The sequence below is a fragment of the Stegodyphus dumicola genome, chromosome 10 (assembly GCF_044657685.1).
Source record: "Stegodyphus dumicola isolate Sdum_Otavi_A_Nest chromosome 10, ASM4465768v1".
NCBI lineage: Eukaryota > Metazoa > Arthropoda > Arachnida > Araneae > Eresidae > Stegodyphus > Stegodyphus dumicola.
Window position 1 is genome coordinate 162613980 of NC_140777.1, and position 1042575 is coordinate 163656554.

The following is a 1042575-nucleotide window of genomic DNA, read 5'->3' on the forward strand; positions in this document are numbered from 1 at the left end:
AGCACATTGCTCGGTGTTTAGTGGCCACATGGGTGTAAAGAAAACTGTGGAGAGAATTAGATACTCTTTTTATTGGGAAGGTCTGAGGTTAGACGTTCAGAAATTTTGCGAGACATGTAAAGAGTGCCAGTTGACTAGACCAATTAAAACTGTTGATAGGACACCAATCATCCCAGTAACGAGGCCAGATCTGCCCTTCCAAATTGTAAACATTGATGTGATAGGTCCGATTGATCCTCCCAGTTCGAAGGGTCATAAGTATATATTATGCTTAGTTGATCAGCATACCAGATGGGCAGAAGCCATACCTCTAACTAGCCTCTCCGCCAAGTCGACTTGTGAGGAGTTATTACATATTTTTTCAAGAACGGGTATTCCAAATGTAATTGCATGTGACAATGGAACAAATTTTAAAGCAGATTTGACTCAAGAATTTGAGAGACGAATAGGGGCCAGTCCTAAGTTTTCGACCCCTGGATATCCTCAAGCTAATGGATTAGTTGAACGGTTTACTGGTACTTTAAAAAGAATGTTTCATCATGTCATCAGAGAAGAAGGTAGAGGGTGGCATTTGCAAATTCCTTATGTATTGTGGGCCTATAGAGAAGTACCCAACTCAACAACTAGGGTGGCTCCATTTCAACTCATGTACGGCAGGACACCTCAGGGACCTCTGTCGATATTAAAATCATCATGGACAGGGAAACATGAAAATGTGCAACTCCTGTTTATACATATTTACAAAATCTAAAGGCTAGGTTTGAGAAGGCAGCGGAGCAGGCAAAGCTCACAGCTAAAATTCAACAAGAGAGGACAGCACACTATCATAATTTAAGGTCTACCATAAAAACATTTAAGGTGGGAGATAAGGTGATAGTCTTGATTCCCGATTCTAATAACAAGCTTTATGCTAGGTGGCAGGGTCCTGCAAATATATTGGAACAGAGAAGTTCTCACTCATTTGTAGTACAAATGCCCGATGGGACCAAAAGACATGTCCATCAGAATAAGATTAGACCTTATGTAGTTAGATCCCAAGCAGTAAATGTTATCTTGGAGGGGGAAGAAGAGTTTGGGGAAATTGAATCTATACCTGTCAACAAGGAAGAAAAGAGTTTTTCTGAATCTCTGGAAGGATTAGAAATGTCTAATTTAGATTCAGTCCAAAGGAGTAAACTTTCAAGGCTAATGAGGAAATATCAAACATTATTTACACGTCCAGTGCAACCAGCACGAGTAGGTACACACAAGATCGAACTTATTCCTACTGCTATTAGGAAGAAACCTCACTGCTATGGAATACCCATGGCATACCGCAAAGCAGTAGATGAGCAGATACGTGAGTTGCTAGAATTAGGATTAATTGAACCTTCTGAGTCAGAAATTGCTCATCCTGTAGTTCGTGTGGCGAAAAAAGATGCTACAGTTAGAATGTGTATAGATTTTAGATCATTGAATGCTGTAACGGAAACTCCAACATTTCCCATGAAAGACATGCAGGAATTGATTTTTGTGGCGGGTGCAGCAAACTGGCTGACAAGCATCGACCTTCGAAAAGGGTATTGGCAAATCCGAATGGAGGATGAAAAGAGCAAACCTTTGACTGCATTTGCAACGTGTAATGGAGTGTACCAGTGGAGAACAATGCCTTTCGGCTTATCAGGAGCTTCAGGGACATTCCAGAAGGAAATGAATTGTGCTTTGCAGAGTCATAGCGATTATGCTCAGGCATATATAGATGATGTGGTGATTTTCTCGAAAGCATTTGAGGAACACTTGAAACACATTTCTCTGGTTCTGGAAACTTTAGAAAAATTAGGATTTTCTGTACGTTTGGACAAATGTACTTTCGCAGCTAAAAAAATCAAATATTTGGGGCATATAATTGGAGGAGGCAAGCATGGTCCTGATGAAGAAAGGGTCAAAGCAATTAGAAAACTCGTCAGGCCAGTCACAAAAAAGATGTGAGATCAGTTTTAGGATTAATGGGATTTTATCGATCTTATATTCCCAGTTACGCAGAAATATCGGCACCATTGACAGAGTTGACGAAGAAAAGGCAAGCCAATATTGTTCTATGAGGGGAGTTGGAACAGAATGCTTTTAACAAATTAAAGGATGCTTTGTGCCAAGTGACATCTCTGGCCACACCAAATATAGGAAAGCCATTTCAGATCCATTGTGATGCATCCAATTTGGCGGTAGGTTGCTGTTTAACCCAGATAGACGAGAGTGGTAACTATTGTCCTATTGCATTTGCAAGTCAAAAGCTTTCTCAAACTCAGAGAAATTGGGCAAGCATTGAGAAGGAAGCTTGGGCAGTCTTATTTGGCTTGAATAAATTTAATAAATGGATCTGTGGGGCTCAGGTAGAAATTACAACGGATCACAACCCTCTCAGATATTTGAATGAAACTACTCCTCGAAGTCCCAAATTGACGAGGTGGGCTCTGGCATTGCAAAAGTGGAACTTGCGGATTAGTCATAGGCCAGGGATCCAGCACCAAAGTGCAGATGCACTCTCACGTCTGGATCAAATATGATATGATTAATATAATTTGATTGTTTTTTTTCTTTGTTTATTTGTATGATTGTAATAATTTATTGCTTGTTCTGTTTTGTTTTGTTTAATACTGTACGACGGTGGTATTGTGTAAAAGTAATGTACAGAAAATTTGCTTGGATATTGATTAATGAAATACGTCCCAAAGAAAGGACAAATTTCATTCTTGGCAGGGGCGTGTCATGCACATACTCTATGCTACCGACCAAACCTGCCGGAAGAACAGACTTATAGCTGAAAGGAGAGAGGAGAAAATCTGGCAACGAAAAGAAGAAGCGTGCTTGATGCGAGAAGGACGGAATGCTCGTGTGAAAAAAAACAATTTATCTGAAAGGAGAGGGGAAAATCTGGCAACGAGAAGAAGAAACGTGCTTGATGCGAGAAGAACGGCATGCTCGTGAGAAAAAATTTGAAAATTAGTTTGGCTGTATTCCAAGAGTAGAGTTTGTCTTTTCTTTTTTCTTTTTTTTGTTAAGAACTGAGAGATGCAATGTATTACTTGTGCGTTTGATGTAAATGTGAATAAAAGCAATACTTTGTGAAAAGTTAAACTGTATTTACAAAATTAAAATATAGCTCATGTTATTGTTAAACCTGCATAAGTGTCCCAGTTTATTTCCCGCAAATAGAGTTGACTAATAACATTCATAAGTGGATAGAAACGAACCGACAAAGATGAATTGATCAAAGAAGACAGTGTTAAAATTTTAAACTTCCAAAGTTTTATTGTTTCATATTCTCTCTCTCTCTGTATAAATATAATAATTGTACAGTAGTTATTCCAAATACTTCATATTTTATTCGGAAAATTAATTACTAAAATATGTATCAGCAGTTGATAAGCAGAATGGCTTTATATAAGTAAATTAAATTTAAGTTATGCAATATATTTATGTTTGTTTATGAGTATATATATATATGCAGCAATCAATGTAAAATATTTCTTGAGTTATTAATATTCTTGTGTAACAGCTGTGCATTATTTCAGTCTCTGATTATTACAATATATTATTCCTTAATGCTTTGCAATGATTTTTTTAGTGTTATTTTTTTTATATTGTATTTTTACGTTTATGCTATCGAGAGATACATTTAATCTATAAGAAAATAAAACCTGCAAATAAAAGTTATCATTTGAATCTTTGTAAAATTTACTTTGTGTCATGGGTATGCATGTTACATTTTAACATACTTACATAATACATTTTAACCTATTCTATAAATGAAGCTCTTAAGGTTTGGACTAAAAAAGAATGTTTCAAGTAATATTTGCCAGAATCTCGAGCAGTTTAATCAGCTTAAAAATGCCATGAAATGTGAATAAAAGTACGAATTATGCATGGAATAATTTATTTTTTGTATCTAATTTTAATAAAATAAATTTCTATTAATTACATACTAGAAACAATGAGTAATTTCATTTTTGTGTTGGGAAACTGCCTCTCTCTTTTGGATTTAAATATTGTAAGATCAGGGGTTCCTAACGGAATCGGTATTAATAGTTGAACATGCACTGGCAGTTGATCAGCAGATTCAAATCTTATTAAAAAAAAAAAAATGCAATAATAAAATTGGTAATTATTTATTGATATAAATCTATATCATATGGTAAGAAAGAACAGGGCGATACACAAATACTCTTGTCTGTTATTGAAAAGAATTACGATTGATCTGCGGTGTATCTTAATATTATGATGCAATAAGAGTTCATTCTATTGAAGAAAGATCTTAAGCATAATCTGCAAAGTCTTGGAATTTGAACGTAATCCGAGAGAAACATCCCAAAATAAATATTGCTACATAACCAGCATTATTGTTTAAGCCTGTTGTCTCAAGTAATTTCCGCTTTACATTTAATAGTTAAAAATAGTTACAATTAATGGTAAATAGAATTATAATTAACGGTCTACGGTATTTCCAAATCAAGGTTCAATATGTCTCCAATTTATTATCTCCAATTTATTTATTTCCAATCAAGGTTCAATATGTCTCCAATTCTGAATTAGGAATACATTAAACATTATATGTATTCCTAATTCACGGTTCAACATTCTCCAATCATGGATGCCAATTCATGGTTCAACATATTACTAAACAATGGTTCAGTGAAAGACCAAATTATGGAAAAACATATTACCAAACAATGGTTCAGTCAAAGCACCAAATTATGGAACAACATTTTACCATCTTTTGGTTGCAACTTTTTTGATACGATAATTTGGTAAACCTCGAACCAAATTTTTTACAGTGACCGTAAGAACGGATTTTAATAGAGTTTTCGAAGAAATATCATGTTTCCTTGTTCTTTTCTCCAACTTGCTCAACACATGTCCGATGGGATTCCATTCTGGAGAATATGGAGGAGTTTTGATTACTTCAGGACAGTTATGTAACAGCCACAAGCGGACATTTAAGGCTGTATGTTTAGGATTATTATCCAGATAAAACTGGAATGTGTTTTACATTTTAAGTTTTCTTACAGATGTTTTCATTAAAATTATTTATATATTTATACTGATGCGTATTGTTTTCTGTAGAAACAAAATTTACTATCCCAAAGACAGTGAAATATCTCCAAACCATTAAGTCTGCAATCAGTAGACAACAGGTTTTACGAATTCAAGATTCCATCCATCTTTTTGCAGCAATTCATCCATCGTCCCCAAATATATTAAATTTTGATTCATCTGTAAATACAACCTTATTTCAATGTAACAAATCTTTGCTTACAATGGACTTTGTGAACGTCAGGCGTATTTTTGTTTTCTTGTTGACGAAGAATTTTCTACTTGCAGTTCGCCCGTTGTATCTGTGAGGCTAAATGACTCTTCTACCTGTTTCAGGGTTAAATTTTATTGAAAGCTATTCTTCTAAATCTCGTGCAAGTTTTGCAGCACCGACTTTTGAGTTATGTCTGATTTTCCGCAGGATAAATCTCCAATTCCTTTCTGTTATCTTGGAATGTGTTCCGTACCACACTGCAGTTTGAACAGTTTCACGCAGTTTTTATCGTTTTAATAACATTAGAAAGAGTTAAACGCTTATTTACACTAAGAATATATCAGATATTTCGAATACTTTTATTGTTTTTAAAATGATTGAACCCTCCCCCAAAATTTTTTTTTTAAATTTCTAACAGACTTTTTTGTTAATTTGTAGCATGTTGCCATGTGCACTTCTGATATGGAACTGTTAACATATTTTGCTAAACAAGTAATGCAGGCAACAATTTTTATGATGTAATTTCATTAAAACAAAAAAATTGTGACAAGACACATCCTTTGCCAAAACATCTCAACAATGTCAACCGAATTATTATATGAGTTGCTGATTAACACTAATTAAATAAATTATTTTATTACTTGCAATATTTTGCTGGTAAAAATATAGAAAAAACAATATATTATTTATGTTAATATATTATTTATATTTTTCTATTTTATTACTATAAAATAGAGAAAAAACAATATATTAGGAAAAAATTTAAATCGATGTTCAAATAACTAGTATGAGACCTACACAAATAAATTTTAAAAAAAGCAAGTGTCCGAAAATAAATGTCAGCTGCTGTAGTAATTGAGACGGGGAATGAGACGAAACAATAGCAGCAGCGGAAGATTTAAAAAAAAAAAAAAAAAAAAAAAAAAAAGAAGGAAGAAAGAAAAGAAAGAATATTCAAATTCAGATGATGTTAGGTAACTTTAGATCCATATCTATGACTTAAAAATAAATCATTAAAAATGCAATAAAAATAAATAAATAAATCTGATAGGACTTTCTTTGACAGTCGCCGAAAAGGATTTTGACTATTTACCAAAAGACGAAAAGGACTGACCAAAAGGATTTTTGACTTTGTCCCTGATCTCGCAGTCTACCAACCTGCTCTCGCATTCTCTCTCGCTAATTTTTTTTTTTCGAAATTGGGTTACCATTATAAACCATTATAAAAGTTGAACCATTATAAAAGTGTGAATCAGTTTTCAAATTGTTGTCATCAAATATTATCGCCCTATAGCGTATTTAAAGAAATTAAATAGTGAAGAAATCTGCATGAATATATGTATGTTTCTCGCACTGTGAAAAAAGAACGGTACATGTAGCTGTCAAATTTTGAATAATGCGGTCATCCACCAGAAAATGCTCATTTGAAAGCCCGAATTTGGAATTTGGAATTTGTTTTATTACCTATTTAATATTTCGCAAAACTTTAATGCATTTTTCGTTAACAAACTCAACAATTTCAAAGCGAGCAATGACAATACTGTCCGGAAAAAAAAAAAAAAAAAAAAAAAAAAGAATTCCAGCGCGCGAGTCTGTCTATCGGTAATTCTAAGAGGAAAATATATTTAAATTATTTAACAAAATTTAAAAATGAATAAGATGTATTTTTAAATATATAATTTTTTATGTAGTAAGTGCAGTATAAGAAAAGAGCACAAGGAAGATCCAAAAATAAAAAGTTGTTATAGCACCAACATTCTTGTAATTTCCTCTACTTTACTATGGAGAACAAGATATAGTTTGAGTATTTTTAAATGAAGTGATTTATGATTTAATTTAAGCATTTTTATAGCAAATGTTAAAAAAAATTGCATCAAACATCAAACGCAGCCACTACACTAATCAAAATGAAACTTTTGGGTAATTAGAATCTGATTTTGTTTCTGAAAACTTATTTATTTATGTAAAATAAAAAATAACAATAATGCAAAAAGTAATAGAACATGACTCTAATAAACCATTTTTTTCACATGTTTTGTACAAATTCTAATTGTTATCTTTAAGTTATTTATGTGCAGTTATTTGTATTATGGTTATGTTATGTGATGTATTATAGCAAAAAATATAAGGTGGTCAATGCACCAAAAAAAAAGTTGGGGTGGGGGGGTTGAGAATTCTTGGCTTAAACCATCGAAACCTCCTTTAGCGAGTAATTCACTTTAGCTTACTCTCCCAATTAAAGGATGATTCCTGAATCCTTGAATCATTGAGGTGGAAACCTAATTAATCTGTGGTAGCATTTAGCAGGACTCTCATTTAAGTGTCCCAATTAAGTATCCATAAATGGAAGGTTTAACCGTGATACATAATGAAAAAGTTCGAAATATTGTAAAAAGTATCAGAAGACTGCATAAGTATATGAAGCGATCAAATAGGATTATTATCCAATAAAACGAGATTATTGCCAAGCCAGAGGCAAAATATTCTACTGCGATATTACACTATAATTCCAGAGTTCTCTTCGTTAGCCAATGGTGACAGAAGTGAAGATATCATTTTAGACAAAATATTATACAAGGATGCACTTTTAGAACAGCTAAATAGCTTCAGGGGCGAGATAATTGTTATTATCTGCAGAAGCATTGAAATTCGAGAATTGGAAAATTAAAGCTTTAGCCGAGATTCCTGTATTTTGAGCTTACCGCAAACGAGTATATATATATATATATATATAGTTAATAGATATGCGTTTCGAGTTGGTGTTGCTATAGCCTCTAATTATACCTCTGAGTATAATTAGTACTTGTTACTGAAGCATTTAATGGCTGGAACAAGGAATTTCGATGCCTTTTCGGCCAGAGTTGGAATAAAAATGCCATTAATGTGAATTATCTGGGTTTAAGTCTTTCTGTTTACATTTGCTTGTCGTTCAATATGTAGCGAGGAAATCCCAAATGGCTAATGTTTAGTTTTCTATTTACTACGGTCACGATGTTACTTATTAAATGATAATTAATTAATGCAGTCGATTGAAGTAATAATTAAAAGTACCGTATTTCCTCGTGTATTTTATCGTCCGAAAATCGAGAGAGCAAAATGGACTAATTTAATTTCCGATCAACCCAGTTACAGAAAGAACACAACAGATGAAAAGTAGACATTGATAAACTACAAGTAATTATTGCGATATTGTTTCTTTAAAACAGACCTACATTCCAATAAGAATACAAACTAATATTCACAATATCTGACGGATATTGAGCCGATCTCTGAGTTCCAGGGGAATCTCACATGAACTGAGTTTAGACCGCAGTTCCCAAGACGAACATCAGATGAACGAAGGAGGAGGGGATGAATAAAAAACCGGAATTTTAAAAGATCGAACACATCAACGATGGATAAGGTTGCGATGAGCGGGAACGTAAATAATAGAAGAAAGGTAAAATACTATGCTTAGAAAGTTTCTTAAATGGGAGAACTCCTGCCATGTCTAGCTTAACAAAGGATTTGCACGAAATACGTTTCAGTTAATAAAGGAAAGGGGACGTAAAATGGATGAAATGCGATACAAGAACAAAAATGCGAATACAAATTGAATACACCGAATGAAGATTGAAATAATTAAGGGAATACAATTGACCAGTAAACTAGCCCTGAGAGGGCCAAACTATGTAAAATAGAGGAAGGTGAAAATTATGCGAAACTATTTTTAATTTTCAGAATCTAACGCTAAAAAGTAGGAGGGATAGGCGAAGAAATACGGTTAAAATATTGTTACGAAATGCCCAGCAGCGGTAAGATAGCTTCACCGCAAGGCGGGTATAGGGTTACCAAAAATTACAAGGTGAAGCTAGGTTGCCAGATTTGGCTCGAAATCGCCCATTTGGCGAAAAATCGGCGATATGCCATAGACGGATGGAGAACATTCTAGAAAGAATTCTTATCGGTTTGGCCCAGAATGTTCTCGAAGACAGGCCAAAAGTTATATAAACCCTGTCCGTACGCGGAGTAGCATTGTCTCGTAGGCTTTCAGTTGATCGTTAGTCTAGTGTCGAGTTGGTTGTCGGAGTATCGTGAGTCAAGCGAGTGCATCGTTGAGTCTATTTTGTTGATCGTCAGTCTAATGTGTCTCGTAGTCTAGTGTCGAATTGGTCGTCGAGTGTATCGCGAGTTGTAACGTGAAGAGTCTCGAGAGTACGTGGAGTTCCGAGAACGACCGAGCTGTACTCTAGTGCTTAGCCGTGAGGCTGTGTTCACCGTCGTAGCCTGAAGACTGATTGCTGATTGTTTCAGTGTGCTTGTCATAGTTTTTCGACGACTGTAAATGCCTCTTGGGAACAGTCCTGAGTAATACTGACAAATAAATTGTGTTTTGTTTCTTTATCAAATAATCTCGTCAATCACTCCAAATCCGCGAACCCTTAGAAACGCAAAAATATAATTGATTACAGTTTCTTTCAAATGTATACTTCAAAGTTAATTTTTTTAATTTATTTAACCTCGTAGTTGCTACTGATTGATAACGTATACTATAATATCGGGTTTTAACGAAAGTTTCCCGCCTCCGCAAATATCGTATGCGCAATATACTGGTGATGAATCTAAATTTCTGGTAATTAAAATAATATGGTGCAATATTTGTGGAGAATAAATAAATGTAGTGGTGTGAGTTCATAAAAAGAATTTCTTCGGCGTAGTAACTTAACGAGGGGAGGCGCGGTGTGGGGCGAACCGCTCTGGATCTCCGAAGAACCGTATCTACCTCTATGCACGAACAGAAAATAGTGACTTTGTATTCTGGGAGGATTATTACGCATAAATATGCCGTTTGGTGCGGCAAATATATTGTTACGCGCGCACGGGTTCTTAATGGATTGAAAGCACACGGAACCGATGAGGGCTTGATAAAATTTATTTATTTTTCGGGGGGAGGGAACTTTGCAATTTTGGAATTTTCCACAGACGTACTCATACAGCTATTCTCAGCAGGACAGAGCACAATCAGTAGTTATCACTTCAAATTACTAAGAACGTTAAATGGGACGCAATGGAAAGCTCATTCAAACAGCGAAGCTCGCACGATCAATACTCCGAATTCAGCTTTGAACTAAATAACTGAGAAACTGATGCTCTCTCCAGTCCTATGCAGTTTCCTCTCGGCCGTCGAGAAATCTCTAGTACCTTCCATTTTTCAAAATTACTATAGTTACATATAGGGGCCGGTTATAGTTCTTTAAAAAATCTTAATAGGGTAATAGATTCTTTAAAAAAATCTTAAAATATTATTTGAAGATTACGTACACTTTAGATAATGAATGACAATACTTTTCTTAAATTAGTAAAAATTCTTGCTAAATTTCATTTGATACTGGCAAAATATTGGAATATCGTATATATTGGAAAAGAAAGTAGGGAGGGGGGAAGAGAGAAATTTCAGCTGTAGGTGTAACTTTGAAAACAAGGAATTGACACGTCTGAAAATCTGAAGGGGGAATGATGAAAATAAAATAATTAAGAGACCCTACAAATTAAAAGTTCCTTCTTCTGGGGGGCAGATTAAGAATTGTAGCTATTACTTTTAAATAGTTTGTTAATTAATAGACAGATTAAGAATGAAATAATAACATCTTAAGTTTTTCCCTATGGCAACAAACTTGAATGAAAAGTGGAAAAAACAAAAAATCTGAAAGGTTCAGGTTTCAAAGATCGCCCAAAAGGTCTGTTTTAAAGTTTAATAGCTTATCATAAGAGATTACCGATAGACAATGCCCAGGAGGAATAGTGAAATATTTTATAGGCTGCGAGATGAATATGCATTTAGACGAACATGGGAACGTTATACGTCTTCTATTTATTTAAAAAGTGAAAAAATATGTAATGTAAGTCTATGAAAATATTTAATGATTTCCATTAGATATGTTATGAATTAAATGTACTTTTATTTTAATTCAATCAAATTCAGTAAAAAAATAATAGCGTAAAAGTTAAAAAAATAATATTTTTAAGAAACTGCATCTATTGTTTTGAAATAATTTATTATTTAATAACAGACAAATTAAATATGAAATAATAATATCTTACGTTTTTCCGAACGGCAACAAACTCGAATGAAAAGTGAAACAACGGAAAATGATGTTTCGGAGCTAATAGCCCTTTTGGGCTAAACAAAAAGTGGAGTTCAGTATAATCAAAGTGAACAACACAATATCCTCCGTAATTTACTTTCGAGAAATATGATAACCTTGGAAAAGGTTTCGCTAGCAGATTTAGTGGCAGTTTCAAAACCAGGTAACAAGTTTTAAGTGAAGTTCTGTGTGAAGAAGATGGAGAAACACCGCTGATGAGTTCTAGCTTCAAATTCAGTACTGTGTAAGCTAGTTTCAAACAGTTTTACTCTCGGACGATGAAATGAATGGATGTGCTCTCCGCTTCAGTACAATAAATGGTTATTTATTTCGGAGTAGCAATAAAAGAAAATTACTACAACCGCCAAAAAGGGGACGCTACTTCTTATTGGCAAGAGCAACGCATGCGCAGAATGCTGAAAATCGCACGATGCGAGAGTGCCTCTTGAGCTAACAATAACATCAGTCAGAGCTGTGATGTGAAGTGTACGTGAGTTGAGTTCGTGTAACTTCGCAAGGTGATGTTATCGTATTTGTTGCTTGCTCTAGGCTCTGGAGCCAAAATTTGATTTCCATTTTCATTCGCATATGTTTGGATTACTTCGGTGCAGGTAGAAATTCATTTTGGATTAAATGACAGATTAATCTTCCATGTAAGAATTTGCAGAACAAAACGAAAGTAGAGTTCAGTGACAGTGTTTATTGTAAACGAAATCGGCCAATGGATTTAAAAGCATTCACCAAGTCACTCAGTTTTTTACAATTTTAAATAAGGGTGATTTTTTTCATCTATCATGTTGTCTATTTCAACAATGGGTAAAGAGACGGATTTGTTACAAGCTATCAAAGCGGGAGATATTCGTGGAATTTCAAGATTATTGGCCAAACACAAATCTTCGAAACCAAGTAAGTATTTATATACATTATAGTATACTTTAGTGTTTATTGATGCCGAGGTTTTTGATTTATGACAGCAGCAATTATTATAAAATGAAGCATTTTTTTATTTTATCAAAGAACAGTAATGATTCTAATGGAATATGCAATTTGAATATTAGGTATTATTTACACATTTTCGGCATTTTTAATTTTGCTAAAAGAAAATAAATTGTTTTCTGGAATATAAATATTATAAATGGAGTATTAGCTATTATTTATACATTCAGGCAATTTTAAATTTCACAATCTTTTTCATCTTTTTTCAATGCGCTTATTAACTTCAGAATTAAAAGAAAAAAAATTACTTAAGTTTAATATCCTGACTTTTTAGTGAGTTTTTGTATTTGTTTAGGTTCTAGTTTAGACCGATTCATTACATATTTTGATTTCGCTTGAGTACCATAGCTGTATTTTATGAATCTTTCGGAACATTCTGATTATGATAAAAATATACCTTTTAAAATAAAGGTCTAAATTGCATTTTGAGTGTTGTTTTGATTATGTAAAATGCAATCTTAGATTACAAAAATCTCCTTAAAAAATATATTATAGTTTTTTTTCCTCAATTTGACAGCATATAAGATTTTGCAATGTAAAAAGAAGGAAAATCGTAGTTTTAATAGGATTTTTTTGTTGTTGTTTTGTTTTGTAAATATTAAACAATTTGTCATGAAACTTATTTTTAAATAAAAAAAGCACTTATTTAAGGACAAACAATTTTTTAAAATTGAATATTACAAGGGATAAAATTATATATTTCCCACACAGAGTAGATAAAAATTTTTTTTGGATTACTGGTTTTTCTGTTATTGTTCAAATATTATATATTCAAATGACTAATACTTAAAACATATCAATACTATTAAAAATTAATAAAATAATATTGCAAGAAGGGATTGAATTCTTTACATATTTGTTTACATGAGTAGATGCAAATAATTTTACTAAAATCAGGCTTTCTTAACAGTCATTGGTTACTGGGCTTTTGCATCACTTTAGCCTCTATTTATACTGGCTGTCTGAAGAATTAATAAATTTTCAAAAATATAGTGTCTGTCTGTTGGAATGACATTAACCACAATTTATTGTTCACAGAAACTTTCTTCCATATATGTATGGATGTTTTATTTGTCATATGTGTTTTGATTACCTAAATTTTATTCATGCCAGTATTTATTACAAATCTATTTCTTTCATAAACAGGTTTTATAAAATGGCATTGTTTTGTATTACACTGCACAAATAACTCACACCTATAAAAACATCTTTGGATTAATTTGTTTTAAAGCCAATAATTTCTGGTTTTCCCAGAATCTGGAATTCATTTTATAGTGCAACCAAGTATTTTACTCATAAAATTTGGTTAGTTTCTTTCTAATTTGAAAGTACGTTTTTGAATTTTAGTTGCTGCTTAAATAATTTTGGAAATATAAAATACTTCCTAATATTTTTTATAGTCTGCTCAAATAAAAACTCTTGATCATTTGCATTTTTTTTATTTAGTTTTTGTGAAATAAAATAGTTTATTAGATTAGGTAAAAATTTTCAAACAATTCAATCAGGAATTTTTGAATATAAGAAAAAATATAATTTGATTTTGAATATAAGAATCTTAGAAAAATGCAATAATATTTTGTTCTGTGATGTGAATTGCCATGTAATCTGTAAGTCTAAAACAATAAATTGAAATATTAGTAACTGAAAATAGCTTTTTATAATTAATTTTTAAATGTTGTTTTTAGCGTATGTTTATTTATCCTGAGGAGATAATGACTGATCCAGTTTCAATGTCTATAAAGATGATTTTCCTTTAGATGTTTTATCAAGAAATGAAAATTTATTCCTTTAGATGTTTTATCAAGAAATGAAAAAGTGAAATGAATAATTTTAAATAATGTTAAAATAAAAATTTATGATATACAAGGGGAAAAAAAAAAAAAATACTGGGTACTTATGTATTAGCCCAGTCATCTTAGCCAGAATCACAAGATTTTCAAAAGAATTGTTATGCAGTTGCCAGAGTTTGGCAACCGCATAACAATTCTTAAATCAACCATATGCATAACAGTTCATCAGAATGCAACGTCACCATTTTTGGATGTGTGCTTTTTGTTATATTCGAACGGTTTTTATAGAAAAATAGTGATTAAATTTTAATATACGCGTTTGTACGATTTGAAAATAATTTGGACTGTAGGAACAACATTCTCTTTGTGCTCTCAATGCCATTTTGTCTTGTTTTTATGACTAGTCTTAGAGGAGTTCTAGAGGATTTTTGATAAACTCTAAAATGTAATCCCTCGTCTTAGGTAGAAATCAGTGCCTTTTGTTTAGAGCATTTTCAGTAGATGCAAAATAATGTATAATTATTTCCTTTAACAATAATAGGTTTGATTTACTCTTTAACATTAATTTTTTTGCTGAGATAATCTTTTTTTTTATTTAAGACTCCTAAACGTTTTGTTAAGTGTTTTTAATTTAGGTAATATATTTATTTATTTATCATATAAATTTTTGAAATATATATATATATATATATATATGTTGTAGATTATATATTCGAAATCATTTGGCATGTAAAAACACCGATGTTTATCAGGTAAATAAAATAATTATGTTAAGAAATTATATTAGTGCTCTGTATTAATTAATTGCTGCAAAACGTTCCATTAGTAGATTCCAGTTGGTGAAGGCTTGAGTTTCAGAAAATACCAAGAAGCTCATCTCACTATATTGTAAACAATTCACGAGAATTCTGTAGATGTGTTATCTTGCTTACCTCAGTCAGTCACGCAGAAGGAAAAATAGTAGTCCAGAACTAGGGAAAAAGGATTATTATTCTCCCCTTGCCTATGAAAAAGTAGCGTAAACTAGTCTAAGATACTAGTACTTTAATCTTAAATAAGTAATATTCAGATATTTATTTATGTTTTAATATTTATGTCCTATTATTGTGAATGTTTAAAAGTAGAATAATCTTCCAAATTTAAAAACCTGATCTTGTTCACCTGTTGTAACTATCACGCTTTGTAGTGAAACTTGAAAGCTGTTTATACTGGAAGTGAGCAGCACCTGTTATAGGCTGTTGCTTTATGTGACGTCACAGGCATAGCGTGACAGAGAGGGAGTGGTTTACAAACGTGGTGTATTATTAATTTTTGTTTTATTTCATTACTTCCTTGCTTTGCAGCTCGCAGTTTTTTTTCTTCTGCTCCCTTCCTTTTCGTTGCTTGTTAGGGTTTCTTTTCTGCTGTGGGTCTAAGCTAAGATTATTTTGCTCTCGCTTTGCTGTATTAAAGTAAGGAGGCATTCTGACAAAGGCGTGCTTTTTTTCGGTGAGAGGTGAAATGATGATGGCGAGTTCTACGAAAAACATATTCACTAGACGGAATGAAATTCAAAAACACTTTTAATGTTTTTTTAATGGCTTTTGTATAAGTATTTTTTCGGATACGTTGTAGGAAAAGAATACTGTGTAGAATACATAGAATTATTTAATATAGTAAATGTTAAGTGTTTGAAAAAAAAAAAAATTCGGCCATTTATATTCTGTGGCAATGGCTTCCAGTGGTTCGGGTTGGTCCGTTTCCAAAAAATAAAAAAATAATGTGCAATTAAAATGACCGACGTTATAAATATGTTTCTTAAAAATCTATGTTTTCTTTTAAAAAATATTTATTTAATTTTCTTAACTCCAAAATCGATTACTTTTACTTCCTTGTAGAAAGTAAAGGAGTACGATTTATTGCGCGACACCTTGGACGTATGGTCAGAATAAAGGACTTTTTCCCCAAAAACGTATTGTAAAATGTAATTTTTTTTTTTTTTTTTTTTTTTTTTTTTTGTGACGGCTGTGCGTACGTAACGCATATGGGACTATTATGACATCTAATTGTGGACCTCCTTTTTTTTTACTTCCTTGTACGAAGTAAAAGGGAAGTATTGTAATCTCGAAAAGCTTCAGGCAGCGTATTTCCAGAGATCTTCTAAGTCCTGGCGTATTTCAACGAAAATATCCACTCTGACCGCTTTCGAATGCAATTTAACGATGTTTTTGCGTGATATCTGTACGTAAGGACAGAATAAAAGACTCTTTTCCTCCAAAAAAACCAAAAAACTGCTTTAAAATAAATTCTGAAGAGAATTTTTCGTGGCGTCTGTACGAACGTAAGTACGTACGTGCGTACGTATCTCGCATAAGTCAAAAACGAGTAGCCTCAGAACGTTGAAATTTTGTATATAAGACTACTATAACATGTTAGATGTGCACCTCGTATTTTGGTTTTAGTCGGCCGCGCCAAAGGTATATAAATATATTTATAAATATATCTACTTTGTTACCCGGCTCAGTGATCTCAGTTTCTTTACTCTTATATATTTGTAAATTGTAAATTTTTTGCTTTAAAAATGATTGAATTATGTTGTTTTTATCTTCCGGTTAAGGGTTTTATGCCTTTAGTAAATCTGTATGCAATATTTTTAGAATTATCAACAATTTTAATATTGTTTAAGTGCCGTTAAGCCTAATTTGATGGCGGCCATTGCTCTTGTTTACATTTGAAACAGCTGAGTAGCGGATTTGTTGCCAATCTAGAGAAACTTAGCTTCGCAACAACAAAGATAACGCCTTCATTTATTATTTAAATCATGCTTAATCCTTTCTGGAATTTTTTCGAGGAAATAAGCGTTTAAGATTTACTTCGTAATTTTTAATACAGATATTTTGAGTTTTTATGTATTTTTGCCTTGTCGCGAAGTGAAAGCTGAATTAATTGAATGAGAAATACTCAATCGTCTGTGAGAAACTGTTCTTTTTTGTTTTGTTTGCTTAATTTCTTTTATACATCGTTTTAGCTTTGTTATAGTATTTGAATAGAACATGTGGCAACGATTAGATAATTCTTTAAATGATATAAATTTTTTGCATTCTGAGTTATAATATGAACGAAATATAATACTGTTAAGTAAACCTAGCGACAGAGTGTCGTTATGGTAAACAAAGTAAATTTTAAAGAATGCATTTATTCTATTGTGGTTTATGCGCTGTCGGCGAAGTAGGTTTAATTCAATCGAATAAGTTTAAATGAAATGCAAGAAAAAATGCGTATAATTTAATATTCCGTACAAGGAAGTCGTGGTGTACACATCAGATTTTTTTTTGTTGCAATCAGCCGCACTAAACTTATATATATATCCACCCTCTTACCTGGCTCGGTGAGCTCTGTTTTTTTTTTATTCTTATATGTTGGTTAATTGTGCATTTTTTGCTTTAAAAGTGATTGAATTATGTTTTTCTTATGTTCCGGTTAAGGTTTTTATGCCTCTGTGCATCTAATAGTAGTAGAATTATCAACAGTTGAAAATATAAGTGGAACTAGGCCTAACGAGGCCGCCATTTTTTTTACATTTTAAACTCCTAGTAGTACAGTGAATTAAGTCAGTTGGCTCAATTTATAACCTTCATGCCCGTTGGCCGAATTGCCTTTTGTGTGTGTGTGTGTGTGTGTGTTTGTTTGTTGTAAAAACTTTAATTGCAAAAATTGTTTGCGTAAGTTTTTGAAACTGCATTTGATGTTTTTAGGTTTTTCTGTATTTTACAATTTTTATTGAAGATGTTTTGAGCTTTTATGAATGCCTTGCCGCGAGGTAAGAACTGAATTGATTGAATGAGATATGTATCTCTAATGAATTTCTGGGAAATAAGTTTAAATGAAATGAAACAAAAAATATGGGTAAAAGGAAATCATGTGGTGTCCACATCAGATTTATTTAAAGTAAAGATAATTTTGAGTCAAAAGGCATATTAGTAGCTCATTTTTAATTCAGCGAGGTTTTACGGAGTTGGTTAATTCCCCCCCCCCGAAATTCTGACCAATGATTTTGAAGAAATCGTACACGCAAGCAAGAATACTATAATTATAACAAATTTACCGTTAAAAGGCTGATTGACCTCAGTAATTGAAGCTCTTTTAACCGGCAGCTACGAGGCTTGTCGATTCCGGATAAGAGGTTTTTGGGAATAATTGAATATATATTTTTAGGACTTACTTGTTTTTGCTCTGTGATGCCATGTGTAGAAGTAATCGTTGGTCTCGTTTTCTAATCTGTTGGTCACAAATAAATAAAAAGTATCAAAACCTGTATGGGTTATTTTAAATAAAAACATATATATTTTCTATTTTAGAAAAACAAAATTAAACCACATTTTAAAATTACCATGTATCTTATCATAATGAAGATACAAATTTCTTAATGTTGGAACATATGACTTCGAATACATACCGTAGTTTTAAAAATTCGCGGTTTATACAATGAAGTTTTGTAACATTAGATGATTATTTTTCGACACATCTAAGAAAATCTACATTCCTTCTTTAATTTTCTTCCATACGACTTTCTGTGCTTGTCGACTTGTCCTTCACTCCTCATCAGCTTTCTCCTTTTCCAGTACATGTCCGATTATTTCGCCGTCGTCTTGAGAAAGAGTGACAAAAAAAAAAAAAAAAAAAAAAAAAAAAAAAAAAAAAAACTATTTGCACCCAATCCTGCACCTTCTGTTCACTTACTAACAATAATTATGTTTAATTAATATACTTGCTCTCTCTTCACTTACTATACTCATTCTTGTCTTCACTACTTCTCTTCGCATATACTTGTGTACTATATAACGATGTTTCTTCTTGTGTACTATATAACGATGTTTCTTCTTGTGTACTATATAACGATGTTTGATGATATATATTTATATCATCAGACATCTCACTAAATGGCAAGATATCGGCCATGGGCGCCGGACGTGGCTTAAACATGTCACTTCCCATTTTTTTGAGAATTTTTCTCTCTCTATTCATCATCTATGAACAGGATCGTATTTCATAATTTACGCTAATAGCGACGCAGAATAATGTTCTTAATATCTATTCAGCTAGAGACAAAGTAAATCTGGTATCGTTTATTGTGTATTGTTTCTGAAAATTATGGCTATTACCGTAAAAGTTTTATCGGAGGATCTATGGTGTTTATATAAATAAATTATTATTAACTAACTTTGCAGCAATTGCGCAAGTAGTAATATCTTGTTTTCGCACTAAATGGATTTAAGATCATACAACATTTTTTTTTGGCTTTAAATTTAGACTTTGATGTTATTGGTTAACTAAATGCTCGTTACGAGGGATTTTACGGTATATTCATTAGAAACGGGATCTTATCTTTTGATTTGTGTAACAAAAAATATTAAAAAACTCTACCTTTTTTTTTTTTTTTTTTTTTAAATACTAAAACAGTTTTGCGCTTCACCCAGTGCCTGAGTGGCTAAGACCGCTGAATACTGGTCTTTCGATTTGAGTTCGATCCCAAGCGAACAGGCTGACAACATGGTTGGTTTACCATGGTTTTTCCTATGCGTAACGTGAATACGAGCGAGTTTTCTTAGAGAGAGCCCTCCATCAAGGCATCCAGCGAAAGCAGAAGGCCTTCGTAAACTTTGCCATATTTAATTAAGCCTAAAACCAGGAATTTTTTTTCGACTAGTGACAGACGCATCAAATCTTCAGTTTGCTAAAGAGGCCTTTCGCATGCTATTCGCAGCTGTTCTTTATTTCAAAATCAATGACATTTGGTTATTTTTAGTGTTTGATTGCTCGTAATTCTTTCACACTAAACTACTAACCCATACGGGCTGTATTTTTATTTCTGAATGTTCTGCACAAAAATTATGCAAATGGTTGTTCGGGGAAAATTTCTTACTCTTCTGTGTTGAGGGCGTTGAGTAAAGAAGACACGGGCTGTTGGTGATCCGAGTCATTGCACCTTTTAAACGCCAACCGCGTTAAGAAGTAAGGGAAAAAGATTGGAGGTGTGTCTTTTTATTCTGTATCTCACAGTGACGTAACAGACACAGTTTGTATTGTGTAGAAGAATAGATATTTTCTTTTTCATCAGATGCGTACATTTTGAAGTTCCTTTTAATTTAAAGAGGAATATGCTATTCTTTTTAGATTCAAGCTATTCAGGAGAAATAAAGCTTAACGATTCTGTAACATTCGTTTCCATCGCCATACAATATACGGAATTATACGGAGTAATCCGTATATAAATATGGAATTAGAAACGTATTTTGTTAATTAAAGTAATTCTGTCGGTATTCATAATTATCAACTTGGATGCACCATAAATTCAATGTTTTTTTACATTATATCATTTAGGTATATATTAAAACCATTATAAAGTGCGTTTATTGCTCATTTGATGCTAATTTTTTTTTATTTATTTATATCGTATTTTGTACAAATTTAATAAATTTTAGATTAACAAATGCAGCAGTTTTGAAAACGAACAGTGTCAACACTGCTCGAAGTAAAACATTTTTATCTCCAGCGCGACATTCTATTGCCATTCTGCAAAATAAAAGATATTTGTCTTTCAATTTTAATTAACAAACTCGTCTATTTAGAAGCAGTGTGTTGCCGCAGTCTGAAATGAAATACTTTTATGTCCCACGCACCAGCATATTGCTGTTTAGTAAAGAGTAAGATATTTAACTTTCATATTTAATCTGTCTGTTACTGAGGAACAAACAAGCGATTTAAAAGCAATAAACACAGTTGTTAAGAATATTTTTTCAACTTTTTTAATTTGATTGATTTAAATGAAACTGCATGTAACTCATGAGATGTCTAATAAGAAATATTAAATATTTTTATGAAATTACGCTAGATAAACTTATTAAAATCGTCATATATTTTTTTATGATAACAATTTTAGCGGCTGGCTGCACAAGCGGCTGATGTTAAACAAACTGAAAATATATCTGAATTTTTGTTAAGAATCATCAGCAGTTTTCGCCAACTAGGAATTAATCTCAGCTTTTCCGAAAATTTAGTTTACACAACACACACTGTAAGCAGCTGCTAAATATAAATCTAATTTCGTAATTACTTTTGGAAAAATTCCTCCCATTTTCAGTCTTCCTCTTTTGGGCCCACCAGTAGCCGAACGGTAAAATCTCTGAACACTGTTGTTTCAACCCGGGTTCAAATCCGAGCTAGGTGCATCGGTGTCTTTCCCCCACGTGCAACGCATGGAGGTAGGAAGTAAAATGGAGTCGCCCTAAACAAGTTTCTCCGTACCCTGCTCTGAAGCACCGGCGATCCCTACGTGGTGACCAAAACATTGGGTCATTTACCATTGAGTTCTATGGGATTTGACGCGTTCGGGTGTAAATATTTTGTAATTACGTCGCAAATATACATATAAATGTATATACTTTCTTTTTCTACAACACTTCAGAGTCCTAAGCATGTGAAAACAACATATTTTTAAACAACATTTCATTCTGAACGGAATTAAATGCTATACTTTTCACAGGACAGTTTTCTCAGAATGGTTTAATTTGAATGAAATATTTTCACAAGTTTTCGTTAATTACATTAAAAAAAAAATTAAGGTAATTCGATTTTATTCGGTCAAAGTACAAAAATAAAGATCAAAGTTTATTGTATTATTAATATTAAAATTATGCATTATTTCTTTTCTATTTATAGAGCTTCTTCCTAAAATACTTTCTTAAATATGACATGATTTTTTTTGGTTTCTGAGGCATTATTTAAATCGAAAAATGTAAGTCAATTTATAATTAATGCTCTATTCGGTTCATTTTAAATTAGAGACTTATTAGGAATTAGCGAAATACTTTAAATAGTACTTGACTTTCTCTGAACATTTCTGAAAGGGAATAAAATAAGTTTTTTTTTAAAGTATTATTTAAAACTTGTAACTGAGTTATTATAAAATGTAACGGGAATAATTCTTTTAATTATACTTATCAGATTATTTTTTACCCTTCATTTCAACAATACATATTCCAAAACTCTTCATTACGTTCTTAAGTGCGTATCTCATAGCATTTGCTTTACAATACCTTTTAACAGATTGCTTTCCAATACGAACAATTCTTGCTTAAATAGTTTTATAACGTATTTGTCAACAGGATTTCAATTTATGTTTACAATTCAATATTAAGGTTATATATTTAGATAACATTTATAATCATTATAAATTAGATACATTTAATCATTAGATTTCTTCACAGTACTTTCAGAGTTGTTTATAAGTGAATAAATTCTTCATTTCAAATACATTTATAAATAATTTAATGAATATTTAAGTATTTTGTCAAAGGCAGATACATGCTTTTTGCAAGCACATGCATAAATACCCATACATATTTCCTATTTATCATTTTAATTTCTGTGCATTCACTATATTTTTCGTGTAAAGTAATTTACACTAATTTAGCATACACCCGAAAGTTTTACATAAAAAATATATATGAATATAATTTGAATGAAAATTATAAGTATTATTTTTAATACCCACTCAAAGGTCAGTTTTTCTTCAAAATTCCTCCACGATGGCATCTCTCTCTTTAGGCAGATAGCCCTTGCATGCGTTACTCTATTTAATAAAAACTTAATCTGACCTATGTGCCTAATTACAAATATTTTAACATACATAATTTTATATTTACATTTAGCCATCAAGTTTCAAACTTTTCAAATCTTCTAGAAAGTAAATTTCGGCAGATCTCTTTTAGCAATTTTCTTAAAATCTATATTTTTGTAGTGCAACAGCTTAGAATTTTATAAAACAAATTCATAATCAAAATCGCTGTTGTTAGTTATTGAAAAATAACCAAGATGTGATTTTTGCGTAAATGTCAGTAAACTATACAAATTGCTATTATCCATCACACTATGAATGTTTCTTTCATGCGAGAGTGTCCCTTTTTCGATTTCTATGGAACTGTCGTGTGTCGAAATACTATCAGAATCTTGTCAAGCGAGCTTCTGAATGTAAACAAAAAACACCCCGTCTGGTGACCCAAGCTTCAAAGCAGTACTTCACTTCTAGCGCGGAATGGCCCCTCCTCCCTTTCCTACCTCCATGGTGCAACGCATGGAGGTAGGAAAGGAAGGAGGGGCCAATCGACACTAGAAGTGAAGCACTGCTTTGAAGCTTGGGTCACCAGATGGGGTGTTCTTTGTTTACATTCAGAAGCTCGCTTGACAGGATTCTGATAACATTTAGACACACGACAGTTCCATACAAATCGAAAAAAGGATACTTTCTAATTATTAAATGTATCTAATTTATAATAATTATAAATGTTATCTAAATATATAATAACCTTAATATTGAATTGTAAACATAAATTGAAATCCTGTTGACAAATACGTTATAAAACTATTTAAGCAAGAATTGTTCGTATTGGAAAGCAATCTGTTAAAAGGTATTGTAAAGCAAATGCTATGAGATACGCACTTAAGAACGTAATGAAGAGTTTTGGAATATGTATTGTTGAAATGAAGGGTAAAAAATAATCTGATAAGTATAATTAAAAGAATTATTCCCGTTACATTTTATAATAACTCAGTTACAAGTTTTAAATAATACTTTAAAAAAAAACTTATTTTATTCCCTTTCAGAAATGTTCAGAGAAAGTCAAGTACTATTTAAAGTATTTCGCTAATTCCTAATAAGTCTCTAATTTAAAATGAACCGAATAGAGCATTAATTATAAATTGACTTACATTTTTCGATTTAAATAATGCCTCAGAAACCAAAAAAAATCATGTCATATTTAAGAAAGTATTTTAGGAAGAAGCTCTATAAATAGAAAAGAAATAATGCATAATTTTAATATTAATAATACAATAAACTTTGATCTTAATTTTTGTACCTTAACCGAATAAAATCGAATTATCATTTTTTTTTCTAATGTAATTAACGAAAACTTGTGAAAATATTTCATTCAAATTAAACCATTCTGAGAAAACTGTCCTGTGAAAAGTATAGCATTTAATTCCGTTCAGAATGAAATGTTGTTTAAAAATATGTTGTTTTCACATGCTTAGGACTCTGAAGTGTTGTAGAAAAAGAAAATATATACATTTATATGTATATTTACGACGGAATTACAAAATATTTACATCCGAACGCGTTTCAAATCCCATTGAACTCAATGGTAAATGACCCAATGTTTTGGTCACCCACGTAGGGATCGCCAGTGCTTCAGAGCAGGGTACGGGAGAAACTTGTTTAGGGCGACTCCATCTTACTTCCTACCTCCATGGTGCAACGTAAATACAAGCCCCTTTCTCTTAAGAAGGCTTCTACAAATGCATCCCTTTCCATAGGCCAGTGTTTCTTAATCTCCGTTGCGCGAACCACTAGGGGTTCTCGAAGTAGGCATTTGTAGGCCTAAATTTAAAAAGAATAAAGTAATGACGATCTGTATCCGGATTGGCAACAACTCTCAGAACTGGACGCGTAGATTATGACTTTTTTATTTGTTTATTAATTATTAATTTTAATTGTTAACTTGTATATTTATAAATATTTTCGATTATAAATTAAATCAAAGAGATATATTAGTGAAAATAAAAAATTACGAGATACGTATATTGTTTTTAAATTAGTCAATTTCTTACATTCCGTTAATACCATCAAATGTCTTAAATTATTTTTGTTATGGGTGGTAAATTATAGATTTACCGGAAGATTGGCAGCAACTTTCCGCGTGGATTATTAAAACTATTAAAATAGGATCTAACATACGCTAAAAATGGAAAAGTAGATATTTGTAACGTTAACAAATCCAGTCCTTTATTTATTGCGCAGCAGTTTGTGATGTGCTAAATTAAGCAATAAAGTTTATAACTTCAGCACTGAACTCTCGCTGCATTCTTTAGGATTATGTATAGCTAAGCCCATTGTAAAGCGAAATCATTTATCGTGGCCCAACAGGTGTTCGAATTAATTTTAACTTCCTTGCTTCCTAGCACTGTGATGGAGATTTCATTGCCAAAAGCAACACGCAGCGCTTTGATGTGGAATTTTCTCGATCAAATTTCCGCCTCATTCACTTCGGAAACTACCTGATCAAAGCCTGTTCGAATAGAGCTAGGAGAATATCAAATATTGCAGATTATGTACCGATGGAAGAGTCTTGTTTATTAACCGCCCGTTTAAGCGCGGATGCCAAATTAACAAAGTTCATCGCCGTGTGAGAGAGCCTGCGATGCCCGTCGAATCCAGAAGGAAATAACTTCCCCCACCTTCTCTAACTTTTAATTAATTTCACCTCTGTATCGCCCGCATTAGGGCTTCCCAATTAATTGCAGTGTCACATAAATAGGGTATAGGAAACTGAAGATAACGCAATTTATATTGCTTTTCACATTTGTCGAATTGTAAACAGTAAGAAATCTGCGGCTTAAGCAGCATGACTGTGATTTTTTTTAATACCCCTAAAACGGTTTAAAATTATGATCAACCTATCTGATATTACTTTTGGTCTGTTTTAACTGAAAGATTTTTTTTGTAACCATTTTTTACAGAGAGAATTTACACTCTTTTTACAGCGACTTCAATAATTAATAATAATATTAAAAAAATTGGAATGAGCATTTCTGGCAGCAGTTTATTATTTGAAATTAGAAATATCGTCTATTACTTTTAAATCTTCTTGCAAAGTTTGTTTCCTCTTGCAAAACTTCTTGCTTTTATTCTTCTAGTCGCTTGTAAACAAGCTGTGTATTGAAGAATATGTTTTAATTGTAAGTAATAAAATATATAAGTGCAAAATACGCAACATTATGAATCGAAAAGAGGAGAAAACGCCAGTCATTACTTCTACATGGAAGGTATATAGGTGAAAAAGGTACGTACTGTTTCTAAAATTAAATCTTTGGTAACAAGAGAAAATTCGTCTACGCAGAAATCAGTTACAGAGTTTTTTAAGTACATCTGTAGCAAAATGAAATAAAATAATAAACCCAGATTTACAACATACAAAAGCTACCAGGTTTTTTGCCCGAGGCATGTGGCTCAACGCAGAACGGTTTGTAGAATCCTGCATGAAAACTATTTAGCCGGAGATAAATGGAAACACATTGGGACCCTTGATGAAGCAAGGATTTGCCTAAATAAATGACTGCAACAACGTTTTGAAAATGAAGAGGGGAAAATAAATAAATAAATAAATAAATAAATAAAAAAGGTTTCGGACTTCTGGTTCCGTCAATGCAAAGATGATGAATGATTTTATGATTGTCGCAGGATTCTCTTACCATGGGAAATGAAAAATAAGAAGAGTGGGGAAAAAGTGTTAAAATCAGCTCAACGTGTTATGAAGAGAAAGTTTCAAATCTGATACTCACAGAAGAAATTCCATTTCTTTATCCCGTGTCTTTCAGAGTAAAACTTCATCAGGACAAAGGAACAAGCTATAGTTCAAAAAGTACACTGCATTCCTTTAAAAAAAAAAAAAAAAAAAAAAAAAAAAAAGACTGATACATGTATTGCATATATACCTTTTCAACGTTTATTCCTGCAAAATTTCTTATGTTTCACTGAAGATTATTGTGTCTTTGTTCTCTTGAAAAGATCTCTTTTTAAATATTCAACTACCACGATTGATGAACTCTGGAAAGTAGTGGATTAGGAATGGAAATCAATTTTACGAAAAGACCTTCGTTCATGGAAAACGCGATGCATACTTAGAGTCCATTAAACATTAATTAAAATGTTTAATGAGTTTGTTCTAAAAATGTGTAAACACCCTCTGTATTACGCTTGTTGTTAAACTGTTTGTTATATCCTTGTATATTCCTTAAATGCTTTCTCGTAAAAAATAAATGAAAGAGAAAAAAATAAAATTTGAGATTATGCTCAAGCCTTTGCAAGAAATGATCTAGAAAATTGCAACAACTAGAGCCACCAAATTTTGAGACACATACACCGTCTGTCTGAAAACCGAAACAGCCTTTCTTCCTCACATGTAATCCTAACTGGAATAAAACTGGGGGTGCAGTTCCTGTGTGTCTTGGATCGGTTGTGCGAGAGGATTCGGTGGGTTCGTCAGGAACAAAGAAAGGAGAGAGATTTCTTCTTTGCTGCATGACAAGCCCCCGCTCACGCGGCTGGAGTTGTGATGCAATTTCTAGCGAAACGACGTGTGCCGGCCAGACTTTTTTCAATCATCTTTATAAAAATCAAATCGAAAAATCATATTTTATGTGCAGGTTCAACGTTATCATGACGTAATCGACATTTAATAAGCCATAGTGACACGCAAGTTGAATGACATCCGAAAACAAGGACTTTTCTGATAGTTTGTATGAACGTCTGGTGAAGAAAGTGTTTTATTTCGACCAGTGTTGTCACTGCTCGCTTCCAAATTGCTGAGTGTATTAATAAAAAAATCATTAAATTCGTACAAAATAGGAAATTAAATAAATGCATTTCTGTGTAACAAATTTTATTTTAACAATAATAATAATCTATACTATTATAATTTGTGCGCGTTTGTCTGATTGCTTGTTTGTAGCATCTCCTCCTGAACGGCAGGGAGTTGAATTTCGAGAGAGGTTACCCCCCCTTCCGATTTCAAAAAATTTGTGAGAAGCCATTTCGACCATTCTCATCTTCGTACGACTTTTAATTAACGGAGTATTAATTTAAAACGCTGAAAACGCTAGTTTTCGCCTTCATTTTTCCCAGCGGAAACCTTCTAGCACCTGAAAATAAAAATCTTTTTTATTTCGAGAAATGTTGCTACTGCTTGCTTTCAAATCGTAGAGTTTGTTAATAAAAAATTTCTAAGTTTTACAAAATATGAAATAAAAATAGCATTCCAGACGTTAACTGTATTGTTCCCGATTCCAAAAATTCGTAGGAATCCTTTTCGACAGTTCCTGTCTTCGTACGACTTTAATCAGCCGAGATATTAATTAAAATCTCTGAAAACACCAATTTTCGCACTCATTTTTTCGGAATGGTAACAGTCTCGCGCGAGGGAGATAAAAATGCTTTATTTCGTTAAGTATTGCTACTGCTCGCTTTCAAATCGTAGTGCGTGTTAATCAAAAATTTGTATGAAATAAAAATAACATTGCCAAACATTAAACATATTATTATTATGTAAGGTAATATTCTCACGTTGAAGAAAGCACGCGATTGCATGTGACGTCACTGTATGTCGAAAATTGTTCCTTAATGTCAGCATTTTAAATAAATAGCTGCTGTTGGCAGTTTTTTTGTTTTAGGTTAGTATAATTGACTCGATATAGTATTGCCACGTTAATTTTTTTATTGGTATTGAGAAAAAGTTGTTATATTACAATAAATTTAAATCATGACGTCACACGTATTAACCTGAAGTGTCAAAAGTTTCTGTTTCCTGGTTCGGCAATAAGAAAATTATTTACGAATTGGTTGTGGTTGAAAAAAATGAACTTATTTCTTTCATATTGAAATGTTTTCATACATTTGCTTTTCAGGGGTGCAGCCCGCTCATCTGGAAAATATATCGCTACTAATAATCTATTTCTTGCGTTGAGTTCTTTACCTATACGGTATTTCTTTGAATGTTCAGATACTAGTTTTTAATTTGCTTATTAAATGCAGATTTGTGAAATGAAAAGTTTCCCGGTTTTTCAAACTCTGTTTAGGTCTTCGGGTGACATGTCTTGTCTCACTTTTAATTAAAAGCATTTTCCAAAAGCTGGCAAATAGCCTCCTTCATCAGATATCCTCCAAAATCCTAGTTCCCTTCGATATTTTGCTCGCTGTTCCCAAGAACTTTCATCTAAGTTGATGGATGTATCGATATATCTTTTCTGAATCCCTGAACACCCTTGTGCTTCCTTTGGCAAAACATCCGAAAAGCGTTTACTTTCAGTTCTAGATTTTTCAAGAAATTCATTAAACGTTTGCTCGGCAGTCTAATGGCGAGCGAGCCCTGTTGGATTTTTTAAAATCTCTGCGCTTCTTTTTTTTTTTTCTTCCCACCATATCTCTCGCTTTCGAATTTTTTTTTTTTTTTTTTCCCTTATTGGTAGATTACTCTGTCTCCACGGTTGTCTGATTTCAACTTTGATGGGAGACGAAGTCATGGTTGTTGAGCCGCAAGCTTGTAAATTGTTGGAACCTAAATGGTTTGACGTTTCTATTCTTTGACTTGCCGTGTCAGGATTTATTAACACTTTCTGAACAGCGATATATATATATACACATATATATATATATATTAACAATTTCATTCCTGTGAAAGAGCTTAGGAGATATATGTAATTCATTGATTTACCGAACTTTAGTGCTTTGTTTTTATGTCGTATTGCTCTGAAGAATATTTTTAAAGATGGCCTATCAGAGTTCCCCCCCTCTCTCTCTTATTTTTTAATATTTTATATAAATTTTTTTATATAGTATGTTGACAAAGATGAACATAAATTTTGTTAAATGTTGATCTTATTTTTGTACTTAGTTACAGTGTTTCTTATAAATATAGTAGAAAATTTTGCCAAAACAATTTTAGCACTCAGGGTGAGAGAGTTTCGTAAAGTCAAAAATTTTATATGCATTTGGTAGAGTAAAAATTTCAAATAATATAATGTTTAATTTGGTACTTTTTTTGCTATAGGGGACCACTCGCCAATAGTGTGCCAATGTGGTAGCCTCAGTGCAATGATATGTATAATTTTTAATGTGCTGACTGCCAAAGCTGTGCACAGTGCCGAATTTGTACAGTTTCGTTCAGTGAAATACAAGCGTATTCAGTAACTTGATTTATTTTTTTGCCCATTATTTTTGTGGCAGTATCCGCACATGATGATTTGAAATGAGCTGGAAAACTATGTTCGTTCCATTGTTATAAGGGGTGTACAAACCTCTATATTAGCGTGTCGAAAATTCGGTTCGTGAAAAATTATAAAACTGTTATCAGAGAACAAACAATGAAACATTGTCTCTTTTTACGTATTTACCATAATTTAATGCAACACATAAAAAATGTTTTTTAAAGTAGTTTAAATCGTGCGTATAATATAAATTTAGCAATATAGCACAACATCAGACTGCTTGCTACCAATGAGATAAATGCATAATGTTAATGTTTCTATATTGTACTCAGAAGTGAAAAAGTGTTTGTGTCACTTTAGTGTCATGTTTCTTTGGACTTTTTACTTTTTCTATTTTATCTTTTTGAAATTGGTAAATAAATATAAAGTTTTTACCAACGAATCTAACTGTAATCTTCTTAATCTTCAAAAGTACTATCGTTTTAAAAAATGAATATTGTTGTTTTCCCGCTACGATGGAGATATACCAGAAAAAGTCAGATTTCATTTGTTATTTCACGATCAACTTTCTACCTGTAAAAATCCTTTTAATCAAAGACTCAAATATATCAGTCATTGAAAATTTGAAGTATTTAATTTTTTTGATATTATTTCTTTCATTTAATTAGTTTTTAAGTAATTTTTTTTTTTATTTTCGTGATTCTGAAAATAATATTTTTGGCGTCATACAATTAACTAGGTTGTGTTTATTAACTTTATCATTTATTTATAGTCTGCTGTTAATTTTACCATTTATTTATATTATGCTGAACAACTTTCCCAGCCGAAAATGATGTAAAACAATATGTTTTCCCCCATTACCTTCATAATTTTTCCGTCTTCATGGATGGTTCTTGTTCTTACTTCGCGCAAATCATTCGTGTCCTTGAGAATCACCTTGCTTTCCGAACTTGTTTCTTTTTAAAACATGCTTTTGTTTAACTATGCTGTGCGTGAAATTGGCCATAGTGTTTTCTGGCATCAAATGATGCGGAAAGCCAGTCAAGTCATCTGGTGATATTCGTGCTTTTTATTTGTGACAAAGAATGCTATTGTTTTCATTCACGAGCCCCAACCCGCCCATTTTTCTGACTTGCGTGATATCAAAGAGCAGTCTTTGTCTTCCCTCCCTCCCCGCAGTAAGAAACAATTATGTTGAGAAGTGAAAGCATGTCGCTTGCTTAGTCCAGCATTTTATTTCATTTTCATCTAGTTTTGCAATTTTATAATTTCATGTTTTCGTTTGCATGGAATTTCCATACAGAATTTTATATTCTTTCTGCCTAAGAGTTGGCTCTTGATATTATTTTCTTCGTCTGTTAATTCTCCAATTTTATTTTGACTGCCAGATTTTTCAGTTTGGACTTGTCAAGTAATCGTATTTGTGGAACGCTGTAATTTTAATTTATAGCTACATACATGTTATTAAGCCTAACTGATGGAATCTACGATCCTTACTCGAGGGATCATTTCCTTCCACACTCACTAGAAAATATTGCCAAGCGTCATAACTGAAAAAGAAGCCTTTTCAATCGTTTCGCATGTCTTGAACAAAACTTCATTTAAATTATTTTTAGCTTATGTTAAATATTAAATGTAACATATATATGATAGTTTATAGTAATACAATGAAAAGACTTTGGTTACGTTTTAATGGGCAGTGTACAGATTTTAATGATTTATTTATTTATTAGATGGTTGTACTTTAACTTTATTTTTATTTCCCGCCATTTTATGGCATGTTCGAATATGAAAGTTATCGAATTTTTATTTGATGAAGCTACTGAAATTTAAATTACTGGATTATTAAAATTAATTAATGAAATCATTTCTTTCTTATTTAAAAAATAAGGTTTCATATTGAAAAATAACTGATTTATTTTTTTTAGGAATTTAAATTAAAAAATTAATGAAATCATTTTCATTTATGTACTCTTAATTATATGGATTTATTTTCATATTTAAATATGGCATTTTAGTGGCGCCATCCGAGAAATAAATAACTAAAAGAGGTAGATCGCTTACTAGATTATTACCGAAAGTATTTATATAGTATAATAAAATAATATTCCAATGTCCATAAGTAGAAAAGGAAGAATGTTGTTTCGTAAATTATAGATAAATGATAATGCTGAAGATTGAGTTTTTATGTAAAATACGTTTCATAGCAGATCTCATTATAAACGATACCATATGCGTAAAATAACGTGTTTCAAAGCTATAACTGATTATACTTCACTCATAGTTCTTATATGTACACTTTATCTATATTTCACGCATACTATATATCTATACTTTACTACGGGTGTAAAGCACGCTGTATGTGTGCAGCTTGTTGAGTCCGTAAAAATGTAATGATATTAGCTAATTACCAAATACAGAAAAAAATCTTTAACCTTCTGTTTAGAATACAAGCATAGAAGGGATCCCCAACCTTTTTGTCCCTAAGAGTACATTCTAGAATATCTGTTGGACGGCGGGCACCATTTACTTTGTCAAAGTAAATTTACAGTTGGATAGACTTAATATTAATAATACATGCAACAAAAAAAAAAAAAAAAAAAAAAAAAAAAAAATCGGTCGCATTTCGCCTTGTGTTTATCTGTATTGGGCACAATTTCTATTTCATTAAAAACGAGAAAACTTTTAGATAGAATTTTATTGAAAACTAAAAAAATTTTATTGTGATCGCACAGCGGCGGGCACACGTTAAACGACCGGCGGGCGCCATTGTTCCCGCGGGCATAAGGTTGGGAACCCCTGATGTAAAGCAACGTGGCTGTTAGTACTTGCCGATTAGGCGTTCGCCGGGGTGTTATGAAAACACAGTATATTGTCATCTGTTTGAGTTTTTTACGGAAACAGAAAGTAAGCGAATTAAATATCCTCACTGATATTGTTACATGCGTACGGTTTCATGATGTATTGAATGCACACGGAACCGATAACAGCTTGATGAAATTTATTTTTTCCAGAAATTCTTAATAGTTGTGGAACTTTTCACAAAAAAGTACTTGCACAGCTCTTCTCAGTATGACAGATCACAATCAGTAGTACCACTTCAGACTGCTAAGAACGTTGAACAGAAGACAGTGTAAAGCAGATTAAAAATCGAAAGCTCGCGTCGTGATTTCTTAATACTCTGAACTATAATCTAAACTTCTAAACTGATGCTGTCTGCGGTCATATGTAGCTTTCCCCGTCCGCCGAGAAATGTCTGCAATCAATAAAAAGGATGAGATACCAAGAAATTCCTGTAATTTAAATTGCAATCACAGTTGCAGTTAGAGGTCACAGTTGCAGTGGAGGTAAGAAAGATCTTATTCCCTACTTCCATGCCTTTAGCACGAGGCTCTGATTTTTTTTTTTTTTTTTTAAAGAATCTACGTAATTTTACTCTTTCTCAAGGCTTTCAAAAAGCGAGCTCCCCTAAATTTTAAAATGGATATGTTGATGTAATGATTGTTTTCTTCTCACTAATAGATTTGCTCTTGGATTTTGGGTACAGGGGCTTTGATTGGATGAAGAGATAAAAAGTGAAGAGCTTCAAGAAAATTTGGCATACTTAATGCTCTTGATGATCGTAAAGATCATTGCAAGTGGAAAGACAGACTGAATGATGACGATGCCGGTGACTTTTAGAATTGTAGCGGACGGCCCAATTAACAATTCTAGCAGTAGTAAATGATTTGAGGCCTAGGCAGTGGACAGCAGTATCAGTGGCTTAAGATTCAGGGTGTAGGGAAATGTAAATGAAGATATTTTATTAGATATTGTCATGTTGATATTAATATGTATTCCTAGTATAATATAGTTTTCTTTTAAATAAATAACATTGTGATAGTAACTGTTAGTTTATCCATGAATACTTTTTATTTGTTGTGTTCTTACTGTAATCGCATCTATAATAATTTCTCCTGCCGATTTTTATACGGTAAAATCAACGCGAGTGAGTACGGTATTTGGCAAAGCACGACGGAAGGCTATCTAGGAAACTAGCTCGTGTACACGTAACACATGAGGAAAACCACTAAAACGGCCCATCCAGTCAGCCCTTTCGTCGAGATTCAAACTCCGGACCGAACTACCAGCGTTTAGCGACTTTACTGCTGGGCCGTCACTGATGGCCACGAAAACTAACAATGCAGTCAATCCGTTCGCCTGGACTGGAGCTCAGGTCCGAACTGCCAGTATTCAGTGGTTCGAATTCCAGAGAAGGCATGGATGTGTAGTTAAATTTTCCTCTTTTCTCGCTGATGTAATATCGATATATCTCTGTGGTGCACTCTAATTATACTTTTCTGTGCAAAGGTGGTAAATCATCGATGGGATTGGTCTGTTCCGACCGTTGTTTGAAGAACAAGTGTCCAACGAGGAAAAGGCACGAAAGCTTGTTTTCAAAACTCTAACTGTGTGGAATATAATTTAGGCAGTAGCAGAATATTCGAACGCCGTAATAATCTAAACGTCATAGTTGGCTTATTTTATGCGTTTGTTACAGTGTGAAAACCATTTTAGAGAACAGTTTTGATAGAGTTCTGTGTCATTTGGATCAAAGAGTATTCACATAGTCTGCATAAATATAAGTTGTACGCACTTTTCTGATAAACTTTGTGTGTGTGTGGGGGGGGGTAGCGTTGAAATGAATAAATCGTTAATTATTTCATTTCCAAGTTCTTTAAACTCGATAAATAAGTTTTCGTTAAAAGATTCTCTCTAGAGTTCGAAAACAGATCATAAGATAGTTATCGCTTTTCCATTTCATTTGCGGGAAATTATGAAACCGGACGTCTCGATTTGGTAATTCTAAAATATCATGGCTGATTTATGTATCATGACAGCAGCGATGCTGTAGTCGTCATATTTGAGGTAAAAATCATCCCAAGTCTTTGTATGGCGTTTTGTGTCAGCGTTTACGTAATTAATAATAACTACCGCTTTGCCTGTAGTCACCATAAAGATAAAATAATTCACTCTCCGAGTTTCGGCGGTTTGGCCGCAGCTTCTTAATGGAATGGGATGTATTTAATATGGGAGGCTAGCCTCTGCTTCCAATTAATGTTAAGAGCACTCATTAACCTTAATGGGGATTTGGTGCTGAGGTAGCGATATTTTAGGTGATTAAAGCATCCGGATGCTTTATTCTGCTCCGCTGTGAAATAAATGATTCTGTGCAAGTTTATCTCATTCTCTTTATGTTCTGACACATTTGCTAGCAAGTCGCAAACATTTAACATTGTTAAATTCGAAGGAAAGAGAAATTATTCTTTCACGGATGCTGTAATACAAGCCTTAATTCGTTTTTTTTTAACATTATCCGCTCGAGCGGCCAACCGCCTAAAATAATTATCATGAAAAAGAAAAAGTGTATAGGGATGAGTCCAGCTAGTGCCATTTCATAAAAATATATAATATTTATAATTAGACATCTCATGATTTTTATTTAAATCAGTCAGATTTAAAAGCAGAAAAAATATTTTTAAGTACTGCGTTGATTGCTTTTAAATCGCTTGTTGATTAAAAACAGACACGTAAAATTTAAAAGTTACGTATCGTACGCTTTACGGAGTAGCAACAACTTGGAGTATGGAAGATAAAAAGTGTTCTTTCAGGCAACATATTGCTTTTATATAGTTAAGTTTGCTGGTTCGAATTCGGACTGGAGTGGTGCTGTCACCAGTGTGCCTGTGTAAGGAGCACTGTCCCTGTCGAATAATTTTTTTTAGCCCAAAGGGCGTTATCCCTCCATGGTTAGCCCAGATGGTTAGCCCTATTAATTTTGTTTTGGCACTTTGCGTCGAAAACTTTAAATGTCCGTTTCACTTTTCAAATTGTTGCCACCAAATATTATCGCCATGTGTTATATTTAGAGAAATTAAATAATGAAGACTGTGTGTAAATATCTGTATCTTTCTTACATTGTGATAAAAGAACGGTACCTAGAGCCATCCAATTTTGAATAACGTAATCCTCCACCGAATATGAACATCTGGAAGTTCTAATTTGGAATTTAATTAACAAACTCAACGATTTCAAAGCGAGCAATAGCAACACTCTACCAAATATATATATATATATATATATATATATATATATATATATATATATATATACATATATATAATTTAAGACAGGAGAGCAAACTAAAAAAGACCTTTGTCCATAATGAGATTCGAATTAGGCTAATTTATCATTTACCACTTTTTTGTATTTTTGCTTATGTCTTATATAACTTTTGTATTTCTATTCAAATGTTTTAAGATAGTTTTAACTTTAATCAACAAAGTACTTCCAATTTGATTATTTGTGTTTTAAATTCGCTTTTTATTTGCGAGTATTCTAGTGATAATTTCATTTATCTTGTATTTACACTTTTAATTGCGCTTTATTTTAACTTGTGTTAAAATTATTCACCGGAACCACAGTATCACATCTGCTTTAAAGCAAAAGCATGAAGAATATTCTTTTTACCTTATATCTCCAGCGCGCGAGACTGTGTATCGAAAATTTTAAAGATATGCTCATTTTAAAATTATTTTGCGATATTCCTGTGGAACTGAATTTTATGATTTGAGTGCGAAGAACATGATATTTAATAAATAAAGGTAACACACAAAATGTTAAAAAAACTCAGTAAAATCTGAAAGATTTAAAAAAGAATTTTTAAAAATTTTATTTATTTTTTTTGGGGGGGGGCGAATTAAGACATTAGTGATCGTCCTGAGTTGTTTTAGATTACGAATATCATGCATATCAATAATCATAATTGCTTATACATCCACTACTAACTAAAGAAGATTTTCCAGGGAGTTTTCGTGACTAGCTTATGGTATATACATTTAAGGTGCACAATATTTAATTCTTGATGTATTTTATCGTTACGAATATAGCAAGGTGCATTGTATATTTATAGAAGAATAATGTTTTGTGCAATCTGTACCTGCTTTCAAATAGTGCGACTTTAGTGAGAGAGTTTACTTATTAAAATTGAAGGATTTACATTTTGTCAAACGGCAACAGTCTAGTGCACTGGAGGTAAAAGTGTTTTATTTCGAACAATGCTGTAGTTGCCACTGCTCGAGATAAAATTTTTTTTTATTTCGAACAGTGTAGTCATTGCTCGCTTTTAAATGGCTGATTTTTTAAATCAGAAATTCATTAAATTTGTACAAAATACGAAATATATCAAAAACAATTACGAAATTTGAAATCGAAATTCATGCTTCAAGATGCACACGTTCAGGTGGAGGACTATGTTCAAAATTGGCTGATTCTTTCCATAGTGCAAGGAACGTACATACATACATAGAGGTTATTCATTATTTAATAGCAAAAAATGCAAAATATCGTTTCAGTGATAAAGAATCTTATTATATGAAGTACAAAAAAACTCTTTTTTTTTTTTCCAGATTATTCGGGATCACAATCCATCTATCTGGTTAATCAAAAAATTTGACAAAGTGTATTTTCTGTCCCTGAAACGTAAAGTTCGCGCATCTTTCTAAAAACAGTGTTTGGCTTGTGTTTTTTCTATAGAAGAAAAGATCTGTATTATTTTTAAAGTCAATAATCCGTAAAATAGTTATTATAGAAAATAAAAAATATGTAATGATTTTCATGAATTCAGCTAGTAGAATTTCACGAATTCAGTTACTAATTAATAATGTCGCCTAGCCGGTATTGTTGTTAGTGACTAACTGTCTTACCGATAGGCCCGGGTTCGAATCCCTGGGAAGGCATGGATGTTTGTAAATAAATAATATCTGTGCGCCATGGGAGGTAAACAAAACACACGGCAAGCCGAAAGTCATCTCAAGAGGTTGATGGTACGGGAAGAGAGTTGGGAGACCTTCGGATCGCTCCGCAAAGCCTTAAGTAAGTCAAATAACCCTAGTGTGATTTGCCATATTAAAAGTAAAACAAATCAAACCAAATTTAAATTAAAATTAAAACTAAAGACATTAGAAACCTGCAAATGAATGCATGATAACGCTATATAGGTACGTCGTTGATACGGCTTCAAAATTACGAATAAGTGCATGATAGGGAATACTTTATATGAAACTCGTGTAATTTAAAATACTGAATATTGTAACAGCTTTAAATAGTATTAAAATCTTGTAGTTTAAATAATTTAAATAGATGAACATTAAGTTATTTGTGAATGGCAATATTTGAAACCAGACTCGAGTACCACGTGCGACTCTCGCACGAAGAATGTAATTTATTTTTAAATGTTAGAATATGTTTTCTCTTCTTGTTTGTATGTCGCCATTTTTTTTTAGTGTTAAATAAAAGTTATTGCTGTGTTCCATCATTGGAGTTGCTTCATTTCGCCAAAGAAGCATCACAGTCTTAATTATTTTGGAGGCACCGACGAGATTTGAATAATCGTGCGTATTTTTATTTTATTAGTTCATCACTGAACATAATATTAGTGATACCAGATTATTACTTCCTGTTCATATAGAATTGCTTTATTTTATTAGTTCATCACTGAACGCAATATTAGCGATACCAGATTATTATTTCCTGTTAATATTAAATTGTCTTATTTTATTACCGTATTTGATATTATATTTAATATTCATTTTAGTTGTGCAGACGGTAGATATATATATTGCTCTATGTTATTATTCTTATTTTAATCACAATTAATGTGGTAGAGAGAATGAACTTCATATAATTTAAATATTTCATTTTTGAGGTATACGTACTTAACAAAGTGCATTTAATTTCGTGATTCCTGACTGCATTAATTAATTAAAGTAATTGAATTGAGCTATTTTGAGGAAATATAAAGAAAACAGTGTTCGTTAATTTTAAACATAGAAACAATGTCTTACTTAGGAAGAGCTCGTAAGGAAGATTTGCAAAATCTCGCGGCTGAACTGGGAGTTCATGTGACTGCAGATTTGAAAATAGTCGATTTAAAACAGAAAATTGTTGAAAGTAGAGATTATGATGAAGTATTCGTCAAAGGAGTCTTAGACACAATAATAGAAGAACGGAAAGTGAGGGAGGAAAGGGAAGAACGGAAAGAGAGGGAGGAAAGGGAAAGAGAAGAACGTAGGAGACAGGAAGAAGCGGAAGAGCGGAGAAGGAAAGAACAGTATGAATTAGAGAGATTAAGACTTAAAGCAGAGACAAAGTCTCAAAATACCGGACAGATCCGGCCGAAAACGGAGCTGCGTCACCTTATGCAGAAATTCGATGACAAGAAAGGAAATATCAGTCTATATTTGCTATTGTTTGAAAGGCAAGCAGAATGGGCTAAAATTGATAAAGAAGAATTTGTATCTCATTTACTAGGACTACTTCCTTACGAAGTAACCCAGTTAATAGCTAGAGAACTCTCCGATAAAGCTAAAGACTATGAACACGTGAAGAATTTATTGTTAAGACGGTTTAAACTAAGCCCGGAAAAGTTAAGGCAGAAATTTATGAAACATCAAAAGAGTACCGAATCCACATGGGTGGATTTCAATTATGAAATAGAAAATTATTGCAAGGAATGGGTGACTGGTCTAGGAGTTAAGACTTTTGATCAGTTGCTAGATTTGATGGTGATTGACCAACTTAAGCGTCGAGTTCCTCCTGAAATTCGAGATCATTTTCTTGATGAGTGGGTAGAGATGATTTCATCTAAAAAATTAGCTGAAAAACTTGATGCCTATGAAAACGTTTGCGGAAACTTTAAAAAAAAGCCTGTAGTGGATAGGCAGAAAGAAAGATACAATGCACTAACTCAAGGTAAATTGAGTTCAGATAATAAAAATAAAACTGAAAACAAAATGTCATCAGGATTTAATACGCAAAGCTTGTTTCATAGACCTAGAAGTCCACGTCCAGATGATAAATATGAAAAACGAAAGACGCCACAATGCTATCAGTGTGGGTCCTATCAACATTTAAGGCCCCAATGTCCAAAACTTAAGAATAGTACTGAATCTCCTGCTAATCTTAACAGAATTAGTGCAAAACCAGAGGATAAATTTCTATTACCTTATACTAGTATGGGTTACGTAAATGGTCATAAAATTCCTATATTAAGGGATTCAGGTGCTAGTATTGATATAGTTTGTCGCAAATACATCACGCCGGAAATGCTGACAGGTGAAAATGTGTGGGTGCAACAGCCATTAGACTTGAATCCAACCTGTTTACCATTGGCTGAGATCGAACTAAATTGCGATCTTGGGCGAGTAATAACTAAGGCTGCCATTATTAGAAATGAACTCGACAAAGGAAGGTATTTATTAGGCAATCGAACTTTTGCACTGTTGAATAAACAAGGAAAGGAGCCTGATAGTTGTCCTCACCAGGTTAATGCTGTCTCTACTAGAGCTCAAAGGAAAAGAGAAATAGCTGAAGAGAAGCTCTTGGAACCGATGAAGGAAGAAAATAAAGCATCCAGAGATGTTTTTGAAGAAGATAATTTACCGGAACTAAATACGGAAGATGAAGCTCTCATGAAACTGGTAAAAATTGACTCAGAAGAAATTGCACAACTTCAGCTTGCTGATAAGGAACTGTCTAAAATCATCCAAGAAGTTAAAGAAGGTACATGCAAAAATGAGAACTATAGTCTGACAGGAAAAGAACTTTTAGTTAAAAAAACGACGGATAAAATGGGCTTTGAAAGACAACTTGTCGTTATACCTGAAAAACTCAAGCCGTCAATTATAAAGATGTGCCACGAAGGAACTTCTGGTCATTTGGGTGTCAAAAAGACCAAAGACAGACTTGCTAGATATTTTTACTGGACGAGGTGTTACAAAGAAACTGAAGATTTTGTAAGAGCCTGTGATGCTTGTCAGCACGCTGGAAAAGGAAATGACAAAAAGAAGGCTCCAATGACATTAGTACCAGTAATTTCCGAAATATTCACTAAAATAAATGCCGATGCCGTTGGTCCGCTACCTATTTCGAAGACTGGAAAAAAATATATTATTACAGCTCTATGTATGTCGTCCAAATATCCAGATGCTGTAGCGGTGACAGACATTTCTTCGCCATCTGTGATTGATGCTTTCTTACAGATTTTCAGTCGTATGGGTTTCCCAAAAGTGATCCAAACAGATCAGGGGACCTCTTTCGTCAGTGCTTTGACAGAGGAATTTTTGGAGCGTTTCGGCATTAAACATGTAAGAAGCTCTGTGTATCATCCGCAGAGTAATCCCGTTGAGCGATTCCATAGAACGCTAAAAAGGGTGTTAAGAGTCGTATGTATAGGAGCGACTTCGGATTGGGAGAATTATCTACCATCAGTTCTTTTTGCTCTCAGAACAGTCACACACGAAAGCACTGGTTTTACACCAGCAGAATTAGTTCATGGCAAAAACCTACGAACGCCAGTCACTTAACTTTATGAGCAGTGGCTAGAACCGATTGAAGAAAGTAATAATGTTGTCAGTTACGTTTTCGAACTTATTAATCGAATGAAGAAATGCCAAGAACTTGCCGTGGAAAACATGAAAGAAGCTCAACAACGGAGGAAAACATGGTACGATCGAAACGCAGTGAAAAGAGAATTTGCTAGAGGAGATTTAGTTCTTGTTTCATCAACGAATCGTCAAAATAAACTAGAAGTACAGTGGAAAGGACCTGGAAAAATAGAGCAAAAAATTTCAGAAACCAATTATATTGTAAGTTTCGAGGAACAAAATGAGCCAAATCAAGTATATCACATTAACATGCTTAAACCATATTACAAAAGACCAGAAATGATTAATATGATAACTGAAGTGGAAAAAGACTTAGAAATGGACATTCCTCGTTTACCTTCCAATCCAAGTATATTAAATTTCTCGGACATCATAGAGGAGAATGAACTCGAGAGAAGGTTGAAATCCGAGCAAATAGAAGATTTACGAAAGATTTTATGGAAATATTCTGGTTGTTTTTCAAATAATCCTGGACTAACAAACTTAGTTTGTCACGATATTGAGCTATTAAATAACGAACCAATACAAATAAAGCCATACAGACTGTCACCCCGACAGACTGAAATTCTCAAAAAGGAAATACAGAAAATGCTCGATCTTAAAATTATAGAGCCGGGAGAATCGGACTATACATCTCCCATGATTTTGATAGAATCTTCATCAAAGGATCCTCGGCCTTGTATTGATTATCGTAAACTCAATGCTGTTACTAAAACTGAATACTATCCTTTGCCTAATATTGAAGAACGTATCGAAACTGTAGCAAAAGCAAAATATATTACCCTATTAGATTTATCTAGAGGCTACTGGCAAATTCCGTTAACAGAAAGAGCCCAAAGATATGCAACGTTTGTAACTAGTTTTGGAAGTTTCAGGCCTCTACGTTTACCCTTTGGATTAAAAAATGCCCCATATTTTTTTAGCAAAGTTATGACTAAAGTCCTGGCTGGATGCGAAGGTTTCGCTGTACCATACCTGGATGACATTGCCATTTACTCAGAAAACTGGGAAGAGCACCTTAAAAACTTAACTTCTGTTCTAGAAAGAATACAGAAAGCAAATTTACGACTAAAACCATCAAAATGTAAATTTGCACAAGATCAAGTGAGATACCTAGGCCATGTTGTGGGACAAGGACAACGAACCCCGGATGAAGTAAAGATCCTGGCTGTAAAGGAGTATCCTACACCTAAAACCAAAACAGAAGTACGTGCTTTCTTAGGACTGGGGTATTATCGCCAGTACATACCGAGATTTTCAGAAATTGCTTCACCCTCACGGACGCTTTGAAGGGGGTAACAAAAAAAGGAAATATACAATGGTCTGAAATATGTGACAGAGCTTTTAAAAATTTAAAAGAGTTGCTATGCAAGAAACCAATTCTGTATGCTCCCGATTTTGATAAAAGGTTTATTATACAAACCGATGCCTCAGACAATGGCATGGGTATAGTACTATGCCAATTAGATGATGAACAACGTGAACATCCTATCTTGTATATAAGCAAAAAATTTAGTAAGTTTGAAAAGAATTATTGTTCTACTGAAAAGGAGTGCGCTGCTATCATCTACGCTATCAAGAAACTGCATTTTTATCTGGATGGTCAGCAAGAATTCTTGATTCAAACTGATCATAATCCTTTGGTCTGGCTACAATAAAACGCCAAATGTAACTCTAGATTGATGCGCTGGGCACTCTCATTACAACCTTATAATTTTAAGGTCATTCATCGCAAAGGATCTTTGCACAAGAACGTAGATGTTCTGAGTAGAATTAAGTAATGTAACTCTTAGTGTATGTAACCACGTTTAGAATTAATTTTATTGTTTAATGTATGCTCAACTAATGTATTTGAACGTTCTCCATTTCTTTCTTTTTAAATGTAGTGTAAAAGTATTGTTTAAAACTTAAAATTTTTTGGCCTGAAATTTAGAAATTTATAAGAGAAATAACCTTTGCTCTTTAAGCAAATGAGCAAGCCGAGCTTATTAAACTGTCAAATTTTACAGAACTTTTCCCTTCGGAAAAAGTCTCTCCGTTGGGGGAGAGGTTGTAACAGCTTTAAATAGTATTAAAATCTTGTAGTTTAAATAATTTAAATAGATGAACATTAAGTTATTTGTGAATGGCAATATTTGAAACCAGACTCGAGTACCACGTGCGACTCTCGCACGAAGAATGTAATTTATTTTTAAATGTTAGAATATGTTTTCTCTTCTTGTTTGTATGTCGCCATTTTTTTTTTAGTGTTAAATAAAAGTTATTGCTGTGTTCCATCATTGGAGTTGCTTCATTTCGCCAAAGAAGCATCACAATATGTTATGACACTAAATAGATAAAAAATACCGGATAATGATACAAAAATACAAAATTGGATATAGGTACAGAAATGCAATACTATACTTGTGCAGTTTTGACTACTGATACGAAATAAAGTGCTGCATAAAATTGAGGTTTTTTCTATTTAAAATATTGAAGGTAATAAAATTAATTATTATGCAATTGCACTAGCTTCTCAAGATATTGTGCGGTGTTCATTGTTGCTACACTTAATTGGGATTGCACATTAAAATTCTTCTCACTACGTTTATGCCAACAATACAGGGCAGTCACTGTAATTCAAGAATTCAAATGATTCGTGGTATTGTATCGAATAGATGACGCAGTGAAAATCAACTTAGTTATGCAAAATTTGCAATGTTTACTGTATGTTACAAATGCTGTCTGATATAGAACACAACCTATTACGAAGTTGGTAAGATAGACCAAAATAAAATTATAAAGCTATAATGTGTGTCTACCTATTGGTTTACAAATTCTTTTGCAAAGAAACTCATAAAACTGTGTCACATTATGAGTTGCTCAATTGTGGCTTTTGAGTAATCGTTATGTGGTATGGCGAAGTATAAATTAGTACAAAAAAGTGCGTGTGTTGTTTTCAGATTGTCTAATTTACACTCATGTCCATAAATTAAGGATAATGCAAAATCAGGCAAAGGAAGAGTTAGAAGGAAAAAAAAATTGACTTATTTGTAAAGCTTATTTATTAAACAAAAGGTAAAGAGCAAAAAAAGATGCTATATGTTAGATATTAATAAAAAAATAGCGATTTTTTCTCCCTGGAGCAAATTACACACACACACACAAACAAAACAAAACAAAACAAAAAAAAAACAAATTGTTGGTATGATTGTTAATACATTGTATGTCTCCCAGACGATGCAATACAGTCCGTACAACGCTTAGGCATGCTGAGTATCAAATTATCGATCTGATCTTGGGGGATATTACACCACTCAAAAAGCAATGCTCTCCAAAGTTCCGGTAGACATGTAGGAGGAGGTTGACGGGCTGCAACTCGTCGGCCAAGCATGTCCCACACGTGCTGTACTGGATTCAAGTTCGGTGAGAATGCTGGCCAGTCCATGCGGGTGATATCCTTCGATTGAAGGCATTCGCTTACGATGTTTGCACGGTGAAGACGGGCGTTGTCATACATAAACGCAAATTGTGCGCCCATGGCGCCCCGAAACAAACGTACATGCTGTTCCAGAATGACGTCCCAATAGATTTGGCTTGTCATGGTTCCAATTTGAACATGCATGTCAGTTCTGGAACCCACAATAATTCCACCTCAAACGAGCACTCCTGCACCACCGTAACGGTGTCGTTCAATGATGTTTTCTTGGTGGTAACGGGTACCTGGACCTCTCCATATGAACGTCTGGCAAGAATCAGACTGCAAGCTAAACCTGGACTCGTCGGAAAATATTACACAAGCCCACTGTTGCGGTGTCCACAATGCATGCTTTCTACACCAGGCTAACCGCAGGCGACAGCGAGTTGCAGTAAGTGGAACGCATCTGACAGGTCTACGAGCATATAGACCAATCTGCCCTAAGCGTCTGTACACGGTCTGCCTTGATATTGTCGTACCAGTGGCTGAAGAGAGCTGACGAGACAGGTCTGAGGCTGTGCTCCGCCTATTTCTTTTGGCAGTAACTGCCAAATACCGGTCCTCATTCGGCGTTGTAACTCTGGGGCGACCTGCGCTGTAACGTCTACTCACATTACCATAATCTTGGAATCATTGCCAAAGCCTGGAGATGACACTCTGGGCAATTCCAAGTTCGTCTGATACTTCCAGTTGGGTACGCCCACATTCCAGACGGCCGATAATTCTACCACGTAAAAAATCATCCAAATGCGTCCTTTGTGTCATAACTATTCGGTTATTGCACTGAAATGCTTATAAAACGCCTGCGAACAATTTTACTTCTTTGCCTGTATTCCTTATATATCACTCTCATACACTCTCGTCATTGTGACGTACCATCGGTGTCATCTGGTTACTTCTTGAAATTTGCATATACGATTCTTGAAAATGTGTGTAGTGATTTTACAGGTGATATATTTATTTTAGAGTTCGATTTCCGCGTGACTCCGAATTATCCTTAATTTATGGACATGAGTGTATTAAAAAGATTGCGTGTGAATTTCAAATTTTCTCACGTTAATTTATTTTTCTTGCTCATATAATTAGCTTTTTTTTAGTATATTGACTGTTTGAAGAATGAAATAAGCTAATTGTTTTGCCAAATAGCAACTTAGGCGTTGAAATGAGAATGAATAAAAGATCTTTCGTGCAGTGTCAGAACTGAATGAGTCACATGGGTGATAAATGCTCAGTAACGTAACATTCTAAAACTTTTGGAAGGATCGTTAAGGAAGCTTCAGAATGGATGATGACATCAAAATGGGCCTACACAATATGCAATAACTACTTTGTATTGCAAAACAAGAAAAATGCCACCCAATTTCATCTACGTTAATGTAATATCTTCATCAAAAATGTACTGATTTATCTACGTATGTCTTAAATCAACGAATCAATTAAAATCGCGGAAATAAAGTAATTGCAAATGTCCTTGAAACAACAAAAAGCGGTTCTGTTGATTGGAATTCAGAGTTTTGTAGTCCAGCCCAGTTAACTGGAATTCTTACGGGTTTGTGTTCTCGTCCTTTATGTCTGATCTATACAATTACAATGAGTATAATCATATCATAGCTCACATTAAATATCAGGAATTGCTTACTAGGAGTCGAACCTAAGAATCTCGATCTGCACAAAGCAAAACCAGTATACTTTGCTGAGAGAAACATTTTCTGCCATTTCGTGAGATGTAACCAAGTATGTAATGGGCGGTATTTTCGACTCACGTTCTTCAGAAGCTTTCAAAGTTTATATACCTATAATTTCATTATTAAAAGCACTCACTAACGGCCGAGCGATGAGATCGATTAAACTGATTGTTTGACCTAGTTTCAAATTCCTACGAACGGTTCGGCTGCATGAAAGATTTCCAGATTTTTTTCAAGTGTAACGTGAATAGGAGCCAGTTTCCCTTATAAAGGCCTTCACGAGGGCATTCCATCCCTTATGCTAGTAACCAAAGCGTACTTTACCCGAATCCAAAATCATAAATTAAAAAATAACTATTTATTTGCGCATTTTTCGTGTTAGCTTTTTAAGCTCAAGATTCTGAAATTTTTTTTTAGTAATTTTTCCTTTTCTCAAAGGGTTCAAAAAGCGAGCTTTTCTAAATCTTACAATAGTCTTGTTCACGTAGTGATTTTTTTGGTTTTATTGTTGATTTGTTCTTGGATCCTGAGTGCGTGGGTTCTGATTGATAAAGCGATAATAATGAAGAGCTTTAAGAAAGCGGATGTATTTAATGTTCTTGATAATACTGAAGATCACTGAACGTTAAAGACAGACTCAATGGTGACGATTTGCAGAGTGTAACATACGACACAAATAACAGTTTCAGCAGCGTTAAATAATTTTTGAGACAAGGAGTAGAGAGACGGCAATAAGAACGGGCGAGATTCAAGTTACATAAAAGTAGAAATGAAGATATCTTAATAGATATAGTAATTTTAATAATATTGTTGCGTGCGTACGGGTTCGTTATGAAATGAATGCACAAGTCCGATGAAAAATGAACAAAAATTTATTATTATCACAACAAAAATGCTTAAATTTTCTCAAATTATCATGCAGTATTACAATATCTGACAGTAGTTATCTTTTAACTACTCAAATGTCCAATAGAACGTAATTCAAAACAGCTAAAGAACGCTAATCCGCGAATTCGCTACAATCAACAAGAGCAGTTTTCTAAATAACAACAAACTAAGCAACTACTACAAACTGAGATGTTTTCCTCCTTTTTTAAGATTTTAAAATCACGCGCTAGAATTTTCCAGTACTTTCTCGAAATCAAAAAGAGATATTTATTTATTTAATGCACGCGCTCTTGTATTTTCAATTTTCCGGCTTAGCTTTCTTTTAATATTCGTCACGCGCTGCACTGCGCGAGAAATAAAACCAATTAATTTATAATTGAACTAATATTAGCTTTTTAAATACTAAATTCGTAACACTGCCCCCTTCCCAAGGACTGCACGTCCCGGGCAGTACAATCCCTGGACATGAAGCTAAATTTACAACTGTGGCATAAATGCATTAATAAGCATTACATTACAATAATAAACAACATGAACAATAAATGCAATACATAAAACAAATCAAATGCTATCAAATTTAAATCAAATACTAAATATAAATCAAATCAAAGACACATTTAAAAACAAAATGGACCATGGTCTTATACTATTTACAATTATTTACATTATGTACTATGGCCATAGTAATGTGCTAACCTGTCGTAATGAACGACTTTAGGTTTAGAGTTCGAAGACTTACGAATCCGAACCACGACGTCATTCAGCCTGTTTAGGACTGTGTACGGGCCATCCAAAGGTGACTGTAATTTCGGACAAAGACCTTTCCGTCGAGTCGGATTCCACAACCACACCTTGTCTCCTTCGTGGAATTGATGTTCAGTAGCTCTTGTGTCGTATCGGGTCTTCATCTTCTCCGTCGCCAAGTTGACTCGCTCTCGTGCAAAGTTGTGCATCACTTCAAACCGGGCCTGGAGATCTTGAATATATTCCTCAGACGATGAAGGAGCATCCGGAGGGCGGCCAAACAATAGATCACAAGGCAGACGAAGATCACGACCGAAGAGCATTTGTGATGAAGAATAGCCGGTAGTCTCGTGGACAGCACTGCGGTAAGCCAGTAAAAAGAGTGGTAATTTCTTGTCCCAGTCCTGTTGGTTTCTGGAAACCACTAATGAGAGGTTATTAAGGATGGTTCGATTGAACCTCTCTACCATGCCGTCCGACTGGGGATGCAATGGCGTCGTTTGAGTTTTGTCAATGCCGAGTACTTTGCATAGTTCTTTGATTACTGCCGAGGCAAAATTCCTTCCCTGATCGGAGTATAACTGAAGAGGCACTCCGAACCTGGAAATCCAGTGCTGTATCATAACCTCAGCTACTGTGACAGCCTTTTGATCAGGAATAGGATACGCTTCAGGCCACTTGGTGAAGTAATCAATGACAACGAGTATGTATTTGTTGCCATCTGCAGTTCGTGGCAGAGGTCCCAAGATGTCAAAGGCGATACGTTCAAAAGGCGCCCCTACGTTGTAACGTTGGAGCTTGCCTCGGCTGCGTCTCTTCGGTCCTTTCCGACCTGCACAGGCATCGCAGGATCGGCACCACTTTTGCACGTCATCCTTTCCATTATTCCAGTAAAAGCGCTCACGAACTCTCTGTAAGGTCTTCATTATTCCAAAGTGACCTCCCGTAGGGCTGTTATGTAGTTCTTTAAGGACATCAGGAATGCCGGATCTTGGAAGTATCAGCTGCCATCGGAACGTCTTCCCATCATCCGATTCAAATTTCTGGTATAAGACGCCGTTTCGAATGTGAAGTGAATCCCAGAGTGCCCAATACTGTTTGGTTGTAGGACTACAGATAGAAATGTACTGCCAGGTAGGTTTTCTGGTTGATGACTCCATTAAATCAATTATCGGTTTAATGTCGCGGTCTTCCTGCTGGTCTTTCCTGACTTCATCATCACTCCACGGTTCTCGATCAGCCGATGTTGATGTTGTAATTTGTCTTGCGACCGGAGTCAGCAGCTCGTATTTCGCTTCCACCCTGGAACAATATCGGCAGCTTTCTTGGCAAGGTCTTCTAGACAGGGCGTCGGCGTTTCCGTGTGATGATCCCTTACGATGACGGATAGTGATGTCATATTCTTGGAGTCTCTGTATCCACCTGGCTATTTGACCCTCAGGATTCTTGAAATTTAAAAGCCAGGTCAATGATGCATGATCGGTGCGGAGCAGGAATTTTCTGCCATATAGATAGTGATGGAACTGTTCTACGGCTTTGACTATGGCGAGCAACTTTTTCCTGGTGACACAATAATTCCTCTCCGGTTTAGACAGGCACTTGCTCCAGTACGCCACTACACGTTCTTGGCCGTCTATTTCTTGGGACAAAACAGCACCGACACTTTCATTGCTCGCGTCGGTGTCAAGAATAAATGGTCGGTCGAGCTGAGGATACGTCAGGATTGGAGCAGATGTTAAAGCCTCCTTTAAGTTTTTAAATGCATCCTCGCATTCTTTTGTCCACAAAAATCTTTGCTCTCTGTCAGCTTGTGAAGGGGTCTTGCGATGGCAGAAAAGTCCTTCACGAATCTCCTATAGTAGGTGCAAAGCCCTAGGAAGCTTCTCAGCTGATGGACATTTTCAGGACGTTTCCAGGATTTAACCGCTGATACCTTTTCAGGATCCGTGCGCACACCTTCTGCAGAGATGACATGTCCCAGGTAAGTCACTTCCTTTCGGAACAATTTGCATTTAGCGGGACTCAGCTTCAGATTGGCTTCTTTCAGTTTCTGAAGCACCTTCCTAAGATTTTCTAAATGTTCTTCAAAACTCTTTCCGACGATGATGATGTCGTCCAGGTATATCAGGCAGGCTTCGCAGGAAAGACCTTTCAAAACAGTCTCCATAAGACGTTCGAATGTTGCCGGCGCATTACACAGTCCAAACGGCATTACCTTGAATTGCCAAAGCCCTTGTCCCGTAGTAAATGCCGTCTTTTCTTGGTCTTCCGGGTGTATTTCTACCTGCCAATACCCACTCTTTAAATCAAGTGTTGAGAACCACTTGCTTCCAGAAAGAGTGTCTAGAATGTCGTCAATTCTAGGAAGAGGGTAACTGTCTTTCTTCGTAACCTCATTCAACCGGCGATAGTCAACGCAAAATCTTGTTGAGCCGTCTTTCTTTCTGACGAGAACGATGGGAGATGCCCATGGACTCGCTGAAGTCTCGATGACATCGCCTTCTTCCATATCTTTTAACAGTGTTCGCACCTCTTCCTGTTTAGCAAACGGTAGACGTCTTGGATGTTGCTTGATCGGGGGATGATCGCCGGTATCTATTCTATGTTGTGTCAAACTAGTTCGACCCACGTCAGAAGACGAGCGGGAGAAAACAACTTGAAGATCTTTGATTACGCGATCGGCAGCATTCTTCTCTTCATCGTTCAATTGCGCATTCTGCAATAACTCCGATGTAATGCTCTCTGATGAGGACACGGATTTTTGGATATTGCTCTTTCTTTCAACGCTGGTTACTGGAGTACATGCTGCAACCACGTCGCCTTTCTTAATAACTTTCGCCTTCTCAGTTACATTGGCAACTCTCACCGGGATAACCATTCTCGATAGGTCGACGAGTGTTGAGGCTACTAGTACTCCTTTCGGGCTATTACAGTTATTGGGATATTCTATGATGCCGTAGTGGAAATCTCTGTTTTCGGCTATAGATCCAGGGAGTAAAATTTCTGTTCTTGCCGGTATTGTGATATTGTCTTGTGCTATGATTCTGTGGACAGATTTAACTTCTTCATTATTAATTCCAAATAACGTTATGTCCTCAGACGCAGAATGCAATTCGTTATTTTTAAAGTCCAAGGAAAAATTGTATTTCCTTAGAAAGTTCAATCCGAGTATGCAAGAATCAATGATCTCTGCTACATATGCCGTGTGATGGTAAGCGGCACTTCCAAACGTGATGTTAACATTTACTTTCCCATTGATGTCGATCTTCTCACCGGATACAGTCTGTAGGGTAACGCAGGGCGGCGTCCAGATAAGTTTGCTTTCCAGTTGTTGAGCCAAATCTTTTCGGATGATGGTAACGTTGGCTCCTGTGTCTATCGTCATATTGCAGGGGACTCCGTTAATATGTCCTATTATGAAAAGTCCATTACTGCCGCCTCTCACTGCAGAAATCTGAAGCGCTTTAAACTGGGGCTTTTCATTATCTGGCAACCTCCGCCCCGCGAGATGGCCACTAATTAGTTTCCCTGCTGCTTGTTAGAAGCGGTCTTAACATCCGTACCCTGGGGTATTCTGCAGTTTCGTCGTATGTGTCCTTCAGCACCGCAGTTCCAGCACTTAACGGTCGGTTTCTTCTCACCAATATTCCGTCTCAAGGCGTTCAGTTGTGTAGTTAAATCGTCTAGACGAGCGGTGACTTCATTCCCTGGCTCCTGGACTTGAGCAGCTCTGACTGGGTGGCGGTCTCGACGAGTGGCTTGCTGGGCTGCCTCGAATTTCATGGCGTACACTAGAGCGCTTTTTAAATCATATACATCCGCCATTCGTAGAGCTTTTTGTATTTCAGTATCCCGGATGCCATCGATGAAATATTGCAGGGACAGGATTTCCCTTGTTTCTGTCGGGCACTCCGAAAAGGCGTGATGTGACAGCCTTTCAACATCCGTGGCGAGCTCCTGAAGTGATTCAGTGGGCTTCTGTTGACGGGATTTTAATTGAAGCCTGCTGTAGTCTTTTAAACATTTCTCGCCAAAGCGCCGGACAGAGCTTCGAAATCTAACCTTTTGTTTTCGGGAAGAGTCTGAAGGATATCCGCTGCGTCGGCTCTTAAAGAAGCGGCGAGATGACAGGCCTTAGCTTGGAAATCCCATCCATTCGCATCCGCAACGATAGAAAACTGGGTCTTGTACACTTGCCAGGATGTCTTCCCATCATATGTGGATAGCTTCAGAAATGGACGAGCAGGCATCGGTAAGAATTTAAAATCATCATTCTTGCTCCCTGCCGTCGCTACGAATTTCTTTAAAGTTTCCATTTCTTTGGCAACTGCAGAAACTCTCTCATCAATTTGTTGTTCGACTTGGTGTTGGACGGCACAAACTCTTCCTTCAATTCCTTCCTCTACAGCCGAAACTCTCCCTTCTATATGTTCTTTTACAGAAGAAACCTTTTTTCCTATTTCTTCTTTCACCGAAGAAACTCTTTCTTCAATTTGATCTTTTACGAAAGGAACTTTTTCTTCAATTTGTCCAACTTTATTTTCAACTGTGTCAATTCTGCCTTCCATAGCTTCAAATTTATTTTCTATTATGCAGGTAATTTCTCTTTTCATTTCTTCTTGACATGCTTTAATCTTTTCTTGACCAGCTTGAACGGCTTTCATTTCGTCCTTAACGGATTCCTGGCCCAATTTCATTTCTTCTTTAAATGAGGCAAAGGCTGATATTAACTGCCTTAATTGCTCTTCCATCGCTCTTGTTATTGGCATTCAAACCCCACTCCTGACACCAAAAATTGTTGCGTGCGTACGGGTTCGTTATGAAATGAATGCACAAGTCCGATGAAAAATGAACAAAAATTTATTATTATCACAACAAAAATGCTTAAATTTTCTCAAATTATCATGCAGTATTACAATATCTGACAGTAGTTATCTTTTAACTACTCAAATGTCCAATAGAACGTAATTCAAAACAGCTAAAGAACGCTAATCCGCGAATTCGCTACAATCAACAAGAGCAGTTTTCTAAATAACAACAAACTAAGCAACTACTACAAACTGAGATGTTTTCCTCCTTTTATAAGATTTTAAAATCACGCGCTAGAATTTTCCAGTACTTTCTCGAAATCAAAAAGAGATATTTATTTATTTAATGCACGCGCTCTCGTATTTTCAATTTTTCGGCTTAGCTTTCTTTTAATATTCGTCACGCGCTGCACTGCGCGAGAAATAAAACCAATTAATTTATAATTGAACTTGTAACAGACCTATTTAAGTGTAATTGAACTATTTTATTCATGTCATGGACTGTAACCGAACTATTTTATTTAAACGCCATCTCGTGGCGATATGAAAAAACGTCAGTCGACCTCCAGCCGCCATGATGATAGCTTACTGCGTTATGTTATTCTCAATGTTTCATTTTTTATGTATATTTCTTTTGTTTGTAACCGTTCCTGTGTGCTCTGTTAATAAATCCTTTTAAAGCTAGCCGGCATTAGTGTCTATTGAGGAACGGCAACATCACGTTGGCGCCCAACTAAATTTGAATCCAAAATGGCGCAACAAAATGTTTAGAATTTCCGTTTGGCTTTAACAAGCTCTTACTCCCGAATTTAACTTTTAGTTGCTGGAGATCGGCTCAGTTTCTTTTCAGGTGTGGACTACTGGTCAAATATTCTGGAAACCAATTCTGGAGTTAAAATTGTCATACCGTGCTGCTAGCACATCGAATCATCAACTGGACAATTTCAACGGAAAAGATAAGTTTCGTTTACATTATCGTTTAATCTGAGTTTAAAGTTCTTTTAAACTGATTATTTATTATAAGCTGCTTCTTAAAGCAAATGTAAATTCTTTACTGAAATCTCATTTATTGATACTACATAAGAGTATTAAACGAAAGCAAACGGCTTTCTGTTAACCAAACGTTATTTCTTGAATTGTAATTTGTTATTTTAAAATGTTAATGCGCATAGTAAATTAATTTGTGAATAATATTGTTTCACTGAATACGTGTTTTAATGTTAAAGTTTGAATATATTCATGGACGTTGTTCATTAGAATTTATTAGTTTCGATTCTGACATACAGCAGCAGATGTTTTCCCCCCGCGGAAATGTTTAGACTAGCGATGATTTATGATGTGTTTACGTCAAATCTTTTATTATTTTTATTTCCTTTGAGTGCTGTTGTTCCTTATTAAATGTTTTATTCTACATAAAATAAAATATTGTACTTGTTGATTTATCTTTCGACGAACATTTTGAGAAAATGATTATAGTATAATACTTTAAGAAAATACGATTGTTTTCCTTTAATGAATGCATGTCTTGAAAATATTTCTTGAAGCGAAAGAAAATAATTATGAACAAAATCGAATGACTATTTAAATAAAGTAAAAGAGTTACTAAGTGTGTGTTGCTTAATCAGCTTAATATTTTGTTAAGATTAAGATTTCGAAGAATTCAGCTTGAATATAAAAGCTTATGGTAAGACATTTATGTATGTTTTGCTAAGTAGTAAACAATTTTTGAGCAATTTATTATATGTTATTTTCTTGATACAAGTTGAATTTATGAGGGCATTTTATGATATTTTTACGACTCCGAAATAATAAACTTTGTGAGTATTATTGTTTACATTTATAAATACTGTTTAATAGTGGTATATAAATGTACGAGTAACATTGTTTACATTCATACATGCTGTTTAATAGAGGTATATACATTTTACTTAAAGGTATAATTATTAATTCTATAATACTGTATTGTGAATAAAATCGAAATAACAACAAATTCAACATCATCTTTTCCCTCCCCCCTGACCTCTCATATAATTATGGCTTACCTTGCCAAAGCACGAAAAGAGGATTTAAAAACTCTCGCTGCAGAACTGGGTTTCACTGTAAACGACACTATGCGAGTAATAGATCTTAAAGATCTTATTGTCAATTCTGACACTTATGATGAGGCTTTTACCAGGAATCTTCTGGAAACTTTAATCGAAACTAGACAACAAAAACAACGTGAAAGCAACGATCTGGAGATACGTCAAAGAAAAGAACAAGAACTTTTATTAGAATTGGAACGTTTAAAATTAAACCTGGCAGCTGCTAGCTCAAACCCTAACTATGCCGCCTTTGCTTCAAATGCAGCTATTGGAACAAATATTCAACACCTAATCCCTAAATTTACAGGAACTTCTGACATTGCAACCTACCTGAAAATTTTTGAAAGACAATGTGAGAAAGTTAATATAAAACAAATAGATTACATCACTCATCTCCTACCTCTTTTGCCTATAGACATTTCGCAAATTATTTTAAGAGAACCAAAAGACAAATTAGAAGATTATTCTTACATCAAGAAGATTCTGCTACAAAGATTCAAATTAAATGCTGAATCATTTCGAATTAAACTTACTACACACCAAAAACACCCTGGGTCTTTATGGAAAGATTTTACTTACGAATTAAACAATTATCTCGAAGAGTGGCTTCATAGTCTCGATGTTACAGACTTTGAATCACTCAAAGACTTGGTCCTGACGGATCAGCTTAAAAGAAGAGTCAGTAGTGACGTTAAGGAGCATTTTATTGATACTTGGGGAAAAATAAAGAGTTCATCTGAATTAGTACAGAAATTGGATGATTATGAAGCTCTACGTGTTAAAAATACGAACTATAAAACTCAGCTTCCTGGCAGGCGAAACTATTCTTACAAACCAACTAATCCATCCAAACACAAAGTAGAAAATCGAACAAGTGACATACAGGAAACTCATAAAACCTTTTCAAATCGTGTTCAGCAACAAACAGAGGAAAAGCGACCTCCTTTAACATGCTATGGGTGCGGAAAAACTGGTTTTATCAAGTCTAAATGTCCAGACTGTAACCCCCCAAAGACTTCAAATTCATCAAATTTTGGCACTATCCAAATCCGATCCTGTTTATCTTCCACTCGGACTGCTGTATTTCCAATTAGTATTGGTGGTGTTTCCGGTACAGCTTTCGCCGACACTGGTGCTAGTCACTCAATTGCAATTGAATCCCTCTATCATATTCTGCAAAAACAAGATGCAGTATTTGAAAAGACAACACTACAGGTGTCTTTCGCTGATGGTTTGGTATCTGAAAAAGAGGTACTTCGCACCGAACAAATCATTCTTCTCGAAGGCAGAGAGTTCAAAACTCCGATCCTTGTGTTGCCTGATGCCAAAAATAACTCGACTCTGTTAGGAACTGACTTTCTTCAAAAAGCTAAAATTGTTTTAAATCTTGCTGAAAATAAGTGGAACTTTTCTGATGAACCTCGAAGAAAATATAGCTTCGTGAAACCTCATCAATCCCAAGTACTGGAAGAAACCCCAGTTGTTGTAAACAACTGCCGACTACGAGAAAATGAAGGACAGCAATTAACTACAGCCCAACGGCTTGCAACTGATGCATTGCTTAACAAATATCACACTGTCTTCAAAGTAGGGGGAGAAGCCACTAATCAAAAGCCATCTGGCTTCCTTCAAACTCCAGTCTATGCTCAACGTTTTGAGACCTTGTCAATTGATCTTTTCGGTCCCCTTCATGAAACACCGTCTGGTGAAAAATGGATTTTTATTGTGCAGGACTGTGCCACGAAGTGGACAGAACTATTTGCTTTAAAGGAAGCCACGGCCAGAGAATGTGCCACTATTCTTTTGGAGGAAGTCGCCCTTCGATTTGGGTTACCCAAGAAAATAATAAGTGATAATGGTACCCAGTTTACTAGTGCTGTTGTGCAACAACTATGCTATATCTTGAACATTGATCAAAGTCTTACTCCTGTCTATCACCCACAATCTAACCCAGTTGAAATGAAGAATAGAGATCTGAAACCACGTTTAGCAATACTTGTTGGTAACGACCATCAGTCATGGAAGGATAAGCTGCCATTAATAAGGTTTGCTTTGAATACAGCCAAATGTGATTCAACTGGACATTCTGCTTCTTTTCTTCAATTTGCACGAGAGTTACGAACCTTAGATGATGTAAAGCATGATATAAAAGCCGTAATTGAGAACGATAATTTTGTTCCCGAAATTACTCCATATTTGAAACGTTTTGCAAGAAATGTACAACAGGTACGAGAAAGAGTCGAATTGCATCAAGATAAACAGAAACGTTATGCTGACAGAAAACGAAGAGAAACACCGAAATTCGTTCCTGGAGATAAAGTTTGGGTCACCCTCCATCCAATCAGCAAAGGTCCACTGAAGAAAACTGCTAAATTCATGCCCAAGAGAGATGGTCCTTATGTGATAGTGACTACAAGATCTCCAACCACTTATGATATTGCCGATCCTCATGAACCAGACAAAATTCTCGGCAAGTATCATGTTTCAGCCTTGAATCCATATCAAGATCGAAATAAGTTTCAAAACACAGCTCGTGTAACTCCAGTGGTTCCCTTAAAGAAAAGAGGACGCCCGAAACGTGTAATACCACCCGAATCTGCACCTGTTGCACAAGGTGCTGGTGACGCTAAATTTCCTGCTTGTCAAACTGGAGCCCATTCATCTGATTCTCCGCCCGCTGCACAAAGTAGACAAAGGTCAGTTCCTGACTTCTTGCCGAGACGTCTACGAAGTCAGAGGGGGAGGATGTAACAGACCTATTTAAGTGTAATTGAACTATTTTATTCATGTCATGGACTGTAACCGAACTATTTTATTTAAACGCCATCTCGTGGCGATATGAAAAAACGTCAGTCGACCTCCAGCCGCCATGATGATAGCTTACTATGTTATGTTATTCTCAATGTTTCATTTTTTATGTATATTTCTTTTGTTTGTAACCGTTCCTGTGTGCTCTGTTAATAAATCCTTTTAAAGCTAGCCGGCATTAGTGTCTATTGAGGAACGGCTACATCACGTTTGAACTAATATTAGCTTTTTAAATACCAAATTCGTAACAATATCATGCATTCTCAATGGAATGCGAGTTCCATTTAAATAAATAATATTGTGATAGTTGCCTGTAATTTATTTATGAATACTTTTCATTTGTTACATTCTTAGTGCAACTGCGTCCTTCTGAAATTATTAATATAATTTTATCCTGGATTTTCTTGCGATAAAATTAATAAAAAAGATACAAAAAGATAATTAAAAAAAAATACGCTTTGGAAGTTTCATACTACATTCGAACACATCAAAGAATTTACAGTTTAAATTTCAAAGTGCTTAAAAAATTAAACAAAAATGTCAAAATTCAGAAAAATTTGTTATTTTCGTATGGTGATCCCAGTTTAACGCGTGAAGACGTTTAAGTGAAATATTTTCGATTAGTCCTCAGATTTTAAGAGTTAATCCGCTAAAGAATTCAGGACATAGAACATAAAATCATTTATTTGAAATGAGCTTTCAAATAGCAATGCTGCATGTTAGAATGGCGGGACTTTATTTAAAATTTCATTGTAAATTTGTAGAGTCATTAGGTTATTTCGAAGCTGGAGAGATGAAAAATGAGCAATGCCCTCGCCGGGACTCAAACCACGGACCTCTCGAATACGCGTCGAGCGTGCTGAAAATTATACCACAAAGGCATGCTAAAAAAGCGGGAGAAATATCTTATAAATTATCTCCACGTAGAGATTTATATACTTACTTAATAAAGAAAATTATTCAAGACGCAGTCGTGCATTTGTTTCACAGGATCGCTTGCACATGACACAACAGATATTTCTCTCGGAAGGAAATATTTCTTGTTTTGATAGGATAAACCTGCTTTCTGATACATTTAAATGCGGAGTAATTGCGGACATATTTAAAACAATATAAAGTACTTACCTCTTCGAAAATTAATGCGAAACAAATTTACAGACATATTAATTTACAGAAATATACTACTGTATAAAATATTTGAAATCTGCAGCACTTCTGTGAAATGATTAAGAGGTAAAAAACTGGGATGCCGTGTGGTAATTATGGAAGTTCTTATGCAGGTATTAGAAATAATGGTGATTTTGATTTTAAATAAAATAAGATGGTAAAAGAGGGGGAGGGAAGAAGATCGCGTGTGCGCTTTTTGCAATTCTTCTTTCTATCTTTTCCCCACTGGGTTTTTAGTACATTCCTCCGTTTGATTTATGAAGAGGTAAAAAAACTATTAAAAAAAAAAAACCGTCTCTCCATTTTACAAATCTAATGGATATCCTTAATAGTTCAGAGTGCGTGCGAGAGGGTGCTCGAAAAGTTCTTAAACTCGTATTCCTGGGGCCTGTATCAAATTAAGGCCGCCGCTTTTTTCGAACATTATAAAAATAAATGAACTAAACAGTTGCAGCGTCCTGGCAAGTATTTTTTTGTTTCCACTAAAAACAATGTTATTTTCACCGCAACTAGCGAATTTTATTTATTTATTCGCTCGGTAGCTCCCATCGCGACAAACCTCAATTGATCCATCATCATTCATGGGTCTTTCCGTTCTTGTTTGTGTTGCAGATTAGAGAAAACTGCGCTTGTTTTTGGCGTTTTCTAATAACAGGCGAAAATAATCGATTGCTATTTATTTGTTAGTGCGTTATCAGTCACTCCGTCTGATGGATTTAAGATGCGAAACAAGTAAGTAGGCTTTCAGTTGTCGGAGTTGTCTTGTTAAACGTTTGAAGAGTTTGCAGTAAATATATTAATATATTAGTAAATATATTATATTGCAATTAAGTCCTCAGCCCTCTTGAACTGAGATTGTAGTTTTAAATAACGGAAAGACGCTGAATGTAACATCAGTTATGTTTATAGGAGTTGGCTAAAAAAATAATTCTTTTGTTTATAGTACTTCATTTTTCTTAGGCAAAAATTTTCACAAAATTTCATTCACAAAATTCAGTACATTTTTTTACTATGTTTAGCTTAGGATATTTGACAAAGCGTACGAGTGTTATCTGCCTAAGGGAAGGGATGCCTTCGTGGAAGATTTTCCAAGTTCACGTTATACATGGAAAAAACCGCTAAGAGCAACCATGCAGCCAGCTCACTCGCTTGGGCGCAACTCATGTCGAACTCTCAGCATTCACCGGTCTTAACCACTCGGCCATTTCTAAGGCAAATACATTTTTTTAGATTTTGCCGTTTTTTGAATGTGATTACATACGTACTCTTGTAAATAATTGTCGCGTTTCCTAAAGCATGCTCTCGCTGTGAATGCCATTGATATAGTCTATTACTTTAAGCACCTCAACCCATTTTTATTGTGCAACGTCGTAGCCACACAGAGGGAATCAGGAATTTTAGCATAATAGAGCATTAAATTTTTGGTGTTTTCCGCTTTACGCGGCTGTCGAAAACGTTCCTGTTTCCGCGAAATCATCAATTTTCATTACCCCTTTCCTAAAAAGGTTACATAGTGGGGGGCTGACTAGACATTGGCCTCTACCGAAATGTAGGAAAGCAAAAAATTTTTAGATTAAAAAAATAATTAAAAAAAGAAATAATCGAAAAATATTTACGATCTCGGTTATTTGCATGAATGAAGCTAATACTGTATTTAAAAGGAAAAAGAGAGATGTTCAAATTCTGCGATGATTTTTGGCGATGAACTAAAAGATCGTTTCTTTAAAGTAGAAAAAAATATTATTCCGAAATTCTGCATATGGTGAGCTATAATAAAATCTTTTAGAATAAATATTCGTTCTAAAATGACGTTCTTTCATCTAAAACGACTCCTGCTTTGGTCTTAATTGCGCCTTTGCAGCTTTTAATTCTTTCATTTATGCAAATCCAATAAACTCATTTACCTTATTTCTATACAGAATTCGATATTGATAACCTTTATAAAGGGCGTCTAAAACATCCATATTGATTAACATAATATGTGAAAACAACAGCTAATATGTGAAAATAGCAGCTAACTTATTCACAAAGAAATTGCCCAGCTCTTCTTAATGACTCATCATGACATCTCCTGAGGATCTGGGGAAGGGGGACTGTTCTGTCCGATTTCGCGGGAACAGGAAGAATTTTGAAAAAAGCGGAAAGAGAACGAATTAAAATTTTTTCTGCAACCGTCGTTGCCACGGTTGGGAGGGGGGGGGGAGAAATGGCCTTCAAAGGACATGCGTATTTTAAAGTAACATATTATAACTAACTTAGCATACTGTAAAGCGAGAAATATGATTTGTTGGATTTTTGTGGTGGTCAGAAGAAAATATTTTTGAAGTTTTCCTCATTAATACTTTCCTAGAAGTTAATTTTCTAAAGAACATAAATATGCTATGAAATTAGGCAAAATTCAATTTTTGATGAATTTCCGACGAACAGTCGTTTCAAACGATTTTTGTACCTATTTACCAGTGAAAGAAAGACGCTGGATCCCTCCCCCCCTTTTTTTTCACCAAAAAATTGTAAGTTGTTCATTTCCGAGAACTAGTCAGCTATCATCATCGAATCTCCCATCATCAACCGTTATTTGTAGTGGAGAATTAGTTTCTCCGATACATTGCAACACCAAAATGATCTGTGATGATTGGCTGTTTTATATCATGCCACAAAGCAGAAAAATTGTACTAAATAGTTGTTTTCCGAAATGTTTTCAATTCCTTTAGAAGAAAAACTGACCATGCGGGCATCTTTTGCATATATAATCTCTAAAGACGTTTTAGTACGTGTAATACTGAGATCTAGGCAAAATTAAAATGATTTAAGCATATTGCAATGAATTCATTTCTGGAAAGCTAGTTAAAATTAAATTTTCTTAGCAGTACTCTAATAGTTATTCGCGAACAAGCAGCATCGTTAGCTGAAATAATGTGTCATCCGATCGTTAATAACTTCCATATTAGATCTTACCGTAACGGCATCTGTTCTCTTTTGAGGCTGGTAGTTGTATTGTGTGACAACCAGGAATTCCTTCTGATTATTGTAATATAGCAGTAGAATCTAAGAGGCTCGAATTTCGAGATTCGACGTTATAATAATTTATAGTCTCTGCTTTCTCTAATGGGCAGCGAAATAGCTCCTTCACCATTGCTCAGGAATCCTAATTACGACATTTGAATACATCTGCGAAAATGGTTGCGTTACTTGCCGTTTGGAGAGAACCTACTACTCTTGTGCTCTGATCGTCTGGTATTATTCGGTATGGGTTGTTGGCGTGGGATGATTATATCTGCGATAGATGCTTACCGTAGAAATCGGGGCATGTGGTTTCATGGTTCAGAGAATTTCGCCATACATGCGCTGATGGTGAGTTATTATCTTTGTTGCTGAACGAAATGCATTTTGTGAGTTGCACTTCTAAGTACTTAGGACAGATCTGCTGTTATATAACTTTCATCTTTCCTCAAAGGATAGATATCTACTTTCATCTTGTTCTTATTCTAGAAAGCTTAATGAATTAGAAAGATAAGGACGTGTATGGTCAACTGAATTATGTGTGCATGATAAAGAATTCTATTATGAATAGAAAACAGAGGATCCTGTAAAAACGAAGAATTTAATGTAGTGATGTAATGAGGAATTTCCTCATCTGGGCTAAAGATGTCAAATTCAGTGATCTGTTTTGCAAAGTTAAAAATTCATAGTTCTTGTTGAAGACCACATCATTGTAAGTTAAAGCTTTGCCTAAATTCTGAAATTTCTTGTCCGACTCAGTTCCTGGTAAGCGGTCTGGAGTTTCTGTGTTCGTCTTAGAAAGTGTATCCCTTTTTTATATTTCATCATAAATAGCCAACGAAACCGGCATTTGAAAGTTAGATGATAGTTTTACTATCCGCATGTTGTGACTGTATATTTATATGATTTGCGTTCATCTTGTAACGTTGCGCGCTTCCAACCTGCACGCAACAATAGTGGTAACTGCTAAGAACTGGGAAGTAGACCAAAGTCTTGAGAAGGGTTTAAATCCCTTTTTATTCAACTTTAGAAATTACAAATGCGTGCTCTTGACGCTCACAAACTACGCCGACCCGGCGGTAAAATAAAGATAAGAAACTAAAAAGAGATAATAACAAGTAACTAACTACGAGGCTCTCTAAACGTAACTAACCTCACCGCGTTCTAAAATACCGCTGATAATTCAGCAAACTTCGAATATTACGTCGAAAGATTAACAAACTGCCGAGGCAAGCACACAGGCTGAAACGCGTGGTTCTTCAATTTCTAACTAGCCACCTCCACGCTCGTGAAGCAAGAAAGCACACTTTCGTACTCGTTTCCTTTCTATTTAACTCAGATACTTCCGCTGACAATTTGAATCCTTGCGTGTTCTACTAAAATTTACATACTCTGGCATTGACAGTTCCAGGGGAAAGTAAGGCTTGACAGGAAAGACAGTTTAAACTTAAAATAAATGTTAGTTAAAATAAATATAAACCCTACAATCTGATGACCAAAAAGTTTGTCCATCAGGGTTTGTTTTCGAATTTTCGTCCTGAGTCATTTTCATCTATTCATTATGTTGTTCTTTACGAGATATGGTATGTTTTACAGCAAAGTTTCGCACTGTTGATATTTTTCAGGAAGAGCAGTCCGTGATTATTAGTTTCAAAAGATTCTGTAAAGATTTATTCACAAACATATAATAATGTGCTCGAAGTTCGTGTTTTTTTCCTTTTACCAGATTTACATTATTTTATTTGTTATTATTTAATAAGACTAGCTTTTCACTGTTTTTCCCAGTTATGCTGCCAGAAAACAGGAAAGGAAATGGCGGACTCTTACTGAGGTTAGAATTTTGAATGGTTTTCGGTGCATTTATATGTTCTTCGTACACTTTTGTACAAATAAAATAATTAGAACTCTTGTTAATTTAGGGCATATTATGGGTACCTGTCATTTCTTTTGCAAGAAAAAGGCATCTTTAACAGATACTTGGGACTTTGATGTTTCGTTCTGGGGTCTTATTTTTTTGAAAGAATAATAATAAATTTATTTAAAATTATGGGCTGGGGCCTCCAGGCAATGTGTGAAATACCCATACATTTAGACAGCAGTCCCAAGAAGTTTTAGGCAAAATAGTGTTCAGTCCAAAATTCTAAATCTAAACCTGGCTGTTGTTCGTGTCCCCTCAAGACGAATAATTTCTTTTCTGGGGGAGGGCGATAGCTGTCCCTCTACCATTTACCAGCTCCTGTCGCACGTGTTTAAATGGGCGAGGGAAACGTCGACCTTGAGCGAAAAGAAATGGAGATTGCAGATATATGAAACGCCTTCCCTTAGGTCTGTATCTGACCGGAGATTTTTTTTCCCTTCCCAAACACTCCCTTCTGTTCTATTTCTGGCGTAGCATTTAAGGCTTTCAGATGATCGAAAATGGCGCTTATTGTTAAAAACAAAAATGCAGTATTTTTACGCATGCGCAAACACTACCGGTCGTTTGCTACCTACAGTGCTTTTTATTTTGTTACCATCTGCGAATTCGTATGATTTGCATAGTATATGGCATTGTCTTTCGTTTAATATTTGTAGGAGGACATTTTAAATTTAATAATTTAGTTTTTTGATGAAGAAGTAGAATCTTCATTGATAGACGTCGTAGGATAGTTGTGCAAATTTGAAAGATCATCATCACCAAGATGTTTAAAGATAGCATTCATTGTTTGTGAGAAATTACGTTAATGATTGTAAGAGTGCTTTCAGAGGCATCGTGTTCATCTCTTTCCTTAATATATGTAAGATAAAAAAATTATAAATCAGCTTTGTAATTTAATTTAGTAATAACCTCTTAATACCTCATTTTTAATTTGGGTATTTCTTCTCTGTATTCTTAAATTAGAAATAACTTTTCTGGATCCTTCTGTGTCACATGACTTGCGTAATGCTGATAGCGTAGCTAATTCAGAACTTGAACACAAAATTTTGAGAATTGAAACATTTCTAACTAAAACCAAAACCTTCTCTTGGTAAGCTTCCTGCGCAACTTTAGGTTTTACCTTTCTTCCTCTAAAGGCGCTATTTCGCTGTATTCTCTTCCTATCGCAACAATATCAAAAATGTGAATGTTCTTGAATAGGCGCGATTAGAGTGCCGAGTAAATTGTGGCCACAAATGTCAATTGAAATAAAAATGAAATTTAATCCGCCTCGATTGTCAATTTCTTAGTCATTACGGATTTAACATTTTAGCATTCTGCACAATCAGAATTCTTCCTTTTCAATATGGATCTACACTACGTGCTGCGTCATCAGTATTTCTGCATTTCTACGTCTCGGTGTTCCTATATCAGTACTTCTAAATTTGTTCATATATATGTAAATATTAATTGGGTATAGTTGCAAATACCCGTTTCAGTTTGCTGTTCATATTAGAATTTCTCCGTTTTGCAAATGAAAAGCATGTGGATGTTTAATAATACAGTATATCACTAGCAAACATTCTCCTTTGCATGTTTGCTTTTAAGAAAGTTTATCGCATTATGAAAGAAACATTATTTTAATTAATTAAATAAATATAAGGCTACGCATATAAGGTGGATGTGGTTTTCAGCAATTCGTGGAAGGGAGAAGAATCAACTTTTTTTTGGAACAGTATTTATACCAGCTGGCAAACTTTTTAGGTAACACAAAATTTAGAAAGAACAACAGTTACTTTGGTGCATTTCTGGAATGCTGAGAAGTAAGTATGTGTTGTTTTTAAATGCCTTAATTTGTTTGCGTAGATTAGCAGTGTTCTGTTAGAATTTAGAATATACTGTTAAGAATTTTGTATATATAGAAATAATTTTAGTGAAAAACTGTAATATTTTTCGCGTTATGTAACATGAAATGCTATAGAGAAGGAAGCTGTGCCGGCAAAATAAGATTACAGGGGAAAGTCTAACATGGAGGTAAATGGCTGCCTGGCTAAATTTCCGAGGTATCTCCAAGCTGGCAGTTTAGCGACTTTTTTTCTTCCCAGATTTGGAAACTGGGTAACCATTCGGCGACATTTTGGTCCGGTTCCTGCATAACTGTAATTAATCCCTATACGTAACTGCAACGGTATGCGAGCCTTATACCTAACTTTAACCGTGTATGCCTTACAGTAATTTTGAGAAATGGAAGATACTGGAGATTTTTTGGCGGCTGGGAGAAATATAATATAAGCCCGGAGAAAGCATCAGATCTCAGGTTATGTAAATAGTGTACTTAGCAACTTCTGAATTTTTCGTGTAATTATTTTGAATTATGTGCATATATCTTCATTTAGTACAGTAGTCGGCAAGCCACGTTCCTTCATTACATTAGATTCGCTGCTTTAGGCCACGTGACCAGCTAAACAGTGCCTGACCACAGTCCCTTCTACAGTTCCGTCCGCTCTTGCCATTTTCTTGCAGGAAACAATAGGCTTCAAAGTTTTACCCACCTCAGCTTATAACTCATCTGGAGAATACAGTTTACGGACTTCCTCAGACGTTAGACCCTGTTCGGGATTCACTCAGAAATCTGGAGAGAGTAGAGAAAGGAATTCCCCGCTGCATGCCAAGATAATAACAATAGTTTCAAAGTATCAGATCTCAGTTTTTAGTTCAGAGTTAGATCTTCGTAGGAGCTTCGCTCTTTACACGCGCTTTTGCATTGCGTTCTGTTTAACGTTCTAGGTAGTTTACTTTGGTAACTACTGGGGATGCTCTGTCATATTGAGAAGAGCTATACGAGTACTTTTGCGGAAAGTTAAGAAACTGTTAAGTGTTTCTTTTGGTAAAATAAATTTTATCAAGCTAGTATTGGTTCTGTTTGTATTCAATCCATTACGCACCCGTATGCACGTAGCATATATATGAAGGGTCTTATGCTACGTGGTAACAGGTTTTTTTTTTTTTTTTTTCTGGGACAAGATTTTATTCAGGATGTGACAGTAGTAAAATTTTAAATATCTGTTTCAGTTGTGAAAAATATTTCTGAATAATACTAGAATATTGTTAAATGTTAAAGCGTGCAATTTTGCGGAAGTCTTAAATAAAAAAAATTCGATAAATGATGATTTTAAATGTTATGTTAGAAATATGCTTGATTCTTCCGAAGAAATAAATGTTACATGACGTGGAGAAATAATACGGAACATTGTTTTCTTTTCCGGCCGTAACAATATACGGGGTCGTGTTTTGGATCCAAATAACTCATTTTAGCAATGCGAGTCTATTCATTTTGCTAGAGGAGGTCTGGATGTTATCTGGCATTGTTAGAGATGATTGGGAAGAGGAAGAATATTCTACGTGACTAGTCAGAGTAACTATGTCAACAGTTTCTTTTCCTCGGGAAAAACGCGGTCGAGGCTGGTGCTGTTGTATACCACAATAATAAATCACTATTGTGTAAGATATATGTGTAAGGTCGCTGGATTTTTCTTCGTGCCTAGTCTTGTCAATACTAATGTTCGAATTTTCTACCAATATATTGAAACTTAACGAGTATTTGTTGATCATTGTTATTGAAATTTAGAGATGAAGACTACATTTGAAGTTACAGCAGAAACTAAAAATTGACTTCTCCTACTCAAATTATTACAGAGGGGAATTTGCTTGGCATGTAGTATTTCAAGTATTTGGAAAACAAAAGCTGGTGGGTTTACACTACAGCTCATTAATTCACTTACCAACAAAACAGCTGTGTGTGTACATTTGTCCTTCATATATGCAACAGGAGGTGATTCTTATCAAGACGGCGGGGATTCAGCGAACGCTCCAATAAGCCTCAATTAAATTCCTGCTTTTAAACTATGTCTCATGCTTTTACGTTTGTACAACCTTTTGATGTGAACGAAAATTGCGACGTGACCCAAGAATGATAGGATTTAACTCAAAATATAATTGTTAGTAAAACTTACGACTAATTGTCACTATCAACGACATTAAAAATGACAAAATTTAGTCACAGTAGAGGTAACTAAATTAGTTTACGTTTGGAATATTAATGATATAAAATTCTGAATGTTCTAGAAATAATAATGCTGTTTATGGTTAATTTAATGTGGTAAAATATATTACGAAGTATATTAATTAAGGTTATAGTATGGATTCGAGTCTTTTCTATTGACTTACTAATTAGTGAGTTTTTTTTTTTTTTTTTTTTTCCGATTTAGAGTTTAACCCTTATACACTCGCACACGTAATGAGGTCATATTTATGATGCACCGTTTAAATCACCGTTTCTTAATTATCAGAGCGAGTAAATTTTTTCTTATTGCGCGACAACTCGAGCTTATCTGTTGGATGATCGTGATGCTTTCATTTAAACGATATCGAGTTGCCCTGAAAAAACGAAATAAAAACATTACCTCATTACCATACTACCCAGCCAAATAAACACCCCATTTCCATCCTTATCACAGACGATCTATCGACAGCGAGGTCGACCTCAATAACTTGTCTTTTTCACCATTGTGGGCGAGATTAAATAAATAATCGGTATAAGGTGCGAAGTCCATCACGCATGTACCAGAGTGCGATGGTAGAGTTGTCATCACGAATTCTGCTTGCCTGACATGTTTGCATTTGATGAGTAGGATGTTAGAGGTTTGGATGTATTAACCGAAATGTTTGCCTTGATTATTCAGATTTTAGTTTTTGAATTTATTCTTTCATGGTTTTATATTAATTTTAGCAAAAACCTAAAGTACCTGCTCACCGCCCATCGCTGGTAAATCAAATTATGTTACTTCTTTAAAGACGTAATATGAAGTTGAACTCAATGGATTTCAATCTAGACGTGCAGTTCACTTATATTATCTAGTTAGTTAACGATTCATAATGACTGAAGAGCGAAATGATGAGAACTATCACCGAGTCCTAGCCAGGGCGTCGATTAGAGTGAAATGTATTATGGTCATTCTATGTACCATTTCTGTTTCTGAGTTCCGGAGTGAAAGTGCTATTTAGTTATCTGTATGGCTTGTATAATCATCTGTAAACTGAAATTGCGGTGTAAACGACCCTCATCCTCTTTCCATAACGTTGAAAATTGTTATTTAACAATTCTGCTTAAATAAATGAAAAAAATTGAAGATTACTTACTTGAAAGCATCTGAGTTGAAATCTTAATTCAGATTTTTCAGGGAGAAATATGATTGCTGTTAAAATTTTGTTGTATGCTACAATTGTGTTAGTATTACAGATTTGAAACGAAATGACTTTGTTGTTATGTCTGTGGATTCTAGACTGAAATAAAATACAGTCTGGCTGCTTTCATATTCTAAGCACAATTGTTGGTTTACAGTCGGTTGTCTTGTCCGCTGGTCATTTTGTTTTCTTTATTTTTTGGCGCTTTGAGCAAGTTCAATGATCCACCCTCACTTACCTTTCCCCTTGATCTCCATATCTAAAACTTAGAGGTGGGAGCGGGCGTTGGATTCATGCATCCGGAGTCGCCTAACCGGGGTTTTTTTTTTTTTTTTTTTGAAGACTCTCCCCCCTCCTCTTCCGTACGGCAAGATTTTATTCTATAACGTGAAGCTCTGCTGGTTACACTTGGGGTCGTCCACATCCGGTTGTTTTGATTTTACCTTCTTTTTGTATTTTGTTCCTTTTCCCTTCGTGCGTGGGGCCGCATTCCGAACAAGGACGCTGGCGTTCACGTGATGCCGGCGCCATTGGCGTTTTGCACCTGGCCAAGCGAGGGATTTCCCTTTCTTCCCTTTCAAAATATCTGAATGTGCTTTAGACAAAAAAGGGAGTAAATGGAAACGTATTCGAAAATAGTCGTCTAGTTCCAAGTGAACATCTTTTTGCGCATATTTGTTCGCATAAACGATTATAGTTCCTTCACATACATTAGGTAATTCGCAGACTTTTATTGGTAGAAAATGTCTTATGCAAATTTTAAATATTTGCCTTTTATGTTTGGATAGGATTGCTATGTATGTGTAGAAAATTTCATGTATAGTGCAATTTTTTGAATAAAAGTTCCAGTAGACTGGAGCTTTGAGATCTACAGTTTTGCTTTTGAGAATATAAATCTGGAGCATCTGAAGGAATGCTGGCAGAGGTAGCTTTAATGTAACAAAGCGTCTAGTCAGTATTAAAAATTGGATCCAAGATTTGTAATATTTTTGATTAGTCATCACTGTATGAGAAATTGCAGCTGAGTTTGAAATCCATTCGCATATTCACTGCCATTTCGGTTTAGCCTACCAGTTTTGCTTACCTTTCTGCATAAGCTGCTCAGTATCATCCATCAGGTTACCTGATAACAGTAAGATCGCGTATTTAATTTAAATTGTAACTAAAACTTATATTTTTCTTAGCAATTTTAAAGGAGTTGAGTTTTCACGTTACAAATTGCCAAAGAGAAAATTTTAATTAATCCAAATTAAAATAAAGGATTACACCAAAGATTTTTAAATAAATAACTAAACGAAATAAAAAGTTTTCGAAAAACTGTGACGGATTTATTTGCGAAACTATCCGAAAGCACGCAACTAGAAATCGAACAGTGGAGGTCATTTTATGATACTTATAATTAAAAAGTTCATATTTGTTATGTATGTTTCAATAAACTGCTTCATTAAAATGACTATTGTATTACTACTTTCTGCTGTAATCCTTAACATTAATAAAAGTAATGTTTAGCTGCAAATTTCAGCTGCATCACTTCTTTGAACGTAGATTTAGCGTCTCAGTTTTCAAATATCAAGTTATTGAAACGCAATTTTTAACATCGGTGTGTTACTGATATTTTATCTCATTTGTAAACAAACAGTGTAAACTTCAGAGCTTGAATCGAAAGTTTATCGTTGACCATCGATGACTGACATGGCACTTCGCGTTAACAGAAAATTTATTCTTTATCCTCGATTTCAGCACTTTTCATTTGCCTGATCAGATTTTCTTGTGTTTTGAGAGCTTTCTGAGCATTAGTGCTTCTTCACATTACATTAGAGCTTTCTGAACAATAGTGTCTGGGAGAACATTAGTGCTTCTTCTCAATGCGTATTGTTTGTTCACTGTGAGAAAGGAAAGGAAAATTTGATTAGCTATATTCAAGTAAAGCAAGTTATTGCTGCTATTTGAGTTATTCATCAGCGAGGCATTCAAACCAACTGCATTTATACCATAGTTCGTATTGTTACGGAATTTTACTTTAATGTTTCTATATCCATTACGTTATATTTATCTTTGAAAATTTACCTTGTTAGGTACAAAGAATTTGATTATGGATATATTCTTATAAAAACTAAAGTAAAGTAGTCTGATTAAAAATTCTTCCCTTATTGCAGAGTTTGTCAAACTGTGGTTTTCAAAGCCTGCCATTGTAGCCCACCTAGATTTGCAAAAGTGTCCTGTTATTTGTAAACGAAATTGCAAGATTTTTTTACATAATTTTTTACATAATTTCGTCCTAATGACATGATGACATACCTTTCATACGTATTATTAAAATTAAATGAGCTGAATCTCTGCCTAGAAGGACATTTTTTGACTGCTTTCAGTGGCCGTGAGAAATTAAAGCTAGAAAACTTGGTTTACTCCTATGGTTTAGACAAGGAAACTTACTGGTTTCCTTGGTTAGTTGCGTTAAACAGAGAAATTTTTCACCATTTCAGCCTTATAATTATTTTTTAAAATTCATTTTATAAAATTATATCGTTATAGTAAAAAAAATATAGACTTATGTTTACATCTCCAACTCAACAAGGTTACAGTTTAAAACTTATTTTTCAAATAGTAAATATGACGAATTTTCATGGGTTCGTTATTATTCCATTGCGATTTGGGGGGGGGGGAGAACAAACTATCACTGAATGAGAACTTAATTCAATTTTGTAATGACATCTTACTTAAGAATGGAACGCCAAACAGAAAATAGATATGTTCTCTCATTACCAGTGAAAACCAAATGTAGGGAACTGTACAATGCTGCTTTATATATCACAATTCAGTTTGCTTCTATGTATTCGTGTAAGAAAGGTGGTTTTTTTTTTTTTTTTTTTTTTTTTTTTTTTTTTTTTTTAAATCCTTAAAATGAAAACAATGAACCGAAATTAACTTTATGCATGTGTCGATCTCAAGTTCACCAGCATACATTCAAACATAGATCGGCTGTGAAAGAACTCACTTGACATTAATGTCATGTACAGTGTCATGACATTAATGTAAGCGGCAAATATTTATTTAGTTTTTAATCAATAAGGTAAAGATTATCCAAACTCAGATAGTTTTCAATTATTAAAAACAAATATAACTTCTCTTTTTTAACTTAATTGCTTAATAGCATTATAAAATTAAATGAATTTTATGCAGTTGTGTTTTAAAAATATAAGTATACTGGTGTTGTAAGGTACCCTAAATGAATTTCTGTCGAAAGGGGTCAAGTGAAAGGTGGTGTCCGCAGAACATTTTAATTTATAACAGTGGTCCGTACTTGAAAAAGTTTTGAGAAATGATTCCTTAATGTATGAATTTTATGTTGAGAAGTAACTGAAACGTAATAATTTATGATGAAAATTCTGTTAGATATTGCCATTTGTATCATGTTGTAAAGTTTAAACAAGGATTTGATACTTATTAATTCGCGTTTTAATCTTAATTTTCTGTTTGTCGTTATGAAAGGTAACAATTTTTATCCATTTCCGCAATTATATTTCTAGATTCCTCTCAGAGAATGAAGATTTAATACGTAAATTAAAAGTAATTGTAACTGCTAACTTGATGCTTTCACTAAGGTATTCCGAATCGATTGGGAAATCGTTGCGAAGCTAACCAAGCCGTTCATTTTCTAGCGGGGGGAGAGAACCCCTGTTTCACCCCCACCTCTTTCATCCTTATTCTCGAATCTCAACGCCTGGTTCCTCGGTGCCACGAAAAGCGGCCTGATTATTGATTCCGCGCTCTCCAGATTTGCAAGCTCGCACTCCGAGAACAAACATACCTCGGTTATTACCAGGACGTCGGTTGTTTCCTGTTTTGGGAGAATTTATTCTGCGCTTTGCTTCGAATTTCCAAATCATGGAAGGCTGGACTTTTCCTTGCGCCCATTTGGAAGCGGTGAAATTCACAATCCCATTTACTATCTGTATGACTGTAATGGGCAGTAGAGAGTGTCATGTATGGTTGGTAGTGTCTCAATAGAGCAAGCCAGATAATTTATATGTTATTTACGTTACGGTCGTTCTAATTAGAACTCAATCATTTTTATTTTGTTGCGTAATATTTTATTATACTTTTTTTATTTAAAATTATATAATTATTTTGCTATTAAGTTATTTTTCCAGAGATTGAAATTTTACACTGTGACTTTCCTTTGTCGCTCACCTGTCACGGCACGTAACGTGCTTCAAAGTAGGACACATTGTGGCTATCATATTCAAAATTGATGAACTTAGAAACGTCATTTAGTGTTAATGATTTCAGAATTCTTTGCGTTCTGTAGTTTTTTAAGTCTGGGATCATTGATTAAAATTTTTTGTCTCCATCTCTATGCAGAATTGTTGGTTTTAATGAATTATTATAATAGCGTGCTTTAGCGTAGCTTAATGATACTTACCAGCAACTGCCCTACGCAAAGTAATGAATTACTTGTTCCTTCTCTCTCTCTCGTTTTCTTTTTATTGATGGCTGCTTTAAAATTAACATCAACTGATGGTTAGATCTTACAGAAATAATACTATATATATGAAACTAACCAAGAGATAATAATTAAATCATGAAAAATGGGTTACTCTCTAAAAGTAAATAGACATGCTAAAATAAAAGCATAAACATTTCAAGATACAAAATCAATTCAATAAAATTAAAAAGGAAACCGATACAAAGTATAAAAAAATAAATATGTAAGATAAAAATATGTAAAAAATAAATTATAATTTAAACTAGCAATAACCCCTTGATGCATAATTTTAATTCGGTATATCGCCTCTGCATTCTAAAGATAGTAATCCTTTACAGCACTGCGTCATTTTTAGACCATTCCATGTAATATGACTCTTACATAACGCTGGTGATGTAAATGGAACTAAAACAGCCAATAATAATTTTATTAATTAAATTAGTATCAATTTTTAATTAATTTACTATTAATTATCCAATCAAAATACACTGAGAAACAGAACTAACTCAGTCTGTATTAGCATTTCATCTTGAACGCAGCGCTCTTTCTACCCTTCGGCCTAGCTGGACTGTTGCCTGCTGCTCTTTTCTTATAGCAAAGCTGTCGAAAATGTAAATATTTTTAAATAGGGACAAGTAGTGTGCCACTTTGTTTAAAATTAAAATTTAATTTGCCTCGGCTACCAGTCTACTGTTCATTATGGATCAGCATTCTACGCAATCAAAATTTTTGCTGTTCATTACGGAATCAATAATCTGCTCTGCGATCAATTTTTCTGCATCATCAATACTTCTAAATTTGTTCTTCTTATATATATATATATATATAGAGTGTTACGAATTTGCTATTTAAAAAGCTAATGTTAGTTCAATTATAAATTAAATGGTTTTATTTCTCGCGCAGTGCAGCGCGTGACGAATATTAAAAGAAAGCTAAGCCGGAAAAATTGAAAATACAAGAGCGCGTGCATTAAATAAATAAATATCTCTTTTTGATTTCGAGAAAGTACTGGAAAATTCTAGCGCGTGATTTTAAAATCTTATAAAAGGAGGAAAACATCTCAGTTTGTAGTAGTTGCTTAGTTTGTTGTTGTTTAGAAAACTACTGTTGTTGATTGTAGCGAATTCGCGGATTAGCGTTCTTTAGCTGTTTTGAATTACGTTCTATTGTACATTTGAGTAGTTAAAAGATAACTACTGTGAGATATTGTAATACTGCATGATAATTTGAGAAAATTTAAGCATTTTTGTTGTGATAATAATAAATTTTTGTTCATTTTTCATCGGATTTGTGCATTCATTTCATAACGAACCCGTACGTACGCAACAATTTTTGGTGTCAGAAATGGGATATTGAATGCCAATAACAAGAGCGATGGAAGAACAATTCAGGCAAATGATGACTGCATTTGCTGCTTTCCAAGAAAAGATGGAAGGAGCCGTTAACTCCGTTAAGGAAGATATAAAAGCTGTACAAGAAAAAATGGATGCTGGTCAAATATCTGTTAAGGAAGAAATGACATTTTTTAAAGACGAGATGAAAGCAGGTCAGGACGAAATGAAAAGAGAAATTACCTACGCAATAGAAAATAAATTTGAGGCTATGGAAGGCAGAATAGACGCGGTTGAAATTAAAGTTGGACAAATTGAAGAAAACGTTTCCTCTGTGAAAGCGCAAATAGAAGACAGAGTTTCGGCCGTGGAACAACAAATAGGTTACAAAGTTGATTCAGTCAAAGAAGAAATAGAAGGAAGAGTTTGTTCCGTTAAACAACAAATCGAACAACAAATTGATGAGAGAGTTTCTGCAGTTGCCAAAGAAATGGATACTTTAAAGAAATTCGTAGCGTCGGCAGGGAGCGGGAGTGATGATTTTAAATTCTTACCGATGCCTGCTCGTCCATCTCTGAAGCTATCCACATATGATGGGAAGACATCCTGGCAAGTGTATAAGACCCAGTTTTCTATCGTTGCGGATGCGAATGGATGGGATTCCAAGCTAAGGCCTGTCATCTTGCCACTTCTCTGAGAGCAGACGCAGCGGATATCCTGCAGACGCTTCCCGAAAATCTAAGGCTAGACTTCGAAGCTCTATCCGGCGCATTGGAGCTGCGCTTTGGCGAGAAATGTTTAAAAGACTACAGCAGGCTTCAATTAAAATCCCGTCAACAGAAGCCCACCGAATCACTCCAGGAACTCGCCACGGATGTTGAAAGGCTGTCCCACCTCGCATTTACGGAGTGCCCGAGAGAAACGAGGGAAATTCTGTCGCTGCAATATTTTATCGACGGCATCCGAGATACTGAAATACAGAAAGCTCTACGAATGGCGGATGTAAAAGATTTAAAAAGTGCTCTAGTGTACGCCATGAAATTTGAGGCAGCCCAGCAAGCCACTCGTCGAGACCGCCACCCAGTCAGAGCTGCTCAAGTCCAGGAGCCAGGGGATCAAGTCACCGCTCGACTTGACGATTTAACTAGACAACTGAACGCCTTGAGACGGAATATTGGTGAGAAGAAACCGACCGTTAAGTGCTGGAACTGCGGTGCTGAAGGACACATACGACGAAACTGCAAAACACCCCAGGGTACTGATGTTAAGACCGCTTCTAACAAACAGCTGGGAAACTAATTAGTGGCCATCTCGCGGGGCGGAGGTTGCCAGATAATGAAAAGCCCCCCTTTTAAAGCGCTTCAGATTTCTGCAGTGAGAGGCGGCAGTAATGGACTTTTCATAATAGGACATATTAATGGAGTTCCGTGCAACATGACTATAGATACAGGAGCCAACGTCACCATCATCCGAAAAGATTTGGCTCAACAACTAAAAAACAAACTTATCTGGACGCCGCCCTGCGTTACCCTCCAGACTGTGTCCGGTGAGAAGATCGACATCGACGGAAAAGTAAATGTTAACATCACGTTTGGAAGTGTCGCTTACCATCACACGGCATATGTAGCAGAGATCACTGATTCTTGCATACTCGGATTGGACTTTCTAAGGAAATACAATTTTTCCCTGGACTTTAAAAATAACGAATTGCATTCTACATCTGAGGACATAGCCCTATTCGGAACTAATGATGCAGTGAACTCTATCCACAAAATTATAGCTCAAGACGATATCACAATACCAGCAAGAACTGAGTTTTTACTTCCTGGATCCATAGCCGAAAATAGAAATTTCCGCTACGGCATCCTAGAATATCCCAATAACTGTAATAGCCCAAAAGGAGTACTAGCAGTGTCAACACTCGTCGACCTATCCAGAACGGTTATCCCGGTGAGAGTCGCCAATGTAACTGAGAAGGCGAGAGTTATTAAGAAAGGTGAAGTGGTTGCTGCATGTACTCCAGTAACCAGCGTTGAAAGAAAGAGTAACATCCAAGAATCCGTGTCTTCAGGAAGCATTACATCAGATTTACTTCAGAATGCGCAATTAAGCGATGAAGAGAAGAATGCTGCCAATCGCGTCATTAAAGATCTTCAAGTTGTTTTCTCCCGCTCGTCTTCTGACGTGGGTCGAACTAGTTTGACACAACATAGAATAGATACCGGCGATCATCCCCCGATCAAGCAACATCCAAGACGTCTACCGTTGGCTAAACAGGAAGAGGTGCGAACACTGTTAAAATATATGGAAGAAGGCAATGTCATCGAGCCTTCAGTAAGTCCATGGGCGTCTCCCATCGTCCTAGTCAGAAAGAAAGATGGCTCAACAAGATTTTGCGTTGACTATCGCCGGTTGAATGAGGTTACGAAGAAAGACAGTTACCCTCTTCCTAGAATTGACGATATTCTAGACACTCTCTCTGGAAGCAAGTGGTTCTCAACACTTGATTTAAAGAGTGGGTATTGGCAGGTAGAAATACATCCTGACGACCGAGAAAAGACGGCATTTACTACGGGACAAGGGCTTTGGCAATTCAAGGTGATGCCATTTGGACTGTGTAATGCGCCGGCAACATTCGAACGCCTCATGGAGACTGTTTAGAAAAGCCTTTCCTACGAAGCCTGCCTGATATACCTGGACGACATCATCATCGTCGGAGAGTTTTGAAGAACATTTAGAAAATCTTAGGAAGGTGCTTCAGAAACTGAAAGAAGCCAATCTGAAGCTGAGTCCCGCTAAATGCAAATTGTTCCGAAAGGAAGTGACTTACCTGGGACATGTCATCTCTGCAGAAGGTGTGCGCACGGATCCTGAAAAGATATCAGCGGTTAAATCCTGGAAACGTCCCAAAAATGTCCATCAGCTGAGAAGCTTCCTAGGGTTTTGCACCTACTATAGGAGATTCGTGAAGGACTTTTCTTCCATCGCAAGACCCCTTCGCAAGCTGACAGAGAGCAACCAAAAGTTCTTGTGGACAAAAGAATGCGACGATGCATTTAACAACTTAAAGGAGGCTTTAACATCTGCTCCAATCCTGACGTATCCTCAGCTCGACCGACCATTTATTCTCGACACCGATGCGAGCAATGAAAGTGTCGGTGCTGTTTTGTCCCAAGAAATAGACGGCCAAGAACGTGTTGTGGCATACTGGAGCAAGTGCCTGTCTAAACAGGAGATGAATTATTGTGTCACCAGGAAAGAGTTGCTCGCCATAGTCAAAGCTGTAGAACAGTTCCATCACTATCTATACGGCAGAAAATTCCTGCTCCGCACCGATCATGCATCATTGACCTGGCTTTTAAATTTCAAGAATCCTGAGGGTCAAATAGCCAGGTGGATACAGAGACTCCAAGAATATGACATCATTATCCGTCATCGTAAGGGATCATCACACGGGAACGCTGACGCCCTGTCTAGACGACCTTGCTCAGAATGCTGCCGATATTGTTCCAGGGTGGGAGCGAAATACGAGCTGCTGACTCCGGTCGCAAGACAAATTACAACATCAACATCGCCTGATCGAGAACCGTGGAGTGATGATGAAGTCAGGAAAGACCAGCTGGAAGATCGTGACATTAAACCCATAATTGATTTAATGGAGTCATCAACCAGAAAACCTACCTGGCAGGACTTTTCTATCTGTAGTCCTACAACCAAACAGTATTGGGCACTCTGGGATTCACTTCACATTCGAAACGGCGTCTTATACCGGAAATTCGAATCGGATGATGGGAAGACGTTCCGATGGCAGCTGATACTTCCAAGATCCGGCATTCCTGATGTCCTTAAAGAACTACATAACAGCCCTACGGGAGGTCACTTTGGAATAATGAAGACCTTACAGAGAGTTCGTGAGCGCTTTTACTGGAATAATGGAAAGGATGACGTGCAAAAGTGGTGCCGATCCTGCGATGCCTGTGCAGGTCGGAAAGGACCGAAGAGACGCAGCCGAGGCAAGCTCCAACGTTACAACGTAGGGGCGCCTTTTGAACGTATCGCCTTTGACATCTTGGGACCTCTGCCACGAACTGCTGATGGCAACAAATACATACTCGTTGTTATTGATTACTTCACCAAGTGGCCTGAAGCGTACCCTGTTCCTGATCAAGAGGCTGTCACAGTAGCTGAGGTAATGATACAGCACTGGATTTCCAGGTTCGGAGTGCCTCTTCAGTTACATTCCGATCAGGGAAGGAATTTTGCCTCGGCAGTAATCAAAGAACTATGCAAAGTACTCGGCATTGACAAAACTCAAACGACGCCATTGCATCCCCAGTCGGACGGCATGGTAGAGAGATTCAATCGAACCATCCTTAGTAACCTCTCATTAGTGGTTTCCAGAAACCAACAGGACTGGGATAAGAAATTACCACTCTTTTTACTGGCTTACCGCAGTGCTGTCCACGAGACTACCGGCTATTCTCCATCACAGATGCTCTTCGGTCGTGATCTTCGTCTGCCTTGTGATCTCTTGTTTGGTCGCCCTCCGGATGCTCCTTCATCGCCTGAGGAATATATTCAAGATCTCCAGGCCCGGTTTGAAGCGATGCACAACTTTGCACGAGAGCGAGTCAACTTGGCGACGGAGAAGATGAAGACCCGCTACGACACAAGACCTACTGAACATCAGTTCCACGAAGGAGATAAGGTGTGGTTGTGGAATCCGACTCGACGGAAAGGACTTTGTCCAAAATTACAGTCACCTTTGGATGGCCCGTACACAGTCCTAAACAGGCTGAACGACGTCGTGGTTCGGATCCGTAAGTCTTCGAAGTCTAAACCTAAAGTCGTTCATTACGACAGGTTAGCTCGTTACTATGGCCATAGTACGTAATGTAAATAATTGTAAATAGTATAAGACCATGGTCCTTTTTGTTTTTAAATGTATATTTGATTTGATTTGTATTTAGTATCTGATTTGCATTTAGTATTTGATTTGTATTTGAATTGTATTTGATAGCATTTGATTTGTTTTATTTATTGCATTTATTGTTCATGTTGTTTATTAATGTAATGTAATGCTTATTATTGTATTTATACCTTTAGTTGTAAGTTTGGCTTCCTGTCCAGGGATTTTACTGCCCGGGACGTGCAGTCCTTGGGAAGGGGGCAGTGTTACGAATTTGCTATTTAAAAAGCTAATGTTAGTTCAATTATAAATTAAATGGTTTTATTTCTCGCGCAGTGCAGCGCGTGACGAATATTAAAAGAAAGCTAAGCCGGAAAATTGAAAATACAAGAGCGCGTGCATTAAATAAATAAATATCTCTTTGATTTCGAGAAAGTACTGGAAAATTCTAGCGCGTGATTTTAAAATCTTATAAAAGGAGGAAAACATCTCAGTTTGTAGGAGTTGCTTAGTTTGTTGTTGTTTAGAAAACTGCTCTTGTTGATTGTAGCGAATTCGAGGATTAGCGTTCTTTAGCTGTTATGAATTACGTTCTATTGTACATTTGAGTAGTTAAAAGATAACTACTGTGAGATATTGTAATACTGCATGATAATTTGAGAAAATTTAAGCATTTTTGTTGTGATAATAATAAATTTTTGTTCATTTTTTATCGGATTTGTGCATTCATTTCATAACGAACCCGTACGTACGCAACAATATATATATATATATATATATAGTATATTAAAAATTGTTGAAAATTCTTTGGTCGGTTTAAGAATCAGCAGCAGATTTATTAACAGGGCCGCGTTTTTTTGAATTATATGTGGATGATTGTTAATACTGGAAACATTTAAAAAATTACAGAAAATGCAAATAAAGAAGAAAATTTAGTTTAGTAAAAAGAATAAAGATTTGTGAAAATTCAAGAGCAATGTGCGAAAGAAATATTAATTAAAATTTAAACCAAAGAAACAGCAGAACTGATAAAAAAAACTTTAACAGATCAAAGCCGACAGTTGTAGAACGTTGTCTTTTATGTTTCTGTTTATGTTCATGTTTATGTTTCTATTTTAACATTTGTATTTCCTATTAGGGAATAGCCCACTTTTCATGATTAAATTTTGATTGAATTATTTACCTGTTGATTAATTAATTAATTTTGCAGCATACTGCGCGATTTTAATAATATATGTTTAATTTGAAATTCTCACTTTCTGATGTCACTATGTGTCTGTGGAGAATATTTTTATTACCAGAACTGCGTTTTATTTTAATTAATATTAATAGTTAAACATGCGTATGTAAAATTTATATGCATTGCAAAATAGTTTATTTTAATAAATAATTAATATCCTCTTTAATTAAATTATAAAGTAAACCTTTTCTAAGATAACCAGCCATAATTCCACATTACTTGTGGTCATCTATGAAAGTTATGTTCAGTAAGAGAAGTTATCTTCAGTATTGAGGTTTATTTTTGCTTGTAGAAATGCGTAGAGTTATTAAGTTTTGATGCAGGATAAAATGTGCACTGCCCTCGCCGAGACTCGAACCCCGGACCTCTCGAATATGCGTTGAGTACGCTTTCAGTTACACCACGAGCGTTCTAAAGACGTGATCACCATGAAATGGTTCAACTATATTAATATTATAATTATTTATTACTGATAACAATTGTAATAATTTACAGAACAAATGTATATTGCAAGTATTCCTTTTTCTTGGCTTTTGCTAGCTGTGTGTTTATCTTTTTTCTTCTCTCTGTCTTTATTATTATTATTATTATTATTATTTATTTATTTATTTATTTCTGAACTCATTGTTTTTATGCTGTGTGTTATTTTGTAGATAAAAACATCAGTTCTTGAGAAAGGAATTTTATTGCTATTACGAAATACCAAAATTCTTGAAAACCCGACTATTTCTAAGCATTGATGTGACGCCACAAATGGAAGACTCCGTATACTGGATTTCATTTGAAGAGTTACAGCGAAAACGCAACTGTGTTACGTTTTATCAGCGTATAAGGTCAAAGAAGAGCATTTTAAAGGCAAATATCGGAGGCAGTTAACATTGGAGGAGGTATTTAAAAAAGTTAAAGCAGATTCTCTCCTCATCGTTAAAAAGTCCACTTCCTGTCCTACAGCTACTACTGATGATTCTTCCTTCGCGTACAGCGTGCGGTAATCTTCCAATTAACACATACCATCGTAATTGAAAGCCTTCCATTCTTTCTTACTGCTGTTTAAGGCCTAATGCAAGTACTCTGCCAATGCTACTCGGATGCGTATTTCCGTGCAAAAATAGGTTTTATTTCTGTACGTAAAGAAATATTTGCTTATGAAAGCATTAATAAGATTTTTATTATATTTGTTTATTGAAGTTGAAGATTTTTAAGTCCTTCACTTTTTGAGCTGAATCTTTTTCAAGAAATTCCTGCTGTTCATTGATTCTCTTTCAGCTTTCCGGAACATAATTTGTTATTATCGCTATATTTGCTAGTTTTAAGATTTTAAAACCACTTCCGCAAACAGGTTTCTTTTGTTTCCGCAAAATCTCTTCGATTCAAATAAAACCGTTGTATATGTAATAAAAATGAAATACATTCTTTCTTAAGATTTCGTAGATAAATTTTGATCTCACAAATAAGTCTCTTCTTAAATTTTTAAAAGCATGTCAACTCTCAGTAGCTTCCGCTAACTTACAATCCGAGGGACAAACTTTGGAAAATTTTTTTTTTTTTTTTTTTATTTTAAGCGCAAAGATTGTAAGGTCCATTTGCCTGAGTTTCCATTCCAATTTGATCAGCACCCCCCGAAATGTGCAACCCGAAGATCTTCTGCTGCCTATTTTCCCTAACATCAACCTTTTGAGCTCTCGACAGATTTTTAAGTACCCATATGCCACAAAAATAATACAGTCCCAAATCCAGATTATCTCAGTATCTAGTGGTTCAATTCCTTTCTCGTTGTTCAGTGTGCTCGAACTTTGCCATGGATAGAGTCATGAAAACTGCAATATTTTTTACTGCTGTATTCTAGAGATTTTTGTAATGTGTATATGAAATATAAACGAATTTCGCACAGTACAAGATAGCTGTATGCAACTATTCCTAAATAAGTCCTTACTCGGCCTTTATTTTGGCAACCGTTGGTCGTTGGCATATAATTCCAAGTACAGAAATGCTTTAAATGACGCTAAGGTTCATATTTTTAATTAGGAAAAAAGTATATAAAATAGGAAATTTAACCGTTTATACTTTCTCCCGGTCCCTGTAATTATATTTAGGAAAGTTTCGTGCTGGTTATAAAAAATAAAATACAAAAAATTTCTCATTCACAGACGAACTGATTAGCGCATACTTTGGACTGATTAGCACATACTTTGGACTGATTAGCGCATACTTTGGAAAATGAGCGATATGTCACTTCTGCAGTAAGTGACGCTAATTCTAGGGAATCAGTTTCACCGCGTTTGTGATGATATGTTGTAGTTGTCGGTCACTCCTTTAAACAATTCTTGTACATATTCAAAGCTGTTTCTATTAAATTTCCGTGATTAAAATGATATTCCGTTTCCCATACTTGCTCTCTTTGCGCTTTTACATTTCGCCACGCGTCGTATTAAAAAATTGTTAATTTTTTTAAAGTTATGACCATGAATTTTATTTCCAGTATACTGTTTGTGCAAGAATTTCCATGTTTATTCTACCCTTGCTTTGAAAAGCCATAAAAATTAACCATTTTTCATTTTTATTCATTTATTGCAATATTTAGTAGAATTTACAAGCGTGGATAACATTTAATGAACTTTTTTAAAGCTCTGTTTGCGTTAGAATCCCAGTTTGTGAAATGCTAAAAACTGCAGTGTTTAAAATCTTCATTAGATGCTTATTGTATTGGGCAATCAATAGCGGTATCGGATAACTGTTATGCCACAGAGTGGGAGTTAGTAGGTAATAGCTACTTTAATAAGCGTAAGTTAATATTTGCATATGTTAGAAGGACGATTTCATTAACCTCAGTCTAAAATGAATCGATTTCGACAATTTTGAACTTAATTGATACAGTGAATAAAGTTATATATGCATTTGCAGAAAGCGATGTGAAATTAGTTACTTTAGTTATTGTCAAAAATGGCAACACGCGTGTTTTCAACTAGTTATAGATCGTACGAGCTTGGAATCATTGAGAGGAAAAAGATGTAAATGAATGTTACACTTTCGGTAGTGTCCTGTTGGAAAAACTAAAAAACCTTTTGAAAAAAAGTCTCAAATAAGAAACTGTAAAGTCACAAATAAGAAAAATGTGTACTTAAGTGCATGTGAATTACTTTTAAGGAAGTATTATATAACGCATTCAGTAATGAACTAAAGGAGATATTTGATCAGCCGTCAGCAGATATTTGAGCAGCTAAAAGTGTAATGAGAATGAAACTGAATGTTGAACAGCTTAACATTCAAGAAAGTCTAGATGAACCTCGGTTCACAAATTTAATTCGTTCCTGCATCAAAATGTTGATAAACCGGAATAGTTTCTCCCATAAGAATTCATGTCAGATGGATTAAATTCGTTCCTGGACTACAGGTGATTGCTTATTTAAATTTCGCAACAGTTCTTTATCCAAAGGTTCATAACTCAAAAGAAAAGCAAATCATTGAATGTAAAACAGAAAGACAAACACAATATTAAACGGTATTGCACCTGAACAGAGGAGGATGTTTGGGATAAGTGGAAATTCCCTCCCATAAAAACACCAGGTAATTGTCTTTAGGAGCCAGGCATCTTCTTTTCGTTGTCCCAAAGCGCTGCTTGATTCTGTTTGAGAATCACTGGGCTTTTATTTCTATCAAAATTTACCTAACGTGGTTTGTTGTTGCCTATTTTTTAAAATGTTTCAAAAGAGCGACATTTGCATTTGTCACTGCAAATGCTTATACTGTAGCTTGCTACTGCTTTATTCGTGATGAAATTTTTACGTTAAGTTTTGCACAACTCCTCATTTTGTACAAATTTCGCGGATCAAAGAACTAGGGTGATTTTTCTTTTTTCCTTTCCTTCCAAAGTTCCCTTGTGTTACTGTTTCTGAATTTGTAATTTTTTTCATGTCGAGCTCATTTTTATGAACCTTTAGCTGCTAGGCTTTGTTAATAAGAATTAAGCAACGGAAAATATTAAAATGATGTTTTCAGAAGTTCCTGAGTGTTAGTTATGTACTATAAGTTACCTCAAAGCATCTCTGAAAACCATATGTTGTCGACTTGAGTGTTCGTAACTCGAGACACCATTCGTGATCTGAGGTTTCAGTGTAATCCTAAAATTCAATAGAAAATCTGAAGCGCTTAAGATGTATTTGAATTCTGAATGCAGAGAAAACATGGTGAAGGAGTCGAGAGCATGCAGGTAAAAGTAACTTCATACCTGGAAAAGTAACCACGACAATAAGGAAGGGGATGCACAGATGCGAGTGTAGCCAACATCTCCTAACAGAAGGTTACCTCCTGTTCAGAGGTGTTGCTGTAACCAGCATATGCCAAGTTGTGGGTCTGCTGTGATAGTTACCCAAACATAATGTCTCATGAACAAAAATCTGCTTGTAGAAATGAATGTATTCTGACAGTAATTCTTTTGTCGTGTTTTCGTGAGTGAATCAGCAAAGCTATTGTAATAACACACCTATATGTTATTGACGTAAATTTTAAAGGAAGGTCATTGTTCATTTTATAAATGTTGAAATTGTAGTTTTCAGGTTTGTAATTGGTTGTACAATGATTTCTCAATATGAAAGTTATTTTGCACTAAATAATTTTGTTTACAACACAGTCTTTTCATAAGCATGGTTTAGAGCGTAGAATTTGCAGGCGTGCAAATGCGTGTTTTATCTATTATTCCCTTCTTTCTGAGACGTTTCTTAGCCATGTTCTTTCCCACTTGAATTTTTATTAGAACATATGAATAATATTTTGATTTTAATCAGAAATGAAAGTATGGCTTTAATGATGCTTTTCACAGTTTGTGAAGAAAAATAATGTGTATTGATTAAAAATTGTATTTGTACGTTGGTGCCCCCTTTTTTACGTTTCCTGAGGCACTTGGATGTTCTGTCGTTTAACAAATTGTTCAGTATTTGACAACTGTTTGGGTCTCGTCCCAAATAACATACACTAAATAAATTCGCTGGTTCGATTCTTTATTAATTCTCATAATTAATTACAATTAACTCATAGCTGTGACTAGCTCTCTTACACCGTCGATGGCGATTCTCAAACTCGTCTTTTCACATTACAGATGCGCATGCGTGGATTACATTACAGATGCGCAGGCGCGAACATGCCGCCCCGCGTTGCAATGCTTAGCATTCAACTATTGTAATTAAGATATAGCATTAAAAAAATTAAACAAGTATATCATAAACAATTTTGAATACGTATTATTACATAAAAATCATTATTATAATTAGACATTTACCATATACATTAGCGTACAACTCAAAGCAATACAATAAAACATTTCAGTTACATAATGACATTTTATGTGAAACACATTCAATACTGTACAATAACTATAAAGACAATACTCATTTTTGTATTGGTAAGACACATAATTTGGTAATTGGTCGTTTGAAAGTTCCAGTTTGAGTTTTTACATTACACACGCGAACCTTTCCATCTTTACCATAAAATACTTCTATTATACGACCAACCGCCCAATTACAACAAGGCAAATTATCTTTAATTAAGACCATGTCTCCAACTTGTATATTGTTTTTAGAACTTTGCCATTTAGATCGATTTTGTAAATGACTTAAATAATTGGAGTTCCATTTTTTCCAGATAATTTGTACTAATCTTGTGATCTGTTGCCACAATTTTAACCTGTTAATGTTAACTTCCGTGATATCTGGCTCAGGGATCGAATTAATTGCTCTACCAATTAAAAAATGCCCAGGTGTTAGAACCTCTAAATCATCAATGTCCGAAGACAAGGGTGTCAATGGTCGGGAATTTAAAATTCCTTCAATCTGAATCATAATTGTTAAAAATTGTTCAAATGTCAATTTTGCATTACCTACGACACGTTTGAAGTGGTACTTAAAAGATTTAACTCCAGCCTCCCAAAGGCCTCCAAAATTAGGTGCTCTGGGAGGGAGAAATTTCCATTCGATATTCTCAGAACTCAAATAACCAGCTAAAAGCTCATCTTGTTCGTTCACTAGTTTGTTTAACCTCTTTAATTCTGCATTTGCACCTACAAAATTCGTAGCGTTATCACTAAATAGTGTTAAACTTTTACCTCTTCGTGCAAAGAAACGTTTCAAGGTGGCTATTAATGCTTCAGATGTTAGATCTGTTATCAGATCTAAATGAATGGCCTTAGTAACCATACAAATGAATATACACACATAAACTTTTTGATATATACCTTTTCTCTGGTTTTTGTATTTAATTAAGAATGGTCCACAGAGGTCAACTCCAGTACAATTGAATGTAAGATTAGCTGTGATTCTTTCCTTGGGTAAATCACCCATGATTTGCTGAGCTACAATGGGATTGGCTTTAAAACATATTATACAATTTTTTACAATTTTTCTACAAACATTTCTACCACTTACAATCCAAAATTTTTGTCTTATATGATATAACAAAGATTGAGGACCCACATGCAAATATTTTAAATGATAATAATTAACTATTAACTCTGTTAATTTATGTTTAGAAGGCAGAATAATAGGAAATTTTTTCTCATAAGTTAAATTGCTATTTTTTAATCTACCTCCAACTCTCAACAGTCCATTGCTGTCAATGAAAGGGTTAAGACTTTTAATAGAACTATTTCTTGGAACAATACCTGATTTTTTAAGATCATTTATCTCATTCATAAAATACTCACCCTGTACTAATTTTATTAAAGTTTCTTCAGCTACTCTCAATTCTCCCACTTTTAAATTACCTACCTGCTTTTGTTCTTGCTTACAATTCTTGTAAAACCTAAAACAAAAACTTATAATACGAATTAATTTTAAATACTTATTACTGCAATTCAATAAATCATTAACAAAATTATTCACATTCAGATTTAAACATGTAGATAGTTCAGAATCAGCAAAGTTTTTAAGTTCATTACTGTCCTTTTCAGTAATTGCTTCAGGTATAACTCTTATAGGATACTCATCCTTCATTAAGAAGTCAGGCCCGTTCCACTACAGTTGACTTAGTTGCAGTTTTTTGGCAGACACACCTCTAGATATGAGATCTGATGGGTTTTCTTCAGAAGCGATATGATGCCACTGTGCTATTTCAGTCAGATCCTGTATCTTTGAAATCCGGTTTGCAACAAATGTCTTGAGCAGATGTGGCTCTTTGTTGATCCATGACAGCACAATCATAGAATCGGTCAAAAGGTGAATAGCAGTAAGCTCCAATTTTAATGATGATTTCACTCGATGCATCAGTTTAGCTAATAGCACTGCTGCGCAAAGCTCAAGTCTTGGGATTGTAGTCTTCTTTAGGGGTGAGACACGCGATTTACTGCACACCAACCTCACTGATGTATGGTTTGTTGCTGATGTTGCTTTACAGTAGATAACTGCTCCATAGGCGGCCTCTGAGGCATCACAGAAACCATGTAATTCAATCTTGATTCTATCCGGTAATAAAATACATCTAGGGACTTCAATGTTGTTAATTAGCTGCAAGGTACTGGAGAATTCTTTCCATTCTTTAGCCTCCTTTTCTGGCAAAACATCATTCCAGTTCAATTTCAACAGCCATAATTTCTGCATAAATATTTTTGCTACAATTATAACTGGAGAAATAATACCCAATGGGTCAAAGATCCGAGATATGACGGATAACACTTGCCGTTTCGTAACCTTTACGTTGTCTTCGATTTTAACGTTGAAGCTCAAACAATCTTCTTTTGACTTCCATAAAATACCTAATGCTTTAGATTCTTCTGATTTACCAAAGGGATATGTTTTGTCGTTTGTTTGACACAGTTCAGTAGCATTACTACACCACTTATGGAGTAACATGCCTCCACTCTTCAAAATGCCTATTAACTGATTTTGAAGTTCTAACGCAGAACTTAACGACTCAGCTCCAGATAGAATATCGTCCATGTACATGTCTTCTCTCAGTACAGGCGCTGCTAAAGGAAATTTATCTCCTTCATCCTTTGACAGCTGAACAAGTGTTCTCATTGCTAAAAATGGTGCACTCACAGTTCCATAGGTAACGGTGGTTAGCTCAAAGTTTTTAACTGGCTTATCAATGCCTTCTTTCCATAAAATCCTTTGCAACTTCCACTGATCTGGATGGATAGAAATAGCTCGATACATCTTTTGTATATCAGCAGTGAAAGCAAAAATATATTTTCTGAATCTCAGCATAATTGAGAATAAATCATCTTGTATCACACCTCCATTATACTGTATAGAATTTAGAGAGTTTCCTTTGGTTGTCAAAGAAGAAGCGTTAAATACTACCCTCAAGGGAGTCGACTTACTTTTCTCTTCTCCCCTATATACTCCAATATGAGGAATGTAATATGAACCTCGTTCCTCCTCGCTTTCACTCACCTCAACCATATGTCCTAACTGTTGATATTCTTTTAAAAAATCTGAATATAATTTTAAATATTCGGGATTCTTTACTAAGCGTTTCCATAAGGAATTTAATTTACTCGTTGCAATTTGTTTAGAACTTCCTAAAGTGTCCGAATCCTCCTTTAATGGCATTTTAACAACGTACCTACCGGTTTTATCTCGTGTATAATTTTCTACGAAATGTTTCTCGCAAATTAAAAATTCTTTGTTTTTGGGTTTATCAGTTTCAATATTTTCTAATTCCCAAAATTTTCTAAGAGTTTTATCTAAGTTTTCTTCTTCCTTTATCAACCCACAATGAACCCTGTTTTCAGTCTCTGTTGGAATACTTCCAGACACGATAAAACCAAAAACTGTATCTTGAAAAATAAGATCAGGATTATTCATTCGAATTTGACTCGGTTTCAAAAGTTCATAAAAAACTCCCGCTCCCAACAACATATCTACCCTTTCTGGAACATTAAATCCTTCATCTGCTAATTTTAAATTAGGAAGATCTTGCACTGAAATTTTAATTTTGCGCGAAGGTGTTAAATCAGCAGTTATTTTTGGAATTACTAAAAAGTCCAAATTCTTTATAAAAGTTCCTTCTTTATTGCATATCGAAGCATTAATTTTATGCTTTATTGCTAAAGTAGCATCATTTATTCCCGAAACGGAAATGTTTGTTTTTTCTTTCTCTAACTGCAAATGCTCAATAAAATTCCGTGTCAAAAAGTTCGACATACTGCCCCCGTCCAGCAAACACTTCACTCTGTGTTTTTTTCCCTCGTTATCAATTAGAAAACATACGACTGTTGAAAGCAGAACTGTACTCTGTTTATTCGAATAATTGCTAATAAATGCCTTTTGAACGAACTCCTGCGTATTAACATTCAAGGTCGATGAGTCATCTCGTTTGGGAATGTTGCAGTCAGATACATTTGTTTTGTTTTTATTTTGTTCCGATTCCTTTACGATATTATTTGCTTTCGGAAAGTGAATAGTTTTGTGGTGCCGTTTTTGACAAAAACAAGAATATTTCGATGGGCAATTTGATACTGAATGCATATGTAGACAGTTAAAACATAATTTATTAGTTTTCACAACCTGTACTCTTTCTTGTACCGGTAATTTTAAATACGATGGGCATTTTGCCAATCCGTGATTCTCGTGGCATAAAATACAGTTCTCTGTTTTAACATCTGATAAAAACACTTTAGCTACACTTTTTGAGCTATTATACTTACGATTAATATGCGAATTCTCAGTAAGAGGTTTTCCTCGTGACGTGAAATATAAATCTATTTCTTTACCTAACTCACTAGGTGAAAACCATGAATCACCTTGCCTCACAGCAATGTGAGAAGCTGTTCCCGTATCTAAAGATTGGTATAACCTATCTGAAACTATTAGTTGTTTGAGGGTCTCGAAGTCAGTTACCTTCCTTAATTTTAAATAATAATCCCAAGTAGTTACTAAGCGAGAAGCAAACTGCACATGAGTTTCATGTGGTTGTTTAACAGTTTTTCTAAAGTTTTCTAAACACGAATATGGTGTTGGCTGAAACTCCTTCAGAACTACTTCTTTTACTCTTTCATAATTCGCGATATCCTTATCATGTAAATAGGTTATTATATTCGAAGCTTTGTCTCCTAACAGATTTAACAGAATTTCTGCTTTATAGTCCTCCGAAACATTTTTTGTAATAAACGCTCGTTCTAATGACGAAAAGAAAAATCCCCAACTCTCAGGCCGTATAGGAATTTTTACAGTTAAGGTTCTGATACTTTTTATTAATTGATCTAGTGACTCTGATTTTGTTTCGGTTTCGCTTACACCATCAAGTTTAGTTTCTGCTCTAAGCTTAGCCAACTCTAACTCATTCTTTGATCTCTCAAGTTTTATTTTTTCTAACTCGACAAGTTTTTGCTCTTCCTGTTTTCTATTTTCGATAATAGAGTTTGCTATCTCTTTTACTAAATCTTGTTTAGTTTTAAAAATTTCACTATTCTCAATAATATCAGTCAAATCTGCTATAGTCATTTTTTCGTCAACATTTAGATTTATTTCTAAGGCAATAAGCCTTAAATCTTCTTTTTTAGCACCCTTAAATAACATTGTTATTTATAACAGAACAAGCACAGAAAGTACAGAATTAACAAGAGAGGAATCACTTACCTCTGCAGTGATTCACTTTTGATGAATATCCGTATCCAAAATCAGCGATATTCGTTGAAAAGAACAAGCTTGGAATACTGGCAAACACAAACACTCCTGTGTTCTCAAAAACGAAACACTATTTATTCACGCTCCGGTCGACTACGACCAGATATGTTTGGGTCTCGTCCCAAATAACATACACTAAATAAATTCGCTGGTTCGATTCTTTATTAATTCTCATAATTAATTACAATTAACTCATAGCTGTGACTAGCTCTCTTACACCGTCGATGGCGATTCTCAAACTCGTCTTTTCACATTACAGATGCGCAGGCGCGAACAACAACTATGGGATTTTCGGTTCCCTTTCGAAGTTTGCGAAGAGGGAGAAGGGGAGACATTCAAATAGAGAATTTCCATTTACAATTCACTTCCATATCCAACAGCCTATCGGTGCAAACGTTCGTCGCGCAAACATTGACAGAAGGAAGGAAAATGGCGAGATAACCGGGAGATATAAGAATGTTTTCTCTTCCCTTCATGTTACGTGCGTGATGTTTGACAGATATTCTATTTATAGATCTGAATTGCGATAACTTCGAAAGACTGTTAGGTGCGTATTAACTAGATTAGATATGTAATTCTTAGCAAGAGGAAATACAAATACGACATAAGAGATGTACTGTTCTCTTCTAGCAAGCACTTGTTGGGGTAGATATCAAAGAAGCTTAATTTTATTGAAAGAAACACGTATGATATGTACTGTGATCACAAGATTCGGTGAACGGCGTTTAATTTCGATACCATTGGTAGTAAGCACGTACTTCTATTTACAAAAATGCTTTAAGTAAGGAAAATAATCATATAAATTACAACATCTAACTTTTTAAACGCCGTGTGCCCTTTAATTATATTTAATGAAAGTTAATGCTTATAAACACAAGAAGCTGGATTTCCGCACACAAAAATTGACGGAGATATTTAAAGTCGAAGATCATTTTCAGGGGTCATATACAACAATTGAAAGGCGAAGTATTTATATTTGTATATAATTAAAAATTAAATATCAGCTTGTAGAGACATTAGGTTAATTGGAAGCAGGAGAGATGAAAAATGAGCAACGCCCTCGCCGGGAATCAAACCATGGACCTCTGGAATACGCGCTCAGCGTGCAGACCACTACACTACGAAGGCATGCTAAGAAGGCGAGAGAAATACCTTACATACTCCCCCTTTTAAAGGGTGACTGGGGTTTTTAGGGGACCCAATCGCCAAATCCTGGGTGTGGAGAATCATCAACCACCCTTTCAGTTCGGGCGCCACTGTAGAGACATTAAGTATTTTTTTAAAGCAGGAGTGATGAAAAATGAGCAACGCCTTCGCCGGGAATCGAACCACGGACTTCTGGAATACGCCCGCAGCGTGCAGACCACTACACCACGAAGGCACGCTAAGAAGTAGAGGAAACACCTTATACACTTCCCCTTTTAAAGGGCGACTGAGGTTTTTAGGAAACCCAGTCGTCAAATCCTGGGTGTTGAGAATCATCATCCACCACCGTTTTAGTTCAGGCGCCACTGTAGAGACATTAGGTTAATTGGAAGCAAGAGAGATTGAAAGATGAGCAACGTCTTTGCCGGGAATCGAACCACGGACCTCTGGAATATGCGTCCAGCTTGAAGACCATCACACCACAAAGGCATGGCAAGAAGGCTCGAGAAATGCCTTATAGTTCAATAAATTTTTGTATGGTACTATTAGATTATGATTTCAAAGCATTGAAACTGCATGAGAAAATTAATAACGTATTTTTATCGTTGGATAATTTATGAATGACAGTATGCTCTCGATTATCCCGGCAAATACCAGGAAAGAAGGTCACCGATAATTGAAAAACACGGATAATCCAAACTGTTCATTTCCATGAATATTGCGTTTTTACTATCTTGCACGAAGTAAAAAGGAAGAATTGTAATCGCGAAAAATTTCGGGTATCATATTTCAACGAAAATATCCATTTTAACCGCTATCCAATGCAATTTAAAAAATAGCGGAAAAGATGGCCTAAATATGTTTGTCAAAAACCTAAATTATTATGAAACGCGTTTTGAGATTACTTTTCAGCATTATTTCATTTCAGCGTCCTGTGGCACCACCTCAGGAAGACCTGGAAGAATAGTGCTGATAAAAAATTAGTATATGTGCTTTGGATAGCCAAGAGATGATGTTCTTTTTAATCACGTAAAAGAACGGGACCGAAAGTTCATTATTAAATATCATTCAGAAAGAAGAAATATGGAAAAAAATATTAAATAATTATGAAATGTAAATATTTCTTGTTACTATGAAAATTAAAAGAGGTAAAATTCAGTTTTGTCGTTTTTATTAATTTAAATATGCTTTTTTTTTTTTTTTTTTACTTTGCCTGTAACGGAAATAAAAATATTTTTGGTGTAGGAAAATGCGTAGAAATTGACAACTGTATTGTTACAGTAAGAATACCGGAACTTAGTGATTTTGTTGAGCATACGCAGTTTTAAGTTATTTCTCTTTTTTTAAATAAATGTGTGGATTTACAAGAAAGCGCGAATGTATGATGCATTTGTACAATTAAACGCCGGATTGCAGAGCAGTTTAGAAAATAAGTTAAGTTTTCAAAATGCGGAATTTTAACTTAATGTGACATCTTTTATTAAAGAATATTAAGAATTTTGTTTATGTGACCATTTTTAGGAAGTGTCAATGAGAAAAACGTTTTGCATTACCAATTTGAATAAGGGAGGGGGCAGGCCTTCCGTATATATGTGTAAAATTACCTGAAATATCATTGATTAAACTTTTGACGACTTTTAACGAATATTGCTAAAGATTGCTATGCATGCTAACTTTTTGACTGCGAATTTATGAAAATATTGTGTCAGAAAAATTAATTTAGAAGTATCATTTTCAAATTTTCCTTGTAAAAATATTAAAATTCAAAATTTTTATACGATCCCCTAAATGCTTAGTTTGTAATTCTCCTTCCGGGTGGAAGTGACCAGTTTTGCATATTTTTTAAAAAAGTACTAACTGCTTAAAAACTTGTAGTATGAGATAAGGATAAACTCATTAATTAGAGTTAGATGCGCAATCTGAATGAAACGTCCTGCAAAATAATCTTTATGTAAAGAATGGCTTAACGTAAAGCTTGAAGTTAAGAGAACGGGAAGTTGAACTTAAAATAATTTCATGTACATTATAATTTTAGAAGTATTTTAACACTGTGAATATTTGGTTTATAACGTTTAGGATACTTTAGATTACTGTCTTCGCCCTTGACGTGTGAATGTGGGTTCTTGAAAATGGCTCAGGAATAGTTATTCGATTCGAAATAATATATTTTTTTTTCAGTCAAATGAGCCTCGGAATGGAACCCCATAGTAATCTTACTCCGGTGTATGTAGCCGAGAAGGGTAAAAAGAGTAGGATAAGTAGAGAGAGGTTCGCTGGCTTATGTTTGGTGAGTTCTGTTTGAGGCATCTTCCCCTCCTCTTCAACTCAAGAGGTCACTGGGGTCACTCTCAATGGGTTTCAATTGGGCCTACCCCAATGCCTGATCCGAGGGGTGGAGATAGAAGATATTTTTAACGCCAAAGGGTTTCTTTTGGCTGTTGGGAAAAACCGAAAACTGTCCAATTTTCAGAACGTAAAATATTTTTGGAGCAATTGCCTTTTTTTAATAGAATATAGAAGACAGATCAAACTTTTGATCTGCTTGTTGAAATAATTATTTTACGTCTGTGCTCTCCTTGCTTTGTTATCAGACAAGGTGATGGACGTTACGAGATTTTTAAAATGTGCGTTGATTTTTTAATTCGAAAGCGAAACATTTAGGCATGATTTTTGGGAAGAGAAAGCTTACTAAAGAATTCGCTCTGAAATATTAAAGTTCTTTTGGTGTGTGCAAACTGCAAATATTTTCATGCAGTTTCCCGAATTTTCAAGAAAAATTTTTTGTACCGAGCCATAGAAAGCTGATCTGCAACAAAGTGATTACAATATACGTAAGATATTCTGCATATTTGAAGAGCTTGAAAAATTCTAGCTAATTAAGTTTAACCATTTACAATTTCTTAGTTGGTTAAAATTTATAATTATCAGGCTGTTTATTTCTGGTTATGGTTATCGGGACGCAAACACCATTCTGATATTTATCTATGAGATATCAGATATCAACAGAATTTTTCTTTTCTTTGCTCTAGAATTTTATGGAAAATGCCGAAAACTGTACCTGAAGAGATTTACTTAATATTAAAGAATTAAGTAGTCATTATGGCTTAGAATTCGGGAATTGTTCTGCTCACGCAAGTGGAGTGAAGCTTCCTTATGGAACTCCTTGACTATTATAGCACTTTAATAAGTACAAGGTCTACATGTTCTGAACAAAGTAGTGCTTGCATGAGTAGGAATGAGATTTTAAAGAGCATAAAATAAAGAGAAATAGAACTTCACAATAGAAATAGGTTCGTTTTATTTGAGACTAAGAAGCCAGAAACATCATTCAGTTACCAAGAAGTTTCATGGCAAACTGCTAATACAACGATTGTAGCTACTTCGCCAGCAATGTCTCTTGGTCTTTAGTCTACATTACCACTAGAATAAATTAGCATTTTGAGGTACAACTGCAAAAATACTTCTCCGCTAGTTTGGTTGTAATTTAAATGTAAAGGGATTGAAAGTTTCAACTTACTAGCGCATTTTTTGCATTTTTATGACCTTGTAAGGGTTTAAATCAATATAAGTTTCTCAACCCATTTTGCCCCATGCCCATGCATTGCCGGACGATCATCTCCCTTTTCTTTTCTTGAACTCGAAAAGTACATATTGTTACAAATTTTGTATATATGTAAACAATTTTATTGAAATTGTATGTAAAATTGTAGTATCTCTTGTATAACTGGGAGGCTTCAAGAGAGTGAAACTCCGCCAGAAAAATAAGGTTACAGGTGTGAGTCTTATTGAACTTTGTGGTAAATGGCTAGTATCGACACAGCGCATAGCTGGCGATGGTTTTGGCAATTCATTTTTATCGCCGAATTTGGCGATAAATCACCAAAAGTCGCCAGAACGGCGGCATTTTGTTCCGATACTTGAGCTTACGCACTGAAGCTTTTTGTATTGTTTTGTGTTTTACGTTTCTTAGTTATTTGAAGTGGTAAGTACTGTGTGTGCTCTGTTATACTGAGAAGTGCTGTACGAAAACTTTTATGAAAAGCTCCAGAATTGTTAAGTGTTTTTTTTTTTTTTGGCAGGGGGGGAGTAAAATTTTTGAAGCTGTGATCGATTCTGTGTGCATTTAGTCCATTATGAACCCGTATTCGCGTAACGTTATACATTTATTTAAAATTACATTATTTTTTAATGTGTTTTATAAATGAAACAAGAAAGCGTATTTTTCCGTTGTTAAATACGTTACAATAATAAATAAATACTCAAACTTGAATAAAAGTGTCTTTTTATATTTATGAACGAAAATAAATATTGTTGCCTGCATACGGGTTCGTTAGGAAATGAATGCACAAGTCCGATGAAAAATGAACAAAAATTTATTATTATCACAACAAAAATGCTTAAATTTTCTCAAATTATCATGCAGTATTACAATATCTCACAGTAGTTATCTTTTAACTACTTAAATGTCCAATAGAACGTAATTCAAAACAGCTAAAGAAAGCTAATCCTCGAATTCGCTACAATCAACAAGAGCAGTTTTCTAAACAACAACAAACTAAGCAACTACCACGAACTGAGATGTTTTCCTCCTTTTATAAGATTTTAAAAATCACGCGCTAGAATTTTCTAGTACTTTCTCGAAATCAAAAAGAGATATTTATTTATTTAATGCATGCGCTCTTGTATTTTCAATTTTCCGGCTTAGCTTTCTTTTAATATTCGTCACGCGCTGCACTGCGGGAGAAATAAAACCATTTAATTTATAATTGAGCTAACATTAGCTTTTTAAATACCAAATTCGTAACACTGCCCCCTTCGCAAGGACTGCACGTCCCGGGCAGTACAATCCCTGGACAGGAAGCCAAACTTATAACTGAGGCATAAATGCAACTGAGGCATAAACATTACATTACAATATCAAACAACATGAACAATAAAGGCAATAACTAACTTAAACAAATCAAATGCTATCAAATACTAAATACAAATCAAATACTAAACACAAATCAATACAAATACACATTTAAAAACAAAAAGAACCATGGTCTTATACTATTTACAATTATTTACATTACGTACTATGGCCATAGTAATGAGCTAACCTGTCGTAATGAACGACTTTAGGTTTAGAGTTCGAAGACTTACGAATCCGAACCACGACGTCATTCAGCCTTTTTAGGACTGTGTACGGGCCATCCCAAGGTGACTGTAATTTCGGACAAAGTCCTTTTCGTCGAGTTGGATTCCACAACCATACTTTGTCTCCTTCGTGGTGTGACGTCGTGGATGCTTCAGTGGGAACGGAATCAACACTGGTAGTGGTGATGCATCACTTTTATTCACACAACATGACACAGATACAACATTTAATTACTACATTTAGAAAACTATAGTAGATATCCGAGCTGGTGACACGATCAGAGACGTTAACGAAGATGGCACTCGTCATCACTGGACGAATTAAGTCTCCACACCTCAGCTCGCTGGCGGAGCTTCCCAAACTCTTCTCTGACAGGCGTCTGACCAGAAGGCTCATCTCTTTACGCATGCGTATTACTCAGTTAAGTCGTTGCCATTCACAGTTCTTTAAAATAGGTGTTAAAATGAATTACAGTCTTCGTAGTGTGAGGAGTCCGCTAACGAAGTTCTCTCTAGTCGAGAGCATCATAGATCTTTCTAGTAGAGAGTTCAGGAACGTTCTTTACAGACTAACTCCTTCCGCCTCCAGATTTTGTTTTCCTCGGACACAGAGGAAACAAAACTTTTTTTTAAAGTTACTACAGGATAAACTACAAGTTCAGGCTGGCGTTCGCTACACACAAACACCTTCCGCCTCCAGGTTTTGTTTCTCCGGACACAGGAGAAGTAAACCTTCACAGTTTATGGTTTCAAAACAGATTGTTCAACATTTTACCAGTTAATTTTAAACCACACTGTTACAAAGGCTCTCCACTCTCATAACCAGGCCATCATAAAAAGAACACATTTAAAAATACATATACAATATATGAAAAACCAACACAAAAATTTTTGTCTTTAAGAATAAAGCTAACAATTTACTATGTAGTATGAAATTAAAAAAGGAAAAAAAAAAAAAAAAAAAAAGAATATACAATATATATAACCAAATAACAAGACAATTTAAAAGGAATTATAACTAGTCTATTTAACTGGCATGTACAGAGTTTCTACGTAAGCAGTCTACATTTAAGTTGTCACTTCCTTTTTTAGGATGTATCGTAAAATTATAAGATTGCAAGGCTAAGGCCCAGCGTAACAATCGACCATTTCTACCTGCATTATTTTTTTAGCCATACTAGGGGATTATGGTCCGTTTGAATTGAAAATTTAGTCTGCCCATTTATATACCCTTTCAGTTTTTTTATTCCATATAGAATTGCGGCACACTCTTTTTCAGTCGTGGAATACTTCCGCTCACTATCAGTAAATTTTTTACTGAGATACAATATGGGATGTTCTTCTCCGTTATCATCCTTTTGGGCTAAAACAACACCATATCCTTGATCTGATGCGTCTGTAGTATAAATGGTTTAGAAAAATTGGGTGCATGTAGCACAGGCGTACTAGATAGCTTTTCTTTTAACGATTTGAATGATGCTATAGCAGAAAACATGGGTATATATTGTCTGTAGTATCCAGCTAACCATAAGAAAGCTCTAATCTCAGTTTTAGTTGTGGGAACAGGAAAGTTTTGAACCGCTTCTATTTTTAGTTTTGCTGGAGAACGTTTTCCTCGACCTGCTATGTGACCGAGATATTGCACTTCTTCTTGTGCAAACTTGCACTTAGAGGGTTTAATAGTTAAATTGGCTTTTCTTATTCTTTCTAAAATTTCATGTAAATGTTGTAAATGTTCCTCCCACGTTTCAGAAAAAATAGCAATATCATCTAAATAAGGGGTAGCATATTTCTCACATCCGCACAATATTTCGCTCATCATTTTACTGAAATAATAAGGAGCATTTTTAAGCCCAAATGGCATGCGCCAAGGCCTATATACGCCAAAATTTGTAGCAAATGCAGCGATTTTCTGAGCCCTAGGGGTCAGCTGAATTTGCAATTAACCTTTAGTTAAGCCTATCAAGGTGATAAATTTGGCTGCTGCAACAGTTTCAACACGTTGCTCTATATTGGGGATCGGATAGAACTCAGTACGCGTTATTTCGTTTAACTTTCTGTAATCAATACACGGCCTAGGATCCCTACGTGGTGCTTCAACAAGGATCATCGGTAAAGTATACTCAGAGGGTCCTGGTTCAATAATCTTGTATTTTAACATTTTTTCAATCTCGACTTTAAGAATTTCGTTCTGTCGATTTGTCATTCTATAAGGCTTATGCTGTACGCGTTTGTCACTGATTAGTTCGATATCATGTTCGACTAAATTTGTTTTCCCTGGAATATTCGAAAATATAGCAGAAAACTTTACCAACAACTTTCCCAACTGCAGGATTTGTTCATCATTAAGCCTTTCTTTAAGATTATCTTTTACTATTATTTCATTAAAATCAAACACATTGGGGTCGGTTAACATATAAGGAAAATCCTCCTCTAATTCCGAGGGTTCAACTATCTCCTCGTTGTCAAGGAGCACCATATTCAAAAGTTCAGGTCTCTTATGATAAGGTTTTAACATATTGATGTGATACACTTTATTCCCTTCTTGATTCCCTTCAAAACTAACCACATAGTTTGTTTCTGATAATCTTTTCTCTATTTTTCCCGGCCCTTTCCATTGAGGAGCGAGTTTATGTGGTTGATTCACTGCTAATACTAATACGGAATCTCCCGGCTGGAATTCCCTTTTCACGGCATTTTTGTCATACCATTTCTTCCTTTTGTCCCTCACCTCTTCCATTTTTTCGGTAGCTAATTCTCTACTTTTCTTTAGCCTATTGATTAATTCGAAAACATATTCTATTACGGTATCTTCTTTTTCCTGAGGATCTAACCATTTCTCATACAATAATGCGACAGGTGTTCTGAGGTTGGTCCCGTACACCAATTCAGCTGGACTAAATCCTGTACTATCATGCGTTACTGTTCGCAGAGCAAAGAGAGCGGCAGGTACTTGTACTTCCCAATTTGGGGCAGCTTCAATACATAATACCTTTAAAACCCTTTTTATTGACCTATGGAACCGTTCCACAGGATTGCTCTGGGGGTGGTAAACCGAACTTCTGGAAATTTTTATACCAAACCTTTTCAAAAATTCAACGGTTAAGCGACTCATGAAAGATTTCCCTTGATCAGTTTGAACCTCCCTTGGAAAGCCCATCCGACTAAATACCTGCAAGAGTGCACTTACAACAGATTTCGACGTTATATCCGGTACCGGGACGGCGTCAGGATATTTAGATGGTAAGCACATAACTGTAATAAGATATTTATTACCTTCAGTAGATGTAGGCATAGGCCCGCAAGCATCTACATTAACCTTACTAAAGACTTCCGATATCACAGGTACTATTACCAACGGTGCTTTCTTTTTGTCACTTGCTTTTCCTACACGTTGACAGGAGTCGCATGTTTTAACGAATTCCTCAATGTCTTTATAACAATTTAGCCAGAAAAAATGTCTTAGTAACCGGTCTTTTGTTCAGAACTCCTAAGTGACCTGAAATTCCTTCATGACAAATTGCTTTAATTTGCTCTCTGAGGTTTTCTGGAACAACAATTAAATGTTCTTCTCCTCCTAACTTATTTACCTTCTTTCTTACTAAAACCCCATTTTTAATCCTATAACTTGTTTTACTTCCGCTTTTTACTAGTTCTAATAAAGGGGCAAGTTCTTTACTTTTTTGTTGTTCATTAATAAAAATACTTGAGTCTATTTGAATCGCAGGACTTGTGGGGACACAAAGGTCGACAGGAGGCAATATCTCTCTGTTTTCAGAGCATCGTCCTCCTCTTCCAATTCTAACTCATTCTGCTTAGAATTTTGATTCGTCTCACTTAAATTTTCCGCTTCCTTAAATTGCCGTGCTTGAGATCGAGTAACGACCGCATTAACATTCCCGACATACGTTCAGTAATTAATTATACATAATTTTTCTCAGTTCCTCTGAGAAGAGCCGCTGTTTGGTTGCTAATATATATCGCCCTTGGTCTAAGTGGTCTCCTATAACAGCTGCTTTGGTGGTTACTGTACCCAAATCGCATTCAATATCTACTTCAGCAATAGGTAAACAAGTCATATGATCATCCAACAAATGTCGAACCCACACATGTTCTCCCTTCATTCTGTCTCTGTCTACATATTTCTGACAAATAATATCTACCGTTGCTCCCGTATCTCTTAGAATAGGTACTTCAAAACCATTTACTCTTCCATTTAATGTATAGGCATCTAACAGATTCTTCTCTGATCTCCCGCTTATCCGATACAAATCTGCCTTTTGGGTTTTAAATTTAGGGCACTGAGGACGTAAATGGTCAAAAGATCCACATTCATAACTCTGGAGTCTTTTTCTCCTATCAAAATTCGAGTCCGACTTTTTTCTCAACATTGCGTGCATCATCATCTTTTTTAAATTGTGTGCCCTGAGGGTTTTTTCTATTTTTGAAAACGTTACCAGTGGACTGAAAAACACCCATTTGTCTACCCGATGTTTTCGTTTTCAGTTCACCCAATTTAGTTTTCCCAACCATCGTCTTTTTCGCATCTTCAAATTCCTCTATTTTACCCACCAACTGTTTTGGTGAAGTGATTGTGGCCCATTCATCTATAAAATGTTCCTTAAACTCATTAGGCGTGCGCCTTTTAATCTGATTTACCAACATTAAATCCTTGAGTTGCTCAAATGTTTCGATTTTTAATCCCTTAAGCCACCCATCTAAAAATGTCTTAATTTCGTGATAAAAATCGTACCACGTAGAATCCGGATTTTTTTGAGTCTTAACAAGAAGTTGCCGAAACTTCTCCGCACTTAACTTAAATCTTTTAAGTAGTAATTCTTTAATAATATGTTGGTAATCTCTAGCCTGTTCTTCAGGCTCCCTAGCAATTATATTATTTACCTCAACCGGAAGGACACCAATGAGATATGACACCCATTGATCCGTGGGCAATTTTAAAACTTTAGCTTGCCTCTCAAAATGTTCTAAGAATAAACTGATATCATCAGTTTTTAAATTAAACTTGGGCATAAGTTTCTGAAAATTCTGATTAAATACCGTTTCACCTCCAGGTTTAGCAGATTCAGTGTTCTGTTTTGCTTTAAGGCACTCTAGTTCTAACTGTTGCTTTTCAATTTCTTTATTTTGTTGTAGTATCTGAAATTCCCTCTCCCTAGCTTCCTGTTCTAACTGTAATTCATTCGCTCTTGTTTGCTTCTCTAAGTTTTCCTTTTCTATCCTATCAGTCATAATACTTTCTAACAAATTCTTAACAAATTCTTCTTCATAATTTTTACTATTCGTTATTAATTGTTTTAAATCTATCACTTTCATATCTTCTAAAGCTATTTTCCCAAGTATTGTCGCGATAAAGAATAGATCCTTTTTCTTAGCTTTCGCCAAAAATGCCATTTTCACAAAAATAATTGCTCAAAACAAATCAGAACTCAAATAGTTATTCACAAATAATACACATAAAAATATATCAGAGATATAAAAACACTAACTTTTCTTCTTTCTTACAAAATTAGGCAAATGAAAATAAAAGGTTAATAAAAGCATTAATCATTTTGGATTTATTTCCATTCAAACATAAAACGAATAAACAACCTTACTGAATACTTCGTATAAAAAAATAATAACAAATTCTTTTCATTTAGTACAGCCAGACAGAAAAAAACCAGAGTAGCGCCAATAAATATAAACACCTTTAATTAACTATCGTTTTCATGACAGCTACTTCCGCTGGCAACCACATGGCCAACGCAATTACTACGTAAATTCGATAGGCGCAGGTTTAAATCAGAACACTATTAGAACATTTCTTTACTGATCAAAGCTTTAAAATTAAAAATGAAATGATAGAATTTAATATTCTACTTATCAGAAAATACACATCATATTTAAAATACAGCACTGGTGTGCTTTCATGAGAAAACCAAAGTAACAAGTTTTTAATGTATTCAATAACATATTTCTTTCACAAGAATTTAACATAAATTTTCTTCTAATGACTTAGAAATGAAAATTGCAATATTGCACTGATGTGCTTTCACATATACACAAAATAAACAGTTCAGATTCTATCACACCAATTTATAACGAAATGTTAAACATAAATACACTGATGTGCCATTTATTTACGCGAATAGATTTTTCCCATTATCATACAAAAGAAAAATATCTCGTTAGATATATAAATGCAATACTTTGATTATTTTCAAAAACTCTTATGCACTGATGTGCTACGTGTTGATGGGAAAATGTTTTCCCGAATATACCACAAAAGGAAAATATCTTCTTAGATATACTATAAACCAAACACATTGAGTGTTTACACTCGTATGCACTGACGTGCTACTTCTGTTTTAGGAATTGATTTCCCGAATAAGTAATAAATAACTACATTATACACTTCAGGCATGGAAATGAATATTGTGGAGAACACATACCTGGTCTCTTGTCATACAGATCTCGGTGGAACCTCCAATTTTTATTTTCTTCGTCTGTGACGTCGTGGATGCTTCAGTGGGAACGGAATCAACACTGGTAGTGGTGATGCATCACTTTTATTCAAACAACATAACACAGATACAACATTTAATTAATACATTTAGAAAACTATAGTAGATATCCGAGCTGGTGACACGATCAGAGACGTTAACGAAGATGGCACTCGTCATCACTGGACGAATTAAGTCTCCACACCTCAGCTCGCTGGCGGAGCTTCCCAAACTCTTCTCTGACAGGCATCTTCTTTAGCTCATCTGAGATGAGCTAAAGAAGGCTCATCTCTTTACGCATGCGTATTACTCAGTTAAGTCGTTGCCATTCACAGTTCTTTAAAATAGGTGTTAAAAGGAATTACAGTCCTCGTAGTGTGAGGAGTCCGCTAACGAAGTTCTCTCTAGTCGAGAGCATCATAGGTCTTTCTAGTAGAGAGTTCAGGAGCGTTCTTTACAGTGGAATTGATGTTCAGTAGCTCTTGTGTCGTAGCGGGTCTTCATCTTTTCCGTCGCCAAGTTGACTCGCTCTCGTGCAAAATTGTGCATCACTTCAAACCGGGCCTGGAGATCTTGAATATATTCCTCAGACGATGAAGGAGCATCCGGAGGGCGACAAAACAATAGATCACAAGGCAGACGAATGTCACGACCGAAGAGTATCTGTGAGGGAGAATAGCCGGTAGTCTCGTGGACAGCACTGCGGTAAGCCAGTAAAAACAGTGGTAATTTCTTGTCCCAATCCTTTTGGTTTCTGGAAACCACTAATGTGAGGTTATTAAGGATGGTTCGATTGAACCTCTCTACCTTGCCGTCCGACTTGGGATGTAATGGCGTCGTCTGGATTTTGTCAATGCCGAGTAGTTTACATAGTTCTTTGATTACTGCCGAGGTAAAATTCCTTCCCTGATCGGAGTATAACTGAAGAGGCACTCCGAACCTGGAAATCCAGTGCTGTATCATAACCTCAGCTACTGTGACAGCCTTTTGATCAGGAATAGGATACGCTTCAGGCCACTTGGTGAAGTAATCAATGACAACGAGTATGTATTTGTTGCCATCTGCAGTTCGTGGCAGAGGTCCCAAGATGTCAAAGGCGATACGTTCAAACGGCGCACCTACGTTGTAACGTTGCAGCTTGCCTCGGCTGCGTTTCCTCGGTCCTTTCCAACCTGCACAGGCATCGCAAGATCGGCACCACTTTTGCACGTCATCCTTTGCATTATTCCAGTAAAAGCGCTCACGAACTCTCTGTAAGGTCTTCATTATTCCAAAGTGACCTCCTGTTGGGCTGTTATGTAGTTCTTTAAGGACATCAGGAATCCGCGATCTTGGAAGTATCAGCTGCCATCGGAACGTCTTCCCATCATCCGATTCGAATTTCCGGTATAAGACACCGTTTCGAATATGAAGTGAATCCTAGAGTGCCCAGTATTGTTTTGTTGTAGGACTACAGATAGAAATGTCCTGCCAGGTAGGTTTTTTGTTTGATGACTCCATTAAATCAATTATGGGTTTAATGTCACGGTCTTCCAGCTGGTCTTTCCTGACTTCATCATCACTCCACGGGTCTCGATCAGCCGATGTTGACGTTGTAATTCGTCTTGCGACGGGAGTCAGCAGCTCGTATTTCGCTTCCACCCTGGAACAATATCGGCAGCTTTCTGGACAAGGTCTTCTAGACAGGGCGTCGGCGTTTCCGTGTGATGATCCCTTACGATGACGGATAGTGATGTCATATTCTTGGAGTCTCTGTATCCACCTGGCTATTTGACCCTCAGGATTCTTGAAATTTAAAAGCCAGGTCAATGATGCATGATCGGTGCGGAGCAGGAATTTTCTGCCATATAGATAGTGATGGAACTGTTCTACGGCTTTGACTATGGCGAGCAACTTTTTCCTGGTGACACAATAATTCCTCTCCGGTTTAGACAGGCACTTGCTCCAGTACGCCACTACACGTTCTTGGCCGTCTATTTCTTGGGACAAAACAGCACCGACACTTTCATTGCTCGCGTCGGTGTCAAGAATAAATGGTCGGTCGAGCTGAGGATACGTCAGGATTGGAGCAGATGTTAAAGCCTCCTTTAAGTTTTTAAATGCATCCTCGCATTCTTTTGTCCACAAAAATCTTTGCTCTCTGTCAGCTTGTGAAGGGGTCTTGCGATGGCAGAAAAGTCCTTCACGAATCTCCTATAGTAGGTGCAAAGCCCTAGGAAGCTTCTCAGCTGATGGACATTTTCAGGACGTTTCCAGGATTTAACCGCTGATACCTTTTCAGGATCCGTGCGCACACCTTCTGCAGAGATGACATGTCCCAGGTAAGTCACTTCCTTTCGGAACAATTTGCATTTAGCGGGACTCAGCTCCAGATTGGCTTCTTTCAGTTTCTGAAGCACCTTCCTAAGATTTTCTAAATGTTCTTCAAAACTCTTTCCGACGATGATGATGTCGTCCAGGTATATCAGGCAGGCTTCGCAGGAAAGACCTTTCAAAACAGTCTCCATAAGACGTTCGAATGTTGCCGGCGCATTACACAGTCCAAACGGCATTACCTTGAATTGCCAAAGCCCTTGTCCCGTAGTAAATGCCGTCTTTTCTTGGTCTTCCGGGTGTATTTCTACCTGCCAATACCCACTCTTTAAATCAAGTGTTGAGAACCACTTGCTTCCAGAAAGAGTGTCTAGAATGTCGTCAATTCTAGGAAGAGGGTAACTGTCTTTCTTCGTAACCTCATTCAACCGGCGATAGTCAACGCAAAATCTTGTTGAGCCGTCTTTCTTTCTGACGAGAACGATGGGAGATGCCCATGGACTCGCTGAAGTCTCGATGACATCGTCTTCTTCCATATCCTTTAAAAGTGTTCGTACCTCTTCCTGTTTAGCAAACGGTAGACGTCTTGGATGTTGCTTGATCGGAGGATGATAGCCGGTATCGATTCTATGTGGTGTCAAACTGGTTCGACCCACGTCAGAAGACGAGCGGGAGAAAACAACTTGAAGATCTTTAATGACGCGATCGGCAGCATTCTTCTCTTCATCGTTTAATTGCGCATTCTGAAGTAACCCTGATGTAATGCTTTCTGAAGACACGGATTCTTGGATGTTACTCTTTCTTTCAACGGTGGTTACTGGAGTACATGCTGCAACTACTTCACCTTTCTTAATAATTCTCCCCTTCTCAGTTACATTGGCGACTCTCACCGGGATAACCGTTCTGGATAGGTCGACGAGTGTTGAGGCTACTAATACTCCTTTTGGGCTATTACAGTTATTTGGATATTCTATGATGCCGTAGCGGAAATTTCTGTTTTCGGCTATGGATCCAGGAAGTAAAATTTCTGTTCTTGCCGGTATTGCGATATTGTCTTGTGCTATGATTTTATGGACAGATTTAACTTATAAAGTCCAAGGAAAAATTGTATTTCCTTAGAAAGTCCAATCCAAGTATGCAAGAATCAGTGATCTCTGCTACATATGCCGTGTGATGGTAAGCGGCACTTCCAAACGTGATGTTAACATTTACTTTTCCGTTGATGTCGATCTTCTCACCGGACAGAGTCTGGAGGGTAACGCAGGGCGGCGTCCAGATAAGTTTGTTTCCCAGTTGTTGAGCCAAATCTTTTCGGATGATGGTAACGTTGGCTCCTGTATCTATCGTCATGTTGCAGGGAACTCCATTAATATGTCCTATTATGAAAAGACCATTACTGCCGCCTCTCACTGCAGAAATCTGAAGCGCTTTAGACTGGGGCTTTTCATTATCTGGCAACCTCCGCCCCGCGAGATGGCCACAAATTAGTTTCCCTGCTACTTGATAGGAGCGGTCTTAACATCCGTGCGCTGGGGCGTTCTGCAGTTCCGTCGTATGTGTCCTTCATATCCACAGTTCCGACATTTTAAGGTCGATTTCTTGTCACTGATATTTCGTCTCAAGTCATTCAGTTGTCTGGTTATATCGTCTTGACCAGTGTTTCTTAACCTTTCTAGCAAGTCGCACCCCATTGAATCTGAAAATATATCGCCGCACCCCATTGAAAAATGTGTTTTAATTTTTTTAGTCTAGAAAAATACATTTTTTTGCGAAACTTATTGTTTATTGAAAAGCGTTGTACATTTTCTATAAATACAAAACAATATTATTTTTATTAATGACTAGTCTGTTGTTTGTTCATTATTATACTGGCGAAGCGAGATTCCTTTTTTGAAAGACATACGTGTAAGTCATCACTTGCATTTAAGCGATTTTTCGCTTTAGTTTTTATATGCAAAAGCGATGAAAATCTCATTTCGCACAAGTAGATGGTAGCAAAGGGTAAGAGTAACTGCAGTGCTCCGTTCGCCAAATCTGGATAACGTTGTAACTGTGAACACCAGAATTGTTGCAATTCTAATTGTTCGAATTCCATTTGAACATGTCCACTTGCTCGCATTTCAATATGTTGATCTTTTTTCAGATCACTATCATCCATCAAATTTAAGTTAAATAGAAATGGGTCCAGTATCCATCTCTGAGTTTTGGTAATATTTCCGATAAAAAAATATCCATTGAATGATTCGCTCAATCGTCTCAAATGTATTACAATGTTCGGTATAATTGTATTCTTTTCATTTTTCGCAATAACAGAATCAAGCAATGGAAAGTTTGCAAAATTCCCCTTTTCTACTCGACGTATCCAAATTTCTAATTTTGCTATAAATGAAGATAATTTTTCACTAGATATTATTATATTTATACCAAATTCTTGCATTGATAGATTCAATTCATTTAAATGGCTAACTATGTCTGCTAAGCAGGCCAGCCTCAGCATTGCATCATTACTCTCAAAATCTTTTACTAAATAACAGTTTTGACTAGTCAGTAATTGAATAATTTCCTCACGCAATTCAAAAACTCTGTTAAGCATGCGACCCTTAGATAACCATCGTATTTCATTGTGATATAGGAGCACGGTATGATCAGCACCGATTTCTTCGCAAAATGCACGAAAAATGCGATGATTAAGCGCTCGCCCTCGGATGTATTTTACTACATTTACTGCTGTAATTAGATGTTGTTTTAAACTTTCTGGCAATGCTTTCGACGCAAGTGCATGACGTTGCAACGAGTGCAAAGTGCATGACGATGCAACATGCAATGCGTTATTATAACTTCTCGTGATGCTCTCTTCATGTGTGAAAAAATTCTGAATTTCTGCCTAACATTGCTGGGGCTCCATCAGTGCATATTTAGCAAATCACCTTCATTGGTAATTGATATTTAGTAAAAAAATCTTTGATGCGATTGAAAACATGAATTCCTCTCGTATTCACCTCCAGTGGCTCACAAAATAGAAATTCTTCTATCACCTCTTTTTCCTTCACATACCTGACAAATACCAAAAGTTGGCTACAATTATCAACATCAGTTGACTCATCCAGTTGCATGCTTGTTTTCAGTGGACTGATTTTTACATCTTCAATTACTTGCATTAAAATATCTTCACTGAGATCTTGTATTCGCGATCGTATAATATCATTCGATAATGGAATCTGTTGGATTCTTTTATGTGCTTCCGAATCTAAAACTGTTTTATCAATAATTAAAGCAGAAGGTTTAATCAACTCTTCAGCGAAAGTGTGATGTTTCTTTTTTCTTTTTTTTTCACATAATAATGCCACTTGATATGACGCTACTAATAAAGGTTTTTGAATGGCTGGTCCGCACAATTTTAGGATAGTTCCACTGGTATCAAACCGAGCCTTTATCGTTCCATTGTCGTTTTTTTGTCATAGTGGGGTTCACTATAATCGATTTTTCTAATGTTCTTACGTTTGTAATATCACTGAATCCTCTTTGGCTTGAACGGGCAATTAAGAATGTATTAGTCTTAAGAGGTTTCTGGACAAGTCAGAATACACAATACACATGTCGCAGACACAATAGTTGACTCAACTTCATTCAATCTAACACAGGCGCAGTAGATGCAGATACAAATCTGTGAATCCTTATATTCCATTGGAGTAGCACATATTGAACTCAGCGCATGCGCAAGCTGGGATAACGTTCTCCGCTTGTATTCCCACAAAGTTTTTTTTCTTTTCTCCGTCACCTAGCTGCCTGTTCGCGTTCGTTTGTAGCGTTTCATGCCTTTCATGTTCGTTTGTAGCGTAGTGTATACGCCCATCGGCACCGGCTCTTTCCTGTGTCTTTTGCCGATAAGTGAGCTAGGTGCTACCAATTTTTAGAGCTTCAATATTGGGGACACTATTGCAGATTTCAAATATTTTATTATAAGAAATTTAATAAATGATATTTAATAATTTTTATGGTTAGGTAGGGGCTTCTCCCGCACCCCCAAAAATACATTCCCGCACCCCCGGTTAAGAACCACTGGTCTACACGAACTGTGACTTGATCGCTTGGTTCTTGAACTTGAGCAGTTCTGATTGGGTGGCGGTCTCGACGAGTGGCTTGCTGGGCTGCTTCGAATTTCATGGCGTACACTAGAGCGCTTTTTAAATCTTTAACATTCGCCATTCGTGGAGCCTTCTGTATTTCGGGATCCCGGATGCCATCGATAAAGTACTGCAGGGACAGGATTTCCCTGGTTTCTCTCGGGCACTCCGTAAAGGCGAGGTGGGACAGCCTTTCAACATCCGTGGCGAGTTCCTGGAGTGATTCGGTGGGCTTCTGTTGACGGGATTTTAATTGAAGCCTGCTGTAGTCTTTCAAACACTTCTCGCCAAAGCGCAGCTCCAATGCGCCGGATAGAGCTTCGAAGTCAAGTCTTTGGTTTTCTGGAAGCGTCTGCACGATATCCGCTGCGTCTGCTCTCAGAGAAGCGGCGAGATGACAGGCCTTAGTTTGAGAATCCCATCCATTCGCATCCGAAACGATAGAAAATTGTGTTTTATACACTTTCCAGGATGTCTTCCCATCATATGTGGATAACTTCAGAGATGGACGAGCAGGCATCGGGAAGAATTTAAAACCCTCAGAATTGCTTCCTTCTGTCGCTATGCTCTTCTTTAAAGTGTCAACTTCTTTGGCAACAGCAGCAGAAACCCTTTCCTCAATTTGTTGCTTTACCGCAGAAACTCTTTCTTGAATTTCTCCAACTTTGTCTTCAACTGTATCCATTCTTCCTTCCATAGCTTTGAACTTGTTTTCTATTATGCAAGTAATTTCTCTCTTTAATTCCTCCTGACCTACTTTCATTTCCTCTTTAATAGATTTCATCTCTCTTCTAACGGATTCTTCCATTTTTTTTCTGATTAGCTTCCATCTTTTCTTTCATTTCTTCTTGTCCCGTTTTCATTTCTTCCTTAACGGATTCCTGGCCCAATTTCATCTGTTCCTGTGCCGTTTTCATTTCTTCCTTAAGGGATTCCTGGCCCAATTTGATTTGTTCCTGTGCCGTTTTCATTTCTTCCTTAAGGGATTCCTGGCGCAATTTCATTTCTTCTTTAACGGAGTTGACGGCTCCTTCCATCTTTTCTTGGAAAGCAGCAAATGCAGTCATCATTTGCCTGAATTGTTCTTCCATCGCTCTTGTTATTGGCATACAAATCCCACTTCTGATACCAAAAATTGTTGCGTGCGTACGGGTTCGTTAGGAAATGAATGCACAAGTCCGATGAAAAATGAACAAAAGTTTATTATTATCACAACAAAAATGCTTAAATTTTCTCAAATTATCATGCAGTATTACAGTATCCCACAGTAGTTGTCTTTTTAACTACTCAAATGTCCAATAGAACGTAATTCAAAACAGGTAAAGAAAGCTAATCCGCGAATTCGCTACAATCAACAAGAGCAGCTTTCTAAACAACAACAAACTAAGCAACTACCACGAACTGAGATGTTTTCCTCCTTTTATAAGATTTTAAAAATCACGCGCTAGAATTTTCTAGTACTTTCTCGAAATCAAAAAGAGATATTTATTTATTTAATGCATGCGCTCTTGTATTTTCAATTTTCCGGCTTAGCTTTCTTTTAATATACGTCACGCGCTGCACTGCGCGAGAAATAAAACGATTTAATTTATAATTGAACTAACATTAGCTTTTTAAATACCAAATCCGTAACAATATTTAACATGTAAAGAAAAGACTGATTGAAGTCCTTTCCCTAATCGGACTCGTAGTAACTTTGGCCTGGACTTAACAGTTTTCCTCTTCTTCAAGTTAATCCATACGTAGAACTGCTCCTTTGCATGCCCGATTTCCTTAGTTTGGTTGCATATTTCATGATAGCTTTCTAAACTTGGCGTATTAATGGGCAGCACTTCTTTTTTCGATAGTGCCGTTGAACAACGGTGAAATACAATTCATATGCATTTGGTAATTTTTAAAATAAATGATAATTTAAAACTAAAATGAAGCAACAAAGTCTTTAGATTTGCTGTACTATTTGAAGCGCGGAATTACGCAATAATGGTGAAATAAAATTCATATGAATTTGACATTGATTAAAAATAAAGAGTAATTGAAACTTGAAAGTCTTTCACACAGATTAACTTAAAACCTTGCGTAGTGTGGCTAATCGGCTCCGCTTGCTATGACATACTGTTTGAAATCGGACTAACTGAAAAAATAAATGCATGCAAAACATGATAATAATTTAAAAAAAATTTTTTTTTCTTCCTGTTTTTTAACAAATAAAACGCTATTTTAAAATTCAAATGTCTTTATTACAAATCAATTTCAAAAGTGCATTTTTATCATAATTCACTTTTTATTATCTAAAGTTTTTAATATCGATGTCTGCAGATGTTTGTTTGTCCCTTTCACTTCAGTCATTTCTCTGTAGCAAGGAACTGTATCCTTTATTGTTCAGCGACATGTAAAGCTACGCCCATCTTTGGAATCCATTCCCATTACCTATTCTGATAAAGTTGCAGTCATTCCAGTAACCTTGTATAATTGTTAAGCTGTTAATAGTGGTAATAATGATAGTTGTCCAGCCACAGCTGTGAGAGTTCAAGAACGAATGGCTTAAGCATAGGCATATACATAAAGTACGGGGAACGCGAGAAAAAACATTAAAATATGCCTCGTATCCCATAACCTTAAAATCTTATGAAAAGAGACTTTATTATATAATGAAAAAAAAATGTCTTAAAAAGAATTTCCTATTTTCTTATAATTTACTTTTATTTCACTCAATTAAAATAAAATTTGTTTTGAAACTTTTAATTCGGACTTCTATTAATAAGCTTCTGTATGTCAGCTTACATTTGGCAGTTCTATCTTTTATTATGCAGATCTTTATTATCTGTTTTCCCTAAAAATTTGATTAATATGGTGTGTGCATACTCCATCTACATTAAAAAAGGTTTTTCTTGAGCAGTTTTCAGAAATCCAGTTTCTTTTATTGAAACCGTATATAGTCGAATGTACATGTATAGAAACGAAAAATATAATTCCGCTACTTGTAGTATTCATATTTTAAAAATCATTGCCAAGAATAAATAATATTAAGGGTAAAAAGAAGGAATTTAACAAGAAAAGGACCTTAAAGGCAGAGTATTTCACATTTAAACTTAATACAATTCATATGCATTAAATTTAAAATTTATCTATAGTACCTTGTCGATCATTACGATGAAATAACAATTTTTCCAAATTTTTTCTGTAATTTTGAGCGAACTAATTCAGTTGCGCTGCTTAGGCTAATAATACAGGGTTCGTACGGTCCTTAAGAGTCCTTAAATTTTTTGGAATTGATTTTTGGTTTTTAAAAGTCCTTAATTTTGGCCAAAATCAGTAGAAGGTCCTTAATTTTAATCATCTGAAATTTCTGTTTGTTTTTACGACTGCCATTTTGAGTGTGAATTAGCATTTTGGAGGAATATTTGTGGCGATTCACTGACGTATATGGTTATCTTTAAATGGGTTCATGGGTTATAATTTGTTTCTATTTTTAATATAAATGAGGGGATACTCGAGTTTCTATGCGAGAAGTGAAACAGCATTTCGATTTTTTTTTTTTTTTTTTTTTTTTGTAATAAAGATCTCTTAAACAAATTTCGCTTTCGGGAATGTGAATTCTTTTATTAAACGGTTCTAAATTTGGCGACTTTCAACATTTTGGCAATTTTAAGACCAGTTTCTATAGAAGATTTTTAATTCCGAAATCAGAATTTCTCGACGATTTTTTTTTAAAAACATTATAACTTTGATAAATTTCATTAAAATAATGGTAATATATTGGAATCATATTTAAAAAATAACATTAAAATAAAACATTTTTATTTTCCACTGTCATATCATAAAGTTTCATTTTGGCAACTATACAATATTTTGAATCTGAAAAATAAACAAGGTATAATGCTATAAAGCAAAAGCAAAATTAGCTATGTAATTAATTAAAAATATCTTCTTTTTAATTTTTTCATAGTAAGCGTTTTCCCCATGTAATTGTCTCAGAATATGCATCAGTTTTATCTATAAAAGTAATTTTACACTTTTTCCCTCCTTTTTTTTCCAAAATATTGCTGGCTTTTTGCTGTTACAGAATTGGTTGGGATAATTTTTCTTTAGTATTTTTGACATTGCAGCTTGGAAAATTTAGAAGGATTTGAAGGCAAGATTTATAGACCCACGATTCTAGAAGATTCGAGAAATATGTGACAAAGTGAAAAATGTCTCCATGGTATCAACGCGTAATGGATGTATTTTACAGAATGTTTGCAATTAATTTCTTACTTTTTGGAGAACGTCTGGAAGAACAATGAAGACATAATATTTGAGTGTTTTACTCCTGATACTTGAATCTTTTTCTTAACATGTTTAACTTCCCTTTATTTTCTCTACTTTTCACTAGACACAAGCATGGAAAATATCAAAAATGCTCCTAATCGTATCACTTGGGCAGGCATTATAGAAAGAGATTTTTTATTAATAAAGAAATTGAAAACTTACAATTTAAAAGATCCATCTAATATGTTTTAATGCATCATACACAGAGCTATGCATCATACACATTTTCCCATTTGATGTAATCTCTGTGGATCCTAAATTCGACTTCATAGTACCTTTCTAAGGTCTCCTTCCAGTGCCTGTCTAAATTCTAAAAGTTTTGCCATTTCTAGATTTTGTTGTTTGGTGTGTTACTAAATTGTAAAAATTCTGCCGCATCAGCTCTTTAACCGGCCTTTACCATATATATATTTTTTCTGAATTCCATATTAAAAAAGAAATAAATTATTCACTTTTTCTATACATTCTAAATGCATTTAGTGATTTTAGAACAACAGAAATCCTTAATTAAATTCAAAAATTCTAAAATGAAAAAGAAACACATGCTGAAGAAAGAAACTGAATACATAAAGAAAATTATTCTTCAAAGATATATGAAGTTATTATTATGTAAATTACGCAATAGTTTAAGATTTCAGCCTTTACTATAATTTTCCATTTCTGTTTCTTTATATGATAAGAGTTACTGAGCCAGATTAAATTAAAATTAAATTGTATAATTTTTGACCACTTGTCCACCTTTTTAGTTTGAATTTGACTGTTCTTGTTTAATTACGTCACCGTGAGATATAATTGACTTTGTTAGTAGCAGAACATGCCTTTATGTTTGTTCTAAACTCTTTTCAAATAAGAGGCTTATTTAAACCTTTATCCGATATTGTAGATACTTTCAGACATAGTGATAATTTCTTCACGTCTATCAGGGGTTTTCGACTATTTAACTTTTACCAGATCAAAGTAAACCTTCATAAATACATTGTGGAGAGGTTGCCAAATTAGGAGATAAAGCACGCAGAAACTAGCGAGAGCATTGGTTTGCATATTGAGACAAATATCTAATTATTGTTAGAAAAGATGCTTAAAAAGAAGGAAATGGGTATAAACTAGCCAAAATGTTTGGGAAGGCTTCAAATTAAAATGGCGGATAAATATTTTGTTGAGTGTTGTTGTTATAAAACATAAACGTTTTGTAGCTTTTAATGTGTAATTATTCTAATATCGTTTAAGAATCAGTCATAAATAACATGTATTTTCAATTGTGAAATTTTATTAGATTTTGATTTTAATAGGGCTTTTTTAACAAATATTGTTAAAAAAATAAATTTAATAGTGGCCATGTAAATCCATAATGAATAAGGTTACCTATTTACCTAATTTAATTATTTATAACTAACTGCTTACCCTTAAAAATTATCTCTACATATTAAAGCGAATTATTGCCTGTCATTAATATTCACTGTGATCACAAGATAAAGCACAAAAATGTAGAAATTCAAGTAAAGCTTATTCTTTGCATCTAGTGAGACTTAATACAAAACAACTTATTACCTCTTGCTTTAATGGCTTATTGGAACTTGAAAGTATATTAACTGGGTTACAACCCCTGGAACTCTACACGAAGCTATGACACTAACTGCATCAGAGCCTGACTAACTTTCAACACTTGCCATACATCATGCCTTTCAGGTTTGTTCTAATCAGCAGGTCTCGCTCTAGACAAGCAGCAGCAGTGATAACATTCAGTCTTTTGTTATGAAGAATGCTGATTATGATACTTCTCATTTTAACCTATGCCGTTTGACATAAAATCTACCTGCTATTTACTAAACCTCTAGACAAGCGGTTCTCGACCTTTTGGACTAACGTGTACCATCTGAATTACACGTCAGTCAAAAGGTTAAGACTAACGTGTAACTAACTAATTTAGTACCACCAAAGTACTACCACCACCACCACTCTTGAACAATGAAAAAGAAACGTGCTGAAGAAAGAAACTGAATACATAAAGAAAATTATTCTTCAAAGATATATGAAGTTATTATTATGTAAATTACGCAAGAGTTTAAGATTTCAGCCTTTACTATAATTTTCCATTTCTGTTTCCTCATATGATAAGAGTTACTGAGCCAGATTAAATTAAAATTAAATTATCGCATAAATTTACGAGTGTTAGAGAAAAAACTCAATCAGAATGTTGGGTTTTAATTTTTGAAATAAATAGTTAAAAATACTTTGCTTCTTTGTGTACCACGTATTTTTTCTTGCGTACTACCGATTGAGAGCCTCTGCTCTAGACTGACCAAGTATGTGACAAAATAAGACATAAAAAAGTCAACATAAAGCTAACTATTAGTAAAATGTCACTTATTTTCTTTCAAATATGTCCAACCTATTATAAGTGTAAAATATTTAATGCTACTTGATACACTGTATGAAGTTTATTTTATTCTCAGCCTTATTAATAATTATGTTAATTAATTTACGTTTGGTAATAATGCATACTCCTTAGGGATCTATTTTATTTTTAGGAGGGTATTAGAAAAGTGAAATTCAGTCATAGAATAATATTTTTAATTGAATTTAATCAGTTCCCATATGCTCATAGGTCCTTCATTTTTTTCATTAATGGTCCTTAAAAGTCCTTAAAAGTACTTAATTTCCGTGTGCAGAAATGTGTACGAACCCTGTAATAGTATGTCCAACCGAGAAGTTATACCCCAAGGGAAGAAGGGCCATATGCCAATCCTGTGCTTTTCAATGTACACTGCCCCCCCCCTCGGGGGAAAAAAAAAAAAAAAACTTTTTTATGTCTCGAAAGCGCGACTTAGAATACATATTAGATTCATATACAGCATCATTCTAACATAGGTATTTTGACACAAAACTGGACTTTTTCTGAAATGCCATATTGGTAGAATCTATACCCAACGTATATGTTTTTTGTGCTGTCTCGATAGTTAACGTCTGTTATAAAAACAATTTCTCCCAATGTCCATAAATGTTTTGTCTTTCGTTTATTACTTCGACAATGTAACACGCTTTACGCATTTTGAAATTATTATATGCATAATAATGTTATTAAAAACTAAGTTTGTTATAAACAACCGTCGGAGCGCGTAGATATTTTCATTAAATTTTAATTATATGTTTCATAAATAAAGCTACTGCTTATTCTTATTACTAAGCAAGTTGCATTTAAGGAGGCAAAGAGCCCATGTCGTTTTCTAGTTTGCTGGAGCAAATTTTGACAAATCATAAAATTTTCGACAACAAATTCTGATCAGAGCTTATCAGTGCCTCGCATTTTCAGTGTTTGTTTGTTTAATATTGTATGGCAAAGCGTTATCTGCCTAAAGGGAGGATGCCTTAATAGAGGAACTTTTAAGAGAAACTGGCTTCCCTTCACGTTACACATGGGGGGGGGGAATAAGAAAACGCCAATGCACCAGCTAATTCTTGAGCCTCTTAACGGGCCAAATAAGGCGAACAAAATTGCGAGGTCTTGAGTTTATTTACTTGCAACCTGTTTCGTTTAGCCTTCTGTGTGAGGGAAAAAATTTCAGCTCTAAGTATACTAATTACTCTTTCAGCTTATCTTCCGCCGACATTTGAGAACCCATGGTATAGGGTCTGTTATCAATCTAGTACAAAAACTGAAGTATCAAATAATATTTGGAAATTTCAAGTCAACTGCAATTTGGATGCCATTTGCTGTATGGGAATTATGTTTATCTTAGCATGAAATTCCATCAACCCGTCGGGGAGTTGCACATTTCTTAGCAGCCATTACATGTGTATTTGTGCACATCGAGCGTGAAAGAAGGGTTACGAAGATTTTCGGTCGCTTTTTTGTTGGAAATGAAATTCGAGGGCGATCTTTCCACTCCATTGAACTGACTACCCATTGGCAAGGCCGTCTGAGATGAGGATTCTTTCTCAGATTGGTGGCAGTGGAACAGAAATCGATTTTCCATGTTACGTTCATATGCATGATGGTTGATATCGCATCAAAACGTTAATGGAATGCCCAAAATGAAAGGAGGTTCATTTGTTTGTATTATTCTGGAAGCAAAAATTAAAATTACGTAGCCAGAATGAAAGATATTTTTTCCCTTGAAGTCGTGTTAGTGAAAAATAATGTACTCGCAACAGAATTATTTTTATTTCTTTGTATAGTTAACATAGTCTTGAAAGATCCTTATAGAAGTGCAAGACGTTGGTTTTATTTTATGGTAAACATTCATTCTTATTGCACTTTTTTTTTGGTGAAAATCATTCTTTTTTATTATTTCTTAGTAGCTGACATCGTACTGAAAAGTTAAATATTTAAATATGCAGGCGAAATGAAAAGTTATCTTTTTCTTAGAACAATGGCCACTTATATGAAAAAATTAATTACATATTAAAAATGAAAGTAATTCTCAGAAGTATCTATTACAAAACTGGCTTAACGAATGCATTAATGCTTATGATTATGACATAAATTACATATGTAGTGAGAAAAGCCCAAGGGCAGTTCTGAATGTAAATATAACTTAATACATAGCAGTATTAATTCTTTGCTTGCCTTCTGTTAACGTTTACTTTGTTGTGTAGGTATCTATGCTTTGTAATTTGCTTTAAGACCTTCTAAAAGGACTTGTTTAAGAATATTCATGTGAACTGTCAAAATTCGTAATGAAAATTATCATTCGACAAGAATAGTGCCTCATGCCTAGGCGACCCGGTGTGTTTACCAATTTTTATCAGTTGGTGGTGTAATAAAATCGGAAGAATTATCTATTATTAATTGGCCTGGTCTAACGTAATAACTAGATAACTATCCATAATTTATTTATCGTATTTTGGGCTGAGATCCATTAGTAAGAACTTTATATGAAAAATAAACTATTCATTCGTCGCACTTCTTTCCTTCCCCCTTTTTTTGAGTGAAAGGCTTCTCAACTCTTGATATGTGACATTAAAATGAAAATTTTATACAAAAACACATTTTTTTCCCCAATATTTGTTATTTGTTTTGATTTATTAAAAAAATCAATTATTTAAAGGAAAGTAATTGTGTTTTATTAGTTATTTTAAAATTTAAATAATAAAAGAAAGGTGAGCAAACCTTATTATTTAATTTCCTTCTCAACTCCCAGCCCGTCCGATGGATCTCGGTTGAAAGGGCATGGTTAGTTAAGTATTTTCTATATTGCAGCGTTGTATCCTAGACATTGACAAAAAATAGACCTGCTTTTCTAAGTAGAAAACTAAATCTAATTGAAATGGATTTATTAATAATGGCAAAACGCGACGAAGATTCTCTGTGCATTTGTGGAGATTTCCTATTCATTTACATATGTGCAGGACCTTGGAAATCCCGTTCAGCCAGCTTCTGCTGCTAAGGCTAGAAGCAAGAGTAATAAAAACTTAAATTTTCCTGTATCCACAAATGGCTAAATGATTAAGACAGTTTGAACACTCATAGTTTAATCTAGGTTAGAATTCTGTCGAACGGGTTAGATCCATGCATGATTTCATGGTTTTCGCCTCGTGTAACATAAATAGAGGGAGTTTCTTGAAGTTCTCCACAAAGGCATTTTTTACCTAAACACAGATAACTTATGTGCGGTGTTGTCTGCTTTACTGAAATAAACAAATTGAAATTTCTTCATCTGCAGTACGAATCTGCGTGGTAATTCTTATCCACTGTAATAGAGGAGAAAACGGAAGCGTGTCTTGACAATTTCAGTATCACCGAAGAAGTTTCTGGATTTAAAAAAAAAAAAAAAAAACGATTACTGCTCAGTTACTGTATTTACATCTTATTGATTAAGGCGTGTGTTTGCAACCAGTAAATAATTTCCAATTTCAAGACAACAACAGCTTGATAAAAACTAGAATAATGTAACAAATCTGTCTACTTATTTTCATCATAGAAAATGAATGAAGATAATTTCTCTTGAAGTACTGGTGTGCTTTGTTGTTAATTAATCGAATTTATCAATTGCTTAAGAATCGCGTCTTCTTTAATTCCGTACGATAAAATTCTTTAACTTAGTTGACTAATTTGGATTTAAACTCGAGTAATCTTGTGTTAGACAAGTATCACCAAACGATCCACACCAAAGAAAATTTTTGTTTTGTTGTTTTGGTCCAGCTGAAGTATATTTAGTTATAAAAGTTTGCATATCATATCATTCGAGCTTGGTTGCTTTAAGAGAAGTTTTCACATAGAACTTTGTAAATTTATTCTTTTAAGAGTAGAATACTTTGTAAGAAAGCGAATGGAAAAAGGATTTCTTGCATTTCGTTAAGCATGCTGTTTCTGCGTATTCATTGCGTGTCAAAGATTTGAATTATTCTGCAGCACTTGGTAATGTAGTTCGCGTGAGAAAATTGTTCCTGGTAAGTTATACCTCATAATTAAACTCCAGAAAGAATTCCACTTTTGATGTGAGAGAAATGCTTTGATGTAAGTTCAGCCTAGATATGTAAGTGTCTTCGGGCTAGAATTCTGTATTCAAGTTGGCTTGCAAGATGCTTTTAGTATTATTTCCTACTCTTCTTCTCTTAAATCGCAGAATTATAATTCGTAGTTTACGCATAGTAATGGAGAAATTAGTTTGCAAATGAGGCTACATCTAGTGGCCCTGGCGTTTCGAAATGGCAGAAGTCGTACTTAAGAATTTTGAGCTGCGTTAAATGTGCAGCAGCTTTTCGGTTTATTAAATTCTCTATTTTTGTGTAATGTTTCTAAGGGTATCTTCAACATTCATTGTTCCTTCTTAGCGAATGTATGGCATCCAGCTGTGGCGTTCTGTTTTGTAGCTGGTCATTGGGTCAGCAAGTTTTGACCTGCCCATTTATTTATTCTTATTTGCCAGATGTCAAATTAATCTTGTGATGTTTTCCGACTTCAGCACATTTTAAAATGTCTTGTTATCAGTGGTTTCTTATCATATGAATAGGTACGTTACTTATTTTTTATTTTATTTTATTTTATTATCTTGAAGTGTAGAGTACTTTCGACAATAAACAAAGCTATTGACTTTTATCAGAATTAAAGCTTTTCGTTTTTATCGGAAGTTCTGATAACCTCGACACTTGTGTTTTATGAGCCCTTGGATGCAGTGTACGAGGACTCTCACTTTCGTATTGAAATGTTTTTAGTCATTTGCCCATTTGCAGTGGCGACTCGGATAACGTAACATATATTTCATTTGCAAATTTGGGGCTTTTTAGAGGGTCTATAGCAGGAATTTAAGTTTATTTCGGAAATTATTAAACGTGGGTTTCTTTTTTAACCCTTTTTTACGCAAATTCCTTTGAGAGACTTAATGAAACACGTAGAATTCTGTCAATAACATGCATTTAGAATGATGTTGTGAAAACAAAATATAGGTATTGAAAAAGGAAGACCAGTCCTAAATAAAAAAATATAACGGATACAGCTTGCTTGTAACATAATTAATTCAGTGCAATTTTTTCCCCTTCTAGTGTGGCCTTTGACAAAGCGTAAATTTCGTTTGTGATTTATTGGAGATATTTAAGGCTTTAACGTCTCTGATATTTGTTTGATAATCAATTTTGTCCCCTTCACAAAGTTAACGGATTTAAAAGCGCTTTTGTTTTTCGCAATAGAAAACACCATCGTATTCCTCATACCGTATGCCAAGTCTTGGATACGCATGCGTTTCATATTTTTCAACAATCTTTCTCTTTTTTTTTTTTTTCCACCTCCATGGTGATCATAACCCTTTTCTTCGTTGCTTGGTTGCTTTAATTTCCTAAAACTCACTGTCAATGCATTTACATTAAAGTTTCACGAAAAAACTCAAAATCACTTTAAAATTCAAAGTTGTAGTGCGGCTTGTTTACTGATTAGTAACAAAAGGCGTACTGACGCTCCCTGGCAATCGTAGCATTGTCTCGAAAGAGGTGAACGAGTGTACTGCGCACAGTCTTGACTTATCGAACTCGAGTTGTATTCCAAGCAATATCTTTTGCGAAATACAAATTTTCGCCTAAGTTCGACGTATTTCAAAGCGAACGTATATTCAGATGCTCTGTATTTCAGTCTCAAATTTGTTATTTCCTGAAGAACCCGTAATAGATCATCCGGAAAGCCAAAAACTACAGGTTTTTCAAACCCCTTTTTTATTCATCTGATCCTACTGAGAAACATAATCATTTGAGAGACCTTATAACCTTGCAGTAATGAAATGTGAAATTTTCTTTGAATGTAACGTAAAGGCAGCGAATGAATACACGTTGAAATATTTAAGCATGTATTGCAGTTGCATCGCATCGAATTTTTAATTAAAACTCGTCAAGCAATCAGGAAAGAGGCTAGTAATAATTAAATACTAGGAAAGAGGGTAGTAATAATTAAATACTAGGAAAGAGGCTAGTAATAATTAAATACAAAGCATCTGCAGTTATGAACTTGATTATTCCTCCATAGATGCCTGCCACAGCGCGATTTAATATTGGAAACTGTAAAAATTTAATATTGAAACAGTACTATAACGCATTCGTATATTGGAGATCACTGCAGTTAAGGATTTGTGGTCATGATTTTAAAATTTTAGACTTACATAGTAATTTGTAAATTACATTTAGTGCTCACCCTTGGGGGGGGGGAAAGTACTTAACATAAGTGTAACATGGAAAAGCATATGTGAGTGGTAGACTGACATGATTTGGTTTATTCTGGCAAAGATATGTGACTGTACTGTGTACAGTGAATGCTTAAAAGTTTGATTAAAATTTGTTTAAGCAGCAAAGATTTCCTAAGCGTTTTCTTGTTTCTTCACTTGCTTCTAACTTTTCTTTACTGACTTTCAGAAGCAGAATTTTATTTTTTCCCCGGGTAAGAGAAACCAAAGTAACTGTTTCTACAATAATACTAAGAAAATGTTCTTTTGATAGAAAACCAGCATTGCTTTTAGCAAATTTGCGCCAAGTTACATTAAGTATACAAAGCTTCATTTTTAAAAGAACTAAATACTCTTCTTTTCTTTTTGATGTTAAGCATCGTATATAAAGGGGGGACATTTTCTCTCTAGCCTGTAGTAATAAAATTTGAAAAATATTCTAAACATTACTCGCTCTTCTGAAATATGGATAAGAATTTCTAGAGAGACAAATCTTTGTATCATTTAAATAGATTATGGAAGCATAAAATGGAATACTCCTTTCCTCCTTTTCTATCGTTGTCCATATGAATCTGGCATGATTTCTCTCGCTCTCGAACGTGAAAATTGTCATTCGCAGGCGATTTCTGGAGATGAGAAAAGCCGAATGAGAAAATACTTTCGGTGCTCACGAATGCGTGAAATTTACAACGTAATAAAATAGCGAGGCGAAGAATATTCATTCGTTCGGAAAATTTACCGATCGTACCCCCCTCCCAGTTTTTCCCTTTAAAAAAAATGATTTAGCGGCTAATTAAATTTGTAAATTTCAGTGGTGTTAAGTTGCTTGTTTTTTAGTTGTGAGAACTGCACGAAAGGGAAATATGTTCAGATATTTGTTCTGCTTGTAACTTTCTGAATGTAGTAATGTGGGATGTTAATTATATTAAAAATAGTTAAGGCATTAAATATAAATATATAAGTGTTTGCTAATTTCCTTTTTCGTCGGAGTTACTTAAATTAAATGATTATTTTCGGTAAAAGAAAAAATATATAATGGTCTAAAAGATTTCAGCTAGTGTTATTTCATACCAATATTTTATATTTCTAATTAGACATCTCATAATTTCAGTGTATTTTTATTTAATCAGTCAGACTGAAAAGTCGAAAGATATTAAGAACAGTGTTTATTCCTTTTGTGTTTACACCCCTTAGTTTATTAAACTACAACAGACTGATTAAATTTGAAAGTTAAATATTTTACGCTTTATGATCAAATGCAGCATGTTGGTGCGTGGAAAAATGAAAGTATTTTATTTCAGGCAGTGGCAATACTTTCCTTTTAAGTAGTGGATTTTTGTTGATTAAAATTAAAAGACTAATATCTTGCATTTTTTCGAACGACAAGAGTCTTGCGCGTTGGAGATAAAAATGTTTTGTATCGATGTGTTACCACTTCTCGCTTTCAAATCGTTAGATTTGTTAACAGATATTCGTGAAATTTGTACAGAATATGAAGTAATAAATCAAGAACAAATTCGAAATTCAAAATTCTGGTCTCGAGGTACTCATGTTTGTGTAGAAGATTACGTGTTAAATTTCGGTAGCTCTGGGTGCCGTCATTTTCGTACAGTGCGGGGGACATACATACACATATACAAATTCTTCATTTTCGCTATAATGTTTGGTGGCAGCAATTTCAAAAGTGATTCGGACACAAAAATGAAGCGGGGGAAAAGAAAATGTTTCGAGATTAATAGCAACTCCAGTGCTGTAATAAATAAATAAATAAATAAATAATAATTCCATGCTAATTATCCACCAGACAGGACTTGTGATATACATTTAAAAGTGTTTAATGCGTTTTTATCCTTGTGCATAATTTTATAAGAAAGAGAAAAGTAAAGAAACTGGAAATAATCGAGCAGTTCGTCTGCACTGCAGAGTCTATTCGATGTCATTTTGTAAGAATATTTAGGACTTTTTCCTCGGACCTTTTAGCGGACGGGGGTAAAAATCATTCGGCGCAAATGTCGCGTGTCGTCTGCCAAGTTTCCTTTTTGCTTACCCCCCCCCAAGGTTTTTTTTTTCCGTGTTCTCTTGTTCGTTTTCTTATATGTGGCCTTTAGTTTTCCTTTCTGTGGGAACAGAGTTCTGCTTCCTCCTCCTCCTCCTTGTGTCGCAGTTTCCGTTCTTCGGAAAACTAGGCCAGAGACACATTTCTTATAAATTTTTGTTTCGACTCGTAATCCTTCACAAAAAGTGATCGAATCATTTTCAAAAGTAATAAATTATCGTGAAGGAAAAAGAGTTTTAAAGTTTTTTTGAACTCTTCTTAAGACTGGTTTGTCGGTTATTTTTTAAACATCTATAGGCGCAATAAAAAAAAAAAAAAAAAAAAAAAAAAAAAAAAAAAAAAAAAGTGTACTTTATTCCTGTATCAATATAGAGCAGAATATTTTATTTTCCATCAAAGTCTCCAGATTTTCAGTTGTCTCCTAGCTGTGTTGTCTCATTAGGAGCAGAATGGCTAAGCATCTGAAACACTGCTATTTCGTCCGAGATTCAGTTGTCAGTTCTTGTACGAGCTTACTACGTGTCATATGCGCATTTTTCTCTTGTATAACATAAAAATGAGCCGGTTTCCACAAGCATAAACACCGTCAATTAACCAGAAAATCTTACAGAGCTGATTCTTTGGAACGGAATATAGGCTCTTTAAAAGCTGATTAGACAGTTCTATGCAGTTATTCATCCATGCAGTGTTGACTTTTGTCTCCTTTTCACTTTTAATTACTCTACCTAATAACTAATTACTGTTACACTATTGCTGTTAATTATTAATATGTACAGCAAGCGCCGTTTAATGCGATCGCGGACACTGTTATCATTCGGATATTGTTATCGAACTTTTGAAGTTCCGCCATTTTGTTTACGAAAACATGGAAATTTTTTTTCTTATTGTGATCAACTATTCGGTTAATATCACCATAGTATTATAGAATAAATTTGTTTTAAACTAGAGTCGTCAAATAAGACTTCTAAAAGTTGTCAAATAACAGGGAAATGTTGCCAAGTCGTCAAACAACTAGGTTTGGATTTTAATCCACCATTTCATATTCGACAAATAAGCAACGTTAAGTAAGCGTAGATTTTGAATAACTCTTCGATTTTGAGCGCGGTCAGGTATAGACCGTTCTTTAAGGATGGGGAGGGGGGATCTGCAGATTTTCTTTTCCTTCTTCCGGAAACGGGGGATTTCCTTGAAAATGTTGCATTTTTGCCTAATTTAAAATTTTACGCTAGCACTTTCTGTTCCAACCAGTAAGCTTCCTATTCTCTAACGAGTCGAATAAGGCTTTGAATTGAAAGACCAACCAAACGCACCTGTGTTCTGTCTCCATCATTCAACTATTGTTCTCAATATCCGATGTCTAATAGTTTTTTTTCACGTGTTAATATTGGTTTTAACTCTGGTCGAGCACACTGCTAGAACTAAATTTTTTGATTGCTCAATGATCTCTCTCTCAGATTGTTTTTGATTACTGTCATTTACGAAAACATTACTTGTAAATCTAAAACACTGATCAGCTGAGTGCGTCTGTAGTGGGTTTAAAATTGTCAGTTTATTTTTATTTTCTCACCTGCATATTTATAAACACAATCTTTTTTCCCCTCTTTTAAAATTGCAGATGTAATATTTTTTGTAATTTCAACTGGTGTCGATGCTGCAATTTTTTTTAGCAGTTCAGAATGGCAACAACAACGGGGGGGGGGGGAGAGTAACCAAAACATTTAAAATAAAATGTGTTATTGAAGTTCTTTTGTAAGCGTTTCCTTTAACTAAAATAAAATAAGAAACTAAACTTAACTAAAATAAGAAAGTACGTAATTATTATAATTTTGGAGTACCGCAAACTGCAGCTACACGTTCATGCCACACACTCCTCCCCCTCTTCGCCATTCCCCTCCTGTTCGCATTTTTGAATCACATTAACCAAAATGCTGATGCCACTGCTAAAGCTAGAAATAATGACTTAAAGAATAAATAATAACTACAATGAACAATAAGTAAAATAGCCAGAAATAAGCTATCTGAAGCTCATCCATTTTCATATCGTCTTAAATCTAATATCGAAGCAGTTCGCAGAATGTAAAAGGCTTATAACATCTTATGAATTGTATTGTTGAAATCGTAAAATTCATAATTTTATATTTATATAAATAACATTTTACCAGTTTTCCAAAATAAAAATTTTAAAACTTAGTATTCCATTTTAAATTGCTTTACAAACCGTGTCCATCCGCAGCTTCAAAATAAAAAAAAAAAAAAAAAAATTAACATTTTGATATTTTCCTATGTTTTCAGATACTGAATTAGTATTTTTGTATGTTAACAATTTTCTTATAAACTCTGTAAATGAAAGAAGAGCAAAAAAATTAACCAAAAAATTGGAGCCTTTTTTACAGCACCAAGCAGTAGCAATTTTTACAGGTGCAGATGTCCGGAACAAGTCATTCGGATAGTCTCATCAGTTTACATCCCAAATATTAGATAGCATAATGAATTTACAAAAAAACCTGCTGCGTTCACGAAACACACAATCTCCTTTTCTAATGTAAGATGCCCTCCGAGTATTAAGATTAGAGATAGAACATCGGTGGAATGGTTTCCAGAAAAGTTGTAAACAGGTCATAAACAAACTTTCGCATTTCCCTAAATTAAAATGCTTTGAAAGTACCTATTTATATGTCTAGTTCCATTTATATGAAGTTAGTTAAATTCCATTGCTGTTTTGAAGGCAGTTTTTGGCCTCGTTATGTTATCATTCGGTTAATGTTATCAAAACATCAGTGGACAAACGTGATCCCATTAAGCGGCGCCTACTATAAATAAATTATTCTGAGTTGTCTGCAATTTACCCCAAGCAAATTTGGTTTTTAAATTTAATTTTCATGTCAACTGATACATGATGCATACATACCATAGAATGATTACAAATACATAGTTTAATGATTGTAAATACTGTTCGGAGTTGCCTTTAAAATGTATTTAAAGGAATTTCTTTATTTGCATTAACTGAAGTTAACCTTTGGTATTTTAAATTCAACCCAAGCTGTTTATAAAATTTCATGTATTATGGATACAGAATTATTCATACTAAAACAAAAAAATATCTGATGTGAACAACACATGATAATAATAACTATACGTATTCATGTACATATCAGTTATCATGCTTGGATTTGAGAACATCAATCGATTGTTGTATATCTTATGATTATACAGGATTTCGGGCCCACCAGCGGCCAAGCGGTAAAGACGCTGAACACTGGTAGTTCGGTCCGAGGTTTGAATCCCGCGAACGGGCTGCCTGCATGGGCGTTTTCGTGGTTTTCCCCATGTGTAACGTGTATACGAGCCAGTTTCCCTTAGAAAGTCCTCCACGAAGGCATCCCTCTCTTTAGGCAGATAGCCCTCGTGTGCTTTGCTATAATTAAATAATCCAATCCAATCCATACAGGATTTCTGATTCACAAGTCCGTAACTTAACAATCACAAAATTTTTGAAAGCAGCATGTTTAGAATTCCGGATTGTCTTAAGTGTTGCCATACGTTTCTTTTTATATTAGGTATATTAGTCATATTATTTACTATTTTTTTAAAAATAATACATAGCGATAAAATTTGGTAACACCATCCTTTTATTTGAAAAGTGATTCGACACAAAATTAAAGCAAACACATTGAGGATTGAGGGTAATACATTTAGTTCCTTCATAATGAGTTTATTCTCGTTGCATTTAGCATTAATTTTGAGAATACATTAAATGCTTATAAATGTAATATGTTCTTCTCAGTCACATACCTATTTTACATGCTGAATTTGAGAAGTTTTGGATTATCTCATAATGTTTTTTGGGGGGGGAGGGGAGGGTGGCAAAAGTTTCGATTAAAGTACCACTTCTGGTTTATCAATTTTAGCCACACTCTAATATGTTGTTCGCATTGATATAACAGTTTTAAATACTTAATTGAAAAGTTTATGATTATATTTTAATATAGCTTTTCACTAAAAACAGTCATGTAAAGTGCCATTTCCGGCTGTCCAATTTTACCTCAAATCTAATAAGCTGTTTATATAAATGAAGAAAAATACGAAAAATATAAATTTTTTGAAATTTCATTTAAGTGTAATCGTAATAAAAAATTGTTATGCACATAATGATAAATATCATTATAAAAATAATCAAAACGTGTTGTGGGACCCTAATTCGTTCCTATTTACTGAAAACTCACTCTCAGTTTTTTAGATTGGAAACATTACCTTCCTCACCTGTGCATATAGGTTAGATAAAAATTACACATGTATATTATTATGTACAAAATAAAAAGTATGCAAAGATACAAAAGAAATGTAAATAGATTTGAAGTAATACAAGAAAGAAAACTGTGCAGTTACCCAAGTTAAATGTAAATAAATATTTTTTCCCACAAAAAACATGGAATCAAATATTGGATTAACCCTCCAGTATTATGTGATAGTATGAAATCAACATCCCAGTTTCGAAGTAAATATATGACTTTTTAACTGTAGCTTTAAATTACACACATCCATCCTTCCCATCTGTGATGATGATCGTTATGACTGCTCTCTCTTTTTTTTTTTTTTTTCCACCTTTTCCTCCTCCTCCGCCTAGGTCGCCGCATGCATGAGAACAAAACTTGCTTTCCAATGCGGATCGAATTTCTTTCTTTTTTTAAGGTCGACCACACACAATGTATGTAACACTCCCTGTTGGACCTCTGTGCTGGAATACTTACTTTCTCGACGATGTCGACCCTCTCTGTTATCCCATTCGCAATAATTAAAGATACACACGAAGGGCAGTAAGTGCTGTTTCTACTCCGATGCGAAACTGTATGGGTGGTCGAATGAATGCTTACTTTTAGTTATTTGTTGATCTACCTTTATGTATTTTTAGTTTTTTAAATCTGTTGTTACCAGCCTTAAAGTAAATAAACTTATTCTGCTATTCTTCGTAAGATGTTTATTTATTTAGCTTTTAAAATTTTCAAAAATGTTTTTGAATTTAAACAGTTTTCACGAGCACTTTCACGTGGCAACTTAATAAAAACTTGTTTCCTAAATCTTATAAACTAATAAGGCTCCAAGCTACATATAGTTCAAGAAGTATAGTGGAACATTATATGAACCAATCGCGAGCAGCAGCTTGCATTTCAGCATTCTGAGGAACTGAAGTGTTCATGCACAGTACCGAACTGTATAGAGTTGCATTGTACTTTGATTTATTCATCTGTTTACTAGCCTAAGCGTTTCTAGCTCTTCCCTTTCACAACTTTTGATGTGGTGCATAATAAAGATTAGCAAAACGTCTTTTTATGGGACCGGATCAGAACCTTTCACTCACTGAAGTGAATCGGTTCTTTTTTTATGTCTCACGCTCACTAGCAATAACCTTGATGAGAAAAGTCTGAAACGAGGAGTGAATAAAAAGCGATTAGCGAACTGAACTTATTTCTTTCCAACCGTAATTTTTAAAAATTCTGTAAATCCTGCTTTGTACACATAACTAGCAATGAAATTCTAGAATAAAATTTTAAAAAAAGTTGGGAAATCATAAAAATTACTCATTTTTAATAATAGGGGGGGTAATTATCCTTTTCTTCCCTGAAATGAGCACACTTCCCACAAGTTCTCTTTTTTCAGGAATCAGATTGCAGATCTCTATTCTTGGCACGCTTCCAACAAGAGCTGTCCATGAGCTATAAAAGAGCTACAACTCCGTTTTCTCGAATCAAAGTAAATTTGCTCAGCAAAGTGAATCGATTTTTTAAATCAGTTCCAGAGCGAATCGTCCAAATCCATTATGGTGGACATCCCAGTCTTGTTTATCATGCTTTTAAACGCTTTGAGCTTGAGTGTCATGGTTAAGATAATTGTAACTACTGGATAAAAAATGCCAAAAATTCAGCTTATAATTATTTATTTTTGACGGAGGAATTAACTGCAGAGAGCTTCGAGCCCTTTTGTTGTGAAAGAAAAGCTTATCCTTTTTACCCAATGTGTGAAATTTTTTAAATGCTGATTTTAGAGATTATCTTTAGGGTTCCTTAAAAGGTTATTTTTAAATGAAAGGCTCTCGAGCAAATCCTGTTTTAGCAGTGGTAATTAAAAAACCCATTGGAATAATAATAAAACTGCGAGTTTCAACTTTTGCTGCCCATTCTTCTTTTATTATAAGCTGAGATCCCCCACCTTGCTAACGTGCGCTACAAATAGCTTTATTGCAACCATTACATTTTTAACACCTTCCTGCACTGAGTCCGTTCAGCTTAAGTCGGCGGAAAATAATTTTTATTGCCCTTAGTTCTCTCTTCTCTTTGTTTTTATATTTATTTTTACTGGCAGTAAATGTGAAGGGGGAGAGAGGAAAAGAAAGTTAAAGCCCCAACCCTTACAAAGCTCTTTCGTAAGACCCTTTAGTTAAACTCTCCCGCCATTTTGCTGATCTTGCACTTTTTATTCCTCATTCCAATTTTCGGAGAATATTCTTTTTGTCGTTGAACGATAATACAAGTTTTCTTTTTCTTTCTTTCTTTCTTTCTTTCTTTCTTTTTTTTTTTTTTTTAGCAACATTAAAAGGAAGTAAGAGAGCGCAAATAAAAAAGATTGTTTGCGAAATGGAATATTTTTGTACCGGCTGGTATGTTGTACAAGAAAGAATTAAGATTATCCTTTTTAATTTTCAAGCAAGAACAAGATTGTAGGATTAGGATTTTTGTTTTCAAATAAATTTATTCATAATTTGTTCCATCAATATTGATTTGATGTTGGCGATGTGTAAAATATATGTTTCCCTCTGATTTGTTACAAGCGTTTGAAATACTTAAATCTCGCCATCGTTTTTATCTCAGTATGTTTCATATTTTATGCCTTCTTAAGAAGAGCTGTTAAGTAAATGGTTTTCTACCGAACATTTTAGTGAGCGTTTACTGAACCTAAATAGCTTACAAACAGATACGAAGGTAGATAAGCAACTTAGGTAGGTTCTGAGCTTTCTAAAAGCTTTTTAAACTACGGAAAGTGCAGGATAGTATTGAGTTAAATGCAGCAAATCGTGTTTTAAATAGTTTAGAAAAGCCTTCAGCTTGGCTTAAAACGGACTGAGTCTTTCCTGAATGAACCTTAACGATTCTCAGCTGAGCCTCTAAAGGAAAGGTTCAAATATATTACCATTTTATTTTCCATAAAATAGGAAAGATTCTAATATATTTCCATTTCAGCCTAACTTGGAAATAGGTCTATATATTTTATCTCAGTTATTACTCTATGTTTCTAAGCTGTCATTTTGACTTTAGAAATAATCGAAGGTAAAATCTTTGTTCTCAGCAAAGTTAATACTTTTTAAATGTGGTTTATGTTATTAGGATACTTTAATATAGCAAAACTATAGTTTATTTTTTATTATATTATATAGTTTATTTCAGTTTTATTCTATATTATTTTAATACATGTTTTTTAATCGTATTTTACGCGTTTCTATTAGGCTTCATGATGAAATACCCGTAACATTTTAGCCATAAACATTTTTTTTCTCTTAGTTTTTTAGCTGTAAATTAGCTTTCACTAATTTTCCCATTTTTGGTAATAAAACGTAGCTATATTGACAAGGCCACACTCAAGAAACGGGACAAAGATTTATTTAATTATTTTTTTTTAATTATGAGAAATATTTACTTTTTTAATTATGGGAAAAGCGAAGTATATGTGAAGAAACTGGAAAGAATTAGTTTTTAGTTGCACAAGTTTGCCGATATCCATTTTATCTTCTGTAACATCTTTTCATGTTCTTTGCATGTTCATGAATAAAGTTAAGGACTAAATTTTTTTTTCTTTAAATCCAGCTATTAATTCGATCTTTGTTATTGTTCAGCGAAAGAACCTATGGATACAGAAGCTCTATATGTCTGTAGTGTATATCTATCTCGAGAGAATGAATGTTCTTTCGCGAATATGACGTAACTTATGTTTAAGAGGGCCAGGTGTTCATCCCTATTCGATCCCGCCATCTGGAAAAATGGAACACTATCGCTGCTCTGCTTTCGCACTTCACATCAACAGGGATCCACCCGCGCGGGCGGCGTACAGGCGATCAGACAGCCGCGTGCAGTTTTCTCCACAAAGGAACACATGCGTCTCCACTTACCTGGAAATCCAGCTGGAAAAGTTAAGCGGATGTCTCTCCCTCCTCTCATTTTCACTATATTTTTTTGTTAATTTCTTTTTTTTTTTCCCTTGGGAATAATAGGTGAGATTGACAGATGCAAGCTCTTGGAGTATCTGTCTGGGAATCTGATGAGTAAAATGTGCATGGTAGTTGGTAAATGCATCCGGGCATATTGTATGCTAGCTCTGGGTTAAAATATGGATAACGGTTTATTTCAGGTAACGGAAATATTGATCAAACCAGTACTTTTGAAATGCCAGATTTTTTCATGAGAAGTAAAGACATCTAGACATCCATTCGAAAATTTAGATCGTTGACGACGTTTTGTCGTGGCTTGTCAAAAATTTGAAATACGCCTATCGTGATTTTGCAAGCAACTGTTATCCTTTTCCTTCTCTGTTAGTTGTTACATATTTATTTAGTTTAAATAAATGTAGCTTTCATGATATTTTAATGATATTTTTTAAGTAATTCATCATTAAAAATATTCATGTTAAAAGGAAATTTTATCGCTGTTTCTGCTGACATTAGTTTAAATGCTAAACAAAAATTCCTATAAGTCGTTTAGCTATCGCAGGTTTGTTATGTCAATATGCTTGTCTTGGTTTTGTCATTAACCAGATAAAATCTGTTGTTTTAATAGAAAGATCATAAAATAATTGAATAGGGTTATCAGGTTCTGTGTTCCTCCTTACTTGCTTTGGGACATTAAATGTCCTGACTCGGAACAGGGAGCTAAAGCTATGTTCAATAAATTTGGGAAGTAGACAATACACACAGGAAGGGTATACGAAACCCTTTATTTTTCTCTCTTTACAATGATTTCCGGACTTCGGAATACAGAGACCAACCACTTGTGGTCTGAACGTAAGAATATAAAAATATTAACTAAACTCTAACTAAACTTAACTTTGGATTAATCAAACAAGTGCCTACTTCAAGATTGGCCGTATGTTAGCAAAAAGCCGTATGTAGTACAGAGAACTGCTAACACTACGATACGTTTAAAATTATCAAGAGGATTAAACCTCTGGCCTTGAAGGCAACCAGCAACCGAGTAAAACTACTATGGCAAGCGGCCTGCTTCTAATAGCTCCTTCCTCTCTCTTGCTTGGCAAAAAGCCACAACTTAAGTACTTGGCGTTCGCAAGACAAATTTGCATAAATAAGATAAAGCTTTTAATTCTGGCCGGAAGTAGAAAATAAGAAGTGATAGTAAAGATTTAAAATAAAATAAATGTTAGTAAAACTTAAGATCCTTACAGGGTTGTAAAATACGTAGATATGGAAAAGCGTTCTTGGTGAACAATTCTCGCTGCTATTCGCCGCTTCCCGTATAAGACCGGCGCTATGCACTTTGCTGCCCGGCGCAATCTCTAAGAATTCCTAAATTCTGCTATCCGGTGCCCCCCTAAGTTCTAAAAATTTAGTGAGCTATGTTCATCAGTGCCTCAATCACGTATGGTTCTACAGACGTGTTAACTTACAGACTTCTGTCTGTACCTGCTGCCCCTTAATTCTGCTGCCCATTCTTCTCCTAAATTCTAAAAGTTTTACCATCCCTAAATTTAACTGCTTGTTGTTCCCCCCAACCCCCCCTCCCGAAAAAAAATTGCCGCCTCTGAATTTTCTTGCTTTGTGCATTTTGCACCCTCTCTTGCACTGGTTGCAACAGAGTCCACGCCGCTTGCCGTCACTACCATTATACATGTATTATGATGAATTTGCATACTAGTTGATTTTAAATGACACCATGCGTTCATGTATATGGCGATTCTCTTGAAATGAACTGGTTGTACATTGTAGAAACTGAAATTACTTTTCTGTTCTGCAAATGCTGTAGCTCAATGACTGGTTTTCATATCATACTTTTAGACATTTATAAAAGCGCTTTTCTGTAGTTTTCATCGAGAGACTTCTGAACCGAACATTATTTATAATATTTTTCTTGAGAATATCTTAAGCATTTATTATTTGCTCGGCATACTTCTTGTGAATTTTATTGTTACTTTTCATAAGGGTAAGTATGTGTTTATGTATTTTAAGGTAGTACTACTCACGTGCTGTATTTTCGGATCTTGCGCAAGAGAATGTATGCAGCATTCTTACAAGCACAAAATGGTAAAGGGAAGAGAAATTTAATTTGTTTCTCATTAAGATTCTTTGTTAATATTTGTAGTATTAGTTCCTTCTGTTTTCTTTCAAACTCATAACTTACCAATTCTTTTAAGAATACCGCATGAAACATCGAACGAACGAGCGAGCGAAAGAGCTCGCTTCTAAATAGAATTTCCTAATTTAATTGCCACGACATCTAAAAGAGGAAATACTTGTAGTTTCAGGTCTATATCATTCGGAGGCTTTACTCACTTCTGTTTTAATTACACGTTTCAATCTCTCCACCTTCCATCTTCCACCTCCACCACCAACTCGCTTTTATCTCTTTCTCGCCATTTAATTTCTCACGCTACGCTTGGACGGAAATGAGATCTTCATTGTGAAGAGTTTTCTTTCCGACTTGCGCCAAAGAGGAGGGAGGAAAATGTTTCCGTCATTTTAAGGAATGTAATACCATCCCTGGCACAAACAGCGATATTTGTCTGTGTCTCTGGATCGATTCTGTTACATATTTTGGAAGTTTTCGTGACGCGCGATTGGAAGATCTTCGTGTTCTCTTGGCAGCAAAGCAAGTCGTATTCTTTCATTTCGGTCTTCCATGTTCTTTGAATTTTACTAAACCGTCGTAAAATATTCCTTTTTACCGTATCCATGGAAATATCAAAATAACAAATCAGTCATAGATGATATTATTTTCCAATTAAAACGTACGTGCGCTTTAATAATATATTTCATGAAGCATATTGGAAGATGAATAAATCATGGTTAAGTAGAAATGTAGGTACTATTTGGTTTTGAGGGCCGTAAAAAAATTCCAGCGAAAATGTATGCGCGAAAGCGCCAAATCTGCAAACACGCCCATTTAACAGCGTGCCAAATCTAGCGTACGCGCTGATTTCAGATTGCATAAGTTTATATAGTTCTATATTTCTTAACACGCCATTGAAATACTAGTTTAATTTTTAATTCCTTTTTTGATAACCTATGGATTTAATAATTGCAGAATCACCCACTGCTTGACGCGTTTTTAAGAATTGCAAATACTCGGTATCCATGTGCACTTCGACTTATTTTCACTTAAAAAAAAATCCCAGAATTGCACAAAAATGGCACTGCGCACACCTCTGACTTTATCTATGTACACATCAACCTATTGTCACTTAAAAAGTAAAAGAAAATTGACAAAAATCCAATTGTTTTTCCCTTGTAAAAACCGGCAAACAAATAAGTGGGCGATTCTGCACTTTACCGAGAATGTTTTCAAAGAAAAGGCATCATTCATTATAGAAAATTATGTTTGAACAACCAACGAGATGATATTATGCTTTAGCGATAACTCGGTAGCGAAATATTATATCAACTTAAACTTTCATCTAAATTAAAACATCAATATTAGATAGTTATTTACTATTTATTATACTTCCTTTCTTGCGTTAGGGTTGCCGCAATTACTTTTGGCATCATTGGCATCAACAAAAGTTTGGCGATTTTTTACGGCCCTCGAAACCGAATAGTACCGAAATGTATTTGCATCCAGATTTATCATCCACTCACCTAGTATACTTAGAAAACAATGTAGAATTAGTGGAGGGTGAGAACGAAGAAAATATTTCCATTTATTAATAAGCGTAGTACAGAACAAATTATAAATTTTGTGATAATACGAGGAATGTAATTTGTTTTTTTCTGAGATAATAATTCATTATACTGAAGTTCGAAGTTAGTATTTCTTATCCTTAGCGTTGTTTGCAAATGGTCATCTGTTAATAATAATTTCTATTGAGACTTAATACTTCATTTCCGAAACTGACCTGCTGTTTTAGGAAGTACATCCAAATACAGGTATAGGCCGTATTTGTAATCCGAAAGATATTGCTGGATTAGATCCATTTCTTTAAACATTATTTTTAGCATAAAAACTTTGCAGATCAGCCACTTTCAGCTGAAGGGCCGACTGAAGCTCCTCAGTTGTACAGTGAAATGGATTTTGAAACATGAATAATAGCGCTAATAAGCGAACATTTCCTTTGCAACTGCTAAACTAAAACCACCTATTGGGGGGGGGGCCACCTTAGAACTGGATATTCAAGCAACTATCTAGAGATTCATTACCATTAATACATAGTGGATCATATTATTGACGGAAAGATGAACTACTTAAGTTTTTTTTAATTATGCTTATTCTGTTTTGAATAATAATTTTCAATTATTCTGAATAGATTAACTTAGTCTTGCAGTTGCAGTTTGACATCTCTAAAAATTTCTCTGTTGGAAGGATCACGTTTCCTATACGTTATTGAAAATTTTAGACAGTGTAAGGATCCCAAGTTTTAGTAACGTTTATTTTATTTTAAAACTGTATTATCACTTCTTATTTTCTACTTCCGGCCAGAATTAAATGCTTTAACTTGTTTATGCAAATTGTCTTGCCAACGCCCAAGTACTTAAGTTGTGGTTTTTGCCAAGAGAGAGAGAGAGAGAGAGAAGGAGTTTTAGGAAGCAAGCCGTTTGCCACTGCAGTTTTACGAGTTTTCACTCGGTTGCTGGTTGCCTTTAAGGCCAGAGGTTTAGCCCTCTTGATATTTGCAAACGCATTGTAGTTTCAGCAGCTCGGCGTACTACATACGTAGCCCCTTTTAAATAAAGGCCAGTCTTAGTGCTAGGCATTTGTATACTAATTCAAAGTTAGCTTTTAGTTAGTGTTTTAGTTAGTAGTTTTATATTCTTACGTTCAGACCACAAGTGGTTGGTCTCTGTATTCCGAAGTTCGGAAGTGCCTGTAAAGTATTGAAAATAAAGGGTTTCGTATACCCTTCCTGCTTGTGTCGTCTGTTATACACAAATCTTGAACATAGCTTGAGTAAGCTCCCTGTTCTTATTCAGGACATTCCATGTTCCCAAAGCAAATCAAGAGAAACACAAGCCCTGACAACAGTAGCATGGGATTAAGAGGGCAATTCATAGAAAGTCTTTCAGAGATGGAAGTTACGCTCGTGAAATTTGATTGCAATAGCAGAAATAGCTGTAAAATTTCGGCACTTAATATTATTGTACTTATTGTACTACAAATTCGTTAAAGAGAACAAATGCTTTGCCACAAAATTTTACCAGAACAAAAGAAATAAAAACTAGCTTGTAAGCAGGTTTAGTGATTGATTTCAGCAATAAATATGTAGCATGGAATTAGCAATCGAAAAATACACATGTAATTAAAATTAACGTATGTGTGTATTTAATCTTGTCATCACAAGTCATTGTTCTTTTCTTTCTACAAAATTCGCCAGACTGCTTTAAGTGTGGAATACGGAAATACCTAAGTTTCTCATAATTTTATCAGCAGTCAATAAAATATTTTTGGAAAGGAGTTTAAAAGACACAGACACATTTCTCGGCACTGCTTGGGATAGTGATTGATCTGTTTCGTGCATTCCTCGGTGATTTTCCCTTCTATATATTTTTATGGATTTTTTAGACATTTAAATAATTTTAGTGAAAGTGTAGTATTTTTTGGATAATGTAGCATGAACTGCTTGACGAAGCTCTGCTGAAAAAATAAGAATACTGGGGCAAGTGTGTTTAACATTGAGGTAAATGGCTGTTTAGGTAAACGCTAAACTAACGACATATTACCAAACTGGGGAGGATTTTCTTTGGCGAGAAATCGCCAAAAACAGCCAAATTTTGCGACTCTTTGCCGACATTTTCATCTGGTACCTGTATAACAATAATTGAATAACTGTAACTGATTAACTGAATGATGAGTAATTAAATAACTGTAACTGATTAACTGAAACTGTATCCAGCCTTCAAATGCCTTCCAGTAATTTCGAGAAACGGACAGTATTAGAGATTTCTTAGTGGCAGCCGAGGTAAAACTATCTAAGCTCGGAGAGAGAGCGTCAGTTCGGAGTTGTTTAGTTCAGCATGAATTCGGAGTATTGAAAGATCTCCGTAAGAGCTTTCCTTTTTAGATGCAATTTGCCATTGCGCTATGTGTAAAGTTCTTAGTAGTTTGAAGTGTAACTACTAATTGTACTCTCTGATACTAAGAAGAGCCGTACGTGTATTTTTGTGGAAAGTTACAGAACTGTGAAGTGTTCCTTTTGGGAACGGAAAATTTTATAAAGTTATCATCGGTTCTACGTGCCTTCAATTCATTACGAACCGTACGCACCCAACAATATATATATATATTGATTTCATTTCAGAAGCTGGACAGGTTCACAGAATGCGTTCAGTTATATACAAACGGTGTGTTTGATGGACTAAAGGCGGAAAATTGCATTGAAATAACCTGGTTTTTATATTAGCGGCGGGAGCATAGCAATACTAACGCTTATTCTGATTAAATTTGTCTGCGGTTATTTATGATGAGAAAAAATATCCTTCAAAACAACAATAGAATTCAATATCGTGAAAGGTATCAATAGGTCTTTTCGCAGCATTTTATCCGGAAAGCGCAAAAATTTATCTGGGAATTGCTGAAAGCGTTTCTTAACTCCAACAGAAATTTTTTGACCGCTACTATCTGTACGCCTTCCCTTAATATTTGGATGACATCCGAGAGTATGCCTGTGTAGAATTTTTGTAGAATTTGGGAAAAAAGTTTGTTCTAAAAGTTTGAAAAGTTAAAAAAGTTTGATACTTTGTTCAGTTTGTCCTCGAATTCTTCAGGATTAACCCCCTCCCACCAAAAAATACTGAGGAAGAAAGACATGATCGCTTTTAAAATTTTATAGAGGTATTCAGAATTTACATCAAGCTTAGGTTACTTTTTTGCGTAATTTTAAATGGGGAAATGAAATCGAAACCAAGCTGTATGGCGACTTAAGCCTTCACTTTGGGAAATTTCTTTATCACTTGAAATTTTTGTAATCTATTTTCCCCCTATTTGGAGAATTTATCCTTTTGGTGGATTTACTTTAGTTTAAAAAAAATTATTCTGTAATAGTTTGACCATACTAACCGCATTGATCACAATAAGCGATGCATTTTTCATGTTTTTGTATGCAAAACGGGCAGGACATCGACGTAATAAATAGATAACAATATCCGAATTACACCATTATCCGCGATCATATTAAGCGGGTTGTTGAGGGAAAAAAAATTAAACGTGCAGTTATGACAGATAAGATGTCGACTTTAGATATCCATTTGTCGCTATACACTAGAAATGAGTTCATAGGTTTAAAATAAATGAACATCGCAGCATTTTTCAGAACCTAGGAACAGAGGTTATTAATTGAATTTTAGTTTTAATACTTAATTTAGCACATTGAGCGTCATGCCATTCTTCATCACTTCCTCACGCTGATTGGATTATTTTGTACTGAAAGAAATTATGATAATTTAATTATTATATTGAATTATGTATTTGGGATATTCAGTTGTCTCGGTGTATACCACATATTTGTTTAACTGTCGCGCACTATGACGTCATGTCAATTACTTGGCGTTATGAAGTTCACTTTAGCCGGTCATCAGTTTTTACCATTTCACAATAGGGAATTCTGGTTATAATGACAATGAATGTGGGGAGCAAATGTAATTAATTTAATATGACTGTAATCTAATTAGAAGTTAGGGTATTTCAGTATCATCATGATGTATATTGTAATAAGAACCGCGAGTAAATTAGACCATCTTCATCAACCCCCTTACATTTTTCTCTATAATGTACAAAATACAACGTAATTATATTGCATATAATTGCACTTAACTAACTTAAAGATAATAATTAGACTAAGAATACGAACGAAAGTATTGAAAAAAATTTATTAGATTTATGTTTAATTATTTTTTTATATTATTATTATTTTTAATTTTACAAATATGAATAAGTTTTAAGGGAGGAATCACTGATTCTAATTGCGTAAATGTTCTATTGTAATAAATGTGATGGCTGTACTTGATCGATTTATGTAACTTTTTAAGTATCTGGCATAAAATTGCCTAACTCGTTCTCCTCGTTCAAAAATATTCTATTAAAATCTCGTTCAAAAATGTTCGACTTGTTTCTTGTTTTTCGTTGTAAATTATTGATTCGACTGAAACAAGCTTCCATTAGGAAGAAGAGTGAAAAGTCTTCAATATCAGTTCGGCAACAATTCGCTTGCTCAAATTTCTAACGGTTTTTGGTTGTATATTCTTGTGTTTTACATTTTTATATTGCATTTATTGCACTAAAAATTAAATATATTTATAAAAAAATACTGATTTTTAAAATGTACTAAGTAATTTTTATGTATTTTTTCTTTTATATTTCTTTTATATGATAACATTGGAGAAATTATATATGATAAAGTCCAAGAATAAGTTGAACACAATATGTAGAGTCATCAAAGGACTTGTATTTCAGTTTGCGATCAGCGATCAAGTATATGTTTTTATCCTATTTTTTCTTCACTGATTCACGAAATGATCGTGAAACTGTTTTTAAACAATAGTGTTGCGTTCTACGGTTTCATAGATTTAGAGTAATTGATGGCAAAACATGATGAAGAATCAAAACACAATTTATTCGCCAGTATTACACAAGACAGTTCCAAAGGCACGTTTACAGTCGTCGAAAAACTACAAACATGCTGAAAACAATCAGCAACACAGCCTTCAGGCTATAGCGTAGATATCTTCACGGGAAAGCACAAAAGTACACCTCCCAAATCGGTCGATCGCTGTCAAGCTAATCTCTGAACTCGAGACACACTACTCAAGATGCTGCGCTATTCAAGATGGCAAAGTGTATATATATATATATATATATATATATATATATATATATATATATATTTAAATTTAAACAAATTTAAATTCTTAACAAATACGTATAAAAGTAAATCTACCTTCGAGAATATTCTCGGGAAAAAAATTAGAAGTGCCGGAGCCCTATGGAAGACCGTCAGCAAAGAGGAACAAGAGTAAATAAATAAATAAAATGACTATTAAACTCATTAATATAATTTTAAATTTAAATAGTTAATATTATCAATTAATAGCTATTTAATAATGTTTATACATTGCTATCTAATCAATAATTAGTATATAATTAATTATAATTTAATCGATAATTATCAGATCATTAATTAAATATTATTTATTGAAATAATCAAATAATTAAAATTAATAAGCGATTTTTAATAAAATTTTATTGTTAAAGTAAAACGTTAGGAATTCTAAATTTTTTCCCTTGAAATTGTGGTTTAGTTTTATAAAAAGAAGTACCGGAGCTCATCTTATCTAGTGCTCCTGTGCGCTCCGGCTAAAATTGTAATTTATTTTTAAAATTAAGAAGTACCGAAGCCGGCCTCCGGTGGGCTCCAGCGCAATTTAAGCACTGGAGATTAAGCTGCAACAGCTAAGAAAATGATGAGCATTTTGATTACAAGCTGAGACAAGACACATTATTTCTTATATCTTTTTCTTTAATAATTTGACATTGGTAAATGCAGGAATTTACTGAAATGGATTGGTAAAAGACAAAATGGAAACAGTTGCTAGCATTTTTCGGAGTTTTATTACGTCAGGTTTATAAACGAAAGGATATATCAATAAAACCTTTTAACTTTTTTCAGTTTGTTTGGCCTTTTACATATGCCATTACAATGTAGTCTTGCTTAAGGGTGAAATGAGCTGCCTTTTCAGAGACAATCTGTTATGTAAAGTGTGCAGAGAGATCATCTATTACGTATTCTTGCCGATTGTGCAGATTAAAAAATACTTAAACAAGCTCATGAAGTTTTCGTTAGAATAATATAAACATGTATGTTTTGCTAAGAAGACGTTGAAGTAGCATACTGCTTAATTAATTAGGTATCTAGATGAATGTCAAGGGCTTTTCATCTATTATTGTCCAAAAAATGCTTATTATCACCAGTATAAAGTCATGGTGTGAACGGAAATCCGGATAAAATATGTATTAAATATCAGTTGGTTTTGAACACAATTCATTTTTATGCCATAAATTGAGTATTGTGATTTTCAGAATTGGAAATAGTTATTTGTAGTGCTGGCACAACTGTTTAAATCCGTATTCTTGGGAAAGTTTTAAAAATCGTCATGTATCTAATATTTCTCCGCAGTGTTCTGTAATGGAATTTAATTTCTTATTTCAAATTTTATTGTCTTGTGATTTAGTTTTCTTGATAAGCACGTTGCGCTGGTCTGTCCCAACCCAATGCTTAAGGTTAGATTGTTGTACTTATCTTCTTAGGCCTCGTACTGTTGGATCTCGGAGCAGTAAATCATTTATGCAATAAAAGGTAGAAAGAAGACGATTGACGGGCACTTAACTTAGGAATTTATTCCTCCCCAAAACACTTCATGTCGCGTAAAAGCAGCCTATATTCTGTCACCATGGCGACCTGCGAATCTCAAGGGTGATATCGAGGGCTGCTTGGAAAAACCAAACCTCAAAGTTTTGCTGGTTTACGTTGGGGTGAATGGAGACGACCGATGGGGCGATACACGGGTGGTTAGGTGGGATGGAATTTATGTCTTGGCGTTTTATCCCCTCCCCATAGACTGCCGATTTACTCCTGAGAGCCTCTCTGGCTGGTGTTATCCAAGCGGACATAAAAACGTGAAGAAATAGGAAGGGGGTTGCCGATAAAGGAGGCGACGCTATCAGGGGCCATAAATGCCGCCCTGTGCCATTCGGACGGACGCTTTTATCGGAAACCTCCGTTTTTATACCTCGCATTTCGTGTTGTTTTTACCTCTCCATCATAAGCTGCGCAAGGACGGGTTTCCGCTGCTTGATGTGGAAAAGAAGGGGAGATTTCTTACTAAGATAAAAAGAAAGAGGGAAAGTTTTTGGAGACTACGGAAACAACGTTGCATGATGTTTGGACGACCGTTAATCCCCTCCATTGAATGGTTCTGGTATTGGATTTCGTGCCTGCAAACGTTTAGAATTCTGCAGTGGAAAGACAATAGCCATTGCTTAATCTGTTTATGTTTCGTGAAAGGTGTATGTCGTATCACAGGACCATGTTTGAAATATTTCAAAATGTTTTTGTCTCTGTACAGATATGCACATGAGACTCGGCATATTTGTTTCTGTTTTTATCTGGAAGAAGAGGTTAGAAAGTGTGAATACATTGTCTCTTATTATTTATGCAGTACTTTTTTGTCGGTATGAATGCTTTTACCAGGGCTGGTGAATGCTTTTAATGTCTTCATTTTGTTGTATTACTGTAAGTTATCAATTTAAACCAGGCCATTATTTTGTTCTGAATTTTCGTAGCATTCATAAATACTGAGTTTATGCACTGTATTATTACAAGTATAAACGGTTTCAAGAGCACTTAAAGTTTAAAACAGCCTTCATTATTTCATTCATTTATATTCTTTGTTGTGTTTTCGAAACCTTGTTTGTGAACATTTCATTCATTTGTTGATTGCACTTTGTCATCTGATGGAGCGTTCCAATGCGGGCATTGCAATCACAGGTAACTACATTTTGATATTCCCACCCTGTTCAGTTAAGAATACTGCTAGGAAGTTTAAATTTTGAAAAATTGCTGAAACAAATTTACGCGTCGTACGCTAGTACCACGCGGCCTGTTAAGGCTGAGGGAATGCCTGATTGAGTATCATCCTTAACTGGAAGATTTATTGACCACGTCAACTTGGGGATCCAACTAGTCCTTTATTTTACAAACATATATACAAGCATGTATAATACAATGAAAGGAAATATTTTCAGAAGTAACGTAGTCTCGGTAAATTTTTGTTTTGCAGAGCATAATCTTTTGTCTTGGTTTTACAGATGTAAAGGTGATCATTTCTGTAATTATTGTTGCCTTGTTATCGAGAGCATATTTTATAACATTATGAATCCCAGCAACGCATCTGAGATTATAAAATAGGTCCATCTTTTGGAATAATAGCTGAAAAGCTGGAAAGGTGCTCCTTCCTGACTATCGAAAGGAGTGAATAGTCATTTTCAGCGTCTGCTTCAGCCGTGCATTCACACTTGATATTTTTCTTAGAAACCGCTTGAAGTAAAACAAGAACATGCAATGATTCATTGAGGACTTCACTAAGAGAGATTTTGTGCTCAGTCTCTTGAATGAGACCTTTAGATAGTAGTAGTCATACATGAGTCTTCCTGTCACTGCTTCGTCCCAACATTCTTGCCACTCCTGGATCGTACATATGGCAGTCTTATCCTCCACCATCAGTTTTGACATCGGAAGATGATATTTCGCGCTATCTTTTCTTGATGTTTCGGTGCTGCTTGATTGCCTTCAATTTCTATATCTGTCTGTCTAATTAGCTGGCCGCAGGCCACGAGGTGCAGGTTCCTGGACCGAAGCCCTATCCCAGTCTATAGAAAGTAAGAAAAACATAGCATAAATGATAACAATGGGGAAATGATATATGATAAATTCCAAAAAAAAGTTGAGCACAAGATGTAGAGTCATCAAAGGAGCTGTACCTCAAATGGCGATCAGTGCTGTAGAGTTTGTCAGTGATTGGTTGAAAGAGGTGCGAGTGCACGCGGGTGTCATTAGGTGGCGATCCAAAGAGGCCAATTAAATTACATTGAAATACGGATTATTCAGTGTTAGACCTTGTATATCATAATTAATACATAGGTTGGGAAAAAAAGATCTTTACGGAAATTAAAAATGAACGACATGTAATATACTGTATTTGGGAGTTCGGTGTATTTTTCTTGTTGCAGTATTTCCAGAAGTCATTCTTTCCCTTAAACGACACTTTCAATAGGACATTTTAAATCATGAGGGGAGAGGGACTGTATTCACCAAAAAAATCTACTTTCAACTGCAGGGTTCTGTTACCTCTAGAAGCTTAAATCGGCGTCCTTCAATCCTACTAGACTGACAGACAAGTTGTTGCTTTAGTCCGAAATAAGACAACAAAGTCTTACAGAGGTTAAAAAAACCTTTTTATTGAGCTCTTTAAATTAACAAAAGGCACCACTTGTGTTACAGAATATAAATTCCTCTCTTGCAAGTATTTAAAATAACATAAGACTGAAACTAAATTCCAATTAAGGTAACGTAGTTTGAGATTACACACAAAATAGTCTACTTAAGCTGGCTCTCAAAAACGGCACATTTTTAAACTGCAAGTAGCAAGATGCCTAAAGCCGGAATAAACTTTTGCAGAGCGTCCGATAGTATCTAATTGCGATGCGAGACCGCCAGAAGCTCTGAAACATTCAAATCCTCAAATACACAACTAATTTGCACTCTGGCGAGGCCTATGGAAAATAGAATTTATTGTAAAGGTTTAAATCATGATAACTGGTTAACATAAAATTCTGTATGATAGCAAATAATAATAAATTTAAGAATATAAATCTAGGTGCTAGCCATCTGTTAGCCATTTCCAACTTGAATATCAAAATTTATTTTAAAAAGCTTTCGTATGAAAGGTGTGGGTTTTTTTTTTTTTTTTTTTTTTTTTTTAAATCTTGCATAAATTGGGGGGGGGGAAGAAGATTTAGCACATCTGTTTCTATATTGTCTTGAGTTCAAAATATATTTTGTTCAATTATTTGGAGAATGCTGCTGAAGTTTAATAAAATTGTCAAGTTTTAAGCTTTCACCTGTTAATAGAGAATTTATTCCCCAGACGAATTATTGAACTTTCAAAAAAATTTCGACATATTTTCTTTTTCTCGGCAAAATTAATAGTCAGAGTATTGCACTAATTGTAGTAACGCTTGTGATTAACTATCAACTATCCAACGAGCATCATTCTTCTTGCCCCCCCTTTAAAAAAAAAAAAAAAAAAAAAAAAAACAGTAATTCTATTCCCTGTTTTCTATTATTGTCGCTGCCTTCCCTATTAAGAATTCTTCTCATTAATATTTAGCCTGTTTATTTATTTATTTAATACTTGTTTTCTAATATCAGGTTTGGGACTGAAGAAGGATGTTTATACTGGTAACATTTTTTGAAGTGATTTGGTGTTTCTTTCGGGTTTTCTGTTTGCGTTTTCGTGAGGAGAACCTTATATAAAAATATTGTGGAAAAATCCCCCAAATGATTTATATAACGCCGTTAGAGGGCGCTTCGCTTCGGAAAAGGAATGTTAGTTTTTAGTTTGCGACGTAGTTAGTTAGCAGTGAACCTTCGATGCAATCAAAGTTGCTTTGTAAATAAAATGATTATTTTTGTAGATTGTTGAAGTATTTCACTTCATTTAGAATTAGAACCACCTTTCGCAATATGGTGCATCGGTGCCGAGAACCTTTGGCCAATTTAGAAGTTTGTGTTTTTTAATTTTGGATATCATTTTATGCGAAGACAGCCAAGGTAAGCCTGTATTTTCTATTTTTATATAATATGGAAGATCTTATTGCTAAACTGAAATCGAAACGAAAGGTATTGAGGACCGGAGTGTCCAAGATATTAAAGAAAATTGAAACCGAACTGAATAAAGATGATAGTAGTATAAATGTAAATGTATTAGAAGAAATTTTAGACCAGTTAAACGAAAAATCAAAATCCTTGAGAAATTTAGACGCTGAAATAGAACGAGAATTAAAAGTCGAAGAAGACGAATTTGAACTTGAAATCTCATCCGCTTTGGAATATGAAGAGAAAGTTCAAGTGTGGCAGTTTAGAGGAAAGAAAAAGTTGAAAGAGTTGAATAAGTTGGAAAATTCGGACAATGGAAATAGAGACATTTCTAATGAAACCGTTACAGAATCCCAAAACGAAAGTCACAAATTCACTCGTCTTCCAAAATTAACGATCTCTAAATTTTATGGTGATTCTTCGGATTGGTTAGAATTCATAGGTCAGTTCGAAAATGCGATTGATAAAAATCCGAATTTATCAAAAATACAAAAATTAATTTACTTAAAAGGCTTTCTTGGTGGCTCAGCCGCCAAAGCTATTTCTGGTTTCGCTCTCATCGAAAATAATTACGAAGCTGCTCTTGAACTGTTACGTTCCAGATTTGGTCAAAAGAACATCTTAATTAATTCGCATTTAGGACAACTCTTACGTACTTCACCTGTTAAAAATCCTAATGATATAAACGGATTAAGAAAACTTCTAGATCACGAAGTACAGATAAGAAATCTTGAAGCATTAAAAATAGACTCTGATACCTACGGAAATCTCTTAACGCCTTTAATTTTGAAATTACTTCCTAATGAATTCGTTCTTCATTATAGCCGAAAAATTAAAGACGAAAATTGGGATTTAAAAGGTTTGTTAGCCTTTTTGAGGAACGAAGTACTCAGTAGAGAACGCGCGGCTTCTGTTAATTATAATTCTAGAGAAAAATATTCGCGATTGGAAAAGCATTTGCCCTTCAAACATAAATATTCTCCAGCCATAACGAGCAAGCCGTCTACAGTTGAGTTATTAGCGGCGTCATCCGAATCGCAGTGTCTGTTCTGCGGGAACACAAATCATAAATCTGCGGATTGCGAAGTTTTAAGTGTAGAAAAGAAAAAAGAGATCTTAAAATGCGAATCGCGGTGTTTTTTATGTTAGGGTCGGTTTCACCGGATCCAAAATTGTAAACAAAAAATAAACTGTTCCTTCTGCTTTAATAAACACTCGAAAGCCATTTGTTATTCATTCCATCAGAAAAAAGATAATGAAAAACCTGAAAAGAAAACGTCGGATTCGAGCGTTATTTCCGCTGTTTCGTCATATAATTCCGATGAAAATAGATCTAATAAAATATTATTACAAACGGCTTCTGCATTGATCCGAAATAATGATAAATCTGAAAATGTCAGAATTCTTTTTGATAATGGCTCAATGAGATCTTTCATAACTAAAGATGTATCTACTAAAATGGAACTTCCGATTGTTAGAAAAGAATCACTTTCTGTTTATTCCTTTGGTGATAAAAGTGCGTTAGAAAAAACCTTTAATGTTGTTAGAGCAAAACTAGAAGATGTAAACGATCCTAATCTTAATATATATATTGAGCTTCTTGAAACCGAAAATATATCCAATACTTAAGACACAATAACACGCTGAATAAATACTAATTCAGAAGTCAAACAACAAAAATCAGCGTTATACCTACAAAATTTTTACAGGACTAGTTTCGATGGTTTTACCGAACCATCATCTTCAGCTGCAAAACCGCAGCTGAAGATGCGGTTTTTGCAGCTGAAGATGCGGTTTCATTTTGCGGTTTTGCAGCTGAAGATGATGGTTGTAAAACCATCGAAACTAGTTCTGTGAAAATTTTGTAGGTATAACACTGATTTTTGTTGTTTGACTTCTGAATTAATATCCAATACTGTTATCTCTCCTCCAGATTTGAACTTTGCTAAGAAAAATAAAATTTTACAAAATTTACAATTAGCAGATTATTGTAGGAAAAGTGACAAAACTGATATTCTCATAGGGGTAGATTTCTACTATTCTATAATTACTGGTAAAATTAAAAGAATTTCAAGAAATGTAGTAGCCACAGAATCTATTTGGGTGGTGTTTGCAGGGTAAAGTAAATAATGATCATAGTGAATTATTAACTATGAAAGTAATTGTAAATGAAAACTTGATATCAGATCAGTTACAACAGTTTTGGAAGCTAGAAAACTTGGGTTTGGAAAGTGATACTCAAAACGACAAAACTGTTGATTTAGAAATTATGAAATCTTTCGAATCTGATATCAGGTATAAGAACTGCAGATACCAAGTAAAATTACCTTGGAAACCGAATTCAAAACATTTAATGGAAGATAATAGGGATATAGCACTTGAAAGATTTAAGAAATTGAGTAACAAATTTAAAATTGATAACTCTTTGTTTGTTCAATACACAGAGGTTTTAAAGGATTACGAGTTAAAACATATTATTGAACCAGTTCAAGAAGACAATCAAAATGATAACACCCTATTTTATTTACCTCATAGAGCAGTCATCAGAAATGATAGAGCAACTAGCAAACTAAGAATAGTTTATGATGCTTCAGCCCATAAACCAAAAACACTCTCTCTAAATGACTGTTTATATACTGGTCCGAACCTATATCCTGATATTTTTGATTTATTGATAAAATTTAGAGAAAATTCGATAGCCTTTACAGCGGACATTACACAAGCATTCTTACAGATAGAGTTAAATGAAGAAGACAGGGACGTTACACGATTCTTTTGGAAACATGATCCTAATGATAACAATGAGAGTTTGAAAACCTTTAGATTTACAAGAGTTTTGTTTGGAGTAAAATCTAGTCCCTTTCTCCTAGCTGCTACTATTAAGCATCACCTTAAAAAATATTCAGAAATATATCCTGAAACAGTAGAACTCTTAAACAACTACCTGTATGTTGATGACATTATTGGTGGTCAACAAAATTTAGAACAAGCCCTGAAAACAAGTTTAGAAATTGTGAACATTTTTAATGAAGCTAGCATGTCACTACATAAGTGGCATACTAATTCCAAAGAACTCAAAGATATTTGGCATCGCAAAGAATTTTCGATGCAAGAATCTCCTGAAGTTGTCGCGATCAAAGTGCTAGTAATTAACTGGGATACGGATAATGATAATTTTTATTTTGACACTCAGCACTTGACAAATTTCATTTCCTCGTCAATCAACTCAAAACGTTTTCTATTGCAAACCGCAGGCCGTATTTTTGATCCTGTCGGATTTTATGGCCCTTTCACTATAAGAATAAAGTGTCTGATTCAGGAAATCTGGTCTGCCAAAATTGATTGGGACGATGAACTGCCACCTGATCTTAGTTATAAATGGAAAGCTTGGTACGAAGAAATTGAAGAACTGAACCACCTCAGAATTCCCCGGTGCTATTTAGAAGGAATATTAGATGCAGATGTGAAACAAATAGAACTCCATAGCTTTTCTGATGCTAGTTTGAAAGCTTATGGATGCGTGGTATATCTGAGAATAGTTTTGAACAACTTTTCAAACAGTTTTTGTTGCTTCCAAGAGTAGAGTTGCTCCTCTGAAATCCCTTACACTTCTTAGATTGGAGCTTTTGGGTGCGCTTTTATCCGCTAGATTGAGTGATAAAATAGCAAAATCTTTAAAATACGAAGTAATCCCCTTCCACTGGACTGATTCTCAAATAACGTATTTTTGGATTCAGGGATCTCCCGAAAGATTTAAATCTTTCATCAAAAACAGAGTTTATGAAATTCAGAAACTAACTGAAAGCAATAAGTGGCATTATTGCCGTGGGAAAGATAACCCTTCCGACATCATATCACGAGGAACTACTGTTGCTAATTTAAGAAATTGTTCACTTTTGTGGTTTGGACCAAAATGTTGCAAAACAAACGTAAAGACTGGCCAGTTCAACCGAAGTTTGACGTGGGAAACGATAAGCAACTAGAACTCCGTAGTAAGATATCTGTTTATGACGTTGTTGTAAAAAGAGATGATCAACTATTGGATATAACAAAATTCAATAATGTGCTGAAATATCTCAGAATTAAGGCATGGGTTAGACGTTTCGTTGCTAAGGCAAGAAAACTGCCTGCTAATAGTGGAACACTAAGTGCTTTTGAAATTCAGGACACTGAAATATTTTGTGTTCGTAAATCCTAGATGGATTTCTTCACACCTGAAATTAAGGCTCTTCAATCTAACAAGTCAATTTCTCCAAGCTCTGATATATTCAGCTTGGCACCGTTTCTTGATGAAAATAAAATTCTCCGAATTAAGGGAAGATTAGAAGAAACCGAATATACAGTTGACGAGAAGCATCCAGTTCTTCTTCCTAAAGATTCCAAATTTACTGAATTAATTGTAAAAAGGGAACATAATAACGTTCTGCATGCGGGAGTTGTAGCAACTTTAGCCAAACTAAGACAGAAATTTTGGATTCCTAAAGGCCGTCAGTTGGTAAAGAAAGTTATGGGGAACTGTTTAATTTGTCGGAAATACGCAGTAAAACCAGCGAAACAAATGACAGCTCAGTTACCTAAAGATCGAATTGTTGAAACTCCACCTTTCTATGTTACAGGCGTGGATTTCACAGGTCCAGTTTACATCAGGTATGGAAACGACATTCAGAAATCATACATCGTATTGTTTACGTGCGCTGTTACACGAGCGTTACATCTAAAGGCCCGTCCACACGAGGACGCTCCCAACGTAGTTGACGCAACTTTTTTGACGCCGGCGTAAATTCGCATGACGCAGAAGACGTAAAACTGAGTACTCTCCTGTTCAGCTTTTTCGCCCGCGACGCGCGCGTTCGTCCAATAGCCGACCGAGTTCTTATCACGTGTCTTAATCAGAAAACCTTCTTGCTTACCCGTTTCAATATGGCGTCAGAACCACACAGAGATGAGTTTTTGCTTAGAAATATCATAAGTGTATACAGCAATAAAATAATCACTCCTCAGATTTCTCAAACCGTATATATTGGTATAAATTTAAAATTCTCATTTAAGGGAAAAACTGTATATTTATAAAGCAATGATCCGACCAATATATGCTTCACCTATTTATAACACCGTAAGTAATAGGAACCTAAAAAAATTACAGTTTCTACGAAATCAAAATTTCTGCCTTACAACATTATCCTTAATTATTATAAATATTGGCTATATCATGTGTAATAAAAAGCTCTATAAATATCCCAATATTAAATACACCAAAAACTAACTTCAGCAATATAACATCTTCTAAAATAAAGCAGTTGACTGTGAAAGAGTATTCAAATACAATCACGAAATTTTGGAGAAAAGTTACAACTTGTGTCATACAGCAATCATTTATTGAAATTTAATTAAATTACCTTTGCAGCAACTTCTACTTCTTACATTATTGTTCACGAATACTGCTATCACAGATAGCTGAGTGGTCAGCGCGCTGCTTTGTGGAGCGAAAGATTGCGAGTTCGAATCTCACCCGTAGCTAATACATTAATTCAGTAGTTTTTCTCATATTTAATCATCGATCATTATATTCTTATTTTACCTATTATTATTGTTTTCGTTTCTTATTTTATTCATTATTATTTTTTTAATTTAGTTTAAAAATGTGCATTGCAAATAGAAATCTTTATATAATAATATATCTGCATCTCTTTATATCATCTGTAAATTCTCTTTATTTTTACTTTATTGCATATTTTATCATGCACATAATTTCTCATAAACTGTACAAAGTTTGAACCTCATTCTAAATTGAAAAATAAATAAAAAGAAAAACAAAAGGCCAAGGGAGGGGGAGTTAAAAAAATATGAAGTTGGTTTTATTATATGGTGGATGGTGTATATAAAGAGAATTAAGTAATTTAATTCTCTTTATATACTATATTCCAAACCAATTTTATAAATCCTAATTTTCATACAATATAGAATCTGCAAGTCTGTCAAACTGGTAGATACTCATCCTGAAGTAATTAAAAAACAAGTAATATTGAAAAAAAAAAAAAAAAAAAAAAAAAAAAAAAAAAAAGGTCAATTCCTACTTAGGTCCACAAAGAAAAATTAAAAAAATACAAATAAATAAATAAATAAATAAAAATACAAACAGAATTTTTTAAAATTAAAAATTTAAAAAATTTTAATATGTGAAAAAGCTGTATTAACATCAAGTGTCATTCACTACAAGTTTAAAAAATTGTATTTGAACTTGATGAATAAAAAACATTTTATGTACTGAAAATTTGAACAAGATATAGGGAGAGTGTGAGATAATAGTAGGAATTTAATAATTCCGGATATTCCTTTCGTAAACGAGGCAGTAAAAAAAAACATCTAAAATCTCTTTGAACATAAATAAATCTTTCGGACCCATTCTTACCATTTCTTGCGGTTTTGCCTCTGCTTAATAATTGCACTTAATAGTAAAATTTCAGCTATTAAAAAAAATCATCTTATTTGGACAACTTGCCGCAAACATACAGAAGCACGCGAAGTAATAAGATACAGCTCTGTTGACGCTATATTACAGCGTCACGTGATTTTTGCGCAAAATAATTCTATTGGTTAAACGCACTCTTCGCAAGCGTACTCGTTTGGACGCTTTTACGCTGGTAACGTAAAAGCGCGTTCGTCAGCTACGTTTCGAGCGTACTCGTGTGGACGGGCCTTAAAACTCATTTCCAATATGTCTGCAAACAAATTCATTTTGGCTCTCAGACGTTTCATTTCGAGAAGAGGAAACTGTCGCACCTTTTATTCAGATAACGCGAAAACTTTCAAATATGCTGCCAAAGATTTACAGTATTTTTACAGCATAATTAAAGGTACAGAGTTTCAAAATTTTCTAGCAAATGAAGGCTTGACTTGGAAATTTATCGTCGAGCTTGCTCCATGGTGGGGAGTTTTTTATGAACGCCTTATGAAAACCATAAAGGAACCGTTGAAAAAGATATTAGGCAGAGCTCAACTGAATTTTGAAGAATTTATGACTGTGTTGACAGAGGTCGAAAATATTGTGAATAGACGTCCTTTGACCTACGTTTACAACGATTTACATGAACCTGAACCGCTTGCACCAGCTGATTTTCTATTGATCGGACATAAGGATGAATATCCATACAACTTTGCTGAGATCCTGAATAACTCTCCAACAAGAAAGAGTCTAATAAAACGAAAAGAATATCAGACAACACTTATAAAACAGTTCTGGAAAAAATGGAAAAATCAGTATCTCCTTGAGTTAAGAAATGCTCACTTCTTCGGTACACCAGAAGCCAAGAAAAATCTTAAAATTGGTGATATAGTTTTACTTGAAGGAACAACTAAATCTAAGTTCCTCTGGGATTTAGGTCGAGTAATTCAAGTCTTCAAAGGACGTGATGGTCTTGTACGATCATGTGTGGTAAAAACTAAAAAAGGGGACTTTAAGAGACCTGTGCAATTGATATACCCCCTTGAACTATCAGACTGAAAATGAACTAAATTTGTAACCTTTTAATTTTACTTCTTGTATTTCATATTCACTAACATTAATTTTAGATAATTAGTTTAGTTATTACTAATAATTTATTTATTAATTTGAATTAATATTTATGTATTGAGTAACATTTGAGTTGATGCAGTTAACTATATTTGTTTATTTTATAGAATTTCCTTTTGCAGTTTATATTTACATCAGTTGAATGTATTTGATATGTAAGTTGCTTTCTTATATTTTATTATTTGTATGCTGAAATAGTGATAATTTTTGCAAAAATTATCAGGTGGGGAGTGTGGAAAAATCCCCCAAATGATTTATATAACGCCGTTAGAGGGCGCTTCGCTTCGGAAAAGGAATGTTAGTTTTTAATTTGCGACGTAGTTAGTTAGCAGTGAACCTTCGATGCAATCAAAGTTGCTTTGTAAATAAAATGATTATTTTTGTAGATTGTTGAAGTATTTCACTTCATTTAGAATTAGAACCACCTTTCGCAATAAATATTCCTTTTATAAGTCTGCTTTTCTTTCTCTTCCTCCTCATTTTCGCGGAGTGAATACTAATTTAGAATGATATGGCAAGTATTCTCTTTAACATTTTTCTGGCTAGTGAATTCACGCATAATCCAATAGTAGAGAGTGTAGGCGAAGAGTGATTTTTATAGTGACGGTCTCTTTGCAGCGCATACATCCTTTCCTTTTGTATTTTGCTAATTAAATCTCACTTCCTGTGGGTCAGAGGATTAAGACTTTTATCTAAACATTCGGAAAATATTCTTATTTAAGACTTTCTATCCCGTTTCCAAGAAATTTCCATTAAATGATTGAAGATGAATTAATGATGAAACGATATTGCTAATTTTTATTTTTTTTTGGGGGGGGGGAACATTGAATCGTGTTATAATATTAAATAGCTTTTATATATGCAGCGTGTTTATGGGAAATTTTTCTTCTCATTGCTAATAAGTAATAACTGGGTTCAAAGTGGAAGAAGTTGGAAACTTTTAATCCTTCTGTTTTAATCTCTTCCTTATACAGCCACATTATAACAGGGCAATGTGGTTATGTGAAAACTTTGAGTTGTATATTTGCTAATATTTTGTTACATTTTGTATCTATATAAATAATTTTAGTGAAATTATGCGTAAATTACAGTATCTCTTGTATAATACATCATGAAAGTTCTTAAGAATGCGAAGCTCCGGGAAAAATAAGGTTACAGGGGCCGGTTCATTTAACATTGAGTTAAATGGCGATTTTGCCAAACTAGAAAGATAGCGCCAAGCTGGTGTTGGTTTGGGAGACTAATTTTTATTGCCAAACTTAGCTAGCATTTGGCCACAATTTGGTCTGATCTTTGTATAATTGGAACTGGTCCGATCTCTGCATAACTGTAAGTGTGTATGCCTTCCAGCAATTTCGAGAAAATGAAGGTACTGGAAATTTCTCAGTGGCCGTGGAAAAACCATGTAAGACTGGATTGTTAATTCAGAGTTGAGTTCGGACCATTGAGAGAACTCTGTGCGAGCTTCGCTTTTTAGATGCGCATTGCATTGTGTTGCATTTAACGTTCTTAGTACTTTGAGTGGTAATTACCGATTGTTCAGTGTCAAATGTTCAATGTCAGAGAGTACTTTTATGGAAAGTTCTAGAAGTGTAAAATGTTTCTTTTGGAAAAATTAATTTTATCAAGGTTCTGCGTGCATTCAATCCATTGCGAACGCTTACGCACGTATCAGTTTAAAACTATGTCTGATATGAAAGACTAGAAGCCGCTTAATGGGATCGCGGTTAATATTATCTTTCGGGTATTGTTATCAGATTGTCAAAGTCCCGCCCTTTTGTATTTGAAAACAGGAAATATACATCTCTTATTGTGATCAACAATTCGGTTAATGTCATCAAAATATTGTACAGGGTGATTCAAAATGAACGTAGCGCTTACAGAATGTAAAAGGAAGTTCAAAATTCTGTTTACATACATCATAAATGTTCTGTGTTACTTTCGATGGTAACAACCCCATAGAAAGAAATACTTTGTTAATGTGCTTCCTTTGCTGAAAACTATTCCAGAATTCAAAATTCGCATTTCTAATGCGCTTGCATTGGTGAATCCAGATATGTTTCGGAATGTATGGCGTGAAATCGACTACCGCTTAGATGTCCGTGTTACCGAGGGAAGAAACATAAAACATTTATAAAGTATGTAGACAAAATTTTGGTCTGCCTTTTGCATTCTGTGTAATTATGATCGATATATTGTTTTGAATTAAGCCGTTAAAGCCAGAAATGTTACGAACCGGTCATAAATAAACTTTTGCTGTAAAAGTGCCTATCTATTTTTGGGTATCTTTACATTAAACTAGTTAAATTCCATTGCTGTTTTGAAGGATATTTTTCTCATCTTTTAATGTTATAATTCGGTTAATATTATACCAAAATTGCTTTGGTTATCACATTGAACGGTGGTCGCATTAAATATGATCGTATTAAATGGTATCTAGTCAACATCCATTGTGATTTCAGTCTCTGTGAGTGTTAATACTTTTGATCCTCTTTGAATGCTATTTTGAACATGAATATGATTCTGTTTACCGAGAAATGTTTTGTTTACTCACGAAATTTGGATTTCGTGTGCATCGATTTTGTCATTACCATTTCGGGCTGGATGTATTATTTTCTCCCCTGGTAGTCTACTTGTAGTAGTTTTCTCAAAAAGTCCTCTGCTGTTGAAAAGTGTCCTTACGTTTACTTATCGAAGATTTTTCTTCTTCATCCTTCACTTTATTTTTCCTTCTAACTGTTTTGCTCGAAGTATATTGTAGAGAACGTGTAAAGATCTTTTTGGGCGTGCCTTTATGAACTGTACTTGGATTGTATTTTCAATTACAGGAAAGAGAAGTTTTACGATTCTTAAGCATTTTATGATGACAAAATAATCCCCCCCCTCTTCCTTAATTTTTTTTTTTTTTTTTTTTTTTAAAAAAACTCGAGTCGTGCTATACTTCAAATAAGCATACGATTTGAGAAAAGAGTTTTGTTTTATTTCAGCATGCGCCATTGTATTTATATTCGTTTAAGTTAAAAATTTTTAAAAAATAAGAAAGAACATTTGTTTTCAAAATTTCTCTTAATTTGCGACCTATAGCGTATTTTTCTTTCTGCATGCTTTTAAGAGTTACATGTTTGCAAAGAGAAAGGACGCAGAATGGCAGACGTCATAAATAGGAGATCCGTCACAACATAACATAGCTTATCTTCGAGTTCATCGCCGTATTTTGTATTTACGTTTTCGTATATCCGATGAATGGGTCTGCATTTGAAATTTTGACGTCGGCACTTTTGTTAGAGGAACGTAAATCGTGGTGTGTTCCGCTGGTTTTATGAATACCGGGAAGTAATTCTGGCTGCAGTAAATAGCTTATGTTTAATGCGTGTGGTTGTTGGGAGTGCTGGCTTGACCTTAAGAACCCCTATTGCGAGATAGCCTGCAGGAGCCGCGTCTGAACCAAGTCGGGATATATTGAGACATTAAATTGCGTATTTAGACCTCTGCAGCTCATAATCATGCTCATCAGATTGTTTATATGCACTCAAGTAGAGCTTGACTTATGTGGTTCTCGAGTATTAAACAATCCAAGTATTTGAGAATTACAGTGTTATCTTGAGAGGCTAAATCAGGCACTTGCATGTAAGGAATGTTGAGTCAAATTTTAGTGCAGCTGAAATCCGAATCTGTGTAATTTCATGGAGACCAAATGAAGTTATGCCGAAACAAATATACATAGAATAAATGAATAAAAATTTTAAAAAGGAAGCCGGCGAAATGAAATTTTTCTATGATTAGTCGCTTACGGGGCCAGCCACTTGAAATAGTTATCATGAATAGTTATCAAGAAATATATATATTAAAAATATGAATAAATAAAACAAAAAGTCTGAAAGGGTTCAAATTGTAACAGTTGCCCAAACGGGCTGGTCTGAATTTTAATATTTGTTTATCAGCAGAGATTACCCGTAGAGATGGCCCAAGCGGATTAGTGAAATGTTTTTTGGTACTAGATGAATATGCTTTAGATTAACATAAGAAAGTTATATTGTAGAGACATTAGCTTATTTCGAAGCAGGAGAGATGAAAAATGAGCCATGCCCTTCCCGGGATGCGTGTTTCGCAAGTGCACATCAGCGTAGCCACTGAGGGAGGGGTTTCGAAAAAGGACGCCGCTTTGAGCCGCTTGTGCTCTTGTGACGCTAAATCTTCGTGCATGTGAGCGTATGCATGGACCTTATAAGAGATATATAATTTCTTATAAGGTCCATGAGCGTATGTTGTTTACGTTTTAATTTGCATTTGTTTCGCAGTTATAAATCGCTACATTTCACTTTCGCGATTTTTATCACGCATTAATATTTGGATTGATGTTCACGGCATATTATGTGGATTAAGAACATTCAAGTGTATATTTTTTTTTAATTGAGCTGAGAATGGCTGAAAGTGTTACAATAAATCTAGTGTTTTCTTATTTTAGTGCTTGAATTTTTTTTTTTTTTTTTTAATTTTTAAAGTGTAAGATTCAGAACACATATAATCTGATTATATCCATTGTTAACATTAAAAATTATATGTGAATAAATTGAATATACTCTTTGTGAATAAGATAAATTCACTCTGTTTGATGAGAATTTCTTGTATTTTTTTCATTTAAAAGTGAGCAGTTATTAAATGGGAAATTTAACACACTAAATGTATACGAATGCAAATTAGTAAAGTTCACTTTGAATAAAATTCTGCATTGGTTATTATTATAGAACATCTTTTTCGTATAGACTGCAAGTAAAAGTGGTGACTTCTATTTACATATGTAATTGGTGTAAATATTTTTCTCATACGCATAGTTTTATGTAAAGATTGCATTTGGGTTCAGATGTTTATCACATATTTCTTTCTCCATCTTATTTACCACTTATTAAGTAATATTTCATATCAATATTTTTGCGAAGTATCCAACATGTGTTTGTATTTATTTCAACCAGGTACTGAAATTTTCATAATTTTCTATATTTGATCTAACTTCGCAAAGAAAAGTTTCAGAAACAATCGACGGTGCTTTAATTAGTATTTTGTACAGAAAATTAGGTGGCAGAATATTTTCAACCATCTTTCTGAAATCTTAAAGCACGCGTAAGGTCATGTGACATGACAGAAATATTACTGGATGCTCATTGGTTCATCCTAGAAGGCACTCCCTCGGTGGCTACACAGATGTGAAATATTATCCCGGGACTCGAACCTCGGAACTCAGGAATACGCGCCGCGCTAGCTGACTATTACACCACGAAGGCATGCTAAGAAGGTGGGATAAATACCTTATAATATATTTTTTGTATATTTGAAAAGTGAAAAATATATAATGCCGTTCTATAAAAATATTCAATTTTTTTAGTTGGATAATATCATGAATTATATTAGATAATATCATAAATCATGAAAATCAATCAGACTAAAAAGTTAAAAAATAATATTCTTAAGAACTGTATCAGCTGCTTTTAAATAGTTTAGTTAATCAATAACAGGCGGATTAATATTTTAACAGTCTCGAATGAGAAGTGAAATAATGCAAAATCATGTTTCGAGTCTAATAACCCGTTCAGACTAATAGTGATTTTAATCAGTCCTGTTAGTGTAATTTTATAAAAATATTTTATATTATCAATTAGACATCTCATGATTTAAATGCATTTTTATCCAAATCAGTCAAATTAAAAAAGTAGTAAAAATATTCTTAAGAACTGCAGTTAGTGCTTTTATTTCTCTTGGATTGTTACTGAATATTCTACTTTAAATTTGGAAGTTAAATATCTGATGTCGGCACATGGATTATAAAAGCATATTTTTTGAGGCAGCGACAATACCTTGTTTTTAAATAACAGAGTTTGCTGATTAAAATTGAAAGATAAATATAATATATTATGTCGAATGGCAGCCATCTGGCGCGCTGTTTTTACAGCTGTTTGTTTTGCCCCGAGTAAATTTTCATTTTTTTTTCATTGGCCGTAATTATTGAAGAAATCTCCTTAACTCTTTCTAAAATGTTGAACATTCTTGTAATTTATTAATATAACATATTAGAAGAATTCTTTAGATTTACTCATTTATTTATTTATTTATTTTTTGGTGCGGGGATAGTTACTATTCACGATGTTTCAGATGAATCAAATCCTTTCAGCAAAAGTTGCCACGCTGGTTCAATTTATCTCTTTGTGTTTCTTTTCCGAAAATTGTTCTCGCTGTGATTGTTGCTTAGCCATGTGGCTCGAGCGATTAAGATTTGCGCGCGTCTCTTTATCTTTGTGATATAAGTGTCGCACCTGAACTTTTATTTTTGGAAACATGGGTCATTCACCTTTCCGGGGTCACCAGATCTCGAAACACTCCTTCACTTGTGTACATATTTATCCAAGGTAAATAAAGAGGATTAACATTAACTTGACGCTTTTTGAAAAGTATTTGACCGTATACAGAGAATTCACTGTCGCTCAGATTACTTACTGCCCATGATGGATAAAAAGTGTAGTACACGCGTTTCATTTTATGAAATTTTCTCCAATGTACTTTTTTGAATTCTGCACTATTGTGGACAGAGAACACTGAAACACGTTTACATATGACGATATTAATTCTACAAACCCAGAAGTACTATGAGACAAGACGGCTAGTAGCCAGAAACAGTCATTTGTAAGTAAATGAGTAATTTATTTATTTTCATAAATGACTTTTTTTTTTACTCACTAAGTTGATAAACATGCAGTAATACATATTCTTTTCATGGTTAGTTTTTTTTTTTTTTTTACTTCTCGCCACTGACCGCCTGAATGTTTTAACAGTGATGTCTATCTGTCTGTATATCTGTAGGTTTTTTTTTTTTTTTTTTTTGTTGTTGTTGTCTACAATAACCCTTACATCAAACTTCCAAAAATTTCATGCTTTTTATATTCATATAAAAGCGTCCGTTAGATTTAGAGTAAAAATGGACAGTCAGAAGTAGTACTTTTCAAAAAGCCCGTAGTAGACGTCAATTGGTACTTTACTTGAAGCTCGTAATAGTTTTTAATAATAATAATTATAAAAAGATGTTAAAATGTAATACAGAACTTAAGACTTTTATATTAGTCTTATCTTAGTAAGACTTGTATATCAATCGGAACAACATATTAGATTTTGGCTAAAAGTGATAAACCGCAAGTGAAACTGTTTGAAGCTTTGAACAACGAGACAGTCCAAAATTTCAAAACTTGCTACTTAAAATAGGTATGTGACTGAGAACAATATATTACATTTCTTATTAAATGCAACGAAATTTAACTTGTTATGAGTATGATCTCTTGTTATGAAGCAGTTAAATGTAGATATTAGCTTCAGTCCTCAGTTTTGTGTTCGTTTCACTTTTGTGTCGGAAATACTTTTAAATAAAAGGGTGCTACCACCGTATGTTATCGCTGTGTAATATTTTTAAAGAAATAATATAGCGAATATAAAAAGAAATGTGTGGCAACACTTAATACTCTATCGAGAATTGGAAAGATTGTGCTGCTTTTAATTTTTTTTCTTTGATTTGTGAATCGGAAACGTTATATGACCAGAATAATATACTAGATCGATGCGATATTTTCAAATTAAAGCATGAGTATAGATGTTACACGACCAAGTATCATTGTTCATTGTATGGCAGAATAGAATAATAAAAATGGAGTAGTGTATATAATTGACAATGAGCCATAAAGTTTATAAACAAATTAGATTTTATTTACGAAGGATCAGTTGGAGATAATAATTTACTTAAAGCCTGTTGCTATTCTGTCCGTTGTATGTCTTGACATGAAGTTGGCAGAAGATCATATGATTATTACTTTGGCAGCAGAATTTTGCGCGTTAATGTGCAATACTTCATTGTGTCCTAAATATGTGATCCTTTTTAATTATTTGTTTATCTGATACTTTGGCTTTAAAAAAGGGAGGAAGCGAAATCATAGTTGACATGACTATAAAGTTGCGGTAAAAATATCAATAATAATCTCATGTCTTCCTATTATAAAATGCGCGCATGATATACAAATAATGGTATTACGAAAAGCTTGTTTACATCGCAATTGATTGAAATCGGCTGCAGAAATAATTGATCTGAACTCACTGTGAATTAATGAAAGAAGTAACCGAAACTCTCTGGTGTGCCTACCCGAGTCCATTCATTTCCTTATCTAAGGAAATTCTTCTTGGTGTGTATAGGATAATAATTATTATCCTAAAGAATCTGCCTACCTCAGGATTCGCTTTCTGTTATCAAGGAGAAATATACTGCCTCTCCCTTAATCCTATATTCCTCGCAATTTCTCAGAGCGGATGAATCCGTGGTTGGGGATGCTGCTTTCGATTAAGTTATCGGCTCTCAGCCATCGTCGATACCAAGAGAAAGGGAGGTGGAGATACTTATCGTCCTGTGGGTGTATCACCATTCGAATGCACCCATGGGACGCTCTAATCAGTCTCAAGGAAGCTTTTCTATCTAATTTTCCTACCTCCAATTCTTTTTGGTCGTTCGCCCTCATTGGTCATTCGGCTTAGATGCGTATTCATTCGTTTTTCGGCGATGTACCTACTTGATAAGGTAAGTAGACAGTTGAGAAGATTTATAGGTATAATAAAGTAAGGGATTCTTATGTTGTAGTGGACGAATTATCTTCAGGTAAAAATCACCGCATTACCTACAGTCTTTGTCCCTATAAAGAATTAATTTCTCTGGCAGTAGATGACCTATAAAATACACTATAAAATTTTTATAAAGTTTTAGGCAGAAAGCTCTTATATGTGTAAGGCTAGAGAGAATGCAGTAAGGTGATAGCAGGACGAATAAAGATTGCAACGAATTATTGTTTGTTATCTACTGTTATTTTAGCTTTTTTTTTTTTTTTTTTTTTTTCTCTCTCCACCATGGAAGTTAGAATAGATGGAGAAAGCCTTCTCGATATGTCTCGTGCAATGAAAACAAAGCTATTTAACGTCATGGTATATAACGTCACCACTTATCATGCACAGCCAACTCTACAGTCGGCTGTGTTATCATGGCCGCTGCCAGAAGCGGACTTTTGGTTGATTTTGTTTACATTCTAATCGGCGTATTTACATGTTAGCTATTAAAAAAAGGCATTTATAAAGTTTATAAGTCTCCCATTCTAATTTTAATACTTAACCTTCCAGCACGCGCGCTTTACATGAGCACGCTCGCGTCGTATTTTTACCGTTTTTGGCACGGAAAACGACAGAAATGAGTGAATATTGAGAATAAATTTGTTAAGAAATAAAATATTAATTATTGCGAAATACAAATGATATCACATTCAAACATAAGTAAATTATTTTTAAGTTCGTATGTTAGTGAGATGGAAATGCAATGATGTATTTCGTTATAGAATATTTTAAATTTATTATTTAATAATTATATTTTAAAATCGAAGCTAATTTTAATATTCATCAAAGGCAAGTATAGACAATAAAAAAGGAAAACACCTTGGTAGGGAAAAAAGTAAGTTTAGCATTACTTACTTCTTACTGGTTACAAAAACACACTTAAAACTAACTTTAATATTTTTATTTATTTCTAAAAAATATAGGTAAAAGAAAATAAGGAATGGAAATCACTATTGTTCTCCCATCCAAAGGTTTCCTTGTCTTCCTTTTTTGCAAAATCTAAGTGTGTTCAGAAGCAGTAATCAAGGTGCGGTTTCAAGAGTTCGTGAGGAGTAGTAGCGGAGTTAGTTCCGAGTTTATACTGCGTGTTTTGAAATAGCTCTATAGTTGGTGTTAGCGACCCCCTTCAGATTATATTGAGGTTCGGCCTTGCTGTGTGCAGCCGATTTAGCTGTTTAGATAAATAAGGAGCCAGTCATTTAGCCATCCTAATTTATCACGATTTTACATTTTTATTTTCTGTTCAAATTATTTAGCCACAAGTGTTGGTGAATTGTGAGCACCGAGTGGGAGCATCATTGTTACGTTAGTTCAAATAAAAAGATTATTTAAACCTTCTTTTATAGTATACGTTCTTCAAAGACATAGCGAGAATTCGTTACTTCGTCTTCAATAAGGTCTATAATTTACGCTTCTCAAAAGACATAGACTCTACAAGTACATAGAAAAATCACAAGGACTGCAAATAACTTTTTTTTAGTACATAGAAAAATCACAAGGACTGCAAATAACTTTTTTTTTTAATTTAATAAAACCTACTAGGTATATGAAAATGTGTAAATGGTGACTATAATACAGATGAATACATAAGCCTTGACGTCACATTGCTAACATTTCCTTGGCTCCATTTTGTGACGTCATGCTTATTCCATCTATCTTTCGGTATCTTGAATGCGTAAAATATTAGATATCTGTGTTTCACATTTAATCAACAAACCAGCTATTTAAAAGCAGAGTGTTGCCACTGCCTAAAATAAACTACTTTTCTCTTTCTCGTGCCAACGCGTTACCATGTTTTCAGATATAATCTATGTTACCATGTTTTCAGATATATTTTCAGATATAATCTGTTTGTTATTAATTAATTAGTCAAGCGATTAATACGCAATGCTTAAGAAAATTTTTTATACATTTAATCTAATTGATTTAAATAAAAATGTATTCAAATCATGAGATGTCTAATTAGAAATATTAAATATTTTCATGGAATTATACTGGCTGATAACAATCATGATATATTTTTATCTTAAATAAGCTGTGTTCTAATATAAAATAGCTGGGCTGATTAAAATCATGATATATTTTCATCTTTTTTATAGGTGGTATATTGGACGACTAATTATTTTTAAAATGTAACTCTTGTTCGTTGATATTTTCGTAAAAAAGAGGCATAGACAACGTCAAAAGAAGACAAAGACAACGCTTTTTTCCTTCCTTGTAGGAAGTACAGGAAGTATTGGAATCTCGAAAAATTCCGGGTATCATATTTCAAACAAAATATCGATTTTGACGCTATCGAATGCCATTTAACGATGTTTTTGCGTGACATCTGTACGTAAGGACAGAATAAAGGACTCTTTTTTTTTTCCCATAAAAAATTATAAAACTGATTTAAAATGGATTCAGAAGAGTTTTTTTCGTGACGTCTGTACGTACTTACCTATGTATCTCTCATAACTCAAAAACAAGTAGCCTCAGAACGTTGAAATTTTATGTATAGGACTGCTATAACATGCAGTTGCACACCTCCCTTTCCGGTTGCAATCGGCCGCACCAGAAGTATATTATATATATATATGTGTGTGTGTGTGTGTAAGAAAAATAAAGAATATATAAAAGATGAAATTAGCAACGTAAATTTCCCTTCTCTATTCTACAAATAGGAACCCTTCTCTGCAGTCGTCATTTCGAGACTATTCTATATCATATGATTCTTACGTAATTAGGATGATGTAAATAGAACTAAAACTCAACCCGCCAATAGTAATTTCACAGCAATATTAACTGTCCAATCAAAATGCTTTGAAAACCAAAACTAACTCAGTTTGACTTGAGACTTCACCCTGAAAGTAAGGCACTTTCTTTCTACGCTATACCTTAGCTGGACTGCAGTCTGTCTGCTTCTTCTTTTTTGCTGCCAATATATAAAAAATGTAAGCCTTTTGGAACAGGCACATTTAATGTGACTCCTGAATATATTACATATATATAATCTTCCGGTTAAGGTTTTCATGCCTGTAGTTAATCTGCATGGAATATTTATAGCATTATCAACAATTAAATATTATTTAAGGGCGGCTAAACCTATTTTTTTAATTACCATAGCAGCCATATTTGTTTGAAACTTTACAAAATAGTGAATTAATTCTTTCTGCACCTTCAGTGTCTTTTTGCAGAGTGGGACCAAAAGAAAACTTTTAAGTTTTATGCAACGAAAAATCTGCCTTCTTGCCTGCTGGCCAAATTGCTGGTTTTTGCGTATAAACTATTATTTTAATTGCAAAAAAATTTTTTTTATTGTTTTAACTGTATTTGGTGTTTAATGTATTTTAATCTCTCAATTTTTAATGAAAGTATTTTGAGATTTTTATGTATTTTTGCCTTGCCGCGAAATGAGAACTGAATTAATTGAATGAGAGATATATCTCTAATGAAATTCGAGGAAATAAGTTTAAAAGAAATGCAGAAAAAAATGCGTATAATTTAATATTCCGTACATGGAAGTCATGTGATGTACACGTCAGGTTTTTAATAAATTGTCAAGAAAACCTCATTTCTTATAAGTTTAAAAAATTCATACATTTTAAAAATGTTTTGGTTGTTTTAATAAGGCTGAAAGGAATATTTCAAATAAACTATTTTTTAATCAATAGTGTATTGTTTATATATATGCACTAAAATATTCTTTTCTTCTTTCAGGTAAGAAATTTGATATTTTTTCTGGTACTACTAATGCAGAGAATTGGCAGTTTGTTCCTATAAAGAGTAATGTATAATTATTCAAACAAAACTATGAATACAGCTATTTAAAATTTTTATTTTTATTTATTATATTTTGACGGCCTACTGCAAAAAGAGGTTAATTTCTATTAAAAAGTTATTTTCGTGTTTTCCTTGTTTTACTTATTTCAGCAATTTTATTAATTGAATTAAGCGTGTCTTTGTGTGAGGGGACCCTGCATGTTCGGCGAAAAATACATTTTAAAATTTTAAGCACCAGTATAATGCTATTAAAACAATTGTGTATTTATTATTGGTGGAGTTTATACAATCAGTTATGTTAAATTTTGATCATGTAAAGAAAAAAAATTAACATATACTTAACAAGTGGTTTATTCCTTTCGAAATTAAATACTTAGGTAATGAATTTCGAGATATAGTCCTATCTCCGTATTAGCAGATTTAGTATCCATGGTTTCAGTTTTAAGTGGCTCATGACGGAGGAAGAAACTCCTTGGAAATTCGAAAATGTACGTGAAGTAATAAATAGCCTATAGCCAAATGTGAGACACAGCTACAGAAAAAAGTTATGCACTATATTCCCTCGGTAATCACGATATTATGCACGTGCGTACACTTTACTAACGGTTGTAACTAAAGGGGTGGGAATCAAAATAGTCATGTACCCAGAACCTCATGTATTACAATCTAAGGTTACAGGTCGCTCCTTAGAATTGCGCCCTTCTAAACTCATATTTTTCACGGAATTACGGTTGTGAGTGGTCAGAACATCTGAGTGCATTCCGTTCCCCACATACACATATTTTTCTGTTAAATTTTTCTCAGCTCCGCTTTTAAAAATCTCCCTGTTCTCATTAGAGGTAGTATATCGCAACTCTCATGTTCAAAAATTTTTAATTTATGATACAGTGGTTTCCAAGTATAAGAGTAGTGATGTTGCTAACACTTCTCAATTTAAGAGAAACCTTATCTATTACTGATAAAGCAGAAAGTTTGGAAAATAAATTTTGCATTATTATATTAAAAATACAGTTTATGCGGTGGTGTTTCCATCAGCGGCCGAACCAAACCTATGCAGTGATATAGTGTTCGGTATATTTTAACTTCACCGAATTTATATACATTACCCGACAATGAAAATCGAACACTAAGAAGGAGTGGCCAGAAAGTGATGAAACTCGCCAAACAGACAGAGACAGCAACAAACAATGGATTATCTTAATTTCGAAATGATATTCGTAATACAGAGCCAGAACAGCGTTGACGCAGTACGTTGGACGGTGATACACGAAGCAACACATCTAGGTACAGTGTCATTGGGATTACGGATGGTGTCCTGAGGAATGGCTTCTCCATTCTCTATCAACCGTTTGGCACAGTTCGGTTCGTCTTCTGAACGCGGCAGTGGCAGGGTCTGCAAATGGCGTCCAATTACATCCCAAATGTGTTCGATTGGTAAGAGATCAGGAGAGAATGGTGGCCAGGGAAGCATATGTACACTTTGCAGAGCACGTTGGCTGATGCGAGCAGTATGTGGTCGGGCATTATCCTGCTGATAAAGGACACTGGGCACTCCCTGAAGTGTCACCGGTCGCAGCACATAATCCATGTATCGTGGGCCGTCATAGTGTCTTGAATGCGAACTAGAGGTGACTTGGAATCTTACGCAATTGCCCCCCCCCCAAAAAAAACCATGATGCAACTTTGTCGTGCAGTGGGGCCATCCATGATTGCTGCCGGATTTGACTTGTTTCCACGTCGACTCCACATTCGTACGCGGCGACTATCAATGGAAAAACAGAAGCGTGACGTCACTCACCTGAGAACACGGCCCTGCGCCATTCCGTCGACCAATTCGCTCGAGCCCGGCACCATTGCAGACGTTGACATCTATGATGTGGGGTCAACATGGCAGTAATCTTAACGCAGGGCAGGTCACTAGCCACCAATCGATGGCAAGTGGTTCTGGTCGATATGGGAACAATTAGGGTGTCTTGAACATGCTGCAGAATGGAGGTAGAAGTGGCTTGCGGGTCCGCCACTACTTGTCGGCGGGTGTGTTGCACTGTGGACGCGTCCAAGTGTGTGTGTGAGTTGAGATTTTTCGTATGGACCAACCTACCCTTCTCAGTCCGATGACCATGCCCTCGTAAAATCGTCTGTCTAGTAGATCTGCCTTCGATTATGACGGCCTGCCATTCTCTGCTATTATACGTGTCCTCTGAGACAAGAATAAATTTTCTACAATCATTTCCCTAGCAGAAGTTACGGCAGGAAAATTTAACATTCTGTAGATTCCTTTCTGTATATCTTCTTCAACGTGCGCTGAAACGCATGTCAAATCATTCGCATAACTCGATAACGTGCATCTACCCTGAAATTTCCAGAATTTTCGGGCACTCCTTCTTGGTGTTGCATGTTTCAATGTCGGGGAGTTTATGTTACATGATATCCTGTTCTACGTAGTGTTTGCTGTTGTCCGTGGTTTCATGTCACGTATTTGCGATATACCTGGAACAGATCACCCGCAGGTACGAATGTAACAGCAATGATTTCGATTCTAAAGTTATAATAATTCATTTTAAAAATTATTACCCCTCTTCCCCCCAAAATAATAAAAAATAAAAATTAAGTAAGTGATGAATCTGCCAACTGTTCTATTTTGAGTGCCTATAATTTTATTTAATTTTTGCTAGCCTCCAGATTTCTCTTTGTTTTAGTAAACGAAAAGAAAATCGTTTGTCATTTCATACTGGATAGGATTACCTTAGGGAATAGTTCTTTTACTGTTGCTAGCATTGATGATCTCTAAGGCATTTTTTATGCATTTAATTACTAAGAATTTAGATGAGATTTTCGTAAGCATTTACGGTGCAAAACAAGGCACTAAGTAGAACAGTCAGCTAATGTTTGTAGTTATTTATGCCAAGTATTGGAAAGCAACGAAGAACTTTATTTTTATTTTTAATCAGTTTAAGAAGAGCATAAATATACGAAATATACTTTATAAATAAATATACTTTCTTCCATAAATATACTTTCGGCACCGAAGCATGTACTTCGAAGTGTGTGTTAGGTAACGTTTCCCTCGTGTACATTATTTCTTCGGGGGGGGGGAAGTGTTGCATAAGAACCGTGCTTACGAAAGTCCTTATGCGGCCTTTCCTAGCCATTGTCGTAGGCATCTACAGTGGCACGTCTGCTTTGAAATATGTCCAATTTGGTATACATCCTATTTGGATGCGAAGATTTTTGTTTGGTAAAAGATATTTGCTTGGAATACTACTCAAGTCGATGAGTTGCAACTGCGCTCATTAAACTTGTTTATACCACTCTCGAGACAATGCTAATACCAAAAAACTTTTTCTAAGCTGATACTTCATTTTTAGTTATGTACAAATGAAAATATTTCACTCTTAATTTTTTGTTCCCTCTGAACATGATCTCAGACTTTAAATATTAGAGTAAATTTTTCCCGTACGGAAGTCAAACTTTCTTATATATGGGGGGGGGGGGAAATTCTAACCTTTTTACTTTAACTAACATAGGGAATGGGAGACATATAAAAAGTTAAATAATTTGTGTCATTTAAAGAATTATTTTAGTGGGGAGTGTATGTCTACAACTTACGGTTGCTAAAGTAAAGACCGAATAAAGACATTTGTGGATTTTTATGTAATGTATGTGAATGTCGCCATATTCATTTGTAATTTCTACATACGATTAATTCATGAGCAAGTAAGATTATAGAAATAGTAAGCTGCATTTCTGCTGTAGCTTTGATTAACTGTAATATATAATTAATTTAATAATAATAATTATACTTACCGCAATTAATTATTTCAATTCCTATATTAATTCTATTTGTTATGTTTATCTTCATTTTAATAGGATCACTAATGATCTTCTAAACATATGAAGATTAGGTACAATATTCTAGACATATGAAGGTCTCATTTCATGGGTGTATACTGGTTCTTTTTTATACAAACCATTGTGTAACAAATATGAATTAAAAAAAAAATTAGTAGAATGTGTCAAGAAGTTGTAAGCTGAAATTAACTTAGCAACCAATAAAAATTTAGCATTTGCCGAAAAGAATTGACAGTGACATTATTGTCAGTTCGTTTCGGCAAATGCTGTATCGATAATCTTTTTAAAAACAAATAATGGCAGTGACGTTGCACACGTTTAAGTAAAATAGCAGGCTGAAGGATTGAAATTTTTATGCTTACTTAAGTTTTTAAGCGGTAAAAAGCATGAAGTAATCTTCCAAGAAATTTGTATCTGGACTTTTATATTTTAAAATGCACATTGGGGTTTAATCTGTAGTAGTGGTTTTTCTTTGTGCTTAATTATATCATTGACATCTTGGCCTGGGATTCCAGAGCCAGGAACCATCTCTGCTTCTAGGTGGAATAGATCTCTTATTCAACAAGAAGAATTATAACATAAATAACCTGCGTTTATTTATTTAATATTTACTTGACCAAAATTTAAAAATGTTTAGACTGTATGCCCGCAGTTCTTGGGTCTTCTTATATGCGTAATGTTTGCATAACCAGTCTGGATAACTCATATAAATTTATGATGTCCCATTCATTACATTATAGCGTAAGAGACCGATTTTATTAGTTACAGGAAATTGCAGATTGTATTATAAGGTTATTTATTAGAAGATCGTCTTTTGTAGATTTCATTAGTTACAAGAAAGTTAAATGTTATTTTTGATAATCTCGCAACAGGTGACCTAACCCTGTATTGCCTTTGCTATAATATGAATCACGTGATACACCCGCCTGACGTTAGGACGAATTCTTTTGAACCTGCTATGGTGCTAACACTCAAACGATATAATGTCTATGGGGTCATCTTAAAGACATAATCGCTCGCAGTATGACAGGAACAACACCCGCGATGCTGTACGTCACCTTCCTGAATTGGGATCGCGATCTGTCTGTCGACTATGGGGACAAATTTCTGGTCATGTTGAGAGACATCAGAGCAGTTTTTGCATGAATGCAAACTAGGAAGGGCTGTTAATGCTGTTTAATATATGATTATAACAGTTAAATGATGACCATTGACAAATATGAAATTGGACTACTTCAACTGAGCAGATTCTAAATGGGATGGGATTGCTTGAACTAATTTTTTAATGTGTTTAAAGTGCAGTTGCGTCCATCGAAGAATATGATGGGCACTCTTCAGGACCGCATCATCAATAATCTGGTAATGTAATGAAATTAAGTACTTGTAATTGCTTTGTATTTATTTATTTATTTATGCACTACTGCTTTTCGTGTGGTTTAGTGCGGTAATTTATCAGCTTTGTTAGTTTTGATCATGGTTAATGTGCGGTAAGTGAACTGATGGGTGTCACTTAATGAATGATGACAGAAATAGAAATATTAAATAGAAACAGACGAAACCATCATTTAGCCATCTCATGTCCTTCTACTATATTGAGTACACATACAAAGTGGTACAAATAGCCGGTTTCTCGAGAATTACTGTGACTGCTCTTTATCTACAGCATCTCAGTATCCCAGGCATTCTAAAATAATTTGTAATCGTTTTTGTTTCTGTTCTTTAATAGTTTGTCTTTCTGTACGTTTTGATAACAGAATTTAAATTTGCATAATTAAAATACGAATTTTGTTGAAGAGACACTCAGAACTGATTTTAGCTGAAATGCTCGCATCTATTTGGATACACGACTTAAAATTTCGTATACAGATTTATAGGCTTTTATGAATCAGTCTTTTCTCATTTTATGATATGACATTTTCTAGAAATATGAGATCATTTAATAATTGCCTGTGCCATGTTGTTATTTCATAAATGTATATATATTTTAAAGCACCTAAACTCGATATCAAAAATACTCGGGAATATCTTCCACATTAAACAAAACGGACTGGAGTTTTCAGTAAACTGCAAAAACAGATTTAAACAGCATTCTAGAGTGTCTTTTATAGGGTTGTGAAAGGTAAGGGGCGTTCAATAAGGAGGTCTTGCGACCGGATATTCAATTCAATACTTACGAAACCTTTCCATGTTTTCGTAATTTTGCGGAAACTCTCCCGTAAATGAGGAAGTAGTTAATGGCGGAAGCGGCACGGAAGCTCCACTTTTGTTGTTTTTAGTACTCTTTTCTCTGGCGCTTCCATTTTCGGTGATTTTCTCCCATAGCTGTAGAAAACGGGTTTGAGAATCGAAGTTCCGAGCGCAAATTCTAGAGGGAAAAGTCGCCGAGATGAAGGGAGGGGATTATTTGAACAATAGAATTTGTTGTGATAAGGCAGTTCGTAGCGGCCGGAACGACGCTGCGGTTGCGAATTTGTCTGGAGCTTACACGCACCGCTTTTGAATCCAATCCGTGAGATAAACCGATTTGTGACTGCAGCAGCCTGCGGAAATCTGAGTTTACCGTCGGGGAATGTTGCACAGTTTTAAGCGGTTGTTGTTGCGTGTTGCCTTATTGTCTTCAGGGAATTTCGACACAGTTTTAGTTTTGAGAGACCGTTGTGACTTTAGTATTGCAGTAATTCAACTGTAGTTTGAGATTTCCGTAGGATTTGGCAGTGTGGAGGGAGACGTTATGCGAGGTTTATATAATTTCAATTAAATATTCTGATAACCCATTCAGACTCCCATACCTACTAGAACTGATATGCCTTTGAAAGGCTGACATGGCATTACTAATAACATTTTTTTATTTTGAGACTGGTTATTCAACTGATTAGATATCTTTAGTTTCTGAAATTCTATTTATTTTATTTTGTTTAAAACAAGTGATATTTTGTTTGTAGACACTTGCTATTAGCTGTGTTCTACATCAGGTTCCCTCCCTCTCTCTCTTAAATTGGCCCATTTCGGTTTCTTGTTATGGTATAGGAAAAAGAGGGACTCCCATCTGAGCTTTAACCCACAGCTTGCGCTAAAGAAGACGCGGTAGAACATGACTGCGAAATCTGCGTGAAATGATACTCTGCCTTTTAAATTCAGTGTTTAGATACTCTTTAAATGCAACATTAATGTTACTGCCGAGGATACATAATACAGTACAGCAATACTTTTATGAAATAATGAATATCACATATATTAGAACATGTGTTTTATTTCTGACTAAATAAGCTGAGCAGCAGGGTGTCACTGAGATTTTTGTTAACAGGTGCTGTAACTGAGATCGAATTTTATATTACAATTTTTATTTTTATCCTAGGTCAGGATTATTTTAATTCGATATTTATTTTTGATTTCAAATCCTTGTGTCTCTGTAGTGTAGAAATCAGTTAATACCAGAATTAGATCTTCTCTGGAGAACATAGGTTTAAGCTTAATTGGAACTTTTTGTCGATGCAAAGATTTAGGACAGTATGACTTTTAGAGATGTGTAAAAAAGCATTATGCTCATTGAGATGTGCGATTTGTAGGGGAATAGTAGGTAATTTATTGTGGCAAAGTATCTGAAGGGTATTTGCTTTAAATCATCGGTATCTGCTAAAAAGCTTCCAAATCCTCAGAATAGCTATATACCATCAGCAAAGTGGTAATCAATTTGGCGCCTACAATAATCTTTTTCTCTGTCTCTCCATTTTTTTAAAACAACCATCGACGCTGTGCAGAACATTTGGTTCAGACCTATTATGGCTGTGTAGCCAAGTCAGTTCTCTTGAGTAGTACTTGAGGGTTATCTGTTTGAATTGTTTTCTTTGTATGCTAATAATTTCCAAATCTTATCTTAAGCAGAAAATGGTGGACTCTCAACACCTATCTTTGCTTGGTGCGGTGCAAGAAGATGCAAATAATGATTCCGATGGCAGCTGGAATTATTATGGCAATAACTTCCTTAATCTTAAAAGGTGGTTATTGGTGTAAGTCATTCAAGAAGTGTCATGAACAAGAAAAATTCCTCCTTCCATGAGTTTTTCTTAGCTACTTCCCACTCTGATATATATTGTCCTCATCTTCCTCTTAGCAAGATGAGAACATCCCATCAGGTCGTCATTGTCATTTCTTTTTATGAAGCCATATCCGGTTTCTTGATGGAACTCTTATCCGTATATCAACAAACGATGGAGGAGGGGAGTCTATGAAACTGCGCCGGAATTCCTGACGATAAATCGCCAAATAATGTCGCCATGACCGTTGTTTGTCGAGCCTTTGCGGAGTATCTTATTGCGATCCAATATTTTCTACCGTACATCCGTTTTACTTTGTAGTAAAACCGGCCACACATGATGGCTGCTTGCATGAGCATCATCCATGTATGTATGTATTATCTGGGACAATAAGATAGGGGTGGCATTATTATCGGTTGCATTCTCTCCTCCCCCAAAGATGCTTATAGCTGAAATTCGCCACAAATGCAGAAATTTATTGCTATCTTAAGCTTGCCTATCTTCTTTCGTTTTAAATGCTAGTGGTAACCTTTCAAGGAAGTAAAAGGTCCCTTCCCTTTCGAAGATATATTTTATTTTCGAATAAATGTTGGATGTTTTTGTTTAATCGTATCCCCTGCTTCCTTATTCTTTTCTTAGTGATTTCTTAGGTCTCTTTATTTTTTGATTTAGGGTTTACATTTTCCAAAATCGTTTCGAATAATGGAAAACTGTATGGAAGGTTAAAAAGAAAGGGATGGCCTTTGTTTTGCATATTTATGGTTTAATTTTTCAAAATTTATCGTTTAAATCAAAGTTCATGCGTACTTTGTTTAAGGTGATGGGTTTTAAATGCATGTGTGTTTGAAAAATAACAGTAGATTTGTTTTTGCATTTTTTTAAAGTGGGTGACTTGCCAAGATAACAACAGGTTCCAAGAACTTTATTTTTTTGGAACTTCATCATCGCTTTTTTTTATTTATTGAAGGTAATCAAAAACATATCTTTAAAGTCTCCATTATTTGATAATTATAGTGACAAAAATAATGATTCCGTATGTATTCTATGATAATTTTTTAATAGGTAAATTGTTAGGATTTATGTATGTTTGAAATATTTATCGTTTTGGCGATCAACAGTTGTCCTCCAATATTTTGGTAGAGTACTGCTCACGCTTTTAAGACCCGCAGCATCAGATAAAGGCGAATAGGTTTTTTTTTTTTGGGGGGGGGGAACAAGATAGGTTCGACGATTAGAGAGAGAGAGAGAAATATTTTAACAATAATTATGTATTGTTTTAAACTGTTCACGTTTTGCTGTGAAGCCGTCTTAATTAAACTCATAGGTTCAAGTGATTTCAATTTTCTGTGAAGTTGGTGGTCACCGTAGAGAATGTGAGAGAATATGATACTTAATCATAAATATTTATTTACATTATCAGAAATATAATCTAATTTTAGAAGGTGTTACGCGAGGTGTTTTACTTTATTTATTACCGAAATATACACTGTGTTGCTCAATTTTTTCTAATTAGGAATTCAATTAATGTTATAGATCTGAAAGAAATATTGTTACGAATTTGGTATTTAAAAAGCTAATGTTAGTTCAATTATAAATTAAATGGTTTTATTTCTCGCGCAGTGCAGCGCGTGACGAATATTAATTGCTGTCTTTAAATGGTCTGCATAATATTCAGCAGCTTTAACACAACATTTCATCATCCATTCATCTAGGGATTCTGAAGTGTTACGAATTTGGTATTTAAAAAGCTAATGTTAGTTCAATTATAAATTAAATGGTTTTATTTCTCGCGCAGTGCAGCGCGTGACGAATATTAAAAGCTTTCTTTTATATCTTTTAACAGTGTTCGCACCTCTTCCTGTTTAGCAAACGGTAGACGTCTTGGATGTTGCTTGATCGGGGGATGATCGCCGGTATCTATTCTATGTTGTGTCAAACTAGTTCGACCCACGTCAGAAGACGAGCGGGAGAAAACAACTTGAAGATCTTTAATGACGCGATCGGCAGCATTCCTCTCTTTATCGTTTAATTGCGCATTCTGCAATAACTCCGATGTAATTCTACATCTGAGGACATAGCGTTATTTGGAGTCAATGATGAAGTTAAATCTGTCCATAAAATCATAGCACAAGACAATATCACAATACCGGCAAGAACAGAAATTTTACTTCCTGGATCCATAGCCGAAAACAGAAATTTCCGCTACGGATCATAGAATATCACAATAACTGTAATAGCCCAAAAGGAGTACTAGTAGCCTCAACACTCGGCGACCTATCCAGAACGGTTATCCCGGTGAGAGTCGCCAATGTAACTGAGAAGGGGAGAATTATTAAGAAAGGTGAAGTGGTTGCAACATGTACTCCAGTAACCACCGTTGAAAGAAAGAGTAACATCCAAGAATCCGTGTCCTCAGAGAGAATTACATCGGAGTTATTGCAGAATGCGCAATTAAACGATAAAGAGAGGAATGCTGCCGATCGCGTCATTAAAGATCTTCAAGTTGTTTTCTCCCGCTCGTCTTCTGACGTGGGTCGAACTAGTTTGACACAACATAGAATAGATACCGGCGATCATCCCCCGATCAAGCAACATCCAAGACGTCTACCGTTTGCTAAACAGGAAGAGGTGCGAACACTGTTAAAAGATATAAAAGAAAGCTTTTAATATTCGTCACGCGCTGCACTGCGCGAGAAATAAAACCATTTAATTTATAATTGAACTAACATTAGCTTTTTAAATGCCAAATTCGTAACACTTATATTCGTCACGCGCTGCACTGCGCGAGAAATAAAACCATTTAATTTATAATTGAACTAACATTAGCTTTTTAAATACCAAATTCGTAACACTGCCCCCTTCCCAAGGACTGCACGTCCCGGGCAGTACAATCCCTGGACAGGAAGCTAAACTTACAACTGTGGCATAAATGCAACTGAGGCATAAACATTACATTACAATATCAAACAATATAAACAATAAATGCAATAACTAACTTAAACAAATCAAATGCTATCAAATACTAAATACAAATCAAATCAAATACACATTTATAAACAAAAAGGACCATGGTTATTCGTCACGCGCTGCACTGCGCGAGAAATAAAACCATTTAATTTATAATTGAACTAACATTAGCTTTTTAAATACCAAATTCGTAACAATATGATTGTGCTGGATATGGCAAAAATCTCGTTCCATTTTGCTTAATGTCTGTTATGTAATAGTAATGCTTACTCTGATACTAATAAAAATGTTGCTCGAATAATTGTATATTATATTTCATTGAAAAATTTACTACATGATAATTATCCTTAAAAATTTCTTTTTGCGAATGGTAAGCCTTACTCCGTATATAATCCATTCAAAAGGTAAATCAATTGAAAAGCTTTCCAGTGATTTAAATTTACTGTTCATTTTCCTAGTATAAAACGTTGCTGAATTGGTAATGCAAAAATTCTTTAAGAAATAAGTTTTTGTTTTGTTTTGTTTAAATGTATGAACTTGGTAAGTTCCCCTAAAATATATATATAGGAAGACTATTATTTGATTATCAAATATACTATATCTAATTGCACAGAAACCTTCTCATGACCATATTGAGCGGCACTAACGAAACTCATGTTTACTGTGTTTCGGAAGCCTGCAATATTTAGAAAATGTCGGATTTGAGGTCCAGAACTGTCCTACGCATCCGAGAAGACTGGTCATTTCAGAAGAGTCAAGTGGAGTCACTCGCGTGCGGGAAAGTATGAAAGGATTACTTAAAATAGACTAAAACAGAGTGAAGAAATAAATAAAACTGGCACACTAACGGCATTGTTACAGTTGTAGGGAAATGATTATATATTTTTCTGTTTAATACATGTTGTTGTGGGCTATGGATTTTTTTATTTATCTTTAAATAAACACTCCGAATGAGCAGAAAGAAACAGACCAGGGATTTTCAATGGAAAATTTCATAGTCTTAGGGACGATATGCTGTCAGCCCTTCATTTACCTGCTAAGTATTTAGTTTTAGTTTTATGAACATAAAAATCTATTTTTATATAAGTTTTGGCAATTATCAGCATTTTCTATACTTTTTCTTGTTTAATTTATAAAAACGCATTAGAAAATATCTGAATTTAAGTAAATGTGTATGCAGTTTTGAATTTTGCCAAGAGGTGGAATGCTAGTCTAACTGTGGTGTAAAGGGAAAAAAAAAAAAAAAAAAAAAAAAAAAGAGAGAGAATTACTGAAATAGACAATTATGTCACATAGCAGAATAAATAACTATAATAGAGAACGCAGATATTAAGTATTCCCCCCTTAGTTCGCGAAAAGTATCATAAGTTGCCCGACTGACTCAAAGAGCTTTAGAGCTTACTCTAAAATATAATTTAGCCAACTCTGTTTGAACTGTAACTTTATAGCTCTCTGAACAGTATTTATGCTCAGATCGTGTGTAAAACGGGCTTCTGAAAACTCTGCAAAAACTCGGTCTTAGGGTATCAAAAATATGTTTCCCAAAATTTCCAGAAAATCACCAAACTGGCGAAAAATCGCCAGATGTTGCCAATGGTTGTTGACGCAATGGTCGTTAAACCCGTTAGGAGCGTATTTGCTCATATTTCGCGTCCTACTTGAGCAAATTTTACAATTTAAACTTTATTAAATTCAGGATTGAAAGATTAACAATTCTGTATAAGAAGTAGAGACTTATAGATGTAAAACATGTGGCTACAAATTCAATTACATACAAAATAAACCATATACTCATTACCCTAAGCCCACCAGCGGCCGAGCGGTAAAATCGCTGAACACTGGTAGTTCGGTCCGAGGTTCGAATCCCGCAAACGGGCTGGCTGCATGGGCGTTTTCGTGGTTTTCCCTATGTGTAACGTGTATACGAGCCAGTTTCCCTTAGAAAGTCCTCCACGAAAGGCATCCCTCCCCTTAGGCAGATAGCCCTAGTGTGCTTTGCCGTATTCTCAATACACACACTCATTACCCTAAAAAGCAGAAATTGATAAATATTCAAATGAAACCATGTACACTGCGGGGCAGAGAGAGGGGAAGAAAAAAGAAGACAGTTCTGTGTTTCCCGTTCTACTAGAGGCCGATTGACGAAATTCATATTGCGTTTTTCATGTCTCAAAAGCGCGACTTAAGATAGGTATTGGATTTATATATAGCATTGTTCTAAAATTGGTATTTTGACAGAAAATCGGACTTTTTCTGAAATGACATGGCAATTTTTTTTGCATATTTTGATTTTACGAATCAAATTATGCCTAAATATTAAATTTTGTAAAATTTGGCGCAAAATTTACGGAGAAATTCAAAAATTTATGTTGGCGCATTATCGCGTATAACAAATACGCCAAATTTCAAAACGTGCCACTATGTAAATTCATGTATATCTTAGAACGTTTTGAATAAAAAAAAATGTAATTTTTTGCAGATGTGCCTAGAAATACATCTTTAAGACCATGCTAAAAATGTTATAGGTTATAATTTAAATTTTTTTCGAAAAATTTATAAAAATTATTTTAAAATACAAATTTTAAAAATAAATCATAAAAAAAATGTTCGAATTTTTTTTGGGGGGGGGAGTAAACTTAAATTTCGAATTGTGAAAGGAAGAATCAAATAAGTTTAATTAAAAAAAAGAGCTATAAATAAATATATACTAAATTCAATTAACACTAAGGAGCTAAAAATTTTGAAAGCTAATTTTTTTTAAAAAATACTCTTGCTATTTTTACAAAACTTGGCAGTTTGGCATAATTTGAGCCGTAGAATCGAAATATTTAAAAAAAAGGGGGGGGGGCATGTCGTTTCAGAAAAAGCCAGATTTTGTGTCAAAATACCTATATTAGAACAATGTTATATATAAATATAATACATATCCTAAGTCGTGCTTTCGAGACATGAAAAACACAAGTTTAATTTCGTCAATCGGCCCAGTAAAACGGGAGATATAGAACTGTCTCATTTTTTTTCCGCAGTGTGCAATGTTACAACAATATAAAAAGCAATAAGGCAGTCAAATGAATTTCAATATTTACATAAATTTACAACTATATAGAGATTATATATGGAAATTATAATATAAAGAATTTTTGTTAGCACATGTATAAGCAAGAAAGCGATTCAGCCGTCAAAGGTTAAACTTATGCATTTTTTATTTAAAGTACGGGTTGGTAATTTCTGAACCATTGAAAGTTCTCTTCTTATGCCATTTCCGACTGCTAAACAGGATGGCTGCTTCGGCAGACGAGGCATTTTTCCTTAAAAAATCATCTCGTCAGGCAGACCTCCTGATGAGCTTTGCCTAAATTAATCAATCCAGATCTATTTGTAAAGCCACAATTATAATCCAGTCGAAAGCAGTGGGAAACTGCTGTATTATTTGCGTTATAGAGACATTAGGTTTGTCGAAGGAGTAAACATGAAAAAAATGTGTAGTTTCGTCGGGATTCGTATTCCGGACCTCCCGATTGCTAGTCATAATTGCTTTCAATTACAGCATGACTTAAGCAAATCCAATGGTGATGAAATATTTTGGACGGCACTGTGAAGTTATTTAGAATTTTATTTTCGAAGCCAGGACGTGAAGAAATCCCCAGTGCCTTCGCCGGAATACCTTCTGCACCTTCTAATGCCAGCCTGTCATGCTTCCAGTTACACCAAGAAGGTACGCGGTAAGGGGCAGAGAAAAGGACGCGGTAAGAGGACTTACTGAAGTAAATTAGATATTATTTATGTATACACAGGGAAAAGTATTAAAACCATGCTTAGCGTGGCCATTACATTTTCGGGAGGCGGATTCGAAGGGAAATATAAGTGTTCCAAGATGTTATCCACTTCATTATTTATGGATGTATAAAAGTGTAATTCTTTTCCAAAGATTCTGGTATAGCAAATTTTTATCATTAATTTTATGCTATTTATTAAAAATGAGATTTAGTTAAAATATATAACGAACTTTTTACGCCATTTATTTTTTAATTATTATTCCTTTTACAATCGTTTTGACTGAGGTCAGTTGAATTTAGAAAACACTGATGTGTCGATTATTTTTGTTGCGTTATTATCCGCTATTACTCCCAAAAAGAAATGCTATGATCGAATCTGTCAGAAAAATTAAAATAAGCCAATGTTCGCCGTTTAAGGAATGTTCTGATTGATGTCTTGTTTTATTTTCGTGTTCGCGCGTGTATTCCGTTGCTGGTGACAGCCGGGTCAGGGTGACGGATGGCCGCGGTAATCATTCTCTGTCATGGAGGTTTGCCTTTTTTGGGGGTGGGGCGGGCGGGAGGCATTTTCTTATAAGCTTTCACGCTGTTGCCTATTCGCTCTGTGCCACGGATCAGAAATTAATTAATTTCCGACATTTTTTTTTGCAGAAAACTATGTTTTACGAAGTTGTATTTATTTTACGGAACGTTGGTTTTTTCGCTGTATTTTTCTGCAAAATCCGAAGATTATCTTTGTCTCTTAAAAGAAACTGGCATTCAGTAATCACAGAAAGTTATTTATTTTAACCATCAATCATATGTATTTATGAGAACTGGCAATCATACGAAAGTCTTCCACTTCGTTTCTTTGGGAAGTTTCCAAATTTCCAACTCCACGAAAAAGGAAACACAAATCCAGAGGCTCAGGAATGAAATGCTTTCTACCAAAGTGGATTATATAAACATTATAAGTCAGAATCTTCATGTACTTTCAATGTGCATTTGCTAAGAGGAATTATTCGTCTTTTTCCTCATACGACGGAGAACTAGCCCCCCCCCCTTAAAAAAAAAAAAGATTGGCGATTCCGTAATGAAACAAATTTTATTCTTCGCGTAAAAATATAACAGTTGAAGTTGCACTTATTGTTGAAATGACCTGCAAGATAAGATGAAGTTCTGAACTTCTAACTGGTAGTTCTCGTAATCAGTGAGTTAAGGGAATGTATTGCTTTTTCATGTTAAATCGAGTCCACTCTTTTGGAGTTGATAGATGCATAGCTCTCAGAGCGAACATAGCGCAAAAATGAACGAATCAGTGTCGCGTGTCTTGTTTCGGTTGATATCATTTAATGGCTTTCGAATACTTCGATCTTAGGATACGAAGGATCGACAGCCTTTTTGCCGACATCTGATCTGCTGAGCGACTCAAAAATCGATTTTTTTCCTGCGCTGATGTTTTTTTATGTAGATACCTTTAAAAAACTAATAATTTGATAATTTTTTTTTCTCTCTGGATTTGGTTTGCTAACACTATGCTAATGTCGATTTTGTGCTCTTGGTAGGGGTCTTATGCTTGTATCGATAGTATGTGTATTGGTAGTGTTGTTCTTCTGCTTGTATCGATGGTATGCGATATCGATCCTATGCAATTTCTACTGATCGTAATGCCTGTGCCGAACACTGTGCGGTTGACAAATACACATAAATTTTCTTACTTATTGTTACGTCATAATCAAAGTTCTTTATTCTTTCATTCCTGTGCAGAAGTCGATGTTACGCTATATCGATGGCATTAATGTAAACCTATATCTCTAGCTAATGATGTGAGAATAATAATTACGTTTTCTCATTGAGCTGATAGCATTAATTGCAAGTTAGCAGTAACTGTTAAATTCCGTAGCTGGAGCAGCTAGCCTTTCCTGTAGAGAGTAAGACAGCGAAATGACACTTGAATTGAGACTTGCATTGTAGCAGAAGGCAGTCAGAGATCTGATACATATCGGATGGTGACTGGACAAAGATCGCAAACATATGAGTATGCTAGTGATTCGAAATTTCAGGGGGTAGACGCATGACGAAGACAATTTGAGTAAGATATAACTGCGGAGAAATCTGCAACGAAAGAAATAGTCAATACCCAGTTGGAGGATGAAGGACGGCATATATGAGTCTAAAAATATGCTGTTTGAAGGTTATGGATTTGCCGTAGACGCATTCAGACTATACCTCTCGTTGTTATCAGCAGAAAACATCGATTAAATCACATCGATGACCTTCGCTGATTCATTTTGAGTTTGAATCCACTGATGATGATAATCGAATTGAATGTGAATAGAATGACCGCAAACTTGAGGCATTCATTCGAGCGCTGATGGGGAAAAAGGTTAAATGAAAATAATTAGTAAAGTTTAAATATTTCTCTGAATATGTAAAGTTGTAACAAAATTCAGTTTACCAGGAGAGAATTTCATTCAAATTCAGTTTACTGATTAATTAATTATTATTACCAAAACAATTAATTAATTTTGGTCATGAAGATATTTATATGAGATATTTAGCAAAGGTTTGCTAACTACTGTCAAGTATAAGTGTATCTGTTTAGACTGCAGATCTATTGGTTTTTGAATAATCGCTAATTCTTTGACGGCAGCTAGAAACACACAGGATTAAAACGTTGACAAAGGAAAGAAATTAGACACTGAATTAGTTGTAATAATTATCGGGAGAGGTATAAACCACCGATAATAGTTGATAAAAATGAACTGTAATTGACAGTAATCTCAAAAGAAAAGATTCAGTGCATTTTGGCAGATGCGCAGATGTGTTGTTTGACCCGTTATCTATATTGAACATTTTTATTTAAAATTACGTTAAAATTCTAACAACGAGAAACTGCGCTTTGAATTAAAAGCATGCCTCTAAACGCTAAAACATGTAAATGTTTTACATCATTTTAATCTTGTTTCTCTGGGACCTCGGCCTATTTTATTCTTCTCCCCAGCTGTCTTTAAATCACTCGACCATAAAAATCTCTGTTAAATGTGGTTGCTTTTTCATCACTGGGTTTGTAAGCAATTAAGGCAAAGTCGAGCAATTAACCCTAATGAAGATCCCACTTGTCTCTTTACGCGCCGCATTTAAACTATAACTCACGACGCCGTATTTTTACGGAAGAGAGTAATGAGGGTTACACCTTCGGCGGTGCGTTTTAAGAAAGCGGCGGAAATCGTAAATCCTTGTGGCCACCATAAACGGAACTCTGCGGCGCTTGGTTAATGTAAAGTACACTATCCACCACACCTGGCTGGCATAACATGAAACGTCAAGGGCTATATATTTAATTCTTTTCCACGTGTTCTTTGATAAAGAGCCGCTCTGTAATGTTGTGGAACAGTGTGCTGAGTTCTGATCTAGGTTCATAAGCTGTTCCTTTTTCTTTTATGACAAGTAATGTTTTGAGTGAACTGTTAAAAACTGAAATATTTAACATTATGTTAGCAAAATTGTTTGTATTTTAAAATTCGAGCAGATCATTGTAATGCTTCCGTAGTGTCACAAGCATTTTGGGATTTTCAGCCTTTGCTCTGTACCTATAGAAAAAGATTTCAAGGGGGATTTTAAATTTTCTAATGGAAATCGGTTCAAATTATATTACCGTATTGAAAGAGCTAATAAAATTTTCATGCAATGAACTCATTTAGCAGTCGGGAAGAGAGCAGGGACGAAATACCAGTGTTTCGAAGCTTTATAGCTACTGATGAGCTAATAAATAGTAATTGAGAGAAACACTGGAACTAGATGGTAATTTCATGTGGCTTCTTTTTTCGAAAAATGAGAAGCACTCAAAAGCAAATATGTTTAATTGGAGGACTGAAGCGAACCATTTGGAGAATATTTTCATACATGGGACGTCTCCAAGAGCTGATTGTTTGCTATATTCATCCGTCTTCTCACAGAGATCATAACTCAGCATTCCCCTATACCTATTATGCAACATAAAATTAAAAACTGTTGTATATAAAATGACTTCTTCCAGGTATACGATCTTAGTATTACGATTCCAGGTATCCAGATCTTAGTATATATGAAATGTAGTATTCATTTTTTACTGAAGAAAATGAGTTAGATGTCTCATTAAAAATATATATAAAATTATTTCACTTGCTTTTGTGAGAGCGAGAAGGAGATACGCACATTTTTTCTTGTTGCCCAAAGCCTCATAAAAATTCCTGTCTTCAGAGGTACCAATGGCCATCCATCTTCATTGTACATTTATTATTCATCCAGGTCTCATCAAGCTCCTTTTGATGTCTGTCCAACCGGTCAAAAGATGCATTGAATGCATGAAGTTTTTTTTTTTTTTTTTTTTTTTTTTTATGAAAAGTATCTTCTCGCCTGCGGGTTTGAATCAATATCCCTCCAAACTCGCATGAATAATTCACCGTCCACTGGCTGAAATTTCGAGGCATTTTTCGGACAGCTAACAGGAGGCATGTTCACTTCCTTTTTTTGGTTTTGTATTTCAGCTCTTTTCCGTGCGAAAAGGTGGTATCTGTTTTCATCGTTCTGGTTACTTCACCGAATTATCTGATGAGTATAACGAGTGTAGCATTCTCAGTATTGCATGGTAATTTTGTATTCATATGAAAATGGTTAAGTCAGCTTGAAAAACACCTTCTTTTGTGAGAATTTCGGTGGCTTTTTCAAGAGAGAAATGCATATTGCTTGCATAGAAATAAATTTTAATTTTTTCTGTAAAGCAATCAGATGTTAATTTCTGAACGAGTAGTATATGTATTTCAAATATTACTTTCTTTCGCCATCCAGAGACTGGATGATATTTGTTGAAAAGTCAGAATTCTATTAAAAAGATCAGCTAAATTCAATCGCTGAAATCTGAAGACATCATTAGAGAATCTTCCGCTGATTGAAGTCTTCTGCTCTCATCGCGTGAGGAACTTGTGTTTTTCAATTATGAAACATGTCTCTTTTTGAAGATCTCATTTATTTGAAAAATTATACTATGGGTAGTTCGCTATATGCCAGCTTTAAAGTAAGTCCAGTTTGATATACGTCCTATTCATTCATTTAATAATTAATAGTTCATTTAATAATGACTGACTGCACTGTCTCTTTTATTGAAATGAATGGAAATCCTTTTTAAGTCTTCTGCATCCAAAAACCTAGGTAGAATCCTCTCTGGCCAATATATATCATTCAGCGCTCATTTGTTTTTGACTTTGCCGAGTTTCATTACGCAAAAGTGACACACATTCTATATATGCACATCTCACAAAAGTGACGCACATTCTATATATGCACATTCAATATATCACACATATATCATTCTATATATGCACAATTTATTTTAACACATTCTATATATGCACATCCCATGATCAAAATCAAAGGGCTATTAATTTCGCATCACATATGTTATAACTGCACCAGAGTTTTGGAATGCAATACTGCAACAGTTTATTGCTAAGGTTTATATATATATAACTCTTGGGTAAAGGGACGCAGACGTGGTACAATAAATTCTATAATCTTGCCATGGTCAGCAAAAAGCGTTGCCGCAGCTGCAGTGACCCGAAAACCATTGTTCTCCATTACTGAGTCATATTATGAATACCATAAAACAAACCGTGGATATGTGAAGACTTTTTTTTCTCTTTTGAACTTACGCTGAACCGTGTTCTGCTGATTGGAAATTTATTAATTTTAATATCGCGTTCTCTGAAATCATAATTACTATTTTTGTGTAGTTTGCAGTGATTACAAGCATTGCGTGTGTTTTGTCTGCCATGATTACAAACATTTGATTGCATGTTAATTTTAACAATAAGTAATGTTTGCTGGAGCGTTTGAGCTACCTGGGAGCTTAAGGTCCGTCTAATTGTGAATTACATCCTATTGTGTTGAATTTGTGCTGCTTAATATTGAAGTCTGGATTCTCTATTGTATCGTATGCATAGAATTTGCATTCACCATTACTTCCTCTGCTTCAGAATCTTTCAGGACACTTTACCTCTCGTATTACAATTACCAAAAAAAAAAAAAAAAAAAAAAAAAAAAAAAAAAAAAAAAAACTGAAAGTCTGCTGCAACTGGTACTTAAATGTTTCATCTTGGTTTTATTATTGCTTTCCGCAGCTTTTCCCAAAATTTGTCATGTTTTTGGAAGTTGGGAAAATATTTGTTTACTTTGAGAAAGAGACGGGAATTCTCTTTTCCTTTCAGAGCGAAAATGAAAGTGCTGGGAAGAAATGGCGGATTGTGTAGGTGCAGGTGACAGTTATGAATATAACGTTTCCTGCCTTATATGAGTAATGTTTCCAACTATGTAATGACTTGCAGGCCTATGTCTACTCCTTGCAGCGTGTTTTTATTTACATAAGCAAGGGGTATCATACATACTGAGGGTATTTTTAACCCTGCCGCTTCTCGCGTTACCCGTGCTTTTATTAGAGATTTCCAATTAAAGGTGGAATTCGGAATATTTTGTGACGGAAATGTCTGGAACTCTATTTCTGTGTTGGTGACTGATGTGAAAATGTTATTATCCCGAAAATAAATGTGAATAAAATTTGTTGCCGTCTAAAGGCATAGGAAAACAGTAAAGACTGCAATGCACGCAATTAAAACAGTGAAGATTGCATATTTAAAAAATACACTGTTTTTAAAAAATGCGCTGTTTTTTTATGATAATAAGTAGTTTATTGTGATAATTTGGTGGGAGGTGAATTAAAAAACATTTTGCCCGTTTGATTGCAAAAGCTTTCTGTTTTTCCTGAACGCGATTTTTACAGTAAAGTGAAAATTGTATTCCCCTTGTATAGAAGGAGAAGGCAGAAAAAACGAAAGGAGCGGGAATCTAAAGTTCACTTAGTATTAGTATGTAGCTCAATGGTTTATTCTTTTCTTTTTATTATTTGGAACATTATTTGTCCCAATTTCACCAAACCTGCGGTACGCACGGAAGTATGCCGAAAAATTTTCGGCAATCAATAGTTTCAGAAATAAAAGTCTCTACTTTGGCCACACTGCTACTGATTGATTTCTGAAGCATAGGTCGATTCGTCCTCTGCTTAAAAAATCGTGCAATTTTCCCCCATCGATTCTCTTTCCACCAATTTCATCCTCTTTTCGAAAACCCAAATAGCTTGCTTTTTAATTTAATTTAATTTTATTTTATTTTAATCAACTATTGAAATAGTTTGGTGTGGCTTTTGAATAACTGTCTGGATTTTGAGGATGCTCAGATACAGGTCTCTCTTCTTCAGAAGCAGGAAAATTTCTGCAGATTCCCCCACCCCCGACACTTAAAAAATGTCTGTGAAAACATCATGCCAAACTAAGGTTACTTTTTTGTCTATTTTTTTATTTTACATTTGCATGTCGCCTTCCATTGAATGAGAGACGGCCACTAAGTATTTAATATTAAGGGTGCAGCATCGGACAAATAATTTTCCAAAAATGTTAAGAACAGGTCATAAACAAACTTTTGCATTTTCCTAATTTGAATTCTGGGAAAGTACTTATTTATAGGTTTTTTATTGCATTTATATTAAATAAGTTAATTTCGTTGCTGTTGTGAAGGCAATAATTTCTCATAATATCTTAATGTTATCAAAATAACCATGAACATTTAGCGGCGCCTATTGTAGTTGATTATAGGAGATGAAGTACTACTACGCTGAAAACTGTTTTGATAGTATAATAATGTTTTTATGTGCATTAATATTTATAATCAGTTAAAGGGTTCGTATCCGTCGTGTCTCATCATTGGAATACATTCACGATTAGTCATCCTTACTATTTTGTTATTACATCCATCCTTCCACACCCGTTGAACTGAGTCATGCCTTGTGACGCATCCGAGTATGATTTGTCGAATTGATTTCTCCGTTATTCACCATATTCGCAGTCATTCTGGGTACGAAATTCCACTTGCTAAAAGCCGAGTGCGCTTTAGTATCGTCTGCGGATGAAGATTGATCCGCATGCAAAAAGAGTTGGGTGACACATTCCTCTAATCACATGTCTTCTCGGAGAAAGGGATGGAACTCCTTTTGGAGGCGGTGTTGGTCCTGGCGCGTTCGACGACCAGCTTTTAGACGTGATGAATAATGTATCAGGAGCTGAGGAGGAATTGTAGGATTCCGGAAAATCTTGGTATTGCTCCGATCTCCGAAATCCTTTACTTATTATTGATGTTATCGGATTTGGTTTACAACTTTCCGCAAGAAGATTTTCCCCCTTCACCTGGATGTGAATATTTATGCATTTCTTACTTTCTTCGATACTTTTTTTTTACCCATAACTTGGTTTTGCTTGGTAATGAGCTCTGAAATACGGATAATTCCGTTTTCACTGGGAATTCTTTTTTACACAGTTTTGATTTAACGTGGTTTGGTAAAAAAGGCATCTATTTGACCAAACCTCTTTTTATGTAATTTGTTTTGATTTAATTTGATTCATTCGCTGCCATTTTAAAAATGTTCATGCGAATATAATTCTGAAAATCATTTCTGATCCAGGAAAAAAATTAACATTTATAACCAAAGAAGTCATTTTGATATTATGCTTTCAAAAATAGTTTTAAATTTAAAAATCTAAAGTGGCAGCAGTGGCGTTTGAGGTGTTTCCTCTGCCCATTCTCAATTTTAATTTCAGTATGTAATATGATACAGAGTTGGTCTTTTATTTCCTGTTAAAATTGTAAGTGTGTAATAACTTAATACGAGACAATAAAAGAAGTCTTGTTTCCATTATATAAATTTATTGTATTTGACTGGAAAGGTAAATTACAATTTTTTATCATCTATTTTACTATTTTATTAATTACACTTAAAATAATCGTAAACTTATCAACGGTTTATTCAACTACACAAAGAATAGGTATCTTGCTATAAGATTTAAAATTTAGATCACGCTAACACAAATTAAAATTTTAGATCTTGCAAGTAGAGAAGTTTCATTTAAATATCTTAGTCATTAAAGTAATAAAAAAACGTGTTTAAAAGGTTTGAAATAATCATGAATAAAATGGAATGGGATTGAATAAAATGGAATCAATCGTCTATTTTACTCAAACCCTATGCTTTTTCCCTGCACGATTTATATGTAGACAAGAAATTAGAAATTCAGACCCTAATCCACGAAGACACGAAAGAAATGAAATTCAAAACCAGTAAATCCAAAATTCTCTGTAAATTAGTAAAAAATTCAACAAATAGTCGCAGCGAAAATCTGAATCAACATTATCAAGAAGACGTAGATTTAAAAAAAAAAAAAAAAAAAAAAAAAGTTATATATTATCAAGGAGAAAAGTCTTAAAATTAAGGCATTTCAAAATTTTAAAAGAGCTTAAAAAGTAAGATTCTAAGCTATCGCTGCTAAGATTAAAAATTTAATTTAATAGAGAATATACAAATGAAATTTTTTCTTAGGAAATAAAAACAAAAATTGGAATTTTATTAATTAAATTGGCATTAAAAATGCTAAATCAACCAAAAGTAAATTTAAACAATTGAAACGAGAAAATCATTGTTGATCACAGAACTATTTGTGATGCACACTGACGGCTGTGGTTATTTACAATGAAGTATTAACATATGAAAGTTGACAATGCTGGCATTACGTATTTACGTCGTCATCATGGTTTGATGTCTTCTATCTTAACCGAAGGGCGCATTCGCCTGCAATCCCATCATCCTTTATCTTCCCGCTCTGGGTCCAGTCGTGTTGTCGAGCTGTAAAGTCACTGAACACTGGTAGTTCTGTTCGAGGTTCGAATCCCGCGAACAGACTGGCTGCATGGGCGTTTTCGTGGTTTTCCCCATGTGTAACGTGTATACGTATCAGTTTCCCTTAGAAAGTCCTACACGAAGGCATCCCTCCCCTTAGGCAGATAGCCCTAGTGTGCTTTGCCATAATTAAATACACCACACCACACCAGTCGTGTTGTGCTGTCGCACTTCTGTTTACTTACATATATATAGATATGTTTATATATGTAATTATTTATTATTGCAATTATTATTTATTTACTTTGCAAAAAATTCGATGTACTTTACAGATCCTTTAATGCCGGTTAAAATATCATTTTAATTAGATATGCGAGTATTTATTTCAGTTAGGGTTAATTGTTTTAGTTTTTTCAATTCTTTCAGCCTGTTAAGGAAATGAGTGTCTTAATATTTTTGACATTTAATAATAAATATAGCTATGATTTTAATAAAAAAGAGTTTGTAAAGTAGCTTATGTTTATTAACCAGTTGTTATGATTTTGGTATTTACTATAAATTCTTTCCATATTCCTTATCAGAATGCAAATTAGCTTTAAAGGTATTTAAGCTGAGGGTTATGAATCTTAGTTGGAAGAACTTTTGGCAATCGCGTTTGCTGTTAGTAATTTTCACCAGCTCTGTTTAAAAGAAATATTGCGGCTTTAGCTTTTTCGCTAACCAATGAGTTAAATTTGCCGCCCGTAAAATACTTTTGAGTAGCTTATTCTAGTGCATGTGTGATCTTAAAGTAAGTATCAGCGCTTGAATTTTATTGTTAACCAATAGTGGTGGTTCTGTCTGTAGCATAAGTTGTGCCTTTATATTCAATTTATACTAATAATAATAAATAAATAAATAAATAAAAAGAGGTTATTTTAAAACCTTCCTCAGTATTTTGTGATTATTAAGCACGTCGTCTGGTAGGATCTGCAGGACTTTGTCTATAGCTTCAGTTACAAAAGCAACCATGCAAGATTAAAATGACATTATCACAATACGTAGAATAAACTGAATGCATCGGACGTAATGAATACTGAAGAATTTTCGTACGAATTATTAGAATGTGTCCAACTAGGAAGATAATATTTTTATTTAAATCAAGCAGATTAAAAAGTTAAAAAACTATTATTAAAAACTGTGTTTGTTATTTTTAAATCGTTTAGTTTGTTAATTAGTCACTGGAGACCACTGGGTGGGCAGCTGTGCCGCCATGAAGACTTTCAGCTTTATTGCTCACTCAGTGGGACTATGTTTATTTAAAATTTGATGTTACAATAAAAATTTGATTTTGATGTATGCATAATTTTGACGTATACTTGACATACATTGACAGAATTCATATAAATATTAACAGAAATTAATTAGTAACAGAAGGAATAAATTTGAGAGCTAATTATCTTACGCTATCGAATAGCAACACACTGACACGCGAAAGATAAAAATATTTTATTTCGAGTATTCGCAAAACATTGCCTTTAATCACCAAGTTTAATAAAGGATTTAAAAAAAAAAAAAAAAAGAAAAGAAAACTGAAAGCTTTCAGATTTTACATTACGTCCCAAAAGTTTTTTTTTTTTTTTTTTTTTTTACGTTTTGTGTTAAATCTTTGTTTATTAAATATCATGTTCTTCGCACTTAAACCATAAAATTCAGTTCAAGAGCAGTATCGCAAAATAAATTTAAAATGAGTATATCTTTAGAATTACCGATACACAGTCTCGCGCGTTGGAGATTTTCCCGTACAGTGCTGCCATACCTCGATCTGAAATCGTTGAGTATCTTAATAAAAAATTCTTTAATGTATGATAAAATATGGGATAGATAATAAAACAAATTCGAAATTAGGGCTTCCAAGATGGCCATATTTGGTGGAGGATTAGGTTATTCAAAATTTGATGGCTCTAGGTACCGTTGTTTTATCACAGTGCGAGAAACATACATACATTTATGTAGATTCTTCATTATTTAATTTCTTTAAATATAATACAGTGCTGCAATATTTGTAGCAACAGTTTGAAAAATGAATCGACGCAAAATGCCAAAACGAAATTAATAGCCCTTCTAGGCGAACGCCGTTTGAGCTAAAAATTAATTTAATTTGTACAAAATACGGAATAAATAAAATACAAATTCTGAATTCGGCTATGTTCTGATGAAGGACTACGTATGTTCAAAATTCGGTGGCTCTGGTTTACTTATTTGAGAAACGTACGTGTTTTTCGTTATATAATAGTAATACAAGTTGTTCGTTATATAATAATAGAGAGAATCCCTGAGAAGGGTTGCTTAGGATATTGACTAAATTTGTTTGCCGGGAAGGAGATACTAACGTTCATATCAAAGCCGACCTTGTAAATAACTTCTAGAAATTAAATAGTTTTACCAAGAAAGAAAAATTTATTAAAGTTCACTATCAGAAGGCTGTAGTAATTTGAGTTTTTCCTTGAACAGGTCCATCCTTAAAAAAAAAAAAAAAAAAAAAAAAAAAAAAAAAAAAAATTTTTTATAGGGGCGCGCTATTGAGATAGTTTAATACTGTACAAAATGTCGTTTTTATCGAAGTTTATTCAGTTCAGGACTTTAAAAAGATTGTTTATTGTATGCTTATGTTATGTCTCAGAGTTTATACTGACTAATTTTGTGTGGTTAATATTATTCAGGTAATTGTAGTCAGTCCCTGAAAATTGTTACTTTTTCCACTGAACAAGTACATACAGGCAATTAATTTTCATTGGAAGTGGTTTGTTTGCAACAGTTTCATTATTTGATTCTAGCGCGAATGAAGCTTATGTTTCAGATGTCGTTATGAATTTGAATGATATGATTATCTATCATCCTAATGATCCTTTAATTATTAACTATCCAAACTAGCATTAAAATGTAATGGCAATCTGTTCTGGAATACGACCTCTCAGAGTAGTAATTAAACTTTCATTGTGATGTACCATTTGGAATGTTACGTTTTTGTTTACTGCTTTTTGTGACCTCATGTTTTAACTCCCGAATGATCTATTTTAACGATAACCAAAACTGTATTTTATAAAAACGTATGGTTAAATTCAATTTTAATCAACCATTTAAAGTTTTGGTTTGGCTTATTTGATTACGGCAAAGCCCGGAAAGGATGCCTTCGTGGAGAAATTTCTAAAGGGGCTATCACACTTCGGTTTGTTTCGGAAGAACAACTGAACAACTGTTTGGAACAATTTTTCTGCTTTGTCACAACAGCCAATCAAAACAGATCGCTTTGGGGTTAACGCAGGGGAAACTGGTTCCCCCACTATAAACAAGCTGATAGCTGATTGGTTGAAAACGAACAACCTGCAATTTTTTTGGAAAGGAAGGAAAAAGTCACGCGTCTTTCTTTCAATAGTAAACCAGGCAGAAAAATTGTCCGAAACAGTTGTTCGTGTGAAACAAACGCCATGTGATATGGGCCTAAGGGAAACTCGATCTTATCCTTGTTACACATGGGGAAAAACACGAAAATGTCCATGCAGCCAGCCCATTCGCCTTGAATCAAAAGGTCGAACTACTAATATTCATCTCCTAAGCATTCTCCTCAAGCATTTAAAATTAGGAGGGAGAAAACTATTAATTTGACATCGATTTTCTATAACTCTATCGATTTTGAGGGAATGAGACACTGCTCCTTTTTCTTCAGAAGCAAGACTGCATATAGATTTCCCCCCCCCTCCACGGAGAGAAAAAAAGAAAAGAAAGAAAAGTGTGTATGTGTTGGGGGGATTTTAAAAGCGTCAACGCCAAAATAAAGGTCCCTCTATCTATTTTTTAATTTTACCGTAGGAAATTCTCTTGTAATGAGGAATGCCCTTCGAGTGTTAGTATTATTCAGCATTGCTCGAATAATTTCTAAACATGTTATGAACTTTTCATAAATGAACTTTTGCGTTAAAGGCATAATGGACAGTTCAAAAACAAACTTTTGCATTTTCCTAATGAAAATGCTATGAAACTGCCGATCCGTTTCTAGTTGTCTTTGTATTAAATTCGTTAAATTCATTTACTGTTTTGAAGGATATTTTCCCCCACCGTTTAATGTTACCATTCCGTTAATATTATCAGAATAGCCGTGGACAGACGTGATCACATTAAGCGGAACTTACTGTATCACCGAGGTTGCTGCCAGAAAATATGGAAACGCATTTCTCAATATTTTGGAGGCGGTAGACGTTGACGTCAAGATCATTTGAAAATATGTGAATCCTTTGAGCCGAGCGATAGTATGTAGTTTCAGCTAATAAAATTATTTTTATTACTCTTATTATGTAATGAATGGACAAACCTATGAATTTTGTTTTTTCGGACCAAAAAACAATAAAACAGACAATATCTGATCAGTAATAATTTTTTTAAAACAAACAATATCTGATCATTAATAATTTTAAAACAAACAATATCTGATCATTAATTTTTTTTAAAACAAACAATATCTGATCATTAATAACGTTTCGTATTTTATGAATATTTTAAATTTGTGATAAACATTTATTCTACTAAAATGTATATTTTTTATTTTTTCCTGCCCGCTTATTTATTGTAATGATTATTTTACTTCTGTAGGTCGGGTGAAAAATACCTAAAGGAATTTTTTAAATAATAGTGAAGGTGCGCATGTTATGAAAATTAATTTTAAATCACAACAAAATAAACCACTGGGTTTTCTGTGTATTTATGAAGAAATACTAAGATTCGGAACTAATACACAATAATATTTTTGAAAGCTTTGACTACTTTTCTTTAGCGAAGAGAGTAATTTATTATATTTTTTATGATGCAGAAGTCATAGACATTTATAAGTTCTATTTTAATTATCATGTCGTTTTTTATGTTAAATTTTTTTCTGCACTTTTACTATTTCGTCTGCTCCGCCAGAATATGTGAATGAAACGAGTTTTAAACAGGAGCCAGAATCCTTGAGACAGGTTTGGCAGATGGATCGAGTGATAGAAGTTCCTTTTGTGATTATTTGTCACTTGGTGATTGACATTGTTACTAATTCGTGAGTTTTTAGGTCCAGGTTTCTGAAATTTCAAACTAGCAATCTGGATTGCTTGAAATCATTGTCGAATCGGAAGTAGCTTAAGTAAATTCTATTCTATATATATATCTTAATTTTGCAGTACAGTGCACAAAAAATTTTGACCAAAATTGGTCTTTTTTCGTTTGTTCTTACAACTTAACTTTTAATTATATATATATATTGTTGCTGTTGTTGAAGTTAAATATATCATTGTTTTATGTTGCTAGTATTCTGATACTGACAAGTAAAGATGGGATGTGGATTCTATTGGTAGTCTAGCTGGTTAGAGTAAAGTTTAGATGAATTCAAACTGAATTTAACCGAATACAATTTTATGATTTTATTCTTCTTTATAACCTGTCTTTGCTGAATAACAGTTAGAGATATTACTGATTACTACATTCATAAAAGATCCATTAAGATCCACAGCAGTATCAGTCTCATTCATAGGCGTGCTATTAAAATTCTCCAGATGCTTGTTTTTCTTTGTAATAATATTGAACGAGTCTAAGATCTTTGCTAGTAAGGCATAATGTGGGTGGGTTCCATTGTGGATTTAATTATTTTAATTATGATAACATTTCTGCTGCTGTCTGCTTAAGCATTTTCTAACTGGCTTGTATTTAATGTCACAAATAGAGAGAAAATAAAGGATTTTCGTCCTATTAGAGCAGCTGCCGAGAAAAAAAAGGCGTATTGAATAAATTTGCATGCTTTTTAAGATGTGTAAGATCTGCTATAAAACTGTATAATGGCTAGTCTTAGGGCAGTATTTTTGCTTTGAAGCACTGCGGTTTTTCTTTTTATACACTGTATTTCTCGCTTATCTTTCCCTAGCTTTTTATCGCCAGATTTGTAGAGACATTAGGTATTTTTTGTAAGCAGGAGAAGTGAAAAATGAGCAACGCTCTTCCCGGGAATCGAAAATCGAGCCACGGACCTCTGGAATACGCGCCCAGCGTGCAGACCACTACACTACGAAGGCATGCTAAGAAGGTTGGAGAAATTCCTTATAGGTTCTTAAAATTTTAAAAATACTCGCGTAATTTTTCGTTTCCTCAATGCGTTCAGACCTAAATTTACCTAAATTTTAAAAATGGATTCCTCGACGTGGCGATAGTTTTCGTAGTGTTAACGAAAGCAAACCCTTGCAAATTACCTGCGAAAGTCGCGCCGAACTTTTCCCTTCTACTATTGATTTATGCCAGCCTAATAGAAGAACTGACCTGTCATAGCAAAGCAAACACGATTTGACATTCAGTCTACGATTTCACTGAGTTCTCTGCACATCTACATTCTCTCTAATTATGTATGAATGATTTGAGACCCAAGGAGAAACTGCGATGACAATAACAACGGGCGAGATCCAAGTCACAGTAAAGTAGGATTGAAGATATCTGATTAGATATTGTAATGTTCTTCTTATTATTAGAATATATTCTATTTTGTTTTAATATGTTCTTACTGGTTTTAATGTGTTCTTACTAGTTTTTTTTAACGAAATAATACCGCGTCCTTCGGAAGGGAAAAACTCGAGGAAATATGGTATATGCTTTTTAAAACTGTCCTATAACTTTGTTGTGGGAACGATAAAATTATTTTTATTGTTAATTGTGTTTTTGCATATCAGTTTTTACCTCTCCTCCGCACTTAAGTAAAACTGCGAGAAAGCAACAACATGTTTATATAGAAAACTTCTTTTTCTGTCTATTTCCTTTTTTACCCTAGGAGATCGAGATTGGGTAAATTGTCCTCATGACTCAATCACTTTATGATAAAATTCCATTAGTAACCGGTGTATCTTGCATTAGGTCTTTTATGAAACACCTTCACTGTGTCTCTACCCTTTTAGGCCTGTGGGTTATCTAAAGGTTTTTTTTTATGAAAAATGCCTCTTTGTCCAGTGGCTGTGCATCTAGTGCTACGGCCGCTTTTATAGCCGGTTCCAGGAACATTCTATCAGCCGGGCTACAGAGAGCGGAACAGGAAGTGTTATTAACTTCCAGCGATAAACCTACCTCTCTTAACACCGGAGACTGCCTCCCAATTTTCTCCAATTCCTCCGCCCCATAAAAAATACCTCCCTCCTACACATCGAGCTGAGTAAAGGGAAGAATAGAGAAATAAGAAAGTCCTATGAATAATGGATCCTCCTAGGAAAACGGATGAGGATGCTATTTGCACCGACTCCTCTTTTTTCGCCGAGGAATTTTTTTCATGCTAAAAAAATCTATTCTTGTATGGTTGTAGAATTTAGTTTTTACTATAAGAGCTTCTTCTGTCCTTTCCCCCTCTTTGTGTTCTTCCTTCTCCCTTCGTGGCATAACTCGGAGTTAGAAATTTTAAGTTCCAATTTTCTCAGCTGGAGGCAGAACTCTCGAGACCGAATGTTCTTTTTAGCTGCGAGTTTGCTTCAGACGCGATTTTTCTCCTTATTCGTCGTGATTTTTAGTGCTTGCAATTTAGTGGAGATTTATTTTGTGTGAAATTTGTTCTCTGGTGACTGTAGATACGCATTTAATGTCTCTGTCTAGAACCCTTGCGTTGGCAGCAGTGTTGTCTCTCTCTTTTATTCTGAAATTACCTATCTTGTACTAAACTATGTCTTTGCTGAAATGCGTGTACCGTTTGTTTGTTTATTTACATTATTCTTTCGTATAATGACGCTGCAGACTTTTTTCCTTCATATTTGTACACCTCATGGTAATCAAATAAAGAAGTTATCATATGCCACTCTCCCCTTTTTTTTTCAAATAATTTTATCGTCCAAAAATCGAAATGGAAAAGTTCTGCAAATAATTTAATTTGTGACAGATACAGAACGAGCACAACAAATGAAAAGTTAGTGATGTATAAATTTCTGGTAACTAATCACATTATTATATGTTTAGAAGAAATCCTCATTCGAGTAAGCATACATAGCAATATCTGATGGATATTGAGCTGATATCTGACGTGAATAACCCGAATGATTCGCGTTGACTCAATTACCTTCTAAAGCCCCAGGGGCACCTCACACGAATAAGTTTTGATCGCAGTTTCCAAGAGGAACGAAGAAGAAAAGGGCGGAAAAAGATCAGATTTCGAAAGATCTAACCCATCAGCAGTAGATAAGGCTACAACAGAAGTAAGGTGAAATCACACCTGCCACGCCCGGCCAGCTTAACGAAGTATCTGCACTAAGAAGCTTCAGACCTGTTCTCTATGCCTCTTCGAATAGAAAATGCAAATGTTGATCCCGTAAATTTCATGGGAGATTCTTCTACTTAAATTAACCCTTCTTAAAAGAAGTGAATAACATCAGGATTTCTTTGTTTAGTTGCCAATATCAAAATGTTAAATGATGCTTTAGAGTACAGAGGAGATTGTGAGTTATAATCTCCTTGTTGCCTCCAGAATATTTAGTTGCCACCATCCAAAATGTCGTCGAATAACGGTTTAGAACTTTCGATTTGAAAATAATAAGTTTACTGAATCCGCATCGGTGCTTACTTGTTATCGCAAACACCTTAATAGAAGTTGTCAAATTTTCAGAATCGACTAAATTGGCAACCGTGCTCTTAACGCTTCAGTCAAGCAACGTCGAAATTTTTTTATGCGTTCCTTTTTCTTTTCAGTTTCAACGTTTATTAAAGAATGTTGATGATATTTTTTGCTTTTAAATCTATTCTAAAATATATATTTGTGAAATTTTCGAGGAATGGAAGAAAATAGACGCAAAATCGCTAAAGAGAATAACAATGAGATGCGTTTTGTAGATAGCATGCTTCCGCTAGGCAAGAAGAAAAAAAAGTCAATATAGTTGGTTCGGTAACAACTTTTATTTTGGGATATTCCTTTCGGATGACTTCTAAATTCCAAAACTTAGCATATCCATGTGATTTTGTAATAAACGGGATCTTGATTAATGCCAATCATTTACCAATGTATATTCAGCTGTCGACCCCCGTCAACCCTTTGATCATCTTTGTAACCCCTGTAAAATTTTTTCGACCTTCCTGGGCGAGTCAGTTGGGAACCCCTTGCTGAGATCTTTGAAGAAACCAAATCATTATCCGAAATTTTTTCTTTATTTTTAAAAAAAGTTGTGTTTTTCTGCCTCAAAATTTTGCTAGTTAATCAGTTGTTTTGATCAAATCTCATTCTTCTGAAATTACAATGTATACGAATAATTCGAGAAATTTCATTCGAGCGAAAGTAAACAAACTTTCCTTGCGGTTTCTTTTCGTCGACCCTCGCGGTTTCATCATTTTTGCATGATCCGAAAGAGGCAATATTTGATAACGAAACTCATTTGTTATTCGAAAAGTCCCCCACTTTTGAAGATCTATGGACATTTGCGATCATTTTGTTCTTATATGAATCTTTTTTTTTTTTTTTTTTTTTTTTTTTTTAATTCCGAGTTGCTTAAGTTATTGAGAATTGCTTGTAAATGAGGAGCGGCCAAGACATTTGAAGTTCATGCACACTTACCATTTATTTAAAGGGCCAATGAAACTGGTTTTCCTGGCATTAGACTGAAGAGACGGATAACTGTTGGAGTTTTTCTCTCTCATGTTGCTTATTTTAGAGACTGGTTATGAATCACGGAGTCTATTTTTAAAGAAGACTAAAACTGTTTTTAAAAAAGACTAAAACTGTTTTTAAAAAAGACTAAAACGATCCGGTTACTCACCCGCTGTCTTTTTAGTATTCAGCAGCCTTCAAGCTGAATCGCAAATGAAGAAGACCTGCTAGACTGTAATCCACCACCTGTTAATGGATGCGGATTTCCTTCTTTTTTCTTTTCAACTAACACGCCGTGTCCGCTTACAGGATTGAATATTTTATGCAAACCGATGGCATATCTCGTGATCAGTATGGTATTTCCTTCCGCCTAAGTGTTACTGCTGAGGTGGCGAAATAAACCCAATATGTAATGAAAGACCAGCGTTCATCAGCTTATAAATAGTATATTAGGTATTCACATTTTTTACATTCCATTGCACAAAAGGAGTACATTGCGTTGGTTAAATACCCTATTTAATCGCATTTCCTTTCTTTAGCATCTTAGTTCAAGATTCTGGAATATTTTTAAGATATCCGACTACGTTCTAATCGTCAATTTTGATGAATTTTTTCAATTATTATATTTTAAAGCTTATACTTTTAGCTTCCTCAAACAGTTTTAGGCTTGTCTCTCAGGTAATTAGAAACATTTATGGCTGTTCATGTTCTACGCCGTAAACATGAAATTTCTGTTGACCGTAAACCGGGAGTAGTCTGGAAGTTGATGTGTAAAGAAAGGGCCACAGATTACTCTAAATATCTTTAAACTGATAATTTTTCATCAGAAAACTTTTGGTGATGTTCAAAAGATTATTTTGAAACTTTCTATTTGTTGTTGAGTGCTCGGGAGTACGATTTGTTTCGCAATTTCAATTTCAGCTGTGGCAACATTTTCGTTTCATTCTGTTTGTGTTTGCAGTACGTTAAACCAATTTTTTTAAAAACCTGATTTTTTTTTTTTTTCAATTTTTCTGTTTCGGGGGGGGGTAATCTTAAAATATTGCTGCGATAATTCTATGAAACTTTCCTCAAATATTTTATAATTGTTGTAAATATTGTGAATTAAATGGAATAAAAGCTTCGGTTTATGTATATATTTAAAATGTCTGCTCACAATTTTGTAAATCAAAAAATCTGATGTGTGCACCACATGACTTCCTTGTACGGAATATTAAGTTATACGCATTTTTTCTTGCATTTTGTTTAAACTTATTGGATTTAATTATCTTCGCCGACAGCGCATAAACCACAATAGAATAAGTGCATTCTTTAAAATTCACTCTATTTGTTTACCATAGCGACACTCTGGCGCTAGGTTCACTTAACAGTATTATATTTCGTTCATATTATAACTCAGAATGCACAAAATTTGTATCATTTAAATAATTATCTAATCTTCGCCACATGTTCTATTCAAGTACTATAATAAAGCTAGAACGATGTATAAAAGAAATTAAGCAAACAAAACAAAAAAGAAACAGTTTTTCACAGACGATTGAGTATTTCTCATTCAATTAATTCAGTTTTCACTTCGCGACAAGGCAAAAATACATAAAAACTCAAAATATCTGTACTAAAAATTACTAATTATTAAAAATTAAGTAAACCTTAAACACTTATTTCCTCGAAAAAATTCCAGAATGAATTAAGCATGATTTAAATCGCAATAATAAATGAAGGCGTTTATCTTTGTTGTTGCGAAGCTACGTTTAACAAATTCACTACTCAGCTATTTCAAATGTAAACAAGCAATGGCCGCCATCAAAATAGGCTTAGTGGCACTTAAACAACTTTTAAATTGTTGATAATTCTAAAAATATTGCATACAGATTTACTAAAGGCATAAAACCCTTAACCGGAAGATAAAAACAACATAATTCAATCATTTTTAAAGAAAAAAATGTACAATTTACAAACATATAAGAGTAAAGAAACTGAGATCACTGAGCCGGGTAACAGAGTGGATATATTTATAAATATATTTATATACTTTTGGCGCGGCCGATTGAAACCAAAATACGTGGTGCACATCTACATGTTATAGTTTTCCTATATACAAAATTTCAACGTTCTGAGAGGCTACTCGTTTTTGAGTTATGCGAGATACGTACGTACGTTCGTACGCACGTACGTACATACGTTCGTACAGACGCCACGAAAAATTCTCTTCATAATTCATTTTAAAGCAGTTTTTTTGGAGGAAAAGAGTCTTTTATTCTGTCTTTACGTACAGATATCACGCAAAAACATCGTTAAATTGCATTCAAAAGTGGTCATAGTGGATATTTTCGTTGAAATATGCTGGCTGAAGCTTTTCGCGATTACAATACTTCCTTTTTACTTCGTACAAGGAAGTAGAAAGAGAAATTTCTTGAAAAGTAGCTGTAGTTCATGCATTTATTTTAAAAGCGAGAGCTGACAATCGCATAAACCTGTTTTTCCTTGCATATGCGCAAATCGGTAATCGTAAAACTTTCTTGCTTGCATATGCACAGATCGGTAACTGCTTGTTTCTTGCCAATGCGGAAACGCGTCAAATAAAACATTGTCGCCAAAGCCGCTGCAAGCGCATCCAGAAAGCTATCAGGTCTGAGTTTCATATGGATTCGTCCATGTAGTGATTATTTTCGTCTCATAACTGATTTGTTCGTGGATTATGGGTGCATGGGTTCTGATTGTTTGAGGAATAATAGTGAAGAGTTTCAAGAAAACGAGGATATCTAATGCTCATGATGGATCTGAAGATCCCCTCTGCCTTTTGGGAAGATAGGTAGCATGGCGACAAAGACGAGAACGGCGATTTGCAAGTTGTAGCACACTATCCAAACATCAGTTTCAGCCATAGAGGTAGGAAGACCTTTCTTACCTCAGTGGTTTCAGCAGTATTTAGTTACTTTATGCTTAGAGAAAAGCAGTGGACAACGAAAAGTGCGGACAAAATTCAAGATTTAAGAAATAGAAAGGAAGATAATCGAAATGTTAATGTTGTTGTGTAATCTTATTGAAATGGTGGTTGCTTTTAAATAAATAATATTGTGATAGTTATCTTTAATTTGTTCATGAATACATCTCATTTTTTATGTTTTTACTGTAATCCGGTTCTTCGGAAATTAAATTATTTCATAATTTTCTCCTCTCAATTTTCGTGCGACAAAATTAATAAGAAAAAAGGGGTACGCGAGTAAATGCGATGAATCATTTTCATGAAAGAAGCTATTTCATTTTGCTTGTCTGTTTTAAATTCTAAATCACAGCTACAGTGGCCCACTTATTATTTTCAAAGTCTGTTTGGTGACTTGATTAATTGTGGCAAAAATATGACGACTTTTGATAATGAGTTTTCTTTAGGCATGGACTTCGTTGAAGAACTTCTGAATGCAATTTCCTTGACTCCAACGCAAACAACCACAAACATGATATAGGACAAATAACTGGTATTCTTTGACATAGCTATAAAATTAGAAGTCTGTTAGTGGAGTCGTGCCAAAATCATACGCAAATAGTCTCTTGTATTGACTGACTCTTTAACCAACGGAACACTTTAAAACAATAATTTCTACGAGTTCGTTTTAGTTACTTTCATGTTTTATAGTTTGATTGCAAGTAGAACTTCGATTATTGTAAATACCGCTCGCTAGTAAATTACGTCATTTTTTTCCTAGCTACAACGCTGCTAAGTCCACTTCCCTAAAAGGATGTCTTAGACTTAGACAGTTCTATATTACCGAGCTATTGCAGGTGCAACGTTGCCGGTTCCTTAAATTAAGCCCAAGGAAAGGTTTTAAATTAAGCACATGACATAGTGAATTCAGGAATGGAAAACATTTCGGATGAGAAAACGGAGAAAGGAAAAGTGAGATGGCTACCAAGAGGAAAAAGGCATCTAGCAGGTGAACGGAACTTGACAGGATGAAGAAAATCTGAACGTATCCTTCACAATTCAGAGAAACGACAAATGCAAATCATGGTTGAAAATACTATACAACAACAAAAGTTCAATACTACTATAAAACTACACAAATTCAACCCATACAGCAGAAAATCAATACACAACGACTATTACAATCGTTGTGTATTGATTTTCTAGCAATCCAAACAACGTGGAGTACAGCACTGTCTTTATCAGATGAAATGAAAGAAATTACCACTTCCATTTGAGGAGCAAGAGAAGAAGCAGAAGTCTCATCCCATGAAGGTGTGAGCAGCAAGTGGTCTTACGTTGCGGTCTTCATTGAGTATTTCGTAGTTGAAGACTTGGGAATAGTTCACATAGTCGCATTCGACAGCTTTAGAGAAGAATTTCTCATTTTTTCTTTTAATAAATTCTGTGATGGTTTCAAGCTTAAGATTTCTATGAAGAAGTTCATTTCGGATGAGAAAGTCAGCATCAGTGATAATACGAAAAAATTTATTCTGCACTATTTGAAGTTGATGTAATTGATTAGGAGAGGCAGTATTCCAAGCTGGAGATGCATAACAAAGAATAGGTCGGATACAAGTAGTATAAATATGTCTCTTGGTTCTTAGGCTAAGGTTAGAAAATTTTCCAATTACTGGAAGAAATCTGCACATAATTCCAATTGCTTTATTTTTAGCATTCTTAATATGGTTGGTCCAAGTGAGATTATGGTTAAGAATCACTCCTAGGTATTTGGCTTTTGTAACTAAGGGAACAGGCTCTTGAAAAAGGAAAAGTTCTTTAAACTTAATGCGTTGTCTGTTTTTACGAAGGATTAAAAGCTGAGACTTACTGGCATTAATTTTTACTCTCCAATTGGTGCACCAGTCTTCTACAGTGTAAAGAAAATCTTGCATTTTATCAATTGCATGATTAGCGTTGATAGACTTAATGGCTATCGCCGTATCATCGGCGTAGCATGCAAGAAGAGAGTAGTTGTCAAGTCCAGGATGAGGAAAGTCTGAGATATAAAACAGGTAAAGAACTGGTCCGAGGATGCTTCCTTGTGGGACACTAGATCTTATAGGTCTCAGAGTAGAGGTTTCATAGCCTAGTGAGACAAAGAACGTGCTATGTTGCAAAAAGGAATAAATCAGGAGAACTAATTTTCTAGGTAATCCAAGGTTAATGAGCTTGAAAACGAGCCCCTCATGCCAGACGCGGTCAAAGGCTTTTGCCACGTCCAGCATAAGGAGCGCTACACTTTGCTTGTTATGAAAAGCAGAACCGATGAATTCCACAATCCTGACCAACTGACGAGTGGTACTGAGATTTTTACGAAAACCATATTGATCATTAGGCAGAAGATGCGTGTAAGGTTCTAATCTTTTGAGGATAAGACGTTATTAAATTTTTCCGAAGTTCGATAATAAGTTGATTGGTCTGTATCCATCTGGTTTAGAAACACCTTTGCCTGGTTTAGGCAGAAGAAAAATTTTGGCTTGCTTGAGTAGGAAATTAATTAAGATTAAGGCAAGCACTAAAGATGCAAGTAAGTTTTATTAATAACTTTTCTTGGGAGATTTCGAAGCATTTGATTGGTGATTTGATCTTTTCCAGGAGCCTTTTTAACATTTAGATAACGAATGATGTCAGTAACTTCTAATGGAGTTGTAAACTAGGGGAGATTGTGAGCAGTGCAAGAATAGAGCCATGAATGTACATAACTTTCTAGGGTATCTTTAAAGGTAGGATTCATCGGGTCCATGCTTGGAGTGAATTGTTCTTCAAAGTAATCAGCAAAAATGTTAACTTTATCATGAATCGAATGTGCAATATCCTTTCTATCTGTGTATTTAAGAATTATTGTAATTCATTTTGGCTGGATAAATGTCTACTAAGATTGTTTTTATGCGTGAAAATAAAGATTGGGACTTCTTCAAAATTCATTTGTGTCGGCGTCTTTCGTCTTGCCACTGCCATCATACGACGCATTAAGTTATGTCATATATATATATATATATAGTATATGATATTTCCCAGCAGTCGTGATGAAGCTTGGCAGAGTGGTAAGGCGGAATCCAGATGACGAGACAAAATGATTTAGCTTTTAATTGCACATCTTTATTCCATAGCTAATTCAATTTTCACTGTAGATCATGCTTTACTTCATATGAAATTCTGCAAATTACATATTCAATAGTGGCTTAAACTAAGTACGATTGAATTTAAACTTTCTGCGTCATCACTATTTATAACAAAGGAAAGATAGGTTAAGCAGCAGCGAGATGTATACACACACATTCCATAATTGTATGAACTGTGCAACTGCGCATGCTGCTAACTAACTAGTGACTGAAGGAAAATATATATCAGAAATCCCAACTCAGTTGGAAAAACATAGAATATTGTAACTTTACAATCCGCGACAGGCATATTAAATTTACTGTTGTACCTGTGTGGAAAGTCCTCCCACTTTATCAAAACCACATGGCTTATAATATTAATAGACAAAGGTTAGATCCCATTATATTTATTCTTTTTTTCCCAACACTCTCGTACATAAGCTCAGTCCGTATATCTATGACTTTAAAACTATAGTAATCGTATTTACAACTAATGCATAATGGAAATGTGTTCGCTGGCCGTGTGTGAAATGCTTCGGCTGCCGCATGCGGGCAACCACTTTGAGAGCACTGGCAGACAGTTGATATAACATAGGAACATTCATTAAAAATGGTACTATTTTAGATACGGGTGTTTTTTTATAACTTTTCTTTATGGATTACCTTTTCTTGCTCCGTTTGAGGAACGTTAAAGAAACAACGTGGTATTCAGGCCCAGAAGTGAAAGAAAATTGCCATTTACTTTATGAAGGGAAATTAATAGTTAAATGAAAACTGGGTTAGCAGTTTGACGGCGGTCAAGAGCAGCAGTTCCAGTCGGAGATACAGACTGAGTAAGAATGGTAGCGCTCAATAAAAAGAAAGTGTGAGCTACTCCACCCCTCATTGGAGCAACTCATGTTTAGGATCGACGCCCACGCTTTATGGTAATAGAGTTCTGGGTAATGGAGAGAAAAAAGGAATTAAGTTATTGGAGTAGCAAGTTTATTTTCGAGTAGTGGTAATAAATTATATCTCATTGTTTTATGACATCATTAGTTAGAAATTATTACTGCTGTAAAATTATTAATATATCATTATCTTTGATGAAAAAATAAATACATATGTAATTTTTCATACAAAGGAAGGCGCGGTTTAGTTATTTTAATATACCAGGGATGGTTTACGGGAGTAGGATTGTAAAAGACGTTTCTTGAGAAGAGTTTCTTTTCAAAAACATGTTTAAAATGCAAATCTAACCAGTGAAACGATGAGGATTACGTATTCCTGCTGCTGTATTTACAGATTTATTGTCAGATTCTATTAATGCTGTCTTTTCTTGTGTATTCCTCCCCCCCTAATGTTTTTAGTACCAGGTTCTGGAAACTCCAAAAATATTCGCGTAGTTTCCCCCTTTTTCAGTGCGTTCAGAGAACGAGCGTCCTTATATTTTAAAAAAATGGATTCATTTACGTAATGATAGTTTTAGTCTTACTAACAAAGATAAACCCTTGTGAACCACATGCAAAGGTCACGCCGAAGCTTTACTTTCTAACTATTGAACTTCATCCCAGCCTAATACAAAAACAGACCCACTACGCGAAGCAAAGGGCGAGTTGCCGTTCAGTCTAGATTTCGCAGAGTTAGATGACCCCTTCTCTAGTTATTTATGGATGATTTGTGCCTAGCAACAGAGGCAAGGGTTAGATCGGGCGAGATTCAAGTTACAGGGTAGTAGAAATGAAAGTATCATTAGATAATGTTAATTTTACTATGTAAATTTTTATTGGAATATCAGTTTCTTTTAAAGGAATAATATTGTGATGGTTACTTGTAGATTATGTATAACTACTTTCCGTTTGTTACGTCCTTACTGTAATCGCGTTTTTCGGAAATTAAATTATTCACATGATTTATTTTCTCTCGATTTTCAGACGCTCTCAGATTTGCTCTCGATTTTCGGACGTTAAAATTAGCGGAAAAAAAGTGGGCAATACACGAAGAAATACGATATCTATATTTATATAGGCGAGTATTTGAATAACAGTAATTCATTAATTTGATTATTTAATGTTTGGTTTTGAAAGTTTTTGTGAAATGTGCACAAAATTAAGTTGTGGATAATAAATAATGAATGAGCGAGATTTTAAATGAAAATTAATATATTGAAATATTTGTTGATTTATTATTGAATTTAATATATCAATATAGTATATGTTTGATTAGAATTGTATTGTTTATTATTATTATAGAGAAAGAACTGAGAGTCGAACTCATTCTAAATGACCGGTGATTGACTATTCTGTTTGCACCCCCCCACCCCCCACGCATTTAATTTTTGGGACGGAAAGTGTCTTGAAAGTGTCTTGTCATTAGCACGAAGAGATGTTGCAGTTAAGTCCTCATATATATTTGCATAGTCAGAGGTATCAACACATTCCAAGCCATGAATAGAAGATCAAGATGCTTTCTCCGTTAAACTTTACAATTTTGACGTATATAAGTAGGAATATTCTGTTTGCCTTCACGAAGCTTGAATTTGTTCTTTGGGTTAGAACCAGAAAACTGTATTTGTATATGTTTGATTAGAATGTTACCACATGTTACCACATGAAATGTGTTTCCGTTGCTAGTTCTGTGGAAATAGGTTACCCTCTTAGTTACCCAAGTTACCTCAACACCACTTTACACTGACTTCAACGTTTCTGTAGAAATTTAGGCGTGTTGGATCATTAAAACTGGTAGAGTGTTATTATTGGCTGAATTGTGCAAGAACTTGCAAGACTCCTAAGTGAATAAAACCACTGACAAAAAAACAACTCTTCTACATTTAATGCTGCTGTTCCTTGTTCCTTTGAAATGCTTTCAGTTCACACCAACGTCATGTGCAGTCGTCAAGCAATTAAAACAAGCTAGGAATTTCCTAAATTGGCTAACTGGGATGGTGGCATCATTTTAGCATATTAAGGTGAAAATCATTGAGTTTTTCATTATAAACCATCTTAATTATAATGTGATTTTTATAAAGATGACCTTCATGTTTGATACTAGCTCCTGATGTATGCAGTCAGATCTGTTGATTTGAAGTCCTGTATACCTTTGTGGCAGCTGTTATATTAAATCATAGTGTAAATAATGTATAAGACTGTGATATCAAATCACCTATTAAAACGACGCCAAACGAAACCGCATTTCCAGAAAGGGAAGATGTAGAAAGAAAATCGCGTTGAGGAATTACTTTGGAATTTGTTGGTTGGTTTCGTCTTTGGTCCTTGGCTAATTATAAAAAATCATCTTTGGTTAATTATAAAAAATCGTCTGTGGTTAATTATAAAAAATCGTCTTTGGTTAATTATAAAATAATTTCGTCTTTGGTTAATTATAAAAAAAAAAAAAAAAAAAAAAAAAAAAAAACGCTTTTCCAATCTAGATCTAACCCGAAAATACGAAATCCCGCTTAAAACCCTTTATTGTGTCCTCTATTAGAGAAAATAAGAGCCCCAAAACTTTCAAATCAAAATCTGTCGGGCAGTAAGAAAGTAAATTACAATTCATTTTCTAGAAGGATTACTATGTAACTTAAATGCCTAACTGCTACAGATAAGGTTGACATGGTGCTGTGATTCGACTCAATTGTCTCAGTGCGCTTCTCACGCTCTCGGAGGATTCGCTGGCCTCTGTTACCTTGAAAAGAAACAATCTCCTTACCTTTACGTCGTCGGCGACGAAACACACGAAAAGAACTACATTTTCTTTTGGCAAAAGTAAAAATTGGAAGGAAATACCCTTTTTCGCGGAGTGAACGACCGCGGGAAGTAAGCAATGAAGAAAACAATATTACGGGCAATTTACTGAGATGCTTTCACCTGGTTCGATTTCGTGGAGTCACGTGTGTGAGGAGATTTCTCTCTCTCTTTGTCGGGAAGGTCGCAATCCAAGGTCAGGTCGCAGACGAGCCGGAAACCGGGGCGCCGGACCTCGGCGATCTTGCGGTCATAATGTGCTTTCCCTCCCATGACTCCATATTATCTTGCCTTCGCAACAAGAAACTGTTAAGCCATCATTCAGTTTCGGTATAATTCTCATTCTGTGCCGTTTCTCAACAAAGTTTCTTACTTTACGCGAACTTAAGTTTCTTAACAAAAGGTTAATGCAGCTAGTTGTGTTAGGTCATTACAACGTCGATTATAACACTTGTATTTATATAGTGGATTCTTGTTATTGAATTTCGAGTTTTGTGGGTTTATTTATTTATTTATTTTGGCTTAATATTAATTTCGTACTTATTTTACTTTCGTGCTTATTTATTTATTAAGCATGAAAGCAAAAATTAAAAAGGTTATTTTTAAATAAACTATATAATCTGAAATTAACTGTAATTTGAAATCTATAAAGAATCTGCAAACAGCTTTTTAAGAATTTCAAAAAAGCATTTGTTTAGAATTTGCTACCGGAGATTGTTGTTCCTACTGCTTAAGTTGTAAGAAGATTATGAAAAAATCATCTGAATTTAGTGTTTATAAATGAAAAATTCAACAACTTATTTATATTGTATATTTCTTTTTCATGCATCTACGTTATTGATAAAAATATAAATTACTTTTGATTTTAGATATACAGCCATGGGATTCGATTCGGCCCTTAAAGATATGTGAGGTTGCAAATCTAACCACTTCTTAGTCGTCTGGAATGCGGGTTTTGTGAAACATGCTGTATGTTGAAACTCCGCTCTGATCGGTATAGTGGTTAGCGACGCTGGCTGCTGTACCGATGTATGAGTGTGTATTGTCTGCGCAGCATGGGTCCATTTAAAGTACTGGCGAACCGAAAGTCCTCTCGAGTGGTTTTATCATGGAGGTAAAAAAGGTCTTACTTCCTACCTCCATGGGTTTTATAGTAGGGGCAAAGGAGTGGGAAACCATCGGACCGTCCCCCGGGACGCTGTCCATTAAAATTAGTGTTTAGCTGCACAGTTCGTGTGGTGTAACTGAACCTGTACGGCTAATGGTGAAATTCTGGTGCTCCGTCCACTTGTAGTGTAATTACGAAACTGCGGAAATGTGTAGTGCAAAAAACTACGTGACTATCGTTTTTGTGGTTGTACTGTCGAGTCTTCTCGTTGTTACATGTCGAGTCATTTTAATGGGAAAAATTTCTGTTCTGACAGTACAGTGCTTTTTATTTATATTTCATAGTAAATGTCTAAGTGTATCAACACACTATGCTATTTATCCAATATTTTTTCATGCATATTTGGGGGAAAATAACATAGCTTCAGAATGAAACTCAAATCATTAAGACGCATTAGCTGTAATCATTACAAGTTATCGAATTTAAGCTGTAAATGACATTTAATAGTGGATGGAGTTCGTAAATTGAATTTAGGGTACAGATTACATCTTTTTTGGTAAATCAAATTTTTAAGACCAATTCTGTTGATTCGCGAAAATCGATATACTTTCTAAATTCAATTTGTAGGAAAATACCATTTGTTCGTACAAACTGAATCACCAAACCATGTACAAATAGTGTTTTGTAAACCAATATTTTTAAAAGGGAAAAAGAGGTTTAGCTGATTTAGCTCTCCCACAAAATTGTAAACTGTCTGTGAAAAATCACTGTCACAGCAGTATTTCTTAATAAAGGAATCACACGTGTAATTAGGTGAGATTGTCTCTTCACTTACATTCCTTGGTTTCCATGGCATCCTCCTCGTCGCTGGAGGAAATCTAGAGGCATAAGAAACTGTGAACTCCCTTTTATCAAACACTTCCGACGAAACTGTATCTTCCTAATAGGGAGACAATGAAAGCGCTAAAAACAAAAAGGCATCCACTGCTAGTGCCGAGAAGAAAATAAATCTTTACGATCTTGGAGCATTAGCCAACACCACTAGTCTGTAAATTGCCCCTATAAAGGCTGCAGAAAGAAAAACAGTTGTTAGAAGAAAGAGGATTTTAAAGGGTTCTGTTTTTCCCCCCTCTCTCTCTTTTTCTCATACTTTCCTCTTTCCAATTGCTTGATTGGAGGAGGGTACGTGAGAAATTTATTGAGTGTCCCCTCACCCGGGTAACTGCCCATTTCCCCTTACACACAGGAGAGCGGGATTAATGATGAAGATATTTCATTGGCATCTGGCTTTCACGCTTGTCCACCTTTTTCTCTCTGGCGCTCTTGTTTTTCATGTCGGTTCAAAAGATATATATGTACTCCCCACAGAGAGATATTTTCTGGTGTAAAATAATAGTAGCAATTTGTTGCAAAATTGATGTCCATTCAGCTTTTTAGAAACCCTTTTTAGACATTCTCTCGATGTGTCCATATCTCTTTGTCTTTCCTTGTGCCACTGTGAAAGTAGGAGTACTAGATCTCAATACTGCGCGCTTAAGCTTCAGTCTGTTGCTAAAAGTATATGCTGTATCAGAGTGTTATAATATCTAAAGGAGCAGCGATTTTTATGCGCGACGTACATCGGAACGCTTCCATACCACAATACAGCGGTGCTAGACTGAACAATCGCTCGATAAGTGTTTCGGCTTTAAGGTGGTGCGTAATCGATACGATGTTTTGCATTCTACTTTCCCTTCCACTGGGATAGAAGTAAGCGATACGATACAGTATCCGTGCACCCAAGAAGGATATAACACACGAGGATATGGCAGATATAAGATGCCTTTTATTTATTGGTTTATTTATATATTTTTATTTAGAGTAAAGAAAACATGCAGTAAAAGAGAAAGCAAAGTATAAAGCCAGGCCATGTGTGCCTGTTGAACCTTGAGCAAATGTCAAAGCCCTGGTCTCTCGACCATTTTCTTAGCTTCATCAGAAGAGAAAAAGATAGCTTTGTTATTGTAGCGGTCCTACCAACTAGCAGTGAATTTTAAGATCCCTGTTAAATAGTCTTAAGCCCAATGTATCGTCAGTTCTGTAATTTACTCTTGAAATTCTACGTAGTTTTATTGTTTTTGATCTACAGCGGAGTATTTAATACAGTAATTACAGTAGACTAGAAAAGTAAATTACAACGGACTTTGTGTTGAATGATTTTTGCCCATCTGCAAGACTATGTAAATTTTGTAACCCCACATGTATTAAGCCATTTCAAGCCATGGCTTTGTTAACTAAGATGTATTAGATGCATTTTCAATTTACAATATATCCAATTTACGAGGGATTTATAAGAAAGCAACTCCTCGCATGTTGGTGCGATTTATCGATACGAGACCAAAGTATTGGCATTCAAATACAATAAAAACATCTGGCTATTTCAAAAATCTTAAGAAAACGTGCAAATATGTGTCTGCTTATACATCTGTCAGTATTTGTATAAGCTATAAATAGTATTATAAATAACCTTTAAACATTAGACAAATAAAAATACTAGTAGGGAAATGGCTTGTATTTGATAATTACTCTGCAGTTTACTAAATGATATTCATCTTAGAATTTTTACGAAAGAATTAAAGATATATTTAGAATTGGTTACATTACAAGAAGTAGTTTTTAACCTTCAGGTAATATTTTACTATAAATAAATTTTAATTCAGAGAAAACTGAAATATAATCACTTAATATTTTGGGGTGGGCAAAAATTATACAAGTAAATTCGACTGCAGCTGAAGTTCTAATTCGGCTTCTAATATGATATCATCATTATGATAGACGCTACTATTTATATTCTTTTTAACTGAATGATCAGATTTTGGGTTAGAGTTATAGAGTTCAATAAAGCACGTTCAGTGTTTTTTAAAATGTCATCGTAGATTGTAGTTGAGTAGAACTTGTTAGGTGGTTATTCGAGTACACACACTCCCGAAGACCGAAACCACTTTAGTTCCAGACGACGAGTTCTTTTTCTTCAGTTAGTTTGCGTCGCCGTCCCATCCATTCATCCGCCTACACGGAATGGACGTCAACGAAGACTTAACCGCTGTACCATCGCAGTATTCACCACGCATTAAAAAATAATAATAATAAAAAAAAATCATGTCGAGGTCGGGTCGAAGGGCGGGTCCACCCCCTTCTGTGGGTCATCGTTGCAGAAATAGCTAAGAGAATCGAGCCTTGTATGGTGTAGGCAAAAAAGGGACATGTGGGTCACACAGTTGGGGCACCCGTTTACTTTTCGGCGAAGAGGAATGGGTGTCGTAATAGTTGGAACGCTTTTTTTGAAATGGTCTGTTTACATGTATATTTATTTATTGCAGTATTGATTATAATTGCTACGTTTGAGACTTTCTTGATTCCTTTGCATAACATCAGTTTAATTAATATTATCGAATGATCGCGTTTTTAAATCGTCAAGGATCATTCTTACGTGGTGTGCATACAAATCTGTCTTAACACACTTTTTGTGAGAATACCTTTATGAGTTGTTAAATAAGTTAAGAAAACAAGCATATTATACGTGATGCTGACAGTTACTGTATACTTATTTTGTAATGGTGTAGATATCTCTCAAAATTAAGTTAATAGCATTTTAATTTGAGTATCATATAAATAGTTATCTGTTGTGTCTCTTTCGGGGAAGGTGAGCAAATAAGACTCAATCCACAAAATTGAGGTGTAAAATACTTATTACTCCTCAGTCTCTTGGTGGTTGGGTAAGTATGATCCACATTGTCGATGCAAAAATCTTCGTTTAGTTTTAGAATGGGAGGCTACCATTATACAGGAAAAGACATTCTGTTTGAAATGGGTCATTTTTTAACGGACTGCAAATGTAAGCGCTTAGTTTGAGTTTGGATAGATAGCAAATTTATTTAAAAAACAACTTTCTACAAGTTAGTGGCGTAATCGGAAAATTTATAATTCAGTGCCGATTTACTGAAAGGCTCATCAGTGACGTTTATGCAGTTTTAACCAAGGAGTTTCAAGTTCAATTTGATTCCTGTAGACTGAAGGGGCTGTCAGTATTGCAGTTTTCGTGTGTTTACCTATGTGTAATTGCAGTACATGTCTCTTTTCCATAACGAGTACTCTATGCAGGTAATGTTCACGTACTTAAACATATTTAATAAAAATCAGTCTATAAACTTATTATTGTGACTTCGCGCTTTCCTATAAATTAATTTTATGTCATCTCAGCATTATATTATTCAAGATTAGAAGATAAGGCGGACTAATAAATATAAATTAATAAATATATAATGGATTGCAAATGTAAGAAAGTTGATAGATTTTTTTAAAATTTGTTTCCTATAATTACAGTAGGTCACGGCAGTTTCATTTATTTACTAATAAGCCCCCGATTTTCTTAACGAATCGAAATAAGCGAATACATGAAACTCTGTACGGTATGAGTTCCATGGAAATGAGAATAGGAAAGTTAAAAATGCAACTTATGGAATGTGTATACACATTTTGAGACTTGGTGATAAGATTAAGTGATAATAAATAAATACTATTAAATAAAGATTAACCGAATATGGATTAATTATTTTATTGTTATATTTTAGCTCAAAACTCAAACTTTGCGCGACAGTGAGTGGTATAGTTAACAAAATAAATCATGAAATTAATCAAAGAATTCATACATAATGTTTTGGATAAAAACATTGTTAAACATTAATAAATATTGATGATCTGAGTGCGTTCCCGCCACACACATTTTTTTCCTCTTCGCCTTTTCTAATTCCCCATTGAACTCACTCCCAGATTTTCCCCACTGAACAGTGCTTTTCGCTTTGCTGCCGCAATGCGTGAACGTATCTTTTGTGTGGGAAGTAAAGTAAAACCTAATGCACTATCAGCCAGTGAAAGAAGTCTAATGAAAACATTTTTTATTAAGTGGATCGGTCGAAGATCGTGAGCTTCGCATTAGTCGAGTGAGGAGGATTGAAAATAATTTGTATGCTTGAAATCTCTATTAACTAGTTTTTCCATTAGTCAATGTTATATGATCGGAGAGAGGTGATGTCCTATTTAAAAATTTCTCAGATTTATTGGATTGGATTATCTGAATTAAGCGGAGCACAAGAGGACTGTCTGCCTAAAAGAAGAAACGCCTTGGACTTTCTAAAGGAAACCGGGTCGTGTTCATATAGAGAAAACTATGTTAAACATCCATTCAGCTCATTCATACGCCAGGATATGAACCCAGGTCGAACCACCAGTGTTCAGCAGTCTTAAAACACTCGGCTATTAGTGGGACCATGAAATTTCTTATAAATGTGGTAGAGGGTGATACTGTTTTATCTTTTGAATTGTTGAGGGAGATACAGAAAATAGTTTATTCGTTACTTTTAAATAGAACTGAAATTTACCAAGATATGAAAATAGAAAACCTCTTCAGTAAATTCTCAGAATAATATATGAAATAATCCTTTATATAATATATGAAATGTACTTTTCTTTTTCTTTCCTAATTATGAATATAAGATAGCCATATATTTTTTAAAATTTCTCATACAAGTTCACCCGCCCCGAGGGATCGATAATATATCTGACGTTAATCACTTCTGCTTTTACATGTTCGCATAGAATATATTAGGAACTGAAAGTTTTTTCAATTGTAAATTTTCTTAAATATTAATTCAAAATAATATATATGCCATAAGATTTCACTGTTGCTATTACTACAAAAAATTCATTTAAATCATGTATTGTTATTTTAAAATTTGAACTTCATTAGGTTATGATATATTTATTTTTCGAAACAGAGGCCGACACACCCAATCGTTGGCTTAACCACTTTACTATCACTAACACTATTACTGGTTAACGTGATATAAAATCCATCAGCTACTTTAGGAAACGATTTATAACAATAGCTGCCGATGGTAAAGAAAGTGGCTGTTTCTCTCTTTTTAATCTCCGTCGCACGAATTGCTTCCCAATTACGGGTTATCTCTATCGTCATGTCCCTTTTACGTTTCCGTCACGGTTTTAACGTAATCGTGTATGTAATTGACGTATTTATTCGAGAGTTGGCGTGCTTGTTTGCATGTCGATGGTCAGAGTAAGTGTCGCCTACGTGTTTTTGTTGTTCATTCTGAGGTAGTGTTGATGTCTTTTACTTTTCCATGAACCGAGTCGCCGAAAACTTGAATTTAAAGACACATGCGAGAAGTCGACAAGTGATGAGATCCTGTTTTGAAAAGGAAATCGTCATCATTTTTTAAATTTTTAGTTTTATTTTGTGGAGAAGTTTTTTATGGTAAATAATCTGCGCAGCTTTCAGTATTCATTAACGAAACTGAAAATATGTCGTAAATTTTCAATTAAAATTCAAGATATGAGATGAAACATTGGATGACTGTTTCCAAAAAAATTTACTTTCCAGTTTTCGTTTTTTTAGCCCTTTATTGTACAGGTTCTTTATACATTCTGGCATCTTTCGTAATCCAGCAAAATTTAAATCTATAATTTGGGCTATGTCCCCAAGGTGGCACTGTTATTTGTTGAGGATTCAAAATCTCGGCCGAACAACAACAGCGGCTAAGCTGATTTTATAGCGTATTATTATTTTTTTAATAAAGTCAGCTTTATTATAACACTTCCGGATATCAATTAAGCAGCAAAATGTACAGGTGGTGATGCTAATGCTAATAAGCGCCAGTACAAATCTTCGTCTATGCTTGTAAACTTAGAGCTACTGAGAAAGTTAAAACAAAGGAGCATCCTTAAAAAAAAAAAAAAAAAAAAAAAAAAAAAAAAAAAAAAAAAAAAACTGAATGAGTCCTTTGGGAGCGGGTCATCAGAAGTAGAAGACTTACTGAAAACTGTACTTACTATTTAGTTTTTACTGAAAAGAGATTCAGTAAATTAGCCCAAAACATTGAAATTTGGCAGGTTACGTTTTTTAAACATGGAAAAGCACACGGGAGCTATCTGCCTTTCGCGGAGGACTTGCTAAGGAGAACTGGCTCATATTTACGTTACACATGGGAAAAAAAAAAAAAAAAAAAAAAAAACCCACGGAAACCAACCATACAGCCTGCTCGTTCGCCTGGGACCGACGTCAGGTCTAACTCCTAGCTTTCAGCGTCTTAACCACTCGGCCACTCGTGCGGCGACATGAAAGATAGGAGAACTGTGAAAGTATATTTGTGCAGGTAACTAATTTTTCAGGCCCCGACGTAAGTGGGTAAATATTTCTTACATGAAGCTTAACAAACGGACCAAATTTTTTCAAAGAGGATTAAAGGTAGGAAGTATTTCTGATGTAATTTCAGTTGCAAGTATTGCATTACAGACTAGACTATATTGTATTGTTATTTTTTATTTCATGTACACTGCTGTGTATGAAGCAGTAAAAAAGCTTCTTTAGAAAAATTAATGAATACAGTCTTTATTTTCTGTAAGATTTCACTTTTGATATCATAGCAATATGTATGAGAAGTAAGCGGCAAATATAAAGGTCAAGCAAATGTCTTCTGGCATTCAAGAATTTTCCTTTAGGAGGATTTCTGTTTTTTGTAGCGTGACAGAAATCAAGTTTCAAAGCTGTCGGATTTAAGATGTGTTTTTTGCTTTGTGTAACTTAGAACGGTTTTCATGGAAACTTTCGATCCTATTAAAGTTCAAACGGATAAGACTTATGAAAAGCAGTAACTTGTGAACGTTGTAATGACTTCCAAGAATCCTATCAAGTTTCGTTCCCGTTCGCTAACTAATATCTGCAGAGGTACACAGGTATTTTATTTTCGATGCACAGAACTGGTAACTGACATCTGATTGCAAAACATTTGTGATGGTCATAAGAACTTCTGTTAATTTTGATCAAATTGCCTTTAAAGATCTTGAAAGGTATGCAAGCAAATCGAACATTTTAAATTTATTCCATATTATATATTCAAAATAGAATTTCAATATGTTTAACTTCCTTATTCGTAGTGTCATGATGATTACATGAAAGGAATCTGAGGAAAAACTTCATACATGAAAATAAATTTTCATATGGAATTATATTTTAATGGAATTGTAATAACTTGTGTATGGCTCTTAATAATGGGAAATTTTAAATAAGAATTGTCAAACAAAAATTTAAACGAATTGATTCTTATATAACTTCTGTTTTTTCTTGAAATTCTGCTAGTATCTCATAAAATTCGTGTATCGGAAAACCACGGTTTTATTGTTACTTATCACGTATATTATTAAGAATTTTACGGTAATTAAAAAGCAATATATTTAACTTTGTAGTACATTTTATTACAGCTGCGCAGATTGTTTAGAATTTTTTACATGTTTTATTTTATACTTTTTAATGTATAGATTGCAGAAAAGTAATAAAGGAAGAAAGTAATTGTCTTTAAACCTAAAAGAGGTATTCATTCTAATAATGCATAATATTAAATATAAATGAACTCAACGTTAATATAACTTGTATTTCTGTTTAGAAATCGACCTCATCATCACTTAAAGTCATAGGCTTGGAAAAACTTCTATTTATTTCAACTTTAAAAATCGGTCATTGTTATCAACTGCACGATAAAAAGAGAGGGCAAAAAAAATCAAATGATATTTGAAAAACAGCCAAAATCCAGCAGCTTACGATAGATATTTTGAAAAATATCACTTAGGAGATTAGTTTTTGATATATCTATTGGCGTAGAGGTCAAAATTCTGCGATGGCTAGTTTGATTGTTAAACAAATATATTAGAGGGAAATTCTCTTAAAAAAAATGTCTCAATCAAAAATATCTATACAGAATTTTTTTTAATATTCTGAAAAGTATTTTATTGCTACTAAAAATACATATATGTAAAATAGTTGAAAATCGAAACGGTAGAAGGTTGTCAAATATGAATTCCCAAACAAAAATTATTGACCCAAACAAACAAACGGAGAAGCAGAGTTAAATAAAATCGTGCAGAAGCGTAACGTAACTGAGATTCTGTGACTACGTATTATTAAGTTTATTAATTCTAAACAAAACAAACTGAAAGTTGTTATTTAGAAATTTGAAATATGTTTTAAGTTTTTTAAGATAAGTAGTGGAAACTGTTCTAATGTTTAGCGGTTTTATTTATTTATTTATTTTTTAATTTTTAGTAGCAGTCTAAAACGCGTATTAAAATAAAAACTAATTAATAGTAGAGCTGGCTGCCTTTTGATATTTTAGCCAGTAATGGGTGCTTCATGAAACTTCAAACGCGTATTTTATTTTATTGCCGTATTCATTTTCTCCGTTCTCAGGCGTGGAGTGCTAAACTTGTTGATCAATGTCTCAACACTTTAAACAATTGTAGAAGCCTGGATCCATCGTCTTCTGGGCGCCATCGATGGCCGAGCTTTTAAATTGCGGAATAATGGTAGTTAATCCTGGGTTCGAACGCAGTCGAACGGGTAGCTGCATGTTTGATATTCTTGATTTTCCTCATGTGTAACGAGAATACTAGTCATTTTGCCTTAGAAGTCTTCCATGATAGCATTCCTTCCCTTAGGCAGATAGTTTTGGTGTACTTAGCGAGATTCAAATAACCAACCCATGTAGTCTTCATCTCGTAGTACCTAAGTCTCAGAACTTAAATTCAGTAGGACCCCCGGGTCCAGCATTTCTGTGTTAAATGTATTTCCACCTAAATTTTGTTTCAGTATATTTCCAACCGGAATGCACTGGAACCCTAAACAAGATGGCTTCCAGTGCCTCAGCATCCGAATCGCAGTATGTTACTAATTCAAAATTTTATTTAGCGGTTAAGAAATATCATATTGATAATAGTATCTAGTAAGTTTCACTTTCCTGAGAGCTGCAACGCACTCAAGAAGTATTGAGTAAGAAAGTCTCATATGGAAATGCGATCCTGTCAGGAAGAGAGGAATTTTATCCGTTGTAGCCTTCTGGTCAAAGAAGGCTCTACATGCAGTATTAGCAAGAATTAAGATGCACTTTTACTGATTGCTTAAGAAGACTGATCAAAATGCTTACCTTTGTTTTATTAGCGGTACCATACTTTGTTGCTCTTTAATATATTCACGTTTTATTTATTTAATTTTATAATTAATTTATTCATCTTTAATTTGTTTTAATATTTCGTTTAATGTGTCTGATATTTTAACATCCATTTACCTCGTAAGGTTTATCCTAAGTTGTTAACAGTTGAACTTTAGTTAAAGTTACTTTCCTATCCCTTCTAATTTCAGCTTACAAATTTCCGACCAGAGTGTGTTTTTAGAATCGCGGTTAAATGCAAATGAAGGAAAATGAATATTTAAAGTTCTACTGACTTCGTTAGAGAGCCTTTTGGCTACACTCTATGTAAGCTATTACTATGCTCTGCCGTATTTCAGGCCCTTGATAACTTCGCCGTTTAGTTAGCGTAAGAGGCCAAATCCTGTAGAATTTTGTTTTCTTCGGCTATATCTTTTTATTTAAGTTTTATTTTTTAGTATTCTTGAGTTCAAGCTCAACTGGAGGCTTTTATGCACGTACTGAGAAAGGGCCAACTGTGAACTTTATTTTGAGCAACCCTTCTCAAATTCACGTTTCTGTCTACGGAACTAAAGCGATTATTCGCTTACCAGTTCTCCAGGTTCCACACATTTAGCTGTAAATTCTAGGTTGAAACATTACAACCTATTTTTCATTAATTTAGTGATATATTTATCTTCTAATAGTTTATTTAATTTTTCAATTAAGAATTATTGATATTATTTTCTTTTCATTACTTCTGGCGACCTTCCATAGGGCTCCAATACTTCCGATTTTAGAAATGAAATCCTGACCTACTGCTGAAATAAAGAATTTATGGACTGACATAGTTCCCGCTGTTGATGCCTTTGTTATTTGGGTACTGCAGTGAATTTTGAGTTGTAATAAACAAACGGTACCATTGCACAACTAACTGTCATGCACGTGACGCCAAGAAAGCCTGAACTTTGCCTTCAGATATTGCACCCAATTTTGTTGTTTTGATCTCCTTCGGTTACCTTTCCTTCACGTTGTTATCAACGTTAAGTCTTCTGTCATTTAATGGAGCAGAAGGGGGAAGAAAGAAGGCAAGAAAGATCTCGATCCGTAATAAGTTACAGTAATTATTATTATTTTTTTATTGTATTCCATTTCTTTTTCTTAATGGAGGCTACTTTCTTGATTGTTGTTGTCAGAAGGAGAGATCCTCATGGTCCAGTTCAAGTGTTATGATTTACATTACACGAAGAAGTTGTTATAGGAGTGTTTATTAGTCACGCTTTGTCCTACTGCGGGGTTGAGATTGCTCATTATTCTTTTCCTGAGTAATTTTTTTTCTCCCTCCCTCTCTGTTTAGTTTCTTACCACATTTCGTAGAAGCCAAATGAAAGTTAGGAATTTTTGAATAGGAAAAGCGTAGATTTCATTTTTTTTTTTTTTTTTTTTTTTTTTTTTTTTTTTTTCCTGGAATTTTGGGAATTTTTTCCCAAACGAGGTACGGTTTCCAGGTAATGGATGCTATCTTTTTCTTTTATCTGCCTCCACTTTTATTGTAATTGAATTTTATAGCGGCCGTGACTCCAGCTAACATTTCGGAGGCACGAAAACGTGAATAAGGAAATGTGTTATCTAGAATTTGGTTGTGTTAATGCATTATTATTTAGAGAAAATGAAATCAGATACGGGAGTTTACGAAATCAGTTAAATGATGATTCTTTAAAACTGCGGAAATAAGAATGATTTTAATAATGATAATCCTGTTGAAGAATATAGCACGGCTGTTCAGAGTACTATCGCTTTTATACTTTTGAATTTTGTTTTTCAATTCAGAGCCCCGTAATTATGCTTTTGAGACTCCGTTCCCCCTGCTTCTACCTTTTTTTGCATATTGTTTCTTTAACTATTTATCTGTTAGTTTTCGTTTTCAGTTTCACCTTTGTAATATTCGTGTAGTTATATTAATACAAAACCCTTTCGTAACTGTCAATCATTATACAATTGATGTTGTTATTTCATAAGAATTTTTCATCGTTGTTGATTATTAATCTTGTAGAATTTGATAGCGCTGTTATTTCTGTTGATGAATATGCAATGATTAGTTCTTGAAAATTCACTTGCCTTTTATGACGGGGACGACAGCAGCCGTATGAAAAGGCCAGCTGAATGCTGGTACCTCGTGCTGAGCTCGGTTCTGAGGAAACTAAAATTAGGATTGTGGTTTAATCATGTGTAACGTGATTATGAGCTAATATTCATTTGAATATTCTCTGTAAAGGTATCCTTGCTAAAGCAAATAACCCTCACGTTATAAGAGAAAAGTCAGTTAACCAACCGGCCAACCAAACTTTTATTTCTTAGTCAAGTATGGTATAATCTTCACGTGCGTTGAGAAAAATCAGTTCCGATTAGTGAATATTTGTTTTTAGTAGTCCACTATCATTTAGCTTTCACATACTTTGAGAAAAAGGAGTTAAACAACCAATTAAACTTCGTAGTTCACGTCTTTGTAGTAAAAAAACTGGACTACTAAAGTCTAGTTTGGTTTTATTAAAAAAAAAAAAAAAAAAAAAAAAAAAAAAACAAGAGGTTTAGGGAATGCATCTTACTTGGACTGCAATTCTTAAGCACTTAGTGGTACGACTTTTACCAGATCACTGCACTTTTAGATCGAAATCCTTCCGGAGATAGAATCTAAGAAAGTGTTCTCTTTCACGTACCGCCTGCTGTTTGAGAGAATTTTCTAAATCAATGGGTTTTGTAGTCCGCCAAATATTAAGTCATAAACATCTATATCTCTTAATATGAATTGATTCCAAGCCTCCCTCCACGTTTCCCTGATCGCCACACTTAACTAATATATATGATATTAGCTAATATATATGATATTCAATAGTATTATGAAGCTTATGAAACAGAAGCTGACAGAGGCTACAAGCATTCCTTTACTTAATATTCAATATCTTTACCTAAGGTTATAACGCTGAAAGTGCATAAGCTGATTACGCGCGTGATTAACAATTTGAAATTAAATACCTGGTTATTTAAATTCGGCCCTCAAATCTTTCTTCAGTTTTTGAAATACATAACCAAATTGTGGTAATATTAAGAGATTTAGTGTCGTCTGTTGTTATATTGCAAGAGTTTCAGGGTTATATCTTTTGCATAATTTCGATCTGGCTACGAAAATGGCTGTTTTAATTAAAATCTGTATAGATCCGCGCATTATCTGCAAAACAGTATGAATTAAATATCTGAAAATTTTTTTCATAGTACATAGTATTCTTTTCCCTTCATTTTGGTAATTTTAAATTGCGTCAAAACTTAGGGTTTGAAACTGTGAGCCACAAATGCAGACAGGGTTATTCCGGATAACGTTCAACGAGAACTATTCATGAAAAGAGTTGCATGGGAGCAATATTTTTCAACCCCGCTAGCGAGAAAAGAGCGTACACTCATTTTGAATACTCCCTCTGCATATTCCAGACAGCTACTTGAACCACGCTGATGGTGGCTTACCTTTTTTCAGTCGAAATCTTTACCTGACGGAGTGAACTCTTCCGCACCGTATCACTCGTTCTCCAAAAGCGCAATCATCCATGTTCTTACAAAGTGTCTAGTTTCCTTGTGACTCAAATGAAAAATCGATCATCATCTCCCACCTTCTCTATTCCCATGATTCAGATCGCATTTCTTCTCTTTCCTTAACACATTGGATTTCTTCCACCGTCCCCTGGGGGGTGAAGCTTCACCTTTTCTTCCCGTCTTTTTATCCCTTGGGACTTAATTGGATTTTTCAGCCTTCTGGAGAACATGAGTGGCTTCTCTTGTCTGGATTAGCTGTGCAAGATTTTAGCTAGTTTTTTCTTTCTCTTCGCACTCTGGTCCCTTTCTAGACTTTTTTTTCTTTCTTTCTTTTCTTCTTTTTTAATTTTCGCTTCCGTATTTTATCATTTGAGCTCTATGTTCCGCTTCTATCAGTTCTCAGTGTTTCACTTCAAGTGCAAATCGTTTAGATGAAATTGCACCATTCAGTTTTTTTCACTTCTGTAGTGTGATTTTTGGGTGTGGTAATTTTTGGGTAAATGAGGCAGTGAATTTAATGTGCCAAAATGTAAATAACTCGGCATGCTATGTAGAATAGTATTTAGCTGTTAGTTTGTAATTGGTTTAATATTTAACTTTGTCTGCCTCATGAATATTCATCGACTAATTTAATTGCTAAGGATGTGTTTAGTATTCATATACTATTGTTTAAAAATTGTTTTAGGCATCTTCCCACGAGCTCGTCTCATATTGCCACGAGTTAGTAGTCACATAAAGATGGGGGGGAAAAAAAGATTTTCCAGTTATACCGGAGAGTATTGATATGCACGTTGAACTCTCGTTGAGTGTATTTGTTCTGAGATATATGCCAACATCTGTACGATAGCTATGGCTTAATCATTGATTATACAGATTTGGGGAAAATAAGGGATTTATATTTCTTTAACACAGAGGCGTGTCTTATCGATGAAGTGATTATTGCATTTACGGAAATTTAGGACAAGAGCAAGTTGTCACTTCCTCAAGAATTACCTTAAATACTAAATAAATACATACTTTAGCGAACAGTTATAATAAAAATATTAATTAGAGATCACTGTCGTCTAATTTATACATATTCAAAATAGGTACTACAAATTAATTTTTGCAGTTTGTAGCCTAACCCCCCCAAAATATGATTAACAATCGCAATCTTGACCCAAACACTTCCAGTTCTTAGTCATTTCTGAATGCTTATAGAGATGTGGAACTGAAGAGGAATGAGCTAGCAAGTACCACCGCTAAATTTTTTGCTGCCTGGTCAGTCTCTTATGAAGACAACCAGCCAGAAAGTTTTCATTAGATAACACGGTAGTTAGCTGAGAGCATAGAATAGAATGCTGTTAATCGTCCCGACACAAGGGGGACTTTTCTAGTTTGCTAGCAAATCGGTCGTGTTATGGAATCGCTGCATAACTGTCGCTCTTCGTAAAGGTGCGGCACCTTTATTTAGGTCGACTAGTGTTCGCTAAAGGGGAAAAAAAAAAAAAAAAAAAAAAAACTGGATGGCGTACGGGGTTGAAAGCATCTCTCACTGCAGACTCACTTGTTTTCACTTGCTCAGTGGAGGAAGTGTGCTAGTTCTTGTTCTGAAGTAATGAAGATAATTATTCGTTCTGCGCTAGGAGTTTTAATTTGCTTAATTTTTGGTTGGTATTACTTTACGCCACATTCGAGCGCTGTATCATGATGTACTGTTACACTTTACGCTGTCTGTCAGGCTATATTTATATTTTTCAAAGGTATCAAGATTCGTTATTGCTCATTTGCCTCTAATCGGCATTTTAAACATTTTACAGTTATTTTCATATTTTACTTTATTTTATTTTGCTTTCATTTATAATGAATTTGACTTCTGGACTTTTTGATTTTATTTGTGAATGTTTCTGTGTGATTTTAATTATACAGTGTGCACCACTGTTATGTAGTACACAATAACAGCCTACTTATTTATACGCGCGCAAGAAAATAAAATAAAAAATAATTATAAATAAATAATCCTCGCATTCTTTCACACCGAAATGCTTTTGAAATTGCTGCCGTTCATTTATACATCATGTATCTTGTGCCTATAATTTGCACAGTTTTTATCTTGTTTTCAAAGTGTTCATTTAGTAGATTGCATAAATTACGTAATTGCGATACTGGAAAAACGTCTTAAAATTTTTTTGGGGTTATGCGTTACTAATTAGCTCTGTCGTTTTTAGAAATAATTACTGCGAAATTATATTTCAGTTCCAAACTATGTGTGAAAGTAAGAAAACAACTTTTAAAAGAAAATTTATTTTTTGCAGATAAAAATACAAATTTTGAATACGTTGTTTAAAAGGAGGAAAAGGCATCTCAGGTTGTAAAAATTTTAAATTTAAATTAGAAAACAGTAAAAACCATTAAAAATGTATTTTCTTTTTAAAAGTTTTCGGAACACATCTATTTTGTAATGGTGTTTAGTTTTATATAACACGATATTTTCTCTAAAATTATTTACCGTGTTACAGGATGGATACTTGTATTTAAACTGCAATATCAGTTTATTGGCGAAAGAAGTTTTAAAAGAAACGCGTACTGTAAAAGAAGTTTAGCACTCTCGCTTAAAAAAATACTAAGTTGTTGGAACTTTAGTGACAGGCTGTTATAAGCAAATTTACTCTTTTATGAGAAAGTAATTATACATGAATTATAATACAATAAATATCTTGTAAGTGTAATGAAATACTCTGTATACAGAATCCGAAGAAAGTATATAATTACTAAGACAATCTTAAATATTAAATTTTAATGGTATTTCATATTTCATTATGGTAGGGAAGTGGATTTCATTACGAAAAGAATGTTCTGAGATTATAATTAAGCATTGGTATTTTCAATATAAGAGCCAAAATCATATATCTGTCGGAATTTATCTAATCAAAGAATGTATTCCAGTATACGGTTTCTAAGAAGAGCCTCCATTTTTGTTTCTCGTGTCACGTAAATCTCATAAAAAGGAAAGGAGAAGAAAGCTGGGAAGTATGTCAATTTATCTTCTTCTATTTTCTCCCTCATCTCCTGCGTCCTAATGTTTACGGATTGATATCAAAAGTAAATAAAGTTCATAGAATTCCTCATCCAACTCCTCAAGGAATGGCCATTACATTCATCGACTGTCAGTTGTTGTCCAATGACATTTTTCTTTTCTTGCGTCTTCTGGAGATGTCGTGTTATAAGTATGGCCATCTTCCTCCCCCCCCTTCGATCTTTTTTTTTTTTTAACCCTCCCTATATGATCATTATTGTGACATGGGGAACGCACCTGCTGTAATCCCCCCCCCCAATTTTCCTGAAAGCGAAGTAATCTGTCGGCGCGCCTTTGTTACTGTTGTGATGGTGAACGTCACGACAGGACCGTGCGACTATTACTTGAGGGGGCATCGTAAAATAAATATTTCGTTAAATTCAGAAAAAATTTTAATGAACATTGTTCAGAAAGGGAGTTTAAGATTTATTACTGTAGATGCTTAGTTTTCATCCTCTCCTCTTGCCCTCCTCAGAAGTGCTTTTTAGAGGAGAACCGCTGAACATTCATGTGTCCATCTTAGTTCTTTTCCGGATACATAAGGTTTTCATAGTTTATGTGTAACGTGAATAAGAGCCTGTTTCCATTAGCAAATCCTTTTCAAAGCTATGTACTTCTTCTGAGGCAGATAGCTCACTTATATTTCATCATTTCTGCCCCCCCCCAGAAGAAAAAAAAAAGATATGTGATAGAAAGTAATTATGTTAAATTAACATTACTATTGTCTTTCAGCAACTGATAATACAGTAAACCCTTGTCAAGCGCGGAGGTTACGTCATTAAACGTTATAGGTGCGGCAAAAGCGCAAGTCGCTAAGTTAACTTTCTGTGACAATTATAAGTTAGGTATAATTCAGGTTAAGAAAGTTTGCATAATTTAAACAAGCTTAAATATTGTTGTAATTGAAAGGGAAAAACGGAAAAAAATGTTAATTGGAAGGGCTTTATTTCTGTTAATAAATGCGTAAGATTCAGTTATTTTTGTTAAAAAGCTGTTTATTTTGGTTGGGACCAGTGATTGACATAATGCTTTAGCAGTTTCGCTGTAAGGAGCGTTGAGTTTTCAATGGCTGTCATAAAGTGTTTTCCTCCCTCTTCATTTGGGTCAACCTCCGTTTTAAAATCGGCCAGTTCCTGGCATTTTTTAACACCTTGTAAGTTAAAGCCACTTATCTTCTACACTATCCTGCTTTCACTGTCGGCTCGTGTTATATGATCACACAGTTCTTCATTCATCGTTCCTCGATTAGTTTTATTCATTTCTCCTTCTTCCATATTTGAAATTCCTTTGCCGCTGATTGCTTTTACATTTTATACAATGTCTTTAGCTTCATTTTGAATCGAAGGCGATTTTATAAATTGTTGATTGGCCAGAGCTGATGCCAATAAGCATTCAGTGTTGATGAATGAACGTATGAATGAAATTCTAGCGTTGAACAGATTAAATGAAAACAATTTAGATAGCGCGTCTATGCGAAATAGCGTTTCGCATATATCTACGCTCAAGAAGTGTTGACTGTGTAGAGTCATTAGATTCTTTGAAGCAGAAGATGTGAAAAATGTGCCGTGCCCTCGCCGGAACTCGAACCTGGACCTCTCGATACGGGCCGAGTGTGTTACCGTTACACCACTAAGGCATGCAGGAAGGAGGGAGAAAATACCTGGTAACTGTATGATGAAATAAAATAGTTTTGTAATTTAATGGCTAATTTTTTTTTTCTTTATTTCTACCACGTGATAGTGAGGCTCACCAGTGGCCGAGCGTTCAAGTCGCTGAACACTGGTAGTTCGGTCCGAGATTCGAATTCCACGAGCGGGCAGGCTGCTTGGACGTTTTTGTGGTTTTTCCCTGTGTAGCGTGTATACGAGCCAGTTTCCTTTTTAAGTCCTCTACGAAGGCATTTTCCCCCTTAAGGCTTTACCGTAATCACATGAACGAAACCAAGCCAGCCTTCCATCTCATAGTAACGTTTGCATTAAATTCAGTACTGTCAGCTATAAGAATTAATTTTGTTATTAGTATATTTATGTAGAATGAGTTGTGAAAGGGTAAATGTTTCTTATGTGGACATATTTGACATAATATTTATATTTTATGTCTGTTTCTGAAGTATTTCCTGTTGTAAAGTAACTAATCTTCTGTAGGGGATATTCAAAACTGAATTGTTGATACGAACTTTATACCACACCCGTAGAAAATGTATACTTAATATTCGCACACTTTTTCGCTCCTCTCCCTCACGCGATCACTAATTGTGTGATAATCATCTTGTGAATTTTTTCCTGGCATTCTAGCTTGTGAATCCATGGAATAAACACATTTTAAGTACTTATATTTTCAATTAGTTTAATTTTCATTTCTAATTTAATTTAGTTTGTGAAATTCTTGATTGTTGACTGGGAATCAGAAATACTTATCATTATAAATCATAGACGACTGTTATTAGGTCCGTGAATTTAGCTATTATGCAAGTAAAAATATACATTTATATTAGGCTCAAGATTGTGGAGAATTTTGTACAATCTTCTGAAAATGAATCCTTTATTTACAACACACACATTCAATGTGTGCTATCAATCCAGTAATATTCGTTCCATGACAGTAGATTGGACTACATCCAAGTGTGACGAATCCTTTATTCCAGTTGTCGTAGACCAGTAATCATCTACCATAAGCCAAAAAAATTTTATATGAGTTTTGGTGCATTCCTTCGGCGCCCTATCCAGTGTTCCGGGAATAGACTATTAATCTCTATGATGCTTGACATGTGGAGATAGCATGACAATTCTGCCGTCTAAACAGTTTTCTCCCGGTAGAAAACATACTCTCTGTGTTACTTAATTACTTATCCTGAGCTGAGCATACTTTCTGTGCTGTCATTAGATCATGCATCTTCGAATCAACACGCTTGATCTGGCTTTGCGTTTGCATTTGTAAGTTGCTGATGGTGCCACTTTTGCAACACTTGAACAACAACTTGCCACTTACAGTTCGTTCACTAGCATAGCCATAACTTCAGTAGCGAGAACTGCCATGAAAGCCAACATAACTGCTTTCCTCACTTCTTTTCAACTGGTATTTTTCAAAAAGAATGTATAGAAGTTGTACCATTACGGCAGGCTGCAATCTAGCTTTAATTATGTAGTTTTCGAATTAGCATACTTTGAATTTTGATTTGCAGTATTTTGAAAGGACTTTTTGTAGCATATTGTGGAATCGCCGTGTATTAGCCTCTGCTTCTCAGAGGATTATAGATATTAACAGTAACAACACAAGGTCCGAAATTTATTTTTTTATTATTTCATTGTGGAACTTTATTAATGCTGTACATTGGATGTATAGCATGAATGTAAGTAATCCATAATTTCAGCACGCGAATGTTACTCAGTTTGCATTTAATTTAAATTAATGGTATCGCGTACAAAAGAAAAGCCAGATCTGCTGTAAAATAAATTGCCTTCTTTCGTTGTCGATGCTCACCATTTTATTTTGTGCCAATGACTGAAAAGAGTAAGGCCGACATTCCATTACGCAGATAAGCTATTCACCCCCTGTCTTTTCCACCCCCGGACCAAACCCTTTTGGGTGTATTTTTCTTTTATTCTTATACGTAAACTTGATGGATAGTTTCCTATTACAGTGGCGATGTATTATTAGCCTTATTATCTTTTTACATAGCTGAAATTCAACGCCTGTTAGAAAAATGCTGATGGATGTAACCGTTACGGTTCCCAGTTAAAACAAACTGATGCGAGGAAATGTTTGTCGAGAAAGGAAAAATGGCTGGCTGTGCTGGTAGAAGAGAGGTAAAAAAAATGGTGAGTTATTATTATTTATTTAAAAGGAATAAAAAGGAAAAAAACGCATAGAATTCAAAATTTCGTCAGTATCCGTAATTGGTTTAACCTTACGTTTAATAATTCATGGGAATTTTAAATATTCGTCGTGTGTTCCTGGGAAAAGAGAATGTTTTTCGGGGGGAAGGGGGCGGGGAATCTGTTGTTCTACGAAATCGCGTAATCTTTCGACTACGTATGCGTCTTTCTAGCCTCTGTTTTATATATAGATTTTTTTTTTTTTTTTTTAAGAGGAATGGCATTATGGGAACGAGATTATTGAATGTTGCGAATCGTCTGAAATTGCGAAGATGCGTTAAGATTAAGTATATGTATGTGTAACTTTTATATCGTTTCAGAAAAATTGCATTTTTTCAGTATCTGTTTGAAAAATGTGATGAATTTAATTTAACGAAACTGGATTTTTATACTCCTTTTGGGAAAGGAAGCCGCTGGTGAAAGTATGTCTTCGACTCTTAGAATAATTGCATTTCTTGGATGGATTTTTTTTATTGCTGACGCGTGGAAACGTTTGGTGTCTTGAGCCTTAATCTTTTTAAGCGATCTGTCTTCTGAAGAGACGGCAGTATTCTCCAAGGGACCATATTCATAAATGGTATTGGATTTAGGATTATGCATATGAACGTAAACCGTAAAGAAGAAATATAATTTTTTTTAAAGCTTACACTAGCTTTGGAATTATTTATTAATGTATACTAGGCTTCTTAAAGATATCTTGGCAGTTCCATCACTCCAATTTGGTATTAAATTGTAACGCACGGTTCTCAGAATCCAGTAAAATAAATATTCAATGTCGTAATAATAAATAAAATGGCGATACATTTGTAATCTTACTTGTGGAAAAATAATCACTGAGAAATACTTTCATTTATTTGATATCTGCGGTAGGTTAACACGGAAAATAAATTCGAAAAATGCATTTGGTGCTAAATTAGATTGTGCTAAAATAATGATTTCATAAATCTAAAATTGTTAATGGGTTCCACACTTACATTTTTTTCTTCACATTCGATTTTATTAATTTTCGAAACTAGAATTTGATTATTAACCTGAGGAATGGAGCAGGTACGTAACTATTTCTACTCTTTAATTTTGGTCGGCATTGACTTCAGTGGAGTTGTAAAGCCGCCTGGTACAAGCATTTTACCTGATTTTTTTATGCATCTTTAGAATTATCATTTCTGTATATTCTTTCAGAATGATTACTTAAGCCTTAGGAATAAATTCTGAACTTAGCACTGAAATGACGCTTCGCACGTTACTTTGTGCCTGAAAAACCAGGTTCAAATCCTAGTGACGCCAGATTGTATTTTTTACATTAATGCTTGCATTATGAAACCTTTAAGTAAATTCAAAGCGAAAATTATTTTTGTTAATTTCCACTGCTGTCGAATGCAGCCCTTTTATTTTTATGATATCAACAATTGATGATACCAAAATCTTGATGATATCAGCAATATATTTTGAACCAGTGATTTATACGTGTCAACCGTTAATTAATACAGAAAAGTGTTAAGAGAAAATGAAGGATCAAGAAGACGAAATAAGACAGGTTCCTTTTTGTCTTTACGCTGCCCAAAATTCTAAAAGACATTTTTGAAGAAAAACTTAAATGCCTTAGAAGAATGTGGTAGTAAGGAATGTACATAAAAAGACTCTGTAATTATATGCACAATATGCCAATTAAAAAAAATCCATATTTTGCGAGCACAAGTTATGAATCTTTTGCTGCATTCATTATTTTAAAAATTTTGTTGCCTGTTTTTGTACGAGTTATATGTACAGGAATATTTATAAAGGTTAGCAATATAGTTTAAAGAAACAACCATAGGTTTAAATTCAGATGTTATCTCAACACTCTACAAAATTAAATCCAAACACGCCGGCTAAAAACCAAACTTTGCGAATACCCTACAGAAACTATCAGTGACTGCTCCAAACTACAACGGACTGTCTAGGATTGCCAATTGGTTTGAATATTCTTACTGCAATAAGTTAAAAAAACAAACTACGCCTCGTGGTCAGCTTAACTCTTAGATAATCATTTAATCGATTAATTGCTGTAGCTCATTTATTGGCAAACATAGCTGTCAGGAGTTTCAGCACGTACTACTGAAAAGAAAAGGACAGCTCATCTAAAAGAATTCTAAAACTTGTTATACAGCACATCTGTGTTAGCTAGCGTCTTTTGAAAATGTGGAATGGCCATTTAGCATAATTTTCCAGATCAATAAAGGACCATCACATCTGAGGAGTAATAGCAGGTTTTTTGCTTTCTAGATGGAGAATCCAAAAATATCTCTCATGATTTTATGCAAATATTGGATTTTTAAATTGCATTTTGGTTAATTAATACTCGTATGATTTCATTCGGCTTATTTATATTTTATACTGTGGTAACTTTGCTTTTATTTTTGATGTTCTACAGATGTGTGTATGGTAAATTCGTTAGAAGTTTTTACACAATTTAATTTTTTTCTTCTCTTACAGTGAGATAGGGATTGTAATTTATTTCCTCGCGAACGCATTTTTTATTGTTCAGTTAAGAATCGCCCAACTAGAATTCAAGAATAAATTTCAGAAGCTTTGAAGGAAGAGTTTCTGGAATTACTTCTTTCACCAGTCTGTATTAACTCCGTGGCCCCTTAATTAAAGTGACACGGGGAATATAAGTGAGCGTGCCGTTCTCCCTCTACCTCCGTATCCCTTTGCTGTTCCCATTGTTTTGCGAAATTGGAGAAGCAGCAGCAGCGGGAATTCCCAAGCCAAGCGATCGGAGGTCGTTTCGCTGCGACAACCGGTCATTTGGGATGTACAAGATTTCGGTAAGGCTAGGTTCTCACAATTGAGAAAACCAGACGGAGCGAAAAACGCTTCCCAGAGGGACACCTTCGACGTTCTGGAAGATCTCCATTCTTCCAGAGAGAAAGGGGGTCGGAATTTCTCGTGAATTCCTTTGTTTTGTGTTTCTGGTGCTCTGCAATTATAGTAGCGTATTTCCTTCTTCGCCTTTTGTATCCCATTTCGCTTAATTTACTAACTTAACATTTCACTAACTTAATTTCCTCAGATATTTCGTATTAAATAAATTGTGTTTGAATATTGCTATTATAAAAGGTATATATCGATAGTACATGCAGAAACGTTCTCTTTTTACCAACGATGTTATCATTTCTCAAGAGTGATAATTATATGCATTTGATCTATACTTTGGAAGATATCCAAAGTATAGACCTATGCTGATACTGTGGTGAGTCTGTTGTATCATATTAAGTTCCTTGAAATCGGATATTGTTGTATCAAATAGCAGAATCAGTTTGTCGCTTCCAAATTATTCGCATGCGCTACTCACTTTTACGAAGCATAATTTCTGCACATAAAATACGCCTGCTAATGATGGTATCGTTAGTTATCCTTTAATAAACCACTCTTTTCTTTTATGGTTAAAATGTTATAGTCCTTAAAAAAACATTGACTTTAAAAGATTGATAACTCTCCGCCTTTCCTTTTTAATCTTCATCGCTTAGAAAGGGCAATCTTTCAATAGAGACTTTATATGCCCCTCAGACATACAATGTAACTGTCGATTATCCTGGTGGACGATTAGCCCACCAACGGCCAAGCGGTAAAATCGCTGACCACTGGTAGTTCCGACTGTGTTCGAATCCTGGCGAATAGGCTGGCTGCATAAGCGTTTTCGTGCTTTTCCCCGTGTGTAGCCTGTATACGAGCCAGTACTTTTCCAAAATAAACTAAACCAAATCTTTTGCGATGGTTTGCAGATTATCCGTCAATAGTGGTGCCGACAGATGCATTCTCAGTTTAATTCAGACGATGGACCAAGATGAAAGTGATCAGTGAAACGACTTCTTATAACTGTTGCTGAAATCTTGAGATCTTCTAATAACTTTTGCTGAGGAAGATATTGATTTAATGAAGTTCTGGAAAATATTGAGCGTACTGGATGCCCATATACAGGGTAACAAAAGCTTGGTCGAAAGTAAAACCAACAACACTGGTTCGATCGTGGAAAAAGATTCTTTCTCATATAGAAATCGGTTATATATATCTAATTGTGAAGAAGTCTGTGCAGTAACTGAAGTTGTATGCCAAAAAAACTGAAAATGTTAAATTCTTCGAAAATGTCGATCGGGAAAATATCGAGGAATGGTTCGATGGTGATTCGATTGAGCGTGGGTTTCCGTGCTTGAATTATGCGGATGTCGTTTCAACTCTCAGAAGAATAGAAGAGGCAGAGAGTAATACTGAAAATTTAAGCGAAGAAGATTCTGGCAACTGCATTAGTCCCGTGACAACAATTGACTTCTATTGAAACTGTGTTGAGCTTCGTCGACCAAAGGAGGTTGGGATACAATGATAAACTAGAACTTCTAAAAATGCGCAGTGAACTTCGACAAATATTTAATGTTCTCAAAAGCAAAGTAAATTTGCTAATTTTTTTAAGAAACAAACACATAGGTGTGTGCGTGAAAATTGATAGGTTGGATTATTTGTATTTTTCAATTACCGATGACCTGCTTTCCCCGGCATTAGCCTGGATAATCGAGAGTTTACTGTATTATAAGAGTATGTTAACTCGACGGCGTATCTAGAGCATTTGCTACCGATAAAGAGAGACCCATGTCAAAATGTCTCATAAAATACACTAAATATTTGTTGAAATCGATGCGAATTGAGATTCAATTTTGCTTAAATTCAAAATTTAATTTGGGGTATTTATCTTCTGTATATTATTTTAACATCAAGAATGATTAACTACTTCCGGCAACGAGATATTTTAAATGATTTCCCCCTCCCTTAGTCAGGTGTATAATATTGGACACGTCGCGTTCAAATAAAAATCTTATATGATTTCAAAATTGTTGGAGAATATGTTTTTGAGTTCGGCTAGTCTAAGTATTAATCGCAGCGGAGCATATCAGCGATTTTTTGAATTTAAGAACTAAATAAATTCATCAACAGGTATATATAACTGAAATTGCTCACAACACTTTTATGTACATTTGGTTTAAGGCCGCATTAACCCTTTGTGGTCGTACGCGTACGCTTAGCCACCAAAGCTTTTTTTACCGTTTCAGGTATATGCCTGCGTTCATCCACCACAAATAACTATATTGATCTTATATTATATTAAGTAGACAAACTTCGTAATATTCCATATGATGTATTACTGTTCATTTGCCGCCCAACAAGGATAATCGTTAGCGACGCTGCCTGTGGTAACAAAGGGCACGGGTTCGAATCTCGGGGAATCATGTATGTTTGTAAATGTAGAGTGCCTCTGCCGCATGGGAGCACTCTAAATATGCGGTGAGCTGGAAGTCCTCTCGAAAGGTCGAGGGTGGGGGGAAGAAGTTCGGAAGACCCTCGGACCCGACCTTGTGGGGTGCTCTGTCTCCAAACCGGGGGCTGAACTGAGAAAAGTCGGAACGTCACCTGTATGGTGGTCAAAGCTGTTGCCAACGATAGGCGCAGTTGACTCTTTGCCACGATGAAAGTCGGGGGCTTATGCTGACCTTCGTGAGACAAGTGAGATTAGTAACAACACTTCCGATTGGCATGGTGCCCATGCATAAACTTAAATACAATTAACTACAGAGATTAAAACATTTAGAGGCCCTAAGCACGTAAAAGATTCTGGTGCTATCACATACATCTACGCAGTAAAATTGGAAATAGGAAATTTTTGTGGTACTCCCCTTTCCTGAATCCCTAATACCTTTTGAGGTGCCCCTTTTCCTTAATGCCAAGCACCTGTTTATTTTGCAGAATAGTTAATCCAGCTTTGATTGATTCGTGAAATATTTTTTTTTAAACAGGTGTGACAAATTGCATTATTTAGTATGGTAATAACAGACATGCTATTCATATTATGAAATAAGTGCATGTTATTCAAATGTTAAATCTTTACAATACAATCTCTTGCTGTCCCCTCCCGGTCCCAGATTATAGACTTTTTCTTTAAAACTCCTCGGAAAATTTCAAACCTGTTCCAGAATTGCTGCTAAAAAACAGCAGAAGATGTACGACCAATTTTTGCTTCAGATTCAATCGGTATCCTACCACGAAAAGCGGACAGAAAATAAAAACCTGATTCAGATGCAAATTTCTTCTCTTTGTTAAAGATTCTCCGCCCTTTCTTTTTTAATATTACTTCTTTTTTTGTTTCCGTTTCTGTGTCTTTTTTTCCTTGCGTTGAATGCAATGATTGCGGGTCGTTTTTGCATAGGAATGGCGGAATCGAATTGGATTTGTTTTCATTTCGGAACAACAAAATGTAAAAATGTCGGACGCCGCTTTCTCATTTTCGGGTCGTAGTTTCTTTCTTCCGTGGAAATGTGTCTTTTGTTCGATCCTATTTTGATTAAAGTTCCTTGTTATTAGGGTAGCGCAGTTTCACGCTAATTTTCTTGCGGTGCGGATAAAGCTTTCGAGGCGTATTTGTTGTATATTAAAGCTCAGATTTCCCTAGACTCCATTATGTTGGTCGGAGACATTAAAAAACTGGCATTTTAATAAAAAGCCGTTAATACACTAAAGAATATTATTTCCTTTAAAGGAAAGATAAGAAGCATTGAATTTATTCAAAAGAATTACAATCGCTTAACAGTTCAGTGCAACTCAATTACCATAGTCAAACGCGATGATTTGATTTATTTTGCTTGATGACGCTTTTAAAAACGGGATTGCTAATATCTAGTTTTGTGTTTATAATTTGTTCATTTAATTTATTTTTCATTCCTTTTGAAACTTCTGCATTCATTTTTTGACGGAACCCCTGTTTTTTTATGAATTTCTCTTCTCTTTCCCCCTTTTTAAAACTAGTAAATTGGTAAAATATTTTCTCTTTGTAAAGGAATTATAAATGCGTAACTATATGCAAATCTTAATTATGTTGTAAAGTGTAAGGCAAAGTTCAGTTAGCAATGCATTCCCCCCCCCCATCGAGGCTTAAAATTTCTTCTTAGCTTCTTAATTTTGAATTGATAACATGAACATTTTTATTCGATTCTTACTTGAAACGTGCGTTTCGTGGCGGAATAAGTGAACCTTGGTAATTTGACTTTATTCAAATTTTGGCGAACGGGCTGGCTGCATTTTCACTGTGTGTCATGTGAACGAGGCTGTTCACGACAAGTTCTCCAGAAGGCGTGTTCCCCATAGGCAGATAACCACGATCCTGTCGTCTGCTTACCTAACCTAACCTGATTGGGAATATAATAGAAAATTTAGATATGAAAGTTCCGAATGCATCGATATTTTGGAGGGGGGGGAAGAGGGTAAACCGAGCTTTTGCAACCGATATTAAGAAATTTCTGAGTAGCAGCTCCTCGCACGACTTATATGTCCACCACTGAATGAGCGAACAAGATCGTTGAACATTGATAGTTCGATCCTGATTCATATAACGACGAACAAGCTGGCTGCATAGACGTTTTCATTCGTTTTCCTATATATAACGCGAGTTAATATCCTTAGAAAGTCGTCCACGAAGGCATCACTTTTCTTGGGAAGGTAGCCCTAATGTATTTTGGCGTAATCCGATGAAATCCATGTCGAATAATCTTTGCGGTTGCTCGCGATGATTGGCTGCTATGGCCTGAGTTGGAATCCCTGATAGAGCAAGGATGGATATTTATGATTATGTAATGTATTTGTGGAATGCGAGTACGTAAAAATCTATTGGTACAAAAGTCCTGTCGAATGGTTCATGGTGTTGGAAGAGGGCTATGTCTTTCCGATTATCAGTACCTCTTTTACAATGATTTTGTTGGTGGCGGTGTTTACTTACTGGTACATCTGTATGCATAGTTTTAGACCTTCTCCCCTCCAATGTAGCGTTATTTATGTGTGAGATAAAACACGTACTGAGAACAAACACAACAGGGTCAGAAGATTTCCGGTTAGATTCCTTTTCATTTGTAATATTGTATTAATTATAGAAATCGTTCGATTTTGTTTGCCTTTTACCCCCCCCCCTAAAAACGTTTTTGGTGAAGATATTTTTATTTATTAATTTGTTACCCCAAAATGACTGTTAGTTTCGAAACACGATTTTGCGTTGTTTCAGTTTTCATTGGAGTACGTTACCATTCGGAAAAAAGTAATCTGTCTATGCTTAATTAACAAACTAAACTGTTGAAAAGCAATAGATGCAGTTCATAAAAGTTTTTTTTTTTCTTTTAATCTGATTTAAATAAAAATTCATTTACTTCTTTATAGCTGTACTTAAAAACATGCAATATTTTTATAGAATTACATTACATTCATTTTTTAAACATAATGTAGAGTCATTAGGTTATTTTGGAAGCAGACCTCGCCGTGTCTATAACCATGGACCTCTCGAATGCGCGCTGAGTGTGCTGACCACTACACCATTAAGGCATGTCAAGAAGACGCGAGAAATATCTTATATACTTGCCCTTTTCTAAAGGGCGACTGGGGATTAGGCGACCAGTTGCCAAATCCTGGTAGTGGAGAATCATCATCCACCACCTTTTTTAGTTCGAGCGCCACTCTAGAGTCATTAAGATTTTTTTAAAGCAGGAAATTGAAGAAATGAGCGATGCCTTCGCCGGGACTCGAACCAAGTACCTTTCGAATACGCACCGAGTGTGCTGACCACTACACCACGTAGGCATGCTAAGGAGGTGGGAGAAATACCTTATAATACATAAGATGAATAACATTTCCATGTTAGCTTAAATGCATGTTCATCTAGTATCCTATGAAATGTTTTGGTAGCCACCTGGGCCACTCTCTCGATTCTACTTATAAACTACATAAAACTTTAAAAGAGCCCTTTTTGGCGATCGTTACAATATGAATTCTTTCAGATTTTTTAAATGGTTTTAAATTTATAATTTTTGTGAGTCCCCCCGAATATTATCTAATTGTATTGCTTCCGTACGTGCGTATTTACCTCAATATGTTCGAAATCCTCGTTTGCTTTGGGTTGGAGAACATTAAATTCGAAAAATGATCGTGAACACTGTTATTTGTGTGCATTACCTGTCTTTGTTTATGTATTGCATTTTATTATTTACTTTAAAAAAGGGGGGAGGGGATTTCTTTAGTGCTTATGCAAAGAAAAGGAGAAAAAGTTGGGAAGATCAAATGCATTTTCATGCAACAAACTGTCTCGAAGAGAAAGCAACCTTTTCCTCTTCCTTCGTGTTCTTTTTAAATGGCAAAAGAAGGTTCTATCTTTCTCTGTCTCTTAAGAGGATTCTCGAAGAGGGATCTTCGAAAGGAATATGCATTTTTATATTTAGGTTTTCCCTCGTGGTTCTTCTTCTCGATTTCATCCATCAATAGGGAAGGTTGGAGAGATCTGGATTGAAAATATTGCATCTCGGTCCTACGAATGGGTTACTTTACATGTTTATACTTGAGCATTCCCCCTTCCCCCTTCCGTGTTTTTTTTTTTTTTTTTCTCCTACGCCGAGTACGCGATAGAGATAAGACTTCAATAAAAAGAATTTTCTTTTAGCCGTAGTTTTATTCTTGGGATTCTTTGGCTGGATTTCTGTTCACGACCCCGACTTTTCACTTCTCCCATCCTTCGTCGCTGTCGGTGAATCTCTCTGTTGCCATTGCCACGACTGTCAGAGCCAAGATGGCTTTTAAAAGGGTGTATGTTTCATGATGTACAGAGAGAAACGCGTTCGTGAAGTGCATGCTTTCTTTAAAAAAATCAGTTTAAGTGCTGCATTTGACACTCAGTTGATCGCACTTTACGTGAGAGATTGCATGACTCATTCTTTAACTTCCCCCTCTTTTTTTTTCGGATGTATATTGCCTTTTTGTTTTTCTTTTGTAAGTTTTAAAATTAACAGTTTAATAAAAAAAAGTTTACGATTATTTATAAAGTCTGTAGGGCGTTTCGAAGCAGGAAAAGGGAAAAACCACGAGATTTCGAACTCCAAACAGCTTGTTTACGGGTCAGACGAGCTTTATAAGTCGGACAAATCACGAAGATATGCATTTAGAAAGAAGAAATGTCCTTATATTCACCTGAGCGACTAGGGAGGAGGGCGAACCAGGGTCCAATTCCAGGCGGTGAAAAATTATCATTCAGTACTTGTAGCTTCGCTGCCAGCCTTCGTCTGGCTTTTAAATGAACCGGGAAAATGACTGAAGGGTTAAATTTAAAAACCAATAAATTAAAAACCGTTAAATTTAAAAACTGCATAGAATTTTACTCTGCAGAAAAACTTCATAAAAAAAAGTTATTACGTGTAACAAAATTACAATGAAATAAGCAATATCCCTTAATACAAATATTAATTATCCTAATAAATAAATTAACCAACTTCCCTTTGCAAAATCTTAAGAACTCAAATGGTATAAAGGAGGTTAAGAACTATGTTTCCTAAAAAAATCACTCAAAACTTTTCAATATCTTAAAAACAGTGAAATGAGCAATAAATAACATAAAAGAATAGAAAAAATTCTGAAAAGCAAATTATAATTAATGATATTTTATGTTATATTTTCAAGAGAAAAAAAATTAGGTGCTACTTTGGTAGACGGTTGCACGGAATTTTGGCGATTTACATTGGCGCAATTGTTGGCGCGGTTTTTACAGTCATCAGCCATCTTGAAAAATGTTGTTTTTACGTATTTTACGCATATAGTAATGTATTCGAAACTTTAAAAAAATAAATATCGTTAAAAATAATGGATTAATTTTTTGTTGAAAACGTTGTTTTTTAAGATGGCTGGCAAATGTAAATAAATACATTTACTAAGAGTATAAAATGCTAAAGTAAGGTTAAATTATTACTTTCATATAATAGAATAAAAACACTGCCATAAAAACATTGCGCCAACATTTAATTGGATTAAAATATTACTTAAATTGAATATCGAATTAAAAACATCATACCAACGTTTAAAAGAATTAAAATATTACTTAAATATTTTAAAATAAGTTTTATAGGAATTAATTATTTAACATTAAAATATATGTGGCAATAAATATCTCAGGAATTTTTGAAAACGTGTTAATTTTTTAATTAAAGTTGAAGTATACAATTATAAAGTTTATAAAGTGAAAGTATTTTAACCTGTCGTATATTGATCAGTACCCCCCCCCCAAAAAAAAAAAAAAAAAAAAAAAAAAGACCCACATCTCTCGCACTTCATTGAAGAAGCAATTAGCGAGGTTTTCTCCAAAAATTTAAAATAAATTTCCTCTGACGCTATTAACAGAGTATAAATAAATCTTTGATTAGAAAAGCCAGGTTGGCTAAAATAAGGTCTCAAAGATCAATTTTTTTTTATTCCGATACCACTAATTCTTGGTAATTACCAATAACAACATTAACTTTTGAGTTTAAAAAGGCTTGTGACAGTTATTCACGCTACTATTTCGCCCAGCGTTTGAATAACTTGAAGTGGATTTGGCCTTGCTGGCGAAAATTGTTTGCTGAAGTTGAGAGCATGAGCTCATATTCATGACCTTTTGATTTTTGATTTGTTTTTGTTACTACACAGATTGTCTAGTTGTTAGAGTAAGCTAATACAAAGGTTTATTCTAAGCCTTCTTCTGTGCTTAGTGTTACTTTAAGAAGGGTAAAGGCAGAATAATAAGTTGTGTGATTGCGTCAATGGTGCCAATGATCAACTTTTCAAGTATTTAATTTTTAAACATTAGTTGATTGATTAATGGTTGGTTTGATTGGTTTGATAGACTACTGCATAGCACATTAAGGTTATCTGCCTAAGGAGAGGAATTCCTTCATGGAGAACTTGCTATGGAAAACTAGCTCATATACACGTTGCACATGCGGAAAACTACAAAAACGCCCATGCAGCCAGCCCGTTCGCTTGGAATCGAGTTCAGAACTACCAGTGTTCAGAGATTTTCCCGTTCGGATGCTGGATGGGCCGATTGGATAATAACGAAGAACGCCAGGGTCTATCTGCTAAAGAATGAGGGATAGTTTCGGGAAGGAATTGCTAAAGAAAGCTGGTTAGTATCTACGTTACATGTTGCGAAAACCGCACTCATTATCAGAAGTTTTTGATATTAAAGTGAAATTTCCCATGTTAGCTTTTATCTGTTAAAAGATAACCTCTTAAGGTGAATAATCTTTGTGACGATATAATTCATAAAAATTGGGAGCTTCAGATTGCACTTGGAAGAAAGGCTGCATTTTGCGACCGTTTATTGTTTAAAAAAGATTTGAAATTTTATGTTCATCGACCAATTGATTTATATTTTTAGCCTTTACTAGAATTTCTCCTTTCCGTATTCCTCATCTTAACTGCAAATGATTAAGCCAGTATTTAAACTGAGGTTTTTGGACTGTAAGTCAGAACATGTTTTTGGCATTGCGGGCACGCTACGTGTTAATTTCCTGCCAGCTCTGATACTTTCAATTATTCAGTTGTGCGTTTTCCTCGCTGCTGACATATTAATTCTGATGATCCCTTAAAGTAGTAAACCAGCTTCTAGTCTAATAATTAATTAGTCTTTGTCTATAATTAGTTGTTATTAATTAGTCTTAGTCACCATGAGTTGTGGTTATATTATAGCACAAGACTGTCTTTGTATCAGCAGTTGTGTTTCAAATAAAAAGGTTATTTTTTAAAATTTCTTACGACTTTGTCATTGTTTCAGACATAGCGATAATTCGCTTCACGTCTGTTAGGGTTAATGGACTACCAGATCAATTGTAACCCTGCAAATTAATAAATAAATACAATTAAAAAATTTCAAAACAGTAAGATGTAACAGAAACTGGAGTCTAATGTTGGTATTGAAATTTCATTTCAGTACCTGAAATGATTTGGGGCTAAGCAGTTACGATAGCTTTTTAGTTTAAGAATTAATCTGTCAGGAGTTAAACGTAAAACCGAACACCTATAAAGAATGAGCTATTCGAAATGGCAGTGTCAAACGCAATAAGAAAAATTTTATTATGCTATTATTTCATCCTAAATGAACACTACATCAAATGGACATGTTTAACACTACATCTACATGGACGTGTTTAACGAAGACGAGACCTTATTATTATTCAGAATGCAGTTATCCTATTGGTTCTTTTGTTCTTAGCTCATGCTTGCAGCAAGTATTTCCCTTAAGTATTAATATTTTCTAATTCGCCATTACGCAAAATCCTAGTGTAAATAATAAGCACTCGAAAACTCTTGATGTATTTAACAGCAATTGAACATGGAAGGCAGTCAGTGTTCTCTAGTGCTACTATTTCTGTACAAAAACAATATTATCTTCCATGTTCAATTATCTGGAACCACTGGCGATAGTCTTAAAATGTCGTACCTGCAAGGACTGAAACATAAGAGCCAGGATTTTGGCTGATTGCAGGTGCAAGAATTTGTCTTTGGCGGAACGTTAAAAAAGTAGAGGAATGCATGTTAGATTAAATCAAAATTTGTATTTTTGCCAGCTACGGCTTCATTGATATTGTTACGAACTATAGATGTAAATAATTTTAGTGAAATTATATGCGAAACTGTAGTATCTTTTGTATAATGTAACTTCAAAAGTCTGAAAAGTGTGAAGTTCTGCCGGAAAAATAATATTACTGGGGCATGTCTATTTACCTTTGAGGCATATGGCTATTTCGCTAACTTGGCGAGATATTGCCAAGCTGGCGATGGTTCTGGCGACTTAATCTATGTCGCTATAGGTCGTCAAACTTGGCGACATTTTGGTTTAGTCTTTGTATGATTGGTACTGTAACGAAATAGCGGTAATTGGCTCCTGTATGTAACTGTAATCGTGTATGCCTTCCAGTAACATCGAGAAATGAATGGTACTAGAAATTTCTTGTCAGCCGGGGGAAAACTATATAAGACCGGAGAAAGAATCAGTTTCTCCAATTTTTCAGTTCAGTGTTGACTTCGGAGTATTGAGCTTCACTCTTTAGATGAGAGCTACGTACGAGCTTCACTCTTTAGATGAGAGCTACGTACGAGCTTCACTCTTTAGATGCGGTTTGTATTGCGTTATTTTTGACGTTCTTAGTAGAAGTGTAACTATTGATTGCGCTCTGTGATAATGAGAAGATCTGTACTTGTATTTTTTTAGAAAGTTCCATAACTGTAAAGTCTTTATTTTGTAGGATTCTCCACTGTGTATTTCTAAGTTACAGTTGGAAGTGAAGAACCTTAAGAACTAGTAAGCGAATAATCGCTTGAGTTCGTGAGATAGAAAACAGCTAGTAAGAAGGGTAAAATAACCCTTTATTATTCCAATAAAAGTTTAACAAAACTCCGTCTTGGAGTTGTACAATAAAGCCGACACTTAGGCTTGAACTTAAGAAACTAAGAATTAAACTAAATCTTAACTAAAGAGATATAGCCGAAGCTATCAATATTCTAACAGAGTTCGCACCTTAACGTTAATTGACTGCGAAGCTATCAAGGGCCTAGGGTACGGCCGAGCGTAATAATACTTACGAGAGAGTAGCCTAAAAAGGTGGACGCGTGTAGCCAGATTATCTGGTATTTCTCTCCCTAAAACTGTAGAACTTCGCGGTTCTATACCGCTTTTCCTCATTAACATTCAGAAGTGATTCTTAAAATACGTTCTGGCCGGAAGTGGTAAGTTGAAATTAAGAATCGATAGGAAAGGAAGTTTAACTCAAAATTTTACTGTTAATAAAATTAACATCCTTACAATTTTAATAAAATAAATTTCGTCAGTTCTATGTGTATTTAATCCATTACGAACCGTACGTACTCAACAATATCTTTTCTTAAAAAATCATTCCAGATAAGCAGAAAGGAATCAGCAATTTATTACGAAAATTAACGACACATAGCACAGTGAATAAATAGAAATAGTGCAAGGAGAATGCAGATATTAAGCAGTTCCTAGCGCACGAGAAATGGAATTCTCAAAAAATTCTTTACAGAATAAACTCTAAATCACAGCTCATCTAGCCGCTAACTATCACTGCCGATTAGGAACTGAATTCGCTAGCTCAATAACTACATAAAACTACACCCAACATTACAGGAATACAGACTAAACACAATGCAATTGAAAAAATCTAAACAGTTACACAGTATGTAAAATTTCTAGTATAATTCAACAGATATTTACTTCACGGAAAGAAATCTTAGCATCTCGTGCTCCAAGTAGCGCAAAGTGCTAAAGAAGTAAATTTTAAAATAAAGTAAAATATGTTGGTAAATTAAACCACAATGTACAAAAGACTTAATCTGGTCTAATTCGATGAATTCAACAGAGCCGTAGCGAGAAACATCACTGTATGAAAACACCGAATCATGACCGTAATCACTGCCGTGAATTTTCACCTTTTAATTAGAAAACATAATCTCGAACCTTTCTCGACGTTCGTGGGGGAAGAACATAGTTTTTCACTGGGGCAAATCTGGCCGCTCCATTTCTGTCACTTTTTTGTCATCGGCGCCTGCTTGCAGAAGGAGAAAAACAGCGGTTTTTCTTAATTCACTTCTACGACCTTGGCATTCTATTGTGCTTAACTGAAGCGTTACAAATTTTAAAAAATGTGTAGCAGCAGCAGCGTAGATTTATTTTTATTCTTGTTATCTTGTTTTTCTTATTTTCTTAACAACTCTCAGCTGTCATAACGCTTAATTCTGAGAATTTACGGTTGAAAGGAGGGCGAACGTTTAATGGATTTTTTGAGCTGCTGTTATTTTAAAGAAAAGGTTTTGTGACTTGTATGTATTTTTTTATCTTGTTTTCTTTTTTGCTATGGGTGCCTGTATGACATGTATTTGTTTTGATTTTTTTCTTTTGTTTTAGTTTGGCATTGTGCATTGACGAGTATCGATCGTAAACACTGATAAAATATCGAGATTTTTAACTGAGAAACTTTCCCCCCCCATATCTTTTAATATCAACCTAATTCTTTCTTTTCATTACTTTTTAGGTAAAATATAGTTTCTGTTTGGCCGATAGCTATGAATTTGGATGTCTAGAGTTATGGCAAAGCACACTAGGGCTTATCTGCGTAAAGGGGAAGATGTCTTCATGGAGCCTTTTCTAAGGAACGCTGGCTCATATTGACCTTACACATGGAAAAAAACTAAGGTTTGCTGTTTTCGACCACAATGAATCAGCATTGTGAAGTCGATGTCCATGCCTCGTTTTCCTTCAAAGCAGTACGAATGTGTTGAACACTTCAATGCGGTTGAATGTGTGTGCTATTCTTCCCTAATCATCGAACGAATTAATGTTGACTGACATGTGTGATGCGGCGACTTTCTGTGATGTAATGTGTCGGAAAGAGAGAGATTTGACCTTGAAAGAGCATAACCATGTCTGCTTACTTAATCTTAAGTAAACGACGAAAACACCCACGCAACCAGTCCATCCGTCGGGTCGGGAAAAGTCTATTATGCATTAGGGATGCTTTGAAATTTCGCATAGTCGATGACTGCAGAACTTTCAAAATTAGAAAACAGGTAAATTGATCAGCCTGTTTGTCTCTGAATAGATAGATCACTGAACAATGGAGGTTTAGATAGTGAGGTTTTTTTTTGGGGGGGGGACTATTTGATTAGCACGCGAAGTAATCGTTTAAAGCAAAGAACGAGATGGCTGTTTGTCGAAGAAGAGGTTGGGAAGAGCTTTCTAAGGAAAACTGGTGTATGTTCACATAAAGAGAAAATTTCAGAAACGCCTATACGGCTAACCTGTTCTTCGAGATTTGAACCCAGGTACATGAATCAGTGTTCAGCGGTCTTACACATTCGGCCGCTTGGAGACAGAGCTTAGATAATCGCTATAAATAGGTATTTTAAAATTGTCCAAAAAATGAAAAGTTCTGAGTAATGTTCTGAGTAAATCCATAAAATATTCAAAAAATAGTTTATTTGCGTCAGTTGCTGTTGTCGCTAATCTGAGTTGTCTGACTTAATCAGAACAAACCCACGAATTTTATCGTAGCAAGGAGCACAAGATTGCATCTGTCGTTGGCAAGAGTCTTGAGCACCATATAGGTGACGGTCCAACTTTGTTCAGTTCCGCTCCAATTTTGAAGGATAACAAGCATCCCAGGGGACCACCCCTCTTTCTCTATCATGAACAACTCTAGAGGACTTATATGATGAGTCTAAAATTTTACTAAAGGTAAGTATAGGGAGGGACCTGAGCAACGTATGAAAAGTTAGATTTCGTAATATTTACAAAGTTGATTTCATTAAATTTAAAAGTGCCAAAACAAATAAGGCATATAAAGCAGTAGCAGTATCATATAAGGTAGTGGTTCTTATATCATAAACGTGTATGTGTGTGTAAATGAAAAAAAATGATTTTTACATTACGCCCTAAAAACTTGTTAAATTTATAAACTGAACTCAACAAATTGTTATTATATATATGTGTGTCAAAACATACATGTAAAAATAACGCAGTGAAGAAAAGACTAAAACTAATACTTACTTTCTGCCTGGAAATCGATAAGCTGGTATCTGCAAGAAGTTTCGCCCACCAAGCGGCCGAGCGGTAAAGTCGCTGAACACTAATAGTTCGGTCCGAGGTTTGAGTCCCGAGAACGGGCTGGCTGCATGGGCGTTTTCGTGGTTTTCCCCGTGTGTAACGTGTATACGAGCCAGTTTTCCTTAGAAAGTCCTCCACAAAGGCATCCCTCCCCTTAGGCAGATAGCCCTAGAAGCTTTGCCATAATCACACACACTGCAAGAAATTTCTGTTGGTCGCAGTTTGTAAATTAAAAGCGTTGACAGCTAAATATTAAAATTTTATGACTGATATTTTCTGAAATAATTATAATATATTGAAGTAACTATTAAGTGACGTATACAGAAAAATATATCTGTACGTACAGATTATAGACCTCTTTGTTTCTTATTAAGCACCTTTCAGCTACCCCTCACGGCGTTTAAATTTTCCTAAAGTTTGCAATCTTTGAGGAAAATTATTTGAAAGTATCTTCATGGCAAATTGTAAATACTCAGTGGCAGTCGGGTTCTCTTCATATAGACTCGTTAATTTTGAACTACGAAAAAAAATGTTGTTCACATGTAAATGCGCTCTCAAACAGAGCGATTATTTTTATTTCAACAATTCGTAACTAAGAATATTTATTTTTTTACAACTACTAATAAAAGTTAATCAGATTTGTATCTTCAGATCTTTGAATAAAATTTATACTACAGTGTAAATTAATTAGCTCTTTCTAGCTTTTTCGGAGACATACTCACGCTCGTTTTTGATAAATAAAATAAAATTGAACTCCAAACTATTAAAATCTTAAACTTTTTCTTCAAATTCTTATCATGATAATGCTAATTAATTTACGGAAAATACAGTCGTGGCGCGCATAAAATTGCTTCAGGGGCCCCAGTTGAAAAGACTGACGTAAAATATTTTTGGAAGTACCATGAGTGCGAAAATAAAAGCCGAGTAAGGATTTTTATGAGCTCGGTCATGTATTTGTATAACTGAAAAATTTCAAGAATTCTTTTTGTAGAAAAATGCTTGGGTATGTGGATTTTTTTTTTTTTTTTTTTTTTCAGTCCTTCTTAAATAGCTTATCATCTTCCCTCTCCCGCTTCTTTCAAAATATTCTTTTAATTGAGGAGCCGCACATAATTTCATGCCTTTTTGAATTTTATATCTTTATAAAAAATTGCGTGGTAGGGAGAGGAAAAAAAATAGGTGGGATAGAATCACTTACCGTAGTTCGTTAAACGCAGCGTGATGTATTTAAATTTTTTTCAAGCTTTTATACTGAAGTTGATCGCATTTTTAATTATAAATTAATGTGCAGGATGATCAAAAGCTTGCATGTTTCATTATATAAATAATATGCTCATTCGTGTCGTTTTGAAGATGTATAAGCTCATTAGGAATTGATGGGCATTTGAAAGAAAAAAAGTTGCAAGTGGAAATACGCAGATTTATTTACTCTCTTTAAAATATATATAGCAGAAATGTATAGCCAGAACATAAAATGAAATTTTAACTTTAAATTTGCAATAATCCTGTTAAGCGTTCTTTTTAATTCGACTAGCCGCTTGTGCGGCCAGCGGCCTAAAGTAGTTATTTAAAAAGAATCATAAGTTTTTATTAATCCAGGTATTTCACGGTTCCAACTAATATTTAATAATAATTGAAATGAATCTGTGTTTGTTGTTTTTTAATTAATAATAGAAAAAATTAAATATCTTAGGGTTTGCTGACCGCAGTATACTGCCGCGTGGAAGATAACAATATTTTAATTCCAGCAGTGGCGACTCATTCTTCGCAATTGCTGAATTTGTTGACTGAATTAGAAAGACAAATACATCGAGTTTGGCTGAGTAGCAACACATTTCTTTTATATCGCCGAGTTTTTCTGATTAAGTCTGAAATATAAATAAATATCTTACGCTTTGCCAAGTGACGACTCAAAGCTATTATATTGTTTTATCAAATGTTCCTTAAATTCGCATAAAAATATGAAATAAATTAAAACGAAAGATAAATTAAATAATAATAATTTTTTTTTTTTTAAAAAAAAAAGAACTTTTGTTCATATTATTAGTCGGGGAATGTGCAATTTATGTGCAATTCTTTCTATTTGGATTATGTTGCATGCTGTGTATTTCAGAGGAAAAGTGTAAGAAATTGAGTGAAGAAAACCATTATTTAAAAGGAGTCGATCCAAGAAAAGGTTTTGAAATCTCTAGTTTAAACATTAGCTTAAATTTATGTTTGGTTTCCAGAAAAAGCCCTTGCTAGAAAATGAATCTAAAATATTGCATTTTTACTACGCATTCTTTCTATGAATAAATTATAGTGACAACGCACTTGGATTATTCTTCAATATTCGGCGATTAAGAGCCTTACTGTTCTTTTAAATATTTACAGAATCCTGCGGATCCGATTTTAATTAGCCATTAAACGTAATCGTTTATTTAAATAAATTTATCTCTTTACAATCAGTGGCCTAGACTCAGCAACAATTACGTATTTGAGATAAAAACTGCTGGAGCGAACCTAGTTCAAGGACGTTCGCAACTTTCGTCCAACCCTAAATGGCATACGCATGAGAACGGTTTTTTGTTTCACATTATTTCTGAGGAACTTAATGCGATCACGGTTATTCGAATATTCGTGTAGAATTCCCGAAATCTTGCCCTTTTGTATACGAAAATATGGAAAATATCTCACTTTTTTTATGTACATTTTAGTTAATATGAATAGTTTTATTAATTTTGTTTGGATCTGACACGGGTCCCTTTTCTTCAGGAGCAAAAAAAGGGGTCTTCAGAATTAAAACGCCTCATGTGGGTACCAAATAATCGAATACCAGACTGATAGTTTTGATGTAATTGTACTTATCATCATCAAAGTTTTTATTTCTTTCTAAAGGGTGAGAAGACACGAGTGTTTTGAACTTCCAGCTAAAATACAATAGGCATTGCTTGATGTGATCGCAGTTAATATTATCATTCGGATGTTGTTATCGAATTCCGAAGTCCTACGCTTTTGTATACGAAAGTATAGAAATTACATGGCTTATTATGATCAACAGCTCGGTTAATATCATCGAAGTACTGTAGAATGAAATATTTAAATTGCAGCAAACTCGCCAGATTGGTTCAGAATTGATTAAAAAAATTGGCAAGTCACAGAAATGTCGCCGAATAAAGAAAGGATTATGTCCCCAGACAGCTTGGTTTCGATTCAAATAAATAATTTCAAATTAGGTATTAAAAAAAATTAGTTTGACTTCGATTTTCAATTGAAATAAAAATTCTCACAAAACATCTACGCCAAACTAAGTTTTTTTTTAATTTTTTTAAAGTACCTAATTTGAAATTTTACATTGACAGGTTCTCTTTAATGAAGTCGCCCTTTTGGGAAAAACATCGGTCGAATAATTACTAGTAACGATATGGAAAGTTCATAAACAAATTTTTGCATTTTTCGTTATAAAAATTCTGTGAAAATGCTTATTATTGCTGTATTGAAGCCTATTTCTCCTCATCATTTAATGTTATTTGTTTAATGTTACCAACCAGGATAGCCGTGGAGAAACGTGATCACATTAAAAGGCGCCTGCTGTATCATAACCCTTGATGGTCGTCATTACACTGTTTTGTAAATACGCAAAATAAAACTCCAAACTATTCTGTTTGGCATCAGTCAAATGAAGCATTCTATCAATAGCAGTCTTTCGTATTTCGCATCTATCAAGTCACAATTTTAATGCTGTAATCAGATATAAAATAATACTGATAACCATCTCTATATTTCGTTAACACAAACACTGTCCCGATGTCTCTGGTGACAAGAAATTTGTCCTCACTGCTGACAGCGGTGACCTGGCAGCATCGGGTGTGTTGAACCTCTCAAACTTCTTACAGTTATTTGTTTAAGATGACCTCATAGACATTTTGTAGTTTGAGTGTTGGTACCTTAGCAAGATCAACAAAACTGGTCTGATGATTTATCGTCAGGTGGATGTAACACGTGATTCATATCCAATATACTGAATACTGAAAACGTTGCTCGATTTGAAACTTTGCATCATTTTGGAAATATTCGCGAAACACTGCTATAGAATGCATTTAAATTCTACTTTAAAAGTTCTACACTGTTCTGGAAAGTTATACGCTATTAAACGAACACTGCGGCCATGTTACGGTAGTAAGAACCGATAGCTAGAATGCAGCAACGGATGAGTGAACCTAAGATGAGTGACGTGATTTCAAATAAGACTGTGTAGATATGTTAATATTTATTTTTTGTAAAAAACTGGTAATAAATTCTTTGCTTAGCACGTATGACCTTCCACATATAGCGAGAATACAACAACAGTAACGTCAGATGGGTGACGAGCACAGCATTCTAGTATAAAAGTCCTAAGTGTGGACCCCTTTTCCGAAAGCTTACGTAGACAGTGACCCTCCCTCTTGCGGAATAAAAGTGTACATCTGTGTGAATTACACACATACACAATCAGTCCTTCTTTTATATACATAGATGATTTTAATTAATACAGCTACTGTAATTTCGCGAGTCCAGTTAGTAATTAATAATAATTGAAATGAATCTGCGTTTATTGCTTTTATATCGCTTAGTTTGTTAATTAAACCTCTTCGTCTTCCGTAACGCGTCTAGCGCGTTCAAGTGAAACTTCTGAAGGGCGGCCGTAACGCGTTTCAAGCGTTCTTCTACATTTTAAAACATTTAAACGTTTTAAACGTTTTCTAAATGTTTACTTGTTTGAGTTTTTATTTTTGTTTGTTCTAATACCTCCTAGAGGGCAGTACTAATCAGGTATTCTATTCCCCCCCTCCGAGTTTTATGAATATTCACGCCATTTTACATAAGATAACAGTGAAAGATCTTCCACGTCTACTCGGCAGAAAAAGAGAAAAAATAAGGTTGTGAATTGGAAAGACAAGAAGGATATACGTTTGATGATTACAGTCCATAATAACTCTATGATTGATGTTGAAACATGGAAAAGAACTGTAAAAAACCAATAATTTTAAAAGATTACAACAACAAAATGGGAGGAGTGGATCAAATGTTATCAAAATTAATCCTGCTGTTAGAAATAGGCAGAGATATTATTGCTTTTTCATTATGCTTTATTTCCTTATAATTTTACTTAATATTAATTTACATTCATCCACTACGAAAGTTATGTATGGAAAGTTATGTATGTACATACAAAACAACATTACACGCTGCGAAAAACAAAGGGCCGCTGGGTAGAAATTTTCGCGGACAGGTGAGGACGGCGAAAGGGATAATAGCAGGAGGAATTTAAAAGAAAAATTAAATATCTTGCGCTTTCCTGAACGACAAAACATTGCCGCTTGGTAGATAAAAGTATTTTAATTCGATGCGTGGACGCACACTTCTTTTAAATCGCGGGATTTGTTTTCATTATTATATTCGAAAGACAAATATAATGCTTGTTTTATATCGCCGAATGTTCGGATTTGAAGTGTAAATATCTTAACGCTTTGCAGAGTCTCAACACAAAACTTTACCGGTAATCGATGACAGAATGACTTTGTTGCTTTATTTTATACATATTTTGGGAATCAAGTTTATTTGTTTATATCTTTCAACATAGTAAGCTTTTATTGTTATTGAAAACTACAAACATGGTAGTTCATTATTTTCCTGAGATTAACTTTCTTTACTTATATTTTATTTAAACAAAATGTGTTTAATACTGTTTAAAAATCTGATCTTTCGTGGCACGAAAACAATTGTTATTCACAGGGGAATAGGTAATAAGTCTTCAGTTTCTATGACAGATTTAAAACAATAATAATAAGTTATGCTAGAGCTCAGTGACGGTTTTTTTATAGCTTAGCTGTAAGAAATATTAAGACATTCTCCCATACACGATTTATTGGAAACGTACATTTTATACGTTTCCAATAAACGTATTTATTGGAACGACAAACTTCAGCTTTCGAATGGAACGAAACGTCATTTCAGCCATTCCTAGCTGACAGACAGTTTAATTCTTTTTATTTTAAATATTGCCTCGAACTCGCACTAAGCCGTACAAGTGTCAGACGATTTCGAACACTTCTCGGAACTCTTTCCATTTGCATGGAAATTTGCATCCTGCATTCCTTCACGTCTATGGATCTCACCTGTTGGCTCTCTGCACTGATCGATAAAAACAGATATGGCGTGCGTTGTGCGAATGAGGGAGGGGTGGGATGGTTGGTAGTCCGTCGTCTGCTCTTTCGCAGAACAAAAGCCTTCGGGCGCAGACGACACTGTATTTCGACGCGAGAGGTGTCATTACGGTAATGAGGTAGCCACGAACCTGGCAAATAGAGGGTATAGTTCACACAGCTTGGCGGTTTTAAAACAATGGATCGCAATCTGATCGAACGCCGGAGACCGGCCTTGCAACGATTTCGGAATCGATTTTATGGGCTGCGTTCGTATTTAACGGGACGAAAGACTTGCTGGAATGCAGGAAAAATTGTTAGGAATTCTTTTAAATGGGCGGATACTGTCTAATTTAATTTTAGGTGCTTGAATTCAATATTTGTTTCTTTCCTGTTTTTCCCTTCTGAAGTATTGTTTTTAAAATCAGTTAAATTATAATTATTATTATTTTTTTTACCTTTAGAATTTCCGTTGGTGTCATTTCGGATTATGTCTCACCCGGTTAACGCTTTTTTAAAAATGAGCCTTTTTAGGCAGTCTCGATGGGGTGGGTAGAAACAATTCCCATTTTTTAGCCTTTTCATTCAGGGTCAACCTGAAATTCGAAAACGCGGTAGGTGGTCCCGTGACTGTGATGTATGTATAAAGTGAAATCACATTGACTCTTCCTAGTTTAAACTTTAGACACTGCTTAAATAAAACATTAATGGCATTCCTGATTATTGTTTTTAACATTTGAGTATGATGTAGTATTACTATTTTCTCGAAACAGAATTCTAAATCTTGAAAACTTAAATAGCGAAAGTTAAAAATCGTGTCGGGTTGAGGAATGAAAAATTTTGAGAATTTGGCTAGCATTAAAGCTGTATCAAAACATAATGTTCTTAAGAATCATGAAAATTGTAAGTTGTGCTACTACCGTAGTTTTTTTAATAAAGGAGATTTATTATTATTATTTTATTTATTTATTCATTTAATTTTCTATTTATTTATTCATTTATTTGACTTTTAAAAATGTGACTTTCAATCTAGAAAAGAATGTTAAACCATACACAGGGAAATCGATTTTTACGACTTTATTCCTAACCTAGTCACTGTATGGTATTCAGACAAAGAGTATGTCTTCCTTTCCGGCTGAAATAACTGTTCTTTATGCACACAAACTACATTGAAAGATTAGAAATAGAAAGGCAAGAATGGTACAATTTTTGATGCTCTCATCCAGATCATCTGCAGAAGGCGGGGGGGGGGAAAGAGCCTAAAATGGCATGATACCACCTTCTGAAAGCCAGAAGTCGGGAAGTCCGAAGTGGGATGTCAAGTATGAGTCATTTCGAGACCAAAATATCTTGTGCCTTAGCTCTTTTCTCTTTTTGCCTTTTAATTCGGCATTCCTTATGAAAGTTTTTTTTTTTTTTTTTTTTTTTTTTTTTTTTTAAGATTACGACAAAGCACTCGAGGGCTATCTGCCTTAAGGAATCGATGTCTTCGTGGAGGACTATTTAAGGGAAACTGGCTCGTATACACATGGGGAAAACCATGAAAACACCCATGCAGCCAGCCCGTTCGCGGGATTCCAACCTCGGATCGAACTACCAGTGTTCAGCGACGTTACCGCTCGGTCGCTGGTGTGTCCTTTATGGAAGGACTCTGTACTCAATTTGGAGGAATTCTATACGCAGTTTGTCGAAAACACTTGCTGGTGCGTTGTGGCTACGAGGACAGTTTTCACTCCGACAAGTGAATCCAGATGAACTATTAATTCGTCTGATTTTCGTAGAAACTGGGAAATTATGATGAAATAAAATGAATTCAAAATGATTTGTGGATAACAAAAATGTAATTGTGAATCGCTAATCTTCAGGAATTTGGAGTTTTCATATTAAAAGTTTAAAATTTCTATTTTAATTATTCGCGGTTATTAAGCACATTTTGAATATGTATATATACTATTTTATATAATAAAAAATTAAGTAAATAATAAATAAAAGGAAATTTTAAGTAAAACGCAAAAATGAAGTAAAATAAGCAAGAAAAAGTAAAATTACGTGTGATAAAATAACTTAAAAATTAAGTAACATATAAAGAGGTAAAATTTATAACTTTTCCCTTTATACCTTTTCCTTAATTGAGATAATTATAGTTTTTTACGCTTGAATTTTTTTATAGAGTAGACAAAGCAGTTTAGTAACTTTAAAATTAATGAAATAATGAATTCAATATTTTAAATAAGTAATCAATAGTTAAACGATAAATGTAATAAAAATAAAATAAATTATTGTTTAAACATTCTAATTTTAAAGTAGTTAAATAGTAAATCTAAATAAATAGTTAAATAATAAATCTAATAAAAATAAAATAAATTATTTTTCTAAACATTCTAATTTTAAAATATCCCGATGAGCAATTTTAAAAAATTTGCAACATTTTGCTCGTGTCATTTCAATATTGTGTAGCATTCCAAAAGCACGCATTTTTGTTAATTGGTCGGAAGCAATTGGTCAATGTAACAATCAGTTCAATTTCTGTTTATATTTTTGAGGGTATAAGTCATTTTTCATCATTCTCAGTATTTAAATCGGCGAAACTTCTGATATAATGGCGTAGCTACTGTTGCCCCCCCCCAAAAAAAATTGTCACGTAATTGTCTTTCATTAACATGTGACGCCATTTGCTGTTTGTATCATTTTAAACCTGGGATATAAATTTAGTCAATAATTTTAAAGCGATGCCGATTTAAAAAAAAATATGTATGTATGATGTAAAAAAAAAAAAAAACTTGAGTTTGCAGTAGTCCTTTAATCGTCTATTTTAATTTGGGTATTTCCCTTTTTCTTAAAATAGTAAGTGCATGTAACAAATTGCGTTAAACTGTATCATTTCGAAATTAATGCTTGCCATGTGGTTCTTACTTAATGCTAATGACGTTGGCATACCTGATTGATGGCTTTAGCGAGTAATGATTTCAATTTTGTAACCGGAATTTATTAACCTATAGGGATTAAATGCAAACTAAAGAGTAAAATCACTATAGACTGGTATTTCTTCTTGAACTCGTCACATTTATGCTCAAACTTGTTGTCATGGCTGCACGTCGCCCCGTACCTTTCTTTCATTAATCGTATTGGCGGCGCGCAGATTGCTCTAATAACATGTGCAGTTCGTATTGTTACAAAATGTCCAGGGGCGGCAAGATAGCTTCCCCGCAAAGCAAATTTAGGGGTTGCCACATTTGGCGATAAATCGCTCATTTGGCGACAAAATTGGTGATATGCCATGGACGGATGGAGAACCTTCTGGAACGAATTCTTACCGGTTTAGCCCAGAATGTTCTCGAACACAAGCCGAAAGCTATATAAACCCTGCTGGTCCGCAGTCAGTGCGCCTCGTCTAGCGAGCTGATAGTCAGTCATAGAGTGCGAGATAGTTAGTCAGTCCGAGCGAAGTCGATCGAGTTGACAGCCGGTCAGCGAGTGCCGAGTGGTTATTTGCGAGCATTTAAAAAAAAAAAAATTGTATTAAAATTTATTACTTTTTTCCCCCTCATCCCTTTTTGATTTTGAAGTTATCTCGTTTTATAATTTTTACATTAAGTTTTTACGCGGCAACTTAGACTTTTTATTTTACACAGGAACTACAGTGTCTTTTTGTACTTTTTAGCAATAGCTTTTAAACATTCCTCTTCTTTGCAAATATTTTTAAAATTTTGCTTTTGCAGCTCAATGCGCAAAATATTTTACCCTTAAGGTCTCTCTTGTTCATATTATCTTTCTACTTTCCTATATATATATATATAATGTTGTATGATCTTAAATCCATTTAGTGCGAAAACAAGTTATTACTACTTGCGTAATTGCTGCAAAGTTAGTTAATAATAATTTATTTCCTAAACAGTATTGATTAATTGATTATATTATCTCCTAAGTTTAATGAAAGTAGAATTATTTTAAAAGAGTAAATCCATACTGGTAAGTTATATTTTGAAAGATGTTTTCAAGTAATTTGAAAGCAAAATGTTAATAATGTATAATTTAACTTATAACTCGAGTAAAGACGAAACTCTTTCGTATTTACGTATTTTTATCAATTATTGTTCATTGAACGGGAGTTGGTTTGTTCCCCTTGAAAAGTCAACTAATTTCCGATCAATGACAATGATTACATGTTTTTAATTTTTCCTTTTACAATTGAAATTTTATTCTTCATGATGATTTAACTCCAGTCCCCGTTAAAACATTATTAACATTTTGCTATATCGTTTTTGATTTATATCGATTATCGATATATTATGATCGCATTTGACATATCGACACTACCTTAGAAATTTAACGAAAAGCAGAAACACTCCAAACGTATATTTTTGATAACATATAATAAACAATAAAATATTACATTTATTCGCGAAAACAAAATGTTTTAAAAGTCTCTTGCGCTGGAGTACCAATTAAAAAAAATGTTTTGTGTAAAACATAAAAAATAATCAGTTTAAATAATTTTTAATAGTTTCCGTAATTGAATTCATGTTCGGGGAGGGAAAGAGAGGTTAAACTTTTTTTTTTTTTATTTTTTATTTATTTATTATTTTTTTTTTAATTTTTATCTTACCCAAAATCATTTTTAGCTTCATGGAATAAGTTGGCAATGAAAGGTGGATTACCCATCTTGGCGTGTAAAAACATATTGCTTGCTTAGTTGAGGGGTCTTCCCACCGAGGTTTCTTGACTCGAACTTCGTCGGGCTCCAGTGACTTCTTTTGACGCGTCATTGGACGACACAATCGCCTCATTTCCTCCTAACTCACCTGATGTCTTACGTGAACATCGTACGATGTTCCTTTTTTTTGTTTAAACTGTTTCCTGCTCGCTCCTCTTACCTGGTGCGCGGTTGAGTTACCATGCTTTCCGCTCCCTTCCTTAACATTACCACGACTCCGAATGCCCCAGTGTCCAATTTTCTTTGATGGGAACAATCCATTGCGGTATCTAGTGGTGGATATAGGTTTTTGGAAATAAGTGGAGGCTACAGAATTAGAACGTTTCTAAAATTAAAATCGGTCGAAAACGATAGACTTTGTATTTGTTCCGTGTAGGATAAAAGAAATCAGTTATGTACTCTCGATAATCCGGTTTTCGGATTATCCGTACGCGGCGATGCTGTTGGCTGTATTGACGGAATACCAAAAGCTTAGTCGAAAGTAAAACCGAAACAGTGATTCGATCATGGAGAAATATTCTTCCTAAATTAGAAATCCGAGATTTTTCTAATTTTTAGGAAATCAATGCAGTAACTGAATATTAAAAGCTTTGGCGTCAATGATAAATTAAAAAAGATAGTGCCTTTATACATTAGATAATGCAATTAACAGATAGAAAGATATCTGACTATATATTTGGCACTGCAGTTAAATTAATAGATTTCGTTATTTAGGAACCTCACGGTTTTCTTATTCGCGATATAAAACTAAGATGAATTCTGTAAATATAATTATTTAATGTGTACTATAGGATAATTTTTTTTTCTTTTAGTGCATTAATGATCATATCCATTTCAAATAAAAGCTTGTAGAGTCATTAGGTTATAAGGTATTTCTCCCACTTTCCTAGCCTCCTTCGTGAGTAGTACTTCGTAGTTCGTACTAGCCTCCTTCGTGAGCTCCTGCGTGTAGTGGTTCTACACGCTGGGCCGGTATTCCAGAGGTCCGTGGTTCGATTCCTGGCGAAGGCGGTTGCTAACTTTTCATCCCTCCAGCTTCCGAAAAATCCTAAATGTCTCTACAAGGTTATGTGGAAGTAAGAGAGATGAAAAGTGAGCAATGCCCTCGCCGGGTCTCGAACCATGGACCTCTCGAATTCGCGTCGATCGTGCTGACTACTACACCACGAAGGCATGCTATGAAGGCTGGGAGAAATACCTTATATACTTCCCCTTTAAAGAGTGACTGTGGTTTTAGGGAACCCAATCGCCAAATCCTGATGGTGAAGAATTATCATTCACCACCTTTTAGTTCGGGCACCACTGTATGGTCATTAGGCTATTTGGAAGCAAGAAGGATGAAAAATGAACAATGCCTCGCCGGGACTCGAACCACGGACCTCGCGTCGAGCGTGCACTACACCACGAAGGCATGCTAAGAAGGCGGGAGAAATATCTTATAAGCTTACAGTATAAAGACTTTATTTTTAATTCCATTTAATTTTCGGTTTTTTAGTCTAAATTGCACTTTACCAATGATCAAATTTTTAATCATTATTAAAAACGCAAGCTATAAATCATAAGAAAATTGTGTGGGGGGTAACTGAATGTCATTTAGAGAAAGAAAAAAATCGTTTTGAATATTCTGCTTCGGAATAAGATGCAATAACAGTGTTACTTGAAATCCCTTTAGAGATTCAGTTTCGGAAATTGTGAATAATAACAATGTTACTTAGCGAGCATTTTACTTGAAGTTAAAATGAGAAAACGAACATATCCAGTTCATCGTTAAGGGCGCCAAGGTGGCAAACTTCGCCAATTAATGCACCGAGATGTCAAACTCGGATTTTTTAAATTAATTAATTAATTTATTTATTATTATTTTGTCATTTTTGTTTTAAAAAGAGAGCAAGTATTTTGTTCTATAATCGATGAAAATTTCAAAACGTCATATCGATACATTTTAAATGTCGAAATTTTAAAATCATAAACGTCGTTATAGTCTAAAAAATCGAGCGATTTTTAAAAATTCGTCCAAAATTCAGAAATTAAGTCACAATTTTCATATAAGTTTCATTGAAAATAATTTTTTTCCGCTGTATTCGTTGGTGTAAAGAGTAAAATTCTGATATGCTTAGTTTGTTTGTTAAACGGAAATATGTACGAAAAATTGTTTAAACATTAAATGAAAAAAATCTAAATCGAAGTCTAAAGAAATCACTTCACCACATTGCACTGTCATCGACCAACAATCTGTGTACAAAATTTTAACTAGATAGCTCTAAGGAAGTAGATTAAAAACGGATGACAAAATTCCACCTACAAGTGAAACACCATTAGTAAACTAAATAAAAGCTTAAATTAATGGTAATAATTAACGCTTTGCTTTTCCGATTAAGGCAAGTGATGAATGTATATCTTCAGAATCTAATCCACTTTAGAAAACAAAATTCAATCTTCTGAGATTAAATTAAAAATCCAGGCCATCCCTTATTTACTACTTGACTTCTTCCTTCTTCTTCTCTCCGACCTCATATTATTTGACTATTCTTTTGTTTCTATTGTTTATTCTGCATTTCTTTTTGCCTTTTACTGTTTACCGTATTCATCTTATTTGATTTCGTGATAAAGTAGTTTCTTCCATGCGGATATTGCGATGATTATTGATAATTTTTTAAACTTTTTTTCCCGTTTTCTGAACCTTTCCAAATTAAATCTAAAATATTTTTTCTTACTCTTTTATACTTTCACAGGACCTTCATTTTCTGATTCATCGACTATTAATTCTTATTATTTCATGTTTTATTAGACTTTTTTGTTCCGTTCCAAGGATTGTTAATTCTTGTTGTGTATGCTGTATTGGAGTTTCTAATTTTAGGGATTATTAATCCTTATTCTGCGATCTGTTGGATCTTTCTGTTGTACTGCTCTACGCTGTGGTAGTTGTTGTACCAGCTGGTAATTCTTATTTTGTATTAAATATTTATTTTGTGTTCAAACGGATTGCTAATAATTTTATTCTGTATTTCAGTGGGCGTTCATTTCCCACCCGCGGCCAAACGGTAAAATTGCTCAACACTGGTATTTCGACCCAGTTTTAAATCCCAGTAAATAGGTTGGTTGCATGGGGATTTCGCCTTAGGCAATATGAATACGAGGCAGTTGCCTTAGAAAATCTTCCACAAAAGCATCCCTCCCTAGACCAGGATCCCCAACTTTTATCTTGCATCGACGCCCTTATATTTTTGTGTATAATGTACAGTATAAAACATAATCATATTTATATTTATTTTTTTGTATTAATATTTGTAATTATAAAAACATAAAAAATTTTTCAGAAATAAAATAACAGATTATAAGTGCACAAAAGTTTAGTTTTAATGAATGTAATGGCTGAGCTTCAGGTATTGATGTTAAGTTAAAAAAAAAATATATATATATATATGGCATAAAAGTGCTTAATTTAAGTTTTAAATGACCTCGTTCGCAAATATTCAACTTGTTTTTCGTTTTCCATTCTAGTTATGCTTTCTTTGAATTCCGCCCCCAGTGTATTCTTACTTTTTACTTTTTATATTGCATTGATGTATTTAAAAAAGGATTATTGATTTTTTAAAATATATTAAATAATTTTAGTACATTTTCCCTTTATATTTATATTATTTCTTTTTGACTAGATGATACAACTTTATACCAATAAATATTTAATTATCATAACTTTACTGATATATTTTTTAATCAGTAGGATCTTGATTATGCTGATCAGTTTCCGGTGCATACTCGCCTATCGACCCCTTGATCATCATTGACACCTTTAAAAATTTCATCGACCTTAAGGAGGTTCATATTGCCGTCGTTGGAAACCTCTTCTTTAGACCGATAACTCTTATGTGTTTTGTATAATATAAATCATCCTAATCCGAATTATCTGAAGCTATAGCTTATTAAGTATGGAATATTAAGTGTCAGTGACGTACTATAGTTTTAGAAACTGAAGAAAATAGATAATATTATTACGGATATAAATTTAGTAACGCGTATAAATATATTTTATTTATTGTAAATAAATTAATTACGTTTCGTTACATTAGTTGGTTTGAGAACGGGATTCAAATTTTATGCTCAAGTCTTAGCAAATCTTCAAGTTCTGCCGTAGTTCTATTTTTTAGAAGGGTGGACAAGAATTTCTCTGTCGTAATATACTCTGTGGTAATATTCTGTGAAGGGCTTTTTTTGTTAAATCATTCACTCTAGAAAGTCACGTGCGAAGGCAGCATACATGTCCTCTAAAGTAAATAAATGTCAAGTTGTATACTTATTTTAATCTTCCTCTTTTTTTAAATATATATTTCTGTTTTCATTACTAGAATTTGGTGACATGACAGTATAGAATTTGTTGCTGTTTCACCGTGAGAAATATTTGTTCTAAGCCTCGTGCTTAAGTGAATAATGTAATATGAATATTACAATATTTAAAGTATGTATTGGTACGAAAAATAAGGCTACAGGGACAAGTCTATTTAACAAATCTATAAATGCCAAGCTGGAGATGGTTTTGGCGATTAACTTGTAGCCATATTTGACTAGAAATAGCCAAAAGTTGCCATAATTGGCGAAATTTGATCTGATCTCTGTATATCTGTAGCTGATACTGTAATTCTTGTATTTAACTGTGATCGTATCCGACCGTTATATCTCACTTTAACCATATATGCATTTCAGTAATTTCAATAGATGGAACGATATTGAGAGTATTTAAATGCTCATTGCATTGTGTTTAACGTTCGTAGTAGTGTGAAGTGGTAGCACAACGCAATGACATAATTCAATAGGCATTAAAGTGTATCTTTATACAGAAAAGTATATCTTCTGTTGTATAATTTCAACACTACCGTGTTTTTAAAAATAATATACATGCTTCCTTTCTCTCTTTGTAAATACGTGTTTTGTACGCTGCTTGCACGTGTGTAGCTGAAGTCATGCTTTAAGTCTTATCGTATTCCTCCCTTCTTTTTGCCAATTTTATTATCCAAAAATAAAGATGGAAAATTTATGCGAATAGTTTAAATTTCCGAAGAACGCGGTTTCAGTAAGAGTATGCAAATAAAAAGTAGTCATGGATAAACTACATGTAATTATCATAATATTATTTCTTTAAAAGAAACCTACCTTCCGATAAAAATACATAGTAATATTACTATTTCAATATCTAATAAGATATCTTCATTTCTGCTTCCCTTTAACTTGAATCTGGCGCGATTTTATTGTTGTCTCTGCCACAAGCTAAATGCCTTAGGCCGCAAATCATCCGTATGTAATTAGAGAAGGTGAATGTTCAGCCGACTTGGCGAAATCGTAGACTGTATGTCAGTTCGTGTTTGCTTTACTGCGATGGGTCGGTTCTTAGAGAGGTTAGGCTGGTATAAAGTTCAACACTTTGAAGGGAAAGCTTCGGCGTGACCTTCGCAGGTAATTTTCAATGGTTTGTCTTTGTTAATAAGATAAAAACAATCACAACGTGGACGAACTGCCCCACGTTTTCTCAGGTGATTCGCTGAACGCATTGAGATGGAAAAAATTACGCGAATGCTTTTTTACAATTTTGAGTACCTGGTAGTATAAGGCAGGGGGGAGTATGCGAGGAAATATGGTATTTGTTCAGTTCTTCGTGAAAATTATTGAGATGTCAGATTTAAGACCTGTTTCGGGAAATCAGATTTAGAGAAAATTGTCATCGAACTCCTGCCCAAGAAAGAGAAAGAGACAGAAAGGCATTAACGTATTTAATTACATTTCTGCAACTTTTTCCTACGTGGGAGGCGATATGTCAAAGGTATCCTCATCATATTTTGAACGAAACTCTGTAATTTATTTTCCTCTGGAGATTAAAATTTTCCTTCCTGTTCCATCTTTCGCATTTTGTTTTGTTTTCCCCAGAATAACACGCAGTGAGCGCCTGCGATTTTATGAAGTGAGATTGGGAAAAATAACTTCCTCCGCTTCCTATGTCTCTGGCAAACAATTTTTCTCTTTTCCAGCAGCCAGCAGCGCGGCGACTTCATTATTTTAGCTCCCTTTCCCTAAACGATTCTGGGGGGGGAGGGAACTGCTTTCCAAAAGTTTTAATTAGAGTATTAAGAGGAGATAATGCCAAAGTCGCATATTTTTACGGAAAGAAATGATTAGCGAGTTGTCGTTCGAAACTTCTTGTTGCTCGTGCTCGCTCTCCCAGTAATTTGAATTCGCTCCAAAATGAGAGATCGCTTCAGAAAGCGAATGTTGATCTCAATTTTGGAAGTCTTTGGGTAAACATAATGCCCTCCGTTAAATAAGCAAATGAATAAGATAGATAAGGATGGCTTCTTCCAATTTTTTCCCCTTATTATAAAGGCTGGAAGCTTAGGCATTATAGCAGGCGCCGCTTAATGAGATCACGTTTGTTCATGAGTATTTTGATAACATTAACCGAACGATAACATTAAACGACGAGAAAAATGCCCTACAAAGTAGCAATGGATTTTAACTAATTTAATGTAAATATAACAAGAAGCAGGTAGGTGCTTCCATTAGAAAGCATTTTAATTAGAAAAAGGCATAAATTTGTTTATAAGCTGTTCGTGTTGTCTTGAATGCGGAAGTTCAGTTAATAACATCATAACTTTTCTAGAAATTATTTGACGGATATTGTACCCCTAATCTTAATACTTGGAGGGTATCCCTCGTTAAAAGAGAAAATGGCAATATAAAACTAAAAATTAGATGTTGTCAAGGATTTCCCCTCCCCCACCAGAAGTAAGGAAAAAGGGAAAACATTTTGCAGAATTTTTTTTCTTCTGAAGAACAGGGACCTGTATTTGACCTCCCTCAAAATTGATAATTAAAAATCTACGCTAAATCAATGTTGCTTTTTTGCTGATTCTAAATCAGTGGTTTTCAGCTCTTTTGCTCCATGTACCCTTTTCACCATCACTAGAAAGTAATTCACCCCTTCTCCTCCTTCCTCAACCCGAAATTTACATATATACGTTTATCTAGATTATGTTTTAGTCTTTTTTCATAAATTAAAAAGTGTAGAAAGTATTGATAAATATCAAAATTTGAATAAAGTTTTTTTTCTCCCCCCCCATTCGTAAACTAAAACTAAATACTTGAGAGCTAAATAAAAGTCTGATCGCATTTTGTTCTGAAACCATGAAATTCCCATCTGGTTGAGAACCCCTGTTCAATATGGTTGACTAAAATCAAAAACAAGCTATTTGGCGACTTGATGTCTTACCTGGCGACAGTTTTCTGACAATTCTTGGCAATTTTTATAATCGATTTTGCAAGGAGGTTGTTTATCTCTTTTTTGGCGACCTCCGTTCAGTCAAACAAATTATTCTGTAATACTTTGCTAATATTAACCGAATTATTAAAGTCAATAAGCGATGTACTTTCCCTGTTTTCGTATGCTAACGGACAGGACTTTTGTAGTTCGATAACAATATCCGAATGATAACATTAACCGCGATCATATTAATCGGTAATGTGCAAATTCAATTTTAAGCACAATAATATATGGTGTTAGAACCTCGTTTTCTTAATTAAATAATTGTCAAGTATTCGTAAAACCTTTCACAAGGGTATGTTATACATTAAATTTGTTTCAAATACCAGTTAGATATGTACGAGTATTTATGTGCAGTGAAACCTTGGTTCATGATTCTGAAGGCTGTTTATTAACCATGATGATCTTAAACCGAAACAATTTTTCCAGCAGGAATTCATGTAAAATAGATTAATTCGTTCCTGGACTACATATGACTACATACGTTATGTCAGGACTTTGTGCACAAATTTCTAATCGTCAAACCAATGGAAATCTTTAAACATAAACCAAGAAGAGCTAAACACAATATTAAACAGACAAAATGGACTATAAATGAATTTAATTTATTATAATAGTCAAGCAAGTGTGAATAGCGTAAGTGGAACACGATGAGGAAGATGTGTAGAGTCGTTATGTTTTTTGAAGAACACGTCAGTAAGGCGCAGTTCCCTCGCCAGTACTCGAACCATGGCTATCTCAAGTGTGCTTCCAGTTACACCACGAACGCATACAGAAAAGGAGGGAGAAAATACCTTATAGATATTATTGTGGGAATGCGAAATTCCCTTCTATAAAAACATAAAGTTTTCTTTAGGGAGTATTATCATCTTTTTAGCATCAGAAGAGCTATTCGTCTGGGAACTCACTTTTTATCCGTGTCACTTTTGTGTCTGAATCACTTTTCAATTGTTGCCAGCAAATGTTATCGCAGTATTTTATTAAAAAAAATAAATACTGAAGAATCTCTAGGTGTATTCCTCGGACTATGGCAAAACGACGGCCACCGAAATTTTTATAAACTTAGTCCTCCATAGAAATATGGATACCTCAAAGACTGAACTTTGAATTTGTTTTTCATTTATTTCAGATTTTTTAGAAATTTAACTAGTTTTTTTAAGAAGATGGGAGATTTGGAAGCGGGAAGTGACAAAGCTGTTCGGAATAAAACACTTTTATCTTCAGCCCCTCCAGATTATTGCCATTCGGCAAAGTGTAAGATATTTATTTCTCAGATTTCGTCCACAAATTCTTTTACTGTTATTTGAGGCAGCTCAAATAGAATACTTACAATCTCCGGCATGTTGTCATTCAATAAAGAGTAAGATATTTAAATTTCTGTTACTGTTTCTTTCTGTTACTATTAGTGATTGAAAAGCAATAAATGCAGTTCTTAAAAATATTTTTCTGCTTTTTAATCGGATTGATTTAAATGAAAATGCATTTATATCATAAGATGTCTAATTAGAAATATTAAATATTTTTATGAAATAACGCTAGCTTTCTTTTTTATGCTAACTCTTTTAGGCGCCTGACCGCTCCAGCAGCCAGTTTTTAAAGCCATGCTAAATAAAATATACAAAAAAGCAGGAGTGAGTCCAAGAGCAGATTCGTAACCTGCGTTGCTCAGTGAGAAGATACGAAACCTTTAAAATCTGAATTCTTTCAGATTTTCTTTCTTTCTTTTTTTTTTTTTTTCTTTTTCTTTTCTGGGAGGGGTGTGTGTGTGTTTGTCTAAGCGCCTCTTGACTCTGCCTATGGCTCACTGGGCCTCTGTTTCGCTCAAAATTTGTCTTCTGTGATTTGTTGTCGCCTACGTTTTAAAACGCTTCTAAAGTAACTTTCGTTGTCACTTCAAATCCTTATAGTATAGCTTCCTGTTGCTTTATCAAATTGAAATCTCTACATGAAAACTTCGCACCATATGACATTTTGCACAGATTTCGTGAATCAGAGAACTAGGTTTCTTTTTCCTTCTATCTTCTCTTCTGAAGATATTTTCCCACAGTCACCTTTTGTTGTTGCTTCTGAAGGTGTAGTTTTTTCATATTAACCTCATTTTTTTTATTTATTTACTTTTATTCTCTAGTAAATTCTCCATGTCTACTAGGTTATCCTACCTTCTTCTACTGTAATCGCGAAATAAACTTCTTAATATATATTAAAAAAATTAAATAGAGATTTTAACTAATAAGAAATGCATTTATTACCTTTAAATCGCTGAAGATAAATTAAAGATCTTATGTTCCATCGAGTGACAGCGTTCTGGAAATTGATAATTTCCGAAGCCATTGAGAAAATGAATTAAAAAGCATGCAGTGGGAATATCTGCCAAATCGCGTGGGCAATATACAGTGTCTCACAAAAGTGATGGGACACTTGTGCTTTACAAAAGGAAACTGCAATAAAATAAATTAAAAAAAACATGTAAAAATTTTTGTGGGTGTGTTTCATACTTAAATTTAGTAACAATTATTACATAACATACATTTTCTCAAAATATTAAAATATTAATTTAATAAAAAATACAATTGTTTAGAACGGAGCAAAAAATGGCTCACATAAGTGATGGGACACTTACTTTTCCATCAAATATTTATCCAAAAATTTTACTTTTTAAAAGGTTTTAATATTTTGTTGGATTTCCTTTTACTTTTAAAACATGATTTAATCTTCTTGGAATGGATTCGACTAATTTTTTTGTGGTTTTAGCCATTCTTCATGAAGCACCGATTTTAATTGTTGTTTTGAAGAAATGGTGTGTTTGGGAATTCTTGATTCCAATTCTTACCAAATATTCACTATGGGATTTAAGTCTGGAGATTGTGGTGGTGTTTTTATTATTTCAGGACAGTTATACAGCAGCCAGAGTCTAATGTTCAAAGCGGTGTGCGTGGGGTCATTGTCCTGGTAGAATTTAAAATCGTTATGAAGGTTCAATTTTCGCGCTGAAGATTTCAAATTTTGATTTAAAATGTCAATATACTTGTACTGATCCATTATACTGTCAATAAAAACAAGATTACCAACTCCAGCGGACGACATACACCTCATACCATAACTCCTCCTCCACCATGTTTTACTGTTGGCACCAAGTTCTGTTTGCGAAATTCTTCCCTGGGTTTTCTCCACACCAAGATTCTACCGTCAGAACCAAATATATTAAATTTACTCTCATCAGTAAATATAACTTCAATCCAGTAATCAGAATTCTTATTTTTATATTGGATTTTGCGAAAGCCAGTCTGAGTTTTTTATTCTTTTCACTTAAGAAGAATTTTTCTCTGGCTGCTCTACCGTGATATCCAGTAGATCGAATTACTCTTCTAATAGTCTCAGAATTAACAATTACTTCATATAATTCATGTAAATCAGCAGCAACTTTAAAAGCACTCGTTGTTGGATTTTTTTTAATATTTCGAATGATAATTCGCTTTATTCCATTGGATAGCTTTGATGGTCGGCCAGGTCTTCTTTTATCCTGACTCATATGATTCTTTTTATATCGTTTAATGATATTAAAAACTGTTGAATGACTGAAGTTAACTGTTTCAGGAGTTTCTCTAATAGATTTTCCACGTTCAATATGCAAATTAATAACTAATTTTCGAATTTCAGGCAAAATTTCTTTTCGTTTAGCATTCATGGCTGCACAGAGCTAAAAAACACAAAAACTCCAAAACAAACTGGAGAGAAATACTGCGGACAATTTTATAAATTATTGCCAATTGCTTTTGAGTAAAAATAAATACACCAAAAGATATTTTTATTGCTTACTTCAGACGATTTTTGTTGCATAGTACGTGTTTCAAAATATTCTAAGATCTATAAATCGACATCAATCACTTTTAAAATGTAACTTTTAATATGTACAATATTTACAGATCATAGATCAAACATGGTGGTTCAGTTGACAAATAAATCTATATGCTTTCATAATCGAAAATCGAAATCAAATAAGAACCGAAGTGTTCCTAATCAAATAGTGTGCGAACCATCAGACATCCATCTATCGAACTGCCGGTGGAGAGTTTATGGAAATTCAAAAGGCACGTCGCATCGCGTTAACACGCAACGCTAGCGCCATCTATCAATTAATCAAAATAATTTCCACACACTCCCCACCTGAACTCTGTCAAGAGTTCACATTAATCTAACAACAATCAAATTTATATCAATAAGTATTTTAACATATAATTAAAAAACAATTGATAAGTATATTAAATGAATAGAAAATACATTCAAACTATAATCACTAAATTCTAAAAAAGGTATGTTATCATCAAATATAATTTGACACTACTTTAGTAAATCTAAACTATTCTTAATCTAAGCGTATGAAATTAAACTAGTAAAATAAACAATTGCATAAAACATATTCAATCTTATTCATATTATTAAACAATAAAAAAAATTTTAAAGTTCTAAAGGATATAATAATTGAACTGGTCGTTTTAATATTAATCCATCAGCAGTTTTTAGTTCACAAGAACGAACTTTGTTGTCACGACCACGAAAAACGTTTATCACTCTACCACAATTCCACAAAAGTTTGCACTTATTGTTGCCTTCAATTAATACAAGATCATCAACTTTTAGATCATCATAAACGTTAGGATTTTTTAATTGATGAGCTGTCCGAAGATCCATCAAATATTGTTTTTTCCATTTAGTCCACAATTGCTTAACCATTAAATCTCGATAAATCTTTCTTTTAGTCAGAGAGGACTTGGTAGAGTCATCTTTAACAATGGAATTAAAGTTGATAGGTAATGTAGAATCTTTGTTTCCAAAAATCAAAAAATTGACTGGCTTCAGTGGCAACGGTTCCTTGTGGTCATTGTACACATATGTCAAAGGACGAGAATTCAAAACAGCTTCCACTTGTGCTAAAACTGTTGACAATTCTTCAAACGTTAGTAAAGCTTTACCGAGAATTTTTCGGAAGCACTCTTTCACTGATTTTACTAATCTCTCGTAGAAGCCTCCCCACCAAGCCCCTCGTTCTATTATAAACTTCCAACTGATTCTTTCATTCGACAGAAAATCTTGGAATTTCTCATTCGACAATAGTTTAGAGAAATGTTCGAGTTCTTTTTTTCCCTTTTTAAAAGTTTTCGCGTTGTCCGAATAAATTACTCGACAATTGCCTCTCCTAGACGTGAATCTTTTGAATGCCATCAAGAAAGAATCTGTAGAGAGATTCGGTCGTTTTGGTGTCCTCCAATGATGTCATCTACATAAATGTGATCATTTAGAAATTCGCAAGTGGCAGGGTAGGTTTTCTCATATTGTTTCAAATGGTGTTTAATGGTTGCAGCCAGTAAAAATGGACTGCTGTTTACGCCAAATAACACACGTGTGAACCGATAAGTTATAAAATTTTGTGGATCATCGAATGGGTTTTTAGTAAACAGAAAACGCGTTACATCTCTGTCCTTCTCATCTACTTCTATCTGAAGAAAAGCCTGCTTTATGTCACTTGTAAATGCTACAGGGTGAAGCCTGAAGGCCAACGGAAGTTCAAGAATGTCAGGATACAAATTTGGACCAATATGCAAGCAGTCATTTAACGAGATTTCACCAGGTCCATGTGAAGACGCGTCGAATACGATACGTAGTTTACTAGTAGTTCGATCACTACGAACGATTTCTCTGTGAGGCAAATAAAATGTGATTTGAGATTCACTATCAACAGTGTCTGGAACTGGTTCAATGATGTTTTGTTGTAAATAATCTTGTAGAACTGTTTGATACGAATAAAAGAGTTCAGGGTTATTCTGAAATCGCTTTACAAGTTTCTCAAATCGTTTCAGCGCAATCGTTTTATTGTCATGTAACTCATATTTTCTATCAGACTTCCATGGCAGCCTAACCTTGTAACGAGAATTTCTGTATAAAATTTCCGATTCGAAATTTTCCATTATGGTATTGTCTAATGGTTCAGATAATTCATTTTCAGGTTTTATACCTAAACTTTCAAGCTCCCAAAATTTCTTTATCTGATCAGATATTATATCTTCCTCAACTATGATATTGAAGGCTGTGGACGTGTGTGTTGTACCTTTAGTGTAACCTAGCAGAGACCAAGCAGCTACTAAATGTTTGTCTAAACGCTTAAGTTTCCCAGTTATTACATCATAATAATGATCAGCTCCTATCAAAAGAGTAATTTTTTCTTTGCAATCCCAAGAATCTGCGAGTTGTAAACCTTCTAACTGTTTGCCTAAAATGTGTCTATCCAGATTAGGAGGTGGTAAATCAGAACTTGAAATTTGTTCAGTCACGAGAGCTTCAATTTCGATTTTCAAATTCGGTGTTTCCTTGTTCTGTAATTTTATCTTAACAACGTCAAATGTTTTTCTAATGGGTGTTTTATTTCCAAACGTAAATACCGAAAGAGTCTCTGTTCGAATAACAGGAAGCTTCAATTTATCCGCGATTTCTTTTCTTAGGAAGGAACGCATACTACCTGAATCCAGTAGAGCTCTAATTAAAACCGACTGCGTAGTTGTTCGAAGTGTTACGCAACACGTTTGAAGTGAAATAGTTTTAATTTTGCTGCGTGAGAATGCTGAAAGAACATGCGAATCCTCTATACTTTTATTTTTTTCATTTCGTTCTTTCTCAGCGCGAAAGCATATTGAACGGTTATGTCGACCTTTGCACTTGGAGCAGACGAGATCGCTTCGACACTGCTTTAGGCGGTGGTTTAATTTCAGGCAAAGGTAACATCGGGAATGTTTACGTAATAAATTTCTCTTCTCATCAACTGTCAGTGATTCACAGTCTTCAGTAACATGTTTGGACGTATTACAAAACAGACAGCAATTAGTATTTTTGTTTTCTTTAACCGGCGCCAAGAGCTGGTAAGTGGAATGAACGATACTCCCCTTCCCACCCTTCTCTTTATAAACACAGGAAGTGCTTTCTGATTTATGAGTGGAGAGCAAAAGATGGCTTCTCTCGCGACTTTCCAATTCTAAACGAACAAAGTGCAATAATTCGTCAACATTAAAAAAGGATGACGAATCCGTTTTACGATTAAATTCTAAGGTTATATCAGACGGCAGAGTTTTCATTATGGCTGGAATCAACATATAACTGTATTTATCCGGTGTGACTTCTAATGATTTCAAGCTGCGTATTTGAGTTTCGATAGTGTCACAAAGTTTGCGAAGTTTTACAGTGTCACTGGATTTGGTTACTGGGGTAAGGTTCAGGAGTTTTTGCATGTGTGAGTTTATAATTATATCTTTTCTGCCAAACCTGTTTTTAAGTATTTCGACAACTTCATCGTAATTTGGTTCCGAAATGCAAAAGCCTTCTATCGCGTTTGCGGCGTTGCCGCATAAATACGATTTTAAATAATTAAATTTTTCGATCTTTGTTAAAGATTCATTATCATGGATTGCTACCTTGAAAGAGTTCCAAAAACTTGTCCACTGGGTGTAATCTCCATAGAATTTAGCGATGGTTAATTTTGGCAGACGCATACATTTATTGCTTTCGATTTTAGAATTAGTTTCGTTAAGAGAGTTTTCATTATCCGAATTTGTTACTTTATTCAATTCTTTCAATTTTTTATTTGCTCTGAATTGCCATAACTGAATTTTCTCTTCGTATTCGATACAAGATAGAATTTCTGTTTCAAACTCTTCTGCCTCTGATTTCAAGTCACGCTCTATCTGAGCATCTAACTCACTCAGAGCTTTTGATTTCGTGATTAATTGATCTAAATTTTCTTCTAATGTACTTGTATCAATTTCTTCTTTATTCAACTCCGATTCGATTTTTTTTAGAATCTTGGACACGGTGGTCCTGATAACTTTGCGTTTCGATTTTAATTTAACAACAGACTCTTCCGCCATAGTTACTCTACAAATCAGAAAGTTTAGCCTTACCTTTTTTGCCGACTTCGCACACTTGCAACGTGCTAAATCCAATTCTTCCCGGCCGATGCACCAGCTGTTTCAAAATATTCTAAGATCTATAAATCGACATAAATAACTTTTAAAATGTAACTTTTAATATGTACAATATTTACAAATCATAGATCAAACATGGTGGTTCAGTTGACAAATAAATCTATATGCTTTCATAATCGAAAATCGAAATCAAATAAGAACCGAAGTGTTCCTAATCAAATAGTGTGCGAACCATCAGACATCCATCTATCGAACTGCCGGTGGAGAGTCTATGGAAATTCAAAAGGCACGTCGCATCGCGTTAACACGCAACGCTAGCGCCATCTATCAATTAATCAAAATAATTTCCACAGTACGTAGTGTCCCATCACTTATGTGAGCCATTTTTTGCTCTGTTCTAAACAATTGTATTTTTATTAAATTAATATTTTAATATTTTGAGAAAATGTATGTTATGTAATAATTATTACTAAATTTAAGTATAAAACACACCCACAAAAAATTTCTACATGTTTTTTTAATTAATTTTATTACAGTTTCCTTTTGTAAAGCACAAGTGTCCTATCACGTTTGTGAGACACTATATGCACAGTAACTTAATGTAACGTAACGATTCAAATAGTTTGCGTATGTTCCGATACAGATATTTCCAACGTCAAAACTGATAAACCTGTGATTATAGTAGAGCTCTAAATTTTCTTTTTCTTTTTGTAAATTAGTTGGTGTTTACTCCAGTCTTATCCGAAGATACCTAAAATAATGCTCTCTTGTTATTCTTTTTAATTAAATACTTAGTAACAAGAGCTGAAATAGGGTAAAATGGTCAAAGAGCTAAAAATAGAAATAAAGAGTTCGACATATAAGATGCCTTTAAGGTAACGGCGCTTAAGAAGTTCTCTTTTTCCCGTTTATAAATTATTTTCATTTTTAATCTGGATTGTTACTTAGTATGTAGGAAGCCATCTGCTTCATCGAAATCCCCTTGAGAACTTACCAAACGATTTGTTGTTCTCCTGAACCCCCTCTCGTCCTTCTGTGTTTAAAAAAAGGGCCAAAAAGTAACTAGCTTAAAAAAAAACTATTTTCTTTATTTCGAAACCCTATAAGCTTAAGTCTCTCCCCTTCGTTTGAACTTCGGTAATCCTTTCGCCTGTTTTATTTTTATTTAAGAACACCGAGGATGAAAATTGTAAGCTGTGGTAATCCCTCGAAAGATAAATATTAAATTCAGTTCTCCGCTTTGTAAGTTACGACGGAGGCTTATGAATGAAGTTCTTGGCTTTAATGAGCTTCTCTTTCATACTGCGCTATCTTAAAGAACGCATGTATGTTTCTTTTCTGTATTTAAAAGATGTTATAATTTCATATAAGTACTGCATGTAGTCGTTTTGAAAAGCAACTTTTGCTTTTATATGTTAAGACGCTTCTTGATTCCTCAAGTGTTAATATGTGATCTAATAACCGTGAAATACATGTGTAAGTAAGGTTTTAGATTTTAGTTAAGGTTGTTTCATTTAAATGGGCACTTCAAAGTAGCGAATGAGCAGTTTTAAAGATAAATTAAAATAGTAACTCTTTTACTTCAGTTAGATGTTCATTCTGTTTTATTCGCAATTATTTTCTTTCATTTTAAGAAGTGTGTTTCAAAACATTCATTAAAGCAAATAAAAGAATGGTATTTTGTTAATGCACACCGCATTCTCTCAAAATGTTCTTCAAAAAGATGCACCAAGTAATTCAATATTTTTATTTTACTTAAATTGCAAGATTTAATCAATATTCAAAAGAATTCAAAGGAAACGTATAAAATGTAAACAAAAAGGTTTGACGATAACACGTCATGAATCATCTATAGAATTCCGCGGGGGGGGCGAGGAAAACCGTCTGCTGCTGTTACTGATAATCGAAACTGAATTAAAAATTTTATCATTAAAATATGCACCCAGAGTGCTGATAGAAGCCATAATTTAATATGCATACTGAAACATTTTAAAATAACAAATTAAACAAAATTTAAGTGACCTTCTTGTTAAAGATAGCTGTTAGCTTTCGTTTAGTGCTTTTATGTAGTATCTATAAATATGATTTCACTAAGGAATTTGCATATGTTTTAAGGAACAGTTTATAACAAATAATTAATTTAAAAAGAATTTTTAAAACTCAAATTAAACAAAATTTTAAAGAAACTTGTCTTTTTATTCCTTTGAAAGTTGTTCATTTTCCAGTCAATGTGCTAGCAGGACGACGTGGTATTTTACATCAGCATTTGGTTTCCAAAATTATTTTGACCAGCAGTGCTCACCTGAAAAGTGATTGAGCCGATTTCCAGCAACCAAACTTAAATTCAGAGATAAGCCAAACAGAAATTCTCAACATTTTGTTGGGCGCCATTTTGTAACCGTTCTTCTATAAACACAAATGCCAGCTAACTCGAAAAATATTTATTAACAGAACACAAAATCATTTACAAAGAAATTTACACCAAACAGGAACACCTAACATTTAGAATTAACGTTCGAATAATGGAGACATAATTGGCCAACCTATTCTCATCGCAGCTGAATAAAATAGTTGGGTTACATCCAAATAGTTCTGTTATAAATTCGACGGTCTCATCCGTGACCATGAACGCAAACACGTTTGCGCCATTCCGACCGAATTATTCTCAAAATAAGGTGGAAGCATGGAGGTAAGAAAGGAAGAATGAGTACTTCTTTTCTTCCGTTTTCTCTTTCCGGAGAAGAGAAGACTTTTACGTGAGCTTTCACGTCGCAGCAAGTAATAACGCCCCTTTTGCATGCGTCTATATGTTTTGGCAGAACGCCAGCCAGGGTTGCATTTGAAACGGTCGAACTATACACTGTTAAAAAAATTACCGAAAAATTAGAAAGGATTCAGATTTTTAACGTCACACTAGAGGGTTTGTTAAGGTATTTTTATGCTTTCAGTAAGCTTACAGTTTAACCAATCTGCTGTTGGACTCGTCCCTGTTAACACCTCTTGGACCATAGTTTGAGAACATTGGTTTACACATTTAAATGGTCTCAAACTTCTGCCCTTACTTTCGAGGAAAGATCTTTCAAACGTCCGTATAATTTTTATGTGAAGAGTTTTGTTATGTAAAAACGCTTTAAAAAAAAAAAAAAAAAAAAAAAAAAAAAAACCCAAGTAATATACATTAATTCTGCGATGCCAGAAAAAGCTGTGTTCCTTAAATGTGGCTTTTTATAAGCGAAACTGCTGATCTTTTAAAATGCCGATCGACCAGTCTGCGAATAGAAATTTTTATAAATATGTTACATTACCTGATTAAATATTTATAAAAAAGTACAAAAAAGTAAAAAAAAATAATTTGTTTCAAAGTAAAAAGAAGTAATTTTATATTTTGTATCGTCACTGATTTTTATATCTGTAGAATAACAATAAACTTAAATTTTGGATCTTGGAATTTTTTAATTGGTGTCTGTTAACTTAAAGCTTTATAGTGTAATATTTATTTTCATTATTTCATTATTCATTCAAAAATTTCATTTTAAAAATTCAAATTTCAAACATGACTGCATTTTAGCTTTCTTGCATTAACTAAATATTTTTTAAAAATTTATCTTTTTAACTTAGAAAAAAAAGAATTATTTCTACTTTTCACATAAATTCTTGTGAATAAATTCTTTGTTTGCTTTACAAATCAATATGTCTAAAGAGCAAGCTGGCAGACGAACGATGAAAAAAAAATCTAAGCTTCGACGTTTGTCGAAAATTCGAATTGCCAAATAGATCTATTTAAATTAGTTTCCTTTAGAAAATCTGAATTGTTGGAATGTTGCTGCATAAATTTAAACAGTCGGCAACTGCTGCATTGCTGCATAGAAATCCGTTTGTTATTTCTTTGATACCTTCCTTTCGTTCAGTTTTATTTACCGTCTAAACCAAGAGCAAATAATTCTGAATGACAAAAGCAAATATGCTCGTTCTTTTCATTGCTAAATGCTGTTACTCTCTGTTTCTGTTTGCATGCCCTACAGAATGTATACGCTGATAATTTGAATTCGTTGCGAATTGATTCTTATGTTCTTTCGCAGTTATATTTAGAATTTGTGCAGTATTTATTTAAGTGCCTTAATATCTTTTTATTTATTTATTAAACTGTCTGCCGCTTGCGGCAGATTTATCCTGATTATGTTTGCTTATTTTATTTTTCTGTAAAGATATTTCAGCAACAAAAATAGCTATCATTTTAGTTCATATATAACACAGAACTTGCTTGCCATGCTAGAGATATTTTATTAACAAATTTCTTGTACTAACAAACTTTTTGTAAGTATGAAAATATTGTTATTGAAAGGAATAGTAATATATTACAATAGAACGCATATACTCTGCTCTAGCATAATGAAATTTTTCCTCTGAGAAGTCCGATTTTTAATACTGTGAAATAAACTTGTACTCTGTTGTCTTAATTTTTCATGGAAATGAAGTTCCCCTTTTTTAAAGTTTTTTTCGGCCACAGAAGTTTACTCCCATTAGGCCAAGAGAACTTAATTTTAATACAAATTTAATAAATATTTAAAGATATGTCGAAAAATTTCATTTTAAAAATTTTGTAACTTTTAAGATAAAACATTTGCGATGGTACATCATACTTCTCGAATCCTGGAGATTCGGTACTCAGAAACTTGGGAGCTTTTGCACGTTTTTTTTATTATTCGAATCTTTTAAACATTCGATCTTTTCAATATAAGAAACTTCATGCAGACGATACTAAAAAAAGTAGTCAAAATGGATTCGAGAATGGTCAAAATGGACATTTTCGTTGAAATCTGTTACCTGAAATTTTTCGAGATTACGATACTTCCTTTACTTCGTCTTAGGAAATAAAAATAATATTCTTAAGAACTACATCTATTGTTTTTAAATAGCTTAGCTTATTAAGTCACAACACACAGATTAAATCGGAACGATAAATATCTTACATTTTGCCGAATGGCAGCAGGCTTGAGGCTTTTTTCTTCCTTCACGTTCGTACGGGGTTCGTGTGGATTTGGAGTGAATAATGACGACACTACTTGCTGACGTATCGAAACACACTTTATTGGCCGGTATTAATCAGGACAGTTCCAAAGTCACGTTTTACAGTCGTCGAAGATCTACTACTGTACACTCGCTGGAACAATCAGTGACACAGCTTTCAGGTTATCAGGCTGTAACGGTGGAGACAGCTTCACTGCAAAGCACCAGAGTACAGCTCCCGACGCTGCTCTCGACACTCTCCACGCTACAACTCGCGATGCACTCGACGACACACAGAGCACAGCTCCCGAATCTTCGGTTCAGTCGTTCCCGGAGCTTAACACACTCTCTCGACGATGCACTAACCACGATAGACTAAGAGACTCTTTCGACGCGCTCGACGACCCCCTCGACTGCCCAGCTGTCAACTCGATCGACTCCGCACGGACTGACTAACTATCTCGCACTCGACGAGGCACACTCGATACTAACTGACTGCGGACCAGCAGGGTTTATATAGCTTTCGGCTTGTGTTCGAGAGCATTCTGGGCTAAGCCAGTAAGAATTCGTGAATTCGTTCCAGAAGGTTCTCCATCCGTCCATGGCATATCGCCAGTTTTGTCGCCAAATGATCGATTTCTCGCCAAACGTGGCCATTTTATGGCAACCCTAAACCTGCTTTGCGGGGAAGCCACCTTGCCGCGCCTGTTCATTTCGTAACAATATTTTCAATTTTTAAAACAAACCATTTTTAATGGCATTTATAACTTTTACCTTATATATATTTATAATTTTTGCAACGTCCGATGCCATTTCTGCTTTTAGCAAACGATTGAAAATTTGTATTTTCATTTCCGAAGAAATGAATTTTCTTTTAAAAGTTATTTTGCTTTCAGACATAGTTTGGGGCTGAAATATAATTTTGCAATAGTTACTCCTAGAAATGACAAAGCTGATTAGCAATACATACCTTTTTTTTTAATATTCTAAAAACACAGTTACCTGATTTATGAAGTGTATCAACGGAACACTGGGAGCACAACATACATAGTGTATAATAAATGATGTGCACGATGCATATCCATTCACATGCTAGAATGAAAGGATGTTGTGCTTTAGGAGGGTTTCCGTAACTTTCTTAGCGTGTAATAGCGAAACCGTGTTATAAGAGGACCAGATGTACTCCTTCATGCGTTTCAGTGGTCATAAAGTAGTGTGTGAAAAGATCACTAGCATTCAAAAAGAATGTCTTCTCATTAAGAAATTCGAGCCAAGAAAAACTCTTGAATCATTGCTTTGCAATGATGTCTTGGAATCTATCTGAATACCCTTTGTGATGAATAACGATTGTTGCACATTGTTCCGGGCTTTTCCCTTGCCGGCAATGATCCGTACGCGAGTGAGAAAATCACTCTTTTCTCCTCTTCCAGTCGTCTTAACTTCCTCTGCCTCACCCGATCCCCATATATTGGTTTCCGATGACGTCATCTTTTCTGACCGCTCGAATGAAATGGAGCCAAAAACATTTTATATCCCGTCAGCAGATTTCCATTTCCCGGGCTGGACCATGCATCATAAAAGGAAATCGATAATCTTTTTCGTAATTTTGTTTCACAGCGTTATTCATGATAGAAAAATCGAGTTATAAAGAGTTACGACAAGCCAGTCTGCATTTTATAATCTGTTTAAACTTGTAAGACTGAAATAACTTCTTTTCGCTTTCTTTTTGTCCGTTAGGTTATTTATGATGACTAGGGCTTTTATTTCTCCGTCGTCTTGATAATGTGTGTTATGGTGCAGTAAAGAAAGATTTAAAAGACGAGTGTTTTGCGCCTGGGGATATTAATCGTGAACTGTTGTTAGCATTTCCCTCTTAGCACAATGTTCTGAATTTTTTTAAAGTTTATTTACGTAAGTATTTACGTAATTCTCACTTTCTTCAAGGTGTTCAGAAAGCGAGCTTCCCTGAATTTGAAAATGGATTCGTCCACATAATGATTGTTTTCCTTTTACTAGTTGCTAGTGAATTTTCGATGCGTGGACTCTGCTTGATGAAGAAATAATAGTTAAGAGCCTCAAGGAAATGGGAATATCTAATACTCACGGTGGCTTTGAAGATCATTGCATGTGGGAAGACGGACTAAACGACAACGAAGGCGATGGCAACGACATGCAAGTTGTAGCAGACAACACACTCATCATTTCCTGTAGTGTTAAGTTATGTGAGGTTTAGGGAGCGGCAGTGGAAACAGTGAGAGCGAGCGAAATTCAATGAATAGGGTGTAGAAAAGAAGATGCTTTATTAGATAATAATAATATCGGGTTTTAACGAAAGTTTCCCGCCATCGCAAATGTCGTCTGAACAAACGGTTCGCGTTGGCGTGTTTAATCATATTTTGTCAAAAATCAATGACAGAATTTTGAACGTAACAAACGTCAAGACTGAACTAAATAAAAGCTTCGTAGTCAGTCTCTTAAATAAAGTCGATTTAAGGGACTGTTTACAAATTAGAATTTTGTTTCACATAATTTTTATCTTATACATACGCATCTTATGGCACCCACACAAACACACACACACATTCCTATATATATGTAAAATATAAAAAATACGATGGCTTTACTCAACGCGAGCAGGCAACCTCTAATTAACTTTCCGCAATATCAGGATCTTTCCCCTAGACCAGTACTTTCGAGAACATTCGAGCATATTACGTAACCGCTTCTATAAATGAAGAATTCGCGCCATTTTGCGCCAGAGACCATTTCCCTCTCTAACTGCTGTTAATACGTATGCTGCTGCTCTTCTCATCTGCCTCTCTTTGTTGGAATACTATGACGCAGTGCAAATAGAAGTTACTATTTTTAGAATACAGAAGAGAATTAATTTTCTCTGTTAATTTAATCTTTTACATATTCTTACATTGTATATATATGTAAGATTAAAAAGAAAAAGTAAATCAGCTTTATAATTTGTATTTTGTTTCTCTATTCTAAAAATAACAACATTTCTGGACTGCGCCATTTCAAGTGTTGTGGAGAAAACTCAGGGAAGAATTTCGCAAACAGAACTTGATGCCAACAGTAAAACATGGTGGAGGAGGAGTTATGGTATGGGGGTGTATGTCGTTTGCTGGAGTTGGTAATCTTGTTTTTATTGACAGTGTAATGGATCAATACAGGTATATTGACATTTTAAATCAAAATTTGAAATCTTCAGCACGAAAATTGAATCTTCATAACGATTTTAAATTCTACCAGGACAATGACCTCAAGCACACTGCTTTAAACGTTAGAGTCTGGCTGCTGTATAACTGTCCTGAAATAATAAAAACAGCACCACAATCTCCAGACTTAAATCCCATAGAAAATATTTGGTAAGAATTGGAATCAAGAATTCCCAAACACACTATTTCTTAAAAACAACAATTAAAATCGGTGCTTCATGAAGAATGGCTAAAACCACAAAAAAATTAGTCGAAACCATTCCAAGAAGATTAAATCATGTTTTAAAAGTAAAAGGAAATCCAACAAAATATTAAAACCTTTTAAAAAGTAAAATTTTTGGATAAATATTTGATGGAAAAGTAAGTGTCCCATCACTTATGTGAGCCATTTTTCGCTCCGTTCTAAACAATTGTATTTTTATTAAATTAATATTTTAATTATTTTGAGAAAGTTTATGTTACGTAATAATTGTTACTAAATTTAAGTATGAAACACATCCACAAAAATTTTTACATGTTTTTTTAATTAATTTTATTACAGTTTCCTTTTGTAAAGCACAAGTGTCCCATCACTTTTGTGAGACACTGTACGTACTTATAAAATTTGCTTTCATTGCATATATGTAATGATTTATGTGTAATTAACAAGAAGATGCTTAGTTACGGAGCAGCGAAAATATGGTATTTATTTTCGTTGACAGACATTTTTAAGTCAACATAGGTAAATTGAAAAAATAAGCAAAGAACTATAACGGTACCTTCTTCACTTTAAAATATGTCTGAAAAAATGTGTAGCAGGGGAGGCTTTAGGAAGCTGACGTTGGAGAAACGAAGAGAGAATGCGTCGTCTGTCCGAAATGAAAGTGGTGAGTTTCAGTTCGCATTTCCCCTATTGGTTGTTTAAAGTTTCGATTCCGAAATTTGAAGTCATTAATTGGCTAAAGTGTTTTGCAAGCATCTAGGTCACTAACTTTATATAAAAAAATTATTTGATAGTCATTAATTTTCGAATGACGTTGTTTAGAGAGGTTTACTATATGCAGTTATTATTTTTAGGATGTGATGGGGCAGTAACCAGAATAAATGAGTTAAGGGACTATTGCAAATTAAAGTTGGAATTTTCATTTTCATAATTTTTATCTTAAATATTTCCCCTTTAAAAAGAAATTGTTAAAAAAAAAAGACGTTAGAAGGGTAAAAAATAATGAGAAATATTATACTATGAGGTATGTAAATCAGGAAGTATTGAACTAAATTTGAACACTTATTTGGAGCAGAGGCCCACCAGCTGCCGGGCGGTAAAATCACTGAATACTAGTAGCTCCAACCTGGGTTTGAATCCAGGCAAACGGACTAGCTGCATGGGCGTTTTCGTGGTTTTTCCCATGTGTAACGTGTATACGAGCCAGTTTCCCTTTTAAGGGAATAAAAAGCTCTCCATAAAGGCATCTCTCCCCTTAGGCAGATAGCCCTAGCGTGCTTTTCGATAATAAACTTTAAAAAAAAGGGGGGGACAAATGGTGAGAAAGAGAGAGAAAACTTATTTTAAGCATTACGCTTTTGAAAATAAATTCTAATTTATGAGTCGTTAAAATTTAAAATTACAATACTTAAGCGAATTGAAAAAGTTACTACTTCAGGCAAAGTCCAGATAATATTTTTATTCCCTTAGCGAAAGGGTCATCTCTGAAATAAATGCAGATCTTGAGTAATTAAGCAGCTGAAATTTTTTTTCTTGATGTGTTAAAGGGGGGGGGGTCAACGCTAAAGATAGATTCACTGTTATTATTATTTTAAATCAGCATTGAGAGTAAATTGAATTCTTAAATCTTTCTTCTTGCTTTAGGAATCCTATTAAATTGATATTAACGCTATTAAACTGTTGTTTAGAATCTTTTAAATGCTTATCTTTCCAACTATTAGTATCTGAGATAGCGTATTGCACTAGTGTATGTAATAGACTATGTATCGGATTTTTAGAATTCATTTTGACATCTACTCAAATAAACAAGAATTAGATTAATATTTCATTTTAACATCATACTTTTAAGTCTTCAAATTTGACACTTATTCAAGTATAAAAGAGTTGTGAAGATATTAAAATTGCGCGAATTTGCATTTAATTTAAAAAAAAAATTAATTCTGAAGAACTCTCTTGGCAACCGTGTGCTTCGACTGTTGGCTTGTCATATACGAAGAACTACATACCTGTCAAATAATGTTTTGCTAACTTGGGTAAAAAACATGTCGTGTGTTTATTTTCCTTATCATTTTGTCGCTCAAGGATCCAGTCATTCATTCAGCACTTCCTCTTTTTAACAACTGACTAGCTCATTCTAATGTCCTAATTAATGAATCCTCCACGGGGAAAAGCAAATTACCTTGAATAGCGAATTGCATTAACGAACTTCGAAAATCGAATTAACGCCGAAATATTAACGAGGCATATCTCATTTGCATATCGACGAACTGTTCTGAAACGGTATTTTCAAAGAAAATGCAGAATAAAAATTCGAAAAAAAATTTGTCCGGAAGAAAAGAAAGAAAAGCTCCAATAACCGTAACTTTGATAAATTCTCTGAATCCTCCGTCCGAAGTGTCCGTTGTGTGGGCAATTTTTAATAATTTTCTTACTGTCATTACTGACTTTGACTGTTAATGTGTATTCATTTCTCCCTTCTAATTTTTGTTTCTTTCTTGTTGTAGAACTCCTGGGAGCCGGAAAAAGAATCAACGTTAATGCTCAAGATTGCGATGGGTGAGTTTCATTTAATGTGTTATTCATGACCTTCCTTTTGACTCAGCTTTCTTTGTGTTTTATTGATATGAATATTTGCATTTTGGCGATTACCAAATGAGTGGCACAATTGTTCTTCAGGACAGGGAAGGTAGCGCGTCGTTATGAATGAAGTTCTTTTTCCTTTTCGAGTGAAGAGAGGAATTAGTTATCTAATTAGCCTAATTACTTAAACTTTTTGGATGTTTCCGTCTGTGAGACAGATGTGCATAAAAGTTAAAAGGCTATGAAAGTGACATCGCTTGAATTGCAAAAGTGCTGCTCGATGTCCTTCAAAACGAGATGATGGGTATTTACTGAGTGGTTGGTATTATTTTAAAGTATTATAATATTTGCGAGGAAATAAACTTTCCACAAATTGAGAACATTCAGTTGGTGTATTTTCAAATCTTAAATCTTTCCTTCCCTTATTAGGATGTGCATTTATCAGGTACTAGAAAACTTACCCCACTATTCTCAACCCTATTGTATATTTATGTCTTTACAGTTCCTGTGACGTAGCAAGATCGGGTTACCTAGCAACAAGGTCGACTCATGATACATATGACCACAGAGCCGTCGTGTGAACGCTCCGTTATTGTACTTAATTAAATACGTCATTTGCGCTAATTAACATTCAGTTAGCAAAGTAGCAATAGCCTTCAAATCTTAAATTTTTACTCTCCGAGACTCTTATTTAGGATATGTGTTTGTCAGATACTAGAGAATTCGATAACATTAATTTTAGTGCTAGTGTACATTATATTTTTTTCTAAAACGTCTTCATAGTTTCTGTGACTTAATAAAGTCGCGCAACAAAGTTCGAATCTTGAGCACTTATAATCGCAGAGCGTTGTGTGAAGGCTCCATTATGGTACTTAATACATCTTATGCGTACCTGTGGCGAAACAAATTGAGAACAAACATACTTAGCAAATACCTTCATGTCTTAATCTTTGCTCTCCGGGACTCTTATTAGGATGTGCGTTTATCGGGCTCTAGGAAAATCGATTCCATTATTTATAGCATTGGTCTAGTGTGCATTACATTGTTTCTGAAGCATTTTCATTTTTTTGCAGTGTGCTATCTTTAATGGTCGTAACTTTCTGAGGCTCAAAGGAGAAAATCTACTTTATTTTTTAATTTCTGTTTGGCTTCGATTTCTATGACTTACTGAGCTGTCTTTTTTCCTTTTTATAACAATATAAGATGTTGGAGAGCATTTACACGATGGTCTACTCGTCATTATTATCATAACTAAAGCGTAGAAGTCATTAACCCCGTGCATGGCTGTGAAGCAGAGTTTAAGCTGTAGCCAATCAGGAATAATAAAGTTGCGCAGGCATGGGCAGCTGATTCAGCGAAAGCTTCAATCGAATGTCAATTTGTGTTTCTTTCTCTGTGATTGATCGGTTCCTGGTCTAGATTGATATAAAATTAAACAGTTAGACATTTAGGCTAAATCCTTACATCAGTTTTTGTGACGCAGCATCTTCAATTGTCTAGGCATGAAGTTTGGCTCACGATACTTACGACCCCAAAGCCCTCATGTGAACGCTCCATTATGGTACTTAATAAAACTTTCCTCTACAGAGGTGTGACCGCTGACTATTGGTACAAATTCCTGCGAACTTTGGGTGGAGACTTGATTGTTTATGTAGTTTTCTCAATGGGTAATTTAAATGCAAATTATTTCTTTTGGAAAGTCTTTCATGAAAGTAGCCCTTTCTCAAGACAGATAACTCTTGAATGCTGTGCCGTATTCGGTTAACCAGATGAACAGATAACATCCCCAGTGTTTCTAGTTTGCTGTCTAAGGATTAGTGTGTTTCTTTCATATTTAAAGATAATTATTTTGCAGTGTATGTACATGTAATGCAAGTTTTAAAATCTAATTATATTTATTTGGTTTTTTAAGTTTTTACTTTGGGAATTAAACATATCTCACATAGAACTGCCACTTTGCCTGTACTTTTAAAATTCGCATTTGGTTCGGCCCAGATTCACCAGACTTACCTTTATTTATCACCTGAACTTCATAGCTGCTCATTTCGATTCCTTTTCTACCAAGTCCGAGGGGAGAAGTAAGCGCCAGGCAGTCAGTCTCATTCGAATCTCAATTTTGCAGATGGCGCTATAGCTGTAATCTACTGTACCTGAGTGCAAAAGCTTAATAATTTTTGTCTTTTTCAGAAATGTAATTGGTATATATTAAAATTTTAAATTGTGGTCGCTTATTTGTTGACTAATTAGTAATTGCAAGTCACGCAAAGAGTAGGAAATTTTCGTGAAAGGCAAATTTCGATTAACCGGAATGAACCCTGTTTTATTTTACTGTTGGAGAAATGCACGACTCTATTTTCTGCTGTTTTATGTGTTTCATCAATAATTAAGGCCCCACCCAGAATTGCCTCCTTTGGTAGGACATGGGTAAACATGTCATGGTACACTTTGGGTATTTTATTAACAATTTTTAACAGGCGATTCGCATAGATTTATAATGTGTCATTAACGTAGTCTAGTCATGACGTAATGATGTAAGGCATCGCTTTTGTAAGGCTTATTATATACGTATTAGGTACTATTCTGAAGATGTTATGACAAGAAAAGGATTTTATGCATTATCATATCATATACAGGTTATGATTTTGACTCTTTGAAAATTGTCAAAGAACGTACGTTTTCGTTTTTTAAAAAATCGAAGTTTTCCTTTGGGAGCGAAGTATTGTATAGTTTCCTACTTGTCCTGAATATGATTTCAGATTCTCAGTTTCCTCTTGATATTACGTCATGAACGCCAAACTGTCTGTCACGTATTTCTCCAAGGCCGAACAGACGTGTTTTGAACGTGCTTTTATTGTACAGCTATTCTGAGAAGAGAGAGACAATGAACCTTTTTAATAAACAGTTTGGATTCATTTGTAATTAGCAGTCAATAGCGGAAGGAAAAAGGCGCTTTGCTCACGTGCGTATTATATCAATCAATTGTTTTCTGTACTTCAGTTATGAGTTTTCCCCAAGTGCTTATTGATAGTCGTAATGGGCAAGTTTCCAGAAATTGTTTTGCTTGCCGCCCTTCAAACGCGACTTAACTATGACTAATTTTCAACGTCACGATTAATTAAGCATTTTGTTTCTTAGTGTAAGCCAGTTTTGTTGTGAATGAAGTGATGAATTTTAAGAGATCGGAAAAAGCTTAATATAGAATTTCCACCACTAGAATATAGAACGTTATGAACATCTATGAACTAGACATCTTGGTATTTATTGAATAAATATATTGTAAATGCGAATTTAGTTTTGGTTTAAAGAACTGTAAAACAGCCTTTTACAGCTGCTGTTAGAGGTTAGTAGCTCAAATATTTCTTTGTATAAATATCCTTGTATATATTTGTATATAATATAATTTTCTCAGGTGGATTAAAAGAAGATGGATATTAGTGAACGAATGAATAAGACATCTGAACTTTGGGAGTTAGTTTCGAGTGTGACACGACGTGGTTGTTATTTTCAAAGGTGGTGTGTTTAAGGTGAAGAAGAATCCTCTTGGTTGTTGATAACTGTTAAACATGTTCTTGTCGCTGGGGTAGCAAGAGCATAGGCATTAGAAATCCAAAGAAACATTGCACTATAACTATTCTACAGACTTTAACTCACTTTGTCTAATTAGCTCCGTCTGCGTTTCTACACTCATGTCCATAAATTAAGGATAATTCGGAGTCACGCGGAAATCGAACTCTAAAATAAATATATCACCTGTAAAATCACTACGCACATCTTCAAGAATCATATGCAAATTTCAGGAAGTAACCAGATGACACCGATGGTACGTCACAATGACGAGAGTGTAAGGGAGTGATATATAAGGAATACAAGCAAAGAAGTAAAATTGTTCGCAGGCGCTTTATAAGCATTTCAGTGCAATAACCGAATAGTTATGACACAAAGGACGCATTTGGATGATTTTTTACGTGGTAGAATTATCGGTCGTCTGGAATGTGGGCGTACCCAACTGAAAGTATCAGACGAACTTGGAATTGCCCAGAGTGTCATCTCCAGGCTTTGGCAACGATTCCAATATGATGGTAATGTGAGTAGACGTTACAGCACAGGTCGCTCCAGAGTTACAACGTCGAATGAGGACCGGTATTTGGCAGTTACTGCCAAAAGAAACAGGCGGAGTACAGCCTCAGACCTGTCTCGTCAGCTCTCTTCAGCCACTGGTACGACAATTTCAAGGCAGACCGTGTACAGACGCTTAGGGCAGATTGGTCTATATGCTCGTAGACCTATCAGATGCGTTCCACTTACTGCAACTCACTGTCGCCTGCGGTTAGCCTGGAGTAGAGAGCATGCATTGTGGACACCGCAACAGTGGGCTTGTGTGATGTTTTCCGACGAGTCCAGGTTTAGCTTGCAGTCTGATTCTCGCCGGACTTTCATATGGAGAGCTCCAGGTACCCGTTACCACCAAGAAAACATCATTGAAGGACACCGTTACGGAGGTGCAGGAGTGCTCGTTTGGGTTGGAATTATTCTGGACCCAAACCTGCATGTTCAAATTGGAACCATGACAAGCCAAATCTATCGGGACGTCATTCTGGAACAACATGTACGTTTGTTTCGGGGCGCCATGGGCGCACAATTTGTGTTTATGGATGGCAATGCCCGTAATCACCGTGCAAACATCGTAAGCGAATGCCTTCAATCGGAGGATATCACCCGTATGGACTGGCCAGCATTCTCACCGGACTTGAATCCAGTAGAGCACGTGTGGGACATGCTTGGCCGACGAGTTGCAGCCCGTCAACCTCCTCCTACATATCTATCGGAACTTCGGAGAGCATTGCTTTTTGAGTGGTGTAATATCCCTCAAGATCAGATCGATAATTTGATACTCAACATGCCTAGGCGTTGCATGGACTGTATTGCATCGTCTGGGAGACATACAATGTATTAACAATCATACCAACCACGTAATATTGTTTTTTTGTAAATAGGGTTTTTTTTTTTTAATTTGCTCCAGAGAGAAAAAATCGCCAATTTTTTTAATAATATCAAACGTATAGCATCTTTTTTTGCTCTTTACCTTTTGTTTAATAAATAAGCTTTACAAATAAGTCAAATTTGTTTTGCTTCTAACTTGCCTGATTTTTAAGTTTTGCTTCTAACTTGCCTTTAATGCCTGATTTTGCATTAGCCTTAATTTATGGACATGAGTGTAAAATAAAGAATAAACGAGATATTGCAAAATTAATGTTAGTGTAGTTTACTTTATATATATATATATATATATATATATATATATATTGTAATAATTTAGAAAATTTGTTTCGGGGCGCCATGGGCGCACAATTTGTGTTTATGGATGGCAACGCCCGTCCTCACCGTGCAAACATCGTAAGCGAATGCCTTCAATCGGAGGATATCACCCGTATGGACTGGCCAGCATTCTCACAGGACTTGAATCCAGTAGAGCACGTGTGGGATATGCTTGGACGACGAGGGTCAGCCCGTCAACCTCCTCCTACATGTCTACCGGAACTTCGGAGAGCATTGCTTTTTTTTTTTTTTTTTTTTCGTAATTTGCTCCAGGGAGAAAAAATCGCTAATTTTTTTAATAATATCAAACATATAGCATCTTTTTTTGCTCTTAACCTTTTGTTTAATAAATAAGCTTTACAAATAAGTCAAATTTGTTTTGCTTCTAACTCTTCCTTTGCCTGATTTTGCATTATCCTTAATTTATGGACATGAGTGTAGATAGGTTTATAAATATGTATTATCCGCTCCTGGCTTCTGTTAGCTGACTGATTTGTTGCATCAGATTGGTAAATGCGCACTTGTATTATGATCCATCTGTGGTGGAATTTGCAATAGGTGTGCCTTTCGATGCTAGAGTAGCAAGAGTACAGTAAGTGGTATAACTTATTTTTTTCATCATGGATAGCCTGGGAAAAGGTAATAGACCATTCCTTGGTACATTTGGATGTGATCGATTGCAAATAGTTGTCCGATTTCCGAAAACGATGCGGGAACGATTTCCGAAAACGATTCTAGAGGTGAATTTTGCATTCACCTCTAGAATAAAAGGCTTGTCTTACAGTTGTATGTTGAAAGTTACAGTTTTTGTTGAAAGTTTTACCATTAGTTTTAAGTACATCAGTATAATGGTTTGATGTGAAATTTCAAAGACTTCAAAGCTGCAGAACTTATACGAGCTAGCCTTCGTGCTTCTACACTTGCCAAAAACGTTAAATTTACTAATGCTTATATTTGTGTAATTGTTTTCGATTACGTAGTATATTTAAACCAAAAAACAGTATAGTATGCTGCAAAAATATGTATTTTTAACAAAGTGCGATGTGATGAAATAGTACTAATTAAGTTAGGTATCTATAATAATATATTTTTTTCAATTTATATATAATAATAAAAAAGATAGTGTTACTGGTTGGAAATGCCAAATATTGGTTTTCCCATCCCCGATTAAATTTGAGAATAGTTTGTACTTGGGATACTGGGACTTGAAACTAAGATTTCATGTTTGCAAACATATTCTTTTACTGATTCAGATATTCAAAAACAGTAATGAAATATAATAACTATAATTCCTTTTAGCTCTGAAAAGTCGAAACGCTTCAGTAAATTTGATAGTTTGAAACCAGTTGCTGTGCTAAAAAAAGCATTGCGTTAGCAAATATCTGATTCCATAATTCTGAAGTTTACTTTTTGTTTAATTGTACATATAGGTTATGTGAAGACGAGTGTCATCGCGGAGTTGTGTCTTGATGTAAATTAATTTTGTAATTTTTTAGAAAATTCTGTATGGCATATCTTTGAACAGTTACTATTTTACCTTGTTTTAATAATAATACCAACTTACCAACTTGCTACATTTATTGTAACACAGCGACTTAAATATTGTGCAGAAAAAGTTGTACGTTGTAAATTAAGAAGACAATTATACTCGTAGAATCATTTTCTTGTCACGTGCTACAATTCTGGAGGGGGTCGGTATGAACTTTCTTTAGTTCGTATTAACAGTGGACGAGAATCCATTTATTTAACTTGTTGGCTTTTGACGTGCTGTTAAGCCTCAGTTACTAAATAATGCTGCCTCGTATTTCAAAGTGACTCTCGCACTGTTTGGAGCATGTCAAGTAAAATTTAGTAACTAATTTCATCGCTATATCGATCGCCGCTTGCCGTCATGAATCATTTTGGAATTTCAAATCTTCCGATTGGATATTTTGAAAACCATCATTTTGCTATTCGTTACCAAGGTATATTGCTAAGTGCTTTGAATGGATTACATTTCAACTTACACTAATGCTGCATTAATTTTAACATTTGGAAAAAATTGCTCAAATTGACTGGTCTGAATATTGCATTACTTTTATTTATTACAGTTAATTGTGGCTTTGCTAATGGAAACAGAAATTATTCAAAAATTATTTATCTACAAACATTAAATGGATAATTTGAAAGGGCTGTTCTTCATTAATTTGAATTATGATTTATTCCAGAATCACGATTGCAGTGCCTCGCCTTTCGCTGCTTCGTCAGTTCGCAAGCGGCCAAAGAGCTGTCTCATCAATCCGCGAGGGTCAGTTAATGGCGCGGTCGGATTCCACTGCATCGCATCATTAGCCTTGCCGTTTAGAGAGGTCTCACAAAATTGAAACTTTTGCTCTGATGATATTCACTGCAATTTAATCTGCGGGGCTAGAGAGACGCAGTTTCACATACAGAATTACAGATGTCTGTGAGTTTATTGGTGACAAGAAGCTTTGTTTCTACAAATCGTAACTTTGAGAGATTGTCAAATACTTGATAAGTCTGTGTATGTCAGATCATTGTTTAGTACACCGAAACCTTGCAGATGATGACTTTTGTCTTTATTTATAGTTATCCGTAAAAACTTCGTTATTTTAACAGTCAAAGTTTCTAACAAAACATGCGAAATAATGTTTGGGTACTAATCACATTTTGCTTGATGGCGTGGAAAAACATTCATCTTTTATTTAATAGAAGCATAGCAAATGAGTTGAAATCTGTTCTTCGCAAATACAGTGAAACTTTGTTCACGAACTAAATTCGTTTCAGGAGATAGTTTGTCACCCGAAATTTTCGTAAATAAAAACAGTTTTTCTCACTGAATTTAATATAAAATTAATTATTCCGTTCCCAGATCCTAGATAATTGCTTAGAAAGGAATACTTTGTATGTAAATTCGTAATGTAAAACATAATGGGATTCATTAAATCTAACATATACTAAGCATGCCAAAAAAGTACGAAAACTTAAATTACGTTTTACGTTTCACTATGAAGGAAAGTTAACGACGAAATAGAAAACGGTGGTGGTGACAAAAATGCAGAATATTACTGTTTCAAAGGAAAGTCCTGTTTTGTAAGAATATCGGATAGCTGTTGTCTACGACCTGGGGGTTTTCTTTTCTCTTTCTTATAAGTTCGCTGTCCTGCATTTGAAAAGAGCTGGTCCTTTTTTCTCATTAAAAATTTGTTCAGTATAATTTGTTTCTATATACGTTTTAAACTGTTCTTAATATAAACATTATATTGTTATTGCTAATATTTTTGCTACAGTTTTCTACTGCTTTATCAAAGTAATGATGTTCTGTGAACCTTTGCACTTTATTCTTCTGAAGACATTTCCTCCACTGCATTTTGGAGCATTTGTTACCGGCTTATTTATTCGTATTTCGAGACATCGTTTACCATCCAAGACTGGAAAATTTGTTCGTGATCGAAGGCTTGTACTTCTTTATAGCGTTGTAAAACTTTATAATCGCAACGCTATAAATGGGAATTTTCAGCCCAGTATAAAAATATTGCTAAGACTTCTTTTGTCATAAATGCCTTCATTTTCAGAGCAGTGTTGAGATTTCAAAGAACATTTTAAAAATAATTTTCAAAACTAGTATTAATTCTACCCATTTTAAAAATAATTTTCAAAACTTTTTTTTCCTGGCTTTGTTTAATTATTTTTTATTAAAACTTGTAAATAATTAAAACTCTTCGAAATATTGTGCATAAAAAATATGCGCTTGCGGCTCTTTAACTAGTCTGGCCAAGTTATTTCTTTTAAATATTATACATGTGGTGCATTTTTTTTTAAATTTATGAACGGGCGTTGGTATTTTCTTAAACATTAAATGAAATACAAACTCTCAATCATAAATCTCGCAGTATATAATCGATTATTTAAAAAGTAATGGAACAAATCAGCATATCGTTATATAAAACATCAAGAGAGAAAAGAAAACAAGGAGAAAGCATCGCGGTCTAAAACTTTTTGTTTTTTCCTATCGGAGGCCCAAACCGTCCATAGACGTTGACCACTACTAAGGCCAGATACGGTGGTCATTTTATTATGGACGCACCTAATAGGTGGGACCACCTTTGCCTTCTCTAAAGGGAACGGACAAATACAACCATACCTTCTCCGGGATTCGAACCCGGGCCGTTTGGTATCGCAGTCGGCTTCCCTAGCCTCTATACCGTCTGGGCGGCTCAGCCTAAAACATCGTCGTAAAAAAATAAAGCGGATCAAAATCTTCACACTTTTTAAACATGATTGTGTAAAATATCGTTGTAGAAAATAAAGCACGTATGAATCATCGTATAACGATACTATCGCAAACATGTGTTAACAGTTTAACCTAATGCTGTTACTCTTCATCCTTTTTCTAGTCTCTTTTAATACTATACTTTTTCGTCAGGAACTACTAATTCACTTTTATAAGAAATTGCAGCGGCAGCGCCAAACAGGCGATACGGACTTAAAAACTGTACAGAAAAGCGCCAATTGGCGAAACAGTAAACCCGTTTGGCAAACCTACAGGCTGACGGGGAGAGAAGAATTTTCCCGGCAGTCAAGTGGAACTACTTCAACAAATGTGTGCGTCTCTGCTTCGCCGAAATATGTGATCTTGTGTACTCGCATCTGTACTGTGCTCTGAATTTCTTAAGCCGTTATAATGTACCCGGCAACTGTTACTTTTCCTTATTAAATTTGATTATTAATTGTGACATGTCTACCTTAACTAAGATTTCGGCTTTCCTAGTTAATGTTAGGGATATTTTCGTATGCACGTGTTACTCACACGTACATCAAAATTAATAAAATAAAGACTTTTAATAGTTAGATGCATAAGTTCAAAATTCGGTTAACTGTAATACATAGTATTAATTCTACAAATTTTTGGATTTTGAATGCTTAAGTTTTCTTCTTACTTTTTATTAAAAAGTTATTGGTTAGTTAAAAAAATGTGTGCTATAAAAGTAAAAATATGCTTCAGTTTTTCTTGTACTCATAAATACGTAGCATCCGTTTTTATTCAAATGATATACATTTTTTGGAACCATTGCTGGTGGGTGTAGCCTGTTCTTGCATCGTTCCAATACCGTCATACTGCATGTATTTGCAAAATCACTTTAATGCTTTTCGTTCTGACAACTATTTTATTACCGTATTTCCTGGCGTATTCCTGTAAAATTTTAAAAATATTCGCGCAGTTTTTCCCCTTCCTCAGTGCGTTCAGAGAACGAGCCCCCCCCCCAATTTTAAAATGGATTCGTCCACGTAGTGATTATTTTCATTTAACTAACAAACCCTCGCAGATTACCTGCGAAAGCCATGCCGAACCTTCTATTTCTAACTGCTGAACTTTATGCCAGCCTAATACGAAAACCGACTCATCACAGCGAAGCAAACGCAAACCGACATTCAGCCTACGATTTCGTCGAGTCGGTTGCGCATTCACCTTCTCTAATTATTTACGGATGATTTTAGGCCCAAGGAGTAGCAGAGACAATCGTGAGATGGACGAGATTCAAGTTGTAGAGAAATAGAAATATCTTATTAGATATTGTAATGCTAATTATACTTTGTGTTTTTATTGCAGCGTCAGTTTCTTTTAAGTAATATTGTGATGCCTCGAACTACTTTTCATTTTTTATGTTCTTATCGTAACAGATCCTTCAGAAATTAACTGATTCGCATAATTTTCGTCTCTTGATTTTCGAAGGATAAAATTAGTAAAACAAGGAGATGGGTGTACGCAAGAAATACAGTATTAATTGTTTCGAATTAGTAATTAATTTTTTGAACTCACACGACTAATTAAAAGTTTATGTTCAATAAAGTACTGATGAAAATTATTATGGTACGTTTGATTAATTCTTTGCACAGAAAATTATAAAAGTAAAACTCAGATTTAAAGAGATTCGCTTTCAAATCCCAAACGTTCAGTAAGAGTATATCCAGATAATCGAACACATGCGCTATTAGGAATGACCGGTGTTAAACTCGTTCAAATTTAAATATTCCTTATTGGATCGCTGTCACGAGATGGAATGTGCGATAAGGGCGCAAATTCGCAATCCTAATGCATGTTCTGCCTTGGCGAAAATCGCTTCCTATCGCATACTTAATGTGGGAAGTGGTAATGATCGTAATTGTTATTAAACGCACGTACCTTCTCTCAATGCTAATCTCGAACCAACTGACGAAGATGTGATCAGAAGAGCGTTCAAACTTTTTGATTTTTGCTCGTCTAACATTTATCAAAATTGCTGTGCATGTTTTCGTAACCTGATGTTTGCTGGTGAACTTCTGCTTCTTCAAAAATTAGTTGTCTTGTCGGTGCACTAAGCAACTCATGACCTCTGCTTCGTTTGACCAATGAAAGCATCACGTTTTTGCATTTACAAAAGGCGCCTTGTTTTATTGCTTTTTATTACTTTATGGTTTGATTTTTGAAGTTTAAAAAAATCATGTCGCCGTGCTTAATTATTGATATATATCAGTGACAGTGGAAACGTTTGGGTGGTGTTTTAAGTAAAGATTCATTGTGATATGTAATAGCTCACGTTTGTTTTCGAAAACATGTATTTTTTAAACTTATTTGCAGAGATCTTGCAGTAAATATTAAAACATTCTTTAATTTTTATCCCAAAAAGGGCTGTCTCGAAATGCAATTTTGCGTCGAATCACTATAAATGCGTCGTTGCATTTTTCTTTCGAGTCTGTTGAAATTCGGCCAGAATGTAAAGTATCTATCTTTTCAATTGAATGTTTGTTGTGGATTAACAAACTAAGCTATCTGAAAGCAATAGATGCAGTTTTTAAGACTATTCGTTTTGTACTTTTGAATCGAATTGATTTAAATATTAAAAATGCATTTAATTTATGATCTAGCTACTTAAAAATATTCAATATTTTCATAGAATGACGTTATATATAGATATATATATATAAATTTAAACAAATTTTAATTTTAATTTTAACAAACACATATAAAAGTAAAAAAGCAAATTTAAAGCCAAAAAATTTTTTTTTCTTAAATATTTAAAAAAATGTGTAAACTTATAAAAGATTTAATTCTCGAACTAATCTACAATATCATTTAAATTCAGAAGCATAAGCAAATCAAGTGCAAAACCAATCAATGAAAATAAATTCACTAATTTAGCAAATTAAAATTAATCCAAACAATTTTTTTAAAAATGCATTTCAAAGTGCAAAACCAATCAATGAAAATAAATTCACTAATTTCACTTATGCATTTTTAAAACAATTGTTTGGATTAATTTTAATTTGCTAAATTAGTGAATTTATTTTCATTGATTGGTTTTGCACTTGATTTGCTTATGCTTCTGAATTAAATGATATTGTAGATTAGTTCGAGAATTAAATCTTTTATAAGTTTACACTTTTTTTTTTCTTTAAATTTGCTTTTTTAATTTTGGCTTTAAATTTGCTCTTTTACTTTTATACGTGTTTGTTAAAATTTTAAATTTAAATTTCATTCCTTGCAGCAATGGCGCAAAGAATTATTTAATTGAATTTGTATTTAAATTAAATTAAATTTCTTATTAAACAATTATGTGTATATATATATATATATATATATATATATATATATATATGATATAATGTTGTATGATCTTAAATTCATTTAGTGCGAAAACAAGTTACTACTACTTGCGCAATTGCTGCAAAGTAAGTTAATAATAATATATATATATATATTGTTATTTATTTCATATTCTGTAAAACTGTAATGAATTTTTCATTAACAATCTCAACAATTTGCCACTGCTGGCTTTCAAATTATAATGGAATAAAACATTTTTATCTCCACCGCGCGAGACTTTCTATTAGAAAATATAAATACAGTGTCTCACAAAAGTGATGGGACGCTTGTGCTTTACAAAAGGAAACTGTAATAAAATAAATTAAAAAAACATGTAAAAATTTTTTGTAGGTGTGTTTCATACTTAAATTTAGTAACAATTATTACATAACATACATTTTCTCAAAATATTAAAATATTAATTTAATAAAAATACAATTGTTTAGAACGGAGCAAAAAATGGCTCACATAAGTGATGGAACACCATTAGATACTACTACGGACTACAATAAAGATATTTTGGGTTTTTTTTATTTTTACACAAAAGCAATTGGCAATAATTTATAAAATCGTCTGCGGTATTTCTGTCCAGTTTGTTTTGGAAGTTTTGTGTTTTTTAGCTCTGTGCAGCCATGAATGCTAAACGAAAAGAAACTTTGCCTGAAATTCAAAAATTAGTTATTAATTTGCATATTGAACGTGGAAAATCTATTAGAGAAACTCCTGAAACAGTTAACTTGAATCATTCAATAGTTCACAATATCATTAAAAGGAATCATAGGATTCAGGATAAAAGAAGAGCTGGCCGACCATCAAAGCTATCCAATGGAATAAAGCGAATTATCGTTCGAAATATTTAAAAAAAAAAATCCAAGAATAAGTGCTCCTAAAGTTGCTGCTGATTTGCAAGCATTATATGGAGTAATTGTTAATCCTGAGACTATTGAAAGAGTAATTCGATCTGCTGTGTATCACGGTAGAGCAGCCAGGAAAAAATTCTTCTTGAGTGAAAAGAATAGAAAACTCAGACTGGCTTTCGCAAAATCCAGCATAAATAAGAATTCTGATTACTGGAATGAAGTTATATTTGCTGATGAGAGTAAATTTAGTATTTGGTTCTGACGGTAGAATCTTGGTGTGGAGAAAACCGATGGAAGAATTTCGCAAACAGAACTTGGTGCCAACAGTAAAACATGGTGGAGGAGGAGGAGTTATTGTATGAGGGTGTATGTCGTCCGCTGGAGGTGGTACTCTTGTTTTTATTGACAGTATAATGGATCAGTACAAGTATATTGACATTTTAAATCAAAATTTGAAATCTTCAGCTCGAAAATTGAATCTTCATAACGATTTTAAATTCTACCAGGACAATGACCTCAAGCACACTGCTTTAAACGTTAGAGTCTGGCTGCTGTATAACTGTCCTAAAATAATAAAAACAGCACCACAATCTCCAGACTTAAATCCCATAAAGAATATTTGGTAAGAATTGGAATCAAGAATTCCCAAACACACCATTTCTTATAATAAACTTATAATATATTATAAGTTGTGTAGAATAAAAACATAATTTCTCTCGCAATTATTGTCTTCGAGAATCAGTAATTCTATTTAAAAATAAAATCTAAAAAAATGTAATGTATTGTAATTTCTATATTTTGAGTAAATTTCTGAGCGAATTTATGTTTAATTAGTTATAAAGTATATGTGTAGAAATCTAAAAATGTAAAAAGAATCTCCTATCTGCTGTACTTTTTATTTATTTATTTTATTTTATTTATTTTATGCCTTTTGCAAGAAGTTAATGCAACTAAGTAATTCATGCAACAGAACCCATTGCGAAATAGAAGTCTTTTATTTTCTTGCATTTGGAAAACTTGCATTTGGAAAAAGGAATTACACGCATGTGGAAGGGATTTGAAAATCTTTGAAAATTATCGCGCGCATCTTCTTATAGAGGCTTAGTGAATTTGTTTATTATAAGACGAGCACGTGCTACATCTTTAAGTGCTACGCCTGTATGTTTAATCAAATAAATTAGGGCTGAAAAGGTTAAATACTTTAACATGATGATAAAAATTTTGTTGGTTACAATTCAAATTTTTTTCTAAAAATTAAAAAAATATTTAAAAATACAAATTTAAAAAATAAATCATAAAAAATGGATGAATTTTATTTGGAATGAACCTAAATTTCGAACTGTGAAAGAAGGAATCAAGTAAGTGTAATAAAAAAGTGATATTAATAAATACATACCAAATTGAATTAACATTGAGGAGCTAAAATTTTGAGAGGTAAACAAACTTGGCTTACAAAACTGGCAGTTTGGCATAATTTGAGTCGTATAATCGAAATATGGAAAAAAATTGCCATGTCATTTCAGGAGTCCGATTTTGTGTCAAAATATCTATGTTAGAACAATGCTATATATAAATCTAATACATATCCTAAATCACGCTTTCGAGACTTGAAAAACGCAGGTTGAATTTCGTCAATAATCGGCCCAGTAGAACGGGAGATATAGAAGAGTTTAAAATAAATAAATAAATAAATTAAAAAAAAAACACCACAGTGTACATGCAATACACATATATGGTATTACTTTAAAATAAATATAAACTTTGGAACAGAAAACTCGCCTTTGCTTTAATGAAAACGTAATAATAAATTGTGATACAATCGGTGCTAATCAATGAGCACTCAATTTTTCCCTTAGATAGGGAGAAATTCGTTTATGCTTTCACATTGGAGGAGGAAAGAGAGAAAAGAGGAATCCCTTTGATCAGGTGATTGCGTACACGAATTCGCCTTTTCTTAATATATAAGATGGTTTATATCTTGATATACGATGGTTATATATTATATTTGCACTTTGGCAGCTGAGGATGATGGTTTAGTAGAACTATCGAAACTAGTCCTGTGAAAATTTGCAAATATAATGCTGATTTTTGTTGTTTGACTTCTAAATTAATATTTGTTTGGCGTGTTATTTTAACGTAAAGTGACAGCATGCAACTATGGAAGTTCTGAAAAACAATTACTTTGATAAAGTTCGTGTAGAGAAAAATCATTGTTAATATTTGAATAAAATATATCGTAATATGTTTCTATCATCATCATCATCCTTTGCGAAACTTTTTCTTTTGCGAAAATAGATTTATCAAGAAGGAAAAAAACTGTCAAATGTATTATTTGGTTTGGTCAAAATAAAACAGTTTGTTTTCCAAAACAATGTACTTTTGCGTTACTTTATGCATTTAATAAATTAGTAACGTTTTGGCTTCTCCAGTTTTAAAAAATACTTGTTTTTCTGTGTTCTTTTAATTAAAAAATCATTGTTAAAATAGTTTTCGCATGACCATTTATTAGGTTTTCCTTTACAGTAATTTTTATGACATTTTAAAAGTGATATGTGAAAAAAAAAGCGTTTTCGAGATAAGAGTAACGAAGCGTTAAAGGTTTTTATGTATACTGAACTAAATCACTTTATAAGAAATATAATTAAACAGCTGAAACTGCTAATAACCAACTTCATACAGTGCTTGAGTTTTCATTCAACAATGTAATTGATAAGAGCTCTTAATGTATAATCGAATTAATTTTTTAAAGGGAAAGTTAAAAATGCCGTTAAATTGAATACTTTTTATATGAATCTTTGACATATTCTAGAACTTGGAAGAAATATCGATCGCGTTGTAACAAGATTCTTTAAAATTCGGTGTTTATGTCCGTGAATTAAAAACTGTAGCTCCCCCCCCCCCTCCGTTGCGCGTCGGTGAATTTATTTTGAGGCTAAGCACTTGTGTCACTTGAATAATGAATTTTTTAGGTTTATTTTAACTAAGATGCTATTTTTATTTTAATTCTTTTCTGCACCTTTTATTTCTTTCATGGGCTTTCAACATAATGCAAAATTGTTTGAGTTTAAATAACGAATGAATTTAGAGTTTAGATCGAGTAGGATGGTAACCGTCTACTGAGTACAAATGCTTAGCCTGAGACGAAGAGCGAGCCAACCTGTGAATTTTATGACTAAATTTTTTATGTGTTAGAGCGTGGAATAGGACCCCAGTTAGCAGGAACGTAGTTATTTAGTATTTTGAAGTTAGATTGTGTGATGTGCATAAACTGAATTTTGGCTTGAGTATTTGAAACCTCGCAAGTAACGTTAGCGAATAAAGTTTAATTTTTAATTGTATTACGAAATAGTCTTGATAAACCTCTCGGTTAAGTTTTACCTTTTGTCAGTATTGTTACGTTTTATCAGACTCTTAATTATTTTTGTGATCTGATATATTCATTGAATCAAGCAAGGTTGGACAGAGAAGTTTATCCTGACCAATTATATTTTTGTCCTTCATGCATGATTGGTATACTTTCATTCCTAGTTAAGAAAATCTGAAATATATATTTTTATATTTAAATTAAATACTTTTCAGTTTCTGTGTAATAGCTTGTTTATTTCAGAGATCAACCTGTTTTTCGCTTAACCAGTTTGAGCCGTTTTACTAGCTAATTGGCCCCTAAATTGGCACATTTATACTTTTCGGATCTACCGATCACTTTTCTAGATAGGTACTCTCAGGGATGTGGTAACTACGAGAAAGTTCAGTTTAGTTTATTTCAGAGGAAAAAATAGCTAATTGTTATTTAAATAGATGTTTATCGTATTTCTGATTTTTTTTTCAAAAAATTTCTTAGCCTTTGAAATACAGAAATTAGTAATTTAAAATTAGTTACATCATTATGACTATTCATTCATCATTAAATATTATTCTATTTAATGACTATTCATGTCTGAAATATTATGCTTGAGTAAACTTATATTTCATGTTATATACATTTGGGAAATACACTAAAAATGTAATAGTTTTTTTTTTTACTTCCCTGTAATTAAACTTTCCTTTTTTTAAGTAGAGGGTAATGGGAAAGAGAGTGTATAAAAATTAATCAACAAAATTCTAACTATTATTTTATTCGGCAGGTACAAAAATGAAACGTTTATTTGAATTTCGATTTAATTAAAAAAATATATGAACTTTTTGTGAAAAGAAGTAAATTTATTCCGTTAAGCAGTTGTGCTTTAATTTTGGAATTTTGTAAGAAAAGTAATTTTTCTATGGATTTTTCAAGGTTTCTTCTACCGTTTAAAATGTGACCAGATAGCTAGCTGTTATAAATAATCCAGCGGTCGTAATAAGTTTATGAAAGTCTGAGGAAACTGAACTTTGAAATTTCGAAATATTAGAAATTTCGGCACTTTTTTTGAAGGAAGCAATGTTATCTCTGCTTCGGAACTAAATGTTTGTAAACAAAGGAACAAATGAGGTCATGTTTCTTTTATGCTGTTAAGAGCCACTTAAGATATGGAAATATGTTGTCAGCAATTCTTCAAACAAGATTAATAGCTTTGAAAACTCCAGGGGTGTTTATAAAGTACGATGATGTCAAATGTTCTGCTAACATAGTACTTAGTGGGAGCAGCAAGCGTTCCCTGATTGAAAGGCATGCTATGTTTGGGAGCTGAGAAGTTATCCGTTATATTTGACAGTAAGAATTACAACTACTGTAGTCTTATCAGATTTTTTTTTATAAAAAAAAACTAAATTTACATTATTTTTGATGATACGTACGTCTAAAAATAGGGCGTTTTTTATGATTTGAACTTTTTTTAGAACAGTTTATTTTCTATCAAATCATATTATGAACTGCTTCATACATATTCTTGAAAAGGAAAACCTTGAAGGAATACTGTATAAGGTATTTCTCCCGCCTTCTTAACGAGCCTCCGTGGTGTTGTGGTCTGCACGCTCAGCGCGTAATTGAGAGGTCTGCAGTTCGATTCCTGGCAAAGGCGTTGCATATGAAATTTTCATTTAACATTCATTAACATTTTATCATTTAACAATGTTGTGTACCTCATATTTTCATCGTATGAGCGGTAGTTTGATCCGGAATCGAATGCCGGTGAACGGGCTAGTTGTTGGGCTTTTACGTGGTGTCCCGTCGGGTACGTAACATGAAAATATGGGCCAGTTTCACTTTTTCGTCCTCCATCAAAGCATTTCGCCTGTTAGGCTTGCTTGCTTTGTCACAATTGATTAAAACAAGAAAATGACCACAACACGAGATATGTGTAAAAGAAGTCTAAATGGTTCATGGGGAGAGCCTGTACGTTTTGGTTTCCATATAAATGTGTATGCATGTAAGATAGAGATAGAAATGTGTAAACTAAAATTCTAACTTTGATTTGCAATCGTTCCTTAACTCTCTGTTTTAATTTCGTCATTCCCACTTCCCATCCTAATAATAGCGTCTGCTTATAATAAATCTCTTTAAACTGCTTCATTTCGAGATAATCGATCTGATATGATTCTTGCATAACACTTTTGAAGCGGGTAATTACATAATCATTGAATAATGACGAATAATAAGTTCAGATGATGATAATAACTTCAAATTTGGGAGCTAATTCTCAAAATCAGCCAGTGGAAACAAACCTGAATTTAAATTAAATCAATCTGCATCGAACTTTCTTCTTGGATACATGCTGCTCCTTTTTCAAATGTGTTCACAAAATGTAAAGGGTAACGAGAGTTCTTCAACAACAAGCGCTTACTGCGCCAGTGTATCTGTGTTTGCTTAATTGTATTTGTCAACGAAAGTAAAGAAAGAAAATACTAAATTAGAAATACTGATTGCAAGTATCTCAGTCTTCTCTCTTAAATATTATTACATGTATAAATTTTTCCTAAGTACTGAAAATACTCGATACAAAAAGAATATCAAAATAAAAGAATGGAAGTGCTTTAAAGTAATTCTAAGTCTTCATTTAAACCCCTTAAAATCGTTTAAAAGTTTCCCGCATACCACATGTCAGGGAAATTGTGCGGGGAGCCAGTTTGCAAATCAGTATGCCTTTATTTTTACACTTGGGTGTATGTCATGTATTTCTTCTTATGTTGAACAAAATACTTCGTTGACTGAAATCCAAAGGAACTCGATCAACGTATTATCACACCAAGCTAAATAAACGTATAGAATTATCAGTTTAAAATTTCATAGTTTACCATAGAAAAATAACAGCAGAGCGATTAAATTTGATTTTTACCCTCTTTCGGCATTCTTTGGTTATCGGAAATTGCCTTAGATAAAAGACTTAACGTTAGTAAACGATACAGTTTCGTTCGTCTTATCAAAAACTAGAGGTTTTCCATTTGCTTTCTTCCTAGTTGTATTAGTAGAGAAAACTTATATCTACTGTATTAGTTATATGTGTTATATGTGATATTTATTATTTTATTATTCATTAAATATTTATTATTATCTTTGATTATTTGAGGAACTGTAATTCTGTAATAATTTGAGTTAATCTATTTTGTTAGGGAACAGCGAAATGTACTTTCGTCTTCTGGTAATGTTTGTAATGTTTTCGGTGCAAAAATTCCATAGCGAATTTTCAGGGAATGAGCACGAAATTAAGGTCCGTACTCGTTTTAACTATTTTCGTCCACGACAGTTATTATATCGAACTTGCAAAATTTTCCCTTTTTTTTTTTTTTTTTTTTTTTAATGTTAAGGCTTTCTGCGTTCAAGTAAAGAGTTGTTTAGATTTTAAAATTAGTACTTGAAGGTTGTAGAAGGTTTTATTGGACAATCGAAAGTTGTACTTTACTTGAAGCCCATAACAATTTTGCGGCATTCAGTGTGTCACTTATTGTTGCATATGCAGGGTGGATATTCCTGTATTTAATTCCTAATCCTCCTTTATTTTATATTCCTGTATCCTCCTTTATTTTATATTCATGTATCCTCCTGTATTTTACTCCTGATCCTGTACTTCCTGCAACTTTTAAAGTTGACAACATATATGTATGTATGTATGTTAGATAAAAGTTATGCATGGCAAAATCCTCACTTTAATTTGAATCTCCTCGAACTTAACTTGAACCTCCATTTTAATTTGTTTCCCCCTTCTTTCCTAAAAATTGTAACTGCTTAAAATAAGCTTTTTTAAAATACATCATTTTCAAATTAATCCATGTCATATGATCCTTACATAACGCTTGTGATACACATCTTAAAGTGAAATAGCCAATAACAATTTAATACACAGCTAGACCGAAACTAACCCTCTCCACCAAGTTTTTATTTTCTATCGTCGCTTTCGTTTTCTGCTCCTCTTGTAAACTTATCGCTCCCTGCTGCTTCTCCTTTATTCAAGAATGTAAAAGATTTTGACTATATACGATAAGTCGGAAGTGGAACTTCACTTAAGGCATGTCTACACGTAGCGATTTTCTCGGCCGACTTATCTGGCCGACAATATCTGAGATAGCTGTCTACACGGAACGATTTTCTCGTTAGTACAGGAATTCACTCAGCCAGTCACTATGAAAGGAAGTGTTCCCGCCCTCTACAGCGTCACACTGTCTACGATTTGTAAACAAAGCTTACGGTGTTGTCAAATAGTCAAAATAATGGATGACTATGTTAAATTGCTACTATAGATACAGCTACAATTTTAAACTTAGTTACTGCTACAGAAGGGGAAAAAATGCATTTGGACCAGAAATTGGGTCAAACGACGAGAAATTCATAGTGCCTTCATAATTCCCTGCTCCGGGAGCTGCGTATTGAAGACACAGTACAATTCGGAAAGTATTTACAGATGATGCCGCGTAATTTTGGTTTTTTGCTAAATTTAGTTTGCAGGAAAATTTTGCAGGAGAGATGAAAAATGACCAATGCCCTCGCCGGGACTCGAACCACGGGCCTCTCGAATTCGCGTCGAGCATGCTGACCATTACAGTACGAAGGCATGCTGAGAAGAAGGCGGGATAAATATCTTATAAAATAATGCAGCACATGTTAAGACTATTCCTGTTATATCTAGACATGATATTTGTTTAGTTACTATTCAGCTATAATTCCAAAAACTAAAGCGCACTATTTACTGATACATAAATACCTTGGGGATATACGTGCATATCAAAATGAATTTAAATTTGTTGATGCTAGAACATTAGATGAAATTGAAATTATGGTAGTTGTTTCAAAGTATTTGTTTTAAATACTAACGCTTACTTTTCTAAGATAATCGACCTTGTTCAAAAGGCCGATTTGGGATAAAAATTTAAATATTTATTATTATCATTTTATATTTTTAAAGGCCACACTCTTAGCTATCAAAAACAACCTTTCTTTTTTGGATATGTCTATTAGAAGTGGGGCTATACCAGTTTTTCTGAGAGACTGCAAACCGGAAGTTATTGTTTATCACAGCGGAAGTGAAAGGCGAATTAAAATGCAGTTTTCGCCCTTTTTTGTGTTATTTCAATTAGTCTGGAGAATCTGGCGAAGTGTTTTATTATGAGTTTTCTCATTTTCGTTTGGTAATGTGAATATTTGTGCATATATGCCATGTAATGTTAATATGAGAACTTTAAACGCGATTTTTGATTTTTTTAGCCCAAAGGGGCCATTTGCGCAGAAGGGCTATTAATTTCTTTTGGGCATTTTGCGTTGATTCGCTATACAAGGCGAATCACATTTTAAATTGTTGCCACCAAATATTAGAGCCCTGTATTATATTTATCTCAACTGTGATAAAACAACGGTACCTAGAGCCATCAAATTTTGAATAACGTACATCTCCACCCGAATATGGGCATCTGGAAGCCCAAATTTCAAATTTGGAATTGTTTTATTATCTATTTCATATTTCGTAAAGTATTTATGAGTTTTTGATTAAGAAACTCAACGATTTCAAAGTGGCATTGGCAACATTGTAAAAAAAAAAAAAATAAAAAATAAATATATATATATATATATATATATTTATCTCCAGCGTGAGAGACTGTGTGTCGGAAATTCTAAAGATACACTCTTTTAAATATTTTGTGATATTGTCGTTGAATTGAATTTTATGGTTTAAGTGCGAAGAACGTGATATTTAATAAATAAAGGTAACACACAAAACTTTATATACTATATATATAAAAGAGGCCCATTTTGGCGTAATATAAAATCTGAAAGCTCTCTCTCTCTTTTTTTTTTTTTTTTTTTTTTTTAACGAATGATTCTATAATAATTAAATCGCAATTTTTATCTGTTAGCTTTTTACTAAGCTCGAAAATAATACTGAGAGAAAAAGGCATTTCTTCATCAACTTTCAATCATTTTTGTGTATTTATTTATAAAAATTCATATGACATATTTATAGATGTATATTGTGTGAAAGATGTTGACTTGTTACTGTATTTGACAGTGCTGTTTCTTTTTCTTATGTCCCAAATGCTTTGGCCGGAACGACTTTTTCCGACATTGTGTCAAGTGACAAGGTGACATCACTTTTGAGTTTTAGGCCAATTCTTATGTTTCCTAGCAGACGTGATGGCTTGATACTCATATTCTGTTTACTTGTTTTGAACTCGACGAATCAAATGCATGGTGGCACGACGTAGGGGTCTGTGCGATGGAGAAAGTTAATACGTTCGTCGTAGTTGCACATCTTAGTTTTGTTCAAGTAATATTTGTTTTTATCCTAACTTCCAAGATCTGATTGACCCGTTTAAATCTATATCTGTGTCTGTCCGGACCATGTGGAATTTTTCCATCACAGTAATTATCATGTAATAACATGCCTCGTATATGTTTGTGTATCTATTTCTGTTTTTCTGTTTGTGTATCTGTTTCTTTGCGAGCCATATGAAATTCTTCCATGATTTAAAATGGACATAAGTTACATACCCAAATATATATACACTTAAATATTGTGTATAGATATTGATGTAATTAAAAATTTATGTTGGATGCCAGGGCAGTTCTACCAATAACTTTAATGCAAAAGAATGCAAATAATTTATTTTTAAAATTAGAATCTATGTTTTCATGAATATTTTTAGTAATCAAAAATTTTGGGCTACTAAATGCGTCTTAAAGCAGTGATGTCAAATTCAGATTGCGTGTGGGCTAATTGCACGGTCTATTCTTCCACCGTAGCGATTTTTAGCATAATTTTTCTTATTAAATTTTATTTGATTCGAATTGTCTTAAGACATCTGTAGAAATTTGTAGAATTTTTTGTGAAGATTCGAACAATGTTTAATCCATTAATATTTGTATTTAATTTTGTTTTACATCAGAATATCCACGCAAAAGTGTGTACATTAATTATTAGCTTTATTTTCATTATATTTAAAAGCATTCTGATAAATGTAAGCTACTCAACATTTTCTCAATGTAAAAAAGTAAGAAACTAATAGGGTTCCTGATGTGTTCTCAAATGTACTTCAAATCCTTGTAGAATGGCAAGCGAATTATATCTCCGTCTAAATTTTTATGGCGCGTTTTAACGTTGGTTAGCAAAATGGGTAAAGCTGCAAGCGCCGCTATCAAAGACTGTGTATTTAAAAAATCCCAAACCATCACCTTAAATATTGTTTAATCTAATTTTCATCTTGGTGAGAGCTAAGAGAAATGAGAAGTTAGATAAAATTATAAAAATTGGTTAAATAACGTAAAATACCGTACAAACATACAAAATAAAACTAGCCAGAGGCCATAAAATTTACAATATGTAATTAAATATTAATGTATTTTATATCAACATCATATTATAAATGGCTCAGTAAACTGAATCATGAATTATGTAGTAAATTTAAGTGAGTTTGGAGTTCTGAACTACTGCTCCCTTGAAAACGAAAACCCTTCAAAACTCTCAGTTTTCGCGAGAACCTCGCGTTTTTTCATATTTCAAGGTTGGTAGCAATGGTGGTGCAATTTTAACTATATAAAAATAATTCAGGAAACAGTTTTTTCCAAGGAGGTTAGAATAGAAGGAGGGAAGGTTCAACTCAAACTGTGAAGCTTGGCGGCCATGTTCCTGTTATCGCTGTGACGTGTGCAAGGAATTCTGTAACTGCAATATTTTTTTTTTTTCTTTCTTTTCTTTTCTTTTTGAAGGATATGAGCTTGTGTTGTATATGGATGCACAAACAGATTTTCGAAAAAGATTCCTGGGATTACTATTCACGCGTAAGTATTTTTTTTTTTTTTTTTTTATGTAATTTGATAACTTAGGTAAAAAATATCACAATGCCATGTTGTTTTCTTTCCAGATGTGAAAAAAAGGACGTAATAATAATCAAAATATGTTAAATACATTTTAATGTTTCTGTTTATAGCTGGCATCTTTGTTCCTTAACATACAATGATGTATGCTAGGATTGAAACTGTATAATTTGAACGGTTTAGGTAATTCGTTTGATAATTTTCATGAAAAGTAAGACACCAATTGTTACTATTTTTATGAATTGTAAGGGTGTTAAACAAAGTAATGCTTTTCTTTATGTATTAATTATTATTCATTTTTAAGTTTTGTGAACTGTTAGGAATATAATTTGGGCATTTGATCAAGATAATTTGATAAGAAACTTTTCTGTTGTTCATTTTTTTTTCATAAATTTGTAATTAAAATATTTACACAACTGAACATGTGGAAAGATGTATCCAAAAATATAGGTATAGGTATAATTGAGCTTAATTCAAGGCAATTTCTTTGAGATTCATAAATATGAAACGCGCATAAACTGAAATCACTGAATTCACATACATCTGTTTCATTTTATTAATATTTATTTTCTTGTTGTTATAAGGTTGTTGGTTGTGAAAAGAATCTATTTAAAAGTTTCATTTAAAAAAAAAAAAAAAATGCAACCTGTGGCTATTTTTTTAGATAATTATCTGCTATTAATTTCAGGTTAAAATTATTTTAAATGATTTTTTAACAAATTACAGTATTTTGAATAAATCAGAAATATCACTTCTTAAAGGAAAAATTTGAAAGTACACCCAACAGGTTGCTAGTAAAACCTAAACAAATTCTTGAAATATGCAGAAACATTATTTTTAAAGGCTTTAATGTTATGCACATGCATTTAGATTTCGAACTATTTCTTAATGATTTTCTATACGTAATAAATTACGGATATCATCTTTATAACTTTAAAACAAAAAAACTAACAATAGCGAAGCATTTCATTATAAATTTTACATATTTTTAGTGAAAAATACATGCACGGAACAGCTTAAAAACTCGTACGTTTCACTGCTGTAACGCAATGTTTTGAAGTTACGAACATGGACGCCGCTTGTTCGGTGGAGTTTCATTCCCCGATAGTGGAGGAAACTGCGAACCCTCCCTCCTTCTATTCTAACCTCCTTGGTTTTTTCAATGTCAATTGTTATTTTGATGTATGCATACCCGCCTCTTTTTCTCTCTAGTAATGATTAAAAGTATATCATTGGAAATGTTGTTTTGAAGTTCGTGTAATTTAATGTGTGATATTTCTTTCTTTCTTTTCTTTTCTTTTCTTTTTTTTTTTTTTTTTTTTTTGAGTTATGACATAATGACACAGTGAGTTTCTTCCTTGTCTAGAGGAGAAAGTAATTGAGGTATAGAAATAATGGCAATTACGCATTAATGTTATTGCGCCATTGTGAATGTGGTAACATTATTCGCAGTATTCTACGTCTGTTTCAAATACTTTTCTGAGAAATTAGATTTCCCTTATCGCTGTTTTATTTTCCATTTAATAGTATTATAGCAGATTTCCCCATCTTTTATTGTTTTATGTAAAAACTTTGCTTCTGACTGCAGTTATTATCTTGAACTGAATTCGTAATCGAAGTTTTTAAAGCTTGCATTGTAGAATTTTTTTGCATTTTGCAATGTTAAAAATATTGATTGCACAAACTTCTGAAACGTTGAGCCATAATGAAGTGGACAGCCGAGGCAAATGAAATATTCATCTTTAATTTAAAAACATGTTGCGGCCACAAAACATCTTCCTACACTACTTGTGCCTATTTCAAAATGTTTACATTTTTGATAGCTTTGCAGTAAGAAGAGAATAGAAGGCAGCAGTCCACGGGATGAAGTCTTAATTCAGAATGATTTAGATTTGGTTCTCACTGCATTTGATTGGATAATTAATAAATACTACTATAAAGTTATTATTGGCTGTTTTAGTTTCATTTACATCACTAGCGTTATGCAAGCGTCTTATGACATGGAATAGTCTCGAAATGATGCAGTGGAGAAAAAGGCTACTCTTTTTAGAATGGAGCGGATTTTAATTTTTTTTAATCTCACAATTTTTAATGTAGGTGTTTTGGGTTTTTATGTAATTTTCCCTTGCCGTGTAGTGAGAACTGAATTGATTGAATAAGAAATATATCTAATGAAATTCGAGAAAAGCTTAAATGAATTGCAGCAAAAAATGTGCATAATATAATAGGCCGTACATGGAAGTCATGTGGTGTCCGCATCAGATTTTTATCTTTAAGACATCTGCTACGAGTTATGATTTAGAAGCAATTCCACAAGTTATTCTCCATTGTATATCGGATGCTTCATTCCTGGTCGTTCCATACTCATACTGTATCTATTTAAGCTTCATTTTGCTAAGCATCTCTGAACTGTAGGACTTTGTTGTTGTTACATTCATGTTTTTTATATGGTCTATATTATATAGAACTTAGTTATGTTATAGTTCTCCAGCCATATCCATGTATGCACCTTACGTTGATGCATGATCTCAGCTAAGTCATTAAAGTGGATAATAAGCAATAAAATTAAGAATTCGTTCTTGCCTTTACGAAAATAGCGAGGTTGTTTTAAATTAGTGTTACCAGCGTAAGTGTCACTTCTACATCTTGACTGGTGCGCATTCATTTTGTACGAAACTGGAAAGTGTTAAGCCTATTTATTCTGGAACATAGCCTTATAATTCTTATTAGCGAAAACTGAGTTAGTTCTGTAAATAAAGTGTGCATATGTATATCAACGTCATTTATGTAAATAAAGTGTGAACAAACGTCATTTGTTCAGCTAAAGATCACTTATACCTGCACTGAAAGAACTTTGAAAAGATTGAAAGTCATAGTCACAAAGGCCTACTTTTTAAATCAAAGGGAAATTACTTAGCCGATTAGTGAATGTGTTGGAAATGTATTATATAGCGCTTCCTTTAAGCATATTTTTGGATCAGCAAAACTTAGTTCAGTAGCGGGAATTTGTAACTAATCTAGATCAGTACTTTATGATTCTAGGGAGTTGCTGTCTTATAAATTTAATCTTTTTTTACTTCTTTTTATAGACCATCTGAAGAAGTTTTTGGACTTTGGCCGCATTCGTAGATAATATTATCTACTTTAATCTAGAACTCTCAAGTGAGATGGCCATGTTAAGTTTATGACTGAATCCTGAGAAGATTTCAACTGCATTTCTTTAATCCATTTTATATTTAAAAAAAAAATGTAATGTTTCTTGCTGTGTATTGTAGAATGATAGAATTCTTGCATCTCTAGAAGTAAAACATTTGAATAGAATTTGCTTTCATGCAGTTGTTGGCCTATAGCTCTCATTGAGGGAAGAATAAAAGTTTGAATTATGTCTCTAACGAGGTACTGCTGGTTGTTAAAGCTTAGTAATATTGCTTGGTGTTTTGAACTAATTTCACTTGTAAAGTTGTTTGTGGCTATGAATCTGCTTTAATTAATTCAAATCGACTTTCTTTAATTCCACAGAAGTTAGTAAACGTTATTTTATTGTTATAATTCAGTTAGAGTTTATGAAGGCATTATGATTTAGCTAACTACAGGGATTCTCAAACGTTTTAGATTTTATACCTCATAAATAAGCAGAAATATAGGTACTATCATAAAAGGCAATTTCCGATTAAAATCCCCGCCCAACATTCATTAAATTTTTCGTGTAAAAATTGTGCCACTAAAATAGCGTAATCGTATACATTAAAACACCCTGTTTTAATGTATTGTCCCCCCTCCCCCCCAAAAAAATGTTGCTCTGCTGAACTTATACAAAATACTAGGGTATCGCTTCATTTTTAAAAGCGAGTACCTAAGTATCTATTTTATGAGATTAAAAATGTAATTATTCTCGATGCTTGATTTTCAAATTTCGACTTTATAATAATTACATTTTAATAATAATGATAATAATTACATTTTTAATCGTATTAAAAAGCATTACTCCCTTCTTAGCTTAGGAACTTTAAGCATCTTTACACACGCACACACACACACACACACACACACACACAAAAAAAAAAAAAAAAAAAAAAAAAAAAAAAAAAAAAAACACCTCACATTTTTATGAACTTTATTAAAAAGTAGCTTTAATTATACATTTTGGAACGTTAGTCAGTTTTAATGAACGAAACTTAAATGTTGCTGCTGTGATTAATATGATTAAGTACTTCTAGACTAACAGAAACAAATATGGAAAAACATTCTTGTTTTTTTCTTTCTATAATACCTTATCTGTTTCATTTGAAATTTTCCGCTTCCCCCCCTTTTTTTTTTTCCAGTCTTTCCAGTCTTTCTGATTACGGGAAATATTTCTCAAACGAATGTAAACAAAAACATTTCCTTCGAAATTCTAATCCGGATGAAAAGGGCATCTGTAGTTGCTTGACATTTTCTGGATTACTAACAGGATTTTGTTACGCTAGACATCAATACTTTCCTTTCTCAATTGAATGCATAATTTATTTTACTCGACGCGGATTCTGCTGCAGGGATTGTTCATGAAAAGAAAGAAGTGCTTTGCTTAGAATTGCTATGCAGTCCGAAACATGTAGATTTTGTACCAATCTGCTAGAAAAGTGAGTTCAGTGTATTTCAGCGGTAGGATGTAATATTAAAATTTATTAGATTGGTGAAGAGGCAGGAAAATTCTTTTAGGATTCTCTTACAGTGTGATTCAGAAATCAAAAGAAGGAAAATATTATGCCATACTATCGAATATTTGGATGCCAACGAGTTCAGTTACTGTAAGTTTTTCTCAAATGAATAACATGAAACAGAATATCAGCTAAATCGAACGAAAAAAGGATCCTAAATAAAATGTTAAGTGAAATAGCCAAATGTGCTACTCAAATATTTTATTGGACAATTCTCGAAAAATTTCTTCTTACACAATAATTTGCCTTTCTCTGAAGATGCACTTTTAGGAAGTAATTCGTTTTTAGTCTCAGTCATTATGGTAAAGAATTCATAATGAACAAAAATATTCAATTGAAGTTGCCCGCTTTGGCCTGAAAAGAACTACTCTAGAAAAGAATTTCGTATTTATGATGGTGCTTTAAAGGAACAGCATTTGTACTTTATGTTTTGATGGTTTAGCTATGTTTCAGCAATTGTTGAATTATTCGCTATTGTCTGGCAGTTCCTGCGTCAGTTAAGCTAAATGAAGTAGAATCGCTGATTGTACTGTTGGTGTTTTGAAAGGTCGGTGTCTTTTTGTAAGGAGAAAAAAGTTTTTATGTCGAAATCTCCAATCATGTCCAATCCTGCAATTTTGCGTTTATTCCTCTCCCATCTCCTCCTCATCCGGTGCCTTCAAAGAGATCCGACATTCAGCAATAAACTCTATGAAACGTGCACGCTTCAGTCTCTCTTTATCTCTTTTCCCTTTTATGTTCACTGTCAATATACATATCTGTTTAAAGTGGTAATATTTATAGTAGTTGCATTGTCTATAGCACTTGCAATAATTAATTCTTCCGAATCGAGGACGGTTGCATAATGTATGTGCTTTTACTTTCTGATTTCCAGTATTCTTGAAATGATGAAAGAATTTTTTTAAATGCAGAAAATTCCTTATTATTGTTGTTATTATTGTCCTTATTATTATTCCTTATTATTATTGTTATTTTCAGTATAGTATTGGGCCATCTTATACGTAATGTGATTTTTTTATTTTTCAAGATTGAAATAAACAAAGCTTTTCTCTCTCTCTCTCTCTCTCTCTTTTTTTTTTTTTAATTAAAATACATTCTTTTTCATCCTCTGCTAGTTCCTCAACAGTTTACGATGTGATTTTGTTCCACCAGGAAATCTAGGACCTCCTTGTCGAGCTCTACAAATCTTCCAGGACGAGGTTCCTGTAATTTCCAGTTCAGAATTGTTTTGGAACCACCGTTGACACTGCCTTATACTTATTGTCCGATCTCCATATTCCTGCATTAATATTTTTCGCACTTGCCGTTACTAAACTCAAAACATCCCAAATATGCTCCTTTATCAGTTTGATTACAATTTTGCGAAAAATAACAACTAAAAATCGAGTTGCATTCTTCACAACTTGTACTAATCATAAGAACAAGGTAATATTAATACCTGTGTATTTATAGCAAGTTGATGCAAGTAGTTTATCCCGACCTTTCCGAATTTTAGTTCATGCAATTAAAAAAAACCTGCATTATTTATGGGATTACCAAAGAGACTGAGTCGCACGAAATTACCTTTTAGAGGCTCACAGTGAATCTATTTCTCCAAATTATAATACTGTTCTGTCACTGCACCACTTTCTAAACGGTCGAGCAAAATTAAGAGAATTTGCAAACTATGTCCATTTTTACTAAAATATTGTAATAAGGGTACAAATTGACGATGGAATGACATGGAGAATTGTCTGTAGACTGGAGGCAAGCCAGTCACAAGTGCAGGTGGCTACATAACTGAAATGTAACGCCCAGTGTCATCTGCAATTATAGGAAACAGTTTCAGAACACTGAATCCATATCGAGAAGATCTGGGCAAGTTCGACGAAAATCCACAACGAGGAATAAGTTTCGTTAGGCGACGCAGCACTGCTACAGCTTCACAGCTCTCACGTGAGCTGTATGCTGCCGTTGGAACCCGATTTTCACGGTCTACAGTTGTCCGAAGCCTTCATGAGATAGAACTGTTCGTCAGAAGTCCCGCTGTTTGCGTTCTGCTCACTGCAGCACACGAGAGAGCGCGTTTAGCGTGGTGTGAACAACGTGTGCCTTGGACCAGACTTAAATGGAGCACCGTGTTTTCACAGATGAATCGGGGTTCAGCCTGGACACTGAATCTCGTCGTACCTTTGCCTGGAGAGAGCCTGACACACGATGCCGTCCCTCCCTTATCAAGGACAATGATCATTACGATCGTGGAGGTGTAATGGTTAGAGCAGGCACCCCTAAGTGTGATTGATAAAGGCTCCCTAATTACTGTGAAGTTTAGAGAGATCTTAGAGCCCTATGTTCGACTTTTTACGAGCGCAGTTGGTCCTCGGTAGCTGTTAATAGACGACAGTTCTCGTTAACATAGCGCTCAGTTGGTCGACGATTACCTGGAATGTGAGGATATTCGCAGCATGGATTTGCCAGCCAGATCTCCTAACCTTCCATTTTTCACTTTTCCCCGCTTTCAGTAGACGGCTCATAAACTTTTTAGTATTTGAGCAAGAAAACAGAGGGTTTATTTGGAACTACATGGTCCTGCAGATAATCATGCATTATTTTATTTCATGAAATGCATTGTGCTTTTTAATACATATTTTTACATGCACTTAATATATATACATTTAATTCATATATATTTAGTACATCTAATACATATACATTAAAATAAAAAAGGACTGAATTTTGCAGGTTTGGATTACGTAGTCTTCCTTTCTGTTGAATCATTTCTGAGTAATCATGCGTGTGTAAATCCAATAGTAAAAATCTGTATTTTACGTTCTAGATTTTTTAAGCCTATTTGTTTGCACACAGTCCTTCGCCTTTACCTCTGATTCTTCATGAAATGTCAAAAATATTGCAAACTGTAATCGTCTGTTAAATATTTAGTAATGAGTATTGGGATAATTTTCTGGTAATTATTTAGGTAAATTCTTTTTCTATTCGCACATTTAAGCTATAAATAGTATTTACATATGATTATCGCAATTTTCAAATTTCCATGCTCTTATTGGTTATAATTATCTTCAGTGAGGTAAGGAGATCCTATAAGTTGAAATTTCGTATAAAGCATGGTATATTTATGTGATCTGGTGTTATATCAATCAAATAAATCTCTCCGCAGGTATTTCCTGCCTTTCTGATTTTAATCGAACCCACTCACTGTGACGCCTGCCCTAGATTAACCAATAACCTGGTTCGTTAACGGTTTCCCATCCCATATAAAATCCTACCATATTGTTTATTAGCTACTCTACAGGCATGAGACTTTTTGAAACTGTAAAACTCCTCTTCTCAAAACGAATCCACGGGAATCGTTTAACGGCGCGGCCAAAATGTAGCATGTGGTTGATGAGGTGGCACGAGGAAGTGACGTCACGAGCCCCGTCCCTGGGGGTTAATTATCATTAACGAGGTCTCTTTTAATTCAGTCTGCCCGGAATCACCCGTTGCTGTTCTTTTTTCCTCTTCCTCCTCCTTTCTCTTCTTCGTATTATCTCACTTGTCTCTCTATAGATTCAATTAGTTGTTCTTGTTGAGCGGGCTTTGCGTCCCGCTGTTAGCAATTAGGAACCTCGGTCGTTATGCACCGGGACTGGAATGGGAGAATTAGGTGCATAGCAGATGTATCTTTATGATACGCGAAAGTTGTAGATTTTGTTGCCTTCTATTTATTGATTGGCTTGCTGTCTCACTTCTTTGAGTAAAAATATGTAGGCTGTCATAGATTGTTAATTATGCTTTGTTTGGATGCCTATGCGAAAAGTTTTGCAGTATTTGCTTCGTTCAGAAACTTGGTCTAAGTCTCTAAAATGTGATATGTACGCAGCAAGATATTTATCGCATTAGTCCAAAAAATGAGGTGGCCTCAAGTATTTAAACGAGTTTTTTTTTTTTTTTTTTTTTTTTTTTTCCCTCCTCCTGGGTAGAGTTAGGAACTATGACTTTCTGGCACGTACGAGTTTACAATATTTAATTTATTAAACAAGACAGGCAGTTAAATGCTCAAAAGGCGGTGCTTGGAAAGGAAACTGAGTAAATATATTAAAGTGTTGATACCCCCGCAGGAGATATGAAAATATCAACTGTGGAGGATGAAGAATTGAATTACGAATCTTCATATTTTGTAGATGCAAATTTTCCCACCTATCTAATTTGTAACACTACCGGTGCGAAAGTATTAATGACAGATCTTTTATTATGCATGTTGTATTTATTGCAGATGATTTGTTTGCAGTCTCAGTAGGTCGGATGACTTTTATGACATGATTCAACTGCACCGAAGTAAAAGTAATTTTTAAGCTCAATATTTTTTTTTGGGGGGGGGGGGCTATTTAGTATAAAACTAAAATTAGGTAAATGGGTACTTCAAAGAAAATAGTGTTTTAGCATATTAATTTTATGGATTTACAATTTTGGGGAACTAAAAGCTTCCGATAACTTTCGTGAGACGTATTTTTGACGTTAGAAAATGCCTATAATCTTCACTTTTTACAGTTACTTTTTATTATCTGATTTATGTATTGAATTTTAATTTAAGCGGTTTCTGCGTTGTAATACTGAGTTATAAGTCTCCTTTTTTTCTACTCATTATGGAAGTATCTAGAAAAATTTATCAGCTCTTTTCTCTTATGCTGAGAGTTAAGAAGAATAAATTATGGCAGTATTTAGGAATATATGCAGCCTTTTTATATCAAAATACATCGTCCTTTTTTTAACTTGTATCTTTGTTCTTAATTTTTCATTTTTTGAATAATATTTATAAGCCTTTCATATTACATTTTTCAAAAATTCATTTTTTGAAATCGTAAAAATTAAAATAAGCAAAAAGTGATCCGGATTGCTAATTACCTTAGCTTTTGAAGTGATTAATATTTAGAAATCGTTTTATTTTTTAATTACTTTCAGGGACTTGATTACGATCAGCTTAAAGCGCTTGATCCATCGTTAATGATATATTAAGTAATCTAGAAGAAGACGAGTTAACTCTACCACGAAAACTAATTCTTCATTTCATTGGCTAGTTATCGATCATCGTAACTTTTTTAGCGCTGGTAACATCTGTGATTAATACTTTGGCGCCGGTAGTGTTATAATTATATCCGTGATGGCGTCAGGAATTTTCTTTTAATTCACGACCCAACACTCAACGCAGGTATGCTATTTGCATCACGTTCTTGACACTACCTTGTTTAAGCGATGTTTTCAAATAGGCGCGGAAGAGGAGGTTTATTTTCCACAGTTTGAAGATGCTGATATATCCTGTAATTTATGCCAATGACTCCGTAGCACCTTTCATTGTGCAATTCTATATTTAAATACTGCGGCCTACATATAAAAAGCCTAAAGTTGTCTATTAATTAGAGATATGTTTATCCTATACAATTGGATTCTTTGTGCTTTTTTTTAGAAGAGGCGAGGTGTATTCATTTCGTTGGTTGATGCGTGTCAGGTACTTGTCAGAATACTGCCGCGGGTGAAGTTTACTTGTATGGAATTAAAAATTTGTTTCTCGTTTCGTTGCGTCTTATTTGAATTATCTTCTGATTTATCTATCTGTATGTACATGGCTTTTGACAGCGTACAGCATTTTATTTACCTATCTTGAACTTAGGCTTAGTAATTATTTATTCATTTTACCTTGTCGCTATTGTTACAAAAGTGGCAATTTGATCTTGCCTAAAAATAAATACACGAATAGACATAAATTTCGTTTGTTTTCATTATCAAAAGTCGTAAAGAGTTGGAGGGGAGACATCCAAAGTCAACTGGAAGACAAAGACAAAAATATACGTGTCATAACAGAAGAAGCTGACTAAATACTCAAGCGCAATAAATACTTATTCTTCGACTTATGTATTATTCTCTTTATTCAAACATAATTTACATGCTGAAGCATTTATGAGCGCTGAAAACGGTATATCCGCTATTTCAAGCAAACGTCTCAGATTTTACTGTATTTAACTAAGAGCGAAAAAGGGGCTAGGTTGTAGGAATATGGCAGAGAAAACGAGGCCTGTGTGCCTAAGAGGAGGACCTTATAAGAAAAACTCTTTTGTTAATTCAGAAGTCAAACAACAAAAATCAGATTTTTGTTGTTTGACTTCTGAATTAGTATTTGTTCGGCGTGTTATTGTGTCTTAAACTCTTTTGTATTCACGTGACACATGGGAAAAAGAAAGAAAACCAAACATGCAGCCAACTCGTTCACCTGGAATCGAATTCGCATTACAAATGCGATAAACCACAAAAATCAAAGATGCAGCCATCCCGTTCGCCTGGAATTGAATCCAAGTCGTACTCCTAGTATTCAGCAGTCTTAACCGCTCGGCCATTTGGGGTGCTAGAACGAAAAAGGAGAAGGTGCAGATCAGCGGTCTCAAATTCAAACTGCTCTTGAGGGCCGAATACACTATTTGAAAGCAGCTGACGACGCAAATGTGTTTTAAACAAAACTCAAATTTTTTAACAAGATTAAAATTCTATTTGCTAAATATTTATCAAATTATGCATAAATAGTAATAATAGTGCTACAAAGAAAAATTTCCAATTTCTATATTTTTTCTGTTTGAAATCTAGAAGTTGGTTTCTACAAGAAATTTCTGAAAGCTGCGCTTTGCAATTCAAACGTATTGACAACTGAATATTAAATTTTCAGACTAACATTTATTTCAGATAGTTGTAATGTACTGAACATACCACTAAATAGCTTCATTTTAATTTAAACAAATCACGAAACTTTTCCAAGTGGGACAAAACTTGAAAACAAATAATGCCAAAATGTTTTCTCTCTTTTATTTATTAAATTTTACTAAAAACTTTTTTCGTCACGAATTGTAGATGCTCATCGGTCAGTCTGGTTCTTTTCTTAGACTTGTTAATTTTTAGCTGCGAGAAGAATGGGAAACTGTTCGCGCATAAATGTGCTCCCAAATAAAGCAATTATTCTTATTGGAAAAATTTGTAACTTAGGTGTTTGTATCTGTAGCTCGATCTATCAACTGGAATACCACCAAATTTGGTAGGAGGACTAATGATGACATGGGAAACAAAGATTCCGTGAAAAAGAAATTAGTCCCGAAAGTAACCGTTATAGTAAAAAGTGATGCTTTTATACTCTGCACAACTGAAAATTTGCAAGAAATGCAGGTAAAATGGGAAAATGCAAATGCTGGGTTAGGCACCCGAGTAATGCCTCAGAAACATAAACGATATGAGAGTGAGTAATTCGGTCTATAAAGATGAGGGGAAAACTCCTAAGGACATCGCGAGTGTTAGCCGCGTTCAATATTCGTCTGACTTTATCCCACTGCATTCACCAAAAGTTCATTGTTTGCTGTAGTTACTCAGCAGCTCTCAACTGGCCATTCTTTTTTGAGAACATTACTGTAATAGAACCGTTACCATTCAAAGGTATCATGATATACTGAACAGTTATGCTATTCCTTAACTTCAGCAAACGCTGTTGCTGTATCAGGTAACTTTTATGTTCGCTGGAGCATTACCGCGCATTGCTTTATCGGAATAGCGGCTTTTCACCATTGCTTTAGAGAAGAAAGGACGTAAGTTGCCTTTTTAGAATTTCGTGGCCGCCTTGCTCAGCGGAACTAACAACATGTGACTTTTTCATGTGGGATTCAATGTTTATCTTTGTGGGGTCTCAACCTTGGCAATCATAAAGGACAACATATCGTGGACTATACTGAACATACATGGTAATAAGTTTCGTTTGACGGTCGAGAATGTTGTGTCCAGGATGCAGTAGTGTATGATATACGAGAAGGGTGATCGCATTGTCAGAATTGAAAGCCCTAGTCGAGGAAGCGCTTTTATTGACTAAAACGTTATGCACTTAAATATCGCCTCTGTAACTCTTTGGGGAAGTTCATTTGCTGCATTAAAGAGTTTTTGCACTGAAATTTCTTCTTTGTTATTAATTTGTCCAAGTCTCAGCTGTGCACACTTGAATTGTGCCTCATTTTCCCCTATCAGCAATGTTCGGGATTATTTTTTTTCTCATAGAATCTTCTCTCTCTCTCTTTTTTTTTTCCCATGCCGTCATTAATCCCCCTACCAAATATGGTGACATTTCAGCTCGTAGATCGAGCTACGGACGGGGCTCTGAGTAGTTAAAAAAAAAAAAAAACTGTTAAACTTAAGAAAAGTACGTAAAAAATTTTATCACAGTGCAAATTAATTACCTCCATTTGTAGATTTTCTGCCACTTTCCCAGCTCCGTTTTTTATTGATAATGAAAATAAAGTAAAACAGAAGTCTGAATCATTAAAATCATAAAAGTTTTCTTCAAATTCTTTTCATAGCAGGTAATGTCATAATAATGCTAATTAATTTACGAGAAATATATTCCCGGATCGCCAAGAATTGCTTCGGGGGCCACCAGTTTGAGACCATTGAAGTGTGCGACATGTTCACGAAGCAAAACCAAGCGAGAGAAAATGCATTGGATTATGTTATAATAATAGATTAAGGACACTTTTATTTTTACAATAGAAAAGGTAAGAAACCAAATTAAAAATGAGATTTAAATGCTTGCCATAAATTAAAATTAGGATTTTATTTTACGTAATATCTTTTTAATACTACATGGGAATATATACGTATATAATACTTTTTAATATTGTGACCTTTTTCAAATCATTCATCAGTCGGTCAGTTAAGAATAACAAGATGTTTCATGTAATTATAATTACAAAAATCATGCTAATTTGCTGATTTAATATATCAGTAAGTTATTTGTAACAGTTTCGTGTTTCTTAATTTTATTTAAGAAGTTAAGTTCGTCATTAATCACTTGTTTTATAAAATTCCTAATTGAAAGTATTTAGGGCGCGACATAATTTTCTTTTCTTTTCATTTTCTTTGTTTTTTCTTACATCTTTTACTTTTTCTTCCACCATTTTTTAATGCATGAAGCAACTGCAGTCTTCATGGGGGCAACTATAAAAAGTACTTAGATTAATATTTATCAAAGCATTTAAGTACTTGCCGTTAAACTGTCTTATTAAATAGTGATTTAAGTATTTTGTCATTCAGAAGCGTCGAGTCAAAACGATGAATATTTATGCCTCTTTGTTTCATGTTAGTATCCATGGGATAAAAGTAGTGCTATTAAAAAAAAAAAAAAAAAACTTCTGTTAGAATGAACTAATCCTCTTTAGATGTCTGTTTTAAGGTTTCACGACCTCTTTAAAGTTTTTGTGCAATTAATTTAAGACTTTATTATGGCATATGAACTATAAAATGCTGTAAAAAATCTCATCTGTAATCATGCTAATCCTTTTTACATATCTAACTTAAGAACTTATGAAGTTAAAGCTTGTTTGTCGATAATTAAAATTTCTTCTTTCTTATTCTTTTTAAGCATATTGCGTCTTACTCGTTTCGTTCTGGGGGGGGGGAACCCTCCGTTATTACAGCTTTTTTTAATTTATAACTGTTTTTTTTTTTTTTTTTTTTTTTTTTTTTTAACAGCTCATTCCTCTTGATAATGAGTCTTTTAAATTAATTGCACCGAGTGTGGTATTGGAGAAGCAGGATGGAATATAGTATTGTTAATGACTTACTATGCATGTATCAGGTTTTATTAATAACCCATGTTGTTGAAGTTACTCTATGCAGCCGTTTTGTTTCTGTAGTGGTGATTAATTAGCGATAGCTATTCTGTGATTTTTTTTAAATTCAACTATTTGCCCCGATTAAAAGTCAGCAACTTAAATTAGTGACTATATTAGAAAAGACTTTTGTAATTTAATTTATTTTTTACTTATTTTTTTAAAGGTATTACTCATAATAGAGTTTCATTTCTTTTCTCCTTCTGTTCTTTATTTCATGGGTTTTGTATACGTTTAATAAAGGTACTGCTAAAAAGTTTATTTTCCTCATAAATTTCCTGGTATTGTATTTTATTTCATTAAATACGCTAGAGCGCAAAACTTAAAAGATCGATGGCAGTCCATGCAATTACACGCAATGAATAAAACACGGACACTTGTTGTTAAAAATTTTATCAACTTTGTACTATTAAAATTTTTTGATCATTAAATAGATAAGTGAAAGTTCACTTACCTTCTAAATAGGGCTGCCCTGAACTGCCTTCTTTCCTTCTTGTCGATATCCGTCTCTATGATGAACTTCGATTCACTGCGCAACACAGCTATAAACTTTTTAAGAAATTTTAATTCATATGAAAGATATCTACAAAATATTTACAAGTTATAATGATTACAAGCATAATTTATACGGAGCCGGTCTATCCTTATACATCTGTTAGACGCGTCAGCCGTTCAACTGACTACTTTTAGTACCTTTCGCCAGAGGGCGTCCGTGGAAGTAAAGTTCTAGTAAGCAAACGCGACACTCTCACCTTGAGGTCCAGTATCAACAGAGGATGGACCTCAACTGACCTGTAGTTCAAGTCTTTTGAGAATTCGTCATACGTCGAGTTCTGTACCTCACTTGCATATCCGACTCAGGTGTAAAGTTGAGTTCAAGAGGGATGAGGTTCTTAGTAGGTCTTATAATCTGCCCTTGTGCAATTTTCAGTTTCACTAATCTAATGTGTCCGTCGTGGGATGGAAAAATTTCCAGGATTCTAGCTAAGGGCCAGTTTATCCTTTTTTCGTTGTTGGACACAATTACAAGATCACCAACTTTCACAGAAGATGGTTCGCGGATGAATTTTCAGCTTTGTTTTAGTTGCCCTAAATATTCTGATCGAAATCTTTTTCGTAAATCTTTTGTCAATTTGCCTCTGTAAAGGTATCTTTTATTGATGGATTTAGAATCCAAAAAATCTAATTCAGGAACTCCTGTCTCTGGAATTTCTGTTAGAAATATTGCTGGGGTGTGAGCTCTTAAATCCTTTACGTCTTCTGACAAATACGGTTGAGAGGACGGTTGTTCATAATGCTCTCGCAGTCACAAACGACTGTCAACAATTCTTCGTAGTTCAGAGAAGATTTTCCTAGTACCTTTCGAAGAATTCTCTTTAGTACTCCAATTAATCTTTCCCACCACCCTCCCCACCATGGCGAGGAAGGGGGTATAAATTTCCATTCAATTTTCTTAACTGTTGCATTTTCTAAGATAGAATTCCAATCTATGGTCTTAAACAAATTATTTGATCCAACAAAATTGGTTCCATTGTCGGAGTTCACAGTAACAGGTCTACCCCTTCGAGCGATGAATCGCCTGAACGCGTGCAGGAAACTTTCGGTTGATAGAGATGAGACTAGCTCTAAGTGAACTGCTCTATATATTGCGCAAGTAAAAATGACGATCCATGTTTTTTGGCCTCCTTTTAAAATTAAGGGACCCGTCAGATCAACACCAATAATCTCAAAAATTAAAGCATCTCTTATTCTGTCTTCAGGTAGTGACGCTTGAGGAATCTTATATGAATCAGAGTCGAACCTTCGACATCGTACACAGTTTTGGATAACCTTGCGTACTGTCTTCCTACTCTTTATGATCCAATATTTTTTCACGCAAAGCGCACATAACGAATTGTACTCCAGCGTGACTTAGCCTTTCATGTTCAGATTTGATCAGTTTTAAGACTAATGGATGTTCTGAGGGAATTAAAAATGGGTAACGAAAGTCAGCATTATCGTCTCTCTGAAAGATACGTGTTTTCACTTTTATAAGGCCATTGGAGTCCATGATAGGTTCTAGAGCACGTATTCTTTTATCTTTCAATCCTTCGAAAGATTCTCGTTGGATGTGTCGGAAAACCACTGTTTCAGCTCCTTTTAGTTCCTCGACTGAAATTCTCCCATGAGTTCTTTCAGATGTTGGTGTCGTAGCATTTTTAATGAATCTAAAGATCCAAGATACGATCTTTATGATCTTTTCGAATTTTGAAATATTGTCGAGAAGGTTAAATTTATCTGTATTCCTGTTATTGCTGGCTGAAACCACAGTTCGTTTTCTCTCTCCATTTACTATATCGAAGTCAGGATATTTTCCATCTGCAATAGGCCACTCTTCTGGAGGTCGATAAATCCAATCTGGTCCTTTCCACCATTCGGATTTCCTCAATTCTTTTGCAGAGCAACCGCGTGATGGCAAATCCGAAGGATTAAACTTTCCGGGAATGTGATGCCAGTGATCTGGGTTACTCAGTTTCAGAATCTCATTTACCCGATTGGCTACAAAAGTGGACCAATTTTCTTTCTGTTTTATCCAAAAGAGAGCATTTGTGGAATCCGTCCAGTAAAAAACTGGTACCTCTTTTAATTTCAAGTCTTCTCTTATTGTATGAGAGAGCCTGGCTCCAATAGTGCAAGCGAATATCTCTAGTCGAGGTATGGTTGTAAGGATCTTAAGTTTTACTAACGTTTATTTTATTTTAAATCTTTACTATCACTTCTTATTTTCTACTTCCGGCCAGAATTATAAGCGTTAAGGTTTTTATGCAAAGTTTGTCTGGCGAACGCCAAGTATTTAAGTTGTGGCCTTTTGCCAAGCAAGAGAGAGGAAGCAGTGAGTCGACGCAGGCCGCTTACCTTAGAAGTTACGCAGTTGCTTGTTGCCTTCCAGGCCAGGGGTTTTAATCCTCTTGATAAATTTTAAACGTATTGTAGTGTTCACAGTTCTCTGTACTACATACGCTTCCTGTTAATATAAGGCCAATCTTCCACGTTTATTATCCTAAAGTTAAATTAGAGTTTAGTTTTATTTTTATACTTTTACGTTAGACCCCAAGTAGCGGGTCAGTGTATTCCGAAGTACGGAAGTTATTGTATATAGAGAAAAATAAAGGGTTTTGTATACCCTTTGTCTGTATAATGTCTACTTACCACAATTAGTGAACATAGCTTTAGTAAGCTCTCTGTTCCGAGTCAGGTCCTTGTATGTTCCCGAAGAAGGTAAGAAGGAACATTGACCCTGATAGTGACGCCCAACGAAGAAGAATAACCATGGCCGAGTTTCAAGAAGAACCTGTGCTGCCTGCAGAAACGGCTCAGAATCCAGAAATGCCAGCTGCCGCCCTGGAAGGATTTGGTTACATCGTCCAGACCATGCGCGCTTCGATGAAACCAGAAGCAACATTTAATGGAAACTCACCGGTAACCAGTTTTTTGGAAAAATTGGATGACCACTTCATGCTCTACCCCGTGCACGAGTTTCAAAAAGTTACCTTAGCTACCAGCGCTTTGAGGGGCCAAGCGCTTAACTGGTTCAAATGTATAGGCAGAAGTCTCTTGGGTCAAGCAGGAAGTCCCACCTATACTTACGAAAATTTCAAGACTGCCCTACTAAAAGCCTTCCATGTTGTAAGGGATCGTGCGAAATTAGGAACGGAACTTTTCAGTATATATCAACAAAGAATCGAAAACCTCTCGAGCTTTATTTTAAGAAAAATTCACGTTTTCAAGCTCTTGTATGGAAACCGTCCGGATCCTGAAATAATTCAAGTGATTTTGCCGAAGTTACTGCCCCAAGTGCAAGACTTTATTGAATTAAGAAATCCGACTACACTGGAAAAGTTATTTGAGCTAGCAATCCAGTTTGAAAGTAGAAGAACGGCGGACGTCGAAAGAAGACGCCAATATCAACAGCGAAACCAATTTGGTACGCCAAGACTACAGCAAACTCAAGCACACGGCTACGGAGAAAAAGCGAATCAGTGGGCAAGGAAACCCGAGCATTCAAAAACAGCCGGCGAACGTCGACAGTTCAATAGCAACCCAGGAAAAAAGTCTCAAGGCCAGGGGAAAAAGAAGGAAAGCACGGAAAGGAAAAATAATTTAAACTAAAACGGATTTCTGCTGACGAGAGGGTGCGGAAATCCGAAGGCCACGAAAACCCCTCTTCCTACAAGTTAAATACAGTAATGGTGAAAAATTTGACTCTTCCGAAGATTGAAGTCTTGGTGAATAATATCCCAGCCACCGCACTCCTGGATACCGGCGCGCAGTGTTCCTGTGTGGCAGAAGATTTTTTTAGGAAGTATTTTCGCAAATACCGCATATATAATTCGGATTATGCGGTAGGAGCGGTACTTTCGCAAAATCAACAGCCCGTGGCATTTTTTAGCCGAACATTAAATCAAACACAAAGAAACTATTCCGCGACCGAGAGAGAGGCACTTGCAGTTCTGTTAGCAGTGCAAAAGTTCCGAGTCTATTTTGGAAAGGCACCGATAACAGTGTACTCTGATCATGCGGCGGTAACTAGATTGTACTCAGGGAAAAATTTATCCCCAAGGTTAATAAGATGGGCACTCAAGCTGCAAGAATATAATCTGGTAATCAAGCATACCCCCGGAAAGGAAAATATCGTAGCAGATGCCCTATCAAGAATTAAAATAGACGAACAAGGTAATACCGTAAAGGTGGCAATGCTTACAGCATGTACAATAAATTCCCGAGAAACTGTAATAACCGAACTGGGTAAGGATCCTGAGTTTGGAAGCATTTATGAGTATTTGAAGGATCCTGAAAATTTTAGCCACCAAGATATTGTGGCGATAAGAAATAGGGCGGCCCATTACGAACTAATAGGTGGTCTATTATTTTATACAAAAACTACGAATTCCAACAACGAATTTCGACCTGTTATCCCAGCTAGTCTTAGATTAAATATCCTGCAGGAGCTCCATGACAGCCCTTTAGCTTCTCATGCTGGTATTCGAAAAACTATCCAACGCGTACGCGAGGCAGTCTACTTTCCTGAACTGCAAAAGTTAACAAGGGCGTATGTCCAGTCCTGCCCAACATGTCAAGCAGTTAATTATATTAATTTCCGCCCGGCCGGGTTTATAAATAGTATTAAATCCGAATTTCCAAATGAAATAATTGGCATCGATTTATTGGGCCCTTTCCCAAAAAGTCAGTTAAATAAAAGTCGCTATCTCCTTGTTATGGTTGATCATTTTAGTAAATGGACCGAAATTGTTCCCTTAAAACGAGCCTCCGCGAAATTAGTTACTGATTCTATTTTAAATAAATATATTTTAAAATACGGGGCGCCCCTAAAAGTTATATCGGATAATGGTCCTCAATTTGTAAGTAATATATTTGAAGACATGTGCCAAAAACTGGGCATACGTCATTTAAAAATGGTCCCGTATCGGCCGCAATCAAATATAGCGGAACGGGTCAATAGAAATATAGTGAAAATTTTCCGTAGTTATGTTAAAAATTTTCATAAAAGCTGGGATAACTATGTCAATGAATTTGCTTTCGCCCTTAGGACCGCAAAACATGATACAACGGGCAATACTCCTGCTGAGTTATTTCTAGGCAGAAAGATTATAACACCGTTAGATAAATTATTTTATGTGCAACAAAGAGCCCCAGAATTTAAAATGGGTGATATAGAAAAACTAATTAAGGAAGCAAAGAAGAATACAGAAGTAGCACAAAGAAAACAGAAGCTCTATTATGATTTGAAACGACGGGGAGTAACTTATAAAGTAGGGGATGAAGTTTTAAAAATTAAGCATTCACTTTCTTCAGCACCAGAAGATAAAACTGCCAAATTTTTTCCACGATTTGAAGGACCATATGTTATAGAAAAAATAACTCACGCTGTAGTAGTGTTAAAAGCCAGAAATGGTGAAACCGGTTCCGCAAACATTGATCAAATCAAGCCCTACTTCGATCGTAATAAAATGCAAATATTTTCAGATCTTTTGCAGGATCCGGCACGGCAGACACCGCAGGCACAAGCTCTAGAGGTGGAAAAACGACAAGTACAAGGGCAAGCCAATAAGAGGCAGGAGCAAGTGAAAAGAAAATTGCCCCGCGGAAAAATTGAAGGTAGCAAGAAAAAGAAGCCGTTCCACCGTCCAGAAAAGATAGTTCACGAACACCCCCAGAATGAAGAAGGGAGAAGGACGACGTATGTGAAGAGAACCAGGAGAAATGACGGCAACTATAACCCGGCTCTAAAACGGAAGATCTACTCATCCGACAGGACTCTCCGCAGTAAATGTCGCCGAACTGCGGAAGGGCCATCAGCGGCGGAGGAAAAGTTACAAGGAAAATTTGAACGGCCAGCAACGAGGTCCAAGCAGGAACACGAAAGAAGGTTCCCGGTTCCGGCAAGAGCAGCTGCCATCAAACGGCCAAGACCACAAGCAGAGGAGAAAAAGAAGGTATTCAAGGGTGACCGAACTGGTGAAAAAAGGAAACTCCCAGAGGAAGGCACTGAAGGGCGAGCCCGTACAAGAAGGAGGATAAATCACACAACTATCTGCAATACCTTTAAAGACTGGGCCCAGAAAAGGATGTCCGAATATCACAAAGATAAGTAAAATTTTATGTTACTTTGCAAACTTAAGTTAATCTTTCATTCTTACTGCAAGTTGCAGATTTCAAGAAGTTTTACCTCATGCGAGGTCTACCTTTAGCGCCAAAAGGGCGAGAAATCAGTTGTTACCGATTTTGATATTATGTTTTTCAATTACTCGCGCGTAAAACTAAAGTTGATGTATAATAGCGTTGTGTAAAGACTTAAATATTGTGAAAAGTTATTGTATAAATTTTATTTAAAACATTCTAGCAAGAGAGAAGTTTTAGTCTGAAAGACTTTTTGAAATGTAGTATTTCAATGTAGAAAGAATTGGCACTTGCTTTGAAAAGAATAGAAGTTAACAATGTACTACTAATGTATGTTTTCAAATGTGTAAAATTAACGCCATGTTGAAATGTTCTTATATACAATGTGAACTGTTATTTTAAATGTTAAGAAATACCGTTATATGGTAAAAGTGAAAGTAATGTTAATTTTTTTTTTTATTCGTGTGACTGTAAAAAGACTAAATCATGGTGAATATGTGTTAAAGGTTGAATGAATGTAGTTAGGCTCTCTGACGCTACACTTCAGAGTTAGACACTTTCAGAATAGTACCTCAGGGTTTAGAGTTGAAATTAGGGTGTGTTAAGAGGTCTTGTTATGTTGAATTTTAACACGTTAGTGTTTTGATTGTAGGAGGAAGTGTGGAACACGTAGACAGAAACACATTCGTGTTTGGTGTTCTTTTACAACACATGTCAGAGAGCACGGGGAGAGATAATTAAAATAGTCATGAATGAAATAAGAATGTTAAGTGAAATATACATGTTACTTGCCATTTCATTGTGTAACATTTCATTAAACTAGTTTTCCTTCCAGATCTCTTGAAGGAACCAGAATTGAATAAAAGCTCCTGTTTAGATGCAGTACAGATGGAAAAAAAAAAAGTGTGTATCCTGGGAGCTGCTATTGTAAAAAACGAATTTCTTTCTTTTAAATTTCTAATTTCTAGCGAAAAATATTTGTAAAAGATTGGCCTCGCGTTAGATTCTAGAGCTAAAAGTTTTCAACAAGGTCGTTTTAGACCTCAGTTTCAAACTAATTAACTCTGGCGGGAAGTATGTAAGGATCTTAAGTTTTACTAACGTTTATTTTATTTTAAATCTTTACTATCACTTCTTATTTTCTACTTCCGGCCGGAATTATAAGCGTTAAGGTTTTTATGCAAAGTTTGTCTGGCGAACGCCGAGTATTTAAGTTGTGGCCTTTTGCCAAGCAAGAGAGAGGAAGCAGTGAGTCGACGCAGGCCGCTTACCTTAGAAGTTACGCAGTTGCTTGTTGCCTTCCAGGCCAGGGGTTTTAATCCTCTTGATAAATTTTAAACGTATTGTAGTGTTCACAGTTCTCTGTACTACATACGCTTCCTGTTAATATAAGGCCAATCTTCCACGTTTATTATCCTAAAGTTAAATTAGAGTTTAGTTTTATTTTTATACTTTTACGTTAGACCCCAAGTAGCGGGTCAGTGTATTCCGAAGTACGGAAGTTATTGTATATAGAGAAAAATAAAGGGTTTTGTATACCCTTCGTCTGTATCCTGTCTACTTACCACAATTAGTGAACATAGCTTTAGTAAGCTCTCTGTTCCGAGTCAGGTCCTTGTATGTTCCCGAAGAGGGTAAGAAGGAACATTGACCCTGATATGGTGAGTGCTTTTAGGGGAGCAACTCTCGCTTTAGATTGTATCAATTGACAAGTGACTCAACTCTCACCGCTGTGTCTAAGGAAAATGCAGGTCGCATACGCGTCCTTGCTTGCGTCCGAAAATACATGCACAGTGGTACTTTCATCTATTTTGGGAAGCAATCTAGGAATTTTGATTTCTTTCAAATATTTTAACTGAGATGACCATGTGAAAAATTTCCTTGCTAGATCTTTCGGCAGATTAGTATCCCAGTTAAATTTCTGTTTCCAGCACTCTTGCAGAATCAATTTAGGCATGAGAGTAACTGGACTAGTAAACCCAATTGGGTGAAAGATTTTACTCAATTCGGAAAGAACAGATCTTTTGCTCAATACAGGGTTTTCTTCATATTTTACGTGACAAGACAAAGTATCGTCAAACAAGTCCCATTTCAATGCCAATACTGACACAATATCTTCATAATCTTTATCAGAAAGGTTTAGAATTAAAGTTTCATTTTTAAGTCTATTATGTTTTCAACCTCTTAGGTTAAATTTTGCAGTAGCCATTATTTCTCTAGATCCTTTGATAAATGAGTTTAATTCTTCAATTGATTCCACACTCGCTACACAGTTATCCACATACATGGCTTTCTTTAGCTTTGAAGCTATTTCCTGATGATGTTTTGGTACATTTTCCAAATGGTAGTTAATCGTGGCAGCGAGTAAAAAGGGGCTGGCGTTTACGCCGAATACAACCCTTCGGTGCCGATATATAGTCAGTTTTTCAGGCTGTCCTTTCTTCCACCATAGGAACCGGAGAAAATCTCGATCCGCTGGATTCACACCTATCTGAAGAAATGCTCTTTTTATATCCGAAATTACTCCATACTTTCCCTCTCGAAATTTTATCAAAATTTTGGGGATCAATTCAAGATAATTAGGACCCTTTTCCAGGCAGTCGTTCAGAGATACCGAATTTTTCTCCTTTGCAGATGCATCGAACACTGGTCGAATTTTGGTAGTCGAATTTTCCCGAAACACTGCTCTATGTGACAGATAATGAATGCCCTTTGATCTTTTCTGCCTCCGAAATATCGATAGGTTCAATTATTCCCTCTTCTACCCAATCCTTTAAAACAGTTTCGTAGGCTTCTAAGGAATTCTTTGTCTGAAGGGTTTTCATGCAAGACTTCAGACGCTTTTCTGCAAGGATTCTATTATCTGGCAACTCAGGATGAATTTGAAGCCATGGCAGTGATACCTGATACCTTCCAGCGTCATCTCTATCTAAAGTACGGATGAAATAATTTTCTGTAGCCTTTTGTATTTCTTGTTTTGTTTGCGAAAGAGCTGGTTCAGATATTCCGATAGAATCAAGAGACCACAAGTCACAAATTTTTCTGTCACTAATGTGTAGTGATAAAAGAACTTCATTAAAATTCTTTCCCTTTACCTTTGTTCTCCCTAATATTGTCCAACCAAGGTGTGTATTCATCGCTACTAAACTCTCCGTTACGTGTTTTGTTTCCCCTGTAAAGAGTTTTCCGGCATAATCTGCTCCTACAAGCATGTGTATTTCGTTAGGGTGTTTTTCAAATAAACAAGAATTCTCATTAGTTACATCACTGGGAAAAATTTTGTAACCTCTTAGTTTCTTTAAGCATTCTCTATCCTCCAATTTTGGAATATGTGAGCATATAGTTTTTTGGCTCAAAACTTCCATTCCGCATGTGAATCCTGTTTCTGGATTATTTAACTTAATCAGATACTTGTTGTGATTTTCCCTTTTTTCTATCCCTCCAAAAAGCCCATGAGTCACACTTTCCTGACCTAAAGATTTTAGTTTTAATTTCTCCGCAAGAAATGTGCTGATATATGATCTGCTACTTCCGGTATCCAGAATTATTCGTATAAAATTGCTTTCACCATCTCCGTAAACATTGACAATTAAAGTTTTCAAGATTACACTTTCATAGGATGAATTATTCGTTAAGGCCTTATTTTCAATTTGTTCTTCCTTAATTTCTCCGTTTTCGGTTTTAAAACACATTATAGTGGCATGTCGTTGTTTACATAATTCACACCTTATTCTAGAAGTGCAATTAAAACTAAGATGCCGTGGGTGTAAACAGCGATAACAGATTCCTTTCGCTTTGCATTTCTCCCTTTTTTTCTCAGTAGACCATAAAGATGCTTGTTTACACGTTATAGACTCGTGATCAGAAGAGTCGCAGAAAACACATGGTGTTTGTCCCCCCCCGCAAACTTGCGTTCGGCAACTCCGCAGCTGTGTGTTTCGCAATAGGTCTGGTTTCACTCAGTTTGTTATGCTTTTGCGGCGCCGCCTTTGGCTGGACCGTCTGGAATGTACGTTCCCGCACAACTAACTGTTCAGAAAGAAATTCCACTAGGTGATTCAAAACGTAATTTGATTTTCGAACTGTTTTATTATATTCCAAAACCAAATCTGCGGGCAATGTTTTAAGCAAAATATGTGTTAATAAAGCTCCATATGTTTCTGAGGTCATATTTAATGATTCAAGACATCGAATATGTTTCTGTATATAATTGAATAACTTACGAAAATTTTGAATGTCATTAGAATCCTTTAGAGGTCTTATTTTCAGTAATTTATCTATATGGGCGTTTATCAATACATCTTTATTTCCAAATCGTTCTGTGAGGAGTTTAACTGAAGTTTCGTAATTTTCTTCGGTTAAATCGAAACCGTCAATGGTGTTATAAGCAGTACCTCCCAAAAAGGATTTCAAATAATTAAATTTGCTTATAGCGTCAAGCGTTTTATTTTGGTGTATGGCTGATGAAAAAGTGTTCCAAAATGTCAGCCATTCGCAGCTCTCGCCATAAAACTTCGGAATCGTAAGTTTAGGAAGCTTCACATTATGATTTTCGATTTTAACGTTTTCAATAATACTTTCACTTAACTGTTCAGTGCTTCTTAATACACTAAATTTTTGTTGTTCTATATTAATTTCTTTCAATTTTTTGTTAGCTTTGTATTTAAATGTAGTTATTCTTTCACGATATTCGTCAACACCTTTTACTTCCTGGTCTAGATCCTTTATGTTTATTAATTTTTCTATATCGGCATCTATTTGTTTTAACTCGTTCGATTTTTCATTTAAGAGTTCTAAGGAAATTTCTAATTCCTCTGCATTCACTTCTGTTTTTGGTAATTCAGTTTCAATTCGGCCAATTAATTTTGTAACGGCAGCCCTTATGTGGCCGCGTTTCCTTTTCAATGTATCGATGAATTCCGTCATTGTTTAATATTCAATAATTCAACAACTATCAGCAATTCACTAATTATTTATGCTTATGTATTATCTATATAACTGATATCAATTTAGACAGTTTCAATAGTTAGGAAAACAGCAGTTACTGGCAGTCCCTGTTCGGGCGCGATGTTAAAAATTTTATCAACTTTGTACTATTAAAATTTTTTGATCATTAAATAGATAAGTGAAAGTTCACTTACCTTCTAAATAGGGCTGCCCTGTACTGCCTTCTTTCCTTCTTGTCGATATCCGTCTCTATGAAGAACTTCGATTCACTGCGCAACACAGCTATAAACTTTTTAAGAAATTTTAATTCATATGAAAGATATCTACAAAATATTTACAAGTTATAATGATTACAAGCATAATTTATACGGAGCCGGTCTATCCTTATACATCTGTTAGACGCGTCAGCCGTTCAACTGACTACTTTTAGTATCTTTCGCCAGAGGGCGTCCGTGGAAGTAAAGTTCTAGTAAGCAAACGCGACACTTGTGGTGATTTTGCACACGTGAAGTTGAACGGCAGAATGATGGTGCGGATGCAGATTTTCGGCAGGTGATGTGGTATGTTACCTGACAACGTAAAATGAGATAAAAGCGGATTCTTTAAGCCAAGGTAGAGAAAGAAAAACAAGTGCATGTGCGTCATTTTAAAAGGTTTTAAGTAAATAATTGTGTTAAGCTGAGAAGATATGAAATACGTACTTGGATGACTGTACTCGCGATCTGATCATTTGTAGCTAGAGAGTAGTGTTAACAGCGTAGTTAAAAAGTTTATCAGTCTCTTATAGCTGTAATATTTTAAGAGTGGTGTTTTATACCATTGGTCTTTTAGCAAAGGTCTCTTATAAGGTGTCGGCCCGTCAGCCGCATACAAAGAAATTCTATGGGGCCCGTGATTTTGTTTTCCGTAAATTAATTAGCATTATTATGACAAGAATTTGAAGAAAGGCTAAAGATTTTAATGATTTGATATCTAATTTTACATTATTTTCAATATGATTAGAAACGGACGTTGGTAAATGTCTCAGAAAAATTTGTGGGCACTCGTTAGATGTTTTGATAAATGATTAAGCTGTTATTGATGGATATATTACGTCTTATTTCTTGGTGAATGCATCTTTCAGCATGAGTTCCAACAGATCAATGCTTGTGTTTATGTTTTCGAGCTTACCCCAAATAAATACCTGCAGAATGATATTCGCGATCGATTGTGCTCAGTCGTGTGTAACTATTGAATGATATGTAGACAGTTACGTGCTGATTGTTTGATATCATGAATAATTGTGTCAGGATCATCCCGAGCTCATTGATAATGATCGGATCTTTTCCGTCACGTAATATCTACCATTAGATTCAGACTTGAGTCGAGGAACATAAAGTAGAACAAATTGCTTCGCTAAAAAGTTGCCTTAAAAATACAAATGGAATGATTAGATGAAACGTAGTTTGATCGTTATATGATATTGTGTATGCAATAATAACGCTATTACGAAGAGATTTATTAAGTATCACTTATTAATTCTGTAATCAGAATTCTAACCTAAATTTGCAATAACCCCTTAACTCATCATTTTAATTTGAGTATTTCCCCTTGCTGTTCTAAAAATAGTAATTTCTTATAAGAAACTTCTATAAACTGCCTTATTTTAAAATAAAAAGCTGTCATACGATGTTTACAAAACGTATGGCTTGGGAACTGAAACAGCCAATTATAATTTTAGAGCGCTATTACTTAGATTATCGACGTGTAATTTCATCCGAACACATCACACTTGCTTTCTGCTACTTCGCCTATCTAGATAGCTACTCCGCTGCCATCTTCTTACAGCTATCAGGGTCAGTGTTCCTTCTAACCTTCTTCGGGAACATACAAGGACCTGACTCGGAACAGAGAGCTTACTAAAGCTATGTTCACTAATTGTGGTAAGTAGACAGGATACAGACGAAGGGTATACAAAACCCTTTATTTTTCTCTATATACAATAACTTCCGTACTTCGGAATACACTGACCCGCCACTTGGGGTCTAACGTAAAAGTATAAAAATAAAACTAAACTCTAATTTAACTTTAGAATAATACACGTGGAAGATTGGCCTTATAATAACAGGAAGCGTATGTAGCACAGAGACTGTGAACACTACAATACGTTTAATTTATCAAGAGGATTAAAACCTCTGGCCTGGAAGGCAAACAAGCAACTGCGTAACTTCTAAGGTAAGCGGCCTGCGTCGACTCACTGCTTCCTCTCTCTTGCTTGGCAAAAGGCCACAACTTAAATACTCGGCGTTCGCCAGACAAACTTTGCATAAAAACCTTAACGCTTATAATTTTGGCCGGAAGTAGAAAATAAGACACAGCAACGATATCAAAAATGTAAATGTTTTGAATGGACAAGTGTGCCAAGTTTTTTATGGCCTCACATGCCAAATAAAATAAAAATGAATATTTAAATTTGCGATGATCTCAATCATCTACTGTTTTGTGTGTCAAAATCCATCATCAGTGGCATTACAAATTATTGCATCTACATGACTTGAATTATTGCATCTACATTCCTGAGAGTAGATCTGTGCAGTCTGTTTTTCTAAATTATTACAATATATATATATATATATATATAAAGTAAACTACACTAACATTAATTTTGCAATATCTCGTTTATTCTTTATTTTACACTCATGTCCATAAATTAAGGCTAATGCAAAATCAGGCATTAAAGGCAAGTTAGAAGCAAAACTTAAAAATCAGGCAAGTTAGAAGCAAAACAAATTTGACTTATTTGTAAAGCTTATTTATTAAACAAAAGGTAAAGAGCAAAAAAAGATGCTATACGTTTGATATTATTAAAAAAATTGGCGATTTTTTCTCTCTGGAGCAAATTAAAAAAAAAAAACCCTATTTACAAAAAAACAATATTACGTGGTTGGTATGATTGTTAATACATTGTATGTCTCCCAGACGATGCAATACAGTCCATGCAACGCCTAGGCATGTTGAGTATCAAATTATCGATCTGATCTTGAGGGATATTACACCACTCAAAAAGCAATGCTCTCCGAAGTTCCGATAGATATGTAGGAGGAGGTTGACGGGCTGCAACTCGTCGGCCAAGCATGTCCCACACGTGCTCTACTGGATTCAAGTCCGGTGAGAATGCTGGCCAGTCCATACGGGTGATATCCTCCGATTGAAGGCATTCGCTTACGATGTTTGCACGGTGATTACGGGCGTTGCCATCCATAAACACAAATTGTGCGCCCATGGCGCCCCGAAACAAACGTACATGTTGTTCCAGAATGACGTCCCGATAGATTTGGCTTGTCATGGTTCCAATTTGAACATGCAGATTCGGGTCCAGAATAATTCCAACCCAAACGAGCACTCCTGCACCACCGTAACGGTGTCCTTCAATGATGTTTTCTTGGTGGTAACGGGTACCTGGAGCTCTCCATATGAAAGTTCGGCGAGAATCAGACTGCAAGCTAAACCTGGACTCGTCGGAAAACATCACACAAGCCCACTGTTGCGGTGTCCACAATGCATGCTCTCTACTCCAGGCTAACCGCAGTCGACAGTGAGTTGCAGTAAGTGGAACGCATCTGACAGGTCTACGAGCATATAGACCAATCTGCCCTAAGCGTCTGTACACGGTCTGCCTTGAAATTGTCGTACCAGTGGCTGAAAAGAGCTGACGAGACAGGTCTGAGGCTGTGCTCCGCCTGTTTCTTTTGGCAGTAGCTGCCAAATACCGGTCCTCCTACGGCGTTGTAACTCTGGGGCGACCTGTGCTGTAACGCTCACATTACCATCATCTTGGAATCGTTGCCAAAGCCTGGAGATGACACTCTGGGCAATTCCAAGTTCGTCTGATACTTCTAGTTGGGTACGCCCACATTCCAGACAGCCGATAATTCTACCACGTAAAAATTCATCCAAATGCATCTTTTGTGTCATAAATATTCGGTTATTGCACTGAAATGCTTGTAAAGCGCTGCGAACAATTTTACTTTTTCGCCTGTATTCCTTATATATCACTCTCTTACACTCTCATCATTGTGACGTACCATCAGTGTCATCTGGTTACTTCCTGAAATTTGCATATGATTCTTGAAGATGTGTGCAGTGATTTTACAGGTCATATATTTATTTTAGAGTTCGATTTCCGCGTGACTCCGAATTATCCTTAATTTATGGACATGAGTGTAATTTTGTTTTTCCCCCTTTATGTCCTAAAAACAGTAACTATTCATAATATATGAATCTAATCCGCGTCCTTTCAAAATTAATCCTCATCATAAGATCTTGCGTAACGCTGCAATGCAGATACCTTTCATCCAAGCACTGAATAAGTGTTCAATTAAAAGGCGAAACCTTTTGACGCACTTTTTCCGCGCTTCTTTTAAATGTATCACTTTGCGGTTTTCCGCTTCTCTTTGCAACTTGCCGCCACCTGCTTTTTTTCAGAAATGTATTTCACAAGTCTATCGGTACCGATGTAAGAAAAGAAGGCGCTATAGCACCTATTCTGTTTGTGTTGAATTAATGAAAGATGTGTGTCAACCATGGATAAATAGGAAAATAATTGAGCTCGCGCACGTCTGCAAGTTTTCTTTTTTATGCATCCAGCTGCTATGCCACCAGCTTTGCGAAGTTATTACAACGAGCCATCTTGTAATTATTATATATTACGTATGTGTATATAGTTAATGCTATATTAATGCCATATTATGTTCGTATAATGCAGCTATATTATATTATATGTATACATGACTGGTAATTAATTTGTATTGCTTTCATTCTGCGCTCTATTCTTAGATATATTTATTTAGATGTAAGATTTATTGTATGTTTTTTTTCTTTTTTCTTTTCTACCCCTTTCTATTTTGTATCCTCTTCCCTATCGTTTTGTGTGAATCTGTAAAGAATTAAAGCATTCTTCCGGTGTTATTTTGTTGCACAACAGTTTCGCACTGAACTGAATATTGAGATAGTGTTCGATTGAGGAAAATAAAGTTTATTTTCACGGATATCTCGCTATCAAGCTTCTAACGCTCTGTGGCTTGCCAGCGGGCGAGCCGGTAAAATCGCTAAACACTGGTAGTTTGACATGAGCTCCAATCACGACGAACGTGCTAGTTGCATAGTCTTCCCATATGTAACATGGATACAAGCCAGTTTCTCCTAAACTTTTTCTACGAAGGTATCCATCGTCCTAGGCAGATAGCTCTCGTTTTCTATGTCATACTCAAATAAATCAACCTCATGTTGTGTACACATGGCGTATGATAACGTTTCACCAAACTGAATTGGTTTCCATGACTTCCCGTATTGTCTATTGTAATGGTGAGTAAAATGCCAAGATTCAAAGATATTCTTTCCATGCGCTGTTAGGATGTGGTGGTTATCATCCGCAATTGAGTATTTAGAAATCCGTTTTCGACTTCGGGAAAAAGCGCATCTCCTCCCCCCCCCCCTCCCGGCTGCCTTGAGGGGGATTTTTTGCTTTCAAAATTCCTGATACTTCTTTGAAGATGTTAGCTGTAGACTTTCCTGTCTGATTTCAAATCAAGCTTGGTTGTTTGAGGGTAAATAACAGGTAACAATTTAGCATGGCAAAATACTTTTCGGAGATGTGATTTTGAAGATGCTTTTTTGGATGATTTTATGATAGAATTTATCAAGAGTGTTAACCTATATAAGAAGGAAAATACGAAAACATTCGTTTAGTTAGCCTTCTGCATTAAGATTTGAAAGACACTCTGTTCTATTTCTTAAAATTCGAACTAAGTGTAGATACCCGTTTCGATACGCAGAGTGTGAAGAAGGGTTTATAATGTCAGTTAAAACTTAATACACCTAAGTAAATTATTTTTAACTAAGAAAATGTATGTTAGTAGGAAAATAAGATTAATTAGCTAATCTTTTTTTGTTTATAATTGCGCTATAGCTGTTTGTTCGTGTCGTAAGAGTTGATTAAATATTTTCCATCAAATGGTGAATGAAATTTTCGAATAAATATTCCAGTTTAGTAATAAAAACAGGTAATGATTAGTATTTATTTGAAAAAATTGCTACATGTAGTTGTTACTAGTAAATTCTTGAATCATTGGATTAATTTCAATTGTCTCCATCCAGTTACTTTCTTCTGTTCGAAAAAAAGCTACCTTTTTCTAGTGTTTCAGTCAATAGGAGTTTAGATGTAGGGAGAAACTCATTCTATTCTGCATCTTCATTGAGTTACTGGTTGATACGTAAGGACAGTGAAACAAAATTTTATGTTATTCGTTTCGACGTAATAAATATTTGATACAATAAACTTGTGTGCAAGATGTCATTCCACTTTTTATACTTGTGTATTGTCGGAAGGAGGGGGGGACATTAGATTTTATTGAGATTATGTTAGATTAATTGATTAAGGAAAGCAACTGGAGGGCTGTCTACCTATAAGGATGGATGTATTCATAGAAGACTTATTAAGGGAAACTGGCTCATATCTGTGTTACACATAGGGAAAACCACGAAAGCTTCCGTGAAGCCTTTCCTTTCGCCTTGATTCGAACCCCTGAGTCGAAAACCAGTGTTAGTGACTTTACGGTTTGGCCGCTGGTGGACAATTTATTTTGTTGAGACTTCACGATTTCATCAAACGTTGCTTGAATTGTTGCTTGACGATTTCATCAAACGCAACCGAATAAGAGACTATTTTTGTATGTCTATGAAAGAATAATTTTTATCATTACGAATTTTTTTGGCAAAAATAATTTGTTTCATTAGAATTATTAGCAAAGATTTATTTGACGGACGACCAAAGAAAAAAATTAGAGCTAAGCTTTTAGCTTGATGAGCTAAATTATCCACATTGAGTGATTCTGTAATAACTTTCTTTGTTTATCCTTTCTGTTTTCACAGGAAATATTTTAAAATTTCTACATGAACGAATTTCATTTACATTTGGAAATAAAACTACTTCCTAATTTCAACATTAAATGTTTGAAATACCCAGATAGTTTTTGCATCGTCGAATCATTTTTAAGAATAATTGTTTCTCTGCATACATCTCATAATATAAAAATCACCTTTATTTTGATTTATTCTTTGCCTTGGGACGGAAAATATTATCCAAGAAAGACGATGAGTTATTCACCCTTAGTTTAGATGCATAATTTGTCTTTATTCTTCATCCTTCATAGGTGAACGGGTGGAAAGACCGGGGGGAGACGGTGGAATTCGCTTCTTATCTTTGCCCCGCTTTTGAGAACAGTTCGAAAACTGCCTTCCAGCGTGTAAGCACCCGCAAGCCAAGTTCTTTGAATGGCGTGTTATTCTTTTGTTCGGCAGAACCCCCTTGGGTGATGACGCTGCTCTTCCCTCTATTGTTCCGCGTTTCATTTGAAGCTGTTAAATTTTAATAAAAGGGGGATATATGCTAATGACATATCCGCCGAACCTTGGCTTTTCGCAATTACATTTGCAATGCGTTACGTTGCTTTCAAAGTTACGGAAATGTTATTAGAGAGAGAGAGAGAGGATGTGCTGTAATATTAAACCGTTTTGATACCGTTGGAATATTTTCGTTGTCGATGGATCTCCTGCGTATTTGCGCATAAAATTAAATTGCCGTGTTTTGTCTTTCCTCCTGTTTGGCTTATATGTAACAAAAGAATCGGCACGGTAACTAATTAGCTGTAAACAATACTTGCGCCCTCTTAATTTAAATTCCATTAAATGGAAATTTTAAAATTAGAGAAATTAGTTCAGGGTAATTAAGGTGCGAATTTTCTATCTTATCTTTGTGAGTCCAGTATCGCACTTAAATTTATTCCTTTTCCCTGAGAAGCTTTAGTATCTAACATAAATATTAGCATTTGTAGTTAATTTTAATTTCCGTATATGAAAATATTATTCTAAATTATATTCTTTGTTTTGTGTATTTATCTGAGTCTGTACTGCTTTTATTTCTTTCAGCTTGTGTTTGGATGAAATTATGTGCCATTCTTTAAGAAACATTCTTTATTCTTAAAGTTGTCGATTTTCGTTTTCGTGAGTTAAATTGATTTTCTAGCAATTTACATAACATGACGCCTAAAACTATCATCTTTGTATTTGGATTGATCTTAAATCGTAATACTGATACTAAGACCTATTGGATAATATAGTATTGGTATCTGAAGGTGATGCTGCAATGTTCTTACTTGTTGCCAATGTTTAGTAAAATTATAACTATCGAAATCGTTATTCTTTGATACGGCCAAAACACATCACATGCGAGCTGTCTGCTTATATGCTACCACGAAGGATATTCTGGAGGAAACTATTACATATATTTATAACATACGAGCAAATCACGATGACCTAATGTAGTTAGCCCGTTCACCAAGAATTGAACTCCCGTTTTGCAACTTTAGCCGCTTGACCATTTATAGCCATTGAACATTTTTGAACTCATATGCATGCTTTGCTTTATTTTATTGTATATATATATATGTGTGTGTGTGTGTGTGTGTGTGTAAGATAAAAAAATGTAAAAGATAAATTATTATTTAAATTAGCAACAGCCTCTTAATGCTTAATTTGGTATTTTCCCTCTCTATTATAAAAACAGTAACCTTTTTTCTGCACTGCGTCATTTCGAGACTAATCCGTCTTATGACTCTGTCATTACACTGATGATGTAAACGGAACTAAAACTCAAAGACCAATAATTTTACAGCAGTATTAATTAACCAATCAAGATGCATTGAGAACCAAAACTAACACAGTCTGTGAACTAAGATTCATCGTGAACACAAAGCGCTTGCTTTCACCACTTCGGCCTGGCTGGACTGCTGCCTGCTGCTCTCTTCTTACTGCAAAATCATCAAAAATGTAAACATTTTCAAACATACACAAGTGTTTGTGACCGCAGCACGTTTCCTGAAATAAAAATGAATATTTAATCTGCCGCGGCTGCCAGTTTCCTATTCATTATGGATCAACACATCTACATCATCAACGCCGCCCAAATGGTATATTGGTTAGCGTTGCTGACTGCCGTGCCGAAGGTACCGGGTTCGAATCCCGGAGAAGGCATGGATGTTTGTAAATGCATAGTGTCCATGCGGTATGTGGGACATTCTAAATATGCGGCCAGCCGAAAGTCCTCTCGAGAGGTTGTTGGTTGAGGAAGATCGGTAGGGGACCTTCGGACCCGTTCCCCCCGCGTGTGCTCTTCATCAAAATTGGGGGTCAGAACTGAGCTAAGACGTACTATCACGTGTATGGTGCTCAAGTCTGTTGCCAACGACAAGTGTAATCTTGCGCTCCTTGTCACGAGGAATTTTGTGGCCTTCTAAGTTTGCTTTGTTTGGCTATTCACGACGTCTTGTACGCACAGACAGAATACAGGTCTTTTTATTCCAAAACGGATTGTGAAATGGATTCAAAATGGATTTTTTTCGTGACGTCTGTACCTTGTGTAACTCAAATGACGATTAGTCATAGAACATTGAAATTTTGTGTATGGGACTGCTGTTACATCTAGTTGTGCCTCTCTCTTTTTTACTGCAATTGACAGCATCAAAAGTATATTCTGAGGAAACCCATCCCCTCTGCCCGGCTTAAATGTCCTTGCGCGGTCTTTATTTTCTCAATCGTTGGTCGTAGTCATATGCTTCCAAGCGTTTTAAATTACGAAAATCTTCATATTCATTTCGCTATTTTTGTTAATTTCATGAAGCTAATGCACTCAGTGTTAGTTTTGTTTTTGCGTTATTTACGACTTTTCCCAAATGTTATATAGCAATATAACATTTGGGCAATCTCTTAGTAATCGTACGGTTGCCCAATTGAAAAGTAAAATTATTTCAAATTATTCATTTAAAATCTAATGCTAGAAAGGAATGAATCTTAACCATGCCGGATACTGTAATGACCCTCTTGCGTCAGGCAATTAACTGGATTTTAAATTTAAAAAAAAAAAAAAAAAAAAATTGTTGTTGTTGGAAATATATATTGCTTCGGCAATTGATGCAGAAATGATTAAGAACGTGAATAAGTCTCATATCTATTAGTTCTGAATATTTGATGGGTCTTAACTTTGATTATTATTCTAACTTCTTCAAAAAATTTCTTTCGTCTTTTCTTTTGGAAGGGGAAGTGCAGGTACGTGCTTCTGAGTCACTAGACTAAAAGTTTAGGAATAATGTAACATTTATATTCATTGGGATGGCGAAAAATTCGAGTAACTTGTTTTATTTGTGGTTGTTACTTTATTTTGTTGAAGTAAAACCAAATCCGCAACATTTCGAAGTGACTTGTAAATAATTCGTTCTGCATTGCGTAATCGTGAGGGTGTTTTGATGGCAATTAATTTTTGTAGTTAATTCTGTAACTACATTAAGCAATTTTGCGTAGAGGAATTTCTTTATCATTATTATATGATTTTATGCCATTTTCGAGAATTATAATGTTACAATAATGTGCGGACATTTTACCTAAGGTAATACTTAAGTTGTAATTATCCACGTAATGAATATGACCAATGAATAATAATAGACCGAAATTGGAGAATGTCGACTTTCACCGGAGAATGTCAGCATTGACCAAATACGTCGGTGAAAGATCGAATATTTTATTACATTCTTATACATTCGGACGCTCACCGGTGTATGTCGTCAATCACAGATATGCTCTGGTGTAGGTCGAAAAGAGAGGAGTATGTGTACATGCTGTCATTGCTAAAGGAAGTGTTACACGAATAAATGCAGTTGTAAAAACAAGGGCTTCTTGTGCAATTCAAAGTGTCATAATAGTTTACGTTGTTGCAATAAATAAGATTTAAATCACATAATTGAGTAACTTTTTAACTTCTATTATTTTCCTTTCTCATTTTGAATGTACTGTGTGTGTTTTAAGTTTAATGTTCCTAAGTTCTTATTTTAAGTCTCAAGTGCGTTTTTTTGCGACTGAATCACGGAGAAGAAAATATAATATTCTTATACGTTCAGCATTCACCATTAGTACATGGTGAATGTCGACATTTACTGGTGTAAATCAGAAATATGAGTATTTGGAAAATATTTCGGACATACACCAAGCGACTTGGTGAATGTTGACATTCACCGGTGAAAGTGGACATTCTCAAGATTTCTTCGGTGTTTCACCGTAACAAATATATTCATGTTTTTAGAGTAATCATATTTGAAAGGAAATGATTGGGTAAATCTCTTTAAACTGGGGTACTTTTTAATACATTTGCGTATGTAAATCGATAACAGCAAAATGGACTGTATTCTTGTAAAAATTTGTATATTAAGGATTTAACCTTAAATATTCCTTATAATGTTTGGCGGTACATTCCAGCGAACAACACTGTAAGATTTCATTTGTGGTTAATCCCCTTTCTTTGTTTCGCTATCAGCCATTGAACTTACCTTTTCAGAGCACAACCCTCATTTTCTTTTACAAGAGCATCAAACCTGACGTAGCGGCTACAGAAACCCTCAACTCGCCGCACCTTCCATCAGAGCACGAGTACTTAGCGTTTGTCTGTTGCAGGAACCCACCATCTTCTAACTAAACACTCCTGTAACCAAAACGGGCATCCGTATGAGTATATAGGCGCGGATATATTCAGGGCGCTGTTTTGATAGCTATAAATAGGCACATTGTCTTGCACTCTGGGTGATGAAGATCTCGAGATAATTAACTCAGAGCTTCCGATAACAATGATTTAGAGATTGCCATTAAGAAAAAATGTTTGACTTGCATAGATATGCGCCCAGTTCATTTTGTCTGTTGCGATAGATGGATGGATGCCTTCGTTTGTTTGTCCTAAATGATACATTGTGTTGAATGAGATATTCGAATTGATTTCTGTTCTGAAAGCGACTTCTCTGCCTTCGCGATTAAGATCGGAACATGCTGTGTGGTTTTTGTATTTTGTAGCGATACATGCCGATTTGTTTGTTTTCGTTTTTTTAAATAACCCATTCTTGACTTAAATTGAGATGATGAGAGATATTTTTGACGTGCCAGTTAAAGAAAAATAATGATGCCTCTCTAGACGGGTCTTGAATCTAAAAGAAGAAGAACATGTAATTAAAAATGCCTAATGTAGCTCATACGTTCTTTATTATGTACCAGTCTAATTGAGTCTGCGAAACTCCACCCTTGTGCATCATTGCCTATGAGCAGTTCTGTGTTTTGATGAAACGTGGAGAATGTTACTAGTGCTGTAGAGTTGCTATTGATTACAGTGGCACGCATATAAGAGAGTTTATAAGGATATGTTATTTTATTTTCGGAAGCTCAGTTTCTAAATTTTAGCATTATATTTTATTACTGTTGTAAATATTGAAAATACTCAATTTATTCAAATTTCTATTATTCATAACAAAATTTTGTATATTTATACGTCATCATTTTTCCCTTTACTTGTTCTGAATTGTAAAGTTTTATTGATAACAGTATAAGAAATTTGTTTGTTAAAAGAGACTTCATTATTTTTTGTTTAAAGGCGATGTACTTCTTCCTAACTAGCTGAATTTGAATCATTGTTGAATAGCGTAACAAATATATATCGCGTCTTTTAGTATGATTATAGCAAAGCATATAAGAGCTGTCTGGCATAATAGGATTATCGTCATTCCTAAGGCTATTGATTAGTTTTTATGGTGGGTATGGGGAAATCACGAAAACGCCCTAAGAGTCAATTTACTGTCCCTCGGAAGTCGAATACTGAATAGTATTATTACCCGTCTGTTCAATCAGTTTAGCATCTCAGTCTATGGCGAGGCAGATCTGCACATGATGTGAAAGTTTTGATTTTGAAGCTTTTGAGACTTTTTTGGAACGGGTATAAATTTTTTGATGATATTCTGTTTTAGTGAGAACTGGCATTTAATTTTTTGTTCTTTCGTTTGCATATTTGAGAATTAAAGTTAAAAATGCTTTCTAAATAAAGACCTTTTGTGTGTGTGTGTGAAGCATAGAATTTAAAGTGTGTTTGTTTTTTTTTTTCCTTTAAAAATCAACCAGAACCTTAATCCGGATTGATTTCAATCAGTATTCGTTCTGAGAGTTCTTTGGGAAAATTGAAAAATGCAATTTTTACGTTTGTTTCGTAGAATGTTAAATTTTTATTCATTATTTCGGTATTATAAAACGCAATTGGAGTATGTTATAAAGTCTAAACCAAAGGTTCTTTCTGTCTCTTTTATTTATTTAGATTTTTATTTCATTGCTTTGCCATGACTACAAGCCCCCCCCCGAATGTATCCCCAAGCCAAAATTGTCTCAAGCCACAGGTTTAAAAAAATAAATTATTGAGGTTATTTTTATTTAGTTGCTAAAAACTTACTATTAATCAGCCTATCTCAAATATGACAAAGCTGGGAATCTCACTTTTAGTGACTTAATATTTTCTTTTTCCCGAGAAGCATTAGGCTTAGTTTAAAAAATAATTAAAAAATAGGATTTTATTGCAAAACGAAGAAAGGCTTTCTGTGTTTTTTTGAAGAATTCTTTTCAAAATAATCATGAGATAAAGTCTGAATGCAAATATTTTCAATTGAAAATTATAATCCAAATTTCGAGTGCAGAAATTAACAGTCGTCAATATTTTTTGTGACAAGAAAACGCTTACATTGCTTTATTTAACTATCTTGTGACGGGCTGTCCAGTCGAAACTTTCAGAAGGAAATCAAGCTCTAAATTTTGCTTAATGTAGTGCTTTCTTCACCCGGTAACGTTATTAATCAAAGCATCATTAACCGTGTGATTAGTTAGCTGAGAAAATTTATTCATTCTCTTCAACCAGAATTTTTTTTTTTTTTTTTTTTAATTTTTTTAAACAGAATTTGAGTGTTTCACTGCAATATATAATTTGTATCCCCTTTTTCTTTAAGACGAAATCTGGTAGATAGGAGATTTCTACTGCAGGAGAAAGTTCTGGTATCTAGAACTGACTCACTGAGTTATCAGAAAATCTTCGCCGAAGTTTTCAATAAAACCCAGTTGGATTTTGTGTCGTTCGCAACGAATGTTCTAAATGTGAAAAGAATGACAGTTATTTATTCTCAGTTTTGATATGATTAGATGATTTTTTTAAAGATTTCTAGCTGGTCATGAATCTCTTTCAAGTGTCTGGAAGCTACCTACTAAGAAAGCTGCCTGGACTATCTCGGCACATTTTTAATGAAACCTATCATTAAAGTCATACTTGCATGAAATAAGTAAATAAAATAATTAGTTTCAAGATAGCAAGGGAAAATTTCTATGCTTTTTAGCCCAAAGAGCCCCTGTTAACCTAGAAGGGCTATTAATTTCGTTTTGGCATGTTGTGGCGTTTATATAAACGGCGTTTCACTTTTCAAATTTTTACCACCAAATATTATGGCTCTGTATTATATTTAAAGAAATTAAATAATGAAGAATCCGCATAAATGTGCGTATGTTTCTCACATTGTGTTAAAACAACGGTACGTAGAGGCATCAAATTTTGAATAACGTACGTCTCCATCCCAATATGGGCATCCAGAAGTCCAAATTTGGAATTTGTTTTATAATCTATTTCATATTTTGTAAAGCATTTATGAATTTTTGATTAAGAACTCAACGATTTTAAAGCGAAGCAAGGCAACACTGTACAAGGGGGGGTTGAAATCTCCAGCGCGCGAAATTGTGTATCCAAAATTCTAAAGATATGGTCTTTTAAAATTATTTTGTGATATTGCTGTTGAATTGAAGTTTGATTTAGTGCGATGAACATGATATTTAATAAATAAAGGTAACACACACACACACACACACAAAAAAAAGGCTCCTTTGGGCGTAATATAAAATCTGAAAATTTTCAGATTTCCCTCCCCCCATGCTGATTTTGATTTTATGAAATTCGTTGTTTCTGCTAGTGTTATTTTTGTAACATTTGGAAATTTCTTGCCAACTATGTCTTTTATGTCTGTCATTTCTTACCAAGTAGCCGTATATGCACTCTTAAAAATTTAGCATTTTTTAATTCGTTACATGGAAGTCGATGCGTGAAATTCAAACAGTGTATGTAGTTTATTCCAAGTCAGGAAGACCTATTTGTGGTGCTTGTAATTGAGCAGTCGAGTGCGTAATAAAATCTAAACCAAACTTGATAAATTGAATCGTTTTTTATTTTTTCCTGTAAATATTCCTTTCCAATATGAAAGATTGATTATTATTTCTGACTTAAAATAGGTTGTCGCTGTGTTGGAATTCTGCTGTAGATCGGAAATGACCTTGCTTTCGTAAAGGATTCCTGGTTAAGCGTTACATTTTCAGATAATACGCAGTCAGAAAAATTTAAAACAATAATAATTATCAGAACCGTTATTATAAAACCATTATACGTTTAAAACAAATGATGAGGGAGTTGCCTTTAACTTCTGTTGTGCAGAGATTTTGTGCGTATTTCCTTCGTAACGTTTCCGGGTAGATCGTTGGTTACTTTAATTAACTTCTCCTCGAGAACTGGAGCGGAAAATTCAAATATGCAATTACTGGGGCAAATATTTTTCAGTGTACGTTTTAAGGTGACCTTTGTAACAGAGAGTAGTTGACGTAACTGGGAAATAGAAACAACAATGATGAAAAGAATCTTCAATCCCTCTTCTCAACCAAACCTGGAAGTGCTAAACTAGTATGCAATTAATGTCACTCTAGATTAATATTATCTTGTAGAATTACGAAGAACCGGCTATTTAAAAACATATATTTTATTGTGGTATAGGGTGATCGTCTGACAGTTCAATGCTCGATGGAAGATTCTTTCCATACACATGCTTTTCTTGATTTTACTGCCTACGCATGGTGCTGTACGGCCTTTGACTTCAGCGAATGTCAGAGGTGTGGTCCACGATCCAAATCCCAAAATTATCCCACGGAACTGAAATGCAGCTTTTTTTAAAGGTAATTTTAGAAGTGAAAACGTAATCAATTTGTAAATTCAGAACTAGGATTTAATATTCCTTCAAAGTAAGTTTTTTATTATTTTCTTTGGGTAACATTTGGAAGCCTTTACGTGGTAATCCATTCTGCCCACGCTTGCGCGTAGTAAATGAACATTTAATTTTTTTTTTTTTTTTTTTTTTTTTTTTAAATCTGCTTCTGAGAATTATTCCGTCTTGGTGCAGGAGTAAAAAAACACTCACGGGGGTGGAACGAAAACTATTGTGATTTTTATCTACAAAGTACCTCATCCCGAGATCCGGTGGCGTTTAAGCTTCTGCATGTCTCACGAACCGACGAGATTCTGTTACTCCGGTTAAAACGCGTAATCTCTTCATTCAACGGAGGAGCGTGGTTTTGGGCCTCTTTGGGGTTGCTGTAATGGAAAAAATTCAGCCGGAAATAGTTCGCTAATCGTTTTGAAACTGTTTAAGAAAAAGTAGAAGTGGGCCATATTTAAATGCATATGTAGAATAGGTTCTGAGATCAATTTATATGATTACATTTCTGCCTTGAACAGAAAATCAAAATTTTAAGGCCCATAAATTTAAAAAGCAGGAAAAACAGTTTTTGTACGTAAATTTTGCTGTGCATCTTGGATAAATATTGATCCATTTAAATTAAATTTTAATATATGGTAAAGTTTACCTCGTCCCATAGACTTAAATTTATGAAGTTAAATCATAAAAAAAACAATAGCACCTTGATGTATTTACTGATTGTGTATATGTGATGGATTCATTCATGTCTCTGTAAGAACGATATAATGACAGCTGTGTTAACAATAATAGTACACTGGATCAGAAATCATACAGCAGAGTTAAATTCCTCCTCACGAAAAGCACTAAGGAACGACTCTGATATTGGCCAAATGAGTTACAGTGATGAAACTATGTGACATGCAGTCTTAAGTCTGACTGCAAAATAATTTTCGGCATTCCCGAAAGCTTAAAAAATGTCTCTTGTCATCAACCAATGGAAATAACTAAGCAGTTGTCTTTGCAAATTTCTTCTTCATTTTAAGATTGTTCGGTCTCTGTGAACCCGGAAGATGACGGAAGGAGCAGCGAATATTCATGTGCACTACATCATGAAGCCAAGGGAGAAGTATTCTACCTGCTTAGCGTACATATGACAATAACAGATTGTTCGTCATCCAAAGCCAGTGAAATTCTGGATCAATAATATGTGGATGCAGCTTTTGTGCACGTAGATGACGTCTTTAATACATTACATCACTTCTTTAATGTATATCCGATGTGATTTTCTTAGTTGCAGTTTGCTTTTTCCTAGTTTTAAAAAATGCATTCCTTATAATTTTGTACTCTCAACTATTTATCATGAAACAAGAAATAACATTTACCTGACTTCTATTAACTTAAACAAGTCAATTTAAACGTGTCAACTAAAGTCAAACAACAAAAAAATCAGCATTATATTTGCAAACTTTTACAGGACTACTTTGGATGATTTTACTGAATAATCAACCTCAGCTGCCAAAGTGCAAAGGAATAAGATAAGATATAGTGATAAGAGAAGATAAGAATGGCTGGACAGGAGCTAAGCTACTGGCGCCATCTATTGATGAAACAAGAAAACTAAAACATCGTTTCCTTAAAGGTTGAAGGTAAAAATGAATTGGAATTAGTGTCGTTAACTAGAACAGAAAGTTTTTTTTTGAATGTGAAACACCTGTAGAAAATCTGATTCACCAATGAAAGATGTTTTTAAAATAATTTTGGTTGCAGAGGAATGGAAAGTGGGATTTTCGGACCAACAATGCTGTGCAACAGAGGACTTATGTGTTCTCCTTTTCCTAACATATGCCTCATGTTCTTTAACACGAAACTTTAAGGCTATCTTAGTTGGGTCAATTTAAATTAAACCATACTGCCAAGGAATCTTGTAAATAGCTCCGGAATTCATATATGGAATGGGGTTTTTAAGTATGGAACTGAATTTTATTGATAAGAGTTATTCTCAACACACTAAAAGGCACGCTCTTATTTTAGGAGATTATAAGAAATCTCTTGTCTTTCCTTTCTTTCCATGAGTTAGCTTTAAAATTGCACGTATTTTACAGAAATTTAACTTTCAGGTCGTTTATTCTAAATGTCAGTAAAATTTCAAGTTTCATACTTAAGGACACCATTCCGGATATGAATTAATGAGTTATTACACGATTCCTTGCCAGTGTGGTTTAATTTACATTGGTCCAACTAAGAGAAGCTTAAAATTTCGCGTTAAAGAACATGAGGCATATGTTAGAAAAACGGAAACACAGAAGTCATTTGCTGCCCAGCATTGCTGGTCCGAAAATCACACTTTCTATTTTTCTGCTGCCAAAATAATTTTTAAAAAATCTTCCATTGGTGAATCAGATTTTCTAGAGGAGTTTCACATAAAAAAAAAAAAATCTTTCTGTTCTATTTAACGATCCCAATTCCATTCCATCTTTACCTTCAGCTTTAAGGAAATTATGTTTTAGCTTTCTTGTTTCATCAATAGATGACGCGAGTAGCTTTACTCCTGTCCAGCCATTCTTACCTTATCACTATATCTTATCTCGTTCACTTGCACTTTGGCAGCTGAGGCTGATAGTTCGGTAAAACCATCATAACTAGCCCTGTGAAAATTTGCAAATATAACTCTGATTTTTGTTGTTTGACTTTTAAATTAATATTTGTTCGGCGTGTTATTTTACCTTAATTTTCCTGACTGTAGGTAAGGAAGATCATAGTTCATCGACTATAGCCAACAACCAGCTGAAATCTATTTACCTATCACAAAAGTATATCAATCTAGTACTTAATAAATTTGTATTTGAAAATAATGATTACATTTAGTCGATAACTTATAATTGCTGCTCACGAGTACAGCTGGTAGGTCATCGATATTGTTATAACTTTAGATTTGCTTCCATTTAACTGTTCGTGTGTTAACCAGTAAGCTGTGGCACCAGCGCAAAAATAAAATGTAGCATCGAGGGAAAAAAAAAAAAAGTAGTCAGGTGGAAAACTGAGCGCTAAATGCTTCTCAGCACTGATCTCTGTAGATTGTGCAGTTTTTCAATATCGCCTTTTGTTTCTCGGTTTTGTACGCTAGGTGAGAATCTCTAGTATCAGTGGATGTGGCGTGATAACACGCAAAAGTAGGTTGTAGTGTAGTTTCTACCCTTCATTCAGCAACCAAATAGAGAGAATGCCTCTAAATTGATAGTTTCATCTCGTATTGAATTCTGAGCGAAAATGCTATTGCTGCAGGAAATTTGTCTTTTTCGTTAGTCTTTCATTAGTCATCGGTCAAATATTTATTTAACTTTCAAAGCCGTATCTCTTTTGCTAGCATTACACATGCTTTCTGTCCCAGAATAAAATTAAGGGAGTTTTTGAATGAAGAAGCTTGTTATACGAATATGAATTTTAATACGGCATTTGTTATTAATTATTTATCATTAATCATTATTATAAGTATTATTATAAGTATCATTATTATTATAAGTATGTGTAAGTTTGTATTATGATTGTGCAAGGGAATAGAAGTATCTTGGCTGATAGCATAAAAAAGATCATTAGGACATTAAATAACGTTATTAATGTACTGCGATTCCCTTTGGCCAATATGAGCTGGTTAGGAATTTTAGTATTTTTGTAAATTTTTATGTTTATTTGTTTATTTCAACATTGAAATCGTAAAAATAGCTCAGTTAAAAACCGACAGCCCATTTGACGCACTCTTGGGTTATTTGGCAATTTCTCTCCAATTTCGCAACTTTTTGGAAATTTCTGCAAAACGCGTTTTGGAAGCATTAGGAGCAGTTTTCTCCAAAACTACTAGAGGGCGAACAAACCTGTGTAAAGGCTGCGTTCGACAGCATGGAGTTAATTCAGAACTGGGCCGATTATGCAAGGCTTTTGCTGAGAAATTACTGTTTTACAGTTGACTGAGTGATATCGGTGATTCTTTGCGTGTTTCTGAAAATTCGCCTTACATATGTTGTTTTCTTTAATCTATGTGCAGTTGTTAACTTTGAGCTGTTGTTTATTTTAATAAAGCGTAAATTTTCTTTCTGCTCATTTGCGTTTAAAGAGGACTTCGCGAATTCTTTAAACTTTTCTAAACTTTCAGTATAGAAATGATCTCAAAATTCGACATTACAATTTTGAAAACGATTAAATTTAGCAAAGTTTCAACATTACAACAAATTATAATGGCTGTGATTATTGAGAGACGATAACAAGCTGCCTTGTGGCATATTCTAATAGCGTGCAATTAACCAAAGTATAGTCTTTTAATAACCAAAATATATTGTTTCTTATATAATCCTATCGTATAGAGTGATGTGTAGAACTACAGACTGTTATAAACGAAACGATGGGGCATTTCTTGATGTAGCTGGCTGATTTGAGAATAAAATTATTGACTTTCCTCCCTCTAAGGCTCAAATGGGAACAAAACTGTTAATACAGTTTTGGGAAATGGCTTAATCGGCACTAAATCCAAGCATGCATAGGGAAAAATCATAAAAGTTATTTTAAAAAAAAATCTTTTCATACACAGACACATACACACAAAAAAGTACTTTTTTATTCTAAAACTTCTGCTCCCTCATTGTGTTTCATCCCAAGTTAGAACTCAGAGAATGGGTGGAAAACATGTTCATCATCATTTTTTGATAGTTCCTCCCCCTTTCAGCTTCTTTTTAATTAGTACGAAGGAGCCATTTTAATTATGCTTATCTCTTAAAAGTTATAAGTGTTCCCTTTATAAATTCCGAAAAACTTCTGATTTATTCATTGGGCAAATTTTTTAAAACTTCCCTTCTTAGCGGTTGCGTGCTTAGCTAATTAAAATTAAAAAGAAAAAAATTGCAAGTACCATTTTTCCTCGCGTATTTTTATCTTTTTTCAACCAATTTTATCGTCCGAAAATCGAGAGGGAAAAATTATGCGAGTAATTTAATTTCCGAAGAACGCGGTTACAAGAACATAACAATGAAAAGTAATCATGGATAAAACTATACATAACTATCATATTATTATTTGTTTAAAAGAAATCTATATTCAATAAGAATACATAGTAATATTAATATTATAACATGTGACGGGTATCTGAGTGTAATTGAGCCGGGCACGTCGCTGAATTACTTGTAAAGCTCCAGGGGCACCTCACATGAATGAATTTTGACCTTAATTCCCATGAGGAACGAAAGAAAAGGAGGTCGAATAAAAGACATATATTTCGATGAATTGAATACATCAGCAACTGGTAAAGCTATAGTGAGCTGGAACGTAAATGTTAGAGGTAAGGTGAAATCACACATTTGAAACGTTTCTGAAGTGTGAGAACACCGGCCACGTTTGGTAGTTTAATGAAGAATCTGCAAAAAATTGCGATTCAAGTTAGAAATGCAAATCAAAATAAAATGGATAAAATGCTAATACAAATGGGCGAATACAAATTGAATATACTGAATAAAAATGAAAATATTCCAAGGAAATACGGTTTACTGAAAAACTAGCTGTCAGAGGGAAAAATTATGGAAATATTTTTAAAATCTACAGAACCTAGCGCCAAAAAGCTAGAAAATACGTTGTACTCTAGAAAATATGACAATTTAAATCTTGTAGTTTTTAGTTTTTTAAGTATTAGTTCCAGTTCCAGTCCACAGTTCTTATTACCGTGAAATCTAGAATAGAATTTGTGTAGTATTTCTTACTTGTTTGAATCGGTAGACCAATTTTTTATCCAAGTAGTTATTTATTTTGCATCTTGTAGCGCTTATTATGTGTACTTATTATTATTGTGTTGTAATAAATTATTTGTACGAAAAACAAACGTTTCATTAATATGGTTTCCTTTTCATAATTATGCTACATATCAATAAAATATGCTTTTGCCATGTCATAAGCTTGCGGTAAAATATTCTTCGAGTATCATGAAGGGCGAATAAGCATACGCTGTTTTTAATTTAAAAATTAAATAAAAAAAATAAATTTGATGAATTTAAAGAATCGTGCAAATTACTTGCAGTCTTGCTGCTGAAAAGATAAACGAATAAGGTAAAATTTTAATCATATATTAATCAGAAAATGATAAATTTAAGGGGTTCTTGTTGGATAGGGTCATATAAGAGTCCTTTAATTGTGTAACAATAGTTTATTAAGACGTTTAAGTTACACACGGACATTACATTTAACTTTAAGAAAATTATAGAGCAAGAGTCTGAAACAACCTATCAGGTTAAACACTTGGCTTTCACTGAAGTCCTTCTCTGGCTACTCACCAGAGGGCACCGTTGTTGTTACACTTAGTCCAACAGTTTATATTAGCAACAGAGTTTATATTCAAGAATTGGTTACAACCTCTCCCTCTGGCTCCGCCGACGAGACGGCAAGGAGACAGAACTGGAAAATTTGGGAGCTCTTGTAATATTGTCTCTCTCTCTCTCTCTCTCTTTTTTTTTTTTTTTTTTTTTTTTTTTTTGTGTGTGTGTGTGTGTGTGTGTTTGTTTCTTGAGCAAGGGGACCTTTCTTTGAAACACTGTCCGGAACCACAATTTCTTGATTATTTCGGGAATACAAAGTAACTTTCGGCAGTCTACCTCTCTTCCTGAGGGAAAGAATGGGTCTTTGAAAGGTGTTAGTGCACTTGTGCCGTACGGATAAATAAATTTAAAAAAATAATAAAAAAAATAAATAAAATAAAAAAGGCCAATTACGTTTTGATCCCCCCTTTTTATTATTTTTAAGTGGAATTTGTAGAAGCTGGGTAGTTGCTTTTAGATGCTGTTGTCATTACGTTTTATCATGTGTTAATAAACTGATAACAAATCTTTCGGATTCGAAGAACAATCTTCCCCATATGTAACGGGAATATGAGCCGAGTTGCCTTAGAAAATCCATTACGAAGAAGTAGCCTAAGGGGCTCACGTGTGTGTGATTATATCCAAATAATTTAATCTTAAACCAACCACTGACCAAGTGTTTTGAAATATCGAAATTTGATTTCCCGTGGAGAAAATTTTGCTTAATTATGAGCTTCAGAACTCCTTTCCATAATGATGCAAATAACTTCATACATGCTTTTCCTACATAAATAGTCATGGCATGCTTAAAATCCATTATTGCGAGTTTCTAGGTAATGATTTAAAAATTACGCTGCGCTGCAAATTCATTTTCGACTTGCGTAAATCCCTATAAAAAGCGTAAGGTTCTCGAAATATATACCTTTGCACCTACATATGGAGTCTCTTGTCTCCTCCAAAAAATGGTTATCTAATAAAAAAAATTCGAGAAGCACTGGTATAAAGGTCACTAGAGTGCACTGAACTGCTATCCTAGCGCCTAGCACGAGAAGTGCTGCTATCCTACCGTCATTATATTTTTTTTTAAACTTAGCTTCCCACCCGCCTGGTAGGAGCAACAGCTACACTTTCTACCGTATCCTTCTATCTTATCTTGGACAAGCATCCACCATCCACCATTCTTTTCGGATTTGGGACTATGTGAAGACGATTTGGCTTCTAAGCTGAATCGACATTCGCTCTCGAACTGTTCGAGAGATTCCTCGAGAATTCGCTTCGTTTGAAGCAACGAGAGGAAAGTGTTGCTAATTTATATATGTATTAGGACTCAAGCATCTCTAGAAAGAAGCGAACTGGATACAAGACTGGCAATTACATCGAAGGACTATAAGAGTTTTGCTGTGGTAGCTCTTTTGTATCAGTTAAAAAAAAAAAAAAAAAAGACTGCGTTTATAAAATTTTATCCCTGCTAACTGAATATTTAATCTAGTTTCGAAAAGGTGAAATCTTTAGTTTTCTGTCAGCAGTAAAAAAACATTATTATGCTGAATGCCATGTTAACACATACTCACTTTCAGAAACTTTTAATTTTTTTCTAAATTACAGTAGTTCAGTAAAAGTAGAAAAATGAAAGTAAAACTAGAGAGAAGGCGCCAAAATGGTAGACCAGTATATCTGCACAGCGGCAAAATTTGTCCGCAAAATCTGAAATAATAGCTCTCATTCATTCGGCGCATGTGGCAGAAGATAGTTTAAAAATGTGTTTATTTTTCCTGTGCACGCACGCTTCAGAAGTTCATCTTTTAAGGCAGTGACGTTGTCTTAGATTTCAAAGTGTAGGTTATCTTAAAGGATATTCTTTCTCGCGTAGGCGATTTTTCACATGTTACCGCGGAGATATAAGAGAGATAATATTTAATAGATCGTAATTATTTTTTTTTCTTGGGAAAAAATATTACAGTAATCTCTAGATTGTAGGTTGAAGCTACTACTCAATCTACAATCTAGTAGTAAATTGTAGCTTCTTGGAAACTAACTTACTTCTTACGAAACTTGATCACTTAATTTTAACATTTTAAATCTTTTGAACTTCTCAATAAAATTTCTATCAAACTGAAAATGAAAGGAAAAGAAAGAAAAGTGCGTGTCCTAGGAAGAATAGCTATGAATAAATTATACACTATTTTCCAAACGTTAAGGAAGATATTCCCATTTGATTATGAAAAAAAAAAAAAAACGAAATGGGAAGAGAAAATCCCCTTCCAGAATGAAAATAATTCGCTTAAGTTGCCTATAAAATATAGATGTTTTAGCCAGAATAAAAGTTGCTCGATAAATTCCTAAATTTTTCATTTTCTAAACAGTTATTAAATTATGTCGAGTTTTTTTTTTTCAGAGATAGTGTTCTCACAGACTATGAAATAAGTTCGTTCCTAAAGATTCAGTATCAAATATTCCAAATTTGCTTAGAGCTCCTTCTGAAGACTTACTCGTCAAGAAAAAACATTCTAGGTGATAGACAACCATTACGTAATGAATTACAGAAGATTATCTATCATTAATTGTGGGAAAACCTCTTTTTCATTGACTGTGCCACAGTGAGTGACGGCAATGGATGTTCACGTAATTTTGTGTTCACATCACAGTCTTTGCAATTTAATATCATGGTTCGAGATAATATTGAATTAAATGCTATCAGTCTAGTAGTCCTGAATTTACCTTGACACTAACATTATGACTTGGGCAAATATCTCTCTGGACCACCATACTGACCTTTCCGTGCGCATTCAAGTATTTGCAGTTGCTGTGTGAAATTTTTAATCAGCATTTCAAGCTGTATCCTTATGCAGTTGTCGTTTCTCTCTAAACGTAAAATAATGCTCCATCTTATCGTTCAAGATGAGCAGTTCTCATCCTCCTCTTTCTTGAAGATTAAATACCAGACTGATAATTTTGGTCAGTTTCACTACTACTGAGCATTTCTGAGACTACCTAAGGAAGTGCAAAAATATGTGCCTGAATCAGTCTAGATTTCATTTTATGTGGTTCCATTGTTCACGTTCTGGATAACGTTATAGAATGAAGGATCATTGGACAATAATGGCGTTCTGACAATCTGACAAGTTCTACGATAATTCTTAATTCTGCATTTAAATTTCTGCGTGCAGTGGTTCAGTTGTATTCCTATCTAAAATCAACAGTTGATCTAGTTTTAAAGAGAATTTATTGGAATATCAAGGCAAATATATCTAATAATGAATCTAACATCTCATCAGTACAGATTTGTTTTGATGCAGCGTTTAAACTGCACCGAAACAAATCGAAAGAGAATTAATTCCCTTTCATGCTGTAGCGACTTAGTGTTTTCTAATTCAATGCGCTGCTAATTTTTTGCGTTGCCATTCAGAGGTAGAAAAAAAAGCGTCTGTTCAAAACAATATTCATAACAATCAGTGTTATGAAAATTTAGAAGGATTTATTTTAACGACTGTGAATGTACCTGTAAATGACGATCAGTAAAGTTGTACCTGGGTAAAAAATAATTCATTAAAAAAATTCTTTTATAATTTCCATGAGAGCAGCCTAATTGGCTATAAGAAACCTTATAACTAGGAAGAGACAGAAAAAATAGAGCGTCGCAAATAAATTGCGAAGTGAAAGACGACTATTTTTTTAAAAAAATAATACATATTTATTATCGAATGACTGTGTAAATGCGGAGGCATCATTTGTCTTTACTGAAAAGCTACTCGTTCTTGGAGTATTCAGGAAAATAAATTGCGGGCCATCGACAATTTTTGACTATCTCAGCGTTTCTCATTAATATTCTTTAAAGATTGTCACGCTTGATTTTGCGCACTTCAACATCTTTTAAAAACCTTGACTAGCGGCTTTTGACATTTAAAAGTCCTAGTGAAGTAAACTAATGCTGCGAATGCGCTTTTTCAACACATGTGCTGCTCTTAAACTGAGAAGAATATGCTGACTGTACTTTAGTGAAGCTACCATCTTACTGCAACTCACGTGGCATACTTTAGTCGGGGTATAAAGGCCACATGGTGTTTTTTTAGCGTAGAAATATAGCGTTATTTCTTTCCACATACTGCTTTATTTTTAGAATTTCCGTCGTTTTTCCCCAAAAAGAGCGGCATGCTGGAAAGAAATGAGTGTGAGAATATCGCAGCTTTAGGAGAAATGTTTTCTGGTGTACGTCCTTTTCTCTTTTTCTATGCGGATCATTTGTTTTGATCGATTCTGTAATCTTCTTCCCGCTGTGCTGTATCGAGTGGAAAGAAGGGGGTATTCTGTTACTTGAGTTATTTTTAGTCTGCGAAAAGGGAAGAAGATGTGTACTATTATATTTATTACTTTTCTGGCAAGGTTTATGTTCTGCAAAGATATGAAATATCGTTTTGCCGATGAAATAGTTTGTTGATGCAAAATGTCTTTTTTAATGCTGTTACCTAGTAAAGATTGATACCATTTTCGCTCGATGATGATATTTTTAGAATCTTTGCTCATTTTTCTCGTATTAATTTATTGTTACTGTCCGGAATTTTCTGGAATATGTCATACATGGGATGAATGCTGTGCAGAATATAATGTATTTTACTGGCAATCTATGAAAGACGGCATTCTATAGAATACCTAGGCGTTTTATTGATTGTCAAAACTGGTGGCAATGTGTGAAACTGTTAACATTTCTCAAGCATTATATAAAATGCCAAATGACAAACCGGGAAACTATGAAACACATCTCTGATTCGTTTCAAATATCCTTACATTTAATACATTCATACATAAACCATACATTTAAAACATTCTTCATTTATAATCCATACATTTCATATGTTGTTTTCTTTAATAAGAAATGCATAAATTTTGTTCTGTAAAACTTTCATTTTTCTTTACTTATTAGAATAAAAGTTTTTTTAATGGCACTCTGTCATTATATTTTTCAAATTAGCATTTATATTTTTAAGGAATGGACGTCTCTTAAATAATAGCCTTTTCATGACGTTTTTCATACTTTGCCTACGTTTGCCATTGTGCAGAATGCCTATATAATTACCTATATTGCCTATGGAAAGTATATAATAATTCTCATATTTTATACTTTATCCAAAAACACCAGGCTATAAAATAAAATGCCTAGGTATTCTGTAGAAAACGGGAGTTTCGCACATTGCCGGTAACGTATATAACTAGTATTAGAATGAAATAAATGTCTCATAGATTGAATATAAAAAGCATTTGAAAAAGACGGAGGATAAAGGATTTAAAAAAATAAAGAAATTATATTTTGGAAAATATTTTATGATGAAACTTTATTATTATTATGGACAAAAAATTTAAATATGGACTTCTTTATTTGTTATAGATATCATTATAAAGGAAAAGCGTCAGTTTTTTCTTCTCATAGGAGTTTTCTCAATGAATTTACTTTTGTGCGCTGTTGGTAGCGTAAGAAATATCCATATGGTAGCTGATGATGTCATTCTATTTTTCTTAAATCGTGTTCTTTCTTTCATCGACGAGTAGGTTTCCTACCGGGAACTGTTAAGCCGTACAAAATTTATGTCAACTTGTCAAAATTTTATGGCTGCTTATATGGGTGCATAATATCCTTAACCTTTCTATGTACAATAGGATTAGTGATGTATGTCTACAAAAGAGAAGCTGGTATGTAATATGTAGAGCTAGAAATTAATGACATTCTTACTATCTTGTGTCTCAGTAAAGGGCGCAGGCACATAACATGCTCATGATATTTTCCTGTGAGCTTATGAGTTTTTGATGAGATCTCTCAAGTCATGCTCCTCGGGTTTTTTTTTTTTTTTTTTTTCTTCAAGTGAGTCTGGAGAATTACTTCTCAACCTAAGATGTAGTGATCTGTATCTCCAAAAGCAGAACATGTATGCAGATTGTTGTTGTCGTTCAGATTAAAGTGAAACAAGTAAGTAGCAAAAGCTTCATGATGAGGAAAAAAAAGTTGTATTGTAGTCAGGCTACTCTAACCACTATACCGTCTGCGCAGCTCAATCTTTATTGTAACAGCACCAATTCCTTTGACTACGTAGTTGGTGCCTGTCTTGGTGGTGAATAATTCGGCCTAAAAAACCAAATTTTTGGAGACCCATGTATCAAATATGTGAATGACTTTGTAATCACTCAGTATGGAAAAATCTTATCCAGGGCTTCTATCTGTTTTAGAGCTATCTGAAAAATTCATCCCTTTTATGTTAGGTGACGATGACTTATCCAGGATTTTGTGAAAGTTATTCTTGGCAAATTGCCATGGAAAACTAACAGCCTTGTCAGTAAATAGGGATATATGTCTTTTCTATGAAGGTCATGTCCTATTTCATCTTCCCTTTGGATAACCATGTCTAGGTTTGAATGGAACATTGGATGGACAGTAAGACTCCTTATTGGGAGGAATATGTGTCCAAATTAAATCGTAGAATCAGTTATTTGTAAGTTCCATAATCATTGATCTTATAAGCAATAGTTTTGGCATAAGTCTTTGAAAAAAGCGTTCGGCGTTTTTGAATCTGGTGACCAAGAATGCCCATAGAATGTCCGTAGCCCTCCAAGAGGCTTTTGACATACAGACTTCTTTAGTGCTCATTTCATTTTCCCAAAAGCATTGGCTCTTCCTTTTTTTAAAATTGAATGCTGTATAATATTCTGCTGCAGTAAGACAGATGCCTCAATACACATTTAACTTTTTTCTGTTAATTATTAGTGTAATTATTGAGTTTGGTGACCACCATTAATTAGCTGGTGCATATGTGTGAGCTGGCGAATGGGGAAAGATTTTGAACGATTCCTATGATAATACGAACTAAATGGTCATTTATTTAGTTATCCTTAATGTCACATAGGTATACTTTAAGTCAATGCTGCCTTTCCAAAGGCTGTGATTTCAGGTTATTATTATCATCATCATCTAACATTAATTGTGATAGCAAAAATTGTCGAGTGATACTATTGCAACTTTTAGTATCGTATTTAACCCGAAGGTGATTGCGAGATTAAGAAATTCTTTCTTCCCAGATACGCACGATATTTGTGGGTCGTAAATATGAACGTAAGCTCTGTTCGTTTGCGCCTACTGCGATGTGTAACTGGAATGCGAGCTGAGCTCTCTGATGACCATCAAAAGGTTAAATAAGTCCCGTAAATTGTAATTTATATTAAATATTATAGTGAAAAATATAAATTTATGTAAAGTGTTAAACAAACATACGAAAAATGTTGAATTATGTTTATGGTAAGTAACATCTGGGTGGAACTGTCAGTGTATTTTTAAAAATAAAGCAGTACTCGTAAACGAAGTCAAAGACATTTAAGAAATAAATTACGTGTCCAAAACACGTAAATGAAGAACTTTGGTCAGATTTTTCTGGCTTAATGATTTAGAGATTGAGCAGGTAATTAAGATGGGTACCCCTATCATTCCGTTTATATTTTTCTCATGGTTGTGCAAAAACCTACACTTCTAAATTATTTCATCTTTAATCGTTGCGGCCTTATTTAACTACTTACTTTATTTTACGTAACATAGATTGTTATCCTCAATATCTTTTTTTTTTTTTCTTGCAGCATATCTGGCCTCCACCAGGCAGCCCTTATGTGTAACGTCCCCATCATTCAGCTTCTTCTGGATGCGGGTGCGCAAGTCGACATCAAGGACAACAAAGGTAACCAATTTTCTTTCAATTTAGCAATCCTTAAATGCGGGCTTTTGAAATAGAATGAAGAGGTCAGTCGTCAGTATTTAAAAGAAATTCGTCATTCATGTATGTTCTGTTTTTAACTATTTAACAAATACCAGTTTTGAAGTAAATGGTTTCTTAGCAACGTAATTACGACAAGTTGTTTCTTCTGTTTGTTATATTCTAATGGAGTTCACATTATAATCCAGCACGAAGGCTAAAAATAAAATCTCAGTGGAGGGCAAGTTCAACAGAGGCATGCACTGAATACGGTCGAGCAACACATTTTATTTCCTGCTTATTTGCAATGAATCAGCTTACTACTTCCAAATATGATTAAAATATTTTAATTTTATAAATCAGTCAAAAGCAGATGACTTATGAATAGCCTGAATGAAAAGACAAGAAAATTAGCTTATGTGTAATGTATTTTAGTAATATATTTATTGAAACTGCTGCAATTTAAACTATAGATGTAGTAAGATCAGTATCAAAGTGAATTGATAAAATTAGCCGACAAATAAGGTATTTTAATAAATGTATTTATTCAAATTTCTTCGTTTATAAACTATAGCTGCTGATGTGTAAGAAGTAAACTGAACTGATAAAATTAGCCAATTCGCCGTGATGAAATTCGTGGAGTAGTTCTGATGAAACTGTCAGACAAGTGAGATAAGTCACAACATACTGTAAATTGGAAACTTTTGTTATCAAAACATAGCTACAGTTATGTTAGAAGTTAATTAGTAGCGATAAAAATTAACTAGCAACGGAAATATATTTTAATAATGTATTGGTTAGAATTGCTTCAGCTGTTTACTATAGCTGTCTATCATATATTCGTGTACACATATAGCGAGTTGACGCATAAGTATCTTCCAAATGAAATACCTATTTATTTTTTTCCCAACAGGTATGCGGCCGCTTCATTATGCTGCCTGGCAAGGCAAGCCGGAACCAGTGGCTCTTTTGCTACAGTACAATGCTTCCGTCAACGAACAGGCGAACAAGGGCGAGACACCATTGCACTTGGCCTGTCAACATGGGCACGTCCTCGTGGTGAGTTGAAGACACTGGCATAAAGCTGTTTCTTTCGTTTGTCATAAATACTTAATAACGCATATGTTTTGCATAATTCTCTTCCTTAAATAATAAATAACCCGTTCTCGCCTCTGGGAAAAGTATTGTTGCTTTAGGACTTATAACTTTAGAACAAAGATTCCTTAGAATGTTGAAAGGAGTCTTTCTTTCTTCGGAGGAAACTAAAACTAATCGTGACCTGAAATGTGCTTAAGAAAATTTGAAATTAAGAATTTTATTTCCCATTGCAATGCGGAAGTGAGATTACTTTTTTCTCGAGTAGAGAAACTTGAGCACTGAAAACTGAGTAGTAAGGCTTTGATGATTAAATTATTAATGTGGAAATTATTTCTTCCAAATATTTAGAAAAATTAATAGTTCTGCAATTCTCACTCTTATTTAAGAGTAGTTTGCCATATGTTCTCGCTTTAGATTTGTACGGTATCTTTATATATTTACACGTGAAAGAGTTGTAATTTGAATTCTGGTATAGAATTACATTTTTTGTTGTCACCTCATTATAAAAGTTGTATTATTTTGATTCTAGCGAAGTATGCCCTTTAAAATTTGTGATGTTAATATTATCTCAAAGTTTCAAGTATTAAATAATCTCAGGGGAGGAGAGAGGGGAAAAAAACTGAAAGGACTCAGTAAATTACTTCCAAAAGGCGTGGTTTTTTTTTTTTTTTTTTTTTTTTTTTTTTTTTTTTTTTTTTTTAAATTAACGTTTTGTGTGTTACCTTTATTTATAAGATATCATGTTCTTTGCACTTAAACCATAAAATTCAGTTCAACAGCAATATCGCAAAATAATTTTAAAATGAGCATATATTTAGAATTTCCGATTCAGAGTTCCGTGCGCTGGAGATAAAAAGGTCCCCCCCTCCCCCCCCCGTAGAGTGTTGCCATTGCTCGCTTTGAAATCGTTGAGTTTGTTACTATAACATTCGTTAAAGTTTTACAAAATATGAAATCTATAATAAAACAAATTCCAAATTTCAAATTTGGTCTTTCAAATAGATGCTCATATTCGCAGTAGGTTTACGTCATTCAAAATTGGATGGCTCTAGGTACCTTTGTTTTAGCACAATGCGAGAAACATACATACATTTGTACAGATTCTTCAGTATTTAATTTCTTCAAATATAATACAAGGCGATAGTATTTGGTGGCAACGATTTGAAAAGTGATACGCCGTTTTCCGACGCAAAATCGCAATACGAAAACAATAGTCCTTCAGGAACAAAGCCTAAAAAAAATTGTCTTTCTTTGGGCTAAAAAATTGTGAAAGGATTTTTCCTTTTAAAAGGTGTTGAATAGATACTGCTTCTTTAACTTTGTTAATAGTTCTTATCGAGTAAATCCACAGTTTGGTTAATAAATTTTGGTGATGCATTCTGTCAACGAAAATTATATTCGCTATATAGAATAAATTTGTCTATTTCACTAAGAATAATCTTTAAAACTTATTCACGTTAAGAAATGCTTCATGTTGAAAGATTCTGTGTGTGTGCATGAAATCACGTCCATCTGGTGGGGAACTGCCATCCAAATCTATAGCCATCAAATTTGGATATAGATAATAAAATTTTCAGTTGTTATGTTTGTTTCTTCTTTTGTTTTGCAGCTTTCTATTGCTTGAATAATATTTTCGGATTCTTGCTTTAAAGTTTCTTTTTTTTCTTTTTAGTTTTTCTTTACTCCCGTTTGTGTTATTTTTATTGACTTTATATCTGGTTATACTTTTGATAGTTGTAGATACTGATAGCTTAAATGAGGTGTACTTATGATCAGATTTTGTTTTCTCGTCTGAGATGATTCTGTCATGGATCTGATTGGCTAGATGAAAGGTTTGTAATCCACCGACAGTTGGTAGTGTAAGAAACCCGCCGTTAAAGGGCGGAAAACTGAGAAGCGCCAGGCAGAAGAGCGCGAAAGAATGTAATGGCGGTGTATTATGATACGCCAGCATACAGGTGCGTGTACATAATGTATATAATTAGTTCCAGTAATAAACTGAAGGTAGTAAAACGTGTGACATTTGGGAGAGGTACTGAACTAATTGGTCCAGGGTTGTTTTTCCTTTTTGGAGACGTTCACTAATGCTGTCTTTAGTACTGAATTTTGTTACTGTAGCATCTGTCTATTGAAGTTAACTGAGTGTATTCTCGAGATGTAAATTTAGTTTCTGTATCTGCTCTAGCTATTGAGACAGATAAACACATTTGTTGGATTATATTTCGCTGAATGTTTATAGTTTATGAATTTCCATAGTATCTATTCATCAACTGGTTACACTTTTCAGTAGTGAACGGTAAATCACCAGTTAGGAAAAAAGGGATGCCTAGAAAGCTTTCTGTTCTACACAACTTTGTTAAAGTCTGTGTTATTAAAAATCCACTATTCAACCCAGCGATCTTCGGATTACCATCTTATAATCAGTGCATTGAACGTAGTTGATGGAAGTATGCATAACAGTGTTTTTGAGTTGACATACTTAATGAAATATGCCTCCCAAGGGCAGAAAAATCATTTTGATTTAGAATTTATTTTTTGCGCCCATTATCCTAAGAAAACACCGTGTTGTTGCTGGCATTGACATCTAATACTTTTTCTTGTTTTATGTTATTAGAAACAATTTCAAACTCCACTTTTTCTATGACAGCGCCAGCCAAGCAGTTAAGTCACCACGTTGAAAACAAACCTTCTTTGTTCCTTCCTCCGGTCGCCTGTCAAAACAATTATAATCCGCTCTTCTTTTCTCCCAATTTAGTTGTATATTATATTATGCAGCGTATGAAGGGTTATCCAGAAAATTGATGAAGTGTGGAAAGTCGGTCATTTAATTTTTATCCTAGACCTGGTATCTTACGTTATGGAGATACAGAGTATGAGCGGGAATTTTTCAAAATAAAGTAGATCTCCTCATACACTTCCCATTTTTATGTATCGTATGTCTTCAATTTGCAAGGAATGCAGTATTTGGAGGAGTACAGTAAGTGCATTACAACATTTAATAAATAAATTTATAGGCTTTTGATGTGTAATACTAAGAGGACAAATCAAAGGTAAAAGTATTTACAGAAGGATCTGTGTATAACATTTATTTTATTCCGTGTAATTGATGTCTCCATATATATATATATATATTGTTACACATTATCTATGGAGAGGGTGTGATTTGATGGTAGGATGGCATAATATCTTATTCAGGATGACCAAGATACTACATATATGCATATGATACAAGCGGTTGTATGCATTCATTCTTCCCAGGAGCGAAGTGTATGAGAGCTGTGAACGTTCGTAGGATGGCCCATTTTCAGCTGTTGGTCAGTTTGTGGGAATTACTAGTCATTTCAAAAGGAGGAAACATAAAAAAGCAACTATGCTTATGCGGAGGGTCAAACCATGGATCTTCCAGTTGCTAGCTGACGTTATGCACTTACATCATAAGAGTATGGTTTTGAGATGGCATCATTTCTTAAACTGATATCACAACACATTTTAAATTATAATCACAGCATATTTCTTAAACTGATATCACAACACATTTTAAATTATAATCACAGCATATATCTTAAACTGATATCGCATTTCTTAAACTACCCTCAACATCACGTCGAAATAAACACTTCCCAGAATTTTTGATTTCGAAATATCTGATTGGTTGACTTATTTGATGAAAAGTTCCTTGGGAGAAATCGTGTGAGGGACAAAGTTTCAACCGAAACATTTTCAGTTCAGTTTCAAAAAGTCTCACGTTGCTAACCGGAACACCGGTTCCAACGAAACATATTTCGGTTAGTAGCTAGCTATCCAGTGGTAGGAAAAGGAGAAGTTTTGCTAGCGTGACGCGTCGTTAGATGTGATGACCGCTTTATCTTTTATCTTACTGGAAATGCGACTTCGGAGCGACACGAGATATAGTTGATCAGATCTAGGTGGTGACGAATTAGTGTGGTACACTCTTCGAGTGCCATTATAGAGACTTCGATTTCTGAGTTAATAAACATGAAAGATCAACTGTGTCTTCTTTATGATTTCAAATCACCGGGACTAATTTGTAAGATGGACTTATCCAAGAAAGCAAGCATCAGGGAGTATACAGCAGTTTCTTAGTTTAGTTTCATCTTTATTGTGCTTTTTCATCCGACGCAGAAGTTCGAGCATAATGCAGCGTATAATAATTAACGATCATGTTATTAAAAATATTTCCATTGATAACTTATTATCAACCGTTTTATGTTTTTGGGAATAGAGTGATCACAGTCTGAGAGTGCCCCTGTTCAAATACAGTATAACCAAAAATGAATGGTAAGATTTAATAAGATCTGTCTGAAGCATTTATATAGTTCCATACGTCTGAAGTGTATCTACAGTTCCATATGTGAAGCGGATTGAATGTGCTTTTATGTAATTCAGTCGCTTAAGATTTATGTGTTTATGTTTTTGATAGCCAAAATTTGGATGTCGGAAAATCTATGTCCGTAAACACATCCGAGATTCTTGTAAAATAAGTGCCCGTTGAGCCTAATGCTAACGAAACTTTTGAGTCCTCTTCACTGTATGAAAAATAAGTGAACCTCATTATTCTATCGCCTCACTCTTGAACCATTTCCAGGGTGGCTGATTGGTAGGAAATGGACCTATTTCATAACCTGTAAAAATTCTTGATCGTAAAGCACTAGACTTCTTCATTTGTGGCTTTGTGATTGAGATATACAGCGAAAAGGAATGATAACTTTGCCCGTCCCCAAAAGTGCCGTTGCAGGTAAGCCTTTGTAAACTTTACGTAAGACGTTCTTGACAGAGTATGGAGTGAAATTAAATATCGTTATGGTGTCCGTAATCGATGTATTGAAACTTATTAATTTTGCTTGTGATCTGTTCTTAAGCGACTGAATTAAACAAAAGCATTTTAAATTCATTTCATGTACCGCATTTCCTGGCGTATTACCCCCCTTTTTTTTAAAAAAAAATTTAAAAAAATTTTTTTTAAACTAATTTTATTGTTCGCAAAGCGAGAGGAGAAATTTATGGAGTAAATTTAATTTCTGAAAAATGCAGTTACAGTAAGAGCATAATAAATGGAAAGTAGCTGTATGTAAACTTCCGGTAACTATCACAGTGTTATTTCTGTAAAAGAAAGGTACATTCCAATAACAATGCATAGTAATATTAAGATTATATTATTTGCCGGTATTTGACGGTAATTTAGCTCAGAACGCGATGTGTCCTGCTCATTTGCTTTGTAAAGCTCCAAGCCCACCTCACATGAATGGGTCTTGACCGCAAAGGCTACAGCGAACTGGAACGTAAATAACAGAAGTAAGGTGAAATCATATTTTTGGAAAGTTTCTTTGTGCGAATACCTGCCAAGTCCTGCAGGTAAATGAAGAATCTCCACAAAATATTGAAGAAGTGTGAAATTAAATTCTCAGAATGTAGTGCTAAAAGGCTGGGGGGGGATACACGAGCAAATACGATAATACGTACTAACAATAATAATGCGTACTTCATCGAGTCCTTATAAATTTCTATCATTCGTTCTCGGAGAATTGGAGATAATCTCAGAAGTTGCGTTTTGGTAGCGTACTCATGCATTTACAGATGTTTTGAATTCGAATCGCAAACTGAGAGCTCTGCTTTGGAGTACGATTCGTTCTGCCGTTTTATATTGGTAATGGTAGTCAGTCAGATATTCATTAAGATTTCGTATTTGTAAGTACTACTTATTACAAGTATGTAAGTCTTAAATAAATAACAACTGAAGAATATCTCTGCTCATACGTATAAGCGCATAGTTAGATATTTTATTGAATAAAGTTAAAGATGATTAATGAAGCAATTTTTATATTCAGTACATAAAACAATATTAATATATTTAGTTTTTAACTTTATAATATCTTAATTTCATGTAAAAAAGTCATCTTGCTTATTCCTGTTATATTAGTGTCTTCATGGGTCTTATTTTAAGCTTCAGCAATTCTAACTCTTTAAACTGTATATTTCTCTTGAAACTAAATTTAACTGAAAAATATATGCAGGTAAGCAGGTTAAAATTAACTGAAAACGTGTTAACATTTTCACTTCTCTTAAGTTTAGCAAATATTATAACTTTGTTTTAAATACTGAATAGACAGTGTCTATAATAGAAATCACTCATTGAAGGCATAAATTATTACTTAAAAAGAGTCGTGTTCTATTTTTAAGTTCAAATCAACGCAAATCAAATTACAAAATCAGATTTTTCATTTTAAAAATGTTCTGTAGAAAAATAGAAATTTTCGTCCGTGCTTTTTATATAGAAAATAGAAAAGAAATTTGTTTTGTATGCATATTCCATATTTGCATACGTCTCATCCCCCCCCAAAAAAAGAGAGAGAGAAAGATTCGGGATTTTTTTTTATATGATTAGTTATAGATTCATCGAATGATGAAGGCCTTTTCTATAAGTAAAATTTGCTATTGTTTACCAAAACGTTTCTAAAGAATTGTTGTATTTTGTGTATTAAAGTTCTGATTTATTATTTTTCATAACCTAACCAAATTATGCAGATTTGAAACCGCCTGAATTATACTGAATTAATTGGAGTAAAAAATTTCTGTAGAAGTTTATCTTGGGAGTATAGAGTCAAGTAGAAAGGTGTATTATTATGTATTTGCTTTTAAATTTTATCTAACAGCCATTGTTAATTACATTAGCAGTTTGAATGCCTTATATGAAAATGATGACCCGAGTGCGATTATAATTAGAAAAAAATGACTTGTTGACAAAAAAATTATGAAATATGTTTGCAAATATGGAGTGGTGAGAAAAACCTCGGAGCGGTAAACAATAGCAAATATTTGCTTAATTTTATGTTTCGAATGCCACTGTTATCTTTAAGAGAATCATGGAAACTGATATAAAGAAAGAAAGGAGGCAGAAAAAAAAAATCTGCTTTCTGCCCCCTCCCCACAGGTATACCTAGGTCTCTCCCCCAGGTTTACACCTTTGAAGCCACTGTATGATGTGAGGATTCTTTGTTTATATGTGCGCGATCCTGTCTTTACATAGCGCTTAGATTTGTATCCATTTTATTTGCAGACTTAATAACATGACTGTGCAGGTTTGTCAAATTGAAATCAAGTGGATATCTGCTGTATTTATATCTTTTAAACTTTGGCTGTAAGAAAGCTATCAATGCAGAGTATTTTGGGGGGGAATTCAACGAAAATATCTTTCTTGAGAGTGGCCATTAGTCTGTGGTTTCAATTTAAAAAACTGAGTCAAGCAGAGTTTCATATCCTTGAATAATAATTGATTGGAGACTCAGGGTTTTAGTTTAAAAGCTGAATCAAATAAAGCAATGTTTGAGTTTATGGTAATTTTGATCAAGTGACAGGTTTTCGTAAAAATTTGATTATAAGTTTTTTATTTATTTTTTGGCAGGCTGACTTGTTAAAGACTTGTTGACTTCTTTTTGCTCTTTCTCTCCCCCTTCCCCTGGATAGGAATGCGAATCTTAACAAGAAACTTTGGCTCTAAAACTGATTACAATATTAATAATTTTGGTTCTGAAAACTGATTATGAAATTTATTTTAAGCCAATATCGGCTGATGAAACCTACAATTACGAATTTTATTTTACTAATATTAGAGGTATCACTATCCAGTTGATGTTTGTGGATTGTTAAAGAAATGTGAAAAGGGACATTTAGACGTTTCCCATTCGAAACCCTAACATACATAGCGGCCTATTATAACACTTGTATGCGGTTAACTGTCTTCTGTAATATTTATACATGTGCTCCAGAGTTCTTATCAATGATATTTTGGCTTATATCAGTCCTATTAAAATATAACTTCTTCTTATTATTATTTTGAGCAGTTTGGCTTGAAAAACACTTTTCTTATTCATACTTATTTTTGGTGGGGTATACTTTAATTTAAACTGAATGTATTTTTTAAAAAGAAAGCATATGCGCAAGTTGTGGATATATGAAGACTTTCTTTCCATTTTAGTTTGCGGTTGTAACATCCGCGAGCAGTTATCTAATATATTTAATCACGCGATCAATTTGAAACACTCTGTAGCAGTAGTATTCATTGCAGTTAACGTTCTGAATAAAATCAGAAACTAATGATTCCGGTCTTATGACTTAGCATTTGATTTAATTAGTAAAATTATCTAAAAGCCATGTGATAAAAATATTAAATTTTCGTATCGATGCTGTATTTAATCTCATTGCACTACAGTTAATTTGTTACCAAGAAAAGTGCAATATAATGGCATTAAGAAACAAGAGGATTCTTTTCGAAATGGTGGATATTCTCTGGCGAGGAGCAGATGTTGTTTAAATGCTTCGAGTTTCTCATCTGATTGCTTATTACGCACAGGAACTAATCATCAAACTTGTTGCATAATTAATCACCATGTTTAATCTCTCATTACCATAATTTAGCCATTTCGAGAGAGAAATGCGTAGTTTACACTGGTTGTTAAAGAATGCATATGTCGGCGTTATGACCTGTTATATATGGCATCCTGCATTTTATATTGGAAATTTTTTTTTGTAGAATTTTTTCGGAAGTTTATTTTATTTTATAACTCATGTAAGTGTTTTGCTGTTTTCATTTGCGGTGAAAGTACTATCGCGGGTAGGTTGAGAGAAACACAGCAGAAGGTCTTGAATTTCATTAATGTTTCAAATTTTAGTAATGTTGTTATGCTTTGCTTTAAACCTTACATAAAGTTATCGTAAAAACTGCGCATAGTTTAGTGTGTACTGCAGTTAATCTATTTTCAGCGTACTTGTACTTTTGGAGAGAAATGATACTTAAATCTAAATCTTTTGTGTGTATTTTTCCAGCATCAGGGGAATACCAACTTTATTGAAATGTAATCAGTATTGTTTTACCACTACAAATAAACTTACTGGAGTTTAAAGAACCGCATGTTAGTATTTCAACATGCAGTTTTACTAAACATGTGAAAGATTCCGGTTTCAGTTTTGTCAATAAATGTGAATTATATTAAAAGTACATATTAGTACAATTTTTTACGGATGATAAAGATATAAATCCTGGCTAATTTTGATCTGTTTGCTTTATGATTATTTTGGAGAGCTAAATGTTACTCCCAGTAAAGTGTCAACGGGCCGGTTCGCCCCCCCCCAGCTTCGCCAGGCTGCCTGTATGATTCTTTTCATGTTTTACGTCCGCTATGTGTAATATATATGTAAGCAACTTTCCATTAGAAAGGTCCTTCATGAAGCCAGGGAGATAAATCTTGCGTATCCTTCTTCCTTAAGAATTAACCGGGAATGGGTACTTTTTTTGATAAGAATAATTGCGATACGATTCGGGCTCTTTGTACTTCCTTGTACGAAGTAAAAAGGAAGTATTGTAATCGCGAAAAATTTCAGGTATCATATATCAACGAAAAGGTGCTACTTTGGTAGACGGTTGCACGGATTTTTGGCGATTTACATTGGCACAATTGTTGGCGCGGTTTTTACAGTCGTCAGCCATCTTGAAAAATGCTGTTTTTTCGTATTTTACGCATATAGTAAAGTATTCGAAACTTTAAAAAAAATAAATATACGAGGGCTATCCAGAAAGTAGATTACGTTTTGGAATAAAAAAATAAACAAAGTATAGGAAACAAATTTTATTATATACAGATGAAAGCCACACTCAAATACTACTTTTCTACATAGTCACCATACAAATTAAGGCATTTATCGTAGCGATGTACGAGCTTGGAAATTCCTTCGTCGAAAAATTCGGCCGCCTGCGCCTTCAACCACTTCGTTACCTCTTCTTGCCTTCCATCTTGCACAAAACTTGTGGTAACCAAGCTTTTCGCTGATGATTTCGTGCAACAAACTTCGCGAAATTTGTGGAAAACTCAAAGTTCCGTTATTGTGAAATTTCGATTTTCACGGACTTTAGCATCGACTTTTTCGAGAAGTTCGGCGGTCACTATGCTGGGTCTCCCACTTCGATCTTCGTCGTGAACATTGGTTCGGCCATTTTGAAATCTTATGACCCACTGATGCACTCCACCTTCAGTGATAATGTTGTCCCCATACACTTCACGAAGCTGCCGATAGATTTCTATCGGTTTACAGTTTTTTGCAGTCAGAAACCTTATTACTGAGCGCACCTCGCAGCTCGCGGGATTTTCAATTAACGCAGACATTTCAAACCGTCACAGTATCTGAACGGAGCACAGCACGAACCTCTCACTAGCACGGCTAGATGCAGACTGAGCTGCGCAACGCTCTGACCCCAAGATGGCCGCGCTAGCCCCGCCCCTAGCGGACACAGACGGAAACGTAATCTACTTCCTGGATGGCCCTCGTATAAAAATAATGGATTAATTTTTTGTTGAAAACTTTGTTTTTTAAGATGGCTGGGAAATGTAAATAAATGCATTTAATAAGACTATAAAATGCTAAAGTAAGGTTAAATTATTACTTTCATATAATAGAATAAAAACACCGCTATAAAAACATTGCGCAACATTTAATTGGATTAAAATATTACTTAAATTGAATATTGAATTAAAAACATCATACCAACTTTTAAAAGAACTAAAATATTACTTAAATACTTTAAAATAAGTTTTATAGGATTTAATTATGTAACATTAAAACATATGCGCCAATAAATATCTCAGGAATTTTTTAAAACATTGTATTAATTTTTTAATAAAAATTTTAAGTATACAATTATGAAGTAAAAGAAAATTATGTACTCACATTTTATAACCTGTCGTATATTGATACCCCCCCCCCCCCGAAAAAAAAACCGGTCCGCTAACGATCTTCATCTGTGTGATCCACATCTCTCACACTTCATTGAAGAAGCAATTAGCCAGGTTTTCTCCAAAAATTTAAAATAAATTTCCTCTGACGCTATTAACAATTTATAAATAAATCTTTGATTAGGAAAGCAAGGTTGGCCAAAATAAGGTCTCAAACGTCATTTTTTTTTTTATTCCGATACCAATAATCTTGGTAATTACCAATAACAACATTCATATTCGAAACGGACACATCCATTCCATTTGAAATCTGAGGAATTCGAAGAGATGAATAATAAAATTTTAAAATGGCGCGGTAATGCACAAATATTCAGTAACCAATTGGGGAGCTGATTACATCACGCATAGAATTAAAATTATTTAAATAATCATTCATAAAAAAGTCATATTTTTAAAAAATGCAAAATTAAATTGTATTTTAATATTTAACACCCATAAATAATGTTTAAAACATTAGATTAAATTTATAGATATTAAAACCAATTACTTTTAAAACAATGTGACGTCATTCATTACATCATTCACAACATAAAATTCCATAAAATATTATAAACAATAAAATTTTTATTTCAAATAAAAATGCAAAATGAAATTCATTTTTATTATTTTGAAGTCATAAATAATATTTAAAACACGGAATTTATGCATAATAAAACGCATTATTTTAAAAATAAAATGACAACAAAGTATCGGTACCATAAACAACTTGTCTAGCAATAGGTTTACCATAAGTCGTATTGCTCGCCAAAAACAAATTGCCAAAAACTCGCCAAAATCCGTGCAACCGTCTACCAAAGTAGCACCAACGAAAATATCCATTTGACCGCTATCGAATGCAAATTAACGATATTTTTGCGTTATATCTGTTTGTAAGGACAGAATAAAGGACCCTTTTTTTTCCCAAAAAATTTATAAAACTGATTTAAAATGGATTCTGAAGACATTTTTTCGTGGCGTCTGTATGTATCTCACATAACTCAAAAACGAGTAGCCACAGAATGTTGAAATTTTGTATATGGATTGCTATGACATGTAGATGTGCACCTCCTGTTTTGATTAATATATGTATATCCACTCTGTTACTCGGCTCAGTGAGCTCAGTTTCTTTACTCTTATATGTTTATAAATTGGGCATTTTTTTACTTTAAAACTGATTCAATTATGTTGTTCTTATCCTTCGGTTCAGGTTTTTACGCGTTTCCTTAACCTGCATATTGTAGTTGTAGAATTACCAACAATTTAAAAGTTATTTATGTCCGGCTAAGCCTAATTTTTTTTTTTTTTTTTAAGCAGATGAATATATTTCTTGCCAATCTAGAGAAACTAACGTCTTCTTTAATTATTGAAAATTAAATTATGATTATCCATCCTGGAATTATCATTTAAGTTATTAAATTATCTCATACGTTGACTCAGAATAGCGTTCACAACAAATTAAGTCAGTTTCTAAGCCTTCAGTGTCTTTTTCCCGATTGTGCACCGAAAAATCTGTCTTCTTACCCCCTGGCTTGAATTGCTTGTTTTTGCGTAGAAACTGTAATTTTAATGGTAAGAAATGTGTTTTTCTATATCTTTAAATTTTTAATGAAGCTATTTCGTGTTTTTATTATTTTTGCCTTGCCACGAAGTGAGAACTGAATTAATTACATCTCTAATGAAATACATCTCTAATGAAATGCGAAGAAACAAGTGTTTCATATTAGCAGAAAATACTGTCGCCATTTCAAATAGTAAGCTGTTGCCAAACATTTGTGTTCTAAAACATTGGCTCTTCCTTTTTAAAAAAAAATTCTTCATTGAAATTGCTCTAAAAATGTGTAAACATCCTGTTTAGTTAGTCATTTAAACAGTGAATTATAACGTTTCTTGATTGGTGACACGCTTAGTTGATATCCTTGGTATTGCTAATCTCGAGATTTGAAATTATTATTTTTATATCATCAGGGCATTGATTTATTAATGCAGAACGTTTGTTTGTGTATATCACATATTTTGTCAATACTTGGTTCTGTAATTTGCATTTCAATATGTCAACTAAGCGGTTATATGGTCATAACTTATTTTCTATTCATAATTGCGAGAATATACATCAATAAACACAGAAAGAACATAAATAGCATAACAGATTTCATAAAGTTAATATATACCTTTTTCTAGGCAAGTAGTGAACCCTAAATATTTTGCCGTGGCTCTGTTGCGAACCGTTACTTCAGGGTGCAGATATTGCTATCTTGTAAATTGCATAAATAAGTAATTTTTGAATAGCAATTAATGTATGAAGGTGTCATATGAGTGAAAGTTGCTGTATTCTCTTCTGTCTTCGAGAAGGACAGAGCATAGGAACTGTTACGACGATTGCATGCTAAAGTTAAACTACCCATTTTCTATGAGAATATATACCTTGTAATGGATTATTTGAGTAAATAGCTTCGCCAGTTTGGCACAGCGGGAGCCTGCGCTGTGCGCGCCTTAAAGACTTAGTAAATGACTCTTAGGCTTCATTTAGACGAAAGTTTTGCCGTCGTAAGACTTTGTAGTTTAAGGTATGAAATTCGTCAAGTCGATTCAGATCTGTTTAACAGGATTTAAGCCATAGCGAATCAAGGAAGGGAACGTTGCTTATGATTGGTTGCCTAGCAACAAAGCTCGGATTAGACCTCTTATAATTTCAAAACCAAAACCACCGTGTGAACAAAAATTTAAAGAGTAAATTACTCTCTTTTACTTGCTGCTGTTACTTAGACTGTTTGGTAATGCATTGCTTTGGTTTGTGTGTTTTCATTTGTATCGCCAAGTGGGCGATGTCTCTATAGAAGAAAGAAGTTACTCTAGTAGGGAAAATTAGGAATTTCTTTCTTTGTCTAGGTGTCGTTCTGGAGTCAGATATAGAATTATTCCTACACATCCTTTTTGGGGGGGACGGGGGCGTATATCTTAATAAAAATGCTGCTATAGCAAAAATACCCATAAAGAACTTGAAATTAAAATGTATGACTTGTTAGTCAATAAATATGGTATTCGAACGTAGCGAATAAGATAGATAATAATCGCTGTAATATTAACTATAGTGAATAACTATAAACATGGCTTGTTTCAATCTTCCTCTAGAGGATTCAAATCAACTGCCTTTTTATTCCTCTGTATTTATGTAAAGAAAAAAGCTTTTGAGTTTTATGTTTTAATTTAGATATTTTTTATGTTTTAGACGAGTTTGCTGTTGAAATACCATTCGAATGTACTGATAAGGAACAAGGACCACAAATCGCCTCTTGATCTTGCTTGTGAATTTGGGCGTTACCAGGTAGATACTATTACTTACTTTCTTTATTTGAAATGTGTGTGTATGCTTATGTTTTCTGTAATTTTTTAAACAAAGCTATTTATATCTTTAAAGAACTTTTTCAACTTAACAAACTTATTGTGTGACTATATTATACGTTTTTACATTATGACATCGGTCGTTTATTTTCTTAACATATTTTTAATACTCTGATGTTTTATCTGCAGGTTGTAGAGTTACTGCTGCAGCAACAAGCAAGCGGACGTTGCCGTTCTCTGTTAATAGAGAATCCCCAGGACACTGCGGATAACGATCGTACAACTTGTTTACACCTGGCAGCTAGAAATGGCCATGTTGATGTCATAAGGTTCGTATATTGTAAATATTTTTCTGCTACTGTTTCTATATTGCTGCTGTACTGCTGCATTTCCTATGAAAAAATACTTTAAGATTTCGCATCTGCATTCGGAAAGTGGTAACATGTTAACGTTTCTTATCTTAAGAAACGTTATCATGAATATAAGAATATAAAAATATTATATTCATGATATATTCGATTCGTTATCATGAATATAAGAAAAATGTAATGATTTCGGATCTTCTTATTTTTTAAGTAGTAGTAGTGAATCACTAGAAATATTCAGTATCAAATGAAAATATAGAATTTCTGATTGGTGTCTGGATCATACGCATGTTTTGTGATATTCTTGAAAGGAATCAGTTAGTCAACTATAATTTAAAAGATAAAATTTACTCTACAGATTCATTCTGCTAGTGTAATTAACTAGAAGCAGTGAATCAGTATTTAATATGTACCTCTACAATCAGGAAAAATAACGTCAGGAATAAATCTTTTCTCAAGATCGTTTTATTATGTTGTGAAGTTCTTTTTTTCCATACTATCAAGATAACACTCACCGCAAAATGTGAAACTTAATAAATGAAAATTATAGAATTAAAGAGTATTAAAAAAATCAGATTCCATCACATTAGATGAGCGATGTCCTTAATTTCACGTGTTAAATCATAACCACCGTCAAAACATCGTCGTAGATTTTTATTTGGAAGTATAAATCGAATATGATTCCCATTTTGTGTGTATATTGAGCCAAAGCCTCGGCGATAATCTTTGTAAATTCCACGGTCAGAAAGGTCGTACATGCGTATTATCTACTTTCTAAGCAGAATTGGAAAGAACCTAGAAACTTAACTGACGTACAGACCTCGTTAATAGAAGGTGTAGGTGAAGTCAACATGCCTGTTTCTCTGTTGATACTGTTAACCATTTGCCAGATTTCTTAAATGTCCGCAGTCATCATGGCCTCTGAGTTGAAGCTTTTCTAAGAATTATGTAAGTAGATATAGTTTAACTTAGTAGATAGGATACGTAATGATTTTTGAGTAACTCGCATGATGAATATTCATCGATTATAGACCAGAAAATTTGGGAGCGGAACCACAAGCAGCGGGATAATTCCTAATTCATTCGATTTATTTCTTAATTCCAGTGGCTATGCCAACGAATCGAATAATCATGATTCTTATCTTGCTTCTCGTCTTCAGTGCATATCTGATTGCCATACTAATTAAGTAATGCATTTGATCGACGAGGGCTCTTAAACTAAAATTGAAGTATAAAACGCAAACTGTATATTAATTACTTATATGATTGCAAGCACAATTATAAGATACATTCACAAGTTCATGCTTCTTTAATCCCGAAAGTGTCATTATTGTCGGCGCTTTCCTAAGCCATTCTTATTGGCGAACGGCTTGCAATACTGAGCTACGAATGGAAGACTATTTAAAAGCCAGGCCCTTCGCATTCTTCTGTCTGGCCAGTCTTCATCTGCACAGGCTCTTGGTCACTATTTATAAAAATTTGGATGTCGAGCTTTGCCATAAATGAGTAATCAATTCATCCATACATTCATGTATGTAGACACACAGAAGATGAAGCTGTCTGGCCTAGTCGAAAATATTTTATGCACTAATATAGAAATATTCTTCTATAAAAAATATAGTATAAAAATGAAGATAACTTTACTTATTTTTTCAGTGTCTATCAGCAGAAGAATGATTCTTTAGAACTCAGTTGTGGTAGCTCGCATTAGTCCTGTTTCCACCAATTTCAAAGTTTTCCTGTTTGCGCAAAATCAGATAGTGCAATCTCCTTTCCACAGCATTCTCCTCGAGGAATGTAAGATAAGTCATTAAGAAGGTTTGGGCTGTTTCTTTGTGGATAAGTTAGTTTCCGTCTTCATATTCTAATAGACATATCTGAGTTTAATCTCATTTTGGAAATCTTTATTTCTATTCTGTGTGTAATTTTGTTACTATGTTCGCTTTTATTTTCATTTTTTGTTTTAGACGTTATGGTGACTAAAAAGAAAAAAGGCATAGGTTTTTTATAAAGGTTATCACTATTGAAATTTGTTATGAAATAAGGAAAATCTATTTTATTAGATTTACATAAACGAATAAACTAAAAACATCCAAAGGCAAAAGATGAAGTCCTTGCTGTTTTCAGTTCTGCTGCTCATGTCATGTTCTAACTATTCTGACAGGTTGATGTTAGGAATGCGTTACATTTTATGCAGATGCCTCTAGAATGCTTTACTATCGCGCAAAAAATTCCCTTGGCTTGCCATATCTTCTTAAAGTAATTAAGAGGTTGATATTTTCTGCATGATACTGTTGTTGATTGCCATCAGTTGTTCGAATTGGTGGCAGTCAGTAAGAGAAGGGGGATTTTTTTTGTTTGATTTATGGAAACTAAATGTGTAAGTACATGCGATTTTAAATTACTGCAATACTGTATTCTATAATGTACTTGTGAGCGTCGCCAAAGTCGATAAATGAAACCAAATGTTTTTAATGTAATTAATTATTTGTCTTCAGTCCGCTGCATGAAATATTTTTCTAATGTCCGTGTCCAGGACACTTTATAAAAATATAAAACATTAATTTCAGCGATTAAAAAAAGTTCTACAACATAAACATTATGCAAGGTCGTATGACAGATAGAAATACAAATTGGTATGAAAGTGTAAAAGGAAATCATATAGCAAGGACAACAAAATATTGAAGATACTAAAAAGAAGTCTGCATGTCCTTTGCAGCTGCAGCTTATCAATTATGAAGATGATGTGGATGGTTGGAATTCTCGTTTCTTATGAGAAGCTGATTAGTTAGGCATTTTAACTCTCATTCAAAAATCCCGGACGTCTGGTAGTAATCTACTCTTCAGCCTCTTAGAATATTGAAAAGAAAGAAAATATAAGGTATCCTAACTAAAGTGCCGGATTTAGTATACCCCCAAAAGTGCTTTGTTTTTAGGAAATGGAAAACAGTTGTACGTGCTAGAAACAAGTAAATATTCCTATTTAAGAATATGAAGTTTGACTTGATCTAGCACAACTAGCATTTAATTACTATCAGTTCATTTCACAACATCGTTGCAATTTAGCCGATATGGAGCTCTACACAAAGAAACAGTAAAGTTTGATTGTGAAAACTTATTGCAAGATTGTTGAGTGTTGTGGACAGACTTCCAGAAGGCTTTGTATAATCTTTGGTGATGAACGTGAATATAATGAAACAATAGTTTCCAGAGTGATAAAGGAATCTGAGAACACAGCTTCGATAGAGGACATTAAATCACCACGCTCTCGATCCAGCTGGTCTGTTGAACACATCGCTATTGTGCACAACAGTGTTATTGGCAGTTCTAAAGAAAAGTTCGAACTAAATGAGAAGCAACAAGTTCTGTACGTGTTATTAGCCGTTTCTATAGGCAAATATATGAAAAATTAATAACCAACTTCATCGAGAGAGTGCACTGCTGAAGAGCAAGTCGAGGAAGACGTGAGTTTTCCCTTTTAAATTGAAACATTTACCTCCTGTAAGTATGTAAAAGTAACTTCCATTTCCTGAAAATAAAACATTACATTGTGCGTAATAAATACGGCGATTTTGTTGGGACACCCTATATAATTGAGTAACTGAATCTAATTAAACAGTTGAAACAGTCTTGAGGACTGAATAATATGAATATATTCGATTTTGACGATTTTCTTCCGCTCCAGAAATTTTCATCTCCAACTATTGCTTTGAAACTTCGATGCTTAAAGAATTTAAGTTGTATATAAAAGGATCTTAAGATAAATTATTGCACTCAGATAAGCGTAAGATTAGTCTTTAAAGGAAAAGAACCTTTCTGCTGCATTTTTTATTTGCTTGCAAATTGCTTGGAAAACTATCATCACCCAACCCTTCTTTACCCCTTTCCTTCCTGACCCTTATTAATTTGCCGTCAAAACTACGCATATCCGAAGACAAAAGGTGAGTCTTGGAAATTATAATTAAGAGCCTTACTAATGAATATGGATGAGACAATCAAGTACCAATTATTCCCACCAGGAGTTGCCGTTGAATCCTATTGTGATTAAGGAGTAGCGCCCCTTTTTCTCCACTTGCATTTTTCTTATTAGTGCCTCATTAATTGGAGAATGATACAGTTCTCGTTTCTCCTTTTGGGTTATTTCGTTTTTATGGCTTTTACTTTCCCATATTGTCTGTGCATTAGTCTCTCTCTTTATGGCGGCTTATTACGATCCGAGATTGTCATTTTGTGCCCATTAGTGGTTTTGCCGGTTGGTCGTTAGGGAAGAAGCGACTTACTATTTCTGAAGCACAATGGGAGCCATAATGAAGTTTCGCCGCAATGAATTTGTCATAATTGCCATCACTGCTATCCAAGTTTTGTTTACTGTTCCTTTATTATGCGTAATTTAAGTGGATAATTATATAGATTCTTACTTTTCCCCCCGTGCTTAATAAATTTATTTAAGAAGTATAAAAGATATAGGGAAAGATACTCTATTACTGCTGAAAGTAATATTGAGATCTGAAGAGGAAGTAGTCCTATTTTATTTATCAGATCCATAATTATTCATTTAATTTTAAAGTAACGAATCGAATCGCTAAATGTTTGTAAAAGCTAAATTTTCTCGTTTTTCTTTTATTTTTTGTTTCCTCATTTTTTTGTAATACGTACTTTAGATGCTATTAGTCTCATTTTTTTGTCCATTTCAAGTTTTAAATAAAATGATGTTGCCAATGATTTTGCTGTAGGATTTTAAGCGAGATAAGTGTGAAGAATGTGACATTTAATAAGGTTAAGAAGAGAAAAAGTTAATAATAAAAAGGCGAAGCTGTGTATGTTATCTTACTAAGAAATATTACATTGATATGATGATCTGATTTTCTGGAACACTGAAGCTGTAAATTTTGTATCGTCCAAGTACGAAAAAAGTGATATTTAATAATTAAGTTGAAAGGTTAAAAAAAAAAAGTGTTAGAATGTTAGAAGGAGTGAATAACCATGAGCAGATTAGTAAACCGCGAGCTCAGCAAAAGCATAAAAAAAAACCATAACAAGCTCTCTGCTGCTGTGTTAAAAATGAGATTTTTTTTTTTAAATTTTTATTTTTATTTATTTGTTTTTTAAAGTTTTGTTGTGTTTTATTTTCCTGTAAAAAAATAACTTTGTCGGGAAAAGCTTCAGAATTCTTAAGGCCTTGTCTTGTGTAATAGTATTTTAGGACAGTCTGTTATTTAGAGTAACTTTTGTTTCATATTTATCTTTGAAAGACAGGCGCGGTTATTCCTCTGCCTCGCCTCCTTATTCGGAAAAAATTGCAAATCGTTTATTTTTTCAATCAATGAGCTGTCATTATTCAGAGATTTTTTTTTATTTATTTGCACCGATTTGAGTTTTGCTCCAATTTTTAAAAGCTTTAGAATTACGACGACTCTGTAACTTAAAATATCGGTATAATTCCCAATAAATCCATGCAAGAATTTCAAACAATGTCAATTTATACTGTATCAATTTTTTTAATGCAACGTCTTCGAGTATTTGTGCCTTATTATTAAGTTAAAGTTCCGTGATGTAGAAATATAGCTTAGAGCTCAATATTTGCGATTGTTCTCGAAGGAAAATTAATCTTGCTATTCTGGCTTCGACCGTGGTAAGGGAGGGGGGAAAAAAACTTGAACATTTGGTTATTTAGTGTATTACAAAAGTAAGATATTCGCGGGCATAAAATTGAGCAGAATCAAATCCGGTTCAATGTCATTGTTGATGTTAAGGAAACTTTGAACTGTCAAGAAGATTTAAATGATGAGTCGTTGGACAGGGAAAAAACAGGTTCAATCTCTTTTCTCTACCTTATTTCTTTATATAAGATGGCAAGACTCGACAAGTTATGTTTGTAGAAGTGGATTACTGGACAGCTCCGCCTCAGTGCAGATTGAAAAGTGTGACAGGCACCTCCACTTCATTATTTCATAATTTATAAAGAAGGATGTAGCCCCGGAAAACGGAGTTAGATGTGTATGATTGCAGTTTCGTCTCAGTTCGATTTTTTTTTCTTTTTTTACATATTTTTCTTTTTTTATTTTAAGCATCTTTTTTTATTATTATTTATATATATATATATATCTAAATGTTGCTATCCTTATATCCGTTGATTGGAATGAATTTTTTCTGAAAACTTAACTGCGCGTGAATGATATCCTTCGTAATGAATTCAAAGTAGATTTAAACAGATGGAAAAGTATTTTTAACCTAAAAAAGATCCGACGAACATAAGAAGCCTAAAAAGCGTTTAACAATTTTTTACATGTCCAGCACAGGTTAGTAAGGTTATTGCATTTGAAAACAGTAAAGTATATTTATAGAAAATTTGCAGTACTATAAAAGGCCACAATGCGAAAATTGTCAAAAAATGTCATCTATAAATTGCTATCTATTTTTCTTGTTTTGATAAATATACTGATTTATTTTTCTTTATTATTCTTATTTCTTCTTTATTATTCTTATTTCTTATTATTTATTATTATTACTTCTTTCTTTATTATTGTTATTATTTTTTATTTTTTTCTACCTACTGATTTTTTTAATGTGTCATTATTTATTGAATCGGAATCTGTTTTGATTCTTTAAATTTTGAATTTTGAGATATCCCTAAGAAGGTGGAATCATTTCTTGAAAGATCTGAGGAATTGTTCGATTAATTTGATTTTATTTTCATATGCTGCGATTGTTTAGTTAATTAGAACAATGGATTTAAAATCTGTCTATCTAAGAGGAAGAACTGCCTTCATGGAAAATGACGTTCCGTATTCTATATTCGTTATAGGACGCTCGAACACTAGGCTCAAATACTAGTATTGCACGGTTTTATCTTTTCATGCTTTCTATTTTTGTAATATCTCAAAAATGGCGCTATTATTCATTATTTTCCGATCAGAAAGTCTAAAACTTCGGTATTAAAAAATCTTTCTCGGAAATGAGTATCTGTAGAAAGATTTTACAGACTTTGCTGAGAAATATATATTTGACTGTTCTACAGAATCTGCTGAGTTTGGAGGTTAAGACATCGTCTTGTGTTTTATATTGGAGCTAATGCCGATTCAAAATTAAAGTTTATATATAACGCAGAGTTGTTGCTATTGTTTTGTAGAAGAAAATACTCCATTAATTTTGTCAACTTCACGAAACGTGTTTTAGGCAAGTACCAATTTCGATAAATTTCCCCTTTTCATACGAGTCTTAAATGGAGTTCATAGTTCGTGAAATTCATACAGTTTTTATTTCCTTTATTTCAAATCTTTTGTCGCTGTTTAATTCAATTAAGAAGGAGGTAGATTTATGTATGTTTGTTTCTCTTTCCCTCCACAGTAAAAGTAGATTTTTCCTCACAGCGAGAGAGATTATTCCTTCATAAGGGCGACGTTTTTGACAGAGATTTAACTCATGCTAAAATAAGTGTTATTGAAATGCAATACTTTAGAATGAAACATTTTGACTTTTCTTATCTTTAAATGTTGTTTCTCCAAATAAAAGAAACAGCTAAAAGAAACAAAATTACGTTTATCATATCTTGTTCAAGGGAATAGTATTGCATGAAATATAAATTGCCTACATCAGCATGTGGCGGTCATATTTCACGTAAATGAGTTAAACTACATTTTTATTCACTCTTCATAAAACGGTTTTAATTCTGAAATTTAGCTGGTGTGCTCAAGAGCGTGAAAAGGAAGAAGCAAAGACCAACCCATTTTTCGTTGAATGACATCAGGGAGGACAGACAATTAATCTGATCACCCGCTTGCCTCCTCCTTTTCAGAGTTTCTTCTCTAAGAAGAGAGAAGGGCAGGAAATCATTCGCCTCTCTGGCGTGGACCAATTTATTTCAATTTGTGAGCTTCCGCCAACACTTTGTGGTCTATCTTTTCGTTTCCTGTGCCATTCGTGAGCAACTTCTTGAGACTTAACAGGAAAGTAGAATAAAATTTCACTTTTATGCTACGTAATAGCAGTTCTTTTTTATTTATTTATTCATTTTTGAAGATGTGCCTACTTTTTATTTTTTCGTTTTTTTATAAGAAGGTTATTTTTTATTGTAAATTAAGACACGTAAGTCATCTGAAAAGTGAGTGTATCTATATAAATAAAGAAAAGTGTCTGTATGTTTGTCTTTCATACAAATCTAGTTTCATTCTTGACCTTCAAAACAAGGTCACTGTCTACATAAGGTTTCTAGAAAACCACTCCAATGGGTATACGTTTATTTTAAATGAATTTAACGAATTTTTGATTAAAAGCTTTAAAAGCTTTGTGTTGCTCCTCTGCAATGCATGAGATATTTCAAATTGAATCAGAAAACTTGACGATATAGTGAGTTGCCACTCGCGAAGACGTAATATATTTATTTGCCTTTCAAATTTAATAAACAAACTCGGTGATTAAGAAAAATGTGTTGCCATTCCCTTTTGCGGTCTAGGAGAACAGAGCCGTTTTAGAATGAAATTGCTGTAAGATTTTTGTGAGAAATTATCGCAATGTCCCGTACGTGTTTTCTTGGTATAAGTGGTTAGCGCATCCAATTAGCAATCTATAATTCGAATCCCGCTGAGAGCACGGTTGATTCTTTACATTTCTCGCTTCAAAATTTCTAAAAGTCTCTGTAGCTGTACCCAAATATTGTGGATGATATTTCGTTACCACTTCCCCATTTCATTTCAGTTTAACTGACAGTGAACGAAGACATCCGGTATTTATTAGTGGTCAACAGGCATTCTCTCGAATCCATTGTTAACTAGAGTTTATCATTAAAATATCTAACACATTTATATTAATTTCATTCCTTTACAGAATTAACGTATATGAAATTTGGAAATATATATGCATAAATTTAAAGACTTGCCTCTTCCCAGTCGTCCTTTAAGTGGGTGAGACTGTGCGGGTTTATCTGTCTTAATGTGCTTTCGTGGAGTAAGTAGTTAACAGGTTCAGTTAGCAGCTTCGATGTCTCTGGTTCGAATCCTGACGGTTAAACAGTTAATTTTTTATGCTTTTTGTTTCAGGTAGTCTATTGAATCTTAAAAAACTACGGAGGTTGTAAATTAAATAGTGGCAACTTAACCTTGAAATTCGCAGAAGGGCGGGCATGCGCAAATAGGATGTGGAAGCGGTGAGGTGGCGCTGTTGTCGATGTGTAGAGTGCAAAAAACAGTCGATCTGCTTAGAAGGGTAGTTGTTGTGTGGCGTTAAAGTGAGGAGTTTCGTTTCCATCGCTCTAAAGCATGTTTTCAAAAGGTGATCAGCGGTAGTGGCTTAAAATCGAGGTTGCCCGTGGCAAAAATGCAACAGAATGCTATCGAGGATTAGTGGAAGCCTATGGCACAAATGCTTTACCGTATAGGACAGTAAGTAGTACGGTGGGTTCAAGCATTTCGTTCGGGTCGGAATGAGACTGTGGATTTTCAACGCACAGGTCGGCCCTCCATTCCTCAAGAGAAGATTGACACCCTGAGCGGTCTCCTTACCATAGACCGCCGATGGACTGTCCCAGAATTATCCTTAGAGGTTGGTCTGAGTTATCCAACGGTGTGGCGCATAATGAAGAAATTTCTCAACATGAGGAAAATTGCTTCCCGCTGGGTTCCACATCGACTAACCGAAGTACAGAAATGGCACCGGTATGCACTAGCTGGCACCCACTTGGAGAGATACTGCAATGATGGAGACTCATTTCTGCAGCGTATTGTCGCCATTGATGAGACATGGACACGAGCCTATGAGCCTGAGCGTCATTCAAATGAATGCCGTCACCAAGGTTCGCCACGTCCACAGAAATTTCGACAGGAACCCAGTCGGGTGAAGGTTATGCTGATTATGGCATAATTACGACGGGGACGGTGTGATTCTTACACATGCTGTACCTGAAGGACAAACTGTCAACGCAGATTACTATTGCCGATTTCAACAGCATCATCTGCGTCCGTCTATGAGGCGCAAACGGCCACGTTTATTGCACAACAATCTCCATATCGTATTGCATGACAACGCTCGTTGACATGTCGCAAACAATGGCTCTTTCCTTTTGCGACGGTGGCAGTGGGAAATCCTCGAACATACTCCCTACTCACCCGAAATGAGTCCTTGTCACTTCGATCTATTTCCGAAGTTGAAGGAACCCCTCCGAGATCATCGATTTCATGACGTTTCATCTGTACTCCACGCAGTAGGGCGCTCGGTCGCTCACATGAATAATCAACACCTTGCCACTGGTCTACAACGGTTTCCCGACATTTGGCAAAAGGTAATAAGCTTTGCTGGTGATTACATACAAGAAATGTAATGCAGTTGTACTTGTAAGTTCATTAAAAATTGATTTATACCTATGTTGTCATTACTTAATTTACAGCCCTCGTATATTTTATGAATATTCTTGGAACATAATTTATAAATTTATGAATATGAACTGTACTATTGGTAATTCTTTAATATAATCAATTTCGAAAAAACGCAGTTTGCTTTGAAGTGTCTCTTTCACACTGAGAGAAAAACAAAATGAAAATGAGGATAGTTTAGAGTTTCAATTTTTTCAAATTTTGGATTTGTGTCATGTTAATAGATTTCGAATATTGAAAGATTTTGCTGTACAAAAAATTGATTGATTCTAATTATTATCTTTTCCCAAATCTTTTTGTGTCTTCTCTAAATCTCGTACCTACTGACATTTAATAGAAACCTCGCCTTCGACTCTTAGACTTTTTTATCCATCCTTCTCTCTTAATATTATCGCTGAGATAGCGTAATCAGGACGATACGATTCACGTTAGTTTATGAAGCGTATAAAGTTTACGATGCGAGATGTTCTGCTGTAGCCATAAAAGGGATACTCGTAAGATATCTCCGTGGCAGATAAGCCTTCGGGGATCTGTCGCGTAGTTCAGGGAATAATTGCGGAAGATTTAGGAGTCGGAGTTAGTTTTCCAGTCATGAAATTCCTACTGCTTCCGAATTTTGTAATTTGATGAGCTTTTGACGCTGTTTTATAGGCCTCAGTTGACTTTCCATGGAGCATCGAACGCTTTCGAAATACGAAATATATTTTTTTTTTCCTCCTTATTTTCTGCTAAAATTTGTTGAGCTTGTTTTTAATTCTTTTGGGAATCAAATAGCAGATAATTCAAATTGCGGAAAAAGTTTTATGCCTTTTTGGTGCAGTTATATTGCATTTCAATCTTAAACAATCAACGGCCTTTTTTGTATATGTTTTTGGAAAGGAGCTGTGTATATTATGTGTACTGGAGAATAATTTGTATTTATCTTTCGTTAGTTCCCTCGTTTTTTTTTTTTTTTTTTTTTTTTTTTTTTTTTCCCAGGAGTAGTATTCTGGATATTAATAGTAGAATGTAGTGCATTTGAAGACTTAGTCTTTTTACTTCGAAGTACAGGAAATACAGTAATTGAGAAAAATTTCGGCTAACATATTTCAACGAAATATCTATTTTTACCGTTCCCGAATCTATTTAAACTTTTTTTTCTTTTGCGTGTTCTTTGTACGCACGGACAAAATTAAGGAATCTATCTTTGAAAATGGTTTCAAAAGGTACTTTTTCTTTTCATATATATGTATGTATGTATCTCGCATAATTCAAAAACGATTAGCCTGAGAACGTTGAAATTTTGTATATGGGACTTCTGTTACATCTAGTTGTGCATCTACTTTTTTCCCCTCCTCCAATTGGCAGACGAAGCCTATATGTATGTGTGTATATATTTATATAAACATCTGTGCGTACCTTTTACCCGGCTTAAAAGTAATTACCCTGCCTTTATTTTCGCAATCTTGGGTACAATTATATATTTCCAATTACAGAAGTGTTTTTAAATAACGAAAATATTCACGTTTGGCACTATCAAATTAAAAATAATAATAATAATAATTTTTGGCATGAAACGAAGTCTAACAGTTTATATATGTAGTTAGTCTATTAATAAATATCTATCGGTGTTTAATATCAGTTTATTGTTGCAGCAAAATATGTGTGTAATTTAATAGGGCGTACAAGTAAGTCGTGTGTAATCAGATTTTTAAAATTTTGTAAAATAACTTTGTACAGCATTTCAAACGTTTTTACTCCTCTTTATACAGTTTCTGGTTGTTCCTTGTAGATTTCAATGTCTAGCGTCTAAATATGATATTTTTCGTTGTCATTTTCCAATTTAAATTAAAAAAATTTTAAAATCGACTTTTCTTTATCGTGGAGCTTAAAAATAGTGCAAGTATTGGGAATGTATTCCATCACAACTGTCTGCGTTTCCTATAAATTGAATTATGAAACATTAATATATATATTTTTGATATACTGATTTGTGTGTCTGCCTAATAATAGGTAGTCTAATATATTTGGGTTTCATTTTTTTTCTCTCCTCAGTTGGAAAGGCTTGGAGGTTGGTCCTTCAGCTGAACAGAATATTAATTGCCTTCTCAAAAAGTATCTGGTTTCAGTAATTAGCTAAAGTTTGCTTTATTTGTACTGTAGTACCGATTTTAAAAATTATACCGTTACTTGAATTTTGACCATTATTCTGAAGGAAATTTGATCCTTGCATACTCTTCTTGGTCATCAAGTGACTATTGCACCCGATTTTTTAATTCGACTCTTAAATTTTATATTTATGAGCAAAATAGCATTTGTAAACTGTTTGTTGTAGCAATATGCGATTGGAGACGGTTGGGGAAGAGATAGAGAAATATGTTCTCATGCTTTCATGCTTATAAACAGATGTACATCTGAACATATATGTATTTGAAAAGGCTGAAATGTCATTACCGGGAAAAAAAAAAAAAAAAAAAAAAATGTAATGATCAGTGTGCTAATTAACCTAGATAAGCACTGAAAATACGGAAATAGACAATGAACGCGTTAGGACATCCTTTTGCTTTTAAGAAAAGAACAGTGAAGTATAACGAAATATTTACAAACTTTAGAAAAATAGTATTGTATTAAAGTTCATGTAATTTTTGTTTTGAGAGCACTTACGGTATATTTCACTAAACGTCTTTATTCTGCACTTTATGTACATTACTTTCATCCTTCATTTGTTTCCCCCCCTGTAAAGCGATCTTATGTGCAGAGTAAATGTATTTGCAGGAAAGCCCATTTACCAGGCTCACGTTTTTAACTACTATGAACTTGATTGAGGAACGAATTCTTTTTATATGCTCCCGTACATCATCATTTTTATAATTTTAATTAAAATCCGTTTACTGATAGTCTCTTGTATTAATTAAAATTAGTAGTTTTATAAGGCGATAGGAAAAGTAAAGTATTATTTTTTTTCGTTCTGGTAAATTGAGCAATACGGTAACCCTCAGCGTTCTCGGTGATGAGATGGCTTATCTAGCAAAATGTCCATTCGTTTACTGACGAAAAGTTGCTTCAGTAGTAGTAAGTAAGAGAGATGGGAACTCAAGCGCAATGATTGAAATTGTATTAGAGTTCGCGAGCAAGCTATAGCTTATAATTTATTAGTAATTGATAATTATAATTTCGCATAATTTACAGTTTTTTAAGAGTTTAGTCGTTAGTAATTTTAAATATTAAGTAAATTAAAAGGTTTTATTTAAAAAAAAGTAATTATGTCTTATGATTAGCTTGCACAAGAATAACTTCTTATTTCTTAGAGCACTAATAATAGTAATAATTGAGTATTTAATTATTTTGGCATTTAAATTAATTTTTTATGTCGTGAGACCACCGCTTTAAGATAACCCCTTTCCAAAAGTTCTGTATTAGTATATATACGTATTTAATACTTTCTACTCAATGCATATATATATATATAATTTTTTTACCGTTCGCGATATGAAATCACAGAAAAAATTGCATAATCTGTAGTATAAAGGATTATATAGCTAAAAAACTAAAACTTCGGAATTTGTAATGTGGTGTATCTATGTACATAAAAACTTTATCGATTTCAGCGTCAATGAATATTGCATGATCTCGAGGGAACTTTTTGCGAACGTGATTAGTACGTAAAATATTTCGGACGAGACATTTTTATGCTGTGTGTGGCTTACTCATTGCGTTTGCTAGTTTCAGCAAAAGAGTCGTATGTCAAAACAGCTGTGAAATTTTGATTTAATAAGAGAGTTTTTACTTAAGTGGAATAAAAGTTAAATTAACAATTTTCGCATACATTTAAAATTGAAAAAAAAATTAAGTAGACTAATTTCTCGGTCACAAATATCTCTAAGCTTGCCTTTTAGGCGGGAATTGCTGGAATATATCCCAAGATGAAAGGTAAAATAGCTGATAGAAAAAAGAAAACTGAGTAACTGAGACTCTAGCTCAGGCACAAGGTACACTATTTCGGCAATATTATAGATTGACACACGTACGATTAATGCTTTCCAGTTTCATCCTGTAAAAGAGAAATTAATTTATCCTAAAAATATTGATCAGGATTATGCTTTTTTTTAAATGGCAGTACAATTGACGCCTCCTAATGTAAATCGGTTAATGTTACTGTTCGGATATTGTTATCGGATTGCCGAAATCTTGCCCGTTTGAATACAAAAGTATGGACAGTCCTCTTATTGTGATCCAGAATTCGGTAAACATGATCTAATCATTTTAAAATAAAGTTGCCAAATAAAATTAAAACAGTTTACTAAGATTGTCAGGTGACAGAGAAAGTGAGGGATCAAGCCACCAAGCAACTTGCTTTCAATTTTAATCAACCATTTAAAATTAAGCAAGAAAAGCAACCTTAGTTCGGCGTAGATTTTGTATAGATCTATTGAATTTAAATTTTAAAGGTATTCAGAAACGGGACCCTCTTCTTCAGGATCAACCTAAAGAAAATATCTGAGAATTTCTTTTTTATTCCCCCTTTCTCCTGAGCAAAAGAATTCCATAAAAATAATTAAGCGAAACCTAAGCTTCTTCCTTTTTTTGGGGGGGGGGCGGCTAATTTTTATTTGTTTTATATTGGTATGATCGCTTTTAATGAGGGATACCCTCCAGGTTAGAGGTACAGCAATGGTCAAAATTACGTTCCAGAAACTTTAATTCCTTAAATTGGATGTACAGTAATGGTCAAAAAATAATTTTCAGAAACTTTATGAATATTTTCGTCGTTTAATTTTAACAAAATAGTGATGGGGAAACGTGATCACATTAAATTTGTATAGCCAATGCCATTTTAATAAAATATTTTAAAATTATTGACTTTTAACTGCCAGATATTTCTGATTTATTTTCAGTGAGATATTTATAAAATCACAGAATTCTGTTTTTATGAATTTTGTAAGGATGATTTTTTTACTCCATTGGCAATTATGGTAAATGGTTAAATTTTTGCGAAATGGGCTTTTGCCGATGTGAATAAGAAAGTATAATTAATGACCCGTACTTTTTAAGGAGACATTTTTACTGTTTAGTTTTTCATCGATATTTAGAACTTTTATGGTGAAGGTAATTTAATTAATCGAAATTTAATCGATATCGGGAGCACTTTTATTCTGAATGGGAATTCGCTGAACGAAATTTTATCGATAACTGTAATTTTTACACTAAGCGCACTTTTATCGATTCAGCTTTAATTAATATCAAAGTTTCTGCTTTATAGTTTTTCCCCCCTGATGTGAAATTGATATTTGCGTTTTTTCCTAGCGTTCATTTCGAGAATTATTTTTTGTGTTTCTAATATTAGTAGTAACAGTTTTATTGCTATTAGTTTAATATTTTATAGATATCTGAAGCGAAGCAATATTGCTGTATTTCTGCTTAACTGGATGGAAATAATTATAAGTAAAGTAATATATAAAGGTTGTCTCAGAATTCGTTGTATCTTTTTGTGTAATTAGAGAAATTCAGAAATATATTTAATGGTATAATTTTTGTACAAAAAATTAGTTTGAAATTAAAAAAAAAATCTTATTGGTTTCCGAAATGGGAGCGCAAAATTTAAGATAGATATTACAGAGCTGATTTTTGTAATTCATCTTCATTCTTAAGTACTTCTTACAACACCTGATGTCTTTTAAGTATTGAGGAATCTTTATTTTTATCAATTTTTTTTTAATGCGAAAATTGGAAACGATTGTATTAAGAATGTTTGAAGTTTTGCAAGAAATAATTTCATTAAAGGTCTTGCGAAACTGTTCTTGGAAAAGTTTAGTAATTTCTTAAAATGCAGCCATAATAGTCAAATTTTATTTCAAGTGATTGTTATTCTTGCTTCCGGTAGAAACATATTTATGATAATAATATGACGACTTCAGAAAACTTACTTTTCCTCTTAATATTATTTTGTAATCTCGTAATCTGTGAGTTGAAAGACGAATAGTAAGAAAGCAGACGGTTGCCATTAACAAACAAAAGTCTTTATTTATTTATTTATTATTATTTTTTATTTTATTTTATTTTTTTATTTTTATTTATTTTTTTTTATTTTTTATTTTTATTTATTTATTTATTTATTCTCTTGACAACTTACTTTTTATTAAAAATTTGAATTAAGGATTCATTGCAGTTAAGAATATTATTAAGAGTAACTGGGAAATAATCTTTCTAGTTCTGTTCCTCCCTTTGAAATGTTAGTTAATTAAAATAAAATAGTCTGTGTTTGAAAAGCATTAAAAAAAAAATTATTTATTTCCTTGCAGATTGCTTCTGAATGCTGGTATTGACATCAACCGGTCTACTTTACGTGGGACGGCCCTTCACGAGGCAGCTATGCATGGGAAGTTAGAAGTGGTGCGCATGCTCATTGAGGTAAGCTATAACATTCTTTTATGCTACAGAAGACATTATTATCAGCTGCTTATCGGTTAAAATACTTAAATATATCGATTAGTTCAATTTAATTCAAAATGTATGTGCTGTCTGTGGTAAGTTAAGCATCTGTGGAGAGAGAAGACAATTTCTGCTTTTTTGGTCCATATCAGTGGCACTTGTTTGCTGTCGGTTATTTATTAGCATACTATTGTAATAGGAATAGACTGAAACTGAGAGGTTACTACAATGCGTGGTATTAAACGATAGAAAAGTTTTCTCTGCTGTTATGTTATTGCTGAAAAAATAGGAAGAGGAGATATGATTTGTTTCCTTTCAATAGAAATTGAAAGATGAGCCCCTACTTTGAAAATGATCGTTTTGATCGTTAAAGATGAGTTCGTTCTAAAGGTGCGATTCCATATATGTTATTGCAAGGTTCTTGATGAAGTTGAAAATCAAACTGTAAATTGATGGGAAATTTGTTCGACAATAATGTTTTAAGCGAATAAAGTATGCTAGTATTTCTCGTTAAAGCTGCTTCAAAACTGGTTGAAATTTCTGTGTTTATTTTGAAATTTAATAAATAAAATTTTCGGGGCTTTATTCTCTTATTTTTTCCTCTTTTGTTTCCCTTTGCTCTTTTTTAAATTCTAAACATACAGCTGCCTTTCTTTATTATTCATTTGTTATCTTATAATTATTATTATTATTTCCTTTCTTCGTTTAATAATTTCAGTATCTAGCCAGAAGTAGCAAATTTCTTTCAATCACAAGCGTTTTAAAATGCAAATAACCAACCATTCAAAAATAGCCTGCAGCAATATCAATATATGCGTGCATGTGAAAAGGTTCCCTCTCTCTGAGATTTCCTTCATTTTTTGTTTCCACTCACTCATACCCTCATTCTGTTTCGCCCTGGAATTTTTATCAGCTATACTTTAAATATATTTAATTTTTGTGATGATAGATATTCAAGAGTTTTTAAGTAATTGCTGTGTTTTCAAAAAGGTTAACTATATCTGAAAATAAAATCAGTAACTTTTTGACAACGTTTCAAGCTTCATATGAAAGTTCGACGAATTTTTTATCACAAAAATAATAATTATTTGTAAATTGGGTGAAATTTTATTTTGAGAGCAGACGCCATACTATGCCGTGTAAATTATTTCATTTTAATGGTTTTGTTCTCTTCTTTGTGCCACACGTATTAATATTTCGCACATTCATAGAATAATTTGATTTTTTATTCAATCGGAATCTCTATTAACCAATATGGAGGCCTGAATTAACCAAATCGGTAATCATTTTAAAGAAATAATTGCAAAAATGTAGTGATATTAGGAATAATACGGTGAAAATCAGTAACATTCACAAATTTATCAGGGATTGATCATTTGGCTTTTATCAATAATGTCTCATTTAACGGTCATTCTATTGTGCATTACGGTACGGTAAAGAATGTGGTTTACGTGTGTTAAAAAGCAAAGCAACGTTAACTGGTATCTACCGTATATCGTATTTTCATTTTTATAGTAGCATTTCATTCATTTTATTGTCTCTTTCATTTATTATTTAAAATGTAATTTGTGCAGATTCTATATTAAGGTGCCCGACGTGGCAGGTGTTCCCGTGCTTAGAAAACTTTTCAAACGCTTGGGTTCACCTTATTTCTGTTATTTATGTTTTAGATAATTGTAGCCTAATCTACTGCTGATGTCTTCAAGTTTTCGGAATGAGGGTCTCCCCCCCCCTTCTCTATCGTTCCTTCCATGACCCTCTTTGGAACTGCGATCACATGAACTAAATCATGTATATTCCCCTCGTACATACAAGGTAATTGATCTCGATTCATTGTGCTCGGCTCAGCATCCGTCAAATGTTGTAGTGTTAATATTACTATGTATTCTTACTGGAATATAGGCTACTAAAAGAAATAGTTTTGCGATAGTTACTAGTAGTTTATCCACGATATGCTCTTACTTCAACATTTTATTCAACTTTGGAAATTAAATTACTCGCATAATTTTCCTCTCTCGATTTTCGGGCGAATAATTAGCAAAAAAGGGAAAATACGCGAAGAAATACGGTAATTCATAGGCATAATTTCAAAGGACAAAAAGATCAGGCTTCAGAATGGATAAATATAGAAAACAGCGTTCCAAATTTTCAGGTTCTGAGTGACGAAGAAATCATTCGCAGCATAACGGAGTTACACGCTGGCTTACGACTTACAGTGGCTTTCTGTGGCCTAAAGGTAGGGATGCCTTCGTGTAAGAAATTTTAAAGGTAAATAGTTCATATAAACGTTATATATGGGAAAAATCGTAAAAGCTCCTTTCCAGCCAGGATTTAAGCCCGCATCGCGTTACCAGTAGTCAGTAGTTCTACCGCTCGCCCACTAATACAGATAATCAGATGTTGCTGTTTGAGTGAATAGTGAAAGAAGAATGAAAAGATAGAAAGAAAATTATGATACTTAATGAAACCTGTAAAACATACTAAAAAGTTGTATTTGATATATATTCTACTGGTATGGGGTAACATAACAGTTAACAAAAAATCTAACTGCGCTTTCTTATCTGAATTAAATAATAATCCACATTTAAAAAAAAAATTAAAACGAGCATTTCAAAAGTTTTCAGCTGAGTCGAGACTTGAAATTCTATGTGGAGAGGGACAGTCCTGTTTTTCTGTATTTTAAAATTTAAGAAGGTAGATTCGAAAATCATACTATTTCTATTACTTTAAAGTTAACAAAGAAAGGATGATTATAGAGCTTAAATAATTGCATGCGTATGCGTAAGTGAATGAATAAAACCACCTCTCTTGAACGGAAAGTTTGTTCGTGTTTTGACGTCAAGTATGTCTTACCAAAATAGCTGAACGAGCGTTACGTTCGTTGTTACTTTAGCATGAATTAACACGTGACTTGTGTGAATCTTGCCATTGCTGGAAACGAAAATTTTTAATCAGTATTCCACACGGCTTTGCGAATAGCCAATTCTGAGATTGGATAAAACAAAGTGGTATCATAAACTAATCAGTTTGTCATTCCTTGACAAACCGAGCGGTTTAAAAGCAATAAATGCGCTTCTTTATAATAAAGTTTCTTTTAGAATATTTTTTCGATAATATGATGCAGTTGCCCACTTTTGAGCATTTTACGACATTATTGCAATTAACCAAAGTTGACTCTTAACATTGTACATGACGTTAATTAGTAGGGAATCGTTTGTTTTCAAATAAAAACGTTAATTGTTCATTGCTTAAATGTGCAGGTAGAAAAATTTAGTTTCCTTATGAATTTTAAGTTTATTAATAATTCTTTTTACGTTTTATGTAGGTATGTACCCAAGACATAATAACTATTTTAGGATTTTTTAAGGGTTTAGAATGTAGAGAAGCATATATCTTTCAAATTTAAGAGTTTGGTTTCGAATATGCCGATAGATGGCAGCACGAAACTGGCCATCTCGGGTTTTTTCCAAATTTCGCATCTTAATTTTCCAGAAATTAGCGAAAACTAGATCTAGCTTACGACTGTCTAAAATTAACTAATAAATGGAAGTGCTTTCCAGAAATTTAAGTTACTTTTTTAAATTTTCGTGTATCCTCTCGAGTTTAAATTATTTAAGTGAAATATAACGTGTTTTTCAATTGAAATCCTAAAAATTGTAGGAACTCATTTTTTTCTTAGCATTTGCTCACCGAAAATGTATCATTTATTATATTTTTTCGATTGTTAACTTTCGATATATTGTTTGATTTACTGTTAAAAATTAGGAAATTTATATAGAAATATAAATTAAGTATATAGGTTGAAATTTTTTCATACTAACCTGCGATAAATTAAACGAGTAATTTTATTATATAAAAATTACAGTACAGTTTCTAAACACACATTTGTAAGTTCAACGTTAATTTTCTTATAATTTTTTATTTGAAAAATAGAGGTAAAATGATTAAAATATTATTAAACATTATGCTTCAGCTTACTGCTCCGGCGTTCCTTTCAGTCTATTTTTGTGACATGTCGGCGTAGTACCTGTTGAAATACGTACGTGTTTCCTGATTTTGTTTTCTTTCAAATATTAAAATATATTTCGTTAAAAGAAAAAGTGCTAATTTTTAACACCAGAAGTTTAATACGTTTTTGTTTCCTTGGCAAATATTAAAATACATTTCGTTAAAAGGAAAAATGCCAATTTTTAACACCAAATGTGCAATACTTACGTGTTTCTAAGTTTTGTTTCCTTATCAAACACTAAAAGATATTTCTTTAAAATAATAATAATAATAGTAAACCCACTAAATTTAACACTAGAGGTGTTAATAGTCTCGAAACTTACTTTTTTGTGTCCGAATCACTTTTCAAGTTGTTGCCAGCAGATGTTTATTGCAATGCGTTATTAAAGAGAAAAAAATGAATAATGAAATATATGCATGTATGTACGTATGTATCTCGCACTTTGGGGAGAAGGAAGGAAAAAATCATAAAGCTACATACTATTACATGCTACTAAAATCTAAATTTAAATTTCATATTGTTAAATTTCGTTCAACTAAAATTTAGAACGTAAATTTTCGTGTTATACGGAATAACGTACTTGCGATGTCGTTGTCTTTTCGCCAATGCTTTGAGAGTGCGCTGTCCATAGTCTTTTAGACATTTGGAAATTATTTTATCTTTATTAGTTTTGGTATAATGTCTATGAATTCTCGATATGTTTTCTGTTTATCTTCAACTTATGAGTTATTTAAATACTTAAAAATATATCTGTAAATCTTTTATATTGATATCTGTGATAGATTAATACCAAAAAATATATTTGTAAATCGTTTAAGTTGATATCTGCGATAGATTCTTGAATGTTTTTTTTAAAGTATTTATTTTATTTACGCGAATGATGATGTTTTCTTAAAATTTTATTATTCGGAGTATTAGTCAATTACGACAGAATGTCGCATTTTTCTCATTATTCAGTAAAAACATGAACTTCAGTATTCCAAATCTTTCAGGTAATTGTAATTTTTCCTATCATTAATTAGAAGAAGAATAAAATAATTGCAGATATGAAGTAAAAATTTTAAACTTAAAGTTCTTCAGATCTATGAAAGTAAGGTTATTCAGTACGATGTGTGAATTTTCTTCAAATTTGAAGCTTATTCTAGAATGAAGTAGCATATAAAATGTAAATTTACAAGTAGAGAAATAGTGAAGGACAATATTTCTGCAAAATTCGGCCGATAATTATACAAAACTAATTACATTGCAATTCTCCATAAAGAGCGGTTCCAGGAAAATAAATACGCAGGCAATCTCCTGAAACCCTAATTTTGCATTTGATCTTCTCTCTTATGTAAAATTTACAATTCTACTAAAACTTTTATAAGAGCTAAGAACAGGTGCTCACTTTGTTTCAAGGAGTTTACTGACATATTTCCTTTCCTGGAACCACCCGGCATCATTTCCGGGTGTCACGTGATTCTAATATAGCATACGCACTTTTTCTTGTGATGTCACTTTCGTCTTCTGGTTACACCTGGTTACTACTAACTGCATTTGAGTAATACGCCTTTGGTCCGCGGTCGAAACAGAAAACACGAAAAGTTAGCTATTTCATTGCTGGGATTCGAATCATCAATCTTTCCCTTACAAACTGGCTGTACACCAGAGAGTACACCTTGGGAGGATGCAATGATTCATTATTTTCTACCGGTTAGGAGACATCTGGGAAGAGATACGAGATCTAGTCGACCAAATCCAGGTAGTCACGAATTATCATTCACTAGATTTAAATTCGACTGTTACGATTTTTGGATCGAGAAACGTGAAAATATTTAACAGGATTCCAACCACATAGCTTCCGACTGTTAGCTGAATGTGCCACCATTTGCGCCCCCCCCAAAAAAAACGTTTACTTAAGTCTTTATTGAATGTCTTAAATATTTGAGTGTTTTTTTTTAATTGAAAAGATATATACTGGAAAGTACTTAAATATTCTTTATTTCTGCATATATATCTTTTCATGGCATCTATGATAGCTGTAAATCATTTTAGCAATGTTTATATGTTTTTTGAAGCTTCATTTCTTTCCAGAATAAAAATTATAAAATTTGAAATTAGAATGAAACTAGTTTAACTCTTTGAAGGGCGGTGGTTACCTACAATAACCACCTTTTCTATTGAACGTGTTACTCACTTGTGTGAGTGGTTTTTAAGACTGACCGTTTCTGAAGTTCGCTTTTAGCTCAATAGATGGCAATCAATAAACATAAGCCAGTAGTTGATGCAGCAATTCGTCTTCAAGAAAATAAGCGTCAGACATCGAAGACAACATCACGACGATGTGCACTCTGCAGCACCAAGAACAAGCCCGCAAGAACAGGGGGAGAATGCAACACATGCCAAGTTTGCACGCTGCTTGAGAAAGAAAGACTGTTTCCACAAGTACTATATAGAGAGGGATGTGTTCTGTGGGCAGTGGTCACTGGCACTAACCACCAGAGGTGGTCATTTTTTTCACGCGTCTTGGACAAAATATGTGTAATTGTCGCAAATAATTTCATTTTAACACCTGATATAGTAAATAAAACAAGAATTTGGCTGGAAACGTTAATTGCCTTTTCCTACCCCTCAAAGAATTTAAAAAGTTGGAAGGAAAAAGATTTTCCTTTTAATGAAGCGGGATTCTATGTAACGTGTCGGAAATTTTTTTTTTTTTTTTTTTTTTTTCCCAATTAGAGATGTTAAAGTAATCTCTGAAATCAATTTGTCTTTCAAAATGAGCAGCATTTTATTGAGAAATTACAATTTTATTTCGAATATGCCGATACCTGAATTCCTTTTTTTTACTCATTTTGAAAATGTTGCCGAATTAAAACTAACTGGGAGTTTAGTGACAGAAAATTTCTCGTTACTTGGTTAATCATTTTCTACAAACTGGGTGTAATATCATTTTACGAATTCGTGGGAACTCCTTATCGCGCAAATCGATTTCGCGTTAAAATAATTTTTCGTGTGTTGTTATCAGAGTTTAGAATCAGCACTTATCATGACATTATAATGTTTGCAATATCTAAACAGCCCTAATTTCAATCAAATTTATATTTGAAAAAAATAAGTGTTGACCTTTAATAGTAAACTACATAAGTATAAAATTCTATTATGTGCTGCTCGTAGCATTAATTTTTTACTTATTTTCAGTTTTTGAATGCTGAAATTTCCTTCTTCTGTCTTTCTCAATTAAAATTTATTAGTGAATTCAAAATCGAGGGAAAAAATTTTCCTCATACCTTCTTGCACTCACAAACCCTTATGCAGATATGCATTTAAAATTTTAGTCGAAAAACACATTTGCTTTGTTATCATCATGCGATGGTTTTAGGTGCTTTGTTTTTTACGACGATATTTTTTACGCTGATGTTTTAAAACTGTGAGGTATTTAAACTTTTTTATTTTCATGATATTTTATACCAGGATGTTTTTTTAACTGCAATGTTTCCGCTTTGATTTCTTTTCTGCAACGATGGTTTTTTACGACGATGTTTTTCCTTTGCTTACTTTTCTTCGTGATGTTTTGCTTACTTTTTCTCCGGGAAACCTTTTGAAATGATCATCACACATAAAAATCCAAATTATTCTCACTATTAGACAATCTATTATGCAACTGTCAGATCTCATAGAAATCGCTTATTTCGTAATAGCTTGCATTCTTAGAGCGCAGTATTCCAAGAATGTATACCCCTATATACACTCACTGGCGGATTTAGCTAATGACGTGCTTATTTGGCATTACTAGGCATTGTCTATAAGATTATTTGTACGATTTTCCTGCCACTTCAGTGCATTTTTTTCATATGACATTTTATAAGAGTTCAAAATGTATAATACTAAACTGAAATAAAATTTTGGCTGTTTGAAATATAAATATTAATTCTGTATGCAATTGTGTACAAATACGACATTTGTTCCTTAAGTTATTGTAATTGAGTTTTGTTTGTATTTTTAATGCCATTTATGTCTGCCTTATATATATATATATATTCACCTTTTTTTCTCTTCAGAGTGGAGTTGATGTAAATAAACCTAATTCATATGACCAAACAGCATTAGATATTGTCCGATCATTTACAACGTGTCATGCCGAGAGAGAAATGAAACATCTTCTTAAAGGTAAGATTTTTCATCCATTATTGCAATGCACTGAAATGCTTATCATTTTTGAATAAGGCGAGCGTGTGATTCGTTTTGAAAGTGCAAAAATTATGCTTATTTCTTAGTTTCTCTGTATTAAGTAGACAGGGAAGAGGCTTCTCTCCCCCAAGCTTTTTATTTTGCTTACTTTGCCGATCATAAAAAAAACACTTTCCCAAAGGATATGTTTTATTGATAAGTTTTGCAACTAATAATTGCATAAATACATTTTTAATATGGCGGCAAACTAGAGAAGTAACTTAAAATTCAGATCCTTGAAATTTATTGTTATTATTGTAGTGTTGGTAATGTTTAGATTCGAGGTCATAATTACTCAGATTTTCTTTGTTTCGTTCATTAACCCTTTCGGCCCTGCTGGTGGCATTTGACAATATCATATGTAGAGGTCTCTTTTATCGGCAGTAAAGACTATTTTACTGTTCACCATCAGAGGTCTCATCTGGCGGCTTGTCCGCACGTGCTTTCCCACTCAATTGCGTACACTGAGACTTAATGGTGGAAATTGCCACCATCCTAGATTCTGCAACACAAGTAGGAAACTTGTTAATATGTTGCAAGGGAGTTCTTCTCACATCTATAAATAGTAATGATAGTATGATGTTTAAAAAATAGTATGGTATTTTTTCATTTTTTCAAACCTGAATAGGTTGCTGAACAGAAAATAAAACCTATGCCTGGAAATTAAATAAAGGTGTTGCTTGCTAACAAAGAATGACAGTAAGTTAAAAGAAATTTTTAATAACTCATTTGAACATTATCTTACTAATAAGACGTTATTAGTATTTATCACTAATTTAACTTCCTTTACAAATTCTCCGTTATTTTCAGTCGCATCGAAAAGTTCGATACAATTTAATTTACTGTTGAGTTTGCAGCTTTGTCAAGCTTTTAAGTTTGATTCAGCTGTTTCACCTCTTTCTTCAGACCATGTAATATTTATTATCGAGAATACGCTTTCGATTGATATTGATGCTCCTCGCAAGCTGAAAATGTGTTTGTTATGTTATTTGAGCCAGACTGGGGATTGGGAAAAAAGTTTTTTCTTTGAAATGACTGGAAAGTTGTACCCGTTTTGCTTCACAGCTTTTATTTGTTTTTTTATTTTATTTCTTTTTTATAAGTTTAGAATTAGCTGACAAAAAAAGTTTGGCCTTCACGACTTCATCACAAAGTTGATTCATATTTATTGTATTATTTACGATAGTTTCATTATTTTTTTTCACCTGATACTTCAATTTCAGACCATTTTAATTAACTGTTGTATCCAACTAAAAGATTCTGCTCCACCAAAACTATTTTCGCATAGTTCAATATAAGAAAAACGTCCGTCATAATGTTGACGGAAAACATCTAGAGAACATTAAAAGTACATAGATCTAGATACAAAATATTTAGACTAGCAACAATGAATGCTAACAGCGGAGTATTTTGATTACCAGGTCACCGTTTTAACAGAGTCTGCACTATTTTTACTTCATGTATATTCGACACTTCTAACATTTTACCAAATAACCGGGACAAAATGACAAACTGGCTGGGAGGCAAGGACCATATCATTAAACAGGGACTGTCCCGGTCAAAGTGGAACGTCTGGTTAGTCTACCTATAAAGGGTTTTTTTTTTTTTTTTTTTTTTATTTTGCTCGTGTCTCCAAAAAAATCCAGTGTATGTAATGTTTTAATCTTTAGTATTTTCAGTATGATTGTGTTTTCTAATTTCTCTAAATTTTTTAGAAGGCAACATATTGTACTCTTTTTCAGAAAAATGGGAGGAGGCTATTCAAAAATTGGAATAGGTAATCACTGAAATGGTAATTGGCAAAAGATAATCGATGGAAGTTGTTAAAGAGAACAAAGCAGTATCTGAACATATTTTACTCGTTTAATGTGTGTTTCTGATTAATTTGTATCACAAGTCAAGTCTCAAGAGAGCTCATAAGGGAAGCGCAATGAATGAGCAAATATGTGACGTGATTGATTTTTTTATTTTTGTAATCACTGATTGATGGTCATATTTTCCAAAGCTACAACTGTAAGCAGTGCTTCTAAAAATGTAATTCTGAAAAGGCGGAATATGCTGAATGCTTCGTTTTCCGTGTTTGGATAATTTGTTTTGCAGGTTACTTATCCGTTGTCCAGAAATATTTACAAATACTCTTTGTTAGACTAGCGTTTAAAAAGGACGAAAACCATGCGACTTTTTTTTTTTTTTTTCTTTTAATATTGTGGATCTCATCGCTGTGTTTGGATTGAAGTTTATGTGTTTATCTGTGCCAAAGGATTTGATCTTCTAACATCATGAAGAAGAAAGATCTTATTTTTGAATAGGTAACAGAATCGGGCTTTTTCAAAAGCCACTTATGTTGAATAGCTTTTCAAAATGTAAATAAAGTTGCAGAAAGACAAGAATAGTGAAAGGTAAAGCATTTTTCCTCTCTATATATACAGTCAAACAAGAAAGACATAAATTAATTGGAATCATTACCTTCCTATAGTTTTAAATTTAGTAACAGGAAATCACCATATATATATTGCTGCGAAATACGCAGCGGCTGAGCGGTGAGATAGCTTTTCCGCAATGCGCTGTTAGGGTTGTCAGAAAGTGGCTGAAAAACACGAGGTTGCCAGATTTGGCGTGAAATAGAGAACTTTATTGGCGTGAAATAGAATGGCGAGAACATTCTAGAACGCATTCTTAGGGGTTTTTTCGTCAGTATTCTCGAAGGTCGTTACAGCTTGAAGGCTGTGCTGCTGATTCTTTCAGTGTTTGTCGGTAGTTTTTTCGACGAATGTAAACGTGTCTTTGAAACTGTCCTGTGTAATAGTGCCTACTGGGAATAAATTGTGTTGTGTTTCTTCATCCAGTTTTGTCATCAATTACTGCAAATCCACGAACCCGTAGAGCGCAACAATTAAATCAAAACTGAAGCAAAAGTAAATCAATATAATAAAACAAAATTCCCACAGTATTAAAAAATAGAACTGGAAATATGTAGAAGTTTTAGTACTGTTTTAATTATTTAGTACTGTTTTAATTAATCTCTATTTGAATAGCTCGAACATCTGAAGTCATTCTTATTTTTTTAGGTGGGGGTATACAGGAACCTATCGGATAAATCCAATTTGGGTAATTCGTGTTTCCCTGTTATCGGTATATTCTTGTGCCTTAATTGGTTTAAATAATTGAGAATTCTCTGTAATTTATTTACTGTTTTCTCTAACAGTGTTATTTTATGGTTTTAAACATCGAAAAGTAAATAAATAAAATGAAACAATTACTGTCTCGGCCGAAAAAGGGCTTTAAACGTAGTGCCGACTTAAACTTTCATAGAATACAGGCCTGAGTTATTCATATAATTTGGACATACAATTACAAGCCAGGCATCATATACAATGGAGACTTTAGCTGTGAAACTCATTTCTTTTTAAATGAGAAGCAATTTTTTGCTTAATGAATAATATTATTTTTAAATAAATGCTGTTAAATTTGCTTTCAGTGGAGAACAAACAATCTTTGACAGCCGCAGCATCATTTTCATTCCATTTGCTACGTCAACCGAAACGACGCTATTGTGAAAAGGAATTCGCTGAAACAGATCTTGTAGCTAAGCGTACGGATGGAATTTTATTATTGCATTTCAGTTTTAAGCCTTTGTATATTGTATGTACAAAGTAAACATTTAAGTTAGTTTTTATTTGTATTCGCTTTTTATTGTGTATTTTAAGGCAATGTCTAACTCTATATTTGGATTTCAAGCAACATAAGCAATCTTCTTCTGCTTTCCATCGGAATAATATTTAAACCTACATTAGTGACGTGTATAAATAATTGAAACGTGACTGCTTTAAGATTTCTTTCAAAAAGGTTAAACAATCTGGGATAGAACTGTAGATCGATTAAATGACTAACAAAAGCAAATCAATCGGAAACATTATCATCTTGGGTGCGTGGTAGTGAACGAAAAATACATTGGCTTCAGTTTAAATATTATTTCGTACCGACTAGTTAGCATTTTCTTGTCGTGTTCTATAAATTAGTATTTTAAACTCGTTATTTCAATATTAGGAACATTCTACTTAGAAATATGTTCGCTCATTTATCAATCAATTTTAAATCAATTTCTTTCCCGGAAGCAGCAAGGTTAGAAGTAAGATTCATTATTTAAAAAGTAAAATAAATTCATAGTACATGATCGTGGGCCATTCATTTCGGCGCGCATGTCCTTGGGACACTCCGTAAAGGCCTTCAGATCGAACTTGCTCTAGGATCAACTTAATCTAACCTGCCATTTGTTCGTATTCGTGACCTGTTCGCCGTACTCATAGGTGTCGTGCTTAGATTATGTTTAAAACTCATGAGCCGGCCTGTTATCCAAATAATTAACGTGCTTCATTTGTATACGTTTTCTCGGTACGATCAGACGTACCTTGAAAGTTCTTCTCTTGGTGCGCATCTGCTGTCACGAAAAACACTAGAATATTGAATATTTCCTTGATAGATTTTGCTATTTTTTAGTTACACAGGAGCGTAGCTAGAGTTTCCAGCGCCCGGGGACATCTGAAGAATTTGCGCCCTTTTCTGTGTGCCAAGAATGGGAAACATTTCATTAAAAAATTTCGTAGCATCAATTTGGCGCCCCTTGGATGCTGCGCCCGGAGACAGATGTCCCCCTTGCCCCACCGTAGCTACGCCACTGTAGTTAACATGCATAATAGTTTTCGCACGTTACAGAAAGGGTTTAGCTTGTAGAAACTGTTATACTATTCAATGCGCGAAATACGAAAAATCAGTTTTATAGCAATTCCTTAGGTTTATTTCGATGATAAGCATTTTGACCGCAAAGGGAATACTGCATTTATTGAAATAAGCTATAGTTAGTGATAGTTGAGCCTTAATTTTGAATTTTTGAATTATTAGATAGTACATTCATAATCGGATCGCATTTAAATGGATTGTCGTGTTAATTAGAGCTTAATCCTAGCCTTTGGCCGGTTCCAAACTGTCTCGCTGTTTTGTCGTGTTGCAGGAAAACATTTTAAACTACAATGGTTTACCCAAGATCGTGTGTACCTCGAGGATTTGCGGTGTAGTACATTATTAGTGTTAGCAAGACGATTTTGAGCGGTAGTTTAAAAGTACTGTTAAGCCAATTATGACGTTCTTTTTATAGCAGTTTATTAGGTTTCACATTGAAACTCTGATTCGCGAACTTAAATTCATTCCTGAAGACCGTTCGTCAATGGATATGTGCGGAATTAATGTAAAATGGATTGATTCAATTCCGAATCACAGACGATTGCTTCTTTAAATTTTCCAACAGTGCTTTGTGCAAAAGTTCCTAGCCCCAAACCAAGCCAAATCATTAAACATAAAACAGAAGAGATAAACACAATAGTAAATGGATAAAATAAAAGAAAATGAAATTTTACTGTGCGTAATAAAGGAGGGTGGTTGCCATAAGTGGAAAATGATGAGGCATTTTCCATATATGCAGTTAGATGTTATTGTTTGGACTCGAAATTTCCTTCCATTAAAACATAAGGTAAACTGTCTTTAGGAGGCATCTTCGCTTATCTCTTAAAGTGAGACTTAATGGCCGTTGAAGATGCTTATACTGTATAGTTTGTTACTGCTTTATTAGGGTGAAATCTTTGCATCTCTCAAATTTCGCGGATCAGAAAACTAGTGTCGATTTTTTCTTATTCCTATGCTTTAAGACATCGCCATTTGTTGCTGCTTCTGAAGTTGTTGTTCTTCCTCGTTGAACACAGTTTTATTGTCTTCTAATAACTTTTTTTTTTTTTTGTCTTTATTTTTAACTTCCTAGCTCATGTTTTTTGACAGTTTCATACATAAGGAGAGGGGAGATTTGAATGTCAAAATATCTGCTTGGAACCCAATCTGACGACAGTTTCTTCCAGGCCAAAAGTCACTTGTTACCAGGCTTTGTTAACGAGAGTTAAGCAATGAGCAGTATTGAAATGATTTTTCAAGAAGTCCTGCTGCGAGGCTGCACTGTATTTTTAAAGAGTTAAACTTAAATTGAAACTTAAGTTTTTGACCCTAAAGAAGAGGCAAAGTTGCATTTCATCTGACATTTACGCTCAGCATGCTATCGAGGAAGAAAAAATGGAACTCATGAATGATAACTGGAATTCATAAAAACTCTACTTAATCTTCGGGAATGCAGTTATTATGTTTTTTTTATGATCGTGCAAATGATTGTTATTTGAAAAATTTAATTTTAATATTCATTTACGAAAAATGATTGGCTTGTTAGAAAAGAATCTTTGAAATAATTAAGGAAAAGGAAGTCTCCTTATTTATTCGCCTACGCTTATTTTATTGTCAAAACGTTTTTTAAATATCTTTCTAGATATTCAAATTTAAACAAATTTAAATTCTTAACAAATACGTATAAAAGTAAAAAAGCAAATTTAAATTCTAAAAAAAAAAAAAAAAAAAAAAAAGAAAAAAGCCAAAATAATTTTTTAAAAAAATGTGCAAACATGTAAAAGATTTAATTCTCGGAACTAATCTACAATATCATTTAAATTCAGAAGCATAAGCAAATCAAGTGCAAAATCTATCCATGAAAATAAATCTATTAATTTAATAAATTAAAATTAAATTAAAATTTTTTTAAAAAAATGCATATGTGAATGACCGTTGAGTAGGCAGGAGACAGACTTATCAAGGGGAAGTTGCCTCCAAACCTAACTCTCCAATCATTCAATTCGTGTTTCGTCATTCATGCAGGCAAGGGTAAAAGTCAAAACCAAAAGTAATTCCAATAAAGTGGTACCCTTAGAAATTAACATTTAAGTATTAACATTTAAGAATTAAAATTCAAAAAGGAAAATTCTAATGAAGTCTTTTGAGAAACAAGCAAGTAAAGTCAAAAATTAAACTTTTTCTTAAAAAATTAAATTTTTTAAAAAATTAATTTTTTTATAAAATAATAAAATCTAGAAACCATTGTATTTTATAAACCCTTGTCTACAGAAACTTCCCCTACACGGATATGCATATCAATAAAAAGAAACTATAAAAGAACTATACATAATCCATATAAACCAATAAGAAACAAAAAGAACTAATTCACAATTTTTAAAAAACAAATATATATTTTAAAATATAATTTCATATTTAGAAAATACTTAGATACTATAAAATATTTAAAGCAAGTAAATAGTAAGTTTTAATTCTAACTTACCTACTATATGAGTGTTGGGGTCTGCAAAAGTGTTGTGAAAGAGAAGTAAGTGTGTTCTTCAAATTATATAGATGGCGCTTATGTAGGTAAAGTTGAGTGTCAATGCTAACTTTGTTATAGTAAAAATTTTTTTTGTAAACATTAATATTAAAAATTAAATTAAATTAAATTAAAAATCCTAAAGGTAGTAATATCAATTATTTAGGGAGTTAAGTAACTAAGCCAATCAAGAGATGTAAGTTTGCTTGAAGGAAATTAAAGTGAAGTGGTATGTGAAAAAAATGTAAACTGTTTGTAATTTGAAATGTGTGTTCTGTTGAAAAATTGTTAAAAAAATTAAGTGAAAGATTTTTTGTATGAAAATTGCAAAAATTAAAGTAATTAAGAAAAACTGAAATGTTTTAATATTAAAGTTTTAAAGTAAAATTTCCCCAAATTTTTTTGAAATGAAGTCCTTAAAAACCTCTAAAAATTCCCAGAAATTTCTCAAAAATTCCTTTAGGAAGTTAAATAAAACTTAAATTTGATGAAAGAAAAAATTAAAAGTTTAATGAACTTGATTTCAATTGGTATATCAAAACTTAACTAAATACTGGCTAAAGTATGGAAAATTAGAAGAAGATTAAAATCTTCACTCATATATTATCGTTTTCGTTAGTGGAATCTGTATTTTGGCAAATGAAAATTTTTTCCGATGTCGAAATTTATTTGCTGGAAGCCATCCAGAAAGGAGGGGGTGTTGCTGGGTGCTGTGCTTTGTCTCTTTGAATGACAAAAAATTCTTCACATCGTATTAATTTTTAGTTTGTAATGGAAAATATAGCAATTTCTTGGTCTTAACGTTTTGAAAAGTTCTTTTCAAATATATCATATCATGTTCATTGCCATGAATTTCTTTGGACTTATTTGGAACTAGTAGATATGTCGTAATTCTTAAGCTTCAAGCATTAAATGGAAATCCGAATAGATTAATCTGTCTTTTTCCCTTTTTTTTAAATTTTTTTTAATTATTACCTTTATGGAAAAATTTAGTGTCTACTTTATCATCAAAGTTTTAGTGCACATTGTGAGTAACTGTCTTCTTTAATATTTGCTTCACTTTAGATTATATTATATACACTTGGAATTCGCCATCTGTAATATAACGATAAGAATGTGCGTCATTGGTCATCGGTAAAGGTTTGTGTTGCCACTCTGCGAAGCATAAGATATTTATGTTTCAGATTTAATCAGAAAACTCGGCGATATAAGAAAAGTGTGTTGCCACTCGCAGTGCAGTTTGTCTTTTGAATTTAATAAACAAAATCAGCAATTTATAAAAAATGTATTGCTATTTCCCGAATAAAAATATATTTATTTTCCAAGTGGCGGTGTTTTATCGTTCAGCAAAGCGCAAGGAATTTAATTTTTCTTTCAAATTTATTTTTTTATTAATTAACAATTTAAGGGATTACAAAAGTAAACACAGATTCATTTCAATTTGTATAAAATATTAACCGGACCCGCGAAATGACATTGGCTAGATTCATTAAATCATTTAAATACATAGAGAAGAGTGAAGAGCGTTTGTTTGTTTTATGTGTAAGTAATCCATGCTATCTACAGTTTTATTCCGATCTTGTTGAAATTTTGCTTACTTGATCTTCAAAATAATAGAAAGATCACTATCTATATAAGGTTCCGAAAAACCACTCCACGGGGCTCACATTTAAAGCGTTTATATTAGAATGTTGTGCTGTCGTCACCTGTCTTGTTCTTTTTTTTTTTTTCCAAAAAAATAAATATTTTAACGCAGTTTCAATTTTGAAATCACGTCACCCATCTTAGCTTCATTAGAGAGATCACCGTTGTTGCCTGCCCGCTATCAGTTCTTAGTAAAACGGTGAGATGGCGTTGTCTTCGTTGACTGTGTAGAACAATGTAGAACTTTCTAGGACAGTTAGGAACTTTAAAACAGAATTCACATGAGCTATGAGATTTTCGCGAATATTAAATAATAATAATAAATAAATAAATAAATAATAGTGATGAAATCGTCCAAAGTGGATTGTAGTTTTCTGAAAGCTGATTTCTGAAAAAAGACGTAAGCGTTAAAAAAGCAAGTACTAATTCTTACTAAAACCGTTGGATGACACTGTTTTAATTCTACGCTGTTCGAGCTTAACAAAATTTTGCACAATTCAGCTTGAACCAAAAGGAGGGCATTCACTATCTACTTGGGATTCCCCCCCCCAAAAAAAACCTCTTCCTTGTAAATGAAGCTTCTGCACTGTATAAAGTTTGAGCAACTTCGAATACTTCAGCTACACTTTGATCTTAGCCAAAAGGCCGAGTTAAATATAGTCTTACTAATGATATGCTAAGGAGTACTGGTTAACAGTATGATGACATTAATTGAGGTTTCTGTAAGCTTGTTCCGGTAGTGACACATAAGCATCGAAATCTGAAATCCATTGAAGTAATAAATAGGAATGGAAAAAAAAGAAGCATACGTGAATGTGGTGTGTTCTGCATTGCCAAGTCAATGAGTAATAAATACTTGAGAAGTAAATGATAGCTTTTGAAAAAGTGAAGTCAGTCAGTCATCACCGCAAATGGTCCTTGCTTATAAAATTGCCTATCACAGAATGCTGCCATTTGATTTCAGATTCTGTTAAAAAAACTCATGGTGTCATGGTTGTCAAGAAGTGCTCGATTAGGATGTAGGGATTATTTTCATTTTCTAATAGTTATTTTTAATTTTCAAACTCTTTCCTTTAAATTCTTGTTTTGCACCTACAACTCCCTGCCAGAATGAGATTTCAGTATCGCGTTTTATGTAAATGAAGTAGAGCCAGTTTTTAATGGGGAAGTTCGGTCACTTCAGTAGAACATCTCGGAAGTTCTTAGTAGAGCGGGTTCAGCCTTCGGGCCACGTCGTTACTTTAAGCCTATCTTACTACGTCTTACGTGCCTGTTAGTATTCACCGGTGATGTATAATTATAGGCCAACTCGGATGGTTATTTTTGTACAGCTTCGGCTAATGTTTAGGTAGTTAGAATTAGTAAATTTCTTATTTTCAAGTTAAGTTCAAGCCCAAGTGGGGGTTTTCTTGCGTGCCCTAGAAGGAGGCCAACTGTGAGTGTTTCTTTGAGTGAATAAAAGGGTATTTTAACCCTTCTTTGGACTTCTATTTTATAGTTTTAAGAAGACCAGCGAGTAGTCGCTAGGCATTCCCATAAATGCTCTAGTAGGAAAGGACGCGTAAATTAACTAGAACTTTATAAGGGGTAAGGCTAAATGTTTTTATATACAACGAAAACTTTTCGAGAACTTGTGAATTGTTTATATTGGTCGTTATTTATTGCATGTAAGAGAATGCACACTGCATAGAACTGTGCAAAGGAATGGATAGAAGAACCTATCCATTCCTATTCCGTGCTTCGCTTGTGATAGTTAAAGTCAAATATGGTACAGACACACGAAATCAACTTTCTGCATTGAAGAATTATTATGTCGTGCTTTTTCTGAATAAATGCCATTTTACTCTGGAGTCTGACAATAGAATGGTAGGGACTTGGAGAACGTCAACACGCAACAGACAGCATATGTTAAAACCTGTACTTGGCTGTTAAAACGATTCCTTAATGGTTTTGGATGACATATCTAATAATAATGTTTATTTCGCTAACATGAACGCCAGGGTATATTTATGAAAATAATGTAACGATTACTTTCGTATTATTTTTCTAAGCTATCAACGGCATTGTTCGTTTCCTGGTTGTTGTGTAGGATGGTTCCATGCTTTAAACTCTTAAAATTTGAAGTATTATATATAATTTCTTTTTAGGTCGTCCTGTTTATTTTGGACCGTGACGGTACGCAAGCGCGTAAAGGAAATGTTACACAGAGCGCTTTGGCATTTACACTCAAGAGCCAAAACATTATAACCAGCCCTACATTTTGCGATGAACGCGCCTGGAGGACGTGGAAGGCACGTGATCAGGTGGAAATGGTATTTAACTGCTGCTGGAGAGTCTGAAGAATCATTCTTTCACTTATTTCTGTGTGTGATGGGAAAGGCTGCGGATCTAAGCGACTTTGATAGAGGGCAGATTGTAATGGCTCGAAGGCTCGGAACAAGTATTTCCGAAACTGCACGACTCGTGCGTTGTTCGCGATCTACAGTTGTTAGTACGTATGAAAAGTGGATGAATGACGGTGAAACCAGCAGTAGACGACATGGTGTTGGACGTCCACACGCTATCAAAGAAAAAGGTCGTCGGAGACTGTCTCGCATGGTGAAGCAAAACCGGAGCCAGATAGTGGCTCAGCTGACAGCCGAACACAATGCAGGGCCAAGTAGAAAAGTATCAGAGCACACTGTTTCAGCGGACACTGTTGGATATGGGGCTACGCAGCAAACGTCCCACTCGTGTGCCTTTGCTGACCAAGCGTCATCACTAACTGTGCCTGCGCTGGGCCCGGGAACATCGCGACTGGTCCATGGATCAGTGGGAGAGAGTTGCCTGGTCAGATGAATCACGGTTTGTCATTCATCACGCCGATGGCCGTGTCAGGATACGCCGTCTTCCAGGCGAACAGTTGCTCCCTCAATTAGTGATGAGTCGGTACTACCGAACCGGGTATTTTGTAACGGGTACTTAGTTGTAACGGGTACTGAAAATCGGTGCATCCAAGTACCCGTTACTTCTGTACCGAAATCGGTACTGTTCGGTATTCGTTACTTCCGTACCGAAACGGGGACTTTTCGGTATTCGTTACTTCTGTACCGAAACGGGTACTTTTCGGTATTCGTTACTTCTGTACCGAAACGGGTACTTTTCGGTATTCGTTACTTCTGTACCGAAACGGGTGCTTTTCGGTATTCGCTACTTTGTAACGAAAATATGCGTCTCTTCTCGGTATTTCGGTATTCGTTACTGGAGGATCGATGAGGGTTCAGCTCACTTCGGTTTTGGTACGAGGACAGTAGTATCTGGTTTATTTGCGAAATGGTGCTATGCGCTCCTTGTGTCCATGAATGACCTTGAAATAGGGCATGGAATGGCAACAAAACCTACTCTGAATGCCTTTTCTTTTTTGGAAAGAAAGGAATGCAAGTAAAAAAAAAAAAAAAAAAAATCACATTAAAGTTGCTTTCGCCCCAATTAAGGAAATACCTTCAAATTTTGGTAATTTTAAAATAACTTCAAAATTCAATCTGCTGATTTTAAACATTTTTATTTTAATCAAAATATGATTCCCTCGTCTTGTCACAAACTGTCACAATGTCACTAACCCCCCCTCCAAGCTCGACATCATTTATGGACGACCTCTTTCACGAAATTGATAGAGCACCCATCGATTTTGCTGCACCTGCACACAAGACACAACCGAAAGCGAAAATGTTTCCATCCATCCACTTCCCGCGCCAATCCTCCCAACCCCCACTGGCCATCAAAGACAATCTACACAAACCCAACACCAGAAACAACCCGCCGCGCTCTCCTGCTCCTCAGACACTTTTGTAGTTGACATGTTTTCTGATATTCCAAAATCTTACTCCGTACATATAAAATCAAACACGTGGTGACGTGGCAGAGTTCCTTCAGTGCGCAAAATCGTTAGCTGCGTATTTCGGTACTCCAAATCGTTACTAGAGCACTTCATTACTCCAAATCGTTACTAGGGTACTCCAGTACAGCAAACCGTTACTCCGGTATTTCGTTACTTCGGTACTCCAAATCGTTACTTGGGTACTCGGTACTTGAAATCGGTTTTCGGTACTTTTCAAAGTAATGGTTACTTGAGTAACGGGTATTTTATACCGGGTACTTGTCTGTACCCGTTACTCTCGTACCGGGTACAAGAAAGTACCGAAGTTGCCCATCACTACCCTCAATGCACAGTAGGTCATACACAGGCCGGTGGTGGCGGTATTATGCTCTGGGGGACGTTCTCTTGGGCGTCTCTGGGACCCGTGGTTGTGGTAGAGCACACCATGAATGCTACATGGTATCTGAACATCATTACGGACCAGTTGCACCCTTACATGGCCTCTGTTTTTCCAGCTGGAAATGGAATATTCCAACAGGACAACGCCCCCTGTCACAAGGCTACGATTGTGTTGGAGTATTTCCAGGAACATGATGCTGATTTCCAGTTAATGTCCTGGCCGGCTAACTCACCGGATCTCAATCCGATAGAACACATTTGGGATGTCATGGGACGGTAGCAAAGAGGTCAAAGACCACCAATTCGCAATATCTCGGATTTGCGTTACCGTTACTACAACATCTAGTACAATCTGTCTCCTGCCATCTATCAAGGACTTGTGGCATCCATGCCAAGGCGGATTGAAGCTGTGTTGCGCGCCAAAAGTGGTTCTGAAAGAAACAAGAAAAGGAAAGAAATAGAAAAAAGTTCTTCTGCCGTTGTTGTGGGAAAGTCCTTTCTGATCAACAGCGATTTGAGCGTATCTTTTTGTAGTTTTTGTTTCGTCTTTTGATCATATACCTGTTGAATGAATTCATTTCCATGGCATTTAATATAAATGTGATATCTGTTTATATACGGAATAGGACAGGTATCAGAGCCGCTGACATTAGTGCTTGTGGCCGCATGGGATGGCAAAAATTTGGAGTCATCATGCGGCAGAATTAAAGAATAGCAGATACTGCCTCGGGCGACAAAAAGGTCTACCACCTGGCATGTTTTGTCAGAAATGTATCATTTCAAACTGATATTACGGTTTCAATGGCATTTCTTAGTAAGCCTTGGAATTGACATTCAAATTAGTATGAAAGAATATTATTTTTGTAGCAGTTACGACTGAAGTCTGTTTTTCAAATAGATTTGAACTTCAGTTTACTTACATTTTTATCTTATTTCCTCATAATATTGTATTCATAAATTAATTACGGAAGGCTTGAAAGGGGTGACTTTCGCTGTCAGACCTGCACAGTATAAAGGAATGCCGTGATGTCATGATCTCGAGAATTAAGAGAAAATTGATGTGGCGATACACGAAGGAGCAACATTAGAATGTTTGAATTGTTTTATGGATATGCGTACTTTCTTGCTTATTTTAGCCTGTATCTAATTTTTTTTGTATGATGCACATCTCATATATTTTGTAAATCGAATACTTAAATCGTTTTGAAAACAAAGTATATTATTAAATAAATTAAACAGTTCTCTGTGATATTATGTAACACAGACGTTAGAAATTTCTTTTATTAATAACAATAAAACTACAATTATACATAAAAACTGCCATTTGTATGTACAGTATTATTCAAAAATCAATCGACTTCATGGACATTGCGGGAGAGGGGGGGGGAAACACACATTGCTAATGCGGAACACAGGGTGGCTTTTGCTGAGGTGTCTGTATTGAAACTGTAAACAAGTGTTGAGGGGAAATAGTTAGGTTAGGTTATTTGAATATGCCAATTCCACAAGGGCTATCTGCCTAATACACATTGTAAAAATCAGCCGTTATGAAATAAGACAAACAATATGATCGTAGATAAAGGTAGGGCTGGTACGATCATTAAATGCGTATTTTACAGCAGCAGGTTCGTGTCTGATTGTAGCGTCGATGATAAATGTTTGATAGGCAGAGCGCAGTGTAACGAGATGTTAGAACCCAGAATTCTGAAAAGACACGTTTAGGAAATTAAAAAAAGACGGGGTATTGAAATTTGAATTTACGAGCTCCCGTCATGCTTTTATGTACAACGGCAGAAAAACGAATTCTCATCGGCCGCATTGATATTCTGCGAATAGAAGTAGTCCGAGATGGTCCGTTGAAGGACCTTGGGTGGCTGAAGTGTGTTGTGTGGGTTCCACTATCCAGCCGTGACCTTCTATTAAGTGTGCGAGAGAAGGGAAGACGGAAAAAATGATCCGGAAAAAAGTGTGTAAAACGTCGCGTGAGTTTTTATACGGGTTTTATCTTCATTTTGATTTTCCCCACAACCATCTAAATTTTGAGCATCTGGAGGTAATAGTTATTATTTTTTAGGAGTTAAATTGAAGCTTCTTCGCTGGAGGGGATAAATTTTCCTAATAGGGGGCAACTTCAGAATCTCATGCTGTTTTATGATTTACGTTTTTTGTTTAAAAAAAAATCTTTCCAGCCTAAGTGTAATTTTTTTTCTTCTAGCTGTATAGTTTTAAAAATTCACCTTTGTATGAAATCTTTTATTTCTTAAATAAAGGAAACTCAAAACTGGTTTTTGCAGCTATAAAGCTTCCACTTATTAAAATCTGTGATAAACTGTTTTTATAATATTTTTGTCCTGTTTTGATTACTTTAATTCAATGTTTGTTTTAATGCGTAGTGAAAAAGTAATATTTGTGCATGAATTTTGTAAATTTGCCCTTTTTTTTAAGCAAGCTTAATTTCAGTGAAAAAGCTTAAATATTATAATTTGTGTTGTTTAGATTTAATTCGGAATGACAGTTTTTCCTATATATAAAATGATAGGAAAACAAATTTCGTGACAGTTAGATCGTGTGTGTGTGTGTGTGTGTAAGATATAAAATAGGAGCAGAGCTTAAATTGCGCCGGAGCCCACTGGACCCCGGCTCCGGTACTTCTTAATTTTTGGGATAAATCATAATTGTAGGTACCGGAGCCCTAAATAAGAAGGCTCCGGCACTTCTTTTATGTAACTGAACAACAATTTCAGTAGAAATTTGGTCTCGAAAATTTTGTTTTTTGCAATAAAATTATATTAAAAATCGCTTATTAATTTTTAGTTTATCTCTTTACTTTTTATTTAATTTTATTTACTTAAATCTTTAATTATTTAAATAAATAATAATTAATTAGTTTTTATTTAATTAAATAATAGTTATTAAATAATAATCGACAAATATTAATTATTAATATCGATTAAATAATTAATCATTACTTTGATGATAAATAACTATTTAATTTTTAAATTATTAATATTTTAATAGCCATTTTATTTATTTATTTACTTTTGTTCCTCTTTGCGGACGGTCTTCCATAGGGCTCCGGTACTTCTAATTTTAGAAATTAAGCCCTGAATAGGAGAGACAAATTCGCATGTAGACCGCTAAATTCTTAATTTTAATGAAGTAAATCCTCTCTTCAAGAATGTGTTTTGCACCATTTTGCGTCATTATTTCTCTTCATTGCGAAACTCTTTTTCAGTCGCTATCCAGAACTCTGACAAAGAATTTCCGAGTATAAATATTGCAGCTACTTTCTACGCATCACTTTTCGCTCCTGCTGTCGCTGCAGAAGCATATAATTAACTAGCTGCCTCAGATGTTGTGACAGTGGGATTTGAGTCTTTAAAACTGTGGAGTACAGATTGCACCCATTGTGGTACGTGATGTCTGTAGAATATGCTTCCAAAGAATGATTTATGTCCTGAAAATAAAGTGATGTTTAACCATCAAGCGAGTTGTACTTTTCCATCTCCTAGACAGCAAATTCAGGCTATCTTCTGCCCTGTGAGTTTTACATCCTTCCGTCACTCCAGCCATTATTGTTAGTTAATGGTTCTAATAAGTTCTCTCTTCATCGTACGACTTAAAATATTTCAAAATCTGCTACAGACGCCACTCCAACAACAAAAACGCTGGGAAAATATCTGTTAAAAAATGTAAATTCAGGTAGAGGGAATCGAAATAAATAGATTTTGTAATGGCTTATGTGTGTTTCATTTAATGCGAACTTTCTAAGTTATTTATGCTATTTTCCTGTTGTTTCTCTGCTAGGGCTGCTTTCAGAAATGTTCTGTCACTGTTAATTGAAAACCTCACAGAATAGAATATGGTTTGTTCTTTAAAATACAGCCAGCAAGAGTAGTGTTTCTCAACAACTGCGATCATCACGTTAACAGTAATTCAACAAGTGCAATTCTGTGCTCAGATGGGCTTTTTTGATTCTTTAAAATTCTTTCGACTGATGTGTCTTGAACAATTCTTTATTCGAACTCTGGTGTTAGTTTCGATAAGATTGTTTGTGCAGGTAACGATGTTGTCATTTAGGCTTCAGTGAAATCAGATCTATGGAGTAAGAAAGTCACCAGAAGAAGGTGAAGGCAATATCATTCCACCCACTCGCCAGGAAGTAAGTGTTCACGCTTTGGACACATTAGAACGTTTTCTTGTGACATCCGAATTGGCCGGTAGTTTTGTAGACATGAGTACAACTGCCGTAAAATTACCACGCTCTTTCGTTCTCGTCTGCCACAGCGCAATATACAGGAATTTTTTAGTACAGTAATTAATGGAGTGTTGTAGTATTTTATGTTTATTGGCGTATTAAAAAAATGTTGTAAACTGCTAAATCTGTCGTGAACATTAATTCAAAAACTTATAACATATCTGTAAAATACCACCATATACCATTTAATAAATATAACATGTTACACATGTTATTTGTTGTAGGTTAGATATGTTTTCATTTACCTACCAACAATATAAATTACTGGCTTTCTGCTTTTAAATAATATGCGAAATATAATAATAAGCTGAAAAAGCTATGAAGCACTGCATGTAGGTTTTACTGCTTTGTGTTTACTCTGTAGATTGCTGCTTAGCTTTTATAAGTGATTCCTTTCTGGAAACAGACTAAACTATTGTGGTGGTAGTATCTCTATTTCTTTTTAACATTATGGGTTTTATATACACTTAGTTAATTTTTATTAGCCTTTTGGTAATATACGTTGTGATATTTTATTGAAGGTGGAGCATGTGGATATGATTTGCTTAATTTTTTTTTAGCCAAATGGGCGTTAGCCCAGAAGGGCTATTAATTTTGTTTTGGCATTTTGCGTTGGTTCGCTATAAATGTCGGTTCACCTTTCACATTGTTGCCACAAAATATTATCGCCTTGTGTTATATTTAAAGAAATTAAATGATGAAGAATCTGCATAAATGTATGTATGTTTCTCGCATTGAGATAAAACAACGGTATCTAAAGCCAAATTTTGAATAATGTAATCTTCCACCGAATATAGGCATCTGTAAGCCCTAATTTGGAATTTGAAACTTGTTTTGGTACTTTTCCGTTTTGCCGGCGCAAACGATAAAGTCGCCAATAATGGTTTAACTGATGCCAGACGGAATATCTTCGCTGGTAACCTTTTACGCCTCAGTTTCAAAACAAGTTTAAGCCATTTCTTATCAGATTGTTTCTTTCAATACTGGCATACAATAATATAGAATCTTTACACAATATTTAAATTTTATCCCCTAAGACAATTCACGGTAATTAAGTCAATTAGAACGCAATTACACCGCTCATCCGAAGGTGAAATCAAGTGTTAAATTCATCAATTCTAATGAGAATGCACTAGCGAAGTAAAGCACTGCGGTTTTACATAATTTCTGAGTAAGCTATTCATACGAATTGAAATAATTCTTGCATTTAAACTTGTATTCCAAATTAAGATTTAACTTGAAATTAATGTAGATAATTACTGAGCGAATTAGATTTTAGTAGCGTAGTTTACGTGAGATGAGATCACTTGGGGTCATGTGATACGAACCGGCGAATCAGGATTTTGAACCATGAAATCATAGTAAATTCTTAAATTAATGTCTTTTTACAAATTTATTGTCTTTATTTATTGGCTTTTTACAAAATTTTAAACCATATTAAAATGTTTATGCCTTCAAAATAAAAAAAAAATTCTTAGAATTAACAATTTTTATGTGTATACTGTATGTTGTCGCCAACAAAGTCTGCTTGGCGAGATTTGCGCCGGCGAAACGGAAAAGTACCCTTGTTTTATTATCGATTTCATATTTTGTTTTTGATTAACAAACTCAACGACTTCAAAGCGAGTAATGTCAACACTACGAGTGGGAGAAGAAAAAAGAAAAAAAATATTTTTATCTCCAGCGTGCGAGACTGTGTATTGGAAATTTTAAAGATATGCTCATTTTAAAATTATCTTGCGATATTGCCTTTGAATTGAATTTTATGGTTTAAGTTCAAAGAACATGATATTTAATAAATAAAGGTAACACACAAAACGTTAAAAAAATGTATCTTTGGCTTTTGGGGGGGTCTGTGTGTGTGTGTGTTCGTGTAAAATATGTTTTTTTTTTTTTTTTTTTTTTTTTTTTTTTTTTTTTTAAAGCTTAAAATGTAATACTTTGTTCATAATTAGTATGCTATACCAAAAATGATGCGTATTGTTATGACGATGAGGAATTTCTTTAATAATAAGTGTATTGCGTTTGAATTATTTTTGTTTGATAGTATAAAAATACGTTTTCCTATTAGTGTATTTTTTTCCGTATTCTCTTTTTAATATCATCTGTAGAAGGATCAGATTGCATTGACATATAATATAATAAAAGTGTAGTTCTAATCAGAAATAATAATAACGTATTACCATCCACATTCTTTCCGTTATGTTTTTTTCCTCTTATGTTTATAGTGAGCAAAATATGTAAGAAGATTAAAGTAATGTATATTTAAAGTAGATCCATTCGACATCAAATTGTTATTTCAGCTATCAGGTAGAAGTAAAAGTATTACATGTTTCCTGTTTTAAATTGACGTCAAGGAAGCATGTGGAATGATGTTTTTATCCTGTTTTTTGATAGTTTTAAAAACGAAGCTCCGTGTCTTCTTTCCTTGAAATAATAATTCGTTACTTCCACTTTATAAATTTCGTAGTACATCGTGTGAAAAATTTTGCTTATTTATGCTGACTTCTTTCAATAATTGCTTTTCATGTCTTTCACAATTTTTATTATTTTTACTTTTCGAACAAATGCATGCATATTCTTTATTACATTTTTATTCTGAATATTCTACAAACAATTTTAAAATTCCTGTAAACTTGAGCGCATTAGAAGTTTGTCGTTTATATTAAAAAATTAAATTTAATGATAAAATAAGAGTGAAATTTGGAAAACTTCAATTTTCAATCTAATTTCTGAAAGAAGAATATTATTTTTTAAAAATTAAAAATATAACAATTCCAAATTAAAATTTTTTTTTTTTTTTTCAGATTTCAGTTTAACACTGGAAACATTTTAAAACTAATTGGTGACAAAAAGCCCACTGGATTAAGAATTAATCTGGAAAAATTAAAGATCCAGAACGTACAATCATACATTTAAAATGATGTGCGTTAAAAATAGCAATATCGAACAGTAGAGGGAAAAATAGCTTCCATATTACTGCGCCGTAAATTAAAGTAACATGAAGACTTCTTCAGCAGTTTAACGTTTTGCGGCACTTTGTGTCCGGTCTCGACATACCTAAAAATTTCCTTCTGTATGCACAGAAAAATTGAATGAAAAAGGATTTATAGGTTACTATAGGTTACTCTGAACCTTCTTTATTTATAGTAGATGGCAGCTCAACACAAACCAGTCCATATATTTTAGCCATGTTTAGTTTTTTTAAGAAAAAAGAAATCTTCCAGATTTTTTTAAGGTATAAAAGGAATTGTTTGAAAAGAAATTTCTCTGTTATTTTTTGGCTGTATGCTAATCTCCTTATTCTATATTAGTTTTAAATTTTTACTTTGAAATCTTGCCTAAAATCAAACGGCGAATCCTAGGTGTGCCCAGACCGGGCTCACCGATAATCTAGGACAACTGAGAGTCTGTATTCTTTGTTTCTCCGCATTTTATCGGTCAGTTCATTGACAACAATGCTCGTTTCAGCACTTTTTCGAAGCTCTATTCAATCAGTTTGCCACTTTGGGCACATCCACAGAATTAAAACGATAAGTGCTACCTTCACAAAAATTTACTTGTATACTCCTCTAGGTTTAGACTGCCTACCTTTTTTTTTTTTTTTTTTTTTTTAATCAAAACTTTGACTTTAAAAGGTAGCGTGCCGGAAAGGGTTAATAAAGAAAAGACATAAGTATTAAACACTTACTCTGCATTTGTTTTTCATTGGATCGCTTGCCCTGAAGACTTGGAACAAATGCTTTCTAAAAATGAAATGGCAGCGATTTTTGTAACACCCCAGGACACGGAATTTTCATACCGGAAACGATAGCACTTTTATTCAAGATGTTAATAAAAGCGAAATTTACGATGTTGCTTTAGATAGTATTCAAAGTCGCTGATAAATATAGGTTTAAAATTTTCATTAAAAAACGTCCCCTGTCAGTAATCTAGCAATTTATTTGCAGTTCGATAAACTTTACAAGCACTTTATATATATATATATATATATATATATATATATATATATGTCATATTGTGGAAGTCAGACCAGAGGGATGACGAAGCTTGGCATCAAAATCCTGACATTGTGTTGGCTGAGTGTAAAGCGGCATTCAATGACGACAAAGAAGAAGTTAGTTGTTTTGATTCCACATATTTATTCAATTCAAATGGCAGATCATTATTCTTTTAGATTCTCCAAAATTATATATCCAATAATGATTTAAATTTAGGCTTTCGAAGTCATAACTATTCTAACAAAAGGAAGAAGAATGGACAGAGCAGCGCAGGGTCTTATAGCAGGGATAGCAGGAAGCAGTCTGACTAAAAAATGGCGCGAACTCTGTATTAATAGTAGTGGTTATAACATGCCAGAATGTTCTCGAAAGTACTGGTCTAGGGGAAGGTCCTAAAATTGCGGAAAGTTAATTAGAGGTTATTCGCGTAGAGCAAAGCCATCGTATTTTTCCAGCGCTGTGTAAAACAAATCCCCCAGCCTTAAAAAAAGGTTTATTCGTGGCATATTTTTATTGACTTGGAAATTAACATTTCTGCCTTCATATATAAATAACTTTTTTGAAATGTTAATTGTTTTATCTTATATTATAATTAGCGGGCTGCAGCCAAAGCAAAATTTGTAAGTTCTATGTACCCTGAAAAGAAAATGCATAAAAATGTTTGGATTATGAAAGAAATTAGTTTATTCTTTCTTTCCAAGTAACAACCAATTCTTAAATATATTTTTTTTTATTGCCGAACCAGGAAACAAAAACTTTTGGCACTTCAAGTTAATACGAATGACGTCATGACTTAAACTTAATGTAATATAGCATTTTCTCAATATTAATAAAATAATTCACGTGACAATAACATATTGTGTCATTTATCCTAACCTGAAATAAAAACGTTGCCAACAGTAGCTATTTATTTAAAATACTGACATTAAGGGACAATTTTCGACATACGGTTACGTCACATACGATCGCGTGCTTTCTTCACCGTCAGAATATGACCTTAAGTTTGGCGATGTTATTTTTATTTCATACTTTGTAAAACTTACAAATTTTTTATTAACAAACTACGTTTTGAAAGCGAGCAGTAGCAACACTTTTCGAAATAAAGCATTTTTATCTCCAAGGCGCGAGACTGTTGCCACTCGGAAAAATGAGTGCGAAAATAAGTGTTTAAGAGTTTTTAATTAATATCTCCGCTAATTAAAGTCGTACGAACATGAGAATGGTCGAAATGGCTTCCCATGCAGTTTTGGAATCCGTGGGTATGGGTACCTTTCTCGAAATTCAACTCCCCGCCGTTCCGGAGGAGATAACGCCGCAAATAAATAGATAGATGCGCACAGTTTTTAACTGTATTTTGTAACTGATATTTTATTTCATAGATGACAGCATTTTGTTCTTCCTTTTTGTGTTAAAATTGAGGATGAGATTCTGATTTTGTTATTTTATGTTATTCAACTGCCTGTAAATTTTCGCTTTGACTTGTATAAGAACATTTTGTTTACATTACTTTTTCTCATTACAACATGCCTAATCCAAGAACTAAGAAACGTGTGGAAGCTGAGTTCATAAGACCTAAAGTGTTGCTCTTAGACCTTTTTCTTTTAAAACTTAGTTTTAATTTTTTGTTTTTTTTGTTTTGTTTTATTTCAAGGTTAAAAACTTTTGATAAAGAAGGAAGAGGTGAAAAATAATTTACCACGCCTTTTTCTAAATTTAATACCCACTCATGTTTTGGTCGTGCTTCTTTGCCCCGAAACTTTGTTCATTCATACCCAAACTTATAACAGAAAGCTGTAACGAAATTAACAAACAAATGTGATTTCTGCCATTTCTGTTTTCGTGAGACCACAGACACATGGGGAGAGTGTCCGCAAAAAGCCGCCGCCCCGGAATGCAGCGCGAGGGCGGTCGAGGGGACTGCCTGTGGGAAGGCAGACACGTGGGCATGAATTTTGTTCCCCAGGGTATGTATGTACGATTGTGGGCAGCAGTCGCCAAACTGATGTGGATATTGGCGATATGGAATGTCGTTAGGCACGGTTGCAATTTTATTGAGTTTTTGACTTCAATTTCTTTATGAAGGCATTCTATTGACTAGAGCGTGGTATACGTCATAAATTACATGGTATTCAGCAACTGCAAAGCCATTCTCATGTTGGTACATAAGTGCATATTACTGATGGTAACGTTGTTTAATTTCAGAATTGTAGATAAAAGATTTTTCTCATGTGTACATACCATTGAAAGTATAACGCTTGACATTTGAACATAAGGAATTTATCTGCCATAGTCATTCTTGAATCGTTAAAAATCTGTAAATGTTTGTGTCTTTATCTCGTAAAAACGTTTATTTGAGTCGCAGTCATTCTTAAATTCTTGTATGTAATGGGCATTTAATCACTTTAGCGGTACGAAAAATATTTATGAAGTATTAATGCAAAGACGCTATAAATCAGGGGTTCTCAACATTTTTTGCTCCATGCACCCCACTTGTCATTGCTAGACGATCACTCCCACCTATTCTACAACTCTAAAAATACATAAAATATTTATTTAATTTTAGATTTTTTTAATATGTTTTATATATTAAATAAGAAAATGTATAGTATAGGGGTTGTGGACCAGGGAAATTCCCCCTTAAGAGGATTTCATAGTTTCAGGGGAAAATGCGATTAGCCTTTTATTTATCCTTAGTTTCAGTTAATGAATATAAAAAGGTACTTTTATTCGAATTTCGGTATTTATCAACATTTTCTTCCCTTTTTATTGTTTAATTTATAAAACACATTGAAAAATCATCTTGAAAAAAAATACATATTTATGTTTTAGTTTTCAGAAAGGAGGGAGTGAAGGATATTTTAGCAGTGGTGAAAGGAGTGCATGTGGTTAAAGGTTGAGAACCCCTGGTATAGAAAATGTCAATAAATGCGAAAACTTGAATAAAAATAGTGTTTTATATTCATAAAATAAAACTAAATGTTTAACAGGTAGATAAAAGGCTGACCGCATTCTCCCTGAAATTATGAAATCCCCCTCGGGTATGTAACTTGAAACTATGAAATTCCCACCCGGTTTAAAACCTGCCTCTATAAACGATTCCCTAAACTTAAGCTCTTCCGTTTATATCTTTTTAATATGTGTCAGCATGTAGTCATTAGGCTAATTGGAAGCAGAAAAGATGAAAAATATGCAACCGCCTTCGCCGGGGATCGAACACGGACCTCTGGAATACCGGCCCATCGTGCTACCGTTACACCACGAAGGCACGCTAGGGAAGTGGGAGAAATACCTTATAAGCAGGCTAAATCTGCACTGTAGATATCAGTCTGCCAAAAAGTATTTCAGAAATATATTATTAATTTTTTACCTTTTTAACTTTATTTATTGAACATTAAGCATCATTTTCTTCATTGAACATTAATCATCACTTTCTTCGCATGCGACATAAAATTTAACAGGAAAATCGCAAAATATTTAAAAACAGCATATCTGTAGAACTCCCGATGGCGTATTAAGTGTTGCCATGCATTTTTTTAGATTTGCTATAATATTTCTTTAAAAATAATAAATAGCGATAACATTTGGCGACAACATACTTTTATTTGAAATGCGATTCGGACACAAAAGTGTTACGACGCAAAAGTAAATCGAAGAAATCAATTAAAGCAAGTGCTAATAACCTTTTTTCTTCTTCCAACCCCTTTTTCAAGTACTTATGCATTGCTTCCCTTATTTATTATCTTATCCTTATTTCTTATTTTTTTTTAAATTTATTATCTTCGTACGGAACACTGGGAAGGGGAGATTCTTTGTTACAGTTAAAAAATATCGATTAAGTTTTTAAACCTCTGAATTAGCGAATAAAATTAACAACGATTTCATAACATAACATCACAATTTTCACAGATTTCGTAACATTTCTACATCATTATTAATCCATTTCTTTTCAGATTTGATTTTTCAAAAATTCTTCTTTGTTACTCTTCGAAAAGATAGAGTTCTGTGCCTTTTCTCGCTGGTAGTTATTGAAATCTTTTCTATTCTAATCACTCAGAACTTTTTAGCCTCTGTCAGCAAGTATGAAAGCTCAATTTAATCTTTTCTTGAAAGACTAACTTCTTTTCTCTAATACTCCACTCACATTTCTAACCGGATGCCATTTCTCTTTCTCATTTCAAAATAAAAATGCCCGCCATGTACATTTTATCTCGTTTTTAGAACTCCATTTCGAGGATGTTTTATGAAAGGAAAGAAAAAAGTTCGTTAGATTTCTTCATATTCCATTCATCGTTTTCGGATCAGCGGTTGCAGTTAATATCGCACAAAGTCCTGTCTTGTATTTATTGGAGTCTTCTTATCGTCCTTGTACGCAGGATCTGCTGCAGTGGTTTTTGTTGTTAGGATTAGATAAAGTGAGAATTTATGCAGATATCAGGATTCCGTTAAGGCGAAATTTTGTGATAAATTCAGAGAGATTTTCCAGATGCATTAGGAAAAGTGTAATGTATTTTTCTTTCAATATTGGATGTTAAGCAAAATTTAACGACTATACTCATGTCTAGATAGATTCTTAATCGCTTTTATTTGGAAAATAAGATTGGTATTTTTTCGACCTTGAAACTATGCAGTTTGCTTAAAGGGTTATAATTGTATTGGTTAGTTTTGCATTTGCTTTGTAACGCTATTATTAGTGTACATAAAGTCAGTAAAGGGAGAAATATGCTTATTGCCTTGGGTAAATGATTATATTTTTCGCCTGAATCTCCTATTTTTGTTCTATATATCTATTTATCTACTACTACATACCCTATGTCCCCCCCCCTCTTTTTTTTTTTTTTTTTAACTAATTTTTATCTTTTTAAATTCGAGACGGGAAACTTATGTGAATAATTTAATTTCCGAAGGACACGATTACAACAAGAGCATAGCAAGTGAAAAGTAATGATGAACTATAGGTAACTATCAGAATATTACTTCTTCAAAAGAAACCCACTTTCCAAAAAAGAGTACATAATTGACATTTCAATATCTAATAAGATATTTTCATTTCTACTTTCCTGTAACTTGAATCTCGTTCGTCCTTACTATTGTCTCTGCTACTCCTTAAGCTTCAAATCATCGCTATAGGAAAAATATCACTATCAAGTTATTACTAAACTGCGATTTATTTACATGAATTAAAAATGATAAGAAAAGAAGAGAATAATCATAATCATTAGAACATTAGACGTCTCCACTCGTCATCGTCGCTCATACTCGTCTGCGCACTCATCTAGATGGCGGGGACAGGCCACGAGGCCGATACACAACTCTGTCATCTTACAAGAGATTAAATACAGCTGCAGTTATTTCTCTTCGGTTTCAGCACTACGCAGACGCAAGGAAGAATGGAAATTTACAATTTGAATGTCTCCGGTTTTTATGTAATAGTCCTTTTACATATTAATCACAGTTTTAGAGGAGCTATCTTTATTTCAGCATAACTGTTAGATACATAACTATCAGTTTCTCTTGAAAGTTGTCTTTAGCGTTTCAGTCTTTTTTTTTTTTTTTTTAATCAGAAAACTCAATAGATGTCCCTGTCCGATACAGATGCGACCCTCGCCGGGATTCGAACTCCCTACCTACCGATTGCTAGCCGGACATGTTTTCCAGTTACACCACTGAGGCACGCAGTAAAGAGGGAGAAAATACCGTAAAACTTTTTCATTTATCCGTACCTTTTTAATATATTTGTGAACGGTTGAGAATGTAGAAACGTAAGTTATAAGAAATGAGGAATTCTCTCCCCCTCTCGAATTTATTTTATTTTATTTATTTATTTAGGGTCATTTTCTAGTAGACGTATGGAATACACTAGTGAGTAGTATTACGCTAATGAATCATAGCCTGGAATTAAATTTGGGAGCATCTGAAAGAAGAACCAATTTTGTTTCGCAGTCCTTCCAAAACACTGAAACGCTTTCTGATCTAAGATAGTTGTCCTGTTGCTTAAGTTTTGTATCTTTGTCACTGTCGGCTGAGTAGACGATGGCAGAAGTTTAGATTTGGAAACTTCTGTTAAAAGTTTCGTTAAGAATCACCTGGGAAATCTTTGAAATAGGACGTTTTGCGCAATGGCGAATCGATTGAGCGCTTTCAAGATAGTACTTTTAGAAAAAAATTAACTGTTCAACTTAAATGGTAGATGAACACTAGTTTTCCTGAAGTCTTAACTTCTTATAAAATGGGTTTGAGTGGGATTTAAAGATGTAAAGCGATAGTTACTATATATGGTAACTCCACTCATTCATTACTGCTTTTAGAAGAATTTTTTTTAAAGTTGATTTTTAGTTGATAATTTTCGTGTTGCTTTAGTACTGCATTCTGTTTATGCTGCAGAAGAGTCTTAATACATTAAAAAAAATAGCAATGATAAATTCTGGTTTTCTTGAATAAGTAGCATATCACTCTTCTTCTAGTTTCGGAAGATAAGAATAAAGTAACAGTCTCTTGTTCCCAGTTAGATTGTTTAGGTACAGTGTTGATTTCTGAAGCTTTTTTAATTGCTGACATCTTTTCACCGCGATGTATATTTAACACGTCTCTTTCCACGCGGGAAAGACATAATTATTTTTTTCAAAAACAAAAAACAAAAAAGTATTTCTGTTTATTTCTGAAACTTAACCGAATTTCCTACCCTATTTTTTTATAATGCAAATTTTCATTATATAATACATTTTAATAATTTCATCAAAGACAAATAAATCAAAGCTTTCAAATATTTACACGCACGTTTCGAGAGCATATGGGTTAACGCTTTTTTGGCGTAAAAATATTAAAAAACTACATATCTTAATAATTTCTGCTGGCTTTGAAATCGTTATGAGTTTTTCAATCAAAATTTTTAATTGAAAAAAAAGTTTTGCAAAATATGAAATGATAATAAAACAAATTTGAAATTCAAAATCTGAGCTTCCAAGTGCTCATATTCCGGTGGAGGACTACATTATTCAAAATTTGATGGGTCTAGGTACTTTTTTTTTTTTTTTTTTTTTTTTGTACAATGCGAAAAACATGCACACATTCTTGTATATAATTCATTATTTAATTTCTTTAAATATAATAGAGAGCGATAATATTTGTTGGCAATAATTTGAAGAGTGATTCAACGCTTTTATTGATTCGACGCAAAATGCCGTTTCGAGACTAGCCCTTCCGGTTAACGCCCCTTTAAGGTTAGCAAGAGTGAGTACAACGCAGACTGGTAGAATGCAAACTTAACCAGAGCGTATAAAACCTTAATAAACCTTTTTGGGTGACCGTTAAAATCTTAAAATTTTAGATTATTTTATTTATTTATTTAATGTATAGGGTTAAAGAAATTGCTTTAAATCTGTGTGAGGCGTATTTTATGAACAAACTGTTTATTTTCATTGTTATTTCGAAGGGGCTATTAATCTCGAAATGTGGTTTTGCGTGATTTCATTTTCATTATAATCTATTGCTATTCGGGAAAAAGTAAGGGATATTCTTTCAAATTTAATATATCTGCTATTAATTAACAAATAAACTAAAAAGAATAGATACATATCTTCAAAATATTATTTTTATACATATTAATGGGATTGATGTAAGTAAAAATGCATTGAATTTATGATATATCTGATTCGAATCTGCTGCCATTCGAAAAGATGTAAGATATTATTCTTTCAGATTCAGTCTGTCTATTATTATTTAAGAAATTAAATCATTTGAAAGCAATAGACGTAGTTCTTAAATCATTTTTTTGCTTTGCTATCTGATTGATTTAAATTAAAATGCATTTAATTCATGTTCTATCTAATTAAAAACATTAAATATTTTTATATAATTACATTACCTATTTTGTTCACTTTTTAGAGTTATAAAAGTCAAGATGAGTATCCAATTAATCAGCAAGAAGTCATGATACAGACTATAGTATATAGCGTTTCTTATAAGTCTAAATGTATATTCATGTAACACCGTATAAAGTGTTTTGCTGTTCCATCTAGATTATCTTTATCGATAATTCCTACTGATAAACCATATTAAATTTTAACCCTTTAAACCTGTTCTAAATCGAGGGGGACTTCACGAACAAACTGTTTATTATTATTATTGATTTTTTTATTTTAATTTTTAATTTTTTATATGACTAAGATAAGTTTCTTAAAATATGAAGAGAAAAAGAGAAATAAACAACTCATGCAGTTGTAGAGAGATTGTAATAGCAATCGTTAATTTATTGAAATGAGGGTAGTTTCTTTTAATATCCTATTTGCTCATATGCCGGTAAATATCAGAATCGTGTCTTTTTGTGTAATGTCAATTCCTTCCTTCGTTTTTAATAATTTCATCATTTCCCTTCCCTTATTTATTAAAGGAAAACATCTTTTGATTAATGTTTCACCTCCACATTGCTTTAACAAGGAGAGGGAGTGGTCCTAACAGCTAAACTCCAAAGGATTTCGAGTTACACGTTTACGCCATTCTTTATGTGTAACGTCAACCGGCAACATTTTTGCCAAGTAAACTCGGGTGTTATATCGATCGACTTCTCTTTTTAAAGCCCTTGGGTTGGTGAAATTGGTGGGAGGAGATGAACTTCCGTCTTTTTCAGTGTTTTTACGTTCGCGATTTAATTTGGGAACAATAGGTGTTCGCAATTAGCGAGATTAAATGCTGATGTGTTGTTTTGTTTTATTTGAGTGATAGACGAGCAGCCATTGAACTCTAGATGCATTTTCCAATTACATTATTGTTGTCTTTGTCACGTGCGAAGGTAATAAAATTTCTGGAAAATGTAGCAGTTTTTGTTTTATTTATCCTGTTGCATGTCAGCCAGATTTCTGAGAAATTCTTTAATTTATTGTTGCACAAAAGCGGAAACATTTGGCTTTTTGTTAGCAGTGGAATGTATTGAGTTTAAGAATACGATAAATAGATAGCTGTTTAAGGCTTTTTTAATTTAACGAAGAAAATCACGCCCTTAGCAACAACAGAAATTCAGCAGAAGTTGTTAATCAGCCCCACGACAAAACTTACATATCCTGCAAATTTTAATAATGTTAATTTAATAATGTCAATCGGTTTGATGAAAAATATTTACTTTAGTTATAATAATCAGATGCTTCCCGACGGCTGCTAGTTTTATTATTTTCGTTCTGTCAGTAATAATAATGCTTTTTCTAATGTAATTTACGTATATAGATGTTAGAATTTTTAATTCCCTAATGCACGTCAGCGGCCGAGCAGTAAAATCGTTGAATGCTGGTATTCCTTTGTAGAGACATTAGGTATTTTTCGGAAGCAAGCAAGATGAAAAATATGCAACACCTTCGCCGGGAATCCAACCGCGGACCTCTCAATTACTCGCTGAGCGTGCAGACCACTACACCATGAAGGCTCTCTAAGAAGGCGGGAGAAATACCTTCTCCTTTTAAAGGGGGACTGGTGTTTTTAGGGAACGCAATTGCCAAATCCTGGGTGAGGGGAATCATCATCTAACACCCTTTTAGTTCGGGCGCCACTATAGACATTATATACTTTTTTAGAAGAAGGCAGGATAAAAAATTAGCAATGCTTTCTCCGGGAATCAAACCGCGGACCTCTCAGTTTTACGCTCTGAGCGTGCAGACCGCTACGCCACGAAAACTCGTTAAGAAAGCGGGAAAAATACCTTATACTTTAAACAAATTTTATTTCTGATATAATTATTGGGATAGTATAAAGGTAGTACAGTTAGACGGTTTGGATCCAAGTAATCCATATTACCTTTGCACTATCATCTATATCAGAAATAAAATTTCTTTATTATATTAAAATTTCCTGTTTCATATCCTGTACTGAAATTCTTAGACGTAATTAACTAATTATGTACCAGAGATGTATTTCATGTATGATTTACATAAAAGGAAACGCCTCTGCAGTCAGCAGTTTAGTTGCTGACAGCCGGATATAGGAAATCTGAAATTTCAAACAATTGACTTACCTGAATTATAACTATTTTAAACTTTTGAAATATAATATTTACTTACGTTTCATCTTTTCCACTGCGAATAATTTATTGTAGAGTGCTGTTATAACAGTTATAGAGTTTGACTTTGTTTAAGAGCATGAACTAGTATCACTCTCCTAACAGACTTTAAGCGGATAATCGCTTTGTCTGAAATGAACTACAGGGCGTTGAAAAAGTTTTAAATAAACCTTTTTATTTAACAGAACTTAGAATATAAATGCACTTCTTGTGCTCAAAGGATCAGCCACCATTTGAGGCAATGCAATTTAAAGTAACAGTCAAATTAAAAATTAAAAATTTAATACAATAGTCAGGTACTAGACAGTTTAACTCGATTCAGAACTTATCGGTGGCATAACAGTGCAAATGACGGCAACTATAACGCGAAGTCGAATAATTGCAAACTTACCAAGAGTCGCAGAACTAATACAACGAGGCCTCGAGAGGCAAAACACACTCTGTCTTACATTCCAGAAAGCTTAGCTTAAGTGCTGTCTAACTAATTTACATTTCTGGAGAGAAAACGGAAAGGGGAAGTTATAATAAAGGCTGAAATTGTAAATAACTGGTTAATGCAGAGTAATTGTAACCTTATACAATTGAAAGATTTCTATTCTATTAAAATGTTGCAGAAGTTTGGTTCACTGCATGAATAATTAATTGCTTAGGATAATTTGATCCTAAGCAGCCAATCCTTATTATTCAGCTAATCCCGGAATAGGGATCGGATAAGTTGTCGAAATCAGATATTAGAATTTTATTTAAAATCTGAGCCAATCTAACGTTATTTTTTTACATAATTTTAGATTTCTAAGGTTGTACTAGTCGTAGATATAATGAAATAGAAAGACAATTATGTATAACGTTTTCTAACCGAAAACAGAAATTCTGCATAATTTAGATTAAAAATGATAAAGAGCGCTCAAAAATTTCTCAGATATATCATAAAATTTTTTTTCGAACAGAAGGCTGATCAAGTGTTTGTATTATTCAAAATTGCGTTATTGCATGTGCTTCAATAAAAGAAATATTTCAAAGATTTTTTGATTTTCAACTTAACAAATCTTTTGTTATTACAGGTATTTGTATAGAAATTCTGATTTAAGAATTCATTCATATTTTTATTTCAAGCTTCAAGCTTAAGTTTTTTCTGTATCTGATTGAATAACAGAAGGTTTTACGCCCGATTTCGTAAAAATGACAAAACTTGTATCTAAACATAGTTCTCCCTTCCAATTTAATGGCTCTTTGCCTACATAAACACTTGCGCACAGTTCAAAAAACGAGATTACCTGTGGCAATTCCGCCCCAAGCCACATTTTCTTAATTAATTATCTTTCCATAAATTGGAGCAGCGACATGAGGTATTGATTTTATTTTACAATATGTTAAGCTACTGGACTGCACAAAATAGTTTTCAACAAAATGTTTATATTATGTATGTGTTAAAGACTGATAGATACCTTAAGGAGGCAGGTACCTTATGAATGTCAAATAATCCCCAAAATACAACACGTTTTAAAGTTCAGTATTTTTAAAACTGGTTTATAAGCGTGAAATTTTATATTATCTACTTCGATATTCTTAATTATGTATTTTTTACTTTTATGTTGTATTCCAAATATTAATATATTTAAAATAAAATATCTTGTCATCCACATAATACTGTAATCTGTACTGCGCGCAGCAATGAGTATTTTTAGCTTCTCCCCCCCCCGAAAAAATTAATGTACAATTAAAATTTACATATATTAAAAATAATCAAATTATATGTTCTTTAAAAAATAACTTTTTGTACCTTTTTTTCATTTTTATGCTACAAAATCGATTATATTTCAGCGTAATTAAAGATAATTAAAAAAAAAAACTCACAGTCGATAAAATTTTTTTTGAAATCCTGACCAATGTTTTCGAAGAAATCGTTGACGCAAAGCAAGAATGTTATAGTTGTGAGAAATGTTAACTTCCACATATAACCTTCAAAGCATGTAACCACACCTTCAAAACATGTAAATGCATATTATTTTTTTAAATAAAGAAACAGAAAGTACTTATAAATTTAAAGTTTTTAAGTATGCATAATTATAGATGCATACAATAATGCATACATACCCACAGTGGTTATAGATTATCTTTAGATGTTTCACTAAGGATGAAATTCATTTTATATAAAAGTTCCAAAAATAATTCTGGTAACAACTAATAATACACAAGAGACACCTAGAGTAGGAGGTTTGAGGTTGAGTTGAATACGGCAAAGACGGCACCAGTCTCAGAGAATCACACTAGTGTTGCCAGATGTCTGTCAGGGAATTAGGGATCGGCATGCCAAATTTATCGATTTCTCCATGAAATTATGTTGCAATTTTTATTATTTAAAAACAAAGTGCTTGTTCGTTACTCCCACTTTCTAATAAAAAATTTTATTGTTATTTATTTTCATTTTTTTTATTATTCTTCAAGTGTTCGTTTATATTCTTTTATAATTTATTTTTATATAATATAATTTATTTTCTGAACTGAAGTAGATCGCTTAAAATTATGGAAGTGGGTCACTCGGTAACCTGCAGGTCATAGGTTGCCGATGTCTAGACCAGGGACTAGGCTACACTTTAAAATACCTATCATTCTATAGCATTTAAGGTAAAAAAATCATTTCACCTTTTCTGAATCGGCTCGTTGTTCAAATGCAGTCGGGTTTTCGCACAACAGGGAGGTTTGGTATAGTTTTGCCGTAATTAAATAAAGTCTTATAAGACTAGCTACCTGCCCCAAGGGGAAGGATGCCTTCGTGGAGGACTTTCTAAGAGAAAATGGTTCGTATATATGTTACACATGGGAAAAGCAGGAAATGCTCGTGCAGTCAGCTCGTGCTCGCGGTATTAAACCCGGGTCAGAATTACCATTGTTCAGCGATTTTACCGCTCGTTCGCTTGTGGGGCTCACTCAGAGTAGCAAGGGACACTTCTTAAGAAAAGTCTGGCAATAAATCAATTAATGCTTTCTGACGGTCTATTGGGAAGAGTCACTTGCTGTTTATTACTGGTAACATCTGTTAGAAAATTTCACATTCCTCAGCGATGATGTGGGCAAATGCCATTTATGCGGAACTGCCATGTGGCCAAGTGTCACATCACCCTTCTTTCAGATTGAGAATGTTGATGAATCCAGTCGCGTCATGTTTCACTATTGGACTTTTTAACCGTTTTATAAAATGGGTTAAACATTCGTTTTCCATAACGGTGGGTTGAATGATTTTCTAATCAATACTGTAAGACTAATCAATGATTTTCTAATCAATACATGATGATTTTCTATAAATTTCAATGCTTTTCTAATTGATATATCGATTCAATAATTTTTTTACTCTCGATCCATTTCTTACCCAGTCTATAAGCCCGAATCTTACAGTATTGGATTTCTTCGTCTGGATGGCATCAGAACTCAGTTACAAAGGAAGAATTTGCAGTGTAGTTGATAAGAAGAAAGACCAATTGCAAGTGTTAATACTGGCTGTTTGGATTGGGCGTGAATACCATTTTGAAGTAGGCTGTGCTGTTAGTGATTTGGACATAGAGGCATTGTAATGCTTTCCAGTGCGTATATTAGCTAATAGCTGCACTAAAAGATTATTTCAAAACATACTGCTTAATACTTATAACTTCATAACGTAATCCCAAACCTCTGTCTTATTTTATTGGCTTAATTTGATGATCCCTTACATATTGTTAAACTTATTTTATTTTTTGTAAATATTTGGAAGCTCCTTTTCTTTAAAAAAAGGGGAAAAAAAAAAAAAAGGAAAAGGAAAAAAGACAGGGAATTAGAAAAGTTAGAACTATGTTAGTATGTTATTAATATATTCACTTAAATAATTGGATGACTAAATATTTTCACTTTTTTCCTCAGAAATCATCAATGCTGTTCAAGCACGAGCCATTCGAGATTACGACGACCCAAACGATCCTCATTGTCTGCCTCTAAAAGAAGGACAGCAAGTCACGGTAAGACCTTTTTTTTATTTGCATTGTGCTTGTTTAAGTGAGACTTTTGAACCCATTTGCATGCTTTGATATCTTTAATAGCATTCGGCAGACGGGGGTTATTGCGTGAACACGAATAAGAAACCCAATAACGTCGTTAAATATCTACCTATTACATCTGATGATCACCATTTTAAATTTCTAAGATGAGATTTAGGACAAGTATTGAAGCTGCTTTATATATGTTATCATCGTGCGATGTCGCTTGTGAATCGGATGTGCGATTAGTACCTATTATGGCATCTTGCATGTTCCCAATTACTACACTGTAATCATATGAATTGTATCTTTCGTTACCTAAAGTCGAATCGAGGCGTTTTGTCGTTGCTGGTTGATCTCCAAATTAAAGCAGTACTTGTTAGAAGAATAGGCGTTCCGGTTTCCTAAAATGAAATTTTACTAAGTTTTTTATTTGCATGGGTTTATTTATATGCGTTTAAATGTTTCTCCTGTGCCTTATTATTATTTTTTAAGCGATCTAATTAGTGACTTTGAAATCCTGTATGCGATTTGATCTTGTTGTTCTTCATAATTTTACCCAAGTCTTGGTTCTTCTGCGACGTTAAAGTTGGTCGAACTTTTAAATTCTATCTACTTTATCCGTGGTAATTTTGAATTACGAAGAAACTCTCTTTAAAATTTTAAATAAAATTGATGAGCCCCCTAAAAATTGCCTTACATATGTATATGAGCTATCAGATTAAATGTATGAACTTAAATGTGTTAATAACATGTTTCGAGCAACGCTTTACATGCAGGGGCAGATTCGGCTATTGGATACTCGAGAAATTTCCCGAGACGCCAGTGACTGTGGTGCTTGCTACCTTTGCACCTGATATCGATGGTGTGAAACAGATGAAACATTAGGTCATAATTGTAGAACTCGTGCAACAAAAACAATAAACTCATACAAAGAAAAGTACTTAATGGTGCTCTTAAAGCTTGAAAGATATACTAATGGTAGCCGTATCAGAATCATTCTTGGATCTAATTCTTCATTCCATTGCGTAAGAGCGAGGAATTTTCATGTCTCGCCACCCAGACGATTGCATAAAGTGTCATAAAGATGTCTGCACCTTTATGCAAGTCGGCAGCTGTTCGCAAATATAAATATTTTGACATGGGTGTCTTGGTTTTAGATGAAGGTTGCTTTCTTCTTTCATATTCATGCTAAATTATAAAGAATACAAGAGACTTGTCGCACTTATGTACCTATTACACAAGTATGTTGAAGATTATATAAATGCCATTTTCTAAAGGTAAAACCGAAATAAAATTATTTTCTTTATTAACTTAAGGAGTAAATAATAAATTATCTTATTATATATTTTCAAATGTTAAGTTCTGAATATAAGATATGATTTTCAGAAGGGAATTTCGAAGGAGAAGCATATTCCAGTCAGTAAGATTATTTCAAAAAATAACTGGATTCCTTTAAATTATGCTAAACGTTTCAAACCATTGCGTGCTTTCAATGGATATTTCATCTTGCGCGTTTTTCATTAATTTCTTTGGGGAAAATCTTGGATTCTTGAAAAACTGTCTTCAACTGCCGATAAGATATATATGTTTATTTCCTAAACGTCCATTTTTAAGGCCATTAAAAGACTAAAGTTTTTATTCATGAAGGAAGAAGAGAAAGAATGGATGAAATAAAAAAAAATGCAAAGAAATAAACTGCCTTGCCATTACATATTTGTGAAAGGCGCGGCAGATTTCGGAAATCTTGGAGGTTCTGGCCTTTCCTTCAAAGGCTTTGGCAGCCCTATCTTCCCCCTACACCCTTTTGATTGATGATGGACATTCTCTTTAGCTCCCGGTCTGTACCTGATAAGGAGAACGGCGCCGCCCGCCTCCGTACGGAGTGGACTGCCACGCTCCGGAATTGCCCGGTTGCAAGTGTTCCGCGCGTGCCAATCCCTGGTGGAATTTCGTTGCTTCCAGATTATGCCTTCAAGACTCTATAAACGTGAATGAAATAAAGGAGAATATTAAATATTTTATTGCAATATTAACTTAATATTCTGACGAAAAATAAACCTATATATTTACCAAGGTATATGAGTATACACGTGGTAGCCTTTCTCCTTCGAAGCACTTTCTGGATTTGTATGACTTTGTCAGTGTGGCAGGCATCATGCCGCTTAAACGAAGCGTTTTGCGCTGCGAGAAAGGCTAAGCATGCCAGCATTATTAGGCAGTCTTTATGGTCAAATTCGAAAAAATATGCAATAACGAGAGCCGGTGTAACAAAAATTTTAGAATTTAAGACGAAACCGAGCGACAAAATTTAGAAGTTGCAGATTTTACACTGCGTGGTGAAAAACCTAGCGCGCCGGCCCTGCCGATAACAAAATAAGATGTTTGTTTTTCATATTTAGCATTTCCTCTATCATTGGCCTGGTACTTAAGGAAGTGTTTTAGACGTTAATGTCTTAAAATGTATATACATCATTCTCTGGAAGATCAGCCCGTCAAGTGTAGTAATTGTGCTTTCTGATTTTTCGGTAGAAAGAAAGTTTGGTAAATGATGGCTTAAGCCTATAAAAACTGGAGTTATAAAATAATCATTCGCAGTGTTTCTGTAACATAAAAATGGTCTGAGATTTGAGAATGGTTGGGGAATACAAATACTCTTGGTGGCGGATTGAATAGATAGAGATCAAATTAGTCTGGAACCGGGAGTTGTCATCTTAAAGAGAATTTACTGTATGCCTCAAAAGTTTTTCGAATAGTCTTTGTGATACAGTGAATGATACATCTGAATATATGCTGTATGTTTTATCAATGCTCGATATGATATGTGAATATTAAATAGCGTCAGGAGCGTCTTTATTGATGTAAAAGGTTTCTTAGAAATTCCTCCCCCTGCCAAATGTATCATCTTTAGATATTGGATATAATATAGAAATGAAAATAGCTTTCATAAGCACGAGTACTCTACCGTAAAATAATTACTGTAGATTCATAAAGAGTAGCAAATGGTATATTAAGAGGAAGGTAGGAAATATTTGGTTTACTGTTGTATTTTATATCTACGGAAAAGCTTTTTCAAGATTATTTTTAAGGTACAAATATCTGCAAATTTTTTTTTTTTTTTCCTGGATTGAATGAATTACCTTCTATTTTCTATTATGCAGTGTAAGCTCAGCCAGTAGATGTTTATATGAATAGACTGCTGAGAATGTGCTTATTGACGGGTGACAATATTCTTTTACTCAGATGAGGAACTAGTCTTACCATGTCTTACTTTAAGATGGCTGATGTGTGCAACAAGAGTATGGAATTTTATAAGGTAATGCCTGAATTTCTTTGCATGGGATGAATTTTGCGGTCTTAGGATAAATTTTTCAACCTCAGGTTGGTTAATTCAAACCGTAACAAAACATTCGTGTTAAAAAAGATACGAGGCATGGTTGAAATCGCATGGTACAGAAGCGGAGGGGGGAATTATTTATTTATTTATTTTTTATATATTTGGCTTCATGTACGTGAAGCGAAACAGTAGAAATGATTTTCAGATTATGTTTGTTGCGTTTCCTCTCTCATGCCCCCCAATGTTTTGCTTCAGGTTCTTAAAATTTTAAAAACATTCGCATAATTTTCGTCTTCCGCAGAGAACCTGCTTATCTAAATTTTAAAATGGATTCCTCCACGTAGTGATTGTTTTCGACTGACTAGCAAAAACAAAACCTCGTAAATTACCTGCGAAACTCGCACCGAATCTTTCCCTTCTAACTTTTTTTTTTTAAATTAATACCATCCTAATACAAGAGCCGACTCTTCACAAACAGGAACGGATATTCAGTCTACGATTTCGCCGAGTCAGTTGTTTGTTTGGTATATGTATTTTATATGGGATATGACTTGAGTTCGATGAGTCACGACTACGCGCACTTATTTACCTCTATGTTACGGTTGCTCATGAGCATCCGTACGCTTGTTTTTAATTTTGTATAAATGATCTTTGTTATAACTCTGATTTTAACGCCATTTTGGTTTTAAAAAAGGTAATGAGAAGAGTAAAACAACGAAGGAAATAATTATTATCACTACGTAGGCGGAAAAAAGAGATTGAAAATGGCATGGAATTGAAAATCAGAACAACGGTATATACCTTTGCAAAAAACAAAGACGCCGTTAAATCGGTTAACATTGCAAACGGCTGAAATGGATTTTTAAAGATCTCATTAGAGTGTCTTGAAAAATTCCTTTTAATCTCGATAACGTAAATGTATATAAATGCAGTATTTCATTTCAAGTACAGTATATATTTTTCGCCCACTGTATTTGTTTCTTAGCATTAAATAATGTTATAATAATATTAGCAACTGGATTTTTACATACGAAGGATTAATTATTTTCGATTTATTTCTTATTGGAAAAGCTCGTTTGGTACAAGTTCAAGGATTTGGAAAAGATTAAGGACATATCCCGAGGTACCACTGTATTTTGAAATAAAAGTAAATTAAAAATAAAAGTCTTAAATGTTAAGAAATATGTAATGCGCATTAATGTATTTTTTAATTTTTAAAGCTTTTTATGTATTTGAAGAGCAGAATGGTATGGTTTTCAGCAATTATTTTAAGGGAAGAAAAAATCGTCTTTTGTGTTATTATGATATTTTTATCTCGAAGATCTGCAATCGTTTTTATTAACAGAGCCATATATTGAATTACTGAGTACTATTTTCCTAGCAGTTTAAACTCTGTTTATGATGTTTCGTTATTTATTATTTCATACTTAGTTCAGAAAATCTTATTGCCTTTTTTTTTTAAATAAGGTTACTCCTTTTTTCCCCCCATTTTAACAACCCTGTGTATGTGGTACTGTTAATGAAAGTAATTTCAAAAGCTAAAGATATGAACTGTAAACAGTAATTAAGAGCATTAAGAATAATGACTGTTATTCTTACTTTTTTTGGAGAGAGAGTTAATTTCGCTTTTCCGAGATTTCGAATCTTTTTATGAATATTATTTCAAGGGTAAAAGATATGCACCATGAACACTAATTAAAGAGTAGAAAAAACTTAAGCCGTGGTTATTCAGTGAAGCATAATTTAATCCAGATTCTAAAAGTTTTTCAAATATTATAAAATTCATATGTTTAATTTATTCATGTGAAAAATATAAATGAACATATATGAACATATATACCGTTTTTCAGAATTTCACATATTTAAAACATAAAATTGAAACGTTTAAAGAAACTGTTCAATATATATACATGTATTTTTTGGGGGGAAGCAGGCGTCAATCAAAAAATACTCATATATGTAGAATTTTTTATTTCCCTGTGCACATAAAAACTTCAATTAAACTTGCATTAATGCTTTATGAATTTATTCATATGCTTGCGGAGAAAAGCCTCAATTCATAAAAATACTTCTTTTTAATATTTTCTTCAATAATGAATTTCAAAATTTTTGACTATGTTAAAGTTGGTTTGAAAATTGTCAAATTTTGGAGTTTGGGGGTAGTATTACAGCTATTAATCACATACTTGATGCTTCGTTGACATATACTGACATTGATTAACATGTGAAACATGTTTTCTATACAGTCGAAGTGAATAGAAAAACAGCATTCATCATACTTTCGCTAAACTATGTGTGCAGAACTTGAATTGACTTTTGCATGTCCATTACTTGAGATCTTGCGGTGAACTATCATGCCTCCTTAACATGCACTAACATTGATTAACGTGTGAAATGTGTTTTCTGTACAGTCTAAGTTTACTATCAAAGTTGCATTCGTCGTATTTTCACTAAATGATCTGTGTAAAGAACTTGAATTGATTTTCTCATGTCCATTATTTGAGATCTTGCGGTAACGATCAAGCAAGTGAAATTTTTAATTGCAGATTTCGAAGCAAACATCTGCAGGTGGTTAAACTACCAATTAATAAAACTAAGTAATAAATTACATATTTCTTTCATCTAAATGCAGGTCACCTCCTCCCATTACATGGTTCGCGCTTACTTCTTATTGTTAAATTCAAACAACCTGATACTTAACCTGTTGTCCATCATCTGTTTTCTGAAATCGCTGTGGTCTTGGCCTTTTCGTATTCATTGATTTCTCTTTTTAACCTGGTCTGTCACAATTTGGGTAAAATGTAAAGAAAGTGGGTATATTAAATTAATAAACAAGTTAAGCAATGCAACGTAGTTCTTTCCGAGCGTGAGCTGCTAGCATTAAAGTTGATAAATGGACCGAATAAGCCATCACGAAGAAGATAGCCCCTTAATTAAGATAACCTGATGGAAGAACGTGTATACTTCGATCTAAGAACAGATGAAGACCTGTGTTATCGTTCTTTTTGGTTCATCTTTCTGGATATGATTTTTATTTGTTGGTTTATTTTTTTTTATTTATTTATTTTTTTTTTTATTTATTTATTTTGTTGTATGTGTGTCTTTTCGTCCATGTACATTATTTAACTAGGGATTGAACCAGTAACCTGATGGCTAGGTTACGTTGTTTATTTATGGTAGTTATTACATTCGCTAGTCTATTTAACATCGAAATTTTTTCTTCAATAAATAAATTTCCTAGTTTGTCGTTCGAATTCTTTTTCTCGTAGCATTTCTGCGATGAGGGTCGGAAATGTTTTCAGATCATTCTTCGGTAAAAGGTGGTGGAAGAAACTGAACGTCATTGTGCAGGCTCACCTAAGGTGTTTGTTTCTTCTGATTTTGATTTAACCTCTACCATATACTGCGGGTAAAAAGGTATGAAAAAAAAATAATCAAATAGGTGAATTTCGCAACTTTAAGTCATTTTAGTTCGCAGTGATCTAAAATTTAAGGGTCATGATTTGAGTACATTGTGTTCCCTGCTTGAAGCGAAGACATACCGGATAAGTTACTTATTTGTGAAAGATGATATGTTAAACGTTTTGAACTAACTTTTATAGAAAATAACCTGAACCGTGTTGTTGAAAGAATAATCAGCTTTTGACGAGAAGCATATCCTAGCTATTTATTACACTTATGTATCTTTTTACGTTACGTTACGTTATCACATTCCCGTGATATTACATTCTTTTATTCTTTAGGATATAATTTGTCCAACTATTTGATGTTGTCAAAGTTTGTTCCACTGTCGATAATTTCAACTTCTATTTGTTCTACTGGTCGATAATTTATCCTTCTATTTGTTGTAGTTAGGATCTGATTTGTCCCACTGTTGATAATTTGTCCTTCTGTTTGTTATTACTAGGATGTAATTTGTCCCATTGTCGATGGTTTGTTTTACTATTTGATGTTATTAGGAAGTAATTTGTCTCACTTTTGAGACAATGCGCATTTTATATTTTTATTTTCTGAATGTAGAACTGTAATCCCAGAGTTGTTAAGCTTTGGAGTTCTTAATCTTTTGCATTTTACCAGGTGTCATATTTTTGAGTAAAATTTACACTTTATCTTATAATTTTCTTTCTTAAGCATCGTGTTGTGCCTTCGCTGTAAAAGGTGGTTTCCCCCCCCCCCGCTCTGATTTTTTTCTATAAATTCTAAATTGAGAATCAAGAAATTTATACTGAAATTTTTAACATGTTTCAATAAAATTATGCTAATTCCGATATTTTCAAGCAGAAGCTTCTGAGACGTATGATTATATAGCAGAAATGATTTTTCTCCTTATATTAATTTATTTATGCTTGTTCTCAGGCTGTTAAGTAATTTTAAATCTTTTAAATTTGATCAGTGAACGTATAAATGAACACTAATTATTGTATTATTATCAGGATTTCCCCTTTCTCTTACTAGGTTTTTAAGCATTAATTTACTTTTGGAAGAAGAAATGTTGCCATTTTTGTATGATAATCGTGAACCCGAATTTAGTGCGTTGTTGTTCTTTCGTAATTATATATTTTTAACCAGCACATATCATTATAAACTTAAGTATAAATATTTAGATATTAAGCACAATTGCTCCGAAATAAAGAATCTTTGTTGTTAATTAGTGATGAGGCAAGGGAAATGGGCAGTGAAGGAAGATAAACATCTTAGTCTTTTTAAACGAACCGTCCTAAGAGCCGAGATACTTACGTCATAAAAACGCATTTTGTCACTGGTTCTCGAGTCCAAGAAATTGCATGTTGTTTGACTGCGCAATGAGAAATACTTAAAACTGTTAAATAAAATTTCAAGAATCAGTTTTTTATTATTTTTTCCCCTTATCATCTTTGTTATATGTTAGTGAAGAATGTTTATGTATGTTTGTATGTTCCTCGAACTGTGGAAAAACGGCGGCACATCGAGCCGCCAGATTTTGAATACACGTAGTCTTTCACCCGAACATGTGCACCTCGAAGTTTGAATTTTGAATTTATAATTTGTTTTCTATTTATTTCATATTTTATGCGAATTTAAGGAAATTCTGATTAAAAACGCAGCAATATAAAAATATTTGTGTTGCCACCCTGCAAAATGTGAGATATTTGTTTCAAATCTAATAAGAAAACTCAGCGGTATAAAAGAAGTGTATTGCCACCGATCAAAACACAATATATTTATCTCTCGGATTTAATCGCATTGTAGAAAACGGTATCATCTAGAGCCACCAAATTTTGAACACTTTTAATTCAAACTCGCCTAACGAGTTCCCGCTTTTCCCCTCCCCCAGACCCGAAGCCATGGAGTTAAGAAAGAAAGGAGTGGCCAACCGGCACTAGAAGTGAAGCACTGCTTCGAAGCTTCGGTCACCAGATGGGGTGTTCTTTGTTTACATTCAGAAGTTCGCTTGGCAGTATTCTGATAGTATTTCGACACACGACAGTTCCATACAAATCGAAAAAGGGACGCTTTCACATGAAAGAAACATTCATAGTGTGATAGATAATAGCAATTTGTATAGTTTAGTGACATTTACGCAAAAATCACATCTTGGTTATTTTTCGATAACTAACAACAGCGATTTTGATTATGAATTTGTTTTATAAAATTCTAAGCTGTTGAACTACAAAAATATAGATTTTAACAAAAATGTTATGCTTAAAGAATGAAAAATACCTTACGGTACCAAAGCACTTGCGAAATTGTATACGTCTTTCGATACCCTTGATAGAGTATTTGCTACTTTTATTTTATGTTCCAAACGCCAAAATGTTTTAAATAAAATAATTTTTTTTTCAAATCCATATATTATTGTAACATGACCTTTTAAAATTTTTTAGAGGAGAGGCTTTACTGCTACTCATTTTAAACTCATCGTTTTAATTTTATATATCTGAAAAATAATCACTTTGGGCTTACACGTTTTACTTATTTGGGTTAATTAAAAATAAAATCCTTATTTTATTCCCTTTCAGAAATGTTCAGAGAAAGTTAAGTACTATTTAAAGTATTTCGCTAATTTCTAATAATTCTCTAATTTGAAATGAACCGAATAGAGAGCATTAATTATAAATTGACTTATATTTTTCGATTTAAAAGATGCCTCAGAAGCCAAAAAATCATGTCCTATTTAAGAAAGTGTTTTAGGAAGAAGCTCTATAAATAGAAAAGAAATAATGCATAATTTTAATATTAATAATACAATAAACTTTGATCTTAATTTTTGTACCTTAACCGAATAAAATCGAATTACCTTAATTTTTTTTTCTAATGTAATTAACGAAAACTTGTGAAAATATTTCATTCAAATTAAACCATTTTGAGAAAACTGTCCTGTGAAAAGTATAGCATTTAATTCCGTTCAGAATGAAATGTTGTTTAAAAATATGTTGTTTTCACATACTTAGGACTCTGAAGTGTTGTAGAAAAAGAAAATATATACATTTATATGTATATTTACGACGTAATTACAAAATATTTACATCCGAACGCGTCAAATCCCATTGAACTCAATGGTAAATGACCCAATGTTTTGGTCACCACGTAGGGATCGCCGGTGCTTCAGAGCAGGGTACGGGAGAAACCTGTTTAGGGCCACTCCATCTTACTTCCTACCTCCATGCCCAAAGCACTTGTGACATGAAGCTTTTCGCGAGTGTTTCCGCTCTCGTGTTGTTAACACCACATGACCATTAATCAAGGAAACATAGATGCTTTTCAAAATTCATGATGTAACCCCTCCAAATTGATTCTGGCCCTTATTCGACACCAAAATTACTAAATTAAGTCCTTCAGTGTTTTTACCTTTTTTCACTGTGGAAGGCAGTTACTCTTTTTGTTAAATTAACATGTTGGCACTAAATTTACGTCTTTGCGGAACCCTCTTTTTGGCGATAAAGATAATTCTTTGATGATGTGGGGATAAAGGCTACATGCCTAAGAGCCCCGTAATAGAACACTTCCTTGGTCCTTGGTCCAAATTTTGAACACATAAACCTCCACCTGAACATAATCCTCCATGCCAAAGATTTATGTTTCAGTTTTAATGAAGAAACTCAGCGATATAAAAATCTGTGTTGCCACTCATCAAAAAGTAAGATATTTGTCTTTCAAACTTAATAAAAGAACTCGGCGAATTTGTTGGCGAAGCGTAAGCTATTTAATTTTCCTTTCAAATTTATTCTTTTGTTAATTAACAAACTAAGAGATTTAAAAACAATAAATGTGAATTCATTTCAATTATTATTAGCTGACCAGTGAAACTGAATTAGCTGGATTCACAAAAATTATATATAGATATATATATATGTATTTTTCTTAGATATAATTTGGTGGCTGACCGCAGAAGCTTGCAGTCAAATAAAAATATTATTTAACAGAATTCTGTATGTGGCATTACACGCGTTTTTCATTAATTTACTAATTTCCTTACTTTAAATTTCAGCATTATTATTAAAAAGTGCATATAAAGGTACTTAAATCGCCGACGCTGTTGCAGTGATAATCAGTACAGTGTTATAAATTGAAAAATCAATCAGAATGGTTTTGTGTCATGTTTCGGCAACTATTATAAAAGTTTCGCAAGTACATAAGTGGCAGAGATAATTCATGTTATGTCAGCTAATGAATGTCAGTTTGATGGCGTCACATAATACAAAAAATGGGAAAACTGAATTGCAGACATGATTCTTCTAACACCAAGTTTTGAGCAACTATGTGGATGAAACGGCCGAAAACGTTACACATTAACACTATTAGCATTAAATATGGTAACAAGACCATGATCCGGGACGAACAAGTATAAGAGGAACCACATGGAATGTTAAAATTGTATAATTGACATTCTGACCTTAGGACAACTTCCTCAGATACATTTTCGCGTATACCGCATTTCCTCGCGTATTCCCCCCCTTTTTTTAAAGTAATTTCACCGTCATAAAATAGACGCGATAATTTCTGAAGAACGCGGTTACAGTAAGAATATAAAAAAATGAAATAGTCATGGTAAACACTATAATATTATTTCTTTAAAAGAAACCTACATTCCAGTAAGAATATGTACTAATATTAACATTACAATTTCTGACGAATATTGAGCCAATATGTAACGGGAAGACTACATTAGCTGTAAATAAGGCTACAATGAGTTAAAATGTAAATAACAGAAATAAGGCGAAATCACATGTTTGGAAAATTTCTTAAGTGTGAGTATACCTGCCGCGTCCGCGTAGCTTAACAAAGGATCTGCGCAAAATACTTTTCAAATAATGAATGTAAAGGAAAACAAAATGGATGAAATTCCAACACAAAACTGCAAATACAAACTGAATACAGTGAATAAAAATAATCAACAGAATATACCAATAAACTAGCCCTTAGAAGTGAAAACTATGTAAAATAGAAGAAAGTTAAAATTATGCGAATATTGTAAAATTTTTCCGAACCTAGTGCTAAATAGCTGAGGGGGAAAATACGCGAGGAAATATGATGTGTAATTTTTTTGTGTTAGAACTTTTTCATATGTAACATAGTATTTAACAATCTTCTATTTTTATCTTATATGTGGCTTTGAAACTGTATTTCAACAGTGAGTGCAGATCTTCGAGAGCTTTTTACTTCGATTTCTCCGAAAAATGATTTGTTGCCGACGGAATAAGATGCACCCATTTAATTGTGAACCTCCATTTTCCTCATGGGCCCAATGGTCTGCCGCGCATGAATAATTCATGGACCAAATCCCACTCTCGGTGACCCCTTCTTCGCGCGTCCGCTCTTTTATTTCGAAAAGTCATCAGCGCGGATGGACGCATTTGCATCCCTTCTTGTCTAATTACCCGGTTCGTCTTCGCGGGCAGCCAGGGGGCGCTTTCTGCGACTTGCATAGATATGGCCCTTATTAAAAGAGCCCTTATCATTTTTATGACGAGCTTCTCCCGCCGGCTGTTATTTTTTCTCCGTCGTGCGATTACATTGTATCAAAGATCCTTAAGTGGCCATCTCTTTGCTTGACGCGTGCTTTTTAATGACTTATTTCGTAGATTCGACCTCGATAGGACATGCGGCGACCGCCATTCCGATGTAGAGGCCTTGTCGAAAAATCCCACGCAATTCTAGAAGTATTGTTTTCAGAGTTTGAAATTATGTTAATTTGCGTACTGTTCTTGTCGTTAAGATTGTAATATTATAATACAAACTACTAGTGGTATGATCTGTTGTTGTTTTCAGGAGCAGAAGAAATTCCGTCTTAACATACAGTCAAATTTTTAATGCACACAAAGGTAACAGACAAATTAGACACCTGGTCATAACGTCAGTTTCGTTAAGTCTGGTTTATAAGTAATCGTCTAAGGACGAACTCAAGCATCTGAGCCGCTCCTGTCTTACTTAATGTCATCTGTGAAAATATTTGTTCGCATTTTATAAGCTGAACTGAAGGCAGACAAATTGGGAAAGCCAATTTTTTTTTTAAATTATGGATTATGGATCGGCTTTGCCAAACTTATCGATATCTTCTTGGAATTATGTTGCATACTTTATTTTTAAAAAATAAAAAATGCATGTTCGTTGCTGCAGCTTTCAGTGAAAATAAGTGTCATTATTATTATTTATTTTTGTATGTATTCTTTAAGTGCTCGTTTCATATTTATATTTTATAATTCATTTTTGCATATTATACTTTATTTTCGGAACTCAAATGGATAACTTGAAATTACGTAATGGGTCACTCGATGACCTGCGGATCATAGGCTGCCGAGACCTGACATAGTATCTTTGTAGCATGGGAGCACTTACATACATCGTGAGCCGAAAGCCGTCTTCCGTAGTTTGATAATTCGGGAAGAAAAGTGAGAAACCCTTATATCTGCCCCTCCCCGCGCCGCTTAGCATTCTTCTTCAAAACTGGGCAAAGTGGTATTACCATCTATAGGGTGCCCAAAGCCCGTCTGAACGACAGATGCAAACTTGCGCTTCGCAGCACAAAATTCGTGTACTTGATCTGGTGTTACTTCAGACAAGTGAGTTGAGTCATAACATTCCGACATGTCAGTTGAATTTTTCCTAAAGTATCCTGTGCTCACGGAGAGAATTTTTTGAGTCAATTGCTTTGATCCGGTGAACATGTGTATAAAGGTAAAAAGTATTTGATCCAAGAAAACAACCAGGATTAATTCATGCCTTTTGGATCAAATACCTTTGACCTTTTGGATTCATGCCTTTCCTGAATACCTAAGAACTTATCGTGGTGTTCCTTTTTCTTGATGCCCTAAGCACGTGCATATATTGCGTAATGGTTCATCCAGCCCTTGTCAAAGTCTATGCCTGCAACCCAATCTCATCATAATATTTCCCAGGTAGAATTAATGGTATTGTAACTCACTTGCTGCCAGGCTTTGCTAAATGAGAGTTAGCGGGAAATATTAAAATGATGTTTTCAGACTGGATATGAAACTTGGTGCTTTGCTTGTGATCCTGAAACACAAAAAGGCAATCATCGACTTCGGTTGGTGAAGATTCATCATGGTCACAGGAACCTTGAGCAAAGACCATGTTCTGACTTTCTTTAATTAATTGGAAAGGTATAACTTACAAGGTATTTGTTTTTAGGGAACAGACTGTGAACTTTGTATTTTACAAAGACGTCACGGACAGAGCTCTGAAGAGAATTCAGTGCGTTAAGCCTGAAAAAACTTGATCGAATATTTTTAAAGACAGATATGTTTACAGATATGTTTTAGGATTTATCATATATGTACTTTTAAACGCCGTGTTAATTTAAAAATTAGCGTTCAAATGGCAAAATATCTACTTTGTTGTAACTGTGTGTGTTGAACATCTGTACAAATTTGTGAACATATTCTAGAGACTATTAGGATCTTCGAAGCGAGAAATATGAGTAGTCAGTTTCAAAGTAATTACAGTGAAGCATCTTATGGACGCCCTTTCTGAAATTTGAACTACAGATCTTTCAGTTTCAGTTAGCTGTGCTGACTACGAGCACCATGAAATTACGCATGGGGGATGGGATTATTCTTTAGAATAATTCGAATTGTTAGAAGACAAAGAAACTTTGGAAAATAAAATAAAATAAAATTGCGAAGAATTTGCTTAAGAATAAAATTAAAATAACATTGCATAGAAAGAGTTGCATAGAAAGTATGCTGAAAGTATTCTTAAAGCCCACTTTGTTAAAATCCAAATGTGTGTCGTGTTTGGTTTGTATTAAGGTACGAAATGATATGAATTGGAATGGTTTATCTGGAAGTGAAAAGCCTATACTAACCAACTTAAGAGAAAGCATATACTTTCTTGACCATGTACTAATGCAGTAAAGGGTAACCTTAAATTCCAGAATATTGAAGCGCTACCAACTGCGGCTGACGAACTAAATTATTTGATTATACCCTATGTGGGAAGTTCTTCCACCTTATCACAACCACATCGCCTGGCATATAAACTTGCAGTAGAAAAGACAAACCCACAGTTTGCTCATTCATTTTCTCATCAATAATAGTCACGCATACAAGCCCAGTCCATATCTCTGTGTGTCTAAAACTATGAGAACGTATTGACAACTAATGCACTATGTTTGCGGGCCGCGTAAAACTGCTTCGAGGACTACCAGTTTTAGACCGCTGCTTTATATATTATATTTTAATTTACCGTAAAATGTTTAAGGGAGGGAACTGTAACGGTACGGCAAAATTATGTTATGAATTTAGTCAAAATGATTTCTGAACGAAGCCAGTTTACATATTCTTATTAATGTTATCTTAAAGCTCTGAACTAGGATTTTATCTCAACCACATTGGCTTCTTCGAAATGCACCAGTTATCAGTTTTCTGTTCTCTTTTTACACAGTAACTTTTTCTTAATATTTATAAAATTTATTAAAACATTCCTCGACATTCTTCTGTGTCGGTCGCTTTTCTTCTTCTTCTACTTAGATTTATAAATATCAAAATATCCCTCGACGCTCTTTTATATTGGTGACTATTTACCATCCCGTCGCTTGCAATGTCAGCTTGGGCACTAGAATCTTTAACGATGCGGGGCAGCTTATGTCATTTCTTTTCGGGCGGAACTGGCCATCACTTTTTTATTGAGCGTCCACTCTCTCCAGTCGTACGTATATGTGTGTGTGAAAAAAAAAATCTCGCTCTCACTCCCATTCTATCCAGCACGGCGACGGCTCTTTGTAAAAGATCCCATCCCCGCTCTTGGTAAAACTACTTTTCAAAGATTTTCGTTAAGAAAGGCGCGAATTCCCACGGAATTTCTTTTCTCTTTCCTTAGCTTTTCTATTTTTTTCTTGTCATTGGCATTTTTCCGTCTATTGTTTGGCACCGACTTTTTCGGTATGCGAGGCCACGGTACTTGACATTGCCACATTGACGAGAAGAGCGGAATCTAGCCAACCCCTCTTCTTACTTGTGGTACTTACAGCATTTGTTGCATGCGCCGCAGCGTAGGATGTAGAGCATTTTTCTGAACAATGTCTGAGCATCAAGTACTTGTTGAGGGTCGCTTGTTATTGATTTACTTTATTTGTCCATCCCCGCGGAAGAAAGTATTTATATCTTTGTGGTATGGTTAAAAAGTCCCCCCCCCTTAATTCCTTGTTATTCTCAATTTTAGCTGTAACTTAAGTCTCAACTTCGAACTAGACTCTTTTGGAATGGGGATGGGGTGATTTATAAGAATCAATCTTTTTTGGGGGGGGAGGGGGTTTGTAATTTTTTCTCTAATTCTGTGCCCTTGTAAAAAGGCAAGTTTCTAAATCATGAATTGAGAGAAATGTTTTTCAAAGACTAATTCTTTACTTTTGTTTGGAAAGGGGTGTAGTTATTATCTTATTTTATATCATTAATATTGATATAATAAAACCACGATTCATGAATTTTAATTCGGTCCTGAAGGCTGTTCGTTTGTTTACCTAAATGTTCGTAAACTGAAGCAATTTTTCCCATAAGAATTCATGTGAAATATATTAATCCGTCCCTTGACAGCAAATGATTGCTTATTTAGAATTACTTTGTGCACAGGTAACCCAAAACCAACGAAAGCCGTTAAATATAAAACAAAAAAGATAAAGAAATGTTAAATATTAGATAAAATGCATGAACACTTAATTTAGTTTTATAGTAGAGTGAAAGGTATAAGTGGAATGTGAGGGGGAAGATATAATTGTCTGGATGCGGAATTCCATACTATAAAACAATCTAGTAATTGTCTTTAAGGAATATCTTCTCTCTCTCTCTCTCTCTCTCTCTTTTTTTTTTTTTTTTTTTTTTGTGTGTGTGTGTGTGTTTGTGTTTCACTCAAAAGTTTTCAAATATGATTTCTTGCTGCTTATGTTTAAAAATATTTCTTAAAATTAAATGTAGCATTGTAATTGAAAATGCTTATGCTATTGTGCTGTAGGTTGAAACTGCTTCATCAAGGGAATATTATTTCGTGAAAACTAAATCTTACCTCATTTTCCACAATTAAGCACAATTATCATTTTTCTTCTGAAAACGTTTATTCCACAATCGCCTTTGTTGCTGCTTTTGAAGTTGTTCTTTCTTGTTGAAAACATTTTTATGGTCCTCCCAGGAACTTATCCATGTCTTCATGGTTAACTTCCTTACTGATGCCTTTTCTTAGAGGCATAATGTCATAGTTCACACAAAAAATCCGAAGTCTCACTGGTGCTCAAAGTCAAGGGCGGATTAAAAACCTTTAGAGGACCTAAGCGCTTAAAAGATTTTGGTGCCTCCACATTTGTTTACGGCAGTTTTTTCTTCAGTCCTTCTTTCTCTCTGTTTTGATTTAGCTGGATCATGTATTATATGGTAGAAATTTTTGGTGCCCTCTTTCCTGGATACTTAAAGACTTATTGTGGCGTTCCTTTTTCTTGATGCCCTAAGCACATGCATATATTGCTTAATGGTTCGTCATTCTTTGTCAAAGTCTGTGCCTGCAACCCAATCTGGTCATTTCCCAGGTAGAACTGTATTGGTATTGTAACTCACTTGTTGCCAGGCTTTGCTAAATGAGAGTTAGCGGGAAATATTAAAATGATTTTTCAAGAAGCCCCTCAATATTAATTCTATGGTCAATTGTTCAGAGGCTACTTCAAAACATTTTCGAAAATAATATGTTGCCGATTGGATTTTCGTAACTCGAAACGCCGTTTATTATTTGAGGCCTTTCTTGTTCGAATAATTTGTATTTGAGATCAGAGGTTCAGTCGTATAAGAAATGTTACTAATAACATTATTATAATAGCCCTTTCACATTTTAATTCGCAAATTAGACTACTCATTTGAGAAAACTTAAAATGTAATAAGGGATGAAAGTAGCCTTTTCTGTTTGATAACATTCATGGATTTGTCTTTATTGAACAACATACAAACTTATTTCGTTTACCATGCTTATTCGAAATTGAAGTTGTAATGCTATTTCTGTGTCTTATGTAATGAATGCCTGTGTAGATCAACTATTCGAATAGGTAATTTTATATGCACATAAATCGTGCCTTAAAATGATATGCACTATAACAGATGCATTTATTTAAAAAAAAAAAAAAAAACTTATATAAAGCTGTATAATTAGTTTTTACTCCATTTCAGTCTTCCGATGGAGAAAGAGAAACGTTTTTCGTTTCTTCTTTCTGAAAAGAGATAAAATGTAATATTTTTGCTTAATGTTTGAAAAATATCTAAAATAGTCCACATATATTTTTACTTGTAGTTATGCTTAAGAACCCCTGAAAAAATAGCCCATCTTTGGTGATAATATGATAAGATACATATTATCTTTCTGACGCTATATGCACAGGAATGAATAGAAAGACAAAGTAAACCTGGAAGACTGCTTTATAGGGCGACAAGACGGGCAAACCGAGAGCAGACAGACATTTTAAACTTTAGTTGGACAGTTGGAAGACCGAGAGCAAGGAACATAGCATAGATTTTGAAAGCAGGCTACTTTTTTGCGGCCACCCTATATTTGCAGTACTTATTCTTGGAACTAAAAGAATCTTTTGTTCTTTAGGTTTTGGAGCAGAGGGCTGATGGTAGATGGCGAGGCATCATTTTCCATCCTAACTACACTTCTCAGAGCGGATACTTCCCTGCCACTGCTGTTCAGCTGTTGGACAGACCAGGTAAGAAAGCATTTTTATTTATGAGTGAAATACAGTGGTATTTTGTTTGATGGTGATATTCTTTCAGGAAACGAGAGCAGTCATCTTTTATTGCCAATGAAAAATACCGTAAATATCTAATAATCTGGTAATGCGAGAATTTGAACTTGGTCTGGTTGTGCGGTGAAAATGACTTTGTAAATCCCTTTTAATGTACTACAGTACAAAGTCCGTAATCCGGACTCGTCGAGACTTCGGCGATTCCGGATTATAGATCATCAATTTAAATCTGGTAAGATGGCATGCAGAAATTATACTTAAAAGTATGAAACCGTAATTTATGAAATAAAGGGCAATTATGATCATGGGTATCAAATTTTACAAAAGAAAAGCTTAATATTTATTTGTTTACTTTATTAAACATTTCTTTCAACGCGCGCATGCATAAAGCATACGCGCGTAATGTATGCGCATTCGTTACGCGCATGCGTAAAGCATACAAAAAAGTTTATGGCTTTGAGGTCCGGATTATAGATCATTCCGGATAATGGACGTCTGGATTGCAGACTTTGTACTGTATAAGAATAAAAAAAATTTAAACGATATATGCAGTAATTTTGAGAATGCCTGTGATGACTGAAAGCATAGTAGAAAATTTACTGCAAAATTCGCGTTATTTAATATTTTTAATAAGTTTATGGTTTGAAATCTGATGTATTCCTGTTGAACAAAGCATCTACCAGGATTTGTAACAGAAATTCCAGCGAAAGATGTATTCTACTATTGAGTTTCATCCCCTTTGATAACATCCACTGAATGAGAATTCTGACGACTTGAACAACCTCTCGCTATGTCTGGGAAATCACAACAGAGACTTGGAAAGGTTGTAAATGAATCTTTTATTAAATCAGATAAATTAATAGAAGGCACAGCTTGTGTGTACAGAATCAGTGAGCATTTATGGCTTAAATCAAAAGTCACGAATTGAACTTAATCAAGTAAATTTCAGTTAGTCCAACGGCTACACGGAGAGAATGGCGCAAACCTAATATCGACCTGATAAGCTTAATGGCGAAAATAACGCAACGCCGCAAGTAAACTGCTTTGAAGAGAATCAACTAGTAACGTGGCATTGAACAAGCAGAACATGCTCTGATTCTACAGTGTAAAATCTGCCTTTAAATACTATCTCTTTCTACCACATTTGGACACGCGTGAACTAGATATTGCGTAGTATTCTGGGAAGAAAATAAGCGAGAAAGACAAAAGAACTAGTTAACATAAAAATAAATGAATACTCTACACTACAGTATAAAGTGTGTGTTTGAACTTAAGCAAGTTATGAAACATATTATTGATTGAAAACAAAAGCGCTGTGATTATAAATGGTTAATGCTAAATGGCCTCTCGTAGCTAATTTACATTTGCTCATTTCCTTTCGTTGGGAATACGATATGTCGTTGTCGTCGCCGTGGAATTTGGTGGCTAGTACGAAGCTGACCCACAGTTATTTAAATATTTATTTTTAAATGGGTTGTGTCATTGGATTATGTTATCAGGTGCCTTTTATATATAAACTATTGTATGTTTACGGTTTGTGATGTATACATAGGTGAAGTAGCTTGAATGTATTAAAGTTATTATTGCAAAACAAAACTTCGCAGTCCTATTTTGGTTTACGGTCATTAAACGCCAATTCGTTATGGTATTTGTAAACTGCGCTAATATTCATGCGTTTATTCATGCGTTAATAATCATTTTCTTTCTGAATTAACCTATGAACTGATGAAAATCGTGAACATGTGCATTCAGCACAATATTTATTCATATCTATTTAAGTGCTTGCCAGTGGCCGAGTGGGTAAGACCACTAGACTATGGAGGTAGGAATTATCCTTACTTCTATGCACTGGTCACTATAATTAGGCAAAGGGTTGAAATCCCAAAGCATACGCTGGCTCCGGGGGCGTTTAATTTATATTGTATAGCATGAATACAAGCTCCTTTTTTAGGAAAATCTTCCACGAAAACCTACTTTCCTTAGATAGATGTTCTTCGTGTGCGTTGCCTCAATCAATTAACCAACAATGTCACCCCCCCCCGTAAAAAAGTTTTTTCCTTCTTACAGCCGTTAATTTTCAAAAGAGAACAGTAGGTAACATCAACTGTAATGCCAATTTTCTGAACTTTTTTACATGTTCTCCATATGTCTATCGGATTATCGGAAACCTTAATTATATAACGTTCATCTTTTTATTTGCTAATATAAACTTTTCTTACTGTTTCATGCCATTGACCGCTAGCCTGTAAAATGGCGTTTGAAACGGAACTCATGTTCGGGATAGCATGTATAATTATCGGTTGATTTATAATTAGTCAACTGAAGAGAAGAAATGATGACTAAACTAAAAATTAATGTAACATCTTGAGACACAGATTGCAGTATCTGTGTTACGTTTTACATAATATCGGTACATTTTCTGGAGCAGATTTTCCGCTTTTGCCACTGTATGTTTGCATTATATTTTGGGTAAATATTTAATGAAAGTGAGCGTAAAACCTTTTTCTTTTGCTTTTAAATGCTCCTAGAATTCTGAAGCATGCTTTTAAATGCTTCCAAAATTCTGAAGCAGAAATGTGTTTTCATTTAGTTCGAAATCTAAGTTATTTATTCTAAAGCATGTGTAACAACAAAATTTGTATAAATGAAGCGGTTTTATATTTAATGAACAAATTTCGGTACTTCCTTATTATAGCCACCCCCAACATGCAATTTCTAATCAACCGACATGTAACATGTAGCGAGGTATAAGAACACGGCGTGATTTCGGCGAGGTATCTCGATTGATTAGTGATTCAGTCTTAGGGGCCGCTATAATAAGGAAGTACCCAAATTGTTTTATTAAATATTGAGCACGGTTCTAGTTCAGTGGGGTTATTTTATATGTAATCATGAATATTGACCGAAAACTGGAGATTCAGAAGACTAAAATTAACTATTCGGGTGTTACTTACAACCATTGCCCTGATTTTGATGACTAAAAATTCGTAAAAATGCCCTTAAAAATAGCCAGAAAATGCACATAAGATGGAAAAAATGCCCTTAAAAATTAAAAAAAATGCCCCCCAGATTAAAAAAATAGTGTAAAAATGATACAATTGACAAACAGGCCAAACAGTTAACGTACCTGTCACTTGAATTTTTTTTTCTTCCGAAAAGTACGGTTGCCAAACGTCTTTTGCATTCATGGCATTAATAATTCGATATTCCCTTTTTAAAAAGGGAAAGATCTAAGCTCATTCGCCAACTTACCCAACGAACTATACCAGCTAAGCAAAAAAATGAAGTAAAATAAAATAAGGAGAATTTTATGGAGGTAGAAAAACATATTGCACACTGCTGTGAATGTGCAGTTGCAAAAGTATGCATGTGGAATAGCTTTTTCCGCGTCTGCATGTATTCCTTTGGAACTGAACATGCACAAACAGTCGTAAAGAGCTCAGAATTCTCGCTGTGGAAAGATTGATAAAAGTGACACTCATACCCTGTGGGGAAAGCCTGTCGTGATAGAAAGGACTGACAGATTACATAATTCGTTTTCTCTGGATAGGTCGTTCCTGCTTAGTAAAAATGAGTTCATAAGAGTTGAGACAGTGTTATTTCAAGGATAAATTTATTTTTCAGTTTGATTCGTTATGTTACAGTCTGAAAAACCTATCGTTTGTAGAACCGACACCAAAAATAAAAAGACCTAATGAATTCAATTGTTTCTCACAAGTAGGCTTGCCAAACATCCCACCATTTTATCCTGGTTATTTAGTAAAATTTTTATAAGCTCAATGTGCTAGAAGTATAAGCAGCGCAGTCTCAAATAAAACAGAAATTTGGCAATTAAAATACCGCTTCTGTTACATCCGCTGTTGCCAATCTAAATATATTGTATTTAGATCAAGTGCTTTTAATGTTGTCTAAATGGTTGGTCCCAAATACTCTAGAATGTGATCTAATGAATTTAGATTTTTTTTTCTTACAATTTATAATACCTGGTAGCTTGTGAGATCCAGATAGTTTTGTTTCATTTTTTAGATATTTTGTTTCAATCAGATCTGAGAGCACTGTAACTTATGCTTTCCACATGACTGTTGCGTATGTCCTGTTTTAATTGACTTAAAATTGCGAGTCGGCATTTGAAACTTCTTAATAATAAAATATAATGAGATCCATTTGCGCTTTTGCAGCTGACGATGGTGGTTCGGTAAAACCATCGAAACTAGTCCTTTGAAAATTTGAAAATATAATGCTGATTTTTGTTGTTTGACTTCTGAATTAGTATTTGTTCGGCGTGTTATTGTGCCTTAAGTACATTGAGTTATTAAAAATTTCTTTTTTTGTTAGCAACGTCTTTATTTAGCCATTTCAATCATAGGTACTTATCCTAGTAGTAGTATGGTAAGCCTACTCGGGAACAATGAATGTCCTGCTAGTCATTAACTCTTAAAAAATGTACTATTTTGAAAAACTTACACCCTTGAGTACCTGCGTTTGCATGGCTACCACAGTTAATGTGCTTCTTGAGAAGCGATTTGCAAATTTATGGCATTCCATTCTAAATTTTTGCTATAAATTGTTGTATTTCATCAGAATGTACGTACGAACGTTGACAACTCATCTTTATCCTACCCCAGTTTCCATCTTAGGGGTGAAAGTAGTTCCTCTTCAAATATTACTTATAGCGGGCACGAAATGGGTCTCTTTTCTGACATTATCGTTACCAGATGCGTGTGTGTATGTACTGGAGGATAGCATGCTGGCTTACTTTCATTATTTGTATTTGGCGAGCGGAGCGTGGCGCCTGCATCCAGATGTGACACGATTTTTCCTCGCCAAGTTGATGACTCTGGTCCTCGAGTGGTAGAGCCAATCGCGTAATTTGACGGGCGGTAGATCCTAATTGAGGGGTTAAACCGTGAAACACGATGTTTAATATAGCACGCATATGACCAGGTGGTTTGCGTGGTGGGGGAAAGAACTGCGGCAGGATTTTTGGGGATGAGGCATTCAATTCACCAAACGATCGAGGAAGAGAACGGGGGAGTGTTCCACAGCTGGTCGATGGTACGCTTTCCCTGGATATTCACTTGTATAACTAAGCGACAAAAATCTCACTCTGTTATTAGAAAAGGTTTTGCTGCTATTGTAATAGAACGTATATGGGGTTGTAGGTAATTGGCATACGCAGTCAATTGAATATGACGTCACAGTTAGACGGAAGTTTATTTTTCGTGGATCGCAAAGAGACCAGTATTTCGCATTGTCTTCCGTAACATCTGGTTATGTCAACTTGCCAATCTTCTGGGGAATAAATATACAGCAGTTTAATACGCATATACAGGGATGCTGACCCCATTGGAGGATTTTCAAGTATTGGGGATGAAACGTTAAATTTATTTGGTAATCTTCTATGAAATTTTTACTATAATTAAGAAAATGTTATAATAATATAAAAAGGAGGAAATGCAATCTGATTTTTAAGCGTGTTAGCTCATCACCATAAACGTGCCTCTGGTACGTGTGTAACCCTTCGGAAATCCAGATCGAATCATTTTGAATAAGAAGAATTCAAACTTAATGTGTGACATACCATATTTTGCTCCCTTTTTTTAGCTAATATAATTGTACGAAAATTCGAGAGGGAGTGATTTTATTTCCGAAGAATGCGATTACAGTAAACACATAATAATAAAAAAATAGTCATGATAAACTATTGGTATTTATCACAATATTAATTTTCTAAAAGAAGACTACATTCTGATAAGTATACATAATAATATTAACATTATAATATCTTACCGATATTGAACCGATGTCTAACAATTTACAATATTAAGCGATGTCTGACAATATTGAACCGGACGCTGCAGAGGCATGTCACATGAATGAGTCCTGACTGCAGTTTCGAAGGAAGACACCGGACGAATGAAAGTGAAAGGGGGCGAACAAAAGACCCACATTATGAAAAATTGAACAAATCAGCACTAGATAAGGCTACAATGAACTGGAACATAAATAATAGAAGTAAGGTGAAGTGTTTGGAAAGTTTCGTAAGTGCGAGGACATCTGCCACAGCCGATAGCTTAACGAAGAATCTGCACAAAATATTTTCAAGTAATAAATACAGTGGAAAATAAAATAGATGAACTTTCCAATTAACTAGCCTTCAAAGGGAAAATTTATATGCAACAGAGAAAAGGAAATATTATGCGAATATGTTTAAAACTTTGAGAACCTGGCGCTGTAAAGCTTGGGGGAATAAACGGGAATTCTAAACATTTCGGATTGTGAAAAATTTATTGTAAATCAGAATATTGTTCAAATATTTGCTTGCCTTTAATTAGAATGCCCAATGTTGTCATTTGATAAAACTAGATGTTATCCTTTTAATTAAAAAAAATAAAAAATAGTTGCAATATGTGTGCTACGTAGTGCTCTTGTTATTATACGTTCTGTTTTTAATGCAGTTATAGTACATAGGTGAGCTAAGGAAGGAATCTCTAACCAGATTGCATATCTTTTATTAACTATATAAATATTTGTAAATTGCCGATCTTGAATGTTCACCTTGCAAATAAGCATGAAATTACTGTTTCGAAACCATTTGTCCAGTGGGATTCATTCTCTTAATAATGCATTTATGGCATTGCTATTTATTTTAATCGGACATGTTTGATATGTGTCCTAATTTAAGTGTTAAAAATCCGTTTTTGTTCAAGATTTGTCTTTGTACTCTTTAAAAAAAAACTCCAAAGCTCTAGTTCTAAAGAATATAAGAATAATAAATGAAATGAGAATGAAAAATCATATAATTTGACACTTATACATGCCAATGCATGTGTTTTGTAGCTGCCTTTATTCTTGCCAGTGATGTCCTCACACTTTTGGATGACCGTTTCCAAGATAGATTAAGTGAAGATTAATTTCATTGCGTGACATCTGACCAAATGTAATACTTCTTAACGTTTTACTATGGGGTATAGAGACGGGCAAAACTCCTCTTTCATAGGATCAAGTGTTCATAGGATCAAGTACATAAGAAGTGTTCGCTCATTGAATTGAATCGGTTCTTTTTTATGACACACTGTTCACTGGCAATAACCTTGATGAAAAAGGTTGGAAGTGAAGTGAAATAAAAACAGTTAGCGAAGATGAAGCGAAGAGCGGAAAACATCGAACAGTAAGATCTGGAACGGTTAGCGAGGTTGGGGCGAAGAGTTGAAAGAATCGAACACGCATTTGAATTTCAAGAACCGACTCAATCTAACCACGAACTCCCTGGACAGATTTTCTTCAGTTATAATTTTGAGATTCCTAAAACCTCCTTTCTACCCAGAACTAGCAATAAAATTTTAGACTAAAAAACCATTTTCAAAACGCTAGAAAGTGATAAAAATTTAGGTTTTGATAATCTGTAATAAATTTTGATATCATGTTCTTCGCACTTAAACCATAAAATTCAGTTCAAGTGCAATATCGCAGAATAATTTTAAATTGAGCATCCATAAAATTCAGTTCAAGAGCAATATCGCAAAATAATTTTAAATTGAGCATATCTTTAGAATTTCCGATACACAGTCTCACGCGTCGGAGATAATTTTTTTTTTTTTTTTTTCTGTACAACGTTGCCATCGCTCGCTTTGAAATTGAGTCTGTTAATCAGAAATTCGTTAAAGTTTTACAAAATATGAAATCGATAATAAAACAAATTCTAAATTTCAAATTTGGTCTTCCAGATGCCCATACTCGCAGCAGGATTACGTCATTCAAAATTTCATGGCTCTAGATAACGTTGTTTTATTACAATGCTAGAAACGCATACATTTATGCAGATTCTTCATTATTTAATTTCTTCAAATATAATGCAGGGCGATAATATTTGGTGCAACAGTTTGAAAAGGGAAACGGACATTCAGAGTGATTCGACCCAAAATCGCAAAACGGAAACAATAGTCCCTCAGGAATAAAGCCCCTTTGAACTAATAAACAAAATAAAAATTTAAAAAATAAACCCAGGTTATGTGATTTCTATTATATTATGTCATAGTTTAAGCAGCTTCAAAGCAATACTATTCCTGCATTGTTTTTAAGCTACTTTGCTGTGCTTGTCGCTTTAAAATTAGCAGTGAAATGTAGGTGCTCTGAATCTAATATATTTCATAAAAGAAAACCTGTTAATCTGTTCATGCAAATGTTAGCTAACAATGCACGACAGAGTTACTTCCTACAGATAAAACTTTTACATGCCTTAAGTTTTATTTCAGTGCGCTAACCAAATACGCTGTCTAAATAAAACAAAACAACTTTTTCCAAACTTCTTAGCCCCTAGATCATCTGCGCTGTTGCATAAATAACAGAAAATTATTTATTTAAATATGGTCATAGGGTTTTAGAGTTCTGCTTATATATAGTCTTTATTTAATATAACTTTGGTTTGTTCATATTCTGTGTTTAATACGGAATAATTTATTTAGAACTGTGATATGAATAGTCATTCGAGTATCAGTAATGTTAGCAAAAGATCGCTTGCAAAATCTTGTACTGTTATCTTTGTGGTAGTTGATGTAGCTTTAACCGCTTTTCTTAGAACTTAACCGTAACAGAGACGTGCTAATTTATGAATAACAGTCTTGTTTTATTTTCACTTTATTTTGATTACTTAATATTAGTTTGGTTGTCTCTCCAAAAATACTGAAAAATTAAGAAATTTTATTAAGTGCACACTATTATACCCTGTGAATCAATGGACATGGGAAATTTGATAGACTCTCTTCGGGATGATTTCTTTTGTTGAAATACAAGGATGCATTAGCTGTTGCCACTGTAATATAACGGGTTCAATATCAGTTTTGCTGACAAATATAACAGATTATATCTTTCTAGTGCTACAGAATCGCAATCCACTAACCAAGTCCATTAAAGTAACCCTTCGTGTAAAAATTAAATGGCATCAGAATCCATCTTCATAAATGTCTTTCAGCATTCTTTCGTCATCTTTAGGTCATCAGAATAGTGGCATTATAATATACAATGGACTTGCAAGAAATATTGTAGATATCTCTCATATTGAAAAGGATGATTCATAAAGTCCTGCATAAAAACAACGTTAACACTAAGACATTCATTTAATTATTTTTCATAGCATTCTAACATCATTTATGCGCATTTAAGAGCTCAAGTAAAACATTCCATTTCAGCATATCAAATACGATAACGGCACTGACACTTTGCTTCGGTATCATATTTGATTTAGCGAGCTCATGGAGGAAAATTCAAGCGTATCGTAATACACTGGAAGCGATAAGTTGTGGTCCCCCCTCCCCGATGTGTGTGTGTGCGTGCGTGTTGGCTGGAAAACATCATGTTACCAATCATGAAATATAAGGATCCTGCCATTTAAATTCATTCTTTAAATTAATTTTTTAATTCCCTTCCCTTTTTATTTTATCATTAAAAGCAAATGAAATAAATCTAATTTAAATACTTCTCTTTTTTTTTTTTTTTTTTGTGGTTTGCGTGTGTGAGTGTGTGCTTGTTTTCCTCTTCGTGCCAAATCCTGTCACTTCGTTAAATAAAAGATGGTTTCTTTTAGCTCTGTTTTTTCTTCCATTTAATATTCCTTCTTCATAGTCTGGTCTTTCTCAGGAAGTCAATATTTAGGACCTGTTATTTTTGACAAGATGTTCTCTCTCTCTCGCTCTCTCTCTCTCTTTTTTTTTTTATTTATTTATTTATTTATTTATTTATTTTTATTTATTATTATTATTTTTTTATTATTTATTAAGGCTTTTGAAAATGCTTTCGTTTTCTTTATAACAAATACCACTCTTCTGTTGAAAGAAGCATTTATGCAATTTTCTGGTCATCCCATCATTCTTCTCACAAAATCGCCACATTTTCGTAATTTCAATTTGCATTTTTCTAACTCACTTTGTTTGTGAAATTTGTATTTTCTTTTTAAGATCGGACAGCACATTTTAACTCTGGGGAAATTTTAACATTCTTTGTGCAGCATTGCCTAAGTATCTTTACCATTGTTTTAACAAAAGAATGTTGAAATTTTTTGTAGAAGAACAAAAGACTTGCTTCAGAATAAAAGGTGAAAACTAAAACCTAATTGTCCGGACATTTTTTATTATAGCTTTTACTAAAATTATTCAAATGTACTCAAACGATAAATTAAATTTCCTACAGAAATCGTCTATATTAACCTTCCAGCACGCGCGCTTGGCAATTTTACATGAGCACGCGCGCGTTGTATTTTTTACGACATCCGTTATTTTACCGTTTTTGGCACGAAAAACGACAGAAATGAGTGAATATTGATAATAAATTTCTTAAGAAATAAAATACCATAATAGGCAAACTTTAGACCTTTTGAAAAGCTTCAGTGTATGCAAATTCTTATAAAACTTGCAATTACCCCCCTTTTTTTAAGAGTTAGTATGGGAAGGCATTACCAGTTGACTCATGGTACATTGCTGGTGTACACCATACTTTTATCTTTACCTTTAAGAAATAAAGTATTAATTTTATTATTGCAAAATACAAATGATATCTTATTCAAATATAAGTAAATTATTTGTAAGTTCTTATGTTAGTTAGATGGAAATGCAATGATGTATTTCATTATAGAAAGTTTTAAATTTATTATTAATTAATTATATTTTAAAATTGAAGCTAATTTTAATATTCACCAAAGACAAGTATAGACAATAAAAAAGGAAAACACATTGGTAGGAAAAAAAGTAAGTTTAGCATTACTTACTTCTCCAAGGAAATTTACTTGTTACTGGTTACAAAAACGCACTTTAAACTAACTTTAATGTTTTTATTTATTTCTAAAAAATAGAAATAAAAGAAAATAAGGAATGGAATTGTTCGCTATTGTTCTCCCATCCAAAGGTTTCCTTGTCTTTCTTTTCTTCATCAGATAATTCTTGAAGAATCCGAGCAAAATTAGCTGGTCGCACATATTTTTTTTGCCATGAAAACCGATATAAAATTTACAGAGCCAAATGTGTTCAAATTAAAATAATACACGGCAATTAATAACACAAAATTAAAAAATATTTGAGAAAAAAAAATATTTTCCGAATTTTAAAACACGACCACGCGCGTGTCGTAAATTTTATGAAAAAGCTGCCAGGTAGCACAAAAGCCCAGTTAAACAAAAAGTCAAATGACTTCCTGTTTGCACATTCTATGATGTGGGGAAGGGTAGAAAGGAGGAATAGAAATGACTTTCAGACGTCTTAGCGGCCCAGCAGCGGCCGAGCGGTAAAGTCGCTGAACACTGGTAGTTCGGTCCGAGGTTCGAATCCCGCGAACGGGCTGGCTGCATGGGCGTTTTCGTGGTTTTCCCCATGTGTAACGTGTATACGAGCCAGTTTCCCTTAGAAAGTCCTCCACGAAGGCATCCCTCCCCTTAGGCAGATAGCCCTCGAGGCTTTGCCATGATCACACACACACACACACACACAGACGTCTTAGCTTCGATATGCGAAAAATGTGCATTAAAAACTGAATTTGTCGTAAATTTTGCGCGTGCTGGAAGGTTGTTAAATTTAATTATGAATTTTAATCCAGCTGTTGTTTTGAAGAATATCTATTTGGAAACTGTTATTTATAATGCTTTTTTAAAGTAATGTTACGAATTTTGTATATATGTAAATGCTTTTAGTGAAATTGTATGTAAGACTGAAGTATATCTTGTATAACGTAACATGGAAGGGCTCAAGAGAGTGAAGCTTCGCTGGAAAAATAAAGTTATAGGGTCAAGTACATTTAGCATTGAAGTAAATGGCGAGGGCAAGGTAGCGTCAAGCTGACGATTGCTTTAGCAACTAATTTTTATCACCAAATTTGGCGAGAAATCACCATTGCCAACATGTTTGTTCCATTCCTGTATAACTATAGCTGGTCCAATCTATCAATCTATATGTATCCACTATAACTGTATCTGGCCCTATATATTTTAATCTTACTTCTGGAGGAATTTGGAGATAATATTAGATATTGATATGAATTTTGTATATACGCAAATAATTTTAGTGTAATTATATGTAAATTATAGTATCTCTTGTATAATGTAACATGAAAGGCCTCAGAGGGTGAAGCATCGTTATAAAAACAGGGTTACATGAGTAACTGCATTTAACATTGTGGTAAATGGCTGTTTCGCCTAATTAATGAGATGACGCCAAACTGGCGGTAATTTTGGCGACTAACATTTGTCCTCAAATTTAGCGTGAAATCGTTAAAAGTAGCCAAACTTGGCGTCCACTTGGTGATATTTCGGTCCGCTCTCTGTGTAATTGTAGCTGTATTCGACCTTATGTAACTGTAACTGTGTTTACCTTTCAGCAATTTCGAGAAATCGAAGATACTGGAAATTTCTCGGCTGCTGTAGAAAACTAAATAAGACCGGAGCGAGAATCAGTTTAGTTTAGCTGAAAGAATTAAGATATAGAGTATTGAATGCGAGCTTACACAATGAGGCTGTCTATACTGTCTTGTATGGCCGATACAGACGATACAGTGGTTAGAGGAGGTAAACCGCTGAGTTGGCTTCCGACCCGGGTATAAATATATCCATGCAGAATTGGTTACCAACCAAATTAGTTACCAACCACTAGCTACCAGGCCGCAGTCCTGGGCAGCCCCAGCTGAGCAGACGACATTTATAAAATGCAAAAAAGAGATACATATGCATACAAGGAACTTGAAGAAGAGTACAATCAAAATATATGTATATACATATATAAATACAAACTCATATACAGAAATATACACACTTACATACATAGATATTCCGAAACAAATAAAAGTATACATACTCTCACTCATATTGATATATACACCCATACATATACGTTATCATGATAGTTAAAGTTAACAAGAAGCATGCCATTGAGGTACGCGTGATCCTTAGTATAAATTAGGTACCATAAATAAAAGATATAAACATGTACAGATACATTACAGCATTCAGATACAGTACGAACTTTATGTATGAGAACCTGGCACAGCATAAATACAAAATTACATATTGAACATACATATCACATACTCTGTTGCTGACATATTGAACATACATATCACATACTCTGTTGCTGACATATTGAACTAGCTTATGTAGACTTTTATGACTAATATCTTCCAGTGTCAGAAGAGTAATTGCTAGTACAGTAGTCAATTATTGTTTTCAATTTCCGCTGGGCAACTCTGTTGCTTTGTAGGTTCTGGAACCAATTTGGCCAGAATCTAGCTCCTGGTTGCTTGAGGCTGTTAAGTGCTGTGTGTGGGCAGGAGAACACAAAATGATCTGAATGACCCTCCTCCCCACATTCACAGTTACCATTCTCTCTCAAGCCAAAGCGGCAGAGGTATGAAGGAAAGTGCCCATGACCAGTGAGGAAATACGTCATTAGTTTGGATTGTTGTCTTGACCTTGGAAATGAGATTGTAAACACGTGTCCCTGTGGAGGCTTGATCCCAACGTTCTTGCCATATTCTTAGGAGCTGATGGAATGTCCGACTCTTTAGGTTCGAGACTGGCCTAAGGGTCGGGACTTCTCGCAAAGTGGATGAATCCGCTGCTTCCTTTGCGACAACATCTGTTCTCTCATTTCCTTCTATTCCCGTATGATCGGGCACCCAGATGAGTGAGGGTCTTTGCGAAGCAAGCATGTGTATTAGAACGTCTCTAATGCTGCTGACGATAGGACTGCGAGAACGAATTCCAGCTATCGCAGCGAGGCTCGAGGCTGAGTCTGTGTATATGATATTGGGCACTGTGGGATTATTCTTCAGGTGGAGAAGAGCTGCTCTAATTGCTATGAGCTCCGCCTTAAAGACAGAGTTTTCAGAAGCGAGCTTTCTTTTCCACTCATACATTAAAGCTCCTCCAGAAAGTATACAGAATCCGCTTCCCGTACCCCCTGGAGTTTTAGAGCCATCAGTGAAAACACCATTTGCAAATTCCGAGTCCTGTGTTCTATTAAAATAGATAGTGTCCACAAGGTTATTTTTAGCAGGGTGGCAGGGAGCTTGTGGTATGTGATGCTCATAATCAGTATGGATATAAATTTGTTTCCAGAGACTCATGGTGTGTCGTAGTCTGCTTACGTTAACCACTGCAGCCTCTCGTTCAATTAACAAGTTCAGATGCGCCTTGCCTGCTATAATTTGTAAGGCTGCCGTGGACGTGGTACTATAAGCCTTGCAAATGAGAAGAAGCTGGTGTCGTTGTATAGAGAGTAGTGAACGTCTCATTTGGGAAGAGATGTTAGTTCCCCAAATAGCAGCAGCATGCAGAATAATTCTTTCCACCACTGTCTTGTACCATATTCTAAGCAAGTGACATGGGATACCCCATCTTAACGAGTTTGTTGATCGCATGGAGGTAGTCAGTCTATTGATTCTTAACTTTAAAGAAGAGATGTGTGGTTGCCAGGAAAGTCTGTTATCTATTACTACTCCTAGGTACTTAAGTTGTTTAACACATTTAATGGAGGACCCCCAAGAGTTTAAGACAGGGGTTTCTACGTAATGGAGAGCCTCGACTAATTATGAGTGCTTGTGTTTTAGGCACCGAGAGTTTCAGTTTATGCTTTCTCACCCAGTCAGCAAATAAATTAAGGCTATCCTGAGTTCGCGTTTCAAGGTCGCTTCGGCCTGCTAAAATGAGTAAAAAGTCGTCTGCGTATGCTAAAAGCCTTACTCCTTATTTGTTTTCAAAGACTGAAAAAACTGAGTTAGCAACTATGTTCCAAAGAACGGGTCCAAGACAGGAACCTTGCGGACATCCCCTCTTAAGGCCCTTCCTTACCAATTCTCTGTCTAACGTCATTAAAACTTGTCTTTTGTCAAGATAGCTGCGAATCAGGTGTGTTATGGAAGCAGAGTATTTGAGGGCATCCAAACTGTTCATGATGTCGGGCCACCATAGCGAGTCGAAAGCTCCTTGAATATCGAGGGAACGACTGCTGTGTGCCTATCTTCCATTTTGTTAGTGAGTATTATATCCAACAGCTGACTCAATGCGTGCTCCGTGGACATACCTGGTTTGAAACCGAATTGATTCTGATGAAGGCTTTTAGATCGTTCAATGAAGTACACGAGTCTGCCGAGTACAACTCGCTCAGGTAATTTACCCAGAGCAGGCAGGAGACAAACTGGGCTCTATGAGGATGGAAAGAAAGAGTCTTTTCCTGGTCTTAGAAAAAGGGCCAGTTCAGCCGTCTTAGTACCAGCGGGAAAAAACCGGAGACGCCAGCATGCAGTCAGAAAAGCTAAGATTAAGACTGAAAATTTTTGGAAGAAGATTTTAATCACTTGATTATCGACTCCATCCGGACCGAGGTGAGAGTGCTTTTATGATGCGGTCAACTTCTGCTCTGGATGGAGGAGGTTCAGTGTCTTGCATACCAATTGTAGAGTAATTCTCAAAATTATGGCGTAGGGAACGATGTTTTTCCAGGTCTTCATCCGGATCGTCATCAGGAAAGATATTGTCAAGGAGAAATTTGGCTACCGAAGGGCCCGGGTTCGAATCCCGGAGAAGGCATTGTTGTAAATTCTTTGTCCCTTCATAGGAGGTAACGGTGGCCACATTAATAGTGGCGAAAGCCTAAAAATGGTTAGTGCCCGCCAATCGTCTTGTGTTTAACATTCTTAACTAGTTTGAAATGGTATTATTCTTAGTAGTTTGAAAGGTAGCTGCTGATTGTGCTTCTGTCATACTAAAAAGAGTTGTATGAGCGTTTTTGTTGACAGTTCCAGAACTGTGGAGTGGTAATATAAATTTTACCATGCTGTGCATTTCATCTCTTACGAACTCTTATGCACGTAACAATACTATATTTAGTTAGCGTTAATTGTTATTAATGAAAGGAAAATAATGTTATAATGAAAGGAGGATTGTAAAGGAAGAATTTTTTCAGTTATTATTTTTCAGATTGGCATGCTATTTGTCGAGCTGAAGCATGAAGCTGAGCTGGATTAAACACTAAGTAGTATAAGCACGTTCTTAGGGCAAGTATAAGCACGCCAAAGAAAGAGGCACCCTCAAAAGGTCCTTAGGTATTCAGGAAATGTGGGACCAAAATATTTCTCATTGCCATGAAATATTTACCATGGAATAATGGTGCAGTTAAACCACATAAAAACTAATGAAGAAAAAACTGCCGTAAACCTATGCTGGCACTAAATCGTGCCTCTAAAAGTTTTAATCCTGCTCTAATCTGAAGGGAAGACACCATGTTGAGTCAAGATAGTCAGTTTTCACATTCATTAAATAACTTTTTGTAAAAATTTTTTTATTTTTCTGGGATTGAAAATTATTGGACGAAATTCTTGAAAATGTAGTGCTGTATCTTTCCGTGAAGTTCGTATCGAGCTGCATGCTTTCCGTTATTTTCCCTAGCTATAATTAATGATTTGCTTTTGTTTTTGTAAAATTTTAAATTTTATTAATGAGAAAATATATGACTGCCCTAATTCATGTTAAAAAATTAAGTCTGATAATAATGCGAAATTATCTTAAAATCAGGAATTGCGTGTAATAGCAATGTCGCAACGAAGTTAAAAGGGAAAAAACAAATATCGCCAATTCGTCATTAAGTGGGCAAAATGGTAAACTCGAGAGCAGTTTTTCCGCTAGAAACTCTTTTTTCCGTCTGCTTCAGACGGCAAAGGAATAATAATAATAATAATATAACTCAATTTGTATTTTTTTATGATTCTTATTTTAAAAGACGGCGAAAAATTTGTTTTATAATGTGGAACTTTCAATATTTTATATCCGATACACTTTTAGATGTTGAAACTAAGATCATAAACGTCAAATAGTCTAAAAAAATCAAGCAATTATCAAAAATTTGCCTAAAATTCAGAAATTAAGTTATAATTTTCATGCAAGTTTCACTAAAAAGATTCCCCCCCCCTCCCCTCCCCCACATGGAGCTCTATTCGATGATGCAAACAATAAAATTCTGATATGCTTAGTTTGTTCTTTAAAAGAAGATATGTGCGAAAAGTCGTTTAAGCATTAAATGGAAGGGGAGAAAAAAGAAAATAATAATAAATAATCCGAATTTTGAAATCCCCTCACCATATTGTACTGTTATTGAGAAACAGTGCATGTACAAAATTTGATTCGATAGCTTAGCAGGAAGTAGGTTAAAAATCGATGGCAAAAATCCACTCGGGGGGTGGAAACTATGAGGTAACTAAATAAAAGCTTATAAAAATAAATATCACTATTGGGCAAGAACCAAATATTGATTTGCTTTTATTCAAAATCAAGCAAAAACGGGTGGAGACATTAGGATTTTTTTGGAGGCCGGAGAGATGAAAAATTAGCAACGCCTTCCCCGGGAATCGAACCACGGACCTCTGGAATACCGGCCCAGCGTGCAGAACCACTACACCACAAAGGCACGCTAAAAAGCGGGAGAGATACCTTATAAACGTTTTGGCAAAATTATCTTTGTTCCTGATGAAAAGGGGCCTCTATATGATTACTCTCGAAATAGCTAGAGTTTTGTTCAAAACCTATGCCAAAGGGTGGGCGGATTTTAAATTGGTGTGTTTTTCTTCATTTTTCCATTTAAATTTTTTATAATTAATTATGTGTAAGGTTTAATCAGTGATTTTTGTTTGCTTTAATAATAATAATGATAAAATCATGGTAGCCAATATATTCATACCTCGTAATAGATACTAGGCCTGTCATTGGCTGCTGAAGAATATGCATGTAAATGTCCCAAGTAAGGCACGTCTGTCGGTGTGTTTTGCCACAAATTTAAAAGGTAGTTACACTTTTAGCTGATGTATGTCCAGCTCTGGCTAGTGTTATAATATAACATTTAAAAAAACATTACATTAAAAAAAAAAAAAAATGCTGGAGTGAAAGCAGTATTCTCTCAGAATTTATTAAACGACTGAGGTAGATACCGCAGCCAATGGTGTTACGTCGGTAGCTTGCACCCCTCCCGTGAACCGACGAAGTATACCCGACCTTATAGGTCGACACGGCGTCGTCCGGGTGGGTGAACTTCTTCCGACACGTTTGTTCTGTCCTCTCTCCTTCTTTCTTTTGCTCCGCTTGTTGTTGATTTTAATTTGTCGAAAATAAAAGAACAGGTGTCCAGATTTGGCTGCTTATTAAGGTTTATGCGTGGCTGAAAGGTTTTTAAAATTTTACGTCGTCATACAGTGCCGTCAATATACTGGATTTTTATTTCCTTTAATATTTCTACGGATTTTAACACTTGTTTAAACGAGAATGTTTGCCGTCTTATACGTATCATGCTTAGTTTTTTTCCCCTTTTAAGCATATACTTATCAATAATAATTTTTTTTTATTATTTCAAATATTTGTGTTACTAGCACCAGAGATCTATTAATTGCAAACCTCACTTTTTTCATCCGTATCACTTTAATGTTATTGCAACGTATTATTTAAAAAAATAATGTATGAATAATATATTAAAAAAAAAGAAATATTTGTCAACACGAATAAAAAGATGTTGCAACCAAGGGTTATCTCTCAGTATTATTTTTAAAGAAATAATATAAAAAATATATGGCAACACAAATGAAAGCATATTGCTAGCCAGTCTTATCGCCATCTATTATTTCTGAAGAACTAATACAGCGAATATGAAAAAAATGTCTGGAAACACGAATAAAAGAATTTTGCCACCTAGTGTTATCGCCATGTATTACTTTTTAAGAATTAATATAATGAAAGTATAAAAGAAATGTATAACAACACAAATAAAAGGATGTTAGTTTATTTGCCATTTGGTGAAACGTAAGATCTTTAATGTTTCTTTTAAAGTTAATCTGCCTGTTATTCGTTAAAAAGCTAAACGGTTTAAAAGCAATAAACGCGTTATCTCTTTTATTGATTACCAACTGAACCCCTCAATTTACATTAGCTAAATTTAGTAAAAATATACATGTACTTTTCCTTTTTATAGTAACTATATTAAGGCGGCTTCTCGCGGGAGAGGCTGATTATTTGAAAAGTGAAACGGATACTAGTTGTGATTGGACGCACTAAAGTCTAATACAAAATGATACAAGTCTCACTAAGTAATACAAAGTCTCATTAATACAAAGTGAGGTTCCAGAATAATAGCCCTTCTGGGCCAAAAAAACACTGTATGGGGTAATTCTAAAGCTATGCTGATTTGGAAAATTAAAAAATTTCTAATAATAAAGTTAAAAAGACAAGAAAAGTTAGCATGAGTGATTGTAAGAGCAGACAGATAAGGTGAGAGCTCAGCGAAAACAACAACAAAGCAAAACAAAACAACCCCCCCCCCTCCCGGGAAAAAAAAAAAAAAAAAAACACCCCCAACAAACTCCTGGTGCGATGTTCAAATCTTTAGTATTTCCTTTTTATTTTGTCGTTCTTTTGTTTTAAGTTTTACTGAATAATAGCATGTTATGTATTCAGAATAATTTTTTTTTGGGGGGGGGTATTGAAAATGTTTATTGAGGTAACTCCCGATTTACTGGCCCAGTTTCATTTGTAAAGTCCTACACGAAGGCATCCTTTTCCTTTTGCAGATAGTTATCACGAGATTTCCATTCGTGAGTTTTTCCATATTCAAATAACACAACCTAACTTGACTTTTCGGAACAATAACGATGACGATGACCACGGTCAATTTGAAATTATGGTTAATCCGAAGTCAGTTGGGGAAAAACCACATAGGAAAGGGGAATCTGTATTTTTAAGCAGTTTAATTTATGGATTTATGGAAAGTTAATTCATTGTCATAAATTAACATTAAAAACAAAACAATAAATGAAGAATGAACAATATTACAAATGCAGACACTAAAATATAAATTACATTAAAAAACAGTCGGAAAGTTCAAAAAGAACAAACAGATAAAGAACAGTGTTAGAGTTCAAACTCATCTAAAAGTGTCAGAATTTCTAATTCTTATTATACCATGTTTATGCATACTGATTTACATACAATTAAATCACGGATTGTTGCGGAACTCCCGCATAATATTATATACTTGTATCATATGATTTAATACTGATATTCCACGAATTTCTTTTTTTACTTTTTATGTTTTCCATGGACAGTTTGCAGAGACATTACGATTTTTTTAGAGGCCGGAGAGATGAAAAATTAGCAACGCCTTCACCGGGAATCGAACCGCGGACCTCTCAGTTACGCGCTGAATGTAGCTATGACATATGTTATCATATAGCGTTCGCAGTACGTAAGTTACATATTTAGCAAGCAATTTCTCTGCTACGCGTACAGAATAAATCGTTACAGAGCTAAAAATCTTAACTGAAGTAGTAGGTAAAATTATTAATAAATAAGTACCCAAGGAGTAATTTCGTAAATGTATTCGTTAGCCTTAGAATTGATAATTAGTTTTATATACTTTCATAATATTTTATTATCAATTTTTCTGTTTTCCTCTTGTTTGGAGGGGGTATTTATTATTCACTTATACGTTATAAATAGCCTACCAGACATATCGCTTTCTTCTAAGGCTTTGCACCAAAATGATGACGGATGTCTTTGTTGCTTTGAGTTATGAGAAAGCAGTTTCGATAGAGCAGAATCTTTTATTTGGGTATACAACAGTGAATCAACATGATCTGAAATTGAACCTTCACGGGTATAAATTAATGAAACCATCGTAAATAATACAATAAACATGGATCAACTTTTTGGCAAAACAGTGACTGCAAAGTTTTTTTTTTTTTTTTTTTTTTTTTTTTCCCAATTGCTCAGCTAATTGTGAAATTTGGAAAAATTTAAAAAGTTGTGAAGAAAAATCAGTACAACTTTTCAATCGTTTCAATGAAAAAGAGTAAAAGAACGTTTCATTGAACCTTGCGTAAGTGACAGACACTACATTTTCAGCATGGCAGGAGCATCGGCACTAGCCGAAAGATTATTCTTAATCGTGAATATCATATATGGTTTGAAGAAAGAGATAGAACAGCTGAATCAACCTTTAAAGCTTAACAAGATTGCTACATGAACAGTGAATTAAATTGCAGTTAATTTTCCAATGCCATTAAAACTAACAAAGAGGTTTTTTTTTTTTTTAAGAAAGGTGATAGTAATGATAAATGCTAATAATTTCTTAAAAGTAACATATGTTCTGTTGAATTATTAAACATTTCTTGTAACTGACTGTTGTTTTTTGTTAACAACTTCTGTACTTAGAATTTTCAAACAAAGGAACTTATCCTGTTTTCTTAAAACTGTCCCGGTTTGAGCAAACAGTATGATGGTAAGCCTAGTTATAGAGCAAGGAGGAATATCCTCTTCTTTTACAATGTCTGCCACCTTTTTTTTTTTTTTTTTTTTTTTTTTTTTTTTTTTTTTTTTTTTTTTCTGTAGTGCAAAGCTACTCATGGGTGGGGAAGAGAAGACACAGACAGAATAATGGGAAATGTTGCTTAAATAGTAAGTAGGAGAAAATGGGCCTTTTAACTTGAGATTTAAAAGGCAATTTTACGTTAAGCCACTTCTACTCTAAATGAACTTCCTCAGATTTGTGAGGCCAGCTTCACCTGTCTCGCCCCAGAGCGGTCGTGCAACCCTCTAGAAGTCCGGTCTGTGCCTTCGTTTTCGCCAACTCCTTTTCGTAAGCTGTTCGAGGCCGAAAATTGCGACGACAGGATGTTACCTTCTTCCCCCTTCACCTCTTTCCACCTCTGTACGCCACCAACACACACAGACAGATCGTAAGCCTAACCAGTCGGTCGGTTTCCTTTCGAACCGACGTGTTTGCCATCGAAACTTCGGCTAGTTTTTGTTCTTCTGTTTGAGAATCTGCATCCATAAAACAGAATTAAATGGTGTTACGCTTGCTGTTCCGCTCCGTGGGGTTCATTGCTTGTGGTAGACCTGCCTTATGAGTTCTTGCATCCGACTTGCTGACGGTCACCTAAATGTTGTAAATCGCATTTTATATTTTCGTTTGCTTATTTTCATGCTGCCGCTAAAGAGTTGAAACCATATTTGGCTTGTCATCGATTACGTTGCAATTGATGAATATTACGTTTTTAAATCAGCCGAGGATTTCAAAATAGGTTTGTTAGTTTCACAGCATGTTCACCAGTTTTAAGGGATATTGTCTATTGACGTTCACTGTCTGCGAAATCTCTGTGTATGTGTTTATTCAATTGTAATTGAATAAACAGAATTTCTGTTGGATCAGCCAGAAAAGAAAGTGTTTCCAGTTAGTTTCGTGGTTAGTGTATAATCAAAAATGTGAACGTTTGATTTATTCTAAACCATATAGATCATATTATTGGAACTAGATGGTGAAGAAATCAATCTGGCTTCAAACTAATTTTTTCATGTATTTGGTGTAAAGAACTATATGTGATATATGATTTTCTGACTTGGTAATGAAAACTTGTCCTAGATTTTGAATTATTCAATGGAAATTCGATCAGAATAATTGAAATTCGTTTTATTTTTCTTTCATGCGCTAGCGTATGAGGGTCTATAGATTTCATGGTGTAATATTTAAAATTGTTAGGCAAGTAACAGACGAAAACGATTGCAACCGAAAATAGATGAAAATATCCATTCGAGTTTTGTACCACGAAAACCTATTCTGAAATTGTTGCTTTGGTATTTTTTGAATATGTGCCGTGTAATCTTTTGAAATTAGGAAGGAAAAAATTGTTTGACTGAGTGGTATATGTTATAAAAGAAAATACTTTTTACGTTCAATTGTGAGAGAAATGAAATTATCGTTTTAGTGCTCAGAACTTTGCGAAGTAGTTGCTAAATATATATGATGATCGCGAAACAGAAATGGGCGTTAAGTTTGTATTACGTATGCATGTGCCATTTGAAATCTGAATCTGTTTGTTATATATGAAAAAGTACTCTCTGACCTCGGATTGACGACACCTTGACGCTGCATTGTTAAAAGTTCGGTGCGAGATGGTGTGTTCTGACTGAAACTCAAGCTTCAACAGCTGCTAAAGAGTGATGCAATAGTTGAGTCGAGCGACATTAATTCTGGTGAAATATTCGATCCGACACAAAGAGAGAAAAAGAAGAGAAGACGACGATGATGCAAGGAGGAGAGTGGCGAATATTTATTATGCAAGGAAACCGGAAAAGCATGTAGCTTAGATTTATCAGAGCATTCAAGTGAATCGGAGAGTTAACGGTGCTTGGTGGTGGTGTCCGTTTTCTTAAGACTTTCTCCCGTCGGTGGCCACATGCTGGAGAAACGTCCGGCCCGGCCTATGTCTCGGAAGCTTATAAGTGAGTGATTATTTCATATTTATTGGGTTCGTATTTATCTTTTTCCTGGCAAAAAGTAATTGACTTCCCACTGTCTTAAATCATAGATTAGAATCTTCTGTGTAGGTCATAAGGTCATTCGCTATTTTGTGTTTGAAATTTATTTGTAGCTGTGTTAATATCATTTGAATAGATTAAACCTAGGTTTCTGAACTTTTTTAGTTTTGTGCTCCTCTTTCACCATTACCTGTCACCATCATTCCCCCCCCCTACCGTTCCAAAACTCGAAAAATACCTATACATTTATTTAACTTTAGATTTTTTTGAATGGGTGTTATAAATTAAAGTCAACAAAATATAGAAAGTGTGTTTTAATAATTACAAAAAATTTGAACGGAAGTATTGTTTATACTCATAAATTAAAACAAACTACTTAACATGTAAGTAAAACACCGTCTTCATCGCCTTTGGATCTACGACATTCACTTCCTGCTTAAAAACCCGTGTATTTAGGCATTTGTTGGCATTCAGTTTGTTCTGTTTGAAGGCATGGTATTATTCGATACTTCGTTCGAAATTGAATTCTTATTTTTTGTACAGTGAAACCTATTTATAAGACAAATTACCTTCGATTTCAGACAGTTTCAGTCTTATGTGGTCGCGGTAGAAAACAGAACTATCGATAATCTTTAGTTCCTGTATTTAATTTTGCTGTTAAAAATATGTCTAAGAGGAAGGACACATTCGTGGAGAAATTTCTAAGGATTCTTGTTACACGCAGGAAGAACCGTTAAAACCAACCATTAGGGTAGTCCATTCGCCCGCGTTCGAACCTAGGACGAATTATTAATAATTTGCAGTTTTTAATCGCTCAGTCCGAAGATGAATGCAGTGCTTTTGATTTACGGGTGGTTTGGTACAAATGGTTTCACTTCCGGATAATAGTTTTTAGTGCAACGTAATTTACATCACTTGGAATAAAGTGGCAATTAATCCGCATATTCGGAGAATTCGGAATAATGGGTTGTCTTTTTCCTGTTCTTCAAATGCATGTTATAGTAATGCAAGTAGTATTAGCACCTCTCTCTTGCTTATCAGAATTTTAATTCAACGAAGATTATGCAGTTAAAAATAGGAAAATAATTTTTATTTTCCCTGACACAGAATATTCACTTCCCTCTTTTTTAACAACATTAAGTTGCCTCCATTTCTGTTTTAACTAAGTTGAAAAAATTAAATTAATTTTTTACATGGTAAGCCTTAAAATTAAACAAAGAACAGTAACAATAAGACTATAAACGTACGTAATTACTTTTCATTAATCTTTACAGATCATATTTACTGTTAATTTAGGCTAATCTACAAGCGGTACGCATTCATCTATATTAATCTATTGGCTTCTTTAAAGAAATCTGTACTCTTGTGTATTATCTGTGCGCATAAAAATCCTGTATTATGTGGCATCATCTTTTTATATCATTTAAATATGTTAAGCTATAAGAAACTGCAAATAATTTAGCAAGATCAGTAGTTCTGCACATCTTTGAAGTTTTTTTTTTTTTTTTTTTTTTTGTATGAATGGAAAAGAGTTGAAAGAAGTTTTAAATCTAAACGACAACCTGCAACTAAAAAACTGCTTTTATCTTTGAACAGATAACAGACGTATAAGAAGAATTTTTGATAACTGGCAAGATTTTTTTTTTTTTTTTTTTCCCGTGATAATTAGAATTAAAAAAAAACTTGATGCATTCCAAGACAGAGAAAAACTGCTTCTTATTTTGTAAAATGAATAGCGCCGAATATTCAGAGATTTATAATCTTTTATTAAACTAGCCACTTGTGCGGCCAGCCGCCTAAAGTAGTTGCCATAAAAAAGAAAAAGCATATAATGATTTTAATGAGTCCATCAAGTGTCAAAAATATTTAATATTTCTAATTAGACTGTGTAGAGACATTAGGATTTTTAAAAGCAGAAGATATATATATATATAGTCACTTTACTTAACCTGTTTCGCCAAACTGAGTTAATGGCACTACAGGGTTAGGAAGTCATCCTAGTCATTGCTAGCAATCTGACGGTTAGGCCGCCTTTCTACATTTTACTTTAATCTGTAGTTTCTTGGATGAAAAATTAGCAACGCCTTCGCCGGGAATCGAACCACGGACCTCTGAAATACCGGCTCAGTCTGCTGACCACTACACCACGAAGGCACGCTAGGAAGGCGGGAGAAATATCGTACATACTCCCCCTTTTAAAGGGCGACTGGGGTTTTTAGGGACCCAGTCGCCACTACAGCAGACAGAAATTTGAAAGTTAAATATCGTACGCTTGACTGAATGGCAACACATGAACGCATGGAAAGTAAAAGTATTTTTACTTCAGATAGTGGCAAACACATTGCTTTTAAATAGCGAAGTTTGTTGATTAAAATTGAAAGCATAATATCTTACATTTTCCGAGTGGATATCGCGCTTTGGAGATGAAAATATTTTATTTCGAAATGTTGCCACTGCTTGTTTTTAAATTGCTGAGTTTATTAATTTTGGTTTTGAATTTTATATGTCGTAAGTGCGAAGGTAGAGATGCTTAATAATAAATCTAAAAGGCCAAAAAGAAGTGTTAGCAGGAGAGTGAGTCCAAGATCAGATTCGTAACCTGCGATGCTTAGCGAGAGGGGGGATTCTAAAAGCTTTCATATTTTACATTACGCCCAAAGGGACTTTTTTTAACCTTTTGTTTGTTACCTCTATTTATTAAATGTTCTTTGCACTTAAACTATGAAATTCAATTCAACAGCAATATCGCAAAATAATTTTAAAATGAGCATATGTTTAGAATTTCCGATGCACAGTCTCGCGCGCTAGAGATAAAAATGTTTTTTCTGTCCCTTCCCCTCCGTACAGTTTTGCAATTGTTCGCTTTGAAATCGTTGAGTTTGTTAATCAAAAATTCATTGAAGTGTTACAAAATATGAAATTGATAATAAAACAAATTTCACATTCCAAATTAGGGCTTCCAGATGCCCATATTCAGTGGAAGTTGACGTTATTCAAAATTTGATGGCTCTAGATACCGTTGTTTTATCACAATGCGAGAAACATACATACATTTATGCAGATTCGTCACTATTTAATTTCTTTACATATAACACAGGGCGTTCATATTTGGTAGCAACAAAATGCTTTGAGTTTGATTTTATGTTTTGGAAATCTTAGAGAAATTATCCTCTTGTAGCATGTTTAGACTAGTATTGAAAGATCTTTCCCTTACACTAAGGTAAAAATACTTTTCTTCATATTTATTGTCATGCGCGATTTTTTAACTACTACGTAAAAGTTGCCATTGCTTGTTGGAAAAGCGAGGAAGAGGTGGGATGGAGTAATACCAAGAATTCGTCTGTCGCGCCATTCCTCGTTAACCTGTACATATTGATTTATTTAAAAAATAAAATTTCCTCGTACTCGCTTGACTGGTTTACGGTCAACTTTCAGCCTTTCCTCTATTTCTGCGTCCGAAGGAAAATATTTTCAAAGAAACAATACCATTTCTTGCGGTTAATGTCTTTGCTTTCCTTATTTTGTTCTCAGTTACGCAACAGATATTTCTCCCTTTATTTCTTTTTTAAAAAGTCACCTTTACGCTCATCATCAAGCACGTACACAAATATTCAGATATTTTAAAGATCCATATGTGATATTTAGCAAAATTTTTTCATGCATTTTCTATTTTATACGAAATGTTGTAAATCAATAATCATGCGGGTATAATTTTAAAACAATAACAGGGCCACTTTTTTTTAACGAAATAAAAAATTTTTATTCATAATTTTTTTTAAAATATAAATTTTAAATTTCGCATACTAAATATCTAAAGGTCTTTTGATTCTTTGTAATTTGTAATTAAAATATACCGAAAGCTAAGTTTTGAATTTTTAGACTGACGTTTATTTAAAATAATTCTAACATGTTTAATTAATCGTTAAAAATAAAACAACGAATAAAAATAATAGAGACTAAATAAAAACAAATAAAAATAGCAGTGAAATGCTGTTAAAAATTAAATAAGAAATAAAATTAAAAAAAAAAAATGTTAAAAAGCAACAAAATAATCAAGATTGCTTTAAACACACTCTCACCGGGGGGAGACGTAATTAAAGTAATTAATCCAAAAATCATACTTTTGAAACTAGACACGACAATGAACAATTTATAGAAATGGAGGCAAAAATAAAGTAATTTAAAGTGAAAAGTGTCCTATATCCTATGTAACTGTAACCCCAATATGGCTTTATCCTGAAAAATCATAGATTACGGCCATTAGACAAATTGGAAGAACAGAAAACTTAAACTCCAAATACAACTAAGAATTTAAAAATAAATATAAATGGGCAATGCGTAAGCTTCGTTTAATATAGATGCTGGGAAGCCAGTATGCCTTGTAAGCCAAAAAAAATTTTTTTAATTGGCATAAAGCATTGTAATAAAGTATGAAGATTAATTAAATATTAGTTAAAAAGTCATAAATGGTAAAAGGTAATATCAAAACAAATACTATATTTGTGTGTATGGTAGGATATTAAATACGAAAGAAGCTATTAACTTTATTCGCAGTCGTCCTTTTTATTTCCCGTCCCTTTCTGTCCTAAAAGTAGAATTTCTTTATAATATTGTTTTTAACTTTTTGGACTACGTCTTTTAAAGTTAATCCGTTTCATACTTGCTTTTGTAATCATGCTGGTGCAATGCAATAGCTCTTATCTAATCACAGGTCAAAATTTAAACAAAGAATGGATTCTATAAATATCGCTTTGCTAAATTGCGCATCGCTTTTTCCTTATTGGCCTTGCTGTTGGTAGACGCGTTTGCCGCTCTGCTTAGTCCGTTGTTTAAAGATGTAAATAGCTGTACAGAATCATGAGGTGCATACCGCACCCAAAATGATGACATGTGAACCTGTTTAGGCTTATGAAGGCTTTCTTTATTACGAAATTAAAATATGTTGAATCAACGCCATGTTTCAAAGCTTTTTTCTGCATTATGTCATCTTATGTATCTATGCATCAGCGCTTTTATAAGTAGTGATAACTCAGATTAGCTCCTCGTCTCTAACAGCTGTTTTCTAATCGTCAAGTTATCTACAGTTGAATTATTATGTTATTTGTAGTTTAAGATTTTATTGTAGCTTCTTTAGCTCTTGAATAGAAATGTTTCTGAATGTCCTGAACCTTTTTTCTTCAATTTTTCAATTTACATTTCATTTATATACAATTCTAGTTTCATTGAAATATATATGTTCTTTTTAATATTTAAATCAATTTACATTCAAAAGAATAAATGCAGAACAGATTTTGCAGTAAATACTTCTTGAGGTTTGATGCGAAGTTTTCAAATTGCAGTTTAATTTGTTTACACGTTTTACGTTTAGTTTTTATTTATTGACTACGCTATTTATTATTAGTATTGTACAAAAGGTTCGTGAGTTAATTCTTAGTATTTAAGAACGCTTATTACGCAGTACATACAAACTAATCCTTCCCCCCTTTTTTTTCATGTTTCGCTGCAACTGGGTTTCGATACGTGATCAGGTGTGTTAACATATCAGTTTGCGCAAGGCGTGTTTAATTTGACATCGGCTTGCGCTTTCAGTGAAAGGGGCGGAAGCTGAAAATGATTTGGTACTTTGATCATACTTCTCTGTTTCACTTCCTTTTGTTTGCTTGTATACCCCAGTACAAATATTAAACGTTGACGTATTCTCCGAAATTACTGTGCCCTAGTTTCTGTATTTTTCAAAATCATAGAATGTAGCTGTTTTATTTCTAGTTTAGTAATGCTTGCCTTCTTAGTTTTGCGGCCGAATCTGTTCAGTTTATGTTCCAAAATATGTCAAACTGTATTGAGTATAATAATATTATGCTATGCAAGGATTGTTCACTCATTGGACTCCATACGTTTAAATATGGTCTTTCTTAGTTTACTATCATCTAGCATAGGATAGGCAAACCACGGCCTGCTTGAAGGTTCTATCCGACTCGCCGAAAATTAATTAATATAAAATTTATGTAATATATTTACGATATTATTAGACAGAATATAGTATTATATATTAAATCCTACTATGTTACTATCTGTTGTGACGAAACAGAAAGGGATGTCACGTGATCGGCTCGGAAAACGAATTCATGGTCTGGTATCACATATATATTTACACAACGCTTTTAAGTTTCGCTCAGTGCTCTTCCGCTGTGAAAGAAATAACAGGCAAGTATCAGCGAAGAACAAATGAAGAAAACATGGCTCGAGAAAACTGCATTTTGAATTAGATTTACAGTAAGAACAGTAGACGGTAGACTTACAGTAGACGGTTACAGTAAGAACATGACAGAAAAACTCGTGGATAAACTAGAAATAACTTTTATAATATTATTTAATTTAAAGAAATATTACATTCCAATAAGAATACGTAATAATATTAAATTACAATATCTAATAAAGTAACTCGCTGACTTCACTTCGAGCCCGTATAACAGACAATATAATAGAGTAGTAAGCATTCATGCTGTTAACTCCTGCTTCCCAATAATCTGCTTCTATACACAAACGTACCCGTGTTAATAAATTCTGCCCCATGTTCGTTATACAGTCTGTCTCGTTTTCATTTGACTGCCCCTTATAGATTTTATCGCGTTCATCTTGTTTCCCCTGCTACTCTCTAGGGCTCAAGTAAGCAATCACTACGTGAACGAATCCATTCTTAAATTTAGGGCAGCTCGTTCTTTGAAAGTGTTAAGGAAGGGGAAATTTACGCGAATATTTAAAAAAAATTCGAACCTTTCAATAAAAATTTGGAGATAAACTAAGCGAGGAAATAAGGTTAGTATGAGTGAGGGAATTTAATTTTTTGTTCTTTTGTTTCTGGTTAGGAAACATTTAGCTCAGTGTCATAAGAAAGAAACTTTACCATTGCTTCTGTTGATTTACTTTGTGTCACTTGGAACCAAACGTACGAGCGATTGAGGGTAGTTTATCTCTTGTTCGATTCCGTTGGCTGAATGATTATCATGATTTTCTTCCTATATTGTGTGAATGCGAACCAATTTCTCAACGAAAGAAATACTAATCTTTCTCCTCTGTAATCGTTGCTGAAAACGGAGTATTTCTTAGAGTCGTAATTTTCTCCGAATTAAAAAAAATATTTTGAAGTAATCAAACTTCCCAAATTATTAATTTAAAGAATACTGTTGTTAGTAAAACTACAAAGTCCATATTAAAATAATATTGAAAGATGGGTTTTAGCATTTTAATTCATTTATTTTATGTATTAAATTCGAAAGTGACACCTGTATTGCCTGAACTGAAATTAGAAAGGTTCGTCTCGGAAAAGATGATGTTTTAGAATTCAAAAAGTATGGTACATATCCTTCAACGAGGTAAACACCAACAAGAGCCGTTGAGTTCTTATCTTTTGAATTCTTTTCTGACTTATATGAATTAGTACTTCTTTTATTTTAATGTGCATCCTAGTTGTGCAAGCGAAAGATAAATAGTCTTTCACAATCAAAGCATTTTGGGCTTTGGCATGTTTAATTAAACAAACGGGAGAGCCCTTTAAAAGAGCATAAAGAAGAATTAGATCTCTCTCTGTCTGCCTTTCTCAAATTAATAATAAATCTTATGCATTCTGTGTGTTCATTCTGAAAATTGAAAAAATATACAAGTTATTCTATGAAAATATTGCATATTTTTATTTAGATATATCATAAATTAAATGCATTTTTACTTGAATCAATCAGATTCAAAAGCAGAAAGAATTAGTATTTGTAAGAACTGCATCTGTTGCTTTTAAATAGTTTAGTTTGTTAATTAATGACAGACGTTAAATTTGAAAGATAAATATCTCGCAATTTTCCTAATAGCTATACAACGCAAAATATGAAACAACGCAAAATTATGTTTCTAGACTAGTGACTCCTTTGGCTTTTGAGGGGGGGGATGTTCTATTTTTCAATCAAGTCGGCATTAAGGATTATGGAATTCTTTGCCAGTTTATGTCTTCAAGTTTTTGTCAGTTACGTAAATAATGCGACAAATGTTTTTTGCTAATTGCAAGAGAAAATCAGAAACCGTGCAGACATTCATTTGCTGTCCCAATTTTTATCTTCTAGGTTTGGCATTGACATTTATGACTCAATGTAAGAATTTAGGACAGTTAAAAGGTACAGTTGTCAAATGTTTAAGACTTAGCACTTCATTTATGGCGTTCACAAATAGATCTCCCTGTGGCTGCTATTTCACTCTTGTACTTGATTTAGAGCCAATGTATCCCCTGCGTAATCGATATCGACCTCGAAACATTTCTGGTTGTCGAAAATTACCCGAAGATCGATTACAAATTTTAAATACCGAAGTGTATCAGTATATCATGATTCATTTAAAATTATATATCTACGGGTCATTTTATGCCGATTAACTGAAATGGTTGGTTGTACGGCTCTTGGTCCTAGGAAATAAATAATAGTAATAATGGTGCAGTAGACTCCGCTTAACGTGATCGCAATTCATATTTTATCATTTGGCAATTGTATCGAATTGTCGAAGCCCCGCCTTTCGTATATGAAAATATGGAAAGGACATGATCAAGAATTCGGTTAATATGATATGGTTAAACGTTATATAATTTTTTTAACTAAATTAAATTAAATTAATTAAAGTCGCCAAATAAGAGATAAAATTGCCAGATAAGGCATAATAAGAAATAATTAGATTTTAAAATAATAAGTGTCAGAAAAATGACACCAAACAGATTGTTTTTCGATTTTAGTCAACTATTTAAATTTAGGTAAAAAGCAACCTCAGTTTGGCTTAGATTTTGAACAACAATCAATTTTGAGGATGACCCAGGTCCGTCTTCTTGAGGAGCGAATAAAATTCTGCAGAATTTTTTTTCGCTGCTTCTTTAAATTAAAAAAAAAAAAAAAAAAAGTTCCTCGAAAACGTATACGGCAAACTAGGCTTTTTTGTCTATTTTTAAATTTTACATTTGCGTGTTCTCTTCCAGTGTATGAGGCATGCCCTCCGAGTATAAGATTAGGATTATACATCGGATAAATGATTTCTTGAAATGTTATGAACTGTTCATAAATAAAGTAGTGCGTTAGAGACATTATGAATAAATAGTTCGTAAACAAATTTTTGCATTTTCGTAATAAAAATTTTATGAACATACTTATTTATATGTTTCTTGTATTTATATCAAATTAGAATCCACTCGTATTTTTTGTCATTAATGTTATCAAAATAGCCATGATCAAACGTGATCTCGGCTAAGCGCCGCCTCTGTTATTGCAAAGAAACTTACTGTCATCAATCTCAAGCAAAAATTCTTTGTTCCTGTAGAAGATAGACCTGCATTTGATCAACCTCGAAATCGATAGAGTTTTAATCAAAATGTGCGCCAACGTTAGGTTGCTGTTTTATCTAATTTTAAACAAAAAATTTGTGTGCATCTTGCGAGTCTATATTAGGATTTGTCAGTTATGCATATCCATCCCGAAAAATCTGACAAATTTCCCAGCAAGTTTTGACTGTGCATATTATATTTGAAAATTTCACCAATATTAGAAAGCGCCAAAGAACTGAGCGCGTTATATTTCCTTTTACTAGAAATACAATAATTCATTTGGTAGGGTATAACTATCTGTAGGTATGTGTGTGTATGTACGAGTAATGACACTGCGAAAACTGGTATGACTCGTATGCACAGAGGGGTCATAAAAAGGCTTCCCCCCCGGTATATAAACGCATAGCGGTGTATCGGCTCAACCAATCGAAATAAAATTTCGAGTATTTTTATTTGAAGGTATGCGTTCCAGATTGTGATGATTTGAAACAATAGAGCAATCACGGTTTCGGCGAAAAAATTTCAAAATTTTCGATTGGCAATACCCGCTTTTTTCTTGCGCGAATTCATCAGCACACTGGAAAACTATAAATGACGTTAGGATGACACGCGTATGACGAAAACTGCCGACGTAAAACATTTGCGAAGATGATTGTTGTAAAGGATCATGACAATGCAAGAGAAAAGAGATAAGAAGAAAACACATTTATTGGAATTACAAGTTTTCCACTGCGATCCATCGACCTCACTCCGATGGATTTCTGGTTGTGGCGTTATCTGAAATCTAAGGTGTGCGCATGAAATCCACGAGATTTGTTCCAGAATTTGAAAAATGCTATAAAATATGAACTTATGCAGATACCTTCTATGATGTTACGTAAGTTATTGCTCTCAACAATCTCCCTCATGCATTGTCGTATGCGAAAGTGGGCACGTTGAAAACTTGTAATTCCAGTAAAAGTTTTTTTTTTTTTTTTTTTCTTCTTCTCATTTCTTGTGTTGTCCGTAGTCCTTTACAATACTGTACTTTGCAAATGTTTTACGCCTGGAATTTTCGTTATACGTGTATCGTTCCAAAGCTTTCCAGTACGCTGATCTATTAAAATAGGTGTGTTGCCATTCGAAAATTTTGAAATCTGTTCACTGGAATCGAAACCCTTAGACTGACTCTGTTGTTTAAAATCATCACAGTCTCGAGCTCATACCTTCAAATAACGATATCTGAAATTTCATTTCCATTGGTTGAGCGGGTAGACCGCTAGGGGTTCATGTATCGGGGAAGTTTTTTTATGACTCCCCACCCTGTATATATATATGTGTATGTATGTTCATCCCTCTGCGAAAAACGGTTTCACATAATGCCACCAAACTGTGCACATGTAGTCAGTCCTTCACCAAACAAGGGTATCTCGAAACCCGTGTCCGTGTTGAATTGCGATATGGTTTTCTTTTTATTTATTTCATATTTTAAACAACTTTTCATTAAAAACTCAGCGATATAAAAGCTCTCTGTTCCCATTCTGCTGAGCTAAAGATGTTTATGTTTAAAATGTAATCAGAAATATCAGTGACGTAAACAAAATGCTGCTTTTTTGTTGAAAGCAAATTTGTCTTTCGAATTTAATCCCATTGCGGGAAAACAACATCTAAAGTTGCTTAATTTCGAATGCACATAGTTTTCAACCGGAATAGGTGCACCTTGAAACCTGGATTTCGAATTTAAAAAAATTTTTTATTATTTATTTCGTATTTTGTGTAAATTTAAGGAGCTTTTCATAAAAATTCAGCGGCACAAAAGCTTTCTGTTGCCACTCGGCAGAGCATAAGTCATTTATATTTCAAATTTAATCAGAAAACTTAGCGATAGAAAAGAAGTGTGTTACCACTCGGCAAATCAACATCTGTTTTTCGAAATTAATTGACAGACTGAGCGATTTTGAAGAAATGTATTGCCACTGCTGGAATTAAATAATTTTTATCTTCCACGCGCAATGTATTGTCATTCAGCAAGATGTAAGATAATACTTTGCTTTCAAATTTATTTTGTTATTAGTACACAAACTAAGCTATTTAAAAGCAGTTAAACGGATTTATTTCAGTTGTTTCTAATTGCTAGCAGACTCGTAAAATTACATTTAGCTGGATTCATTAAAATCATTATTTATATTTTTACATGTTAACGGTTTCTACTATCAAAAAACTTCGGTGCCCTTTATTTTAGGACTTCACTCTGAGCTTACTCATAATTTTAGACATTTTCAGCAACAATTGTCGATAGCTTTCAGAAATTTCAGCCACTTCGCGATATATTTCTTTCTTTAAAAAAATCTCAGAAGTGATGTCATTCAAATATTGAAGAAACTGTCATTGTGAAAGGGAGATGTCTGGCAAAGGAAAAATCAAGGCTAATATTGGAAAATATGTCATACTTATCTACGATTTTGCCACTGGAATTTCTTCGCGTTATTAACAATTCATCCGTCAGTAGAAAAGTTATTTTCTTGTCTTATATTGAAATATTTCGGAAGAAGAGAAGCAAACTGTGATGAGTCATTACGTCTTTCCTATTATTAAAGATAACTGAGTTTCGGAATATTAAGAGTTTTTTAATTAGTTTTCACCAAAAAAATTTTTGGTACATAAAAGGGTATTTTTGAGTAATTATAGAAATTCTGTCGACAGTTGGTGTTTTATCTCTGTCTCTCTCTTGGGGGGGGGGAGGAAATTTAAATGGGAAAAAATTTCCTTTGTGTTCCCACATATGGCCTTTGTTCTCAACATCAGTTGTGACGCTGTGGTTTCGCGCATTCGGTTTTGTTGCAAAGTAGGTAATATGGTATGTCAAATAATTTATGACTGGCTAGTTTTCTTATGCTATCTGGGAAGTTTGAGAAGCTTGAAAATTTGTTGGAAGTCACAGCATAATTATATCAGTATGCGTGATATAATAGAGAGCCTTTTTTTTTTAAAGGCCTTGAATGTGTGGTTGTTTCCCCTTTCGTTCCAAAACATGAAATATTATTAAATGCAACTAATCTTTTAAATTATACTTTAGGCAAAAAGATGCGTTCAATACAAAAGTCTGGTAAAATAGTATACTGTTTAAATTTTCGAATGAAAAATTCGTCGTGATAAGGAAGTACTCAGGTTCCATTTCGTTCGAGGAGAAAACATAGAAATCATAAAATCATTTTTTAGATTAAAAATATCCGGAAAAAGGATCATTATTAAACAGATTGTTATAAATATATATTAAGCAGATTGTAATCTACAAAAAATATATTTTGTAACCAGATCGTTATGCATTAAAATGTAGTTACTTGCATAAGGGTTTGCGATAGATTGAATGCACACAGAATTGACGACAGGTTGATAAAATTTATTTTACCAAAAGAAACACTTCACTATTCTGTATCTTTCCGCACATACTCGTGCAGCTCTTCATATTGTCACAGAGTTAAATCAGTAGTTACAGTTAAAAACGTTAAACACAATGCAATGCGAAGTGCATCTAAGGCACGTCTAAGGATCTCATGGAATCTCAGTACTCCGAATTCAGCTTTGAACTAACAACTGCTATCTATTGCAGAAGTCAAACAACAAGAATCAGCGTTGTATTTGTAAATTTTGCAGGATTAGTTTCGATAGTTTTACTACAGAACCATCTTTCTCTGCTGCCAAAGTGTCAATGAACCAGTTCTTGTTATATACCAAAATGCAGATGAGCGAAATCAATAGACTTTTTAATTCCTTGTACGAAGTAAAAAGGAATTATTGTAATCGCGAATATTTTCAGGTATCATATCAAATTTCAACTAAAATATCCATTTTGACCGCTATCGAATTTAACGATGTTTTTGCGTGACGTCTGTACGTAAGGACAGATTAAAGGATTCTTTTCCCCCAAAAAAATTATAAAACTGATTTAAAATGAATTTTGAAGAGAATTCTTCGTGGCGTCTGTGCCGTATGTACGTACGAACGTATTTATGTATGTATCTCGCATAACTCAGAAATGAGTAGCCTCAGAACTTTGAAATTTTATATATACGACTGCAATAACACGTAGATGTGCACCTCCTATTTTGGTTGCAATTGGCCGCATCAAAAGTACATAAAATATATGTGTATATATATATAAATATATATATATCCACTCTGTTACTCGGCTCAGTGATCTCAGTTTCTTTATTCTTATATGTTTTTAAATTGTGCATTTTTTGCATTAAAAATGATTGAATTACGTTGTTCGTATCTTCCGGTTTAAGTTTTTATGCCTTTAGTAAATCTGCATGAAATATTTGTAGAATTATCAACAATTTAAAAGTTGTTTAAGTGCAGCTAAGCTTAAGTGTTTTTACTATAGCAGCCATGTTCGTTTACATTTAAAACTTAGCAGAATAGTGGATTTGTGGCCAATCTAGAGAGACTAAGCTTCGCAACAAAAAAGGTAACACCTTCCTTTATTATTGTGAATTAAATCATGCTCAATCCATTCTGAAATTTGTTCGAGGAAATAAGTGTTTATGATTTACATCGTAAATTTTAATATAGATATTTTGAGTTTTTATATATCTTTGCCTCGTCGCAAAGTGAGAACTACTGAATCGTCTGTAAAAAACTTTTTTTTTTTTTCCTCTTTTGTTTGTCTTTTATACATCGTTTTAGATTTATTATAGTATTTGAATAGAACGTGTAGCAACTATTAAATAATTCTTCAGATGATATAAATTTTATGCATTCTGGGTTATAAAATGAATGAGATGTAACACTATTAAGTGCCAGAGTGTCGCTATGGTAAACAAATATAGTGAATTTTAAAGAGTGCATTTATTCTATTGTGGTTTATGCGCTATCGTTCAGTCCAATAATTTTAAATGAAATGCAAGAAAAAATGCATATAATTTAGTATTAAGGAAGTCGTATGGTGTAGACATCAGATTTTTTGCCTTTGGATTAACGTAAATATCCTAATTTCTGTCTTCATATTTCACCTTGCATCATCATATTAAACGTAGACCTAGCCTATATATTTCCCGGCTCTGTGCTGAACTCCATAATGTAATTTATTGCACTCTTCATATCTTTGATGTAAATAGGAATGTTTGAATATTTTACAGACATTCGAAATTAAAAAACAATGTGACAAGAAGTAGCAGTATTCTTAGTTTAGCACTGTTGTGAAGCTTACATGACTTGAATGGAAATTGCTTACGAACGCGCAGATGAAGTCTTACATGTGTTTGAATGGGAATTGTTTGCAAGTTCACTTGTGAAGTCTTACATTGATTTGAATGGAATTTCCATGCTAGTGTTCAAGGCATGGCAAGAAAACTATCTTTCGGTGAAGGAATATTCTTTTTGCCGCAGAAGCATTTATTTTCGCGATCGCGTTTGTGACCGTAATCTACTCTTATATTTTCAGTTCTGAGGTGTTTTCAGGCAGCTTTAAAAAAGTAACGTAAATGAATTCTTTTAGTATTTTCGTATGATTTGCATGATCAAATTTGTAACCGTGAGAAATAATCACCTTGATGTGACCAGGATGAGTTGTTTATTGTAATACCAAGTGCAATATGTGGACGAGATTTTATGGAAGATAACTGTTTAAAAATGTTTTCCTAATTTGTATAATTATACTGTATATGGACAAAACCGTTTTTTTTATGGGATAGAATCAGAACTATTCGCTTATTGAACTGAATTTTTTTTTTTTTTTTTTTTTTTTTTTTTTTAATGGCTCTCTTTTCAGTAACGATAACCTTAATATAAAAGATCGGGACCGATGAGGGAATCAAGATTGACTATATAAGGGATGAAGCGAATAACGAAAAGAAATGAACGAGTACTCGGATTGGAACTGTTAGCGAGGTTGAAGTAAAGAGCGAAAAGAGTCAGAGGAACAATGGCATCGGAAGAGCTAAATGAATCAAACATTAACTCTCTGAATTAATTTGTTTCAGCTATAGTTTCTAGCCTCTTTTCGAAGTAAAATTTTATTGTTAGTTTTGTTTTAGAACTAACAACGAAATTTTGGAATATTTTTTTTTTTCAAATATCTGGGAAATAATAAAAATTAACCTTATTTTTAATATAGGAGGCATTCTTTTCTCCCCTAAATAGTAATCGAACTTTCCTGCCACACTTCTAGCGACAATTGAGATTGTCAGTGGCTGAACTCTTAAAAAGGCTGTTTTTTAGTCCAAAGGTGCAATTTGCCCGGAAGGACTATTAATTTCCTTTTGGCATTGCGTCGATTCGCGATAAGCGTTGTTTCACTTTTCAAATTGTTGCCACCAAATATAATCGCTCTGTATTATATTTAAAGAAATTAAATAATGAAGACTTTGCATGAATGTACGTGTGTTTCTCGCATTGTGCTAAAACAACGGTACCTAGAGCCATCAAAATTTGAATAACGTAATCTTCTATAGAATATGGGCACGTGGAAACGCTAATTTGAATTGGAAATTTGTTTTATTATCGATTTCATGTTTTGTAACATTCAGCGAATTTTTTATTAACAAAACAACGCGATTTCAAAGCGAGCAATGGCAACACTGCAGGGAGGGGGGAAAGCATTTTTATCTCCAGCGCGCGGAACTATTTATCGAAAATTCTAAAGATGTGCTCGTTCGTTTTAATAAAATTATTTTGGGATATTGCTGTTGAACTGAATTTTGTGGTTTAAGTGAGAACAAACAACATGATATTTAATAAATAAAGGTAACACACAAAATGGAGGGAAACGCCCCCTTTAGACTTTTTTTTTTTTTTTTTCAAGAGAATAAGATGCTTTCTCGCTTAGTAAAGTGAATTAGTTCGTGAACGGATAGCACATATTTGTTCCTGGCACGCTTCCAATAAGAACTGTTCGCGAACTATAACAGAGCTACCACTCCGTTTTGTGAAATTACTGTTTATTCGCTCAGTAAAATGAATCGATTCCTTGTTTCACTTTCGGAGGGAATCATCCAGTTCTCTAATATAAAGGGATATTCACCTTCCTTGAATTTCCTAAATCTAAAATAGGGGGCGGGATTAAAAGAATGCTAAAAAACTTTTAAACGTATCGGAATAATCTTGAAGTATAAATAAACATATAATCAAAAAAAAAAAAAAAAAAAAAAAGTTCGAAGTTTCTTCCCGTATTTTAGTAGGTTTTGTCATTTGCTTCAATATCGCATGCGAGATTTCAAAAGCATATTTGAAATTATGATAAGTCCGCTGAATTACAGAGATAAATTTTCGTATGATATTTAGGTTATTTGAATACAACGAAGTACACTAGGAATATATACTTGAGGGGAGAGATGCTTTTGTGGAGAACTTTGCAAGGGAAGTTCGCTCGTGTTCAAATTACACATGGGGAGAAATACGAAAACCAGCATGCAGCCAGTACATTTGCCTGAGATCGAACCTCGGTCATTCCCAGTTTTGATTAATTATTACCGCTTATCTACTTGTGGGGTATACAATCTTCATTAGAAGTCAAAATTTCTAATATTTTCGTTGTACATATTACTTTATCATTGCAAAATTACTCCATTCGGACAAAGCATCAACTGTTGAAATTTTTTTGTGGTAAGTAAAAATTTCTTATTCTGACAGAAGTTTGATTTGACATTCTTTCTTGTTCTAAATGTTGAAGACGGGCTGGATGGTAGATCTGAAAGCAACTGAGTAGAATTGGAAAAGCCGGAGAGATGAAAAATTAGTAGACGTCTTCGCCGGGAATCGAACCACGATCCTCTGGAATACCGGTCCAGCGTGCAGAACCACTACACCATGAAGGCACGCTAGAAAATCGGTAAAATACCTTATATACTCCCCTTTTTAAAGAGCGACTAGTTTTTTTTGGGGGGGAGGGGGGACCCATTCGCCAAATCCTTGGGTGTGGAGAATCAAACACCCTTTTAGTTCAGGCGCCACTGTAGAGACATTAGATTAATTGGAAAAGCCGGAGAGATGAAAAATTAGCAAACGCCTTCGCCGGAAATCGAACCACGGTCCTCTGGAATACCGGTCCAGCGTGCAGAACGACTACACCACGAAGGCACGCTAGAAAAGCGGGAGAAATACCTTCTAAAATGAAAAATTAAAAAAAATTAAAAATAAATGTTAAATTTCGCTAACTAAGTAGTTAGCAGATCGTATAAAAAGAATAGTACCTGTAATATCGCAAAGGAGAAAAAAAAAGTCAAATTTATAATTATTTTCCATCTGATATCTGTAAGTTCCATATCTATAAGACATTTGTGTTGAAATACGCTTTGTTATAATATATTGACAGTTAAATATTAAATATTTAGATGAAATTGCTTTCAAATAATTCTAACATGCTTAATTAATCGTTAAATAGCTTAATTTAATTTTAACTAAAAATAAACAAATTATGAAAACTAAGTTTTCAGAGAAAGTTTACTGAGCGAGACAAAATTTGGAAATTTATTATGACAGAGCTTGACACGTGATGGCATTTCGATTTTGATAAAGTTTGTAGCCTTAGTGTGTACTTTCACGCCACTAGTAATTAATTTACATTTCTTCGTTGCTCTGCGTTGGCAACCCGGTTTCGCTTTATCGTCTTTGGAATATGGTCTCTAGAATGTAACTGACCTGTAACTGTTTTATTACTTATTTTTAATTGAAGTAGTTTATCGGATTATTATTACATCTTTAGTATGAATACTTAATTATTATATGTTTTCAATTTGATTTGTGTGAAGCGGGACTAGTTGAATTTATTAAAGAAATATCAGAAACGAAACGATCGTTCGTATTTCGTGCATTTGATTACCGGCCACTGAACACTGAAAGAGAAATTGCTAAAAAGTATCTTCATCACGGAGTGTAGATGCTCACGGGTCAATTGGGCTTTTTTCATATAATTTTCGTTTGTAATCGGGGAAAGGGGGAAAAAGCACGATTATTCGTAGTGTAAAATTTGAGTGGGTTTATTTATTTTTTGACAAGTGCGAATAAAAGTTAATAAAATACGCATCTTCAAAACCTTTGAATAAGATTTATATCACACTGTGAATTAATTAGCTTTGTTTATAGATTTTCTGGTGAATATTAACTCGCACTTGAAATAACTAAAATCTTAAAAAATCTTAGCAACACCATACGAATATGTGAAAAAAATACGTGATTGAAATTTCTCGGCAGGCGTCATAAAATTGCTTCGGAGGCCGCATCCATACAGCGGCTTCCGAAGAACAGTGCTTTACCCCACATTTACAAAACTTTTGGATGTTTTTTGTCCCTTTTTAATCTTATGTCTGTCGATGTTTTAGAAGTTCCGAAAGTTATGGGTTGCTCCATAAGTCCTGGCTTTCTATATTATTATTATTATTTTTAAGTGAAAAATAAAGGGTTTCCGCAATGAGTTTCATCTTATTCATTAGAGAATTATCTGCTGTACAAAATAGTATGTTTAGTTTTTTTATTATTCTTTTCATGTCATTAAAATGAAGTGTCAAGTCGACGAGGAAATCTACGAAAAAAAGACGCCAGAACTTATGGGCAGCCCAATAAAAAAGCAGTCAGGTTATCTCCGTTCTTTTCAATGATTCTGTATATTTCAAAGCTTTTTTTTTATTTGGGAGGGGGAAAAGGGATTACTTTCGTCTTGGATCAGAATGAGATTGCATCTTAAGTTCCATTTCATTTGTATAACTTAAATAAACTTTTTAAGTGAATGCTGAAGTTCACATATCCACAGCTAAGTTTTCCTTTTCTTGTGGCAAGTTTTAATGTAGTTGCAGCGTATAATTGTTAAATCAGGCGTACCAAAATGATGGTATGTGACCTTCAGAGCCCATCAATGCGATCCATATCGTACAACCTAAAATTGAAAGAAAATAACTAGAACCAGAGGGACTGTTTTTCTCAAACCTCATTTTTTCGTCCCGAATAGTTTTCAAACGTTGCCATCAAATGTTATCGCCGTGTATTATTTTTAAAGAAATAATATAGCAAATGTAAAAAATATGGCAACAAAAAAATGATTAAATAAAATGATTCTGCTATCAAACGTTATCTGTAAGAGTTTCTTAAAAGAAATAGTATAGCGAATATAAAAAGATGTATGGCAACAGTGAGCATTTTGCCGGGAATTCTAAAGATATCCGGAATAAAATATTTTTAATTTTTACGTGTCAGTTCGTTGGCATTTGACGGGACATAAGATGTTTAAATATTTTTAATTTAAGCTGCCTGTTACTGATTAACAAACTAAGCGATTTTAAATCAATAAAAGCAGTTCTTTATTATTATTTACCAATTGGACCCCTAAATGTCACTAGCTGGATTTCTTAAAACCATTATAAATTTCTTTTTGTAGTAACTTATTTTATGCAGCTGGCTGAGCCAGCTGTTAGTTATTTGAAAAGTCAAATGGACAAGAAAAGTGATTCGACGCCAGAGTTGAGGTTGAAAATGAGTAGTCCTTCTGAGATAAAAATATGTTTGGCTACACTTAACACTGCGCCGGGGATTCTAAAGATATGCTGTTTTGAAAAATTTTGTGATTTTGTTGTTGAATATTATGTGGTGTAAATGCGAAGAAAGTGGTGTCTAGTAATAAAGTTGAAAAAGATACTTAAGTTGTATCAGCAGGAGTGAGTGCAAGAGCAGATTTCGAGCTCAACGAGAGCTTCAAAAATATTATCAACTCCTCTGATGTGACGTTAAAATCTTAATCCTTTCAGATTTTCTTTTAAGATTTGAACATTCACGTTAAAAGTATAATACTTACAGTATTTATTGGTAAATGAATATCTTTAAATAAAAAAGCAAATACATTTATATCATATGTTTATACTGTGTTGATAAATGAGTACTAAATTCCATTATGCGATCTCTGATGTAATAATTGTAATAATTGTCTTTGATGTAATAATTATGTGACCCTTTGTGAACCTTGAAATCTTGGGCCCTGTGTAATGAAAAGGAGTAATCAAAGTTTTTCTTTTAAGACTTGTTGGGGAGTGGACGGAGCTAATAATAATTTGTAGCCATCATTTTAAAGTATCATGCTTTTTAAAATGAGGATGATTTCTATAGGTTTTAAAACAGAAGTAACTTTAGTTAGAAAGATTTCTTTTAAATGTTTAATATTCTTCAGCTGGTGAAATATATAAAATTTTCTTTACTCTCTTTGTGAAAATCATGCAAAACTTTGTGGTGTCATAAATCAGAGAGGAGCTGTTATATTCAAATAGATGCATTCTTAATTAGACCTATGTAATTATTTTTGGCCTGATAATTCATTGTTGTTATCGTAGTTGTGTAATTTGAAGCATAGTGATTGATACTTTTCACATATGCGGAATGAAAATGGCTGCGAATACGTGATAAGAGAACAGATTTCGTCCTTCAAAACTACTTTCCAAGTTGCTCCACTTTTCCCTTTTAGGGAGTGATGTCGAAATGCAGCGGGTCGTAGCTCTGTTCTCTTCTTTAGGGTAAAAGCGGGTCGCCAGATGGAACACACAGAATGAAATAAAGAACGAAAAGTGCACTCACTTTCCTTACGTCGTAATGTGGTAGTGCTTGCTGTGGGGGCCGTGCGGTACATTAGCAAAATAGTGCTTTTATTCTAGTTCTTTTCAAGGAGAGGGGCTTTTAAAAACGTTTGACCCCCTTCATTTTTTTTTTTTTTTTAAGCAGGGGCAAAAAGTTTCTTATCTGTGGGTAGTTCTCTCATTTGAGCCTATTACCACAAGCTGATTTAAAAGGGAAAACTTCTTTCTTTTCGTTTTAATATCTTTTTCACCTTTTCCCCTCAATTAGGGAAAAAGTTTCCTCGATTGTATAATTGCCATTGTTGTCGTCGTAATGATATTCACTTTGTTAAAAAGTCCATTGTTTCGAAGTTTATGATAGAGTATTTTTGGAGGGAAGGTTCCTCGTCTGGAGTTGCGTGGGATTATTTTATTTTAAAGAGGAACATTCGTTTAAGAACTGGTAGTTTGTGATGTCATGGTTAAAAAAACGTGTATTCATCATTTATTTGACATGTAACAGCCAAAAAATGCTTCAGGATTGTCTAATAAGGCAGATAATTATTAAATTTTAAGGAACAATGAGCATCCTCTTGATGCAGTAATGATAGCTTTTATGCTTTTGTGTGTTTTATGAATACTTTTGAGGATTTGATAAAGAACACAAAAATGAGCATTGAAGGTGTGGATTGCATCAATTTAGAACAGCGATTCTCAAAATTGATCCGCAGACCACAAGGGGTCCTCAAAGCCTGCCTTTGTTGTCCTCGCACAGTATAAACATATGGTAAAAAGCCTGCCCTATATATAAATCTGTAGAAACGTCGTGTTATTTGTAAATGAAATGAACAAAATTTTAATCATTTCTTGCTGATGACATATGGTTAAGTACACTGGCATATCTTTCTGATGCACTTTCAAAACTAAATTTACTGAATTTCTGTTTATAAGATATTTCTTCGACAGTTCTCAATTCGTATAAGAAAAGTTTGAGAGGAAATTTCGTTTGTGGATGCATTGCGTAAAACAGACATTGTGTAGACATTCGTGATTATTTCCATTTCGATTTTGAAAATAAAAAAACTGCGATGGAATGACAGAGAATAGCTAAGTGAATTCTGTAATGACACCAGACTTAAAAGTGAAATTCTAAGCAAAAGGTATCATTAATTTCTGGACCTGATTACCTGTGAAAATGGAATATAATAGTGCTTTAAAAATTATAATTCAGTTTCCATATACGTATCAGTGTAAGAAAGGGTTGTCATCACAAACTGAAGTAAAAACGAAGTACTGAAGTACTGAAGTTGATGCATATGTCGATTTCAGGCTTCCCAGCATACATCCAGACATAAAAAGCTGTGCAAAAATCGGCTGGATAATCCATCTCATTAATGTTAGTACCAACATTTAATTAATTACTTCCTTGTACGAAGTAAAGGAAGTATTGTAATCGCAAAAATTTTCGGGTATCATATTTCAACGAAAATATCCATTTTTACTGTTTCGAATACAATTTAACAATGTTTTTGCATAACATCTGTACGTAAGGACAGAATAAAAGACTCTTTTTTTCAGAACGGGTTGCACAAGGGATTTAAAATGGATTCAGAAGAGATTTTTTTCCGTGACATCTGTACATACATACATACATGCATACTTACGTATGTATTTACATATCTGGCATAACTCAAAAACGAGTAGCCTCAGAACGTTGAAATTTTGTATATAGGACTGCTATAACATGTAATTGTACATTCCCTTTTTCATTGCAATCGGCTGCACCAAAAGTTATATATATATTTATTTGCACAGAAGAGGAAAGTTCAAAATAGCTAATGCTTTAAAGTACATTTGATACTGCAGTTCCAGAGTAAAAAAAGTTACACCAAGTATAAACAATAATGTTGTAGCGAAAATTCCTCTTTCATCTACTCGACAATATAATACTAAAGCAGTAAAAGTTATCGCGAAAAAAACCTACAGTAATAACTACAAAACGATATAAACTTCAAAAAACAAAATGGGATTAGAAAACAATTTTGAAATAAAAAATTTTCATGTTATGTTCGCAAACAATAAAAAACATTTCAAAGACAAAGAAATTATATACAAAGAATTGCAATAAATAGTAAATTAGCCCAACTCGAGGTTTCATACGGACTTATCAAAAAAAGGTGTGAGAAAACTCGAATTTAGCTAATACCGTAGGCGCGTTTCGTCTAAACGAAAGCAATTGAGTCAGAAAGCGGAAGTTCATTAATAGAATTATTAAAGTTAAATTAGCTTAATATAGCTAAGTCTCAATGGCTTCGCTTCTTTTCCCGACGCGCCTGCAATTTAAATTAAAATTGAACTTAAAGAACAATAAAGAAAACAAGGAAAAATTAAAAAAAAAAAATTAATATATATATATATATATGCTCACCCTGATACCTGGCTTCGTGAGCTCAGTTTTTTATTCTTATATGTTGGTTAAATTATGCATTTTTTGCTTTAAAAATGACTGAATTATGTTGTTCTTTGTAGAATTGTCAACAATTTAAAAGTTTTTTAAGTGCGGCCAAGCCTAATTATTTTTATCATAGCAGCCATATTTGTTTACATTTGAAACTTAGCATAATAGTGAATTAAGTCAGTTTCTGCACCTTCAGTGTCTTTTTGCCAAGTGGGACCAAAAAGTTTTGTGCCGCGAAGTGAGAACGGAAATAACTGAATGAGAAATATATCTCTAATGAAATTCGAGGAAATAAGTTTAAATGAAATGCAGTAAAAAATGCCATATAATTTAATATTCCGTACAAAGAAGTCATGTGGTGTACACATCAGATATTTTTAGTTAAAAAGATGAAGATTATGCAAACTTTAATAACCTTGAATAATTAAAAACAAATTTAATGTATCATTTATTAACTTTATTGATTGATACCAGTATAAAATCAAATGAATTTAATTAATTGTATTTTAAAAATATAAATATGCTAAAAAATGGTTTTCTGAGGGGACAGAGTAAAGTGGTCTGCAGAACAATCTAATTTATAAGTGATCTCTACTTGAAAAACCTTCGAAAAGTACCGGTTTAGAACATTTTATAGTCTTTCAAAGTACTAAGTAAATATTCGCGACTGTAAAAAAATTCAGAATGATAACGTTAAAATTTATTCTTATCCCTTTTATTCGTGTTGTGGTTCTTGTTTATTATCATCTTACACGCTTTCAAATGCATTTGCCGCAACTTTATTTTGTTTTTCTTTTAAATGCGTGCAGGTACTAATATGCGAATCAGTCTATCTTAATGGAAAAACATTACTTCTGAAATCTAATAAATTTATATAATACTAGAAGTATACTTTTTATTAAGTGGAGAACCTAATTTTAATTTTAAAAAACTTTTTATAACAAAAATCGAAAATGCAAACATTTTGAACAACAGTGATTACTAATTTTCTAGCTACACAAAAGTTTTATACTCTCAGAATTTCACAATTTCGAATTTTGCCGCATAGCGACACGCTTCTTTTAATATCCCTGAGTTTTTTATTAAATTTTTAATATAAACAGCTTACACTTTTCCGAGTGGCAACACAAAGCTTTTAAATTGCTGAACTTTGATCAGAAATTCATTAAATTCGCACAAAATACGAATTAAATAAAAAATAATAATTTGAAGTTCAAATTCTGGCTTCAAGGTGCACATGTCGAGTGGAAAATTACGTGCGGTCAAAATTTGATGCATACATACTAATTCTTCATTATTTATAGAAAAAAAAAGTTGAAAAAAATATTTTTGAAAATTAAAATTTTTATATTAAACTGCACCGAGGTAATTGTTTTGCACATGTTAAATACATTTTTTATCAATTTTTTAAATTCTTAATATCCATTTGGTGGCTTAATTACGAATTTTTATTTTCGATCTGTTTCTTAAACTTTATCGTATTTATTTTATAATTTTAACTTAAGGGTGTTAGTCTCAAAATGGGATTTTGCGTCGGTTCACTATAAACGCCATATCACTTTTCAAATTGTTGCTACCATAGATTATCGCCTTGTATTATTTTTAAAGAAATTAAATAATTAAGAATCTGTATGTGTGTATGTATGTTTCTCGCATTGTGAAAAATTACTAAGAGCCTTCCTATTCTAAATAACGTAGTCCTCCACCCGAACATGTGCACATGGAAGCCAGAATTTTGAATTTCGAATTTGTTTTAATATTTTTATTTCATGTTTTGTAGAACTTTAATGAATTCTTTATTAATAAATTCGACGATTTGAAAGAGAGCAGCGGAAACAGTATTCGAAATAAAACATTTTTATCTCCAGCGCGCGGTACTGTTGTCGTTCAGAAAAATGTAAGATATTTAGCTTTCAGTTTTAATTAACAAACTCAGCTATGTGAAAGCAATGTGTTTGCGATTGTTTGAAATGAAAATACTTTTGTTTTCCATGCGCCAGCGTGTTGCCATTCTGTAAAGCCTAAGATACTTTCAAATTTAATATTAAATGCTATTGAGTAATAAACTAAGCGATTAAAAGTAATAAACACAGTTCTTAATTTTTTTTTTCTGCTTTCTCGTGTCCATGATATAAATAAGCATGTATTAAAATCATGAGATGTCTAATTAGAAATATTCAATATATTTATCAAATTGCAATAGATGGATTGATTTAAATCATTATATACGTTTTCTTTTTTTGTGTTTCATTATTTTAGACGACTGGCCTTGGCGAGCGGCTAGCTTTTTAAAGAAATAATCTAGCGAATATAAAAATATGTATGCCAATCTCTAACAATCAAACGGGAATTCTAAAGATATGTTGTTTTTAAGTATTTTGTGATTTTGCTGTCGAATTGAATTTTATGTTGCGTAAGTGCGAAGAACGTGGTATTTAATAAATAAAGTTAACACGTAAAAAATTAAGAATAAAAAGACAAAAACATTTTAGTGTTAGCCATCTTACTAAGAACACTGAATATTGATATGATGAATTTAGAAAACACTGAAAAAAAATTAAAATGTATGCCAACACGTAACATAACAGCGAAGAATTCTAAACATATGTTGCTGTGCAGCTTTTAAAAATTTTATGATTTTGTGATTGAACTGTATGTAGCTTAAGTGTGAAGTAAACGGTGCTTAATAATAAAACTCTAAAAAGACCACACTGCCCCCCCCCAGGAAAAGGGTTAGCGAAGGTGAGTACAAGAGCAAATTGGTAGACTGTAATCTCAGCGAAAGCGTAAAAAACTTAAGCAAACCCTTTTGGGCGACCACTAAAACTTCAAAGTTTTATTTTCTAATATTATAATTCGATACTTAGCTTATATAGAATTTATCATCATTTTACCATGCAAAAAATGCATTTTTATTTTTTGCTTGGGCAAGCAAGTTTAGCTCCTGTCTGACAAGTTTTAATTTATAATATTGCTTTTTAATAATTGGAGTTTATTTTGTTTGTTTTCAGTTTCGCTTTCTTCTATTTTGTTTTCTGAACTGTTTGATTTTCCCCACTTGATGAAGTAGGTCAACATCCTTTGTTTGACTTATTTTTTTCATTGAACTGAAGGTTAAAGTTTCCACTTGGATTTATTATTATGATTTGATTTTAAAAAATCATGATTTCCCATAAATTTTTTTAATGTTTTTACCGTTTCGGCGTGTTCATTTTCATCATATTGTTAATGAGGCCCTTTTAATTAGTTAATCCGGCCCTTTATATAATACTGTGCAAATACTTTTAATCTCTTTCCTACCAATTTTCGTATGCAGAGTACCGAAATTACCAGCAATAGTGCGCTTCTATTATTATAGTGTATACGCACGTTTATACGAATGAACATTTAAAGAGCGAAGCTCGTACTGATATCTCTTAATACTGCGAATTCAACTTTGAACTAAAAACAAACTGAGAGATAATCTTGGTAAATCGGTCTTGCATACTTTCTCCCGCCGCCGAGAAATCTCTAGTTCTTTCCATTTCTCAAAATTTTTGAAAGGCGTATAAGGTCAAAGTTACATGGAAGGGCAGGATATAGTTAGTTACGTACAGGAATTAATTACAGTTATACAGGGACCAGACAAAAGTGTCACCAAATTTGGCAACTTTCGGCGATTTCTTGTCAAATTTGGCGAGAAAAATTAGTCGCCAAGACTATTGCCAGCTCGTCGATAGCTCGTCAATTCAGAGAGGTAGCCATAACCTCAATGTTAAATTGTTTTGCCCCTATAACCGTATTTTTCCGACAGAGCTCTTCTTTCTCAAGCATTTCCCTTGTTACATTATACAAAAGACAACGCATTTCACATATATTTTATATTTTCACTAAAACTCTTTATATATATATATACAAAATTCATAACAGTATTTATCTTCCAAATTTAGTCAACAAACTCAGGTATTTAAAAGCAGTGTGCTGCCACTGCTCGAAATAAAATAGTTTACCTTCCACGCGTGTGTTGCTATTCAATAAAGTATAAAATATCTAACATTAACAAACCAAGAATTTAAAAGCTATAAACGCAGTCCTTAAGAATATTTTTTTTCTACTTTATAATCTGATGAATTTATAAAAATGCATTTTAAACAGGAGATGTCTAATTAGAAATATTAAATATTTGATACTTACGTATTATCCCGTCAACCAGCCATGTAGTGTGATTTAGCGCCAATTATGGATGATCGTACCCTTTAGAATTCAGAAGTAATGATTGGCGATTTTTCCCAAAAATTCTGCCAACGGTCGAATTTATAAAATGGCGCTAACTGGCCTCAATAAGTATTAAACAGTATACTGCGGCCGCTTGCGTAGCCGGGTCCTGCCCGCATGATGCTATAAAATGATCTTTTTAGCCCGTCGTTAAAAGTATTTACTCATTCCTGAGCTAAAATATATTCAAAATGCTATTATTATTAATAATTTAATTTTTATAAATAAAACTAAAAAATGTTTTAGTAAAACTACATAATACATAGATAGCATAACCTCTGAACAGGACCTATCAGGGATTTTAATGCCTTTGTCCAGTTTTATTAATAAATTCATTTGTTTATGCCGTTCTACTAAAAATTTCTGTTATTTCTTTTGCAATCCTTTTTTCTTTCGTTTCTTATCGCGAGTCAGATCTGTTTTGTATCTGTCAAAAAGTTTCCGCTGCCTGATAATAAGTGATGAAGAGGCCACACTCTTTAATCTGAGATATAGCAGAAAGAAGCCAGATATCATCAATTAGCATTGAAAAAAAAAAGTAGTCAAGAAAAAATTTCCTCCCATACATTATCAATGCCTCAAGATGAACCCTTACAAGATTCGCGTTGGACCAGACTCAGAATCATGTTTCTGTCCACATCGTCAGATTGTCAGATAGTATTATCTATTACTTTCGTGCAAGGATGGTTTTCTGGCTCCTCTTTGAGCTAGGTTTGAGTACGTGTTCTTGGATAGATGGGAAATAAATTGGAAAACTGCCATGATTGTCATGAAATTGCGAGTTTCGTGGATTTCATTGTCTTTGATGCCGATGTGTGCTGCTTCGTCGCGCCATCTTTCGACTTTAAGACAGAAGCATCCGACTACTCGTCTGGAAGTTGCACTTCCTAATTATGAAAGTTTCGTGATTGAAACAACACGTTAATTTCTATATCTTTCTATGGCTGAAATTTCAAGGAGAAAAAGAGCCATTTTAAACCATTTGATGCTACTCGATAGTGATTTTGAGATAATTTAATTATTAATTATGCGGAAAAATAGTGATTTGTTGTGCATTATACCATTTGATCATTTATTTGCATGTTTAAGAAACCAACGCGATAAAGAATTATTTTAAGGTCTTTTTAAATTCCGATGAAAAATGTTAAAAGGATTTTTCTTATCTATCATAATGAGGAGAAAGAAAAATAATTTTTGCATTTTTTTGGATTCAAGAAGCTTATATTTTACTAGTAAACCATAAACCCGTCATTCCATTTGCCACGTATTTTGTGTAACATTTGCACGAAAACTCCTATAATTCGCTATGATTTAGACAGCACACCAGTTGCCGAGTGGTAAAGAACACTGAATATTGGTAGTTTTACCTTGGCTTGGGTTCAGACCCAGGCGAATGGGGTAATTGCATGTTCGATTTTCGTGTTTTCCCCCGTATGTAACGTGAATACGAGACAATTTGCCTCAGAAAATCCTCCACGAAGGCTACCTCCCTGCTAAGCAGATAGTCTTCGGGGCTTTGATTAGTCGCTGAACACTGGTAGTTCGGTCCGAGGTTCGAATCCCGCGAACGGGCTGGCTGCATGGGTGTTTTCGTGGTTTTCCCCATGTTGTAACATGTATACGAGCCAGTTTCCCTTAAAAAGTCCTCCACGAAGGCATCCCTCACTTAAGGCAGATAGCCCTCGAGTGCTTTGCCGTAATCTAATAAATCTAAACCAAACCTCGTGGCTTTGATGGATTCAAATACTCTCACCTAACCTCACCTAATCGAAATTTAGACCTATCTCAAAATGCAATGCTACCTTGGTATTCGTCAGTAATTCATTCCATATCCTTGAACGTATACCAAACGAAATTTTGAAATATGAAATAAAGAGAAAATATACCAAACGAATTAATCTAATAAAAACAAATCATTATTATAACACTGTTTAATACAGGCGTCGGTGTGGCCTCTTTTGGCTGCGGATCAAAATCAACCATTAATAAAAAGACGTAACAACCATGTATTAAAAAGACGTTAATCAACCATGTATTAAAAAGACGTTTCGAGTCAATAGTAAGGGTCATGTGTCGAACGATCGTTTTCACATTTTTAATGCTTGTAATTTATATTTGAAGTTCAAAGGTTTTATTATGTAAACAGAGTCTTTCATTGAACAAACAGTATTTCCTCGTGGAGTTCTTGTTTATTATCGAGCGCGAGAAGAGGAAAATGAAGCTTATTACTAATCTTTTTTATTAGCCGAGCAGGGCTGTTGGTCTGGAAATAGCGTTTTGTATTGATTCATTATAAATGTCCGTTTCACTTTTTCAAATTGTTGCCAACAAATATTATCGCTCTGTATTGTATTTAAAGAAATTAAATAATGAAGAATCTGCAGGAATGTACGAGTATGTATGTTTCTCGCATTGTGAAGAAACAACGGTACCTAGTGCCATCAAATTTTTAAAAATGTAGTCCTCCACAGAATATGGGCATCTGGAAGCCCTAACTTGGAATTTGTTTTATTATCGGTTTCATATTTGAGTTCTTGATCAAAGGTTCCTTAAATTCGCACAAAAATGAAATAAATAAAAAATAAGTTCTAAATTTAAAATTTTGGTCTTCTAGGTGCATATATTCGTGTGGAAGACTATGCATGTTCAAAATTTAGTAGCTCTAGGTGCCGCCGTTTTTTCGCAAAATGATTAAATTCGGAAGACAAATACATTTTGTTTCGTCGAGTGGCAACACACATCTTTTATATTGACGATTTTTCTGATTAAATTTGAAACAAAATTATCTTACTCTTTGCAGAATCGCAACACAGAACTTCTAAATTGCTGAGCTTTTTAATCAAACGTTCCTCACAAAGTACGAAATAACTCAAAAACAAATTCAAAATTCTGCCTTTGAGGTGCACATGTTCAGGTGGTGGATTACGTGTTGCTGTTTTTCCACAGTGCAAGGAACACACAAATATATTCTTTATTATTTAATTGTAGAAAAGACATAATTCTTCATGGTCATTGAAATATTAATTGTTTTCTTTGCTGCTGTTTAAAAATTGCATCACTAATCTGTAATACAAAGGTATACATTAGCAAAAGGCAGTCATAATTACAGTTTCCTTCGATTGCACGGCGTACTTTTTTATCCATTAGATACTCGTATACGTTAAAGTTATTCCTAGTTATGTCGGGGAAAAATACAAAAAATGTCATTAATTAATGAAATGAATGTTGCTTTGTTGTATCAGATAGCGAAAGCTTACTGTAATTGCATTTACGTTATCAACACTTCATATTTTCTTTATTCTTAAACAAGTGATTATATCCATTTATACTCCCTTATTTTATTGAAAAAGAATATCTGACTATAGGTTTAATAAAAAAAAAAATGTTAACTTGCTGGATTCAAGGGCAATGGTTACGCCTTTGGAGAACGAGTGTCAAAGAAACCAGTAGACCTTGTTTCGAAGTTGAATTACGAAAGTGATATGACAAATTTTACCGAAACAAGACAACAATAAAATTGGTAATGACTGAGAAATCACGGAAAAGGGAGGGGGGAAGCTTGGGTAATAGCTGAAACGAATATTATTTTTATAAAGAAATTAAATTTAAAGCGAATGACTATATTCTTTTGTTTTAATTTCATGCTGATAAATTTTTATATTATTAGGGAATGTAAGAAACTGATGAATTATAAAAGTAAATTGTAACTTGAAAATCTAAAGAATGCATAGTTTTTTAAAAGCAGCTGGTGACAGAAAATTGATTAATAGAATATTTTAAGTGCCTTTTTAATGTTCACTGCAGGTAAAAATTCATAATTTTGAGCTGCATCCGAGTTTCAATCCTTTTAAAACTTATGAGGGAAAAACTGCCATAACTTGCTACAGATATTTTGTATTATTAGTTTTTGTTAGATTTTATTTTCTTAATGTTTATGTTATGTTCAGTGAGCTGAAGAAATACATCGATTTTAAATCAATGTTGTGTAAGTGACCTATTATGCTTTGCACTTATGCACAATCAAATTTACGTTATTCTGACACAGGTAAGCCAGTGCCTGTTCATCGAATTAAAAAGAAAAAATTAACTTTTAGATTCAAATATGCCGCTCTGATCGGTCCAGTGATTAGAGCATTTATGTCATGCGATAATTGCTTAAACATTTTTCAGTTAAGCTTGAAGATATTTTTTCGTCGAGTTTTATTTTAACCGCTTACGGAAAATAGTAGACTAGAATCATTTAATCATGTTGTGTTTTTAAAAGTGTGGGCGAACGGGTCTGTTGACTCAGAATGTGTTTTTTTTTTTTTTTTGTTTTTTTTTTTTTTGTTTCCAGTTCAATGTCAGAAATGTCTTTGTTATTTACTTCGGCAGTCGCGAAAATTTAGCTGTTTGTCAGCCCAAGTGTCTTATTGCTAATCTATTCACTATGTTCACAACATGCTGCTTCATATAATTCCTTACTTGCATTTCCACTATAAATATTGCTTCTTTTCAAAATACATTTTAAGTTTTTCCTGTTACCTTAAAAATATATTACCTGATATCGAAATGTATCTAGCTGGTCCTAAGTTCTATTTAATCAACACCAGAGGTGCCATTAGCCTCGAAACTTACTTTTTTGTTCGTATCACTTCTGCGTCCGAATCGCTTCTCAAACTGTTGCCACTAAATTTATTGCGATGTATTATTTAAAGAAATAATTAAATAATGAAAACTCTGTATGTAGGTTCCTCGCATTGTGAAAAAAAAGGCGGAACCTACAGCCACCGAAGTTTTAATAACGTAGTCCTTCTCCCGGACATGGGCACCTCGAAGCCCAAATTTTGAATTTGTTTTTGATTATTTTCATGTTTTCTACAAATTTAACGAATCTTCGTTTACCGTACTCAGCGAATTGGGAGCGAGAAGTGGCAACACTGTTCGAAATAAAACCTTTTTATTTCCAATGTGCCACACTGTTGCCAGTCGGCGAAATGTAAGATATTTATCTTTCAATCTGAATCCACTGATTCGGCAATTGAAAGCAATGTGTTGCCAATTTCCGAAATAGAATATCTATTATCTGCACTCACCGTAAAGTGTAAGATACTGAACTTTAAAATTAAATCTTTCTGTAATTGAGTATCAAATCATTGACTGAAAAGCAATAAACACAGTTCTTAATTTTTTTCCCCTACGTTTGAATCTGATTGGTTTAAATAAAAGCGCATTTAAATTATGAGATGTTTAGTTAGAAATATTAAACAGACTAGCTGGTGGTTAAAATCATTATAGATTATTTTCTTTTTTGTGTTAGTACTTTTCGGCGGCCGGCCGCTGTGGCGACTACTTTTCAGAGAAATAATATAGTGCATGTAAAAAGATATATGGAAATTCCTAACACTCTGTTGGAATTGCTTTAAAATATTTTGTGGTTTCTGTCTTGAATTTTACGTGGCGTAATTGTGAAGAAACGTTGCATAATAATAAAGCTAAGACAAAAAATGTTTTAACTTTTGGTTCAACTAATGTTTTAATTTGGTAACCTAAGATGCTCAGTGAGAGCTTAAAAAAACCTTACCAAATCCCAGTGGTGCGACGTTAAAATCTGAATCGCTGCGACTTTTCTTTCTTTCTTTTTTTTTTTAAACCAGTTAAATAAAATACCCTAATAATCGTAGTTAACTGCTTGTCAGCTTAACTGAATCTTTGTTTGCCCTTCATCATAGTGTTTCTCCAAATTCTATTTATAATTTAATATAGTAGAATTCATCATTTTCAGTATATAGCTGACATTGTGAAAGACGGACTGGTATTGATCAATTCTCAAATCTAATGACGCCACAAATGAGTTGCCTCGAAACTTGTGATACATTGTGTATTATTCTGCAAACTCTTTGGTAATTAATTATTATAAAATGCTCTATGTTATGGTTGCTTTATGTTTAACGTTTGGCTTTGAGCTATGAATTTTAATTATTTAACATAAATTTCTGCCCACTTGCCATCAAAGCTTAGGACAGATTGTGAGAATGAATTTTCAAGTAATTTTGTGGTTTATTTTATTTCTTTCGGTCAAACTGGATTAAATTAAATGGATTGTCTCATTCCATTGAAATTTAACGAGAGATAAATATGAGCTTTTTGACATTTGGCGATTTTTTTTTCTTTTTGCAGAGTATTTACTGCCATACACATCTGTCCTAATTTGCGAGACACTGAGTGTATGAGGTGTACATAGTGTATGAGGAAATACATTGTTGAGAAACATAACAAGTGCTACGTTATGTATATGACAGGAATGTAATATGCACCTTTTAACAAACTTTCCTGGAATTGTCTTCCAAGTAAATTGAACGCGACTTATATTCTCTATTATAAGAGATCCTGTGCGGCAAGTCTTCATTAATAGTCCCTAGTGTTTCCCAAAAGTTGCGTCAACTTTTCTAACGAGCAAGGCTAATTTTTAATTTTGTAAGCACATTTCTTTTAGTATGACTATAAGAAAAAAAGCCAGCCGACAAAATACTTAGTCTTTTAGAGATTGCTCAATCACCAGAGTAAAAATTTTTATTTATGCTTACATTATAAGGTTTTTCTTCCACCTTCTTGGCGTGCCTTCGTGGTGTAGTGGTACGCTGGGCGCGTATTCCAGAGGTCCGTGGTTCGATTTCCGGCGAGGGCGTTGCTCATTTTTCATCACTCCTGCTTCCAAAAAGTACTTAATGTCTCTACAGTGGCGCCCAAACTAAAAGGGTGGTGAATGATGATTCTCCACACCCAGGGTTTGGCGATTGGGTCCCATAAACCCCAGTCGCCCTTTAAAAGGAGGAGTATAAAAGGTATTTCTCCCACCTTCTTGGCGTGCCTTCGTGGTGTAGTGGCTGCACGCTGAGCGTGTATTCCAGAGGTCCATGGTTTTATTCCAGGCGAAGGCGTTGCTCTTTTTTGAAGTTTCTTGCTTCCAAATAACGTAATAGCTTTCCAACATCAGTGCCGTTTTAACATCATTATGAGCCCCTGCACGAACCAGTGTGCTGTGATCCCTACGACAGGCACTCATAAAAATGAAATGTAAATGAATTAGCATAAAGCCCCGAGCAAGTACCCAGTGGGCCCTTGCGTTTAAACTTCCCTGGCTCACATTGAATGTGTGGTATTTATTCATTTATAACCTCATGAATTTCACAGTGGTTAAAGCCATCATGTTTCTGTGTTTAACTAATGGAAGAAACGTAGCTAATTCTTTGTCAGAGAACTACCAAGTTAAAATGCCATTTACATTAATTATATGTTCGTTACTTTTTATTTATGTTATGCCCGTTTTCAATGGAAACGAAACAAGTGAAAACTTTCCAAAAAAAGTGCTTTTTTTTCTGAATTTACATACAGTTTTCAACTTTTCTGCACAATGTGCTCGTCCGTTTAAATGTTTATCCTTACGAATAAAGAATTTCCGTGAATCCTTGTCGCAGAACTCTGCCGCTGGTAAAAGTAGCTAGTTATTTCCAGGTCGCTTTCACTTTTTCATCAGTGTTTTATTATTATTATTGTTAGTAGTAGTAGTATTTCTGGATGCCATGTGCTGAAATCTCCTATATGCGCGAATTCTCAACTACCTACACCAAATCGTCAGTGCTTACAGGTGGCCGACCAGAGCTGGACTCGTCATGAACATTTTCTGGATCTTCCTTGAACGATCTTACCCATTTTTGCGCTTTACTGTCATTCATTGCATTGCCAACCTACAGTTCACGTATTTGGCAATGATTATTCAAAACTTCCAAGTTTCTTGTTAAGAACCGGATGGTTGAACGTACAGTCGACCCGATGCATTTAAAATTTTAAACTCACACTATGAAGTCTGCGGACTGGCATCGTGATTGCAAATGACATCAGATTCTGTGCAAAGAATGCCAGAAGCATGTGCGTGTACTCATTTTCACGCACGGTGCACGAACGGATCTTTAAAAAAAAAAAAAAAAAAAAGAGAGAGAGAGAACGGACGTATATGAAAGTTACCTAAGCTAAGTAACACTTTCACTTGACTATTACTTTCTCACCATACACTGTAATGATTTATTGAATAATGGCCTGTAATATAAGGAAATACATCGCTGAACATGTATTTTTCGGTGTCTGCTTTACAATCATTAATGTTTTCCATCGCATGGGTTCACTACCTGCATAGAGAAACTTGTCTGTAAACAAATTGCTTTTGGCATAATCAACCAGAATCAAATTATGCATTGCTAGAAACATGTTACTGGCAACGTAACCAATTAATAAATAGCAATGGAACAGCGATTAAGCGCCAGCAAGTTGATTCTTGACATTCTCTCATCCATCAGGTTTTTTAGTGCCATCAAGCTTTATTTTTTTAAATCATCGGGCATTTTGAAACCCCAATGACCTTGATATTCCCAGTATCAGAACGCTGAAAACGCAGACTGAAGATCATCTATCATTTTTTGTAATCATTTTCTAATTAAACTTTGCTGAGAAATTTTTATGAACTGTGTCTTAATCTATCATGTAGTTTTTTAATCAGATTCAGTGCTGATCAGATTTGTAATGCAGGAGTTATTTCCTAATTAAATAGCCACCCTAAAATATCTCATTTAATGCTCTCAGTATCTCATTTTGTCAACATTTATGTATACGGTAAACCCTCGTTAACAAGAATCTCGTGGGATCAAAAAATCAGTTCTTAAATTCGTCTTAAAAAAATTCGTGTTAACTCAAATTTTATTTTTGGAATAATTTTTTCTACACATAAACCGTTTACAGTATATAGTTATATAAGAACTATAATATAATACGTATGTCGTCATAGAAAATACAACAGTACTACGTTAATTACTGTACTGTGACTTGAAAATATGTATTCACCGATCATTTTCTGTGGAAAAATTTCTGTACAAGGAGCTGTTCCAGACGGGAACAAAAATGCCTGTTAACTTTAGACCAACTGTACTCATCGTTCTCTCAAAACTAGCGGTCAATTCGGAGATTGCACCAAAACGTTCTGAAGTGTCCAAGGCGTGTAAGACTTCCTGAAGGTTGGGTGGAATGATACCGTTCTCCCCGCTCTCTTCTAATGACATTTCTTGCACCTCATACATAACTTCTTGAACATCAGATTCCAATGGAGGAAAAACAGCAGTTATCGTCATGACGAACTCCTCAAAACTAGCATCGGGGTTTGCAACGTCTTGTAGAGTATTCCATTCATCAGTTATCACCAACTAACTCATCAACAGGATTAGCCTTTTGATGTCTCCAGGCTCTGATAAAACAGTTCTGTATGTGTTGCGATGACACGGATTTTCAGGGTGCGACGATAGATTTATTGAATCAAGCACACACAAGTTGTCATTTCCGTCTTCTTTTCGGCAGTCTGAATTGCAGTTCTCACAAGTCGCTTGCGATAATATCGCTTCATAATTGCAATAATGCCTTGATACAAAAGCTGAAAAACCGCTTGTTGATTTGGGGGGGGGGTGAACCTTTACATTGGTTAAGTTCAGATCATGCGTGATACAGGCTGTACACCTGCCCAGTATCACAAGAGGTTTTCAATTAAACGGGATGAAACATTTCATAACGCAGTTTTAGTAGAGAAACAACAAGAAAAGAAAGAAAAAAGAAAAAAGTTCAGAGTTCGTGTTAAATGACAAATTCTAATGATGCAAACGGGCTAAAATATATATATAGTTAGTTATTCAGCTAATCGAAATTTGCATTAACTTATAAAACGTCCTATAAAATCATATTACATTGAAATTTTGTTGATGTTAACCGAGTGCTCGCCTTGAAGGAATTCGCGTTAGGGTGGTTATTGTATTATAATTTTTTTTTTCCGATATGCGAATACTAGTCCATTTATATCCATTGCCTGAGTAGAGTTCTTTGTAAATATAAGTAATAAAAGAAGGTTTTGGAATACCGTTTATTACTTTGTTGATGTCGTTAAATTCTTCTGGAATTAAGTGATACTGCTTTTGTCTGACATTTTCAGCTACTCGGATTTTTCCCGTCTGCGGTGTTGCGGTTACGACCTCTGAATGCTGGCAATTCGACCCGAGCTCGAAAACGGTGGAACGGGCTGATTGCGTGGTTGATTTTCTTAGTTTCCTTCTTGTGTAATGTGAATGCGAGTGTTTCCCTTTGAAAGACCTCCACGATGCCATCCTTGCCCTTAAGCAGATAGCCCGGATATATTTGATAGGTAATCAAATGGAACTCTGCGTCTTCTTATTTTCTAAAAGGAACTGCAATATTTTGTATAACTAGAAAAAGCCCAGTGTAAACAATTATTACTTTTAAGGACTGCAAGTATTTCACTAGCCTTTTCTTTATTATTTGATTTTCTATTCGACGATTTTCGTAGCATTAGATTCTTTTTTCATGCTTTCGCCGTACAGAATAAGCCCGGTTTGTGATTACATTTAAATGAAAACCAGAAATCAAATATAAAATTGGATGTAGGATAAATATTCACAAATATCAGCAAAAATGTTTTGCATGCTTTAAACTTCAGTTTCAATGTAACGAACTCGCATCACTTAAAAGCTGGAAATTAATCTAAAATTAGTTTTTTTTAAATTAATATTTAGATAACAAGCCGCATTTATTTTGTGACATAAACTTTGTAGATTAATTTGGTGTATTTATTATTAAGTCTTATGGAATCTATTTTACTTTCAGCAAAGATAATTCTAATAATATTGCTTGAATCGTAGAATTATTTCAATGGGGAAAAAAATCTAGGAATTCAGAATTATCTGAAATTTAAAAAAAAAAAAATTAACAGCGTAGTTATAAGTTAATAAATACTACATGCAAAAATGCGAAGAAAAGGTTTTTGCAAGAAATTTTAAAATAATGTATAGATTTATTTGTACGAGTGTATTAAAAAGAACTAGAGGATTGTATGCGTAATATTGATTAGATTTCCTCGAAACTCCTCTTCCATTTTTATTTTGAATCTGAAGATGAAACGTCAAAGAACTGTTGTTGATTTAAATTCAGTTTTAAAAACAAAATTGTCCGGCGTAACTAACACTAAATTACAGCAGATTAGTAAGTAATAATATAACGCACGTCTGTAATTGCTAATTGGAATGTTTCATGTGATTTTCGAAACACATTTTAAATTGAGATATAATTTATTCTGCATTTTCTTTTGATATTTACCGTGTCTGGTTCCATGGACTTAATAAAATGTAAATTCTAATGCTGTCTGGACAACTTAATGCGAGAAAATGGATGACGGCTTAAATTATTTGTGTAAAATACTGAATCGCCTTTGCAGCAGTTCTTGACAGTTTTGGAAATGGAACAAAAATCATTCTTTCGTGCTTGCGCGATTTCTTTCTGAGACTCTTACGTGAAGCAAAGTTTTCCAGGGATTCATTGGAGGTTCTCATTAACATAAATCGACGGCGTCATTATCCTTTCCAAACGCATCATTCCCAGACAAAACTGTACCCGTAATCGCCGTGCAGATAGTTTCTGTTCGAAGATAATGAGCCGAACTTATTATTTTCGTCATTATTGTAATTATTAGTAAACAACAATAATAGCGGGCCGTCATTAAAACCTGCATCGATCTAACACGTTTGCCATTTCTCTTCACCCTCTTGACCCCCCTTCCCCACAACCATAACTGCCTGTCATTGATCATTCGATGAAAGTAAGAGGTCATCAGCAATTGATATGTTAGCATCAGACCTGAGGATTTGTTATAATGTTGCTGCGAAGATGTAATCCATTCCTCCTCAACTATCGGGTTTGTTTTTTTTTTTCTTCCCCTGTCCCATATTTTATTTAAGAGCAGAAGCTTGCCTGAATATTGATGGCAATTTTATCCGTGCTTTCGTCCCCCCTCCCGAAAGCTAATGAATTTTTCTGCGTATTGTATATTTCTGTAACCAACTTTTCCCAAACAAGGTCCACTTGTTTCTTCTATGCTGAATTTGCTTGGATTAGTAGTGAGATTTTAATGAATCTATCGTATGTCCATTTCGTATTTCGTCTTAAAATGGAGAGGAACAACAGCAATAATGATCTTATGAAAAAGTAAAATTTTAAAAAGTTCCGTATATTTTTGTATTGCATTTATGTATCCATCCTTTCCCAGAAAGACTCATTATAGTTTTGCTGATTAAGATGAGTTCAATTTGAAATGAAGAATTAGGTCGGTTAATTCCAGATTATTTTCCAATCTCTTGGTTGTTAAGCCGAAACAGTCTTTTTCCGTAGTCATATATTTAAATATATTTATTAAATGGCTGGGTTTCTTTATGTAATTTTATTATTACTGTTTATATTTTATTGTTTAATATTTTTCAAGTGTAACCTATTTTTTGTTTAAAAGGAAATACTAAAAATATTGTTTTTTATCCATACATATATTTTCCACAAAATTTATCGCGTTGTGAATGTGGAAGTAAAATCTGTGTTGTTCATCAACTTGAGAATAATTATTATTTACGTAACATCTACAATTCATGCTTCTCTTTATCTCGTATTTTTATTGGTTAACTCCCTATGTAAACACCATTTAAATCTTTGTTAAACGAAAAGAGAGCCTACGCTATTATTATTTTTTCCTGTATAAGAAAAGCCAACATTTGGGGGGGAGGTAGAATTATAACATAAAAAATACAAATGACAAGTAGACGGTTTGTATTATGCGAAAAGAAATGAAATGGGCAGACATAAACTCTTTCTTCAAAATAATAATGCTTCATTAAAAAAAATTCAATTTGTTTTGCATTGCCAACATTGACTGTCTCATACAATAACATACGAATTGGGAGCTCTTATAATCGCAGAAGCTCCCGATTCTCTAACAAATGGAATAAGCGAACGCGTGAAACTCGCTACGGTACGAATTGCTTGGGAATGAGAATGGGAGAATCAAAAGGTAGACAATAAATCCAACTTTTAAGTTGTATAATGCATTTTGAGACTTGGCAATAAGATTAAATGATAAATAAATAATATTTAATAAGATAAAGCGAAAATGAATCAATTATTATATTTTACAACATAACTCAAACTTCAACGATAAGCATTAAAGTTAACAAAGTAAATGGTTAATTAACCAAAATTTCACTGTGAACAATGGTTTGGGTAAAAACATTGTTTAGCATTGCTAAACATTGATTGGTTGAGTGAGTCCACGACACACACATTTTTTTTCCTCTTCATTTTTTCTAATATAAGATTGCTTCTTATTTTATATATATAACGTATCATCTAAAATTGTGATACAGTTTTACGCAAGATTATTGTATGTTTTAGGTTTTTAATAAATAATTATTGTATCTTGCAGTTGGTGGAGTTCAGAGGACAGGAACCCTGAAGAGTGGAACCATGAAGAAGGTTCCTCCTCCAGTGGTGCCTGAACTGTCTTACAGAAATTCGGGGTCAAGTTTTTCAAGTGGTTATGGAAGCCAGGCAACTGTGGATAGAAACTCCTGTGGCAGCTTAAATACAGATGAACCCGTTTCGCCTCCACCTAATTCTCCTAATTCTGGTAAGTTCATAGTGAACATTTCAAAATTTTGCAAATTTATATCAAATGGAGAAAGCTGAAAGTTTTGATATTAATACAATTTTTCGTTATCTTAAACTGAAAGTGTTAAGTGAATAATAGTGTAATTATTACAATTTTTTAAAAAAACTTTCTTGGTTTTACCGATATGAAAAGCTTATGGACATTTCCAGTAACAGAATATAATAAGTATTTATATATTTTTTTAATATAAAATTGTACGCCGCTTAATATGGTCGCGGTTAAAATTATCATTCTTATGTTGTCATCAAATTGCCAAACTTCCTCCATTTGTATGTGAAAACGATGTATGGAAAATACATCGCTTACTGCGATCAACAATTTGGTTAATATGATAAAAATATTACAGTATAATTTTTTCAAAACTCAAATAAAATCGCCAAACAAAATATAAAATCACCAAATAAGGTCAAAATAAGTTATAAAGGTTTGCGAAACATCTTGCTAAACAGCTTGTTTTCGATTTTATTTAATCAATTAAAACTAGACAAAAAGCAACTATAATTTGGCTTGGATTTTGAATAACTAATCGATTTTGAAGATAATCAAGCACAGGTTTCTCTTCTTCAGGAGCAAAGAACTTTCTTCAGAGTCCCCCCCCCTTGCTTATGTAATTTAAAAAAAAAAAAAAAAAAAAGGAAGGCAAAGAAATTTCCGTGAAAACGATCTATGCCAAGCTTAGGTTCCCCCCCCCCTTAATTTCGAATTTTACATTTGTGTGTTCTCTGCCAGTGAATGAAGGGCGCCTCTGAATATTAAGATTAAGTGTATACCATTGGGGCGAGTAATTTTCAGAAAATTACGAATGATTCATAAGTGAACCATTATGTTAAAAACATTATGAATGGTTCATAAGTAAACTTTTACATTTTTGCTAATAAAAATGCTGTAAAGTATTTATTTTTAAGTTTCTTGTTGCATTTATATTAAACTAGTTAAATTCTATTATTGTTTTGATGGATATTTTTTTAATAATTATTAAATTTTTTACAAACTTTCTCAGTTTTACTGATATTTGAAGCTCATAAATATTTGAAAATTTTTTATGTAGTTTTTAAATGTGAGATTATATCTATAGAAATGTTTTATTAACATTTCTAATTTTAAAAAATATGCATGACTTCACACAATTTTTTTATCTAATTTATTATATCTTCTCATTATAAATTAGATCAAGTAGTAAATATAGTTATATCCCATGTAATATTCATTCTGAAATTTTTGTGTAGATACATATCATTTTATAAATATGAGATATATTTCATATTTTGTCATTCTGTAGAATATGTATTTTTCAGTATTGATTAAAAAACTTGAATATTTTATCTTCACAGATGCATTTGGAACATTGCCTTCTCCAACAAAGCTTTCACATTTCTGTTTTCCAGATGTGCAGGTAAATTTTTGTGTTTTCTAATAAACTCTACTTAATGGCTCTCAACCTTTTCTTCCCCATGTACCTCTTTCACCATTGTTAGACAAACATCCTCCTTTTTGTTCCTAAAATGTGAAAAATAGATATACATTTATCTAAATTTAGATTTTTTTAAATGTGTTTTGTAAATTAAACAAGAAAAAAAAACACAGAAAATGTTGATAAATACTTAAAATTGAATAAAAGTAGTTTAGTTAGTAATAGTAAAAGCAGTGTAGTAAAATTAAATACTTCACTGGTAAATAAATAAACTGCTTTCATTCCTACCTCCCCTGAAACTTTAAAATTTCCTCCCTGATTGAGAGCTTCTGTGTTCAGTAAGTACAATAGAAAACAATAACATAATCTGAAGTACATATTTTCTGATAAATTTAGCAGAAAAGTTATTGCCAGTTAAATTAAAAAAAACTGTCTCAAATTTTTCATTTTTGATAAATTTTTTAGGGTTTTTTTTTATTTATTTTATTTTTTATTTTGAGTTTTTGTATAGAAATAACAAGTGCTTAATTTTATGCTGCGTAACTTATGTTAGTTTTCAGTATTTTAAATTTTAATTTTAAAAAAAAGTTTATCATTTGTTTTTATTCCTTCCTGTGAAGTTAACATTTTAATATAATCTGTAAATACCATTACAAATTTCATAATTTGTTTTTTAAATCATTAAACATGTTTAATAATCTTTTCCTTTTTGCAGAGTCAGTATACTCAAGTAATTGTACATGCTCAACCTGGAAGTCAGCCTTCAACACCTGTTGATAACCCACCTGGTCCTTTGGGATCTACATCAGGTAGTCATCTTACTATACTACTTAGTCATCTTACTAAAATGCTTTATTATATTTTCAAAAAAAAGTTTACATCTTTGCAACTTTATTAACTGATTAAGACTTGGTAAAATAATGTTTATTTGCAAATTTTTTAGTGTGCCATGCTATGTTAGAAGACCAGGGTATTGATGTATGTCCCAGTCCAGGTGGGAGTAGTGCTAGTGGCACATCATCTAGGCATAGTATGTCTAGTGTGGACAGTGGAAGAGCTTCAGGATCAGATAAGGTGAATAAATCATTGCCAACAGTTAAAATCTAAAAGTTTTTTTAGCGAAACAAAAAATCAATGCTATGTGTTTAAGTAATGCACATGTTAGGATATCTTTTTTGTAAAATTTGAAAAAAGTTTTTTCTTCTTTGGTGCATTTGTTTGGGGGGTAGAAATGTATTGCAGAATATGGATATGATTGTAGAGTTCCCTTTAGGTATATTTTGGAATTTCTTTTAGAACTGCTTGAATGTTTTAGTGTAAATACAATATATTTTAAGGTGGGTGATGAAATGCTATTCTCTGTTCTTATATGCTTATGCTGAATCTGAAACTTTTTAACTACCTTTAAATTTAAAACTTCTAAATTTAGTAGCAGCTGATACTTTAAATAAAATCTTTCTCTGAAATAGAATTCAACATGTTAAATAGACTTCTTTAACATGCTGAATTTTGAAATAGAATTCAGCATGTTAAAGCTGTGTATAAACTGTTGCACTTCTTAAGATTTGATTTTAGAATAATGATGCACATTGTGTCTTAAGTATTCTAAGGACAAAAATGAACAAATAATTTTTTGTTATTTTTGAAGTATTAATGTAGGTAAAAATAGTATTGCAATCAAATCTCCAAGTCCTTCTTTTCCCTATAATATGCTTCTCTTCTCTGAGTAAATCTTCTTCCCTCTTCTTTTCCTGTGCCTAATGTGTAATACCAGGAAGTTTTGTAATGATGCCAGTAGACATTTAAAGTTAGCACAGTCTGAATAAGAAAATAAGTACATTTGAGAGATGAAAACTTATCTCAATGAGAAATAAATATATTTCAGATGAAATTAACTATATTTAAATATTTAAGAGGTGTCATCTCAATTTTCATTCCTTTGTAAAAACCATGTGTAAAGTTGTGAAAAAGTGACTATTACCCTTTAAGACTTTATTTATATCTGCATGGTATATATACAAATGGGTTGTGTCCAGAAATATAAGCTTCACACATTAACAAACTGTTTGCTATGTGCAGTCCAGATTGTTTATCTTAATTTTAATGCTGACACTTAAAGCCTGCAGTATAATAATATTAGTTCAAAAGTACAAATTATATGGAGCTGTTGTAGCATTTATAAATCCTTAAACTATTCAGTGACAATAAATGTTAAATGAAGAGCTTTACATTAAAAAAAATAATAATAATTCCTAACCATGAAATAAGTTTTATATCTTGACCACAATTACTGAATTAGTGAAGTCAGTTAAGAATTATGTGTTTAATAAGATTTTTAATAATTAGTTATTAAGTTATGTATTCATTTACTGACTGAAATAAATGAATTGTATAAAATGCTTTTATTTGCCTGTAATGTAATGTAAGAGGGGAGCATGTGTGTTTTTTTAACAATTCTGCACTAAAGGTTACACAATTTTACAAGTTTTATTATCTAAGATAAATTTATAAAGAAACACATAATTCTTTGCTTTTCGATTTATCTCTTAATGTGAAACGTTTGTTTTTATATCATGCCAGGTTGTCTCTCAGAAATCTCATTCTAAACACATCCACATTGAAACCACTGTGCATAGACACAGTTACCATAGCTCTACGTCCAGTGTCTCTAGTGATGATCTACAGATAATGGGAAGCAATGTTGCTGAAATGATCCTCCATGGCTTGCCTGTAAGTACTGAAGACTTTCTTAAGGTCATTTTTTGCAGTTTGATTTGTTTTTCAGCTTAACATTGCAAGGACTGATAAAGTGAATTAAAAGTAATGAGATATGGTACACTCCTATATTTTTTAATTTGCAATTTCTTTTTTAGTGTCTGTTGCATTTTGTTTTTGCTTTGTTGAATATTAGAGTGAAAAAAAAATAAAGATAAAGTAAAAGTGATAATATGTATTCATGCCATGATAGAACACCATTTAGTGGTATGTTAGAAGACCTCAAATTTTGCATTTGAGATACAAGTGCAAAATTTGTAATGATACTATTTCCAGTGGTCAGAAAATTTTTAAATGTAATACTTTAACATTATATAGCAAACTTAAATATTTGTAAAATATTACCTTCATTGAAATGGGTAGAATTGATTTTGACAGCAATTAGACATAGGTCTGTCTTCTTCAGAGTAAAAGAATTGTACTGGATTGAAAAAAGTTGTCATTCCTGAGCAAGAAGGCTTTATGCCCTCAAAATCCATAGAATTTTATTTAAATTCTACATCAGTCTTTGGTTGCTTAGTTGCCATATTTTAAATTCTGCATTTGCATATTTATTTTTTTAATTATATAGAATGTTAGAAATAGGCAAAGGAAACTAAAAATGCTTTCTTGAGCCTCAGTCAAAATCTGTGCCAACATAAGGTTGCTCTTTTGCTTAATTTAATAAGCATTATAAAAAAATGATTGAATTTTGATAATGTAGCTTCTTTAAATTTTCTTTTTAATACTCATATTAAAGTGATCTAAGATGCATTGGTCAGGAAATTACTAAAAAATTTTCCTAAAACAAATTTTCTATATGAGCAGTCATGGCAGCTAATGTGATTGTAACTCATAATTTCCTCATTGTATTTAAATGTTCTAGCTTAATGTTGTCAGAAGCCTTCTAAATGTAATAATATATAAATAGGTACATATTTTAATGCTGTGTAAGTAAATACTGCATGCTATATTCCTAAAAAAAATTCTTTAGAAGAAAAATCATAAGGACAAAGCGAGTGTATAGTGCTGTATTGTATTCTTTGATATACCATCTGTATTGAAAGTGATATTTAAGACCATCTGTATTCACTTGTTTATGAAATATCTAAAACAATGTAGATGCAAAAGACTATAGATTTATAGTAATGCATTTGATTGAGTTCTTATTTTTTTCTGACATGAAGATTTCTGTACCTGATAGTGAACTATCAGCAGTATGATTGGTTTATAGTAGCAGTCAATATGATTGTTTCCAATAGCTTAGTCAATACATTAAATGAATGTTCATAAAATCATTATGTTGCACTGTATTACAATTTTAGTTCAACAGTAGTTTAAGGATCAGGCTAGCAAACAACCTTAAATGAGGAATATGACATTTTGGGCTTTCAATTCTTCGGACATTCTGCCTTCAACCTTAGCTTCAGCTAGACTTGTCTCTATAAGTTAGTTATTGTTGCTTCATAGTCTTTTTTAATAGAGTGTGGAAATAAAATTTCCAAAATTTACAGTACATATTAAACTTGTTATTGATATTAATAGAGTTCAATGAAGTTAATAAAGTATGGAAACAAAATTCTTCTGAGTATACATCAAACTTAGACAGTATGCATCAAACATACATAATAAATTTGTCTGATTAAGACAGCACTGTCTTAAAATATCATTTCAGATGAGAGAGAGGTTTTTTTTTTTTTTTTTTTTTTTTTTTTTTTTTTTTTTTTGACTGCAGTATTGCACTAAATATGATAATTATGCATTTTATGATAATGCTTAGTTTACCGCATTGAAGAACTTTTCATACAGAGATTGGTGGGATTTGGCTTTTCAAGCTGCTATTCCCAGTACTTGAGCTTTCTGAAATTTTAGCAATGAAAGGGCCTATCAAATTATTATAATAAAACAATATTTTCTACAGTTAATTTAATACAGATATGATATACACATTTTTTTTATATTTATTGCTCTTCAAATAACTTCTTCTGGCAAATATGTGAGTGCTAACAATTGACCAAATATCAGTTTTTTAAACAAATTTGAGTTTTTTAAACGATGGTGAATGAAAATTCCACTGAATGATAGTGGTGAAAATTTTCAACACAGAGATGTGCATTATTATTTTGGCATGTTGATTTAGCACATACACTAAAGTTAAGATTAATTTAAAAAGGCGCATTTAAGTGGACTTATGCCATTTAAACGTACAATCTGTTAGAATCAACTACCAATCCCATAAATTATATCTTTTCCGGACAGGACTTACTAAAACATGTTCTAACACATTCAAACAGATTGTAGAGTTCCTCACTTTGTAATTCTAAGTTAATGTTGGAAGTGAAGAATCTAAAAACTGATAAGCAAATAATCGCTAAAGTTCGGTAACAAGAAACAACAAGATAGAAGGGTAACTAATCCTTTATTATTCCAATAAGATTTAACAAAACTCCTCCTGGGAGTGTACAAACAAAGTCTGCACTTGCACTTGAACTTAAAAGACTAAGAATTAAACTAAAACTAAGATTAACTAAAGAAATATAGCCGAAGCTATCAAGGTTCAAATCGAGTTGCCCCCTTAACTTATTTGACTCTCGAAGCTTAGCAAGGGCCTGAATACGGCCGAGCGTAATAACAGCTTTGAGAGAGAGAGTGGCCAAAAAGGCAGACGCGCGTAAATCAGAAACTCTGATTCTCTCTGACTCAGTAAGTAACTTCGTGGTTTAAATACCGCTCCTCCACATTAAATATTCAGCAAGATTCCAAAACTACGTTCTGGCCGGAAGTAGTAAGTTGAAGTTAAAAATTTGACAGGAAAGGAACTTAAAATTTAACTGTTAATAAAATTAACATAATCCTTACAAGATGATTTTCACGAATGTGTTAATACCACTGAGTAAAGGCATCTTCATTCAGATAAATTCTGATTTGCAAATATAACAGCTACTAATCTGTTACTTTAATAAGCCGCTCATGAAAATAGCACTCACAGAAGAATTCATGAAACACATCATACTTTATCAAAAAGGCAGTAGTTCAGAAAATACTATAAAAATATGGAGGAAGTACATGGTGAAGGTGTTTTGAGTATTTTCAAGTGGCAATGATGGTTCGATAAATATCAGCAAGGCGACTTTAGCTTGAAAGACGCTAGCTACTTTTTTTTTTTATATAATGAAGAAAACTGCAATTGAAAGAAATCCATATGCAGCTATTGAAGAGAAGAGTCAACAGAAGAGGTTAATATATCATCATCAAATGTTTATTCTATCTGTAGCAACCTGAATCGTATCTAAGTTTGGCTGGTGGGGTCCACATAAACATATTTGCGCTAACCGAAGGGAATGTGTGAACATATGTACTGCTCTTCATTCAAGCGAAAAAAAATTCTCTTTTTATGAGCTGTTTAATTTCTGGTGAAAAGTTGCAAATTTTCATTGATAGAAAAGAAGCCATCCCATGAAATACTTGAAAAACGGACCATCAGTATTTTTTCCTAGAAATAAGCTGGCTAATTTCTTTAGGAATGACATAGCTATTACAGCCTTCAGGCGGAATGTTATTGCTTCAGGCGGGGAATATATACTGCATCCAAGTGCCAAAAAAACTGATACAGAGGAGCTAACGCGAAGTATATAGAAGCGCCACTTATTTGCATATTTCGTTGCGTCCGCCAGTGTGTACATAAAGTGACAGGCATCCCTGTTAAAGCTGTATACAGCGTGAGAAAGAAAAAATGACGATGATTTAGACTGATTTCAAAGCGCTGTCATTGTTAGCGCTAGTGAAGTGACCATTAAATTTCGGAGTTAGAAATTAAGTTCGGATTTTCGTAGACGATCATTGCAAAGATATGCCGGAATACAAGAATTCCGACAAAACCTCCAATTTACGACACAAGTATGACCTGAAAATGAGGTTGGGTGAACTTGACCATCATTGGTTGTCAGGAATCGTTTCACGTGATAGGCATTCAGTACTTTGGCAGGTAATATCGGAATTTAGTGTTGGAACCACAACACCATTTAGTGTCTGAATATTCTACAGGATACTGACTGAGCGGGCGGCGGATTCTACAGGATCCAATTGATGGCTGTACGGAACTAGCTTTTGTTTGGGCACGGTAACATCGATACTGGACACTTAAATAGCTGAAAACCAGTAGCATGGTCGAAAAACCGCGTTTGGAACTGTACTGGCAGGTGTAAAAAATCATGCACGGTGCTAATTCACATGAAACCGTGGAACCCACCTGGTAATAGATAATTGCACCTGCTGATGTAGGATCTGTAATTGTACGGGGTTTGTTTAACTGGAAATTATTGAGATCCTTGGTATGTCTGTAAAAGTTTCGTTTATATTTGGTTAGCGATATGTGCGCATCCTTTCTAAAGAAGTACACGTTTCTTGTCATGGATTCATGCTGATGAATTGATCTGTTCCAGCAGGGCAATGCACCTCCAGACAAATGCCACATTAAGCTTATAGGAGCATCTGTATAAGTTTGGACTTTTGCCATTCCCTTACAGGAACGCATTTGGGATACCGTGCAATGTACTGTCGAACAAAGAAAGCAAGACCTCGGAATACACCCGAAGTGTAGAGGTATGCTTTGTCTACAGCATATTTCCAGAAATTCGTAGAATCCATGCCTCGTCGTAGTTCTGTGATCGTTCGTTTCCTTGGAGGACCTACCTAATATTAGACGTTTGCACCAGTTTTTCTGCCATTTAATTGTAGTTAATGAAATTAACTTATTTTTTATTTCCTCAAAATGTGATTCATAAATCGATATTATTTGGGAATGACCTTATATTTACCATCATTTTATGTCACAGTTCTACGTTGTTATAAATAATAACGCTAACTAGCCGTACAATCCAATTCCTACCATTCGCTCTCTCTCTCTCTTTTTTTTTTTTTTTCTTTTTGTCGTAGGAAAGACGCAAATTATAAATAATAATCGTTAAAATCAATAAATGTGATAGCTGCTAATGTCCATTATATTAGAAAGAAAGCATTTTTCATTAACCACCATTTTGATCTTTAGTTTTTCGCTATTTAAGTTAAATGCTTATTCAAGTGTGTCAGTACTCAAGGAGTAAGAATTTCCATCTTCGCTTTTATCTCTGTCTCTCGTAAAGATTCGAGTTTCAGTTTATTTTATTTTTTTATCTTTATCCATTCTTACGTTGTCAGACTATTTACGTAATAATCCCTTCCCACAAATAAATTGCCTACGTGCCAGCAGTCACACGCTTCTTTTGAAATTTCATAAACGCGGATATGTTTAAACACTGTCGGGTCAAGTGTTTCGCAGGCTGTTACTTCATTCGCGTGGCTGGCGCTCAAGTCCACTCTACTCGCCGCGTTTTTAAGAGGATTGTTTTTCTTGAAGCCTGAGCAATTATGACGCCACGGATAAAGCAGTGATGGATGTTCCACTGATTTTAATGATGGTGGTGGATGCTTTGTAAAGATATCTTTTACTGCAGGTTTCGAACTGCGAATATGTGGTTAGTTAAAAGGCATGCTGAATAAAATCGCTAGCCTTTAGTTGAAATTATCATATTTGAGCTTAGTTATGAAATATTTATTTCACAGTGTTGGTTGTTTTTCAACATAATAAGGGGTAATGTCTAATTCCATTGAAGCATGCCTGTAACGTGATTAATTTGCCAGATTTTAGATATCAGATGACGGAGATGAGTAATAATTCTCAAATAGAATTGCTGTAGAAGAAAAAGAAAAGGCATAACGTCATTAAAACGTGGTTTGAAGAGGAGATTCGCAAGTTACCTACAACATGTTGACAAATTACATCTTGTTCAAAATGAACCTAAACTGTTTTTGTGAAAGTTGATGAAAAGAAAAATGATGCACAAGTTACCATAATTTTAATGGCAATAAATAACACGTATTTTGTATCTAAATATACTACAGTTGAAAACAAAACTTCAGTAACTTCTTTATAACCTCGACGCAAACGTGAGCGTCAAAACCCGACATTGAATAATTGGAAAAAAGGTTGCCAGGTAATCTATCGAATGTCTTTTTACGTTATAGTGTGCCTAGGAAAGGAGGCTCTGATTTAGTTGTTGAACTGTTGACACTAGAATGCAGAAAAATAAACCAATAAGGAAAATGTTTGGCACAGTGTTCTTATGGAGAAATTTTCGTTCAGTCATTTCTATCTTTTGAGCTCTAATGCCTACCTAATCATCTTTTGAGGGCCCACCAGCGGCGGAGCGGCAAAGTCGCTGAACATTGGTAGTTCGACCCGAGGTTCGAATCCCGCGAACGGGCCGGCTGCATGGTTGTTTTCGTGGTTTTCCCCGTGTGTTACGTGTATACGAACTAGTTCCCCTAAGAAAGTCCTCCACGAAGGCATCCTCCCTTAGGTAGTTAGTCTTATTATTAATTAAATAAAAAAACAAACCAAATCATATTTTGTACACCAATGCTTCCTTTCGCGGTGTTCCTGTTAGCCAAGGCAGGCGCAGTTTTGCTGTTTGGTGTTTCCAAAATTTAGCCGCTTTTAAATTTTGCTACCTGGTGCGGCCGCATTGGATGACCATCGGCTATGGTAGCATAAAAATGCTTCCTCTGCATCGCACAGATTGTTGGGAAATGTGCATTGAAGAATAGGGAAAATTTCGGGACTGGTGAATCATGGCCTGGAAATTTCCCGAATAGTAATCCAATCATATATTCATGAAATGCAATGGGACATCAGGATTGATCATGTAATGTAAAAAAGTTAAAGGAGTATCGAAAGAAATCGCTAGCCTTTATTTGAAATTATCATATTTGAGCTTAGTTTTATTCATGGAATTATTTCATTGTGTTGTTTCTCGACATAGTAAGGGGGTAACATCTAATTCCGTTTAATAGCGTGATTAATTTGTCAGACTTCAGTTCTTAGGTGACTAAGATAGGTTTGTTTTCACTTTGTTTTTAGATGATATAAGACACCTTTTGAAAATTGTTGTATGCGTGTCTTCAGTGGGTAAGAGGTAACGTCGCTGAACACTGGTAGTTCGGTCCGAGGTTCGAATCCCGCGAACGGGCTGACTGCATGGGTGTTTTCGTGGTTTTCCCTATGTGTAACGTATATACGAGCTAGTTTCCCTTAAAAAGTTCTCCACGAAGGCATCCCTTCCTTAAGGTAGATAAGCCCTCGAGTGCTTTGCCGTAATCTAATAAACCAAACTTCAGTGGGGAAGATCTTTGGCGTTTTGGTGGTACAAAGAAGAAATTTCATATTAAGCAAGATGTAAATTTTGTCAGAAAATAGATATAGAGATGACAATATAATTGTTTTGATAGTACAGCAAAATGTCAATTGTCGGACTTCAGGTATCCGAAATAGCTGTTATCCAGGCTGTTTCTTCTTTCTTACAAAGTAAAGAAATCTGATGTGCACACCACATGACTTCCTTGTACGGAATATTAAATTATACGCATTTCGTTCTGCATTTCATTTAAACTTATTTCATCGAATTCCATTAGAGATATATTTCTCATTCAATTAATTCAGTTCTCACTTCACGACAAGAAAAAAATACATAAAACCTTAAAATAGCTTTATGAAAAATTAAAAAAATATAACACCAAATGCAGTTAAAACAATTAAAAAAACCAATTTTTACGATTCAAATTAGAGTTTCTCCGCAAAAACAAGCAATTCGGCCAGCAGGCAAGAAGGCAGACTTTTTCGGTGCACAAAACTGAAAGTTTACATTTGGTCCCATTCGGCAAAAATACACTGAAGGTTGCAGAAATTGACTTAATTCACTATTTTGCTAAGTTTCAAAGACGAACAAATATGGCTGCTGTATTAGACTAAGTCGCACTTAAACAGCTTTTAAATTGTTGATAATTCTACAACTATTGCATGCGGATTAACGAAAGGCATAAAAACTTAAACCGGAACATAAGAACAACATAATTCAACTCTTTTAAAGCAAAAAATGGACAATTTATAAACATATAAGAATAATAAAAAAACATGAGTTCACGGAGCTGAGTAACAGAATGGGTATATATACATGCAGTTGTGCATATCCCTTTTCGGTTGCAATCGGCCGCACCGATAGTATATATATATATATATATATATATATGAGATGCACAACTGCATGTTGTAACAGTCCTGTATACAAAATTTAAACGTTCTGAGATTACGCGTTTTTTAGTTATGCGAGTTACATACATACAGACATCACGAAAAAATCTCTTCTGAATCCTTTTTAAATCCTTTTTGCAACCCATTTTGGGAAAAAGAGTTCTTTATTCTGTCCTTACGTACAGGTGTCACGCAATAACGTCATTAAATTGTATTCCATAGCGGTTATAATGGATTATTTTTAATGAAATATGATAATATTCGCGGTAAATATTTAATAAAAATTTTCGCGATTACAATACTTCCTTTATTTTATTGGAAGTAATTAATTGTTGGTATTAATTTAGTTATGTTTTATTTTATTTGTGGGTTTCATGGAAATCATAAAGAAGCTTAAGCAATAAATAATGCGGATTAATTTGTAAATTTTGTTTTAGGTCTTTAAAACTATCTACTAATTTAATTTTAGTTGAATGTAAATCAGCTATGCGCTTTTTTTTGCAAATAAAAAAAATCAGTTTGATTTTTAATTTTAGAAAAAATAAAAAAACAAGATTATGTGCATAGTTCCGAGTTCTGCCTCAATGAAGAAATGAAATTTTTTTTATTTTCATAAATACAGTCAATATTAAGCAATTAAAAAGTGATTTCGTTGTTTGATTTAACTAAAAAATGTATTTTGAACTCTTGATACGAATTTATATTTTAAATTACATAAAAAGAAAGCGAAAAAAAATAAAAGTACCTTAACCTGAGGTACAGTTAAATGCATATATAGCTTACCTTCTCCTTCCCTTCAATATCCGTATTTTCTGAATATCTGCATGGGATACAGTATTAAGTAGTTCGGATATTTGAAGTTCTATTGTCTAGGGAAAAAATAAAATGTAATTAAAGTGACTTTAATATATTGCCTAAATTTGTCTAATAAGAATCAAAATAAAAATCATGGAGATTCATTAGATGGGTGTGTTCTGTATTTTACGACGATGCTCAAGGTGCAGTCCTTTTATTATAAGAACGGACGCGCATTTTACCGTCTAGCGAATCCAATTATCTTCTAAATGGGGAAATCTAATTCTGGAGAAATTTTCTTTCAGAATTTTTGCGGAAAGTTTTACTCTGTCTTCTCTGATGAAAAGAAGGGAAAAGAAATAAGGTCTAAGCACTCTTTAAGAGAATGATGAAATTTTTCAAAACAAATTATCGATTGAAAGTCTCCTCTCTCAGATGTTATATTATTGAACCAAAATATTATAAAAACGTAAAGAGTATGTATACACACCTATTATCACAAACAAAATTATCCTGTTTTAATCTCTAATGCTTGTCTGCATAAGCATGGAGAATTTCTAATTTATCTGATAGACATTTTAGGTCAGGTCGTTTACGTTAATCGAGTACATTCATAAAAGACTGACTAACAGTTAAAAACTAAATTTTTGTTTTTCGTCTTTAATGCTGTTGGAATGTTATTTCTGTATTCTTAAGTATGTATAATTATAGACAAGACTGTTCAAGTGGTAAATTAGTGCATTATATTTCTATACTAAAATGTAAGAAAGAAAAATAAAATAAAATTTGTTCCTGTTAAGAGCTTAGATTTTCTGATTATCCCTGTCCGAAAAGTCGCCAAGGAGGTTGTGACTGATTTTTTTGCCAAGCTAATACTCAAAAGGTAACAGTTATTTTGCAAATGGGTGGCTCCCTAATAATACCATAAAAGAGCAATAAATCAATATAATTACAAATGCAACAAACATTAATAATAAAACACCCTTTTCAAAAAATTCTTATGCAATTTTATTTTTTCGCTATTGCTCTCCGCCAAGTGCACAGCGATCCGTTTTTACTTTAAAAAATCAGATTTTTCATTGTACGCGCTGCAACTTTGTTTGTTAGCAAAGTATCTTCACTTTATAATTTTTATTCTTATCATAAATACGTATTTTTTATCAATATTTCCTTAGCCCACATCATGTGATGATGACTTAACGTTATCCATTCCTTTTTATTTGTCATAAGAAATTTTTCCTTCTGGTTTTACCTTCTAAATTGAGAAAATATCTCGACCTTGCTATTCCAAATTCAAATAATTGCTTATATTCTAAAGACTAGATGTGTTCTTTATTTTATGATTAAATGAGGGCAAGTTGGCCTCAAGGTTTATTCTTTGGGTTATTTGTGTCCATAAAGAAGCGAGTAAATACAGGAAGATGTAAATTGAGCTCAGCAGTGAGCTACTGTAGATAAATGCTACTGCTTTCAATTACTGAAGCTATTTATTTTGATTGCGCGGCCATCCGCCTGAAATAGTTATCAAGATAAGGAAAAATAGGTACTTTTCCGTTTCGCCGGCGCAGGCGATAAAATCGCCAATAATGGTACAACTGATGCCAAACTGAATATCCTTGCTGGTAACCTTTTACGTCTCATTTTCAAAACAAGTCGCAGCCATTTCTTATCAGATTGATTGTTTCTTTACTAGCATATAATTACATAGAATTTTTACCAGACAGTTCAATTTTAGTCCCTAAAGCTATTCGCGGTAATTAAGTCAATTAGGATGCAATCACACCGTTCACCCGAAGGCTAAAATATAGAAAAGGCGAAGTCAAGGATTAAATTCACCAATTCTAATGAGAATACACTAACAAAGTAAAGCACTGCGGTTTTACTTCATTTCTGAGTAAGCTATTCTTACGAATTGAAATAATTCTTGCATTTAAACTTGTATTTTTAACTAAAATTTAACTTGAAATTAATGTAAATAATTACTGAGAGAATTTTGTAGCGTAGGTAACGTGAGATGAGATCACTTGGGGGTCACGTGATACGAACCGGCGAATCAGGATGTTGAACCTTAAAAGCATAGTAACTTATTAAATTAATGCGTTTACAAATTTATTGGCTTGCTACAAAATTTTAAACGCTATTAAAATGTTTATGCCTTCAAAATAAACAATTCTTGAACTAACATTTGTTAACATTTTTTATGTGTATACTGTATGTTGTCGCCAATAAAATCTACTTGGCGAGATTTGTCGGCGAAACGGAAAAGTACCAAAAAATATAATGATTTTAATGACTGAAATATTTAATAGCTCCAATTAAGCTTTTCGTGATTTAAATGCATTTTTCTTTAAATCAGTCAAATTAAAATATAGAAAAAGTATTCTTAAAAACTGCGTTTACTGCTTTTAAATCGCTTGGTTTGTTAATCAGTAACAGGTTAAATTTCAGCTTAAGGATTTTACGCTTGACAGAAAGGCAACGCGTTGGCGTGTGAAAGATAAAAGAATTTTATTTCAAGCAGTGGCAATACATTTCATTGAATTTATTGATTAAAATTGAAAAATAAAAATTTTTATTTCTCTGAAGGGCAAGCGTCGAAGATAAGTATGTTTTATTTCGAGCAGTATTGCCACTGGTTAATCAGAAATTCATTAAATTCTTACAAAAATGAAAAAAATCAGAAACGAATTCGAAATTTAAAATTCTGCCTTCAAGGTGCATTTATTCGGGTTGAGGACTACGTGTTTGAAAAATTTGGTAGCTCTGCGTGCTGCCGTTTTTACGGAATGCGAGAAACATGCATACAAACAAATTCTTCATTATTTTAAGAGTAAAGATATGTACATTTGATTTTGTAAATCATATTCATGAGAGAGCATGTTTAATTCATTCTGAATCATAAATGAAATGTATATTTTTAAACAAAACTGTATGATCTGTAATTCGATATTTTTGAATACAGAATACATAGAACGTAATTGAAGAAAAAAATGTCATTACTCTTTTTTGTTTGCGGCTTACCAAACTAAATCCTAAAAAGACATGGAGTAATAAAGTATAAAAAAGGTCATCGTAATTTGATGAGAAAAGCATTTTTATGCTTTTAAAATATTCATAAATAAAAGTTCATTATCTTGATAAAAAGTGCAGTAAATTCTGAGGTACGGAAAAACAGTTAATAGTTGTTACTATTGATTGTGCTTACTGTTTATTTTTGTATTGCGCTATTAGCCTCGGGGCTAAAAAATATCTGATTGTGTTTTATGATTCAGCATCTGTTCCGGTTTCCATGAAAGGAAACATAAGACTTAGCAGTTGAAAATGGAGTTAAAAGACATTATGGCGGAATATGAATACTATGAATCATGTAAAGTTTCGGCATTGTGAAGTGCCTTAAAACTTTATTTAAACCTCTCTCCCACTACCTGTATGAACATATAAATACGCAAAATGTACTTTCGTTCGAGAGTATAAAAGATAACTATAAAAGATAACGTATAAAAGATAACCTATAAAAAAAAGAAATCAGCGAAATATGAGATGTCAGATATCCCTGTATTCTGTGAATTGTTGAATTATTCTGTAACATTGTTCGTGTTACTGTGAGTGACTGATCCAACAAAGAAAGAAATAAAAGAAGGAGTCAATCAATAAAATTGATTATCGTTTGATTTTAAAAATAGAAGGATTTTATTTGCATATAATTTGCCTCGACAAAATCAATTTCTGAATGAATCATCGTAATAATTAAGTTTTTTTTTTTTTTTTTTTTTTTTTTTTCCCGGAGGACATTGATATTTTTGTATAACATTTATGTGACTTTTATATGCTTTATAACCTCTTATTAGTATTCCAGTCTGTCGAAAGAGATTAGTGCCCAAGTAGGTAAGACATTGACTTCACTGCGATTGTAATTCAAATCTAAATCTTCCAAATAATAGCTGTTTTGCATAATTGGCATTCTTTTTTCTTTCGTAAGAGTTATAACCTTTACTCCTTTTTTTCAAAAATAGCTTCGCAGTCAAATGTGTGTCAAAATATGTTAAATTATGAGTTTATCTCTTGTCGTGTCTAAGAAATACCTCCAACGATTGTTATGATTCCTATAAAACCAAGGTTCTTGGAATTCGTGCTTCGCAGACGGCCCTTGAAGACGCCGAGAATGTTCTCGTAAGTTCTAACGATGGAAGAAAGGGAGCGTGTAGTGCATATACGTGGCCCACCGGTAGACCTGACGCGCGTCAAGAAAAAAACCATCCATCAAAAAAACTTTGCTTTAAAAACTCTAAATAAAAACCACTCTAAAAAACTTGCTTTTTGTTTCCCACAGGGCACCTTCGCATAACCACTTCGTCATTTACCGCTTTGATGCTCTCGTTCTGGACTCAGCTTTTGCTCTTTCTTATGGGAGAAGAAGGCGGATGGGGGCTTTCTCCGCATTCTTTAAGGTCCTTCTTTCTTGTTATTTTGCGTGCGCACTGAGAAACCATTGTGTATGCTTGGGAATTTTGTTTGCAGCAGAAATGCGAAGGGGTCACTCACTACAAATGGAAAAAAGCTAGCTATTCACCCCCCCCCTCGTTTTTGCCTACAGACTGCAGAGGGGAAGTCATTGTCTTTGCTGATTTTATTGTGTATGGTTAATGGTGCAGTTAACCTTGCACGTTATAACGAATTGCATCGCAAACTGCTGACAAAACGTGTCTGAGATGAAGAGACGTTGTGTCTTTAGTGCGATTATAACAATCAATTATTCTTTATTTCACTGAGTATTAAGTATGTTTTACTTGTCTTCAATCCTAGGTATACTAAGCTGTGGTCTATGTCAAAAAATTAAGTCAGATCAATTGTTAAGTTTACTTCTTTTCCTTATCTATAATATTTTAATCTGTATGTCAAGTTGATCTTCAAAACTGCATATTTTTCTGAGAAACCTAGAAGATTAACCTTTTGTGTTTTAAATGAAGAAAAAGTGTCTGTCTCTTTTTTTTTTTTTTTTTTTTTTTTTTTTTTTTTTTTTTTTTTTAATGCTAAATTTAATTCCCTTCTCCAGTACTAATTCCTATAATTCTGTTGTTTCAAAAAATTTAGTTACATTTGAATGCGAAGTAGAATTCTTGTTACAACGTGCTCAATAGCCGACTGACTGCGAAGCTTAATTTCTAGAATTAGAAAAGCCGAATCTTATGGATGGCCGTCATAAAAGCTGGACTAATTAACTAACTAATTAATAATTAAATTAAAATTCAATAAAATTTAGAGATATAAATAAAAAATCAAGTAAGAACATCATCTAAATTGGGCTTCGGCTAGAATTACGTTTTCACTCAAAATCTAAGAAAACGTGGAGCCTGTACGCGGCTGAATTAAGCCCTAAATATGCGGTATAGTGTACGATTCCAAGGAAAGCTAGAAAGAAAAACCGTTCTTTTCCCAACACACCATTGAAAACGTAAAGCGATTTAAGCGTCAGGAAGAAAGAGTGTGCTAATGTGGAAGTAAATTTAAATAGATAATAGAAGGATAACTTCGAAAACAAAGACAGTAGAATCCAGTACTTCCTGACCACGCTGTGCTAGAGATATATTCTAGCTATCAAGCACAATGCAACAGGGAAAAAAAATTCCCCCTAATCCGATCCGAAAACGGTGTAAGAACAAAAGTAAAATTCTGTACAGATGACATCCCGTATTCGGTTAACATCGTATAAAAAGTCTGCAGGAGCTCTAGAGTGGGAAATTGCAATTTTTGCACGTGCACCAGCAAAGGGATCGCTTTTAGTAGTTTCGGGAACGAAAAATGTACCCGCTGTCTCAAATTCATTGCACTTCCTGGAGAATAGGCCTTTAACATGTGGGTGGGGCTTTTCATTTCTTAAAAGTCTAAACTCTGATCATAATGTTTATTTCACAGGGAAAGACAGACATGCATTCAGACCGAGTTTTAAAACATATTTATTATTATTTATCTAAAAAATTGAGAAATACTGGAGCCATACTAAGGCGCAATTTAAGCTTTGGCTGCTTGGATGCGAGTCAGATCGGATCCAGAAAGAAGACTAGCAGTTCGTTTGGGCATTGGACTAGCATGTATTCTTACCTTACAAAGTCATTCATGGAGGCATTTCTCTGAAGGAGTGCTTTTCCATGACAAGTGAAGTTAATCAACATCATTAACATTCGTTGAAAGAGTTTTCTAGTAATATCCGAGTACCTGAAGCTGCGAAATACAGGTGGTTCTTAGATTTGGTTCTCGATACTTGAGCAGGCTGGCTGCATGAGTTTTCATACTTTTCCCCAATCGTTTATGCAAAAGTATTATTTCGTGGTTAACATAAATGTGTTAGTAAGCGTTTAAGAATCCTGCATGTAGGCATCCCTAAGGCTCATAGTCTTCTAATGCTTAGTTCCATAATCCAGTCTTCAAATGAGTATAAAGTGATATAAACGTGTAATTAAGCGTTATTTACTTAATATTGATATCGTAAAAATTCAGTATTCACTTCATATTAATAAAATACAGTTAAAAAGTTGATGATATAATTTAATGTTATTTACTTATCCTCCAGAGTGTTTGATGTTCAGAATTATGTTATAATCTGGAGGGGGGAACCATCAACTTTTGCTTAATTTTGAACTATTAACCCCCTGATTCTGTAACGAATCAAATTATGCTTTAAGTTAAAATGACCTACCAAATGTACCTGTTTTTGTCTTGTCCAACATTCAACTCTTGTTTTCAGTTCCCTATGATCTGTTCCGAATAATTTTGATGTGCTAATATTGATGTTAACTCGTCGAACGCACGCAGAGAAGTCAACTTTTTTTACTTCCCAATGATTCTTTCAGATTGTTTTTGATTACTTTCATATTCAAAAACATTACTTGTAAACATAAACGTTAATCACCTGAGTGCGTCCATGCATTTTTTTCCCTCTTCGTCCCTCCTTTTTTCTTCCCCATTTTGTTTCTGTTTGCCTTTCTAAATCATATTAATCAAGAAGATATCATTGCTAACCTAGAAATAACAATAAACAATAACTAAATAAGCAACTCCCAGCTTTAAAACTAAACATCTAAACAGATCGCAAAATGCATATCATGAAATAAGATAACAGCAATGAGGCCTATAACTTCCTGTTGATTGTATTAGAACAATCTTGAAATTCACAATTTTAAATAACGTTTAGAATACCATTTTAAGTTGCTTTACAAATCGTTGCACTTTACAAATCGACCAGTTTAAATCGCTTTGTTTTGATACCATCCACAGCTTCAAAACAAAGAATAGTTAAATTAAATGTTTTGGGTATTTTCCTGAGTTTACAGCTACTCAGTTAGTACTTTTGTGTGTTAAGAGTTCGTCTAAATTTTATGAATAAACTTCTCAAGAGAAGGGGGGGAACCCAAAAATTTGAATCCTTTTTAGCCACTCCAAGTGGTAACAATTTTGCAACAGTTAAAGGTATTCCAAGCAAATCCAGATATTTTCATTAGTTTACATCCCAAATATTTAAAAAAACAAAAAGAATGGCAGTACTTAACAATCTCTAAATGTGAATATTGATCAGCTGACTACGTCAGTGGCGCACACATTTTTCTCTTCGCTTTTTCTAAGATAAGTATTTATGTATACTAATGATACATATTATCCCCCACCCTTCTTTCATTATCTTGAGTATACGCACATACTATTTCGGAGGGGAAGAAGGTTACTATTTATGAGAGATTCGACTAAAACTAGTTTTTGTTTCGAATGCAGTAGAAAATCGTCGTTTTCACGAATCAGACGAAATACTCTGAATATTACAATTTTCCGTTATGCTTTTGTGCTGTTTACGGAAGGGTTTTATCCCATTTAAAAAGAGTCGATTCTTCAGTCAGCACCACGAGCCCTTTGGCGGATGGACATTCAGCGAATTCGACCGTCTCGAGTGCACTTTAGAGGCAAGCATTTAAATGGACCTGTTTCTGCTCAAGTGGTCACAAATTTAGTCATCCTCCGATTGCTGCTGGGCTTATTTATTGGACGTCCTCGATGGGTTGCGGCTCTTTCTTCCGCATCTGCTGCGACGTTAAGTCGAGCTGGGACAGCTGTGGTTTTTGTCATCTCGAGTGCTCATTCGCACAAACCGCACCTCGCGTGCGTTTGCTTTGGCATGATTGGTGCTCTTGTTTCGACAGGGATGATTACAAGACGCACGTGCCGCAGTCGATTATTGTATTGTCCTTTAGAATGAATATTTTCAATAATCGTTGATTGTTAATAGATTTTTAGCATAATTTTCTGCGCATCATCGCATTTGTACATAGAGAGCGTTTATTGTGATGACGGCACACTTTAATTGTGCTTGAATATTAGGATTGTTAATTTGCCATCGCAGCACTTACTTCCATGTCGATATATATTTTTATTGTGCTTGAATTAGAATTGTTATTTTAACATCTTTGTGTTTTTCTTGTAACTTCAAAAGTTAGATTGGATGGAATGTTTCCACGCGCGTTCGCACACACACAAAAAAACGCATTTACCTCTAATTTTGTAGGTTATTTTATTTTAATGTACCAGTTACTATGATTTGTGCCTTTATTATAACTTCTTCTTTTCGTATTCCTCACCAGAATGCAAGTTAGGTTTATATGTACTTAATGTTTTGATTTTGATGTTGCTGAATGTTTCGATTAGAGGTTTTGGCAGTCGCGTATTGCTGGACTATACATTCGCCAGCGCTCGGCCTGAAGTTATATTCGGGCTTCAGCGACTTGGTAGCACATGGTTTAAAATACGCTGCCGTAAAATTTTGAGCCAGCTTCAGCTGTTTTATGTGTAGTCTTGAACTACATTATCTACGTTTGAATTTAAATGTCTGTTATATAAATTTAAATATTCACAACTAGTGGAAGTTTCGTCTGTAGCACAAGTTGTTCTTGTTCTGTTTAATTTAAGACTAAATTAAAAAGACTAATATTTTTCAGTATTTTGCGAGTTGTTTAAGATGTCGCGATCACTCGCTGTCCGTCTAAGTAAAGTCTGCGGGACTTTAGTTAAAACAGAACCCTACAACTTCATAAAACCTAAAGAGGAAGTCAAACAAATAAAGCATGTATTTATAGCTTAGATAGTATCATAGTTACAGTGTGACCAGTGTAAAAGCTAAACCATGCTTTAAAGGGAAGGGGGAGAAAAAATAGAGTCAACTTAGTATGAACTAGTGCTGCGGTGCCTACTAGTTCTTATTTGCTTGAACCTGTGCTTGATCGTTTTTGAAATCGATAGAGTTTTGAATAAAATTTACGCCAAACATAAGTTTTATATTTAAAGTTTTACACGGGCGTGTTTCTGTTGTGTCTTTACTAACTGATGATTGATAAGCACTGGTGGGCTATCTAGTGAAAAAGAGGGATGTTCATGTTATACGTTGAAACAACTACAAAAACTTCGAGCAGACAGTCAGTTTAATTGCTAGAAATTGAAATTAGTTAGAAACTGATGGCTTTGTATCGTACTCTTCTTATAATAGCTTTAAGATCCATTAGTGTTATTTGGAATTCAGAGATATATTGTTTAGTTACACACAGTCATCCTTATTTGGGAATCTAATTCGCTAAGCATCATTCTGTCAAGTGCGGCAACAAAGTCTTCATTGAACTTATTATAACCCATGCTTAGCAGCAAATTTGGTTAATCCCCGGCAGGAACAACAAAGTATATATGTAAGATATAACAAAATACGATGCCTGCTTTAAGGATAATTGGCGACCTCAAAATTAACTATTCTAGATTTTATGTTCTCACTGTAAATTCATTTGTTCTTCCAAATTCGAGAGCTTTCCATGTTCCATTACACCGTGCGAACGTCTTCGCCCTGCTTTGCTCCTCAGACTAAGACGCTTTCGTCTTACTTTTAAAATTTATGTACATAAAATTTATCGTCTTTGACTATGAATAAATATCTTGTCTGCTAAAAGTGAGCTGATACAATTTATCATGGAATAAAATGATATTTTGAAACGGCCACGTCTGGAAGTTACTGTTTTCTGCGTCTCTCTCTCTAACTACGCACCTAAAATACATATATTTATTTGAATTCAGAATTATAATTTAATTTCTCAAAATCATTCTCAAGATCTCGTTATATATCGTCAGCACTGCTCCAAATCCACTAAACGGCAGTTTTTTGCTTTGTTTACCAATATGCATGGCCTGTCTCTATTTTCTGTTATTTCTGTATTTTCTAACTCATTTTTTCTTATATCTCTGTCAAATTATCGAATGATTTTTCCCCCCTAGGAAACATTAATTTTGCACACTTTCGTAGTGAGGCATGGTGACGATGATACATAGAGTTGTATGGAGCCGGCTGACATATTACGTATTTGAATATTGTGTCAGTGTGATAACTTGTCTTGGGTTGCAGAAAGGTAAAACACCCGGGAAAGGGCAGTTCGAGTGTCTTCCACTCCCTCTTCCCCTACGAACAACCTTTCAAGAGTACCATTTGGCACGCCGTGTATTTTGAGTGCCCCCTTGTCGCACACACACTATACGTTTACAAGCACCCATGCCTTTTCCGGGATTAGAACTTGGACCGCATCAGTATGGCAGCCAGCATCACTAACGACTATACTAGCTGGACCGCTAGCGCCATCCAATATATGATTGTCCTGAACATTTCATTTTCTACTTTAATTTGTTACGATTACATGAGCTTTATTGAAAACAATTAATATTCATAACCAGTGCTAGGCATTTTGCCGCCCGCTGGTATGTCTGGAGGTTCTATATTCTTCTGTTTGGTATTTGCCTAGATTCTAAAAATTTAGGTATTCCGAATTTTTGCTGCCCAGCGCCTCTATAAAAATTGTGCGCACACACTATACAATTCCTAAATTTTGTTGTTCGGTGCTGCTCTAAATTCTAGAAATTTTACCGCCTTTTCTGCTCCCCGGTATCTCCCTGAATTCTAAAAATTTTGTTACCTTGTAACTCTGCTACATGGTGTCTCCCTAAATTCTAAAAATTTTGCCATCCCTAAGTTTTGTTGCTCAATATTTCTGTACATTCTTTGGCCATAGGAGGAGGCAAAGTATCTTTATAATGAGTGTTTATCGTATCAGTAAAAGGAAAATTTGTCCTCTATTGATGTGGTTTAAAATACTGTATTGTTTTGCCTGAAAAACAAAACATTCCAGTGTGATTAATGTAGTTTAAAATATTGTATTGTTATTTTTCAGTAAGAAAGCTTGACATTTAAAAATAGTTCTTAGGAATTTTTCAGGTTCATTAATTTACCAATAATTTGTTCGACAGATAGACAGGATAATTTTCTGTAAATTTTCCGCGAGAAGGAATGTTTTCTGATCGAACTCATTGTATAAATAATCTCTTCTCTGGCATTGTTGTCGCGAGCTACAAAAGTTAATGATCCATTGCCGATCCCAACTTCACTTGTTTTGCTTTCTGTGGGTTTTTCCGTGATCATCAACTCTCTTCGTTTCCGGCTTCGGAATCGAGAAAGAAGTATTTGACTTGAGGTAAATGACGAAGTTCGGAGCTGTAGAACATGATTTCAAGTTCATTATATTTGTAATATGACAGATAAAATTAGAGTTACTATTAACGGCTGGACTGTTAAATTAGAATTAATGGCTGACAGACATTGATGGCTTTTAAGAAAATTAATGGCTAAATTACAGTTAATGGCTGATAGATAAAATTAGAATTACAATTAATGGCTTTAATAGCTCAGCGAATAATAATCTGAGTTATCCCTTATCTTCATAAAATTGTGAGCCAGCTGAAATTAATATTTAACACCTTGGTAGATGAATTTACGGGTAATATTTGTTGCGAGCCTCTTGTGCACGCTATCCAACAAACATTATGCGCAACTACAGCTTGAATAATTAAATTCTGTGTTAATAAAAATTAGTGCACAAGTCAGCAATTGGCTATAAACTTATAGTGCAGTAATATCACAGCAAATGATTTTATATTTTGTTGTTTCAATCTTTGAGGATTAATTCTTAACAGATATCGCGTAGTTGTTTCTTCATTAAACTAATAGAATGTAAATAGAAAGATGAATTCTAAATTTTTTTTAAATTTTACATTTTTAAATAAAAAATATTAATCGTATTATTTTATTTGAGATCTAAAGCTGCTTGAAATATTTAGATAGCAATTTTTTATTTGTTTTATAAAATTAGCATCCATTATTTTTATTCTTATCGTGTAGAGACATTAGGTACTTTCTGGATGAAAAGATGAGGCAAGATGAAAAATTAGCAACACCTTCGCCGGGAATCGAACCGCGGACCTCTCAATTACGCGCTGAGTGTGCTGACCACTACACCACGAAGGCTCGCTAAGAAGGCGGGAGAAATACCTTATAATCTTTTTATTATTAATCAACAACGTAATATTTTTCAGCACCGGAGGTGCTATTAAACTCGAAACTAACTTTTTGTCCGTATCACTTTTCAAATTGCTGCCGCCAAATGTTATATTGATAAATTGTTTAAAAATAAATAAATAATGAAGAATCGTGTTCTAAGAGGGATACCTGCACATTTTAAAACATAGAGTAATAAAAATTATGTTCTCGAAAGGTTTAAAAAATTGAAGATGTTTCATCAAGTGATAATATTCATCTCTTCGTCTTCTGCTGTTATGTTTTGGAAGAAGCGGATGTGTAATATTCTGAAGTAACGTAGAAATAAAACGAAAATGGGTTTTTAAACATAAATTTAATTTTCCATATTTTGATAACCATTTTATGCTTATTACTCCATTTTGTAAGCTGGCAGTTACATTTCTTTTGTATCTTGTTTTGTTTAAATAGTATTTTGACAAGTCATGTATTGAAATAATTCTGTTAGACTTATCTTTTAAATCCATTAATGTAATTAATGTTTTACTAGAATTTAGATTTCTCTGCGTAGGTTTTCATTTCCATAGCAACTTCTATCTGTCTGCAACGAACTACGTACCCTTATCCATGAGATAAATACGTGTATTAAGCTTGATTTACTGAGTCGACAGGCGTTAACAAGGAAAGAAATAAATTATTCCCCCTTTATTGCTTGTTTATTGGGCTATTGTGTGTGGAATACTTCATGAATCGTTTTAATTATGCGTTGGGCTTCTTTCTGCAAGCAGTTTTGTGATTTCTTCAAGTATTCAGTCTTCTTATACCGAATTTTAAATTCTTCTAATTTAGAATGATTGAAAATATTATTTAGCTGCAAAACCGTGTTAACAGCGTAGAAATAGGTGTAAAAGAAAAAAATTTCGAGGTTTCAAAGAAATTCAAAGAAGCGTTAAAACAATAAAGCTGCAACGGTTCTTAAAAATTATCGGTTGGACGTATTTTAAATTAAATATATGTTATTATATCAATTAGGTACATTACTAAAAAAATAAAGATTTGAATTACAGGAATCCCTTTTATAACAGCCTTTATTTTACATAACTGCGGAGTACTAAACAAAATTGAATAAATATGCCTTTTTTTTTATAACACTTTATTATATACATATTTTGATAACACGATTTTTATTTTGAACATTTACAAAATTAAGTTACGTTCTGTGCCATCATAGGAAGTACCCAATAACAACCTTGCCGAGTCGGTGAATTTATCGATGTAGGAGGTATGAAAAATGTGCAGTGTCCTCCCCGGGATTCAAGCCTTGGACCTCCCGATTACGCGCCAGACGTGATTCCAGTTACACCACGAAAGCACGTGGAAAAGAAGGAGAAAATACCTTATAACTTACATCGATAAACTCACTGACTCTGCAAGGTTGTTATTGGGTACTTCATATGATGGCACAATACGTAACTTAATTTAAATTTATGCGCACAAAAATAAAATAAACTCCGAGATTATCCACATTCCTTTCACGTCGAAATTCTTTGAAACTGAGTCGTACCCATTATTTACATAGTATGTATCTCGTGTTCCATGTGTTCAGTTGGTGGATGGCATAAATTACATAATTATAATTTTGGAAGAATATTTTTTTAAAAACTTTTTGCTTATGTTTAGCTAATTAGCTCTATCATTTTTTGGAGTAATTATTGCGAAATTATATTTCAGCCCAAACTATGTCTGTAAATAAGAAAACAGCTTTTAAAAGAAAATTTATTTCTTTGGAGATGAAAATACAAATTTTCAATCAAAAGGAAAAAATAATATCTCAAGTTGAAAAAAGTCTGAAAGTCTGAGAAAATAACGTGAACCATTAAAAAAATATTTTGTTCTTAAAAGTTTTCGGAACGCATCCCTGTATTTTTTATTGTTCGTTAGTCTTGTATAACGTAACACGATTTCACACAATACAGTATTTTCTAGGAACCTGTGCAATTATTAGTTTAAATCACGCTGTTCATTAATCATTGAGTGATTATTTGTTGTTTAATGGCAATAATCTGCGAATCGGCTGTTTGCGAATAATCTTGAGAGTTTTTGAAAAAACTTATCATGAAGTAGTAGTGCCATTTAACATAGACAGTCATATGCGATATGTGATTTTATCAAAACTCTGAATAATTATAAAGGTTTATCAAGGTAATGGACACGTCAAATTAACGCTTTTTTGGAATAATGCGGAAGGAAAGAATCTTTAACTTGCTCACTCGAACATATGTTTTCGAAGAGTCTGGAATGTAATGACATACGTATAACTCTTGACCAGAAAACTCAAAAGCACTGCTAAACAACTTTGTTTTTTGATTCTCAGTGAAACGGATTGGTTTCATGAGGATGCTCTTTGCTTTTCTTGGAATGTCGTATAAATGTGTAGATATTTTCGTCAGGAATTGTTCGAGGAAATATTTATTGTCATTACAAATCGACTATGACATGTTTTTCTTTAACGCCATGGTATGAATGCGACGTGACTAAAAAGAATGCTGTTTTGTATAAAGGTTTACTCTGAGGAGGTTAAACAGCGTCCATCTATCTGCATTTATGTTAGAAACAAACTATTTTGAAGTCTCGTTCATCACTTTGTGATTGTTAACATTTGTACCGCCAAAAGAGCGCTTGGTTGGAAGTATTGGTATTCCTTTACCGGCCAAACAAACTCTGCAACTTTTGGCAACCCTAGTCAGACTGCAACTCCGGGCATTTTCCCCGTAGGCTTCATTCGGGGTTTCTCGCGCGTACTTCTCTAAGCGCGCGTTTTTTGCAGCCGTGGCTACTGAATTTCGCTGTGGATTATCGCCGCTCCGAGGCATGGGAGCCTGAACTTTGACCCGTTTGCCCTCCCCTTGCCTCTGGGAATGTCGCGCGGGGTGAGGCATATTTTAGACGCTCCCCATTGGATGGCACATTATAAGGTAAAGATATTTATGAGTGTTTGTTTGCTTGTTTATTTTTTTGGTACCCCGTCCTAAGAAATAATTTTCATGTGTTATGTATACAACGGAGGAAGGAAAAAATGTTTTTGTCCGTGGTTTATTTTTCCTTGCGCTCAAATAAAAAATCAATTTACTTATTTACATAACAGAGACTTTCGTTGAATTCTGTGCAATTTGTTCTTAAAAGCATACTTATCTGAATTGTGGGAGAATAAAACAATTGAAGGTACTTTATTATTATTATTATTATTATTATTATTATTATTTATTTTTTTTTTTTTTTTTTTTTTTTAAGTTTATATTTTTAAGCTCGATGCTTCTTTTTTAAGCCCCAGTGGGCTGTTAGTCTCGAAACGGGATTTTGCGTTGAATCACTAAGTGGCTGAATCATTTTTCAAATTGTTCCCACCAAGTATTAATTCCCTGTATTATATGTAAATTACCCTGTATTCTATTTCATAGCTTGTAAAACTTAAACGAATTTCTAATTAATGAAGTGAACGATTTGAAAACGAGCAGTGGCAACACTGTACAGATTAAAACATTTTTATCTCCGGTGCGCGAAGCTATCTATCGAAATTCTAGAGATATGCTGTTTTTGCATATTTTCTAATTTTGCTGTTGAATTGAATTTTATGTGGCGTAAGTGCGAAGAACGGGATATTTAACAAATAAAGTTAATACGCAAATATAAAAAGACCGAAAATAAGTTTTGTAAGCCATCTTATTAAGAAAACTGAACATTGATACGATGAATTGCGAAAAGACTGGAAAAAATATGAAAATGTATACCAGCACTTAATATTGCATTGGGAAATCTAAACATACGCTGCTATTTCGCTTTTTAAAATTTAGTTATTTTGTTGTTGAATTTTATGCGGCGTAAATGCGAAGAAAATGATGCTTAATAATAAATCTAAAAAGACAAAGAGAACTGGGCTAGCAGGAAAGAGTACAACAGCAGACTGGTAGACTGCGAGCTCAGCGAGAGTGTAAAAAATCTTTGGGCGATCGTTAAAATCTCAACCCCCCACTACCCCCCTTTTTTTAGAATTTGTTTTGTTTGTCAAGAAAGGAATTTTTTTTAACAGTTATTAAATCGTTTAATTTTTTTGAGTGATTATTCTAATTAGCCTGGGGTAAAAGGACTTAAAAATGTACTGTTTTTTAACTAGCATATTAAAAATTCGAGATAAATCTTTATTGAATATGAGCAGCAAAAGATTCTTATTCAAATAAAAATATTTAAATTTTTTGCCGTTTCTGAAAAAATATGTTTTCTGGTAAAATAACTCGAATAGTTAATAATAAATGATGAGCTGAGAAAGCGGTTTCGTGAGAGGGTATTATGAAAACATACAAGTTATAATTTAACATTTCATTCAAGAACTTGCAGATTTTGTTTCCGATTTTATGAACGAAGATTGTTCGTAATACTGCAGATTTGTTAATATTCCAGATCCAAATAAAATACTATAGTAATTCTTATGCTAAAATACTATAGTAATTCTTATGCTTTGTTTGAATTCTTTATCCTTATAAAAATTGGTCAATAATGATAGACATCGCAACGAAGATACAGTTAATGAAATTAACACGTAACAGAAGTATTAAGTCTATTATGAATGTCCGTTTTAAATGTGCACTTAGAACGCTTCTCTTCTGCTACATTGTTCTTTCGGGCTATTATACCAAATGCGATTTTAATAGCTATGCTTAGCTGTGTATGTAATGATTCTTAATAGTATTCATTGCTAACTGCTCATGAAGAAAACGATTTCTGGGATAATGCAATTTATGTTATTTATTTCTTTTCGTTTAATATTTTTATGTAATACGTCATATGTGTGTATCTTGTGGTTACTAAAATAGTCATTTCTATTTTAATATTCTCTGAAAACTTGTAAGAATCGCCTTCTAGGCAAGTAGGAAAAAACCGAAAGCTGTTGTTTACAAAGGAAAGTTCACCTTAGCTTTGTGTTCATTATTACTAGGTGTCTTATTTACTAGTATGATACTGTTGCGCAGAAGCGGGTAAATTTGTATGTAAAGGACGTGTTCGGGATGGATTTCTTTATATGTCTAATTTTATAATAATATACAGCAAATACAACTAACAACAAAAACACTGTGTTCAGCTTTGATTTAATAATAGATTCAGTAAAATTGCTATGCATATAATGAACCTCTGATAGCATCAACAAATGCACTGATTGTCTTGGCTGGGATAAGAACTTGTGTTGTGCAGGCTTTAATTTTTCTCATAATGCTGATGGTATCTTCTGATGATGGGTATTAGTAATTAGTAAACAAGTCTTACATACTGTGCATATTTTCGAACAATATTCAAGAAAGAGTTTCTGCGGTAAAGCAACAAATTGAGGAAAGGGTTTCTGCTGCTGTTGCCAAAGAAGTTGACACTTTAAAGAAGAGCATAGCGACAGAAGGAAGCAATTCTGAGGGTTTTAAATTCTTCCCGATGCCTGCTCGTCCATCTCTGAAGTTATCCACATATGATGGGAAGACATCCTGGAAAGTGTATAAAACACAATTTTCTATCGTTTCGGATGCGAATGGATGGGATTCTCAAACTAAGGCCTGTCATCTCGCCGCTTCTCTGAGAGCAGACGCAGCGGATATCGTGCAGACGCTTCCAGAAAACCAAAGACTTGACTTCGAAGCTCTATCCGGCGCATTGGAGCTGCGCTTTGGCGAGAAGTGTTTGAAAGACTACAGCAGGCTTCAATTAAAATCCCGTCAACAGAAGCCCACCGAATCACTCCAGGAACTCGCCACGGATGTTGAAAGGCTGTCCCACCTCGCCTTTACGGAGTGCCCGAGAGAAACCAGGGAAATCCTGTCCCTACAGTACTTTATCGATGGCATCCGGGATCCCGAAATACAGAAGGCTCCACGAATGGCGAATGTTAAAGATTTAAAAAGCGCTCTAGTGTACGCCATGAAATTCGAAGCAGCCCAGCAAGCCACTCGTCGAGACCGCCACCCAATCAGAACTGCTCAAGTTCAAGAACCAAGCGATCAAGTCACAGTTCGTGTAGACCAGTGGTTCTTAACCGGGGGTGCGGGAATGTATTTTTGGGGGTGCGGGAGAAGCCCCTACCTAACCATAAAAATTATTAAATATCATTTATTAAATTTCTTATAATAAAATATTTGAAATCTGCAATAGTGTCCCCAATATTGAAGCTCTAAAAATTGGTAGCACCTAGCTCACTTATCGGCAAAAGACACAGGAAAGAGCCGGTGCCGATGGGCGTATACACTACGCTACAAACGAACATGAAAGGCATGAAACGCTACAAACGAACGCGAACAGGCAGCTAGGTGACGGAGAAAAGAAAAAAAACTTTGTGGGAATACAAGCGGAGAACGTTATCCCAGCTTGCGCATGCGCTGAGTTCAATATGTGCTACTCCAATGGAATATAAGGATTCACAGATTTGTATCTGCATCTACTACGCCTGTGTTACATTGAGTGAAGTTGAGTCAACTATTGTGTCCACGACATGTGTATTGTGTATTCTGACTTGTCCAGAAACCTCTTAAGACTAATACATTCTTAATTGCTCGTTCAAGCCGAAGAGGATTCAGTGATATTACAAACGTAAGAACATTTGAAATTAATTAAATTGATTATAGTGAACCCCACTATGACAAAAAAACGACAATGGAACGATAAAGGCTCGGTTTGATACCAGTGGAACTATCCTAAAATTGTGCGGACCAGCCATTCAAAAACCTTTATTAGTAGCGTCATATCAAGTGGCATTATTATGTGAAAAAAAGAAAAAGAAACATCACACTATCGCTGAAGAGTTGATTAAACCTTCTGTTTTAATTATTGCTAAAACAGTTTTAGATTCGGAAGCACATAAAAGAATCCAACAGATTCCATTATCGAATGATATTATAAGATCTCGAATACAAGATCTCAGTGAAGATATTTTAATGCAAGTAATTGAAGACGTAAAAATCAGTCCACTGAAAATAAGCATGCAACTGGATGAGTCAACTGATGTTGATAATTGTAGCCAACTTTTGGTATTTGTCAGGTATGTGAAGGAAAAAGAGGTGATAGAAGAATTTCTATTTTGTGAGCCATTGGAGGTGAATACGAGAGGAATTGATGTTTTCAATCGCAAAGATTTTTTTACCAAATATCAATTACCAATGAAGGTGATTTGCTAAATATGCACTGATGGAGCCCCAGCAATGTTAGGCAGAAATTCAGAATTTTTTCACACATGAAGAGAGTATCACCAGAAGTTATAATAACGCATTGCATGTTGCATCGTCATGCACTTTGCACTCGTTGCAACGTCATGCACTTGCGTCGAAAGCATTGCCAAAAAGTTTAAAACAACATCAGCAACAACTCAGAGATGGATACTGGATCCATTTCTATTTGACTTAAATTTGATGGATGATAGTGATCTGAAAAAAGATCAACATATTGAAATGCTAGCAAGTGAACATGTTCAAATGGAATTCGAACAATTAGAATTGCAACAATTCTGGTGTTCACAGTTACAACGTTATCCAGAGTTGGCGAACGGAGCACTGCAGTTACTCTTACCCTTTGCTACCATCTACTTGTGCGAAATGGGATTTTCATCGCTTTTGCATATAAAAAGCGAAAAATCGCTTAAATGCAAGTGATAACTTACACGTATGTCTTTCAAAAAAGGAACCTCTCTTCGCCAGTATAATAATGAACAAACAACAACAGACTAGTCATTAATAAAAATAATATTGTTTTGTATTTATAGAAAATGTACAATGCTTTTCAACAAACAATAAGTTTCGCAAAAAAAAATGTATTTTTCTAGACTAACACATTTTTCAATGGGGTGCGGAGATATATTTTCAGATTCAGTGGGGTGCGACTCGCTAGAAAGGTTAAGAAACACTGTTATAGGGAATTGTACTAGTATATTGGTTCCGTAATTGCTTAGGTAGGATATTAGTTGAGCGTTGCTCAAGATCCTCGCTTTACAAATATAGCCCACCAGGACTGATGTAGACTGTTCCCGCTGTTTCATTACTACACGGATAATTGGAGCTTTAGATGCAGTATCGCTTTTCCATGAATACATGAATGGAAAATAACGCATTTGACGGCGTGCGGCCGATAGGCGACCCGCAGGGAGCCTGGATTCTGTTTTATCGGTTTTAAAAGGGTTGCGCTTACGAAGAAGGGGGGAGTGACTGTTTCCTGTGGAAGGCTTTTGATCCCTGCTTGCATTAATTTTGACATCCATATTGCTGACAAAATAAATGAAGCTATCTGAGATTTGGAATCGAAATAAATTTCAGTGTTTTGTTTGCAGTAGAAAATTGTGCAAATACTTAAAAATAGTGACAGGAAATTTAAATGCTGTTTGTGTTTAGCAGAATTACAACTACTGAGTTCGTAATATCCGTATCTTTTTTTCTGTCAATTTGTTTTTTGCATTCTTCTAAATGTCTTGTCTGTATTATAATAAGCTAACAAGTTTCTTTAATTTTTCTCGAACTTCGATTTATACTGTAGCGTTGATAATGTTGAATATGTACGCTTTTCATTCATCGTATTTATTCATCGTTCAACAAGGAAATTTTACAGCTTTCTTTTACCACAATTTTCCTTGTCGTAGTTAACTTCTTCTGAAACTTCATTCAAATGTGACAACATTAATAATAATATTTGATATATGTACACCAATTACTTGATATTTTCTTTTCTGCTAATTTTTTCGTTGTTGTTATTTTGTAAGCTCATTAACATTTTTCCTTACTTAATCTCGTTGAATTATTTCCATACATATATTTTTCCTTTATTTGATTCGAAAGATGAAGGTAACAAAAGCTATCGTACTTCCGTCATTAAAGTTATATTTATTTATTTATTCAAGAATCATAAAAGCTCTTGTTTTGTAGCCAGAAATATTGTATTGGTGTATTTGAATTGTTCGACTGGTGGCCGACATCTTCACATAGGCAAAACCTTAATTAAAAGAGGAATACCATAATCAAAATAGTCACCCCTGGCAATCTAGGTATTTCTACCATCATTGTGCTAAAGTGTGAATCCCATGCCTAATGAATTTTGGTAGTTGTGACCGCAAGAATTCTTTCTTCAACTACCTGACAGACATCGCTGTTATTGAAAGTTGTTCAGATAGCGAAAGAGGTGATAATCTGTTGGAGACAGCTCTGATGAATTTAGTGGGTGTGGAAAGATTTTGCAACTAGTGTAATATTAGCAGGATATATTATATTACCTTGTAAAAGAAGACGATCTTTTCATAAGTGCTGGATGCATTAGATGATGATGTTAATTCATTTCGCGTAGTTTTTCATGGCAGTGCTCCGAATTCATGATTTTATCTTGTTTGAGGAAGACTTGCTGACTGAGATCAGCTGCACATCTTCACGTCTGTAAGAATACCTATTAATGGTGAAATAATGGCTTTCAGAAGCTACTTTAATGCTTTCCACATCCAATTACTGAGCAGATCTGCGAACGGTTGTGATATAAACATGCTTTTCATCGCTGACCACAATTCAATGCAAAATCATCCCCCCCCCGTTGTTTCTCAGCATGAGGGCAGTCACATCTACATCTTTCGTAGACCTTGTTCATGGGTGTGAGAACGTTAAAATCCGCGTCTCCATTTTTTTTTATCTTTGTATATTGCAGTCAGACACCTAAGCACACTGGAATGGTAGATACTACGTTTTTTGGCTACGAGTACTTTGTCACACTATCAGCTTCAGCACTTTGCCTCAGAAGATCATCTGAAAAAGACAGTGATCTACGTCTACGTAGTGTAATAGTGATGTCGCCTGCACGACAGCTTGCAAACAGGTGTTCAGTGAGTTCACTATGTGGTCCAAATGCTGAGTTAATATTACCTGCTACAGAATATACGGAATGACCCAGTTTGAACTCATAAAGAAAAATCCTCCTCAGCTATACAAAATTCAGGACTCCATTTGACGGTTGGTAGCAAAGCCAAAGTGTAACTCACTACGAAATGGGCCAATGCAGCTTATCAGTAAAGATACTTGCCAAGTACATGATGTCATCCCTGTGAGATCAATGTTTCCTAGATATGGCTTTAATGATCATTTCCAACGGTATTTGAAATTGGCGGCTTCAAAGGTACAAACACTCTAAATTACTATGAGTTGGAATTTGGGGGTGGGGTGTTTAAAGGGTGATATTTGTTTTCTGCATGTTTTTATTTTGTTATAAAATAATGTTAAACATGGGCCATTCTTTACTTAAGTTTGTATGAAAGAGAACTATTCAAAATCTGTCCTTGCGGTTTTTTTTTTTTTTTTTTTTTTTTTTTTTACTAAAATGTTTGTTGTAATAAATATTGTAGGATTTGTTATTTGTTACTTCGCAATAAATATTACATTTTTCAAACAAGTATTATAATAGTCGACTGAGATTATAATAAAGTCGTAACAAATGGAAAGTAGTCGTGGATTAAATTACCCGTAACTGCTACAATACTATTTTTTTTTAAGAAACCTACATTTCCATAACAATCCACAGTAATATTGGCATTACAGTATCTGGTAACATGTCTTCGTATCTGCATCTCTATAGCTTGAATCTCCACCATTCTTATGGTTGTCTTTGCTGCTCCTTGGACTTCATATCATTCATAAATAATTAGAGAAGGTGAATGGGCAGCCGACTTGGCGAAATCGTAGATTGAATGTTAGCTGGTGTTTGCTTGGCTGTGATGGGTCGGCTCTTGTATTAGGCTGATATAAAGTTCAACAGTTAAAAAAGAAAGGTTCGGCATGACCTTCGTAGGCAGTTTACGAGGGTTTGTCTTTGTTAGTAAGGCAAACGTAATCACTACGTGGACGAACCCATTTTAAAATTTAAGGCAGCTCTCTTAGCGTTCTGTGAACGCTCTGATGGAAAGGAAAAGTGCATGAATATTTTTAAAATTTTGAGGAGAAGTCGCTAAAATGCTTAGGGAAAGAATACGCAATGATATACAGTAGTAGCTAAGTGGATAACACTACGGATTACCTGTAGTTCGAACCTAGACGAAAGGGCTGATTGCATGTATTTGTTCATGCTTTATCCGATGTGTAAAGTGAATATAAGCCAGTTCCGCCTGAAAAGTCCTCCACGAAGGTATCTATCCCTATAGTCGACTAAACCAAACCTGTACGAGTAGCTTTTCTGCCTATGGAGCAAGCTTGTTGGGTAAACATATACGCAGGAATATCAACGAGTGCCTCTTTATTGTATTGTTAAAACGTGTATGTAGAGCGGTGTTATCTGTGTTTCCACATCAACTGTACTATAATTGTTAATTTGTTTTATTTGAAAAATATTAAATACAAAATTACACACAAATTAAACCACAAAATTAAAATATATTTTTAGGAGAATCGTAGGGAAATAAGTATATATTTCGTTCTCATTCTTCATAGGTCTTCATTTTGTACTACATGCGAATTTTCCTTTTACATCAAATTTCGATCTGTTTTATTTGAAAGCGGAGTGTTTATTTTATAGAAAGTTACCATTCTGGTAAATTCGTTAATGATTAACTGAGTAAAAATTTCGATTATGGTAATTTATTCAGTCTATTGTCCATCAAGATTGTGCGATCAGGATAAAGTACGTTAAATTGCGCTGCTTTGCATTTGAAAGTTCATTGTTTTTCTTTTGGTAACTGTTTTGGCTTTTAATTCTAGATTTCACTTCGTTGAAACCAAATATAACATTCACTTTTGCTGTTGTGCATCACTTTCAAGGGAACGAAAGTACTGACATTTGTGCTAATTTTTTTTTTCCCTTAAAATACATGCTTTTTTATTCGTTGCTTTAAAAACAGGTCAATGAGGCCGAGTTTCAAATTAAAATGAAATGAATAAATTTTTCAGTTCGCAATTATGACTTCGTTTGATTTTTCGTACCCACGGAATATATCGGTAACTGTGTAGTCTACAAATAAATAGAAAATTTCGGGAGATGATCTTCATAGTATTATGTATATTTTGAAGTATACATTTATCTCTTTCATACTTGCTAAAAGAACAGAAAGGAAATGCATTAAATGCATTCACATAGAAATTAAAACTGCTTTTAAACTAGTTTTGGAAAATCGATGAAAAGTCTCTAAATTTCTTATATGTACGACTCGAATTTAAATTCTTTGGCTAGTTCTTGGCCTTCAGACCAATAATATTTTAGTCTCACAGGTGCTAAATTTTTTTGTATGATCTATATTTTATACATTATTTATACTTATATAACAATTAAAATAATAAATTCATAATTGTGACGTGATTTAAAAACTTAACTTCAGACGCCGTTTATCCGTAACAGCATGGCCGTTTTTCCTTCCAAAAATGATAGGTACTAGAATATTTTAAAGCAACTGTGAGAGTAAGCGGAATCGAGCTTAACTTTTAAAATTAGAAGTGTCGTAGTTTAGATTTTTCACGAAAGGTGAATGTATTATAGTACATTAAAGCAATAAATATGAATGATTAAGAATAAAGTGTTAAGAAATTTGTAAAAAGCCTAATAATTAATATCAAATAGGGAAATCATAAATTTAAATACCGTATCTCATCTTATCAAAGCTTCAAACTGAATTATGTGTTCACTTAGAAACAGAAATGCCGAAGGCGAAGTTTAGCGGGCTTCAGTTGCGTTTACAGAATGTTTTTGAATAACATTATAAAGTCTTTATTATCAAGAAATAAAATAATTACGGTTGAACATTTATGGGTTTAAGTTTACTGATAACTTTGTAGAAAGAATTTTTTATTTTTATTTTTTACATTGGATAGCTTTAATTTACTGTAACTGTGTACACATGTTTTAAGCGAGAGCTGCAGGCTGCTCTCGAGCCGCCCCTATGGCCACCCTTTGATCTATACGATATGGTAACAAACAGCCCTCTAAAAAGTGAAGATCAAGCACTTCACCAGGCACCTGTTTTGCAGAGCATTATTCCAGGAACAGCGACTCACCTGCCTCCTTTTTTCTCTTAAAACTGTTGATTATGGCAAGAAAAGAAGGTGTAGCGTTGTTTGATGTAATTCAGCATTTTATTTCTAACATTTCTTTTTATTTGGGCGGGGGGTAGCGCAATGCAGAGGTAAACCGCATGTAGATAATTGAAATTCAGTGTAGAAAGAATAGTCCAAGTGAGGGGAAAGGGCTTTCTTTGTTTTTTAAGATCTATGCGATTTCTATTCCATTTCTTTCTTTTTAGGCAAAAATTTGCGTATTTATAACTTTTTATGTACAGCCAGGCACCATTTCTCTGTTTTTAAAGTAATTTAATTCGATCTGCTACAGGCATTCGTACTTCATCAAATTGCGCAAGACGTGCCATAAAAATCACATCTTGAATGAATTGGAATTAATGCTTACAGCTGAATTTAGGTTGAAACTTTTTTCTTGACTTGAGGTAATGAATGTTCTGGCTCCGTTACAGCTAATTTGTATTTAGTTAATTTATAAGTGTATTTGTTCACAGTTTATAATAATCATGTTTTTAGTTTTATCTACCTTGACTAGTTTTCGCTGCACATCTGTTATGTAATACATTTATAAGTCCCAGATCCTATAACGAATCGAATAATGCTTTACATTAAAACGACAACTAGCGTACTTGTGTTCTTTCCAACTTTCAACCCTTGTTGTTTTCAGCCCTTAATGAATATGGAAAAATTGTTTTGATGTGTTAATACTGACGTTAACTCGTCGAATGCACGGATGGAATTTAACATGCTAAATTTTTTCACTGCTGAATAATCTCTCTTAGATTGTTTTCAATTACCCTAATTTGCGAAAACGTTTCTTGTAAACATAAGCATTGATCAGCTGAGTGCGTTCGCGCAACAAACCTTCTTTTTCTCGCCGCCCTTCGTTTTTCTTCGCTATTTTTTCTTTCGCCTTTTTGAATCGCATTAATAAAGATGCTGATATCACTGCTAATGCTGGAAATAATAATTAACAATTCATGATAACTAAAGTTCATGCCGTAGAGCTCCTTCATCTCGTAATATCTTAAAAGTAATGTCAAAGCAGTTAACAGATTGCAAAACATAAAATTAGATCGTAATAATAAGGGTTATCATATCCTATTGATTGGATTGTAGTAATCTTAAAATTCAGAATTTTAAATATGTTTTAACTTAGGGTTGCATTATAAATTGCTTTACAAATTGTTGCCATTCACAGCTTCAAAACAAAGAATAATTAAATTAAATATTTTGATATTTTTGAATGTTTTCAAATATTGAGGTAGGAATTTTTTGCGTCAACACTTGGTATGAACTTTATGAATAAACATGCTAGAAAAGAAAAAAAAATTAGTAAAAATTTTGGAACATTTTTTATAACTCCAAGCAGTAGAAATTTTTACATCATCCGAATACTTTCATCAGTTTAACTGTAGCATAGCAAATATAAAAAGAAGTATGGCAACAATTTGTAAACGTGAACGTTGATTAGTTAGTTGACTCCTCCGCGGCACACATGTTTTTTCCCTTTACCTTTTAGTACACGCATAATATATAAGAAGATGTATGTATGCGGTTTTTAGAATAATTAAACTATTTAATTATCCTTAGTAGGTGCTTATCAAAATCTGGACAGCGTAATTTTTCCTCCTCTATCTGTCAATGTAGTTAATCGAAATAAATATCGATAGATTGAAATGGCCAAAAATCAAATAAATAAACAGCAGCCTTTGTCACTGGTTTTCCCACTGATTCACATCGGAAGACGTGACTCGTCGCGGGAAGAAAATTCGATGCGGATTTTCTTTTGAATCTTCTCATTTTAACTGAGAAGAGAAAGTAAAATCAAGTCTGTATACTATTTTCTCCTATATATCAATGAAAATAAAACTGGTTGAGAGCTCTATGAATTTCCATTAGATTGCGTTCCGGTTGGCACGAACAATGTGAAAAACAAACTTTGCATGACAACTGTAATTTGAAAGTATTGTCAAATATCGGAAAATCTCATAGTCAGTCGGCCATCTTGGACTAGGGACGTTATTTCTTGGTCCTTTGCCAGTCGTTTCCACTTTGAGAAAAGTATTTCAGCCGTAAAAAAACAACCAAAAGCTGGGAGATGTGGCCGAGATCGCTTTCCGCTGACCATAAACACGAGGAGTAAAACGAGTATCTTTTCGAGAAAGGGGCTGGCTAAGCCTGCAAAAAATCAATAACTGTCTGGCGTTGTGACGAAGCGTTGACACCGAAAGCCGAAACTTGTTGAAGATGTTCGGGCACTCTTCCAAATGTTGACTGCGGTTGTGATTTGGTGTGTTTCGTTTTCGCATTTCGGAGTAACTTTGTTGCTGTTCTTTGAAGGCGAAGGAAGAACTCTTTTGTTTTGAACTGTCACTAAGAATGAGAGAAACGAATTTATTCCCGCTGTTATTGAAATGCTGATTACATCAGCGCCAGTCTGAATAAAAGTTTTCCGAAATTTATTAACGCTTCATGCGTTTGTTTCTAATTTGGTGTTGTCCAAACGGCTAGTTCAATGGCCACCACTTTATATGTTTTTTTGTTTTCATTTCGTTTTAAAAGTTTTCGGTCTAAAGCTTTCTCCCGAATATTTATCAGAACCAGCAGTGTGATTAATATCACGAGATTAACTTTATTACATACGGATGTAACATGAATATTATTCTAGTATAGCATAATAAATATTCTGTTAGTGATGGGGATGGAAATATGTTATCAGTAGAATTCTTTCAGTTGTGTATAAAGATACAAAGCGATCGTGTTTGAGAAATACAGTGAACATGTTTCCAAGTTCCGAAATTCTGTTACTTCAAAGACAGAAACGTTCTGTGTCACTTTAGCATCCCCTTCCCTCAACAGGCTTTCTTCGGCCTTTTTTTATTTATTATTTATTATTATTATTTTTGTTAAGAACAAATTTAAGGGGAAAGGTATGAAAGAAAGTATTTTTAGTTTTATACTTATCGTTTAATTTTGAATAACCATGTCATCCGCCACACATTTAAATTCTTTTCTGGTTTATGTTCCTGTAATAAAACTTGAAATTTATTTTTTGCTGAGAATAAAATATTTAAACATGCTGATAATTTTGCTGAGAATAAAATATTTTGAGAATAAAGAAAAAAACTGACAATAGTTCATTTTTACAAGCTAAAGTATCAGCAAATGTCATCGCAAAAAAGTTCGCCACTTTTCTCATTATTTCCTTCTTTTTCATTTGTTGTAATGATTTTAAAGCATTCCGGAAACTAATTCCTAATATTTCGTACACCTGTTTGCTGATATGCATCTATTAAAACTTTGGTATGAACAAATTTAAAATATATAATTAAAATAATTTAAGCTAGACTTTTTTTTATAAATTAAACTTCTTTGCAGCTTGTAGAGTAACAAAAGTTTTATTAATATTCAAATTGTTCATGTACATCATTTCCGGCCTACTTCAAATCACATGCCGCTTTAGGATATCTCTTATGCGGCTTGCGAAGAAATTAACGAAATTTGTTTTTACTAGCAACAAATTTTAGAATATACGTATATTTCCATACTTTTAAGCTTCTTAAGAATATTTTCAGGGTTTGTTGAAAATAACAGCACTGAAAACTAACTTCGTATTACCGAACTTAAAGTGGTCCAGCAGGTGAGCCTCCAATATCTCCTCGTATTATTAACTTGACATTTTACGCTTCACCTGTCTCCCTCCTATTTCCGTAAACAGAGAGAAAATACTTGTATTCTGCCATTGAATTTAATTCATCGGGTAATTTTTGATAAATATCAAAAGTCATGTCCTTAATTCATGACAGGTTCGTGTATTTTATGCTATAATAGACCAAAAATGCGAGCAGTTGAAAATGAAAAAGAACATAAACTGCCGTTTTCCCCTCCCTAGAAAAATTTGACATGAATGTTCGCGTGACAGCTGACCAAAGACCGGCACTTAAATATGTCAAATCTCCGTTTCAAGGTTAAGAAACATGACACGCCTGCATTTCACACAGACAGAAAGAACTATTCTCGGAGGCTGTGTTTTAGGTACTTTCTGTGTTGACTAAGAGATACTTCCAAAGTCATCATGTATGCTGAAATTTTAAATGTCTGTAATGTCACCTAACTTTTACAGATATATGTTTAACTTATAAGTATTACGATGCTTAAATTCATCTATGCTATGCGCTTTTATGAAAGTAGTTCTCATATCTCAGAGATTCTTTAGCAACGTAAGTCAGATTTTCACGACACGGCGTGACTTGAGAGTTAGTTGCTTGTGCTTTTCCATCTGGAACACTTAATTCTAAGTATAATAGTAGCCGCTACATATGTAATAAAACTAACTGTCCATTAATAAAATAAAATGAAGCTTAATGTAGTTTAAGGAAGCTATATAAAAAATTCTTTTATGAAGCGTCCACCCCGACGGTTCGACCAGTCAAACTCGAATTAGCATCTCTAGAAATTTCAGTGGATTCGTGGTCAGGTGAAGGGCTGCATTTGAACTCCAGCCAGAATCCATGACGTTACAGAATAAATTTCTAAGCGTTTATATTTGAATGATTGAAAAGAGACTTTTTTTAAAATGCCATATAATTTGTTAACTTTGCAAAAGGTTCGTGATCTTTGAAACCAACTTCATGTATCCGTTCCTCGTTCCTCATCACTGTATTTATTCTTCATCAAAGACTGAGGGCCTTTAGAATAGGTTTTGTTTTATTTTAATGTTTCTCATCATGTAAATTCGAGTTACTATAATCAAGGTCAGTCTTCGTTTTGGTCATGTATAAAACTGTAAGAGATGTTTGCAATTACAGATCCATTACATTTGAAACTTTTTTAAAAAAATTATGGTCAGGTTATGAATATTAAAAAACAACCATGTTATGCTGATTGGCAATTTGCCATTGAAGTGAATCTTCTTTGTTCAGTTAGTCTCTTTATTCTGTATTAAACTAACCATGTTACGCTGAAAGTTCTTAATTATGCAGATGATTTTGTTGTACATTCCAAATTTCTGTATCTTCAAAATGTCATACTAAATATACAAGTTTTTGTTAACATTATTTCTCTTTTGTGTTCGATTTAAAAAATCAAGTTTAATGCAATCAAATGCAATGTTCTTATTTTTTGAAGATAAAAAAAAATCGATTAATTGAGCCAAGAACTACCAATCATGAACAGTTCTTCCAATCGTTTAGTCATATAAATATTTAGGTGTTATATTCGGTGAAAAGCTTACTTTGAAAGACCGAGTAATATACATGTTGTCAATAAAACCAGTTTTGCCTTTTTGGCTACTTATTGTCTTATCGGAAGAAAATACAAACTGCACCTTCGTGTCAAGAAAACTCTTTACCTAACTCTCATACTCCCTCTAAAACTTACAAGGAAAAAAAAAAAAAAAAAGAAAAAGAAAAAAAAGAAAAGAAAAAAAGAAAAAAAAAACGGAAGTTCTATAGAATAAAATCCTACTCACCATGGTCAGTACTCCTTGATTTGTCATAAATTTAGTCATTCACCGTGTCGTCGATATACCACACTATTATATTTTAATCTATTCGCACTATTTTTTTTGGGGGGGGATTAATCTGTCCGCCTCCATCTATCCTAAAATCCCTGTAGATACTAATTATAATCCTACTGTATTGTCAAGAGACCAAGAATGATACGTTATAATGCCAAATGGCAGTTCTCCTCGTATTGATACCTGATTATTTTCCAGACTTTCATTATTTATATAGTCTTTTATTTACAAAGATAGGACTTCGTTTCCTTTATTTACAATGAGTATCTACAATCACGCAGCGTTCAGCCTTCTAGTCCACGCCTATGGGCGACGCGTCTTGCGTTTCACTGTTATTATTACCAATGTCCTCCGGTATCACTTCTAAATATACGAGTAAAAAACGCTTAGGGCTTTATTGACTCGTTGTACTAGCAAGATCCAAGATACGCTGTTTGGCAATTTGCCACTGAAAGAGAATCAATTGTCTTTGTGCAGTTAGACTCTTACATGCAAGTTATAAATGCAGGTTTCCGTTTCGTTCGTTAAATTGCGTGAAAACGCAAATTCTCAATAGTTTCAAAATACGTGCGTACGTATTTCTTGACTACACCATTGGTAAAGTTTCAGTACATGACGAACTTGCATTATTGAACTCTTTTTTAGACGAAGCATTACAAAAGAACTTCTGTTGTGATGTATAGACAGAATTATAAATGCGTGTATGCTAGAACAGTGGTCTCAAATTCAAATTACATGCGGGCCGAATGCACGACTTAAAAACAGCTGACGGATCACATTTGTTTTAACCCCTCCCCCCCCAAAAAAAACAACAAATTTTTTTTTAAATATTTGAGCTAAATTTAAAATAAATTCGACTTACTAAATATTTATCAAAACAGATACAAATAATAATAATAATGAAAAATTTCAAATTTGTATTGTTTGCTACTATTTGTATTGTTGCTTTGTTTGTTTATTTTATGGTTTTTTTAATAGATAACCGCAGTTCTGATAAAAAATTATATCCCCATAAATTGACCAGGAAATCATTTAGAAGCTTATTTCCAGTCTTAACTACGTTATCATTGATTTCGAAGATAAAATTTTCTCACGCTCAATGTATAATGTTACCTCACTGTCGTTTTCCTTTGTATGCAAATGCGGTTTTCCTGGTCAAATAATAATTTTATTTCTTATCTTCAGAAATGAAGGGATCAAGATGATCATATGTTTTGCTTTTGTTTATTAAAATCCTTGAAGATTGTTGTCGTTTAAAGACGAAATCACATTTATGTAAAACTGGAAACCATTGCCAGTCCAGGTAGCATAATATATTTCACTTATCCGGCGAATTATATCACTGTATTGCTGATCTGTAACAAAAAATTATACATTTAAAAAAAAAAAAAAATCTGAAATGTTTCAGATTTTAAATTACGTCCAAAGGGGCGTTTTTTAACATTTTGTGTGTTACCTTTCTTTATTAAATATCATGTTCTTCGCACTTAAACCATAAGATCCAGTGCAACAGCAATATCGCAAAATAGTTTTAAAACGAGCATATCTTTAGAATTTCCGATACAGAGACTCACGCGCTGGAGATACAAATGTTTTTTCTGCTCAACGTTGCCATTGCTCGCTTTTAAATAGTTGAGTTTGTTACTCAAAAGTTCGTTAAAGTTTTACAAAATATGAAATCGATAATAAAACAAATTCCAAATTTCAAATTTGGGATTCCAGATGCCCATATTCGTAGTAGGATTACGTCATTCAAAATTCGATTGTTCTATGTACCGTTGTTTTATCACAATACGAGAAATATACATACATTTATGCAGATTTTTCATTATTTAATTTCTTCAAATATAATGCAGGACTCTAACATTTTGTGGCAACAGTTTGAAAAGTGAACCGACATTTATGAGTCCGACGCAAAATGCCAAAACGAAAGCAATAGTCCTTCGGGACTCAAGCCCCTTTGGACTAAAAATATTTTTTCATGATAATATTTTGACATTTTTGTGGCAACCTGATTATTGATGGAACAATAATAAACAAATTGAATTATGTCTTTCGAAAAATAAATTTTAACTGGTATCTGGAAACCGAATGCTGACATTTTTGGACAATTAGTCACTTAAATAAATTAAATTATAATTAAAGAAATAATGTAGGGAATGTAAAAAGCAATAAATGGCAACACAAGTAAAAGTACGTTGCCACCAAATATCATCGTCATGTATTATTTAAAGAAATAATTTAGCGAATATTAAAAACAAAATGTATGAAAGCATTGAATATCGCCACGAAACTTTGTCGCTATACTTTATTTTTAAAGAAATAATGTAGTGAACGTTCAACAAAAATAAAAAAATAAAAGGGGGGGGGAGTGGGACAACGTGGTAACTTTCTATCGGGAATTCTAAAAACATGCTGTTTTTAAATATTTTGCGATTTTACTGTTGAATTTTTGTCGCGTAAGTGCGAAGAATATGATCTTAAGTTAAAAAAGACAAAATAATTGTGTCTTTTTTTTTTTTTTTTTTTTTTTTTTTTTTAAGCCAAAGGGGAGTTAGACCCAAAGGGCTATTTAGTCTCAAAACGGCGTCTCACTTTCTGCGTTGATTCACTTTTCATACTGTTGCCACCAAATAATATCGCCATGTATTATGATTTCAAAGCGAGCAGTGGCTGCACTGTACGGGAGCTTCATAAATGTATGTATATTTCTCGCATTGTGACAAAACAACGGTACATAGAGCCATCGAATTTTGAATGACGTAATCCTCCTACGAATATGGGCGTGTGGAAGACCAAATTTAAAATTTAGAATTTGTTTTATTATCGGTTTCATATTTTGTAAAACTTTAACGAATGTTATAGTAACAAACTCAACGATTTCAAAGCGAGCAATGGCAACACTCTACGGGACGAGAAAAAAAAAAAAAACTTTTCATATCCAGTGGGCGCGAAACTGTGTATTGGAAATTGTAAAGATATGCTCATTTTAAAATTATTTTGCGACATTGCTACTGAACAGAATTTTATGGTTTAAGTGCAAAGAACATGATATTTAATAAATAAGGGTAACACACAAAACGTTAAAAAAAAAAACGCCGCTTTGGACGTAATTTTAAAATCTGAAACCTTTCAGATTTTTTTGGGCGGGGGGAAAGCTTGTATTATATATATTTATTTATTTTTACCTGAGAATATGTTTTCAGAAAGTGCCAGTTCAAATCTAAAACTGAAATTGCTTCTAGGATTGTGTTAAGTTTAAATCGGTCTCTTTTTCTATCCGGTTTACTAAATAGGTATAAAAATCCCAAATATCAGCTTTCTTTCTTTCAAAATGTCATCTGGACTATTTCATAAAGAATCTCTGTGTTTGTGTGTATGTATGTTCCTCGCATTGTGGAAAAAACGACGGAACCTAGAGCCACCAAATTTTGAACACACGTAGTATTCCACTCGAACATATGCATCTCGATGCTCAATTTTTCAATTTCGATTTTTTTTTTTTTTTTTTTTTTCCCCATATAGTATTTTGTACGAATGGAATGAATTTTCGAAAAAAACAATCAGCTGTTTAAAAAGCTTTATCTTGCCATTCGTCCCCTCCCCCAAAAAAAAAAAAAAAAACTATTCGTGTTTCAAATTTAATCAGAAAAACTCGATATGAAAGAAAAGTGTTGCTACTCGGCAAAACGCAATGTATTTGTCCCCAAATTTTGAATATACGTTATCTTCTTGTCAAATATGTGCACCTCGAAGCTCGAATTTTGAACTTCGAGTTTGTTTTTTATTTATTTCGTATTTTGTGCAGATTTAAAGAATCTTTGATTAAGAAATATTTGGTTTTTCAGGCTTTTATATAGAAGTCAGCTATATAAAAGCTTTGCGTTTAGAAAAGCATATGATATTTATGATTCAAATTTGATCAGAAAATGAAGCGATTTAAAAGTTTACCAGTGCCCGAAACAAAATATTTTTATGTTCGCGTGCCAGTAAGGTTTCTTTGAAATTTAATTCCTGTGTTATTTTTTAACAAACTAAATGATGTAAAAGCAACAAACGCAGTTTTTCATTGCAAAGAATGAAAGTCTGAATTACCAAAGAAAAACTGATTTGAAACGAAGTTTATTGCGTACTTTTTAGTCAGTAAACTATTTATTACGCCCATTTTATTTTAACTTCCTGAATTCTTGAAAATGGTTATATATTTTCTTCTTTGTATAACTATTTTACGCTAAATAACAGTTTAAGACAATGCACTTGAAATACACTAATGACACTTGAAATACACCTGATATCTTTTTGATGGAATTCACGAGAATAAAATACTGCAGTTTTATTTTGTAACAATGCGGCAAACATGTGCTTTTTTTTTTTCCATTATGGAAGAACTATTTAAATATTAGTAGATAAATCTGCACTTAACTTGACATTCAGTTTAAAAAAGGATATTTGTTATAGTTCCGAATCAATCTCATTGCAAATTGATTTGTCGTATTCTAAGTAAGAAATCGATAATGAGCATGTTTTATCAATCAGTTAATTCTTTGAAAAAGCGCTCATTACTTTTTTTTTTTAATTAAGTACAATATAGAAGCACAGGATATTCTGGCATTAGCTAATCCCTTCTCAGCTTCCTGCGCATCTTTTAAGTTCTCTATCTTTCCTGCTTAATCCTTTTTCTTCCTGCAGCTTCCATTTGTTTAAAGGATTTGTCAAAGAAGTTCTCTACAAATACGAAAATCTCATAATCTTTCGAAACAGCGCGTGCACTTAAGCTTTGCGAGGAAATGTTACATGCAAGTGGATATCTTTTATGTTTTTAAATGTGGTATGAAATTTATTAGTGCGTACAGTAGTACTGTTATTAAAATATACTAGTTATAAGATTAAAAATATGTGTATTAAAAAGGTAAATCGGAAGTTGGTGTTAAATAAGGTAAACAGAAATGTTATATTAAAAATATATCGTATTTCCTCGCGTATCTCCACCCCGATTTTTTTACTAATTTCATCGTTCGAAAATCAAGAGGAAAAAGTCATGCAAATAATTTAATTTCCGAAGAACGTGGCTACAGTTGAAGCATAGCAAATGAAAAGTAGTCATGGATAAACTACAGGAAGCTATTATAATATTACCTTTAAAAGAATTCTACATTCTAATAAGAATACGTAACAGATTCTGATGCATATTGAGCCAATATCTGACTGCGCTGAGTGCCAATCTGAATTACGTAGTAAAGCCCCAGGGATACCTCACATGATTGAGTATTGACTGTAATTCCGAAGAGGGACATCGGAAAAACGGAGGAGAAGGAGGGCCCACTAAAAAAAACCAAATGCCGAAAGATAGCAGCTGTAAATGAGGCTACAATGAGCTGGAACGTAAATAGTAGAAGTAACGGGAAATCATCTGCCACATCCGGGTAGCCCAACGAAGAATTTTCTGAAAATAAGTTTCAAATAACAAAGGCAAGGACAAATAAATTGGAGAAAATGGTAATGCAAAAATGCTAATAAAAATTTAGTACAGTGAATAAAAATAATCGAGATAAAACAGTTTACTTATAAACTAGCTTTCAGAACGGGAAACTATGTACAACAGACGAAGGAGAAAATTTTGCGAATATTTTTTTAAATTTTCAAAATCTATCGCTAAAAATCTAGGGAAGGGGGTGAATTGGTTATACCCAATATCAAAGCATTATGGCGGAAAGTAAGAAAGGTACCCTACAGATTAATTACATCTGTCTCTTTTAAAGAAACTTTTCATGATGCATGAGAAGCGTTTTTCTGTTTCGCAAATGACTAGCATGCATAATCTTGTCTGTAGGTTGCGTCAGCCTGGAAGGAACTGCTAAGTCATTTTTGAAGTATATAAACTTACTGGTATGATCCGTACGTTTTGAAACTTTATAAATGGGTTACTTTAAAAATCAAATTTAAGCAACAGCTGTCTTCGTTAAAGCCGTCTGTGAAATCAGGTGTCTTGTTAATTACTTTTCATGGTCTCGGCGATCACTTGCTTCGCTGGGTGTTGGGGTAGGTTTAATATTTGCTGAACCGGTATGGATGTCAAAGTGATGATATTATGGAGACGTTTACATAGTCACCTTTCAAGATTCGTGTATAAGTGAGGTGAAAGTTCCTAGCCGTATTATTTTTCGTATATCTCTAGCGACATGAGGAACTTCAAAATTGCTACATTATGAAGGATGGGTGTCATTTTAATTTAATTTGTATACGTAGGTAAAACTCTGCAGGAAATGAGAGTTTTAAATTCTGGATATTATTTCCTTCTTGTGTATTCATGAAAAGAGAGAGAGGATGCTCTCGATTAATTATCTTCTGCTATATTTTCAATCAATATTTGATAGGAGTATTAAGCCTCATAAATTCATATAAGATTAAGAAATATCAATCGTGTCAGTAATTATGCCCTTTTAATCAAAGCGATGATGATAAGTCGCGACGATATAGAGAAAATGGCGTTTTATTTTTAGCACTAGAGGTGTTATTAAACTCGAAATTCACTTTCTGTCTGATTCACTTTTCAGGTTGTTGCCACCAAATGTTATTTCCCAATATTATTAAAAAATGAAATAATGGAGAATCTGTATGTGCATTGTGGAAAATTAGCAGCACCTAGAACCACCAGACTTTTAATACATGTAGTCCCCAATCTGAGCATGGGTACCTTGGAAGCCCGAATTTTCAACTTCGAATTTGTTTCATATTTTGCATAATTTAAGAAATATTTCATTAACAAATTCAGCTATTTGAAAGGAAAAGGGGCGACCATGCTCGAAGTAAAATGTTTTTATCTTCAGCGCGCGATTCAAAAAATGTTGCCCTTCAGAAAAATGTAAGATACATATCTTTCAGTTTTGATTAATAAACTCGGCTGCATATCTTTCAGTTTTGATTAATAAACTCGGTTGTTTGAAAGCCATGTACTGCCGAAAGTAAAATACTTTTATTTTTTGCACTCCAACGTGTAGTCATTCAGTAAAGCTTAAGATAGTTAACTTTTAGATTTAATCTGGAAGAGTATTGAGTTACAGACTGAGCGATTTAAAAGTAATAAACACTGTTCTTAAGAATATTTTTCTAATTTTAAATTTTATTAATTTTAAATTAAAAATTTATTAAAGTAATAAAATATCTAATCTGAAATGTTAATTATTTTTATGAAATTACACTAGCTGGATTCGCCAAAAGCATTATATACTTTTTTCTTTTTTACGGTAACTATTTTCAGCGGTTAATTTTATTGTAATGTAGGAAATATTAAAATATATATATATGGCAAACACTAAAATTTTTTTGGTAATTCTAAAGATAGGAGTCTTTAAATATTTTAGGATTTTGCTGTTAAATTTTTTGTGGCTTATGTACAAAGAACGTGATATTGAATAAAGAATGTTAAAAAGGTAAAAAGTTTTTAAGTAGAAAGACACACACACACACCAAAAAAAAAAAAAAAAAAAAGTTTTAAAATCATTTTACTAAAAAAGCTCAGTATTATTGTAAACTGAGTATGATTAACTCTGAAAAGGTTGAAAAAAAGTAGAAAAAATTTAGAATTTACATTACGCCTAAAGAGGCGTTTTTTTAACGTTTTGTGTATTACCTTTATTTATTAAATGTCATGTTCTTCTCACCTAAACCGTAAAATTCAACTCAATATCGCAAAATAATTTTAAAATGAGCATATCTTTAGAATTTCCGATACACAGTCACGCGCGCTGGTAATAAAAATGCCTTTTTTTCTGTATAGTGTTGCCATTGCTCCCTTTGAAATCGTTGAGTTTCTTAATCGAAAATTCATTAAAGTTTTGCAAAATATATAATAAAAAAAATTCCAAATATTGGCTTTCAGATGCCCATATTCGGGTGAAGGATTACGTTATTCGAAATTGGATGGCTCTAGGCACCGTTGTTTTATCACAGTGCGAGAACATACATACATTAATGCAGATTCTTCATTATTTAATTTCTTTAAATATAACACAGAGCGATACTATTTGGTGGCTACAATTTGAAAAGTGAAACGGGTATTTAAAGTTTTCGACGCAAAATGGCAAAACAAAATTAATAGCCCTTTAGGCTAAAAATGTGTGGCAGCACTTAATACTGTATCGGGAATTGTCACCATATGCTGATACGCTGCTTTTAAAAATTTTGTGATTTTACTGTTGAACTCTATCTGGCGTAAAGAAACATTGTGTTTGCATGAGCGAATCCAAGAGTAGGTTGGTGACCTGGGATGCTGAGCGAGAATATAAAAAAACGTTAACAAAATCTCTGGTGCGTCGGTTATATCTGAATCTTTCAGATTTTTTTCCTCTCTCTAATTTTTTTTCCAGAAATTCATTTGCTAACTCAGATGTATTCGTATTAAATAGCTATAATTGTTTACAGTTCAGAGTATCTGAGCTTACAAAGTGGCGAAAATCAGATCACTTGCCATTTCTGACATGAATCTTCAACAATTAAACCGAGCGGTATTTTATTTCGGTCACTTGTCGCTGCGTTTTAATATAAATTGATGATCCTTCCATTTACTATTTGTGTGATTCTGGCGTTAATGTTCTGTAAGGTATATTAACATGCAGTATAGCGTGTGACGAGGCTTCAAACTGTTTTCTTTCGCATATTAGTGTATTTATATATTCTTAATGTTAACTGATGCTGATGATAATATACGGCATCGTCATTAAAATTTATTATAGAAAATATGCCCTAAACTGGAGTTGTTACTGAAATTAGTCGCAATGTTTTTTGTTCGGAATAATTATGTTTTAGCGATGAGAACTTGAACTAAGCTATTAAAACAAACGCCGGTGCATCATCACTTACTAATGGCTATTTGCATTCTTGAAAATGAATGACTAAGTGATAGTAACATTTAAATATCATATTAAATTTCTTGGTAAATTACGCATTATAGAAATTCATGTTTATTTCTTTGTGAAACAGTTGTTATTTTGTGAAGAATTAAAAAGGTGTGTGTGATCTTAACCTGTAGTGGTCAGAATGATATTCATTAATATAAGAATGTATTATTAATAATATTATATTCTTATCATTAATGTTATTATATATATAATGCATTATATATATAATAATTGTGATTAATGTCATATTAAACAGAACTTTCCGGAGCTGCTTTACTTGTAAAATTAAAATGAGGTAAATCGACTGAGTGCTTAAAATACAAGAAACCATTGTTTCAAACTTATAACCCATCATAAATAAAGACTTAATAGTTTTTTTTATTTCGTTCTGTGTTATATCAAAAAATAAAGATAATTAAAATATTATTATTGATTGAGACACCTCTATCATGTTTGCCACGAGGCCGGTGTACAGATTCATGGTCTGGATTCACTATTAATTTGTCCAGTTTTCGTTGAAATTCTGAAATTGTAATAAAACAAAATAAATTCTCAAACTTATTTGCCGCTATTTTATTTTTAATGGATAATGAATAAAACTTCAACCCCCACCCAAACTTATCCCAAAACCAGGAGAGACAAAAAGTGTAATTTTGCATTTGTAACCTGCAAATATTTATTGTAAAGCGAATGTGGCTGTTTAAATTTAAATTTATAAGTTTTTAATTTTTATTTTGATTGTTTATCATAAGTCAGGAAGTTCTGAATATATATATATAAAATTTTTGACCTCACAAGTCCTTTTAAGTTTAGTTAGTTAGCCTTTCTTCCATTATATGTATTATTTTATATACAAAAATGTATGTAAATTAAAGAAAACACATTTGTAAAATTTATAATTTTTGTCTTATTGCTGTTTAGACTTTTTTTTTTAACAGAGACAGTTATAGTTTTTTTACTGTTTTTTTTTTATTGTTGTCTGTTGGATTTTTTTAAATAAGTAAACAAATAATAAACTTAATAAAAATAGGTCATAATAATGGTAAAGATAAATATCATAAAATAATAATAAGTATAATAATAAAATTTTTATTTTCTTGTCACTGTAAATAAAAGAAAAACAAGCAAGGGAAAAAAAGTAATTTTTTTAAATATTTTTGTAAACATTTTAATTTTGAAATGTTCAGGTCAGCAATTTTGAAAAGGTGGTAAAACTGAGCTCTGTTAAACGTGGAATATTATGTTTCAAGAGACTAAACAATATTTGATTAGGCAATTAGGAGTATTCAAAAGCTATTAAGGTAGAGGTTGGTTCCCCCTCCCCTCCTCTCTTCCGAAAGTATCGATAGCCTTTCTTATCTAGAATAATATTCGAAAATTTTTTACGAAAAAATGCGATATCATTTTGTTTTATTCTTGAGCTGTTGACCTTAATTTCACGTAAGACTAAGCTTTCTTAAAAGTCTGTCGCTTGCTTATGAAGATAATCCTGTCTTTTACTTTTTCCACGAAAAAAAAAAAAAAAAGAAGAAGAAAAAAATTACAGACAACTTTGAGGTTTTGGCGCCATTCTTGCGATTCGCCTTTAGGAGAAGGTTTGGTCATAGCAGCTGCTATTTTATTTTACTTTGTTTCATTCTATAACGATAAGAGAGGATACTTTTAACTTCTGGTATCGGTCGGCAGTTTTTTTAGCGCTTGTGAATTTTCCCCCTTCTATTGGAGTTAATTAATTATTTTTTACCTTTTTTGTATGTGAAAATCCATCAATTTTTTGGCTTCTTGCAAACGCGGCTTGAATAAATAATGGCTTATGACGCCTGTTTTTTTCTTTTTTATAACCTCTTTTGCCACGTTGACTTTTTCCATTATTTATTTTCTTCGGAGCATTCTGAAGCCTATTAGATTTGACAGAAGTTTTTGAAAATTCTATAATGTTGTAATTAATGGTGACAATGTTTTCGGGAAAATTGTAGTTCTCTTTAGAGATTCATAATATAAAAACATGCCACTAAAATTTTGAATGATTTTTCTCTAAAATATTAATGTTTTTTTACTGTTTTTTGTAAGCAGGACATTCTTTAACTGGTTTTTGACCCGCAGTTTTTGAATTTAATTAATTATAAATATTTATATTAGGCGCAGTTATTAATAGCAACACAGTTTTGAAAATATTTCATAAAAAGCGTTTATTACATGCTAATAATAATAGTTATGAAACTGAAGGTTCCTTCCCCTTCCTTTTACCTTCAAATGCTCCCAATTACGAAGAATAATGTAAAAATATTGTTTAAATGCCTAGTTTTCAAATTTTATGTAGTACCTTGTTTATCTGATGTGTTGCTTCAGGAGAAATAGATTTTAAAATAATTTATTTAAGCAAAAAATAATACCTTGTGTATCAGATGTGAAAAAAATTTTTTTGATCATTTTTATATAAAATTTCCTTACAGAGTGTAAGAAATTTTCTCCTTACTTTCTGCGTGTCTTTAAGGTATAATTGGTAGCACGTCCAGCTAGTAGTTGGAATAGCATTGGTCAAAATCCTGACGAGGGTGTTTTTTTTTTTTTTTTTTTTTTTTTTTTTATGTTGCTTTCTCTGATAGGATTAGTTTGAAGTTAACCTCGAGTGTGCAACTTAGTATGGCGCAAATACTGAGCGGAAGGCCACATGCGAAGCTTTACTGCATTACTGTTTTGCCAGAAGAAAAAGCACTGGAAATAGTAAATACGTGCAATTCCCGATTTACCGGGATAATATGGGGAACGACGACCACGGTTAATTAAAAAATGACGGTTAAACCGAGGACAGTTAAAACAACACAGGGAAGAGCAGTATTCCGTATTATAATTAACCGAAAAATTATCTGTATGTTCAAGCATTCATTTAAACTTTAAAAGAGTATTTTGGATGACCGAACCCTTTCAGATTTTTGTTTCTCTTATTAATAATCTGATTGATTTTAAAAATTTTAAGAATAATAAAAATATTAAATATTTTTATGAAATGATACTGGCTGGACTCGTTAAAACCATTATATACTTTCCTCTTTTTTATGATAGGCAGCTTGCCTAAAAGAACGGTTTTCAAAGAAATAAAGGAACGAATATTTTTTAAAAAATCAGAAAGCTCTCAGATTTTAAATTACGTCCAAAGGGGCGTTTTTTTTAACGCTTTGTGTGTTACCTTTATTTATTAAATATCATGTTCATTGCATTTAAACTATGAAATTCAGTTCAACAGCAATGTCGCAAAATAATTTTAAAATGAGCACATCTGTAGAATTTCCAATACGGTAGGGTACGAGCTGCGCCGAAAATCCCCGTCCCCCTCTTTTCTAATGCACGAACTGCGCGGCGTTTCCTGTTCCCCATTTCTTTCCAGGAAGATTGGGTGCTACAAAAAGTCGTTTATCGCCATTAATGGGGCATTCTGTTGAGACTGCAAGCCTTTATTTTCGTTTATCAATATTGTAAAAACTGTGCATGTAAAACAAATATTAATTTAAAGTCTGGCGTGTGCTAAAAAATAAATTTCTTTTACACTCATTTTAAAGTTTTGTGATGCTTAAAGGAATGATGAGCCAGATCTTTTTTATTCTCTGTAAGAATTAAAAACTTTCCAAGTTGTAGATTTTAGTCACTGATATATATATATATATCAGTTTTGAATAGTAAAATTGATAGATTAATGACATACACAAAACTGATACATAATCAACGTATCAAATATCGGATTTGTAGCTCACCTTAAATAAGTTTCTTGTCTAGATAAATATTAACAAATCTTCTTAGATAGCAGAATGGTTTTAACTTTCAAATTTACCATTTTAGGTAAACAGTTCTAATTTAATTATAAAAATTCTTTATTAAATCTAAAAATTGGACTTCTTAAGTCGTTCTAAATTCACACTAATATTATTGCAATATATTCCCGTATTAAACTTTCCATTTTTAATTATTGAAGTTATTTTAAGGTTATTTAACTTTGTTACAAATTCCATATTTTAATACTAGAAACGTTTATATATTTATTCTGTTTTCCACCTGGCATACATTTAATTTCTAATACACATTTAATTAATAAATTAATAATCATGAGCGTCAGCAGAATTTTCATAATTAACAAACAAAAAAACAAAAAAAAAAAAACTCCCTTATATTCATATCCTGGGATTTTCAGTTCCCTTTTAATCCATTCCTTTTTCACATATTGTTGCACTGTACTCAAGTTTTCATGCATGTAGAATTTATATACTTTGTATTGTATTTATGCCAATTTATATTTAAATGATAATTTTTACAAATTCTTGCATCACAACTCTAGTTAACAGAAGATGTTTCTAACTCCTTGGCAAAGCTTAATCTTCAGCATGTAGCTTATTTTCCAACCTAGTTTCAGGCTGAATATTTGTAAAATTAATTACTTTCAATTATTTGTTAACAAAGATGGTCGCTAAATCACGCTAATAATATTTCTAACTGTTGTAATTTATAATGCAAGGAGTTCATGTGATTTATAATGTAATTCATTTACAATTTTTTCAGCAGTATTGAAATTAATAGCAGATACTCATAATAATATACATTTAGATTACAATGATTTAAATTGCCATTGCCTTCTTCACTCATGCTTTTATGCTACATTCCTAAAATTTCATAATGGCATACAGGTAAGTTTAACTCATTCACCAAACATGTATATCTCTAATTCAGCCCACTTTTGTTCTTACGTGTGCTGTATCTTCTATTTTCTTTGATATATTGTTCAGCCTAATTTCAAAAGGTCTTGTGGAAGAGTCACTAAACATTGGTAGTTCGACTCGAGTTTCTAGTCCCAGTGATCCCCCAGCTCTTTCTTTTTTGAACTTATTTACTGTATAAAAATTTCAGTTCATGAAGTAAAAATACTTTTTAAATTTATTCTTTAAAAATATTGCAAAAATTTTCACCTTTACCTTAGCATATCTTTTTACAAATCCCTCTAATAAGAAAAAATAAGGAAAAAAATTAACTCAGTTTCGGTGATTGATACCTCGGTGCAAATTATATGTAACATTTTTCCAAAAGCATAGAGTTTATATGAATATGAATAAATTAAGGATTATTTCTCCATCTAATTTTCTTAACATGTTTATTCCAGAATTTTCTTTTCACACTGTAGCACTTAACTTTATGAGTTTTCTATAATCATTCAATTTCTCTAGCCATGGCAACTTTGCACACCTTCTGACAAGTTGTTATATTTTTAACCACTGTATTTTAATTCCTGTTGGCTATCAGTACATTATTCACTTGTTTCACAAGTGCAACTTTTATTTTACATGCAAATCTACATAAAATAGCATTAAAACTTCAGTTATGTGGAGCTCCTGATCGATTGCTTGTTTTAGATTGAATGAAATTAAGCTTAATGTTACTGTTAATTAGCTTGTTATTAATTTAATTGTATGTTTCGAACTAATTATATGTTCAGATATTTCCAAATATATTACACAAACTTTTGCATCCTAATTTTTAGTTTTTGTTTAAAAAAATAAGCTTTTATTTATTGAGAGGCCTGGTTGATTATATTAATTTGCAGTACTGTTTATCTAATTCTTTTCTTCTAGATAAATTTTAGAAAAACTTCTTAGCATAATAATTTTAATTTATTTACAATTTATACGTCAGTGATCCAAACGCATAGTAATGTTGTTATAATAGATTTCATGCTAAGATTTTTTTAAATTTAACTATTAATTTCTGAAAACATTTACATGATTGCTTTAATTAACGGAAAATATTTCTAGCACACTTTAACACACTTTGATATGGAATAATTTTTTGGATTCTATTAAATTTTCCAGTCTAGTTCAGACATCTTGACTATTATTGATGTAATTTATTAAAAATATAATTTGTATGCTTTATAATTATTTAAATTATATTATTATCATAAATGAAAGCTGTTTGTAATGCTAATATGTATGTTTACCAATACCTTTTATTTTCTTTCTTAGCTCTAGCATTTATTACTGTTATTCAAGTAATTAGCCTGCTTGTTAGATATTTTTTACTTGTTCTTGTGATATGTAATTCTATTTATTTATTTTTATTTTCCTCTTGGCTACAATTGGCACGAAAAGTTAAATTGTAACCCTGTAGGCAGCAGGGGGGGGGAAGAAATTGTGATTGGCGCAGTTGGACTATAGCTCGACCCGGGGGGGGGAATTTTCATTAGCGCAGTTGGAGTACACCCTCCAATACACAGTTCCGCGTGCTGGAGGTAAGAAGGTCGCCCCCCCCCCCTCTGTAGAGTATTGCCATCACTCGCTTTTAAATCGTTGAGTTTGTTAATCAAAAATTCGTTAAAGTTTTACAGAATATGAAATTGATAATAAAACAAATTCTAAATTTCAAATTTGGGCTTTCAGATGCCCATATTCGCAGTAGGATTACGTCATCCAAAACTGGATGGCTTTAGATACCGTTGTTTTATCACAATGCGAGAAACATACATACATTTATGCAGATTCTTCAATATTTAATTTCTTCAAATATAATGCAGGAGTCTAGCATTTGGTGGCAACAGTTTGAAAAGTGATTCGTCGTTTATAGTGATTCAACGCAAAACGAAAACAATAGTCCTTCAGGGACAAGGCCTTTGGACTTATGCTGTTTTTATATATTTCGTTTTTTTACAGTTGAATTTTATGTGGCGTATGGGTAGAAAAAGAGATGCTTAATAATAAAGCTAAAAAGAAGAAGAAAGAAAAAAAGGATTGCGGTAGCATTAATAAGTCCAAGAGCAGATTGTTAACATGCGATGATCAACGAGAAACATACAAATCCTTAAAACAATTCTCTAATGCGACGTTAAAATTTGAATCCTTTCAGATCTTCTTTCATTTGTTCTTTTTCTGTGAAAATGTATATTTCTTTCGTTTCCTTTCCAAGTATCCTTTATCACTGATGATAGAAAATATTTGTGTTGAGGAAAGAAGCCGACAGCAAGTGGTTGTGAGGCGACCTACTAGATATTTTGATGCATGCTCAGCGACTGGTGGATAAATCGCTCATTCATACATTTTGAAAGCCGGTCATTATGATCGTATTTTGTTATTATACGCTTACTTCAGCTCTGCGACGAGTGAAGGTTTCGTGTAGATAGCACGCATTTACGAATATTTACGGCCTTTAACTTTGGACCAGTTTGCATAGAGCGGTGGGCCCGCTATCTTATCGGAAATTGTTGTGTTTGTGTATGTAAGGTCTTGTGGGTTTTGCGTAGGAAAAAGCAATTTCGGCTGTTCTTAGGCGTCTGCCTAACAGATGTGGGGGGAAAGCTGAGTTGCATTTTGTTATTTGAAGGTCGAGGTTGTTTTTATATTACTATATTTATTACAGCAGGCTCCACTTAATGTGATCACGTTGTTCACGTCTGTTTTGATAATATATACCGAATGTGAACATAAACGACGAAGAAAAATAGCAACGGAATCTAACTAAATTAAAATAAATACAACAGCAAAGATCATATTTTTATAGAACTATAATTAGAAAAATGTAAAAAATTGTTTATGACATGTTCATAATTTTAACGCAGAAGTTCATTTATGAACTGTTCATAACGTTTCTGACTGTTTATTTGACTGATGCTGAACCCCTAATCTTAATATTCGGAAGGTATCCCACGTTAGAAAAGAACATGCCAGTGTAAAATTTTAAATTAAGCGAAAATGTAATCTTAGTTTTGGTAAATATTTAGATATTTTCAGGGAATTTTTTCTCCTAAGAGGGGAGGGGGATTATATGTAATTATTATTTTTCACATTTATATATTTATATTTCACATTATCTGTTTCTGAAGAAGAAAGACTTGTGTCTGATCACTGTCAAAATCTACTTCATACTAACGTTTCTTTTTTGCTGAATCTTTTTGTTTTTCCAATGGCAGATCGTGAACAGTCACAGTGCAATACAGTCCATTAATCTATACAAGGCCAGATATGGTGGTCCTCTTTATTATGGAGGCACCTAATAGGTGGGCCACCATCACCTCCTATGAAGACGTGGACAATTACAACCACGCCTTCTCCGGGATTCGAACTTAGGCCCTTCGGTATCGCAGTCAGGCCTCGCTAACCACTATACCGTCTGGACGGCTTTTTGCTGAATCTTAATTGATTGGAATCGAAACTAAGATATTTGGCGACTTAATACCTCACTTGGCGAAATTTCTGTGTCACGTGGCAATTTTTTGACGACTTTGTTTTAGTTCAAAAAAATTATTTTATAATAGTTTGATCATATTAACTGATCATCTTCCATGTTTTCATAAACGGGCAAAACTTCGGGAGTTCGACAACAATATCTTATAAACCGCGCAAGGTTTACTGTACTCTATTCCATGCTCACAATCTTTGTTTTATATTTCTCATTCTGTCTTTTCTCGTCTGTTTTAAGTTGAGACAAGCATTACAAATTATTTTAAAATATATAAAAGTGTCATGTATTGTGATTAAATTTTTGCAAAGCGTTTACATCAATGAAATCAAGTGTCGTGGTATAAAAAGTTATACTTGGAATGGACAGAATATCACTAATAATTTGTCCAACGTGAGTTACCATTAATAATTAATCAAACATAATTTGTGACTAACACTTCGTCCAATGTAAATTGTCTATCATAGCGTAAACTTAGTTTAATTGTTGATATTAATGATTTTTTGATAATATAGATTGTTTCTGCATGGGTGTGATTTGTCGTTGCGGTATACCTTGCTTGAGGCAGTTCTAGTGTTCTTAAAATTTCATTCTTTATCATCAAACTTATTTTTCTCCTGCATATGGAAAGATGTTTCTGCATATTTGTATATGTACTGCTGAGGTGTGTTCATTCAATTTCATCTAATAAAAACTCTGCATTGAATAATGCTAATAAACTTATCAAGGGAATGAAGAATGCTGTCTTCAAAGCATAGATTTTTACTTTTTTTTTTTTTTTTTTTTTCCCATTGCGAAATTTCTCTGAAATATTCTTCGCTTACTGCTTATGAACCGAAATAAATTGCTTATGTGTTGGCAAGTTCAAAATACACTACAAAATTCATACCCCAAGAACAGAACTTTTATTTTACATACTTTCTCAGATGACAAATTAAAACCGAAATGTTTGCCAGGCATACAAATCGTCAAAAATTTTGAAACCCTTTCAAGAAACTGCAAATTTGTAAAAAAGAGAACTTCAAGAGCAAGATCGTAAATACACAATAATTTTTGTAAAAATTACTAAAATTTCAAAAGCCCTCTGTAGAAATTCATAAATGTTGGGATTGGATGACATTATTTGACATGGCAAAGTTCAGGCACTATGTTAAAGCATACCAGATTATTTCGATATGAAAAGTATGGTAGCTTTTGCGGTGGACTTTGTAAGGAAAATGGCTCGCATTCACATTACACTTAGGGAAAAACTTTAAAATCACCATGCAGCCAGAAAAGAGATTTCAATTCCAGTTGAGCTGCTAGTATTTAAGATTCAACCGCTTGGATGCTGATGGATGCGTATTACAATTCAGCTACTTACCTCTTCAAAGTCTGTTCCTTCAACTTCATCTTCAGAGTCATCTTCATCATTCCACTTGTTAAAGTCAATTTTTAACAAATGAAACTTTTTATCTTCTTTAAATAATCGACCCTTAGCGACTTTTTGACTTTAGCATAACTGCTCCTTCCTTTACTTTAGCGATTCCTTATCTCTTAATTATTTCAATTTTATGAACGATGGTGTGGAGGTAATTGCAAAGTACTCCATAATCCAAACTCCTTGGTCCGAAATAAATGGAACAAACTGTTTAAATTCGATACTCATCTCTGATATTTGCAGTCTTGCTTAATAATCTTTTCTGTTTTCAGCAGCTTCAAATTATTATCATAAAACGGAAACTATATCTAATAATTTGAATGAATCCAGTTAGTATAATTTCGTGAAAATATTTAGTATTTCTAACTAGACACCTCGTGATTTAAACGCATTTTTGATTTAAATCAGTTAGATCCAAAAAGTATAAAAACATAATATTTAGAACTGCGTGTTTTTGCTTTTAAATGGCTTGGTTTGCTATTGAATATCAGACAAATTAAATTTGTTAAAATTGAAATTAAATTTGTTCATTATCTTACGCTTAATTGAATGGCAACACGCTAGCGTATGGAAGATAAAAATATTCGCTTTGAAATAGCAGTTTTTTTTATTATTTTATTTATTTATTTTTTTTTTTTTTATTATTATTATTAAAATCAAGGAAGTTAGAATAAATGGAGTAACCTTTTCCGTATGTCTTATGCAATGAAAATGAAATCATGACACGTCATGGTAAGACGTCACGACTTATCATGGCCATTGCCATAAGCGAACTTCTAGTTGGTTTCGTTTACATTGTAATCGAGTTATCTATATGTTGGGTCCGTGAAACTTCGCCGACGGGACACTTAACCGACACCAGTTAGCCGAAGGACATTTAGCCGACACGGGCATTTAGCCGACACGGACACTTAGCCGATAGGACATGTAGCTGACACGGACACTTAGCCGACAGGTCATTTAGCCGACATGGACACTTAGCCGACAAGACATTTAGCCGACAGGCCATTTAACCGACACGGACAGTTAGCCGACAGGACACTTAGCTGACAGGTACACTTAGCTGACATGACATGTAGCCGACACAGAGTTACCGTCAGGACATTCAGCTACGGGACACTTAACTGTCAAGACATTTAGTCAACAGGACACTTAAGCCGACAGTGACGTTTTGCTGACACGTACCCAATAATTATTTAAACTTACACTCAATTACAAAATTTTTCGACTTATCCATAAGTTCAATATTTAAGTTATTTTTTTTTTTTACCTATCAGTAAAATTCATTTTTCGATTCTTAAAGGTCTCGTATGTGCTTTTAATTCCTGTAATTTAGCATTGTTTGATATGTATCGTGCTGTTTGGTGTATATTGGCCAAATTGGAAAAGCGCTGAAATTTCTCGTCAGGGAATATGAATTAAATTTCGAAAGGAAAAAAGAAATTTTTTTTAGTTAAGTACGGCGGTCACTTGATTACATTTTAATATGATCTTAAAAAAATTATCCGTAAAGATACTTCGTTTAATCAACTGGGTTCTTTTGAACACCTTCACATCATTAATAATTTTTCTTGTTTACTTAATGACATTAATTTTCCAATCTCGCTCTTCCAAATGCTTCAAATTTCTAATACCTTTACGTTTCATTACTATTTTACTCATCACATCATATTACATTCTTTCCCTTACAAAAGCGTTTGGCTTCTCCCACTAATGAAATTTCCTTTCCCCAACATGAAAAATCTGAATAATGCAATAAAAATTATTGTTATTCTATTGTTATACTTTTTTATAGAAACACATGGTGGTAAGGGTTAGTTTAGCAAATATATTTTATTTTGTTATTAAAAACAATTAAAAAAAGTGAATTTTTAAGACAAGCAAGAGTATAAATTTTTTGTGACCTCTATAATTTGCTGTTCATGCCACCATTCTTGAGATAGAAATTCTGTAACATTTTATTGACCACGCCTCTCGCTTAAAATACTTACTTAGGTTAATGTTCACAGCACTAAATTGGTGTCCTGTTGACTAAATGCTTTGACAGTTAAGTGTCCCGTAGCCAAATGCCCTGACGGTTAACTCTCTGTGTCGGCCAAATATCCTGTGTGCTAAATGTCCTGTCGGCTAAGTGTCCGTGTCGGTTAAATGTCCTGTCGGCTAAGTGTCCGTTTCGGCTAAATGTCCTGTCGGCAAAGGGTCCACTTTTAAGCATAATTCACATGCCTGTGGACGTTGATATTTGCAGTCAGATTCAGTGTAATTTGATTTGACAACATGTTTCGTAGTCTAATCCGTACGAGGCCATGTTAAATCGTGATGTCATTTTGCTGACTTTCTTCACTTCACTTTTGTGACGTCATGCTTACTCCATCTATTGTAACTTCTTTGATTAAAATTGAAAGACTAATATTTTACATTTTGGCCGAATAGCAACATTGGAAATGAGAATATTTTATTTCGAATAGTGTAGTCACTGCTTTCTTTCAAATCGCAGAGCAAATTAATTAGATATTCATGAAATTCGTACAAAAAATTAAATAAGTCAAGCACAGATTCGAAAATCAAAATTCTGGCTTCGAAGTGCACATGTTCGAAAGGAGGATTACGTGTGTTCAAAACTTGGTAGCTCTTGGTGTCGGTCCTGGTTTCCCAATGCGAAGAACAAACATAAAGTCAGACAGATTCTTTATTTGATAGTCAAGATGTATCGCGAATATGTATACATACTTTATTCTTTCGAATACATAATCTTGTAGTATGCAGTTACATTTTTTTTAATTGTTAGTATATGTATGTTAAGCTCAAAACGAATTTGTATTCAGTAAGTTAGGACATAAAGAATGACACCTATGATGTATTTCATCTGGAGAGGAAATTTAAATTTCAGGCTAAGATCAAAGAATACGTTTGCAAGCATCAACTTCATCAGGTATTCTTAACAATGTCGTGAACTCAAAACTGCCTGCTAAAAAGCATGCACTCTTTTTAATACTAACAAATGTTGTAACCACCAAACTGGCTTAGATAGAGCTGTAGTAACATTTCATGATTCGTGTTATAATGACTAACATGAAATTTACCAGATAAAGTACAGCTTAACTAATTCAGTAGTTAGAGCATTCTCTTAATCATGGGCGTGGCAGTTTCTGACTTCGGGTGGTCACGAAATAATATGGATGATGAGATGACGTTAAGGTGTAATAAAAAGTTCAGAATCGGTGTTTGGGATTATACGCTTTTCAGTAAGGGGTAAGATCATAATAAATCCTCTGCTAATTTCTTTTTTCTATCCTTAAGTTTTGAACTCTTTTTTATAGTGTAATATTGGTGTTGAATTACGCCCATGTTCTTCTGAGAGAGATTTGAAATGAGGAACGCCCTATCATCCCTAATGGCCCCACTTTAAGAACCTTTTTCCTCTTGTTTAGTAATGTCATTTTTGAACCAAATGACGTGTCTCTCGTTGCCACCTGTGGTTTTGCATCTCAGTTTGACCCACCCTGCTGGGTTTTATTTCCTTCTCGAATGCGTTAGTTCGTACTGGAAATTGCTAGTCGATACCGGTGCTATCGCAAAAGTAATAACTCTTCATGAAAGAGAAAGATGGCAAGTGTGTGCCAAGTAGACTTAAATGCTGTAGTGGGATTTTTTTTTTTTTTTTTTTTTTTTTTTTCCTTTTCTGTGTGTGTGTGTTGTGATCGTTAGCGAAGCATGTGTACGTATTATTCGAAAGAGTCATATTGCATGCCTAAAAACAGGCTATGTAATACGAATATGAAATGTAAACTCAGGTGTTGAAAAATCGTACCCCCCCTTTTTTTAACTAACACTTTATTGTCTGAAAATCGAGGGGGGGGTAATTATGCGAGTAATTTATTTCCCGAAGCATAGCAAATGAAAAGCAGTCTACTGGTAGCTGTTGCAACATTGTTTCTTTGAAAGAGAAAATAAGAATACATAGTGATGTTAATATTGCAATATCAGATGGATGTTGAGCTGATATCTGGAGGCAAATGAGCCGGGATGACTCAATTACTTCGTAAGGAAATAATAGGTAAGACTAGAATGAGTTGGAACGTAAATAGCAGAAGTAAGATGAAATCACATCTAGAAAAGTTTCTTGATTGTGAAAACACCTGCCACATCCGGAAAGCTGAACGAAGAATCTGCGGAAAATGCGTTTGAAATAATAAATGCAAGGGAAAATAAAACAGATGAAATGCGAATATAAAGATGCAATGAATAAAAATAAAAAAATATCAAGGTACAACAATTTAACTATAAACTGACTCTCAGATGGAAAAACTAGAGAAATGGGGTAATTAGAGGGAAGTAAGTAAAGGTACTTAAAGAAAGTTGAAAATTATGCGAATATTTGAAAAGTAAGGAGAAAAATACGCAAGAAATCCGCTTGTTGATTTGCATTTTTGTACATTGTGAAGATGAAGATATATCATAAAAAAAACAATTCCATTATAAATTCGAATCGATATAATAACGGAAGAGACAAGAAAACTGCTTAAAGTCAAAATAACAGAAGCTTACCCCTCTCCCCCAAAAACTGCTATGTACCAATTTTACTGAAAAGAGGGAATTTCCAGAATTGACGAAGCAAAGCATTAGAAGTTATCTTCCCATATAGTGAACTTGATTTCATATCAGACATTAAATTACTACGTTTTATTTTAGAATTGAAATGTTTAGATTACAAATATCCACCTGAAATTTATTCGGAGGAATCGATAATTTTCAACAGTATAGAAAAAAATTGCAGTAGGAAAAAGAACTGTAATTACAATAGATAACTGCGTTGTAGTTCTCATAATATCTATCGTTCTTTTCGTGAAGCTTAAAAAGTCAAAAACTTCACCAACTTTTGCGGTTATCTCTGTATTGCAGGTTGAGAACAACTAGAAAAAAGTTCGCTTAGTGGTATACCTGGTTTCTCGAATGTAATTTGAAAAGGAAGAGTTGAGGGAAAGAGAATGTAGTTAGTATAGTTTTAATGCTTAACGTATCTTTTGCAATCTCTGTAGTCTAGGTTGAAGGCCTGTTGTATCTGTGAAAGAAGTCCAGTATTAAATATTATTGCTGATTAACTGAAGGTAATATGACAGATATGTGTATAGAAAATGAGGCGTATAAATTTGTTAAGTAAAACTACACACAGAACCGAAAATCGGAAGCGCAGGCTGATGTTATTAAAGTACTCACAAGTTTATTATATAGTCTCTAATTCTGCAGTTTTCAAATTTCTGGTGTATTTTAATTTCAATAATTGTACTTACGCATATTCCCCCCTTCGTTATATTGAATATTTGTACTCTTCGGGAATAACTGCTATCTATACAGGCCGCTGTAAGACCTGCATATTAAGAATCATAAGAATGTCAAATATAATCAAATTCTTAAAATATTGCTGATATGTTTTGATTACTCGCAGAATATGTGCGAAAATTCGCAAAGTTTTATACGATATGCATTTAAAAACCATATAGTAGCATTTACTCAAATGTAGCCATTTTCTCAAAAGTAACAGACCCGTTCTCACTATAATTTGCTTTACATTTTGTGAGCCACCCTATGGCGTTAAGATTCGATGTCTGGTGTGTGCTTCAGAATTGCGAGTTTGTAATTGCCTGGGCGTGAACGTTGTCTCAGTCCCATCGTGTCGCGTTTACGCTGTAATTAGGATCGAAGCTACAATTTTTTGAACTTACTTATTTGCCGTTTATTCCTTCACTTTCCCCACTTTTCTTCGTCTGTCATCATCCACACCCCTCGCACGTGTCAGCTTAAAAAAGCCGTCAACATCCAACTCACCCTCCAGAAGCTGGAGTCGTCGACGGAACAAACAGCTCTTTCCCGTCTCGATTAGCATCCTGCAATAGGCCCATCTCTCTTTTCCTTTTATTATTTTTTCTTTCCTTCCCTTCTTTTTGAGGGGTTTGGGGGAATGGAATAGACAGTCGGACATCAAACCCCTGGTAAATGCACCCGTTTTTTTATTTCCGAGGCGGATGCAGCCGTCCGTTCCATCCTTCCGCGGCTAGCCCCGTCCTTTCGGTGATGGATCACGAAGGATGAGTCCGCTTCGTTTATCTGAGATCTTTTCTTCGTTTTTCATCGCGAAAGAGATGTTGTGCTGTTCCGCCCCTGCAACTGAGCCCTCCCCCTTCTTTTTTTGTTTTCCCATTCACATAGTCGAGAGAAGTAATTATTGTTTGAAATGGCCAAATATTTTACTGCATTAAGATGGTGCTGAAGCTAGTTACAGGATTCCTAAATTTAGATCTTTGTGAAACCGGTATGTTTCATCTGCAGGTATTAAATCGACCTTTGCGTTCTTTGTTCGAAAGTACAGCAAAAAGGTAACGGGAAAGATTTGTTATCGGGAAAAGACAAATGTATGTGCTGTAAATCCTAGCATAATGTATGCATATATTAGAAATGTCATAAAAGCGTAAATGTTTGTTGAGGGTAGTAAGACCTTTTCGTCTGCGAAAAACGTGAAATTTTCCATTACTATTCAAAATCATAATCCTGCTTAGGTACACATAGGCAAAGAGGTAGTACATTTTTTGTTACAATCACCTTAAATTTGCAGTGATAATTACAAATTTATTCAGAAATTTAAATGAACCTTTTTTTGTATTCTCACATTTATTCATAAAAATGTTGAAGAAATTTTCTAGTTCTAGAAAATTTTAATTTATAAAAAAAATTAGCATATTATTCACCAAAACCAGTAGCTCAATTTATTTCTTCTTGAAGGAAATTTAAATTGGTTCACTCAATACATGTAAGTAACACTATAAATTAAAATTTAAGGTTTGCTTGATGGTTAGAATTTTATTAAAATGTATATCTAAATATTGAAACAACTCGTTTTGAGGAAAACGAAAAAAATCAATCTATAAACTACATTAAAAAAAGTTTTTAACTTTTCTGCACCATAATCATGTGATAACTGCTCCACAACTACATGTTTTTTTTTTCTTTTTTTGTCTTTTAAAGATTTTTGCTTCCTGAATGATTCTATAAATCATTATTTCAAATCTGAAGAATGAATTTTGACAGTTTTTTATGCCCCTTGCGTGTCATATTCTACATCTGTATTAATCTTTGACTTTTAGCATCTCAGTTCAACAAAACGTAACTTCTTTAAAACATACAACTATATCCCTCTGTAATTTTCAATGATTTTTCGTCAACAAATCTATTTTTAGAAATTTTGGTCTGTCCATGGATGTGTTCAAGCAAATACTCCTTCGAACTCAGATCTTTGAAAACTGCAGAAGTTATTTACACATTTTTAGAACGATTTCGATATAGAATTTTTAAAAAAAGCAGATATTTTGAAATAAAAATTTCTTCCAACAGCTTTATTGCTTGAAATGAGAAATATCGTATGCTACTTTTAAATTTATTCTTCTTTCAAAATATCGCATATAAACAAGCTATGAATTGAAATATATGTTTTGTGCGCTTTCCGAAGAGAAATATTCCTGTTCCATAATCAAAAAGTTTGTCAAATTCATCATGGTATTAAAATTTTTAATTGCAATATGACTAACATTGTTAATCGGAAAGGGAAAAAGCCTTCATTCATAACTTCTACATGATAAGAAGACTTCAAACGAATACTGAAAAAAGGTACGTGCCGCTACTGAAGTTTCTAAAATTAAAACGTTGGTAACAATAGAAAATCTGCTGAAATTAATTGCAAAGTTCTTAAATACATATGTATAAAAAATAAATAAAATAAACTATGATTTGCAACTTAAAAGTGCTAAGAAATGGTAATGCTTACCACCTTTTGCCGAGGCATGTATTTCAACGTAGAACAATTTGTAGAACCTACATGAAAACCATTTAGCGAGTAATAAATGGAAATACATTGTGACCCTCGGTGAAGCATCGATTTACCTAAACGACTGCAACGAAAAAAGGTCTATTTATTATTGGAAAACGAAGAGAATAAATTTGCAAACCTGGTTCCGTCAATGCAGAGAAAGTTTCAATAAGGAGTTCAGGATTGTCGCAGGATTCTCTTACAAAGAAAATAAGAAATAAAAAACGGGGGGAAGAAAATGTTAAAATCAATTCAACGAACTATCTTGAGAAAGTTTTACGTCCGATATTTTACAGAAGAAATTCCCCACTTTTTTTTTTTTTTTTTTTTTTTTTTTTAAATCCCAATGATTTTCAGAGAGTGAAACTTCATCAAGACAAAAAAACAAGTCATACTTCTAAAAGTACTACCACATTCCTTGAAAATATGAAAACTGATACAGATATTGCATGTATACCGTCTCAACGTATTCCTGCGAAGTCCGCTGGCGTTTCACGTATGTATTATAATGCCTTTGGTCTCTTGAAAAGAGCTCTTTCTAAGTGCAAATCCACCATTGACAGCTACTGGAAAGTAATGGAAGCGGTGTGGAAATCAAAAAAAAGAAAGAAAAAAGGAACTTTTGAAAAGAACCTGACTCTTATTCATGTACCACGAAAATGCTCATAGAACTGCCCATTCGCTGGGATTCGAACTTGAGTCGAATTTGCAATGTTAGCGGTTTTATCAGGCGACCACTAGTGATCGCGCAGGCCAAAACAAATTGATAATTTTGTTGGTCATTACTATCGTGTACTTGAAACAAGCTGTCAAACTACTTGCACATAGAATCACTGCGATTTATCTGTTTATTTCCGTCCAAAAGAAAACAAACATTTTGTTTTTCTTACAGAGGAAGGTCACCTATATTGTTACTATCTGGATTGCCATTACTACGATATTGTGTGCCATTAAACAGATGCGATTGCCCAATCCCCACTCTCTAAATTAATCGATCAATTCCCCAGATGTGTATTAAATTCCCTTCCTGACGGTCTTCCTCTCATCGGTCCACGGACTGACTGCTCTCTTCCCCTTTCCTATGTGTCTTTTCTAATCAGATGGGAAAACAAATGCTGTTCGGAGCGAAAATGGTCTAAACTGTTGGAATTTTAGTGATTCTGTCATAGCTGGACAAAAATACCTTTTATTTTTATGTTGATTCATTCAAGTGTTCGAGAGTTAACCAAAACTCTTAGACCTATTATATTGACCTCATTCGAAAAATTCAAATAGAGTGCTTTTTTTCTGAAAGTGGCAACAAATATTGGAAAAAATGCGAAAGGAAAAAGGGCTAAAGAAGAACCTTGTTATTCAAACTAATTTAAGAAATAATTTTATCTGAATTGTTGTGAAATGGAATTAATCATGAAAAAATATTAACTGAAATATTTTATGTGCTAAATATATAGATGTAAGTAAGAAATACATAAAACAAAACTAATATTATGTTATAATATTCGGCGCTTTTAAAACTTTAACCAATAACCGGGAAAATATTGGAAACAGGCCCGGACGCAGGAACCGCATCATCAAACCGGGATAGTCCAGTCAAAGCGAGATATCTGGTAAGCCTACGTAAATAATAACTACACAGTCTTTTCATCTGTGCAGTAATATTACGACTCGCTGTTTGTAATCAATGCAATTCAGTGTTTGTTCTAAACTTGTGAACTTTTAATCGGGATTACGGTCCGTTTTCATAATTCAGTACTTGCTGTTATAGCTTCTCGGGTACTGCAGCAATACGTGGTGGATTATCACGAGCGCGACAGGAAGTTTCCATCGTATGTTTCCTCCCACATGAAACAATACTCCCGTGGGATAACGTTTCTCGAAGCTCCTCCTGACTTGCTCTTCTGTTCCACAAATTGGCATTTCGTGTCGCGAAGTGTACCTTTGCTTCAGGCTAGCGTAAAGATGATTTGATGTCATTTTCTAGATAGCGATTGTTATAATAAAGGGGTAAAATAGTGTGCGGCCGATGTTTATTTCCGGGTGCCTGTCCTCGTTGCCGCTGAATTCGAGAACTCCGAGTTAGCCGAATGTAAAATTAGTGGACTGTGATGTTTCGGTCCTTCCTTGGGAGTTACTGTTGTATTTTTGTCTCTATCTCTGTACTACTAAATAAAACGCAATTTTTAAAAAAAATCGTTTTTATAGAATATGCTTTTATTTAAAATGCATATGACAATTAATGCACTGAAAGGAGAAGAATAATTTTATCACGTTATTTAATGTGAATAAGATTAAATAATTTTATTTACAGAATTCATCTATAATTTTATATCGTGAATAATAAAGGCGGCGGCACCCAATTAACGAAATTTCTTAATTTAATTTCATTCCCAAATGTAATTTTAAATTTTATCATGGAACCCCACACTTTTATAAATCGTGATATAAAATATATATATATATATATATATATATATAATACTGCCATCGCCTGAGCCAAGCAGGTTAAATGCCTAGGTATTATTCTGGATCAAAAACTTGCATGGAACCCCCAAATAACAGACATTGCTTCCACGTTCTGGGCTAGTAAAGCTAAATTATCCCCCTTAATTTCTCGGAACTCAGTTTTATCTGTGGATGATAAATTACTCGTGTATAAGATTATGTTGCGACTCGTAATCACTTAACGCTTGTTCTATACGGGGTTACGCATGTAAAACCAATCTTAATAAACTGAGCAGCACTGAGACGAATAACAGCTAATAGATGGTCTATAAAAAACAGTGCAATCCACGACGAATATAAATTAAAAATGATAGCGAAATACATGGCAAAAGTAGCAAAGAAATTTTTTAGTAATATTGAAAGTGTAAACAACGGAAGTATACCACATCTGGATTATAACTCATATGATAGTGTAAAATAGAAAAAGGATCTAAAGGAAGCCTAAATGAAGAAATGTTAGCCACAACTGCTATCAACTTTTCCACTCTATCACACACAGGATCGGATTGTGTCCTGGCACCTGTACTATGTGACCTGGTTACCTAGGTCATGTCGTCGCCTTTCAATTTGGCCGCCCATGTGCTGTGCACCATCTTGTGCCCCGCCAGGATCGGCCTTACTACATTTCTTTGTTTTACGGCACACTGAATTATTAAGTATGTTGTGTATGAATGCGTACCATATTTTAAAATTTAGTCATATATTTAGCTTTACGCCATCACAACATTAATCATCCATGCAGCTTGGCAGATTGTCAGTTCTCTCAGCTGTTGCCAGTTTTGTGGAACAACGTGTTTGTCTTGCTTGTCAAATTGTCAGTTCTAATGCTGTTGTCAACTTTAGGTTGGAAAATTTTAAATATGTTTTTCAAATTATAAAAGTACATAGAACAGCTGAGCGATTTTAATGCATTACGCTATTATATGTTACTTTAGAATAGGCATGTGAAGGCAATTTCTCGCCCCTCCCCAAAAATGACTCATAACCATGGCGGCGACTGCTGAGGTCGAATTCTTTAATTTGTTAAAATCTCTAAATTCGTTCTGTACGATTATGGCGGCAGACGTTAAATGAGAGAAGGATCGCTATCTTGAAGAGCCTTTGTAATAATTTTTCCTCTGTCACATTTTTATTGATGTATCTATTTAATATAATGCTAGATATATTATGCATTATATTATTTCTATAAAGCATAATACATCTATTTTCTTATTTCTTTACAATACAGTCACCATTAATTGTAGTTTATAAGGCTTTCGAGCGTCTATGTAACGCACTTAGCTCCAAAGTACTGAAATTCAGCGAAGGAGCTTTTTGCAGAGTAGTTTATATATAGATGATCTGTAATCGATGTTTGCATTATCAAAAGAAAAGGATTCGGAGAATTAGAACTGGCTTTTGTACTTTACATTAGAATTTCTGGGGGAAATTTTTTTTTTCCTCCTGATGTTTATTCTTCTATTATAACGATAGGTAACCTTCTTTTTTTTTGTTTCTTATCAGGTATTTTCTTTTTGTTTCTTTCTTACGCAACTGAAAAGAAGTGTGAAGTGATAAAACTCATAAATCCGACTATCTCCATCCTTTATCTGGGATCGATGATTTGTTCGATGTATCGTAATCGGGGACGGGTTATAGTCGCCATCATGGGGAGGGGGAGAGGGATAGGAATGAGAAGTCGAAAAATTAACCATCCGTGAAAATTTAAAACAGTAACCGCGTTTTACCCTACCCCCTCAAAAAAAATGTGACCGTAAACCGTAAGAAAAATGCATAAAAAAAGTTTGGAAAAGCCTTCAAAAATTGAGCTTGGCTTGTCTGAAAAGCTATGGTTACTTCGATTGAAATGAATGCTTTCGGCTTTATAAAATATGAAAAATGTGCGATATCGAGTCGTCTTATATTTTGAGTAGTTCATTTTTATTATTATTTTTCCCCTTTTCTGCGATGTACTGGAATGAAATTTAAAACAAAAAGCAAGCCAAAAAATAAATAAATAAAATTCAATGGAGTTGAGTTATGGGAATTCTTTTCCTCTTTTCATCGATTTTATTTACTAGCGCTCGAAAACAGGGAAAATATGCGGGCTTCGAACTCTTCTCACTACGTCTGTGCACCTGTCTCTCATCGTCGTGCAAACAACTATTTGCTTTAATGAAAAAATAATCATTTTTTCCCCCTCTTAATATTTTTTATTTCTTAGCATTTTTTACGCGCAGGTGGTATCATCCAACATTTATGTGCATGGAAGAATGCAAGGCTGAAAATAATCATCAGATATAAGATTTTAAAAAGGGTGATTGTTATAATATAATACTTACTATACTGTAATTTGAATGCTGGAAAAGTGAAGCCCCCCTTTTTTTTCGTGTTTGTTTACCAGCATACCGTACGTTTTATAATTATTGTTTTTCAAACATTTGATGTTAAAAAGGGATTTATCTATTAGTAGCGTTATTGCATAATGTGAAGCTCAAAAATATTCATAAAAGATTATCAACAAAAGTTTTAAAATCTTGGTCAAATTTCAAAATCTTTGCCGTTATATTGCACTTATTTCAGAATAAGTGTGCCGTGTGCATTTGTTATCTGTATTTCATTCTTTTCAGATCAGTGACTTCTGTCATTTAACTATTGTTTATCTAGAGCAGTTTTCAGCCGGGGGGGGGATTTTATAGTTTCAAGGGGAGACCTGACGTCAACCTTTTTCTAAATGTTAAATATTCAGTTTTAGTTCATAAATATAAAAAACAAAAAACACTTTTATTCAAGTTTTGGTACTTGGCAACGTTTTCTATATTATTTATCTCGTTTTCTATACTTTTTTTTTTTTTTTTTTAATTTACAAAACACGTTAGAAAACCATCTCTCTCTTTCTATGTATATTTTTTAGGTTTTAATTTCATATTTCTTTAATTCTGATTTTGTATTTATTGTTTTTTGTAATTTATTTGTATTAAATTTCACTCTTTTTGGGTCTTTGTGTAGAATGGATTCTAATTTCTTACTTTTTACATATCTGTGTATTTCTCTCTCTCTCTCTCTATATATATATATATATGTATATATATATGTAATAGATTCTGTGGTAGAACGCAGACGGTTGAATCCGTAATGAACAGCGAGGATTTTGATGTTGTAGAATACTGAAAAGCTGATCGACAATGAACAAGAAATTTGGCAGTCGAGGTATATTTAATTTAACTTTTATTTCAGGAAGCATGATGCGGCCACAATCAAGTTGACACATTAATTGTGACTATTCCAAAACGTTTCCATTTTAAATACATTTTCAGTAAGAAAGAAGGAGTAGGCAATCTTAATTCAGACTGAGTGAGTTTTGGTTCTCAGTGCATTTTGATTGGATAGTTAATACTGTAAAATACTATTGGCTGTTTGAGTTTTCGTTACATCAACAAAATTATGTAAGAGTCGTATAATATAGATTAATCTGGAGAAATGACGCAGTGCAGAGAGATTACTATTTTTAGATTAGAGAAGGAAATTTTCGCTGCTAATTTAATCTTCTTCTATTCTTGATTTTCTTACATCTATGCATACATATAAGGTAAATAATATGTAACTTTGAATTATACTTTAAATTAGCAATAGACTCTTAATTCCTCCTTTTGATTTGCTCCTCCTTCCACCTCTCTATAAAGTGGTAATAACATTTTCGAAACTGCGTCCTATCTGAAAACTAATACCGCATTATGCCATCTTATTAAATTATACGTACAACCAGAACGAGAGGATAGCGCGGAAGAAAGTGCGCATTTTAGCAAAATGGTATTTATAGAGTTGGGTTTCTTTACTGAAATCTTGATCTGTGATTAGATAAGAGCTCTTGCCTTGCAGAATTAATAACATGCTGCAGTGTGGATTAGTTTTGGGATGACGCACTTTGGATTTATGTAATAGTAATTTTAAATCAGGAAAGGAAACTGCCAAATTAAAACGAGGAATTAAAAGGACTTTTGCTAAATTAAAATTAGTAGTCTTCTTTCTATTTTATTTCTAACACACACACACGTAATAGATTGTAAAAGTTTATTCGTAAATAGAATGATGACACTTGCAGAGAATAGTAGCCGTTGATTCAAAATAATTTAATTATCGGAAAAAACTAATTCTTAAAACGCATAATCTGATTCGCATCATTATGGAGGCAATATGCTCCTCTATTTTTGATAGCTTAGCATATCTTCAGACAATAAACAATACAGAGAAGCGAGCTTCTACTGTATTACATGTTACTTTGATGCATGCAAGTGAGAAAGTGTAGAACGCGTTCAGAAGAAGCGTGAGAGAGATTTAAAAAAAAAAAGTTCTGGTTTCAATAGAAATCTTATTCAGTGATTGGATATGAGGTATCTGCATTGCAGTGCTACGTAAGATCTAATTATGCGGATTAATTTTGAAATGACGCGGTTTAGGTTGATATGTTATAAATAGTTACTATTTTTAGGAGAGAAGGAGCGAGTACCCAAATTAAAATGAAAAATTAATGGACTATTTCCAGGTAAAATCAGAAGTTTGCTTTGCATATTCTTTTAAATTGAACAAAAAAATTTTCATATAATTTACTAACAATAGATATTAAGCACAAAAGCAGCTTTAGTAATTCTAATTAAACTAATAAATTCTAGTTCACTTCCTAGGATCAGAAAAATTTTTGTAATATAGATAATAAATAGAGAATTTTTTTTCCAAGAAACTCGGTAAAAATTATGTAATAATCTGTATTAAATTTGAAAACTGAATATTGATAATTAATACTGTGAATGCGGAATGGTCAATACATTTTCTTAGCTTAATGCGTTTTTGTTATATGACAACAATCCAAAGACGTGTCACTAATATGTGTGTGTGTGTGTAATAATTTAGATTGTAGATTCATACTTGGATATGTGATAATAATTAGAAAAGTTGAAGGTAGATGATGCATTACATTTGAAGAAGCTTGCAAACATGATAGATTTCAATAATATTTCGTTTATTTTAACTAAACATTTTTCGGCCACAAATAATTTGGCGCACTAATCACGTCTGTTCCAGAACGTAACGTTTACATTTTTGATATCCTTTTGCTAAGAACACATTAGCACAGCGGTAATGTAGGTAGTTCAAAAAGCAGAAAGCAAGTGCGTTGTGTTCAGGACAAAATCTTAATTCAGAATGGGTTAGTTCTAAAAAAGCTTTAGAATTATTATTGGGAGTTTTTGGTTCCATTTACTTAACTAGCATTATATAAAAATCATACGATACGGATTAATCTAAAAATGCAGTCCAGAAAAAAGTTATTATGAACAATTGCTATATATGAGTGTGTGGTGTGTGTGTAACATATGAAATATAGAAGAAAACTACTAAAAATTACTAATTAAATTTGGCAATAGCTCTTTTAATCCTTGATTTTAATTATATACATCGCCCTTCAAAAAATCTGTATTGTGTCACTTACGTCATTAATTTCTTCTGCAAGGCAAAAACTCCTATCCAGTCTTGTTCGAAATTCAAATAAAAAATTCCAACCTTGTTTATAGGACCTGCTGAAGTGCGTTTTTTTCTTACTTGCCCATGCCGAGCTAACTCACGTTTTTTCGCTTAGCTGTATCTTTTGTTATTTAAAATGTGATCAGGTATTTGTGAACTGCTTGGCACACTCATAGTGGTGTGAAGAAACGAAAATACGTCCTAAGAAATTATTCTTCAAGAAAATAAAATTATTTGTGCTGTTATATCGTAAGTATTCAAAGTCTACAAGTTTCTTCTTCTCTCACGCGTCCTATTCGTGTGTGAGCTACATCTGTTACCATCCCAATCACGACTGCAAAATAATTGGTGCCTTCTGTAGTCGGTTATCTCGTCTAAGAACTAAATCATCGCATATATGTGTGATTATAACTTAAATTAGCAATAGGCCCTTAGTTCTTCATTTTAATTGAGGTATTTCCCCTTTCTTTTCAGAAAATAATAATAAATCTTTCTGATCTGCGTCATTTCTTGACCAATCCATATCACATGACTTTAGCATAACGATGATGACGTGGTAAATTCGGAACTTAAACCGAAACCTTTCACTTAAAATAAGCTTCCTTTCACTTGCAATCACTTAAAACAAGCTTCCTTTCACTTAAAATAAGCTTACTGAATAATTACACACTTTGCTTCTGCTTCTCTTGCCGTCTAGATGCTGTTTCTTCTTTTTGCAACAACATAAAAAAAGTAAATATATTGAAATAGTCGCGATTAGTGTGGAAAGGGGGGTTGTGGCTACAAATATCAATACAAATAAAAATGTGTATGCAATTTGCCTCGATAGCCAAGATTGCTGTTCACTATAGATTTCATCTACGCTATCAACTTACCTCTATCATTACATATAAGAAACCTATATGGTCAAGAATTTTGCACATTGAGCTGCAAAATTTAAAGATGCTTTTTCCTTGATAAGTCCAGGTCAAACCTCGAGTTGGGCTAATTTACCATTTATTGCAATTCTGTGGACATTTTTTTTTCTGTGTATTTGAAGTGTTTTTAATTATTTGCGTGCATTATTATTCAGTTACTACTATTTTACTTCAGTCATATGTGTTATTACATTTTGAAGGAGATTTACTGTTCTCCATAATGTATAAAATTTTGTCCTATCAAAATTGGTGGAGATAAAAAAACAATCTAGAACTGAAGAAGTGATCTGAAGGAATTAAATCACAAAATCTGGAAGGCTAACGAACAGTTGCATGAAAATTATCCTTTCACCAAACTTTTTTTGCAATAGAACCACATGTCCTCCAAATTTGCCACAAAAACTATGTTCGCTCACCAGTCACTGTAACTGCATCTCATTTCTCGTTTCGAGGGAAGGGGAAAATTGTCCTTTGATGCTAGTATGCCATAAATCACACTCTGCAGTTAATTTTGCGAATACAAGGACTTCTCGTACACCTCCTGTAGATTGTTTTCACACCAAAAACTATAATTTTGTTTGTTAACATATTTATTCAAGCAGTAATGAACTTCATCTGAGAAAATATCCCCCCCCCCAAATTAACATTCTTGAAAAGTGTATTTAGCCACGATGAAGCGTCAGAGCATGCTAAACACAGATAAAATTAATGACAGCGATGACATTTTAAACATGGTTGTTATTTTGTTTTAAAAATCATATCATTCTTTAAATATATGCATACAAAGCGCCCAAAATTATTTTTAGTTTTTAATGAAAATAATACATTTATCCCATCTTCTGCAAGTATATACCTATTTCCTTAAATGAAGATTTCCGCAATTTAAGAAATGTAACTTTCGGCGTTACATTAAGAAAGTGCAGTCCAGCCCACATGCATGCAAATGTGTCTCGATTTCGATCGGCGCCGAGCTGACATACCCGCACCTGCCATTTTGGCACCTGATCATTGAAGGTCGACGCCGTCCGATGCCTATCAGAAAGAAATTATCACATTAGTTGGGCAATGGGCCCGCGAACACACCTCTAATTATACACCGACGTTGTTTTACTTTAACGAGGCACTATGTTTTAAAAGTTCCGAGTGCCGTTGTGGCAGCGATCGTTAGTTCTTGTTTCGACCTCCATTATTCTTCTTCATGTTGTAGAAATCGTCCGCTAATGGCCTCTTTTAACATTTGATTAAGGAATAATTAGCACATATGGTGATTTTAGATAATCCAGGTGAGGGTTAGGTCGCTTGTAACTGGATGGTGTTTATATTGGATGTAACTTATCAACATCTCTTAGTAGTAAATTGTATGAAAGACCACACGCCGAGATGATAAGGTTGGGCAAAAAATAAACAACATGAGATAAGTGTGACGCGATTGATATAATACTGGAATGTTTTCTCTTTTAGTTTATTATTGGTTTTGATAATTTCCTGATTATTTCAGTTACAAATGCGCTCTAAAATTTATGCCTCTTATATTTAAAAAAATTGTGATCAAGGTGTCTTTTTGTTTTCAAAATTCGCTCAGGTGACTCAGTTCAATTATCTTTTCTTATTTCTCAAGATCATGTTGAGATATATTTGAAGGAGCTGCTGAAAGTAGCAGGCGTTTTGGCAGAATTTTTATGCTCCTGACGAAGAGGGACCTGTAGCTGTTCACCTTCGAAATCGATAGCTGTTCACTTAACATCTGCGTCAAACACAAAGTTGTTGTTTTGCCTAGTTTTAATTTGATGTGTTTTTTTTTTTCTTTCTTGAGGCGATAACATGTTGGCAGCAGTGAAGCGAAAGAGAGAATCCGAGTTATATGAAATTCTCATAGTTTTGTTTATTGGTTCCTTTTAATTTAGTGGGGTTCGTTTTCATTTAACTTTAGTAGTTTCCTATCTGGTTGCGCTTTTTTTTAGTCTAAAGGAGCTTTGTCCCTGAAGGACTATTGTTTTCGTTTTGCGTTGAGTCACTATAAACGGCGAATCAGTTTTCAAACTGATGCCACCAAATCATTAGTCCTGCATTATATTTGAAGAAATTAAATAATGAAAAATCTGCATGAATGTATGTATATTTCTCGCATTGTGATAAAATAACGGTACATAGAGCCATCGAATTTTGAATGACGTAATCCTCCTACCAATATGGGCATGTGGAAGACCAAATTTGAAATTTGGAATTTGTTTTATTATCGATTTCATATTTGCTAAAACTTTAACAATTTTTTAGTTGCAAACGCAATAATTTAAAAGAGAGCAATGGCAACACTCTTCAGGGGGGGGATCTTTTTATCTCCAGGGCGCAGAACTGTGTATCAAAAATTCTAAAGATATGCTCATTTTAAAATTATTTTGCGACATTGCTATTGAACTGAATTTTATGGTTTAAGTGCAAAGAACATGATATTTAATAAAAAAAAAGGTAGCACACAAAACGTTAAAAAAAAACGCCCCTTTGGACGTTATTTAAAATCTGAAACCTTTCGCATTTTTTTTTAATCCTTCCCCACTAGATATTTCTAAAAAAAATTTTAAAGGGTTTTAAGCTAGTATCAGTGCGAACCCAACGTCTTCTTTTCTCTCTCTCTCTCTCTCTTTTTTTAAGTGAAATAGTGTTAATTATCATATGTAAATTTTTTTCATGTCGATTTAGATTTCGTTCTGCCCAAGATAAAGTTTATCATTGTCGCATAACGTTCGTCGACCGCGCACTGAAAGAATGTCTTAGCGTTTTTCAGTGCTAAAAGTTTGCTGTGATTAACATTTTCATTCTGCGATTGCGAACTGTTGTGTAATTTAGTACTACCATTTAGGTCAGGCCTTTTGTCAGCTTGAATTTACTTTTTCGTTGTATTGTCTTTTGTTATTATCTTTTACTTCATCCCCCTCGATATTTACCCCCTCGCTGTGTGTGTATGTAATAAGACTACTGATAAGTCAGCTGATAAAAACTTAAGAGACTTAAAAGTCGGAAACCCATTTTCCAGATTTCATGAACTAACCATTAAAAGATGTGCTTATTAAATATTTATCCATGTGCGCTTTTCATTTTTACCCGTTTCGTTGCATATTCTGTTAGCTTACAAATGCAGCTTTCTAAAATGTATGCGATTGTTAAAAAGTTTGGATTATGCAGCTCGTGGGGCGAGGGCAAAGAGTGCATCACTTTCTGGAGTGAAGATTTAAATAACCTGATAGGAAAAGAGAAATTTTGTTTTCTGTGCATGTAAGGATAAAGAAGAATAATATCTTTTCCAGCAGGTATTGCAAGTAACACAGCCTCGAAATATGTGTTACATGCGTTAGGATATTTCTTTGTTCTTTATGGTGCATGTAATAACAACTTTGAGATACTGGATATCTACTCAAGATTAGTGCCGTAACAAGACTGGGTGGCATTTTTCACGTGAATCGTAATTTTATAGGGGGTTTATCATGTGGATAGTCGAGGTTGTAGACGAAGTAGCATTTAAAAAACGCTCACCACGATATTTCAACTTGTCATGTCTTTTTAATTCCGTCAAAGCTTTTGATTATAAATTGCGAATGTCAACTAAATTATGATCACGGTAACATTAATAAGGAAGAATTCATCGTTAAGAAAGAAGTATTTCAGAGTTTTACTTCCATTATTGCTAAGGAAAATGAAACTAGATAGGCTTTCCGTTTGAATTTTTGCTTTTTCGTCTAAAATACCAAGCTTCATAACGGAGTTCGAAATATTGTAATACTATCTCGAAACACCTCCTGTATTAAGTACTGGTGGTTGTGAGAATATTCTAAATCAAAATCACTTAGGCATTACGAAGTATTTTAGCACTACAAATAGGCACTACGAAGTATTTTAGCACTACAAATCTTTATTTTGCATTTAAGAAATATTTCTGTAGTATTTACATAACAGAACTGGAGAAATCGATTAGATCTTTTAAGCTGTCAAGAAGGGTTTTGCGAGAGGAGAAAAAGAATAATAATAATGCAATTTCAATTTAATTTCCTGTGTGCCATTTTTCACACTTTCTTTTTAAGTTATTTGCTTGTATGTCAAGAGAGGCTGAATGTTACGCCGCTGCACAAGATACAAAACTGCTTCTGTCCGCGTAGAAGATGATTTGAATTGTCAATGAGATAATTTTTAATAATTTAAATTTCTCTTTTCTTTATTCAGCAAAGCATAGCAATACCATTATTTGAATTTCAGGTGTTTCGAATGCAGGTCTTCAAAGTAAGCAAGCTGGTCGTCACATCGAATGACATTTAACTTTTGTTTCTCCAAAGGTGACCCAAAAACCAAGTGATGCGGTAACTATAGTTGCTGTTAGAATGAAGGTTCCGGCCAATTTCTTCGAAATCGTGATTTTCTAAAACTTCACCGTTGTTCATAAACGAGACAATGACCCCACACTGAATCCAACTCAGCCTTCTCGCCCTCATCGCTTATTCATAACTTGCAGTTCTAGCACCGGAACACGTTCCGGTGGAAACTTCTCCGAAATTTAAATTCCCTCGCCTCTTCCCATTGCTGGGATCAAAATGCCACGGATTTGCTCCACCAAAAGACAACAACAATGAAAAGTGCGCTGAAACGCTGTCGTACTGTGTGTAAGACAACTGCTTAACATGTAGCCCGCGCGACTGGCTGCGTTCCAATTTCTGAACCGATTTTCTTCTGGTTTTTGTATCTTTTCCTTATTTTCCCTTGGCATGTGTGTATGTGTGTTCAGCTTTTCTTTATACTTTTCTCATCCAGGCACGGATCGTAATTACTTTGGGGAAAAATTAATTACGATGGTGGACAAGGGTAGTTAATTGGGGTTCAAAGCAGTGCCGAAGTGTTTTGTGTTTCTTCGTCCCTAGTGCTTCAAAAGTATCTATCTAATAATGCATTTCACAGCTAAAGTCTGGAGTATTTTCGATGGGTAGAACTGCATTACTATTTGTATTTGAATCGCATACAAATATAGGATCATGTGAAGTTTCTCGTCATCAGAAACTGTAAGAAAAGATGGTTCGTGTGTCTCCAAAGAGGGCTGCTGAATATTTTCTAGATAAGGGTACTTAAATCTTTTTTTTAATTTTGTACCATATAAGTAAGAATGAAAAATATATGTTTTGCTTTCATTTTGAGCATTCATGAACATCTTTTGCGTAAAATCGTAAAACCTGTAATCTGATGTACATTAGAGGTACATGTACCATACTTTAAGAAGCTTTGGTTTAAACTAATCTCTTTTATTATTTAAAAAATGTCGAGTATAAAATTAAAGCTTGGCTTAAAATTTTGAACTGTATTTAAACTTGAATCTTTTGGTGAAAATAAAGAACCAACCAAGTAAACATCCTAGTGCTATTCTTGTTATTACATAAATATTATTAAATATAATTAAGATGCAAAAGTGTTCAGATATGTAATACATTATATAAGTAAAATGTAGTTCGCGTATTACATAATCTGTTTTAACGCAACCATCTTCTGACGGCACTTCCCGTATTATAGATTTAAGGATGGGGATATTTCAAATATTATTCTTTTAGAAATTAAAAAGCAATAGCCATACAAAAACAATTCTACGATGTTATTGCATGTGACTTTATATAATATTTCTCCCTCATTATTTAAAAATCTTAAATTTAGAGAACTGATATTAGTTTTTAGAATGAATTGTTATTCATTTATAGTTTGCGACATTTACACTCGTTTGTAAGTAAAATCTGCTATCTGCCTAACATTCCAAGGAGTATAAATTAATTACCACATATAATACGTGTAATATTTTAACGTTAAGTGTTGATAACACAAAAAAGAAAAGAAGCAACATATGCGCGAAAAAGATGCAACATTTCTATTGATGTTAATTTTACTAATCGACAAATTTTATCCCAGATTTTCTTTTTTAGGGTGTCTATTTACTGGAATGTCATATATTTTCTCACGTATTTTTCCCCGTAGCTTTTTAACGCCAAATCTGAAAATTTTCAAAGAAATTCCCGTAATTACCCCTTTCTTCAATGCGTTTCGAGAACCAGCTTCTCAAAGTTTTAAAATGGGTTCGTTCACTTGTTTTCGTCTTATTAACAACAGAAAAACACCCAAACTATCTGCGAAGATCACGCGGAACCTTTCCCTTCTAATTGTTGAACTTTATGCCAACCTAGTGCAAGAATCGAGCCATCATAGCGAAGCAAGCTCAAATTGGTATTGCGTTTATGATTTTTCTGAATAGGCTGCTTATTCGCCTTCTGTAAATATTTATAAATGATTTGCGCTCTAAGGAGTACCAGAGACAACAAGAAGAACAGAAGAGATTCTAGTTACAAGGAAATAAGAAATGAAGATACTTTATTAAATATTGTAATGCTGATATTACTATGAAATTTTAGTGAAATATAGTTTTTTTAAAGGGGATAATATTATGACAATTACCTGTAGTTTATCCATGATTAATTTTCATTTGTCATGTTCTTACTGTAACCGTGTCCTTCGAAAATTAATTATTTGCATAATTTTCCTTTCTCGATTTCCGAAAGATAAAATTAGTAAAAGGGGGAGGGAATACTGTATTTACAATTCTTTGTTAACAGTCAAATTTACTGCATTTCCGGATACTTTAACACAACACCAAAACTAAATATTTCTCAAAACTAAATAATGAACTAAAACTGTCCGTAAATATTAGCAAACTGTCTTTGAGAAGGTCCTTTTCGAAGCAAACTTTAAAAACAAACGGAGGAAATTTTTTTTAGTGCTTGCACTTTTTTTTTTTAAGCTCTTATTTAAAAGAACTGATGCACAAAGTCAATATTCATAACATCTTTTCTCATTATTGGATCGTTTTCCAAACACGATAAATTTACATTGTGCTGCCGAATCTTGCCGTGAAATGTTATAATGTTGAAATAGACAGTGCTTTTGTAAGCTACGTAATTAACGGGTGTTTACCGTATACATAAAAATTTAAAAAGAATTGATTAAGTTATTAGTTTTAAGAGGAAAATACAAAAAGATTGCAAAATCCTAGATAAATATTAACTTCTGGTGCTTTCGTGTAGCTTGTAATTTCTTTAAATTAAATAAGTTATAATTTTCCTGTCTAGAATTATTTTTTCACACTACTCTAAGAACTCTATTTTTTTTCCTTTCCGTTAGAATACCACCGATTATTTTAGAATTTACAGTGACCAGAAGTAATTTACCGTTTAAAACGCTACGCTTGTCAGGTACTCACTAGACTGGATTGTATTGTTAAGATTTAGACAAAGCACGCTAGAGCTATTTACGAAAGGGAATGCCGCCTAGATGGTACAATGACTGATGACTTTGACTATCGTGCTGAAGGACCACGGTTCGAATCTCGCAGAAGCATGGATGTCTGTGCTCCACGGAGCACTTAAATATTCGGTGAGTCTAACGACATCTCGAGTGGTTTGATGGTAGGAGAAGGGGGTCGGATACTGTCGGAGCCGCCCTCCTTTCCCCGGGTGACCTCCTTCAAAATTGGAACAGAACTAGGGAAAGTCATATTATCACCTGTATGCTGCTCAAGGCTTATGCCAACGACTAATGCAGTTTTGTACTTCTTTCCACGAAAAAATTCGTGGGATTGCTCTGATTAGGTTACGCAAGTGAGACAGCAACACATAAGGGAATGGATGCCTTCTTGGAGGACTTTTTAAGGATAACTTTCAACCAAGCAACCATTCCGTTCACCTGGGCATGAACTCAACCTAAGTTGAACTCTTAGTATTCAGCGGTCCTAACCATTCGACCATTGGTAAGGTCTCATTAGTATAGGAGGATAATACGCATCGGGAGGGGCGACTAAACTGTCATTTAGACCAGTGTTTCTCAACTGGATTTACCTCCAAGGACCAGTAAATTATTTCGGTACGTTTTCGCGGACCGGTAAGTTTAATAATTCGACCCATTGGCACAAGTTTTTCACATAAATAAATCATGGAGACAAAAATAACCGGCAAATATTTCTTGCGGACCGGTGGTTGAGAAACACTGATTTAGACAGTTCTTTCTCTTCTGGATTTTAAGTGCTCATAAGTAGTTTGTTATTAATAGATTAATTTGTTGTTGCATTGTTGGGGATGATTGTATTATGTAAAGTTTATTGAGTGTTGGAGTTTGCATGGAAAAAGAAATCTTTACTCAGTTCAAAAATTATGCTATTTCTGCTGTTGCATTAGTTATCTCCGTATCTTTTCACTGAGTGGTATTAAAACATACATTGTTTGTAAATTAAGAAGGTCTGTATTATTGCAGATTTGATTATTTTTAATTACCGTGTAAATAGCAACTAAAAGTTAATTAGTACATCTCTTCTGGTTGTAAAATTCTAAAACCCAAATGTATAATTTATGATATTAGAAGCTTGCCTTATTAATTGCTCTAGTCATATGATTTTAGAATTTTGTTCGTTATGATAGTGTTACGTAATGTACAGGCGCGATGAGAAAGCTTCCCCGCAAAGCAGTTTCAGGGTTGCCATATTTTGCAAGAAATCGCCCATTTGGCCACAAAATTGGCGATATACCATGGACGGTTGGAGAACCTTCTGGAACGAATTCTTACCGGTTTAGCCCAGAATGTTCTCGAACACTAGCCGAAAGATATATAACCCCTGCTCGTAAACCCTGCTGGTCCGCAGTCATTGAGTGTGTGTGCCTCGTGTAGAGTGCGAGAGAGTCAGTATCGAGTTGGTGTCTCGTCTAGCGAGTCAATCTCTGCGGAGTCGATCGAGTTGACAGCCGGGCGGCGAGTGCCGAAGTTCGACGAAGTCGAGTCGTCGAGTTCAACGAAGGAATCTGTTAGTGCATCGTCGAGAGAGCGTTTTGAGCTCCGGGAACGATTGAAACGAAGAGTCGGGAGCTGTGCTCTGTGTGCCGTCGAGTACATCGCGAGTTGTAGCATGGGGAGTTCCGAGAACGAGCGAGCAGAGTCGGGAGCTGTACTCTGGTGCTTTGCAGTGAAGCTGTCTCCACCGTGATAGCCTGATAACATGAAGGCTGTGTCGCTGATCGTAGGAGTTCATCGACGACTGTAAAACGTGTTTTGGAGCTGTCCTAACAATACTGGTTAATAAAGTGTGTTTCGATACTTCATCAAGTAGTGTCGTCATTATTCACTCCAAATCCATACGAACTCCGTAGGAACGTGAAGGAAGAAAATAACGTAACAACTGGTGTCAGAAAAAGAAAAACGCAACAATACAATGAAACAACTCTGCAAAGAAATCGTGTAACAGCACGCTGAATGCAGTGAAATTGCATAAACTCAGATCAGATAATTGACATAGATACTGACATAGATAGACGATAAGCGCTGGAAGAGAGAATTCGAAGTAGCAAGCATAATGAGTCTTGCCGTTTTGACGGAAAAATCATAATTACTTAAATATTAATTGTTAAACGTTTCACCGCGGCCCGCGAATGAATCTATTTGTATTGTTTATTTGTTGCAAATACGGTGTTGCAAAGATTTTATGAACGCCTGAAAACGAACATGAATAACGCACCAGGAATTCTATAAATAGAGCTAGTTAATTTAGAGTATGATATAAATCTTATCAAAGATTTAAAGATATGGATTTGATTAACATTTATTCGTACTCATCAAAAGATAAATAAATCCAGTTACGAATTTTTGTTGTTAGAATTATCGCTTTGTTTCGGAATACATGTATGCGAACAGATTTTTTCACAGTCAAAAATTAATAAGAAAGAACCCAATTGATTGGTCAGCATCTAAAATCTGTGATGAAGAAAATTTCTAGTCTGCGAACGTTATCAGAATTGAAACCCCATCAAGTGTAAGCTGTATTAATAAATAAAGCAGTTGCATACAAACATTTGCATTTTTATTTGTGCTTGGAAGAAAAATTTGGTAAGTAAGAGGTGGTGTGGTGTATTTAATTATGGCAAAGCACACTAGGGCTATCTGCCTAAGGGGAGGGGATGCCTTCGTGGAGGACTTTCTAAGGGAAACTGGCTCGTATACACGTTACACATGGGGAAAACCACGAAAACACCCATGCAGCTAGCCCGTTCGCGGGATTCGAACCTCGGACCGAACTACCAGTGTTCAGCGACTTTACCGCTCGGCCGCTGATGAGCTCTGGTAAGTAAGAGAAAGAACTTTAGTTGTTATTATTTGTTGTCAAGTTTTGTCCCGCTAGTAAAATTTTCTTTCAAAACTTAGGAGGTTTTTATAATTTTTTATTTTTAGTTTAAATTAAAACAAGTAATTTAATGATTAATTAAATACGCTACAATTGTTTAAAATAAATGTCAATCTGAAAATTTAATATTTAGTGGTCAGTACATGCAGTTACCGAATGTCTTGCTGGTACCAAACTTTAAACTTTAATAATCGAAATTTAAAATATTATTTCGTTATTAAAATTTAATTTAATTTTTTAAAATATGGCCCGTCAGCTGTTTTCAGACTGTGCATTCGGTCCACATGCAGTTTGAGTTTGGAAACACTGCTGTACATGACATCTGCGTTATGTACAAATACAATGATTGCAGTATAAATCAGGTTCATTTCATTCTCGAAAGAGAATTTGCGTATCTTTTCGGTTTTCACTTCATTCGTTTGCATTTAGAGTATTATTTTCTGCGAGAGCCACATTTTGGGGCATTTCTTGGAAAAATGATCATGGCTCATTTCGCGTTTCCAAACAGTTGTACCTCGAAATCGATAGTTTTTAATGATCGTCTTTATAGCCATCGAGCTAAAATCTTATTTCCTCCTCACACCTAATAATACCAATCGCCAACTTCCGCCTCCGTGCGGTTCCGTTAGATTGCCTCGTCATTGGCCCCATGCCCACACTTAATCTAATTACGTGTAATTACTCGAAGCGGTCTTCCTTCTCGTTATTATTACTATTATTATTATTATGGCAATTGCTACGCTTCTGATGACTGCTTTGTGAGAAGGTCGCTGCTGATTTTGTGGGCTGCACCCTGCGAAGGAAAAGGTCACTCGTTAATTTGTGTCTGAAGGATGTCTCTTCTGGATGTTTCTCCTCATGCCAAGATGTCTATCCGATGTAAAATATATTATAATGTTGCAGTGCTGAAAGCGAACTTGAAGTCAGAGCTGTGCTGGTTGAGCACTGCACAAAGGGAAAAGAAGAATTTAAAAGAAACAAAACAAAAAAAAAAAAAAAAAAAAAAAAAATTAAATCTCTGATAGAAACAGGAAAAACATTATCTTTAATAATATTCGTCCGAGATTATTTATAAAAGAGAACTATATTAGCCGCCTTCTCAAAGCTGCATTTATATACTTGTATTAACACCTGTTTGGCAGAAATGTCTCAAATCTGAAACAAAATATCCAGCTGGAAAATTAATTACGAGAAGTGTCCACATTGCATCTTACTGAATTGTATTATTCTCCCATACTTGAAAACCTTACTTTATAATATAACTAATGTTATATCAGTAATTTAGACAGTAATAAAAGCGCAAGAGATTCAATCATAAAACTATGTAAACTTTCTCTTTTATTTTAAATAATTTCTTTCAAATTCCTGAATTTCATTTATATTATAGGCCGACTTTTAATGTAGTGATATAGCTCAATATAGCCAGGAATATATATGAACAACTGCAGAGACAGCAAGCTGTTGGAACCATTATAAATCAGACTCGTAGACGATTTTGAATAGAAAGGTATTAAACAAAAGATGTCGATAGAACGTTTAACAAAATGTAAAACACGAAAGCTTATCTTTACGAACTTGACGACCAAATGTTCAACAGAGTCCCCAAAACAAATAAAATAACTCATTAAAAAATCAAGCGTCACTTTTCAGAATTTTTCAGAATACGATTTTAGTCACGAGAACTTCGGCAGAGATGTTCTTAATTTTTTGTCGTCGTCGTTGTTGTTGACAAGGTTTCTGGTTCTATTGAGGTTAAGAAGTTTGTTTTTGTTTAAAATGTTTTATTACATAAATCCATGTTTTGAATAAAATGAAGGAAATGCAGCACGGTAGGCTTCTACTACGTTTTTCCAATGAACTTCTACTATGTTTTCCAGGAATTCACAAAGTTTTTCTCAATTGCCGTACGGTTTTCTTATATTGATCTTCTGCGTTTTATAAAAATATCAGATGCCTAATTAATATTAGATTAAAATTGTGTACTTACGTATTAGCGCAACCACCTTCACCAAGTTTTTAGAATTTACCAACCTCTGGCAGTCATGTGCATAATAATTCTTTAATTTTCAAAAGTAGCTTTGCCATTTTCGTATGCGTTCTTTTTGTTATGTTCCAAATTCCAGTGGCTTTCGTCATATTTTTGGTCCTTAACTTAATTATAAATTTCTACTATGTTTTATTTTCGTTGCGTTTTTTGTGTTCAGTCACTGCATATTAAATCAATCGTCTGCTGTTTTAACGGAATGTATGCATTTTAAGTTTCGTTAATGCACAATAAATGCTGAAGAATTATCAGCCTTCAATGTGAATAAATAATAAGGTTAGTCCTACGCGGTTTCTGTTCGTTCCAACTATTTGTATAGAAATTAGAACTTTACAGGAAAAAATACTAAAGAAACTTTACAGAACAAAATACTATTTGTATCCTATCAGCAACTTTACACAACTAACTTTTTTTTTCCCCACATTGTCATTAGTCCCTTACCAAAAACTTTGCAGTTGATTTCTGCGTCACAGATTTTCTTTTGTTATCAACGTTTTAACTTGAAACTAGAAAAGAAAAGACTAGAAACAGACGCGGAAAGTAGCAGACTATATGTCTGATTTCAAATAATAAGCTGTTGCCAGAAATTTTTATTCCAAAAGATTTTTTTTTTTTAAATTCTTTATCGAAATCATTCTAAAAATGTGTAACCCTCTATATTTGCATTTGTTCAATTTTTTTACAATTTAAAATCGCTTACTTAAACATCTCTTACAGATGTTTCTTACATTGCTTACAAAAATTGGTCACGTTTGTTACCAGTTGATTGCCTAGTTATAATCTAGAAATATGGTTGAAATTGAACTAGATTAAATCAGATTTTAAAAACTGAATTTATTTTATTTTTTTTCAATCTGCATTTGTTCGGTTTTCTTACATTGTAAAATTGGGGGAATGTATGGTCCTCAAACCTACTTGTATGTAATAACAAAAATGAGATTTTATTTTTCCCTTTTGAAATGGTCATTAAGTATGCATGTCCTTTAAAAGTGTCATTTTATTTAAATATATTATTAAATAATTATTAATTATAAGGAATGTTTGGTGTGTTAGAATAATTTAAACTTCCTTTTAATTGTCTATAGCATTTATTTTCCACTTATTATTGAACTGACCTTTGTTTACCCCAGTTCATTATTTTTCCTTTATGTTTGATACTGAATTTTCCGTCAGAAGACAGAAAACCCGCTTGTGGGCGAATCGGATGGTTTCCTGGGATAAAACATGTCACTCATTTGGTCTTTTACCTCCATCCGCATTATTTGCGGTGACAGTTTGTTTTTTGATAAATCGTCTGCGACAAATAAATGGAGGAAGTTAAGTTCATAACTTATTTTCCTTTAATTAGGGAAACGTTCATTTATAAGGCTTCCATGCGACAGCAGTTCATTAATTCTGCGATGGCCTTGAAATTCTTCTCTTGTTCATTTTCGCGAAGGAATATGAAGAAGGGGTTGTAAAAGAGTGATTAAGGATGGTAAAAGGGGTTAGTCGAAAGGAATAGTTCTCGTAAATCCAGTATTTAACGCCATTCCTTTTGAGCTAAACAAAGAAGGAATCACTATCTGTTTTATATTAAGTGCGTAATTATGATTTACATCCTGTAACAAAGTAAATTCTAATGTGCATATGCTGCCAATTTATTTGCATTGTGATACTGCGATATTTTACAAAAACTGCTAGCCTTCAAATTCAAATAAAAAGAAGGAAAAAAAATCTGAAAACATTCAGATTTTATATTATTCTCAAAGGGCGGTTTTTTTTTAACGTTCTGTGTGTGTGTTTTTTTTTTTTTTTTTTTTTCCAGATTTTATATTATTTTCAAAGAGCGTTTTTTTAACGTTCTGTGTGTTGCCTTTATTTATTAAATATAACTTTCTTCGCACTTAAACCACATGAAGTTCAATTTAACAGCAATATCACAAAATACTCTAAAACAGCATATCTTTAGAACTTCGTATAGACAGTCTCATGCGCAGGAGATAAAAATGTTTTTTCCCGTACAGTGTTGCCATTGCTCGCTTGGAAATCGTTGAGTGTGTGTTAATCAAAAATTCGTTAAAGTTTTACAAAGTATAAAATAGGTAATAAAACAAATTCGAAATTCAAAATTCCGGCTTCCAAGTTCCCATGTTCAGGCGGAGGATTACGTAATTCAAAATTTAATGGCTCTAAGTACCGTCTTTTTTTCACATTGCGAAAAACATACATACATTCATGCAGATTCTTCATTACTTAATTTCTTTTAACTATAATACAGGGCTATAATATTTGGTAGGAGCAGTTTGAGAAGTGGTTCAGACTTTTAGAATGATTCAACGCATGCCATTTCGAGACTAATAGCCCTTCTGGACTAACGCTCCTTTGGGCTAAAAATCATGAGAGGGGTAGGAATAAATATAAATAACAACAGTTGTAAGTGTAATAGTGATTACTCAAAAATAGAGAATTAAAAAAACTTAATAAAAATAATACAAAACTAAGGTTCAAGTCTGGGAATTTTATAGTAATTATCCATTTCGGATTTATAATCCAGGTAATTCCGATAATCTTATCCTTTTACAAGTTATTCATTTTTACTACACCATATTTAATGTTATATCATAAGTTTTTTGAAATTATTATTATTATTAATCAATTTAAAATTATGAATCAGTTTAAAATTCGCAGTTAATCTAGTTTCATTATGTTAGGCTTAACAACTATGTTTAGTTATTAGGCATATCGAATTAATATTTTTTCATTTCAAAACTTCTGTTGCTCACTCATCAGAAAAGCGCGAGATATATAGTAAAAAATTCTTTAATCTGATTGGATAAAAAATGTTGGTAATGTTACTCCTTTACGTTATGGCATAATGCGGAATTATTTCCTGATGACGCACTTTAGTAGTTTTAGGACAGAAAGGGAGACGTTGGCAAATTAAAATGAGGAATTAAAAGGGACCATTGCTAAATTAAAGTTAGTAGTTTTCTTTCATATTTTATGTCTCACATATATGTAGCCTGTGTTATAAATATTTGGGAGGGATGCGTATGTTTTAGTGTATTAATCGGTATGTCATTTTATGTGTTGTTTAATTACAATATTAAACATTTTTCACGTAAACAATACAGTGGTAGGTCGGTCTGCGTCATGAATCCGTTCCAAATCCTTGGACGTACACCAAATGAACTTTTCCATTAAGAAATAAAAGGAAAGCAATTAATCCGTTCTTTTATAAAAATCTATTGTTTTTGTTATAATTCTAATACACACACGCACACTGTATAACACTAAGATACAAACGCATGCAGTGGGTGAAGTATATACTATATATAAATGAAGCGCTACGCATGATACTGTACATACATGTTTTCATGTTATCCAAATAAAAAGCATTTTTTGAATATTCTCTAGCGGTCTTTCTTTGCTAATCGATTTCATCCCTTTCGCAGCGCTGGCCGATTTAATAGCGCCTTTGGTTTTCCGCACTTGCAGACACCATCGCATTCAGTATACGTATGCAGTAGCCAAGTTTCGGATATGCAGGCCATCTTCATGCTTTTCAACAAATTCTTTTTTTACCTCCATAGTGTGGCCCTAACCATTACCCACAGAAATCAGGTAAAAATTCGGATTACTGAATAGTAACAGCAGGCAAACTCAGGCTTATGGACAGTCGTCGCATTTTCTTAAAAGAGGTAAAACAAGTGCTCGCAGTCGCGACTCATTGACTCGACGAGCAAATATGACATCAGTCGCTATGTCATCGAGCAAATACCACATAGTCAACAAAATGTTTTATAAAGTTCGACGTATTTCAGAGCAGATGTATTCCGAGGTGCCACTGATTATTCAAATGAATTCTGTCTCCACTTTGCATCGGGGGCCGTAGGTTTACAGTAAAATAAAATTTAATATGCTGTTTTTTTCTCATTCTTGTGTATTATCAGTTGCAAAACGCTTTAATGTTTATTGGGTTCTGATGTGTTTACCCTGACCTGTGTGAAGTGCATGAAGTTGTGTCATCTTCAAGAACTAATTTAGTGAGCGCTTTGCAGCGAAATTATGTATTTAATTTGGGGAAAGGGACTAGTAAACATGGAAAATTCCTAAATTTACTAGGGACGTAAACTCTAACAAAACTCTTTCAGGTCTGACATGAAAGGAACCAATTGCAGTTCCGAAATGGAAAAGATTTGCGAAAATCCGCTTTTGCATTTTTTTATTTTGTCATTTTATTCTATTTTATTCTCAGTAACATTAAAGGGGGGCCTTGGATTCCATCCAACTCTATCTAAGATTCAATTCTGCGATGGTAGTGGTGGGGATTTTTATCTGCGCCTTATGTGCTGACTCGGGTGTTTCATTGCCGTCCATTCTTTTTCCAAAGCGCTCCATATAATCTTGCAGTCTCATGTTTGTACCGCGTTTTCCAGTATATAAGAATCTTTTTCGGAACACTCCACATCCCATCCCTCGCGCACCCTACATACCTTATTTCGTGTTTCCTAACGCCTAATTTCTTTATTTCGTTCTCTTTCCTTTTGGTATTCTCCTTCCTGCTTGAAACGTGAAAAGTAAGAAAGTGTTGCCAACTTTCACGATTCAAATTTTTAAAAGCTGTAATTGGTTTTTGTTCTCTCTGTATTACTGGCTACGCCCTATTCTTTTGTTCTACTTTTATATTGTTCGGTACTCTCGGTAGCATTATCTTCGAACCCCTTTCTTTCTATTGAAAAAAAGAGGGGGGAGTTGCTACAAGCGTAAAAAATTACGACTGCTTTTTAATTCAGTGTCTCCCTAACTTTCCTGTTTATGTGCCAAAAAAATATTGTGTGACATTTTCTTTTAATGTGTTTGCATTGCTTCTCATGGGTATTACATTTGAATTTTTCTATCAATGTTGTAAGTTTTTTTTTTTTTTTTTTTTTTTTTTTTTTTTTTTTTTTTTTTCCCTTGTGCTGCTCGCCAGCCCGATTAGGTACTATTAATTAACAAAAAATATTTTTAAAATAACCATTCAATTATATTTCTTAATTGTTAAAATATGGTAAGTATTTATAGTCATAAGAGATATCTTGCAAGACGTTTTAAAATAATTGATTGCTGACTGATGAACTTGTTAGCGAACATGGAATCTTATTGCTTCATTCCGATGTTAGAGGCTCAGCGGGGAAGAAAGTACATACTTCAACGATTTGTAGAACTTCTTTCGCCAATAAAGCAGTTTTCGGAATCCGGAAATGAAAGTTATAAAGAATTGGACGATAATAATTGGTTACCCGATTTGTGTTTTCTCACGGATATAACAGCTAAACTGAACAAACTGAATGATCTCCAGGGAAAAGAAAAAAAAAAAAAAAAAAAAAAAAAAAAACCCTTTTTCAATTTACTGGGACTGTAACTGCTTTTCAGATAAAGTTAAATTTGTGGATAAATTAGATGAAAGAAAAAAATTTCACCCATTTTCAGAATTTATCAAGAATTTATTTAATAACCACAAGGCAATTGAAACAGAAAAATACTCGGAAATCCTAAATGCACTAAAAAATAATTTTGAACTCCGGTTCTCTGATTTCCATAACGTTCAACCAATATTATTATTCATCTCAAACCCATTTGCCGAAATTAATATTTCAGATGGATCACTTAAGATTGGAAATGTGTTTAACAAAAATGTTAATGTTTTGGAAATGTGCTCGCCATAGGCCAAAGGTTGGGCACCACTACACTATAAAAACAAAAATTTCTTTTTAATTATGAGATTTATATTTATTTGAAGGCTTACTTATTGAAGTCTTTGTGGGCGGTTCTAAAAGTATGTTTTTATGAAAACTATATAATACTGCGCACTTGTTTTAGATATTTCCCGCAAATAAATTTCATTTTATTTGAATGTTTTCCCGCTTGTTTGAATAGTGAGCTTTGTGTTATCGCTTTATGCCGCCCAGCTGCTATAGCGATTAGTGGCGGTGACAACCGTGCCAATGCCTCGGGATTCGAATCACAAAGAAAGCTACTTCTAATTCAATGTGTTTTCCTGTTTATGTACCGGCAAATAACTTAATAAATTAATAAAAATTTCTGATTAACGCTTTTAATGTTTGTAAGAGTAAAGTACAGGGATGTTCAGGCCGCGTGTCGCGTGCGGCTCGCCCTGTAAGATTTTGCAGCCGGTGGCGGAATTCACAAAATTTGTGAAATGTGGCAAAAGAAGTTGTTGAGTGACGAAAAAAAAAAAAACCCTGGCGTCCTTAACCGACGAAAATCTGCAGCATCAATTACGATGTACAAAATACAATAGAGAATGAGATCGTCTTGAAAAACTAAATGAAAGAAAAGATAAATAAGTATCACACTGTTTATAGTAAATATTATAATATTCGATTGTTTTATTGATTACTATTATTATAATTATTAGTGTATATTTATAAATATTTAGCTGTTCTATTATTAATGTTTGAATAATTCTGTTTTAACGTTTCACCTCAAAAATTTTTATCTAACTGTCGGTCGGTCATGAAACAGGTGCCGGCCTTTTAAGCTAATGTACTTAATTTACATCCAATTCATTGCCTCAAAATTATTTATTCTTGATTATATTAATTACGGAATAAAAAATTCTTGTTGACAATTTTTAGTTCCCATTTATTATTTTATTTTCATCTTTAATAAATCTTTTTTGTTTTTGATGTTCACTATAATACGTACCTTAAACTAGGCAAAACGGCAACCTCATGTTGCATGTAGATTTTAATCAAAACTCTTCAGGAGGAAAAAAATTATACTCAGAAAACTGACGAATCTCTTGCCCCGTTTTGGTGAAGAGGGATCTTTTTTTTTTTTTTTTTTTTTTTTTTTTTTTTTTTTGGGGGGGGGGAGGTGAAAGACGAAGAAAAATCTCGTTCAGGTGAAAATGAAGCCAACCGTATCTGGAAACTGAACTAGGGCTGCATAGGAAACGCGTAATCCATAGTCGAGAAAGATATCATATTGGTCTTTTCAAAATGTCTGTTTCATCGGTAGTATGTATGTTCACTGTAATATACGGTCTAGTTTGTGAGTCTTGGGGTGTTGTGGTCGTGGAAATTACCGATCGATATTTATTTATTGTTTATGTTTATTTCAGGAGGTTTGGTTTGGTTTATTTAATTATGGCAAAGCACACTAGGGCTATCTGACTAAGGGGAGGGATGCCTTCGTGGAGGACTTTCTAAGGGAAACTGGCTCGTATACACGTTACCCATGGCGAAAACCACGAAAACGCCCATGCAGCCAGCCCGTTCGCGGGATTCGAACCTCGGACCGAACTACCAGTGTTCAGCGACTTTACCGCTCGGCCGCTGGTTGACCCTTTATTTTAGGAGGAAGTTTTTTCTTAATTCAATGTATCGCTATGTAAAAACTATCTATGCCCTTATTTTAAAATTCAATCAGACTTTCTTGAACCGATATTTCACTTTCGGTAATTAAAAATATATCTTTGTTTCTAACTGCATAAACTGAAATGAAATGAATAATAATTATATAATAATATAATATAGAGTAACATAGCTGATTGGCTCGGGGTGCTTCTTTGTGGTGAAAATTTGAAAATATTTTCTTCACCTCACAGGCATGACTCTGAAATTATCTCGTGTACATCTCACATTCATTTCTGCCATTTTTAGGAAATGTTTGGCTCGGGAAAGGAAGCATTCTGCAAATTAGAATACAATAGGTGATATCCCATTGTTCATTTTATAACGGTTTTCCTTTAATCCCATGGCGGAAACTTTGAGACACCTCGGGAACAGCTATAAAACGAGCACTGGTGTTAGATTTGAGAAGGGAAATGGTAAATAATTGGTTATTCTGGCATGGAGGGGGGAATAATGGTTGTTGTGCAAACGCGTAAACTTGGAATATTTGTCGCTATAGCGAATATGGTTCCTTTCTTCTTTAATTAATGAAGGTTGTAAATGAAGTAACCTGGCTAATGGCTCTTTAACTCGGTAAGTGGAAATTGCTTCAATAAAATCAGTAGTCTTTAGCATGAAATCGACTCCCCTTCTATTGAGTTTGGGGTCATTTCTAGTTAGTTCTAGCAAATCTAGTTAGTATTCTTGAATTTTTATTTTCTCAAATTCATACAAGTAATGATGATTCGTGCTATTTAATGAATAAAAAGTAAGGCTGTTGGGAAAGTACGAAAGTTGCTTCATTCAACTGATTATTTCCAACTGATAAATAATCAGCTGGAAATTATTTAGAAAATTTTGCTTACTCTTTAAGGGAAATTGACTTGTATTCACCTTACACGTAAATGGAAAATCCATCCGCATTTGCTCGTTTGATGGGATTCGAACCTTGATCTAACTCATTAGTAAGAAAATCATCCAGTCAGCCAATCATAGTCTTTTATGTGTTTTGCGATAAATTAAGAATATTATATTTGACTTATTTATTAATCAAAGAAAGAGAACGTTAAATGCTGTCGTGTAGAATAGTTATATAGTACATAACTATTCTACATTATATTGTACGTATTATATTATACGTTATTCAGTTGATAAATTTTCTGATTAGCGCTTTTAATATCATCTAAGATAAAATTTTCAAGCTTTATCTTTGTACACTTCTTAGCAAACTTCAGAATTATCAACATGCTTCCGTTAAGAAATATGTATTTATATGTTTGGAAGAGTTTTCCTGTGGTAAATATTACTGTGTCTTTTCTACGTTTACCCTACCTACATTTCTCTGTAACTTGGTAATTTTTACAATGCATTTTAAACTCATCTGGCAAGCGGCTTTACTTCGGTTTAAACTATTATTCGATAACATTTTTGAACATACTAACCGAATTGCTGATCACAATAAGCAATGTATTTTCCATGTATGTTTTCTTATCTACTGTATTGTAATCTGACGGCTTTTGTAGCCGGAAGTTCTACAAAATAAGAGTACTGCGATCTTGATCTGACATTCGTACGAAATTTCACCGTCTAACTACTATTAAAATTAGAACTCTTTTTCCCATACGTTACTGATACGCAATCCCATTATTATGTAGTGTTTTGGAACAGTTTGAAATGTTTATCCGTTCTTGATCATTATAATTTTGTATAGCATAAAACAGAAGAAATTTTATGCTTATTCGTTTGCCTTGATATGCACTTAATAATCTACTAATGTTCCTGGCCTAGAAAATTGCAGAACAGTTTATCATTATATATTTGCATTTAATTTATTCTTGCTGCAATGCTGTAATTTTACTGAGAAATCTTGAAATTTTCTTGAAATATTTTCTTGAAAATTCTGCACCGCTATATATAATTTTTCATTTTTCAGGACGCTGAAATCTTATCTGCTTGGCTGACCAGTTTGAAATACGAAGATTATTGCCCATTGTTTTTACAGGCTGGATACGATATGCCAACCATCTCTCGAATGACTCCAGAGGTATGTGTTTTCCTATTCTGTCTTTTATCACGATGATACGGTCTTGATATAACTGCAGTTCTAGATGCTTTTCCTCCTTGTTACGTATTATAGAAACGTTATAGCTATTATATCATAATCTGATGTGTATTTGTTGATGCAGAGGTAGTATTAGAGCGCTATCTTTTTTCGAAATCTTTTATGACGAATTGATATTTTTCCTTCATAGTTTGTTCGTTTTGTTTGTAAGTTTCCCAAGGAAGATAAAATGTACTTATACTCGCCCTAGGTTCGTAGTTTGGCTCTTTTCGAAACATATGTTGTTCATATGCATTTTTATAAACTGACTTCTATTTATGAATTTTTACTAAATGTAAATGATACCTCTACATTGTATTGCTGGATTCGAAGAAGTCCACTGAATTGTTATTGCTATAGGAAATTCTGAACTGGAGAAAAGTACTTTTATTGATTGATATGTACCGTCAATGCATGAAAGCCGAAAACTGGCCAGCAGTGTGTGAAACGATTGATATTTCACACGTTTCCTAGGCAGTCGCCCAGCTGGTATAGTGATTAGTGAATCTGACTGCCGTAGTGATGTGCCCGGGTTCAGATACCGGAGAAGGGATGATTGTCCACCTGTTAGGTGATTCCATAATGAAATGGCTACCACATCTGGCTCTTGTAGTGCCGCAAAGCTAATGGCTATTAAATAAAGCGCCTGAACATTAAAAATTATTCTTTTCGTAGACATTCTGTAGAATACCAAATGACAACTGGCAAAATATGAAATAAATTTCCATACATATCATACGTTGTTTCTTTTAATAAAAAAAGGTATAAATTTTATTTTATACAGCTTTCATTTTTCGTTGCGTATTTTGAATAAAAGCTTTTTAATGGCACTCTTTCATTATTATTATTATTATTTTTTTTTTTTTTCAAAATAATATATGTATTTTTTTAGGGATGCACGTCTTTTAAATAATACCCATATCATATCCTTTTTTCAAACTTTGTCTAAATAACGTTTGTCAATCTATTGAATGCCTAGCTATTATGCACAACGCCTAGAGAAAGTATATAATAATTCTCATATATCATAATTTGTCTAAAACGCCGGACATTCTATAATATTCTGCAGAATGCTGATCTTTCATCCAGTGCATATAATAGGTTATGAGGTATTTTTCCCGCCTTCTTAGCATGCCTTCGTGGTGTGGTGGTCTGCACGCTGGGCGCGTATTCCGTGGTTCGAATTCCCGCGAGGGCGTTGCTCATTTTTTCACCTTTCCTGCTTCCAAAAAATATCTAATGTCTTTACAGTGGCGCCCGAACTAAAAGGGTGGCGGATGATGATTCTTCACACTCAGGATTTCGCGATTGGATCCCCTATAAAAAAAACCCTGTCGCCCTTTAAAAAGGGGAGTATATAAGGTATTTCTTTCGCCTTCGTGGTGTGGTGGTTTGTACGCTGGGCGCGTATTCCAGAGGTCCGTGGTTTGATTCCCGGAGACGCCGTTGTTCATTTTTGACCTTTCCTGCTTCCAAAAAAATACCTAATGTCTCTACAAGGTATAATTTTCTGTCCTAGAATTTCATTGAAAATTATTTAAAATTTCATAGTTCTGTGCATTGAAGTTAAAAAAGTTGCAGTTTCAAACAAGTAAAAATTATAAATCCTCAAATAAAAACGGATTGATTAAAGTAACATTTTGTGGTCATCTGCCCCAGAACCTAACAATAATTTATCCAATTTTCTACTAACTTGGATATCACGATAGGTCGCGTTATGCTTTTTGTGTGATACTTATTGAGAGATAAATTATTACACTGAGATATCGTGTTCGTGTTTAAATCAGGAAGCACGATTTTCGTCAGTATTGATGCTTTTCCGATCAGCTGATCATTGGAGGTGCCCAAATCTTGTTACGAAGGTGAAAAACATAATATGTAGCAGTTACTGAACGTGGATGTCTAATGCAGGATTAGAATCATCTCTTTTTCTGTCAAGAAGGTTCCTTCCTTTTATGGCATTCCGCCAAGAAATTATTTTGTTCTTAATACGGAATCAGGTGATATAGTTCCAGTAATCAGAAGCTTTAGCTCAAGAGTTTAGAAGTGACCAGAAGCGAATGAATTAAATACAGTTTTATGTAATGCTAGAGAACCCGTAATTACTCAACTCAAGAAGTTATTTTAAAGAATTCAACGTAATATTTTCATTTTCATAGCAAGGAGGTTCAGTAAAAATATTGAATACTGTTTCAAATACCATCCACCTTTCCTTTTAAAATTACACTGGTCAGAACGCTATGAAATGGCCAAAGTGTAAAAGTTGATAAAGATTTGTATTAAATAATTTAGATTTGGTATTATGTTTCTGATTTCGAATATTCTTCACATATACCGCTTTTAGGTAAAGGGTACTCGTAAGTTATTTTCCGTTTTGTAGGAAGTTCGAGTGATAAGACTGTCGATTAAATTCGTGTTCAGTTTCAGCTTAAGATTGTAAATTATCGAAGATTTTATTCATGGAACATCCTAAAATTCCTCGTTAAAACTATTGTTAATGACCCCCCCTTTTTTTTTGTTTGTTTGTTTTGTTCAGATTTAGATTTACAAACTGTTTTTATTTTTAAAACGTATTTTTATTCAGCTTTCTTTTTATGAAGAACAAACGGACCTGCACATTTCGTTGAGATATGATGCACTTTATGATTAATAAATCTGTTATGTAAGGGTATTTTTTTGACTTCTTAAAATAACTCGATTATTCTAATAAAATTTAATTCTTGAAATCTCGTTTTGTTTATCACGAATATTATTATCTCTACTTTTTCTGGCCCGAGGATTATTAGTTTATTTTGCAGTAAAACAAATAATTTCCTATCTTTCGCTAAACATAACAGCGATTTATAGATATCATGTTAATATCACACCTCTTCGGTAACTTTTGCTGATAGGTCATGTTCTAAATCTTTACAGCTATTACTAGTGTGAATTGTCCATATTTATACATGAAATCCATTTGCTGAATACTGATCGGAATCATCTAGTAATATACTTGTGATGACTGCCCGAAATTGCATTACTAATAAATGCTGGCTCTTAATTAAACAGCATTTCATCCAGGCTGGCTCCCGTAATTCACCATTATTAAGTGCACTCTGAAGTCTCTTATCCAACGTCTTTCAAAAGCTTTTAACCTTTCTAATAATTGCATTTTCTCTCGACAAGAACATAGTTCGTTGAGCAAAGAATTTTTCTAGCACTTTGCCGCCGTTTCTGTTTACCCTTCCGATGATGACGCTATATAAAAGGATTACGGGTAGAGATGTGCGCAGAAGTTGACACTGTTCTCTTGCTCTCGCGCCATCTGCCGTTTCGGACAACACTGAGGGCTGGGGCGGGTCATGTTTATTAATAATATTAATATGTGCCTTACTGGGTTTGTGTTTACCTTTGTGTTTGACAATCGGCTTTGTTGTACTCCGTTGTTCTTCGTGCTGTAACATTTCTGAAGAATTAGAAGCAGTGTTACCATCGTTCCAAAATTACTGAACCGGAAATTTTAAAATTTAGGGAAAAAAATTAAAAATTTTGTTTTATTGTGAGACGAAAATAAATATTTAAATTGCTTTGTGTGCTTTTGCTTTATAAAAAAAATCAGCACTGAAAAACTAGAATTATCTCAGTAAACACAAGGTTTAAACAGCAGCAAGACAAAAATTTTGAATTTTACCTCTTTAATAGTTTATTTTATTTAATTCATACATTTATTGTGTATAAAATAAGGTATATACATACTCATAACCTGTTTTATATATAATTTGAAATTCTCGAGATTGAGCTGTTTCAAAAGTAGATTTACAATAATTAATTTTACTACTTAATTTTATGCTTCAGGTATGTATTTATTTAAAAAATATAATCAGTATGAACAGCATGAGCAAAATAATAGCCCATTTTATATACATTTTCTGGAAACCTTATAAGACATTTCTCCCACTTTCCTAGTGTGCCTTCGTGGTGTAGTGGTTCTGCACGCTGGGCCGGTACGGTATTCCAGATGTCCGTGGTTCGATTCCCGGCGAAGGCGATTGATAATTTTTCATCTCTCTTGCTTTCAAAGAAATCCTAATGTCTCTACAGTAGAGAGTCATCATCCACAACCCTTTTAGTTCGGACGCCACTTGTAGAGAATCTCACTTGTGTAATTCTCAGTTACTGTAGAGAGTGAAGAATCCTAAGAACTGCTAAGCGAACAATCGCTTAAGTTCGTGTGACAAGAAGCAACAAGATGGAAGGGTAACTAACCCTTTATTATTCCAATAAGATTTTAACAGAACTCCGTCTTGGAGTGTACAATAAAAGCCGACACTTGGGCTTGAACTTAAGAGACTAAGGAATAAACTAAAACTAATTTAAAACTAAAGAGATATAGCCGAAGCTACCAAAGTTTTAATGCAGTTGGCCCCTTGAACACGAGATGACTGTGAAACTATCAAGGGCCTGAGTACGGCCGAGCGTAACAGCTTTGAGAGAGAGTAGCCAAAAAGCAGACGCGCGCAAATCAGAAACTGTGATTCTATCTAATTCAGCAAGTAGAACTTTGCCGTTAAATACCGCTCATCCTCATTATGTATTCAGAATGATTCTAAAACTACGTTCTGGCCAGAAATAGTAAGTTGAAGTTAAGAATTTGACAGGAAAAGAACTTTAACTTAAAATTTAACTGTTAATAATATTAACATAATCCTTACAACCTGACATAGATTTCTTTGGGCGAATCAAAAGTTTATTTTAATTAGGATTTAAAAAAAATCATTAATGAATGATAATAACTTAGAAAATGGAAAGCGATATTATAGAAATCTTTAAAAACAACTTTTAACAAAAAGCAAGCTCAGAGAGTCTAAATTCAGGTATTTAAAATAATATTTTTTTTTTTCCCAGCAAATGAAAGATCTTGTTCAAGTAAAACTGAAGGTCGTGTTAATATTAGACTCTACTGACATCTAAGAAATGCGTTATTGGAGGTGTTAAGACAACAAGAACCACCATTAAATAAATTTGTACGGCTAGTTTCGGAGGTTTAAATATACTCGTAGAATCTCTTTCTTCCGCTGCAAAAGTCCGAATGACGAAGGAGAAGCCTGTGCTCGGGCGATAACAATGAGAAGAAGGAAGTCAAGCTACTGCCGCTATCTATTGATAAAAAATAAAAACAACTATGAAATGATTTCGTTAAGAACTTGAGGGTAGAACGAATTGGAATTGGGATCGTTAACCAGAATTGAAAGATTTTTGTGAAATTGAAACGCCTCAAAATCTACTTGACCAATGGAAGATGCTTTTTGAATAATTTTGGCTGCAGAAAAATGGAAAATGTGATTTTCTGACTAAGAATTTTGGGCAGCAGAGCACTTATATGTTCCTTAGCACGAAATTTTAAGGCTGTCTTTGCGTGATCAATGTAAATTAAATCACATTGGCTATGAAGTGCATTAACAGACAGAATTACAATGCGTGCTCGCACTGTTATGATGAAATATAAATATGGATTATTAAATAGTAATTGAACGTAAAATCAAATTAACTCCGTGAGCTTCTGTGAGCTAAACGTTGTTGCTGTATATACTTGAAAACAAGACCCCCCTCATTTTTCTGTTTAATAACATTTCATGTTTTAGAATGTTAATAAAGTTTATGCGTTCACAAAGGTTATTCTTTTAGTCCAGGGCGACTAATATTGCTTAATAGCAGCTGGTTCATCCGATAAAAGTCCTATCAAATATTGGAATTTCTGAATTTTTGCTAATGATTGATTGATATGAACTGTCTCCACGTACAGATCTTTAAAATTAAGCCAATCAGTATATTTACCACAGAAATTTATCGGAATATTTAAAGGAGAAAGTTTAAAGCTGGAGTGGGATTTGAAATCGGAACAGTCAAGGTGACAAATACTTCACTGGCGTATTGATACATTATCTTTGTTTTAAAATACTTAGCTTCGAATTCAGCAATTTCAGAAGCTTCTTCGGGTAAAGCGGCATCATTATTAATCAAGTTCTTTAAATATTTCGGTTCTTTCCAATCGCGCTTTTAATATCGTTAGGTGTAACTGATTATTGAAACTATTGTGAAGCCGAGTTAAGGTTGGTTTCGCTCGTCCTCTTAATCTTTAAGATTGGTTTCACTTAATTCAATCATTATGATCATGAAGGTAAATGATAAGTAAGCCTAAATAACTGTAACAAGATACTTACGTAGTAAAAAATATTTCCATTTATCTTTCAAACGGCATCCAGATGATCCGCAATATTAGTACTTAAAAGTTCGTTCAAGACAATTCTGAAGTAAATGTTTCCTGTTTAACAATCCTCACTTGTGGAACCAATGATAGTCGCCTTGGGCTAAAAGAATGAGCTTTGTTGACACACCAGCTTTTATTAGCATTCTAAAACATGAAATTATTAAACCGAAAATGCCTGCAGCACAGTGCGGCTGCCAAAACTATACTTCTTTTTTTCATACCAAACAAATAAACATAAAATATGAATATTGTTGCCATTCACATAAATTTAATAGTAAAACAAAGCATGTTGCCAGTAACAAGATCATCATATATTAATGATAACATACAAGTAATACCGAAAAAATAAATAAAGCAAAAAAAGGGGAATGCAGTATTAAATACATATCTCAACAGTCATCAAATATATTTTAAAATCTGTTATCCTAAAATGTAGAGATGAAATGCGATTTTCTTCTGCCTTTCGATTCAGGAGGTCATATTTTCGACCCAATACGATAGTTCATTTTGCAACTTTATCTCATAAACTTTAATTCGAGTGGTTATTTTTTTTTAATATTAATATGCTTTGATATTATTTCTAGGAAAAAATTAGTAATTCTTTTGTAAGATTTCGAAAACATACTACTCATGGATGACGGGGTACATATTTTGCATCCTATCATATCCAAATAATACTGTTTTAATGTATAGTATGAAAACCACATTCTTAGAATACCTAAGCATTTTATAGAATGCCGAAAATTGGCCGGCAGTATATGAAACGAGCCCACCAGCGGCCGAGCGGTAAAAACCGCTGAACACTGGTAGTTCGGTCCGGGGTTCGAATCCCGGCGAACGGGCTGGCAGCATGGGTGTTTTCGTGGTTTTCCCCATGTGTAACGTAAATACCAGCCAGTTTGCCTCCACGGGGCATCCATCCCTTTCCGTGTAGTGCCTAAGGGCGGAGCACGTAATAAGTTTTTTTAAAAAAAGTATATGAAACGATTGACATTTATTCATTTCCTAGGCAAGTGAAGGGGAGGGGAATATATTTTCAGTTTTTTTGAAAAAAATAAAATCCGCTTTTATGATAGGAGTTTAACTTGCTGTCAGTATTTTAATTAGCATATTTATGCTGAGGAAGTATAACGTCGTATGCTTCTTCAGAATTGGGGAGAGAAGACTTAAATCTTTAATTAAAAAAAATAATAATAATAAAGGTTTCAGATTTTAAATTAGTCCAAGGCGTTCTTTAACGTTTTGTGTGTTACCTTTATTTATTAAATATCATGTTCTTTGCACTTCAGTTCAACAGCAATGTTGCAAAATAATTTTAAAATGAGCAGCATATCTTTAGAATTTCCGAAACACAGTTCCACGCGCTGGAGATAAAAAGTTTTTTTTTTTTCCCACCTCCCCTTAGAGTGTTGCCATTGCTCGCTTTTAAGTCGTTGAATTTGTTAATCAAAAATTTGTTAAAGTTTTACAAAATATGAAATCGATAATAAAACAAATTTCAAATTTAGGCTTTCAGATGCCCATATTCGCAGTAGGATTACATCATTCAAAATTGGATGGCTGTAGGTACCGTTGTTTTATCACAATTCGAGAAACATACATATACATTTATGCAGATTCTTCATTATTTAATTTCTTCATTTATAATGTAGGACTCTAACATTTGGTGGCAACAATTTGAAAAGTGATACGCCGCTTATAGTGATTCGACGCAAAATCGCAAAACGAAAAAAATAGTCCTTCAGGGACAAAGCCTCTTTGGAAAATTCTTGAACTTCCTTTGTAGAGAAATAACTTGTGTTACTAGAAAACTTATTTCTCAGATGGACAACCATGTTAATTTCAAATTAATTAGAATTAAAAAGTACGCATTCTTTTTTTTTAAACGTAACTTTATTTTATGTAAAGTTTTCGGAGAAAATTTTTAAACATATATGTTTCTTGGAGATGCTTTATTATGACTAGTTAACAATTTCAGTATATTTTAGAATGACATTTTCAAAAAATTAAAAGTATTATTTAAATAAAAAAAAAAAGAATTATAACTGCTTATGGTTTTTATTTTGTTCACTTATTTTATTAATCAACTTCTGTTTTAAAAAAAAAAAATGGAATTTTAATTCTTAAAATTCTGTTTAGTATAGTACCTGTTGTAGCATCATTCGTATAAACTGTGACTACTTCGAAAAGTATGTCCCTGATTATTTGTTTTCTTTTATCTCTTAGATATGGCACGTAGTTTTCTGTAATGCAGTTTTGCATCGGGAAGTATTCCCTCCTATTTTATTTGCATTCTCGATTGCTGCAAGAGCATCTGTGAAATATTAATGAACCTCACCCATGCCACCATGAGAGCTTTAACTGTGGGACTGAAATGCAGATTACGCATGGCCCCTTAACGGCACTAAGGTGCAGAAGGTTAATATGTTATGTAATTAAATAGGAGTGCGCGTGGGAGAAAAAGATAACTTCATTATTCAGAATGCATCAGTTGTAGCTGCCCTTCTTGTCCTATTAATTCAGCTACCCTTACGGAAGTTCGAACCGAATATTAGTCCGGATAAATACTTCGTTTTGAATTTTATGTTTTGGACTAGTCAAAAATCTTCAAAATAGCTCGATTTTCGTGTTCCATAATGTTCCCTTACACTGCGGAAACACCGCTTATAGTTAGTTATATATATATTACTTATATCTAAAGATAATATATATATATCTCCTCCCCCCCCCGTCGTCAACTAGGTGAAGATCTGTTTTTAGAAGTGGTTTTTGGTACGCATACATTTCTTAATTAAATAGTTTTTAATAGAATTAAGAAAACGAAGCTGCGATTATTAGTCATTCTGCTGTCCTAAATTTTTTTTTTCCTTGTCAAAAATTTCTGAATGTGTAGTTAATTAATTTCTTGAGTTTCGAAAATGAAAGCTTTGTTTAATGGATGCCGGCTGGAGTAGAAGAGAAATGGAAAACTGTAGAAGGTAGACCAGTCAGGTAGAAATTATTTCTACCTCCGTGGTAGGGCTCGATTAAGACTTTTAGAGACAACACTTACAAGCTTAAAGCACTTTTGGTGTCCTCATATATGTTAACGATAGTTTTCTTTTCATTCCTTCTCTCTTTCGGTTTTGGTTTAGCTGCTCCATACGTACTATAGTGAAACCAGCCATGGGAAATTTTGTGTCTCCTGTCCTGAACATCTAAGGACCTTTAAAGATCTAAGGTCTACAGCTAAGGTGCCCCCTTTCTTCGAGGACCTAAGCACGCCCTTATAATGCTAAGGCTTAATCTGGGCCGGTTCAGTGATATGGACAGACAAGTTACTCAGTTTGAGATGTCAAAGTTGACCTACAATATCGCTATATGTAGACGGGCCTGTCAATTGTTCTGTTGATGAACCAAGTTACAAATGCATTTCTGATAAAACGTCTGCTCTCTGGTACTTAAAAAAATCCACTGTCAAAGTCAGATTCTTCATGTCATGTCTCTTAGGCTTGATGAAATTGATGTCCTTCAGGGATTTTGGAAAGGATTGCACCGTGAGAGGATTATTATCGTGTGCTGTAGTGCCAGTATTTTTGTTTAGAGTGGTATAATTTCTTCTTTTAGATTTTGGCAACAACGGAGCGTACTCTGTCGTGCAGTAGAATGACCCTTTAGCAGAGATTGTCAAGACTTTTTGCAAAATTTTCTGTCAGCATTCTTTTTTTACATAGTGTAAAATTGCAAAGGCGTGTTAAGTATGTTGTCTTTAAAATATTAAACTCAGATTTTCTACCAGCATTTTAAAAGCATTCCAAAAGTGCGTTGTATTTTGATTTTACTTTTTTAATCCCAGGTTAATGAACTGTAAAAAAAAATATAAAAGTGTTAGAATACGAATACTAAAAAATGCACGCTTGCCTCTAAAACCACATTTTACCACTTCGCGTGGGTATATCTTAATAATATCGTCATATATTAGTAAAACCCCGAAGTTAAATTATATTGCTCAATAGTTCATACCTTTACTATCAGATATTAATAAACGTTAGACTACTGCGGGAAATTTTAAGGATTATCTGATAGTTTAGGGGTCTTTTACAGTCACATTTATAATATTATTGATATTCGTCAGAAATCTTAATGCCGAATATGAATATCTGCTTTAAGAACGAAGTGATATATATACAGGATGAGTATTTTTTTTTAATTCTCACATTTTTGAAGTAGTTAGTACAACAAGTACGACATCTTATTAGATATGAGAACTGCATTTAGTGAGTGCATTTAGTAAATTTTAGAACTTACGTATAAGTTGTGTCTTTAAATACAAATCGAGTATGGCTTGCGAAGAAATATTCTTTCAGAAGCGTATGTATTTCAAGTTATAGTTCTCTGCGAATGTGCAGTTTTAGATTTTTTATGTTAGTGATATGACAGGATGTTTTGAAACATATTATAATGCTGGTATTCTAGAGAAGGGAGAAAATCAAAGGATGATAGAATGAAATTATATTATGACAATAGTAAATCTTTTAAGCGTCGATATACTTGTAGACATAATCGATAATAATATTTAACAAAGCATTTATTACCTTGTAATTCTCCTTATCATGTTTCTTCACAGTGCATTTGAAGAAACTGTTTACTGAAAATGCTTTGAAATCATTTTTACAGTACAAAGTGAATGCAGCTGAGCTCTAATCGGAATAAAATACCAATTCTATATCATATCAGAAGCTAGGGAAGATGATAATTGATGAACTTGCCGTAGTACTCGGAGATGGCCATCGCATTTGATACAATATGTTGAGTTACATGGTTCTGGGAGAATAATGATGATGAATGACAGTCAGATGCTCGGAACTTCCATATGTGCCGATAAGCATGTGATCGCCTCATCAAACGTGTCTCAGGGTTTCATGAGATCATAATAATAACGCAGTTCAATCCGAAATCTAGTAATTCCTTGTTAAGACTTGATTATCGATGACATGCACAACTCTGTCTATGTTTATGGACCTTTTAAACATTCTGCATTCATTTTACCGACTTTTTTTTTTAAAGGCAGCTTATTAAAAATGATGTGCAAATTGCTATGGACAGCACTTACGAAATGAATTCTGCATTGTCGTTGCCGGTATACTGGGAAACCAGTTTCCCAGCCCCATTTTGTTTTTCTTTGTGCAGCAGCATTTATGTGTGGGCATTTTATTTAATACTAGCTTGAATAGAGTATTCCCATAATGAAATGGGGCGCCTCCCGGACGCTGGGGAGCGCCTGTAGGTTGCCATGGAGACACGAAGACCCATGGCATCTGAGGCTAGCGCTTTCCTGTCTTTCAAACGGGGATTGCATCTTCTTCGAAGTTTTATCTCCCATTACGTAACTTGGCACTTCGATTTCATCTTATTTAAATATTCTGCGCAATGAATTTTACTTTTTCGTTAATGAACTTTTCTTTGTAAGAGGATTTTTTATATTTTTTTTAGAATGAAAAGGCAGTGATTTCATTGCTTATCTATTGATAGTTGGAAAAGCATTGAAAAGTATGTTCGTAAAGATTCTGTAGATAGAAGTATTAGGCCATCTCCCGAATAAACCCAAACATTATTATTAAAACATGTACATACAGCTGTAAAACAAATACTTCATTGTGATATATTAAAATAAGTAAAATTATATAAATCTTCGTATGTTAATAAATCATCATTAACCGACAGCCCAAAGGGGCAATTTTGCTCAGAAGGGCTATTACTTTCGTTTTGGCATTTTTCGTCGATTCACGATAAGCGTTGTTTCATATTTCAAATCGTTGCCACCAAATATTATCGCTGTGTTATATTTAAAGAAAATAAATAATGAGGAATCTACATGAATGTATGTATGTTTCTCGAACTGTGATAAAACAACGGTACCTATAGCCATCAAAATTTGAGTTACGTCATCTTCCATAGAATATAGGCATGTGGATGCCCTAATTTGAATTTGAAATTTGTTCTATTATCGATTTCATATTTTGTAACACTTCAGAGAATGATGTTCATTGATTAACAAACTAATCGATTTCAAAGCGAGCAATGGCAACTCTGTACGGGGGGGGGAATTTTTATCTCCAGCTCACAAGACTGTGAATCGGAAATTCTAAAGATTTGCTCATTTTAATTATATTGCGATATTGCTGTTGAGCTGAATTTTATGGTTTGAGTACGTAGAATATGATATTTACTAAATAAAGATAGCACACAAAACGTTAAATAAACGCCCCGTTGGACGTAACTTAAAATCTGAAAGCTTTCAGATTTATTTATTTTAAATGCGGGCGAAGCTCATTCTAATACTTGCATGGTGTCCATACTTTTTAAACTTGTTACCTTTCAGACTTAACAGAAGCTGATGCAGAAGGCTAAATAAAAAGGTGCAAAAATGCATTATTATTAGTCTTCTAAGAGAAACTGTCAACTATGTAAAAAGTAAATTAAGCTTTTGATTTCCAAATAAAAGTAAATTAAGATAAATGCTAATTTTCATGTTCGTGCGGGAAACCGAAAGAGACTTTAGCAAATTAATTTTTTTAATTAAATTATGTAACGAATTTGAGACGCCAGACCTTTCATATTTTACAGACTACATCTTTCGTGAGATGGTTCAAGATTTCATAAGATTGAGAGAATTATGTCGTAACCCCGTACCTTATGTTGCGACAGATAAACAAGCAGCAATTAAGGCTCTTTATCTCTCTTTCTCTTTGCTTTTTATATGGAATTTGTTTTAAAGTTTTAATTATGTTTGCGTCAGTCCTAACTGCTAGGAACTACGATAAAAATTGCAATAACTATCCAAATCTTATGTTTTCTTATGCTGGTGATTAAAAAGCTGAAAGAAAGCTTCATCTATCAAGAATCGGAATATTAATTCACAAGGATTCATTTGTGTTATGGTAATATCTTAGTGACAGTTTTATCATTCTCAAGAATCATTTAAACGCAAAGTTTCATCATTACATCATTTACTCAAAGTTTCATCATTACATCATTTAGTCAAAGTTTCATCATGGGTGTAGCTTTAGCATATATATAGTTCCTGCTATTTGTCGTTAGTTAGATATACTCTTGTATGAATAATTTTTCATTTTACAACTAGCATTTGTAGCTGTTTTTGGAACCAACACTATCGTAATCGAAATAGCTTTCCTTTAGTTCTTTAGTTAAGTCAAAAATCGAAATTGATTCAAACTATTTCTCTTAAGGTTTACGTTGCAAACATAGTCCTTAGTTTTACACAATTATTAGGCAAGTTTTTCAGAATTAGATTGTATTTCTGCAATTGTAGTTTTCAGGCAAATAATAGCGAAGCTCTTGATTCTGTAGCCTTGATCCTTGTTTCGTATTTATCATCAAGTTGGTTAGTAAAACAGTGGCTATTAAATTATGGTAGAGTTTGGTTTCTGTTTTGTTCTCTGATGTTTTTTGATGAGGTTTTGGTATTTGCTTTTAGCTTGCTCGTTATCATCATACTTGCATGAATAAAGGTTGTCTACGATAAATGTGTTATTACGAAACTACCCACGTACCGAAAAGAGAGTTCCATATCTTGAAATAATCAGAAATCCTAGATTTTTTCTTTGTTTCCTTTTATACTTTGATTTATAAAACAGTGCTCTCAAATATGTATTCAGAAGTATAGTTTTTTTAATGCCGGTTTTATGTAATCGGTAATTAACTCCACAATCCATTACGCCGTTGAGTATTTTTAATACTTGTAATATGTAGGAATGATGTAACGGAAGTAGAAGCGAAGGGACTTTTTATTTGAAGCAACATCTTATCCATTTGAAGCGTGGAATGTAGTTTAAAAAATAGTTATTACCGTTATTTGTTCTTAGCACGTCCATATCACTAAGCGCAACGGACTCATATCTGTCAACCTCTCTCCAAACGACAGTTGGAATGGCGTTGTTGGGATGCATTCTTTAATAGAGGAAAAGGAATACCATGGCACTAATGGCGATTTAGCTGGGAGAGGAGGAAGAGTACGCGCATAAATTAGGGCTTTTCCTCGATCCGATATATCACTGTGCGCCTCCCATATGGCAAAGTGTTGTTGACGAGGATCGGAAGTAATGACCGAAGTTCTGCGGGCAGAACGATTTACTGGCGGAAATTTCTTCCCCTGAAAGCTTCGGAAATCACTCAGTTCCTTGCTTACTTTGTTTGAGATATTTTCCCTCTCATCTTTCAAGTTTATAAATATTTTAATAAGCATTATAGAAAATAAGCGACTGGAAAATTCGTGCATATACTTTTATAGAAGTTGTTAATATAAATCTGTATATACGTAATCTCCTGCTTGTTAAGTATTTATTTATTTTAATATCAGCTCATTAGCGTTACATAAACACAGACGATATTTATTAATATTAATTGTGAATGACAGCAATGTTCAATTTCTTGTTCTAAAAAGAATTCTATGTAACGGCCTGTTGTGTTTACATTTTTAAATCCTCGTACGACATAAAGAAAGTATTGTTATCGCAAAAAAAATTTGGGTGTCACATTTCAACGAAAATATGCATTTTGACCACTCTCTTTTTGCATGACATCTGTACATACAGTCATATTGTGACTGTACTGGATACTCTTTTTTCCCAAACGGATTGTAAAATGGATTTAAAATGCGAATCCATTTTAAATAATTAAATTCAATTAAAACGTTCTTCGTGGCGTCTGTACGTACGTACGTATGGATCTCGCGTAACTCAAAAACGAATAGCTTTTAGAACGTATTATTTTAGAACGCTTTTGTATATGGGGACTGCTAGAACTTGTAGCTGTGCAGCTCTCTTTTTGGTTGCAGTCAGCCGCATCAAACGTATGTAAATAAATATATGTATATGATGTACCAGCTTTTTTCCGGAATAAATAGATTGGTGAAGAAATATAGATGTAGTCGTAGCTTAAATTATCAGACGATAAGTTTAAAAAACAGGATCCATTTATTATTGGTCAGGAGAAATAACAGTTACAAAAATCATATTTCCGGAGTAAATAAAAAGAATTACTAATAACTTTTTGTATGAAGTTTACTGCATCGTTACATTAAAGAAAAAGACCCCGATATTCCTTTGCGAGTCCTTTTATATCCTCTGGAAAGGCGGAGCTTCCAAGAAATGACGTCAGCCTCGTCAGCCATCCCAATTCGCTTTAAATATCTCCAGAACATTCTATAACTGTACGTGTAGAAAAGGCGGGAAAAACAAGTTGACTACGGGGCTGTGGATTTAATTCCACGTACTTTCAAATAAGAGATCGTCGCCATTAAAAATGAAAAGAACATACAGTTAGAATTTTAAGTGTATTCTTGACTATGGAATTTTATTATTACATATATATATATATATAATATGTAAATCAATATATATACCTACTCTATTATCACCCAGCTCGGTGAGCTGAGTTTTTTTATTCTTATGCATTGGTAAATTGTTCATATTTTGCTTTAAAAGTAATTGAATTATGTTGTTCTGATGTTCCGATTAAAGTTTTCATGCCTTTACTTAATCTGCATGCAGTAGCTGTAGAATTATCAACAGTTTAAAAGTTGTTTAAGTGGCACTTAGTCTAACGAGGCCGCCATTTGCTTACATCCGAAATTCTTAGTAGAATAGTTAATTCAGTGTGTGCACCAACTTCAGTGTCTTTTGCAGAATGGGATCAAGAGTGAACTTTCTGTACATACTTGAAAAGTTTTGTGCGCTGAAAAATCCTGTGTTCTCATGGCCGCTGGCCGAATTGCTTGTTTTTGCGTAGAAATTCTAGTTTTAACTTTTTTTAAAAAAATATTATTATACTGTATTTGGTGTTTTAAATTTTTCCGTATTTTACAATTTTTAATGAAAGGTTTTTGAGTTTTTATGTATTTTTACCATGCTGCCAAGTGAGAACTAAATTGCTTAAATGAGAAATATATCTGTATTGGAATTTGAGGAAATGAGTTTAATTGAAATGCAGCAAAAAAATGTGTATAATTTGATAGGCTGTGCAAGGAAGTTATGTGGTGTCCACATCAGATTTGTTTATGTATTAGAATGCTAGATTCATTAGACTTGCTATATAAATATATGCTGTATAAAGAACTGTAAATAGCATATGCTGTAAAGGCCAAATTATATGCATATATATATATATATAGAGAGAGAGAGAGAGAGAAATGGATATAAATCAGTCTTTTGTACTTTAAATTATGTAAATTCATAATACAGTCAAAAGTCTTTAATCCGAACTAGTCGGGACTTCGATTCCGAATTATTGGTGTTTCCGGATTATAGATCATCAGTTTAAATCTGGTAAGATGGCATGCAGAAATTATAAAATTAAAAATATGAAACCGTAATTTATGAAATAAAGAGAAATTATGATCTAAAGGGTATCAAAATTTACAAAAAAATGCTTAATATTTATTTGTTTACTTTATCAAACATTTCTTTCAACGCGCGCATGCGTAAAGCATATATTGCGCATAGTCGAAATTAGAAAATTGCAACCAGAAAACTATTTGATGTGTATTCGTGATATTTATAATGACGAGGAATTTGATTTAAATCATATCAAAGACGGAGTACATCGAGATGAAATACTACCTTTAGTAGGGAATTATAAGCCGAATAAAATAAAAACATCTGTCCTGAAGATAAGGATAGTGCTAACAGATCAACTTCCAGTTCATTGAGCGCCGCGACGTCCCCCCCCCCGCACAGCAGCGTGAAATTGATAAACAGATTTTGGAATCATTAGAGAAACAAAGGATATGCCTTTATCCATTTTTTGTTTGATGGACATCGAAACATGCTTTCACTTTGTATATCCTTTGGCAGCTCCAGAATCGGAAATTCTTTTTGACATAATCGAAAGTTCAAGCTTAGTTTTATAAATTTGCTGTAACAGTCTGCAAAAAATAATAAGCCGGATCCAATTAGAAAATTAAGGAACAATGCAATCTTCAACATTACCTGAAATAGATGATTAGATCATTTTAGTTTAGCTTATACCATCCGTTATACATTAAACGTGCATGCGTAAAGGTATTATGCGCATGCGTAAAGGTATTATGCGTTTATGCATGTGCAGAAAGTTTGTAGCTTTCAGGTCCGGATTATAGATCATTCCGAATTATGGACGTCCGGATTAAAGACTTTTGACTGTACACATATTTTTGAGTCTACATGATATACTCTTAAAACTGAAAATGTAAATTTTCTCTTATATTTATTAACTTTTCTGGTATATTACTTATTTCAGTTGTTACTTTGTAGTATATTACTTATTTCTACTTTTGATCTTTTTTCAAGGATTTGACTGCAATTGGTATTACGAAGCCTAATCATAGACGGAAATTAAAAGCAGAAATTGCTAGGCTGAATATTTCTGATGGTATTCCAGATTACAAACCAGTAAGAATATTTTAAAAGGATTATCAAATTATCAATTATTTTATATAGCTTGATACCATATTTTAATAAAATATAATTTCTATTAGAACTCCTTGCTGGAATGGCTTCATTTACTGAGACTTGAAGAATATTATGAAACTTTATGCGAACAAGGTTATGATACGATTGATAAAGTAACAGAATTGACTTGGGAAGATCTAGAAGAAATAGGGATCCAAAAATTAGGTTTGTTTTAATTTTTAGTATATCACATATTAATACAGTTTGCATACATTTTCGAATTAAATGTATACATCTTTATAAATAAAGTAAATTATGATGTAAGCATTATTGTAAAAGTAATCAGAAATTAAAAAATAAATATATAAACTGATCTTTTCCCAGATTTTTAATTACCTCATTATGTAATTTTATTTTTACAGTACAGGAAAGTTTTTTTTTTTTTTAAATTTATTTATCTTTTTTTAGTTTTGTTATTTCAACCATTTTTAGTTTTGCCAATTTTAATCCTTAATGCATTATATGGGCAAAAGGTAGCAGCCATCTATGCAACTACTATTAAAAAAAAAAAAAAAAAAAATTCTGAAAAAAGAAATTAATAAAATTTTTTAAAACTGATTATAAAGTAAACTAAAAAATTTATTCTTTATTATGGATACATTAATATTTATAAATAGAATTGTCCCAAATATGTTATCTGACTAGTTAAGGGTTAACGTTTTATCAGTTACACTGATATTTGATAATTAGTGGTGGATCAAGAAATATTTAGCTGGGTCATTTCTAAAGATATTCTATTAAAGCAGAATACATTTAATGATTTTCATAAATACATTACCAATTGATATAGCTTAAATTTTATATTAATTTTCATTAAAAGGAGCTATACACTTTAACTGAATGGAAAAAACATTTATTGTGTAACTAAAAGAAGTTTTTATCAAATACAATTATTTATATATTAATTTTTATTACATTTTTTAAGTAGCTAAAACAAAAGGTACTCTTCTGTTATCAGGACTGGATTCAGAAATGTATGTATGCATTGTCACAATTTAATGCATATCCACTGTTATTGGCCATTGATAGTAAAACAATTTTTTCATGCCAATTTAACTTTTATAATTTAATACTTGTAAAAAAAATTCTAAATTTTTTAATAAAAAAAAAATAATATTACTTAAAAATTACGAATTTGTAAATTGGAATTTATTTAGACTTCAAATTGTTATTCTTTTACTGCCTTAGCTTTCTTAATTTAATTTGAAATATAAGAATTTTAATAGGAATATTCTCTTTAATTATAATTATGTATATATGGTTGTATGTATGTGTGTACACACACATATATTTGCACATACATACATGCATACATTTCTGAATCCAGTCCCAATAACAAAAGAGTAACAAGCAAGTAAAATTGATGATTATGGTGTAACTGAAGACTAATTTCTGAAACAAACCTATTGATAGGTATTTTGTATGTAAGTAATGGATACAATGATCATTATTTGTATAATAGTTGTAGACATCATTATTTGAATTTAAGCTATCACTAACTTAAAGTATTTTATTTCTGATATAATTAATTAATTCCAGATCTCTTCAGAAAATCTTTTTTTCTCTGTAGTAATTTGAATATCAAATACAAAAAGTAAAAAAAAAAAAAAAAAAAAATAGATTTAAACACATGAATGAAAATTGTTATTTTTCTGTTTTGCACCTACAAAGCATTTCAGGTAGTTTTGTAATTGTAAACAATTTCTAATTATAAGACTAGTTTATAGATGACAAACATACATGCCAGTACACACTTAGTGTGGCAGGTGATGGCCAAAAGATCATCTCCTGCCTAAGGAAGTATACCTAAAAATTAACAAACAAAAATATATAACAATTACAATATTCCTCTTATTAATTACAATAACAAGTGGTCCCAGGGCAAGTGCTAAGCATTTTGCTGCTCCTGCAATCTCTGTGGGTCCTGGATTTTGCTGCCCATTGCTTCTTTAAATTGTAAAAATTTTGCTGCTCTAAATTCTAAAAATTTTGCCATCCATAAAGTTTGCTTCCCTAAGTTCTAAAATTTTTGTCACCCGTAAACCTGCTTCATTGGTTACACCTCCTTTGGGTTCTGGGTTATTGTTCAGGGATGGAGTAACTAAACCCACAAAGCAGTTTAATTTTAATTTGTGCAATTCTTTCCGACATCAGTATTTTATGGAAGTATTTTCAGAATGTCTCACCATTTATAACATAATTAAATATTAGATAGTTTTACCTTGTAAGTTCATAGTATCATTGATATCTAAAAGAAATAATCCAGTATTTTATTGTAATTAAATATTAAGATTCATACACCAGTTATATTTGATATTAGCAAATAATTTATGAGACAATTCATTTGATCATATTAATTTTTGTCTTCCCTTTTTACCCATCATTTTGTAGACAAAATATTTTGAATAATTGAAGTTGTAAAACCATATTATGTTATAAATTTAGTAGAAACATCTTATAATAACTTGCACTTCATTCAATGAAGAAATATTTCTCTTCTTGTGCATCCCATATATATATAAAGTAATTAACATCTCCTTTTTTTTATCTCTATCTTTTTGTTTTTATCTTTCATTTTGTTCCTTTTCAAGTAAGGAGAATGAGAAATGTGTTAATGTAGTTGACAATATTTTGTAAGTGAGTAATATTTTAATTTTGAGTTAAAAAAGTTTTTTTTCTCCTTTCTTAGTATTGGTTTGGGATATTTATTCTTTAAATAACTAATGATTTATCTTACAGAATGCATTATTTTTTCTAAATAAATTTTATTTCACATTCCATCAGAAAACTTATATGTTTAAATCTGAGGTTTTCTAGCAGTTCATTTTAGCCCCCAATGTAGCAAACAGCATGAACTCCTCACATTCACCTCAGCAGCAATACTGGGACATTCTTGTTCCCTTATTTAATATAGTAATTAATATACTATGTTTAAGAAGCATAAAAGTCACTTAAAGGGAACTAAAATAAGTTAACTAAAAGTAAAATTTAAACTAAACTTTAAAAGGGAAATGAAGAAAAAAATTCTTTTGCTGAAAGTTTTCATTTGTACAAAAGTTTTGTATTTATTTTGTATATAAGATTTTATTTTTAAACATTCTTTTTATAAGGGCTCTGAAACTGAACAGTGTCTGATAGTTTAGTTATATATTCATTCTGAAAAATCCCCATGTACATTTTCAAGGTATAATTTTGAGTTTTCTCATTGCATAATGTAAAAACGAATCAGTTTCCATTAATATTTCTGTCCTGAAATGGCCACCAGTAGATGAGGAGTAAAGTCACTGAACACTGGTAGATTGACCACACGAGTGAACTTGCATCTTGCAATTTTTGTGGTTTCCCTAATATAAGATGTAAATGAGAGCCTGTGCTCAGTGAAAACATCTAATTTTCTGTTTTTATGTAATATGGAATCATTTACATTTATTTAACTACTAATTTTATATGAAACTTAATGTTTTCTCCTTATTATTATTATTTCTGCTTAGGTCACCAGAAGAAAATTACTTTAGCAATCAAGAGAGTAAAAGATATTTCCAATGGCATTAAACGTTCTAGCCATATACCAGAATCAAATGAAATAACTGGTAGCTGTTTAAATACACTTTCACGGCCAACTACTTTAAGTAAGTTTCTGTAAATTTCCTTGTTTACTTTTATTTTGTGCCTTTGTGCTGTTTTATTTTTAAGAAGATTATGAAAATCTTTGAAAGTTTTAATGGCACTTATTTATTAATATATAGCCTGGCATTTTGATGTTTTAAATACATACATACATCATTGTTCTACAAAATGTTTTAAATTCTAGAAAAATATGATTTTAATCGAATAGCTCTCCATCGTTCTGTTTAGCTCTCTACTGGTGTATTAGAATGTTGAAAAAGAATTTTTTTAGCTGCATCCTTATACTTATTCATAACATTGATGTTTGAGTAACTAGAAGGACAATTTAAGTTATTAAAAAAATCATACAATAGTTTCTTGGCTAATTATAAGGATCTATCTGGAGGTGCAGTATTTCATTAGAATGCTATTTTTTTAATAAAAGATGAAAATGATCATAAATAGAACCCACCAGGACTGCTGTCTGGTGCAATCTCTGCAGATCCAAAATCTTGCTGCCTGGTGCCTTTTGCCATCCCTCTTTTTTGCAGTGGGATTCTTTTCTAAAATTTAAAAACAAAACAAACAAAAAAAATGGCATTTCCTAATTCTGCTTACCAGCGCGACCACATTGGCTCTGGTGCCAGCCCTGAACCCAACCTATTAAAAGAAGTCTTTTGGTATATCAGTTGTTATCTGCACCAGCTGAAGAAAGCACCATATAATTGCTGAGCTTGAAACATTTATTAACCATGCTTATTTGATGTTACTTTATTGCTGTTATCATGCAGTTTTACCAGGAGTTACTTTATTGGGTTCTCACCACACTATACCATTTATTTGACTGAACTGAAATTGTCTGATCTGGTTATATGTTTCTAAATTCATACATGGATTATCAGTGTTTGTACACACTTTACTTTATTGCTGTTATCATTTACTTATTTACCATGGATTACTTTATTGGACTTTCACCACAGTAGGGCCATTTGTTTGACTAAAATGAAAGTGTAAGTGTCTGATCAGCTTATATGTTTCTAAATTTATGCATGGATCATCAGTGTTTGCACACTCAGGCCAGATACCAAAGTCTTACAAGTTTTCAGCTTGTATTAGTAATACTCACTTAGATCTACAACTCTGGAAGCTTAAATTATGTATTAAGCATTGAATTGGTCTAATAACCCTTATAACTTAGCGAACACTTACAACAAAATGTGATGGCTGTGAAGCCATAATTAATGCTGTCCTCACATACTTTCTCCAATGAACTTCAAGTTTAGTTAAAATTTTCTTGTTCATCATTATATGCCTTTGTTACTCTAATACTAAAACTCAGTATTTACGGAATTTTAGAAATACAGTGATTTAATTTGTTGTCTGGTTAAGATTTTTCATTCAGGATATCTTTTATAACTAAATGATGCTCTTGCTTAATTCATATAATTGCACAGTAACTGAAGATTGTTCCTATGCAAACAGGAAAGACAGTGATATTGCATCAGCGAACAGTTACATGTGTTTTCTTAGTCTCTGTATTTGTATATACTGATAAATGAATTTTTCTGTTAACACATTCTGTACTGTAGACAACTTTAGCCATTTAATTAATTTTTGTGGTGTGAAAGATTAACCTTCTGACTGCTCAATATTTTTATCAGAATTGCTTCAAAAATCGCATATTTTTATTGCGTATTTCAAATCTATATGTGTTTGAGAGTTAAAATATGTAGCACATTTTTGTGATCAAGATTTTTTTAATAACAGGCTTTCATAAAAATCAATTTTAAGAGTAATCATATAAGGACAAACATTCTGAAAAAAAATCTTAGTTAAATTGTGATTTACTTAATGGAATACAAGTGTGTATTAATGGAAATATTCAATATTTACACAAATTACACTAGAAGTTAAATTTAGTGTGGTAAATTTCAAAACAAAGTTTCCTACTTTGTCCTACTTCGCACCAAATTTATGCTTCTTTGCAAGTTCTCCCCTCCCCAATCTCAGAGTGTTCCCCCCTCTCTTTTTAATGGATTGGGAGGCATGTGGCTTGCAAAAGGATAAGCTGTCAATTTTAAAAAAATGGAACTAGATCTTCCTGGTGTACCACATGTATCTCCAATTGAATATTTTTGGATACTTTTCTCAATCATTTGCATACAGAGCTTCAGAAGCTTTTTTAATTTTTGCAGTGGGTTTTTCTTTTTTGTAAAGTAATAGGCATTCCACAGAGATTGTGGAGGTCTAAACATTTTGGATGGTTACTGAATCATTTTCAGATTCATCACTATCAAGAGATGAGTTCAAGAAATAATAATCTGTTTTGCTATTACTATCTTCAAAATAATTAAACATCACTTTCAGTATCAGAAATATCATAAGGAACATATGCTCTATCATGCGCTGAATGTTTCGTCCAAGCCATATTCTCATTATAAAAAAGGAAAACAATAACAGTGAAAGTACTTGCAAAAACAGTTAATGAACTCCATGCTAATATGAAAATTTAGGCAATAATATTGCCATCTGCAGATCAAAACATGACTAAAAGTCTAAATATTATCAAAAATGTCTTATCAATGATTAGAAAAGCAAGATGCACTTTTAAATAGAGTAGAAAATTGCATACCTCAAAAAATAATAAGATGAGTGATTTATTACTTTCATGCTGCATGTGAAAATCATGGTAAAGGCATTTAGGAGGCTAATGACCTTAGTCATTTAGTTATAGTTGCTCTTTTTTATTTATTTGAATGCATCCATGTCAAGAATATGGTTACCTGATTATCTAATTGTTCTTTTAAAACAGAAGATAATGCAGTGAATAATTTTCATTTTGTATTCTAAATTATTTGGCATCCTGAAAATAGTTGCTAGTAGAATGTAAAGGTTCTTATATTGAATAATAAATATGAAAACAAAATGTATTCCATTGTAGCAATATGCAGGAGAGGAATATTTTTGTACTGAAATGTTTGCAGAAGTTTGTTTTTGCTGAGCTGGAGATAATGTTTCATTTTCCTTTTATTTTTAGCGAATGTGTCCTGGAAGTTTGTGTTTTGATTTGCTGATATTTTGTTTAATATAACTGACCTGTTTTTCTTTATTTTTAAGATTGTGAAAGCTTTTCTTTGTACATATGTAATAATCTTGTAAAACTTTAAATGTAAAATTAAATATATCTTCATGGAGAACTGTCAGAAATGTTACAGAGGTGTTTAAAATGTAGTAAAGCGAAACTGAGAGTAGAGAAATGAGAGTGAAAGAAGGCTCAGTAGGATGATGAAGGCTTTAGGAACTGTTGTACTTTGAGTGAGGGTGTTTAAATAAACAGAGTGAGCAGTCTTATAAAAAATGATTGTGTTAACCTAGATGGATTAATTATTAGATTGAATGAAATGGGATACTGTTTTTAGAGTGAGCTAAGTTAGTAGGATTGATGAATGTTGAGTTCTATATAGTATCAGCTGTTTATCTTTTCATACTGAATAAAATTACCACCAATTTCAATTTTGTTACACAGAGTGGGATATATATCAAAAAAAAAAAAAAAAAAGTACAAGAATTATTTTTAAAAAATAGAGAAATGTAATCTTAAGATATACTCTCTTTTCCTTATGAAGATCAATTTAAGCATTATTTAAAACTTAGGAGAAAATTATCAGCATTTCTTTAAAATCTTCCTTTAGTGTTTATTTATACATACAACAGTGTAAAAGTATTCGTGTTATGTAATATTCATATGTATCTAAATTTATATGAAACACTACAAATAATTTTACAGAGACTTTGTGTATATTTATTTACAAACTTGGAAGAATGTGCATATATGGTTTTTTTGTTTGGGCTTATCAAGTACAGATGTATATTCCTAATGGTTAATGAAAAATTTATAGATGTCACATTTTAATTTTTTATGCTAATTTGTATTCTGTGCTGAACTAGATTTCAATTAGTCAGTTTTTAATTTTAGTAAATGTATTGTTTATTTTATAAATCAAATTAAATTTAGTAAATTTAGCGTATTTTGCATGCTTTAATTTTTGTTTTTTTCATAATGATAACATCTCAGCATGTTATCTTAGCACTTTAAAACAATGTATAGCTGTAATAAGTTTCACGGTTATTTCATTATGCTGTTAAGCAACTGTGTGAGCAGCATGACCATTTTTATTTACCCAGTCGTGAAATTTTCTGCAACTAATTATATATTAATTTGTTATTTAAAATATTTTGTTTTCTTATAGTCTTCTATGATATAAATATTACCCTAATGAACTGAAGATTATGAAAACAATAAAATGAGTAATTATATAATTCTAGATTATGATTTTAAGTATAGTTCATTAAAGTTTCCAAAAGCTGTGCCACTCAGAGAGTTAAAAGATGTGCTCATTTGCTATGAAATATGTGTCTTGTAAGTAAAATGTTATATTTATTTTTGCAGGTAATGTGCCTCCTTATTCGTATCATAGTCAAGAAATAGCCATCACAACTACACGTTCGAGAATGTCACCATCTTCAAATGATGGCAGCTTAGAATTTAAAACATTCCAACAGTCTCCACCCAAAGATGATCTATTTCAACATTATATCAGCAGTCATGACTGCAATTCTCCGTCCCACCATAGCAACCTATATCAGCCAAATGTAGTTACCATTCAGGTATTTGCTGAATTATAAAGTTTTAAGATCCAGTTTTGTGTTAACATGACTTTTTATTTTCTTGAAAAATATTGTATTGAACAAAGGAAGTTCCTGTGGAGCTATTATATAGAGTAGTATTTTATGAAAATGTTTAAGTGTAAGTTATTATTTTTATCTTATTTATATAAACCATTATTTTTATTTGTGTATGAAAATATTCTCTGCATAAGCATTTCTTATATTAAAAACATAATGGTGTCATACATATATTCACAGAATCGTCCCCCTCATTCTCTTTCACTCTTTCCTAACTATTCCACTTTAAGTGGCTTTTAATTTTGGTGTGTTTTAAAGTTGCTCTTTATTTTAACATGTATTTAAGATTTTCAACTTACTTTTGGTTAAGAACTTGAATGCTCAAAACTGGAGTTCAGTCTTGTTCTTGCCAGTTGCCATACTTTTGGTCTGTTGATTCAGCTCTTCTTTCTTTAGACCCTGGTTATTTTCAGTGCTTTTATGCATAATCTTTTTCTTATTTGTAAGATATTGTCCAATTACTTTATGGGTTTGTCTTATAGCTTGGAGATATCTGATACCACCTGAAGAGTGAATATCTCGTACATGTTTTAGAATGGCTGGAAAATTATCACCAGCGTACATATATCATGATCACTAACATGCACATTTACACAACAACAAAAACAAAAACCATTTTAAAGTCTAGGAATAGAGAATATAATACTAAATAAAAAGAAGGAGGTGTGCCATAAATGCAGTGTTTTCCTTCCTAACTGAGATTCTTGCATGTTGCTTTCGAACATCTGCTGCCTAGAGAATCACACCATTGCCATACATTGATTGACTCTGTATTAACATTGGCTGTGGTCACTATCCTTTGAGTAGTTGTAAAGCCTTCTGACCTAAACAATCAGTGAAGTCCCAATGTTGCCATCTTAGTGGATTTAAACTAATGATTTAAAATCTGAAAATGGCCAAAATCCAGAATTGCCAATGCCCTGATGATTTCAGATCCCAAACTTTGTACTGTATTAGTTCATAATAAATATTTAGTTCTTCAAAAGCAAATATTTTGTTTGCCATCTGCGAAATAATTTATTTTCACTCTGTAGGCGCCATGATTAAGAGTTTTATTTTTTTCTGTGATATTGTGCAGAAAAAAGTCATCACTACCCATCCTTTTTTAACTTCACTATAAACTTTATTGTTTTTGTTAAAAGAAAGTCATTTTTTAGCATAAAAAAGCATAATAATTTAATATCATAAAATAAACCAACCTGGAACTTTTCTCCTCCTTAATTATCACCTCGAGGTATGCTAAAGAATATCACTATAATTATTATTAATTTCTTCTAACAAATTTTTAAATTTGTGATGTTCATTTCTTGTCAACCAATAAAATTTGCTTTATTTATTACAACTTCCATTGTGACATCTAATTCAGGCATAGAGATCATATTTTTGTTTACTAAATAAATAAATCTATTTTCTGATTCCATCATTAATGAATACCCATCTTTGGAGTCAGAAGTTTCTTTATTACAATATAATTCTTTTCTAGAAATGTACTAATAATATCATGAAAACCTTTGTCGCTGGTCTGATTTTTCAAGGAAAAATTTCAAAATGTCTTCATGAATTAAATTTTGCTCATTACAATATCTAATGAAACTGGAGCACTGTAATCTTAGTGCACTGTAATCTAATGAAACTGGAGCACTGTAATCTTGTGTTGGTGCTAGAATTAAATGTCAAACTAAAATATGATCTATGTAATATATGTATATATGTGATCTATATAATACTGAAATATGATCTTCTGTAATTTGATCAGAAATGTGTATTGCAATATTTCCAATGTTCCTATTATGAGTAGAATCAGAGAGCTGTATTTTTTTAATTTACGAAGTTATTTTATTATTATCACTAAATTTATCAAATAATGCCTAAGAAGCTTTGACGAAGCAGTCTTTCATTACTTCTGCATCAGTAAATGGTTTCATATGCTTGCCTAGTATGTATCAAATGTCGCATTATGATTTTGTATAGATCTAATAATAAAAATTTCAAGTTGGCGTCATGGGAAAACCACACCAAATGCATGTGGCAGCCAACGTGTTAAATATGTTTATTTTGCACCTTAATTTTTTTTTCAGCATTTACTCCCCAATTAGTGACTTCTGACATTATACAATTGACAATAATCATTTTACTTAATAAAATTCATTTTTAGTGTGGCAAATTTCAAAGCAGGGATCTACACGCAGTCTTATGCTACAATCCTCACATTTGTAATAGATCATTTGCCTTGTAGGAAGATTACATTAGTGTGAAGAAACGAGGCATCACCATTGCACTTTCTTAGAACTTTCATTTGAAGAAAGTACTCGCTATCTATCACTGAAAGCAGTTAAATTTAGGTTTTCTTTCTGCAGAACCAAAATCTCACCAATTTTCATTTTGTGTGGAAAATAATTTTCAGTCATTTCTTTCCTTCTCTTCATTACAGTCCCACAAGTATAGGCTCTCCAAGTCTGATTTCATCCACCACTGATGCAGACATGAAAAAGCTATCAATATATAAGTAGTATTCTTGACCAGAATGCTCTTCAAGTAGGGATATAACAGTTGTTTCTCCATTTAACAGTTGTATAATCTTAAAATTTCTTTTCCTGTATAAACAACGTGTTACTGTATAAACAAAAAGTTACAGGTCTAATCTAATTTAGAATTTTGTTAAAAATTTTGAAAGCTTTGACTCTTTAATGCTCAAAACAGAAACATTTCACATGCACAAGGTATAATTCTCTATTAGAAATTAGACTGCAAACCCAAATGTCAAATGCTCTAGCAATAAATAATAATAATAAGTTTATCTCCCATAATATTTATCATAAATACCATAGTGCATAATATCCTATAACATTCATTAAAAAATATAGCGCTGTCAGGACATAGAGAGCTGTCGAGTTCAGATAGATATAGATAGAGAGAGATATATAGAGAGCTGTCAGGAGTTCAGAACATACCTTTTGCCTTATATTTATGTAATCAAAATCCAAGTGTGTGTGACTCATCTTTGACTCATTTTGAGTAGAAGATACATGTAGGAAGTCAAATCTACATGTATCTCAAATCATACTGGTATATAACACCATGTTGTGCTAGGAATATTATTTTCTGAAATGTTCCAAAACTCTGACATGAATGAATGACTGGCAGGGATGAACGAGAAAACATTCCATCACACTGCCATGCCAGGAAGAAAGTGAGAGCACAAATCAGGTCAGGTAAATGCTGAAAATATCACGAAAATGCGACTTGACCAGCTCGTTAAAATAATGCATCTTGAGCACAATCTCATAGAAAATTTATCAGATAAGTTGTCTAAGAGAAATCTGAGGTGATGGGAAGAAAAGTCTGTTAAATGTCCCAAAAGAGAGTTCATCTTACAAAGAAGTAAAAATTTGAAATTCTACTCCAGAAATCATGTCAATGATATTAAGGGCAAGGAAATACTTTTCCTGGATGGTTTTAATCTTAATCTTCTTGCTTTTTTAATAGAGCCAGTAACTGCACTTTATGCTGGCTGGTCTTCTGACAGTAAATGATTATCATAGTAGCATGTTGATATTGGTGCTGCCATCTGTCGACCACATTTTAAACTAAAAGTAATACCTAGTGTGTTTCAAATGATTTTTCTTCATTATCTTTCCCCTTTCTTTGAAGATAGTTGTGCATCATTGCAGCAATATTTCTGTGGTAAACTTTTCAAAGAATCATAAATGATTTTTTTAATCAAGCCAAGAAGGCATTTACTTTCAGGCTTTCCATATTTAAAATTTAGAAAATATTTTGTCATTTTTTATGCTTTAGCTATTGGTAGTAAATAAAATATCCATTTTTGATCATTAGATTAATGTAGCCAACATCAGCTTAGTTTTCATTCAAAGTTGTAGCATTTGTAATTTTAGATATTTCCATCAGGTCTGTCTTACATAAAATTTTGGTGTAAAGTGTTGAACTCTTTCTTTCTTTTTTCCCTTCCCACCTTTTAAGAATCCAATTTTATTTTATTTTCTTAAAAAATTATGTTCTGCTTATACATTTTGAGAGAGCAGTAGTTTAGTTTTATTCGTGTAATTTAAATATAAATAAACATTCGTTGAAGTATAATTTCATATTTGGGTTTTTAAAGGGAATAATGGGTACTAATTTTCACTCATTCATCTGCCAAAATAGCTGTATGTATTAGTGTTTATTAAATTAATTTATGAACCATTAGAATGTCATAATTAGCTTGTTCAATGTAGACAAACAAGAAAGTCTGCTAAAAATTTATATATATATATATTTTTATAGAAACTTCTATGAGATTAAAGAAAATTTTATGCTATTACTATTGTTCATATCAATCAATAGATATATATCTTTCTTCATTCTCAAAATATTTCATTCATTATTGCCCTGTAGCAAAATTTAAATGTTTATTGAAATTTTACTTTATATAATTTATTTATCAGGGTGTGTTTTTATCACATAGTAAGTTGAGGTATTTTTTATAAGTTTAAAATTAAAAATAGTTTGTCTATGAAGAATAGTTATCAATAAATAACTTAAATTAAATTTCAATCTCATGTGCATTGTAAAAGAAAAGTACAGTAACCAAATTAAAAAAAAGATTTGATTGAGAAGAGATTTGATTGTTGTTATTTTAGTTTTTTAAAAATGCCTACTTACTTTACTTTTCTCTTCCTCCCCCCTTGCCCATCCATCTTTTACTTTAGGGAACCCAGGTAAAAATAAATTTTTTCAGGTTTTTAATACAAATTTCATTTATATTAACTTTTCTTAAATGAAATACAGAAGAAATTCATGTCATAATAATCTATTTTTGCTCATAAGTCAGCTGTTTTATTGCTTTATATTCTCGCTAGAAGTTGCTTAAAAGATCTAGAACATCTCTTGGAGGAGTACGAGCTTAAACTAATTATTTTTTCAGTATTTTTCTTTGATCATTATTAAATATTTATTTAATTCATTAGTCTTTTCAAAATTTCAAATCATATAACATCACCCCTTTATAATAAGGAATTTTTTTTACCTGTTGAAAATTTACATTTCATGAATCTGTAAAGTTTTAAATATTTAAGTAGATTTTTAAGCTGTGATATCCTTCATATCTTTATATTTAAATATTGTAACATGTTTTTATACATTAATCTCGATTCTGATGGATGTGTTATTGCACAGGTTCGGTCAACTAGCCGAGGCCGGTCTCTTGAGAGCTTGGACATGGATGACTCTGTTTCTACTGTGATGAATCCACCATATTATGCAAACTCTGATTGCTGGTATGACACTGTTAGTGCTTGGAGGCATAATGGATATGATACAGATAGTGAGCTTAGTGTTCATGATCATTATTCTTCCTATGAATCTGGTGGCACGGCCACACTCAACAGACCAAAGGGAATGGTTAAACCAAGACCTGTAGCTAAAATCACAGCAAAAAGTAGACAGTCAGATCCTGAAATAAATTATGACATTGATGATGATCCAAAAAGTCTTAAAATAGCTAACCAAGTAATTGACAGTTGGTCTCCTCAACATACTTGGTCCAATATGAACTCTTCTCAACTTTATGGAACATTAAGGGGGAAGCGTAATCCTCCACCTCCTCCAAAAAGAACAAATTCAATCAAAAATGAACGCAGTATTGAAGCAATGAAAGATGAAGCATTTGCTACATGTGTCAAAGGATTGGCATCACGTTTTGTAATGGGTAGTACAGAACTTCCCCCACCTCCTACAGATTCTGAGAGGTCTGTATCTCCAGCACTTACTGAAGACTTTCCTCCACCACCTTCCCCACTGTCTTCTGTTATGGACCTAACAGACTCTTCTTCATTATCCAAAGAGGATAATGTTTGTGCCAAAGATTTACCTGGCGAATCCCCACGTTCTAAGTTCCGACAGAGAAGGAAAGACTCTGCTGATTCTAACATTTCAACTTCCAGTACAGAATCTAATTCTTTACCATTTGCTAATGAAAATGTAGGGACTATCAAGCAACGAGCTATAAAAACTGCAACTAGTGAGAGTTCACCTGCTGCTTCCCCTTCATCTACTCTCAGGAAGTCTAGCTTACCATCAAGTCAAGGTACAATTTTTTGTTTAAATCTGTTATTTTCATAGGCAAATTGCTATTATTAGATATATTTTTTATTTGAGTTTGGAAATGTTAAGTAAGTCATATTAAATTTTATATTTCTGCATTAGCATAAAGTTTAGGCAATATTTGCTACCCAGTATTATTATGAATATCTGCCGTTGAATAAAAGTCTTCCACATTTACTTTAAAACAGATTACTTCTTTGAAAATTATACATATTGCATATGCTATGCAGTCTCTAAACTTTATGCAACCATAATCATAGGATCGAATAAAGAAAGACACTGAAAAATAATAGAGTTGTTTCTCCAATGTTTATCATTTGATGAAGTAGAATTTCATATATTTAATCACGAGCTCGATTAAATTTAAATCTTCTGTGTGCTTCTTTATTTGCAAGCATAATATTTGTATGATGGCTTTTGTAATTTTGGCCAAAGACTGAAACCCTGTATAACCAAATTTCAGTTAACTGGAATTCTGCTTAACCAAAATTATGGGAAAAAGTAACATTGAACCAATGAGTGTGAAATTCATCTGAATTAATGAAATACACATTTTTGCATAACTATTTGTTTCTGCATTTTACTACCAAAAGTAGTTATTACATTTTATTTGATTACATTTTACCCAAAATATCTCTGCTCCAACTAGTTCAGATAGATAAGGTTATGATATATTAAAAAGTAAGATTAAAAGATAAATAGGGCTGTATTAAATTTTTTCATCAGGGAAATCTTCACTTTCATTATCGAGGTTTAATATTGGCTTTATATTCTGAATTAAAATGACAGATTCTGAGAAATATTTAAAGGCATGTTTATTCTGAGAATTAGTTTGTTAATAAATTAAAACTTGATTTGCAAATTTTGCAAATATCATTTTGTGAGTTGTTTCAATTGTATCTATGTTACCTGAGATATTGTGCATTCTGTGCATGTAGTTCATTCATAAGCTGATAAGAAACATTAGAAAATTATAAGTAAGAAGACAATTTAAAATGTGTTTCCCCCCCTCCCCCCTATACTAAAGAGGTAGGAAAATTAAAAATACCGAAGATTTTCTCCTAAAAAATTCAGGGAAATTAAAAGAGACGCATAACCTTTTAAAATAACATAACATTCATGCTCTAAATTGAAACCAGTGAACTGGTATAATTCCTTAAATAGTAACTAATAAAAATTTCTCATCTTCAAAGGAATTTACCTTAATCTTTGTTCTTCTTTGTTCTAAAATTTATTATAATGAAATTTTATTGCTAGAAATCTTAAATGCAGCAATCTTTCCTGAGAGAGACCATTTACAGTTTTATGTTATTTTAGATTTCAATGTAGCTATTCTCCTTAGAGAAATAAAGTTATTAATTATCAGGTTTCATTTAAGTTCTCAAGAATATTCATCATTTTCAGAAGTGTTTGTGTATGGGAAATAATTGCCATAAGAAGTGTGATTGTAGTTATAGCATTTACCAATATTAACTGCATTAATTTAACCCTAACTATCAGATTTAATGCTAAAGAGAATTTTTGGAAGTGGTTCGTTTAGCTATTTTATCACTTTGAATATTACCTAGGGTACATCACAGTAGAGAACCAAATATTGTACCTGCGAGGGTGGTAGGGAGACACAGTACAATAAACCAGGTGATAGGAAGCTGTTTTGCAGTGGGCTATCAAATTTCATTATCTATCCAGTGAAAAAGAAATTACATAACACAGATTATTGCAATATATCAAATAAAAATCATGCTTTATGCATTGTAAGTGCATTTTCAGAATCTTATTACTTTCCCAAATTACTTATTGTTAGTAATATAATACCATTTCTAAGGATTTTTGAACCATGTGGTAAGAAATAGAGCAGTGAGAAAGATACATACTGTGTACTATTAAATTCTTGCTATATATTAATTTGATATTAAGGAACCAAGTTTTATTTGAGAATGGAGCTCACATGCTTGTTTTCAGAATTGCTTAGTTCTGCTAGTAGTATTAACCTTGATACTATTCACTTAGCTCTACTAACTTACTACTTAACTATATTCCACTTAGTTGTACTAACCACTGTATAGAATGGTTTTTAACTAATGTTTATAATTTTTGTTGCAGTATTAAATTTCGTAAATTTCATATTAGGTGCAGTAAATTTCTTAGAAATGGCATCATTTCAAAAAGCAATTATTATTAGTTCTTTGTTTAACAGAATGGTGCATTAAACAAGTCCTGTCGTAACTGGAAACTATTAAAATAACAGCTTCTGTTATTGGTGTCACAATTCTGATGAATAAAAAGAATCCTTGTGCGTCATCATATTTATAGCATCAAATAATTTTGATTTCAGTTCTCATTTGGGGAGCAGCAAGTTAATTTTTTTTTAAATGCTGTTACACAGTATGTGAATTTTGTGAATATTGATACATGTGAATGATTTATTTATTTTGTTAATGCCTAATTTTAGTTTCTATAATAGGTTCTTTTGAGGAATATCAAGAAATTTGTGTCTGTATAGAATTTAAAACTTTGTAATATTGGTTGTACACTTAATGAGCAATTTTTAGAGGGCTAGGAGTGTTAAAAAATTTAGAATTTCCAAAGTTTGTCAGATATTAATAATTGTGCCTTATATATGCAGAATTATATTGGTGGCTTCTGAGATAAAATTAAAATTCTGAACTAATTTGCAGCTCCTGTGCAAAGCATGGCTGGTAAAAGGAGTAGTGGAACAGAAAAAACGGTTAAAGAAAGTGGAAGTCGTGCCATGGAACAGTGAGTAATTTGTTTATTTTGCTTATGAAAAGTTACTAGCTTATAAAAAAAATTATTTGTTTTCTGAATCATTCCACATCCTGTGTATTTAAGTTTCCATCTCTATGTTTAGTTTTTAAAGTAAATATACACAGTGAATTACTATAATTTTATCTGATGGGTAATCAAATATGTTTGCTTGAATTCTGAGTATTCAAATGGCTATTTTGACTTGTTATTTTAATAGAGCATTTATTAAGGATCCCCCTCCCAGTTTTTTACAATTAAGCTGAGAAAGTATAGAAAAGCAAATTGAAGTAGATTCTTTAAAAGAATGGAAAATGTAAAACTTGAGTGCATTATGTTAAGTGTAGTGTAACACGTGTGGTAATCTGTTCTCCCCCCCCCCCAAATCGTACGGCAGACTTAGGCATGACTGCCATTAGTCTGTGACGTGCAACCCAATATAATTCAGAAGCATTAGAAAAAGTACAATAATTTTTGACACGAAGTCAAATACAGAACAAGTGACCAAATAGTCACTGCACATGTCATCAGTATCACATAATGGGCAAGATGAAGAGTCTGCTAATCCAAATCTGTGTAGGTGTTTCATGAGGATGCCGACAGGATAGAATGTTCTGCTATCAATCATGCAAAGTAACTTCATTAGGAAAGGAGGTTTTTTTTTCCCTAAAGCCAATTTACTGATTAATTGAAACTTTTAGAATTTTAATAATAACATAATCATTTAATAATATTGTTCAGACTTCATTTAATAGATCAGTATTATTGAGACATTTAAAGTTTTTTTAAATCAGACAGATAAAGCCATATATTCAAACTAAGTTCTATTATTCATGGGTTCAAGCAGTTCCATTGTGCATTCTGGAAAAAAGAAAAAGAAAATTAATGATTGTTCTGAAATTGTTAATTGATATTTTCAATTACATGCTTATTAGTACATGATGGTCACCTTAACTTAGCTGAAATATTGGCTGTCATTGGCTAGACTAATACTGTTAATTAGCTTCAGCTGCATACAGATCAGCTTATGCAATAGTATATTAGGATAGGTTAGTATGTAAGCTCATCAGCCTGCTTGTTAGAGACCTAACAACTTGAGAACTAGAAAAAATTTGATCATATAGAGACCCACAGAGTTTATAAGATGCTAAGTATTTATTTTATGAACTGGAGAGAATGTAATACACGTTGTCATCCAATGAAAATGATTTTTTTAGAGTCGTTTTACTCTGGCATGGCTTCTCATTGGACAGATGCCTTTCATTAGGAAATATGATAGTTATAAGAGATATGTCTATGTATTCACCATTAGGCAGATTCAGTTTATTATTGATTCTTTTTTTTAATGCTTCTCTTCACTGAACTTGGTTGGACAAAGTAATATCTTCAAACTTTCATTTCCTTTTTGAAGCACTTTATTTGTAAAATTTTTACATGTTCTTTTCCTTGAATTTTTAATTTTTATAGCAAATAACATTTTACATAACATATTTTTGAAAGATTTCTGTGACTTATTATTTAATAAAATTTTTCTCTAAATTTCATTCCAAATGATCCCAGACCCACATATCCTTAGGATTCCATCACTGACTAATGAATATGGAACCCAAAGAACCTTAAGTTTTTAAGTGTGTGTACCTGTATGTAGTGACCTGTAAGACAAAGCTATACCTGTAAGACAAAGCTATAAAAGTTACATGTAAGACAAAGCTATAAAAGTTAGTCCGCATAAAAAATAGTGAAATTTATTTTGGAAATAGACTTCCAAAAACAGTGTCTAACTTTTACTCTAAAGACTTTTTTTGCCAGTGTGTGTTTCAGTTGCTTGTTGGAAGAGAAACTTTTCAAAGTTTGAGCTGATTAAAAGCTATCTTCAATCAACAATCAGCTAAGTAAGACTTTGACAGTTTTGCCATCCTTTCCATTCAGAATGTAGTAGCTAAAAACATTAATTTTGATAAATCTATAAAAAATGTTTCAGAGGCTTGCACACAGGGGAAAAAAAAAATCTGCTTTCATTATTGACAGAAGAGGAAACCCTTTTTTTAAAATCATCAAAAATGGCAGATTAGCTTTCTTAAATAAGTTTTTATACTTGATGTACGTTGTGTTTTCTTTAATCTTAAGAATTTTGTTTTCAAAACCATTTTAACTATTAAATTTTAATTAAATGAAAGTAAATTACGTATTCATCTTGACATTTTGTATGGTGATGATCCTAATAAGGAGGAGCCAGGGAGATTTCTGCTTTGGACTTTGATACCTGAAGGTGTGTCGCTACATCCAACACTTGATTAACAAAATAACAGATTGTAGTTCTACTTTGTCCATTACTTACACATATTCTTTCTACTTCACTAGATCTGGATGCTTTTTGTCTGTCATGTCACACATATTAATACAATAGAAGTCATCAGCATTAACAAAAGATGAATCTGGGCACAGATTACAGCTGCCCACATAGCAGTATATCAAAATGTCATCCAAAATTCCTTTAATGTAGCTTTGCTATATAGCAGTGGTTATTGTAACTGGTGACTAGCCACATTTAATACTGATCATAATAACTTTCATTTGTAAGCACACTTGAAATTTTAATGAATTCATATTTATATTATAATGTATAAAAGAAATTTAGTCGTGTTGTGTACTTTGTCCTTAATATTATTATAGTTTTAATTCCCAGCAATGTAAATTATTACCAGTACATCATTTCATTTTATGAAAAATCAGATTAATAAATGTTCTTGTTTATTCTTTCAGCTCTTCAGGTGCCACTGATGTGATAGTTGACATAGAGAATATGTTGGCTAATTTATCAACTCAACTTGATGCCATGTTGGAATATCAACTCAATGAGGGTTGAAGAAACTAGCTCAGAACTCTGTCCAGAAGCTTAACCGAACAACTGTTTTTATTGAAATTTTGGTGTCAGCATTTTTGTCCTGGCACATAGTGAACTCTTTTTGAATTCTAGCAACTGTAGCTGGCTGCAGTGATTGCTGTTTAATTCCTGTCCCCTTTTACCCTCTGTGTAGTTTGTAGACCCAAAGACTTGTTAATATTTTGGATCAGTTTCATTTTGGATAGAATTTTTAAGCAAAACTGCTGTTGATTGTCTAACTGAACTATTTTCATATCAAGAAAAATAGTAGAATGATTTTTCAGATATATGGAAAATACATTTTGGAAGTAGTTTTTGATTTTTTGCTTAAATATAAACTTTTTTTTTTTTTTTCCCCAGTTACCTTAAAATAAGCACAATGTTAGTTCCCCCCAGTTGTCTTTAATTAATTTATTTTACAGTTCTGTGTTCAATTCACTTGCTTTACAGTAATATTTTATGATGCCATTGTAATTGGGTTTATGTTTATGTATATGAAGCATTCATATTTATTGAAGTGTTATATTTTTAAAAAATTTTTGTCATGAATTACCAGGTAGGAAAATGCTCGTATGAATACATAAAAAAATAAACTATGAATATGTCTTTTTTTTCCACCTGAGTTATTAGAAAATTTAATTTTAAATGAAAAAGTCTAAAATTATATCTGCCAATAGTTAACAAAAAGGTATCTTAAGTGAAAACGTATTTGAAAAGTATTAAAACTCGAAATTTAATATTTTTTATTATTTTTTAATGTTAATCATTTTTATTAAATGTATATGAATTAAGCAGAATACAAATGATTTTTTTTAAATCGTTGGTTATATGTAAACTTGGAGTTCAGTGCAATTTCAGCAAATGGTTTTGAATATAGTTAAATTTTCATGCAACAATTACTTTCTTTTTGGTATTCATAATATATATTATAATTTAATATTAATTTTTGAAATTCTAGTATTGTGAAGTTCACATATCTAAACAACCCTATTGTTGTTTCTTAATGGAGCAGTTTCAGTTATAGAAGATATCCAGAATTTAAATTTATGTTTTTTTAAGCTTCTGAAAAAGACAGATGGAAAGAAGAAAAACGTTGTAGATAAAAGTGTGATTATTTATATATTCACACATGTTTATTTCATATGCAAGCAAATAAGCTTGTCAAAAATATTGGGCTTTTAGAGAAAAGGGGACATCCTATGTAGATTAAAAATTAATAGAATGGTATTTCATTTTCTTTTGCTTTGGAATGAGAGGAAAGAGAATTAATGATTTTTTTAAACCCGTCCTCCAATTTTGAGTAATACAACCTCTCCTTCTGTTATAATTTAATGATTAAATGATGTATGTCATGAGATAGAATTTTCAAAAACCTTTATTTCGAGTTCTATAACTTTGCATTCATAATGATCATCATTCAAGATAATCTATTTTATCTGAGTAGTTCTTCAGAGAGATAAATGGCAACAATAATGAAACAAAGATGTCATCTAAGATGTTTAAAATATATGTATACTATACTATTTTGAATTTCTTTTTAAAAAATTAAGTGTCAAAGAGGGTTTTTAAAGTATTCATCAAAATTATGTCATGATTTATGTTCAATGTATTATATGTTGACATTGTGATTAAATCAAACTTTATTTTCATAAAATTAATTTTTTTGTGGGGGGGGATGTAACTGATATAATATGACTCCATTTTAATCATTGCTGAATTGACTTTAAGAGCATTTTCTTACTAGATATATATAGTTTGCATTTAGTTTTTATATGAACATTTGCTTCAAAATAAATAGAGTATTGAATATACAGAATACTGCATCAGACATGAAATTAGTATTATTTTCTTGTTCACTAATTCTGCTTTATGTTTTGTAATTTCAATTGACTGTTTTGTACCTCTAGGAGAAGTGTGATTAAGATTGACTGTTGTTTGTTGTATGTGATGGCAGTACTTCAGGTCAGAATTTGAAGTAGGTCATTCAGAGTTGCTAGATATTGTTCTCGACAATCTTTGTGTTTTTTAACACGAAGTTATCACAATGTGAAGATGGATCATCCCTTTTTGCAGTTTTCTAAAAATAATTATGCTTGGCCCTTGCAGAAACAGTAGAGGTCTAAAGCATTTGTTTTTCATGTTTCCTTTTGGATGGAAGATTTAATTATGTAAAAGAAAAGCTATGAAATAAATAAAGAAGTAGCATTACTGTTGTTCATTTTACTTTATTTTTTCCATGTTTACTTATTCAAACTGTTTTGAACAACATTTATTAGCTTGATTTTTATAATTATTTATTTTATTGTTTGTTTTTATAAACTTCCATTTATTAGGATAACATTTGAATCATTAAAGAACAAAAAAATATTTTAAATAATAAGTTACTCCAACTTGGTATTCTCAAACTGGTGGCCTGAGAATACCATTTCAATTGTGTATTTGTTGCAAAGGAAAGATTTTAATTATTTCAAGATTTGTGTCCAAATTTATGTTGTCTTCATTACTATCAACAACATGAATAATGCACCAGAAAAATATGCAAATAAGCTAATTAATTTACAATCTGAGGTAAATCTCATTCAAAGACCTGAAGATACAGATTTTATTAACTTTAATTTATAAAAAAATACATACACTCAGTTGCAAATTTTTACACTAAGAATAATCACTGTGTTTAGGAATACAGTTATAGGTGAATAGCTTTTTTTTTGCAATTAAAAATTATGAGAAAAGACTCCAATTGACTTATAAGCATGTTCAATCTGTGATAAAGATAATAAAAAAAAAAAAGGATCTAGTGATTTCTTTTCCGTAAAATCAGAATTTAAGCAGCATCAAGTATTGAGCTTTGTTTAGAATTATTTTTAATGAATTTCAGTAAAAATTTAATATTTAACAGTCAGTATATTTGAATTATGCAGTGTAATAAACAAAAATGTTTTGCAAGAACCAAACTTCAGATTTCAGTTAAAAAATAAATATAAATTTGATTTATTTATTTATTTTTATTATTATTTTTTACTTTGCAATATTATTATTATTGTTGTTTATATATGTTTTGATAAATATTTAGTAAGTGAAATTTAAACTTTATGTAAAATACTTTTTTATTTTGTTTAAAAAAAGTGCCTCATCAAATGTTTTCAGATTATGTATTTGGCCTAGGCACAACTAAGTTCAAGACCACTTCACTAAGTGATAGACAATCTCATGACCCAATAAAAGCAGTCATATTTCTGAGAGGGTTAATTGAAAAAGAAAATAGTTTTCTAGTGTTGAAAATTGATAAGACAGTACTAGATGAAATTAATTAATGAAGCAACATTTCTAAATTGGTTTATTTTATCTGTATATTTTAAAAAATACACGAATGTGTAATCAAATTTTAGAAGTTAATTCTGGAATTGATTCAAAATTTTCTTATTTTTATTTTGAACTTCTGTGCAAGTTCCTGGATTTGAAGACAGGTGTTTTCTATGCCTTTGCTGTAAAAAGAATAACAGGTTTTTATTTCAAAAGTAGACTTAGTTAAATAAGTCTTTCTTAAACCTAACCTTTCTTACGTAGTCCAGTCTTAAGAACAACTTCAGAAAGATGAATAAATATTCTTTTGCAAAATAAATTTTCTCTGACTTTGGTGAAAAGTATTAAATTATGAAAGTGTTACAGAAGAACTAATTTTGCAGGTTATTACTTTATTTTAATAGTACTGACAGATTATTGATGATGATATATATTTTCACACAAAAAAATGTAGAGATGATGCTGTTTCCATTCATTTTATTCTTATCATGTGTATCATAACCATGAGCACAAATGCTTGCACAATTCAGACCTATATATTTATGCAATAGGTGAATAGGCATGATTCCTATGAGAAAGAGACTTTTTAATGCCCAAAATCAGACATAACTGTTTTTATTATACAAAATGTAAATATTTCTTTTCTGGCAAAATGGCAAAATAGGATTTTTTTTTGGGGGGGGTTACCTAAGCTAAAGATAGTCATTTATCTTACCTAATTAAAATTCGGCACAAATAAAGTGCATTGTTTAAAAACTGTGTGTTTCTTAGTAACATTTTGCAATAAGATTTTTTAATGTTTATCCCATTGGTAACATTTCTTATGCTTTTTAATATGTACCTATTACATATTATAAATTTCTAGCTTTACTCGTGGTTGATATTGTTTGCATAAAAAATAAAATCTAACAGTAAAGACAAAATTTAATTGTAAAGTATAGATTGCAGTGATATTATATTTATACACACACAAGCATTAATTTTATTGGGCCAATGATTTACTTTAATGAAGTTTGAAAAATCTAAATCTAAAAATGAAATTCTTTAGAAAGCTAATGTTTTCAGCATATAAATCACAGTTATTTCATCTACATATAAAATTAGAATTAACTCATCATGAGATGTTTCCATTTTGTAAACATACTTATCTGATTATTAAGGTTACAATCCAAAATTTTTGATTTTTTTGTCTAATTTTTCATACCATTGCCTTCCACTTTGCTGAAACTATAGAGAGACTTTTGCAAAGCATACATATAGTCAGGATTATTTTGGTTTTCAAAACCTTTAACATATTCCATGAAAATTCCTTCTTTTAATCCATTAACATAAACCATTACAAAATCTAGTTGATACAGAGTAAAGTCTTATTCAGCACTGTATGCAGTTATGGTCCTTACAGAGCTTGCTCTGGCTACTGAAGCAAAAGTTTCATTGAAGTCAATTTTAGGTTCCTGTGCTCTGGCAACTAATGAAACTTTTCTCTGAACTTTTCCATATGTATTCAATTTTTTTTCTAAGAACCCAGAAGCATCTTGTTACCTTTTTGTTTTTTGTGTTGGTAGTTTTAATAATTTTCAAGCATCATTTTTAACAGGTGCTTCATATTCACTTTGCATAGCTTTATGCAAATCATCAGCATAATTTTCCATTTTATGCTTCTTCTGCTGTCAGATTTTTATCTTCTGCCTCAGCAATTTGCGTTTTTGATTCCTTGTTAAAAGAGAAGTATTTCGAGAATTTTATTTCCGTTACTGCTAGGGAAAACGAAACAGGAACGTGGAAAGACGGTCCTTTTGGATTTTTTCCATTTATTCTAAGACACAATCAACAGAATAAAGTTCCAATTATAATACTATTTCAAATATAAATATTGTAATACTATTTCGAATTTTCTTCACAACTACTGTAAGTGTTGCTAACTGCGAGAAGAGTTTCCTAAATAAAAATCGTTAGAAAGTGTTTTAGAACTATAAATGTTATTTTGAATGTAAGAAATCTTTCTATCTTCTTTTCTAATCTATAATGTCTACTTTAGAGCAACTGGAGCAATCAAAGAGATTTCTACGATGTCACTGATGGTTTTGAGAACCAAAAAAGCAAATAATGTAATTGTATTTCCCTATGACATTTTGACATTTATTTCAGTTATTTATTTGTAGGCGATATCAAGCGGTAAATTCGGCAAAATTAGAGACTGCCTCTTGCGACAAGATCTAGCTATGCTACTGAAGACGCATATGTGTACAAGTCACAAGATAAAGTAGCAGCTGGTTTTGCTAACCTGCCTGCACATTCAGTGTTAATCAGTAACACCGTGGGCTTGAATGCAATCTAATCTACAGTGGTGGCCAAAATTGTGGACACTTTTGGAAATTTTTATGTTTTTGAACTTTGTATGCTTATAGAAAATGTTACGTTTCGCAAAATGCAAACTTGTATATATCATTTTAAAGAGAATTCATTACTGAATTCAATACAAAACACAAAATTCAATTATTTGCAATACAAAGAAAGTTATATGTACTTTAATATAAATAAAAAACACAGTTATGAAGTGGTTTGTAATGTCTAGCTTTCCTGGCTAATCACTGTTCTTTTTCTGAGAACCAATCAAATGTTAGTAACTGCCAGTAGAAGCTGGCATCATGTTTACACTTGAAACAATTCATTATTTTACTTTGTTCTGTAGAAGGAGGACCTGTTCTTATACACTGCAATTACAAGTAGGAATTTTTGTAAAAAATTTTAATATTTAGTGAAGAAGCAATGACATCAAATAAAAGAGTAGATTGGACATCTAGAAAAAGATGTAATATTGTGTTACGAGAAAGTGGTCCTTCCTATGCTGAAATTGCAAGACCGGTGGGTGGTTCAGTGACTACATCTGGAGTCCGAAAGTTTTGTTTGCGATATCAGGAGACAAATTAAATAAAAAACAAAGAAGGAAAAGGCCGAAAAAGGTGCACCACATCTATTGATGACAGAAGAATAAAAAGACTATGTCTCCAAGATAGAAAAATGTCATCAGCGGCCATCAGAAGTGATCTGAATGATGCTGGTGTTTCTGTCAGTTCAAGAACAATCAGGAGAAGATTAACAGATGTTGGACTGAGAGATAGAATTCCACAAAAAAGGCCTTATCTTAATTTTCAGCAACGAAAAAAAAAAGACTACAGTGGGCAAAGGAACACATTCATTGGACAGATGATCAGTGGTCACAAGTTATATGGATTGATGAAACTAAGATATCGTTATTCGGTAGTGATGGGCGAAAATATGTAAGACGTAGAATAGGAGAAGAGCTACATCCTGACTGCATTCAAGCAACTGTGAAGAACCCAGTTAGTGTTATGATTTGGTCATGCATGTCAGCAGATGGTATTGGTCGCCTTCATGTCATCGATGGGACACTGAATGCCAGAAAATACATTGACACTATTCTAGAATCAAAACTTCTACCTTCCATCAGAGATCTCTTTTCCAACAATGCTTCATTTATTTTTCAACAGGATTCTGCTAGTTGCCACACAGCCAAAATATCGAAAGAATGGTTTCGTACAAAGAACATTAAATTGTTGTCATGGCCAGGAAACGGTCCTGACCTCAATCCTATCGAAAATTTGTGACACCGTTTGAAAACTCTTGTCCGAGTGAGGAGCCCATCAAGTAACAGGGAACTAATTGAGGTTATAATTGTTTCCTGGCATCATGTAATAACGAAAGAAGAGCTTAAAACTCTTGCCAGCTCATTGAAACGTCGATGTGAAGCTGTAATCAAAAATAAAGGGTACCCTACTAAGTACTAATAACTCACTGCAATCATCAGTATCTAATAACTATTATCGTTTAACTTTATTGTATTGCAAATAATTGAATTTTGTGTTTTGTATTGAATTCAGTAATAAATTCTCTTTAAAATGATATATACAAGTTTGCATTTTGCGAAACGTAACATTTTCTATAAGCATACAAAGTTCAAAAACATAAAAATTTCCAAAAGTGTCCACAATTTTGGCCACCACTGTATATTTCAGGAAATTGATCGGTCTATATTTTCAGGAAATTCGGAAAGCTCTTTCATAATTTGGTTTTTTCAATGATTTCTAATCACAAGTCTGATATCGCAGCTAGAGAAGATGCAGAGTCTACCAAAATCCATGTCATTTTCGCAAAATCTTTTCACTTTTAGGTATACAGCTCTCTAACGTTTCATTGTAATTAGTTATCTAACTGTCCAAGCAGCTGTTTATGTGCTCTGAGCCATTTAATGTCGTTTCTAAGTGTTCATTTTTCAACAATACTGATCATTACAATTTTTCTTGCAATTTATGACAAAAAAGTGAGAAGCTGAGTGAGATTTTAAACAATACGATTCTGGGTTAATAATAATAGCCATCTAATTCTAAATAACTTCTATCTTATCTTTATTTTATTTTATATCTTTTTTTAAGACAGTTATTTTGGTTTCCAAGTTTTATAATTAATTTTTCCAGCAGTTGAATTTACTGCTTGAACAAACTAAAAAATACGTTTAAAGCTATCTGCTTCTCTTGCCAAGTACACTGGTGTGCAAAAATTAAGGACGAAGTTGAAAAATTAGCATATCAGCTGAACGAAGAGGCAGAGCGGACAGAAAGACCAATCAGGAGATTAAGTAAGCACATGCGGTAGCACATACGCACGTACGGTAGCACATGCGCACGTACGGTAGCACATGCGCAGATATGCAGGTAGACGTAATGGGGGAGTGTCTGAGTAGTATAAAGCATGTTGTCGGTGTAAGATCAGTATTTCTGGCAAAGAGATTGCACGCCGTATAACAGTTAAAATCACACCGAGTTGCTGCCTCAGCTAGAAATGGCGAATAATCAATCTGTTAGACGACATCTGGATGCTTTTACCCGAGGCCGAATCATTGGGAAGTTGGAGGAAGGCCGCAGTGTGACAAGTGTGGCTGCAGAGATCGGAATTGCTCACAGCATCGTTTCACGACTTTGGAGACAATTTCAAACTACAGGAACAGCTATCCGGGGGTTTAGTAGTGGTCGTCCACGAGGAACCACACCCGCAGATGACCGGTATATTGCCTTACAGGCCAGAAGAAACAGGCGACAGACAGCGGGAGAAATCGCTAGACACACGACACAGGCGACTGGACGACAGATATCGCGTTTTACCGTGGCCAGAAGACTGCACGGTGGTGGTCTGTTTGCACGACGCCCTGTACGGTGTGTACCTCTAACGCCTGCCCATCGGAGAAGGCGTTCTCTGTGGTGCCGGGAACACCGGAATTGGAGAGACAATGAATGGGGACGAGTACTCTTTACAGATGAGAGCAGATTCAGTCTGAGTAGCGATTCTCATCGCATACTCATCTGGAGAGAGCGGGGAAGCCGCAATCATCCCTCGAACATCATTGAAAGCGACAGGTATGGAGGTGGCGGTGTTCTCGTTTGGGGAGACATCATGCTTGGTAGTCGTACAGACCTTCACATCTTCGACGCAGGTTCAGTCAACGGGACCTGTTATTGTAACGAGATTCTTCTTCCATATGTGCGTCTTTTTAGAGGCGCTATGTGTTCGCAGTTCCTTTTCATGGACGATAAATGCACCATGCCATCGCACAGTAGCTGCCGAACAGCTCTTAGAGAGTGAGGATATTGAACGTATGGATTGGCCGGCACGATCTCCGGATCTCAATCCCATCGAGCATGTATGGGATTTTCTAGGCAGACGCTTGGCAGCTCGTACCTTACCACCAGTAACGATTCCGGAGCTTCGATTGGCGCTGCAAGACGAATGGGCAGCAATGCCTCAACAACTCATTGACACCCTCATTCTCAGCATGGGCAGACGCTGTGAAACCTGCCTAGAGGGGAGATCATATCCCCCAAGGTTCTTTAATATACTAAGGTTAGGCCAGGAACGGAAAAAGCGTGCCATTGGTTGCTGGTAGTGACGTCACCCGGGAGACAAGACGCATCGGCCGACGCGTCTGCTACATGATTTTGGTAATGGAAAAAATGTAAACTAAAGCAAAATGATCATTTTATATGTGGTAGATATACCGGAAATACCGGGTATATACTTTCCGATTAAGTATTTTGTTAGAGAAAATGTTTATTTTATGCACAGAATTCGTACGAATGCTGAAAATAATTGTAAACATTAAATTCTTTTCGTAAAGGAAAGCATTAGAAAATGAAAAAGGATATTTAAGTTAATTAAGGGAAATAAATATTGTAAAACAAGGTATTTTTCAATATTTTTTCGTAGTATTGTTTGCACTAAATAAATCTTGTTGAACAGAACACATGATGGCATAACTGCTAAGACCATGGTAAAAACATAATCAAAAAGTATTATTCTATTTATTTTCATTGCTCATGCACTTTCCATGAGAAATATATGATCGTGATTTTCAGTTTAAATTACATATCTCAAGCAAAAATATATATAAAAAGATTTGACTTAACAAATTCATATTTAAATACCATAAAATTCTACAAATTTCTTAATATCCGTCATTATACTTTTAAATAGTATACTTATCACATTCTTTTTAAAGTGAAAAGTCACTTCATACTGATTCACTTCAGATTTTAGCAGAAGTGCGTATATTTTCAGTATAATCTAAAAGTACTCTTATAATCTCTTACACTCCCAAGATTTCTATATAACATTTATCCTGACGTGATTATTTGCTATAGTAAATAATCTTCGATATTGGTATCCTATTCTTCCTTTCATACATTAAAAATGGAACAATTAAAATACATTTTCTTACACATATACGCACAATAATAATAATAATAAACTTGCCTTACATCTTAGTTTCGGCCCACCAGCGGCCGAGCGGTAAAGTCGCTGAACACTGGGTAGTTCGGTTCGAATCCCGCGAACGGGCTGGCTGCATGGGTGTTTTCGTGGTTTTCCTCATGCGTAACGTGTATACGAGCCAGTTTCCCTGAGAAAGTCCTCCACGAAGGCATCACACCTATTACGCAGATAGCCCTAGTGTGCTTTGCCATAATTAAATACACCACCACATCTTAATTTCAATTCAGTCTGTACACAAATTCAATATTTTTAATCACTAATGTATTTTTATTAGCTTGTTTCTTAAAATACTTTTGTTATACTCGAAATATGTGTTCAATATTGAATTATTTTTCTTTCTCTTATAATTAAAAACAAGTTATATGGAATCAAAATTAAAACATATGCAGCAGTTAAATAACACTGAACAGAATATCTTACTTTCTCTTTCGCTATTTGTATTCTAGCATTATACACAGATTTGTTTTCCTTTAGGTTCAAGCATGTGTAAGTTATATCAATTAAATTACATCACACATACCTGTATGCATCAGTTAAATAACACTGAAGGAAATATGTCACTCACTCATTCGATGTTTGCAGCATAGTGTGGTCGAGAAATTGTCCTTTCCTCACAGTGAGGCATGTATCAGTTTACTTAGTTCGCAAAGCTTAACCCAGACGCTGCTTCAATACATAGAGTTACGTTTGGGATGTAAAGAAAGTAACCAAAACATGTGAATGAAGTTGGATACGCAAATTTATTAACTAATCATTTAGGTACTCAGTATTGGTAAACATGACACTGAGTTTAAATATCTCACTACGATGTAAGTCTCATACACAAAATGAAGATTATGATAAAAAATGATTTAAAATGAGAAATTTTTCAATTTAAATGTAAAATAGCAGTAAAATGAAAAATAAATGTAAAATTACATCACAGTTATGTATGAAAACTACATAAATTCATTAAAAAAAATAGTTATTTTATCTGATTGTAAAAAGTGTTTTCCGCCAAAAAACGTATTAACGTGTATAATTCTGACACAACGCTATAGCGCAATTTGCCACTTCCGCTTAGGTATAATAGCAAATTAACAACACAAATCAAATCAAACTGTTGATGCAACGAAAGTAAACAAACTCCAAGAACTAACGCTGTCACCCACATGACGTCATGCGTATGTGGCATAACTTTCTCCCTGCACTGCGCATCGCTCTTGGCCCCCCCCCTGCATATCCCCTATTAAAGACCGGATGTTTCTTGCTGGACACCCATCACAGGCATGTTTCGGCCTTCAGTCGCATTGCGCTCCATGCTACTTTTTCAATTAAGCTTCTTTTTATCCCCCTGATTTCTCTTTTAGTAAGTGTTGCTTACATTACTCATGTCCTTACGTATTGGGGATCTTACGGTATTAAATGTGTTGATTTGGAAAGCTTTTGTACAAAGTTATATTGAAAAAACCGTCTCGTCCTTAATTTTTGCACACCAGTGTAAATTGCAGATTTGCTTTGATGCTCTATAAATAAACTTTGAAATGATTTCTAATCACATGTCTGATATCGACTTTTTATTATTTTGATAATTGGACTAATTTCAGTACAGTCTGACTAGTGGCTGTAGACAGATTAAAACAAAAACAAATTTCTCACTGTTCGTAATAATTGTCAGGGTGAGAAAGAACAAAGCCAAAAACGAGCTCATAGGACACTATTTTCATTCATTAACACAGGCTTCGGCTGCATAGGACACACATGTTACTGAGTGGCTTTTTTATTTCATAATTTCAAGTAATCCGCTCGAGTTCCGAAAATAAAGTATACTATATAAAAATAAATTACAAAACATAAATATGAAACAAACACTTGAAGAACACATAAAAAATAAACCGAAACTAAATAATAACAATAACATTTTTGTTTGATTACGATGTTGTAATAGCGAACAAGCACTTTTATTTTTAAAAAATAAAAATTGTGGCATAATTTTAAGGAGAAATCGATGGTTTTGGCAACAATGATCCACAATTCCAAAAAACTGACTTTGTCATTTTGTCTGCACTTGGTTCAACTTACAAATGCAAGCAAATATTTTCACACATGAAATTTATTTGAAACTAGCGGAAGTACCCGATGCCAGTTACTGATTGAGAGTATCTAACAACAGAGAGAGCGATACCGCTGTAATGCTTCTCTAATAACGATGCAAAAAATTACGCTTCATAGTCATACATTTTTCAGGCTGATGCGATATGGAACTCGCATAAAAAATTTCGATAGAAAAAAAAAGCTAATTCTCTTTCATTATATCAGCAACAATGCCACGCAGTTTTAAATGATCAAATGACCGTAAAAGCTCAAGTTCCATCCAATATTTCACTATATTCAATTTTAGTCGATTAAATGTGGGAAAAAATTAATCATAATTGATCAAAAATCAATAACGCGAACAAACACACAGACATTCTTCTTTGTAGTATAGATTTCGTAAAACTTACAAATTTTTAAGTAACGAACTCTATGATTTTGAAAGCGAGCAGTTGCAACACTTTTCGAAATAAAGCATTTTTATCTCCAACGCGCGAGACTGTTGCCACTCGGAAAAATGAGTGTGAAAATTAATGCTTTCAGAGTTTTTAATTAATTTTATTACACATTTCGGCCGATTAAAGTCTCGTACAAAGATGGGAATAGTCGAAATAGCTTCCCTCGAATTTATGGATAATGTATTTAACGTTTGGCAATGCTATTTTTATTTCATCGTAAAACTTCGAAATTTTTTATTAACAAACTCTAGGATTTGAAAGCGAGCCGAAAATGATCGTTTTCCCGAGTTTTAATTAATATCTGATTTTAGCTTTTTTCGAGGGGTGGGGACAATAGTGGACGTCGACCTTTTCCAGGACCCAGAAGAGAATTGTAGAAAGTTTGGTGACGATAACTATAGTAGAAGTAATGACAGTTATTAGCGAATAAACACACAGACTTTCTTCCATATATATTAAATAAATAAGATAAGGAGAGTAGCAGCCAGTGGCGTAGCGAGCCTAACTGGCGCCCGGGGCAAAATACCTTTTTGGCACCCCCCCAAAAAAAACTTGCAGTAATACATTGTGTAGAATATATTCGTAATAAGAAAATAATGCAAGTAATAATAAAATGCTAAATTTGCCATAAAATACTCTAAAATGCGTTAAGAATAGTCCCTACCTAACTACACTAGCACTGGATTCGGAAATGTATCTGGGTCGGCGGAAAAATCAGGCATTCGATGATCTAGAATTAGTTAAAAAGGTATTACTTATGTTACATATTTATATAACCGTTTTTAAAAAAGTACAGTTTTTAAACAATTAAAACAATGTTAAATATATATTATATATAAGTAGATATATTTAATAACAATATAGTATTATAATACATTAATATAATTAATTACTATGCATACATTTTTCTTGTCTTGGATGAAGCAAATTTATCAATTACCTCATCAAATTTGGTCATTTCAAATTTTTCTCTTTCCACATTTAAAAATGCTAGATCGCTTAAGGGATCTTGTCCTATCGTTCATTATACATATCTCAAAATTTATTTTAATTGCTGAACGAACATACATTAGCATTTGATAATGAAATAGTAAGGAGTATTTAAAGTGTTACTCTTTGGTTTGGCAAAACATTTTCTCCATCGATCTGTAATGGAGTTTTAGGTTCAGTTTCTTTTCTACTGCGGAATAACATCTTGCAAACATTCACTGCTCAAAACAGTTAGGGGACATTGCGAGTTCGATATTAAATAACCATATAATCAACAACCTTTTTAACAAAAAGAAATAGAAGAGATTATAAAGGAAACTTATAACGTTTACAAAGTTGGGAATATGCAAATTTAGTCCCTGACGTCGGAAACTATGCGTTTTAGATAAGGAGTAAGGAGCGGCCTGTAGCATTCCTTTTTAGTAGGAGACTAAAAACAAGGAACATGCGTTTAATGCTTTGTAGCGGTGAATATACGATGTCTCAGTAAGGTGACTTAGTTGAATCGGTAGGCAGTGGTTTACAGGAGAGTGAAACGTAATCCATTGTAGCGGAAGCGTTAGGAGTTTCCGAAAATGTCGTTTCCAGACTATGGAATCAGTTTTTGGAAACTGAATATGTTGAGAGATATTCGGGGCAAGGTCGTGTTATCGTTTTAAAGTAAAAAACGGGTGTTATACGTGCATTTTGTAAAAAATATAAAGCGGTCAGAAAGAGCGTTTTGTATGCGGAGATATTTGGTTGACGTACTGCAAACATTTTATTACACATTTTATCAGAAAAATCAAGAAAATAAGTAATTAATTATATTACAATAATTATTAATTTTAAATATATTTTCCAGAAATCGATCGAAATAAAAACTGAAATTTTAAAATAATAAATAAAAACTGAAATTTCTGTCTTGTTTGGAGACCATTTGGCGCCCCTCTGCGAGCGGCGCCCGGGGCATCATACACCCCCTTGCCCCCCCCCTTCGCTACGCCACTGGTAGCAGCTAACTACCGAAAATTCAGATGCTTGAGTTCATCTTAAAACGACTAATTATAAGGCAGACTTGACTAAACTGACGTCACAAGCTCGGCATCAGGGAAGTCATTAATTTGATATCGGAGATAAAAAGAAAGTTCATTCATATTTTTTTAATATATATAAATATATTCATGTTTGTGTTGATGTTTGTTTTTGTAATAATCAGAATTAGAAGTAGAATTTTTACGTTTAAAGCGTATTGTAATTATTTTCTCAATAAAATTTATCTTATTATTCAACAAGAAAGATTGTGCTAAAATGAAAAGACCACTGACTCGAAACGTCTTCTTAATACACACATTTTAGTTGATTTTGACCCGCAGACAAAAAAGGTTCCTGACGCTTGCATTAATAGTTGTTCTTATGTGATATGAGTGAATCAATGATCCATATCGTCTCCGTAATTTGGAAAAAATTTGGATTTAGAACTTAATATTCCATTGTTAGTATTTTAATTTAGTATAAAAATATGTTTTTATTTCTTAGATTCTTGTCATTTTATTTCTTAGATGGATGTAAAATTCAATACAAATACTAATTTTATGGCATTTATGTTTAAGTTGCATACACTAACAAACTGTTATTTAACATACATCTTTCCTCTTTCGCCACAAGATTCGCTCACTCTAGAATGTAGATTGGAGTGGAATCTACATAAATTATAATATTTTAAGATTATGACCTTCAGAATTTATTTATGGGGATTCGAATGTGGATTATAGAATGTAGATTTGAATGTGGATTATGAAATATAGACTTGAATGTAGAATGTAGATTTATGCACATTCAAATTTACGTAGACTCGAATTCCAGAATTTATGTAAATTCGATTTTATTATAAAATTAGAATTGTGTAAGTTTTGGCCTGCCCACAAACGCTGCTTTGTCGTGCAAAGTTTCGCTTTCTTAAATACTCTTACGCCCGGTTTTGAATTAAATGTTATCACGACAGGATAGTGTTAGATTGTTAAGTTAAAGTATTTTGAAAGTTTTTATCGCTGTCTAGGTGACGCTTGTAACTAGGATTTGGTAAAGCTCGATGATTTGAAGCTCGAGCTCGAGCTTGATTGTTTTTTCGAGCATTTGAAGTTGACATACTTACATTATCAAAAGACTTATAATGAACTTATAATTAAAATAATATTTTTTAGAAATTTAAAAGAAACTTTTCTTTACTTATACATATATTTATGCATTTATATTAATGAAAAAATATTTTAAAAACACCAGTGCATGTAGTGATTTATTTGATAGCTTCGACCTAATTTTGGTGCAAAAATTGTTGGCCACGGAAAATGCCCTCTCAGAATCAATCGACGTTGGTTTTATACTGTAAATAGCTTCAAGTAACCGCTTTACATTTACAGTCAATTCATCATTACTTTTTGACAAAGTAAATTCTTAACTTAATTTTTTAAAGCGGTCACCTTCCGGTAGTTTGCAGGTTGGAGCTTCTAATAGTACTCTAAGTTGTTCTTCAAAAGAAGCGCCAACTTTGGTAGTTGTTTCTGCTTTCACTGCTTGATTTTTCATTTGATGAATCTGGTGACGGAAATAAACGCTTCATCAAAGCAGCTGCTAGTTCTGTAGAAGCTTTTGATGGCGTTTTATTTGTTTAGTGAATTCATCAAATGTATGATGTTTTTGTTTATCCTGCTATTGATGTAAAAATCGATATTTTCAGAAAGAGAACTACTTATTTCAGATTCTTGTTCAGTTAACTTCTCTCGCATAAAGTTGATAGAAAAATGTGTTGTCCGTAAAGTGGCTTGTTTTTCATCCATAGCATTAAGTGCCACTTCAATTGGTTTTAACGCCAAGACTATCGATTTTATTAATTCCCGGCTTAAATTTGTTAAAAGACGTTGAGATCCAAGTTCAATGAGTACATCCTTTGAAACGTCATACAATTTTACAAATGTTTCAAGCATTTTCAGCATTGAATTCCATCTGGTTTTACAATCCAGAGAAAGTTGTTGCTCTATCTCTAATTTTTCTCTTCATTTAGACTTGAACAAATCTGAACGCACAACAGAATTTTTGAAAAAAATTATAAACTTGTCTCACAATATTCATGTTTTCCTTGAACGATTCATTCTGTAATTCAATTCCATTAATGCTCAAACCATTATCAGCATCAGCAAAACCATCAGTCTCTCCTGAACTTTCGTCTATACTTTCATCTGTCCCTGATTTTTCTTTATAAAACGTTTTTGTAAAGCCAAATGCAAGGCATGGGCAAGACATGTTTGATAAAAAGCAGGTGATTCTTTTCCGAACTCGATCATAACACGTGCTCCATCCCCAGTAGTGGATACAATATCGTGCTTAGATGATAGACCAAAAGATTCGAGGTGCTCTTCTACGAGTTCTTGCTTTTTTTTTTTTTTTTTTTTTTGCATCGCAACTTCCAAAAATTCTTACCAATCCCAGATTGATGCTTTTTTTGCAGGCTGTATGCAGATTTATATTCAGGGATCTTCGGTTACCGATGTTGGTCCATTCATCCATGGTAAAGGAGACTTCTTTTAATTCGGCAATATCATTTTAATATCATTTTTGATTTTTTGTTTCACAGTTTCCATATGGTTATGAACAAGAGCCATTACGGATTTTTCTTTGGCTGGAAGCTTCATACCCCTTATGGCCAATGATTGTCGAATAAACTCTGACAGTGATTTGACGAATTGATAAACCATCTACTGCAGGCATTTTTGCAACGATCTTCTTCTTTTTTAGCTGTCGTTTCTGCCTCTGCTTTGTCAACGTCAATGTTATGAACGCTGCTTAGATGACGACACATTGTTGACGTATTTCCATTTAAAATGGAAATGTTTTTATTGTATTCATTGCAGCATGCATAATTTTGGTGTGCCTTGGCGAAGCGAAATGACTCCAAACGGTTGATCTTTTGTTTTTCAGCATGATTACTATTCTAGAACAAAATAGGAAATACTATTCTAGAATATGCGTGTATTCAAGGCTGTAACTCCAATAGTATTATTTGATACTTTGATACGAACGTGATTATGCAGGGTTTCTACTGCGGCAGCAGTACTTCCCTGCAACCTGAGATGTTTCCACGATGGACATGGTGATGAGGTTTATATAAGTAGATCCCAAGATAGGATATCAGCATTCAGAAGAAAGAAACTGGCCCCAAAACATGGCTGAGATCTTGGAGGGAATTTCAGAGTTAATATTAGTGGCTAGGATGAATATAGCTAAGTTCTAATAGGCGGTGCCATAGATGAGAGAGGGATGCTGAGCGGACTATTTAAAATTTAATAACGATATTCCAAGAGCAGGAAAAATGCAGATTTTTCCTGCAAAACGTCGTAATAATGTAGTTAAGTTCAAGAAAACGGTAGAAGTTCAAAAGACCAGTACTTCCAAAAGTCGTTACCCACTGAATATCGAACTGATGATCTGCGGATCTGTAGGTCTATGCTCTATCCGTTCGGTACTCTGTTGATGCTCGATGCGTGTGAAAATATGAAGTGACTAAGAAGCAGATCAGGAACTTCTGTGGAGAAAGCGTCCAAAATCCGACGTGGGATGAGATCGTTTTAGCTGTTTTGACTTAACATATTAAAGACATGAATTGTGAACGGCCGACCAAAGTGGTCATCATAGATTATTACATAACACGTCAGAATCAGCAAAGTGGTTATCGATGGCTTTTTGATAGAAACTTTCGTTCAATTTGTTGAGGTGGGTCTTAACGTAGTCGATGTTTCAGATCTCTATGAAGATTTTTGTTCCTGACGAAGTAAAGTGCTCCACTAATTAGTCGTAAAAATTTATTTTGGATGGTTTGCAGTTTTTTAATTTCGTTGCGTTTTGCATTTGCCCAGACAGGCGAGGCATATGAAAGGATGGGACGGATGATGGTGGTATAAATAGGCATTTTCCTGGTCATGCTAAGTCCTGAGTTTTCTGATAGTAGAAAATAAAGTTTCCGCATGATAGCGTAGATTTTTTTTCCCCTGGTAGTATTGATGTGCGCTGGCCAAGTGAAGGATCTATTAAAGGTGACTCCCAGATATTTGGCAGTGTTTACGAAAGGAACTTGTTTTCCGAAGAGATAAACATAGTTATTAATAGTATTCCTGAGCCAGTATCTTCTAATGAGGAGGATCTGGAACTTATCAGGATTTATGTGTGTTCTCCACGTCCGACACCAATTTTCTACTTCTGTCATTTTTCGATGAAGGATTGCGTTGTCCGGTTTTCTTGATTTTTGGATGAACGCAGTATCATCTGCGTAGCATGCGAGCTGAAAATTGCGGTCACTGGAGAACTTAGGAAAGTCGTGCACATAAATTAAGTAGTATATCGGATCTAAAATATTTCCTAGATCACATTCTTATTGATAAGGAAGCATAGCTTCCTGTCAGGTCTGAAGTATTCCGAAACTTAATCCCATTCTATTTGTTTAATGATTTGTTAAAACATGATCTGCTTGTATCTCTTTTTGTATTTCTGCTTGTGTCTCTACGTGTATTTCTCTGCGTATTACTTTGTAATAAATGTTTGTTTTGCGAAACACGGCATTTTCAATGTTCAACAGTTTGTAATTTTGTTTTTTTTACTGATACTAAGAAAATCATTATTTAATATTACATACACATTACTATTTAAAATTAAAAGTATAGTGTTTCTATCGATAAAGATTAAAAATCCTTGCATTTCTATGTACTGTACTGTATGTACTGTAGGCGGCAACAAATTAATCTCTTTACCAAAACAAGTTTCAACACTGTTCAGGTAAAAGTACTGGTAAATGTAAAAGCATTATTTTACTGTATGTATTTATAATCATTTTATTGTTTAACTTTACTTAGCCGTAATACAATTACAAAATTTTTAATTTTTATAAACTTAAAAAGGAGCAGTTTTATGACACCAATAAAATGTCTTCTAGGATTCTTAAGAAATATGTTGATAAATAAATTAAAAATAAAATGCAGAACGAAACCTGGGTTTATCATGTATGGAGGAGTAGCCTGTGGTTGGCTGGTGGTCGGTTGCTGCTGCAGTGCCTGTTCGCCTGTGTTAGCGCTAATGGGTAATTCTTTATCATTATCATTAATTTCCTTAAGAACGTTAAATTTATTGGCTGATTCAATATTAGTTTTAATTGTTTCAGTTTTTCGCTGCTTTCCAGTTTTAGTGGCTAACTGAAATCCTTCATTGTCAATATTACTAGAATTGTTAGAGATTTTACGTTTACTTTCTCCTGTTTTTCTTTTAACGGGCAAATTAGTCTGGACGGCAATGCCTAAAGAACAAAGAAGATTAAACTTGCCTCTGTAACGTCTTAAGCTATTTTATCGACCACCACAAAGTTCTGAGAAAAGGAGTGACCACCTCGAAAGTTCCCACGGACAGAGTATTTCTTAGCGAATTCTCGGAAAGAGATAGCCTCAGCTTTTTGTTCCTCTTATAGTTGTTCGAAGGGAGATATTGTTCCGTTCCCTTTCATCAGTTTATATGTTCAGTGTCTCAGACCACCCGGTTTGAGACCCCCAGTTGGAACTGAAAAGTTCTCACGGACTTTTTCCCAGGCTGTCTTCATCATACCCAGTTTTTAATCAAAGTGCTCTCGCCAATCAAAAGGCGCTTCTAAAAATTACGGACAAATAAGGATCCTGGAAGTTTTTCCGACACGCCCATGACAACTTGAACAAAATCATGGAACGCAATTCCAGAGAGAGAGAAAAAGTGAGAGTTAGTTGCAGTAAGTAGAGAGAGAAACCTTCTCTCGGTTTTTTCCAGCTCGGTCACGAGCAAATTTTTGCTTCGCTCTGCGTACAGCGATATTAATATCTCTGCCAAGAGGTTTACAGCGATGTAGCCGGGTTCGCCGCTATCTTACGAAGAGCATCCTACTCGGACACAGCTCAGTCCGGCAACCACCGGCTTAAAGATTCGATTTATTCAAGACAGCCTCATCTTGAGCCTATCCTCATCTTGAACTATTTCCAAACAAGAACTTTCATCTAAACAGGAACTTATTCACCCTACTGTGAGAACAACATTTTATAAGTTTATTTTTTATTTATTTATTTATTTTATTTTATTTTATTTTTATTTTTTTTTTTTTTTTTTTTTTTTTTTTTTGCATACAGCCTAGAAAGAACCGAAATAAATTTCTTTACGCAACCTCTTGTCTTTCGAATTCGTCACACCTCGTATCTCTGCAGCTTGCGCCTGAGGGATTGAAGATGCTTTAGTAACGGTACCGTAGTAGTATTCATATCGGTGACTGGTCTCATCTGCTGGCAGATCAGAATTGCCTCTTTTAAGCTAATAATTTTTGAGTCCAACTTCTTTAAGTCTATTCCTCATAATATTCATATCCGTAGTATCCAGTATTTCCTGGGGTGGTAATCCAAAGCAGCTTTCCTTCACTGGAGGGGTCTCCTGCGACGTACTATCATACACTGAAATGACAAAAGTCATGGGATAGTAATATGCAAATATACAGATGGCAGGTATCGCGTAGAAAATGTATAAATGTGAAGTGCTTTGGCAGGGCTTTAATTTGTGTTCAAGTTATTCATGTGAAGAGGCTTTGACGTGATTATGGCCGCACGACGAGAATTAACAGACTTTGAACGCGGAATGGTAGTTGGAGCTAGACGCATGGGTCATTCCATTCGGATATCGTTAGGGAATTCAACATTCCGAGATCCACAGTGTCAAGAGTGTGCCGAGAGTATCTAATTTCAGGCATAACATCCCACCATGGACAGCGCAGTGGCAGACCACCTGCACTTAACGACCGAGACCAGCGACGTCTGCGTAGAGTTGTCAATGTTCACAGACAAGCAACACTGCGTCAAATAACCGCAGAAAACAATGTGGGACGTAGGAGGGATGTGTCCGATAGGACAGTGCGGCGAAATTTGTCTTCCTTGGGCTATGCCAGCAGAAGACCGACTCGAGTGCCTTTACTGACAGCACGACATCGCCTGCAGCGACTCTCGTGGGCTCGTGACCATATCGGTTGGTCCCTAAACGAATGGAAAACCGTGGCTTGGTCAGATGAGTCACGATTTCAGTTGGTAAGAGATGATGGTATGGTTCGAGTGGGGCGCAGACCCCACGAAGCCATGGGCCCAAGTTGTCAACAAGGCACTGTTGAAGCTGGTGGTGGTTCCATAATGGTCTGGGCTGTTTTTAAATGGCATGGACTCGGTCCTCTGGTGCAACTGAACCGATCATTGACTGGAAATGGATACCTTCAGCTACTTGGAATTCACTTACAGCCATTCATGGACTTCACGTACTCAAACAACGATGGGATTTTTATGGATGACAATGCGCCATGTCACCGTGCCACAACTGTTCGCTATTGGTTAGAAGAATATTCTGGACAATTCCAGCGAATGATCTGGCCACCTAGATCGCCTGACATGAATCCCATCGAACATTTATGGGACATCATCGAGAGGTCATTTCGTGCCCAAAACCCTGCACCGTCAACACTTTCAAAATTATGGACGTCTATAGAGGCAGCATGGCTCAATATTCCTGCAGAGTACTTCCAACAACTTGTTGAGTCCATGCCACGTCGAGTTGCTGCACTTCGCCGGGCAAAAGGAGGATTGACAAAATATAAGGAGGTATCCCATGACTTTTGTCACTTCAGTGTACATCAACGAAACACCGTTATTCGTATCTGTCGGAGTGCTCATGACAAGCACCCTACACGTACGAGGGATCAGGACAGAATGACGGCATAGAAACCAGTTTCAGCAGCAATGAATTATTCGAGGCCTAGAGATTAGCAGCAGACAACATCATAGGTGAGATTCGAAATACAAGAAGTAGAAATGAAGATATCTCATAAGCCATTGGTAATGTTAAAATTTCTATTTATTCTTAGTGGAATGAAGGTTTGTTTTAAATAAATAATATTGTGATAGTTAATCGTAGTTTATCTATAAATACTTTTCCTTTGTTATGTTCATACTATAAACGCGTCCTTCGGAAGTTAAATTATTCGCATGATCTTCCTCTCTCGATTTTCGTAATTCGAAATTAGTTAAAATAAAATTAAATTAAAAAAAAAAGACAGAGAGAAGTACAATTCGCGAATACAGTAATACCAGTATTAGGCAAAAACGCTATGATAAACAAATAAAGTCAGATATAAAAGAAACCTCCAAAAATGATCAGAGAGTGATTTTTTTTAATTTTCAAACTTCTAAATGCTCAATTATATGTCAGCAATATTTTCGATTCCTTACAAAATATCCACCTAAGAGTACTTTAAAAGTCTTTGATGATTGTTTGAAAATAGTTTGTACAACAAAAATAATAATCAATTAATATATTTTCCTAATTAATGCAATAAAAAGGTCGATGTATAAAGAGACCACTTCAACTCACAGTTATTCCTCCAATGCTCGTTTTCTTAATGAAAAAAAAAAAAAAAAAGGTTCTGGAGGGAAATCTCTGTGAATGTCAAATATAATTATTCCTTTTCTTATTTTATTGATTATTCCTTTTATATTTTATTTGTATGTTCTTACTTTTTTTCCCTTCCCGTATTTCTGAATTTTTATAACGCTCGCCTTAGAAAAGAATACTCAAGGAAATTTTCTTTTTATGAAACTCAGTGCATTGAAATAAGACATCAAATATTTATTGTAAAATTTAAGGAGCGAAGCCTTTCTTTACAGTAATTAATGCGAAAAATTTAGTTTCTCAGCATTAAAAAAGTTCACTATTTACTAAGTAATTAAAAAGTAAAATTTAAAATGTTAAAAATGAGATAACAATGTCTAGCTTGTTGCACAAAAGCATAAATACATTTGATTTTTTAATGTCTCTTCTTTATTTCAGATAATTAGTCGATAATGAATCATTTTTTAAATAATTAAGTAATCCTGAGTTCCTTATTCAGAATTGGTGCTTATTATTCAAACTGCTATTGTTTCTAAAAAAAAAAAAAAAAAAAAAAAAAAAAAAAGAGAGATTCTACATTATAGTTTTAGAAGTATGGAAAAACAAAACTTCCTTATCTTTCAACACATTAAGAGTACCACTAATTCTCTGAGGGAAACGGGAATAAGAATATACAGTAACTCCTTTTAATACGAACTCTGTTAAGGCAAACACTCGATTATACGAGTATTATGAGCAAAAATTTCAGTCCCGACAGCGATGTACATGATCCTATAGGAAGTTTTTATTGGTTAATGCACATTTCGGTTAACACGAATTACGAACTGTTTTTTAGTACGTTGCGTCATTAAATTTTATCATTTAACACGAACGTTTAAAGTTTTCAGTTTCTTTCTCCTCTGACTTCTTCTCTTCTTCCTAAAATCAGTAGGACACGGCATACTAAATGAATAAGTCCAGTTAAAATGTAAATAAATTATATTTAAAATAAAATGTTTACATAGTGTTACGAATTTGGTATTTAAAAAGCTAATGTTAGTTCAATTATAAATTAAATGGTTTTATTTCTCGCGCAGTGCAGCGCGTGACGAATATTAAAAGAAAGCTAAGCAGGAAAATTGAAAATACAAGAGCGCGTGCATTAAATAAATAAATATCTCTTTTTGATTTCGAGAAAGTACCAGAAAATTCTAGCGCGTGATTTTAAAATCTTATAAAAGGAGGAAAACATATCAATTCGTAGTAGTTGCTTAGTTTGTTGTTGTTTAGAAAACTGCTCTTGTTGATTGTAGCGAATTCGCGTATTAGCGTTCTTTAGCTGTTTTGAATTACGTTCTATTGGATATTTGAGTAGTTAAAAGATAACTACTGTGAGATATTGTAATACTGAATGATAATTTGAGAAAATTTAAGCATTTTTGTTGTGATAATAATAAATTTTTGTTCATTTTTCATTGGACTTGTGCATTCATTTCATAACGAACCCGTACGCACGCAACAATTTTTGGTGTCAGGAGTGGGGTTTGAATGCCAATCACAAGAGCAATGGAAGAGCAGTTAAGACAGTTTATATCAGCCTTTGCTGCATTTAAAGAGGAAATGAAAACGGCCAGGAAGAAATGAAAGCGTGACAAGAATCCGTTAAGGAAGAGATGAAGGCCATTCAAGCTGGTCAATTAACTTTTGAAGACGAAATAAAAGCCGTACAAGTAAAGATTGAAGAAAGTCAATACGAAATGAAAAGAGAAATTGCCTGCATAATAGAAACCAAATTCGATGCTATAGAAGGCAGAATAGATGTGGTTGAAAATAAAGTTGGGCAAATTGAAGAAAAGGTTTCTTCCGTAAAAGAAGAAATAGAAGAAAGAGTTTCTTCTGTAAAAGAGCATATAGAAGAGCGAGTTTCTGCGTCGAGCAACAAATTGAGGAAAGGGTTTCTGCTGCTGTTGCCAAAGAAGTTGACACTTTAAAGAAGAGCATAGCGACAGAAGGAAGCAATTCTGAGGGTTTTAAATTCTTACCGATGCCTGCTCGTCCATCTCTGAAGCTATCCACATATGATAGTAAGACATCCTGGCAAGTGTATAAGACCCAGTTTTCTATTGTGGCGGATGCGAATGGATGGGATTCCCAAGCTAAGGCCTGTCATCTCGCCGCTTCTCTGAGAGCAGACGCAGCGGATATCCTGCAGACGCTTCCCGAAAATCAAAGGCTAGATTTCGAAGCTCTATCCGGCGCTTTGGAGCTGCGCTTCGGAGAGAAATGTTTAAAAGACTACAGCAGGCTCCAATTAAAATCCCGTCAACAGAAGCTCACCGAAACACTTCAGGAGCTCGCCACGGATGTTGAAAGGCTGTCACACCACGCCTTTTCGGAGTGCCCGACAGAAACAAGGGAAATCCTGTCCCTGCAATATTTCATCGATGGAATCCGGGACCCTGAAATACAGAAAGCACTTGGAATGGCAGATGTTAAAGATCTGAAAAGCGCTTTAGTGTACGCCATGAAATTTGAGGCAGCCCAGCAAGCCACTCGTCGAGACCGCTACCCAGTCAGAGCTGTGCGAGTCCATGAGCCAGTAGATCAATTGATGGCTCGATTAAATGATTTATCCAGACAAGTCGACGCTTTGATACGGATTGGCAGTGAGAACAAAGTGGCTCTAAGGTGTTGGAGATGTGGTTCTGAAGGTCATCTGCGACGGAATTGCAGAACACTCCAGGGCACGGATAATAAAGCGGATGATTTGATAAGACCAGTGAATGCCTTGAGATGGAATACTGGTGGGAAGAACCCAACCCTAAAGTGCTGGAACTGCGGTGTTGAAGGCCACATACAAAGGAACTGCAGAACCCCAGAGCACGGAAAATAAGAGAGGCGGGTTAAACAGACAATTAAATACCATGGGACGGAAAAGGATTGACAACAAACTAAAGTGCTGGAACTGTGGAGCTGAAGGCCACGTACGAAAGAATTGCAGAACACCCCAGGGTACGAAAATTGAGACCATTTCTGAGCAACGAAGCAGGAAACAAATTAATAACCATATCAAGGAACGGAGGTTGCCAGATAATGAAAAACCCTGTTTTAAAGCTCTTAAGATCTCTATAGTGAGTGGCAACAGTAACGGACTGTCCATTAATGGGAATATCGATGGAGTTCCTTGCAATATGATCATTGACACAGGAGCTAATGTTACCATCATTAGGAAAGATTTAGCTGAACAGTTTAAAGATAAACTTATTTGGACGCCATCCTGTGTTACCCTTCAGACTGCGTCTGGTGATAAGATCGACATAACTGGGAAGTTAAACGTAAGCATCACGTTTGGAAGTGCCGCCTACCATCACACGGCATATGTGGCGGATATCACAGATCCATGCATACTCGGATTGGACTTTTTAAGGAAATACAATTTTTCCTTAGACTTGAAAAACAGCAAACTGCTTTCAGCATCTGATGGCATGACTATCCATCCTCAAAAAGGATCCTCGCCTGGAAATGCCGACGCCTTTTCCGAAAGATCCAGTTCGGGAAGCTGCCGAAATCATACTAGGGTCGAAAAGAAACGCAAGACTACCAGCTCTTCTCCAGCCCAGATGCTCTTCGGTCGAGACCTTCGTCTGCCTTGTGACCGCCTGTTTGATCGCCGTACGGATGCGCCTTCATCGCCTGAGGAACACATCCAAGATGTCCAGGCCCGTTTTGAAGTGATGCCCCGTTTCGCACGAAAGCGAGTCAACTTGGCGACGGAGAAAGTGAAGACCAGATACGACACAAGAGCTACTGAACATCAATTCCACGAAGGAGACAAGGTGTGGTTGTGGAATCCGACTCGACGGAAAGGACTCAGTCCTAAATTACAGTCACCTTCGGATGGTCCATATACAGTGCTGAACACGAATGACGTCGTGGTTCGGATCCGTGAGTCTTCGAACTCTTACGACAGGTTAGCTCATTACTATGGCCATAGCACGTAATATAAATAATTGTAAATAGTATAAGACCATGGTCCTTTTTGTTTTTAAATGTGTATTTGATTTTATTTGTATTTAGTATTTGATTTGCATTTAGTATTTGATTTGTTTTATTTATTGCATTTATTGTTCATGTTGTTTATTATTGTAATGTAATGCTTATTAATGCATTTATGCCACAGTTGTAAGTTTAGCTTCCTGTCGAGGGATTGTACTGCCCGGGACGTGCAGTCCTTGGGAAGGGGGCAGTGTTACGAATTTGGTATTTAAAAAGCTAATGTTAGTTCAATTATAAATTAAATGGTTTTATTTCTCGCGCAGTGGAGCGCGTGACGAATATTAAAAGAAAGCTAAGCCGGAAAATTGAAAATACAAGAGCGCGTGCATTAAATAAATAAATATCTCTTTTTGATTTCGAGAAAGTACCAGAAAATTCTAGCGCGTGATTTTAAAATCTTATAAAAGGAGGAAAACATATCAATTCGTAGTAGTTGCTTAGTTTGTTATTGTTTAGAAAACTACTCTTGTTGATTGTAGCGAATTCGCGGATTAGCGTTCTTTAGCTGTTTTGAATTACGTTCTATTGGATATTTGATTAGTTAAAAGATAACTACTGTGAGATATTGTAATACTGAATGATAATTTGAGAAAATTTAAGCATTTTTGTTGTGATAATAATAAATTTTTGTTCATTTTTCATTGGACTTGTGCATTCATTTCATAACGAACCCGTACGCACGCAACAATAGATTTACTGCTCTGCAGTTTAGTTACATACCGTTGCGTTTCTGTACGGGTTCATGGATTTGGAGTGATTAACGGAAACGCTTGAGGAAGAATGAAAACACAAGTTATTAGCCAGTATTATTCAGGACAGCTCCAAAAACACGTTTATAGTCGTCGAAAAACTGCGACAAACACGCTGAAACAATCAACAACACAGGCTTCAGGCTATCAGGCTATAACGGTGAAGAAAGCTTCACGGCAAAGCACTAGAGTACAGCCCCCGACTCGGTTCAATCGTTCTCAGAACTCAACGTACTCTCGAGACTCTCCATGCTACAACTCGCGATGCACTCGACGACCAACTCGAAACTAGACTACGAGACACTTCATCGATTACGAGACACTCAATCAACTACGAGGCATTCACTAGACTCACGATCAACTGCTTCTCCGCGTACAGGCAAGGTTTATATAGCTTTTGGGCTGCTTTCGAGAACATTCTGGGCCAAACCGGTAAGAATTCGTTCCAGAATGTTCTCCATGCGTTTATGGCATATCGACAGTTTTCCCTCGAAAAGGCGATTTCGCGCTAAATATGGTAACCCTTCCTCTCCTTGCATTTTCTGGCAACCCTAAACCCTCCTTGCTAAAACCTAAACCGGGGAAGCTATCTTACCGTAGTTGGACATTTCGTAACATTATTAATTTTCAGCGTGTTTTCAACATGTCTTTACTTTCCGAAAAATTCTAGCGGCACTGTTTGATAATCCTATAGATGGCTCTCTGGCAGCTTTCAGCACTCGATAAGTATTGTTAAGTTGCAGGCAGTAAGAGTCGTCAACAGGAAGCAGAAAAACTAAAAATCTTATAGCCAGTAGACCGCGGTGTACTAAGAAAACTACAACTGTCGAAACGTATGGAATTACTAAATCTACTTATCCATAATACTTCAAGACCGTGAAAAAATTCTTAATGCTGTTACATCGAATTCCGGGAACAAATCTAAGCGAATTCGCAGTGTTAAAAGTACAAAGATGTTTAAACAGTATTTCTAGAATGGTTCAACCATATGCGCGCTTTCGATGCACCTTAAAGTGGGTCAAAAGCAAACGAGATTGCAAAAAGAAATTAGCCATTCAAGATTTCAGTGATTCCGCTAGTTAGCTGAACCGGTTTCAGACACATTGGATTTCATTCTTAGTGATTTGTGATGGAGCAAATAAAGTTGATGAAATGAGCAAACAACTGATTGCATGAATATGATCAAGTGAGAGAAAAGTTTGCCTGCGTGTGATGTCTTCAATATAGACGAAAGTGGACTTTTTTACATACTTTTTTTTAAGTCGTACCTTTGGAATAAAAGGTGCTTAACTGCTGTCTTTGTATATAGTACAGACAGCACTAATAAGCATCTTCCTTGGGTGACCGCTAAGTCTGAGAAACCGCGTCGTTTTAAGAACATAAACAGTACTCTTGCTATAAGAAACCTTGGTTCGACAGCTCATTATTTCGAAAGTGGCTTTTTCGTTTTACTAGTCGAATGGTGGGTCGGAATAGGCATGTTCTTATGCCACTGAACAGGTGTACAGCCAATAACATACAGACTGTAAAGTTAACCAAGGTAAACATTAGCTGTTTTCCCTCAAATGCAACAAGTCGTTTTCATCTTTTGAACCAAGATGTTGCTGTTCCTATGGAAAAGGTCTTATCGCAAAACACCTGGGAGATCGCGCTGCTGAAAAGGAAGCAGAAACACCAACTTAGAGTGTTCTTGATACAATAAAAGCTATCGTCGCGTCCTGGGAATTAGTACCATCATAACACATCAGAGATGGTTTAGCAGAGCCTGGACATATAGAGACACTAATCCTGTTGACGAATTAGATGGTGGCTACGATACCATTGCACTTGAAGAATTGAATAGTTTGAAGTTTCTTAGTACAGATGACGATACTGCAGTTTTTGCTCCTATGGAATCTAAAGTTCAAGCATTTGGTATGTGAGGTACAAAAATGGTCATTAAAAGAGAACGAGGACAATATCCTTCCTCCCACTCATCAGGAAATGTTAAACGCCTTAGATACTTCAGAATGTTTTATTGTAATATCTGAAGTGACCGCTAGTTTTGCAGAAGCACAGTTTACTATGAAGTCACCAGGCATTTTTAGAAACAGAAAGCGTAGAAAAGAAAAAGTGTAGAAATAGAATGCGTAGAAAGTGTAGGCATAGAAAGCGACTGTACTATCTTTTGAACATTCTCTTTTAAATACTATAACTTCTGAACCTCGGATATTCATTCATTTTTTCCTACAGATGCCTGAAACAAATCGGAAAATGTTAACCATTCATCAATAGCACCAGAAAATGTCGGTAAGGACAAAATAGGAAGTTTAACTTATATGGAATCACATGCTTTCGTCAGCATGTTTGTGTTGCTACGGCAAAATCAACTCTACTTTCGTTATCTTGAAATTGCAGTATTTAAATTAGCTAACATTTCATCATACGCTTGAAACAGTTCCTCTTTCTTCACGCAATACGTATCAATTTCTTCATCTTTGCTACACAACCCAATTATTTTAGCGAAAATATCATAGAATTAAATCTATTTCTTCTAGCATTTAAGCTAGCAAAATTCAATTTATTTATTTCATCTGGGTTTTGCTCTTTAAACGTGTGAATGAGAATTTAATTGCCCTTTTTGACTAAGTAAAGTCTTTAAACACTCCATGCACTAAATGAATTATGAACAATTAAGTGCATGAAATCGTATTAAATGAATTATTCTATAAATAATCAAATTCACGAATTGCATTTAAGAAATTTTGAACTCACTACAAGTTGAAAGGAATCACAGTAGAATTTAATCCAGCGGAAAGGAACTAAGCGAACTTTTGCTGAACAAGACCACATAAAATTAAATTGAAAAATCACAATTTCATAGGTCCTCCGGCTTGAAAGACCAATAAATAGTGTAGAATCTGTGTAATAAACTAGAATTTCAGGCGAACTGTATTAGTAAAAACATATTTATTGAATATGGAAAGAATAGCAGAATTAAAAATAGACCACCAAGGCAAAGGACGATCTTTTTCTACTTTCGTCATATAGTAGCTCCAGCAGGTTAATTTGCATCTGCTGGTATTTGCCATCCAGTTTTGAAAATGTGGGCCTGAACAGCTCTCGTGTCATCAAAGTCACATGTTTCCGTTTCATTCCCTAATCAGTACTTATGTCAAGTTTTGAAAACATTTCTTTTCTACATATAATAAAACAAAGAGTCTGTCTGTGTGTGTGTGTGTCTTACGTTCGCGTTGCGCGTAAGCTAATAGACCCACGGCTACGAAATTTGGTACATAGGTGCATCTAGACAAGAGCCAGTGCACCTCGAAGCGAGTTTTTCGAAATTCGAATTCGAATTTCTTTAATTTTATGTTTTGTGACGAAATCGTGTCATTTTGAGATATAATGGGGTATAGGAAAGCGAGATTTTACTCTACGCACTCCATTTTCACATCGTCATGAAATGTAGGCACTTAGCTATTTTTCGAACTTAAAATAAATTTCGTGTTTCAATAAATCGATTAAATACGAATTTATTTAACAAAGTGAGCTTAACACGTTTTCAACGGGATTTTTTCTAAAAACATTTATGTTTAAAAATGTACAGTTTATTTTTCTTTGATTTTTGGACACGTTAAACTTTCATCCTTGCGACTGCCTTTACAAAAAGAGTTTTTGAAAAATGATAATATTTTGTATTTTTAAGAAATTTTTTAAATGAAGCTTCCGAGTACACTTTCTCACATCCCACATCTTTAAAAATGTGATTTTGGCAACAATTTTTCTTTCTTATTGTTGTTGATAGATTTTTGATGAAATCGCATCATTTTGAATTGTTTCATTCTTTTAGAAATATGGGTTTGGCAACAATTTTTCATTGTATTTCTTATGTCACTGTTTTTAAGAGATTGGCATATTTCATTGTCATTATATATATATATATATAATACTTTTTTTTTTTTTGATAAAGTTGTTCTGCAGAGTAAAATTCTGAACGGAATTTTTTGTTTTTTGAGGTTCCTTTATACCATTTGAGTTCTTAAGATTTTGCAAAGGGGGGTTGGTTAATTTATTTATTAGGATAAGTAGTTGCCTTGAACTAAAAAGCATCAGCTTTGTATAATAACTTTATTGCTATTCTAAAAGATGAAATATTTAAGAGAAAAATTGCCTGCAGCGCAGTGCGGCTAAGAACGCTATTCTACTGAAACATAAACATGAACAACTGTTGCCACTCACACAAACTTAATAGTAAATAAAGCACGTTGCCAGTAACAAGATTATTGCAAAAATCATAACATAAAATTAAGCAGTGAGGAAATAAAATATACAAAGAAAAAAAAAAGGAATGCAAATATTAAATATGCATCCAACATTAACTCCCACCCTTGCCATTGCATTAACAATAGATCATTCCCGATGCAATGGCAATGGTAAAAGTTTTACTATAGGTCTTTTAAAATAACCATTAACAGTTTTTACTGTAACAACTCTAACATTGCCATCCTTTCCTGGATGGATTTCAACAATGCGACCTAAAGGCCAAACACCAGGAGGCATGTTGTCCTCCTTAATTAATACAATAGAAAAATCCTGCTCTGGGATGCTAGTAATAACATCCCCAGTTAAAAAATGTGATGGAGTCAAAGCATCTAAATTACCTACATCATTGTGATTAGTTTTAGATAAGGGGCGTGAATTTAACACAGCTTCAGTTTGAGTTAGTAAAGTAGTTAATTCTTCAAATGTTAACTTTGTCTCTCCTATCATTCTTTTCAAATGAAATTTTATGGACTTGATCCCTGATTCCCACAAACCACCAAAGTGGGGAGAAGCAGGTGGAATCATTTTCCATTCCATAGTATTTTCAGCCAAATAATTTAAAATCAATTCATTGCTGTTAAGTGAAAGTAGCAGAGTTTGCAATTCGGACAATTTTCTTTTTGCGCCAACAAAGTTCGTACCATTATCCGAAAATAAGTATCGAGGTGTACCACGCCTCGATACAAATCGCCTAAGAGCAGCAATGAAAGAATCTGCAGTTAAGTCGCTAACTACCTCAATATGGTAAGCTTTGGTAGCTAGACATACAAACAAAGCTATATAACCTTTAGTGGTCTTAAAGCAATGACCTTTGTAACATTTCAAAATTACAGGACCGGCATAATCAATACCTGTGCTAAAAAATGGTCTCTCAAGTGTTACTCTTTGTTTTGGCAAGTTTCCCATTAACTGATTATTAGATGACAATTTATATCTGTGACAAACAATACATTTATGGATAAAACACTGAATAAGTTTCTTACCATTTACAATCCAATAGCTTTGCTTTAAAATGTTAGCTAGTAAACTGGGCCCTGCATGCATATAAGTTACATGATATTGTTTAACAAGCAACAAAGCAATCCTGTGTTGACCTGGTATAATTATGGGATGCTTAGCATTGAATGACAAGTCAGAATTTTGCAGCCTACCTCCCACCCGTAAAACACCATCATCATCTAGAAAAGGAAAAAGTGAGCTTAAAACACTTTTAGGACTTAAAGATGAATTATTTTTGAGATCCTTTATATCTTTATGGAAGTGCACAAACTGGATCCATTTAATGATCAACTTCATAGCTGCTTGCCTTTCATTAGATGAAGGTACTACTGCAGGACTTTTTAACCTATTATCTTCAGAACCAAAGACCCGTTCTTTGCACCTAGAAATAAATCTTAAACAAAAAGAAATTACATTAACTATTTTAGATAAAGAAGAACAGTTCTGAAATAAATTGTCCAGAGTGTCATTAGTCAAATAAGCTGTTGTACAAAAAATTGATTTTGTCCTTTGTTCAGTTAAGACAGTTGCATCACTGTTAGTCTCATTACTGACAGAACATTGTAGAGTCCACTTTGAACTGTCGAACGCTAAGAATGATGGCCCATGCCACCATAGGGATATGTTCGGTAGAACTTTAGGATCGATTCCTCTAGAAGGAAGATCGGCAGGATTCTGTTGCGACGAAATATAGGTCCACTGTTCATAGGGAATAGCATCTAATATTTCTGAAGTCCTGTTTGCCACAAAAGGCTTCCATTTTCGAGGATGAGCTGCTAACCAACAGAGAACAACCTTAGAGTCAGTCCAAGCGTGAAAGGAAATTTCAGTACTGGAGAAGGCTTTACGGACAGCTTTGATTAATCTGGCAAGGAGCAATGCACCTAGGAGTTCCAGTCTAGGTATGGACACTTGTTTAATGGGAGCAACTTTAGTTTTAGCAACCACCAAATTGACTTTATTTCTGTCGTGAGATGTTGGTTGAACACAGTAGATAACAGCAGCGTAAGCAGATTCTGACGCGTCACAAAAACCATGCAGATAGATGTGGTTAGACGTAGTTTGAAGCCACCTTGAAATTTTAACATTTTTGAGAGCCTTAAGATCTTGAAGTCGCTGCAACCTCTCTTCCCATTCTTTAGGCAGTGGGGCATCCCAGTCAAGTTTTAAAAACCACAATTGCTGATAAAACATTTTCAACTTGACTGTACATGGTGATAGCAAGCCAAGAGGATCAAAGATTTTAGAAGATTGAGAAATGAACCTTCTTTTAGTAATTCCAGTCCCAAAATCCATAGAAATGTTAAATAAAAATACGTCTTCTGTAGAGTTCCAAAACAGCCCTAAAGTCTTAGCACATTCATCTGAGTGAACTTCCAGGTCATCTTCTTCATGATTATCAATGGATAAATTTTCGAGAAGCTTTGAGCAGTTTGATCTCCATTTCCTTAAATTAAATCCACGTTTCTCTAATAGCTGTGAAAGCTTAGAACATAGGTCAACTGCTTCCTCTAAATTGTTTGCTCCAGATAAACAATCATCTACATAGAAATTATTTTTAAGAACGGAAGATACATGAGGATGATCCTGTTCTGCATCCAAAGTAATTTGCCACAAACAGCGTGTTGCTAAAAATGGTGCAGATGCAGTGCCATATGTAACTGTACATAATTTATATGTCTGCATTTTTGAATTAACAGATTCTCTCCAAACAATTCTTTGTAAATGTTGATCCTCATTATCTACTAAAATCTGGCGGTACATTTTTTCTATGTCAGCAGAAAAAGCTATTTTATGTATACGAAAGTTGAGCAATATTGAAAATATATCTCGTTGTAGTGTTGCACCTACCCCTAAAACAGAGTTCAAAGAAACTGAATTTTTAGGTTTACATGAACCGTCAAATACTACACGAAGTTTAGTGGTAGAGCTACTCGGTTTAACAACAGCATGATGCGGTAGATAATATACTTGCTTATTTTCTTCATTCTCAACAACTGGAACCATATGATTTAAAGTTTCGTATTCTTGCATGAACTCCTTGTATTGCCTACCAAGTTCTTTATCTAAATCAAATTTTCTTTCCATGGATAGAAGACGAGAAATAGCCAAAGGTTTGGAGTCGCCTAACTCTTCAGCATTATTGAAAATGGGCAGTCGGACAACAAATCTGCCATTTCCGTTTACTCGATAATTTTCTTTAAAATGCTTCTCACAAAACTCTTCTTCAATCGTTGATTTCTGATTTTGGAACGTTAATTCTTCCAACTCCCAAAAACGCTTAAGTGTTGCATCGACGTTATCCTCAATATGTAAACTAATGCGATTAACACTAATGGGATGCGGAGTATTGCCTTCTGTTTTAATTCTGCCTGATACAACCCAACCAAAAATAGTATTTTGCGCAATTACATTTTTATAGCCAACAATCTGCCCTGGCTGAAACAGAGAAAAGAAATAGTCAGCTCCAATTATCATGTCTATTTGTTTGGGCGTACTGAAATTCGGATCTGCAAGATTAATTGAATTCAAATAATCAAGGTCCTTGCTATCAATCTTTACTGAAGGCAAATGCGAAGTTAATTTTTTAAGAATATATGCTTGTATTAAAACACCATTTTTTTTCAACTCAGATTTCGGAAACAATTTTACATTTACATAACCACGAGTCAAAGCTGCTTCAGAATCACTAAGTCCCTTTACGCAAATACGGGCATTTTGTCTGCGTATATTTAATTGTCGAATAAATGATTCACTGATGAAAGAAGCTTCACTTCTACTGTCAAAAAGAATGATACATTCATGACCTTGACCAGCAGAATCGTAAATTATTACTGCCGCCGTTGGTAAAAATGAAGCACTCTGACCCTGAATAGAAAAACTCGAAATATTATTTTGTTCGTCTGAACTAGAAATTTGTTCATCAGATGGAGATGAATTTGACACAACTACGTTATTACTTTTAATATCTTCATGCAGTAAAGTATGGTGTTTTGCTTTGCAAATAGAACACACATTCTGCGATGAACAAAATTTTAATTGATGATTTCCGAAACAATTGAAGCATAATAAATTCTTGCGAATGATATTTTTCCTAGTCGTAATATCTGCACCTTTAAATTTATAACACTTTGATAAAAAATGAGAACCATTGCAATGCTGACATTTTAGAACAGAATTTTTATTATTATGTGAAACATTCTTCGAAACAGAGCACTGATTTTTATGCGATACTCGCTTTTCATTATTATGAGTGTTTAACATTTCAAGTGAAACACATCTTGAGTTTAAGAATTCCAAAAAACATTCTAAGGTAGGAAATTCTTCTTCACCATTTTTTTGTGACCATAAATGGCGCGTTTCCGGATCGACTTTTTCTAACAAAAAATAAATTAGCCAAACATCTCTAGACGAAGCCTTTTCGCCAAGAGATTTTAATCCACGGATAACTTCATCAGATGTATCAGATAGTTTTCTTAGATTAACAGAATCAGCGCTAGTAATTTTGGGTTGCTCAAAAAATGTTCTGACAAGCGACATTACAATTTGATTTTTTCTATCATAACGATTCATCAGTTTATCCCAAGCCTCATCATATGTAGCTTCGGAAATCGGAATGTGCTTAATAATAGCAGCTGGTTCGTCTTTTAAAAGTCCTATCAAATATTGGAATTTCTGAATTTTTGCTAATGACTGATTGGTATGAACTGTCGCCATGTACAGATCTTTAAAATTAAGCCAATCAGTATATTTACCATTGAAACTCGGAATGTTTAAACGCGGAAGTTTAAAGCTAGCCTCAACTGCAGTGGGATTTGAAATCAAAACATTTCTGGCCGTTACGGATTCAATGGCGGATTGATACATTACTTTCGTTTCAAAATATTTAGCTTCGAATTCAGCAATTTCAGAAGCTTCTTCGGGTAAAGCAGCATCATAGTGATCAAATTCTTTAAATATTTGTTCAATTCTTTCTAATCGTGCTTTTAATTCCGTTAAACTTAACTGATTACTGAAACTATTGTGAAGCCGCGTTAGGGTAGATTTCGTTCGTCCTCTTAATCTTTTAAGATCAGATTCACTTAATTCTGTCATTATTACCATGAATAATGATTAATAAGCACAAATAACTTCAGTAAGATACTTAAGCAGCAAAAAATATTTCCGCTTATCTTTCTGACGTCACGCAGACGATTCGCAGTACCAGTACTTAAAAGTTCGTTAAACACAGTTCTAAAGCATATAATAATAACACATTAAATAGCATTAAATGCCTCACCTGGGGAACCAAATAGTTGCCTTGAACTAAAAAGCATCAGCTTTGTATAATAACTTTATTGCTATTCTAAAAGATGAAATATTTAAGAGAAAAATTGCCTGCAGCGCAGTGCGGCTAAGAACGCTATTCTACTGAAACATAAACATGAACAACTGTTGCCACTCACACAAACTTAATAGTAAATAAAGCACGTTGCCAGTAACAAGATTATTGCAAAAATCATAACATAAAATTAAGCAGTGAGGAAATAAAATATACAAAGAAAAAAAAAAGGAATGCAAATATTAAATATGCATCCAACAATAAGTAATATTTGTATTAAGGGATATTGCTTATTTCATTGTAATTTTGTTATACGTAATAACTTTTTTTTATGAAGTTATTCTGCTGAGTAAAATTTTAAGCAGTTTTTAAAGTTAACGTTTGGTGTTCCCTTCAACCATTTTTCCGGTACATTTAAAAACCAGACGAAGGCTGTCAGCGAAGCTGCTAGTTTAAAATAAATAGAAGCAAGGAATGCAAATGATGTATACCGTATTTCCTCGCCTACTTTCCCCCCTAGCTTTTTAGCCCTAGGTTCTGAAAATGTAAAAAGTATTCGCCAAATTTTTTCCTCTTCTGTTGTACGTGGGTTTCCTCTCTGAGCACTAGTTTATTTGTAAATTGTATTCCCCTGATTACTTTTATTTTTATTGAAAGTATTCAGTTTGTACTTGCACTTTTGTATCAGCATTTCATCCATTTCACTTTCCCTTGCATTTATTATTTGAAATTTATTTTGTGCAGATTCTTCGTAAAGCTACCCGAAGGTGGTAGGTGTTCTCACACTCCATAAACTTTCTAAACGTGTAATCTCATCTTACTTCTGTTATTTACGTTTCAGCTTATTTTAGGTTTATATACTGCTGATGTGTTCGACCTTTGAAAATCTGGGTCTCTCTTCTTTTTTTTTTTTTTTTTTCCCACCTTCTTCTTTCCTACGATATTACTCATGGGAACTGTATTCAAGACTCATTCGTGTGAGGTGCTTCTAAAGGTGCCGGCCGGCTCAATTACCATCAGATATCGGCTCAGTATCCGTCAGATATTATAATATTAATATTGCTATGTATTCTTATCGAATGCAGATTTCTTTTAAAGGAATATGGTGATGTTACAAGTAGTTTATACATGACTACTTTTCCTTTGTTATTTTCTTACTGCAACCGCGTTCTTTGGAAATTTAATTATTTGCATAATTTTTCCCTCTTAATTTTTGGAAGATAAAGTTAGTTAAAAAACGGGGGGGGATATTCGAGGCAAAACGGTAAATATGAAATTTTAATTGAAGTTTTACTGAAAATGGCAAAGCAATTGCCGAGCGATATCGAACGAAATGCTGTAGGTTCATCTTGCGCAGGATTATTAATGAAAGGTATGATGGATTATGAGCTTATGTTCCCCCCCACTGGATACCGGATTCTCGGACTTCTACTGCAGTTTCAGTCATTTTGTTTCTAAATGTTTAACCTTCGATGCAACTGCTACAACTGGATGTCCTGCAATGTAAATTTGTAAAGTTCTGTAAAATTTGTAAATTCTTGTCTTTGTAAAGTGTGTTTGTAATGTGTACTATTGTAAAGTGTATGTTCCGCTGTAAAGTAGTTTGAGTATCTGAACTTATGTAATTATGTCCTGAGCCGCAACGGAACAGTAGTCTACAATGTTATTTGACTCTTTTCTAATGCTAGATATGCGACACAATCTTATCTAACCTCTTGGTAAAAAAGCGGGATCTCCGCATCCTGTTAACTGTAGCTATGTTTCAGTAAAGTACACCTATGCATTTATCTCATAAATAAGCGTCGCAAATTGCTTGTCATTGATATTACTGGGTTAATTTAATTATTCTAATTAACATATCCTTAATTATTTGCATTTTTTTTTACTGCTAGGTTTAAGAATATGTTGATGTTTATATAGATTGCCTCTTCTAGCTGTTCATCAGTTTTTAATTCATTTGGCTTAAGAATGTCTTTAAATATAATTAATTACCTATTAAGAAAATAATTACACATCTTTAAGAGTTCTTGCTATTTAAAGAGAAATATGATATTTTGTAATAAAGTTATAGAAAATGCTGTCTACCTTCAAAATTCATGGAGGTGTCTGAATCTATTTTGAGACGTGTTCTTGAAAGTGATAAAAGGCAAGCTGTAAAGAAAGAAACGCGAAATAAGAAACTCTTTCGATGCATGGAAGTAAAACATGTAAGGAATCTTTATATTCATACAGGTCTAAAGTAAAACATAAAAATCCTTTTTATTGGGACATGAAAAAACTTTTACGATATCTCAGCATGCATAGAGAGCAACGAAGATCGAATTATATTTCCGATGTGAAACAAAAAGTAGCAAAGAACGGAAATGCTTCCGGTATTTATCTTAAACAAGACAGAAAACCTGTTTTTGCATTTTGAATTTTATGTAAAATAAACAATACTTCTTTCTCATCGTTTCACGTTTTCCTTTGTCTCATTCTTTTATTCATGGTACTCATTTTAGTTGATTAATTACTAATTCAGTATTGTCGTGTTTTCACAAATCTCTCGATCAGTTTTAGCATCGATTTTATATTTTAATTAATAGTTTTGGCACAGATTTTATATTTTAATTAACAGTTTCGGCATCAATTTTTATGTTTTAATTAACAGTTTGACATCCAGTTTATAGCTTAATTAACGAACAGTTTTGTAATCGATTTTGTACTGTAATTAACTAATAATTTCGCATCAGATTTGTATTTTAATTAACGAACAGTTTCGGCATCAATTTTATAGTTTAATTAACACTAGTCTTTTTTAGCCAAATGAGGCAATTTGCCCAGACGGGTCATTAATTTCGTTTCAGCATTTTGCGTCGTCCACTATAAAATGGCTTTTCACTTTTCAAATTGTTGCCACCAAATATTAGAGCCCAGCATTATATTTAAATAAATTAAACGATGAAGAATCTTCATGAATGTATGTATATTTCTCGCACTGTGAAAAAGCAACAGTACTTTGAGACATCAAATTTTGAAAAACGTAGTCCTTCACTCGTATATGGGCATCTGGAAGCCCAAATTTGGAATTTGTTTTATTATCTATTTCATATTTTCTAAAACTTTAACGAATTTTTGATTAATAAACTCAACGATTTCAAAGCGAGCAATGGCAACAAAAACATTTGTATCTCCAGCGCGCGAGGCTATGTATCAGAAATTCTAAAGATACGCTCTTTTTAAATAGCTTGTGATATTGCTGTTGAATTCAATTTTATGGTAAGTGCGAAGAACGTGATATTTAATAATAAGTAAAGGTAACACACAACGTTAAAAAGACGTGACTTTGGGCGTAATATAAAATCTGAAAGCTTTCAGATTCTTTTTATTAGCCCAAAGGGACAATTTGCCGAGAAGGGCTATTAATTTCGTTTTGGTTTTTTGCGTCGTCCATTATAAAATGGCGTTTCACTTTTCAAAAAAAATTTTTTTTTTTTCTTTTTTCTTAAACGGTGATTTAGTCGCATTGTTAAAACCAAGGGTGCACAACAGAAGGCGACCTGTACTGGACCTATATCCTCAGGAGAAACTTGACGTTTATAATATGTATATACTAGAAGAGTATTTACCTTTTCTTTTAAAATTTCTTAATTTTATTAAAAGCCCTAGTAACTATCCTTAGGGAGCATAAGGTGTAATAGTTTCATTAAGACATTAAAATGATGTCCAATTTTATGAATGTTTGATCGAACTTTATGTGTGGAGACATTAGGTATTTTTTGAAAGCAGGAGAGATAAAAAAAAAGGCAATGTCCTCGCCGGGACTCGAACCACGAACCTCTTTAATACGCGCCGAGTGTGCTGAGCACTACACCACGAAGGAGATTTCTCCCGCCTTCTCACCTTATATACTCCCCCATTTAAAGGGCGACTGGGGATTAGGGGAATCACCAAATCCTGGTCGTAAAGAATCATCATCCCCCATCTTTTTTAGTTCGGGCGCCGGACCCTCATCGCTAATTCTCTTTTCGAGTAATTAACAGGATTGCTAGATATAAGAATCATAGTCTACGCAGATGATTTTTTAATTGTTATAGGTGGTGGCCATGGATTACACCCATAGCTCAATACTGTTTGGACAAGTTTCAAAATTGGTCTTGCCAACATAAATAAGAATCTCAACCACGAAAACCAGAGGTCTACTTATCGGAACACAACGTCCTCTTGAAAGAAATCCAACCTTAAAACTCAATGGACAATCAATTACTTTTGTTGAAAATCTGTTGTACTTGGTAATCAAAATAAATAACCCCTTATTCTGGATGCCACATATCCAATATTTAACAGAGAAAACTCTCAAGCTTCAAAACTCAATGGAAAGGGTTTCTGGAGTCTCTTGGGGCTCACACTCGAAGTTTCTCAAATTATGGTAACGCAAAAAATCATCGCATTAGTAACGCAAAAAAAAAAAAAAAAAAAAAAAAAAAAAAAAAAAAAAAAATAGTAACACAAAAAATCATCTTATATGCAGCTTCTATCTGGGGCACACACCTTACCAAGCGTGCAATTAAACGCCTTAATGCTTTACAACGTCCACATCTTTTGATAATAAGCAAAGCTTATCGTAGTACTTCAACAGATTTCTCTTCAGATTCTAACTCGCCTTCCTCCACTTTCACTCCTGGTACAGCGAGAAGCAACAATAGCCAATGTATTTCGACTTCAAAAACGCCAAGAATTATGGAATCATCACTTTCACCCAGATGTCTATTAACTTCAACAATCTAAAGATGCTTGTCATCCAGCCTCATTCGATCTTCAACTTCTTCATTAAAACATCATATCCCTTGAATTCTGATTTTCAAATTTACACAGATGATACACAAATGCCTTCAGGAACAGAAAGTGCTCTCTGCTTGTTTCAAAATGTTTCTCAGTTATACACTTGGAACAAACGGCTTTCAATCAAAAATTCAGTTTATCAAGCTCAGTTGATTGCAATACGCAAAGCAGTTCGACTGGCTCTTTCTCTAAATTCAGTTCAAAAATTTATTATGAATATTTATTGAGATTCTGCATGAAGTTTGCAGGCAACAATAGATTTTTTCATTAAAAATCCGTTAGTTCAATAAATACAACTTTAACTAAGCCTTCCTCCTTCCCAACGTCCGAACCTCGTCTGTGTCAAAGCACATCACGATACCTTAGGTAATGAACTACCTGATCAACAAACCAAAACGGCAGCTCAAACAGTAAAACGTCCTACCCATGTTTATCCTCTTCCTTCTTCTTATATTAAATTTTACATGGAAACTTCTTTTGACAAAGTGGCAACAAGAATGGGCTTTTGGTACAACTGGTAGAAGAGCAATTTGTTCCTAAAGTCTTATCAAAATTATACTCAATCTCTTCCTCAGTAACCTGGTTTGCCACAGGACATGGCACTTTCAAGAATTATCTTCATCGCTTTGGATTAAGCTCAGATAATCTTTGTGAGTGTGGAAATATTGTCGATCCCGATCATATCGTTTTCAATTGTACTCATCATGCGCAAGATCTTCTAAAAGCTCCATCCGAACAATTTTGGCCACAGTGGTTCGATAATTTAATAAAATACAAAACAAGCCTCAGCCAACTAGACAAAATAATTTCACACTGCAGCTCTTCAACACTTACTGTTTCCATAGCCAGATGTAGAGTCTGTTCTTCTTTTTAATGTTAAGTATATTTTTTAAAATTTGATAGGATTTTTAAACTGTTTAATGCTAATTTTGTTCAACAATAGCATTGTTCTTTATAATATTCTTTTTAAATTGTTCTAATTTTTAACATCAGAGTTCTGTAACTTTACTAGAGATGTTAAAATAGCTTCTCTTTACTTTTAGTTCCTTTATGACAATTTTGTCAAATTATTTTTATTCGCAAATCATGTGCTCTTTGGTTGGGGTGTATATGCTAGTTCTTTAAATTTAAAATCTCAAAATCCAAAATTCCAATAACCATGCCTAACTTTCACATCAGTGCCTTTTACATTTTCTTTTCAAGGCACACTTTTCATCCTAAATTATTTTTCTTGTTCTAATCGTACGAAGCCCTTATTGCACAGGCACAATAGTCTTTATAAAAAAAAAAAACTTTCGTTTTCTTATGACTATATCGTTCAATTTAGCACATCTTTCGCCCCCGGCTCTTGGCTGTGGCGCACTGATAGTTTCTTCCTTCCGAGGGATGGTATTATCCTGTTTGTTGTCCTACAGGACAGCTTAGGTCAGGAGCCATCTGTAGAGACATTAGATTATTTCGAAGAAAGCAGGAGATATGAAAAATGAGCAATGCCATCGCCGGGACTCGAACCATGGACTTCTCGAATACGCGCCGAGTGTTGCTGACCACGAATGCATGCTAAGAAGGCAGGAGAAACACCTTATAAATGAATTCCATGAACCGAACTTTATGAACTTTATTTTGAATGCAGTTGCATTTAATTTTACTTTTAGTTTTTTTTTTTACTCTTCTTTTATGTATAAATGTTTGAAAATTTATGCATTTAAATTATGCATTGTAATATGAAAAATATAAAAATTTTGGCTATAGTTTAAAAATAAGTAAATATAGTTAATGACGGGGGCGAACAATATCTGTTAAACATTGGTAAAGACCAGGTATCTCCATTCATAATCAACTGAACAGAAGTGAAACATTCATGCCTATTCCGGGAATCGAATCAACCGGCTCCTTTAACAGCGATACTGAACGAGATGGTAATAATACTAAAGTAAAATCTTTAAATAAAATTTACCTCACAATAATTCGTTTTTCACAACAGGGCCGGATTAAGACTTTGCCCTAAGAATTTAACAGACTTTGGTGTCGCCCCGTATGCATTATACTTTTTCCCCATTCATTCTTTCTTGATCTTGGTTTAGCTACACCGAACATTCCATGGTAAACCGGCAGTGTGAAATTATTCTTCTGTCCTCTTTTCTTTGAACCCCTAAGTATATTTTTATGGTGTTCTAAGCACATCCTATTTTGCTTAATAATTAATCCACCTCTGCTGGCTACTCTATGGAGGCAGGTATTAAAATACAAATTTGAAGAGCTAGAGAGAATAGTATAAATTTTGAGATGACTATTTTTATATCATTAAAAACTTTGAAGCAAACGTGTAACAGATTTTAAAAGATTGTGTATGGTTATATATCCAAGTGATTTTTTGATGCAAACAAAATGAAAATCTCATCTATAAAATACTAATTTTTACTTATTCCAAATTCAGGACATGGGGATGAAGCTACAATCGAAAATCTAATTTATGATTAGACCATATTTAGAATGATGTAAGAAATTTTATTCTGACTTTGACAAGAGGAAGAGCAGCATGCATCTTACTCGTGAAAAAAAAAAAAAAAAAAAAAACTTTAAGACTTCAAAAATAGATTTAAGCAGTGTTTTCATAATCCAAAGATAAATAAATTCATTGGCTTGCCCTTTGACTATAATTCAGGTAAATAAATCATTTCTGATTTTAACTAGCCAAGTGATGTCCATCCTACTCAAAATAATATAAACGAATAAATAAACTATCTTTTAATTTGTCTAATAATTTAAATGCCTGGAAATGGATACTCGAAACTAAGGTGTTCCTGTAACGTTTTCATAGACATGCCACTCTTTATAGAACCTTCGTTGTAAATTTACATTTACACTTGCCGTAGGGATCATAAATGATGCGATGAATCTGTACTACACAGGGTGATTCTATGCTAGGTCTAGAAACTTTTAGAATGGGTAGATTATTCAAAGACAAGTTGGGATCAGATAGCATTGCAGGATCGGGGACCTATCGTCATATGCAAATGTGTAGAGAATGCGGGAACTGAAAAAGCAACACATAACTGAAGAACCTTAATTTTTCAACAAATGGTATCAGTTGCGATATTTAGAAAGGCCATAGCAGGCGTTCGAAGTTTCGGCCACCAGCAGCAACACAACCCCGACATCGATGTCCGAAGGAATTGCGGATGTTTTCAAATATTCTGGGCGTCTCTCGGTCGACAGCAACAGCTACGCAGATGCGTGAACACGATGCTCTTCCCTGTGCACAGAGGTTTTCTGTGTACCATACCTTTCACGTAACCCCCTCTTTCCCTAAAAAGAATCCAGAGAGGATTATGCAGGCCATTGATTAGGACCACCATGCCCGATTCACTGTTGTCAAATGTCGCATTAAGTGTTTCTGGAAGTCACAGCTGAAATGGCATTGTGCTTCGTCATGTTGGAATCACATATTATGACGTAGCAACTGCTGGATCTTTGGTCATTCAATATTTCGAGCAAAACTTCCTGCAATATCTTCCATCTGAAAGAACAGGTAAGAAATATGAGCCTATTAAAGTGGTTCCTCTCAGTGCTAGATCAAACCTGACAGCAAAACGGTTTGTACTGCGCATGTTCGTGTAGCATGGGGCCGCTACTACACATATGTACGTATATGCCAGTACACTTACATACTGCCACGCATGCACACTCTACCACACATACCAAAGTGAAGTATGCTTTGTCTAAAAATAAAAGCGGAATCAGAATGAATGGGTCTGCCACACTTTTTTGCTGATACGATAGAGCAAAAGCAGCCATCTGTGATCATCAAGCTGTAGTAGCTTTAGGTATTGCTCATGGTATGGGTACAAAAGATTGGAACTCAGTTTCCTCCAGACAGTATTTAGGAAAAACCGAAGCGAGTAACGATTGCTCGTAAGGAGTGTGTTCTATATGACGGAGTACCATCTCTTTGATTTCAGGGATCCTCGCTCTTCGTCCCCGATTTATTGCGTCACTCAAAGGACTCGTTTCACGTAATCTTTAGAGCTGCTGTGTAAAAATCTAATGGTTCAGAATATTCCTCATAGCGTAACGCTTCCCATCAGATACACAGAGTCTTGCCCATTACAATCAGCAGCTTAATGTGCTAGATGCTTATCTGATAACTCCAGATTTGTGAAAACCCTGTCTCTTTTGCTGGCGGTTGTTGAACAATTTTTCTGCACAGATGTTTTACCAGTTTCTCAATAAATTCTCTTGCGTAACAGTTATGTTTCCAAGTCTGCATGCATTCCTGAACCTACCCTGCTAGAAGTTTGTGCAAGCAGTAGCGAATCACCTTGTTTAAACGGGAGCGGCCGTGCAAAGAACTTTTCCAGCTTTAATTTGTTCTGCGTGCGAATTCACTTGGTAATGAATTTTCTATGCCCAGAGTCAGCTGTCACTACTTCATGTATCTGGACGCATCGCACCTTCTGCGCAGTATTCATGACATATATGCTCATTCAGAGTCTGTTTGCCTTACTGTTGAGTCCATAGTGTTTCGAGTTCCTTGTTTACGTTTCAATGTGCTCAATTTCTACGCTATGTGTACCACCCAAAGTGTTATAAAATTATACAAATTAATACTTCAACTAGCTCTAAAAATCATATAATAATAAATACATAGTCCATTTGAAGGAGAATAGCATTCGTATGTTGTTTATTCGCATTGCATAAAAGAGAGAAGACAGCCAACTCCCTGGAAAGGTTGGCAGTGAAGACTGCGCACTGAGTTCAGTTGTCAGGGATTTGATAATGAGAGATACAGAAGATTATGGCATGGGACAAAAAGGAAGAAAATAATATATGTCATCGTCGTTTTTATACTTATTAAGATACTATGCTTACACTTTCTGTGCTTATCTCTTCTACTATCTAAAAAATAACGTTTGCCGTGTCATACGGATAACGCGAGAGACCTGGCATATGACAGAATACTTTATTACTTAGACTGCCACCTTTTTCTATCTGATTTAGCCTATAAAGTGCTGGTTGCCAGGGTGTATAATTTTTTGCAGGAAATCAAAATATCCTGCAAGATAGTTGTAAATCTGCATGTCATTTCACAGTTAGAGTCGTACCTTTTTTTAAGTATTGTACTTAAAAAGACAAAGAATAAAAGTTTTCAGTATGGGAGTTCATGTCGCAGAGCTTAGCATTAAAAAAAATAGTTTAAATAAAAATATTTTTAAAATTTTATAGACTATGAAAAAGGGGGGTGTACACCAACTGCGTTAGTGAAACCCCCCCCCGGGTCCTGCTATAGTCCAACTGCGCCGATCAGAATTTCTTCCCCCTGCTGCCTACAGGGTTACAATTTAACTTTTCGAAGCCAATTGTAGCCAAGAGGAAAATAAAAGAAATAAATAGAATGACATATCACAAGACCAAGTAAAAAACTATCTAACAAGCAGGCTAATTACTTGAATAACAGTAATAAATGCGAGAGCTAACAAAGAAAATAAAAGGTATTGGTAAACATACATATTAGCATTACAAGCATCTTACATTTATGATAATAATATCATAAATTAAATAATTATAAAGCATACAAATTATATTTTTAATAAATTACATCAATAATAGTCAAGATGTCTGAACGAGACTGGAAAATTTAATAGAGTACAAAAAATTATTCCATATCAAAGTGTGTTAAAGTGTGCTAGAAATATTTTCCGTTAATTAAAGCAATCATGTAAATGTTTTCAGAAATTAATAGTTAAATTAAAAAAAAAGCTTAGCATGAAATCTATTATAACAACATTACTATGCGTTACGTATAAATTGTGAATAAATTAAAATTATTATGCTAAGAAGTTTTTCTAAAATTTATCTAGAAGAAAAGAATTAGATAAACAATACTGCAAATTAATATAATCAATCAGGCCTCTCAATAAATAAAAGCTTATTTTTTTAACCAAAAACTAAAAATTAGGATGCAAAAGTTTGTGTAATATACTTGGAAATATCTGAACATATAATTAGTTAGAAACATACAATTAAATTAATAACAAGATAATTAACAATAACATTAAGCTTAATTTAATTCATTCTAAAACAAGCAATCGATCAGGAGCTCCGCATAACTGAAGTTTTAAAGCTATTTTACGCAGATTTACGTATAAAATAAAAATTGCATTTGTGAAACAAGTGAATAATGTACTGATAGTCAACAGGAATTAAAATACAGTGGTTAAAAATATAACTACTTGTCAGAAGGTATGCAAAGCTGCCATGGCTAGAGAAATTGACTGATTATAAAAAACTCATAAAGTTAAGCGCTACAGTGTGAAAAGAAAATTCTGGAATAAACATGTTAAGAAAATTAGATGGAGAAATAATCCTTGATATCCATATAAACTCTTTGCTTTTGGAAAAATGTTACATATAATTTGCACCGAGGTATCAATCACCGAAACTGAGTTAATTTTTTTGTTTATTTTTTCTTATTAGAGGGATTTGTAAAAAGATATGCTAAGGTAAAGGTGAAAATTTTTGCAATATTTTTAAAGAATAAATTTAAAAAGTATTTTTACTTCATGAACTGAAATTTTTATACAGTAAATAAGTACAAAAAAGGAAGAGCTGGGGGATCACTGGGACTAGAAACTCGAGTCGAACTACCAATGTTTAGTGACTTTTCCACAAGACCTTTTGAAATTAGGCTGAACAATATATTAAAGAAAATAGAAGATACAGCACACGTAAGAACAAAAGTGGGCTGAATTAGAGATTTACATGGTGAATGAATTAAACTTACCTGTATGCCATTATGAAATATTAGGAATGTAGCATAAAAACATGAGTGAAGAAGGCAATGGCAATTTAAATCATTGTAATCTAAATGTATAACATTATCAATATCTGCTACTAATTTCAATACTGCTGAAAAAATTATAAATGAATTATATTATAAATCACATGAACTCGTTGCATTATAAATTACAACAGTTACAAATATTATTAGCGTGATTTAGCGACCTTCTTTGTTAACAAATAATTTCAAGTAATTAATTTTACAAATAATTCAGCCTGAAACTAGGTTAGAAAATAAGCTACATGCTGAAGATTAAGCTTTACCAAGGTGTTAGAAACATCTTCTGTTAACTAGAGTTGTGATGCAAGAATTTGTAAAAATTATCATTTAAATATAAACTGGCATAAATACAATACAAAGTATATAAATTCTACATACATGAAAACTTGAGTACAGTGCAACAATATGTGAAAAAGGAATGGATTAAAAGGGAATTGAAAATCCCAGGATATGAATATAAGAGAGTTTGATTTTTTTTTGTTAATTATGAAAATTCTGCTGACGCTTATAATTATTAATTTATTAATTAAATGTGTATTAGAAATTAAATGTATGCCAAAGTACATCAGGTGGAAAACAGAATAAATATTTAAACTTTCTAGTATTAAAATATGGAATTTGTGACAAAGTTAAATAACCTTAAAATAACTTCAATGATTAAAAATGGAAAGCTTAATACGGGAATATATTGCAATAATATTAGTGTGAATGTAGAACGACTTAAGAAGTCCAATTTTTAGATTTAATAAAGATAATTTTTATAATTAAATTAGAACTGTTTACCTAAAATGGTAAATTTGAAAGTTAAAACCATTCTGCTATCTAAGAAGATTTTTTAATATTTATCTAGACAAGAAACTTATTTAAGGTGAGCTACAAATCCGATATTTTATACGTTGATTATGTATCAGTTTTGTGTATGTCATTAATCTATCAATTTTACTATTCAAAACTGCTAAAATCTACAACTTGGAAAGTTTTTAATTCTTACAGAAAATAAAAAAGATCTGGCTCATCATTCCTTTAAGCATCATAAAACATTAAAATGAGTGTAAAAGAAATTTATTTTTACTTTAGCACACGCCAGACTTTAAATTAATATTTGTTTTGCATGCACAATTTTTACAATATTGATAAACGAATATAAAGGCTTGCAGTCTCAATAGAATGTCCCATTAATGGCGATAAACGACTTTTTGTAGCACCCAATCTTCTTGGAAAGAAATGGGGGACAGGAAACGTTGCGCAGTTCGTGGATTAGAAAAGAGGGGGATTGGGAATTTTCGATCAAATTTGGCGCAGTTCATACCCTACCGAAAAAGGGTGCTACTTTGGTAGACGGTTGCACGGATTTTGGTGAAATTTTTTTGTGATTTTTTTTTTTTTTTTTTTTTTCCCTTTGAGAACATACAGACTCCCCGTGCACCACATATGTACAACACGGGGCTTACAGAAGTAAGTTAACTAGAACATTAAAGGTTACATGTATAAATAAACATTAAAACTTACATGCATAAATAAAGAGAACAAAAGCAGAGAACAGCAGTCTGGACTTCACGAAAACAGATAAGTTCACTGGCCAAGTCACTCCGAACATTTTCAAATCGTTCTGTAAGCATAATCTAGGGCCATCAAATGTAGGGCACGAGAAAATCAAATGTTCCACATCCTGAGGAACTCTTTTTGAACATTCACATAAATTGTTTGATCGTAGATTAAAACGAAACAGATAACTTGCAAATTTACCGTGACCAGATAAAAACTGAGACACTTTAAAATTTAACGAGAGGAAAGACTCGGAATTCAGTCTATGGTAAATAGAAGGCAGGAACTTTTTGGTGACTTCAGCATTACAAGATGAAATGTATTCCTCATTCCACATAGCTAAAAGCTTTTTATAATGAAAGGACTTCCAATAACTATTTGGAATGCTAATGTTGATATCAATGGGTAAATTTAAGGCATCTTTAGCTAAGAAATCAACTTTTTCATTTCCGTAGAAACTATGATGAGCACGCACATAAGCAAAGCAGATATCAATACCTCTAATTCTAAGTGAACTAACAGTTACTAGGGTTTCGATAACTAATTTATCGCAGCTGGTAATACTGTTCAAAAGTTGAAGAGAAGAAAGAGAATCAGAACAAATAAGGTACTTTGAGGATGTTGTCCCATGATCCTGGATCCATTTGACGGCAAGATAAATGCACAGAAGTTCTGCTTGAAAAACTGTACATTCATTCCGTATACGGTATCTAAGAAAACAAATCTCGGAATGGCCTTCAAAAAGAACAAATGCAAGGCCAACCTTGTTGTTCATCTTGCTGCCATCTGTAAAGAAAACCATATGAAAACTTATTTCAGCAGTCTCTTTATAATCGCAGAAATTTATGGGTTCTAAGGAAGCAGGATGAGGAAGATCAGTGAAGGGGACAATTCCATTAATACAGTCTTCCGAAGCATGAGTTGCCAATGACTCAAAAATATTATTCTTATATGCAATTTCAAAATCAATAGGCGGAACTCCTGCAAGAACAAAAGTAGCCTCATAGCTTAAGGTTCTATAACCACTAATAATACGAAGAAGAATTCTCCGTTGAATCTTTCTTAAATTTCTTTTGTTAACCTTCTTTGCAAGAACATGTCCCCAAGCACGACAGCCGTATGAAATGAAAGGTACAATACACTGCTTATACATGAGTTTCTTAACATCGTAGCTTACTCCAAAAGTATTTTTGGCAATTCGGTGAAAGCCATTAATAATTTTTTCACATTTAGCAGAAAGGAATTCAATGTGCTTTTTCCATGTTAATTTTTGGTCAAGAATGACACCAAGATATTTAACATTTTCTACAAATTCCAACGGAGAATTATCGAACATCAAAGAAGCAATATTTTGTTCATCAAACGTACTGGGAACAAGCATAGCTTTACTTTTTGAAGGATTGAAAGTGAGTTTATGAGAAATCGCCCAACTGGAGACAAAATCAAGAACTTCTTGTGCTCTCAAAAGAATGTTATTCAAAATCCTTCCTTGGAAAATTAATAGTAAGTTGTCTGCAACCGCAATTTTTAAACAACCGTCGAGATGACTTAAAAGATCATTTATGATTATGTTCCAAAGAGTAGGTCCGGATACAGAGCCTTGAGGACAGCCTTTTTCTAGAGAATAAACCTTAGCTTCGTTCCCAAGCTGAAGCTCAGCAGTCCCCTCGTTCAAGAAGCTTTTAAGAAGGTTATAGATATTATGTGGTATACCAGCATCTTTTAAAATTTTTAAGATAGATGGCCACCAAGCATTATCAAAAGCTCCTTTGAAATCCAGGAAAATAAGAAGTGTAGTATACTTCATTTTCTTTGCACACTGCAAGATATTACAAAGGCGAATAATGGCGTCTTCAGCGGACTTCCGAGGAGTAAATCCGAACTGAGAATCATTATAAAAGCATTCTTGTCTCAAATACCAATTTATTCTGTTAATGAAGAGAGTTTCAAGACATTTTCCCAAAGTAGGCAAAAGACTAATGCATCTAATATTATCAAGATAAGGGGTTCTTGTATCTAACGTTTTAGGAATCAAAACAACCCGAGCTCTCTTCCATTGTGCTGGAAAAACTGCTAATTGTAAACAAAGGTTGAAAAGTCTGTGTAGAAATGTGCTATCCACCGCATGAAAGTGCTGTACCATTTCATTTGAAAGAGAGTCAAGCCCAGGAGATTTGTTCTTCTTGAGATTTTTAATAACACTGTTAACTTCTGAAGTAGAGAACGGACAGTCCATAAAAGAAATATAAGGTCCATCAGACTCAGTGCGCATAGTTCTATGAGAATTTCTATCATCACGCGCATTATCTCTTGGGAAATTCTTTGTCATTATAGCAACAATTGTATCACTCAAACTCGAAGTAACACTGCCATCCGGGAGTTTAATTCCCGAAATCTCAATCCTTTTCGCAAAATTGGTCTTAACCCCATACTTATATATAGATTTCCAGACATTGTGAACAGTAATAGTTGAGAGAAAATTTCTCCACGACTCAAGTTAGCATTAGCTAATTTAGCCTTGTACTTATGCCGCAATTCGAAATATTTAATTTTATAAATATTTTTAAGAAGACAGTTTCTTTCTCTCTGGAATCTACGCCTAGCAGCATTTACATGCTTTCTATAACAATCAATTTCCTTAGACCCCCAAGGGACCCCATTCTTCTTACTTTTCTTCATCGGAATTGAAAGTAAAGCACAATTAAAAACAACGGTAGAAAGTCTGTATACAACATTTTCTAATGCAATACAATCAGAGCAACTGTTAAGAAGGATATTCAAGTTACACAATTCTCTCTTACAAAGTTCAGTAAATAAAAACCAGTTCGCTCTTTTTAAATTAAAAGTACACAAATTAGAAGATATAATCGGACGGCATAAAACAAGTTCAAAGATAATCATTTTATGCTCAGAAAGAGAATCTTCCTCAGAGATATCCCAACCTTGAACGCATGGCAGTAGTCCTACAAAGCGTAAGCTACAAAGCGTAAGATCAATATAACTCGAGCCTTGCGTGGAACAGAAAGTAGGTCCGCGATTTTCATTAAGTAGAAACAAATGATTCGCACTAATAAAATCACTAAGTTTCGTTCCTCTAGCATCAGTAATAGGACTATGCCAAACCGCTGATTTGCTATTCGAATCCATACCACATAAAAAATTGCATGGTTTCTTCATCGTTAAAATTTGTGAAATTTTTAATAGTTCTATGTCAATATTAGTTTGGGGCTCGAAATAAGCGGAACAAATAGTCAAGTCAGATCCATTGATTTTTATATCTAAAACAACAGTATTATAAACTGTATGATTTAAGTCTAAAAAAGGAGAAAGATTCTGGTTGCGAACAATAAGAGCAGACTTGACAACTTCTGCTTCGGAATCATAGTAAACTTTATATTTTATTGGAAAGCCAGGAAGAACACCTTTATAAAAGTGCGGCTCCTGAATCAGTGCGACATCAGTGTCATTTGCCTCCATATATAAAATAAGTTGCTGAGTAGCAAGTTGTGATTTGTGCAAATTTATTTGTACAAAAGAAACAGACAAATTGTCGGACTTACCCATAATAAATTTTTGAAGCTGCAAGATTCATCATAAATGTATGGCTGGGGCAAGTTCCAGAAAATGGCTTATGATTTACATCAACTTTCTTAGTTGCATTTTTCGTCTTTTTATTAAATCTTATGCAATTAATACACACTTGCACTTCTTTTTTATCACATTCTGAACTCTTATGCTCACCAGAGCAGCAATAACAAGCCAAGGGATTTCTGCAATCAAGACTTCTGTGGTAGCCTAAACATTTAAAACATTTATTTAAAACAACAAAATCTTCAGCTTTACACATATTCCACATCACTTTAATACGCCCAAAATTTAAAATACGCTTGCGCACAGAAGGATGCACCTCAATAACCACGTGTGATATCTGGCGACTGTTTGGCGATCAACAGAGCATGCTTGGCGCAGGTAGCTCTTCTTCGAGAAGGGTTAATGTATTTATTAGGAGTTGCATGTTAGCCTCGGAAGAGGAAGGTAGTAGATTGTACTATGCGGTAGGAGCGACGTACTGCTCTGAGTAACTATTATATTATTATTTGAATTATATATTTAATAAATGTTTGTTTCGTCTTGCTAAATGGTGCCTTGTTAAACCACGAAGTCATCACAACACGCTCTCTTACGAGAAAACCAGAGAGGTTAGAAGCTTAGAGCGTTGAAAACGGAAGAGGCGTAAAGTTAAGCCTAACTAACGAAAGAAGTGTTCATTTGCAAAAGAGAGTAAAAACGTGAGAATTATTTAATCGAGAGTTTGAAAGGCTTGATTCTAAAGGAAAATAGAAGAAAATGTTCAAAAACGCAAAGAAAGAGGATTTAGTAACAGTTCTATTGGAAATTGGCGAAGAAGCATCCCCAGATTTGAAGCTGGTAGAACTGAAACACAAACTCCAGAATAGCAAGGAATACATCGAAGATGCTGATTTCGTGAAAGAAATTCTGATTACTACAGTGGAGAATAGAAAAAGAAAAGAAGAAATGGAAAGAATGCAAATGGAAGAAGAAAGAATAAGAACAGAAAGAGAACACGAAATAGAACTAGCGAAGATTCGAGCAACTCAAAATGAAGGAAGTAGAAGTCCAACACCTTTAATACAAAACACAGAACGAGAAACCGAAATTTCCCTGGACAAGCTGATCAAAGGAGTAGAAACACTGACTATACCAGTACCGAAGAGAGCAGAAGAATGGAATATATTTTTCGATTCTATCGAAAGAGCATTTAAGCACAAGAAGGTTCCTGAAGAATACAAATCAGAAATATTATTGAAATTAATTGGAGAAAAAGCTTCAAATGTTCTTGTTTATATAAAGGAGGAAGATCTGCAAAATTACGAAAAAGTGAAAACTCTTGTTCTGAAGGAATATCAACCTACTCCTCAAACCTGTTTAGAAAACTTCAGAAAAACTAAACGTTATTCCGGCGAAACGCATATCCAGTTCGCTTCAAGACTAACAGCTACATGGGACTATTACTGCAAGTCAAGAGAAGTAAAGGATTTCGAAACACTCAAGGAGTTAATTATTTCCGATAAATTATTCCAAGCATTAGATGAAGAAACAGCTGCACACGTCGCAATACGCCAAGGAAATAAATGGCTGAATCCTCAAGAATTAGCTACAGAATGTGATATTTATTTCACGGACAAAGGAAAATCTTTCGACGAAGTTCGAAATGGAATTAAGCGATCACCGAGATTCCTGGATACAACATGTGCACACGACAAATATATTCCACCACCCATGAGAAAAGAATATCCAAAACACGAAAGATTTCACGCGAGAAAAAAAGAATGTTATATTTGTGGAAATTATCAACACATCGCGAGAGATTGTCCAGACAAAAGAAGAAAGAACGAAACTTCAGTAAATAAGAAGGGAAAGGATGATTCCAAAACTCAAAAAAAATTCAAACAGAACATCAAAAGAAGAAGCCATCGTAGCTAAAGTAGACTCATCCCATCTACGATCTGAATTCGCAGAACGCATCGTTCAACCACTGCAAAAAGTAGATATTTTTATTAACTCTGAGAAAATCGAAGCTATCGTAGACTCTGGAACGCAGATAACGATCGTACATTCATCGCTCATTCCAAATTTAGAGGAGAGAGAAGGAGGTAAAATATTGCTAACACCTGCTTTCGGACAACCAATTGAAGCAAAAGTTTGCCGTGTACCTATTTACCATAAAGATCATGGAAGCAATATATTTAATTTTGTGGATACATTAATTGCAGTGACTGATAAGCTAAATGTGCCTTGCCTAATAACTCCAGAAATATACGAACTGTTGATTAATCCTGTGGCAGAAGAACCAAACGCAGAAAGAAATAATTACGGAAGCGAAAACTTACAAACTTTATTCGCCAATGCACAGTCAAACGACAGCGTCGATTCCCCCCCCCCCGCTAATGCTTATGGAGGAGAAAAACGAAGAGGAGGAAGGGAAGAAGGCGAATGTTTATGCAAACACAGACTTATCGTCTGCTGAACGCCTACGCGAAGAGCAAGTTAACTGTCCCTCGCTGAGAGAAGCATGGAAGCTAGCAATAGAAAAAAAAGGAAATTATTTATTTATTGATCATCTTTTACATCACCAAGAAAAAATATTAGGACAGAATGTTTTTCAGTTAGTGCTTCCTTAGTAGAAGAGCACAAGTGTTGGAATTAGCACATAGTTCCATTTTCAGTGCACATCTTGGGATAAGAAAAACAAAGGAGCGAATACGATATTCATTTTATTGGCCTGGATTAGCACAAGATGTTGAAACCTTTTGTAAAACGTGCAAAGATTGTCAGTTGAAAAGTCCAGAAAAGCGATCTGACAAGATTCCCATCACACCGGTCAGAAGGCCAGGATTACCTTTCGAAACAGTTAACATCGACATTATTGGACCTATTGAACCTTCCTCTGCTAGGAAACATAAATATGTGTTATGTCTGGTAGATCAACATTCCCGATGGCCAGAAGCCATTCCACTGAGAAGCTTGACAGCAAAAGCCACTTGCGACGCGCTTTTGGAGATTTTCATGAGAACAGGAATCCCTAATACAATAGCTAGTGACAACGGAAGTAACTTCGTTTCAAAATTAACTAAAGAATTCCAGAAAAGACTAGGTTCTCACCCCCTCTACACCTGCTTACAGTGCTTCAAATGGATTAGTAGAAAGATGGAACAAGTCCTTCAAGCAAATGTTACATCATGTCATCAGGACTGATCCTTCGAATTGGGATAAGCACATCCCATACCTGCTCTTTGCATACAGAGAAGTACCAAACTGCACCACGGGTGTCTCACCATTTCAGCTGATGTATGGAAGACAACCAAGAGGTCCTTTAGCAGTACTGAAGTGTTCATGGTCAGGAGAAATACCTATACCACCTAATCTAAGTGAATTGGCAGTGGATTACTTACAACTTTTAAAAATAAGGTTAGAACAAGCAGCCGAACAAGCCAATTTAATTGCAAGTGATAAACAACAAAAATATGCTGAGTACTTTAATCGGAGATCAATACCAAAAAATTTCAAAATCGGAGAACAAGTTTATTTACTCATACCAGATTCAAATAACAAACTCTATGCACGATGGACTGGTCCAGGAGAAATCGTGAATCATTGCCCACCTCATTCCTATAAAGTAAAACTACCTGATAAAAGATCAAACATGTTCATGCAAATAAAATTAGAAAATTCCAAGCTAGTGTCAATGCAGTTGGAGTGATATTTGAAAATGAAGAAGAATTTGGAGAAATTATAACTTTACCAGGAAAAGATCTCTCGACCCCCCTGGAAGATTTTAAAATAGATGCAAATCTGAATTTAGAAAATTTGAATCCGCAGCAGAGAAGAAAATTGATAGCTCTTATCAACAAACACCGAGCACTATTCACCGGAAAGCTGAAAATAGCTAAATTTGAAGCTCATAAAATTAGATTAATACCCAATATGGAGAGGAAGAAACCTTACATTTATAGGATTCCTGAAGCATTGAAACCCAAGGTCGATGAAGAAGTAGAAGAATTATTGAAATCGGGACTAATAGAAGAAAGTAATGCAGAAATAGCTCATCCAGTAGTTTGTGTAAGCAAAAAAAAAAAATGGAGATATCAGATTGTGCTTAGATTATCGAGCTTTGAATGCAGTGACGAAGCCAGATGACTTTCCTATGCAAAATGCCATTGATTTAATGTACAGTATAGGAAGAGCCAACGTCATAACAACTTTAGATTTGCTGAAAGGATATTGGGCAATTCCCATGGAGGAACAAAGTAAAGAGTACACATCCTTCAAAACTCATCGAGGTCAATATCAGTTTAAAGTGCTACCCTTTGGATTAAGGAACGCAGCAGCAACTTTTCAGAGAGTAATGAATAACGCGCTGAAAGAATTTCAACAATTTTCAAGAGCCTATATTGATGACATAGCTATATTTTCCACGGATTTCGACACTCATCTCCGACATCTGGATAAAGTTTTTACCAAACTAGAGTCACTTGGATTTACTATCAATTCGAAGAAATGTTCGTTTGCAAAACCTCAAATTAAATATTTAGGACACATCATTGGATCAGGAAAACATCAACCAGATCCCGAGAAAATAGAGGCAATCAAGAAGCTGGAAACGCCGAAAACGAAAAGAGATCTTAAAAGTCTGTTAGGACTATGTAATTATTATCGCGATTATATCCCAGGGTATGCAGAGATCGCCTACCCACTCACAGAACTCACGAAAAATAAACAACCGGAAATACTCGAATGGAAAGAAATTCATGAGTCAACATTTCAACAACTGAAGGAACGATTAGCGATGTCAACGGAGCTGATCACCCCAACACTGCAGGATCCGTTTGTCATTCATTCTGATGCATCCCAAATCGGAATAGGTGCATGTTTGTCACAGCAAAGGGGAGAGAAGCAATTTCCCATCTGCTACGCGAGCAAGAAATTATCGAAACCTCAACAGAGCTGGCCGACTATAGAGCGTGAAGCTTATGCTATAGTATGGGCATTGAAGAAGTTTGAACCTTGGATATTCGGTTCATCGGTGAAAATTGTGACTGATCATAATCCTCTAGCCTTTATAGTGAGAAATGCTCCGCAATCGTCCAAATTACAACGATGGGCCATAGCTTTGCAGAAATATAATCTCGAAATAGAACATTGCCCTGGAAAAAAACTGTCAAACGCGGATGCATTATCCAGACTTCCCACTTGTGAACTTTGAACATTAATTTACTGTTCATCTTCACGAACATTTTGTATAGTTAATAATTAGATAGTTTTCTTTGCTTTTCATAATCATTTTACAATTTTGTGCAAATAAGATGTTTATGTAATTTGAAATAGATAGAGAAATTATTGGATAACAAATATTCGAGGTAAGTGGTAAATTTAGATATTTGTCTCCCAAGGATTTAAATCATGCTGCAGCATCATTAATTAAAAGGAATGTTAAGAATATAATTTTATATATATATATAAGAAACTTAATAATTTTACTGTCATCATTGGAATAATACTAGGGTATATTTTAACATGTTTATAAAAGAAAATATCAACTTGGTTTCTTTGAATTAAGAATTGATAAATTGTTACAATAATAATAAGGTTCGGAACAAGTGAAGTTAAAAATGATTTATCTATGTTTATATATAAAAATGTGTTATCTACGTTTATGTAGTAAATTGAGGTATGTCTATAGTAATTGAGATTTGAAAATTAGGAGAGAATGTATAAAAGTATATGTAGTTTTTTTTCTTTTTCACGTTGATCGCAAACAGTTGCTTGATTTTAGTTTCCAGATTGCTGATTGATTTGTAAATAATATCAACAACAATCTTACGACGGGGGTGTGATATCTGGCGACTGTTTGGCGATCAACAGAGCATGCTTGGCGCAGGTAGCTCTTCTTCGAGAAGGGTTAATGTATTTATTAGGAGTTGCATGTTAGCCTCGGAAGAGGAAGGTAGTAGATTGTACTATGCGGTAGGAGCGACGTACTGCTCTGAGTAACTATTATATTATTATTTGAATTATATATTTAATAAATGTTTGTTTCGTCTTGCTAAATGGTGCCTTGTTAAACCACGAAGTCATCACACCACGCTTCTCTCACGTTGAAACTTTTTTAAAGTAAAGCGAACTTTAACGTCTTTCCAAGTCTCTTCACTCAGGGTAATTTCAGAATTTTGTTCTTCAATAATTTTTAACAGTTCATCATTACTAATGCTGTTTGGCACATTTTTAAGTAAAATTGTAGGATATTTTCGTCTTGGAATAGAGGGATTCAAAATAGATGAGTCTTCCTGCAAAGCAGTAAACAGTTTTTCTTTATCATATCCCGAAGCACATTTCACCATTACTTTATTGTTATGAACTGTTCGAATATTGCTAATTCCAATTTTATGTTTCCGAGGGTTGATTTCAGCTTTAAGGAGCTTTTTAACTTCATCAGATGTACAGTTTTGGGCACTCACAAAAACACAGCAATCTGAATCAGTCTGATTTGTCCCAACAGATGGTGCCACAGCATTAGCATACGATTTCGTTTGCACGACTGAATTCAATAAGCTTTCTTTACAAGCTTCACGAAAATTTACAGATTTAACATGCTCAACATACCTAGTAATCAAACTTTTAATCTCACCCAAAGCCTTCTTCGCATCATCACGAATCTGCGGATTCATATTGCATTTCGATACGACGGCTGATTCCACCTTTTGAAGCTCATTATCCAGAGCTGCATATAACTGTTCACCATCACAATCCGCCATGTTGGCGACATTCGCCATGTTGGTGATTTTTCTTTTGGCGAGTAATACGACTTATGGTAAACCCATTGCTGGATTAAGTTGTTTATGGTAACCGATACTTTGTTGTCATTTTATTTAAAAAATAATGCGTTTTATTATGCATAAATTCCGTGTTTTAAATATTATTTATGGCTTCTAAATATTAAAAATCAATTTAATTTTGCATTTTTATTTGAAATAAAAATTTTGTTGTTTATAATATTTTATATAATTTTATGTTGTGAATGATGTTATCAATGACGTCACTTACTTAAAAAGTAATTGGTTTTATTAATATCTATAAATTTAATCCAATGTTTTAAACATTATTTATGGCTGTTAAATATTAAAATACAATTTAATTTTGTATTTGTTTTAAAAATGATTTTATTATGAATGATTATTTAAATAATTTTAATTCTATGCGTGATGTAATCAGCTCCCTGATTGGTTACTGAATATTTGTGCATTACCGCGCCATTTTAAAATTTTATTATTCATCTCTTCGAATTCCTCAGATTTCAAATGGAATGATATCTCCGTTTCGAAGATGAATGCTGTTATTGGGAATTACCAAGAATTCTTGGTATTGGAATAAAAAAATTGCCCTTTGTGTCCTTATTTTGGCCAACCTGTCTTTCCTAATCAAAGATTTATTTATAAATTGTTAATAGCGTCAGAGGAAATTTATTTTAAATTTTTGGAGAAAACCTCGTTAATTGCTTCTTCAATTAAGTGCGAGAGATGAGGATCACAGATGAAGATCGTTAAAAGACTTTTTTTTCTGGTACTTATCAATATACGACAAATAAAATACTTTAAAAAATGTAAGTACATAATTTTCTTTTACTTTATAATTGTATACATATGTTTTTATTAAAAAATTAATACAATGTTTTCAAAAATTCCTGAGATATTTATTGCTACATATGTTTTAATGTTAAATAATTAAATCCCATAAAACTTATTCTAAAGTATTTAAGTAATATTTTAATTTTTTTTAAACGTTGGTATGATGTTTTTAATTCGATATTCAATTTAAGGGTTAGACGGTTGCACGGATTTTTCTCGATTTATGTTGGCGCGATTTTTACAATCGTCAGCCATCTTGAAAAACGCTGTTTTTACGCATAGTAAAGTATTCGAAACTTAAAAAAAAAAAAAAAATAATAATAATAATAGTAATAGTAATAAATATCGTTAAAAGTAATGAATTAATTTTTTGTTGAAAATGTCGTTTTTTATGATGGCAGGCAAGTGTAAATAAATACATTTACTATGAGTATAAAATACTAAAGTAAGGTTATTAGGTACTTTTCCGTTTCGCCGGCGCAAATCTCGCCAAGCAGACTTTATTGGCGACAACATACATTATACACACAGAAAATATTAAAAAAATGTTAGTCCTAAGAATTCTTTTTTTGAAGGCATAAACATTTTAATATCGCTTAAAATTTTATAAAACGCCAATAAATAAAGACAATAAACTTATAAAAAGACATTAATTTAAGAATTTACTATGCTTTCATGGTTCAACATCCTGTTTTCGCCGGTTCATATCACGTGACCCCAAGCGATCTCATCTCACGTATACTACTCTACAAAAATATAATGCTCTCAGTAATTATCTACATTAATTTTAAGTTAAATCTTAATTTGGAACACAAGTTTAAATGCAAGAAATACTTCAATTCGTACGAATAGCTTACTCAGAAATTATGTAAAACTGCAGTGCTTTACTTCGCTAATGCATTCTCATTAGAATTGAATTTAACCCTTGACTTTACCTTTTCTATATTTTCGGCTTCAGGTAAGCACTGTGATTGCATTCTAATTGACTTAATTACCGAAAATGGCCTTAGACATAAAGCTGAACTATCTGATAAAAATTCTTTGCAATTATATGCCAGTATTGAAAAAAACAATCAATCTGATAAGAAAAAGCTGCGACTTGTTTTGAAAATGAGGCGTAAAAGGTTACCAGCGAGAATATTCCGTTTGGCATCGGTTGTACCATTATTGGCAACTTTATCGCTTGCGCCGGCAAAACGGAAAAGTACCAAAAAAAATATGCAAACAATTTTAAATTTCAGGAATTTTGAGACCTTATTTTGGCCAAACTGTCTTTCCTAATCAAAGATTTATTCATAAATTGTTAATAGCGTCAGAGGAAATTTATTTGAAATTTTTGGAGGAAACCTCGCTAATTGCTTCTTCAATAAGTGCGAGAAATGTGGATAACAGATGAAGATGGTTAAAAGAGCCGATTCAATTATGATTTCGATTTTTTTGTGGTACTTATCAATAAACAAGAGGTTAAATTACTCAAAAAAATGTAAGTACATATTTTTATTTTATTTTATAATTGTATGCTTCAATTTTTGTTAAAAAAATTAGTACACTATTTTCAAAATTTGCTGAGATAATTATTGTCACATATGTTTTAATGTTAATTATATTTTATATAACGTATTTTAAAGTATTTGAATTTAATAATATTGTAATTCTTTTAAATGCTGGTAGGATGGTTTTTAATTCGATATTCAATTTCAGTAATATTTTAATCTAATTAAACGTTGGCACAATGTTTTTATAGCGGTGTTTTTATTCTCTTTTTTGCTATATGAAAGTAATAATAGCCTTACTTTAGCATTTTATACTCATAGTAAATGTATTTATTTACACTTGCCTGCCATATTAAAAAACGACATTTTCAACAAAAAATTAATCCATTACTTTTAACGATATATATATATCAAGCAAAGCAGTAATAACAATTTTGGTCAAGAAAACATCTTGCGCAATATGCTGCAAAATAAGTAAAAAATAAAAATTGTAGAAAGCTCGCCTAAAAGTTACCAAGAGCTGCTGCTCCAAAAGGTTAAAGACGTTTTCAAAAATTAATACACATGAAAAGCAAATCATTAGACATGTAAAACATAAATACAATAAAATTAAATAACAGAAAAAGTTAAAAAGTAAGCGGAATATATATATATATATATATATATATATATTTTTTTTTTTTTTTTAAGTTTTGAATACTTTACTATGCGTAAAAACAGCGTTTTTAAAGATGGCTGACGATTGTAAAAATCGCGCCAACAATTGCGCCAACGTAAGTCGCCAGAAATCCGTGCAACCGTCTACCAAAGTAGCACCTTTTATTAAAAAAAATGATGCGTTTTATTATGCATAAATTCCGTGTTTTAAATATTATTTATGGCTTCTAAATATTAAAAATCAATTTAATTTTGTGTCTTTGATAACTTGACAAAAGTTTTCAAGCTCGGTTGTTCTACTCCTTCCACCATAATCCCCAGACCTCGCTCAGCTATGATTTCGACCTATTTCGAACATTAAAAAATTCCTTTAATGGAAAAAACTTCAAATCTTTGAGCGAGATAAAATATCACGTAGAAATATTTTCACTGAAAAACCCGAGAGATTCTGGAACGACGGAATTTTCAAGTTGCCTGAAAGATGGAGAAGCAGCGTATTTGTCTTTGGTAACTCCCAAAGTCTCTAAAGCTCTTAGTTTCGTTTCCAACTGATCGCACAATTTTCGAAGTGAAGACTTTTGTGACTTATGTTTTAACCACACAATGGATAACAGATCTCGAACGTAAACTTCGATGAGTAACTCTTCTGTCCCATAGCGTATCTGTAACTGTTTCACTGCCTTATCATAGTTTTCACCGCCAGGAGGAAAACTTTTAATTAGCTCATCAGCGGATGAACCCTTCTGCATAGCTTGAGCTAAATATGCATATTTATCATGATTATCAAGGTTTGAATCTTTATCAATTTTCTGAAATTGTCCCCGAAAACACAGCCAATTCTTGATATTCCCATCAAAATTGGATAAATTAATTTTAGGGTAATGTAATAAATTATTAGGTGGTACATTACTTACAACTACAGGAACAGTAGATGTAGCAGCATGTTGACTTTTTTCATTAATGAGATCCTTTAATTTGTTCTCTAAAACTCCCCACTTGTCAATATAGCTTTCTGATACATCGATTGTTTCTTCGATATCTTCCTTCTTCTCTTGGGACGCAAACAAATATTCTCTAAATTCATATTCGCACGCCGCCATTAATTTCGCTTTTTCTTCAATAACTTTTAGTTTCGAAATTTTATCTCCTACAGATAACTCAGTTTCACTTTTATGAAAGTCATTGTAAGCAGTCATAAATAGTCTTCTATACTGTTTTCGAGAAAGTTTTAATTTCTCCATCACGGAAATATAAATAGCTTAACAATTGTAACTTACTCAAATCGCAGTCGATGTCCTGTCACGGACGCCAGATGTCGGATACCGAATTCAAAGCTCAATCGATATTCATAGAACTCAAAATTCAAATAACGTACAAAGTTTTAACACAAAACTCTTTTTATTCTTTGTAACATTAATAATTGCAACGTTTATATTATAAAACATCTAACTACGAATATGAAGACAATTCATATTCGCAGTTATGTCATTAAATTCAAAACATTAGAATACTCTTTTCAGTTGCCAGACTCAGAATCACAAAAATTACAAACGATAAACACGTGAAGTTATACTGAAAATAATTATAAATAATAAAAGTAAATTTAACATAATTTTAACACTAATTTAATTTCAGTGCATAAATTTAACACTCAGTTTTCTACAAATACAATGTAAATTTAATGATATAATGCCATTTTATCTGGACTTTTTAACAGTAATTTGCAACAAGCGTTATTTTGTACTATTATTATCACATAAAATACTAGGTTGCTAACAACATATTAAAAGTTGATTGCAAAATTTCTAATTGGTGCCCACTGTCGTCTGCACAAAAATAAAATCCTATGGATGTTATGTAACTCTTAGCAACATAAAGATTGCAAAGTTCTGTATATGTCTTTTTTTTTAATTGGAATAGAGTGTTAATATTCAGTTTAGTATTTTAATATTCTTCTGTTTATAGTAGTTTACTTCAAAAAAGAAATACAGAAACAAACGCCAGAGATTTAAAACTGAAATCCTTTATCAACTGAATTTTAATATTTTAATTTAATTTAATATAATGATTCATGATTTGGCAATAGCAGATATTAGTTTTCATTCTTAAAGAGCATACTGAAGACTTTGCACTTTTATTACGAGTGCACAGGACTTTTCCAGTTTATGGAATTTAACGAACTTTTACAGGTCCTTAGGGGATTGATAAACATGTAGTAGTAAAGGCCCTCGGGTCAAACAACCACTTAACGAATGATGATCTCCGATCTCCGATGAAGAGTAAAGAATGTTGCCTAATTTTTTAGTCCAAAAGGGCAATTTAGTCTAGAAATACGATTTTGCATTGCTTCACTTTCAGTTCGCGTGTGTTGCCATTCGAGAAAGGTAGTCTGTTAATTAACAAACTTAATTATTTAAAAGCAATATATGCATATTTTAAAACTGCATATTATTTTTTACTTTTTAATCTGATTGATTTAAATAAAAATGAAATTAATTCGTGATATATCTAATTAAAAGCATTAAATATTTTTATAGAATCACATTCCATACTTTTTTCACTTTTTAAATATACAGAAGATATATAACGTTCCCATGTTAATGCATTTTCATCTAAACTCCTGTCTAAAATCCTATAAAATATTTCGCTATTACACTTGGGCCATCTCTATCGATAATCTCTATGATAAACCGCATTAAACTTAATATACTAAAAGACCCTTTTGGACGATCGTAAAAATCTGAACACTCAAATTCTTTTAAAAATTAATTTTTAGTCCAAAGGGGTTTTGTTTCTGAAGGAATATTGTTTTCGTTTTGCGATTTTACGTTCAAAATTTTAAATGGCTGTATCACTTTTCAAATCGTTGCCATCAAATACTATCGCCCTGTATTATATTTGAAGAAATTCAATAATAAAGAATCTGCGTAAATGTATATGTTTCTGGCATTGTGGTAAAACAACGGTACCTAGAGCAATCCAGTTATAAAGGACGTAATCCTACTGTGAATATGAGCATCTGAAAGCCCAAATTTGAAATTTGGAATTTGTTTTATTATAGATTTCATATTTTGTAAAACTTTAACGAATTTTTCATTAACATACTCAACGATTTCAAAGCGAGCAATGGCAACACTGTACGGGGGAGGAGGTAAATTTTTTATCTCCAGCGTGCGGAACTGTCTATCGAAAAATCTAAAGATATGTTCATTTTAAAATTATTTTGCAACGTTGCTGTTGAACTGAATTTTATGGTTTAAGTGCAAAGAACATGATATTTAATAAATAAAGGTAACACACAAAACGTTTTAAAAAATGCCCCTTTGGTCGTAATTTAAAATCTGAAACCTTTCAGATTTTTTTATATTTTTTACTTATTTTTTAAAGGTAAATTCTTTTTTAAATTAGTAATATTTTGAGGGTTTTAGATTATAGTTTTTTTTTTTTTTTCCCCTTTCCCGCGTTTGCAAAAACTGCAGTCATTACTTAGATCCAAAAATAATTGTGTTTCACTTTATCATCTGGCTAATGGTTTAGACTTAAAAATGACTTCATCATTTTAGCACGAAAACAACTGTTTTTAGATTTATAGTCTGTGAAGACTGCAATTACTATTTAGTATTATGTAAGCATTTTCGAGCCAGGAAAATAACATGAGTGAATAGAATAATTAATGTAATATAATGGGGGATCCTCCGGAGGGAAAACAGACCAAAACAATCACCTCTTTTAATGGCGAGGGGAACATGCTTCGCAAGCCACACCTATACTGACGTCACGACTACGCCCTACTGACCCGAAGACGCGAAATACCATTTCAGACTATAGGGAGGGGGAGAAAATGACTCCGCACTCAGTTTGATTGAAAACTTGGCCCAGTTGGAAGAGCGGCGGCAGTTCATTTGTAGGACCGCGGAGAGGCTTGACGGACATCATCACAGACACCCTGCTGTCATGGCGGTAGGTGGAGGGTTTGATTCATTTTTGTTTTTGTTTATGTTTTTTAGGAGGTGGCGCTGCGTTCGAACGGAGAGTAAGTAGTTCGATATTCCCGAAGTTTCCCGAGATTTGATTTTTTAAAAGGCTCTAAACTCTGTACATTTATTTTTGGCGACTAAATTCCTCGAAGGCATGGGTTGTAAACATAAACACGTGTAATGTCACGTGCTTTGGAAATAATTTTAATGGGATGCGTGGTGTTTACAGACTTAAGAATGAAGCGCAAGATATTCAGATTCTTAGGGAATTCAACAATTAGTGTGTATATTTAAAGTTCAGCCTCCTTTTTATGTTACTATATTTTTTATAAAGAACAATGCATGTGATATAAAAGTAGTAACAGTGCAATGTTCAAATAGAAAAATGATTTAGCTGTACAATAAATATTAAGAATGAAATTTATTTAAATACTGAGTTTATAAAAAATTAAGTGGCGCCTTTTGCGTATTTAAAATCATCGCTAGGATTAAAAATATTCAGTAATGGTTTCAGCGTTTCAGCATACCATGAAAATGCTCGAAAACATGTTTTTATGCCAAAGCCGAAATTCATCTATTTAGAGTAGAGGCTCTCAACTAGGGAGGATTTTGTAGTTTCAGGAGGGAACACGGTCAGCCTTTTATTTAGTTGTTAAATATTTAGTTTTAGTTCATAAATGTATATATTAAAAACACAAATTATTAAATTATCATAACAGTTAAATCATCATAACAGTTCTGTATCATGCTTTAGAATTCTATGTATATATATATAAATAAGCCGGTTTCTTTAGCAATGTAGAACTCGGCAAAGCTATTTAGTTAGAAGGACAGATGACACTTACAGCTAACTGGCACTTCACTAAATATCTTCCAGAAGTTCTTTGAATTTAAGAGAAAATTAAGGGACTTTTGCATCACCTTGATGACGCATCTTCTCATTCAGCAAGACTGACAGTCGAGTTTCTTGAGCAAAAACATATTAAAGGAATGGAACATCCTTCCTGTTCCCTTCATCTTCCTGTGTGTGACGTTTGGCTATTTTTTAATCTGAAACAAAATTTATGTAGCTGTCGTTTTCATTCCGAAGATAAAATTGATGAGATTGTAAAAGGATGCTTTTCATCGATTCCAACAAATGGATGGCTTGAAAAATTCAATCTTTAAAATCCACCTCTAAAAATGCAGTGATGTTGGAAGGGACCACACTGAACATTCCTAAGATTTGGCAAATTTAACCTGTATCAGTAGCTGCATCTCGAAAATTTCATAGTGACTCTTGTAATTCCAATTTCTATCGAAATAATGATTCTGAACACGTTGGTAGAAATCTGCGATTTTTGGCTGCTGTTAATATTTTCGAAGTATTCAAAATACGACCTCAAGGTCCAGGATTTGAAATTTATAGAATTATTTCGCAAGAAGCAGAGTATAATTTTGAAAATAATACCCCCTTAAAAAGGAGAATTAGGAAGAAATAATTTAAAAAAAATGTTTTACAAATTATTAAACCATGCAAAATATAAACAGTGTTCTTGAAATCTAATAATAATCCATTAAAATACTCGTAAAATTTTAAGAAATACCTTTTGATTTTTATTTAATAGAATAATAAGTGTCCTATCACTTTTGCAACATGATCTTTCCGTCCAAAAAAGATATTAAATTCAAAATTTTACCTTGGAGAATGTAGTCAATGTAAAAGGAATATAAACGCTTAATTCGGAGAAAAATGAAGTTTTGTAGTTTTAGTTTTGACATTATATTCGGGAATTAAAAATTTTAAAATTAACATTATCTTGTTTAGAAGTACCGTATTTAAAAACTAATTCGTAAGTTCAATGGTTTTCAGTTGTTTTCATATTATTTCAAAATTTAATATCTTCAATTTGATCGATGTAAAAACTCAAAACATGCCTGCATATATGGATTACGTTCTATTGTTGTTGAAAGAAAAGAAATTATCTGCATTTAAACACAAATCTTGGAAACGACCTCTTCCGAGCTGCTTATTGCTTTCAGTCCTGGCCAATCAGAAAGAATTACCATTTTAAGAAAATATTTATCGCAAGCCTCGTAGAAAACGATCTGGTGAAACAAATGGGCTGTGTCTTAGATGACAATGAAAGCACATGTGCCACACAATAGATACAACCAAAATTATATAATTTTTTTCTATTTCATTTTACAGCTATTTATTTGATAGTTCTTGGAAAAAATAGGCCGAATTATAATATAGTGATACTTCGCAGTACAAACCCAGGAGCATATAACTGCAGTTACAGATAAACAGCAAGCTATTAGAACAATTATAAATCTGACTCATATATAGTTTTGAATCGAATGGTTCAAATATAAAACATAAGCGATTAAAATAATGTTAACAAAATATAATTAGTATGAAAAAAACTTAGCTCTACAAATTTGACCAAATATTTAACAAAGAGAGCCGCCGAAATACAATAAAATAACTCCTTAGAAAATCAGAATAAACTCCATCTATATTTTTCTAGAAAAATCTCCTTCCCCCCTTTCTTGTACGAAGTAAAGGAAGTGTTATAATCGCAAAAAATTTCAGTTAACAGATTCCAAAGGAAATATCAGTTTTTACCGTAGCCGAAACAATTTTGACTTTTTTTTTTTTTTTCCTCCGTAATGTTTGTACGTACGAATAGAATAAAGGACTCTGTGCTCCAAAACGGGTTGTAAAATAGATTTTTTTTCGCAACCTCTGTACGTATTTATGTATGTATCTCGCATAATTCAAATACGATTCAGTGAAGAACGGTGAAATTTTGTATATAGGGCTGCTATAACATCTAGTTATGCACCTCCCTTTTTTATTGCAATCAGCAGTACCACTTCCCTTACCCAGCTTAAACGTCCTTACCCGGGTTTTATTTTCGCAGTCGCTGTTCGTAGTTATATACTTCCAATTACAGAAATGGTTTAAATGTTTGACAAAAATATTTATTTTTTGGGCAATGTCAAATTTAAAAAAAAAAAATGGATAAATAACGAAATTTGACTTTTAATGCCGTCTTCCGGTTCCTATACTTATATCTGGAAAAGTTTCATACATGTTGCGAAAAAATAAAAATACAAGATGTTCGACAAAAATTAAGCATTGTATTTGATATCAAAATTTGTAATTTTTTATGTTATTTTCAACTTGTCTTGAACGATCGGTTAATTAAATTAGAATAATTCCAGGAAATAAGTTTAAAGTGCAGCATAAAATGTGTATAATTTAATAGGCCGTACAAGGAAAAAAGGTGTGTGGTTCTTTACATCAGATTTTTGCAGATTGTTTTCTGTCACGAGAACACAACTCGAGATGTTAATACGCTAATTTTTTCATGCCGGGAAATTTTTGAAATTTTTCATAAGTAAACTATACTGATGCTGTAATGTAACCCTTTCTTAAACTTGATCGACAGAATAAATAGATTTAATTTTAATTTTAACTTTAATAGAATAGTGAAACTTTTTATAAATAAATAATATTGATGTATTTTAAAATGATACAACTATCATTTTAAACAAAACAAAGCATGTATATCTTTTATGTATGAACAATAAATTCTTTTTATTATTAAAGAAGTGCAAGAATTCCAATGGGGTGTAAATTTACGAGCGAATAATATTAGAACAGTTTTTCCTGTACTTGTTAATTTTGTCATCCGAACAACTTATTTTAAAAATCAGGGTTTTTGATATATGTCTTTGTTTAGAGGGACTAGTTCTTAAACTAACAAGTCTGTCATAATTGCTTCTCTTAAAACTATTTCACATGTTAAGCAAAAATCTGCGTGTCAAGTTCAAATTGCAACTGCTTTTTAATCTATTAAGGTTTTTATATTTCCGAATATGGAACATTTCGATTTTTTTAACTTTGATGTAAAACTTTTTTAAATATTACACTATAATCTGAAGTTTTCTTACTGTAATTTAAAACAATTGTTTTTCTTAAGAAGTGCGGTCTTTCCCCCCCCCCCCACTTTTATTCCTTCACCGAAACATTCTTTACTTTTTTCTTCTTTCTTTGCAACAAAAGCTTTAAATGAATCATGTAAATCATAAATATTAATAAACTAAGACTTTAAATTCTGACATTCATTTCGAATTTTTTCTTCCGCTCTCCGCACCGTAACAAAATATTAGCAACAGAGATCAAATTATAATCTCGATTAATTTACATCTCTTCCTCTTTAGGTCTCGCTGTAGATTTTCTTACCAGTGCCAAACAAATGCTGTCATTCAGTTAGAAAGAAACATAAGAAACTCACTCTTTGCATCTAGGCTCATGTTTCAGCTGTTTATCTTAACGTATCACGATACGATGGACTAAAAGAACAATACATTAAGTGTTTCAGACGATTTACGCTCTTGAATCGCTTAAGTCAGTAGAATCCAACTGGCCGTCCACGAAGCAATTTTGTACAGCCCGCGAATACATTTCAATTACGTATTTGTCGCAAAATTTCCATATTTTAGCTATTTGAAGGCCGAGTTTATTTATTTCAATTTTAATTAAAAACAAACGTGAATAGCACACCAGAAGTAATTGCTTTGCTTTAGAATAAATTTATATGTGAACAGGCTATTTCTTACTGCTGAAAATGATAAATAAATAAATAAATAAAAAATTTGGGTAATGTAAAGTCGTTGGCGTAATGAATAATCTGAAAGGTTTCAGATTTTACATTACGCCCAAAGGGGCGTTTTTTTAACATTTATTTATTAAATATCATCTTCTTCACATTTAAACCATAAAATTCAGTTTAACAGCAATATCACAAAATAATTTTAAAATGAGCATATCTTTAGAATTTCCGATACACAGTTTCATGCGTTGGAGATAATTTTTTTTTCGTACACTGTTGCCATTCATCGCTTTGAAATCGCTGAGTTTGTTAATCAGAAATTTTTACAAAAGAAGTTTTTCAAAGAAAGTTTTACAAAATGTGAAATCGATAATAAAACAAATTCCAAATTAGGCTTTCTAGATACCCATATTCGGTGGAGCATTACGTTATTCAAAATTAGATGACTCTAGGTACCGTTGTTTTATCCCAATGCGAGAAACCATACTTACATTTATGCAGATGCCTCATTATTTAATTCCTTTAAACATATTATAGGGCGATAGTATTTGCAATAATTTGAAAAGTGATTCGCAGTTTATAGTGAATCGACTCAAAATGCCAAAACGAAATTAAAAGCCCTTCTGGACTAACCTCTTTGGGCTAAAAATAAATAAATAAATAAATAAATAAAACGATTGACTGATGAACATCTACAATCGGCGGGGGAAAATTTCTCTTCCAGATTACAAACTTAAATTGAAACGCCATCAAGTAAAGCTGTAATAAGAAATTAAAAAAAAAGTTTATAATTATCTACATACAAATATATGTATCGAAGGAAAATTTTATAAATAAGAGAAAGAAGGTTGCTATTATTTGTTCTTAAGTTTTGACCCATTTGGGAAATTTTCTCTGAAAACTTAAAAAGTGTTCATAATTATTTCATTTTTAATTTAAATTAATTTAATGATTAATTATACATTTTAGAATTATTTGAAATAAACTGTCAATTTAAAAATTTTAATATGTAACTATCAGTATATTTGAATTACGAAGTGTAACCAAGTAAAATGTCTTGCAGGCACCAAACTTTTAGATTCCAGAGACAGAAAATAAATATATATTTGAATTTTTTTACTTTGCTATATTATTCTTGTTGTTTTGCATTTTTTGATAAAATTTAATAAACAAATTTAAAATTTATTTAAAATACTTTTTATTTTGTTAACAATATAAAAACATTTTGTTAAAAAAGATTTCTGGCCTATCAGCTGTTTCTGGATCGTGCATTCGGCCCGCATGTAATTTGTATTTGACACCTAGAATAATCTTACCGTAGTGCATATTATTAAATTACAGTAAACAGATAATTATTCAAGGAAATGCACTAGCTATCGTGGTATATAATGGTGATCAAAATTAAGAGAATTTTCACGTTTGGTTTATTATCTCATGACCTCATAGACAGATTTAAATCAAATTTAGATGTACATAGATTGATATAAAATAAAAGGCATCTCAAGCCATTTAGGAAGAGATAAACAAAAATACATTATGACCCTCGATGAAGCATCCTGAATGACTGCAACAAAAAAGTCTATTATCGAAAGCGGAGAGGAAAAAAAATGTACAAACCCTGGTTCTGGCAAAGGCAAAGAAAGTTTCAATAAGGAGTTTATGATTGTCGCAAGATTCTCTTATAATCGGAAATTAAAAACAGGAAGAGGGAAAAAAATTTAAAATCAACTCGTACTATCAAGAACGTTTTACATCCAAAATTTCAGAAAAAATTCCATTTCTTTATCCCAGTGACTTTCAAAGAATGAAACTGCAAGGCAAAGCAACAAGACATACTTAGAAAGCACCACTGCGTTTCTTGAAGAAACGAATACTGAAACAGGTATTGCACATATACCTTTTTAGTGTATTCCTGTGTTTACCGCTCGCCAGCGGCCGAGCGGTAAAGTCGCTGAACACTGCTAGTTTGGTCCGAGGTTCGAATCCCGCGAACGGGCTGGCTGCATGGGCGTTTTGGCGATTTCCTCCATGTGTAAAGTGTATACTAACCAGTTTCCCTTAGAAAGTCCTCCAGGGAGGCACCCCTTCTCTTAGGCTGAAGGCTTTGCTGTAATGATATAAACCAATTTACCTCACGCATGAAAGTATGACGTTAGCTACTTTCACGCGCGGAAGTATGTTGAATGATTGCAGCAAAATATGCAGGTTATGTGCTTTACGAGGAATACGAAATATCTGTTTTTATGTGAGGATAATAGAGAACTTGTTGCAACTAGCCTGTCTTCTGAAAATCGAGCAGGAAAAATAGTTGGTGTTCGACAGTTTTATCTTCTGCGGCCTTCATATTTGAGCAAAAAATTGCGAAAAGTATCGTGAAGGTCATACTAATCTGCTGAAAAGTTAGTCGTAGGCAAAAATACCCAATTTTATGATTTTGCCCATTCAGTTACCAGAAATCCTGTCAAAAGCATTATGAAATATTGATGAATATGAGTCAAGTAGTTATTTTCCTCCACGATAATGAAGAAAACCCAAATTTTTACGCAGGGAAAAAACTAAAATTTTACGTTTCGTGCCGTAACCTACTTGACAGAATATAATTGAAAGATTTTAATCAATTTAAAAAGAATACGATTCTTCTATAGTAAATACCTATAGTTAATAAGCAGTTGAGAAATAAACTTCATATTTTTTATGGCAGTTTGATCATGGTTATCTCAAAGTATACTAGTCAAAAATTGTTGAATGGAATGTAAAAGATGGATTCCTTATTTATAAAATTTTCTTTTGAATATTTTCTTACGGTATTTTGATGTTTGTTTTTCTATATGCTATGTTTTCTTATGGCATTTTGATGTTTGTTTTTCTATATGCGTTAAGCCGGTCTATTGAGTGTATCTTGTTTACCCGAAAGGAGAAGAGGATTACTTGAAATCAGTTGATATTTTTATTTCAGTTTTCTAAGAGTGATATGCCGTCGGTATCTTCGTTCTGGATCAAACCGGAATGATTTCTTATATATTTTTGGATTCAGTAGAAGAATCAATTATTCAATGTTATGGCCATTTTCAAAATGAATAATATTGTATATCTACAAGGTAACAGAAAATTAAAAACAGCTCAATTCAATTATCTTTAGCAGAAAACGTATGGCATGTAGGACTAGTTTCCAACTATAACCGTAGATTATTTTCTTTAAGATGTAACTTCATTTTTATCTTGATAGTAACGATCCAGAGAATGTATATTAGTTTTTGTTTGAAGAGGAGGGGAAGTTTTTTGTTTTATAACGCCTTCAAATGAAAAAGCAAGTTTTGCAAAACAGAAGGTAAAATTTAATCGGGATGTGAAATAGCAGAATATACACGTAATAAGAAAATATGCATTCAATTATAGAAGGTGGCGTATAGTTAGTTGTTAATTTTATATTTAGTAGATGGATGGACACATAATTAGTAAATAAACATGCAGTGTATCAATAGGCATACATCGAGTATGTAAATATACAGTAGGTAAAGGGATTGATTTTACATAAGACTGAAATGCATCCCATACAAATTCCAGATAATTGAAATATATGAACTGTGTTTGTCACGTTTTTCCCTCCTTTCTTGTAATTTGAAACACGTCCAACATCGGGAGGTCCTGAATTCGAATCCCTGCGAGAACATTGCATATTTTCCACGATTCCTGCTCCGAAATAAAATGCCTAATGGTTTCTATATAATTAAATGAAAACGGTTCAGTGATCTCATAGAGTGTTTATACTAAAATACAATATTTCTTCGAGTATTAATCTTAGCTTTTTAGCGCCAGGTTGTGAAAAATATTCGCTTAATTTCCACCTTCCTCAGTGCATTCAGAGAATGAGCACCCATTAATTTTAAAATGGATTCGCCCACGTAATGATTGTTTTCGTATCACTGACCGAGTGTCGTGTAAACATTATTTTCGCTTTACTCGCAGACTTCATGCGAAAGTCACGCCGAACCTTTCCATTCTAAATGTTGAACTTTATGTCAACCTGATACAAGAACTTACCAGTTACAGCGAATCATTCAGTCTACGATTTTGCTGAGTCGACTGAGCTTTCACCTTCTCTTATTCCTCGTGGATGATTCGAGGCACAAAGAGTAGCAGAGGCCATAATAAGAACGTGTAAAATTCTAATTACAAGAAAATAGAAATAAATATATCATAGATATCGTAATGTTAATATGACTATTGTATTCTCACTGTAAAACATAATATTGTATTTGTTACCTATAATTTATTTGCGAGTACTTTTGTTTTGTTATATTCTTTCTGTAACCGCGTCCTTTGGAAACTGAATTATTCGCATAAATTTCCCTTCTGGATTTTCGGAAGATAAAATTGGTAAAAGAAAAGAGGAAGTCGGGAGGAAATATGGTAATATCGAAGAAATACGATAATTTACTTCAATAAAATTTTGTAAATTGTTTAATCATACGGAAATAACTGAAAAAATATTTATAATATATTTTATATAATGGATTTCTCTTGTCATAGGGTCTTGCATTGGTCGAGGGGTAAAAACGTTGAACACTGTGGTTCAGATCCTAGTAGATGCCTGGTTATATGAGATTTTTCGTGTTTTTCCCCCATTTGTAACGAGAATATGACCCATTTCCCAGTAAAAAGCTATCCACGAAAGCATTACTTCCTTTAGACTCATAACCCGTATGTGCTTATAATATAAATGATTATCCGTTTGCTGTATGCTTTTCCGATTACTTTAAAGCTACAAAAGAGATAATCAGAGTCAAAAGGAAAGCACTTTTCTCATGAAGTCATTAAATCATTGATTTATGCATCACAATTAAAATTACTGAAAACCATAACTGATAATTTCATCCGAGCTCTGAAGAGGGGTGTGAAATAGAATTTAAATTATTGAGTCTATCGTCATTCTAGTTCTGTCAGAACCTAGATTTTAGTCGGGATAATCTCATCTGTGCTGTGTTCTGTACTTAATAAATTCATTAAGTGGTCTTCTTCTTTCTCTAGAAATATCCAATTTTGCATCGCAATTAGAAAAATAAATGAAGCAATTACAAAGTGAAATTGGAAGAGCAGTAATTAAAATCGCCGATGTCAGCGGAAATAATTATCGATTGCTCAATAGTGCCAATCAACGTAAATGAATTTCCTGGCCTGATCAAAATAACTGTTATAAAAGAGGTATCTGACGAATTCAGATTTCCGCTGCAAAATTCAAATAGGAAGTTCCTTTAAAAAACATACAAAAACTAAAAAAAAGGGGTCATCCAGAAAAACGTAAATTGAGAAGGGGTCAGTATAACCTCCCCAAGGAGGAAAATCAACGTGTTTAGTTAGTCACACATTTCTCACATTTTAAAAGCTTTTACGTATTTTTGGCATTTCCCTTTTACAGTCATGCTTTAAAATAAAATTGATTCAACCTTCCTTGTGGGATTTCTTTTAACGTGATGCACGTTTTATAAGGCACTTTAAGAAATATTTCAGGAATAAAATTTCATCACTATGTATTGTTTTATGGCATTTCCAAAGATAGCTCCGTCTTTTTGTAGGCATTGTCGGATATTTTTTCCCTCGTCTTTGATTTTTTTTTTTTTTTTACACTTGTATTTTCATATTCAGATTTATAGGTTGGACAGGCTATAAAACTGTGCTTTTAGATATGACTACCACAGCAGGCTTCAGCACATTGAATACATATGTACAGATTACGCAGATTTGGAGATAGAAAAGTAAAGGTACATTTGCGAGAAGTATTGTTTATACGCAAAGCTGTTTTCTTATTGTTTTTGGCTCCCTCCTCCTCTTCATATAACGTGAATACTCTAAAATGATAGCTACTTTTAAAAATTCTTTAACTTTCCTTTTTCAACTATTAAAACTAATTATTTTCTTATTAACTAAATAAAGTTAATACGAAGTCATTTTTTAGTCCAAAGGGGCAATTTGCCTTGAAGGACTATTATTTTCGTTTTAGCATTTTGCGTTAGTTTACTATAAATGTCCGATTCACTTTTCAAATTGTTGACACCAAATATTATCGCTCTGTATTACATTTAAAGAAATTAAATAATAAAGAATCTGCATAAATATATGTATGTTTCTCGCACTGTGATTAAACAACGGTACCTAGAGCCATACAATTTTGAATAACGTACCTTTCCACCCGAATATGGGCACGTGGAAGCTTTAATTTGGAATCTGTCTCATTATTTATTTCATATTTTGCAAGACGTTAACGAATTTTTGATTAACAAACTCAACGATTAAAGCGTGCGGAACTCCTTTTTATCTCCAGCGCGCGGAGCTGTGTATCGGAAATTCTAAAGATATGCTCGATTTAAAACTATTTTGCGATATTGAAGTTAATTTTATGGTCTAAGTTCGAAGAACGTGATAATTAATAAATAAAGGTAACAGGCAAAATGTTAAAAAAAGTCCCTTTGGACGTAATTTAAAATCTGAAAACTTTCAGTTTGTTCCCCCCCCCCCACGAGAGGTATTATAAGTCTGTTTACTTTTGTCCGTATAACTTGTGTGTCCGATTCACTTTTCAAATTGTTGCCACCAAATATTTATCGCCATATATTATTAAAAAATAAACAATAATAATAAGGGTTGTCCAACTGCACCAATCAAAATTTCTTCCCCCCTGCTGCTACAGGATTATTATTTAACTTTTCGAAGCCAATTGTAGCCAAGGGGGAAATTAAAATAAATAAACAGAATTACATATCACAAGAACAAGTAACAAATATCTAACAAGCAGGCTAATTACTTGAATAATACTTAATAAATGCGAGAGCTAACAAAGAAAATAAAAGGTATTGGTAAACATACATATTAGCATTACAAACATCTTTCATTTATTATAATAATATCATTAATTAAATAATTATAAAGCATACAAATTATATTTTTAATAAATTACATCAATAATAGTCAAGATGTCTGAACTAGACTGCAAAATTTCATAGAGTGTAAAAAATTATTCCATATCAAAGTGTGTTAAAGAGTGCTAAAAATATTTTTTGTTAATTAAAGGAATCATGTAAATGTTTGCAGAAATTAAATTTAGTTAAATTTAAAAAAAGCTTAGCATGAAATCTATTATAACAACATTACTATGCATTTGGAACACTGACGTAAAAATTGCAAATAAATTTAAATTATTATGATAACAAGTTTTTTCTAAAATTTATCTCGAAGAAAGGAATTAGATAAACAATACTGCAGATTAATATAATCAATCAGGCCTCTCAATAAATAAAAGTTTATTTTTTTAACCAAAAATTAAAAATTGGGATGCAAAAGTTTGATTAATATACTTGGAAATATCTGAACATATAATTAATTAGAAATGTATAATTAAATTAATAACAAGCTAATTAACAGTCACATTAAGCTTAATTTCATTCAATCTAAAATAAGCAATCGATCAGGAGCTCCGCATAACTGAAGTTTTAATGCTATTTTGCGTATAAAATAAAAGTTGCACTTGTGAAACAAGTGAATAATGTACTGATAGTCAACAGGAATTAAAATACAGTGGTTAAAAATATAACTACTTGTCAGAAGGTATGCAAAGTTGCCATGGTTAAAGAAATTGAATGATTTAGAAAACTCATAGAGTTAAGCGCTACAGGGTGAAAAGAAAATTCTGGAATAAGCATGTTAAGAAAATTCGATGGAGAAATAATCCTGAATTTATTCATATCCATATAAACTCTATGCTTTTGGAAAAATGTTACATATAATTTGCACCGAGGAATCAATCACCGAAAACGAGTTTATTTCTTTCCTTATTTTTTCTTATTATAGGAATTTGTAAAAAGGTATGACAAGGTGAAAATTTTTGCAATATTTTTAAAGAATACATTAAAAAAGTATTTTTACTACATGAACTGAAATTTTTATGCTACATTTTTACACAGTAAATAAGTACAAAAAGAAAAGAAAGAGCTGGGGGATCACCGGGACTAGAAACTCGGGTGGAACTACCAATGTTTAGTGACTTTTCCGCTTCATCATAAGACCTTTTGTAATTAGGCTAAACAATATATTAAAGAAAATAGAAGATACAGCACACGTAAGAACAAAAGTGGGCTGAATTAGAGATTTACATGTTTGGTCAATGAGTTAAACTTACCTGTATGCCATTATGAAATATTAGGAATGTAGCATAAAAGCATGAGTGAAGAAGGCAATGGCAATCTAAATCATTGTAATCTAAATGTATATTATTATGAGTATCTGCTATTAATTTCAATACTGCTGAAAAAATTATAAATGAATTATATTATAAATCACACGAACTCGTTGCATTATAAATTACAACAGTTAGAAATATTATTAGCGTGATTTAGCGACTATCTTTGTTAACAAATAATATCAAGTAATTAATTTTACAAATAATTCAGCCTGAAACTAGCTACATGGAATAATAAGCTACATAAGGAAAATAAGCTACATGTTGAAGATTAAGCTTTACCAAGGTGTTAGAAACATCTTCTGTTAACTAGAGTTGTGATGCAAGAATTTGTAAAAATTATCATTATTTAAATATAAATTGGCATAAATACAATACAAAGTATATAAATTCTACATACATGAAAACTTGAGTACAGTGCAACAATATGTGAAAAAGGAATGGATTAAAAGGGAATTGAAAATCCCAGGATATGAATATAAGAGAGTTTGATTTTTTTTTTTTGTTAATTATGAAAATTCTGCTGACGCTCATAATTATTAATTTGTTAATTAAATGTGTATTAGAAATTAAATGTATGCCAAAGTACATCAGGTGGAAAACAGAATAAATATTGAAACGTTTCTAGTGTTAAAATATGGAGTTTGTAACAAAGTTAAATAACCTTAAAATAATTTCAATGATTAAAAATGGAAAGCTTAATACGGGAATATATTGCAATAATATTAGTATGAATTTAGAACGACTTAAAAAGTCCAATTTTTAGATTTAATAAAGAGAATTTTTTTAATTAAATTAGAACTGTTTACCTAAAATGGTAAATTTGAAAGTTAAAACCATTCTGCTATCTAAGAAGATTTGTTAATATTTATCTAAACAAGAAACTTATTTAAGGTGAGCTACAAATCCGATATTTGATAGGTTGATTATGTATCAGTTTTATATATGTCATTAATCTATCAATTTTACTATTCAAAACTGATCAGCGACTAAAATCTACAACTTGAAAAACTTTTAATTCTTACAGAGAATAAAAAAGATCTGGCTCATCATTCCTTTAAGCATCATAAAGCTTTAAAAGGAGTGTAAAAGAAATTTATTTTTACTTTAGCACACGCGAGAATTTAAATTAATATTTGTTTTGCATACACAATTTTTACAATATTGACAAACGAAAATAAAGGCTTGCAGTCTCAATAGAATGTCCCATTAATGGCGATAAATGACTTTTCGTAGCACCCAATCTTCTTGGGAAAGAAATAGGGGACAGGAAACGTCGCGAAGTTCGTGGATTAGATAACAGGGGAACGGGGATCTTCGATCAAATTTGGCGCAGTTCGTACCCTACCAATAATAAGATACAATACTATCTAAAAGAAATATAAGAAGAAAAATCTGAAAGGTTTCAGATTTTAAATTACGTCCAAAGGGTTTATTTTAACGTTTTGTGTGTTACTTTTATTTATTTAATATCACGTTCTGCGCACTTAAAACATTAAATTCAGTTCAAGATCAATATGGCAAAATAATTGTTAAATGAGCATATCTTTAGAATTTCCGATACACAGTTCCGCGAGCTTGGAGGTAATTTTTTTTTTTTTTTTTTTTTAGTCCAAAGGGACTTGAGTCCCGAAGGACTATTACTTTCGTTTTGGCATTTTGCGTCGGACGGATAAATGTCGGTTCACTTTTCAAACTGTTGCCATAAAATGTTAGAGTCCTGCATTATATTTGAAGAAATTAAATAATGAAAATCTGCGTAAATGTATGTATATTTCTCACGTTGTCATAAAATAACGGTACATAGAGTCATCGAATTTTGAATAACGTAATCCTCCAACGAATATGAGCATGTGGAAGACCAAATTTGAAATTTGAAATTTGTTTTATGATCGATTTCCTATTTTTTAAAACTTTGACGAATTTTTGATTAACAAACTCAAGGATTTCAAAGCGAGCAATGGCAACGTTGTGCAGAAAGAACATTTTTATCTCCAGCGCGTGAGTCTCTGTATCGGAAATTCTAAAGATATGCTCGTTTTAAAACTATTTTGCGATATTGCTGTTGCACTGGATCTTATGGTTTAAGTGCGAGGAACATGATATTTAATAAAGAAAGGTAACACACAAAATGTTAAAAAACGCCCCTTTGGACGTAATTTAAAATCTGAAACATTTTTCAAAAAAAATCTGAAACATTTCAGATTTTTTTTTTTTGGGGGGGGGGTTATTGCAGATTTTGTACGAATTTTTTGTTTACTAAAATAAGCGATTTGAAAGCGAGCGCATTGGCTGTCAGAAATAAGCATTTTTATCTTCAACGCCCGAGATTATTGCCATTATGTAAAATGTAGATATTAATATTTCAATTTTAGTCAACAAATTATGCTACTTAAAAGGAAAGTGTTGCCACAACCGAAATAAAATTCTTTTATCTGCCATAGTCCGACGTGTTGCCATTCTGTAAAGGGTAAGATTTTTATCTTTCGAATTCAATCTGCCTGATATTCAATAACAAACCAAGCGATATTCAAGCAACAAACGTAGTTCTTAAGAATATTTTTCTTACTTTTGCATCTGATTAATTTAAATAAAATTGCATTTAAATCATGAGATGACTAATTAGAAATATTCAATAATTTTATGAAATTACACTAGCTGGACTCATTAAAATCATTACACATTTTTTTTTATGATAACTAGTAAAATTAAAAAGCCAGAAAAGCCAAATTCAAATGTTAAGAAGAAAAGGTTAATATTTATGAAAATATAATTTTTTTAATATTCATGAAATATAAATATTAGTATAAATTTGTTAATATGCATAAAGAAAAATCAAATATTCCTGTACGTAAAAGATACATTTTTGGTGTGAATAGTTAAAGAAATGCGTTATTTAATTTTGATGTAAAATAGTTTAGCATACAAAAAATACAACAAAATTTCCAATCAATATTCTAAATTCAAAAAACAAATGAGTATTTCGGAATTTGACCTTAAAAAACTGATGTTGGAAACTCATTTGAAAATAGCTGTGCAACACGGAAGAAGGTGAAGAAAAGTCTCATGAAGCAGATTTGGTTGAAATGACATCTAAAGCTAACACCATGTGAAACTTAAAAGGAACTGTCAAGCAAACGCCTACAAGCAAAATATAACAGAATTAAAAAAAAAGCTCAGAAAGAGGGAGAATGACACAGAAAATGCGCATAAAATTCTAGAATGCCAAACCGAAAATACTGACGTTTAATGGCATTTAGTAGTGAAAAATGACCGTGTGAACGTGTGAATGTGGATGTGTGTGTGATCTGCATTTTATTTAATACCCGTGCTTTATTAGTTTACAAGCATGATTTGATATTTTATTTCCTTTAAATGTGTCTGAACTGAGCATATTTTTCAGTTGAACTTTGGAAAGACATCCTACTTCAAGCACCGCATAACTTTTGAATAAATAATAATAAAATATATATATATATATATATGAAAGGTTTTAGATTTTAAATTACGTACAAAGGAGCGTTTTTTTAAACATTTTGTGTGTTACATTTATTTATTAAATATCACGTTCTTCGCTCTTAAACAATAAAATTCAGTTTAACAGAAATATCGCAAAATAGTTTTAAAATGAGCATTTCCGGTACAGAGACTCATGCGCTGGAGATAAAAATGTTTTCCTGTACAACGTTGTCATTGCTCGCTTTGAAATCCTTGAATTTGTTAATCAAAAAAAGTTAGTTTAGTTAATATGATATCGATTATAAAATAAATTGGGCTTCCACATGCCCATATTCGGAGTAGGAATACGTCTTTCAAAATTCGATGGCTCTATGTACAGTTGTTTTATCACAATGCGAGAAATACAGGGTGTTTCGTAGATCATAGGGCAAACTTGGAGGGGTAGTGGAGCGTACTAAAACATGCATTTTGTTATAGGAATGTAGGGTCTAAAGTGACAGGTTAAGACAGGAACGCAAAAAAAAAAAACGACACGAGAGGAAAATGTGTTTTATATACAAAATCAACGCAAAGTGCTTCTTTGTAACAATACAGTATTCACAATAAATGTTCAAAATTGCGACCACCAGTAGTAATACATGCTTGGTAATGTCGCAGAAGGGATTGACGAACATTTTGAAAAACGACAGGCATTTCGCGCACGCTTGCAGCCGCAATGGATAGTCGTGCAACGAGGTGCTCCGGTGAGTCAACGGGAGTCTCGTAAATGATGCTCTTCAGATGGCCCCATAACAAAAATGCAAGCTTGATAAATCTAGCGAATGGGGTGGCCAATTAACGGGTCCACCACGGCCAATTAATCGGCCCGGAAATGTCCTATCCAAGTAATTGCGGACCCGCACGTGGTTATGGGTTGGTGCACCATCACGCTGGAACCACATGCGATCACGAACGACAGCCGGAACATCCTGCAGCAATTCCCGTAGCACCTCTTGCAGAAAAATATGATAATATAAGCCATTTGTACGTGCAGGTAAGAGGTATGGGCCTATGAGGTAGTCGTGAACAATACCCGCCCACACATCCACGGAGAAGCGGATTTGGAATGCATGTGGACGTGTGCCGTGTGGATTATGAGTTGCCCACACGTGCATGTTGTGGCTATTGAAGATGCCGTCCTGTGAGAAAGTTGCCTCGTCCGTAAATAGCACATCCGATGAGAAATCCGCCTGCGCCGCACACTTCTGCAAGAACCAGTGACAGAAATGAACTCGAAGAGGGTAATCTGTCTCTTGCAAGGCTTGGACTCTCTGCAAATGGTATGGGTGCAAATCATTTTCATGCAATATTCTCCAAATGGTGGAATTACTCAGCTGCAGACGACGTGCAATAGCTCTTGTACTTATCTGAGGTGATTCATGCACAATGTTCAAGATGGATTCTTCAATGCGAGGTTGTCATGCACTTCTTCTTCCACTCCTAGCGTCAGAGGTGGTTTCAAATGACCCGTGTTCACTCAGAGACCGATGCAACCTCTCGAACATTGTGTCCTTCGGCATACGCCTGTTCGGAAACCGTTCCTGGTACAACCGTAGAGCTGCTCTGCCGTTCCCATTAACAGCACCATACATGAGATGCATGTCAGCTTTTTCCCTGTACGTAAACTCACCCATCACACTCGACATCAGAGTTGCGAATGATCCTCTGATGCATCGGATCGCTCACTACCGCCCTATACCGCTGCATTGCCAGCCGATCACAGCTGTAGTTCCTATTACTGTTCCCTTTTTTTGCACATTTATTGTGAATACTGTATTGCTGCAAAGAAGCACTTTGCGTTGATTTTGTACATAAACACATTTTCCTCTCGTGTCGTTTTTTTGCGTTCCTGCCTTAACCCTTCACTTTAGATCCTACATTCCTATACAAAAAATGCATGTTTTAGTACGCTCCACCACCCCTCCAAGTTTGTCCCATGATCTATGAAACACCCTGTATACATACATTTATGCAGATTTTTCATTATTTAATTTCTTCAAATATAATGCAAGAATCTAACATTTGGTGGCAAAGTTTGAAAAGTGAAACGGACATTTATAGTGAACCAACGCAAAATCGCAAAACGAAAACAATAGTCCTTCAAGGACAAAGCCCCTTTGGATTTAAAAGTGCCAAGACAGATTCACGTTGAGCGAGCATCTTTATCTGCACGTCAGATAGTTTACATGTAAGGGCAATCCCAAAAAAAAGGTCTCCTATTTTTTGGGGACGTACAGAAAGTTTTAATACGGTTGTTGGCAACGCTGTTGTGAGTGGTGGCTTCTCCGCTACCACATAAGCACGCAGGCGCTTCGCTCAGATGCTCAGTCTTGACTTGGCAGCCATTCGAAATGGAGCTCCCGATAAACGTTGCCGCCAAGTGCGAAGTGCGCGCAGTTATTCGATTTTTGAACGCAAAAGGCGTTAAACCAGTTGAAATTTACCGCCTATTGACGGAAGTGTATGGACAGTCGTGCGTGGATGTCAAAAACGTTCGCAAGTGGTGTAGAGAGTTTACAGCAGGTCGTACTGAAATTCATGACGAAGAATGGAGCGGGAGGCCGTCAATTGCCGACGAGACAATCGCGAAAGCTGAGAAACTCATGCGTAAAGATCGGAGGATCGCTCTGGATGCTCTCTGCATTTTGGTTCCTGAGGTTTCCAGAAGCACCATCCACAGGATTTTAACGGAAAAGTTGCAATATTGGAAGGTATGTGCAAGATGGGTGCCGCGTATGCTGACAGAAGACCACAAACGGAAACGGGTTGATTCTTCCCACGAATTTCTTCGCCGCTATGGAGACGAAAAGGAAAACTTCTTGGATTCATTGACGCTTCCTGAAGGGCATGGCGGCAAGCTGGTATGACATGGGCATTGTAAAACTGCCACAGCGTCTACAAAAATGCATCGACCGAAATGGCGATTATGTTGAAAAATACAGCATGCTTCAATGTTTGTTCAAAGTGATGTAGCAATTATAGAAAATAAACGGTTCTTTGTATATCTAAAAATATAGGAGACCTTTTTTTTTGGGATCGCCCTCGTACTAGATGTTATAGGAGTCCATGTACAAAATTTTAATGCTCTAGAGACTAATCGTTTTTGATTTACGCCAGATACATTCATACGTACGTATGAACAGACACCACAATAAATCCATTTTTAATACATTTCAAAACCACTTGATAATCGTTTTTAGAAAAAAAGTTTTCTTTATTCTGTTTGTAGGCGCAGAGGTACGAAAAAAAAATCTGAAGGCCTTCAGGTTTTACATTATGCCCAAAGGGGATTTTTTTGAACATTTTGTGTGTTACCTTTATTTATTAAATATAATGTTCTTCGCACTTAAACCATAAAATTCAGTTTAATAGCAATATTATAAAATAATTTTAAAGTAAGCATATCCTTAGAATTTCTGATACACAGTCTCGCGCGCTGGAGCTAAAAATGGTTTTTTCTCGTACAGTGTTGCCATTGCTCGCTTTGAAATCGTTGAGTTTGTTAATCAAAAACTCTCAGTCGTGGCTCATCGAACTCAAGTCGTTTCCAAACAAGTGTCGTATACGACTCAAATTAACTAAAGATTAACTTCTAAACAGGCCTATACTAAACTGGACATAGATCGAGGTACCATTGTATTTGAATGGAGGTATGTCTTCCGAATTAGTAAAAGAAATATTATTTTTTATAATAAAAAATCTTTTTTTCTTAAGTAAGATGTGTGCCTAATATTTTATGCTCATAAATCAATACAATAATGCTAATAATAGCACATTGTCACTGTTGCGAAGATGAACTAAGATCCACATTCCTAAGCGCAGATAAATATTATCAGTTACTACTATCTGTTAATCAATAAATATTATCGATTATCAGTTAGTTGAACATTAAGCTTTTATTTTTGAAATTTTTTCTACGTATCGTTCAGAGAAAAGGGATAATAGTAGCTTTGTTGCTGTGTAACAACCCTTAACGAGAGGAGAGTTTTTGTGTGTGAAAACAAAAATGGTTTCTAAGGCCTATTGGTCTTGAAACGGCATTTTGCGTAGAATCACTGTAAACGACTGTATCACTTTCCAGATTGGTGCCACCAAATATTGTCGCCTTGTATTATATTTAAAGAAACTAAATAATGAAGAATCTAGATGAATGTATATATGTTTCTGGTATTGTAAAAAAAAGGACGGTACCTAGAATCATCAAATTTTGAATAACATAGTCCACCACTCGAACATGGCCACCTGGAAGCTCGAATTTGGAATTTGTTTTCGCGCGAGGCTGTCTATCGGAAATCCTAAAGATATGTTGTTTTAAAATTTTAGCACAATGTGGCGTTAGTCCAAATACTCTCGAAACGTGTATATGTTTGTAAATGGGGAGGGGGAGGGCCAATATATAAAATTTGAAAGCTTTTTTTTTTTTTTTGCTGGGGGGTTTGTTTATTGCGTTGAAAAAAATTAAATGTTGAATGTTGAAGTTTGTAGCAGTAATATTTTAGAAAAGACAAGAAAAGAAATTAATGCCGAAAAAACTGGCTTATGATGATATAGAGGAACTGCTTTTAAGAAATGGTGACGTCTTGATAATGAAAGTTACGTAGGTTCATACAGTATAAGCTCTCCTAAAAAATAAAGCCTATAATCTTTTTAATATTTGTCTGAAGGTTTCCACATTGCAGTTTCAAAAATCGTGTTTAATTAATTACTAACTTTGTGCGAAATTGGCACTGGATGCATATTACAGAGGGTGTTTACCCCTTTTAAGAATGATTTCGGTGCCGTTTAATTAAAGTTTAAAGTGACTTTTTTCTAAGTGTTAGATCTGATAGCCTTTTTTCTGGACTATAAGTCGCATAATGATTTCCATGATAGAAGGGTTTTTTGTGAAATAACTAGGGGTATTGATTTTCATTCCTCTTCTACTATTTTCCAGACTATCAATCGTGGTGGGTTTGCGCTTAGAGAGAAATCTTCTCAAGACATCAAAGGCACAGTAGTCAGAGGATTTCGCAGGTTTGGTTTGGTTTATTTGATTATTACAAAGCACTCAAGAGCTATCTGCCTAAGGGAAGAGATGCCTTCCTGGAGGACTTTCTAAGAGGAATTGGTTCGTATACGCGTACACATGGAGAAAATTTCCAGAGCACCATGCAGCCAGTCGGTTTGCGGGATTTGAACCAAACTACCAGTGTTCAGCGACTTTACCGCTTGGTCTCTGGTGGGCCGGAATTTGGCAGGAATACACTGAGAAGGTATATATGTGCAATACCTATATCAGTCTTCGTTTCTGGAAGAAACTCAATGGTGCTTTTCGAAGTATGTCTTGTTGCTTTGTCTTGAAGTTTCACTCTTTGAATGACACTGGGATAAAGAAATGTAATTTCTTTTGTAAATATCGGATGTAAAACGTTCTCTTGATAGTGCGCTGTATACATATGTCTCTTGATAGTGCATGAGTTGATTTTAACACTTTTTTCACTCTTCTTATTTTTAGTTTCCCATTATAAGAGGACCTTCGATGATCATAAACCTCTTATTGAAACTTTCTTTGCATTGCCGGAACTAGGTTTGTACATTTTTTTTTTTCTCTCCGCTGTCGATAATGAAAAGGTTTTTTTTTTTTTTTTTTTTTTTTTTGTTGAAGTCATTTAGGCAAATTGGTGCTTCATCAAGGGTCACAGTGTGTTTCCATTTATCTTCTGTTAAATAGTTTTCATGCTGGGTTCTGAAAATTGTTCTGCGTTGAGCCACATGCGTCGACAAAACCAGATAACTTTATGTTTTTTCGCTTTTCTAAGTTGGTAAATCTTGATTTATTATTTTATTAATTTTTGCTACATTTTATTTATTGTATATACAGATTTCGTAATTAATTTCTTCGTCGGCGGATTTTCTCACATTACCAACGATTTAACTTTAAAAACGTTAGAAACAATACGTATCTTTTTCGGGTATACGTTTGGAGTCTTCTTTCCATGCAGAAGTAATAACTGAAAGTTTGTCCCTCACCAACTAATAAGGTTGCTTATTTTACTGAGAAATTTTAATACCATGCGTTTTACGACATTTTTGAATTATAGAACAGAAATATTTCTCTTCAGAAAGCGCAAAAACTTATCCTTCAGTCCACAGCTTGTTTGCATGCGACATTTTGAAAGAAGAATATATTTAAAAATAGCAGACGATATTTCTCGTTTAAAATAATAAGCGTTGGACAGAAATTTTTATTCCAAAACATTTTCTCTTTTTTAAAAATTCTTTTGACTGAAATCGCTCCAACAAGGTATGTTTTGAATCACTCTGTATTTTGAAGAGATTTATTTTGATATGTTATATCACTTGAACCCAGATCTGAAATAAATTGCTTCAAATATTAAACAACGTACCGCGAACTTCAGATTTTATAAAACAAGTAGGAAAAGAAGATATTCTCTTCCGATGGAATAAATGTAAATATTGAGTTATAGGACCTTTGTTATTATCGTTTATTTCGTTATTCATGAAATGTCGGTACTTAAGAGACATAAGATTCATGAAAGTGCGCAAGGTTGTTGATAACGGACAAGACAAACCCTATATTGTCAGAAAGATTCATTCGATTATCAAATACTACTTCACTTTATGTATAATTCTTTATTTAATCCTGCAGAAGTTGCAGCAGTTTCAGATGAAATTTCCCAACCGCTACCAACATCATGAGGCAATTGCGTTTTGTTTGACACGTGCAACTGATTTCAAAAGCTGATAAATTTTAAAGTATGTTTCCTTTCTATGGGAATTTTGCAGAGATATAAAAATTTAAAGACACGAATTGTGTAATTTCTATCTTTGTATTTTATCTTAGCGTGGTGATAGCGAGCGTTTGAGTCTTGGCGTATCAGACTTTAGGAAACAATAACTAGGCTTTGTTGACGTCTTACTCTTCTCTTCAAGAATAAATACGTTATTACGATTCTTTGCATGCGCAGTTTTTTAAATAAAATACAATTAAAAAAGGTTTTTATACAATGAGCTTTTATTTAAAATAGATACCATAATTAATGCACTAAAAGTAGAGAAAAAATTATGTTATAGTTTAATGCGAATAATAGATTAAATAATTTTATTTAGAGAATTCATCTACAATTTTACATCGCGAATAATAAAGCGTAGTGCGCCCTTTATAAATTTGAAAAGATAATGGCTTATTGTACATTGGATAATACAATTAATTAGTAGATTTCGTTATTTAGGCGCCCCCAGTGGCGTAGCTAGGGTGGGGCAAGGGGAGACATCTGTCCCCGGGCGCAGCTTTCAGTGGGCGCCAAATTGATGTTACGAACTTTTAAAATGAAATTTTTCCGTTCTTGGCACAGAGAAAGGGGCGCAAAATCTTCAGTTGTCCCCGGGCACTGAAAACCCTAGCTACGCCTTTGGGCGCCCCACACTTTTATTATTCGCCATATAAATTTTTAGATGAATTGTGTAAAAAGAATTAATTAATCTGTTGTTACCATTAAACTGCATGATAAATTATGCTTCCGCTTTTTAGTGCATTAAGTATTATATCCATTTTAAATGAAGGCTTATCGTATAAAAACCCTTTTTTTAAAGTTGTAAAGTTGTATTTAGTTTTCTGTTTTTTAGTCTGAGTTACACTTTATCAATGATGAAATTTTTAGTCATTATTTAAGCTCAAGCAATAAATTGTAAGAAAATTATGAAATAAAGAAAAATAAATGAATGTCATTCAAAGAATCAAGGAATTGCTTTGAATATTCAGTTTCGAAAATTAGATGCAAATTGGTGTAATTGGATGCAAACGCTTTTGTCTCTTGCAATGCTTTTTTTTTTTAATTATAGAAAATCGCCCAATTTATATTTTTTTATCGTTTTTTGTTTTAAAAGAGGGCAAAAAGTTTGTTTTATAATCTGTGAAAATTTCAAATTTTTATAAGACTTTATATTTAAACTTTGTACTCAGAATAGCCTATAACAACCTAACCAATAATAAGTTTTGGCAAAGTTATTTGAGGAAAAACTTGTGAGCAAAGCTAGTGCTAGGTTTTTAAGAATAATAAAATATGGCGGCGCAAAATAGAATTTATAAATTAAAGTAATACAGTTCTCGTTTATATGAATGAAAAAAACTGAAAGGGGCCTTAATAAAGAGTATTGTAATAATAATAAGGAGACCTTAATAAGATGTTGAATGCTGTCATGTCGCAGGTTCACTACCAATATCCGAATATTTCGCTAACGAAGAAGTTTTTCTGTTAGTGGAAACCTAGCCCAAAAAAGGGTTGTACAGATAAGATAAAATAATAACAAAATAGAGTAATCGTATCTAACACTTCAAATTTGTGATATTGTCTACTGGAAAATATTCAGGATCACTTAATGATTACAAAAGTACTCCTTTAAATTTTTCGGTCATTATACTATAATCACTATAGTAATGTTATATTTCGTTGTAATTAGTATAATTCATGCAAGTATAGTAGAATCTCTTTTACCCGGGCAACGGGACCGTGCCATATAAAAGATTTTCCAGAATAACTGAATATTTATTTCTAGAACTTACTTGTTTTTTCGATGTCATTTGTAGAATTTGCAACATGTGAAATCCATCGGTCGTTGTTTTTCATCTGCTGATTGCTGATTTTGAATAAATAATAACGAACAGATTATTTAAAATTAAAATACATACACAAGATCTTATATTTAAGGGAAAAAAATTAAGGAACATTTTTAAAATTCTATATTTATTATCACATGATAATTACGAACTGCTTAGTATGATATAAAAGAACTTAGTGTATACCATAAAGCTTCAATAACATAATATACCAGTGCTGGCGAACCTTTTTGGGGCCGCGGGCCCAAAATGGAATGGCCGCGTGCCATTCCGTTTAGGATATTAAATTAGAATTATTCCCAAGTTACCTCAAAATGCTTAGATCTGAAAACTGGAATCTATTTAACAATGAAAGTATTAAAACTCACCGGCAGTCTGCAATAAATTTGAATTCGTTTAGCAAACATTAGTTGCTTCAGCTTTGGCGTATTTTTTGCCATGTAACAAGTAATATGATTGGCTACTGATTCCGATTGGAATACACTATTTTGTTGATCTAGGTGGAATTTCTGTTCTGTTGTCGAATTGGGATCTAGGTAGATTTTGATTGCGCTGCCTTTACCTTCTTCTAGGCCGGAACCGTCTGTAAATAGTTGGGGAATTTCTTTTCGCTTACTTCTTTTACAATAACAATTTGACACGGATGAAAGACTTTGTTGGTACATATTTTGTACACTGGTCCGCGATTACAATACTTCCTTTACTTTGTACAAGGAAGTAAAAAGTTATTTTATCTTTCTTATGACTTGTTTATTTGTTTCAGACTAAAGCGAGAACTGGCTTCCCGTCTAGTAAAGTCTAAGAACATTAAAACAAACTTCTACGTGCATCAGAACTCTAAAAAGGGTGGAATATCTCAAGGGCGACCCACGATTTGCTTTTTCTCATATATAACCTCACACAAAATTTTAGCGAAAAAATTTCACTTCTACCTAAGCATTTAACTAAAACTTTATCGTTAATTATGTTTTATGCATGCATATTTTATTTTATACCTTTTACTTTAAAGAAAGTGAGGATTAGAAAGATTTTTCCTTTCCAAAAAAGGATGGTAGGCAACCTTAGTTCCATTTGTTATATACTGATCGCTTGTTACGGAAAAGATTGCTTCAAAATGAAAATCATATTTCTCAAAAGCCATTTCAATGTAACCTTCTTTTAATCAAGCTCATAAATTACGTACAGTCTTTCAAATGACATTACTTCACTCATTTCTTTGTAACGTCGTCATTAACTGCGTTCATGAATTTCTTCAGTTCAGGAAGGTTCCGTTGAAAGTTTGAATCAGATAAGCGCATGATTTCGAAAAAGAGCGTTTTTATCCTTTTCTTATTAAAGCTAGAGTTCGTTTAGAATTTTTAAATCGTATTTAAAAATGTGCATTTAAAGTACGAAAGAATGTCAATGAGGAAAGAAATTCAGATGCTTTTATTGAGAGCAGTCTGTACTATTAAATAATGAAGAATCTGTATGTATGTTTGTTTGTTTGTATATTCCTTGCACTGTGGAAAAACGGCGGTACCTGCAGTCACTAAATTTTTAAGTCTTTCACACGAACATATGCACCTTAAAGCCCGAATTTTGAATTTCGAATTTTTTTTTATTTATTTAGTGTTTTATGCGAGTGTAAGAAAACTTTTGATATGAAAGCGATATAAAAGCTTTGTGTTGCCACTCGCCAACGCTTAATATGTTTATGTTTCAAATTTAATCAGAAAACTCAGCCATATGAAAGAAGAGCGTTGCCACTTGGTAAAACGTAAGATAATTGTCTTTCAAATTTAATTATAAAGTATTTTAATTTTCCACGCACCAATTCGTTACCATTGGGCAAAGCATAAAATATTTAATTTTTTTTTTCAAATTTATTCTGCTGTTAATTTACAGATTATGAGATATAAAAGCAATAAACGTAGATTCGTTTTAACTATTATTAATTACTAGCTGCACCGTGGAACTTCAGTAGCTTAATTCATTAAAATCATTGTATGTTTTTAAATTCCTTATACGAAGTAAGGAAAGTATTGTAATGGCGAAAAACTTCGGTATTATATTTCAACGGAAATATCCATTTTGACAGTTCCCTAATCCATTTTTTTCTATTTTCTTGCTTGACGTTTTTAGTACGAAATAAAGTTCCCCGTACAATAAAAATTGACGGGGATATTTAATTTCAAAAATTGGTAGTTCTTGAGATCATTTTTCAACTTGCCTTGAGGGATCGGTTCATTAAGTTAGAATAATTCGATGAAATAAGTTTAAATGAAGTACAGCAAAAATTAGTATAATCAAATAAACCGTATTAGGAACTCACATGGTGTCCAGATCAGATTTTTTTTTCTTTTTATAATAACTATTTTAGGTGGTTGCCCATGTAAGCGGTTAATGAAAAAAATTCGGAATATCACTGAGTTTCTTTCATCGATGCTTTCAAATTTGTACAAGATTTAAATACAAGATACCTAGCAGAAGGAATTAAATAAGATTTGAAAAATGAAGAGAAGTAGGCATATCAGCCAAATAATGATAATCATCTTTTCCGCGTATGGAAGACACAGAATTCTTTATTTGAGACATAACGATATTTCTAAAGTGAGCTCAATTTTTCGAAGCTTTAAAAATACTAATGACCGAGCTCTATTATATTATGGAGATTTTTAAAAAAATGCACTTCCCACTTAACTGAAAAATTAAGTGTCCATTATTTTCTTTCGAAAAACTAATATATCTTCAGTAAAGATATTAGTTATAAATAACTTAATATGAGTATATTTTACTGTTTTATTTAACACACATAAAAATGAGAAAAAAATCCTTTACTTTTAATAAGTAAAATTACTCTTTTTTGATCCTAAGGGCTGATTTTTAAGAAGTTAACTATAATGAATTGATCAGTCGTTGTCTATTTTACTGCTTAAATGAAACACAAGATAAAACTCGAAGGCTAAATCCTAGCATAGTACTTTTATTTTCACTACTTGTGTGGTAATACAACTAAGAGTAGCAACAAAATCAATGATGCGCCTTCTCGTCGATTAGCAGCTGCAGCGACTGGCTACTAAACTGCAGTTATTGACTGCATTACAATTCCACAAAAACTTATTCATCCATACAACAGCGTGGGTTGGACGGAAAACCAACTACCTTTTTACACTTACTGAACTCGCTTAACACAACACTCTTCATACCAGCTTATGTTTCAACAGCCACTGTCTTGCTCATGGCTTTCTTTTCGCCTTTTTTCTTTCTTGATGAGGAAAGCAGCTGCTCGACATTGCGTTCGATGGTCGTGTTTACCTCATTCCGAAAATGGTTACTGTTAGTTAAATTTCCCGCTTCGTCCAGTTTCTAAATATGTCCCCAACTACGTTGAATATGGCCAATTTTAATAGTTTTCGTGTTTGCAATGGAAAACAAATTTCCCCTTTACATGTTAACCCCAAAGTGATTCGGGGTGATTGGCTGTTTTATATCACAAGACAAAGCAGAAAAATTCTTCTAAATGCTGTTGGTGCCGCTTAATGTGATCTTTATTCATGCTGGACAGGGCAAAAGACTTCGCCTGCATCTGTCATGAGAGGCTAATCTACAAATTAATTTTCTTGAATATCGACAGGGAATCCTGATCATGTCTTTTATTAGAATTCGAAAATTTCTCAAGGAAATGTTTTATCTAATGCTGCCAAATTAAGGCAGGTGTACCTCAAGGTTTCCCCTATCTCATATATGTTCTATGTGGCGGACTTTCCACAAAGCGGCCTAGATCATAATTATTACTTAGGATGTTATGAAGACGATACGTCATTGGCTGACAAGTCAATAAATGTTACGTATACTTTTAAAAAGCTTCAAGATCAAATGCTAATATTGAATCTTCGTACAAAAAATGGAGCATATCAATAAATGCAAAATAATCCGAATTATTCGTCATCAAAAGGAATCGGTTTGACTCTTCACTCAGCATGCAATAAAAATTGTTCAATAAACCTGTGGGACAAATATAGAGAGCAAAATATTTAGGAGGTACCATTAACGATACCTTGAAATGAAAAGATCATATTAATAACATAACAAATAGGGCAGGAAAAACCATCTTCCGACTCTTGGGAAATATTCTCATTTTGATCTCAGAAAGAAATATTTGATCTACCTGCCATAAACCATCCAGCTTATGCATCAGCTGTTTGGTGTACGTAAAAAAATGAGATAAAGATATTACAAAAAATTAAAAACAGATATTTACGCTTTTTGCGATAATCGCGGCGATACTTGAATAGATAGATAATAGACAGATAGATAATGCGATCATCTTTGTCTCCTGCTATTTTGATAACATTAGTTGCATTGAATGAAAGGTGATAAGAAATATCTTCCAAAATAGTAATAGAATTTAACTGATTGAATATTAATATAACTAGAAACACATAAATAGTAGTTTTACAGCATTTATTTTGGAAAATGCAAAATTTTGTTTATGAACTGTTTATACTGTCTTTAACCCAAAAGTTCATTTATGAAATATTTTTTACCTTTTTGGAGATTATTTAGAGAATACTGTACCCATAATCCTAATATCCCGAGGGCAATCCTTATTAAAAGAAAACAAGAAAATACACCACTCTAAAATTTTCAATTATGTAAAAAAGCATTCTTATTTTTGTGTAGATTTTATCGGAGAACTTTGTTTTCCGGGGGTGTTTCTTCTGAAGAGAATTGCTTGAATTATTTTTTCTTCTTAAGATCGTTTTTGCTGTGTCTGATTACCCTCAAAATCCATAGAATTATTCAAAATCTACGCCTGAGCTACAGTTGCATTTTTGCCTAATTAAAATGGTTGATTAAAAACAAAACTAGGATGTTTGCATCCGACTTTACAATCAAATAATCCAGAACAAATAATCAAATAATTCAATCCAGTTATTAAACATCATTAAATTTTAAACTGAATTGTTAACAAAATTGCCTATATTAACATGTGATGTGAAAATATTTATTACGTCTGGTTTTCTGGGAAGTTGAGTCATGCTAAAGTTTCATAGAAATCAAGGGCACCTAGCTCAAAAAACGTGGAAGTTTCTCGTATAACCTTTTTTAAGATGTACCTGATAATTTTCATTAAAGATAGGCATAAATTGGAAAATTGGAATTACAATTGGCATTGCTTAATGTGATCATGTTTGTCCATGGCTGTTTTGATAACATTAACAAAATACTACCGATAAGAAAAAACATCCTTCAAATCAGGAATGGAGTTTAATATAACTAACTAAAATGTACAAAATGGCACTTTCATAGCATTTTAATTAGAAAAATGCAACAACATTTTTATGAACTTTTCATAATGTTTTTAATTTAAAAGTTCATTAATGAACTGTTCGTAAAGCTTCTGAAAATTATTTGACCGATACTGTAACCTTAATCTTATTACTAAGAGGGTATCCCTCGCTGAAAGAGAAAATACCAATGTAAAGTTTAAAGTTAGGCAAAGAAAGCAATCTCTGAAGTTTTTTTATAGCCCAAATGGGCAATTTTTCCCAGAAGGGCTATTAATTTAGTTTTGGCATTTTACGTCGTTCACTATAAAACGGCGTTTCACTTTTAAGTTTATTGTCACCAAAATATTAGAACCCTGCATTAAAGAAATTAAATAATGAAGAATCTGCTTGAATGCATGTCTTTTTCTCGCACTGTGAAAAAACGGCACCTAGAGACATCAAATTTTAAATAACGTAGTCCTCCACTCGAAAATGGGTATCTGGAAGCCCGAATTTCGAATTTCTTTTATTAACTATTTCATATTTTATAAAACTTCAACGAATGTTTGGTTAACAAACTGAACGATTTCAAAGCGAGCAGTGGCAACACTCTACAAAAAAAAAAAAAAAAAAAAATCTATCTTCAGCGTGCGAGACTGTGTATTGGAAAATCTATAGATATGCTCTTTTTAAATATTTCGTGATATTTGCTGTTATATTGAATTTTATAGTTTAAGGGCGAAGAACGTGATATTTAATAAATAAAGGTAACAAACAAAACGTTAATAAAACGCCCCTTTCGGCATAATATAAAACCTGAAAGCTTTCAAAGTCCCCGTCACTTCTCTTGAAGAAGACGGTCTTGTGTCTGATCGCCCATAAAACGGAGAGAGTTATTGAAAAACCTGTGTAATCCCCCCCCTTTATTTTAAGTGGTTGACTAAAATCGAAACCAAGCTGTTTAGCGATTTAGTCCCTTATTTGGGAATATTTTCTTCCTCATTTGACGATTTTAAAATCTATTTGGCGAATTTACTTCAGTTTACAAAATTTGTTCTTTAATATTTTCATAATGTTAACCGAATTGTTAATCGCAATAATTAATACTTATAAATTTTATAAATTAATACTTATACATTATAAATACGTCTATTCGAAAATAGACGTATTTTTCATGTTTTCCGTATATAAATGGGCGAAGTTCGGCAATTCTATAACAATATCCGAATGATAACCTTGAGCACGATCACATTAAGTAGCGTCTACTATGTAAGGTTTTTTAAAAATATTTCTTGGAATTAATATTAAATAGACAGAAAAAAAGATTTCTTACACGCTTATAATGTTAACCGAATTGTTAATCACAATAATAGGTGTATTTTCAATGTTTTCCGTATATAAATGGGCGGAGCTTCGGCAATTCGATAACAATACCCGAATGATAACATTAAGCATGATCACATTAAACAACGTCTACTGTTAAGACACAATAACACGCCGAATAAATACTAATTCAGAAGTCAAACAACAAAAATCAGCGTTATACCTACAAAATTTTCACAGGACTAGTTTCGATGGTTTTACCGAACCATCATCTTCAGCTGCAAAACCGCAAATGAACAAGATAGGAAATAATGATTCTAGTAAATATTCCTTTGCTCTACGTTTGAATACTCTAAAATGCTTCTTGAATCACTAGCATTCCCAAATTTTTTCTTTTGGTCTACGTTTGAATACTCTAAAATGCTTCTTGAATCACTAGCATTCCCCAAATTTTTTTCTATCTTAAAGCTTTTAGTGATATTTCCCCAAACAGCATTCTGCGTATAAAAATCGATGCTCACATCAACAAGGGCTTCAGGAAAGCCACGTCGGAATGGTAAACCTGTACGCTTACTGCGTTGTCGCCCCCGCAATATTTGAACAGGCAGAGAACCGGACAAATGGATGCAGAATATTATAATAAACGCATTCTTGAGAATACCCTGTGAGGTTTTTTTTTTTTTTTTTTTTTACCCATACGTTTTTATCTGCTTTCCTCAGCGGATCGCAAAGGAGGGGAGGAGAGAAAATCGTGAGAAATGGAAAGTTTATACGACAGTTCACTCAAACCAAAACCGTCATTATCTCTCTTGTCGCCACGCAGTACCGTTGCAGCGTCGGTGTTCCGCATAAAAAATAAAGACGCCATCTCGTCGACCAGCATCTTTAACTGGGCAATAACGTCTTCGAGACGTATTTCTCCTCTTTCGGGAAGAATCAAATGACAGTTCGTGTATTTTTCTCATAGATCCGGCGGAAATTGAACTATCGCTAGATGGCGCAATCGGCTACCGACTGCTGTGTGGTAAGTGCACGTGACATGTTTCTCTATTTCATCTTAGCTCTTCATCTATATTGGATGGGGTTCTACTCGCTTTTTCAAGGCTATTGTTAAAATGCGAAGAGACGAACGCGGATAGATTAAAAAATGAGAAGGCGGGAGTGATATTGTAGGAGTTGTGCAGATTTTGCTAAACAGATGCGATTATTTTATTCACTTTCGTAACTTTTCAAAAGTTTGATCGAAATCGAACAAAAACCCGCTGATGAGGAAATCATTGGATTAACTTTTCCTTTTGCATTTTGCATTATTATTTCGAAGCATAATTATAAATGAAGAGTTTTCAAATCTCTTTCTCTCTCTTTTTAGCCCAAAATAGCGTTAGCCCAGAAGGGCTATTAGTCTGAAAGTGAGATTTTGCGTTGATTCAGTATGAATCACTTTTCCAATTGTTGCCACCAAATATTATCACCATGTATTATGTTTAAAGAAATTAAATAATGAAGAATTTGCATGAATGCATGCATGTTTCTCGCGTTGTGAAAAAAACAACGGTACCTAGAATCATCAAAGTTTAAATAACATACTTCTGCCCCCTAATATGGACACCAGGAAGCCCGAATTATGAATTTCGAATTTGTTTTATTATCTATTTCATATTTTGTAAAACTTTAACGAATTTTTTATTAACAAACTGAATGATTTCAAAGCGAGCAATGGCAACACTGCACGAGAAAAAAAAAAACATTTTTATCTCCAGCGTGCGAAACTGTCTATCGGAAATTCTAAAGATATGCTGTTTTTAGATATTTTATTGTGCATTTCAAATTTTATAAAACTTTCACGAAATTTTTTTAATACAGGCTGTTTAAAATGTAAAACGTTTCCACATTAAAATTCTCGATATAGTTAATGGGAAGAGCATGAATAAGTTTATGAAATGCAAAACATTTTTTAAAGCTGAAGAATGGATTTGTTGTTTGATATTGTAACTACGTCGATTAATTAACGTAACATAAGATACCGCTATTAATTTTAAAACAATAAAGGGATAAAAAATTGTTATATCCATCAAAAATGATTCATAAGGATTTTATGATAATTATATTACTTATTCAAGTGTTTGAAATAAAAGAGAAACAATAATAACAAGGGGGAGGGAACTGTAGGAAAGCAAAATGGTAATAACCAGGCAAAACGCACTGAGGATGTTGTCACAATGCCAAAATGACTCGAATATTAAAAAAGGATGTAAGTACATCCTGTACTATCTAACAAAATTCTAAAGCAAAAACTGAACGCTGTTAGGATTTTTTTATAATTTAAATGAGATCGTGGAACTTTTTTCTCTGTAATTATCTTGTATTCCATCTATGTTAAAAAGTATTCAGAATTTAACCTTCTCTTAAATATTAATTTTAGACTGAAAATGCAGTGAAGATTCTAGATTTTTTGAAAAAATATGATTTTAATAGTATTAGAAGCACAAGGGAACTTCGGATCCCGAACAAATTTTACGAACGAAAAATGTCTTAAATGACGTCTCGAGATACAAACAAGTAGGCCGACAATAAATGGTACTCCAGAATGCAGTTAATGCAGTGGATGGAATGTCTTCAGAAAATGACGGAAAGAAGGATATTCCTAGTTTTTTGATTTGCGATATTTGGGGACAATGGTGTAAGGTGGAAAATTCCTTAGAACATTATCCCCTGATAAAGCAGTAGCAAGCCCTATATCGTGAATACATTTTTTAATGGTCGACGCTTTATTTAATAGCCATTAGCCTTGCGCCACTACTAAAGTGGTAGCCATTTCATTGTGGAAACACCTAATAGATTGTTGCCAGTTGTTGCCTCCTGTGAAGAGACGAGCAGTTATATCCATGCCTTCTCCAGGATTCGAGCCCGGGCCCATCGGTACAGCAATCAGGGTCACTAATCACTGTTTAGAAACTGGTTAATATATAAGTTCCATTCTCCACAACATAGATCCTGCCCATGACAATGTAATGATTAATTGATTGTATATTTATTTTTCATACGGATTATTATATAACAATTATTGTATAGATGACATTGTCAATTTAGCATTGTAATATTACTATCATTGATTCAGTGAATGCCACCGGCGGTGGATGGTAAATTCTTTTCCGTCGCATGGGCATAATCGGCTACATCGGCTGGGCGGCAATAATATAGATATCTGTAAATTGCAATACGGGTATCCTTCTTATAACATGTTAGATAGGTTCCTAGAAGATACTATGTTGTGTGTAATCGTGCCAGACAAACAGACAAACAAATCGTGCCAGACAACCTATACAGCCAATACAAAATATAGGGATGCGTTTCGAAAACTTTAGAAACAAAATATTTTTTTTAGTAGTGCTCTGTTATCTCATTTAAATTTAGACTTTTTGCAACGTGAAATGCTTTTTCTTCTTTTAGCAAACGATTCAAAATTTGTATTTTGGTCTCCAAAGAAATGAATTTTATTTTGAAAGTTGTTTTACTTTTAGACATTCTTTGAGACTGAAATATCATTTTACAATAATTACTACTAAAAATTGACAAATCAAATTAGTAATACACACGCAAAAAGTTTTTTTAAAACCTTTCTTCCCAGATTACAATTTCGTAAGTTGTGCCACTTACCAACTGAACTCTTGGAGCACGAGATACATACTGAGTAACTCAATGGCACGACTCAATTTCAGCAGAATTTCGACGTCAGAGAATGCGGATATTCCCGGAATTTTCTCTATTTTTTTGTGTGTGCAAATAAATAGTTTATAATTGGCATACAATCATTACACCCTATGACATAGTACGAAACTTATTTTTGTAAGTGCTGAGTATAAAAATCTTGTTATCCGAATATATACAGACCTAAAGTGTTATCGCAGGTTTTAAACGGATATTCAATTAACGTGCAAGGATGAAACCGTGATGCCGTGCTATAACGAGGGTTTCCGCAATTGTCTTAGCGTGTAAGAGCGAAACCGTGTTATAAGAGTCTTGTACCATGTCTTGTACCTGTACCATGTCTTGTTTTAGGAACATTTTTAAAACGTAGACAAAAACAAATCACATTGCGGGGGGGGGGGGGGCGGAAACCGGAAAGATAGCAGTTATCTAATATTTTTACGGATTGGGATTTCTCTTTCTAAGCCTAACATTTTACCCTTTTGGCTTCTTCACCGTTTTTTACTTACGCCATCAAATTTTATTTTTATGTTTTAGATTTAATGAATTCCATAGGTTTTCCTTTACAAAATTACATCCAAAGTATTCTTTTCTTAGCAATCACTTCGGATGCGGGAACAGATTAATTCATTTTACATTAATTCCTATGGGGAAAATTGTTTCGGTTTGCGAATATTTTGGATCACCAGGAAAGCATTAAGTTCATGAACGATGGCTTCATTGTATAAATAAATAAGGCTACAATGTAATTGACAAAGTTTTTGATACACTAAGTTTGAAAATCTTAAGATTCTACCTAACAAGATGGAAATTATTTCATACATACTGAGATAATTCTTGTGAAAAAAAAATGTTAAAACATAATTAACATCAAGAAATTCCAAAATTTTAAATGTGAATTTACATTAACAAAGACATGCGTATAGTGGCCAAAATCATATGGTTATGCTGGAGAATTACATCGTTCAAATTAGCTTCAAAGTGAAAATGAAAAGTTATTAAAATATTTTCTTTATTATATCACTAGCGGAAGTACCCAATGCCAATCAAGTTAGATTGACAACTGACTACGTAATCATGGAATCATATGGTATATATACACATATGACATATGAAATTGCCCTTTTAGGTCAGCAAAAGTAAAAACAAATACATCGTTATTTTGAGCAAAATGAAATCATGGAATCATATGGTATATATACCCATATCATATGGTATATATACGTAATCATGGAATCATATGGTATATATACCCATATGACATATGAAATTGCCCATTTGGGTCAGCAAAAGTAAAAACAAATACATCGTTATTTTGAGCAAAATGAAATCATGGAATCAGGAGTTGTCCTGTGTAATATTGGCTAATAAATTGTGCTTTCATTTTTCATCACGTGTTGTCGATAATCACTCCAAATCCACGAACCCGTAAGAACGCAACAGCAGGGGCGTAACTAGAGGGGGGCAAGGAGGGGCATCTGTCCCCGAGCGCAGAATCCAACGGGCGCCAAACTGATGTTACGACATTTTAGAATTAAACGTTTTCCATCCTTGGCAAGCAGTAGGGGGCGCGAAATCTTCAGTTGTCCCTGGGGCCTGAAAACCCTAGCTACGACTCTGCGCAACAGTATACTTGAACGAAAAATAAAATCATTTCGCTAATGTTTAGTAACTGATATTTGAGGCAATAAAATTGCAAAACACAACTGTCCGAAAACAAATATGGGTCACTGTAACTGAAATTACAGAGATAATAAGACACTGAAAGAATTAAAAATCTTAACTCTTATACAATCTTGATAGAATGATATAAATATAAAACAAAAGTTATTGAAAAAATTCTAACAAAATATTATTGAAATTAACCCCCCGCCCCCCCCACCCCCAAAAAAACTTCTCTCCACTAAGTTAATCAAATATTCAACAAACAGAGACCAAAACACAATAAAATAACGGCTTAAAAATCAAGCATCTTTTTTTAGAATCAACTCATCCATATCTTTTCCAGATAAATCTTCATCCTTTTCTAAACGATTTTTAATCACGAGAAACATAGCTCAAGATGTCGTTATTAATATTTTTTTCTTTGCCAGCACATCGGTTAAATTTTGAAATTTTTTATAAATAAATAAAAGGTGCAACTATTTTTAGACATAACAATTTGACATTTGAATTATAGGAATTTATGACGCTAGTAATAAATATTGCACTTTTTTTTTTCTGAAATTTTATTGGTTTCTTTTATTTGTAACATTTTTAAGATCATTCAGTTATTTCGAAGCAAGAAACTTAAAAAGTTAATTTGTATTCTCGCTGAGATTCGAATAACGGAACTTCTAATTACTGAATGGATATGTAATCCACTAACTACATAACAGCAGGGGTGGATAACATGGAAACTCCTGCTTCCTCCTCTATTTAAAAGACCAACCGGTGACAAGCACGAGACCCAATCGACTAAAGTGTAATAAGTTTTCATCCACCACATTTTAGGTTGGGGCTACTATTAGTTTAAGAACAAGAAACCTGAAAAATCAATCGTGCCCTCGCCGGAATTCGAACCGCAGAGCTTCTACATACTAGCTGAGCGTACTAACAGTGCACCTTAACAGCATTCGTGAAGGAGTGCTACAGTTCCTGACATAAAAGGAGGACTGGGACGACTTGAATGATGACCAGGGAGAGCCATGAGACTCAGTCGACTGAATCTAACGGGAATGTATTGCCGTCCACCACATTTTAGTTAAAGCGTCACTGTAAAAAAACGTGAAAGTTCGATTATACTCTTCTCGAGATTCGAATTCATGGATCTTCCAATACGGTAGGTTGAAATGCTAACCACTCACACTGAAAAAACAAAGGGATACTGCATTCCCTCCCCCCAGCTTTTTAACACTAGCTCCTGAAAATTTTAAAAATATTCACATCATTTTCCCTTTCCTCTACCGCACATAGTTTCTTCTTTGAGGGCTAGTTTATTGTTAAATTATATTCACTTGATCATTTTATTTTTTATTCAGTATATTCAATTTTTATTCCCACTTAATATATTTTATTCTCCCTTGCATTTGTTATTTGAAACGTATTTTAGGCATTATTCTTGGTGAGCTATCCGGATGTGCATGTGTTCTCACATTTATGAAACATTTCAAACATGTGATTTCACCTTACTTCTATTATTTACGTTCCAGCTCATTGTAACCTTATCTGCTGCGGATGGTTTCGATGTTCCAAATTTCGTGTTTTTTGTTCTCCCTTCTTTTCTTCTGATGCCCCTCTTGGTTTGGTTTATTTAATTATGGAAAAACACTCGCCTGAGGGGAGTATATGCCTTCGAGGATGACTTTTTAAGGAGCCTGGCTCATATACACATTACACATGGGAAAACCACGGAAACACCCATGCTGCAAGCCCGTTTGCCAGTATTCGAGCCCCGGACGGAATTGCCAGTATTCAGCGTTTTTACCGGTCGGCCGCTAGTAGGCCGATGTCCCGCTTGAGAGCTGCGTCAGTATTCATGCATGTTACGTTCTCCTGGGGTTATGGGGTTATCCGGCTGGATTATCGTCAGATATCGGCTCAATATCCATCATATATTGTAATATGACTTTTACTATGTATTCTTTGCAGAATGCTAATTTCGTTTGGAGAAATAATATTGTGATAGTTACCAGTAATTTATCCACAATTATTTTTCATTTGTTATATTCTTACTGTACTTAGTTCTTGGAAAATTTAGTTACTTGCTTGAATTTTTTCTTTCGGTTTTAAGGCGGTTGAATTAGTGAAAAAAGAAGAAAAATACGCGAGGTAATGTAGGGCTATTCTATATAGCATAAATAGAAACATTCCGTCTTCGAAAATTTTGACAAATTTCTTGCATTTGATATTCATCTCTAGAGAACATTTCGAGAGGAACCTCGCTAAGTACTGATAGCTTGGCACGGGTTCATATCTCGGCGGAACGGGCTGATTGTAGGAGTTTTTTTTAGACCCATTAACATAAACTCTTTTAACTTTGTTACTTACCATGACCTGAAGTGACGTCTTAGCTCAACATTAAGTGCAATATATTAGCATTTCGAAAACCTATGAGCATTTAGACAAGTAAATTCCAGCATATATTTATTTAGAAGATCGTAGATTTTATATTTAGCCCAATTTAAGTTGACCTTTTTATGTATTAAGATAGAATAGGAAAAACGATATATTTATTGTTAAAGACTGTTTCTAGCGTAATAAAACTGAGTCCAAACAATGGACCATACTGACATTATTTTGTAAATAAATAAATAGAAAGAAAGAACGTTAAAATTCGATGTTTTAGATGAACGTTTACAAAAGCTACCTCATTTTAGTAAGAACAAGGAAAACATCAAACAAATTTTTGCTAGAACAAACTTTTTAGTCTCCAATTTTCAAAAACGATCTCACGTGACTGGTTAGCCGTTTTGTTCTTGAACGCGTGAACATTAATCAAAATGTAACCTAAAAATCGCTTTGTGGTTAAGCCATTCATAAAAGTACTGTCAAAAGCACAGGGGTGTTTCGAATACCATTGTGGAATGCAGTTTATTTATTGTCGTCTGAACATGTACCAGGCATATCGTGCCACGTAAGTGATGTCTAAGAATCAAATAAAGGATTAATAGAAACTTCTGAGCAGCTATTACTTATGTTAGCTTTAAATTCGGCATTTGCGAAAAGCCGACTTTAAAGTAAAATAAAAAATGCGTAGCATTCAGACGAAACTTCTGCATTTTCCTTCATATTTTACAAAATGCTAATGAACTGGAATAATAATTAAATTACTTGGAAATAATGCGAAAATTCCAGAATGGTTTTATAAATTTCAGTAAAAAATTATTAAATATATTGTTCAGTAAATGTACAATACTTTACGGGCTAGGTTTGTTTTATTTCGACAAGGCACGCGAGGGTTGTCTGCCTAAAGGGAGGGATTCCTTCGTGAAGAATTTTCTGCGGAAAACTGGTTGATGTCCACGTTACAAGTGGGGAAAACCATGAAAAGGCCCATGCAGCCAACTGGTCCCGCGTGATTTGAACCTAGGGTGAACTGTTCAGCGACTTTACCACTTGGCCATTAGTGAAATAAGTACTTTTTATGAAGAATTTGCAGAAAATTTTTGTTTTCCTACTGAAAGTTTCTTCTCATAAATAACTTTAATGTGCGGAAGAAATTTGATTTTCAAAAATTATAAAAATTTAGTTAAATAACTATATACCTTAAACTGAAACCTAGACCTCAAATTTTCTGTATTGGTACCCAGCCTCCTCAGCTAACATTGTAAACCAGCTGTAGGTGATGGTAAATCAGTGGAGTAAATCTTTTTGGCTTTGGGGTCTTGGGTGAACACATTATATACACGTACTTTGACATTTCCTTTCGAAAAAGCAGTGTGCCACGAAAGCACACTGCATAGCAAGATCGTGGAATAAAGCTTTAGACAAATCTTTCTAGAAATCCTTTATTTTGATGTAGCTTACCAACTATTCACCGTATTGGAATGAAAACTTTACATTTCTTAATGGAAAAGCCGATAAGTTTTCTTGATTTATTATATTTATGAAAGATTAATAGTATCAATTTATTGAGCAGTCTATCAACTTGAGCAGCCAGCGTATGAATTACGTTTTCCAAAATATCCGTGCACTGTAGACACAGCTAACTATTTCTAAACCTCTATATTAAAATGATGTCCGATTCACAGTGGATCTACATGGGTGTCCCTTATATAAGACAAGCATAAAATCGAGATTTGCATATTAATGAAGCTGCGGATTCATCAGGCCTTGTTAAAAAAAAATTAAGTTTGTTTATTGTGAAACGGTGGGAAAATTTTTATCATAGCGTATCAGAATAAAAGCAGAATTTTTACGGGAAATACAAAAATAAGAAAAAAAAAACATACAGGATAATAACAATGATTAGCAGATGATGTAACTCTCTCTCGCTCTCTCTCTCTCTCTATATATATATGTATGTTATTTTAATCCACAGCAACATGTAATTTTATTATACATAATCTGGAATAAATTACCAAATCACCAGTTACAAATAAATGGCTAAATAATAAAATTAAATTAAGTATACAGTCATCAATGTTCTGCTTCCCATTAACCCCTGTCCCACCAGCGACGAGCGGTTGAAGTCGATTAAAAGTGGTAGTTCGGTCCGGGGGTGCGAAACCCGGCGAACGTTCTGGTTGCATGGGCGTTTTCGTGGTTTTCCTCATGTGTAACACGTATACGAGCAAGCGGCCGAGCGGTAAAGTCGCTGAACACTGGTAGTTCGGTCCGAGGTTCGAATCCCGCGAACGGACTGGCTGCATGGGCGTTTTCGTGGTTTTTCCCATGTGTAACGTGTATACGAGCCAGTTTCCCTTAGAAAGTCCTCCACGAAGGCATCCCTCCCCTTAGGCAGATAGCCCTAGTGTGCTTTGCCATAATCAAATACACCAACACACCGTATACGAGCAAGTTTCCCTCAGAAAGCTCTCCACGAAGGCATTTTTCCCCTTAGATAGCCCTCATGCAGGGTCAACTCGGCAACTGGGGCAGTATCCCGGGGCTTCGAGCTAAGGGGACTTCCGAGGCAGGAGAAAGAAATGCATTGATTTTTATTTTATATTGGAATTTCATTTAAAAAAATTAAAAATTAAACCTCACTAGTGTTACATTTACTATTTCGATATATTCGCTAACAATTTCATTTTTCAGCCCGAGCGATTATAAATAAATAGTATCAAAGAATTAACAGACTAGTTAATAATAAATCACAATTCCCTTTCATAAAGTTTTCCTGGTGTATGCAGAGCGTGCATTTTGTACTTAAAGCTTCCCGTGACTGCAGTTGAGGCTATAAATGACCATTCTCAAAAGTGTTCTTAACTGATAATAATGAAGCCCCAAAAATTAACCCTTAACCCTGACGAAATAAGTAATATGTCTAATTCCTTAACAGTTCGAAAATAGAAATTTTTGTAACCGAAGTGTAAAAATAAAGTATACTGAATAATTTAGTAGTTAACATTTTACCTTAATTATATAACATATGTTTCATATTACGCATTAGGAATCGGGAGACCGCATTTAAAGTTTGATTTCGTTGTGCTCAAAATTACACTTATGTTATTGGAATTATCTGACTAATACCAATAATTGCGAAAAGCCGGGCAAGGACTTTTAAGTCCGGATGGAATAAGAACAGTTCTTCAGAAATACATTTTTGCTTAATTGGTACAATACTTGGAGTGCTGAACCCGCTCCACAATTTCCATATACACAGTTTACGTTTTAGATAATAGAAAAAGAAGCTCAGAGAAGAGACGTGACTTTACTAGACAAAGCAAGCAGCAAAGGATTGGATTGGATTATTCAATTATGGCAAAGCACACGAGGGTTATCTGCCTAAAGGGAGGGATGCCTTCGTGGAGGACTTTCTAAGGGAACTGGTTCGTATACACGTTACACATGATGAAAACCACGAAAACTCCCATGCAGCCAGCCCATTTGCGAGACTCGAACCTCGGACCGAACTACCAGTGTTCAGCGTCTTTACCGCTCGGTCACTGGTGGGCCTCAAGCAGCAAAGGATCCATGTATAATCATTGCAGTAGTATTTATATGCTTCTGAAAGTATTTGTTTTAATCCTGAGCAGCGACTGGGCAAAAGTTTAAAGCAATGCAGATACTGCAGGTAAAGAGTGATGTAAAATGGTGTAGTACGTATCCTGCAGGCGGGAATGTACTTTATTTGAAAATTAGAAATTTAAAAGTGTATTGTCAGTTTATTCAAACTAAATATAAGTTGCTAATAAAGTTCCATTGCATTTTTATATCTTACATATATACACTCTTTTGGTATTGCCGATTGCCATAAAAAAGAGAGTTGTACAACTGGATATTATGACAGACTGTGTTATAAATTTGAATGATCTTCAGCTAATTGTTTTTGAGTTATGCGAGATTACAAGCAGGCGTCACGAAACGTACTTAGGGATGTGACAAAAAGCCCATTTTATTCCGTTTCATAATAAAGAGTCCTTTATTAAAAATACCCAAAATTGATTCGGGAACGGCCAAGGTAGGTACTTCCGTTAAAATCTGGTAATCGAAATATTATGCACTTGCAGTACTTCTTTCACTCCGTACGAGGTAAAAATGTACACTGCCCCGCCCTAAAAGGGACATTTCTATATCTCCCGTTCTACTGGGCCGATCGACTAAATTCAAATTGCGTTTTTCATGTCTCGAAAGCGCGACAAAGGATATGCATTATATATATAGCATTGTTTTAATATTGGCATTTTGCCACAAAATCGGACTTTTTCTGAAATAACATGCCATTTTTTTCCCCATATTTCGATTGTACGACTCAAATTATGCCAAACTGCATAGTTTTGTAAAAGTCGCACGAGTATATCGTACGAAAACTATAGTTTTAGAAAATTAGATCTCAAAATTTTAGCTGCTCAGTGTAATTGAATTTGGTATATACTTATTAATCTTTTTTTTTATTACAGTTATTTCACAACTTCTTTCACAGATCGAAATCAATGTTCATTGCAAATAAAATTCACCCATTTTTTATGATTTATTTTTTAAATTTGTATTTTTAAATAATTTTTATAAATTTTTCGAAAAACATTTTGTATTATAATCTACAAAATTTTGAACATCCTCTTAAAGTAAATGTTTTTCTAGGCACACCTGCAAAAAATTAGAGTTTTTTAATCAAAATTTTCTAAGATATAGTACGTGAATTGACATATTGGAGCGTTTTGAAATTTGGCATCTTTTTTCGAACGGTAATAACGCCAAACGATAACACGCACCTTGTTAAAATTATTTGAAAGTATGAAGGATGATATTTTTTCCTCTCGTTTACAATGGAAACAACCTAAAGAAGCAATGTAAAAAAAAATTAATGTCACTTACTACTTAGATTAACAAAGAAAAAATTTATTTTAGTTACTTTTTATGAACATTTTTTCGTTTCTAATTTATGAAGCTGATAGTGGTCTATAGTTTAGTAATATAAAGTATATATGGTCTATAATTTAGTTAAATAAAGTAAAAATTGATTTTAATATGTGAAAAAACTGCATTAACATCAAGCGTCATACATCAAGCGTCATACATACTGCATTAACATCAAGTTTAAAAAATGTATTTGAACTTGAGTTGATGAATAAAAAGTATTTTATTAACGACTGAAAATTTGAATAAGATATAGGGAGAGTGTGAGTTAATTGTAGGAAATTAAAAAGAAAAGGAAAATGGGTTGCTATAAATTTTTGAGTTTCTCCATAAATTTTGCACCAAATTTTACAAAATTTAATATTTAGGCATAGTTTGAGTCGTAGAATCTAAATATGGAAAAACATTGGCATGTCATTTCAGTAAAAGTCCGATTTTTGTCTCAAAATACCTATGTTAGAATTATGCTATATATAAATCTAATGCATATCCTAAGTCGCGCTTTTGACACATGAAAAACGCAATTTGAATTTCGTCAATCGGCCCAGTAGAACGGGAGATGTAGAAATGTCCCCCCTTTTTTTTTCCTGCAGTATACATAAAGAGTGAAACTTCGTCAGGATAAATCAACAAGTCACACTTCGAAAAGAACCACTACATTCCTTGAAAAACTGAAGATTGGTACAGGATTGCACCTTTTCAACGTATTCCTGCGAAGTCTTCTGACGTTTCACCTGTGGATTATTGTGCTTCTGGTCTCTTGAAAAGGACTCTTTCTGAGCAAAACCCACCACTATTGATGGACTCTGAAAAGTGGTGGAAGAGGAACGGAAACCAGCACTCCTAGAAATTTTACGGAAATCTCTTCTGTCATTGAAATAACGAAGAAGACTTATGTCGAGAAAAAAACGCTATCATGTCGAACATTTAAAAAAGTACTCTTTGCATTTTAAATATGAATTAAACGGCCCCAAAATATTCTAAAAATGTGTGAACGCACTCTGTAGCACAAATCACAGGGACTTAATAGGAATCAAATAGCTAAATAGCACACATCAAAGGGATATTTATCGAAAAATGTTTCATTCGGTTTAAGTATATAAAGCTACTTTATTTATTAAGAAAATGTTGAGCTATACAAACGTAAGTAATTAAAGTTGGAAGAAACAATAAAGAGGGGGCCCTTCTGTCATCGGTTGTCCCGGGGCCCCCAAATCTCTAGTTGTGGCTCTGCGATCGTGCACTTTCTTATAATCAAATAAACCAAATCAAAACCCCTCGACTCGTATCAAAATGCGGCGGGAGAAACAAAAAAGCTGCACTTTCTGTTTTGGCGCCGTTCTAATTTACACAGCCAAATGAACTTATTCTCAAAATTAAACTGCTCAATTAGACAAATTCTTAAAGTATTTTTATGTTAATTATAATATGCTTTCCCGTGTTTTATTTAATTGCTGTCGGATTAATTAGGATCGTAAGTTAACCGTGGTCATTGTTCCCAGCAAAGTGGGAGTCTAGTATATTCCCAAAGAAAAATTTTGATTGATGTATTAAAATGGCGCAAGGAGGAAAATTATGATAGAGCAAAAAATTTCTCAAAGTATTGCTTGAGCGTAAAGAATCTTATAAGGTATTTCTCCCACCTTCTTAGCGTGCCTTCGTGGTGTGGTGGTCTGCACGTTGTGCGCGTATTCCAGAGATCAGTAATTCGATTCCCGGCGAAGGTGTTGGCTCATTTTTCATCTCTCCTGCTTCCAAAAAAATGCCTAATGACTCTACAATCTAATGAAAGAGAAACATGCAAATGTAACATTTAAAATTAGACCAAAGGAAAAAAACGGAGGGGATTCAGAGTGGCTTGAATTTTGAAATCTTTTGTCTAGTTTTAAATCGCACACTGATCTCTTTCTCTTCGAGTTAATCATAAAGATGTCGGAAACCTATGAGTCAGGGCTCTAAGGGAAATGGTATTCGATGTTTAATCTAAATAATGATAATAATAATAATATAAATAATTAATAATCTATTTGAATCTAAATAAATATAAAAGGCGCGAATATTTGCTTCATATTCATGCTCCAGCCTGGTCGGTATGATTGTGAGTAGAAATTCAACACTGAACTAGATTCATATCTCGGATAAACGTGGACTTTTGCGACTGTGGTGTTTTTCCGAATGAGAGTACGTAAAATCTGTTGATACGAAAGTCTTTCAGATATAAGTGGCTAGTAAAGGAAGAGAATTACAAGAGTCTCACATTTAATTGTCTAGTTGCTCTCATTCAATTAAGGTAGTGTGGGGTAAGTTCACAAAGAGTGCAAGTGCGTATACCTGTTATTTTATTTTATAATATGAGCGAAATTTCTCTGTTTATATATAGATTACTACAAGGCTGTCTAATATATATAGACCAGTACAAATTAATGTGAGTTATTCGACATAGGTGTCAGCAGGAGTGAAATGTGTTTTCCTCGCTTAAGTCAACCAAGCATTATGTAGCAGGCTTCTGCTGTTAAACTGTGGCGCATGAAACAAGCTTTCAAAGCATTTTTAAGTCAAAGTTACGCTCTTGTCCAAATTTTGGGGGAAAGCGCAGAGTAGTTGACACTTCGTACAATATACTACGAAAATAAATGTCTACAAGGAAACTTATAATCCTAGTTAATAATAATTAAAGAGCAATAACTGTATAAAGCTTTCGATGCCGACAGTCCTAAGTAATTGCATATCAGACTGAATATGTAGAGGTTTAAATCCAGGTTTACAAAACAGTCTGAACTTACCCCTCTTATCATTTTTATTCGTGTCACATTAATTTTTATTTCTGTTAACACAAAACAACTTCTTCTCTAATAAAAATTTAACTAGAAAATTCATGTCTTTTAAATGTCATGTTTTTTTTTGGTTTTTTTTTGGTCAATTTAAACATATGCAAATCGTTGCAAGAATGATTTTGAAATTTTTATTAAAAAATAACAAGTATTTTATACCTGTAATTTTTTAACAGCAGAAAATAATTTCATTCATTACTACTTCCTAGATAAATAAAGTCAGAAAATTAAAAATTGAAAGTTTGCCACTGAGAAAGAGAAAATAAAATTTATATTTTAACGAAAGAAACTGAAATTTTGGAGAAATTATTGTTCAAAAACAGCAAAGCTGGATTAGTGAAATGAAAGCTAAGGGAAGCAAACAATCCAAATTGCGAAAATTATATTTTATGCAAGAGCATTAAAACCGCATCTAACCATATCTAATATTCCTAAGCGTTTACGTGCGTAAAAGTTACACAGTATTTCATCATGATGCAAGTAGTATAACATCATAAACCTCTCGTCACGCGCTCTTTTTAGTTAGACGTATTAATTTTATGGCCATACTTGGTAATAAATGGTCTTACAACATCATAATATCTTACGAAACTCCACCTTCTAGAGACTCATTTGAAAGGGGTTAATGAGAAAGTATCAAAACTGTGATGTTCGTATTGACCCCCTGCCAGTAACAGCTATGTAGGACAAGTTCAAGATACCCACTTTATTTTCTTCCAGAAAATGCCTGTGTGGTATGTGAGATTAATTTGTTGCTGCACGCTTAGTTTTGAAATATTTTCTGTAAGATAAGCTATGGCATTTGCTGTATCTTATCTTAGAGGACATTCTTTTATAGCTTCATTCAATGTCGATTCTTTTTGGGTTAAAATATATACTTAATGATGTGAGGTTGTTATGATAATAATGTAATAGTAACCTTCTTTTACGTAGCTGTAATAGAAATTTAATATTGATTAATTTAATACAAAAGTTCGGATTTTACATTTACAATTTAAATTGCAGCGCGTCGGAAAAAGAAGCGATATAACTGAGACTTACTAACTTTTTTAGATTATTAAGTTAAGTTTATAGTCTCAATTATTATCATTTGACGAAAATTCTATTAATGAAATGGATTATTCTTTTAATGAAATTACTTTTATAGTCTCAGTTATTATCGTTTGACGAAACGCGCTATAGGTATTAACTTAATTTGAGTTTTGAGTTCTTTTTCCCTTGATAAATCCGGCTGAAACCTCGAGTTGAGCTATTTACCTTTTTTTTTTTAATTTTTTGTACATATTTACTGTGTATTTGAAATATATTTCATTTTTACAAAAGTTCTTTTTAAAATATTTTGTGCGTTAAAATTTCTTAATTTTTTCTCACCCCTTTTTGATTTTGAAGTCATCTCGTTTTGTAATTTTTACATTCAGTTTTTACGAGATAGCTTTTACTACTTTAGTATTGTTTGTAGTTGTGGTTGTTACATGATTTTACATTTTTGCTAAAGAACTCTAGTGTCCATTGTATTTTTAACATAAGCTTTTTAAAATTCCTCTTATAAAATTTTAAAAAATTTTGCAGCTCAATGCACAAAATTCTTGACCACTAAGATCTCTCTAATTCATGTTGTCTTGCTACTTATATATATATATACGTATATTTGTTTATTTAATACCAAAAAAAGAATATTTACCGCATTTTCTCGTGTATTTTTACTTTCTTGTACGAAGTAAAGGAAGTAATGTAATCGCGAAAAATTTCGGGTGTCATATTTCTACGGAAATATCCATTCTGACCGCTTTCAAAATTATTTCAACGATGTTTCTGCGTGACATCTGCGTGTACAGGCAGAATGAAGAACTTTTTTTTCCAAAACAGATCGTAAAATGGATTAAGAAGAGATTTTTCTCATGGCGTCCGTAGGTGCAGATATACCTCGCATAACTCGAAAACGAGTAGTCTTAGAACATCGAAACATTGTTCTACGGGACTGCTATAACATATAGTTGTACATCTCCCTGTTTGGTTGCAATCGGCAGCAGCAAAGGTATATAAATATACACTGGTTATCATAAATTAAGGAAAAATCACAAAATCACGATTACTGAAAAAGTTACGTGTAGAATTTAATGAAACTTACCCACAATATACAACACATAGTAAGGTATCAAATAACATAAAAGAAATTACTAGACAAATATGGTAGTATAGAAATTAGCACATGTATAAAATGAACAAATCGAAGGTGTCAGTTTGCTATAGGAAAAGTACCTTCAAGAAAGAATTCGCCTCTAGAAGCAATACAGCACGTACAGCGATGTGTGATGCTTTTAATTATGCGGTCTGTCAGTTCCATAGGAAGCAAGAGCCATTGCTCTTGCAAAGCAGTTGCAAGCGCGACAAGGGTCGGAGGGGGCGGATTGAGAGCAGTTAGACGTCTCCCTAAAGCATCCCAAACGTGCTCGATAGGATTCAAGTCCGGAGAAGTCCGGAGATCGAGCTGGCCACTCCATGCGCATAATTGTTTCCTGTTGAAGATAATCATCTACGATGCGAGCCCTGTGTGGTCTTGCGTTGTCGTCCTGTAACAGAAAAGCATCCCCTATAGCCCCGGCATACATATGGGCGCACATAAACATCAAGAATGTCATCTCTGCAAACTTGAGCATTCACGGTTCCCCTTGGAAAGACATAGAGGTCTGTATGTCCAGCCAAAGAGATGCCACCCCAAACACAGACACTGCCTCTTCCGTATGCATCTCTTTCACGGATGTTTAATTGTTTTTAACTGTATTTGGTGTTTTATGTTTTTCTGTACTTTACAGTTTTTAATGAAGTTATTCTGAATTTTTAGGTATTTTTATTCTGCCGCGAAGTGAGAAATGAATTAATTGAATGAGAATTATAATAAAATTTAAGGAAATAAGTTTAAATGAAATGCAGCAAAAAATGTGTATAATTTAATAGGCCGTACACGGAAGTCATATGGTGCTGACAGTCAAAAAATGTTTTAAATATTCGCATGATTTACCTCTTGCTGTATTATGCGCAGTTTTCTCCACTGAGGGCTAATTTATTGGTAAACTGAATTTTGTTGGCTAATTTTATTTTTATCCAGCGTATTCAATTTGTGTTTGCATTTTCGCACTAGAATTTCATCCATTTATTTTGCCTGCATTTATTATTTAAAACATATTTTGTATCGATTGTTCGTTAAGATACCCGCACGTGGGAGGTGTTTTCACATCTAAGAATCTTTCCAAACGTGTGATTTCACTCTATTTCTCTTATTTACGTTCCAGCTCACTGCAGCCTTATCTGCTGCTGATGTGTTCGATCTTTCGAAATACAGGTTTTTGTTTGATCCCTTCTTTTTCCTTCCTTCGATGTTCCTCTTGGGAACGACGATGAAGACTCATTCATGTGAGGTGCTCCTGAGGCTTTACAAGGTAATTAAGCCACTGTCTGTCTCAATTCATTGTCAGATATCCGTTGGATATTGCCTTAATATGCGTCTGATACAAACACTACTGTAATGTTTAAAGCAGCACAAAAGCTTCACTAATTCTTTACAAGAGGACTTGCATCACAATGGGACAACTTTTTTAAATCGCAGTTTTCGTCAGGATAGAAAGAAAAACCGTACTCTCAAATGAAGCTATTAATCCATCCATGATTTTGAAACCATTTTATCTAACACCCATACAAAAGGCCTAAAAGAACTAATGAAATGTACGTAATTTTTAGAAAGGTTTCAGATTATAGCGATATTGATGGGACAAATCCATGACTGGGTATATGCAAAACTTTTAAGGTATTACAATAAAATAATTTTGTTGTGATAAAAACTTTAAAATAATACATTTATTGGTTTTAAATTCTCCATTGCTATCTACAATGTATGCCTGCCTTTTATAGAAAAACTTTTTCATTTGGATCTTCTGTTCTGGATGTAATTATAGTCCATTGCATCAAATATTACATATAATGTTAACATCACTATGTATTCTTATGGGAATGTAGGTTTCTTTTAAAGAAATAATATCGTGGTTTAGTAGTTTTTATCTATGATTACTTTTCATTTTTTATGTTCTTACTGTAACCGCATCCTTTGGAAATTGAATTATTGGTATAGTTTTCCCCTCTCTATTTTCGCACGATAAAAGTTAAAAAAAAAAAAAAAAAAAAAAAAAAAAGTGGGGGGAATATACTAGGAAATACGGTATTCATTTTCTAAGTTCTTTTAATATAAAAATTTTTTAATTAGGAAAATTAGTTACTACTCATCCCTCCCAAATGCCGATAGTAATAAGTGGCATTCCCCGCTGGCGTAAAGAATGCTTCCCGATAAGTTGTCACGTAACTGAACAACAAATGACGTAAAAGGAGAGTAATAGCCTTATTTCTCTGATATGCCGTCGCGGCCATCTTGGATCACTTGATATTCGGTATGACATGTTGGAATCTCGCAACTCCCGAATAAGATGTAATCCAAGATGGCCAGAACACATTTTTGTTAGTAAATAAGAATCTGTATGTATGTATGTTTGTTCCTTATGCAATGTAGAGATACGGCGACACCTAGAACCACCAAATTTTGAACGCACCCACGTAAACCTTTACCCGAACATGTATTGTATTTCGAGGCCGGAATTTTGAATTTCGAATTTGCTTTTTATTTATTTCGTATTTTATGCGAATTTAAAGAGCTTTTGATTTAAAATAATTGTGTTGCCACTCAGCAAAGCTTAAGATATTTATGTTTCAAATTTAATCAGAAAGCTCAGCGATATAAAATATCACAAAATATTATTTAGAAATTTCGAGAGCGTAAAACTAGATTCTTCCCACTAATTGCTAGTTCGACCTACACTAGGATGTTAACCCAGGCGAACGAGCTGGCTGCATGGATGGTTTTTGTGCTTTTCGCCATGGTGTAACGGGAATGAGCCAGCTTTCCTCAGACAGTTCTCCACGAAGACATCCATGTTCTTAGGCAGATAACATTCATGGTTTTGCCATATTCAAGTAACCTAACCTAACCTAACCTTCCTCCTAATGACTCGAAACAGCAATCTTTCTATAGACAACATATTACTCATTTACGGAGCCATCTTGCGTTCCATGTTATGTTATGCCTGCCCTACCTGGGTGTATTCTAGAGGCACTAATCGAAATCATTAACACATTTTACAAATTACTGTTCTTTGACAAATATGCAATACATCTTGCTACCTTCGTAATAATACAATACATGAACAATTAAATGTTGTGCACCTTAGAAGTATATATCATAAGCTAGCCAAAAAATTCCTTGAAGATTCTTTTTAGTTAATAATGAAATTATTAGCAATTATGTGTATTGATATATATATGATACTCGTAATCTAAAATGCCACAGGGAAATCCTTAATGGAAATATGACTTAAAGGCAGCATTTATTAGGTGTCTTGCTTGCTTTTATTACTTAAATGTAAATAAATGTGAAACTTTTTTTTTTAATTTAAGGATGAACATTCCTTGAACTAACATGATTTGAACAAACAAATTATTCGACAGGGACAGGGAAGTGTGTTGCCACTTGGCAAAACCCAATACATTTCTTTCGAATTTAATCAACAAATCCGGCGATTTTAATGTATTGCCACTGCTTGAATTAAAATATTTTTATCTTCACACGCGACAGTGTATAGTCGTTCAGAAAAGCGTAAGTTATTTAATTCTTAGTTTGTGTGCTGTTATTCAAAGCTATTGAAAAGTAATAAATGCAGATTCATTTCAATTATTATTAATTATTAGGACAAGGGAAAATGCATTCATTAAAATCATTGGATATTTTTTTCCTTTTTATTGTAACTATTTTAGGTATCTGGTCCCGCAAGAGGCTAAGGCATAGAAGTAAGCGCATTGTTTTACTATTCTGCCATCTATTATTCTATTATGTAACACTTTCGGAGAGGCACGCTTTCGTTCGCGAGTACCCTTGTATTCTGCTGCCTGTATTCTTCAATGCTGTTTGTCATTTATATTAGTTTCGACAATTTTTTTAAAGCACGTTCCACAAACATCGTGATATCTCCATAAGTTTTACAAGTGATCTATTTTACATTACCTTTTTTTTTTTTTCCATAAAAACCTGGTCAGTCACAAAATGAGAAAATTCCCTACTGACCTAGCTTTACTCTCAACATTGCCCTTCACCGTCCTATCTACATAGGTTTGGCCTTAGGAACTCGGGTCAGTGCTCTTGTGGTAATTGAGACATTACCTACATGAACCCTAATATAGGATGCACATCTCTCAGAATCCTCTAAAAGTAATCTTCAGACTTGGAGAGCTCGATTAGTAGAAAATGAAAAAGATCTAAAGAAAACTCTCAAGATAATTGCATATAGTAACGCTAACGATGTTGTCTACACCATAATCTTATAAACAGTATGTAAATATTTCTGTTACTTATTATTTCGATGCCTGCATATATTATGTTTAAAAGTTCCTACAATATCTGGCACAGTACGTGTTTCTATGAATTTGATTTAGATAATCCTATATTTTATGCAGTACAACTTTTAAGCTGATGATATACTGTTCACCTGTAGACGCACAGAGAAAAAAGGGCAGGCCCCGTGACAACGCTGCAGCAGTGTGTTAGGAGCTCCTCGTTGAACGAGTTATAACCGCGGTAATATTTGTCGTGTGTCTACAAAGTTAGTAACATCGTAAAGGTCCCAACAAGCTACAAATTGGGATGCTTGATTTGTGTTCCTACGTCTTATAATTCCAGAGTTATTGAAATTTTTAAATTCTCATCCATTGTCAACGCATGAGCCTATGTTTTTGAATGAAGAACCGGAAAAAGAAAATGAAGTGCTGCTTTATGCTCCGTCGTTGTTAAGTGATTACTCGCGACCAAATTGCCTTCTGTTCTCAATACAAATATCTGGAGAAAGCTGGCGCATTCCGCTTTCTAACGGTGCAAGAATTGTGTTTGTGGTGTGTGTTTAAGCATAGTTATAATTATTTTAATTAGAGTCCATAAAGTGTCATTTTTGCGGATTTCGTCTAGGATATCTTGGCTTCTATTTGGAATATCATCATCATTTATCCTCGGCAAAGTAGGTCTTCTTGTACTCTTTATTTCGGTACCCTTGCTTTGAATTTATGTTTATTAGTTCATCTGCTATGCACACTTTTGTGTTATTTTTATAATCCGTAACTCGTGTTACCCCCTACTAACTTCTTCCAAGTCGAATTTTTCGACGCAGGGGTTGCAAGGTTGTTGTTTTCTCAAGAAGCCCCTCAGGGTTAGCATATTAACAACGACCTTTCCCCTCCACCTACAAAGCGCATGCGCGCTTGGCACAGAACCTGTTGACACCTGTGACCTTAGAACTTTTTACCGCGCGGCTTTGTTTATGTTTCGAACTTCAACTTTGTCATTTATTCGCCCATTCATGTTTATGTTACAATCTTTTTATACTTTATAGATGTAAATTTATTGATTAATGAAATTTACTGATTGTATTATGTACAAATTACTGACTATTGGTATAAATTTAATAATTTTGTGTTTGTACTTTCTAACCTTTTTTTTTTTTTTTTCTCCTCTCTCTCTCTCCTACTAAAATGTCTGTATTTTGTGGGTTAAGTTACAGGTAGTATAAGTTCTCAATCCAACATTAATTTTATTTCCTCTATGACTTTCTAGTTAAGCTGTCTTCAAGCCTTTTCCCCTCTCCTTTCCCCCTTTAACTGACTTCCCCTTCTTTTTATTTCTCTGATAACTTCGCTTCTATGTAACTTAGCGGCCTCAAACTCTTCTTTTCATCCCCTTGTTATCCTGTTATTCCCTTTTAATTTCTAAGTTTTCTCCTTAACTACATTAGATAGCGCCCTCTTTTCATTTTCCCCTCTTGACACTTTACCTTCTTTTTTTTTTTTTTCTTTTGCTGACCCCCTCTTTCTTTACACTCCACCCCCTCCTCACATTTTTTTTTTATATTTTAATTAATCCTTTTTTTTTTCGAGCAATTTTTGCAACTATACACTTGTATTTTTAGAATTTTTTTTTTTTTTTTTTCCCCGTTTTTTCTAGTGGAAACACCTCCACATTCTTCCTGTTGTAAACCCGCAACCTCTTTAAGGTCCAGGCTCTCCTATTACTACTCTTTTTGCACTTGCAATTCTCCTTCTGTTCACGTTTCAGCTATTCCTTACATTCTCCCCCATTTTTTCATCACTCATCTCTTCTCTTTGCTATCTTTGACAAATTAACATTCTTCGGGCCTCTGGCATACCACTACAATCTCTCGGTTTACGTGTTTATCACTTAAATATATGTGTATACTTACAAAATATCATGTGTACTGCTATTTATTGTGCTTACTGAAACTTTTGTGCATTAATAATTAATTATTTCCATCACACATTTGCTGTGTTGTGTACTGTAACTCTCACTACGTGCTCAGTTTCAAGTTCTGCGCAAGTGATAATTTGTGTGCACTTTACATTGTAATTCTTCCTGCGGGCTCAATTTTAAGCACTGCTCAAGTGAACTACAGTTACGCAGTGGCTTTGTGATTTAGTGTATTCAGTGAATTAGAGACTCAGTGCCTTAATATAGAGATCTCAACAGCTTCCTAATATAAGACTTCAACAGCAGTGCTTTAATATAGAGATTACAGTGCCTTAAGATAGTTCCTTGTTATAGTGCCACAATTTAGTGCTCAGTATAGTGCCTCTAATTGCCATAATATAGAGATTTCTACAGCATTCAGTGAGATAGTCTACACAGTGAAATTAGAGACTTAGTGCATAATTTTAAAGATTCCAATAGCAATTAGTGAATCTGCGGAATAGCAGAATATTTTTTTTTTTATCATTAGTGATTTCATACAATAGACTCAATGCAGTATGTCTGAAATGCGTACTTCCACACACTGCAGTGACCTAGATTTGCCAAATCACTTAGTTTCAACTGACTTCTCATACAGAGAAAAAATAAAAGCGGTCTTCGACGAGAGCGTACAAATAGCCAATACAATTCGAGGTAATAAAAATATATTACCACGCCTCATAGCCACTCTAGAGATCTTTCGGGACATCGCATTACGTGGAACAGAGGTAGTCAACAAAGACGTGAACACTTCTGTAATCTCGCGCTGTACCACTAGCACTAACACCCCTTACCCTGAGGTGGTTACTTCAAGTACAAACACGGACTCCCTGCCAGTAACAGCAACTACGCAGGCTCCCAGGAACACCGGGGAAAGGCATAGCCACTTGAAGTCAGCGACAACACCATCAGCGATTGTGCCCCAGAAACCAACCTTTGCGGCAGTGCTTAAACAGTTCAGTAAACCCAGTCTGATCATCAACCCTTTAGGGAGTATCCATCCACGTGATCTAAGAACACAGTTACAGGAAAAGGTTCCACTTAGTGAGATCCCAGTTGTCGTCAACGCTATTAAACCGGCTCCAAAAGGCGGACTAGAAGTTTTTTGTAATACAAACGAGAAGGTACTCAAGTTACAGGAGCACATCAAAAATGCTGAGGTCCAGGCAGAGGTTCGTCTCAGGCAAAAGAGGCAGCCGAGAATAGCCATCCATAATGTTCCAGAACATGTTAAACCAGAACAGCTCATCGCAGAGCTCAGCGCAACAGCAGGTCTATCAGCAAGAGTATACAAACCCCTGTTCCGACTTAAAGAGCGCCGAGCAAACAGAGTCAAATGGGTTCTCGAGTGTACCACGGAGAGCTTTGGAATCGCCATCAACATCAGACGTCTGTTCACAGCATCGCAGGCTCATACTATCACGGAGTTCTTGGGAATCCGTAGATGTTATAGATGCCAGCAATTCGGGCACTCCTAGGATCTCTGCCGCAGCAAGAAACAGTTCTGTGCCTTCTGCGCTGGGTCGCACAACACCAAAGTCTGTCAAGCAGAGTCACCAGCCTGTATCAATTGCGGGGACTGTAACTACCGCAACGGCACCTCCTACTACTTTGAACATCCGGCATACCACCCGGAATGCCCGATGTACCAGAGAGCCGTCTACAACACACGCTGCAACACACAATACTGAAGCTATAACATCTCAGCAGCCTACCAATGCTATGTTACTACCTAATGCGTCTGAAGATAGCAACACTATCTCACAAGAGATCCTACCGACAAATATCGACAACCTAGCCAACCTGATTCTAACTCATTCCTCAGCAGGCTCCATAAAATGCACGCAAATTAACCTCCAACGGGCAGAAGCAGCTAATACGCAACTAGTGCAGCATGTCCTCGATCATGAGATAGATATCATCCTTCTCCAAGAGCCTTACTGCAGAAACGGCGCAATAGCCTGCCTACCACTCTCATGGAAGATCTTCCAGCGAAAAGCGCAACTTAACGAACTACCCCCGAGAGCGGCGATCATTTGTTGTAATCCACAATGGTCCCCACTCATTATCAAGCAGGCACGAGATCATGTTGCAATTCTTCTGAATTATAATAACTCCCAGATTATCCTATCATCCGTCTACAGCTCTCCACCAGAAGACATCAACAATGCAGTAGATAGTGTAGCAGAAATACACAGAAAACATACTACCATTCCTCACGTAATAAGTGGAGACCTAAATGCGCACAACGTCATTTGGGGATACCCAAATACCTCACCGAAAGGAACAGCGTTAGAAGAATTTATAATGACAGCCAATCTACAGTTAATAAATACTCAGAATGCCCCACCGACGTTCGACAACTCATACAACAAAGGATGGCCTGATTTAACAATAGCTACAAGTAACATAGCAAACAATATAACAGATTGGAGGGTCATAGACGACGAGAGTTGCTCTGATCATAAATATATCCACTTTGCAATTAATACCGACACAAGCATCACTATCCTTAAGCGCTACAAGATCCCAGGCAATAAACTGCGTGCATTAACAAAGGCTTTCTCGGATACCCTACAGAGTGAAGAAGAAGTAATAGACCAAATAAATAGCCCAGAGGAATTAGACACTTATACAGATCATCTCCTCAATACATTGCGATGTATTTGCGACAAGCTCCTGAAGACTCGCACTGCTAAACGCATACAAGGCATATGCTGGTGGACTAAAGAACTACGCCAATTACGGCAAAAGTGCAGAGCCCTAAGACGGCGTCTCCGAGGTGTAATGGACGAAGCCACCAAAATGGCATTGCTGACCACATTCCGCAGGGAAAGGGCGCATTATAAAAAATGCATACTACGAGCCAAAGTCAATAGCTGGCGGAAATTTTGCACAGCTAATACCAACGTCTATGGAATCCTGCATAAACTAGCTACAAATAAAGTTTACAAGCCTGACCAGCTTTATGCCCAAGCAGCCAATAACTCAGACACCACCAATCTTGCAGAAACCACAGCATCTGCTATCCTTAATGCAGTTTTCCCAGCAGATAACCCGGATGATGATTCAACAGAACAACAGAAGATACGGGACAACCATTCCATTCCTAACACACCAGACGACATTCCCTTCGACTCAGCTGTAATACAGCAAATTTTCCGTTTTCTTCCCATAAAAAAGGCTCCGGGACCAGACGGTCTAGACTATGCTATAATAAAGGTGGCTTACACATCCCGCCCTACCTTCTTCGAGAAATATTTCGGCAAGCTCTTAAAATACCAGATCTTCCCAACTGCTTTCAAAAAAGGAGAAGTGGTCCTGTTCCTGAAGAAGCAGAGATCCCCAGATGACCCAAGCTCGTTTCGGCCAATTTGCCTACTTTCGTCTCTGGGAAAAATTTATGAAAAATTACTGGTAAACAGACTTAAATTCCATCTCGAGCAGACCAATTTCCTCAACCCACGGCAATACGGGTTCCGAACTGGCTTGTCAACCACGCATGACCTGAGTCATCTTAAAGATAGCATAGAACAAAATAGAGGCAGAAATCTTCACACGGCATTCATATCCCTGGACCTGCAAAGCGCCTTTGACACCCTCTGGTGGCCTGCTATAAAGCAAGCACTTAGAGAGGCACAATGTCCCAAAAACATCTTTAACATCATCACGGACTATCTACATGCACCTAGCCTCATAGTAGCCAACAACAATGGCCTCACTATCAAGCGGCAGGAAAGAGGGTGTCCACAAGGCTCTTGCGCCGGTCCGTTGCTCTGGATAATCACCTTTAACTCCATACTACAACATGAATGGCCTTTGCACACAGATATTATAGCATACGCCGACGATGTAGCCCTTCTGGTGTCTGGCCGCACAAGAGATGAACTGGAACGGAATGCCACAGAAACCTGCTCGATATTCACGGACCTATGCAATAAACTTAAATTAACCATCTCTCGGCAAAAGTCCGTAGCCATCGTAATTCCACGTCCTGGCACAAATCCCACAAGACGTCCATGTATAAAGCTACTGGGCAAGAACTTAAAAATAACGAAGACGATTAAATATCTAGGAGTCACTTGGGATCAAAGACTCACCTGGTTACCGCACCTCCAAGAAATACGTACAAAAACATCGACCATCGCAAGGAAAGCCAGGCAATTTCAAGGGAGAAATTGGGGACAAAACCCCCATATCAGGAAACTATTATATCTGACAGTGGCAGAGAGAATAATTCTCTACGCAGCAGTCATATGGACACAACCAATGAGCAGCCGAAAGACCAAGCTACTGACCACAATTCAACGGCCGTTTGCATTAAACATCTGCGGAGGTTATCGCACAACAGCGTCCAGCGCCGCCACGATACTTGCAGGCCTGCTGCCATTACACATAAAGGCAGAGGCAGAGGCTACCTATGTACGAATCACTCATCACAGACAAGAAGCCACATATGCAGGAATTACGTTCAGAACAACAGACTATGAACTCCCTGGCAGTGTGCAACACATCCACCCTGCCATCAAAGGTAGAGGGATCCATGTCAAAATCCAACATCAGCCATCGCACTCCAGACAACGCACTTCCTGTGCGATTACACAACTGTTCACTGATGGATCAAAACATGATCAGGGAGTGGGCTGCGCGTTTGCTCACTACGAACATGGCACACTAGTAAAGGAATGGAAAGGACATCTCACTAACAGCAATAGTATTTTCCAAGCAGAGGCACTAGCAATATTGAATGCGCTACGACATGCCCTCAACCTTTCCCTTACCAATGCGACTTTTTACACAGATAGCATGTCAGTGCTACACGCACTCAGGGATCATCACCACACTTCACCCATCATCATAGATATACAGCAACTTTTACGCAATAATCATCAAGCCCGCTTTAACATGTTATGGGTGAAAGGACACTCCGACAACGAAGGGAATGACGTCGCAGACCGACTGGCTAATGAGGCTGCCAACAACATCCACGCTCAAACTATAAGTGCCCCTACCCCCGTCTCACACCTCAAGAAAACTCTGCGTAACATCTGTAAAGAAAAGTGGCAAGAAGAATGGAATAGTGGCGACACAGGGAGAAGGACGTATAACTTCCTACCAAAGGTAGACACGGAACGTCTTATAACAATAGCCCCACTGACACAGTACATAACGGGTCATGGCCCATTTCCATCTTATTTTATGCGTCATGGCATCTCAGCATCTGACAATTGTGTCTGTGGCATGCTAGGTTCTCCCGAGCACTATCTATTTGACTGCAGTCTAACAACAAACCACCACTTACCACATCCAACGAATGATAGAACACTTTACTATCGTTTCATAATCAAACACCCGCCAGCTATAAGGAGCATCTGCGCAGTTGTACAGCAAATCAACGCCCTAGGGCAAGACATTTGCGAGCCACAGTAGCATGGTACTGCAGACAATGTACTCAACTATTAGATATTCGCAGTATGTACACATTCTGTAATACACATTCCACATTCAATTTCGAGCCTCGTGTTAACATCTGCTTTCAATAGCCACCAACTTGCAGATATAATGTTACTGACATGTTTATCAGTGTAAAGCACTGGGCACCCAATGGAATGATGTGTTATTGTAAATCGAAATATATAATATCCGTACAATGCACGAATGTAGTGTATGCAACGAAATATGTAATTCATGCAACAGAAGCCCCTAATGAAAGTATGTACATTATGTATTATGGGAACTGAGCATATTTCCGCACAGCACTACTGCTTTACGCACACCTTACTATGTCTTATATGTTTCCTCTGAGTGTAATATTTGCATTTATGTGCTCTACGTGTTTCCATATGTATTCTATGTGTCATGATATGTATTTTCGTGTGTGTTTCTATGTCTTTATGTTACGTAATTACGAGTGTGTTTTTATGCTTTTACGTTTAATTTTGTATATCTATGTGTTTCAGCTTATATGAGTGTTTTAGTGTTTTAATGCTATCCTTTATATTCTTTCTAAGTTACTTTGTGTTATTAACAACATCCTATGTAAAAACTACCCGACATCTAGCCCCTGTATGGCCATGTAAACTCCTGGTGCAGCCTCACGGGGCTCCAGCGAGTTGCTTCTTCGAGATAGTGGAGGACGTGGGACATATGCCTGTTTACCTATGTTATATGTCAGGCGTCCCCGTCCTCCGTCACCTGTCACCTGTAGACACACAGAATTCTAATGTATTTCCTTCAAGGGCCTTGTATGCCCATATAACTCAACAACATTTGTTTAAGTTATGTCGCCTTGTCCAGCCCTTCCAGTCCTTGGTCTTGGTGCATAGGTGGTAAATTTCCCCCTCCAGAGAACGCGCAATAATAGCTTAAAAGTAACTGCTGGCCTGTTGTCTTCATGGGGATACAAAGACAGATATAAAAAGAGAGTGACGCATTAACGAAATTTACGAGACTGCATTTTTACCTATAATTAAAAACAGATTATATCATTACTTAAGATATCACATTGATAATGTTAAAATAGTGAGTAAAAGACGTTAAAAACACACTTTCAACTTGCAATAACGTATTTGAGAGCACCCAGTATTATTTAGCTATGTGAATAATCAATTTACATCTCTAAAAGATAGAATTAGTTTCACAACGTGTTCTGCTATTTTTCAGAAATTAAATTTAAGAAGGAAGATGGTCGTGCAATAATGTCACATCTTCTGAAGTCAGTATACGCTGGTGTTCAAAATTAAGAAAATTTTTCACATTTGGTTGATTATCTTCATAACTGATGGAGAGATTATGATGAAATCTGGTCCGAGCATAGGCTGATATCATGCAAAAGTTTATAGCATACAGTAGCCATGGTACACACGCAAGATCGTGCGTATAATAGTTTTATAGATATCATCCAATGAGGTCTGGCAAATAATCAGTTCTAAAATTTCTTGACGATCCATGCAGTGTAAGATCTTTACCTTATTGTTATAAATCACATTCGTTCTTTTTTAATAATTTTTAGTTATATTTTATGATTTTACCTCTTAAATTGTAGCTATATGCTGCTTATCAGTGACAAAATTTAGCTATTAAAAGAAGTATGTTTCTTTATAATTTATAGGTTGTTCCAACAGAAGCACCGGTTTTAATATATCCCATAAAATAAATACTTGTAACAGGTGAATGTTCCGATTTAAGAACGGAATATGATATATGGCTTTGTCTTCTACTTGCTCTGCAGCATCGCTCTCTCTCTCTTTCTCGATGAAATTCTCGTTATATATAAGATTTATATATAACAAGCAGTTTATATATAAGGTTATTTTCACTTATAAGTCTATCGAGGTGGCTAATGACACATTCAATTTCCGCTTTAAGTTTTTTCCTGTTTCTCTTCAGTTTGGAGTTTTTAGGGACGTGCAGTAACATTGTCACGCGAATTATCCAACAGACTTAATGTTTCCAACAGACTGGCTGGCTCGAGAGCGTGGTGATTTAATATCTGCTGTCAAAGTCCTCAACTTACTTCATAAATCTGTGAATTGTTGTTTCAGTAGGTGCACTTTCACGTCTAAAGATTACACAAAGCTCTCAAACAGTCTGTGCAAAAAAACTAATACTCGCCATTCTTGCAATGAATATTGACAATCAAATCTCACTGTTCCCTTGTGTAACGGTCCATGTCGACTTAACTTGAAACGAAACTGTGCAATAAACTGTGATAAAATGCCAGTGACACTAGTCAAATCAAACACTACTTTCTTCAATCGGAACATTTACCTGTTGTAAGTATGTCGAAATATTTGCCATTTTCTAAGTCCTTTTTCGGGTATATTAAACATGGCGCTTTAGTTCGGAGACCCTATATATATAATTTATATTAGCATACTGAATACAGGAATAATGTAGCTATAGACTTTATTTCATTGCACATTCATTTATAAGAAGATAGGAAAGATAAGGAAAAGATTACAAAATTTCTGAACAGTTTCAACATTATCTCTTGGAGTGTTCCTTAGATATAAAACTGAACTTTTTTATACGATTCCCATACAACAAAGATTTCAGCAATAAAATATTCATTATGCTTATTCAAATTAAATATAAAAAGCTCTTTAAATTTCTATGCAAAATTCAAGCTGACATTCGAAGACTATGATTATAACATTATGAGGTGTTACTTGATCTGGAAATATTAACCCCATTAGACGTGAAGCGAATTATCGTGTTTTAGCGTGTTTTAGCGCGGTGTTTTACTTTTCATTCGAGTACCATTCAGCAAAATATTAGATAATTATCTTTCAAATTTAATCTGTTTATTATTTATTAGCAAACTAAGCTGTTGAAAAGCATTATATGCAGTACTTAAGAAGGTTGCATATTTTTTTAAAACTTTTCAAGTAGATTGATTTAAATAAAAATGCGTTTAATTCAGGAAACATCTAGTTAAATACATTTAATATTTTCACAGACTGACATTATATTTATTTTCGCTTTTCAAATATGCAGAAGATATATAACGTTCCCATGTTAATCTAAACCTATAATCATCTAAAATACTTTAAAACGTTTACCTATAATCATCTAAAATACTTTAAAATGTTTCGCTATGCCACCTGGGCCATCTCTATCTCTACTGATCTCTACTGATAAAACATATTAAATTTTAAAAGAGCCCTTTTGGGTAAACGTTAAAACTGGAACATTTTCAGAACTTTTCCTCCCAAATTTGTCTCTATTTTCGAACGAAATTAAATATTCCCTATAATTTTGCTCAAATTTAGCGAGTAACGGTTAGATAAATATTGCTGATTTTGGCCATCTTTTGCCCAATATTGTGTGAAAACAACTCTTTATAAACTGATAGCTGACTACGAGAAAATATTAATTGCTTATTTCTCTGTGAAATTTGGGTGAATATATATAACATTTTTAACTGATCAAAGCATAATGAATATTTCATTAATTCAAATTTTTTGCTGTTCGAGAACCTCATGAAAAGTTAGATTTTTTCCTTCTATATATGAATTTTTTTCCAACCATAATACTCAAACTGGCCTCAAAAACCTCCATACTTTATTTTGAAAATTTTTATTGCCGGATATTAAAAAAAAATTAAATGTATTATAAAGCTTATGGCCGCTATTTTAGCTCATGCTATATATCTAACTGATAACTTTTAGAAACAGTTACGCCATTAATCTTTCCTTAGGTTAACATTTTATCTTATAATAATTTTTGGATGATGTGGCATAGATAGAAAATGATGACCGGTACTTTGATGTTTTTCCTTATGATAACAAGCACTCGTGTACGTTCTGAAATGTTCTGTTGTATTTTAGACAGGGCATAACTTTATTAGAAAAATGATGTTAGTACCTAGAGATGCAAAATACCTTTCGATGAATATATTAATCTGTGGCATATATAACACAGTTCATGTATGGTAAAACATGTTTTAATAATGGAGTTGTCCCTATTATATTAAAATTCAGGAAAATTCATTAAGTATAGTACACAGGCCTGTAAAAATTAGCGTATCAGTGGGACTCATGTTTATTTGTAACTTCATATGTTCTAGTATAAGTTTCACATATTTGTTCATCACTAAGAAAAGAAGAGACAGAAGACTAAATATTTACTTCAGAAGGCAGGAATTAGGAGAAGGAAGAGTTTGGATCTTTGCAAGCGAGTGTACAGATTTCTGAATTTTCTCGTTTAAGGAGGAATGTAATTGTTTATTAACGATGCCAAGTATATATTCGATTGAAGTTTGACGCCGCTTATAATTCATACGATAAACAACTTTCGTATATTTCTCAACCAGAATCCAAACCTCAGGGGTAATTAATTATATAGTAGATGCCGCTTAATGTGTCTTTGGTTAATATTATCATTTGGATATTATAATCGAAATGCCGAATTTTGGTTCATTTGTATACAAAAACATGCATCGCTTGTTGTGATCAATAAGTCGGTTAATATTATCAAAGTATTATTGAATAATTTTTTCATTTGAAGTACAGTTGCCAGATAAGAAATGAAGTTGCCAAATGTGATCAAAATAGGTTATAGAAACTGCCAAGTGTCTAAAAAGTGTCGCCAAATAATAGATTATGTAGCGAAACAGCTTGTTTTGAATTTTAATCAAGCATTTAATATTAAGCAAAAAAGCAGTCTTAGTTTGGCTTAGATTTTGAAAACCGTAAGCTATTTTTAAAGGATAACTAGTCCCTCTTTTTCAGGAGCAAAAACGTTCTGCAGATTTTTTCCCTTGCCCTTTTTATCCCCTGAAAATATTTACGCCAAACTATGGTTGCTCTTTTGCCTGATTAAAAAAATTTACATTTGCATGTCCACTTGCAGTGAATGAAGGATTTGGCTTTCGAATATTAGATTAGGAAATTAAATTAGGAGTATAGCATCGGCCAAATTATTTCCAAAAATGTTATGAAAACTTCGTAAACGAACTATGGCGTTTAAGATATTATGAACAGTTCATAAACAAATTTTCGCATTTTAGTAATTAAAATTTTTCGAAAGTTCTTATTTATATATTTCTTGTTGTGTTGATATTAAATTAGCTTGAATTCCAGTGCTGTTTTGAAGCAAAGGAAGCCTCACCATTTATTCGTTTAATGTTATCAAAATTATCATCGTATCATTTAGTTAACCTTTTGAAGACGGGATGGCTATTATAGTGGCCATAGAGTCCTCTTTGAAAAGACGGGGTTGTCCACTTTAGTGGCCATGCCTTTTCCCCCCATTTTCCAGGCTGAAAAGTGGGGTGAAATGTCAAATTTGACGTCCCTGGGGTTTTAACCACTTATCTCTTTCAAAGATCTTCCTTTTGCGACATAGATGCACCCCTCTGAGAATCCATTAAACTACGCACAAGAATCTTTGTTGCAAATAGGAGGTGATTTTTATAGGGCTAAAAGCATTCGGTTCAAGATTACCCGCCCTTCCCGGCCTCAAAAGGTTAATGTTATCAAAATAGCCATGGACAAACGTGATCATTTTAACCGGTGTTTACTGTATAGTACATAAAGATGCGAATAATCTTTCGATAGATATATGTGTTGTGGTGAAAGACCGAAACTAAAAATGTCTGTATTTTCCGGTGAATGTCAACACATAATTAAATACGTCGGCGGAAGACCGAAGCATTTGGTTATATTTTTATGCATTCGTACAATCACCGGTTTATGTCGACAAACACAGATATCCTCTGGCGAAGGGTGAAACGAGAAGAGAAGACAGATGCTTTCAAAGGACTCGTGTGCAATTCAAAGTGTCATAACAGTTTAAGTTGCCGCAATAACTGTATAATGTCAATCACATAATTAAGTAAGTTTGTTATTGGTGTTATTTTCTTTTCTCATTTATAATGTACTGTTCGTTTTAAGTTCAACAGTTTATTTGCATGTGCTGTTACTTAAGCTTTCTCCTATTTTGACATGTATCATAATATGCTTTCAATAATAAAGTATTGTAACGTTTTTCTTTTTCTGACACCAGTTGTTGCGTTTTTCTTCTGACACCAGTTTTTACGTTATTTTCTTCCTTCACGTTCGTACGGGGTTCGTAGATTTGGAGAGAATAACGACGACACTTGATGAAGTATCGAAACACACTTTATTAGTCAGTATTGTCAGGACAGCTCCAAAACACGTTTTACAGTCGTCGATGAACTACTATAAACACGGTGGAACAATCAGCGACACAGCCTTCACACTGTCAGGCAATAACGGTGGAGACAAGCTTCCTGCAAAGCACCCGACTCTGCTTTCTGGAGTACAGCTCCCGACTCTGCTTGGTCGTTCTCGGAACTCCACGTACTCTCGAGACTCTCCAAGCTACAACTCGCGATGCACTCGACGACACACGAGCTCCCGACTCTTCGGTTCAGTCGTTCCCGGAGCTCAACATGCTCTCTCGACGATGCACTAACCGCGATACACTAACAGACTCCTTCGGTGCACTCGAAGACCCACTCGGCAGTCGTTGCCCGGCTGTCAACTCGATCGACTCCGCAGGGATTGACTCGCTAGACGAGATATACTCACTCTCGATGAGAGACACACTAGCTGACTGAGGACCAGCAGGGTTTATATAGCTTTCGGCTTGTGTTCGAGAACATTCTGGGGTAAACCGGTAAGAATTCGTTCCAGAAGGTTCTCCAACCGCCCATGGTATATCGCCAATTTTGTCGCCTTATGGGCGATTTCTCGCCAAATGTCGTAACCCTGCCTTCCCTTGCCATTTTATGGCAACCCTAAAACTGCTTTGCGGGGAAGCCATCTCACCGCGCCTTGACATTTCGCAACAGTATGATTTAAAAACGTAACAGAAGTTTTTTTTTCCCCCCAATATTCACCATCAGTACATGATGAATGTCGACACTGCTGGTGTAAGTGAGAAATAAGCGTACGCATTTATTATCAAGACGTGCACCAAGTGACATGGGAATGTTGATATTCACCGGAGAATGTCGACATTCTCCAGATTTCGGTCTTTCACGGCAACATATACATTCTAAGCGCTTTCATCACAGATAAAGCATAGTTTAATCATGGAGTTTGTCTCTATTATGTTAAAATACAGGCAAATTCAACAAACATAGCACAGAACCCTGTAACACCGTTATAACTAAGAGACATAGCCGTACTTCATATATTCTGGTATAAGTTTCCCATGTTTGTTCATCACCAAGAAAAAAAAAAAAAGGAGACAGAAGACTTAAGTGTTTACTTGTGAAGGCAAGAATTCTTAGATGGAAGATTCAGTTTCACATTTTACGAGCGAAAATAGGATTCTTAATTTTCTCACTAAGTAGGAAATTATCGGAAAATGTTGCTGACTGTTACTGATGTCAACCTATATTCAACTGAATGGAAGTTTGACGCCTCTTATAATTACTTCCAAGAATTTTCGTATACTTCTCAACGTTTGTATACGAAATTCATTTTAATTGCTTTATAATTAATTACCCTAGAGAAGCCAGACCTCTAGGGTAATTAATTATAAAGCAATTAAAATGTTTTCATTAGCTTGAGCATTTTCCCAACTAAGTATGCGCGTTGAATTTAAGTTATACTGGTGATATAAGATAAAAGTAGATGTGACTTAAAAGGAGAATTTCTTAACTAAGGAGGCTAAAATTTCAATTAAATATTTGTCTTATATATATGTACGAGTATGATAATTTGGAAAGATGAAGATAGATGCCGACAGCGTGTTGTAGTAGAACAGGAATAAGCATACGGGACACCTTATGGGGATACAGTTTATAAATTTGGGGGTTCTTAGCGAACATAAAGTAACTAGACGTTAATTGATTGCGTGAAGAATTATCCTTAAGTCTAAAGTACGACAAAATCCAGAGAAAAGTGTGTAAAGAACTCTTTATTAAGTCTCACAGGTGACACCGACTCGTGCTTACAAAAGCCAGCACTTTAGGCTTAACTCAAAAGGTAACAAGTAACTTAAAATAGAATAGAATTAAATTAATATAACGGCTTTTCACAAGTTACTTAACGCGCAAGCAGGCTCTGACTCGTAGAAGGCGGCGTAAACAAGCGGCTGGAAGCGCTTAGCGCCACAGAAATCTAATCGCTAATAATCAAAAATGGTCTTCAGGCAGACAGAACACGCTATAAAATTCACCTTCCAAAAACCTTCCCTTAAATACTAACTTCTTTCTACCTCATTTGAATATATGTGCGCTAACTCATTTACATTCTGGCGAGAAAGCGGGAGTTAAAAGCTAGAGTAATGTAAAAGGTTGCTTTTATAATAAAATTAACTATTAAGTAACTTAAATAAATCCCCACATTTTTCTCTGCCAGAATTTAAGTATATGAAAAAGAGGTCTTTAATGACCTCGTTAAGAATTTAAATTCTAAGCATTTAAACTTTTCAGAGCCAACCTTTTAGAGCATGAAGAGAGTGTAATAAAATTTTCTTTACAATATAAAGAGCTGAATTCTCTTCAAAAAGGTATAACTTCTCAGCAGCTTACATCTTTCTAGAAATATAGAAGGAAAAATGTTCTATAAACATAATATAACTTTACAAACCGTTTCATTAAAAATTATCTGCACATTTATTCCACGCATTTATTCCACAATTTAAGTCTCTTCCTCCATTGCTCTCCAGAAGAAGTGCAGGGTAAAACTAAGACAGTGTCTTTTGTATACGTGTCAAAACGCTACCTGCCAACCGACAACCTATGTGTTAGCAATTTTGACCCACAAAACCTCAAAGGCACCCTGTTTTCAAAACTGCACCTAATATGCTAATAAAAGCATGATTTAAACTTGAGTTTGGGCTGTAGAGCCTAACTTTAACTCATGCAAACGTTTCTTTTAGCTTACATTACCCTCAATTTTGATAGCTTGCACATAGCACCTCTTCATAGAATGCAATTGAATTTTGAACACTATGCAAGGTCTTACTTTAATCAACATGCATGTCTGAGAATATTTTTCACATTTACAAGACAAACGTAAGACATTCTATATTGAATAAAATATTTACAATACATTAATTAGAAAAATTCATCTTGCACTTTACACCAAGATACGAGAGTAACTTAGAGATAACAGCGAGATATACTTCTAAACAAACATTTCCATCAGTACGGCACTACTAGTGTGTTTGTTCTGCAGCAGTGGCTTGGGGATGCTCCGGCAGTTACTTGAAAAGACCTCCGATCTCTGCCATAAGTTAACTAGCCTTTGTGACCGGTACTAGTACATTACATAATAAAAAATATTAAATAACAATGATATATAAAAAATATTATAAATATAAAATGAGAGCCTTCAACGTTATCTTCTATGAAGAGGACAAAAGGAGCAATTTTACAAAGGTAATGATAGGCCTCTGAACCAGTATTCCCTCAACCAGTACTCCCTCAACATAATCTATTTGAAATTATGGTAAATAAATGTTAAAAATTTATCCATAACAGACAGTTATGGATAAATTTTTAATATTTATTTACCATAATTTCAAATTACTTTGCTGTATTAATTTTACTTATTTTTTATATTCACTTCATTCTCAGAATAGTAATAAAATTCTTAATATTAATTCAAACGTTTTTAAAATAACTCAAAAATATAATAATGAATGATATTATAATTTAATAATTTTCCCTAAAGGAAAAATTTTAAAATTCTAAGCTTAATTAATTCAAAATAGTAATTTAAATTTATATTTTTGATGTCATAAAATTTTTAATCTTTCATTTCCATAAAACTAAACCATGCGTTTATATTTCAAAATAACATTAATCAATTAAAAGTTATTTAGTTCATAGTAATAAAAAATATTTAAACATACTCTATTAGCAAAAAATGTTAAAATAAAATGCACGAAAAAATTTAATAAATGCGAAAATACGTTTTTTTATTTCTTCCCAAAACAATAAAATCAAATTTTGTAAAAATTTTAGTTAAAACACTTTATGCAAAATTTAAAACCTACTTCATCAGCGTTACTTTAATTTTACTGAAAAACAGTGTTTTAATAGACTTTGACAGAAAAAAATAATTATGGATAAAACATCTGCAAGTATGTATATTAAAAACAAAATAATCAGAAGCATTTTTCTGCAGTTCAACATGTGCAAATTAAATAATTTGTGATCTGATGACTCATGACAGACTGGTAACTGTGCTGAATAATTTTATAGTTCATTTTAAATACACCTAATAAGGTATTTCTCCCTCCTTCTTGGCATGCCTTCGTGGTGTAGGGTCAGCACACTCAGCGCGTAATTGAGAGGTTCGCGGTTCGATTCCCGGTGAAGGCGTTGCTAATTGTTCATCTTTTCGACCTCGGAATAACCTAATACAGTGGCGCCCAAACTAAAAGGATGTTGGATGATGATTCTCCTCGCCCAGGATTTGGCGATTGAGTTCCTTAAAAACCCTAGTCGCCCTTTAAAAGGGGGAGTATATAAGGTATTTCTCCCGCCTTTTTAGCGTGCCTTCGTGTAGGGGTCAGCACACTCAGCGGAGAGGTTCGCGGTTCTATTCCCGGCGAAGGCGTTGCTAATTTTTCATTTTGCCTGCTTCCAAAATACCTAATGTCTCTACAACCTATTTGAATTTGAAGCACTGATTAACAGCAAATTTCGAAAATTTCGATTGGGAAAGCATCGAGTAATGGTTCGATGGCAGTTCAACTGATCCGGGGTTTCAGTGCTTGAATAATGTGGAATAATGCACAAGAATAGAAGAGGCAGAGAATATGATGCTAAAAATACAAGCGAAGAAGATATGGACAATTTCATTAGTTCCGAGACAACAATAATTTCTGTGTAAACTCCTTTGGACTTCGTCGACCAAAGCGGATTCGAATACAGTGATAAAATAGCAGTTTGGCAAATAGGCAGTGAAATTCAACAAATATTTAAAGGCTCTCAAAAACAAAGTAAAATTACTGATTTCTTTAAAGAAATAAACACATAGAATATGCATGAAAATCAATAGTTTGGATTATCCATGTTTTTCAATTATCTGTGACCTGCTTCCTCAACATTAGCCCAAGTAATCGAGAGTACTCTCTTCATACGTAGGTCGATCCAAAAATTTCTAGTCTCACATATACGTAACACATTTATTTTCAATAAATTGATTGATTTCAATCACTTGTAGTGGCAGTACTAAATGAATAAGTTTGAAAGTTTCGTTGCAGAATTCAAAAGCGTTCTTTCATGTTTCTTTATTGAACGAAGCGATGTCTTAGTTTGTTCTGATAAGTTTAAAATTGAGTTTTGTTCTGCGATCAAATTATTGATTAAAGAAAAGCTTAATACCAAATACATAAGATATAACGTTTGCATCATATGTGTAAGATAATGTTTGCATCATATGTGTGCTATTTCGTCTCGTTCTTTTCTACAGTGAAAACAATGAGGAAAACTACTTGGGCTGACAATCCATAGAATATTATTCTTGTGAAGATCGACCGTTGGAAGCACCATTAGAAAGCATTGCTGATATTCAGGACGAAATATAGGCAGACAGTATATTAAAAGTCAAGGGTCAAGGTAGCAGCAAGATTAAATCTCTCTAAAGCAGCTGTTTTTCGCTGTGAACATAAACATCAACACGTGAACAAAATTTCCGCAACGTGTCGGTGCAATTCAGAAACAGCAGTGTGAGCTTAAGGATCCTGATTATCCACCTTAAATCCAGATTTAGCTTTAAGTCATTAGTATCTATTCTCCAAATTGAAATCTGACCTCCGTAGAAAGAGATTTAATGATGATGGTGGTGTGAAAAGAGCAGGAATGGAAAAATTTAGGGAAAAATAGTCAGATTGCTTTTTCCCGTGGCATAGATTTGCTCATTAAACGATGGAAAAAATGCATCGAGGTAGAAGAAGATCATATTGGGGGGGGGGGAACTATTTTCTCTCTATTTCTTTTAGACGTATATCGAGCCGGACACGATCGTAATATCTATATATATGCATATTGTTGTAATTATTTGCAAATATTTAAATCCTATTAGTATCCTATTATTATTGCGTTTTTATTCTTTTATATTGTTATAGCATTTTGTATAATGTTTTATTTATTTATTTACTGCTGTTAAGGTAATAATTTTTGGGTTTATTTTGCATTTCATTGAATTTGTGGCCACATACCTTGTATTTAAATGTTATTTTGTTATATTTAAATCTTATGTTTATTTGTTACACGGAATTGTAAATTCTTCACTTGTCAATGTAATAACGTTTGAATTGTAAAACATAACTCAAGCAGAATGCCAGATCTGGACAAATTCGTTCCTGATTGAATTGGCGACATTTGGGAAATTCTCGCCAATTCAGCTGTTTTCTGGTAGATTCGCAAAAGCATATTTTGGAAGCCCTACGAACGAATTTTCAGAAGTTTCCATATTTCCTCACTCGCCATGGCCCATTCGTATCGTATATGTATCGTTTCAAGCATTTAAGGGAATGGTCTGTGCCGGTGGAGTGCACCCAGCAACCTAGATCATTATGGTTTTTGCTGTCCATACATGGTATGTACTCATCTGCATTATTCCTGCTACTGAGCATTTTGGAGAGTGGATGGAGAATACTAACAGATACATAACAGCGATCAGAAAAGTAATCGCAGCTGTTTCTTATTCTGCATCACAGAATGACTGCACATAGCCGCAAATGACTTATACATGCACCTAGTTCTACGTGATTCTGTACTTATAATATATTGTGTTTGATTTTAATGTGAATTTACTGTGGACCTCTTATCTGCATGTGTATTTATTACTAAAATTACGCGTTTATGTAAATTGTATAGTATTTTCCTTTTCCTTTTTTTTTTTTTTTTTTTTTTTTTTTGTATTGTATATTGTATTTATTCCCTGATACTCATTCTTAGAGTGTGTGGTTTACTTGCAACGTTTCGCAAGTTTTAGTCATTGTTATTACTTTTAGTTGTATATCTACCTCTATGAATGTTTACATTACTTTTTATTTTTCTGTGACTTTCTCCAATCTTCCGTTGTTCTAATTCACAAATCGCGTCTCTGATTACTGGCCTAACGGTTTAAACTTTGTTCTTCTGCATTCTTTTTTCCCAACTGGCTGGGTAGTTAAGCTGTTTGTTTACTTAGCTTGCAGGAAAGCTGCCAATCTTAGGACAGAAGTTTCCAGAGCCCATGTTAGAGTACAGAAATGTGGGTTCAGAAGCTAGGGAGTTGAATTCATAATCGGTCGTGTGATTTAACAGTTAGTTGAGATTTAGAGTTTATCTTTTGGATGATTTGAGGAATTTAATGATGGTAAGGAGCAATTGCTTAATATACGCATTCTTCTTTCAACTATTTATTGCGATATGCGTGCTGTTAATTGTGCGTCGCTGAAATTTTCTGATAAATTGTTCCTATCTTCCTGCTTATCTGAACTCATTATCTCAAAAAACATCAACGAATCCACAAAAATATATCAAATTTCTCATGCCTACAACAACTAGCAACTTGAGACTATTGTGTTCGCTGATATATTGTTATAAGAACAGACAAAATGATATCAACGTTTTTTTCTAAATTTTGTTTAAATTCAAGTATATATGTATAAACTTAAGGCATCTAAAGTTAAAATTATATTAGAATGAAAGCAACACAATTCCTAAACAATATTAATAATTGCAACCGTGTATACGATATATATCGTCTATGTCACAGCATAAGCCGGTGGTCTAATCAATAAGTGCTATGTGTAGTATATCTTTTCAAAAGGAACTATATTCATTCACCACCTTTACGCTTATGTTATTCGGTACGTCCATCTGAATGGAAGACGCACCATTCCGCTCCATCGGAGCCTGATCACAAATAAATGCGCCTTTCGCTGCCCGTTCAAGGATTGCATTCCGTCTTTTATTTTCGGGTTATTTTTAGACGAAGGATCGATAGGGAGCAGAAATTATTTTATCTTGGGGTGTGCGGGAATTTCGACGGACGTCTACGTGTTCTCACGCGCGCCCGACGGAACGTGGTAACAGGTAGAGAGATTCAATATCGTTGCAATCATTATCGGAGAAGAGACAGGCTTTCCACGAATATTCGAGCTACGTTCTCAAATTAAATAGCGACCTCCACCTAAGCTTTTAAATTCAATTGTGACACGCTTCGGAGTATATTGGGTTAGAAATAGCCTGGAATAGCTGTTCGCATTGCTGGAGTATGTCGGGACCATTTAGTTGTGTGCTTAGAACTAATATAAAGCACACGGCGCTGACCAGCGATGGATAGACAAATCTCGATACCTCACTCTCGACATTGATTAAAAATTAGCGTGTGATTTTTTAAAGCGAAATCAATAATGTTTGCTTTTTAATTGTAAAACACAGAGTATATGACAGCTACCTGCCTAAGGAGATGAATGCCTTTGTGGAGAATTTCCTAACAGAATCTGATTCATGTTTACATTACACATAATGAAAACCAGAAAAACAGCTATGCAGCAAATCTGGCAAAGGTAACCCCTTTGCCAGATTTGAACTCAAATAAAATAGGATAAGCCAAAATCATACTGTTTAGTGGTACTATCCGCTCAGCCGTTGGTAGATTACGAAATTAAAAAATACGGGAAAAAATCGTTAAGTTACACAGTTTTAATTAAAAGAAAATAATTCTAACGCTCTTAGAAATAAAATCGTGGTGCTGGTAGTGTGATGTTGAGATTTAAATCAAAATTATCCAAAACAAATTTAAGTAACCTAAATCTTATCATTATTATATGTGCTATTTCTATGCCATTATTTTCAATAATTCCAAAAAATTTTGTTAATGTCCTAAAAATATTGCTTTAATGGATGCTCCACGCTTTTACTTTTAGGCGTATGTGACTAAGAATATTGTGACAGACTTTTTAAATAAATTTTATCTTAAAATCAAACCGAGTGTGGCAAAACAATATTTACATAATTAAATTTATACCTTTTACTTCATAGAAAGAAGGAAAGTAAACAAAAATTCTGCCTCTAAACATAAAGTAAAAAAAAATTCTGCCTCTAAACATAGCGCAAGCATACACTCATGTGAGGTTTACCAATGAAACACGTAACATCATCTTCTTTCACTGTCCTCATACTAAACAGACAAAAATGCCAGAGCAAATGCTATCTTTCATGTAAAGAATGGGAAAATTAAATCTGCTTTTAGGAACCTATACCACGGCTTTCGTAAATCTTCAAACATGCACCAGAGCATGCATAAATTCTATATTAAATTCGAATCTAATCCTATTCGAATATACATTGGTTATCATAAATTAAGGAAAAAATCACAAAAATAGCTATAACTCCCTAAAAATAAGCCAAACCGTGTGAAATTTGAATATGTTGCCAGGTAAGAGTAGCTGAGTATGCAAATTAGTGTGATGTTGAGATTTAAATCAAAATTATCGTCATCTGCGAGGAGAATAAAAGTCCATGTTTGAGAGCAAGCCCACATATTTCACTGTGATAGTGACATCAGAAATCTGAGATAGCCAATTCGTAACAATGACCTTCAGGCAAAATTTCCTTTTCAAACCACAGATTCGGCATCTAAGGAGGTTCAGCCAAGGACGATCAACTGCTACGACGAGCACCGATGACCGATATTTGAAATGATGTGCACGTAGGAATAGAACCGCTACTTCGACTCTTCTTAAATCCTCGCTAGCTGCAGCCACCGGAAGGTTGGTGAGTGAGTGAGTGCACCGCTATGATGGCTTCCGACCACGGACATGAACCAAACGGAATTATATACCATCACGGCGGGGAAGACTCCAGAGTAACAAGGTTGAATATTATAAACTAATAACAGTTTTTACATATTGTTAACTGCAAGGCACTAAGCGTTATTTTGGTTATCTGCTTTAAGTTCTGAACTTTTGAAACATTATAATATTATCCACGGTTGTTTCTGCTTAGGCAGTGTTCTGAGATTTTCTCTATTTTATCAAGGGCTATTCTGTTTTTGAGTGTGTTAGTCGTCCACATTGCCCAGGCACAGTCCGCTGGTTTCTTCAAGTGCCAGGTTCTTGTATGTACACAATGGAAGTAATAATGGTCCGTGTCGCCTTCCTCTCCGCATTCGCAGAAAGGAGTATCCCTAAGTCTGAATCTGTTCAGGTATACTGGGAATGGTCCATGACCTGTCAAGAACTGTGTTAGGCTAGCACAGTGGGTCTTTATTTCCATGTTAACTTTTGGCAGTAAGCGAAATGTCCTTCGTCCTACCTCTGCCTCTGTCCATCTACTTTGCCAATTTTGTAGCAGACTTGTCAAAGTTGTTCGCTTAATATGAGACCAAGGAAGTTTAGTTGGTCTTTCTAATATATCCGTACAGTAGGCTGCCTGCTTGGCCAGTAGGTCAGCGGCTTCATTGCCTTGAATCCCTGTGTGAGCGGGAACCCATTTTAAAGTGGGTCTTTGCGAAATAGGCATTGTCAGAAGCTGTTTCTGAATTCTGTATACCAATGGACTCCGGCTGTTTTGACTTGCGATAGCCGTCAGACTTGATGCCGAATCACTGAGTATGGAGAATTTCTCCTGTTGACATGTGTTCGCATATCTAATTGCAGCACTGATAGCTAGAAGCTCTGCTTGGTATACCGAGTTGTTCAAGCCTAATTTCCTTTTCCACGCGAATGTTACAACTCCATTTTCTAGTCTACAGAAGGCGCTGCCCGTGCCGTTCTCAGTTTTGGAGCCATCTGTGAAAAGGTTATTACTGTACCTCTGAATTGGTTGGTCGTTTATACTGATACCGTCAGAGAGATTAAAAGCTGCTGGATGAAAGTTATTGCAGTTGTTTTGCTCCTCGTAGTCCGAGTGGTGATAACTATGACCCCAGAGTGTTGAAGTTTGACCCAGCCTGGTAACCCTTACGATAGCTGCCTCCCTTTCTACTATCAAATCTAGGGGAGGAATTCCTGCTAGTTGTTGTAGGGCTAGTGTTGACGTGGTAACCGGAAGGTTGGTGTCAACGTCAACTGTGCGTAGAAGGCTTCAGGATGGTGGTCTGTATGCGAGGCGACCAACCATTTGTGTGCCGCTCACGTCACGCCATAGGAGGGACCGTTTGCAGTAGGCACGACAACATGTGTACTGGACGCCTGATCAGTGGAGGGCTGTTCTCTTTACGGATGAGTCTAGGTTTAGTGTAGAAAGCGATAGTAGGCGTTATTTGATATGGACAGAACCTGGAACCTGTTATTATCCGTCAAACATCCGTTAAAGAGATGCATATGGAAGAGGCAGTGTCTGTGTTTGGGTGGACGCACAGACCTCCATGTCTTTCCAATGGAAATCGTGAATGATCCGGTTTATAGATTGATGCTTATGAACGCCCATGTGCCGGGGCAATAGTGATGCCTTCCTGTTACAGGACGACAACGCAAGATCACACAGGGCTCGCATCGTATATGATTATCTTCAACGGGAAACAATTATGCGCATGGAGTGGCCAGCTCGATCCCCGGACTTGAATCCTATCGAGCACGTTTGGGATGCTTTAGAGAGACGTCTAATTGCTCTCAATCCGCCCCCTCAGACCCTTGCCGCGCTTGCAACTCTCGCTTCCTATGGAACTTATAGACCGCATAATTGAAAGCATCACGCATCGCTGTATGGCCTGTATTGCTTCTAGAGGTGACCATATTCCATATTGAAAGTATTTTTCCTATAGCAAACTGACACCTTCAATTTGTTCATTTTATACATATGCTAATTTCTATACTACCATAATTGTCTGGTAATTTATTTTCATGTTATTTGATACCTTACTATGTGTTGTATATTGTGGGTAAGTTTCATAAAATTCTACATGTAACTTTTTCAGTATTCGTGATTTTTGTGATTTTTCCTTAATTTATGATAACCAGTGTATTAAATTCTAATCCTACTCGAATATATTAAATTCGAAATAAATCTGCGTTCACTGACCACGTGTATGTATCAAACTTATATTTAATATTTCTAGTATAAATCAATCAAATAAACTTCATATTAAATAGATAGATTTTTTAAATAAAATATGGATGTACAATATGCCATACAATAATTAGCCTAAAGGAGCGTTATCCCAGAAGGTCTGTTAATATCCAAACGGGATTTTGCGTTTAATCACTATAAAAGTCTGCATCATTTTTCAAATTTTCCCCACCAAATATTATGCCCCTGAATAGCAAATTCAGGCGTCTCTATATAGCAAAACAGCTATACAGCTGTATAGCCTGTACAAGGGCATTCAGGCGCCCATGTATAGCAGAATCGCCCTGTTATGCAAGTTCTTCATTATTTAAATAAATTAAATAATGAAGAATTTGCATGAATGAATGCATGTTCTTTGCAATGTGAAAAAACAACGGTACCTAGAGCCATCAAATTTTGAACAACATAGTCCTTCACCCGAATGGACACCTGGAAGCCAGAATTTTGAATTTCGAATTTGTTTTGTTGTGTATTTCATATTCGTAAAACTTTAACGAATTTTTGATTAACAAATTGAATGATTTCAAAGCGAGCAATGGCAACACTGTACAAAAAAAAAAAAAAAAAAAAAAAAAAAAAAAAAAAAAAAATTATCTCCAGCGCACGGAACATTCTGTCGGAAATTCTAACGATAGGCTGTTTTTAAATATTTTAAGTCCAAAGGAACATTATCCCAAATGCTCTCGAAACGTGTATGTGTATGCAAATGAAACAAACGCTCCTTTGTGCGTAATATAAAATCTGAAAGCTTTCAGATTTTTTTTTATGTTTTCTCTATGTAAAGACATCTGAATAGATTTAAATGCAGAAGCATAAAGACCGAACGATTAAGAGCTTTGAAAGAGAACTGCTGATTCAGCTGGATGTAAATCTGAAAAATCTCTCTCATAACGGATTATTTTTCCAGACAAGTCCAACCTTCTTTGCGCTAACTGTGGAGGTAGAAGTAGAAGAAGTCCTGCATCCTTAATGGCTAAGCACGCTTTTACACGCTGAGTATCTATCTTGTGTGAATGGTACATTAGGTTTATTCTATTCTTTATGCGAATACATTATGTTGGTTCCGGTTAATTTTTTTATTCCAAGGAGTGTAAGGAACAAGTTCCTGGTCTGAAAATCTTCAAACATGACAAGTTCATACTTGTAATCTTATCAAGCATGCACAAGTGGCATGTTATTTCAATAAATAGCACTACGCGTGCCGTGGCAGAAATTCGTGCATGTTTCAGCAAGTTCATTCTTATAAATGATTCCTTTCAGAAATCTTTTAATCATTACTGATCTGTTTCCATATTGCATAATGTTTATTTCGAGGAAATAAAAGGATAATGCGCACCTAAAATGTTTTATGAGTTTTCAGCCATCGTCTGCAGATCTCATTTAAAGGACGTGTAACGTATCATTGTGTAGGGGGTTCCTGAGCAAATGTTACGTCTAAAAGGAAATTGTCGGTGGTGAGTTAATCACAATAAGCGACGTGCTCTTTATGTTTTCGTATAACAAATGGAAGATTTTTTGGGAATTCGAAAACAATATCCGAACAATAAAATTAACTGCGATCACATTAAGCGGCGTGTATTTAACTCGAATTCTTTTCTTATTAATTTTCACAGCCCTTCTTGCTTCCCTGTTACAATCTAAAGCTGAGATTTCCAACTAAGCTTCACCGCACAGTTGCAATATAAAGAAGCGCAAATAACATATTCATCGGTCTCCATCAAAGCTTCTTACGTATTCGATTGTAAAACCTTATTGAGACAGACAATAAGCAGGATATGTGTAAAATGAAACAGGTACAGGCAGAAACTAGACCAGCTCTCTGTAGTACCGCAATGATTGAAGTACTGCTGAACTTAGCTAACTGTTAAGCTTCCGCGGATCTTCCATCCTCTTCTCTTACTACCAACCTCCAACCTTTCGAGAGGACTTTCGACTCGCCGTGTATTTTGAGTGCCCCCTTGCCGCATAGACCCTATACGCTTACAAACATCCATGCTTTCTCCGAGATTCGAGCCCGGACCCATCGGTACGCCAGTCAACCGGCTGGACGTCGTCAATCATATTAGCAAAGTAACATAGTAACGTAGACAGATAAAATGAAGACGTGATAGTCCTTGAAAACTTAGACAAAGGAAACGTTTGCCTACACCCTCAATAAAAAAAAATGTTGCACAAATTGCTCCTTCCGTTTGATTTGTCTGCTTGGCCTCGGGGCTCTCTGGCAGATAGTGGTTGACATCTGCTAGGATGGTAATCAATTCCGCACGGATATAGGCAATATACCTGGTCGGGAGCAAACTCAGCGGTTTACGCCACTATCACTGTGCCAGCTAGGTGGCTTGTAAAATGAAAACGAGATAGCTGAAGATGGATAAACGTCGAATCTGATTAATAGCATCTATCACATATTGCTTTGAAGAAACGCAAAAGACAAGTGGCCTGAGACCGCTATCTTCTTCTCCATGTCATAACTTCAGATGTTGGATGTTCGACAGTACTACAGTGTGCTGATTTGTTGTAAAAATTATAGCTACATATTTCGAGATTGATAATAATCGATTGGATACACGTATATTTATGGAGAGAGAGATTTCCACTGAAGTAAGCATCATCTGTAATGATGAATGATGATGTTTCAAGACATTTCTCTGAAATTTCAAGACAATTTTATATCGTAGAATTATGAATATACAAAGGACATAGTGTCCTTTGTTCAAAAGTAAGTCACCAATGCTCGGTAGTTTATTTTACATCCTGGGCATTTTATGCACTCAAAAAACGGGCAGTCTGCCAACCAAAAAAAGAAAAAGAAAAAGGTTCAAATTTAGTTTAAGAGTAAACGTAATAGTTTACTTCAAGTAAAGTCAAAATTGTAATTTGTAATGTAAAACCGATTAATTCTAAATATTACAGTTAAAGGTGATTTCAAAACGGAAGAGCTGTTTCATTTGCTTTCAAAATTACTATTTCTTTGAATACTAAACTATGTAACACATTGCCTGCCTAATAGTTAAAATAGGAAGAATTATATTTCAGGGCAAATCGTGATACCTAAAGTTAGCAAAAGTAAATTAATAAAATAATAAAAAATTATTTAAAACAAAATATGAAAGTTTTCAGATATTATATAACGCCTAAAGGGGCCTTTTTTTAACGTTTTGTATGTTTCCTTCATTTATTAAATATCATGTTCTTCGCACTTAAAACAAAAAATTTAGTTCAATAGCACTATCACAAAATGCATTTTAAAATGAGCATATTCTTAGAATTTCCGATACACAGTCCCGCGCGCTGGAGATAAAAAAGTCTTTTTTTCTGTACAGTGTTGCCATTGCTCGCTTTGAAATAGTTGAGTTTCTTAATAGAAATTCGTTAAAGTTTTGCAAAATGTGAAATACATAATAAAACAAATTCCAAATATCGGCTTTCAAATGCCCATATTTGGGTGAAGGATTACGTTCTTCGAAACTGGATGGCTCTAGGCACCGTTGTTTTATCACAGTGCAAGAACATACATTAATGCAGATTCGTCATTATTTGATTTCTTTTAATATAATACAGGGCGATAATATTTGGTGGCAACAATCTGAAAAGTTAACTCTTTTAAAGTTTTCGACGCAAAATGCTAAAACGAAATTAGTAGCCTTTCTGGGCTAACGCCCTTTGGGCTAAAAATTACATAAAATGTGAAGAAATAAATAACAAATTAATAAACTAAATTAAATTAATGATAAATAGTTAAATAATAAATTAAAATATCTCAACGCATTGTATTTTAGGAGCCAGCTGGAGTAATGATTTCACGCAAAATCTGAAAAGTATCGGAGTTGGTTTTCTATGAGCTTCATCTGAATTTAAATCCTTTTTTGAGGGGATAAAATTCTGTACATTGTTTGAACTAATTTTTCTTCACTATTTGAATGTAATTTTATCTCGCTGCGTCAAATAGTAAATACTAGAATGTGGCAGTCTTTTGTGCTTTTGATATCCTAGGTCTCCAAAAAACTCATCCATTGTGATATTTTATCCAGTATTTCTTTACAAAACCATCTTTTTCTTACCCTCTGCATTATAGAATTTCGCGAAGGATAGTTTTTACAGTAAATTCTGTAAATTAATCGATATTCAGATAGAATGCTTGCGGTATTAATCTGATTCATATTGCCTTTTGGAAAGGGCATGCATAAAATAATTTGGAAAAATTTAATTCTTTTTGCTGCCCGCTCACGTAAATGACACGTTTTCATTTTTTGATATGTGCTCACGTGTGACAGGTTTTTCGTACTGTGAAAATAACAGTTTTGTAAGGGAGAAGAAAATGCTCCTTATTTTTGAAAAACCTTATAAATTTATGTAATTATTATTTTTTTTTTAAATCAATGTATTAAAGTCAAGTAAAACTTTTTCTTTAGAGCAGCGGTCATCAGCTGGATTGGTATGGAACCCATGAGGAGGGATGAAATTTTGAAAGAGATCTGTGATGATCAAGAGTTCGATTGGGGGTCCATAGCCAAATATTCATAGCATCGATAGCAAATGACCGACATACTCAAAGATGCTATTGTAACTGTTTATTGCTATCACGTAAATAAATACAGTCTTATTCAAAACACGTGGATGCACTAAGTTTTAGAACTTAAATGTCATCCGAGAGAAATATCACAAAATTATAGCTGTTTTATCGGAGCAACATTATTGACTTTTCTCTCCTCTTACTACTTATCGGAGCTACTTATCGGAGCAACATTATTGACTTTTCTCTCCTCTTACTACTTATCGGAGCTACTTATCGGAGCAACATTATTGACTTTTCTCTCCTCTTACTACTTATCGGAGCTACTTATCGGAGCAACATTATTGACTTTTCTCTCCTCTTACTACTTATCGGAGCAACATTATTGACTTTTCTCTCCTCTTACTACTTATCGGAGCTACTTATCGGAGCAACATTATTGACTTTTCTCACCTCTTACCCAATGGAAACAGGCTTTAATCCAGCGGATAACTTACTACAGAAAAACAAAAAACAGGTTCAACATTTTTGAACGAGGTGATTTAAGAATTCAGTTAAGCAATTTTACGCCAAATTTGTTTCAAGTTAATACTCCCATGATACTGCCTTCTTGATCCAATGATACTGCCAAGCTTCAAGTTAATACTCCAATGATACTGCCTAAGTCATTCTTCAAGGAAAAAAGTAGCGATGAAACAATACTCACGTGAAATGAATTATACAGAAATTCTACTATTGACTCTTTGACTAAATTATTTTTTTCCTTCCAATTCCTCACAGAGTAAATAATAAACATTTTTTCTGCAATTTTCAAATTGCTAAATTTCTAGCTAGACATGGTAATTTCAAATCATATCTGAAGAGATTTGGTTTATCTAATACAGACTTATGTTCCTGCAGCTTAGGGGGAGTGCAAAATGTCGAACATTTGTTGTTTTGATGTTCAAAGTTGTTCTGTTGCTACGGTGGGGCGAAAAGAACTATAAGTCTTTCTAAGTTAAACTCTATGAACATTACATTTCCTCCCCCTCTTCACGTATCTGTCCAAGATAAAATGGCATTCTATTTCTTCTGTAAATTTATCTCTTATGTGTCACCTGTGAATTTGTAAGTTTATTTTATATTGTGTTGTTTTGTTGTATTTGTATTTGTTTTTTTACTTACCTCTGTAAGTAAAAAACTATGTGGTGCACAAGGAATTTAAATATTCAGTTAAAAAAGAACTGCATTAATTCATCAAGCGCAGTCATCCCATTCATTAAAATCGAGCTTTAGGTCAATTATAATATGATTTTGTGTATAAGAACTTGCTTATGTTTGTAAAATTGAATGTAATAATGATACAAAAATTAATAAAACAAAAGTCTAATGAGTCCCTTTTCTTTCCAAAACTTTTGTTTATGCTGTTTGTCTAATTATTTTCTTTAAATAATTTAAGCACAATTATTTGTATTATGATGATGTTTTGTGCTATATAGAAAAAAAAGGTAAGGGTGTTGATTAAGACAACTATTCTTTAAAAAGGGGCCAATGCAAGAAAAGGGTTGGAAATCTATATTTTAGGGTCTAGACAAGCAATCTTAACAGCATTGCTTGTCTAGAACTGTTAAAGAAGAATAAAGAAAAAGAAAGATGGAGGCAATTGGTTTCCATTGCTGGTGCTTAAATATAGGTAAGCCTAAACCTGAGCCTCAACAACCGTTTGTATGGTTTTTTAGCAGAATGTCAAATTCAAATATCAAAGGTTACTTCAACCGATACCAAGCGTTAAGGGTACTGCCAACAGCTGCCCCATGAGATATCTTAGATATGTAATTATACCTGCCGTGTTTCAAGTCAGCATTTCAACTGTAACGATCCGCTTGTCGTTGTATCGTCTTTGGAATGGGCGTGGGCCTGAGTGAAATATTAATGCGTCGTCAGTTTTGACTTTCAAAGTCGAGCTAGCATGTAGAATATTTCATAATATTTATGTGTGGGTTTTTGTAGGAGAGATTTAGGAAATTTATTCTCTGTTTATTAATATCACGCAACATTCTGGATTTAATTATTATAAGATAGGAAATATCTAAATGTTTAGCGCAGGGATTCCCAGTCGTTTCCTGGAAAAGACCCCTTTGAGAGACACCTTCACATTTTTCTCTATAATATACAACGTAATCATAATAGAAATAACCGCGCATATAAATAATTTAAAGTAAACAATTAGACTAAGAAAGGAACTAAAGTTATAAAAAATAATTTATTATAGTTGTGCTTTCTTATTTTTTTTTAAATTTTACAAATTTAAATAAGTTTCTGGGAACAAAATTACAGATTCTAACTCTACAAAAATTCAGTTTTAAATAATGTGATAACTGCGTTTGATTTATTGACACAAATTTGTGATATTTGCAATAAAATTACTTAATAATTATTAAATCACCTCTTTCAAAACTATCCAAACTTTTTCTTTTTTTAGCCCAAAAGGGCTTTTCGAAACGACATTTTGTATCGAATTACTATAAACGGCTGTATCACTTTTCAAATTGTGGCCACGAAATATTATCGCCCTGCATTATATTTAAAGATTAAATAATAAAAAACCTGCATGAATATATGTACTTTTCTCACATTGTGAAAAAACAACGATACCTAGAGCTGTCAAGTTTTGAATAATAGTCCTCCACCCGAATATGGAAGGAAGCTCAAATCTTGAATTTCGAATTTGTTTTATTTTCTATGTCATATTTTTTATAACGAGTTTTTGATTAAGAAACTCAGTGATTTCAAAGCGAGCAGTGGCAACACACTATATGGAATAAAATATTTTTATCTCCAGCCGGCTAGACTGTCTATCCGAAATTAGAAAGATATGTTGTTTTTAAAAACTTTTGGCTCAAATGCTTTCGAAACGTGTATGTATCTGTAATGTATGTGTAAATGAAAAAAAAAAACCCCGCTCCTTTGGGAGTAATATAAAACCTGATACATCTAATACATCTCTCCTATTACGTGGTTTAGCTCTTACACGATAAAAAAAAAAATTGCGGAAACACCCATATAGCACGGTAACACGATTTCATTCTAGCATGTTAATGAATATGCTCAAGTCCTCTTGTAACACTTTATAGATATGCCTATTTGGATATCACGACTTTTATACTAAGCATTTACAAAACTAAGTTGCATACTATGCCATCGCATGCAGTATAGAGTAATGACCTAATTCATGCATATACAAATAAAATAAATTCGCGGAATACAGACTTTCTTTCACATAAAAATTCTTTCGAAACTGAGTTGTGTCCATCATTTATTTACACAGCATGTACGTAGTGCTTCAAGTGTTCAGTTGGTAGACTCTGAAAATTACGTAATTGTGATTTTGGAAAAGTATTTGTAAAAAACATTTTCGGTATGTGTTACTAATTAACTTTAAAATTTCTAAAAGTAATTATTTAGAAATTGTACTTCAGTCCCAAACTATGTCTGAAAGTACAAAACAACTTTTATTTCTTTGGTTATGAAAACACAAATTTTAAGTCGTTTGTTGAAAAGAGAAAGGGTGAAAACTGTTAAAAATGTTTCGTTTTTAAAACATTTTGGAATGTGTCCCTCTATTTTGTATTGGTTGTCAGTCTCGTATCGCGGTTTCACACAACACGATATTCCTAGTAACCTATCTACCATTTTATAAGATGGATACCTATACACTAATGCCAAAAAAAAAAAAAAAAAAGTGCTGACAAGTACCGAAGAGGTTTCAGGATAACAACTCAGGATTACGGAGGGAGAATTAGAGTGTGTTTTAAATATCGAATAATGAACTGAAATCTTGTGCTTTACGGAATCATTTCGGTTTGATTTGGTTTATTAGATTACGGCAAAGCACTCGAGGGCTATCTGCCTTAAGGGAAGGATGCCTTCGTGGAGGACTTTTTAAGGGAAACTGGCTCGTATACACGTTACACACGGGGAAAACCACGAAAACACCCATGCAGCCACTATGTTCGCGGGATTTGAACCTCGGACCGAACTACCAGTGTTCAACGACGTTACCGCTCGGCCGCTGGTGGGCTCTGGAATCATTTCGGATGCTTTTTGATCCCAATAGTATAGCTGACGTTTTCGATGAAATATTTAAAATTAAAAGTGATATCAGTCTCTCATTATAAAAGGCGTCGCATTTTTTTTAGTGGAGACTGAAATGCTATTTGCTGTGGCATAAATATTATTATAAAAGCTTTATTTTAAAACAGCATATTGCTAAAAATTTTATTTATTAAATTCATTGAAAGAGTTGGAAATATGTATTATTGCAGGATAATTAATAAACTGACTGGATTAAAATTCAGTCTGTGATCTTGCAAGAGCATATTTACTCAAATGAGCAATGATATATTCAATACTTCTTTGCATACTTTCAGTTTAACGAAAATAAAAGTATGCTTTTTTGGCATAATTTCAGATTTAATTTCTTATATTTTATTCGTTTGCTTGTTTTTTTTAATAAAAAGAACAAGAAAATTAATTATAAAGATTATTAAGAGTATATCAATGCACGTATATTCAACGAATGAATATATTTTTTAAATTCTCCAGTAAGATTATTTTCCAAATCTTCAAATCCCAAATTCATGAAAAATGACCTAGTTTTCTAAAATCCATGGAATAAATTTTTCATTTTGAAGACCGATAATTTGTCATTCTAGTGGTATAAACAGAAGTGGTCTGAAAGCACCTGCTTGGTACGATCTGTTCATTTTTCTTGTAGAAAAAGGAGAAGTAACGATGGATTTTGTTTATTAACGATTTTTTCCTATCCTCTTATCTGTAGTTAGAAATATTTGTTTTAAAAATTTATATTTCTATATTCTTAAATTCATTTTACATTCTATTTTTTGGATTGCAGTCTATACCTAACTATATGTAATCATGGGAATATTTACGAGGCAGCTTTTATACCTGTATTCATAAACTAAAAAAGTTTATTTGGGAAAAATACTCGTACTTATCATCTGATTGAATATAAAATGAATCAGAAGTTATTTTTATGCTAAATTCGATATTCCACACATAACGTATAAAGATTTATGTGAAGAAATATTTCTGAAGCCATCACAAAAAAAGACATAATTTAAGTTTTTTTTTTTTTTTTTTTTTCCGTGTGGAATAATATTAGTCATGCCTTTCGTGTTTTTTTAAATATCAGGTGATGACTGTTACAAAAATTCTATTATTATCTTACAGAAGACTTTTAAAATATACCGTAGTTCTTAATACAGCGCATGTACTTACGGAATATTGCCTGTTTATGTAAAACTACAAAAACTACGCGTTGTGCTTTTAGCATAGCAGATTTTTAACTTTTGGTTAAATATTTCGGAGTAAAGTAAGAGAAATATACTTTTCTTTCTGTTAAAAAATAATTCTTAACCCTTAAAGCGAAATACAAAGATTTCCTATATTTACAATAGTATTAAAAATATTATTGATCAACGTGAAATTTCGAGTTATCGTTTTTCAAGAGATGGAGGAAGAAAAGAATTATGAATGCAAGAAGTCTATTAAGCGGAGAGAATCTTCCTGGAAATAAGTTGTAATTGTTGTGACTAATCTCGCTTGTCTGACATCAGAGCATGCCCACGAAATTCATTATGGCAAGCAGTACAAGATTACGCCTGTCGTTGGCAACAGCTTTGAGCACCATATACGTGACAGTATGATTTTGTCCATTGTCAGCCCAATTTTGACGGAGAGCAAACCCGGGCGTTGGTCCGACTGTCTCTTCAATCCATACAAGAGGATTTTAGGCTCGCCATATATTTATAGTTCCCCATTCCGAAAAGACATCATGTAGTCATCCATGCCTTATCCGGGATTTGAACTCGGGATCTTTGGTACGGTACGCGGAATCACTAATCACTAACCCATTTGGGCGGCTGTAATGAGTAACATACGATAAGTAAATAACGTTCATTTTTTTCAACGTTAGCACCCTACATTAAAAACAAAGTTTTATTTAAAAAAATCACCATATATTGTTATTTGCTTCTTGGTTGCATTTTGCTTCAGCTGAGAATACGACTTTTGAGACTCGAAATGCTTTCAAGGTATGAGTCTTTCAAACAACAATCCCAGTCGACAGGGGGTTTCTCAGCGAAACCCAAAATTTCTCAAATCTAACATAAGCAAGAGGTAGTTTCTTGATTTTAATGCCAAAATGCCCTTGCTACTTTTATTATTATTATTATTATTTTGTGTGTGTAATTTCTCTTTATGCACTTATTGCCTTAGTTAATCGGACATATTTTAAGATGCAAGTATTTATGCTTTCTTAAAGACATTACAAAAAAATATTCTAGGTCATGTATATACGGCTTTGCCGTTCAGAGGGTTTTTACTTTCTGCGAAGCTTTTAATGTATTTCCTTAATTTATGGGACATATTTCAAAATGCAAGTATTTATACTTCCTTAAAGGCATTACAAAAATGTTTCTACGCCAAATATATACGGTCAGAGGGTTTTTAACTTTTTGTGAAGCTCACGATGTCAATGTCACGATGAAACTCGTGCATCTCTTTTTTAATTTTGTGTTCTTCGTCTTCTTCCTCCATAGTCCTGTACACACAAACTGAAAATAAACATTGAAACCACTCGAAATTAACAATAATGAAGTAATAAAAATAATAGAAAGGAATTTATTACAAATTTTACACGAATTAAAATTTAGAAATGATAATAAAAACAGAGATGGGTGTCGAAGCACAAGTCGGAGCAGGAAGAAGAATTGAAAATTAATGGCTGCTGACTTTTAAGTTCTTTTCAAAAATTTTTAATGATGATTAACCACTTCTAAATTCATTCTGGTCCTTAAGTTTCGACGTAAAATTTAACTAAAAAGCGCTTATTGAGTTTTTACCTTTTTTTTTTTTTTTTTTTTTTCATACGGAAGGCATTATTCATTTAAGCTTTTCTTTTATATTTTGGCTTTCAAAATATTTAACCTATTTAATGAACTCCTCTTTTGATGCTAAATCTTAATCCTTTTGAGGATGTGGAAATAAAGGCTTCGTGCCTATGTACTCCGTAAATTAAACTTCCTTGATTCTTGAAAATTATTGGATTATAGCAGATTTCACCACATTAGGAGCGGGATCATTTCGTGAAGGAATAACGTTCTTCGCTGCACTTTAAATTGCAAACTTCTAATTTTTGGTCGCAACGACTTACCATTCTTTGAACTGACATGATTCGAATAAAATTATTCGACAGTAATAGTGCCTCGGATATAGGCACCTTTCACCATTCCAATCCGATATATAAAACTAGACGACATAAAGAAATGTGTTACCACTCGGTAAAATGCAATAAATTTGCCTTTCGAATTTAATCGAATTGTGGAAAAATAGCGGCACCTAGAGCCACTAAATTTTAAACACTTTTAAATTAGTCTTCCTGCCAAACTTGTACACTTCGAAGCTCGAATTTTAAATTCTGAATTTTCTTTATTAATTTGATATTCTGTGCAATTTTAGAAACCTTTTTTCATTAAAAACTCAATGCTATAAGCTTTGAATTGCCACTCGGAAAGAGTTTATGTTCCAAATTGAATCAGAAAACAGCTGTATAAAAGAAGTGTTTTGCCAATCGACAAAATGCTATATATCTCTCTTTCGAATTCAATCAACAAACTCAACGATTTAAAAGAAATATGTTTCCGCTGCTCGAATTAAATTTATCTCTCACGCGATCGTGTGTTGTGATTTACTAAAGGGATTATAAGATATTTAATTTTTCTTTTAAATTTGTTCTGTTATTAATTAAAAACTAAATGATTTAAAAGCAATAAACGGAGATGCCTTTCCATTATTATTAATTACTAAGCTGAACCCGTGAAATTTCATTAGCTAGATTCTTAAAACAATTATGTATATTTCTTTTTTATAATAACTATTTTAGGCGGTTGGTAGCCCAGGTAGCTAATATAGAAAATAAATGAAATATTTCAAGCCCTTTCCCATACAAATCGATAACAGCATTTTTTTACCTTTTAGCAGCACCAGAGGTGCTAACGTTTTGTCCGTATCACTTTTGGGTCCTAATCACTGTTCAAATTGTTGCCACCAAATGTAATCGTGATGTAATACATTAAAAAATTAGTAATGAAGAATCTGTATTTATGTATGCAAGATTAAAAAATATGAAACTCAAAATTACTAACTTTAATTTCGCTTTATCATCTCCTTTCGGGGAAAAATAACCGCATTAGGTCATTTGCTTTGCCGTAAGATCTTGCCCAGTTGCTCTTCAGAACTTAAACAACGTATTAAACTCTTATATGATGAAATATTCCTCCAGTAGAATGGTGAAACAGCAGAGTACCTGGGTATAAACCCATCTCCGTCGAAAAATTTATACTTGCTAGCATATTATCAAATAGATTAAAGTTCTAAGAGTTTCGTAAAATAAACCATAGATGATCAGAAAATCTTATATGATGAAAAGCGCATTCACTTTTCTACTTGTTATTGTCTGCTAGCGCGTTTCACCACTTCGCTGTATTGTATATTGTTTCGACATGTGATAAGTTGTACATAAAATGTGAGGTGCATACCGCAGCCATAATAATAATATGTGAATAAATAATGTGTCTCTAGAAGTGGGTTTATTTAGGAATAAAATTATGTTGAATTCGGCCACGTCTGTTTGAAAATGTCATACTTGTATCCACGCTATCCTCAAGTCATCTACGCTGAAATATCATAATATAAATTTTATTTTTTAATTTCAATTATGTGACTTGAAAATTTTCATGGCCATAAACCATGAATAGAAACTTTAATATCTTTATATAATTCTGAAGGCTAATTTCTTGTATAAGGAACAGAAAGTTTTTTTTTTTTTTTTTTTTTTTTTTTTTTTTTTTTTTTTCCCTATTGTATTTGAGCATTTTACAGCCATCTGCAAATAGTTACGTTGATTCGCTTTTAGAGGACCGGCCCATTTTCCTTCAAAGTTTATTTTATTATTGTATTATATTTTAATAGTTTTTTTGATTAATTTCTAAAGTATATTTAAATTGCTTTACAGTAGGAAAATGTGGTTTTGTTTCATAATGAATAAATAATTATTAGTTTTAATAGAATCTCACGAATATGTAATAGGACTAATTTGATTTTATATTGAATATAACAATTTTTATTCGAGACTTTCAATACAATGGTTGTGAAATTTACATTGCATTATTCAAGCAAGAATCTCAAGAAATATGCACGTTTTCAATTATTTCGTCAAAAAATTAAGACTCAGAGTTCAGGAATATTTTTCTAATATTTGGAGAAAAAATTTCAAGAGTTTTAGAAACTTATATTTTCAAGGAATAGAAATTACAAACTTTTCAAAAATAGAACTATGCATTTAGATTATATATTATACACTGTTTCCTTCTAATATTTCCAAATTACACTTCTATATGTTAAGTCTATATGTTCTATATGTCGTTTTATACTCGTATGTTAAGATATGAGAAAGTTTATGAATAAAATGACGTGCATAGTGAAACCTAAAGGCTATGTTCTTGAAAAATTTCATTTTGTGTCTCGTCGAAAAGCACCTTTGTATATGAAAAGCACCTTTTGTATATGATATACAAAATTTCTCTTCTTTAGCTAACACTTTTTTTTTTTTTTTTCTAAAAAGTCTTTTCTGTCGGCAAGCCTTTTTTCTTTGAAGGGGTGATACGTAAAATCAAAAATATGAAATTCAAAATTTCTAACTTTAATTTGGTTACGCCCCCTTCCTGAAAAAACCTAGCCGCATTATATCATCTGCATTTCCGTAAGGGCTTGTCCAGTCGCTGTGCAGTAGTTGAACCAAAGAATTGAACTCTTATATACAGCCCTTTGCTGAAATGAAATTTTCTACTCCCTCTTGCCCTGCTAGCGTGATCACGGCTTCGTTGTATTCTCTGTTGTTTCAATGAGTGATAAGTTGTATATAAAAATATGGGGTGCTTCTCGCACCTATAGTGATGTATAAATCAAGAATATATGTAATCCTAAGGAATTATTCTTCAAGAAAATAAATTTTTAAGGTGAATATCCACTATCTGTGGTTTTCCAAATTCTATCCAATTATTACACATTCTATTTGCGTGCGGGCTAGATCTAAAACCATCTTGGCTATGATTAAGAAGTAATTTGAGCCATCATCTACAAAATTATAATGTGTATGTATATTCCAAACACTGTGGAAAAAGATAGCATCTAGAGCCATCGAACTTTTAATATACGTAGTATTCCACCCATACATGAGCACCTCGAAACCTAAATTTTGAATTTCGAATTATTTCTGATTCATTTCACATATTTAATGAATTTTTATCTAGCAAATACAGCAATTTGAAAGCGAAAAGTGGCAACAGCATTCGAAATAAAACACTTTTATCTCCGACGCGCCGGAGATAAAAAAAAATCAATTTTAATTAACAAATTTCATTACTTGAAAGCAATATGCTGCCACTGCCAGAAATAAAGCATGTTGCCATTCAGTAAAGCCTAAGATATTTAACCTTCGAAGTCGGATGGAAGTTGTTTAATCTTTCGATAAATAAAGTCCGACGCTCCGAAGTTTAATCTTCCGATAAATTTAAAATGGGGCATCGAAAATAAAGCTTCATCAAAAACAAATTTTTGCTTAATCACTGTTGCCATTCGCAAAATATAAGATTTTGCGATCTTTCAACTTTAATAAGCTAACTTCACTACAGTCAAAAGTCCTTAATTCGGACACCCATAATCCGGAATGATCTATAATCCGGACCTCAAAGCTAAAAACGTTCTGCGCATGCGCTGTGTAGACACGTGCGCATAGGCGTTTACGCGTGCGCGTAAGACCTTTACGACTGCGCATATGCGTGTGCGCAAGGGCAGAATACGTTTTCGCGTGCGCGTTTTATGTATAACGGACGGTATAAGCTAACATTATCTATTTCAGTTAATGTTGATGATTGCGTTGTTCCTTAATCTTCGAATTGGATCCGGCTTATTATTTTTTGCAGACTATAAGAGCAATTTTATAAAAGTAAACTTGAACTTTCGATTATGTCAAATAGAATTTCCGACGTTTGAGCTCCCAAAGGATCTACAAAACGAAAGTATGTTTCGATATCCTTCAAACAGAAAGTGGAATTGCTGCAAAAAATGAATAAAGACATGAAGAAGGTGACAGAGAGGTTAGTGAAAACGAAAAAATTTCGATTGACAAGTTAGTCGGTATTCTCGGCACAGCAATTACGGGACTTGAACAGCGGAACTTTGTAACTGAACAAGAAATTATGTATGTTTATAGAATTGAAGAGAAAGTATTATCACATAAAACGAAGCAACTTAAACAACTTACATTGAAAGAAATGTTTAATAAAATAAACAAATAAATATTAAGCTCTTTTTTTTTTTTTTTTTTTTTTTTTTTTTTTTTTTTTTTTTTTTTTGTTTTTGTTTTTGTTTTTGTAAATTTTGATACCCTTTAGATCATAATTGTTCTTTATTTCATAAATTACGGTTTCATATTTTTAATTTTAGAATTTCTGCATGCCATCTTACAAGATTTAAACTGATGATCTATAATCCGGAATCGCCGAAGTCCCGACGAGTCCGGATTAACGACTTTTGGCTGTATTTGAAAGCAACATGTTGCCACTACCGGAAGTAAAATAATTTTCACGTCCCAGTGTGTTGCCATTTAGTTAAAACCTAAGATATTTAACTTTCAGATTTAATTTGGAAGGTTACTGAGTAACACGCAAAGCGATTTAAAAACAATGAACAGAGTTGTTAAGAATATGTTTTATACTTTTTAATATGACTGATTAAACTAAAGTTACATTAACATCCAGAGATGACGAAATATAAATATTAAGTATTTTTAAGAAATGACCCTAACTGGACTCGTTAAAATCATTATATATATATTATTTTATCATTTATGATAATTGCTTTAGATAGTTTGCAGCTCGAGCGGCTAGTTTTCAAGGAAATAATATAGAAAATAAAAAAAATGGCAACCACTAACACTCTGTTATCTGTCGGAAATTCTAAAGATATGCTCTGTTTTTGTATATTTTGTGGTTTCGCTCTTGAATTTTATGTGGCGCAAGTGCGAAGAAAGCGACGCATAATAATAAAGCTCTAAAAACAAAAAAATCCAAAAAAAAAAAAAAAAATTACGTTAGCAGGAGTTAGTCTAAAGAACAGACTGGTAACGCCTCGGAAGTTGTCGCTATGCAAGCAAAATGAAAACAACAATAGCTGAAGCTATATTTCTATTAACAGGTTTCTCTCTCACATACAGAAAAATTCGGAACTGTAAGATTATAATATGGTAACTCGCAAATATTTATTGGGAAGAATTTATGCAAGAACAACCGATATTGCTAAAAAAGAGACTTGAGATTACACTGTTTCGTTTTTATTTACAAAATAAACTCTGGACAATAATGTGTCATAATGTTAAATAATAAATTTATTTCTTTGTTTGTTAATGTTAATCATTTTTAAGTATACGGGCTTTCTTTGTAGGTGTTGATGAATGCTTTACATAAAGTATGCCATGTCCCAAAAAATGTAGGCGAAAACCACGAAAACATAAAATTTGCGTGACTAAGCAATTCTTTTCTATTATGTGCTGACAAAGGCAGAGGGTGTGACTGAAGCGTTCTTACATTGAAAGAACACTGCTTATAGTCGAAGATATACTTCAGATAATTTGATTAACTTGGGGTTGGCGTGAGACGGAATGCTTTTCCAGTATTTCGAAATGAGTAAATTCTTGGAGTAATGGTTAGTCAATAATAACTGCGATATAGTCTTGATATAAATCTAGTTTAATTGATTTTTAACGTGGATATTTGTATTACCTAGTTAAAAAATAATAGTCTTCAAAATCGATAATTGTTGGCAGTAAATTAAAATTCTGTAAATTTTTCGTTAACAAACAGAATTACTAAAGATGGGACATCGAAAATAAAGCATTTTGGGGACATCAGTGTCTCAGTATTAAATTTTACTTAATAAAAAGATTTTTTTAATATGCCGAATCTCCTTGCCCTCTGCCCCTACTAATTTTACAGTTCGACATTTCAGACGGGAGAAATTACGCGAATAATTTAATTTCCGCCGCGGTCACTATTAGAACAAAACAAATGAAAAGTTTTCACGGATAAACAACTGGTAATTATCACATTGCTTCTTTAAAAGAACTTACATTCCAATAAGAATATTAGTATTACAGTGTCTAATCAGATATATTCTTTCCTTCTTTTCTGAAACTTGAGTTTCACAAGTTCTTACTATTGTTTCTTCTACTTAGATCTCAAATCATCCATTAATAATTAGAGAAGATGAATGTGAAGCTGATTCAACGAAAACGAAGACTGAATGAAGTAAAACTAAATGCTGAAATTTCTTCAGATATATTCGTACAATATTACAATATCTCCCACTAGTTATATTTTAAACTACTAAAAACGTTTTACAGAACACAGTTCAAAGTAGAGAAAGCTAATCTGATCTCACCGCGAATTCACTACAGTTAATAATAGCATTTAGTAAACAACTGAATTGACATGTGTTCCTCCAGCTCTTATAAGCTTTTTAATCAAGCACGAGAATATTCTGGTACTTTCTCGATCTTTCTGGATAGCAAAAGAGTACTTATTATTATGTTAAATGCGAGTGCTCCTATATTTTAATTTTTCAGGCGTAGCTTTCTCTTCAAATAAGTCTCGTGCTGCAATGCACGGGAATATAAAACAATTTTAATTACAGTTTCTACTAAAAATATCTAAATAAATACAAAAACCTGCAACACTCGTTCCCTTCCCAAGGACTGCACGTCCCGACAGTACAAGCCTGGACAGGAAGCCAAATTTACAACTAAGGCATCAATGCAATAATAAACACTACATTCCAAACAACATAAACAATAATTGCTATAAGTAACAAATCAAATACTGAATACAAATCAAATGAAATGAGTGCATAAATTTTACAAATTTAGAAACAAAAACAAATCATGGTCTTATATACTATTTACATTATTATATATGTTGCCGTGAACGACCGAAATTGGAGAATGTCGAGTTTCACCGGAAAATTTCAGCATTCACCAAATACGTCGGTGAAAGATCGAATATTGCATTACATGCTTGTACATTCGGACCCTCACCGGTGTATGTCGACAATCACAAATATGCTCTGGGGTAGGTTGAAAAGAGAGGAGTATATCTACACGCTGCCATTGCAAAAGGAAGTGTTCCACAAATAAATGCAGTTGTAAAAGCAAAGTCTCTTGTGCAATTCAAAGTGTCATAATAGTTTAAGTTGTAATAAATAAGATTTGAATCACATAATTTAGTAAGCTTTTGACTTTTATTATTTTCCTTTCTCATTTTGAATGTACTGTGTGTTTTAAGTTCTTATGTTCTTATTTTAAGCCTCAAGTGCGTTTTTTCGCGACTGAATTACGGAGAAGAAAATATAATATTCTTATATGTTCAACTTTCACCATTAGTAATGTCGACATTTACCGGTGTAAGTCAGAAATAAAAGTATTTGGAAAATATTTCGGACATACACCAAGCGACTATGGGATTGTTGACATTCACCGATGAAAGCCGACATTCTCCAGATTTCCATGTTTCACCGTAACATATACACTACGTGCTATGGCTATAGTAATGAGCTAACCTATCGTAATGAACGACTTTAAACTTAGAGCTCGATGACTTACGGATTGGAGCCACGACGTCGTTCAGCCTGTTTAGGACTGTGTATGGACCATCCCAAGATGACTGTAATTTCAGACAGAGTCCTTTCCGTCGAATCGGATTTCACAAACACACCTTGTCTCCTTCGTTGAATCGATGTTTAGTAGCTCTCGTGTCGTATCGGGTCTTCATCTTCTCTGTCGCCAAGTTGACTAGCTCTCGTGCAAAGTTGTCCATCACTTCATTTTGCGTTGGTTCACTATAAAAGTCTGAATCACTTTCAAATTGTTGCCACCGAATAATAGAGCCCTGCATTACATTTAAAGAAATTAAATAATGAAAAATTTGCATGAATGTATGTATGTTTCTCGCACTGTAAAAAAACAACGGTAACTAGAGACATAAAATAGTGAGTAATGTAGTCCTCCACCCAAATATGGGCATCTGGAAGCCTACGTTTGGAATTTGTTTTATTATCCATTTTATATTTTGTAAAACTTTAGCGAATTTTTGATTAGAAAACTCAACAATTTCAAAGCGTTCCATTAACATTAACATCGCGTGCATCTTCAAACGCGGATATTTTATGCGCGAGGGTTTTTTTTTTTTTTTTTTTTTCATGATTCAAATGTGAAGAACATGATATTTAATAAATACAGGTAACACATGAAACGTAAAAAAAACGCCCCTTTGGGCGCAATATAAAATCTAAAAACTTTCAGTTTTGAAGTCAGAAACTCTACGTTAAGTACTTTAATATGCAAGAATTTGATTATATTTTTTAATTAAGTTATAACTATACTTGTTAACTTGGTGGAAACATGCGATTTTTAATTTATTGAACCATTTACAAAAGGCAACATTCATTATTTAAAAACTCAACTTTAAATATTACTAATTAAATAAAACGTGTAACTAAAATTAATATTTACTTTAATTAAATGTTAATATTAGTTACGTACTACTGTGCATGTTTAGAATTTCTTTTACAAGATTTTTTTATTATCTCTACTTTTAATAAATATTTTTAATAATCTCTTCGTTATAACAATTTGTTACATTTGTTTTTATAAAAATTTTCATTTTTTAAATTAATTAGCAATATTTAATATCCGATTGAAAACTAAACTGGAATTTTCGTTTCGTATGATAATGTATAGTTTTTACATGTTTCTCTGAATTTTATGGTTCCAATTAGTTCATAAATTGAGAAAGGACATAAAATCTTACACAATCTTTTTAATTCTTGAAAACTAGTTCTACATTCTCTGTGCCCCGAATTAGAACGTTTTGTGCATTATTCAAGTTTACATCTTACAAATCTTTCTTTTTGAAAAATATAATTATACTCTGGAGTTGATTTAACAATATTTAGGCTGATTTAAATCATTTGGTCATGTGCTTAATACTTAGAAGAAATGTAGCTGTTCCACAGTAGACTATCGAGCTATTTAAAGAGTTTATGTTTTATTTATAATGATAGTATACGATAAAGAAATTCTACTTTTTATTATTGTATAGTACAAAGTCTATATATTCATCATTGTATTTTCTATTTGACATACTTTTTAGCTTAACGTGTATTTTTAAGTGCAGTAATGTGATCACGTTTGCCCACAGTTCTCATGATAACATTAACCGAATGTTAACATTAAACGATGAGAAAAAGTATTCTTCAAAACAGCAAAAAAATTTAACTAATTTAATATAAAAATAACTAAAAACATATAAATACTTATTTTCACAGCATTTTAATGGAGGGGGGGATTCGCTACCCTTGGCTTGTCTGCAAGCGTCACACAAAAGCTCATTTAAGAGTTGTGATTAATGTTTTTGTAAATTATTTGATCAATTTCATGCCCCTGATCTTAATACTCGGAAGGTGTTTCTTCTATCAGCATTTATACAGAATTTACCGATTTCATGTTTATGTTTTTCAGAATACGACGTGATGTGGCCCACCAGCAGCCGAGCGTTAAAGTTGCTAAGCAAAGGCAGTTCGGTCCGGGGCTCGAATCTTGGCAAACTAGCTGCTTGCATGGGCGTTTTCATGTTTTTCCACAAGTGTAATGCGTATACGAGCCAGTTTTCCTTAGAAAAATCCTCCACGAAGGGATCTCTCCCGTTAGACAGTTATCCCTCGACTGCTTTACTATAATTAATATAAACCAAACTACTACACGTGGTGCTTGGATTTATTTCAGAAAGCCCCTGGCAGATACCTGCTATCTGAAGAAGGGAGACCAGTGTCGGATCGTTCTTCGAAATCAAGAAACATCCTCCCCGAAACTAAACAAAAGGTTCCTTCACTGTCTAATTTTAAAAGGTTGACTAAAATAAAAATCAAGTAGTTTATTGTCTTTTAATCCTTTACTTGGTGACATTTTTCAGTCATTTTTGGCAATTTTTAAACTTTATTTTGGCTTTATTTGGAGAATTTATTTCGGTTTGAAATATTTATTGTATAACATTTTGATCATATTAACCGAATTATTGATCGCAATAAGCCATGTATTTTCCATATTTTTGTATGTAAACTGGTTGGACTTGAACAATTCGATAATAGTATCCAAATGATAATATTAACCGCGATCATATTAAGCGGCGTCTATTCTTCGGTTTTATACAGACTAATATTTCTGCAATAGACTGTAATGCTTCCTTCGGTTTTATTCCTATTTTCAAAGTAAGAGCAAAATAGCTGATTTAAAAACCTTTTCACTTTAATCCTAACATTTAATATTCTTTGCTTGATATTCTCGCATATGCAATTTATTTTCGCATTGCGATATTTTATTTTTGTTTCAGTAAAATGTATTTCAGCAATGTTCACGAATATTTTATGTGGTCCGTGGCAACACTGCTACATCTACAGACTCGTCTTATTGGATAACAGCTGTGACGAATTTCCTCTGAAGTCCATTTTTAAATTTCATGCACAGTTTGCCCTTTCCTTTTAATCTTGGTACGAACAAGCTAAATACGTAACATCTCTGTTGCCCCGGTAACAGACCAATTTCCGGATTTTATTCGGGAGCTACCCCACGCTTCTCTTTCTCGTGCTAGTGAAATCTTTGGCTTCATAAATGAATAAATGAATATTTAATGAAAAGCAACTAAAAAAATGATTTACTTTCACGTTCCTTATAAATTGGACGAATTTTGTAATACAAAAATGAGCAGAAAATGTAGTAAAAGTCTTTATTTATTTAAATAATTTGTTATTATAAAAAGAAAATATATACAATGATCTTAATGAATCCACCTAATGCAATTTCACGGGTCCACCTAGTAATTAAAAACAATTGTAATGAAACTGGCGGCTATTGCTTTTAAGTCGCTTACTTTTTTTTAATTAATAACAGAATCAATTTGAAACAAAACGTAACTATTACCTTATGCTTTGCGGTACGGCAACACACTGTCACGCGGAAGAAAAAAATTATTCTAGTAGCAATACATTTTTTAAAATCCTGAATTTGTTTTATTAAATATATTGTGTTTTGCCATGTGGCAACACATTTCTTTTATTAGTCCAAAAGGACAATTTACCAAGAAGGCCTATTAATTTCCGTTTTGGCATTTTGCGTCGATTTCTTACATTGTAATAAAATAACGGTACCCAGACCCATCAAAATTTGAATAACGTAATCTTCCATGGAATATGGGCATGTGGAAACCCTAATTTGAATTTGTTTTATTATCGACTTCATATTTGTAACACTGCAACGAATTTTTGAATAACGAACTAAACGATTTCAAAGCGAGCAATGACAACACTGTACGGAAAAAAAAAAAAAAAATATTTAATCCCCAGCGCGCGAATTTATGTATCGGAAATTCTAAAGATATGCTTATTTTAAAATTATTTTGCGATATTGCTGAACTGAATTTTATGGTTTGAGTACTTAGGACATGATATTTAAAAATAAACGTTACACACAAAATGTTAAAAAAACGCCCCTTTTGGACGTAATTTAAAATCTGAAACCTTTCATATTTTTTTCTTCATTCTTTCTTCATTATTCTTTCTTGCTGAGTTTTCTGATTAAATTTGAAACAGAAATACCTTGCTCTTTGCCGCCTGGCAAAACAAAGTTTTTTTTACATGAGTTTTTAATCAAAAGTTCCTTGAATTCGTACAACATATGAAATAGATAAAAATCAAATTCGAAATTCAAAACTGGGGCTTCGAGGTGCATAAGTTTGGGTGGAGGACTATGAATGTTCAAAATTTGGTGGCTTTAGGTGCCGCCGTTTTCCTACAATGCGATGAAATTCGAACGACAAATATATTGCATTTTTGCCGAGTGGCAACAGAATTTTCCTTATATGGCTGAGTTTCTGATTATATTTGAAATAAAAATACATATCTTACGTTTTGCAGGCTGACAGCTCAAAGTTTTTAAATCCCTGAATATTCAATCAGAAGTTCCTTACATTTTCGCAAAATAAAATAAGAAATAAGTTCAAATGTCGGGCCTGGAGGTGTAGATGCTAGTGTGCAGAATTACGTGTATTCAAGATCTAGTAGCTCTAGATACCACTATTTTCTATAATGCGAGGAACACATATAGATTCTTCATTGTTTAACAGTAGAGATTAAATTCTGAACTTACACTCCCAGTTTTAATATTCTTTAAAGTAAAGTCATTTTCATTACTGTGTGTGAAAGTGCTCTGAAGGCATTACATCGAATATTTTTGTCATAGCTGTATATAGTAATAGGTGCAGTTGCAATTACTTCGTAATTTGTAACTGCAGTTGGTTTTTGTGATTATAATAACAATTTAATTGCAAGTTATTTTGTGTTACAAAGTACCGTATTTCTTCGTGCATTACCCTCCTTTTTTACTAATTCTGTCGTCCAAAAAATGAGAGGGGGTAAATTAATCGAATAATTTCATTCCGAAGGAAGTGATTACAGTAAGAATATAACAAATGAAAAATAGTAATGAATGAACTGCAGATTACTGTCACAATTTCCTCTTTTTAAAAGAAACATACATTCTCGTAAGAGCGCAATAAAAGTGAAAAATATTAGCATTAAAATATCTATTAAGATATCTTCATTTCTGCTTCTCTGTAACTTGAGTCTTACCTGTTCTTACTGTTGTCTGTGCTAAACTTTAAGCCTCAAATTGTGCATTAATAACTAGAATAGGTAAATGGGAAAATAAATGTCATTTCGTGTTTGTTTCCTCAAGATCGCTCGGTTCTTGTATTAAGCTGGCATAATATTCAATTGTTAGAAGGGAAAGGTTCGGCGTGACCTTCGCATGTAGTTTCCAAGCGCTTGTGTTTGTTAGTAAGATGAAAATTATCACTGCGTGAATAAATACATTTTAAAATATAGGGAAACTTGTTCTGTGAAGGAAATAAGGTAGGAGGAAATTACGCGAATATACTTTTTTATTATTTTTAGAGCTTGGAGCTAAAACGCTACGGGTGAGGTATATGTAAAAAAATACCGTAACTGGTAATTCTAATTATAATTTTAAAAGTAATTGTGTAAATATAATTTAAATTATGATTTTACTGAAATTATTTAAACTAGCTGCAACTGCATTGTAATCGTAATTGTAGTTGAAAATTATAATTACATAATTACGAAAATAATTGTCCCTGCCAATTTCCATTGCACAACATTTGGAAACTGTGATCATATTATAAAAATTACAGTAAAAGCTAACGGCAAACCATTTTGGATAATAAGTTGTTAAACAATGCAAAAAGGATGACGGCCTGTAAGAGCACTTTCTCTTCTACAATCATCGTACTTAACTATTGCATGTATTGCCGTTTGTAGCACCGACATAAATCACAAGCTAATCCTGTATTAAATGCTACACTTATTTTCAGTAAATATGAAAAGAAATGTAGTTTCAAGCTGAATGTTTTTACAAGAATTAATTTCGGGCGTTTCACACAGAAGCAAATATGCGTAACTTGGCTGAATATGTGTTTTTCATGTTTGCTGACAGGCATGTGGATTTGAATGATCTAATTAAAAGAAAGCGAAAAAAGACTGTACTCCTATGAAATGGAGCGCTTTCGTAAAGAGCTTGCTAAAGTGTTGAAGTAGCTTCTTCCTAGTACGAAGTAAAAAGGAAGTATTGTAATTGCGAAAAATTTCGAGTCTCATATTTCAACGAAAATATCAATTTTGACGGCTATCGAATGCAATTTAACGATGTTTTTGCGTGACATCTGCACGTATGAACAGAATAAGGACTCTTTTCTTCCAAAAAAATTATAAAACTGATTTAAAATGAATTCTGAAGAGAATTTTTCGTGGCGTCTGTGCGTACGTACGTATCTTGCATAGCTCAAAAACGAGTAGCCTCAAAGAACGTTGAAATGAAATTTTGTATGTAGGACTGCTATTACATGTAGATGTGCACCTCGTATTTTAGTTGTGATCGGCCGCACCAAAAAGTATATAAATATATGTTTGTAAATTGTGCGTTTTTTGCTTTAAAAGTGATTGAATTATGTTCTTCTGGTTAAGAGTTTTATGCGTATATTTAACCTGTATGCAATAATTGTGGAATTATCAACAACAGAAGAGTTATTTTTAAGTGCGGCTACTTTTCGATTACCTTTTTTTAGTCCAAAGGGGCTTTGTCCCTGAAGGACTATTGTTTTCGTTTTGCGATTTTGAGTTGAATCGCTATAAATGTCCGTTTCACTTTTCAAACTGTTGCCACCCAATGTTAGAGTCCTGCATTATATTTGAAGAATTTAAATAATGAAAAATCTGCATTAAATGTATGTATATTTCTCGTATTATGATAAAACAACGGTAGAGCCATTGAATTTTGAATGACGTCATCCTCCTACGAATATAGGCATGTGGAAGACCAAATCTGAAATTTATAATTTGTTTTACGATCGATTTCATATTTTGTAAAACTTAAGCGAATTTTTGAAAAACAAACTCAACGATTTAAAAGCGAGCAATAGCAACACTGTACGGGGGAAAAAACCTTTTTATCTCCAGCGCGCGGAACTGTGTATCTGAAATTCTAAAGATATGCTCATTCTAAAATTATTTTGCGACATTGCTATTGAACTGAATTTTATGGTTTAAGTGCAAAGAACATGATATTTAATAAATAAAGGTAACACACAAAACGTTAAAAAAACGCCCCTTTGGACGTAATTTAAAAATCTGAAACCTTTCAGATTTTTATTTTTTGTTTATTTATTTATTTTTGTTGTTTGTTTGTTTAGTTTCTTTTATACATCGTTTTAGATTTATTATAATATTTGAATAGAACATGTGGCAACGATTAGATAATTCTCCAGATGATATAAATTTTGTGCATTCTGAGTTATAAAATGAAGAAAGGACTGTTACTTTCTCAAAGCCTTAGGAATTGTGTATTTTTTGCGAAAAATATTGTACTTACTGTTTTCGTCGCAGTCTTACGCACTTTCGATTCAATACTGCTTGCTCACTGCTCATTAGTGGACGTGACGACACTCCCTGCACTCAAATTTAAATTATTTTAAGCTCATATTTTTGTTTGTATTACGTCTAAAGGACTGTTATGAAGTTTCTCTACTTCAATTAACTCATCCTTAAAAGGATTTATTGTATTTTTGATTTTAGAAAATGATATATTAATTATACTTCAAATACTGCTTATAGACTTTCGCACCAATCACAATGTTTTATTAAGTCACGTGATCCGGCTCAGTAATCTTATATTCTCACCAGCCAGCACCTACTCAAGTTTTAAATACGACCTGATTATGCACATTTAATTGCTTATGACTTGAACTCATGTATGTCATTTACGATCTGTGACTTTCCTAAGACTTGCCACCTTTGACCAGAATTTCGCCTGCGGGCGCGGTGCTTCTACGCACCATTGATTTATTAAACAACCGCGAACTGCTATTGGCACTATTTCAAAGAATGGTAAAAACTCTTTAGTAGTTGACACCATAATTGAAGTGACGATTCCTAGATTCCTTATAAAATGAATGAAATGTCATTATTAAGTGAACCTAGCGCCAGAGTGTCACTAAGATAAACAAATATAGTGAATTTTAAAGAGTGCATTTATTCTACTGTGGTTTATGGGCTATCGATGTAGATTTAATTCAATCCTATAAGTTTAAATGCAATGCAAGAAAAAATGCATATAATTTAATATTCCGTACAAATAAGTCATGTGGTATACACATCAGATTTATTTTATTAGTACTTAAATCATGAAAATTCCACTTATCCTCCTCCCCGTTGCAACAAATGGATCGGTAACAGAACTAAATTAGAAGTATTTCATACTGTTTCGTGCGTAGGGTTCGCAATGGATTGAATGCACACAGAAACGATGATAACCGGATAAAATTTATTTTTCCAAAAGAAGAACCATACAGTTCTGGAACATTCCACAAGGCCAGAGTACTTGCCCAGAGGACAGAGCACAATAAGTAGTTACCACTTTAAACTACTAAGAACTTTAAACACAACGCAATGCAAAGCACATATGAAGAGCGAAGCTCACGCGGAGAACTCTCAATACTGCGAGGTTGATTCTGAACTAAAAACTGAGAGATGATGCTCTCTCCCGTCTTATATAGTTACCCCCCTTCCGGTCGCCGGGAAATCTTTAGTACCATCCATTTCTTGAAACTACTAACACGCATATACGATTAAAGTCACATATAAAGGCCGGATACGGTTACAGTTACACACAGAGAACAATTAACACAGAGAACACAGAGAACAATTAACACAGAGAACAATTACAGTTATCCAGTTACAGAATACAGGACCGGAGCTAAATGTTGCCATATAGTCGCCGAGTTCGGCGATTTCTTGCCAAACTTGGCGACACGAATGAGTCGCCAAAATCATCGCCATATTAGCGATATATTCCAAAGCTGCCTGAAATAGCCTGTTATCTTCAGGGGGCTTTCTATCCTCCCAATTTAGCGAGATAGTCGTTTACCTCAATGTTAAATAGACTTGCCCCTGTAATATTATTTTTCCGACAGAGCTTCGTGCTCTTTCAAGTATTTCAGGTTGCAATGTACAGGAGCTACTACAATTTCACATATAATTTCACTAAAATTATTTACATATATACAAAATCCGTAACTGTATTTTTATCCAACTAAATACCTAGGTGCCTCAGCTGTTAGAAAAATTATTGTGATCCATAATCATCCTAACTGCTATGTGTTCTAACATTTTCAGTAACAATTTTTATTAAGAATCAGTTTTTTTTATTAAACACAGCACATATTTTCAATAAATACTTAAAATCGTTATTTACTTACAAGCGCATAGCACCTATACGAATTGCTGTCCAGAGTTATAAACAGAAATTAAACAAGCATAATATTGTTATGTGCATATAGGTGATTGTTGCTAGTTTAAGGGTAGGTTTTTTTCGGTTATGACGAAGTACATAAGAGTTATCTGTTTAACAGGAGGGATGCCTTTGAGGACAACTTTCTAATAAAAACTGTCTGGTATTCACATTAAACGAGGAGAAACCCACAAAACTCCCGTGCAGCCGATAATAGAAAGCAGGTCAAGCTATTGCGACAGAAGCCGACAGAAAAATTAACTTTATATTTCGCTCGCTGCTTATTTATTGTGTGAACTTCAATTTTTAGTAATGGTCAGGGCTAAGGCAGAGCCGGTGCAACCAGCGTGGCTGAACCGAGCGGTAAAATGTTTAGAATTTATTAAAGCGCCGAGCAACAGAATTTAGACATATGAACTTATTTAGAATTTATGTAATCGCGTAGTAACCTTTTTAGAATTGGGTGCTAGCGCAAATTTAGAGAGGCGGCAAAATTTTCATAATTGAGTGAAACACCAAAAATCACCGATTTTATTGAATTTTCCGATTTTAGGGAAAATATTCACCGATTTATTTTAGTTTGTAGGGATTTATATTTATTTTAACTAATATTTTAATATTTATTTGAAACTTTCGTATAAGCCTTCATTCCCCTAATTGTCAGTGGCAGAATAGTTAAATGTTGTAGCGCGCGTGAACGAATACAAATTTTTCTATTTTGAAGGAAGTAGTTAAAAGACGAGTTTCGGTAGAAGAAAGGAAGAGTTAGGCTCTAGCTTAGAAGGGGGTTGAAGTTACGGGATCTCGCTGAGCCCTGTAGGCTAGTTTTATCACTTGTTAATATTTCGACTTTTAGTTTCAATTATCTGACTTTCAGTAGTGACTTTCAGTTGACCGCCCAAGTAGAGGCGAAGTTTATTAGCGTCGAGTTGACGCATTGTAAATTTTAAAGAGTTAATAAAGGGTACGTGAACCTTTCTCGTGTGTAGTTTCCTGCTACTCCAGTATACAGATAGAAGTTAACCCACCTGGACTCTACAAGTTTTTCACCGATCTAGTGACACACCGAGAATTCAATAACACAAAATTTAGACATATAACTTTTTCTAGAATCTAGGGTAAGCACGGGGTAGCGGAATTTATCGGCGGCAAACTTTTCAGAATTTAGAGAATTACCTTGCAACGGAATTTAAGACCCGCAGAGAATGCACCAGGCGGCAAAATGTCTAACGCTTGTCCTTATAATAGCATTAATTATGAATTAAGCTTTTATTAACCCATATTTTCAATAAATAGGTAAATGTCACCGTTTTTACCTCCCGCAAACCAAATATACATATAATTCTTTCGCTCAAAAACTATCATAGCGTGTTTTCATTGAAAAAGCATGAATAAGGTCCTCCAAAATACGTTTTTATTTTTTTACAATGATGTCTTTCTGTCTGTGTGTAGGTGTGTGACGATTTTTTAGTCCGCAATAACTCTCATACAAACACCCAAAATTTTCTGTTTTGCATACTTCATCTTTCTACTTTCTTATAAACAGTTGATTATATTTTGGGTGAAAGTGGACAACTGGAAATGGTACTTACATTTGAAGCCCATTATAGCTTTTTAACAGTCAACATAAGCAACTGGATAAGGAGCACAAGGATATGAGAAAACTTTACTTCCTGTAATCAAAGCTCTCACGAGTAAGATCGGGGTGGGCCCCATGTTTGTTCCTCAGGCGATATTTCAGACCGAGCGGTCTTTTTTTTTTTTTTTTTTTTTTTTTTTTTTTTACAGAAAAACTAAAGAGAGGAGAATTTCAGTTCAAACGCAGGCATTAAATGAATTTGATTTGGTTTATTTGATTATGGCAAAGCAATCAAGCGCTATCTGCCTAAGGGGATGGATGCCTTCGTGGAAGACTTTCTTAGGAAACCTGGCTCGTATACACGTTAAACATAAGAAAAACACAAAAACGCTCATGCAACCATCCCCGTTCGCGAGATTTAAACCTCCAACCGAACTACCAGCATTCAACAGCTTTACAATTCGGCCGCTTATGGACCTCCATGACCCGAAGAAAAGCACAAAGAAAAAATTTAATTTTTTTGAAGACATTCCACTGTTTATTATTTGTTACACCTGCAATGCAGTAGAAGAGACTACTCCTGAAACTACAAAATATTGTAAGTTCTTATATACTATATTAGGCTCAGCCCTCAATTTTATGTTCGTTTTAAAAGAATGTAGCAAATATAAATAATAAAGCGAATATAAAAAGAAATGCACGGCATCACTTAACATTTTGTCGTGAATTCTAAAGATAGGCTGCTTTTAAAACTTTTGTGGTTGTTAAGTCATTGATTTGTGAATTTGACGCACTGTTATGACCAGAGCATAAACTTTAGTCGATACAATATTTTCAAATCAAAGAATAAGAAATAATATGTATACATTAGGACGTATAGCTACCATTGTCCGTTGTATGGGAGAACAGAATAATAAAAATTCTGATGTGTACAATTCCTCGTACGGAATATTAAATTATACGCATTTTTTTCTGCATTTAATTTAAACTTATTTCCTCGAATTTCATTAGAGATATATTTCTCATTCAATTAATCCGGTTCTCATTTCGCGACAAGGCAAAAATACATAAAAACTCAAAATATCTATATGAAAAATTGAAAGATATAGAAAAACATAAAACACCAAATACAGTTAAAGCAATATTTTTTTTCAATTAAAATTAGAGTTTCTACGCAAAAACAAGCAATTCGGCTAGCGGGCAAAGAAGGCAGATTTTTTTCGTGCACAAAACTGAAAGTTTGCTTTTGGTCTCACTCGGCAAAAAGACACTGAAGGCGTAGGAACTGAATTTCTTGTTTACGCTATGTTAAGTCAATATATGGGATAATTTAATAACTTAAATGATAATTCCAGAATGGAGTAGGCATAATTTAATTCGCAATAATAAAAGAAGACATTACTTTGTTTTTGCGAAGCTTAGTTTCTCTAGATTGACAACAAATCCACTATTCTGCTAAGTTTCTAATAGTAAAAAAAAATTAGGCTTAGCCGCACTTAAACTTTTAAACTGTTGATAATTCTACAACTATAACATGCACGTTAACTAAAGGCATAAAAATCTTACCCGGAAGATAAGAACAACATAATGGAATCATTTTTAAAGCAAAAAATGCACAATTTACAAACATATAAGAATAAAGAAACCTGAGTCGAGGAACAGTACTTTTCGTACGGCCGATTGCAACGAAAAAGGGAGGTGCACATCTACATGTTATAGCAGTCCCACATATTTCAACGCTTCATTTTTGAGTTATACGAGATACGTACAGACGCCACGAAAAAATCTCTTCTGAATCCATTTTAAACCAGGTTTATAATTCGTTTGGGGAAAAAAGAGTCCTGTATCCTGTCTTACGTACAGATGTCGAGCAAAAACATCGTTAAATTACATTCGAAAGCGGTCAAACTGTATATTTTCTTTGAAATGTGGTACCCGGACATTTTTGTGATTACAATACTTCGTACAAGAAAGTAAGAATGAGTAGTGCTTTGAATTAACATTAGGCTAGTAATTTATAAATAAATTAGATTTTATTTACCCAAACGATAAACCAGACGTTATATTTTACGTGAAGCTCATTGCTATTTCTCCACTTCCGCGTCTTAATGTGAAACTGGTGGGAGGTCATGGGCTAGCCGCATAAATTTTTAATAAATGTTTTTAGTTTTAAGCATCTGCAGGCAGACGATTAGCTCAAATAAATTATTTCAAGGCCTGCGAATATTTTGTTACTAGCTAAATTATTTGAAACTTACGTATAAAAAAAAAAAATAAAATCTGAAACACCTCGGAAAAGAAAGCTTTCCTTTAGGCTGATGAGATATGTTCATCAATAAAAAAAATGCTGTTGTCCCATAAAAGAATATGTTTCGATGAACCATTAGAACGCTTAAGATCTTCTGGGTCATCATGTCCAGACTTGTTTCCGGAGCTTTCGTGCAGGAAACAGCTGCAGCAAGTCTATTTGGCGGACCTTATGATCCCATAAACGAAATTGGATAAAAGGTCTGTTCTAGTAGAGTAAGTATTCTTATGGGATATATCGTGGCTTGTCTCTGAGCGGTGGTAAAAGATACGGATCCTTTTGTACTATCCGGGCACTCAGAAAATAGACCTGCAAATGTGTTAGAATATCGATCTGAATGAAATGTCATGTTGTCGTAGGTATTATTTATGAGACATTCTGGCTCTGAAAACTTTGGGGATAATTCTTTTCTTTTCTTCTTTCTCTCTTTTTTTCATATATATATAAATATATATTCTCTTTCCCGGTCTAGCCAATTCCATTGCTTTATTTTTATTTTAGAAAAGGAGGAAAAAATGTTAAGAAATTATTCGCTTGATATCGACTCAGGGAGAAAGAAATAAGCCGTTTGCGTTTTCGTAGAGTTGGCTTGACAGCTGCTTCCCAAAACCACGTTCTCGTTCTTTATCTCTCGCTGCTGTATTTGTTTTTATTTTCGTTTCATTACGAGGCGCCTACACGCTACTGAGTACACAGTTCGCGCAAACCAATCAAAAACGTTAGTTAAAAGGAGCATTTTTGTGAAAGATTTTCTGCTGTGAACTCGATTGTGTCTGGAGTGTATTTATGGGATTTGTGGATTTCTCAGAAGAATTCCGGTTCTGAAAGTTTGCTATGCTGGCAGACGAGATTTCTGTATGTATTTAACATTTTTTGCAAGCTTCTAATTCTTTATTTTATTATCGTGCGTTGGCAACTCCGGTTGAAAGATTTACCTACAGTAGTCGCCTTTTAATGTGATCACTTTTATCCACGGTTGTTTTGATAACATTAAAAAACGAGGAAAATTTTTTAATTAATAATAAAAAAGGATTTTTATCTCCAGCGTGCGAGACAGTGTACTAAAAATTCTGCGATATTGTTGTTGAACTAAATTTTATGTTTTAAGTGCGAAGAACATGATATTTAATAAATAAAGCTAAAAGGTAACTGAGACGAGCGCGACGTTTCCGGCTCAGTTATCTTCGGATATCAGCTTATCAGGTTCAATGTTTCTTCTAACCTTCTTCGGAAACATACAATGACCTGACTAGAACAGAGAGCTTACTAAAGCTATGTTCACTAATTGTAGTAAGTAGACAGGATACAGACGAAGGGTATACAAAACCCTTTATTTTTTTCTTTATATACAATGACTTCCGTACTTCGGAATACAATGACCCTCCACTCGGGGTCTAACTTAAAAGATATCAAAATAAAACTAAACTCTAATTTAACTTTAGAATAAGATTGGCCTTATAATAACAGAAAGCGTATGTAGCACAGAGACTGTGAACACTACAATACGTTTAATTTATCAAGAGGATTAAAACCTCTGGCCTGGAAGGCAAAGTAGCAACTGCGTAACTTCTAAGGTAAGCGGCCTGCTTCGAACTCACGGCTTCCTCTCTTCTGCTTGGCAAAAAGGCCACACTTAAATACTTGGCGTTCGCCAGACAACTTTGCATAAACTCCTTCACGCTTATAATTCTGGCCGGAAGTAGAAAATAAGAAGTGATAGTAAAGATTTAAAATAAAATAAACGTTAGTAAACCTTAAGATCCTTACATACTTCCCGCCAGAGTTAATTAGTTTGAAACTGAGGTCTAAAACGACCTTGTTGAAAACTTTTAGCTCTAGAAACTAACGCGAGGCCAAACTTTTACAATCATAACTTAGCTAGAAACTAGAAAATTTTAAAAGAAAGAAATTTGTTACAATAGCAGCTCCCGGAATATACAACAATCTTTTTTCTTTTTCATCTGTACTGCATCTAAACAGGAGCTTTATTCAATTCTGGTTCCTTCCAGAGATCTGGAAGGAAAACTAGTTTAATGAAATGTTACAGAATGACATTGCAAATAACATATAGAATATACTTTTCTTAACATTCTTATTTCATTCATGACTATTTTAATTATCTCTCCCCGTGCTCTCTGACATGTGTTGTAAAAACACCAAACACGAATGTGTTTCTGTCTATGTGTTCAACACTTCCTCCTACAATCAAAACACTAATGTGTTAAAATTCAACATACGAGACCTCTTAACACACCCTAATTTCAACTCTAGACCCTGAGGTACTATTCTGAAAGTGGCTAACTCTAAAGTGTAGCGTCAGAGAGCCTAACTACATCATTCAACCTTTAACACATATTCACCATGATTTAATCTTTACAGTCACACGAATAACAAATTTTTTAACATTACTTTCACTTTTACCATATCACGTTATTTCTAAACATTCAAAATAACAGTTCACATGTATACAAGAACATATCAAGATGCCGTTAATTTTACACATTTGAAAACATACATTAGTAGTACATTGTTAACTTCTATTCTTTTCAAAGCAAGTGCCAATTCTTTCTACATTGAAATAATACTACATTTCAAAAAGTCTTTCAGACTAAAACTTCTTTCTTGTTAGAATGTTTTAAATAAAATTTATACAATAACTTTTTACAATATTTAAGTCTTTATACAACGCTATTATACATCAACTTTAGTTTTACGCGCGAGTAATTGAAAAACATAATAAGAAAATCGGTCACAACTCATTTCTCGCCCTTTTGGCGATAAAGGTAGACCTCGCATGAGGTAAAACTTCTTGAAATCTGCCACTTGCAGTAAGAATGAAAGATTAACTTAAGTTTGTAAAGTAACATAAAATTTTACTTATCTTTGTAATATTCAGACATCCTTTTCTGGGCCCAGTCTTTAAAGGTGCTGCAGACCGTAGCTTGGTTGATCCTCCTTCTTGTACGGGCTCGCCCTTCAGTGCTTTCCTCTGGAAGCTTCCGTTTTTCACCACTACGGCCACCCTTGAACATCTTCCTTCTGTCCTCTGCTTGTGGTCTTGGCCGTTTGAAGGCAGCTGGTCTTGGTGGAACCGAGAAACTTTTGTCGTGATCCTGCTTGGACCTCGTTGTTGGCCGTTCAAATTTTTCTTGTACTTTTTCCTCCGCCGCTGATGGCCCTTCCGCAGTTCGGCGACTTTTGCTGCGGAGAGTTCTGTCGGATGAGTCAATCTTCCGTTTCACAGCCGGGTTATAGTTGCCGTCCTTTCTCCCGGTCTTTTCCACATACGTCGTCCTTCTCCCTTCTTCATTCTGGGGGTGTTCGTGAACTCTGTTTTTTGGACGGTGGAACGGCTTCTTTTTCTTTGTACCTTCAATTTTTCCGCGGGGCAATTTTCTTTTCACTTGCTTCTGTCTCTCATTGGCTTGCCCTTGTACTTGTCGTTTTCCCACCTCTGGAACTTGTACCTGCGGTGTCTGCCGTACCGGATCCTGCAAAAGATCTGAAAAGATTTGCATTTTATTACGGTCATAGAATGGTTTTATCTGGTCAATGTTTGCGGAACAGGTTTCACCATTTCTTGCCTTTAACACTACAACAGCGTGAGTTATTTTTTCTATAACATATGGTCCTTCAAAGCGTGGAAAAAATTTGGCAGTTTTATCTTCTGGTGCTGAAGAAAGTGAATGCTTAATTTTTAGTACTTCATCCCCTACTTTATAAGTTACTCCCCGTCGTTTCAAGTCATAATACAATTTTTGTTTTCTTTGTGCTACTTCCGTATTCTTTTTTGCTTCTTTTATTAGTTTTTCTATATCACCCATTTTAAATTCTGGGGCTCTTTGTTGCACATAAAATAGTTTATCTAACGGTGTTATAACCTTTCTGCCTAGAAATAACTCAGCAGGAGTTTTGCCCGTTGTATCATGTTTTGCGGTCCTAAGGGCGAAAGCAAATTCATTGACATAGTTATCCCAGCTTTTATGAAAATTTTTAACATAACTACGGATAATTTTCACTATATTTCTGTTGACCCGTTCCGCTATATTTGATTGCGGCCGATACGGGACCATTTTTAAATGACGTATGCCCAGTTTTTGGCACATGTCTTCAAATATATTACTTACAAATTGAGGACCATTATCCGATATAACTTTTAGGGGCGCCCCGTATTTTAAAATATATTTATTTAAAATAGAATCGGTAACTAATTTCGCGGAGGCTCGTTTTAAGGGAACAATTTCGGTCCATTTACTAAAATGATCAACTATAACAAGGAGATAGCGACTTTTGTTTAACTGACTTTTTGGGAAAGGGCCCAATAAATCGATGCCGATTATTTCATTTGGAAATTCGGATTTAATACTATTTAGAAACCCGGCCGGGCGGAAATTAATATAATTAACGGCTTGACATGTTGGGCAGGACTGGACATACGCCCTTGTTAACTTTTGCAGTTCAGGAAAGTAGACTGCCTCGCGTACGCGTTGAGTAGTTTTTCGAATACCAGCATGAGAAGCTAAAGGGCTGTCATGGAGCTCTTGCAGGATATTTAATCTAAGACTAGCTGGGATAACAGGTCGAAATTCGTTGTTGGAATTCGTAGTTTTTGTATAAAATAATAGACCATCTATTAGTTCGTAATGGGCCGCCCTATTTCTTATCGACACAACATCTTGGTGGCTAAAATTTTCAGGATCCTTCAAATACTCATAAATACTTCCAAACTCAGGATCCTTACCCAGTTCGGTTATTACAGTTTCTCGGGAATTTATTGTACACGCTGTCAGCATTGCAACTTTTACGGTATTACCCTGTTCGTCTAATTTAATTCGTGACAGGGCATCTGCTACGATATTTTCCTTTCCGGGGGTATGCTTGATTACCAGATTATATTCTTGCAGCTTGAGTGCCCATCTTATTAACCTTGGGGATAAATTTTTTCCAGAGTACAATCTAGTTACCGCCGCATGATCAGAATATACTGTTATCGGCGCCTTTCCAAAATAGACTCGGAACTTTTGCACTGCTAACAGAACTGCAAGTGCCTCTCTCTCGGTCGCGGAATAGTTTCTTTGTGTTTGATTTAAAGTTCGGCTAAAAAATGCTACTGGCTGCTGATTTTGCGAAAGTACCGCTCCTACCGCATAATCCGAAGCATCCGCTGAAATTTCTAAATTTTCATCCTTTTCAGGAAATTTCAACACAGGGGCTTGCGTTAATGCTTGTTTTAATTTTTCGAAAGCACTATTGGCTTCGGCCGTCCACGAGAATCTTGCCTTTTTCCTTTTTAATTTTAACAATGGCTCAGCGATAGCCGCAAAATCTTTTATAAAGGACCTATAATATGAACAAAGTCCTAGAAAAGAAGAGAGCTTCTTTGCCGTGTTTGGAGTCGGATACTTTTGTACAGCGATTATTTTTGATTCATCTGTCTCGATCCCTTTTTGCGATATTTTGTAACCTAAATATTTTAATTCAGGGGCTGCAAATTTGCATTTTTCGACATTAACTTTTAGACTGGCCTCATTTAATAAAGAAAACACCTGTCTTAAATCCTGTACATGTTGGTCTAGATTATCACTAGTAATAATGATATCGTCTAAATAGATAAATGTGGACTTTCCGAGAACAGGTCTTAACACAATGTCCATGCATCGCTGAAATGTTGCTGGGGCGCCTGAAAGGCCAAACGGCATTCGCAAAAATGCATAAGTGCCAGACTTGGTTATAAAAGCAGTCTTAGGCACGTCCTCAGGCCTGATCCCTATTTGAAAATAACCATTCGTTAAGTCTAAAGTTGTCATAAATTTGGTTGATTTTATGTTCCTTAAAATTTCTTCTATAATCGGTAACGGATATACCGGATATTTCGTTATGGAATTTAATTTACGGTAATCAATAGCGAATCTCCACCTTTTTGGATGCTCCAAAGGATAATCATTATTTTTCTTACATAAAACCACCGGACTAGCATAACTACTTGAGATAGGCGTTACGATCTTTTTACGTAGCATATCGGTAATATGCCATTCTATAATTTTTTCCTTATTCTTATCATACCGGTATGGTTTTTGACGAACCGGCAATGCATCTCCGGTGTCAATACTATGGTTAGTAACCTGGGTAAATCCTGGAATATCACTAAATAAGGAAGCAAATTCACTTACCACTTGTCGGATTCTATCTTGCTCGTCATTAGGCAGGTGGTCGAGATTTAACCTTGGCGGTTCAACCTTTTCTACACGCACTGGTTTCATCGTCAGCTTAAGAGACGCTTCATTAAAATCCAGTGTAGCTTGTGCGTCTGAAAGAAAGTCTATTCCTAGTATTAAGTGTGCTTGCAAATTCTTTACTATAAAAAACATCACCTTTACTTGTTCGTCCTTGATACGGATGTACAAAGGTACTTTACCTACGCACTTACATTGTTCTCCTTGCGCCGCTAATACTGTTGTATTATCCGCATTATATATGCGGTATTTGCGAAAATACTTTCTAAAAAAGACTTCTGCCACACAGGAACACTGCGCGCCGGTATCCAGGAGTGCGGTGGCCGGGATATTATTTACCAAGACTTCAATCTTCGGAAGAGTTAAATTTTTCACCATTACTGTATTTAACTTGTAGGAAGAGGGGTTTTCGTGGCCTTCGGATTTCCGCACCCTCTCGTCAGCAGAAATCCGTTTTAGTTTAAATTATTTTTCCTTTCGGTGCTTTCCTTCTTTCTCCACTGGCCTTGAGACTTTTTTCCTGGGTTGCTATTGAACTGTCGACGTTCGCCGGCTGTTTTTGAATGCTCGGGTTTCCTTGCCCACTGATTCGCTTTTTCTCCGTAGCCATGTGCTTGAGTTTGCTGTAGTCTTGGCGTACCAAATTGGTTTCGCTGTTGATATTGGCGTCTTCTTTCGACGTCCGCCGTTCTTCTACTTTCAAACTGGATTGCTAGCTCAAATAATTTTTCCAGTGTAGTCGGATTTCTCAATTCAATAAAGTCTTGCACTTGGGGTAGTAACCTCGGCAAAATCACTTGAATTATTTCAGGATCCGGACGGTTTCCATACAAGAGCTTGAAAACGTGAATTTTTCTTAAAATAAAACTCGAGATGTTTTCCAGTCTTTGTTGATATATACTGAAAAGTTCTGTTTCTAATTTCGCACGATCCCTTACAACAGGGAAGGCTTTTAGTAGGGCAGTCTTGAAATTTTCGTAGGTATAGGTGGGACTTCCTGCTTGACCCAAGAGACTTCTGCCGATACATTTGAACCAGTTAAGCGCTTGGCCCCTCAAAGCGCTGGTAGCTAAGGTAACTTTTTGAAACTCGTGCACGGGGTAGAGCATGAAGTGGTCATCCAATTTTTCCAAAAAACTGGTTACCTGTGAGTTTCCATTAAACGTTGCTTCTGGTTTCATCGAAGCGCGCATGGTCTGGACAATATACCCAAATCCTTCCAGGGCGGCAGCTGGCATTTCTGGATTCTGAGCTGTTTCTGCAGGCAGCACAGGTTCTTCTTGAAACTCGGCCATGGTTATTCTTCGTCGGGCGCCACTATCAGGTTCAATGTTTCTTCTAACCTTCTTCGGAAACATACAATGACCTGACTAGAACAGAGAGCTTACTAAAGCTATGTTCACTAATTGTAGTAAGTAGACAGGATACAGACGAAGGGTATACAAAACCCTTTATTTTTTTCTTTATATACAATGACTTCCGTACTTCGGAATACAATGACCCTCCACTCGGGGTCTAACTTAAAAGATATCAAAATAAAACTAAACTCTAATTTAACTTTAGAATAAGATTGGCCTTATAATAACAGAAAGCGTATGTAGCACAGAGACTGTGAACACTACAATACGTTTAATTTATCAAGAGGATTAAAACCTCTGGCCTGGAAGGCAAAGTAGCAACTGCGTAACTTCTAAGGTAAGCGGCCTGCTTCGAACTCACGGCTTCCTCTCTTCTGCTTGGCAAAAAGGCCACACTTAAATACTTGGCGTTCGCCAGACAACTTTGCATAAACTCCTTCACGCTTATAATTCTGGCCGGAAGTAGAAAATAAGAAGTGATAGTAAAGATTTAAAATAAAATAAACGTTAGTAAAACTTAAGATCCTTACAAGCTCAATATTCGTCAGTTATTATAATGTCAATATGACTATGTATTCTTCTTGGAATATATGTTTCTTTTAAAAAATAATATTTTTTACAGTTACTTGTAGTTTATCTGTGACTACTTTTCACTTGCTATGTTGTCATCGTAAGCACGTTCTTCGAGTATTAAATGACTGGTGTAATTTCCCCCTCTCGATTTTCGGATGATAAAATTAGTTTAAAAAAGGGGGATCTACGGTATGTAATGGGAAAGATTTATTGTTCTACGTACCATAAAAAAAATTCTTTTTATGAAAACAGTATACGTTTCTGAAGTCGCGTTTTTTTTTTTTTTTTTTTTTTTTTTTTTAAATGCATACCTTTTTTTTTAACACACCTAAAATTATGTGTGTAATGTTATAACGTTTATTGTATTTACAATAATAATTTTATTGATGTAAGGAAATAGTGTGCAACAAGGAAGCAGACAAAGCGCTTTCATCTGTTCCATTAGTGGACGACTAGGTAAGACCGCTAAACACTGGTAATTCGGCCTGAGTTACACTTCCGGCGAAATGCAGGCTACATAAGCGCTTTCGTAATTTTCCTCATGTGTAACGCTAGCCATTTGTCCTCCACAGATTATTTCTTCACTTAATCTGTTAATTCTACTGCATTTTGTCGTACTCCAATAAATCTGAATCCTTTTTCTCTAGTTTCTGATAGTTTTTAATTAAGTGAAATCTCGAGTATAGAGATTAATCCACTAATGGAATTAAAGAAATTTTAGTCGTTTATTTCTTGTCTTTATGAAATATATATTTTTCCATAAAAAGATATAAAAAGCATATCAATTTAAGTTATTAATAGAATTAATTTATTCCTAATTCATAGCTTATTAAATTGATAATTGACAATCAAAACTATTTCTTTCATGTCTACTTTACTTTATGTAAAAACGTTGCAACGAGAAATTTCAAACTGTGCCTTTTATTGCGCTCATTCTCCTCCCTTCGGAATTTATTTTATAATCTACTCAAATTTTATTCGTTTATTTTTTTGTAATTAAAATTAATTTTACTGAGAACAATTGTACTTTTTATTTAAATAACAGTTACTTTTTCGCTGCTGCTAAGATAGATAGAATGCTGCTAAGATTTGCTGCTAAGATAGATAGATTTTTTCCCACAAAGTGCCTTTCTATTTATTAATAAACTTGTGTTTTGGAGTTTTATAGAGTTACAGTTATTTATCTGTATGCATTTGCATGCCATCTGATGTGCATTTATACACAGAAATAGTTTTGATTTAAAGAACTTGTGGTTATTATCTCAGCTATTTAAAAAACAATAATTTCGATAACAAAATTCATGTCATACTTATGTTTTATCGTTTATTTACTTTTTAAAAGAAGAAAATTTCTTTTAAAATATAAGGTATTTCTCCTGCCTTCTTAGCATGCCTTCGTAGTTTAGTGGTCTGCACGTTGGGCTCGTATTCCAGAGGTCCGTGGTTCGATTTCCGGAGAGGGCGCTACTCATTTTTCATGACTCCAGCTTCCAAAATACCTAATGCCTCTACGAAAAAAAAATCGTTTATTTACTTTTAAGGAAAATATTTTTCTTAGCATCAAAATACATCGAAACCTAAATATACAGATCTATTCCTGAATCCTTGATAATGGCCGTACTGTGGCATTGTGATGATGCATTATTTTTCGGAAGGGCATTTTGTTTCCTACAGGAAAGTCAAATTACTTAGTTATAAGAAGTATTTTTTATGCGTGTTTTGTTTGTGCCCAGATCCTTTGTGTACTTTTCTGCAAAATGTCAAAGACTTGCTACTTTGTTTTGATTTGCTATTTCCAGCAGTCTGTAGTTATAATCTTGTGTTAGGCATCGAAAAATGAAGTTTTTCATATTTATCTCCATTCGTATATAGTTTTCATTATACAAAATAAAAAGTTGTTCATCCTTTTGGGCATGTGTGTATCTATGTATCCCGAAGGTTCTTGGAGTCAAGTTTAGGTTTCTTTTGAATGAAGTAGAATTTCTCGGAAAATTTAGAATTTCTCTCTTTTGCGCATGAGTAGCTTAACAATATAAATTTTTATGGCAACATGTGCTGTTGAAACAAATTATCTTTCAGTATCTATTCACTTCGATGTTTAGAGAAGAAACCTGAAGGATAAAGGCAATTCAATTTAAATCAAAATCTCACCGGCAGTTATGATAACATAGTTCTTCTCTGTGTGGTAAATGAAAACCATTAAAACCTTTTATGAAGAAAATATGTATGATAGAACAATAATGTACCCCGATTTTATTTGCAGGTTGTCCATTTTACTGTTGAGCGTAAGTTAAAATGATAAGGTTCTAAAATTTTGTCAAATATAAACAAAATGTTAAATAACTAATTAACTTTTCACTTCTTAAAATAAAACTTGGCGAGTGATATTTTCCTTTTTTTAACTCAACGCCTAAAATAGTTATAAATAAAGTATATAATGATTTTAATGAGTCTAGCTTGTCTCATTTCATAAAAATATTTATTATTTTTCATTAGACATCTCATAATTTACTACATTTTTATTTCAATCAATGAGATTAAAAAATAGAAAAAAAATATTTCAAAAACTGTGTTTATTTGCTTTCAAATCGCTTGGTTTACTATTGAATACCACACAGATTAAATCTGAAGGTTAAATATATCCGTTTTACTGAGCGGCAGCATGCTGGTACATGAAAGATAAAAACCTTTTATTTCAGGCATTGGCAACACATTCCTTTAAAACAGCGCAGTTTGTTGAATAAAATTGAAATACTAATATCTTACATTTTGCTGAATGGCAATGGTATCGCGCGTTTGAGATAAAAATGTTTTATTTCGAATAGTGTTGCCACTGTTCACTTTCAAATCCCTGAGTTTATTAATTAAAAATTAATTAAATTTGTACAAAATAGGAAATAAAACAAAACCATATTCAAAGTTCTGGTTTAGAAGTGCCTATGTTTGAATGGAAGATTACGTTATGTTGAAAATTTGGTAATTTTATTATAGTTTTTCCATAACGTGAGGAACATACAAACATACATATAAACAGATTCTTCAAAATTTAATAGTAGAGGTAAGAGTATATGAAGTTGAAAAGGAACTATCGTGTTGCAATTTCCTACGCCGATAAGGATAAATTAAAAAAAAAAAAAAAACCGGAACTATAAACTGCCAACTTCACAATGGCTGGTATACGAAAAGTGATAATAAAATACCAACCTGCTGCTTCATTATTTCCGTTAAGTACCTAACAACACGGTTGACAGAGTAAATCTCTCTTAAAAAGACAGCTTAAGTTAGAAATAGCAACATCAGTTACGGCTTTGTATCTGTTGTTGCACAAAGAGCACATATAAACAATACCCAGCTTTAGGATAGGGATTCCGTAGCAAAGCGAACTTCCGCGATAAATGTTTCAAATTTCAAATGATTTTTGAGGTTTGTCGAATGTCATAGTTTTCGGCGAATTTCAGATGTTTCATGTTTTCTTTTTCTTCTTTTTTTTTATAATTATTAGTTTACTTTTAGGTTTAACTAATTTAAGTTACCAATATACTGCTAAGTAATCTTGAGTACTCCAGAATCCAAACTAGAATTATAATCCTCAAAGCACAATACACAAAAGCGAAAATAGTACAATAAATAAATCTTAAAGTTCTAGTTATATATTCTAAATCGAAGAATCTCACCAATTGGTTCATACTATTCTCATCTTACCAATTTGGCTTAAATTCTGATTGATTGTAGGTTTAAGATAAATGTATATATTGAGAGAAAATGATTATTTGAAATTTATTACTTATGAATTTCAATTTTTGGTCTTTGTGAAAAATTAGTTCTAAATTGCTTACTATGTCTTTACTGATAATTTTTCAGCAGTTTAATGAGCGAAAATACAAGACGTGATTATATTTATTTTTAAAAAAATTGTTTTGTAATTATATGTACCATATAATCTGCTTATTCAATATTTAAAATTTACTTTTGGTTTTTTTCGATTTCTGAGATTAAAGATTTTTTTAGCCGATTTATAAACAAGAGTTGAAATTACTATTTACAATGCTAGTTACTTTCTTCAAAAAAATGTTTTTCTTTCATGGTTTTAAATTTAATTGATGTTCCTTGGAGATGGTATATGGAAAGATTTCTTATTATAAATTATTATGAATTATTGGTTTATTACTTTGCAGCTTTAGCGCAAGTTTGAGGCTTTTTAATTTACATTTAATTACTTAGATTAACATTCAAATTTGATTTGAGTTTTACATTCAATTTTTATTTGTCAGTTTTCTTGTTAAGTAGTTCATACTTCTTGTAATTAAACTTTTTGTAATTGCAATTTATTTTTACATAAAGTGTTAAAAAATTTTACACGGGAACCACAGTATCACATTTGCTTTTAAGCAATAGCATGAAGACTTTCCTTTTTACCTTGTTTTCAAATTTTGCAGCTCAATGCGCAAAATTCTAGACCGCACAGGTCTTTTTTAGTTTGTTCTGCTTTCTTCCATTATATATATATATATATATATGTGTGTGTGTGTGTGTGTGTGTGTGTGTAAAATATAACAAAATATGATAGCTGTTTCAAAAAACATAATTGGCGACCTCAAAATTAACATTCTACATTTGGTGATCTGCCCCTAAATTCATCTCTTCTCACAGGTTCCAGAGTTTTCTATCTTACGTAACGTTTTAATGCAGATACTTCTTGTCCAATTAAATTAATTGTAAACCAAAACTCTGAACTGAAGCTTTCCCACTCGCACCCTTCTTCCTCTGAAGTGCTATGATACCTGCCCCTTTTTTCCGCGTTAGCTCTCCCGCTGGCAAGACGCTTTTAATCCATGCTGCTGCTGCTTAGATGCTTAAGATGACGTGGTACTTCAAAATGCAACTTCTGTATTCAAATATAATTAAGAAACATCTTGTCTGAAAAAAGAATGATTTGATATAGTACGTAAAAAAAAATAAAGATTGGGATTTTTCAAGATACGTTGTGCTAAATTGCGTCATCATGCTTTCCACTGTGCCACCTTCAACCTTATGTGGTCTTCTCAGTCATCTACGCAATATCGTAAGCAATAAAAGTTCCAGTGTCTTCATCTATGCATTTTAAAATCATTATATATATATATATATATAGCGCATCGCGCAGAAGCACCACAGGTCGGCGGTTCGATCCCCGGGCTGGGCCGCCACCATCGAGATAGATAAGGCCTGCCCTCTGAAACGAAACTGGCTTGTGACGTCACGGTTAAGGGACCCTCAGCAAACTTTTTGTCGGCTTTTATAAATTGTAATTTTTTATTCATTATGTTTTAAGAATTGAATTTATGTTTACTTTTGACATCTGAAGCATCATTCCTTGTAATAATTACTAACACTAGTAATATAAAAATTGTCAGCAAAAATTATGATTATTTATTTTAATTGGAAACTAATTTTATATGAAATAACTGTCCTAAGGGGTTAAAAGCATAACACTCATTTCATTACATAATATGTAGAATATCAAATACAGAGTAAATTTGATTCTTGACAGAGTACTGTGTTCTTAAATTTAAATATCAATGTTTTTTGCCAATCATTAAACATCATTTTATCATGATGAAACTTAAATGCATATGTTTAGCTAATATAGCTTCTGTTCACTTTTATATATGTTATTATCATGCAATCAGTTTGTTTAAAATTTGTTATGCAATATAAATCTTTCTGAGAATGATAGAAAAGTTTCTAAAGTAATGTATGTAAGATTCATATTAAGGTAATTAAATTGCGAAACTGCAAAATGAAATTTTAAAAATGTACAGTTATTGAAGAAGCAGTAGTAATTGAATTCATATGTAGACATACTTGTTTTCATTGTATTTCAATTCAATGCAATTTTAAAAACAATTTTTTAATTATCTTTTAAATTACAATCTTTAATTTGAGTACGTGGCACCACCAAAAGCTATGTAAGTTAAAAAAATTGCTTACATTATACAGAAAAGTTTTGAACATGATGTTAGGATTTATATTTTCTTTTCATGTGGATATTAATAGAAAAAATATTTTCAGAACAGAGGTAACGCTTATAGTTAAATAGGTATGATGTAAATATTTGCAAGAAATTTCAGTTTCTAAAAGTTTTTTAAGTATTTCGTATATTTTTAAAATATTTTCAAAAAAATTGTGTATAACTTTATTTAAAAAACTTTTTTCCTGTCTTATTTGGAATTTTAATATTGATAGTCTTCAGAACTATGTAATAAACATTATCTCAATTTAACTACAGATTCTGTCGAATAATTATGTAGCATTAAGAGGAAAACATTAACTGTAATACAGATTAACATACAATATGTAAGTAAGAAATAATTTTAAGACTAGACTATTTAGTAATTTATTACATTCAGAAAAATTTTCTGACTGATATAAGGCATTTAAATGTTAGTCTAAATATTAAGTAGTCTCTTGCATTCGTTTGATGTTTTATAATCCTGCTACATTAATATGATAGATATAAAAAATATGCAATAATCACAGAATGAGAGATAACATGTGTTCCCACTGGCAAACATTTTGTTAAAGTAGTGGGTGAAACAAAAAAAATTTGATGCGGTGATGAGAATCAACGAGAGACACAAAGACAGTGCAGAAAAATCAAAGTAAAAAGTTTAGCTACTTGAATTTTAAAACCAATTTTTCTTCAAAGAAATGATTTGCTTTCAAAAGCACCACACCATTCTCAAATAATTTTGTTTTGAAAATAAATACCAACAAAAGAAAATGAAAATATTTCATATTCGTATAAGCTTTGCAAAACATTATATTGCCGCTTGTAATTTTGTTTTAGACTGATTTTATAGTATGAGATACCAATTTCATAGAATAGGTTTAGAAAAACGGGTGTTTAGCAAGGAAGGTAAACTGCACGAAGACCGGTCCCCTAGCAGTGACGTAGTAACTCAGCGCGCAGGCCTTATCTATCTCGATGGTGACAGCTGGGCAAGGTGACTCAGCCTTTCATCCCTTAATTTCCATCCTTTGCGTCGATAAAATGAGTACCAAGTTCGCTTGAGGACTAAACACTGGGGGTCCTGCGACAAGCTGACTTGTTCAGGGCATATGCTTACCCACCCCGGGGTCCACGGTCAAGAAAGCAGATTTCGGGGCACTGCAGGCATTGGCCCGTTAGGGCTGTTACGCCACTGAGGTTTAGTTATATATATATATTGATCAGTAAGGGAGTCAATTTTCAAATGGTTTCAAAAGAAGGGTATTTTCATTGAAATGGGATACCCGAAATTGTTCGCGATTACAGTACTTCCTTCACTTCGTACAAGAAAGTAAAGAATCGGCCACATCAAAAGTATATAAATATATGTATATATATATCACTCTGTTACTCGGCTCAATGAGCTCATTTTCTTTATTCTTATATGCTTGTAAATTGTTCATTTTTTGCTTTAAAAATGATTAAATTATGTTATTCTTATCTTCCGGTTAAGGTTGCTATGCCTTTAGTTAACCTGCCCGTTATAATTGTAGAATTATCAACAATTTAAAAGTTGTTTAAGCGCGGATAAGCCTAATTTGTTTACCATAGCAGCCATATTTGTTTACATTTGAAACACTAGCAGAATAGTGGATTTGTTGCCAATCTAGAGAAACTGAGCTTCGCAACAACAAAGTAACCTCTTCTTTTATTATTGCGAATTAAATTATGCTTAATTCATTCTGAAATTTCAATTTAAGTTATTAAATTATCCCATGTATTGACTCATCATAGCGTCCACAACAAATTAAGGCAGTTTCTACGCCTTCGGTGTCTTTTTGACTATTAAGACCAAAAGTAAACTTTCAGTTTTGTGCACCCGAAAATCTGCCTTCTTGCACGCTGGCCGAATTGCTTGTTTTTGCTTAGAAGTTGTAAATTTAATTGTAATTTTTTAAAATTTGTTTTAACTGTATTTGGTGTGATATGTTTTTTATATCTTTCAATTTTTAATGAAAATATTTTGAATTTTTAAGTAGTTTTGCCTTGCCGCGAAGTGAGAACTGAATTAATTAGTAGCGCATGCGCATTAGGTAAGCGGAGCTGAATCGCCTGTAAAAAACTGTTTCTTTTTTATTTGTTTAATTTCTTTTATAGATCGTTTTAGATTTATTATAGTATTTGTATAGAGCATGTGGTAATACTTCAGATGATATAATTTTTGCGTACTCTGATGTATAAAATGAATGAGATGTAACGCTGTTGAGTGAACCTAACGCCAGAGTGTCGCTATGGTAAATTAATATAGTAAAGAGTGCATTTATTCTATCGTGGTTTATGCGCTGTCGACGAATAGATTTAATTCAAAATTCGTTAATTGTTAATTTAGTATGTTTAAATGAAATGCAGGAAAATTGCGTATAATTTTATATTCCGTACAAATAGGTCATGTGGTGTACACATTTTTTTTTTTTTTTTTTTTTTTTTTTTTTGTATGATTAGTGAACGTCACCGGTATGCCAACGTAACATTAGGCAGTGACTGGCAAAATGCATTGTTTTCCGGCAGCTCGTACAGAACTTAAACTGGAGTGGGTTAGCCGTATATCAATGCCAATAATAATAATATGAATATTAAAAGACTGTTGCTGACGCTGACGAATATAATAAAGACAAATAAATAAAATATGCAAAGTCGTATGAACAAATTTTTTAATTGCGAATCGTTAGTTGAAGGCATTAAAATTTAAAGGTATACAACGCAATAGAAGCGATTAGAATAAGGTAAAAAGATTTTCCTCCTCCCATTTTAAAACTTCTACCCAACAAAACACAAATGTTTCACTTGTGCTACTTTTCTTGTGACATTTAAAAAGGAACAAGACAGAAAGTTTGATAATGTTGAAAGAGTCTATGTTCATGATCATTTATGCCTGACATGCAATTGTTAATGAACAAGTCTGAATAACACGCAAGCGAAGATGTGTTTTATGCATTTATCTTCTGTGTTTTGTTTTTTAGAATATTCATGTTTTAACGATTTATGGATTACTTAAAGATAATCAATTTTTCTACTTTGACGTGTTTATTTTTGTGACGTTCTATAAATTTTTAGAAAACTTGTGTCATTTCTCAAGTTCTATACAGTGTTCTAGTATCTTGTTATGTTTGTGAAAAACATGTTCGTAAAAGAGATTATTATTAAGTGTAGATTAATAATAATTAAATATAATCTTATTCATATGAGCTTGAGAAAGGGAAAGAATAAGAAAAGAGTTGAATAGATATTTTTTAATTCACGTTGTAAGATACTGAAAAATTTGTGTAATTTCACGTGTCATGCGTTTTGCAATGATAGTGAGTGATGTCTTACAGCACCACCAATGCTGGAATAATCTACTTTTTATTTTCAAAAAATTATTTTTGTTAATTCAAAATCAAACATCATTATTTCAGAATTTTATAAATTTTGATCGAAGTATTACCTTTAAGTTACCCTTAATCCAATTTTCTTATTTTTGGTAAGCACTTTGTGCGTGTATATGTATACATATATAGTATGTGTGTGTGTATATATATGCGTGTGTGTAATAAAAACAAAATGTTAGAAGTATTGAAGTGGGAATACTGAGATGCAGAAACATAAATACTTTTATATATTTTGTATTTATTTAGCTATTTTGAGTAGAATTTGTAATTAAAATCGTTTTATATTCCCTTACAATGCAGCCACGAGACTTATTTGAAGAGAAAGCTACGCCGGAAAAATTAAAATACAGGAGCATGCGCATTTAACATTTTAATAGATATCTCGTAATTGTACTCTTTTGCTATCCAGCAAAATCGAGAAAATACGAACATGTTCTCTTGCATAATTAAAATGCATATAAAAGCTGCAAGAAAACATCTCAATTCAGTTGATGAGATCGCGATGAGATCGGATTAGCTTTCTTTTGCGCTTTCAATTGAGTTCAATTAAACGTTTTAGTAGTTTAAAATATATCTACTGTGTGACATTGCGATATTGTACGAATATCTCTGAGGAAATTTAAGCATTTTTTAATTTTTTTGTGATAAGAATAAATGCTATTCACTTTTCATCGGACTTGTGCATTCAAATTTTTACGAGCCCGTACGCACGCAACAATACTCATTGCGCATCACATGGAGAGGATAGATCGAAGATCCATATTGAAAAGGGAAAATTATTATTGCGTAGAATACTAAAATGTTGAATTCCTAATAACTAAGAAACTTGGCAGTCGAAGGGAATTAAATTCCATTTTATTTAAATTGACATTTGTGGCCACATGTGTTTATATATGTATGTATGTGTAATGGTTTGGGATGACGTAGATAGATGTTGAAACTGGCACAGTAAATCCGTAATAAATAAACTAGTGTAATCAAAATTTAATGGCTGTAGATGCCGCTGTTTTTCCACAATGCGAGGAACATACAAACAAAGCTTCATAAATACAAACAATTAATGCATACAAATTGATATATACATATACATATAGAAATGCTTCATTATTTGATGTTGAAGATTACGCCAAAATTAAGGAAGTAATCTAATATTTCTTTTGTCTCCGCAAATTTGTGTTCTTTCAAAGTAAACAAATAGCTGTTAGTATAAATTCGAATACATTTAAAACTTTAAAATCTTAAGAACAAAATTCCAAAAGTTGTATTTTATTTATCGCGTATCAAATATTTTCGCAAAAAGAACATCATAATATAAAGAAACGAGGCAAATTCCGAAATGGGGTTGCAAATTGATTGCCATATTTCATTCTAGAATAAGCAAAGGAAGTAACACTTTGCATCCGAATGTCATTGAAATCTGTATTTACATTTAAGTCTCTGTCTTTATTTGGATGAATAAATAAGATATAAATTTGATACATGAAAAGGACAAAATAAATTTGAAGTGAATAAATTTGAATACGTGACTCAAAAATTATTGCTCAATGAAATCTCAGAACATGTATCATCAATAAGATATCTGTTGAATACAGAAGAAGAGATGAATAATGAAGGTAGATTATTTTTGAGTAAATGTATGACATTTATATATTTCGTTTTTGAACATTTTTTTGCATTGCCATATTTATTTTAAAAATAAAATTCTAAAGATTTCGCGATTTTGCCGAAAAACATACATGCCCATATATTCACACAATTCTTATTAAAATAATAAAGTGACTTAAATTGACATTTTTAAAATAAAAAGGTATCAATCGGAACTTTCAGATTGCACATAAAATTTCGGTTACGTTACTTCTTAAAATCAGAGCTTGTCGATTTCCTGCGATTATTGTTGAGCAATGTATAGTTTAAATGTGTTTTATTATAGAAGCTCCAGTGTTAATTTGAAACTTACTTCGTAGGTTCGAACTGAATAATTATTTAGCTCTTATCTATTGTGCTTTTCTTTCAAATCTGTTTACTATACATCAAATTTGAGGATATTTCTCCTAGAAACGTTTAAAGCGTAAAATATTTCAGCATCTTGCTCTTTGACTAGGGTAACTTAACTTTGTTGACTAGAATTTTCTTTGTATTACATTCGTTTTACTAGATTCACGTACTTTTATTGGCCTATCGTTAGTTTTTCTTAAGATTTTCTGTAAAACTGCAGATGTTCCATTTACTTTTGAAGGTTTCTGATATAAAAATTATTGCGGTGTTCAAGAGAATTATGAGTCAAGAATCTCATTGCTAGTTAATAGTAATGCATGAGAAGGTTTTAATTTCATGAGAGATATCATAAATTAAAATGTAAACAAGAGAAAGCTTTCATTAAAAAGTATTCATTAAAAATATTTAAAAAATCTGAAACCTTTCAGATTTTAAATTTAAATTTAATTACGTCCAAAGGGGCTTTTTTTTTACATTTTGTGTGTTACCTTGATTTATTAAATATCATATTCTTCGCACTTAAAATATAAAATTTAGTTCAGTAGCAATATCACGAAATAATTTTAAAATGAACATATCTTTAGAATTTACGATATACAGTCTCGCGCGCTGGAGATAAAAAAATTTTTTTTTTTTTTTGTACGGTATTGCCATTGCTCGCTTTGAAATCGTTGAGTTTGTTAATAAAACATTCATTGAAGTGTTACAAAATATGAAATCGATAATAAAACAAATTTCAAATTCAAATTAGGGCTTCCACATTCTATGGAAGATTACGTTATTCAAATTTTGATCGCTCTAGGTACCGTTGTTTTAATGCAATGCGAGAAACATACATACATCCATGCAGATTCTTCATTGTTTAATTTCTTTAAATATAATACAGGGCGATAAAATGTGGTGGCAACAATTTGAAGAGTGAAACGCCGTTTATAGCGAACCAAGCAAAATGCCAAAACGAAATTAATAGTCCATCTGGACTAAAAATTTTTATTTCCACTCCTACAATAAAAACTGCACATTAAAAAAATATGATGGTGTCATTTTAACGAAATTTAACATATAAACTGCAATATCTTTATATAGATTTTCTGGATGGTTTCAAAGAGTGGTGTACGAGTACAGGAATCAGTCGTAAAATAATAAAATATAAAAAAATATTTTCTCTCTAAACGTTGCTACAAAATTTTATAACTATCCTAAAATTCTTAGTTTTGATGCAAACGATAGAATAAAGTTCTGTAGCGAGAATGCATAATATATGGCGTGAGAAGTATCTTTTATTAATTATTATTATTCTATAAAACAACAACACTTATTGCGAACTATTATTAAAAAAAAGAAGTTATTTTCGGTTGAATTATTTTGTGATGAACAGTGTACTTTTGTAATACAGAATATAAACGAAAATTTTTGGCAACACGTTCTTTTTCATTTCGAGTACAGCAATTTACACTCTTCGCAATTAATTAAATTCTATGATTTTGAGTGAAAATAAAAGTTCAGTATTGTTATTAATTAGGAATTAAAATTAATCAAACTTGCACTGTTGAAAGATAAATGCTTCTAAAAATTATCTTTAGTCGTTACGAATCACCTATCGTTCCGTGTTGCCTTTGGCTACTGGTAACTGTCTAAAGCTAAAGTTAGAATTTAATTTATTATTTTTTTTATCCCAGGACATTGTTCGTTAACTTAAAAACCCCTCGAAAATTCTATGAGCCTCAGCAAAATGCCCTCTTTCTTTCCTTCCACGATTTCTTTGATCGTCAAAAAAACAGCCTCGAGCGTCTGCTGATTCCATTTTTCCACTTTTATTCACTTCTCGACTTTGAGAACATTAATCTTTTACCGCAATTTTTTACTCTGTCTATCTGTATTAGTTTGAAAGTCAGACGCAATCAAGAAAATAGTCGGGAGAAGCTTGGCACCGATCTTCTCCATTTGTGATACCTGCGCCAATGTAATTGAAACCGAATTTTGGTAATGGTAGTTTGGGAGTGATTAGATTTCTTTTCTTTATTCATTACCTAGATTAGAAGGAAGTTTTTCTTCATCATCTGGACTATAACTGTCAGCAAGAAACTTGATATACCATTAAGATTTTACTTGATATGCATGAATCTAATTAACATTCTAATTTTTAGGCTTATAAAGGCTTATCCTGCTCACATAGTTTGAGTGCATACAATACAGCATCGATAGAACGTCATTCTTGGAAGTGATTAAAAAGTGGCGTATTAACAGGAAAAACTTCTAAAAACGAAGTCCAAAATAAAGTTTAATTCGGTTATTAATATTTTTCTCGTTAAATTCAAAATCTATTCTAGAGAAAAAAAGAAATATTTTATTTACTTGTGTAGAATTTTTATGCCGGCCAACCGGGATAGTGGTTAGCGACGCTGACTGCTATACCGAAAGTCCCGGATTCGAATCCCAACGGCAAGGATTTTTTTAAATGTATAGTGTCTGTGCGGCATGGAGGCACTCTCGATACGGCGAGCCGAAAGTTCTCTCGAGAGGCTGATGGTGTAGGGACATAGAGGTGTGATACCCTCGGACCCGTCTTCCCAGCTTGCTATCCATCAAATTGCGGGCGGAACTGAGCAAAGTTGTACTGTCACCTCTGTGGTGCTGAAGGCTCTTGCCAACGACAAGCGCAACTTTGGACTCCTTGCTACGATGAATTTCGTGGGCTTGTTCTGTTGTTACTGTCAGACAAATGAGATAAGTCGCAACACAACGACAAGAACAGAATTTTTATTTATAAAAAAGTATTATCGATTTGATTTTAGTTATGTTAATTATTTACTAAAGATTTCTCAAAAGCTGAATGTTGCTGTTTTTGCCTGTTTAAATCATAGAAGTGATGTTACTTCCAGTTTATCGTGGATAACTGACTTTTTTTAAAAAAAGTTTTTCTTTAAAAAATACCTATAAAATAATAGTTACCAATGACGTAACAAGAGAAGTCCCCTCTTGACTAGTGATGAGAAGAACTTAATAAGTCTATATTTACGTAATTTATATATAGAGGAACTTGAAAGTGACGTTATAAGGAAAATCATGCGAAATGACTGCTTAAAGGTGTTTGACTGTAAAGGTTCGGTGATCTCTGAAAAGAATCTGAAAAATCAAATTGGAAAGTGTATATTGTCTTCTTATTTTTTTTTTTTTATTCCCTAATTGCAGGGCTTGAACAGGGAAACTGAAACACTTGCATCTGTATTGTAATATCGTAAAGCTTTTTAACACGATTTAAACTCTCTTTAAGGTAGGATTGAAGGTAGGAACACGATTATAGAGATTTCTCTCGGAAATGACTGATACCAGTCTTGTACAATTAATAAAGGTATTTTTAATCATTCTTCTTGCAAGCCAAGAAGTTTCTCTATTTCATATCCTGATGGCGCAGGAAGAAAATGATTCCCAGCTTTTTTCACTATCATAGCCCAGACAAGTTGAACAGTATTGAAACGAAGAAACAATAAGAGTTGTTGAGACACTAGGTTATTTCGAAGCAGGAGACATGAAAAATGATCAATTCCGTCCACCGGACTCGAGCCACGGACCTCTCGAATACGCGCCGAGTGTGCTGACCACTAAATCACGAAGGCATGCTAAGAAGGCGGAAGAAATACCTTGTAGAGTAATGGAGGATGTTCAAGTTGATTTTTACTTTTGTCAAATTATTCTGACACTAGGTTCGCGTTGTTGGTACATTGTAATACTGATACAATACATGTCATATTGTATTTGAACAAACAAATAGAATTTGTCCTTAAAAATGCATTGAAAGTCCTTGACAGTAAGATGAGCGTCAAAAACTATGAGCATTCTTCCAGATTTCTACACACTGCAGCCCAAAACGGCAATTATTTCATTCCTATACTTTTTCTGCATACTTTGGAACAAGAAAGTCTGGAGCAGACGCCTCTGAAAGAATTCTTTGCGCATAAACTCTTCTAAAACTGGAAAAATCAGCAAAGATGAATTGATTGCTGATCATTTTGCATTGTGTTCTATCCAAAGTTTTCCCTTCCTGAATCCCATTGAAACCAGCGTTTAATGTGGGCGCTGATTATGGAAGACTTTGTTTCAGCTGACATACTGTGAATACTACCTGTGAAACTTCAGCAGAATGTTGAACGTTATCATAACTGTCTTTAACACTTTTTAATTTGTCTAACATTCTTTTCTGGTTATTTCCTATAACTTGAACACTTCGACCACCCGAAGTTATGCAGATATAACCTTGAATACTCTAACCCTCCGCACATAAAAATGATTAGTAGCAGATACACCAGTCAGGAGAAAACTAATAGTTTGTCTTTTTAGTACTCCGATATATCTCCGTTTTATGTCCTATAATACTTGATGTCTGAAGTTTGTGCGTATAATGTGTCGCTAAAAATTCTTCATACACTCAGCCCTACCAGCCTTTTTTTTTTTTTTTTTTTTTTTTTTTTTTCCTCTGTATTTTTACCTTTGTTATTAAGCATCGTTTTTTTCGCACTTATACCATTTATAATTCAACAGCAAAATCACAGGAATTTTAAAAGCAGCGTAGCAGCATATGTCTAGAATTCTTGATACAGTGTTAAGTGTTGGCATTCAGTCTTTTCTCGGTTATTATATCTCTTTACAGTTATCATAGTAAGATGGCTTACAAAACTTTTTTGTGTGTGTTTGTGTTATTAACGTTTTGCATGTTCATTTATCACGTTCTTCGAACTTAAAATTCATATGCCACATAAAATTTAATTCAAAAGCAAAACCACAAAATACTAGAAACAGCATATGTTTAGAATTTCTGACAGAATGTCTCACTCTGCATTATTGTGATTGTTTTATTCCGTACAGAGTTACCTCTGCTTGCTTTTAAATCGTTGAGTTTATTATTCAAAAATTCATCAAAAGTATTACAAAATATGAAAAACGTAATAAAATATATATAACGTCATTCAATGAAAATACTGATTATTTTAATCACATAGATCATGAATGAAATAAATTTTATTATTTAAATCAATCCTATTCAAAAATAAGTAACGAATATTCTTAAGAACTGCATCTGTGGCTTTCAAACAGCTTTTTTTTTTTTTTTTTAAATCTACAGCAGACGAACTGAATTTGAAAGATAAATATTTTACATTTTGCCTAACGGCAGCAGACCCGAATGAAAAATGAAACGACGCATTTATAGTGATTCGACGTAAAATCGCATATCTAGATTAATAGCCCCTTTTGTACTAGTAATATAATTTTAAAATATGGGAATTAACATCAAAAATAAGCATAGAATTTTAAGTTATTTCTCTCTGTGTCATTTCACATTTTTTAGTTCTTTGCTTGTGTATCGAGAGAGGCGGAAAACTCAGTGATCGCCCCGGACGGCAAAAGCTCTAGCTGTACCACTGATGTAGAAAATATTTGACTAGAATTTAGGAAAACTATGTCGCATTAGCTGTTGGTTTCTGATAATCATTTTTAAGTTTTAAACTAAAGGCTTTATTTTGTCTTATATTTCCTTTGATTTAAATTATGTAATGTTTATTATTCTTTTATTTATAATTGAAATTTTCTGCTATTTTCCAAGAATTCCATGCTGTTAATTTTAAGGTAATAAAATTCTAGAAGTCCATTAGCGTATTCTGAAGATTTATTAGCACGGAGGCTGACTACTAGCTCAATATGAATCTTGGACAAGCAGGCAGGTAGTGTAAATTTCAACTATCGCGTAACGTATGGCTCTCTTTATATAACTTTCTCCTCCCTATGAAGTACCGGTGGTATAGCCCAGAACAACTTACATGTAGTCGGCAACCTATGACCTGCGGGTCTCCGAGTGACCGACTTCATAAGTTCAAGTAACCCACCTGAATTCCGAAAATAAAGTATAATATTGTTACGGTATGTCAGCTGCGGTAAGACAGCTTCCCCGCAAAGCGAGTTTAGGATTGCCAGAAAGTGACATAGAAAAGCAGTGTTGCCAGATTTGGCGTGAAATCGCCCATTTGGTGACATTTGTCTATAAAATTGGCGATATGCCATAGACCGATCAAGAACATTCCAGAATCAATTCTTACCAGTTTTCCCCAAAATGTTTTCAAAAGCTATATAAACTCTGCCTGTACGCGGAGTAGCAGTTTATCGAGAAATGCATGGAGAGAGTATAGAGTAGTATGTTGAATTCAGTAGTAGTGTCTTGAGTTCAGAGGTTAGTTCGAGAGAGAATCGACCGAGTCGGAAGTTGTACTTTAGTGCTTTGCCGTAAAGCAGTCTTCACCGTTATAGCCTGACAGCCTGAAGGCTCTGTTGCTAAGTTTTTTCAAAGTGTTATCAGAGTTTTTTGACGACTGTTACACGTCTTTGGAAAGGTCCTGTGTAAATACAGACGAATAAATTTTGTTTTGATTCTTCATCAAGTTTTGTCATCAATCACTTCAAATCTACGAACCCGTAGAACGCAACCATATGTAAAAATAAATTATAAAGCATAAATATGGAACGAACACTTGAAATATACCTAAAAAATTAAAATAAATAATAACAATCACATATTTATTTGATTACACGGCTGCAGTAACGAACAAGGATTTTTATTTTTTTTTAATTTAAATTGTAACATAATTTCAAGGAGAAATCAATAACTTTGTTAACGCCTATCTGTAATTCCTTGACAGACATCTGGCAACGCCAGTGTCATTGTCTCAGTTCTGTCTGTTGGCAGTACTTGTTCAGTAGTGCAAGAATAATGACGAAATTTTAATTACGCATTGAAATAATTATCATAACTTAAAACAAATTATCACTACGGAGAAACAAAAAGAAATTATTTGAAGATGTGTGGAAAGAAATTTATGGATGTATCGAAAATGGTGGCAAATTGAAATGTTCTTTATGCACAGATGTAATTACTGCAAGAACTTACAGTATTGAGAAAAACTTTTCTTTAAAACATAAAAATGTGAGTGAAATGCCAAAGGAAGAATACTCTGTATACATTGCGAAACCCGGATTAAATTTTGAAAACCAAAATAAATTGCTAAAGAGTTTTGCGACTAGCCACATTCACGCTGCATCTGCCAGCTTTGTTACAGCTCTTGGCATTGGTAATGGAAAACCTTTTACAGACAGTGAATTTTTAAAAAACGCACTCATAAATTGTGCCAAGACTTATTTAATGACTTATGAATGACAAATAATTGAGAGAAATAATATAAAATAATTGAGCAAATGAAAAACAAATAATTGAGAGAATTAAATTAAAATTAAGGCTAAATAGGATTGAAAGAAGACTGAAGAAAAATTGAGAGTTTTGTTACTATGGAATTCTGTAGGTTCCCCCCCCCCCTATCTAATGCACATGCTCACAGAAAAGAATATAAATTTCTTTATTAATGCGGTAAAGTATGTTTACGAGAATGGAATAAGCCGTTATTCACAAAGTTGCTGAATTTCGTTGAAAGAATTTTTAAATAAAAACAATAGAACAACACTAAAGCTGTATTTTATGTAAACCTGAAGTAACATGAAAGGAAAGAAACTTCACTGAAATCCGACTTTTTCGATATTAAGGACGAATATAAGGATAATTTAATAAAGAACAAAACTTAAATCGCGAATTTCGAAATTATATCTTTGAGTGTAGATAAAGTTTGGCCTTCTTAAGTAGACACACCAGTCAGATTACGAAATTGATGAAGCTTTGAGTCAAGAAGAACAATGTTGACTGTGATAGTTACACATAAAATAGCAATAAAATGGGAAAATATGGGGAAATTCCGTAAGATAAGAAATATTTCTAGATATCAGATAAACATTACTAAAAAATGAGCATTAAAAAGGTCGATAACATAAAATATACTCGAAATAGGAGCGTTTGACGTCATTTTTGCACGCGACCTTCTGAATGTTTAAAGAGTCTTGATAACGATGAAATGTGCTCAATATAATGTTTGAGAAGAATTCTATAAATGTGATGATTAATACAAAAAGAACATGTACAATATACAATGCATCTTGTAGTGTGCGTATTCCAGCAATTATGCCTCTAGATTAATGTAACATAACTATTACATATCTTCAAATTTAAAAATTCTTTGAGGGTGTACTAATACATAATGTGTTTTTCTACGCAAGAAATATGGCGAACTTTGATATCTGTATATGTTGGGAACAGGGAACTTCTGATCATTATACCTTTTTCATGCCCCTTAACTGAGGATATCCACATAAAATCCCCACGAACTGATCTCATTATAACATTGTGTTACCTTTACTAATTACAATTATCTCATTATGTTTATCTGTTTACTAATTATGTTTATCTCCAATTTTTGTTGCACCAAAACAGATGCTCAATTTGATTTATGAATTTCAAATTGTATTCAGACTGTTTTGTAATCTACTTATGTCCTACATCATTATTTTTAATAAATACAGGATACGGGGTGTACGGTGGGAGAGCACGATGTACCATAATAGGCAAACTCTAGACTACAATACACGAGCCGCTTAATGTGATCACGTTTGCCCACAGCTATTTGGAGAACATTAACCGAATGATAACAATAAAAGTTTAGGAAAATGTATCCTTCAAAACAGCAACGGAATTTATCTATTCTAATATTATAAGGTATTTCTCTCACCTTCTTGGCGTGCCTTCGTGGTGTAGTGGTTCTGCACACTAGGCCGTTATCCAGAGCTCCGTGGCTCGATTCCCGGCGAAAACATCGTCAATTTTTCATCTCGTCTGCTTCCAAAAAATCCTAATGTATCTACAGTGGCGCCCGAACTAAAAGGGTTATGGATGATGACTCTCCACACCCAGGATTTGGCGATTGGGTCCCCTAAAAACCCCAGTCGCCCTTTAAAAGGGGGAGTATATAAGGTATTTCTCCCATCTTCTTGACGTGCCTTCGTGGTGTAGTGATTCTGCACACTGGGCCGGTATCCAGAGGTCCGTGTTTCGATTCCCGGAGAAGGCATTGCCAATTTTTCATCTCGTCTGCTTCCAAAAAATCCTTAAGTCTCTACAATATAAGCACAACAAGAAAAATATAAATAAGTACTTTCACAGAATTTTAACTAGAAAAGTGCAAACATTTGTTTATGAACTGTTCATAACATGTCTGAGAATTATTTAGTTAAGATTAGGCCTCCGAATTAAGATTATTCGTTGGAAGAGAACATGCAAATGTAAAATTTTAAATTAGGCACAAAAGTAAATTTAGTTTAGTGTAGATGGTTTTCAGGGATATATATAATTTATTTATTTATTTATTTATTTTATTTTATTTATTTATTTATTTATTTATTTTATTTATTTATTTTTTTTTTAATTATTATTATTATTTTTTTTTTTTTAGAAGCAGGGGGAATATGTAGAATTTTTTTTTCTCCTGAAGAAGAGAGACTTGTGTTTGACCATCCTCAAAATAGATTTAGATTAAGTTATTTAAAATCTAAGCCAAACTAAGGTTGCTTTTTCTTTTCCTAAATCTAAATGGTTAAATGAAGCCGAAAACAAGCTATTTTGGCAATAAAATTCCTTACTTGGCTACATAATTCTGTACTTGGCGACATTTTTCTCTTTCTTGGCAATTTTTATAATTTATTTTGACCTTATTTGGGGACTTTACTTTAGTTTTAAAATTTTGATAATATTAACCGAATTACAATAAGCGATGCATTTTCCAATTTTCGTATAAAAAGAGCTTCGGCAATTATATAACATTACCCGAATAATAACATTAACACCGATCACATTAAGCGACTATAATAAAATGTTTATTATGATTCAAACAAGGAGTTGAAAACAAGAAGTTTCCTGCTTTCATAAGAAAGTTCGCCGAGAGATTTAACAAGATTTTCACCACAAAACAAAGGGAGCGAATAATTGCTCACGAATTATTGTTTTAGCCAAGAGAGAGCTACTAATCGCCAATACAAGTAGCTTCTGTTTTGTAATTGCTGCAAAACTTTTTCCACAAATATCTCGAATTTAAATATGTAATAAATGGGGGAAAATGAGTTCGGCAATCATTCTCGAAGATCTCTTTCACTTTTACTTATACAATCCTGAACTTTTCTATCATTTAGTATATAATGGCTATTTTACTAGCTGCAGATTTTAGTCTAACGCAGTGATTACCAAACTTCTTGACATCACGACACCACTTGTATGTAGTAGTTTATCACAACCACTGACCATCATGCATTTATTTGCTTTGGAAAGGGGTGAGGAAAATGGAATGATATTTAGAATAATAAACATATATGCAATTGCTATTCAAATAATTACGTAAAACGAGTAGTAATCATAAATAAATATAAGTAATTATAAAACAAAACCATCCACCAAAAATTGTCTGCACGACTATAAACTGGAAATCTGTAGTTAAAATTTTAGGTATGAAATCAGTGTTTGATGAAAAGTAAGAGGATTAGAAAAATAAGGTTTAAAACATAGCACAATTGCGAATAAAATATCCCTGCTTTTTTTTTTTTTTTTTTTTTTTCTTTTTACTTTTGACCAAAGAGTTAAAATTCTGATGCAAAATGATAAATCGCAATAGAAAATAAATAAATAATATTTCTATTAGAATAATACATTGGAACAAATGGACATAAAAATGTATAACTATAAAGTTAACAGTAAACTATAAAGATGTTAATTGTAAAAAATTAACATCTTTATAGTTTACTGTAATTATGGGCAGCTTTTTCAATTTATTTCTAGGAGTGGATCACTTTTCGCTTACATTTAACAACCGTCTAGCCAGGCGACAAATAATATCATTGTCTGTGTCTGAGAGTTCTTGAAAATTCTCCGGATATGTAATAAATTTCTTGATATTTTTTAATATTCTGGAGACATTCTAAGACCTTTTACATCAGCGCATATCCTACATTATCGGTTTATTTGCTAGCTTCATAAAATCATTGAATTTGACATTTGACAGCTTCATAAAATCCTGATAGGATAACGCTTTTTTCCTTGTAACTTGCTTTTCATCAGATCGCTTTCTGAAGTATTTTTCCAATGAGTGTTTTATATCCGCTTGTTGGCAGGATGTAATCTAATACGTCGTAAGAATTTGCGTCTTTTCTTTCTCCCGTTACGCGTTTTTGCAATTTGGCATGGCATCTTCTATCCAACCTGGAGATCATTGTAATTTAATAATCACTTTTTGAGTTATAAATCAGCTAAGTCAGATGGTGGATTTTAATATCTCGATTTCTTTCTTCCACTTGCTGCCGATGAATTTATTAGTAAGCATACTATATCCTGTTAATATACACTGGTTATCATAAATTAAGGAAAAATAAAAAAAAAAAAAAAAAAAAAAAAAAAAAATAGCGATAACTCCCTCAAAATTAAGCCAAACCGTGTAAAATTTGAATATGTTGCCAAGTAAGAGTAGCTGAGTAAAACTGCGATATGCAAATTAGTGGCGCTGCACTCGGAATACGTCATCTGCGAGGAGAATAAAAGTCCATGTTTGAGAGCAAGCCCACATATTTCACTGTGATAGTGACATCAGAAATCTGAGATAGCCAATTCGTAACAATGATCTCCAGGCATCATTTGCCTGCAGAACTACGATGGAGAGCCATTGGGAGACTAGAGGCAGGATAAAGTCAAACAGAAGTGGACAGATGGCTAAATGTGAGTCCTTCTGTGGTTCATAGACTTTGGAGGCGATTTCATAGATTCGGCCTCTAGGAAGGTTCAGCCAAGGACGGCCAACTGCTACGACGAGCGACGATGACCGACATTTCACATTATGTGCACGCAGGAACAGAACCGCTACTCCGACTCTTCTTAGATCCTCCCTTGCTGCAGCCACCGGAAGGTTGGTGTCAACGTCAACTGTGCGTAGAAGGCTTCACGAAGGTGGTCTGTATGCGAGACGACCAGCCATTTGCGTGTCGCTCACGTCACGCCATAGGAGGAACCGTTTGCAGTAGGAACGACAACATGTCAACTGGACGCTTGATCAGTGGAAGGTTGTTCTCTTTACGGATGAGTCCAGGTTTAGTCTAGAAAGCGATAGTAGGCGTTATTTGATATGGAGAGAACCTGGAACCCGTTATCATCCGTCAAACATCCGTTAAAGAGATGCATATGGAAGAGGCAGTGTGTGTGTTTGGGGTTGCATCTTTTTGGTTGAACGCACAGACATCCATGTCTTTCCAACGAAAACTGTGAATGCTTCGGTTTATAGAGATGATATCCTTGATGCTTATGTGCGCCCATGTACCGGGGCAATAGGTGATGCTTTCCTGTTACAGGACGATAACTCAAGACCACATAGGGTTCCCATCGTAGATGATTATCTTCAACAGGAAACAATTATGCGCATGGAGTGGCCAGCTCGACCCCCGGACTTGAATCCTATCGAGCACGTTTGGGATGCTTTAGTGAGACGTCTAGCTGCTCTCAGTCTGTCCCCTCAGACCCTTGCCGCGCTTGCAACAGCTTTGCAAGAGCAATGGCTTTCGCTTCCTGTGGAACTGCCCGCGAACGGGCTGGCTGCATGGGCGTTTTCGTGGTTTTCCCCATGTGTAACGTGTATACGAGCCAGTTTCCCTTAGAAAGTCCTCCACGAAAGGCATCCCTTCCCTTAGGCAGATAGCCCTAGTGTGCTTTGCCGTATTTTCAATACACACACACACACACACACACACACCTGTGGAACTGATAGACCGCATAATTGAAAGCATCACGCATCACTGTATGTGCTGTATTGCTTCTAGAGGCAATACAGCACATACAGTGATGCGTATTTCCTATTGAAGGTACTTTTCCATATTTCCTATTGAAGGTACTTTTCCTATAGTAAACTGACACCTTCGATTTGTTCATTTTATACATGTGCTAATTTCTATACTACCATAATTGTCTGGTAATTTATTTTTATGTTATTTGATATCTTACTATGTGTTGTATAGTGTGGGTAAGTTTCATAAAGTTCTACATGTAACTTTTTCAGTAATCGTGATTTTTGTGATTTTCCCTTAATTTATGATAACCAGTGTATTAATATACTCTAAAGAAGGCTATTATGCAGAATGATGGTACAATTAGACGGCGCATACTAATACGCACCCGACCTATTTCTCATTGTCGTTGCTAATGGATCTGTTAAGAGTGCCGCATTTCCTCGCTTATTTTCCTCCTAGCTTTTTAGAATTAGGTTCTGAAAATTTTAAAAATATTCACATTAATTTTCATTTCTTTATCGTAAGCGGTTTTACCCTTTGAGGGCTAGTTTACTGGTAAATTGTATTCCTTTGATTATTTTTATTTTTACTCAGTGCATTCAATTTACATTTGCATTTTTGTATTAGCATTTCATCTATTTTATTTTGCCTTGCATTTATGACTTAAAATTATTTTGTGAAGATTCTTCGTTAAGCTACCCGTATGTGACAGGTTTTTCTCATGCGTAAGAATCTTCTCAAACATGTGATTTCGTACTACTTCTATTATTTATGTTCCAGGTCATTCTAGCCTTATCTCCTGCTTATGTATTCTTTCAAATAGCAGTAGTTCTTCTGCTGTAGGTTTTCAACCAGTACCAAAAATTCTTTTCAACTTGCCTTACATTCCGCAGCCATCAAGCCTTCTTAAGTCATTTTCTGTGTTGATTATCCCATCTGTCACAAATTATTTTCTTGGACATTTCATGGTTGCTGAAAAGGGATATTTGACAATAAAAATTATAGCAAAGCATATTCGCTCATTATATCAGTTCTTGTTGTAAATTAGTGATTTCTTTGCTATTTATTTCTTAATATATTTACCAATTGAAACATTTATTTATACATTTGCTACTGATTAGCAGTAATCATTTCTTTTCGTTCCAAGAAGTATAAGCAAGTAGCTCTGTAAGCTGGCACTTATTAATTTACACGTTGAATGTTCTAAGAATTTGTTATGCAAACTCTTAGAACAGCATTTTCACGCGCATATATTTTCATACGCATGTATTTTCATGAACATGTATTTGATGAACACGTTCGCGTGTACATGTACGCATGTAATTTCGTGAGAGTGCTCTTGTATTTTCATGTGGGAGTTAATAACAATTTGTCAAAATAGCTGTTAATGAATTAATTGCTGAATGTACCGAATCAGTTTGAAATATTTTAACCTCATTTGTTTTGCCTAGAAACACAATGCTGCGACCACTTCGCATGACATTTTTCAATAATTTAAATCATTATTTGGTATTTGTTGCTAATGTAGCTAGCTGTAAGTGTCTTTAACTCCATCATCTGTGTTTGCATGATTTATGCCATTGGCCAGAGGCATCTTTCTACAGAAAATACCTTGCTACATACATAATGCATACAAACTAACACATTCTGCAGAGTATTGCTTCTTTTTTACTTTTATCTTTTTAACAAAACTATAAACTATAAAGCAAACTAAGTAACCAAAACTATAAAACAAAATAAAATTTATTGAACCAACAGCCTACTAACCAACAGACCTAAAATATTTCAGTCGATCTCTGCTTTTAAAAATAAGGAACTGAAATGAAAGTAATTTTTTAAGGAAGTTACACATTTTTTATATCTGGAGCTAGCCATACAAAATAATCAATGAAACATCAAATTAAAGTTGTTTGTAATTCCAAATAATTTATTAGAAAAATTACTTACAGAGTATTTATGTATTTTTTGTTTTTTACGTCTTTTATTTTATTTTTACTGTTTCAACGACTTTCATTTTGACGTTTTCGTAAAGCATCATTTTTAATACTGTTAATTTATTCATATTAATTATATATCTTTTTCTTTTATAAAACAGCCTAATTTCTCGAGTGCATTTATGTTTAAATGGTTTTAGTGCTTTGAGGATACATTTTAATTCAGTATAATGCAGAAAAATGTCTTCTTTTTTTTTTCCCCCTATAACATTAATTGATGAAAAGGTCAAAACTAGTTTTGCTGACTGGTAAATTTTGTTAAACGCAACGTAGATTTAATGCCTTTTCTTCATTTTTGAATACATTAAAAAAATGCCACATTTTCAATTCACTTTTTGAATTTTATACTTATGAATCTCAAACTGGCTCTAATTCTGATAATAGATATTCAGAAAATTTTTCACAAAATCTTTTGATTGTAATAGAGCCATAAATTTAAATTCTTTCTGGAACCTCAGCTCAGCTTGATTTTCATCATTAATACATTCAGTATTTCGTAAAAATATAGTTATATATTAAGAAGGATCATCCAAAATTTCGCCGTTCTCTTGATTATGATGGCTGTTTCTTCATTTATGTTATTCCTATTTAAGTTATTCCATCATCACTTTTAGCGTGATCACTTTTTTCATTCAAAACATTTGCTTATATTTTTTTAAGTTCCATGAATTCATTCACTTTTTTTAACAGTGTAAAATATTCAGGTTTTGTGCTGGATTACATCAAAGTATTTAGAAATTAAAGTATCTTAAAAATTAACAATAATAAAAAGTATTTTGTTTCCATCTTAGATAGGAAGCTAATAAAATCAGATAAAGTATTCGCTTCTCTAATCACTGTGCTGATTTTGGGTTGACGAACAATTTTAGACGAGTAGTTAGTTCTCTGTACTGCTTGACAATATTTACAAATCATTATGGCAAATTCCACTTTGTTGATGCTGCTCTTGAAAACTTGCTTTCCGTACAGGCGCTTCTTGAGACAGTGAAATGAGAAAAACTAAAGTTATACTTCTAGTTATGAAAAAACCATTAGGACTGATTTATGCAAGATTCTGGGAAAATTTAGTTCAGTTTTTGACTATAAAAGCAGGGCCGGGAGAAAGGTGACGCGAGTGAGGCATAAGTGAATAACTAGAAGGAGCGCCAAATTAGTTATGAAAGATTTTAAAATTCAATTTAAAAGGCAGACTAGGATTTTAATTTTCAGCTGATGAACAAACACATCAACAAATATTAAAAGAATTTGATGTTTTAATCAAGCCTACTCAATTGAGAGAAGAGTTTAATTTATTGTCAAAAATACTAATGTTTATATCGTTTTCTAATATTAAAATCCATTCTTTGAATTTACGCTTGATGTAATGAGTCGTTTCGAAGTCCACTAAAGGAATCTGGAGGGCATCGCTAATGGAATAACATGTGGAGAACTAAGCAAAGATGTTTCAAAATAAAATATAGCGTATAACCAGCCTTTTGCTTCATTTTTTGTGTAAAATTTGCCACTGAATCTCAGTATTTCAGTTTGCCATTTAATTTGCCACTCATGGCTCAGTGTTTAGACTATTGTTGTATCCGTGTTTAATTTGTGTATCTCTTATTTAATCTAAGATATAGTTCTTATTTAAAATGAAAAAAAAGATTTGTAAGAATTATGTTAATTTTATTAACAGTTAAATTTTAAGTTAAAGTTCCTTTCCTGTCAAATTCTTAACTTCAACTTATACTTCCGGCCAGAACGTAGTTTTGGAATTTGCTGAATATTTAATGATAAGGAGCGGTATTTAAACCACGAAGTTACTTACTGAGCCAGAGAGAGAAACAGAGTTTCTGAACTACGTGCGTCTGCCTTTTTGGCCGCTCTCCCTCTCAAAGCTATTTTACGCTCAGCCGTACTCAGGCCCTTGCTAAGCTTCGTAGTAAAATAGGTTAAGGGGCCAACTCTCATTGAACCTTGATAGCTTTGGCTATACTTAGTTAGTTAATCTTAGTTTTAGTTTAATTCTTAGTCTTTTAAGTTCAAGTCCAAAGTGCGGACTTTATTTGTTCACTCCCAGGCGGAGTTTTGTTAAATCTTATAGAAACAATGAAGGGTTATTCTCTCTCTTCTTGTTTCCTGTCTTCGAACTCTAGCGATTATTCGCTTATCAGTTCCTAGGTTCCTCACTTCCAACATTAACTTAGAATTTCAAGTGAGGGACCTTACAAATTGTTTGACTTCGATTTTGAAATTTTGCGTTAAAATAAGGCTACTTTTTTGTCTAATTTTTAAATTTTACATTGGTATATTTCTCTTCTTGTTTGAGGCATTTCTACCGTTTAACAAAGTTTTATCGGGGTCGAAATGGGGCAGTTATGTTCAATCTGACTTACCACGTTACAAGTTTCTTAATGTTACCAGTTACCATTATTAATGGTGAAAGAAACGTCACCAAATTTAAAACAATAAAAGGCTATATAAATTCTTCATTTAAATTAGGAAGATTTTCGAACAAGGCTATTCTGTCTACAAATCACGAATAGTTATTCTGAATAAAGAATAATTCTGTTTACAGATCACGAATTTGATGACGTAGATTTTTTGAAGAAACAAAAAATTATTGACGATTTTGTTTCGCTAAAAGGAATAAAAAATAAATTATAAAAAAACGCTTGAAAAATTAATGCCTTTTTAATAGCACTGTAAGCACTGATACCTTATAAGGTATTTCTCCCACTTTCCTAGCGTCCTTCGTGGTGTAGTGGTTCTGCACCCTGGTCCGGTATTCCAGAGGTCCGTGGTTCGATTCCCGGCGAAGGCGGTTGCTAATTTTTCATCTCTCTGGCTTCCAAAAAATCCTAATGTCCTCTTCAGCATACACTGACTACCAATAAGTATTTGAACACCTGTGATAGAAAAGAAAAACTAACTTTATTCAAAATCAATAGTTGGTAGAGCCTCCACGAGAGGTAAATACAGCGTGAACCCTCCGGGGCATACTTTCCACAAGTCCTTGTATGACAGCTAGTGGTATTTTCTTCCACTCGGCTTGGAGAAGACATAGAAGTTCCTTCACTGATTTTGCACGGGTAGTGCACCCCTGAATTCGGCGATGCAACTCGTCCCAGAGGTTCTCGATAGGGTTCAGGTCTGGACTCTGAACAGGCCAGTCCATTCGATGAACTCCATTGGCATCATACCAAGCCTTGGATAACGTCGAAACATGGCAACTGGCATTGTCGTCCTGAAAGTAACAGGGGTCCAACCCGTAAAACTGCCACAACGTAGGAAGCACATTGTCATCCAAAATAGTAGTAGGCATCGGATTAGAGCTTACCATGAATGGGGACCAAGGGTCCCAACCCATACCAGGAGAAACATCCCCAGACCATAATTCCACCTCCGCCGAACTTGACTATTGGCACAATGCATTCTGTCAGGAGACGTTCTCCAGGTAGACGCCAAACCCAGACCCTGCCATCCGAACGGTAAAGGGTGAACCTTGATTCGTCACTCCAAAGAACCCGTTTCCACTGATCTACGGTCCAATTTCGATGTGCTTTGCATCACATTAACCGAGCAGCGCGGTTGGACTTTGTGATCAAAGGCTTATGGGCAGCAGCACGACCATGAAAACCAAGCAGATGTGCTTCCTTACGGATGGTATTCTTTGAAACAATACTCCCGTATGCCTGTTGAAACTCCTCGCGGATGAGGGCCATCGGTTGGGTGTGGCTCTTCCGAATTTCTCTGGACAGCACTCGTCGGTCTCTATCTCCCAGTTCCGTTGGTCTGCCGACTCGGGGCACATTCCGACAATCACCCCTCACCTTCCACCTCTTAATCACATAGGCCACTGTCGATTTTGGGTACTTCAGATCGCTAGATATGTCCTTTAAGGATCGGCCACATTTGTGATACCCGATAATTATACCTTTCTAGAAATCAGAGAGCTCCGAACTGCGAGGCATCTTGCATGCGACTAAAGCTGATGCTGTTTCCTACACGATATATAACGGAGGAGTCCGGGACGTACCTTAGGACCGCAGATGTCGTCATTTGCATAGGTGTCCAAATACGTATTGGTAGTCAGTGTACAGTGCTATTAAAAAGGCATTAATACTTACAGTGTTATTTATATTATTTCAATGTTATTCGCTATTCATCAATAAGGAAATTTTTAACGCATCAAAACTGTCTTAATACATAAAGCTATGAAAATAGTAAATGTTAAAAATTATAATATTATTAGTATTCAAATGATCTGAACTTGTTATCTTTAGTGAATTTTTTTAAAAAAAGCATAGATATAATTAACTTATACTGCGTATGAGTGTACATGTATATTTTTTCCATCCTCTCTCCTTCAAATGGTCGGATGCCTTGCATTATATATATATCGGGGCGCCCATTTACCTCTTTGCCCCAGGTGAAAAAGTAAGGCACAGCAAAAGTACAAAAGGTGCATAAAAGATACATGTGTAGACACGACTCGGCATAACAGTAAACAAGCTTTACGGAAATAAGCGATACGGTGGAATAAGTGTTTTTTACTAAGACCTAAAAACCAGATACATGGCCGGCCATATTTGTACTACCAAAAGGTACAGAAAAGGTACCTAATATTTGTGCTACAAAAAGTACAGATTATACTTTTCAAATAGTCTAGAAATTCAAAAATGTTTATTATGCTCCCAAATAGTCCTTGGTACAATTCACCCTTCATTGACATCATAAACTATCATAAGTCATTCTTGATAATTACCTTCAATGTCAGCTTACCCTATAAGGTATTTCTCGCGCCTTCTTGGCATGCCTTCGTGGTGTGGTGGTCTGCACGCTGGGCGCATATTCTAGAGATCCGCGCTTCGATTCCCGGCGAAGGCGTTGCTAATTTTCAGTCTCTCTTGTTTGCTTCCAATTAACCTAATGACTCTACAGTGGCGCTCGAAATAAAAGGGTGTTGGATGATGATTCTCCTCACCCAGGATTTGGCGATTGGGTCTCTTAAAACCCCAGTCGCCCTTTAAGAGGGGAGGGTATATAAGGTATTTCTCCCGCCTTCTTGGCAAGCCTTCGTGGTGTGGTAGTCTGCACGCTAGGTGCGTATTCCAGTGGTCCGCGGTTCGATTCCCGGCGAAGGCTTTGCTAATTTTTCAATCTCTCTTGTTTGCTTCCAATTAACCTAATGACTCTTCAACCTCAGTATGAATATAATTAGCTTTATTTATCACGGAAGTTGTGTTATCAAAAGGAATTGCAACAAAAGATGTCTTAAATATTTTCGATCAGAATTTATTAGTAATTGCCCTAATAAAAGAATTTTTATTGCAAGTGATAAATCTTTAAAGAATTGAATTTTTTTCGTAAGGATTAGCTAAAATTTAATTGTGAGGGGAGAAAAAGTCCAGGTTCTTTCGAATACCATAGTTTTATTTGCTGAATTTCTGTATGCTGTATGGTATCTAAAAGCATATTCTTATTCCAAGAAAAATAAAAGTACATTAATTTTTTCAAAATTCTACTTTAATTGCTTTCACTATTCAAATCATCTGAACTTGTTTTAAGATCCTGTTCCAGCTGAATAACTGCAAACAGGAATATTATAAGTCAGTATAAAAATATTTAGAGAGGGGGAAGAAACATTCCGTGTTGAACCTGACCTACCTTCTTTCGAATATCATTGCAGAGCCTTATGTCTGTTCCCCCCCCCTTATTTTTGGTCTACTTGATTTGCATTCTGATACCATTTCAAGAATTGTACATATACCTATGTTTAATAATTAAATGGTTGCATTATCAATGTCATCTCTGGAAAAAACGCAACTGTCTCCTTCAGAACTGTATGTCATGTTAATAAGGCTACTTAACTATTCGGTGACCTCGAAAAGAGGGGAAATTAAAGTAAAATTACCACATTTTATTACTTTCTTTCCTTCATTTTTTTAGTTAACTACTCTTGTTTCTTTCAGATTTCTGTGGAGAAAAAGAAAGCTCTTGTCACGCGACGCGAAGCTTTCATATCTATAATTTCTTCAAGACATAAGGAAAGTCGCTTTTAATTCTTAATTTTTAATCTTCACAGTAAAATTAATACATTATAAATTCGTATATATAACATTTTAGGAAACTTTCTGCCTAGCCAGTAAACCGTTCTAAATCTCCCATTCTATTCCTATATTAATACTAGAGAAGGCAGGGTTTTTAGCAAATTCTTTGCTATTGGTTTATTTCCGATCAATAACAATGATTACATGCATTTAATTTAATTCTTGCCTTTAATTTATTCCTTTTACAATTAAAATTTTGTTATTCATGATTTAATTCCAGTCCCCGTTAAAACATTTTTAACATTTTACTTTCAAGTTACTTCAAAACATCTTTCAAAATATAACTTACTAACATGGATTCACTATTTTAAATTAATCCTACTATAATTAAACTTAGGAGATAATATAATCAATTAATCAATATTTTTTAGTATATATATAAGTAAGATATAAAATATGTAAGTAACTTAAGTAAGAAATGAAATACATAAGTATGTGAAGTATATATAAGTATATGAAACTATATGAAGTGTATAAACTTAAAGCATCAGAAGTTAATATTAAATTGGAATCAAAGCAAGGCTATTCTTCAACAATATTAATAACTGTAACCGTGTATAAGAGATTTAACACAATACCTAAACAAATCAAAATTAAAATAAGAATTCATAGTATAACAATCTCGAAAAATAAAAATGTGAAAGGGAAGATATACACAGTTATAAAAATATAAAAATTAATCTTCTTTTACTGAAACTCCAGTTTAGAACTCATCAGGGAGAAATGAATTAAAGCTTCACAAAAGTCGATTAATACGTTTCGAAAACATGTTTCGTTCTCCTGGTTCATTTGAGATCAAAAACCGGAAAAAGATTCCATTAAATTTTCATTTAAGACATTAAAATTCATATAAAACTGAAAGAACGAATCTCAAACGTGCCAGAATTTTCCCTACACGTTTTCGAAGCACTTGGAAAAAAGAATAAAACATAACATGACTACGCAAAAAAGCCATAAAACTTTACATTATGCAAATTGGCCTTTCAAAAAAACAAATTGGTCTAAAACCATTATATTCAAATCCGAAATTTAAAAGCAATTACAAATAAAGAGCAAATCAAATATACTTTAAACCAAATAATCATTTATACAATACTCAAAAATTGGGTGGTCCTCGATCAATTAAACTAAACTTTAAATACCAAGAAAACGAAAAAAATTTTTATACAGATTTCTATAAATAATAAAACCTAAACTGAGCCTTAAACAGCTAAAAACTGAAAACGCATTTGAAACAAAATTTGAAAAAAAAACGCAAATTTGCTGAATTCTTCGACGACCTTCTTTAACGTAAGCTAAATAAATTCTTAAGACGACCAAATTGTGCTTCTTGCAAAAGAAAGTAGAATTCAGAGCTGCTCTGGAGAAGCAAAAATTTTGTAATTCTTAGAAGTATGCGATAAGGTTCAAAGCGTCCAATAGCAGAACTGTATCATAACATGTGTTCAAAAAGTCCTATCCTGTTAAACTTTGTGTGCGGGTGTGCCAAACGTTAGGTGTGGTCTGTAAAAATTATTATGGATAAATGATGGCGTAAGAGACTTCTAAAAAATGTTGTCTTTTGTAAAATCTTAAAACGCGAAAAAGAACTGGCTCAAAGTTGAGGAAAAGGGAAAATATAGATTATAAAAGATAAACGTCTTCACGTAATCTAGGTACAATACGGTTTTGAAACTAGATGCCTTTAAGTAAAAGCAAGATTTGCCAGTTAGTTAATTTACAGAATAGTAGAAAGATAGTATAAATAATTATTAAAAGGAAAAAGAAACAATTTTTGTATATATTTACATTAAATTTTTTATCATAGTCTTCCAACTATTACCTGCGATTAAGGTTTAAGTAATAATTACCATATCACTTTAGATGAGAAATTACACGGTTGCAGTTATACACGATTGCAGTTATTAATATTGTTGAGGAATATCCTTGCCTTGAGTCCAATTTAATATTAACTTTAGATGCTTTAAGTTTTTTTTTTTTTTTTCAATCCTGAAGCTATCACGCAGGACGGGTTTTAAAAAATTTTGTTTTTCATTTTTAGCCTATTAATATGTTTCTTTATATAGTATATGTGTTACTGTGAAAGATCGAAATTGGAGAATGTCGACATTCACCGGTGAATAATAATGGTCCCATACCAAATACGTCGGTGAAAGACCAAATATTTGGTTATATTCTTATGCATTCGGACCATCACCGGTGGCATATTTCACAAGTGCACATCTGCGTAGCTACCGAGGGAGTGGCTTCTAGAATGGACCAATGGGCATCCAGTAATATTTCTGTCACGTTACAAGATCTTTCGCGTACTTTCAGATTTAAACAAGATGGTTGAAAATATTCTGCCACGCAATTTTCTGTACAAAATCATTAAAGCATCGTCGATTTCTTCTGTAAATTTTCATTGTGAAGTTAGATTACATATAAGCAATTGTGAAGAAGATTTCGCTACCTGGCTGAAAGAATTTGAAATACAAACACATGTTGGATACTCCGCAAAACTATCAATCGGAAATATTACTTAATAAGTGGTAAATAAGATGAAGAAAGAAATATGCGATAAACATCTGAGCCCAAATGCTATCTTTACGTAAAACTATGCGTATGAGAAAAATATTTTCACCAATTGATATATGTAAATAGAAGTCAGCCGTTTTTATTGCAGTCTATATGAAAAAGATGTTCTATAGTAATAGTCAATGCAGCATCTTATTCAAAGTGAACTTTACTAATTTTTCATTTGTATATATTTAGTGTGTTAAATTTCACGTTTATAATTGCTCTTAAATGCACAAGAAATACTCTCAAACAGAATGAATTTATTTTATTCACAACGAATATATTCAATTTATTCCCATATAACTTTTAATGTTAACAATGGATATACTCAGATCATACGCAATATGTATTCTAAATCTTAAACTTTAAAACTCAAAAGAATGCAAACATTGACATAAGAAAACACTACATTCATTGTAACACTTCTAACCTTTCTCAGCTCAATTAAAATAAAACTATACACTGGAATTCTCTTAATCCGCAGGTGTTAGTAAATCCATATTATCTGAGGCTAATTGTAGCTTGAGTGACTTTCTCGAGAGCGATAATATGCCGTGAACATCAATCCAAATATTAATGCGTGATAAAAATTGCGAACGTGAAATGTCAGCGATTAATTAAACTTATAAAACGAAAGCACTACAAGATTTTGTACTGTTAAGCCATACATTTATAACTACGAAACAAATACAAATTAAAAATAAACAGCATACGCTCACATGTATGAAGAATTCGCGTCACAAGAGCAATAGCAGTTCATTGGTCCATTTTCGAAAACCACTCCCTCAGTGGCTACGCTGATGTGCACTTGTGAAATATGCTCACCGGTGTATGTCGACAGTCACAGATATACTGTGGTGGAGGTCGAAAAGAGAAGTCGAGTTCAACAGAGGGGCGACTGTTCTGTTGCCAAATCCTTTGCTCTGCTGCGATTGAAGTTATGTAGCGTGTATTTGTTATACTTTGGAACACTGTTTGTCAGCCTTATGCTAGGTTTGATGGTACTCGCAACGTTTTCTTAATTTTTTTTTAATCCAATACCCTAATTTATGTTGAATGGATACTGCAATGAATCGTGAACTTTTCCTTGAAAAGTTAAATGCATTAATTGCGATTAAACGAGAAGACAATTGTTTTTATTTTTTAAACACTGCTTTCAAACACATCTCTCCTCACCGGGATTGATTACACCTTATGAAGCTGTGTTTGGCATTAAACCAAGAAAAGGTATAGCATTGTCTTTTCTACCTGGCGAACAAATTGCAAATATTGAAACCGAAGAACAACTCTTAAGAAACTGCTAATATTTTTGAAACCGAAGAACAGCTTGAAGAAACTTAATATTTTTGATGAAAATCTGAACGGGGGCCACACCGCAAACCATATTCCAAAGAAAAATATTGAGGAAGACCTGCAACCTACCACGTCTTCGTATCAAGGCTGGACTGAACAACACGAGTTAATTTCTATAAAAAGATCGGCCGCGAAAGAGAATCTTTTACTGCAAGCAATGAAAATGTTACGAACCTCAAAAATTATTTTTCTACTGCTGAAATTGGTGATACCGAACGAATAAAAGTCTCTGATATCGGCCATGGTCGTACAGGTGGCCGAAATGTGTTAGCAGTTGTTGCTGGAATAAGCCTCCGGCTTTTATAAACTAGGAAATAAAAATGACACCTTCGAGCAACTTTATAATCGTAATTTGTAAAGAAAAGTTACTTTCTGTAGATGAGATTCCTTCTCAAGTAATGTCGCTGAGTTCTCGAATTAGCTGCAGCTGCTTTTTTGGAGGGCAAGGCTATACACGATGTCACAGAAAAAGGAAGCGTTCCACAGCTAAATGCAGTTGTAAAGGCAAGGGACTCTTGTACAACTCAAAATGTCATAAAAGTTTATGTTGTTGCAATAAATAAGATTTCAATCACATAATTAAGTTTTTTATTATTATTTTCGTTTCTCATTTAGAATGTATTGTTTAAGTTCAAAAGTTTATTTACATGGCTGTTACTTAAGCTTTTTCTTATTTTGACATATACGGTATAAATGCAAAAGTTAAAAAAAAAAAAAAAAAAAAAAAGTTCTTTATTGATTAAATTTAAAATTAAATGCTTAACATTTATCCAAGCACGACTGCTGTCATTATTTAGAAGTCAAGTAATATCGAGAAGCCCTTCTTGCGTTAGAATCAAAAGCTATATATCACGCAGTAAAAACTACGAACAACTCTTCTCACCAAGGATTGGTTACTCCTCTTAGCACGACAGGCGAAAACGTTACGTCACCCTTAAAGTTTTATGGCGCCTGAAATACGGAGAACAAAATGCAAATCTACGACGTATTCAACAATCACCATTAGTGCATGGTGAATGTCGACGTTTGCCAGTGTAATTCAGAAATAAGGATATTTGGCAAATATTTTGGACATGTACCAAGCCACTTTGTGAATGTTGACATTCACCGGTGAATGCCGACATTCTCCAAATCTCGGTCTTTCACAGTAGCATATGTATATATATATATATATATATATATATATAATGTTGAATTCAGAATAATTAAGAAATTTGGCAGTCGAGGCGGATTAAATTCCATTTTTGTTTAAATTGATATTTGTGGTCACAGTTCACTTGGTACCCTAATAGTGCCTATTTCCTATTCTTATTATTCACATTTTTGATACTGTTGCAATAGGAAGAGAGCACAGCGAAATTGCATCCAAGTAGCAGAGAAGTTATGTAAGATAAAAATTATGTAAATCATCTTTATAATTTAATATAAGAATAGCCTCTTGATTCCTCTTTTTTAATTTGGGTATTTCCTTTTAATTCTAGAAAAAAAGGTTAATAAAATCTCTGGACTGTGTCATTTCTAGATTAATCTACCTTGCATGGCTTGCGTAACGCTGTGATATAGCTAATTCGGAACCTTAAAATTTCGAGAACTGAAACCTTTCTAGCCTAAACCAAAACCTTTCTCTTAACAGACTGCCATATTAGACAAATGCACACTTTTAGCTTCAACATCTACTGCTTGGACGCAATTTCGCTGTGTTCTCTTCCTATCGCATAAGTATAAAAATTGAAAGCGTTCTGGAAATAAGCACGATTAGAGCGCCAAGTGGATTGTGGCCATAAATATCAATTTACAGTACACTCCCGATTATCCGCGGAATTGGGTGGCGCGACCGCCGCGGATAACAAAAATCGCGGATAATTCGAAAAAAGCTAAAAACGGGTATAGCAAAAGAGAAAACAGTCATTCCTACTTTGAAAAATGTATATGTACAATAAAACGTAAGATAAACAGCAGGAAATGTTTAACTAACGCTTAATGTATATGTACAATAAAACGTAAGATAAACAGCAGGAAATGTTTAACTAACGCTTAACATTTTAGTATATCACTCAAAACTAACCTAAAATGCATTTTGTTAATGAAAACAGAAAAGTGCTTTGTACTTACGAGAGGCGTCAAGGATACACAAAAAAATTAAAACATATGTACTGTTTTAATACTGAAATGTATTATGTAATTACAAAAGCATACTGTAAAACTACACCTTTTAGAAGAAATCAGTCATTTGTGTTTGCTTTTTGCGTTGGAAGCATTTTCTCTTGATCCGAGATTGCATTTGTCGTAGCATAAGTTTCTAGGTCAACTCCGCGTCGTCTTGTTCTTCCAAATAGCTCAGCAGTCCGTTGACTTGTTGCAAAGCCGCTTCCGCATCTGCACAGTGGGCTCTTCTTCGCCTTCACTTCGCTGTCCTTCATTCTCGGTCTCTTCCCTTGCTTTCTTCACAATTTCGTCATCTGTCAAGCGCTCGAAGCCAGGTTCGTTGACGTCACACTCTAACCACTCGTTAATGTTCTCACTAATCGACGTTCTCACCACCCGGAACTGTTTTCACCATATCGGCAAGAGTTGCCGTGGGCGTGTCTACATCTTCATTCTCTTCTTCACAACTCAAAGGGGTTAGGTTGTTGTTGGCTTCAATATTAGGCATGAGTTTTCTCCATGATTTTATGAGGGTTGACGGTTTCACCGAGTCCCATGCAGATGAAATATCGTAGATGCTGTCCAAGATTGTGTAGTGTTTCCAAAACTCTTTCAGATCATAACCTTCTTCAATTCTGGTCATTAGCAGCTTGGTTGGGTATGTTCTCTTCATTGTTGCAATGACTCCTTGGTCCATGGGTTGGATTAGCGCAGTAAGGTTTGGGGGGGGGGGGAATTTGACCATCAGAAGCACGCTTGTTGCTGGGTGAGAAGGTGCGTTGTCGATCAATAGCACAGCTTTTTCAGGCAGGTTTTCAATATAAGATGCTTACGCACTTGAAGAACAAAGATTTTTTTCGAACCATCTTGAAAAATGTTTCGGTTTATCCCTCTTTTTTTTTTTCTTTTTTTTTTTTGTTTGTTTTTTGTTTTTTGTTTGTTTTGTTTTGTTTAAAGTAATCAACGGGCAAATTTTCTATCCTTGTGCCTTTGAAAGATCTTGGTTTTTTTTTACTTTCCAATGACAACAAGTCTAAGTTTATGTCCACCGGTTGCGTTACTGCAAGACATGATAGTGATCCTTTCCTTGCTGCTTTTATGACCCGCCGCTTTACTTTCACTGTCAGGTGCTAAAGTGCGAGTGATAAGACATTTTCACAAAAGTCCCGATTCGTCGACATTGTAAATTTGTTCAAAAGATAGCTCTTCTTTTAAAACAAATTCCTCAAATTCATGGTGGAAATCGTCGGCTGCTTGTTGGTCACCACTAAGTTTCTCCCCATGAAGTCCAATTTCTTGAATTCCATGTCGCTGCTTAAAACGGATCAACCAGCCAGAAGAAGCATCAAAATTTCCTTTCACGCCTAACTACTCAAAAAAGGTTTTAGTCTTCGCCGCAATGATAGTACCATTTACAGGAGTACCCTCTTTTCGAACTTGAGCTAACCACTCTGTCAATGCCGTGTATAGCTCATCAAAGGTAGAACCCTTCATAGTTTTTCGCGTTTTCATTGCGGAAGCACTCTCCGACATTGATGCAAAGTTCGCCAGTTTGTCTTTTTGCTTTAGAATGCCACGCACTGTTGTTTCCGCGATTCCGTAATCCAATTCCATCTGCTGCCTTGTAGTGCCGTTTGCTACTTTGGAAATTAATTCTAGTTTTTGCGCAATCGTCAACACAATCTTCTTTCGTTTTCCTGACGTTTTAAATCGGTAGCGAAAAACACAAAACGAAAAAGCACAAGCACTGAACACAATAAAAGATAAGAAATTAACTCCGACCGGTTCGCAAACACTATCAGGCTTAAACTAACAATGGCGAGTGGGAGGAAGTGGACGTATCGGTAAGATTAAGACAAGAGAGGGCCGTGAAGCGGGCCCTGCAAGGGTGAGTAAGAAGTCACTTACTCATCAGAGGGGGAAGGTTCCGAGAAGGCCTGGGATATTTTTGCTATGAATAAGCACGGTGTTTAGCAAATTTAACGTTTCGCTCAGTTTTGTGAACATTTTTATTTTCTTCGCTTTACGCTTGAAAAAAAAAAAAAAAAAAAAAAAAAAAAACTTTGTGCGGCAGGCGCGGATAATCCGCTTCGCGCATAATCCGTCCGCGGATAATCGGGAGTCTACTGTAAATAAAAATGTAATTTAATCCGTCTTGACTGCCAAGTTTCTTAGTTATTACAAATTCATCATTTTAAGATTCTACGCAATCAGAATTCTTCCTCTTCAGTATGCTATCTACGTGCTTCGCCATCAGTATTTTATGCATTTCTAAGTCTCAGCGTTCCTAATTACATATACTTTCATATACTTACATATATATATTATATATGTTTGTATATAACAGAAACACAAAAAAAATTATATTAAAAAAATAATCATTCCAAGTACTTTCGAGCATTATGCCTCTGAAAATTGATCAGTAAATACCTAAAGAAAGACCAAAAATTGAAATTCATAATCAATAAATTTTTAAGAAAAGTCTTTAAATGTAGAATAAGAATATAGAAATGCAAAAAGAAATTTAAAATAATCCATCACAAGAAAAACCAAAAATAAATAAAGTAAAAAACAAAAAGGAACATGAAAGAAGAGGAATCCAATTAACTCCGAAATAACATCGTCTGGAGGAGGATACACCGGACTCAATTACAGTTCTTCTTCCATGAGAAAAATCTTGCTTTTCTGTATCCAGAATCAGCTGATGAACCTTTCCAATATATTTTTGTAATTTTAACACTAGTCATTTTAATTTTAACATATTTTTTAATTTTCACCAAAAACTCTGGTCTACATCAGTAGTTCTAAATTTCTTTTATTATCTTCAAACAAGGAAACATAGGCAAGGAAACTTCAAAACAAAGAAAAATAAGGCAAAAATACTAAGTAAAATCATAAATTGAGATTTTTTACAATTAAAAATGAACAATCCCCAAAACTGAAAGCTTACCCGTAATAGTAGAAAAAATTAGTGAAAATATCAAATACCTTCAGTGAATAAATTAATTCCTTAAAATTAAAAACTATTCACAATGTAGCAATAATTCTACAGAAAAGAAAAAAAAAAAAAAAACTTTCGAGAACCTCCTATCAAACACCAATTCGAAACAATGAATATTACCGTAACGGTAATGAAAATTACCGTTAGAATCTAAGACGATTAGGGTTGCCAGTTTGGCTTCTTTGGCGATCCAGTATGGAACATTGCCAAATGGAATGTTTTGGTTAGCTCAGAAAGGTTTTAGTTCTCAAAATTTTGAGTTTAGGTTCCGAACTGCTCACGCCATCAGCGTTGCGCAGGCCATGCAAGATGGAATGATCTAGTAATAATGCAATCCAGAGAAGTTATTACGATTTTTAGAATAGAGAAGAAGAATTAAGCTGTTACTGTTAGTTTTAATTACAATTTTGATTTACATATTTTTTATCTTACATATATATAGTATATAATGATTTTAAAAAGCGTAGATGAAAACAGTGGAACTTTTAACAGCTTAGATACTGCGTAGATGACCGAGAATACCGTAGTGGGTGGAAGGTGGTAGAGTGGAAAGCATGAAGGCACAATTTAGCACATCGTATCTGGAAAAATCACAATCTTTATTTTTTTACGTATATCAAATCATCCTTTTTCAGACAAGATGTTTCCTGATTATATTTGAATACAGTAAGTTGCATTTTGAAGTAGTACGTCATCTTAAGTAAGTAAGAAGCAGCAGCATGGTTTAAAAGCGTCTTGCCAGCAGGAGAGCTATGCGGAAAAAAGGGGAAGTTATAGTACTTTCAGAGGAAGAAGGTTGGGAGTGGGAAAGTTTCAGTTCAGAGTTTTTAATCTAAGTTCAGAGTTCTAAATTTCTATAAAAAAGCTACTCTGTATCTCTCGCTGCTCCTGAGTGCGCACACATTCCACCTTTCCCTTACTTTGTTAACACGTGCCACTCATTCCTCTAGTTGGTCCATTGTCTAAAGAGGTGATAAGCTATACAAAAGTGCAGGGTGCATATCGCACTTATGATGATGTGCTAAGAAGAATATGTGTATCCGAAATTAGTTATCCAGCAAAATTATGTTTTGTCGTCCGCCATGTCTGTCTGCAGTGTCATCATTATACTTGCGCAATAACACAATCATGAAGAATTTACACGTTATATTACACACACATATATATATATATGTGGATGTGTATATATGTCTATGAACAAGGGTGCGAAAATAAGTACTTTTGCGGACACGGTAGCACTCAAGCGCTATCCGTCTTAAGGAGACGCTTTCGTGAACAACATTGTATGAGACATGCTGCTCCATCTTATTTCAACATGAGGGAAACCGCAAAGTACTCATACAGGCTTAGGTGATGCAGTCGCATGTAAGCAGGCACCTTGACTAAATTCCCATCCGTGTGTATCGCAGGCGTACAGATACATAGCAATTTGTGTCCATATTATAGTTGTTGTTAAGATGTGGGAAAGAATATAAAATTCTTCCGGTAAAAGCCGTGATAAGCTTGTGGCATTTCTGAACCACCTAGATCGTTAAACCGAATAAACATAAAGGGGTAGAACGGCGTACTGCCACAAAGTGGAGCTGCTAATACTTGGGCGGAGATATAACGGCAGGAGGTAGTTGGCTGATAGATGACCCAAGACTGGAAGAAAGCGTAAGTGAATACGCAGCATAATCAGGTCATGGAGGTAAGAAAGGACTTTCTACCTCCATGAATCAGGTTTAGGGGGTAGGGGAGGAAAGACTGAAATCCAGAGCCATACCAAAGAATCTCTCTACTCTCCTTAGAGATTCTTTGGCCATACTTTTGCTTTTAGAAGAGCGCCACTCAGACGGGAAAGTGGTTAAGGACTTTGGTTGACGGGTCAGACGGGAAAGTGGTTGGACTCAAATGGTTCGGGTTCGAATCCAGGAAAAGCATGGATGTAATTTGACCACGCGTTCATAGGTGGCAACAGTGGCCCACTTATTAGATGCCTCAATGATAAAGAGACCACCACTCCTGGCTTAGTAGTGGCCAACGCCTATAAACGGTTAAACAGCTAGAGCCCGCCATTGGGGGTGAGGACTTTTAGAAGGGTCGAACGAGATATATGGGGGAAAGGTGTGAAACTAGGAGCGAAAGAGCAATTACAAGATTTACATACTAAAATATTGCCCTTACTTAGAATACATATTGAACAATATATAAAAGAAAAAAAGATCAGGAAAAAATTAGGGAAATTAAGATTAAGAGAATTTATTCATCAAGCTATCGGGAACCGGATCAAAGTTGGGTGCCATCAAGTGACTGCTTATGTTCTTGTTTATTGAAAAATAACACACTTTTCTTATGAACAAACATGGAAATCATTCTATTACAAAAAATAGGCGCTTCTTCCCTTCCCCCATAATGTTTTGTTAGCTCAGCTGTGAAAGTTATAGCAAAAAATCGAAATAAACATCTTGTTGGTTCTCTCAAGGACACAGTAATATTAAATTCGGAATCAATAAATTTTTAAAAAGTACATGTCACAATAATATGTAGATAACCAAAAAAATTTATTTTATTTGAAACATAAAATAAAAGTAGCGAATACTCACTCTATCAAGGGTATCGAAGGACGTATGCAATTTTTAAGGTAAAGTATTTTTCATTCTTTAAGCATAACACTTTTGCTAAAATCTATATTTTTGTAGTTCAACAGCTTTCAAAATCGCTGTTGTTAGTTATCGGAAAAAACCAAGATGTGATTTTTGCGTACAAAACTTGAATTGACTTATTCTGTTTCCCGTCGATAGCTGTATATCATAATAAAATAACTCCACACACATTAACACAGTTTAAATACCTTTATTTTCCATAGCAACACTCAGGCGCTAAGTTCCACCTTACAGCGTAACATATGAATCGCAACTTCGAATGTACCACACAAATCAAGTTTCTCAGAGAATACATTTCAGTACCAATTCCGGCGGCGCATGCGCCATTAGCCAAGATTCCGCTCTGGCGCCAAGCATTTCTCAGCTAATACAAACACTCCCGGCATTGAAATTAACAATTTCAAAACTATTATTTCAATAAATGTAAATATAAAGGCACTACAATAAATTACTTCACAATAACAAATCACAATATTAAAAAATATACATTCAAATCATTACAACAAATACCAGTTTATAATAGAAATAAACCATCATTCTATAGTAGTATACATATATCTCGAACATTTCGTTTCAGCAAATGCTGATTAGGCAATCTTACAGTTACTACTCTTATTTTGTTATCCCTACCATGAAAAACCTCAGCTATTCTCCCCACTAACCATTTGGTTGAAGGCAAATTTTCATCTTTTATTAATACAAGAGTTCTCAACTGAACGTCATCCTTTAAAAATTTCCACTTACGACGTTCTTGTAAATTATTAAGATAATCAAGTTTCCATAATTTCCAAATTTTTTGTGTATACTTAGTGATTCTTTCCATTTAGAAAGTCTGTTTCCATTTATGTTGAATAAATCTGGCTCAGCTAATGTTGTGATAGGTCTACCAACCAAAAAGTGGCCTGGAGTCAAAGTTTCAAAATTATTGTAATCAGCTGAAATTGGAATAAGAGGTCTTGAGTTCAATACTCCTTCAATTTCAGTTAAAACAGTTAAAAATTCTTCTAAAGTTAAACACTGATTACCAATAACTCTCTTCAAATGACTCTTAAATGATTTAACCCCGGCCTCCCAAATTCCGCCGAAATTTGGCGACTTTGGAGGAATAAATTTCCACTCTATATCTTCAGTGGTATAAAAACTCGCTAAATTCTCATCTGGACACTCAACCAATTTTTGCAATTTTTTAAGTACACTAGTACTTTTACACTAGTACAATTACACTAGTACTTTTGAGGTTTACACACTTACCTCTTTTCAATTGATTTTCTTCTCGAAACTTACTTTTTTGGGCCTCTAATAAAATATACACCTCAGCATTCTTTATCTCTTCTAAAGTAAGTACTTCGTACCTCCTTACCTGAGGGTTCTTAAGATTATGGATAAACCTGAAAATGAAACTTACAATACGAATAAGTTTAGTATAATTAGAAGACAAATTAAGAATATCATTAAAGAGGTTTGGTTCATTACATGCAATTAAAACTAAGTTAGAATCGTTGTTCAGTTCATTGTCCTTTTTCAGTTCATTTGGACACACTTCTTCAACTAACTCAATTGATAAGTCCTGATGAGGAATCTCTGAGCATGTTAGAAAGTTACAGCATGGTGGTCATTTGGTCAATGGTGGTCAAATGGTGGTCATTTGGAAAGTTCACAAGAAAGTCAATTTGAACAACACGCGTCATAACATCTGCTGCGTTCTCTTTTGTTCAACAATAGAACCACTCTGTCGGCTGTGTTAACTTCCTAATCTCGTTAACTCTGTTGGCGATGAAAGATTTCCATTTGGTACTGGTTCCTTTAATCCAGCATAGCACTATTTTGGCATCAGTCCAATAAAATATTCTCGAGGATTTCTTTTGATCGAGCAATTTTTTCACTCCAGAACCTAAAAGCGCTGCTAGTAATGCACCAAGTAATTCAAGACGAGGTAACGTAATTCTTTTCACAGGTGCAACACGACATTTTGATGCGACGAAACTCACAGAAATTTCTTCTTGTTTACGCAGTTTTACGTAGACAACAGTAACGTACGCCCTCTGACTAGCATCTGAAAAGCAATGGATCTCTATGGAATCGGCTTCGGGTTTCAAAATGAATCTTGGAACTGCAACTTTACTTAGATGATGACACTCACAGCACTACTTTGCCCACTCTTGACAGATATCTGTAGGTAGTTCATCATCCCATGTCAATTTTCGAACCCAAAGTTCTTGTAGCAAGAATTTAAGTCTAACAGTAAATGGAGTTATTAACCCAAAGGGATCAAAAATCTTCCCGGCAGTTTTCAAGATGAACCGTTTCGTATTACGCTTATTCTTAAGGAATTCCATCAAACTGTCTGTGTCTATGTTCAGACTGTCTTCATTAGTATCCCAAGATATTCCCAAGATCTTAAGTGTCTCGTTTGAGTCATTGATTTTATGTGGATGGATCTCGGAATCTTCTTTTTCCCATTTTCTCATCAGCTCAGGATCATTGGATACCCATTTACGCAAGTTCATATTTGCTGCACTCATAATTTGTTTAGCTTTACGCGATAAGCTTAGAGCCTCATCTATACTGTCCTGTCCAGTAATAAAATCATCAACATAAACACAAGAATTCAATATTTCAAATACATCTGGCTGCTCATCTCGATATTTTCTAATGTGTTCTTTAATTGTTGCAGCCAACAAAAACGGACTTGACTTAATCCCAAAATTTACGCGCTTGAATCTGTATGTCGCTAGTTTTAGATCATTTAATTATGTGTTTTCCACAAACAGGAATCGCACTGCATTTTGATTCTTTTCTGCCAAAGCAATCTGCAAAAATGCCTTTTCTACATCCGCTGAAATTGCAACTTTATTTAATCGGAAATTAATTAGCAGATTGAACATATTAGGATTTAAATTTGTCCCCATCCATAGACAATCGTTCAGTTATAGCTGCTCGAACTCATGTGAGCTGCCATCAAACACTATTCTAGTCTTCGTTGAAGCACTGGTTTCTCTAAATACCGGTTGGTGTGGTAGGTAAAATACTGGTTTACCGATAGGTATATTTCCATCTGACACTCTTTCAATGATACCTTGCTTGAGATAAGCATCTAATATTTCACTATATGTAGAAAACAGTGTTTTGTCATAATTCATTCGTTTTGCAAGTGTTTTTAATCTATTTTCCACTACTCGGTAATTATCAGCTAATTCCCTCCAGTCCCTTTTCCAAGGTAAAGTAACCTCGTAGCGACCAGCTTTAAAAAAAACTGTCTTATTAAATATTTCCAATGCTTTGTCTTCCTCATGACAATAAGGATCATCTTTAATTCCTAATGATTTTAGTTCGAAAAACATTTTCAGTTCACTCTCTGAATTATCATTTATTAACCCACAATACGATAAATTATTTCTCCGTGAATCATTTACATTTCCACTAACTATATATCCAAACACACTATTTTGTAATATCAAGCCTGTATTAGGAGCATAGATTTTACCTGCTCGTAACATATCATAAAATACTTCCGCGGCGAGCAACAGGTTTACTTTCTCTGGTATATAAAATTCCGGATCCGCTAAATTCACCTTCTCGGGAATCGCAAGGTTACTAACATCAATAAACTTTACGGGTGTTAAACCTGCTATTTTTGGAATTACCAAAACCTCTAGTTTCCTTTTATACGTTTGTTCCTGATTACAGATAAGGGCAACTGTTTTTCTCTTTATCGTAGTTGAAATACCTGATATACTGCAAAACCGAAATATTTGTCTTTTCCCTTTTTAAATTAAGTATATCCGCTAATTCAGTGGTACAAAAACAAGAAACACTTCAACTATCACATAACCCTTTCACCTTAATTAAAGTTCTATCGTTAGTCTCAATGAATACAAAGGCAGTAGATAAAATTACGTTTTTCCCACTGTTAGTACCCGTAGCAGCTGTAAAGGTTTCGTTTTGAGTTTTAGCTTGAAATGCAGGTGCGTGTACATTTAACGCATTCCTGTTTTGATCACCCAACTCCTGATCTGAAGTGTCTGCTCTTTCTACTGTGGTGCCAACGGAATTATTTTCGTTTTGATAACACAAGAGAAAGCTATGTTTTTTCTTACACTTCTTGCACAAGTAATTAGAACGGCAATTCCTCACACTGTGCAAATTAAAACAACAAAAACATAAATTCTGTTTTTTCACAAATTCTACCCTTTCTTTTACACTTAATTTCTGAAATTTAGGACAATTAAAAAGCTTGTGATTGCTCAAATTACATAACCTACACGAATTCCGCATATGTTTTTCGTTTGCATTAGAAACGACTGCGGTAACTCTATGTGTAACTTTTTTTGTGTTAGTCACACTATTTGAAGCATTGAGAGTTCTTGCATGATCTTCAAGAAATTCTATAATATCTGTTAAATTAAGGCAAATTCTCTTTCTCTAATTTTCTTTCCCACCATATTTTGGTGTTAGGATTTAATTTTTGCCCTAAAATGTATGCAAACACATTGGAAGAAAAACCGTTAACACTCTGATTTAAAACTTCTAATGATCTCACGCATTCATTTGTAATGTCAATTAAGTTTAATATTGCTGTCGCAGACTCATTTTGCATAGGATGCATATTCATAAATCGTCTCAGATGAGCATACACTTGTTCACGGTGATTAGAGAACCTTTCTTCTAATAATGAGAAAAGGCTAATTTATAATTAGAGTCAACTATGGATATTGACTGCACAATACGATAAGCATCTCCTCTTAGCGCAGATTTTAAGTACTGTAATTTGGCTGCATCTGTTAAATTAGGATTTGAATCAACACTGGCTAAAAAGATATCTTTAAATGAAAGCCACTCATGTAAGTTACCCGAAAACGTTGGCAAACTAATTTTGGGCAATTTAACATTGTTCTCAGTATTCGTGCAAACCGAAGGCTCAGATTTAATTTCTTTGGAAAGTTTAGCTAATTTACGATTTAATTCGACTTCTGCATCTAAGAGAATATCGTCAATCTATTCTTTCTCTTTTACATAAGCATCAATACTTTCTTCCGTACATAACCCGAACAAAGAATCGAAATTAGAATTTATTTCTGTCTCAAACACTTTAAATTTATTCTTTAGTACTTCCAAGTCACTTCCTTGGACATTTTCGTCCGCAACCTTTTGTTTTAACTTTGTTAATTGTGTTTTTAATGTAGTTTTTTCGCTAATATCTCCTTTAGTGACATTTTAATTAGCAAAAGTCAATAAACAAATAAAGAGCTTCAAAATGGTACAATGAGCTTCAAAAAGGAGGAGGGTACTTACCCTTTTGCTTCTACAGAACTGGAATCTGGAAGTATCCTATGTGATTCTTCAATTTACAAACCGAAAGTAATATCACAGTCTCAAAAACTTCATTAGCTGTTCCGGCTCTGATCGGCCACAAAACTTGAATTGACTTATTTTGTTTCCCGTCGATAGCTGTATATCATAATAAAATAACTCCACACACATTACACAGTTTAAATACCTTTATTTTCCATAGCGACACTCAGGCGCTAGGTTCCACCTTACAGCCTAACATGTGAATCGCAACTTCGAATGTACCACATAAATCAAGTTTCTCAGAGAATACATTTCAGTGCCAATTTCGGCGGCGCATGCGCCATTAGCCAAGATTCCGCTCTGGCGCCAAGCATTTCTCAGCTAATACAATCACTAAACTATACAAATTGCTATTATCCATCGCACTATAAATGTTTCTTTTATACGAAAGTGTCCCGTTTTTCGAGAGCTTCGCGAGTTTCTGAATGTAAAAACAAAAAAAACAAAAAAAAAACCCACTATCTGACCGAAGCTTCGGAGCAGTGCTTCACTTCTAGTGCCGGTTTGGCCACTCCTTCTTTTCTTACCTCCATGCTTCTACCTTTAGAATTAACAAAACACAACTATAAAAAAGAGGGCTTTTTTAATGATAAGAAAACAAATTAAATTAGCATGCACTTTTTACAGTATTACTCGAATTGAGTGTGACTTTTTTTTCAGATTACCAGTTATTATTTACCTTAACTATTTTAGATTTAATTATTTTCTTTTTCTTAGCCCAAACCAAAATCAATTAAGTGCATAAAACTCTCCCATCTTGTCCTATATCTTTATTCTAAGATATACAAAAGAAGACCGAAGCAATCTTTATGGAAAATGCAAATATTGTTAATAACTAGAAAAAAACTATGAAGAGTTAAACGTGCTTCTTGAATATATACAAATATGCAAATAAATGCTTCCAAATAAAAAGGAAAAGATAAATGGTATGTATATGTGTTTCAGACTTTAATGTAAATAGCCTTTGCGTGCTTTGCCATAATTAATTAACCAGGAAACTACCCCATGCGAAATATCGGTTCCGACAGTAAGAATTCGTGATAGTAATTCATTATATATTTCTTCCATTCAAAATACACTAATTAAGATTTTGCGAATATATTGAATTTCAAATTAAAATTGGTTTATCTTAAAGCACCTTGCTTCCACTTTACATTAAACCTAAAAACTAGTCAAAGCTTCCAATTTTTCGTGAAGTCATTTTTAACGTTTTTCATTTTATAAAAACATATTTTGTAGGAAAGTAAGAGATTTCAGTACATGGTAGTATACAGAAATAGTGATCTATGAAATATTCTCAGCTGACGGTTTTGTTGTATCGAGAAACTTGGTGTTACCTTTTACCGCTTGACAACCGCCCCACCGGGATAGTGTTAGTGAATCTGACTGCCGTACCGAAAGGTCCAGTTTCGAATCCTAGAGAGAGCATGGATGTTTTTAAATTTATAGTGTCTGTGGCGCATAGTGGCACACAAAATATATGCGAAGCGAAAGTTCTCTCGAGAGTCTGTGGTAGAGGAATGGGAGATCCTCGGACCCGGTCCCCCTGGGATGCTCTTCTTCAGAATTGGGGCGGAGCTGAGCATAATCATACTGTCATCTGTATGGTGCCCAAGCCTGTTGCCAACAACAGGCGCAATCTTGCCACGATGAATTTCGTTCGCAGAAAAGCGAGTTTAGTCATGACAACAACAACCAGGTAAAGAATAATTTAGTTTTAAACTAACCAGTTTTGTTCAGTTACTTATCTTTTCAATTTTCCCACATTTCCTTTTTCCTTCTAGAATGATATTTCATTTTCGTGTGATATGCAAAGTAGGATGGAAAGATGCTATTTAAGCTGGTGTCTAAGTTTCTTCAGACAGAGCGTGTTCTGCCCTTCGGCCACGTTGTTTCGTTGATTTAAGCTTGCTATTTTATAACTCAATATTAATTGCCGGTTTGTCTACGTCGGTGGTAAAGCTAAGAGCCAACTCGCGTTAATTATCTCTGTGAAGTTCGGCTGATTATTTAGTATAGTTTTAATTTTATATTTCTATTTTTGAGTTGCAGCCAACCGTATTGGCTCAGTTTGTAAGCGCCAGGAGTGCCGTTTGTAAACCCTTTCTTGAGTTGAATGAAAAGGTCTTTACGTCCTTTTTACGTCTTGTCATTGACACATTTTGAACTTAGCGAATAGTCGCTTCACAGTTTAAATAAAGATCTAGCCAGCAAAGTTAGTTAATTTAGTTAGAATCTTACAACCACTTTAGAATAGAGATTCCCAACCCTTTTCCTACATCGACCCCTTTAAAAGAATGTTTTTTTTTTCATTGGTCCTCTTATAGTTTTCTCTGTAATATACAGCATTTAAGAGATACACGTAAGTAACTTAAAAATGATAATCAGGTTAAGAACATATGAGCCAACGTGTCGGTAAAAAAATGGTTTATTAAATTTAAATTTTATTATTTTTTTTAATTTTACAATAAATATAATATAAACAATTTTCAATAAGTTTTTTAATTTTAAAATAAATATAAACACTGTTCAGAAACAAAGTCAGAGATTATATTGTGTACTAACGTTCGATTTTAATTAATGTAATTGCTGCGCCTGCTGTATTGATGCAATTTTTTAAATATTATTTCTTAAATTGACTCATTCAAAAATGACCAAACTATTTATTGTTTTCTATAATAAATTATTGACTTTACAATAGCCTGCTTCCATTAAGTAAGAAGAAGGGAAAAGGGTTCACTAACTGCTTTTTTTTGGGGGGGGGGATATTTCTCTCGGGTAATGTTTTAATTTCAAAACTTGGCGCACCATGGGCTTTGAAACATCTTACTTCAATACAATTAATTCTTCGTGCTTCATAATTTTAGTGTATTTTTCTCTTATATCTCTTTTCTATGATTTTCTCCGTATTTTTTAATCAGTGGGGTCTTGATTATGCCGAACAATTGCCGGCGCAGTTTGGCTATCAGCCACCAATAGACCTTGATCATAGACCCTCTTTAAAATTTCATCCACCCCCAATATCAATCCCGTTGTGTGACAGGAACCCCGTTGGAAACCTCTACTTTAAAATTTCTTTCCTGAGCCTCGCTAATCCTGTTTCTATCCCAGGTTCAACACTATTGGTAATCTTCAAGCATCTATATAATACAAACAATATTTTCATGTGCGAAAAAAATACACCTTCAATTCTCTGAGGGGACTAAATTTATTTATTTATGAACTAGTCATATATAAACATAAAAATTCATTCTGATGATTTTACGCACATCACATCAAACATACTAGGACGTAAAGGAAAATAACGTTCCCGAAATCTCGAAAGAAATAATATTACTGAATCCCGTATCACGTTCTGAAATGGATTAAATAAATACTTAATTCGTCCATTAAATAAGCCTTAAAATTTTCCCTTACAAATTTAAATAGAAATGGAAAAAGATTGGATTTTCCAGCCTAAAACCAAATTTCTGAAACGTATAAATTTACTGTCGTTGCATATCCACAGCAATGCCGGGTGAGTCATATATTTACATTAATCCATGAATAAATATGAAGATACGTAAAAATAAAAGGTACTCTAATATATATTCTATTTAAGGTTTCTCTGTGATTCCCCCTCCTCTTTTTCCAATGGAGTACAAATTTATCCGGCCTGCCACACTAACGATTTCTTCCTAAGTTTCTCGTGCCGCGCCCTAGTCGCAGCGAGGAATGTAAAGCATTATTGCATTCTCCTGTACGTGCTTTCATAGTACATCGTAGTAGTTTTTTGTACATCCAACTAGCGAATTAAAAGATCTGTGATTCGAATCCCCTCGAAGTGTACTTGATTTGTTAGGTTTTTTCTTCAAAAAACCGTGTAGTCTCTACAGACTTTCAATAATATGAAACTTCATTTTATGATTATTAATGAATTTTCTAAACTATTACTTTCCTATTAATCTCATTTCTCTTTTTATTATATTGTATTTTAAATACAGGTATTCTGTAATCCAAGTTTCTATATGAACCAGTTTTCCTCAGAACATCACCCAGGAAGCCATCCCGCGCTCTCTCTCGTTCTTCCCCATAGCTAAATGTAGATGGCTGTGACATTTTCCCGTTACTAATTTTAGTTTAATACGGAATCCGTATAGAAAATGCCTCTGATTTGATGTGGCTCCGTCAAGGCTGAACAACCACAAGTCGCAGCGTGCTTTTGATTAGAGTTACTAGACAATCATGCTCCCTTTTGAATCAAATGTGAGCTACTGACCTGTTGAATTATTGTAAGCTTTCATTTAGTTCACTAGCGCTGTTGCATTGTCAGTACAATTTTGTCATCGATTTTTTAACCTACTTCCTGAAACGCTACCGAATTCAAATTTTACTGTTCACATACTGTTGTACTATTTTTACATACCGTTTGTCGATGACAATGCAATGTGAAAAGGGATTTTTTTCAAAATTCAAACATGATGCGAACAGTAAAATTCTTTGGAAAAAAAAAATCTTTTTAATGAAATCTTTTTAATTCGAGCGGAAAAAAAATCTTTTCATGAAAACATGAAAACTTGTATGAAAATTTTATCTCAATTTCTGAATTTTTGGAATTTTTTTTTAAATCGTTCGATAGTTTTAGACCTTTTGACGACTATCATTTTAAAACTTCAACATCTAAAAATGTGTTGGGTATAAAGTTTTCAAATTTTCACAAATTATACAACAAACATTTCGTCTTCTTTAAAAAAAAATAAATATAAAAAAAATATTAATTGAGCAACTTTCTACATTAAAAAAAATGCTACAGTCGGAGAAAGGAAAGACGTTTCTAGGGGGAAAATTGTTTTCGAGTTTGCCGTCTTGGCTCATTTAATGACGAATTTTGACGGTATTCGTTTTTATAACTTTTTTTTTTATTGATAACGTTGGACTGAGACTAAAAAATAGAAAATAAATTGAAAATTGAAAAAATGGTTTTTATAAAATAAGCTTTTATTTAAAATACATGTGACAATTAATTCACTAGAAGGAGAAAAATCATTCTGATATTGTTTTTCGGGAATAGCAAATTAAATAATTCTATTTACTGTATTTATCTCCAGTTTTATATTACGGATAAAAAACGCGTGGGGCGCCCATGGCAAATTAAAAAAGCTGATGGCTTACACATTTGACAATGCAATTAAATTAATAAATTTCTTTATTTAGGAGCAACTAATTATCACATCCATTTAAATTGAAGCTTATTGCTTAAAAACCTATTTTTTATTGTATTTATTTTCAAACCCCATTTTGGGAAAAAAGAGTCCTTTTTTCTGTCCGTAGGTACAAATGTCTCGCAAAAACATCGCTCAAATAGTTCCAAGAGCAGTCAAAATGGATATTTTCTTTTAAATATAATACCCGAATTTTTTCGCGATTACAATACTTCCTTTACTTCGTACAAGGAAGTAAAAAGGTAGCTTGAGCTCATGAAAATGTCTGACAATTTAAGTCTAAGAAAATCATTCTTCGTACAGAAAGCAGAACAGTTCTCTTTATATTTACGGTGAGCAGTTTCATTAGTCCTACTTCATTAGATAATTTCTTTAACTGAAAACAGTTCTACCGAAATCTTTTTTCACGGATAGCATGTTTTGTGTTCTGCAGTAAAGTAGGAAAGAAAGTTTTTATGCAGAGTTTTCCTGAAAGTGAAAAATTATTTTTCAACTAAAGATTTTTCAGAGGATCCGTAGTAAAAATACTGATTGGTTAACTGTTTATGTATGGCAAATCGAGAACCATTGTTAACGTTGCAAGGGATGACTTGTCAAAGGACATTTTTTAAGGGAAAGCCGATTGTGTTTATAGTATATACGAAAATATCTATGCAGGCATGTATTTGTTTCATTGCTATTTTAACAACCGTATCTTCTTGCTTTTAGCACCCGAGCATGTCGGCTAAAATGTTGAGAAATTCTGTGTTTAATCCATCTGATCCAGAGCACTTGCCATAATCTTAGATTAGATCCACGAATTCAACGTCACCAAGACAGAAGGAGCTGAGTCTGTCTTTGGCAAAGGCCTTGGCAGCATGACTTTGATCAGTTCCATCCCAGTTCTCAAGAGGAATTTCCTGGCGGATAGATCCATGAGTCTGCTACCATTCTTCCCTTATCGAGTGAATTTCGGCTTGAGAGTATTTTAAGAGATCCTAGGCCCATTAAGACACTGTACATTTGTTAATATCCATACCTTCTTTGGAATTCGATTCCGGGCCCATTACTGAGAGAACTCCGCAGCTATTATCATGGTAGAATCATTAGGTTTAGTTATGCAGGCGACATGAAAAATGTGCAATGCCATCGCCAGGATTCGACATCTGACCGCGCGTTTGCTAGCCGAACGTGCTTCCAGTTACACCACAAAGGCACGCGGAAAGGAGAAAAAACCTTATGTCATGACAAATACAGGTGTAAGTGAGCCGGAGGGAGTGAATTCCAGCATCGATTTGCAAGTGTAGTCTTGCCGCACTGATTGTTAAGCTCCGCCCCCCATTCTGATGGAGAAAATCCCGGGGGAGGTCTGAATGTTTCCCACCCCTCTTCCACTACCACTGCCTCCCCCACTCCTACCACTCGAGAGGACTTTTCGGCTCATTGTGTGTTTTGGGTGCTCCCATGCCACACAGACATTCTACACTTAACAAACATCTGTGCTTTCTCCGAGATCCGAATTCGAGACCGGCGATATAGCAACCAGGAGCCCTAGCCACTATACCCATCAGGGCAGCCTAGTATTGTGACAACACGTCGGCTGAGAAATTCTGATGTTTATAGATGTATGTAATAGGATCAATCGAACATTAAGGATCTGATCAGAGGATTATCAATTTTATATAAATAAGGAGCACAAAGGAAAGGTAAAAGTGCAGTTTATCATTTATTGTTCATTAATAGAAATGGACAGCCTATCGTTTATTCATGTTTCGATAAAATTATGTCCCAATATTAGGACTTCTTTTAGTATCTAACTGCAGACTATAACTGAATAAGCAACTAAGATCTGAATCCTTAACATGGAGAAAGGCTGATATTTTTCAGTTTTGTATCTCGGTAATTTTGGCGAGATATCGCGAAGCTGGCAACGGTTTTGGCGACATTTGTGTCCGATCATTGTACCATCGTAATAGGTATTTTAGTTAAATAAATGTCATCGATCATTATATTAGTTGTAACCATAATTCGACCCTCATATTGCCTTCCAGTAATTTCGAGAAGCAGAAAGTATTAGAAATATCTCGGCGGCCGAGTGAAAATTATATAAGGCCGGAGAGATTATCTGTTCTCAGTAGTTGTTGTTGTGAGTTGTTAGTTTAAGAGCGACTTCGGAGTATTGAAAGCTTCGCCTTTCAGATGTGCTTTGTTTGCGTTGTGTTTTCCGTTTTTAATAGTTTGAAGTGTAACTAATGATTGTACTCTGTGTTACTGTGAACGCCTGTATGACTATTTCTGTGGAATGTTCTAGAACTCTGAAATGTTTCTTTTGATAAAATAAATCAAAAATATTCAGATAATAAATGTTCAATAATTTCGAGAAGCAGAAAGTATTAGAAATATCTCGGCGGCCGAGTGAAAATTATATAAGGCCGGAGAGATTATCTGCTCTCAGTAGTTGTTGTTGTGAGTTGTTAGTTTAAGAGCGACTTCGGAGTATTGAAAGCTTCGCCTTTCAGATGTGCTTTGTTTGCGTTGTGTTTTCCGTTTTTAATAGTTTGAAGTGTAACTAATGGTTGTACTCTGTGTTACTGTGAACGCCTGTATGACTATTTCTGTGGAATGTTCTAGAACTCTGAAATGTTTCTTTTGATAAAATAAATCAAAAATATTCAGATAATAAATGTTATCAACCTATCGCTCAAAATTTTGAGATAATAAATTTTATCAGTCTGTCATCGAACCCTGTGTGCATTCGATCTTTTACGGATCCATCCGCACGCAAGAGAACTTTTAATTAAAAACTGAGCGATTTAAAAGCTTTGCGTTTCCATTCTGCAAAGCATGTTTCAAACTTAATTAGAAAACTCGGGTATATAAAATTTGTGTTGCCACTCGGGAAACGCAATTATATTAATTTGTCTCAGATTTAATAAACAAATTGGCTATTTAAGAGTGCCACTACCTGAATTGAAATATCTTAAAGTGTGTTATCGTTGAAGCGTAAAATATTTAATTTTTCACGCATTAACATAAGCGTAAATGCATCACAGCATTCTTTTTTTTTTTTTTTTTTAAGTGAATTTGTAATAGTTGTCACAAAGCATTACTTTCGCTGTGAAATCTATTATGCCATCAAAACGAAAATCGATTGCTCGATCTACACCTCAAGTACGAAAAGAAAAGTACATTACGAGTGTCAGAAACAAACGAGTAACTGGAAGCAAGACTGGAAAACGAGTACGCACTGCTCAAGCCCGTTCTTCTCAAACAGACGAGTAACTGGAAGCAAGACTGGAACACGTTCGAGTACGCACTACTCGATCCAGACAAACACTGTACGCTGACTTAAATCTTGGTGCATTTCATTAGGATGCTAATTATGATTACATTCTTCATTCAAGTGTCGTTATCGGAAAAGTGGATAAATTATGCATGTATTGCAGAACCGTCAAATTTAAGAATGAAGCTCCAGGAATGCTACGTGGGTGGAAAAGTCAAATTGCCATAATTAAACTCACCACCCGAACCATTATCAACCTTGGTATCAGGTGACACAAGCCAATCGAAACGTGCAAAATGCGAAAAAAAAAAAAAAAAAAAAAAAAAAAAAAAAAAAAAAAACATTTCATAACAGAATTAAAACACAAACACTTTCTTCTTTTAACTAGCATTGCAACACATGCCGGGTAACAACTAGTAGTAATAAGGGTGACTTTCTCCATGAAAATTCGCATGAATTGAAGCAACCTGTTAATATGTTTGCATAAATGTTTTATTACGCAATTCTTAGTTATAATTTATAAGTACTATTCATATCTTTCGAAAACTAAAAATTTAATTATAGTATATTGCAGTTGCTAAGCAGAGTATAATCACTTATCGAAATATTTTGAAGAACATCTCTTTTGAATTTGCCGTCTAGACATAAACATGCCTGTTCATAGCTCTTTTTTTTTTTTTTTTTTTTTTTCCGCTGTTCAGCATGTGCAATTATTTTACCATGAGAAGTGAAGAATAGAATGAGATGTTTTTATTATTCTTAATTTAATTTTATTACAGAGAATCGCGATTAGACTGTGTAAACAGTTCATTCTTTTAATTTTCTTTTAACATTTCCAATGCCTTTACTTTGCCTACCAGCAGCTGAGCAGTAAATCCTATGAACGCGGGTAGTTCTACCCGACGTAAAATCCAATCGAATGGTTTGCTATTCTTTGCTTAGCTTTCAAACGCATGGCAGAAGATATTCATTGGACGAAAGCAAATATTAATCGCTTGCGTATTCTGCCCGAAAGCAGACGACATTTTAGGAAACGCAAATTAAGATGTCACAATGATAAATGTTTTTAATTATCGTTTGGCAGGCTTGCTGGAATTAAAACAAAAATTAGTCCTAAAGATTTGTAAATGCACTCTAAATATAAATATTTCATACCACGAAAATATCCTGTACTCTTCAAAAATATAAAGCTGTGTATTTACCCAAAAAGAATCTAAATGCACGGAAATTGAATGTCCGACTTACGTAAAGGCAGAATGATTCGAAGTTAGCAGCTGAATGCCTGGATTAATGCCATCACTTATTAGACAGCGGAAAAAAGTTTCGCATTTTACTTGAATTTTGATTTTTATCCTTTTTGCTGCCTTGTACGAAGTAAAGGCGGTACTGTAACTGCGAAAAATCATATTTCAAATATCCATTTTGACCGTTCTCGAATGCATTTGAAGGATGTTTGGTGTAAACAGCATCTGTTGGTATGGATAGAATAAAGGACCTCTTTTCTCAAACGGATTGCAAAATGGATTCGAAAGAGATTTTTTCCCTACATCTGGTCTGTATATACTATGTATCTCCTATAATTCAAAAACGAGCAGCTGTACAACGTTGAAATTTTATTATATAGAAGTATATAACACATGTAGTAGTGCATCTCCTTTTTCGTTGCAATCGGCCTCACCAAACATATGTATGTATATATATATATATAGTCATATATAAAGGGTGATTCTGAATTTTTTTACAAATTAACAGGGGTGATAGTACTCATCCAGATGAGCAATAATTACCATAGAACATAGGTTCGCATTCCACTCTGAGAGGCATTAAAGAGTAATATTAGAATTCCAACATGAACTTACAGCTGTGTTGGAAGAGCGAATGAACGAGACCAAAAGGTCACAATCAGTTTAGTGAAAAACTCACAGAGAGTGCACAAAGCGGATAAAACCGAAAACTTGGCGTTCGAGTATTAATTCAAGCTCAAACATTTATGGCAAACACTCAAATGCACTCCTTTGGTTGGAAAGGTCTCAACCTCGCAAACGATTACAAGTTAATTATCTAAATTATTGGAGGGAAATTATCTATGAGGGTTAAAACTGCTACTTTGATATCAAGTATCAAGGTAGCAGTTTTATTCCCCTAATCTTCTATCCTGACTTCCTGGACTTACTGTGCTGCGCTTATTTTACTTGAAGAGCCCTTCTATGGGACACGAAGTTCTGACAGCCGGAACACAGCATGAACTTTCCATGCTAATCTCGGCATGCAGAAGAAGTTGTTGTTAGTTGAGAATATTCAGCCGTTGATTAGATTGTTGCAATCGTTTGCGATTTTGGGTCTTTGCCAACCAAAGATGTGCATTTGAGTGTTTGCCATCAAAGTCTGAGCTCGAATTAACACCCGAACGCCAAGTTTTCGGTTTTATCCGTTTTGTGCAAACTCTGTGAGTTTTTTTACTAAACTGATTGTGCAACATTTGGTCTCGTTCATTCGCTCTCCCAGCACTGTTTAAGTTCAGATTGGAACTCTAATATTCCTCTTTTCTGTCTCTCAGAGTGGAATGCGACCCTATGTTCTATGGTAATTATTGCTCATCTGGATGACTACTATCACCCCTCTTAATTAGTAAAAACAATTTAGAATCGCCCTGTATATATCCCCACTGTGATACCGCAGCTCGATGAGCTCAGTTTTTTTTTTATTCTTACATGTTGGTAAATTGTGCATTTTTTCCTTTAAAAGTAGTTAAATTATGTTGTTCTTATGTTCCGGTTAAGTTGTTGTGCCTTTAGTTAATCTGCAAACAATCGTTGTAGAATTATAAACAGTTTAAAAGCTGTTTAGGTGCTAAAAAGCCTAACGAAACCGTCATTTGTTTACATTTAAAACTCTTAGTAGAATAGTTAATTAAGTCAGTTTCTGCACCAACTTTATTGTCTTTTTGCGAAGTGGGGCCAAACGTAATCTTTCAGTTTTGTGCACCGAAAAATTTATCTTCCTACCTGCTAGCTGAAATGATTGCTCATGCATAGATATTCTAATTTTAATTTTAAGAATTGTTTTGTTTAACTGTATCTGGTGTTTAAAATGTTTTTCTGTAATTTACAATTTTTAATAAAGGTGTTTTGAGTTTTTAGGTATTTTTGCCTCGCCGCGAAGTTGGAATTAAATTAATTGAATGAGAAATATATCTCTAATGAAATTCGAGAAAATAAGTTTAAATGAAATGCAGGAAAAAAATATGTGTAATTTAATAGGCCGTAAAAGAAAGTCATGTAGTGTCCACATCAGATATTTTTATCAAAATATGATAAAATCGGAGAACATTTTACTAATCGAAATTCTTCCGTAACTTTTAGAAGTTCTAATTTGTTACGTAAATTATATTAGTAAGCGAACGTTTTTCTTAATTACTCTATATGATAGATTTAATGAATATATAAATGAAATTATATAATTTAATACGTTGCTAAGATAATCTTAATTACCATTTAGACATGAGAGGCATCTGAGTATAATCTAAGCTACTCTTTAATAGTTTGAATTATATTTTTAGCATTAATGAGATTTTAAAAATTCATTACCCGCCACGTGGTGGAGTAAAAGATGGTAAAATTTAGCATTAACTCCTGGACGCTTTAAATAACACACGGTTATTTGTAAGTCAATAAGTATTCAGTCAATGAACAAGCCGGCTGTTAAGCTATGCTATAGTCGAATAAAAAAAAATGGTGATTACTGAAAAAGCCGCTTACTGTAATCGCGGCTAATGCTATCGTTCGGATATTGTTATCAAATTGTCAAAACTCCGCCAATTTGTACATGAAAATATAAAAAATACTTCGCTTATTATAATCAACAAGTTAGTTAAAGTTATCAAAATACAGAATAAATTTATTAAACTGAAGTAATATCGCCAGATGAAAGGTAAAATCGCCAAATAATGTCGAAATAGAGCAAAGAGATTCCTAAAATGTGAGCTATATCGCCAAGTGAGGGATTAAGTCGCCAAGCATCTTTATTTTGATTTAAGGTGACATCTCAGAAAACCGTGAAAAATCTCTTAGAATCGCATCTAAGAAAAGACAATAAAGAACTGTTTTAAGCATGTCAGACTTTTAATAAGCCATCAAATAATAGTTGATGAAGAATTAAAAATGTCTCAAACTAACATGACTTGTGATGAATTCAAAGCTTGGATGGATGGATATTAATGAAAAACCTCAAGCTGTAGATTCAGTGACAGAAGACGATATCTGCCAGTCGCTTTCTAAAACAAATCCAAGCACAGGATTTGATAAACTTTCTCTAGAAGACAGTGACGAAATCGATGGATTTCCTACAATTGAAGGGTTTCTCTGTGACTATTTAGATTAGATATACGGAATCGGTCAAATAATTTCCAGAAACATTATGAACAGTTCAAAAAATGAACTATTGCGTAAGAATTCCAGACAATCAACTGTTAATGATTTTCTTCCAAATTAAAATGCTATGAAAGTAATTCATATGCTTTTGGTTATATTCATCTCCTGTTTTGAAGTATATTTTCCCTCGTCGTTTAAGGCTACTATTCGGTTAATCTTATCAAAATATTTATGGACAAACGTGATCACATTAAGTGGCGCCTACCGTACTTCTTTCACCAAGGCTTACTAACTCAGAGATATTATCAAGGTTATTTGCATAAGTATCTCAACCAAAATTTGCGAAGGTGGATAGGAAGACACGATGGGGTAATGCAGTGCCATCTAGTTTTCGGATTTAATCGCAAATGATTTTTTTCTTGTGGGATACTGTGTTTATGTTATCGCTCCCCACTAAGTATCCTCGCAACCGGATCACTGATATTGTAGCTCTGAACTATCTTGATAGAATGATATAGCATACTACATACTTATCGGGATTAGCGACAGTCCATCAATATGTTAGCAACAGTTCATTTGGGGCCCAGTGATAAGAGTGTTATATCATTATAGCATAATATAATTTCATACGTATTATTTACTGCTGAACATCATTACTGTGTAATTACTATTATCAATGTTCATACCAGATTATGTGGTAGGTAACTGTATGTATATGGGTAACATAACAGAACATTTCAACCAATATTGTATCAATCACATAACATAGGAGATGAGTAGTTATCACAGTGTAACACACACACACACACACAAAAAAAAAATTATAAAAAAAAAGGTACTTTTCCGTTTCGCCGGCGCAAATCTCGCCAAGCAGACTTTATTGGCGACAACATACAGTATACACATAAAAAATATTTAAAAAATGTTAGTTTTAAGAATTCTTTTTTTGAAGGCATAAACATTTTAATATCGCTTAAAATTTTATAAAAAGCCAATAAATAAAGACAATAAATTTGTAAAAAAAACATTAATTTAAGAATTTACTATGCTTTCATGGTTCACCATCCTGATTCGCCGGTTCATATCACGTGACCCCAAGCGATCTCATCTCACGTAAACTACTCTACAAAATTCTAATGCTCTCAGTAATTATCTACATTAATTTCAAGTTAAATCTTAATTTGGAACACAAGTTTATATGCAAGAACTATTTCAATTCGTACGAATAGCTTACTCAGAAATTATGTAAAACTGCAGTGCTTTACTTCGCTAATGCATTCTCATTAGAATTGAATTTAACCCTTGACTTTACCTTTTCTATATTTTCGGCTTCAGGTAAGCACTGTGATTGCATTCTAATTGACTTAATTACCGAAAATGGCCTTAGACATAAAGCTGAACTATCTGATAAAAATTCTATGCAATTATATGCCAGTATTGAAAAAAACAATCAATCTGATAAGAAAAAGCTGCGACTTGTTTTGAAAATGAGGCGTAAAAGGTTACCAGCGAGAATATTCCGTTTGGCATCGGTTGTACCATTATTGGCAACTTTATCGCTTGCGCCGGCAAAACGGAAAAGTACCAAAAAAAATATGCAAACAATTTTAAATTTCAGGAATTTGCGTTGTGTATGCTAAACCCATTCTATGACTAAGGTCCAGTGTAAGGAATTAACTACAATAATTACAAGGCTAAGTAGATAAAATCAATCTAACGTTTATTAATGAGCAAATAGTATGAATAATTTACATTTTAACAATCAAAACTGAAATAATAAGCAAAACATAAGCTTGAAAATAAAACGATTAATACATAACAAGAGCGCTGGACACTGGTAGTTCGAGCCGGATTCGAATCCCGGTCAACGGTGCGGTTGCATGCAAGTTTTCGTGGTTTTACCTTACGTAAAGTCGCTATGAACCAGTTTCCCTTAAAAATTTCTCCACGTAGCCATTCCTGAATTTAGGCAAATAGCCTTCTGTTTTTTTTTTTTTTTTTTTTTTTTTCCCATAAACTCATGTTAGCAACGATGGGCGTATTAAAAATTTGTGAAATATATTCTTAAAAAAGTGCAGTTTTGTCTCTCTTTTAACACGAAAAAGTTTGGTGTCGGTTGAGCAGTTTATTAGTCTAAAATATATCAGGGAGTAATCTTGTTTATTAAAACAATTAAATTTACTTTAAATGTTGGCTTGCTTACGAGTCACGTAAGTAAACTCATTCCTTAATGTTTAATTAAATTCTTTTAAAACTTCTGCGTAACATTTTTACTTTTCCCAAATCCTGGTTTCTGACGGATTTCTTTTTCATAGAACGAAGTCCGTCATTATTCAGGAGCGCTAAATTACGCCTGCTGCTGGCAACAGCCTTGAGCACCTTTCGGGTGACTAACTCAATTTAACTCAATTCCCTGCACAATTTTGATGGAGAGCATCCCGGGGGGGGACGGGTCCGATTTAACTCCACCCCTCTCCCCTTCCACCAAACCACACGAGAGGACTTTCGGCTCGCCGCATATTTAGAGTGCCCCCATGCCGCACTGACACTATACATTTACAAATATCCATGCCTTCTCCGGGATTCGAACCCGGGCCTTTCGACACGGCAGTCAGCGACTCTAACCATTATACCGGTTGGGCGGCACCTCTACCGATAAACAATATTATACTTAAAACAGCTGTTTTGGGCGACCTTTAAAATCGGAACACTTTCAGATTTTAATTTTTATTCCAATACTTTATAAAAAATACAATTTTCTTGCTTGAGAAATTCTTGTAAAACCAAAAGAATGAAAATGATGTATGTGCCCTATTACTTATACATATCATTCAGTAGTAAAATTTCCATTCGTCAATCTCATTATACACATTTTTGCCAAAATGCGGTGAAACTATTAATGTGCGTCTTACATTCTTTACCGCTTTCCCGTAGTATAAAAACCAAACTAATTATTATTCTTTTTTAAATATAATTTGGCTTACTGTAGAAATGTTATGACATATTGAAAAAAAAAAGAGTTTCATTAACTCTTCTATTTTTTAAAAAATCTTTTCGTGTAAAGAAAGCTTTTTAGTGCAAATTTTAGCCCTCCCTAAAGTAATTAGCGCAGGTTCACGAATCCTCAGCCTTTTGTCCGAGTTCGAAATCCATGGTAAAGCAAAGAAGTTTATTACTGTAATTTTTTTTGCATGTGGGGGTACTTAAAATCATCCGAGTCAAAAAGTCTTCTTGGGATGTTCTTAATAAGAGAGAAAAAAGGGTGCAAGAGCTTCGTTTCCATCGTTCATGGGCCTCGGTCAGAACTGGAAAAAAGTTCAGGTATATGGATTTGTATAAAAATGCTTAAGTAGACTGGTAAAAAGCTTAAGCAGATGAATGTGTTGTTTGCCTTAGTTAAATAATCCGATTCATTCCGGTGCAGATTACGGGAGCAAAGTGGTCCAAAACATACCTGTCTTTCAAAAACGTACCTGTCTTGAAAAATTTTAATGAAGTGATATAAATATTTATTTTGGAATACTAATTTTTTACATGTTTAAACTTTAGTCCTTTTATACTACACGGAAGAATGTTTTATTCACTACGTAAATTTTGTTTTAGCAACCCAGAAATTGTTTCGAAAAATAGTTTTCATTAGAAACTAATTAGTAAAATTAAATAAAATTAAATAATTTTCTTGCGTCAATGGTGCAAGGAATGATATATGAATTTAACAAATAATTTGTTAAATTATATTGTATGTGTATGTTGAATTTCTCTTGAGTAATTCTTAAACTAGTAGACCTAACGTAGTTGATTAGTTTAGAACCGTTTCAAATGTTAAATTGAATTCTGAAAGCGGAGATCGAATTAAAAATTTTTTAATACTTTTAATCCCCTTTTTATTATTTTTATTTTCATATTTCAGAGCAAACTCTTTCTTGAAGTGTAAGTTTACTAGATGTTTCCAGAGTAATTTTTTTTTTTTTTTTTTTTTTTTTTAAACTTTTATGTTTTTCTACGTAAAAGAAAAGAAAGAATAAAATTAAAAGTAAAGAATCTTGTAAGAACGAGGAATTAGTGGGGAAGGCTAAGTCTTTCTATTCGCAAATTTGAATAATTTGCGAATAAATTTCAGATGTAAATATTTCATGTTTCACATTTTATTTGAATAAGCATTTATCCTTTAATGATTTTTGCTTGTTATATATATTCAAAAATGGAATTTAACTGCTTGAAATCCCAAAGCTTAGCATGGTGCCTTCCAATAGAGTATACAAATACTAATAAGTATTTGTTTAGTAAAATAATTTAAATACATAAAAAATTGCTTTCATTCCTTTTCTTTTTAAAGCCAAAACGTTTCAAATATTTATGTAATATTAACGTAATATTTTCTATACGATGCTTTTTTTTCCCTCTAGTCTTTGATAACAATTTATATCCGTTTTTCATTACACAAGATGGTATAAAACTCAACTTTAACCTGTTCTTTGATGTATGAAATTTATTGTTATTTCATTGTCTAAAATCTTACATGTTACGCTTGTCGTACGTTCTGAGAACTCAGTTTTGACGCAATGCGTAGCTCTTTTCTCCCAATCTTGTCTTTAAATGCTATTTATAGCTAGCACAAAACACAGTCCAAGTTCCCTAAATTTCGATTACCAGCATCGAAAAGAGATTTATTACTAAAAGCAAAAAGCGTGAAAGAGACTCAAAGCAATTTGGAAATGAAAGCCAGAGAAAATTGAGATTATCCGCCGCTATTCCAAAAATATGTTACAACTGTTCTTTGGACGCTTTCCAAAATATAAAATTCACAAAAATATCTCCCGAGGTTAGCTACGAAAATAGCTATCGCACTTTGGCCTGCTGCGACTCCTGATCTCTCTGCGGAGCTTAAAGGCAGGAGAACCTGGAAAAAAGGGAGAACTTTTGTTAAGCTCCCGATTTTGAAATTGAATGTGAACCGCCGAAAGAACCGAAAGGATAAAGCAGTGTCTGACGTCACCAAACTGCGAGTTCAGAGTTCCGGTCGAAGCAGTCGGTCAATCACAACCGTTCTATGGTAAGCAAAACAGTTAAGATGGCGTCTCATAGCAGTGACGAAGAGCAAAGCTTAAGAGAATGTGAAGCTTACGTTCAACGCCATAACATTCAGAGATTATTAAAAGATTGTATAGTTCAGTTATGTGTAAGACGCCCAGAAAATCCAGTTTCCTTTCTTAGGGAATATTTTCAGAAGTTGGAAAGGGTAAGATTTTAACGTTGTGTTAAGAAATAGGCTTAACATAAGTCAGTCTACATTTTCACATTGTTTTGAGTGTTTTCATGCAGGTACCTTTTTTGACCTTTCATATTTTAAAACATTATTATGTAAATATTCTTATAAATACATTAATATGTTAATCTTTTGCTCATGAAAATATCATTTACTTCGAAGAAATGAAGAGTAATGAGTGACTTATCATTCACTCCTGATATGGTAACGTTTTTTAAATGTTGATAGGATATTGTGGAGATAAATGTTTTCTACCGTATGGAATCATTACATTTCCGTATTTTCTAATTTTAATATGTTGGAAATAAATATATACGATTGTTACTTACCGAATCTATCAAGATTTTTTTTTTCTGTTTTTATAACGGTGATTAAAAGTGTCACCATATATGTCAAACGTATACTGGTAGAAAGATATGCTTCAAGCTATAGAATAATTTAGGTATTTAAATTTTTTCTTTTCATCACAGCTCAGAGTTGTTTTCCGTTTTCGCTATTTAAATCGCCCAAGTTTTAATTCCTTTTTATTATCAGCATATTCAGTTCAACTATGTTTATATAACGTTCTCAGTAGTTAATCAGTATTGACTTATGTTAATCGTATCACTTACTTTTTTTTGGTAGGAGGCTGCAGCTTCAGCTAAGAATCAGCAAAAGAATTTGAATGCTACAAGTCCATGTGATGAAAGGGATGATGACATATGTGGTACTCCCAACATGGCACCAGCTCAGAGAGTTCGACGAGGAGCTGTTAGTGCAGAAACATATTCAGAAGAAGATGCTACAACCTATGTCAAAAAGGTTTATTTTAATCAAAGTTTCAGTATTATGAAAACAACTTTCACAATGCTAGTATTTATAATATAATCCTAAAATTGAAGCAGTCAGTGATGAACCCGTTATTCGTTTGTATAAAAATTTACAATATTTAGCATTTATGCTATTTAAATAATTTAATTATCTCCAAGATTACATTATAGTGATACACTTTTTGAAAAGTTACTGTAACTGATACAGTTTTTTGAAATGAAAATGAATGTTTATATAATAATTTGTCAATAAAATGTGTGAAAGCTAAACTTAATAGAGGTGACATTGTGCACTTGAGCAAATATATTTTTCATTGGAAAAGATTTACTATTATGTAATCTTAAGTGTACTTTATCTGTGAAAAAGTTAATTAATTAAGAACTAGTTAATGTATTTTAATAATTGATCCCATGATGACAAAATTCTACCTGTTTTACTGTATATTTAATTTTCATATTGAAAATTTTTATAAGAATATACAAAAAAAATAGAAACATATTTTAAATGAATTGTAATAACATTTTAGCATTATTTTTAAATAGAAAATATCTTTCTAGCAATTTTTCTACATTGGCTTTAAAATCAAAAACGTTTCTAAGATTAAAAGCCAGACATTGGACAGATTAAAAGCATTAGAAGAAAACTAAATGTGAATTATCAAAATTTTCATGCAACATTGAGTATTGTTAAATTGAAGCGTATGACTGACTTCTTTGACTTAATGTGTTAGCAAATATCATAGCTATGCAATAGATTATATTTCTTATATGAGTGTAATTTCATGAACAATTTGTTTTTTGTATTTGAAAACTCTTAAATTATATTTCTTTTGTAAGATAAGTCATTTAAAAAGTGGGGAGAATTGCAGTATTTTTCATATTTTTATGTGCAGTAATTATTTTTATTTTGAATGTGTGTAAGGAATTTTGACTATCTTGTGTATTGCTGTTTATACCTATGAAACATTAAGAAATCTACTTTGGTAGAAAAGATCAGCACAATTTTCTTCCATCTCTAAAATAAGAGAAATTATTTTTGATTAATTTTTTTAAACGTATTGTGGCAGATATTGCAGCTATATTGTGATGTGCAGTTATATCACAAAGTTAAAATTTTCATTTTCCAATGCAATTCAATTTTTTTAATGAAAATCATTTTTATAATTGTTTATCTTAATCTACATATGTATATATCTTATCCCAATTGTCACTCAGGGCAAAAAGTTATGCAGATATCTAGTTTTAAAATAGAAGTTAATCTTTCAAGACTATTCAGAGTTGTTGTCATGTGTTTGCTATGTCTTTCTAAGACTATATTTTCTGTTGTGTGTTCCTGAGTATCTAAAGTTAAGTTGAGTTCCTGATTATCTAAGTTTGCCATGGTGAATGTTTTACAGATTTAATATAGCCAACGAGATGTTAGATTTCAGTTCAAACCAGGGATTGTTAACCTTTTCTGTTCCATGGACCATCTGACTGTTTACCAAAAGCCCTGAACATCTTTCTGTGAATTAATATTTTAGAATACCTAAAGTAAAATTCTGAGACATAATTTATGCAGAACAAAGTCCAAAATTGCCGGATTTTAGTTTAATTTAAATCTACTAAGATATGTATGAATTATAAAACTTAAAATATGAAATACAGTGGAGCACTGTTTATATGTCTTTTAGGGACTGTTTACGACTGTTGTATAAGTGAGAAAGATATATAAACAAAAATTTAATTTATGATGGAAATAATATGTATGCAAGTTGTACAATTTTGATACTTTGAATCTACTATTGAGTTGGTCGGAAAGTCATATCGTATTTTGCTGACAGATGTGCATTTATTGGAGTAGAAACATCATGCGCACACACCTCGCTGAAATGCTATGTAACAGGGGTGGCCAAAGTGCGGCTTGCGAGCTTGATATGGCTCTCGTAGGCAATTTGTGTAGCTCGTGCATATAAAATATATGTATGAAATATGGTAAACTAAAACTATTGAGTGTCCAAAAAGAAGTAATTAATTAGTGGAACTACTCTTATATGCGCCCTCAAGTCGCCAAATTTCGCGCCAAATATTTTTGGCGAGAAACTTCATGCTGCCATATTACTATCTAAATTTTTTGTCTACATTTCGAACTTTTAGCCTAAAATGTCTCCAAAAACGCGGTTTTCGCACATGCAAAAACTACGTTTTCAACATACAATTTAGCTAAAAATCCAAAAGAAAAACAAAAAATTTAGATAGCAAAAACGTAAAGTTTCTAACCAAAAATATTTGACAAGAATCCATGTACACGGCGACATGTTTTAACTTAAAGAAACATCTACGAATGGCACAATGTAGGCAACAAACGAATCTACAAACTACGCACACCTCACTTTAATAAATTAACATAACAACAATAAATTTCAAAGAATACCATGTACACAGCATCCTGTTTAAACTTAAAAAAAATTCTACGAATTGCACAATTTAGGCAAGGAAGGAATCTACGATCTACGCACTCCTCGCTTGAATAAAATAACATAACAACAATAAATTTCAAATAATACCATGTACACAGCATTCTGTTTCAACTTTAAAAAACATCTACGAATTGCACAGTCTAGACACTAAACAACAAAATAAATTTCAAACAATTTAAAAAAACAACAATAACGACAGAAATTCATACTAAAGAACCAATGAACATAACATTCTACAAAATAAGAACAAGGAGAAAATAAAATGCACTTACCATGAATTAATGCGTTTTCGAATAGCAGAAATATAAATTTCATACCACCTTTAACATGCCGCCACGTAATCACTATCGTATTTGCATGACAGCTAGACACACTATCCAGAAAATTTATACTATGGTTCACAAATAAATAAAATCACAAATCCCTACTTCTATCATGCACTGCCATTAAAAATAATCTCCCAGACTCTCTTTCCACACTTCCAAATACCCACTACCCCTCAACAGGATAGCCACAATGATATTTCCTTTTGCCGAACTTCAATTCAACAACTACCATTTTATCTTTCCCTCCCATCTTCTCAGGCACAGAGGCGAATCAACGAGCTCCAGCGAAAGATTTCTCAACGTCAACAGGGTTGCCATAGAACACGCAATCATGCCAAAAACCACCGCAGAACACATATCGCCACATTTGGTGAAATTAGGGTGTATATTAGAGTTGTACCTAATTAGTTTAGACTCTTTTTACAAAGTTATCAGGTATTTTCTATTTAAAACCTCCTCCACTACTTCTATATTGATGTAAATATGAACTTGTGGCTTTTAGAAAATCTAGATGCGGCTCTCGAACATTCCTGAATTCAAACGTGCGGCTCTTACCGACATGAAGTTTGGCCAACCCTGCTATATAAGGTCACACTTCTAACCTATTCAATAAACAGAAAATTGTTTGATTCGAATGAGTTGGATAGATTTTATACGGAGTTGAAAATGTAGGGGAAAACTGTTAGTTTTTGCTATATTTTGCTTTTTTATTTCCGCAAAGGCAAGAATGTGAAGCTTGTGAAAAGTTCCGTAAAGTTTATGGGAGCGATGTTCTAACGACACGTCAGTGCCAGCACTGATTTGCGAAAATCCGTCTGGTGATTTTGTTGTGAATGATGCACCTCAGACATGAAGACCATTGGAGGCTGTCGATGACGAAATAAAGGCAGTGGTTAAGTCTAACTCGTGGTACACGACACGAGAAATTGCAGAGGCACTACACATTGCTCAATGAACCATTCATGACCATTTAAAGAAGCTCAGATTCGTAAGCAAGCTTGAAGTTTGTGTTCCTCGTGAGCTGAAGGAGATCCATTTGGTGAAGCATTTTAACATCTGCCATTCCCTTCCTTTCTTAAACGAGAAGAAAATGACCCTTTCTGAAGCATAGGGTCAATGGTGATGAGAAATGGATTGTGTGCAGGAACGTTACATGCAAGCGGTCTTGGAAATAGTTTGATGAACCAACTCCATCCATGTCCAAAGTGAACATTCACCAGAAAAAAGTCATGCTGCCAGTTTGGTGGGATTTCAAAGGTGTTGTGCATTTCGAGCTCTTACCAAGGAATCGGACGATTAATTCAGCCATGTATTGTCAGCAGTTGAACAATGCAATCAATCAAAATCGGCCAGAACTCATGAAACGTAGAGGCAAGATCACACGCGAGTTTGGCTACCTACCAAAAGCTGTTTGAGCTTGTTTGGGATGTGTTGCCCCACCCACTGTACTCACCTGATCTTGCACCTTCAGATTAGCATGTTTTGCTCTTTGCAGAATTCCTTGAATCATAAAAACTTTTGATTCCGATGGTGTTATAAATCGTCACCTAGTACCGTTTTTTGCTCCTAAAGACGAATCATTCTACCAGTGTGGAATTATGAACCTTGTGGAACGATGGAAAAAGGTCATCGAACAAAATGGCTAATACATTATTGATTGAATTCTTATTATTATAGGAATGAATCACCTTTGAAAAACATAGTAAAAATACAGCATGACTTTCTGATCAATCCGCTGCTATTAATACACAATTTTACTATCATACTTAGAATTTATTAAAATATTAACTTTCAAAAGTTTTTTATGTAATATTTTAAATTAATATTCTAAACTAGGGATAGGCAAACTACGACCCGCGGTAAGGCTCTATCCAGCCCGCAGATAAAATTTTGATTCCCGGTCCTAGGCAAATTAAAAGAAATATATATTTAAATATTATATATCCATCTCCTTTTCTCCTTTGTTTAAATATTTTTTTTTTCCTTCTTTTCAAAGGACTGATGATCTTTTTACTTTCTCTATTTTTGTTGTACAAAACATAAATCGACGGAAATATCAAACATAGAGAGCTTTCGATCAGTAAAGTGTAAAAGCGGAAGTTCTTTGTTAGGTATAGCTGTAGATTAGTACAAAGAATTGTCATCGCTTTTTCGGGGAGAAGGCGTATGGGAATCCCAATATGGGTGAATTAGACTTCGCATGTAGCAGACTGCACATTTTAAGCTCCAACCAGCAGCTTTTAGCATGAGTTCTAATGTTATTGATTGTATATGGAAAGATTGTGGACGTATAGCATCATTGTGAATAGTGAAATTAATAAAAGTATAGTGTAGCTAGTACTTTGTTTTGTTTGGGTTATTCGTAAAATATTTCAACCCCAAAATGGCTACTAAAAAATGTAAGGTTGATTCAGAATGCCGTGCTTTTAATGATTGAATGGACTTGGAAATATTGTTTTACAGTTGTAAAAGATAAACCAGTGTGTCTCATCTGCAATGAAGCTGTAGCAGTCTTCCAAGAATATAATGTTTCTCGTCATTTCGCATCTAAGCATAAGAATTCCGATTATGAAGCAATGTCCGAATATGAAAGAAAACAAAATCCAGGAAGTCTTTGTAAAAAATTATCAGGCCGACACAATTTTTTCAAGAAGGTAAACAGTATCAAGAAGCAGCTCACAGGCAAGTTACATTGTAGCATACAATATTGCTAATAATAATAAAGCTCTCTGTGATGGGGAGTTCGTTAAACAGTGCATGCTCCAAGTTTTTTGATGTTTTGTGTCCAGACAAAAAAATAATTTTGAGACCTAAGCTTATCTCGAAAAACAGTGACTTCTAGAATCGAAGACATCGATAAAAATCTGACGTCACAATTAGAGTCAAAGATTGGCCAGTTTAAATTTTGCTCCATAGCTATGGATGAAAGCACTCATATAAATGATACTGCTCAATTAGTGTTATTTACAAGAGGTGTTGATGAGAACTTTGAAATTACCGAGGAACTGGCATACGTGCATTCTTTAAAGGCAACTACAACAGGATGTGATATTTTTCGTGAATTTCAGGAAGGTCTTTTAACTTTGAAAATGCCTATAGCAAATATATGTAATATTACGACCGATGGAGCACCAGATATGAGAGGGAAAAAAAATCTGGATTTCTTGGACTGTTTAATCAAAACTATCCCGGGAACAATTTTGTTTTTCTACATTGTGTTATACATCAAGGTGCTCTGCGTAAATCTGCATTGAATATGAAATTTGTGCTTTATGCAGTCTTGAAGCTTGTAAATATTATTCAATCTCGTGGGCTTACTCACAGGCAATTTCAAGATTTTCTTCAGTCCATCCAATCTGAATACTCTGAGATACTGTATTACACGAAAGTAAGGTGGCTTAGTGCAGGATGTGTTTTCGAGCGAGTCTGGCAGCTGAAAGACAACATTGTGTCGTTCTTCCATAAGAACAGTATTCTGCAGAGTGCAAAATGCATTTTTCGTAGATCTTCTTTGTCATATGAGTTAACTTGAATGTCAAGATGCAAGGGAAAAATCAATTTATTCACAATATCTGGACTCTTCTCAAAGCTTTTAAACTGTAACTTAATCTGTTTGCTGGGCAGCTAGCTGAGAATGGCTTGTCTCATTTCCTGAGGTTAAATTCAGTACCCTTAGTAAATGAAAAGAAGCTTAAGAATTGTGAAGATGGCTTGGAAAAAACTGCATTTTGAGTTCGAACGCAAATTTCAAGATTTCAATGCCATTCAAACAGAATATTTTTACTATGCCTTTAAACATAAACTGTGAAGCAGTGAGGTCAGATTTGCAGCTTGAATTAATTGAGTTGCAGTCTTAACAGTCATCTCAAGCAGTTGTTTCTAAATATGCCAAAGTTAGAGTGTTACAAATCATTATCGAAAGTAACTTTCCCAAATTTAATATCTCACGTCCAAAAAATCAGTGCTATGTTTGCTTCATCTTATATATGTGAACAAGTGTTTTCAACAATGAACCTTCGAAAGAATTATTTCAAAAGTAAAGTGACAGATGAGCATTTAGCCTTGTTCCTTAGAATTAGTACATCTCACTTCGACCCTCAATATCAGGAACTTAAAAATTAAATCACAATTTCATTCATCTCCTTAACATATTTAAATTGTAATACTTTTACATTGTTTTTAAAATTTTAGAAAAATTTATTTTCGCCTGCCAAAGTTTTTTTTTTTCGATTTTTGGCCTGCGACCGAAATAGTTTTCCCATTCCTGTTCGAAACAGTTATAAAATTTAAGCAATTTTTTATAATTAATATTTTAAAATGATATTAATACATTTTAAAATAATAAGAATACAAATTTCTGTACATTGTTATATAAAACTAGAAAAAAAACAAAGTCATACCTTTATGTGAATTATAATCTTGAATAAGTTTTTTTTTTTTTTTTTCCCTCGAGAACATTTTAGAGAAAATTTTTAACTATTTTAATGAAAATTTTTTTATCATCTGGCATGTCTTTTGATTTTGAATTTTAAGAAAAACACTGAATTGAGTTTTTGAAATGTTTTTTCTTTGCTGATAGCATTTGGAAAAGAAAGTGGGATTATTTTTTCATTCTCTGTATTTAAATGTTCATTTGGTAAAATGTTTTCAATATTTCTCCAATTATTCCTAAGTCTGACATCATTACATTACTATCACAGTTACGTGGTGTCTGCCAAAAATGTTGCAGAGAAAACACTGTAAAGCAAAAACATCGGGGGAGGAAATATCAGTTTTAAAACATCGTGATATAAAACATCATTGAAAATAAAGCATTTAAAAAACTTTGCAGTTTAAAAAAAAATTTTATAAAAAATATCATGGTAAAAATTAAAGCATCTTTAAATCATCGTATGATGATAACATTGCAGACATTAGGCTTTAAAAGTATATAAAAAATATAAGGCTTTAAAGGTATTTGACTACATATTCACATAATGATTTGTGTGGGCAAGAAGGAATGAGGAATAGTTTTTAATTCTAATATTCCCAATGACTCATGTTAATGTCCCCCTGCCAAGAGTTACCAAGTGGTAAAATCACCAAACACTGATAGCTCGATCTGGCAAATGAACTCGGTGCATAAGATGATTGGGCTTTCTTTAATGTACAATGTTGATACAAACAAGTTCCTGAGAAAGTCTTCGACAAAGGCGTCTCTCCCCTTACTCATGTAGTGTCCTTTGCTATTAGTCAATAAATCCAAGCCCTTACTGAAATATTACATAGCTGATATGTTTCGTTATATCTAATAAATCAGCATCCAAACAATTAACTGCACACTGTACATGAAAATGACACTTCAAGAAGGCGAATAAACTGAAACAAAACAAAATTTAATTTTCATTAAAAGAATATCAGATTAATAAAAATCTGATAATTAACTAAACAATTTTAACAGAGGTAACCTCAATCAGTTACTGATCTTTTTTTAACTAATCCTTTTTTGGTGAATCTTTACATTATGGTAACTTGGCGAAAATTTGTCGACCAACCCTGCTAGTTTTGTTTTGGACGCCATTTTGTTTTCACAAAGTAAAGGCTTTTTTTTTTTTTTTTTTTAACTCAACATTTTTTCCAACAATCTGCTAGCCGAATTACGCTTGTACTAGAACTTTTATGGAACAAAAATGCTTAATCATGACAAAGATCAGGTGCAAAATTGGGAGAAAATGCAGAATCGCAAACTGCTTGCCGCGTTTTTAAGAATTGCACATACATGGTATCCATGTACACATCAACCTATTTTCACTTAAAAAGTCAAAGAAAATTGACAGAAATCCAATTCTTCTTACTCTTGTAAGAAGCGCCATACAAATAAGTGGGCGATTCTGCACTTTAGCAGTGAAATTGTTTCTAAGCACTTATTAGCTAAAATCACGATCGAAATTTTCCGGAAAATGTCACATTACATGTCTCATGATTTCCCATTTCTCTGAGACAAAATAATCTGTGATTCGAAGTGTGTACTTCTCAGATTATTGCTAAAGTCCTAGCTAGTAACCTTTATCGCCTTACCAAAATGTCGCCAAACTACCTGTTACCATATTCTAAAGATAGCCCCTTTTTTAATTAATATTTTTTGTGAAAAAATACCAATAAAGCTTTATAAAAGAGTTTAGTTAATTAATGACCTATATTAGTTAATTGCATAAGCTTAAAGTTCTATTAATTGGTAGAAGTTGATTTAATTTTCTACAAAATTTCAGTTCTATTCTTTAAATGATATAAATTTTGTGCATTATGAGTTATAATATGAACGAAATATGTAAGTTAACTGTTATATAATTATTGGATTATATTAATACTGTTAAGTGAACCTAACGACAGAGTGTCGCTATGGTAAACAAATAAAGTGAATTTTAAAGAATGCATTTATTCTATTGTGGTTTATGCACTGTCGGTGAAGTAGGTTTAATTCAATCCAATAAGTTTTAACGAAATGCAAGAAAAAATGCCTATAATTTAATATTCCGTACAAGGAAGTCATGTGGTGTACACATCAGATTTTTAAAATCTAATTTCCTTATCAAATATTTTATTCTGAACTGTTAACGTTGTGGCATGCCATAGTTGCGATGCCCTCTTATCCATCCATTCATTACTTTTAGCATAATGTTTCTGTTATGTAAGAATCCTAAAAAAGTCAAAAATTCCTTTTTTCTGTTATTCTGTGTCATCCATCCATACGCTTGAGTAATTTTGAGACATATGCCATTAACAATTTTTTGGAAGCAATTCCACTTATTGCCTGATCGAAAATGAAACATGCTTTCACTTTGTAAATCCTGCTGCAGTCACCTTTTTAAGATATATTATTAAGAACCCTAAGGGTTCCATTGACTCTAAATTAATAAATACACAGCTATACTGGGCACATATGTGTTACTGACACTTCGCTGATACATTGGGACCATGTCACTCACATGGGGCTGATAAAGCAGTTGGGTTTAAATTTTGGTTACTTTTCTTGTGCACTGTAATATCAGATGTAACTTGACTCTTTGACGGTTAAATAGGCTAGTAAAATTAAGATAACTTTTTAGTTTAGAATTTTGGTCCATTTTATAATTTGTGATAGTAAAGGAGGATTTCTTAATGAATTCGCATCCAAGATTATTGGACTTTTCTTCAAATTTTGGTAGATCTTAGATGTATTGTACTTTAAAAAATAATCTTCGTAACTCAGCGTTGCAGAACAGATACTCAGGTAATATAAATTCATCTCCCTTCAAAACATATTTACTCAACATTCAGAACCAAAATAGTTTTCTGTCAAGCATTAAATTATGTGCCAGAATGTGACGAGAGTTGGCAGTACACAGAGACTGTTTGTGCAATTCTTTGGCTTGTGTAGTAGCAATTTTTGCACAAAAATGCTATTGCAGTCTCCCTTGACTTTATCCATGTACACATCGACCTATTTTCACTTGAAAAAAATCATCAAAGCATTGCACAAACTAGGCTATGCGCACTCCCTTGACTTTGTCCATGTACACATCGAATTATATTCACTTAAAAAGTCAAAGGAGCAGCCAACAAAAAAATATATAATCTCAATAAACTACATTTTAAATCAAATAATGGAATAACATAAAAAAGAAAATTCATCATTGCACTACACAAAGGAACTGTCCACTTACCTTATTTACAAATTAACATGTCTTCAGTCAAACAAAATTCCTTAACAGCATCCAAAAACTTCCTAAAATTATCTGAACTAGATTCTGTATACTCATGTCGCCATATAAATTAACAAAAATATCCTCCGTAGCGACGTTCGACTATACGCTTTTCCAAGGTTTGACGATACACATTTCTTTCCTACAAACAGGACACCTAATAATGGCTACTAAGTAAACCTTCATTTACACACCAGTCAAGTAATGCTGTTTCTCCTTTCCTTCCAAATCGTACACAAACTTCAAATTAATTACCACATTCAGGTATTTTACCATCTAAACCACAAAACAAGCAATATACTTCCTAACCAACACACGCCACAAGCAAGATTTACCGCAATCTTGCACCCGATTATGTTATAATAGGGTTTCCATAACATTCAACTACTCAGGCTACCATAAATGAAACAACAACTTTGCAATAATACAAGGAGAGACATCAAAAATTGTGTTTAATAAAATGGAGTTACTTTTTGTAGTGGAAACATAAGAGTAAAAAACTGGTCAAAATGTCTTTTTTTCTGCCATTATACTTGAGGACAACCTGCTACTGAATATCTGTGATCACTCTGCAATTTTGTTTAAAAAATGTTTGCCATCGGGGAAATTGTTGAGCAATATTCATGCACACACAACACACACACACACAAAAAAAAAAATCTAATGGTGAAAGCCATTATAGCAATACAAAACTGTATCCTATATTACTCTAAAGCATCAGAAAATGGATTTAGTTTCTTTTGTGCCCCCCCTCCCCACTTTGAAAGGATATTTGACGAGCCTTAATATATAACACAGCTAATTGTTAAAATTTTAAGGAAAATAAAGTTTGTAGCTATTTAGTGCTTAATGCAAACAGTACAGTAGTAATAATAGGCTTGACACTGGTGTATTTCTGAGTATGTAAGTGGAAGTAACCAACTCATGCCCATGTTTAATACCAGTGGAATTAACCATCATCTTGCTGTACAGTTAAAATCAGCTGTAGAAATGTAAAAACTGGCCATGTAGATTTTTTTTCACAGATATTTTATTTCTTGTAACATCCCTCTTTTTATTACCACCTGTAAACAAAATGCTACCTATGAGCCATAAAATTCACCACATGAAAGGTTTTCACTAAGTTGCTAATGAGTTGGCTTAGAGTGCAGATAATCAGGAAGTACTGAAATTAATACAACATATATTATTATTTGTAATAATTTAGATTGTAATAAAAAATAGACTTTTTATGCACATTTATTTGTATAAATTGTGCTCTTTTTTTATGAGAGTAGCTTTATTTGAATGATAATCTGTCTTTTCCAAAATAGAAAAGCTTCTGTAAGTTATATAGAAGTTAGATTTTTAACAGAGATGGGAATGCGTTTTAAACAGGCAATTTTTAAAAATGAAGAAAACGTCTGCATCTCACCTTCCATGATCTGCTTTCCTTTCCTGCATAACATTTAAGACTAATAAATAAGCAGTTAAATGTTCTTTTGTTAAGTTAGTTTTTTTTTTTTTTTTTTTTTTCATGCAATTTACAGGTTGTACCCAAAGATTATAAAACTATGACAGCACTTTCCAAAGCCATTGAGAAAAATGTTCTCTTTGCTCATCTGGATGATACTGAGCGAAGGTAATGTATAAACTTCTGTCATTTTAAATTTGTAGCTTTACCTATATGAGAAAAATATTTTAATATTTTACCATCTGTCATATTGCTTACACTTAGTAATCTAATTGTATTTAATACATGAATTTGGCTGGTGAATCCATAAACTGGTAGAGGTATTTTAAATTTATAACGTGTATTGGTATGCATATGTCTCTAATTCTGATGTCATGCAGTATTAAATTCTGGTCCCTGGTCGATAGGTTGATTATTATGGTTACAATTTTGTATGCATCATTCTTTTTCGAAAACAGGGTAGTGGCCATGGTATCAAGACATAAATGATGAATCTTTAAATCAGATCTGTGCATTAGTTATTAATGTCTTGCTGTTTATATACTATGTTACTATTTATATAATAGCATTTTAAGACTCCACATTTCTTTGCTGAGTTGGCATATCTTCTCTTAACTACTATCCCCCCTCCCAACATTATTAATTCAAGATTTAATGGTCATTTAAACAACAAAGAATCAAGTACTGTGTAATAACTTGCCTGAAAATAGTCTGATCTTCATCGAATTTTATCATGCAGTTAATAAACGAATATCATGTTAGCATATTGTAAAGAAATTATTCTTAAAGGTGCATTGATTTTTTTATCAGATGCTAGCATAAAAATATATATTTAAAAATGAGCTAATTGTAAAAAACTGTTTAAAATAACCCTTTTGTGAAGGGGAAAAAAAAAGTAGTATAAAAGTATTAGTGTAGTAGAGGGTCATTAGTGGCTCAAGAACACACAAACAACAGATACAATATAATGACCAAGTATGAGTTTTCCTGTTCTTCATAGATTGTACTTTAAAAGCATAGATCTTTATTCCAGTACTGTTAAACAGGGCTTGCAAACGGACAAGATATCTGTAAAAAATTGAAGAATTAATTAAGGTCCATGCTATTCATAGATTAGTCTAAATATTCGTTGCAGAGCATCATCAAGCATTAGTCAGTAGAGAGAACCTAGGAAAAATCAGGTACCTGCTGTGTAAAAAAAAACATAGGTGCAGATGTAAAAAAGACATAGATAAAAACTGACTGTAGATGTAGTAATGTAAGTTTCATGGGATATTTCACAAAACACTTTTAACCTTAGGGGAATCACATTGATACTGCACTGGCACATGTAGATGTTCAGTACTCCAAATTCTCATGTTATGCTTATTTATTAATCCAGAAATGCGAAAAGTGTCTCACAGGAAGATAATTGACGTAGCAGATCTTTGGGTTTCAGGTGCTGCAGCAACTGCAAACTATGCAGTTTCATTTACAAATGCCTCTTAAGAACTCTCCACACAGTTTTCTAGGCTACTCCCAGTTCTTATCCAGCTTGATATGTCATTTTTAAGGGCTTCTCGTATAGCTTACTTCAATTCTCTCAGCTATGTCTTCTCCTACTGAAAGATGATCTGTAGATTTTCCATTACAAATGCAACTTGTCTCTTGAAATTTTGTATACTAATGACAGATTGACTTCATCCATATTTTGTTCAGAACTGGCGCTGAACAGTGACAATAGACTTGTTAACATAGAACTCAAGCACACAAAATGCTTTTTGCTATTGTGTTGGCATTTTTCTTCCCATTTTGTTTTTGCAGAAATGCTGATGATGATTGAACTTCCAGTGCCATCTATTGGCGACTGTTCAAAATTTTCTTATATTACCTCTGTATGTATGTACATTTTTAATAAATACATTTATTACATTTTGCATAGTGCACCTATGAAATTAGGGCATTTATTATGACTTACCTTGAATATACTTGAGGAAACCATTATGACATGTATGTATCTTGTAGGTGCAGATTTTTGTGTGCAGGTTAATTGAAAAGCTTGATGTTAGAAGAATAGAGACAATATTGTAGACCACCTTGAATGACTTTATGTAGCTAAAAAGAGACATTGTGTAATTAAGCATGCATTTCGGTTATGTCCTCCTTCAGGGCACCCAAAACAACAAGAAATATTCTCTGAATTTCCAACCACCTAAGTTGAATAACGATGATGACGACAAAATGACAAAATTCTCAGAACACAATGCCAATAAACTTTCAAAAGGAAGCACTCCCCAGCCAGAGTAGATGTGATGAAAATGCAGATATGAAAATGAAAAAATCGTGTTATATTAAGAAAATAGAAGTTGAATATGACAAACTGGTAAGCAAATTTCATTTTGATCCAAAACTCTTAGCAACTACACCTGGCAATAAAGTAACAGAAAGCTTACCTGCCTAACTCAACAAAGTCTTTCAACAAAAATCTTAGCAATAAAACAAAGCTATTTAGAATCTTATTTTCATCACAGCAACCCAACATAAAGAGATTGGCAACTTTATGAGAGTTGTTTTCTCTAAATTAAAAACTCAGTAAGTCTGTGAGCACAATTATGAAGTCATCCCAGTTAAAATATCTGCTGTCACATAATTTGACCATGTATTTTACAATCAACATGTTTTATTTGATAACATATGAAATTTCATTGTTATTTTTGCATATTTTGCTAAAAATAGAGTAGCTGTTATTCAGAGGTAGTTAGTCTTGTTGGACATACTTCAGAAAATTATCTGCTAACTCATATTCAAATTCTCCATTTTTAGTGATATCTTTGATGCCATGTTTCCTGTAGTACATTCTGCTGGAGAAACCATTATCCAGCAAGGAGATCAAGGTGATAACTTCTATGTTATAGATCAAGGAGAAGTTGAGGTTTGTATCATATTCACAGGATTTTCTATTATCATATATATGAAATATTTTATATCAAAGCTATTGACTGTTTATGTAAATTACAGTTTTATACTTGCATGAATGAAATATATTGTTAACTGAATGAAGTTCTTTCAATTTTCCTAATGCTGTTTCTCGGCAGAAAGAAAGATTCATATTTTTTACTTTTATTTTTGTTTTAATTTTCTCCAATTAATACCATTATTATATACTAAGGATTATTAATTGGATGCAATCTGAATCATTTTTCCTTTTACATCATACATTTTTATTACCATTAATTTTCATTTTTGTATCTATAAACTGTATTAATTCTTACACATTTTTATAGGTATTTGTAAATGGACAGCTTGTAACTACTATTGGTGAAGGTGGAAGTTTTGGTGAATTGGCTTTAATTTATGGAACACCACGTGCTGCTACAGTCAGAGTTCGTATATTTGCTTTTTGTTTTATTATTCTAATTTGTTAACTCTTTATAAATTTGAATTTGTTATAATTGCTGTATATATTTTCATGGATATGCTGGTAATTGGAGATCTGTGTAGAATTTGGTAGAAAATAATTATTTAATTCATTTATCATAAGTCAGGCAGTAATTAACGTGACTTGAACAAAAATATACTCTCTGTCACAAGTGCATTATGTAGGCCAAACTGAAACTATACTGTCAATCAACCATGGCTGTGATTGATACTATTTAAGTGGAAAGTATTGTTGAGCACTTGTAACTTACATGGCACTTAATGTGTGAAAAAAGGATATAGCCTAGTGAAGACTGCATAAATTTTAGTCTGAAAGGCATATATAATAGGTAATTCAAGCTAAAAATGTCAGAATAAATATCCAATCTTTTTTCGTTCTCATCTGCCATTGATCAAGTGATCAAAGCCTGTAAGATATCTTAGGCAGAAAATGAAATTATTTACTCATAATTTTGTTGGTTGCCAGAGTAGGTTTAATTGTGAAGAACTGCCTGTAGTAGTGATACATGTAGCAAAATTGACCTTTTCAGGTCAGGAAGAGTAACATGAAAAAGTATGTCATAATTTTGCTCTGCTTTTAATCATATTTCATTTGCAGAATTGCACTAATATGCCTTTTATGGGTGTAATATTAGTATGTATTATTCCTTCATCTAATGTGAGGAATGTTCAAGTGTCTTAGTCATGATTTAATTAAGCATTTCTGATAGCCCTTCTCATAGATTGGCATCGCTAGCTCTGGACTGAGCAATCTTGTGATTTCTTCTTTTTTTCTGAATTTTGGTAAGGTCCATGGGCTTAAATACAAATCTTAAGAAGAGGTAATCGAAACTACTCTAAAGCAGGGGTATCCAACCTTTTTGTCCCTAAGAACATATTCTAAAATATCTGTTGGATGGCAGACTCCATTTACTTTTTCAAGGTAAATTTATAGTTGTATACATGCACATTTTTTGAGCATGCATTGTTTTTAAGAATTCTTAATGTAAAAGCTGTTTTTATACTTGTTTCTTTCATTTCTTGTGAATTTTATTATTGTTATTTTTATCATTATAAGCAATTTCAAAATAATTATATTCTAAAATGTGTTATAGGCCAAAACAGACTGCAAATTATGGGCTATAGATAGGGATACTTACAGAAGAATTTTGATGGTGAGTTGAAGATTTTGTCTTTTGGTGTGTTACCCAGTGTTTTGTATTTAAAGTTGAAAATTAATTAGTGTTGGTTTGTGATTGGCATATAAATGATATTCTCTAAAGAATTATCTACTTCTAATAAAAACACATTATAGTAATATATAAAAAGAAAACTTTATTAAAGAAAATTAGTCATAAGAAACCTTACCACATTCTACAAAACCATAACACACTCTCTAGATGCCAGATTATTTTTAACTCATTCTTTTACAATTTAACTTAAAATTATATTTTATAAACAAATACTATCAATTCCCACCTTATTTGTGTTTAAAGATATAATTTTAATTAGTTGGTCATGTACATACTTTAATAGTTCATCTTTCAATTTCACCCTAGGTAGATATTTAGTTAAAATATCTGCTTTTTGATTTTGTGAACTCATAAAATAAGGTATGATTTGATTCTTTTCGTATTCATCTTTTTCAAATAAATATTTTTGATTAATGTGCCTTGAACTTATTTTATTTTGGTTTTTTTATCCAATCTATTAATGCTTGACAGTCTGTTTTAATTTCTATTGGTTTGTCAATTAGATCATTTTGTTCCAGTTCTTCAAGTAAAAAGATGTACCATTTAACTTCACATGCACATTCACAGAATGCTAAAAGTTCAGCTTCCATTATAGATAGAGCAACTATTCTTTGTTTATTTTTTTCCTTCTGTTTCTTTTAAAGCTTGTCTGATTGAAGCTATATCCTTCTCTTTATTGCTTTTAATGATTTTAACATCAAATTCCCCTCTAAGTCCTAATATGAAGTAAATTAATTCTTTATCTCGTATTTCATCTCCAACTTGAATACTTTTACTTTTAAAATTACAGCTTTATTCATATAATCATCTACAGATTCATTTTGACTCATTTTCAGTTGAGCTAATTCTATTCTACATTTTATTTAAATATCTTCTGTTCTTGCCGCCATTTCTTTTTTTAATTTTTTTTTTATTTTATTCTCCTCCCATAACTTCTTTGCGTTCTTTACATTCGCATATTTTAACGCTTGTGGAGCTGTCATAGTTTGATTCATTACATTTCTTGCTATCGCGTTATTATCATCCCATATTTCCCAAGTTTTCATTTCACTTTCGAAATTAACATCATCTTTTTTATATGGTTCTGGTGGTTCATCAGCTTCTATCACACTTCTCTATATTTTCAAACTTCTTAGTGTACTTTTGACTCTGTTTGCCCATATAAGGTAATTATCATCAGTTAATTTTTCTATGTGACTCAGATTTATCATATTATATGCCATATTTTCTAATTTATATTCACTAATTATAAACAAGACTTATTTAATTCTTAGCGAAATTAGCTATCTTGTTAAGCCTAAACAGCATCAATGTTCTATATGAAAGTTCATCAACAATTAGTTATGCTTAACAGTTACTTCCACACATTTTTTTTTTTTAATTTATTTTGCAGGGAAGTACAATAAGAAAGAGAAAAATGTACCAAGAATTCCTGAGCAAGGTTTCTGTATTAGGTAATATAATTTTTACATTTAAGTAGGAAATTGCACTCTACTCACGAGAACAAAATTTAAATTTGTAGCTTACCCATATGTTTCAGGCAAAATGTTTGGTGCTTACGTATTAATACAACTCTGCTGCAACTTGATGCTATTTTATGGGAAGAAAGAATGAGTGCTTAAAAAAAAAATAAATAAATAAATAAATAAATAAACCCTCCCTTCCCATAATGCACATTTTAAATATTTAACACAAAAACTGATTAATAATTCTACTTCCAAGCAGAGTTTTTCTTTTGTTTCAGAAGAAATTTCATATCTGCTTCTTTTAAGAATAGATTCAGAGAAATTGTTTTAATTCTGCACAATCTAAAAAATTGCATAAGAAAAAACTTATTACAATTGTAATACTGCAGAAAATTTTATAACTTCGTGTAATGGAGTTGTAAAATATACCTTCTGTTTCAGCAGCAACTGAGAATTCTATTTTTCAGTTTTATAAGTCTACTTGCACTGAAGCATGCATTGCAAAGACTTTCTGCCCTTACCATTTATCCCCCCCCCCCGGATTTAAAAAAGTAGTTTGGATATGAAAAAGAAACTCTATGTGTATTATGTCTGAGAAGCCTAGGGAAAGCTTTTGTTAATTTTTTCAGCCTGTTTCTACACTTTAAGACAAAAGAGTAAAGAAAAATAAAGGTGATCTGAATGGAGAGAAATTTTATAGTATAGGATATCTGGAAAGTTCTGCGTAGTATGAAATGGAAGCACATTTTCTTTTAATAATTTTGTTATTGCTGATAAGGAGTGACCTTGTCAAAGGTATGTTTAAATATGGTCTTTTATGTTTGCGAAGCAGAGTTTTACCATGTGTTGTGGCATGATTTTTTTTTTAGGTGAGTGCTAAGAATAGAGAATCTAAAAGTTCATTTTTGTTTTATTATGATCCTTAAAAAAAAAAAGGTGAGGCTGCTCATAAAATTTGCTATATATGAACTTAACCCATTAACCGCCAAAACTACAAGGAATGGTTCTTTTCTTATGAAAATAATAGCAAATATTAAGCATTTATAACATAAATTTACATTGAAAATAAAAAAAAATGCTCTTACCTGTGGAAAACGTGAGTGTTGCATTCGCGCAACATCAGCGGAATAAGACTACAGATGTTTCGTGGGTGCGATTGTACTCGTGTGATGTTTCTTTTGATTGGAGTGCAGGATTACTTTTCAGGTGTATAACGTTTTATAAATCTACAAATCACTTTACTTGTAATTAATTTAATATTAAAATATACATTGTATTTCTTTTACAAATACAGATTATTTCAGTTGAAAGATTCAAGCATGAAAAACTTGATTACAATCATGATGTAAAGCTACATTACATACTTTGCATCCATAAACAGTGTGGCTGTGGTCTCTACAACATTTTGTTATCAACGAACTTTACGATAAAATGTCTACCATCTCCATGCAGTGGTTTTTGAATGCTGAATTTACTAGGTCTTCCTGTTGCTGATCTATTTCTGGCTGATTCTACACTCTCAATAGGAGTTTGCAAAAGGAATAATGCATTCTCGCATCTGGAATCTAAAAGAGACTTTATATTTCCAGTAGTAAAAAGTGGTGATATTTAGTAAGTTTAGATACGGTCTCACCTCATATAATTTAGCAGTATTGTCAATTTGACCATTGTCTAATGCAAATTCTGCTTCAGATTCTCGTACAACAGGAACAGAAATGTCCTTATTAAAAGACCAATACATTTTTCCTTGAGGTAAAGAATGATATCCTGTAAGCAATAATATTCCAATAAATCTTCTCATATAGGCTTCAGATGCAATAAATTTTGGGCGCCACCCCCCCCCCGAGGGTATATATTTTTCTCTTCGACGAGAAGAGAGTAAATATTTAAATCAAAACGAAAATCTGTGCACTAGTTTTATCTTGTATTTTGACTTCTATAATTTCTCTTCTATCTCTTTCTTCATGTTCTTCCTAAGACATAACTAACAGTTCTTTTTTATATCCACTTCAAGGTTTCAGTCTTCTGCTTTTTAAACTTTTTAGTATGACTATTAACTTCTTTTAAAAGGCTGAAACTTACTTCTTACGTGAATTTCAACATCCCCAGCAGTATCATTTGGTAAAATATCATTATCATTCTTTAAAACATAGCCATTCCTTTCTTCTTCATCGCTAGCTTCTGCAATTTCTGGGGGAACAACAATATCAGTTTCATTCTGGTCATTATTAACATTATCATCATCTGTTTCTTCATCAAAAAATCTTTGAAGGGCTTCCTCTAATGTAAGATACCTCGTTCTAGGCATTTTTGAACAACCAGAACACCGAAAGGAATGAGTGAAAAAGGAGATTGACTACTATTGACTCAGCGCAACACCTGTTTTCCCTCCCTTCCCAACACAAATATAAACATCTGACTGATGTAATGTTCTGATAAATGGTGAACTTGACTGAAAATAGATCACTCATAAAGAGGGTGATTCTTTCGTTAAATATTTTCAGCAAAAATACCCAATCAAAATTTTGCTTAAAGTATGAGATTTAATTATTATACACAAAATGATTGTTGAAGGCAAATATTTTTTTCCAGAAGTAATCTTCATAATATTCTCTACACAAAATCATCTGCTGGTATAAAATATCTTAGGTAGTTATATTTATATATGCATTTATTTTGACCGTTGCGTCAACGCAACACCAGCGGCTAATGGGTTAAGTGTTGGTGACCTAGTTTGAAAGTGGTTTGATAAGTTTAATCTCGAAATTTCAGTTTCAAAGGTACTCTAGGTGACCATACTGTGTAAACACTGACCTCTTAAAAGAAGCTATCATTGAAAATACATGTTGTACAGTTCAGAAACTGTCAGATGGACTAAACATTCAGTACATGGTCGAGAAGGGAATAGATACTATGTAATAATTTCGCAAGAAATATGGTCATGGGAATGCCAAAAGAACCTTCTTTGGTAACATTGAGAGGGCTGCTGCATCTGAAGTCTTTAAAAAATTCTCTGAATAGCAGCTAGTTCACTTCTTTGGAGACTATCAAATAGCACCTCAGTAACTTCTTTGCAAATAAACCTAATGACTTCTTAAAAAAGGAATTTTCCAGTTGCTGGAAAGATAGCAAAAGGGCAGAACAAAAGGGTGCTTGTGCAATTCAGTAAAATGTTCATGTTTTTGGACTACTTCATTTATCATAAAAAAAACCATAGACGACCCAGTGCATAGGGGAGAAGTAGGATTTTAGAGGAATTGCATGTTTTATTCAAAGATAAAGGCTTTGGTCCACCTCTGACTCATGCAAGCTGATTTCTGGCTTGCCAGTGACAGAGTTTAAAGATCCTGCAGGATTTTTAGCTTTGTTATCAAATTCTTTATGCATATGTGGATCCGAGAAATCACTTATAATGTTTACTCAGATTCTAGAACCAAAATTTCTCTAGCCAAAAACAAAATTTTATCTTAACCACACTGGTGGGTATTTGGTTCTACCTATTCTTATCAATAAGCCAGCTTTTATCATTATTAATGATTGAAATAATTCAGGATTTTGATATCCCTTTCAATTAGAGCCTTATTACTTGTCATTTCCCATGCTTTGAATTCATAATAGCAGATATTAGCTGCATAAATTCAAACACATTTGTGGAGGTATTTTATTTTTAAAAAAAGTCGTGGTGATGCATAATGATAATTATTTTGGTAGAACTGCTTAACTAATAGAAAAAAAAATTCAGTGCTATAATATTAGAATTACACTTTTTAGATGAGTTTTATAGAAACGTTCTAGGCCCTGTGAAATTGTAGATAATTTTTATACCTCCAAAATTGTGTTTTTCTAAGCGAATGTTTATTATTTTATTGTGCTTTTTCAGAAAGCTTGGATGAGTGGGAAAGATTAACAGTTGCTGATGCTTTAGAGCCAATGCAGTTTAATGATGGTGATGTTATAGTTGAACAAGGGCAACCAGGAGATGATTTCTTTATAATTGAAGATGTAAGTGCACTTTTTCTTTTAATTGTTCAAGAGCCTTTTTAATATTAGTTGCTATCATAAGTTTTTAAGATAAAATTTTAGGATTGTATTATTTTTTCTTGTATTTACATGCTTGCACTTTATTTACTTATGTTTTCTTAATTTAATAAAATTGCAAATTAGTTTGCTGCAATAATTAATCAATTTATTTTGTTTGCAATTAAATTTGCATAATTTAAAATTTTAATTTCCTTTATATTAATGAGATTATAATATGGTATTCATTGAATTCATATATTATTGTAGGAACTGAGAAAAAAACTAAATAATTGGCTTAACATATAAATCAGAATCATATATAATTTGAATATATGTAGAGTTATTAGGAATGCTTTCATAGATTTGGCAACAAGAATTAAAATTTAAAACTAGATGTAAGACGTCAGCAGTTTTATATATTTGTTTTAAATAAGCATGCCACCATTTGGTATCATGCAAAATATATACTGCATATGAAGTTTAATAATATTAAGGAATATAAATTCAATGGAATTGTTAGGTTTAAAGTTTAATATGTGGAATATCTAAGAAGTGCCTTGTTATATCTTTCTTTTTTCTTTGCTAACGTTCTCAGAGCTCAGGAATTTTAAAGTGGCCATGGGAAAAGGATAGTTTTCCAGCAGATATTTTGGGAGAAAGTAAATCTGATCAGTGTTTCCAACAGAAGAGCAAAGTAGAGGGACTAAAACTAGAACCTGTGGGGTTTTTTTTGGGGGGGTGTGAAAATTCGGCTCCTAATTTCTTCAACCACCAAGAGAAGCATGAATGAGTTAGTATACAAGTGGCTTTTTTATGAGCGTAGGAATGAGTACATCAGTTACATTCTGATATGCACAGATGGTTAAAAATCTGCTGGTCATGTGAGAGTATAATTTGTGATTGGAGGTCATAGAGGGACGATGGTTGTGCAATGCTTTTTCTATCTTTAATGCTGAAGTAATGGCAGTGTATTATACTCTTAAATTTTTATCTTAACCAGGAAAAGTTTATAATTTATATTGTCTGAGTCATTGTGCTAAAAGCTTCTCAAAGTTTCTCTGAATCCCAGAATCTGATGGTGGCAGAAGTCCTACGACTGTTTCCAGACTTAGTGAGCCATGAGTACCAGATCTTTTACTGCTGGGTTCCTGGACATGTAGGGTTAAAAAATAACGAGCTGTCAGACATCTCGGCAAAGTTTGCCTTAGGACTGTACAGTCATCTCGTTCATTCTTTTGAGATATTAAAGTGATTAATTATCAAGAGTAAAAGCCTGAGTGTGTATGGCAGTCACACTGGAAGTTACAAATGAATAATAAACTGAGAAGCACAATGCCCTGAATTGAATATTCGAAATCAAAGAATAATTGGAAGGTAGTCATTTTAACTCATCCGAGAACTAGTCACTCCCGAGTTGTGCACAATTATTTCTTAAAAGTGGATAGTGAAGCAGTATGTTCAAGCTGTAATGTTATTGTGTCGTCGCGTTTTGATGTATTCTGGTAGGAAATATTTCACTTGTTCCTATATGTCTTCACTTTTTAATTGGAAAAAATATTAATCTATTTATTCAGTTTCTTAAATTGAAATAATAAATCCATTCCAAAAATGTGATATAGCATATTATAGGTGCTGCAGTTAACCCTTGATTAAAAACAAAAATCCTGTATTTTATAAGATTTGAAAAAAAAAAATTAATGTAGTTTAAGGTTCTGCTTTGCTCTGCATATTCTGTATGCTCAACAGAGGCTGAGTGGCAAAGTTGCTAAACAGTAGTAGTTCGACCTGGGTTCAAATCCCGCTGATTGAGCTGGTTGCATGGGCTATTTTCATCATGTGTAACATAGATGTGAGGCAATTTACCTTAGACAGTTTTCCCCTTAGTCAGATAGCCCTAACATGCTTTGCCAAAAGCAGTTAACCTAACTTGCATATATTTCCTTTCTTTCATTCATTTGAATACCTTGAGAACATTCTCAGATATTCAAATTTAATTTGATAACAATGTGTCTTCAGTTGTGTATATTTATAATATGCAATATGATGCGTTAAATGGCCATTTGCATTCTTATTGGATGAAACATGTCCTTATTTATAAGTTTTTTAAAATAATATGATAATTTTGTTCTAGTAAATAAATGGAAATTGCCAAAAACATTATTAAATAATCATTGTAAGGGAGCATGGCCTACCTCAAAGTGTTCGGGGGGGGTAATTACATGTGGTCGGTGTGTCATTCAAAGTTCATATACAACATTTATTGCGATGAAAAACACAATACAATATTATATGGAACGGTTACAAGGATTAACTTACACCTTTTTTCAGTGCGATGATAGGACCATCTATCTACTACAGGCAGGACGCTTTGTAAGATCTTCAGCTATCATAATGATTCCCTTCAATTAGTATTTAACATGAATTTTCATGAAATATCATCAAACATATCTCCAATTTATTAAACTCTGTAGCTTCTAATTGAACTGTCTACATGCGATAAAAGGTACAGTTTACTCATGAAATTTAATATAATTTAACATTGAATGGCAATTAAGAACCTGTCTGGCCTACCAATAGCTCAGTGGTGAACACTGGTTGTTAGATCATCCCAGCAAAATACTAACAGTAGTATATTGAAGATTAATAACATTTATAATGCAATGTAGGCATTCTGAAAATGGCCATAGAATAGTCTAAAGATCTTTTAAAGACAATTAAATTTGTGATAATTTTTAGTAAAAAATTTCTTGGTTTACTTTTTATTGGTCTGAATTTTTATCTGCAGTATTCATGTAGATCATTTTTTTAATAGGGTACAGCAGTAGTTCTGCAGCGCAGATCTGAGTCTGAACCTCAAGTTGAAGTAGGACATTTAGGGCCTTCTGATTATTTTGGTTAGTATTTTGTGCATTGTTAGGCCAGTTTAGAAGTTTTATTAGTCTGAATTTTTATGTGTGTAAATATTTTTATAAAAAAATTGTTATTTAGCAAAGTACAAAGAAGTAAAATATATTAAAATTTCAACATTATGAAAAGGTCTTGCATTTGTATGAACTAATTTTGTAAACTACAATTAATAGTTATTAATAAAGCTTCACAGTTGTAATTAAGAGAATTTTATAATTCTGATATATACAATGCTACATACTATAAAGTTTGCTCTGAATAACTGATATTGTGTGAAAATTCCAATCTGTTACTGTTTTCGTTTATATCTGCTTTTAACAGGTTACCTGTTTTATTTTCAGAGTATTAGTAGCTTTTCATTAGTTTGTTAATTTTAAATAATGCATATATTTATTAGCGTGTAATTTTGTTCAAAAGAGTTGTTTGAAGATTAATAATAATAAATGCATAATATTCCAAAAAATAAAGGGATGGTAAAATATTGTAGATATGTAGAATGACATATAAAGTATGTAGGATTTAAAATGTTATTCTAAATTACTACAGAAATAATACGCTTTTATGCAAAATTTTGTTTGATATAAAGTTTAAGATGATTAAGTTGGTGACAGAAAAGTAATTGTTTTTATTAACTCCAGTTATTAAGTTCTGGAATAAGTGGTTAAGTATAAAAATTTTTATACGGTTTTTCTTTGAAATAAAATGCCCATTATGTGTGTAGAAATTGCCAAAGTTTTTAAATGTGCCAAACTCTGACAACCATGTACGTAAACCCTTCTTGCCGCAACCATGCTCATAACATTCCTTCAGTCAAACAATGCCACCATTTTCATGTGTGTTCTTTTTTGTTGTATTTCAAGTTCCAATGGTTTTCATAAACAAATCATGATACTTTTTGGCCTTAGTTTTTAAAATATGAGCTTTTGGAATTTGCGAGCAATGGAAGGAACTGCAATAAAATTTCTGCAGGAACACTGAATTTTGCTGAAAGTTTTTTTAAAGTATGTAATGTAGGTACAGCGAGGAAATCTGTTTCCTAGATAGCTGCTTTTGTTGAAATTTGCACGTTATATTTTTTTATATATCCTGTAATCCTTATTTAATAATTAAAATTTGTATTTTAAATTGCTAAAGTATGTTTTCTTTTCATATGTTAATAATGTTTACTGGCTTACGATAAACATCCAATAGTGTAGAAATCTTTGTCTCAAATTCATAAACAATAATATTTTTTTTTCCACAGGTACATATATTTTATTTAAATTTTGTACTTTTTAATGAAGAAAATGTTTTGTTACAGGGGAAATAGCTCTGCTATTAGATCGTCCCAGGGCAGCTACAGTAAAAGCTAAAGGTCCGCTCAAATGCATCAAGCTCGATCGAGCTCGATTTGAACGCATTTTGGGTCCCTGTGCAGATATTCTGAAGCGAAACATGACTCATTACAATAGCCTCATTTCATTATCTGTGTAGTTTTTATTCAGCCAAAGGTTCAGGTAATAATCTTCGGACATCTAGTTATAAAATGTTTTATATATATATATAATGGATGGAATTGAGTAATATTAAAGATTATGTTTTTAGTTGAAAACTTTTTTTATGGCTTGCTTAGCAAAAAAATTATGAAATAATTTTAAAAGTATTTTCTAATTTTGATCTTTAATATTTGTTGTTTGAATTATCACTTTATGGGTATTTTTTTCTGTTCATTTTGATGATAAGCATACTGTGAAACTTTCTATTGTTAATCAGGAAGGAGAGAGCAGATTTCCACCCTGATATGTCTTAACCCTTTCGCGACTTTTTTTAATAACAGAACAATTTTGATAACATAAACTATGAGTAGGACACACTAGAATGCTAAAACTAAGATGTTATATTTTTAGAAAATTTTTGAACACTGATTTAGGACCAGGACATATATGTCCTATCAGTCCTGACCACTGGGACATATGTGTCCCAGTAGTCTTCAATGAGTAATTTTGTAAAGAAAACCAATGATTTTCTAGTCATAAAAATTTAATTATGAATGGTATGGTTTGAAACAATCAATGCACAATGGAACATTACACATCGTATTTTAGTGCGTGATTCCTTCTTTTGTTGTGCATATTTACGGCAATGCTGTCGTGTTTTTGTTGTTATTGGCAGATGGTTACCAACATTGAGTAAGCATCGGAATGTTTTGGATGGGCGTCCAGTTCCTCTACGGCTTTGATACTGTGCGTTGAGCCACCAAGGCTTCTGCAAGAGGCACAATGAAATCAAGAAGTGGGGTTTTTCTATATTTGAGTTTGCAGTACGTAATCCATGAGTTGACCACTGCACTCATCAATAGGTAAAAAATACTTTTTTCCACCACTTGCAAGATTTTCAATTCATTTACCATTTGATCTGCAAGGTCTACACCTCCCATGATTTTGTTGTAAAATTCGATTGCCACAGGGCACTCAAGTTCTTTGCTTCCATCTTTCATGGTGTGATATACTTTTATGTATTTAGCTTCGTGGCAATTACTGAGCATCATCACTTCCTTTGAATCAAGCCACCACATTGCTCCATTTTTAGTTACGAGAAACTCAGCCTCACCCCTTTTGCTTAGATTTGTTGCAAAATTAGGAATATCTTTACGAGTCTTGATGCACATACCAACAGCAGGAAATTTCAGGGTTTCCATCAGGTGCACGCTTGTAAAAAAAAATCGGTCAAATGCAAGCATAACGTCTTTACCTCGGATTGTCTCCGTTAGCTTTGATACTACCCGTTCCCTGAGTGTGCCTTGAGCTTCACCCGTTTCTTTTCCGAAAGAAATGTTCGTGTCATATACATATCCTGTTTTTGATTTGATTGCTGCCAAATTTTTATCCCTCTTTTCACAGGTTTCATCGGCATATATTGTTTGAGGGATGAATGTCCCTTGAATTTCGCCACTGATTCATCAATAGATTGATATGAGCTTTTGCTTCGGCACGGTTTGAAGGTTTGTTTCAGGAACAAAACAACCTCGTCAATATAATATGTTTTACTTGCATTTTCTGGTTCAGCAAAATATAATTTTGACAACAACCTTTTACATCTATCTGTCTCTTGAAATAGCATTTTTTTTTTTTTTTTTTTTTTGTTCCCCTACGTTTCCCAAATAAGGATTAAATAACCAATAATGAGAGAATTTTGTCACCCTATTGTAAGACATGACAAAAATGCATCCAAGGACAAGCATAATTTCAGAGGGGGTCTGTAGGGTGAATTGTTTGTCCTAACTTTTTGAGTCATTGGTTTGTGTATTGAGAGATCCAAATCATAAGACTTTTTGGAAATATCTTGATAAACACGTTCAATTTGGTAGCTGAATGATTTAATTTGAATAACAAACTAGGCGATGACTCTGCTGGAATTGTCATTCGAGGTTGGAAAGTTGAATCTGCATGAAACCATAAGATTGGTTTGCAGCCTAAAGCATTAGCTGATAGTATTTCATCAACTGATGTAAGTGATACCGTATCAGTATCACTCAAAGCATCTGTGTTCTTTGTATTTTGGGGAATGGTCTTATGATCGATATTCATTTCGCACTTGTCTGAATCGGATGAGTACTGCAAATTGTGTGCTGGATCTTGAAAATCAGGATCATCTATTTCATCATCCAAATCAATATCTTCGTCATCTGACTCTTCTAAAAAATTTTTTATTTCTTCATTTGTAAGTCCCCAGCATCCAGTCATTTTAGATTGAATTAATTTGTGCCTAAATTAAAAATAATAAGCAAGTATTTCAAAAGTAACCAAAAAATATAATATCTCGAGAAATGATCATATAAGACTGTTGGGACAATGCGTTCCCACTATCCAAGACGAGAGGGACACATATGTCCCGATAATAAAAACTGAAGTAAAACTTTGCCACTTTTCAGTGTATTAGAGGTAATCCGCTTCGTAAGTAACTTATCTGGCCTTAGATTTATGGATCAATCAAAATTTAATCGAAAACAGGCGGTATTTTCCAAAACTAAACTATTTACATTCGTAGAGTATGGAATGAGCTGCTACAACATGGGAAATGCATTATGTACGGTAGTGCCATCTATGTTCTGTGAATGAAAATATCTTCAAAATATTAGCAGGACTGGTGGGAAAGTCTCCCATTAGACAGAGAAACGTTTCTATCCCAAAAGCATTTTTTTAATTTGCTTGGGACGTATGTGTCCCATTAGGCACAAAAGGGTTAAGTTTTCCAGTAATCTTATAATGTAATTTTGGTTATTGGCCATTTTTAATCTCTTTATTTTTCAGTTTGAATGGAAGAAAAATATTGCAATATGTTCTAAATTTATGAAGCTCAGAATTTCGTTTTTTAATTAATAAAATACTAATACTTCATTGAATAAAATAGTAGCGTTTCTTAATTTATCAGATTTGGTATTTATTGGGAATATAGTAGTGCCATTGTATCCATAAGTAATTTATTCCAGATTAATTAGAAAATGCTGTTGTATGATATACTATTATTCATGTAGTGTATGCAAAGTAATAAATGTTTTAAATAAAATAAAATATACATTGCAATTTAGAAATTGCACATTTAACTTTCCATACAAATAGATTTACTTTGCACTGTATTGTGCACAAGAAAATAATGAATTTCTACTTTTCTAGCTTTTGCCTAATCCTCTAGAGCAGAGGTTCTCAACCAGTGGTATGCAAAGAAATAAAATATTTTTAACTATTAAATTCAAACATTATATACAACAACATCCTGTTCAAGTTTTTTCTCTTAATACTCGTAAATTTATACTATCTGAGCTTTAATTAAGACACAATAACACGCCGAATAAATATTAATTCAGAAGTCAAACAACAAAAATCAGCATTAAATTACAAAATTTTCACAGGACTAGTTTCGATGGTTTTACCGAACCATCATCTTCAGCTGCAAAACCGCAAATGAACAAGATAGGAAATAATATTTAGATAAGAAAGCCTGGACAAGAATAAGCAAGTGGCGCCATCTGTTGGCGAAACCAGAACTAAAACATAATTTCTCTAAAAGCCGAAGGCAAATTTGGATTGGAATTAGGATCGTTAACTAAAACAGAAAGATTTTTATGAATGTGAAATGCCTCTAGAAAATCCAGTTCTCCAATGGAAGATGTTTTTTGAATAATTTTGGCAGCAGAAAAATTGAAAGTGTGATTTTCGGACCAACAATGTTGAGCAACAGAAGACTTCTGTGTTTCCTTTTTTCTAACATATGCCTCATGTTCTTTGACGCGAAATTTTAAGGCTCTCTTAGTTTGGCCAATGTAAATTAAACCGCACTGGCAAGGAATCCTATAAATACCCCAGGAATTCATATCCGGAATGGGGTCCTTGAGTATAGAAGTTGGAATTTTATTGATGGGAGAGTAAACAACCCGAAAGTTAAATTTCTGCAAAATATGTGCAACTTTATAGCTAATTGATGGAAAGAAGGGAATGACAACAGAATTTTTATAATCTCCTAAAATAAGAGTGTGGCTTTTAGTGTGTTGAGATGAGAATTTTTTAACTGCTTGATTAATAATGTTGGGTGAAAAGCCCCTGTCAATAGCTATTGCTTTTAAATAATTTAGTTCTTCATCAAGGGCTAGTTTGGAGGAGCAAACTTGAAGAGCACGGGAAACATAGGAATAAAATGAAGCTAACTTTTGTTTAGTCGGATGACATGACTTAAAGTGTGGTGGAAGGCAAACCGATGAAGGTTTACGGTAAACTGTAGTACTGAAGTTGGATGTGTTACGTGTGACCAGAATGTCGAGAAACGGAAGAGAATTGCAAGTCTCAAGTTCAAAAGTGAACTGAATAGCAGGATCAATAGAATTCATTGTTGAAAGAACTCTATTTAAATCATCTTTATTACCTTCAAACAGGGTAAAAGTATCGTCTACGTAGCGGAACCATGCCGGGAATTTTAAAGTTTCAAACAATTTTGATTCATAATAATGCATGTAGATATCAGCCAGGATGGGACTGAGGGGGCTTCCCATGGCTAATCCCTCAGTTTGCTTGTAATATTTATTTTGGAAAACAAAATGTGTTTCCTATCTTGTTCATTTGCGGTTTTGCAGCTGAAGATGATGGTTCGGTAAAACCATCGAAACTAGTCCTGTGAAAATTTTGTAATTTAACGCTGATTTTTGTTGTTTGACTTCTGAATTAATATCTGAGCTTTGTTAAAGGTAACAGCCACTCATTAGTAAAATAATTCATTTTTATTTTCAAAAATGTTCTTTTAGCCATAGACCTAACAAAATTTGTCATAATTTATGTTTTTAAAAGGAGTAATAGAAATATATGTTGTATTTAATAAGAAATAAAATTAAGTTGCTATGAATAGTATCTCATTAATTCTCTTAGAGTTGATCACTTTATTAGACAGGTGTGTACTTTATGTCATAACTATTTCTGGGCTCACATTGCTCTATTTTTAATTAGTCATTTTTTTACATCGATTTGCTGAAATTATAACTAAATTTTTCATTTTAAAAGGTTGGAAATTTCTAAAGTTTAAAATTCAAAGGTTGAAAAGTTCTAAAGTTAGAAAAATGGTTTCACTTACCTTTTTCCCTTCAAAAGTATCAAAGATTCAGAAGGAGCTTAGGCACAGCAGGTGTTTAATAAGTTATTTATCATTTGGATTTACTTGGAATGAAGATAAAATGGATCCTCAACCTCAATGTTTTGTTTGTGGTGAACTGTTTATCAAATCAAAGTATGAAACCAGTTGGATGAAAGTAGTGATATAACGAACTTTGTTCAGTTAAGGTACACATGTTTTGAAAATGATAAATTGTCAAATAGTATTTATTTTGTGAATCTCTTCATGATAGAACAATTGCAAATGAAATTTTTAAAGTAATTTATAATTTTATATCTGAGAATGATATCCCTTGGAATAAGTGCATTGCTGTATGCACTAATGGAGGTCGGGCTTTAACAGGAAAATTTTCAGGTGTTATTACTCAAATAAAGAAAGTCGCACCTGAAACTAAATTTACTCAATGCTCCATTCATCATGAAGCTTTAATATCCAAAACAATCCCCAAAAACCTAAAAGTCATTTCTAATCAAGCTGGGAAAATTGTTAGTTTTATTAAAAGCCGAGCTTTAAATTCAAGGATATTTAAGATTTTATGCCAGTAGATGGGCAGTAAACATGAAACGCTTTTGTTACATTTCGAAATAATGTGGCTATCCAGAGACAAAAACTAAACTTTGATCAGAAACTAAAATTTTCTTCCATGATTCAAAATTTTAATCCAAAATTGTTTATTTAGTGAATTACAGTTGACGCGTTTAGCATATTTAGCTGATATTTTTAGAAAGTTAAATGAATTAAATTTAGGATTACGAGAACAAAGTGTAAAATTTGTTTAGCATTAAAGATAAAATCAATGCAATGATAAAAATACTGGAGCTAATAAGCAAAGAATTGGTTTATAATATTTTAAGCTTTTTTAGCACTTTTAAAAAGTTTTCAAACCGAAAATAATTTAAAAACAAAGAATAATTGTCTGATATTAAAAATTATTGTTTCTCATTGATAAATAATTTCAACGTGTCTTTTTCCAAGGATTATGGAAAAGGAAATTGGATTAGAAATCCATTTTGTTAAAATGTGCCTGAAAATTTATCTCATGAGGAAAAACAGCAACTGTTAGAAATTTTCTGTGATCAAATTCTAGCTAAAGATTTCAAAAACGACACAGTTTTTAACTTTTGGCTGAACCACAAAAAAAAAAAAAGAATTTAAAGGCATTTCAAATAAAGCTATTACATTTTTATTGCTTTTTTGTGCAACCTATTTGTGTGAATGAGGATTTTCTTCCATGTTATATATTTGAAAAATAAATACAGTATGGAATTAAAAGTGGATCTTAATTTGCAGCTAAAACTAAGTGAAATAAGACCAGACATAAAGAAATTGATCTCTTTTAAACAGGCCCAAATTTCACACTAAATTTTAGAACTAAAGTATTATAACTTAAATTTTGATAATTAAAATAGTAACCAATTTTTAATCTTATAATTTTTATATGTGCATGAGTTCCTTTACTTTCGCGATTGTCTTGTCGGCAATTGATGGCCTCCCGCTCCTTTCTTCGTCATGAATTTCAGTACGACCGGCTGTAAACTCTCTACACCACTTGCAAACGTTTTTGACATCCATGCACGACTGTCCATACGCTTCCGTCAATAGGCAGTGAATTTCAACCGGTATAACGCCTTTTGCGTTCAGAAATCGAATCACTGCGCGCACTTCGCACTTGGCGGTAACGTTTATCGGGAGCTTCGTTTCGAATGGCTGCCAACCCAAGACTGAGCGTCCGAGCGAAGCGCCTGTGTGCTTATGTGGTAGCGGAAAAGGCACCACTCACAGCAGTGTTGCCAACAACCATATTAAAACTTTCTCTACGTCCCCAAAAAATAGGAGACCTTTCTTTTGGGATTGCCCTCGTAAATAACTTAAATAATACATTTCAGAAGAATTTACACAAAATATATGCTGTAAAATGATCTTCCAAAATCCAAGTGAAAATTTTAAATATGAATTTGCCTTCAGTTTTTGATAGTTTTATAGAATACAAGAAAATATAGAAGCAACATAAAACTACTGTTTATCATCTGTCGGCACCAATGAATAGTTTCAGTGCCAGTTGATAATTTTCCTAAATTCAAAAATGTGCCACATCTTGAAAAAAATACTTACGGTTATATATTGAAAAACTGTTGCATTAAATAAAAATTTTGATCTTGTAATAAAGGTATTAATTTTTGCGGCTAGAATTTAAGTGGCTGAAAAATCTTTGGTAATAAGCTAAAACTATAAATTTTCATTTCTTATTTTTACATTTGCATTAGTTTTCTTTAGTAGTTATCAATCTTGATTTAAAAGGAGCAGATGCAAAGATGAACTTGTATATAATAATTATTTTCTCTAGAAGCCATGAATTGATGTTTCTCAAAATAAAATCTTTAAGTGTATATTCCTTTTATGTGAGCTATCCAATATCACTAGTGTAAATCATAGGCCGCCAAATTATACTACTTCCCGTAATATTTAATTTTGTTTTTAACAATAAAATGTCTACCCTGCTTAATGTTAACGGTTTCAAGTGATGACTAAATCATATTCTTTCATCAAAATATTACAAAACAACAGCATGTTGCTTTGAAGCCTTCTTGTATATTTATGCTCATGGTAGGGATTGGCATGGGAAATATTTATAGACCAAAGTCCGAGATTCCAATATCCAGAATGATCTAAAATCTGGACCTCAAAGCCACCACCAACTTTTTTTTGGGGGGTATGCTTTACACATGTGCATTTAAATTTTCCGTCCTCATTATAAAACATGTGGAGAGTCCTGATTCTTAATCTCACTTTAGCACTAAATAAAGTACCTCATTATTGAAGAAATAATCATTTTAGCATAAATTTGTGCGATCAATAATTTGACTCCATGGCTGCGTATCTGCTTGGCATACATGTCAAACCAAAATGTTCTACGTAGAAACATTGTTGATTTTACATTGACTAATATATCCTTGATGCCAACCTGGTGAATCATTATTTATTTATCACATAATTTTCACCATATGTTTATCAACACATGACAGTTTGACTTATGACTCATGCAGGGAATGTTGACAAGAAAAAATTTAACAAAAATATCTTTTCATATGCTAAAAATAGATTTTGTTAATGAAACTCATAGACCAAAAGATTACATTTAGTGCTATTTGAATTAAGAATAACTGATTTGTTTTTTACATAAAGCCAGAACCAGCACCAGAGCTTGCATGGCCGCACCATGCGTCAGAATTTAAGGAAAAAGAGTAATTAACAGAAGTTTTTATTGCGATGACAATGCCCCAATCATCCATCAATTAACAGACAGCAAAATCTGTAGTATGGTTGTAGTTACAGAAAATATCACTACTGATGGTGAAGAAAGTGGCAGAGAGGTTATTGAGAGCGAAGAAATTTATATTGACATGTTAGTCAGAATTCTCAACCCAGCAGTTAGAGGACTTGAACTGTGTAACTTCGTAACTCAACCAGAAATTATATGTCTGTAGAATTAAGAGAAAGCATTAGCATAAAAATACAAGGCTACTTAAACAACTTATATTGAAAGGAATGTTTAATAAATTAAACATATAAATATTAAGCTTTTTTTGTTTAATTTTGATACCCTTTAAATCATAAATGCTGCATTATTTCATAAATTATGATTTCATATTTTTAATTTTATAATTTCTACCTATCATCTTACTAGATTTAAACTGATGATCTAATTAGCCGGAAAAATCCCAAATCCGGGATAGCCGAAGTTGCAATGAGTCCAGATCTCGGACTTTGTACTTTTGTATTAGCATAATAAGGCTGTTGTATTTTACCACCTTTGTGGATTTTTCAGCATGCATGAATTTTTGTCATTAAAATACCTTATTTCTTTAATTTTTAAATTTGAGTTACTATGAAATATGATCATAGAATGAATAATTGATACTGATGTTGCAAGAGAAATTGATAAATAAATCTGTATATGTTTATTTTCTACATTCATGTACTAGAAATAAATTACCTGATTAAAGATTATAAAGTTTTACATTCCTTCCCCCCCCCTTTTTTTTGCACTTTGTTAGATATTGCTTTGTAAATGTAGTGTGTTATAGATATTTATTTTTCTGTTACAGTGTATATTCAAATGGATTGTATTGCCTTTACCAAACTTCTGCATCAAATGGATTGCATACAGCACTTTTCCAGTGCTGCAGAAAGTGGTACATTCCCTTTCTTACCCCCAAGATACTGGATAATAATTATGGAAACCACTCCACACCCATGGAAAATTTTAAAAGAAAAATGTACCCAAATCAGTCAGTTTGTGCATTTAGATGGCATTGTGTGTGTACTTTTTCCTAGTGAGTGTCTTATACAGTGGATTCCAGGTTGTGATTTGCCTCCTTTACTTTTTGTACAGCGCCTGTCATTATGTTTCCTTTGGAAGGCAGCACATAAGGCGATCGGATATCCCAGGCATTGCGTGTGGTGCATTGGGAGATAAATTTAGTGGTAATAGAAGTTGCGTCTGTAATTAACCAAAGAGAATCATAGTCGTAATTTGTTTTATTGAGCAGTTTTTTCTGATAATTCTCAGTTTCAGCTGCTCATCAACATTGTTGTAGTCATTGCACAAATGCAGCAGCATCTTGAGTTGTTGCAATTTTTGCTAACGTGTTAAAGAAAATTATATTTTATATTGGACAAAAACTACTTTCAAAAGGTACCGATATTATACTTTCCTCCACACTGCAAAACTTTGTGAAATTTTGCTGTCACATTTTTGTATTTGTCACTTTAAGCAATTCTCATTCGAGCATGGCTGAAGCCTATGCAAAAGATTATAAATATATATCATTTTTTAGAAAAACATCTCGCATTATTAAAAAAAAAATCATTTGGATATCGATACCTTTTTGAGAGACTGCTTATTTTGCAATTAAAATTTGTGTCATCAGCTTCTAGATTTTTGATAATTTTTTCAGAGTTTAATGCTCGTTGCTGTAATAAATATATTGAATTTAATAAACACCTAGATATTTTATTGCTATTTGTATATATAATGTGAGACATGTTTCTATATGAGCTCATGCATGTAATCATTTAATCTGTGTTACAGTTCTGAAGTACTTAACTTTTTTCAGATAGTAAAAAATAAAAATAACTTAAGATTTTTAAAAATATTTTTAGATTTTGGCCATGTATTAAATAAATATCTTGTACCTTGACTTCAGATTAGTAATGAAATGAATAATTAAAAGTAATACTCTTTTTTTTATTATATCTCTTCTATTGACTTCATTTAAGTATATTATGTATGTGAGAGTTTAATTTGCAATGAATGAAAAATATTATATGAAGGCAATGTAAAAATTTTGTTTTTCTGAATGGCGTAATAAACCACTGGCAGATAAGTATCGGTGACAATAAATTAATAAACAGTGAATTGCACATTATTTTTAGTTCTGCAGCATCTGAAATCGTTTGGAACTGCCACTGTATAGAGCTAATAGTTTTGCTAAATAGTGGGGCGTATTATACCAGTTTTTTAATTCTCTGACTGGTCAGTTTGTAATTTTTTAATTGAAAATTTATGAATCTGTCTTCATATTTTTAGAACAAAGTTTAATTTTATTAAAAATAGTTGTGTAATAGTAAATTTCAAACAAAATAACTTTATAGGACTATTTTCGCACTGGTGTAGCTCATGCGTAATCAAGAGCTTGGAAATAGATTTTTTAAGGAAAAAAAATTGTTATAAATTACATTAAATGTTTATTGTATTATGTTTTAGTTTTTCTTTTCCCTTTTGAAAAAGAAAAGACTGTAGTGTAAACTGAGCGAGCTTGTATGGAAATAAACATATATGCTGGAGATATTTGTATGTGTTTTTTATCTTTTGTGTTATAAGTAATCTTATATCATCTCTGAATTTTCAGTAAATTATTGGTTACTAAAATCTGTAATTTAAGGTATCAAGGCATACAGTATATTTTGCAAATTCATTTGCTGCATTAAAATAGAACTGGAGAGGCATTGTAAATTTTTCATCAGTACCATTAAATTAATTTCTGAAAATAGACTTAAGGAGCAATTCATCCGTAATTTAGATTTTCTCTGAACCACTACAGTAACATTAAATTTCAGCATAGAATACTGAACTATTAAATCCTGAAGCTTCAATTCCATTTTATCACTATATTCTGTATAATCACGATGAATAATGATGTCACCACCAAAAAAATTACTCGTGGCTGTCCTCAGGGTTCGTGCTGTGGAACTTAGTAGCAAACACTGCATTCCAGTGTTTCAGCATCCTTCACCAAGTCAAGATTCTGGCATATGCTGATGATTTCCTCATTATTGCAGCGGGCCGCAGCAACATCCAACAAAGATCGCAGGATTATCTAGATATCTTTGCTCAATTGGGCCAAGGAGCATAAACTTGAAATAAGTGCAGAAAAAACACAAGCCATGATAATAGGAGGCCATCATCCCCTTAGGAGAAGAACCTATCTAAAACTACAGGGATATTCATTAAAAACAGTCTCAGAAATGACATACCTAGGTCTCTCCTTTGATAATAAATTTTCATGGACTCATCTTAAAATACTCAGGCAGCGCATTGGCAGTCTCACTAACAGTATGAAACTTACTGCAGGTATGAAGTGGGCAAATCTCCTGAAATCTTTATACAAAACCATTTCAGAACGCATTATTTTGTACAGAGTCTCCATCTGGGGCCAGAACCTCACTTCTACCATTAAGAAAACTTTGCTTTCCATACAAAGGAGTGAACTTCTGCTCATCTGTCGAGCCTATCGGACTTCTCCAACATCTGCTCTACAAGTCATTGCGGGTCTTCCTCCTCTTGATCTTGTAGTCGAGAGGGAAACCGCAGTGATAAAAGCTGCAAGGCTTAATAAAAATACATCACTATGGGGGCAGAGCATAATCCACACAGACTATGAAAAATACAAATGTCGTTATCTTTGTCACCCAGCACAATTTGACCTAATGGACACCATCCATATAAACTTAGATTCTCCGGTGCAAAATGATCATGCATTATACACTAATGGATCTAAAACAAAGGCTGGCACAGGATGTGAATTCTGCGAATTGGGTAGAGGCAGCATTATCTTCTCCTGGAAATGAAGATTAAACGAAAGTAATTCAGTGTTTCAGGCAGAACTCGTAGCCTTACACGCAGCCATCAGCCACAGTCGTAGGAATGGTCTTAATCAAGTTCATATTTATACGGACTTCGCCTGAAGCCTCCAAGCACTTTCAAGCATGCACAACGGGAGCCCTCTGGTTAACAAAATACAGAGAACTCTCCTTAGTATCCCTAATCCTTTTCGTCCTGTACTCTGTTGGGTGCCAGTGCACGTAGGAGTACTAGGAAATGAAAGTGCAGACATTGTGGCTAAAGAAGCTGCCAGTAGTGCATCTTTACTTGAGTGCCCAACAACACTTCCAACCTCGCTGCTAAATCATTCCACATGCAAACTTCTTATAAAACAGTGGCAAACCCGCTGGAATGATGCTACAACGGGTCGACGTACATATGCAATGCTCCCAAGTGTAAGCATGGATCTGCAGAGCAAAACTGGCAGCATGTCACATTTCCTAACAACGTGGATCGTACAAAGCCTATCTGCATAGGTTTGGTCTATCCAACACAGACATCTGCGACTGTGGGAAAGTGGGCAGTCCAGACCACTTATTTTGAATGCTGCTTAACGGTGAAGTTCCATCTAAAAAAGCCAGCACCAATGTTTCGCACAGCGTGGTGGAATAATATTCAAAATAACAATGTTGCTCTATTAAAACTACATTTTATCACTACCTACTGTGCTGCAAAAACGCAGTAACCTGGAACAGCTCTCATCACAGTCATTCTCATGTGTAATTGTAATTGTGTTTCTTGCTTGGTGGACACATTTTTATCATTTGAAACATTTGTTGACATTATTGTAAGTTTAAATTTGTATAATACTATAACGATTAATGCAGTGACAATATTATGATCTTTAGTTTTTATCATGGGTGATAATAAAAAACAAGGAAAGAAAGCAACCAGAAAAAGCATTTCACTGGAATCTCAAATGCAAGTGATTAGAAGATTAGATTCTGGTGAACGTCAATCTCAAATTAGTGCTGCATTGATTTTGGCAACTTCAACAATAAGGACAATTCTTAAGAATAAAGAAAAAATACTGTCATCGGCAACTGCAACTAGAATTACCCGTTCTAGAAATAACATTATAGAGGAAATGGAAAAACGACTGTCTATATGGATTGACGACGAAATTGAACGCAATATGCCATTAAGCCAATCTATCATAATGCCTTCTTAACAAAAAGGCAGAAAATTGGAAACCCAGAATAGACTGAATGATCTGACTGAGAATTTTATTTGTTTTTAAAAGTATATGCGTTTATATTGTTTTTATTTTTGTAAGAAATAAATGTTTGATTTTATTTTTATTAAAAAAAAACATTATTAAATTTAATGCCTAACCATTTTTTTATCCGTCTTCCCCTAACCCCATTATTTACATGTTAAGATAGTCTCGCTTAGCGCTGTTTCGCATTACGCTCTACTTGGATGGAACGTATCCCCCGTGTTAAGCGGGGTCTTACTGTATTCCGAAGTAAGGTGGTTATCCAGAGACGAAGTTTTAAATTGTCTTTTTGAACTTCTATCAGAAATTCAAATTTTCCTCTGTGATTCAAAATTTGAATTGCAAATATTCTTATCTAATGAATTATGGTTTGCGTGTTTCGCATATTTAGCTGATATTTTTGGAAAGTTGAATAAATTAAATATAGGATTACAAGGACAAAGTGTTAATTTGTTCACCATTACAGGTAAATGCAATGATGAAAAAACTTGATCTGATAATCAAATAATTAGATAATAATATTTTAAGCTTGTTACCACTTTCAGAAAGTTTTCTAACCAAAAAGAATTTGAAAATAAAAGAATTAGCATCCGACATTAAAAATCATTACTTTTCATTGATAAATAATTTCAACATGTATTTTCCCAAGCATTATAAAGAAGAAAAGTAGATTAGAAATCCATTTTGTTCAAATGTACATGAAATTTTATCTTAAGAAGTAAAAGAACAATTGATAGAAATTTCATGTGATTGAACTCTTAACTAAATATTTCAAAAATTACACACTTGTTAACTTTTGGCTGAATCGAAAAAAAAAAAGAATATAAAGGCATTTCAAATAAAACTATTAACTGCCTTTTGATACAGGATTTTCCTTCATGTTTTATTTGAAAAATAAATACAGAACAAAATTAAAAGTGGATACTAACTTACTGTTAAAGCTAAGTAAAATAAGACCAGACATAAAGAAACTTCTCTCTTAAACAGGCCCAAATTTCACACTAAATTTTGGAGTGAAAGTATTATAACTTTAATTTTAATAGTTAAAATAATAACCAATTTTTAAGCTAATATTTTTATGTGTGTGCGTATTTAATACAAATAGCCAATAGGTTGTGAAAATTAAAAAACTATCATTGTAAAACGTAGTGGTGGCACTAAAGTTTTTCAGTTTTTTTGTTTAGATGGTATGGCATTAGTCAGAAGGTTGAGAACCGCTGGTGTAAAAAAATTCAATAAATTATTTTTAATACATTATCTTTGGACCAATGAATTTGCAGAGGGCAAAGCTATGACTGTGCTACTAATATGAAACATGTCTATATTAGTTTTTAAGATTGGCTTTAAAAATTGTATTTAAAAATAAATTTTATAATTTTGATTTATAACCTATAAAATTTTTCCATCGTTTTAAAGTAGATGTATTTCTACGCATACCTACAAAAAAAATTAGTTTTTTTAAAGAAAATTTCCAAAGATATACGTAATTATGTATGTAAATTATTCTAAATTGCGCCAAGATGAATTTTTTGAATTTCTCCGCAAATTTCGCACCAAATTTTACAAAATTTAGTATCTAGGTATAATTTGAATCGAAATATGGAAAAAAAAAATGGTTAAATTTTTGCTGTATCATTCAAATTGGCTCCTGGTTTTACAGAAGCCGTGAAACTGTTTTTATAGCAGGGCCGCTAAGTTACCAGGCATTTTCATTCTCGTCTAGGACAGCGCAGCATACAACGAATTTTTCACCAGAAAATGACCAGTGAGTACAGTTTTTCAAGTTACAGTACAGTAATTAATGTAGTACGGTTGCTGACACTTAGGCAACGAGACATTTTGCCGAAAGAACACTTAGCCAACAAGGATGTTTAGCTGATAACGCATATATGTTGGTTAAAAAAAAAAAAAAGATTCGGCAATGTTTTCGTAAAATTTGCCCATATTATTTGACTAAGGCCTGTTTCTAGAGTATACAGCGAGAGGGTGTATGGATAAGTACCACATATTTATCTTTTTTTAATGCTAAATAGCCTATAGATATTAAAAATTGGACAAAAAAACAACTTTATTCTGGCAAAGATTTTGAAATCAATTTCGAGAGCAATTAGACGTTGGAGCGAAACGATTTTATATGCAAAGAAATAGCGGTACAAAGCGAAAACAAATGTTATGTGTCTAGGAAAATAAGAATGAAACATTATGAAACTAATACATTAGAAATTTGAAAGTGTTGAAAAATTAATATCAATAACTAAAGAAAACTTTTTATTAATCTGGAAGGGTTCAAACTGAAACATGACTTCCTTGAACATTAGTAAATTATTACTAACTGAAAAAGCTTTACAGATAAATTTTGTAGCTCGAAAGTCAAAATTATTATTAAGTGTCCAGTTTGTGATCAACTAAGATAATTTTGTTTATTTTTTCTTTTCATACATACGATTCATGGTCCTTGGCGAAAAGTTTCAAAGCTCTCTCTCTTTTTTTTTTTTTTTTTTTTTAACCCCTATTAATTTCGTTTTGGCATTTTGCGTTGATTCACTGTAAATGCCGGCTCACTTTTCAGATTGTTGCCACCAAATGTTAGAGCCCTGCTTTATATTTAAAGAAATTAAATAATGAAGAATCTGCATGAATGTATGTATGTTTCTTGCTCTGCGAAAAAACAACGGTATCTGGAGACACAAAATTTTCAATATGTTGTCCTCTACTAGAATATGGGCATTTGGAAGCCCGAACTTGGAATTTGTTTTTTTTTTATCTTTTTCACATTTCCTAAAACTTTTGATTATTTTTTATTAATATTTTGTAAAATTTTTGATGAACAAACTCAACGATTTCAAAGCGAGCAATGGCAACACTGTATGGGGGGGGGACATTTTTATCTTCAGCTCCTGCAACTGTGTATCGGAAAATCTTAAAATATGCTCATTTTAAAATTATTTTGCGATATTGCTGTTGAATTGAATTTTGTGGATTAACTGCGACGAACATGATATTTAATAAATAAAGGTATTGAGGTAAATTTCCACAAGAATTGAACAATAAATTTATTGATGATTGCAGAAATAGCCTCCAAATTGACTTTGTGGAGAGAATTCAAGCAATTTCGTAACTAAAAGAGACATGAAACATTATGACACCAAGATTGTTAGAATTATTTTTAATAATTGAAGGTCATTTATGATAGCAAAGGAACATTTTGGAAAGGCTTCATCACTGTCTGTGATAGAAAATCTTATTTAAATGAAAACTGATTTCAAGTGATTAGTTTCTTAGAAAGGAAGTATTCTGTAAAGCACATTTTGGAAGAACGATATATTTAATAGTAGAAAGGAGGAATTATTAATTAGTTGGCAGAGTAACATTATTTGCAGAGAGAAGCAAACAAACAGAAATAGATTTACGACAAACAATTTCGGTTCTAAACCAAGAATTATGATTAATTTATGAAAAAATTGGCAATTTTTAGTACCTGAAAATGAAAACCTTAACAAATGGCGACCATGTTTATGAGATCGAAAAAGTATGCCTAAAAGCTGATGAAATGCAATGTTCCTAAGGCTTTTTTTTTTTTTTTTTTTACTGAAATGTGAGGCCTACGCATGATGAATTTAATAAAATATGAGGCATGTGCTACCAATGAAGAATATAATGACCATATATAGGAAACAGGGTGTTTAACAATTTAGAATTTCAAATTATATTTATAAGCATTTTACAGAATACGTCATCCGCTGCTACATCCGTTACGATTTGCTGCTGAAAGAGAGTAATTTGTTAAAAAAAATAATAATAAAAAATAACTCAACTTTGCATTGTGTTACTTTTCCATAAACCTTCTTGTTGTGTTTTCCTGAAAACAGCCCTTTATCAGATAAATATGGGAGAATTTTACTAAAACACTGTCCCATGGTTTTATTATTATTATTGTCTACATGTAAGCGTTGTCAGCTAACCGTGCTTTCCTCTAAATTTGTAATCGTTTAAGCATGCTCTCGGTTAAATGACCCTGTCGCCTAAATGCCCTGTCGGCTAAATAATATTTCGTCGGCTAAGTGTCGCAGACCAAATGTAGTACTGTAGTGTTTTCTATGACGACATACATAATATACTTTTGTAATTACGTGTGTACCCATTTACTGTAAATGGTTAATGTGTAGAAAAAATTATTCCGAAAATTTGAGCTCTTAGTTAATATGAATGTTTTAACACGAACTCGATCTCTTGGGTTTTGGGATTCGTGTCAAAGAGGGTTTACTCTAATAATACTTATTCTGAGATTTTAAGCTTGTTTTCCTTTTATGATTTTAAGCTACATATTTGGCAAATGATATGTGGCTATATATTACTGAAAAACCTATAAATTTGTTGAATAATATGTGATGACATGTTTATTGCCTTATCAATAAATTATTTGTTGTTGTAAACCAATAAAATTATTGAAGACATTGCATCTAAATTATATTAATAGTTTAAAATTACAGAATGAAAACCACCTCTGAAAATGAACAAAAGGATTTCTGGAAACAAAAAAGGTATCGGCATAGAATATCAGCGATGGTTACCTTATAGAAAGTGATCGTTGTATATATTCTATTGATTCATTTTCTTGTGTTATTATTTAAACCAGTCACGATGACTTCGTTTTCTTGTATTATTTAAATCAAACTAAATGAAAAACATTTAAGCATCTTAATAGTGAACTTAATATTTTAAATGATCCGGAAAAAAGGACCATAATTCGGAATTCTACTGTATTTAAATGCTGCAACCGAACACATTTTCTGCCAGTGAACAAAAAGTGGCACAATGATGCAACAAATCGTTATCTATCATCTTCTGTACTATGAAATAATGAAGAATCTGTATGCATGTATGCGTCTGTCACTATGGAAAAACGGCAAACCTAGAGCCACCAAATTTTGAACATACGTAGTCCTTCACCCGAACATGTGCATCTCGAAGCTCGAATTTTTTTTTTTTTTTTTTTTTTTTTTTTTTTAAATTTATTGTACTATATTTTGTACGAATTTAAGGAAATTTTGATTAACAAATTCAACGATTTAAAAACGAACAGTGGGAACACTGCTCGAACTAAAATATTTTTATCTCCAGCGCGCCAAATTGTTGTCGTTCGGCAAAACGTAAAATATTTATCTTTTGCATTTTATCAATCAATGTGTTTCCATTGCCTAAAATAAAATGCTTTTTATCTTCCACTAATAAACGCGTTGCTGCGAGGTATTTTCAAATTTAATTTGTCTGTTATTAATTAAGAAATCAAACGATTTACACAGTTCTTAATATTTTTCTAGTTTTTCTACTACTAAATCTGATTAATTTAAATAAAAACGCACTTAAATGAGGTATGTAATTAGAAATATTAAATATTTACAAATATATATTATTGAAATTATACTAGCTGAATTCATTAAAATCATTATTATTTTTCTCTTTTCTGTAACTACTATTTAATGCGGCTGTCGTTATATGAGCGCATCGCTCATTTGAAAATGTACTGACTGTGTCGTGAGTCTTACATCATCAGATCTTCTCCTGCGCAACTGAAACTCAGTTGTAGAGTAGAAAATCTATATCATTTGTTCTGTGTTTAGAATAACTAATTTTAGCCCTAAATGTATTTATTTTGCATTTAGAAAGAATATTATTATTCCATTTTCATCGCTGTAATTCTTTATTATGAATATAGCTATCAAAAAAATAGAACCAAAATGCATGTCTTCCCCCTCCCCCATCGTTAGCGATCGTCATAGTACGATTGCGAATATGTTTCTACAATTAATTTAAAAACTCAAAAAAAAAAAAAATATATTTAATGTGGCGGTGGGTATTTAAGTGATATCCGGGCACTCCTTCTGACTGCACCAAATGTGTAACTTAATTTCTACAGCGCGCTCACAATTTGACAAGCGCGGTAGAGAGTTTGCGCTCTCTGTTACAAAGAGACTCCATTTAAGCACCGAAGTTATTCAAAAGAGGTCAAAGACGAAAGTGGAGAAAAAAAGGGCCAAACAACCCGATTTGGTCAAGCCGGCTCGAGTTTCGGCTCATGAGCGTCCCGACGCCAGGCTGATGACTTATTGCCATACTTTCTAATGACCACTTAGGTGCTCAGCTATACCCAAGATAGGCAGAGAAAAGTGCCTTCCCACCCGAACGAGGAATTCGGTCACTTAATGCTCAGACCGCGACTCTGAAGTTTTCATATCTTGCCAATCATTGCATAATACTCGAGCTTTGTTTGTTATATGCGAAAAGAAAGTAATCGCTGTGGATTAGATGCCCTAAAATTCAGAAGGCAGCTTTTAAAAAATTTCACTTTTTCGAAAAAGAATTTTGGAAACAAAAGCAGTAGCGTAGCTAGAACTTTCACAATCCCGCTTGTTAGACAAAAACTATAAAAATTGTCGAAACGACATGTAGGGGAATAAATTAAAAATCTGTGTTTATTTTTGAAGGCAAATTTTAATTCCATCATCTTTAAAATTACATTGTTATTGTTTTTTTGTTCGCAAAACCATCATTGGCATGCTATGTTTATTGAATTGCTTCTACTGTTATGTAGACGGTGCAGAAAGATTTCTTAAATCTAAAATACACATTTGAAGTTGTTAAATACTTCAAAATCGTTGCCCGTTTCTGTTTCGATTTCCTTAGAAAGAGCGGAAGTAAAATTCTTAAATGCTTTAATACTTAATTCCTTATTAATTTATCCTAATTTAGATTATCATGGCATTTAAACGCAGAATCATCGTGTTTCAAGACAAATAACCCTTTTGGGTTAATAAACCATAGCAGAAAACCGAATAAGTGACAAGAAAACAAAACAAAAAAAAAAAAAAAAAAAAGGAGAAAAATTAAGTAAATGATCTTTCAAAGAGATTTCTGTACTTCTCGTGGCATTTGTTTCCCTTGGGGAAGGGAGAGAATTATTCTCCGAGAAGTGTCAGAATCATTTATGTAGGGATAAATAACCCTGAGCTATGCGAATAACTATCGCAGAAGGAAAAGGATATAGCACTCACTATGTTCATCATTCTACTGGAAAGGAAAAGAAAAAAAAAAAAAAAATGAGAAATCCTCAACTCCGCCTTTTGCAACTTTTATCAAAACAGATGTTTCTTCAAGCATAGGCAGAATAGAGATATTAGTTCGTTGAAGACGTCTCATCTTCAATCATTCTTCACCGATTACGATCCACACTTTCGCAATGCTGTCATCTTTATCATTTTAAAGTTGTTCTCACCAAACAAGGCGGCAAAACTAAAACTGCCGTTAATCTATGAGATGCAGGAATGCTTATCGATTTAAAATCATGCTTTGATCACGGTAAAAGGGATATATAGTTAAAAATATGTTAAAAAAATAGTTAAAAAATAGTTGTATAGTTAAAAAAAAATAAACTTAATCTTTTTTTTATGTCAAAAACATTTTCCATTGTAATGCATTAGTATTTCCAGATCTGTATGGAAAAGTAGTTCCCTTTGTTATTTCTTACGCATATCTAAATATTAATACCTATAAAAAATAAAGGATAATTTCAGGTAGTATATTATTTATTTATTTATGAATAGGAACAATATCTTATTTGCATCGTCATTGAAACATTTTAAATAACTAACATAAAATTATTCCTTTTATAAGCTTTTATTTAATTAACTTATGGAGTTTTACTGTGAGTAGAATTTTGTCATCGATTTTTAACTTATTTACTGATAAGCTGTCGAGTTGAAATTTCATACACACACTGTTTATCGTTGATAGTGCAATGTGTAGTGAAGCTATGTTTTCAAAATTCAGTTTAGATTTTTTTATTTAATGTTTAAACGATTTATCACACAAATCTTCGTTTAACGAGCAAACTAAACATATTAGAATTTTATTGTGTGTACCATCGAATACAGCAGGAAAAAAAAAAATCTTTTCAATGAAACTTCTATAAAAATTGTAATTGGAGACGCTCTTTCTATTCTTCATAGCAGTGCTGGAATTCGGGTACTGGAATTGCCTTCAGGTAGTCGGTTACGATTATTTTAATGTTACCTAGTGTCTCAAAATGACGTCCTTTAAGAAGGGGGGGGGTAATCTTGAGGAGAGAAAAAATCAGATGGATTCAAATCGGGGGAAATAAGGGGGCTGAGGAGCCACAGGGATGTTTTTACTTTCCAAAACTCATTAATTAAAGATGCAGTGTGACAAGGCGCATTGTCATAAAGCAGCACCCGGCTGGTCTTTGTTCTTAGTCTCCTATGCATGATTCTTTTTCGAAGTCTTTTAAGAACTTCTCAGTAAAAGTGTTGGTTCACTGTTTGTCCCGGAGACAAATAATGAACGATTCCCTGGCTATCGAAAAAGCAACTCAGCAAGCCTTCGGCTTGTCCATTCTTGCATTTTTGGCCTTCGAGAATTTGAAACTTGCCATTAGTGGCTTTGACGCTTACTGCATCGTACTCAAATATCTTAAGCTCGTCATCAGTTATGATACATTCCAGAAAATGAGGGTTATTTTCTATACAACCCCCCGTCAAAGAAAAATCAAGGTTCTTGTACCTGGTGTTGTTTCTTTGCTCCTGCAAAAAGTTTATCGGAATACTTTTCTCACAGATTTTCTACATTCCAAATCATCTGCCAAAATCTGATGAATTGTAATGTGATTCAAATTCAACACTTCTCGGATCATTCTGATGTCAGATGACGTTTTATTAGAAAAATCATAAGTTAGAATAACTATGAAATCTTTATTTAACAAGTTAGAGAGTTTGCTTGACTCAAATAGAATACAAATCAAATTGAACAGTTTTCACAAACATTTAAACTGAAGTATTGAATAAAGGAAATTACGAGAAACTTATTTATAAGTTTTAAATATCTTCAGGCTTACCTATTAGGCAATATTATCAGAAGTATATTTAAAAAAAAAAGTAGGTATTGCTGAAGAAAAAGAATGATGTTTAAGTAAAAGGCAAGTACAGTGTCTCAGAAAAGTGATGGGACACTTGTGCTTTACAAAAGGAAACTGTAGTAAAATTAATTTTAAAAAAAAACATGTAAAAAATTTTTGTGGGTGTGTTTCATACTTAAATTTAGTAACAATTATTACATAACATACATTTTCTCAAAATATTAAAATATTAATTTAATAAAAATACAATTGTTTAGAACGGAGCAAAAAATGGCTCACATAAGTGATGGGACACTTACTTTTCCATCAAATATTTATCCAAAAATTTTACTTTTTAAAAGGTTTTAATATTTTGTTGGATTTCCTTTTACTTTTAAAGCATGATTTAATCTTCTTGGGATGGATTCGACTAATTTTTTTGCGATTTTTGGAGTGATTTTACCCCATTCTTCTTGAAGCACCGATTGTAATTGTTGTTTTGAAGAAATGGTGTGTTTGCGAATTCTTGTTTCCAATTCTTGCCAAATATTCTCTATGGGATTTAAGTCTAGAGATTGTGGTGGTGTTTTTATTTTCAAGACAGTTATACAGCAGCCAGAGTCTAACGTTCAAAACAGTGTGCTTGAGGTCATTGTCCTGTTAGAATTTAAAATCGTTATGAAGGTTCAATTGTTGTGCTGAAGATTTTAAATTTTGATTTAAAATGTCAATATACTTGTACTGATCCATTATACTGTCAATAAAAACAAGATTACCTACTCCAGCGGACGACATACACCTCCATACAATAACTCCTCCTCCTCCACCATGTTTTACTGTTGGCACCAAGTTCTGTTTGCGAAATTCTTCCATCGGTTTTCTCCACACCAAGATTCTACCGTCAGAACCAAATACTAAATTTACTCTCATCAGCAAATATAACTTCATTCCAGTAATCAGAATTCTTATTTATGTTGGATTTTGCTAAAGCCAGTCTGAGTTTTCTATTCTTTTCACTCACGAAGAATTTTTTCCTGGCTGCTCTACCGTGATACACAGCAGATCGAATTACTCTTTCAATAGTCTCAGGATTAACAATTACTCCATATAATGCTTTTAAATCAGCAGCAATTTTAGGAGCTTTTCTTGGATTCTTTGTTTTTTTTTTTTTTTTTTTTTTTTAATATTTCGAACGATAATTTGCTCTATTCCATTGGATAGCTTTGATGGTCGGCCAGGTCTTCTTTTATCCTGAATCAAATGATTCTTTTTATATCGTTTAATGATACTGAAAACTGTTGAATGATTCAGGTTAACTGTTTCAGCAGTTTCTCTAATAGATTTTCCACGTTCATTATGCAAATTAATAACTAATTTTCGAATTTCAGGCAAAGTTTCTTTTCGTTTAGCATTCATGGCTGCACAGAGCTAAAAAACACAAAAATTCCAAAACAAACTGGAGAGAAATACTGCAAATGAATTTATAAATTATTGCCAATTGCTTTTGAGTAAAAGTAAAAACCCAAAAAATATTTTTATTGCTTACTTCAGACGACTTTTGTTGCATAGTACGTAGTAGTATCTAATGGTGTCCCATCACTTATGTGAACCATTTTTTGCTCCGTTCTAAACAATCGTGTTTTTATTAAATTAATATTTTAATATTTTGAGAAAATGTATGTTATGTAATAATTGTTACTAAATTTAAGTATGAAGCACACCCACAAAAATTTTTACATGTTTTTTTAATTTATTTTATTACAGTTTCCTTTTGTAAAGCACAAGTGTCCCATCACTTTGAGCCACTGTATAAAATTCTGCAGAGTCTTAACTTCTGCATCTGAAAGCTTAGCTTGAATCCTCTCTCGCCAATATATCATTTGGCGCTGTTTTGGTTTTGACATTGCCGAGTTTCATCATGCAAAAGTGACACTAATTTATCCTAACAAAAGCATTTCATATTTTAAAATACCACTTTACATCTACCAAAATGATTTCACTCATTGAATCTGTTCTGCTTTTTGGCAATCAAATGTTTATTAGACAGGAAACACATTTACTGTTTGCTTTCGAATCAGAAATTCAGAAACAGAATTCGTTTTTTAAAATAATCAGAAATAAATTGTGGGTTAAACAAACAAACAAAAACAAAAAAAAAAAAAAAAAAAAAAACCGAAAAAGGAGAACTTTCAAAAGCGGATGAAGAGTACTTATTTGAGCCTGAAAAGAAGGACACATTCTGAATTTGAATAGCATATAGTGTAATACTTCTTTGGCGAAATGAAGCAACTCCAATGATGGAACACAGCAATAACTTTTATTTAACACTCAAAAAATGGCGACATACAAACCAGAAGAGAAAACATATTCTATCATTTAAAAATCATTTAAAATTTCTAATCATTTCTAATCATTTAAAAATTACATTCTTCGTGCGAGAGTCGCACGAGGCACTCGAGTCTGGTTTCAAATATTGCCATTCACAAATACCTTAATGTTCATCTATTTAAGTTATTTAATCTACAAGATTTTAATATTATTTAAAGCTGTTACAACCTCTCCCCCAACGGAGAGACTTTTGCCGAAGGGAAAAGTTCTGTAAAATTCGAAATTTTATAAACACGGCTTGCTCGATTGCTTAAAGAGAAAAGGTTATTTCTCTCATACGTTTCCAAATTTCAGGCCAAAATTTTTAAGTTTTAAACAAATATTTTTATAGCACATTTAAGTAGAAAAAGATGCAAAATGATAAAAAAATTAGTCTTCCTTTTTTCCTTGACGGCGCCTAGATTTTTTCCATGGTGGACCAGTTCCTCGGCTATAATTCACAGCAAAGCATTTCCTCAGTTCATCTGTGGCTTTTGGATAATATTCATTTGTCATTTGCTTTCGACAATTGTTTTCTTCGTCTATTAGTAGCGGCTTTGATATTAAATCAAAAGCCGAAAGATGATGATAACGCTGCATTGCAAAATGATTCCCAATATTAATTTCTTTATCGTTTTCCAGTTTTTCGTGAACATCTTCCACGTTTAATTCCGGTGATTTTACTTCTTCAAAGACATCTCTGGATGCTTTATTTTCTTCCTTCATCGGTTCCAAGATCTTCTCTTCAGCTATTTTTCTTTTCCTTTGAGATCTAGTAGAGACGGCATTAACCTGATAAGGATGACTATCAGGTTCCTTTCTTTGTTTATTCAACAGTGCAAAAGTTCGATTGCCTAATAAATACCTTCCTTTGTCGAGTTCATTTCTAATAATGGCAGCCTTAGTTATTACTCGCCCAAGATCGCAATTTAGTTCGATCTCAGCCAATGGTAAACAGGTTGGATTCAAGTCTAATGGCTGTTGCACCCACACATTTTCACCTGTCAGCATTTCCGGCGTGATGTATTTGCGACAAACTATATCAATACTAGCACCTGAATCCCTTAATATAGGAATTTTATGACCATTTACGTAACCCATACTAGTATAAGGTAATAGAAATTTATCCTCTGGTTTTGCACTAATTCTGTTAAGATTAGCAGGAGATTCAGTACTATTCTTAAGTTTTGGACATTGGGGCCTTAAATGTTGATAGGACCCACACTGATAGCATTGTGGCGTCTTTCGTTTTTCATATTTATCATCTGGACGTGGACTTCTAGGTCTATGAAACAAGCTTTGCGTATTAAATCCTGATGACATTTTGTTTTCAGTTTTATTTTTATTATCTGAACTCAATTTACCTTGAGTTAGTGCATTGTATCTTTCTTTCTGCCTATCCACTACAGGCTTTTTTTTAAAGTTTCCGCAAACGTTTTCATAGGCATCAAGTTTTTCAGCTAATTTTTTAGATGAAATCATCTCTACCCACTCATCAAGAAAATGATCTCGAATTTCAGGAGGAACTCGACGCTTAAGTTGGTCAATCACCATCAAATCTAGCAACTGATCAAAAGTCTTAACTCCTAGACCAGTCACCCATTCTTTGCAATAATTTTCTATTTCATAATTGAAATCCACCCATGTAGATTCGGTACTCTTTTGATGTTTCATAAATTTCTGCCTAAACTTTTCCGGGCTTAGTTTAAACCGTCTTAACAATAAATTTTTCACGTGTTCATAGTCTTTAGCTTTATCGGAGGGTTCTCTAGCTATTAACTGGGTTACTTCGTAAGGAAGTAATCCTAGTAAATGAGATACAAATTCTTCTTTATCAATTTTAGCCCATTCTGCTTGCCTTTCAAACAATAGCAAATATAGACTGATATCTCCTTTCTTGTCATCGAATTTCTGCATAAGGTGACGCAGCTCCGTTTTCGGCCGGATCTGTCCGGTATTTTGAGACTTTGTCTCTGCTTCAAGTCTTAATCTCTCTAATTCATACTGTTCGTTCCTTCTCCGCTCTTCTGCTTCTTCCTGTCTCCTACGTTCTTCTCTTTCCTCCCTCTCTTTCCGTTCTTCTATTATTGTGTATAAGACTCCTTTGACGAAGACTTCATCATAATCTTTACTTTCAACAATTTTCTGTTTTAAATCAACTATTTTCAAATCTGCAGTCACATGAACTCCCAGTTCAGCTGCGAGATTTTGCAAATCTTCCTTACGAGCTCTTCCTAAGTAAGACATTGTTTCTATGTTTAAAATTAACGAACACTGTGTTCCTTACATTTCCTCAAAATAGCTCAAAAATGAAATATTTAAATTATATGAAGTTCATTCTCTCTACCACATTAATTGTGATTAAAATAAGAATAATAACATAGAGCAATATGTATATCTACCGTATGGACAACTAAAATGAATATTAAATATAATATCAAATATGGTAATAAAATAAGACAATTTATTATTAACAGGAAGTAATAATCTGGTATCACTAATATTGCGTTCAGTGATGAACTAATAAAATAAAGCAATTCTATATGAACAGGAAGTAATAATCTGGTATCACTAATATTATGTTCAGTGATGAACTAATAAAATAAAAATACGCACGATTATTCGATCTCGGTCGGTGCCTCCAAAATAATTAAGACTGTAATACTTCTTTGGCGAAATGAAACAACTCCAATGATGGAACACAGCAATAACTTTTATTTAACACTCAAAAATTGGCGACATACAAACAAGAAGAGAAAACATATTCTATCATTTAAAAATCATTTAAAATTTCTAATCATTTCTAATCATTTAAAAATTACATTCTTCGTGCGAGAGTCGCACGAGGCACTCGAGTCTGGTTTCAAATATTGCCATTCACAAATACCTTAATGTTCATCTATTTAAATTATTTAATCTACAAGATTTTAATATTATTTAAAGCTGTTACAATAGCAAGTCAATCAAATGTGCATTAATTTTTTTTTCTTCTACTCTGTATACGCTTAGCATTATAGAAATGCACATTATTCAGAAATCTGTGAGCAAAATAATGAATCTGTTTTATTAGAAAACGACGGTAGTAGCATCATTTGTGATTTTTATGGGTATTTGGAGCATCGCATTTTTAATTTAAATATAATGTTAGTTCAATCCTTGAAAGTCTTCAAAAGTTTCACTTTCATTCAAGGTATAGAATTTTCAAAATATTTCAACCACGAATATTCTTTAGAAATCAAAGGTGTGATACCTCAAGCTAACAACACTGAATTGTAAATCAAGTTATTTAAAAAAGTTCATGTTTTTGTCAAAATTGAAATATATATCACCAATATGTGATATAAAAATTTTATCTAAACATCGTTTGAATGTTTGATAAATCATTAATGTCAAAATTTAAGAGGCCATCTAAACATCATTTCATACATATTTCACAGTTCGATCATATTTTTGACTTGAATAGTAGGCTGAATTGAGATGATTCTTAACAACGTCTCAACTGAAAAAGCCTGAAGTGGTACATAAGTATATGTTTGTAAGTAAAAATAACAAACTTCTTTATTTCTACTAACAACTTTCAGTTATGCCACCTGATGGCTTTTCGATTTTGATAAAGTTTGTAATCTTGGAGAAAAATTATTAGAAACTACGGACTATCACGGACTGTAGATGCTCATTGGTCATTTCTTATTCATTTTCAACTGCGGAAAAAACTGTTTACATATGTTGTATTGTAAGGATCTTAAGTTTTACTAACGTTTATTTTATTTTAAATCTTTACTATCACTTCTTATTTTCTACTTCCAGCCAGAATTAAAAGCTTTAACTTATTTATGCAAATTTGTCTTGCGAACGCCAAGTACTTAAGTTGTGGCTTTTTGCCAAGCAAGAGAGAGGAAGGAGCTACTAGAAGCAGGCCGCTTGCCATAGCAGTTTTACTCGGTTGCTGGTTGCCTTCAAGGCCAGAGGTTTAATCCTCTTGATAATTTTAAACGTATCGTAGTGTTAACAGTTCTCTGTACTACATACGGCCTTTCTGTTAATATACGGCCAATCTTCAAGTAGACACTTGTTTATTAATCCAAAGTTAGTTTAGTTAGAATTTAGTTAATATTTTTATATTCTTACGTTCAGACCACAAGTGGTTGGTCTCTGTATTCCGAAGTCCGGAAATCATTGTAAAGAGAGAAAAATAAAGGGTTTCGTATACCCTTCCTGTGTATCTTGTCTACTTCCCACATTTATTGAACATAGCTTTAGTAAGCTCCCTGTTCCGAGTCAGGTCATTTAATGTTCCCAAAGCAAGTAAGAAGGTACACTGAACATGATAGTATGTGCTCCCAAACAAAGCGATTATTCTTATTGAAAAAATTTATAATTCAGGAAATTTATCTTTTGGAAAGTATGAATAAAACTTAATTTGTGTCTTCAAACCTTTCAGTAAGGTTATCACAGCGTTATTTAATTATCTCCATTTGTAAATTTTCAGGGCATTACTTGCGTTAGTGGTAATGAAAATATATAGTAATGAAAATAATGTAAAATTGGACTTCAAAGCCTTAAACGTTTTCTTCAAACTCTTTTCATAAAATTGCTAATTAAATAACAAGAAATGTATTACGTAAAATTGCTTTGGGGAACTCGTGAAGCCCGCGGGCCACCAATTTGGGACCACTGCCCTAAGAAACCGAGAAAAATCCTGTTTCACCAATAGAAAATTAATTATAAATTTCCTAAGGAAGTAAGAAATGTGAAATAATTTTATTTTGGGGACTGGATTGTCATCAGTATGCGACTAAAGATGACAATTTTAATAATTAAAGAAATATAAGTTTTAGTGATCAATCTATTACGTCACATATTCATTTTTCTTCAAATTAGTAACATCAATTATCTATTCCCACCTTTTTTCCTTCTAAAAATATTTTTCAGATATATTATATGATACGTAGATGCCTCTTATGCATTTGGTTTCAAGTCAGTATTGCCATAGAATACATTTACATTTACTTGTTATTAATTTTAAATAGGAGTAATTTAAAGAGAAAAGTTTAAGTATATCAGGGAGATATGTTTATTAAAAATGTGCATTGGTTTATTTCATTATGGAAAAGCACATTAAGGCTATCTGCTTAAGGGGAGGGATGCCTTCGTGGAGGATTTTCTAAAGGAAATTAGTTCGTATTCACGTTGCACATGGGGAAAACTACGAAGGCGCCCATGTAGCTAGCCTGTTAACCTGAAAGCGAACCCAGGTCAAACTACTATTATTCAGCGACAATTAAAAACGTGCAAGTTTTTATAATTTCAACAACTAATAGCATAGAAATAGTGGTATAGAAACACGAAAAATTCTTATTCAACTATTTTTGTGCTGTTAATCCTAAAATAATAGTTCCAGCAGACGATGAAAATGTTCTAAATTTTACGCAGAAGGAATAAAATTCCTTCTGAAGAAGAAGAATAAAAGAATAAGAATGAATAAAATTCATAAATTTAAATATGTACTAATACGAATTAAAATATTTAAACGCTTTGTTTTGAGTACTAATGTTAGCAGAGTAATGTTTTTGTGTTTTCATTATGTATTATCTGAAGGAGATTTAACATCCAATCAAATCGAATTGTTTAATCACTTTTTAATCAAATTCAAGATATAAAATATGCATTTTAATCTTAGAATATCAATGAAAGCTTGAATCATCAGCTGCTAAGACTTTTAAAGGCATCTCTCATCTAATCTTATTTTTATTTTTCAGACTCACAGTTCTATCACATTCGTAATCATTGTATTGACTATTTGCGGTCTTGCTTATCGCATAGGGTGCAACGTTTTACGTCACATTTCTCGGCATCTTTTCATCGTATAAATATAATCTATCGGTTCTACGCATTATTACTCAGGTTGATAGAAACTCTTAAGTGCATCCTTTTCCTCTTTTAGCTGCTAGGAAATATTACCAACGCTAAAGGTATTTCGTGTATCGTAGTAATTACGCATTCCTCAAGATTTAATCTCTGAGGACGGTTTCTTTTCTAAACGTCCTGAGTCCAATCTTTTAATTTGAATTTACTATTGCATAATAAATTTGATACATCATCTGAAATGTTATAAAACAAAAGAAAAAAATTGTATTTTTTTTAATTAACAGTAAACAAGATGTGCTTCAGAATTTCTGGGCTTGTGGTTTATGTTATTCATAATAATCCTCAGACTGATTAGGCTATGATCCAAGTAAAATGCAAAATAAATTTCCATAAGTGATTTAATATTTTTTCAATGGAAGACATGAAAATTTTCTGGTTGCAAATTATAATCTAAACTAGCCGCTTGCACTGCTAGCTGCCTGAAACAGTAATAAAAAATAAAAATAATAATAAAAAAAAAGCAAAGAGAGAAAGAAAATTATTAAAAAAATCTTAAAGCTTTTCAGATTTTTACGTTACGCCTAATTTAGCGTTTTGTGTGCTACCTTTATTTATTAAATATCATGTTCTTCGCACTTAAATAAATTTCAGTTCAACAGCAACATCGCAAAATAATTTTAAAATGATCATATGCTTAGAATTTCCGATATGCTGCAGTCTCGCGCGCTGGAGATAATTCTCTTTTTTTTTTTTTTTTTTTTTTTTTTTTCCTGTACAGTGTTGCCATTGCTCGCTTTAAAATCGTTGAGTCTGTTAATCAAAAAATGTTTAAAAATGTTTAAAGTTTTACAAAATATGAAATATATAATAAAACAAATTCCATATTCCAAATTTGGTCTTCCAGATGCCCATATTCAGTATAAACGTACCTTTTTCAAAATTGGATGGTTCTAGGTACCGTTTTTTTATCACAATGCGAGAAACATACATATATTTATGCAGATTCTTCAACATTCAATTTCTTTAAATATAATGCAGGGCTCTAACATTTGATGGCAACAATTTGAAAAGTGATACGTCGTTTATTGTGGTTCAACGCAAAATGCCAAAACAAAATTAATAGCCCTTCTGGACTAGTAATCATTTTAAATGTTTCTAATTAGAAATCTCATGGTTTAAATGCATTTTTATTTAAAGCAATCAGATTAAAAAATAGACAAACTATTCTTAAGAACTGAGCTCCTTGCTTTTAAATCGCTTGTTTGTAATCAGCAACAGAGATTAAAAATTCAAAGTTTACGCTTTTCCGAATAGCAGCATGTTGGTACGGAGAAGATGAAAGTATTTTATTCTAGGCAGTGGCAACATATTGCTTTTGAATAAAAGAATTTGTTGATTAAAAGCGAAGAGAGCCCTGGAGATGAATTTTTTTTTTTTTTTTGCTTCGAGTAATGCTGCCACTGCTTGCTCTTAAATCGCTGTTTTTTTATCAAAATTCATTAAATTCGAAAAATATTTAAAAAAAAAGGAAAGAAAAAAAAATCGGAAAAGTTTCAGATTTTAAATTACGTCCAAAGGCGCGTATGGAAAGAAATGCGGACACATTTAAAAATAAAATATTTTAATTCATTTTCAATAATTCAGATCAGAGGTTCCGAAAGGGATGGGTATTGACTTCCTGGGGGTCGATGAAACTTTAAAGGAAATTTTAACATAAAAAAAATATTTTTAAACATGAAACTTTATACTTAAATGATAAAACTTTAAAGGACTATGAAACTCAGTGACGATCAAGATGTCGATTAAGGATCGATAAGCGAATATGCATCAGTGACTTAACGGTATAATCAAGGTCCTATTGATTACAAAATACGTTATTAATGTATAGAGTAGGATTTGCTTCGGAAGAATCGACTAGTTTCGGCCTCCTAAAAGACGTATAGCGAATTATGGCTGTGTTTGAAACATCTACAGGGACTTGTAAAAGTTTAAGACAACCTTTTTATTTAAGAGAATTCAGAATACACTCAAATTTAAGTTAGAATGTGGGCTAGTAGTCAAAGATTACAAAATAAAACCAAAGTTGGCTCAGGACTCTAATCGCTGTAACAATTTAAATGTCGGCAGTAAACAGCGCAAAGCCGAATGATTACAAACTTATCAGAGATGGCAGAATTAAAATAACGTGGCCTCGAGAGGCAGAAACGCGCTCTGTTTTATAATCCTAAAACCTCAGTTTAAATAATATATAACTGATTTGTATTCTGGTAAGGAAATAGGAAGGAGAAATTACTGTAAAGGCTGAAATTATAAATAACTCGTTAATGCAAAATAATAGTAACCTTACATCTTTCCCCACCAGAATTTAAGTAATTGCAACGAAGGTCTTTAAGCACCTTCATAAGATTTTAAATTCTAAACCTAATCACCAGCCAACTTTTACAAGCAAAATTTTACAAGACTAAAACTAATTTTAAATTTTACAGACGATTTACCACTGGACAATTCTTCAAGACATCATAATTTTTTTACAGTTGTACTCATCCCTTTCCAGGCATCTGGAACGAAAAATATTTTAGCAAATATAGCTTAAACATTTCATATATTTCACTGGCCACTTCAACTTCATACACTTTGCAGTTTCTCTATAATTAATTTCTCAAACCTGCTCTCCAGCACTTGAAATGTATGTAAGAGCGTGTATATTTGTATAAATATTTCAACACTATCACCTGACCGAAATCCAATATCTTAATGGCTTAGACACACTAGATCTCAATGATCACCTTAATTTCAGGACTGTACCTAGTGTGCTAAGGATTTCAATTTATGTTTACAATTCAATAACAATCTGGAATCAATAAGAGGATCATTCATGATCGGACCTCCTTTGGCAGGATACACAAATGTTTTCACCTCCGTCGATTACCCAATTTTTAAATTCTTAATAAGCTGTCTTGATGATGTGGCACATTCACATGGTCACATCATCTTGACCATACATGGTACTTCCGCCGAATTCGCAAATACATCCGTCCTCTATTCCATACATTTGTGTAAAACTGTACATAATTTTACACAAATGTGTAATTACAAATCAAGGAAAAGTTAACTTATTGGCAGATCTGTGTGTGTATTTATTAATTTTGACGAGAGGGTTGCAGCATTTGGTGATAATTTTACTTTTTAATTAACCCAAATAAGTAAAACGTGTAAACCTAAAGTGATTATTTTTAAGTTATATAAAAATAAAATGATAAGTTTAAAAGGAGCAACGATAAAGCCTCTCTAAAAATTTTTAAAAAGTACATGTCACAGTAATATGTAATATGTGGATGATAAAAAAAGTATTTTATTTAAAACATTTTGGCGTTTGGAACATAAAATAAAAGTAACGAACTCTCCGTCAAGGGTATCAAAAAACTAATGCAATTTTAAAGGTACCATAAGGTATTTTTCATTCTTTAAGCATAACATTTTTGCCAAAAATCTATATTTTTGTAGTTCAACAGCTTAGAATTTTATAAAACAAATTTATAATCAAAATCGCTGTTGTTAGTTATCGAAAAATAACCAAGATTCATTTGATTTTTGCATAAATGTCACTAAACTTTTACAAATTGCTATTATCCGTCACGCAATGAATGTTTCTTTGATGTGGAAGTGTCCCGTTTTTCGATTTGTATGGAACTGTCGTGTGTCGAAATACTATCGAAGCGCTGGGAAGAGAGTTTCTGAATGTAAACAAAAAACACCCCATCTGGAGACCGAATCTTCGGAGCCAAGTGCTTCACTATTAGTGCAGAGCCGGCCCTTCCTTCCTTTCTTACATCCATGGCTTTTGCCGAGGCATGTGGCTCAATGCAAAAATGAAACTACTTAACAGGAGATAGATGGAAACACATTGCGACCCTTGATGAAACATAGGTTTACCTAAATGACTGCAGAAATCAAAAGTCTATTTATTGTAGAAAACGTACTCAACTCAACGTACTATCAAGAGTAATTTTTATGTTCCATATTTATGGAAGAAATTCCATTTTTTTTACCCATGGCTTCCAAAAATTGCAACTGCATAAAACCAAGGCAACAAGTCATACTCCGAAAGGTGTGTTCCTGTTTCCGCGATTCCTGATTCCGCGGTTGTCAAAAACGTTCCTGTTTCCGCGAAATCATCAATCTTCATTACTCCCCTTCCCAAAGGGTGAGCCAACTGGGCCTTGGTCTCGATTTAGGTCTGTTTCCGCGATTCCTGTTTGCGCGTTTTTAAAAAATCTTCCTGTTTGCGCGAAATCGGGGAGTACAGTCCCCCTCCCAAAGTTCCCATGGAGGTAAGAAAAGTGCCGAAGGATACGATCGAGAAGCTACATGTATGGAAGATTTAGAAATTCCTAATGGATGATAACTTTAGTTTCTTGTTGTTCGATGATTTAAAAGATAGTAGAATTTTGGTATTTTCAAGTAAGAAGGGAAGGGAAGCAATGAAATGCGGCAAAACTTTCTTTATGGATGGAACTTTGAAAAGTTGCTCTAAGCTTTTCTCTCAAATTTATACTATCCATGTTGATATTGGAAGTACCTCTAACGAGATTAATGTTGTTCCTGTGTTGTTTTGCTTAGTTCCCGATAAGCGAAGCGAAAGCGAATATTTTTCCTCCTTAAATATAAGAGGTTGCAATTTCCACTTAAATCAGTGTCTGTGGAGAATCAAGACTTGGGACTTGTTAACGAATATAGGCATAATAAAGAAATTAGAACCCATCTCAGAATGTACGCGTCCCTTGCATACATACCCGCGGAATGTGTCGATGATGGCTGGCTGTGCATACAAGAAAGTTCACCTCGTAATGCAAGATTAGAGGCATTTTATGATTACTTTATTGAGCAATGGCTTGAAAATGACGTCGTAACTATACAGATGTGGAATTGCAATGAAAAATTGCACAGGACAAATAATATTGTTGGAGGATGGCATCATAAATTAAATTCTGTTATGAGGAAAATCCATCTTAAAACTCTAGAACTCATAAAATTTTTGAAAATCGAAGCTAAAGAAAGTGATTATTTTATAGATCGTCGTTATGTAAATTTAGAAGGGAAAAGAAGGAAAACAAGTGTGGTCAAAAAAGAGGAAAGAATCCAACGTATTATGCAAGAATTTTACTCATCACAAAATATAAGAAAGTGCTTATTATCTCTTTCTTATCTACAAAAATTCGATTAAAACATATGAAAATTTTCTCTAAAAATAACTTAATTTTTTTTTTTTTTTTTTTTTTATAGGAAAGTGACTAACATCACACAACTTTTAAACACGCCAGTATTTTTACTGCCGCTTCTAAGCCTGGAAAAGTGTGAAGGAAAGTTGAATTTTCTCTGTTATTAAATTGATAATTTTAGTTATAAGGTATTTTCTGCCTCCTTTCTGCATACCTTCGTGATTAATTGGAAGCATACTCGGGCGTGTATTCGAGAGGTCTAGGGTTCGAGACTCGGGGAGGGCACTGCATATTTTTCACGTTTGCTGCATTGATTAAACCTAATAACGTCACACTGTAATCAAATTTATTAAATTTTCTAATCGTAGCATGCATTTTAAGGGATTATCAGAGATTTCGAAAGCACGAATTTTAAGGGATTATCACAATATCGCAATATTCGAAGAATACTGAATTCTCCACTTTTTAAATATCCATCGTCAGAGTAAACTAAAGTCGTTTGATATTTGCCTTAAAGAAGCTGATTGTACTTACTCTTCAGTTACAACTGTTGAACCAGTGTTTTCGAAGTTTTTAATATTGCCACCATACGAATAAATTAAATTGCGAATCGCATTTACAGTTGGAATTGAAAGTGACTCACAAAGTACAGTTTCTTTTAAAAAAGAAGCTAGATGAATAGGAGATTTAGAAAAAGAGCATTTTAAAATGAAATAATATCAAAAAAAAAAAATCTGAAATGTTTCAGATTTTGAATTACGTCCAAAGGGGCGTTTTTTAACATTTTGTGTGTTACCTTTCTTTATTAAATATCATGTTCCTCGCACTTAAACCATAAGATCCAGTGCAACAGCAATATCGCAAAATAGTTTTAAAACGAGCATATCTTTAGAATTTCCGATACAGAGACTCACGCGCTGGAAATAAAAATGTTTTTTCTGCACAACGTTGCCATTGCTCGCTTTGAAATCCTTGAGTTTGTTAATCAAAAATTCGTCAAAGTTTTAAAAAATAGGAAATCGATCATAAAACAAATTTCAAATTTCAAATTTGGTCTTCCACATGCTCATATTCGTTGGAGGATTACGTTATTCAAAATTCGATGACTCTATGTACCGTTATTTTATGACAATGTGAGAAATATACATACATTTACGCAGATTTTCATTATTTAATTTCTTCAAATATAATGCAGGACTCTAACATTTTATGGCAACAGTTTGAAAAGTGAACCGACATTTATCCGTCCGACGCAAAATGCCAAAACGAAACTAATAGTCCTTCGGGATTCAAATCCCTTTGGACTAATAAGTTGATAATAATTAGCAATTTCATTATATACAAATACAGATGTGTATATAAAAATAAATGATTTAAAATATACTCTTTAACTATTTATATTTACTGTCAATAATTACTAACAAGTATATACACATAATTAATTATTTTAAATTAGTATGATAAATATATACAATCACTGCTGAATCGTGCGCTATGCTTCTGGAATTTCTGAATTAAATCTTTGAAACTAACAAATTTACCTTTGGCAATTAATAAATTTATCAATGGTTTCTATTAATGTATTTGGATATTCCGATGAATGCAAGTAAAGCAAGTCCATTCAATCGAGATTCAGATGCTACATTTCTGAATTATGACTTTGACAATTTACAGTTAGGAAAAAAAAAGCTTCTTTTGGCTAGGACAAAGCTTTCTCAGAAGCTGCCTTAATACTCGAGGTATATTTTCTTCTCATCTGCCTTTCTTTTCGCAACGAATACATATTCTGAGATTTTTATTATAATTCACCTTTATGCAGAATTTTGGAAGAATACTGTTTTTACTTTAGGAAACGATATTTTAGTTCATTGCCAAAATCATCGCAGAGTTTGAACATCTCTTCCCTTTTAAATACACTTCATTTATGCAAAGATATACAAAGACTCAGACTTCGTAAATATCTTTCGATTATTTCTTTTAAAAATTCTTTTTTTAAATCTAAAAAATTTTTGCTTTCCTACATTTCGGAAGAGGCCAACGCCCAGTCGGCCCCCCATTATGGAACCCCTTTGGAAGGGGGTTAATGAAGATTGATGATTTCGCGCAAACAGGAACGTTTTTGACAACCGCGCAAACAGGAAGACACCTTGGTCTCTCTCGAAATGTGGGAAAGCAAACAATTTTCGATTTAAAAAACAGAATTTTTTAAAGTAATAATCGAAAAATATTTACGATCTCAGATCTTTTGTTCAAACCCTGCGATGATTTTGGCACTGAGCTAAACGATCGTTTCCCTAAGTCAAAATAATATTCTTCCAAAATTCAGCTTAAAGGTGACTTACAATAAAATCTTTCAGAATAAATATTTGTTACGAAAAGAAAGGTGGATTAGAAGAAAATAGACCTCGAATATCATCGAACTTCTGTCAAACCTTGTTCTAGCTAGAAGAAACTTGTTTTTCCTACCTGGAAACTGTCAAAGTCATAATTGAGAAATATAACATCTGAACTTCAATCGAATGGACTTGATTTACTTGCATTCGTCGGAATATCCAAATACATTGATAGAAATCATTGATAAATTTATTAATCGTCAAAGGTAAATCTTTTAGTTTCAAAAAGATTTAATTTAAAAGTTTCAGAAGTATGGCACACGATCCAGCAATATTGTCATAATAATTTAAAACAACTAATTATGTATACATACTCAGGGCTTAATTTCTAAAATTAGAAGTGCCGGAGCTCTGTGGAAAACCGTCAGCAAAGAAGAACAAAAAAATAAATAAATAAATAAAATTATTATTAAAATCATTAATAATTTGAAAATTAAATAGTTAATTATTATCAAATTAATTAATTACTATTTAATTAATATTCATAATTAATATTTGTCGATTATTATTTAATTCAAAAATTAATTAATTATTATTATTAAAACAGTTGAGTAATTAAAATTAAATAAAATTTAATAAGCAATTTGTAATATAATTTTATTGCAAAAAATAAAATTTTCGAGGTGAAATTTCTACTAAAGTAGTTTAGTTATATAAAAGTTTCTTATTTAGAGCTCCCGCTAGAATTATGATTTATCCCCAAAACTAAGAAGTACCGAAGCCGGGCTCCGGCGCCATTTAAACTCTGTATATACTTGTAAGTAATTATTGACAGTAAATATAAGTAGTTATAGATTATATTTTAAATAATTCAATTTTATATATACATATATATAATGAAATTGCTAATTATTATCAACTTATTTAATATTATTTCATTTTACAATGTTCTTTTTCTAAGTCTCCTATTCATGTAGCTTCTTTTTTAAGAGAAACTGTATATTGTGAGTCCCTTGGAGTTGCAACTGTAAACGCGGTTCGCAATTAAATTAAATTTACTCCTATGGCTGCAATAATAAAAAACTCCAGAAACACTGGTTTTTAATAAGTTTAATAAGTTTAATAAGTCTGAAGTTTTGGGATGGATTTTTCTAATAAGGGAATTTAATTTATGATGCCATCCTTCAACAATATTTTTTGTCCTGTGAAATTTTTCATTGCAATTTCACATCTGTATAGTTACAACGTCATTTTCAAGCCATTGCTTAATAAAGTAATCATAAAATGCCTTTAATTACGAGGTGTATTTATGTATGTGCTTGTATACACAGCCAAACATCATCGACATATTCCGCGGGTATGTATGCAAGGGGCGAGCACATTCTGAGGTAAATTCTAATTTCTTCATTATGCCTATATTCTTATTAAATCTTGTATAATCCAGAGACTCTAATTTAAGTGGAAATTGCAGCCTCCTATATTTATGGAAGTAAAAGGATTTTTCAGCGAATTATTACTACAATTTCAAAATCCATCAAAATTTCTTTAGGCTCCCAGTTGAGAAGATGATTTGTAATTAAACACAATAATCTCTCATAAGTCTGTTTTCCTTTATCGGGGAATAAGCAAAAGAACACAGGAACAGCATTAATCTCCTTTGAGATACTCTCAATATCAACATGGATAGTATAAATTTGAAAAGAAAGCTTTGAGCAACTTGGAAAAGTTCCATCCATAAAGAAAGCTTTACATGGTTCCTTCACCTCTTTCTTGAGAAAAACCAAAATTTGGCTATCTTTTAATCAACAAGCAACAAGAAACTAAAGTTCTCATACATTGCTAATGATTCATTAGGAATTTCTCAAATCTTCCATATAAGTAGTTTCTCGAGCGTCCTTTGCCACTTTGCCTAGATTTGTATAGAGCTGTTTTAACACTTGAAAACTGCGAAATATTGGTTAATATGGTCAAAGCCTTGATTGTATAGTTTTCCAACTTCTTTATTTAAATTTGAGAAAGTTGAACATTTTCTTCCTTCGCTCTTTTTTTTTTTTTTTTTTTCCCTCTACAAATATTTGTTTTTTTTTTTACTAAAGAATCTGTTGTGTCAGGTTGACATAAATGATTTTTTTCTTCTAAAACGACTTCTTCTTTGGTCTTAATTACATCCTTACAGCTTTTAACTCTTTCATTGATGCAAATCCAATAAACTACATTTTCCTTATTTCTATTCCGAATTCGATATTGATAAACTTTATAAAGGGCTAAAGGTTTTCTCCGTTTAGTTTCAACGATGTCTAAAATATCTATATTGATTAAGATAGGATGTGAAAATAAAAGGTAATATTGAAACAGAATTGCAAGTAGAATGAAACTAGAGATTTCGAGAGGAGTCTAAACTAATACACACAGTCTAACAATGTTAAAATGAAGACTAATTTATTCACAAAGAAACTGTCCAACTCTTCGTAATGACATCGTGACATCCCCTGAGGAGCTGTGGGAGGGGAACTGTACTCTCCGATTTCTCGGGAACATGAAGGATTTTGAAAAACGCGGAAAGAGGAATCGCGGAAACAGAACTAATTCACTTCAAAAACTACCACTGCTTTCCTTGAAAAAAAAAAGAAGACTGATACAGTTATGTCAGATATAACTTTTTAGTATATTCCGGCAAAGTGTCCTGACATTTGACCTGTGGACTCTTGTGACTCTAGTCTCTTGAAAAGAGCTCTTTCTTAGCGTAAACCTACCACGACTGGTGGATTCTGGAAAGTAGTGGAAGAGGAACGGAAATTAATGACCCTGGAAATTTTACAAGAAGTCGTTCTTTCATAAAAATCACGATGCAGATTATAGCCTAGTGAAAAGGTTATCAGAAAGAACATTTAAAAAATACACTTTGTAAACGGCTCAATGAGCGCCACCTAGCGGCCGCCGGGAAAAACACCAACTAAAAAAGACAATAGCCTTCAGTCGGTGTACTGGAATCAAGGCCTAAGTATAGTGTCCCCCGAGATTTATTTTGTAACTTAAATGTGAGATTCTAACGTCCTTAAGTGTAATGTTTTGTTTTTCTTTTTAATTGTGTTTGCTTAGTTAAAGTTAATTAAAAGCCCAGGTCAGTCCTTTGTTTATAGTAGTTTGGTTATAACTTTTCATTTTAAACATCAATTAAATAACCTTGAAATCGTTCTAAACATGTGTAAGTACCCTGTATATATCATTATCGTATACTTTAAAGCGGGTCGATGCATGGAAAAAGTTAGGAGTCCCTGATCAAGATAGAAGTGAAAATTTCAAAAACTAAACATTAAAAAAAACCTTTATATAAATTCTTACTGATTCGTAGAAATGAAAAGATCTACGCAATTTTGGGAAAAAAATTTTCATGACGTTTAGTGATAAGAACTATGAATGCAGATGTCTGACACTTCTTTATCAAACACAGCTGCAAAAAGCTAAAAATAACATCTTTAATAAAATGCTAGACATCCCCTTCCTTCTTCCGTTTTTCACGCAGAACAAGACGCATAGATTACAGTAATTCTGAACAAAATGACACTTTAATTACAGCTGCAATCATAATACTCACACTCTCTGCAACTAGCTGATTGTTCAAGAAGGTATTGTAGACTTGTCTGAAGAAAATATAATCATTTGACTCGTCTGTGCTTTTAGGAGTATTTAACGATCCGTAGAATGGGAGTCAAGAGTATTAAGAACTTGATCTTTATTTATGGACTCTGTTAATACAGCACTTCTCGCACACACTATAATCAGCACGTAGTTGAAGTAGACAGCGAAACTTCGCCAATAAAATCTTTCGAATCTAATCCGTACTCCCATATCCATTTATTCAGTTTTCGCGGTTTATAGTGCCCCAAAGAATGCAAGTTTATAACTTTCAAAGATTTTAGTGGCATTTCTGCACACGACACTTGTGCTCAAATCGAAAAGCAGGGATGTTTACGCACAACAAACATTCATTGCTGGATGGGTAAGAGTAGTTTGTATAGCGTAGTGGCAGTTCCGTACAAAACCATGTCTTCTTGATTATCTTTCGATAATTTAAAACAGCGATTTGCATTAATAATTTACTTTACAAAAATTTAAGCTGCTGGACTGCACAAATATAGATTTCATAAAAATTTTTACATTGCGTTTGTGCTAATGTGTAAAGAATGATGAATACCTTAAGGAGTCAAGTACCTTTTATAAAAATATCCCCAAATTACAATAAATTTAAAACTCAATATCTTTTAACTGGCTCATTAGCGTGAACTTTTGTATATTTACTTCAATATCCTTAATAAAGTATTTTCTACACAGTTAAAACAATTTAAAGAACGATAATAAGCAATTCGGCCGTCGGACAAGAAGGCAGATTTTTCGGTGCACAAAACTGAAAGTTTACTTTTGGTCTCACTTGGCAAAAAGACACTGAAGTCGTAGAAACTGACTTAATTTGCTGAGTCAATATATGGGATAATTAAATAACTTAAATGATAATTCCAGACTGGATTAAGCATGATTTAATTCGCAATAATAAAAGAAGACACCTTATCTTTTTGAAGCGAAGCTTAGTTTTCCTAGATTGGCAACAAATTCACTATTCGGCTAAGTTTCAAATGTAAACAAATATGGCTGCTATGGTAAAAAAATCTGATGTGTACACCTTATGACTTCCTTGTACGGAATATTAAATTATACGTATTTTTCCTGCATTTCATAAAAGCTCATTGAATTGAATTATATATACTTCGTCGAGAGCGCATAAACCACAGTATAATAAATGCGCTTTTTAAAATTTACCATAGATTTCTGATAGATTTTTGACAGATTTAGACAGATTTTTGGGTGCACAAAACTGAAAGTTTGCTTTTGGTCTCACACTTCAAATGCTGAGTCAATGTATGGGATAATTTAATAACCTAAATGATAAATACAGATTGGATTAAGCATAATTTAATTCGCAATAATAAAAGAAGACGTTACTTTGTTGTTGCGAAGCTTAGTTTCTCTAGCTTGGCAACAACTCCACTATTCTGCTAAGTTTTAAATAGAAACAAATATGGTTGCTATGGTAAAAAAGTTAGGCTTAGCCGCACTTAAACAACTTTAAAATTTTTGATAATTGTACAAGTATAACATGCAGGTTAACTAAAGGCATAACCTTAACCGGAAGATAAGAACAACCTAATTCAATCATTTTTAGAGCAAAAAATACACAATTTACAAACACATAAGAATAAAGAAACTGAGCTCACTGAGCCGAGTAGAGAGTATATATCAAAATGAGGGAACCCAGAAGTAGGAAGTTTAATTTCAAAAATTGTTTTTTAAAAAGGAACTTGAATGTAAATCATGAAAAAAACTTTATATTTCACATTTTACAATTCATTATTTCTTATTATACATATTTCAATTTTTCAACTTTTTATTTAATTTGTTTTTGCAAAGATAGCATAGTTTATTATGTTTCTCGTGTTTCTCATGTTTATTTCAATTGCTTTGGGTTTTATTTCATAATTCCAGTTAAGATTACTTCTGTTTATTATGTTTATTAATTTTATAAAAATAGTTTTGAATTAACATGCATAAAAGCGAAGGTGTCTTACTAATAGGGAGATGTTTACTCAAGTATTATGTAAATTTTACTACATAATTTGGCTATTCACTCAAAATTTCTAAAGAATCTATTGTATTCGCGAAAATGCTTCATTCAGAATGAAGTTTTTTGGTACTCTAATTTGGTTTTAGCATCTCAAGTTTTCTAAAAATCCAATCACTTAACGGAACTGTAATTTTAGCATAACTTAAATTGCCAGTTTGGCATCATCATTCTTACCTGAGTAAAAGACGAAGCACCTTCGCATTTATTAATTATTGTTCATTGAACGAGAGTTGGTTTGTTCCCCTTGAAAAGTCAACTAATTTCCGATCAATGACGATAATTATTTTGTTTATTTAATTTCTTTTTCAATGTTTGAATTTTTGTTATTCATGATTTAAATTCAAGTCCCTTCAAAAAAGTTTTTTTCATGATTTACATTCAAGTTACTTTTTATAAAACAATTGTCGGAATTAAAGTTCCTACTTCTAGGTTTCCTCATTTTGATACATTCTACTAAATTCATATTAAGAGATAATATAGTCAATATTTCTTTAGTAAACAAATTATTATTATCTTACTTTCCAGCTATTGCGCAAGTATTAGAAAAACTTGTTTTCGATTTCAATGAATTTTAGTTCATTCAATATATATTGTTGCGTTTTTGTTATTCTTCTGATACCAGTTGTTACATTATTTTCTTCCTTCACGTTTGTACGGGCTTCGTGTGGATTTGGAGTGAATAACGACGATACTACTTGATGAAGTATCGAAACACACTTTATTTACAAATACTAATCAGGACAGCTCCAAAATCACGTTACATTCGTCGAAGAACTACTGTAAACACGCTGACACAATCAGCGACACAGCCTTCAGGTTATCAGGCTATCACGGTGGAGACAGCTTCACTGCGAAGCACCAGAGTACAGCTCCTGACTCTGCTCGGTCGTTCTCGGAACTCCACGTACTCTCGAGACTCTCCACGCTACAACTCGCGATGCACTCGACGACACACAGAGCACGGCTCCCGACTCTTCGATTCAGTCGTTCCCGGAGCTCAACACGCTCTCTCGACGATGCACTAACCGCGATACACTAAGGGACTCTACAATGCACTCGACGACCCACTCGGCACTCCCTGGCCTACTGTCAACTCGATCGTCTCCGCACAGACTAACTAGATGAATCACACTCTGGATACCATCCGACTCTCCGCGTACCAGCAGAGTTCATATAGCTTTTGACTGGTGTTCTAGAACATTCTGGACTAAACCGGTAAGAATTCGTTCCAGAAGGTTCTCCATCTGTCCATGAGATATCGCCAATTTTGTCGCCAAATGTAGCCAAATATGGCAACCCTGCCTTTCCTTGCCATTTTATGGCAGCCCTAAAACTGCTTTGCTGGGAAGCTATCTTACCGCGCCTGTACAATTCGTAACAATATATACATATATTTATATAATTTTTGTGAGGCCGATTGCAACCAAAAAGGGAGGTGCACATCTACATGTTATAGCAGTCCCACATACAAAATTTCAACGTTCTGAGGCTATTCGTTTTTGAGTTATGCGAGATGCATACATACGTACGCACGTACGTACGTACAGACGCAAAGAAAAAAATCTTTTCTGAATCCATTTTAAATTAGTTTTATAATTCGTTTTAGGAAGAAGAATCTTTTATTCTGTCCTTACGTACAGACATTAAGCAAAAACATCGTTAAATTTCCTTCAATAGCGACCAAAATGGATATTTTCATTGAAATATGGTACCCGGAAATTTTTGAGATTACAATACTTCCTTTACTTCGTACAAGGAAGTAATTAAGTACTTTGTTTAGTCGTCTGCATAATATTTTAATATGTACTGTGTGCAGCATTATATGAACGTATTAGCATTTTTAGCTAGATCCCCTCCCGCAAATAGAAAAATAATGTAAATTTAAAATTATCTACATTAAAAACTATATAATATTTTTTTTTAAAAAAATTTTAAAAAAAAACTTTTTTTATTTATTTATTATACTTTTTTTCCCGTTGCAAAATTGGTTATTTTTTAACATTATTACTTCTTTGTACGAAGTAAAAAGGAAGTACTGTAACCGCGAAAAATTTCGGGTATCATATTTCAAAGAAAATATCTATTTTGACCGCTATCCAATGCAATTTAACGATATTTTTGCGTGATATCCGGAAGTAAGGACAGAATAAAGGACTCTTTTCCCCAAGAAACATTATAAAACTGATTTAAAATGAATTCTAAAGAGATTTTTTTCGTGGCGTCTGTACGTACGTATATATATCTCGCACACAGTGAGCACACATTTGCGGTTCCTGCATTTAGTTACATCAACCCAAAAGGAGCGTGCAGATATGCTTAGGAAGCGATGGCTACGATACGGATTGTTTTCATGTCACGTGTATTTCGGAACTTAAAAAAACAATTTCCTTCCTCTTCCATTCTGAACAGCGGGTAAATAAAACCGACGATACAGAAGGCATAACTGACTTTCCATAAATCGCGACCATGAAGATCGCAAGCTAGTTCAGGAGCTGTATATGTTAATGAAAGAGAGTGATGTACGTGTGAGTAACACGTGCATACGAAAATATCCCTAACATTAACTAGGAAAGCCGAAATCTTAGTTAAGATAGACATGTTACAATTAATAATCAAATTTAATAAGGAAAAGTAACAGTTGCCGGGTACATTATAACGGCTTAAGAAATTCAGAGCACAGTACAGATGCGAGTACACAAGTTCACATATCTCGGCGAAGCAGAGACGCACACATTTGTTGAAGTAGTTCCACTTGACTGCCGGGGAAAATTCTTCTCTCCCCGTCAGCCTGTAGGTTTGCCAAACGGGTTTACTGTTTCGCCAATTGGCACTTTTCTGTACGGTTTTTAAGTCCGTATCGCCTGTTTGGCGCTGCCGCTGCAAGAGGATATAGGGCACAATTGTATCGTCTTTCAATGCAGTCATGAAGACTGTGAATTCATGCACGCCAGTTTAAGACCTATGTAAATTAATGAAACGAAGATATAGAGAGAGAATATTTGCACTGTTTTTCAATAGAAGTCGCAGCAATGAAGTACATGCTCATACAGGCTGCACTTCATTGTACAGGTTCATTCAGGCTGTTTGTAATGTAATGAACTCGTACAGTCTAGTTTTGGACCTATATAAGTTAATGGAATATAATGGACCGAGGATATAGAGGTCATGATCGTATTTCCATAGCAGTTGTAACTATGAAGACAATTAACTCGTTCACTTCGTTTCGAACCTATATAACCAAAATCAGAAAGTGTAAATGATCCCAGTTTTCATACATACGGTTTTGAACATGCATGTAATTAATTGAATAGTCGTAAAACTAGTTATATAATTTAAAAGAAATTTAAGTATCTGATGTTAGGGGAAAAGAACTTCCAGATTCCAGAAAAACAATAATAATAACTTTTTTATTTCTTTTAAAAGAAAATAATTAACATGATATGAAAGGTTGTCTAATTTCGAGGCAGAAAAACCGAGCAGAAAAATGAAAATAAGACTTCTGTTCCTCCATTCGAATCCGTACTACCATTAAGAATAATTAGAAAGGCCTTGAGTGCTCAGCTAAATATTGCTAATGATATATTGTGCAAAAATGAGCAATTTTCTGCTTGGACGTACTGTAATCTATAGTCCGATTTTTTAAATTATAAAATTTAGTGTTTTATAATTTGTATTCACTTATATCATTCAAACTTTCAAAGCAAAATTAATATGTAAGAAATTCTATAATTTTATTTCTGAATTTAGTATTTTCCATGGATTATGTTCGTTGCATTTTTCCTTGGTTTAAAATATGGCTGTTACAGTGAAACACCGAAATCTGGAGAATGTCTTCTTTCACCGGTGAATGTTGACATTCACATAATCGCTTGGTGTATATCCGAAATATTTTCCAAATACTCTTATTTCTGACTGACACCGGTCAATGTCGACATTCACCATGTACTAATGGTGAATATTTGAACATATAAGAATGTTATATTTTCTTCTCCGTAATTCACTCGCAAAAAAACGCACTTGAGACTTTAAATAAGAACTTAAAACATACAGTACATTCAAAATGAGAAAGGAAAATAATAGAAGTTAAAAACTTACTAAATTATGTGATTCAAATCTTATTTATTGCAACAACTTAAATTATTATGACACTTTGAATTGCACAAGAGGCCCTTGCTTTTACACCTGCGTTTATTTGTGGAACACTTCCTTGTGCAATGACAGCGTGTACATATACTCCTCTCTTTTCGATCTACACCAGAGCATATCTGTGACTGTCGACATACACCGGTGAGGGTCTGAATGTACAAGAATGTAATGCAATATTCGATCTTTCACCGACGTATTTGGTGAATGTTGACATTCTCCTGTGAAAGTCGGCATTCTCCAGTTTCAGTCTTTCACGGTAACATGGCTATAATTAAACAAATGGAACAAACTTAGCGAACGACACAGATAGTCTATAAAATGCAAGTCAAAAGAGTTTAGAGTTAAAAAATAAAAGTAATTCACCGCGTCCTGAGTAAACGAATTTTGAAATTTTTCCCTACGTTGCAACTGTTGAACGCAAACCACAACTCAGCTCCGAAAATTGTCAAATGCATGAGACGTTCTAACTCCTAAAACTCGATTTAGGTGATGTCACGCTGAATCTTTGAAGATTGCATTTATGATACAGAAAAGTCGTCATTACATATTTTATGAAAGAATGTGGAATATTTTCTTAAAAGAATGACGTTCTGTAGAATATTTAGCATCATAAAAATCATCATTCCTTTAACTATCCTCGGAATCTGACAGGTGAATTCTAAATGTATTTTTGGAAACAGGAGATTAATAAATTAAGCACTGAGGGTAAAAATTAACTGTTAAAAAATAATCATATGAACCGTTGAGTAAATTAAGCCTTATCCGAAGTTATGCCTATATTAATGTAATAATTATCACTGTGGCTGAAGATCTATCTAAGGGAATCAGAATTTTGATTGCTATTTGAGCAATTTTTCTTCCTACTTTTTGGAAATTCTATTTTTAAGAAAAATAATAAATAATAGAATTTCAGTAATTTTCAAAATTCTTCTTTTCATTGCTCGTTAGATTTTGAGGCCAGTTTTAGAAATTATTATAGAAAAATTATGCATGCATCTCTTGAGTTTATGAATTATAAATATCAAAGAAAATTTGTATTTTATTGGAACGCTTTAACACAAAGATCAACTCTAGTATAAAAAAGTCTAATTTTATGATATTTGCTGGACCACAAGCTTCGTAATATTTTTCTATTTACCAGTATTTAGAAATATGTTCTGGAATAATAAAAGCGGATTATTTCGATCCAAATAATAATATATGCAATGTATTTTGCAATGGGATGCTAATTTACAGAATACCCCTCTTAAAAAGTATAAATTTTGCATATTTTAGACCAGTGATCTCAAAACTGGCTGCCCGCATGCCGCATGCGGCCTTAAGATATTTCATTTGTATTGTAAATATTTGTTGCAAATTCAGTGTTGCACAGATTTCAAAATTTTAGTTATTTGGAATCCGAGTTTAGATTACTGTCATTTCTATTAAAATGAACATGAATAGCAAACTAGAAAATTTATACATGGAACTTAATTTAGTGTGATATAGCTCTTATTCAAAGATTTGACGATACAAATTTTATTAACTTTTATTCGTACATGTAAAAACTTAAATTCATTTATGTTTTTACATAAATTCATTTATGTTACGAATTTCTGCACTAAGAGAAATCGCTTTATTTCTAAATACGATTATATGTGAAGAGCTTTTCTTCGTAGTTGAAAATTAATAAGAAAAGAACAAGAATGACCGATGAGGTTCTGTAATCCGTAATGAAGATAATTTCCAGTAATTTCCCTCCAAGGTCATCAGAATCAAAACACCATGAAGTGCAAACTATAGAAAGAAATAAAGAAGTTTCTAATTATTTGTTCACAATGCGTCGAGTAAAAATTAAATAAACGAGAGAAAAGAGACTAAATTATTTGTTCTCAAAATTGGTCCCACTTGGCGAATTTTTGTCTGAAAACTTCAAAAAGTTTCATAATTTGTTTATTTTTAATTTAAATTAAAGTAAGGTATTTAATGATTAATTAAACACTTGATACGATTTGAAAGAAATATCTGTTTAAGATAATAATGCTTACTAGCCAGTATCTTTGACTTACAGAGTCTTACCAACCAAAATGTCTTAGGTACCAAATTTTATATTTCAGGTGAAACATCAATAAAAATTTGAATTTTTTCCCTCTCCAATATTATTATTTTTGTTTATACATATTTTGATAAATAATTAGTAAGTGAAATTTAAAATTTATATAAAATATATTTAGCCCAAAGGGCCAATTGGCCCAGAAGGGCTATTCATTTCGTTTTGGCATTTTGCGTTGGTTCATTATAAACGGCGATTCACTTTTCAAATTATTGCCACCAAATATTAAATCCCTGCGTTATATTTAAAGAAGTTAAATCATGAAAAATCTGCATGAACGTAGGTATATTTCTCACATTGTAAAAAAAACAACGGTGCCTAACGACATCAGATTTTGAATAGCGTAGTTCTCCATTCCTATATGGGCATCTGAAAGTCCAAATTTGGAATTTGTTTTTTTATCTATTTCATATTTTATAAAATTTAACGAGTTATTAATTAACAAGCTCAACAATTTCAAAGCGAGCAATGGCAACACTCTACGGGAAAAAAATATCTCCAGCGCGAGAGACTATTTATCTGAAATTCTAAAGATATGTTCTTTTTAAATTATTTTGTGATGTTGCTGTTTAATTGAATTTTATGGTTTAAATGCGAAGAACATGATATTTAATAAATAAAGGTAACACACAAAACGTTTTAAAAAAAAAACTCCTTTGAGCGTAACATAAAATCTAAAAAAGCTTTCATATTTTTTTTTTATTTTTTTTTTTATTTTTTACTTTTACCTTTTACTACAAAATTCTTCATTTTGTCAGAAACAAACTTCTGGCCCAACAGCTGTTTTCCGATCGTGCGTTCGGCCCGCATGCAATTTTCAGTTCGAAACCGCTGTCTTAAACCATAACTTTCACGTTTTGAATGTGGGTGATTAGAACTTTCTTTCTAAGCTTAGAATTTTCGGTATTAAAAATGGCTAAAGATGATTTAATTACTTTAAGTTATATTTTCAGCTATGTCGCTGATAGAACAAAATCAAGATCAAACGTAAAAATGCTTACACAGGAAACTCAAAATCCCAAATTCAGCACGTTTTTTAGTAAACTGTTTATTTCTTTTAATTTAGGTTTGAAATGTAACACATTTTTAAGAGAACCCTTAAATGGACTTTGATGCGAAGGACTGCTTCGTAGATGAAACTGCTATTCCTATTCAGAGTTTTCCTGTGATATTTCAACAAGTCCTGAAAAATGACCTTTAACATGCTTTAAAATATGAAGATACGAGAATATATGCTTCATGAGATCTGCAGTCAGTGATAACAACCGTATTAATATATAGAAGAAACCGCTCAGTGGGATCGCGGTAAATGCTGTCATTCGGATATTGTTATATTGTGATCAACAATCCGGCTTGTTGTGATCAACAATCAGTTAATATGATCTGACTATTATGGAATAAATTTTTGAAGTAAAATCGTCAAATAAAATGAAAATAGGTTATAAAATTGCGAAGTGACAGAGAAATATGACCAAGCGAGGGATTTTAGTCGCCAAAATAGCTTGGTTTCGATTTCAGCCAGCCATTCAAAATTAGCAAAAAAGCAATTTTAGTTTGCCTAAAATTTTTAATAACTTTAGCAATTTTGAGAACCCGTCAGCAGTTTAGCGGTAAAGTTTCTGAACATTGGTAGTTCAAGCTAGGTTCAACTCCAGGTGAACGGGGTGGTTACATGGTAGGTTTTCTCCTTATAATAACGTGGATAGGAGCCAGTTTCCCTTAGAAAGTCCTCCACGAAGGCATCCCTCTCCTTAGGCAGATAGTCCTAACCGGCTTGGCCGTAATTAAATAAACCAAATGACTATCGAATTTAGGGGGATCAGACACAGATCTCCTCTTTTTCAAAAACAAAAACAAAAACAAAAACAAAAAAATTCTGCTCAATTTTTTTTTCTTCCCCCCCCCTCCGGTCCCTGAAAACATCTTCGCCAAATCACGATTCTTTTTTCCCTCACATTAAAATTTAAATTGGCATGTTCTCATTCAATATGGGATGCCCTCCGAGTATTAAGATTAGGAATCTAGCATCAGTCGGATAATTTTTAGAAACGCTATGAACAACTCATGAGTGAATTTGTGCGTTAAAGACATTATTAACAGCTCATAAACAAACTTTCGCATTTCTCTAACTAAAATGACTATAATTCGAAAGTGCCTATTGATATACTATATGTTTCTTGATATTTTTATGTTCGGTTATTTAAATTTCATTGCAGTTTCGGGAGATATTTTTTTCTCATTGTTTAATGTTATCATTCGGTTAATATCCTCAAAATAGCCGTGGAGAAACGTAATCACATTAAACGTCGACTGTAGTTCGTTAATCTTGTTGAATGAATTAAAAGACGTCCTTGAGAGCCATTATGAGCCATGTCTGATGTAATGCATTGATTCCATGAGATATGAATGCACGGTTTACTATAACTAGAAAGAGAAAATAAAGCAAATTTTTCTCCGGTTATCCTGATGTTAACCCGTAAGTACTTTACTAGATGGCGTTATATTTAAAGCTTTTCATTTTTTAGTAGACGACAGAAGATAATGAAACAGAAACGCAGTACTTTTAAGATGATACTGCATTTTCTACCCGATAATCGTACCTTTCTTAACATACTGGTCGCTAAAAGTATTCAACATGGGGGGAAAACCGGTATATTCCGGAATAGAATAAATCCTCTCTAAGCTGACCATCCTATGATTCCAGTTGATTTTGGTATTCTGTGGAGGTCTTAGAGAAGAAATATTCAATGCCAGTGTTTATACTCTCAGAAATACTGGTCACTTTCAGAGGTAGTTATTTTAGCGAAGAATTCACGACAAGAATTTTGACTCTTACGCGGCTTTTCTAGATTCCAATTTTCCAAAAATTCCGATTATTAAAGAAATTTTGAATGGAACAGGCAATTTTAACATTATACTAAGTAGAAGTATCAAAAAGAATTTGTCCAATTTGAATTATCCAAAACTTGAAGTAATCTATATTGATCCTTTATCTCGTGTTTTTGAGCTCATCGTTTCGTACGCTTAACGGTAGCACAACGTCTGTTGCTACCGTATAAGAAAGGGAATGTGGGAGTTATCATAAAATTTATTCTTTCTTAATGAGAGCTACAAATTTTTGGCTACGTTTCTAAGCTAATATTGTAGCTCTCTCTCTCTCTCTCTTTTTTTTTTTTTTTTTTTTCTTTCCTCTCTCTCTTATTATTAGTTTGTGCTCAATGCATTTCTGTTTAAACAAATGAAACTGATATTGTATTTTGAATCTTATTCCATACATATTGGTATACGCATTTCTCTCATTAATGGAAAATGCGTTTCAATGCCGATGATATATAACTTTCTCTTGGAAGTTTTTCCATTGTAGTTTTCTCGAATCTTAAACTGTAAGGAATGTTTCCCTTCTTATTGTGTGCCTTTGTGTTATAGCTGGAAGTATGTCCGGCTGTCCCCGGACCAGCCGGACTCGAGGTATCTCTGATTTACTCATCTTTCTGATCTCCAGAAAATGTTAAAAGTCTCTACATGTGGCGCCCGAACTAAAGTATGATAGACGATAATTTGTCACCGCTTGGATTTGGTGACTGAGCATCCTCCTTTCCAGTCGCCCTTTATATGAAGGAGAATGTAAACAATTTTATCCTTCTTAAACGCGTGCCTTTGCAGTGCAATCGAAAGCATGTCCGGCTTATGGTCTGAAGTTCCGGTATTCGAATTCCGGCGAACGCATAGCTGAGTTTCGTGTATCCTGCCTTCGAAATAAACTTAACATTGTTCAAAAATCTGTAAAGTTTGTTGTACGAAAAGGCCCACTAGTGGCGAAGTGATTAAGACTGCTGAATACTGGTAGTTCGACCTAGCTTGGGTTCGATCTCAGACGAACGACCTAGATGCATGTTTGGTTTTCGGTTTTTTTCCCATATATAACGTGAATAAGAGCCAGTTTCTCTTAGAAAGTCCTCCATGAAAGCATCCCTTCTCTTAGGTACAGAGCCTCGTGGCTTTGTTATATTCCCTTGGCTTTTCCGTATTAAAAAAAAATTCGTATTAAAAAACTTAAGAAATAGTTATTACTTACAGCTTCCTTTTCTCAGGAAAATGAGGCATATTTTTTTTTGGCATATTAAAATGAAGAATGCGGATTTCAACAATCTTATTGTTAATATTTGTTTTGTTTCTTATGTGAACTACAGTCAAGTACACGTAGGTTATCTGCTTAAGAGAAGGAATGTTTTTAGAGGTCTCCCTAAGGCTAACTGACTTATATTCACACTACAAGTTGGGAAAATTATGGAAACGCCTAGGCATCTGACCTGCTCATCAAAATTCTAACTCGAGTTGTCAATTTCTACTGTTTTATTCACTTGGCCATCGAGGGATCGATCTTAATCCATATGTAGAAAAAAAAAAAATAATAATAATAATTACCGAAATAATCAAAATAGATCATTAAATTTAGGTGAAAACTGAAATATATTAAAATTTAAGAAACATAAAAAACTAAAAAAAAAAAAAAAAGAAAAGAAAAGAATCTGAAAGTTTTTGAGATTTTGTATTACACCCAAAGGGGCATTTTTTTAACGTTTTGTTTGTTACCTTTATTTATTAAATATCATGTTCTTCGTACTTAAACCATAAAATTCAATTCAACAGCAATATCGCAAAATAATTTAAAAAGAGCATATCTTTAGAATTTCCGATACACAATCTCGCACGTTGGAGATTTTTTCTTTTTTTTTTTTTTTTTTTTTTTTCCCGTACAGTGTTGTCATTGCTCGCTTGGAAATACCAGTTGAGTTTCTTAGTCAAAAATTCGTTAAAGTTTTACAAAATATGAAAACGATAATAACGATAATATATTCCATATTCTAAATCTGGGCTTCCAGATATTCGGGTGGAGGATTACGTTATTCAAAATTTGATGGCTCTAGGTACTGTTGGTTTATCACAATGCAAGAAACACGCATAATACATTTATGCAGATTTTTATTATTTAATTTTTTTAAATATAATACAGGGCTGTAATATTTGGTGGAAACGGAATTAATAGTCCTTTGAGCTTAAAAAAAAAAAAAAAAAAAAAAAAAAAAAAACCCTCCTATAAGGACTTTATGTATAAGTTAGTTTTTGTTTGCAGGGCTTTTTTTACTTTCCCCCCCCCATTAGTAAATTCCACGAAATACATAAAAATTTTAGCCTGGTTTACTTAAAGAGGCATATATAGGATGCCTTATATAAATCTGACGCATTTATATAAATATAAAGCAATTATAAAGAGATAAAGTTATATAAAACATTTCGCAATAATAATTTTTCTGTGTCAATTAAAATATAAAATCGTTAATGTTATTTAATTAAAGTTTTGATTAACATTAATTAAATTTTTGATTTGAATTCTTTAACTAATTGATTAAAAGCATGCGAGTGTGAAGAGATTTAGGTCTTTGAACGTGATGTTTTAAAATGTTGCTTCTCGATGCGTTTCGAAATTGAGAGCTAACAATCATAATTTAAGATTTTTTTAATGCGCTTCTTAAAAACTTAAAACTAATTTGGCGCCACTTCTAGGCGGTCATCGGAGGCAAGTACCTTACTTGTCCCGTCTTTTGTTCTAGGTGTTGTCGTTTTTCCCCAATATGAGGAACTATACAGATTCTTCATTATTTATTTATTTATTTATTTATTTATTTATTTTTTAAGAAATACATCGCGATTGCATTTAGTGGCAGAAATCTGAAAAATGATTCGAACACAAAAGTAAGTTTTGAGAATAATAGCACCTCTGGTTCTTATAAATTAAAATTTAAAAAATATAAAGCCATAAAAAACCATGACCATCTGAACAATCTTATGAAACATGCGAACAGTCTGTGATAAAGTGTACACGACTTCTGCCTCGGGGATTGTCATTCTGAATTCATTCGTTTCGTATTTAATGATTCATATAAACTAGAATAAATGGTAAACAGCCTTTGCTGTTTTTCTCCCTTAACCGGCTTCATTACTAGTATTCCTAGTTTGGTAATAATTAGTATTATTTTTTAGTAATAATTTAGTGATAACAATAATAACTATTATTTTATTATTATTGCTATCAGTAACTTATTGTACTTATTAACAATTGCTATTGTTATATTTGTAATGAGTAATAAAACGTTTTTAATAAGGAATTAATTTTTTCGTTTGAAGCGTATGCTAACGATATTCCAAGAAATGTTCATTAACTTCATTGTTTCTTAACTATGTAAATTCTGCCATCAAGCTCCGCGATTCATTTTACTTTCACGTTAGTGGATATAACTATAAATAAATGACTTTTGCATATCGTGAGAGATTAAAACAAATCTAACACGCGAATTGACAAATATGGTCACATCTTCCTAACAGGTTGGGGGAAAAATCATAGAAGCAGGCAAAAAAATTTAATGCGCAAAACAATTTCACGCTGCGCTTCCAAATCAGTGCACCCTCTCTTGTACAGTTTCGCAGTTCATGAACTCCCAGCGAAACTAATTAAAGAGATTGAGTAACGATTTGCGGTATGCGTGAGTCACTTTATTGCCATTCATGAGCATCGGAGACCGTCGCTGGTACGTCATAGTTTGCTAATGTCACGTGACACACTGGCCTGTCTAGGACTGGACGGGCGGTGCCCGATGATGCACAGGGTCTTGTAGGGTTTGCCACACTTGGCTGAAATCGCTCTTACCTTTCAGTTTGAATTTTCGGCGCCAGATATGAAAGTATTTCGACACATTTTTGGGCGCGCTGGCAAGAAAGAGCATCATAGAAGGAAATGTGCGGAACGGATTCTTTTTTCTCTCTGATTTTATTATGCTCATGATTATTTAAGCCATTCGTTTTCAAACGCGCCTAAAGAGTTTTTTATGTACTGTATGCCCTGATAAACCTCGAAATTTAAACACATGAAATGTTAAATATTTATGTCTAATCATGCAAATATTAATAATTTTAGTCTCAGTAAAGAGTTTGTAAGTGAATTTTTACTGAAATAATAACACTTTTAGTCACCATTCTCTGTCAGCTATGAGAATAAAATGAATACCTGAAACTTTAACTGAAATACACAGTAAACAATATTAATTTATTTATTTTATGTTTCATTATAAATATGTAACAAATAACATCAGTTGTTAGATTTTACTATATAAAAATAACGAATGAAAATATTTTTATTCGTCAACTTAGAAATATGCTTTTTAATAAATTTAATGAATAAATTAAAATCCATTTTTATTCATTAAATTTATAAACAAAGTAATAAGTAATATTACTTTTTAATACTGAAAAATAGAAGTTATAGCAAGGAAGTGACGCCCATATAAACGGATTTATATCCAGTTCATTATTTAAACTAATTTCTGTTGATAACTTCAATTTAAAATCCGTCATTATCAACAAAATTGTACGATTTTTGTTTTAATCGCATGTCTGCAAGAAAATGGTGATAGGCTTTTTTCTTTTTCTTTTAACTGCATTTCCTTAAAACCGTGTAAATTAAAAGTTGTTTCTACATTTTGTTCATTTATAAATAGCGTAAATGCAGTAAAAAATGTAAATGAATGCTCTGATAAGTTAAGCAATTAAATACTGAACATTTACATTTACTATACTTATTTTCCCGCTACAGAGAGTAGTTATACAATTTTAGAACAATTTCGAAGCCCTTCAGTTAATGCTTAAAATGTAAAAAATATTCTTTTAAATGTTTGATCTGACAGCCTTTTTCCACGTGATAGAAGAGCATTTCATAAAACATTCGGATGTATTGATTTCCATTCCTCTTTCACTGGTTTCAAGCGGCAATCAATCGTGGTGGGTTTACGCCTAGAAAGAGCATTTTTCAAGAGTCCGTAGGCATAATCCATAGATGAAACATCAGGGAACTTTGCCGAAATACGCTGAAAAGATACATATGCAATATCCGTATCAGCCTTCATTTTTTCAAGGAAGTCACTTTCCGAAGTATGACTTGCTGCATGTATTGATGAAGCTTCATTTAGTAAAAGTCACTGGAATAAAGAAATGGAATTTCTTCTGTAAATATCGGATGTAAAACTTTCTTTTGATACTACGTTGAGTTGATTTTAAGTTTTTCCACCTTATTTTTTTTAATTTCCTATTTCAAGAAAATCCTGCGACACTCTTAAACCTGTACTGAACTTTCTTTGCATTGATGGAACCGAGTTTGTAAATTTTTTCTTTTTGTTTTCGATAATAAATATTGACCTTTTTTGTTCAGTCATTTCAGTAAGCCCGCTCTTCCTCAAGGGTCACAATGTATTTATCTCCTGCTAAATACTTTTGATGCAAGGTTCTACAAATTGTTCTGCATTGAGTTCGTAAGCTTCAGAAAACGTTGGTGAAAATTAAGTTTTTTTAAATCTTTTTTGAGGTATAAATCTTGATTTATGACTTTATTTATTGCTGCTTGGTGTATAAACATGTATTTAAAGACTTCCGCATTGGCGGATTTTTTCTTGTTACCAATGATTTAATTTTAGAAGCATTAGAAACAGTACGTACCTTTTTCAGACTTTCATTTGGAGTCTTCTTCCATTAGAAATAATGACTGACAGTTTTCCCCTTTCCGATTAATAATGCTGCTTATTTTGCATTTAGAAATTTTAATACCATGCATTTTATAACGTTTTTGAGTTACGGAATAGGAATATGTCTTTTCGGAACGCATCTTTCAATCCAAAGCTCATTTACCATGCGATATTTTGAAAGAAGAATATATTTCAAAGTAGCAGACGATATTTCTCATTTTAAATAAAGCTGTAGCCAGAAATTTTAATTAGAAAACATTTGCCTTTAAATAAATAAATAAATAAATTTTTAAAAAAATCTTAATCGAAACCGTTTTAAAAGTGCATAAACACCCTCTGTATTAGTAATTTGGTTCTTTAATCTGAATACTCAGATATTTTCTTAGTGCAGAATATTAAGCACCTTTTCTGTTAAGAACTCTAATATAAAATTAAAATTAAAAAAAAAAAAAAGAAAAAAGAAAAAGAATAGCTAATGCCTTAAAAATTTTTAAAAATTTTTATTTTAAAACATTTGCTTTGTTAAAATTTTTTATCGAAATGGTTTTAAAAATGTGTAAACACCCTCTGTATTTTACTAATTTCAGTCTTTAATCTGAATACTGAAATACTTTCTCAGGTACACTATGTTAACTACTTTTTCTACTAAGAACCTTTAATAAAAATGAAAGGAAAGAATAGAAATCATTAATGCCTGAAAACTTGTTATTTTATAAGTTAGTTCTGCCGAAATATGTGTTTTCTACATATAAAATTAAATCAGAAATCTTATAATTGTTAAAAAAATTTTTTTGCTTTTATTATTTTCCTGCATTTTCATATGCGTATTTAAAAGAAATTAATAAGAGAAACCTTATTTTCTTCCTAAATATTAATTAGGTTTCATTTTCTTTCTGTTAAATGAAACTGCAACAAGCTACCGATACGAAGACTGGACTGGATTATTCAATTAGGTAGAAAACGAGAGTCATTTACTTAATCTCCATTACGATTTTGATCATATATGGGCATGAAATCCGAGGATCTTGCTGCCCTCTCCTCTTCCTTTAGCATAACTTCTCAAGAGCACTTTCAGGTCGAAAGATTTCAAGCGTCTTTATTCCCTAGAGACACTTTAGGTTCAAAAGTACATGCGTTATCCGGAATCCGAACTCATCGGCTGGGCAGGCAGACTTTGTTGGCTATGATGTGCATGCTGACCAGTGTACTTAATGCATGCAAAATATCAAAGTGCTTTATAATTGCTGTTTCCTATATCTTTTATCTTAGTATGAGTTAATATTTTTAGATTTAGATTCCTGTGCCTCAAAAACTTGGAAATTTGAAGACATTCCTGCCTTTTTAATGCATCAGACTTTTATCCATAAGTGTGCAGAGGTATTAGGTTTTTATGTGAAGCAGGAAAGATTGGTCAGTGCCCTCGCTGGGACTCGAACCTGGACCTCTCGAATACGTGACAAGTGTGCTACCGTTGAACCACCACGAAGGCATGCAGAAAAGAGGGAGAAAATATAGGTGATTTCTGCGTCTTATTATTTGACACAGAGCAGAATTCCATTTATTCTGATCCTGATTATCTGGAGCTACAACATTCCACGCTGGTTGTTTAACTTTGAGATGAATTATGTTCAGCTTTAGCTTAATTTATTCACGCGTTTTTACAAACGCGCAAATAAAAGCAAAGATAGAACTTCTTTATTTGCATTACAGTATTCTTTGCCTTACAAAAGAGGAAGACATAACCGATTAAGAAGATGATCTATCATCCCAATGAGCACATAATTATTAACTGAATAATCTTTCCGAAAGAAAACATATGTGAAAAAATAAAATACAGTAAATATCCATTCGGTCTGTAAAAGAAAAGCCACCCACTTTTCCGGATATGGTTTTATTGTCCGGACATTTGAAGTTTGATGTACTAACAGCGAAACAGTTTTTATAATAGTAACAATGCGTGTAGAAACGTTACTAAAAATTCGTTATAAAATTTTCGAATGTAATACGAGATATCAAAAAAGATTAGCTTTCCCAGTGAAAATAATATTTACAATAATTCTCTTCACATACTTTTTTACTTTTTCATGTGGCTTTTCTTTAATCTCATCTCTCACAAATGAATAATCTTATATAGCAAACTAGATAATTTATTTATGTTTACTTGTAAAAGAGGATAATACAGATATGAATGACAACTGAAAAGAAAAATGTTAAATGCTCTGTTCGATTACATTAATAAATAAAGGAAAATTCTTGCAAATTCTGAGAGATTGAAAGAGAAAAAACGAAAAATTCAAATCAATAGATCTATTGTATTCCGAAATGAATTTGAAGAAAAAGATCTCGTGTCTTGAATGCGGTCAGGTCACCAAACTAAAAGCCACTGCACCTGCATACCTGGTGATACTCCTATGCAAGCTGGCATAGACAGCTGTCTCTTCTATTTGAACACAGGCTCTCTCACGTGACTCGCAAGTGATATTTTCTGTCTAGGATGGAGCTTCTCAGCGCCATTTCTTTATCTGTCTATTTAGAAAGGAAATTTGTTTACACGCATTTTACATTAATAAGGCATACCTACATAATACGGGGGAAAAAGTTAAGCAATTTTTTGCTCATCATAAGAATTTCTTTTTATAGTCATTTTCTTCTGCATATGCTCTATATATGGGGTAGGTGACAGATTGCGAAGTTTCAGTTCTATCACTCGATGTGACCTAACATTAACGACAGCGCAGTTGCTAGAAATTGTTGGTTGTGCATTAGCACTGAAGGCGTAATGAGTACGCCTATCTTTTTTTAATAAAATAGTAGAATTTTGCTTAACTTAAGCATAACAAAAAGTAATAATCTTCTCAGACATTAAAACACTGGATTATCGAAAAGGAGATAACTTACATAGAATCATCATCAGTCCTAAATATCAGGCTTACCTATTTTAGGCAATAAGAAAAAAGTAAACAGGAACATACGTTGACATAGTACCTGAAAAGAGAAAGTACACTACACGTATCTAAGGTGAAAGTCAAGTATACTGCATTGCACACGAACTTTACTTTCTCTTCTCGCCAATATATATCTTGGCGCACGTTCGTTTCGTATGCCTTTAAAGTTTCATTATACAAAATAACTGAACTTATGCTAACATTGGCCCTGTTTTTCTAATGAAACTCATACCAATTGCAATTCATTTCTGCAAAACTGAAATTTAGCTTTAGGAATTGGTTTAGTCATAATATCAGCAACCATTTGCTCTGTTGAAAGATAAGCAAGTTTTACTATTCCTTTGTTATTCAAGTCGCGTAAATGATGAACTTTTGTATGAATATGTTTTGTGCGCGAATTGAATTTTTCAGATTCTACAAGTCTTACAGTAGACTGATTATCTTCAAATACCTTTACCGATAAAGGTAAAGTTTGAGGTAGATTGAAATCTTCCGTTAATTTTAATAGCCATAATAGTTCTTGCGTAGCTTGCGATAGTGCAACATATTCAGCTTCTGCTGAGGATAAAGAAACACAACTTTGTTTTCTTGAAAACCACGAAATACAGTTTTTTCCTAATAAAATAACACTTCCTGATGTAGATTTTCTATCTTATATCTTGTCTCCAATCAGCATCTGAATAAACTGTAATATTAGGTTCTTCACTCGACGAAATTTGTAAGGATAGATTCTTTGTCGTGTTTAAGTATCTAATGATTCTTTTAACATCATTCCAGTCCTTTTGACGTGGATTATTACACTTTCTGCTGAGTATGTGAGTTGAAGCTGTGATATCTGGTCTTGTGATAGATACCGAGATAGACTTCCAATAGCTTGGCGAAATTTATCATTTAAAGTTGGGAGATTTTCTTCCTTGTTTAGGTTATAATAGTTTGTTTCCATTGGTGTGCTAGCGGGTTTCGCTTCTTCAAGTTGAAATTGCTTCACAAGTTGATTTATTTTATTTTTCTGTGATAAGAGATAACTTCCATCTTCCTTGCGATTTATTTCCATGCCTAAGAAATATTTAGCTTCACCAAGATGCGTTATTTGGTAACGTTTCTTTAAATCATTAATTGTTTGAAGAATTAGTCCTTCTTCTGTAGAACTTATTAGGATGTCATCAACATACACTATTAAATTAATTCTTTTATTACGAACCACTTTTGTGAAAAAACACGGATATGCTTTGCTTTGACTGAACCCAAAATTCTTCAATGTATTTTCAATTTCTGCATTCCAGCACTTAGCTGCTTGTTTGAGACCATAAATCGACTTCTGTAATTTACAAACTTTATGTCTTTCTTCCGGAATCACGAATCCTTCTGGTTGTTCCATATATATTTCTTCATTTAAGTTGCCGTACAAAAAAGCTGTTTTAACATCTAGTTGATGTACCTTGGCATTATTATACGCTGCCCATGCTAAGCAAACTCTTATCATAGTGTGTTTCACTACTGGTGAAAAAGTTTCATCATAATCACTGCCGTATTTTTGAGTAAATCCTTTGGCTACTAAGCGTGCCTTGTATTTTATATTTTTACCAATTTCATCATATTTTGTCTTAAACACCCATTTGCTGCCTACTGCATGCTTTCCTGGTGGTAATTCTGTAAGTGTATAGGTTTCATTTTCTTTTAGAGAATGTATTTCTTCTTGCATAGCCTTGATCCAAGCTTCTTGTTCACGTTTTGGTAAGTTTAGAATTTCTTCTAAACTTACCAAAGCTTTCTGGATCTTTATTTTTAGGTAAGATTGATTCTTCGTCTTCTGCTTTAGAAAAGAATCTTTCCGGTGGGACCCCTTTGGTTGATCTGCTAGAAACCCTTCTTTCTACATTTTCTTCACATTTAATTAACTCTTCAGAACTTTTTGAATCTTCTGTAAAATCATCGTCAAGAGATGTTTCTTCATTATTTTCTTCATCTTCTTGCGAGTTATTGAAGTGAATTAATTCTAAATCTTCAGCATTATTTTCTGCATGTTTGTCAGATAAAGACGCGTTTTCTGAAAATTTAACAGTTCTACTTGCTATTATTTTCCTTCCACCTACATAAATCCTGTATCCCTTACTTCGTAAATCGTAGCCTACGAATATTCCTTCTTCAGCTCTGTTGTCGAATTTACGCTGTTTTTGTTTGTTTACATAATAAAATGCTTTACATAATATAATACAGCCAAATACTCGTAAGTGACTTAAGTTTGGTTTTCTACCATTCCACAATTCATATGGTGTTCTATCTGTGGCTTTAGTTGATAACCTATTTTGAAGATATGCAGCAGTAGCTGCTGCTTCAGCCCAGAATCCTTTCGGTATAGAGTTTATTAGCATAGCTTTTGTCATTTCTATTAAAGAGCGATTTTTCCTTTCTGCGACGCCGTTCTGTGCCGGACAATAAGGAACCGAAGTTTCATGAAAAATGTCGAGTTTCTTTAAATAATTTTCAGTAGTTTCGTTACAGTATTCTGTACCGTTGTCGGATCTGAGAACCTTTATTTTCTTTCTAAATTTATTTGTTGTCGATGCAACATACTGTTTAAGTTTGTCGAATACTTCATCTTTTGAAGTAATAAAATAAATTTGAGTATAACGCGAATAGTCATCAATGAAAGTTACGAAATATCTTTTCCCTCCTAAGCTGTTGACTTCAATTGGCCCACACACATCTGTGTGCACTAAATCCAGTGGATTTTTAAATCTAAAACTAGTTTTGGGATAAGATTTTTCAGTTAGTTTCGCTTTTACACAAGTAGAACATTCCACACTATGAGTGCATTTGCCAAGTTTAATGCCATCTGCCAAATCATTTTTCTCAAGTGTTTTTATGACATCTATATTTCTGTGGCCTAATCTTTGATGCCATTTTAGTATACAGTTCGTATTAGAACATGAAACATCATTAGCTAAGTATGCTTTCTCGTCAATTGAGTTTACGGTCAATTTATATAAACCTTGCTGAGCGTTGCCGTCGGCTACGAGTATATCGTTACGCTTTATGTAACACTTATTACTATCAAATGTAACAATGCAACCTTTATTCGTAACAGATTGAACAGAAAGTAAATTACTATCTAAACCTGGTACATACAATACATTTTGTAATTTTATTTGTGTAACCTGACCCTTTAAGTTTTGAACTTTAAAATAGCCATCACCAATACCATAAGAATTTAATTTAGCACCATTGGCTACAGTTACTATTTGCTTATTAGAGTCATTTAACTGAGAGAAAAAATTCTTATCACTCGTCATATGAGTTGAGGCTCCTGAGTCGATAACCCATTCTTGCGTTTGTGTGTTTTCGTGTTTATTTTCCACTTTGAGAACTTGATTAAACTGAATCTGCGAATTTTCAGTTTCAATACTTTTAAGATAATTATTTTCTTTAAGTTTTGTTATGTTTTCTATACTTTGCGTATTTGCTATTTGGCGAATAATTTCTTACTTTACTGTTATTTACATCTGTTTTCGGGGAAGTTCTAGCGTTGCGTTTTAAATGAAAACAGTCATTTATCGTATGGTTATTTCTCTTACAATAATTACAGTATCGTGTAACATACTTTGATTTATTTTCGCTTTTACTTTTTAAAGCAACTGAATCGTATTTTTGAAATTTCTTAGTTTCCACACGTCTACAATACTCATCTATTAGTTTATTTTTAACATATTCTAGCGACAATTCAGCTTCCGATTTACCTTCTATTGCAGTTATTAAGGAGTTGTATGAATTTGGTAAAGAACATAGTAATATTGCTATTAAGTTATTTTCTTTAATTTCTTCACCTATACTACGCAGCTTTTCAGCCAATTCTAGTACTCCTTTGATATGTTCCTGCATTTTAGAACTTTCATTATATCTAATAGAATATAGTTTTCTAAGAAGAAATAACTTGTTTGTTAAATTTACACGTTCATGGACACATTTTAACTTCTGCCAAACTTCTTTTGCAGATTTACTATGCAAAACATGAATAATTTGCGAATCCGAAATGTTTAAGCATATTAAAGCTTTAGCTTTACGATCATTCTTTAACCAAATATCAGTAATAGTTTCCGGTTTTCCTTCGAATACAACATCATCTAAACCTTCTATTTTAAATTTCCACACTGAATAATTTTCATCTGTTAACTTTTCTATACAAATTGATTCTTTTAAAATAGACATAATTATTCGTTACAATTATTCTTTTAAACTTTGTAACTAGTATTTTCAACAAAGCGTTTTAATACTTTATGCCCCTTTAATCTTACAACATTACAAAATTTCAATTTTAGAAGCATTTCCACAAGGCAATTACCCTAATCAGTCTCATAATCTTTTGTTGGTTGTGCATTAGCACTGAAGGCGTAATGAGTACGTTTCCTCAAGCACAGTTTTCATTAAAGAATCATAAGTCAAAAATTAACTACGAAATCTTTATTTAATAAAATAGTAGAATTTTGCTTAACTTAAGCATAACAAAAAGTAATAATCTTCTCAGACATTAAAACACTGAATTATCGAAAAGGAGATAACTTACATAGAATCATCATCAGTCCTAAATATCAGGCTTACCTATTTTAGGCAATAAGAAAAAAGTAAACAGGAACATACGTTGACATAGTACCTGAAAAGAGAAAGTACACTACACGTAGCTAAGGTGAAAGTCAAGTATACTGCATTGCACACGAACTTTACTTTCTCTTCTCGCCAAATATATATCTTGGCGCACGTTCGTTTCGTATGCCTTTCGAGTTTCATTATGCAAAATACCTGAACTTATGCTAACATTGCCCCTGTTTTTCTAATGAAACTCATACCAATTGCAATTCATTTCTGCAAAACTGAAATTTAGCTTTAGGAATTGGTTTAGTCATAATATCAGCAACCATTTGCTCTGTTGAAAGATAAGCAAGTTTTACTATTCCTTTGTTATTCAAGTCGCGTATATGATGAACTTTTGTATGAATATGTTTTGTGCGCGAATTGAATTTTTCAGATTCTACAAGTCTTACAGTAGACTGATTATCTTCAAATACCTTTACCGATAAAGGTAAAGTTTGAGGTAGATTGAAATCTTCCGTTAATTTTAATAGCCATAATAGTTCTTGAGTAGCTTGCGATAGTGCAACATATTCAGCTTCTGCTGAGGATAAAGAAACACAACTTTGTTTTCTTGAAAACCACGAAATACAGTTTTTTCCTAATAAAATAACACTTCCTGATGTAGATTTTCTATCTTATATCTTGTCTCCAATCAGCATCTGAATAAACTGTAATATTAGGTTCTTCACTCGACGAAATTTGTAAGGATAGATTCTTTGTCGTGTTTAAGTATCTAATGATTCTTTTAACATCATTCCAGTCCTTTTGACGTGGATTATTACACTTTCTGCTGAGTATGTGAGTTGAAGCTGTGATATCTGGTCTTGTGATAGATACCGAGATAGACTTCCAATAGCTTGGCGAAATTTATCATTTAAAGTTGGGAGATTTTCTTCCTTGTTTAGGTTATAATAGTTTGTTTCCATTGGTGTGCTAGCGGGTTTCGCTTCTTCAAGTTGAAATTGCTTCACAAGTTGATTTATTTTATTTTTCTGTGATAAGAGATAACTTCCATCTTCCTTGCGATTTATTTCCATGCCTAAGAAATATTTAGCTTCACCAAGATGCGTTATTTGGTAACGTTTCTTTAAATCATTAATTGTTTGAAGAATTAGTCCTTCTTCTGTAGAACTTATTAGGATGTCATCAACATACACTATTAAATTAATTCTTTTATTACGAACCACTTTTGTGAAAAAACACGGATATGCTTTGCTTTGACTGAACCCAAAATTCTTCAATGTATTTTCAATTTCTGCATTCCAGCACTTAGCTGCTTGTTTGAGACCATAAATCGACTTCTGTAATTTACAAACTTTATGTCTTTCTTCCGGAATTACGAATCCTTCTGGTTGTTCCATATATATTTCTTCATTTAAGTTGCCGTACAAAAAAGCTGTTTTAACATCTAGTTGATGTACCTTGGCATTATTATACGCTGCCCATGCTAAGCAAACTCTTATCATAGTGTGTTTCACTACTGGTGAAAAAGTTTCATCATAATCACTGCCGTATTTTTGAGTAAATCCTTTGGCTACTAAGCGTGCCTTGTATTTTATATTTTTACCAATTTCATCATATTTTGTCTTAAACACCCATTTGCTGCCTACTGCATGCTTTCCTGGTGGTAATTCTGTAAGTGTATAGGTTTCATTTTCTTTTAGAGAATGTATTTCTTCTTGCATAGCCTTGATCCAAGCTTCTTGTTCACGTTTTGGTAAGTTTAGAATTTCTTCTAAACTTACCAAAGCTTTCTGGATCTTTATTTTTAGGTAAGATTGATTCTTCGTCTTCTGCTTTAGAAAAGAATCTTTCCGGTGGGACCCCTTTGGTTGATCTGCTAGAAACCCTTCTTTCTACATTTTCTTCACATTTAATTAACTCTTCAGAACTTTTTGAATCTTCTGTAAAATCATCGTCAAGAGATGTTTCTTCATTATTTTCTTCATCTTCTTGCGAGTTATTGAAGTGAATTAATTCTAAATCTTCAGCATTATTTTCTGCATGTTGGTCAGATAAAGACGCGTTTTCTGAAAATTTAACAGTTCTACTTGCTATTATTTTCCTTCCACCTACATAAATCCTGTATCCCTTACTTCGTAAATCGTAGCCTACGAATATTCCTTCTTCAGCTCTGTTGTCGAATTTACGCTGTTTTTGTTTGTTTACATAATAAAATGCTTTACATAATATAATACAGCCAAATACTCGTAAGTGACTTAAGTTTGGTTTTCTACCATTCCACAATTCATATGGTGTTCTATCTGTGGCTTTAGTTGATAACCTATTTTGAAGATATGCAGCAGTAGCTGCTGCTTCAGCCCAGAATCCTTTCGGTATAGAGTTTATTAGCATAGCTTTTGTCATTTCTATTAAAGAGCGATTTTTCCTTTCTGCGACGCCGTTCTGTGCCGGACAATAAGGAACCGAAGTTTCATGAAAAATGTCGAGTTTCTTTAAATAATTTTCAGTAGTTTCGTTACAGTATTCTGTACCGTTGTCGGATCTGAGAACCTTTATTTTCTTTCTAAATTTATTTGTTGTCGATGCAACATACTGTTTAAGTTTGTCGAATACTTCATCTTTTGAAGTAATAAAATAAATTTGAGTATAACGCGAATAGTCATCAATGAAAGTTACGAAATATCTTTTCCCTCCTAAGCTGTTGACTTCAATTGGCCCACACACATCTGTGTGCACTAAATCCAGTGGATTTTTAAATCTAAAACTAGTTTTGGGATAAGATTTTTCAGTTAGTTTCGCTTTTACACAAGTAGAACATTCCCCACTATGAGTGCATTTGCCAAGTTTAATGCCGTCTGCCAAATCATTTTTCTCAAGTGTTTTTATGACATCTATATTTCTGTGGCCTAATCTTTGATGCCATTTTAGTATACAGTTCGTATTAGAACATGAAACATCATTAGCTAAGTATGCTTTCTCGTCAATTGAGTTTACGGTCAATTTATATAAACCTTGCTGAGCGTTGCCGTCGGCTACGAGTATATCGTTACGCTTTATGTAACACTTATTACTATCAAATGTAACAATGCAACCTTTATTCGTAACAGATTGAACAGAAAGTAAATTACTATCTAAACCTGGTACATACAACACATTTTGTAATTTTATTTGTGTAACCTGACCCTTTAAGTTTTGAACTTTAAAATAGCCATCACCAATACCATAAGAATTTAATTTAGCACCATTGGCTACAGTTACTATTTGCTTATTAGAGTCATTTAACTGAGAGAAAAAATTCTTATCACTCGTCATATGAGTTGAGGCTCCTGAGTCGATAACCCATTCTTGCGTTTGTGTGTTTTCGTGTTTATTTTCCACTTTGAGAACTTGATTAAACTGAATCTGCGAATTTTCAGTTTCAATACTTTTAAGATAATTATTTTCTTTAAGTTTTGTTATGTTTTCTATACTTTGCGTATTTGCTATTTGGCGAATAATTTCTTACTTTACTGTTATTTACATCTGTTTTCGGGGAAGTTCTAGCGTTGCGTTTTAAATGAAAACAGTCATTTATCGTATGGTTATTTCTCTTACAATAATTACAGTATCGTGTAACATACTTTGATTTATTTTCGCTTTTACTTTTTAAAGCAACTGAATCGTATTTTTGAAATTTCTTAGTTTCCACACGTCTACAATACTCATCTATTAGTTTATTTTTAACATATTCTAGCGACAATTCAGCTTCCGATTTACCTTCTATTGCAGTTATTAAGGAGTTGTATGAATTTGGTAAAGAACATAGTAATATTGCTATTAAGTTATTTTCTTTAATTTCTTCACCTATACTACGCAGCTTTTCAGCCAATTCTAGTACTCCTTTGATATGTTCCTGCATTTTAGAACTTTCATTATATCTAATAGAATATAGTTTTCTAAGAAGAAATAACTTGTTTGTTAAATTTACACGTTCATGGACACATTTTAACTTCTGCCAAACTTCTTTTGCAGATTTACTATGCAAAACATGAATAATTTGCGAATCCGAAATGTTTAAGCATATTAAAGCTTTAGCTTTACGATCATTCTTTAACCAAATATCAGTAATAGTTTCCGGTTTTCCTTCGAATACAACATCATCTAAACCTTCTATTTTAAATTTCCACACTGAATAATTTTCATCTGTTAACTTTTCTATACAAATTGATTCTTTTAAAATAGACATAATTATTCGTTACAATTATTCTTTTAAACTTTGTAACTAGTATTTTCAACAAAGCGTTTTAATACTTTATGCCCCTTTAATCTTACAACATTACAAAATTTCAATTTTAGAAGCATTTCCACAAGGCAATTACCCTAATCAGTCTCATAATCTTTTGTTGGTTGTGCATTAGCACTGAAGGCGTAATGAGTACGTTTCCTCAAGCACAGTTTTCATTAAAGAATCATAAGTCAAAAATTAACTACGAAATCTTTATTTAATAAAATAGTAGAATTTTGCTTAACTTAAGCATAACAAAAAGTAATAATCTTCTCAGACATTAAAACACTGAATTATCGAAAAGGAGATAACTTACATAGAATCATCATCAGTCCTAAATATCAGGCTTACCTATTTTAGGCAATAAGAAAAAAGTAAACAGGAACATACGTTGACATAGTACCTGAAAAGAGAAAGTACACTACACGTAGCTAAGGTGAAAGTCAAGTATACTGCATTGCACACGAACTTTACTTTCTCTTCTCGCCAAATATATATCTTGGCGCACGTTCGTTTCGTATGCCTTTCGAGTTTCATTATGCAAAATACCTGAACTTATGCTAACATTGCGCCTGTTTTTCTAATGAAACTCATACCAATTGCAATTCATTTCTGCAAAACTGAAATTTAGCTTTAGGAATTGGTTTAGTCATAATATCAGCAACCATTTGCTCTGTTGAAAGATAAGCAAGTTTTACTATTCCTTTGTTATTCAAGTCGCGTATATGATGAACTTTTGTATGAATATGTTTTGTGCGCGAATTGAATTTTTCAGATTCTACAAGTCTTACAGTAGACTGATTATCTTCAAATACCTTTACCGATAAAGGTAAAGTTTGAGGTAGATTGAAATCTTCCGTTAATTTTAATAGCCATAATAGTTCTTGAGTAGCTTGCGATAGTGCAACATATTCAGCTTCTGCTGAGGATAAAGAAACACAACTTTGTTTTCTTGAAAACCACGAAATACAGTTTTTTCCTAATAAAATAACACTTCCTGATGTAGATTTTCTATCTTATATCTTGTCTCCAATCAGCATCTGAATAAACTGTAATATTAGGTTCTTCACTCGACGAAATTTGTAAGGATAGATTCTTTATCGTGTTTAAGTATCTAATGATTCTTTTAACATCATTCCAGTGCTTTTGACGTGGATTATTACACTTTCTGCTGAGTATGTGAGTTGAAGCTGTGATATCTGGTCTTGTGATAGATACCGAGATAGACTTCCAATAGCTTGGCGAAATTTATCATTTAAAGTTGGGAGATTTTCTTCCTTGTTTAGGTTATAATAGTTTGTTTCCATTGGTGTGCTAGCGGGTTTCGCTTCTTCAAGTTGAAATTGCTTCACAAGTTGATTTATTTTATTTTTCTGTGATAAGAGATAACTTCCATCTTCCTTGCGATTTATTTCCATGCCTAAGAAATATTTAGCTTCACCAAGATGCGTTATTTGGTAACGTTTCTTTAAATCATTAATTGTTTGAAGAATTAGTCCTTCTTCTGTAGAACTTATTAGGATGTCATCAACATACACTATTAAATTAATTCTTTTATTACGAACCACTTTTGTGAAAAAACACGGATCTGCTTTGCTTTGACTGAACCCAAAATTCTTCAATGTATTTTCAATTTCTGCATTCCAGCACTTAGCTGCTTGTTTGAGACCATAAATCGACTTCTGTAATTTACAAACTTTATGTCTTTCTTCCGGAATCACGAATCCTTCTGGTTGTTCCATATATATTTCTTCATTTAAGTTGCCGTACAAAAAAGCTGTTTTAACATCTAGTTGATGTACCTTGGCATTATTATACGCTGCCCATGCTAAGCAAACTCTTATCATAGTGTGTTTCACTACTGGTGAAAAAGTTTCATCATAATCACTGCCGTATTTTTGAGTAAATCCTTTGGCTACTAAGCGTGCCTTGTATTTTATATTTTTACCAATTTCATCATATTTTGTCTTAAACACCCATTTGCTGCCTACTGCATGCTTTCCTGGTGGTAATTCTGTAAGTGTATAGGTTTCATTTTCTTTTAGAGAATGTATTTCTTCTTGCATAGCCTTGATCCAAGCTTCTTGTTCACGTTTTGGTAAGTTTAGAATTTCTTCTAAACTTACCAAAGCTTTCTGGATCTTTATTTTTAGGTAAGATTGATTCTTCGTCTTCTGCTTTAGAAAAGAATCTTTCCGGTGGGACCCCTTTGGTTGATCTGCTAGAAACCCTTCTTTCTACATTTTCTTCACATTTAATTAACTCTTCAGAACTTTTTGAATCTTCTGTAAAATCATCGTCAAGAGATGTTTCTTCATTATTTTCTTCATCTTCTTGCGAGTTATTGAAGTGAATTAATTCTAAATCTTCAGCATTATTTTCTGCATGTTTGTCAGATAAAGACGCGTTTTCTGAAAATTTAACAGTTCTACTTGCTATTATTTTCCTTCCACCTACATAAATCCTGTATCCCTTACTTCGTAAATCGTAGCCTACGAATATTCCTTCTTCAGCTCTGTTGTCGAATTTACGCTGTTTTTGTTTGTTTACATAATAAAATGCTTTACATAATATAATACAGCCAAATACTCGTAAGTGACTTAAGTTTGGTTTTCTACCATTCCACAATTCATATGGTGTTTGTTCTATCTGTGGCTTTAGTTGATAACCTATTTTGAAGATATGCAGCAGTAGCTGCTGCTTCAGCCCAGAATCCTTTCGGTATAGAGTTTATTAGCATAGCTTTTGTCATTTCTATTAAAGAGCGATTTTTCCTTTCTGCGACGCCGTTCTGTGCCGGACAATAAGGAACCGAAGTTTCATGAAAAATGTCGAGTTTCTTTAAATAATTTTCAGTAGTTTCGTTACAGTATTCTGTACCGTTGTCGGATCTGAGAACCTTTATTTTCTTTCTAAATTTATTTGTTGTCGATGCAACATACTGTTTAAGTTTGTCGAATACTTCATCTTTTGAAGTAATAAAATAAATTTGAGTATAACGCGAATAGTCATCAATGAAAGTTACGAAATATCTTTTCCCTCCTAAGCTGTTGACTTCAATTGGCCCACACACATCTGTGTGCACTAAATCCAGTGGATTTTTAAATCTAAAACTAGTTTTGGGATAAGATTTTTCAGTTAGTTTCGCTTTTACACAAGTAGAACATTCCCCACTATGAGTGCATTTGCCAAGTTTAATGCCGTCTGCCAAATCATTTTTCTCAAGTGTTTTTATGACATCTATATTTTTGTGGCCTAATCTTTGATGCCATTTTAGTATACAGTTCGTATTAGAACATGAAACATCATTAGCTAAGTATGCTTTCTCGTCAATTGAGTTTACGGTCAATTTATATAAACCTTGCTGAGCGTTGCCGTCGGCTACGAGTATATCGTTACGCTTTATGTAACACTTATTACTATCAAATGTAACAATGCAACCTTTATTCGTAACAGATTGAACAGAAAGTAAATTACTATCTAAACCTGGTACATACAATACATTTTGTAATTTTATTTGTGTAACCTGACCCTTTAAGTTTTGAACTTTAAAATAGCCATCACCAATACCATAAGAATTTAATTTAGCACCATTGGCTACAGTTACTATTTGCTTATTAGAGTCATTTAACTGAGAGAAAAAATTCTTATCACTCGTCATATGAGTTGAGGCTCCTGAGTCGATAACCCATTCTTGCGTTTGTGTGTTTTCGTGTTTATTTTCCACTTTGAGAACTTGATTAAACTGAATCTGCGAATTTTCAGTTTCAATACTTTTAAGATAATTATTTTCTTTAAGTTTTGTTATGTTTTCTATACTTTGCGTATTTGCTATTTGGCGAATAATTTCTTACTTTACTGTTATTTACATCTGTTTTCGGGGAAGTTCTAGCGTTGCGTTTTAAATGAAAACAGTCATTTATCGTATGGTTATTTCTCTTACAATAATTACAGTATCGTGTAACATACTTTGATTTATTTTCGCTTTTACTTTTTAAAGCAACTGAATCGTATTTTTGAAATTTCTTAGTTTCCACACGTCTACAATACTCATCTATTAGTTTATTTTTAACATATTCTAGCGACAATTCAGCTTCCGATTTACCTTCTATTGCAGTTATTAAGGAGTTGTATGAATTTGGTAAAGAACATAGTAATATTGCTATTAAGTTATTTTCTTTAATTTCTTCACCTATACTACGCAGCTTTTCAGCCAATTCTAGTACTCCTTTGATATGTTCCTGCATTTTAGAACTTTCATTATATCTAATAGAATATAGTTTTCTAAGAAGAAATAACTTGTTTGTTAAATTTACACGTTCATGGACACATTTTAACTTCTGCCAAACTTCTTTTGCAGATTTACTATGCAAAACATGAATAATTTGCGAATCCGAAATGTTTAAGCATATTAAAGCTTTAGCTTTACGATCATTCTTTAACCAAATATCAGTAATAGTTTCCGGTTTTCCTTCGAATACAACATCATCTAAACCTTCTATTTTAAATTTCCACACTGAATAATTTTCATCTGTTAACTTTTCTATACAAATTGATTCTTTTAAAATAGACATAATTATTCGTTACAATTATTCCTTTAAACTTTGTAACTAGTATTTTCAACAAAGCGTTTTAATACTTTATGCCCCTTTAATCTTACAACATTACAAAATTTCAATTTTAGAAGCATTTCCACAAGGCAATTACCCTAATCAGTCTCATAATCTTTTGTTGGTTGTGCATTAGCACTGAAGGCGTAATGAGTACGTTTCCTCAAGCACAGTTTTCATTAAAGAATCATAAGTCAAAAATTAACTACGAAATCTTTATTTAATAAAATAGTAGAATTTTGCTTAACTTAAGCATAACAAAAAGTAATAATCTTCTCAGACATTAAAACACTGAATTATCGAAAAGGAGATAACTTACATAGAATCATCATCAGTCCTAAATATCAGGCTTACCTATTTTAGGCAATAAGAAAAAAGAAAACAGGAACATACGTTGACATAGTACCTGAAAAGAGAAAGTACACTATACGTAGCTAAGGTGAAAGTCAAGTATACTGCATTGCACACGAACTTTACTTTTTTCTCGCCAATATATATATCTTGGCGCACGTTCGTTTCGTATGCCTTTGGAGTTTCATTATGCAAAGTACCTAAATTTATGCTAACAGAAATCTTTTGTAATGTTAACATAAAAGAATATGAACATATGATAGCACAAAGATATATGCTACAAAATTAAGTATTTTCTTTCGTATATGCGTTTTGTAGCTGTTTTAGAAGATTTCTCTTATATAATTGTATTATTTAACAAAATAGGAATGGCAACAGTTTTACGACTTTAAGCATGCTATACCGATTCTTACTGCTCATTGACAGCATATGACTATTTATTTAATGACTAATTAAAAAATTTATTTTTAGATAATCTAATTCGAATTTTCACTTCTTTCTCCAGAAGAGATCATTCAACGTCTGCACTGGAAATGCATGCTCGTTGCAGAGGCCGATTAAATTAGGTGTACCTCAAGGTTCAGTTCTAAGTCTTTTATTATATAATGCTATATGTACTTATGACATCGTACAGTACCCTACAATTCAATTAGCACTCTTCACTGACAATACAGCTATTTTGACTCAGGCTAAAACACTTGAAAATATTGACTATCAACTTCAACACTGTCTTCGTTTGCTAGAGGAATGGTTTACAGACTGAAGAATTTCAATTAATGTTAAAAAACCCAATGTGATTCTATTTCGCAAAGGTCAGTAACTCAATTTACCATCTACTGCCACCTTATCTAAAAAAGAAACATACTGGAAACAAGAAACCATATATTCCTTAGCATCATACTTGATAAAAAAAAACTCACTTCTATACCTCATTTTGCCAAACTCAAAAGTAAATTTAATATTTCCTTAGCTAATCTAAGACCTCTTCTCAGTAAACATAACAGTCTTTTTCTTCATAAATATTAGCTATTACATTAAATGATAAGCCATCCAGGTCTCTTTACGCCTCTTCCACATGGAGACATGGTGCAGAAACAAATCTATATGAAATTCAAGTTCTACAAAATAAAGCTGTTATGGAAATAAGAAGTGTTTCTTGGTTTATAAGGAATAGCACTCACACAGATATTTAAAAATCCAAACCATTAAAAAAAGTTACATTTCTCAAACTGTTCATAATTTTTACTATATTAAGCATCATCAAAATGTTAGTTCAAAATCAGAATCCACGACATCAAAGAAATCACGCGTACCAAATAATTATCTCATTTTGTAATAGTTAGTGTCATTTTAAGGCGGCATTTTGCCGTCTTTCAGTCAAAGAAAAAATTTAATGTTTTTGATGGACATCCCACTGTTTATTATTACGTCTGATTCTCTATACCTGCAATGGACTAGAGGAGAGTTTTCCTAGAACTTCAATATAGTATATGTTCTTACATATTACTCTTTATTAAAATTATTTTATATCTTTATTACCTTTTTTGGGTTGTTCTTACAGTACCGAGAGTATAAATGTTGTTTTGGAGTAGCATTTTCATTAGTTTTACCATCGTCAAAAAAATTTTCGAATGCTACAACACTTCCTGTACCTTTCAAAGAACCTGTTAGATTGAGTACCACTCGTTCTCCCAAAGTATCTGCGGCAATTTGATCCTTAGCTTACTAGTAAAAATGTCAAACTTCTGTATGTATCCAGTTTTTGAATTAGCTAAACACCAAACTTTGTATCCCCTCTTCACAGGTTTCAAAGGCATGTATTGTTTTAGAGTAGACCGGCTTTTGAAAGGTGTCACTCTTTCATCAACAGCAAATACACTAGAGAAATTGGAAGCTTCAGCAGATTTCTTATTGAGGTGTTCAATAAGAGGTCTAACCTTATGAAGTTTGTCATTATCCGGGGTCATCTTGTAAGGATCTTAAGTTTTACTAACGTTTATTTTATTTTAAATCTTTACTATCACTTCTTATTTTCTACTTCCGGCCAGAATTATAAGCGTGAAGGTTTTTATGCAAAGTTTGTCTGGCGAACGCCAAGTATTTAAGTGTGGCCTTTTTGCCAAGCGAAAGAGAGAGGAAGCAGTGAGTTCGAAGCAGGCCGCTTACCTTAGAAGTTACGCAGTTGCTATTTGCCTTCCAGGCCAGAGGTTTTAATCCTCTTGATAAATTAAACGTATTGTAGTGTTCACAGTCTCTGTGCTACATACGCTTCCTGTTATTATAAGGCCAATCTTACACGTGTATTATTCTAAAGTTAAATTAGAGTTTAGTTTTATTTTGATATCTTTTACGTTAGACCCCGAGTGGAGGGTCATTGTATTCCGAAGTACGGAAGTCATTGTATATAAAGAAAAATAAAGGGTTTTGTATACCCTTCGTCTGTATCCTGTCTACTTACTACAATTAGTGAACATAGCTTTAGTAAGCTCTCTGTTCTAGTCAGGTCATTGTATGTTTCCGAAGAAGGTTAGAAGAAACATTGAACCTGATAATCTCTTAGAAGAACTGTTTCATTATCGTTTACATGGATTGCTTGTTATTTTTTTAAACGCTTGCACGTCATTTGTGAAATACTTTGTTTCCTAATGCAGAACCAGAGTTCCATGAGTTATTGATACCAGGAAACACAATAATTTCCGTCATAATACTCATTCCAATCCATGCTTGCAGTTTTTTCTGGATGTATGTCTTCCCAGTTTTTTGTTGCTTCACTTACAGTGCTACCTGAGAGCCTTTTTGTTTTGATTTGGGATGCATATAAATTTGTTTGCTCAACAATATGTTCTAAAATTTCCTAACTGAATATTTGGAGAAAAAAGTATTTTTCTGTACTGATTCTTGTTAGACTAGAATGGATAATTCCTTCTCTGTCCATACAAACAACATGGGAATCAAAGTGCCTGGTATCAATAGATAATAACTCGTCTTCTTTCATCATTTGTATTGTATTCTTCCAGTGTCACTAGAATCATTTTGAACCTCTATGATTCTGGGCATGGAATCAATACTTTGGTTCATGTCCACTTTTTTTATTGTTTTATTTGTACCTCTACTAGTGCTTGGCTGTGGATCATCAACATTTCTATTTTCCTCGATTGAAAATTCTTCATCTGTTTCACCATCTGCATCTTTGTCTGAATCTTCAGGATCACTTGGGCAAAAAATAATTTAACAGTATCCTCTGCCGTACATTTCTTCTGTTTTTATACATTTCCTTGGCAAGTGCAAAAGGTCAAATATTGGAGGTCAAATATAAAAAAACTGGCAAATATAATTCAAAATTTTACCTGCTATAAGGAATTTGCCATAAACTTGAACTTCTGTGCTTATCAATAACGTACAAGACAAAATGGCTCCCCCCAGTATAGGCGTCTCTTCTTGACTCCACGCGAACCTTCACTGTTACCCACATTTATGTGAACAAAGCCCGTCATTGGCATTTTTTTGTATTTTCTGAAGTTATTAATAGATGGCAGAACAGATCATAGGTAGGAAAATCTTCCATCGACATTTAAAAATTAATGAAGTTGTAGAGACAGGTATTTTTTGGAAGCATACGAGACGAAAAATTAGCAACCGCCTTCGCCGGGAATCGAACCACGGACCTCTGAAATCGGTCGCGGACACTTAGCCGACAACCACTTAGCCGACAGGACACTTAACCGACACCAGTTAGCCGATAAGACATTTAGCCGAAAGAGACACTTAGCCGACATGGACATTTAGCCGACAGGACATTTAGCCGACAGGGACACTTAGCCGACAGGATATTTAGCCGACAGGACATTTAACCGACACGGACACTTAGCCGACAAGACATTTAGCCGACACGGACACTTAACCGACAAGTCATTTAGCCGACAGGACATTTTGCTGATACAGAGAGTCAGCCGTCAAGACATTTAGCTACGGGACACTTAACTATCAACACATTTAGTCGACAGGACACAAAGCCGACAGTAGCGTTTAGCTGATACGTACCCAATAATTATTCAAACTTACTATCAATTACAAAATTTCTCGACTTCTCCGTAAGTTCAATATTTATTTAAGTTATTTTTCCACTATTAGTAAAATTCATTTTTCGATTCTTAAAGATCTCATATATACTTTTGATTATTGTGTTAATTTAGCATTGTTTGATATGTATCCATGGACCTTATAAGAAATAGACCAACCCAAATAGGTTTTTCTCCCCTGCCTTGGCATATTGCCGGCTGTCACCTTGACCATATCCGGAGGAGTAGGGACGACTTGTAGAAACTTAACAATAGTTGGCTATTGCAGCACGTATAATTTTCAAGAAAAAGCTGGTGATAGCGCCTCATTTAACAAATTAAAATTTTTACATATTTTAATTTTTGAAATTGAGATTGATTTTTAAAAATTTAGCATGTTTATCAAGCATAATTAATGTTCTAAATAATTATAAAGCTGTTGCATGCTTTCAGGTCTGGATATTTTTTTAATTTTTCCTATGCTGTAGGAAATTTCTATATCCTTCTTTTAAAAAATAATATTTTAAATCTGATCTAATAGAAAAATTCAAACAAACAGTTTTCTCTTACAATTTTCATGCTTTTTATTGGTGTAAATAAGTAAAAAATACTAAAATCGAAAAAATGGATTTTTAAAAGTTTTTGCTTCAAATTCTTATTTGTACTGCTTTTTAAAAATTATATCTGAATATTATAGCATAATATTCTACAAAGGAATTTTATTTCAATAATATTTCATAATACATCATAGTGATTAATACTTTTAACATAGTGATTAACTTTAATAATTTTTATGCACTTATTCTAATGTTAAAAATTGTATTTGACTGTAATAATTAATTATGCTAGTATTTTAAAGTGATTATTTTTTAAAATTTATGTCCAGTTCTGCATAAGTTTTCTTATTTATTGTTAATTTATTTTATTAGCCCAAAAAGACGGCAGCTCAGAAAAGCTATTAGTTTCGAAACGGCATTTTGCTTTGTTTCACTATAAATGTCCGTTTCACTTTGCAAACTGTTTCCACCAAGTACGTATCCCATGTATTATATTTAAAGAAATTAAATAATGAAGAAATATGCATGAATGCATGTATGTTCCTCTCGAACTGTGAAAAAAACAACAGAATTTAGAAACATAAAATTTTGAATAATGTAATCCTCCACCCGAACATGGGCACCTGTACGGCCTAATTTCGAATTTGTTTTAATCCATTTCATGTTTGTAACTTTAACGAAGTTTTGATTAAGAAACTCAACGAGTTCAAAGCAAGCAATGGCAATCCTGTACAGAAAATAACATTTTTATATGCAGCGCGGAAATTCTAAAGATATGTCATTTTCAAATATTTTGTGATATTGTTCTTGAATTAAATTTTATGTGGTTTACTTGCGAAGAACATGATGTTTAATAAATAAAGGTAACACGCAAAACGTTACAAAAACGCTCCTTTATAGACGTAATATAAAATTATATTGCTGAGGGCTTCCAGAGTTTATCTTTTTTTCACCTCATTACACTCAAAAAAGCTTATGCTCCGAATTTTATGAGCTACTAAAATAAATAATCATCTTGTAATGTTAATAATTAATGATCATATAATCAAATAAATGATCGTCTTGTTATGTTATAATAATTTTTAAAACTACTGCCTGAAAATGCTCATAAAATCAAAGAAAATTATCAGATCTTGTTTAATTTTACCTTATTTGTTTCAACCTTATTTCATCATTTTACCTTATTTCATCTTTATATGCTATCAGTATTATTTAATTTTAGTTTATTTGTACACAAAAATAAGTTCACAAGTTTTGCGTTTAGAATTTTTAGCATTTTATTAAAGTAAAGAAATTTATACAAGATTTACGCTTGAAAAAAATGCGCAAAATCCAGTAAAAAGTGCTTTTATGAGATATATTAAATCTTATTTGCAAAAACTGTGACTTTCATAATCTCATCACTTATACAAAGTATCACATTTAATAATTAAAAACAGTTATGTGATACAAACGCCGTAGGTTTCCGTGTTAAAGTAAGCCAGATCGTCCCTACTCTTTATTGCGCATGTGTGGGCGACGCACGCTACGCCCACTGGGTTAATCTATCTCTTATAAGGTTCATGTACATATCGTATTGTTTGGTGTATATTGGCGAAATTGATAAAGCGCTGAAATGTCTCGTGAGGGTATATGAATGAAATGTCGAAAGGAAAAAAGAATTTTTTTAGCTAAGTACGGCGGTCACTTAATTACATTTTAATGTGAGATCTTCAAAAATTATCCATAAAGCTTCTTCATTTAATCAACTGGGTTTTTTCGAACACTTTCACATCATTAATAATTTTTCTTGTTTACTTAATGATATTAATTTTCCAATCTCGCTCTTCCAAATGCTTTCAAATTTTTAATACCTTTACGTTTCATTACTATTTTACACATCACATCATGTTACATTCTTTCCCTTACAAAATCGTTTAGCTCCTCCCACTAATGAAATTTTCTTTCCCTGTCATGAAAAATCTGAATAATACAATAAAAATTATTGTTATTCTTGAATTATATTTTTTATGGAAACATATGGTGGTGAGGGTTAGTTTAGCAAAGATATTTTATTTTGTTATTAAAAACAAGTGAATTTTTAAGACAAGCAAAGGTATAAATTATTTGTGTTGCAGTTCATGCCAACATTCTTGAGATAAAAATTCTGTAACATTTTATTGACCACGCCTGTTGCTTAAAATACTTACTTAGGTTAATGTTTATAGCCCTAAACTAGTGCATAATGTTTAATTTAGAAGTAAAATATTCTTTATTTGTTTTATTCATTTTCGAGAAATTTCAGCGCTTTTTCAATTTGGCCAATGTACACCAAACAGCACGATACATATCAAACAATGCTAAATTAACACAATAATTAATAGCACATATGAGATCTTTAAGAATCGAAAAATTAATTTTACTGATACGTGAAAAAAATGACTTAAATATTGAACTTACGGAGTAGTCAAGAAATTTTGTAATTGATCGTTTAAATAATTTTTGGGTACGTGTCAATTAAATGTCACTGTCGGCTTAGTAACTTGTTGACTAAATGTCTTGGCAGCTAAGTGTCCCGTAGCTAAATGTCCTGACGGCTAACCCTCCGTGTAGGCCAAATGTCCTGTCGGCTAACTGTCCGTGTCGGCTAAACGTCCTGTCGGCTAAGTGTCTTGTCGGCTAAGTGTCTTGTCGGCTAAGTGTCCGTGTCGGCTAAATGTCTTGTCGGCTAAGTGTCCTTGTCGGCTAAGTGTCCGTGTCGGCTAAATGTCCTGTAGGCTAAGTGTCCGTGTCGGCTAAATGTCCTGTCGGCTAACTGGTGTCGGTTAAGTGTCCCGTCGGCTAAGTGGTTGTCGGCTAAGTGTCACGGACCCCTCTGAAATACCGGCTCGATGTGCTGACCACCACACCACGAAGGCACACTAGGAAGGCGGGAGAAATACCTTATATACTCCCCCTTTTAAAGGGCGACTGGGGTTTTTAGGGGATCCAATCGCCAAATTCTGGGTGTGATTCATCATCCACGACCCTTTTAGTTCGGGAGCCACTGTAGAGACATTAGGTATTTTTGGAAGCAGACGAGATGAAAAATTAGCAATCGCCTTCCCCGGGAATCGAGCCACGGACCTCTGGAATACCGGCCCAGCGTGCAGAACCACTACCCCACGAAGGCAAGCTAAGATGGCGGGAGAAATACCTTATAAAGTTGGCAGGAACCCACAGCCTTATAAAGGGTTAAATTATGCAGGTTACAGTGGAAGAAAAAATGTATTTGAACGATGCTTGTTTAACCAATAACTTTATTATTAAAAAGTTAAACAATAAATAAATGTTGGAAGCATATAGCATTTCAATTAGGATAAGAAATGAAACGAAATCCACCTAGATATTTATTAGAACATTGAGATATGCAAATTTTGAACGAGGAAAAAAGTCACTCAACAAAGAGTGATGAACTCGTTCTAAAATTTGATTGGCTAAATATAAGAGCGATGGAAGCAAAAACAGGCGATCTGTATTAAATTTATTATTTTATGAAAACTTTACCAGTTAAAAATCTGGGTAATTTAATATTCTATAGGAAAAAAACAAGAATTTTCTTTATATGGTCATGATAAAATAATCACTTTAACTAGGAATGGTATTACCTATCGGCAAATACTAAAACTTTAAGTTTAAACGTATCACCAGTGTTGCATATAGTTCAGAGGACAAATGAAATGGAAAAGTGAAAAATTGCAAGCGATCTAACCTGTCTGTTAAAAGAAATTATTTTATTTTATTTTTATTTTACGAAATTAAAAATGATGTTGCTCCATACTTCACTGTTCTTGTAACACTACGTGCTGTAAGAAATTATATACATAGACTTGGTTATAATGGTTATAATGCTAGAACGGCAATAAAGAAGCCTTTCATTAGTGAAGCAAACAGGGAAAAAAGGGGGCTACAGTTTTCAAAGACATATGTTAAAAGACCTTTGTAATCCTGGAAACTATAACAGTGAGGAAAATAAGCTTAACCCATTTCAATCTTATGGCACAAATTGGTTTGGAGGAAAAGTAAAAAGTTTTGATTCCTGAAAATGTGTCACACCAACGGAGTAAGCGAAAGGTTTGGGAATGCAGATCTTAGAATGGACCTGGTAAATTTGCTTTCACTGAATGCACGTAAATAAATGGACATTTTGCGAGATAACATATTTGATAGTGAGCCAAAATTACGTGTATACAGCTACACAATAGCAAACACACAGCGAGGATGGCCAAAGAGAAACTGTTGTACAAAGTTTCTAGCAGATTAGAAACACTTCCTCAGTCTAATGATCTGAACCCAGTCGAGAATTTATGGTACTCTTTAGAGCAAAATGTGAGACAGCATAAGTTTTCGGATAAAAATGAATTAAAAAAAAATTAATTTGAACGAATGGGAAAATCTTTCACCCGATCTAACAAAGATATTTGTTGAGTCTATGCCTAGAATATTACAAGCTGTAATCGATAAGAAAGAACTTCTCACCAAGTATCCACATTTTATTTTAATTTCTCTCCTTCCAAATCTTGGAATTCTTTAAATCGTAGGTAACTGTTAATTCTACAAAAATATTTTTGAGTTAAAAGGGTTACTATTATCAAATTATTATGTTATTTAATATAAATAAATAATTATTATAAATTATTGTTATGTTAATTTTGTTTCAATAAATTTTAACCTGAATTTATTAGCAAAATCATTTTTATGCTAAATGAATCTTGTACATATAGTATTTTCCGCCTCTTTAGGTGCAAGGTACTGGGGTTTTATCCGTTAGTGGCCATAGTAGGCCTATTGTTACAAAATACTCTCTAATAAAATATTGTTTCGAATGTTCCATATATGTAAATAATTTTAGTTAAATTATTTGTAGTACCTTTTGTACAATGTAACATGAAAGGCATCGGAAGAGTGAAGATTCATTGTAAAAATAAGGTTACAGGGCCGAGTCCGTTTAACAATGAGGTGGCGACTAGTTTTTGGCACCAAATCTGGCTAGAAATCTCCGAAAGTCGCCAAACTTGCTACCATTTCTCGAAATTTTGGTCCGATTCATGTAACTGTAATTTTTGTAATCCCTATATATAACTATAACGGTCTATGCTTTCCGGCAAATTCGAGAAATCGAAGGTACTGGAAATTTTTTGATGGCCTGGAAAACTATATAAGACCAGACAGAGTATCACTTACTTCTCAGTTTTTGTTCACAGCTGAGTTCGGAGTATTGAGAGATCTCCGTGGGAGCTTTACTGTTTAGATGCGTTTTCCATAGCTTTGTGCTTAACGTTCTTTAGTTTGAGGTTATGACTACTGAGTATGCTCTGTCATACTGAGAAAAACTGCACATATGAGTACATATGAGAAAAGTTCAAGAGCTGTAAAGTGTTTCGTTTGGAAAAATAAATTTTATCAAGCCATCATTGGTTTTGTGGACATTCAATCCATTACGAACTCTTACGCACGTAGCAATTTTTAGTGTCAGGAGTAGGCTGATTGCCAATGAAAAGAGCGTTAGAGTAACTGAGAAAACTTGTGACAGCCTTTGTAACATTAAAAAATAGAAGAAAGTGGACCAAGAAAAGATAGAAAAAGCCGTGAAGTCAATCCAAGAAAAGAATGAAGCAGGTCAAGAAGTAATGAAAAGAGAAATTACTGCCATAATAGATTCAAGCAGAACAGACCAGTTGAAAATCAAGTTGAAGAAATCAAAGAAAGGGTTTCTGCTCTCTATCATCAATGACAGAGTTTCTGCTATCGTTAAGGAAGTAGACAACTTGAAGATATCCATTATGACAACTGGAAACAATTCTGACGCCTTTAAATTCCAATCTATGTCTCTCTAAATCTCTTCACATATGATGGAAAGACCGTATGGCGAGTGTATACGACTCAATTCTCTACAGTGGCAAATGCAAATGGGCGGGATTCCCAAACTAAGAATTGTCATCTCGCCGCTTCTCTGGGAGCAAACACAGTGCATAGCTCTCAAACTCTGCCCGAAAATCAGAGGCTGGACTTTGAAGGCTTGTCCAGCGGGATGGAGTTCCGCTTTGGCGAGAAGTGTTTAAAAGACTATAGCAGGATTCATTTAAAAATCTTGTGAACAAAAGCTCACGGAAACTCTCCAAGAGCTCGCTACCGATATTCAAAGGCTGTCTCATGTAGCTTTTTCTGATGATCAACAGAAAGAAGGGAAATCGTATCCCTGCAGTACATTGATGGGATTCGGGATTTTGAGATACAGAAAGCCCTGCGAATGGCAGATGTCAAAGATCTAAAAAGCGTTTTATTGTACACCATGAAGTTTGAGACAGCCCAACAAGCAACCTGTAGAAACCGTTACTCAAATAGAGCGCGTCAAAACCAGAAGCTAGCGGATCAAGTAACTACTCGTCCAATCTACTAGAGACCCAAGAATTAAAGCTCACTTAAACACTCTTCAAAGGACCATTAAAAAAGATATCAGGGAATTTAAATCTCAACGATGGAGCAACTTCTTAAACACTCTTGCTGCTGAAGACAATTCCCTCTATGACATTGCTCGTAAATTCAAAAAGCCTTTCAAGCAGATTCCTCCACTTCATGGTGACAATGGCCTTGTTTATTCTGATGAAGATAAAGCCAATACTTTCGTTGACATTCTTGAAGATACCTTTACTCCCAATGCTTTCCCATATGATAATGATCATATCACCAAAGTCAATAGAACAGTATATTCTTTCCTTAATAGCTCTGGACCACCTAATTTCATCTTTCTTGCTTCTTTGAGAATTGTTGCGGATTTTATTAGCTCTTTAAAATCTAAAAAAGCTGCTGGATGTGATGGCATTTCTTCCAAAGCACTCAAGCATAGTGATGGGCAACTTCGGTACTTTCTTGTACCCGGTACAAAATACCCGTTACTCAAGTAACCGTTACTTTGAAAAGTACCGAAAACCGATTTCAAGTACCGAGTACCCAAGTAACGATTTGGAGTACAGAAGTAACGAAATACCGGAGTACCTTAACAACGATTTGGAGTACCAAAGTACCCTAGTAATGATTTGGAGTACCGAAGTGCCCTAGTAACGATTTGGAGTACCGAAATATGCAGCTAACGATTTTGCGCACTGAAGGAACTCTGTCACGTCACCACGTGTTTGATTTTATCTGTACGGAGTAAGATTTTGAATATCAGAAAACATGTCAACTACGGAAGTGTCTGAGGAGCAGGCCATTCATGGACACAAGAAGCGCATATCACCATTTCGCAAATACAACCAGATACTACTGTCCTCGTACCAAAATCGAAGTGAGCTGAACCCTCATCGATCCTCCATTAACGAATACCGAAATACCGAGAAGAGACGCATATTTTCGTTACAAAGTAGCGAATACCGAAAAGCACCCGTTTCGGTACAGAAGTAACGAATACCGAAAAGTACCCATTTCGGTACAGAAGTAACGGGTACTTGGATGTACCGATTTTCAGTACCCGTTACAAAATACCCGGTTCGGTAGTACAGACTCATCACTACTCAAGCATCTTCCAATTAATACAATTACGTGCTTAACTAAAATAATTAACTCAGTTATCAAGCTCTCTTACTTCCCAAAAGTATGGAAACATGCAGTTGTTGTTGTCTTCCCTAAGCCTCATCAAAGTTCTACATTTCCTCAAAATTATCGACTTATCAGTTTACTGAGTCAAATTTCTAAAATTGCTGAAAAAATTATTCTGTTTCATATTAATCGAATCATGCCTCCTAGCTCTTATACTCCTGATGAACAATTTGGATTCAGACATCTGCAGAGCACCAATTATCAGCTTCTCCGCGTTATCAATTACATTACTGATGGATTCAATTGCAAATTTCCCACCGGCGCAATTTTCTTAGATATTGCCAAAGCCTTTGACAGAGTGTAATACAAAGGACTTATATTCAAACTAATTCAGCTCAATTTTCCGAACCACTTTATTCAACTTATTGCCTCTTACCTCAGAAATCGCACTTTTTCTGTCAAAGTTCGAAACACCCTCTCAACTATTAGAAATATTACTGCAGGTGTCCCTCAAGGCTCCATTCTCTCTCCTTTTCTTTACAATATTTATACTCAAGACATTCCAAAAGAATCTCATATTGCTATCGCCTTATTTGCCGACGATACCGCTATCCTATCTCAAGCTTCAACCATCAATAATGCACAAATTTTTCTACAAAACTATTTGGAGCTTCTTGAAAAATTGGATGACGCTGTGGAGAATTGCCGTTAATACTGACAAAAACAAAGTTGTTATTTTCAGAAAAGGACAAACAAACTTCCTTCCACCTAATCCCATCTTCTTTGACGACGAAATTCAGTGGACGGATCAAGTGAAGTATCTCGGAGTCACACTTGACAAAAAACTAACTTTTCGGCAACATTTACACGAAACTGTCAGGAAATTCAATATCTCAATAGCTACTATGCGTCCTCTCCTCGGCAGACATAGCAATCTGACTATCAACAATAAGCTTATTTTATACAAGTCCATCCTTAGAGCTACTTTACTTTAAGCCAGTCTGGTATGGGGACACGCCGCTAAAATCCACATAAAAAAGATCCAAGTTATTGAAAATAAAACCCTTCGTGAAATTATTAATGCACCCTGGTTCATCCCAAATTCATATACTCACAGATATCTTCAAATTGATACTATACAAAATTATATCAAAAAACTTGCAACAAATTTTTTCCTTTCTGTACTACTACATCCAAACAGCTGTATCAGCTCTTTGCGATGCTCCCCTTTTCCTAGAGCAAAACACAAATATCCTTCGGATATTCTTACCTAACATTTTGTTATTTATTTGAAGTACCTACTACCTTACGGATCCAACTTTTTTCACAGTGCTGGTCTATTTTCATTCATTTCATCTTTTTTCGCCGACTGATGGCGGCTAAGTGAAATATCTCATTCTACCATCTTGATTCTTCATATTTTCCTTTTGTTGTTCCAGACATTCTTTTATATGATACAGAGTAAAAGCGCGCTGTCACTCTCTTTTCATTCGACACAAGCAGTAGACGATTCAAGCAGGCAATTCAATGCACTGGAATATGAGCGGCAGCAAACCGATCCTAAAGTTCTAGAAGTGCGGTGGTGAAGGCCACGTAAGAAGGAACTGGGGAACACCTAAAAAAAAAAAAAAAATGGAAGCTAAGACCGCTTACCAGCAAGAAGGAAGGAAACACATTAGTGGCCATCTAGCGGGGCGAAGGTTCCCAGACATTGAGAAAGCTCACTTTAAAGTAGTAGAAATTTCTGTAGTGAGTGACGGTAGTAATGGATTCTTCGATATGGAACATATAAATGGAGTTTCTTACAGTATGATAATCGATACAGGAGCCAATATTACCATCCGAAAAGATTTAGCTCAACAATGAAAAGTCAACTCATCTGGATGCCGCCTTGCCTTACCCTCCAGACCATGTCTCGTGATAAAACCGACATCGATAGAAAGTTTGGCAAAGCATAGAAATTATAAGGATTTATTTATTTTTAACTAACCATTTTTTATGTTCAGTAGCTTTTCTATTATTCTCACTTTCCTTTTCCCGCCAGAATAGAAATTTTAGTTCGCGCGAATTCAAATGAGGTAGAAATAGATAGTATTTCAAGAAAGATTTTTTAATAACTGCTTTTTAAATAAGAGCGTGTTCCGCCTGCTGAAGTACACATTACTAGTTGAATATCTTGATATCAGTCCGTCTATGGAGTTGCGTTATTCTCAGATCTAGCTCTGTCACACCAGGATTAGGTGTGAGCCAATTTGAGTATTCTCTCTATGTAGCCTTTTCCAATTTAAATTTAATTTAAATTGAAAAAGGAATTTAAATTCATCACTTGTTTTGAGTTATGATATAACTACTGGCTGATTTTGTAAGCACAAGATGCTCCTTCGGCTAATCTATTGAATTTAATAAAAGGATCTTTTATACCCTTCCCAATTTCTCTTTCTGATTACTGGACACGACGATAAGTTGCTTACATTCAGATTGAGAGTTTAATTTATACTTCCAAAGAAAGTCAGACTCTGCAGATTGATATGGAGGATCATCCACCAATCAAGCAACATTCTAAACGTCAAATGACTGGCAAATAGGAAGAGATAGGTAAAAATCTAAAAGACCTGCAAAGACAGGTTATCGAGCCTTCTGTACACTCTTTCTGGAAGCAAGATGTTTTCGACGCTTGGTATTAAGAGAGGATATTGGCAGATAGAGATACACCCTGATGACCGAGAAAAGATAGCATTTACTACCGGACAAAATCATTGGCGATTCAAGGTGGTAACGCTTGGTTTATGTAATGCCCCAATAACATTCGAACGACTCATAGGGGTCTTTCTGAGAGATCTTTCCTACAAGCCCTGTCTGATATACCTGGATGTCATCATCATCGTCGGAAAAAGTTTTGAAAAGCAATTATAACATATTGAGAAGGTGCTTGAAAAACTGAAGGCGTCTAAAGTTAAGTCCTGCCAAGTATAAATTATTCAAACAGGAAGTGACTTACCTCGGACATGCCATCTCCGTCGAAGGTTAGTGCACGGATCTAGGAAAAGTGTCAGTGGTTAAAGATTGGAGACGTCCCGAAAATATCAATCAGCTAAGAAGTTTCGTGAAGCTTTGCACCTACTATAAAGACTTTCATAAACTGACAATGAGCAAGCACAATTTCTTGTGGACGAAAGAATAAAAGGATGCATTCAAAAAACTGGAAAACGCTTTAACATCTGCGTCAATCCTGATGTATCCTCATCAGTTCGGAAAACCATTTATTCTTGATTCGGATGCGAGCAATGAGAGTGCCAATGCTGTTTTCTCCCAAGAAATAAAGAAAGTTTCTATTTAAACTGGAAAACTCTATTTAAACTGACATCTTGGGAATTACTGTGTCAAATCCGCAAAACATTTCCACCGTTACCTCTATAGCAAAAAATTCCTACTCCGTAAAGATCACTCTTCGTTGACCTGGCTATTAAATTTGGAGAATCCCGAAGGCCAAATACCGAGATGGACATAGAGGCTCCAGGAATAACATAACTATCCGTCATAAGAAAGGATCATCACACAGAAACGCCCTGTCTAGAAGAGCTGGTTAATACGGTTGCACGTCAATATCGGCTGATCAAAGCCCATGGTGTGATAAAAAAGTCAGGAAAGACCAGTTAAAAGACAGGGCATTAAATCTATAAATGAATTAATGGAATATTCACAAAACTACCTGGTAGGATATTTATATTTATTGTAGTGAGACAAAACAATATTTGGCTCTCTGGGACTCATTCCACAATTCGAATGGCATCTTCGGACCGGAAGTTCGAATCGGATAATCAACAATTCTGATGGCAGCTGATACTTCCAAGATCTCGGATCCCAGATGTCCTTAACTAACTATATAGCGGTTCAACAGGAAGCCACTTCGGAATAATGAAGACTTTGCGCACAGTTCGAGAGCGCTTCTACTGGGGTAATGCAAGGGCTGATTTGGAAACGTAGTAACAATGAAGAAATGCAGCTGAGGGATAGGACAACATTACAATGCAGGAGCACCTTTTGAACTCATCGCCTTTGACATCTTGGGACCTCTACCACGAACTGCTACTGGCAACAAATACATCCTCATTGTCATTGATTACTTCAAGTGGTCCGAAGCGTACCCTATTCCTGATCAAGAGGCTGTCACTGTAGCAGAAGTAATGATACAGTATTGGATTTCCAGGTTCGGAGCGCCTCTTCAGTTACATTCCGATGAAAGAAAAAATTTTGCATCAGCTATAATTAAAGAACTCTGCAAACTACTCAGCACTGACAAAACCCAAACGATACGTTTACATCCCCAGGCAGACGGCATGGTATGAACTATCCTTAATAAACTCTCGTTAGTGGTTTCCAGAAACCAACAGGACTGGCACGAGAAATTACCTCTGTTTTTAATGGTTTATCGCAGTGCTGTCTACGAGACTACCGGCTATTCCCCATCTCAGATGCTTTTCGGTCGTGACCTTAACTAACCTTGTGATCTCTTATTTGGTCGCTCTCCGGATGCGCCTTCATCGCGTGAGGAGTACATCCAAGATCTCTAGGCACGGTTTGAAGTGATGCACACAGAGTGTTTGAAGTGCAGTTTTGCACGAGAGCGAGTCGACTTAACAACGGGCAAGATAAAGATGCGATACGATGCGAGAGCTACAGGCCATCGATTCAACGAAGGTGACAAAGTATGGTTATGGAATCCGATTCGTAGGAAAGGATTTTCTTCTAAACTACAATCACCTTAAGGAGGTCCTTACACATTCCTAATCAGGCTAAACTATGTCGTAGTCGGATCCGTAAGTCATAAAATTCTAAGCTTAAAGTTGTTCGTTATGACAGGCTAGCCCCTTACTATGTCCGGTACGTAGTCTCCATACTGTATATAATGTAAATAGTATACTAAGACTAT

General features: G+C 33.7%; 2 protein-coding genes and 1 long non-coding RNA gene across 8 annotated transcripts; 2 read left to right on the top strand and 1 right to left on the bottom strand.

Moving 5' to 3' along the window:
• Positions 1 to 11872: 11872 nt before the first annotated feature.
• LOC118185249 (caskin-2-like) lies at positions 11873 to 669889 on the top strand. 2 transcript variants are annotated; one of them, XM_085825792.1, is made up of 24 exons: positions 11873 to 12315; positions 168658 to 168723; positions 288663 to 288714; positions 369610 to 369707; positions 370636 to 370781; positions 384828 to 384923; positions 385130 to 385269; positions 401948 to 402056; positions 410127 to 410235; positions 445621 to 445715; positions 464134 to 464245; positions 528503 to 528706; positions 530080 to 530141; positions 530875 to 530968; positions 531103 to 531233; positions 532740 to 532889; positions 629659 to 629769; positions 647401 to 647502; positions 647589 to 647727; positions 651054 to 651191; positions 655619 to 655836; positions 661090 to 661999; positions 664695 to 664776; positions 667546 to 669889. In XM_085825792.1, the coding sequence occupies exons 1-24, from the start codon at positions 12204 to 12206 to the stop codon at positions 667646 to 667648; spliced, it is 3579 nt and encodes a 1192-aa protein (XP_085681918.1). In that variant the 5' UTR covers positions 11873 to 12203; the 3' UTR covers positions 667649 to 669889. The 2 variants fall into 2 exon arrangements, with proteins under 2 accessions (XP_085681918.1, XP_085681919.1); XM_085825793.1 differs by lacking the exon at positions 168658 to 168723 and having other exon boundaries at positions 11874 to 12315.
• On the bottom strand, positions 665513 to 761329 carry LOC146995179 (uncharacterized). Its single transcript, XR_015043607.1, has 3 exons — positions 761054 to 761329; positions 760632 to 760705; positions 665513 to 665643 (listed from the first exon to the last, which is right to left on the bottom strand). It is a non-coding gene; the product is annotated as an uncharacterized LOC146995179 (long non-coding RNA).
• Pka-R1 (protein kinase, cAMP-dependent, regulatory subunit type 1) lies at positions 735581 to 960999 on the top strand. Of its 5 annotated transcripts, none has more exons than XM_035355089.2 (11): positions 735581 to 735716; positions 923334 to 923510; positions 935554 to 935645; positions 938280 to 938388; positions 938741 to 938839; positions 939989 to 940048; positions 941520 to 941580; positions 945473 to 945594; positions 948425 to 948506; positions 949820 to 950015; positions 959259 to 960999. In XM_035355089.2, the coding sequence occupies exons 1-10, from the start codon at positions 735711 to 735713 to the stop codon at positions 949990 to 949992; spliced, it is 981 nt and encodes a 326-aa protein (XP_035210980.1). In that variant the 5' UTR covers positions 735581 to 735710; the 3' UTR covers positions 949993 to 950015; positions 959259 to 960999. The 5 variants fall into 5 exon arrangements, with proteins under 5 accessions (XP_035210980.1, XP_035210978.1, XP_035210979.1 ...); XM_035355087.2 differs by lacking the exon at positions 735581 to 735716 and adding an exon at positions 768114 to 768287; XM_035355088.2 differs by lacking the exon at positions 735581 to 735716 and adding an exon at positions 847915 to 848034.
• Positions 961000 to 1042575: the final 81576 nt, after the last annotated feature.

What these genes read in the sequence shown, in the direction of transcription:
- LOC118185249 (XM_085825792.1), top strand. Translation starts at nt 12,204, where the DNA reads ATGTTGTCTATTTCAACAATGGGTAAAGAGACGGATTTGTTACAAGCT. An exon ending in GAGCTTCAGGATCAGATAAG is followed by an intron (nt 531,234 to 532,739) that starts GTGAATAAATCA and finishes ATATCATGCCAG; the next exon opens with GTTGTCTCTCAGAAATCTCA. An exon ending in TAGCTTACCATCAAGTCAAG is followed by an intron (nt 662,000 to 664,694) that starts GTACAATTTTTT and finishes ACTAATTTGCAG; the next exon opens with CTCCTGTGCAAAGCATGGCT.
- Pka-R1 (XM_035355086.2), top strand. Translation starts at nt 922,515, where the DNA reads ATGGCGTCTCATAGCAGTGACGAAGAGCAAAGCTTAAGAGAATGTGAA. An exon ending in ATTTTCAGAAGTTGGAAAGG is followed by an intron (nt 922,683 to 923,333) that starts GTAAGATTTTAA and finishes TTTTTTTGGTAG; the next exon opens with GAGGCTGCAGCTTCAGCTAA. An exon ending in GAGCAAGGTTTCTGTATTAG is followed by an intron (nt 941,581 to 945,472) that starts GTAATATAATTT and finishes GTGCTTTTTCAG; the next exon opens with AAAGCTTGGATGAGTGGGAA.